The 987,448-nt window shown below is 41.4% G+C and overlaps 44 protein-coding genes, 7 long non-coding RNA genes and 3 pseudogenes across 112 annotated transcripts in view; 24 read left to right on the forward strand and 30 right to left on the reverse strand.

Annotated features, from left to right (window-relative positions):
- Positions 1-38,690, reverse strand: part of LOC110987571 (histone-lysine N-methyltransferase MECOM-like) — a 161,174-nt gene extending 122,484 nt beyond the window's left edge. For 2 of the 5 annotated variants that reach the window (XM_087147368.1, XM_087147365.1), the window contains exons 1-3: positions 38,493-38,690; positions 34,680-34,849; positions 34,095-34,252 (exon numbers count right to left, since the gene is read on the reverse strand). In XM_087147368.1, coding sequence (XP_087003494.1) covers positions 34,095-34,164 — 70 coding nt within the window. In that variant the 5' untranslated portion in view covers positions 34,165-34,252; positions 34,680-34,849; positions 38,493-38,690. Of the gene's footprint in view, positions 1-23,008; positions 23,118-34,094; positions 34,360-34,679; positions 34,850-38,492 lie in introns of those variants that run through there. The other 3 variants (XM_087147367.1, XM_087147366.1, XM_022250401.2) reach the window with 3 other exon arrangements.
- A 9,731-nt stretch (positions 38,691-48,421) lies between these two features.
- Positions 48,422-191,814, reverse strand: LOC110987575 (cationic amino acid transporter 2-like). 2 transcript variants are annotated; one of them, XM_087147371.1, is made up of 16 exons: positions 191,363-191,814; positions 182,574-182,786; positions 173,656-173,983; positions 171,197-171,330; positions 170,994-171,043; positions 118,688-119,062; positions 110,001-110,129; positions 109,565-109,720; positions 92,348-92,653; positions 77,150-77,372; positions 65,041-65,180; positions 58,262-58,364; positions 57,891-58,072; positions 51,043-51,209; positions 49,890-49,998; positions 48,422-49,714 (listed from the first exon to the last, which is right to left on the reverse strand). In XM_087147371.1, the coding sequence occupies exons 2-16, from the start codon at positions 182,747-182,749 to the stop codon at positions 49,500-49,502; spliced, it is 2,793 nt and encodes a 930-aa protein (XP_087003497.1). In that variant the 5' UTR covers positions 182,750-182,786; positions 191,363-191,814; the 3' UTR covers positions 48,422-49,499. The 2 variants fall into 2 exon arrangements, with proteins under 2 accessions (XP_087003497.1, XP_087003498.1); XM_087147372.1 differs by lacking the exons at positions 109,565-109,720; positions 110,001-110,129 and having other exon boundaries at positions 191,363-191,681.
- Positions 101,800-104,297, reverse strand: LOC147796442 (uncharacterized; annotated as a pseudogene). The gene is made up of 3 exons (XR_015428084.1): positions 104,220-104,297; positions 103,690-103,874; positions 101,800-103,088 (listed from the first exon to the last, which is right to left on the reverse strand). The product of XR_015428084.1 is annotated as an uncharacterized LOC147796442 (transcript).
- On the forward strand, positions 105,141-107,735 carry LOC147796443 (uncharacterized). The gene has a single exon (XM_087147600.1). It carries the CDS (start codon positions 105,622-105,624, stop codon positions 106,453-106,455), a length of 834 nt encoding a protein of 277 aa, XP_087003726.1. The 5' UTR covers positions 105,141-105,621; the 3' UTR covers positions 106,456-107,735.
- On the forward strand, positions 110,274-111,185 carry LOC147796444 (uncharacterized). The gene is made up of 2 exons (XR_015428038.1): positions 110,274-110,432; positions 111,131-111,185. It is a non-coding gene; the product is annotated as an uncharacterized LOC147796444 (long non-coding RNA).
- On the forward strand, positions 111,389-118,123 carry LOC147796445 (uncharacterized). The gene is made up of 2 exons (XM_087147478.1): positions 111,389-117,370; positions 118,069-118,123. Exon 1 carries the CDS (start codon positions 111,478-111,480, stop codon positions 116,758-116,760), a length of 5,283 nt encoding a protein of 1,760 aa, XP_087003604.1. The 5' UTR covers positions 111,389-111,477; the 3' UTR covers positions 116,761-117,370; positions 118,069-118,123.
- On the reverse strand, positions 129,409-138,094 carry LOC110987577 (high affinity cationic amino acid transporter 1-like). Its single transcript, XM_022250416.2, has 3 exons — positions 136,112-138,094; positions 134,873-134,981; positions 129,409-131,107 (listed from the first exon to the last, which is right to left on the reverse strand). The coding sequence occupies exons 1-3, from the start codon at positions 137,858-137,860 to the stop codon at positions 130,815-130,817; spliced, it is 2,151 nt and encodes a 716-aa protein (XP_022106108.1). The 5' UTR covers positions 137,861-138,094; the 3' UTR covers positions 129,409-130,814.
- Positions 138,414-169,173, reverse strand: LOC110987573 (uncharacterized). 2 transcript variants are annotated; one of them, XM_087147388.1, is made up of 9 exons: positions 168,236-169,173; positions 165,343-167,930; positions 164,759-164,862; positions 159,097-159,358; positions 158,132-158,371; positions 155,652-155,710; positions 155,106-155,151; positions 152,108-152,305; positions 138,414-142,168 (listed from the first exon to the last, which is right to left on the reverse strand). In XM_087147388.1, the coding sequence occupies exons 2-9, from the start codon at positions 165,374-165,376 to the stop codon at positions 141,903-141,905; spliced, it is 1,209 nt and encodes a 402-aa protein (XP_087003514.1). In that variant the 5' UTR covers positions 165,377-167,930; positions 168,236-169,173; the 3' UTR covers positions 138,414-141,902. The 2 variants fall into 2 exon arrangements, with proteins under 2 accessions (XP_087003514.1, XP_087003513.1); XM_087147387.1 differs by having other exon boundaries at positions 165,343-169,173.
- Positions 178,069-179,589, forward strand: LOC147796446 (uncharacterized). The gene is made up of 2 exons (XR_015428016.1): positions 178,069-178,155; positions 178,700-179,589. It is a non-coding gene; the product is annotated as an uncharacterized LOC147796446 (long non-coding RNA).
- A 1,655-nt stretch (positions 191,815-193,469) lies between the features above and the next one.
- ndufb5 (NADH:ubiquinone oxidoreductase subunit B5) lies at positions 193,470-204,567 on the forward strand. Of its 2 annotated transcripts, none has more exons than XM_022254499.2 (6): positions 193,470-193,629; positions 196,090-196,181; positions 197,279-197,345; positions 198,226-198,287; positions 202,187-202,293; positions 203,175-204,567. In XM_022254499.2, exons 1-6 carry the CDS (start codon positions 193,512-193,514, stop codon positions 203,287-203,289), a joined length of 561 nt encoding a protein of 186 aa, XP_022110191.2. In that variant the 5' UTR covers positions 193,470-193,511; the 3' UTR covers positions 203,290-204,567. The 2 variants fall into 2 exon arrangements, with proteins under 2 accessions (XP_022110191.2, XP_022110190.2); XM_022254498.2 differs by having other exon boundaries at positions 193,472-193,629; positions 196,087-196,181.
- A 1,677-nt stretch (positions 204,568-206,244) lies between these two features.
- pde6d (phosphodiesterase 6D) lies at positions 206,245-241,710 on the reverse strand. The gene is made up of 5 exons (XM_022254500.2): positions 241,493-241,710; positions 221,065-221,127; positions 216,906-217,057; positions 215,376-215,481; positions 206,245-212,368 (listed from the first exon to the last, which is right to left on the reverse strand). The coding sequence occupies exons 1-5, from the start codon at positions 241,531-241,533 to the stop codon at positions 212,287-212,289; spliced, it is 444 nt and encodes a 147-aa protein (XP_022110192.1). The 5' UTR covers positions 241,534-241,710; the 3' UTR covers positions 206,245-212,286.
- A 1,616-nt stretch (positions 241,711-243,326) lies between these two features.
- Positions 243,327-263,355, forward strand: pex5 (peroxisomal biogenesis factor 5). 3 transcript variants are annotated; one of them, XM_087147302.1, is made up of 15 exons: positions 243,327-243,481; positions 246,827-247,093; positions 247,956-248,082; positions 248,700-248,834; positions 249,161-249,239; positions 249,386-249,421; positions 249,974-250,070; positions 251,444-251,572; positions 252,633-252,794; positions 253,696-253,839; positions 254,665-254,735; positions 258,068-258,268; positions 258,757-258,922; positions 259,694-259,851; positions 261,354-263,355. In XM_087147302.1, the coding sequence occupies exons 2-15, from the start codon at positions 246,917-246,919 to the stop codon at positions 261,562-261,564; spliced, it is 1,893 nt and encodes a 630-aa protein (XP_087003428.1). In that variant the 5' UTR covers positions 243,327-243,481; positions 246,827-246,916; the 3' UTR covers positions 261,565-263,355. The 3 variants fall into 3 exon arrangements, with proteins under 3 accessions (XP_087003428.1, XP_022110195.2, XP_022110196.2); XM_022254503.2 differs by having other exon boundaries at positions 243,328-243,481; positions 248,700-248,840; XM_022254504.2 differs by lacking the exon at positions 251,444-251,572 and having other exon boundaries at positions 243,328-243,481; positions 248,700-248,840.
- mrpl47 (mitochondrial ribosomal protein L47) lies at positions 263,259-269,727 on the reverse strand. Its single transcript, XM_022254505.2, has 6 exons — positions 269,535-269,727; positions 268,726-268,916; positions 268,458-268,518; positions 267,694-267,790; positions 266,516-266,692; positions 263,259-264,773 (listed from the first exon to the last, which is right to left on the reverse strand). The coding sequence occupies exons 1-6, from the start codon at positions 269,708-269,710 to the stop codon at positions 264,612-264,614; spliced, it is 864 nt and encodes a 287-aa protein (XP_022110197.2). The 5' UTR covers positions 269,711-269,727; the 3' UTR covers positions 263,259-264,611.
- An 8,457-nt stretch (positions 269,728-278,184) lies between these two features.
- Positions 278,185-297,593, reverse strand: LOC110989853 (uncharacterized). Of its 3 annotated transcripts, none has more exons than XM_087147492.1 (8): positions 297,493-297,593; positions 294,700-294,880; positions 293,573-293,723; positions 290,599-291,914; positions 290,066-290,107; positions 285,605-285,719; positions 284,179-284,462; positions 278,185-281,010 (listed from the first exon to the last, which is right to left on the reverse strand). In XM_087147492.1, the coding sequence occupies exons 2-8, from the start codon at positions 294,814-294,816 to the stop codon at positions 280,543-280,545; spliced, it is 2,493 nt and encodes an 830-aa protein (XP_087003618.1). In that variant the 5' UTR covers positions 294,817-294,880; positions 297,493-297,593; the 3' UTR covers positions 278,185-280,542. The 3 variants fall into 3 exon arrangements, with proteins under 3 accessions (XP_087003618.1, XP_022110215.1, XP_087003617.1); XM_022254523.2 differs by having other exon boundaries at positions 278,185-281,052; XM_087147491.1 differs by lacking the exon at positions 290,066-290,107 and having other exon boundaries at positions 278,185-281,052.
- Positions 297,594-297,622: 29 nt separating this feature from the next.
- bms1 (BMS1 ribosome biogenesis factor) lies at positions 297,623-322,247 on the forward strand. 3 transcript variants are annotated; one of them, XM_022254530.2, is made up of 25 exons: positions 297,623-297,743; positions 302,282-302,484; positions 303,770-303,960; positions 304,576-304,655; positions 305,184-305,372; positions 306,181-306,323; positions 306,796-306,917; positions 307,356-307,555; positions 308,761-309,012; positions 309,339-309,467; positions 309,650-310,346; positions 311,051-311,152; positions 311,382-311,554; positions 311,896-311,977; positions 312,410-312,690; positions 313,693-313,779; positions 314,506-314,607; positions 314,965-315,145; positions 315,852-315,910; positions 316,200-316,322; positions 317,258-317,405; positions 318,596-318,771; positions 319,186-319,350; positions 320,610-320,708; positions 321,078-322,247. In XM_022254530.2, the coding sequence occupies exons 2-25, from the start codon at positions 302,315-302,317 to the stop codon at positions 321,189-321,191; spliced, it is 4,065 nt and encodes a 1,354-aa protein (XP_022110222.2). In that variant the 5' UTR covers positions 297,623-297,743; positions 302,282-302,314; the 3' UTR covers positions 321,192-322,247. The 3 variants fall into 3 exon arrangements, with proteins under 3 accessions (XP_022110222.2, XP_022110223.2, XP_087003619.1); XM_022254531.2 differs by having other exon boundaries at positions 297,623-297,669; XM_087147493.1 differs by having other exon boundaries at positions 297,632-297,743; positions 302,290-302,484.
- On the reverse strand, positions 322,239-334,516 carry LOC110989845 (uncharacterized). 3 transcript variants are annotated; one of them, XM_022254509.2, is made up of 5 exons: positions 334,364-334,516; positions 333,033-333,083; positions 330,588-330,908; positions 329,508-329,739; positions 322,239-328,383 (listed from the first exon to the last, which is right to left on the reverse strand). In XM_022254509.2, the coding sequence occupies exons 3-5, from the start codon at positions 330,861-330,863 to the stop codon at positions 325,574-325,576; spliced, it is 3,318 nt and encodes a 1,105-aa protein (XP_022110201.2). In that variant the 5' UTR covers positions 330,864-330,908; positions 333,033-333,083; positions 334,364-334,516; the 3' UTR covers positions 322,239-325,573. The 3 variants fall into 3 exon arrangements, with proteins under 3 accessions (XP_022110201.2, XP_022110200.2, XP_087003621.1); XM_022254508.2 differs by lacking the exon at positions 333,033-333,083; XM_087147495.1 differs by lacking the exons at positions 333,033-333,083; positions 334,364-334,516 and adding an exon at positions 331,258-333,010.
- Positions 334,517-336,363: 1,847 nt separating this feature from the next.
- Positions 336,364-337,287, forward strand: LOC147796447 (uncharacterized; annotated as a pseudogene).
- Positions 337,288-338,076: 789 nt separating this feature from the next.
- Positions 338,077-340,372, forward strand: LOC110989854 (uncharacterized). Its single transcript, XM_022254527.2, has one exon. The coding sequence runs from the start codon at positions 338,319-338,321 to the stop codon at positions 339,189-339,191; it is 873 nt and encodes a 290-aa protein (XP_022110219.2). The 5' UTR covers positions 338,077-338,318; the 3' UTR covers positions 339,192-340,372.
- m6pr (mannose-6-phosphate receptor, cation dependent) lies at positions 339,305-348,728 on the reverse strand. The gene is made up of 6 exons (XM_022254528.2): positions 348,491-348,728; positions 347,105-347,283; positions 345,789-345,898; positions 345,007-345,149; positions 343,253-343,379; positions 339,305-342,696 (listed from the first exon to the last, which is right to left on the reverse strand). The coding sequence occupies exons 1-6, from the start codon at positions 348,613-348,615 to the stop codon at positions 342,571-342,573; spliced, it is 810 nt and encodes a 269-aa protein (XP_022110220.1). The 5' UTR covers positions 348,616-348,728; the 3' UTR covers positions 339,305-342,570.
- A 320-nt stretch (positions 348,729-349,048) lies between these two features.
- pus3 (pseudouridine synthase 3) lies at positions 349,049-363,963 on the forward strand. Its single transcript, XM_022254532.2, has 13 exons — positions 349,049-349,252; positions 352,874-353,031; positions 354,092-354,185; positions 354,401-354,593; positions 355,721-355,826; positions 356,321-356,381; positions 356,671-356,730; positions 357,317-357,390; positions 359,521-359,638; positions 360,032-360,155; positions 361,165-361,222; positions 361,506-361,717; positions 362,785-363,963. The coding sequence occupies exons 1-13, from the start codon at positions 349,169-349,171 to the stop codon at positions 362,844-362,846; spliced, it is 1,404 nt and encodes a 467-aa protein (XP_022110224.2). The 5' UTR covers positions 349,049-349,168; the 3' UTR covers positions 362,847-363,963.
- Positions 363,964-364,841: 878 nt separating this feature from the next.
- LOC110989852 (uncharacterized) lies at positions 364,842-371,691 on the forward strand. The gene is made up of 5 exons (XM_022254521.2): positions 364,842-365,038; positions 367,051-367,199; positions 368,010-368,117; positions 368,594-368,697; positions 369,141-371,691. Exons 1-5 carry the CDS (start codon positions 364,931-364,933, stop codon positions 369,311-369,313), a joined length of 642 nt encoding a protein of 213 aa, XP_022110213.1. The 5' UTR covers positions 364,842-364,930; the 3' UTR covers positions 369,314-371,691.
- On the reverse strand, positions 369,975-378,162 carry LOC110989851 (uncharacterized). Of its 2 annotated transcripts, XM_087147496.1 has the most exons (3): positions 377,701-378,162; positions 376,065-376,221; positions 369,975-374,479 (listed from the first exon to the last, which is right to left on the reverse strand). In XM_087147496.1, exon 3 carries the CDS (start codon positions 374,372-374,374, stop codon positions 372,434-372,436), a length of 1,941 nt encoding a protein of 646 aa, XP_087003622.1. In that variant the 5' UTR covers positions 374,375-374,479; positions 376,065-376,221; positions 377,701-378,162; the 3' UTR covers positions 369,975-372,433. The 2 variants fall into 2 exon arrangements, with proteins under 2 accessions (XP_087003622.1, XP_087003623.1); XM_087147497.1 differs by lacking the exon at positions 376,065-376,221.
- A 439-nt stretch (positions 378,163-378,601) lies between these two features.
- LOC110989844 (uncharacterized) lies at positions 378,602-453,818 on the reverse strand. 8 transcript variants are annotated; one of them, XM_087147117.1, is made up of 45 exons: positions 453,442-453,817; positions 441,570-441,905; positions 440,221-440,562; positions 439,589-439,927; positions 438,368-438,709; positions 437,733-438,074; positions 434,308-434,640; positions 432,941-433,291; positions 431,098-431,448; positions 429,092-429,442; positions 428,624-428,974; positions 427,161-427,487; positions 424,956-425,312; positions 422,692-423,024; positions 420,651-421,001; positions 420,194-420,541; positions 415,553-415,903; positions 415,084-415,431; positions 412,665-412,766; positions 411,560-411,652; positions 411,012-411,272; positions 409,810-410,157; positions 407,499-407,600; positions 406,395-406,487; positions 405,846-406,106; positions 404,621-404,968; positions 402,311-402,412; positions 401,213-401,305; positions 400,664-400,924; positions 399,462-399,809; positions 397,045-397,146; positions 395,968-396,060; positions 395,419-395,679; positions 394,188-394,538; positions 392,622-392,972; positions 391,219-391,536; positions 390,173-390,514; positions 389,236-389,553; positions 388,722-389,099; positions 387,311-387,643; positions 386,697-386,908; positions 385,878-386,001; positions 383,675-383,854; positions 383,064-383,246; positions 378,602-381,510 (listed from the first exon to the last, which is right to left on the reverse strand). In XM_087147117.1, exons 1-45 carry the CDS (start codon positions 453,536-453,538, stop codon positions 381,146-381,148), a joined length of 12,273 nt encoding a protein of 4,090 aa, XP_087003243.1. In that variant the 5' UTR covers positions 453,539-453,817; the 3' UTR covers positions 378,602-381,145. The 8 variants fall into 8 exon arrangements, with proteins under 8 accessions (XP_087003243.1, XP_087003242.1, XP_087003247.1 ...); XM_087147116.1 differs by having other exon boundaries at positions 427,161-427,490; XM_087147121.1 differs by lacking the exon at positions 392,622-392,972 and having other exon boundaries at positions 427,161-427,490; positions 453,442-453,818.
- A 7,558-nt stretch (positions 453,819-461,376) lies between these two features.
- Positions 461,377-470,372, forward strand: LOC110989858 (uncharacterized). Of its 5 annotated transcripts, none has more exons than XM_022254535.2 (4): positions 461,377-461,442; positions 465,028-465,269; positions 466,768-467,008; positions 467,632-470,372. In XM_022254535.2, exons 2-4 carry the CDS (start codon positions 465,253-465,255, stop codon positions 468,256-468,258), a joined length of 885 nt encoding a protein of 294 aa, XP_022110227.2. In that variant the 5' UTR covers positions 461,377-461,442; positions 465,028-465,252; the 3' UTR covers positions 468,259-470,372. The 5 variants fall into 5 exon arrangements, with proteins under 5 accessions (XP_022110227.2, XP_022110229.2, XP_022110225.2 ...); XM_022254537.2 differs by lacking the exon at positions 461,377-461,442 and adding an exon at positions 462,907-464,549 and having other exon boundaries at positions 466,772-467,008; XM_022254533.2 differs by lacking the exon at positions 461,377-461,442 and adding an exon at positions 462,908-464,549.
- Positions 470,373-470,512: 140 nt separating this feature from the next.
- LOC110989860 (uncharacterized) lies at positions 470,513-515,215 on the forward strand. Of its 4 annotated transcripts, none has more exons than XM_087147197.1 (16): positions 470,513-471,380; positions 473,440-473,872; positions 475,974-476,058; positions 491,572-491,675; positions 491,910-492,049; positions 495,098-495,329; positions 495,845-495,888; positions 508,009-508,093; positions 509,204-509,309; positions 509,695-509,786; positions 510,430-510,578; positions 510,891-511,734; positions 511,946-512,370; positions 512,718-513,044; positions 513,456-513,599; positions 513,886-515,215. In XM_087147197.1, exons 3-15 carry the CDS (start codon positions 475,984-475,986, stop codon positions 513,596-513,598), a joined length of 2,766 nt encoding a protein of 921 aa, XP_087003323.1. In that variant the 5' UTR covers positions 470,513-471,380; positions 473,440-473,872; positions 475,974-475,983; the 3' UTR covers position 513,599; positions 513,886-515,215. The 4 variants fall into 4 exon arrangements, with proteins under 4 accessions (XP_087003323.1, XP_087003324.1, XP_087003325.1 ...); XM_087147198.1 differs by having other exon boundaries at positions 473,791-473,872; XM_087147199.1 differs by lacking the exon at positions 473,440-473,872.
- Positions 499,817-501,709, reverse strand: LOC147796448 (uncharacterized). Its single transcript, XR_015427979.1, has 2 exons — positions 501,557-501,709; positions 499,817-501,163 (listed from the first exon to the last, which is right to left on the reverse strand). It is a non-coding gene; the product is annotated as an uncharacterized LOC147796448 (long non-coding RNA).
- A 1,307-nt stretch (positions 515,216-516,522) lies between the features above and the next one.
- Positions 516,523-532,908, reverse strand: taf5l (TATA-box binding protein associated factor 5 like). Its single transcript, XM_022254513.2, has 14 exons — positions 532,708-532,908; positions 530,232-530,356; positions 529,169-529,247; positions 528,128-528,206; positions 527,431-527,560; positions 526,686-526,804; positions 526,041-526,257; positions 524,481-524,657; positions 522,619-522,919; positions 521,186-521,299; positions 520,438-520,492; positions 520,213-520,335; positions 519,159-519,216; positions 516,523-518,109 (listed from the first exon to the last, which is right to left on the reverse strand). The coding sequence occupies exons 1-14, from the start codon at positions 532,783-532,785 to the stop codon at positions 517,983-517,985; spliced, it is 1,782 nt and encodes a 593-aa protein (XP_022110205.2). The 5' UTR covers positions 532,786-532,908; the 3' UTR covers positions 516,523-517,982.
- Positions 532,909-533,072: 164 nt separating this feature from the next.
- LOC110989847 (ATP-binding cassette sub-family F member 3-like) lies at positions 533,073-550,279 on the forward strand. The gene is made up of 19 exons (XM_022254512.2): positions 533,073-533,224; positions 534,834-534,975; positions 536,358-536,443; positions 536,610-536,668; positions 537,317-537,414; positions 538,932-539,054; positions 539,973-540,077; positions 540,386-540,547; positions 541,416-541,505; positions 541,983-542,042; positions 542,550-542,685; positions 543,629-543,829; positions 544,525-544,601; positions 544,739-544,783; positions 545,100-545,232; positions 545,726-545,906; positions 546,900-547,032; positions 547,961-548,048; positions 548,310-550,279. Exons 1-19 carry the CDS (start codon positions 533,155-533,157, stop codon positions 548,460-548,462), a joined length of 2,142 nt encoding a protein of 713 aa, XP_022110204.1. The 5' UTR covers positions 533,073-533,154; the 3' UTR covers positions 548,463-550,279.
- A 1,930-nt stretch (positions 550,280-552,209) lies between these two features.
- Positions 552,210-555,752, forward strand: LOC147796449 (uncharacterized). The gene is made up of 2 exons (XM_022254514.2): positions 552,210-552,436; positions 553,437-555,752. Exon 2 carries the CDS (start codon positions 553,446-553,448, stop codon positions 555,129-555,131), a length of 1,686 nt encoding a protein of 561 aa, XP_022110206.2. The 5' UTR covers positions 552,210-552,436; positions 553,437-553,445; the 3' UTR covers positions 555,132-555,752.
- Positions 555,753-556,703: 951 nt separating this feature from the next.
- LOC110989850 (tRNA (cytidine(32)/guanosine(34)-2'-O)-methyltransferase-like) lies at positions 556,704-570,913 on the forward strand. Of its 2 annotated transcripts, none has more exons than XM_022254518.2 (11): positions 556,704-557,330; positions 559,697-559,842; positions 560,380-560,449; positions 561,244-561,346; positions 562,914-562,992; positions 563,211-563,263; positions 563,971-564,024; positions 564,989-565,091; positions 566,814-566,897; positions 567,272-567,375; positions 567,788-570,913. In XM_022254518.2, exons 2-11 carry the CDS (start codon positions 559,722-559,724, stop codon positions 568,043-568,045), a joined length of 1,029 nt encoding a protein of 342 aa, XP_022110210.1. In that variant the 5' UTR covers positions 556,704-557,330; positions 559,697-559,721; the 3' UTR covers positions 568,046-570,913. The 2 variants fall into 2 exon arrangements, with proteins under 2 accessions (XP_022110210.1, XP_022110209.1); XM_022254517.2 differs by having other exon boundaries at positions 556,706-557,344.
- On the reverse strand, positions 569,221-590,585 carry LOC110989846 (uncharacterized). Its single transcript, XM_022254511.2, has 14 exons — positions 590,103-590,585; positions 588,060-588,116; positions 587,136-587,240; positions 584,820-584,982; positions 582,345-582,694; positions 580,400-580,456; positions 577,986-578,243; positions 577,380-577,547; positions 577,041-577,102; positions 575,469-575,684; positions 573,796-573,908; positions 572,676-572,842; positions 571,866-572,024; positions 569,221-571,324 (listed from the first exon to the last, which is right to left on the reverse strand). Exons 1-14 carry the CDS (start codon positions 590,412-590,414, stop codon positions 571,208-571,210), a joined length of 2,304 nt encoding a protein of 767 aa, XP_022110203.1. The 5' UTR covers positions 590,415-590,585; the 3' UTR covers positions 569,221-571,207.
- Positions 590,586-590,608: 23 nt separating this feature from the next.
- LOC110989862 (cytochrome P450 2J4-like) lies at positions 590,609-595,343 on the forward strand (annotated as a pseudogene). Its single transcript, XR_015427977.1, has 3 exons — positions 590,609-590,825; positions 592,174-593,122; positions 593,834-595,343. The product of XR_015427977.1 is annotated as a cytochrome P450 2J4-like (transcript).
- pgd (phosphogluconate dehydrogenase) lies at positions 594,609-622,650 on the reverse strand. Of its 3 annotated transcripts, XM_022254501.2 has the most exons (15): positions 615,143-615,407; positions 607,750-607,942; positions 607,012-607,045; positions 606,498-606,539; positions 605,722-605,901; positions 604,771-604,836; positions 604,109-604,227; positions 601,232-601,298; positions 600,430-600,564; positions 599,511-599,636; positions 599,234-599,297; positions 597,994-598,124; positions 597,210-597,343; positions 596,410-596,632; positions 594,609-596,216 (listed from the first exon to the last, which is right to left on the reverse strand). In XM_022254501.2, exons 2-15 carry the CDS (start codon positions 607,890-607,892, stop codon positions 596,097-596,099), a joined length of 1,584 nt encoding a protein of 527 aa, XP_022110193.2. In that variant the 5' UTR covers positions 607,893-607,942; positions 615,143-615,407; the 3' UTR covers positions 594,609-596,096. The 3 variants fall into 3 exon arrangements, with proteins under 3 accessions (XP_022110193.2, XP_087003327.1, XP_022110194.2); XM_087147201.1 differs by lacking the exons at positions 607,750-607,942; positions 615,143-615,407 and adding an exon at positions 622,595-622,650; XM_022254502.2 differs by lacking the exon at positions 607,750-607,942 and having other exon boundaries at positions 615,143-615,405.
- LOC147796450 (uncharacterized) lies at positions 602,542-603,815 on the forward strand. Its single transcript, XR_015427978.1, has 3 exons — positions 602,542-602,678; positions 602,894-602,985; positions 603,441-603,815. It is a non-coding gene; the product is annotated as an uncharacterized LOC147796450 (long non-coding RNA).
- Positions 622,651-623,727: 1,077 nt separating the features above from the next.
- Positions 623,728-631,331, reverse strand: LOC147796451 (uncharacterized). Its single transcript, XM_087147257.1, has 3 exons — positions 631,009-631,331; positions 629,615-629,877; positions 623,728-628,996 (listed from the first exon to the last, which is right to left on the reverse strand). Exons 1-3 carry the CDS (start codon positions 631,014-631,016, stop codon positions 628,698-628,700), a joined length of 570 nt encoding a protein of 189 aa, XP_087003383.1. The 5' UTR covers positions 631,017-631,331; the 3' UTR covers positions 623,728-628,697.
- Positions 631,332-631,735: 404 nt separating this feature from the next.
- Positions 631,736-653,603, reverse strand: LOC110989863 (uncharacterized). Its single transcript, XM_087147256.1, has 11 exons — positions 653,472-653,603; positions 648,062-648,159; positions 646,080-646,210; positions 645,211-645,301; positions 644,759-644,825; positions 643,511-643,711; positions 642,716-642,856; positions 640,565-640,747; positions 639,674-640,045; positions 637,721-638,989; positions 631,736-637,095 (listed from the first exon to the last, which is right to left on the reverse strand). The coding sequence occupies exons 2-11, from the start codon at positions 648,137-648,139 to the stop codon at positions 636,797-636,799; spliced, it is 2,832 nt and encodes a 943-aa protein (XP_087003382.1). The 5' UTR covers positions 648,140-648,159; positions 653,472-653,603; the 3' UTR covers positions 631,736-636,796.
- A 595-nt stretch (positions 653,604-654,198) lies between these two features.
- Positions 654,199-666,654, forward strand: scly (selenocysteine lyase). 2 transcript variants are annotated; one of them, XM_022248541.2, is made up of 12 exons: positions 654,199-654,359; positions 656,907-657,016; positions 657,134-657,234; positions 657,491-657,683; positions 657,804-657,931; positions 658,454-658,615; positions 660,322-660,428; positions 660,579-660,615; positions 661,003-661,086; positions 662,436-662,538; positions 662,886-662,961; positions 664,013-666,654. In XM_022248541.2, exons 1-12 carry the CDS (start codon positions 654,307-654,309, stop codon positions 664,167-664,169), a joined length of 1,311 nt encoding a protein of 436 aa, XP_022104233.1. In that variant the 5' UTR covers positions 654,199-654,306; the 3' UTR covers positions 664,170-666,654. The 2 variants fall into 2 exon arrangements, with proteins under 2 accessions (XP_022104233.1, XP_022104234.1); XM_022248542.2 differs by having other exon boundaries at positions 654,200-654,347.
- Positions 666,655-667,150: 496 nt separating this feature from the next.
- Positions 667,151-686,462, reverse strand: LOC110986557 (uncharacterized). Of its 7 annotated transcripts, XR_002599157.2 has the most exons (13): positions 686,200-686,462; positions 684,471-684,599; positions 682,567-682,700; positions 681,976-682,066; positions 677,368-677,425; positions 675,620-675,724; positions 674,579-674,776; positions 673,516-673,770; positions 672,517-672,795; positions 672,027-672,124; positions 671,596-671,807; positions 671,259-671,303; positions 669,358-669,488 (listed from the first exon to the last, which is right to left on the reverse strand). XR_002599157.2 is itself a non-coding variant. In XM_022248510.2 (11 exons), exons 2-11 carry the CDS (start codon positions 684,570-684,572, stop codon positions 667,344-667,346), a joined length of 1,542 nt encoding a protein of 513 aa, XP_022104202.2. In that variant the 5' UTR covers positions 684,573-684,599; positions 686,102-686,460; the 3' UTR covers positions 667,151-667,343. The 7 variants fall into 7 exon arrangements, 4 of the variants coding, with proteins under 4 accessions (XP_022104202.2, XP_022104201.2, XP_022104204.2 ...); XR_002599158.2 differs by lacking the exon at positions 671,259-671,303 and having other exon boundaries at positions 669,351-669,488; XR_015428003.1 differs by lacking the exon at positions 669,358-669,488 and having other exon boundaries at positions 670,882-671,303.
- A 2,075-nt stretch (positions 686,463-688,537) lies between these two features.
- On the reverse strand, positions 688,538-712,555 carry LOC110986573 (uncharacterized). 4 transcript variants are annotated; one of them, XM_087147260.1, is made up of 12 exons: positions 712,240-712,555; positions 711,032-711,150; positions 708,082-708,188; positions 707,413-707,496; positions 705,856-705,989; positions 700,629-700,719; positions 699,970-700,021; positions 699,677-699,793; positions 698,679-698,867; positions 697,699-697,764; positions 696,645-696,932; positions 688,538-695,307 (listed from the first exon to the last, which is right to left on the reverse strand). In XM_087147260.1, exons 4-12 carry the CDS (start codon positions 707,419-707,421, stop codon positions 695,054-695,056), a joined length of 1,200 nt encoding a protein of 399 aa, XP_087003386.1. In that variant the 5' UTR covers positions 707,422-707,496; positions 708,082-708,188; positions 711,032-711,150; positions 712,240-712,555; the 3' UTR covers positions 688,538-695,053. The 4 variants fall into 4 exon arrangements, with proteins under 4 accessions (XP_087003386.1, XP_087003384.1, XP_022104229.2 ...); XM_087147258.1 differs by lacking the exon at positions 707,413-707,496 and having other exon boundaries at positions 712,304-712,555; XM_022248537.2 differs by lacking the exon at positions 707,413-707,496.
- On the reverse strand, positions 712,551-729,713 carry LOC147796452 (uncharacterized). The gene is made up of 16 exons (XM_087147261.1): positions 729,277-729,713; positions 727,380-727,516; positions 727,111-727,227; positions 726,497-726,646; positions 725,355-726,018; positions 724,698-724,939; positions 724,212-724,387; positions 722,802-723,520; positions 722,396-722,467; positions 721,522-721,776; positions 719,440-719,583; positions 718,652-719,205; positions 718,249-718,380; positions 717,983-718,140; positions 716,939-717,056; positions 712,551-716,612 (listed from the first exon to the last, which is right to left on the reverse strand). The coding sequence occupies exons 1-16, from the start codon at positions 729,470-729,472 to the stop codon at positions 716,328-716,330; spliced, it is 4,119 nt and encodes a 1,372-aa protein (XP_087003387.1). The 5' UTR covers positions 729,473-729,713; the 3' UTR covers positions 712,551-716,327.
- A 1,895-nt stretch (positions 729,714-731,608) lies between these two features.
- On the reverse strand, positions 731,609-748,215 carry LOC110986549 (ATP-dependent RNA helicase DDX19A-like). Its single transcript, XM_022248494.2, has 12 exons — positions 748,050-748,215; positions 746,083-746,161; positions 745,355-745,390; positions 744,087-744,231; positions 742,143-742,235; positions 741,044-741,146; positions 740,498-740,612; positions 739,847-740,024; positions 738,500-738,737; positions 736,659-736,821; positions 735,939-736,130; positions 731,609-734,998 (listed from the first exon to the last, which is right to left on the reverse strand). The coding sequence occupies exons 1-12, from the start codon at positions 748,113-748,115 to the stop codon at positions 734,940-734,942; spliced, it is 1,467 nt and encodes a 488-aa protein (XP_022104186.1). The 5' UTR covers positions 748,116-748,215; the 3' UTR covers positions 731,609-734,939.
- An 854-nt stretch (positions 748,216-749,069) lies between these two features.
- Positions 749,070-775,979, reverse strand: LOC110986556 (uncharacterized). Of its 3 annotated transcripts, none has more exons than XM_022248508.2 (11): positions 775,957-775,979; positions 761,282-761,612; positions 760,674-760,823; positions 760,060-760,185; positions 759,010-759,101; positions 757,746-757,972; positions 756,664-756,878; positions 755,914-755,996; positions 753,441-753,625; positions 752,537-752,718; positions 749,070-752,075 (listed from the first exon to the last, which is right to left on the reverse strand). In XM_022248508.2, exons 2-11 carry the CDS (start codon positions 761,588-761,590, stop codon positions 751,884-751,886), a joined length of 1,761 nt encoding a protein of 586 aa, XP_022104200.2. In that variant the 5' UTR covers positions 761,591-761,612; positions 775,957-775,979; the 3' UTR covers positions 749,070-751,883. The 3 variants fall into 3 exon arrangements, with proteins under 3 accessions (XP_022104200.2, XP_087003479.1, XP_022104196.2); XM_087147353.1 differs by lacking the exon at positions 775,957-775,979 and adding an exon at positions 775,284-775,762; XM_022248504.2 differs by lacking the exon at positions 775,957-775,979 and adding an exon at positions 766,830-767,194.
- An 8,939-nt stretch (positions 775,980-784,918) lies between these two features.
- LOC147796453 (uncharacterized) lies at positions 784,919-798,044 on the reverse strand. Its single transcript, XR_015427965.1, has 3 exons — positions 797,768-798,044; positions 787,154-787,261; positions 784,919-786,754 (listed from the first exon to the last, which is right to left on the reverse strand). It is a non-coding gene; the product is annotated as an uncharacterized LOC147796453 (long non-coding RNA).
- On the forward strand, positions 791,299-814,600 carry LOC110986532 (solute carrier family 2, facilitated glucose transporter member 5-like). Its single transcript, XM_087147152.1, has 13 exons — positions 791,299-791,527; positions 794,409-794,516; positions 798,323-798,487; positions 799,431-799,557; positions 800,428-800,543; positions 801,379-801,538; positions 802,183-802,271; positions 802,663-802,767; positions 803,679-803,789; positions 804,604-804,705; positions 810,915-810,990; positions 811,446-811,573; positions 812,149-814,600. Exons 1-13 carry the CDS (start codon positions 791,480-791,482, stop codon positions 812,323-812,325), a joined length of 1,512 nt encoding a protein of 503 aa, XP_087003278.1. The 5' UTR covers positions 791,299-791,479; the 3' UTR covers positions 812,326-814,600.
- On the reverse strand, positions 805,485-844,418 carry LOC110986531 (solute carrier family 2, facilitated glucose transporter member 3-like). Its single transcript, XM_022248462.2, has 13 exons — positions 844,224-844,418; positions 842,446-842,547; positions 830,092-830,252; positions 828,786-828,910; positions 827,640-827,780; positions 827,055-827,192; positions 824,485-824,672; positions 823,664-823,774; positions 823,209-823,310; positions 822,809-822,884; positions 822,388-822,515; positions 820,768-820,923; positions 805,485-809,954 (listed from the first exon to the last, which is right to left on the reverse strand). The coding sequence occupies exons 1-13, from the start codon at positions 844,356-844,358 to the stop codon at positions 809,898-809,900; spliced, it is 1,620 nt and encodes a 539-aa protein (XP_022104154.2). The 5' UTR covers positions 844,359-844,418; the 3' UTR covers positions 805,485-809,897.
- A 4,801-nt stretch (positions 844,419-849,219) lies between these two features.
- On the reverse strand, positions 849,220-866,472 carry LOC110986560 (uncharacterized). 3 transcript variants are annotated; one of them, XM_022248518.2, is made up of 11 exons: positions 866,325-866,472; positions 862,512-862,750; positions 861,772-861,924; positions 860,516-860,652; positions 859,119-859,215; positions 858,278-858,383; positions 856,964-857,019; positions 856,303-856,526; positions 854,187-854,433; positions 852,801-853,037; positions 849,220-852,285 (listed from the first exon to the last, which is right to left on the reverse strand). In XM_022248518.2, exons 2-11 carry the CDS (start codon positions 862,741-862,743, stop codon positions 851,477-851,479), a joined length of 2,298 nt encoding a protein of 765 aa, XP_022104210.2. In that variant the 5' UTR covers positions 862,744-862,750; positions 866,325-866,472; the 3' UTR covers positions 849,220-851,476. The 3 variants fall into 3 exon arrangements, with proteins under 3 accessions (XP_022104210.2, XP_087003559.1, XP_087003560.1); XM_087147433.1 differs by having other exon boundaries at positions 859,077-859,215; XM_087147434.1 differs by lacking the exons at positions 861,772-861,924; positions 862,512-862,750; positions 866,325-866,472 and adding an exon at positions 861,738-861,756 and having other exon boundaries at positions 859,077-859,215.
- A 1,455-nt stretch (positions 866,473-867,927) lies between these two features.
- LOC110986567 (uncharacterized) lies at positions 867,928-887,126 on the forward strand. Of its 8 annotated transcripts, none has more exons than XM_087147424.1 (13): positions 867,928-868,138; positions 870,633-870,749; positions 871,808-871,950; positions 873,162-873,270; positions 874,607-874,676; positions 875,130-875,204; positions 876,215-876,268; positions 877,897-878,004; positions 880,543-880,578; positions 881,741-881,776; positions 882,487-882,537; positions 884,116-884,169; positions 884,584-887,126. In XM_087147424.1, exons 2-13 carry the CDS (start codon positions 870,666-870,668, stop codon positions 884,610-884,612), a joined length of 849 nt encoding a protein of 282 aa, XP_087003550.1. In that variant the 5' UTR covers positions 867,928-868,138; positions 870,633-870,665; the 3' UTR covers positions 884,613-887,126. The 8 variants fall into 8 exon arrangements, 6 of the variants coding, with proteins under 6 accessions (XP_087003550.1, XP_087003554.1, XP_087003552.1 ...); XM_087147425.1 differs by lacking the exon at positions 867,928-868,138 and adding an exon at positions 868,151-869,822; XM_087147428.1 differs by lacking the exon at positions 877,897-878,004 and having other exon boundaries at positions 867,929-868,138.
- Positions 887,127-900,572: 13,446 nt separating this feature from the next.
- On the reverse strand, positions 900,573-919,066 carry LOC110986522 (uncharacterized). Of its 3 annotated transcripts, none has more exons than XM_087147643.1 (4): positions 917,232-919,066; positions 910,392-910,572; positions 909,556-909,872; positions 900,573-903,446 (listed from the first exon to the last, which is right to left on the reverse strand). In XM_087147643.1, the coding sequence occupies exons 3-4, from the start codon at positions 909,826-909,828 to the stop codon at positions 902,874-902,876; spliced, it is 846 nt and encodes a 281-aa protein (XP_087003769.1). In that variant the 5' UTR covers positions 909,829-909,872; positions 910,392-910,572; positions 917,232-919,066; the 3' UTR covers positions 900,573-902,873. The 3 variants fall into 3 exon arrangements, with proteins under 3 accessions (XP_087003769.1, XP_087003768.1, XP_022104137.2); XM_087147642.1 differs by adding an exon at positions 915,587-915,828 and having other exon boundaries at positions 909,556-910,572; XM_022248445.2 differs by having other exon boundaries at positions 909,556-910,572.
- A 149-nt stretch (positions 919,067-919,215) lies between these two features.
- On the reverse strand, positions 919,216-935,606 carry LOC110986534 (uncharacterized). Its single transcript, XM_022248473.2, has 5 exons — positions 935,448-935,606; positions 930,869-930,913; positions 928,205-928,486; positions 925,922-925,990; positions 919,216-924,046 (listed from the first exon to the last, which is right to left on the reverse strand). The coding sequence occupies exons 2-5, from the start codon at positions 930,882-930,884 to the stop codon at positions 923,757-923,759; spliced, it is 657 nt and encodes a 218-aa protein (XP_022104165.2). The 5' UTR covers positions 930,885-930,913; positions 935,448-935,606; the 3' UTR covers positions 919,216-923,756.
- On the forward strand, positions 931,316-952,638 carry LOC147796454 (uncharacterized). Of its 2 annotated transcripts, XR_015428101.1 has the most exons (4): positions 931,316-931,536; positions 950,229-950,383; positions 950,519-950,658; positions 951,628-952,638. It is a non-coding gene; the product is annotated as an uncharacterized LOC147796454 (long non-coding RNA). The 2 variants fall into 2 exon arrangements; XR_015428100.1 differs by lacking the exon at positions 931,316-931,536 and adding an exon at positions 945,066-945,314 and having other exon boundaries at positions 950,519-952,638.
- Positions 936,681-943,642, reverse strand: LOC110986536 (uncharacterized). Its single transcript, XR_015428103.1, has 3 exons — positions 943,519-943,642; positions 940,527-940,599; positions 936,681-938,858 (listed from the first exon to the last, which is right to left on the reverse strand). It is a non-coding gene; the product is annotated as an uncharacterized LOC110986536 (long non-coding RNA).
- A 308-nt stretch (positions 952,639-952,946) lies between the features above and the next one.
- Positions 952,947-955,979, forward strand: LOC110986535 (uncharacterized). The gene is made up of 3 exons (XM_087147644.1): positions 952,947-954,018; positions 954,480-954,570; positions 954,901-955,979. Exons 2-3 carry the CDS (start codon positions 954,480-954,482, stop codon positions 955,194-955,196), a joined length of 387 nt encoding a protein of 128 aa, XP_087003770.1. The 5' UTR covers positions 952,947-954,018; the 3' UTR covers positions 955,197-955,979.
- Positions 955,980-957,694: 1,715 nt separating this feature from the next.
- LOC110986540 (uncharacterized) lies at positions 957,695-969,624 on the reverse strand. Of its 3 annotated transcripts, XR_002599156.2 has the most exons (6): positions 969,248-969,624; positions 968,480-968,607; positions 967,477-967,550; positions 962,053-966,435; positions 961,775-961,838; positions 957,695-961,107 (listed from the first exon to the last, which is right to left on the reverse strand). XR_002599156.2 is itself a non-coding variant. In XM_022248480.2 (3 exons), exons 2-3 carry the CDS (start codon positions 961,818-961,820, stop codon positions 960,809-960,811), a joined length of 345 nt encoding a protein of 114 aa, XP_022104172.1. In that variant the 5' UTR covers positions 961,821-961,838; positions 962,053-962,456; the 3' UTR covers positions 957,695-960,808. The 3 variants fall into 3 exon arrangements, 1 of the variants encoding a protein (XP_022104172.1); XR_002599155.2 differs by lacking the exon at positions 968,480-968,607 and having other exon boundaries at positions 969,248-969,617; XM_022248480.2 differs by lacking the exons at positions 967,477-967,550; positions 968,480-968,607; positions 969,248-969,624 and having other exon boundaries at positions 962,053-962,456.
- A 320-nt stretch (positions 969,625-969,944) lies between these two features.
- ssr3 (signal sequence receptor subunit 3) lies at positions 969,945-979,438 on the forward strand. The gene is made up of 5 exons (XM_022248479.2): positions 969,945-970,110; positions 974,612-974,738; positions 976,065-976,163; positions 977,666-977,797; positions 978,835-979,438. Exons 1-5 carry the CDS (start codon positions 969,984-969,986, stop codon positions 978,899-978,901), a joined length of 552 nt encoding a protein of 183 aa, XP_022104171.1. The 5' UTR covers positions 969,945-969,983; the 3' UTR covers positions 978,902-979,438.
- The last annotated feature ends 8,010 nt before the right edge of the window (positions 979,439-987,448 follow it).

The following is a 987,448-nucleotide window of genomic DNA, read 5'->3' on the forward strand; positions in this document are numbered from 1 at the left end:
GTATTATGTACGTGTACATAAAGAACTCTTCTTCCTGCTCCAAATACATGTACGGGTATGTACTGCATTGTTAAAGTACAGTGACCTTTGGGAAAGTTACCACCATTCATGAATACTATTATGTCATAGGCTGTGCTATAAGGGGCATTCTTCTTAACGGAAAGAATACTTGAAGCATATTTAAAAGATCATTGTCCACAGAATACTTTGAATCCACACAAAATTTTTAACCTTTTGGTATAGTGATGTATTGACTGCTAAATATTTCTTTAAAAGGGAACTTCTCTTATCAGTGGAAGGCACACTTTGTTTAGTGTCTGAGCATAGTACATGTACATAAAGGGAAAAAATCACATTATGGTATTTTCTAAAAGTGTTGCTTTGGAAGTGATGTCAACTACCTCCAATTTTGTCAATTCAGAAACACCTTGAAAGCAAACCTTCCAAAAAGCATTCTGTGACAAAAATGTGAGAGAATCAACAGACCTTCTCCAACATTAGCATGTATTATTTCATTTGATGCAAGCTGCTGATTACAAGTTTGGACACTTTAAGGTCAATAGCAGGACAAATAAGCTGCAGTAACAAATTCAGCAACAACCATACAAACATATTACAACTTGAAAGCTAAAAACTCTCATGGACTTGGCTATCTTCATCTTGCTGTCATTCTTGTTTTTTTATGTTTCCTTATAAGCCATACTTGTATACATAAATTCTGCTGGGAATAACTCAGAGGTGGTGATAAGACTATTTGTGCTAAAACTGCTCTGAATAAATAAAAAAACTGTGTAAGACAGAAGTGCTGGTCTTTGGTTGATTATGGAACTCACCAACATGTAACTGAAACTTCTGATCCCTATCATCAGTGGAGCTAACTGATCTTGTATGAGTTCCCAGAAGAGTCGTCAAAACTGCAAACACATCTTCAAATATTTAAAATTTGGGGGGAAATAAAGCATAATTCAGTACCAAGAAATGTACTACATGTACCAGGTCCTTCATTTTCAGTAAATATGGAAATGAAACAAAATGAATTTGCTTCATTTTGTTTTGTTTCTTAAACGAAATGCAACCCATATCTCGTGATATTGTTTCATAAGCAGTGCTGTCATCGAGGCCTGTGCCAAGTACCTGGGCATGTGCCTGCCAACATCAATACCTGGTTCCATTTCAGGGGGTCGAGTAACCATTAAAAAAGTCATGTAAAAAGGAAAGATGTGCGGAAGTGTGTTTGTTTGGCTTTACATATTTGCCTTCATTATGGCACATTAGCAGAACGACAAACAAATAATAAATAATCTCCATCACAGCCAAAAGGCACCCTTTACGGTGGTGATTGGTGCAGTATCGCATGCAATACTGTGTGGTAAAATTACTGTGATACCCAGTTTAATCGGTTAATTTTATCCAGCCCGAGCTGAAGTGCACCCCCAATCGGCGAGAGAAAGACAACTGGTTACAAGCGGGTTTTGCATGCATTCTACATGTACGCAAAGACCATACATGCCGCAATAAATTAGTTATGCGTACTCATCGTGCTCCGCTTCAAACGCACATATACTCATGGCGCGCCTATGCAGTGAGTACCAAAAAAACATGCCCTCTTTTGTTCCGCTCAGAGCAGATAGACCACCTTTTCTTTCATTTGCATGAGCTTCTGCTGCTTTTTTATGAGCATATTCTATTTGCAATGTAGTGGAAAAGAATAACCCTACTTTGGGCTTTTCTATTCTTATGAATATATCCACATAACATCGGATGAAAACACCTTTTTGATCATCTCAACAGTCTGGCAAAAAAACGTCAATTGGAAGTGGTAACCTCATTGTCAAAGTGTAGTACATATCACTATTTGCCATCAACCAGTGATGACAAGTGCAGCAGATTTGATTGACAGATTTGAGCAGTTTGAATCATCATTTATTGGTAGGCCCTGCTTTGAATAAACACCAAGTTTGGATTTCTACAAATTTTGGTGTCCTAATGAATTGCCTGAAAGACTTTAAATGTCATTTAAAGTTTATTTCATTTGATCAGAGTTGCATAGTGTTTAACAAAACCAATTTCACTGACCATCCAACGTACACCAATGGTGGGTCTGCAATCTGCACCCAAATTTGCAGAAATTTGCATATGCATAACACTAACAAAATGCCAGAATTTGAGTCGTCTTACAAATTAATATCCACTGCATTGTTTCAAAAGTTTTCAGTTGTTTTTATAATGTTATTCAAAATGATAAAACTTTGTTGATCAAAACTTAATAACAAAAGCCACAACATATAAAGGTTTTTTGTCTTAGGCAATGTAAGTAGAAAGAGCAGTGTTTTGTATATGTCATGAAGCTTCTTTCAACAAATGTCTTACATTCCTGTGTAAAGTTAACTGTCAGGGAACCTCACTGGTTGGCACCACCTGCTGTGTTTGGGGTTCCCAGCTTAATATGTACCCCCCCTCCCATTAAAGGAATCCCATTAAAGGAAAGTTGAGATCAACCAGCATTGTCTGGTTTGGGAAAAATATCATGACTGTGATGATGTCACTGATGGGGCCATGGTAATTTACTTATCTCTAATTTTAATTTTTATTCTAAAAATATCCACAAATGTGCAGGCCTACTATCATTACACCCATAACCCTCAAATTAAGCAGCTGATTTTCAAATTTATTCATTTACATGCATGTTAAATTTTGTATAATGAATGTATTTATACAATGTCTTTATGTGTTACATAGTCAAAGAATTAACGAATGACTGTTTTAATCAACCAAATTTCAGGCAAGACCGAAATACCACATATTCAAGAACTTTTTCTGGAAAAGCCAGAGAATCTCATTTTACTTCCTACTGTTGAGAAACATTACAAAAATCACTGAAACACACATTTAAGGATGATTTTGAAAAGAAAATTGAACATATGCATCAACTAGGCACACAAAATTTGTCAACACTATAACAATCTGAAATTGGCTTTCTCAAGTTATGTCTAACACAAAGCTGTTAACCAAACTCTGGAGCTAATCCAGCAAGTGTGCACGTTTGCTTTTGAGAAAGATCTGAGTGATGACGTCCACACTCGCAAGGATGCTAAAAGATTTGTCAAATTCTTCTCTTTTGTGTCCTCCTCCTATCTCTGTTCCCCTTAAGCAAATGTTTACTCTCCAAATAACATTGTGGATTAAAGGTTGTCTTTCCCTTTGTGTGTCAGGGACATCATTCTGAGGCTTACCAGCACAGGTAGGCTAATAACTGATTACATTTTGGAGTTGTGCCTGCTTGCTTAAGTACCAGAGGCACTTGGCACACCCAGGTCTGAAATATTGAAAAACCTTTAACAGTAAGGAACAAGAAATATTTTAGAAGCAAAAAACCTGAGTACATCCCACACACGGCCTGTGACCTTGGCTGAAAATATCTTAAACCATATTAGCCCTTTTTATTGACTGCTAAAATTGGATAAGAAATACCTTAGAAAAAAATGAGATTTAGATGGTGAGTATGGGTGCATTTGACAACAGAGCAATGAATTTTCCAAAGGCTGCCACCGAGCCGTGCATGTGCGGTGACCAGTCAGCAAGGCAGTCTGTGAGGTGGCTTAACATGTGCCAAGCGCTATGTGCATTATGAAATAAAATACTTGATGCATATATATATCATAAAATAAGAGATGTAGGCCCTACCAGTATGATGCACATCATGCACTGGGGAAGATGAAAATCTTTGAATACTCTGCTCCAACATTAACTTGATTTTGCTTCAATTACCACAGCAAATGCCAATAACTTACTAGACAGATCACTTTTGTGAGGGAGGCAATCACATTTTGTCACAAGAAATTTTAAAACTTGAGCTTTGTAACACCTGCCAATTCAGAATTGTTTACTAAGTTGTTTGCAATGTCAACACGTTGTAAACAAAAGTTGAAAATAACGTTACTTTTAAATCTGTCATTTTCCAAGGGAAATATCTAATGAAAAGCTCAGGAAATGCTCTAGAATGCACCAGAGAGCATCTAAAGTTCAAAATGTTTCAGGCCCTTCAGCGGGCATCAAACCCCATGCTGTGGCTTCGCAAATTGTCAGTGAACAAGGATAGAAATTCCCCACTCTTTTGAAATCCTGGGGAGAACGCTGACCAAACCCCTGAAATTTAGACAAGCAATAAATTACTTAGAACACATAACATTGTGGAGATCATTTTCAATACATTTAACTATACAGAGTGCAAAATTTTCAAAGTCAGATTAGTACAATTAGTTGCATGCCTTTCCATGTTTTCTTGATACTTTTCATGTATCTATCTCAAATAAGTACAATGTATAGGCAGACCTAACAGTCTCCCTGAATGCAGTGTGCATTGTTTGCACATACTTGGAGACAATAAATAATTAGTTATTTTTCCAAGGATTCTGAGAAACCAAAAGAAGTTTTCCCCCACCAACACATTCTGGTTGCTACCCAAACTGCTTTGTCATTACTGTATGGCACTTTACAGTTAGGCAATTAGGTACCATACTATGAAAATTGAGCACTGCCAGCAAATTGGTAGCAGCATGTACAATTTTATTTTAATATGCTACCAGAAATTATTCTTTGCATGTCATTTTTGAAGGAATGTATCCTACCACAACTGGTACATAGAGTGTGGTATGGTCAATGAAAATACATATTTGAACCATGTGTAATTCTTAAGACAACACAAGGAAACATATGGACAGGGTCAGAATACCTGTGGTTTCAGAGCCCAAAGCTGCAAGACAAATTTATTACTCAAAACAGTTTGTGGTGTCTGAGTAATCATCTAGAGCATTAAGAACAGGGGCAGTACCAGTAAACTTTCAAGATGTCTCGCAGATGTGATATTTTGGAATGATGAAAACTTCAAATCAATGCCCAAACCCTTTTGTAAGGAATATAAACAGTTCATGGGAAGGAGTCAAAAATTATTATTGCGATTCTGTCATAGAGAATGGATAAGGAACTGTAGATTGGTGCTAATTCGCCTCGACCATTCTTGCACGAATCTACAGTTCTGAGTCTATGCTCTGACTTCAACTGTTTCCCATTGTTGCATAAACATGGAGTCCCAAGTCTGGGATGCTCTGGCTGTTAACCCTTAGCCTGAGTACACACCTTTGTTCCATTCATTAACATGCACAGGTTTTGGCTACGTGAAACATTGACAGTCTTTGTGCAGTCAACACCGTCAGTGCTGGATACATACTCGCTTCTCTTCCTCTTGTGCCTTGGATTTATTATTACACATGTGCCATCCCAGGGAACCTTCCGGATTAAAACCACCACAAGACTCCATGAAATTTAGGACTGGAATGTTATATCAACTTCATGAAAGTATGCACTTTTCAAACCACTTTACAAACCACTCAAAATGAGGTTCACTGATCTTTACATGTTCTTATGTATGAATCCTTCTGAAATTCCCACTTACTACATATTGCTATTTCATTTGGAGAATGAGCAACTTGGATTTAAATTACAATGAGGAGCCAAACAATAACAGAGAATTTTTATAAAGCATGCATAGCCACCTAAAACTGCTTATACAATTTTACAACAATTAACAACACAAGAAAATTTACAGGCTAACTCTCTAAGCAAGATGATGCTACTAGAGTGTTTGATAGCCGTTATAAATGAACGGGGATAAATGTGCTGGACAGAATACTCAGGGAGCAGATCCTGACAAATCTTGGAACATCTGGAAGATGTACCTGAGTTTGTGTCAATTCAATTAAACTTTAATGCAACATACATGTATGAGAAAGACTGGGCAAAACATAGACACAGAAAAGCGGCCAAAACATATAAAGATTATTTTTTATTGAAAGGTGAAGAGACAATTCAAATCCTTGTAGAAAATCTTGCTTTATAAAGCAATGATCCTGAAAACACGAGAGGTAGCTAACTATACGTCACTTTCTATGGAGAAAGGCAAACAGACACAATATGGCCAGAGTGTGGGCATGCCCACTATGCCTGTTACGAGGCCCAGTAGAATCAGAGTCACGGCACCAAAGCACCATCATGCTCTACCCCAACCTTTTAGTCACAACTACTTTGATCGAAATGAGGGGGTTCATGTGGGTAACCTCCTCGTCGTTACAATACAAATCCACAATAACTGTAGATTTGTTACGAATCTATGAGACTGACTCTACAACTGTAGATTCGATAGGATTCTAGTTTGCTGTAGATTCGTAAAAATAATCTGCACTTTGAACAAAGGAGTGACATCACAGAAATAGTTTAAGAGACAAGACAAGAAAAAAAAATGAAGTTGAAGGAGAATAAAGGAGCCCAAATGCATCTTCCCCCTTGTCAAGTGACATCTACCTTAAAAAACGTATATGCTTGGTGCATTTCAGGCATACTGACTTTTTACCAAATACAAACAAGTGGTAAAAACATAGAACTGAACCATTTCATTGAACTCTAATCGGTGATACTCCTTCCAACCCTACTTTTAAATGCTGCCTTCATAAATAATGAGCTACCATGAGTTTCCTAGACAAGTAAAATAGTTAGCACATATAAAAAATTGCATTTCACTCCAATTATGTTCTGAATTTCCGTAGTATTCACCCTCTGTTTCAGGTCTTGTTTCAAATAAGAGCAAACTGTGGAACAGATCAAAAGTAAGGCATCATGCATGTTTGAGACTCCACCTTTTTACTGTGTGTCATCTGACAAAAATTTGGCAATGAGCCTTGCTCCTGAAGATATTACTCAGAAATCCACAAGTTTGTATTGTTACCTGGAGCGTTTCATTTTCATCAGAAGCAGAACCCTTCCCCCATAACTTCACAAAATTTCAAACCACTCAATCCAAACAAAATTGCCAAGGGCAGTTCATTCTAACGATACTCTCTGAAAAAAATAAAATCTCACAAGACTTTGGTGATATCTTTTTTTGACTCCTGTCAGAATTTTCACAATAAAGTACTCTTTTCCCTAAGGCTCTTTTAATATTCTCCAAGTCTCTCTTTTCATCAAATTGTTCCCTTTTTTTAAAGTTTCTTCCACCGTCCTTTCAGTGTCTGTCCATGAGGGAGTTTCTATTAGGATGATATCCACACAAAACATGGTGCAACAAGGGCAGTACAATTCAAGACAGCAAATTAGCGACACTTACAACACTGGGACGGGGGGCATCATGCAAAATGTGAGAGATGTTTTGTCATGCTTGTAAGTGATCTGTTTTCTCCCTGGAGCTCAAGAGTCAGACTTATGATCCCTTGTGCAACAAGAAGCTTGCAAACAGCTCTGGATTGGTATTTTCCCTCAACTTCCAAAAAGAATGAGCTTTTTCCCCCTCGGATCTACACAGGATTTACCATACAGTAGTGTGACCTTGTCATGAGCATTTTAGCCTCATAGTCAAAACTTTGTTCAACATCGGATTTGGATTGATTTCAGTCAAGGTAGGCCTAGATGGTGCTCAACATAGAATATTACACCAAATACATGTACATGTACATGCATCCACCAGAGACTAGTTTTTGAGGATATAAGGCTTTTCCTTTGATTTGAAAAAAAATAAACAAATGCAAGATATCAACTAATGTCCCAATCAACTTTCCTAGGTCACAGGCAATGTAAAAACAATTATTTCAACTTAATAACCTTCATGGCTTTAGCTCAACAAAGCAATCTTCAATGCTCTCACAAACGTGCCACCATTACAAACCGTGACCTATTTCCGAAGATTGTACGGGAGGTACGGAGTGCAAATGAAGCCAAATGAAGTGACGCTGGTACCGCCTGCTACATCTGATTCAAACCAGCCAGCTGACATCGGCAAGTTTGGTGGTCGAGTGGTTAAGACGTCTGCACTAGTAAGCAGGAGGTTGTGGGTTCGAGTCCTACCCGAGTACACTTGTGGTTTTTTCACAAGCCTTCAGAGGCATACACTGAGTATACAGAGTTAAAATATACATCGGGCAGGCCAAAAATCCAAAATTAATCTCCCCGGCGCAAATCCATCCTTGAAATAACACTTTGTATACCTCGCAAAATATTATTAAGATTTTAAATTTCAAATTAGAAAAAAAGATAGAACGATTGCAGGGGTTTTTGTTTTCACTCAAAAGTTTCTCTGTATTTTATGGATTTTTTTTTCAACGGGAAGGCTATGTTTATTTTTCACTGAAAATGAAAGTAATAAATTGGCGAATTTTTTCAATTGAACACACTTTCATTTATTCATTTATAAATTCCAAACACTGACAAAACATGTTTTAGTGCTTACTATGGAGATTATTTCCTTGACAATAATTTACTTGTCAGAAAATAATATACATTTTTGAACTCTGCATTCGGTAAACTGAAAATATGGCTTAACAATTCTCCCCATGAAATCACCTGATGAAACAATGAAACTTCATTCATAAAATTCACTCCTCTGTGGGTTGGAAGCACAGGAGACCATGGCAAAGACGATCAAATGTATCCCTTGCCCAGAGATGGGTGACACTGCAACAGTACTTGATGTGTGACCAGTGAAAGCAGTTTTCAAACATGCAATGGCCCCATGATGTTAAGTAGATGGTGTTATCAAATTCAATGGGTCGGAATTGGTGGCAAACACAGCACTTGTCACTTTATACACAAATAGTGATTTTGAAAAATTGCAACTTAAAACTTTCAAACATTCTGGAATGAATACTGATTGTCCCCGCAATGTAGCATGTTTTTATACCTCGTAAACTAGGCCTAAGTACACAAACTTTAGATATCAGTAAAAACTTAACTTTCCACATCCTTAACATCCTTACCGCAGAGGGTAAGGATGTTTAAAATAGGACCCCTTGAAATCAGGACCTCCCACAATACAATACATATATCTCCTCCATCCCACAGTATCAATTCACTTACCAAAGTATCAATTTTTATTGTATCTTACAAGTATCAATATTAAGAAATGCTTCTTTAACCTACATGTACATAAACTGTCAATCAAGTTCCTCCAGCAATCATGGCAAGCACTGGGAATACATGTAAAGCTGCACATTTTCGACATCCATGGGTTATTAAGTTACCTTTTCCGAAGAGATAAGATTTGATTCTTTCGAAGCAAATTTGATGGCAGGAAATTCTTTTCTTTTCTATTGTCCTACATGTGAACAGAAGTACAGCCAAAATGAAATGTCAACTTCAAACGAAATTAAAAAATCAGTTTCACCGAGCCACAAATAACACAAATACCAGCATATTAGGAACAATATATGTACTTAATATTATGCACTCCTACTGTCAAAGAGAACACTTTAATATCAACCATGACCAGATCCTCCAGCTAACCTGCCTAACCTTCTCATCTAAATTACATGGCCCCATAATCTAATGGCCATAAACTTGATGATCACTTTAATACTACAAGACTAAAAAAAAAATGATGCTTCTTGACGCATTATGATATCTGTTCAGTGCTAAAAAAATCCGAAGTCTTGTGTGGCTTCTTATCCAATCTTGAAATCAGGACTAGTAGGGTTAATTATTAGGCTCCATAGAGGAGATCAGTAGGTTATTAAGTGTGTGCTGGGTCAGGGTATGTTGAGAGGGAGGACAGGTTTTCAGCTAGTGGTAGCTCCAATCCAATTAATGACTGAGTGGGAGTTATTTGGGGTTCAAAATGTGCTCCCCTTCATATCAAGTTGGAACTCTGGAGCTAGAGTTAAAGTTGAGCTAATTTCTAGGTTACCCTATCACCCTGTCCCATGTGCTTTATATGTGACAATAACAGGCTTCAAACATATTAAGCACTGCATCACACACATTTTGTTTCTAGTTAATGAAGTGTCAGTTACTTCTTGGATATCCCTTAATTTCCTCCTTGTAGTTGGACCAGTCAGGAGAGGCACTGTATCTGTGTTTTGGTGAGGTTTACAAGGACTGGCTTTCCATCTTTACAAAAATTACAAGCAGATTGTTTTGAATGTTAAGTAAAAAAATAAGAATAGCAACATGATTATCGACAATTCAGAAGTGTGAATTCACAGGATAGTTAACAAAAAAGACTTGAATGCCACTAAATGAGGCAAATGGTGGCAGGTTGTGTCAGGGCTGGTTATGATCAGCTGCATTCAGAGGACCAAAAAGCAGTGGGTTTACTGTGTAGGCTGTAAGTGGAGCTAGCCCCACCAATTCGGATGGCTAGGATTGTAGGGTGTAGCTCCAGAGATGGAGCCAAGTTGCATTTAAATGACAATCATTTCAGGTGGAGCAAGCTAGTTCTGGAGCTATCTCTGGAGATCATACCCTCCAACAAAATGACCCCTACATTGAATAGTTAGTGGTCAGTGGTATGGCTTTTGTTTGTATGACCGGTCAGCCATCTGCTAGCCATGTGCAACAAAAAAGGCCAAAAAGGATGCCACTGTCCATTTCTTTATGCTTCCAAGGGGTAGATGACAAACTGAGCAACAGATCAAGATCAGAGTAGGAAAGTGACCTCTCCCCCAAATGAAAATTAAACCTTCGATCTGTTTTAGAATATTGACTTATTTGAGGTTTCCTAAATATTAAGATCCCCAAATGAAAATTAAACCTTCAATCTGTTTTAAAATATTGACCGATTTAAGGTTTCCTAAATATTGAGATCCATTCTTCAGGCTAAACCAAGCTGCATCCTAACAGATAGATGTACATGTATGATCCATGCAGGCTAATTGATCTGCTAAAATAAAACTGAGAAGAGGTGTTAAATACACTCTTGCATCAAAATCAAAATCAATGCTACAAAATCAACATACATTTGAGCATCTAGTGATACATAAACTGGAATTTACTCGAATTCACAGCAAAAAGTCCTTTGATGGTACCTTTCAACTGAAAGGAATCCCAACAAATAAAGCAACACCATACATGTATGTGATATTCTTTCTGCTTTACTGAATGACAAACAGGAAATAGATTCTGTGAATAACCCTATCAGGGAAGTTACTTTTTTACTTTCACAAGTTCCCTTCATGTTTCTGAAGGGTGAGGCTACAGTTTGGGGCTTTTCACATGCTGTTAGAATGGAAATGGAATAGACCCCAAAATATCACCTTCTTCTCATTGTTTGAAATAAAATTGGCTCCATTTTTGGGAGGCCATATGAATGGCCCCATTTTCCATCCCATCTTCCTCCGCCCCCACAATTTTCCCTTGAGTTCTGGTGGGCTGATGCTAGATTCATGCATGTATTTCACATAAACCTAATTCTGTCAAACACTACTATGCTGTGCAACTATGCTGTATAAACAGTCACTGTGTATACATATATTTATCCTGTCGATGTACCGGTATAGTGCATCATAACCATTTGTCTAAATCTAGCTTGTTTTCCTCTTCATAAGTGGGTACCCTGTTACCCTCACCACTAATTGGGCAATTGGCAATGACATCTTCATATATTCATAACACACGAAGTAAGTGCCAATTGTCACTTTCATACAATCGCTACATCAAAGTTGCATTCTGTGAAGATCAAGAGCTTAGCCATCACTTCATAAACACTTCTTTAGCAAGGGCTGTCTTCACTAAAACAAGGCTGTGTGATGAATGCATGGTTTTTGTAGAGGCTATACAGCTACAAGTGGAAAAAATAAAACTAATCTTGATATAAATACTAAAATAAATTTTATAAAACCTTTATTTTTTTGTTCCAAATCTATAGTCTATAAAACTTCTTTCAGAGTTTATACTCTTAAAGCAACCATTACTGACCCCAGATTCTTGAGCATATAAAAAATTATTATTATTATTATTGTTTTGAGTATGGTTATTTTCTTATTTTTTTTCTAAAGTTGCAGACCCCTTAAAAGTTGGGGGAGTAATGTTTTCATCTTAATTTCCAGTTAAAAATGAACTTTTTGAAATGAAAATTTAATTTTAGGCTTACGTGTACATGTATGCCACTAACTGAAAATAAATCAGTGAATGCGCTATTTATGGTTTACATTTTTATGGTTTCCATTTCTTCCCAATCAAAGTGAACTGGGGAAGGTAAAGTTTGACGCTACTAAACCCTGAGAAGGACCACTAAACATGAACAACTGCAAACTGCTATAATTAGCCATCTGTTTAATGGTGTATCTTGTTTACGGCCTTCTTAACAATAGCTAATTCCTCAAATTAAATATGCTCACATGCGAGAGTCATCATTTATCAGGAACAAAGACTGATTGATGTGGTGCTAGTTTTAATGCAATGAGGCAGGCATCATGAAGATGGCTACATATCATACACAAAATCCAAATCATCTCAATGTTTGTGTGCAAGTAAACAAGATGATCGATCGTATTTGGTTAGATATTTGTAAAATACAAACTTTCCAAAAATGTAAACATAAACATGAACAAAATTTCTGGCTGGATAAAAATCACATGGCAGTGTAAACTTAAAAATACAGTTCAACTGGCCAAAATGGAACAAAGTTTTGATGCACGTGCCAAGATATTGATGAAATTTTGGGGAAAAGGCCAACATACACACATGGAACAAGGTTTACCAGGGAAGTAAAATTCTGTCTGTCAGTTTCCAACATGGGAAATCTTGAAGTGATACACATACAGATGTTGATTGAAATATGTTACAGACCACAATAATGTAAAGGAAGAAATGACTAGCTGTTTGACTTCATATGAAAGAAATGCTTTTCACTGATCATCACCATTTTCACAGAGACAAAGTGGTCCAAAATCACGACTTTTTTCAAATTTCTGGGTTTTTATGTAAAATCAACTGCGCTAGGCAATGCCTACTTCTTGGTATTATTTTTTACTAAATCTACTGAAATCAGCCAGATCACGATCGATTAACGATGATCATGATGATGAAGAGACAAATTAGTCTTCCATAGATATAGTGTTAGCAAAACAAGGGAAAAACCATGGGCAAAGTTTGTTTCACCATTTTCACAAAGAGACAAATTTGACTCCTGAAATGTATACAAATGTAACAATTTTGCATCTGGCAGCAAAAGGGTGTACTGTGCGTACCATTTCACAAACAGAAAAACATGTTTACAAAATAAACAATTTTAATTGACTTCTGCAAATATTATTTTGTATTTTTGTGTCACTTAAGATCCCTTCTTTCATAGAGTAGCATTGGTTAAGTCAAAGGTATGCTAAATACTGGGGAAATAAGCATTTTAAAAATAGACAAACTCCAATGCAATTTTCTCAACACTGAAGTTGCTTTTAAAAAGTTGAGTTATTTTTCATTGTGTCGGGTTCTGAAAACGTGTCTTTTTATACTGAATAAATGATTACAAAGTAGCCCCCCCCAAAAAAAGAAAGAAGAAAATCAACAATGCAATGAAACTGAGGCACACAGGAAATAAACCCACTTCAAAGAAAGTACTGTAGCACATACATAGGCTATGACATCATGGGGGTGACATGGCTAGATCAGAAAGCTTTTCTGTGGAAAATGTGTGCTCTCATGCAAATCTTTCCCAGTAGACTGGTGGCCATTGTGAAGTTTGCAAACTCCCATTTTTTGGCTCAAATGTCACGGTACAATTCTTGCCAGTGCATGACAAATGCAAACTGACAAATACTCATTGTTAAAGGATTTATGGACTGGTGTTATTTATGAATACGGTCAATTCAGTGAAAAGCAAGCCATTTTCAGTTGGTAAGATCCTTCTGTGAAGCTCTTCCCTAAGGTTTGTATGCGTTACTCTGGGTCTGAAAACAGAACCAAACAAACTACCATTTCAACAGGAACCCTAAATGCCACTGCCTACATTTTTTCAGGGAACAATTTCTGAATGGGCACACAACACGAGAATATGGCGTCAACATTTTGGCTCTATTATGAAAACAAATGTGAACCAGTATTTTGTACTTTACTTCTTTGACAACTTCTGCATTTATGTAAAGACGTTAAGTGGAACATTTTAGCTATTACCACAAAAAACAGACATTAACAATCTATGTGGTGTATTACAGAATTCATGGCAAATGTACAATGAGCTATGAAGCTGTACAAGTTTGGCAAAATCATACTTTTTCTGTTTATGTGGGGTCTGTGGGTTAACCTTGCATTTTTCAACAGAATTTAGAAATTTAAAGTTACAAAATGTCACAAAGAAAACTTGTGTTTCAGCTGATAAAGAACCAGTCCTGCACCATGCAATTCAAATATTGATTGGGCATAAACAGCATGTGTGTCCCAAGCTGAGGTCACAGTCTACCAGTACCACTTATGACTGATGGAATCCCTGTACATCTGAAGACAAACCAACATATCGACCAATCAGCAATTATGGTCCCTGCACCTAAAGGACAATTAAATTCTATGACTTTTCCAAATTATGAAAATCCATGACCCAGTAATGCAATTTCTTGGACTATTCTGACTTTCAAAGTTGCAAATAAAATCATGAATTTTGTGCGCTTATTTCTGACAACAGAGGGTTTGGAAATTCCATGACTTTTCCATGACTTTAGTTATTTTTACACAATTCTGTGACCTTTCTAGGCCTTTTTTCGTGACTTTTCCAGGCTGCCAGAACCCTGACCAGTTAAGGGATCCAAAGGCCAATCAAATAGTTAGGTCCACCTATTGGAAGATGAGCTTCAAGCAATACAGAAATGTACACTGAGTTTATATTTTGTGAGTGTGTGAACTTGTATCAAGAAATTAAATTATGGGCAAATGTACTTCATGTATGAAAACCAGACCAAACCTCCAGGCTGAAAAAAAAATTGTACATTTTATATGTTGTTAAAACTTATGTTTCTCCCTGGCATTTAAAAACCACTAACTGAAGCAAAATACTACAACAAGCATGATCACCAAGCACCCCTTTAACCCAAAGATGCCAAAGTTATTATGAGAAACAACCCATCTGCTAGCCACAAGATTAATGTGCACAGGGCCATGGTGGTGACAGGAACCATACTGCAAAGGGCTCATCACTTCAGTCTGGGGGTACATTACAGACCCTCTGGGGTGCAGGCTCCCCTAAATCATCCTTCTCTTTAAATGCCACAGTTGTCCAAAACAGCAATGTTCTTAAGGTCAGGCCTACACTCCTGTGGTCACAGAGTTCAGAGGGACAACTGTCAATGTATTTATTTGGTCTGTGACTCTGAACTGACTGATGTGAAACTGTCTCCAACACTTTGGGTCTTGGTGGAGAAGTTAACAAAAAAATTTATTGCTTAAAACATGAAACACTGCAAAGTGGGTGGAACTTACTGTGAGGACAAGGTCTGGGTTAAACTGCCGTTGATTGGTTAAGTATAAAAATGGAAACACCTTTTTAAGTCAATGCAACAACTCTTAAGTTCTGGAAAAGGAACTTCAATTCTGAGTATGTTGGGTTGGATTTAATACTAGTGGTATGCCTGGGCCAATTTAAAACTGACAAGAAAAGACTTGTGGATCCTGAAAGACAATAGCCTGAACAAAAAGTAAAGAAAGACGAGAGGAAACTTGGAACACAAAGTCCACGGACAGATAGTTTATCTTGTCAATAGGATGCACCTTGTACAGCATGCAGTTTAAGAAAGCCTGTCTTCAAAGAAGCTCAAATTCACAAAGGCTCTCCCTACACATCCAGATGAAATCCAAGTCCAACAATTTTAACATAGCAATCAATGGAATAAAAGGTTACAAAAGGTGATTATGAGAATGTTGGCCAAGTTTAAGGAGTAATTTATAGCAATGACTGGCACTGTTAAATAAACCAGGACAATAAATCAGGACCGTTGGGCTTCACACTAACAGTTTAGTTTTGACAAATGTATGAAAGGGCACAGGAACTATATACCGAACTATCATAACATTGCTTTTACAGTACTAAATACTGTACATGTATATATACATGTACACTTTCAATTTGTTCCTGCACTGTGTTCAAGAGACCTGAATTCCATGAAAAATCAGAATACTGTTTATTCTAAACATTGTGGCATGTATGACTGCAGTTAGGGTTTTAAGTACACTTCACTCAATCATGATGAATCAACGACTTTGTGAAATCACTTACTTGTCCTTATGTGATAAAGAAATCCCATGATCGGAGAACAACCGTGGAAAAGATTTACATGTATGCTTTAATTTGCTTGTTTATGTAAATGATCACTATTTTGAGGATTACCAAATGGTGAAATGCAGTATTAACCAATTTACTGTTTGCCAAATGTAAATTATGCAAACACTTCTTTCCCTACACTAGGTACAGGAAGACAGTTCAAGTACCATAATTTCCAGAATATAAGCCACAGCTTATACGTTGATTCTCGGGCTGAAAAATGTCCCTGCCACCTACACTCTGGACAGCTTTTCTACGGCAACACTTGAATAATGAAATCAGTCACAGACACCGTGCCATATCTCATCGCACCCTACCCCGGGCCAACATCTAGCCAGCCGTCCACGCGTGCAAGTGGTCCAAGACTCACAAAGCAGTGATGCTTTTGTTGGTTGCCTTTTACGTTCGCTCTGCTCACATGTTGAAAATAAAGGAAATCAGTCCATAGGGACTGAATAGACTTGTAAATGTACCGTAAGTACCATTAAAAAACATAAAATGTGTGGTGCGTCTATTCGTTTTTGTCTGTTTTTGTCTATTTTGTCATGTAATCCCTGTTTATTATTTCAGTGGTCAATTGGTGACTGCTGTAAAAAAGAAAGAACTGCTGCATGACCCACCCAGCCAGGGTACTAATCCAGCCCACCAAACTTGGTAATTTCAAGGACATAGCAAAGTTTAGTGTTAATAGCAACACTCATTTGTGTACTACTTACACTTGAAGATGGCGTACCCTAAAGTGGTACGGACCCTAACATGGGCCACTTTGAATTTTTGCGTCTAATATTACTGTATTGTTAGAGCAATATTTTTCACAAAAGGTGAAATTTAATCAAACTCACAATGTTCTGATTCATAAATCTCAATTTCACATACCCACTACATGTACAAAGTTCCATTAAACTTTTATTTTGGCCCAATTTTCCAATTTTTGTTTCAAAGTGCAAAGTCAACTCTTTTGAAAGACCTCATTTTAACTTGTTCACCAAATAATTTTTTTACATTTTTTTTAGTTGGGTATGTGAGTGGAGGTAATAATGATTTGCAAGAATTTATCAATCTTAAAGAACTTCTGAAGTGTTTTTGCGGGATTTTCTGGGTTGTTTCAAGTGCCCCAAGTTAGGGGATACATGTACTCAGCTGAATTATTGCCCAATTTCTGGAAGCTGACATGTCTGAATTTCAGACAAAATTTAGGACACAGAAATTGTTCACAAAGGTTCGAAAGCCTGTGTCATGAAGGCAATAGTACCAGTTATTAACCAAGTGGGCTTGAAGTTCTTCAACAAAGAAGTTTTGCAGCACTATATGAAGAAAGCCAAGTGAACGTCCAAGTGAGCCACATAATACTGTGATGTACTAGCACTTCTGCATGCAGCATGTGCAATGACTTCAGTGGTTGAACATGGTCAGCATCGCCGTGCGGCTTATACTAATATGCCAACTTTAAATCTTGATTTGCAGAGATTTGCATGGTGCAGCTTATACTCTGCATGGCCTGTAATCCCTTAAGTACGGTACCTGCAACTCAGCTTCTTTCACTGTTTTGGTGACATCATGTGCTATGGAGAAACCATCTCGGTTAGAAACGTAGGGAATATGTTGTAAATGATAACTGGTAGATTTCTTTAATGAACACCAATGACTAGGGTTGGTTGATTTAAAACACGAAATTAAATCACAATTTAAATCAAACAATTTGATTATCACTGATTGAAACAAAATTTTCATTTTTAAAAGTAAAAAAAGTGTGGTCATTTTTCATTTTTTAACATATTTATAATTTTCTAGGTTTGCACATTTTCAATGACAAATTACCCTTCTGTGAGCTAGAGAGGCTGAGCCTAGAGAGGTGAGGCCCCTTTGGCGAGCAAAAACCATAGGCATCATATTATCTATTGATCTGGTGGTACTGTGCCCCCCCCCGCCCAAAGCTGGCATGGGTGAAATGAGTTATCAGTGTTCTAGCAACAGTTGCAGTGCTGGGCAGCACCACTGGCCGGTACTGTAAATTTCCTCCCGGAAAACGGAAATATTGCTGAAAATGTACCAATTTGATCATTTTTCAAGCTTACAAAGTTGCAGTTTTGCACTATTTTGCAATTTTTAACAAGTAAAAAAAGACCTAAGAAATATATGTCTCATTTTCTTCGTATCAAATCAGCTGCTGTTTGCAAAAGCATTATTGTAAACATGCCTTTACGATGACATAGGGGGAAATCCCTTCTAGGATTCCCCTAAAATCCCGCTATGGGCTACGAGAGCTCCATTCACTACGCTCGCTACGCTTGGTAATCCAAAAATTTACCCGGCACTAAAATGGTCCTTACTAGAACACATTGTGTTCCCCTCTGAGTTTAACATGTAAAGTATTGGTGTACATGTGTCTATCTTTTATCTCTATTTTATTGGAAATGGAAATGTTGGTTATTATGCGTGAACCAAACCAGTAACAAATGTTCTTAATATTGTGGGTTTCACCAAGCCTTAGTAATCACTCTGTTGACCACAAAAGGAGCCACATTATGAACAAACATGTAATATAATAGCATAATACCAACCTTTTGTATCAAGCATGTAAAATAAGTACATGTACATGTGGTTGAGAACCTTTTTTACAAAAATTGGTCCTTAAGTTTCACAAAATACTGTGATCTCAGAACCACACATACTCATAAAAGAGAATATTGTACATGGTGTAACCGCAAGAAAAATCCTTAACTTACTGTGATCTCCAGTTTTGACAAAATGTACAATCCACTTTAAAAGCCTAGTACCTTTACCCTTGGCTACAGTATGCAACAGGTACATGGAGGTGCTATAGGGCATGTATTTCTCCTGGGCAGTGAAGGTGGAATTGCTGCAGAAGGCGGCTCTCCTAGGTACTGCCAGAATTCTGCAAAAGACACTTAAGATCTGAGGCTGCGGGACCCAGCTTCACTCAAGTTGTTCCAACGGACTAGAATGAGATCTCTTATCGCATTGTGCATAACCAAAATACTACTACTAATAATAGCTATTTTCAGATGGTAGCTATGTCATCTAAAAAAATGATTTTGAATGGGCCATCTATCAATGTTAAGTGTAGGTATAAAATCACAACTTATTTAGATTACACATAGATACAAACCACATTCTATAACAGAAGAAATAAAAGAAAATTAAACACATACACATGACATACAGCTAAATTTGCTTGCTTTGGAATAGATAACAATACAGACATGCCTCCATGTTAAAAAAAGATCAATCTGATTTAAATCAAAATATCTGATTTAAATTTTTTTAATTCTGATATTTTTAATCAAAAAATTGCCATCCTGGTAATAACTAACAGCATATGATTTTCAAGTCAGAGTGATCTTAAAACCATATAAAAAGAAGTTAAAAAAAATTGTAAGTGTAAACTTTCAGATGTGGCTGAAACTTTCCCTTTAAACACATGCATCCCTAGAATTACAGTGTGCAGGTGCAGGCCACATTTGCCCCGAAAATGCTGTACCCCTCCATGTATCCCTAATCGACCTCCTGTGGCAAGATCATATCACAACAGATCATCACTTCCAATTCTTTAAATTCTTTCCCACACTCCCTGGAGGATTGTTCAAACCCTGTCTCTGAGAATGTAGATCCCAAACACACCCCGAAAGCCTGGAAAGCCAAATGCAAGCAAGCCAACAAATCCAAGAGAAAGGGACAAAGGTACTTTAATCTGAGTAATAGGAGTCCACTGTTTGTATCAGTGTCAGTGTCCAATCTTTCTGTTTTTAGGGCTTTATTTCCTCTTCCAACAGATCTCGGTATAAAAAGGATGGAGTGTCAACAGTATGCATCGCTAGTTTTGTAATATAGCCAAAAAGACATCAGAGAGGACAAGCAGAAACCAAATTACTTTGTTTGTATCAATGGTCTGGAACCATGGCAGGATTTTTTGGAAACACTGATGTAGGAGGCAATGGGCTAAGAGAAATGGATTGTGAGAGAAAAAAGCATAGCCAATCAGGTACCAAGTTCAGATCTTTGGGGAACTGAGCTGTGTAACTGGACGAACATTTGGAGTAGGGTTCAATGGGCACTACCATGGCACTACAGAGCTTGGGGAATCAGGAATGATATGCTGCCACTTGCAAAAACAAGTGGATTTGACCCAATGACTGACAGTGACTGGTGGGTTCATGATGTTGGGGTGGCTCTCAACCCATTTTACAGCATATTTTCCCTGTACGCAAGGGTTAAGGGGGAGGGATATACTAGCAAAATGTTTACAAAGGGAGCGTCTGACCTTGTTCAGAGACATTTTGTGCCTTGATGTTTATGTCCTTGGAAAAAAACAACTTGTCACTCACTAAACACAGCGCAGCAATGTGCACTGGTTTGATCTCAAATTCTACCACAACTTCAGAACATCAAATTTCTTTACTCAATCTCCCCAATTTCATTAATTTGTACATGCAGCAGGCTATATGTAATTGTAATGCACCTCATAGGATTATTAGAATTAAAAGTTACGTTAATGGCAGGTAAAATAGGTCACCCTTGTTTGAAACCCAGACCCCATTGTACATGTAGTTAAGAGTGCAACCCGACAAGTTACAAGGTATTAAAAGGATGCATTCCGGTGGTCAGATTTTGAGAAAATCCATGTCAGTTTAAAATCCATGTCAGTTTAAAATTCATGTCAGTTTCTATTTCCAATTCACTTTCATACCTTCTTGAAAAATCTTACTGACCTTAGATATAGTTACAAAAATGTCACAAAATCACGTACAAGTGTTGCAGGATTGGCAAAACCGTCAGGAGACTCAACTGCATTCATATCACAAATTTCAGTGACTAGTACCAATTGTGGAATATACATGAAACAAGCCATCTTTATTTCAAATCGTGCAATGCACAAAATACATACATAGGTAGTCAACAAATAAAATTACGTCAAACATTAACACAAATGTAAAACAGAAAGCACAACTAGATTAGTGGACAAGTTTAACCTTGATGATACATGTATGTCTCAGGTTAGGTTGCCTTGGTCAGCTACCATTTTTTTAACAACATACCACCAGACCAACCTTGGGTGGACACTGAAACTTCTTAGTGCAAGAGTATCATCCTCACTCCTATAGCCCTGCTCTGCCTCATATCATTTTTGAATGGAGGACTCTCCCAGCTCAACAATACTGGGAGCTCACTTGTATGGTGTCTTTTACCTCCTCACAATATGGGCTGACCTCAAATTAAGGACACATTTTCAAAGGGGAATTCCAGCTAAAGCACTGGTTTTTAAAGGCTCTTTCTTTCCCTGCTGTTACTTTAATAAGGGTGTTTTCACCTATTGTCACAAAGAATGGGGCAGCATTCGCCAATAATCCTAACTCAGGCAATAAGTGAAAATATCCCATCAGAGTTGGTTTGGTAACTTCTGATGTTTTGACCCTTAAAGATGATGACTTCCTGCAGCCTACAGTACTTCTTTAAAGGTGGTTATATAACTTTTCCAAAAGACAATCAAACTTGTAGTCAAATGCAAAACCCTAAATGAAAATAGCAGACATATGTGGAAAATATGTACATGGGAAATCTACATACCAGGAAAATGAGAGTTTTGGAATGCCAACTTACAAGTGTGACTCCAGTTTTCTTTAGAAAATAAATTGCTAACAACTTTGTAATGCTCTAGTGTTACATATAAAATAAGAAGTTGGATGTTGGATGTCGTTTAGCAAGAGATGAACTACAGTTAGAGTGACTGCCTTTCATTAGTTTGAGATCATGAACACATTTCCACAATTTCTGGGGCCTGAGAATTAAATGAACACAAACACAACACTCTCCTCTCAGACAGAGATGACTCACTTCTGAACACAAAGTGATGAATTCTGTAGAATTTATTATGACAAGTTGAACTTCTCTGCTCAGTATTTGCTATAGGGGGCCATCACGTAAGTACCAGAAATTATTTTCCAGCATCTTAGCACTTCATGTTTTAGTTTCACACTACTTTGTTTAAACACTTTCTTCCATCTATCAAATGGATTCTCTGCTCTTTGAGAAGTTTTAAACATTTCTAATCCTGAACAGCAATAATACTAAAAGAGTTCTTTTTAACAAACCAGGTAAAACTGCCAAAAAGTAAATCAAAACTGGGAAATCTGATACACAACTGTATACCAGAAATGTTTGATAGTTTCTAACTAGCAATTTTTCTATTTTCATAGCAATTTCTAACTTCTTTTACTGACTTTTATCCTTGTCAAAATTATGCATCGCTTGCATTAAACTACTTGAAAGGCTCCTAGATTGGACTTTTAACAATTTTTTAACTCTTTGTTTAGGAGACTATAACATATTGAGCCAACAAAAAACATGTTGTACATCTAAAATGTATTGCCCTAAAAACATTATGAACAGAGCTAAGTCTGATTTTGATTTTAGCTGATAAACTCCAAGAGACAATTTTAAGACAACTAAGAAGCAAATTCATAATCCTAAATCACATATTTCACAATATGTGGAAAAATGATCACGTTCTAAAACATTTTAAAACAGGAACTAGAAACACAATCTACATTAAATATGTTCAACAAAACAAAGTTTGAAGTGAAATTAACTGGAGAGTAGGAATTCGACTCTTCAGAAGTATAAGACACAGAAGGTACATGCATGGAGGAAGGCAATAATACTCATCAGAAGTTATCTGAGCCGTTCCCAGCAACAGCAGCGGTAGCTTCCGCTACATGTGAATGACTCCGAGCAACACACACCAGACACGAGACGCGTTATACAGTAACACAAGATCTCCCAAACCAATAACCAGCTGAAGTTTGCCCATACAAAAAACTCCTTCAGAAAGTTGGCACGATCTCCCCTTAACCCGGTCCAGCTCACCGATCAACTCACTAAAATCCCCAATTTATTGGAAATGAGTAGAGAAGGTGAAAAAGTACTTACTTTTGGTGAGTTTTCTGGCCTTGCCTTTGGAGCGCATTTCCGGGGTGGAGAGTGGTGGTGAATCGGCGTATCGTGTGTAGTGTGTATACAATGGCCACACTTTTTTGCGTGTGAAATTCTAATGTACACAAAAAGCTAGTGTGCCACCTGCCACGCATGCGCACTTCAAACAATCTTCATGGTGCATTTTTTGTCGTTCACATCAGATGATTTCGTGTTATCATCGCGCGTGAATCCATTCAATGCACTCTTGTGTAAATAGATTTGTCAACAAATACAAATAATACCACGGGAACGCCACTATTGCCAGACAAAAAAATAAAAAAAATCAGAGGAGATCATCTTCAATGGGAAGAGATAATGGGGGCAATACAGGAACCCCCCCCGTGTATGTTTTGGGGTATTCGTGGCCCAGCACGTTGGGACGATTGGAACTTGCATGCCCGTCGGATAATCTTGAGCTTTTCAGGCCGTGGGAATAGGTGTCACGTTCAAACAATTCGAAGAACAGTATTTCTGACGCATCATGATGTCTGGCGATACGGTCACGAGAAAAAAATGTCATGTTGCAAATACACGACACTCGGCAGAAATTAAAAAAAAAATAATACTTGAAATATAGTTTGAACAAATATATATACATGTACATATATATCATAATTTACGACCGATTTCTGATTTTTTTTAATTTCAATATTTCCTAGAAGTCAAAGAGTGAGAAATATACGCTCGAAAAGCCATAACATTGTGTGAAATAAAGCATCACAAACACAAATCTTTAGAGACCATGACTTTTGGGCTACAAATGCAAATGCTATGACCCCTCAATCTCAACCACTGGAAACGATTTGGTGGGTGGATCTATTTGAATTCAGTGGGCCTTTAGCAAGTAGGCCTATATTCATAACGTAGGCCTACGTGTGATCAGCAAATCGATGTGTGCCTTTTTTGTGCTCCGTAGTACAGAGTGCTTGTGATAAAGAGACATCAGTTTGAAGTATCGAGATTTTCGATCCATATATACTTAGCTCCAAATAAGTTGGCTGTCAACAAAGAATCACACTTTGTTTTCAGACTTATGTTTATAAATTAGTCCTTTAGTTTATAGCATGATACTGTGGTGCTGTGACGTACAATGTTTAATATACATGTATTTGAAGTAATGGGGTGCGGACGTTTCTTTACCAAAATGTTCAATAACGTGGTCGTGCTTCTTTTGCTAACTGTAGAGCAGGAAATCATCTTTTTTGTCACTGTTACTACCAAGGGCGTCTGTTTGTCCTCTTGTTGGTGGTTAAGGAGTGCAAATGGTCATGTAGCGCAGATGTTGCTACCCCTTGCCCTACATATTTTATTTATGAAGCATAATTCACGACATTAGCGCCACGAATTTGGCCCCGAACACTCGTCACTGTCTTATCCCGTGTAACGTTATCTGTCGCTGATCTGTTGGAATGTCCCCCCGTGATCTCGCCGACAGGAGAAGCTGTCAAAAGCACGGCAGATTCTGTTCCCTGCCTACCCTTCTAGATTTCTCCTACTAGTGTTTGACTCCAGCCGGTTAGGTGCGTGACGAGACTGGCATGGGCTCAGATTACCCGTGGCCATAAGCGCACGCGTATACATGCAGTACAACACCATGCATGTGTTTTTAATTAACTTTAAACCATTATGGTGGGAGGCTTTAACTTACATTTTCAAAACAAAGCACGAACTCCCAGATTCATGGGCATTATATATTCGTTTTCGTAAAAAACTACATCAGTGGTGTCTCTACTGACCACAAACGTTTGAGATTGGAATCACGGGTTTATTCCGAGTCCGAACGAGATGTTCACTTTTAAGCAGCATGAAGAGAGAGAAGGGCATAGTTGGACGCTGTTTTTGTTCGGCACCAAAATCTAGGAAGTGCGCACTGCCCGTCAAAAATTGGAAATATATTATTTCCACATTGGTTGACATGGAGTTTCGAATTTGATTCAGGTCCCAGAGAGGAGCACACGTATCCTGATGTAGTGTAACATGTTTGTTGAACATTTTTACATTGTTTATTTGAAGATTTCAGGGAAACCTGCAGCACGACACTCAAAATAGCGTGTGCACTTTCCAAACCAGGGTAGTCCCAGCACGGGCTAATCTGAGCTGGCAGTCCGGCGAGGAGTCCTTGTGTCTATACAACAGTTTACGGCGGTCCATGTTTATTACTGCATTCCAGCAGCCAAATTTGAGACTCTGAGGTCGTGACATTCGAGGTGTCGTTCGTGTCCCGAGCGCTGGGAGAACCCATGGATGATTGTGATGAGATCTGGAAATTGAGGAGTGATGTTGTTGGGAAGAGAAACAAATTTTCATCGAATTCGTCCCCCGCAGAGAAAGCTTGTCAACGAGGCAAGATCATTTGGGGCTGGGTATCTCCGGTTTCGTCACAGCATGCAAACAGTCTCCAACGAACGCGGTAGCAGGTTGTCCTTTTTTGCCGACCACAAAAACACTTTTGACAGAGTCACACATCAGATGAGATGAAAGCAAATTAACACAGGTTGTGGACGACGACGACAAGTTCTTCTTCTTTGTCTTCTGATTCTTCTTTTCGATTTTCTTTTCCAAGTTTGATTTATGGTTCGATCGTGGCGACAACCAGCCACGGTGCATGCATGCAACGTCAAAAAAGGTCCCAGATAAAATCCCGTTGATAAACTGCTTATTGCCCTTCAGATTATGAATGTAGGCTTCTAAAAATTACTTGAATCCTTTACCAAGCTATTGCTCTCCACTGCTTTTGGGGCCCTTTTTGACGTAACTAAGGGTTATCTTGGTAACCACAGAAAGATCCCTTTCGTTTGCAGCCATCATCACACAAAAATCCACTACACCTCCTTTTCAGTTGTCGTGAGTAAGATTTGCATAAAATATTAAAAAAGGTCTAAAGTTATACAATATAGCCTGGAAGTTCACCCCTGATGGCGCGCTTCCGGAACCCTTAAATAGGAAAAATAACGTACTAAGATTTAAGAACTGGTAATATTTTTCGTTGAATCACTTCTTAAAACCAATCCAGCTTAGAAAAAGGACTTTGGAAAATATTCGCGACCATTTATATAAACTGAAAAATTACGTGACTTAAAAGAGAATCCTGCCAAAAATTGACCCATCTCTTGTAATAATCTAAAATACATGCAGTTGAGGGGAAATAACGAAAAAGCGGACATTCTTTGATTCGAATGGGCGAGGACGCTTCGGCGCTTGTGACATTAAATTTCAACGTCAAACACTGTAAGAAATGCTCCCAACAATAAAGCAGATTGTTTTAGACTTTCAGTACGGTTAACACTCAAATTTTTAGATGTGACGTGGTAACGTTTTCTGTTGAGATTAGCAATTTTCAATTAAAGTGAACCGCTCCTTACGTTGCATTATATAATGTTTTTAATGCGTCTCCTTCAATTTTATACACTTTTGAAGTTTAGCTTCATTTTTACATATCCCTTTCATTTTAGTTTTATTTCTTTTTTCACTTTAATTTAGATATGTACAATTTTGCAAAACAGATTAATCGTTTAGAAAATTACGTGTGATACTTCCCAGATGAATGAGATGATATTCCAAATGCAGGTATATTCCAAACGAAAAAAATTCCTTTAGTGACTAGGGATTTCAAAGAGTAAGCATGAACTTCCAGGGTTGTAAACGTAGTCTTCATTTGAAGAGACAGTGAACTGTAGTTCTCAAATTAGTCACTTGGGAAACTTGCTTGTTGGTGATGGAAAAGGTCTCCAGCTCCGTAAAGTCATATCGATATAGCCTTTGCTAACTTAAATTTAGCGTATTTCTGCAACTAATATAAATCCATATGTACCGTGCCTTACACTGATGCGTCGACTGCATGTCTGTGTGTAAGTTCGTGTAAAGCATGTAGTGTGCCTGTAAATGAAAAATAGTTTGTGCACCCAGCCGAGGAGTTACTCAATGGCTTAATTGGGACAGGAATGAAGCTTTTATGAACATGCAAATATACATAGTTAGCCAACACTGGACAAATGATGGATTCATCTTAAAGCATCAGTAAAGCCTTGTTGTTCTTTTGCACAATAGGGGCAATAGTGGAGGGAGGGTCGTGGTTTGAGAACAGTGCAACGCGGCAATCTCGTACTCAAATGAACATTGACGGTTTGAACATTAAATTTATGGCAGTCTGTCGGTAAAACCCATACTAAAAACAGATTGAAATATTTTACAGACTTTTTAGTTGATAAGGTAATAAACTTAAAGCAATAGTCTACTTTTACAAAATATTCCAATATTTTATGTAACCTTTGCTGACAACAACTGTTTTGTGTCAGATCAACGGAACATGGAACCCATCAGCAACGGGTAGGTAAATCTTTGCAACATTTTACAATGTCAGTTTTAGGTAAGCTCTAGTGAAAACAAACGTGCTTGTACAAGGAGACCCAGGTGCAATTTCGCGGCACGTGGAAGGTCGTTGATGAAATTCGTTTTTTACCCATCTCAAGGTGACTTTTCCTAAATAGTAGTTGAGGAAGACAAAGGTTAAATTCAAATATAGTTTTTCATTGAGTGGTTTCAGTTATGAATTATTCTTCTAAAAATTATCGAACGTGACAGGACGGCCCAATGTGAAATCCCCATAGGCGGACCGCGCGAGGGTTCCGGAAGCTCGCTGCGTGACCTTAGTTGCAGGCCAGTAAATAGGTCCAAAATTGCCTGCGCGGACCGATTTGTAGGCTGTTAAATTCTCTGCTGTTACAGCATTTCTTGGCACGTGGACAGGGTGGTTTGTCAAAAAGGTGGATAAAATCCAGGGGCAGTACTGCCAGTTTGTATTCCTGAATGTATCGGACCGAACGGGGCCCCCCAAAATGCTGTGTTTTGCAATGTAGGCATCAGTTTTTAAAATGGCGATGAGCCTCTTGACTGTTTGAGGGGTGGTTTTCTCTTGAGAGAAATATCTTCAAAAGTAATCGGTTAAGCCACTGAAAAATGATAGGAAAATGAAAGATGAGGAAGTGAGTTTTAATTTGATAGAGTGTGTTTTGAACACCTGTGAAACGTGTATTTTTCTTGATTTTGTTGAAGTGGAGATATTTATGACTGTTATCTATGGCAACTGATTTACTGGTTTCTACCCCTGTGCACGCACACGACCATTCGATTAGTCGCTTTCGACACACTCTCGCGACATGTTGAGATGAGATTTTTTATTCATGTTTGCAGTCGCAAAAACGCATGCGTAGGCCTATACGCTAGCTCCCGCATGCCTTCTAATTTATCCCATTGGAAAGCCAAGTAACAAAGGATATCCCAGAAAATTGTCAAGTTAATTTGAAAATAACTTTTTCCACGGGCCACACCGCAAAAGCAGACACGGACAATAAGTCTTTAATATATTCGATAAATGTGACCGGTCACCATCTCTTGTATCTTGAATAGCCCGCTGTTTGTGACTCTTGATCTTGCCTTCTGTGTGCCGTCTTGGTTCGGTTGGTTTAAAACACACGGAACTATCCTAAGTATAACAACTTCCACCGGTTATTCTCAAAATATCGAATCTGCCTTAAGATCAGAGCAAACATTTTCATGCAGACTTTAGGAACCAATAAAGACAGTTACTTTCCTCTTTTTTTGCACCTGACGTAACTCACACTGTACACGGGCACAGGTTGCAAAAATAGCACTGTGAAACAGCACAACCCAGGCTGCATGCAATGCCAGTAGTTACTAATCCAATCTCCTGGGGTTCAACCACGGAGGAAAACATGTGGACACAAAAAAAGGAGACACGCAGTGGTGTATCGGGAGGGGGGGGTTGCTCCCCTCCTCCAAGAGACTGAAAGTGCCAGCATTTTAGAAACGGCACTTTCTCCTTTCTTTGGGGGATGGGGATTCTTGAACAGATGGACAAGTGCCGGACAGTCGTGTGTTTGACAAACTTATAGACGTGCGAGGCTTGCATCCCTTCGTTGGTTTCCCTTGATTTTAAATAAGCCCTAACATAAGTCAGATCTTTTTTGGTAAACACCAAGAAGATTATTTGCATGACCTCACGTAAATTTGTGGCCTCGCCATGCTTGAATGGCTGTAGTTTGGTCCCGACAAATACAGTTGCTCGCAACAAATTATTTACTAGATAGCGAGTGAAAGACGTGCGTCAGCGCATACGTTCCGGATGCACCTACAACAGGAAGTCCCTCAAACCTCTTTCAGGTCATCTTGGCATATGAATCCAAAAGTAATCATTGATTGCTTGATATTAAGCATGCATAGTTTACTGGTTGGATAGTTGTGAAATCTGGGGCTATATTTTCTAACATAGCTGTATCATCAACTTTGCACAGTCGAACGCAGATAAGAAGAGCACTGACAATACAAAGTCATGTTTATATTAACAATGAAAAATTTGGGCCCCAAGTCTTGTTTTTCTTTCATTTTGTTACTGATAATACAAGGTACCTGTTATTCAATGAATTATATCACGCGTACAATTATAAAGCATTAGCGAGAGAACCAGTCGTTTGCACAATGTATAGCTCCATATTTGCACTGCACTTCCTGGTTCAAAGTGACATCACAGAGAACCGAGTTTTGGCGACCCCTAACCAGAACACATTTGTGACTTCAAAGAATAGCACATGGGGCTATATGAACAACTATTATATAGCTCTATGCGGTCGGAACAACAAAGTCGCGGAAACGAAAGAACCAATGACCAAAGCTGAAACAAGTTCATATAGTTTGGGTCGCCAAAACACGCCCCAGTAAATGCCGTACAAACCACAGAGAGCTATAATGCGTACAAACGAATGGAGTACACGCGCGCGTTGGTTCACGCGCTGGTTCTCGCGCTAATGCCTTTCACAAACAAGCTTCGGGGAGGATCAACCGAGGGTTTGTTGTGAAATAAATTGACAGTCCTTTGGTACTTACGCGCCGCATAGGTGCTCAAGTTTATGCGCGTTTGACGTGGAGCACGCCGAGTACACGCAACGATATTAGGCTGCATCCGAATCTCTTGTCTAGAGCTAGGTCTAGGTCTTCGCTCCTTTGGAAATGCGTGGAGACACGCATATAATAGCCTAGCCGAAGCTCCGGAAGCCCGTTTCGGACACGGCCTTAGTCTAGAATGTGTGGTCTTTGCGCGCACGCCGAACGCTTGCTGGAACCCGGTTGGAAAACTATCTGTCTTTCCTTCGCCGGTGAGGGTGCACTTCAGCTCAGCGCGGATTGTGCGTGTGTCACTTCGCTACTATGGAGCTAGAGCGCTGACTCGTGTACAAAATGATGACTGCTGGGTGCATTCATGTTTTTGCACAAACCACTGATTTCCATTATAAAGGATCGACGGCACAAACCTATGGAAAACTGGAAAGTTTGGACGGCTCTTTGCATATCTGCATTTGTATTCTAAAACGATGCGTCAACACAGCCGATATGCATCCTAAACGCACAATCAGTAAATGAGCGTTTAAGTTTGCTCGACGCAAAACAACGCAAACGCAAGCGTGTGTGCGCTACAGATAAATTTTGTCGTGATTTTTATGATCAGATTTTATCGGTACTCAACGCACGTTGCATTTAGAGTATATAATTCGATATTACTATTCTACCTGATTTTGAATGTTCTACAAGCATGCACACGGATCCGAAATGTTCAGAAGTTACGGTGGGGCTCTAGCAATTGAATATAGGCTTAGCTGTATGTTCGGTCTTCTGTAACAAAGTAATTTATGAAGTCTCAAGGATCTCGTTATAATTAAAGTGTTACACTATACATTGGCCGGATAATAGACGTAAACTGATATAGCAGGTAGGAAGACCAAAAGCGTTCATTGAAGCTATTTTTCTCACAATGCGTATATAGCAGGCCCCTCCGGACCTGACACCTTCTTCCTCTTCCTGAGGGCCATGGGAGCCCCTCTGTTCTTAAGAATTCAAATAACAAAATAAAAAATACAGCTCCTGCTTCAAATGCCATGAACTTGGACGGTACTCCACCCAGTTGCGCACGCGCGGAACACCAACCAATTAAGGAACGTGACAACGGCGGATATGTACAGACGAGTTGACCCGGTATATTTCGGGTGCTGACTTGCTGAAGCTTACCGGGCCCCGCGGAGACTGTTCGCGCATTCCAAGATAAAGCAGACACAGTCCCCATCAGTAAGGTCTAGTTAAAGTGAAAAAACTGTTGGTTTAATGTGTAAGTTTGGGAGATGTCAATTTTGGAGTTTGCACTTTACTGACCTAATTTTAAAATACACAACAAGGAGACGAAATTTGTCAATGACGCAAAATATAAAACTGTAACATCAGAAAGTTCAGCCCCCCCCAAAAAAACCAAAATAAAACAATAAAAAAAATTAAAACGACTCCAGAGATATTCCTCTATTCTGAAAAAGGGTATACCCTCAGTCATCATCAAAAACTGTCCGTTATTCAAAGGCTCTCCCATGATTAGGCCTAGATGGGAACAGAGCTTTTTTAAATTGTAAGAATGGAGTGAAAATTCACTACCCATGGTCCCTTTTACGGAGCTGACCATAATCCCGGTGACGTGCACAGAGCAGAATTGCGATCTAGACCTGAACATGCATTTCTCCCAAACAAGGGCGGGTCCGGGGGCCAACGGGGGTCACCCCCACCCTAAAAAAAGATAAGGATTTTGTTTTCATCGATCAGAGCGAACATTATTAAATGTATTGAATGTTGTTTTTTATGGACAAAGCCATTTCGTTCATGAAACTGTTTCTGAGCAGCTACTTAATCGTGACTAGTGCGATCAGTTAATGCAAAAGAGGACGAGAACCGAGGAGGCTTCCTTCTTGTCCTCCCCCCCAAAATAATAATAATGATAATAATGTGGTCTGGATTCGGCCTTGGGCTAAAGGCCAGTGTTGCTTTATTGTACTTAAGTTCCTTTGAATAGTCATTGAAAATCAGCCTTCGCATTGCCAACATTTAATTTAAAGTGTTCAAGTTTTGAGCGTGGAAGAAGGGCGTTATCTTTGTTCCAATTTATTGAGATCATAAGGAACATAGCTCTGTTGTTTGTTACCGCCAGTCGTCAGTGTTAGGTTGAAGTGGCACATCCTTTATCATTTGTTTTTGGAAACGCGCAACTATATGACAGATCAGCGTTCCCTGGATTAAGTTTACAATAGAATACACATCTTTTGTAGGACCAAAGCGACATCATCTACCGTAGTTTACTAGCCAGTTATTATCAACTGAACTTTCTGATCTCCATCAGTTAAACGCATCCCCCACTGGCGGGGTTAAATTTATATGATATGAATCTCTCGCAGCAGAATGTTCCAATTTTAAGCGACGTTTTTGGTTCGTAATGTGGTTTTAAAGAAAATCATGCCTATACAGCTAGTCTTGTCAATAATCTGCAATTCAACGTCTAACAGTTCAAGTCTGCAATTAAAAAAAAATCGCCGTATTTTGTTTGACAAGTCTCTAATACAAGCCCTTACGATCTTGCAGGAAACATTCAAAACAATATTACTGCAGGCATTTCTGCAGGGTGCCGTAAGCCTGCACATCACGTTCGACTGAGTTATGTAGGTGCGTTACGGAGCTTCCGTAATCAGCATTTTGGAAAGACAACAACAGAAAAAGAACACGAGAACATAAAAATAATTCTCTTGGCTTTAAATTTCACACGTTAAAGCCAGCAACAAATTTAATTTAAAAGAAGGATGGTATTTTTGTTATTTATTATTTATTTTAAACAACGCTTTTTCAATAAAAGTACTTGTTGGACACCATGTGTCATCCCTACGATGGCCACGTACATGTCGAAGACTGGTATCTTTATTCAAACATTTCAAAGTACAGTTGGTTTATGTGTTTTTGCTGTCCTTCTTTAGGAGACTTTCAACAGCGGTGGATAGTTTGCCAAGTTTAGGTAATCACTGCCTGGTACTTCTCTTTTTCTGGATTTTTTTTGGGGGGGGTGAAGAATTCAATTTTTCCGTTTGTAAAGTTTACATCTTGGGAACTCAGCAGTTGAGACTAAAGATCACCGAGGAAACGCAAATATTCTGAACTTTGAGAGAGACCACGCCAACGCTAACATACAACGAAAGAAGACCACAAAATGCCATAAAGACTTGAACCCTGAACAAAGAGATACTAGACTATTAAAGAAGGGACCAAAAGGTGAAAACGATCAGAAACTGTCTGAGATAGCAATGAGATAAGTTTCCCTGAAACGACCTCCAGGAAGGACCCCGAGGCCATTCGTATTTTAATTTAATTTGGTTTGGTCTTTAATGTTGGTTTGGTTTGGTTCGGTTCTGCTTTTTGGTCAACAAAAGTTTTAATTCATGAATAGACGAATAATCAAACACAAAATGTGCTCAAAAACCAAAACCTACAGACCAGATCAATTTACTGAGGCACAAAGTATGTGCTGATGTACTTCTCTATATTCAAAATCTCATGGGCTAACATAGTAGTTTTTGACGGTGCATTAAAGGCTTTAAACAAATCTGAATGCAGGGATCAAGTTGTTTCACAAAAGGGTCTAGGAGACAACGCGAGAGCGTTTCTACACGTAAGATTACCAATCATTTGATTCTGAAAAATTATGACAATTTTAAAAGTATTTATGTGTGGTATTTTAACGATATCACCACCGTCGGTTGTTGCCTAACCTATTACGGACTAAATTAAGCTACATTCCAGTTCGTGTTTTGACTTTTGACTACTCTCTAAAGATAAAAGCTAATAGCCCAAAACCATGGACGGAGATTTCTTGTCCCATGTGGGGAGGGGGTGATTTCTGAAAGGTCAACCTTGTGAGGAGCGTGACATGACACAGGGTCTAAGGTTGGGGGTGATCATATTGTTAATCGCCCACTTCAAAAAGTAGGGAGGGATATATCACCCTCCCTGGGACTCCGCCCATGCCCAAAACGTCGAATCAACCACCGAAGTAACCCGTATAGACCCCCTATAATCTACTGAAACAGTGACTTTTTTAACAAAACATTTAAAGTATAAACAAATAATACACTAAGACAAAAGCATGCACAGAAACAAGAAGATTTCTCCATACCTTTAGAGGCAAAGCGGTGCTGGTTCAAGCCGTACATGCCTGACTGTGCAACTCTGACAAACCCCCACATCACGCCGACTGCAAGAACCGTGTCTGCCTGAATAACCGGTGCCTATATGGCTCGTCGCTCAATACCCATGCGTGTCTCGCACCGATGTCTTCAAGAAAAGTCAACGAAAATATCTATCGTGAACTGTTCTTACACGCGGGCGGTGCTGGTATTACACCTTCATTCAGTATTGGAGAACTGTGGACCTCACGGCAACTACGGGCCGAAAATACAAACGGCATTGCGTAAAGTTGGTGAGTAACCTTTCAACTAAGACACTGTATTACACGGATACAGGCGTCTATATTTAAATTTGGATTAACTTCTATCCCCATCGTGCTGTTGTGCAACACAGTCAAACATAGAGTTTACAGTCGCGCATTTAATGAACAAGGTTTAAATGCTATATTTTTCATTTTTCTTCTTTGTCTTGTTTCTTTCTTGGAGGAGTTTTGATTTGTGTTACAAACCAAAGTGAAACAAATATAGCTTATCCTGAGTTTACTTTTTATTTGTATTAACAAATTTATATTAACCATGCACGTTGGTGGGAAAACAAAGTGAATTTCAAGAACTTGAATCTTCACCCCAGACGCGGGGGGGGGGTTGGATCAACAGATACTTCCAGATCTCGTCCTGTTTGTCCTGAGTTGGCTGTAGGTCAACCTCGCCTCCATGGACTACGTTCGTATTATTTCACGAGCCCCTGGTGGTGTAGAATAAGAAAATTGTATTTCTTTATTTATTTTATTTAAATCTTTGTGGTAATGAAACCAAGGTGCCCTAGGCACTGAAGCTCACAAGCCTGAAGAAACCTGTAGAGAGGAAACAATGGGAATCAGTTACAGTTTTAGAGGTGGAAGGAAAACCCCAGAGGCATATTCTGGGTAAAACCCACGAAATAAGGTATGGGGACTGAAAACCCAATCCACAGGTAGACCGGGCCGGGAATCAAACCCAGGACCACAGAGGTGGAAGGCGAGTAAGCCCCATTACGCCAACCTGACCCTCAACCTGATGCTGGCGGGCTATCCAGGATGAATATAGGACCAGTTTGTTTCACATGGATCTGGATCTCGATCAATGATCCCGTAGCTAGTTCGCTCCATTCCCTGGGTACGCGACATGTTGGTTCTCACCATGCCTTGAGCGATCTGAACCCCCGATAATGTATAATTTAAATATCCATGCACTATTTGGGATATCTAAATTAGGACTATAGTCGATGCGTTTATGCGCGATGCAGATTAAAGGCGCCTTTCCATAATTATGTGCGTCAACACTTGCGCTAAGCGCTCAGTATTCGATTTGGACGGTCGATTTTGACGCATGTGTTATGTTAATGGGGTAGATTTTTGTATCCGTAAAAGTGAAACCCATGAACGCATCATGTACGCAACGCACCCAAAACGTACACATTGAAAGGGGCCTTTCCGCGTGCGTGACGTGCAGGAACGTATGTGGACGTGAGCGTGTAGCTTTTGAAATACGCGTGCGATTCATTTCACTTTACACTTATGTCTTCATCCACGCGCACGTAGCCCATTGAGTCGAGGTTGACATAAACGCAAAGTGAATCGCAAGCGTAGGCTATTTCAAAAGCTACACGCTCGCGCCCACGTATTCTCCTGCATGTGTAGATATTGAATAATTCTATATCTATGCCCGCATGTCACGCAAGTGTAAATCTGCGTTTCGCGTAAACACATCGGCTACAGTTCTAATTTCCATTTCTCAAATAATGGGATAAATAAAAAAGGGGGCCAATGTTATGGAGCTACTTCAGCACAGAATTTGCTTAAGCACGAAAAAACCTCGTTTGATAAACAAAGGTTACCGGCTCAAACTCTATGTGATTGTCATGCTAACCAAAAGACGGGTAAATACCATTCCAAAACAAAATACATCACTAGAAGTTTTTGCTGGTAACCTGATTTATCAAGCAAGGTTTTTTCACACTTGAACAAATTTTTCGTTTCAGCAGCACTATGAAATTGACTCCAGGGGTTAAGATAAACTGGTTCCTGTCCCGTCCGTAGTCTCCAGACGTCTTACAGACGTCCTCCGAACTTAGGAACGGGGACCAGTCCAGTGTTAAGATCTCGCAAGGTATGGTAGGAACCAACGTGATACGGCAAGATCGTACCCAAGGGACTGCAGTTTGCTGACTTTCGGTGGTTCCAAGGGCTTGGTGGGTTGCTCATGTTCACTTGTGATGCGACGAAACAAGTTTTGTGAACAATTCAAAATATAGCCTTCTATTTTTTTCGCATTGTGTTATTTCGTTAAGTTTTACAGTGTTTTCTTGTCCGAATAACTTTCACGTGTACTTTTCACCCCCACCAGATCGGACAGAGTGGTGATCATTCCTTATATGAAAAGAAAAGGGAAAAAAGGAAATGAAACAAATAAACACCTCCAAAACAAACAACCAAAAACCGAGCGCATACAGAATAGACAGAGAGCCAGTCAAATTTGTCGGTTGGAGAGAATGAAAAACTTGAAGATATCACCAGGCAGTCGGTCGAAAGTGAAAGGCGCGTGGAGTCCATTACCCATCGGTCACGCATGAGATCTCATCGTTTCACGTTCACACTTCATGAAGCTCCCGCACTTCCGTAACGAGTTTGGACCAGGTCTTCGCGAAAAAATCTGAGTGTACGTTGTAGGAAGCGATTTCGTCATCACGTAGGCTACCCTCCCGTCGAATTCCGTATGCAAAGATGACACCCACTCTTATACAGAATATGGGCCTACCCTCAATTTTCAATATACTGTTGAGTTGCTCTATAATGGCGCCGTATTCAATTGTTTACAGTACATGCTGCAGGGCTTAAATTTCAAAACACGCTGCTCATGATAGGTAGTTGTCAGTGGCTGGTGAGAGGAGCAGTGGGCTTTGAAAATACAGTTTAAAAATCCAGAAGAGGCGAGCAGGGCATATGCCCTGTGTCATCGTAAAGAATGCTAGAAATGGCCTGAAGTGGCTGGGAGGTGTCATCGATACATCAACCCGTCGCATTGTGCTTTGCCTTGGCCACTACACCCCGTCATCATTTTCCCTCCTTCAAGAAGAAGAAGAGGAAGAAGAACGACAAGACAGAAGGGGAAAATGCACAATGCAGTCTCCGGGAAAATGGCTGCGGGACGGTACATGCGGGCCGGCTTGCTGTGAGGCAGAGCCCGCCGGTGTCGCTTACCCCATTTCGGCGCTGGAGAGGGCACTTCCGTAAGTGACTGCTTGATTTATTCATTGCAGTGTCAGGTTTTTTGGGGTGAGCCTTGTGAACGCTGCAGTACTGCACTTATTAGCAGCCAAGAAAAAATAGACTTTGCCGGTCCGTTAGGAACGAATGGCTCCGAATTGTTGGGAACGGGGTATAATTGATATGTCTGATTAATGACCCACTTGCTTCTTTCCCTTAGGCCTACTCCAATGAATCCGATCATGCAATAAGACTGAGAAAAGTCATTAAAATTTTAAGTGTTATAGTACCCAGTTCAGTGTGGATCTAAGATTTTTTTAAATAGGTGGGATAAACATCAATCAATCGATCAATAAATCAACACATCGAATTAAGCAAGTTAGCAGAACACGTTATCGGCTTTATTAGGAAAGTGGGGTATAATTAATCCTGAAACTGGTGTTGAAACTTTTCTCCCATGGCTTTTAAGGGGAGGGTAAATATGAACAATGCTTCGTGGTGCCCTTTTGAGAAAACTTAAACAAAGTGCATTTGAGACCTTGATGGACCGTTGTAGAGTAGCAAAGAGAATACATGATACGCACAATGTGTGTAAAAGGCATTAGCGAGAGAACCAGCGTGTGGGCCGACGCGCGCGCGTATTCCGTATGTTTGTACGGTATCGAGTTTGTAAGTGACTTCGTCACAAAGGTGGATGTGCCACGATTTGCAGGCTCCCATTGAGTACCGAATTGAATACGTCACACGCACACTTATGTGTGTAAAAAGCGTTAGCGCGTGTACATGTGCGTGAATTAACACGCGCGCGTACTCCGTTCGTTTTTACGGCATCAACTGGTTCTAAATGATGTCACATTTCGGTACTCTATTTGACGATCGCTAAAGTTGCGCGTTAACTTCCAGTTCCATGTAAACGGTGATCATTGATCTCCATTTTCCGCTCCGAGCCGAACAAAAGAGGACGTGCTTTTTTTGGTACTCTCCGCGTTTGACGCGGAACACGCTGAGAACGCGTAACTAAGTTGTTGTGGTGTAGAGTACCGAAGTGAATACGTCACACGCACAATTAGAATATCGTCGAGATTATAATATCAAATCAGTGCTCTGAAATATGTGATTGCCGAGCTTTCGGTGACTGAGTACCTTCTTCAGGGCAAGCAGATTCAGTTCTTAATGAACGCAGCAATTCCCTTTGTCAGCGCCCCAGATGTAACACCTGCCCTTACATAGTTAACAGCCCGTCGGTTGTCTGCCCCGCGGTATAGCTACAGCATACGCAGGCATCATACATGCATTACTAGTAATGTGGTTTATTGCATTACATGTCGTCGCTGTGGTAAACTGTACATCAGAGAGACCGAGCGTCGCCTTGGTGACCGCTTCGCGGAACACTTGCGCAGTGTGCGCCAACAAACACCTGGTCTCACTGTTGCGCAGCACGTTTTGCGCGCCGCCACATACTCTCGGTGACGTAAGCGTCTGCATCCTGCGGAAAGCGTCATCTGATATACAGCGTAAGGAACTGGAGCAGCGCGTCATTTTCGAAAATGGAACGCTGCATCCAGGGGGAATGAACTTGGATTTTTCCACGTTCATCTAGAACTGAATCTGCTTGCCCAGAAGAAGGTGCTCAGTTACCGAAAACTTGGCAATCACATATTTCAGAGCACTGATTCGATATCGTAATCTCGTCGATATTCTGATCACGGTGCTACGCAGCCCTTCCATATTTCACGCGCATAATTAGTGTGTAAAAGGCATTAGCGCGAGAACCAGCGCGTGAACCAACACGCGCGCGTACTCCATTCGTTTGCAATGCACATTCTGGTTCACAGTGACGTCACACTTCGGTACTCTATCTATGGTCTTTGCGTACACGAAGAACGCGTGCGAGAACCCGCTTGTAACCACCTGTCTCTCTTTCGCCGATTGATGGTGCACTTCAGCTCGGGCAGATAAAGGCCGGTAATGGAGATCAATGACTGGGATCAATGCATGTAACTCTACGTGCAGTGGGCGTAATTTAAACTGAAGTGGATCTCACACTTTATACGAACAGGATTCACTGGTTCTGAATGACGTCACACTTCGGTACTCTTTAAAGTACCGATGTGTGACATCATTTGAACTGGGAAGACCATAGACATATAAACGCATAGACCGCCAGGTCCTATTCAAAACTAAAGGGGTTTTTCGTGATCTGCACGGTGCCCGACTAAAATCAAACTATGGGCAAATGTACCCCTCGGAATAGGGAATTTACGCATAATCGAAGAATTTCTGCCATAAAATTCTATGAAGCCGTTTTTCGATTGTACAAAAAAATCCTCTATTTACTTTATCTGCCTCTTAGGGATTCAAACAATGCGGTTAACAACGTTTGAAAAGAAGAGATAAGACTAAAAGCACCGAAGAGCAAAACAGGTGAACGTATTTGGGAGCACGTAAACAAATACAGGAAATGTAAGTGCGTTGCGCGTAATGCGCATCGAACACGCTGTGGTCCACCTTTCCGCCCATTGTATGCCCATACTTTTCAAAGTTACGGTTATACGCGCAAGACTGGCGGTTGTCTATGCCTTTATAGGTTTGTGGGGAAGACAGTGTAGTGCAGGGGGGTGGAAGGGTGTTGTGCGACAAGCGCCCCCTACGTTGAAACTCTTCTCATTCAGTATTGTATGGCGATGGCGTGCACATCGTTTGTTTCTTGGCTGCGTGAAGATGGACCACGATGAGTTTTCGAAACCACAAACAGCTGGCAACATTCTCATTGATAATTTCAAATGGGACTCCATGTGTTTAAACCCGTAGTATAATATATGTCCTATATGGGAATTCCACTTGTATCAGAAAATGTAATTTTCGAGATAAAATATTTTGTTTCATTTTGTATAGGCCTACTTGCTATTCCTTTTTGACCGGGTCGTGCCAACTTTGTTGCTCGGGTTTCTGTGACGACGGTCGGTTGTGCGTTTTGCATCTCCCGCGAAGTAAGTTTTGATCGAACGTAAAGAATTTTTGTACTCTACGCGTACCAAACTCATTGAAAAAAATTTGAATGAGATGGATCACTCGTTTTTTTTTATATAATGTTGTGGAAGAACGGTCATGTTGAAGGGAAGATTTTCTGCTAAACGACTACAGTCTGAAGGTGAGGCCTTCACACATGCATTTCAGGAAAAAGACTCAAGACTTGGAGACTCAAGAAACCTGTTACTTTGAGGTGATCACAGCGCAGGGAGTGCATTATTAGCGTGCTCGCGTGCAGGATTCACAGCAGGATCAAGAAGCCAAAATGGGAATCCTTTTCTAGGATATCCATGAAACAAAGGAATGGTGAAGACATTGAAAATAGAACAAGTGCTTCAATAATCCTTGTAAATAATTTAAAACGCTGGAGATTGTAGCTTTAAATGAATCAGTTCCTTGTAAACACTCCTTTTTAACGAATGGAATAGGTGCACAGGCCGTTATACGCACATCACGCGCAAACCCCTTTCGTCCTCCCTGGTGTAGTGCTAACGAATTTAGTACGCGCGCGTGTTGGTTCACACGCCGGTTCTTGCGCTATTACCTTTTACACATTATGAGCCAGTTCGGTAAAAGCCAAGGTCTGTCGGGAACGAGGCGCGCGCGTAAGTCAGCGTACGGCTGCGCTGATAACATTGATAATAGAAATCAATGACCGATGGGGCAGACTATCAAGCGCACTTGTAGCTGTTCCCGAATACCGAACTGGCACATTATTGTGCTTGTGACGTATTCATCTCGGTACTTTATAAGAGGACTGGTGGAAACAAAGTGAACACTGAAAATGTTTATTGTAATTGTAAGTTTTATACAACTTTCAATTCAATCGACATTTGGAACATTCAACCCTCAATGGGACACTGTCACCATGCACCCTAATTAGGTTTTGAGGGAACATTGTAATGTTTATGTTCTACGTTCTGGGCAAACCATGACACATTCGAAAAGGCCAGTCGACATTCGGAGAGATCCCTGTACCTCACAGCCTTTTTTCTTCTTAGCATAGCCGTGGCGTCTGCTCAAATACATGTGGATCAGTTTATGGTCCTGTGCGCTTCGTGAGCACCCTAGTTGGGCACTTCAACGTGGTGGGCTCGGTAATGATGATGCTTACTAGCTCGTGCGTTACGCCACTTTAAAAGGGGGGGGGGTGTGCGCATGGACTGGCTCGGCCGCCGCTTGCGCTAGCCTGAGATCGCAAATCGCAGCCTGGCCTCTTGACTCTTGATTTGATACACAGCACCGAAACCACCCGCTGCGGCTCCTCCTTGTGGCGCATCAATTTTATTTTGAGCCGAAAACGGACAAAATATCAGCGAGAAGAACTAAGAGCGAAAAGGAGAAAGGAAAAAAGTATCAGGAGGTTCTGGAGTACCTGGATGACGGTATACTGAAGGGGCCCATCGTGGTCGCCGGCCGAGTGCTTTATTTGAAATAAATACATGGGCGTGTTGATAGAATAGCACTTTTTCTTGCTAATTCACCAATTTCGTGGTCGTCTAGCATAACAGGCTTGAGGATCTCAAAAAGTACTTTTGGTCCAACCGGAAAGGTGCTTGCAAGCCTGCAGACTTCACTCAGAAGGTGGTGGCGATCTTGACACGCCTGCAAGTATTATGTTCATCAATAAAGCCTTGAAAATGACTTTTTGTTTTGAATTTTGTTTTTTAACCGAAAGGCACATTTAACGCTGACATCTTACAAATTTATGTTTTTAAAAGATAAACAACGTGACCAAGGGTCTGTTGATTAGTGACATGTGTAGTGTAGCGAAGCCAACGAAACATAGATTCAGAAACAGGAACGCACACTTCCAAGTTCTGCAATAGAGCCTGAAAGTAAAAATCACGTAGCGAGCTTCTGGAACCCTCGCTCGGTTCGCCTATGGGGATTTGACATGGGCCGTTCTATCAAATCCTATAATTTTTGAAGAAAAATTTCCAATTGAAACCACCCCAAGAAACACTCATGTCGGAATTTTCCCCTTATCCTCCCAAGTAATATTTAGGAAAAGTCACCAGGAGATGGGTGAAAATCAAATTTCATTAACAACCTTTTGCTTCCGGCAGTATCGTACTTAGATCTCCTTGTTCATGTACCTTTGTTTTCATTCCCCATGCTTACGTGGAAACGAGATTGTACAACGTTGCAAAGATTTACCTACCTGCAGTCGATGGGTTCCAGATTCCGTTGAGTTGACGTGATCCAGTTCTTTTCAGTAAAGGTTAGGTTAAACATCAGAATCTTTTGTAAAAGTATGTTATTGCTTCAAGTTAATTTCCTTATAAATTTTAAAATTCTTAAGATTTGTTGGTCTGTTTTTATTCTGATTTTTACCGAAGGACTACATAATCTGTAATTTCGTAATCGTTCATGTACGTACGAGACCACCGAAATGCACTGTTTTTCATGTTTATTGTTGGATTTTCCGCTATAACGAACACGACGGGGTTCACGACAGCGTTCGTTCGGTATAGCGAAATTAACTGCCGAACGTTTCGTTGCCTTGTTGAATAGCGCCCTCTCTTGTTTAACTGAAGTGCACCCTCTTATGATGATTCGCTGTTTTCGTGATGTTTTGCCGTTACATTCACGTTTGAGGTTTCTAAAAATGTATGTGTAAATTATTTTTGTTTTGTAATAAATCTTGAGTTACAAGATTGCTACTTAGTTTATCTTAAAAGTCGTCAAGCTACCGCTCAGGATTGATCTCTGATGCATACTGTGGCGACTCAGAATCTCCGTTGATTTGCATCTACACAATGTTTGGTAGGTTTTGTGCACAAAATATTGGGAGCCAAGGACGATGTTCAGTACACTGAGCTGAATGTTCGGTATAGCGACGTTCCACTGTGTAAGGAAAAGGCACCTTTGAAATTACTAATTGGCTGCTGGCAATGTGATAAAATGGGCCAGAACCGCGGAAAGAGGGGGGGTCCGTGGATAACGCCAGTTTGTCTCAAAATAGCAATGGACTATTGTGCGTGGGGTTGCACAAACCAGCCATAAAATGACAAACGATAGATTGAACTGGACCACTTCATGCAGTTTACCCAACCGGCGTGCTTGCGCAGTGGACTTTTAAACAAAGTGGATTCTAATTTGCAGCTTCCGCAACTGTTCGCTAGTCCCTATTGCCCTACAGGGCGCCAGGAAGGGCAAATGCATGACGTAATTTTTAACGAGCGCACCTTGGATAGAGTTAAATTAAACAGTAACACGGGTAAACACTTTCACTTGCGCATGCCACGTCCGGGTTTTAGATTCATATACGCATAAATTAGGACAGCGAGAAAAATTCAAAATGCTTTGCATGTCTTTAGTGGATAAAATTTGGTGAAATGGGACTAGACTGATTCCCGTCCCGTACGTAGTCTCCGTACGTCTTACAGACGTCCTCCGAATGTAGGGAGCGGTGGCGAGTAATTTATTTATTTATTTATTAAATGGTTTGTTATATCAGTCTTCTCGCCACAAACATGGAATTGTGTAAGACTGTGACAATAAATAAAAATACATTGCATTTACTTAAAAAGGATATACAAAATAGTCTTGACAAAAGCTATTATAAAATAATGTACAAAATTATACTTAAACTCAAAAATATAATGAAGCGAGATTAATACACATTTAATACAAATAAATCATCAATTACGTATGTTTAACACACAATGGTAATGAATCCGGCAGAATCCTGCCGGTTTTATGTAATGAGGAAAGGATGCCCGCTCAGTGCACAAATCAAGCAGGAGCTGATAGCATATTTTGCTCTTTCTTCTTCGTTACCGAAAATAACTTCACCATAAATTGTTCATTTATCTAAAACTTATTGCGGCAATAAATTGCCGTAAAATGATCTATCGATGATAATCATTGAAAACGAAATTACCACACTGTGATCAACAGAGGCTTCGCAAGGCTAGGTTCTTGTGTTTTATTCCCCTCCTCGCTCAAACGTAATTCATGTCAAAGCATTGCTGTTGGCCTAACGAAAAACGAAATATTAAATATCCAAATTGACAGGGCTAATCGCACACGTTAAACAGCAGGTACCTACCGGTCCCTATGTAATACGCATGGGGACCAGTCCAAAAGGGGACAAGCGGAATCGAAACGGGCATCTGCAGTGCGCCATCAGTCGGCAACTTCGAGCCAGCTAAATAGTCCAATCCGCGTCCTAGTCCCTGTGGGTGCAGTCTACAATTTAAGTAGGAATTAGTGGTCAGCTGCCCCCACAGTTTCTGTTGAAGTTCTGAAGGAGATTGTTTGGCCCCCAAAGGGTGAGACTGTGTAAATTCTTGCCAGAATCAAGTTCATGGGTGTTTGGGCTTCCATCTTTGAGCAGAATGGCTGAAAAATACAGTTGGAAATTGTCCTGTAGGTGCGCGAGAAAGTTGAGGGTTGGTAGTTGAAAAATGTCTTAACGCAGACTTCGGAACTTTTCCTTTTTGGGGGTTATTTGAAAAAAATCAAAAAGAAATTGAAATTTTAAGGATCAAAGAATTATTTCATTTTTGTTTGACAAACCTCAGGGATGTTGGTATGCCTGTCCTAGGCCCTACCAGTCTCATCAATTATACACTTTGCCGCATTGGCAGGGGATCTTGTACACCCTTGGTCGTGGTGCGGATCTTGTCTGTCACCCCGACAGTCAGAAATGTTGTTTCTTCGTTGTGTACTTCTAAAAGCGTTAAAATGATTTTTGTTTGGTTTCTATTCGCATTGGCTCTTCGGTTTTTGGTTCTTCGGGCCCAAAATCGCTGTCAAGTTGATTTAGGGCGTAGGAGGTGTTAGGAGGTAGTCTGTATATTCCTTTGTTAAGTTGTGAAACTCGGCAAAAACAGCTGTCTTTGTTTACAACGATCGCCAAGTGGCTAAAATTGGGTTCCTTAAGTCAACTATTTTATCTTTTTGGTTTTTAAAAGATGAAGACGCACACCTTTTACTTGACTAAAAACGAGCAGACATTTAAATTGCAAGACATTAACGATAATTTAGACGGTTACAATTGTATTCGCCCTAACAAGTAGTGTTTCACTCTGGGTATTTTAACATTACTAACGCCACTGAAATCCATGGGCAAACTCACTTAAATGGCAGATCCGCCGAAAGAATATCCCATGAAATCCGTCCAAATACCGACAGATCCACCTTTAAAGAAAGAGATCTCGATGAGAGCATTTAAAATCGATTAGATTCATAAAACCTTTTGAAGGATTAAACGGAGACAGACGTAATAAACAATTTTATTCGAGCTTACGAGGCAGGAAATCTAGAAGAATTTAAAGATACTATTAAACAAAAACTATATGACTTCGACGCTCAAAAACAAATTTGGAAGAAAACTCGGGAGAAGGGCTTACAGAGTAGCAACAAAACATGATCAATTTCATAATGCTTTTGACTAGAGAGAAAGAAGATATTATTTTGGAAGCACGCCGCTTTGCATTAAAGTTTATTCAAGAAGGGTTTATAGAACCCAGAGACAGAACGGACCAGAACAGAACCAAGATGCTAGTTCGGTTACCTTTTTCAATATTTTAAGCATGCAACGTTTACACACACCGTCTGTGGGTACCCCGACTGAATTATTGCAGGCTAGAGAGCGTGGTAGCATCGTTATTCCTCCGGGGTTTTATGAAATTGAATGGTTTGAGTTTATTTTAAACGCCATTCCGGGCGTAAGTTTTAGAGTACACCGAGAAACCAGTTTAGTTACGATAATGTTGACGGACGTAAATCTTAAATTGAGGTTTGGGCGAGAAGTTTCAAAGTTGTACCAAAAGGTACGCTATAAAGGAAAAAATAAACGTGAATCTTTTCAGTGAGCAGTGGATCCACTGCCGAGATTTAAACACCAGCGATAATTATTATAAAGGTCAACCTTCAGACTTGTGCGCAATAAAGGACTCATACCCTCTGTTAAAATAATCCAGTAAATGATTGCTTAGCAAGGCCAAAAACGCGACTAGATCAGAGTGCTAAGCGATGCCAAACTAAACATGATAGACGAATACATATCCCAGGCAATAAACGACAGACACATTTCTCACGAAGAATCTGTGTTGATTAGGTCTGAACTCCGAAAGTTTAAAGAACTAAAAAAAATTAGATCGCGAGTAAATACAAAACTTAAAAATAAAATAAAATAAAAACAAGCAAGAAATTGAAGAACGAGCAAAATTGTAGCCAGAGAAATGTTTGACAAGGAAAAAAAAAGGTCTCCTGACAGAACTTGGGAAAAGACTTGGCGAATCAGAATAAAAATCGCAATAAGTTATACATGTAATAAAAACACTCACAAAACCGCGAAGGTATCCCAAAGGATGCAAAGCAAATTTCCGGCCAAAATATCAACCTATTTATCCTAGCGCTCCTCCTTACCCCGTGTTACAAAATAATGAGCTGCAGCGCTACGCGATTCCTTTTTAAAAAATTATAATGCATCATACTGCAGTGTGGCTCATTGTGCAAGAACCAGACCCGTGGGTCTGCGCTATGCGATTTCATTCAGCTAGTACCTTTTTCCTTCATAAAAAATTTTAATGAGTCAGGCAAACTAGAGTCCCTTCATTTGCGGTTTTCACAGTTTTTACAAACGATAGGTTAGTCTTCCATTTCTTTGCAGTACCTCATCGTTTTGAGCTCCACACGCTTTCTAAGTTCACAGTTGCTCCTCCATCGTAAACTCCGCCATACTGCCCTCCATGGCTTTTAGTTCTGGAAAAATAAGAATTGAAAACCGCAAATCAGGAAATTTTTTAATCGGGGAGAGGATTTTTCTAAAATAAAATCAGGCACAACTTATGCAATTCTACTTACCTTGTTCCAGCACCAGTTTTTTATAACGGTTGGACACGGTCAAATATCGCAGAGCGCCCAACGGGAATCGCTGTGTGAATGAAACAATGCCTCGCTTGGTTAATGCTGTAGCCGCGTAAGAGCCGGAGCCTTGTTTTTTGTTAGTCGCTCGGGGCAACTGGTCGTATTTATATCTCTCCGCTATAGGGTGAAGTCCACTAATTCAAGCTCCATTGAAAACAGTGTACAATCTACAATCTTCAGGGCTCCATTATTGCAAGCCGACAACCCTGAGGTTGTCAAACAAGAATGGAATTATTCTTTGGTCCTTAAATCTTTCAATTTCTTTTCATTTTTTTAATTTTTTGTTTGGAGGGGTTAGCTGATGATACTTTAATTCATACACATAAAAACAACCCCAAAAAGGGGTTTTTCAAGTGCCAACCCGCAACTTTCTCAGGCATCTACGACAAATTTCAACCGTGATTTTCCAGCCATTCTGCTCAAAGATGGAAGCCAAACACCTTTGAACTTGATTCTTGCAAGAATTTACACAATCCCACCCTTCAAAACTTCAAAAGAAACTTTGGGGGCAAAAATCTCGTTTGAATTAGTAGACCACACCCACAAAGGCCACGTCTCAGTCGTCCGCTGGGTTCATTTTTGGTGTTTTGCTGATTTTTAAAAATTTGTTGTTTCCTCGATGAGGCATACAGGATCTTTTTGGGGGGTGGGTTTTTAAAAATACTATCACATGGAAAAAGAGAGCAAAAGAGTGTTGATTTTTAAAAACAATTTCCTCGATGGGTCGTGGAAAGTACCTTTTTTTCAAATTAAAAAAAATGTAAAAGAATCGCAGGGTAGGCTAGATACCCAGGGGAAAGGTGTTTGGCTATTATCTCTCCTTTCTCATATTACTACACATAGCGAGACAAAATACAATACTGCGCTTTATGGGGCTAACCGCGGAGTTTCGTAAATTACACATGCATGACACTTCTGCGAGGTGATCAAATGAAATCATTGCAGCTCAGAAGAATTTTTCTACTAGATGCGCTTAAACGAGTCACGAGTCCCTTTATCTCTTTTTGGGAGGGTGCAGGAACCAGTGCCAGGGGTGTATTCGATAATTTTCTAAGATGTAAACCTGAGGAAGCCAGCAAATAAACTGCAATAGACAACAGGGGGAGTGATAAATGGTTCAACTTAAAAAGAAAAACTATTAACAAGTTTATCAGGTGTTAAAGACACACACAGAATTATAGTTTATTTCCGTATCTTTTATTTTCTTTTCAGTTTTCTAGGTTAATTGATGACGTATGCACTGTGCAGATATTTCAATCCAAAAATGGTCACCCCATATAAGGTTGGAAGCCAGAAAATATGCCCAAACTTGCCCTCGCGGGCCAAATCACGATTTGTATGTTGTCAAATTCTCTGCTATTAGAGTATTTTTCGGCGCGTGGAATGGATGTTTTGTAAAAAGAAGACATAAGCTACGAGCAGGACTGCGAGTTTAGGTATCAATTTTCAAAATGGCGTTGAGATTCGAAAGTATAGGAATGATAATTTCTGAACAACATCTTCAAGAGTCATCTCCATTCAAGAAAAATTGAAAGGAAAATGACAGATGAAGAAATGAGCTTTAATTTGATATATGTTTCTCCCGAGAAACGTGTGGGTATATTTTCTGATTTCTAATTAGGGTATTTATCACCCTTGTCTCAGGCAGCTTATACTTCTGCAACCATAAACACAAGAGTGAAGCTCATTGCCATTTTGAACATTGATGACTACATTCCGTTGCAAAATAGAGCAATTTAGAGGCCCCGGTTTCATCAAACCTTTTCAGTACAAGCTGGCAGTCCTGCTGGCGAATCTTTTTTGCACAACACGCTGGGGAAACCCACCTCAAATAGAAGCAATAACAGTGGCTCTAGAAGATTTTTTTTGAAGGGAAATTACTTCTAACATTTCAACAGGGAAACTGTCCACGAGGCATGAAGACTAGTCCCCTTTCAAGGGCTATTTCCCATAGGAAAATACATGGTGTATCCCCAGACAGTTGTATTAAAAAAGACGCGTCCTGCTGGTAGCTTCCACCCCCTTCCTTTTACAAGCCGTCCAGCTCTGCCATTGTGGCCATGCTGTGGGTCAAACAACTCGTGGGTGTTACTCAAAAGTAACCACTTTGCTGGTTACACATGTCGTACGTGAAGCACACACGAACTGAGTACACCAAACCCCTTTGGGTGAACAAGGTCACAAGTTTCCTAGTTTTGTTCGGTCAAAATAAAATAAGTGATACAGGGAGAAAAATTATAAAATCGGTGACATGTCAAAAGCAGACAAAAGAGTGTGAGTTCCCGAGGCATCGTTTTCAGCCATCCGGCAGCTTTTCCCGCTCTGCTCCATTTCTGTTTCTTTTGCGATTTTTTTCGCCGAAGCTACGATTTTCTTATGTCGTCGGGTCGCAGGATCGACGCTACACTCTTTACTGTTCCATACACCGTAGCCAAAATAGATTACCACACCTGTGGACAGAGAAGGGAATTTACTTGTATTTCATGATTAAACAAAATAGAAACAACGCAGGATAAAGGTTTAACGACAATAAAGGAAAAAATCGAGAAAAGGCACTTAAATCGGAAAATCCCAAATGGACGTAATTTTCTTATTTTGTTTGTATAACAACATTTGAGCACGTACCGACAAACATGCAGGTCAAGTAACGAGCCCAGGTCAGACTGTCTATCTGAACAAGTAGGTATATATTGATGAATAGACTGGCTGCCGGTACTACTGGCACCATCGGCACCTGCAAAAATATGTTAGGAATTCCCTGAATTGACCACAATGCTTTTATCTTGTCTCAGGATGGTGGTAAGATGGGCCACACTGCAAGCTGGGCAAATTTGAAAATGGACACATGGACTTCCTACCATCTGTGAGCGAGCGAGCGAGCCGGGGAGCAAGAACACGTGGAATGTTTTGGAGTTGCTCTTTCGCGCGTAAGGTGGCGTAGCATGATTTTGTTTCATCAGGGCAATAATTGTCACGAAGACCCAATCAGATCTTGCATGTTCTCATTATCTGTAAATATGGAGCCTTCAAACCCACTCTGAGTATTGTAAGATTGGTAGCTTTCCAGCAGTCCAGATTCAATGGAGATTTATTTTGCCCCTTTTTCTTCAGGTTAATTCCAAGAATTCATGCGGAAAAAGAGGAAAATGTTTACATAATTTTATGGACACTACATGCTTCAGAATTAATGCAACATTGTTTGTCCCGAAGTATTAGGCAATGTTCTACTCGATACCCACAGTCGTAAATCCCAGAAGGGTGGGGGTATATACCCGCCATTTGTTGAGGTTGGGGACGGGCTACTGCATTCCTCACACACTTTTTTGTGGTAAGCAAAAACTTAAGGTGGACTGTGAAGAAGTTTTCAGACTTCCAACGACTAAAATGCATTCAATAGCACTCAACGAGGGAAACAATTTCAAAAGCCATAAATAAGTCATTCTGATTACATGTTACAGATGTACATTAACATCACAAACATCGACCTCTATATTGAGTCATGTTGTGTCACCTTCCCTCTGCTTTTCAAATATTCATGTCATCCCCCTCATATCTTTCCCCACCCCTTTACTGGGAAAAATTTACGCCACTGTCGACTCCACGATTGCCCACCATGTTGTAAATTCAGATACAACCATGCTTTCACAGTAAACAGATGGAGAAACATTGACGTATTTTAAATTCAGGACTACATCAGCATCATTGGCATAAAAGGACTAAGTTAGTCGGAGTACTTTTTCAATTGAAAACGTCCTTTTGAAGTTTAATATTATCTTACTTTGAATGAGATCTCAGTGTTGCTCTGGTGTTGCCTGGCGATGGTTATCAATAGGAGGACTATGAGAACGCTGATTAGTGAGGTCACTGTCAATGCCCACGGCTCCCTTCTCATTAGGCAGTCACTGGCAAATTCAATGACTGATGATATACCGATAAAACTCAGGGCTAAAACAAAGCAGGAACATATAGGTTAAATTAAAACGGTATAAATTCTGACTAATATCCCCCGATAGTGCGTTCGATTATCTCCCTTGGTTTAACTCGTGCAAGCGCGACTGTGTTCCACATAAAACTCATTTAACCTTTATTTAGTCACGGTGATCACTAAGATTATTGCGTTTTAGTCTAGGGTTAGCTCACATAGCACTTGAACAAAAATAGATAAAATTGAGGAAATATTTACCAACCATTTTTTTATCCGGGGTTATGACTTAATTTAGTATTATTCTTATGTTGTTTCCATTTTGGCAGCAAAATAGGCCTAATATTCTTAAAAGAGAGGACGCTACGGCCTGTCTCGACCATTGAGACGGTAGAAAGCAACGTTTGATCTCGGCGGTCAGGATGACGTCTGTACAGATGACTAGCATACACCTATTGGGCGGCCTGTTGCACAAAGTGATTGAAACTTGTACACACTGAAGGATTAATTATACGGCATTTGCAGCGTCTTGTCAACCATTGTTCAACCACAGATAATCAACGACGTATAGAATAAAATCTGGACCTGCAACGCCAAAAGTCGTGTTGCAGTCATTTTACCGTTTGTGAACAAACCGACGCTAACCTATGGAAGACTGCCGCGATCTTTGACATTTTTCTCGAAAATACAGTGAGAGTTTCACGTACGTACGTGAAAATTTTCACATAAGCACGTGAAATTAAAACTATCACGTACGTACGTGAAAGTATCATGTACGTACATAATTGTTTTCACGTACGAACGTGAAAGAAAAAAATTAAGGCACCTTTCCATATGCAGGCCTACGTTTGGTGCTTTATTTATTTCTTTCGGTGTAAAAACGATATCAGTTCAGTGAGTCGTAGGACTCATAATGATTGATTTACAAATATGAAAACCATTAAAATTATTAACAATTAAAATTTAGTCAAAACTATTACAATTTTCTAAATAAACCACGTACGACAGCCACAAAAACAATGACGCCGACACCAATAACAAATACATGTATTGCACGTAGGAGGAGCAAGTTAAATTGTCAACTAAGAGGATAAAAATCACTAAAAAATTATTTTGACCATTTGGGGGACTGCCCACTTTTCGTATCTGGAGGTACGGCAAAATTGCGTTAAAGAGACCACGATTGCTTCTAAGCGGGCGGAAATTTGGTAAGGAACTACAAAGTGGAGGGAGTAAATATCTATGTCTTGAGTTCACCAAGATTCCGGCAATTTTCTCTAATATTTGATTTCCCCGTTGCTTAAAAAAAATATGGAGTCTGTTGTCCACCGGTTAACGACTTCGTCCGTTTTAACTTTTGGTAACTTGTAAGCCCAGGTTGAATTTGGAAACTCGGCAGAAAACCAATTGTTTTTATTCACCACGATCGCTAAATGACTAAAGTTGGCTCCCATCTTTTAAATAAAGATTTTTTTAAAAGGAGGCGCTGTAAGCGTCGCTGGTTCGCTTTCTTTAAGAGAAGGCGGCGGTTCTTGGTACTTGACAGACTTGGTTAAAGTTATTCGCCAAGTTTTTCATAAGGTCTTTTTAAAAACTGCTGCCCTTTCATTGGTTAAAGTTTCTGCTTTCTCCTTGATGGCCAAATTTGTCTTTGCTCATCGTCTTGGCTTCTTGTAACTTTGTCGTTGTGCTTGAGCGTATCTTTACCTTCATCTCGTTAAATTTTCTAAGTTCGGAAAAAATCAATACAAATTCTTCTTAAGACACGTCGCCGTCTTCGATAGCGTGAGAAAACGTACTCGTTGATGGTGTTTAGCTTGGCGTCTGCGAGCATTCTGATTTGGTCGTGTTTCTTGGTTTTTGTCGTCAACCGACAACTGGCATATTTCAACAACGCATAATATCCAAACGCGCCTATGGCGACACCTTCCGTCACTATAAACCTAACAGATGAAGTGACAGCCCCCAATAAAGCTGGAATACCTATCGCGGCCGATGTAGCGCCTTTTGCCTCGGTTGCATATTCCACGAAATCAAGCTAGGTGAGCACTCGTCTAATCTTTCTGTAAGAAGTCTGACGTGCATTGCGCTCTCGTAAGATTTGCCCGCGGATGTCTTTGATCTTTTGAAGCCTGTAAACCGTTGTTGCCTCGGATTGGCGTTTAAAATAAAATCAAACCAATCTTCGTTAAAAAACCCTGGAGGAATGACTATATTCCCGCGATCACCACCTTTCAACAAATCTGCGGGGGTTTCTCTCTTGTGCAATCGTTGCATGACCGGGGCATTATTAGAACCCATAATTAAAAGAGCATACCGTAGGTCGGTTTGTGCGGCTCTAACGATTCTCTTGCTTTCATCGTCGTTGTCGGTTAAAAACCTTTTTGAATAAATTCCAAAGCGATGCGGCGAGCTTCCGTAATAGTATCAACTTTTTCTTGGCATAAAAGCATAAGATATAAAATACGTTTTCTTTTGCTAGAGGTATTGATAAATCTCTTTCTAACATTCTTTGTTTTGGGGTCTCTAATTTTACTTTTTGTTCGTTGAGATTATTTTTTGGTGAATTGAGACATTTAATTCTCTTAAATTACACACCTCAGTAGCTCGAAGAAAATCTGTTATTACGTCATAAAACAAAACTGAACTGTCTGCGTCTAATCCGACAACGGTATAATAAGTTCAATTGTTGCTAATACACTCATATCATATTTAGCCTGCGCCCTTCGGGTCTCCTTCCAGCAGGACTTCCTTGGACTTGAGTTTGCCATTCGGTGGATTTTGTAATGTTAAAATATCCCGGGTAAAAACTTACTTTTTGACTTGTACGGCCTTGTCACCTTTTAAATTATCGACGCCATTTTCTAATTCAGATGTCTGTTCACTTTCGGTAAAATAAAAAGAATGAGTTTCCATATCTGTTTTATAATAAACAGTTTTAAATAAGACCTTCTTCTTCATAAAGTTTATATCTCATAACGGCGTCCTCCCAATGTTTATCCGAAACTTGAAATAGGTCTTTTACTTTGTCTGCCGTTTGATCCGTAAACAATTCTTGATAACAGACGGCAATAAGGGCGCGAAGTGGTTTGCCTCTAGAGATTTTGCCTCCTAAAATATGGTTCAGTGTGTGTTCTATGCCACCCGCTTGATCTTCCTTTAATTGAATGTCTAGTTGTTTGAGTATTTTGTTTGTTTTAGATTTTGGCTTTTTATAAACAAAACGCAACTATTTGCCGCCTACGTTTTCTACTTCAAAGTCTGTATAAGGTTGTAATCTTCTAAAACAACTGTGGCAATTTACAAATCCGTTTTCTGTTCTTTAATTTTTTGCAGATATGTATCTTCTTCGGTTTTTACATACGTTTTGGTGTTTTTTTTATTAACTAAAGCATACAGCTCTCGTACATATCGTGGTAGGTAATAGCTGGTCATCGTCTTTTTATAAATAGTATCAATTCTTTCAACCAAAATTAACCTCGTTATCCCAGGGATAACAAGGCTTAAAATATTTCATCAAGTTTAATCCAACTCTAATTCTACTTCTGTTTCTGATTCTCTTTCTGATTCTATATCGTCAAACCCTCTAAATGCTTGTAATGCCGCTTTGATTGAAACAATACCGTCATTTCTAATCTTCAACATGGCTGTTGATACTTTATATCGAACACTGGCTCCACAAGAAACGAACTGTGAGTACCGTTATACACGTCTTTAGGGTAAATAAACGATTGGGCGTCACAAAGCTTGTTTGTAAATTTCTCAAGATTCAGCGATGTAATGGGTCTCTTCCGATGGTCAAACAAGGAAGCATGCATAAGAATCTATTTTAACGTACATTCGATGTTTGTATAAGCAGGTTTAACGACGTATTCTACCTTTTCAAAATGTTCTATGTCGCGACTGGCTTTATAAGCGTTGGTCGCATTGGGTGGAATGATAGACTTTTCGCTTCTCGTCAATAAACTTGTAAGCCGCCAAGTTTATATGATCGAGTATACCTATCATAGGCTTTTTAGTTGATAAAAGATTTGTTGTCCAACGAAATTTTCAAGAGTTTATCTCGCGTACTGTACTTATACAGCGGTTTTATGCCGTAACAATTCGTATCTGTCATCATAATCAGCATGCGCTTTTCTTTGACGTCGTGTTTATAACAAATGGGGTAATAGCACTGAGATATATTGATACCTTCTTTTATCACGGGGTTTGAAATAATGAGTCTGTTGGGGTCAAAAGGGCCGTAAACATGGGGATATTTGTTATTAGCATTGAGACTTTCGTAGTCGTCGGTTACGATATAAGTTTGGTTTGACATGGTTCTGATTTTATATCAGATGTGGAATTTTTTTTCGGCTTAATTTGCCACGTCTATTAAATTTTCATATTGGCGCTTTACTTTATTTAAACTTTCTACACGTCATATTCAATTATTAAGCCAACATCATATAAATTGGCATCCAGCTTAGATTCAGAATTAGGCGGTAAATCGTCTTCTCGTTGGTGACTAATTATTTTGTAACGACCATCTACAAACACAACATGGTCCATCGCATCTAATCCACTACAATTAACGCAGCAAATACAATCGGTACAGCTGTCACATTCTATGCAATTGCTGGAATTTAAACAAGATTTACAACTATCCATGGCATTACAATGTCCACAATCAAAACAATCAAAACAAAAAACGCAATTTGTACAAGTTGAACATTGGGTACATTTGGCACACTCGGTACATTTGTCGTAGTCGTGACATTCTTTGCAATCGATGCATTCAAAGATACAATTAGAATTTAAACAATGAAAACAATCAACGGCATCTACCACGTCAATTGATCGAACCATATCTTTACAACAGTAACAGTTTACGTTGATTTTTTGGTCTAGCATCTCTGCTTTTATTTAATGAGGTTTAATATTTTTGATTAACTATGTGTTTTTGTTCTTCATACTTTTAGTTTTGGAGGTGCCGGGTCGCTGAGGCGGGGCGAGAGGAGTTTTCGGTGTTGTCACTCTCTGCCTTGTTCGGGGACCCGAACAAGAGTCCTAGGGGAGGGCGGTGTAGTGATGGCCGACAGGCTGGTGGGGGCGCTGGTGTGGTTCCATGGGGCTGTGCCAGTCTCTGCCGGTTGACTTTGGGCAGTTTTCGGTGTGTTACGTTCCAGTGCGAATGCAAGAGGAGATTCAGTTTTGCTTGTACTTTGCATAAAATTTCCGTGCGTGTTTGAACGCTTTTGAGGAATAATAAAGGCCGGAAGAAACTGGACAAGATTACAAGCGTTTGTGACCTTTTTCAGACGTGTGCGAAACCCACAAACAAACGGCGACGTTACAGTATGTTCTTTGAGTACTCAGAATTTTAACATCAATTTGCATGTTGATCCCAAATGATTGTTGCTGGTCTAAGCAACATTTTTCAAATTCTGGTTTTCAATACGACGGAAAACACTGCTTTTGTGTGGTTTGCCAACCGTGGATACTATATATGGGCAATATGGGCAAATCGGCTCACATTCATGTGACAGTTTCTTTGAAATAACCGAAGAACGATTGTGTTCACATCTACTGGCAGCTAAAAGAAAAATGGGGGTTACCGCAACGTTACGTAGTAATAAATGTTAATGACACGTAAATCTAGCTGCTGCAGTGAAATAATAAAAGCGTTACTTTTGTTGCTGCAAATTGTCCGCATTGACTGCATGCTAAATGTTGACATTATTCTTTTACGTTGCATGGAAGTATTAAAAGACGTTTATGCAACGCTGACAGGCTAATAAACTAAGACAAACTACGACAACGTCAATGTAGCATTTTGATACGTTTGTGTGCATTAGAATATAACAGAGGTTGCGCAAGCCGTTTCCCATTATTTCTTTTTCTGGTTTTTTTTAACTTCCGCAATCAAAGCGATGCGTGTTATAATTGGTGTAAAGCAGCCTACCGTGTGACGAAAAGAAACATTATGGCCTTCTTGGGAAAAAGCGCTAAGATTCCAGAAGCAAAACTTTAACTTTACTGCGTGGCCGAAATTGTTGAAAACAAAAGGAATATTTTATAAGAAAAACTCACTTCAAAATCACTTCCTAATATGCGCTTTGTTCTTTCAACCCTCCCCTCCTTTGGCTTTTTTTTTTTTACCTTTTCCGGTTAACGGGGAGTGTTTGAAAACCCCAACACCCACCTTCGGTACACCATATTACAATGAGAGTGTAGGAAGTAATCGAACGCACACATTTTTCGTACAGGGGCGCCGTTTGCGACCGTCGATTTCAAATACGGGAGAATCACAACAGTGCGCCTCCAAGAGTTTGAAACGCGTTGGCCAATCAGAACGCACGAAATATGTTGACGCGCATTGGGCCGACAGAGTTCGCGCATCGTGATTGGCCAACGCGTTTCAAACTCTTGGAGGCGCACTATTGTGAATCGCCCGTATTAAACAGTAATGATCTTCACCAAATTACAGTTACAATGAAAATTCCAATGCCAGAATTACATGTCTTACAGAAATAATTTTCCAAAAATTACTTACTTTTTTAAAGTGTAATGTTCTTTCAATTTCTATTAGACGGGCTGTCAATTTATCTGGAATGGTATTTAGAGCAACTTAGTCATTCTTTTTTTCCGGTCAATGTAATCATAGCTACACTCGTGAATTCTTAATAAATCCCGGGCATTAATCTTGTTTGTGAAATACTTACTTAACAGGAACACTGCAATAGTCACCACCCTTGATGAGAGTAGGGTAGCCTCAGCATACCGTGGCCACATGGCTTGCTTAAGTATAGCCAAAAGTGAATCCACAAATGTCGCGCGTTCTCCCTCCCCTACTGTAGGATACAGATGTGTTGCTGCAGCTATGGATGAAAAGTCCGGTTCGTATCTGTGTAAAACATGTGGAACTCTAAATATAAATTGCAAGACAGGGTGCTGAAATTACTCACAAAAAGGGGTAACAAATTTATTCATACTGGGGCATTGAATTCATAATACAGGTTATCAAATGAAAATGGACATATCGGCAGTCATCACTTAACATAACAAGTAGTAAAAAATTATACTGGAAAAGCACCTTAATGTCAGCACACAGGCGGCTACTAGCGCATACGGCACGAGAGTTCCCACAGCAACGATTGATACCAACGAACCGATGTCAAGGAGCATCCCCATAATGCCTTGGAGACATAAAACGGAATCAAACTAAATTGTGTTGAGGAAATGGTTCTTACCGGGGAGGTGTAAGTTGAATCATGGATTTTAGTGATTTTTTCTCTGTCGCAATAAGAGATAACCGAGACCAGTTCCAAATAATTTAAAAGAGGAAAATCACACGATTACCTTTGGTAAAATTGCTTCACTTGTTCACCAGTGTCAGACCTTAGTAGTAGGGATATGCCGGTAATGGACCATGTCTATGAAACTCCGTCATCGCTGAGCTGGCGCCCAGCCAGGCCCGGGGCCTCACCAAAGACCCGGGCCACACTGAAACACGAAACGGGGTCAAGACTGGGCCCAGCGACCGTATCAGTTGGAAAACATTAGTACAAAAAATACAAAGAGACACTATACTATACTTATTCATGGAAGTAAAAAGGTGTAGAGAATGTCACACAGAAAAATGTTGGCAGAGTTTAAACTCTGTAAAGTACAAGTAGACGCTGGATCCGAGTTTAAGGGAGAGTTTAAAACGCTAATAAAAGAAAGGGCATCATTGTGCTCGTGGGTGAGCCGGGTGTCTACCAGTCGCAAGGGATCGTAGAACCGTTTAACAGCACTTTAGCCGAACGATTGGTCATCAGTACGCGCAAGAATGCTAAACGTCAGAAGCGTAACGTTGAGTAGGTAGAGAGGTTACCTTTGGTCGTGGAAGCTCTAAACCGAGAAAAGACCCGACTGATAGACGCGAGTCCTTTGGAAGCGGTGAAACAAAACCGAGTGAAACAGACGCCGGCTGCTGAGCCAGTGCAACCTTTACCCCCGCTGCCTCCAGGCGCTTTGGTCTGATACTTGTATTACCCAGGTGAACAAGAAGGCGGTACCGTCAGAAGAGCGACTGATCCTATTTGGAGCCTTTGGTTCTCGCTTTAAGCAGTCGCGGTTATGCTCGTGTTTCAGTTGTTTGCTCGTCATGGCCTTAGTGATGCCTTTGTTTTTTTCACTGTGTTCTCCAATTGACCGTGTTTGTAAGCACGATGGAATATATTTTGGGTCGGACGCACACGCACTCCAAAATGACCTTACCACCAAACTCGTCTTTAAATTGACCTTTGATTTTTTGTCTTGGACAAAAAGTGGTGCTCGGGTGGATAGTTGGATAAGTCTACCTTGTGTTAGATTTTTCTAACTCTGTATATACGTCTTTGGTGTACATCGCGATGAGCAAAGAATACATGTCTGCATACAACAAGTTTACTCGGTCTTGGGCTGGGCCGGGGGCCGCTGAGCTGGGGCCGCCCCAGCTGCGTTTCAGTTGCTTGTAATGAAACGCGTACATGCGCATTTTAGACTGATCGAAAATACACCGCAGTAAATCGGCTTGTTGAACGTTGTTTTAGTTCTGTATAGTTCAACAAATGACAAAAGGCAGTCAGGGAAAGCCACGGTTGTTTTGTAGCTGGGTTTTGATATCAGATGCTTGAATTGGCTATCATTTTCTTTATCCGTCAATGCGGTTGCTCACGTTCTCAATCATCTTACCAAAAACCAAGTTGTTCATTAGCTTGAAAAAGTCTTTCTCAAAATCTGATTCAGCTTGAGTTCTAAGATTGGTGTTTTATCAATGTACTGTTTTACCTAAGCCTTTTGCTTAAACTGTAAACTGCTGTGTATTTTTGTAACTTGAATCCTAGGCACAAGAACACTTGCAGCGTCAATTATTGCACAACATACCCATGTTTAGAGTTTAAAGTGCAAGTGAGCTTATCAACTGCGGGGCTGCGCTCGGCTGAAACCCCCCGCCCCGGGTTCTGTGGTGGGCCCCAGTAATTCTCTTTGGTATTTAGAAAACCAAATCTCGGGTATCGTAAAGTTTTCAGGGGCTCAGGAATAGTCGTTGTGCAAGTCATGTAGGTCTGGGGAGTAGTTTAGGTCCACTTCGAGTAGATAACCGGTGTCTGTTTTAAAGGAGAGTGACAACACATGCTGTGGAGAGAACACGTGTAACCCTAACCCAGCGGAATCCGCAGTAAGGCAACGGTAGTAACATCGCCCATCTGTACAGGTTATTAGCGTCTAGGTACAAGCCATTCGAAGAGGGTTTCTGTTTGTCGTAGTCGGGCAAATACTTATTTATAGTACTTACTTATAGTTGGCTTTAAAGTACCGAGCGCTACACACACTTGAGATTCCACCGCGTTTAGCTTTTTCAAAAAACAAGTGCCTATTGACATCTGTGAGCAGCTCTAGCTCAACGCTAGAATGTTTCAACAAAGTGTCCCAAGACAGACCGGGTGCTGTATAATAGTTGGCTGGGTCGAGACCGTAGTTGGCTCGACAGACGCAGCGAAAGTTTTCAAACACGCCTGCGAGTAACATTGTGTCTGTTGCGGCGTAGAGGTTGGGGTAGTCCCCTGAAGTTTTACAGTTGCTTTTTTAGAACAGGCTTTGAATAACTTGTCAAGCGACGTCGTCATAAAGTGAAACGAGTCGATAAAGCAGAATTGCCTAAACGAGAAACTATTAATGTACTTTTCAGAGACAAGTTACCCAAGTTAAACGCAGAGGCGCCTTGCATGAGCAAGTGGGCGTCGTAGTTTTCCACATTATGTAGTACTACCGGTATTGGGGTCTGTTTGGGTCTTACTTGGAGTTTGAGATTGCATCGATCGTAGGCAGCGCCTCTGAACTTACCTGACACGTGGCAGTGATCTCTGACCTTTCTAAACTTGTTGATGTTTTTTTTACAATACATACAAAGATACTATGTGTATCCTCGGTTTTTAAAAGAAACTCTTCTCTCTGTGCTTTTGTGGTGAATTCTTTGGGTATAAGACATTGGCAGTCAGTATCTTTTTTGGGATAAAAGGTTTTTTGCAGATCCAACACGTGTTGGCTTCGTAAAATAGTATTTGTGCTTCTGGAGTCCAAGACATCAGTTTTGGGTCAGCAAAAAGTTGTTGATTTTGTCTTTTTCTAAGATAAGAGACTCTATGAATCTTATAGAAGCGTCTGGGCCTCTATAGGTCTCTGGACTTATGCAGGCACCATCACATCGAACGACGGCGTAAGAGTAAGCAGTTGGTTCATGTTGTTGGGTTTTAACTGTGTGAGAGGGACTTAGGAGCTCTTCTACCTTTTCTAAAATAGATTCACAATCAGCGTAGATCACAAAGGGGGCATCTTGCTTGCTTTTATAGTTCTTAAACTTTAACAGGTTTTCACCTTCTTTTGAGAGCGTTAGTTTGGAAGAAGCGCTGTCTAGTCCTTGGCAGTCTTGTTTGTGTTGGTCGAGTTTGTCTCGTTGGTTAAAATGAGACAAACAACGATAACAGAAAAAAGCTTGTGTTTGTGGTTATCGACTTCACTCAAAAAAGTCTACAGAAATCTTTGATCCAACAGTAATGGCTGGTTTCGTCCTTACTAAACAAGAGTAAGTTTACGGGCTCTCTGTCTAAACAGTTTTTCGAGATGTAGAGGGGATGCACACCATCTTTGGATCCATAGCCAAACATGTTCATCGCTAAATTGTTTTGGGTTTCGATACGAGGGACTTCAGACACTAAGGTAGGAAAAATGACGTTAGAGAATTTTAGTTGGTCGAGGTCTTCTTTCTTCGTGGAGTTTATACTCTGAACGTTTATGATGGCGTGTTTTGTTTTTAAGTACTTGGGTAGTGGTACGTAAGAACTTCTGATTAAAGGTTGGTATCGCATCACATTAATGTGAACCGCAACGATGACGTCGATGATCCAACCCGATCGCCCGCGTAAAGGCTTAGATTTCCTGCAAGTCTTTCTCGTTGTTCTTTTAACGTTTGTTTGGGTCTTCTTCAGTTAACACAACGGTATCTATTTTCACTTTCAAACGTAAATGTTTCTGTGACAAAACCCCCTTGATCTGGTCTTTCTTTGATAAACCGGATTTTGATGACAGTTTGTACTTTACTGCTACTAAGGTCGCGCAGTTCAGGTGCGACTTGTGCTTCTATCTCTGATGCGTGGGTCGCGTAAAATAATTGTACAGGGTCTCTGTTAAACAACCGAGAATGTAGTTCTCAGTGTTTAAAGTTACCTTGAAACTGTCCGACCTGGGTAAAGTCCACTTCTACAGAAGTTTCAGGTGAAGTATAAGCTTTGATCGCGTCTGTGAAGTCTTTCCTAAGTTGATGTTTTAAAGCTTGTACATTTGAAACGCGTTTAAAATGAAACCCATAACAAACATGAGTATGTATAAAAATCCATTGTGCTCTCATCGTTGGCAAGAGGGGGTCGGGAGAACCCAGTAGGTGTTGGACCTGTTAGAACGTGAGTATCGGTTTGTTTTTGAAGCGATCATAATTTATGTTGTCAAACGCTAAGCGAAAATAAAACGTACTTGGACCGCTTGTGGGTATACACCGGTAAGAACGTATATCTTTGTAATTTGAACCTGGAGAAATTTGAGTTGAACGAAGCCTTGGACTTGTATCAAAAAGCGTTAGAGTTAGTAAGTTACTTATGAGCAATGTCGTATTGCTGTTATAAAAAGAAGTCAAATAGACTTGTTAACAACAAACCTCTAGCTGCTGAACAGCTAAAAGTGAACTAGCTATCACTATTGTTGACTGTTGCTGAAGGTTTTGATAACAGTAGCTGTAACAAACGATTTCAGCAAACTTGTAGTTTTGTTATAAGTGAAATGGCAGCAATGCTGCAAAACGTAGAGCTAGTTATAATTAGTTACAGCACTCAACCTATCGTACCTCACCTACGAGTACCTACGTGTCAAACTAGCATTTAACCCAATTAAAAACTGTATAAATAAAATGACGACATCAAATCGATTTTAAGCGCAAAACCCGAAACTACTACGTAAAGCCCTGAAACCAAACCCAAGTTTCAATATCGATTGTGTGCTGTCGTGGCGTAGGGCGAGTTAAAAAACACCTGGATAAAGACGACTCTACCAAAGACGTAAAGGCGCTTTGCTGTGTTGGATCGCGGTTTTTTTCCTTGTTAGTCTTCTTTCATCGTAAGAAATTTATGAGCTTAGACGTCACGAGCAGAAATTCCTCGTGCGACACGCCTCCGTCTTCAATAGCGCGAGACACGTATTTTTCTATCGTGTTGAGTTTGGCTTCTGCCAACACTCTGATTTGATCGTGTTTCCTCGTGTTTTAGTCAAGTACAATTAATGTGTTTCTATCGGGTCTGCCATCTTTCTTTTACTATACATGTATAGTTTTTAAAAAAGTAACAGCGCTCTATCTACTTTTAACAGGAACAGCACGCTCTATCAAAAGAGCGGTTCTTTTTTAAAGACATTTAAAAAAATCTACTTGTCGAGGGAGGTAATATCGGGTTATTATCTTAATGAAATAGTACATTTAATTTATTAAAAAAAATCCGTTATTTACTGTAGTGCGGGGATATGTTTTAAGCCGTGAACCCGAAATGGCGGTGAAAGGTGAAATACCTCCCGTAACTTTGCACAAGTCTACACTTTGAGAGTTCCTATAGCTTGATGCTTGCATAAATGAATAAATTTCAGTTTACAACTCTCTCAATCAAACCAAAAAAAGAAAATTGTTCTGGCAGTATAACTCGCTATTTTTAATAAAAAAAAATCCTAAGACTTGCTAGTGACACAAGCAACTCAATTACAAACTGCCAACCGGGGTTCCTAGTGACACATAAAATACATAAATATTCAAAAGCTGAATTCTTGTTCTGTTTATCTGTACGCTCAGTTCTCGTTTAAACAGGCAAAGTCATTCCTCTCTGTTTCCGCATCCGTGGGTCGTTTTCTGTTAAAAAAATAAAAAACAGTTTGGAAATTACTTTGGTAAAGGTATTTACTCCAAAACCTAAGCATGAACCAAACTTAGTTGCACCGCAACTTGGTTTTGTGAAACCAGGCCGTCCAACGATAGAATGTTTTACTTCCCCGGTTACCCGTACTTACATTTAAGTTGTCAACTCCGAAGCCTCCTCCGTCGCTTACACCTACATGTATATAGCCGCACACAACGATGGCCAACGTCAAAATGATTTAGGTATGTCAGCGAACGATATTGCTACAATGGAAAATTCCACCAGGATATTTAGTAAAGCAATAACAAACGTGGCACTGAGTCACTGCAAACTGGAATAGAATCGGAGGTAACTCGTGGCAGTAGACCGACCTCGCTTAAAAAAGGAAGCACTCCGTTGAACCCAGTGCAGCTTTGAACAATGATTCATGTCAGCTAGGGTAGACTCTTCTCCAGGTGGTTCAGTCGCTTAGCCGTGCTACCAGCTTTAGTCTCCTGCGTTGGTGTGGCTTGGGTTCTTTGTTGGTATTGTGGGCGTGCCCCGGGCGCGCAGCTCAGCGAGTTTTAGAGGCACAACACAGAACCGGCAGGTCAGTATTGAGGGCGCGCCCCTGGGCCCCGGGTTCTTTGTTGTTATTGAGGGTGTGCCACGGGCGCTAGTGGAGTTTTAGAGAGATGGTCCATTACCGGCATATCCCTACTACTACCTTAACGACTTCCAGGATACATTTTAAAAACTATACATAAAAGAACATTAATTCACACTGCCTGTTTGATCAGTAACGGCCTATTCCTCTTGATACGGTAAGCACAGCACCTTGAGTGGTTCTTGCTTTGATCCCGTACTGAGTTGAAATACTAACAAGTTTACCCAGTAGTTATGCTTGCGGTTCTGCACTCACCTGCTACAGCACCACAAAAGATGCAAGCATTGACGGGCATGTTGAATCGCTTATTCACGGTGGCTAAGCAACCAAAGAGAAGACCGTCGGAAGCCATAGAATAGATGTACCGCGGAAGGGTGAAAATACATCCAACCAAGCTATAAAAGTTGGAAAATGAAATTAGTTTGTCTTCAATCTAGTTCTTTGTTATTTGTTTTTGTTTTATTGTTGTTTTTCTGGGGGGAAGCCTTAAAATCGCTTGTTCCATGGAAATAACTTCCTCCGTTTTCTTGTTCTTGAAGCTTAATGACCTTTAAAAGTTGGTTAACTTGAAATAATCGCAAAGTAGTATATATAGTATGGGTATGCTGGACACAAAAACAGTTGGATACCTACTCAACTTCTCCTCGTGGGTACCTACCCGCCCCCCTCCCCCCAAAATAGTGTGGGTTGTTTTTGGATTCCGCCCTCACAACTCCCGACTCTCTTGCTACACTCGCTATGATTGTTGCAAACCAGCAAGCTCATGCTCTAACGAGACAATCTGACGCTCGTGGGGATCTCTGTGAACCCCATGGGTAGCTACCTGACGTATAGTTACCCGACGTAGCTACCCGAGTTAACTACCCGACTCGTTTGCAACCAAACAAAAATCCTCCGTTTCACAAACGGCAAACGGGGGATTTCAGTAACTCGCGCTAGCAGCAGCGTCTAAATTACCAAGCCCCTGTTCTTGACTCACATCATATTCTGGAGGTGGTCTTCTAGGTTGATTGTTGTACTGATGACAAACCTGTCAACTGTTTTATAGCATTGAACGACCAACCTCTGCGCCTGTGGGCTACCTGGCTGCTTACCATCAACTCATTTTTTCCTTGTCGAACATTTTCACTGGCCGTACTTTCTGCTACTTTTTGGGCTCGCTCTTTGATTTCTTGGTCATTTTCATCCCTCTGGAGTTTTGTATTAAGTTTTATATTTACCAGCGATCTAATTTTCTCAATGAGCTTGCTTAACTTCTGGAGCCCAGAGGCAATTAGCGCAAACTCTTCGTGAGAAATATCACTGTCGTTAATGGCCTGGTATATATATTCGTCAATTGTGTTCAGTTTAGCGTCGGCTAGCACTCTGATTTGGTCGTGTTTCTAGACTTGTGAAGCAGTCGTTTACTGGCATATTTCAACAAAGCGTATGAACCAAACGCACCGATGAAGAGACCTTCCATCAATAAACTCTCTCTTCTCTTGTTTGCCCAGCCGGTTCCGGCAGATCGGGGTAAAGCCTTATGGTATTCTTTGTTTCAGGGTGGTTCAAACTCATAGTTGTTTTAAAGGTTTCTTTCTGATTATTCATTAAGACAACATGTCTAAGCTTAACCAATCTCCAAGCAAGAACGAGATCAAGGCCAGCTGCCGAGTTCCACCTTCAGCTTTACCCAGCTCCGACTCGGACATCCCCTGCAGACAACAGGCCCCAGATACGTCCAGTGACGACGATTCAGTTCTCCTATCACTGGACATACAGTCCCTTGATTTACCGTCAACCAGCAAAGAACGAGTCTCACAACAATCACACCGCCTAACTGACGCACAATTTAAACGGGTCTGAAGGTAGACCGTTTTAACAATTATCGCTGGTGTTTAACTTGCGGCAGTGTATCCAAAGCTCATCGAAAGGATTTACGTTTACTTACTAGTCTTTCTTTAGGTAAATTGAGCAGTTTCGAGACTTCTTTATCCAACTGCAATCTAACATTTAGGCCTAAGTATGTTACCATAAAAATAACTAAATTCGAACCTATCAACGTCGTAAAATCCCGGAGGAATAACCATACTACCACGCTATCCAGGCAGTAAAAAATGCCCTGATGTCTCCCCCCCGTGGAGACGTTGCAAGACTAAACTACTAAAACCCATAACTAAAAGCGCACCTGTGAGTTCTGATTGAGCGCTTCTAATTATTCTCGTTCTTTCGTTGGCACTGTCTTCTAAAAATCCTTCTCAAATAAACCTCGGTGCAATGCGGCATGCCTCTGTAATAATATCAGTTTTTTCTGTCACTAAATTTGACACGAAATAAATCGAGTTTGTTTGTTGCTGATAAAGTCCTCCTTCCCCCAATTTATTGTCAAAAACTGTCTTCTTGTCTGTTGATTTTTTTAGTTTTGACTAATATTATCGCTAAATTCGTCTAGATTTCCTGCCTCGTAAGCGTGAATATAATTGCTAATTACGTTGTAAAACAAGACCAAACTGTGTCCCTCTAATTCTGATCTCGGCACTTTAAATACAATCGATTCTAAAATAATATCGAGGAAACCAGGGGCGGAACCCGATCTACGCCCTTCGAATCTTGTTTCTGCCGGTGCAGCTTCACGCCCCCTTTCTGCCGGTCTGTCATCCATATGAGTTTGCCAATCGATTTCTGTGGAGTTTGTTGAACAACGCCACTTCGACAACAGAGCATTCGTTGACACCTGTCGCCTTTTTAATGTTGACTCGATCGAGTCTTTTAAACAAACACCAGATACCTTGTCGAACGGACTCGGAACAGCTTTTTACAATGACGACAGAAGAGGGGGCGCTTTTGCTTTTGACGACACCAACGCAATTGCGGTATTTAGAAGATGTGCAGCCATATCTGAAAAAACGACAATAATACTTATAAAGGTCAACAATTGAAACTGGTCCCAGGGAAAAACTAAAACGCGTGTGACTTACACACAACAAATGGTTTAATAACATTATGGGGTTTGGAACTGACCACCTGAGTGCCTATGTGGTGTCTTGGATCAACCAGTCTGAGGCTGTCAAGACGGCCTAGTGGGATGTTATACCACGCAAGTCTAACCTCACCGACATAGGGGTCACAATGGTCAACGAAATCACAAGGGCTTACGTGTACGCTTTGTTAGGAGCGCAAGCGGAAACAAAAACCAGCGTGATGGCTCCAAGTACGGGCTTAGACGCTCAACAGCAGTTTGTGAATATCATGGAGTTTCTCATTAACTCAGAACCCGATCTCGAACAGAACATTAACCAGTTTCAAGATTACCTATGTATGCCAGTATGCCAAACTCCTTTGAACTTTGTGTCCTTCGGACACGGATCTCAGAATTGGGACGTTTGAGAGATACAACAACTTACAAATTGTGACATCTAGCATGCAAATGGGCATCAACCGAGGCTAACCTCGCAAAGCGTCCCTGAGCCAGAAACTGATAGTAATTTTGATTCTCTAAACACAGCCCCAGCCTCTATCACAGACCCAACCCCTACCACAGCCCCTGCTCCTACAACAGCCCCGACGCAACCTGCTTTAATGCCTTCAGATATTTACAATGAAGAAAATTATAATTTAACTATTGGGGTGATTGCTATTGGTCTCGCTTTTCTTTTGTGGTTTCGCTAACGCAGGAATAAAACAAGTTTATAAGACTCCATAAAACCTTATGGGGTCTTTCGTCTTTTAAAATTAAGTCAATGGGGACTTACTCATCTTTTTAGGTTCAACCAAGAAAGCACCAATGCACTCGCACCTAAGAACAAAGCCCACACACGCTCAACCTCAAACCTATCGCCTTCATTCATTCATTTTCATGACTCTTATGTCGTAGGGGGGACTGAGGGCAGATGATACTTAAGTTTTTCTCCACACTGGTCTGTCAGCAGCCTGGGTCAAGGTGTCCTGTAGAGGCATATTGGTCCACTCCTTGACATTGTCTGACCAGCTCTTTCGTTGTTGGCCTCGCTTCTGCCCGCCCTCAACGGTGCCTTGCATGATTGTTTTATAGAGACTGTCATGTTGTATGATGTGACCGTACCAGAGAAGTTTCCGTCGCTTCACAGTGGCAAGGAGTGGTTCCTGGGGGCCCACCAGGCTCTTGACTTTGTCCCTGACGTACTCGTGTGTCTTGTGCTCCAAGTAGGAGAGGCGTAGGAGTCTCCTCAGGCATTTGGTTTCAATGCATGAATGATCTTCTCAGTGCCTGCCAGGAGGGTCCATGCCTCGCACCCATATAGCAGAAAGAAGAGCACGAGTGCCTTGTAGAGCCTGAACTTGGTTGGGAAGCCGATGTTACTCCTCGACGCCCTGTTGAGCCTGGCCGATCCGGATCTGGATTTCTGCCATGCAGGAGCCATCTTTGGATAGTGTAGCTCCCAGATATTTGAACAATGTAACTTCCTCCAGAGGCTTGCCGTTCATGGTGATGTAAGCACTAGTGTTGTTTAAGGAGTTCACCATGACCTTCGACTTCTACCTGTTCACCTCCATGCCGTATGAGCTAGCGCATCTGACCAAGTTGTTCGTCAGGTCTTGGAGCTCTTGGTTGGAGCCACCCATGAGGTCAATGTCATCTGTGAAGCGGAGGAGGCAGACTGGTCTTCCACCAATGGAGATGGAGGTGTAATAGTCGCGTATAGTGTTCAGCATGATTCTCTCCAGGTAGAGGTTGAAGAGAACCAGCAAGAGCAAGCAGCCCTGCCTAACGCCAACTGTTGTCTGGAAAAACTCACGGAGCTCGTTGTTCAGGAGAACTGCGCTGCTGGAGTGTTGGTACAGGGATTAGATGGCCTGGACGAGGCCTTCTTCAACGTTGAAGCCTCGGAGTTCACTCCATAGACCTTTGTGCCAGACTCTATCAAAGGTCTTCTTGAAGTCTATGAAGTTGTGGAACAGTTCGCGCTGGTGTCGTAGGTGCTTCTCTGTAGTTGCTCTGCAGTTGAAGATCTGTTCCATTGTGCTTTGGCCGGCTTTGAACCCTGCCTGCTTCTCAGACAGTACCTCCTCTGCCTTCGCCTTCAACCGATTGAGGATGACGCCAAGCATCACCTTGCTGGGGTGGCTGATGAGGCTAATGGTGCGGTAGTTTTGGCACTGCCTGAGGTTGCCCTTCTTTGGTAGGGGATAACTAGGGACTGGGGTGACTCCATGGGTCACTTCTCCTCTCAGATCTTCTGGCAGAGTGTGGTCAGCGCCTTGACTGTCACTTTGCAATCTTCGGGTCTTTCAGTTTCTCAAGGTCGAAGCGGATGCGTGGGTTCCAGAGACCACGCTTCACTTTCAGCTTCAGCTTGAAGGTTGGCACCACAAGGTCCTGATCACTGCCGATTTAGGCGCCTGTGAATGATCTTGTCTGGGCTTTGTTAATGCTGGATTTGAAACACTGCAGCACGAGGATAAAGTCGATCTGATTGTGAAACTATCCGTTCTGAGGGTAGCAGGTGGTTGTCCTGGACGGCTTATGTGAGTGGAGAGTGTTGGCCACGGCAAAGTGGTGGCTCTTGGCAAACTCGAGAAGCCTGAGGCCTCTATCGTTGGTCCTCCCAAAGCCAAAACACCCTACTGTCCCTGGCCAATTTTCATATGTATCTGGGCCTACTTTGGCATTCCAGTTTCCTTGGAGGACAAGGATGTCCTTGGGGACTTTTGCTATGGTGTTGTCCAGCTGTTCATAGAATTTCTCCATTTCCTCGTCGTCATGGTCTGTAGTCGGAGCGTACGCCTGGATGGTGGTCATGTTGTGTGGCCCGGCTGAGAGGCGTATGGAGATAAGTCTACTGGAGATGGGAGTGCAGCTAATGACACTGCTGGAGATTTCCGTCCTGACGATGAATGCCACCCTCTGCTGGTGCCTCTTCTCATCTCCGTGCGGACGCGCGGTCATTGTTAATCCGGGCATCGACCGATCCGGCATGTTATCACTACGTCTCCTCCTCATGTCCTTTCACTGAGTTTCAATTTGCTCAACGGCACCCGTCTCCTCTCTGAGCTTACAACCGACAGCCGTGACCACAGGATATGGTATGGATCGCCTTCGGTCCGTACACTTGGACGTTGGGCTCATTAGGGAGCCCTTCCGCCCCTGCCGTTGGCTGCGGGTGCAGCTCCCCAGCCTAGTGGTGCAGTGTAAGCACCAACCCCTCACGTGGTTTAGCCCGCCAGCTGAAGCGGTGTACCAGGGTGTGGCACTTGGAGCCAGCGTGTGATAGTTTAGGAGACGAATGCAGACCAGTGGTGCCCGTCTACCCTAACAGGTACGGTGTAGGATGCAGCTGCCGAATACCAAAGGCACTACCTCTATCCAGAGCCCCCTACACCCACAGCGTTTAACAACAAACTCAACACGTTCCCTTTCCGCCTCGACTAGAAATACTCTCTCAACGGTTGAACAGAGCCAGGTGGTCCGCAGTACTCAATTGATTGCCATCTTGTTTGGTGCATACATACGGCATGACGTGACACGCTGCGACACTAGCACGCATGTAGACCTTGTCGTCTCGTGCATGCACCGAAGTACGTGTACTCAGTTTACTCTTCAAAAATTTTAGTGCCCGTGCATGCATTCTAAAGCTCTAGGCTATCTAGCCAAGGTCTTTTATTCAGACGGCACGGCTTTGAGGAAGGCGAGAAAATGGCTGACTCATCGTCGTCGTCATCGTCCCCCCGTGCCATGTGTGGGTGTTGAAAACTTGTCCAAGAGGTACCCTTTTCCCGTTTCCCTTTGAAGTCAAGTAGGCGATTGCAACTATGGATCACCGTGTCGGGAAGGTTGGGTCATCGCAGGTTAGTTACAGCCTTAGCTTTAATATTAGTATTTAAGTGGGAAGAGTTCATATAAGCCTAGGCCTAGCCTACCCCCAGAACTGTTGGGTCCGACGTCCGCCCTGCTCACATATTTGGATCCTGGCGGACGTTGAGAGTTGAGATACCGAACGTTTGGTTTTTTAATTTTCCAGTTTATAATCACTGAATCTTTACAAGAATAAAGACATTTAAGTTCTATTAACTTTAGTTCATTGTTGTCTGTGATGATGCAATCTGATGATGCACACAGCCATGGTTGTGACGCACTCTCCCGATATCTTTTCATATTGCATTATGAGGAAGTGTGGTTTATTTGTTTTTTCATGTAACTTTTTCGAATGTCTTTATGAATTTAATATAAGATTAATTTATATTTCTATGTAAATCATAAACATGTACTTAAGGTTTATCCTTAGTACCAGTCTGCGAAAAGACTTATGTATAATGGACGTGTGTGTGAATTTGTTTGCATGTAAATTATTGTAATTTTTTAGTTTTCGAACTTTGCTGGAAATGTAAAGAGAAAAAAGTAACACAATAAAAGTTGTGTTTATCTGTCAACAGTTTTGATTGATAAGTTATATTTACTAATTAATTCTTAGGATTTTTTACCTTGCCTTCTCTCAAAATAGAATTAAACCCAGCCTGAAAGTATGCACATGTGCTTCTGTTGATTTCAACTAGATAAAGCTTTAAATTACAGCCTCCGATAAGACTTACTGACAACACCTCATAAGGAGAGTTTAAAATCCCGTGCTGTGGTATCACTCTGCCCTATTGTGGTTCCCCTCTTGCACAAATTCTATGACACTGAAAGCGTGTTTTGGTTCTGAAAGCAATTTCCCTTCTCGCAGTTCCTCCACTTTATTGTTTTCATATTTTATTTCACAAAATCCGCAATGTGTTTCTCGCACCATGATTATTCACGTTTTGTCTTGTTAATTCAATCGTCAAAAGGTTTCAGCTACTCCCGATTTCAATACCCAAGAGCTTTGTTTCCGCCTCAGGGTGCATTCCACTATTTCCCGCCAGACCATTAGCATTTAAGGTGCCCCCACAGTATATTTTGAAAAAGGAGACTAGCTGTATGCTAGTGTATGTATGGTGAAATTGTGTACATCGTTGCCAGAATCAACTCTTTGGGTCTTTGGGCTTTCATCTGAAAGCAGAATGGCTACGGTTGAAAAGTGGTCCAAGGTACCCGAGAAAGTTGAAGGTTGTCACTTGAAGAATGGCTGCAAGCAGACTTCGGAAAATCGCTTTTTGGGAGGGTTGGGGTAATTTTGTTTTGTGGGAATAACTCAAAATGTCATTGGTCAACCCACAGAAAATTGAAAAGAAAGTAAAAGTTTAAGGACCATAAAATAATTTAACGTGTGTTTCAGATACCTTAGGGATGTTGGTACGCATGTTATTGGACCCCAAACAATGCTTATTTCAAACTGTTTTCGATGGGGCTTGAATTAGTGCACTACACCCCTCACTGTTACTAAAATCCCTTGTGCGCAAAAAAGTTCGGGAACAGTCTTTTGGATTACCTGGTTTACCGTGGAATAAATCAGTGATGAAACGTCTTCGAGAACCAGCGAGACGTAGTAAGTACCGCAAGCGGAGTCACGACTGCTAGGATAAGTGTGCCCTCTCTTGGTTTAGCTCGAGGCCCATTACTTCCGGTAAAGCCCCCAACGCCGACAAACCGATTTTCATTTACACGTTGGCCAAGTTCTGCAGCTGCCTCTGGATCTCGTTTTTAATGCCCGGTATAGGAGAAGCAGGAACTGGTGTGGGAGCCCCGTACAATCTTTGTCTTGGATAAGGTCTTCTGTACTTTCACTCACTCGATCTGCTTCTTTGGGAAGTTCTTGTAACAGGATGTTTATGGGGTTTTTAACGGCAGGTAAGGTCGATTGTGTTTGTCGAATATTTCTTCCATAAGTAAGGAAACCCAGTTCGTTTCTAAAAAAATCTGGTTCATTTGGATAACCGGCATTTTTTAGCATTCTTTGCTATTTGATCTAGTTTTACAGGTGAGCCAATTCTATTTCAATAGGTTAGCAATACTTCTCCGTATCTACCTATTGATTTATAAAACAGACCTTTATTTTGTCGGTATTCAAAATTTTCATAGTTGGGTCTTGGTAGGTCAGTTCTACCGGCAAGTTTAAACTCACAATAGAAATCATCTACTTTAGGATTATTTATAAATACGTTCCTTCCTTCATAAAAAATGTCGTCATAAGAATCCGTCATGGTTGGTCTTTCCTTTTCTGTGATCGTCGTTTCTTGTTCTCTAAAGTCTAATTCTTCTTGGTTTTGCAGGTCTTGGTCTTCCACGCCCGGGTCTATTTTGTTAAGGGGTATTTCTTCTGGGCCAAACCCTCCTTCTGCCATACTTTTAACTCAATTTTACAATTAAGGAGGGTTTTAAATTATGGAGGCTTTTTTTTTTTTTTTTTTTTGGGTGTTATGCTATTTGGGAGGGTTGAGCGCGAGGCCCCCTACGAGATAACCATTGTAGCGCCTAGTGGTTCTTAGGCCCTTGCGCCCGCAATTTGGCCCTGATTCCTTGGTAATGTTTGGCTTAGGTGACAAAAATCATGATAAAGTTGTAATGCATTAACGTCGATCACATGATTGTTGGCCCGCCAAGGTGCCATTTTTGTCAGCCCTGACGAAGACGTGCTCGTCCTAACGGAGACATTTTTGAACCATTTTCGGCAGTTTCGCCGAACTGAACCTGATTTGTGCAACTGGTTCTTGATGTTCACCTAGCTACGGTAGCCAGGCTGTGCCATTACTGGGGGATTTTTCTTAGGGATATTGTCTACATGCTCCCTGTTATTAAATGGCACATTCAAAGAACCTCTAGATGGAAGTCACTCGTCGCATCATTTGATGTCCAGTCCTACCACTGCTCCCCCTCCTCTCTTTACAAAAGAGATTAGCACCCCTTTGAGACTCTTAATGGGTTGGTTTATTAAAATATTCCACGGGGTATCTGATTTGTTTACCGCCAAAGTTTCTAAGTTATGCACGCAGTCAAACAATAAAAAAAGTCAAAAAAATAATATGTTAGACCTTGGTGTTTATTGCGAATCGTTTGCACAAGTTCGTAATTGGTCACTACTTCGCATTCGAGAGCTAGGTCCGACAAGGAATATTGAGCAGCTGTATCTGTAGACTTGACCACTTTATCATGATCGTTAAAATTGAGCTCATATGTCAATGGCTGCTTTAGGGCCGAGGGCAAAAACGGCTTGTGGTCGTTTAATAGTTTGACGTCCAGAGGAGTGGCGTATCAATACCAAAAGCGTCTGCGATTGCTTTGTCTTTTCCATCGTTGGCTGAATCAGACGCTTCCCCCGCGCCGATCCGGCGTCTAGACACGTTTTCTCTTTCGAGTCCAAAATATACCCTATTTTTGGTTAGAGTCTCGAGCAGCCAGTTGTCTTTGAAACTGCGAAAACATCTGCGTATCTATGGCTCATGGTGGTATTTCCATGTAGACTGACGTTCAGCTCTTAAAGCAAGTTGCGAGCTAAAACGATTCTGTTGTCGTCCGTTCCCCACCTAGGTTGAGTTTAAAGGACAGTTTGGCAGTACCGGGAACTATTACGTCGTCCACGCCTAAAGGTGGAAACTTAACGATTAGTTTTTGTTTCGCAACTATGGTGCTGGGGTTGTGAGTAATGTCCACTTCACGCCTTTCACCTTTATGACCCTGGAAACTTTCAGACGACGGTTTGGATTGGGCGTTTTACTGTAAATCATATTTGTGGCCGGTTGAGTTTACATACAAGCCTCAAAAACTAAAGCGCCAAAAAAATTTGGAGTTTGAGTTTTTGAAGTTTGATTCTATTTTTGTTAGCTAGGTTTTTGATGGTTTTAGGTAAAACCAAAATCAAACTATGGCGAGTGTTCTGATGATGGTTGGTGGAGCTACTGTCAACGCATTGGCATTCAAGGGGTCTAGTTTTTTGTTTAGCAGCATTTCGAAAGGACAGGTCGATGCAGGATGCAAGAGACACGATTTAGAATTAAAACAATTGGCTCAAGCAAAACAACAATGGGAGCGAAATCGTGTTCGACTTTTACATTTTTTTAAATGAGCAAATTCATATGCAAAAAGCTTCAGAGCGAACGTTTAAAAATGTGGACGAGGCTTTGATGGCGTATAACGAAATCACGGGGAGTACTTACTGTCGGGTCTGCCTCCAGAGTCCACGTTGAGTGATTTTTACACACCCAGCGATAATCAACGAGAAAGAGAACTCCTGTTTGTGTAGGGTGGAAGTGCCCTTGTGGGTTATTTGGTTTATCACTACAGGTAAAGAAATTTTGGTTCAGGTTAATTTCTTCTTTTTTCAAAGATGAACGAAAACCAAAAGTCCGAAACTCAAACGTCCGAAACCCAAAAGTCCTACACCCCAAAGCTCAAAGATGTTTATTACAGCCCTAGAGGTTATTGGAAAGGAGAGGGAGCCGTTGAAAATTTACACAAAAAAAACTATTACAGTAAAGACCCAAAACGTATGTCAGCACCAGACTACTGAAGCCCTGCTGCCATGCACATCTGCACTCGACTATGCATTACACGGAAATTTAGCAGCTGAGAAACAACAATGGCGTCTCTGAGTACAAGTAATGTTAGACTTCCATCTTTATCGATAATTATCTGAACATGAACTTGAACTTACTGTGCTGAAAAAAAGATGCAAAATCTACGAAAGCAGTTATTGACAAGGCAGTGAGGCTCCTGGAAAAATTCTGTCAAGACAAAAAGCTGGATTTTGAAGAGGTTTCTTAGTCTGTCCGAACCTTCAAAATTAGACATTTTAATTAAATATAATTTATGAGGTGCAGTAAACCAAATACAGCATTCTTTACTTCGGGAAAATAATGGGAATTACTGGTCAGCATGACCGACGCGAAGTCAAGCTGACCTACACACCTCGGGACCAGTATTTCCCACTGCTTCACCTCAAACCATGCTGTATTTGTATACTACCCAACAACGCTTTGGTTCGATACTTGTACCACCCGGGTGAACAAGAAAGTGGCATCGTGAAGAGAGCAAGCGATCCGATCTGGAGCGTCGACATGTACCAAAAATCGAGAAGTGTACGAGTTAGTTCAAAAGGCGCAACGGTAAAAGGTGACGACGGGTCTAACGTTGTACTACTTGCTCGACAGCCCCAAATCTCCGTTTCGCTGTGAAATGGGGGGTTTTGACTGGTTGCAAACGAATCGGGTAGCTGAGTTGGGTAGCTAAGTCGGGTAGAGCGTCAGATTGTCTCGTTAGAGCAAGAGCTTCCTGATTTGCAACAATCATAGCGAGTGTAGCGAGAGAGTCCGGAGATGTGGGGTGGAGTCCAAAAACACTTTTTTTCTGGGGGGTCGGGTAGGTACCCAAATGTGTTTGTGTCCAGAATACCCATACTATAATACTTACTCGTGATTTGCGCCAGGGATCGTTATCTTCTTTAGGACTTTATACTAAAGTATCTACACACAACTACGTTTTAGCTGGTAAAGATACCTGGTAAACAATCCCACAATGCCGCCCACCGTGACAACATACTTGGCTACCGTCCAGCCAATCCGCTCAAAAGCTTCAGGCAAGGGTGCCTTTTCGTCCAGGAGGTAGTAAGGGCAGATCATAGTCAGTACAATGGACACACCAAAGAAGGACAGGAATACGAAGAATACTGTGGCCATGGTACTCAGGGGAATGGACTTCTGTGGATTGTGCGCTTCCTCAGCTATGGAAAGAGTTTGGAAGAAAAATTTAACCTCGCCTTTCGCTCGTTTCCGCGTGTGCCCGCTTGTGCATATTGGCCAGCAAACAATCTTGTGCGGCAACTTTAAAGGTGAACTTTTATCCAGCATAATCGGAGGTCAACAAAATAAATAAAATTACGACGGGGGGTGCCGCACATCGTGTAGTATCGTGCGTATTATGGGTGCAATCAAAGAGAACATTTGAAATATGTGAGCACGAATCAAGGTGTGCAATCATCACCCATAAAACCATGGGTGATGGTGGCACACATTAATTCGTGCTCAACTTGACGCGCATGTTTCAACGTGGAAATTATGAACTGCGCATAACCCATTTAGAGGGTAGTTTGCAACATAATGAGAGCTATAAGAATTCTGTCATGCAAGCAGTTGTTTCATTTCACGAAATGTGCATGTTTTCACTTTTTGGAAAAAACAGTATCAGACAAAAATATTTACATGGTATTTGTTATTAAAGTATTTAGAAAAATAGTAACATAGTGGGCAAAACCATAGATTTGTCACCAAAGCTCTTTTCGAAAACAGTAGTTAAATAGTAGTTAAACTTACACAAGGGGGAACTACCCGCGTTTGAGGAGTTCCCTCACAAAAGCATGAAGAACAGTACAAGGGAGTATAAGCAGTCACAGACAAGAGTAATAATACAGACGATTTTGAATGAAGCTGATGATCGGGGTGTCTTGCGTTAAAACTTTCAACAACGTTACTTTACATATAGGCCTACTTGTTGGGAAACCCAGGATGGACGGTAATTAATTATTCGAAAATATCTGGTAAGAAGTTTGTGACTCCATTGATCAGGGCCAGAGTTACTCAGTCAGTAAATGTATAAAATCCCTATGAGTTCTAGCAATTGGGCAGAGAGCCGCACATCGAGCCAGCCGAATAAACCACATCAACTACAGTACAACTTTGTCTCAAGTCATCCTCTTGTGTCGATTCATATAACCTGTCGGGTTATAGTACACCTATGATAGCTATGATATGATATCTGATAGCAATATGATGTATGATAGTATGATAGCGTGTGATCACAGCTAGCCTATGATATCTGCCCCGAGCTGAAGTGCACCCCCAATCGGCAAAAAGAAAGACAGGTGGTTACTAGCGGGTTCTTGCACGTGTTCTGCGTGTCCGCCAAGACCACAAATGCCGGAGTAAATTAGTTATGCACACTAAGCGTGCTCCGAGTCAAGTGTGCATATACTTGCGCGCCTCATGGCGGGCCTATGTGGTGGGTACCCAAAACACGTCCTCTTTTGTTCCGCTCGGAGCAGATAATGTGACAACATGGAGATTATTAACACACGATTACATATAATTACAAGAATGCCTCATTTCATGCAACACGACCTAAAAATAACTCATGATTTTATTTATTGCCAATACATCGAAGTCAATACACCTGCCATTTTTTTTGCCTTGATCGTTGCCTTCCATAAACCAGTTTACAAATAAATTGTTATTATGCGCACACACTATGGCTATGGCTATGGTCGAGAAGTGTTGAATACAAAAGGAGTCCACGAACGCAAATGGATCTCCTTTGTTTTAGAAAGCGTCGGTCGTCAATTCCCATGGACAAAAGAGTTTGACGGTCATCCCAAGAAGGAACGCTTCGAACGCGTGGGTTCACTAATCTTCATTGCATTGAGTCCTTCATTGCACGGCACGATTGGTTACACCTATATTTATCAGTTCCGCGTGGGTACCTGACACCCCTGCGCGATATAAATACCACGCTGGGTGGACCCTATAGATCATATCCCAACCTACCGCCATGAGAACCACATTTAGTGAGACTGAAGGTTTACCAAATAGTTGAGCGTCATTGCAAACATGGTCGGACACGCAAAAGGCAACTACCAAGAAGACTGATATGGCTGGTGTACAGCCGTCAGTATCAGCGGCGTCTCAAGCAAGCGACGATGCGGTGAGCACCGATGCATTAACCGCTCAATACCCGAGAGCCGGATGGCGCAAAGTGTACAGCGGCGAGGAGCAGAGATATTACTACCGTAACGTCGTAACGGGGCACCGTCAGCTGGAGCTCCCTGTCATCGACCCCCTGCCCGCCCCGGAGCAGCTTGAGATCCACGCTCCCTCCGACCTCACCGGTGACGAGCTAGCCGCCACCCTGGATGAAGCTACCCAAGATTCGTTTCATTGTGGGTCGGGCGCTACCGCAACAGGGGTCGTTAGCACTACCAAGCCGGAGAATGCTGACTTGTGGACCCCCGCTTTCAATGCCGGTGCACCGCAGGCCCATCCCGATCTTGCCGCGAAGAGGAAGAGAGCTGTGAAGGGGTTCTTTCCCCAGGACCCTGATGAAGAGGAGAACAAACGCGACGCAGACAGGTTTCACCTGGAAGGTGAGCGTTACATCTTCGTTAAAAATTTCCGGGGCAGTACTTACGTCAACGTGAGAGAGTACTTCTGGAACACGGACAAATCAAGGCTGATTGCTAAGAAGAAAGGCATAAACTTGACTGCTTCACAGCGGAGCATGCTGATGTCGCACGCCAAAGCTATTTCCGAAGCTGTACGCAGGAAGAGACTGGTCAAGAGACTCTTAAACAAATTTTAAGAAGTTTTGGGCTTAGTTTAATCGTTGGTTTTATTGCATTATTTTTGTGTGTAGGCGTGGAGGCCAATTGCGAACAGCGAGTTAAAACCCTGTTAGAAAAGATTCTTGTTAAATAAGTTGTGAACAAAATTGAAGAGCTGTCCTCGAAAGATCGTGTACCGTGTGAGGGGTGCGAAGTTGACTCTCCAAGCCAGTGGGACCACGAATGCGTCTGGATCACCACAGAGCATGTTCTGGAGGAGTTTGCCTCCGATTACTATGTCACAGTGGTTCAACTCCTGCTTCCACAGGCGGCAATTGAACTTTTCGATGCTGCCTCTGAGAAACTAGGCAAAGAAAAATGTATGTGTCGTGATTTGAACCCAGAGTTTCGGTAGTTTATGGAAGATATTATGATGTATTTGATGGCCGATTCGAGGAACATTTTAAAATTGTACGCACAGAAGGATCAGCACTTGGACTTCACCATTGCCCTAGAGCAGTGTCTGTTTGACCTGTTAACTGTAGAATCGCTGATTAGAACTTTTTCCAAATGTTTGAAAACCATCAATTTGAGTCAGTTTATGGTTGTGTACAAAAATCTTTTAAAGTATTTTGTTCGTAATTGAAGATTCCCAAGTTTATCTGTAAGTGTGTAATAGTTTAGAATTTTCGTTAAGTTTAGAGAAGAAGTTGTCAAGAAGTTTGAAAACGGTGTATTATGGTTTATGGCAGGATTGGCGCACGATTGGTGTTTATAAAATTAGGAATTTGTAATAATCATTTTTTTGTATTTAAGTTGACACACACGAAGTAATGGTGCGTGCCTAAAATGTATGCTATGGACTTGTATCTTGCTTTAAAAAAATGCCTAGTTGATAAAAAGTTGTAATAGAATAGTTGTGAAGTTCGGTGTAAGGTTTTCAATTGGTACGAATCAAATTTTTTAAATTAAATGAAGAAAGACAAAGACAAGCAGAGACTCATAAACTGTGTGGACCATCACACTTTGCTTTGTACTCAGTACTGAATATTTTAATAAATTCTGATCAGAATTAAACCAAAATCAAGAAGTTGAGACAAAATGAACAAAGACATGAAGTTTATAAGTACCAGTTGACTACCTTGAAGAAAAAAAGCAAAGACCCAAATTGAAACAAAACGTAAAATAAACATATAAGCCAATAATAAAAAACAAAAACAAAAAAACAAACTCCCCCAAAAAAATTTCAAAGAAAGAAGCAAGTTAACAAGAGCAGTTAAAGTACATGTATGGGAAATGCGTTAACTCTATGTAAGGTTACTAAAATGGTTTTGAAATGAATTGACTTCTAAATTAAGTACTCCGAAAAAAACCCCAAAACAACTAAAAGTATCAATGGTAAACAAAACAACCAACTAATTGTTGATGGAAGCCTTTTAAATGACTGACAAATGGAAAAACAAAAGCTACTTTAAGTATAAAGTTTAACCCATAAATATTAATCGAAATTATGCACGAATGGAATTATTTAATGCTCGAGCATAATAACTTGCATTCATCTCATGGTCTTGTAAGCGCTCTTGAAATTTGTCGAAAAACGAAAAGAATGTCGTGCGTTTTAGTTCCAAGGGAAGGGAAATGCATTCGAACAAATTCATTTACCGATGTATCGTTGTCCGAGGTATCTTTTGAAAACATGTTGACAATTTTACTCATGCTGATGTCTCTGCATCGATGCAATAAGAAAAATACGCAATATTGACCGCAAACAGTCGTTAAGGGACCTTGAAGGGGGTAGCTATTGTATCTCGATGCACTCGTATTTTTTCTTATAAAAGCTCTTATGTCTCTTAACCGAGGTCGATGCCCGTACGAGTCAAAATATTCCCCAACGCCATCCCTCGTTATGTAGATCGCCACCCAGGTTCGGTAGAAGGATCCGTGTTGACCACCAGGGCGCTAGGTCGCGGAACATGACGTGTCGGTAGCTCGTCACGGGGAAGACACCTCGGAAGTAGTGTTTTGCGTACCAGTCCTCGCTCAGGATTTTTGAAATTTGGAAGCTGTTCATCCCTGGAGATTTAACTGCCGTAGTCGAACAGAATGTTACGTGCCTGGTCTATTTCGATGACGTTGTTGAACTCGGCGTAGATGATAACATTGATGGTCTCCTCCAGGGGCTGCGCAAAGTGGATATCTAAGCGCAGGTTGCCGCGCTTGACGAGACTCAAGTGATTCCCACAGGACAAGTCAGGGCTGAGGTCAAAGGCATACAGTGTGTAACCGTTGGAATAGTCTTGCAGACTGATGTCGTTTCCTTCATTTTGGTACATTTTATCAGTGCCCGAGAAAAGGGTGTGATAGGCTCTGACGCAATTTTCGCGCCGGGCGTGGAAGTCGGGCTTCAGAGGAGTGAACGGCACTTGCTCTCCGTCCAAATGGACCGTGAGTAAATTGAGGTTAAAGTGCTGAAAGTTGAAGGGGTTCTTGGCGTAGGATCCGTTGTAGGCAGTGTTGGATACGCACCCTACCACGATGCGTTCTGGTAGCTGTCCGAGAAACACGTGATCTTGTGTTAGCGTCAGATTGCCCCTCGGCACAGAAACCATCCTCCACAGGATCCTTTTGATGGAATATTTAGCAGTGGCCTTCTCCAAGGCCTTGGCATGTCCTCGCATGACCACTGAGCTGACCTTTACCTTCCAAACAAACAATAAAGCATCTACAATTTTTATCTTTTAGCTGGGATTGCCTCCAGATGCCATCAGACAAAAAGCATTACTGCTCCTGATGAACTTTAGTGTTAAATCTACACCGTTTATCAAGTGTTTATTTTGGAAAAATGGATCGCTGTGAATTGGGCCTAGCATGTCCACGATGCGCCCCCTTTTCATGAACTTGCTCCTCTTTTTTAAGCCAGTGTTTGTTTCATCGTCTCCGGTCGTGCAGTTCACGTTGTCCATTTTCCAGGCCGTGTCTTTGACAAACATCTCCGCAGTCAGTTGTGACATTTTTGCACTGTTGTCATAACTGAGGAGAGTTTCAATGATGGCTCGATAAGGGTAAGTAGGCGTTGAAGCGGAAAGCAGACGTTCATTTAAAGTCACGTCCACCTGACTGAACAGAGACTGCAGCAGTAAATTGCAGGGGCTTATCTCAGCGTCATCAAAGGGATTACTTCCGTCAGTGTTGACTACTTTGGCCTTGACGTAAAGCTTTGTTTGAGATGGATCGATGTACTCTTCGCCAGAGCCCGCAACAAAAAACCCAATAGGGCCGCCGTCTGATATGTTGGAGAAGGGATGATACTCTGTGTGTTGTCCCTTTTCGATGCTTGTCTGGGTGGGGGGCAACGTGAACAAATCCAATTCCGATTTGGCGCATTCGGCCAAGTGGACGTGCAGAAATGGCATGTTAGGAATTGGAAGTAAGATGGTCCAGTTAAATGTCTAATCAAAGACATCTAGCGATCTTTTCGCTCACTTGACGCCTGAGGATCTGACGCGTCTGCCTGAGTGCTTGCGTTTTATACCCGTGCGGCGTGTACCCGTCACCCCCGTGGAGATGCCACGGACCGCGCGATTAGCAAGTTCACGTCCGGCACCCTTTAGCCTCATTCTAGCTGCAAATTTTGAATTTTTTCCCTCAAGGGCGCCCGTTGCTATGCCGACACCGGTGCGGATGGCTTGACGGCCGAGCACCTTTGCCCTCTTTTTCAACAATGACATGGCCGATTTCAGGAGGCCACCCAGGATTCCGCCAAGTCCAAATCCTTGCTGGTTACGAGGACCGTGGAATACCGGTAAACCACTGCCGATCTGACGGGTGTAGTAGTCCTCATAATGCTTGGAGTGCGGAACAAAGTGCTTTCTCATGGTAATGACTAACTCAAATACGAAGAGCGATGTTTTCTAAAGTGAAGCTTCACGATGACCCTCCCGCCTATATATGGCACGTGTGCTCCCGCGTCGTCCCTTATATCAATTTTTATAGTGTTCACTAACTTCTGTTTGAGCGGTACGTAATGAGGACTGACGTACGTCTTGGTGATCATGTACCCATACTCTCCTTCAACGTGTACTGTGCGGAGCAAAGGTGCTCTGATGTCTCCCACGATGTTGTACTCAATGATGTCAGTGTATACAAACAGGGCGTGAACGCATTGAAGGTCGGTGAAATCAGTCGCCTTGAAGTGACCCGATATGTCAATGTCCTCTTCAAAACCAAGAAGGGCACTCAGCCGCTTAGCAAATGTAACGTGGACCCCTTCAGCCGTTTTTACTACGATCTTCTGGAGGTACTTGTTGTATTTTATTCGAACTAGCTCGTCATGTTCAATAGGAGGTGAGATTTTTGCCAACAGCTCTTCGGGTGTAGGGTAATACCCTTCCGGCACGAAGTGGGTATGGATCTCTCCCTCTCCTGTGCACCAAATATGGTTGTGGCCTTCTACCACGTTCAACCACCGGCGTGGATACGTTATTTCAGCTAAGGCTACCTCCCAGTGTCCTTCAAAGGTCATGGGGGAAGGCAAGTTCACGCGATAGTGACTGAGTGCGTTACTTGGATACGCCTCCATACTTCTGTTGCTCGGGAGGGTGACGTAGTACGAATCGTTCATGATGGAATTCACAATCTCGAATGACAGGATTTGATAAGCGGTATTCTTTTAAACGGACAAACGACGTGGCACCCAACTGTTAAACTTGTCTGGATAGCCCAACCACTTCAGAAAGTATTTGGTCTTGCCTTTCCGTTTCCTCTTAGCAAGAATCCGTTCAACCTGGTACAGATCGCCTTTTTAACCACACGCTGAAGTTCTTGCTCATAGAAGGTACCGAGAAATTCTTCCCCACCTTAGTCTATTAATCTGTAAACGGGTAACTTTCTAGCAATCCGTGCACTCACCGTGAAAATCTCGTCAGTCCAGTTGGGTAAGTAACCTTTTTTGAAAGGCCTTGCCGCCACGCTTATACGTATGGTGTCTCCCACATTGAATCGAAAGGGGGCGTGTTTGGGAGCACTGACAGGTGGGTACAAGTTTTTCTGACTGCATCCGTATTGCAAACATTGACGGTGGCGGGTGCCCTTCCAATGCTGCGGTGAAAAGACGTGTTGTACGCGGTCATCAGTATGGGTAGAGCCGTCAGGTAGTGCCGCGTATTGTTGGCCGTAAAATATTTCCACATTTTAGTCTTGAGGGTTCGATTGAATCTCTCCACCACGCTGGCTTTGGTTCAAAAAGTGAATGCCCCTCGTTTTGAGGAAGGATTGAAACAGTCTGTTGGTAAACTCGGAACCTTTATCGGTCTGACATGTGCGGGATGACCTGCCGTTGTTCAAGATGGTTTGAAAAGCATCAATTAGAGTCTTTCCCGTCTTGTTCTGTATCGGTTGCGCCCACGCAAATTTCGAAAAAATATCTATACACGTCAGCAAATACCTTTAACCGCCATTGTATTCGGACAACGCCGACAAGTCTACGAGGTCCGCTTGCCACTGATCATCGATTCCGTCGACCACTTCTCTACTCCTCTTGAAACGTTTTCGAACGGGCTTGTGCAATGTGTACACGGATTGCTGGCTTAGCCATTTTTGAATCCTTTTCCTCGTCATGTGGATGCCGTCTTTTAAGGCAGCACGGTAAACAGCCTCTACACCACCGAATGCTGCGGGATGTTTTGGGTCATAATACACTTTTTTCAGGTATGTATCTCCCATCCGTACTCTCGCGGTGTTCGATGATGAGCGTGCTGCGGCAACACAACAGTACACAGCGCACCGTTTTAATATGTTGCCGATTCTGCACTGTTGTCTTGGAGGACAACAATCCATGATGAAGAGCGACTTAAAAATGAGCTTGGTTCAGAAGGTCACGGTGCTTAATATGGTGTCAATTTCATACAGGTAGTGGCAGGCCGATCGGCTTTCTTCCCCTTCCCCTTCTTTTTACGCAGCTTTCTAATCTCAGGCCTGCTGGGGGACGCATCTGGTAGATGCGAAGCTTCTGCAAATAAAGAGGACAGCCCAAATCTTCATCTCTGTCGGGCGCAGTGGTGGCAAAGTTTTTTCTTCCACTCCTTCCTCAGGATCCAGTTTGGGGAGTTCTCTTTCTGTGCTGAATGAATCGGATGCGATCTTACCCGTTTGTTTTTCAAGGCGAGGGGGGTGGTCCGATGATTTCGATTCCAGAGTCAATGTCATGGGAATTTTTCTCTGTTTGTTATACTGCATGTACTTTCCCAGGGTCTGGTGGTACAGTTTTAATTTTTCTTCTGCTCCTATATCTTGTCTCTCCAGATGCCGTCTCATTTCAGAGTCCAGTCCGTGCACGACTCTAGTGATGGGGGTTTGTTCGAGTCGTCTAGCTGCTTGTAACCGGTTTAAGGTCTCGTGGGGAATCAAAACCATCTTCTTGGCATGCTCCATGTTTCTTATTTGAGCAACATGCCACCCAGAGCGCCCAGTATCGGTGTAAGCAAAGCTCCAAGGAATCCCCCCTTCTGACGGAGAATTTTCCTTTTTTTAGCACGCCGACCTTCTTGTCCGCTAGGTATCTCATCTGCTGCTTGTACCTTCTAAGTTTTCTCGTTTCTTTCGGCGTGAGGGGAATGCTACCGTTTAAAATGTTGAGGGCACACTCGCACAAACAGGCAACAAGCTCCCTGTTGGCCCCTTGCACGATGGTCTGTCGTTGTTTTGGAGTGCACTGGGCCAGAATGCACAGGAACGAAGCGTGGTTTCTCAGCCGCCTGGACATCTTCAAATGACTGCCGCATACGTTGGATCTTCTTATTTAAGCCTTGGGCACATAGACAACGGTGTATTCGTTTGGAAAAATGTGAGGTTTTAATCTCATCTCCTCAGACGTGTCCGGCTTTAAGTCTAGCATCATCAGGTAGCCGTTAGGTGACGATGTGGCGTCGTGGTAGGTTTCTACTAAAAACTTGGAGTTTCCCGGATACATCTGTTTGGCGAGATGAATGATTTGGGAAGCATCTCGAGGGTTTTTAAACAACACCATGTAATGGGAGTTGAGACTGATTGTCCTCATCTCTTTTCCCTGGTAGAACAAATTTTGCAAAATGAGAACAACGGATAAATTTCTGTGGTGGCTATCCTTTGTGAACAGTTCGGTGACCTTCTTGTTGTTTCCGGATTCCGACATGAGATCATCTATCACAACCATGTTTCTCTGTGAACGGTCCAACGAGGAAAGAAGATCTTCCGGAAAACCTTCCACAAAATGTATGTAAGGGGCAACACTTGCCAGATGGTTATAAGCATCTTGATCGAGAGTCACGTGCTCAAGAAATGGAACAATGACGGACGAGTTCCCGCTCGGCGCAGGTAATTCCTTAACAAATTGAGTCTTTCCAGAACCAGTCGGACCTGCGACTACGCAACTAAATGGACGTTTCAGAACCTCGTCCATCTGTTCAAGTGATTTAATCGAGGACATCACACGTATTAATAACTGATTCGTGATCATTTAAATGACGTAGCGTTAGGTAAAAAAAGGGGGAGGGGCGCGAGAAGAGTGATGTTAGTATCCATAGGGAAGAGTGTTAAAATCGTGGGTCTTCACCCGTTTGTTATAAACCAGCCTGTACTTCTTTGTCTCCTGTGTAGTGATCACTTGACCCTGCGATCCTCTGGCTATTTTGTGAGGTTCGGTGACGGTTCTCTTGTTTTCTCTTTCTTCCTCGCCTCTCTCGGCGTCAGACAACACCATCTCTTTAAAGGATTCGAAGTTGACAATCCCTCTGTTGCGGTAATTGAGAGTGATTCCCCGTACCTTACACACTGCAAGTTTGTTATTTGAACGGGTGCTGAGAACCTTGTACCCGTAGTTCTTTGGCCCTCCAGAAGCATATTCAGTGATGTCGCTTCCCGGTCCGTAGTCTTTCTCTAACTCGTCGGCCAGGTCGCCCAAGTAGTCGCCCAGAGGAGGTTCGTACTGACCTCGTCCATCATTGACGACGTATATGATGCTGTCCGTGTCGTAATAAAGGACACACTCACCCAGACGCTCCAGAAAAGAGTACAACTACAACCGAGCCTGTGCCGTAGTGTAGGCTGCAATAGCCACATTGGTATTTCCCGCTGCCTCTACAAAGTCGTCCTTCTGCTGCCTCTGGACCTGCAAGACTTCCTCGTTCACAAAGTCAACGCGGTTGACGGTCTTTCGGATATCGAGAAGCAACACGAAATAATCTTTTGGGGAATCCACGTGGACAGATTTCGGCATGTTTTCTCTCTGGCCGAATTTCCCCCCAAAACTGTTGAGCATCAACTTTGCCACAGCCCTCATACCCGCGTTTCTCTTGACATTTTTGGGGTCGATCTTGATGCCTTCGTGAAGCTTGTAGTCGCGAATGTAGTGGTTTTTCTTTGCCTCCGTGTCACACCATTGAGGCCACCCGCTAGCTTCCTGTTTAAGCTTCAGGAAGGCGTTGATGTAGCCCGTAAATAACCCCCCTGTTTTACTCTCAGGGTCATACTGCTCGGTTTCCTCAAAGTGTCACACTTCAAGAATTTGGACAATGCGGTATCCTAATGACACAGCCTTTTTCAGTTCGTCCGTGACCCACGTACCAGTGATAGCTCTATGAGAGTCCTCGTGTTCGCAGAGGGTCATCTGTAGAGTTTCACTACACTCTCCACACAGAGCAAACATGAGCTTGCCGCCCGCGTGGCGTGCAAGAACGGGATGGTACAGCTTTCTCGGTGGTAAGACTTCGGCTTTCACAAATCCTTTGTACTCGTCAATGGATGCGGCGAAATTCTCCGTGATGATCTTGGGATGACCCAGGGGAAACTTTCCGTACTTGCAAACCCAGGGATAGAGGCTACACACGTCCACATACTTTATTTTTTCATCCGGACCGCACTTGTGATATAACCTGGTAGCGTTTGTTCTTCCTCTGAAGAAAGCGTCTCGTGGATTGAGGGGTGGGATCACATCTTGGGCGTCCTCTTGAAGATCATCTAAAAATACTCGTAGATCTGCATTACTGTCTGCCATTCGTTGAGAGTCGCATTCCCACATTTCTTCCACGTTATATCCGGCATGTCTCAGATCCAAGGTACGCCGAACGGTGGCTTCATAGCGGTCTCTCATGCTCAGCGAAGTAAGCGGGGTTGTCACGTCTCTGCGCGTAAAACATTTTGGGCATCCGTGCCACAGACAACCGTGGAACTCGAACATGGTCTTCTCGTGCCGTTGAGCACGTGCCTGATACGGATGTTTCTGGAGTGTGCTACCCACTTCAACCACCTCAAGGCCACGACAGACTGAGTGTGATTCCTTATGTTTTTCGAAACACGAGGGAATCTTGAACATCCTGTTACAGTCTGGGCAGTCAACCCAACCCGTAAAATCGCAGTCAGGAGAAGACCGGTAACAACACAGACACTTAGCCGTGCATTTGTGTTTTCTTTTATCGTCGTATCCTCGGAAACAAACGTCGCAAAAGTACGATCTGCACAGAAAACTTGTCATGGATCTTGTAACCGCATAGTGGCTGTCGTAAAAATACAACTTCTGTGGAGCTTCCTCCCCCTTGAACCAGATGGCATTAAACAGCTCCTTAGACTGAACGAGCTGCAGACCGTCGCTGGAATTTCAATAATTCTTCTAAGCCACATCTCTGTGGGGGAACGTCTGCCTGACGGTGCAGCTGTGTACATACTGAGACCGTCCGATTCAATTCTTCGTGCTCGCATTTTTTTATTCATTCTGAATTATTTTGGTTTTTTCTGTTTGCTCTTCCATTACACAAATGCTGTGCTTGTATAAAATCCATTAACGCACAAAGTGACAAAGGCAATTTATTCGCTCTGAAACGGTCAAGTATTTCATTACTTCAAAGAATCAGCATGGAGTTCCAAAAAGCCCTAAACAAAGGCCAACGTCTCCTCGATTCCGGTCAATGGACGGCTAAGACCATGATCACTTTTCTATATTTTTCCATGTTGGACAATATAGACTATTTCGCTGACGCCGACGTCATCATTGCGAATAGCAACACTTTCAATAGGCTGGCTCTTCGCCACTGCCAGAAGGGTCAGTGGGTCGTGCTATTCACGCTGTATCGTCTGTAGGAGCGAGCTCGGTGCGGTCGCTACCGGAAATGGTACGGCAACCACCATCAGCTGCAGGGCAGCACCATGAGCCTAAAGATATTTAGATATTTAGATATCTATATGCAGTCGAGGCGGCTGTAACTCGCAGCTGGTTCCAGACCACCAAACAGAGATACTACCGAGTGACAGAAACCCTGGCAAGAATGCTTCTCATACCCGTGGAACTGCAGCGCTACATGGTACACAGGCGCGGGTTCATCAACATGGAGTGCACAGCCCGACAGGCCTTGTCCCCATGTCTATTCTGACCTTGCAGGAGCTGGCGGGAAGGACCATCCTGAAGGAGCTTCAGTCAGCCGTCAAAAAGCCGACGGAGCGGACGACAGAGGACTGGATGTCATTCCCCTTCTTGGTCTTCTCCTTGGAGATCCCCGTTGTTTGAAGACTTTCATTCTGTCATTGGAATGAGAGCTTTGGATTTTCTGGGCCTCTCTACAAGACCCCGATCCGGGGTCACAAATGTTCACAAAAGAGATAAATCCTTATCTGTCTCTGCGTCAGTCTACGTGTCTGTGATGGAGTTCCATTTTAGAGTACGCGGCGCGACATGCGGCAAATTCAGGTGAGTACGTTCGATTTTCTTGCTTTCATCTTTTAACCAGCCCCTCCACCTCCTCGACCGCTGTCGCGGTTATGCCCACCATCTCCGTCGACCTCTCACCCATTCACCGATTACTACTCACCTTTGACCTACTAACCCCACCGACCTTTCTGAACCTAAAAATAACTATCACGTGACTTACACGTGACTGGAAGTGGGGTCAACCTGATCTATACTGCACCGGAAGTAGGTCAAGGGTCAGAGGTCAAACTGATCTATAATAACTACCATTACTACTCATGGACAAGGAGACCTACAGTACGATACCACCGGAAGCAAAATGTCGTTAATAAAATTTGTTTTTTTATCCAACTCCAGGTGACTTTTCCTAAATATTACTTGAGGAAAACTAAGGTAAAATTCCAACAAGAGTGTTTTATGGGGTGATTCAACTAGGACTCATTCTTCCAAAAATTATTGAACGGGATAGGATGGCCCAATGTAATAGGCAAGGGTTTCCTGAAGCTTGCTACTTGACCTTTTACTTTCAGGCTGTATTAAATAGAAGGATTTCACATTAGCACTGTCTGCGCACATCTGCATCGAAACCGAGACTCTCTGTGTTGAACTTCGTATCGCGTGCGCCTGCAGACTCGACACAGTTTACATGCAGATACACGACTAGTACGCTCGTTCGTGGTAAATTACCCTCATTTTTTCTTTTGATGTTACGAATCTTCTGGCTGCATACACATACATGTAGCTCAAAATTAATACAGCCAGAATCGGCCAGAATTTCATGACGACGAAATTGTTTACAAAGGTTCAGTCGCATGTATCATGAAAGAATAGGTACTGGTATTTAACTGGATGGATTCTAGGTTTTGCAGCAAAAAGGATTGGCAAGCAGTGTGAGGAAAGTCAAAGCCGACTCAGGTTTTCTACATTTCCTCAGGCCGGGGAGTAACGTCATAGCAATGGGCCAAGGATCACGTCAGCTCTCAAGCCGCATGTCAAGTCATCCTGAAAGACTCTTCCACCAAAATTTGCAGCCTGAAAAGTCTGAATTTAACATGTATTTTGTGTCTTGACTCCTTACTTTCAATAGTCTGATAATAATACGACTAAGAATCGTGAGCAGTCGGCACAGCGTCAATTTGTGGCAGAGAGTGCATACCTATCGTGTATATCGTGCGTGTGAAGCTGGCACATACAGCCTCATTTTCAAATGCAAAGTACGCAGATCGACACTAAACATGTCATATTGGGTCTCCTCTATAATTGTGTACCTCAGGGTCCTATGCACTACGGAAGCTTAGAGGGACCACCCACGATTCCACTTTTCTGAGATACTTTATCTCGGAAAGACAGAATACTGAGATAAAATGTCCTTCTGTGCAAGATGTCCTTCCCCGATATCGTATCTGGGATAGACATCTTTCTGAGATACGATATTGGGGAAAGGCGTCTTTCCCAGATATAATATCAGGGAGGGATATCTTACCCGGAAGCAATATCACAGAAAGACTTTTTATCTCAGTATTCTGTCTTTCCGAGATAAAGTATCTCAGAAACGTGGAATCGTGGGTGGTCACTCTATAATGCTTCTGTAATGCGCCACTCGGACTATGCACCACTTGTACACAGGTCCAATGGAAGTGCTATGCAGAAAATGTGTTTCATTGTGAGAACTCACCGGCTGTTGAAATGACATCGAATCCAATGAAACCATAGAATCCCATTGCCGCTCCAACCATAACCCCGCTGAATCCATACGGCATGAAACCTCCGCTGCCGTAATTTTCACACTGCGGTGGGGACGTCTGGTTGTCGGGTTGTGCCTTGCATGGACCCTTCGGCAATTCCACAGCGGGAATGTGCCAATAGCTGGCATCCAATCGAAACATGCCGCAAATGATGACGTAGATAATGACGAAAAGATTGAGAGCAGCAAAAATGTTGTTCACACTGGACGACATTTTGGCGCCAAACCCGAGAGCAACTAGAAAGGACACATATTGAAGATAGGGGTAAGAGACCCTGAAGTTCATTTGCATACCGGTACTTTGCATAAACATGAATACGTACGAACAATTTGTTTGTGAACTCTTTTGAGAAGTATAACATAATGACTCGAACTGTTTAATGATATAATGAGGATTACTGACATAATCATCAAAGGCCTCTAAATTACCATAGGTAATACAGGACAGATAAAATTCACATTATTTTCCAAGGAATTTTGGAATAAGGGCAATGTAATTTCAAATTTATACACTTAGCAGTTGGACACACGTGAATATTAAATATGCAGACCCGTCACTAGGACTTTTCGGGGGAGGGTGGTGCAAATCCTCAACAAAGCGAATAAGTATAGATCTTTGGTTTTTTGTTTTGAAAAACAGCAGAATTCATCAGGTCGTACCAAATGTTTTAGGGGGTTACAAGAATACTCCAGAAGAATGGATTGACCGAGGCGAAAAATACCAAAGCGTGCGGCATTTTTTTGTTTTTGCGCAAAATGTTCTTTGATAGCTCAAAATCTTTTCTTGCCTCAAAAGCGGACCTTTTAGTCGTGGAGAGGGGGTTCTGACGCACCCCCTGCACCCCTCTAGTTATGGGCCTGATATGAAATCCTTTTCAAACAGGTGTGAGCTACATCTACCTAAAACACAACAGCAGACCAATAACCAACTACTATTGCAGTGCATGATAGTAACCATACACAACAATGGCCGCCATACTGCTGTCCCATATTACCTACACCTGTTGTGATCTGATGACCTTCATAATGAGCACTGTAACATCTTATGTCGTACATACAATGGTGGAAAGTTTTGCAGCAGATTAACCCCTTCATAAGCATATTACAAAAACCACAGTAGTACAGATATTACCATTCTGTGCCAAACACACCATTCCACCTGTATCCTCCCATAGTTATCCATCCCTCTATCCCGGGGGTCTACAAGCCCCTTATCGCCCACAAGCCCCCTTCACGCCCACAAGTCCCTTCGCGCTCACAAGTCCCTTTACACCAGATCCACAGAAATAAAAGTGAAAATTAAAATCACTCCCTAGGCTCCCCGCCCCATCGCAGCCACAAGGTCCCTCCTTCACCTGCTATCTCCTCAGAAACAACAGTGTGAATTAGAATCATCTCCACCCAGAATCATTCTGGTGTTCCGTGTAATTCTTTTATTGGTACTACGGATGTAATCGAATGAAAATGCTCTCATCAAGATCTTCTCTTCTATAGGTGAATTTGACTTTACTTGGATGGGTTTCTTCGGGTCTTCTTTCAGCGGATCTGCCATCTCAGTGCATTTGCCAATCGATTCGTTGGCGTTAGTAATACCTCGAGAGAAACACTACTTTTTTTAACGCGAATATACCTATAACCGTCTATGTTTTCTATGACGTCTGGCAAATTTAAACATCTGTCTTGTTTTTAGGCAAGTAAAAACTGTGTTTTCCCTCGTTTTATCATTTTATTTTCTCAAACACCTTTCTAAAAACGGTCAACACCATTTTTGCCGAGTTTCCCAACTTAATGAAGGTGTTTAAACCCCACGCGTAACAACGGACAAAGCCGTGAATCATTTGATCAGCGATCCTTTGACTTTTTATCAAAATCAGTTAATTATGCGGTGTAGTGTGCATCGACGGCTAGTGGGGTCGACTGGGATCTCCCAACGACAAAACCTCTTATGTATCTGCCTTGCTTCAACTTCACTTGTACTTTATACGACATGACTGTACCCATACTGGGCAATGACATCTTTGACCTTGAAATAAACATTACGACAACCAATATGACAACAAAACATCACCCTCCTGAGGACGAACAGAGCATACTGTTCGGAATGTCGAATGTCCACCATCGGTTCTTCTCAGAACCACACACTCATAAAAGAGATATTTTCTTGTACATGGTGCAACCGCAAGCCTAACTTACTACTTGTATAGCTTGAAGTCTTATCTAACAGAACATTTGTTGACACCTGTCGGTTTTTTAATGTGGGTGAAAAGAGGTCTTTTTATAAACAAACACGCGACACGTTATCATATGGATTGGGTACCGCTTTTATTACAACGGGGGATACATTCCAGTTCCCGGCAAAAAACAATCACAAGTTACACATTCCTAATGGCACTTACGCAGGAGCCACTTACAAGGGATTCGGGTGGGTCAAACCGCATAAAGGGTCTAGTCACACGAGTCTTATACCGTGACTGGGATTGAGCAGTGTGAAACCGTCACGAATGCTTGGTGGAATTTTGTGCCTTAAGTGTCGAATCTCACCAATGTGAAGGCTTACGGGTACGATTTGTTAGGAGCACAAGCTCAAACAAAAGCCAGTGTGTTGGCTCCCGGAATGGAGTTGCATTTAGACGCGCAACAAAAATTTCTCAGTATAATCATCGTATTTTTGCTGTTCTTTTCTGCCCCTTTTTCTGTGCATTATTTACAGGTTTGGATGTGACCAACAGTCACAGTGTGTTGTGTATGGCCGTTGAGCGGGCTCCCGGGCAGCCCTCTGTTCTCAATTTGGTGGATACGTTCGAACAATAACGGCCCAATGCTATGAGGGTCTGGCCGTGAGGCAGGGCTTGGTGGGCTGTCCCGCTCTTTGTGGTGTGGTTTTGCGTTATCCAAGATTAACAGCCGTGTGGGAGGGAAAGACCCGGCGGGATGAATAGGCCAGGTTGAGCTTGCTATGCCGCAACACTACCCTTGATCAAGGTTGACCAGAGAATGAGCTGTTCCTTTCTCTAGGCTGCAGGTACCGGGCGTTGTTACCTACCACATCCCAACTGCTTCTGCCACAGGCGAGTCTGCAATACAACACGGCGCTCAGCCTCCCGTTGCATCGGATGATGTCAGCCCTTTTGCTTTTGCTGCTACGCCGCTGGGGCTTTTGGCCGCCACAACCCGTCCGCAGCTCCGGTCTGCCAGTGGACTCCAGCCATGAGGCCACCAATACTGACCTGGGACACTCCTCGTAGCATACGACAGGCCATTCGGGGGACCCCCACCACACTGCACCTCCAACCGTTCCGGCCTCCAGCTCCCCCACAAGAAGCGCAAGGCCAAGACATCTTCCTCGGCTTCTTCTTCCTCGTCCAAGGCTAAGAAGAAATCCCGCTCCAATCCGGATCCACCCCGTGGATGGCGACCCTCCAGTCCCTCTCGGAGGCCTTCACCTCTCTAGCCTGCAAGATAGACTTCAAGCCGCAGCCAGCGGCGACAGTATTCGTCCCTCCTCCCTCACAAGGGGCATTCTCTGAGGCTGAAGTGGTCTCTGTTCTCCAGCCAGAACCGTTCCCCCGCGGGACCCGGCTCCGGATCATGTCTCAGATCGTGGTGACTCTGTCTGTTCGGAACACGGTTCGGCTCTCCCCTCCGCAGGCTTTCAACTGCTCTCTTCTGTGGATGATGACACTGACTCTATTGCCCGCCTGACTCAACCCGAGGGCCCCCTCCGCCTTCCTGAGCGCAACATGATCCATGTTCTTGGGCTCCCATCGTCAGACTCTACTCCTGCAGACAAGGGCACACTTCGTTCAAGCGTCACCCTTCACGCCTCGAGTCAGCTGAGCTTGTCTTCCCGCTGGCGCGGAACTTCTCCCAGGACTATATCTTACTACCATTTTCCCCAGGAGGACGTCTCTCGTCCCCCCCGATATCCCTTACGCTGCCAGAGACAAGATTTCGTCCAATTCCGGCAAACACAACACCTTTCGGAATTCGGACAGGGCCAACTTCGACTCAGTTCTCTGTCGCCTTGATATGGCTTCTCGCTTCGGCCTGCGAGAAGGACTCTCCGGTCTCACCTGATTTTGCGGCCCTTGCCCTACAAGGGCTCGACTAGGGACTTAATTCCGTCTTTGAACAGTTCACCCGCATTTTGCCTTTGGCCACTTCCAGCCGCAGAGCCAACGCGTTGGACGCCATGCACACATTCCCTATAAGTCAGTCAAGAAAAACCTGCTGGATATGCCGCTTCTCAGAGACGATTTGTTCGCCGGGAAATTTACCGAAGTCCTTGAGTCAGGGGTGAAGCGTATCGAGACCACCAAGAAAATCTCACTTCATGAACTAGTGGCTCCTCCACCGAGACATTAGTCGACCTCCGCCCCGACTGCTCCTAAAAGACTCCAGCCATGTCTCGCCCGCTGCAAAATCCTTCGCTTCGAATACTGCGGCCAAAGCTACCAGTTTCGAGCTCTTCCGTTCGGCCTCCCCACTTCACCAAGGGTCTTCATCGGGGTCACCAAGACATGCGACAGCACGACGTTCTCATCTTTCAATACCTAGACGACTGATTAATCATCAGCTGTTCCCCCGACGAGACCCAAGGCATACACTCCCCTCACCTTCACCCTGGGGTTTCTCATCATCTACAAGAAGTCGGCCCTCAACCCATCACAGAGGCCGACCTACCTTGAAGCGATCCCCGACCTCCACAAAGGTATAGCAGCTCCGACGCCAAAGTGCATCCTCAATCTGCGTCAGTGTGTCCTCCAGTTTCTCTTGTCTGAGGCTCCTCCAGCATTAGCCTGGCTTCATCTCCTGGCCAGCCTGGTCGACCTCGTCCAGGCTGTACACTTAGCGGGAACAAGCAATGGCATAGCAGAAGCACTCCCTCGGGGCACTGTCCGTCTGACACAGTGGACTCTTCATCCGAACACGGTCAGCCAGATTTTTGCGGAGGTCGAACGTCCTCATATCGACCTCTTTGCATCTGCCGACAATACCCATCTTCCGACATTTTGCTCTAGGTTCCTTCACCCAGCGGGCATGGGCGACAGACGCCCTATAGGTCGACTGGTCGGGCCTTCTGGCATACGCCAATCTTCCCCACCCCGTGGGTCCTGTCCAAAATAGAACAGGAGCCATGTCGGATCCTCCTCATCACTCCGTTCTGGACTCGCCAACCGTGTTTTCAGAGACTGACAAGACTCCTGGTACGACGGCTGCTGGTCCTTTCAGTCAGGGAGGACATCCTTCGCCAACCCAAGTCAGGGATCCTCCATCCAGTACCGGAGGGTCTTTACTTGACGATCCTTCAGGGCATCGAGCCTTTCTGCAGAAACTGCGTCCATCGCGGCCCGTGTCGACGACTGTCCACCTTAAAAAAAACGACTACAACATTTTACCAGATGGTGCGACGACCACAATGTTTAACCAGCCCAAAGCTCCTGTGAGTTCTGTAGCGGATTTCCTCATGTATCTATTTCACTCGGGCCTCCAGACGTCCACCATCCGCAACTACCAGTCAGCCTTGGCGGCTGTTCACTGGGGATTCATCGAAGGATTGCCTGTTTCTGACAACACTGCCATCCATCATCTCCTTCGAGGAATGTTCGTCGAGCGTCCCCACGTAAAATGCGTCACTTTTATCCTGGGACCTCGGAAGCGTCCTATGCATTCTTTTTGGTCCTCCCTTCGAACCGCTGTCCGATGCGTCTGATCTCAGCATCAAACTGGCATTCCTCCTTGCGGTCATTACATTGAGACGAGGTAGCAAGCTGTGTGCCCTATTGATTGCCAATGGTCACATCCGCTGAGAGCCACACGGCGTTCGCCTTATCCCAATTATCAGGGTTTTGACGAAAAATCAGACGCCTGCCTTCCGACCTCCCGACATATTCGCCTTGACATAGCCACACTATCAGGAGACGATTCTGACAAGAGATGGTGTCCGGTTTGGACTGTCAAGTGGTATCTTGCCAGGACCAAGCATTGCCGAGAATCTAATTCCCAGCTATTCGTCATCACGATGAAACCCTAACTCAGACTGGCCGGCACAACATGATGAGACGACCTGATCTCACACCACGGCCCACGATGTTCTTGTCACCTCTACGTCCTGGCCGTACTTCAGAGGAGTTCCTCTAGCTGAAATCTGCCAGGCGGCTTGCTGGAAATCTCCCTCCACCTTAACCGCGTGCTACCTGATAAGATGTTCCGAAGAGCAAAACAACCCATGGCAGAGTGACCCTGCGTTCGGCGGTCTGGACAATGTCCAGTACTGTTCCGGGCTGGGACTCTTTAGGACAAGCTATCACCAGCTTATGGAGCGATGTTGCTGAAAGATGTTAAAATTTTAAAACTGATTTAGATTTATTATGTTTGCAAGGCAGGTTTTTTTAACACTCTTTGCAAATTCGTTTAGTTTTACCTTGCGGACAAACGGGTATACATTCGGGGCATGTATATGTTACATTTACCGTGTTTAAACGTGGAGCGTTGTCTATTTTTTCTAAACACAATAAACGGCACAGATTTCGTAAGTTATTTTTTTTATTTCAAAGTCGTCGATAGATTTTGCTTTGTGTCAAACTTTACACATTTGTGTATCCATAATTTCTTCGGTTATTATTTAATATTTAGCAAGAAAAATTTTTTTTTTAAATTTTAAAAACATACAGAGTTTACGCGGGAGTTTTGTGAGGTCGTGGGGGTTTTCCCACGGTGTTATACGGTGGTTGTTCTGGTTCGAGACGATTCTATTTCACACTTTTATTTCTGTGGAGGTAGCCGGCAAAGGGGGGGGGGCTTGTGGGCGCGATGGGGCCTTGTGTGAATAGTGCATTTGGCGCAGAATCCTCATCAGATTTTTGGAGCCTTGGGAGTGATTCTAATTTACACTTTTATTTCTGTAGATATAGCGCAGAGACGGGTTTGTGGGCGCAAAGGAGGTCTCTTAGGCACGAAGGGGGCTTGTGGACGCCTCAGATACATAGAGGGGGGATGGATACCTACAGGAAGATACAAGATTGGTGCAGAATCTTCATATCTCTACTACAACTTTTGGAGCCCACCTCTCCATTAAACTTTCATACCACAATTTTCCTTGAAAACTTAGTATTTAACGTTAGTTCAAAATGTTTTTGACCTTCATGAGTAAGAGTACGCTAGGTCCATATCCTAACGTTAGTTGGGCACATAGTTTCATTGTTCGTTACTGTTACTTCATGTAGCCTAAGCCCCCTATGCCTAATTGTGCTGGTGTTGCCGATAGGCGCGGCCTTAGTCCAACAAGTAACTAGGGGAATCGTAACTAAGACCCTAAAACTGAAGATTTTTCAATCTCAGGTGGACTTGTCACTGTCAGTTTTTAAACTGACATGTCCACCTCTGATTGAAAAATCAAAACTGACAATTTTGTAATCTGAGTTGGACATGTCAGTTTTTAAAGTGATTGAAAATCATCAGTTTTAGGGTCCTTGTTACTTGGACTACCTATAGCCCCAATGAATGTGGCCAAGACACTGGGTTAATGTGGCAAGCCACATGTAAGCTGCAGAGGCCTAGGACTCTAGGAGGCTATAGTCTACGTGGTCTAGAGTTGAAGATTTTGTGAACTTTTATTTTACTGTAAGGCCTACTTTTTATTTTTGTTGTAGGCCTGGGCCTGCCGGTTTTCAATTGGTTTTGTTTTGTTGCTGCCTTTGCTTTTTTGCAGGGTTTGCTGGGTGTTGACAGTTGAGTTTGCAAGATGTTGGCTGCATTAAAAATCCTGCATGATCTGTTGAGCCACTTTGGAAATCAATTAAGTGGTTTAACAGTGCAGGAGGGAGCTCAATTTTCTTCAGTATACAAGTTCGAGTTCTGCATTCTAACAACTTTTAAGTGCCATTGTTCTTGTTCCGACTTGGACACAGTGCCTCAAGTGATGAGCCATGATTTCTTAATCCAGCTCCAGCATGTATTGTATGTATATAAACATCTCAATAGCAAAACATGTAATTATTTGAACTTTTACATGTTGGAACACATGGAGACCCTTAACTAAGTTACAGTTTTCAGTTGCAAACAACCAACAAACCATGACAACACTATTGAAAGAACATGAATGTTTGAAGTAAAAATAGAGATGTTTCCACAGTTGAAACACCAAATAGGCCTTAAGTTGTTTTGGTCTATTATTGCTTTTAAATTAAAAGATTTGCTTAAATTTCAGTTCCACACAACGTAACCAAGCACGACTGTTGTATCAGGGCAGTTCCACGGAAACATCAACCTCTGAGCCAAAATTTCAAAATGGTCCAAATGTAACAAATTATATATCATTTTGAAGCTTATTATAAGTATAATAACACACACTGTTGAAGTGTCCAAAATGTACGTCGGACACAGTGGAACTGCCCATCAACTCCCTGGCAGTTATTATTGAAGGGTGTGTTTTCTAGGAATTCCGTTATTTCATTATTTGTATTATTAATTGACTTCATCCATATTCGTCGATTTACAGGTGATGCATTCACAACGACTTCGAGAAACTCCCCTGAAGCCATGGATAATTACATAAAGGAGTGGCAAAGTATTGGCAACACACTGTGACTGTATAGCGGGCATTGGGGAGACGTGTACACATGTCAGTGCACTGATGTTCTACACTGACACGAAATTCCGAGCCAAAAACGGTGACCAAAGATCCAGCTTACTGGAAGTTACCAGCATCAGTAAAAGAAGCTGCCTATCTCCCTGCGTGTAAAATAGACTTACTTCGGCCAAAACTAAGAAGAGGCAGTTGGATGTACTTGAAGATGGATCTGTCAATACAGCTGATGGTGGTGATGTCAAACAAAAAGCTCAGGTACCAGCCCCACAAAAGACGAACTTGACTTGCTCTACAAAGATCTGAATGAGGCAGATACAAAGTCTGCAATTCTCACTGTTCTTAACTACAGCCATCAATTTCATCCCGAAGGAAGCAACTTTCCAACAGTCTTACCAGGCCTGTATCACTCAGAAAATTGCAAACTGCCATTCCCGAACTTGTTGAAAAATGTACTGAAATGTCTATTTCCATCAGCAAGGATCAGGCAAACAATATGGAGAAGGCCACACGCATGCAGTCGAGCAGCAAGAAGTGGTATCAATTTCGAGCTGGCCGCATCACAGCATCAAAGATGAAGAGAGTATGCAGAACAAATCCAGATCAACCCTCTCAATCTCTCATTCAATCTGTCTGTAACCCTGAAACCAATAAGTTCTCTACAACAGCAACAAAATGGTTTCATCGGAGCTGTCTCCAGATAATGCAGTTTCCAAAAGGGAAGTGGTTCTGCCCAGAGTGCCGTAAAACCGTACATGTAAGAAGATACCAAAATAAGACAGGCACATACACACAGTTTCTCTCCCCATGAATGCTTTAGTTTAATGCAGAAGTTCACCATCCCTGTAAGTATACATTCTATACCAAAGTGTTTTCCTGTTGCTTGTAAAATACACGATGAATCAACATCCCCAATTATTTCCTCTGTCATACAAATGTAATAATCAAATTTTTAAAGACTAGAATTTACAGGAAAGCAACAAAAACTAAGTATTCTTTACACTAAAAGTTGAATTTAGTATGAAAGTGCCATTATATAGTGGGGTTGACTTGAAGAAAAAAATGTTAACCTATATAAACTTCTAATTTTAGGAATTAGAAGTTTAGCCCCCATTATTCCAATGCTGTCGGAAACATCAAATCCCCTGTCTGCCATGATCACATCAACAACACACAATTTGTGCAGAAAGCTACTGTGTTAACGACATATTTGTCACATGCTCTGCCACCCCAGCCCTCTGATATGTAGGATATTACACCCTGTGGTGTTATACCTATCAAATATTTGATCGTATTGTTTGATTTATAAGAACACCATGTTGATGATCGTGCTGCAAGATTTGATGGCCTTTCTAAGAATACCTCAAAACAGTCAATAATCACAGTTATTTTTTGACCAAAGTGTGTTCTAAATGACATGGGCATGGTTTCCATCAACTGTTGACGATCAGGTCAATATATTAGTGGCTTTAATCTCACATACATGATATCAGTCATATTTAAAAACATTTTGGATGATTTCGACTTATGTACATGAAATCAGTTTCCCAGGTCCATATGGGAAAGATTTAGCTGAAGTTTTATTAGAGTGAGAACCAGTTGTTGAAATTTAGTTAAACTGTTCAAGAATGTATGTGGAATATATACTTCGAGAAAATTAAAAAGTGCAACTAGTGTGGCAAAACTTGGAAGTCCTGTGTAATGCCTAACATTTTCATCATTGTCTTTGAAGAATACCTCGTCAAACTTGTTGGTGTTGGCAAGCTGCTCTTTCAGTGTTCTGTTTTCTTTCAAAAGTCGCTGGAGTTCTTTTTGTGATGCAGACAGAACATTCCCTTCAAGGTCAGTGTGGCAAGCTGCTTCAGAAAGCTTACCTTCATCATCCACTGGTTGAGTCTTGTGGTCTGACCCGAGCTGTAAGAGAGCTTCCGCAGCATCATGTTTGCATTTCTGCTCTTGTCTCTTCACACTTCTTGCATACCTCTCTGAGTCACGAGCGACTGAGCAACTATCTACCTTGTTGTGTCCAAGCTTCAAGCGGGTGCCCAATCAGGGTTAGAGTATCATAGAGTGTTGATGGCTTTCCTGTGGTGTCAAAAAATATGGAAAAAGCGGGGCTAATAAAAATATGGCCAAAATAAATATAGTAACAAATAGGATATTAACCTATTAATTTCGAGGGAAAGATATATACAGTCATCTGATCTGGGACTGGTCTCAAAAATTGAGAGTTTTCTTAGAACAATTATGTTTTGAAATTCTCCGGTGCTAAATTTCACTGTCAACCATGGTCAACTGACCATTGATGGCATCTGGATTGGTTCCCTGATGGCATATATTGGGCTTTGAAAAATTATTTCTGGCTGTTTTCTTTCTCATTATATTGCATTGGGGCCTTTTCATATTTTCCAGGATCCATGGCGAATATGAAAGAATGTAGCTGGATGATTGGAAAGCAGTGTCAGGAATGAGCATGGCCAACTCCTTGCTTTGACATGTCTTGAGTGATGTAGCCTTGTAGGCCTACATGTACAGGCACTATCAGGAATCGGGGAAGTATACTATTACGGGGTGATATCGAGTCATAACTCTTATTAATTTAGCAAACCAATTTGGATATACACATATTTTCAAAGTGCACTGAAATTTTGTTAATTTATGCAAAGTTACGTTCATTGCTACTCACCAGATATGAAGTGATCGGAGCATATTCATGTGTACTGTAGGTTTCTGTCACTGATGTTTCTGGAAACCCATGACAACCATTCGTGCGTCACCTTCTCTTGTCAGTACAGCAGGTAAACGATAAAAAGATTTCTTATCACGACCCCCCCCATTTCCACAGCCAAAAAGTTGACCATTTTCAACAAACTACAGTACAAACTCACTACAGTTCAAAACTTCCCGCGCGTGTGGAGTTGCATACACAGCTGACAAGTAACGGTGGTAACGTGCTGTATGTATGTAATCCAAGATGGCCGATAAACAATAATACATGTACACAATGGCATGAAATAAAGCCAAAAAAAAAAGAAAAAAAATGAACAACTCAGCTCACCCCGCTGGATTGCTGCCTCCTCCAACGAATATTTTCATTATAGATGCAGGCGTTGTAGATCACATCGATCACTTGAATACAAAATGAGTCAACGAAAACTTTGAACTCGACAGGGCTACAGTTCACTCTTTTATGGTGTTCTATTCAGGCCACATTACACTGCGCGATGAGAGTTGTTGCACTGCACGGTGACAGCTGTCACGCAGAGCGATGACAGTTGTTTGGCTCTTCTTCATGATTTTGTGACAGGCATTTCTTTTGCCTCATATATTGACATTTTGAAACGACTGGATTTGGCTTAGACTTCGGTTTCCCTGGTTCCTGCAAGAGTTTTAACCTGTTTTAACCTGGTTTCGAAGGCTGCTTCAAAACGGATGGAACCAGTGAAACTAGGCCTGTGCCGGGTACCCGGGTACCCGCCCGTCGATTTCAAAACCCGGTTCCATTTTTCCGGGCCGGGTACCCGTAAAAAAGTAAATAAATTAGGAACAAACATTCATGCATGAAATGTCTGTAAAATTTCTTACTGAAGGACAGACTTCATGAAAAACCACCGTGCCGATGAAAACCCGGTCCCGCGGTCATACATGGAACTTGAATTCGGAGATCGACAGCTAATTTTGTTACCCACTCCGCCCATTGTACCGCAAGTCGTTTTCCTAGTTCCGGAATTTCCTAGTTCACAAGAGCGAAAAAAACCACTAAATTTCACGGGCGATAGGTCACTCGCTACGTGTGATTTTAAATATTTCTTTAAATTGAATAGTCATATAAACCTTTGCATCTAATGTCTGCTTAATCAAAATGACTTTTTTAGAGTTTCCGTTTTTGTAATTTACCGAAAACTGCAAGCTTTTCCCCTACTCTCAGATCGCGCGGCGTTACCACGCAAAGTCGTTGCGAACTCAACTACACGGGCGCAGCAGAAATGTACGTGACGTAATGGGTTCGTCAACTGTGCGGCCAAATATAAAAGCTTAGATTTTGGGAAAAAAAATTGAAGTATATCCAAAACACAAAGTTGACTTCTGACCATATTTCACTCGAATTTGAGGATTTTTTAGCTGCAGTCTTACTTGTAGCGTTTTTCCCCCTTGTAAAAATAAGAACACTTGCATCTACAGTAGACTCCATGTACATTTTTCTAAGCAGTAGATTAGGAGCCTTCAACTTTTGACCCTGTAATGTCAAGCCACCTAATTGATTTAAGAGCACTCCTACACAGGACCCACTTTTATTGCTTTGGCCTTCTTACCACATTCCTCTGGCAGACTTCTGGTCTAGGATTTATTACTTTATAATTAGATTTTAGTTAGATTTACCCTTGTTCTTCCGGCCTATGTTCCCAACCCTATTTTCACCACTTGGTCATATGTTTAGCCAGTCTCATCACAACCACTCTTCAAGCAACATCTCTACATGCAGTACTCCCACTCTCTCTTGTACAAGCTGAAAATAGTTTAGAATAAAAGTTCCTTTCTTCAAAGTTAGTACCTGTTGTCAACATTGTTTCTTTCTTATACAACACTACTAAATTGGTGACCCAGACGTGATCTGAACATGCCACTCGAAGAAACACCAGCAGTGGGCTCGACTGCCACACCCATGACAGCTGCAGTTAGCCTGAAACTACCTCAGTACTGGCCAGCAGATCCACATGTATGGTTTGCTCAGGTGGAGGCCCAGTTTGCCACAAGAGGGATCAACGCGGAGAAAACGAAATACAACCACATCATTTCAGCTCTTACCCCGTCAATTGCTCAGGAAGTCAGGGACATACTCCTAAATCCTCCACAAGACACCCCCTACAAAACCCTGCGTGAGGAGCTGATCAAAAGAACAACGGCAACTGAACAAAAACGACTACAGCAGCTTCTGACAGACGAGGTACTTGGCGATCGTAAGCCGACGCAGTTACTGCGGCGGATGCGCCAACTCCTCGGTGACAGAGTACTGGAAGACTCGATCCTGCGCCAGTTATTTTTGCAACGGTTACCGGCTAGCGTACAGATGGTAATCACCTCGGCAGGAGACTCCATGACGATGGAACAACTCGCCGAGCTGGCTGACAAAGTCATGGCTGTGTCCATCCCATCTCACGGGGTAAACTCAGTGACACCGGTGGCTACCCCGACAGCAAACCTGCAGAGCGAGGTAGAGCTTCTTCGCGGCGAGATAAATCGCCTAACTACTCAAATCCAGAAACTGTCGACCAACCCTCAACGCTCCCGTTCAAACTCTCGCAGTCGTCGACCCCGTGCCGGCACTCCAACTCCTCCGGATGACGGCAACGTGTGCTGGTATCATGCCAAATTTGGTGACGGAGCCCACAAGTGCACCAAGCCTTGTTCCTTCAATGCCAGCAACCAGGGAAACGGCCAGGCCGGCAAGTAAAGGCGGCATACTCTGCCGGCCACTCCACACCCTCTCGCCTGTTTTATGTCACTGACCGCCACTCTGCACGCCAATTCCTCGTAGATACAGGAGCTGAGGTGAGCGTCATCCCTCCTACCCCGCAGGAGCGCACCCACCGTCGACATGGGCAAGATCTCCAAGCAGCAAATTCATCGACAATTGCTACTTACGGTGAGAGATCTTTGACACTTGACATTGGTATCCGGCGGCCATGTCGCTGGGTTTTTGTAATTGCAGAAATTCAGCAGGCCATAATAGGCGCAGATTTCCTTCGTCATTTCAATTTGCTGGTAGATCTTCGACATCACAGGCTTCTTGATGCCACAACCAAGTTGAGCATCACCGGCAAAGCCTCGAACACACAATCGGTCGGTCTTGTCCTCGCGCCACCGCCCCCATCACATTTCGCAGACATCCTGAAGGAATTTCCGGACATCACCAGTAGATCATCCTGTCGTGACACTCCAGTCAAACATAATGTTACGCATCATATTGTCACGACAGGCCCGCCTACAGCGGCCCGCCCACGGCGTCTAGCCCCTGACCGCCTTAAAGTTGCTAAGGATGAATTCCAGCACATGATGGCTCTTGGCATCATTCGGCCTTCTGACAGCAATTGGTCGTCGCCCCTCCATATGGTCCCCAAGAAGCAACCTGGTGATTGGCGGCCATGTGGAGACTACCGAGCCCTGAACTCATCCACAGTGCCAGACCGTTATCCTGTGCCCCACATACAGGACTTTACCAGCTCACTACATGGCACAACGATATTCTCAAAAATCGATCTCGTCCGCGCATATCACCAAATACCAATGGCACCGGAAGATATCGCGAAAACAGCCATCACTACACCGTTTGGACTTTTTGAGTTTGTTCGAATGCCTTTCGGATTGCGCAACGCTGCCCAGACATTCCAGCGATTCATCGATGAAGTCACACGCGGACTTGATTTTTGTTATGCTTACATTGATGATCTTTTGATCGCCAGTGCCGACGCCGAACAACATGCTCAACATCTCCGTCTTCTGTTTAGCCGCCTCAATGAGTATGGAGTGGTCATCAATCCGGCCAAATGTTGCCTTGGTACGGAATCACTTGAGTTCCTTGGACATCGAGTTGATGCTCAAGGGGTGCAACCACTTGAAACAAAGGTCAGTGCCATCCGCGATTTTCCGCAGCCAACTACTCTGACCAAACTGCGCGAATTTCTCGGACTAGTTAACTTCTACCGCCGCTTCATTCCTCATTGTTCGCAAGTCCTCCAGTTTAGAATAAAAGTTCCTTTCTTCAAAGTTAGTACCTGTTGTCAACATTGTTTCTTTCTTATACAACACTACTAAATACTGAATAATTTTCGCGATCCGGAACTAGGAAAATGACTGTACCAAACCTATATGAACAAGGACCGAAGGAGTTTTGTCTTATGAGGGGGAAGCGCTGTTGATGTACACTTGCATGACTGTATTTGTAACTATAAAACCCTGTCGACCTAAATGACTTTTGTGCGGAATAAGTAGTGCTTACTGTTTGAATTAAGAGTATTTTTGTCAAATAAAACAATACGAATGAAAATTACTTTATGTCGGGATTGACGACGAAGCGAGAGCGGACTGTGTTATATTCCAGCGGTACTGGGACTCCACACGGCGTGCGGTAAGTAGTGATCACGCACAAATTGTGCGGTTGATCGGCCTCTTTTTATAATCAAAGCACTAAATGTGCGCTACAAACCCAAAGAGTCAGAGAACCCGTTTAGTTAAGTTTTATACCAAGAAATATTCTGTTTCAAAATTATTTTTAAATTAAAGCAACTTGAATTTCCTCAGTGATTCAGCGGAACTGTGGATGAGGAATTAACCAAAAGAGCAGGAATGATGTTTTCTGTATGTACATGTACTAAAGCATTTCAAATCCAAGTATTTTTTCACTGGAAAAAAGTTAATGTTGAGAGGTGCAAGTCATAATACAGCCGGCCAATCAAATGTCACTTGTCGAAGTGACTTTTACTTATACATTAAAATCTCGACAACTGAACCTCAGGGTAATGGAGTTATCCTGAAAAAATATTTATTAAACGAAACCACTTCATCGTGGTACGTACCTTCGTGTGGCAAAACTTTCATATCGCTTAGTCATTTAACAACGTGAAGCGCTGCTATTTTTTTCACTTGGGCTTCCTTATGTGTGGTCACATGACCTTTCTTTATACGGTCACATGGCCGCTGCAGTGTCAGCGATTGGACTGCCTGAAGGGTACTACAATTGGGCCCGCGTTGCAATCAGGTTAGTTTCAGCGTCTTGAAAGCCAGGATTACACAGTTGCAGCTACGTTGATTTATAATTATGCAACGTCGGAAAAGAAATGAACTTGGGATGACTGCTAACCCTATATAGACTTCCGATACTTTTAACACCGTTTGAAGCATTTTGGTGGCGTTTTTTTTTTAATCAGAAACTTCAAAATAAGTGGATGTAATGGTGTGGGCATTGTTTGAGTTACGGTGGTATTTTTGTACATAAAACTTTAAGCCTTTTAACCCGTGACCTACATAGCACTGATCTGGTCCGCACGTGACACGACCAGCGCTCACCATTTGTGCACGCCACATGCGTTCCGCGTGTACGTGGTCAAGCAGCATCCGGGATATTTCCTTTGAGCGTTTGCATGTGCGTGTTTCATGTATGTGGTTTGCTGCTCTGTTCTTTTTCTGACGTTTCCCGTGAAGATTTGTTTTTCTGTTTCATACACCCACAAAAAATTTGCAAACTGAAGGTAACAATTTCGTTTGATAAAAAGGTAGGAGAGATTAACTCCGACGTTTAGAACAATGTTCTGCTTGCTTCCTATGTACCAAAAAGAACCGTGTTTCGGGTACATGATCCACCGGGTCGCGCGCAATGCCATTTGTTATTAGGCGATCTCTTTTCCGGGTACCTGGGTACCCGATGTTAACAAAAAACGGGTAACCGGTTCTAAAAATACCCGCGAATGCACACCCCTAAGTGAAACCAAAGTCTGTTAAAGCCAAATCTTTTCGAAAATGCCCTATACATGTATGTAATGAAGGTGGGGAAAAGGTGAACCTACTTGATAATGCCAGGCACATTCCCAGTGCCATGAAATCTGGGTATTTTGCCAGGATCCCCGAGTCCATTGGCATGGTCGACATCATGTAGGTCTCGATGCGGTTACCAGCTAAATCGTTAATGTACGCACTAGCACTACGGGCGACGGAACCAGCTCCTGTATGATTTATCCCGATCACAAGAAGAAAATTAATGTGGACATCGAAACGAACCGTGCAATGATAAAAATCTTGATAAACATAGAGAGCAAAAAGTGACAGACCTTTTTTTTATTCAGCCGCACCTGTTACCAACCACGGTTGACAAAACCAAGGGTTTTACGTTTGAATATTATCTGCAGTTGCTCAATTACAGCTTTATTTTAGTCCTGTTATGTATGTATATTTAATATTTTTTTAATGATGTTAAAAGTTTGAAAAAGGATAATCCACACTGACCAATGGAGTTTTGGAGAAATACGCTCCAGCCGACCACGAACGCCCAAACCTCTCCCATGCATATATACGTGTAGACATAGGCTGAGCCAGCCTTGGGAACACGCGCCCCAAACTCGGCGTAGCAAAGAGCTGTACAGAATGAACACCGTGTAAAGGGAATTTTTCTACAAGTAGAAAGTAGACCTAAATAACATTATTAGATTGGCTCATTTCCTTTATTTGCGTTACATAAACAAAATTACACCTTTAAAATACATGCAATGTTGTTGTTCTGCCTCGAGTTCTCCTCTTGGGCTGCTCATCCACAGTAATCTAGTCTAGCGCCCTCTACCATCGCTTTTCACTTTCCCGCTCCATGTCATTCACGTTACTTCACTCGTACATTTTACAACTTGCTACACCTGTTTATAAGCCCTTGTTCAAGCACGATCCGTAAGTTTACCATTTCTGTGTTTCTTTTATAATATATAGTTCCTCTGTAGTCTATTATAAGTCCAATTTAGGGTTTATTTCTGGTATACAAAGCCCTCTCAGTGTCGCACTCACCTCCTCCACTCACGTGCGTAGTATTTTGTATACAATTACAATACACACATTCTTGCCAGTGCCCGTTATGTTTTATCGTAAGTTCTGTTTGTGGAACTGTCTGTAATTATCTTGCCTTCTTTGACTTCACAAGTTGATCTTTTTAAATTGAAGCGTGTTATGGAGTATTGCCCTGTTCATGTAATTTGACATGTACATGCATTTTCACCAGTATGTTTAAGCAAAGATTTCCGGTACATTGTGTCCTGTGTTCTTCATTTTCACTACTGTGCATGTTGCATTTTTATCTGTCTGTACGCACAGGACTGTTTGCTTTTTATGAGGTTTCACAGTTACATTCCTCACACATTGCATTTTTACCCATTAATTTGTACATGAACTCTTTCTACATGTACATGTATTTACATCTATTTGTGTCCTTTTACATTGACCTACATGTACATGTGTGTACATGTACTTTAGGTAGAATAGACTTTTTGCAGTCCTTAGACTTTCTGCATTTTCTACATTTCATTGTGTATTGTTATGGAACTTAGTGACTTATTCCTTGTTACTCAAAATATTTTGTATCTGTTTATTTACAGTTTTACATCGTTTTCCATTAAACGGCTCCAGTATAGGGGCCCACTTTGGAAGAGATGTTTAGGCCTCTGCACATTTGTGTGAACCAATCACATTGAGGGCAGAAGAGTAAAAGGATCGACACTTCACTTCAAGAGCTTCCCCCATTGACTGGTGCTACGTAACAACCATGTCGTCTGCCCAAGGATCCAGTGACTTGCAGAACCTGGAAGTGCGTTCAGAGTGTGGAGCGTCATCTTCCGCTTCACGATGATCTACAAGGTCTCACGTCAGCTTGGCTGCAGCAGAGGCACGTGCTAAAGCAGAGGCCGCACGCACGAGAGCTGACTACACCAAACGTCAGATCGAGATGAAAGTGGAACGTGCACGTTTGGACGCCATGTTGACTGCCTTGCAAGAAGAAGGCGAAGCTGAGTCTGCATTAGCTGCCGCCAAGACACTGGAGGCAGCTGCGGAGGCCGAAGCCATCAAGGATGGAGCAAGCATTGTCAGCAACCCCCTTGCACCTTCGGCTGAACCGGCACGACGCACAGAAGAGTATATCGACTCACATTTTGACCGTCGCCAAGAGCCCCCTGTTGAGCAACCTGGCTCGAAGGCCGCCCCCATTTTCAACGGACAGTTGCATCCGGAAAGCATCACCATTGAGTCTCAGGCCCCTCCGCCGCATCCTCCGCAGAACTTTCCAAGCTTCTCTGCCCAAGCCCCTCAAACAACTGTCGCAATGACCTTTCCACGCCCCTCCTACCTGACAAATGTGGCCGAACATTGTCATGCCGACAACAGGGGCCAGACTAATGGACCCGCACCCAGTCGTTCAGATATTTCAGACCTCACGGCCCACCTCACTCGTCGAGACCTGCTCACAGCTGGGCTCAAGGTTTTTGACAACCGGCCAGAGAATTACCGGGCGTGGAAAGCTAGTTTCCACAATGTGACACAAGGCTTGAACCTGAAACCTAGTGAGAAGCTGGACCTACTCACCAGATGGCTTGGCGGGGAGTCCCTACAGCATGCCACCAGGATCAGAGCTGTGCACATCGACGACCCGTCGGCTGGCTTGAACTTGGTTTGGCAACGGCTCGACAAGAAATACGGGTCTCCGGAGGCCATTGAGGCATCTCTCTTCTCACGTTTGGAGAACTTTCCTAAGATAGGAAACAGAGAATACACGAAACTACAGGAGCTTGCGGATCTTCTCACTGAAGTTCGGGCGGCAAAACTCGAAGGTAAATTGCCTGGCCTCAATTTCCTAGATACAGCCAGAGGAACAAATCCAATTGTCCAGAAACTTCCACACTACCTTCAAGAGAAGTGGGTGACAAAAGGCTCGATGTATAAGGAACAGCACAGCGTTCCCTTCCCCCCCTTTTCCTTTTTTGTCAGTTTCGTCTACTCACAAGCAGAGATGAGGAACGACCCAAGCTTCTCACTCCTCCCGTCTTTTATGACCACATCTGTGAATGACAAACCTACACCTAACCGATCCAAACCCAGGGTTCCGGTTTCCGTCCAGAAGACTGAAATAGAGAGAACCACTGCTCCGCCGTCTGCCTCAAATACGCCACTGGAACCCGAAAGGCAATGCCCTATCCACAAGAAACCTCACTCACTTAGAAAATGTCGTGGGTTCAGGGGAAAGCCACTAGAGGAAAGGAAGTCCTACCTGAAAGAACATGCCATCTGCTACCGCTGCTGTGCTTCCACTGCTCATCAGGCAAAAGAGTGCAAGGCTGCCATTCATTGCACAGAGTGTGACAGTGACCGTCACGTGTCAGCCCTTCATGATGGCCCACCCCCTTGGGCACAAAAGGATCTCGGGCACAATGCAGAGAGCCACGGCGGGGAGAAAGCTCGTCCAGAACCTCCCCTGACAACCTCGACTTGTACAGCGGTTTGTGGAAAAGGTGTGCAGGGGAAATCATGTGCCAAGATATGCCTAGCCAGTATTTATCCAGAAGGGCAACCTGACAAAATGAAGAGAGTGTATGTCATGCTTGATGACCAGAGCAATCATTCGCTTGCAAGATCCACTTTCTTCGACATGTTTAACATTCATGGGAACCCATCCCCGTACTCACTCCGTACATGCTCTGGAACAACAAATACTCATGGAAGGAGAGCCTTTGGCTTTACCTTACAGTCGCTGGATGGTGAAGTCAGCATCTCATTGCCACCTCTCATTGAGTGCGATGCCATCCCCAACAACCGGGACGAAATCCCGACGCCAGAAGCTGCTAGTCATCACCCTCACCTAGAGGCCATTGCCCATAAGATCTCGCCACTAGATCCGTCAGCTGAAATTCTCCTGCTGCTAGGCAGAGACGTCATTCAGGCACACAAGGTTCGAAGCCAGTGCAACGGGCCACCAGACGCACCGTACGCTCAACGCTTGGATTTGGGCTGGGTAGTAATTGGAGATGTGTGCCTCGGCGGAGCACACAAGCCTGAAGTCCATGCCTACAAGACTAGCATACTGGACAACGGCCGGCCTACCTGCCTGACGCCATGCAGAAACAAGCTTCACGTCAAAGAAACATTGACAGACGAGACCTTCGAGTGTGTTCCTAAGAGACAGTCGGCCAGCGCAGGTTTTGACATCTTCAAAGAATCTCCTGATGACTACAGGATGGCAGCATCAGTCGAGGATGAGCTTTTCCTATCCATCATGAATAAGGAGTTTGTCCAGGATGACGCCAACAGTTGGGTAGCCCCACTCCCCTTCAGGTCTCATCGGCAGCGTCTTCCGAACAACAGACAGCAAGTCTTCAACCGACTCATGTCTCTTCGTCGTACACTTCTCAAGAAACCTGAGATGAAAGACCACTACATAGATTTCATGCAGAAGATCTTCAGTAATGATCATGCAGAATTAGCTCCTCCACTCCAGCCAGATCAAGAATGCTGGTATCTCCCAAGCTTCGGCGTTTACCATCCAAAAAAGCCAGGGCAAATCAGGATCGTGTTCGACTCCAGCTCTCAACACAACAAAGTATCCCTAAATGATGTGTTACTCAAGGGTCCAGATCTCAACAACACTCTCCTGGGTGTCCTCATTCGGTTCAGAGCTGAACCAATTGCAGTTGTTGCTGATATCCAGCAGATGTTTCATAGCTTTCTTGTCAAGGACACCCACCGCGACTACCTCCGCTTTCTGTGGTTCAGAGACCATGACTTGGATGGAGAAGTCCTCGAGTTTCGCATGAGAGTTCATGTATTCGGTAACTGTCCGTCACCTGCCGTAGCTATCTATGGACTCAAGAGAACCGCTGCTGAGGGAGAAGATGAGTATGGAAGTGATGCAAGACTGTTCGTCGATCGTCATTTCTACGTGGATGACGGACTAAAATCGTTCCCCAGTGTTGATGAGGCTGTCGATGTGCTGGAAAAAACACAAAACATGTTAGCTCAATCAAATCTTCGTCTCCACAAGATCGCATCAAACAGTGCAGATGTCATGAAAGTCTTTCCCTGTGATGACCTTGCCAAAGAACTTCAGAACCTTGACCTCAGACAAGACCCCCCTCCAACGCAGAGAAGCTTAGGCCTTCAGTGGGACTTGTCTACAGACACATTCACGTTCCAAGTGGCAACCAGTGACAAGCCATTCACCAGACGTGGGGTGTTGTCTACTATCAACAGCCTATTTGACCCCCTTGGTTTTGCCGCACCAGTGAGCATCCAGGGCCGCTCTATTCTTAGAGAACTCAACCGTGATTCTCGTGACTGGGATGCGCCCCTCCCCAAAGAGAAGTCCGGGGAATGGGTGAAATGGAAGGACTCCCTCCAGGATCTCCAGCAGCTTAAGATTCCGAGGATGTACACTGCCCTTTCACTCTCTCAAGCCCAGAAGCGAGAGCTATGTGTCTTCTGCGATGCATCTACCAAAGCAATCGGTGTTGTCTCCTACATAAGGACCACCAATGCTGACGGACATTGCCATGTAGGATTTGTCTGTGGCAAAGCAAAGCTGGCTCCAATACCGGAGTCCACAATTCCCCGCCTAGAACTTGGAGCAGCTGTATTGGCAGTAGAAGTTGCAGAAACAATTCAGGAAGAACTGGATGCACATCTGGACGAGGTCAATTTCTTTACTGACAGCAAAGTTGTACTTGGGTATATTCACAACGAGTCCAGAAGATTCTATGTGTATGTCCATAATCGAGTACAGCGAATCAGACGTTCATCCCAAGCAAGTCAGTGGCACTATGTGCCCACGGAACGCAATCCTGCCGACCACGCCACTAGGGCACTCCCAGCAGCTCATCTGTCATCCTCATCATGGCTCACAGGACCTAAGTTCCTTTATGGTGCTACTAGGCATGGTGAGCAAAGCGGAGAGTGCTTCGACTTGATCGATCCGAAAAACGACAAAGAAGTCAGACCCCAGACGACCACACATAGCTGTGCCACAGTTGTGTCTGAAGCAGGCCTGGGAAGTGAGCGCTTCAAACGTTTCTCCTCTTGGAGGGATCTTCAGACTGCCATTTCAAAACTCTCCCACATTGCTGACTCTTTTTCCCAGACGGACAAAGGCAGCTCATGTCATGGATGGCACCAATGTCAGCAGCACCAAAGGCCAGAACAGTTGGAGCGGGCAAAGGTGGCGATTCTCCATTCAGTGCAGAATGAGGTCTATGCAGACGAGATAAGAAGTCTCAAGAGTGGGCAGCCAATTTCCAAATCCAGTCCACTCATCAAGCTCCACCCCTTTCTTGACAAGAATGATCTACTCAGAGTTGGAGGTCGACTGGGAAAGGCCAAGCTCTCTAATGATGAAGCTCACCCAGCTGTAATCCCTGGGAAGTGCCACGTCACCACACTTCTCATCAGACACTTCCATGAAAAGGTACGCCATCAGGGCAGACACTTGACCGAAGGTGCGGTGAGAGCAGCAGGCTTCTGGGTCCTTGGTGGCAAGCGAGTCATCAGCAGTTTGATCTATCACTGTGTTACCTGTCGTAGACTACGAGGCAAACAACAAGAGCAGATCATGGCAGACTTACCCCCAGATCGCCTGAGTGCCAACCCTCCCTTCACCTATGTAGGCCTAGATGTGTTCGGCCCATGGTCAGTCACGACCCGTAGAACAAGAGGAGGTCAAGCAAACAACAAACGCTGGGCCGTCATCTTTACATGCATGGCCACTCGAGGTGTACATATCGAGGTGATCGAGGCTATGGACACCTCCAGCTTTGTGAATGCACTCAGACGTTTCTTTTCCTTGAGAGGACCATCAAAGCTGCTCAGGTCTGATTGTGGGACTAACTTCATAGGTGCCTGCAAAGAGCTTGGCATCAATTCATCAGGACGTCAGAAGGAACAGGTTGAGCGCTTGCTTATAGACAATAGATGTGAGTGGAAATTCAACCCTCCCCATGCCTCACACATGGGTGGCAGTTGGGAAAGAATGATCGGTACTGCTCGTCGCATCCTTGACGCCATGTTGCTTCAGCTGGGACCAGGCAAGCTAACTCATGAAGTCTTGACTACGCTCATGGCAGAGGTGACTGCCATCATTAACGCAAGACCATTTGTCTCCAGTTTCTACGGATCCCGACCTTCCATTCATTCTCACCCCAGCGACGCTCCTCACGCAGAAGGTCGGTACACCCCCAGTCCCTCCTGGTGAGTTTGATGACAAGGATCTCTTCAGATGTCAGTGGCGACGCGTTCAGAGATTGGCCAACATGTTCTGGGAGAGGTGGAAGCGAGAGTACATCATGAATCTACAAGAACGCCGCAAGTGGAAAACTGAGAAACCTAACTTGCAACAGGGAGATGTCGTCCTCATGAAAGACTCTCAAGCCAAGAGGATTGAATGGCCCATGGGGTTGGTCACTAAGACCTTCCCTAGTGGAGATGACAGAGTCAGGAAGATTGAAGTAAAAATCATCCGTAATGGAGAACAGAGACTGTTCCTGAGACCCGTGACTGAAGTCATTCTCCTTCTCGCTAGAGACTCTAGCAACTCATCCTCAGAATGAATGTGTTACATTCTCACTGTGTATTCCATGCTGTTTGTTATTATCATCATGTTCTTTAGATTTGACATCTATCAGATGCCAGGCGGGGAGTGTTCTGCCTCGAGTTCTCCTCTTGGGCTGCTCATCCACAGTAATCTAGTCTAGCGCCCTCTACCATCGCTTTTCACTTTCCCGCTCCATGTCATTCACGTTACTTCACTCGTACATTTTACAACTTGCTACACCTGTTTATAAGCCCTTGTTCAAGCACGATCCGTAAGTTTACCATTTCTGTGTTTCCTTTATAATATATAGTTCCTCTGTAGTCTATTATAAGTCCAATTTAGGGTTTATTTCTGGTATACAAAGCCCTCTCAGTGTCGCACTCACCTCCTCCACTCACGTGCGTAGTATTTTGTATACAATTACAATACACACATTCTTGCCAGTGCCCGTTATGTTTTATCGTAAGTTCTGTTTGTGGAACTGTCTGTAATTATCTTGCCTTCTTTGACTTCACAAGTTGATCTTTTTAAATTGAAGCGTGTTATGGAGTATTGCCCTGTTCATGTAATTTGACATGTACATGCATTTTCACCAGTATGTTTAAGCAAAGATTTCCGGTACATTGTGTCCTGTGTTCTTCATTTTCACTACTGTGCATGTTGCATTTTTATCTGTCTGTACGCACAGGACTGTTTGCTTTTTATGAGGTTTCACAGTTACATTCCTCACACATTGCATTTTTACCCATTAATTTGTACATGAACTCTTTCTACATGTACATGTATTTACATCTATTTGTGTCCTTTTACATTGACCTACATGTACATGTGTGTACATGTACTTTAGGTAGAATAGACTTTTTGCAGTCCTTAGACTTTCTGCATTTTCTACATTTCATTGTGTATTGTTATGGAACTTAGTGACTTATTCCTTGTTACTCAAAATATTTTGTATCTGTTTATTTACAGTTTTACATCGTTTTCCATTAAACGGCTCCAGTATAGGGGCCCACTTTGGAAGAGATGTTTAGGCCTCTGCACATTTGTGTGAACCAATCACATTGAGGGCAGAAGAGTTGTACGAGGTGGTTTTTGACTCGAGTCACTTGCTCACACTGGTGTAGCCGAGATGAGTAATCTGGTTGGTACTAGAACTGAGTCACCCAAGATCACCTGGGACAGCAGGAGTGGAGAGATGCCCTATGATGGCAACAGTGTTTTATCACTATTGTTATTCTTCCTAGGCAGCCCTGCACTGTCCATGTCCTACCTCAATGTTTGTCTTTGGGCTCTCCCTGGCTTTTGCTTTTTAAACGCTGTATTAGTTCTAACTTTTTTAATCTGTTTTTTATTTAACTGTTTATTGTTTCCTGTTTAACATGTAATAATGAATATATTGTTTGCATTTGTTATTTGTATCCGCCTAAATAAACTATTATTATTATTAAAAAAATTGTGACTCAAGCAGGACTCTCGTCAATGACTTTAAATCACTGAAATTCTTGATGCAAGTAACTGCTCAGTGGGCCATAAAATTTCGTTTAAAACTCGTGACTGACCAATTCAAAGACATGTTGAAGTTTCTTACCAGATAGTGTAGCCACAACGGCGGCGATAAGAAATGAGAAGATCATGGCCGGACCGGCTGTGAACTTGCCCAACACACCGGTGACAACGTACACCCCTGCACCCAGGGTGTTCCCCACACCAAGTAGTATCAGGTCAAGGGTTGACAGGTACTTCTGGAAGTGGCTCTCCCGCAGTGCTTCCTCGTTAATGTTCTTCCTCCGGGTTAGTGCCCGCATGATGGTACACAGCACCATGCTGTTTGGGACAGAGCCAAACTGTGAACCTCCTGTTTGATAATATGGGCGTCTGGACCAATGGATCTGGCACTGTGGTGAGTGCTTTCTGGCTGGTTCGACCCTCGTATGGCGAGTTGGGGTATTCGCTGTTGTAGAGACTTGGGGTAAATAGGAACTGAATGTAAGAAGCAGCAAAAATCCCCTCAAAGGTAGAAAGCAAGACCTTCCAGTTGGTATTGAAACAATGAAAATCGTAAAAGCTCAGACATACTTTAGAATCAATAGTGTGGTAATGCATCAACATATTTGTTTTCTCAGTTCAACCAGCATTCCAGAAACTTTGTGTAAAGAAACTATCACTGTCTTTGCAAGAAATCCGCAGGGGTGGCAACAAGTCTTTTCTGTTTGTACAAGTAAAGTCACAAGTCAAGTTTTACAAGTCTGCCAAGTCACAAGTCATTTGGTCCACGAACTAGCAAGTCACAAGTCTTTTTGTCCGAGTACAAGTCAAGTTGCACCATGTGTCACGGTCATTCAAGCCACAGCTTAGTCTTGGCTCCAAGACCTTCCCCCAGTTCATTCTGCGATCCGCGACACGAACCACACATGACGGTTTGGGATAATTTTTTGATCAGGGGCGGCAACAGACTCAGTATTTTAAAGATGGTACGATATGCATTATTCGTATCACTTGAGTGATGATCGGCGGAGGTTATGCAAATAATAGTCAACCTGTCAACATTCTTCACGTTCACGAAAGACGTTTCCAAGCAAAAACATCAGCCAACATCGTGTTTAACATTTTTGGAGACGCTTTGAGTTAAGCACTCACAAGTATGCTTCTCTAGTCTGGGGCAGTAGCCAAGATTTGCAGTGAGCGCCGATAACTGAAAACATTTGAGCCATTTTCAATTTTTGCCATGTCGCACATCGTCGCACACGGTGCCGTCACGACGTATGATATCTCCGCTCTTCTTTACGGTACCGCGAATTTAATTGCCCCATTTCTCCACCAAACTGGAAATTTACAGGAAGAATGCTCAATAAATATCTGAATATGTGTACTTGTTATAAAAATAATCTATTATCGTGTCTTGAAGGCATGTTACTGATGAACTGATTTGCCTCACTCAATATAAGAGCCGATCAACAGCTTTGATTGGCTCCCCCAGAAAGTCGGGGTAAAAAAAACCATGAAAAAAGTACTCCAAACAAAATTCATGTGCAAGGCTAAAATTTAGTAAAAACAGCCAAGTTCAGACGTGGCCTTGGACTGACAAGACCAAAGTAAAAGTCGCCAGCCGAACAAAGTATCTCGATGACTACTTTAAGAACGCAAGGCTTAAGTTGATAGGCCTAGTTTAAAACTGTAATGGGTCCGATTAAAAAGTTTTCTGACTTTTCTGACAGGAGGAACAGTGGAAGATACATACGACATATTTCACACGATGAAAATACAAACATGTAGATAATATTTAAAAGAATGCACACCATACTGAAGAAGTCAGAGAAATTTTGCAATCCTACTTGTCTGTCATCTCACACAGGCTCGTTAAGGAAGTTTGTAAGCAGAGATATACAAGCTGCTATTAAGACAGAACAAACATGAAATATCCAATAAAAGAACACGATGTTATATCTGTCTTTTGATGTCCACAAACAGCTTCTCTGCTGTCTTTGCCCTTATCCAATCAATGAATAGATGCCTTCTGACACGTGGACTGGTATCGTTAGTGAAGCAGATACATATTTGACATTTTGTGTTCATGCAGTTCATCATGTTGAATGTGAAACAAGGACTGACTAAACGAGTTAACACTTTAACTGGAAAAAAAAAATAGAGCTACGCCAAGGCATAAGAATAAGAGCGAGGCAGATGAAGGAAAATAAGGCAGTGATCCAGCCTTTGAGTGACCGCAGCATCTGTGATGAGTTGCAAGCTTCAGAAAAAAAAACTGAAATTGGACCAAAAACACAGTAACAGAAAAGAACGAGCTTGTCAGAGTGCCCAGGCCGACCCTGAGGATCACGGAGTGACGGCCTCGGATAGAAACCTACACAATCCAATAAATTAAGTATACGAAATTAGAGCTGGCAGTATTAAAGGAACCAGGAAATAGAAATATTCTTAGAAATTTTACTAAAAACCTTTGAAATTTCATCTTTGGGTTTCAATTAATCTTATTTATTTTGGGGGGCAATTTTAGCCCATATTTTGATGCTTTTTGGTTTGATGTGATGTAATTTACATATTCGTGAGCAGACCTGTGATGTCATCCAAGGCATTGAATCTCAATGTTGCACTGATTTGTGCACAGAAAATTTCTAGATTTTTTTAACTACTGCTGTGGTGGATTTCATTTTCTTGGGCAATTTATTGCTGTGTAAGTATATGACAATAATCCAGCAAAAATCATTTTCACAAAAATGTTCCCAGATAGCCACTTTGGGGGTTCGCAATTTGAAAACGAAAACATGCAACCTGAACCATGTCCTCCTGGATTTACATCAAAGCAAAATCGCCCTCACTTGTCCAGAAATGCTTAGTCAGTTTTTGATGTTTGAAGAAGAGCACCGTTCAGTTCACATAACTAAAAAAGATGTCAAACCGTCTTCATACATGGAAGAAGAGTACAGAGATACACAAAAGTGATTCTAAGAAAAAATCATTTCCTGGATCCTTCTGCCACAGGAAAATCATTTGTTTAACCTCCGATAGAACCTAGCAATCCTCTCGAAAGGGGGCAGTCACAGACTACACATAAATAAACCTCCACGTCTTTCAAAAAACCGAAGTTTTGGTTCTGTCGCTTTTATTTCCCGGATATACCAATCTATTTCTTTCCAACTCTCCTATCAGCTAATATTCAATGACATTTGATGGCATAATTGGCCAAGAATGTCTGTTAGAAATAAAAATAACAACAAAAGAAAGTTTCATTACAAAATGACGGACAAACTTCCCATTCTGAGCAAAACCTAAGGGTAGCACCATTCCTATCTCTCACAATTGTAATATCGCTTAATTAACAATTTTTTTTTTACAAAACCTTCATTGAAGGACATTAACTGCTCATTAGCTGTTTCGGATAGCAGCCAGAGAAGCTCTTGTTCCTTTTTGTCTTGATTCTTATGTCCCAATGTTTAGCTGCTTGGGCTAGACTGCCGAAGCAGCTGCTGCTTTCGTTAATTTTTTTTTCTGTTTGGCTTTTTCGCTTTTGTCAAGATTTTTGGCTTTTTCGCATTTTTGCGAAAAAGGAATGCTTTTTGTTCTTCTTAGCTTTTCCAGAGGTCGTGGAGAAAGAATTCTTTTCGTCAAGGTTTTTTTTGGCTTTACCGCACAGTGCAGAAAAGGCTTTGTTCCTCTTATCATTTTTCTTTTTTGGGGGAGGGGGCTTTTTCACCAAAATGCAAAAAACCCATTCTTTTGGCCAATATTTTGAGAAAAAGGCATTCTTTTTGTCAAGATTTCCGCAAGTTGCGGAAAAGCATTCTTTTTGTGAAGGTTTTTTTTTTGTTTGGTTTTTTTTTTATTTTCGTAATTTTGAGAAAAAGGCATTACTTCTCTTCTGTCTCTGGCTTGTTCACATTTTGCGAAAAAGGCGTTCTTTTCTTTTCTTTTTTTTGGCTTTCTTCCAATTTTGCGAAAAAGAGATTCTTTTGGTTCCGTTTTTGGCTTTTCCGTGCGGAAAAGGCTTTTTTCCCGCTACTTATTTTTGGCTCTTCTGCACAGTGCGGAAAGGCTTGGTTTTTCTACTTTTTCTTCTTTTTTTATTCTTTTTCCTTTTCTTGGTCTAACCCACTTTTTCTCGTCACCTCTTTGAGCATTATTAAGCAAAGTCATATGACTTTGAAACTTTACGCACTTAAATAACTCATAGCAAACATGACGTCATGATGACGTCATAACCTGATTTATTATGGAATTTTAATATTTCATATCATACCGGAAGTATACCAGAAAAAGTCCTTTTGTTCTACAAAATTTGGTAAAAAAAATCAACCGTAAAAGATCTCAGAGTGAATTGTCCACTATATGATAGCTGAAACATTGAATTCAACTGCATGAAGTGCTTAACTGGTGTACTTTTCACAGAGATGACGTAAGGACGACAAAAACCTCCTTATGATATTTGCGAACTCGAAAATCCCATTTGCCTACTGTGCATTGGCTACTCCGCACGTACGCGCAATAACTGCCTGTACCTTAGGCAGCGCACAATGCGCAGCATTGGCAAAAGGCCAAGCACGTGGCGGAGAAAGCATGTGAGCATATTGTCACGTTCTACTGTAGTAAGGAGGGTAGCGGTCCCATGGACAGCGAACTTAACGACAGCTGTTTTTCGCCCGTTCCAACTTTTTTATCAAACCAAAAAGGTTCCCTAAACAGCTCAAAACACGGCGTTCGTCTCGTCTCTTTTTTGGCTTTTTCGCATTTTTGGGAAAAAACCTTTCTGTTCGTCGGGATTTTTTGATTGCGAAAAGCCTTTCTGTTCGTAGCGATATTTTTTTTGGGGGGGGGGGTTTCTTCTCCTATTTGCGCCAAACGCCCATAGCCTTTGCACACGTTTTTTCTGTGCAGCACTTTTGCCATTAATTTTTGTCGCACAGCATTCAAAGTTGGCAGAGGCATATTCATTATCGCATAGATGTATGTCGAAGAGTGACGTAATGATGACGTCATCGTGGGTCACATGGCGTCATCATAAAGTCAGAGCCCTATATCTACAGAACGGTATATCTGATTGGGTTAAAACTTGGTATGTTATTAGACCGGATATGTTCTAGGTGAAATTTGAGATGACGTCTTCTTTACATCATCTTGCGATTTTATATATAATTTTAAACTTTTGAATATATTTTCAAACTTTTGCAATTTCTTCTAACGCAAAATGATAAATTTATTTTGTTTTGTATTGGGTTCGTTTAGCGATACATAAGTGTCACGATGACGTCATATAAAAGGGTTTTTTGAAACACGCATAAAGGAAGGTCCAATTGTCATGGAAATTGGTAGTGGGTAGATAACATTATCAGTACACAAAATCTGAAATGGTGTCATTTTTTATATTTTTTTAAACTAAAATTTGCATTTTCTTATCAAATTTCACATTTGTTTTTCTGACCGGGTGCTGGTACAAGGCGATAAGATAATAAAATTATGTGAAACTACAAGTATTGCTATGATGACGTCATCACAGGGCATGTGACATCAACTTTGATGTACATCTTACAAAGTTATGGATAATGAATGTTTTGCAGAACGCTAGTTTGCTTTTCAACCACACGATCACTTCCGTTGCCGAAATGTCAGCTCATATTGTTCTCTTTACACGCACAAGGTACACATGGAGAGCGCTGCTTCTGTTCAAAATATGATCCTTCGTAAACTGGGTTTTTAGCCGGACATTTCCGGTCGAAAACGGCTGCATATCTATTGGTCAAATCGCTAATAAGCGTCATCATCAGAGAGAAGAACACCTTTGGCATTTTTCGGCTTTAGCGCTTGTGAATCGACCAATACCTTAAACTCTAGAGAGCTGTTTGCAATTTTCAGGCCATCGAAAATCGCATTTGGAGTTAAGTATCTATCATAGATTTAGAAGTACAAAATATGAATATCATGGGATAAGTGGTTTTTCTGTGACAAGCCGTTCTTTAGGGGTAGTTTTTGAGGTCTGAGCATTGAAACGCCGCACCACACACCACACAACCGAGACGGTACACATGCACCACACTCGGCACGGCTCGTCCGGCTACACGTGTAGATGTACACGTTTTCACAGTCAAAGCCGCATGGTTGATTTCCGGCTATGCAACCAAGAAGCAAACTGCAACGCAGACGCATAGAAACATGTCAAACGAGACCGTCGCCTAACGCCCAAACAAACGCACACCAGCCTGCAGACGATCGGCGAAGTTGAGTCGGGTTTCATCAACTTTGCCGACTGTCTGGGAGCTGTGTCACGTAGCCTCCCCGCCATACAAACACGTACAGCGGCATGATGGGCAAACAACGGCGATGCCCCTCTCGCTTAGTACCACAAATTTTGCCCATTTTCTCCTTATTGCTTAATATGCACGCCCAAATGATGAACTAAAAATTTGACAAGCACTGAAATGCGTGAAGCTTGAGGAAGGTTTTGCATCAAGAGGCTGTGCAGCCAACCTAAAAGAGCATTTTCCGCGAAAAATCCCGGAGTTTCGGGCACCATTGTGTTTTATTTTTTTGGTGGGGTGCGCCACTGTCTTCCATATCCAGTGTACTCTGAGTTGACTATACAGTCAGTTATCGGGCGCAGTCTCCAAAGGAGCAGACTATTTTATTTGGTATCCTGAATACCACTAATAAATGTACGTAGAATTAACATCACTCATACGACTCCTTTAAAATATCCAGATTTCTTGGATATTTTAATGATCCAATTCTAGGGTGAGAGTGGTGGCGAGGTTGCCTTTTTGCAACTCTGTAATTAGTCTGGTTCCCTTCACAAAGATTCGCTGACGACTCTTAAAAATCTAAGGTCAGGTATCACCCGCAGAAATAAATAGATCATGACGCAACATATGACGGGGAGGGTTACCAGGGGAGCCACTTTCTCCAAGATACTCCTATTTCGTTTTTTCTAAGTACCCGTATACGGATAAACCACCACATAATGAATCACCTTGATAAAGGTAATTATTTCCGTTGTGTGGAACAAGTCCAAAGATGTCATCTGACACCTTAAACTGCGTGCTCCGACTAGTGTACCCCGGACAGTTCAAAAGTTATCGGTAAAGACGCGGTCAGAAATACCCGAACATGAACGATACTATCCGAATGAACTTTTTCTTCTCTTTCATTTGATTTTAAATTTCATTCATTTCAATTTTCGTAGCATTGTTTCAAATGGAGGGGGCATTATGGGAATTAATGTTGATGTTAAATTTAATTTAAGGTGCACGGAATAAGTTCGGAATATTTCGGCTGTTTCCGGGAACGGGAAGAATTCCCCCTACCTATCCTCCTGCCCTGATTGCGTGGTGATACCGGCCCCAAGATTCGTCGAGTAGACGGGGTTTTGGGGTCTGGTATCCAGACTACTCTGTAATATGTGTCGTCATCACAAAGTCACAGAATTTAAAACCCTGTATCTAAAAAACAGTGATTCTGATTTAAAACTTGCTATATGGATGAACCCAGATCCATTAAAAATAAAAAATTTATGATTTCGTCGTGACATCATCAAGCGATATATATGTATGTTTTAGCTTTTACAAATACTTTTGGCCATATCTCACTGATGCAACATACTACTTACAAAACTGTTTTGCATTAGAAGCCTTGGAAGTAAAAAATCTGCGAAAAAGTCCTATGTTCTGTTGCAAACAGACATAGAACCTCTCGGTTTTTTCTTCTTGGTCTTCCGCCACTTTTTCTCGTCACCTCTTTCGGCATTATGTCATATGACTTTGAAACTTACACACTTAAGTAACTAATAGCAAAGGTCTTTCGCGAAACATGACCTCTTAATGACATCATCACCTGATTTTCCCATATGTTTTGTACACGTTTTTAAACAGCCACACAACGTGATTAAAAATTCCAGCGTTTTTGCTCGTCACCTCCTTGGGCATTAACCAAAGTCATATGACTTATAAACTTTACATACTTAAGTAACTTATAGCAAGAGTCTCTTTCAAAATATGACGTCCTAATGACGTCATTACCTGATTTATTGTAGAGTTAATTATTGTAGAGTTAATATTTAATATTTTCCCATTTTCGTACACGTTTTTCAATATCACAACTAGGCCCCTTTTCGATCGGACTTAATAAGTATTAGGTCCACATTTGGTCCTCAGGGTAGACAGGGTCCAAAAGAAATCTTGACGTCACCATGTGTCACTTGACATGGCATTTAAGGGGAAAATTTCAGAGGTCTAAATCTCCTGAAGTACATGCCCGATTGGATTTAAACTTGGCAGATATTTCAAAGCGATATACCAAAGATGAAAACGGACCACATGTGATGATGACCTCACGTGACCTTAAAGGCGCACTCGTAAAGCCCTATATCTCCTGAAGTACGTGTCCCATGGGTTAAAGCTTTGCAGTTGAAACTTTGCAGACGAAAATTGCCCTTATGTGATGATGACGTCATCACGTGGAGGCAATTTTCGTCAGGTGGCAAGACACGTGACATTAAAGGGGCACTCTTTAAAGTGCTGTATCTCGTGAAATACATCCCCCATTGGGTTGAAGTTTTGTGTATTGCTCGAAGGGGAGTGGTTTTAGACCAAGATTGACCTGATATAATTATGAAGTCATCGGGTCACAAGCCACGTGACATTTTTTAAAGGGACACTCTTTAAAGCACCATATCTCATGAATACATATCCCATTGGGTTGAAACTTTGCAGATAGCTAGAAAGGGAAGGGTTTCGAGATGGAAATTGATTTCATCTCATCATGGTATAATAATATGACAGGTTATACATTACATGTGACATATATCAAGATTACAATTTCCACTGACCAATGCATCGTCCATGTGCACGCGCCAGTAAATCTTGTAAGCAATTTGTCAAGAATTTCGTTACTGTTTTTAGATAAATGAAACCAGGGTCGAAGCAGCTGTGTTTGCGCACAAACATATTTCTAATTTTAAGAGCGTCCATAAAGGACTTAACATCAACCAAATCGCCCAAGCTATGGTCTTGAATCATTTGATTTCTAGACACCCGATCGTTTCCTTTCAATATAAAATTGAAAGATATAATATTAAGACCATTTACAGTATTACCGGGAGGTAAAGTAGGAATGAAATGTGTGTTTAGACATAAGAAGTGATTTTACTATTGTACCTCTTCCAAAATCTGTGAGATCCCGTTTGGACCACTGCACACTAAGTTTTCTAAATGTTCAAATGACATTATTATAACTAATCATGACCATGGAATTCAAATCCATCGAGGAGTTAACACCAAATAGTTTAATGAATCGTGAGGCGCTACCCAATGAAGACTAATGTCATCACACATTATCCGTGCAACACTTCTTACACCCTTCCCAAACTACGCTGGTGTTGTCAACATTAACTCTCAACACCGTTAAATTGGCAATGCGGTCAAGAATAGCAGTGCATTGCAGTGCATTGCACATGGATCTCCATGAAGCGTTTTAAAACTAACGTTCCATCTGCAATTGGGATATTAAGAATTCCCTGTCACCTGCCTGAATACCTCTGGACTCTCTGAAGCATCACAGACAAAACCTTAGCACATAAAAATGAAATTTAAGCATCCGAATAACAAATAGCAGCATGAGAAAATCACTTACTATTATGTCGTGGGGATTAGCGGGGTCGCTGTTCCATCGACCGCTGACGAAGCGTTTGGCCGAGTACTCTTTTTTCGTGTATTATTAAACAGGTGGTGACATGATTTCAACGAGTTGGTTTCTCAGAGCTTTGGTGGGGCGCACTACTTAGTAATACAGTGTTTCACATAATTAACTATTACAATCATTCTCGCCATCGTAATTATCAGTACAATGAAGAATAAAACAGAAAGTCAATATGCAGCGGTCAAATTCCATCACGATCTGTAACTTTGAATTGTACTTGGGAAATTCCGTAATCTGCAAATAGCCATGACTATGTAAAAACCTCAAACACGTTTCGAAATTATCTCTGATAGGCCTGTTTTACTTAATGATAACGCCTTCTGGTATAACGCTTTTTAACTTAATATCAAGGCGCTTTTCTATTATATTAGTAAAAATTACATCTCAGCTCCCTGGGGTGTATACAGCTTGATGTTGCCATTTCGGGTGGGGAGAAGCAATGAATGACAAGGTCGTTTGATTTTGCTTTTTCCCCCCAAGCCGGTTTAGTCAATACAGCACGTACCTGTTCTTTTCGGCAGTACTCGTATTTCACACGGTAGGCCCTATGTGCATAATGGCATGGGTAGGATGGGTATTGCACAAAGACAATTATTGCTTTGAGTTATGGACCCACTCCTGAAAAAGAAAGTGCATGTCTAAAAAATACCTCCCTGTATTATGCACGGATGATGCAAGAATAGGGTAATATATAGGGGTAATCCATGACACAAAAGGTGCAGCTTCTAAGCAAAAATGTAGAAATTCCATTGTAAAGTTCAAGAATTACCTCCAAGGACCCACTTTTAATAAATGGGTGGACATGTACTCTGTCTAAATAACTTTGAATAGAAACAAAATATACGCCACAACTTCTTCAAAGTGGTCGATCAAGTAGGACATTTAGAAAAGATGTACATTGCATTATAGCGTTTTTCACCTTCTTTTTTGGCGTGCTAGGTAGCCATTCTGCGATAAGGTTGATCATGCCTGTAAGCGACTACGCCTGGCCAGGTTGCTGATAGGACTGTGATAAAAAAATATCGCTAAGAATAAAAGGCTGTTACTTTCCCACGCGCTAGAAACTTGTCTTTGTCGGTGACCATTATAAAATGTCAATCAGTCGTGCCTCGGTTGTGGTTACACATGATATTTATTTAATTACACCTTCTCATTTCGATAATTAAAACTGTAATCACATTCAAAATTTTCTGGCAAACGGTTCAGTGTAAACATCTCATTCTCGACAAGACGAGTCCATCAGAAGTCCCTTTATTAATTAAAGTTCATTGCAAGTCGGCCAATCTAAGCTACTTTCAAGTCATATCACAAACTATTAAAATGGACAGTGACAAAAACCATTCCCTTTCAGGTTCACCCTGTTACTTTTGACTGGTCTTGTGACTGGTCTTGTAATTGACTGTGTGAGGACTTGTGACAGACTCACTGTACACCACGATACGAAAACAAGGTAGAAAACAAAAATTGAAACAGGTAAGTAAATTGTGAAATTGTGGAAGTTTTGCCATAGATGTTTAATTACCAGCAACAATGTGCGACAACCACTCGCTCATATTCACTTACAATTTTTCTACCGTCGAACCTCATGTATAAGAGGTCCTTCGAACTTTGCTGATTACTTTGCTACGACATGAACCTTGAACATGAATTATCCAGATTGAAACAATGAAGAACAAAGGATTGCAGGCTAAAGACTTCTTTGATATGAACAGAATATTGAATTAACAGTGTTATTGTTCACGATATTTGACTTTAAAAGAAAAACGATTTATGAGAGATGTCATTTACAAGGCACAAAATAGATTACGATGCAGCAGATCGTTTAAAAAGTGTCAGATATTGATTAAGTATCCTAGGGAAGTTTTTCTTGATAATTATTATTGTTGTTGATGCTGTTATTATGAATCGAAGACTCAAGTGGTGTTCAACTACTATTCATCACAAAAATAATTGAGATAACAATAGGAAAAACTGAAAAACGAAGGAAACATTAATAAACCCCTATCCAATGAAACACAAAGAACCAAAATTAGGTAATATGATAGCAAATTGGCTAAATGAAGCAAACAAAACATGTATTCAGCGAAGAACTTGGAATATCTAGGCCGCACTGTCACTTTAAGCTACAACACGGAACAAAAAGTCAATTTACAGGCAACGTCACAAGTGGGGAGAGGCAAACTCGGGATCGGGGGATTTTTCATTCACGTGCATAAAAAATCTACCTAAACTTCAAATTCAACTATCATGCAAGTATACTGCTTATGGCAGTGCTGCGCTGTTTTTTTTCTGGGAGGGAGAATTTAAATTCGGAACAAATTTTTGTTATGGATCTGTGTACACAATATTTGAAGACCGTACGGGTTCACGTCAAATGTTTCATTAACATGGTCAGAGAAACGTAACTGACAATAAACATAACGGGGATGTTCAAGTCAAAAATAGTTTTGCCTTTAATGCACTTTCAATTGGTGCTTTCCTTTATTTAGCTACGTGGAAATAGGGGCAGGCGATAGCTTTCAGACACAAGCGTCTGTGCTGCCGTAAGTCGGCGTTGCAGAGTAGCTCCGACCATCTCGCGTTACCACCACGGCCAGGGACTGAGCCCGTGCCTTGGTTATGCGTTCTCGCTCGGCAGACTCATCGACACCTTCCCCGCTCTCAGCTTCTGGATCGAAATGGGTAATGACCGCATCACGTGGTGGGTGCCCCAGCTGTGACACCGCAGTCAGGGCGCTCCGAAGGGCCGCCTCCTCTCGTCTCTTGCCCTCAACACTGTGGTGCATTCCGTACGTGAAGTACAGAATCATCCCTGAGATTGAAAGGCAAAAGAAAAGAACACAGAAGAGGGGGATGAACCGACTTTGGGTAACTTTCTCGGACCCACACTCCAACCAGCCCACCCACTCCTGAGGCATGGCTATCCACGCACACAACCACACACACACTCCCCCAAAACTCTATCACTACAGCTATTCGAATAGGAAAACTTACTCTCGGGTAAAAATACTTTAGGAGGATTTTGCGAAGATTCTGGCCTAAAGGTCGACGCAGCTGTTGTGTCTCACTGATAAATTAAACTGATAACAGTTTACTAGGTGACTGCTGTATTGAAACTGAAAACTCTACTACTTTTAAACAGATGCAGACAGCAACGAGGAATGCTTTAAAGTGTAGCTACAATGAATTTTTATTAGACACAAAATTTCTCCATCTTTTTACTCTTTTCTATTTAGTGAAATATCTTATCTGCAAGCTTTTAAACAATAAAAAATGTCCATGCTTTTCTTGACAGCTGAGGGCGCTGTTGGGGAGAAATCATCTAGGGAAGACATGGTTTTCAGCGCATAGGTATTTCTGTTCAACTTGTGAACCCAGAATTTACTAACTGAAAACATTTATGAGGAGGGATTGATGGTTTCTTGTTGCTATGCACATAAACACCAACGAGTCAGCAAAGCAGAGGAAAATGAGTCCAGGAAAATCTACAAAATAAAGCACAAGACTTATTTTGTGTACAAACAAATGTAACATTGAAGCTTCCTTCCAAGATGACATCACAGTTTTGCTCAGGAATATGGAAATACTCATCAGCATAAAAACCAAAAAGGCGTTAAAACACTCTTTAAAATAATGAAACAAAAGTTGAAATAAGGTTAACTGAGGGACAAAGGTGCATTTTGAAGGCTTTAAATCAAAAAATTGATTGCAGCTACCGTTTAAAGGGCACATGCAATACATTTTTCCGTGATTTACAGGGTTCATTTCCTCCTCACTACATACACTGTACAAGCAATATTTTATCTTATTTGTTTCATTATATCATTTCACTTTATGCCATTTAGTTTATTTCATTTTGATATAATTTTCTTTATAATTTCATTTTTATTTATTTGCTCTGAGGTGAAGTCCGCCGTAATTGTCTCTCTCGACGGATTTTCATCTCCTAGGTGCCAGACCCATAGGTCAATAAATAATAAATCAGTGACAACCATTTTTGGAGGCCAATAAAGATCAAAAATGAGAATTATACGAGAAAATAGTCAAATGAAAGGTTGTTTCAAACAGCATAGGTTCATCCTTAATTCACTAAATACGCTGTCCTCTCAAGGGTGGACCCAGAGCCAAATTTAAGGGAAGATTTGACAGGTTTTTTTTGGGGGGGGAGGCCAAGGCTACATTTTGGCGCGTTTCACAAGGGGGGGGGATCCAGAGTTTGGCCGTTGCCTTTACTGTTTGTTTCACCGTCCTGTGCAAACACCGATGTGACGGGCTGCCCAAGAAAAAAACAGGATCTAGACAAAAAGATCATAATAGTAAAGCAATATCTTCGCTCGTCGCCCAGCGCTCAAATAGGGTGATGGGAAGGGCTGCTGGCCTTGCACCACAGTACTATGTCTATGCCTTGCACAGATTTTGGTGAAGGAAATACGTCACATAGGGTCACAGCTAACGATGCGTACAGCATTGTGGGTAAATTTCTGCCAGGCGCGCGAGCTCGCTCAATGCGTTACACAAGTGGCTGTTATCAACTCGATAGCTTTCTATTTCTTCCTTCTTGCTGAAAACATTCTCACTACACTTTATTTTGTTCATCAAAATTTATCAAAATAAGTGATTTGAAATATATCGCCAAAAGACATGTGATCAGTAATACTTAATGAGAAGACAAATGACCACACTGTGATTGTACTAAGGTCTTGTTTTGTCATATAGCCGACACTTTGCAGTAAACTCCGGCTAAATCGGCACTCTCAGAAATTATGACGACTTAGCGAATGCCGACTTGTGCTGTAAGTCATCATTTTGCCGACTTACACGTACACATGTATTGCCTTCGTGTATGTACATTATGATTCCTTGCACTAATTCAATGGCTTTGATTTACCCTGGTTTATTTCTACCTCCATGGTCGATCCCAGTAAATTCGTTCTCGACTGTTATCCTCACAGGCTGCAAATGCGATAATTGATCATGTGCCCCTGAGGACGAAGCAAGGACGGCAAGCCACTTCCAAATCACATCACGACTTGACAGTTCAGTACGAACATGTACAGTACGTGAAACAGTTATGGTACAGAAAACACACTCATCCGCGCACGCATTGTTAAGTTCTTTTAATAAAGCCACTCCAAAATGGACAGAGCGCATGCGTGCAGCCCCAGAGGGGTTACTGATATTGATGTTACTCGTGCTGACCGATTATTAGTCTTGGTTTCAAAACGTTAGTGCTTGATAGCGGACACCGTGCATAGCACGGCCCCAACGACTCATAATTTGACTGTGCGCCAGAGTGTGAGAGTAAGTAAAACCTAGTTGTGCGAGGGCGCTCTTCAACAGAAATAAAATAACTGTCGATCACTGACGTCTTGGGCCAAGACTAGCCGATTATCAACCATGGCCTGTGCAGCCAACCAATGGTGGGTGAGCAAACAAATAAGCATCAGTCAAGCAATGTGGGACTTGTCACTTGACGCTTCTTGGCAACCGCCGCGAAGGAAACTGATACCGAAGCATGAGTTGTTTTAATGCCGACTTGCACCATGCTTACACAAAGGAATTTTTGTGGTTTTGTGGAAAAGAGACATACAGAAACATGCCGACTTATACGAAATGACTACTTATAAATGCCGACTTAGAAATGAAGTTTTCAACGGAAATGCATCACAGACGATCGGTACTTTTGTCAAAAGGCCGACTGAGACGATATGACGAGTTACGCGATGCCGACTTAGTCGGAGTTTAATGTAACAGGAAGTGATAAAATTGCGGTCACAGGTCGTGCACAACTTAGCCAATCACAGTGCAAAGCCATAAGCCCTTCCCTGCGCTCTGTTCGAGCGCTGGGTGACTGACGAGCGAATCTCTGGATCCAGATTGTGTGTGAGACCGCCCTCTAACAGTGGATAAACTCGAAATACACTGCCATCGTGTGCAGGCTGGAATCACATACACAACACGAACGCAGCCCAGGAAGTGGTGTTAGATTGGTGGAAAGGAAACAGTAACTTGGGGGGGGGGGGCAAGGACCTGAAGCTGTACCAATATGTATCTGGATCCGGATCAACTTTACTTGTACCTGGGTTAATTCCTACCGAAGTCAAGTCGCCCCCGGTTAACTCATACACTTGATAACTGTATTTTCGGGTGTTTGTAAACAAACATGGCATACATAGTATGGACTTTCGCACAAAAGAAGTCAACGCATGTGTACTGTTCATGTACGGTAAGAAAACCTTGTGTGGACTTGCTTATGTCCACGCAGTGTTTTACCCTCTCTGAGAAACCACTTCAGAGGCATTTTAGGGTCTGGGATATTATGGGAAAATGAAGAGAAATAGTACTGGAAATCCTCATTAACAATCCAGCTCGAAGGAGGTATCCCACTGAGAGAAAAACAAGCACTTTTCTCACAGGAGAACAAAGGGATGTCCACACACTACGTTTGTGAAACAAGCATGTGTGTGTGTGGGGGGGGCACATCCATGTTTGCACCCGCGGCTGCAGCAAAAGCAGCACACAATAATAATAATAGTAAACGGTGGAGAGTTCTTGGGGGCAAATAATGCTCACTTACCTATAAAGGTCCAGATAAGGAACTCTAGCCAGGCAAGGGCGTCAAAGCGCACCATGAGAACGACGTTGCAAAGTAGACTGAAGAGAGGTAGAAACGGCATAAGTGGCACCTGTGCAGTACCCAAGAGGTCAGTCGTTAATGTTAGTTCATGTTTTCCATGGAAATATTCAGACAACAAAAATCAAGTCATGTTCAGATTTAATTGAACGAAAAACAAACAAACAAAAAGGGGGAACTAGCATGCTGTGCAACAAAAAAAATCAACATGGCGCTCTTTCTAACATGCCCATTTCTTGACTATTATATATGAAATTAAAGATCTTGGTATAATCTTTGAAAATGGAGTAGTTTTCAAGGGTAAGTCAGTTTCAAATCTCTTTTTTGTGCATTTTTAATGGAAAGGCACGAAGGCAAGTAAAACATAATTTTTGAGTTACACTGACGATTTAAAAAGAATGTGAGTAAAATTTGGTCCAAGGCAACTCAGTCCCAGGTCAACTTGGTCCCGGGTCAACCAGATCTCAAGTCAACTCGATTTCTGAGGAAAAATAAATGTCCATAAATAAAGATGGGGTAGATCTCTAGTAAAATAGTCTGACACGGGACTGGCCTATTCCGTACGTGCGTCACGAATGTTGCTGAGTGTTTAGCATATAGTCTAGGCTTTGACGTAAACCACTTCTATTTATTTAACAAATATAAATGTTCGTAAGGATTCATAAAAACGTTTTATTAAAAATCATATTGAGCCCCTCAGCCCCACAATTTAAATGAAAGATCTTTTTAGACTTTTCCAGCCTATTTCGCAGTGTTAATATTATTTATTTTATTTAAATGTTCATTCAATTTTGTCAAGTTTTGAACTTAAATTTATTAAAGGCGTTCCATCAACATGGGCCGAAACGAGTGATTGATCTTCGGAGTGAAGCGATACCTTGCAAAATTTGGCCGGGAAGACTATTAGCTGACCTCAAACAATTCGATTTGGTAACTTCAGTAGGTATTTTTTATTTGATGTTTTATTTAAAAGTAAATTATATTGCTTGAGTAATGGAAACGTCGAAGTGATATGGCAACCAACACTAAGCGATTACCCATGGAGACCTGGTTGACCAGGGATCGAGTTGACCCGCACAGCACCATTACAATCGAAAAAGCTTACATCGGAAGAGTGAAGAATGAATTTTCGACACAGTGAATTAGACTAATTCAATTATATGGTTGTGCTTGTATACTTGCCTTGAATGGAATTCCTTCTTTGTACTGGGGTAAGACAAACAGTGGCCAACAACAAATAAGGGCTAGCCCACCAGTGACGGCAACGCCAAACACTACTGCTCCGTCCATATTTTTTAGTTCAGTCATTTTGAAGGTTAAGAGAGCCACTGCAGCAAACTCGAACAGCAGATGGAGGATCAGCGAGATGATGACAGTAGTGGTGGGGTGTTTGTCGATCCATCGACGGTTTGTCGAACCTGATGAATAGATGGAGCTAGCAGTCGACGCCGTTCGTTGTTGTCGGTGTTCTATAGAGTTGCCTAACAAGGTGGACTTTTCGACTTGCTCGGCATTATTATAGTCGTTTGGGTTATGGTGACGTGATTTCTTCTTGACAATCCGGCGAGGGTATTCCCCAGATAGCTCCGTGTCAGCTTCCCCGTCATCTTGGTATTCGCTGGGATTGTTCTCTTCGTTGTCGCAGCTACTGCTGTCACTGCCGTCTATGGCAGAGTAGCCTGACCGCATTGGGGGACGGTAGCGAAGAATGACCGCCGCTATTCCGACGATGACGAACTCGACGAAGGCCACCAGAGAAAGGAATTGAATGATAACAACGAAGTCGATAAAGACGCTGACGACGACAGAAAGAATTGCTCCAGCTAGAGTAGCTATCACGGGAGTCTGTGTCCTGGCATTGGTCTTGGAGAGAAAGGCAGGGAGGAGGCCGTCTCTGGCTATGACATAGATGCTCCTGGCAAGGCAGAAAGCACAGTTGATAACCCCTCCGGTCATACTTCCCAAAGCCCCTACGGCCACCAGATACTTCATCCAGTCAAGCCCGATTGCTTCGAAAGCTGTTACAAACGGAGATCCAGGGTTTATATCTCGGTAATCTGTGAGGACGGTAATGGAGATGGTTCCAGCCACGTAACACAAGACTGATGCCAGAAAGGCCACGATAATTCCGATAGGTAGACCCCTGCTAGGATTTTTGGCCTCCTCTGCGCTAAAGGCAATCGCCTCGAAGCCGCAGTATCCTGTGAAGCAGGCCGCAGCGCCTGTCATTACGCCCCCGAATCCGGTCGGGAAGAAGCCGTGCCTGGTTAAGAAGGAGAAATCAGCGTGGATCATGGCAAAGATGAAAACCAGCGCAATGGTCATGATATTGATGAAGACAAAAATCATGTTAGCCTTGGCCGAGACCTCCGTCCCCACAGCAACCAGCACGCAAGCAAAGAAGGCTACCAGCCCGGCTACAATATCTGGGTAACTAGCAAACACAGGGATGGACCATTCCTCACCGTTCAGCACAAATTCCACGGTGATGTTTCTGACGTAATCTCCGATGACATCGTCGAAGTACGCGCTCCATCCCCGCGATACTAAAGCGGAGGCAAAGATACGGACGACCACGGCATTCCAGCCGATCATGAACGCCATCATCTCCCCCAAAGTGACATACGTATACAGGTACGATGCACCCGTTTCGGGGAGCTGAGTGGCACATTCTAAATAGCAAATAGCCGACAGGAAAGCTACAAAACCAGACAAAAGAAAGGATATCGATCCAGCTGGACCAGCCATCTCTCCAGCTACTTCCCCTGTCAGGACGTAGACACCAGATCCAAGCATGCATCCAATGCCGATGAAAGCCAAGTCTGCAGTAGATAGACATCTTTGCAATGGGGTGGACCTGAGGTCTGTAGTCACCACTCTCGTACGGACTATGTTGTCCTTGATCTGACGAAAGCAACTCACGTCCCCCATCACGAAACTGACGACAGACAGGGACTCTCGAATTTTTCGATGGTCAGACGGTGGTCGCTCTAGACGCCACGATTCAACGCAGGAAGTGGCTGAATCGCTTCCAGTCGCCGGTAGCCGCTGCAGTTCTTGCCTGCCTTGCAACAGAAAAACCCTGACCGCCAATTTTTCTGAAGAGATATAAAACTGCGTTTAATGATTACCTTTCCCTATTGTGATGCTAGTTGCTTATTAATTACTAGCGCTGCTAGGCAATTTGCATGGTACACGTGCAAGGGAAACCCGTCGAGTTCATCCTCGGTTAATCTGACACTTATCCGGTTGTTTATCGACGGTCGGTGATGTTTATCCACCGATTCTTGGCTAAAGATTCTGTGAACAAAACGGTCTTCGCAGATGCTACAATTCAACCCAACGCTGGTATAAAGGAAAAAGAACGATAAACTTTCGAGAACCAAATACTTCAAATAAATAATTAAAATTCTTCTGAACGCAAATTATTAAAGAAAAGAGAAAGAAGTCAGAAACAAAAAAATAAACCACCAAAGGCAAGCACTCACAGTGAATTTGTACTTTGATTTTATTCGCAATTTTGATTAAAAAAAAGGGCATTGTCCAGTGAAAAAATACACCCCAAACATTTTAACAGCAGTGGTACATGCACTGCTGAAGTCAAGAACACATCAGAACTTCGCCACATTTGCTACGAACTACAGAGAACTCGGCTATAAAATTACTGAATATGCATACTTCCTTACAGTTACCACTGTCGCTGAAGGTGCTTTTACAAATATGCACCCACGAAATCCGTTTTTAACCTGGTTAACCACCAAAAGTCTGGTGATTTGCCCTGATTTCCTTATTTCTTCTCGTTTATTTCAATACTGGAGAAACAGTTCGACTCGAATCGGCAGATATCTTTCATCAGTGGCGTAAATTTCCGCCGGAAATGGGGGGGGTTAATTGTTCGGCAGTGGAAATTTGAAAAGCGGAGGGGGCACACAACCGTGACACTACATAGGGGCAATGTTTATGATACATGTACAGATGTACTTCTGAAATAAGTATTACAAAATGTTTTTTTTCTAAATTGTTCTCCCTTTGAATACATTTTGGGTGTTGGAAAGTCGGGCAAATTCTTCACAATCCACTTTCTTTTTTTTTCGCACCGCAAAAAGCTGTGCGTTGGGGGAATGATTTAATAGCCCACTACCCGGGCAAAATGTGGGGAGATACATACCCTCACCCAACGAGATTTATGTCCATTCTTTTATTAATTTTCCAAAAAAAAAGCATCTGTATATGTAGGAGGAAACTAACTCAGCGCTACTCGTGCTCCTGCATGTACAAGTAAAATAAAACACATCATGTCGGTAACAGTAGGAAAAACAAGATCTCAATGTCGCGAAGACTCACTATGACTGCTAATAATTAAGCACTTCCACTACAAAAAACAACGCCCATTATAAACGCGTTTTTGCGTTAATTGTAAACATGTGTTAGTTTAAAATTAAACACTTGTTTGGTTATAAATGTGTTTTTTTGTTAAGAAAGTGTTACCACTTGATAAACATGTTTTTGTGTCTCGTTATTAACGAGAAATGGGTTTGTGGGTACACCATGGAATCAATCTCTTTTGGGCGACGTGTGGTTCTTAAAAGAACCGGTGAGTGTCAACTCGACGTTTCGGCCAGTGTTCTCTGGCCGTCCTCAGCCAAAATGTGCCATTGTGTCTTAACGTATTAACACATCAACACATACGTCTTAAAAAATAAACACCACAACACGTTTATCTTTGGATTATTAATGCAAGAACACGATCACAAAGTGTTGACCAGGAAGGCGATTAACAGGCGTTAAAACATCAACACTTGTTTTTACAATACATGTAAAACTTGGAGGATACAATGATGAACTAGAACGGCAAAGCCGCCATGGCTCGCTGCTTGTTATGGATTTGAATTTCTTTCCTGTAATAACAGCTTATGTTAAGAGACATCCAAGTTATACAAATATGGTTACTGAATTATACTAACCAAGCTTGATCCAAATATTTTACAAGATTGGTTAAAATACGACAATATAGACGTACAAGATATTTTATCGACCTTAGTGAGAAAAAACCTAGTTAGTGCTGTGTGCGTTTAAAAGTAAATCAACAAAGACCACCAACAAGGGAGATACAGGTACAAAGGCTTCACAGTTCTTTACAGGATAGAGGAATGCCTACAGAATAAGGGTCCAGTACAGTCAGACTAAACCTAGGTGATTATATAAGCAGTGCATTTGTGAGTTTGATGGATGGTGCATAATTACAATTCCTCTTAAGTACAGTTCTGCACTTTGTATCCAACCCCATCATCCTATCCTCTACAATTCTCCCCTCATCATCCCATATCCCATCATATCTACCATGTCTACTTTGACTCCACCCCTAATCCCATCTATCTCCAATCCCACACCCACTTTATCTGTCCATCCATATCCTACTCTACCCCTCCATGATCCTATCCATCTCTTACTCCACCCCTCAAATCATCCTATCCATGTCCTACTCCACCCCTCAAATCATCCTATCCATGTCCTACTCCGCCCCCTCCCCATCATCCCATTCATCTCTTACAACACCCCCTCCCCATTACTCCCAGTACGTTTTACTCTGGCTGTCCCATCATCCCACTAATCCAGCCCCAACCATTAAGCCAACCTTATCCGGCATTTCATCCACTTTCTAAATACATGTACTTTGTCCCCATGATCCTCTTCCTATGCGTAACCCTCCCCCAACAAACATCCTGATCTGTCATTTGGAGTCCCCCCCATCCGTTACATTCTTCCCACATTCTGTATATATGTACATTTATATATGTCTAGACACTGTCTATACACTCATACATTTACATTACGGGAGTGCTCAGTACATATGTATATACTACAGGGTTAGTACAAAATACAACTCAAAACATTAACATTCAACTTTAAAGGCACCCATTATCAGTGCCAGTGCAAAGTTTCAAATTAATCTGACAAGGTTTCACTGTAATGGTCATTTGAAGTTCAGGGCATAATGGGTGTTGGCCTTCGTGCTTTGAGGAAGTCTGAGAAAAAAGTACAGATTTTTGACCGACCTATCTCAGAAAGTTTTTACAAACTTGGTGTGAAAATGACCACAAGATGTTACTAAATCAGCTCCTTGAGGCTCAGTACAGGAATAAATCCACTGTGGTGACACAGAAGACAAGGTGTGTGAGGGGGAGGAGTGGATTCCATTCCCCAGCTCTTTTAGGGTGAAACTATAATGTAAAATGAAAATTTACACAACATAAATTTTAATAAGTAAAACCTGCATCAAAATCACACTCTTCCACAGCATTTTTTAAACATCCAATGGATGTATCCTCAGAGTAAATGTGGAAGGGCACTATTTCCAGCAACTTAGCCAATTGCCCTCTGCCCAGGCTTAAAATGCCTTGTCTGAATGGTCCTGTGCTGCCCCATCAGCAAATATATATGAAATATAACAGACCTTAGCCTTAAAATTGTTAAGACCTTAACATACATGTACATACTGGGTGAGTTAACCTGGGACCGAGTTGACCTGGAACAATTTGACTTGCAACTGAATTGACCTGGAATCAAGTTGACTTAGACCAAGATGAAAGGGAACAGATAATTTGATCTCATATACACTGTACGGTTCGTTGAGATTCACTGGATTCTCAGGAAGGCCCCCAGTAATGGTAGAAGTACTTCGCTTGAGTATGGTTGGGTTCAACTGTCAAGGGTGAGTTGATCACAACACCTGGCATAGCTTTTGCCATTATAAGGGGCCTCCCTGACTTGCAATGATGTGACAGATTTGTCTAAAGAAGCAAGACTCTGACGATCTGAGTAATTTCAACCTAGACATGAGTCTGGCTGGACTAAAGACAACAAAGAAGTTTTACTATATTTTGGCTGTGGGCCACAGTGGCAATAATTTAGGGATGTAAAAAGCATAAAGGACAGGAAATGGTCCATATGATGATGCACCAAACAGTCCACACTACAGTTTCTCTGCGACATTCCGCAAACCAGTTTTCTCTAGTGCCTCTGCCAACGCTGCTTTGGTAGCCGCTGCACCTTGACTTCTCTGCCATGCCAGCATGATTTGGAAGGCTATTTCTTGCCGGCCCCCGAGAAAATGGTCACCCTCGATGTTCTCAATGTGGGCTTCTAGGAGGCCTAGATTCCGGCCCAAACGTTTGTACTTCTTCCCTATGTGCTCGTCTAGGTCACGGATGTCTTGTTCAGTGACAGACTCATTGGAAGCTGAGGTAAATTGCAACAACAAAATTTTGTAAAAGTTAAAAACACCAAAATTTTGAAACAAAAAAGTCACTGGGTACCTTTCACAACAGGAATAAAAACATTTTTCCTTCAATATGAATTTTGTACATTTGGGCGTCACATTGTTACAATGTGGAATCACCTATGGGCCTCGAGCTAGACCAAGAGAGGGTGCTATTTCCTCAGCAATGGAACTGTACATTGCTGGTTCATGAATGACTAGGACATGCAAGTGTTTCAGTCGCATTGCTACCAACAAAATGAATAATCCCAACCAACGCAGCTCTTTTCAATCGGTGTATTGGGGTGCTTCTACTCGAGATGGATTAGGGAGACCAGGGCTAGTTGTTACAGGAGAAAGTTGTTACACAAAAATCTACTCAGGAAGCTTTAACCCAAAACTGCATAATTGGCAATTTACACAACGCTTTGATAAAAAAGAGGTCAGCGAACACTCTAACCCCAACCCCTGAACACTGACCCAATTAAACCCCCAACCCAAGCCCACCCCAAAACCATCACAAGCTGAAGTCACCCAAACCCCCCCCCAATCTAACCCCCTACCTGAACCCCACAACTCCAACCCCCAACCACAAACCCCAAGCCCTACCCTGAATCCAATCCAACCCTGAACCAAACAAAACGAGGGGATTGTATGACAAATCCCCCCACAGCAGTGTGGGACGAGTTTACTCGAGAATACTTACCCAAACAGCAAATACCTACGCCTATTTCCCTGGTGCTGTCAGGCCATTTTCTAAAGCTTGATCAACCGTAGTGTGCCCCTTATCTACCAAAATGCATATCAGGGCCACACCCACACTCTCCCGTCTTTTTTGTAAGTGCTCCTGAATCAAAGCCATAGTGGGGTGGTGGGCAGGAGTACTGTTCAGTTAAGTATCCTCTAGTAGACTCATCCCACAGTGCTGGGGGGGAGGGGCAGAAGTCTACAGCATTCATCTTACCCAAGCACATCTATGCAGAATAGTATAGTTATTTTGCAGTGGGTATTGGTGAGGATGCATAAACTTGTGGGTTTGATTAGAAAAACCCTGTGAAGGAGATATTTACTACCCAGTGCGCTATAGTGTTCCGTGCTGCTGGCCATGACAAAGGGTTGACATGTAGCTCTCCCAAGCCCTTAGGTTCCTGACTTGTAGCACATTGATTAGGGTCCTCACTGGGCACCAGAGCTTGTAAGGTTACGTTGGAGTGCAATACATGATTTATATCTGTGTCATGAACATCGTCCCTGAGTGTCATTTGGTGTCAGTACACCCCCTCTGCCGCCCCACTTTTCGAATTTCCATGGCCATGCAAATCAACCCCCCCCCATTCCTAACACAAATTGAAGTTGCTGCATGATTATATCCAACCACTGGAGGTGTGGTTGGATATTGACCCTGACAGGAACCAGCTGGTCGATGGAGTCTCCTTTGGGACGGTAATATACTGACAGGTGGGTTTCCCCTGGTCTCATTCATAGCCGGCACCATGGAACAAGGTCCATCAGGCTTGCCATTAGCTCCAGTAAGTGGAGCCATCCTCTTGCTGACAGTGCTGGACTTGACAAGAACATTTCTATGCACTGCTAAAGATTCTTCTGTCGGGGTTGCTATGCCCCATGTGAGGTCGTGGACCGCCCTCAGGAAGGTCAGGTTTTATAACAGGGCAGAGTTTGATTTCTTGTGATTTATAATAAACCCCAGTTATGTCACAGGATGTAAGTGGGGGCGTATGGCTTCTGTGGTTTCTGTTATGGACCACCTACTATTAAACCAGTCATCATCCAGGTATTGAAAGATTATGGTATCTTCCTTTCGGAGGTGTGTGCCATCAAAGGCCACTCCAGTGAAGACCCTTTGATGATGTGGATAGCCCAAAGGGGAAGGCAGAAAACTTGAAGAGTTAATTTCTGTACATGAATTGCAGGTTTTAATGGTAATCTGGACAGATGGAGATATATGGGTAGGCTTCTTTCAGGTCTAAGGATGATGCCCATGCTGGTATTGGCATCAAGTCCATGACAGTATGAAGTGTTGCCATTCACAATAAATGAATGAACTTGTCCAGCAACTGTAAGTTTATGATAGGCCTCCACTCCTATTGGCTCTTCTTTGGGGTTTAAAAGAAGGTTGACGGGAAACCAAGATATCCCTTTTCTAGATGGAAAATCTGGATAGCTTGTTTAGTTGAAGGGAGTCAATTTCACCCTCCAAAGCTTGGCGCTTCTCTTGTTGACAGGGGTCGGGGTTGTGCCAAATTGAGCTTTGGATGGAGGGGGATTTGGCTGACTTCTGCAAACACCCATTTGTCCAAAGGAATCTCTTTCTAGAACCTTATGTGAGATCTTAGATGCTTCCTGATGGCTTTAGAAAAGGGGACTGGCGCCAAGGTGAAAAAGTCACTGTAACCATCTCCCTGAGTACCAGGCGATTGGCGGCTCATTCCTTTGAACTTTGTTACTGGGTTGGGGCTTGGGTGACAGGGTGCGTGTCCTCATGGTGCCACCACTGTAGCACCTGGCGTACTTCCTGCAATTGGCGAGGGAGTGCTGAAAATGGTTTATGACTCTAAGGGCAGAAGGAGGGGCCAGTTCTGGAGGTCTGCTTTGACATTGTATGGTCTGACAGTACGTTTGTGTAAGCTGAGGATTTCATGGTGTCACTTCTTTTCACCTTCCATGGATTCTTGGAATGGAACTGTAAACAGGTCCAACAGAGCAGTAGGAGACCCTAGAGTCTTGCTTTCACTCTCTCTCATGGGACAGTTTCCAAGGTGTTTATTTGCCAAGAGGTCACCAGCAGGGAGATTCTAGTGAAAATGGTCAAATATGGTGTGTGGTCCTTCAAGGCATTTGAAGGCTACTGTGAGTAGGTCAGCAGAGACCAGTGATCGATTGTTCCTCGCATGCATTCCTGTGATGGCAACGTAACTGAAACAGCTTGCTGTGCTCCCGAAAATTCAACAAAATTAATCCAATGCACAAATTAAAATTCTAGCGTTTTGAATACTCGTCATAATTCCTAAATATCACTGATCATGGCCGAGTCAACTGAGTCAACAAAATTCTACCAAAAATCAGAGGAATCGGCCATAAAAAACAGAGCCTTCTGTGTCACCATCAGGTGGCAAAAGACAACATGGCCACCATGCCTATAAATACATGCAAGAGAGATCCTGGAATCACTGGTTAGCATGGGCTCCAGATTAGCCAGACTGGATATCAAACTGCTAGATACCACTGACAAGGTAACTGAACATGAAGAGACAGAGGATCTGAAATTGTCAATTTCATTCACTGAAAATCAGTTTCAGAAGAAAACAGCACGTCTCCCAATGGTAATTACGGACACATATGTCAGCTCAAAAATTAAATCAATGATCTGCAAAGCAGAAGCTTCAGAAACAAAGTCATCATACATGGTATCTCCGAAGGATCAGATCGGAGGGCAACCAGTCATGTGAAGCCTTTCTAGCTGATTCTTCTCAACTCACATGAAGCAGGAACACCGCCATGACATAGAATTTGAGTGGGTCCATCGTACCCAGGCCCCGGGTGGACCAATTGACATCTCAACAAGGAAATGACCCCAGGAAAGCAAGACCATGTCCCATTCACTGTAACCTGCTATGCTTTACTGACTGTCAACACATCCAAAAACAGACTTCAACGGCTCTCTGCAACAATCCATACAAAGGATCACATATTTTCATTTCTGACGATGTAACCAGTAACATCAGGAATGCCCACAAACAGCTGAGGGAAATCACCCTGGTGACGTTCAGGTGTAGTTTACATTCGTTAATTCTGGTCAGTTCCTGCAGTCATCACTTACAAGCTGCAGAGTGATGCTTATGGTCTTCCATCTTGAGGATGCAAATTTGTCCCTAATAAATCTTTGCAATTTAGCTAAATATCAGCTGAACACATTCAATCCATATAATACATGATTAGTAATATTTATGTCTTATTTTTGTGTATGTGCTAGAGTGAAACCAGACCAATCTGTAACACTTTTTTGGCCAACTACATGTATTTCACTAAATATTTTGTCAAACTGGATGGCAGTTAACCACTTCGGACCGGGGCATTTTTCAACGTTGAGGATGCTGGGCCGGCATGACTATCATTTTTTCTGTTTTCAAAATCCTTCAACAATTCATCATTCCATTTAACAGTCGTTTATAGCCGAACGGAGTAATCTTCAGGCACTACTCTAAGTTGACAGGTGACCTTCATTGACACCCGAATATTTCAGCCAGGCCTGCAGCCTTGTAAACAGAGCCCAGATTGTGCGGTGTCACACAGCTGTCTTTTGTTCACGAACCTGGCTCAGTGCACTGCTGACCTCTTTTCAATAGGGGCCAGATTAGCATGCAGCGGTGCTGTGTGGCTCATCGCTGCGGTGGTGGAGAGCTTTTGTCCCCGGTGGTAATCCGCTTGCTCTAAATACCCCAAACCCTGGTATACGGTTTCAAAATAATGCTGGATTATCACCACTTTTGAGAGTGAAAAATTCCGGTCATGCCCAGCAGCCTGGTCTTTTGTTCGGAGTTCGGTCTTTTGTTACAGGGCCCTGTTTCCTTTGTCCGAGTTCGGAGACCCCGGCCACACATATAAACCATACGGACCCGATCCCGGAGTCCCCGGCTGGTAGTGGTTAATGAAAGTGATAATAGAAAGATTACCTTTAATATCCATTCAGATATTGACCCGAACATACATTTAAATTCACCCACCATTACATGTAAATATTACGATCATGACCAGTGTTTGAACACATATGCTTGTAATACAAATATTAAACTTTTGCATATCAACGCACAGAGTCTATCAAAAATATTTGCAATATTAGACAATTGATTTCTATTTTAGACAATAATTTTCCTATCACTGGTACTTCCAAGACCTGGTTAAATCTTGACGATCCTCTCGTGAGTATTCCAGGTTATGTCATTTAAGGCTTTTACATACCCACTAAAAGAGGTGGTTGCGTTGTGCCCTATATCCAAGAAGACTACAACTATAAGATTAGAAATGACATTAACATACATGTATGCACGCTAGAAATTGAATCATACATTATTGCGACAGAAAACTCAATGTGAGAATAATTTACAGGTCCCCGATGCCTCCTCTGCTAGTTTTGTGGAATTATTTAATGAAATTTTCGGTAGCGTGGATAATGAGAACAAACAGTATTATTTTATGGGCGATTTTGATATAAGCATTATCTCTGGCACAGATAACGCTGTACAATGCTATACAAACAAGCTGTTTGTGCATTCTTTCCATCCAGCCATCTATAAACCTGCCAGTCACAGGTGAAAGTTCTACTTCGATAGATATATGTTTTTAAAAATGCTTTCTCCGATCAAATTGCAGGTATCCTTATGACTGAGACAAGTGATAATTTACCTGTCTTCATTACAATAGGGACAAATATACAACTAAAAATTTGAAAACTCCCATAATTGTTAAGCGTAATTTCAGCTAAAAAAATATTCAGCACCTAAACCAATATCTTAATGACATTTATTGGCAGGAATTACTTGCGCCAGATGTTGATGAGACCTATGAGAATTTCTTTAATTATGTGCTGCACCTTTACGATAAATATTTTCCAGTGTGTGCTCCAAGGTTGTATTAATAAGTGAAAATCACCTCGGATAATGAAAGGAATTTATTATTCAATCAGAGAAAACTATCTGTATACAAAATGTCTTCAGAATCCAACAGTTCATAATAAATACATTAAGTTTAAAACAAGTTGACAGGTGGAATAAAAATGGCAAAAATAGAAATAAAATGTCAAAGAAACATGAAAGCTTATTAATTTGCTACTCAGTAAAACAAATGTTAAACAAAATCCGGAAGCTGGTTACACCTTCTAGCTATTCTTACTAATGAATTGTTTGTCACTGCGCATTTTCCTGAAGAATTAAAAATTGGAAAAATGGTATTTCTCTTCAAAAAGGGGATGAACATGACATAAGTAATTACCGACCTATAACCAGATTATTGGTTTTTTTTCCCAAGGTATTTGGAAAAATAGTGGAGAATTGCTAGATGCATATGGTCTGTTATCAGACTCTCAGTTCGGGTTTTGAGCAAATCGTTCTACAGAGTTCGCAACTATTAGTGTCTTAAAACAAAATAATAAATGCTCTTGAAAACAGACATTTCTCTGTTGGCGTAATCCTGAACTTGTCTAAGGCACTAAATACTTGTATTTATTTATTCATTTATATCTGATCATCCAACAGCACATTTAGTGGCAATTACAGGATGATGATGAGTGAGGACGGCAATGATGAAATGTTTATTTTTCAGAGGTGGGAGGAAAACCCCAGATAAATGTTTTGGGAAAACCCATGGACTAAGGTATGGACTGAAAACCAAATCCATGTGTGGACCGAGCCGCATTTGAACCCAGATCCCCAGAGGTGTAAAGGAAAGAAATACTGTCCCAACCTGACTCCCCTGCTGTGATACTGTAAATCATGACAATCTTATCCACAAATTGGAGCATGTTGGCATGCGGGGAATCCCCTTAGACTGGTTCAAGAGTTACTTGTCAAATAGGAAGCACTTTGTTTCAATTAACTCCGTTACTACTCCCTCATTATTTATCATATATGTGAATATTTGAAATTCTTCTGATAAAATTTCCTACTGTCTTTTTGCTGATGACAAGGCCATTATATAACCATCATAATGTAAATACAGCCAACAGCAGTCTAAATAAAGAACTTGTAAAGGTGAATCAATTGTTTTGATAAACTCTCAGTTAATTTACTCAAGACAAACTACCTGATTTTTAACTCTAGACAACATAAATATACACAAAATACCTCCCTCTGACTGCGTGGTGCTGTTCTGAACCAGATCAAAAGTACTAAATTCCTGGGTGTTCACAGTGATGAAAATCTCTCTTGGAGTAAACAGATCAACGTCTTGAGTACTAAAATCTCAAAAAATAATGCCGTTATGAATAGATTTTAAAATTTGCTACCAAAACTATACTTTTAACGTTATATGATACCCTTATTCTTTCCTATCTAAATTATGCCATTCTTACTTGGACAGCTTAACCCCTCAATGCAACAAGCTATTTCTTTTGCAGAGGAGACTTGTCTAAATTATATCAAAAACAAGTTGTCTAACTCACACAACTCCATTATATATGGAGCACGGAACACTAAAAATAAAACTAAAAAAACAACCTTAATTAATATGCATCTAACAAGACTCTTAACCCTAAATGCATTTACTAGAAAACTTAAAACCTACTTTCCCAGTTTGTATAATGAAGATCTGGTCATGGGATCACGTCAATCTACTTCCATTCTTAAAAGGTCTGGTTTCAACTGATAGCATATCTGTCTTACTATTGGCTGTCCTGTCAGTGTATCATACTTATATTGTATTGACTCATGTCTCCTGTCTTATATTTTTTGTCCAGTCTGAATCGTTTGTGTAAAAGGGAAAGCCAAAAACACAGTGCTTCTTTTTTCCCTACATGTTGGTTATAATTCAGATTATGTACAGTTATCAAACTTAACAACACGCCAGTTCTCATCAACTGTGTGTAGCAAATTTCATTATGTAGGTATGATATTGATGTATTTGGGATTTCTTTTGTCGCCAACATGAAATAAATGTCATCTTCCAGTTCTTCCTATTCCCACAATGGAGTGCGTTTGTAATCCAACAAGGCCAATCCAGTTTTGTGAGTATATCATCTCTTTGTCTTATCATGCTCGTTGAAGGTGAGGTCTCCATGTATTTACCTCCACAAGGTTTTCCATTCACTCAAAACTGAGGAAAGACAGGAGGCCTTCACTCCTGAAGGGGCAGTATGGCACTTGAAGGATGCCCTGTGTTTTCTTTGGGTTGTACTGTGGAGGGCAGCTGAAGAGCCTGTACCATCTCTCTGTATTAGGCCAAGCTGAGTTTATACATGTACATGAGGACAGGCCATTCATATTCAGTAACTCCTCCTGGTCTGAAGAAAGTCCTGATGACGATGGGCAGGGGTGTAGCAAAGGCATTTCCGGGGGAGGGGGGGTGCCAGAGTCAATGTGCCAACTTGTAACTTGTTCGCCAACCTCATGTTGTGTAAAATGGAATCCACGGAATGCTACATTTTATGCTTCAGGGGAATGCTAACGGCCAACGTATATTGTTTATGTACATACATGTATGTTGGATTCATTTGCAGACAGAAGCTCTATTTGCCAACTGGAATTAATGTATGGGGCATGCTGCACCCCCTCCCCATCACTACGCCCTGGCAGCAGGCTGATGGCCTTGCAGTATCCTTCTCATCCTCCATTTCAAGATCGGAATCCTGGATTGGTGCTGAAGGATGAATGGATAATGAAGCCTCCCTGAGTGATTTGGGTGCACGTTCTCTATGTCCACGGATAGTGGGAACAATGGTCCCATCACCTGTAATGGTTGGTGGCGTGGTGGGCTGAACATGGTCCGGAGCAGATCTGTCAATTCCTAGTAATGGGATTCTAGGTAAGGGAAGGCATGGCTGAGGCCACGGCTGTGGTAGATAGAGGGTGCACTACAATCGATCAAGCTCTTAGAATGGCCTGATGGCGTAACAGAAATATGTATAAGTAGATGGCATTTGGACATTACATCTGTTACATAAAGCTCATGATTAATGGTCATTTTGGATTGAGAATGTATGATTGAAATTTAAAGAAATAAGAAAATGAAGCATGTACTTCTTTTAAAATTTATCTTTTTGTTGTAAAAAATTAAAACAAATCTGATTGACTGATCAGTCAATCATGAGAAAATAAGGAGAAAACATTGATCAATCAATCCATTAATCATAGGAGAGATTAACAAATGTTTTTTTATGTCTTTCTCAAGTTCAGGGTCAAGTGTGTCTTTGAAGTTTTTAGTGAATTGCCTAGAGACCAAGTGCCGATGACCAAACATAACCAAAGAAAACACCTGGTAAATGCCTAATTCTTTTGCAGCTTTCGTTTGTGATTCAGGGAATAATCTTAATCCATAGGTTCTGCCTGGCTCTGCTTCCTGATAAAAGCAGCAGAACCTTTCCTACTGTACATGTAGCTTTAGAAAGCTTCGGGAGTGAGTGTCTCATGTATGGGAACGGTTGGATTGTTCTCTTTGGAATGCTGTGTTTACGTTTCCGAATGTGGGGCTTTTCCGCTGGAACTTCCATCTGGAATGGATGAGAACACTGTGCTCCCATTGAACTATTCCCAATTGCGTCATGTCAATTTACTAATGTACCAACAACCTTTGCCCTATTCATATTGTCAGAAATAGTGTCAAAGGATATGAGCCTATAATGTGGCAAAGGAGGGCGAGTTCTCACTTATGACCATTCTAATTAAAGTTTATCTTTAGTGTAGTTTGCCCGGAGTATTATGGGACAAAGACATTCCAGTATACTGCAAATGAAAGTGGACTGTTGCAAGAGGTTTTGATAATCTGATAATGGAAGTTACGTTATGGTACAAAAACAAAAGGCACCCTCGGGTCTAGGCAAGCTACAGTAGTACTACGTCTGCATGGTATTACCTTGTTCTCAGTGAAAACAAGAATAATAGGAGAAATGCGGTGTTCAATCTACTGCGGCAGACACCCAGTACACAGTGTCAGTGCCACGATGAATGCCAGAAATTTGTGCATTGGATTCCGAATGAGATAGCAGAAATATTCCACTGGTAACAAGAATATGCCACTGGTAACACGGCATTCCCATGGGAATGCTGCCTTTGAGCAGTGTATGTACATGTACAACACAGACCATTCTGTGATACTAGAATTTTCCAATGGAACACTTCCAATGGGAACAGTCCAATAGAACGTGAATGTTCCAACTTTTGAGATGCACCCTGAAGTCTAGGCAACAGACTTACTAGTTATGGAAGGTCCTGGTACTGAGGAATCTGTTTCATCCGATGAAGAAGATGATGATGGAGTGGGACTTCTTGTCTTGTACTTCTTCTTCTTCTTCCTTTCTCTGTGCTTTTGTTTGTCCACTCGTACTGTATTCTTCCCTCGGGAAACCGTGATAACATTTCCATCGCCTTTGACATTGATGTTTATTCCACTAGCTGGGGAAAGCAATGAGTGAAATCAGAAAGGGCATAGTTATAGATCCAGCAAAGAACAAAACTCCACTGTCAAAAGCTCCATTTTTGTACTTTGTTGGATGAAAGGAATTGGGGTGCAAGTAAACAAAACAGATTTTTAAAATCCATAGAGGCCTGTTGCCGTGGAAATGGCTCATTTTGTGTTTTAGACATTTTAGTCTGTTTTTTAGCTTATGTTAGAAAGTCCACCTAATGCAACAAATTTCATGAAGCCACTTATATCACTTTAAAGGATCATCCTTGCCTCTATTTGAGAACAAATATTGCTTTAGGTGTCTTTGTGTAAAGTGCATTATTGCTTTAAGTCTGCCCTGTCTTTTCAAATGTGGTAAGAAAATCTTGGGCAATTACATCCTGCTGTGACAGTATTGCCTCAGATATCGTCATTTTTCCCAAAACCGAAAGTTGCATATTTATATTTTTCCTCAGTTTGAATCAATAATATGATTTTGTGATTCTGGCACTGTTTTTACAGTAAATCATAGTAAATAAGTAATACATAGTAAATCTAGTATCCCACCGAACTCTAGCCCACGATTTGCTGTATTGAGTTGCTGGGTTGTTATCACATAGCTTTTGTACAGGTACATGCATAGCTCCCATTGAAAGGAGAGACCTAGTGAGAGAGCACACATTACAAGTTGCCCCATGTAGCCTTCCAACAGTCTCTCTGTCACCTGCCTGTCACCCATTGTCAAAATTGTTATTCTTCAGCCCAAAACAAACAAACATTTGCACAAATCTGTTGGGAAAAATGTTATAGCAGTCAAAAAACATCTTGGGCTTCAAAGTGAGCCCCAACCCCCAAGATATCTCACTGGCTAAAGCATCTTTTTTGCCCATCTGTCAGCAGTTTCCACATTTAGGGCAAAGCTTCATTGGAGTTAAGAGTGGTGGAAATAAAAAAAAGCATCAGTTTCCTTTAGCATGGATTGACAATTCAGCTCAAAATATTTGATGATGGTTTCCGGTGATCTTTCTCTTAGCTTAACCAAATGCATTAGTAAATTAGTCAGATACGGTATGAAAAACCCCAAAGGTTCTACATGTATGCCTGTTTTAATGATACAAGGGGATTTTTTACATTTTCTTGTTTGGGGGATAAAATGCACTTGCTCATTTCAATACTTCTACATTTCAAATTCACAACTTTTCTTTTCAAACATACTCCAGAGCTATACAAATCAGGAAAGGGAAGGCAACTTATTGCCATGAGTTGTAGGAATCATTGTTAAACATTAAAAAGAGAATCCTGTAATTTCGTTGTGGGAAAAAATACAGTGGCCAGGAATCAAGCCCAGGTCTTATGGTGCATTTTGGAAATGAGTGGATTCAGCTTAGACTTTGGTTTCACTGGTTCCAGTCAGAGCTTGAACATATAGTTTCGAATGCTGCTTCAAAATGGCTGGAACCAGCGAAACCAGAATCTAAGCCGAAACCGCTTCTTTGGAAAATGCTCTAAGTCAACAACCCAGCATCTAAACCGCTGGACCACAAACAAAACCAAACTTTTGTTACTAAAACTGCATCAGATTGATTAGATTGTTGAAGAAGTGTATGCATTAAATACATCTTCTTTCAGTTTTGGTTCATACATATCTCTTTCACTTATCTTGCAAATCACGTGTATTCATATTGAGATTGTGGCAAACTATTTTTACACTTTGACGCTGAGACTGTAATTTCCCTGATCTGATGAGTTCACAAATATTGAATGTATTTGACGTTATGTGTCATCCAATCCATCCCTTATCCCGAGTTTATTCTCCACCCAGTGGAGAATCAGGTTTCGCCACTAGCCAGTGTGCAAACGTTGCTGCTACAATAAAGAGCCTGTCCCCATCCTGGTCCCCGATCTGAATCAATTTGATGATCATGCAGTAGCTGATGCCATCAACAACCATTTCACCTCCATAGTGACAGATCTTTAAGCTTTAGACATAGCAAATTACCATCTGACCTCCCTGCAGAGAGACAATGTCCAACTGTATCTACATGGCAGGTAAAGAAGGCCTTTGAGAATGTTACAAAAAAAATAATAATTCAGCTGGAGGACTTGACAAAATCTCTGCTCATTTCACTTGCCTTAATTTGGTGGAACCAGCTACTCCCTTTGCCTGTATCATCAACACTTTTTTTCTGGAAATGTTAGATCCCATGTGAGCAGAAACGTGCATTGTTGTACCAGTTCCAAAATGAAGCCTACCAAATGAGTGACGAATGAGGCCCACAAAAAAGCAGAGTGATTTACCCAGAACGTCACACCACACTTGGATATAAACCAATTTGGGAACTGTTGAGGTCTGTCTATTGATCATTATCTCACAAATATGCCTTGCCTTCTGAATTCAAGCTAAAGTCAACCGCCACAGTAGTCCCCACTGACTTCACAAAGGTATTCAACAGAATGGTCAACACGACTGCAATCAGTCATCTGATAAGTGCACTCCCATAATTAATTGACTGAACAAAGCCCAAATTTTATTTTTTTGATTCAGTTATTGTTTTTATCATTGCAGTGTATAATACACTCTTAATACATTATTCATTTTTTAAAATTACATTTTAATTGTTGGTGTCTTGTGGTTGTGCTGTTATTATTGATTTTTATCATAAATGACACTCACTTCAGCCTTCTGGAAGTGGTTTTTTTAATAAACCAATATGAATGAATAAATAAAACCATGAAGAAAGCAAGTCAATACAGAAGGCAAACATTTATATTTGTGAGAGAGGGGTTCACTTATTGTCATGCACATACCATTGTTGCCTTTTGGGGGCTCCCTTGGGTAAGGATCAGGAACATTCTGGGAATATAAAATATACATGTACATTAACACAAAAGAAGTGATAAGAGAAAACTTGATTTAAGTCAATGACTGATCCTGTTTTGTTCGTGTGACACCACTTGACACATCGTGAAATATGAAACAATTCCTTAGGGCTCACTCAACACCATCCTGATATTGTCAAAGTTCTCTAAAATACTAACTTGAAGGATTTGCTCAAAGCCTCAATGTATGGCCAAAGAGAGAAGGTAAAATGAGTGACCTCATTTTGAAAGTTCAGTTTCACTGTCAGCCAAGGTATGGAATGAAAAATCATTCTTTTAATTAAAGGTGAAGCTTAATTCACTGTGGGCAAGTAGTAAAATTAGTTTATAGTCTAAACAAACTGAAACTCCCCCACCATATTTTAATCACTTTCTTAATATCTAAAGGCCACTGTTCTAATAGCTTCTGGAAACTGCCGCATCCTAACAACTCTAGCTAAGGTTAAATTTACAACAGAATTAAACTTTAATTACCGTTTGGTGATAAGTTTTAGACTGTCTGTTTTCTAGATTTGGAGGAGATAGTTTTCCATCTGCCGGGAAAAAAGACATTGAAACATTTTAACACAAACTCAGATGAAGTGACAGAAATGAGGAAGACGTTCTGACAGACAAAGGTGGAGAAAGATGGGGACACCTACTCCTCTATATTTTAGAATAATGTACATCTAGTTACAGATATTTTATACTTAATTCGAAAAATATCTTAGTAAATTTTACAATTATATCAGTAGAAATGAAAGCTATTATTTGTCTATGTAAATGGACCACTGACTGTGTTCAGGAAAAAGTCAGCCACAAGCACAACAAAACAAAAGGAACAGAACAGAATCCAAGTCAAAATCTAATACAAATGACATGATGGAAAAATAACATGTACAGCAATTTTTCATATTCACACACAAGGCACAAACCATTCAATATGCTAATTACTGACTCTCGAGAGTTGCACCCTACAGAAAAGAATAAAAGGCATGACAAGGGAGTGCTCAACCATGCTAGTCAGTCTCTTACATTGCACATAATGATACCACTCATTGGACAGAAATCGCAGCATATCTGAAAAATGTCTCAGATTTCTAAAGACAGCGTTCCATCACACAATCATGTGGTTTGTTTCCTATTCTTCCAAACGATAGGGACCTCTGTATTCGTTTTTTTTTTCATGTGGAAATTCTTTATGACTACTCAATGTTAAATGAGTCAAGTATGAATAGCAAACCTTATTCATGAAATTCCTTTAAGAAAGAATATTGCTTTTGATGCACATTTTCCTTTTACACAGGAATAAATCCACACAAGTCCTGAAATTGAAATAATTCATTTGCGAAAACAATAACTGACAGCTGACAATGAAAACTTACTCGTTTTTTTGTAGATACAGACATGTAGTGTTTTCAATGACAAAAGCAATTTCTGATAGGAAAGTGTGTGATTCAACTGCAACTTTTTGAGGGGTTCTTTCTATTTAATATGATGATTGATTTGCTTGATCAAGTTGAGATTGCACACTGAGTGCACCGTCAGTGAGCAGGGCTTGGTTTGCTCTCATCACAAGCAGCACTGATTAAATGAAATACAAGGGAACATAAACAGTATGATTTTGTGTCTGAAACATGAATGGCAGTTACATATATATGGTAGTCTATGGAGGTAGGCATCCCCCAGTCAATGAATGCCACCCTTGCTGGAAGTGGTAAGAATTTGGGATAACTCAAAGCTTGTACATGGGAAACCTTGGTTACTGACAGCCCATTTACCTGCGCCCTTTTTTAGGGTTCTGATTTGACTACACCTGGGACTCCTTTCCTAGTTTCTTCCCCTTTTTTCTCTCTGTGTTGTTTCCTTATGTGCTTTGTTGCACTTTTGATTCCTTCTCCTTTGCAGCCCTAAACTGTATATGAGTTTTTCGTTTTCGTTTAAATAGTTTTTACAATTCTTGTTTTTAGTTATTATTTCCTTTACTTGAATGTACACTGTGTGTCTGTTATTTATGCCAAATAATGTATTATTGCTCTCGAAAGCCTGATGTTTCCATTGTTAACTGGAACCAGTGTAGAATGGATCGTGTGTCGGACAAAAGGATACTTGTGTTCTTGTAGTTCTGCCTGAAGTAATTTCTTGCCGGAACTGTAAGTAAAGGCTTTAAAGAAAACCTCTAACCTCTCTCTGTGTTTGATTCATTTCATGACAGATTACAGTACATTCTGACCTTACTGTCAGAACACTATTTCACGGCATGAGGTTTCTTTTAGTGTAATAAATCAAAGTTGAATTTGACTTTCACACCATGATTTAGCTCCATCTTTAGTGAAAATCATGTTCATATTTAAAGTATGCAAATGATATTCCTCTGACCCCTAAACGTCATCGTGTTACTCAGTACCGGCCAAATTGTGTGTGTGCATGCACGTGTATGTGGACGTGTGTAAGTAGGGAATGTACTTAGCTGAAGTGTATTTTCCCAACATTATTTTATACTTTGGTGGATTATTATTATTAATGAGCATGCCAAAGTCCTGCTTGGTCGATGGATGTTTTTGGAATTGCCCAAAAATCCCTAAGTTTGTTTTGTGAGGTTTCCAGAGAGGGATTTAAAGAAACGCAGCAAGTGGTTCGGCTTTGTCAACCAAATCACACACTATCAGATTTCAAGTTAACCAAGTGGTCTCTGATGTGCGGTAAACATTTTGCAGAAAACGGTGCTGATGAATCAATCATACTGAAGACTCGATTGGGTTTGAAATCTCAGTTTGGACTAAAAAAAGGCTCAGTCCCAATGCTGAAGTCTCCCTACCCTGTTGCAAATATTCCAACTCGGAGTTCGACATAGCAGCAACCCGGCATGTCTGGAGAAGTATTTCCCAAATGACAATAGTAGAATATGAAATTGAGGAAGCATCCTTTTTCAATATAGCAGGTCCACTTTGTCAAGGGCCTGTAGAACAACTTACCTTCTGCAGGATAAACACCTTCTTGCTTGCTGGGTGGAGACTTAACTGTTTGCCCAGAGGAGGGAAGCCTGTGATGTTGGTCACTAGATGCAAGATGGTCTGTGAGGCTGCCTGTTTCATACTGGGACTTGCAGTTGGCTGGTACACTTGTGTCTGGAACAGATGCAGTGGCTTGTCCAACACAAGTAGGCAATTGTGTTGGTTCATGAGGTGAAGTTTCCGCCATGCCATACTTATCACCTTGGTTAGATTTGGAGAATCAGAAAATGACAAAAATGATTAAATGAAATACAAAAACATAAAACACAAACCACAAACACCCCTAAAATGGTGCCAAGAAGGATATACTTGCCTCTTTGTTCTCAAAAGTAGATTTAGAAGTAGATTTAGTAGTAGATTTAGAATCAAGGGACTTTGTACAAGAATCCAAAGAAAACACGCACTGCTTTATCTGTCATATTATGTGTCCTTCCTGCTCTCAAATGTGTACATAGTAAAATATATTCAACAACCACCACGAAGTTTGACAGCCTGCAGTGTTGTATTCAAGTCCATTACAAGTCCCCGTATGTTCATCACTTGTCCAACAAGTCATTCAGTCTTTAGCCAAATCACAACCTATTCAAATAAGCAATATTCTGTTGTCATTGTTCACCCTGTTACTTATGACTGGCCTTCGGAAGGGACTTGTGAAACGACTAGTGATGGACTCAAATACAACACTGTGAACTTGTACTTATAATTACAAAGAAGCTTCTCAGAAAACAGGTAATATTGAAGATAAAAACACTTTGACACTTGTTTATCTTTCAAGAGCATTGTGGGGAAATTGAATAGACATCAGCAACTGAAGTAATCAATAACCCACACACACCCAGCAACTGAACTGAAGATATTTTACATTGCTGATTAAAGGATGGATCACCAACATGACCAAAAGTGAGCGACAAATTGGTGCTACTCACAATTAACACTCAGATTTTCCATTGGTGTGATAAGTCTGCTCATACCAGCCGGCTGCTGCTCTTTTTGTGCATCAGACACAGCCACAGGGAAGCCTACATGTATGTCCTTGTCATTGACTCGTGGTTCTTTAGATTGCAGAGTTAGTGGAGTCCCATTTGCCCTCCATTCAACTGAGCCTCCATCTTTCACTGTCTCATTCTTGGAATCTGGGATGTCTTGCTGTTCCCATGGAAACCTATTAACTTCCGTATTCGATTCATCCTGAAAGCAGCAAATAATGTCAGATTATGGTGAGGTACTGTGTCAAGTAATCTTTTGGAGTTGTAAGCCAGTTATGTACACAAAGGAGAATCCTGGGTTGATCTCAGCACATCAATGCAATTTCATGATTTTCTTGTCATATAATTTTGCCTCACAAACAATGGTGTTGAAAAGTTTAGTCTTAAATGATAATATATATCTCAAAATTCACAATCAATTAGAACACTCTCTTTCAATTTCGATGTCGTCAACTGAGGCAAAGTCTCCCCCCACCCAATGTGGGTTGAGTCTACTACTGCATACCTGCCAGATTAAATTCAATACCTATGCATTATTTCCTAGTCCATTACTTCCATTTGCTAAATTCTCGATCACGAATAGTGCGCCCCGACTCACTCCTCCCCCGCGAAGGCGTCGGCCATGTTCATCCGCTTTTTCGATACGCGAAGTGCACCAAGGCCGAGTGGGAAGAAGGGAGGGAGATTGGTAATCTGGTAGGTATGCAGTAGCAGACTCAACCTACTCTAGGTGGGAGGGGGGAGTCTACTGTCTGCAACTTACGCAGATTACCAATACCTATAAGCAGAGTAGCACCGAACCAAAGGACGGTGGGAAGGCGAGGACGCACTACTAGTAGCCACCTTATAGTGGCCGCTTAAGTGCCTCCACCTGCAAGGGCAGAGGACGGTCTGCAATGTGTACGACCCCCCTGCCATCATCATCCAGGTAACAGGAGGTGAATGTGGTATGGGTTTCCAAACAAGGCTCTCAACAAATCTCTGTTACAGGAACCCCTTTGAAATAGGCCTCTTCTGATGAAACGGCCTGGACATCATGGGAAGAATTATCTGCCGCAGGTCCCATGCAAGGTTACACACGGTAGGCTGCACGTACCCAAACTAAGTTGTATTCACTGGAACAGCTCAGGGAGTGAAGGGTAGTCGAATGCGATAGTGCACTTCTGTGTTTCCCGGCTAAGGCGCAGCAAGGTACAGCGCTGCACCAGGGTGAAAAAGCCCCGAGTAATGGCCAAACAGCATTCTTTCATGCAGCAGTTCACCACTGTTATGCGCCGGGACCGTCCCTACTTGTAGACGTAAAGGATGACTCAAACGCGCTCCCACCATAGACGTGCTCACCAGAAAACCCCTGCAGGTAACGGCGAACCAACGACAAGGAGCCGAGCTGACTGCAGGGTGCTGAGTCATGCCCCGAACTGCCTGCTTAAGGGGTGTAATCGCACACCCTCCAATCACGAAGGAGCGGAAGCGGTCAGAACACATCGCTCAATACTCAAAGCAGCCCATAAGGTGAGACGTGCTCACCGGAAAACCCTTGCACAGATAATGGCAAACCAACACCGGGGAGCTGAGCCCACTGCATAGTGCAGAGTATGCCCTGAGCTGCCTGCGTAGGGGGTGTACTCGCATGCGCTCCGAACGTGGAGGTGTGGAGGTAAGCCAGACACATTGCTCGATGCTTGAAGAAGCCCATAAGTTGAGACTCGCTCACTGGTGAGATCCCTGCGCTAGGGCAGCACCGAGGTCTGTTACGGTTTGCCAAGCTTTGAGCTGCGCGAGCGGCCCCGCAGATGGCAAACTCAGCTAAGCTCCTGAAGGCAGTTGTGGAGCGTAAGGGCCAGTGATGCTTGAAGCTTGATGAAGGCCCGCAGGGAGAGCTATAATGTATGTAACCCCCATCGGCACACCAAGGTCTGATACAGTGTGCCGAGATTTGAGTCACCCGGGCAGTCCCTTGAGTGGCACACTCAACTTCACTGCCAAAGGCAGTAGAGGAACAGGATTGGATCAGAGATACCGAATCTCAGGGCCCACAGGCACGCGGCTTAAGTACCAGATACCACACCAGTACCGCCCCTACAAGTTTGCGAATATCACTAAATGCTTGAAGAGTAAACCCGTGTGCTTGACAGTACAGTACTGGAGCAAATAAGGGTATCGCACAGCCGTAACCCGGACCAGTCGATGGGAGGGAATAGTTAACCACGAACTGTCCTATTCCCTAGCTTAGCAAGGACTGAAACCAACGCAACACTATCCTTACTAATATCCCATATGCCCACATCTGTCATTTCTGCTCCCAGTAGTTTGACCCCGTATTCTGCATAGTGTATCACACATATCCACCTCTTTAGCTTTTTGTAAGAGGCCTTTAGATTGTCTCTCTCTCTCAAGATCTGGGATTTAATCCCCTCGATCTTTTGATGTCTGAAGACAGCCATTTCATTTTTGTGTCACCGCTGTTTAACTCGAGCTTAGGATAAAGGTTCGTTGTCAACGTCTCCGTTATTTTTCTCGTCTTTTTATTATATGCACGTTGTAAAAAACCTGTTGTTTGGTTTAGTTTTAAGTTTAGATCTTACAACTAAATCTAAAGTAAAAATGTTTAGTTCAATCAACATTACAACGCCTTTGTTGTTCATGAGTTCTCCTTACTCATTTCTAACAAAAAAGGTCAACCCTGTCTGTCTTCTAGGGTTTCAGGCATTTTACACACCTCGGGTGTTGAGCCTCAGAGCTCGTTATTTACCATGTGTAAGACGTCTGAAGACTATCCGTTGTGGAAGTTGGCATTGGGGTTTAACTGATTACAATGAATACACAAGTTTCATGGGGTTTAAGTCGTACTTGCCTTTGTAAATGATGTTGCATAAAAGTTTGACTTTGGGTAAGTTCAACACCTTAGACCCATCTTTGTTTGGCCTTAACTTGTGGTTGGGGTCCATGATTGCTACTGTCACCCTTTTAGACACAGAGTGAACTTTGACAGATATGCCCGGGCTAGAGTTTAACAAAAATTCAAACCAGTCCACGCTGTATTAGCCGGGCAACACCACAATGCTTTGTCTTTTGCCTTGGGGTATCAGTTGAGACGAGCTTAGGGGGTGAAATGTATCAAACACGGGCCTAATTAATCCAGTGAGAAAAAGCCTTTTGTCTACATCAGGGTCTCTGTTCCTGTTTCTTCTGGGTTGGTTTCAGTCTCTTGTAGGCTGGACTGGTTCCCCTCATAAATCTCTTCTAAGGCTTGTTTCTGACCTTCGTACAATGAAGCTTTTTTTTTAACTAATGATCTCTCCAATTAAATGTGCTTGCATGTCTCCTGTTTGTCTTTGACCTATCTGCGCTTCTAACACTTTAACTTCATGATTCAAGTGATCAATTTGAGCAGTGATGCATGTGTGCAGCTCTCCAAGAGTACCTTGTTCGTTTGCTTGTGACAGCGATTTTTTAGTTCTTTGTATCACTTTGTATTTGCCCCCTCAAGATCTTGCCTTGTAAATCTTGGTTTAACTTGTATTTTATGCGGCCTGCTTGGTCTTCTGTCAATTGTATCCGCAGTTGTTTGAGCACTTTGCTTGTTTTAGACTTGGGCTTTTTATAAACAAAACGCTGATTGTAGTGACCCCCTATGTTCTCAGCTTCAAAGTCTACCTTCTTCAACTTTCAAATACGCTTCTGGTGGAGGTTTTTATTCAACAAATTGCAAAGTTAGTTTGTAAAGCAATAACAAACATGGTACTGAGTCACTGCATACATGCAAATTGAACAGAATCGAAAATAACTCATAACAATAGACTGATTTCAAAGGGAGTACTCGGTTGATGAACACACACTTAGCTTTGTTTAGCACAACCAGCCTGGACCCAGTCTTGAGACTGACAATCGAGACCGGGTCCAGGGGGCTCGGGTTCTTAACAAAGCGCAACCAGCCTGGACCCAGTCTTGAGACTGACAATCGAGACCGGGTCCAGGGGGCTCGGGTTCTTAACAAAGCGCAACCAGCCTGGACCCAGTCTTGAGACTGACAATCGAGACCGGGTCCAGGGGGCTCGGGTTCTTAACAAAGCGCAACCAGCCTGGACCCAGTCTTGAGACTGACAATCGAGACCGGGTCCAGGGGGCTCGAGTTCTTAACAAAGCGACACGGTTGAGCATGTTTTACAGAGATGGGGTGAGTTTTTGAGGAGCTGTAGGCTGTAGGCTTCAGGAGCAGGAACCCAGATTCTTGATTGACTCAGCAACGATGGAGTGATATCAAGTTTTAGAGAGAATTCTGGACTAAAAGAATTCCTTTACGCAAAATGTGAAAAAGGAAACAATAGGCAATGGACAGCTTCATCTCAAGGTGTAGCAGAAATAGCCTCCCTTGGCGATCCACAGAGCATGGCATTTTCCCTCAGCTTCACCTCGGGAAAACAGAATGTTCTATGGATCACCTCAGGAGGCTCAGTAAGATTTGAGACTTTGCATGGTGGAGGCTAAGAGAGAAGATACACCATGTGAAATCAATATCTTCTGTATTAGAGAGTGGTGGTTCTGAGAGGAACTGGTGAGTGTAAACTTGACATTTTGACCAGGATGCTCTGGTCGTCCTCAATAGAGATGTCAGACTGGAGTTCAGCACTGACTTATATGGTGGTATGGAATCAGTGATGCCCGGAAGAGGATGATAGTGGAGGACTGGCTTGTGGTTGCTGGAGTGCAGAGTGGTGGATGCTGGATCCTGGTTGCTGGGGTGTGAAGTGGCTTGGCTAGGGCCCCTGGTTACTGAAGCGATGGGGGGGGTGGAACTGATGGTGGGATTGGGTGGGATTGGGTGGGTTTGGGTATTGGTGACCCTAAAATGGGGAGGGGGGCTGTGTGGACTTCAGGTATAGGAGCCCAGAATGTTGAGAGGTGTGGGGGGTAGGCGGTGCCTTGGCTTGTAGGAGTGGTCACTAGACGTCGCTGAGCTGGAAACCGATGTCTTGTGGGACAGTGTTGTCCTGGAAGATCTTAATGGCTTCTCGGATTCTTCTGGAGAGACAGTTCTTGATGGAGGTGATGATCTGCACTGAGTCCCAGTGGATGTGGTGGTTGAAGGCATGTGCGTGCTTGATGATGGCTGAGTAAATTATGCCAGCATTGGGTAAGTATCACACCAACGTGCATAACTGTATTGAGCTGACAGGCAGTCAGCATTGACCCATATCAGTGGCCAATATCAGGCTGGTATTGGGCCAATAGTAAAATGTCTGCTGGGAATTTTTTTTTTTTACATTTAACACTTGTTCCGTTTTCCTGTCAACACTGGAATAGTATACTCTGTTCCCAAAGAACTACTCCTAGACACTCTGGAACCTTCTGGTATGGGGTTGTTTGTGAAGCAACTTTTATAATGACTTCCACTTACATGTTCAAGAGTCAGACATTCCAAAAATAAAATTCTTGAATTCAGTATAACAAATCATGACTCTAATTCAAGGAAAAATGTTTTACCGAGGCGGTTGCTTGTATTTTGAATTGCAAATATCCCAGTTAACAGCTCAATTTGAAATACTGAGACCATGCCAAGAAGCTCAACATCAGAAATGTCACATGTCAATTGATTATTTACCTGTTTTGCTGTCAATTCTCGCAGTTGCTTCAAGGTTTCGTGGAGACCAGTGAGAAAATCCTTTTCATACTCCTGATATTTCCCATCAATTTTCTCTTTAATTTCTTTAAACAGGGAGAAAACAATAAAGTAGATGCCATCAGAACAGACAAAAAAATGAAGTCGCCCTAAAAATTCCTCCCCCACATTGGTGTGGGTCAGGTTTCCTTGTGATGCTTACCCCTACCCACCCTACATATGCAAATTTCCCATGTGCCTATTACAATTCGCTGAAAGACTTGATTATGCATGCTACCCCTTTACCCTCCACAATGCACTGCGGTCCTGCCGCCATGTTCGTCCTTCTTTTCGAGGCGGAGAAAACCCCCGGAGCCAGAGTGGGGAAGGACGGGCAGGAGCGGCTGGGCAGGGGTAAGTATCACTAGGAGACCCGACTCACACTAATGTGGGAGAGGAGTCTCCTGTGTTTACATACCCCTGCCCAGCCTACATATGCCGAGTGGCACCATACCCTGGAGGTGGGTCGGTGACAGGAGTGTAGTTACCAAAGAACATAGGCCGGCATCACCCAAGTGAACACTCACCAAAAATAAAAGGTGCCTTTGACGAAGAGTTCATTGTCCGGTCTGGGACAGTTCTGGACACTGTCCCGACCGCTGAGTGCAAGGTCGCTGTGCCATGAGCTGTCTTGCTCTGCAGGACTCGGTGAATGTGGAGGGGGATCTCCAGCAAGCCGCCAGGCAAATATCCGCCAGGGAAACTCCTCTGAAGTATGACCAGATCACAGATGTGGCCAAAACATCATGGGCTCTGAAGTGAGATTGGGTGGTCTCGTCATGTCGTGTCGGCCAGTCCTGGTTTGCAAAGATGACAGCCGAGACCGTCCATTGGGCAATGTGTCTTTTGCAGATGGATGAAAGGGCTTTGCCATCGTGATGAAGAGTCTGGAACCAGGTTCTTGGGGATTTTTGGTCCTAGCAAGATACCACTTAAGAGTGCGAACCGTACACCATTTCTTGTCAGAGTTATCTCCCAAAAGCGAGGCTTTGTCGGGGGCGAATATGTTGGGAGGTTGGAAGGTAGGCATCTGTTTTTTTGTCAAAAACTTGATGGCTGGGATAAGGCAAACCCTGTGTGGTTCCCAGCGGATGTGACCTTCAGCAGTTAATAGAGGATGCAGCTCACTGCCGCATCTGGAAGTAACGACCATCCAGAGGAATGCTAGTTTGACACTGAGACGGAGATCAGATGCATCAGAAAGTGGCTCAAAGGGGGGACCGGTAAGAATGCGTAAAGACACTCCCAAGGTCCCAGGATAGAACAAGGCATTTTACATGAGGACACTTGACAAACATTGTCCAAAGGAGATGGTGGATAGCAGCGTTATCAGAAACCGTTGATCCATTGCTGAACCCGGAATGAACGGCTGCTAAGGCCGATCGGTTGGCGAGCGTCTGTTGCCCAGTCCCAACGGTGAGGAAACCTGGGGCAGAAGGTCGGAAGATGAGTATTGTCGGCCGATGCGAAAAGGTTGACGTGGGGGCGCTCGATCTCCGCAAAGATCTGACTGATCACGTCCGGATGAAGAGTCCACCCCGTTGGGTGAACAGTGCCCCGGGAGAGAGCGTCTGCTATGGAGTTGGTTGTTCCCGCTATGTGAACGGCCTGGAGGGTGATCCCCTGATAGTTCGCCTATATGAAGATTTGCCATGTAATGACGCAAGGTTGAGGGGAGCGAGTGCCGCCTTGGTGGTTGATGTACGCCACCACTGTGAAGTTGTCGCTTTGGATTCGGACCAAGAGGGCTACTAAATATTGCCTGAAGTGGTGAAGGTTGATGTGTTTGTTGCGGAAGAGTCCCAAACCCCGGAGCAAAGGGGCGACCAATCGACAGGTGCTCGTTGACGGTCCACCACCAGGGGACCAAGGTAGAAATCAAGGTAGTCTGAGAAGACGTAGCAAGGCTAACGCCGGAGGAGCCTTGGACTGCAAAAACTTGAGGATGCATTGATGGAGATTGAGAATGCGTTCCAGTGTCAGAGCCGCAATGCGGGGCCTCAGTGAACTTCCCGGCGAAGAGATCGTCCCCAAGGAGCAGGAGATCCATGAGTTTGTTCCTGACGATTCGTAGGGGATATTCATGGCATCCATTGCATTGCCTCTGCGGCTAGAAGTGGCCAGAAGGAAGATACGATTGAACTGCTCAAAGACCAAGTTGAATCCCTCGTCGACCCTCGCAGAGCTAGGGCCACAAAGTCTGGGGAGACTGGAGCGTCTTCTTCATAGGCTCAGGCAATATTCTCTGATTGAAGGAGGAGGAAGGCTGACCATCGGAGGCTGAAGCAGGACGCTATATCTAAGCAACGGAGAACTGCTTCAAAGTTGGCCTTGTCCTTATCCCAGAGGGTATATGTATTGCGATTGCTGGAGTCGGACAAGATCTTGTCTCTGGCAGTGTCAGGGATATCTGGGGTTGACAAGAAGACACATCCTCCTGAGGAAAGCAGTAGTAGGACGCGGCCCTGGGAAGGAGCCACACACCAGCGCCTAGCTTTGCCAAGGGCATTCATCATCTCCACACAGGAACAGTCTAGGCGAATCTCCGGGAAGACAGGTTCAGCTGACTCAAGGCGTTAAGGGTGGTGCTTGAACGAAGTATGTACCTGTTAAGTCGGCATGGGATCTGACAACTGGAGCCCAAGGACGTGGATCATGTCGCGCTCAAGAAGGCAGAGGCAACCCTCCAGCTGAGTCGATACCATCATCCTGGGAGGAGACGGGCGAAAGGCTGGCAGAAGGAAGAGCCGAGCGGTGTTCCGAGCGAAGAGTCACCATGAGGCGGGGCTTGCTCCGACGCCAGATCCCGCTGAGGAGACGATTCTAGTTGGAGAATAGAGGTTGCCTCAGTCTCCAAAAAGGCCCCATGTGAGGGAAGAGGGTCGGCCGGGAGGGGATCCGGGTCGGGTGCCGGCACAGTTGGCTGAGGCTTAGAGTCTATCTTGCAAGCGAGAGAGGCGAAGGCCTCCAAGAGGGACATTGCCCACTTGGAGGGAGTTGACTGGCCCGACTTCCGAGCGGGTGCCGTTCGGCGAGCAGGAGCCAGTGAACGGCCCAAGGCGGACGGTAGATCGTCACCTCACACGGGGATGCAGTAGGTAGCGATGCCCGGGACCTGCAGCACAGAGAAAAGGAATGGCTCATTACTCCGTGACAATCATGATCAAGGGCATTGTTGCGGCATAGCTCGCTCAACCTAATCCGTTGGTGTAGGGAGGGCGCCGATGACCAAGGGTAGTGTAAGAGTCCAGCACGCTCGGCTCGGTGGGTAAGTGGATGGAGTAGTCATCAGTGATCAAAGGCATTGTTACGGTACCGCTCGCTCAGCCCAATCAATCCTGGTAGTGGTCATTAGCGATAATGCAAAACCACACCACAAAGGTGCATAGTGTTGAGCTGTTATTGTTTGAACGCACGCACCACATAGAGGACAAAAGGCTTCCCGGCCCTGTTCAACGGCCATACCCAGCACAATGCATCACGGTAGGTCACACCCAAACCTGTATATGATGCACAGATAAAACGGGGCAGAAAAAACACAAAAAACATACCATGCAAAGAACGAAATATGAAAATAAGCACTCTTACCAAAAGATAAGAAATCACTCTTTATTTCGTAACAGGAATCAAGTCAATTCACAAACGCGAAAGGTCCGGAATTCCAAACTCCGAAAATGCCACAAAAGACATGTCTGTAATGATAGGCGCTGAGAAAAGAAGGATAAACATGGCAGGGGGACTGTAGTGCATTGTGGAGGGTCAAGGGGCAGCATACATAATCAAGTCTTTCAGCGAATTGTAATAGGCACATGGGAAATTTGCATATGTAGGCTGGGCAGGGGTATGTGAAAGCAGGAGAAATGTACCACATACTTGAACTGTTCATTCTTTTTTACCACTGAATTACTTTGTTTGCTTGGTCATTATTCATAATTTTAAAACTCAAAGGTATTCAGTTGATTATTTAAGAGGTGATATTTTTACATCAGTTGTGTAAAGAACTGAGTAAAGATTTATGCATATCAGAATTATTAAAAAGTTTCTGACATTCCGACAAGTAAATTTCAACCATCACCCAGTTATGCTTCTTATATAATGTCTGAATTATGATTGTCAGATGACAAAATCAATGAAATCAGATGTCACAGAGTGTAAAAGTGCAAGATCTGATTTTTTAAGTCTATTTTTGAAGTCCTTTTTCTAATATTTCTTAGTTCACTGGCACATTATAGCCAACCAACAACTGCATGAGGTACTTTCTTTTCAATGAGAAATCTGTGATCTTTCCTTTTTTATGAACAATGACATGTCAAGTCAGATCCTCTTGTTTGTTTTTGTTTTAAATTAAATAAAGATATTAACACCACTTCACGGCCTCTTCAGATTTAGTTGTGCACTTAAAGCAAACCTTGAAAGTCTGGTCGTTTCCTTGCATCTTGATGCCATGATTGCTCCATCAACTCTTTCACAATGGCTGGTTCATCTGAGGGGATCAAAGCCATATCAGGTCTTTGACCCCGTGCTACCCCTGAAGAAATCAGGCTTGGATTTCCCTTGCAATCTGACACAAAATGACACGTTGTAATAAGTGAAGGTAAAACTTGCAATAATGGTAACAGTGATTACTCACTAAGCTCTCCCCATGAACCATGTTCTTTGTGATTACATGTACATGGTCTGGATTTGACTGCATGTCTAACAATTGCTCTTGTTTTTTTCAAGGTACTTCCAAATTCAATGAGACTTAGTCTAAAACTGTGTCTGCACTGGACTTTCTTTCAAGGACTTTACTGAGCTGACGGTAAAATGATGAATGTCTTGAACAATTGTGGGACTCGGTAAAAAATACACGTTATGTGTATTTTTTACCGAGTCCCACAATTGTGTTAGAAAACCTCCAGAAATGTCCATACCGGACTTAAAATAGGAAAAGTACCCATTGTTTTGCTCAGCTTGACCACAAAAAAGTTCAGTGCGAACAGGCGTTAAAATTTTGCCTACAATCTGATGCATCTTTTCTTTTCCCTTTGTGAGCACTAAAACATAATAAAATTATGATAGTAAAGTTGAAAACCCCTGTGGTTTTCAATTGGCTTTTTCATTATATAATAAATAGTGCCCTGAACAATAAACAGGGCATATATACTTCAAAGAAAAAATTAGAATATCGCACGTGAGTTATAAGTTCCACACTTTCAATTACAGTCGACTCTCGGTGATATGAGCTCCGGTAAGACAAGACTCTGGTTAAGACGAGTATATTTGCCAGTCCCAACTGAATTATGCACATTCCTATGAGGGAAAAAAATCCATAATACGAGCTCGTATGTTACGAGATTCCGTTTAAGACAAGCATTTTGGGGGCCCCAGCTGCGTGCAAATGTATTGTTATCCATCTAATTAGCACAAGCGTTTTTGAAGGCAACTTGTCAATCAGTCAATCCATTGAATTCAGAAAGGCGCTTAAGTAAGTGGAAGAAAAAAGCGCATCCCTCGCTTAATTTTTCACCAAACCCACGCGCTGTTTCAAATTAAAACATACAACACTCAATAATTTATTCGCCCTCTACTGGCCGATTCACACCACCAATGACTGGTTCCCGCCCTTTTTGTGCAACAAGTGCAGCACTGATGTTGATTACCACCTAAAATGTTAATGTACTTACGTGCGTGCGTTGTATGACGATCTCATCGCGGCGTGCTGGGGACGTAAAACGGCATCACTCCAACCATGCATCCTTCAACTCGACGTGACCGGTTTCTCCGTTCTTGTATTATGTTATCATTCTTTATTTTACGTCTTTATTCATAAAAAGTACAGTTACTTCTCACTTTCATAAACATAAGTTGTTTTGAAATTAAATTCCAAACCACACGTACGTGCATACAAAGTACATGTAGGCCTACATGTACAAGTATGTACAGGAAGTTGTACATGATGTACGCTTAACAATGCGGTCGATCGGTTACACATGCGACAAGCGGGACAGCAGCTTTCGCGTAAGACGAGGTCCGGATAATACAAGCTAATTTAGAAAGTCCCAAGGCCCCCGTATTAATGAGAGTCGACTGTAATAAGCATTGTGACGTATTTAAATTTACGTTAAAAACTTAACAACCAAAGTTTAAAACCCTATTTGCTTGGGGATTACAAAGAAGTGACTGAAGAGCAACTTACTGAGGTAGGACTCCTGGTTAGATGACAACTCCCACAACATTATACCGAAGCTGTAAAATTTTTAAGGCACAATAAACAAGAACAAATCTCATTTCAGCCAAAGATAGCAACAAAACTACAAATTTGGGAGCAACAGTTGTTAGCCAGGTGGGAGCTGTGTTTAACCCTGACAGAACCAAAAGGTTTTTATAGGTAGCTCTTACCTGTATACATCATATTTTGTGGTGCATTTTTGATTCAGGTTCCTCAGGTTTTCAGGGGGAATGTGGGAGATGGTCCCTCCAGCCTCTGTTAAGTTTGATGCAGTGCACCATGTTGCTAAACCAAAATCAGAAACCTGTGTAGTGACAGCAAGAAGAACAGTATAATAAATTTTGTCAGCTACATGTAAGGAACACTCCATAGTTTTGCTTCTGCTCAAAGGCAAGCAACAACAAAAGCAACCAATCTCTTTGCTGACCTCAAGAGGGAATGCTACAGTAAAACAGAAACTGAAAGTCCCATTTTTTTCTCTTACATTAATTTGGTGCATTTTTAATGTGAAACCTGTGACTTCTAGAAAGAAAATTATTCATTAAAAATAATAATATAGTTTGACAATGCTAATCAAAAAAGTGATTGTGTGGACTGTGTAAGTTAACAACTTTACTTGAAAAAAGTTCATTTCTTTATCACAAAACTCTGCAGGTTTGCCTACACAGCACAAATATGTACGATATCATTTACACACGATAGAAGCTCATGAGGAAATGTTACATGTACATTTAGAATATTAAAGATTCTTATCCTCTGTCCCACCCATCCCCACTGCGTACAGATTTTTTATTTTGCGTATTCAATCCACCAAAATTATACATGTACAGTATATGTATTGAGCTTGGTAAAATATTCTTGAGTGCTGGGATAAAATACATGTATTTATTAAGTCTTGAGAAAGTATTCTGAGTCCAGCAAAAGCTTTGAGTCTTGTGGAGAATATTGATAGTCCGATAAAACCTAAGTTCTTACGTAGGGAAAATAAGGCGGGAAGAAATATTCTGAGGATGGAGATTTTTTATATATATTTCTGGTCCAGGATATTATATTCTAAGTTATAGGGAAAATATTCTGAACCTCAAAAAACTATTCTGGGTTCTCAAATGTGAGAGAACATTATATACAGGCTACAAAGAAAATCGAGCCCGTGGGAAAATTATTCCGAGGCAGAGGAATTAATTTCAGCACAGCCAAAACTAATACCTCATGAATACATGTACATTCGAGCCCCATGGTAATTTAACTGGGTTTGTCTCCTCATAATCAAAAGTGCCAACTACGGTATGCGGTAAGGGAATATGATAACTGATGTTGTGACTGCAGAATTTTGTTTCCGCCAATGACCGACACTGTCTTAAATAGCTGATAGTAGGGGTAGCGGGCTTTCAACTTTTACAACCAATGATAATTGAGAATATGTAGAGCTTATATATTGATCTGTTTCTGGTTTCTTGTTTACGTCTCGGGGATTGGTATGCTGACAGTTGAGCTTGGAGGAAGGGGGTTGATGACTATAGTTTGATAAGCTACATGTACATGTAGGAGGGCAGTTTATTCGGTACACAGATGCCAAGCATCAGGCCTCCATTTATACAAAGTAATACATGGTAAGCCTTCTGTTATGCCAAAAAGCCTTGTTGTAAGTGGACAATTGTGACAACTCCAAAATTTTGTTTCACCTGTTGGCAAAATTCAAAGATGCTTTTTTTTCAACAGAAAGCAAAAGCCTTTAATGAAAATTGCCAACATCAGATAAGTGTCTGTGATTCTGTCGGTGCACCACGGCTGCCTACAAGTACAAGTATCCAAAATTCAGTCATCCATGAGAGCATTACGCCAATCTGTATGTACCCTTTGTTATGCAAGGACACTAAGTAGGTCAGTAGCGCCGAGGGTCGGGCAGCCAGGGCGTGACGACCCTTGGCGCTGTGAGGCGCTGTGCCTAATAAACATTCACTCTTTGTATAATTCAATAAAATTGGAAAAAAGTATGATTGGACCATTGCAATTTCACTTTGTTGTCTGCTAGTTTACATTGTCATACTTAGTGGTGCCTTGTTGTGTTCCTTCTTTCATTCTACTTTGCTCTTGTATCCCATCCCAATCTTTCTCTTTTGTTGATTTCTTAAATGGAGTTCAAATATCTGTGACTCAAACTGATTCAAGTGAAAATTTGACTAGACTACATGTTGTGACTTAACCTGGACTTCTTTATCTAATGACTCAATTCTCTTTCTTAAAATTACTTGTTTCAACTCAATTCATAAAACTCGATGACTTGCGACAAAATCAAATAGCGGAACTACATCCACAATTCGAGTGGCCATTACAAGTGTTGAAAGAAATTGTTTTACGCAAGTCTGACCCAGGTCATATGCAGCGGCCTAACTACAGGGGGGGGATGCAGGAAGGGGGAGTCACGGGCATCCACAGGAAGGGCACGTGTTCCCCCTCCCTGGGTGTCCAACCCCCATTTGAATCTTTGAATACTCTCCATTGAAATGGAACGGCAGCTTATTTTCTTATGATGCCCCCTCCCCTGGACATTTAGCCCTAGTCACGTTACTATTCAAAGGGCACGTGAATTAACAAGCAATGACCCAACTCTCTAGCTTATCTGACATACCTTCACTACAAGATGCTCATTAACTAAAACATTTTCCAGCTTCAAATCACGATGGATGATAGGTTCCTTCTGGGTATGCAGAAAGTTCATCCCAAGTGAGATATCTTTAATCATCCGAATCTTAACTGCATTTGGGAATGTCCCAAGCTTCTTCTGGCAGGACTTCAAGGACCCATGCTTCATGTAATCTATGGCTATACAGCAGTCAAAAGGCTTTACATCTGGGATGATGCCTCTAATTGAGACAATGTTTTCATGCCTGGCAACTTTGGTCATTCGCTCAATTTCTCGTCGCACACGTTTTTTGCCCTCATCTGACAATCGCGTACTGTGGAAACAAAATAATGAGATAAAAAAGAAACAATGGTGAGGCTTGAATGTATGGAAGAGGTAAACAGGTGTATTTGATCAGTTGAACAGACATACATGTACAGAGCCAATGACATGAGCCACATGTAAGAGTATCAACTACTGTAAGTAATGGCCATTAATGCAGTTACAGTGTGTTCCACAATATAAAGTACTTGTAGTTCAGTGAGAAAAATAAAGTGTGTGTCATTTCATGATCATTAACAGGCTTAGGAACTCTGTCAAACTGTACTGTTCATTTAATAGACATGAAGTCATGTCTAGAAACTACCAATCTTACAAGGCTCTGTCTTTTGTTTGTCTAGCAACCTTTTGTTGGGTAGGGCAACTGGAATGGCACTGGCTACCAACTCACAGATATTTCATTTCTTCACAATGGAATTTCATCAGATCAGTGCAGCTATTTTTTATACAATTAACAACTGCAGTTGGTCTGTTAGAATGGAATCTGGTGAAAAAGTCATGCTAATAAAGAACAATGCCTTGACACAAAGTCTATTCTTCTCTCAAGAAGATGTGGGCACCCAGTCCAATCAGGAAAGATAGCAGAGGAACAAGGCCACTATCTTTGTTGGATGGGCAATCCATGAGGGTGATGATATCAGCCTGGAGATTGATCTCCTGCCTGTTGACATTGGCAGTCAGCTGAGTGCATCAGTGAGTGCCACTGACGTGACTGAGGAACCAGGCTTGCATTTGATGGAAACACTGTCACCCCTATCAGGGCTGAATGTTCCGATTTCAAAATGATTTTACACACACCGTAGTGTTTACAAGCAGTCCCAACAGACACGGGTGGTGCACCTGGTCGGGTGTGGATGGTGAAGTCATGGTTAAAGACGTGCATGTAAATATGGAATTTTGTGATGCTGAAGACGAGTGCAGGAGTTACACACTGACGAATATCTTGGACAAAACAGATCTGTGTGAGTTCTTCTTGAGTCATTCACACAAGTTTGCAACACCAGACAAATACAGGTAGCAAAGGATAGCCATAAAAGTTGGTATATTATGTTAAACACAGTCTGTCAATCTGCACAACTGCTCAATCTTTGCACGATCTGTTGGTCTCATTGAATAATATGCTGATAATTATCAGCTGATCTCCTTTATTTTTATTTTAGGGTCATGGAAGATAGATTTAAAAACAGAAGTTGAGATGGAGATTTCATACAGGATCAACTGATGGCATAATGTGATCACATGACTGTGCTGATTGACAAATACATGTACCTTTCAAAATACCTGGTACAGTATGTATGACCATTAGAGTATATAATTATCACAAGTACATGTACTTGTGAACCAACATCTTTGTAATGAATGCATTTATGTACATAAGAGAAAAGAAACATGCACAATAGGGTGTTTCCATGCAATATCCCACCTGTACATTCACATGCATACGAATACCAGAGGTCATATACCATGACATGAACCACTTTCAAACATATTGAGAGTGTCAGTATATAAAGCAATATGACAATGTACATGTATGCTAAAACAACATGTACATGAATGTGTGGTGGCCCTCATGAAGATACTTCATCAGTTGATCCATCATGAAATCTATTGATCCGGGCACTACCGTCAATTGAAAGACTGCTTTAAGCATGACATTTCTTCCTTGGCCTGGTACATGAGCAACCTAAAGATATTCAACAGGATTTGAACACAATGGCAAATGATGGCAAAACACACTCAATTTCAACAAAGTTTTTATCATTACATTCAGACAAACAGGTTCCTTTTACTTTCTTGTGCAAGTTAGAGACCTACAAAGTCTTTTATCCATAACTGTTTGAGAAAAGGGGGTCTGCTCTAGAGAGTCATGTACATGTACATGTCTGCATGCACACAATGAACCAAACTCACATCACATGCTACTTCAAGGTACATGTATGTGCGATGTCGAGAGCTAAAGCAGCACAAGCTGTTACATGTAGGTGAGGGCAAAGGTCACGATGTACAATCAGTGAAAGATGCCTAAACAACAAATTATTGCAAAAGATAATTCACTGTTTAATTCAAATACTTGTATCTTCACAGTGAATTTTGTTGACCTCAACGTATCACTGGAATGAATGTGTGGAAAAACACACTTTATATACAAAGTTTCTCTTTAATTGGACTTGAATACATTTAAGTGCCAACAATTACAGCTGGAAGAAAGATACAGGTAAATTTGTATACAAACAAATATTTTAACAATGTAAAAATCAGTTGATGATGTCATAATGTCACTTCAGAAATATAATCATGGGTTGACTTTCTACATGTACCTACTCAGTGAATTTCATGTCAAATAGACTTTGGTACGGGAATCCAAAAGTGTCCATTTTGATGACATGATGATGATGTCACTTCAGAAATCCATGTATAATCAGGGGTTGACTTTCTACCTACATGTACTCAATGAATTCACATCAATTAGGCTTTGTCTGGTACGTGAATCCAAAACTGTACATTTTGATGACATCATTATGGCATCACAAAAGTTTTCAAACAACCTAAACATCTACTTGGCCCATCCACTGTCTTGCAAAAACAACTTGGACAACACCTTATTTTGTTTACAAGAAACAATGAATGTCAAAAGGTATCAAGTTTGGGTGTCTCGTTTTTCTTTCTTTCTTTGTAGCCTCCAATTTCAATATGATTTTATGTACATTCTAGGGGTTAAGGTTAAAATTTGAAGTCAAAATGTTTGTACCAGATGACTTGATTCCAAAGCTTCTCTCAACAAAGAAATTCAGTATTTTTTCAACAAACCATTGATGAAAATTTCAGTGTATTATTCAACAGACCTTTAAAGAACCATGAGTTATGAACCCCCAAGTTCATTGTTATCAAACGACTCTATTTTGTAGAAGCTGTTATAGCAGGTTGGGCACTGTCTCACATGCCAGAGCACTCACTACATGTACATGCCAAAGGTGTAGGACCTGTCAGCTCAACCAGATAGTTGCCTATGCGTTTAGATTGGAGATGAGACACTTTTACTTTAAGATTTTGTACCAGCTTGGGCAATCTTTGCTGTGTGAAGCCTGTGCTGTGCGGGCACTGACAGTTCCTGAAATTTCTGTGTGAAATTTGGTGCCACTTAGCACTCGTGTATAAAGCCTACCAGTATTTGGGCATCCTGTGGGGAACTTTTAGAACAGGCAGACAAGTGAGTCAAGAAGCGATGGAACTCAGGCAGGACTCCCTTAAGGCTGGCCACAGGCTTCTGGGTTTCAGGGACATCATTTGCCAAGATGTTAACCATTCGTAAAGAGTGCTGAAGCATTTGTGTAAGGTCACAATACTGGCCAACTTTCATGATGCAAAAAATGAACTTTAATTTATCAGATGATGTAACCATTTTCAAGCTATGTTTGCTTTAGATTATAGTTGTACATGTATTTGAGAGATAAATAAAGATAAATAATTCAGTGTAAATGCGAGTCTATAATTTTTATTCACGTTGAAGAGCAAATTTTAGTTCAAAATGGCGCCCAAAAATGGGACATTGCTTGAACAAAATTTAATGAACTCAACTACTTTACTTATAGCTCACGTATTTTATCACAATAATATTTTGGCCCTTTACAAAAAAATAAATAAATAAATCCACGCTCCAAAATGGCAGCTGAACCTGCGTTAACGTTCGTTTCACATCGTGTCCACCACACCATACCATGACGAAAAGGGCCAGAATCATCATTTACAAGCCTCACCCTTACCTGTAAAAGCCATTTTTATTTGAAATGAGCTTAATAAACATCGTGTAAAATGTGTGCTAGACCATAATTACCCTCGAGGATGAGAAAACATCAACACATCGATCGCTATAATTTTCGTGTCCACTTTGTAACTAACGTAAAATGTCCACATGTTTTAACTGGTGATCAACGCAGTCTGACTAGTGGTCGTACACGTGCAATGGTACCCTGCATGGATGACCTAAAGGTCAATTGTTTTAGGCTCGATTACGTCTTTTCCGAGATAAAGCTATTTTAAGCACAGTGTCCACCGAGCGCCGCTTTCGCGTCTCTTTGTAATGAACGGAAAAAGTTGCTGCGCGCGACAGCTTTCCCTCCAACAATCAGGAAAAGAGCAGCCAATATCCGGAAAAAGAGCAGCCAAAAGGTTTGTATCAACTTAAATAGATTTTATTTTCTGTATTTTTTTGTGAAAAGAGGTCAGATGGCATTAAAAGGGAAGATTTTAATGGATAGTCAATGGGTGATTTTTGGGCTTTGTAGCGGACCGCTTGGATGGTTTCGTGTGAATCGTGTCCATGTTTAACGAACGGAAGAAAAAAATAGTAAACATCTGAAGTCCCTCTTGAAATTGCACAACGACAAATAATTTACATTTTTTAAGCTAAAGTCCATCACAAAAATGAACAAACTTAAAGAATAGCCTTGCCAAGTTTACGAAATCATCGGTGTTTCACGTTCGTTACACACCGGCACTTTCGACTTCGCCCCATTCGTATTAAAATTTGCCCCATTTGTCATCCAATAGTATGGGGGCGAGTTCGCAGTGAATTAAAATTAAATGGAGCGAAGTTGATGTTGTAACACGTAGGCAAGTGATGTTTACACAGATAGGGGAACTTGCCTTAGTAGTAATTAAATCAAAGATTATTCGATTTCAACCATTCCTGTTGCCATTTCTGTAATTTCAGGACCCCACAAGAGCCTGCCGATCGCCAGCTCACTGCAGGGGATATAGTTGTAGTCGCATTTGAGGATGCATGGTATCCAGGTGCCATCAAGCGCATCATTAGTGATGAACTGGCAGTTATATACTGCATGGATCGTCCAAATAAAAATAAGCAAAGTTTTGTTTGGGAAAAAGATCTGACCGTTAACAGGAAATTCATTCTGTGTGTTGTTAATCCAAGTTCACTTATTTCAGATCCATCTTTGCGTTACTTTCACTTGGACAGCAAAGAAGTAGGTAAAATTAATGCACTGTACAGTGTCTATGCTAATAAGTATTTTTAAACGTTTATTGCCAAAAGTAGTTTTGTCCAAGTATGTCATCAGAGGTTTGTCTAAGGTCTGTAGTCAAAAGTTCATCAGTTTTTCAGCAAAGATAAGTCACCCAGGTGGCACGAACTGAATAAATTCAATGAAATTCATTTAATGAGATGTGCCATGTTCTTCAGATGGGATCGTCAGTGTATAGCCTCCACAATGAAATACAGTTTTTAAGAAACAAGATTAGAATGAAAAATAAAATAGTCATTGACTCAATTTACTTGTTCCTCAGAATTGTTTAATGTTGGAAATGGTGCACATTTAAATATACATACATGTACTTAAGTTCACAATGTCAAAGATTTCAACTTTTGTGAAGCTCATGTGCAACCTTCTTGCATGCATATAGGGCATCTAAAAATAGGATAAAGTGGCTTATCAGATATGTAGATCACAGAGATGCTCCCAAGAAATGAAAAAGCATGTGCATGTATTAACACCTGCACATAGTAACATAGGCAATTTTCTGAAGGTGAGGCAACTACCTTGAGGGCTCCAGTAAAGCAAGTCATAATAAACTTGTCACATGAAATGTTAGCTTTGATTAGAAATTTTTGGTGTCCGTGTCATTTTTGTAACCAACGTTAAACTACAGGACAAAGATCTTTGAAATTGAGGGTATCTGTTCTTTGAAGTACTTGCAAGCTTCGCAACCAGCTGTTTTCCTCAAGTCATCAAACTGCAAATCATTTAAAATTGTTGTGTGTGAAAAAGTACACTTGTTAACGTTAGTTACGGTGTCCACCTTATTAAGATATCGTAAAATTAGTAACAATTAACATTTTTTTTAAAGATGACTTTCAGAAAGGAGGAAAAGCTTAACCACAACAATACAACTCCACATTGTTTTTCTTTGACTTTTATTATTGCATGGTTGACTGCAAAGTGGACACCGTAACCAACGTTAACTTATGAGGCCCCCCTCTACAGAAAGCACTGCATGGAAGAAAATTTCTTGGGCCGATTATCTTCCCATTGCTATTTTCTGATAGAGGGTGGTCCATTCTCATAATTTAAAAGTAAATTAAACACCTTTCACTAGATTGAATTTTTACCTATGTGTCCCATTTTTGTTAGCCAGTATTATGTCCTTACACATTTACCGATTAAAACTCCCAATGGAAGTTTCAAGAAATCTCAACAATGAAAGATTGCCAAGATTAGCTGTGGCACAAGAAAACAAGAGAGGGCTCAGGTCACAGTTGAACCAAATCAAAGACACGTTCACTAAGGTGTTAGGCAGTGGCACCAGATTGGGGGCAAAATAAGAACGATGTTTAGGGAACAAGGCCTTACGATCATTCCTGTTAGAAGCCCTCTGCCTGGCAATCAGTACCATTGTGAGTTCTGTAGTTGTTGCCGTCGGGGGGTTGGGGCTCCTGCTCCTGAACTGACACCCGCTCCTCCTAAACCAGGTATTAAAAACTTGATCCAGTGACAACTGGAAAACTTGGCTCACGTGCTCAAAAACTCGTTTTTTCGGAGTTAGGTGCCCTACTGGGGGTAATTGGAAGTGTGTTGTGTTGGTTGTTTAACCTTGCAGGCAATGCAGTAGTTTGGTTTGCCAAACACACGTGGGCTTTATTTAGGGGTTGGGCGCATTGGTGCTTGCTTGGTTGAATAAAAAAAACTGCATTATGAAACCAAAACGATCCCATAAAGTTCTTTAATTTTTGTAGGGTAAGTGAAATCACAAAAGAAAAGTGACACCAATAGCTAATGCCGCGATAGAGGTAATTTTTCTTTGTTGTGTACTTGGCATTAAAATATGATCTTTTTTGTTTTTTGGTTTCTTTTTGCTGTGGTAACTTAGGTTCTTTGGTTTCAAAATTTTAAGTAGGATCTTCAGGCTCAAAATAACTGTAAGGTTGATTTAAATCAGCTTGCAACCCCGTTTTCATGCCTGAAGTCAGAACTTGCAACTTGTTGTTGTACATTGTAACACTCGAACTTTCGGAATCTGAGATCCATGTCAGAAGGAACCAAGTATAATCCAGGTATAATCACAAAGTTCAAAGGAGTTTGGTGTATTGCAACAAGTCTTGAAACTGGTTAATCAATTGCTCCAGGTTGGGTTTCGAGTTTATAAGACTTTCTACAATACTTAAGAAATTGTTGTGCATCTAACCTCGTTCCAGGAGCCAACACACTGGTTTTTGTTTGAGCTTACATGTACATGCTCCTTACATGTACAAAGCATTTATTATAGCCCTTATGGATTCATTGACCTTTGTAACATATACATTGGTGAGGCTCGACATCTGGGGTATAAATCCCACCAGACATTTGTGATGGAGTCAGGCTTCTTGATCCAAGTCACAGTATACATGTAGGTACTCACATGACCAGATCCTTTTGGTGGGCCGGCCAATCCAACTCCCATGTATATGTAAGTGGCATCTAAGTATTTTCCTTGCAAATGTAAATCGTGATTGTCATAGTTTTTACTGAGAACTGGAATGTATCCCCCATCCTAGTAAAAAGCAGTGCCCAAGCTGTTTGACATGGTGTCTCAAGTTTGTATCAATTAAAAGACCTGGTTTCACTGACATTAAAAAGGCGGCAGGTGTCAACAAATGCTCTGTTGTTGTAATTGTTGTTTAACATGTCAAATACCCAGTATGAGTACAGTCACGTCATATAATATTTACAAACGGTAAAGTACAAGTGAAATTGAAACAAGGCTGATATGTAAGGGTTTTGTCATTGAGGAGATCCCAACCAACCCCTACGTACATGTACAAGCCCCCGATGCACAGTATACCGCAATATTAAACTGGTTTTGATAAAACAAAAAGGATCGCTGATCCAATGGTTTACAGCTTCATCCGTCATTACTCGAGGTAGTTTGTATGCCTTTGTTAAGTTGGGAAACTCGGCCAAAAAAGTTGTCTTTGTTTACGACTATAGCCAAGTGACTGAAATTAGACTTATAATATCTACTGCAGAATTAAACGGAAACAGCGTGGTGATGTTTAAAAACCTAATAACCAATTTTATTGGAGCTTACGAGGCAGGAAATCAAGAAGAATTTAGTGATACCATTCAACAGAAACTAAATAACTTTGATGCACAACAGCAAAGTTTTAGAGAAAAATAAGAATGTTTTACAGAGCAGCAACAAAACATGATCAATTTCATGAAGCTTTTGAATATAGAAACAAAAAAATATTTTGGAAGCTTGCTGCATAGCGTTACAGTTTATTCAAGAAGGATTTATAGACAATACCAACAAAACTTAACAAGAATACCGGTAATTAGATGCGCTCAAACAGAACCCAGAGATGCTATTTCAGTTATGGGTTTCAACAGCTTAATCATGCAACGTTTACACACAGGTACCTGGGTGAGTTTTTGCTGCTGCCACCATAAAGTGACATTTGATAGCAAATAAGAGTGTATGTGGCCCAGGCCTTGTCCAAAGTGGGAGGTGTTCATTACAACTGTGTGCATGCACTGAATAACATGATCTTTTTACCAAACAACACGTACAGTACATGTATATCTTCAACGTACCTTTGTTTGCAAACTTTAACAGCTAGTTCACCCCAGTGGATATGGTGTGCCTTGTAAACTTCTCCAAAGCCACCTTCCCCAAGCTTGCGTTTGCATGTCAGAAAGTGTTTGGGTATTTCTGGTAACTGGGTTGAAAATTCTGATCTGTTAGCGGAACTTTCAAACGCAGAAGCCATGGTGTGCTCAGTCTAATGGAGGATGCAGTCAAAGGATCTATAGCAAAAGTGAATAAAAATGAAAGTGAATAACATTAACAACTCACATCCACAGTTTACAAAGCTGTCAGGGTACACGTAAGTCCATGTCCAAGAGTTTGCTTGTCTTTGCATAAGTGATTTTCACACAGTGAAACTATATACATGTAGTTTCCGCAGTCAATGGTAAGTGGCAAAATCGCTCACATTGTTGCAGCTAAACCCTGGCAACCTTTTGGACAAGCTCCCAAAATCTTGTCAAATGAGGTCTTAAGTACATTTTATTCAAAATTTTCTCATTTTTAAAAAAATCAAATGACAAATACAGCCATAATTAAGCTTAGCATGCATTTCTCAAAACCCTGAGTAGTCTGAACAAAATTATACATGAACATGTACTGTGCTGATGTGCCAACTTAATGAACATGATGAAAGCATGTATTTGTTTATACATGAACTACATGTATCTGGTTTCTATCAATTGTAGCATGTGGAACATCAGGGTGATCACTAGAGAATGAAGTACATGAAAGCTGCACCATTACGTTCCTTGTAAAATGCACATTTTTTCAAGAATCAAAATTTTGTTTCAGTCGTACTGATACAATAGCTCTCGTCGTATCATTTGCTACCACAAACCATTCAGAGCTGGAGTTTGAGATCGACTGTTACATCTCAGGCTTTGATAAGAAAGCGGATTTATTTCCCATGTGAAAGTTGAATTTTTATGGATTGCAGGCATGAAATGAATTGTATTTGTTCATTTAAATTTTCAAAAATACAATTTTTCAAATGGATCCATCTTTACACATGTACATGTATGTACACGTAAGACTGGGCAGGAGCTGCATGTGCATGTATGTGTTCACAGGTTGGACGGCAGTACTGGGCCTGTGAACAAGCTACAGTACATGTATCTTGAATTTTGAGGTTGAAAAAATATCGGTAGGTGAGAGGGCACTAGCGCTCAACAATTAAGCTTGTCATATCTGTAAAGACCAATATTAGGGAACGTCTTCAAGCTTCACATCAGTAACACCAGTACAGGTACATTCATGTATACCATGTAATAAAACATCAAAAACTTGTTTTCATTTACGGACACCGACACCAGCAATTCCCAACCTACAATTGAATTAGACTCAATTCACTTTTACGTTTGATCTTATTGATGGACACAACTGGAGCTCTTCACATGACAGACAGCTACAGAGAAAAATACAGACAGGCTAATATTGTGGTAGTTTTATGTGAAAAATTGTTAGCTTACAATTGTTCTCTGAATATTAATTTTAAACATTGTGCATTCTTTCCCAATGTATTCAGTTTGTAATTTGAGAGTTGACAGCAGCTTGTTTTTTATTGGGACGCATACAAATTAAGTTGGGATGTGTACAACTAATTATTGTTCATGTATGCACAAGGCTCCTCAAAATGCTGAAGATCAGATGATTAGCAGCTTGCATTCAAATGTGTGCATATGATGTATGCATGTAAGGTATTCATCAACAGAGTTGAAAAGTAGCCTCTTTTGGCTGCATGTACAACATGCTTGGATGGTGTGCTGTTCTTCAACAATACACAGGTACACTCCTTGACTAAAAAGTTCAGTCACTGCCTGCAACAGACAAATCTGTGTAGGCAATTCCAAAATGACACTTGGCCAGTACTTTTGAAAATTACAATCTTTGATTTAAGCAGCACAAAACTGACCACCGATTTTGCTCTGTCCCCCTTCTCAATTGTTCTTGCAATCTATCATTTTATCTCTTCAAGTGGTTCCTTTTCTCTTATTTTTATTTTCAATACCACTGCAACATTTGGGTAAGCAATAATATTTTGGCCGAACAAAAACATTTCTTTGATGTGGGTCACATGACTGACCCTGTTTTCCATAAAACAGGACCTCACAATGTTTTCTGGGCTTTACAAAAAAATTAAACTACTGGTATATGATACCAGTTTGACAGCTTTACGACTGAATAATGGCAAGTCACAATCTCAAAGACCTGACCAACATGTTTGCTCATTGTTTATGTGCCTACTATTTCTTCCTTCCCCCCCTGGTCCACCCCACCTCCAAGGCAGGGATTTTAATATTTGATTCTACAAAATCTAGCACAAGGCCAACTTAAAAGGGTGGAGATACCCCCCATCTCATAGGATGGAGGTTAGAAATTTGATGATTTGCCATGATTTACCTTTTCATTAAAAAGGTCTGACACACTCAGTGCAGGGCTTGTAAAACATTGCCAGCAGGTTTATTGTATCATCGGGTTAATCTATCATTTTTTTTTCTTCAAGTGGTTCCTTTTCTTTTAATTTTAAGGCCTCTAGTACCATCCCCCTTCCCTACCTAGACAGTACCTAAAATCACATCCAGTGCATCTTCCACATGCATGGCGTTCAAGGCATGGCATGTTCCATACAACCCCCGTGAAAATGCAGAACCTGCTGACTTCCCACAACGACCAGCACAATCCACTGCACAAGCCTGGAGTGTACAAGATCCCCTGCCAATGGACGAAGTTCGTTACAGTATGGAGGCAGACTGTATTTGATGAATTTAATTTCCGTGCGGGTTTCAGTACAAAAATCCATCACTTATGTGGTTATCTGCTTAAAACAGATGTCAAAAAACTTGGCAAGAGGTTGCTACCAGATCATGTGCCCTGACATATTGGGGGGATATGGAGACATGTTGCCCTTTTCCATTCAGAAACTACACTACCTTTAGGGGGGCAGGGTAATGAAGATTCTTCACTAATAAAAAATTCCTCAAGATGTATTCTTTGCGTTAGGGAGATGTTAATTCATATAACGGGGTTTGCCCTTACCCAATGTATGTATTATTGATGGGATTTCAAGCTATTCATGGTGAGAGGCAACTAAGGTGGAAAGCTTGCGGTAGCACCAGGCAAGGATATGACCTCTTTGTGAGTCTGTATGGTTCTGAAAAGAACCGTGAGGAACTCAATGTCTCAGACAGTATGCTCTGTCCGTCATCAGGAGACTGAAGAGATGCCGACATAGAATGGGGCTTATAAGCTGACTGGGAGGACTGGAGTGTGATGGATCCTACTGTGTAGTCAGGTGGAACGGGGATGCAGCTGGTGGATCCACCTGGGTACTGATGCATGTCAGTTGGTGATGGGCTGTGGCGGGGGAAGGTTGCCTGGGTATAGGAGACCCATGGGCGGGGGCCTAGGGTATAGAGGACCCATCAGACCGGGAGGTGAGCAGGGCTGCCAGATGTCGCTGATGGAGAAGCCGATATCTTGAGGCACGGTGGGGTGTTTGGAGATTTCCAAAGCTTCTCTAATGTGTCTTGGGTACCACTGTTCGATGCTAGCGATGAGGTGGGCTTCTTCTTGTATATACCTGGTCGGCAGTGTGGATCTTGCCTGTCCTTATGGGGAGTCAGCATCCCGTGGATCTTGAGGGGAGCTGTGTGGAACACCTTGATGTTGTGCTCGCTCAGGATATGCTGGATGTAGTGGGGGGTATGTCCTAGGTAGGGAGAGTGACAGAACTACGGGCCTTATCTAGTTGGCTTTGGGTATAGGGGACCCTACGGCTGGGAGGGGGACTTGATCTTGCGTCTTGAGTCTTGATCTGCTTGGGCTGGTATCCGTTGCGTTGGAGTGCCGTGGAGATGTGGTGGAGTTCCTTGTGTAGGTGCTCTTGGTCGCAGATGTTGTAGGCTCGGCGGATGAGGGTTCTGTTGACCGATGACTTGATTTTGGAGTGGTGGAATGTATCGGTCGGTGTGGGTGAGCTTGTGATAAACCCTCCAGGCAAGACTTCCATCCTCCCTTCTGGACACCTCAACGTCAAGAAACGAAATGCTGCCATTCCTCTCCTGTTCCGTGGTGAATTGGATGCTGCTGTGAAGCCCGTTGAGGTGGTCCAAGAAGAGTTGAAGGTTGTCTTGCCCGTGCTCCCAGATGATGAAGGTGTCGTCCACATACCGGAGCCAGATCTTGGTGGTCTGCTGTGGCAATGGCGGTCTGCTCGAACTCTTCCATGAATATGTCAGCCAGAACCAGGGATATAGGGGATCCCATGGAGGTTCCAGCTGTATGTTCATAGAATTTGTCCCGCCACTGGAAGCTGACAGAATTGACGCAGGTGGTGAGGAGGTCTTGAAGCTGGTTGGGGGTGAGGTCGGTGCAGTCCTTGAGGCTGGTGTCGGCCTGGAGTTGGTCACTCGCTATAGTGCTTGCGTCGAATGTGGGAACGCAGGTGAAGAGTGACATGACATCAAAGCTGACCATGATGTCGCCTGGCTGCAGCCGGAGGTCTTGGATGATGGACGAGAATTCATCTGAGTTCTTGATATGATGCTGTGAGTTACCAACTAGAGGGCGAAGGATCTTGGCCAGGTGTCTTACAGTGTTGTAGGTGGGCCCTCCTCTAGAAGCAACGATGGGGCGTAGTGGGGTTCCCTTCTTGTGTATCTTGGGCTGGCCGAAGAATCTTGGGCATCTTGAGTTGGATGGACGTAACTGTCTGGTGGAGGGAGAGAAGCTTCTGTTGCAGCTTCCTCTTGATGGCTGCCGTGGGGTCTCCAAACACCCCACTGTGCCTCAAGACATTGGCTTCTCCATCAGTGACATCTGGTAGCCCCTGCTCACCTCCCGGTCTGATGGGTCCTCTATACTCTTGGCCCCCCCTGCCCATGGGTCTCCTATACCCAGGCAACCTTCCCCCGCCACAGCCCATCACCAACTGACATGCATCAGTACCCAGGTGGATCCACCAGCTGCATCCTCGTTCCACCTGACTACACAGTAGGATCCATCACACTCCAGTCCTCCCAGTCAGCTTATAAGCCCCACTCCATGTCGGCATCTCTTCAGTCTCCTGACGACAGACACAGCATACTGTCCGAGACGTTGAGTTCCTCACGGTTCTTTTCAGAACCATACAAACTCACAAAGAGATCGTATCCTTGCATGGTGCTACCGCAAGCTTTCCACCTAAGTATATATTATTAATAAACACTGTATGCTCAGTGCTTGTCCGAGAGCTTGCGAAAAAGTCACAAGCTTACTCGGGTGGGACTCGAACCCACGACCTCCTGCTTACTAGTGCAGACGTCTTAACCACTCGACCACCGAGCTTGCTGGGGTCGGCTGTCCGAGTCTGGTGGCCCAAGGTTGACGACCATCCACTTACAAGATTTACAACAGTCAACTACAACTTTTTACTACATGGTGTGACGACCACAATGCTTCTCCGATAGCAGCTCCTGTGAGTTCCGTCGAAGACTTCCTCATGTACCTATTTCTCTCTGGCCTCCAGGTTGCCAGGTTGTGAAAAGACCGTCACTGTCAGCTGTGTGGTTCCATGTATCCAATCATTGCATCACTACCTCCATAGCATGCAGCAGAACTGTCAAGGGAGGTACCTCAGCAGTCTCATCAGGGCATTGCTTGACTCACTTAAGACCCAATTTCAGGGCATTTTTGTTGCCGTTAGGCTGCAAGCTTCACTGGAGGATCCCAACACCCTTCCTTTTGGTGACCCACTCTACCTGATGGCTGCTGTGCTGAATCTAGCATTCTCCACTATGTGGTTGATCCATGATGTCACCACACCAGCCAACATCAAAGAAGAGGTCGTGAAGTTTATTAAAGGTATGGATAAAACATGATATATGCTAAATGGTGCGTCAGTACGGTCTGGAGGCCAATTCCGAATACATGTTGCCACAAAGAAAAGTTGATGCCATAAAGCATGTTTTTTATTTGTTGCTTAATTCACCAAGGTGACTTTTTTGTTATATACATGTATTTTCAGAGTTATATCGGAAGCACACGCTTTGCAAAATTCTGATGATACTAGTAGTGAGGAGGAGGATGGGCCTGAGAAAACTTCTCGTCTGTTTGCTGGCTACACCCGCAGCTACCACAACAGCAAAACATCTGCAGCAGCCCAGCTAGCCAAGTATTTGGAACTTGCACAGGGTTCCAGCTGTAGTGACTCACAGGGATGTCTTCACTTCTGGAACATCAAAAGAAACACACTGGACAAGAATTTTCCAGTCACCATGAGAGCACTCGCTGTTCCCGCATCCAGTGCTCCCATTGAGCGAGTCCTCAGCCATGGGGGTATCGTCATGCGTCCTCATCATGCCCGATTGAGTGACAAGCTGTTGTCCAACCTGGTGTTTTTTAAGTGTACAGTGTAATTAGCTCTTCAAAATGTATAGTTTCTGTTAAATTTTTTTTCCCCATTTTTTTCCCATAGACCTCATTCTAGAAGTTACTTTAGCAATCTGATCAATTTCAAACTTGGCCTTATCTGAAAATATGTGCTGATACTTTTGTAAGTGTGATGTCATCAGAGGTCATGTGACGTCCATTAAAACATTCATTTCCAGATTCATCACAAATTTGGTGGGTACATATGTGTCACAGAGTGACATTAAATCAGAATTACTTTTAAATTAATAATACCGTATAATTTTGGCCCTGATTGTTGAAATGATAAACGTGGTATTTAGTGGTGAAACAAGATTTTATTTTCCTGAGCCGCCACATCCAAACATTCCTGAAGTCAGTCAACCTTACCAGAATGATGGGCTGAGTGCCAGTTGAGTTGTTATTGGTAGATGTAGCCACTCATGCATTAATTTGAATAATGAATATTTATGAAGGGTATTGTACACAAAACATTTTGAGTTCTTTGGAATAAGGCGTGGCAGTGCTGGAATTTTTCTTTCGGGTTTAAAAGAAAAGATACATATGGGGTGATGTGAGGAGTTCATTGCTGGATTCCGAGGAGAGGGCAGCGGCCAGCCTCGATGACTTGTAGTCGTGAGTCGGGTTAGTCTGAAGATGAGTAACTTCTACTTATGGAAGTAGAATAAACTACATGTACATTTAGACTGTTCAGAGAAACGGAAAGCCAGGAAACGACCAGTTCCTGTAAGTTAGCCATGTATAAATATGATATTGGATATTTATTTTATACATTTATTCCTTGCAAAACCAGAATCATGGGAATATGGTGGTAATTTTCAGGGTTTTTACGTTAAGAGGAAGAAGGAGTCGGTTGACCGGTGGTGACGGAAGGGTTGGACCGCGGCGGCGGGACGCAGAAACTTGCCGAATCAGCCACAGGCCACAGAAGCTGACTACACCGCAAAAAATAGAAACAACATGGTGGCGGGACATTGAGGCGCTCATCACCACATTTAAATTGTAATAAATAACAATGTTAATGTAAGAAATAATCCTTATTTTGTGTTCTTTTATAAATAAAATGTAAATATTGTACAGGCAAAACAAATTTCCAGCAACAGGTGTGTATATATTCGTGTCTCAGTTACCAAAGGTCTGTCCCTAAGGGTAGGACAACTCTAGGGGTGTGACAATATGGAACTGTTATAGACTAAAATTGACAGTTGGCCTTGCATGGCCCCACTCCTGGTTTTAAAAGATATCACATGATTTATAAAGATGATAGGGTTTTACATTGGTAAAAAGGTTCATAGAAATTATATCCAATTACTATGTTATGGCATGTTATGGTTTGTGTTATGGCATCATAACTATTTAACTTTTTCCATGGACTGTTTACTTATTTTCATTTTACAAGCCACTTTGGCAATTACATGTTTTAATCTGATCAGTTTCAAGCTTGTCATAGTCATTAACCATCTTCTGAAGATGTGTGCCGAAACATTCTTTATTTGTGCCATTTAGGGTGCCATGTGACCTCAATTCATGGCATACATGTAGGCAAGCCAATAAATACATGTATGTAATAAAATGAAGAAATTATAGCAATGTCTGTCACTTTCCTTTTGATGTACCCCCGGTACATGTACATTGTTTTCAATATTTTACTTGAGACTTGACTTGAAAAAAAATTGACTTGAGACTTGTCTTGAAAAAAATTGACTCGAGACTTGACTTGACTTGGAAAAAAATGACTTGGTTACAACTCTGCCAGTATCTGCTCCATATTTCTACTGCAGGATGGGCCTTGGGGTCCAGACCAGCAAATAAGTTGCCATGGACAACAGTGATGCATATCCCCACTTCAAAAAATCAGGAAAAATAAAATCAGGATTTGTGAGATCCCAGTCGAGTGAATGAACAACAGAACACTATAACTACATGTAACTAACTGGATATCGTGTCACTACAAGAAGATACAGTCACATACCCAAATATTAATGGGACGGAGGGTTTGAAGTTGTTAATCCTGAGGGTATGTTGGATGTACAAATAACCTAATCAGACAGTGGACGTAGAAGCGTTTGAATAAATAAGTGATAAGTGGTGATGTCCAAATATCCATCACCGTCCGTGAGTCGTTCGTGTCGCGTCGTTGGTTAGAACCATTGTTCGTTTTTTTTAATACATTGGGCCGGCCATATTTGCTTGACGTTCCTAGGGGACGAGTCAGTCAGGGGCGAGTCGGTCAGGGGGCGAGTCGGCCAGGAGGTGAGTTGGTAAGAGGCGAGTCGGTCAGGGGGCGAGTTTACGAGGGGGGGGCGAGTTGGAAAGGGGTGAGTCGGTCAGGGGGCGAGTACCTGACACCCTTCGTACAACTACATACAAGTTACATTGTACTTACAAGCATCATAGCATGGCCAGCACGAAAGGATATAACTTCCGGGTATGACGCACAGCATGCACAGTGAGTGTTTACTGTCCCTCTTTCGTGTCTTCGCTGGATTCTGTTGTCTTGTTACTCTGTCATTTGATCTGGAATGCGTCGATCATACACTAGTACTAGTCTCAGTTTTCGAAACTCAGTGAGAAAATCAGGCATCTGAAAGCACGTTTTTCGAAATTCACAATCATATCCACATGCGCACCACGAGCGAGAGTTAGCCTATGGAACGCCAGAGAGGCATTAAATGTGATCACCGAATCGATGCACTGTGAATTAGTGGACTGTGGCTTTTAGTATTATATTCCGCGGAAATTAAATAGGAGCACCCCCGGCCCAGCGTTCATATAGATACAGCTTATTTTGATGATAATAGAGGTTTAAGATGGAACGCCAAATGTACCAATTTGTGATGTTACTGGATAAATGTTTGATGATGTCTTGTTCTCCTTCCATTAGTGGTATGAGGACAGTTCCAGACCGTACCCATTTTTTTCAAGTTCTGGGTACCTGTACCCTGCGTTTTTTTATAATTCCAATTTTTTTTTAAACATTCTTTTACAAACGCAAAACTCCCCATTAGCCTTTACAGCCTGGCCAGCCTTCTACACAGAAATAAGAAATTAGAACCGTCTGCGCCCTGCCCAGGAGCTCTTTTTTGGAATCGTTTTGGTCCCGGTCTCTTCCCAAAAAATTAGCTCACAACCTTGACGGTGGTCAGGAAAAAGTGAAAATAAAGTAACGCATTTAAAATATGACTATAACAATAAATAGTCAAATACGTTATGAACAAATAAACAAATAACACTGAAAAGGCAAAACACTGAGTTTAACGAGATTTCAGGAAAAAATCGCAAATAACTGGCAACTTTTGGTATAGTCTGCGGCCAATCAAAACCTATCGAATATTTTAGACTGAAAAGAACAACGTACGAAATCGTTGCTGGACACTGTGTTTCAAAAAAAATGCTAAATCCTCATCCTGTGAAGTCAGCCTGTGTAAATCTACTAAAAGAATCTGCAACGAATGTAAAAAAAATAAATAACTCTCTTACGAATATAAAAAATATAAATCGAGTTGCAGAATTTGCTCACCGAGAAAATGTGAACACGGGCGTGACAAATATTCATGTAATGTGTTACAAAAACGATAAAAATTAGGTATAAATAAATATTATCTTGTTAAATATAAAAGACAAATTGGAAAGGCCACTGGCAGTAGCTTATACATGTATATGGAAAAAAATCTATGCTGACAGATTATGTTACGACTCACAATATACCTATGCCAGAAAAACAAAACAAAAAAAACCTCAGGAAATATTATATCGCAATTTAGCGATAAAAAGCTTTTATGAATTACTACACAAGTAGAAAAGGCTCAAAATAATCATTTGGAAATCTCGAGCACATTCAGAAATTAGCGCTTACTTTTACTACTATTTTGGGGGTATCTTCGTTGAAAGGCAAAAAAAAAATTTCGTGGCCACCCCGTAAAATTGAACCGAAAAGTGATCTGGCCATAATCTTGAATTTCTAGTATATGTAGTATATGTAGCAAAAAAGGAGGCCAACCTCTTCACGAGGCGGCGCTATTTAGGTCCGTTTTTGCACTGTTTTTTATGGACGCGTCTTTGGTGTATGTAGTGCAATCCTCGAGCTCGAACGGTACGGCAAAGTGGAAATGGTGCGAAGTGACTGTAAAAATATCTACATGTATCGTTGTTACGCCCCAACTATAGCATCAGTCCCAACTATAGTTGGGCCCCTCCTAACTATAGTTGGGTCCGTCCCAACTATAGTTGGGCCGGCCCAACTACAGCATAGAGGTCCAGTGTGCATGATGTGCCCAGCATGTGCCAAAGTCATATTGTTTACAAATGTCGTGTCATTGGTCATAGGGCTAGATGAACATATGAAGTGCCACATTTTAGATGAATTGTGTCAAGCGTGAGACACATTGACTTGGATAATGTTGAGACATTTTCCACAGACATTGGTCAACAATAGTTGGGCCAGCCCAACTGCAGCACTACAGTTGGGACTGTCCCAACTATAGTTGGGGCTTATGCTATAGTTGGGGCGTAACATCGTCAACTTAGCTGGAAAGATGGCGGCTCTTGTGCAGGGATGCGCGTTTCATTTCAGGGTTTTGAGATTAAAAAAACCCCAGCTAATTAGATGCTTGAAGGTGAATTCTTCTCCGAACATGCCAAGTGCCACGCAAGGTAGGAATGTAAAGTCAAGTGATAAAAATTTCAAAAAAACTGAAAAAAGCGTTCAGGATGTTTGTGTCCAATGCCGGTCATGACGGTTACCTATGTATGTAGGCTATGTAGGGAGTCCGGCACTTTTCAGGTTTTTTTATTTGACCCACACAAGTTTAGTACCATTGGAAAGGTAATTTCAAAAGAAATTGAGTGGTATAAAAGTTGGCTCAATAGCTGCAAGTGTAGCGAAGTTATGCATTTTTTAAAATTAAAAATAGGCCTAGGTGTAATCAGTCCATCACTTTTTGGGGTGGGCACAAGTTTTCTTTTGTATTTGAACCACATGGAGTCTTGAAGCTTGATCCTCATCAGTTCCACTTCCAGACATGCCAAAGTTTGACAAAGATCTGTAGTTAAGTCACAGAAGAAGTGTAACCGATGTGAAGTTAGTTCCTCGTTTGACGTTCGACATTCAACGTTGAACAAGCATGGAGGCAGAATCAGGAACAAGTAACTGTTCCATATTCGAACGTTGAATAAGTAACCGTTTGACATTCAGGGTGCACTCGCCTAAATGGCTATGGAGTGCAACAGGGACAAAAAACAAGCTGTTTCCAATATATGTTGATTTGAAGCTTTGCATGGTGAAGTCATGAGATGTATAGTACAATAGGCTTGCCGTTGCAGCATGGACTAAGTCTCTGAGAAGATGTGTGGTTATTAAAAGAACCAGTAAGTGCTGACTCGACTTTTCGGTCAGGATACTCTCGCTGTCTTTTGGAGAGGGTGCTAGACTCAAGACCTTAATTTCAACCAGGGAAAAACCTATTTCGACTCTGAATAGGGGTCTCACAACCTTTTGTCATGTTGGAGCATTTCTTTGTCTTTAAACCAGAGTAAAAAACGAATGAATTAAACCAAACTTTTTTACAATGAATATAAAACACCTAAACCCCATGCCCCGCCCAGAGATGATGTCATTGGTCTTTTGAATCGGGGAGGGACTCCTTCCATCTCGGCGTATGTGGTTCTTTGGTGTGGAACAATCCCCGGACGCAAGACTTGCCGTTTAATAGATAGAACTAGAGGTTAATACTAAAAACGTCCTTTTTTTCATGAAACTATTTCACAGAATCGAAAATACACCAATCCCACGACTGAGTATACATTTTTTACTGTGCTTATCTGCACATTAGTGACCCCGTTGCGTCCATTTCAACCAGGGTAAACTTAAGGCAGACATTCGCATAGTGAAAACAGCTGTGATGAAAGTCTTGTCTCCAGTGCACGTGTGGTCAGTAATACAAGCCACGAATACCGTTTCAAACCCCAACCCATCCGGAATGCCTTTATAAACCAACCCTCCATATGAACCACAGCCTCCACATCTAAAACACGGGATTGAGTGTTTTATTTCCATGGCCGAAAAGTCTAGTGTGAGGCATTCATTTTTCCACTGTAGTTTCCAAGCGGAGAAGTCTACCGCCGAATACATGTATTTCAAAACAGTCACATGTGCCATGTCATGAGGCCCATTGTCACTTTGATAAGCTATCCCTGCTATCTGGTGCAAAATAGAGCAATTCAGAGGGCCCAGTTTGGCCCATTACTTTCAGAAGTACATGTACAAGTGGGCTGGTCTGCATAATCTCTAAACTCGTCAAAATGTTGGACTGAATTTTCCAAACTCAACCAAAGACAAGCAGCATTAATCCTAACAGTCCTCAGTCCTCCAACAGGTGAAGGATTGAGGAGTGTTAGGGTTAATTTGGTAGCAGCGCAAATGTTTGAATGTACATCACAGATAGGCTTATTTTTGGTGTTCGTGATGTACCTCTCACGGGCTTGGCAGCTTTTCCAAAAATTTGGTTGAAATTTTTCTCCCGTTTACTAATCAAAACAAAAAGTTTTACATTCTGGATATCATTTATAAACGTACAATTTTCAATTGTAACTAATAAAAACTACTTTTCATGCACTGTATACTTGGTTTACAGGAAGGTCACTTTGAGTCATGTAAGAAAAGGCTTGGTATGAATAATATAAGATGCTTCCTTGCAATGACCACAGCTGGCTATAGAATGGTATACATGTAAGCCGCAGGGCCCGTGAAGGATCCTTCAAAGTGATTGGTTGCAAACTTCATGAATAATAGTGAAGTTATTTAATTGAAAATAGTTTCAAGAATGAATCTAAAAATGAACAGAGGTAGACGTTTTCTGCCTAACATTTTAAGCTGTGACATACATGTACAGTGTACATGTAGACATGTGAGTCCAGGGCTCGGACAACTCAAGAGCCATAAATAGGGCCCTCTGTCAACACTGGGTCCATGGGATGTGCCATACACGTACATGTATGCAGTGTATACAACATTTTATGCTCAGTACTACTCAAGGCAGCATCAGGCTATTTGCAGGTTGATATTCACATGGAACATAATTTTACCCACAATACGTTTTTGTATGTTTTTAGCAGTTAGCCAGCGTGGTATGGCCAGTGGGGGTGCAGCAAGGAAGTTTTTTGTCACTCCAACCCGCTATGCCGACAAACGATTCATCAGGGCAGTGGTACGTATATGTTCACAGATAGGGCATATTATTCAAACTTTATTTATGCCAAGAAATTGTGGCCTGAAGAAGAGCCTACCATACATGTACATGTATGTATGGCATATTTTACCTTCATATTGTGTGGTGTTGTATGTACAGTGTATGTGTATAGTTTCCAAAATGTAGTTTACATGTATGGACTATGCGTTGAGATCACTAGTACAGTGTACCTACCTATGTGCCCTTAGGGACTGTGTGTTACCAAAAGAAGGCTCTATCGGTACTTTCCCCAAGCTGAAGGTCAAGGGAAATACAGTAGAACCCTCTTTTAGTCCATCATATTGTACACGTTGGCATGGATGTCACGTGCACCCGTGACTGAATTATGCCTGTCCATACTACATATAACACAAGTCTATTGTAGAGGCAAAATAAGAAAAGAGTCAAAAGACACTACTTACAAGTTTTATAATTGAACTGGTTTAATTTGACCATACAAGTAATAATCAGTTCAGTGATTAAAGGAACATTTTAGTTTCCCTGGATTTCATTTTTGCATTGGTGCTCACTGGTCTCGTCATACATGCACTGTACATGGGCCCTTCTAACTGCGCACATATTACGCTCTGGAATTTACACATGCATGATGTCTTAATGTCTGAGATCATGTCTCAGAGCAAACTGCTTGACAGCCGTTCTTAAAGACAGAATTCCCTCGGGTTACTAATATGTACATGTGTGAGATGGTCAGACAAATTTTGCCCAAATGGTAGTACCTGTAACAAAGCCAGTGTTCCAGCAAGGGCTTAGATTAATTTTATAGTGTAAAAGCATATTTACTCTCAATTTTAAATACATCTTGTCTTCTGTGGCCCCCTGAACACTTTTAAAAGTATCTATTCAAATATCAAAGTTGCACGTACTTTGCTTTTTTTATTCTTTTTTCATTTATTTTAAGACTGAGGTGGTACAATTCAACAGAGGGGAGTGAGGTAGTCACTGAACTCAGTAAGGTGGGCTGCCTCACCGTTGAAAAGGGAAACCCTGGTTGGCAACCTTGGTGTAACATTGTGATGTAACTCATCTCCTTCCATTTCAATATCTTTTGTCAACAGAGGTTTTATGTACTTCTGACCGCAATACCATGTGCTGTGGGCATAACATTCATCAATGTTTTTATAGGTAAGAAACTCACGTAAACTATGCCAAGTTTTGCTCTTACACCGACATACGTGTATACATTCAGGACGTGCTCTAGTGTGGTCTGAGAATCACGGAGAAACCACAAGCTTGCATGGGGTTCGACCAATGAGTTCCTGCTCAATAGTGCAGTCGGTTCAACTGCTTGACTACAGATTTTGCTGAGATTGGGTGGCTGGCTCAAATCCAGTGCAGCAGCAAGTACTGCAGATAGTCAATGATATCAATTTTGCTTTGTGTTGGGAATGTTAATTTCACTGTAGGTCTTACACTGATGCATGTGTATTCTGTATTCACACTGCATTCTTAGTGTCGTCCAAGAGTTTGAACTGAATCCCACGTGAGCAAGCTTGTGAGTTTTTTGGCAACTCTCAAACCTTATTAAGAACACAGTGTGAAGGTGTACATGTCAGTGTCGTGGCAACAGTGGCGTAGCCGGGGTGTGGGGAACATGTGTTCCCTTCCCACAAATTCCCTGTGCCTTCCCCAGGTGCCCCCCCCTCCCGAAAAAAAAAACCGGATGAATAGATGTTGAACACGGTTCACAAAAACTTGCGCCCCCAAAACACATCACTGAAGCTGGTGCCCCCCATAAGATGCTGGTGCCCCTTTGCGTCCCCCAACCAGTAAAATCCTGGCTATCCCACTGCATGGCAAAACCTACATGTACATGTAGTATAGAATGAGCATCCTGACGCATAGCCAAATTCATATCACTGACCACCTCAAAGAAGCAGTTTTTTAATAAATTCAGAAAATATATCAATGTGAACAATTTGTATTGCTGTTTTCCTGTTAACTGATCATGATCATTCTTTTTTCCCTGTGTTAAATCCATATTTTCCCTGTGTTATCCATACAGGACCAGCACAGTTGGCAGAGATCCCTGAGGGATATGTGCCCAAGGAATATGAGTACCATCAGGTATGCACTGACATGTATGTTTAATATACATGTACTTCTGTTGGAATTGTTGCATCATGCTGTCATCCTGGTTTAAAATCACAGGCATCGGGGAAAAACAGCACACCTGGGATTTTTTTAATGATTTTTGTGAAGCTAGATTTTAATATTAGAAAGGTCATGCCTGCCAACTGTTCCAGTTTAAGTGGAATCTAAAATCACCCCGTTGCAATTTTTGGATGAAAAATACAAATTTGAAGAAGGTCTCACACACTGTACACGGTCTGGGAATGTGCCCATACCCAATAAACATCCACACACATGTAGATTCATAAAGCATGGTGATCTTGAAAAGATAATATTACGACTGCTAATCAGGTTGGTTTTTACGAAGAGGTTTTCTCTTGTTCAAAAATGAGAGCAGACATTTGAGTTTTAAGCAAAATCAACAGAAAAAAATAGGGAACATTTTGTGCGTGTGCACATAGGGCAGGTCTGAATTCTGGGTTGCCACCGGCATGACGGGTGAACTCGCAGTTTGAGACATTATCCATGACAGAATTAGCTTTCTGGAAAATTTCTTCGGAAATGTCAAGACAAAAAAAATGATACTCCCTACCAAGTATTCACTTTAATTGATTTTGCTCAACTGCAAACTTTGTTGGTGAAGACAACTTCAGTGAAATGAAAATGATCTTTTTCCACTTTTTGGTACGAGCCCCAAGCTGGACGTAGAGAGGGCAAAACAGTTTTGACTGTTGCTTCTGTGTGCAATCTTGGAACAATAATGACTGCAGAGTTAAAGATGCATGAGCAGATCAATGGTATCTGTCGCTCCTCCCCCTATGTTCTCCACATAATTGGTCAAATCCGTAAATACCTTGACCAGGATACCACTGAAAATCATATACGTCTTCATTGCGTGTCGTCTCAATCAGTGCAACGGTTTGCTTCTGAATCTCAAATTTCAAAACTACAACATATTCGGAACTCTGCCACCAGACTTGCCACACGCTCATCAACGCGGCAACACATCACCCCAATTCTTTGATCACCACACTGGCTACAGGTCTCAAAGTGCATTGAGTACAAGGTTCTACTGCTTACATACCGTATTATGTTTGAAGGGATCAGCACCCTTATATCTCTAGGAACTCATCTGCCAACCTTGTCACACTCTTTGTTCTAATGTCAACTTGTTCTTCCAGTCACTCGCACTCGGTCAATTGGTCATCAGTCTTCTGGAACTCACTTCCAATACACATCAGGGATGCAGAAAGTGATCATGACTTTAAATCTGTGTTAAAGACTTGAGTTGTTTTAAATCATTTCCATTAATGCTAATGTTACACCCCAGGTGACCGGTACAAGTCACCGTGAGGGTGCACATTAAAATTATGACTCCAAACTGTAAAAGAAGGAAACAGGTAGGCACTTGTAGGGCATGTGTTGGGGTCGATGTTACTTCGACAAAGCATGGAGTCAGAGTCTAAACTTAAATACATTATCTGTTACTTACTACTAATAAATCTAATCCTAGAGATTAACAAAAATCGATACCACACAAACCGTGGTCCCAGTATCGAACATTCAGTATCGATTCTTCAGTATCGATTCTTTACACGAAACTTTAACTGTCCATACTATAACAAGAAACATGAACACATTAGGTTCCAGTCCAAATCTATCAGTTGGTCAATTAGGCTACAGCATGCTCTGTACTGGATTCGCGTTTCGACCTGTTACACTCCACTCAAATTAGCATGGCCAAAGGGCCTAATTCAGGCTGTATCTACCACACACCTGAAAGAGTTCGCAATGAATTCACTCCCCAATGGGCCTAGTTATTAAAAGTTAGAAAAATCAAAGTGCGGGTTTAGGCGAGCCCTGATTCACTTCATGTCCGGTCCCTGCGTGTTGCATACTGTCGTAGTGGTAAGAAATCTTCATGCCACATGATACGTGCCTAACTTGCCAACAAGTAATTATTGACCCGTCAAAGACTCATCCTAGTTGCTATGACATGAAAATCTAAACAATATAAATCACTTGTCTACTTATTAAGGACCTCATAGATTGGCATAAAAAGAAAGAAGAGCATTACATACCTGTAAAAGAAGGAAACAGGTGGGCACTTGTAGGGCATGTGTTGGGGTCGATGTAAAGCATGGGGTCAGAGTGACTCAGATCAAAGACTCCACACATGTGACCACACTGCCTTCCAGGAAACATTACATATAAACACCTGCTACTTCCTCTCTACAGCCGTTTCCTGTCCATCACCACTCCTACACTGAGCAGTTGTAGGATTCCACTGTACTAGCAGCAAGCACAACCATAAAAAATGGGGGGGGGCATGTTCTTGAGATAAACAATGTGTACCTATTTCAGGCCCCTACACTTACAATTGCTTTCATCAATATATTACTGATGTACATTGTACATGTATCATTTGGTGATTTGATGAAGCGCTTTGAGATGTTAGTGTGAATGCACTTTACAAAAACTGTATTGTTATTATTATTATAATTAATGAACGTTGATAATGCCCTCGCCTCCATTCTCCTGAGCCGGTCTTAAATGCATGTTTAAGACTGGCCATCCACATATTTATTCCCTTATAAATCAGTCATATGAAGTATAAAATGTAAATGTGACCCACCATCCCAACACCAGGCTGAAGTCAGTAACTTCATAACCTCAAAACAGTGGAACCTCCACTGTTGAGATTTTCATGGGAGTCTTACAGCTATCACCACCCGTAAGAAGCTTACTGCAGACAGAATTTTGATTTAACGTGGATCACTTCAAGTCTAAAAAAAAAATCAGAGAAATTGTTCAACATCACAGATACCGACTCCAGCCTGGTTTTGGGATGGTGGGTCACAAATAAAAGTTACAAGTCAAAATAAACAAAATGCCAACCCAGACACATACATGTAGACTAGACAATCATGAATCAAGCTCAAATGAAACACGTACATGTAACTTAACTGTAGGAAATTTATATTATCAGTGGGTGCATGTTTTCTCCTCGTCTTGATAATTTTGCACTTTAAAACCAAGTGTCCACAGTTTAGACCAATCACCTTACACGTGTAAATCATCCTGGAGAACATTTCAGTCATCAGTAGACTTAATTCCCCGATAGGCAATCCAGTCATCTGCATAAAATCTCACTGCTTGAGGCGTGACATCAAATTGCAGACAGTTCAGAACCAGACCCGGTATGCTAAATCCTTTCCAACCGAACCGGTATGAAGCCAGATGCAGCCTGCTCATCACTGAAGTGTGAAACCCCCCTCCCATAAGTCTGAACTGGTGACTAAGAATTTGAACACTGGCCATTTTGGAAGGATTAGTTTGCCCGGTGGGCTCACTGTGGAGTGGAAAGAAGAGGATTAAACATGTCCCTAATTGCTTTTTATTGTGATCAGTCAGAGTGTGACACAGAGACCCAGTGGAGTTAATCCAGGCCAGTTTGGTTCAATCCAAAGTCCCAATCCCTTTTGAGATACCTAGCGGCCTCACCCCAGACAGTCGGGGAAGTGATTCTAATTTGATGATAGGCATTACTGTCTTTGATCAAATAATTGAAGAGAATAGGGCTGAGGATTTTCCCTTGGGGGACACCTGACTTGACGTCAATCCAGTGGGAAAGTTCCAAATTCAGAATGATTCTCTGCATTCTACCTTCTAGAGAATTCATTACCCATTTCAGGTTACAGTCTCCAAACTGAAAAGCATTTAGTTTCTTGGAAGTACATGTGCCTAGTGTTGCCAATAAACCATAGCAGCAGCTGCAGAAAGGGTACAGGTTGGCTGGAGAGGGAATAATTACTGAAAAAAGAGATGACTGACAGAGTTCTCTCCAAGGGCCTTCATGATGAAATCTTTGTTATATCATTGTGTTTCCACAGCATCCAATCACGCGCTTCCTTAGCAGGCACTTTGTAAATACGCCACAGCAGGAGTACGAAAAGATGGCGCATTTCCTTGCCATCGAGCAGGAGAAAATTGAGGCCAGGTGAGAGCTCCTTCCTTTCCAAATCCATCCCCCACCCATTTCCCCATTCCTCAGAGACATCTTTAACCACTTCTGCCGGGGAGCCGGGTTTTGGGCACTGTGTGTTTATACGCGTGGCCGGGGTATCTGAAATCGGACAAAGGGAACTGGGCTTTTAACAAAAGACCGTACTCGGAACAAAAGACCAGGCTGCTGGGCATTACCGACATTTTTTCACTCTCAATATTGGAGAAAATCCAGCCTTGTTTTGAAACAGTATACCGCAGTTTGGGGCATTTATTGCGAGCGGATTACCACCGGTGACAAAAGCGCTCCACCACCGCAGCAGTGAGCCACACAGAACCGCTGCATGCTAATCTGGCCCCTATTGAAAAGAGGTCAGCAGTGCACTGAGCCAGGTTCGTGAACAAAAGAAAGTTATAACACCGCACAATCTGGGCTCTTTTTACAAGGCTGCAGGCCTAGCTGAAATACTCAGGCATCAATAGATTTTGTCTGTCAGGGTAGAGTGGCCACCAGACAGTAATTCATGTGGGAGCAAACGTCCATTAATTGAAATGATGAATTTTTGAAGAATTTTGAAAACTGAAAATCTTGAAAAAGTCCTGATTATGTGCACTGCATTTTTCAAACCACCCGGCAGCAAGTGGTTAAGCAGAAATTTTCATTAAAACCCACCATAATCAAAGGCCGTATCTAAATGTTACAGCCTTGACTGGATATAACACATACTGGTACTTGTACCAAAGAGAAGCATACATTACATTACATTGTACATACTTCAAGCCACAGGTAGTTGCTTCACAGCGCAACATTGTGCAGTAATATACATGTACATGTATATCACTATACACACACTGACAATTGATTTTTTTTTTCAGGAAAGCTGAGAAGACAGTGAAGCGACTGATGCATCAACGAGGCGATGGCCATTGGTATTACTACCCAATTGAATCACCAATGGAAGCGCGCCAAAGTGAAGAGCTCAAAGATTAATTACACCAGAATAAACGTGTTAGGAAATAGGAATATTGGTTTTTTTCCACAATGAAATGGTTTCATTCTGTGGTAGGCCTGTTTGTGTGATCTGCCACCACGGGAAGAATTCAGTGAAAATGATAAAACTAAGGAGGCTTCAAGCTTGGATGCCTCGTCTGGTGCATGGTTTCACATGTGTATAAATTGTATTAGAGAATTCAGGCTTCGTGCAACTGGACCATCAAATCCTCATCAAGAAACTGAATCAACCTTTAGTCAGCAGACAATGTGCTCCTCTAGTCCCAAGTCTTTTTTCCCCCCTATTTGCACTGCTGCACAGCCCGCATTGTAGGACCAGGGAATTGTCGTTGTGTAGGGAATATTGGATGGTGTTTTCAGGCTCCAGAGAGTGAAAGGATTCCTTTCAGGCATGCACAGTTGTCTCATTCTCAGCGCTCATGCATCTTGCTCAAAAATTGGTAATGGCCTTCCATGTACAGTCGAACCTCACTATTAAGAGGATAACTGGAACCCTGTATTATCAAGAATAAAATTAATGAAAAACAAAGGAATGAGATCTAAAAATGTCCTTGTTTTAAGCAGAATCTTGTTTTAACAGTGCTCCTATTAACGAGGTTCGAGTGTATAAGTCTTTTTTACCCCAAATTCAGCAGTATCCAACTAAAGAGGTTTCTACAGAGAGGGGTCCCAGTCACCAGTACAAAACTGCCTGGGATACTTGGTACGCTTGGAGAGCATGTAATGGATGTGGTTACACATTTAAACAGTAAAAAATTGCTTTTCATTCTTTTTTGTTTGGAGGGGGACAAGTCGAGTGTGCTGCTTGAGAAAAACCACCTTTTGATGGTGAACATCTCTTAATCAGATTAGTTCTATTTGTCAAACTGTTTTACTTCATTTAATGCAAAGAAATGTAATTACATGTATCTGCACTACTCGTAATGCTTTTAACCAAAAGCTGCCTTCATTCTAAAAAAAAGAAAAACATCCTTATAATTACTTTAAAACCTGTCTTTGTATATACAGGTTGCACCTACTTCCTCTGCAGAAATCCAGGTCAACAGGCATAATTATGGATTTTTGTGCAGCATGACATCATTTAGGATGTTCTTGTTTACTTACTAGTAGCTTACATGTACATGCAATAGTCAAGTTGTGAGACTTTGGAAAAAGCACATGTATATACTGCAGTGACAGTCTATTATCAAATGAAAACTAGTAATGGAGAAACTGAAGTGTGGTGTTATGTTTGAATAAAGTTTACAGTTTAACACAGCTGTCTTTCCATATTTTTCACTAATGTGATATTTGACCGCAGTTTTGAACTCAAGTATGAGTATATTTTCTTGGGCAGAGGTACATTATTATCAAGTTTCATAGAAGAGGAATTTCCTAAGGCCCAAAAATGTCTCTGGTTTCTGGTCAGGGGCTGGCTCCAAAAGTGATGTGGTAACGTGGCCTTTTTTTAATTTATTTTTTTGGCCGCTACTTTTTTCCTAGAAATGATGCACACATGTGCATGTACATACCACTGCAACCAACTCTGAAATAGATTGGCCCCCTCACTGTTTACTATTTAAAAACATTTTCAGCTTGTAGATGTACACAGGACATAAGATCACCTCATTTGTCTGGTTCCCAGATGTAAGTAAATGTATAATACAGAAAGGACGTCATCTGGGAAAAAAGAGTGCTTGACTACATGTACACTGTACATGCATGGAGGCCTGAAGGGATGTACTCATTTAGTGTACATATTACTCAAGTGTACCCCATCCAAACCACTTTAACATTACGCAGTAGCAGGATTCCTGTCAAGCAAGCAAGTTTGACAGCTTCTGGACATCATATCAACAGGTGCACTGACCAGAATCTGGAGACTTTTGGCCAATTGATGCCTATAGTTGTACATAACAAAATACCCTCACTTCATTACCTGTGCCAAGAAAATGTAGGAAACTTTTTTGGGTGTATTTTTCCAATACGGCTCCTGGTAAAATCAATTCAGAACGTAAGGCCCATCTATCCCCCCTCCCTTCCTTTCAACAGTAGAAAGCAGCCTAATGAGTGCCCTAGCCCCCTCTACTTTGTACAGAGCCACCTAGAGATCGCTTTTGGCCAATCTCTCACAAATGCATCATTGATTAGATACAATAGTTGCCTGGCTACGGAGTGAGCCAATATTTGCTGTGTGGCTGGGGGTCAATGCAATAGCTTGGCACTGTACAAATACAATGTAATAGCCAAACTCTCAAGGAAGGGGGGTATGTGTCCACAATTCTGATCTGGCCGAGAGCAAGATCTTTTTCAGGCCTTCTGCCTAGGCATGAAACTAATTAAGATTTGCGAAAATGAAACCTGCTTTGCAATGTTTATGATATATGAGTGACTGCATTAGCTGTTCACAGGTGGACAAGAAAGTACATGAATCATAATATTTGACATGTATATGTAGCTGCAAAATTGAAATTCAGCAATCAGTTTCAAATTCATAATAGATATCATTTGAGATGCCAGATAAAATGTGTATTCAGAAAACCAGAAGCGGGAAAATCAGCGACTCCCAACCGGAATGACTTTAGTACACTGCACATGTAACCACAGGTTATTGGGTACATCTACTGCAAAAAGTACAAACTTCCTACAGTCCAAGAAATACAACTTCCAAAGTATTTCTTTTTCCCTCTGACTGTGCCATGGGCATACAAATGATTCTTTTCCTTGAAGACCAAACTTGGTAAACCAATCTGTGATCTTAGCAAACTAAACTGGGAAAGAGAGAGAGCCGTCGGTATTGTGATGCTGTAACCAAATAGTGTACACGTATATAGCCTAAAATGAAGTCTTGATAAAACGTTGGTTCTAAAACATTTCCAGAGAGAAGAAAATACATATTGACAAATGAACCAAGAAACTGATTTGAGAATAAAACACTTCAAGCTCACGCAGGTGTTTTTTATCCGACTTCCATCATTTAATTTGCATATTGGCAACAAAACAATTGTAGTTGGCAAGTTGCCAAGAAGCAAGGAAAACCCAAATGCAGCCTAGCATTAAACAGCACAGTTGTCAAGGTTTTTACTTCCACATAAGAAAATACCACAACGTGTGGAAGCTCCAATGAAAAGAATGACCTTCATGTTAAAAATCAACCTTACAAACATCGAAGGTGCAACAGTAACAGTGAAAACTCCAGTAATTCATCATAATGAAGGAAGGTGGCACTGTCACAGAGGAGTCTCTTGCTAAAATGAAGTAGCACAAACAACCATTTTAGAATGATCTCATTGCAATTGCATAGGTGTTTGAAGATAGGGGAACAATGTAATTTTCCCCAACACATCATGCAAGTCAAGGGCAGAGCCTGCAGCCAAAAACAGGTGTAGAGGGTCAAAAACAGAAGTGTGAAAGATCCAGGGGACCAACTTACTTCAATGCCAATGTCATCAGATTTCTTACTGGATATCAACCCTTTCCTCTGCTGTGTACACAACCCGGGATCCACCCCTAAAAGAGTCTGTTCAAAATTTCCAGAAGTTGTTGCAGAACAGAGCATCAGACTGGAGCACCAACATGTTATATCTGTGACAGTGCATGAATGTTCGTGTCTGGCTGCCCTACATGTACATCAACCTGGTGGGCATATGGATGTGTAACTGAATATCCAACAATGTGCTCCCTTTTCTGCAAGCACTACCTGAATACCAAACTGAAACTCACTACAGAGAACAGGACCAGGACCTGAATATGCATTGCTACTTGGGAGTCTTCCATCTTTGTGTTGCAAATGACTAAATATGCTACTGTATAAACAAAATCTGAACAATGTAAAAAGGATTTTACATGTACCATATCTTCATAGGCTATACAAACATACTGACAGTAAAATGAACACCTTTCACTGAAACACAACTACATAAACATGATGTAATAATTATACTTTAGTAGATTGAATACACACACTGTTTTAATCAAGGTATTTTACAAACTTTTAAGATTGCAATGTGCAAAACATACATGTAGATTACATACAAATTTAGATAACGTGTAAGAAATAATTAACATGAAATTGTTATTTTTACTTGGACAAGTATAACATCACATCTTTTGACTGATTCATGCAATGCACTTATTGTGACTTTCAGAATAACTGGTTTTTAAAGAGAATCATGTTGTCTCCATCAGAATATTAATTATCACGTATTGACTCATTAACATGTTACATGTATATTGATACCGGCTTAAATCTACGGTCATAGAAAGCCAATCTGCATAAAACCCTTTATATGGGTAAAAATGCTGCATCTTGAGAAAAGGTCCTTAAACTGTCAGCTACCACAGGGTGCTGAGAATACTTTAGGTAGTTTCAAAGTTGAATAATTCTGTTAAGAGTTGATTTTAGCAAAGAAGCTTTACACGAATCAATGGAAAAGACAGAATTTATGCATAAGTGTGACTAGTCCATGTTTATTAAACTAACTTACCCCTGAAAGTGGCTACTGCAAAAGAGAGTTCCTGTCCTCCCTGGCCACCATGGGAATACATGTACAATTGGTACAATGGACAACAACAACTTCAAATGTTTAATTAGTACAGGTCACCTGTGGCATGCTTAGGCTACTTTCAGAAATTGCATCTAATTTGAATACCATATTACGAATAGATATGACTTGGTAGTTTTTCACGCAAGATGTATACACAATCCTACTACTTGCTAGTTTTCATTTCAGAATTCTGTCAGACCCCTACCCCCCCTTCCCCGGAAATGTCTGTCAACTTCATTTCTACCAAAAGTACTTTTCAACATCCTGTATGTTACAGTATGAATGTAGTTTCAAATGTTAATCATTGTCAGCTAATAACTACTGAAGATTGCAGGAAAAGGTAATGCTTGACACAATACATTATGCAGAATAAAAAACTGTGACGTGGGCACTTTGACAATGTGAAGGCTTGTACTTCAGGGATATGATCCAATGGAACTTGGAGAGAAAAACGGCAGGACTTCAAATTCAAGTCCATTCACATGTACTCTGCTCTGTGCCCACTCATTCTTCCATCTCTCCACCAAGTCTAGATCTTAGTGGACTGATGGCTCAGCTTATTATGGCTTCGACCAAGACTCTGGGCTTTGTCTTATCGAAAATACTGTCAACCATCCAACGGTAAAAAAAAATGCTTGAGAATGGCCTATCACATGCACATTCAATGCCCATAATGGTATGCCCTGCTCACCCACGGTGTGAGCACATCCTGTGTTGTGTGTACCAAGACATAAACACATAAACCACTAGATTGCATTCAACAGTACGTGAACATTTTGTGATCTGTAAGGTCCCTGACTAAAATCAAAACTATCGACCAATTCACTCCTCGGTACAGGGAATTCACACAGTGGAAGAATTCCAGCCATCAAAATTTATAGTTTTCGATTGTAAAAAAAACATTCTGTTTTTAATCTAGCCCACGTACATTCAAAACAATGTGGTTGCACCATTTGAAGCAAAGAAATGTCAGTGCTGAAAAACAAAAAAGTGAACTTTTTTGAGAGCACAGGTAAACAAATACAGGCAATGTGCTAGCATACTGTACAATGTATGTACATGTAAGTGCGTTACACGCAATGGGCACTGAACGTGATTATACGCGCTGCCATCCATTGCTTTCCCCATACTTTTCAAAATCACATGTGCATAAGACTGACGGTCAATGCATTTGTCTGTGGTTGTGTACAGGTATGTACACATGTCTACATGGACAAGGTGCAGAAAGCATGCATGCCTGCACGTACTTGACTACACCACACACTGCTTCACTACGCATCTACCGCTAGAAAACTGGTCCAGACCCAATGGCCTCTTGACTCAGCAGGCCAGGGATGGCTGCCACATGACAGGCATGCACATGGATGCATGGCAATATTGATGTACCTGTAAATAGGGTTGTTGAGTGTGCTCATACATGCACATGTAGTGTGGATTGCTGAAGTACCACGTGGGGCTTGGTATGCCATGAATCTCAATGTACATGGTGGCTCAGACTTTAGCTATGGTTGCCTGCGTATGGCCCAAATCTTTCCTTTGGACAACTGGTGGTGGTGGTGGGAGCAGTGAGGTCATTGACCTCCCACTTTTCCGACTGGGGAACAAGCCCCCCTCCCAATTTCTGCAGGTCCTATAATGGGGTGGGGCTTAATGGATCAGCCTATTGATGGCCGATGTCTGATGGTCTAACAACTGGCCCCTCCACTTTGAAAACTGTTCCACTGCCATTGCAAAAAGCCACTCAGACCACCTTGGACAAGGGTCAGCATACCACAGATGCAGACAGTACAAAAAGCCGTTATTCTAAGAACGCCCGTTTTTCACCCTCCAATGCAACATTGAAACTAGCTGCTTCAGCTGAAAATTTCAGGCCAGTTGAATATCTTTAATTTTTTTACAGGCACTTGAAATAAGAGACACACAGTCATCTGCCAGTCACTTACCAGTATTTGTAAAATGAAAACATCAATATTTTGTTGAACTCACACTTTACATGCGCACAGAAGTATGTCTTAATACACAGATGTACATGTACATAGCGAATCATTTACAGAATCCTTATTTCATTAAACATTTTACAGCATATACATGTATTCTCTGTAACTGTTCTCACTTCTCAGGCAATCAAGCCTTTTATCAGTTTTCTACAACTAATATGACAGCATAATATCAGGGCATCTTTTGTACCATGTTACAAGAGCCTACACTCAAAGTCAGTGATGGTTACAGGACATTTCCTCCTTGCTACGAATAGACATTTTACTGTGGAAACTTAGTATTTAAAAGAAAAACATACTTCTTATTCTTAAAATAACCAAGTTAATTAAAAATTCATTAATTGATTTAAAATTTCCTTTAGTGATGAATTTTTAAATCAATTAATAAATTATCTAATTCAGATTTAAACAAATTCAGTGTTCAACTTTAATTCTGAACACATTCAAACCTACATGTACATGTATAAACTTGACACATGGACAATATCAAGCATTTCATTGCCCTCAGATTAAGGCTGCATGAGGTGAGCCTCTTGTGGTGAAACAGAATATTTCATGCAATCTTTGACATGTATTCACATAGCCCCTTCCCTTTCATCTCCATACAGTCATTATGAAGGCCTGTGGGGTCTTTGTGATCTTTATTTCAAGGTGCATTGCATATTCATGAGTATATGCAGACGAGTGATGTCATCCAACACGGTGGCAATAGAGTTACAGGTCCTCTCCAGCGTAAGTCATGAGATATACCAGTCATGAGATATACCAGTCATGAGATATACCAGTCATGAGATATACCAGTCATGAGATATCTCCAGCGTAAGTCATGAGATATACCAGTCATGAGATATCTCCAGCGTAAGTCATGAGATATACCAGTCATGAGATATCTCCAGCGTAAGTCATGAGATATACCAGTCATGAGATATCTCCAGCGTAAGTCATGAGATATACCAGTCATGAGATATCTCCAGCGTAAGTCATGAGATATACCAGTACAAGATGCCACAATTTGGGTGATTTTTTCCCCTATGGTCTTTTTGGTGTATTTTACTGTTGTTTCAGGGCTTGAAGTCAGTCAACGGGCAAACTTTATGCACAAATACATGTATTTTCACTGAGCCACATGTACATGTTCACCAGGGTTCATAATCCCATTGCGCAGTGTGCTCAGTGTCAACTTTTTAACACCAACCTGCTTGTACAGTACACACCTTGTTCACTGCACCAAACCATGGAAGAGCAGTGAACACAGGGCCAACAGAACATGTATGTAGGTGTCATGGTATAACCTACACAGGGACAGAGTCATTAGTGAATATACTGCATGCATATTGTACACATATGAGAATATTTGGATGTACATGTACATGTAAGTTACGATACGGTTAACACATGCAATCCTGCTCCCATGTTTAGATGGTTCAGGTATAATTAAATTGTTCAGTTATTTAGTGTGGCTAGCTACACATTTCCTTCCGTAAAATATTTCAAGTTACATGTATGTCTTCTTCCTCCTATCATCTTTAGAAACAAAACCCACGTTCATTCATCAAAAATCTTGGTGGTCATCTAATGCACATTTGCAGTACAGCCTGATATCCAAATATAATACGTTCGACAAAATGAATACAACTGTTTTAATCTACATGTAGATATTTACATGCAACTTTGCTTTATAAAGGACGGCATTTTCTAATCATTAAGACAGTTGCGTATAACAACTGCCTTCCCTAAAAATGACAGGAAATATTTATCATGGAATGTTGAAAGTATTGGGGTATGCTTGTCTCAAGAAGACAGCCATCTGCAATCAAAAATGAATGACCTATTTCCAACCCGAGTACAGTAGTTGTTTCACTTCTTCCAGAAGTTAAATTCTTTTGGGCCAAATTGTGAAAAACAACACATACATAGACGTGTACTGCACTGTATCAAACCACAATGTACATGTACAGATGCATTTTCAGACTCTTTGGACAGAGACTGGAAGAATTCCAGTGAATGTGTACAAAATAGGAACCCTCTGGTATGCAACATCTGCAAATGATCCAACCTATTTGCATGTACATTTACATGTAAATGTATGAACCAAGCTGCATGTATGCGCATGCGAGGTAAAACTACAATAAACAAATTAAGGACTGTATGAATAAAGGCCACGAGGGGGGTTTATCTAAAAAACTTCATGTTCTGAATGAGATCCAAGTCCTGAACCTTGATACCACAGGCTTTCTTTTCACTTCCAATGATATGATGACTTTTAATCACATCTTACCAAACTTCTATAAAGGTCACTTGCATACTGCAGAGGTTGTCTCAATTAACTTATCCTCTATCTTCTAATCTAACACATTCACATACACAGCTTCTTTTTGTCCAGAACTATCAGAAAAATAGTAAAAAAATCTGATGTCCAAATATATAACGATGTATTGTTTATTTCCTAGCTCTCAAACATAATACACCCGTGCTCTTGATGTACTTACAAGAAGATCGTCATCGAAGAATTTAGTTTCTATAACAACACTGCCACTGTAAATGAAAAATAAAGAAAGAAATAAACAGTCATGTTATTGTGCAAACACAGTCGAGGGCAACAAATAAAACTACGCAAGTAAACATGCCCGGATGTTTTCAAGATGCTACCGGTATTTGGTACAAAGTATGTGTAAAGATAAGTTGGTGGCATTGAATCTCACTTCAAGTGGTTTTGCCTGAAACTAATATATTCTAAACCACCAGAAAGATATCTCACACATTTTAAAGTTAGGATCCACGGATCCTCTTTGCTGAAGTGTGTCTTGTTCTTTAAGTTTCTCTGTGCATTTTAGAAATCAGGAAATTTAAGAGAGAAGCAGATTTGGAACTTGCTCTGTTAAAATGAGTCAGAAGTTGCAAGAGCCAATTTTGAGTTTCAATTTGCATTGGAAAAAGTAAAATGAGCTCTTTGTATCACTCAGTCTGGTATGTTAATGAAAACGGAAATTATGTGGATAAAATATGTAAATGAAGAGGGTTCGTATTGATTTTTACATTGTGAAAGATTCTTTGAGAGGTCATTATAAACTCCAAAATAGCCCTGGCAACTTGTGTCTCATTTTCACAGAACAGATGGTCATTCTATGAATATGCTGTTCCATTTTTGTGTGTCCCTGTCACATCTGACATATGATTTTGTAAGTTTAGGCCACCTCCCATAAAAAAAAATCAAGTCTCTGGTTTCTGGTCAGCATGTGCGTCACCGTAGACCTGTGCGTCGGCAAAATAAGAAAGTTTTTTATTTGGTATAAAATGATGTCCAAAATCTGCCAAACTTGCTCAATTGACTAGAATCCTGCTACTGCATAATTGTAAACATGTTTTGATTGGGTACGGTTGAGTAGCATGTACAGTAAAGGAGTCCCTTTATCGTAGTTCCTTATACATTTAGTTGGGCACTCTTTTTAAGATGACGTCATTTCTGTATCGTACATCTGGGAACCACACAAACAAGGTCAGGTGGTCTTATATCCTGTGGACATATACAAACAGAAAATGCTTTTAAACAGCAAAAAGTATGGGGGTCAGTCTATTTTAATGTTGGTAGCAGCCGGCATTACCCGTGCATGCAGTCGCGATAGACATCGTTCATCATATGGTACATACATGTACAGTACATGTACCTCATTTCCAAAAAAAAAAAAGTGAGGGTAAAAAACCAAAAGTGTCGCCGCACCACTTTTGGAGCTAGCTCCTGACCAGAAACTGGAGACTTTGGAGGGGGGGCCTTAGAATACATTTTTCTGTGAGCCACTTAATTACTTATGCAAAATTACATGTACCTGCCAAACAAATAAAAATGGCTCTAAGTCAATTTGGATGACATTTCCACATTAACTTACACAGGTTGGGTGTGACAGGGACACAGTAATGACTTGCTTTTGGACCATGAATGTATGGAATGACCCATATCACGCTTGGAAAGCTAGTGAAAAAACATCAAAACTTCTTTACTGACAAAACTAAAGTTACTTGGCTTTCACTCCTTCTTAAAGCATAAAATGGTCTTAATGTGAGATTGCCAGACAGATCGTATGTAGACTCCTGACAAAAGTCTTTCTCTTTCAAGAACTGACCTCTGGCTGTTAATGAGTTAGCCATGCCCCTAAGACTACCTCACCAAACTCCTGACAAAACTCTTTCTCTTTCAAGAACTGACCTCTTGCTGTTCATGAGTTAGCCATGCCCCTAAGACTACCTCACCAAACTCCTGACAAAAGTCTTTCTCTTTCAAGAACTGACCTCTTGCTGTTCATGAGTTAGCCATGCCCCTCTGACTACCTCACCAAATTTTGTACACATACATGTATATTATATGTTGAGTTTTGTTTGTCTCAGATTCTGTGTGTCCCAGTCTGTATATCATGTAATTGCACAACATTTCACAAGATGCTCGTGCAACTCTACCACAACAGGTCAATTTTGGCCATACGTGTAACATTTTGTTAAATTACTCGAGTGCTAACTTCTCATTCTCCGCAGAGAGAAAAGTTGACACCATCATGGGTGCAGACATTTTGAATCCAAATGTATGCTTGTAGAATATTTCAAAATCACATGGAACAAATATCCAACTATTGAGTAATCTCAATGCAATGCACATCGGGTACCGATGAAATACGATTTAAACAAGTCAAGGCAAACTAAATTTATCTGCAGCACATATGCGCTTGGGTTTGCGTTGTTTGCACCGAACATCTGTATTTTAAAATACAGATGCAGATATGCAAATAGCTATACAAAAGCCATACAAAATTTTGGTTTTTTCAAAGGTTTGATCACAAACATGGATGCAACCACCAGGCATCACTTTGTGCATCAGTCAGCGCTGTAGTTTTATATACTGTAGCTCTATGATTATGGCCGTAATCCTGTGGTTTCTATTCCTGAGAAAACCAGACAAAACCCTGAACCAATCCAGGGTAATGAAACACCTTGTCAATTCTGATCATCAACGACCCATTTTTTCCCCTTCCCATGCTTGAAAAGCTTCACAAAATATCACACATGAAATCCCTAAATCTAATCAATTAAAGCAAAAGCCACCTGCAGGAGACATCAGGCCTTTCGCATTCAGCCTACGCCAAATATCCAACTGTAACTATAGGCTGTTCACTGTGTTGGGCAGCTGCTTCCCTCTTCACATTGATCTTCATTCATAAACTACTGGTAGTATTTTTTTTTTCATGATAAACTCATTTTCAGTATTCAAAAATAATTAAATTCAGGCTATACATGCAGAGATATGGCAAAACTACACTGTTGAGTGTGGATGCTTGAACAGGTACATGTAGGTTTGCGTCCAAACATATTTGTATTGAGACTTTACTGGGAATGAATGTTATATTTCCAAGGTACACGTACATGTACCAAGCCCAAGCCCACCACAGGCAAGACGAGCAATTCGAAAATCCAGTCAGGAAAAAATCTTTATAAGGTGGTTTGAGAGAGGCTGAAAGTGGACTGATTTTCATGTAGGCCACAATGCTTTTCAGCATACCTGAGTACATTTGCAGGCATCATTTGGCTCTCTGGAGCAGCTTCAATCAAGGATTGCCACGTGTTGGTTGAGTTGGGTATAACAAAGCCAAAGTCAAAGTACCACTCTGTGGGGACAAGAAGAAGTTGAAGTTTCAAATCCATCTGCAGATAAAGTCAGGACTTACATGTGTACAGTACATGTACTGTATGTACATGTACATGTAAGTGCCAATTCATAACTTACATGTGAAGGACCTGGGTCCAATTACTACATGGCATATACTGGTACATGTACTGCACTGACAACTGAAGATTGTTTTCAAGACTTCAATAGAAAGCTCCTTTGCACAAACTCAACACTTTTGTACAGGAAGAAGCCAAGACTGTTTCTGCACAACAAAGCCACTCTGTCAGGTTATGATGATGGAAGTTACTAAGTTATCATGTAACAACCCATACACAGGTGTTTGATCAGCCTTCCTCCTCGTCAACCTACCCCCTCACCCTGGTATGTATCAGTACATGTACCAGTACATTCCTGAGTTCCTTTGCCACTTTATGATGTTTGTGTTTTTTTTTTTACTATCATTTTTGTCGATGACCTACTGGCTTTCATTAATCACTCTGCCAAAGCAGGCACAAGACGAATTGCTTTGTTTGAAGTAGCAAAATGAAGCAAGTTGGCACGGAGATGAGTTGGCAACGGAGCAAGTCAATCTACATGTACAATCTATTCAAGTAGCTAAAATTTGCCTGTGAAAACTCTGGCTAAGTTAATTACCATGCAAAGTGCATATTAAATACATGCCACTTAGAAAAAAGTCGGTCCACGTGTCTGCATTTTGTCTTGGAGTGCCACCTCACTCTCCTCTTTCTGAATAATAATTTAAGACAGCAAGTAGCTGTATGCAAAAACAAGTTGTGTAACTTGCTTGTGCAAATGTACATGTACATGAACTTGATCTCTAATACCTGATGAGGATCACTACATTTCCTTACACATACAAGTCATACAGGTTTATCTCTGACAAAATGCACAAATGCATGTGCTACGTGCAATGTTCACACAGCTTGCAAGCTCCTAAGTAAGACATCAAGTATCACGCAATTGACATGAAACACGAAAATTCTCAGCAACCCCACACCATCTTAATCTTTTCTCATGTCTCTAATTCCAATCAGTTATCAAAAATTCGAAAAGGATAATGCCCCTCGGGCATCCTTCAGGTATTTGTCATGTGTCCATTGCACAGCAGCCCTCTTGAGAGCAAGCTATCACTTTTTTGTCCACCAATTCCTGACAGCATTATCCAACTACTGGTATCTGCAAAGGAAATCAGGAAAGGCCTGCAGAAATAAATCTCAACGGATGAATATTTCACATACATGTAGTCATTTTTACAGGCATGGCTGACAGGAACTTGAGGCCTACGGCCTTGTCTCAACTGAGACCAGAAAGGAGGAAAATTTACCATTCTCACCCCCCAATAAAAAACACAAAAATGCAACAACAATCTGAGCCAGCTTTTTGGGTTACCTTCTTACTTACCCTCTAGGCATTTCCCTTTGAAGAGCACCCGCTGCTCAAGTCTGAACTTTTCCATCTTCTCTTGAGATGAGAAGTTGATTTCCCGGGACACAGCTTTGCATTTGAGTATTTTCTTAGGAACCCTGGCTTCATGCTCCACCTCTGGTTGAGATCTGGAGATGCAAAGTAACAATGAACCACTAAATAAATATCACAAAGCTTCAGAAACATCACAAAACTATCCCAAACTGTCCGTATGAAAATCCACTGGTACAGTTGTCCGTACATATTTTGCGTGTCATGTACAGCAGAATTAGTGCATGTAAAATAAAGGGGTCTGCCTTTAATGCATTCTGGATGCCAACCTTGACCCACATTGTCAACTACAAATATTCACTCAGTAAAAATGAGCATACATGTACGTGTACACTCTGCAAGTGCGTGCACATTTACATGTATGTAGCCTTCTATATTTGGGCACAGTACTGACACATCACTACATCCTGGCACTTGTAACAGGTACATGTACATCATTGCACAATTAAGTAACGTACATTATGGAGGTATACTGTTACTGATTTTCAAGATTGTACATGTACAGTGTACGTTCACGTCATCACAAAATACATGTACATGGGAAGAAAAAAAAATCCCCAAAAGAAACAAGTTCTTCTCTCCAATTCCACTTCGCTAGTTACATGTATGTAAATGTACAAAACTGAAACTTTGAATGAGGCGTGTATGCAGACATGTACAGTGTACATGATACATACATGTAAATGTACATTGTACAATGTACATGTACATGTACTTTGTAAATCTTGGCACTTGCAGAGTACCAAAGTGTGACATCATGTACCTGTAGAACCATAAATGTAGCAGAAATGAATGGAGTAAATGCGCGTGTTGGTTCCTGCCCTGTCTCTCGCGCCTGTCACTCACATACACCTGTCACTCACATACCGGTACATGTACATATACATGTAATTGTGTGTGTCATGCATTCACTTCAGTACATGAACATGTACATGGAAACAACACTGAGAACAACTCTCTTATTTTTTGTTGTGATAAATTCAATTCAATTCAGTTGCATAGGAAATGGAGTTCTAAATGTTGCCATTTGCTCCTTGATTACTAAGCACCTTTAGCCTACCCTACATGCACCGGTATGTACGTACATACAGCGTGGTGTATCCATGAGTCTCTATGCATGTTTTTGGAAACTTCACATTAGTTCACACACACGCACAAGAATGGCGAAAATAGAAGTCCACTTAACCCTTCCTCTGCTGTAACAGTCAAAACGAGTCAAAAATTCCTTCCACTTGATTTGCCCCAGTACACAGGCCCATATGGGAAATTAGACTGATTTAACAACTGTGTCAAGAATGTATCTTTGCATAGGAGGGTTTTAATGTGGGATTAGAAGATGTTGTGTAGACTCATAAGTCGACTTTTCTCCTCTCTGAAAACAGGGTGACATGCACATGAGCATACATGTACATCTGTGACAAAATGAAGGGGAACAGCCCAGGAAATTATCAAAAACCCAGCTCAAAGGAGTTAACATAATGAGAAAAAAGGAGCACTTTCCCCGAGCTTTCTTAAGGATCACAGAACAAAGGAATGTCTGCACTGAGCATGTGAAACAAGCATGGGTGTGCCTGATGATACTAACTTCATTAAGTTTGTCCATAATTCATGTAAAAGGCTGTGCACACAAGCGTGACTAGGCAAACATGTCCTATGATGGCCATTGTGTGCCAAAAGTCACACCACAGCTCCATGGTAACACCATCAATTCCGTCATGTCCATACAAATGTAGACATTGTCATAATGCCAGCACAAAGTTGGGCAAAACCTACGTACAGTGTACTGGTAAATGTATTATATATAGCATGTCAAAGTCCAATTATACTCGTTGGCAATTTGCTGTTGAGGCGTGCAGTACACGTACATAAGACATGAGCAACAACTGCATCATACAGTAATATCTTTTTTCTTATACATGTGTGTACATGAACATGTATACAGCACAGGATGAAATGAATATGTTTATATGTAAAAAAATGATTAAGTTTTGTTTGAATTGCACAAAGAGGTCAGATGACAGAACTGTATGCAAGTTCATGACATTTAAAAAAAAACATTGTTCTGATTCTGCACTGCATGCACCAAGTACACAAATACTGCACTGTTTTGGTACAATGGTAATAAAAATTTCCTGAGGTGACAAGTAGAATTTTCTATTCCACGAGATGAAGCCAAGTGAAATGAAGCAATCCATCTGTCAGTGAATTCCACTGCATGAATGCAGACTTCATTCCTCATTTGTTTCACATGACCCTTCAATATTAAAATCCTCTGTGTACGATTCACCGTTTTCTTTCTCAGGCCTGCCCATAAATTGGATGAGAAGTTGTCTAAGTCTAGTCAAAACATGTACATCAACAGGCGCTCCCGAGTGTCTTTCAATTTGCTGTATTTGTTTAAAGACATATTCAATTTGTTTCTTTGTATTCAAATCAAACCATAAACTGTTTACACATCACTTGTGAGTTCAGACATCTTCATCTTCTTATGGAACAGTGTTTGCGTTTACACGCATGATCCTGCATATCAAGTAGAAGAAAGTTCTATCAACTGGTACCTGGTTGTAAGAATAAATAATTTAATAACACATCATCGATGACAAGAATTTATTAAGGGTGTTGTACCACAGTAAATAATGAATATTTACATGTACAATGGTGAGAAGTGTCAATGAAATTATTACATGTATTTCCATGGCATGAACATTAAACATTCATTACTTGTTCTATACAAGTATGTACATACAACTCTTGGGTAGAGTCTGAAAACTTCGTACCAGTATGTGCATATACATGTAACTTATCCAAGTACCAGTATTGTTCCCGGTACGGTACACTGTCTAACGAATCTTACATAAATCCCATCCCAGCTTGAATACATCCCTGCATCACAAATTTCTTCTGAGTATGCAAAAACTACTTCAGTTCAGCTTGTTTGTCTGAAAACAGGGACTGAATTCCGTGCATTCATTCTAGCATTACATTTTAGCACTGCTCACAAGGATTAACCAAAGCACTCACACTTGTAGCAATGAATTTCACAGAATATGGATAGAATTTTGCATAAACCAAGTTCAGGTACCGGTGCTGACACCCCTACAAAGAACCTTCAAATAAAAAACCACTAAGTCCCAATGTGACAACAGTTTTAGCCAGCTTTGATTGTGGTGTATTTAGTTAAAAGAAGTGTTTAACTGCAGACCAAACATGCACAACTTCTGTAGGTGCCGGTATAATGCATGCCTACCATTATTAAACAGACAATTCATACTGAGGATGACTTGCTGTGTGAACATTATAAAGTCATCAGCTTGCCTTGACAGCCACCACTGAACACATGAAAAAGGACGAAACCTTAACTGACTCACTCTGAACATTTCAATGTGAAGGTCAAACTCTAATAAATAGTATCCCCTCCTGCCATTACAGAAATTTGTCCATCATTAACCTCTAGAATTTGTTCAATATACATGTACCATTGCACATCAACTCATAGGTAAGCTCTCTTATTAAATGAGAACACCACATGCTTGACAGGCCATGCTCTGCAAAAGTGTTTTTCATGTGCAAGTCCCAAATTCCATGAAGTTGCCATTTCAAAAGCTCAAAACCACCTGAAACCTTTGAATTACATGATAGCTTTATGATTTGAGTGCACGCTCTTTACATGCTCTCTCTACCCAATGGGGAAAAAAATCATAAATGCCTAAAAGCTGGACATGCAATGTGCACAATGCATTAGGAGAGCCAGCTGTCATTTGTTTTTCTATTTGAGAGTTGGTACATGTACCAATAGGACTGTTTCATTTTTCCATAATAAATGTCACTTCATGTACCGGTATGTATGTGCTTTAAGTCAACAACAAAGGTAACAAACCTGTAAACAGTTTTGGAAACAGAAGGAAAAAGAGTAACAGAATTCCCATTCAAACAAATCTCCCAATGTCTAACACTTTGTACTTGAAGTACATGTGTCTCTTGAATAACCACCCAATATTTGCTTCAAACACCAGATGTTTTATCTGAGAAAGAAAAACAAACTTGAAGGATGGATGGGATTGAGTGTAGCAGAATGCATACTCACAGATCCTCATTGCCTTGCCATAGGATTTTCCCTGATTCAGCATCTCGAAGATTCATCCAGTTTCTGAAACATTTTAGCCTGGTCAAGGAAAACACCCACAACAATTTGCACCAACAAATGAAACAAAGAATTTACAATTTGATAAATGTATAAGGATTTTTCATTGCACCTGATCACTAGATGGCTGCACCTGAGGCATCGCATTCATGTAGACAACCCACACATTAATGCGGTTGCTATGGTAACTGGCAATGATGGCAGGTTTTCAGACATTCATCAATATCAATGTGTCAACCAAAGCATAAAGCCAGTTCTCTGCAGGGGTCCATTAGTACCGGTATTGAGTAGTGATGTTTAAACATGACTTACAGCAGCACCTGCACAAGTTTTATATCTGCATGTACATGTACAAAATGCACTCTTACACATGTACATGTGTAGGGTGTAGTAATACAGTCATTAGCAAAACTTTAAGACCACCTTCAATTTTATTGGTATTTCTGTCACTTGGCCTGCATTACACTGTCTCACTGAATGATTACTTAACATGATTTTACAGTGGTACATAACATCAGTGTAGTGCTATATGTATATGTACATGTACATGTACCAGTATATACATGTACATTGTACATGTACCCATTTGAATGATTTTTTTGCAAAGGCAGGTCTTGTATGACATTTTGTCTGCAAGGCAACAGCGGTAAAAAAAAAGCCAGTCTGAGCGATCAGAAATAAAGGAAGGAACACAGAATATTAGACTGCCAACATGTCAAATCATGGAAATGTGGTCAAAAATGTTCAACCAAGGTACCAAGGTTACACATTGAAAATAAACCTAAGTTGCCATGACTGATTGGTTTCAGTTTGGTTTTTTCTTCAGGTTAATGCATTTTCTATGGGTGGTCCTAAACTTTTGCAAATGACTGTACTTTCAACATGGCAAAACTGCTTGAAACTATGCCTCGGCCTACCCCATGTTGAGGAGACAATTTCTTGTGTCTAGAAACTTGGGACCTACTACTACCAGTAACTGTGGGGGGAAAAACCTTTCCGTACACTGACAAACAGATAAATAATGCACATAACAGTTTTTGACTGCATGCCCATGAATTCACCACCACTCCGCTGGTAATTACACTGTAGGTTTAAATTAATTAGGTTTGGCATGTCATTGATTTTTGGACATTGATGTCTGACACATGCATGTACATGTACATGGTACACTGGGCTGGGATTATTACTGTTCGCTAACGATCCACGCATGAACGGTCATGTACAGTACTCCATGACCGATGCGTTGCATTGTATGAAAATAGTCCAAATGAGAGATCATCTGTCTGTTTGACAACAGAACAGAGGGCTTTTTTGTATGCTTTTGTACATTTGAACAACTAAGTCATCATCACATCAAGTCCTTTTTTTGTATAACACCTCTTTCAAGTTTTCTGCAAAGTTTCAACCAGATTGAACCTGTAGTTTAGGAAACATACAGTAGGATCTTAAACAGTGTACCTTTGATGTCATGTGACTTCTCTCCTCACGATATCATCATCACATGAGGTCAATATTAAAAGCACTCCCTTTTCAAGATATCAGCAAGATTTGAACACAATTGGATATACACTTCAGGAGATATAGTAATTTAAATGATTACCTTAAATGTCAGGTAACTCGTCTGCTTATGGCATTGTCATAACGTGAGGTTAATTTCCGTTTGTAAACCTTCCCTTCCTAACTACCTGCAAGGTTTCAAGCCAATCAGACATGTACAATACAATTTACATGTGCACGTACAATATAAAACATTATAGTTATTGCGGAAAAGGCACAGAGCAGACATTTTAAACATTTGTCCCTTTCGGTGTTCCATACAATGCGATCTGCTCTCCTCACCACGTGCTCGGCAATTTGCCAGGTCCTGAGTATATGCCCTACACACTGTGCAGCATCTATGTTACAGGTAGCTATTGGGCGTCCACGCACAGAGTAGCCAATGCACAGTATGAGTATGCGATTGGGATTTTCGAGCTGGCAACTTATATTGTAAGGGGGTTTTTGTCGATGGGGCTTCATGCGTGTGAAAAATTACACCAGTTATGCACTTCATGCAGCTGACTCCAAAGTTTTAGCTGTCGTCTCATGCACAATTCATGCTTATATCTCTTATGGTAGATTTTTTACCAAATTTTGAAGAATAAAAGACATTTTTATTATAACTTCCGGTCTGATGACGTCATCAGCTCCAAACTTCACACGTGTTGACTGGGTAAAGATGGTCATCTACATCAATTTTCAGGCGATTCGGACAAACTTCGCCACAGACATCTATTCCAAATTCATTTTTCAGAACTTTTAACCTGTCACTAGAGGGCGCTAGACAATTAGGTGACATCATCAGTATATGATTTGAAGAATACTATACCCCAACAGAGTAACACTGTTGAAAACAACTCGATACCTTTTGCCACTTTTAAACATAAGACCACTTCCACCGGAAGGGTGGGTCGTGTGATTTGACCAACACAAGATGAATTCAAGACCACATTTTATCCTGCCACTTGCTACAAACAGAATGCTGCGGGAGGCCACGGTTGATTTTATATGGATTTTTATAAATTCAACGGAATATTTAAATATTCAAACTTTAATAATAAATCATTTGATGATGTCATCATAACGTAAATATTTCAGTATTATCTTCGTTTTTATAGTTAGTGTTTGCCATAACTTTGACGACGATCAATGATTACTAAGGTACCAAATTAGTGCCTCGAAAAACGTGTACAAAGTGAATGGGCTAAAACAAATATGTAAAAATCAATAATAAATCACTGAATGACGTCATCATGATGTCATGTTTCTAGGATCATCTATGCATAAGGCAGGTTCCTCAAAATATGGACCATTAGATAATGTTCAACTTTGGGGGTTCATTTTTCCTGAAGTGAACAGCAGTGAATTAATTCCCAATGTCTGATGTAATGAGGGAAGTCATGGCTGATATCTGAAACAATGATGACCGTGTCAACCTTTCAACTTACTTGGAGTTCATTAATTAAAGTCTCGAATGTTAGCAATTTTGAGGGACATGAATTCCCTGTCAAAGTCCGAGCCAATAGAATTTACTGAGGAGTGATAATCCCTGAGGTTATTTTACACAGATTTATATCTGGTGAAAGGTGATAATATTTACACATATTAAAACCATAATCACGATATTAAAAAGTACCTCTCACAATTAATTGGGTCCTGAAGTCGGCAGTCGCGAATGTCGTTCGATTCTGTCATTAGTGTAAAAAAAAAATCGACCGCAAAAAAAGCGAGTAAAATCCATATATCGATGTACAATGCAAGCTTTAACCCTAACCAGCAAGAATATTTTTTGGCTTACACTACACAGTACTACAAAATACTAAGTAATAGTCTAAGCCTGAAGGATCTAGCGCTACAAATTACTACTTCAGGCTAGGTTCCTTCCATTGTTACTCGTACAGAGCACTGTATGGTACATTGTCTTATCTATTGTATCTTATGGACTGTCTTAAAATATTCATGTCAATGCAATTTTCACAAATGGAGTACATTAAATTTCAAGTGTGATGTAAACATTTTCTACTGAGGTTTAGAGGGCAGGGCCCACAAAACAGCAATGTAAATGTACATGTACAGTACTGTACATCAAGCAGAAAATACTAATGAACATCTATAGTACATCATGTATTTTACCCATGATGCAGTTAGCAGCTTCGATTAATCTCTCATTAAGAATTCCTCTTTGAGCAAACTGTCCCGTAAACTTGTAATATGATTTATCAATGAACTGGTTTGCTCGCTTGAAAACAGGATGCATGCACTTCAAACAACATGGCTCCTAAACATGTACCATGCATACATGTACATGTACATACATGTACTTGTACATGTATTTTCTGTACTTTTGAGAACAATCACACATCGCCAGAGTGACTGGGAGAAATTCATCACAAGGACGCTTTAAACTCTGTGTAGTGAAAAAGATTGGCGTGACCATAGCTACATGTACATGTACATGTATGTACTTGTTCAACCCGTACCGTACACTTCACAATACACCTACTGTACATGTAACAGGACTGTTGGATTCAGTTTGGTTTGAGATGCTACAGTGTACTAACTCACACATGTACATATAACTGGAGAAAAAATGTGAAGGTGGTTACAGGTGCATGTACATTTACAAAAAATACAATTCACATGGCGTACGGGTAAGAAATCATTCTTAACGACATTTTATTTCCATATTCTAAACTGATTATCTTGTCAAGTAAGAACATCCAATCTGTGCATTGGCACATCTACATGTATTTTATGATACCAGTACAAGTTTGAATCAGTCCTTGCCTACGTGTAGGCTTAAGTCCGGAATGTTATCTGGGATTTCCCTCCCAGCTCTAAAATTGAACATTTGTCCACTTGGTTTTTTGCTTACAACATACTTGTATGGTACTGTGGGTTCTTTTTAATGAATCCTGATGTGGTTTCCATTACCAGATAACCATGTACTTGTACTGAACTTGCAAATACAGTGGTACATGTACATGTAACTATGCATGGCATACCGTACATTTGTTGTCAAGACTCATTTTCACATTAACGTAAAGTCATTCAGATAAAAAGTCTGTGACAATGCCTAACCACATGGAAATGCTTTATCACAACTGATGCAAGCAGAGACTCAAATAGTGGAGAACATTGGATCATGTCTAAGGTTTTTTTTTTTTGCAGTCTGCGTCCAGTTGGCAAAGTAGGCTAACATGCAGGCTAGCATGACAGATACATGTAGCCAAGAGCTCTCCATGCATCATTGTAAAGACGAATCACATAAAACTAGTAAAGTGTGAAATGTGCAAGTACATGCACAAAATTGAATGAGTAATTAAATTCAATGCAACTATATCAGAGATGAAGGACAGAGTACTGGTGGGCTGCACTGTGTCAGATTCTTGCCTACAATCCACCTGTATGGATCAAGCACATTAACTACTAAAACAAGCCTATACTTTTTCAAGTTCACAGCCGTTTTTATTCACTTCCTGCGGGACATTATCATTTTTGAATGCATAAACCACCCCTCACATACATGCACAGCTCTGTGCATAGCCTTAGCTACAGTACATGTACAGTGTATATGAGGACTTAATTCAAATGGTAGCGGTAATGATTGCTTCTTTAAAAACGTCAGCCCCTTAATCCACGCTCCCTCAGAGTCAGACAGCTACCGGTAGATTACATTGAATGATTGTCTGTCTCCACTCCGACTTCCTGTCAGCTCATTCAGCCCCTTTGGAAGGGAAGGGAGGAGGGGACACTTGAGAAACTCGTGAGTGCAGTGATCCAGTGGATATGACTGATGAGGGCTTGTTCAGGAGGGGGGGAGGGAGATAAACTGTGTAGTAGACGATGAGGGCCCAGAGTGGTGTGTATGCCGGTGTAGCACTGTCTGCCCACATGAAGGACACGCGAGAACAGGACAGAAACGTGCGCACGCTAAATGGCAACGTAAATGCGTGATCAGGCATTATTTTCCAACTGGGGCCAGATGTTGAAAATGTAACATACATGTACATGTGTGTATGCAGTATTAATTGATTTGGCTTTAGAAGACAAAACGCTCAGACAATCTGGCATACATGCTGCATAAAAGTACATGTACATGTACAAGGGTATGTACATGTAGATTTGATTCAATGTGAAGGGTGGAGAGTGATCACAGCAAGGCATCTTGCTCAGGAACACAAGCACCAGGACATCCCAAATTGCCATCGACTGTAGGCCTACGTGTACAGTACCATACCGGGACATGCACATTACATGTATCCAACAGTGCTTGGACAGGTGACTTCATTTCACTCAAGAAAAGTGCTTGGCAAAAGCAACTCCCTGAAATTGATCCTGAATCTTCAGGCTTTAACTCATCTTTAACCGCACATTTCACACAAAATCGCTTCTGGCCAGATACTGAATGAAGTAAATACTGTACAGCCTACAATTGCAACACTGCCAACATCAAGGGGAACCTACATGTACAGTACATGTAAACCCATAGTTCACCCCTTATTCTCCCCTGCCCCATCCTCAATATATTTTAAACATTGTAAAATGCCAGCTAAAACACATTAGGGATATAGGCATGTGAATGAAATAGCGTGCATTTGTTGATCCTACAATCTTGACAGTCCACCATGGAATTCAAACACAACTAACATGTACTTTGGTGACAAGATAAATCATCAGCAGAGATAGCTTACATAGTTTACGAGCTTGCTTCATGATGCACTATTTATCACAGTAAAAGAAGACAAAGGGAGATTACACTCACATCCATTTAATTTGGGGGGCATGGAAAAACGCTTATAATGTACCATGTTGGTCAAGTTAATGCAGGTTTTCTTCCTTGTCATTCTGTTCACAAATGATGCAAGATATGAGGTGGAGAGAACCCTCCCCCCCTGCCTTTGTGTTGGTCATTGCTTGATCGGAATCTCAGGAACTTCTAGGGGTGATGTGTCAGGTAACTATAGTCTAGAGTGCGTATAGGGATTGGACATGTGCGGGGGGTACCCATCAGACCAATATCATGCACGGTATCTCTGTTCAAGTTGATTCTCTTTTCATTTTTACAATCTTTTTTGGACTTTTTTTGTATTTTTGTTATTAATTTGTAGATAAACAAACGGTAGCTTAAAGGCTTCAACAGTCTGTAAGATAATTTCACAACTCATCAGTTGAAGTCCAAAGATCAAACTTGGTCAGTTACATGTATCAGAGATCATTTTTACCCTACGCGGCCCAAATATGGAAATCTTCTTCCTGTCCATACACCTGCCATCAAACAAATCATCTTCGGCAGGGAGGAAAATCGCTACCTACATACATGTACATGTACATGTAGGCAGCAAGCTATCAGCAGTCTCTGTCAGGCTTATGGTCTAATGGTTAGGGTTTATGACTCACAAACACTGGGTTGGGGGTTTGAAGCCAACTGCTGATTATATATGTACATGTATGTTGTGATCTTGGGCAAGTCACTCCTACTTGCTTCCCTCCCCGAGGTATAATTGGGTACCCATAAGAGGGTGGTTGTGTTCGATTAGCCGTTTGCACCTGAAGTGGCAGCATCAAGCTGTATATACTCTACAAGGAGATGATATAGTTTTAGGAATGTTTACCGGTACCGCCAGAGAATCTGGGATAATAATAAGCACCTTGTATGGTAATTTGGTACCATATAAATATAGTCCCTATTTTCATTTGGTGTACAGTATTCTTCCTTGCATAAAAAAAGCAAACAAATGCTTCAAATGATTCCACTATGGATCCTGTGTCTTCAGAAGCTTCAGTCCTTTCTGCATTGCCATAAAGTTACCTTTCTGCATTACCAGGACCAAAACATTATGAGTGGGAATTTTGATTGTTGTTTTAAGGTTTTAGTAACCATTACCAATGTCAGAACTCTCTCTCACCCTGACAAGATTCCCAATGTGCTTAGAAATATCATGAGTCATCCCACTGCCACAAGGCTTCCGACAGATCTGAGAATAGGTTAGCAGTATTATAAATGCATATGTACGTACATGTACAGGTACAGTACATGCATACATGTACATGTACATGTAAATGTACATGGAAATTTGTCTGAAATAAAGCATCCAAAGTACAGCTCTAGAAAAAATTAAACAAGGCAAATGCCTATTAGGCAACACATTTCTGGTTAAACTACATGTACGTGTATAAAGCCAGCTTCATTTTTCTGTCAAAAGCAGTGTTCCCCCACTTCTGTCTGCAGGTTTCTCATCCTAATGTTTTACCAGAATTACAGAAATTGAGGAAGTACAAGTACATGTACTTTGGTTTTGAGATCTATCCAAATCTCAACCACAATACTGCTACATGTACCGCAACATGCTTGACAACTTGTGCTATCTTGCCAATTGTTTCATATCCATCACTGTTGTCATAACATCAATACTGCAGGGTGACCAAAGTATTATTTACATCCTCACCATAACGGCGAAACCTGAAGTGAAACTCAATTCCACAAGTGAGTTTATTATTGTGGAAGGATCCATATGTCTCAGTGTCAAGTGGGCATGCAGATATGTCATGCCAATGAGAAGATTGCCTTGGCAACAAAGTCTCTTTTGTCAAGTGGAAAACATATGGATCCCAAACTGTCCACGGAGAAAAGTGATTAGTGCCATGCCTGTGTAATGTGTGGTGTCATTGTTTATAGTATGCTGGATCAAGTAAGTTAAATTGAAACCTGCCACATATGGATGCAGGCCACACACCAGCATGCATGTATGCAACATGTATTAGAAATGGCCTTTGTGAACAATACTGTACCGGTACTTGCATATTGCAGTTGACATTTGGTCTTTTAATTTAACTTCATGGTCTAATGCATATAGTGGTTACTTTTCACATCGGGGATGCCCACAATACTTATATTTATCCATATCATGTCTGTCAGTAACTTATTGGTACCTAGTTTGACAGTGCGTTACACTCTATGAAATACAGAGTGCGCGCATGGTTGACTACTGCAAAATTTTTGACACCATTTTTATCTGTTGGAAAATCCCTGAACGTGTAGTGTTTAGTGACCGCTCAGGCCCAATTTCATGGCACTACTAAGCACACGATTTTATGCTAACAGAAACTCCATGTATTTCATGAAGACTGTAAGCAGAAAAGCACAGTAAATGAGGCACCCTTTCCTTACAAGAAACAATTTGCTTAACATACATGTACATGCAGTGCCAAAACAATGGAAATCTCTATACGTTAGCAACATTAAGCACAACTACATCAAGCACTGCCATGAAATAGCACTTAAGGTGAGTGAAATTTTCCGCTACAGTACGCATGACTTTTCCTCTGTTAAACAACTCCCTGAAATTGGACCCTGGTCCGGCAATGCAGGCATTTCACAATAGCATGCCTCCGAGAGTTTGTAATGCATTGGCCAATCACAATGCACGAAATCTGTCGACCCAATGCGCGTTTGGAAAGGGTCCACAGATTTGGCGCATTGTGATTGGCAACGCGTTGCAAACTCTTGCAGGTGCGCTATTGTGAATCACCCGTATTGTGAAACTACAAATTATACAAGCAACACTATATTCCAAACATCCAATCAAAGCACCTTCCTTAAAAACAACAACAAAATGAAAAGCAAGTTCATTCTAGCTTTTGCTGCATGAACATGCACAATAACAAGGTCCTCAGCATGGTACAGTGTACCGGTACCTGTATGTACATGTACATGTAGGCACACCTAACATCTTGAAGCTTTCATCTGCTTCTTAATTCCCTACCCACTCCATTCCTCACTCCCCTGAGGCATTCGAAGTTCCAGATTCCAAACCCATTTCTCAGACTTTTGGTTTGTTCTCAGTTTTGTTTGTTTTGCCTTGAATTTTTTTTCTTGAAGGAGGAAAAGCAGATCCCTCCAATCTACTGCCACATAGAGACTGAAAATACGGATCCCGGTGATTTATTTTAATGCCAGTGAGGATTGTCAAGAAAGTAGGCCAAGTAAAGTCTTTGAGACTCAGACACTGGATGTCCCAGTTTCAAGGCAATTACGCTGCACAACACAATAAATGCCTATTAGTACTAATGCTGTGCATGTACATGTACAATGTACATGTATCTTCAGCTCTGATTCAACTGTTGCGCTGTGCTTTCACACTTATTCCGTCACTGTATAAAATACATGTAAGTAATGAAAGTTTCACAGTTGTGCAACAGGAAGCATTTAATGTCATGTGGTGAAAGATTGATTGCTTTATTCCACTTGTCTTTGCCATTCATTTTGTCACCTCATAATATTGTTCTGACCATGGCACTCATGAGCATTCAATATTTACATGTTGTCACCTATGGCAACTGCAACAGGCTCACACACTGCCTCAGCCTTGAATGCACCCAGGGCACAGGGAAAAACATGTACATGTACTGTACACGTATATATGTGTGCATTTCATGGTTAAAAGCAGAAAAGGCTGTTTGGCAAAATAAGATGGAGCTTAGAAGCAATAACAATGAAGCAATGTGCCCAAAGAGGCATTTCAATATGTACAGTATACATGTACATGTATGTACATGTAGCGGGCAATTTTTTTTTTCTGTTAAGCTACAGTACATATGTACCGGTATGTACATGTATGTAAATTGTGTACATGTACATGTACCGGTACACAAATCAACTTTTTATGGAAGTTACTGGTAGTTAACAATGAGTGAGTAGCAGGCAGAGATGCTGCGTCACTGTACCGCAGAATGGAAACCTCTGATCCAGGTGAATGATCTGTCCCTACCAACTGCAAATCTCCAGGGGCCTTGCCAAAAAACACTCTCCTATTCTGTCTGATGTGCCGTACATGTACTTTACCTGTAAGGGAAGGTGATCTGGAAAGTGTAATTTCTGCAGTGGTAAACCCCGAGCGACTGAACAATAAATGGAATTACAATACATGTGCCGTGCCACCTCCAATGAAACACTGAAATGGATCTTTTCACAAGGGCTTTTGTTTTTTTACAGGGGATGTAAAATTGTCATTAGTGGTGATGTGCAGTTGTATAAATTAATGGACTGAATGAGTAAAAGACGATAAAACCCTTTAGGGGAGAGGAGGCTACACTTGAGAACTGACCCCAGTAATTGTGTTTCACAAAAGCTGCATACTGTACGTATTATTTTTTACCATCAAAGTCGTTAATGCAGTGTCTAGTGTACACATGTACATATGTACAATGTATGTGCATTGTACATATACATGTATAATGCTAGGCATATTATGAATATTATCTTACATGTACAGGTTGAACATCAGCAAAGGGAAAATTCTGCTTTTCTCTGCCTTGACGCCAGAAATGGTACAATTCAAGTTAATTTCTGCATAGATGTTCACGTTTTTGTTAATGATGTTGAACATGGTACTTTACCATGCAATATATGTTTTTCATTTCAACCTAAGATACATGTGCATGTACAGTACATGTACAGGTACGTGTACTCGGTACTTCACTGTTTGTACATGTATGTACATGTAAATCAGCTGCAACAATGTGATGGTTTTTTGTTTTTATTGTTTGTTTTTTTCAAAATCAGAACTAATCACTTAATATGTAACCAATGTTTGAATGGCATACTTCATCCACGCACATGTATGTGTACACATGTACATACACGTACCGTACATGTTCGGTAACTGGTTTGTAATGGCAGTGATGATCAAAATATACACACTGTACTCAACTGATGCACACATGCACTCCTACGACAAGTACATAAGCACCTACCATACTGTTATAGAATCAGTTTACAAAACAACATGACCTATGTAATAAATAGAACTTTAAAAGTCTATACGTACTTGTACTGGCCATCAGGTGAAAATTATGTACATGTATGTGTGGAACAACTGACATGTATGAGTGGAACAACTGATATGTATGTGAGAAACAATTGACATGTATGTGTGGAACAACTGACATGTATGAGTGGAACAACTGATATGTATGTGTGGAACAACTGATATGTATGTGTGGAACAACTGACATGTATGTGTGGAACAACTGACATGTATGAGTGGAACAACTGATATGTATGTGTGGAACAACTGATATGTATGTGTGGAACAACTGATATGTATGTGTGGAACAACTGATATGTATGTGTGGAACAACTGATATGTACATTTATGTGTGGAACAACTGATATGTATGTGTGGAACAACTGTGAAAAATTGCTTCTTCCATAATACTTACATGTACATTTTGTATTTCCTAAGTCTCTTTTTAACATTAGGAATCATCTACGTCAACGTGTGTGCCTTACTTTCTTCATGTACATGTATTTCAGTTCCAAGGGGCAACAAGCACCATGTTAGAAAGTGTATCATGCATACTTGTACAATAATGGTGACTTGGTTCAAATGGTTCTCATCCTGCTACCGCTACATGTAAATGCTCTAAAGCTTTGAGTGGATTTTGAAGGACTGAGGAGAGTACTATTAATTTGAGTCAGGACAGTTTACAAGATTGCTGCATTAGACAAGTTCATGCTGCTTAATGCTGCAGCCAAATAGCCAAACTGAATGAAAATCACTTGAACTGATCTGAACCAAGCCAGGCTGGTTGGTTCTGATATGTTCTGACATTGACAACATGATGTTGACAGTGCACAGAATGAACACGAGGAAAGAATATCAGAAACAAAATTGCATGGAAGTGTTACGTTACATTTCGTGTCAAGAAAAAACATAAAAATAGTCAAGGGTTTTTTTTTGGGACTGGATGCCCTAAACTAAATTAAATTTCAATAAGTGTACTTCCCTACAATTTCTTCAGCTTCAGTTTATATTATCAATGCCAACCTTTGACAATCCAAAGACATTACAACCTAGGTACTGCCAGCATGCATACATTTGAACACATGAGCAGGCTTTGACAAATGTACCAGCACAAAATGAAATTTCCCTATCCTCAACACTCCTGTGACACATTTTGATTTGGAATCCTCTGACAAGAGCCCTTCCCATCTGCTGGCTGACTGGAAATCTAATTTGGACAGCAGGTGACAGGTCCAGAGCCCCCCCCCCACCAGATTGCTTTTTAATAGCAAGAGTGGTGGCTGTCCAGCAGCTCAGTGGCATTGTTGGCTTCATCAGCAGCCTCTCTAATAACATTCCCCCCCCTCTTCCATCCTACCGGGTATCCTTTTGGCTTGAGCAACTGTCCAGTGTTGGAAATTTCATAGTAATGACTTTCTTTAAATTCTCTTACATGTACATGTACATGCAGGTCCTTGTTTAAGAATAAGCAAGATTCACATCAGGCATGGATATTTGAGCATCTACAGATACAATTTTCTCATACCGTATGACAGAAAAATCAGAGTATTTACTGTGACCTATCGGTACATGCATACTGATTGTTGTTTGAGGGTTCCAAATAGGATTCAGATTTCTCAGTGGACAACAGAGTTAACTTTGCCTCTTGGGCGAGGCATTTCACCACACATGTACATGTACATGTAAGGCAAAATGCACATATGCGTTCACTTGCTTGCATCCTAGCCAGAAATATTATTACCTACATACATACATATACAGGGGTATACATGTACATGTATACTCATGTATGCATTTTGATCGCAGACCAGAGGACCTTAGGGTGGACTACCAGTAAATGTAAAGTGGGCATGTACATGTACCTACAGTACATTAATGAGTAATCCACAATGCATGTGGATTTCAATTGTACATGTACATACATGTACAAGTAATGTACATGTACATACATGTACAGGTAACAAAAAAAGTTCTGCACCTGTTCTGAAGGAAAAACATGGAAAACACTTGGGAAGCATCTGAATCAAATGTGCTTGGCTATATAAGTAGCACATAACACATGCATACACAAACCTGTGCATGTACAGGTACAGTACATGTACAGTACAGTGTAGCTCACGAGGACTGGGAGCAGTATCGCAAAGTATGATGTACCATAGTTACATGTATAATTGCAATTCTCAGTCATGAGGTCCATTGGTTCCACTCCAGCAGGTGATGACATGGTGTGGCCTTTAGTACATGTACTGTTAAGTTATGTCACCTCTACATGTGCTGTACTTGCCTTTCTCCACCCAGCATTACATGTACATCATGTTGTACATGTACATACACACATGTACTAGTACAGTGCACAGGTCAGGGCAGTAACATGACAAACAGTATTGTGCTTGATTACCTGTTTGCATATCTGACAGGGCAGACAAGCTTTATGCTCCGCAGGAAACTGAGATGGTTTCAGGAAGGGCCCAATGAACAGGGGATAAGGGTGACGAAGCACCTTGAGCAGTAGCACTGGTGGATCTGTGACACTTTACACAAGTACACATACATGTAACCACACGTGTGAATTCTATGTCGATGAGGCTATGCCAAAGCCCATCCCGATGTATGAATTTGCTAAGCACAGTGTATTCTGCTGAAGGTCAAAAAACTGCATTTGTGGTAACTCTCACGCATGTACATGTATTTACCAGCACAAATACCCAAATTTCAGACCTCAAGCTTTAAATGGACAGAGTTGGCCATTAACTACATATGTAAGTTTCTCTTTAACAAAACATAAGTCACAGGGAGTTTTGGAGGCTATTGCAAGGCAGAGAGTTAAAGGTTATCAGAAATAAAAAGGAATCCGATCTCTTATCGTTCAGAAAAGGTATGACCTTGCATGTGTCAGTTTGTATTTTGAGAAAAAGCAAGATTCTCGACAGAAAACTGGCCCCCCATTTTTCAATCCAAAAATCGCGACAGCGTACCACATGACCTCATGACGTCATTGGCAGAACACAGCGCTGTGCCACGTCGTGTACTTTGACCTTTTACAGGCATGTATGCATGTTGTTCTGGGTTATCATCGCCATCCAAAATATAATCCCAGTTATTCTTTTTGCCAATATGCCGGCACGACATGTTGTTGCTAGTTGCAGCAATACCACCAGTGAAGAAATACATGTAACTCTTCACAAATTCCCGAAAGACGAGAAACTGTCAAGAATTCACCAGGGCAAAGTGGTTGAGGCCTTCAGCAAGGAGCGTGATATGCAGCGCTCACTAAGGTGTGTATTGTGCAAGAAAAAATGAGTAAGGCCCAGCTTTGTCACTGTTTTCACAGAGACCAAAGTCTCACCATAGAGCAAAAACCAGTTTCAAGAAAATCGCATTTGAAGTTGGTCTCTTTTTCCAACGCTTATTTCCCCAGTATTTAGCATTCTTTTTACTTAACCAATGCTACTCCATGGTGGAAGAGGGGATCTTAAATGACACAAAAATACAAAATAATATTTATAGAAGCCAAGTAAAATTGTTTTTTTTGTAAACAAACAGTTTTGTCTGTTTGTAAAAAATGCTAAAATTTGTATGACTAGTGTCTCTTCATGGAAACGGAACATACATTGCACCTATTTGCCATACCACATGCCAGGTGCAAAACTGTTACGTTTCCAGGGTCAACTTTATCTCTTCGTGAAAATGGTAAAATGGGTTTTACCCATGGTTTTGCCCTTGGTTACTTACACTTCACATTTGGAAGACAACTTTGTCTCTTCGTGGAAACGAAAAATGTCGTTTAATTCAATTTTGCCCTGCAGTGATCATCGTGATGTACCATAGTTCATTTCAGTAGATTTGGTAAAAATTATTACACCAGGTTGTAGGCATCACATAGCCAAGTAGACTTTGCGAAAAAAATAAAAAATGAAAAAAATCATGATGTGGGGCCACTTTGTCTCTCCATGAAAACAGTGACACAGTGTAACTGTTTAATTAAACAGAATTAATAAGACTCGTTAATAACTACGGTACATGTATCCTGATGTGATTTAACAGCAGAAATAAAATTCTTTTAACACTGATTACATGTATAAAAACTAAGAGTGAACAACGTATCAAGGACCAAGCCACGCAAAAAGTTCCAACAAAAAATGTTTGCTAACTACAGATAACTTCTGTACCTTGGTAATTTTGCAAGGCATTGCTGTAAACACCATTTTTCCTTATCTAAGCAAAGGCATGCCAACCCAAATGCTGTATGATGCATTGTAAATATCCCTCCTTGTACAATGTAGCAGGTCATGAGCTAATTTTTGGAAGATTTACGTATCCTACGGTATGTACATGTGTATAAGTAAAAATGTTCCACACATGTACATCATGTACAAAGCAAGCTCACCGCCGTCACTACCAAGCCACTGCCTACTCCCATACATACACTGTACATGTATTAGCGGGTCACTGTTAATTATTAAAGCCATTTCTCCCAGTAAATTATAATCCTATGGCTGTTTAGTGCTTTAAATTCAATTTTCTGTGCCAGTAGCTGGTGTTGTACATGTGCATTACATCTACATGTCTGTCATTCCAGGGGGAACAAATAATAACTAACACAAAAAACCGACAGGGACGTACGTGTATGCAGTAGCTTGTTTTTTTTTCAGCCACAAACAATATTGATTAGTTCTGCGTGCAAGTGAGATTATGCCAAGATGGCCTTCTAATACTCCAGTTGCTATGGCAACTGATTGGGCTGCGTAAGCAGTGATTACGAAGTAATTCGGATTTATTCATGGCATAACAGCAAAGTTGTCATGTAGAGCGAAATTTTCAAGTGGGCTTTTGACTTGCAGAAGAAGGTCATGGCTGCACAATGTTAAACTGGATTAAAAAGGGCCCAAAAAATCCAATTTGAGTGCATGTGGGAGTACATGTAGCATTGTCAAAACAACTAGCAGGTGATTGTGAACAGCACACAACACTCAGTACAAACATTTCGTGCTGAGTGCTGTTAAAACAACGACCTACTTAGTGTACATGTACACTGTACAGTACCCAGGTATGTCTTATCTTCTGGCAGCAGACAGTACATGTAGTTCAAGTAAATGTATCAGTGCATACAGATCTCATACACAACTACATGTATTTGCCAGCACATACATGTACATGTACATGTACATGTACATACATGCACATGTACATGTACATGTATGTACAAGAAACAAGTGCAAAATTATAACCAGCGGACAGACCACTTTCAGTATTTGACTGTCCAAAAGGCAAAGCAGATACTGTACATGTACAAGTATGTAGTCAGACAAATGTCTGAAGGAAATAAAACGGTTAAAGTCCCAAAGGCAAAATCCAGTTAATGTTTTTTGCAGCTTTCTAATTGCACTGTATCAGAGCTACGCAGCAAGCAAAGAATTACTAAGCAACATATGCAGGAATCACTGAACTGGCTTGTGTAAAGATCGAGAGCAAGGAAGAATCTGCCATATTACAAGTGTTGCAAAGTACAAATTTGATCTCTCCTCGACCAGTACAAGGTCACCAGAAAAACCTATTTCACACACTTCACAATTTGTGCAAAAATCTATGCTTACATGTACCGTACATGTACTCATACATACCTGTAGCTTAATGTTTGAGATTCTTTCTGTTACCCTAATAATGGCCCATGTCAAAAGAAATGACTGCCATCCACTTTTGCTTATTTCTTCTCGATGTCAAGCCTGACATCCATGAATCTTTGGAAGTTTGGTACGAGTACTTAAGCAAATTACAGGTGGTATAATTCCATGTTTGCTCATCTGGGAATTACTTGCTGTTACTATCCTGAATGAATGCCAGGACTGACTACAATGACATTTTTGGAGCATATTTTGCACTATTCAGACTTACATGTACATGTACATGTAAACTCAGAACTAAACCATACAAGTACATTCCGCCAGAAACATTGACTCAATTATTACATGTACATGTAACTAAATAAAAGCTCAAATCTAAACCTACCAAATACATGTATACATGTACTTGGAGTTAATTAGGGGGATATGGAAATTTCAAGTTGGACAGGAATGAGAATACAAGTACGTGTAATTTGTAAATTGCATGTACGTGTGGTCACGGACAAAGTACATGTACCAGCCACACTTATACATGTGTTGTTCACTGAACTGCATGGGCACAGCCAGCACGGTGTCCACAATCATTGAATCAATGCCAATTTTCATGGAGTTGAGATTCAAACCACACATTCAGAATTTGCTCTGCTCACTAGCCTGTCATGCATGTACATGTATGTACATGTACACATGTATACCGGAACATCAACAAATAGCCGGTTGATAGCAGTTTCTACATGTACATAACATTTGACTGAGTGAGGTCAAATGCGATTGTGAGTGTTGATTTGGTGAAAAAATTGTTAGGTAAATACTACTTTTGAAAAAAAAAACCAAATACACATATTTCTTTCTAATCTGTGAAATTTGAGGTCAAGTACATGTAATTGCTGTACCAAGGGTTTGGAGGTAAAAAATCAGTCTGCCACATCATGGGCCTTGTCAGTAGGCCCAGTGTACACATGGAGAGCTTGAAGGCAGAACCTACATTCATCATTTGCGGCTGTCCAAAAAGTTGATAAACTTTCCGCTGAAAAAAAACCTTGGTTTTAATATGGTCACAACACTAAACCTCCTGTCAAACTATTCTTTCTGGCAACTTGTCATTTCGAAGAGAACACTGAAAGACCATTTTTTTTTTATTTCTGCAAAATGTGGGCAAGCATTGACAAGATGCCCATGCAGTTACTATGAATCTAGTCCCAGAAGCTTGGACTCTATGAATTGCCTTTTTCAACATTTTGACGTGGCCGGGCAATAGTACCATGTATGATAGTTCAAGTATTCTTCATAGGCTTTTCTTTCCATGAATTGATTTCACTCAAAATAGCTCGTACATTGTCACACCCCCAAATCAAAATCATAAGAGTTCACCTCCAAAATGGTCCTTAAACTGTCTACTGCACCCACCTTAGGATTCAATGGGAATTGGAGGATCCAATGATGATTGTAAAGTATATTTACATGTAGGAAGAATGGAGAAATTTCCAATTTACATCGGAAATCTTGTGCCTTGGATAACTCGTACCATGGACAACTTGTTCCATCAACTGAACATACATACTGAAAAGGAACAGCAAGAAAGTTACAACCGAATTGCAAACATGAAGGTACGAGTGGTCTTAACTCAAGGTACAAGTTGCCCAAGACAAGAGCTGACTCGCACTGGGCAAGCTAGTGAACCATTCACAATAATATGTGGTGTCTGCAAGCGCGTGTCAGTGACTTTTTCCTCAGCAGGGCTTCATGTATATTCAGTCGCTGTGACTAAATTGAGTTATACATCAGAAGTTGCACTGCTCAAAAAACAGTCATTGGCATGCATGTGCTGTTGATTTGAAAATTTTTATTTGAAATTGAGATCCTAATAATGTTAAGATACTTAAACACAACTCTCTATGACATTCGGGAGCTTTGTGACATTTAACAGTGAAAACAAACAGCTACATGTACATTACGGCAAGGCTGTGACCTCAGGTTGCGAAAACTCCCAGATGAAGGCATAATTAAACATGATAAAGTTGCATCCATTCACAGAGCCTAGCCCTAGGCCTATTATTAATTAGCCTATTTTCTGGGAAAACATGTATGATTCACTGGGCTTAGTAAAACATCATCAGGTTAGTTGTTCAGCACCCTTTTTTTGATTATGAGAACAAATAATGTAGGCCTGATTTTCTCTGTGATTAATTATGTTTTAAAAAATGGTCCTGGGCTTATAAATAGAAGTAACCACCGGTACATTGGAGGCTGTAGGCTAAGCTAGACCCAGCAAGCCTACTTAGCCCAACGTTGGATCCCACAGCTAGGCTAAGTGGGCTTGCTGGGTCTAGCTTAGCCTACGGCCAAGTCCGCCCATGGGAGCGGGGCGGATGTTGGGTCCCACAGTTCTGAGGGTAGCAGGGCGGACGTCGGACCCCCCAGTTCTAAGGGTACACTTAGTCATGTTAGCTTCCAAAAGATTAGGAACACAAGAAACACCAACAGTCATAGGTTAACTACATGTAGTACTGATAAGTACATGTACAAGTAACCTGTAACACAACAGCATGAACAAGATGAACGTGAACTAACCCAGGTTGGACGTCATCTACATGCAGGATGGCATTGCAACTAACGTCCAGGTATTACAAATCCTCCTACGATGCGAAATTTTTTTCAACATTGTTTTTTCTCACATTTTTACCTGGAAAAGACATCCAAAGTGTCGTTCACAAGTGCCTTGTATCCCAAACTCCATAAATGCTGTGTTGAAATTACTAAATACGCCAGCGGACAACGCATTTTGCCGGTAATTTTACGAAACTCCACACCTTCCGTTGCGGTTGGTGTACAACCTACATTCATTTAGAAGGCCTAATACATATTTGCGCATGCTCAAAATTGCTTCCACACTCAGCCCACATTGTGTCAGTTATGTGTCTATAGCTAGGCCCCTAAGTCTAGGTCTTTGCTCAAATGGAAATACGTGGAGATGCGCAAACAGATCTAGTCGTAGCTTTGGAAACCTGTCTCAGACACGGCCTAATCTGTGACTTCTTCGTGCCCACAGCACTCCGCGCATGGTTACTATGTATTCCATGCATGTGCAAGTATACATCCTAGCCGAATGTAGATCGCAACTGAAAGCGTGGAGTTTTACAAAACTTCCTGCAAAATACATTGTTCGCGCGCTTATTTACATGATTTGGTGTTAATTCCAACACAGCATTTATGGAATTCGGGATACAAGGCACTTGTGAACGACATTTGAGCTGTCTTCGCTAGGTAAAAAAACAATTTCGCATTGCAGGACTTTATACCCTGGACGTTAGTCGCAATGCAATGCTATTAAGCAGACGCGACGACGTCCAACCTGGGCTAACCGTGAACATCTGACATGACATCAGACGATGCAAAGGATACAACTTGAAACCTTCCATAATTCGTTCCGCTCTGGTAGGCATTTTGCTGGCTCAGGTGAAAAACACTGGATCACTAGTAATACGAGATGTTCCGCTATGATGAGAAAAACCAACAACGCTAACTTCGGGAAACCGAAACCGGCATGACATTCACAGTAACACGAACACGATAGGCCTAACGTAAAATGGAAACCAAGGAAGCGCAAGCTTTCTTCAGGGAGTTCAGTTTTCTAACGTACAGGTGATGTCAGAAGGAACTCTGTATGTCCTTTCTCCAGAACTTCTCATCTGCTTCTTGATACATCATTAGCATCAAATACTGAACTTTTCTCTTGTAACGTAAGTTAATTAGATCAAAATAATTTTATCTGAAAGCCTTTATATATGTCTGAAATACTTGTTCGAAGCATAAAATACCACGCAACCCCTTAGTCGGATACCCAAGATCAGGTTTTATGTCTTTATAGGGTGTACATGTCAGGGTATTGACCCAGTGTAATATATCATTCCGCCAGCAAACTGCCTACTCAAAGAATGGCACATTCAGGCTGCAGACGACAAGGATTTTTGTTGCAGCTCGACCGTGACGTCATCAGCAGGATGAATGATTTTTGTTTTGATTTGGATGTTTTTAAAAGAAATCGATTTGCCTTTGCTAGGCTAGGTGTGATGTACAACAAGTTTAAAGTCTTGTGTCTAGTATTGCCTAGTTTCCCAGCTGGGGATCTTAAAGCTGCTCTCAAAGTTCCCTTAGTCGGGCTGCAGCTTGGAACAGGAGAGCTAAAGATCATCAAGATGAACTTGAATTTGAAATATATTCCCAATTTGGTTATTTTTGAACACGAAATACGACAAGTTAATTACAGCAGTAACTTCAAATGCTCTGTCTGTGCCCTGAGCGGCCAAGATCGTAGCGCTCAGCATGGTGCAGGACTGAGCTGAAAGTATCATTTCTGAAGGGGTACATGGGGTGGGTGTAGAGCGCTCTTGGGTGAATTTGGAGGTACATGTATTTTAATTCATAATGAACTTGTTATTTTCTTCCCCTTTCCTTCTTTCTTTTTCTTTTGTTTTGTTTCAACTTTTTCCAGGAGGGGTCAATTCCCTCCGATCCCACATTGCCTATCGGCACTGTAGAAGGTCTATGAAAAAGGCCTACAAAACTACATTTTGCACAACTTGCCATAGAGTTGTCATACATAATGAATTTAAGTGACATTCAAAATCACAATTCCCAAACCCACAGTTTCGGTCGATTCTTCTGAGGTAATGTACACAATCCCGTTCAATATGACATTACAGATGGGATTATCCGTAGACGTAAACCTTTTAGATTTTTGTTAACTAGAGGTGTCATTTTTAAAGCTGATGTAACTCAGAATATGATTTTAATTTCTTGTCCGACGCCGCTTGCGCACCAGCTGGAGCGACGAGAATGGCATGTGCAAAGTATATGCACTAATCATGCCAATACACGCGATCCGAAAGAAAATGCTACAAGGTGTCTTGATCTTGAATTCTGGAATTAGAAATTACTCTCCGTGTTGGCGTAAGTAGCTTATTCCTGTATACGTGATAAGTTCGACATTTTTGTAAATATTGCCCCATAAAATGTTTCAGTTCAAGTGTTGCAGATAATTCTGAAACCTTACTCCCAGTTGTTTTTCTCCTGCGAATTTTGAGTAGCAAAACTAGCTTCCGTCATCCTATTAAGTCCTTATAATTGGTTCATCTTGCCATATTGATATAAAGGGGAGACTAAGTAGGGATTATATTTATCTGCGCATTTATAATTGGTAGTAAGTGATACATTTCGTAACACATTAACACCGTTGGGGGCGTATCATATCAGCACTACTTGCTATGTTGCCTAGTATATGGTACAGTGTCAGTGTCGTTGTTGGCCCCGAGATAGAGTACTCACACTTCTCAGTAAAGTGCGAATCGCACACAAGCCGTGTGCCGTTGAAGTCAGACTGAATTCTACCTGGTAGGTACCCATATTATGTCTAAACATAACTTAAAACCCCGGTCATGGTCCCAAACAATGCTGCACTTTTCGACGCGTTCGATATTCATTTCCCGTGCAAACAACCCATGTGATGATGATGGAGACATGGAATTGGAGGTAGCCTTGGGGTCCGGGGGCCAGTCCACTAATTCAATCCCCATTGAAAACACTGTAAAATCAGCGCCGTTCAGGGCCCAATAGCATGCACACCAACATCCCTGAGATTTCTGAAATACAAATGAAATTCTTGTCTGGTCACTTATCTTTCAATTTCTTTTAAATTTTTTGTGGGTTAATCAATTACATTTTTAATTATTCCCACAAAACAAAATTACCCCCCAAAAAGTGATTTTTCCGAAGTCAGATTGCAGCCATTTTTCAAGTGGCAACCCTCAACTTTCTCGGGCACTTAAAACCATTTTTCAACCGTAGTTTTTAGTGCTTCTGCCCTAATATGAAAGCTCAAAGACCCAGGGAGTTGATCCTGGCAACAATTTACACAATCCCACCATTTTTGGGGCCAAACAATCTCCTTTTTCAAAAGATACTGTGGGGGGCACTTTTAATGCTCATGAGCTGGTCAAAAATTCTCACTTGAATTAGTGGTCTGCGCCCTTTATATACAACCAGTTTTCAGTTTTTTGCACCAAACAACACTGAATGGTTGAGAATGCATCAAAAACCTCAATTCCAGAGAAAAAATGAGAAAAAAAATTGTCTAATGGCTGTATATGGAGAGAAAATGCTCAAGGTCAGCCTATAGCAAATGTGCACAAACTACTGCAGACTGCCTATGTGTACACTAACTAGTGCAAATACAATGTGCAGTAAGCAGCTGAAAATTGCACTTTTCACGTGAGCAGCTTCAACTACCTGTTCCTACTGATAATGGGGAGGGTTACCCAGGCTAGACACTGCCAACTGTAGAGACCAAGTGCACGAAAGACATAAAACTTTGGCCTGCTTTGACATGAAAGCTCACCGTAGATATTACTCCGGTTGACAGGCTCCAGCCCAAGAGTTGAAAACGTGAGCCCAAAATAGGGCACTTCAAACACAAGAGTGGAACAAATCACCAAGGAGAGTGTCTCGATAAATTTAAGTCACCTGTGCATATCCACGGCTTGGTCAGTCGGTGCCCAGGCTGTACTTGACCGTCTAAAATTGAACCAGACCCCCCACAGTTAGGGTTGGCCTCTGTTAGGGTTAGCCTTCATTAGGGTTGGCATCCGCTAGGGTTACGCTCTGTTAGGGTTGGAATCCAGCTTTTCTAGGTTTCATTCAGTCCATCCTAATCAAAGAATTTCTTGAATTCGACAAACAAACAATTACAAAGTGACATATATAATTCTCTTGCAATTACCTGGATATTTATTGTGTCCGACAATCCAGTATTCCTGATGTCTCATAATCCATAAAACTGTTATTCATGGCTTCTTGTGGTCTCTCCACCACTGCCAGGACCAACGTAAACAAGAGGGATGAATTTTAAACCCAGCCGCCACTACTGCCTGGATGCCGCCATTTTGAAATATAGGGTTCAGTCCACTAATTCAAGCCCCATTGAAAACAGTGTAAAATCAGCACTGTTTAGGGCCCAATAGCATGCACGCCAACATCCCTGAGATTTCTGAAACACAAATGAATTTCTTGTCTGGTCACTTATCTTTCAATTTCTTTGCAATTTTTTGTGGGTTAACCAATTACATTTTTAATTATTCCCACAAAACAAAATCACCCCCCAAAAAGTGATTTTTCCGAAGTCTGATTGCAGCCATTTTTCAAGTGGCAACTCTCAACTTTCTCGGGCACTTAGGACCATTTGACACCGTAGTTTTTAGCCCTTCTGCCCTCATGAAAGCACCCGGTCCCTTAGGCCTACCGCATGAGTGATTTTGCACAATCGTAGAAATGCATTATGGGAAGGAAAAAGAGCAAACATTGCCCATCCCATTTCCTTCCCACAATGCCTTTCTACCATTATGCAAAATCACCCATGCAGTATAGGCCCTAGTGTAACTATAGTACAGTATAAGGCTTATGGAGATCGCATTGCTTCTAAATCCATGTTTAGTGGAGTAGGCCTAGGCCTCCTACCCTAAATTCGGGCATGCAAATATGCATGCATCCAACTTTCTCGCTGTGAAATTCCTGGGTGAAATTATGCACCAGCGGTAATTAAGTGTGAATGATCGATTGTCACTTCAGTGTTTTTCTTTTTCTGTTGATGATCGATTGTCACTTCGGCGTTTTTCTTTTACTGTTGATGATCGATCGTCACTTTGGCATTTTTCTTTTACTGTTGATGATCGATCATCACTTTGGTATTTGTCTTTTACTGTTGGTGATTGAGCGTGACTTCAGCATTTTTCTTTTTGCAACTAGCCTGCTTTACGTAAGTGCAAATTAAAATCATTTCCAGTGAGAATTCGGGAAAGCGTCTCCAGAGCATAGAGTTTTACTTACTACAAAATTTAGTCAGTTGAAATTGTCTAGAAAACTGATAAGTGCTCGCTTTTCACTCACCATCGGTGTTGGAGGTCCAACACAGGCACTGATGACAACTTTGGTCAACTTTCACCAAGTACTGAGGGCGTTATCAAAAATATGGAGCCTGTAATTGCGCTGCGCACCTTATATTTTGAGATTTCTGTTGCCTACGATGGGTGCAGATTCGATGGCATTGTATTTTGCAACTTTCTTCTAAGTTCTGTTATATTATCCTGATCAATAACTCATATTAATGCTAGTATGACTTATTGAAATAATAAAAATACATGGCTCTCTGTAACTTGAAATGAAATTGAAAAAAATGAAAAACTAGGACAACAAAAAAAGAGACTGATGGAAATTGGGCTGTGGCAAATAAACTTGTTTTTTCCTCAAACTGCATCACAACACCAAAGCAATTAATGCACAAATAATCCCTCATTCAAGAGACATCAACATGCAGATTTTCAGAAGTAGGGCAATACCAATACCCCTCCAAAATGACGTTTGCTATGTAAATGTGCGTGTGCAAATTTTGATGACGTAAGATTTACCACAGCCGATCCCACTCGTTAGCGGACAGCATTGGTGCTGCTTCTTCGGTGACATCCGATGTTCTTTACAATATTATTCTACATATATGTTAGGATTTTATTAAACTTTCAACTTCTAAGAATGAAGCCAATAGAAATTTAGTTTATTTAGGAACAAATTTTGGTCAAAGTATTACATGTAAGTGCACAAATTATGGTGACTCATAGGTACATGTACATGTATACCATTGAGCTGCACAAGTTGGGATTTTTTGGTTTTGTTTTTTGTGTTTTGTTTTAGGATTAGCATGGCTGTAAAGCTGCATCCTTAGACTCAGGATTGACTGATCTGTGTAGCAAAGCAAGGAAACTTGTGGAGGCCTCAGGCAAGATGGCTATGCGTGAGTTGGTGGATGGGGAATGCGGGACAGCTAATCCATTGATGAGGCTGACGCAGCATTATTCCCAGGATAAATCACTTCGGCAGGAGGGGTTGAGGGGGGCAGCCAGCCGGCCCTTTGACCCAGCCGCAGCAGCACGGGGCTTCCTTGATACACCGGAAAATGATGTAAGCTGTTAAGTATTTGTAACCCAACATAACAAAATGAGTAGCAAGTCACTAGAACCACTTTGGAGAACCCCAAACTCACTACAGACTACATGGCCAATTCGTCAGGCTGCCAATTAAGTCATGCATGAAAACAAAGAGCTCCTTTGGGTCTTTCTAATGCAAACTAAAACAAAATCACACCTTGAGACTCCTGATCCAGCTATATTTGGGCATGTGTTTTTAGTATTTGGATAATTCAATAATGAATTTCAAAGGTTTGATGTTAAATAGCTGCCATAACTGCATGTACATTGTATCTTGATGCATATGTAGACATGTGCATACCACACTGTGATCCTGGGATCGTTTAGTGAAAAAAAGGATCATTAGAACCCAAAATACATAGAGTTCCACATACAGACATCACTATTTTTCCCTTGAAGCGGTTTATAAGCCATCAGAAAGTGACAACATGTCCCAAAAAATCAAATTTAGCAGGGAAAATATTGAAAATTTACTGAGAAAACACTCGGACAAGTCTTGTAGGATTTGTGCACAGGGTGTAAAGTGATGTCCAGATACGGAACTCTTTCCCAAAAAATAATTTTAAAGAATTGTCCGTCACTTCTTAATAATCATGAGTTGTCTTTAGATAGTTTTTGTATTCCAGCTTTGGATGAGGGGAAACTAGGCAAGGAGAGTAAAGTTTTGAATGTTTGAAAAGATTTGCTGCTTGTCCTAAGAAAGAAATCAACTAGTCAATAAGAACAAGTTAAATCCTATGGCAGACCCCAATGTGACTGTAACAAGACTAGAAAAGGAAGGTAAGGATGTTGGTGTTTTACCGATCTGATCACTGTTTCGTTTGCTCCTACTGCAGCTTGTCAATGAGTTCATGGTGGACCAGCAACGGCACATGGGACCTCCCCAGACATTCCACATGGATGCCTTGCTACAAGAAATGCGAGCGATTGAAGAGTCACACATACGACACCCACCCATACAAGGTGGGACCTCCATTTGTACTCTCATATCCTATATGTACAAATTGATTTCTGTTACAGCATAGTAAATATAGCGATGACAAAATATAAGTGTAATAGTAATAATAATTAGTTTTTGTATACATCACCAAATCCTCCTAATTTGATGTTCTAGGCACTTCACTTAATATCATTAAAACAAAATTGTGACAAAGTTCTATATAAATTAACAGTTAGCAATTTAAAACAAACTAAACCAATAAGAAACTCTAAGAGACATGCACAAATTCAACCAGCCAAGAATAAAAACAATAAATCTAAATTGAAGCCATTGCAATTCAAGTACAGGTACAAGTTAGAAATGTAAATTCAAACAACAAACATGTAAACAAGAAAGACAGCAAGTTGATAGACACACAAAGATCAAAATTTAGGAACAAAACAGCCACACCAATGGGACTTGGACACACTCAGAGACATAAAACAATGAAAGATAGACAAACAAATAACGGCGGACAAAATCAATCCAAATCGTTATGCATGCATGTAATGGGGAAAAAAAGACATAATGTCACTCCCCTGTAAATGGTTAGACACAGAAAACTTGTCACATGATTCTTTTTCCTCTCTTTGCCCCACAGCTCCTGGGGTTGCAGACCTAGCATCTCATTCTGAGTGGGCGGATGAGTTCCTGGTCTCTGAACAACGTCGAGCCGAGGAGATCGTGGATGACAGGGAGGCTGACTGGACCCGAGACTTTATAGCCAGCCAGGATGGTGCGGGTAGGAAAAGACTTGCCAAGCGAAATTCAGCTCAGACCACGTTATCAGGCATTTGTATACGCACATCTAATGTTTCATTTTGTTCTACAGTGCCAAAAATCATGCTGATGGTGTAGTGGTCTGTTGAAATCAGAACGGTGTGCGAGCTGAAGAGAAAAAAGATTTGTACATGAAATTTTGATGTCATGAATTACATTTGTTCTTGGGATTCACTGAAATTCCATACCTTCACAAAATGCTGCCAATCATTTATGAAGGTATGTGGCCTTGAAGCCAACTATGTAACAATTAATGAAAATTTTTCTGTCTTGAACTTGCAGTTGGCACAGATGTCATACCTTCGTCATCAGACACAAAGTGGGCACAGGAGTACTTGGAGCAATCTGAACATCAACTCTGGTAGGTGTGGGATGTCCCATTTGAAAGCTCAGAAACAATCAAACAAATAAAAATACTCAACATATGTTTCAGGTGCATTCGTCCCAGGAAGAAGACTGCTGTTTTGAACCATACTTGATTAGATCATTGGTTTTGTTCTATTTCAGGACTGAGGAATTTACAAAACCAGAAGATGAAAAATGGTAAGAAATTATGAGCTTTCTGAAATGCATCCTGGCCTAACCCAACAAAATGTGTCCAAAGTCACTTGAGGTCCATATGAGTCATGGCCGTTATTGATTAATTGTGCTCAGTGGGAGTAAAAATGACTGAAGACTTTCTTCATTTCCACCTACTAAATTGTTCATATTCATAACTTTGTCAAACTCACATTTGCTGGTACTCTTCCTTAATCTTCCAACGTTCTCTGATGTGTGGAAAAATTCAAACAATACTTTCAGTTTTGTCTCAGATCCAGCTCCTTCTTTGTAAAGTATTGGTGGATGGGATCCGACGTTAATCCTGACGATGTATTTAAAAGATCCCTGGGTGTGAGAGTTTGTGATAAAACGGTCCTTGAATTTTGGGGGTTTTTTTGTCCTTGAAATATTGAATTTCACTGATGTTATTCCAGAGTCCAGCAAAATTTCTTTAATTTATATAATGGGTTTTGCTCTTGAAAAATTTCTTTACTTACCAATGTAGAACTTTTGTAATAACCTCTAGTTGTAATTGTGTCTGTTGCTGTCATACAGGGCCACAGAGTACCAGCAAGAGGCAGACTCGGACATTGCTAGGACAGCCAGTCAGCTCATGGGAACACTGGACGATCCCAAGTTTGCCAACACAGAGGTTAGAAGTGTTAGCTCATCCTGATGGGCTGTTACAAATACAGAGGGTGGAAAGACTGGATTCATTCCCATCAGAGCCATTGTTCTAATGCATATGTGTATAAATCTCATAGCTGCTTACATTGTTCACAACTAGTGTTACAGCGAGAACGGCATTTGGGCATTTTGGACACTTTGTTTTGTTACACAAATGCATATAATTAAAAGCAGAAAACTGTCGCAAATTGGGCACCCTGATTTGCACTTCAAGGCAAGTGTAGACACCCTTTTTTCATATTCTGGCTAAAACTCTATCCATAGCCATTTTTCTTGCCAGCAATTCACACATCATGCTCAAAGCTTCCCTTTCATTACTAATCTGATCATGTTTTATACCAAACAGTTATCAACAGTTATCAACCAAACCTAAGACTGTAATGCTTTGCTTGGAACCTTCCTGAATCACACTCACTCCATGCAGTGGCCTGGGAAGCATTCTTAACACTCATTAGACGTATTCCAGTATTCTCAATTCTTTCATACCAAATAACCTGGGGGCTTCTTGAAGCACTCTTGCCAAAAATTTTATAGTGCCACGTCGCAGCGCAAGATGGGGAACTCTGTCAAAAAGATGTAATCAACCTGGGCGCCATTCAAGCAAGCAATACACATACGCCGTGGACGTTAATGCACACACGTACCAGGTGTGCGTGCCTGGCACTGCACCTGGGCATTGATATGCACAGCGCAGGCATGTTGCTTGCTCAAAAGTCGCCCAGGTAGGTACGACGTTTTACGTATATTCACTGCAAAGTTCTCCATCTGGTACTGCTTATGTGGTGCTATACGATCTCTGGTCTTGAGTCCTGTACTGAGAAAGATTTGTTTCTGGGTAGTTGATCTCATCAACCATGGAGACAGACTCTCCGAAGTGTGACTGACTCAAATTTTGAGACTTTTTCATCAGAATACATTTATGTATGGATCAAATCAGGTTTTTGTAGTTGGAAACTTAGTGTTGACGTTATTCAGTGTTGTCCAAGTGCATAGAACAAATGAAAAGAAAAACTATCAATGTGTATTCTCTGGCCACCTGTATTTGCTTTCAAAGGGCTACGTTATTTTGGATAGACAACCACAGAAGTATATGTGCAAACTGTCAGTTCAATACCTGGAATGAGTTGATGTGTGGGGCCTTGTTTTATACACCAAACAGGCTTAAGTTTGAGAACTCTGGCCTGCCGCTGTATAGAGTAGGTATTGCTAGCCAAAATACGACAGTGTCACAGGAGAAAGGGGTCAAGGTTAAGCTGCCTTTGTGGCTGTTGCCTGACTAGTGACACAGTAAGCACTGGTCTCGTGTTGATTCTTTGCACAACTCTTTGCATCCCGCAGTTTGTCAAATTTGTCAAGAAGCTGGGGGATGGGGAGGTGAAGATTGAAGGGAATGAGGTCAAGACTAAAGAGGGCGCTCCATACGACCCACTGGCCGAACAGTGGACGTCTGATTTCGTGAATGAGAAGGTATTAGCATTTTGATTGTGAAAGGCTGTCTTGATAACAAGTACCGTTCCAAGATGTGTGCTGTCAAGTGGGAAGAGGAAACATTGTTCACAGCTGTAGCCATGATTGTCGTCCTTATGCATGCTTATCAGTTTATATTCCTGTTTTGTCAGCTTGCATTGCTTCCATGCCTTTCTAGCTTCGTTGCTGTCATATGTGTGTTTTGTTTTGTGACATTTGATACTGATCTCTAATATTTTGAATCTAGACCACCAGATGGCACTCAAAAAATTCCACTTCGCTTGTAATTCACATTACTCTGCAATGCGAATACATGTAGAAATGCTTTTCCAAATGGAGATTGCTTACCATTGGTCATTGCTCATTGCAAATCGAAATCATTACATTCATTTTACACTGTGCATCAGTTTTTTCAGTTATTCCCGTTTTTCTTTCAAAAAGGAGCTTAAAATGGTCTGATCTGCCTGGTATGCAATGCTACTGGCAAGAAGAATGTTATACATCTTTCTCCCTTTTTTGTCAAAACTCAATTGTTGTTTCGGTCGGCGAAAATCAATATTTACACAACCAGAAGTGTTGTGTCGGGATCCTTTTCTGAGTCAGATACATGCACTGAAGTGATCAAGTAGAAATCAATTCAGAGAAATGGAATCGTAGGAGACTGAATACATGGGATTTTGATCATGGATATGGAAATGCAGATATGCAGAAGTTTTACTGATAATGTCCAAGTGCACTGTACATGTCTTGGTCAAAGGAATCAGACTGTGCCCGTACATGTATCTGTACCTAGCTGTGCATTCAGGCACAATTACTTATTCAAAGTTCCCATCACTGTCTTGATACTTACACCTGACACCAGACCACCTTGGAGACTCAGAAAATGGATAAACCACAACACATCTAGCCACGGCACTTGTTTGTATACATATACGGATTGCTACAGCCTAATATTAGCCGAAGAGATTCAAATCAGGTTCTATCAAACTTCCCTTTGCTTCCAGTCTCACTTGACCAATTTTTAGTCTCAGAATCTTGGATGTTTTGTAAATCTGTACAGCAACTCCTTTCGGACAACTGGGCCAAGGAATACACTGCAGAGAACACGGTGCCCTCAGATGCTGATTTCTGGGACCGACTCCAGAAGGAGTGGGAGAACATGGGACCCTCTGAGGACCACCCTTGGTTGTCAGAGTTCAGCGGGAGGCCCGTCAAAGAACCGGTACAGTATGGCAGCCAGGTTCCAAGACTCTGCTTCATTTGAATTGTACCAGAACACTGTGGGATGGTAGCTACCTTTTGTCTGAGTTGTAGGGAAGAAGTATTAGATATGGGATGTTCTTCATCAACATGTGTTTTGGACATTAAGAATGGAATAAAATTGTGATGGGGCAGTCTTAAACCAGTGTGTTTAAAACTGGCCCAGGACCTGGGAAAGATAATATGTGTAATCTCTAGCAAGTTTTAAACATACAAGTTAAAATCAGCCCTTAACACTTTTATTTCCATTCATAACTATCTTTTGGGGGGTGAAAACGGTTTTAAAAAATCACAAAAATTACTTTCTTCCCCTAGATTTTGATCCTCAGTTTTTACTTCATGTCTTGTGAAACATCCCTATAGTATCATCGATGTTATGTGCCTCATAGGCACACCACTTAAAGCTCCTTCTATGGAAATTCAGACGCGATGCATGCTGCTTGATGTAGTGTAGAATACAGCTGGGGGGGGGTGAACTGTAATGTCTGACTTCTTTGGTAGACTCATTGGTTGTACATTGCACATGCTTGAGTGACAGTGATGATCCATGTATGACACTCATTTTAGACAGGCGTTCTGGGGTCTTGCCAAACCAAACCAAATAGAATTAAGAGCGACTCCGGCCTACCCAATTAAATTTTTGTTTCAGACAGCCCAACTTCACTGTATATATATACAGACCACACAAACCACATTCTAAAGACCAAACATTGACGAACAAAGTAGACAATTCTGTATCATCATTGGGTCAAGGTTGGTGATAAGAGCATGTCTGTCATTCACAACCCATTTCAGATACTCAGACCAGGTTGGAATCATTCATCTCAAACTCGTGTTTTGTTGGTGTGTTTATCTTTGTGTAGGAGTACAAGTTTGAGGATGAGAATCCCCTTTTGGATCATCCTAGTCCCTTTGAAGAGGGTCTCAATCGGCTGAAAGACGGAGACTTAGCTAATGCCATACTGCTCTTTGAAGCGGAAGTGAAGAAGAACCCAGATCATATGGAGGTAGGGGTGCTCATTCTCAGTGAATTGAACGGTGGAGCTCATGTGGTGTTTGAAGTAGAACTGGCTCTGTAGGACATTTTCTTTCCAAAGTTTCTATGAATGATTTAGAATGCAGATTCCAATCTTTTTGACAAGCTCTTGAGCAGGACCAGGTGTACATTGCTCACAACATTACATCAGTCAACTCTAAGCATTACATATTATTGGAGTTGTAATGATTTGAGTCAATGACTTGACTCGAGTCCGACTTGAATCACAATTTTTGGCAACTCGACTTCAGACCCGATGGCTATTAAAATTGACTCAACTCAATTCCCTCGTCAGAGGACCATGCTCATTAAGTGAAAGTTGATAAGACTCGAGTTCCACAAATAAAAGCAAACTTCTTTGCACAAAAAATATTTCCTCGGACTTAGCATGCTGGTTGTAATGTTCACGTCATGGGTTCTTGTCATCAAGAGTAAGATATGGTGTGAATACATGTAGAAACCCAAATGTAAATATAAAAATGCCAAAATATGACTTTCTCTCTTGTTTTTATTCATTGTATTGTGTGACTTGATTCAAGCTAAATACTTGACTCGACTCAAGTCTATATGTTACAGTGACTCAACTGGACTCAAGTGTATATGTTACAATGACTCAACTGGACTCAAGTCTATAAATTACAATGACTCAACTTGACTCAAGTCTATACGTTACAATGACTCAACTTGACTTGAGTCACAAAAATCAGGGACTCATTACAACTCTGCTTATTACTTGTAACATTACATGTGTTGAGTTTGAAAAGCTCAACTTAATTTTGAATTTGATTTTTCCCAGGCATGGCAATACTTAGGAACAACTCAAGCAGAGAATGAACAGGAAAATGCCGCAATTGCAGCTCTCAGAAAGTAAGATTCTATTCTGTTCATGTTTTCCATCAATCAACTTTGCCATTCTTGGTCCAGATATAGTTTTGCTTTCTTTGGATAACTAACAGCCTTTTAGCTGTGGGCCACATTTCTGCAGGTACCCCATGTTCATTGCCTTGGATAATTTGGTTTCAAAAGGTAGCACAGTCTATCTAAAGTAAGGTTCATTGTATAAATTAAAGGTCCAGGTTCATTTCATGTCTCTGTCACATCTGACATATGGTTTTGTAAGTTTAGAACATATGTTTAATTTCCAAAAGTAATGCATGTATTACCTGTCAAACACAGAGAAATAGGGACATAAACTTTGAGTTTACAGAATAACCTTTAACTGTTTTATTCTTCCAGCAAACTTAACTCATCATCGTTTTTTATTTCACAGCAGCGTAGTGTTAGTCTAATATTATCTTTTTATTATTCCATTAGTTTTATTTCAAACACTCGTAATCCGAAGGCCGAATTGCAGTTTGATGTACAAATCTGATTCATCAAAATAAACCACATGCACAATAACACATCATATAAAACATTTAAATTAAAATAACATAAAAAATACATATATATAAAAACCAAAAGAGAAAATTAATAACATTCCAGAACAATTGATAGAGAAACATAAATAAACAAATAATATGAAGTTTTTAACCAGCATCCAATGATTTAACTTTCATTTAGTAACTTCTCAAAGTAGGGGATGATATTTTTAGGGTATCTGTTAACTTTTGTTTTAGATTCGATGAAATGTTGTCTTTACCTTCAAGGAGGAACCAACAATTAAAACGATCAGAGGCATATGTTTTGGCAAATTGTAAACAGACATATTCCCGTCTGTTAGCCAAGGTTTTAATATTAAAACATGTCAATTTCTGATCATAAGTCTAGTAGTCACGGTCCATGATTATTTTTTAGGCCATTTTCTGGAATGCTTTAATACAAAATGATTGGTTTGAAGTAAGATGAGGTTTCCACACAAGGGCAACATATTCTACATGTAATATAGGAGAAACGTAAGTTTTTAATGTCGTTACGAGATCATTTCTGGGACGGCTAATGATGTGGAGATGTCTTCTACTTTTGAAAGTCCTTTCTTGAACCTGGGTACTCCATTTAAGATCATTCTGGATCCAAACTCTTAACAACTTTGTTTCCACTATAACATCAAGAGTGTTATCACCAATCAATAAAGGAGGTGGGTTGAGGGGGGGTTTCCTAAAGTGAAAGTGCATGACTTTATACTTCGATTGGTAAAGCAAATTGTCAGGATTGTTTTGCAATGAAGACTCGCCATTGACTGAACTGACCTCACCCATACTGAGATCATCAATGCATGTCCATCTGTGTCCAGCAGAGTCAACACACAGGCATCATCAGTGGTGGCCCCAAAAAATAATAGGATCAAGCTGTTTCCCTTGTGGGACTCCACATGTAATTTGTTTCTTATTTGAAAGAGCAGAGCGAAAATGGACCCTCTGTTTGCACGAAAGAAAGCTAATGATCCATGGAACAATTGCAGATCTTACTCCGATAGAAATCAATTAAGTTACAGCAATAGTATGGACGCACTGGAAAGCTTTGGAAAAGTCGGTCAATACTAAAGGTGCCAGTTGTTTTAGGTTGGTTACTACTTCTGTAAAAGACATTCAGCAAATCAACTACACAATATGTAGTGGATGATTCACCAAGACTACCAGACTGGCTGTGATCCAGATTTCCAGCAATATCATTAAGCAACCATCTTGGGATAAAAGTTTCGACAGTTTTGGAAAATTGTGGTGTACGTGATATCAGTCTCAGTTTGTCAGTGCTGGAAATTCTTTTGGGATTGGTGTAATATTAGCATCTCTCCAGTCCTATTGAACCACTCCTTCTATTAAGAGACAACAATAGCTGTAATTGGAGAACTCAATTCACATGAAAATTTCTTTTTGATCTTATTTGGAATGTGATCAGTTGATTTGGTCATACTAATTGTTCATAATTTGTGATATGTTTCCCATTCACAGTCTTGAAGTGGTCAATTAGCTGGGAGGAATGCTGGCAAGTCACTCCTATTAATATGAGGCTTACTTTGAACTGTACAAGTACAAAATTAATGCTAATTTTTTCTTCAATAGCAAAGTCATCCCACACCATACACTTGGAACATGTACTGTGAGATCTGGTTGTACATGGAGGTGGTTAGCTACTAGCAGCTGGATGGCTCTGATGACTTAAAGAGCACCTCTAAGGAAAGCGTGTTTGCTCTGATTTTATCTGTTCAAATAAATATGGAAGCATCCAAATCAAATGCAGTGTCATTTGTCTTCAGAGCTCAACTATAACAAGGTAAAAAAAGGGTTTTGTTTCTGTTCATGCCAAGATGAGTATGCTGAATGTAGATTGTGTCATCCGGAGAAAACGAGGGGAACCCTCGCCCTGTGTTCCTAGTGGATAAACCCTTTGTGCATGCCAAGCAATGCATGTAGCCATTGTTTGTAGCCATTGTTTACACGCACAAGAGTTTATCTACTACAAACACAGGGCAAGGGTTCCCCTCATTTTCTCTGTTTTCTACGAATGACGCAATCAACATTCAGAATTTGCATCTTGGCATGAACAAAAAAGCCCTTTTTTAGCTTGTTATAGTTGAGCTCTGAAGACAAACGACACTGCGTTCGATTTGGATGCTTCCATGTTTATTTGAACAGCAAATGTCAGAGAAAACATGTTTTCCTTACAGGTGCTCTTTCAGATTCTGCAGTCTATCAGAGTGACAAAATTATTTTGCCTTACCTATCTTGTCTTTGAACAAGGTTCTTTTAAAAGACCATGTACATATTTTCCCCTTTACATAAGAAACTCGTTTAACGATCAATGACTTGATGGTTGGGCTAATCCATGGCTTATCCTTGCTATGTGATGTAATTTTCTTTGTAGGAAGAAGCTTATTTAAGGCTACATTTTAAGTCTGATAAAAAGCTGTAGATTGAAAGTTTGTATCTGGTACAGTCAGATATCTTTGCAGGGTCACTCTCTTTTCCTGCGTTCTTTTTAATTCTGCTTGCTAGAAGATGAATTTGCAATCCTCATGGAATGCAAAAAGTATTATGCATCTAGAATTCCATTCTTCCAAGTGACAGTAGCCCACTACACACAGCCTCTGTGTATCATGAAACACAGTTCAGTATCATGGTATTTCAGCGTTGTGAATAGCAATGCCTCTGGGAATCATTACACCCCTCCAAACCTTTTTGCTAGGTTTTGAAGGACCTGGGGGCATTGGGGGTTGGAATGATGACTCACATTCAAACTTTGCATCTGGTTCCCTGCAGATGCATTGAGCTGAAGCCAGATAACCTGACAGCCTTGATGAGTCTAGCAGTCAGCTACACCAACGAGTGCATGCAGAACAGGGCCCTGGAAACACTGCTGGACTGGCTGGGGGCCAACCCAAAGTACAAGCATCTGATTGGGGACGAGGCCAAAGGGGCTGAGAGTAGGATAGATGCAAAGACGTCATCGTTTCTGTCAAGGTGATTTATGAACATCTGGTTACTAATTAATTTCCATGGCTTAAACCAGATGGCTGTATAGAGCAGTGAGTACGTCAGGCCAGAATCACACACTCGTCCAACTCTGACTTCTCATCATTTAAGCAACTCAATTTTTGAGTGTCACTACCCTTTGCATTGAGGTTACTGGGCCGAGGGACATGTACATTTAGCACCCCTTTTCTTGTCACTCACAGGCTGGGGGGGGAACTAGACATGAATGACTGAATTATGACAGCCCATATTTCTGTTTGTTGTTTCTAGTCAAGTTTTGAGTATATAGTGCCTGATTTGGCATTGTACTTTGCATATTACATTCATGCGTGTGCATTATCCTGTTTATGACAATGCAGAGTTCATGCACTATAGTGTCCTCATGAGGTATTTTGCAAACAGCGCCCTCAGTAGTTCATGCTCAAGCCCTATTATTAGTAACAGGGTTTTACCGCCAATTCAATTGTCCACACCAGTGCCTTGCATGGCCACGTCAAGGACCTGTTTATACAGACAGCTCGCATTTCCCCTAATGACGTGGATGCTGATGTGCAGTGTGGACTTGGCGTTCTTTTCAACCTGTCACAAGAATATGACAAGGCTGTGGATTGTTTCAAAGCTGCTCTGTCGGTCAGCCCAAAGGTAAGTGGTTTGAAAGTAAACTTCTAGACTCTAAGAATTGAGAAAGATACAATTTGGGGTGGGATACGAGTAATAAAGATGGACTTTGTATTTGAGAACTTAAACACAAATTTGGCCAGTCTGTGGTTGTGACTTGACATGCTTTATTGCAAGGCCGTTGAAAAGATCAAAGGCTTAGTAAGGTGGGATTCAAACCAAAATCTCTTTACAAATAGTAACCAAGCTTGAGGGATGAGATTGGAGGAAAGTGAAATATCCTCAAAATAACCAGAGATTTTGATGGGCCAGAGCAGCATAAGGTCTATGGTATGCATAGGTGTTTGGCTAAAGACACCCCTAGGTTAAAATGCCGCTGTGAAAAACTCAGGATTTGCCAGATTTTAAAAAAGATTGTTTGAAACATGAAATGAGAAGTATTCTGATGAACTCAAATTCTAAAATTGGGAAATATCTTGGCAAATGTCACCCCTAAAGTTTGCAGAGGTTGGTTGACAACTTTGGGAATTGCAGTCTGAATCACACTGTAAAGGGGTCATTCATGGAAGGGAATCACAAGATCTGACTGCATTTTACCTGGGGATTTGAGAACTTGAATATTGATATGTAATCACCTTTTGTTATGACTTAATATACAAGGGGGCATTAACGATTACATTTTGTTCTTTTTCTAGAAGACAAGCGGTAAATTTTGCCGGCTGGTTTTGCCAGAGTATTTTTACAGTACAGAATTCAGTGCTTTGTTAATATGCCATGTCCCTCTTCCAATCTCAGGATGCCCTGTTGTGGAACAAGCTTGGAGCCACACTAGCCAATGGCAACCGTAGCGAGGAAGCCGTGGATGCCTACCACCGTGCTCTTCAACTGTACCCAGGCTTTGTCCGATCCCGCTACAACCTTGGCATTAGCTGCATCAACCTGGGAGCTCACAAGTAAGTCTTGGAGACAGGGATTGGACTGCACCCTTCCCCTCAAAAAAAAACCAAAAATCTGAAAATTTAATTTAGGTAGTTTTTACCCCTTCCCCATGCAAAAAAGAGATAGATCAAGAATTGTTGTTTTCAAGTCTTTGCTTATGTACTTAGAGACCTCCTTTCTTGAAAAACTATACTTCCTCAACTGTAGAGATGTAGCTTACACCACTCTGAGCCTACACATTAGCAAAAGAGTTTATAGTGGATGGAGGTTTCAATGGTGTCATTGGTTTTCAAGGTCAGACTTTTTACACTTACTTTTATACTAACACATTACACTACACAATTAGCGCCAACAGTCCAAACTTCTCCAATTTCAATCTGATTTTACATGCACCCCACAGAGTTAATGTTACTCCCTAGGACTTTCTGTTAGAATCAACCCCAATCTTACAAATGCTCCAACTGTCTGCATATAAAATACTGGATACAGCCCAGTCCTCAAAATTCCTTCATGATTTCTGGAATGTGTTCCTTAGAAGTGTGACCAGTGCCTCAATCCTTCAAAATCCATTGGAAATAAACTGTTGAGGCAGTGTGAATGACATTGTGGAGGAGTGTGGATGATTTCCAACCATAATCTGTGCCTGTATGTGAGACTAAGCATAAACAAGATAAGATCCACCCACAACCTTTACACATTTACATCCCGCAAAATCAGCAACATTTTGCTGTCCGACCCAGTCCATTGGAAATCTTCACTTACACCAGGAGGATTTTGAAGGATGTGGGTAGATTGTGGCCAGCCTTGAAAACTAGCTACAGTTGTGGCAGTTGAGACAGATGCCAGACTACTTCTGCTGAGCCAGTCCTTTAGGGCTATGAATCTACTGAAAAGGAAAATAAAAAAAATCTGTGGAAACTAAGCATAGGGTTTGAATGGAAAAAAAATAAATATAACGACCTTCGCAAGGTTTGAAAGTCAGGTATTATGTTGAATGTATTAAAGAGACACTGCAACATCGTGAATTCAAAACCTCATGTCCATCGCAGATGCTTAATATGCAATGTTTTTACCATAGCATTTAGAAGTGGATCATGACTGCTGTCATTTTAGGTACTTCATATAGAAGTGCGCCATAATGTGAGGAAAACCAAAGGCTTAGGCCTAGGCTATACGCTGTGCTACTATCATGCCAACTAAAATAATTCAATTTTTTAAGTTCAGCACGGCAATAGCACGGCGTTCGGGGCATTTCAGCTGAGCAAATTGAATTCAGCAGGGCAAGCCTGTTAGCTCGACAGGGTATGCCGTGCGATCGGTGTTTTGAATGATAGTGACACGACACTGCTCTATTTAAGTTGGCATTTAGCACAATTGCTGCGCTATTACCATGCTATTGCCACACTCATTTTAATTAAGTTCAGCACAGCAGTAGCAGGGCGTCTAGTCTTGGCCTTACGTTTCAAAGTCCTCACTTCCACTTTGACATATACTTTTGTACCACTTCACCTTTTAGAGAGGCCATTGAGCACTTCCTAATGGCACTCAACATGCAGCAGCGTGGCATTGGTCCTCAAGGGGAGAGATCAGCTATGTCACAGAACATCTGGAGCACCCTACGCATGACCATCTCCCTCCTGGGCAGAACCGACCTCTACAAAGCTGCCGATGAGCACAATCTGGCCCTGCTCAACAGCGAGTTCAATGTGACACCCGCCGCCACATGACTTGGAACTATATACCACTCTGGCCATTACCCCAGGCAGACCAACTGCTTAAAGTGCCGTAATGCTGTCTGTATCAAAATTCCAGGCATGGCACTCTGGTGGTAGTATTTTTAAGAGGGCATTGATTGTTATTAAAATTCTATTTTTTGAAACTGAAAAGCAGTGTGGAATGATCCATCTTGTAGTGATCACTGTTGGGCTGATTTGATATAGGACTTGCTCTTAATTGATAAAATCAAGTATACATTGGTCTATAGATCATTTTAATACCTCAAAGATCTTGTTGTTGTCCAAGGTTCCCAGTGGGACATTTTTGAGACGCTTGGTGGTGGCAAATACCCGGGTCCCACATGATCAGTCCACTATCGGTTGCACCAGTTTGAGCATGGGCAACATTTAGCTCAGCGCTGATGCAAACAATAGTCGACTGGTCACATGGGGTGGATTGGGGCCAGTCTGTTTGCCTCCATCAACGGTCTCAAAAGTCTGCCACTGGAATCATTACTATCCCCACCAGGAGAATACCTCACAGTGGCAAGGTTTTAGTATTCTGTTGGGTAGTATGTCTGATAATGACCAAATGATCAATATTTAATTAAACACTTCAAAGTTGCAGTAACGAGGTACACAGTTTTCCTGGTTTCATGATGCTGAACTATATATATGTATGTATGCTCTTAAGGGGAGATGGCAGTTCAAGCGGAAAATTATAGCCAGATAAGTCTTTTTCAAGTGCCCGTCTTTGCACATCAGATTTACACCCATCCTCACATGCACTCAACTTCATTAGACTGTAGACAGCATAGAAGCTATCAACATCAGCATCTCAAGACTACCTGTCATTTCACAGATAACCCAGCATATTGATACTTACAATCCTTGGTTTCAGTTGACAAACCATAATGTGGTGCGTCCATGCACAGGTGCTGAAGGCCAGATTCTTGCTTTGATTTCCTACATTTTTGCAAATTAATTAATTTTATGCCTGAAAAAATATTAGTGAAATAATTGGTTGTATATTTTGAAACAAGACGCTGTTCCGCTTGATCAGGGTACATGTAATTCTGCCATACTTGAATTGAGGCAAACTTTAATTCTTTCAATACGGCACCTTCCATATGTCACTTGAGTATTTTTGCTAGGATCAGTAATGCAAAGCTGAGGAGTATCTTGATGAGTAGTGTAGTATTGCTTACTCAAATAAGATAAATAAACATTGGACAATTTAATTCGGTGCTTCCGAAAGCGGATCTTAATCTCCATCATACAAAGGTTACCAACGAACCACTAAATGCGACAATAGGGTGTAAAACTCAATGTGATTGATTCACAGTCTGCCCAAACATAAGAGTTCTCATTCTGTGTCATTTCACTTTATAGAGTTCATTGTATTCGTTACTCTAGATTCATCAGGCAGTCATGCAAATTCAGTATGACATGTTGCAGAGACATTTAAACAAGACAAAAAATCTAGAATCAATCCATTAGCACTTCCTCTCATACTGTATGCAACTGAGGTCCTTCAGTTGCTTACAAACAGCATTTTTTATAATAAAATTATATAACACTTGAAAGTCTGCAACATGGGAAAAGCTCCCTGTATCATTCAAATTTCTTAGTTTTATATTAATGTATATGGTGAACAGCTACATGCATGTAGTCGGACCCACAGTACCCATACAATTACTCTTATGCCAATTTGCAATGGATTGTTTTATTCACTGAGGAAAACAAGAAAGGGTGTACAGATATGTATAATAAATTTATGCGTTTGCATTGTTGATTTCAGTATTTGTGTTTCCGTCTTGCAATTTCTAGGATTAGTCCTTTTCAAACATGAGACTGGAACCTATTGATTTCTGATGCCTTTGAGAGGCTTGTTAATAAGTACTTGAATGTACCTGACCCAACCTCACAAAATGAGTCGAATGTCAGCAGATTGATATTTTGTGCACAAAATAAGTCAACATGAACCTTTAACATTTGTCACTCACATGGTGTCCACGTTCAAGTGCACGCCAAGTGTCACACCGAAACAAAGAGCTCAGTTTGCTCCTTCCAATGCAAACTAAAAACACTTCTAAAGAAAAGGGTTTATGACTCATTTTGAAAGATCTGGTCACAGTTCTGGTCACACTGTACACATGTACAGTACATGTTAATGTGAAGGTGCACTGCACCCCAGCCTTCGCTATTTGTAAACATTTCTAAAAAAAAATAAATAAATTTTTACGTAAATCCTGTTTCCATACAAATGTCACTGAAGGGCTCCTGATGCTATGCCACCATATGGAATCGTCTTGTTGGGGACTTTCACAAGTGACACAGTGACCGCAATGAGTTGACAGAGTAGGCCCATACAAACAAGCACTCTAGCATGACAGGCATGCAATGATGTCTTTCCTTCTTTAATAGTGCTACGCAGTTTGCCACTTTTCTCCAAAGTACTAAAAAATGAAACCGAATCATCAACAAAACTAACCGTTAAAATAAACTGGAATATCAGTTTGACTTCAGGAGGCTATCACCACTTTTAAAAAATGCATTTCACTCGAAAACTCTGTGTTTCTGATGTCATTTTGTTTATTTGTTTTTTTTTTTGGAAGAATGACATCACACACCGTCTCTTCCAAGACTTCCTACATCTTGGGTGTCACTGGCATTCCTTACAATCATATGCAAACTAGGCTTAAATATAAAAGGTAACCTGGACTTCGACTTTTAAGGACCAAACTCAGCACACCACTTTTTCAAGCCACAAGGCAAACGATAAGCCGTGTCTAACCTGGGCTTCCATGGCTACAGTTGTTATAAGGACTTGTCCATGTACAGTATTTGCTGTGGTATAGACTTGTAGACCTACATGTAGCCCTAGCCACATGATTTGGACACAGCTTGACCCTGTACTTGACTCACAATGCACCCCAACAACTAGGCACAGCACAGACAAAATTCAAGTCCTGGACAATGTTTCACCAGCCAGTTTGCTGCAGTCTATGGATGATTGGCTCAGCTTCATGGCTGACAAGTCACGTGATATTCTGTAATCAATTCTGCCACACGTCAGCATCTGGGAACCTCTGTTTCAGTTTCTTGATTTGGTCGTTACGACGTCGCTTTTCTCTCTTCCTGTTTACTTGCTCCTTCTCCATCCACAGCGTCAGGTACTTCTTGACAAATGGCCTGTAGCGATATCGCTTCCTGTGATACTGCAAGGCATTGATACAAAACACCATACCAGTTAAAACCAAACTCCCTGTGGGCATTTCTGACGTGACAGCAGGTTTGCCCCTTGGGGCAAATCAGACAGAAAAAAGGTATTGACAAACATGAATGTCCCACCACTATGACTGCATGCACACACATGCCCACATTTATGTTACCTTCTCAATGAGCACATTCCTTTGTTTAAGTCCAGTTAAGAAATCCTGGTGAAAGCACTCATTTTCTTACACCGTGAACCTTCTTTGAAGCTGGATTTTTGTTGTTTTCTTAAACAGTTCCTCTTCCAATTTCTAAAGATACTCTTAATAACAAAAATGCCTTTAAAACTGTCTTCCAGAAAGAGGGTGACCTTGTGTGGACCTAGCTCAGTCCACACAAGGTTCTCACAACTTTAATTATGTGGACCTCTTTTGTTCATGGGTTCACATTAGCTATGCAGAGTTGGCACACAGAAGCAAGCCATGAACAGACATGATTTTATAATTGGGCTGGAAAGCAAGAAGGTTTCAAACCAAAAGATCAATGTCACCTGACTGGATTAAAGATTTGATTGGGTCAAAATTTCCACACAAAGAAACAAAACTACAAACACAGAAGTCAAACTTAATGGTGGCCTGCTGGCCAAATGCCATAGAAAACTTAATCGGCCAATCATATATGTATATTCCAACGATGACAGCCCAGCAGGACAATGTTTCAGTTGAGGTACATGTACAGAACCACGTCTTCAACATTCTTATTACTTTTTATTGCCTGATTTCCTATCCATCATACAATTTCACATTGCTTCAGCCCACTTGAAAATCACCAGGCACTTTTGCCATGCCACACGCAAACAGTGACATTGTGTAGAGCGTTTAACTTCATGTTCCTGAACATGTATGTACACGAGTATGGTGTGAGTACTTGTAACAGAATTCTGGTAATTAAAAACAGAAAGAGAGAAGTTGCATGAATGGTTTTGAGAAGTTTGATCCCAAGCAATGGCTTCAATCACACATGGACTGAACCTATCTGCCTGGCACATCCTGACATCACATACAATTGATCACACATGTAATAGGGTAGTTATGTACATTGAATTTGCACAGACCATCTGAGATTAGGCAAACATAGTCTTGGGCAAATTTTCAAATACTGGAGGCTCTGAAAGTCATTTTGATTTGATAGATATTCGATGCAAGAGTTTATATGACTTGGAATTGCACACTGTGACATACACCGCCCCATGATTATTAACAAACTGTAAAAACATGTCAGTGTGCATGTCGGAAATCTGGCCAAAATTCCTTTTCTAAAATTTTCTGAAAACAACATTTGTAAAGCAATGAAGTTAAAAAAATTTCTGAAAACAACATTTGTAAAGTAATAAGCTCACACTTTAATTTTCAAAACACAACCAGCCAGAAAATATAGCACTGGAGACCAATAAAAAGAGGTACGTTTTGATTTGCAGTGATCCAGAACTAGAACAAATCAGGAACTAGAAAAATGACAATATACCGAGTACATGACCGGGGCCATCAAATTTTGGGAGGGTGAGTGCCTTTTTCCTCCACCAGCCCTGCTGGCCTCAAAGAAACTCAAACTAATTTGATCCCAGAAACAGTGTTGGTAAAACAAATTGTGGAGTTCCACATCTACATTCCTCCCCCCCCCAAAAAAAAGAGCTGTGCCAACCAGCCAACCAGAAAATCAGTCACTGTGTTTGACGGATGAAACTTACCCTTTTGTTAGCATAAATGGGCAGGAAATGCTCTTTTGGCTTGATGTAGCGCAGGTAACCAAATGGTGTATACACCATCTTGCCTGGATGCTCCTCGGGTTGACCAGTCCTCAGCTCCGTCAGGGCCTCGTTCCTCTCACGAATCACCTGCTGCAACTTCCTCATTGACACACTGACCTGTGTCACAGATATCAAGGGGAAACTACATGTACCTAGTTACAGCACCACCAGTCAGTGTTGGGAGGGCCCTAGCATATCAATTAGTAATATGGCAGGTGCATGTAACTGTTGTACACCAAAATAAAGTATAATGTAATGGCTCAGATGCCCCTTCTATTTTTAGATGCAGTGCATGCACTTCTCTGAATTCTTTTTAAAAAGTCACTTTATTGTGACTTATTATCAATATGCATTAAAAATAACAAGAAAAATAGATTTTTTTATGACGCAGTCACGCAAGTGGGGAAATCAACAAAGAAAAACAATTCATATATGGCCACCATTCAAAGACTATGTACAGGGCAGTACCTGAAATCAACAAATGGGTTCCGAAAATTTGAACCAGTTTTGGAAAAATCTCCCATTTTAGTTACATTAATGTGGTGGCCACCAGATCGAAAGATCAGTCAAAATTGTGGGAATATTGTTGGTATGGAAGCAGACCATACTACAGTAGCGTAGTGAATGAGCGTTGCCTCATGAGGGTGCCATACAGCCCGCTCTTGTCAGCTTGTTGAAGATAACAGGCTGACCCCTGTGTCAATTAGGTCAAACGATTACTGACCCAACATGGACAAATTAGAGCAAACAATGTGCATCCTGAACCACTGTAAAAAAAAATGCACAGGTGGAAACACTACTGGCATCAAAAATGCTTTGCTGTTCCACGCAACAGTTCACCCGAAGAATAATTTCCCATTTTAACCCTCTCTGTTCACTACAAATGTACCTGGATCATCCCATCTTACATCACACACACTTCCAGACCCTGAAGCCATCATATCTAGGATCTCATGAATGTGTACTTGGGGCTTATGATCTCATGATCAATAATGTGCAAAACAATTACAATATTTGGTAACGAAAGTATGACCCTTAAATGACTACAATCATCCATCAGGCTTGCTGCTCCTATATTGTACAAGACTCCACAAGGAGATGACGCCCTGTGAGCCTACCTTCCACAGCCGGTCGGAGCCAGGCATCCTCTTATTCTGTTTCTCTGCCTCTCTCTCCATGGTCAAAAGCATGTTCTTCTCCTTCAGCAAAACAAACCTTAGAATTGCGACACATAAAAACAAAATCACAAGGTGGCAGTGGAATCACCTGACTCTGAGCATGTCTTGATGTCCATAATGTACGTCTTCATTGCAAAAAGTACAGATGTGGAGTTTGAGTCTGAGTCTTCTGTGCTGAATGAGATTCAGCGTCAAATATATTTGAGTTAGAGTGTGAGCAGCCGACTCCAGGTACAAAGGCCCAGACAATGCCTAAGACTTTGCACTTAGCTCATGCCAAGTCTGAGGTCGAGCACCAACCACAAACATTACATGTAAATCCAACTACATGTACAGGTAGTCTTGGGTCTAAAATCTGACTACAAGCTCCAAAGCACTGATTAAGAGTCCGAGTCTCCAGTCTGGGCTGAAGTTTCAAATCGGTGGCGTCATGGCTGTGAGTGGAAGTCACTGGTGTTCGTCAGAGTACATGTATCTGGCAGGAAATGTGACATTCACAGACTAGTCTGAGCTTTCAATGCCAAATGCAAGTGTGGGTGTTCATGTGTTACATAATATGGAGTCAGTGTCAGATTTGGAACTCAGAACAAAAAAAGGCACAGTTCAAAACTGAATATGCACAGTAGGCAGGGTGTAAACATTCTTATGAAGATGACAAATTCACATTTCCTGATGCCAAAGACAGATTTCAAAATTGATCTTACCACAATTTGTGGAGCGTTAGATTGTCTTTTAACCTCAGTTCATCAGCACTCCATGGTCTACCTGTGTAACAGACATGTACGTACCCAAAGGAGAAATCATAGGAACTAATTTCTTTTATTTTAATCTAAATAAAGCCTACATAAAAGCTTAAGTCTAATCCACAAGTAAACATGTAAGCATTACAAGTGTGATTGTGTGGATGTAGGTAACCAAAACAATGACTAAACAAGGGTTGTTACAGCAGGATCTCCACACAGACAAACTGACCTGATTTCACATTAGGCTCTCCGTATGTTTTAGGATCGTCAAAGAATTCCTCCAAGCCAAGATAGGAACAACTGGTGTGGAAGCCTTGTGATTGGTCAGTTTTACATAACCAGGAATTGGATAGGCTGGCTGCATGTCTGAAACTCAGCTGCTGTGAGAAAGTCCTCTGTGGTGTGTTTTGACTTGAAGCTCTGCAAATAGAATGGGGAAAACAGTATCACAGATATAAGGAGAAACAGAAAGGCCACTTAAGCATTTCGAAATATGAGGTGGGTCACACAGGAGTTTGTGTGCAGATGTAAAGTGTGGTGGTACATGTATTTCTGGGAGTGCACATTGAAGCTACCACCACTGTAAGGACCTCTGTATTATTTTGATGATGTGCTTTCCTGTTAATGTTAATGAAAAACACTTAACTAAACAAGTGAAGATAACATTTAAAATCCATAACTAATTTAACTTAACAAAATTTGAGGTGCTGAGTTCGCAAGGTGCCGGTAAAAAATGTTGCATCCTGACTCCACTTCAGCAGTTGTGTACAAAGTCTATGGGTAGTGATGAGAGAGATCTAGAATGGTCCAAGTATTTCCCAACAACATCAGTAAATGTTTCTCAGTCCAGAATTCGTGTCTTTTCAGCATTTCTGTAATGATTGACTTTTATTGAGATGATATATGATGAGAAAAATGGAGTCAGGATGCAAAATTTTAGCCGGTGCCGAGCTGGCAAGGTGCCGAAATGACCTAGTGTGACGTGTGCTATACTATAGTGCACCAATCTGCCAATTTGAATCACATAACATTTCTTACCTATAAAAAATTCTGTTGTAAATACATCTATACTGCAGCTGTGTGGCAAAGGGGATACTTGTAGAAATGTGACACTTAGAAAAAATTCCCCTCAGGAAAGAAAGCTGATCAAAACTTTTTGCTGCGAAAAAATTGCGGTATGCCATGCAGGCTGCCATCTTTGAACAGAGGTACATGTACACACCGCAGTGCAGTGCTCCACGCGTACGATACGTACATACGAACATGCTTTCAGGCAAGCATTACCATAGAGGGCGCTGTGCTAAGAGCCTGCGCAACCACTGACACCGTAGGCGCAACCAGTGGGCGCAACCGGAGGAGGCGAGGTATGAACATCATGGGCTATTTTGGAGGGTAAAATCCCCGATAAAACGCTGGGTGTCTTGTTGGTAGTTAGATGTTTTCTCAATGTCCTGATAGGAATTTTGTTACGGACTTCTCTCTGGAGGTGGCCATTTTATATTGCTGTACGGATGATTTCCCACATAAAGTCATCGGACCAGCATCAACTTATGTGCCACTCATAAAACCTCTCACCGTTTTAAGTTTGATTTCTGTCTTTCAAATTTGTTAGAGTTATGAACATTTCCAGGATTTTCTCGGAAGAAAGGGTATGTCGCCTAAGCCAGTTCATATGGATCTCTAATCCAGGAGTCTGATTAGATTTAGGAAATGCGATATTGGGCACAACTATTGGACTTGTGACCTGTTGGTCCATCGTTACTTATTCGACGACACAGGGAAATGAATTATAGGTTTCCTTGCTCAGTTTGAAATAAATTGTCAATCCTAGGCAATGGTGCGTTGAGGGTTTGTTGTCCAGGGGCTAATGGTGATTTTCTTCAAAACCTATTGCCCATTAGACTTTTTCATACGTGAAAGAATCCCCAAAGAAAGTTCATACTGTTCTGTTTCTAAAATGTGGGTATTTTAAATTCCTATTATTGGTAATATTAAAGGCAATATTTCCCACGAGATGCAACCTGCCCACCATGCACATACGAGAGGGAAAAATAAGCTTTGAGACAATGACATAATAGTCAACTGAAATCATACAAGAACAAAATTTCGACATTCGCACTTGAATTCAAAACACACTATCGAGTAAACTCAAATTTAAGGAAATTTGTACAGGCCCATGGCTTTCTGATCTTTAATAAAACCATTTTTTACCCTTACCTTTCTTATAAGTATAATGTTTAATTGCAATTCCAAAAAAAGGGTAAAATGTGTATCACAAATACCTTGCTCGTATCCGATGGGAACTGGGAGACGCTCAAAAAAAATTAATAGAACTAAACCGGTAGATAGCTTGTAATTTGAAAAAAATTAAGAAATTTATCTGAAGGCCAGGCGCATAGCATTATGGTGAAATGGTGTCTATCTGTGAAAATTAATGAAATTTGAAAAACCTACAAAAAATAAAATACTCGTAAAAGCGACGAAAAGCATAAAAGTCCAAGTTAAAACCTTTGTTTTCGTTGTGTTTTTATTATTATTATGTCAAAAATATTGGGCATGGTATTTGTCATTAATCAATGAATTATTCAATATTCTTTTCACTTCTTCTACATACATCTGCTTTCATTAGAATTTAAAGTTTTACAAACACAACATAATATTTACAAAAAAAATAATCTATCAACCAGGAATAAGAGAAATCCGATTCAGTCAAAATAACGAAACAATGCTTTTCATTTAACTTATCTTAAACAGAAAAAAAAACTTTACGAGTTATCAGTTTTGCAGAAACTGGCCACGGACTCGCAACGCCTCGATACCGGCGGCCATACCGTGCCGAATACAAAGGCGATGCATTTTTAACTATTGATGCCATTAACGAATTCAGTTAACAAGGGCAAGCAAGCTTCATAATACCCTTAGTGTTCTGCTCGATAAGATTGCTGCTAGTTACTTCAATGACTTGTGTGCTGTTAAACGTAAAACTGTTATACTGTCCTCTTTTTTCCTGTATCGATTATTCTTATTTTTAATTCTTATTTCTAATAGGCCTACTAAATATTTTTTATTATGGCCAAACCAGCACTATATCTAGTATGCGTGCTAAATTAAATGACTATTTTTTTTTCTAAATTTGGCTGTGTTAGCAAATTTGAGCGCCTATAAACGAAACTATAGGCGTCGTGGGAATGTTGGAGAACCAAAGAATTGCAAACTTACTTCAATGCGCACGTCATATGAAACGAACGGGAAAGTATTGGGGGAACTGTGATCAACAGAGACTAGGCAAGGACAGGCCCTTTTGTTTTATTCGCCTGCATGCTGGAACGTAGTACAGGTTAAAGCATCGCTATCATGGGGATCAATGTAGCCCTCCCTCACTATTCCAAGTGGGGGGGGGTACTAAAGCAAACCCCCACATACACACCCACACACTTTTTCCAAAACCTAAATGAAAATGTAGCCAGAAATTGTCTCCGTCAGAGCATCTGTCATCCAAAATTTCGAGAATCCAAAGGATCTGAGCCAACGATTCCAGCAGTACACGCTGTCTAGTAGTGCGGCTTGCTGTAACAGTCTTATCAGCGCACATAATCCATCGATCATGCGGTGGCTTTGCATGTTCAGTTTCTACGAAAATGCTTACATCTACAATAATGAGCGACATTATGAGTAACCTAATGGACTCCAATCCCCCTTGTGCAATTGGACTAACAGGTTAAGCATAGCAACCAGGTTTGGTCAACCTTGTGACTTCAAGGTCTGTCTTAATGAAATGAACCTGCTCTGAGAGTAAATATAATTATCAAAGTCACGCCAAGCACGAAGCACTCAGAAAAATTATTTGAGCTGTCTCTCGGCATCAGAGAGCCACTTATTCAATACCAGGCCTTTTTATGTGACAACGCTTGTGTCTAAAATGATTGTCACTTCCCTACTCAACAAATCCCTAGTGATTACCCTTGTAATATAAATAATGTACAGAAAACTGACAACATGCGGGAAGTGAATTATTTGTCGTCTGGTAGAGACAACAAAGTAGAGCACGCTAGATTGGCAATAGACATACGAGGCATGTCGTTAGCTTTCGATTCCAACAAACTTGTCACACACAATAGGTGCACACCCCATAGGATGTATGTAAATTCATTTTGAAATCGGAGTATTTGGGGCTGAACAAGCTAACTAAATACGAAAATCATAAGTAAAATGAGCTTAAGCGTGAATAGGGAATCCGTAAAGTGTGAGGTATCTTGAAGAATATTTATTTTCAATTCAAAATTTCCATAACCATAAATAATTAGTGGATGCATTCATGGGAAAGAATAACTTTTTGAGCATTACCGACAGATCTCAAGACTCTAATGGTTAATTTCTTCCACTACTAAAACAACCTAGCTATATAAATATAATAAGGTTTGATCCAATTTCCCCCCAAAAGAAAAGAGGACCCCTAATTAAACTATGCGTACCAATATTCTGGGTGCTGCCTCAGTTTAAATTATTTGAAAAATTAAACTGTCAAATGATTAGATATCGTCTGGTGAAGGTATAAAATTACTATATGAATGTTGACAGTTTTAAGAATAGGACAAATTATTACGTAGTTTTCTGGAGTGTGCCCATCTATCAAACTGAAATTGCCAGTACTATTGTTGTGTCTTAGAAGCATGGGCGTAAATCCTGGGGGATGGTATATATATCCCCCACACTTTGTGGGGGATGGATTATTGAATCACTTTTTGGTGAGCAAAAAAAATTAACTTTTCAGACTTCCATCCACTAAAATGCGTTTAAAATCACTCAAAAATGGAAAAACACTTTAAAAAGCCATAAATATGCCCTTCTGAATACATATTACAGATGTATATCAATATAATGAACATCGACCTCTTTATAGGGTCATATGATGTCCCCACCTCCCCCCTAAAAAAAAAATCCGGCACAGGTTTATGCCCCTGCTTAAGAGGCAGTCTTACGAGTGATAAGGCATTTTATTTTCATCGAGATCTAGAATGGTTTGAAATTATGCGTCCGATCGACAGAGAACTTTCTTCAGGCAAGAGCGGTAAGTTTTACGGAGCACCTGTCTGTGCTCCGCCTGGGAATAAGTCAGAAAAAGTGTGCCAAAGTACACCTGGACAATTGGACTCAAAGACAAGGCGAACATCTGGGTGAGAAAATGAGTTATCCCGAGGTTATTAACAAATATGAAAATATTGATGATGATGGGGTAGGGCAACCAACAGATCACAAACGAACCCAGGTACGTGCGTAGGTACGCGTTGGCTTTGCCTCTGTTGGGCACTCGGCCTGGCTGGGGCTGTGGTGCATGGTGACCCCTTGCAGTGCCCGCCTGCCGATCCTCAAGAGACCCGGCGCAGCCATTTCCTAAGGCCCTTGCCTCATCGTGTATTCGGCGTGCCTGCTTTCTGGCTATGCCGACCAGACAGATGCAAAAGACAGCTGTTAGCATTAGGCACGGGACAGTCAAAACGGTGGTGAATATGGCGTAGGACTCCAGGATGAGATGTTCATCAACAGCTTCTGGAGAGGTTTGCGTCGCGTCCCCGCTCCCGATGAATGGATCCGGATCTGTTCTTACGAGGGACGTAGCCAACTGCCAGATGAGCGCCGTAATGGTAAGAGTTGCCCAAGAGCCAGCGATTATGCAAGTGCATCTCCTTCTGGTAGTGAAGATGATATAGCGCATCGGTGAGGCAACCCGAAAATACCGGTCCGCGGCCACGATGAGAGAGCTGATGCAGTAGCTGCTAGTTGCCACGCCAAAAATGATAGTCACAACTCGAACTTCGACAGCTTTATCGGCAGAACCGAAGCCAGCAGCGAACATGCAGTGAACGAAAATGGCCACACTCAAAAGGAAATCTGACACGCACAGGTTGGCTAGGAAAAAGTTGGAACTATCATGCAGGCTGCGATTCCAAACTATCAACCCTACCACGCTCGCGTAAGTTATACCAGTGACCAGAAAAAACACAGGGCCAAAAACAACGTACGCAATCGAAATCTCCATCGTGTCACTCTTCCGAGTTGTTAATGTCAGAGACTGTGGAAGGGTTCACATTTGGAGAATTCTCTGCCTTGTAAAAACCTGTGCATCCCATGATTCGTTTTTCCCTATACAGAAGTCCTCGCTCTTCGCGATAAGTCGGTCTCGCCACATGATTACTGACATGATTAACTACCATACATCACCGTGCGTCAGCCTCTGATGTCAGTTACCATGACAACAGAAGAACTGATGAGCAGGCAAATTATAAGGATCCGCCCGGGTGCTCTTTGATGGAGACGATTTCATGAAGATGGTCAGACCATACTGATCAAACGTAAATTTCAACTCGAGGTTTTTTTTTTCTGATACATTGCCCTAAAAAGGATAGGCCCTATAGTCCCATCGTGGTACCGTAAACCTCCCACCTGTTTGTTAAAGTTGAAGGGTTTCTGTACTGACTGGAAACATTTATTTCATGTTGGCGACTAAAATATATCCTAAAATACACCAATTCCATACATGCATAATGAAATTTTGCTTCATTATGAGAACCGACGTGTTGTCAACTCCCTGATAATTGCACATCGTCAAACTTATTACCCACATTTAGGAAAAATCAGCAACGCGCTTTTGGCTTTCCCTGTAACACAGCTTATGTCATTGAGAGGTCAAGCTGCCCCAGATAAGAAAATAGGTCAATTGGGAGACATTTTGTGGTAAATTTTTCAGCATTATGGAGACATTGGCTTTTAGGGAGACATTTCAGTGTCTCCCTATTTTCAAACTACCAGAAGGAGGCCGAATTTTACCGTCCAACTTTTGAGAGTTATAGATTAGGGTCTAGAATGGAAACATACAAAGTTTGGTTCAGATCAGACAAGGAAATATTGAATTATGGGACAGTAAAGGCGGAAAAATTGTGTGTACCTTCTTATGGGAATGTCTAATGACCCATTAGCGGTAATACGTATTTATGTTTGATGAATTACACCTCATCAATTACGTTCTGGAGCTTGATTGGCCGACAACCATGACATGCGCTATTTTTGCTCTCGTGCTGTGCATAACCAAAAGTACTCTATTCTGTTGCAACCAAGTACTAACACCTAGCAACTGAAGCACGTTTTTATTGTGTGCAAAGGGTGTAAATACTTACAGGTGTGATCTTTATTCCAGAGCTACAAGCCCTACAGTGTTTTTGTTTTTTTTTTCAAACATTTGCAACTGGTAGTTTGGAGAACTTGCTAGTAAATGTTCAAGAAACGTTTTCAAATAGAACCACATTTCAGTTGAAATTATTGTTGAAATATGTAGTTATTCCTGACACCAAATAGAATCTGTGGGAGAGATTTATGAAACGTGATGATGTAGTTAGCAGTACAAGCTTGTGTTTCGTAGTTAAAAACATAGAATGTTAGACAGATCAACCCGAGGAACTAGTGTTTAACTAACAACACCGCTCGAAGCAGTAATCATTTTGTAAATTAAACTACGGAAAAAACTGTCATCTGATCGGTGAATTGTAGAACACATGACATGCTATGGTGCACCCATCATAAGACGTGGTAAGTAGCAACTTGACGAACCTTGGACACACTGGTCAAACAAAAATGCATGCTATATCTTCACGCATTTGCAATGCTTCACACAAAATAACAGACAGAATACGATAAACGCGAAGCACTGGTCATGCTGGTATCTTAAAGATTGAACTACTGTGTACCCTACTAAAAAACAAAAACATCGGACAGTTGAGTATTTCATTGATTTTTATTGTTCACTGAATAGTATTTTTATATCTCAGACAGAGTTAAAACGCGGAACATGACCGTATTTTGATAATGCCCTCCGCGTCAAAACGCGCTCGTCACGAGTATTGATCTCGATATGTAATGGCGATCCCCGGACACGAGACAGTTTACGCGCGCGCCAAGTCCATATAAGGAGATTCTTCGGACTACTTGCACAGGGAATATAATGGACGGGTGGTCAGGAAAATGGAAGTAAAATTCTGGAATAAAATCCTTGGAAATTCCTTTTGGCTCCCTGACTAAACGGTACTTATGAAAGGGAATAAATTGTGCTTGGTCGGTCTTAGACTAATGATGAACACCAGAGGAGAATAAACGGTGATAATTGGGGCTTGGACATTAGATATATACCGAATTAAAAATTACGTTGTGCTACAATGGTTTTTCTGTAGAATGTGTCAGTAAATGACAGAGAATCTTTGTAACAGACGCACTCTGTGACTTTACAGTGATTTTTTAGAGTTACAACAGAACCCTGTAACGAGCTTTGTAAATGTCCTCTGTAACATGAAGTAATATAAATTTACAAATTGACTTTGTTGCACAAACCACTTTCATAAAGCTGGTTTCGCCATTTTTCTCGTATGTACATGTTATTGCGAGTAACAGGTAATGATTTTGAGGAAAAAAAGAATTTTATTTTAAGTCAACTTGCGTACCAAAAATAGGAACTGCTAAAACAAGTATGTTTTTTAACCTTCCATCCTGCCAACTGTGACTATAAATTGAAAGAAAAATCGAAAAAGCCGTATGTCGTTATATATTAGTCTGGTAGCAACTGTGATAATACTGCGTCCATTGGGTAAGGAAATGTCAAGCGCAGGTAGCTTCCATCAACCTTGCAAGCAACCTTCCTCAACCTCGTCTAAGTTGCTTCCAAAAACATAATTGTTTTAGTCGGAAAACAATGTCTTTGTAAATCCACAAATAAAAATCTGTTCATTTTAATACAAAATGAGCCTCTGTACATAAACATGACATTTATAATAAGAATTGACATAAGATTCTATGTAAATATACAGAAAAGTTTCTAACAGTGAATAATTTCTTTTCTACTCACCCGTTCTTTTTAAGAAAAATTCGAAAAATTTCTGTCAGGGGGAAGTCCCCCTGCCCCCTCCCTCGGTGGATACGTCACTGCCACCACGCCCACAAAAACAACAAAGGTGGAAATTTGTACGTTAACCTTACATACCTAGAGTAGATTTATGAACAAAAGATGTCCAGACGACGCAGGAAGCTCGAAGGGATATGAAGGTTAGGGTTATTATTTCGTCGTAAAAGGAAGAGGAACAGTCTAGGAAAGATTTTACAAAAATCTAGGTAAAAATTGTGTTCCCAGTTGAAATATTTCACGAAGTCATTCTTCTCCACGAAAGGAATGTCAACACTACACATGTAACATAAGTGGGTGGGGTGTGTTTAAAATCTACGAGAAAAGCGATATAGGAGACAACACGTATTTCGTTTCCTTTCCTTTCCTAAATTCGCATGCACCCACATTAGCCTCATCTTTTAAAAGGTCTCTGTTACAAATCTCCCCACCCCGCCAAAATAATGGTAAAAGGCCACTGTTAATTCCGCTGTTCACATTTTGATTAAAAGCCACTATCGACAGCTCTATAATGCGGCGTCGACTTGTTCCACCCACTAAGTAAACGCAACTGGCATTGCACAGCGCTCGTGCTAAGATCTCTCGTGTCACCAAAATGACGGATGCCATCTTGGTAATTAACTGAGCAGCTTCAACAATCCAGTCAAATACAAATCAAGACTGCACCATGTGTCATTATTCTCAGCTGCATCAAGTCAGACGTTAAGCAGCCACACACGTACATAACACTATTAAAATACTGTACACTTTTTGGGTTTTCTGTTTCTTGATTTATTGGGAAGCGATAAATGCGAAAAAAAATCAAAAGCATGAATATAGTGTCTCTGAGGAAATAATTTTAAGAAAAAGCTGATGGCAAGTGTTGTAAAAATACATTAAGAAAAATCCTGGCTATACAATGCACAAGAAAAACTCCTGCTTCAAAGTAACAAAAAAACAAAACAGAGATGGTCCTAATCATTAGACTACTTCTGATAGAAAGTCCACATTTGTTCTGGGATCCATGTAGTACAGCTTAATTTGAACGTACAAATTCTTTAAAAATTTCATTCAAACTAGTGAACAATAAGTGGTCGTGTCCTCAGGCAGAAGACAAGAAGTACATGCGATTGGTATATTTCATATGTGCTTGACCACCGGATCAGGAGAATGGACAACGATAATATCCAGAGCCGACTGAAAGAGGGGCATTATTCGTTTAACACTGGCCAGAGTATATTCATGCCCATTCATAAACACAGAAAGTTACGAGTTAAAGGACTAAGAAATTTTGAATGATATTGTTTTTACTTCCTTTGCTTTGATTCAAATACCCATGTAATGGTCTGTGCCTCTCGTGAGTAGTTGTAAACAATCCCGTTATATGGAGATTGACATGCACATGGCGCATACTATGTGAGGCACAAAGAACACAATAAGCCGGTTTAATGTGAATCTGGGACTCTCAAAATGCTGACTCATTGGTACCGTAACAAGTGAGGATTGTGAATGTTAAACAAATACAAGGGAAAAGGGACCAGATTTTATAGGAGTCTGAATTTCATGTGACACTGAAAAAGTGTTAACGATCAGCAAGCTGGTGCTTCTTCAACCATTTAAAGGCAGGCCATGTGACAGGCTCTCAACCAATAGGAATGGCTAAATTGTTTTAAGTATTTATGAATACTAGATAAACTGAAATTGTCAGTGATTTGAGTCATTTTTTTTCAACGAGTCGCTACATAGGTTCATTTGCAGGCCAGCTTTGAATGAAAGGTGAGTTAACAAGAAAAGAAATCAACAGGGGTGGCCTTGACCCCAACCCTCATTTTTTGCAATGAAAATGCAAACACCTTAAGGGAAAGAATATAACATTATAAATGAAAAAATTTGAATTTTTTACTTTTTGAAATTTCATCGTGCTTTAGGAAATCCCCAACTTAAACACTGGATGCACCACTTAAGAAAATGCCACTGCAGATAGCCCCTCCAGGTAGTCCAAAAGAGAAAACATGATTGAGTTGGAATGATGAACCAAGGTGATAACTAACATGGTGCACCCAGTGGGATTCCAACCTCTGCCATGTGAGGTGAGTGGTAGAGTATTGGTGTTTGCTCTCCAGGAACACGGTGCTGATCTCGATATAACAGTAAATCCAAGATGGGGTTACTTCTAACAGTTTGCAGTAAAACTGCAATGAATGACTCTGTAATAAATGGCATCTGCACTTTTTAAGTGACAAATACATGCCAATTACATCTGTTGCTGAGCCGACCTTTTGGGTTGAAAAAAAGTACTGCAGAAGTGAGACAGTTATATATACAAGACTTAACATGGAATAAATATTCAAAAGACTGTAAAATAAAGCAGAATTTGACATTCTGGTGTCTTTAGCATGCAAATCCTATCAAGCATGTCTAGGTGATAACACCTTTGTAACACCTTTGTAACAATGAATAAAGAAAAGCCATATTTTCTTAAAGTCGACAGAGTTAAACAAGAATACAATTTTCACACAAAACACAATGTGAAGAAAACAGTTTCTTTTCCACTAACCATTTTGAAAGCAATTACATTCAAGCCCTAACATTGTACATGTAAACTGCCTAACTTGTCTCTACTCTCACTTTCAATAATGTAGTATTTCTACTTTCAAAAAAGTACAGAAATTTTACTTCAAAATGTTACAAGTTGCTTTTATGCATTAAAAAGACTACCTCAGCATGGTAACAAGACATAATACCTCCAAATCACTGAATGCGTACTTCCTGCTGTAAGAAACCTGGTCAATAGACTCCCATAAGCTTGAAGTAATCAGTCTACACTGTGGACGCTTATCACAATTCTCTCTACAAAACATGACACATCACATTATCAAACCAGTCAAAAATGTTGACATTAAGGAAATTAGTTTCATACAATACTGTCAGATGTCAGCCCGGGTTTTCCTCGGTAACCGTTGCTGTTTGAAGGCAGCCATCTTTGTCTGGTTACTTGTTAACACTCAAAGTGAAGAGAGGTTGATCACACAAGCACCAGACTGCTGCTTGGCAAAAGCTTGATTGGGAATGCAACAAATGTGTGCGATGGAAATGCAAGATGGCTGCACATTCACACTTGGTCTGTTAAAGTTTCTCTTTCAATGAGTAGATGCGACTGATTATCTTGAGGGCTGGTCCAAGCTTCATGTTCATGGCTGTCATCAAGTGGTCCTCCTTGAGAAGCATCAGGGCCTGACCGTCAATCTCCTGACGGAGGAACTCATCAGCATAGTCTGAGCAGCCAGGCAGATCACGGATGAAATCATAGACATCCTGGACTGACCACTTGGCAGGGTCACCCCCGAGACCAGCCAGGTCATCAAATGCATCGTCCGAGACTGGTGGGGTGGTGTCTTCTGCATCGCTGTTGGGAGCTGGGGATAAAGTCAGGGAGGATTCCATTGAGGAGGAACCCTCTGAGGGGCCCAGGCTGCTGCTGTTGCTGTCTCTGTCCTGGCTGGCAGTGGTGGCAGAAGAGGGATTGCCACCAGGGGGCAGGGAGGCGGAGCCTGAGGTGCCCGGGGGTGGGTCTTGGCCATAGACTCTCTCTGTCTGTGTGAAGGGATGGAAAGACTTCGCATTGAGCAGATGACACTGAAAGTAAAGTGATAACCTGTGTTAACAAGGTGGGTTAGGTTCATTAGCAAGCTACACAAAACACATGCAAGCATGAACTGAAATCAATGCCAAGTTTTTCTAGTGAGGATATTTTTGAAAACCCTATAGGCAGTATAGGGTTTTCAAAAATTCACCAGAAGTATGTGGCAGGTGATTGGTTTTTAAAAAATAGTCATGACAGTGAATTTTACGCACAACTGATTTGGAAATAACATTGAAAACAGATTTGAAACAGCATAATGAATTTGGACTGTTGACAGAAAGAGGTGGATACAGCCTTCAGGCCAAATGTCATTGGACAAATTGTCTGTCTGACCAAATGACAACAATTTGACCTCACCCAGTGCTTGTACAATGCTTTTTGGCATTATGAGGTGACCTGCAGTTTCTGGTGGTGGCCTATTATACACCATGGGGGGTCCTGGAGCTTTTTAAAACTCTAGTCTGAATCGTTGAAATTATCTTCTTGTTACATGTTAAAATACTATAATGGCTCAGTGCATGAACAACAGGGGGTGCTGTGTGACATACGGACAGCATGTAAAACACACTACGTGCATGCAGCTAAACTGGAGTTAATGGCTGCTAGCAAAATCTGCTGAATGGAAAGCAACAGAAATTACTATGGCTCTTACCATCCTTACATTCAGAATGCAAGTGATCTATAAAAATGAGAGGTGCTTCAATACTTATCAGAACATTAGAGAAAGTATGCATTGGGCCTGAGTTAGAATCTTTTGGAATGTTTAGTAAGCAGGGACGGTAATGGCATGCAGGAACAAATACGGGATGGTATGAGCATTTTTGTGGGTTGTGGTATTTTGGAAAATATAGGTTTTCCCAGCCAATTTCAGCAATAATCCATGCATTTTGGTCCCAGGTATTCACATTTGCACAGATGCTATCATTCTTTTCCCTATTCTGACATTCAAACTCGTTTTCATGCACACAATTTGTAAGCTCTGCCCTTCGGTTTCATTTCCGTCATGCCAGTTCTTTTATGGACATTCAAGACTGCACAATCAGCCTTCTTCAGTGCAATCTCTGCTGCATTTTTTTCCAATAGCTGCAGTCAAATTATAACTCATCAATGCGTACAGGATCTATTTTGCTATCTGAGTGTTCAATTTAGGAGCACTGGAGAAAGTTAATGCCATCTGTCTTTCACTCTACGGCCTTCTGCATGATATTCCTGTTCCATACTCAATGTTTTAATGATAGTCAATGATTCACTTGTATTCTTTATTTTCTGTTTGCATAAATGCCCATTTCTTGAGTCACATCAGACAGTTTTGTTTGCTCTTTGTTCTACGTACTGATGCTACATATTTTGTGTTTAATATCTGATTATTTGGACCATTTCAAAATATGTGTATATGGTATGTACAGGTAAAGGTTAACATTAACTCAGGGAAACAAATTTAGGGTTAACCACTTCCTGCCAGGGATTCCGGATCCGGACACGTATGCTTTATATCTCCAAACTCGGACAAAGGGAACAGGCTGCTGGACATTACCAACATTTTTTTGCTTTCAATAGTGGAGATAATCCAGCCTTGTTTTGAAACAGTATACCATAGTTTGAGGCATTTAGAGCGAGCGGATTACCACCGGGGACAAAAACTCTCTACCACCGCAGCGATGAGCCACACAGCACCGCTGCACGCTAATCTGGCCCCTGTTGAAAAGAGGTCAGCAGTGCACTGTGCCGGTTTCGGAAACAAAAGAATCATACATAACACCGCACAATCCGGGCTCTTTTTACAAGGCTGCAGGCCAGGCTGAAATACTCGGGCGTCAATCAATTTTGTCTGTCAGGCTAGAGTGGAGACCAGACAATGCTTCGTGTGGGTATAAGTTTGCAGTAAATGAAGATAGGAATTTTTAAAGAATTTTGAAAACAGAAAAAAGTGATAGATATCCTGCCCCAGCATCATCAACATTGATAACTGCCCCAGCAGGAAGCGGTTAATGTCTAAACATGACAAGAAACAATTATGACCAAAAAAAATTTACAGGCCTTTCTCTGCATTATTGCTCTGGATAGCATTAACCTTAACCCACCTCAATCATCCAAAATCCTCTGGGTGGTTTGGAGGATTTTGGAGGATTTAGGATGAATAATGATTTGAACATTGGAGGATTAGGGGGGATTCAGAATGAATGGTGATTGAAGCATGGAGGATTTGGAAGGATTGAAGATGAATGCTGACTTAAAAGCTGGGGGATTTTGGAAGATTGAGGATGAATGAAGTATTAAAAATCAGTCACATAGTGGTGCATATGGTCACACAGTATACTAATTACAATGTACATGTAGCCAAGGATAGTGTGTTCCATTGTTCACTGCTGCTGGTCATAAATTACAGTACACAATCCTCAACTGCAGTGTTTAAAACAATGGCACATGTCTGCTTTGTTTATTACAAAAGTAAAGCCGTCAGCCAACTCTGCCAATAAACAGCTACAGCCCAGCAACCAACCTGATGTGCCCAACTCCCCCCACCCCCGAAAAACAAAGAACAATAAAAACCCAAAGTAGGGCCACGGAGAATTTTGGAGGACTGAGGATGTGCCCTGGTAAAAAGGCCCTAGTGGGTTAGGGTTAATCAGCTTTTCCTTACCTACGATGCTCACCCAGCCACCACAATTTTTGTAAAAAGTTACGTGGACAAATAACTGCCTCAAGATCCACTGTTAAACCTTTTTTCTTGCAAAATAATTTTGTTATAGGATCCAGAAAGCGTTTACCACTGGAGGGAATTTGAATTTCCACAAGTTAAAGGAGATTGCGTATCAGCTAACTTGAATGCCCGATCAGCTTCTTTCCAAGCCCATTGACGAATGTGAATGAACGAAATGATGTTTGAAGTTTGAATGAACATGTTTTCAAAAAGAATGCTCATTAATGAAATCGAATGCCTGCTTTTGATTTTTGAATGCTTGTGTGAAGGATCATTCTTTCTAAAACAAATTTAAGTGGGCTTTTGTGTTACATTGAACGACTTTTCGCTGGAATTGGCCAAGGAAACCTACATTACAAGTTCTCAGGACAGGGAAATGTTGTGAGCTTTCTCTAGTCTGAATCGATTCAACCCTTACCCAAGGCCTGTCCACGTTGAAGCTGAGCCGTCCATGTTTCCCCCGTGATCCCTTCAGTGGCTTGGCCTTGGTCTGCAGCTTCAGCTTGTGCTTGAGCCGCTCTGAGTTTTCCCGCTGGGGGGCAAAGAGCCCTAGGCGCTTGCTGCAGCCCACGTTGTAGCGTTTGCTGCAGGACAGGGAGCAGAAACGTTTGGACCGCTTGAATTTGTGTGGCCGGTCCACCTTGCCGCAGAATTCACACCGCAGGGGAGTTCGGTCAGCGTCATCCCGCCCTTCCGATGGGGCTAAAAATAGAGCCAGAAAAAAAGAGAAAAATTGTGGATTGTAGTAAAATAAACCAAAGGAAAAAGAGGAGTGAAAAGTCAAGCATGCCCAGAACAATCAACAATGACACTGACTACTGTAGTGATAAATGTAAATTAGACCATATTAGCGTGTATAAACTGCACGCCTATTTATACAGAGAATTCATAATGTAGTGTGCATGCCATAGACAGAACTGGCACAAATCAGGGTGCAATTTCTGGACACATTATAGAAGAAATTGTGCTGGTTTTAACATTGCAAACTGTACATGTCTACATGTACATGAAAAAAACAATTGCTAAGGCAGTGATATCTGCCATCCCTGTTTGTTATGTTCTGCACATACACAGGTACACAAGTCGTACGCAATTGTATGGGCTAAGTATGGCTGACTGTATACGCACACACATACCTGTTTTACTTAGAAAGTGTGGACATTCCTTTGTTCTCCAGTGGTTAAGGAAACTAGGGGGCAAATTCTCTTTTTCCCCCCACTAGGATAACTATTTCGTGCTGGATTTTTGATGATGATTTCTAGGACTGTTTCTCTTCATTTTGCCACAGATAACCTTGACCCCGAAATGCCTCTGAAACTGTTCTTCAGAGAGGGGAAACATTGTGTGGACGTGTGCGAGTCCACACAATGCCATCGCACCCTGCATTATGTGGACTTCTTTTGTGCAGAGGTCCACGCTATGTATGCCACGCCTGCACCCAGGTGTGCACAGCTTGAAGCAAAGTAATTATCTGGTGGCATTTACCCTACAAGATGCCTGTGAGCATACTGCCCAGGGCCTCAATAGGTCTGTATTTGAAGCAAATGTTTTGGAAAATTGACATCTACTAGTAAACAGCCGAAGGATTAGTTACGTATTAATAAGTAATTGAGTGGAAAATAATATTATACATGAAGAATACATAGCCACCTTTCCATTGTCTGAAACTTGCCATTCTCTTTGTGCAATTCATAAATGTATGACGCACAGGCATGCTAAGAGGAGTGACCAGCTTGATCACTTGAGGAGATTTTCCGGGGGGGGGGGATTTTTATTCACTAGAGGACATCTGTATACAGTCTGGAGCATAGGCTTGAATTAAGACTACATGCATGATTGAATACCTGGTCGTTTCTGGGCTTGGGATCCCTCCTGCCGCTCGTCCTGGTTATTTCGAGATCGCTGCAGGCGAGAGTCAAGTTGAGGGTAGTCATCCGTCCACAGGGAAGATGGAGGGATCTGGAACCATTAAGAATATCCCCATAATTCACATCAGCCATCTTAAATAGGGCAAATGATGTGGGGCTGACACCCAGGCATCTTTGCTGAGTCCCCCCTAAATGTTCTGCTTGATAAATCAGCTACTGCGTGTGACATGTACACTGGTTGAAACTGGTTTCCTGCCACTGAGGCTACCTACAAATACCATGGCCACAGCTGAAAACAGGGCAGGATTCTAATCCTCCAACTACATTCAGTGGCTGTGGCTAGAAGTACACTGACAAGTATGCTACTCCTAGCCACTCCTAGCCACAATTAGTTGCTTTGGATAGAATATCATTTCCCTTGTTTTGGGCCACTTGACATTGTTGACCTCCCTTCTCCAACTCGACAATGCATACGAAGACTCAAGAGCCAACTCATTGCACCAGAAACATGCACTTTGTGGTCTCTAAGACTAAGAAATCCGATCACAACAGGTCTGCCTTGCTACAAGGAAGCAGCAAGTCAAAACATATGGTGTACATGTGCATGTTATTCCACCAACAAACAAATGAACAATGAAAACTGTGACAAATAGTCCACTGTATTTACTGTTACACCAACCATCTGGTGATAATCACCAATCTAACAAACATGCAATTCAAAAGTACTCGTGCTTTGAAGATTATACTTTTCTCAGTGCTCCTAGGCAATGACGGAGAACACCTGCATGAAGCTTTTCTTGTTGCTCTCTTGTTGTCAACAATCAGCATCAAACCTAGAGGAACTGCTCACATTTGTAGACTGCTGAGTGTGAACAGCGTTTACTCAGTTTTCACCACCAGTGACAAGAATCAAAATAACAAAACTAAACATTACATGTGTAAGACAGATGTTGGATAAAGCCACACATGCCATGCAAGGACTTGATGAATGTTCAGCATGTTTCAATTATTTCCTCCCGAGTGCCAATGAAAGATGATTCTTTTGTTCTAGAGCTGGAAACTTTCCCCCAGTCACAGGTAAGGCACTTTTACAGTAAGCCTTTTGCGAGTTAACTTTGACCCAAATCTGGTACACTGAGTTCTTTAAATTCACGTGAACATAATTACTTGAGTTCTCCTTACAAAAACCACTGTTGCTATACCTCATGATTTGGGGCAAGCTTTTGCTTAGTTACATAAGAGACACCTTGCAACAATACACTGTTCTCAATGGATCAGGAGGGCATAAAGGAACCAGTCCATTCCAAAGATGGTGGTCGCTATGCGAAAGCTTACCCTGAATCACGACGTATAGCAACAGTGTCTTTAGTCTGGGGAATTCCAATCGTTGTGTTTATGTGCACCGTGTTTATGTGATAACTCAGTGCACCAGATTTTATTCAAATTTAACTTGCAAAGGACTTATTGACAAGAGGTGTATGGTACATATATTTGCATCCTGCGACACTGATGCACTACATGTATGGGAGGCGGTTATGCACAAACTTCTTTCCATTATTTACCACGATTACAAGTCATTGTAGTGGCATGTAAGGGTGACCCTACTGAACACTACAAAATGTCGCAACTGAAGTAATTTGAGTTTCAGTGCTGCATGTGCATGTACCTCATGCTGAAACGCCGTAGGACAGCCACCAGTCTACTCTGTACACCACTGCACTTCATGTGTATGAGCCTAAATTAAGCTCCGCAATATTTCCAAATGATCTTGCTGTGATAAGTGGCCTATTGTGAGATTATTACCAGCCAACAAGTCACATGATCTGAGGTGTGGTGCACATGTACATGTACAGTAGGCTCCTACTGTTTCACCATTGTTCACATTGCAAACTTAAGTGATACATGTACCGGAACAATGTACATGTACATGTGCCACTTTGTGTTATTTCTGAGATGGAGCAAATGTCAAAACGTAGAGAATTTTGAGAACGCTGTTCAAAGATGTAATAGATATAATGAATTAGCACTAACGTCACTGTCAAGTCTAAAGCACCTCTCTGAAACCTTACCAGCTTGCAAATATGATCATTTATTGCCATACAACTTGATTTGTGTTTGGGCCTGTCACAAGTCAGATGCCAATAAAAATCCTCATTTTTGTCACTAGTGACGGGGCATGCAAGTTTTAAGCAAAGTTTTTGCCAAGATGTACTTTGTGTCCGGGAGATGTTAATTTTAATCATGGGTTTTACCCTTACCTGACATACATACATGTACATGTATATTTGCAAACACTGTATACATGTACTTTGTGCTTGTCCGAGAGCTTACAAAGAAATTCACAAGCTTACTTGGGTGGGACTCAAACCCACGACCTCCTGCTTACTGGTGCAGATATCTTAAGGCGCCAAGTCAAAATAGAAACGGTTGACCAAGCGGGAAATGGTTGCCCTTAATCCACTTTCAAACCGTTGCCCGATTCAACTGCAAGTGGGTAATGGTTGCAAGGCACCGTTTCCCGAAAGAGAATTGGCTATGCGGCAACCCCTTTGATGCATACTACCATCTCCCCCACCTTGGTACAAAAGCCCTGACTCCCAGCTTACCATGAATGGTTATTGTGCATCGGCTTTGTTATGTAAATTGGGCCAGTTCATCCACAGGCTTAGCACAGCTTATTCAGAAGGGGAAGCAATTAATCTCTTAACAAAAGACTAACTCCATCAGAGTCAACAGGCCTATGTGCCTCACTAAGTCTCGTGTCACTGAATTAAGATCTGTAGTTTTCTTTCCCAAAATCTAGCACTGTCAGGTAGTGATTTCCACATCACAGATTTGTCAATAATTGGATTAGACAATAGAGTAAATGGAGAACATTATAGATGCAACAATCATGGGACTTCAAAATCAATCTAAAATGTGAAATAAGAAAAGTCCACTAATGTTGGTATGGGTAGCGTGGCAAACTGAAGAAAAAAATCCTTATCCATTTAAACGGTAGTATAAACCCATCCTTAACCCCCCCCCAAAATTGTTGACATATCAATGGGCTGGGGTCCCAGCTGTTGATAAACAGCTCTAATGACTCAACCACCAGCCACAATGGAGTGTAATCCTTAAAGCTCTCTATTGTTAGAAAACATCACCCAGGAGTGGTGTTCATCAAACCACAAGCATTTAGCTAGTGACTCCCTATCGTTGCCCGCTTTACTCTGAAGCGGGCAAGGAGCTTATCGTTTATGTATCGTTTCCCACTTCATGAACCGTTTCTATTTTGACTTGGTGCCAAACCACTCGACCACCGAGCTTGCCGGGTTGGCTGGCTGGTAGGAGTCTGGTGTAGCAGGGGGTATCAGAGGTTATGGGTTTGAGTCCCATCTGAGTAAGCTTGTACATTTTTTCACAAGCTCTCAGATAAGCACTGAGTATGCAGTGTTTATAAATATATATGTCAGGTGAGGGCAAAACCTGTCATTAAAGTTTTGGCCTTCAGTTGAAGTGTTAACAGCAAAACCTCAGAGTTGGAAAATAAAACAAGCCCAGAAAGAAATCATACACATGCCTCTAAGTTCAAAGAAAACAAAATCACATGTGCAATTATTGCAATTGCTATTAAAAAAGTTCAACTGATCCTTTCAGACATGAAATGCAATCTGAAGTAGGAGCTGAACTAGTGTTCTACTTCCTAAGAGCTCTATGAAAGCATACATGTACATGTACATGTATATATGCGCTTGTACATGGTGTCTTATGGGGTACCGGAACAATGGAAGGTACCCCACAAGGCCAGTTGTGATCCTTGTGGGGTACGAAAGTGGTACCCCACAAGAATTTCATGACATAGATATTTCAAATTTACTCAAAAAGGAGGAATTTTCAAGTGCCATTTATCTGCCACAAATTGAAGTGTTTTATATAAGGGACATACATGTACAGTCAAAATTTCAACCCAGGAAACTGAATTCGGTTGAAATGGCAGTGATTTGAAATTTTTTCCGTGTTGTGTGGGAGCTTTGTACACGAGAACAAAGGAAATACCCCACAAGTATACATATGTAAGGGGTAGTGCACCTGCTTGTGGGTGTCATGTTCCTCTTTTTGTATTTATATTAACAGTTCCTTGACCCCCTCCCCCAATTACTGACTTGACAAATTAGTAATTGAAAATATTCCAGGCTTGCATTTCCATTTTTTGAGTGTTGATAACAAGGCAATACCTCATGATCAATGGAAGGTTGCAGAACCTATGAATGAAACAAAAGGTGAAAAAGCCAACCACAAAATCCTCCTGTAACAATGTACATCACACACTTCTAGCTACATGTAGATTAAGAGACAGAGCAAGCAAAAAAACTATCAAATAAACCCAAAAATAAAATAAAGTGACACAAAAAGAACAAAAAGAGAGAGAAAGAGGAAAATAATCAATGAGCTCACTCTGGTGCCAGGTAGGCTGGTGCTTCCTGTCTGTTTCCAGCTCTGATTGTATAAATTAAACAGATTGCATGGTTCAGCAATTATGTGGCACAGGGAACCATGCATAAGGGGTGCTATTACCAGAACTGGCAAATATATCACAAAAAGCTATAAACAAGGATCTTCAAAATGATCAGTACACCATGTTGAAATTTCCACTTATGCATGGAATTGTCCCTGTTCAATTTGTTGCTGTTTTCATACGGGTATGTAGTCGTTTGTGCATTTTGTTTGACTGTAATGCTTGATCCAAAATGCCTTCAGTCCATTCATTAAACAAACTACATTGTAATTCTGTGAATGAGTTGACTGTAAAATATTCAGGTACACTAGCTGATAATGAACCAAAACGTTTGCCAAACAGAAAGCTTTTCAAAGATTTTCTTGCATATCAACACAGCAAACACCCTTCATAATCATCAGTAGATTGTCACCTTCAAGTGAACAGATTTCCTGCTTTTGAAAAATTATTTTTCTGTTTTCCAAAAACTCACCGAAAATGGCTCCTTGGATTCTTCAATGATAAATCCGTCAATGATGTGGGTCAGCACCTGGGGTTTGACAACAGCCTTTGGGACCTGCCTCTCCACTCTTGCCACCCCTTCTGTCACCCCTACCACCTCAGCCCTTGGCTGGGGATTGACTATCTCTGGCTGGGTTGCGGGGGGTTGTGGCAGCTGAGGTTGCACTGTGGAAGTCACGTCAGGCCGGACGGGGGCTGTTGGGATAACGAGTGGGGGCACAGGCACTGGAGCAGGAGGGGACTTCTTTTCCCGTTGGACCGGTTTCACCACTTTGACCCCCGACGTCTGAGCTTGCTGCTGCACCGGTTTGATGGGCCTAACTTGTGGTCCAGGCTTGGGGGCTGATGAGGGGGGCTTCACTTTGGGGTTACTGTGTCTGACAGCATCCGAGGCACCAGGCGACAGTGGGTGTTGGGAGAGGGGGTTGCTGGGTCCAGAGGGATAAGGTGGGGGACGCTTGGGCTGCAACGGGACATGAGAGGTTGGGGACTTGGCAGGGGCAATTGTCCTCATTTGAGCATGGAGGGGAAGGTTTGATGTGGCAATGGTCTTCTGGGGATGCAGTGTAAAGGTGCCTTTGCCTTGGGGTTGGACTTGGGCAACAAGGCTGAGGGGTCCATGGGGAGAAGGTGGCACATGGATTCGTGGGGGGTGCCCGTCACCAAAGCCAGTCAGGGCAGAATGTAGCTTGGACTGGCCGACATTGTAAGGGTTGATCATGGTGGGGTTGACTATGGAACATGTTGGGGTGACCCCACGGATCAGGGGGCCATCTGCCGTTGTGATCAATCCCAGGTTACTCATCATCCCAGGCTGAATGATGAGGGGACGCTGCTGGGAATGATGAATGGCCTGCTGCATGGAAGGCGTGACCCGCACCATGGTGGTTGTCCCTGAGGGACTGGTCAAGGTTGCCGTAGTGGGCAGGTGGTGGGAGCGATTGAAAATGGGTGTCTGAGTGGTGCTGATGATGGCCTGGTCTGACCGGGCACCCGAGGGGCTCTTAAGAGGTGGCCGCAGCAGCCGGATACCCGTGGGAATGCCACTGACAAGGGCGGTGGAGGGGGGGCTCTTAGGGGAGTGCTGAACCAGGTAGTGGCCCGAGGTGCTGGTGGGACGCTGGAGGGCATTGACAGAGGCAGTCAGTGCCCCGAGGCTTCCACCATGCTTGCCAATGGGGCTGGTAACTGTCATTGGGACAGGTGTGGCTGATACAGGGGAGGAGCCACTAGGGTATAGGCTGGGGTGTTGATGGAGAGATGGGCTGAGAACAGGTGGGCCAAGACCTGGAAGACAAGCATCCAATACTAATGCTAAGCAATTAAACATTTTGTAGGGATATTAAAATATGTGATGCAATCATGCAAACTAACTACAGTCTTTCCAGTGCAAACAGAAAATTACATGTACATTCACTGTAATACCTAGACGTATTCTTCAATGCGTACATGTATATGCTTCCTAAACAAAGTGGGAATACCAAGTGATCAGACAATAAAAAAATTCAGCTACAGGTAGATTACATAAAGTTTACTGGAAAATATTAAACCAATGGCTCATTCAAACCCTCCCAATGGTGGTTTGTACATTTATGTACAATGTTTACCCAACTATCAAATAACCGCCAACTCTTTTCAAATCAACTTCCATGTTACATCAAAGGTATAATACAGGTACATGTATGCACTGCAAATTGTACTCAAAGCCTCAAACTCTGGACAACACTTAATTAAATTTGCTCTGGACCTATGATGAGAATTTAGCAAGAATGCCAGTGGGTTCTTAGTCCAGGGCCAGAATATTTTTGCAAGTGGGTAAAGTAGGAGTAAAAGTGCCAGAATATGAGTAAAATACATGCGCATGGGATCTGACTAAAAACTGCTCCTCATAATAAACACCAATGGCTTCAACCACCTGAGTATCTTGCCCCCTTTTTGTAATGCACTAAATGGTGCTTTTGAAAGACTCTGACCTTTATTTTGCTAGCAAAAGTTTGAACACTTGTGTTGGTTTTCCTGTGTGGCTAGCGATGGCTTACGGGCAAAAGGACTGTAATACGGCAGTACACGGTGCAATGTGCTTTACACTGATCTTCTATAACCCTAACTCCCCAGAACGATTTACTAGGAACCATACCCATTCACACAAATTCCAACACCGTACGGTAAACAACCCACAAAAACTGTTGGACTCTGTGTATTTTGGGTCTGCCTGAACCCATGTTAAAGCACAAGCAGTTTAGGGGTACAGTACCCAGTGCCACAAATTCGCACACTTTACGGTGTTCAATTCTGTGTGGTTAGGGAAGGTTAGGGTTAAAGCAAGTGTAATACCAGTCCAAAACAAAACATCCATCGCTGTTTTCTGATCCTAGTCAGTCAGTTGAGCTTGCTTTTGAATTTCCATTAAGTAAGTTTATATTTTCAGGACTCTCAACTTCCAGTTTGACATGTTTTAATGGAAGTCAAAACTTAACGTAATGTCCATCTGTGACTATGAAACCATGCAGGCATGTTGTTATTCTGTGATTTCCCTCAATTTGTGTACCATTTGAGGCATGCGCATAACTGGTTCTCTACTTTGGCTATCTAAAGTTAACACAAGTTGCATGGAAACCAACAAAGTCAACTCCTTATAGACTGGATTTCTGCATACGCGTATTTCAAAAGACACTGCTTATATAGTGCCCCAAACTACATATATGTGTAAATCAAATTGGAATGCGCTGTATCTTTTGGAAGTTTTAGATGAGATATTAACGTTCTTGTGTTAACAATAGTTGTTGTGGCCAACAAACACCAAGGGCCGGGGGTTTTCCCCAAAATATGAGAAAGCCGGATTTCCAGCAATTGCCAGCAGTCTGGTTGCCCAAGGTTAGAAAAATGGACCTAGTTGAATTCTTTTTGTTCAGGTGACACTTTTTCTTCTAAGCATTACTGCTCACCTGCAGTGGGAGAATGGCCACTTGATGCATTGGAGCTAGATGGTGAAGGTACAGTGAGCCTTTGGTGGGCGGGGGGTGGGACAGCAGGGGGTGGGACGGCAGGGGGGAGGATAGGCACCGATGAGGGAGAAGGAGATGGCGATGTCATCGGCTGGAAAAGAAAACCAAAGGTAACAAAAAAATCAGGGTTGACTTAGCTTCAAACGTACATGTGTAAGATAGCAATCCAGCTGTTCGTATGTCCTTGAGCAAGGCACTTGATCATGTTCAGCTTTTCCTGAGCCACATAAGGGGGATCATACCAAGGGAAGGTTGGCTGTTGTGTTCCTATTTCTAAGCCCATTCATCACTTTAACCAGAGACACATGTACAAGTACAGCAGACTATGTATAATAACACATACTTCAAAGCAGAAGAACAGGTTGTAACATGCTACGGACACTTGACCACCATTTTTATCATGTCCATGACTTGTGACGGTGGGTACTCGGCTCCGTTCAAAAGCACAAACCACTGCGTGTACATGTAAATGGTATTTCTCACTGGCTCTTGTGAGTGCATGTAGGTGACCCCCAACACGCACTGCTCCTCCACAAAGCCCACATACATGCATGTACATGTGTACCTTCATGTACGAGGACATGTACATGTAGGTACCAGCAGTGGGTAAGGCTGGTTTCAGGGTCAATATTTTCTTATTCTGTTGGATTCAGATGGGTGAAGTGCCAAGGCAAATATCAATAAGACAGCAATAAATGCTGATGATGTAGTACATTCATCACCATCATTGGCAGATACTGTACATGTACAGACAAACCTCGTTAATAAGAGGTCCTTTGGACTTGGCAAATTACCTTGTTTGACAGGAACCTTGAATTATCAGGAATGAAAACAATGACAAAGAAAGGATTGGGACCTAACAATTTCCTTGTCTTAAGCAGCGAAAACGAGGTTTGACTGTATATGTCTGTGAGCTTTATGACAGCACGTTGTGATTCAATGGTTGGGGAAGCATACATGTTCATGTTAGCTGGGCTAATCATGGGCTAATTTTCATCTACATGTTGCTTGGGCCAAGCTTCCTTACACTAAAGCATGTACAAGAGATTGCAACTCAATAACCGTACATGTTTAGATTGCTCCACTAATAATGGTGGGTTTGAAGGTGGTGTTGTTGCTGAGGTCGTCGAGGTCGTTGCCATGGTAGTAGCCTGGGGCCTTGGACTCGACTGCTGGTTACTCATCACTGGCAGTTACTTTGATGTTTCAATGCAGAAATGTTCTGGACACCCCTCCAAAAAGGCCAAACTATCAACAGGATCAAGAGAAATTACAATTAAAATTCTTTTAAATGATTTAGTCCGAAATAAGGAAGGCTATTAAATGCCAACAGAAAATTGGGCACTTCCATTAGATTTCTGGTAGCAAAACTGCCAGGAAATCTTCAGTCAGGACCAGTGTATCCAATAGGCACAGTACATATACATGTAGGTGCCTTGAACAAACAAAATTTTTGGGCCTACAGAACACCGGTGCCTGCATGTAGGGGACACCGGTACCTAAGGACTACAGAACACTGGTGCCTAAGGCCTACAGAACACTGGTGCCTATGGAAAATTGGTGCCTAGGGCCTGTGGAACTCTGGTGCCTAGGGCCTGTGGAACTCTGGTGCCGAGGGCCTATGGAAGATTGGTGCCTAGGGCCTATGGAACACTAGTGCCTAGGGCCTAGAGAACATTGGTGCCTAGGGCCTATGGAACACGAGTGCCTAGGGCCTACAGAACATTGGTGCCTAGGGCCTATGGAACATTGGTGCCGAGGGCCTATGGAACACTAGTTGCCTAGGGCCTACAGAACATTGGTGCCTAGGGCCTATGGAACATTGGTGCCGAGGGCCTATGGAACATTGGTGCCGAGGGCCTATTGAACACTTATTCCAGCCCCATTTCCAGCATAAATTAGCATTGACTAAGCACTAGCATTAGTCAATGTAGCATGCATACTCCCTGAATCATTTACGCAGCCATGCATTCAGACTCTTTTGCATTAAAAATTCACTACTCATCTAAAATCTGTGCCTAAGAATTTTATTAGTATCTTCCTTCAGTCTAAAATTATGCTTAATTAACCCTAACTGCCCAAAACCTGCCATACTCCAACAGCAGGTTTTGTGAGGTTTTGGCAGGTTTGGTACCGTACCTGAGGAACTTGTTGTTGAATTTTGTGAGACTTGGGATGAAAGGCCCAGGGAGATGGTGTTGGATTCTGTGTGAGTTGGGACACACAGGGTTCATTGTGTGCAGTGTCTGGCTTGCTGTACCAATTGTTGGACTATGCTTGATTTTGTCAGGTTTGGTACTGTTCAGTGCAAGTCATCCTATACTGCATAGACCCATCCATACCATATCACTCAAACTCCAACGGGCTCATTCTGTTGGAGTTTATCAGGTTTGGTACACTACCCTGCATGTACAAGTACATAGACAAGTACATGAACCTGTTGGATTTTGTGAGGTTCAGTATGCTTTCTAGTGCAGGAGCCTAGGGGGTTAGGGTTAAAGTCAGCTACTGAACTCAAAATAGAATGTGACACTGTTATTTTATGCTCAATGTCGGTTTTGTAATAAAAAAATTTAAGTTACAAAGTTGACATCATAAGATAACAGGTACCAAAATAAAATAAGAGAGTCCCATTCCAAGACATCACCTGGCATCATGAAAACAAACCCTAAGACTAAAAGCAGGCTACATGTACCTGGGCCTACAGTACAGTACATGTGGGTTATGATATTTTTCCGAAAAGAATTCCATATATAAAGGCCACATCATGTATTAACCATCCAAAAGTAAGTGTCTAAAAAAAAGTCAAATTTAGCAAGGCAAAATGGAAATGTTTACAAAGAAAACAAAGAATATTTGAGACAAGCTGAGCAGTATCATAATGTTTGTGCACAGTGTGTCAAGCTGAGTCTGTATGGAATTCTTTCCACTCTCCTTGCTAGGGCCTAAGTTTGACATTCTAGGATAAGTTATTATTTTTATTAGTAACATGGTATGTCACTGCAGGAAGGAACACTTATTTCAAAAAAGGCAGTGGATTTAACTACACAGTATCTAGCAAGCTCACAGCAGACAGTGCTCTCTTTGATGCGTATCTACATGTAAAGGTTATTAAATTACATGTACCACCAGATGTCAAGGTCCTTGGGTTTAGCGGAGAGCGGATATATCGTATCTTGACACTCACTATGCCAGTTTGTGTGAACTGATCCCAGCTGGGTTCATTTCCCAGCAGCCAGCTATCATTAAGACTCTTCTTTTGTCATTTTTCAAATTGACTCCAACCATTCCCATGTCACTAAAAACTGATCCATTTTCTTTTTCTGATTTGTAGCTCTGGAGGATTTCTGTTGGAGAAAAAAGTCCAAAAGAGTACAGTTTGTCTGATTTCCACTTCATTTTTAGTCACAACGACTAGGCCCTATAAATCATACTGTAAGTCCATGACCATGTCATGGCTGTACATACAGTAAGCCTCATGACAATTACATGTAAACATGGTAAGTATGACCAGTTATGGTCTTCTTTGTCATGATCACATAAACTCCACGTAACCAGTCACTGCAGGGGTCATTTTTTAGAGCTGCAGGTTATTCTGCAATTACTCCCTTCTCTTCAAGTACTGAAGTAGGCCCTACAACCAGACAACGGAACATATGGGCCTACATATGAACTCCACACATGAAACACACACAAACATGACAAAAGGCCAACAATAACATCATGCGTTGGGCGGCTCCAGGGTTGGGCCCGTTTATTACTAATACTAGTCAATAGGGGGCCTAACAGCTGTTTCTGCAACACTAATGCACAAATTTGACAAACACTTATGCAGAATGCAATTTGCTTCAATGACTTACGCTGGTGAAGCCGTAAACTTCGTCAATTTCTGGAGCCGAAACCACAAACATACATGTACGTGTAAAATGATGGAAACCTCCGTTCCATCAAGCTGGCGCCCTCAACGTCGAGGGCTAGATAGCGAAAGGAAAAAGACCCAGAATGCAATCTTAAGATGGCGACGTCCTGCAGGCCATGTGAGTTGAACTTGTTGAAGAGATAAAATCTATGATTTCGCTGCACGCGCACGTGAACGTGGCGGTAGAAAGTGGTAAGAAATAACAAAATTTTAAATTTTATGACGTGATCCTCAACATTGTTTTATGCCGGTGCAAGTCCATGTAGTGTAAATAATGTAACAACAACAACAGTTTTCGACGGTACGGGTTTTCGACGGTACGGGTTTTCGACGCTGGACCTTTTAAGTCACATCGTGCGATGTAAACAACTCTGTAGTCACGATGTCAAACTTGGAATCTCCAGGTTGTTTGCTGCTCCGTGTCCATCACCGAAAATGTGGAAAGTTAAGGCATGCATGGGGGCCTACCCCAGAACTGTGGGGTCCAACGTCCGCTTCGTTCCCACGTGGGAGGATACTGTGCACGATATGGGGCCGATGGATACCCCCCACATGTCCAATCCCTATACACACTCTAGACTATTGTTACCCAATAGTGACACATCCCCCTTAGACTAGAAGTCTGTAAAAATTCCTGAGATTCCGATCAAACAATGACCAACACAAAGGTGGGGGGGGGGGTTCTCTCGGCCCCATATCTTGCATCATAAAAATGAACTCACAGTTCTGGGTGTACATGTATCCCACATCAACATTATCAAAGGAACAGATAAACTCTTTTTTTACACCGGGATAAATTATGGAATTCACTGTCATCCACCTTGAAACAGTGGTGGTGAAAGGAAACCCTTATTTAAAACTAAGCTGAAAGAGTTTCTTGTATTGTAATACAACAAAATTTGTGCTGCCGAATACAGCTAGGCCTAAATAAAGATGGATATCCTACCAGATATATCTGCAGGATGGCACATATATTCTTAGTGCAATGAGCTTGAAGATGATGCTTCAAGGCCAAGTTCAATTTTATTTTTACGTGTAATGCTTGAATTTGATACTTTAGAGTAAATAATTACTGACATAAACTTACATTTCTTTTATTACATGTCACCTATTAATTACTATCTTTAATAATAATTTAATTGAAGTGCTAAGTAAAAGTTCTATGGTTGTTATTTGTTTTCTGACATAGTTGTTTTTTCGGCTTTTTTGTTGTTCAGAACAATATGTATAAAGGTCAGGGCTGAACATAATATTTTCAATTATTAGTACAAGTTGTGGCTATATGAAACATCGCGCAATTTTCTTTTGGGGGGATTTTTGCAGAGCACTGTTCTGATAGTGCATGTAGATTTGTTGTATTTTTGATGGCTTTATAATTTTTGGATGTAATTTTTTAAAATCTATTTTGCTGTACTTATTCGGGTTAATTTTCTCACCAGTTGGGACTGCAATGGAAATATGTTAATTTAACTTTTTTGCATTATGCTTATTACCGGTTTTTCCACTTTGGGGAATCATTGAGTTTGCTTTTCTTTAACTTATTTTTTGTAATAATATATTGTGGAAATAGTGAATAAATCAAATCAAATCAAAAATCAGTCACAAAGTGATAGGGACCTAGCCCTAATCCGAGCAACTTCTTGGACCCTAATGCTTGGACCCTACAAATTGCCTGTTTTAAAACATTTGGACATTGTCTGTCTGGAGAACTTAAAGCAACACATTGCAAGATGTCCCTTCAAAGAAAAGGCTGCCCCCATGAGAGGGTGATTTTGACTTTGTCCTTATAAGGAACTCAAAGACATTAGTGATGCCCGCCACCAAAACAAGAGGGTAACACCAATTATGGAGGACGTATGTTGGCTGTGTGCAGAGAGAGGAGAAGATGGAGAAGGTTTCCTCTGCATGCTATTCACACACCTGAAGGATCTAGGAGATCCTCGGAAAAAGGCCCTGAAATGCCTGTGGAAGGAGGCATTGACTTAGGTCCTCATAGTCAATGAGTGCCTTGCAATGAAGATTTGCAAAGTAAGGGCAAGTACAGGCACCAATATGGATTTTTTCAAGAAATGTGGGTTGGACAAACTGGCACACCCTTATGAAGTCTTTGAGCACGAAATAACATATTTGCTTGGCACTAGTGAGTACAAGTCAGAATTTCAAGATGCCAGTGAAAAGTGCCATCACACATCATTCAAGTTGAAAAAGAAGAAGAAATGAAGAGAAATGAAATTAACCTTAGCAAGACATCGGTAGTTTTCAAGGTTACCATTAAATGAACAAGTTAGTAAAATACTTCTACAGTATTGGTCATTTCAGCCACTTTCTCGTTTTCATTTAAATCAGACTGCCAGATGAATTGATTTCACTGAAAATAAATACAGACTTTACAGACTTTAAGGTGTGAATGTTATGGACGATCAGAAAACTGTAGTTTGCATATTGTTTCATTCATTAAAGTAACAAAATCTTGAACAGCTCTATAGTGAGGCCGTTGGTACATGTACTTGTACTTGGGTCGTTCCATGAGGTTGGGGCACAGATCATGACAGTGTCATTTGTTACATGGTTCCATAAAAATGAGTGCACAGCTATTTCCCTGCATGTGGATTCCAAATTGACATTGTTATACATCTTGCGTGAAAGAAGGCTGAATACAGAGGTGTGTGTTTTATTTCCAGAGTAAATGATCTACTGTACTCTACAGGACACCGTCACAAATTGTGCCCCAACTGCATGGAATGACCCTCTTAGCAAATAACCTTATACAAGTCACAATAAGTCGAAAAACATAAACTTGAGATACCCCGGTACCCAACAATTTCATTGTTATAAGCAGGATGTTGTATTAACAATGCTTTTATTGTTAGTGTTTAACAGTATGTGCTTAAGATAAGTTTGCTGGGATTTCAATGCGTAGTAGGAAATTATACATGCTGCCTCAGGTTGCAGGTTTTCATGTTTATTTTGCTGATGGTACATGTGCATGTACATGTGCATGTATGTCACTACATGCACATGTATCCCTTCATTTTCTTGTTTTTATTTCTGTATCTGAACAACCTGAATAATACTTGCAGTGCATAGACGAATTGTGTTAGATTAAGTGATGTACAAATATACATGTAATTGTTAGCACCAATGTCTCTTGTATTTTTCCGTGGAACCTCAGATTCGAATTTTTTCTCCTGTCAAGGGTGGTGTTAAGTTGATCAGTGTGCAAATTCAATCATTTGTAGTAAAGTGGAACTTTGTACAGGTACACATGAACTTCAAATTGCAGAGGATAACTTTTTTGATGTGTTTGCTTCACAATCAAATGTAAGATTCCATATATTCTAACTGTGTTGCAGACTTTATGCGCACATGTAGTCATTGTCAAAGGGCACTTTACAGCCATACTTTAACATTGTCTTCCCATGGCCACGTCTGAATCGCTTAGGTGCTGTAGCCATATTTATTTGGCAATGCTTTTGTTTTTCTTAGTTTTTCCCCAAGTTTTGTTTGAGCCTTACTGGTATATTGAATTATTCATAGCAGTTCATTACACCACTCTGCCTAGAATTGAAACACAAATAGCATCCCAATCTCAAAGGCCGAAAATTTCTGTGTCAAATACCACATTTAGGTGGATGTAACATACCTTCAAGACACTCTAATAGAACGTTTTTTATAACATCTACCCACAATTAGATATTTTTTTAGCATTCTTCCTGTGAATTTCCCGTTTTTGGGGAGAGATGGGCCAGATTGATAGTATTAAGTGGGTAGAGACATACATCATGACCGTATCAACAAATTGAAAATGGCTCACATTTTTCGGTTACCTGCGCTCATCGCAAGGTCTTGGCTATTGCCCTAGACTACAGAAGAATATTTGTGAGTGCTTAACTCAAAGCATCTTAAAAAATGTTGAACGTGATGTTGACTGATGTATCAGCTTGAAAACGTCGTTCGTGATCTTGAAGCATGTTGACAGGTCGGGTTATTCACATAACTTCCGCCAATCATCACCCAAGTGATATGAATTATGCATATCCTACCATTCTTTCCACAGTCTGTTGCCGCCCATGGTCAAACAAAAATATCCAAAACCTTCCTGTGTGACTTGAGTCGCGGATCGCAGAATAACTATGGAAGGTCTTGGAACCAAGACTAATCTGTGGCTTGAAATCACACATACAGTGTAGTGCAACTTGACATGTACTTGGAGAAAAAGAGTTTGTGACTTGACTTGACCTGTGATCAAATGAGTTGTGGCTTGACTTGAAATGTGATCAAATGAGTTGTGGCTTGACTTGACCTGCGATCAAATGAGTTGTGACTTGACTTGACCTGTGATCACATGAGTTGTGGTTTGACTTGTGCTTGGAACAAATGACTTCTGACTTGACTTGTGCTTGGACCAAATGACTTCTGACTTGACTTGTGCTTGGACCAAATGACTTCTGACTTGACTTGTGCTTGGACCAAATGACTTCTGACTTGACTTAGACTTGCAAAAGTTGACTTGTGACTTGACTTGGACTTACAAAAGTTGACTTATTACCACCTCTGCCTCTTTGTATTGTTAAACCACTTCAACACTTTGCCCCATTCTTCAAGCTTTTTAAAAACATGTACAACTTGGATTTTTTACCAAAATTTGAGTGAAATTGTGGTTCATGTCTTGTGCAAAGGTATTTCTGTGCAGTATCAAAAGTCAAATCTTTCTCAACCATTCATGTTAGTTTTGAAGGAATATTCTACACCGACCTCAAGCCATGGATTCAGAGAAAGCAGAGCACAAGCCTCATCGTAAAGTTCACTCTGGCCCCAAGGCAAAGAAGAAGAAGGAAAAGAACAAACATGAACAGGACCAGACTGCTCGAGAGAGGAACCCACGGGCATTTGCCATCAACTCAGTCAACAAGACGGCCAGAAGTGTTCGAAGGTAAAACTTGGTTCTCTCGTCAGTCTTTCCAAGGTTGCCTGCAGCATCGAGCAGTGTGGTTGACCTGGCAACAAATCTCTCAGCAAGCATGCTAATACTGTACCCATGCATCATCCGTTTCCATGTACATATATATTGATTGATACGGTTGTTTAGTGAACTCCATTTAATCTTGCCTGTGTCTCAAGGCATGGATTTTGGTCTGCACTTATGAAAAATTGAGTGTCTTAATTTTGTTGTAAAACAGAATTCAAATGTTTGAATGTTCATACTTTGTACATGTACATGCCCAAAATGGTTTACAGAGAATATCGAAGAGATGCTCAAACAGCTGTATGGCTAAAATCGTGACTGTCAGGACATCTGTTGCCAGAAAACTTCTCAGATACCAGCAGTTCAGTGTCTTGGATCCTCAACACAGACTCGCTCACACATGTATTTGGTTTGTGAAAAATATTGGGGAAATCAAGCTCTGAAAAAAATGGAAGGGGTTGGATTGTCCTGAAGCCATCAGTGTATCGGTAGTCTTGCAAAACTAGTTGTCAGATTTAAGTACATGAACCAGTATATGGCCAATGAAAGCTGAAGACCAACACATCTTTATGGCCTGTACACATACCATGCTGGCAGAGTTTTGCTCCTGTACAATGTAAGGCAAATAACACTGGTCAAAATACACGTATCTCATGTTAACCGAATAAAAGATGTACTTTGTGTACCTACATGTATGACATGAGAAGTATACATGTATCCGGAACAAAAGAGTGCACGCTTTTTTGGGTACTCACTGCATAGGCGCGCATTTACATGTATAATAGAGATCAATGGCGTGTTTGTCACGTAGCACGCTGAGTACGTGTAACAAATTCCTTAATGTATGGTCTTTGCGTACAGGCAGAACATGTGCAAGAATCCGCTTGGAAAACTTACAAATGTGTTTGTTTTTGGGGGTGCACTTCAACTCAGGGCAGATTGGTTCATTGTACAACCAACAGTGTCCATAAAGATGAAAAAGAAAACTTGTTTACTTTCTTAATAATTAAAACAAGCTTTCAGTTAAAATTGATCTTGAATGGTTCATATGGATGTCTATCATAGTGGACAATGGTATACCGTACTTTCAAATGCTTGGGGGCGGCAAACATATCGGTCCTTTTTACCAGTTCTGAGCATGTGTGCATTGTTCTGAGCACTCGCAGTAGTGTTAAAAAGGACCGGTATGTCTGTTGCCACCAGCTTCTCAAAGTTCTCCAATTGTTAACAATACTGTCATTGGTTGTGATAGGACCTTAGATATCAAGACCAAGAAGCACCATATTCCGGTGGTAGACAGGACTCCCTTAGAGCCACCGCCTATTGTCATTGCCGTCGTGGGTCCGCCTAAGGTTGGCAAGAGTACCTTGATCCGATGCCTTGTCAAGAACTTTACCAAGCAGAATCTTGCATCTGTGCAAGGACCAGTTACTGTGGTCTCAGGTGAGAAGTAGCTTCATTTGCAAAGATGATTTCTCATTGTATGTGTAGTTTATGCCTCACCTTAATTTGAACGAAATGAGAGAAAAAAAAAACAAGATTGATGTAAAAGCCAGAGGTGTGGTTGATGAAGACTGATTCATGAAAAGAGGGAGCTTTGGCAAGTTGTCAAGTTCCTGCCAGGTACTTCCTTAACAATACTCTCCCTCCTGTGCTAAAAAAAATATCAGTGAAAGAAAACGTAAGACTTTAAACAAAATTCAACATGTGAAGTTACCAAGCTGTCTGATCCCATTGCCTCTTTATGTCAAAGTTGCATCACAACACGGTACACACCCATGAAAGTTGGAATCGTGATCCTAGGGTGGCCTGTCTGTACTCTATTTATAATTACATTGGACTTTACAGCATGTACGTAGATTAAACTTCAAAAAGAAATTGTATCCATCGACACAAAGGGTTGTCACTGTATGCAAGAGCTTTTACCCCAAGCCAGTAATAGTGTGAGTTTTAAAGAGGTATTTATTCTGACAAAGCCATACCAAGGCATGCAAGACCAAGGCAAAAGTGGTTGATCCTAACAAGGTCGTGACCTGCTTATTTTGTTATTCTCCCCAGGAAAGAAGAGGCGACTGACCTTCATTGAGTGCAACAATGACATCAGCTGCATGATAGACCTAGCAAAGGTTGCTGATCTAGTAAGCGAATCTTTTTCCACATACACACATGTACACTTGAATTTTCTAAGTGCTTGCACATGTACAAATGTTTCTGTTTTAAATTACATTGTACATGTGGTTCTCCTGGACCCATACCGCATTGGTTTTTACAGAAGCTATGTCAACCTAGCCCTGAACTGAGGTCGGGTTTTGTGGAAGGGGGAGTTTTTGTTTCTTTTGAAGTGTCTCAAAGTCCCAAAACACCCAGTCTGTACTTGTTTGTGTATATGATTCTCATTGATTGGTTGCCTACAAAGAGCAAATCAAAAGTTACGTTGTAACTTTTATTCTTATTAATTTTCTCCATGTTAACTTCTGTTTATATGAGGGAAAGAAGTAAGTAAATGTACCTGATCCCATTAAAACCCATAAAAGCAACCCCTGGAATTCCCTGTCATTCCAGCAAAATCCAATTGTTGGATCAGTAGTACGTTTTACTCTTGGGCTGACCCCCAGCTGACATGCACACACAACTCATTGTACATATTTTTGTCTGCATCTGTGCAGGTCCTACTGCTGGTGGATGCCAGTTTTGGCTTTGAGATGGAGACGTTTGAGTTTTTGAACATTGTCCAGGTGCATGGATTCCCCCGCATCATGGGCGTCTTGACCCACTTGGACCTGATGAAGAACAACAAGGCACTTCAGAAAACCAAGAAACGCCTCAAACACAGATTCTGGACAGAGATCTATCAGGTTGAATAATCTCACTGACGTATTCATGTCCCATTTTAATACCATTTTTGTGAAAATTTGACTCACTGTGACAGCAAAAGTTGTTTCTGTTTACCGTACTCAGTGAGATATGCACACATGTATGCTATTGGAGGCATGCCATGTGAGCTCAAGAGTGTTTACGCAGTTTCGTTGAATCTTTCAAGAAAAGATGCCAGGATAAACTTGAAACATCAAGTTCACACTCTCACCGATTCTTCTCAGAACCACCACTCTTGTAGAAGAGATTGAATCCACACGGTGTACCCAGAAACCTTCTCTCAATCAAGATTTCTTAAAATGCATTTTTAGCAGTAGTCCAATCTATTGCAAGTCCTTATACAAGTTCAGTCAACAGTCCCTTCACAAGGCTAGACACGAGTGTCGGGTGAGCAATGACAAAGGAATGCTTTCATCACAGTTCATTTGAATGGTTTGTGTCTTGGCTTTCCCTGCAAGGAGGTGTGACAAATTCGACTACAACACTTGTATTTTGATTTCATTAAAGTCAACTGAGACCCCATCTGACAAATGTCCCCTTTAGATTTCTTGCTTTCACGGTTGTTGAACAAGAAATGGCTCGCTAATGCTAGCCCACAGCGGGTGAAAAGACATGTTAAAATTGAAGGATTGTTACAGTTGCTAAGTCTTCCAAGGGGTCACCATCCGGATCTGATCCTCCTAAAAGTATGAAAATCGTGTTCTTTATGCGATCAAACTGTGAGATGCATAGACTGCATGCCCTCTTCACTATTAAATACACCCACCTCTCTATTTGTGTCTCTTGTAGGGTGCCAAGCTCTTCTACTTGTCTGGCATGGTCCATGGAGACTACCAGAACCGAGAGATTCTGAACCTTGGCCGGTTCATTTCAGTTATGAAGTTCCGTCCACTTGTCTGGCGCACCACCCATCCCTATGTCTTAGCAGATAGGTGTGTTTTTCAGAATAGTATTTGACAAAACAGACTCGTGGAGTGTTCTTGTGTGACTATCAAATTAGTTCTTCTTTGCCGTTACTCTGACACAGCTGATTTTGTTTATCTACTGAGCAGTCCCGAAGGCTTGTCATGTTATTTAGTGTCCAGAATCAAACACACTCATGCAGTCTGCAGAGACCAATTAGAAATTTAACTCTTTGTTATCGTCAGATAGGTTAACTGCTCAAAAGGGTCATTCCTTTGTAAGGCCATGTTCGAATTGTCTCAGGTTTGAAATGAAACATGGCATTGTGGATTGTGGCTAGAGCCGCTGTCATAGACTCCTGTGTTATTTCCAGCCACGGCCGAGTCAATTGGGCACAGCCTACGTTGATAGTTTTCTCTGCTCATTCATTGAGTTTTAGGCCCATTGCTGTAATCATAGAGTAATTTCAAAATTTGTATTCTGGTTTGTCACCCTCATCAGAATGGAAGATCTTACTGATCCTGAGCTGTGTCGGCAGAACTCCAAGTGTGACCGAACGGTCAGTTTGTATGGCTACATGCGTGGGACACCAATGAAAAGGGGTTGCAGCATACACATACCAGGTACGGAATCTCCAGTCTCTACCCATCTGATGAATGTTCTTTACTGTCCCAGTTTTTGGGGAGTGAGGTCAGTTGCCCTGCAGTAAAGCCAGCTGGGTTTTTCTTCGAGGACTGGCCATCTTGAATCTGAACATGTGAATGTCAGCCAGTTCGATGCATGCTCAGTGTGCATGAATCAGTTCACTGATTGCCAAACTCACGTGCATATTGAACCTTATTGGAATACTGACTCATTGCAGGATTCCAGTCATTTGGTATTGCTTGATGTGTAATAGAAAAATCCCTCAGTCCATTTCTGATCATGTAAATTGTGTTACACCAGCTCCATTTTGATAGATTCAGCTTTGGTTCGCAAAGAAATCACTTAGGGAGGAAGAACCAAAGCATCCAGCTACGAAAAGGAATCACGTCAGATTTCATTTCCTTCTAATTTCTCAGGCTGCGGTGACTTTGCAACCAAAGACATCTCCTTCCTCCCTGACCCCTGCCCGCTTCCAGACAAGGAGAAGAAACGCTCCCTCAACGAGAAGGAACGCTTGATCTATGCACCAATGTCTGGCGTCGGAGGCATCATCTACGACAAAGATGTTGTATACATCGACTTGGGCAGTAATCGTCCCCATAGTGCAACCACTCAAGTAGGTCTTTTTTTTTTGCTAGGCTGTTTGGTATGGTACTTTAGGCTCATATCTGATGATAGGAAAATAACAGTGCTTAATTTAGCAGCCATTTCCACTTGTTGTAGACAACGTCAGCTCTGAAGGGTCTAGACAACCCACTGAGTCCGCTAAGAGAACCAGGGGTTGCCATTGAAGAGATTAAATTTTTGAATTGCACAAATTCCAAGAGTTTGGCATTTGCAATGTTCGTATGTAGAATCATCGTCGAATGTCCCTAGACCAAAAATTTGAAGAGAGCCTCAAATCATGAGATACTAACAATTCAATATGTAGTAGGTCCTGGAGTGAACTGAAGAAGTGCTGAGTAGCCTGACATAGAAAGTCAAGATAGGCTGATTCCGCCGTATTCCAAGACGTCTGCAAGCTTTGCTTGGTCTTCTGTCATTATCTCTGATCTCATATACGATTTATAGACTTTCAGTGTTTCGACCGAGTGAAAAGACTCCCAGCTTTGACTGCATGTCCCATTCATAAAAAGTTGACCTAGAATCTCCAAGGTCAGGGGCTTCATGCCAATTTGAAGCCTGAGACAGAGTTCGTGTCAAGACCCCAGGAATTGAGAGCAGGATTTCAAACTAAAGGAAGATCTGAGAACATTTAACTTGGTGGCTCGTGTATGCTTTGCCATCTGATAACATTAACCCACATCTCACCAGAGGAGGTGTAAACCCACGTTAACGATTTTCCTTGACAGCAGTACAGATTGCCTTTGAATGGGATTTGCCAGTGTACATAGGCAGCAGTGGGTGATGTGCACGCATGTTATCTGCTTTGATGGTTCCAATTGGTTGTGCTGACACACGTGGCAGGTCTGGAGAGGTTGACTGAATGTGTGTACGAGTTGTTGACTTGGCCAGTGCACTCTGCCTTTTGTCATCAGTGTGCTCAAAATATTGAGTGACACATAGAATTATTGTCCAAATATTGTGATGGCTCTAAGGGTTAGTATTTGAGGTATTTGACCTGAATTTGAAATTTGACTGATGCAAATCAAGTTTCTGGATTGAAAGTTATTTAACATCAGGGGCTGGTGTTGTGAAATGATGTTCATATAAAACGCTTAAACAAGTTCTATCATCGACAGTACTGCTTCACATTTTGTCTGTTGTATAGGTAGGGAACCTGATGTAAATGAAATTCTTAATGTACATTCATATCACCAGGAGGAGGATAAACCAGCCAATGAGCTTGTGTCAAGCCTCATCAGCACCCAACATACTCTGGATACCAAGATGGCCGCCAGCAAGTTGGCATTATTCCGGGGATCAGAACCCATGACGTCAGATGAGGTTACTAGTGATTCCCGCTTTGTTGCTGTGCCAACAGAGGATGTCATAGCAATTGAGGACGGCCGCACCAGGAGGCGGGCTGTGTTTGAAGAGGAAAGTGATGAGGAAGAGGACAGTGGAGAAGAGGTACCACAAAGCAAATTTTTTGTGTAATAGCTTGCCTTTTAAATGGCGATTAGCAAGTCCTTTGGTGTTGTTAGTTTTCACACAGAAATAGCACCCTTTCAGCAGTTATGGAATGGATATTACCGAGTCCAGTATACATGTTCTTGACGCAATTCTATTCATGTGGAAGTTCTGGTTTACATATGACATAACTAGCTAATCACAAATTGAATAAATGAAGCACTCCTTTCAACAAATGTGTCATTGACCATTCAAAAATCATAATTGACTGAGTTACCTTAGGTTTGAAAATACAATTTTCTCTCCACTGATGGTTTATTTTCAAGGATTACGACGAAGAAGAAAGTGGAATTGAGGAAGATGAATATGCTGATGACGATGACATTGGAGATGCTCATCATTTGTATGATTCCAAACAGAGTTCACAAGAACCAAGAAAGAAGAAGTTCAGACAAGTACGTAATCATGCTGCCTTTTCCAAAGAAGAATTCTTAGAAAATGATTCTTGGCAAGTGATCATTGTATACAGGTATTAAAAGGCAAATTTTCCCTTACAGAACAAATCATAAAAGAAGATTCTCTTAATACGTGTACACGGAGTACCTTCTGTGATGTTGGGTTTGCGTTCATTTCTTAGGATTTTGAGGATGTTGCCTTTGCTGATAGTGAAGATGAGCTTGAACTGCCTCGAGATGTGCTACCAAGGAGCAGTGAGGCCTCGTCCAGGAGAGCCCCTAGATTGGACGTCTCATCGCAAAAAGGGATGAAGAATGCAAAGAAGGAAGATAGGAGAACAGCAGAGATGAGACAGGAAGGCAGAAAGGAAGAAGATGAAGATGATGATGAAGACGATGATTCAGGAGATGATAACGAAGACAGCATGGACGACGAAAGTGACAATCAAAGTGAAGATGATGACAAAAAAGCAGAAGACGATGTTAGTGATCAAGATGACATTGACTCAGACATACAACTTTTCAGAACTAGCATCAAGTGCAGCTCCACCATCAATTCCCAAACCACCAAGACAGAAAAAAACAAACTCTCTCCAGAATCTCATGACAAGAAGGAGAGAACTAAACGGTCAGAAGTTCGGAAGTACAAAATCAAAGATGACCGCCCAGATGGTGAAACTGTAATGAAAGCAAAACAGAAAGGAGATGCTCCATCAGAAGTAATGAGTGATCAAGATGAAGAGGAAGATGATAATGATGGAGATGGCATTGACGAGGAATATGATGAGGACGACCATGAGGAGAATTATGGAGGACAAGAGGAGGCTAGTGATGGCCAAGCTAGTGCCGAGGAAGGAGAGGAGTCCATGTTTGGGTCTGGTGAGAGCCAAACTCAACTGAATTTCATATAAATGTTTTGTTGGTTTTTACAAACACTGATACTTGATACTCTTGTTGGCTTTGTATGGGCCTTAATGGCAGGGTGGTAGCCGAGGCTGTCACAAGTCCTTTCACAAGCCCAGTCATAGGCCAAATCACAATAGTCAGTTGAACTATAACAAAACAATGCTTTTGTCTGAGTTCATTTGAGCAGCTTGTGAATTGGCTTAAGAGGGGATGGCTTGCGATGGGCTTGCAGGGGTAGACCTGACTGCATGGGTACTTACTCAGTTCACCACAGAGGATGTGTAAACATGACCAGGAAGTCTGCATGTACATTCAAAAGAGATGCTAATGGGTTAAAAAGGCCAACCGTTCCTTGAACTTCCAACTGTGGATGTCAACATGCTTCTGATCTCTCATTTCTTTTGTACGTACATATCTGATAAGTCTCTAGAGACGTGGCTTGTCTTGTACATTGCAGCAAATGTTGGTCTGTGGTGGTGCCTTGGAGCATTGCTAGTTATGAGGTTTCAATGATAAATATAATATTTGTGTCGTTTAGCTGTATTTGAAAAGTCAGCCGATGTATCTTAACTTTTTCAGATTTTCAGCCGTCCTCCAATATTTGGAGGATTGAATGCTGTTGGGGTTAACAGTGTCTGTGCAGAGTCCATAGCATAGACCTTACATTTGTTATTCAGGTCATCTGAAGTGGAAGGAGAACTTACTTCAGAAGGCATCGCAGTCATTTTTGAGACAGCAGAACAGCACACCCAACCTTCGCAAGCTTGTCTATGGAAGTGGTATGTCATGTAGGCAATCTTACTTGTATGTTTAGGATCATAATTTTTAGAATTTGAGATGCCATTTGAAAAGTCTTCCGATTGGCCAGGTATGAAGTCAAGGAAAAGCTTTCTAATGGTGTGCATGACTGTATCAATAAAGTGCAAGTCTTTAGAATGGCAGCTTTTGCGTTTGTACATCAATTCAATAAAGAACTGCAAGGGATACTTTATTGTCAAACTGTTACAGGCGTTAGCCAGGATGATGAGGGTGATGAAGGTGATGAGGATGATAATTTGGGAGGTCTCTTCAAGGTGAGCAGGCCGGACAAGGACTCCAAGAGCAAAAAGAGACGAGAGATGAACAACCAAGACTGCTCTGCATTCCCAGTGGAACACGTCCGAGACTGGACCATTGAAGAGGTAGGGACAAGACTTGGAAGTACAATACGCACGGAACATTGTGGACAAAGTGGAGTCAGCTGGAGAGAATATCACCAGCAAGGACTTCACGGACAGGTTTTGGTGGTGTTTCAAAGGTTGAATATGCAAACAGAAAACCTGGACAAAGATGGGAATGCACAAAAGGTTTGAAGTCAAATTATACAATTTCTGCTACCGAGTCCAAGAGCCAGAGGGTTGCCCAAGATGACTTGCAAAATACAAATGTTACTTTGTGATACAAGCATCACATTCCAGAACGTCCTGAAAAATGTCCATGTAAACATCTGTATTGTAGATGTGGTTCTACTTTTCTTCACCAGGTTAAGGAGCTTATCCGTGACTGTTTTGTGACTGGACAGTGGGAGAAGGAAGAAGACGCGAAAATGCTTCTGGATCAAGACGGTATATACTCAGATACTCCTGAAGCCGCTGGAATTCAGTAAACTCCAGTGCTGTGTACCAAACCCAATGGCCCAATCTTTCTTCCACTACCCTCCTTATGCCGGCCAGTTTAACTTGCATGCAAGTTTTGAAAGTGATTTGGTGGATGTTTAGTCGGAGAGCAGGAGAAGAGGACATGAAGCCTCACTTGTCAGGCTGTAACAGTCTTGAATCTAACAAGTTATGGCAGAACCTGAGTGCAGATTGTGATGGGTAGCAAGATAACATAGGGAAGAACTGAAGAGATTTTGTCTGAAACGATTTATTTCGATCATGTTAGAAAAGTTTGGGCAATGTTTTCTTGTGTAATTTCTCAGACTGTTTGGTTTTGTGGCGGCCTTGAAATGTCAGAGGACTATGTAGAAAAAGCTCTCTCCATTTGTTCATTATCAGATGAACTCTACGGTGACTTTGAAGACTTGGAAACCGGTGAGGTTCACCAAGGCAGCACACACCAGGCAGAAGCAGACTCTGGGGATGGAAGCCATGACGATAGTGAGGATGACGACCAAGTCACAAAGGTGAAGGCCGAGGAAGAGAGAGAGAAGAGTGAGCGGGAGCAACGCCTGGAGAAGAAGAGGAAACTAAAGCAAGCATTTGACCTGGACTATGACGGAAAGGGGGATGGGGACTACTTTGATGACCTCAAGGCCCAAATGGCGGACCAGGCACAGGTAGAATATTAAAGGGGTCCATATACACATATTGACTGGCAACGAGGACAATAGTACACTTATATATTGACTGACAGGGCAGTAGATCACTTCTGCATGCTCTCGTATGGGGTCAAGAATGACTATAAGAAGGCACTGTGATTACTCAAAGGACTGAGGCAACCTACCGGTAGCAAGCGTTACTGTACAAAATGAGGCCAGTTGGTTTGTGTTTCATAAACGTATCACTCCAGATATTGTCATCTGGGTTTCTGAAGCCCTAACCAGCCGAAAGATATTACTGATATGACAAAGCACTCTCGGAAGGGTTGTAGTCAAGTACTTTGCAAGTCTGTTTACGACCTAATTTTGACCTGATTGTGCTGAAAGCAAAAGAAACATTGACAGTTGACTAACAGGAGTAACAAAACTTGGGACTTCAGATACATGAAATACTTTTTAATCAAACTTTTGGAAAAAGGGCTTGAAAATACTTTGGAAAAAAAGTCCATGAGTACTTTCCAAAAACCTTTCTTAAAAACTCAGTTCATTTTAGATTCAATTTGTCCGAGGTCTTCAATTTCATTTGGAATTTGCATCTGTATTATACAGCATTGCTCCTGCCAAACCATCTTTAATAATATCCAAGAATAAACTTGGTACTTGGGAAGGACTCTACTACAACTCTGCCAGCCAGGTGTGATGATCAAGAAATAGTTCTCATTGTACAGCTCTCGGGACTTGTTCATGTGCCATGCAAATTATCCCATGCTAGCGCAAACCCTCAGGCTGTTATTTTTTTATAGTGAACTTTGCCAATGTGCTGAAATCCAGAAGTGGGATAACACACGTTTACCTGTTTTACAGTGTTTCTGGAATAGTTGATAAAAGATGCATAGGCTGTTTCTGGTATTTTTTGTCTTATTCTGCACTTGTGAGGTTGGAATGACACTGGACGTGTTATGACTCGCACCCCAAGCAGTTATGATGCAGTCGAAGCATTTTGCTTCTTTTTTTTTTTAGCTGAACCGGGCCGAGTTTGAAGATCTTGATGATGAACTCAGGACGCAATATGAGGGTTTCAGACCAGGACTGTATGTGAGGGTTGAGGTATGAATTTTTGATCAAACTTCTGCTTTCCATGTTTCTCTGTGGTCTTTTGAGCAACTTGTCTTTTTTGGTATTGTGTTGTTGAATGACGTGGATGGTTAAAGAAGTGAAATATTAAAACAGAACAATACAGCACCATTGACTTGTTCCAAAGAAACCCAATGTGCGAACTTCATTATGCACGAGCAGTCTTGGCCATTACTTCAGAGCAACTTGGTCCTTTATTTAAAATTCAAGTGGTATTCAATGTTTCTTCAATTATCTGCTAAACTCTACTTTTCTGCCAAATTTGCTAGTTGTATAAACTTGGTAGAAATGACTCATCTTGCTGAAAAATGGTTCTTGAAAACGAGTCGTAAGGCCACTTTTTTAGTAATTTGTTTTAGTTTGTATGAGAAACAGCAAACTAAGCTGTTTGTTTTGATGTATCACTCAGTCTGGCATCCTGATGAAAATGAACATTTCATGGCTTAAAATTGTTGAGGGCTCCTGTTGATACCCATTGTGTGAGGTTATTTAAAAGACCCTTTCACCTGTGCAACTTTTGACCCTTTTATTACGTTGGGACATATTGGAATTATCTGCAGGTATAAACATAACACATTCTAAATCACTGTTTAAGTGAAAGGTTTGAAAGCACCAAAAACTTTAAATTTAGTCGCACACCAATTGTTAAATGTTAGCCAAAAGACCCTAAATGTGAATCATACTTTGTGTCGTGTCTAGGTCACTGGTGTTCCCTGTGAATTTGTAACCAACTTTAACCCAACGTACCCCGTCATTCTCGGTGGCCTATTGAGCAGTGAGGACAGCATTGGCTATGTTCAGGTGAGATGAAACTAGGCTTTCTGGTGGGGTCAAAGTTGCAGCAGGTTGACATGTGGGCAGGGTTGGGGTCTGCTCCATCCCCTTAGAAAAAAGTCAATCGGGTGTTTTGTGGGCCACAGTGGTATATTCGTAGGCCCTCCATATTTTTGTAGGCCCCAAGTTTTGTTGGCTCTTAGAACAGTGCCTACTGTACCTAGATTGGATAATCCAGCCCCGGTGTCGGAGCAAGTTGATTCAGAAACAGCCAGACTTTGTGATACTATGTAACTCTGGGACACATTGTCCAATTTTTTTGATGGGAGTTATCACCTTTTAATCCTATATCCTTTGCCCCTTGACCTTCATCTCACTTTGCAGATGAGGCTCAAGAAACACAGGTGGCATAGTCGCATCCTCAAGACCCGAGACCCTCTCATCTTCTCGGTGGGCTGGCGTAGATTCCAGACTATCCCACTGTACTGCATGCAGGATCACAACATGAGGACCAGACTACTCAAATATACACCTGCACATCTGCATTGCACCGCCTGCATATGGGGTGAGGTTGTCAAGATTATAGACAAAAACAGTATTTGAATATTTCCAAATAGGTCACTTGGGAGACATTTTGTGGTAAATTTTTCAACATTAGGGAGACATCGGTCATTAGGGAGACATTTCAATGTCTCCCTAATGCTCCAACTACCAAAAGGAGGAAAATTTTTACTGTCCACATTTTGAGAGATGATAGATTAGGGTCTGAAAGGAAAACATACAAAGTTTGGTTAAGATCGGATTAGGAAATATTGAATTATGGGACGTTACAGTTTGAAAAATTTTGCGCACGTTCCTATGGGAATGTCTCCCAAGTGACCAAGTGTAATAAGAATGGAAATTATCTTCTAGTTGATAGCTTTCATTCGTTTGAACTTTAAGGTGTTTTTCCAAGTAGTGATGTGAAATGCTGTTTCATTTTATAATGTTTCTACTTTCTACACAACATCTTTACTTTGTTTAACATCATGACCTTTGTAATTAGGACATTGAACCAAAGTTTTTGTTGCTGATATGTTTTTGGTGAAATGTACATTCACAGAAGGTCTCACGGTCCTATTTCTTCCTGATTAGTAGAGGTTACGTTGGACTGATGACCTGGGATAATGCTTAGGTTAATGGTCTTCACTAAAATATAATGAAGAAACTTGTTTCAGTTAACAAAACTTGACGTTGGAATTTCGCGTTCCTATTCCTGTGTTTTATTTCAGGTCCCATAACTCCTCAAGGGACAGGGGTTCTGGCAGTGCAGTCGGTAGCTGGCAGAAATGTATGACCTTTTTCATCATAGCAAGATGATGTTAAATTCTTAGCACAGCACCTGCATGTTTTTACCCTTTGCGTTTCATACCCAGGGCACCTTCTATCAAATATTTCTGTCTTTCAAATTGACCATTTTGATTCCTTTACCAAACTCTTTAAAGTATTCATTACAAGAAAAAAGAAAATCACAGAGGTTTTTAAAAGAACAATTACAATTATTTTTCTGGAAATTTGCAAGAGTTGTTGTAGTGGTAGAGAGTAGTAATTGTTCTTTTTTTGGTGGGGGGTCGTTACAGCCGGGTTTCCGTATTGCTGCCACTGGAGTCATCCTAGACTTGGACAAGTCTCTCAATGTTGTCAAGAAACTGAAGCTGGTAGGAACACCCATCAAGATCCACAAGCACACCGCATTCATCGGGGTAGGTGTTGGCTGGTAGCTGTATTTTTTTTCATCACTTAATCATGAGTGTACAAAATATGCTGGGGAGGGGTGTGCAGTCTTTGTATGTTTTCATACATTTGGAAAAAGGTCAGTCAGAGTGTACTGATCCAAATGATGAGTTTCAGCTCAACAGTTATTTTAAGAACCTCACATCTTCTCAAAAGAGACAGCCACATGGTGCTACTACAAACCTTCGCTAGTTCATACCACCCCCTTGCAAAGTTTGAAGTCTTAGTTATGCTTGCTCTATGGGATGAAATATGCCAAAGGATTCAATTTTTTTAATAGCTTGTGGCTTACCTAGAAACTGGATGACTTGCGGGCTGCTGGAGATGTGTCCAGCTACTGTGGGACTGAACCAGTCTCACTTCTCGCTCGAGGCAAATAGCTTGAGACTGTGCATTCCTGCATGGTTGTTTGTTCCTTGTTGGTTGCATTCTGACAGGCTTTGAGTTGTGATTTCTTTGACAAGTCTGAGCAGTATTACTGTCGCTGTTAAAATCGGACCTTTTAGTAATAATGTTGGAAGACACAAACAACGCATCTGCAGGCGAATCAGTGTATGTCTACATACATGTAATTTGCTGGGTCAGTTGGGGCCATTGAATTGAGGTCAGTTACAGTCATGCACGTTGCCCTAGTAACTGGGAGGAAATTGATGGTGAAATGTTGCATACAGAAGGTTTGAAGGGAGACGTAATCATTCTGATAGTGGCTTTGGAGTTCGGAGACACAAGAGTGTTCATGCTTAACACTAGAATATCCAACATTATGGAGGTGGGCTGGGGGGGTTCTTTTCAAGGTTAGTTTCAATTCTGAGTCAAAAATGCTGATTGCGCTTCTGTAATGTGAAATCTAGAGTAAAATTGCAATGTAAGTCATGACATTAAGACTTTGGTTTTATCTGTTAAGGGTATGTTCAACACCCCACTGGAAGTTGCAAGGTTTGAGGGCGCTTCAGTGCGCACCGTCAGTGGAATCCGAGGCCAGATTAAGAAAGCATTGAGGACACCGGAGGGAGCTTTCAGGGCGACGTTTGAAGATAAACTACTCAGAAGTGGTAAGCATTTATTCAGCATATACAGCAACAGTAAACTCTGACTAAGTCGGCATCGTGTAACTCGTCACATCGTCTTAAGTCGGCCTTTTGACAAAAGTCCTGATCATCTGTAATGCATTTCCATTGAAAAATTCATTTCTAGGTCGGCATTTATAAGTCGTCATTTCGTATAAGTTGGCATGTTTTTCTTGGTCCCCTTTCCACAAAACCACAAAATTCCTTTGTGTAAGTCGGCATTAAAAAAAAATTGTGCTTCGTATTAGTTTCTTTCGCCACGGTTGCCAAGAAGTGTCAAGTGACAAGCCCCACTCTGCTTGACTGATGTCTGTTTGTTGGCGGCACAGGCCGTGGTTGATAATAGCCAGCATGAGTACATCAATACCAGTAACCCCTCTAGTGCTACATGCATGTGCTCTGTCCATTTTGGGGGTTGCCTTATTGAACAAACTTAACCAATGCGAGTGCAGATGAGTGTATGTTTTCTGTACCGTAACTGTATCTCGTACATGTATGTACTGCACTGTCAAGTCATGATATGATTTGCAGGTGGCTTGCCGTCCTTGCTTTGTCCTTAGGGGCACATGATCAGTTATCGAATTTGCAGCCTGTGAGGATAATAATTGAGAACGAATTTACTGGGATCGACCAGGGAGGTAGAAATAAACCAGGGTAAATCAAAGCCATTGAATTAGTGCAAGGAATCATAATGTACATACACGAAGGCAATACATGTGTACGTGTACTAGTCGGCAAAATGACGACTTACAGCACAAGTCAGCATTCACGTAAGTCGTCATAGTTTCTTGAGTCCCGAAAGTGCTGACTTAGCCAGAGTTTACCATAATTTCTTCTTTGAAAAAAATTGTGTTTCAGCAGATATGTACTGTACTTCTAGCACCGGAGGAATTCTTTGGCTGCATTACAGCATGCTACTCATGCCAACAAGAATAACACCTGAGCTCAAAAATGGCAGGACTGTGTGCCGTGAAGTACACGTATTCTCTTGCATCCCTCGGTTATTTCAAGATTGCATTACAAGAATGGTTGACATTCATGCAATGTAATCTTAGAGTAATGCACGCTCCTTTTTATATACCTGTATCAACATTAATGCACAAATGTGATCATCAATTCCGATCCAGGCATTTCTTTTAGATGTTCCATCTCTATTTTTTTACCCTCATTTGCAGATATCGTGTTTATGAGAACGTGGCTGCCAATTGAAATTCCCAAGTTTTACAATCCTGTGACAACGCTACTCCTACCGAAGGATGAGAAGGATTCCTGGACAGGGATGCGGACCGTGGGCCAACTCAGGAAAGACAAGAACATCAAGGCAGTCAGCAATCCGGACTCCATCTACAAGGTAACGGCAGACTCAATCTGTGTCAAGACTTATCCCCCTCCCCTCCAAAAAAATGAAGTCAGAAAGTTTGCATTTGAAAAACATTCATTTGGCCATTAAGCATCAGCTGCATTGGGCTATTTATTGAGAGGTGCATCCAAGACACGGCTAGTTTGGTCAAAGGTTACCTGCATGGCATCAGCTGTAGTGTGTGAGTTTTTACCGGCTACATGTGTATGTGGCAAACAGATGTCAGATGGTTTAAAGTCCAGGTGAGAGCAGATGTGACAGTTAAGCCGAGGAATGTTTACAGTAAGCTGTAATTAAATCATAGCTGACAGGAAAAGTTCAATTGGACTGTTGATTTGCGAAAGACTACTTCTAATAATTGTTGTTGAGGAATTATTTGAAATTTTATTATTTTTTTGCTGACAGCCTGTAGAGCGAAAGCCTCGCTACTTCAATGCCCTGCGTGTGCCCAAGTCACTTCAGAGGGCGTTGCCCTTCAAGGATAAGCCCAAGTCAGAGAAAAAGAGGAAGCCAAAACACGGTGGAGGCAAGAACTTCCGGGCAGTTGTCCTTGAGCCACAAGAAAAGAAGGTATGGTTTTTCTTTCGGTACATGTGCTGCACACAACTCGCCTTGAAATGTGCCTTAACCCCTTGACACCGTGACTTTTCTCCGAAAGCCGACTCCGAGAATCCTAGCCTCGCTTGGCCACGAAAGCCACTTTCCAAACCGCAAATTCTCGGTTTGTGGCCCTGCGTGCACTGCACGCTTTGATTTACACACTGAAAGGACTCATTGTTTGGTGGCATGCGGCTCTATTCACGCTTCCACGTTCCCGTTGCCTCTTTTCAAAGTGGGGACTATTGTGAAGCTGGTGATCATGATGCAAATTCGGTCTTTTCATTTCTGGGCTACACACAAAGGCCAATCACCATATATACAAGAGCCAGGATCTGCCTTCTTTCACCGTGTTTGCTCGAGCGTGGGCCGAGAATAATTGCTGAAAAGTGGGCTGAGGATCTCAATTTTTACAGCGGCTCTTACCGCTTCCCGGTGCGAAGGGGTTAAGGCAGCATCACTCGGTAAGGCATCTGAAAGTGTGCATCATAGGCAGGAAGGATTGCCTGGGTTTCGAAATCTGAATGTGTATACCGTACCAGCAAAGCAGCATGGTGAGCAGCGAAGCCACAAGCGCCTTGCTATCTCGTGGAAAAGGCTTGTGTTTCTCTTCAAATTTCTCTGCCGATTTAGTTGAGAAATTGTCATGCATAATACATTACATGTTGTAGATACTGACCAATAATATTTAAAATTACTCAGATCTGTTGAGACTGTGATGCCACACATGGTCACAAAGAAAATGAGTTTGCTTCGTACAGCACTGGGGAACACCAATACCTAAGGGGAACGCCAGTGTCATTGAGTTCTTATTGGATAGAAATTGCGTCAAAACTTGTTTGCCTGTGCACAAAATAGTCATCATGATTTAAGGAACAGTTGTGCACGTGCATGTTGGGCACCGATATAAAGCACATGAAGCAGCGGCATTCAAATTATTTGTAACCCTTCACATGCAGCAGCGTTAGCGTGCTACATACAAAGGTCATGTTCCCAGTGCTTTTAAAGTAAGCAACGCATATAATTCTTGATTCATGTAACTTGAAGAAATAAATATTGATAGGCTCCATGAGATGGTCAAGGCCTTCACGGCTTCACCACTCGCACTGGTCTTTTTGCCTGCACCAGCCTCCAGGAGGGCATGTGCGTCTTGTCTAAAGGCGAGAATAGCTCAGTTTATGACCCACTAAGAGAGTGTTTTGTGTTTGGAACTTTTGGCTTTTGTATCCCAGGTGGCAACATTGATGCATCAACTGAGCACATTGTACAAGGAGAGACAGCGGAAGGAAAGACAGACCATGGCACAGAGAGTCAATCTTCACAGACAGAAGGTAGGCCTTCTTCCACTTGATTGCAAAGCCATAGACATGGAGACTTGCAACAACTGTATCCAAGAAGTAAAAGGCACGCAGTGCCTCCCAGGTGCCACAAGATTTGCACTTATGCAATATGCACATTGATTACAGAGTATTTAATCATCGTTACAGTTCATCAATTTGGGCGATTCACAATAGTGCGCCACCAAGAGTTTGCAACACGTTGGCCAATCATAAGGTGCGAAATTTGTCAACCCTTTCCAAACGTGCATTGGGTCGACAATGTTACCGACCACTTGATGGCAAAAATACTATTCTGTAAATAGAGCAGACTCTGTAGCAATAAGTACATTTATACATGTGGACTCACTCTCTGTGTTACAGATGAAAGGCATTGAAGCACAGAGGGACATGCGTCAGAAGGAAGCAAAGCAGGAGCTGTACCGAGCACTGGGCAAGATGCAGAAGAGGAAAGAGAGAGGGAAGAAACGAGACTAGGTACCAGACATCGTTGATTTCAGTCCAGCAGTGAGAACTTTGACAAAGCAGAGAATTCAGATGCAGCATGAGAAAGGATCAAGCTAGCTTTGTCTTGAGGAAAAGACTTAGTGAAGAAAGAACAGGAAAAGGTATCAGACATCATTGATGTTAACCCTGCAGCAAGAACCTGTACAGAATTAAAATGTACCATCAGAAAGGATCCTTCTCAGTCTTGAAGAACATTGCGTCAGGGAAAGAACTACTACTTGATGGTAACCTCCAGTTAAAACTCCAGTGAGAGTATTTTGGAGGAAGCACTACAAAGTGCCAAGTTGTCTGAATCAACCATGTGCTTCAGACAATGATAATATCTGACCCATTCTCCCAGATGGAAAGCTCATCAAAAACTTACAGACCATGCAATCAACAAAGACCCTAGAGCCTGGGTGCCGGGTGCTTTTAAAAATGCCCTGCACACGTACCAGAGATTTCCAAGATTTTCAGTTTTCAAAATTCTTCAAAAATTCATCATTTCATTTAATGGACGTTAACACTCACACAAATGACTGTTAGGTGGCTACTCTAAGCTGACAAGTAACCTTCATTGACTCCTGAATATTTCAGCCAGGCCTACTGCCCTGTAAAGAGAGCCCAGAATTGTGAGGCATTGCATAATTTCCTTTGTCCCCAGTGAATGCAAGTGGCGTCTTTTCAAACGCGGCTGTATTAGCATGCAGCGGTGCTGTGTCATTAATCAGTAGGGCCCTGGAGCACTGTCCGTGGTGGTAATCCGCGGGCCCGCTGTGCCCAAAACAGTGGTATACTGTTTAAAAACAGTGACGGATTACTTTCGAAAAATGTAAGCCGAAAAATGATGGCAATTCCCAGCAGGAGGTCTTTTGTTCCACGTATGGTCTTTTGTTACATGGACCAGCTCTTTTGTCCTATTTCGGGCACCCCGGCTCTGTTTATAAACCCATGGTGCTCAAAACGGGATTCCCGACTTACTTGTATGGTAAAGCCAGGTTGCACAAAATAATAAAACACTTTTATTTTTACCAAGGATCACTTTCATTATGGATTACATTATATTTTATTACATGACATGCACAAATCTACTAGCTCTACACATGATTTATTTAAAAACATATGGATAGATGTACATCGGCATGCTTTGTGGTGATCAGCAGCAAGCTACAGAAAGTAACTTTCAAGCGTGGAAAAAAAAAGATATCTTCTAAGGTAAAAGGAAGTGGTTGAACTCTCCAGAGTTCTCCCTGGTGACAAATTGGCTCCTGTCTGCTTCTCAGACAGATAGAAATAGATTGACAGTAAAATGCTTCAGCAGCTAGGGACCTTGCCACTGAGCAAAAAGGTCAGCAGTACCCCCCCCTCTTTTCTTCAATAAAAAATATTATAAGTATGTGGGTCATTCCGTGAGGTTGGGGCACAATTTGTGACAGTGTCCTTGTTACATGGATAACTTTTACCACCTGTCATGACCTGTAGAATAGGTCATTTACTCTGTAAAAATAACACACACCTCTGTATTCAGCCTTCTTTTACGCAAGATGTATAACAATGTCAATTTGGAATCCACATGCAGGGAAATAGCTATTCACTTTTACGGAACCCACGTAACAATGGACACTGTCACAAATTGTGCCCCAACCTCACAGAATGACCCATACCTCACACTGCATGCACCTTATCAGTTGGATACACCATTTGGATACATCATTTGACTTTTGGTTTTTATATTTTTTTATTCAGGTTTTTAAATTGGTTTTTTTTACAAGTCTTAGTGATACAAAATGGAAGAAAACTCATTGCAATGTAATGTCTTCTGTAGCCAATATTTGAGTGGTTACACTGTTGGGGAAAGTGGGACAGCTAAGCAAATGCAGGTACGTGTACATGTGATACTGTACATCCATGTCAGCGCTTTTCTCCCGACAAGCATTTAATGTGTCAGCATCAAAGATTGTATAACGCCGACGGCGCAAGATGGATAACTCTGCCCAAAAGATGTAATTATCATGGGCGCCATTTGAGCAAGCGATACGCCTGCGCAGTTTACAGTAACGCTTGGGCACAGGCTCACCAGGTGCACATGCCTGCCGCTGCACCTGCGCCTGTGCATTGCGCATGGCGGCTATGCGATTACAACGTTTTACGTGTATTCGCGGTGAAGTTAGCCATCTTGTGCCGCTTTGCGGCACTATACGATCTTTGGCCAGCATTCAGTTGGTACCATGTGCAACGAAAGTGGATGCAAATCGCAGTGTAGGGGCAGAACTGTCCACCACCCCGGTCATTCATGATGGTCAGTGTTTCCCTGGCAAAATGAAATTAGCTGGTAACATCAATAAGAACAGACCTCTGAACTGGTAACATCACACAGTGTTTACGTGTGCACTTCTCAGTCATGGTTATTAGACTGTTGGCCCCCACTGGCTCCATAGGCAAGTACACAAAGTGAACCTATTTCCAGGCTTATTGTTTGTAAACATGGCAGTTGGATCCCAGACCCCCTATGCAGTGCACATGAATGTCTTTATCATCGTACTGCGTTGTCTTAAATTTCTTAATTTTTCTTGGGTGTTCATTAAGTTTTTTTACGAAACAAATTTTAAATCTCCTGCCGGAAAAAGTGCATTTTTGCAAATTTTTAATATGTTAAAAAGATTCTGTCAATTTTTATGCTGAATGCCCTGTCTAACATCAGAACAGAACGGAAAAAAAATTTGAGCTTTTCACTCGATTTCCTTGATGGCAACTGATCTAAACAACTTTTCCACACTCGAATTCTCAGGAGCTTACCAGAGTGTCACAAGCTTTTGAAAGTGGCAGCGTTTGCATAGACTTCATGTCTTCTCATCCATTTCTTGTTACCTTGAATCAGAAAGTAGACCACTGGAGAGTTTGCTTTTTACTGTATTCATAATGCTAGCAACAACAGGACTTTTTAGTTCCATGTCACGTGTCCAGGCCCATTGCACAAAATACACTGGCAGTGATTAAGGTAACACACATTGAAGCACCTTATTTTTGGACAGGAAAGAAAAGAAAATTGTCAAGGTGTAACCTCGGTCATTTTGGCAAGTTCATGGTCCTGCAACTCCGTGTGAAGTTATCGCATTTATGATGAAGATTTAAAAATAAATACTTGTAATATTATACTGTTTTGAGTTCCATTCAATTTCCACCCGCATCTCATAATTAACCCCTTCGCTCTAGGAGACAGCAAGAGGCGTGGCTTTGTGTGAGGATTAGTGCATACCACACATACAGTCTATTCACCATGCAGCTGCTGGTTCAATGGGGCCTGCTGATGGACAAAGCCCTCCACTCAGGGCATACCGCAGCCCAGCAGTCACGGTCAAAAGAGTTACTGGTACGAAGGGGTTAAAGTTTTCCCATCACAAATTGCAAATAACTTATTCTGATCTTGTTGGGTGCATGTTGTTACTCAAACTGACAAAATGCCCATTCTTAATTGAGGCAAGATACAGAATTACATCAATACAGCTTGTTCAAATATATTAAAATGTGAATACTGACTGTCCCAAGCCTCAAACTTGGTCTTTTGTACAAAATCATACCTTGGTTGAGATGTTTCATTGATGACTCCGTAAGATATGGGATACTATTTACACATATAAATTCATACAAACAGATTAAAACAAATTGGAGACACCCGATACAACACACCTTATAAAATACATTAAATACTTATCTACAAGTCCATCACACTACAAATACAGGAACATGTATAAGTGAAAATACAATGTATCATTCCTACATGGTATACAATTGGGGCTTCAGTTGTAGTCAATTAACAGCATGTCTATGAGTTGTACTTTGTTTCAGACAAATGAGTGCAGCACTTCAGAATAGGGGTCATTCTATAAATTTGTGGTCCATTCATTTTTTCCCCCGTCCCTGTTACATCCAGGGGTGTATGATTTTGTTTTTAAATTGCCAAGAGTGTTGAAGTTGTGCAAAATACCTGTCAAAGAAACATACTTTGAAGTCAATTTCAGTGATTATCAAGTTACACAGGCCAAGACCAAAAAAGGTCATAGTGGAGCTCAAATTCAGAGAATGACCCATGTATGTACTGTGTACATGTACTGAAGACACTACCTGTTTGGGAGGACCTCCTTTACTTTGCACAGTGCCCATTCTAACAGGCACTGTACATTGTACCTGGCAAGATTGACAGCTTTCAAATGTTCCAAATGGACTTTCTGAGTTGACAAGCCTGAGTTGACGAGTTCAGTTATGAATGAATCCTTCCTATAGTGGACTCGAGTGCAGCTGTGAGCACACATGAATTACAGCTGGAAGTAATCCTGACTTATGTGACAGACTAGATAGTTTAGAGGTGAACCAGCCTACTTGTCTTCAGAAAACCTCTCCACTTTGACAGTAGTGAGAGGAGAGATTGGAAGAAGACCTTTTGGGCTTTCAGGGTCTGGCTCCTTCTCATCTATAATGGTGCTCTGATCAGATTCACTGGCCTGTGACTCATCTGGATACATCCCAAGACTCTTTGGATACATCCGGTCCATGTCTGCCTGCCTGCCGGTGCTATGGTGGGTAAAATGATTGGTGTACATAGCCGTCTCCGTACTGCCATCATTGCTGCTGTCAAGCTGAGTTTCACTGACTAATATGGAGGCTTCGTTGCCAGTAGTGGACTCTGAGTTTTGGGGTATTATACCACAGAGATCCGCCAGACTTGATGTCATCGCATATGACATCAAGTCCTTCCCAATGTGTTGCAGAGCATGCTTCCTGAGTGATTTCATGAACTTGAACGCCTTGTTGCAGACGGGACAGTTGAAAGTCTGGTCAGAATGGACACGCTTGTGGCGATGGAGAGCACTGCTGTTCTTGAAGCACTTGGGGCAGCTCTGGCACTGGAAGGGTCTCTCCTCGCTGTGGGTCTTGATGTGAGTCTCCAGCTGGTCCTTGAAGTTGAACTTCTTGCCGCAGGTCTCACAGCCGAATTCCCGGCGGTTTTCGTGTTCCCGTAAGTGTCGCTTCAGTCGGCAGGCCTCAGTGAAGCTCTTGTCGCACATGTTGCACTTGTGTGGCCGCACCTCCAGGTGGATGCTCTGGTGGATGCGCAGGCGGTAGCGGTCCACGAAGTCACGACCACAGACGTCGCAGATGTGTGGCCGAAGACCCAGGTGCCAGCGCTCATGCTTTCGGAGAGCAGAGAGCTGCTTGAAGGCCTTCTCGCACTGCTGGCACTTGTACGCACGCTCGTCACTGTGTGACCGACGGTGCTTCTTGAGTGCATCGCTCACCCGGAATGTCTTGTCGCACTGCTCGCACTTGAATGGGCGCACTCCTGTGTGGATTCGCATGTGGCATTTGAGTGTGTTGCGCTCCTTGAAGCTCTTTCCACAAACATGGCAGGGATACGGCCGCTCATCGGAATGCGTTCTCATGTGGCTCTCCAGTCCCTTCTTGCTGGAATAGGCTCGCTCACACAGCTCACACTGGAAAGGCAGCTCACCCGTATGCACTCGCTCATGCACCTTCCTCTTCACATTCCTAGGGAAGACACGATCACAGTACCTGCAGGGGAATGGTTTCTCCACCCTCTTGAACACGGGTTTGACCCCAGTGTGGACGCTCTCGTGCCTTGCATGTGCTTGCATCGTCCTAAACTTCAGTGGGCAGTACTGACAGGTAAAGTCCCCCGTAAAATGTTTCTGTATGTGAGTGGTGAGCGTGGACTTCTGTTTGTAGCGCTTCTGGCAGTACTCGCACTGGAACGGCCGCTCATCCGTATGGGTTTTCACGTGCCTGAGTAAATCCCGAGGCAGTCCGAAGTGTTTCCCACAGACTGGGCAAGGAAGGTTTTTCTCTTGGGTGTGAGTTTTCATGTGCGTGGTCATCGCATTCCTGACTTTAAACTTCTTGTTGCAGAACTTGCACTTGTACAACCACTCATTGGTATGGCACTGCTGTTTGTGTCGTGTTCGCATGTAGCTGGTGCGAAACGCTTTGGGGCATTCGTCACACGGGTAAGGGCATTCCCCAGTGTGGACACGCTCATGGACGATGCGCGCAGTGCTTGATCCAAACATTCTGCCACAGAAGTGGCACGTATGGTTAGTATGTGATCGCTCGTGAACCTTCATCTTGTGAATCTCCTTGAACGACCGATTGCAGACTGAACAGACAAACAATGACGAATCCTTGTTCAATTTCAGCGTATTCCCATCCACACTGCCCATTTCCTTACACACACCACTCCCTTTCACTCTCCGGTAACGCTTCATATGCCTCCGCTTATGCTTGATGAAGTGGTACAGATCCCTGAACCTCCATCCACAATAAAGGCAGAAAAATCGTCGGTTTGGCAGGAGCTTTTCTATTCTCGTCAGCAGTGTCTTACATTTCTCTTTGAGGAAGGCAGACTCCAGCACCATTTTACCATAATAGGGCTTTGTCTCCTGGGCTTGACTACTTGTCTCACCAGTACCCTCAGCAGTGGATGTGTCTGGTGAGTCAGTCACTACTGGGGCCGATGTCCCGGCACACATTTCTGTGGTTCTTGGGCAAACCAGACTGGACGGAGTTGATAGCAAACCAGCGAGGGACGGCACAGCCTTCCTGTCACCCCTGCTGGGACTGTTGAGAGAATCACCTGCCTTGGATGTACTGTTCCTGCTGTCAACCGTGCTTGGTCTGGATGTCTTCTGCATTTTCGCTGGAATGTACGGCAACACTGGCGACTCTGTGCACGGTTCTGAATCATGTGCTGGGTCTGAGCTGCTGTCCCCAACAGTACTGGGCTCATCTTTTGTTTTAGAACATTTCCTTCTGCAAGATGGCGGAGGATCTGTTTCTTGTTGATCTGCTTGCTCATTTGCACCACAACTTGATGTGCTGTCGTATGAACTGCTGCTGCCAGAGGTGAATCGGTCAGGCAGAGTTTTAAAGTTGAAGGCGCGCACACTGGCTGAGCTGTAATCCTTGTCTGTCTCTGATTTCAGCTTCTGCCGTAGCTTGTCGATCTTGCTGTTGAGAGCTAGCCTCTTGGTGGCCGCTGTGGCTGGCGATGCAGCCACCTTCGCTTGCCGACTTAATTTTCTTCTGGGGAGCTCTGCATGGTGGTAGCGCACGGCAGGGAGCGTTTGGCTCAGGTGAGCACATCGACACACACTGCACATGTGAGGTTGATCTAAATAACAACCATTGGGAAAGGACAACAAATGTTGATTGTTTGATCAATGCAACAATTTTGTGTAGAGATAGGAAAAGAGTCCCCTCTTATTATCTTAATTATTATTATCATTATATTTACAAATAGGTCATTTGGGAGACATTTTGTGGTAAATTTTTCAGCATTAGGGAGACATTGGCTTTTAGGGAGACATTTCAGTATCTCCCTATTTTCAAACTACCAGAAGGAGGCCGAATTTTACAGTCCAAATTTTGCGAGATGATAGATTAGGGTCTAAAATGAAAACACACAAAGTTTCGTTCAGATCAGACCAGGGAATATTGAATTATGGGACAGTAAAGTTGGAAAAATTTTGTGCACATTCTTACGGGAATGTCTCCCTAATAACCCATTAGCGGTAATTATCATTATTATTACTATTTTTTTCATTTTTCTCCCACTGCATTTTTCAAGTTCCATATTATCCACTTTCTGTTATCCCTACATGTAAATGATGGACTCTCCGAAATTTGGCACGTCAGCAAGGGGCAGGATGTGGGCTCATTGTTCACCCACCAGCGAGCCAATCAGCAGAAAGTTACATCATTGCTGCTGACCTTGATTTGTGTTCACTATTTTATTACAGGGTCAACGGTGTTTCAATGATACACCTGTAAGGACCATTTCTGGAGCCTACTGGGTGTAACACTTGGCAGATACAGTGTGATACCTTTTTGTGTTAAATTTCATTTAATTAGTTTTGGGAATTCTCTCTCCCAATTTACAAAATTAAATATCTACTTCCTCCAACACCAGCCTGAACAAGTCCTAAATTAAAAAACAAATGTTTAAAGTTGAAAAAAAGATAACACTTGCTTTATACTGAATCACACTTAGGGTGCATCATGTAATTTTGAACCCAGGCTAAAAAAGTAATTATTGCCATACTGAGAAGGTACTGTAGGTGGGACGGAATTTCTATTGCATACTAATTGAAGGTGTCTTGATTTTCATGTCCACAAAACTGAAGAATTTTTGATAATTTACAAAGAAATTTGAACATGTACATGTAGCTTGGATATCAAAACAAAATACATCTTTGGGGAATGAACGATAAAACTGACCAACTCTGTATATTTCACCTTGCAAGCCACTGGGGCCTTCTTCTAATTTGAAATGCTGAAGGCAGACCACGAGTTCCTCCCCAGGGTTGATTACTGCAAAACTGTGGTAATAGATGGCGCCTTGGTGCTGATAGGCCAAGAGGTTGGTGTTGGTGCTAGGCTCTTTACAACAGCTGACGTAGCCCATCCAATTGGCTACTTCCTCATCACTGCTGTCTAGGTAATGACAGAGCTTGCCGCTGCAGTGAATCTATAGAAAGGTTGGAAGAAAGGAAAAAACTATCTGTAAAATGCACATATTCAGCATCTACCGGTAGTGCTAAAGGCACTATGCTTTGATACCATCTTAAACAATCTTTGGAGTACATACTCTGTACAAACAGCTTGATGTCCTATCAGGTAAAAGTGACTGATCAAACACTGGCTTTATTGTTACCCAGTACATTCTTGAGGGGAGAGCGGCAAATTGAAGTCCATAACATACAAGTACGTGTACGTGTATGCCCATTGCTGGATTTAAGCCCCTGACCCTATGATTAGGAGTTAGAAACCATTAAAATAGGCCATTCCAGCTTACAGATGAGCAAACTGTGCTACCATACACAGTTATAAAACTGTTTCAACACATTTTTTTATGTGCATTTGAACATGGAACTACTGATATAGGAAGACTGAATACTGCCAACTGTGATTATTAAAAGAAGCATTTTGTTAAGAGCAAAGCTCAAAAGTACCGATAAGGACATGAAGTTATTAGTCCAGTGAAACAAAAAGACAAAAGTCACATCAATTTGATGATGAAAAACCTATGTCTAGTGCGGTCTAAATGCTAGGTACAACTTTAGCTGTAACTTTGATAACTGCTTCAAAGAAGACGCCAGCAGGGAGTGACATAATACATGTATCCTTTACAAACGCATAAGAGTTTCAAGCAGAACATTCCCCTTTCGACAAATCACTTTCAACTGCAATTTGGAAGGTTGCAGAATCACTCAACTTTTTAATCATTCCAACAATTCAAGGAAAGACTAGAACTAGAAACCAACTTGCCAGTGAGTTTAAGCTTTGAGTTGTCTCAGGCTCAGACTTTGTAATTACCTCCCACATGTCTTGGCCTTGCACTCTGCCTGCAGAGGGAAGGACAACCGAACCCTCAAAAGGGCCAAACCAGACCCCGGCCCGGAACTCCTGGGAGGCAACGATGCCCTTCCTCATGGTCATCCCTGCCCCGCCCACATCTCTCTCCATCCACACGCAGTACCTCAGCCCCTGGGGGAGAGTCTGTAGGGCTCTGTCTTTGACTGATCTGGGAATCGGATTGCTGGATACCAGCAAGTCCTGTTGCTGGAGGGAGGACGCACTGCTGTTGTCCATGTCTCATATGCTATTATGTTTAATGTAGGTCCTTTGAGAAGTAACCTTAAGTTGAAAATGAATGAACCAAGAAATCATTATTTCATCATCAACAGTTTGATTTGAAGACATCTGTAAATTATAAACAAATGAAGTGACGCCAACTGTGCCCGCTAGTCATGTGACTTACATGTACATGTATAGCGAGTACAAAACATCAACAAACACGGCATCCTCCAACAGCAGTGAATCATAAGTGTCACTGACTCAAAATAAAGCCGACAGTGGGTACAATATTCAGACTACTGATGTGCTGAGTACTGCTGTATACCGAAAAATCTGTTTTTATTTTGGAAAACAGCACTTCAAACACACTTTGTTATGGGAGGACACCATGATACCTGCTGTAGGTCACCTGATTTAGCAGGCACAACTGGTCCAGTAGATTTGGTCTTGAGAGAGTATTCTGTGGCTGGCTACATGTACACATGTGTGGCTACCGCCTTAGGGTGCATTAAGAAGGAAGCAGGTCAAAACCGCAGGAGTTTTGAGTACTCTGTTGCCAGCTCTGTGGATACTATTAGTCAGAGCACAGTGAGAACAGCATATCAAACCACTGTACATATATACAGAATGTATGCATACCGATACATATCAAACCAGCTATAAGCCAAAGTGGGATATACATTGAAGTGGAGGGCTGTTCTGCAACAGACTTTATCACAAACACTACTCAAATGATTTTGCATAAAAGCTTCAAATCACTTTGGATATTGTTACAACAGTCAGGCCTTGTGATCATGGCAGGTTTAATACACCATACATGTAGTTAGAGCCCACAATGCATGTACTTGTGACCTATCCATGCAATGTACACACTTGTGGCATTCCGTCTGCCAAACAGGAATGAAACAGGTTTGACATCTGATCCTTTTCAATTCCCATAAGTCCTTTTGGCCACAACAAAAAGCAGTATCTTCAAAGCAAAATCTGCGATAAAGCCCATTATTTTGTGTGACTACTGTGAGAAAGCTCCAAAGCTTTGCATGGTGGAAGTTACGTGAGCTGTATGGAATCTATCTCTTCAGAAGAGGCGTGGTTCTGAGAAGGGCTGGTGGGTTTTAGCTCTCCCTAAGATGGCCAGGGCATCCTGGCCAGAATGCTGAGTTGATACTACTCTGTGTGACCTATGACTTTTATGGGTTCTTAACCTTACAGGTTTTTGAATGTAGCCCTATTATGTCAAATTGGGGTACATTCGTGTTTTATAACAATCCACTTTCTCAATCAAATCTTCCCCAAAAAAGCTGTCAAAACTAATGCATATATCTATTTGACTCCATGTGACTGACTATTTCTTGAAAAAGTTCAGAGCTTTTACTCACCAACCTCTCATTCTCTGACAAAAAGGATCCAAACACTTCGCACATTTCGCATGCATCACACAGTGTACATGCATCAGGTTGATGGCTGACCGTTGTACACGTATATTGGTTTGACCACTTTTGGAAGTGGGGAAAATGGAGTCTTGTTTTCACTGCGCAACTGTCCTGTGTGTGTCTTGCTGGGCGCACACAGGATGCTGTGCACTAAAAAAGCTGACAAGGGAAGTGATTCCTGCCGATTTATCCACACACTTTAACATTAGAACCGTGTGTTTACAGCAATTAAGGACAGTTATGCAATAAGAACAAGATTCCATCCCCAACTTTCACAAATGATATATGCACCAGTCTGACCAACCTCGTTTCCATGAATACAGGTATGATCTTGCTGTACCATGTTGGTTTGCACCTTGCCTTACATGTACAAGTATACATGTATGTGATCTCAGTGAAGGAACGTGCACACTGCACGCAGCCTATAAGAGTCAAGGTTGACCATCAATCCAACGCATCAGCAGAGTGTGATGCAAGAAAAGTGTGCAAAGCGTTTGGATCATTTACGTCAGGAGAATGGCAGGCTGGTGAGTAAAGCTCTGATTTTTAAAAGTAATACAATGTCACCAGTCGCACGGGAGAATTTGTCACACGGTCCTAAACCCATGGGTCATTGGAGTTATATGATATGCATTCACTTTTTAGGGCTTTTTAAAGGAAAATCTGATTAAGAAAGACAATTTTTTCAAACAAAAATTGAACCCTACTGGACATAACAGGGCTGCATTAAGAAACCCACCGTATTACATACCCACAAAAAGTCAAAGGAGCCCCAAGTCACATGGAGTGGTGCCTTGAAGTTCTGCAAGTAACAGGGCTACAGACTGTTAACACCAGAACCCAAACATGTACGTATCTACATGTACAGATGTATGTACATTGTATGTCTGACATCTTACCTAGCCCAGGTCCTAGTCCCTACAAACTTCACATTCATGACCTTGGGCCTTGAGTATTTGGCATGTTTGGTAGGCATTCTGGAAAGAGTTCCATATATACTTCATCACTTGACACCCTGGGCATGCACAAACCCTACATGTATGAGCCTAATTTTTTTCAATATTTTCACTGCTAAATTGGACTTTTTTGGTTATCACCTTCTGATGGCTTATAAACTACTGCAAGGGAAAATAAGTGATGTTCGTGTGTGTGTTGAACTCTTACTGAAATTCCTCCTTAATTCTCCACCAGCATGACTAGGGAGATTGACAAAGATGTACATGTAGCCCAGGTTGGATGCTAGTCTTCATTACACAACAACTGAAGTGGCAACCAGTCTAATGCCACAGCGACCGTACATGTACGTGATCCATCACGCATCGAAAAAAATCAATATTGCAAGATTTCTTTACATTAATTCTTAGTATTTTGTCTATGTGTGTATTTTCTGTGTTCATCAGTTTAATATTAGGTTCTTCTGCTCGTACTTGAAGCGAGCATGTTTCCACAAAATTTCCTGCGCAGCGAGCTTTATCCGATCACCCGGGTACAGCTGTCTGGATGCATTGACAGTTATCAGAACAATGAACAGAACTGTGTGTGTTGCTTTGAAATAAACTTGAATAGGATGAGAAATAACCCCGATGCTAGTCCAACCATACATGTAGGCCTATGCATTAATTCCCCCCAATGGACAACGCAGTCGACATTAACGTAGTGAATGCCGTAGAGTTTTCTATAATAACTACATGTTGTTTGTGTGTTAGAATTTTAATCGCCCAAAAGAAAATTTGATTGTCCCGGGCTATCGGACAAGCAATTTGTTGCGGCCTGGGCGACGAGGAAATGGGGCGAAGTGACTGTAAACCGTCTCATTATGGCACGCATAGGGTTTGTGCACAGGGTGTCGGGTGGCATCCGTACATGGAACTTTTCCAATGTCAGTAGCAATCTTTATTTAGGTTTTATCTATAGATTGTTTTAAATAATAGACCTAGCATGCCCAACTTCATGAACTTAGGCCTAGCCTAACCGTAGGTCACAAAAATTGAAACTGAAATGACTCAAGACAGTCATGTGATTGATCTTTAATTTCAAACAGCGGCCTACCAAAAATCATTTACTTTAGATTTGTATTCTCACCATACAGTGAATCCAAAAGACTGGTTTTCAAAGAAACATTGGTGTTTCGATGTTAAGAATTAGGTCATCAAGAAAAAGACTGATTGTCACAATCACAGTCACACAATGTCAGAACAAAGATTATTCTTTTTCCAAGATTAGTCGGGGAACCCATTTCCAAATGCTAACGTAAGCTAAGCACAGCTAGATTGAAGTCTGGGTACCATAATGTAATCGAGGAACGAAATCGCGCCCTCTGTTGACATAAAGAAGTCCAACTCCGTGGAATAATCATCGTTACAATAATACGAGGCTTTACCACAGTATCATAATGATCTCTATAGGCCTTTAGCAATCCTTCATCGATGTTTCCATATATTTTTACAACTAATCCTTCGACTCTGTCAACAGTTTGTAGCCCTATGTTTTTTTTATTTTAAAGAGGTGTGATCCAATCTCATGCAACTTGAATGTTATGGATTAGAAATGGGACTGAATGTGCGGGGGGGGGCTCGAAACCATCACACTATCCTTTGTAGTCGCACTTTTTCTTTAATTCTTACATCAGAAAAGAGCTAAAAACTGGACCGTAAGATTGTGGAACTACAAAGAGAAAGAGAACCAGCATAGTCACTCAGTTGCTTTTTGTCTTCTGTGGAGAGTAAGCGACTGCCAGCTGAAGTTAGCCCTCTCAGTGTGCATATGTGGGCACTTTTTTTCCTGTTTACATATACGTCAAACAACAACAAACTAACCAAACGATTGTTGTTTGTTTTGTTTACCTTCAGTCTTTTAAGAAATACGCATTTACAGCTTGGCATCCAGGATTGTTTCTACTTGGTTCTTAGGTTGAATCTAAACGTATTAAGTGTACATCCACTTATTCCCAGAGTGATACAGGTTACTATGATGTTCACATCAACCCCTAAGAGAAGATAAACGCCCCTTTGGAAAATGTTCCTTGTAGCCAAGAGTGGTTGCCTCGATATAAGCAAGACATAGTCATAATACAACCAGTTGTTGTCATGAAGCAGCCGGACGAACTTGGCCAGTAACATCTTGACGTGGAGAAAAGGATGCCTGCCTAATGTTTCCCATCCGCGAGTACCCTTTAAGTTTCTAAAAATTTGTTTGTTGAGCAAAGGTGCCGCCAATAATTTCATGCATTCAAAATACGCTTGAAAAGTCTAACGGCGCGGCGTTGTGAGAATTGTGTGTCATGTATGATGTAGGAATATTAGAGAAAATATGAAATTTATTCATTGACCACCATGTGCGAAAAAAATGGCTTTGGAAATTGTGGCCAATTTCGAACATTTTTGGCGGGAGGAATTACTCATCCCTCCAGCTTCAGTCTTGTAATCGTGACGTGGCGGCTCCTGCAAAAATTCTGTCCAAATAACTGGACTCTTGCAGAGTGGGAACACTGAAACACACTCCAATTTCCCTGCCCAGCGATTTTAGGATTTTGATCATCCCCAACAACAGAGACCTGTGTGGATGATTGGCATTCAATCGCCGTGCGGGTACAAATTTTGAATAGTTGGTAAATTCAGGAAATAAACTTAAGTCTGTAATTTTCCTTTTTCTCGTTATACCCTGTTGAGGCTTATGTGTCGAGGTCTAGCGCCTCATCTTGTGAGGTTTGATCGTGTGAGTTTAAAGTCGTTCTAAGTTGGATACGTAGATTGCATGAAAATTCCGGTCCTATTGTGATGTCCTTTGTGTTGCTCCGTGGTCATTTTGACTGAGAGTAAACACTGTCCTTGTGAAATATTGATGGGAAAAAACAGAAAAGGTAAGACCACCTTACCGCGGGGTCTTTGCAAAAAGAGTCTACAGGTGTGAAAAGGACGGAGACACGATAATAATAGTGGCCCACACCGAACCGGTCCCATGTATTCCAGCATGTGGAACGAGTGGCCATTCAAGTTTGGTATACGCTGATGAATGACAAGTTAGTGAGTCTGACCGTTGTACATGTACAACCAGAATATTGTCACTTCTTCTGTACTCCAAGTATGGCAAAATAAGCTCAAGTTATCCTATGGGCCCTATCAAGAACCCTATCCACCGCCTTTTTGGAAGTGTATGAGTAAAGTTCCCAATTCCAAGGTGTTTTACGAGCTCTACACAACGGCATATCTTTATGTACCTGATCGACCGTTTTGATGACGCACCGCGTCCCGCCGATGGTGACACGCTAGATAGAGGCCGCGAAAGATTGTGGTGCTATGTCAGGTTTCGAAGATACGATGTTCGTACAGGTGGGTGAAGGAACAGCTTGGAGCTCCATTTCAGGGTAAACAGCTCACATTCTTTAAAGATATATCGTACTACCTGAACAAGAAATACAAGTTCCTTCCACGTGGTTACAAGCACATTTTTTCCGAGGAATCCAGAGAAAGTGATTCCTTCAAGGAAGAAGTTATCAGCGACTCCACCGGGAACAAAGTTGGTGGCTTTGCTTTGGATGAGTTCAAGCCATAGATTATGCCAACAGGTTTGGTTATGGGGAATTGCTGGACCTGTATGAGTACGTTAAATTAGAGAGCCTGGATGCAGAGCCTATGATCATCGACGCTGACGATTTGGCTGCAGACCCGGGTGCCATCCTGTCCACCTGTTGCAAGAAAATGGGAATACCTTACTCTGACAACTTGCTAACATGGAAGGAAGGAGATGGGATGATTGGGGAATGGGCTATCAGCAAGAATCTCAAGCTTGCAATTGAGTACCTGCAGTCATTCGATAATGTGAAGAGAAGCTCTTGCCAGAAGCCACGCAGACACCAGCAGATCCTGGGTCGCTCGCCAGACATTGAGAGATTTGTGAAGAAGTGTACCAAGTTGCCTTACGAGAGGAGACTGGGATGACTGAACTCATGATGACCGATAGGCCTATTACAAAGGGATATAGGCCGACGCAGGAGTCTATTGCCACGCATAATAACAGTTCCAAAACTGAGTAGGCTATGGTCAAACACTAAAGTATGCATAGGCTCTATTCCATGTACATGTATCATATATTTCAGTGAATTATTTTATGACAAAAACGGCAGAATAATGGAGGTGTACGTGGGTAGTACATCATGGATGTTATCCTTTTGGCAGTTGTCGTGCGTCCGCGCTGCAGTTTCAGTCGTTTACCAGGAACTTGGCACATTACACAACAAGGCACCCTTTGAAGACAGTGTATGCTCTGTATTTCATGTTCACTTGTGATTTCGCACATGACCAGAGAAGAGTGATGTAGCTGCTCTCTACTTCAATTTTTTTTCTGTTTGGAACAGAACATTTTCTTTTACTAAAACTCGGGGCGGGGTGTTTTATTTCGGTTGATTTTATTTTATTTTATTTTATTCAGTAATATTTTGTTTTGCCTATTTTTCTTTCTACCAAATGTCCAGGAACCGTTAAGGGTATATAATGATTATAACAATTCCAAAACTGACTGAGAGCAAATTTAGTGTTAGTCTCAAGTTGTTTGAGACAGTCCAAGTACAGATTCCTGCGGGACACGGAAGAAACAGAGGTCCAACTGGAAGTGTTGCGCGAAACGCACACATTGTTGACGACTAATCCAGCAGGAATGAAATCATAGTAAAAATGAACCGCAAATACCGTATTTTATATTTATTTATGTTTATGGCCCTGACTGAGCTAGACAGTCAAGTTCGACACCGCCCTCTATTGAGAATTTTTTTATGATAATCATGGCAAACAAAAACATCGGCAAAAGCCACCTCGCCGGCCTTTGACCGCTCTGCTATAGCTAGCGCTAGCGCAAGGCCTGCGGCCTGAAGCCCAGCTGTACAACGTTTATGGTATAAACGTCGGCTGACCTGATGGTAGGCCAAGAGCAGATAGGCCTGGTGTGATTCTTTTCGTTTTGTTTGCGAATAGGTTTGTTCACCTTGAACAAGGACCTAGGGCCTATATTCACCGTTGTAATTGATAAATTATATTTAATAAACATGGAAAAACAAGCTCGAGTTATCCTGTGGGCTCTACCAAGAACCCTATCCACCGCTTTTTTGAAGTGTATGAGCGGAGTTCCTGATTCTAAGATGTTCTACGAGCCTTACACAGCGGCGTATCTTTTTGGACCTGACCGACCATATGCTGACGCACCGCGTCCCGCCAATAGCGATGGTGGCACGCCGGAGGCCGCGAAAGATTGCGGTGCTATTTCAGGGTTCGAAGATACGATTTGTTCGTACAGGTGGGTGAAGGAACAGCTTGAAGCTCCATTTCCAGATAAAAGACTCATATTCTGTAAAGATATCGCTTACTGCTTAGACAAGAAATATGAGTTTCTACCGCGAGGTTATAAGTATATATTCCTGATAAGGAATCCAGAGAAAGTGATTCCTTCGTGGAAGAAACTCATAGGTGATTTCACCCGGAAGAAAGTTGATGACTTTGTTTTGGATGAGCTCAAGCCGCCAGTCATGCCGACAGGACTTGGTTACGGGGAATTGCTGGACCTGTATGAGTACGTTAAATTGGAGAGCCTGGATGCAGAGCCTATCATCATCGACGCTGACGATTTGGCTGCAGACCCGGGTGCCATCCTGTCCACTTGTTGCAAGAAAATAGGAATACCTTACTCTGACAACTTGCTAACATGGAAGGAGGGACATGAGATGATTGAGGAATGGGTTATCAGCAAGAATCTCAAGCTTACCGTCGGGGACCTGCAGTCATTCGACAATGTAAAAAGAAGCTCTAGTTTCCAGAAGCCAAGCGGACTTCAGCAGATCCCGGGTGGCTCGCCAGACGTAGAGAGATTTGTGGAAAAGTGTATGCCACTGTACACCAAGTTATACGAGAGTAGACTAAAATGACAAACTCATGATGGTGGATTTATCACACAAATTCAAACAAGGTTCAAAGAGGAAAAAAACTACAAAGACTTCTACTGATAAACATTGTAAAATAATATGAAACAATCAAGTAGTTCAGTCTCAAAAATTCATGCACAAAAGCATGGTTTAATAACAGTACAAACAGGGCTCAACTGTATAACCATGTACAGACTGAGGTTAGAAATGCCAAGTTAAAGATGGCAAAGTTGAGCGTGGTAACACCAAGAAGCAGATTTTTCCCAAATTATTCAAACATCTTCAAAACCCAAATAAATGTACATGTACATAATGTATTTGATCAGAAGCGGCAGTCTATCAGCTCTTGGGAATAACCCTTGGCATTGTACATGTGTATACATTTACACGTATGTGTAAAGGATTTGACAATGAAAGCTTTCTGAACACTCCCCATCCACCCAAATCTCATTTCTGTCAATTCATTTGTTTCTGTTACTGTCAATTTCCTTAACTTGAACTGAGAACTGAAAAGCACAGGGAGTAATATGTCTAATACACAAGCTCTGCCAAAGACCTCACATTAAAGACGCCAACATCTGCAAGTGGACTGGTTGGCATGAAGTGCCACTATTCTGAAGTAAAAAATTACATTATCCATGGCACTGTTTGTCACAAAGACAGAAACACTGTGAGTGTTTCCTCTTATTAATGTCCAGGTAAACTGTTTAGTACATATTTATGTTCACTCGTACTGTGACTGGCAATGTACAAGCATCTGGGGCCAGCCCAGGGTGATACAAAAATGGGGATGCAAGCTTTACGTGGATCATTCACAATCCACAACTGCGATTCCATGAATTGGTGCTGAAGAAATTTGAGATAGAAAAACAAGAACATCCTCATTAGTGTCACCTTGGACCAACCGTAGCAAAAAGATAAATACAAAAACAATACTGCACTCTTTGTGGACCAAAAACAGACATACTTAATTACATCTAGATCTATTTGTCAAAACTAAAGGATAAAGGAACCCTCTAAATAGAACGAACCCCTACATCTATAATTTGAAGAGGATTATATGAAAAAGTAGATACATAAAAATCTGTGTGGAACTTCACTGTCTTGTAATAATTTACAACCAGGTATATATGTAAGTCTAGATATCATAGTACTGTTGGTGTATTCAAAATGTGTAGTGTAAAGTGAACTTGTTTTCTGAAACCTCAAAGCCTGACGTGAATATTCTGCAAAACATGGTTTATAAACAGGAAAGAAACAAGATGAATCGTTAACAGACTTCTCCATACAAAAATGCAATGAACATCAAAGTACATGAATATTCAATCTTCATGCAGATGCTTAGCTTATACATGTAACTGCTTACATGTAACTTATAAATGATTGGAAACAAATGCTAAAATTTATATACATTTAAATGAAAACAATTCAATTCCATTATCTCACAGATTGATAAAGTTCTCTTGCAGAGAAGGTGCACTACTACTTTTGCCTTTTGAGGCAAAAATTAGAAACTTAGCACTGAGTTTGCAGAATTGCATGTCAGTTCATAAGTGCATCTCCACATGGACACCAGGCGAGTGTCAATGGCATTTGTTGCCTGTCTCTGTCACCAGTGAGTATGCAGATGCAAGTATAAGTAAAATTATTTCATGGAGGCATTTTTACGGTTCAATATCATTACGATGATTTCCAAAACTGCAGCCTTTGCAACATGACAGGCCTATTTTTATGTGTATTTCAATTTCTTAAGCTGCTCAGTAATTGCAATCAATGAAACGTAACTAACGAGAAATTATTTAACTATTTAAAAAATTAGAAGGTAAAGAAGCATAGTAAGCATGCACGCCAGGGCTGCCAATTCTCTGGCAGTGAGCACAAGACGCCCACATTCCAGGTTATTCTCCTACCCAAATTGGAGGTCTCGCACTAAAAAAAAATGAAAGTCACTTGCTCAGCGCTCTTATGTCCTGTCCGTAACAAGGCAATACAAACATTTCCTGGCCTTCAACCATAGTAAGCATGCATGCATAATCACAGCAGTAATCTGTGACAATCAGAGTATAATAATAATTTTTAAAAATACAAAAATAAGAGTACTGATAAACTAATGATAATGTGTCTAACATTTCTTAGGCCCACGGTCTGCTTATCATAAACTCGTTTGGTAATAAAACTGGCACAGGAAAGTAACAGTCATACATGCAAATTCACAAACTTCAGTGTAAAGGTTTATGGTTTTGTTTGTGTGAAGTTTCACGCCAGGGCTGCCAATTCTCTGGCAGTGAGCACAAGACGCCCACATTTCAGGTTATTCTCCTACCCAAATTGGAGGTCTCGCACCAAAAAAAAATGAAAGTCACTTGCTCAGCACTCTTATGTCCTGTCCGTAACAAGGCAATACAAACATTTCCTGGCCTTCAACCTTTTTTTGGAGAAAAAATCATTTGATTGGATGTTCCGCAGTGGTAATGTCGCATGTGATTTATGCATGTAGGACGTGGCGGTGTTCAAATCTGGCTTCCAACTTTTAACTGTCTATTCTCAAGCTCACCTTTTGATCAATTTGACCTGAGGCAATCTACATATAACAGAGCTGGATTTAGCAACGCGAGCATTACATCAAGCACAAAGTCCAACCAATATCAAGAGAACCGTGATTTTATGGGTTACAACAAAAATTCCTGGAGATGTGAAGGATTTGCATTGTTGATAGCACAATTTCAGAGTGGTTGCTGGTGCTCAAGGCTGTGTACCAAAATACAATCAAACTCAAATTGCACTGGTAGAATTTGATGGATCCCAGGAGAATTCCATGGAAATCTAAGTTTAAAGGCTTCTGGAAATCCCACACTGAAGTGACCATTACCACACTCTTTCAACCAAACACCATTTCAAAGTCTAACAATTTCTAACCCAAACTTTCTGACAAATGTACTGTGCCAATGTGATGACATGTGCCAGATGCACATTGGTTTGAGTTGACAATAGGAAAAATATCAGATGCCAAAAAATTGATAGTAACTTGATCATTAATTAAATTAAAACTGTTGAAATTTCATACAATAAAATTCTGAATGCTCAACTATGAAGTAATTAAAGCAAAAAATTTGTTCTTTCAACAGAAGCTCTCCAAAATATAAACATTTTCATATACACACATCTGAGGGTTACATTGTCCGGGTATAAATCATTAGATAGCAAACACCTATAGTGAACCGTAATACATAATGGCTGCCATTACAAGGACACAAAATGAATGAACCTCTTGCTATCTCAAAACCCCAATCCTTCAAACATGAAGAAAAAAGTCTTCAAAGTCACTTTTAGCTCACAAATGAAGATAAATAAAAAAGTCAACAACTGTTGACCAATCAGAGCCCTACATTGGCAACATGTGATCATCCCTTTCCTCATCTTCATCAAACCCAAGCTGGTCATCCCCCAACCCCTTGTAGCTCCGTGACTCTTGGGGGGGATTGGTGCGGAACACCAAAACACATCCATCCTGTTGGAAAGAGATGTGGTAAAAAGACCCATGTTTAAGCTTTTTGAATTAGACTTGAGGGACAATAGGCTTATGTACTGATAACTCATACTTTGCATGTGCACTTTCTTTAGAAGTAGGCGGGAACAACAGAGTTGAAGGTCCAAACAACAAATATGAACAAGCATTACATCACCAGTAAAAACAACTTGCATACACCATAACATAATATGATATAAGAGGTCCAACATTTAAGGCAAGACAGGAGATTATGAATCAGAAAATGGTTTTTAACACAGGTTGATTTTTCATGCATTCCATTGTTTTCCTGGGCCACCTAGCACACTAATATAATTACATACATGCACATGTCGTATGGTGGGAAATTAGCATGAGAACAGACACTGTGGTCCAAATATCTGGCTAGCAGAATCTGGTTACCTGAAACTTGAAAAATGGTGTGTGGTCAACACAGGATGCTCAGTTCTGACTGTGTCGCCTTGTATTAAAGATTATTCAGAGGACTTGGAAAAGTCGTCGGAAGACTAGTTTGATGGTAACAACTTGATCTACTTACAGCTACAAGATTGCCAAAGTCCCTCCAAAAGGAAATGTTGGGGAATTGCTCGATGCCCTTGGCTCCCATAAAGCAACGCTGATAGATGAACCCCAAGATAATGTACGCTACAATTACGGAAACCGTTCTGCAAAAATTAAAAAGTCAATGCATTGGAAGAACTCTTATTTTTGTCAGGAAATAGTGTTTTCTAGGTCGTCAGGCTTTCCTTATCATCAAGGACAACTGCTGCTCCATGCAACACAAATAGAACTGGCAGTGGTATGCTATAACTAATTCAGGCCTGACACCGGTCAGTCCTGGTGCAACACCAGACCCATTGTTTTAGGGGGAACTTTCCCACAGTCTTGGCTGGTTATTTTTAGTAACTCTACTGACTTCAATTACTGTGATGACAAATCAATTCAGGGTTGGAGAACACTGACACCGGGAAGACATTCTACTGGTCAGCAGAATTACACAAGACTTCCAAACATTCAGCCAATGAGAAAGTTTATATCCTAATTTCACTGTGAAGAAGGGGTGGGTAAGAACCAATCAAAAGAAGGATGAAACTGTTTATCAAATGATTTTGGAAGATATTTAAGAGCCCATATGTGAGTCAAGTCTGCAATGACAGCCAGTAGACAACCAGTAAGCCTGAAACCTCCAGAGAGTGGCGATACAGGGTGAGTTATTGTTCTGTGGCTATTTTCTAGTTGTAATCTTTGTGACTCTTTCTGAAACCATCGTTGTCCCTGACTCATGACGTGTGTTGATGAGGATTCAAATTCATTTGCTTGATTTTGAGGGCAATCTCTATTGTTTGTATTTTTATTTGAATCAAGTTACTATCACTTTTATTCATTGCATTTTCATCTAGGACATTTTATCTTGCACCTGCAATCCCAACTTTTGCAGTGATCACTCTGAAGTTGAATGAAACAATTACTTTAACAGTAAAGGGCTAATAGGCCTATATACATCCATAATATCCTTGTAGTTGACTATTACATGGATTGATATTTTGGGATTTACCAACTTGATGAATTATTGAGGATACATACAGCTCCATCAACTTTTGATGATGTTGCTGATGTAGCTGTGAACAAGGGCAAGCTGGTTCTAAATATCCAGGGGTGAGTCAACCTACAGAATTGTTAGTTCACCAGTCAATTGACCAATCAAATTGTTAGTTCACCAGTCAATTGACCAATCAAATTGTTAGTCCATCAGTCTGTCAGCCCACCAAATTGTTAGTCCATCAGTCTGTCAGCCCACCAAATTGTTAGTCCATCAGTCTGTCAGCCCACCAAATTGTTAGTTCTTCAGTCTTTTGACCCACCAAATTGTTAGTTCATCAGTTGGTCAACATCAAATTATTGATCCTCATTGATCTGTCAACACACCAGTTTGTTGATTCATTGACCCACTGATTTACTCACCAGTCTGTCAACAATATCTGTCATAGGAGTTCTCACCAATAGCAGACAACAATGTTGTCATTTGCTAATTACCGTGTGTGCACACTAGAATACACATAACCAATGTTAACAAGCAAACCCACTGGGGTCTTTGCTTAGGTCCAAGGCTGACAGCAATCAAGCACCAGAGCTCTCTTTCTCCCTTAGTGGGAGCACTTGTGCACAGAGACCATACGGGACAACAGAACGACTGGTGGGGGGAGAGATGCCAACAACAGACATGTTTAAATGCATGAATTATGGCCGAAGGAGAATGTGCAGTCACCACACTTATGCCCCATCAAGACTCACATGATAACGATGATGGACCCAATGCTGAGGCCTTGGATTGGAGATACTGAGGGCGCTGTACAGGCTGCTGATGTGGCCAGCTCAAATATATAGGAGCAATCTCTGTCTTTCTGATTGTTTTCCTCTACAACGGCATGTTTACCCTGGAATAAAGCAGAAACCGACAATTCTCACTGCCTCCATGGGCATTTGTTCATCAGACATTGTCAGAAGCTTCCTGAATGTTACAAACAAAACAACGTACAGACGAAAAAAATCACTGTAACACTGTCAATGCTTAAAGCTAAACCCTCATGGATCCTTCAAATGGCATCACAAGGGTTAGGAGAATTTTGTGACATTGAGAAAGGTCAGGCCTTGTTCTTTTAAAGTTTCAGAAAGTTTCTGAGCTGCCAAAGAACATGTACAGTGTGGGTAATTTGTTTTGGTATCTGTAGTCAGAGTTTGTGACCAGCTGTACTGACGCCAAGATGATTTGATGGTGTCTTGTTCACAAACACCTGTCAGTTTTCTTTAACTATACCCAAGAGCGGAAGACTGTTGAGTCTAACACCTAAAGCAATTACGTCTTCAATACTCTGTTCAACCAAAATTTAACAGAATTTGCCACTGTTGTGGCTCGGATGACATTGCTTCATAAAGAAATTACACATAGAAAGTGTTGTTTCGGGGGTTATTCATGATGGTAACATCAACAAGATCTTCAAAAGAAATAAGTCATTCACAGGGGCATTTTATCTAAGGGACCAAATGACATCATGGGTGTTTTGTGGTCAACTTACCACGAGCTGTTTAGAGTCACAAAGCATCATGATGTGAGCCTGTCTGGCTTCATGTCCGCAGTGGCTGTGGTATGTTTCCCCATTTTTATACGTTAGTAAAATCCAATCACCTGCAAAACATGAAAAACTCATCAGTAATGTACCATAAATATACCTGTTAAACCACCGAATGCATTTCAGTAGTTTAGAACGTAGGTAAAGTTTTCACCAGCATTTGAAAATGGGCTATCCACTTTTGCCTTGAAGTGAGAACAGGGCCTCGAGTTGCCAAGGTTTAGTGTTTTTATTAAAATGACCAACAGGCTGTCCAAAAGATGTTCAGATGCCCCTCTGGTCATGCTGGTTAAAACACTGTGTGTCCATTCAAGGCTATGGGAGTCTTCAATTAACTATAAAGTGTTGTGCACTGATCAGAGATTACCCTCGTTAATTAAAATAAATAAAATAGAACTCTCCTTAAATGAAAAGTGGCAAATTCTGACTCTAAGAAACATGGACTCACTGGCTGTACTGCACATGGGTACGTGTCAGTAATATGGTCACAATTGAGGGTTAGAGTCCATAAAACAGAATTAAAATTTTGTGTGAATCCAGGCAAGTGTTTAAAACCAGTTTCACTTTAAATTATGATCCATTCATAAATACCTCATACTGTTTTACAGTTTAGCCATTCCTATTGGTCCACAGCCAGTAATGCAGTACGCTCCATGCATGCCAATCACCATATAAGGAGACTGTTCACGTCTGCTCTCGAGACAAACATGGCATACCACAACATGGCTAGAGGGGTGTTCTTAAAACATGAAGTACAAGTTCAAAAATTTTCCAAACATTTGGAAGTTGAAATTTTCAAACTAGTTTTGAACTTTCTGACTCAAAAGTCATTTACAGGTACAAATGGAAATAAGTATGTGCTTGGTCAGCCTCAAACTTAAGTTTAAGACCAGCTCAGGAGAATGGGTGCTGATAATGTCCTCGCCTATAGCTTGGGCATTAGTTGCATGCATTCTCCTGCTCAGCCAGTCTTAAATGAATGCTTAAGACTGGGCAAACACATATTTATTCCCTTACAAAAATTAGCCACGTAACAGCGTCTTGACCAATAGGAATGAGTTAACTGTCTGAGGTTGGTAGATGTATACATGCATGTATTTATGAATGTAAAATCATGTTATTGTTAATTTCTAAACTGCAGACAATACTACGTGTACTTATGGCATGGAAACTGATGAGAGAACATTTATGATTTTATTGTGATTTTGTAGCTGTTTGGGTCACTTGGTTTTGCAAATGTCAAAGAAGTACTATTAACTCACTTCCAGTTTTGATATCTGTTGCTGTTATTCTTCCAATTACCACTTTTTGAGGTGCCGATGGCTTGTCGGGCTTAAGTTCTGTTTGAAGAACTCCAACATCCTTTGTCGACTGACCCTCAATCGCATTGCAGAACCGGATATCATAAGAGTAATTTCCTGCACTATCAGTCAAAGTTAAACTATAAGAGATTGGAAAAAAAAAATTAGCAATCCATGAAATGGAATCACAGCAGTGGTCATGTTGAGCTTTACAAGGAATGTGTTGTGGAATACCTATAAGATTGTGCCAATTGGCCCAAATCAAATGGAAATGTGTACCACAGCATTGGCAATGTTGGCACTTGGCAAAGTTACATCATTTACACCACTAGGTCCTTAATTGTATAACATTACTGAACCAGAAGCAATAACACACACGTATACAATGTAATGTACATGTACAGTATGTCAGACCTTGGTGTCCTTTGAAACAATATCAAAACATTACTTTTGATGAAAATCAGCAGCAGCTGTCTTTGCAGGTCCAAATCATAATGGCTATGCAGGAGCATAGTACACGACTAACAGTGTCAAATAGAAAGTCACTCATTGTTTGAAGATACCAACAGGCCAAGGGTTTGGACCAATTTACATAAACCAGCCACACCCTTATTTTGTGCCATTTCTACGACATCCCAAGACATTTATGACATAACTGACTGAACATCCAATAGGAGTTGTGTGAGGCCGCAGTAGAACAATAATTAAAATCACTATTAATCACTGACTTCTTGAGCTGGGGCCCAGACAACTCGACCATTTACCAACTCCACTTTGCCCAACTTGACTGTAGAGACAACTTGACCGCCTTTGCATCAAGCTGAGACAAGTTGTCCCCTCAGCCAAATCGTCTGTTGAGACATGTGGAATACGTCAAATGCAAACTGTTCAATACTAGCACTACTTTTGGCTTTATACTTGGCCTACACACTTTTGAAACTTTATGCATTATGAAAATTATTATTTACGTTAGCACACGCAAATATAAATGAGCAAGTGGTATTTGTACACCCTGAAATCTCTGCAAAAGTGTTGAAGGCATCAGACCATCATGACCATACATGCCGGCATATGGATATTCTGTTAAAAGCTAAAACCTAACTCAATTTAAAAGCTGTACGCCTACAGGGTGTCCAATGTGCTCTAAACATGCCCAGCTTTGCTGTGTGTTACAGTAATGCTCAATACCAACAAACATGACAAAAATATGCAACGACAGTTGAGTATATGAGTATTAGTGACCACGATGCTGCAGCCCTGGGCTAGCTGCTTAGTGCAGGCATGGCATGGAGGTGTGTTCCTTCCTCCACGGTACATGTAAATCCATGGTGCAGGATATTCACTTACTGTTGTTCCATGAGAGGTTTAATTAAATCTTTATATTGGGTTTCTGTCTCACTATCAACGACACAGTCACTGACGATCGGCCGTGCAAAAATTAAGACACTCAAAATAAGAAGAAAAATAGCCATCTTTTAAAGATGAAACTACAGCAAACAGGCAACTGAAATCACTGAAGCGTACAAGTTACAACTGAACCCCAATCAAGCAACAAACAGGTCAGGTGGTATAACTCTAGCTGCATGCTGACGACACGTGGAGCCTGGTGCACACTCATTGAATACTTATTAGTAGAAGAAGGAGTGGGTTGCCATACTCTACAACATCACGTGCCTCTAATTACTGGACTATGCCATTAATAAATTAAGGGGCGTTGAAAAAATGAAATATTGTCAAAATGAGATTTAAGTGTTCTCCCACAAATGATAGTCTAATGCGGAAGTTTCTTCATTATTTTTTTATTCTTTATTTTGGTAGCAACTAAAGGGGTAGTTTGAAAATCAGTATATTACGATTTTAGCGATTTGGGGGGCCTCCAATCGAAATTTCCCCCTCTAGTAAAACACTGCCGCAAAATAATAAAGGCAACAGTCAAGATGGCGGCGCCCACGTTGTAAAACTTGATAGAAATAATTATGTCCGTGGTTTGGACTACAATTAGCTCACCCCCATACCGTAGTTTACATGTTTGAAAACATGGAATCACATGACCCTACTTTAACCGGATTGCATCATGATGTATCAGAGTTCAGGGGAAATTCGAGAGAGGTAGGCCTAGGCTAGTGCCGGTACTAGTACTAGTACTACTCTACCCATTGATCTGTCATGTCTGTTGATTGACATTTGAATCATGCCAGTCATGCCCCGCCAGTCATGCCAGTAAAGTATAAAGACAAGTCAAGTCAAGTCAAGTGTTACGCCCCAACTATAGCATAAGTCCCAACTATAGCTAGGACAGTCCCAACTGTAGTGCTGCAGTTGGGCTGGCCCAAATATTGTTGACCAATGTCTGTGGGAAATGTCTCAACATCATCCAAGTCAATGTGTCTCACACTTGACACAATTCATCTAAAATGTGGCACTTCAATGACATGACATTTGTAAACAATATGACTTTGGCACACATGCTGGGCACATCATGCACACAGGACATGCAGGAACTCTCTGCTGTAGTTGGGGTGGCCCAACTGTATCACTCTAGTCGGGACTGGCCCAACTATAGTTGGGATGGGCCCAACTACATGTATAATTCGGACTGATGCTATAGTTCGGGCATAACAACAACATTGTCAAAAGAGCTGTTCACAGCCCTAGGGGGCTATGGCCTACTCTGCTAGCGGGTCATGACTCATGTTATTTAGCATCAGTCATGTCAACAATCATCCACAAACGACAACAAAGCTTTAAGTGAATCAAGCAAATTTCTGCAAAATTTTCATACTTAGGCCATCATACGAATTAGGCTCCTACATGTACATATCCAGATATCATAGGCCTATAAATATTTGAGTGTGGAAATCTTGTTTTTGCGTGGATGCTGACCCCCAAACATCACAAAAAATTGTTTTCCTGCAAGAATCTGGAAGCAAATTTGCTGGTCTCTTATACAGTGGCATGTGGTAGTAGTTGCAATCTCTAAAAATGTAAATATGATAAAAGTTAAAACCCTTTTAAATGTTTTAAACTTTAGAGGCAATTTTTGAGTTCTTGACACTTCGTTGATGCTACACTTACAAGTGTGTCAATGCTTGTTGACGCTAAATAGCATGATGGTTGGCTAACTTAAACCACGCTAACTTAGGCCAGGCCTACAATACAGGACAAAATTGTGGGACACTTGGCAATATAGCCATACGCTCTCCCCCCGGTGTCATGTCTAGCCGGAGTGCAGACTATGCACATAGACCCAGCATTGAAAGGGAGTCTGGGGTTGCAGACCCAATGAGATTTGTCCAGGACTGTAGGTTCTATATACTAAAAAAAATGGAAAATTCCGGAAAACACCAAACAAATACCGGAAACACAGGAAAATACTCCAAAACACTGGACATACTGAAAGTGAGGCATGTTTTTTTTATGTCTGTGGACAAACTGAATTGTTTGTAGGCTGGCTGCTGGAATGCCAGGAACATACACAATTGGTTATTGCTAGAAGTTAATGCCAAGGAACATGCAACTTGGCAGCATTTATAGGAATGCAGCAGATGACAAACCCCACAGTTCTGGGGGGTGGCATCAATGCTCTTTGATGTTTTAATCATGTTAATCATGTTAATCATGTTAACCACTACCAGCCGGGGACTCCGGGATCGGAGCCGTATGGTTTATATGTGTGGCCGGGGTCTCCGAACTCGGACAAAGGAAACAGGGCCCTGTAACAAAAGACCGTACTCCGAACAAAAGACCAGGCTGCTGGGCATGACCGGAATTTTTCACTCTCAAAAGTGGTGATAATCCAGCATTATTTTGAAACCGTATACCAGGGTTTGGGGTATTTAGAGCAAGCGGATTACCACCGGGGACAAAAGCTCTCCACCACCGCAGGGATGAGCCACACAGCACCGCTGCATGCTAATCTGGCCCCTATTGAAAAGAGGTCAGCAGTGCACTGAGCCAGGTTCGTGAACAAAAGACAGCTGTGTGACACCGCACAATCTGGGCTCTGTTTACAAGGCTGCAGGCCTGGCTGAAATATTCGGGTGTCAATGAAGGTCACCTGTCAACTTAGAGTAGTGCCTGAAGATTACTCCGTTCGGCTATAAACGACTATTAAATGGAATGATGAATTGTTGAAGGATTTTGAAAACAGAAAAAATGATAGTCATGCCGGCCCAGCATCCTCAACGTTGAAAAATGCCCCGGTCCGAAGTGGTTAATATTTGGATATCTATGCTGAATTTCATTTTTAAATGGCATGTTCGTTTATCTTATTTGAATGGCATATTCATTTCTGTGTTTTGGATTTATATTAGCACAATTTCTATGATCAATTTTATAGTTTTGGGTTTGTGCCGATGCTTTCCGGTTGTTTGGAGTGAATTTCTGATAGTTTAAGGGTACTGTCTTGTTTTGTATTGTTTTCTCATATGTTCTGTGGTGTTTTCCTGTGTTTTCATGTACTCATCAGGTGTTTCTGGTTGATTTTGAATAGGTTTTTTGGTGTTTTTGGGGGGCTGTTTTCCTGTACTTTTGATATATAATACCCTATAAATATTACTAGCACTCCATATACATGTATATAATTCGTGGCAGTGCTTTAAACCACCAGAAAGTGATAACATGCATCTTCGCAGTCATGACAGTTCTTGCAGTTGATGCTAAATGTCTTGAATATAATGTTTTTCATTGCAAAGTTCAAACTTAATGTAACATTTTCACATTTTTATAGCTCTGTCATGTCTGTAGGGTGCAATCTTTTGATCTGTCGTTATATCTCAGCACGATCTGTCGATCATTTTGAATGGTTTGCTGATGATATTGTGATTTGCCAGTCTCCTTTTCTTTTTAATATGTCGTTATGGAAGCTTCTTTCATAAAGAAAGGAATTTAAGTCAGGGAGTTCATACTGGATTGATTGATAATGAATAATAGCACAGTGTGTTCCTGCAGTCATGCTGATTGGCCAACTGTGCCCAGTAGCTTCATGCATATTTACAGGTACATGTAGCAAAAGTCTGTGTAGGTTAGGTCCAAGCAGCATAATAAGCCCAAGTAACGGAGTATTGGTTAAAGCCAAGTCTGCTTATATATAGGCCTATAGGACAGTGGCCTTATTTATCATTCATGACGTTTGGGCATGCCAGGAATATCACCAGTAATGTCCACATGTTTAAAAAGGCGATTTGAAGAGTCCTCATATACTGATGTAGATATAGTTACATGTAGCTTTCTTGGAAACTTCAGAGTGTATCACATGATGCTGAGCATGATTGGTTGATCCTGTCATTCATGCACATGTAAGGGACATGTACTCATTAACTTGTATTGTTTGTCCCTAGTAAGATGTTAAACCATATTTTTCACACATGCACCGGGAGTCCCTTTTTATTATTGTTTTTGTGGGATTTGGGGGGATTTTTCCCAAGGGAAATTTGTGTTTTTGTATAGTCAAAGCCCTTGTCTGTGTTTCTTTGTGTTTGATTTTTTTGCTTTCTACTCAATAAATCAGTAGTTGTAATACCTGTAGTTTCTTTTAAAAGTTTTGAAAAGTGACTAAAATTACATCTGAAGGACACTTGGGTAAATTTTCATCCTGCCATAGTGAACTTTTTACTGTTGAAATGATGATAAGAAGGTCACAGTTGTAGTTATAGAGTGACCGAAGTATTTGGCATCTTACTTTTTTTTTTATTTTTAAGTTGATTTCTGATTCTCGGCAATTTTCTAAAGGAACTTCTAGCTGTCATTCAGCAGTTGAGGGCGGAAGTGGCAGCCTTACGGAGCACGCAATCTAAGGATGCTACTGGCAGTGAAGATGGACAGAGTTCTGAGTTGGCCACTAGGAGGAACAAAAAGCAGAGGATTCAAAGGCCCTTTGACTTCTCCAAGTGAGTTATCTGATTCCGGATGTGATTGATAAATCTGAGCACCCAATCCTTGTACATTCAGGAAGGCCCTAATTGGTACATGACAGAAGCAATGAATAGGCATGTTTTCTCTTGTGAACCTGTTGACAAAAGATGTCATCCTACAAACCATTTAGGGTTACTGGGGACCTGTTTGTTTCACATGGATCTGGGTCTTGATCAGTGATCCCATGGCTGATTTGCTTCATTCATTAGGCAGATTCTGGTGTCGGTGAACCAACACCGGATTACTGATTGTAGTACGGATCTGCATGAAATGAAGAGGCCCTGTTTGCTTATTAATTATGAAGTTGGACAAAGAAATTGACTGTAGCAGGATTCGAACTTGTGACCCTTTGATCACCGAACCAGTGCTCTTCCAACTGAGCTATCCCGACCTTTGTTGGTTTTCTCCTATTTGTCTGCATCTTTGTTCAGGGGAACTTACATGTACCAGAAACTGGAGGTTGCAGCTTCAAATCCTGCTGCAGTCATTTTCTTTATGCAGCTTTTAACAAAAGTTGTCCACATAATAAAGAGAGTGAAGATGTGTAGACAAGTGCATGTTTACACAAGGGCCCCTTCCCTTAGACTAATTAGTTAATTTAAAAACCTCCTATGCTAAGATACATTCTTGACACAGTTGTCATATCAGTCAAAATCAGTCAAATTTCCCATATGTGTCTGTGTACTGGGGGAAATCAAGTGGAAGGCATTTTTGACTGTTTTTGACAGTTAAAACAAAAGGAGGGTTTTAACAGTTGTAGAGTATTGGGAACGACACAATTGTTTTCTCTTGTTTTATCTGCTTGGAATTTCAACACATTAGCAAATGTGTTTGCTTTGTCACTGTTGCTTTTCGTTGTGCTTTGTCATGATCAAAACTGTATTGAATTACAAACAGGAATCATTGGGTTATTGAGGACTTCATGCAGCTTCCAAACAGGAATGGCTGAGAATTGAATTGCATGTCCGAAATGCTGACATTTTTATGTACATGTATTATGCGAAGAACAGTGACATTGCATGTTATTATCCCTAGGTACAACACAAGACATATTGCTTTACGGATTGCCTACCTTGGGTGGGATTACCAAGGCTTTGCAAGTCAGGAAAACACAGACAAGACGATTGAGGTAATTTTAATCCACAGCAAAGCTCCAGGTGTGTTATTTACCTGCTATGAACTGTGTACACAAGTTCCCCTTTCAACAGTGACAAGAGATATGATGGATACTTGAATAACAATCCTTGACTTTCTGTTGGAGGAGAATTTCTACGAACAACAAATAATTTTACATTGCTCTTTGAAGAACTCAACTATGGTCCTTCTTGATTTCTTGATTTTCAGGCAGAACTCTTTGAAGCTCTGACCAAGACACGCCTTATCCAGTCCAGAGAAACTGCTAACTACTCCCGCTGTGGCCGTACCGACAAAGGTGTGAGTGCATTTGGCCAGGTCATCTCCATTGACCTGAGGTCAAACCTTTTGGAAGGATTGGGGGTGATTCAGACCCCAGGAGGAAAGGCATGTGAAAGACCAGGTGAGAGTGAAGGACAAACCTGTATTAATAGCATGGGGATTAAAGACTCTCTGGTAAAAACAGAAGATTACTGAGAAAAACAGGTGCTTTTAATTCTTGCAGTCAGACATCCAAGAATTTCAGTGCATTTCTTCACAGAATTGAATCACATGAAGGAGAATTTGCCCCTTTGTGGTGTGTCAAAAGGCCACCACACCTTGGCGACCATGAGAATTAGGACACATAAAACATAGTTTTGTTTTGTTGAGGAACTTTACAATTTTGTTGAATGCTGTTGATGAGATGGATAGGGAGCCCTCTACAGGTACCTCCTTTTATAAAGCTGATGTTTTGTGTGGAAAATTTGAAAGCTTTCTATTATCTGTTGTTTTTTGTTGACTTTATGTGTGACTTAAGAGGAGTTTGTTTGGCCCAGCAATGAGGCTGAGTGTAGGGTGCTTAAATCTCACTGACGGTGTGCATCATGCTCTCTATCCATTTGTGTTTGAGAAACTGTGCATTCCTGTTAGAGGATGAGTTTTACTCAACAACATATGAGAGCTAACAAAGCTGGTTCCTGGAGTCTCCATCATGGATTTTGTGTGCAAATAAGACAAGGCGCTTTTTAACTGAGTCACTATGTCCCATGGGGGTGACAGTTCACTTGTGCATCCCTCTTAGTGCATGTGCAGATTGGAGAATGTACAAGTAATTTTTGATCTCAAAACCACAAACCCATTCGATCTTGCCCAATCTCACCTCTGTCATCATCTCCAGTGAAGAAGTACTTGTCTGTATAGTCCATATTTGAGACTTTGTGCCGTGTCTACATGGCTATTTACTGTAGCACTCAATGGCAACATGTACATCTGAAACCATAGCCAAAGAATACCCAAATTCAGACAGGGTCTTTTTTGAGCAGCAACCGATGTACAGTTGATTTAGGTTATTGGATACCTGAGAAGGGCCCTAGATACCATACTTCACAATGTGACCTTTGTACATGCAGCCTATCATCAGTCTTCTCAACCTCTGAATAGGAATTAAATTGAAATTCCTCTGAATGCTTACCCTTCCCCTGACAAAGTACAAAAGAAATGGACTTATTCAGATTCAGTGTTCCCTCCTCCCTTCTGTGAATCATAAAGGCGATAAGACCAAGGAGATTGAGTACACTCACATCCTGAACAGAGTGCTTCCTGAGACTATCCGTTGCCTTGCATGGACACCTGTAGACCCCAGCTTTGATGCAAGGTAAGGCTTGGAAAAGGCTGGCGTACCCCAGTGGATGCCATCAACACACCCACTCCAAACCATGTGTGGTCCTGTACATCGGTGCTTTTTCTTAGTGTCAAAGGGTTCTTGCATTAGGTTTGCGCAGATGTCTGTGTTAATAATGGCGTTCTGCACCTTGAAACCTTCCCTTCCCACTGCATGCCGTGGCTGCACCCAGCTAGGAAAGCTCAACTTCAGTGTGGTCGAGTCTGCCCAAAAGCCTCACAAAGTCAGTCACAAATCAGCCCGCCCCATGTCATGACAAAGGGCTTCATAAATGGATTGTGACAATGTCACATTGTACCTGTTTTGTAGCCGTTGTCTGTCCCCCATTACTTGTGACTGGAATTACAGACTGGCGTTTGATTGACTTGGAACAGAATCTACTGCAACACTGATAGCGGCAGTGTACATCAGATATAAACTTAAACTGACATGTTTACATAAAGCTTGTTTTTAATGTTTTTTATCAGGTTCAGCACCCTGCACAGGACCTATAAGTACTTCTTTCCTAAAGGAGACCTGGACATTCAAGTGAGTTGGAATCAAGCTTGCATACATTATGTTTGTGTTCCACAAGGTCATTCTTTAGGTGCCCTTATGAACGAACTATGAAAAAATGGCTTATTTTTTGTGTGCAGCAGCTATTTAAATTGTGGTGAATCGTCAGAATCAAGTGAGTGATTTGGCTTTAATTTTCCATGAGGCAACACTATGTTTCTTGTAAAAAACAAAACAAACGAAAAGTAATTACTAATGAACGCGATCAAATTCACGTAAACACACATAATGAAAACCAGATTGTGTATTCTTTTCTTCACAGGTTATGCAGGAGGCTGCCCAAAAACTTGTGGGTGATCACGATTTCCGTAATTTTTGTAAGGTAATGTAACCTGACTTTTATTTTCTAGCCAATTCCGTGACTGCGAGGAATTGAGTGCTTCCAGTAGAAGAAAAGTGTGACTTTTTTGTCTCAAAATGAAACAGTTGCATGCAATCGTAATTTAACTGTAATTTCACTAGAAGTACTTACAAAAGAGGCATATTTCTTGCAAAAGTCATTTGGAAAAGAAAAGTAACAAGTACGGCCTCATCTGTTGTAATTCTGTCAGCCATTTTGTGTGAAACCATTTATTGAGAGAGATGATAGTTCTACTGCTTTATAAGGTTTGAGACAAATATTGGCGACCATGAAAAAGTACCAGTTCTGCATATTTTCTCCTCCCATGGGCCATTGTTCTCTCTAAAAAGAGGTTTTCAAAGTTACTTCATTCCAGGGAAAAAAGCCATCTTGAAAATAAAATATCATTAAAAACATCTTTCTTGAATATAAATTACATCATTCATGTACGATGTACAAAATAAGATGACATTATTTTACCCTGCATTTATATATCTTTTCAGGCAAAGTAATTTTTTTTTTCAATTTCATTTTAAGATGATTATACGTGCATATTCTTGTCTTCTAGATGGATGTTGGAAATGGAGTGGTCAACTTTTGCCGCACTATTATTTCCATCGACATAGCACCATTGGATGATAGGTAATCTGCATATATATGATTACAATTAAAATAAATTGTAAAGTCAGTGAGGAATTCAACTCTATCTAGAGACAAGACTTAATCTACGTATGTGACCCGCTCTGCAAAAAGGGTAATAAGTAGCACAGTTCCAAAATATGTTATGGCCTGTTCTAGGTGGAGAGGGCAAAATGTCTTCAAAAATGTGATTTTGTGTTTGTTCCTCTGTTAGCTTGTATAACATTTATGTTTTCAGAATTTGTGACAACAAACATGGATACTGATGAATAAAGATGAAAAATGGATCATTCAGTAGGAAATCCTACATAGCATTGTGTTTCCAAGTGCTACGTTTTCTGAGCTTTTTCTCGAAAAGTGCTTTTATTGAATCCGAAAATGTGGATATACAAATATCTAAATATCTCTGGAGCACAGTGCACTACAGGGGTCATTCTTAAATCAAATTGTAGCTTTTGATGTACTCAATCCAGCCATAGCAAAAACTCCTAACCTGAATCTGGCAACTTATTACCCATTTTTCTAGAGCCAGTCACAACACAATTTGAGCAAATATTACGCAGTTGTGATGAAGTGTAGTAGTGTATGGTTCAGCAGTATGATGCGTGTTTAATCGAACAAGAAATGATTCAAGCATTTTTGAAGCTTTGCTATGAAAGTGGCATTGAACACACTAGAGAAAATATCAGCATTTTAAACTTGACAGAGACATGCAAAATTCTGTGTGTTCCCCAAGGGTAATGGTTGTGAGTTAGCACATATCTCTCAAGGTTCACGGATGCAGGAAACTGTTGTGCATTATTTTCATTTTGTATCGTGTGTTTGGTCAACGGTTAAGAAATAATACTGTCGGTTAAGAATATACTGCCGCTCAGACTGAGAGTATCAAGTTCTTAAGTGACTTTGTTGTACGCTCGCCCGTACTGTTGATTCCCGTTGGAAGACCATTAACATTGCGTGTTAACTTCCGGTTCCATGATGCAGTGTCTTTCCAAGTAGCACTATGTGCACTGGGCATTGCTTAAACTGAAGTGATGTCACAGTTACAAACTGGATACTCTTGCTTACCCTTATAAACTTACTCCTGTCGTTGTATGCTCAGGAGTGTACTCGTGTTTACATCAGACACACGCTTGAATGCTACCTCTAAATCGTGACTACTGGTGAAAGAAAGCCTGAAAAGGACAGACATAGATACCTTTATTTGAAGGTGTCAATGTGATGTACTTTTTTTTATTTCAACCCATGAAAGTGCACCTTTGTGTTCCATTTAACCTTATTTTCAATTCTTATTTTGCTTTGTCAAATGTATGTTAATGCCTTTTGGTTTTTATGATAATTCAGATTTCTGTAATTATGCATGAGTAAAACTGTGATATCATGCTAGGGAGAAACCTCAATGTTGCATTAATGTCGTCGCATATCTGACAAATTGGCGAATTGATCATTCTGGTGATTTATCTCACAAACTAACAAATAGGTTTAACAGCAGTATCCAAACAAAGTGTTGCTCAAAGAGCCAAAAATAGAGATTAGGAAATGATTTTAAAGACCAATTTTGTGTCTTTTATATATAAAGAACAAAAGAGGGTTGAAATAAATATCGAAAATGAGTACACAATAAGTGCTTCAATGAAAACATGTTTTTCTTGAAAACGGTGGTATTTCATAGTCGTTGGTTCGTCAGATATGCAATGATTATTCTTAAAAAACAGCCAGAATTCTGAGTTTTTACTGTTCTTAATTTCCTTTTCATTGCGGATTCATTGTTGTATATGTGGCAATAAAATCACGAAGTGGCTCTAAGAAACAATTTAGCAAATTTCAGGTCCACAGTTCAAACAAACAAACAAACAAACAAACAAACAAACAAACAAACAAACAAACAAACAAACAAACAAACAGAAACTCAGTGGTGCTTCCACCTTCTGTGCCTTCCCTGATTGGCTTCACAGCAATAGCCCCTTAAAGTTGTCCCAAAAAGCTTCAACTTTTCAATACACTAAAAAAGAGTATCAAAATGCACAAAAGGTTTGTCTAAGGGAAATTCATTGCAGGAACCCTTTAAGACGTAAGAATAATGGGTCATCACTTCAACATGGACTAATTCACTTGTTCTTGTCTGCTCTCTAGCGAGGCAGGGTATCAAATGTATGAGCTGACAGTGACAGGCCAAGCTTTCTTGTACCATCAGGTGCGATGTATGGTGGCCATCTTGTTTCTAATTGGACAGCATAAGGAAAATTCAGAGGTACCTGACCATTTTTTGAAACTTTGTTTTGCCTTATATCATATTTTTATGCAAGCAGTAAATTTGTGAGAAAAATGTATAAGTGAAAGAATTCAATACTTGCCACATTTACAGATCATACAGGACAGCGTCAGATTTCAGTGAACTTTTAGCTTTAAAAAGATAGCAGCAGAAGTCAGAATAGCCACTGATAATCTTTTTTCCGGTGAAAATGATACATTTGATAAACAAGAGATTTCAAATAACTTTTCTTGTTGCAAGATATCAGAACAATTGAGGAGATGTATTTGTTACAAAAACGAACTGTCTTCAATTGTTTCAGTAGTACCAGTTGGACACAAAGACATGCATAAATTTACCTACTTTCCCGTCTAATTTTGTTTTAAACGCCAGATAATTGACAGATTTCTAGACATCAAAGCACAGCCATGCAAGCCACAGTATTCAATGGCATCGGAATACCCCCTGGTCCTTTATGATTGTTCATACACTGGCATCCAGTGGATATATGAAAGAGGTGCGTATTCAGGAAAGCAACACATGAATTAAAGCACTTGATTCAAGGCACTTTTTCCTATTCTGTACAGAGGCCTCAACTTTTGGCCCTTCCCCTGTCACTGTAAGCTACATTTTAACACTGAAGAGTTCAAGACCTTTTTTATTTAAATCCCCACCATGAGAAAACTTTAGTAATACACTTTTGTACGTACAAGTGTATGTTGTCAATGAAGTCAATCAGAATTCATCAACGGTACCAGTGCAGGTACAAATCCTACTTCACCTGTTGTGCATTTTGGGAAAGAGGCCTCGTATGATAAACATTGACAGACAGTTAAATTATGCACCAGGAAAGAACTTGGCAAATTTCTTTTTCCGGGGGGGGGATCCATTCATCTATTATCATTCAATTTGCCAGGCTTCCAAATGCATTTGTGTGATATGATATGAAATGAAGTTTGCACATGCCTCTTGGAAGCCTTTGCTTTGGTTCGTGCTTAGTATTGAAACTCTAGAAATTACACGTTGTGTGCCAAACATTGTGTATGTGAGAGGAAACCTTGCTTGTTCCCAAAACCGGCACAGTGCGCTGCTGACATCTTTTCAATAAGGGCCAGATTAGCGTACAGCAGTATTGTAACCCTCATCACTGGAGCACTGGTGCACTTTTGTCCCTGGTGGTAATCCGCTCGCGCTGAATGCCACAAACAGTGGTATAATTTTTCAAATCAGTGACGGATTTCTTCCGCTATTGACAACTGACAAAATGTTGGCAATTCCCAGCAGCTTGGTCTTTTGTTCCGAGTATGGTCATTTGTTACAAGGCCCAGCTCTTTTGTCCAATTTTGGGCACCCCGGCAATGCGTATAAAGCCATCGTCTCCAAAACCGAAGTGAATGTTATGGTTTGGGCTGAAATACCACTTACATCTAGTGAAGCCACTGACTGAAGCCACTTCCCATAGAGGCTTGCATTACTGCAGGCCATAGTCAAACATTTCCTAATAGACTCTACTACTACTTTCATAGGAGACCAGGACCACAATATCTCACGGCTTCAGCAAATGTGGGCTCAACAGGTAGTCAGGTAAATATACCAAATTACTGATGACAAAAGTATTCCTTTGTCATTGTTCACCCCATTACTTTTGGCTTGTCTCTTGAAATTACTTGTGATTTGACTTGATTACAACAATGAATGAAACAGCATTGACATTTCTTTTTATGAAGAACAGTAATTTGAGTTGATGTAAGAATTGTGCAAAATTTAAAACCTGAAAGATTAAACACTTCTTAGTTTCAAGGACAAAGTGTTTTTGTGTTGTGGGATTAAAGCATGCTTAATATTGTAAGTGGTTTATTCCTCACAGAGCAATAACTCTTAAAAGAATGCTTGATGGACTCAATTTAGCACCTGTCCCGGCTGAGTGGACAGACCAAACTCCAGACTCTTCCAGGGCCGACAATTCAGCCACCCGCCCTTGGCACGATGTCTATCCTTCAGTCACAAACCAGGCAACGTTCCTTCTACTTGGCACTTCCTCCAAATCCCACAAGCCTCTCTTGGACCGACCAGTATGTGGTAAGAATCTCTTGGTAGGACCTAACAATTTAGAAGGTGGCTAGTCCATCAGGATAATCAAGGGGTGGGGTCAGTCCATTTTCTTTGGTTTCGAAATCTGCATAGCTCCAGCCAGTGTCACCTAGTGTTGGATTGTGTTCAACTGGCACGCCTACTCTCAGATGGCTTTCCCCACCCCCCATTCTTTGGCAGACAGCAATTTCAGGATTTTTATGCCATCCCCACATCTATCACAATTTTTAAACCAGTTACTCATTATTTTTGCATAATGATCTCAGCTTTTGCACAACTTTGTTTGAAAAAATATTAGACGTGTGGTATGCTGCACCTAACAGTGAGAAGGGACATCCTGGACTTGATGTCATACTTTATATAAGAAAGCAGTGGCTCCCTGCCATATATTATTATAGATATGCTAGGGAACCAACCAACCTACATGTACTTCAAACTACTTGTCCTGTAAGGCAAAATTTGGATAAAAATGAAATTAAAAGAAATGACTTTCGTTTTTGGTTTACTGTTTCAGCATGGAAAGCAACACATGATTTCTTTTTCCACATATTTAGTTTTCAAATGAAAAAAACAAGAGAAGCGACTCTCTTCTTGGTATTAGGTTTTCTGTTTCAAATTGAAAATGAAAAATGGCTTATTTTTTAATTTTTGTCTTCAAATCGAAAAATGAATGAATAAAACCTACATGGACTTAGTCGGTGTATACTGCAGAAGCTCCTAGTGTTTCCACATAATGTTTGCCAACTTTGACCAGAGTTTATAGATGTTGACATACATTGTATTTACTTGTACTTACATGTACTTGTACTTGGGACATACCCTCTTGAAAAAGTTTTTAAATTTTGGTCCCTTTGCAGAAAGCATGCATGCAAACCATAGAAGAAATGAGCACTTTAAATGTTCTGTTTGCTGGGCAAATGGGCCTTTGGGCTAGAGGTGGAAATCTTGTCTACATCTTGTACTGTCTTCTTCCTTTATCAGGTTATTTAGAGAGTTCGTATTAAATTAGTGAGATGGTAATTTGTTTCTTACACTAGATCTTTTTCTCTCCACAGAATCTCTTGAGAATCGCATCAAACATTTTGCCAAAAAAAGACGTCTGGATGCTAGTGAATAGAATCTGCAGAACTTTAAATCTCTCCATGTTTATCTACAAAGATCGCAACTGATAAGGCTTTGAGAACACCAGGAGTGAACTTGGGAGATGGCAGGGCTAGCTTATTTTGTCACACAGATTACTTGATGTGCTATATACTTCCTGTTAATGAACTTGGAGCAAAATGTTTTTGAAAGTGAAGGATGGGTAAGTTTAGGGATCTATTAGTTTGGGAAAGATTATTAACATTTTCTTTTTCAAAAAGTGGCCCTTTCTTTTTAATCACCCCAACAAATAATTGACAACGTTCCTCATATCTCATGTAATTGTTGCTCTGTTTCAAATTTGGTTGTATTTTTTTGGTGTTTGTGTTTAGTTTTTCTACCATTTTGAGCAAATCGTCATGTCAGTGCGACAAGGTCGTATCTTGTATACAAAACCAATGCGAGTTATGACCTTGTTGCACTGACAGGACGAAATACTAGTCCCTCAAAAGTGCAATGAACTTGCAACTTGAAAACATGCAGAGAGAAGGAATAAAACTCACTTCAGTGAAACAGATTTAGATATTTCCATTCGCGATTAAACTTTGCTCTGAGTTTTGGAGCTATGTAACAGAGTTTTTAATGCATATCCTTAACAGGATGTCTCCTTTTGATTGTATAGTCTCATATTTTTGGCTTTACGGGAGGGTCACTTGTTAAAAAAAACTCTGGTTAAGAAAAATACAGAGTGAACACATATCAGTAACTAATTTTTCAAAGTGATCAATGTATGACTGCCTTATTTTAAACAGTTATTTCAATGGTTTTTAGTAGTTTAAAAAAATATTAGCCACTTTGATATAAGTTACACAAATTGAACAAAAAATCAGCTCAAGTTTAACGAGCAAGAGCCACGTCATTGTTCATTGTTAAAAGGTTACATTCCCTTTTTGTAGAGGCTTTGCTTGGTCGCCATCTTGCAGGGGTTCTTTTGTTCCACAGGGAATCCTTTGTGCATAAGCCGTGGAACCACTCAAAGCCTCCATAGAATTAAGAAGGCAAACCCTTGTTATGGGTACAGAGCCCCAAAGGTCTGGAGTCAATGGAGAGAAAGTGGGGCAGATGGCGAATAAATCATTTGTCCTGAAACAATATTTCACTCTCTTGAACTTACATTCTGTTCTCTACTACTTTTACTTTATTACGTAAAACCATTTTTGTTCCCTTCGAAGATTTTGGGGTAATGCGAGGACGATTTATAGAGAACTAATATTTTAAGGGAAAGAATTTCTGAGGGAACAAAGAAAAACAAAACGAATAAATGCGGGTGATCATTATGACTCTTACATTATGCCAACTTTTAGTTTAGTAGCAAAAAAAGAATTTTCAGCTTTTGGATGGGCTACTTCATGGTTTTTCAGACGAACAAGTTTTTCTTAAAATTCCTCCCAACCGAGGGGCCAACCAAACAACTCGGGGGTGCACACAAGAAAGTAGAGCAGAAATATGTATGGCGAGCTCATTACTAAAAGTTGACACTCAAAATATTCTATTATTAGAGGGTCCTGAGAGCCATGGAACTGGGGAATTGAAGAAATATGACGCTGAACCTCTGAGCAGGACTCAGAGCTTCTAATTCTGAGCAATTTGAATACATTCGAGTCCGAAAGTGGCACTATTAAGCCGTTTTGCACAGGGATGCATTTTCCGGGCAGTGAAATTTCCTTCGTTTTAGGGGTGCTCTGCTTTCAATGAGAATTTCTCTAAAATTCATGTCAACCCACTAAAAATTGAAAGGAAAATGAAAGAGGACGTGTTGAACATGATTTTTCCTGTCCAGACTGGACACCTTTACGAGTTGTATTTTTAAAGTAATTTTGAAATATAAGGATTTATCACCGGTGTCTATGGGACTTTATTTGTAGGGGTACACCCTTGGAGTTGATTAGTCGATAGTTTACAACGCTAATAGCCTGCCCTCTAGCGTCTGGCATCAAAATTATTTAGTAGAGTAAACGCTGAACAAACGCTCATCGCCGTGGTATTATTGTACACACACAATACTAGCGTTAGCTACCGTATCGACAAATCTTGAAGGAATTTGGGAAACGCTATGGGAAAATGTCTTCACCAAAAGTCAGGAAGAAAAGAAGCAAAGCCATGGAGAATGGAGACTCTACATCATCCAAGGGGATGGAGGCGAGGCCGACGGTTTCATACCAGCAAAAGGTAGGTTAACGTTACTTAAAGAACCATAATAACTCCGTATGACTCAGACTTCAGAGGAGACAAGGGTTACTACATGGCGTCGTAACGCTATGGGGTTTTGGAATCGAATTTTTGTGGTGAAATGGTTCACAGCCGTAAGAAAGCTATCAAATCAAATTTTCCCCTGTCAGTATACCTGCCTAATCTATACCGCCTAAAAAGGGGATAATGAAATGAGATTTTTGCTCACCAATTTCTTGCTTCCACCTGTTGACTCACTCTGTTCATGCCGTTCGTGTTTATCAGACTGCCCATGTGTTGAGCCCACCAATTACCGCGCTTGCTCCGCATCTTGGTTCGATCATACGGGGCAGTTATCTGGGACCCATAAACTGCAGTAAACATTAACCGCCTCAAGCACACTCAGCACCGAGCTGTCCGCTTTATCACCATTGACTACAAATCACGGCAAACAGGATCGGTCACCAAGATGCTACAAACCTCTAAGTTACCAACCCTCCAGGAGAGATGAACAGTAAACAACTACGTCAGACATTCCTATACGAGGTGGTTGCGGGGCTGGTGCCAGCAATTCCCCCTGATTCCTACTTAACATGCTTACAACCCCCCAAAACAGGCAGAGGAATTAGACCAAAAAAGTCTGACAGTTCACTCTCATCAAATGTATCATGCCTAGTTCCATTGCTGCAAACTCCGATGCAACACAGATCAACTTAAACAGCTCTTTGTTCAATAGATCAATTATTGGCTGGAACTACCTCGACGACATTTTTGTTCAAGCGGACTCGGTTGAGCAGTTTAAAACCTCCTCGGTTACAGGCCCCACTCTATGTAGCAACATCCAACAGCAACACCCACCTTCACTCTCCGTTGCATTAAAGGCAGCACTGGTGTCTGCAACATATTGTCACATTGATACAAAATGATGGTCAACTCATATACATGTATGCATGCCAACTCGTACAAACCAACTCGTACGTCGACCAACTCGTACGCCAACCAACTCATACTTCAATCAACTCATACGCCGTGTAATCGCATATGTAGTTCATACACTCACGATCAAATTAGGAATAGGCCTACCTAGCTACATGTAGGTTCAACTCTGAAAGTCATTCTCATGCCAAAGATATTTGACGTGAGAGTTTAAGGTAGCTTTTCTTCCCAAGCAACCCAGACCACCCCCCCAAATAAAAAAGGAAGTGGGATTTTGAAGAATGTTTTTTTTTGTTAATATTGTCTTGAGATTTTTTGGGTGGTATTTTAAGTATGAATTATTTTTATTGATTTCCTAGCTAAAAATACATTTTTTGGGCAAGTGTAGCTCTGAAAAGAGCCTTTCTGCAATGCAGCATCTCATTTCAGCAGCTGAAATATAACTTAAGCTGTGGAGATTGTAAGTGTACTTTTGGCTGCGTACAAGTTGGCTTGCATATGAGTTGGTCAGTGTACAGGTTGACCAATCTGAGTATGACTTGGTCAGTGAAGGAGTTGGTACGTGTATGAGTTGACCGGCTCCTGTTACAGTGAATGTAACTTTAGTCGGACTAAGACCTGAGTTTTACACTCACCTCACCCATTTACCACTTCGTCCACACCTTCGCCCATTTGCCACTTGGTCCATTTACCACTTGGGTCTAAGTTTATCTACTTCCCAGTGAACCATTTACCAAGTTTTATTAGCTGTTCGTAACTTGCACATTCCCAGCTTTGCTTTTTTTTTTTTACATGCTCAGGAAAAAATCAGAGACCTAATGTTCCTCAAATTTCACTTTTTTTTCTATTCCCGGGTGCAGTTTCAAGTGATGGTCAAGAAGGTCTTTGACTACCTAGCTCTTCTGAATCTGAATGTTTTTTAACACTGTCTGTTAATTAAATTAATTACCAGACTGTGTTAAAAAAAATTGCACTTAAAGACACAATCACATTTTTTAAATGTAGTGTCCACAAATGTTACATATACTCATGGGTATGCCAATTTTGTTTAATTGAGGTTAACAATTTTCTTCCAGCTGAAATCCGTGTTAACAGGGGAAAAGGTGGATTTAAACACCAAAGAATTTCTTGGCTGCAAGATCTCAACCAAGGCTTTCCAGCAGCTCACTCCACATGAAATCCGGGACCTGAAGACAGTCTTTGATGCGTTTGCTGATTCAAAAGGGTGAATGAAAAAACCCTCACTTTTTTCGTCTCCCCTCTCAGAAAATATACTACTTTGTCAAATGCAAGGTGGAAAGCTGTGCTAACATACGTATACATGTAGTTCTTTGTCAGTGGCCTTTGTCAGCCACTAAAACCTACAAGCAAATTCACTCTTTCACCCCTCTATCTACAGTGGTGCTCTGGCCAGCCCCACATTTTGTCTCCAGTTTCTTTGTGAGGAAACTTTGAACCCTGTTCAGGGGATACAAAGTTGGCCTCATACTGAATTTGGCCATATGTAGTTGTGCAGTTTTTGGACAGTAGCTGTTCTTTCCAGTCACTGAGGAAGCATTAAGGAAGGCACAATCATGGACATGTACATAGTATGTAATAATCAGGTCAGGATTGCACCCTGTAGCCTGAAATCCAATCCTTTGCAGTGGCATTATTGAAAGGTACACAGGCCCATCTGCTTTAGGCCTGTGTCCCTCCCCCTCAAAAACTGAGGAAGAAATCTGTTGATGGTCCATCTTGGTGTTTTCCCTGTGACAGAACCCATTTAGTGCCCCTCCCCTTCAGAAAATGAAAGGCCCCCAAGTGATGATTGGCCGAAGATCCAGGATTGGAGAACCGTGCATAAACCAGTGGGGTCCTTTGGAAAAAAAAAGGGTGAAGTGAATGGACCATTTGATGCCAGAAAGTAATTTGCTTTATCAATTTGCTGGCTTATGTCAGCATTTGAAAATGTTTGTTTGAGTCTTTGTACTTTGCACAATAAAATTGAAATGCTTTAAAAAGGAAATTAAGACATAGTCTATTTCTGTTGTAGAATGATCCGAGCTGACGCAGTTCGCAGAACAATGAGAGCCCTTGGCTTTAAGCTGACAAAGCAACAAGCCCAGGCAATGGTTGCAGACATGGATCTGGACAAATCCGGGTACAAATTTGACAGAGCTTAGCATGCATATTTAATTAAAACAGCACATTTAAGCCACTTCAGCTGTGGCCTTCTAAGTCCTACACAAGTTTGGTGGAAGGTTTCAGCTTTTCTGTTCTGATTCCTTATTAATGCTTCGTGGTCATTTATTACAAATTTATGCAGAATTAAAGTGCTTATTGCACTGCATTGTGGCACACTTTAAGTCATGAGGTCCTAAACTCCAATGCAAGATGTGTCCTTTTTGCAAAACAAAGGAGTAGCCATTTTTTGGTTACCTTGTTTGCCTCACCTTGGTTACCTTCTTGTTTAAGAGATCAACAAGTTTTATATCAAGCTCAGACAATACACAGTTGGATACAGTTTGTTATTACAAGTTTACTGTTACAAGAACGAGACATTCCTATTGGATCTTTTTCTTGTTGCTGTGTCATTTCCATCTTCACACTAATTGAAATGGTTTTCACTTCTTATAGGACCATTGATTTCAACGAGTTCCTTGAGTTCATTATTGATAGACAGGGAACAGCAAGGGACATCTATGCAGAGATTCAGCAGGGATTTCGCATGTTTGATTATGGTTTGTCATCTGCCAGTTTACAGAAACGTATTTTTCATGAGGGAAATTTTAACAGCAATTTATTCTCAAGTTAAATACATTGGGTTGCACAGAGGTATTCTGACAGTGTTTTGAAGGTAATATCACTTAAATGCACCAAGTATGACCGCCTTGAGTTCCAAGTTAAGCAGCAAGTCTCAACCGCATGAAACTGGCTGGAACAAAGTCATCATCAAATAGTTAAATAGTCCGAATATCTTAGTTTGTTCAATCTCGTATATTTAATCTGATAGAGCTTTAGAATCTTTTTCAGAAACTGAAGCTCTCTTAAAGTCTAGTAAAAAGCCTTGAGCAAAGCTAGCTTGTTCTTTACATGGACTAACAACATCCACTGGAGCTTCATTGTTTCCACTTGCTTTGAAATTTTTGGAGACATTATTTGCCCAATCTGTTTTTTATTTCAGATGGGACAGGCCAAATCTCTTTGGACAACCTGAAGAGGGCATGCAAGGAGGCTGGCATCAAGTTTTCTGAGCAGGAACTCCGCGACATGATTGAGGAGGCAGACCGGAATGGAGACAATATGGTGAATCTGGAGGAGTTTACCAACATCATGCTCAAGACCAACCTGTTCTGATGGAGCACCCCATCTCTAGTTATAGTACATGTGTAACTCTACTGCCTGGAGAATAGGCTTTCCTGTGCTTCCTCTGGGATGGGCATAAATTTGTGGGCATTCTTGGCATTGAATGTCTAAATTAAAACCTTTTGTTCGGGAAATCAACAAAGGTTAGGTATTAGATGTGTGTGGTCTCGCTGGTGTGGTGGTTAGATTTGTAATTAGCAATCATTGGGTCTGAGGCTTGAACGGGCGGCTGGTGACGTGACCTTTGGCAAGTCACTGTACCTTTACCTCTCTCCATGCAGGATATTAACCCTAACACTCCTCAATCCTTTACCTATTGGAGGACTGAGGAGTGTTAGGGTTAATGGGTACTTGTGCAGGCATAGACTGTTGTCTTGTTTGATTAACCATTTCTGCCTGAAGTGGCAACATTGGGCCTGTTTGTTTTACATGGATCCAGATCGCAATCAGTAATCCCACGCTAGTTCACCGAGAGTACACCAGAGTCCACCTAATGGACAGAGCAAAGCAGCTTTGGGATCACTGATCGAGATTTATATCCTTGGGAAACAGGCCCCTGGAGTTGTATACAGTGTACTCCTCAGGGAGCCGAGATAGTTTTTGTTGTAGGCCAGGTGAGTAACGAATAAATGACTCGGCATTTTGACCACTATTAATGGTGGATATGTGCACTTTATTAAAACACATCACAATTGTTTTCTTACTTGGAGCTGGAACTTGAACAGTGCTACCTCTATCACAGAGCTTTGCACAGAACTATCCGAGATACATGCACATGTAGGTGCAGAAGCCATTCCTAATTCATTTGCTCCTTCATTCAGGCACAGACAAAAAATATTTGTATCTATTCGAGCTTCTGCTTTGCAGTAAATTGAGTCTTCAATGAAATAAATGCACTTTTCAACAAGTTATTTAGCTCACAAGTTATTTGTGCTGTTTTCATTACAATTTACGAGGGAAATCTGAATTGGATAGCAGCTGTTGATCAGATGTTTGAAAAATTGAGATAACAGGTGCAATTTATGAAAAAACATAAATGGGTGAAAAGCCTTTATAAAAAGTATACAGGTTTACATGCAGCTTTAAGGATAATGGTCTTGGCATGGCAGTAACAAGGTCCTGTTTTCAAAGTACACGTACTGCTAATATAAATAGCACTGTTATCAGCAGAGAAAGATTTGCATCTTGGTACTAATCTCTTTTTTTACTAGCCAGAAATAGGTTCCTGTTTTGTGAATTTTCCCAGTCCCATATAATTTTTATTAAGCTTTCAATACATGTATTTGATGCAGAAAGAACATTACTTGCCAGCAGTAAGCACTAAAAACTGAAGCATTAGCTCTGAATGTCGAATGTAACTTGCAATTTCCCTTGAAAATTAGAGATGTACCTAGTTTTTTAAAGGTATCAATAGTTTGTTCAGAATGGTTCCAGAAGAAGTGCGCATTCATTGAGGATAGGTGACAAGGTACAATGGAACAAAAAATTAAAATGGAGCCATGGTGTTGGACAGTTGTAATAGCTTATCGCAATTACGAGGAATTGTTAATGAAAAACAGTCAAGTGTGGTTATTTTTATATGTACAGCTACATTTCTCATAGTGAAATTTCACTTTTAGAGATGTATAAGGAACAAAACCAAAAACCACTTCTATACTGGTTCCTGAGGGTCACATCTTTTGAAAGTGTTACAAGTTTTATTTTTTTTATATACTCTTTTTTTAACTGTGAATACATTTTTATATAAATAAAACTTAAAAAAAACACAAACAAACAAACTAGAAGCCGTTTAATCCCGAGACTCTTGTTTCAATGCCTAGTAAATCGTGCACATCGAGTTGAGTATGTAAAGGTAGTACAGCCGAACGAAGTAAAGCACAAGCCTAAGGAGCAACCACGTTTACCTGAGTGCAATCGCACCAACAGAAACAGTGAAATTTGAACCCCCTTCCTTACAGGACAACGCCCAGTTGCCCAAAGCTTGTCTGCTGTTTTGGTCATTTCGAACATACTGCAAAACGTATTTCGTGTCTTCTCTCGATTGGCCAAGACCGCGACACGCGAGATTCGCTGTTTGCTCCGTGCCTGTGCATATTTGCGCCATGAAAAGAAAGTACATGTACATGTAGTATATACATTAGCCGGTTAATTTCCTCACACACCTGCGCACATACCCGACTGCGTACGCCCGTTTGTTAATTATTTTATATACATCTAATGTGCTTTGTACACCGTGAGAAATTCCGCGCGTTGTGTTTGTTTTCTGATGTACTTGTATTTTTTTATGACTGGAAACACAATTCAGTGAAAGTTTGGAAATGTGCAAGATATTTTTAGATTCGAATTGAAAAGAGTGACAGCTGGACTGATTTTTGTGTGGTGTTCCTATGCACATAGGCCTACCGACTGCTTTAACGGATGGCTAGGTAAAATACATCCGTTCAGCTTTCCCTTTCCCTGGACTTTTCCTCGGGAAAACAAAACTAAAGGAAGAAACAAAGGCAACATAGAAAAAATACAACGAAGCAAAAAGACCTGCAGGGTGCCAGTTCAAAACCCATGGTGCTAGTTTTACTTGCCGAAGCAATACATGTACAAACTGTAACGTACTAATCCATCATCGAAGTCATACGTTCCTAAACCGAACGTATGACCCCATTTCACTAGGCTTGTTTATGTTCTTTACTTTCTTGCACAGTCCTCCGGATGATCGACAGGAACCACCAAACCAGCCACGAGATAGCACGATATGTCATCGATTCTGAATGGATTCCACGTTATCGTTTCTTTTTGATCGGGCAATAAAAGCCAAAAACACCCTTTCACAAATGCTCGTGGTTACATGCATAAACCAAAACATATTTGGTCGTCAACTGAAATGTGTACAGCCACTTGCATAAAGAACGAAAAGCGTGTTACTTCGTGACGACTTGGGGTTTCTTTGTTATTCGAGTCTTACGTACAATGTGCTTACATTAATACAGAGTAGAAGAGGATAGTTCAAACTCAAATTGGGCTTTAAGACTGCCTATTCAGCTTTCACTCGTTCCAAGTTGTTCGAAGTTACACCTCCTACCTCCATGTCGCAACAATTTAAAGGAAACTGCTTTGTCAATCTGAGATCAGTCGTTCCAGTCTCACCGGAACCGGAACAGAGGGCTTGTTCTGATCCGTCGGCAGGATTCTTATAGCGGCACTGGACAGTTGGTCGGGTATGGTTATGCTCACAGGGCCTTGCTGTGTCTGATCATACTGAATCAGGTAAATCTGGTCTCGGGAAGGTGGCAGGGCGACAGACGTTGAGTAGACGCTTGGAGTAACGGAGTCTAGGGTGCTTATCTGCCCGGCAACTGAACTAGGAGGTTGACCTATGACCGGCACTGGGTCTAATCGCTGGATATGAACTGAGCCTAAGGCTGGGATCGATGTTGGCGGAGATGGAGAGGGGGACGGAGAGGATGGTATGCAGATTACATCATCATCATCGTCACTTCCTTCCCGTGTGGCATTCTCTAAATCTTCGGGATCCATCCCCGTGAATGAGGCTTTCTTTTCACTGATGTCGGCGTCTCCCACCTTACACTCTTTCTGCAAATGCTGTTTCAGCTCACGCTTGAAGGTGAAAGCAAGTCCACAAATATGGCAGACGTGCGGCTTCTCATTAGTGTGAATTCTTTCATGGCGGGTAACCCGACTCTCTTTGCTAAAACACTCGTGACAGTAACTGCACTGGAACACCTTCGTTCTCCCCTTCCGTTTGTCCGGCTTCTTGGCCTTCACATGGACAGCCGTTGGCTCGCCTATCGAGCTGGTACTGGCGATGTTGGACAGGTGGTACGTCTTCACGTGTTCCAGCAACTCATCCTGGCTGGTCAATTTGTTTGGGCAGAAGTTACATTGGAAAACGACCGCCCTTGTCTTGGGCTGGATGATCTGGTGCGTGTCACCGTTGTGTTGGTTGAGCAGCAGTCGTGTAGGGAACTCCTCTCTACAATGACCGCATGAGTAGCCTTCCATCTTATCCGGGCGGTGGCTGTGGTAATGGCGCCACAGAAGACTCGATCTGTCGAAGAATTTGCCGCAATATCCACAAGGGTAAGCCAGTAACGTGCGGAACTTACACGTTCTGACGTGCTGCTCGTGATCGTGTCTGGTCTCGCTAGCCTCGTCACAAGCACCACAAATGTAAGGCTTAATACCACTATGAACTGCTTCGTGTTGGACAAGCTCCTGGAGAGAGGGAAAGGCCAAGTAGCAAGCAATGTATCGGCACATGTATATCTGACCCAATGTCGATTCAAAACAAGCTAGATATTTGACGTTAACGTGGTTTAACGCGTGATACCGAACATGTTGATTGTAATTCCGTCTTTTCACAAGTGCTCTGCACTCCCTACAGCGTTGACTGGCGTTTGTGCATACAGGGTCTGGCCTTTTTTTGGATTTACAACTTTTTTGACCGGACAGTTTAGATTTACGACGGTCTATGCTTGGTGCGGACTTTCGCTCTTTTTGCGTAGGCACCGATGATTTGGTTTCACCTTTTTGACGGGGCTTGGAGTGGGAGCTGCTACGGTGAACAGCCCTTTCGTGATCATGAAGTAACTTGGCTGACCGGTAAGAACAACTGCATTTTTTACATGGAAACTCCTCCCCGACGATCACAACATCGTCATCTGGACGCACGCTTTGCTTCGCCTGTCGTGGCTTCGCTTGGAGCACGGCGCACTGTAATCTGTGCTTCTCCATGTAGCTCTTTTCCAGCTTTAGGCCGCAAGCGCAAGTAAGAATGGCCGGGCAAGACATTTTTTTGTGTTCCCGGAGATTTCTTTTCTTCGCGAAAGTCTGGCCGCAATTTTTGCAAGCGTGTTTCCGTTCCAATCTCGTCGGGTGTTCGTACTTGGCCTTCCTACGTGTACTCGCAACCGGTAACGTGGGTGTCCTGAAGCGACATGTAGCTTCATGTCTGGTAACATCAGCGGAATTCTTAAACCGAACGTTGCAGTGCTGACAGGCCGGTTTTGCGCAGGTGAAGCCTTTTCCACACAGCATGCTTCGAGTCTGAAGTAAACGGCACGTAGGTGAGAGATCTATATTAAACCGCACGAGAATGTTGACTTCTGGTAAATCAATTAAGGCCAAGGATCGTCGAGGAAGCTGGTAATAGAGGAGATAATTCGAAAATAACAGTAAGCAATACATAATGATAAGGGGAATATTCCTGGCCAGTCTTAAACGCACATTTAAAACCGGCTCAGGAGAATGGATGCGACTAAATTGCCCAAGCCGTAGGCGAGCGGCGAGACCATTCATGAGTCTCTTGAGCCAGGAGACTGAACACGGCAAATGCGCTCGCCTGCGGCTCGGGTATTTAGTCGCGTCCATTCTGTTAAGTCGACCGGCCAACCAGCCAACCATAGCCAGAGAGTCAAAAGATTAAAAAGAAGTCAATATAATGGATTTCCAACCATTTTGCTGAATTGTACTTCCATTTTCCCATACACCCCGGTCTATTTGATGGTACATGTACATTGCTTGTGCAAGTTGTCCATGAGAATTCCTCATAATGGAGAGTCGCGTGCACACAGACGCTTGACCAATCTGGATCAATTAAACTGACTCGCATCAAGGTACCAGCGCGTGATTTACGCAGCGGGTATTATCACTTCTCAGGGGAAACTTGGGATCATATTCTGGTCACTTAGACTCTTGAGGACATAAACGTGGACTAGTGACCTTATTACCAGTCCATACGTGTTTTATAACACACCTCAAACTAGGAAAAATATTCTTTCGGGTTAAATGTTTTAATTCAATTTTCAATAACACTTCAATAATTACAAAAATATTGCAAGTTTATTTTACTGTCCAATCCCAGAGGGCGCAATAATCAATCACAAATTTTCAAGACTAGTACCTGACGCACGCAATGTACTAGGCGCGTGTCAAATCACGCTGACACCAAATTATAGCCCATACCAGTGAACCACTAATATCCTTCATCCTGGTTGGCTGAAATACGGTCACGTGAAAACTAAAACGAACCTTCAAATTTTTGAAAATTTTTGATGTACTACTGAAAGTTGAATTAAAACAGTCGAAACCCTAAAAGCATATTTTTCTAGTATAAGGTGTGTGATAAAACACATTATGTGTATAACAATGCCCGCTGAAAAGTGATAAAGCCCGCTACGTCAAGTTGCACGTTGTTGAATAGGAAGACTGTCTGAGGTATTTATGAACGTCGTTTCTCAAACATCTTTTAAGGGATAAATTAATATTTTTCAATAAAATAACTTTAGGAAAGGAGGTTTACACTTTATATCGTGGCCTCCAAGCATGTTTTAAGGCCTGTATATATGTGCAGTAGTTAGTAATTTTATGAAGAATGTTTCCAAAACCTAACCAAAAAAAATACCCATAGTCAAATCATTATTAAAGATTTACACAAGCAAACCAACATAATCTTTTTTCCTGTCGAGAAAATTTCCCCAAATTGAAATTAAAGCAAAGGCGAGATTGCGGTCTTAACACGTGGGTGCCATAATGGGGAAGTTTTCTTGAAGTTATACGACCCACATTTTCAAAAGATGTAGCCTACGCCTCGATTGTATGACCACATTGTTCAAACGACCACACACTGGCGTTGCGTGAGGGGGACGAGGCGTTTCCCTGAAGTTGAAACAAAATATTATAATTAAGGGGAGGCAAAGTGCACGAAAATGCCTGCTTCGAGACACACCTTGGAAATTGACCCTTCCACTGTGAGTGGGTCGTCACTGTGCTGAGGTCTTTGTAATAACCCCAGAGCAACTGTGCCTCTCCTTCCTCCTGGCACAGCCCATGCAAGCACCGCTTGGTTTCTGCTTGTTTTTGATACAATCTTAGCTGGTGCAGTTCTATATGGAGAAATAAGAAAAATTTAACAAATAAATAAACAAATAAACAAACAAACCCCCCCCCAAGAAAAAAAACCACCCAAACGATCTGTGTCTTGATTGCATGAACTGGAGCTACATAGAGTGTTTGTAGGCTAGCTGTCAATTGGGCGTACTCAGGACCTAAGTGAGCCTGGGAGACGCCACTCATTGCCGCCATTCATTTGCCACCTAAATTTTTGTGCAGCTTCGAGCAGTAGCACGTAACCAAGAAGGTAGGGGATATGATTTCTAGGCAAACGCCTGTGCCTCCCCAGGCTCCCCTAGGGCTGGGGCGCGCTCCTTTGAAAGCTATGTTACAACACTCTCGGTCCGTATGGCTGCAGTTCATTTGCTCCCTGTGCCACCTTGAAAAATTGTTTGCCCCCCTAGCCCCGGGTGCACCACCCCAGAAATCTCATCCCGCGCTCCTAAGTCTTACTTTTAACATCTTTCTTTCCTAGCTCGATCAAGTAAATCACTCAGGTCTTATATAATTTCCGAAATCCCCCGGCTCACTCAACATATTGGCTCACATTATCCAAATGTGTATCATTTCACGTTGCGCACCAACATGTACCCCAACCACAAAGTAAACCTACTTTGCAGCTTCATTATGTAGTCGGTCAGAAAATCGCTCTTTCGTTACAAAAAATGGCGGCGGTAGTGCGTGTACATACATGTACATGTACACCCAAGCCAAAATTGGGTTTATCTCAGCGCAATCTGTGTACATGCATGTGGTTTCCGTGTCCACATGCTATGTGCATGTACAGTACATGTAAAATTGTACAGTACCAGCTGTACATGTACACCAAATACATGTACGTCTAAAGTACATGCAGCTAAATGTACATGTACTGTGCGTGTACGACGTACATGTACATGTACACGATGTACATGTACTGTACAGTATGATGGGCTTAGGTGCATGTGTTTGTCAGTGAAGGGTTTCCTTTGCGCGTTGCATGAAGGCAGAATTTTCGTTCTTTGGTTCCTTCAATTTAAGATTAAATTATAGAATCAAGGCTATACATGAGAAAGCTGCGTAGGTCCTAGCCCTACATGCTATAAATTGTGACTCGATCTCAAGCTTTTATCATCGAATTTCACCGTCACGTTCGATCTCATTCCGTACGTTGCTGCATTGTTGCCAGTGTAGCCACGTTCATTCCCGCTACACGTACAGTAATACTGAGTGGAGTACTGTGCATGTAACGCATTGCAAGTTCCGCCACACAAGGTCCACGATCTGCATGCAGCGTGCAATGACTGCGACGTAGCGTACTGCGGTCGCCTCTGGAAAACCGTCGAGCGCTGCTGCCGGCCCCACGAAAATCACGCGGCACTCCCGGTCACATGATGCATGTACTGCACGCACGACCTTATTATTGAAAATTACCTTTTGCCTTCCTCAAAGACAGTCTGACCATGGAGGAAGGAGGGGATGGTGTCACTTACCTTGGCCGAAGTCCAACAAGAGGGTAATTCTTAGAGTGCACGTAGTTTTACACACAGCCACCTTGGTACCTTGAATAATCACGAGTAGCCTGGTACGTTATGTAGGCCTGTCCCTGCATATGTTCTGGAGCTTGTACACCGGACAAATGATCGCCGTCACGGTTCTGCAGCAGGGCGTCGAGCGCGGACAGACAACACGTGGACCACGGGCCGCATTTGAAATGGTTGATGCTTTCCAAGCGGGAATTGCTGCGGATTTAACATGTATGAAACTAAACGCACAAATGCAGGTGGAACCAAGAACACATACGCAGAACTCTGTGGCACATTTACCGTACTCTCAGTTCTTACCATGGAGGAAGGAAGGGGTTCTTACACACGATCAAATAACCAATTGAGAGCAGATCGAGAAAAGAAAGAAAAAACTCAAGACGACCCCCAAAAAGTATTTCAAAATAAATAAATAAATAAACTGGCAAAAAGGAGTGTTTGGCTGCGACGTATAAAACGTGCCTTTTCGATATAAAACAACAAATCATTACTTAGAAATACAATCGAAGAAAATTTCTGATTCTCTAGTGGCACGTTACGGCCTCCGTATAGAACTGCGCGTGTACGTGTACTGCATTTACATGTACATGTACGTGGGGTGCCGGTGCAGCGGTGTACATGTATATCATGTACACATCTCAGCAAATTCAGATCGAACTCCCATGCGGGCACACGGGAAGGGCTCGGGCTGGCCTCGATCAGGACAGGATACCCTTGGATTGATAAATCTTAGTGCACGAGCGCCGCCATACATTCTCCTTTATAAAATTCATTGATTTGTTACATCAAATTCAAAATGTATCCCAGCAAAACTTCAAAAGACTAAGTAAATCATCCACTCACAACAGGATTGTATTACATAGCGCTCGCGGAGCTTTATTAATCTTAATTACCTATGACATAACTGCAAGTTTATGCTCAGGTTTAAAAAGCTAAAGTTAATGAACAGCACTACATCATTCTTGCAGAAGCTGAATGAAATGGCTTGAAAAAAATCTGGGAGTTCAAAATTTACAGTATCTTATGGTTTCTTTTTATATTGTAACAGTGTAACCTAAATGTCCAGTCCTAGCATACAGAACAAGTCAGGTTTTTGAGAAAATGCATGGTTCAGGATTTGTTCAAGATAATTTTCAATCCAAGTGGCCCCTGAAGGGGATTTTAAGGCTTATACATATACTTTTCCTACTGCACACAGAAAAGCACAAATGATAAAAAAATCCCCAAATTAATCTCAAATCAGGGTTCCTGCAGCTAAAGGACAATTAAATTCCATGACTTTTCCAGGACCAAATTATAAAAATCCATGACCCAATAACACAATTTCTTGGGCTTTTCAGACTTTAAAAGTTGTGAATATAATCACACATTTTATAAACTTATTTCTGATAACAAAAATCACAGTGTTTGCCAAATTCCATGACTTTTCCATGACTTTGGTCACTTTATCAAAACTTTCATGACTTTTCCAGGCCTGGAAAATGAAAACAAGGCATGATTTTTGAATGACTTTACAGGCTGTGGGTGCTGTCAAAATTATCAGAGAAAATCTGTGCCACAATGGCCCACTCCTTCTGGTTGTCAATGAACAAGAGTACTCCTGGGAGAACACTGAAATCTTGATGCCTCGCAATCTTTGAAACCTAAGAAAGGTCTAAACATATTGATTTCCATATGACGTTTATGAACTTCGGTATTCAATTGAATTTGGCTTCATTTCTCTTGTGCCATAACATCAGTCGGATGAGTAGCCAAGGGTGCAGCCTAAACACGAATCTCCAGTTCAGAAAAGGGTTGACATCAAGCTCTGATATAGATGCAGACTTGTATACAACAGCAAACAGCGTTGCATGAACTTCAATGTGCTTGTTTATATTGACTCTCATAAGGCATTCTTCCAGTAAAAATTGACTGTATAAATCAGGCTTTGATTAGTCTTTAAACTTGCTTGCCCTTTCTTGGGGGTGGGGCTGAACACACCAAAAGACACCAAATGTGGGGAGATTCAACCATTCTATGCTTTCAATCAAAAGTACCCCATTTAAAGATAAAAAAACACAATTTTATTGTAATTTAATAAGAAAAACTTGTCCAAAACCTGGCTTTTAAGACATTATACTGTGGAAGCAAACTGTGTAATGCATACACTGCTATAACCATTGCTAGTTATAAAACCATAAATGACATCCAGTCACTGTATACCAGTGAGGAACAATATATACACATTTGAAAGCCTTTACATTTTTCATAAGTACTTTTGCATCACTGAGTATTCAACACTAACATTATAAGAAAGATATACTGCTTGTGCTTTTAGATTGATATTAGTAAATTTCTCTCACAGTTCAAAACCAAATATTGCATTAGATTACTCAAGATGCTAAAGATAAACAATTTTGAGACTTTTATGACTTCTACTTGTTATGTAACCAAAAGATATTTGTTACTATCTTGTAACGAAACAAAAGTGATCATCCACATTCAGCAAAGTGTGAATAAGACCTACTAATTATTTAAAAGTACCCATGCAGTGAATGTTCCTGAGATACACTGCCTGAGCATCTTTTTACTTTTCTCCAAAGCATGATACTACAAAGCGCCCCACTGGGGTCAGGTGTATTCAAAAAGAGTATTGTTAAACTTTTCTGATGTCAGTTTTCTAGATGACAGAGGGCACTGTTTTGCCGTGATGTCACTTGGGGGAGACACTGCTCATTTTACAGGCTGTTTGTTCAATATTGAACCAAATTGCCTCACTGAAAACATTTCTGAGAAGGGGATCTCACTAGCTTATTCCGATGTAGAGATGAATCAATGAGTAAAGGGAAACTCGGGACAGCAAAACACAAGTGTAAAAATACAACAGTTTTTGTGCACACGTCAGTGCACAATGCTTTTCTTCTTGGAACAATGTCACGAGTTTGCTCATTAACATGGATGCTTGCATGAGTATAAAAACACTGAAGTACCAAAATACCTTATAGAATATCAAATGAAATTGAAATTGGACTAAATTTACTCTAAATATGATTGCTGTAAAGAAAAATGCTAATATGCTAAAATGCTAATCATACTAAAATAACTGTCTGTAGTTTTATCTCAGTGTTATTCCTGAATTCTAATGAAATTTCACATTCTCTCTGTAGCTTTGTAGACTAATTTCAGGTGAATTAGATGCTATTAAAGTGGTGTCACCGCATTTGCATGCAGGTAATACACACTCATTGCATTCTTCAACCAATAGGGTGCTGTAACTTAACAAAGTGTGTGCTTACTGAACTTTAAGGATGTCTGCCTGTAGGTGATGCCATTGCAGTAATGGTGTCTCCTCAGATTAATTCATTTATACAAACAAAAGAGGATGATATCAGGCCAGACAACGAGGGTGTGGTTCTTATTTCCCCTTCTTTAGGTCACCTCCATCTTCTTCAGCCGGGGGAAACTCAAACGTAACTGGCTTCAGAGGTGGGGACCAATTAAGTGAGGTTTCATAAACCGGGTTGCACATCCCGGTGCTGGGATTGGCCGCGGCACCACCCAGGGAGGCGTAATGATTACTTCCGTCTGCTCCATCTGCGGTGACTGACGGGTCTTGATGAGGAGGCGATGAGGGTGGAAGCATGGGGATGGCCATGTGGTGGCTTTGGCTCCTCTTCGCCTTGGTCCTCCTGATAACGGCAGCGATGAGGATGATGACAATGATGAGTAGGACTAAGGAGGCTATCACGGCGATAACCGCAATGGGAACAGTTCCCAGACCTAACAAATAAGAGATGGATAGAAGCACATAGAGAGGTTACTGAGCTGTTTAACCACTTGCTGCTGGGTGGATTTTTCTTGAGCAAGACAAGATGCCGGCTCATTTTCAAGATTTTCCGTTTTCAAAATTCTTCAAAAACTCATCATTTCGTTTAATGGCCGTTTATACCAAAATGAAGGTTTCTTTGGGCACTACTCTAAAAGCTGACAGGTAAAATTCATTGACTCCTGAATATTTCAGCCAGGCCTGCAGCCTTGGAAAGAGAAGGCCAGATTGTGAGGTGTTCCGTAAGATTCTTTTGTTCCCGAAACCAGCACAGTGCACTGCTGACCTCTTTTCAATAGGGGCCAGATTAGCGTGCAGTGGCTCATCCCTGCGGTGGTGGAGAGCTTTTGTCCCTGGTGGTAATACACTCGCTCTAAATGCCTCAAACCGTGGTATACTGTTTCAAAACAAGGCTGGATTATCTCCACTATTGAGAGCGAAAAAATGTTGGTAATGCCCAGCAGCTCAGTCGTTTGTGCTGAGCACGGCCTTTTATTATAAGGCCCAACTCTTTTGTCCCAGTTCTGGGCTCCCCGGCTCTGCATATAAAGCCTATGTACATGAAAACGGGTCGCCTGGCAGGAAGTGGTTAACCCTTCTCGACGGGAATTTCTTTCCAAAAGCCGACTCAGAGAATTCCAGCCTCGCTTGGCCACGAAGGCTGCCTTCCAAACTCCAAATTCTCAGTTTGTGGCCCAACGTGCTCTGCACGCTTTGAATTACACGGTGAAAAGGCTGATTGTTCGGTGGCATGTGGCTCTACTCAAGCTTCCAAAATCCCATTGCCTCTTTTCAAAGTGGGGACTATAGTGAAGCTGGTGATTATGATGCAAATTCGGTCTTTTCATTTCTGGGCTACACACAAAGACCAATTACCCTGCCTTCTTTCACCGTGTTTTCTTGAGTGTGGGCCGAGAATAATAGCTGAAAAGCTGAGGATCTCAATTTTTACGGCGTGTCTTAACACGTCCCGGCGTGAAGGGGTTAAAGAAAACAGCTTGCTCAAAGAAACTGTCATGCGCAGCAGACACATGTCCACTGTACAGTCAGTCGCTTGTTGGCCACTTGGACAGCAGAGGTTTGGTTTGTGCTTTTATAATCAGTCAAAGCTAAACTGAAAAAAGTCTAAAGGCTCGAGAATTTCCATACATCACAAAGCATCAAAAATGTAAACATGTAACTGCTAATATCCATGCTGGTATATCCATTGCAAAAAGTTCCTGAAATTATTGTAGTTCCATGCAAGACAAATGGTGGTGAACTATCACAACAATTGGTTGCAAGAAATAAACGACAAAAAAGACAGTAAAAACATTTTTTTCCCATTTAATCAAAATACGTGTATGTTGTTTGAGCCAGCAAATAAATTTGAATACTGACATGCACAAAGTGTTATATGCAAGCCTGAGTGCAGCTTAATGTTCATTAACTTAAAATTTACTGAAGGACTGGAAAAAAAATTGACAAACATCCAGCTTGTAAGATAATATGGACTCAAGCAACAAACCTGGCTGCTGTGGGTTTGATGCTGACTTGCCCCGTCGCTGGTTACACTCAACACCAACTCGTCCCTTCTGGCACTTGTCAGAGCGACTCCACCCACTGTTCCTACAGGACACCAGGCGGGCCTCCTCCCCAGAGCACACAGGCTGCCTCAATGTGGGGATGTCACCGTTCTCATCTCCAAAATCTGATTTTAAAAATGCAATATGCTTATTCCAGCAATCGCATGCTTTTACCAAAATTGCCAATATAATATCAACATGATTTCACAAATAATGAGAACATAACCATACATATTTATGAAATAAAACCAAAAATAGTGGAATAGAGAAGCAAGGTTGGACAGCAAGACTGATAAGAAGCAGATCTATTTTAGGGAAGTAATGTTATGACAGGAACTGATTTTGTAAAACCCCAGAATGGGAAAACCACAATCAAATAGACAAAGCGTAGCGTTCCACTGGTCAATGCATTCTTGTAATTTCTTTCACACTGTCTGGATTCAAAGTTTCTGTCACATTTTTAGTTGAATTTCTTGGAAAATCAGCTTCTCGCTGTGCCCCTCAAGCTTAAGATGTCCTACAATTGTTGGCAATGACTGCCTAAAATGTTTACCGTGTGGAATTTTGCTCTGGTACACTGATTTGGCCCCGTAATAGCCCAGCTGATTGCAGACGACCTCGCCATCGCTCAGTTGCCAGTCTGTGTCACAGACGGCACCCCATACTCCCTCTAGACGGATCTGTACTTCTCCCTTGAATGATGGCTCACTGCCAGACAGCCTGACATCACCATCTTGCAACAATTAGAAACAACACGTGAGTTAAAATACATGTTCCATCAGTGCAAATATCCAGTAGCTCTGTGTGGTACGTGTATATACATGTACACCAATATGAAATGCCCACTTGAGTTAGTAACCGTGTATACAAGCTGGTACCTCTGTGTAGTGCTTGTATATAAGCTGGCACTACTTGAGCCTTTGTATCTCAGTGTGGTGTGGTACCCGTGTAAGTACTTGCATAAGTTGGTAAATCTACTTGCTTTTGTGTAGTACCTCTGTGTAGTACCTGTGTATCTCTTTATGGTACCTGTGCATGTACGTGTAAGCAGGCACCTCCTCACTGGCAAACAGTATTGGGGACAACTAGCTCCCACTGGAGCACCATACATTCCAACAGAACTTGGTCACACATACTCAGTGCAGCCCATACAAAACATGCCTGAACCTGTGCTTGCATGTTATGTGTGTCGATCCTCATACACAGGGATTTAGTTACTATTTAAAAATGTTTGTGTTCACACAAGGAGCCCACTGACTATACACGATAGTGTTGGAGCCAATTCCATGCAGCTGCTAAGCAAATTACAACTGCTTTGCAAAATTTTGTGCGGAGCAAATAAAAAACCCTCTTCAATAACTACCAAAAAGATGGACTTTCCCCTCCTAGGACAGCTCTTGGGACACATTAGTTTAATCAGATACCTGCCAGGACAAAAACAACTCATAACAAACCAAATGGCTGGACATTTTTCCCAGGCAAAGTCATCTGCTTCAGATGTTTTCAGCGGGAAGGCTATTTTATAAGATATGTCTAATTTCCAGGAAAAGTAATTCAATCATGCTATTTTAATCACAGAAACGCGTTCCGAATGAATTATGGGGAAATTCGTTCACAAAAACTCATTTGATGCATACTTCAACAGCTTTGATTTCACCACCCCAACCCACGAGTATGATTCATTGAAATGTGATCCAAGGCAGATACGGTATTGATGCACCAAATCTGTACGAACTAAACAAGGCCCTGATGGTCTGTGTATATTTGTTCGTTCGTTTTTTTATTTAAAAACAGAAAACTAGACACAAAAACAAATTGTTGTTAGCTTTTATTTGAAGGTGAAAAAGTAAATTGGACAATAAGGCTTTTTCTTTTTTCATTTTTCTACTATTTCAAAACAAAAAAGAAAAAAATCAATTTTTTATTTTCACAACAAAAATGACAATCAATTTTTTCACTTTAAACGTGAAAACAAATGAAATGTAATCTATCAAAACAACAAAACATAGATCCCTTTTTGATTCAAAATATTAAGATATACATGTATGTCTCCTAGTAAGTTTGTAGCCCGACAAGTTACATGAATTAAGCATGGCTTGAATAGAGGATTACAAATATTTTTGTTGCCAACAAAGACAAGAAAGGAGCAACAAACACAGAAATTATATTCTACAAAGCAACTTCCTTCCCAAGAAGTGCACTGTCGATAATATCCACAAATATTTAAAATTGTTTCTCTTTGCATATTTCCCCACATGCATTAGTTCTTCAACAGTTCCTCAATTTGTTTTTGTTTGGCTTGATTTTGGTTTTTCTTGCATATTGCTGTCAACTTTTACACAACTTTAATTATGTTGGCAGTTAAAAAAAATAACAGACATAGTTTGTGCATGCTGCACCTAGAAAAAAATATGATTTACATCCAGACACGATGTCATACTTTATCTAATGAGGCAACGGCTACCTGCCATATACTATTATAGATTTGTTAGGAACTAATTCAACCTCAGACTACATGTGCTGTAGAGTGAGATTTGGGTTAAATGAAATTCAAAAGAAATCACTGTCATTTTTTGAACATGCAAAAGGACAAGCACATTCCTTTTCTTGGTCCACATTTATTGTTTTCATATTGTACACAAGAATTGACTTGTAGGATTTCCCTTTTTCCTTTTGAAAGTGAAAGTGATGAAATGTTCACAGACTTACAAGCTATTTACCCACCCTTAGCACTCCTCATCTCAGATTCCTCTCACCTGTTTTGTGTCTGAGGCATTCCACAAATACATTGCCATCTGCGCCAGCGTCCTGGCAACTGCGTCCCTTTGTCACATCCACTCTGCAGTCCTTCAGTTGATCCTTAGAGTCAGTGCAGGAGATCTAGAGTGGAAAGAGTAAATGGGCAAAACTGCAGTCTAGAAGGAACTTCAAATGAGGCACGAATGCACAGAAAATAGCTAGTAGAGTGTGGCAGACTATGGAGGCTCATCTAGCACAGTTAGAATTGAGTCAGTCACAAGCCAATCTCAAGCCAGTCAATATAGTCAATTCACAAATCAGGTCAGAACTAAAGAGATGAACAATGACAGGGGAATGCCTACATCATCGTTCAATACAAGAGCTTGTGAGTTGACTAAAGACTCGCTTATTTGTGTTGACTTAGGACTGACTCGATTACAACTCTGCTCTCTGGGTGTGAATTTGGGTACAAATAGAGGGAAGATGACGGAGCTGACTTTTGAAAACTTACTAAGTTTCTAAATTCCCATCTCACTACCCAATACCTAAATGAAGATTTCAAGCTCAGAGGTGCATTCAACTCCAAATTGTCTAACAGATAAAAACTAATAGAAGATTCCACTAATTAACAATATAACACGATTTCCTCAAACTGTATTATGGAAGTTTGTGAAATTTGTCTTATTTGTGTGAAAGGAAGACTCTATTGTGAACAAAACAAGGCCCTCTCAAATCTAAATACACTAAAATAAGACAGAATAATAATTAAAATGTGAACACAAACAACAGAGACACAAGAAGACAAGACAAGGAAATACACTAAACAAAGTACCAACCCTTTGAACCACACTATTCCCTTGTTCAATGCCATCCACCCTGCTGACATCAGTGTTTGTGGCAGAGTTGAATCCAAGCTGTCGGCACACTGAATCGGCAACAGTCATCTCCCATCCCTGCCGACAAACTGGAAGCCATGCCCCATCCACAAACATCTCAAGTAGTCCCAGTGTGTTGGGTAAATCGCCAGTGCTGACGAGGCGCACCGAACCTATCAGTTCAAATTTAAACAAACACATTTTCATTTTATACTGCAGTTTTATAGAATACTTAGATCTTTCACTTTTAAATGGGAAAGGTATGTAAAAACAATGTATTCTTTGAACATACATGTCCTCGCACATCCTTTATTCAAAAATTGTACCAAATGAAACTATCACAACACAGTTCCACTAACTGGTTAAACTGAGGTATTAACCAAGTGTACAAAATATTCTATGCCCGATGGAAGCTGTTTCATTTTCGATTTTACCGTTTCATTTTATTTATTTATTAGTTTCTTGGGGGGAGGGGAGTGCTTTTTTGATGGGTTTTGTCAGATTGGCCTGTTCAACTCGATCAAATGCACAACATTAGATTAAATTGTATGCAATGAAATCATGAATTAATTTACCTGGTCTCTGGCACACCACCCCAACATCCTCAGCATGGGTACAGTCATGCTGTTTCCAGTGGCTACTCGGGCAACTCACAAGAGACAACTCTGCACCAGTGCAGTTCACCTCATCCAACAGGATGGGGCCCTTCCCCCCGCGGTACTTGGACTGGTAGAGGACTGGATCAGCTGAGCCATAGCCCAGCTGACGGCAAACCACTTGAGCATTCCGGAGACCCCACTTGTCGTCGCAGACGGTGCCCCACTGGCCCTGGTAGTAAACCTCCAGGCGCCCGTTTGAGGGCAATGTCCCTCCCGCCAGACGCAAGGCACTATCCTCCACAGGCAAATCTGTCAAACAATGAAAGGCATAAACAGAGACGCCGTACTTGGACAAAGTTTGTATCCACTCGGTGAGGGGTCATCCGTAGATGACCTCCTTTCAACAAGTGAACTTAAACATTCTTTTCTCATGTAATGTCCTTTCCATCCTGAAGGCCAATCTACAAGTATCTTTCATTAGAGTGTGTACGGGCTGTAAATACCTTCCTCCTTGGCTTAGTTTTGTATAGGACAAAAAATGGACAAGTCCAGGATGTCAATTGGAGATGAAAATGGGATTACCGCAGAGCTGCCAAACTTTTCAGAATTCTTCCAGTGTTCAGAAAGCAGACAATTAGTATTTGGCTTACAAAATCAGCATTTTTCATAGGACTGTTTTTTGTTCTAATATCACTTTGACCTTTTATGGTTGGAGAATGACCATAAAATCTGTCCGCCTTTCGCATCAATACAGCAGATTGTTATGGTTAGCAATTCAGCCACACGGAATACGGAAGGCTTTGCTGTGACATCAGATTTCCAAACCCTCTTTCCTGTGATCTTTTTCAGCCAGCACCTATTAACCACTACCTGCCGGGGACTCCGAAATCGGACAAAGGAAACAGGGCCCGGTAACAAAAGACCGAAGTCCGAACAAAAGACCAGGCTGCTGGGCATTACCGGCATTTTTCACTCTCAAAAGTGGTGATAATCCTAAGTTTGAAAAACACCTTGTACTTCACTACAAATAATGACAATCTGGTGGTCAGGAGAAGTGTTTGCTGTGAAAAGGTGGCTGTTTCATCACAATCAATGTGGGATGGAGTGTGCCAAAACCTGGATCAACATCCAATTGAGATGAGCCTGGCTGATCAAATGGAGAAACCAATGGGTCTTTTGTTGGTATTTGAGTACCCTCCTTCTGCACAAAATTGATTGGCCTAAACTGCTCGCCTTTTATGAAATGTAACAGAGTAATGCATGAAAGCATTCAGTACGTGTTTGTTTTTACAAAGTGAAACTTTCTGAAAGTGCAAAGTTATGAAGTGTCTGCAGAAAGTGCTTGCATTTGATGCATTATATACCGGTAAGATTTTCCCTTTCTTACCTGCAGTAATGCTGCGTGATGTGGTGCTGCGTAATGTGGTGGTAACCATTGGCGCAGTGGTAAGTACTGTGCATATGACAGCAGCGTCTTCTGAGTGTTCACAGTTGTGGTCCTCTTTGTGGCTACACTCATACAAGGTGTTCTCTTCACCAGAGCACTCCACCTCGTCCAGAAGTATCTGTCCCTCGCCCATTCCAAAGCCGGCCTCTTGCGAGTTCAGTGCTGCCTCAGCAGATAGGTAACCCAGCTGCTGACAGACTACCATGGCCTCGTTGATATCCCATGAGTCATCACAGACTGTGCCCCACACACCACTGTGGAAGATCTCCACACGGCCCTGGTGGGCAGAGCTACTACCTTGCAGTCGCACGCTTCCATCTGCAAACGACACAATTCCAGGTAAAATGAGGTATAAACTCCACCAACTGAACAATTCAAGTGTAACAACCAGCAATCCATCATATATTTGGTCAGTATATTTTGAGGACTTAAGAGTATTATGTCGAAAGCTTACCCCCAACAAAGGCTATCTCACAGACAACACCTGCGTCCTCAACATGGTCACAGTTATGACTTCCGAAACCTTGGTGATCACACTCTGCCAGGGTTTGGTCATCAGCTGAGCAGGACACCTGATCTAGAAATATTGGCCCACTTCCTTGACCAAACGACCTCACAGATGAAGCTGAACTAAAGCCGAGCTGACGACAGACAACGTTACCATCTGCAAGGTCCCAGCCATCATCACAAACTGTCCCCCATGCGCCGTTGTGATAGATTTCAACCCGGCCTTCAGATGACAATGTGCTACCAGCCAATCGAACACTACCCTCTGATGGTGAAAACCAGATTACGGGCACAATCATTATTCTGGTTACTGCTTCAACTCTAAAAAAAAAGTTTAGGTATTTTTCATGGCAAGTATAGAAACAAGCAGGCGTTAGTATTTGCGCCTTTCTTTATAATTTAGGGGCGCATTTATGAGACAAACGGGCACATTTTAACTACCTCCACCCGCTATTTTCTGCAACTCCACATCTCCCATCATGCATCTAAGATTTTCTGGGGTATGTTATCAAAACTGCATGGCAGAAAGAAGCAAAAAATTTTGTTTAATTATTCATAAAACCTTTCATACCCCTTCTGAGAGCTGAGGCTACAGTTAGATTTTAATTACTTCAGGAAGGGAAATCGAATGGACACAAACACTTGTCTCAATATTTAAAACCAAAGTTTTTTTTGGGGGGGGGAGGACCTCGAGACACCATGTCTTGAGATGCATGATGTGAGATACAAGAGGTGGCGAGATGCAAGATCGGAGAAGGGAGATGCAAGATGTAAGACAAAGGATGCAAATACTTTTGTACCAAAGATTCAACTGGACATAGGTTTCGCTTCATGATTGTTTTTGAAATACTCTTCAAAAGTGACCAGAAAAAAATATGACTTACCTTCAAATACGTCAGGGGCTTCAGTTAAATGTGGTAAACAAAAGACTCCTGCATCTTCTGAGTGGCCACAGTTATTGACAGTCCATCCTGCATGGGTACAATCTGCCAGTGTACTTTCACGTCCTGTGCATTCCAAATTATCAAGTAAAATGGGCCCATCACCAACAGAGAATTCAGCAGCAGCTGACACAGCTCTTACTGCACCTGGGAAGCCCAACTGACGACAGATGACAGTAGCATCTTGGATATCAAACAAGTCATCACAGACAGTCCCCCAGTCACCTTGATAGTAGACCTCAACACGTCCTTCATTTCCGGTGTTTCCATCCACAAGTCGCACATCTTTTCAGACAAAATTTAATTAGAAACGTATGATACGAAAAGCCAAGCATTGAAACAGCAGCGTAATATTACACTTCCAACCAAGCACCTATTCCTCTAGAATTTTTAACCGTTTGTTTAATGATGAAATATTCAGTACAGTATTTAAGAAACAGGTGCATTCGACATAGAAATATAAAGTAGTCCAGTGGCCAATCCCAAGGGTGTATACCTTCAATCTGTTTCTTATTCTGTTCTCACTGAAAGACAGAAATTTCAACTGGAATAGGAAAAAAATCTGCCTCGCTCTTACTGTACATTTGGGTCTCGCTTCTATTTGAAGCACCCTAACTTTTCATGTAAATGCTAGGCACCCCCTTTCTTAAAGGGTGCATCCCCACTGAAGTCCTCCTGATGACTTTTCGGTTTGTGACTTCATCATACTGGTTACACTCTCCCATTCAGTGGACACGATGCACATTAACCTGTGGATCTACATACGGTTCTACATAACTCTATGTGCAGTGGGTGCAGCATACACTGAAGTGATGTCACATTTACACACTGCACTCAAACACATAGTGTGTGCATTTTCCTCAAGGAGCTAGCAGGATATCATGCCCCTAGACACCAAGCAGGAACTCCACCAGCTGACCAATTCAATGCGACAACGACCAATCTTCCCTTTGTTCAGTATCTTTTGAAGAGAATAACATAAATCTTACCAACAAATACTGGTGTCTCGCAGACAACACCTGCGTCCTCATCATGGTTACAGTTATGAATCCCCAAACCTTGGTGATCACACTCTGCCAGGGTTTGGTCATCAGCTGAGCAGGACACCTCATCTAGAAATATTGGCCCACTTCCTGGGCCAAACGACCTCACAAATACAGCTGAACTAAAGCCAAGCTGATGACAGACAACGTTACCATCTGCAAGGTCCCAGCCATCATCACAAACTGTTCCCCATTCACCGTTGAAATAAATTTCAACCCGGCCTTTAGCTGATGATGTGCCACCAGCCAATCGAACAGTACCATCTGTTCCAGTTGATAAATAAACAATAAACAGTTAAAACATTGTACCTGTTACGTTATATCCTTGCATGCTGAAACCACAAACTTTTTACTTAATTATAGTCTGTCATGTTTAAAGCATAACCTGCCTCAAGTCTGTTTTCACTTGGGTTTTCATACATGTGGTAACATGACCTATTTTTTTGTGGTCACATGGCTGCTGCAAGAGTCAGTGATTGGACTGCCCACATACATGCAGGCTACGATTGGGTCTGCGGTAGCATCAGTCTAGGGGATACAGTTAGAGTTATGGTTGGTTCATGCATAGAGCATGGCAACATAGTCCCTATGCGGAGAGAAGAAGCATGCTTGGAACTGATGATTTGTGACCCTGGTCCTGTGTTCCTTTGTACACTTCCTTCAAGTGCTTTGGCAGCGATCTATTTAGATCAATGTCACAAAAACTTTGAGGTGATGAGTGGATGTTACGGTGTGGGCATTTCGAGTTACGGAGGCATTTTTGAACATACATGTACCAGCCTATTCTTGGCAGGTATGAACTTTTGCTTTGATTTATCCAGATTTTACTGTAGTTGGTAATTCGTGACAAGTCAGTGCTTTAAGCAAGGGTTAGAATCTCTCCAAACAATTGAAAGGTTTTAAAAAACAAATAAGCTTATGATGCCAAACAGGTCACCAGTTCGTGTCACATTTTAATATCACTATGCAACTTGTCATTGATTATACATATGGCACAAAAATCCTAATCCATCTGCTTAACTAAAGACAACTCTAGGTCTGGTTTTACTTGATGTTCTCTACATTTATTTCATCATGCATGAATGAGTTGAAAAACCATGAACCTCTCAACGTATATTGTCACTTGTGTTTTATGAAGCAAAATGAACTGTCTACTATGGAGTTTTCATGGAGGTTGCCAGTTTCAACTACTGAAGCCAACAATGTGATTCACATGCACTAACATGAACATGAAGCCAAACATCCAAATGACCAATGTACATGTAAGATACAGATAGTAAGGAAATCATCATTAGTGTGTGATTTATTAAACATTGAATGGTGTGGCTGAGACACCAAAGTACATGTACCTGGCATCCACGACGCCTCTGGACCTGAAGTTGTAGTTGAGCACACCACTCCAGCATCTTCTGAATGACCACAGTTATGAACAGTCCATCCTCCATGGGAACAATCTGCCAGTGTATTTTCGTCTCCTGTGCATTCCACGTTATCAAGTAAAATGGGCCCATCACCAACAGAGAATTCAGCAGCAGCTGACACAGCTCTTACTGCACCTGGGAAGCCCAACTGACGACAGACAACAATGGCATCGCTGATATCCCAAACGTCATCACAGACAGTGCCCCAGTCACCTTGATAGTAGACCTCAACACGTCCCTCAGAAGATGAGCTTCCATCAACCAGACGAACACTGCCATCTAAATGTAAAATGAAACAACAAATCAATCAAGAGCAGCTTTGGAAATAGTTTTAAAACCGATTTGGATTCCAACTTATTAGCAAGCATCACAAAGCCTCTGGACCAGCAGTTGAAGTAGAACAAGTGACTTAAGCATCATATAAATGGTCAGCAAAATGACAATCTAACACGTCACCGGTACTTTCCTGTCCCGATGAGTACTCAACATTATCAAATATCAAGGAAAGTGGGCCCATCACCAAGAAACATCTCAGCACCCAGCAGATACAGTTGGGATGCCCAAACTGATTAGAGAAAACAGGAATTCTTTGATGTCTCACACAGTTTTGCACACATATCACCACATACAGCACCCTACCAGCAGATCTCAACGTGCTCTTTGTAAGGAACAGTGCCATTAACTAATCCAACAATGCCAACTGACAGAGGGCAGAGATCTTATTTGTGGAGCATTGGGTCTTTCTTCATTGTAAACCGGGCCAAACTAAGGAGTCAGGGTACAATCACCAGTCTATGGAGTGACTTAACAGTCTGCTAAACAAGTCAAAAGCAATCAAGAATTTAAAGTCCAACTTTAACTCCTGAGAGGCCGATTTCCTGGAGATGATACGTATGGTCACAGTGATGACGTGTCAGCCAAATGTATTGTTTCAATCATAGGGACTGCATACTGCTAGGCAGGAAACAATCTCTGATTTTCAGCAAACTTAATTTTTGTCCCCACCATCACCCCAAGCTCCAACTATTACCACTATGGCATTTATTCACGTAGAATAAACCAGCCCAATAATAATGGCTGAACTTTACTTTGGCCAAGGCAAATTACCAAGTAGTTTATACAATGTACATTTTGTGGATTAAGGCCGGGTAATGAAGCAGAAGTCACTTTTTCTGTTTTTTACAGGCAACAACTTTTCCCTGAGTAGTGCAACAGGGGAGAACTGTTCTTTCCTTCTGCATGTTCAAATGTTGGATAAAAACAGTGCCTGCGTACAGTGTAACATGTTTATCTGATGCACAAATGTTCTTAAGTTTTATATAATTTACTCTGGCATTGTCTCAAGTTAATAGTTGATTAAGATTTCTTGGAAAGGATATTTGTCTCATTATAATAGCTGGCAATATTATGCCTTATTATGTTCCAGTTATGATCATCAGGTGTTTGTGTTGGTGACCTTAATCTTTAGCCTTGAGACACCAAAGTACACTGTACCTGGCATCCAAGACACCTCTGGGCCTGAAGTTGCAGTTGAGCACACCACTCCAGCATCTTCTGAATGACCACAGTTATTAAAAGTCCATCCTCCATGGGAACAATCTGCCAGTGTACTTTCGTCTCCTGTGCATTCCACGTTATCAAGTAAAATGGGCCCATCACCAACAGAGAAGTAAGTACCAGCTGACACAGCTATTACTGCACCTGGGAAGCCTAACTGACGACAGACAACAATGGCATCGCTGATATCCCAAACGTCATCACAAACAGTGCCCCAGTCACCTTGATAGTAGACCTCAACACGTCCCTCAGAAGACAACCTTCCACCAACCAACCGAACACTGCCATCTAGAGATTGAACAAGCATCATATGTTGAAAATGTAATTTCAATGAGAAGTATATTCAGTCATGATGACTTCTACTTTGTTGGCCTACTGGGGTGAGAAGTGCACATTAAACATGTTCAGTTATGACACATTTGTTACGGAATAACTAAGAAGTTGCAACGGAGAGACTTTATTCACAGTACATTGTATACTTAATCATCTTTATTCAATACTCAATCCAAATATGTACAAAACAATAAAAATGTAACATAAAGCCCAGGTCCCGAGTGGACAATGAATAAATTAAAGTACTCATTGCAGGACAAAGAGAAATGAAACATGTTTTAAAAAGCAGAGGAGCATAAACAATTAACACATTTGAAAAATTCATTTCATTACAGAAGCATAATTCATGAACATAGTCTGGAATGGGTGATGCCCAAATTAAGCTGAAGGGAAGGGCAAAATATGTTCATACAGACATGTACACACATTCACCTGTTTTCCAGATTGGTTATTCCGACTGTTAAAAACCATGTATGATCCTAACAGAGCTCTTCTAACACTGTGATTGCAAAAATCTTTATTTAGATAGGCATACACGTACATGTAGCTGTCCAAATTTCTAATTGCTGCCTGTTTAAAGAACTACACTTGTTCACGATATTAGTACAATGTGTGGTGTATTTCCGGGTGGAAATTTCAAACTTGTTTTTGACCAACTAGTCTTACTCTCTTCTCTTCACTGAGAGGAATGCCTGAATAATATTGAAAAATCACTGAATTGTCTCAGCGAAATTCCCTAAACTAAAAACCTCAGCAAGTTGGCTGTGAACTTGGAAAATGACCTCTCCATGTCAACCTCTCAGTGGATTGATTACTGACACCATATTGATCTTACCAGAAAGCCTGGAACACTCTCCCGATGTAATCTCTTCTAGTGTCACCTCACCAATTTGCAAAAGGGCATTGGTGACATCTGGGCTGGATGGGTCAATGTCTAGAGTCACGTATCGGGCAAGCTGGGGTGTGTCACATGTGAATACAATCACAGCTCCATCATAGGACTGTGCCCGGGTGGCTGGTAGCCCGCATGCTTGATTCTCTGAGTAGCTTAGGCTAAGACCAGCTCGTGCCACTGCAGCAGTAAAACGGCCTTGCCCTAAACATTACGCAAATATAAAGAAAATCAACTTCACAATTCATAGGTGAGGAAGACCTCGTCGTGAATAAAAGTTATTCTACAGGAAATGCTAAATAAATTGAATTAGAACTAGTACTGGAATTCTGCAGCACAAACTCTGGCTGTCATATAATTTGTACAGCAGCATCATATAACTCAATTTGAATTTGAGTCTCCAGAACAGGACACTGCAGGGAAAACAAAACGGAATTCTGTGCCATATTGGTTGAGTCAAGTGGATAACCGTGTTCTTGTTTTTTCCCTTACCACAGCAACCCTGTCTAAGTGTGACTGTGATTCTGCCCAAGCAGTGTTCACTACCCAAGTCCACTCGCCACCATGGATGGGGATCATTGGGTTCTGCAAATAATGAAAAAGCACACAAACATAACTCAAGAATCCAAGTGTCTCACAAGCAGAGAAATTGAGGTTTTTCCTAAAATGGTTCTCGCATCTCACAAGTTAATTACAGAGACAACCTGCATTGTCTGCACTTCTCCCCTTTCTGAAAATAATCCCAGCTTTTGTCAATCAACATTTATATATCTTCATAATGCCAGCCTGGCTTGAGTAACAAGTAACAAAGAAAACTTGTAAGGAAAATTACGAACTCTACTAAGAGATACACAGAAGCCAAAATTTTGATTGAGCATTTATATAGGCATCTTAGAAGCCTGGGGCTTATTTGGAGATGCCTAATACACTGTAACAAACATAATGACACACTAACAATCCGAAAAACAGGAAAGATTTTTCTGGGAAAAGATAAGCCCATAAAAGTCACAAGGTCTAGTAATCAAATCTAATCTAATCTAATCTAATCTAATCAAGTAGTCCTGTGTTTTCTTAATCCAGATGCCAAACACTGCAACAACAAAAATGCAATCCATCAACTTGTCTTTGAGGATAAAAGTCTGTTTTAATTCACACATAAGCAGTGACAATTGACCTCACATGTTCATGTCTTTTCACGATACAACCTCTCAACCTTTTGTCATGTCTTTTCACGGTACAACCTCTCAACCTTGGCTGAACTCAACCCTGGGTGAACCCATGACCACCCTCCCTTGAAAATGGTGTTCAACCCAGTATTGTTTAACATCTATTTTAGCAAAATATCACTCTGGAGATGAGCATGATAATTTTCAACCTGGGTTGAAAAATCCCGTCTGTTACATAGTAGGGTTGAAGTCAATCGTGCAGCTAACACAGGGTAGAAAACTTTCAAGTATGAATCGTTGCCACTTTTCAACCCTGCAGTAACCCTGAGATTTGTCTAGTAGGAAAAGATCTAAATTGTAATTGCAACCTGAGTTACGTAAAATAAAAAAACACATACAGTACCGGTATGTGAAAATGTGTCGATGTCACCGTCAACAGCTTTTTCTCCTGGGTACAGGTCATGACTGGTGCTTTGGGCAGTTGGCTTACCAATGATAGGAAGAGCTACGAACAAACAACATGACAAAAAGATGACCACAAATCTGGTACACTGTGCTATCTTATTTCACATAAACATAACAATTCCAATTTACCGGACTAAAGACAATGTTGCAACTCCTCATGATTTGGGGCAAGCTTTTGCATAGTGACCATCATCTCTGGAATGGACTGGTTCCTTTGTACCCGTTATCCACTGAAAACAGTGTATTGGTGCAAGGCGTCTCTTATGTAACTAAGCAAAAGCTTGCCCCGAATTACCAGGTATAGCAACGGTGTCTTCAGTGTGGAAAATTCAATTTGTTATGTTCATGTAAATTTGGAGAGTTCAGTGTACCAGATTTTATTCAAAGGTAACTTGCAAAAGGCTTATTATAATGAGCACACACTTACAGAAAAGGATGGGAATTGGACCAGGCTAAGAGACAAGGAAAGTCTCCGGAATGTGCAAATCAAATTCAGCCAAATATACATGCAGAGACCTTTCATAGCCCAACTTGCGCAAACAGGGTTTAGAATATGACCCCATATAAACTGTACATGCACATGTAATACTACCTAAATATTACCAAGTCCATTTATCACACAAGCAGCAAATTGTAGGTGTGCAAGGCCATATCATAACTGATGCTGATTGTTGAGTAAAAACCTTCAAGCTTTGGCAAATGCCAACAAATACTATACATACATGCAGCATCCATCCAATATAAACTTTGACAGTCTGAAGCAAGCCCAAATCAAATTTTATTTATAAGCAGGGAGTTGGATTGAAATGTGCAAGCCTGTACAGTTTAGTAAGCGCACAGTTACATCGTATGGGGAGACAAGACTGCAAATACAGGGCACTTCAAACTCACATTACTTGTACACGTATGTATATGTACTCTGTCAAACTAAATGAGTGATACTGATGCTCACTGATAGCCTTATGTACATGTATTGTTTTCTTATGGGGATTTATTCTGTGCAGGTGTTATCATCTGTAGGCAATGTCATGACTGAAGCAGGATTCAGTGTCCGTGAGTTTAACCAATCAGATGTCTAGTTTATTGACCAATGGATGATCAAGGTTATGAGGGCTTTAAGACTCTATTATTCTTGGGTCTAGACCAATGGCAGCAGGGGTTTGTGGAGCAGTTTAGGGAAAAGTTTAGTGGGAAGAAATCCGTGTACTCACTTTTATCTCAGCTTCAGCAAGACAGTACCTCGTTTTGTAATTTGAATTGTGAAAATTTTTTCCCTACCACTACCCCAAGCTCCCATGCACCATTACCACTATGGCATTTATTCACATGGAATAAACTAGCCCAATAATAATGACTGAACTTTACTTTGGCCAGAGCAAATTATGAAGTAGTTTATACAATGTACATTTTGTAGATTAAAACAAGGTAATGAAGCAGAAGTCACTTTTTCTTTTCTTTACAGGCAACAACTTTTCCGTGAATAGTGCAACAGGGGAGAACTGTTCTTTCCTCCTGTATGTTCAAATGTTGGATAAAAACAGTGCCTGCAAACAGTGTAAGACGTTTACCCGATGCACAAATGTTCTAAAGTTTTATATAATTTACTCTGGCATTGTATCAAGTTAATAGTTAATTAAGATTTCTTGGAAATTGGAAAGCATGATTGGCTTATTATAATAGATAGCAATATTATGCCTAATCATGTGTTTGTGTTGGTAACCTTGAACTTAAGCCTTTTGTGCTGCCCTCACTGCATTGAGCTGTGGTGCTTGGCGAGCTTTTTGGGTGCTCAGAGCTGATAGTGCTTGTGGGCTTTTGGTACCTACACTATGCTGGGGCCTTGTTTGATATAAAAAATAAGTTAATAGTGACCCACAAATGTGCATTCCTTAAAACAAGAGGACCCTGAAAACCAAAATCTGCTTATACTTAAATTTGGCTAAGATATGTTGTCACACAGAACTGGTGTGTTGTTTATGTTATTATTTGTCTGCTTATAAGACAGCGAATAAAAAATGTACATAGAGACATTACGATGGATTTCATGAAATTTGTCAAAAGTTAAAATGACACATTTCATGTTTCTAAATTCAGATCAAGAAAACTTGCGGTGAGAACATAAAATTTGCATCTGCTTTGTAACAAGTGGCTTTGTAGAGTCTTGTAATATTGTCTTCTACTCTCGAAATAAGAGAATTAATAAGACAAGTTATATCGTATCATTTTTTTTTTGATAAAAGAGAAGCCTACTGCTACCTCAATTGTAGTTGTGGAGTATTTGTGAAATCTGAAAAGTTTCATTATTTCAAAATGGCATTTGAAGTGCATTTCAAAAGTGATTAGACTATCACGTACCTTGAAATATGACAGGGGTTTCGGTGGTGGGTTGTAAGCAAATGACTCCAGCATCTTCTGAGTGACCACAGTTATGACTATACCATCCATTGTGGGAGCATTCTATCAGTGATCTTTCAAATCCCGCGCACTCTAGATTATCAAGCAAGATGGGCCCATCACCAACAGAGAATTCAGCAGCAGCTGACACAGCTCTTACTGCACCTGGGAAGCCCAACTGACGACAGATGACTGTAGCATCTTGGATATCAAACAAGTCATCACAGACAGTCCCCCAGTCACCTTGATAGTAGACCTCAACACGTCCCTCAGAAGATGAGCTTCCATCAACCAACCGAACACTGCCATCTAGAGATTGAACAAGCATCATATGTTGAAAATGTAATTTCAATGAGAAGTATATTAAGTCATGATGACTTCTACTTTGTTGGCCTACTGGGGTGAGAAGTGCACATTAAACATGTTCAGTTATGACACATTTGTTACGGAATAACTAAGCAGTTGCAACGGAGAGGCTTTATTCACAGTACATTGTATACTTAATCATCTTTATTCAACACTCAATCCAAACATGTACAAAACAATAAAAATGTGACATAAAGCCCTGGTCTCGAGTGGACAATGAATAAATTAAAGTACTCATTGCAGGACAAAGAGAAATGAAACATGTTTTAAAAAACAGAGGAGCATAAACAATTAACACATTTGAAAAATTAATTTAACTACAGAAGCATAATTCATGAACATAGTATGGAACTGGTGATGCCCAAATTAAGCTGAAGGGAAGGGCAAATATGTTCATATAGACATGTACACACATACAACTGTTTTCCGGATTGGTTATTCCGACTGTTAAAAACCATGTATGATCCTAACAGAGCTTTTCTAACACTCTGATTGCGAAAATCATGTAGCTGTCCAAATTTCTAATTGCTGCCTGTTTAAAGAACTACACTTGTTCACGATGTTAGTACAATGTATGGTGTATTTCCAGCTGGAAATTTCAAACTTGTTTTTGACCAACTAGTCTTACTCTCTTCTCTTCACTGAGAGGAATGCCTGAATAATATTGAAAAATCATTGAGTTGTCTCAGCGAAGTTCCCTAAACTACAAAGCTCAGCATGTTGGCTGTGAACTTGTAGAATAACCTCTCCATGTCAACCTCTCAGTGGACTGATTACTGACACCATATTGATCTTACCAGAAAGCCTGGAACACTCTCCCGATGTAATCTCTTCTAGTGTCACCTCACCCATTTGCAAAAGGGCATTGGTGACATCTGGGCTGGATGGGTCAATGTCTAGAGTCACGTATCGGGCAAGCTGGGGTGTGTCACATGTGAATACAATCACAGCTCCATCATAGGACTGTGCCCGGGTGGCTGGTAGCCCGCATGCTTGATTCTCTGAGTAGCTTAGGCTAAGACCAGCTCGTGCCACTGCAGCAGTAAAACGACCTTGCCCTAAACATTACGCAAATATAAAGAAAATCAACTTCACAATTCATAGGTGAGGAAGACCTCGTCGTGAATAAAACTTATTCTACAGAAAATGCTAAATAAATTGAATTAGAACTCGTACTGGAATTCTACAGCACAAACTCTGGCTGTCATACAATTTGTACAACAGCTTCATATAACTCAATTTGAATTTGAGTCTCCAGAACAGGACACTGCCAGGAAAACAAAATGGAATTCTGTGCCATACAGGTTGAGCCAAGTGGATAAAAGTGTTCTTGTTTTTTCCCTTACCACAGCAACCCCGTCTAAGTGTGACTGTGATTCTGCCCAAGCAGTGTTCACTACCCAAGTCCACTCGCCACCATGGATGGGGATCATTGGGTTCTGCAAATAATGAAAAAGCACACAAACATAACTCAAGAATCCAAGTGTCTCACAAGCAGAGAAACTGAGGTTTTTCCTAAAATGGTTCTCGCATCTCACGAGTTAATCACAGAGACAACCTACATTGTCTGCACTTCTCCGCTTTCTGAAAATAATCCCAGCTTTTGCCAATCAACATTTGTATATCTTCATAATGCCAGCCTGGCTTGAGTAACAAGTAACAAAGAAAACTCATCAGGAAAATTATAAACTCTTCTAACAGATGCACAGAAGCCAAAATTTTTGATTGCGCAATTATGGAGGCATCTTATAAGCATGGGGCTTATTAGGAGATGCCTAATGAGCAAAACAACAAACTTTGACAAACACAAAGACGCACTGGCAATCCGAAAAACAGGAAAGATTTTTCCAGGAAAAGATAAGCCCATAAAAGTCACAAGGTCTAGTAATCAAATCTAATCTAATCAAGTAGTCTTGTGTTTTCTTAATCCAGATGCCAAACAGTGCAACGAAAAACAATGCAATCTATCAACTTGTCTTTGAGGGTAAAAGTCTGTTATGTATGGGACATACATTTCTTAATTCATAAGTAAGCAGTGACAATTGACCTCACATGTTCATGTCTTTTCACGATACAACCTCTCAACCTTTTGTCATGTCTTTTCATGGTACAACCTCTCAACCTTGGCTGAACTCAACCCTGGGTGAACCCATGACCACCTTCCATTGAAAATGGTGTTCAACCCAGTATTGTTTCACATCTGTTCTAGCAAAAAATCACTCTGGAGATGAGCACAACAATTTTCAACCTGGGTTGAAAAATCCCCTGTCTGGTACATAGTAGGGTTGAAGTCAATCGTGCAGTTAACACAGGGTAGAAAATTTTCAAGTATGAATCGTTGCCAGTTTTCCACCCTGCAGCAACCCTGAGATTTGTCTAGTGTGAAAAGACCTAAATTGTAATTGCAACCTGAGTTACGTAAAATAAAAAAACACATACAGTACCGGTATGTGAAAATGTGTCGATGTCACCGTCAACAGCTTTTTCTCCTGGGTACAGGTCATGACTGGTGCTTTGGGCAGTTGGCTTACCAATGATAGGAAGAGCTACGAACAAACAACATGACAAAAAGATGACCACAAATCTGGTACACTGTGCTATCTTATTTCACATAGACATAACAATTCCAATTCTCCAGACTAAAGACAATGTTGCTATACCTCATGATTTGAGGCAAGCTTTTGCATAGTGACCATCATCTCTGGAATGGACTGGTTCCTTTGTACCCCTGTTATCCACTGAAAACAGTGTATTGGTGCAAGGCATCTCTTTTGTAACTAAGGAAAAGCTTGCCCCGAATCATGACGTATAGCAACGGTGTCTTCAGTGTGGAAAATTCCATTTGTTATGTTCGTGTGAATTTGGAGAGTTCAGTGTACCAGATTTTATTCAAAGGTTACTTACTAAAGGCTTATTATAATGAGCACACACTTACAGAAAAGGATGGGAATTGGACCAGGCTAAGAGACAAGGAAAGTCTCCGGAATCAAATTCAGAGAAGTATATGTGTAGAGACCGTTCATAGCCCAACTCGCGCAAACAGGGTTTAGAATATGACCCCATATACATGCACATGTAATACTACCTAAATACTACCAAGTCCATTTATCACAAAAGCAGCAAATTGTAGGTGTGTAAGGCCATATCATAACTGATGCTGATTGTTGAGTAAAAACCTTCAAGCTTTGGCAAATGCCAACAAATACTATACATACATGCAGCATCCATCCAATATAAACTTTGACAGTCTGAAGCAAGCCCAAATCAAATTTTATTTATAAGCAGGGAGTTGAGTTGAAGTGTGCAAGCCTGTACAGTTTAGTAAGTGCACAGTTACATCATATGGGGAGACAAGACTGCAAATACAGGGCACTTCAAACTCACATTACTTGTACACGTATGTACATGTATGTATATGTACTCTGTCAAACTAAATGAGTGATACCGCATGCTCACTGATAGCCTTATGTACATGTATTGTTTTCTTATGGGGATTTATTCTGTGCAGGTGTTATCATCTGTAGGCAATGTCATGACTGAAGCAGGATTCAGTGTTGGTGAGTTTAACCAATCAGATGTCTAGTTCATTGACAAATGGATGATCAAGGTTATGAGGGCTTTAAGACTCTATTATTGTTGGGTCTGGACCAATGGCAGCAGGGCTTTTTGGAGCAGTTTAGGGAAAAGTTTAGTGGGAAGAAATCTGTGTACTCACTTTTATCTCAGCTTCAACAAGACAGTACCTCGTTTTGTAATTTGAATTGTGAAAATATTTGTCCCACCACTACCCCAAGTTTATACAATGTACATTTTGTAGATTAAGGCAGGGTAATGAAGCAGAAGTCACTTTTCCTTTTGTTACAGGCAACAACTTTTCCCGGGGTAGCGGAACAGAGGAGAACTGTTCTTTCCTTCTGTATGTTCAAATGTTGGATAAAAACAGTGCCTGCAAACAGTGTAACACGTTTATCCGATGCACAAATGTTCTAAAGTTTTATATAATTTACTCTGGCATCGAATCAAGTTAATAGTTAATTAAGATTTCTTGGAAATTGGAAAGCATGATTAGCTTATTATAATAGCTAGCAGTATTATGCCTAATCATATGTTTGTGTTGGTAACCTTGAACTTAAGCCTTTTGTGCTGCCCTCACTGCATTGAGCTGTGGTGCTTGGCGAGCTTTTGGTGCTCAGAGCTGATGGTGCTCTTGGGCTTTTGGTACCAACACTATGCTGGGGCCTTGCTTGATATAAAAAATGTTAATAGTGACCCACAAATGTGCAATCCTCAAAAAGAGAGGACCCTGAAAGATATAAAAAATCTGTACATAATAACATTTGGCTGAGGCATGCTGTCACACAAAACTGTTGTGTTGTTTTTGTTATTACTGACTGCTTACAAGCTAGCCAAAAATGCAGAGAGAGCGGTAAGATTGATTTCGTGAAATATGTCTGAAGTTAAAATGACACATTTCATTTTTCTAAATTCAGATCAACAAAACTTGCAGTGACATCATAAAATTTGCATCTGCTTTGTAACAAGTGGCTTTATAGAGTCTTGTAATATTGTCTTCTACTCTCAAAATAGGAGAATTAATAAGACAAGTTATATATCGTATCATTTTTTTTTGGATAAAAGAGAAGCCTACTGCTACCTCAATTGTAGTTGTGGAGTATTTGTGAAATCTGAAAAGTTTCATTCATTTCAAAATGGCCTTTCAAGTGCATTTCAAAAGTGATTAGACGATCACGTACCTTGAAATATGACAGGGGTTTCGGTGGTGGGTTGTAAGCAAATGACTCCAGCATCTTCTGAGTGACCACAGTTATGATTATACCATCCATTGTGGGAGCATTCTATCAGTGATCTTTCAAATCCCGCGCACTCTAGATTATCAAGCAAGATGGGCCCATCACCAACAGAGAATTCAGCAGCAGCTGACACAGCTCTTACTGCACCTGAGAAGCCCAACTGACGACAGATGACAGTAGCATCTTGGATGTCAAACAAGTCATCACAGACAGTCCCCCAATCACCTTGATAGTAGACCTCAACACGTCCCTCAGAAGATGAGCTTCCATCAACCAACCGAACACTGCCATCTAGAGATTGAACAAGCATCATATGTTGAAAATGTAATTTCAATGAGAAGTATATTCAGTCATGATGACTTCTACTTTGTTGGCCTACTGGGGTGAGAAGTGCACATTAAACATGTTCAGTTATGACACATTTGTTACGGAATAACTAAGCAGTTGCAACGGAGAGGCTTTATTCACAGTACATTGTATACTTATTCATCTTTATTCAATACTCAATCCAAATATTTATAAAACAATACAAATGTAACATAAAGCCTGGTCCCGAGTGGACAATGAATAAATTAAAGTACTCATTGCAGGACAAAGAGAAATGAAACATGTTTTAAAAAGCAGAGGAGCATAAACAATTAACACATTTGAAAAATTCATTTCATTACAGAAGCATAATTCATGAACATTGTCTGGAATGCGTGATGCCCAAATTAAGCTGAAGGGAAGGGCAAAATATGTTCATACAGACATGTACACACATTCACCTGTTTTCCAGATTGGTTATTCCGACTGTTAAAAACCATGTATGATCCTAACAGAGCTTTTCTGACAATCTGATTGCAATAATCTTTATTTAGATAGATAAACGTACATGTGGCTGTCCAAATTTCTAATTGCTGCCTGTTTAAAGAACTACACTTGTTTACGATATTAGTACAATGTATGGTGTATTTCCGGGTGGAAATTTCAAACTTGTTTTTGACCAACTAGTCTTACTCTCTTCTCTTCACTGAGAGGAATGCCTGAATAATATTGAAAAATCATTGAGTTGTCTCAGCGAAGTTCCCTAAACTACAAAGCTCAGCATGTTGGCTGTGAACTTGTAGAATAACCTCTCCATGTCAACCTCTCAGTGGATTGATTACTGACACCATATTGATCTTACCAGAAAGCCTGGAACACTCTCCCGATGTAATCTCTTCTAGTGTCACCTCACCCATTTGCAAAAGGGCATTGGTGACATCTGGGCTGGATGGGTCAATGTCTAGAGTCACGTATCGGGCAAGCTGGGGTGTGTCACATGTGAATACAATCACAGCTCCATCATAGGACTGTGTCCGGGTGGCTGGTAACCCGCATGCTTGATTCTCTGAGTAGCTTAGGCTAAGACCAGCTCGTGCCACTGCAGCAGTAAAACGGCCTTGCCCTAAACATTACGCAAATATAAAGAAAATCAACTTCACAATTCATAGGTGAGGAAGACCTCGTCGTGAATAAAAGTTATTCTACAGGAAATGCTAAATAAATTGAATTAGAACTAGTACTGGAATTCTGCAGCACAAACTCTGGCTGTCATATAATTTGTACAGCAGCATCATATAACTCAATTTGAATTTGAGTCTCCAGAACAGGACACTTCAGGGAAAACAAAATGGAATTCTGTGCCATATTGGTTGAGTCAAGTGGATAACCGTGTTCTTGTTTTTTCCCTTACCACAGCAACCCCGTCTAAGAGTGACTGTGATTCTGCCCAAGCAGTGTTCACTACCCAAGTCCACTCGCCACCATGGATGGGGATCATTGGGTTCTGCAAACAATGAAAAAGCACACAAACATAACTCAAGAATCCAAGTGTCTCACAAGAAGAGAAATTGAGGTTTTTCCTAAAATGGTTCTCCCATCTCACAAGTTAATCACAGAGACAACCTACATTGTCGGCACTTCTCCCCTTTCTGAAAATAATCCCAGCTTTTGTCAATCAACATTTATATATCTTCATAATGCCAGCCTGGCTTGAGTAACAAGTAACAAAGAAAACTCATCAGGAAAATTATGAACTCTACTAAGAGATACACAGAAGCACAAATTTTGATTGAGCAATTATGGAGGCATCTTATAAGCCTGGGGCTTATTTGGAGATGCCTATTGAGCAAAACAATGAACTTTGATGAACACAAAGACGCACTGGCAATCCGAAAAACAGGAAAGATTTTTCCAGGAAAAGATAAGCCCATAAAAGTCACAAGGTCTAGTAATCAAATCTAATCTAATCAAGTAGTCTTGTGTTTTCTTAATCCAGATGCCAAACAGTGCAACGAAAAACAATGCAATCTATCAACTTGTCTTTGAGGGTAAAAGTCTGTTATGTATGGGACATACATTTCTTAATTCATAAGTAAGCAGTGACAATTGACCTCACATGTTCATGTCTTTTCACGATACAACCTCTCAACCTTTTGTCTTGTCTTTTCATGGTACAACCTCTCAACCTTGGCTGAACTCAACCCTGGGTGAACCCATGACCACCTTCCATTGAAAATGGTGTTCAACCCAGTATTGTTTCACATCTGTTCTAGCAAAAAATCACTCTGGAGATGAGCACAACAATTTTCAACCTGGGTTGAAAAATCCCCTGTCTGGTACATAGTAGGGTTGAAGTCAATCTTGCAGTTAACACAGGGTAGAAAACTTTCAAGGACATGTATGAATCGTTGCCAATTTTCAACCCTGCAGCAACCCTAAGATTTGTCTAGTGTGAAAAGACCTAAATTGTAATTGCAACCCGAGTTACGTAAAATAAAAAAAACACATACAGTACCAGTATGTGAAAATGTGTCGATGTCACCATCAACAGCTTTTTCTCCTGGGTACAGGTCATGACTGGTGCTTTGGGCAGTTGGCTTACCAATGATAGGAAGAGCTACGAACAAACAACATGACAAAAAGATGACCACAAATCTGGTACACTGTGCTATATTATTTCACATAAACATAACAATTCCAATTCCCCAGACTAAAGACAATGTTGCTATACCTCATGAGTTGGGGCAAGCTTTTGCATAGTGACCATCATCTCTGGAATGGACTGGTTCCTTTGTGCCCCTGTTATCCACTGAAAACAGTGTACTGGTGCAAAGCATCTCTTATGTAACTAAGCAAAAGCTTGCCCCGAATCACGAGGCATAGCAACGGTGTTTTCAGTGTGGAAAATTCCATTTGTTATGTTCGTGTGAATTTGGAGAGTTCAGTGTACCAGATTTTATTCAAAGGTTACTTACTAAAGGCTTATTATAATGAGCACACACTTACAGAAAAGGATGGGAATTGGACCAGGCTAAGAGACAAGGAAAGTCTCTGGAATGTGAAAAATCAAATTCAGCCAAATATACATGTGGAGACCTTTTCATAGCCCAACTCGCACAAACAGGGTTTAGAATATGACCCCATATACATGCACATGTAATACTACCTAAATAAGTCCATTTATCACACAAGCAGCAAATTGTAGGTGTGTAAGGCCATATCATAACTGATGCTGATTGTTGAGTAAAAACCTTCAAGCTTTGGCAAATGCCAACAAATACTATACATACATGCAGCATCCATCCAATATAAACTTTGACAGTCTGAAGCAAGCCCAAATCAAATTTTATTTATAAGCAGGGAGTTGAGTTGAAGTGTGCAAGCCTGTACAGTTTAGTAAGTGCACAGTTACATCATATGGGGAGACAAGACTGCAAATACAGGGCACTTCAAACTCACATTACTTGTACACGTATGTACATGTATGTATATGTACTCTGTCAAACTAAATGAGTGATACCGCATGCTCACTGATAGCCTTATGTACATGTATTGTTTTCTTATGGGGATTTATTCTGTGCAGGTGTTATCATCTGTAGGCAATGTCATGACTGAAGCAGGATTCAGTGTTGGTGAGTTTAACCAATCAGATGTCTAGTTCATTGACAAATGGATGATCAAGGTTATGAGGGCTTTAAGACTCTATTATTGTTGGGTCTGGACCAATGGCAGCAGGGCTTTTTGGAGCAGTTTAGGGAAAAGTTTAGTGGGAAGAAATCTGTGTACTCACTTTTATCTCAGCTTCAACAAGACAGTACCTCGTTTTGTAATTTGAATTGTGAAAATATTTGTCCCACCACTACCCCAAGTTTATACAATGTACATTTTGTAGATTAAGGCAGGGTAATGAAGCAGAAGTCACTTTTCCTTTTGTTACAGGCAACAACTTTTCCCGGGGTAGCGGAACAGAGGAGAACTGTTCTTTCCTTCTGTATGTTCAAATGTTGGATAAAAACAGTGCCTGCAAACAGTGTAACACGTTTATCCGATGCACAAATGTTCTAAAGTTTTATATAATTTACTCTGGCATCGTATCAAGTTAATAGTTAATTAAGATTTCTTGGAAATTGGAAAGCATGATTAGCTTATTATAATAGCTAGCAGTATTATGCCTAATCATATGTTTGTGTTGGTAACCTTGAACTTAAGCCTTTTGTGCTGCCCTCACTGCATTGAGCTGTGGTGCTTGGCGAGCTTTTGGTGCTCAGAGCTGATGGTGCTCTTGGGCTTTTGGTACCAACACTATGCTGGGGCCTTGCTTGATATAAAAAATGTTAATAGTGACCCACAAATGTGCAATCCTCAAAAAGAGAGGACCCTGAAAGATATAAAAAATCTGTACATAATAACATTTGGCTGAGGCATGCTGTCACACAAAACTGTTGTGTTGTTTTTGTTATTACTGACTGCTTACAAGCTAGCCAAAAATGCAGAGAGAGCGGTAAGATTGATTTCGTGAAATATGTCTGAAGTTAAAATGACACATTTCATTTTTCTAAATTCAGATCAACAAAACTTGCAGTGACATCATAAAATTTGCATCTGCTTTGTAACAAGTGGCTTTATAGAGTCTTGTAATATTGTCTTCTACTCTCGAAATAGGAGAATTAATAAGACAAGTTATATATCGTATCATTTTTTGGATAAAAGAGAAGCCTACTGCTACCTCAATTGTAGTTGTGGAGTATTTGTGAAATCTGAAAAGTTTCATTCATTTCAAAATGGCCTTTGAAGTGCATTTCAAAAGTGATTAGACGATCACGTACCTTGAAATATGACAGGGGTTTCGGTGGTGGGTTGTAAGCAAATGACTCCAGCATCTTCTGAGTGACCACAGTTATGATTATACCATCCATTGTGGGAGCATTCTATCAGTTTTCCTTCAAATCCCACGCACTCTAGATTATCAAGCAAGATGGGCCCATCACCAACAGAGAATTCAGAAGCAGCTGACACAGCTCTTACTGCACCTGAGAAGCCCAACTGACGACAGATGACAGTAGCATCTTGGATGTCAAACAAGTCATCACAGACAGTCCCCCAATCACCTTGATAGTAGACCTCAACACGTCCCTCAGAAGATGAGCTTCCATCAACCAACCGAACACTGCCATCTAGAGATTGAACAAGCATCATATGTTGAAAATGTAATTTCAATGAGAAGTATATTCAGTCATGATGACTTCTACTTTGTTGGCCTACTGGGGTGAGAAGTGCACATTAAACATGTTCAGTTATGACACATTTGTTACGGAATAACTAAGCAGTTGCAACGGAGAGGCTTTATTCACAGTACATTGTATACTTAATCATCTTTATTCAATACTCAATCCAAATATGTACAAAACAATAAAAATGTGACATAAAGCCCCGGTCTCGAGTGGACAATGAATAAATTAAAGTACTCATTGCAGGACAAAGAGAAATGAAACATGTTTTAAAAAACAGAGGAGCATAAACAATTAACACATTTGAAAAATTAATTTAACTACAGAAGCATAATTCATGAACATAGTATGGAACTGGTGATGCCCAAATTAAGCTGAAGGGAAGGGCAAATATGTTCATATAGACATGTACACACATACAACTGTTTTCCGGATTGGTTATTCCGACTGTTAAAAACCATGTATGATCCTAACAGAGCTTTTCTAACACTCTGATTGCGAAAATCATGTAGCTGTCCAAATTTCTTATTGCTACCTGTTTAAAGAACTACACTTGTTCACGATGTTAGTACAATGTATGGTGTATTTCCAGCTGGAAATTTCAAACTTGTTTTTGACCAACTAGTCTTACTCTCTTCTCTTCACTGAGAGGAATGCCTGAATAATATTGAAAAATCATTGAGTTGTCTCAGCGAAGTTCCCTAAACTACAAAGCTCAGCATGTTGGCTGTGAACTTGTAGAATAACCTCTCCATGTCAACCTCTCAGTGGACTGATTACTGACACCATATTGATCTTACCAGAAAGCCTGGAACACTCTCCCGATGTAATCTCTTCTAGTGTCACCTCACCCATTTGCAAAAGGGCATTGGTGACATCTGGGCTGGATGGGTCAATGTCTAGAGTCACGTATCGGGCAAGCTGGGGTGTGTCACATGTGAATACAATCACAGCTCCATCATAGGACTGTGCCCGGGTGGCTGGTAGCCCGCATGCTTGATTCTCTGAGTAGCTTAGGCTAAGACCAGCTCGTGCCACTGCAGCAGTAAAACGACCTTGCCCTAAACATTACGCAAATATAAAGAAAATCAACTTCACAATTCATAGGTGAGGAAGACCTCGTCGTGAATAAAAGTTATTCTACAGAAAATGCTAAATAAATTGAATTAGAACTCGTACTGGAATTCTACAGCACAAACTCTGGCTGTCATACAATTTGTACAACAGCTTCATATAACTCAATTTGAATTTGAGTCTCCAGAACAGGACACTGCCGGGAAAACAAAATGGAATTCTGTGCCATACAGGTTGAGTCAAGTGGATAACAGTGTTCTTGTTTTTCCCTTACCACAGCAACCCCGTCTAAGTGTGACTGTGATTCTGCCCAAGCAGTGTTCACTACCCAAGTCCACTCGCCACCATGGATGGGGATCATTGGGTTCTGCAAATAATGAAAAAGCATACAAACATAACTCAAGAATCCAAGTGTCTCACAAGCAGAGAAACTGAGGTTTTTCCTAAAATGGTTCTCGCATCTCACGAGTTAATCACAGAGACAACCTACATTGTCTGCACTTCTCCGCTTTCTGAAAATAATCCCAGCTTTTGCCAATCAACATTTGTATATCTTCATAATGCCAGCCTGGCTTGAGTAACAAGTAACAAAGAAAACTCATCAGGAAAATTATAAACTCTTCTAACAGATGCACAGAAGCCAAAATTTTTGATTGCGCAATTATGGAGGCATCTTATAAGCATGGGGCTTATTAGGAGATGCCTAATGAGCAAAACAACAAACTTTGACAAACACAAAGACGCACTGGCAATCCGAAAAACAGGAAAGATTTTTCCAGGAAAAGATAAGCCCATAAAAGTCACAAGGTCTAGTAATCAAATCTAATCTAATCAAGTAGTCTTGTGTTTTCTTAATCCAGATGCCAAACAGTGCAACGAAAAACAATGCAATCTATCAACTTGTCTTTGAGGGTAAAAGTCTGTTATGTATGGGACATACATTTCTTAATTCATAAGTAAGCAGTGACAATTGACCTCACATGTTCATGTCTTTTCACGATACAACCTCTCAACCTTTTGTCATGTCTTTTCATGGTACAACCTCTCAACCTTGGCTGAACTCAACCCTGGGTGAACCCATGACCACCTTCCATTGAAAATGGTGTTCAACCCAGTATTGTTTCACATCTGTTCTAGCAAAAAATCACTCTGGAGATGAGCACAACAATTTTCAACCTGGGTTGAAAAATCCCCTGTCTGGTACATAGTAGGGTTGAAGTCAATCTTGCAGTTAACACAGGGTAGAAAACTTTCAAGGACATGTATGAATCGTTGCCAATTTTCAACCCTGCAGCAACCCTAAGATTTGTCTAGTGTGAAAAGACCTAAATTGTAATTGCAACCCGAGTTACGTAAAATAAAAAAAACACATACAGTACCAGTATGTGAAAATGTGTCGATGTCACCATCAACAGCTTTTTCTCCTGGGTACAGGTCATGACTGGTGCTTTGGGCAGTTGGCTTACCAATGATAGGAAGAGCTACGAACAAACAACATGACAAAAAGATGACCACAAATCTGGTACACTGTGCTATATTATTTCACATAAACATAACAATTCCAATTCCCCAGACTAAAGACAATGTTGCTATACCTCATGAGTTGGGGCAAGCTTTTGCATAGTGACCATCATCTCTGGAATGGACTGGTTCCTTTGTGCCCCTGTTATCCACTGAAAACAGTGTACTGGTGCAAAGCATCTCTTATGTAACTAAGCAAAAGCTTGCCCCGAATCACGAGGCATAGCAACGGTGTTTTCAGTGTGGAAAATTCAATTTGTTATGTTAGTGTGAATTTGGAGAGTTCAGTGTACCAGATTTTATTCAAAGGTTACTTACTAAAGGCTTATTATAATGAGCACACACTTACAGAAAAGGATGGGAATTGGACCAGGCTAAGAGACAAGGAAAGTCTCTGGAATGTGAAAAATCAAATTCAGCCAAATATACATGTGGAGACCTTTTCATAGCCCAACTCGCACAAACAGGGTTTAGAATATGACCCCATATACATGCACATGTAATACTACCTAAATAAGTCCATTTATCACACAAGCAGCAAATTGTAGGTGTGTAAGGCCATATCATAACTGATGCTGATTGTTGAGTAAAAACCTTCAAACTTTGGCAAATGCCAACAAATACTATACAGACATGTAGCATCCATCCAATATAAACTTTGACAATCTGAAGCAAGCCCAAATCAAATTTTATCACTTAATGATAAAAATTATTTATAAGCAGGGAGTTGGGTTGACGTGTGCAAGCCTTTACAGTTTAGTAAGTGCACAGTTACATCGTAGGGGAGACAAGACTACAAATACAGGGCACTTCAAACTCACATTACTTGTACACGTATGTACATGTATGTATATGTACTCTGTCAAACTAAATGAGTGATACCGCATGCTCACTGATAGCCTTATGTACATGTATTGTTTTCTTATGGGGATTTATTCTGCGCAGGTGTTATCATCTGTAGGCAATTTCATGACTGAAGCAGGATTCAGTGTCGGTGAGTTTAACCAATCAGATGTCTAGTTCATTGACCAATGGATGATCAAGGTTATGAGGGCTTTAAGACTCTTTATTGTTGGGTCTAGACCAATGGCAGCAGGGGTTTGTGGAGCAGTTTAGGGAAAAGTTTGGTGGGAAGAAATCCGTGTACTCACTTTTATCTCAGCTTCAACAAGACAGTACCTCGTTTTGTAATTTGAATTGTGAAAATATTTGTCCCACCACTACCCCAAGCTCCAACTATTACCACTATGGCATTTATTCACATGGAATAAACCAGCCCAATAATAATGACTGAACTTTACTTGCGCCAGAGCAAATTATGAAGTAGTTGATAAAATGTACATTTTGTAGATTAAGGCAAGGTAATGAAGCAGAAGTCACTTTTTCTGTTTTTTACAGGCAACAACTTTTCCCTGAGTAGTGCAACAGGGGAGAACTGTTCTTTCCTTCTGCATGTTCAAATGTTGGATAAAAACAGTGCCTGCAAACAGTGTAACATGTTTATCTGATCACAATTCAAAAGTTTTATATCATTTACTCTTGCATTGTCTCAAGTTAATAGTTGATTAAGATTTCTTGGAAATTGGAAAGCATATTTGGGTTATTATAATAGCTGGCAATATTATGCCTATGTGTTTGTGTTGGTGACCTTGAACTTTAGCCTTCTGTGCTGCCTTCACTGCATTGAGCTGTGGTGCTTGGTGAGCTTTTGGTGCTCAGAGCTAATGGTGTTCGTGGGCGTTTGGTACCAACACTATGCTGGGGCCTTGTTTGATATAAAAAAAAGTTAATAGTGACCCACAAATGTGTAATCCTCAAAACAACAGGACCCTGAAAAACAAAATCTCCATATACTTAAATTTGGCTGAGATATGTTGTAACACAGAACTGGTGTGCTGTTTGTGTTATTATTTGTCTGCTTATAAGACAGCGAATAAAAAATGTACATAGAGACATCACGATGGATTTTGTGAAATTTGTAAAAAGTTTAAATGACACATTTCATGTTTCTAAATTCAGATCAAGAAAACTTGCGGTGACATCATAAAATTTGCATCTGCTTTGTAACAAGTGGCTTTATAGAGTCTTGTAATATTGTCTTCTACTCTCGAAATAAGAGAATTAATAAGACAAGTTATATCGTATCTTTTTTTTGATAAAAGAGAAGCCTACTGCTACCTCAATTGTAGTTGTGGAGTATTTGTGAAATCTGAAAAGTTTCATTATTTCAAAATGGCATTTGAAGTGCATTTCAAAAGTGATTAGACTATCACGTACCTTGAAATATGACAGGGGTTTCGGTGGTGGGTTGTAAGCAAATGACTCCCGCATCTTCTGAGTGACCACAGTTATGATTATACCATCCATTGTGGGAGCATTCTATCAGTGCTCTTTCAAATCCCGCGCACTCTAGATTATCAAGCAAGATGGGTCCATCACCAACAGAGAATTCAGCAGCAGCTGACACAGCTCTTACTACACCTGGGAAGCCCAACTGACGACAGATGACAGTAGCATCTTGGCTGTCAAACAAGTCATCACAGACAGTCCCCCAGTCACCTTGATAGTAGACCTCAACACGTCCCTCAGAAGATGAGCTTCCATCAACCAGACGAACACTGCCATCTATAAATGAAATGTTGACAAAGGTAATAACAAATAGAGTTCTTTCAGTCATTAGTACATAAAACATTAGTACATTATAAAACATTAAATTGTGTGGCTGAGACACCAAAGTACACTGTACCTGGCATCCAAGACACCTCTGGACCTGAAGTTGTAGTTGAACACACCACTCCAGCATCTTCTGAATGACGGCAGTTATTGACAGTCCATCCTCTATGGGAACAATCTGCCAGTGTACTTTCATCTCCTGTGCATTCCACGTTATCAAGTAAGATGGGTCCATCACCAACAGAGAATTCAGCAGCAGCTGACACAGCTCTTACTGCACCTGGGAAGCCTAACTGACGACAGACAACAACGGCATCGCTGATATGCCAAAAGTCATCACAGACAGTGCCCCAGTCACCTTGATAGTAGACCTCAACACGTCCCTCAGAAGATGAGCTTCCATCAACCAACCGAACACTGCCATCTACAAAGAATCATAAATTAGTAAACAATCAAGAGCATCTTTTGTGATCATTCAAATTTCCAAAATATTCAAATATTCCCGGGTTTGATGCTACAGGCTACTGGCCAATCTACCTCAAACGAGCAGAGGCACCCCTTCATTGATTGAAAGGAGCCATGTTGGCCGGGGGTGTTCATTTTGCTGCTAGCGATGTGACCACAACATGTGCATTTCATGGCAGCGAAGTTCAGTTCCAACCAAAGGAGCCAAAGAAAATTGTGCCCAGCTGAAGGGTTATTGGACAATTAAAAGTTGGAACATTTTTAGGCCTGTTGGACCCTCCCCACCGCCTGGCTGGCTTATTGAAATAAACTGACACAACAGTAATATTTATTGTTGATTACAACAACAGTGAATTCACATCAGACTGGCTCCATTGTGGCATGATAAAGGCAAGTTTTTACAAGTTTGCTTTAATTGTGCTGTGCACTGAAAGGACATGCCACATAGTACATGTAGTACGTGACCATGTACACACTGGTTCCCACTGTTCACCAATGTAACAACAATGGTAGGATCAGGAACCCTTGGACCCCCAGCAATGACACAAAGTATGTGTTAGATTGAACTGAATACAAAACATGTCAGCAAAAGTCTATAGGCTTTTAGGGCAAGAAACTTATCTATCAAGAAGATTTCTGCAAGATTATTCAAAGAATGTGACCCTACTTTCAGGAATTATTTCAAGGTTTACAACTCCTGCCCTTGTACATGTATGTAGGAATCCAATGAAATGTGATTTTCCATAATATTGTAATCAATGTGTGCCACTGGAGGCCAGTTCAAAGGCTACCCTGATATCCCTTTTTTCAGTGCTGTTGTGGAAAAAAAATATATGTCCATCTTGTTTTTTTTTGGGGGGGGGAGGACTTTTGCAGTGATAGGTGAGAATGGAACAGAATGCTAACACTTGTGCAGTATATTATAAAAGAACATGATCAAAAGATGACCACAATTTTATCAAGCACGCAATTAAAGAAAAAGATGGGAATTGGAACAGGCTAAGACACAAGGAAAGTCTCAAGAATGTGTACATCAAATTCAGTGAAGTATAAAGACCTTTTTCTAGCCTACCAGTGACTTCCACAAACAGGGGTAGGAATATGTCCTCAGACACATTTTATACCCAAATACTGCCATGTCTGTTTATCAAACAAACAACAGCTTGTAGGTGTGCAAGACTGTCTCATAATCACTGCTGATTACAGAGAAAAAACTTCAATGTTTAGCAAACACCAACCAACAGTATCCATCCAATATAAACTGTTACAATCAATCAAAAAGAAAGCAAATGCGAAATACAGAGATTTTAATGGACTTTGTGAAATTTTACTGAAGTTGAATTGACACATTTTGAATTGACTACATCCGACTTGGACTGGCCAGCCGACGGACCTCAGCAAACTCGGTGATCAAGTCGTAAGACATCTGCACTAGTTGTGGGTTCCAGTCCCACCCGAGTAAACTTGTGAATTTTTTACAAACTCTCGGACAAGCGCAGTTTTTATGAATACACACATGTCCATGTAAGGGCAAAAACCTGTTAAAATTAACATCTCCCCGACACAAAGTAAATCTTGAAATGCCGTAGTTTGCGGTACCCACTTCTACATCTGACTTGGACCAGCCAGCCGACCCCGACAAGCTCAGTGGTCGAGTGGTTAAGACATCTGCACTAGAGAGTAGGAGATCATGAGTTTGAGTCCCACCTGAGTAAACATGTGAATCTTTTCAACAGCTCTCGGACAAGCACCGAATATACATGTCTTGTGTTTATGAATATATACTGATGAAAGGACGAAAACCTGTTTGACACATTTTAGTTCTGCAAAGTTACTGCATGAAAACTTGCATTGACATCATAAAATCTGCATAAATTTGCATATCTCCAATTGTGACAAACTGTTTACATTGTCTTGCAATACCGTCTTCTACTCTCCGAGTTGGAGGATGTAGTGTATGCAACCATGTAGTGTATAGGCAGCCAGTCTGTGTATTTTGGGATAATGATGTTCGCTGATGTGCTTTCATGTCTTCCAATACCAGCTATGCAAGATGATGACAACGACACCATATCCAATACTGATGACAAGCATCTTGATGACAAGCATCTTGACAGTCTTCCAATGACAAGCAAGGAGATTTCACATTACACCAGGACAGACCCAGTCCTGTCACGTGTGTTGGAGTATACCACGAGCGGTTGGCCGACTATAGTGGAGGATGAATGACTTCAGTCTTTCTCCAGTCACCAACAGGAGCTCTCCATGGAACAAGACTGTTTGCTGTGGGGTATGAGAGCTGTGATACTGCACAAGTATCAGAAGGACATCTTGGAAGAACTGCACATTGCTTATCCACGTATGGTCAGAATGAAGGAGATAGCAAGAAGCTACATGTACAAGTATGTCTGGCGGCCAAATATTGATCGAGACATTGAACAGACTGTTCGGTTCTGTGCCAACTGGCAACGGTCAAAGCACCTTCCACTGGTTACACCTTAAATGTCCTGGGTGTGGTCCAATTTTTCTTGGCACAGAATTCATGCTGACTTCGCACAAAAAGATGGCCACAACTTCTCGACAGTGGTGGCTGCGTACACGAAATGGCCAGAAATCTTCCACATGACAAGCACAACATCACAAGTTACAATAACAGTACTGCGTGACTTATTCAGCAGGTATGGTATTTCGTTCCAGCTAGTCAGTGATAATGGATCTCAGTTCATCAGTGAGGAATTCCAGCACTTCCTCAAGGTCAATGGTGTCAAGCACGTTCAAGTTGCGCCTTACCATGCAGTGAGCAATGGCGCAGCCGAGTGCATGGTACAGTCATTCAAACATGTTCTCAGTGCAACTAAGGGGAGTGGACGGAGTTTGCAGCAACGCAATGACAGTTTCCTGTTGACCTACCACACCAGCAAGCATGCACTGACAGGTCACACTCCTGCATGTTTGTTTCTGGGATACAAAGTGCGTACTCTCTTGTCCTCGCTACGACCTGACACAGAGAGGAAAGTAACCAATATGCAAAGCAACCAAGTTACACCATGACTAACACAGCTTTGTGAGTTTTAGGCAGGGGACAAGGTTTTGGTGAAAGATTTTTGCCAGAAGGAGACTTGGTGGAAAACAACGGTTGCTGAGCAAACAGTCACACATGTGTGTCATGATTCTGCAAGATGGCAAAAAGTGGAAACGGCATGTAGACCAGGCGAGGAGATCAGAATTGTCTCCAATTAATTGTGACACACACCCAGTTCTTCCTCAGGAGAAGCCAGATCCAGTGTTTGACCCAGGCATGATCCTTCCCACAGAGCCTACTCCGAAAGTGGGCACACAATCTTTCCTGTTGGAGAAGCATCACACACAGGAATATCCCATGGCCAAGGAAAGTCAGGCGAAACCAGAGACATCAGCTTTGACCATGTACGGTCCCAAGGGACTCTCCTAAGCCTTTGCATTGCTCATCAAGAGTCAGCAAACCACCTCAAAGAGTCATTGAGACTATGTAAAAGACTGTGGCTGATTTAAGTCCAAAGCCCTACTGTCGTTAATTTTAGAGTGACAGATATTATGGCATGTCATGTTTCTTAAGGAACATGATGTTGTGGATTTGTGTGTTAACAATTAAGGTTTGAAGTTGTTTTTAACCAAAGGAAAAAAGCTATTTAGAGGAATCTTGTTTGAAAGGAACAAACAAATGCATGGACAGTGTTTGCCCACATTGCAGTACATACAGTGACCGTCGGAAGACTTGTCACACTGCTTGAGAGTAAGGTTTCTCTTTGGAACATGGTAATTTTTGCACACTCCTTGGAAAACTGCAAATTGTATGGTTAAAAGGAAATAGCTTTGCAGTTTGTTGCATTTGTTTCATTGTTATAACTTGTATTGCGGAACTTCCATTTTAAGGGGGAAAGGATGTAGTAACTAATGTATAGGCAGCCAGTCTAATGTGTATTTCGGGATAATGATGTAAGTCCTTGGGCCTACGCTGTTGTGATGTTTGCTATATGTGCCTCAGAAGGTTCTATCAGAACTTCTCCACATTCGTATTATTGCCCCCAAAGTCTCTCAATGTACAAACACAACAGAGAATAAAGACATACGTTTTGTGTCATTTTGTTTGATAAAAAAGACACCTACTGCTTTCCTCAAGTGTAGAAGTGGTTGTGTGTTTTTTTAATCCCACCAGTCTCATTAATTCCAAAATGGCCTTTGAAAGAAACTTGACTAAAGTATAATGTACCTTGAAATATGACAGGGGCTTCAGTGGTGGGTTGTAAGCAAATGACTCCAGCATCTTCTGAGTGACCACAGTTATGATTATACCATCCATTGTGGGAGCATTCTATCAGTGATCTTTCCGATCCCAAGCACTCTAGATCATCAAGCAAGATGGGTCCATCTCCAACAGAGAAGTAAGAAGCAGCTGACACAACTCTTACTGCAGCTGGGAAGCCCAACTGACGACAGATGACAGTAGCATCTTGGATGTCAAACAAGTCATCACAGACAGTCCCCCAGTTACCTTGATAGTAGACCTCAACACGCCCCTCAGAAGATGAGCTTCCATCAACCAACTGAACACTGCCATCTACAAATGAATAGTTGACAAAGGTACTTAAACAATCAAGAATACTGTCAGTCATTAGTATGTGATTTATAAAACATTGGTGGGGCTGACACACCAAAGTACACTGTACCTGGCAACAACGAAGAGTGTGGACCTGCAGTTGTAGTTGAACACACCACTCCAGCATCTTCTGAATGACCACAGTTATTGACAGTCCATCCTGCATGGGTACACTCTGCCAGTGTACTTTCATCTCCTATGCATTCCACATTATCGAGTAAAATGGGTCCATCACCAATAGAGAATTCAGAAGCAGCTGACACAGCTCTAACTGCACCTAGGAAGCCCAACTGATGACAGATGACAGTAGCATCTTGGATGTCAAACAAGTCATCACAGACAGTGCCCCAGTCACCTTGATAGTAGACCTCAACACGTCCCTCAGAAGATGAGCTTCCATCAACCAGACGAACACTGCCATCTAAGTGAAAAAGAAAAATATGAATCAACCAAGAACGGCTTTTGAATTTAAAAAAAAAATTGGATTTTAACTTATTAGCAAGCATAACAAAGCCTCTGGCCCAGCAGTTGAAGTAGAACAAATGACTTTATCATCATATACATGGTTACAATCATTTGCAGCCAAGTCAGCATAACAACAATCTAACAGTGTAACAGTACTTTCCTGTCCTGATGAGTACTCTATGTTATCAAATATCAAGGAAAGTGGGCCCATCACCAAGAAACATCTCAGCACCCAGCAGATACACGTAAAGTTGGGATGCCCATTTGATTAGAGAGTATCACACTCAAATCACCACACACAGTACCCTACCAGCAGATTTCAACATGGTCTTTGTAAGGAACATTGCCATTCACTAATTCAACACTACCAACTGACAGAGGAATAGTGGAGATCTTATATTGTGGAGCACTGCGTCTTTCTTTCATTGTAAACTGGGCCAAATTAAGGAGTCGGGGTATAATCACCAGTCTATGGAGTGACTGAACAGTCTGCAAAACAAGTCAAAAGCAATCACGAGTTTAAAGTCCAAGTTTAACTCCTGAGTGGCCGATTTATTGAAGATGATACGTATGGCCACAGTGATGACGTGGGCCTCTTATTAACGAGGTTCGACTGGTTGCACTGGGGTCTTTTCAGAGTAAAAGTAAGTTTCTAGTGTTTGGAAGACTCGAGATCACCTTGCTTTTGGCTTGATTTAGTCAGCTGTTTGGTTTCCTAAGGTAATTAAGTGAAGGTTCAAGTTATTTTACGATGGTCACATGGTGGAACTATTATTTTCTCAAAATCTTGATCTTGAAATTGTATAGTGAATTTGCTTTGCCAGCAGTAATGATAGAGTTCATGTTTGTACAGAGATTCTTTCCTTTCATTCATGAGAAGTCATCATGCCATTTCAATCATTCTGTATTTCCTTTATGCACGTGTGCAGAACTCTTGTCTTAGAGCTGTTTGCTATGCTAATTAAGTCTTGTTCATTGATAGAGGCAGAAACCTAATGTATAATGATAGGTAGTCTCAACTCTTAGTTTTATTTTATCGCTTAAGACTTTTGTTGATGATATTGATATTGTGGTACCACTGATGAGTTACTATGATAAATACTGAGTGATAATTGATATGTTTTCTCTGCCCTGGGTGGGACAGCCATGCATTCCGATTCAGTAGAGTGTTTATAAGCACCAACCATGAGGCTTGATTATAGGCACCTGTTCCTTGCTCATTACTGCAGTGTTGGACAATGCAGCAGTGGCCAGGTGAATTATTTATTGAGGGAGAGGCAGTTAAGCCAGGCACTGGACCTAAATTAAGGTGATTAAGTTTGGGGATTTTGTATTCTCCTTAGGTTAGTCATGGAGAAAGGAAAGAGCCATCAAAATTCGGGGTCTTGTTATTAAAGTTTGCCAAACTGACATAGTTCAATAACAAAGAAAATCTTCCTTAATTCAATCACCTCCTAAGTCTCAATGCTAAATTTTGGATGTCCCTATGAGTTTTAGTGCCAAACGTGATGTGTTCCCCTTTCCCATCACAAGAAACCATGTACGTGTACATCTCTATCTTGTATACAGAAAACTCACAGACTAGGTTAAACAATAAAATGTTTTCGATTTACAATCACAGTTAAAGATAGGAAAAGCACAAAAACCTGGACCAACTGTTGACGTGATACACACAGCAGCAGCATCTTCTGAGTGGACACAATTATGATTCTGCAATCCTGAATGAGAGCATTCACTTATTCTTTGCTCATCTCCATTGCACAACACGTCATCCAAAAATATCGGCCCCTCTCCGCCCGGATATAATGATCCTGCAGTTAGGGCCCTCGCTGCGCCGGGGAAGCCCAGCTGACGACAAACAACAGTGGCATCTTCAAGGTTCCACAAGTCATTACAGATGGTCCCCCATTCTCCCAGGAAGTACACCTCCACACGTCCCTCCGAAGGTGAGGTTCCGCCGACCAATCGAACACTGCCCTCTGTGAAATTGACACTACATACCGTTACCTGTAATTCAACTTTCACCCTGGTAGCCTGAAGAATGTTACTTCTTTAGAAAGTCCAAATTCCATGGTTTAGACATCGCGACTGTGTAATGCATACAGCTGTATGAATGAAGGACATTTTTGAGAAACCCACTTTTTGACTTGTGATGGAGATTTGTGGTAATACAATCCACCTCACATGGTGTCAGCACACAGTGTTCCAGCATTTTCAACAATTCGCAACCTCACAGCAATGAAGAAAGCATTTATTACATGTAGATAATTCCTCAGTAGAGCTCCATGGTAAAAATGACTGATCATTTAATCCTTATTATTAAGATGTGTATATCGTTTTTCTTCATTTTCTTGTTTTTCTTCATTTTCTTTTTTTTCGTCATTTTCTTGTTTTTCTTCATTTTGTTGTTTTTCTTCATTTTCTTTTTTTTCGTCATTTTCTTGTTTTTCTTCATTTTCTTTTTTTTCGTCATTTTCTTGTTTTTCTTCATTTTGTTGTTTTTCTTCATTTTCTTTTTTTTCGTCATTTTCTTTTTTTTCTTCATTTTCTTTTTTTTCGTCATTTTCTTGTTTTTCTTCATTTTGTTGTTTTTCTTCATTTTGTTGTTTTTCTTCATTTTCTTTTTTTTCTTCATTTTCTTTTTTTTCGTCATTTTCTTGTTTTTCTTCATTTTGTTGTTTTTCTTCATTTTCTTTAGCGAGGGGACATGGGGGAAGCAGAAATGTGTCGAAAAATGTGAAAAAGAATACATGTACAGTGCATGTACATGTACACACAAAAGAAGTAGGAAATGGGTATTGGTAATTGTAACCAACCTTACAAATTGCTTCGCAACTTCTCAGATGATGAAAGCTAAAGATTTCAATAGGTTTTGTGTGGAAATTTCCAAAATAGAAACAAGGCTGTGTAGTACAGATTTCTTGTTTATGCACATATTAACATGTGATTGACGGTGCTGCATGCAGTATATACATGTATTCATTTGCCACATCAACACTATACTAAGAAAAATTTCAAAATGTCATAAAAAAATAAATTATAAGTCTGTTTGGTAACAAATTGTAACAACCATTGTTTGTGTAGGTAACTGACAATTTTTTTTATTATGCCTTTTGTCCTTGACTTCTGAAGATGAGTTCATTTGACACATCCATTTGTATCATATTCAACTTTTTTGAAGTGCCAAGACCCTCTCAGCCATATCTGCTATTACACAATAGACACATCAAGACTCCAGAGGCTGCTCACAAGCAAAATCTGGGGTTGCGAACAGAATCTGAAAACTGAATTCCATAATTTTTTTTCAAGACTTTTCAGGAAACAATATAATAATACGAGCTTGCTTTGGCGGTGACAGTGAAATGGTAGCATTTTTAAGGTCAAGAGAATCCCTTTTCATGAATAAAATCTGACTTCAAATTGATTAACACTCTCTTTTACATGTACTTTACACCTTACATTTGTTATTCTCTTCTCTCAGCTTGCAATATTGTTGGGTGAATTTTGCCAGTACATATTTTTAGCTGCTCTAAGTACTCCCCATGTATTCAGACTCCCACAGCAGCTTCACACACCACACAAAAGACTGGTGCCTGTTAAGGTTTGTGGTACCGGTATGCCAACTGAAACACACTTAAAACGATAGTCAAATACCGTACACCATTATTAAGAAAATTAAAAAAAAAATATTTTCTTGAAAACAGAAATATTCTGGATGGAAATATTTTTCAGATTGACCGAGGCTGTTATTTAATTTCTCTCAACGATGATATTCAGGCAGTCCCATTTTTGTGATTTTACTTGTACCAATGATGTAACCTACATGTACAGATTACAAATCAAACCACAACAACGTATATTTTAAAGTCTCCATCCAGGGTTTAATTTTGCCAGGTCATTTTGTCCTTACCTGGTATCTGGGAAACCCCCGGGTTCTCAGTGGAGGCTGGTGCAGCGCACGCAACTGCAGCATCTTCAGAGTGTTGGCAGTTATTAGTGCCCCATCCTGCATGCAAACAATCCACCAGTGAACTCTCATTTCCTGTGCAGCTCACTTCGTCCAGGAAGATTGGCCCACTTCCGGTTGAGAATGCGATGCTGGCGGCTTCCGCTCTAACAGCTGCTGGGAGGCCGAGCTGACGACAAACAACCGTAGCATCTTGGATGTCCCACTGGTCGTCACAGACGGTGCCCCATTCACCTTCAAAGTAGACCTCCACACGCCCCTCGTACCAAGTATTACCACCAACTAAACGCAACGTGACAGCTGAAAGAAAGGAAGGAGTCAGAGGAAACTAAGAATCAAAATAACATCACACGTCAAGATTGAGACATCAAAGATGATCAAGGAGGCAGCAATTTCTGGATCTTAAATTCCCCAGCCTTTTGGTGTGGGACCTTCTTGAAAAAAGATTTAGAACTGCAACAAAACCTAACATTTGGCAAACTCTTTGTTCAAGCAGGGACAATTCACAATCAGTGACAAAACTTAAGTGACATACGTGTATAGGTGTAACCGGGGATGAACAAATTTTTGCAAAGGGACATAGCAAGCACATTAACTACTGCTTGTACATAGACTAAGGACATAGCAAGCACAGTCACTACTGCTTGTACACAGGCTAGGGACAAAGCAAGTACATTAACTACTGCTTGTACATAGACTAAGGACATAGCAAGCACAGTCACTACTGCTTGTACATAGACTAAGGACATAGCAAGCACAGTCACTACTGCTTGTACACAGGCTAGGGACAAAGCAAGTACATTAACTACTGCTTGTACATAGACTAAGGACATAGCAAGTACATTAACTACTGCGTGTACAGAGGCTAGGGACATAGCAAGCACATTAACTACTGCTTGTACACAGGCTAGGGACAAAGCAAGCACATTAACTACTGCTTGTACATAGACTAAGGACATAGCAAGCACATTCACTACTGCTTGTACACAGGCTAGGGACAAAGCAAGTACATTAACTACTGCTTGTACATAGACTAAGGACATAGCAAGCACAGTCACTACTGCTTGTACATAGACTAAGGACATAGCAAGCACAGTCACTACTGCTTGTACACAGGCTAGGGACAAAGCAAGTACATTAACTACTGCTTGTACATAGACTAAGGACATAGCAAGTACATTAACTACTGCGTGTACAGAGGCTAGGGACATAGCAAGCACATTAACTACTGCTTGTACACAGGCTAGGGACAAAGCAAGCACATTAACTACTGCTTGTACATAGACTAAGGACATAGCAAGCACATTCACTACTGCTTGTATATAGGCTAGGGACAAAGCAAGCACATTAACTACTGCTTGTACATAGACTAAGGACATAGCAAGCACATTCACTACTGCTTGTATATAGGCTAGGGACATACATGTAGCAAGCACATTCACTACTGTTTGTACATAGTAGGGACAAAGCAAGTACATTAACTACTGCTTGTACATAGACTAAGGACATAGCAAGTACATTAAGTACTGCTTGTACATAGGCTAGGGACAAAGCAAGCACATTAACTCCATTTGTACATAGGCTTGGGACAAAGCAAGTACATTATTCTACTGTTTGTACATAGCCTTGGGACAAAGCAAGTACATTAACTACTGCTTGTACATAGACTAAGGACATAGCAAGCACATTAAGTACTGCTTGTATATAGGCTTGGGACAAAGCAAGTACATTATTCTACTGTTTGTACATAGGCTACTAGTAGGGACAAAGCAAGCATATTAAAAACTGCTTGTACATAGGCCAGGGACAAAGCAAGTACATTAACTACTGCTTGTACATAGACTAGGGACAAAGCAAGCACATTAACTACTGCGTGTACAGAGGCTAGGGACAAAGCAATTATATGTTCATTTCTGCAAATTTGTGACGTATAAATTTGATCTGAGGTCCCAACTCTTGCATCTGTGTTCTTTTTCATGCCGAGTATGAACCGACCTTTAGGCAAATATTACAAAGAAAGTAAATGCCATAACACACCGGTAATATCGCCAAGTCTGAACTGGTCTTTCTTACTTTCCCACATAGAAGAACGATAGATTGATCCAGATATTTAGTTCCAGCAGAGTGGTCCCTATCACATTGCATTACCTGGTTTAGTTGTGAAGCAGACCACTCCCGCATCTTCTGCATGAGCGCAGTTATTGATAGTCCACCCTGCATGAGGGCAACTCGCCAGGGCACCCTCATTTCCGGAACAACGAACATCATCTAAAAAGATTGGTCCCTCTGCAACAGTGGCCAAAAAAGGTGTGTAGCTTGCCAGCCGAGCAGCTGGGAAGCCTAGTTGACGACAGACAACAGTGGCATCTCTGAAATCCCACAAGTCATCACAGACAGTCCCCCACTGACCCTGGTAGAAGATTTCAACGCGACCCTCAGAGGGCAAAGCTCCATTCATCAATCTCAGAGTGCCATCTACTGTGGAAAACAGAAGGCATTATAAACATATATATTACATTAAACACTTTCAACAGCGCCTTATTCTAAAACATACAGCCATGGGCCTCCACCAACTAAAAACAACAATTACATAATTAAATTGCAATGTTTTCTTATTAAATGTTAGACAAAATGAGACAAAGTAGCTATGTCCAATCTCTAGTTGACTCAATAAATCCTTAGAGGTTAAGTATTTGATTGCTTGTCTACGCTTAACCCTAATTGCCCAAAACCTGCCATACTCCAACAGCAGGTTTTGTGAGGTTTTGGCAGGTTTGATACTGTACCTGAGGAACTTGCTGTTGAATTTTGTGAGATTTGGGATGAAAGGCCCAGGAAGATGGTGTTGGATTCTGTGTGAGTTGGGACACACACGGGTCATTGTGTGCAGTGTCTGGCTTGCTGTACCAATTGTTGGACTATGCTTGATTTTGTCAGGTTTGGTACTGTTCAGTGCAAGTCATCCTATACTGCATAGACCCATCCATACCATATCACTCAAACTCCAACAGCCTCATTCTGTTGGAGTTTATCAGGTTTGGTACAGTAACCTGCATGTAAAAGTACATGAACCTGTTGGATTTTGTGAGGTTCCGTATGCTTTCTAGTGCAGGAGCCTAGGGGGTTAGGGTTAATGCACACTCTCTTTTTATAATTTCAATTTTTGTCAATTTATGTGTCAGGTCACTTCAAACACCACATGTACACATGCATCCATGAAAATGTACTGGGTGTTGCTTTACTTGTTTTCAGTTTTTGAATATACATGTATGGCATACACTGTACTTGTAAGAATTTTTGTGTTTATTTGATTTTATGGAGAGATTTTATTTTGAATCTTTAAATTCAAATCCACCTATCAAGTAAAGGCTTTAAAAAGTGTGCTTACTTGAAACTCAGATCTTAAATAAAAATGGACCAATTGGTGGCAATGTAAAAAAATAAGAATAATTATCAAAACAATCATAAAAAAATCAAACCAGAAGACGAGCTTCCACCAGCCAACCACACACTGCCATCTTGAAAAAGGTATTCAGAAATGAGAACAATCAATGCACTGCTGAGACCACTAAAATCTGATTTCTAAATAATGCAACTGAAACCAACATTACCTGGTGGTCCTGAAACTTCTGGAGCTGCAGTTGTTGTAGAACAGATTACTCCAGCATCTTCTGAATGAGCACAGTTATTGACAGACCATCCTGCATGGGTGCACTCTGCCAGTGTACTTTCATGTCCTGTGCACTCCAGATTGTCAAGTAAAATGGGCCCATCACCAACAGAGAATTCAGAAGCAGCTGACACAGCTCTTACTGCACCTGGGAAGCCCAACTGACGACAGATGACTGTAGCATCTTGGATATCAAACAAGTCATCACAGACAGTCCCCCAGTCACCTTGATAGTAGACCTCAACACGTCCCTCAGAAGATGAGCTACCATCAACTAAACGAACACTGCCATCTACAAGTAAGAATTAAAGAAAGCTACTCACACTTGAGAAAACTCACGAGTATTTCTTAGATCGTGAAACTCTGAATTCTAAATCATTCAACTATGCCAATAAAATGCCAACATTACCTGGTGGTCCGGAAACTTCTGGACCTGCAGTTGTTGTAGAACAGACCACTCCAGCATCTTCTGAATGAGCACAGTTATTGACAGTCCATCCTGCATGGGTACAATCTGCCAGAGTACTTTCATCTCCTGTGCATTCCACATTATCAAGTAAAATGGGTCCATCACCAACAGAGAATTCAGCAGCAGCTGACACGGCTCGAACAGCAGATGGGAAACCAAGTTGATGACAGATGACAGTTGCATCTTGGATGTCAAACAAGTCATCACAGACAGTCCCCCAGTCACCTTGATAATAGACCTCAACACGTCCCTCAGAAGATGAGCTTCCATCGACCAACCGAACACTGCCATCTATAAAAACATCAAAACAAAATCTTCAGATAATATACACTTCTACAAAGAGGCTTTTATCAATCCCTTTCATTCTAAAAAAAAAAGTTGGCTTCCACAAACTGTCAAATAACTCTACATGATATAAATTAAATTATGTTTTTTATTTTTTTTGAGCTACATGTAGTTTAACACAACATGTAGAACATAAGATAGAGTCAACGTTTCGATCCGCAGATCTTCATCAGGACTGACTAGAATAGTAGATGGCCAGGCATAAATACTGAAACACTCAAGTAATAGAAATAAACAACAAAATGTCGTAAAATCCAGTGTGGGTAACACTGTCACAGTTACACGTCTTGCAAAACAGATATATGTACATGTAAGCTTCTCAACGAAAAGACCCTGCAAAAGGCCCATTGTTTGGTGTATTTATCCCCGATCTTCTTCTAGACTTGTCGCCATTGTGCAAATCAAGTCCAGGTACTAAGAAATAATCTAACATTAAATCCTGGATAGTTTTCCACATGGTCAATGAAGCATGATCCTGACATTTAAGGTATTAACGCAAGTGTATTTATGAAAATGTACATGTGTACGGTGGATAAGTGTACAGTACACTATCACATTGCCAATAATGAAGTGAAATCATGCCTACTCTCCCTCAGTTCATCATAGCGTTAATTGGTAGAGAATAGGCCGTCTGACCTTGCTGGTTTGCCAATGCTGCTCATGCACTAACTACAGTCTAGAATGCCAGTGACATTTTTTGAAGGCCTAAGCACACTATAAGCTGCATGTACATTGTATAATAGTGTTTAACCCCTTCTCGATGGGAATTTCTTTCCGAAAGCCGACTCCAAGAATTCCAGCCTCGCTTGGCCACGAAGGCCACCTGCCAAACTGCAAATTCTCGGTTTGTGGCCCAGTGTGCTCTGCACGCTTTGAATTACACGGTGAAAAGGCTGATTGTCTGGTGGCATACGGCTCTATTCAAGCTTCCACATTCCCGTTGCGTCTTTTCAAAGTGGGGACTAGTGCGAAGCTGGTGATTATGATGCAAATTCGGTCTTTTCATTTCTGGGCTACACACAAAGACCAATTACCATATACAAAAGCCAGGGTCTGCCTTCTTTCACCGTGTTCGCTCGAGCGTGGGCTGAGAATAATAGCTGAAAAGCGGGCTGAGGATCTCAATTTTTACGGCGTGTCTCAACGCATCCCGCCGTGAAGGGGTTAACAAGGTAAGCTGGCGATTTGACCTCACTGAAACCAGTGCACTGGTTTCTAGCACTACTCACGCACCTTGTATGCGCAAACTGCAGAATGCCAGTGGCACATTTTTGAACCTTAATGGGCTGTGCAATTTTGTCTTCTAGAGTTAGAAATTGTAAAGATCTTAGTCTGGATCATATAATTGCAAAAAAACTAAACAAATCATAAAATTATCCCTGAACCATACAAGTTGGAATCTCTGCAATGTAAAACATAATTGATAAGTTAGAAGATAACTATCAAACCAAATTAGCAAAACAACATTATCAAACAAGAGGGCAAGATTCTATTGACCAAACACTACATTTTTAAAAAACGAAACACAAATAGAGCTAATCGCAGTTGAGAACAATTAGGAACTCCTCTAAGATTACTAAACTCTGACAATTTACATGTACCTGGCAGTCCTGATACCTCTGGAGCTGCAGTTGTTGTAGAACAGACCACTCCGGCATCTTCTGAATGACCACAGTTATTGACAGTCCATCCTGCATGGGTACAATCTGCCAGTGAACTTTCATATCCTGTGCATTCCACATTATCAAGGAAAATGGGCCCATCACCGACAGAGAATTCAATAGCAGCTGACACGGCTCGAACAGCAGATGGGAAACCAAGTTGATGACAGATGACAGTAGCATCTTGGATGTCAAACAAGTCATCACAGACAGTCCCCCAGTCACCTTGATAGTAGACCTCAACTCGTCCCTCAGAAGATGAGCTTCCATCTACCAACCGAACACTGCCATCTGTAAAAAAAAACATCGTAAGGAAACTGTTCAGACATTACACACTTTATTTCCCCTTTATTCTAAAACATACAACCATTGGCTTCCCTCAACTACAAAACAACAACTCCAGGATTTAAGTCAACTGTTAACAATAAAACTGTTAACTATTAAATGCCTTCTACATATTTTTTTTAAATCAACTGAGCATTGTGCTTGACATTTAAAAAAAAATCTGTATTCATTGAAAATTTTCCTTTTTAACTCTTTATTTAAAAAGCTACCTATATATTTATTAATGATATTATAAAGTTTGCTCACTTCAATTTCAGTTTTAAATGGAATCTAACATAGTGGTGGCAATGTCAGAGATGCCAAATTTTTAAAATGAAAAAGTGCAGATTCCGAATATAAATTTCAAGAGAAGTACATTCAAACCCTTTAAGCTGAAATTTATTGTATTAAAAGCTGCCATTGCAAAGTCAATGTGTTTTTTGTTTTAATGTGCTTCTCAGTGCAATAAGATCCAGCGTGGGCAATATTTGTCACAGTTACATGTGATGCAAACCCATCACCTTCTCCTGGACGAGACCTGACAAAAAAGGCCCATTGTTTGGTGTATTCATCCCTAAATATCTGCTGACTTGTTGCCATTGTGGGAAAACAAAGTCCAGTCACTCACTGAAAATCCCAGAATCAAATTTCGGATAGTCTTCTGATCCAGTCAACTGAGCATGATCTTGACATTCAGGACGATAAAGCACATGTGCAATAACAATGATGTTCATGTGTACAGTACATAAACGTATTCTATCACGTTGCCACTGAAGTGCAATCATGCCTGTTCACCCCCAGTTCATCACCACAGCGTTAGTTGGAGTGAACAGGTGATCCGTTCTTGCTGGTTTACCAAAGCTTTTCATGCATTTCTCATGCACTAACTGCAGTGCAGAATGCAAGCAACACTATTTTGAGGCAGGAACACAATAAAAGCGGCAGATATTCACCTCCAGTTCATAGTGTTAAATAGGGGGAGCTGGCGATGTGACCTCACTATAGTTTCTAACATTACTCACGCACCTTGTATGCACAAACTGCGGAATGCCTGAAACATGTTTCTGATGTGCGCATAACTAGGCCCAGCACTAGCTGATATAGAGTTGTGTACAAAACTGTATGGTGTTATACCTTAGAGCTAGAAATCGTAGAAATCTTACTTTGGATCATATAATCATAAACAGACTGAACAAATTGTAAAAATTATCCCAAATCACAAGAGTTGGCATCTCTGCAAGTTGGTAGTTGCATATACATGTCTAGCCACTCCAACGGCAAATATTTCAAAAGGGTAAAACACAGAATCCCATCATACTTCCAGACAATGCAATGCAGCCAACAACTAAGAAGACTGTGAAAAAAATCATGATTGCACCATTTGTGGTCAAAACAAAACTGGAATTGCCAAAATGTACAGGACAAATCAGTTAGGTTGACAATAAAAAAACAACATTACCTGGTAGTCCTGATACCTCTGGACCTGCAGTTGTTGTAGAACAGACCACTCCAACATCTTCTGAATGACCGCAGTTATTGACAGTCCATCCTGCATGGGTACACTCTGCCAGTGTACTTTCATGTCCTAAGCACTCTACATCATCAAGTAAAATGGGCCCATCACCAACAGAGAATTCAGCAGCAGCTGACACAGCTCTTACTGCACCTGGGAAGCCCAACTGACGACAGATGACGGTAGCATCTTCTATTTCAAACACGTCATCACAGACAGTCCCCCAGTCACCTTGATAGTACACCTCAACACGCCCCTCAGCGGATGAGCTTCCATCAACCAACCGAACACTGCCATCTATAAAAACATCAAAACAAAATCTTCAGATAATATACACTTCTACAAAGAGGGCTTTATCAATTCCTTTTATTCTAAAAAATACAACCATTGGCTTCCACAAACCGTAAAACAACTTACATGACATTAATAAATTTTTTAAAAATTAATAAAATAAAATCTAAACGGGAGGAACAATGCCAGAAATGCCAAATTTTCCAAATGAAAAGTGCAACCCTATCAAACAATTCCAACACATTTCAACAGAAGCACATCCACACCCTTTGAGCTGAAATCGATTGCATAAAAGCTGTCAATGAAAAGTCAATGTGTCATTTTGTTTTACTATGATTCTCGATGTCCTAAGATCCAGCGTGGGCAACATTGTCACAGTTACAAGCACACGTGTTGCAAAACACATACATGTAAGCTTCTCAACGAAAAGACCCTGCAAAAAAGGCCAGTTTTTGGTGTATTTATCCCCGATCTTCTTCTAGACTTGTCGCCATTGTGCAAAACAAAGTGCAGATACTCTGCAACAATTCCACATTAAATCCTAGATAGTCTTCTACCCAGTCAACTTAGCATGATCCTAACATTGGAGCATTAACAAATTTTTGCAGTGATGAGAATGTACTTGTGCACTAACTACAGTCTGGAAAGCCAGCGACACTTTTTGGAGGCTCAGGCACACTACAGGTACTGAATGGTGTCAAATGGGGCAAGCTGGCAATTTGACCTCAATGGTTTCTAACACTACTCATCAATCACCCTGTATGTACAAACTGTGGAATACCAGGATCATAGAATTGAAAAAAAAACAAGCAAATCATAAAAATCATCCCTGAACCACACAAATTGGCATCTCTGCAATGTAAAAAATCACTGATAAGTTAGAAAATCAAATCAAAATAACATTATTAAACTGGAAGTCAAGGTTTACCAACCAAACACTCCATTAAAAAACACACACACAAAGGACAGCTAATCAGATCACTAAATTCTGATTTCTATATAATTTAACAATTTACATGTACCTTGCAGTCCTGCAGGTGCGGAGCAGACAACTCCTGCGTCTTCTGAATGACCACAGTTATTGACAGTCCATCCTGCATGGGTACAATCTGCCAGTGTACTTTCATCTCCTGTGCACTCCACATTATCAAGTAAAATGGGTCCAGCACCAACAGAGAATTCAGCAGCAGCTGACACAGCTCTTAGTGCACCTGGGAAGCCCAACTGACGACAGATAACAGTAGCATCTTGGATGTCAAACAAGTCATCACAGACAGTCCCCCAGTCACCTTGATAATAGACCTCAACACGTCCCTCAGAAGATGAACCACCATCCATCAATCGAACACTCCCATCTGGAGAGATACAAAACATGCTTCGTCAACGCTTTCATAGTGTCTAGCCAGCATTGCATAATGTCTGTTGATGTGACAGGTGCAACTAGTGAATTGTACACAGAACACAACTGAAAAGAGAATGATGCAATTTGCTGCAACTGTTTCGAAAGATATATTAAAAGGGAACCTTGTTCTGCAAAACAAACCTGTTTACATCAGGTGATGAGATCACTCTGAAATAAAGATGAGCAAATTGGACAGATTTCCCATAGAGCTCAGATATTAACAGGTCCTCAAAGGGTAAGAGTCTTGTACCACTGGGATAGGTGCGAAAAAACCTTTTGTGCATTGAATAGCCAAAAACAGCCTCTGAGACACTATGGCCGAGTTCGGGCGGCTTGTTCCCGTATGTTGACAAACAGCTCGATTTGTTGTTCGTGGGTCAGCCACTCGAATGCCAGGAACAAACAACCAGTTATCGCTGACAAGTGACAGGCAACATGCAACATGGCGGCGTCCGTGCAGGCTACGTACGTTATTCGAGAGTTAATGTCTGCATGGGCTGAATTCTTTTCTATATAAACAGGAACATTCATTTCTGTGTTACGGAAAATAATTAATGTTAATTTTGCAAAACTTCCCATTGTCCCTGGCTTTGGAAGCCATCTCTCTACTTTTTGCAGCTGTTCAAAAATTAAAATCTCACAAGTTTTTCCGTGTGTTCCTGTAAAACCCTGATAAGGAGGTGGTGTGTGATCCTGCTCTGAGAACAGTGTTCTTGAGTCGTGTTCCTGCCGTTCGAGTGCAAGAACAAGAAACCCGAGTCAAGAACAGGCCACCCGAACTTGATTTATGGAAATGCCAGCAACACATCACCTTCAGTTCTGGTACAAACACCAGGAGATACAGGAGTAAACACAGCATGCTCAAAATGCTATGTTGCTGCCCACTCCATTAATTTCCCATCCTTCAAGTTTAACTGGGAACGATGAGAATGATCCCAGAACCAAAGACTTGCAATTGGTGTCCTACAGATTTCATGCGATAGCACATTCACAGTCAACATGTCAAATTGGACCGGGACAAGGTTATTGATACGATGACTGATGAGGGAAGATTTCAAACCTTTCCTTTGGTCTTAACCACCAGACCACCCAGCCAAGACTGCTTGGGTCAGCACTCTGAATGTGTGCACTAGGAAGCAGGAGGTCATGGGTTTGAGTCCTTCCTGAGAATGCTTGTGAAATTTTTGCAAGCCCTTGGTCAAACAAGTATAAAGCAGTCACCACATACATCGATGTAAGGGGAAAAAAACCCAAACCAACTGCCCATAGCTCATCAAACTCCAACAGCAGGTTTTGCTAGGTTTTGGCTGATTTGGTACCATACCATAAGCACATGGTGTTGGACTATGCTAGATTTGGTACAGTAGGCCCAGGGTGATGGTGTTTAATTTTGGCTGAGCTGGTACTGTCAGGTTAGCATCTTGGTTACAAAAGTGGGTGTTGGACTCTGCTGGGTGAACAGACACCGGTGGCTCCGGCTGGCTGGCCAGTAGAGCTCACTGGGTAAACACCCAGTGAGCTCTACTGACCAGTGTTGGACCGTGTGTGTGTACATGGATGGTTATATTGCACTGGGTGTATCAGCTCGCCTGTGTGTGTTGCTGGTCAGCATGGTCAAGGACACCATACATGTATTTTGCATACGAAGGCAAGACTGGTACATTTACTTACAGGAAGGTATTGGAATTTTTATAGAATGTAACAAATTCCATACATATTTATTGGTATTGTACATAGATGCATAATGTGTTCTACAAAGGTAAGCATTATATAATATCCATACCAAGGTATGCATAATTATGTATTTTTTGTAATAAAAATACCAACATTTCCTATAAATATCAGTGCAACACAGCAAATGCCTGTGAACTCCCCCAAACTCTGATTTTCTATTGTAAGTACAAAATGATTCATTTTGTTAGGTTTGGTACCATCTTTTTCTAATCACTAGACAATGCATGGACCCATATGTACCAAACTGGCCAAACTCTAACTTTTGGAGTTTGCCAGGTTTAGTACTGTATGGTGTATGAGACCTGTTGGAGTTTGGCAGGTTTGGTACCAGCAACTACTGAAATTGTGCAAGGTTGTTGGAGTTTGTTAGATTCAGTACTGTTTCTAGTGCAAGGGCATAGGGAGTAAGGGGTAAAAAAATCCTAGTTTGTTGATGTGAGAGGTGCAAGATTCTGCACTGAGTGGTGCACTTGCTCATGACACAATATGTACCCAGTATCACAGTAAATAGTTTGCAATAAGATTCGTGATATTGTGTGGAAAACCTTTTTAATGAGACACATTCGTTTTGTTTCATTTCTCAGCTACTGCAAATGAGTAGGCCTACTTGTACATGTAGTACTTTCCTTGTACTGAAATCACACTCTATTTCAACCGTAGATGTGTGTGCAGTCACGGGTGTTGGGGGAGGGGTTGAATCACCAAACTCCTCCCCCCCCAAAAAAGATAAAAAATACCTGTAATAATGGGAAGAACCCAAAAGAGAAAAATGAATCAGAAATTGACAACATGAAAGGAAAAGAAAATCAACAATTTGTTCATTGATGGTTGTGCATTATCGACCGTGTTTACCTCGTGATCAGCAGAAAAATATTCCTTGAACAGTCTTAATGAACGTTTTATTGGAAGATTTACTGTCAACCCAAATAGAGCTGCCCAAATGTGGAACTGACTGTCGGTACAAAATTGGACTCTGCAGAATTATTTAAACAAGCTTTCTGATTAATTTCTTTGACATCTTGATGAATAACACCATATTTGCTTAAAGTGACTGTGATTTTTTCATGGTCTTCCTGGTTGGCTGCTCTTTTGTTTGAGAATTTTGTCCCACAAACAAGCGTAATGTATTTGCCCCATCCTTTTAGGCATAGAGCTGCACAGTTTTGTATCACAATGCCATATTGCGGTGCTTCAAATATCTTGACTAACCTAACAATGCGCTGATGAATAGCTACACCCTTAACGATGCGCAGGGTGAAAAACTGAAAGAGAAACCTTGCTGCCAATATTTATTATTATAATTATAATCACCTGTAATTCCTGGACTAGGAGATGAAATTGCAGAGCAGACCACTCCAGCATCTTCTGAATGACCGCAGTTATTGACAGTCCATCCTGCATGGGTACAATCTGCCAGTGTACTTTCACGTCCTGTGCATTCCACATTATCAATTAAAATGGGCCCATCACCAACAGAGAATTCAGCAGCAGCTGACACAGCTCTTACTGCACCTGGGAAGCCCAACTGACGACAGATGACAGTAGCATCTTGGATGTCAAACAAGTCATCACAGACAGTCCCCCAGGCACCTTGATAGTAGACCTCAACACGCCCCTCAGAAGAACTTCCATCCACCAACCGAACGCTGCCATCTGGAAAGACACAGGACATACATGTACAGTGTACATGTACGTTGTGAGAGGTTCAAGACTCAGCATTGTGTAAGGTGTATAATGAAATCGCTTGCTCATTATTCAAGACCTATTACAATAAATGGTTTCCAATATTATTCTTGATATCCTGTGAATTTAACAGTCATTCTGTTTCATTTCGTTTATTAATTCGTGCTGGTAAAAAGTTGCAATCAACCCAAACAAACACACATGTAAGGTGCAACTTGTTGTAATTGATAATTAATTTCAAGAGAATTGAAAGTAATCATCACCTGTAATTCCTGGAGCTACAGTTGTTGTAGAACAGACCACTCCAGCGTCTTCTGAATGACCACAGTTATTGACAGTCCATCCTGCATGGGTACAATCTGCCAGTGTACTTTCACGTCCTGTGCATTCCAGATTATCAAGTAAAATGGGCCCATCACCAACAGAGAATTCAGCAGCAGCTGACACAGCTCTTACTGCACCTGGGAAGCCCAACTGACGACAGATGACAGTAGCATCTTGGATATCAAACAAGTCATCACAGACAGTCCCCCAGGCACCTTGATAGTAGACCTCAACACGCCCCTCAGAAGAAGAACTTCCATCCACCAACCGAACGCTGCCATCTGGAAAGACACAGGACATACATGTACAGTGTACATGTACGTTGTGAGAGGTTCAAGACTCAGCATTGTGTAAGGTGTATAATGAAATCGCTTGCTCATTATTCAAGACCTATTACAATAAATGGTTTCCAATATTATCCACTTCGGGCCGGGGCATTTTTCAACGTTGAGGATGCTGGGCCGGCATGACTATCATTTTTTCCGTTTTCAAAATCCTTCAACAATTCATCATTCCATTTAACAGTCGTTTATAGCCACACGGAGTAATCTTCAAGCACTACTCTAAGTTGACAGGTGATTGACGCCCGAATATTTCAGCCAGGCCTGCAGCCTTGCAAACAGAGCCCAGATTGTGCGGTGTTATACAACTGTCTTTTGTTCACGAATCTGGCTCAGTGCACTGCTGACCTCTTTTCAATAGGGGCCAGATTAGCATGCAGCGGTGCTGTGTGGCTCATCCCTGTGGTGGTGGAGAGCTTTTGTCCCCGGTGGTAATCCGCTTGCTCTAAATACCCCAAACCCTGGTATACGGTTTCAAAATAATGCTGGATTATCACCACTTTTGAGAGTGAAAAATGCCGGTCATGCCCAGCAGCCTGGTCTTTTGTTCGGAGTACGGTCTTTTGTTACAGGGCCCTGTTTCCTTTGTCTGAGTTCGGAGACCCCGGCCACACATATAAACCATACGGCTCCGATTTCGGAGTCCCTGGCTGGTAGTGGTTATTCTTGATATCCTGTGAATTTAACAGTCATTCTGTTTCATTTTGTTTAGTAATTCGTGCTGGTAAAAAGTTGCAATCAACCCAAACAAACACACATGTAAGGTGCAACTTGTTGTAATTGATAATTAATTTCAAGAGAATTGAAAGTAATCATCACCTGTAATTCCTGGAGCTACAGTTGTTGCAGAACAGACCACTCCAGCGTCTTCTGAATGACCACAGTTATTGACAGTCCATCCTGCATGGGTACAATCTGCCAGTGTACTTTCACGTCCTGTGCATTCCAGATTATCAAGTAAAATGGGTCCATCACCAACAGAGAATTCAGCAGCAGCTGACACAGCTCTTACTGCACCTGGGAAGCCCAACTGACGACAGATGACAGTAGCATCTTGGATGTCAAACAAGTCATCACAGACAGTCCCCCAGGCACCTTGATAGTAGACCTCAACACGCCCCTCAGAAGAACTTCCATCCACCAACCGAACGCTGCCATCTGGAAAGACACAGGACATACATGTACAGTGTACATGTACGTTGTGAGAGGTTCAAGACTCAGCATTGTGTAAGGTGTATAATGAAATCGCTTGCTCATTATTCAAGACCTATTACAATAAATGGTTTCCAATATTATTCTTGATATCCTGTGAATTTAACAGTCATTCTGTTTCATTTCGTTTATTAATTCGTGCTGGTAAAAAGTTGCAATCAACCCAAACAAACACACATGTAAGGTGCAACTTGTTGTAATTGATAATTAATTTCAAGAGAATTGAAAGTAATCATCACCTGTAATTCCTGGAGCTACAGTTGTTGCAGAACAGACCACTCCAGCGTCTTCTGAATGACCACAGTTATTGACAGTCCATCCTGCATGGGTACAATCTGCCAGTGTACTTTCACGTCCTGTGCATTCCAGATTATCAAGCAAGATGGGCCCATCACCAACAGAGAATTCAGCAGCAGCTGACACAGCTCTTACTGCAGCTGGGAAGCCCAACTGACGACAGATGACGGTAGCATCTTGGATGTCAAACAAGTCATCACAGACAGTCCCCCACGCACCTTGATAGTAGACCTCAACACGCCCCTCAGACGATGAACTACCATCCATCAATCGAACACTGCCAACTGGAGAGGAACAAACTCGACAGATAATCAAAGAAAGTCTGACCAGCAGAGTTTTGAGAGTGGCCAATCATCAACCATATAATTATGTAGAAAAATATAATATTACACAATACCTGCATAATCTCCTTCATTTGATTTGTGGATCAATGATCATGTGTTATTTAATTATTCATTCTACTCAACAGTAATCTCTGCATAGAATGTCACTTGACTGTTTCCGCCACCCCCCCTGCATATATCTTATTCCCATTAAGAAAGAGGAATTAATTGTATTACTGGTGGCTTGCACTTTGGACATGAATATGTTATGCAAAGTGATGGATGTTAACATGCAAGCACAGCGGGACCTGTTTGTTCTCCTGACAGAAGATATTTTATACAGGTACATGTAATAGAACAAATAATACATTTTTTGGAATGGTAAAAATAATTTCATTTGGTGACAGATGAAATGTTTGCTCCCTCTCAGTGAACGCACCTCATGAAATTCTTTTACCACTGCACTGACGGTACACATATTCATTATTTGTATCACATCCACAGTTTCACAGCGCCAACTGATGAGGGATTCAAGGTGCATTGAAAAAGAAATGAGAAGAAAGTGGGACAAATTGATGTAAAGATCTGGGGGGGAACTGCTTCTTGAGAAAACTTTTGAATACCGAAAGACTGTCTGAATCAGGCTTTGAGACACTGATGGCAGGAACATGTAGAAGCCATACATGTCCTTTTCCAGTCAAATGCATGCTGAGAACCACACAGGCTCAGAACTGGCAAAAAGAAGTCGTCTGCTATCACAAGCATCTGAAATGTCTCCGTTTCCGAGGCGACAGGACAGATTGTTCCATGAGAAACGCTGACACAAGCATTTTGGCAAAATCTGGTGATCGCCAAAAATATCAGAGCAAGTAAGGGAACCTGAACAGCTAGTGATACTAGTAGGTGGGGAGTTGGCGCTTTGAAAGCATGGATTATTTTACAGAAACCAATGGGGTTAAAGCACTGACCAGACAAAGAGGAATCAGAGCCCTGTGTTGAGCATACAGCAGCTGCATCTTCTGAGTGTCCACAATTATGGCTTGCCCATCCTCGGTGTGGACAGTCTGAAAGCCTTAGCTCATCTCCAGTGCACAACAAGTCGTCCAGATGGATTGGCCCATCTCCAATGGAGAATTCGGATGCAGCAGCGGCCCTCACAGTGGCTGAGTACCCAAGTTGCCGGCAGACCACGGTGGCCTCTTCAATGCCCCACCCATCATCACAGACAGTTCCCCATTGCCCGTTGTAGAAAATCTCCACGCGCCCTTGATAAGGATAGATTCCATCAGCCAAACGGACATCCCCTGGGAATTGATTGTCATGAATTATGATATCCATGTGAACAAAATAAGATTTGTGAGAAGCTGGAAGGACAAACACAATAGACACAGTCCTAGGTGGGTTACTGATGAACTAGAAAGGGCATACTAGAATGTGAAATGTTAGCCAAACAGCTCTCCATTTATTCATACTCAGCACATAAAAAAATTAAACAATGAAATTACGGAGAATTTGAATTGAGCGATGGAATCTATTTTGGAAATATTCAGAATTTCAACACCAGTGTCTGTAGGCTCTTCCCCTGACCCAAAACTAAGCAAGCCCCTCCCCATCATGATCTGATTAACTGTAAATGCTTTGCACGATTTAATTTACGGAAGTATATTGCTATCATCATAAAAATTACTTTTAAGTTGTCTCAATGAGGTACCTAACTAAATGACTTGCTTCCTTGATTAAATCACATTATCTCGTTCAAACAACTTGTTATCTCATATGTGAATTAGTATCTCATATTAATGGATGTCTGATCTCATTTAAAAGACTTGCCAACCATCTCATTCCAATGACTTTAATTAGCCATCTTGTTGAAACGACTTAGCTATCTTGCTTAAATCTACAGGTAGGCCAGTCTATTCATGTATCAGCATATGGCTGCTAGCTTACTGTAGAGTGTAGGGTTTTAATGTACTTCGTCTGAGACAATTTGCAAATTCATCCATAAGTTGAGAAAAGACCAGGCAGGAACTCAATTAAATGAGATTTCAATGAGAAAGCTAACTCTGCAAGATTTGAACAATACATATGTATAGAAGTCACATCAACAAAACAGAATAAACGAGATTGTCAATCACTTTTTGAGCAAGTGCATTGTAAGTCATGACTTAATATTATGATTATCTTTTACATTGGCAGCAATACCCCTCTCCTGTTCGGTTGAGTACCTCTAGCTGAAAAAGCTCATTACATTGAGAAATTTATGTATGAATAGGAATGCAGGGTTCCCTATTGATGTTGAGATTCATTGCGTACAGTTGACAATGACTATTACACAATTGAGCTTGCCTAACAACATCACATTCTTTTGGTGAACCTGGATGTGAATGGTTTGGGTTACTACCAAAATGTAAATAGAGCTTGGTGGGAAACCTGTAGGCATGACACTTTGTAAGGAGACACTATTGGTAATTCAGTTATGGAACATTAATACTGACTGATACGTATCTTGCACCTAAAGAGTGCGTTCACACATGCTACTTGTGTTGACTCGAGTGCAGGAAAATAGTGCATTTGTATTTCTCTCAGATCAAGTGTAGCAATACATGTACACTGGTAATTCTAGAAATTAGGAAACCATTTTTTTTTTAGTCCAATCACATCTGACATGATTTTGTAAGTTCAGAACACATTTTCTAATTTCCAAGAGTGATGAATTAATGCAAATTACCTGCCAACCAAATACTAATAGTTAGAAATCAATGCCGGTGATATTTCCTTGTTATATAACAAAGGTCAGATGTAACTGGGACACAAAAATGTCACAGTCACACTTTCAGACCCCTAATTTGTGGAATAACCGATATCCCTGCAATCACTCAGAGCATACTCTCGTCAACCCTGGTCATGCACACTCCAGCTATTTGTGTGCTTGGAAGTATGCTTGTGTTGTTGGACAGAGTTGCTTTAATACTGCTACTAAATCTGTTCAGAACAGAACAATCATTGAAAGTAACTATCCAGCCGTGTTAAGTATTATGGCTTTATGCATATGGCACAACGTTCGCTCTGTTCAATTCAAGAATGTTATCAGGAAATCTTTACATGCTTTATATGCTCTACAGGGAAGAAAGTTCCACTTTATTGTGTTAGATGTTCTTGGCATACCGTGTTCACGGATTTTTTACATTTCTATCAAATTTATCACCGGTTATAAACTGAAATAAATCTGGAAATGACAGATTGAGCCAGGCATAATTCAAAACTGGATAGATATCTTGCTACTTACTACTGACTGTGGCTAGGCCGCAGTACGGCGGTAACTAACGTTAGGCCTCATGAAAACAGCAAAACAACTGCTAACTAGGCCTACACTTTAAAATTCTGCTTGATGAAAAAATAGGCAAATCACCTAAAATTACACGACATGTGTTATAAATACATGTACATTAACCTACATGTAACTTAAGTTCAAGCCTACAGCAGGGAAAACACGAAGGGGTAACAAGTTACACACACGTGTGCATTTTACGAAAATTGAACAATGGAGGGCGCATTTTATTGGCCAACTATGGTTGCACTTGTGGTTGCACTACACCACAGAAAACAGTGCAAAATCGGGCCGAGATGGCGCCGCCCGTTGACTCTCGGCCAGAAGATCACTTTTCGTTTCAATTTCATGGGGGTTAGCCACGAATTTTCTTTTTTAATTTGCCTTTCAAGGAAAATACCCCCAAAACAGCAGTGAAACTAAGCGCTCATTTCTGAATGTATAGCCGCCCGCCTCTTTCCAAAATAGGCCCGCAATTTGGGGATTTTTGTGAAAGAAATACTCCGAACTGGAAACTATCAGTCCCAAATTCGGGATTTATAGAAATATTTGTATGATGCCTCCTGATTATGGCGTATCTTATGGTAAAAACCCCGTGGGATCACAAAATATTAGAGAGCTTGCACGCAGAAATACAACCATTTGATGGAATGAACCCCTATAGAACGCTTCGCTCATCAAGCAAACAAGAACTCAAACTTAAGCCTGTTGTTGGATCCTAGTCCATTTTTTTGCATATTTTTACCGCTTATACACCTACCACAATTTTGTCTTCAAAATATTAGGTAACAAGTTTTTTTTTTTCGATCATAGGTTGATCTATATTTCTCAACATCATATGCCTGGGATAAGTTTGGGATTTCCCTAGTGGGTACGGGACGAGTGTGGCTGTCGGGCCGGATACCAGTATGCGACGTCATGCTATACTGGAATCAACACAGATTTGTGTATCCGGACAGTGCACTACAACCTCTTATCCAGGCAAGGAAAAACGAATCAGCCCCCCTTGAGAAACACAGAATCATCAAGCACCCCCTTCGAATTTTACAATGATCGGTGGGGCATTGTCACCCTCCTTCATAAATAGGGAAAGTACGTCTTTGAACCCCTGAAAAAAACAAATGTAAAAAAAGCATTCGAGAAAAAAAATAAACACAAAAATGGACATGAACTCTGCTTTGCATTCAGTGATCCAGTTTTTCCAGGCCCGAACCTATGCAAAAATTTACCAAATAAAAAGTATACACGGTTTCTTGCCTGGCTAATTTTCAAGATATTTTAATGATCAGAGTAAAAGAAACAGAGCCCTAAACAGCTTAACATTTTGGGGGCAAATTCTGCAGAGTAGGCTGGCGTCCTACCACGCTTATATTAAGGTTTGCAATGTATCTCTACTTAAAATTACCAAAGATTTGTCGAGGTTTGACACCTCAAAATCGTTAGGAATGAAAGCCCCATAAACAGTGTCTAAGTTGTGAAAACGTCGACGCTATCTAAAATTTTGAAAAAACTTTCACAGCTGAAAAAAGGAACTGCACACTGATTGTGAAGGATTCATATAGGCCTACGAAACGTGTTTCTCATGCAATGTGTAAGTTCTTATAAATTGCAGTTCAAAGTATGGATTCTATAGCCGCAATCAAAGAGTAATAATGTGTTTTGAGTTTGTGTTAACAGTTATCTATTATATGTAAATAATTATGCCTCACATAGACCACTTGCCGCCGGGGGCTCAGGTAGCGGAGCCATAGGCCCTATATTCGTGGCCGGGGTCTCCGAACTCGGACAAAGGGAACAGGGCCCTGTAACAAAAGACCATACTCTGAACAAAAGACCAGGCTGCTGGGCATTACCGACATTTTTTACTCTCGAAAGCGGAGACAATCCAGTCTTGTTTTGAAACAGTATACCACGGCTTTGGGCGTTTAGAGCGAGCCGATTACCACCGGGGACAAAAGCGCTCCACCACCTCAGCGATAAGCCACACAGCACCGCTGCACGCTAACCTGCCCCTATTGAAAAGAGTCAGCAGTGCACTGAACCAGGTTCGTGAACAAAAGAAAGTTATATAACACCGCACAATCTGGGCTCTTTTTACAAGGTTGCAGGCTTGGCTGAACCACTCGGGCGTCAATGAAGGTCACCTGTCAACTTTGAGTTACTTCATGTGGGCATAGGCCCTAAACGTCCGTTAAATGGAATGATGAGTTTTGAAGAATTTTGAAAACAGAAAAAATAATAATATTCTGGCCCAGCATCATCAACATCGACAACTAAACCCAGCGCGAAGTGGTTTTAACGTGAACACCGAGTAAAGAAAATGTGCATTTTTAGGAGAAGAGGGTATAAACCTTTGGCAAACTTTGACTTTGGCAGCCCATCTACCAAATGGTGCATGGTCAAAGTTGTAAACAATTTAAAACCTAAGGCCTAACTCTCCCCAGCACAGCGGGCTCTAAAACTCAACAACGTGACTTCGGCCTACAACCTCTCTGCGGATTTTGTCCACTGTAAATATGGTACATCGGCGGATTCAAACTTACAAAAGGGTGCGAGGCGCGCGGCATTTCAAAAAGGGAGTGATTAGACATCGACCCGCACACTGGGTGCGATCTTCCCGCGCAATGTTGAATCCCACCAAATGCCTCGGTCGTAAGCAATAAAGGGAACGCTAACGAAGGAACAAGCACGCCTCAGCAGCCTATGGGATCGAGGCTGAAAGGATTGAGATATTTTTTAAGAGGTACTTTCTGTCTTTAAAGATATATTACCAATCGGGGAGAAGGAAGCACAATGAAGATAAAAGTGAAGGGCATTTCCCTATTAAAAACTATCCTGCAGACTACCAGGTGAGATCCGCCACTGTGCAGGCCCCATACATATGATGTCAGCGGGGGCGGTGAGATATATGTACGTGTTTATCCAACTTCTTGTGCCTGCTCGTTAGATAACATAAACTTCCTGATATATTGTTACCACATGTGCCTTGTCCTACTGGGAAATATTGGAATAAGATCCTTTGGGCCTACTTTGCTTACGACTAACATCCTAGTTAAGAGTTCACTTTTAACTTAGTCATTATTTTGTTTACGGTTTGCTTTCATTGGATTGTCCGGGGAATTTTTGTCATGGACGGGTGAAGTCAGTACGTGGATTGTCAAGCCATATGTTTGGCATCGGGGTTGACTAAAGTGACCAGATCACCGAAATTTCATTTGTGAGAACGTATACGAGGAAAGCTGGGCGCTAAAAGATAGCTGCAATCAATGTGTTTTATGACGAACCTGTAAAATGCACCGTTGTGCCTCTGTAAACCTTTTTTTTCCATCATTGATTTCACTATTTCAGAGGGTATTTTAATGCCTTTTTGGTTTTATGCTAATGATATTTCCATATTTATGAGCAAAACTTTGATGTCATCTCAGGAAGAAGCCTCAATGCTACATTGATTTGTACCCTAAGAGTCCTGCGTTTTGTAGATTTTTCTCGACGTAGTTTTTTCGTTTTTGCTGTTTCATTGTTGTTCATGTGCATAGCAATAAGAAACCACCAATTCCTCTTTCTGAAATGCTTTCAGTTAGTAAAATCTTTGTGTTTAAATTTGAGCAGAAATACCTATGCACTAAACCATGTCTTCCCTTGATGCCTTCACAGCAACAGCGCCCTCAGTTGTCCTAGAAAACATGGATAATTTTGAATGTTTAAAAGTGTGCACTTTTCAATGCATTTATGTGTGTAAGAGTTTTCGTACATCGAAAAAAGTACAAAGATACAGAGAAATTATGTCGAAGAAAAATTCATTACAGCCGCACTTTAATTAATGATGGGTGCTATTATGCATGTGATGGTGTTTGTTTTTGTTGTTTTATTTTGTTTTTGCCTTGTTTCGTGTTGTGTTCATGGTGTTGGCGCCAGTGTTGCTGTTTTCCTCTAGCTGCAGCAGCAGTTGTTGTTCCTGTTTTTATTGGTGTTTTTGTTGTAAGGAACTCAAAGCACCAGTATTCTAGAAACGGTGAGGCTACCAACTTTATTGGGGGAGGAGTGAGGACTCTGTCACGGACGGAAGAAAAATTGTCAATCGTTTTAAGGAAAAAAAATTTACCCTCACCCAACCGAAGACCGGAATACTCATCCCACTGTTAATGCTATTTACAGTAAAACATGTCATCAAGTACCAACAGTATGAGTAAGTTAGGTCTTTTTCTCGCTTTCTCACTACTTGTAGGTCGGAAGGTCATGGATTGCAGTTGTGCCCCATTTTCAGTGATGTTGACTTCAGTAAAACATGTTTCGTTGCATTAGCGCATCACCGTTACTCTTGTTGAGATTTCCGTTATTACAATCCGGGGATTTTCGGTTGGGACCCATATCATTTACGCGAGATTCTGGTATCAGGAAAAGCCACACACTAGCTGTTCCTCGTACTCGAACATCCGCCATCTTCACGCACTTAGTATACAGAAATGTTCCACCTATTATTGTGCACGGCTTGCATCCGCGGAACGCCCCTGAGGTGAAGCGAATACCCCCAGACACTTAGTGCATATTTTCCCCAATCGTGTAGAATCGTGTTTTGTTTTTGTTTTTTTCAATCTCACTTTGTCAATCTCTCTGAAGAACTTTAAGAAAACCTACACTCCTCTGTAAAGTGACGTTTGCATGTTTAAGGAGCATGTCGCTGTATGACAAGGCATGCTTAAGGTATTGGTTCAGTATTAAAGTGTCAGCCGAAAGGGAGTGCACATGTTGCAAAAAGCCTGCCTTGTATCAAGCATTGGGACATGTATATAGTCTGAACTCATGAATAATCCTGATGCAATAAAGAAAGAAGGTCTTGACCACTACTTCAGGCAGGACACATTTATCCTTAATAATAAACCAACCACGTGTTATAGGCATAGGAATGTTGAACAAAGAAAACTGCCTTGCCTAAGATACAGCCACGTGGTAAAAGAATACAAAACTTTCTACATCTGCTTGATCAATGACTAAAAAAGAAAAATTAGAAATGACATGAAAAACTTCAACCTATCCATACATTTTCAGGTACTTTGAGTCAAAAGTCACAAAAAGAACTTTTAGCTCCTAAATTTCCTTCCACTTTCAGCATCTCAAAACCTCACGAAATTTACAAGCCCATGTTCTGAGGACTATACTTTAAGCACAAAACACCTCCCAAAACAGCGCTTTAGAGATTCAATCTAAGAGCAATAATAGAAGACCTAACTTTGATCTACGAGTGGTTCAACACCAGAACTGCTGATAACAAATCGGTTTCCGGAAAGAAACACACAATTAAAACTAAACAAAATAATAAAAATACAAGCCCTGCTTTGATTGAACCCTTCAAGAAGGAAACAGAACATTCAAAGAGGCTAAAGAATAGACAAAATGAAACAGATTATGGCTGAGCTATTTAACTCAGGCTCTATCTCTACTTAAAAACTGGGCTGCAAAGTAACAAAAGAGGGGCACTTACCTACTGCACTACTGCTCTACTCAGATACAGTGGTGTGTGCAAACCGTTACGATAAAACTTATTACAAGAGCATTGGCATTCCAAGTCAAATTATGACATGTATTCCAACTATACTGTTACTGGCCATTCATAAATGTGGCAAATCAAAGCACATCATTTAAGCGTCTACTGGTTACCAGGTAAGAGTGGAAGTTTTTAATGTAGAAAATGATACAAAATAGTAAAAACTGATCAAGTTTTTAAGTGAAACACGGTGAATATTTTCTCATGCTAAAATAAGTTCCCCGCAGAGTCAAGAGTACTCTCAAGTGTCATCGAGTGTCAGCGACGAAAATTGATTTAAGGCAGTTGATATAATAATCAATATTGGCATCAAAGTTGATTCAATTTTACCAACTTTGGTCCTTCAATAGGAAAAGTTGTATACATCCAAGGGGCACCCAAAGCGAACCCAAGGAAGCTTTTTGCCCCCAAGGACATACAAAAAGATGCACTCGCGCGGACCCCATCACAACAGGTAACAATTGTTTTGTCATACGGTACCACGGTAGAGTGCATGGGGAAAACGTCAAGATCAAGGTAACAAGTGGGAAACATCACTAATGGACCAGTTCTCACGACCTGGTACATGCATGCTAGTCCATATCACGTGATCGATCTTCGTCCAATGAAAAGCCAAAAGCCCCAATCTAGGCCTATTTGTATAGATGGTTGTGGTGGCAGGGCTCAAAGTCACCAATCTTAATGGTGCACCTCTGAATGACAAGCGTTTAATTGATCACTGTGCAGACTGCAGAGTACATTTATACAAACTTTGTTCACTCTTGTAACCAAAAGGCTTCACCAACACAGCGAAAAATTGGTCGCTTCTTTTTACTCATTTCAAAAACAAATCCTGGAACGTTCATGGGACTTTTTACACACGCATTTTGAAGGCAAGGAAATGAAACAGATCAAAAGATTTTCCCTTCTTCCCTATATCCACCCCAAAAATGAGAGTTAATCAATCGTACATTGGGTACTTTGTATTTATTACACCCAAAATGCGTTCACCGCTTAATGATTTAACAAGATTTTTAATTCTTTTCTCTATCGATCGATTCTTCTCCGAAGCCAAAAATATATAGAATTTGCCCTTGGATACGAAGCATTATCACCCCCCCCCCCTGTGACCCACGTCACTGGTATTTAAACTTTCTCTCAGTATCCGAAAATGAAGCTATGGGATCTGACCAAGATCAGTGGGACACTGTCACGAAAAGCAAAGTGATACTTCGTTCAATAGGATTTTCCCAACTGCGTGTTATTTACCGTACTGAGTCTAATTTGAATTCTTATCATTTACATTTTAAACAAAGTAAGGCGTGGCCCTGCATTGTTCACGCCCATATATGCATGGGGCAGGGAAACTGAAGAAAATGTTCACCGGGACTTCAAGAGGTTTCGAACCTCCATTAAACAGTCAGTTTCGCCTTGGCTTCAAAAAGTTTTGGACTTACAGGTCGTGCCCCAGCCGGTCCGTGGAAGCCTTTCAAAGATTTTGATTGTGCGCCTGGATACAAGTCTTGAACAGAAAAGTGGTTAAGGTTATCGTTCACAACTTGGTAGCCTCTCTACACACTCTCACACTAGGTCACACGACACCCGTCGGAAAACAAATATCTCGACAAACCGTATATTGTCTTCCAGAACGAACTAACCTACGTTTTCTTGCTCAGATGACACAGATTACCGTTGCATTTTGTATCAGAGTCAATTCTTTTAGCGCGCATTTGAATTAACTGCATCATTCAGGTAAAACAAGAAGAGTATTTTATTTTAATAAGCGATCAGAACATATTATTTCGACGGTCCACTTTGAAGATAATTTGAAGTTTTACAAGCCTGCAACGCACAGAATTTAGTCAGTGAATTTGTCAACAGGCAATTATTTTCGGCAGATTCTTGGCCGTTTCTGTACTTGTTAAGTTGTAAATGACGTAGCTTGTAATTTGGATCTCTTACTAAATTTTAGTGACAGTAAACGAAACTGAGAGCCATGAAAATGAACGAATTGAAAAACAAATAAGAGGGACAAGGGAACAAAATGGTTTGAAAATTAGAGTTTTGTATACGCAGGGTTTTGTTTGGGTTTTGCTTGCTTTTAACGTTACACTATGAATAGTAGCATTCTCTGATGCAATGACCCTACGTGAGCCATTTATATAAACAATGCACTGGGAAGTTTAGGCAATAGGAACTTTGAGCGGATGAGAACTGATAAGATGTGAACGCATGCAGAATTCAATGAACGTATACTTCAAATGTAAAGTCATGGGTGAAACTTCCTTACAGTAAGACTAACGATAGATTATTCATTCAATTAGGGAAACTATGATGTAAATAGTGCGGGGGAATACTGGCTTGATATTGGGTGTGTTTGCTGGCGGAAGCCGTGTCAAAATAACGATTTCCGCACTGAGCGCACAAAGATGTTTGCGAGGAAGAGCTGTAGCCTCTATGAAGCTTTCCCAGTAGGGCTAACCCTATGATGGTGCTCAATTAAGGCCACGTTATACAGCACGGCGACAGTCGTTTCATGGCGCGGTGAGAGTTGTTTGGCAGTACGATGAGACTTGTTGTACAGCACGACGAGAGGTTTTTTCAGCGCTGGAAGTGAGCATTCCAATTACCAGCCGAAAATGAACGTCGCTTATGGAAGACGAAAGGTGGCCATCTGCTTTTCTGCTTTCAGGTTAGTATAGAGAAGCAGATTTTACGTCTTTGTAAAATGCAATTTTCGACTTTTGAACTACCTGAAAAGCAGAATAAACATTTTTTAATGAATATTTTCCCCATTTTTCTGCTTTTCTGCTACTTTTCCTGTCAAAGAAGCAGAAAAGTGGATCGAACGTTTTGACAACTGCTAGATCTACTTTGCTGCTCTCGGGAAACCAGAAAAACCGTTTCACGGCCCTGGGGTGGAGGAGGTGGCCAGTTTATGGCCTTCTCAGTAAAGTCTGCTTATCCGGTTTCCCGCAAGCAGAAAAGTAGAGCGAACAGCTGTCGGAACGCTCATCCACTTTCCTCTTTTTTGAAAGGCAAACAAGTAGACGGCCACTTTTCAGCCGCCATGGAACAGAGGAAAAATAAAATCTGCTTTTCTTTTAGCAGAAAAGCCGAAAAGTAGAAAAATGCATTACAACGAAAGTTCATTGAGGCAGCAGAAAAGTGGAGAATTGCATGTTACAAAGACGTAAAATTTGCTTTTCAACTATTTCGATTGCGACAAGCAGGTGGCCACTTTTCGTCTTCTATAGTAGCGCCTTAGTGTAATTGTTAAGGTTGCACAGTACTAAACCGCGTCCATAACGGATAAAAGCACCCTTAAGTTAAGGAGAAATATTAAGAAATGGCACCCCCTTAAGTTTATATAATATTAAATGCGCTTTTTATCTTAACGTTTTATTTCAGCTTATTCTCAGCTAAAGAAGTAAAATAAAATATAACATAACAAAATCTAGAATTTCTGCACTTTTTTCCTATCCAATGGGTACAGAAGCAGTCAACTTTCAGAGGTCAACTCTCAGGCTATCATAAAAATGAACGTGGTGACCTCTCGTGATCATTCATAAAAACTGCGAAAACACCAGTTCATTGGGGACACCAGAAGAGACGTTCATCTCCAAACAACACGCTGCTTGAAACAACTCTACTGAGCTGCGTAATGTGGCCTTAATAGAACACCATATTACCCTGATCCCGTACAAAAATGTGGGGACCATTATGTGAGGTAAACTATATCAGACTCCCTGTGAAAGAGCAAAAACCATTCCATTTAAGGGCCTTGGAGGAAAGCTCTTTCAGATTGATAAGTTCCACTCCGCGTACACTGCAAAGGCTATTTATATTGAGGAGCTAGATTCGCACTCTTGGCATACTGAACTGGTGTCCTAGATAGTATCTGGTTACTGAATTTCCGCCGTAGCTTTTGCAGTTTTTCTCTAATATTAATAAAGCAATGCCTCCGTAACCAACCCCACATCAACCTTACCTGTTACCTGCGCGTTGCTATGGGTACAGTTGACTACGAGAAGATACCAAATGCACAGAAGACCCGCCACGAATGTGGATCCGCAAGGACCGCCCATCCTTTCTTCTGCTGGCAATGTAGCAGCTTTATTGGAAGTCACTGGTAATACCAAACTCAAGAGATAATTACAGGCTGGATACCTAAAGACACACCGAGCTTACATCTCCTTCACAAGTGGCTTCCAGGGACCGAAGGAACACTGAACTGAACTGTTAACCTATAACAGGACGCATTGGATTGAAAAAAATGGATGTCTGCTTTTTTATTTATGCACCGTCCCCCGCGCGGAGGAGCTGACATGTGACATCTTCCCAAAGCTGGCTCAATCTTCCGCTTGCACTGTGACGATGTGGCTTTCGAAATGAACTTGTAAGTCAACAATAGAACAAGGTCGGAACATATGCGCACTAACTTATAGATGAATTTGGCACCGGTCCAATCTCACATGCCTGGATAGGGTGTCAGCGTGTACCAGTTTAACACTTATAGTCCGTTTCCGCATTGTGAAACATCACTCTCTGACTACCGTTAGCTTTGATAGGTAAATGGCAACAAACAATGCACATCCTTCCTTCCTTATATTAGTAGGCCAATCGCGATTTAGCACCACATCCAAATATATGTAATACATCTTAATTCTTAAGGCCTATAGAGGGAAACGTCTGTGAAATGCAAAACCTCATTTGAACACTGGCATTCGATAAACCAGTCTTTTTTGCGGCCAGCTCCCCGCCGATACCCCGGTACCGGTACGTTGCAGCTGGTCTGAAATCATGGCTCAAATTCGAGTACAGCCGTAGGCCTATGTCTCCTCGACAGCTTGTGTACCTGCAGTAACAAGTTGCATGTGCAATGCATTCTCTTGGCTGCTACAAACATTGAGGACTTCTTTTCATAGTCATAGCTCTTAGGGCCTAATTACGAGTGGAAAATAGGGGTGCAAAGTAATTTAAGTAAAGTGTAATGGCTTAACTTACATAGACCAGCTTGAAAAGAAGAGCCAGATTACCCAACCGGCATAGACGGCACTTCACCAAACGTTTGGGGGCTTTTAGGTAAATTGTATGTGGGGCCCCATGTATGAATGTACCATGTGCCATCCAAAGACATATCGTCCGTGAAACTACTGTTAATGTTGTCCAGGGAAGTTGTTTAGTCCTGTAGTGTCTGCTGCATGTTAAGTTGTTTTTACCGTGCACGTGCACCGCCCACACAACTGTGTTCATTAAAGACCTCTTTTTTGGCAAAGTGAACTCTGCCCATTAGAATAACTATTTCACACATGAACAAACGCTGACGTAGTTGCATTTTTATAAAACGTAAATATTAAACAGCTTGCCATTCTGGGTCATACTTTTCGAGATTGGCGTACGGCGGCTTGCTTTAATAGCACAGTTTAGCATCAGTCACCAAGAACTAGGAAGCTCGAAAGGGCGAGGTGTTTCTTACAGGACCAGCTCCCTGACTCGAAGATAAAGATCCTTTTTAACAAATCAATAATTACCAGGAAATTTTCATTTGCAGGTTTGGTTCTCAAGAGTATCGATGCCTGATGCGTTAGGATTTAAAGCACAGAAGCCATTTTAGAAAAACCTCAAAATCTGGATAGCGTTGGTCGACCTTGGGTGCGTTCCGCAAGCTGTGCCAGTCTCTAACAATTTCCGCAGTGTGCATGAAAAGATACCGGCGAACGTTCTTTAGGACGAGCAACCCACCATAATGGGGCCAACATTGCAAAAAGAGTAAGCAAATCGTTGAAACCTTCAAAAAAGAGTGAGCAATTTAATGAAACTTCCACGACTTGCAGTGCCAGGGACCATGAAGCCTATTTTCATCATTGACGATGACAACTGTCTGAACTTGTGTGGCATGATAGAATTAATGGTTCACAACTTTCTCCCATAGCGGTAGGGCCTTTGGCTATATATTTCACAAGCCATTTGAAAGATTGTTGACAGTAAGAGATAATCACCGGATGACGACATCCGGAAAATCAGACGACAACTTGTATTCCTATAGGGCTATAATGGTCAAATGGTATGTAGCATAATTTACACCCCCACAAGCTCCTCCACAAAGCGTGTTTAGAACATGACTAATAAAAAGTATGACCCACTATTTCGCCCGGGTATAGTTCGCCAAGGCGGATTAATATTTTGCCAAGGGTGATTAATGGCGACATTGTGAAACAAGCTTACTCGGGTGGGACTCGAACCCACGACCTCCTGCTTACTAGTGCAGATGTCTTAACCACTCGACCACCGAGCTTGCCGGGGTCGGCTGGCCGGTCCGAGTCAAATGAAGCAGCGGGTACCGCGAACTATTATCAAGATGTATTTTTGCGTTGGGGAGATGTTAATTATATATAACGGGTTTGCCCTTACCCAACGTAAGCTCTCGGACAAGCACTGAGCATACAGTGCTTATAAATATACGTTGGGTAAGGGCAAACCCGTTATATATAATTAACATCTCCCCAACGCAAAAATACATCTTGATAATTGTGAAACACCTAATCTGCCAAGGCAAAATAGTAATCCACCACGGCGAAATAGTAATCCGCTCAGGCGAAATAGTAATCCGCTCAAGCAAAACAAGTAAATCCACTCGAGGAAATTAGTAAGGCCAATGGTTTTTTTTGTCACGATTCCGTATGTGAGCACAGAGCACCTGCTCTTTCACAGTAGAATTTTGAGCCGATACACTTAGATATACATGTATACACACTGTACATGTAGGTATATACAGTTTATGCAAGTGAAGGTTCTTTGGTTAAACGAGGACTTTAAGATTCTATTTCTGAAAAATTGTATCAAGATAAGGCCAACAAGATTGCTCTCCTGCGCGACACGCGTAATGGGATTTTAGCTTTTCGACGGCTTGGCATGCGCATGATGATCGTCTTTGCTAACGATTCGCCCAAAGCGTTCTACAGTTATAACAAGGCGGGAAAATCGAACAAGGTTACATATAAAGCTCCATAGTAAACACACACGGCCTCCACCAAAGTTCGAAGCAGGTGCTGAGCTCACATAATAGCTCATAGCCTATATGTACATGTACTTCCGTCAAAGTTCTAGAGATCAGGGCTTGTTTATATATTTGCGTTTCCTTCACAAAATTTGGGAGACGACACTATAGCTAGCTGGCCGTGAACAGGCCTAAAATAGCCTACACCAACGAAATGATACAAGATGGGCATATCCTCAAACAATGTTCTTTACAGTAAAAGAGAGTTTTGAGTTCCATGAAAAAAAAGTTTGAAAAATTCCCTAATTTATTTTGGATAGCATCAGGAGCATCATTTCGGCGTTGGGGAGGGTCGTCTAAATATAAGTACATGTCTAAACATTGGTCGGACTAGGTTTTGTAAATTATGTCAGATTGGAATTTCAGGCTATTCATGGTGAAAGACAGCAGTAAGTGAAAAGGTTTGCGGTAGCACCATGCGAACGAATATATCTCTTATGAGGATGATGAGGATTTTATTTTCAGTACAATCTCACTATTGTTTTTCCATGTCCTTTCCAAAGTTGAGCTCGCCTCCAATTAGCACTGGACCAAAATGAGGTAGTATGAAAGATTAGGAGGTACAAACAAGCATGACAAGCGCTACATGGGGAAATAATGACGAGCACGAACTGGGCTTGGGCAAGTTGGTGCGTACGACTTTGCAACATGCCCTTGCTCAATTTTCGAGCCGAAAATACAGTGCTGTGACGGGAAGTGTATAGGCCCTACGTTGCAGCATAATTATTTCACGATTTACGAAGTCCAACGTGTGTCTTGGCAGTAATTACCCCTCCGAAGAGCCGGGCTGTTTTGGCCCTGGGTTGGGGCGGATTCCGGGCCTGAAGAACTCAGCTGTGCCACACTCGATTTGAAACTAGGCATGTAAAACACTCTTTATCATTAATCAATTAATTTTAGATTTTTGCCCTGCCCGACGTATATTATAATACTGTATACCTAGTGTTCGCCTCCGTAGGCTTGTGAAAAAACCACAAGCGTACTCGGGTGGGACTCGAACCTTTATCATTACTATTAGAACTATGAAGTTTGAACTTAATCGGACATTTAACAAGTGTTGCCTGCCATGTAGGGGTCCATGGTGCTTTGTAAACCTGAGGGGGCAAATGGCACTCAAGGAGAAGCCGAGCCTGTTCCATTTGCCCCTGGGGTGTACAAAACCCAAGGACCCCGTCTCTGCAGGCTACAGTTGTTTTCTTATACCATTGATTATGGCCACTGCTGCTTTATTATCCGTCCAGAAAACCACACATCTCAGTCAGATCTGGTCCCCAAAAGTGCAGCGCCAGTACAATGGGGAGAAGTTCAAGGAAAGCAATAGAAAAGCGCAGTGAACGGATTGACAAGGGCCATCTGCCGCACGTCCTATCATATGAAGTAAACTATGGGATAGAGAGACCCCTCGCCTTTGTGTTGGTCACTGTTATACTGGTATCTCAGGAATTCTTGTCAGACATATGGGGGATGTGTCAGGTGAAAATAGGCTGGGGTGCGTATAGGGATTGGACTTACTGGGGGTACCCCTCTGTCCCATTTTGTGCCTGGTATATACATGTATGTCCAATTACCATGAAAGAATGCACCAACATCTACATCGGCTGAAGATCGGTGTACAATTGTAAGGTGTGACTGGACTACCAGATTTGGGTTGGGAATATGACCGAGCCATTGAAATTGACCAAGAACCGTCGCCATGCCAACAGGTCGGCGGAGCGCTCCTGAAGAAATGCGGATAAGATGATGTGGCTTCCGAACGCCGCTGATAAAAACACACGGCCTGGGCGAACAGCTTTACAGATGAAATTTAAACTTCCAAGCACAGACTGAAGGTCCCTGGGAGCAATTTTTTTGTTTAAATAGTGCATTACCCAACTTCTCTAATACGTACACGATTTTTGCAAGTGGAACTTGAATTGTCTGAGCAATAGTGTCGATTGCCAACCCTAGTAAAGTGATGTTAGTAGTCGGTCCAACCGTTTTGTCTGACGCTAAGAGAACTCCAAACTCAATACAGACGACCGTAAAATAACTGAAAGCAGGAGCGCTGTCCCTCGAATTTGCACTTCCCACAAAATGAAATCGTCGAGGTACTGACTGAATTGCCAGTCATTGCCACTTTGCGGGTAAAGTACTGAAGGAATGTGCTAAACCATTCGAATGTCACACACGATATGTAACAGTCCGTGGGTATACACAATTTTGTCGTAGTAGTATGACCCATCGAAGAAGCCAAACAGGTTGAAATCATCCGGGTGAACTAGCAGCAAGCGAAAAGCCGACTTAATGTCAAATTTAGCCATAAGAGCACCAGTGCCTAAACTTGAGACCAACCCTGCCGCGTCATCAAAACTCGAATAATTAACAACAGGAACAGACGGGTCAATTTAACCATTGACGGAATCGCCAAAGTCAGGCAAGGGAGAGTAAAAAAGGACCAGTAATGCGGCCAAACTGAGTCTCCCTGACAATTTTATTATGAAATAAAGCCTTGTGTTCACGGACGGACTTGAAATTGCGAGCCGGAGAGTGTACTCGCGGACCAGAATAGTCCAAACGAAAGCCAAAAGTCATACCTTCAATCAGGATTTGTGCGTCTTGCCTTCCTGGGTATGTGTTGCCAGTGAGAAAAGGGACCATGCTAGTTGGGCAATGCCAAGGCGTAGGGAGCTACCGCGGCAATTATTGGCCGAGTGGCCAGGGGACATGTACACGGAACACTTGTGGGCAAATCGACATGCGAGCCGGAAACATGGACCGCAGTTGAAGTCGAAACAGATTCCAAAAGCGGTGCCTCACTACTGTTCCTGCTGAGAGGATGTAGGCCTACGACCCGGTCCCGGGACGCGCTTTTGGGTGGACTTATGGGGATAGGGACGAAAAAAGTTCTGTGAGGGACCACCCACTAGCGTTAGCCACAATTCAGCGTCGATGCTGGCCCAAGAACGCACAGGCATTCGTGCTTGGCGAAGACGAAACTGGATATCATAATCGCTCGAGCCGAAACCCGTGCGACGGAAGGCCGCAGATCGGATAGTATCGGCATATTTCAGTAATTGTCAAGCTCAGTCATGATGACGAATCAAGTAAATGGATGCAAACACCAAGAAAGCCGAAGACCATTGCTCAATGGACGTTATGCGAAGCTGGTGGCGGGGGGGGGCGAATTCGCAAGGTGGGTGATTCAGATGAACCGATCATAAATACACAGTCGTGAGAGTGAGCATTACTAAACCCAGTACGAGTTGCCGTATAGCAAAGAACCAAATTGGACAAATTCCCCATTCCAATTTTTTTCTTGAATGTTTTTAGGTGCGCCCAGCCCAAGCTCGTCACAAACGCTGGTTAGTGCACACCGCAGTGTAGTCTTGTACATTATCCATTGAAGGGGAAGCGAAATACAGATGGAAGTCAAAGCCAATGCAGGTGAACTAGTACTATGAGTAAGATCACTAGTAGACATTAAATGAGGAATAGATTAGTGGTTCACAACAGGTAATGGAAAAAGATTGCAGTGAACATCTGACTCACCGAGCCTCGAAGTCACAGTCGGTGCAGCGGCAGCACTTTGCGGGCCTCCGGGTGGGAGAGATTTATCTACAGCACCAGTACGGATTGCAGGTGATGGTATGGCTGCTGCCGGTATACTTTCTCCAGCACAACCAAACGTGGGGTTGCCTCAGCAGCATCACCCCTGCTTTGCGTAGGCCTAGCAAAACGAGGCCTTCCGAGCGGTCTCCTACTCTCCGAAGGCCGCGCGGTTGCCGCCACTCGCTTCCAAGACTTCCGGCATCTTGCAGTGACCAGAAATCGTGTTTAACAAAAGACTGAATACAAATTGGCAGATAAAGAAACACTCAGAACAACTGGAAAAAGTGGGAAAATAGACAGATTGGCTTTATAAAAATGATAAGACATGAAACTACTACAACCATCAGACTAAACTGCTCGGACAAAAGTGACCAACCCAGCTCTGCGGATTTACCTTTATTGGCGATAGGTCCTTTTACCAATTAACGTGGGACCACTCAGTGCCGTGGGAAAGGAGAGCATCTTCCGGACCTAAAAGCCGCAACCGTCTTGAGGGAAATAGATTCTTTGAAGCCACCTAGTCCTCAAAGGCATTTGAAGCAAGATATGGGACAGAGAGAACCCCCGCCTTCGTGTTGGTCATTGTTTGATCGGAATCTCAGGAATTCTTTTCAGACTTCGAGGGGGTTGTGTTAGGTAACAGTCTAGAGTGTGATAGGGATTTGACATGTAGGGGGGGGTACCCCTCCGTCCCATATCTTGCCTGGTATACTCAAAGGTATTTTCACAAGATTGGCGTAACAATGACCGCACCTCGCCTCTTTTAAGGTTACAGCGTACCTCGGGTGAAGCAAGTCTGTTCATAGTTAATGTCCTGATCTCATTTTTTTTGTATATCACTTTTAGCCCCCAAAGTGCCAGCTGGGCTCAAAGTGGCCTGCGGGTTCTTTACCAACGAGCCTTTGTGTCCCACGATTTCAGTGTCACTACATTACCAACGTTCCTCTTTGGCACACAGACCAAAATGCCAGCAACGGGAATGTAAATAGCGCCCTCTCCCGTTTGACATCGTCTCGAACGCTCTGATTGGACGAGATAGCTTGGGGATGCGCTTGGCGCCCTTACAAAAACCACAAGAGGCGAAATGGCCGTAGACGGCTGTTCCATGTCAAGACATATCTAATATACAAATGCAGCCACGCGGACTGAGTGATATGTGAAGGTAAGTTGAAGCGTTTTTGTTTCTTTTTTTTTGTCGAGTTGAAGCAATGGAACAACCGTCTGCAGGCCAGGGTCAAGTGACATAAAGTTCACAGACACATTTTAATTTAAAGATGGCGTGTGAGAGTGAAACCGTGAGATTGAATGGGTAAAGGCAAAAAGACTGGAAAATACCAGAACAACGTGAGTGAAATCATTCAAATAGTGTGTCATTAGAAATCGGAGAAACTAAGGAACATTTGTGTATACAAACAAATTTGCGCATACGATTAAAAGAGGGTGCACCGAAGATTTGACCACGCCGACAGAAAATTGTGTATACGGATGTGTGGCTAAGGATCGAGCGGGAGCGAGGGTCCGTGCCACACCACAAGTGGGGCTACAGCAACCATTAGCACCCTTTTCCTATAATAAGTCTACTTTTTCAAAACAACTTACCTAGATAAGTTAGCAGGGATGTTCTCTTTCATATCAGAAAGAAAAGAGGGAAGGACTTTGGATTTGAGGGGTATTGTGGAAGCGTATTATGGAGGGGTATAAACGGCAGCGTGAATGATACGATGAAAACCTGTGAACTAAGACGGATATACAGCACATACAGTCTGGTTTCTTGACCTGGAACCATAAAAGTTTCTTTTACGAAATTCAGTGGGGGTCCGGACAACTCGACCGTACCGTTTACCAACTCGACTTCGGACACTCACTGTACCGCTGAAAGAACTCGATCGTTGAGACAACTCGACCGTCCGTGCGTAAAAAGGAGAGACAGGTCGACCGTTGAAACAATTGCAAGTCGTCCTTTGAGACAAGTTATCCGTTGGCACACTCTCCGCTCAGCCCAGTCACCTGCTGAGGCCACGGTGTGAAATACTATGCCTTAAAAATGGGGTGGAATTTCACGTAGTAGATAGACAAGTCTAATTTCTCAGGTTTTATAAAAAAAAAATGGTGGCCGTAGTAAGTCAATCTTTGCGCAATCAATCGATCTTGCACACGCGCTGACCCAGCCACGTAAACCTAGTTCCGGCTCACTTGAAAAAAAAAAAAACCTACCTCCTTTTTGTTATCCTTCAGTTTTACATTCTCTGCCAGGTTCTGGTTAAAAGGTGAAATGTAAGCTTCTTGTTGAACAAAAACTTGTTCTCAGAAAATGTCTAGAAGACAAATTCCAGCCACATTTCTGATTCACATTTTGACATTTTTGAACGGTTTGTCAAAAATCATGGTAGCGGGAAAAAAATTGCAAACAGTTTCAGGGCGATGTGTCACTCACTACGAGTGATCCTAGGTACTTTTTCATACTCAACAGTCATATAAACTTTGTCTGTCTGTTTAAATCAAAAGGACTTTAAAGTTGCGTTTTATTAAAACTGGCCGAAAACTGAACAGACCTATTGTTTCCTAGTTTTGGGTCGCACATGAGTGCATGCACGCAATATACGTTGTGAACTGATCTTACTATACAGACGTTGCAGAGATGTACGTGACGTAATCATGGGTTCTTCAACTGTGTGGCACGACGTAGTATCGTTGATGGGCTCACGCTGTGCAGCTGAAAAAGTTGAGTCGAAATTTATGCCAGTTCCGCTTTATAAAATTCATTTGAATTCTTATTTATGAACTGATTTTCCCTAAATTAAGAAATTTTTCATTTAGAAATCAGCTTTTTACAATGGTTCTGGCTGAAAATGGATTTGTCGCTCGCGTAGTTACTTTCCAGAAACCGATCCAGAACGAGGAAGGGTGTAGCTACTTTCGTCGATTCTGTACGTCCGAACTAAAAGTTAAAAATTTGAAATTAATTTGCTCTAGCACACAAGGTGGATGGTGACCACATTTTACTGGAATTTGAGGATTTCGGCCACACAATCTGATAAAAATATTTCCAAACCTTCATTCGAAAAGCCCTCTACGTCTTGGCGAAAATGTCCCCGTTTCCTATCGGACGAGAAAGCATGTACAGTAGGTCGCCATTTTCGCGCACCAAACGATCAACTGACTGCACTACACTGCCCGGACACGTACATCCACATACATTCACTCACACAGTAGGCCTACAGCTGCAGTCAGCAGAGTACAGCGGCCGCGAAAGTATACACGAAGGAGGTGATGGAGCGCCAATTGTACAAACAAGCATGGTATAAAAGTGGATGTTCCAATTGTTCCTTCTGATTGGTCAAAATGTTCCAGTTTTTGTTTCGACTCGAGGATCGGGGGAATTGGTTTGCAGCAAAGGGGGTCAGATTTTCAGTCTTGAGACTATATTAGTATTACTAAAGAAAAAGAAAGAAGGCCACAAATATGAGAATACTGAAAATTTATGAGTTTTCATTCTACCGTGAACTGGAATCCTATCACGCCAGCACTGAATTATTCAACGTGTACTGACTGCCTCTATGTACAATTTCTCAAGGCTCGCCTTAGTGGTGGAGCTTCAGTCGACGACCTAACACGCGCTGAGGATGAGATCTCCGAAATTACCCTTTAATAGACATAACTGTGATCAAGTTTTTGTTTTCTTTCAAAAACTGTAATTTTGTGTTATCTTTTCTGTTTCCAATTGCCATGTTCATGTTGGATACAGTCTGCGTGAATGACTTAATTTTTCAACTTTTGAATGCTTTTTAACGGAGATTTGCTTCACCATCGTTTCATCTACAGTATAGAAAACTACATTCGGAGAAAAATCTTCTTTTAAATTATATGTAGTCTACGTGTAGTATGAGCACAAAGCATGGGCTGTGGCAATTTTTTTTCTGTATGGCGGAGCACAATAACCAAAAGTTGAAGGTAGGACACACAATGACCTCACTGTCGTGCTGTTTACAATGGCCCCACTGTCGTGCTGTTTACAATGGCCTCACTGTCGTGCTGTTTACAATTAATGGCCTCACTGTCGTGCTGTTTACAATGGCCTCACTGTCGTGCTGTTTACAATGACCTCACTGTCGTGCTGTTTACAATAGCCTCACTGTCGTGTTGTTTACAGTGGCCTCACTGTCGTGCTGTTTACAATGACCTCACTGTCGTGCTGTTTACAATGGCCTCACTGTCGTGTTGTTTACAGTGGACTCACTGTCGTGCTGTTTACAATGGCCTCACTGTCGTGCTGTTGTGTATCTTTCTTTGCATTACTGCCCCCATATTATGCTAAATGCATGGTGAAAGGTTATAAGTATGCCAGCACTTTACGGTGATATGAACTAGCACAATGCTATCTGGCGCATACACACACCGTAGATTACTGAATGATCTAACCTGTACAGTAGCCGAGACTCACCAAAGTACATGTATGTATGACTATTTTTTATCATGTTGTGTCTTGTTTGCTGGCCAAGTTCATGTTCTTGTTTTTCCCTATATCCGTTAATTGTGTTACTTGTGTAGTTGTCCACGGGTTTGGGAACAATACCTATTCTGGCTTTGCTCCATCCCACACTTACGTTGTTTAAATATGTATTTTTTATTTCTCGATTTATAATAAGTACTTTCCTACATGCAGGCCTACTGTAAATACTAGACGTATAACCGTCATCACACTGTATAAAAAAAAACAGATATGCTTCCTAAATCCCCATTTCACCTTTTCACTTTTTGTAAATGTTATTTACATACAAATTTTATTCTGCTCAGAACTGTATCAAATCATCGGATGTACAGATACATACTCGGTCACCTCTTATAAAAGGAATTAAACCACCTAGTTTTCTGGGTGCATTATAAACTGCGACCATTGAATATATTACCTGTACTCCACCTCATTTTCAGGACAGCTTATCAATAGAAGTGTGTACAGTTAGCTACTCAGCCCTACAATGACAGAAATAAGATATTCGTACATCTGCTACATCCTGTATGCCCCGAGCTGGACCAAGAGGGTGCAGTTTTCCTGGCAACGGAGACTCCTTTGCTGGTAACTTCGCATCGCAGCTGCGCTGATTTCACAAAAACCGGTCGCCTCACTACCAACAAAATCAGCACTCCCGGACCAACATGGCTCTTTTTAACTGGTGAGGGTGTACTTTTACTCAAGGCAGATACCCAACCACGCTGTCCTAAAAAAAACAGTGTGTAGCCTAATCCTCAGTAGGCTTGAGAAACATCACATCAAAAACGTCAAGTGCGGTATTATCTTTCCACAGCACTATATGATTCCCAGGCATAAAATGGATTCTCAATAGGTCACAGTGCACATCATTGAAGATGGCAACCTTTTTTTCTTTGCGAATGACTTAGGCTGCATTAGCTTAGAGACGTATGTAGTCTTTGATATTCTGATGATACATGTATTTTTCAATCCTATTTAATAAATGATTTTGTGACATGTATGGTGATGTGTGGGGGGTCAGGACTTTTTGTAACACCGTAGCCATTCTTATTTCAGAGCCACATATTCTGTGCAGCACCGCGCTGCTAGCTTATTGCACATCCAGGGGAATCCCCCTGCATGAGAAATCGTCTCATTAATTTGCATGTGACCTGGTCGGATCACGGGGATCTTCGTACACTGACTCCAAATAGCACCAGTGTAGACAAACCCCGTAACTTGGTGTTTGCGGCTTAAATATGTGGTCATGTTTCATCTTTAAGGTTTTCGCACTAAATAGGGATTACAAGAGTTACATTTTAGATATCAAATTAGGGCACTAAGCAAGGAACGCCTCGTGGATAGCGCTCCTAGGAATATTTGGCCAGCTTCGCGCGTTGAGCTAATGCTGGAATTATGCTAGCTGAGCCCAAAGATTGAGCAGCGTCGCAATCTTTGCTGGTGCCTAGCCTAACGTACGAGACAAAACATTCTCTCACTTGCTTGATGGGAACATGTAAAGGACCACTACAGTTTATAAGAAGAGAGAAGTTTTTTATTGACGTCTTTAGACGTAAGTACCTTTATTATTTATTATTTACAGGCCCACGTGCTCCTATATGAGTAGAAATGACTTAAATTCCCTAGTGCTTATCAGTCGATGTGTACGTACCGTAAAGCTGATCGAATCACCGTAACGGGTGTTTTATTTTACAGCGTCCCTGGTGTCGGTGATACACATCTTTGACTTACACTTACTGTACCTGGATACTGGGATAAGCTGAAAGTGTTTTATTGCTTGTATGGATCGATGTGTATTTTTAAATTTACAATTTATTGACAGAAAGGAGACCACTATTATGTAATTATGGACTTGGTTGTTTCATTCTAGGGTTTTTATTTTCTTTGTGTGCCTTGTACCGGAATTGAACTTTGGCAAGTTGTGAACATTTGGCCTAAATAGCAGAGAGTGGTATTTTTTCGTCTCTAGCCTTCTTCTTTTAACTAGGGGGCCGGACCCCGCCCTAGTCACCCGCTGGGGTAGGTCGTCTCCCGACAGTAATATGATGAATTCTGCACTCAAAATCTTTTCTCCGAGAAGTGAGCGGGTATTTAGGCAGACCATCCTCCCATGTCCACTCTTATCTAGAACTCCACTTCCTCAAACAAAAATCAACCATTCATTTGGCTTGCCCCAAAAGTCAGGCTGTAATGGCTCTTGCAAAGCTGCTGGAGCTTCGACCAGACGAGGACGACTTTGAACCGGCGAACACCCCTCCTCCACCTAGCCAAGCAACCAGCTCCTCTGGTAGAAGACCGCTATCCAGTAAGTCGTCAGAGAGGAACAAAACACCCAAGATACGAGATCTCAACATTTCTAACAGGGGGTTTCAGCAGAAAAATAGTCATCGGTGTCAAAAAAGGCGTCGTCCGACGTACAAGGTTGGCAAACATCCAATTCGGTTTATAAACTGCCTAGTTTATGCACGAATTATGAAGTGATGTATAATCCAAAAACCTTCAGAAACAAGCCTTAGTCTTTAAAATTAGGTCGTCACGTGCATTTGTCATGAAGTCACAGTTTTATTCTCTACTTTAAATCTAATTTTTCTGAATACTCTAGTGCTACAATTTTTATCTTGACACGGATACGGTACAAGAGTTCGGAGAAAGTTGTTTTGTAAAGTGCACGTTTATTTGTGTATATGTAATGGCACATTCAAAAATAAATGTGAAAAATATTTCCCCTTCGAAGCCAGATTTGGACTATTCACGAATGTTATTAAAGCAAACAAAATACAAGGATGTGGAATATAGAATGGGGGAACTTTGCACGCCTTTGCATACCAGCCAACCTGTCGTACTCCTTCCTGAGGTAATGCATCACCACATAATAGATTAGAATTTTAAATGAACTGAGGGCTCATTTAAATACCTTTTCATCTATTGTGTGGTAATGCCTGACCTCAGAAAGGAGTAAGACAGGTGAGCAGGTCTGCCACTTATATTGCTCCATTTTGATGTGTTAAAATTGAAGATCATGAATTTCTTCTTGTAATTTGCAGGCTAAGATAAGCCTGTCCCAGTTACTGAAGCATCGTTCTGACGAAGACGACTTTGAGCAAGAGAACGTGAGGTTCAGATACACCCAACAAAGGCATCCAGGAGCACACAGCAACCAGCCTCAGCCCTCGAAGGAATATAACCAGACTAACCGTTCATTGGGAAAACAAAAGGAGGGACAACCGAGACTGAAACTCATCCAGCGACTCAAGAAACTGAGCGCACACCATGAGAACATTCGGTTTCTTTCTGACCAGTGGTTTTTGGATTACATAGAAGATCTTTGTCGCAGAAGGGGTCACTGCCCTTGCGGGCAGAAGCGACTTCGCTATTACTACCACATCCAGAACCGCAGAACGGAGCGCCGCATGCATGTCGGATCCACATGCATCCTGTACTTCAGAAAGCGCTACGAGAAAACAATCCCCATCGCAGAATCCGACAACAATGTCGAGTCAGGATTCGCACTTGGTTCCGATTCCCAAGCTGGGCAACGCTGTGAGTTTGTGACACCGCTTGCAGCTCCTGAAAATTCTAGCACCGGTGGTGTTAACAAGATCCCACACAAGGATAGAGGTAAAAAGATAATTCTGAGTAAAAGCAAACGAAGCTGGATCAGACTGTTCTAAAAGTCTTTCAGGCCAAGTGCTGTCGCTGGTGTCAGGTCACCTTGTATTCTTGAATCCTTGACTGCTGAAATCAAAGACTTGGTGACATCCCAGCAATGTTTGTTGTGGACATATATAAGCCCTATATTTCTGAACGAAATACAACAGAAAGCATAGAAATTGTTTATTTCAAGATCAGCATATCTTTTCAATGTTTAAGCCACCGAAGTTGGAGGGCTTGGGTGGTTCATTTTTAGTTCCACTTATTCTGTTACGAAATGATACTGGAAAAGGCATTTTGGAAGTATAGCATGTTCCATAATATATTGCAGCTTGAAATTAATGCTACTGCATTTTTTTCAATAATGTTAATCTTACACAATACTCAAAAACTAATAGATATTTATGTAGTTTCAAGGAGACTTAGATATTGAACTAGCTTTTTGTAATTGTGAACTATTGCATTTGGGGAACTTGGGTGGCACATTTTTATGTATTCTTAAATGATAAAGGAACTGGCATTTTTGGAAGACATGTATATAATCAAGTTTGATACGGTTTTGTACCTTGATATGTATCGTGAATGCTACCAAATACACGTACTTTACTTGGTTCAAAATTGGCTAGTTGGAATTTGTCATACAGATAGGTTTAAAAAGTAGCTTGTCAGAAAAAACGCAGACTCTATGAACATCTCTAAACGATTCATTTTGACCCCGTGTGAGGATAGTTAGGCACAGCTCTTTAATCATGGGTACACACTGAATGCCATTCAAACATTGCAAAACGGGAAGACTAATTCTGACAAATTTTTAATACAGTTTAACATTAGAATATACTGCTCCAGCTCTTTTTGAAGAGGGACAAACAGTTAATTAATGTGTGTTTGCAAAATGCTTGCAAAATGCAATCATTTCAGGATTGTATCACGTCAGAACATTCTAATAATTCAGTGTTACATTAAGAAAGACCGAACTTGTACAGTGAGTTATTCTTTGGAAACAAAATTAAATTGTCTTATCTATTAAACACTTCTCCAAACACATTTGTACTATCAGTCTGTAAACATGTTCAATGCTAAACGTGTTTAGAGTTTTATGGAATAGCGTTTAGCCATTGGATTGGTGGTTAAGAATTGGACACCAAATGTTTAGCATTCAAACATGTATACAAAGAGAATGACTGTGTTTGATTGCTAAACACAGTGTTTGAAGTGGAGCTAAAATTTGCCAAACAAATCAAGCATTAGTAACTACAATGTTTATATAAAACACAAGATTTTTTTCAAGAAAATAGTATTACATTTTTTAAATTAATGTTTTTACTCTATTTTAGTACCTTCGTAAGAAAAAGGTATACCTATGCCCACAAAACTCAATGTGTATGAAACATTGCTGTATTTTAGTTTGATTTCTCTAAACTGCCGAGTTTTCGATTTGGCAAAACCTTTGATTATATTTTAAGCCTAACGTAAAATATCAAAGTCAAAACATAGCCCAAAAGTAAAAGGTTTAATCAAGCTAACAGAAAACTTCATGTACGGTGCTGGTGTATTTTATAGCAGAGCGGGAGAAGTGTTGTCACTTCTCAATTGTCAATTTTAAACGTAGCGAAACCTCATTGTTTGCTTAAAAAAAAAAGGGAAATATCAAAAATCCTTTCTAGGAGCGCTGGGTTTGGTCTTGAGCCTTTATCGTGGATGTCTGGCAAATCAGACTAAGGATTTTTATTTAATTTACCCCCACAATGACCAATTCCGTGTATTTTACAATCTACAATGACAACTGCTCTTTTAATTTAATACTTAAGAACATTTCTGATAAAAAATGTCATTCCCCATTATATATCATGGGCATGTTACATAAGTTCGGGCATAAAATGAATGATTCATTCGTCACCAGATCTCCTGACGAAACGAGCATGTCAAAAAGGTCCATTCGGACTCGATGAAAAACGGACAGTGATTGCGACCATTATGACAACTAACGGGAACACAGGAGGTTGGGGTTCATGTTGGGGCGTATCTGTCTTTGATTCTCAGAGGGTCAATCAAAAGTATACACAAAATTTGCGTTAAAAATATACATGTTGAAAACGCACAAGGCTTAATAAAATGATGCTAAGTGTTAATGTAAGATCGTCTTGTTTTGAATTAGCTTTTATTTACACGATTTTCAAATAAATGAATGTAACAATCCATCTTTATATTAGCCACGTTTAGATACACGAAAGGAAACTTGCCAAGTTTGATGTGACTCAATCACAGTGTAAACACACGGTTTACCTCGTGCTTTTCTGATTTGGAGCAATTAAATCTCCTCACAGATTGCCAGAACTGGGCATTAGTTGTTACAGTTTTCAGATAAGCTATCTGAAAAGTTGATGAAGTGGAGTGGTTGGGGGTCCCTCTTTAAGTTTTGCCCTTCAACCTTAAAAGAGCTGGATTATTTGGGACCGTCTCACAACCGGGGAAGCTGATTCCCCCCCCCGCCCCCAACTAGGCTGTGCATCACTCCATTTTTTTACTTTGCATGCATGTAAAGACACTCCTTATCATAACAAATCATTACAAATCCTACTATATCTTTTGAAATGTGTTTTATCCACACAGATCTCATGATAACATTTACAACATACTTAGCTTAATCTGCACAGACATGAATATTTCAATCGTGGACATTACAATAGCTAAAACAAGCAGCAGATAATTCGAGTTGTTTCATTCACTGCCGGCACAACTGTGCTCCATATCTGAAATAAGTTTGCAGATATTTTGTTGAAGTGGGTGGATTTGACATTTCGAACTTTGGGTTTTCCATTTAAAAATATTTAGTAACTATTTATTTTACTTCAATAATGGCGACAGAATAAGAGCGCGAGACTGTGGCACGGTGTACGTGTGGTTCACAGCCCAGAGTATGACTGTTTGTTTTTATGTGCGCGGCTTGTTAACGTGTAACGCGATAACCTCTTGATGTACATGTACTTTGACCAATAACCTTGGAATACATATCTGAAAAGGCGGCAAATTGAATTGCTTCGCGCCAGTCCTCGTCTGATCTGAGCTTTTGAGGAACAGCAATAACCCTGGGCCCAGTTTTTGAGGATTTTGGCGGCATTCTGCTGACACTATAACAGCAAAGGTAAGGGGAATCAGGCTGTTTTCCATTTATGTTACGACCGTGCATACAGCCGTCGGTGTATGCGCCTAGACATGCACGGCTGTACAATGAGCCAGCGCTGTTAACATTCCTGAATGTTTGTTGTGGATACATAGGCCCTAAATTATATTTCTGAACAAATTACAACAAAAAGCACAGAAATTGTTCATTTCGAGATCAACTATTTTAATGTTTAAACCACTGAAGTTGGAGGGCTTGGGGTGGTCACTTTCTGAAGAAATGCGATTCTTAAGAAATAAAACATAAAAAGGCATTCTGAAAGTGAGCAGTCACGTAGGATGTTCCGTAATATGTTGCAGCTTGATATCAATGCTGCCATATTCACATTAATGTTAATGTTACATCATGTCCATTTATCAAACCAAATATGCAAGTAATTCCAGGAAGAATGCTATAATTTTTGTAAACTACTGAATTCGGAGAGCTGGGATACATATTCAAGAAATAAGGAACTGGCATTTTGGAAGAAATTGAATGGTCATTGACATTAATGTTACAACATTTCCATTAATGTTACCCATGTCAGCATCAAAACATTAAATTGCCGTTACAAAGGGTGTATAGGGAAATTATAAAGCTCCAACATTTTGTAGGTTATATGTGCCCAGTTTTATGGGTGAAATGAACTTTTCAAACACTGGAAAAGGTTAACACTCTATGTAATCCTGGAAAATCCTTAATACAGTTTGGCATTTTTTTAATTAACTGCCGCAGGTCTGTTTTAAGAGTGAGAAACTACCGTGTGTTATGAAAAGCAATGAGTACAGAATTACATCGCATTTGTTGTACGTTATGAAACGACAGTACCGTCATTCTCTGGGAGCACAGCAAAAGCTATTTGTTTAGCTATAGAACACTTTGAAAACACTTCTTGCTATCAGTTTCCAAACTTCAATTTTGATGGATAGTGTTTACAATTGAACGCCGATAGAATTGGACATGACATTGTGATAGTTAGATTGCGTTTGATCGCTTAACACACTTTTAGAGTGAAAGTACAATTTGCCAAACATTTTTCCTCCTAAAAATCAAGCATGGTGTTCTTAGCGGTTACGTTAAATTCAAGAGGTTAAAAGAAAATATTCTAAAACAAAGTTTTGAAAATATAAAATTATTATTAATTCAGTGTCTTTGTAAAAAGTTACCACACCCATACATTTTAAGTGATGTGCGTTTGAAAGAAAGCTGTATTTTAGTCTGATTTCTGTCGACTACCGATTTTCATTTATGAAAGGTTTTTACATCATGACCATATCTTTATGCTTGTGCATGAACAAAGAGCGGTACAAAAGAAAATTTAAGAAACACTGAAATGTCACAGTTGATGCGATGGACCCCCACAGATCTGTACCATTATTTAGCAATGTTAGTACCGGCATATGCAGACAGTGTTTGCAGGATCTGGAGTTCAAGTGTGTTGGTAATGTGCACGATGTCAATTTTCGAAATGACCAAAGGTGTTTAAAGTGTTTAAAGGCACATTTTAACTGCGAAAATTCCCACTTTTTAGGGGGGGTCAAAAGAAGGGCTTTTGCGCTAAAAAAAAAAAGCTGTTTGCGTCCATTACAATAGACCTGTTCCGATCGGACTTTTACCCTCGGCACCCGGGGGCAATTAGCGAATATTTACGTCGGTTATAACTCTCGGAGAATTAGAACTCAGAAAGAAGGAATTTATTTTTGTAAGACATCGATAAAAGAATGAGTCCACCAAAAAATTAAATTTGCAGTACCCACATATTTATTATTTCCTCCTTGACGGGGGTCTAGCCAACTCGACCGACCGTTTGCCATCTCGAGCGTTTGTAGCCGTCTGTGACGAGTCAAATTGGAAAACAAGTCGATCGTTGAGACAAGTTGTTGGCTCAGCCATGGCTCATCGACAACAAAGACCGATTGATGTGAAAGATCCGTCTATCGATGTAAAACACCGGTTGATCGATGTAAAAGATATGATACCGATCGATGTATCGTCTTAGAGTTTTGCCTCTTTGGCGTTCCATACCATTTCATTGTTTCAGGTGGGGATTTCCACTGTTGCGACATCACTGTAAACCATTACGTGTGAAGGGTTGCCATGGCAGTAGTCTTGGTTTCAAGATGTTAGTGCCTGAAAGCGGATACCGTGCATAGCGCGCCCCCAACGACTCACAATTAGACTGTGCGCCAGCTCGCGCTTGAGAGTAAGTAAAAACTAGTTGTGCAAGGGCGCTCTTCAACAGATATAAAACAACTATCGATCACTGACGTCTTGGGCGAAGACTATCATGGCGGGAACCAGTGAACCAATAGCCTTTCAGCATTTGAGAGAACGCGGGAAAATCAACGTAAAAATTGCTGATTCCACAACTGCCATCTCATTGCGATCTCAGCTTTCGTGACGGCAGGAAGTTTTACAATCCGGTTGGCGTACAGCGCAGGATAACCACAAGACCTGATTCTTTGAGAGAACAGGTAAGCTTACACCCGTAAACAGGGCCCAACGAATACTCCTCCGTCGTATACTGGGCCCTGTCCCGATTAATAGGAATTTCTTTCGAAAACTTTATCCGCGACATCCGGGGGCATAACTAAACATCTGCTTAATTTTATCACGGACCATTTACCAAGGGATGTGCAACTTAAGCTCACAGCTGACTCAATGCGTGTTACGGCCGACACAATATCAAAGCAGAAATTAAATTTGATTATCTCTAATAATAAAACATATACATGTATTCCTGTCTACCACTTTGTTTTCTTGTAATATTTTGCCTCATTGAAACTTCGTTTCTGCTTGAAATCGATAACTGAAGAAGATTTATTCGTCGCAACGAATAGATTCAAGCACCGCGTCGGCGCGTCTCTCGGCATAACCACGGCTGCCCTGTACATGCTGCATGCTGCAACTCGTCATGTGGTCGCAGTTTTCTCGAGAATAGTCGAGAGCACCTACGGGGGTGATAGCAATCCGTAACACGCATGGAGCCAAGGTCGCACATGTGTTTGCACTGGGGCCGCTCGCGGTTGCACATCCCTGGGTAAATGGTCCGTGATTTTATGGGCTGAAATTTAACCGGTATGTTCACTACTTACGCTGTAAAATATGCACTAGGTTGCTTATTGCAGAAAACTCGCTTTTTTACCGTTTTCCCACTCCGTACGAATTTTCGCCCGACTTGTACATTACACGGATTCCTTTGTATGGTTAAGTAACGGTACCCTGTACGAGAGCCTTGCACCCAGACTTCAACACTAACGAATCTCGTTCAGATCTGCGAGAGTACCTGTCGACCTAAGTACTCGTAGAAGATTACGGCTGTTTTGTGTCGCAGCAAATACGCAAAGCCCTTGGCTCGTTCCCAGTCCAGTCACACATTGTTTGCGGAAAATCATTGGGAGCGCGGCTCGCTCTCTGTAAAAGGACACGAAAGTGACGAAACAGCCGTCAGTTTTGTGCAAGTGGAGAAACTTTGTCCGGAGTGGGAAAACGGCAAAAAAAGGAGACATTTTTTCCCCCAAACGAGGAAAAGGCGAGTATTCTACAATTAGCAACCTAGCGGATTTTTTAACAAGTAAGTAGTTAACATATCGGTGCAATTTCAACTAATAAAAATAAGCAGATGTTTAGTTATACCCCCGGATATCCCAGATAAAGTTTTCAAAAGGAATCCCTATTAATGGGGACAGGGCCCAGTATACGACGGAGGAGTATTCGGCCCTGTTTACGGGTCTGAGGTAAGCTGACTTTGTTACGGCCAAACCAAAGGTGACTGGCTCTGCAAAAAAAAGGCCTTTGGGCAATTGTGTGACAAATTGATTTTAAGAGATGCCCACGGATAGAGAGGCATTTTAATTTAAAATTTGTGTATTTTTGGCCTCTGTCGCATATTCTATTCCATGAGATACGATAAAATTTAGAATTGATCTCTGGGAGATGTACGTACGGAATGCATTCGAATGGTCTGTTACATACAGAGGCATAGAATGACTTAAGGGCATTTTTGCAGAGTGGATAACACATTTAAGTGGCCTTGCCAAGGTTTTTCCGGTGGAGTTTTCGGCGCTGCACATCAGCTTTTACATTTTGTTATGCAACCGTACATGAACAAGCGGTGACATGTTTTGAATATTCGTACCGGTAGAGTATCATATTGTAATTCCATGGGCCCTTTATTTAGATATTCCAAACTGTCCACGGTTGGACAAAAAAGAAGATAAATGTAATTTTCTTCATTATTATGTTACAACCTAAAGTGCCTCATCCCCTTAAAAGTGCTGTCGTTATTTCAGTTGACAGTGTGGCCAAATCATCTTGCTTCCGATTGCAAGATTAGAGTATATCGATTGTACTTGACCAAATTTGTTCACGTAGCATGCCTTATCAATTTTTATGGGGGCTCCATGTATACAGTGTGTACCAAAATTACGTTCAAGTAAAATCCGGGCTATTTAGTAGCACGTTTACAACTAACCTAATTCAGCATTCGTTAATAAAAGGATTTCAGTAGGCCCACGGCAATTACTATAAGAGCAACAAAGAGTTATAATATTCACCTTCTGTGTACCTTTGCAGGAAAGTGAAGATGTCCAGTCCACAGACGGTACAATCTCTTCAAACATCTAGAGTTCCGTTATCTTCAATAGACAATAGGCCTATGGTGAGTAAAGTAGTCTTGTTTACTAAGAGCGATTTATAAAAGAGAAAAACTTGGAATTATATAAAGAACTTCTCTAAGGAAAACATGCTTTCTCTGATTTTATCTTTTCAAATAAATATGGAAGCATCCAAATCGAACGCAGTGTCATTTGTCTTCAGAGCTCAACTTCGTGTATAACCAGCTAAAAATGTTTTATTTCTGTTCATGCCAAGATACGAATTCTGAATGTAGATTGCCTCATTCAGAGAGGACGACGGAAACCCTCGCTCTGTGTTCGTAGTGGATAACCCCTTGTGCATGCCAAAACAATGCATGTAGCCACTGTTTGGCATGCACAAGGGTTTATTTTTTCTCTGATATTTAATGAGAGTGCCGGAGTGTTGCACAAACTTTCTTCAATGTCTGTTGTTCTTCAGTAACACATGGACTGTGTACTTAGATTTGTTCTGGCTTGGAGTAGACTTGTCCTATATCGTCTTTGGATTTTTGTATGGCACATGTAGTGTACTGTTTTCTTACTTTGCAACTTATTCTAACATTATCTCAAAACGACTTTGTATTGTTTATTTGCAGTTTTCACACGGTTTCCAATAAGTGGCTGACTTCTTTCATTTATGGCTGTCTATTTGGGAACGTGTTTAACCTCTGCATAGCTATGTCATTCATAGCGAGGACAGAAGAGTTTCTCTTAACTTCTCCACTAGTGCCACGACGAGACGCTACAGCAGCTCTGTCGCGTTGTCCTGTCGCGTCGTGGCGTCGCCTCCTTTCTCTTTACTTTTTGCTGTGTTTACTGCATTGTGTGGTGTCGTCTTGGCGTCGCGTCGTGCCGTCGCGTCGTGTTGTTTCTTGATGCCATCGTATCATACCGTCCACGTCGCGTCTTGCCGTCGTAGGCTGAGTTCGGGCGGCTAATTCTCGTATGTTCGAGAACAGCTCCGTATGTTATTCGTGGGTTGGCCGCTCGAACGTAAAACTGGTTATCGCTGGTAGTAGTACTACAAGAAAAAATGGCGGCGTCTGTTGCGTTCTTCGAGGGTTAATGCTTGGATAACCGGGCAGAATTCTTTTCTTTTTAAAAAGGAACATTCATTTCTGTGTTTTGGAAAATTTTTATTATTCGTTTTGCAAAACTTCCCATTGTCTCCGGCTTTGTAAACCATCTCGCTGTTTCTTACAGCTGTTCAAAAATCAAAATCTCACGAGTTTCTCTGTGTGTTCCTTTAAACCCAGACGAGGAGGTGGTGTGTGTGATCTTGTTCCGGGAACAGTGTTCTTGTACTGCCCTCGTTAAGATGTTTCTAATCTCAATTTGGCTGCCAGCCAAACTCTTATCACTGACGAAATGGGAGTCAGGAAATAGCTCCACATGTAGCTCCGGTGTTTTAATATTTGGTTACACTGGATGATGATGTCATTAATATGGAGTAAAACTGCGTAGTAAACAAGAACACACGAGCTATAAATACGTGCAATACAGTATTACTACACAAACACTACACATGTATGAGTCTCTAGTCTCAAAATACACTGAGATTCATGCTAATAACTAGTCAAACGAGTACATGTGCATGTAAATACTGAGCTCACAGAGCCCTAAATATGTCTATTTAACAGGCCTACAAGTGCAGAAAATAGCCATACACATTCCCATGAACACGTGGATTGCTTGGTGTGTTATATGTTGTTGCATCCTTATACAACATGTCAACATGTGGGTATATACATGTGTAAACAAGATAAATTTGACATGAAAACCGAATGTTATAAAGGCCTCTAAAGTACTTGAAACACCTCTTGATAAGGAATAAAACTGGAATCAACTTACAGGCAATGCGCCACTAGGCGCTATATACAGTTAGCAAGGAGCGAGAGGAAAATTTGTGCCCTGAAAATGTGGGAAAACGATGCACAAATTCACTGAGAGAAATCCACTGTCTGTGGATGAGTGTAAAGCATGGTTCTCAGATTACCGGTCAAAGGAGGGCGCTATTAAGAAATACAGTGGAAGCAATGTAAACACAATACTCCCCGCTTGGCATCGTTAAGACGTGACTGAATGACCTTACAGTTTCTAGTCCTCTTTAGGCAGCAGCAGTACGACCTCTGAAATGGGTCGCTTGAACGTCTTGATAGTACCTCCTGCAGCGGCCACCTTAATCTCGACGATGTGGACTCTACAGTCGTCGCTCATGGTTGCAGTAGTGATGAGTCCTATTGACCACTCATTCCGCGCCAGTTGCTTGTCCTTCAAGAAAACGATATCCCCTGCTTCGAGGTTGCAACGACTCTCTTTCCACTTTCTTCGGCTTTGGAGTATGGGGAGGTACTCACGTCGCCAACGAGACCAGAATGTGCTCGCAAGACTCTGCACTTGTCTCCACTGGCTCTTGAAGAGGTCTTTCGTGTCAAAGTGTCTGGGATGAGCTAGGGCGCCAACTTTCTGGGTGAGCAGGATTGCTGGTGTCAAGATGTATGGTGACTGGGGATCGGTAGAGACTGGAACAAGAGGTCTGGCATTGATGATGGCTGTTACTTCGGCCATGAACGTACATAGAACTTCGTGCGTCAGGTTCAGAGGTTTTCTCTGCAGCAGCATGGAGTCGAGAATTCTTCGTGCTACTCCGATCATCCCATGCACCTCCCATGTGTGAAGAGTGGGGCGGATTGAATACCCAAGTACAACCTTGTTCGGCGAGGTAGCGCTGGACTCCAATACCCTGCTGCCGTTTTTTATCAAGTTTCAGCTCGTTGGAAGCTCCGATGAAGTTTGTTCCGCAGTCCGATCTCAGCTGTTTAGCTGGTTCGCGGATGGCAAAGAACCTTCTGAGTGCATTGATGCAGCTTGAAGCGTCCATGGACTTGATGACTTCAATGTGCACCGCTCTAGTACTCATGCAGGTGAACAGGATTGCCCAGCGCTTGTTGTTGGCCTGGCCTCCTCTGGTGCGAATACGTCTAAACCTACGTACGAGAAAGGCGGCAAGGTGCTAAGTCGCTCGGCCGGTAAATCTGCCATCTGCTGTTCCTAAGTTTTGCCACAGAGCTTCTTACAGGTTACACATTTGTGTAGGACAGAGCTGATGAGTCTCTCACCACCGACGATCCAAAGGCCTGGTGCTCTGATGGCTCCTTCGTAGCTGTGGGTAGGGACTTGAGTCCATCGTCGACATAGAAATGTCTCGTGACGAACTCTCTTGTGTCTTCACCATAGTCGTGTTCACCTTCTCTGGCTGCTCGATGGAGACCGTAGATGGCCACCGCAGGAGATGGACTGTTACCAAAGACATGAACTTTCATTCTGTACTCGACGATGTCCTTGGATGTGTCGTTGTCTCTACACCACAGGAACCTCAAGTAGTTTCTGTGGTCCTCTCGCACAATGAAGCAGTGGAACATCTGCTGGATGTCTGCAGTCATTGCTACTGGTTCTTTCCTGAAACGCAGTAGAACTCCCAGGAGGCTATTGTTTAGGTCTGGGCCGGTGAGCAGGACATTATTCAGGAAGATACCATCGTGTTGAGCGCTCGAGTCAAACACGACCCTTATTTGGCCTGGTTTTTGTTGATGGTAGACGCCAAATGTCGGCAGATACCAACACTCTTCTCCAGCCTTGAGTGGGGGTGCTAGCTTGGCATGGTCATTGTCGAATATCTTCTTCGTGAAGGCAATAAACTGCTCCTTCATCTCAGGCTTCTTATCGAAGCTCCGACGCAGGGAGGCGAGGCGAGTGAGTGCATGCTCACGGTTGTTGGGTAGGCGAAGTCTCCGTGTCCTGAATGGGAGAGGTGTCACCCAGCTGTTAGTATCGTCCATGTATACCTCTTTGTCCATGGTCTCAAGGAAAATTGTGTCTTCGATGGAGAGGGCAGGCTTGTTGTCATCACAGCTGGTTTGGAACACGTCTTGCCCGGGATCCTTGTGAAGTGCTTTCCCGGCGTGCTTTCTGTTGTACGCTTGAGATAAACCGCTCTGCTGCTCCCCGCTGTAGTGTATCTTCTCTTGAAGATGAATATCGTTTGGACATGGAGTGAGGAAGGACGGCCGTCCCTTTTCTAGCAGGTTGGTTTTGAAGCTGTTCACGCTTGGCTTATGTGCATTCCCGAGACAAACATCTCCTATGAGCACCCAGCCCCGATCGAGGCGCTGGGCAAAGGGAGCGTTGTGTGGGCCGTTGACTTGTTCACGCACCTTGTGAATTCTCAAGATATCTCTTCCGAGCATGAGAAGGATCGGTGCATTTGGGTCGAGGTGTTGGATGTGGGCTGCCACGGGTTGTAGATGGGGATGGTTTGCGGCTGCTTCCGGTGTGGGTATCTCCTCTCTGTTGTTTGGTATCTCATTACATTCAATGAGAGGAGGAAGAGGAAGGCTTATTCCCCCATCAATGGCTTCTATCTGAAAACCGACTGCTTGTCTCCCCGTCATTTTGGTGACACCTGCAGAGGTTTTAAGAGAGTAAGGTGACGGACTGCTCTCTATGTTGAACAGGTCGAAGAAATCTGACCTAGCTAATGACCTGTTGCTCTGGTCGTCGAGTATGCGAGTATGGCGTTCATCCTTACTGCTGTTTCCGGCTGTCGTTGTGGTAACACTTTCACCAGGCATATTTTGGAACAGGACCGCGCTGTGAGACTGTTACCACATACTTCAGTACATTGGGTACTGACCATAGGTGTTGTGGTAGAATCAGCGTTTTCCTCCCCGCTTTGCTGTGATTTAGGAAGGGAGGCCTTTGGCAACCACGGGGCTGGACCCGGGTGCATAGCAGCATTGTGCTGGTTGCTGTCACATTCGTTGCATTTCACTACTACCTTACAGTCCTTTGCGAGGTGAGACGTGGATGCACAACACTTGAAACAGATACCATTCTCTCTGAGGTAGGATCTCCGTTCGTCGATGGGTTTGGCTCTAAAACCTCTGCATTTCTTGAGTGGGTGTGGCTTGTGGTGGATGGGGCAGCTCTTGTCAGGGCTGTCCTCTTTCTTTGCAGTAGTATCCGCACTTGAGTCGGCTACGATGGCAACATCCGTCTTGTGTACAGATGGGGTACTTGTGCGCATGTGTCCTACGGTAGGTCTCTCTCCCCTCACCACAGTACTACTTCTAGCGAAGGCAAAGCTGGGGTCATTTCTCGTTTTAGCCTCAGAACAGATGAATTCTGTGAAGAATGAGAATGGGGGAAAGGATGTTTTGTGATCCTTCTTGTACCTCGATCCTTTAGTGATCCATCTTTCCTGTAGGGCCGTGAGGCAACTTCTCGACTACTGGGTTGATGCCACGGGCGATGTCCAGATAGGCAAGACCTGGTAGGTACCCGTCTTCCTTTCGCACTGGACTTCCATCAGAAGATCTCCCAGTTCTCTCAGCTTAAGATGATCTCGGGTTGAAATTCTTGGGAAATTGTCCAGTTTTCGGTAGAGGGCGCTCTTCAAAACTTCTGGTGAAGCGTAGCACTCTTTCAGCCTTTCCCAGGCTTTATTCAGTGCTACATCTGGGTTGTCTATGCAAACGGAACGGATCGTTCTGACGTGCTGTGACGATTCTCTACCGAGCCACTTTGTCATCAGATCCAGTTCTTCGCTTGCTGTAAGGCCAAGGCCCTTGGTGGCATTGGTGAATGATGACTTCCATGCCCTGAAGCTTTCTGGCTTGTCATCAAACTTCACAAGACCAGTGTTCACAAGTTCACGTCGGTCCAAGTATTTTGCAACATCGTTGACGATGGGTTCTGGACTCTGCTCAGGGGACTGTCGCTGATGTCGATTCTCGGGCTCGTTGCGTGCTTTGGACTCCGGATGGCATTTGCTGTGTGCTGGCTTAGGGGCTGTGGCCACTGATGATGAATGTAACGGTATCTGGTTGGGGGTGGTGAATTAACCCTCGTGTTGTCATACACTGGTTCCAGGGACGGCATGGATGAATAAGTGGTGTGCAGTTCGGATTGCTGCTGCACGTACTGACCAGTGCGTTCTGCGATGAACTTTGGATCTACTTGTGTGCTGTCCTTGATGCAGGATCCCCCGATTTCGGACTCCATTGCTGTCTCCAAGGCCTCGGCTTGAGCCAAAGCTGCTGCTGCTTCTCGCTGGAAAGTTAGTACTCCTAACTCAGTTATCATAGCATTTCGTTCTGCGCTTGCCATTTTCATCTTTGCTTCTTTCTCGGCAAATGATGCACGGACACGTGCTGCCTCTGCATTAGCACGGGCCCTGGCTGCTTCACTGACGGCAGAAGAAGATGACCGTGCTCCCTTTGAACTTGTGCGGGATCTCTTGTCATCATGGTTGGCTTCTTCCATGATGATAGTTCACAGTTTACGTATGATGTGGCTGGCTCTAATGCTGTAGTTACGTGTAACGTCTGTTATTGCCTTTTTACTGTACTGCCCTCCTTAAGATGTTTCTAATCTCAATTTGGCTGGCTGCCAAATTGAGATTAGAAACATCTTAAGGAGGGCAGTACAGTTCTTGAGTCGTGTTCCTGCCGTTCGAAAGCGAGAACAAGAAACCTGTGTCAAGAACAGGCCTTCGCGTTCTGCCGTCGTTCTGTTGCGTCCTGATATGATGTCTTGCAGTCGCGTCGTCGCACCGTCGTGTCGTGTTGTTGCGTCGTGTTGTAATTCGTCGTATCGTGCCGTCGAACCTTATTGTTTCTAAATGGCTGGTGAATGGCCAATAGAGGGCGTATGTCACAAGTCCTGGAAAAAATAATGTGAGTGCACATGATTACGCTACACCACGTACGCGCTTTTAGAAAACAGTACAAAATCAGACCGTGAAGAGGTTGTCCTCCTTTTTTTTCACTGGAAGTGCAAGATTATAGCCAAAAGATCACTTTTTCGTTTCAAACCTATGGGGTTGGCCACGTGAATTTTTTTATTCGCCTTTCCTTGAATATACCCCCAAAAGAGTAGTAAAACTATACGCTCAGCTCTGATTGTAGCCGCCCGCCTCTACCCAGAATAGGCCCGCAATTTGGGGCTTTTGTGGAAGAAATACGTCACAACTGGAAACTACCAGTCCCACATTCTGGATTTATAGAAATACTTCTGTGATCCCTCCTGATTATGGCATGCATTATTGTAAAAGCCCCGTGGGATCACAAAATATATATGAGCTCGCGCGCAGAAATTCAACGATTTGGTGGAACACTGCAAAAACAGGGGTGTTAAATTTAACACCCGCGGTGTTATCAGAAGACTACACCAACACTTTTCACTGGTGTTTTGGTGTTATTTGGTGTTACTTGTAACACCTTCTAGTGCACTGTAACACTTTGGTGTGCAAAGTAACATCATCAGTGTTAAAGTAACACCCTATGGTGTGGTCATCTGATAACACCCAAAGGTGAAAAATGGTATCTATTGGTATTGAACTTGTCTTGTCTTATTATTCCAAGTAATTTTTTGTCAAATAAGTTAACTCAACTTCATTCCGAGTGCTGGACCTGGTTGATGTGTCGTCCTTGCTAAGCAGAGAAGCTCGACGAGGGGTTGACCTTGTCTTGGCTTCTTCTGATGTTTGGGCAGGATTTTTTCTAGTGACCTTGACTATTACAGGCAAAGCACATGTCTTTACTGGTTGAGAATCTTCGGCTTCAAAAGACTTTTATCGGGCTGGAGGAGGGTCATCAGAAGCAGTAGTCTGGTAATCACCAGTCTTGAATCTCTCGACTCCAGACCCTTTGATGGACGAAGCTTTAAGCTTTTTGGCTGCCCTCTCTTCTGCTCTTGTAATCTTTTATCGTCGCCAGAGTCGTTGGGCAACTCATTATTTCTCATTTTCCTGGACTGTTGCTCAACTGGATGGGCTGGTGTCTGCCAGTCTGATAAGTTTCCGACGATTTTCAAGGAGCGATCGGTTCCCACTGCACTTCATACTGGTTTTTGCGCTCAGCTTCTTCGAAGTGATCCAATATGGATTGATAAAAGTTATACTATTGTTGCGTTCCCCCAATATTGAGAATAATTAAAACTGGGGTCAACAATTAAAATCATAGCAGGAAGCAGGACTTTCGCGAGACAGTAAGACTCTGGTTTATTCACGACTTCTTCCTTTGATTATGCACAGTAGATTAAGTAGCAAGGGTGGCATCCGTTGGTTCATGGTAGCGTACAGTATTGCAACTACTACCCGGCAATGCACACGCGTGAAGTTTAACAACCGACCACGGGGTGGAAGTTCCGTCAGACGGACTGGCCGTAGCAGGGGTGGCCGCTAAGGCTCCGCCAGCCACACAGCTATGTGTGCTGGACCAGCAAAGAGCTACTCCCTCGAACCATGGAGGAAGGAGACCGGACAACACTATGTTTCCCATAACATCAATCGGAGCGCACAACAATTCGTGATCAGTGTCGCTGTTACGCCCCAACTATAGCATCAGTCCCAACTATAGTTGGGCCCATCCCAACTATAGTTAGGCCCGTCCCAACTAGAGTGCTACAGTTGGGCCAGCCCAACTACAGCAGAGAGGTCCTGTGTGCATGATGTGCCCAGCATGTGCCAAAGTCATATTGTTTACAAATGTCATGTCATTGGTCATAGGGCTAAGTGCCACATTTTTTATGAATTGTGTCAAGTGTGAGACACATTGACTTGGATAATGTTGAGACATTTCCCACAGACATTGGTCAACAATAGTTTGGCCAGCCTAACTGCAGCACTACAGTTGGGACTGTCCCAACTATATTTGGGACTTATGCTATAGTTGGGGCTCAACAGCGCCATGGAGGAAGGGTGTCGCACAGCAACGAGTGGACAGGCCAGGGAGTAAGACGGCAAAAGTTAGGAAATCTTCGCTTTTTATAGAGAATTCGGGCTTCTCGTATCATGAATATACATGCACATGTGACTCTTTAGAGGAGTAACTAATGAGGATTACCCCGCTGCTGTCTCAAAGCAGAATGTGTGCAAATACAGCATACCTAATGCAATATGCGCCACGCAGTTGCAGGTCACGCGCAAGCAGGCTGGCTCATGACGGAAATGTCTCCCGCCCGCGTGGCAGGAGAGCGGAGCAAGAGGAGAGCGGCGTCACGCGGGGCAGGTCAATCATTCTATGCATATTCATGATGGTCGCAAGGGTCAAATGCAATACACAACTGCATTCAGAAGCTTTATACACAACGATGCTATAGTGATGCATTATATGAAGAAAACTCTTAGGCGTAAGTGCAACATGATGAATAACAGTAATTCAGAGATACACAACACTATCTTTTATGGCCTTCCCTTTTCCAGGTTAATTTGATGCTGGAGGCCAATGTATTCTAATCCCAATACATCTCTATATTGTGCGCTAGGGCAGCTGTGGCTGGTCACCCGTTGTATAGGCCTAGCATTGGTTCATCTTTAGCTGATATGACAACTGTGCCTGGTTGCTTTTTTAATCATTGTTAATCATACATGTAGTTGTTCTCCTGCAGTTTTTTGTAGGACACGAATTCTTTGCATTTTTCTTCGAAATGATTCAACATAAATACCCAATATATCCTCATAAGTGTAACTTCAAATTTTAAACGACCTCCTTCCTTATTCTCTTATTGATATCCTTTTTTTCCAATCTTTCTCCTGAACAAAACGAGGAATTTAACAAATCTGAAGCACAAGCTCGGGCTGATCCCTGATGTCTGTTTTGCAGTGTTGAAGGTTTTTCAATTAAATTTCTCAAAATTAAAACTACATATTTGTTTAACTGGAGACAAGTCAGCTTGATTATCTATTCACAATCAACAAAATTCAATTGAATGTATATTAATTTCATTTTCTTTCTTTTGTTACAAAATTAAACAAATTGGGAGTTACATTAAGAGATTTCAATCGAGTAATCTGATTAAAATCTTACACTGGAAATTAATTATAACCACCTCTAGTACATCTAAGCCCAAATACATGAAGTACATACACTGCTAGAACAGTTGAGCTATCCTGACGACCTTGAAGATTTTCCAACAAAAGAAAGAAGGCCCCGCATGCATAAAAGGGCAAGTCCAAACCAAGCAGTACTGTCAAGGCAATTACGAAAGGCATCAAGAAACAGGGGACGTACTGCCACTATCGGCAAACAGGTTGTCCAACCATACAGCAAGGACAGTCCAACACATCGTTTGCCATGGTGGGGCTGTAAGGAATTAAGCTGTCTAGTCTCTGGGAAATGGACTGGTTACCAGTTTATGGAGACAGGGACAAACTCAGGGGCATTGAAAATCGCTTAAGTCACATCCTATCAAACTTAAATCCGGTCAAAGGGGGACATAAGGTGGTGCTCGGATTCTCCAGTGTATCCAAATCTAACGGATGTTTAATGTTGCAGGCCAGTAAATAGGCCCAAAATTACCTGCGCGGACCAATTCTCTGGTATTATAGCTTTTTGTGGCACATGGACTAGGTGGTTTGTTACAAAAAGTGGATGAAATGCAGGGGTAGGACTGTCTGCTTGTATTTCTGAAAGTATCGGATCAAATGAGGCTCTCCAAATTGCTCTATTTTGCCATGGAGTGTAGGCATCACTTTCCAAAATGGCAATAGGCCCCCTGACTGTTTTGAGGGGTAATTTTCTCTGGAGAAAAATAACTTCAAAAGACATCGGTTAAACCACTGAAAATTGAAAGGAAAATGAAAGATGAGGAAATGAGCTTTAATTTGGTATTTGTCTTGAACACCTGTGAAACTTGTGAGTAATTTTCCTGATATTTTGAAGTGGGGATATTTATCACTGTTGTCTATGGCATCTGACTGGTCTGCACCCTTAAACAACTGCGATAGGGGTCAGGAGGTTGGAGGGTAAGCAATGAGAAATTTATCCGCGTTGGTGCTTATAAGACCACACTCGTGGCCAATCATCGCCGCCTGGCAAAATTTAAACCTCAGGTACCACAGTCGCAAGAAGGGTTATCTGTCGTCCCACACTTTTACAGAACGATGATGGGTTGTTCTTGTATAGAGTGTGCGAATTCTATTCAGGGTTGGCCATTGCTTGTGGGACTGGGGTAGTCAAACGGGGTGGTTTCACCGTAAGGTCTGTTATGACATTTTCATTGTTGGTTTGGGGGTTTAACGTGTTCTGCGCGCGTCTCTCAGTCTTTGGGCCAACGTCTTCCAGAGATATGACTGAGGACCGGAAGGGTTTGCAGGACTTCAAATGCATGTTGGGCAAGTTGTTGACGTCATCGTGAATGCGAAGGTCAGGGTTAGCCTCGATAGTGTACGTACAAGTCCTTCAGCATCCTCTCCCTTTTGCGTGTACTTGGTGGGAAGATTTGATTCTTTCTCTGATTTTTTTTTAATAATTATCTTAGTAATTTTAAGAATTACTACGGGGTGATTACCGGAAGTTTGTTAACTTTGAAATCAGAGTTATTACATGTACTCATTATTTTTGGAACAATTTGTCTCTACAGACTGTTATCTTTTAGGCATGCTCCTCTTCGTCATGAAACAGTCCGGCAAATTTTTCAGCATGTTTAGGCAAAACTCTATTCAAGGCTTTGTTGACGTTCATGCCTTTATCAAGTTTTCCATCGAGATCATCCACAATGTCCTTGTGAGTTTCATTTTTCCTCAAATATAGGTTACTTGACAGGAACTCCTTATAGTTGTCGAAAATGTCTTGTTTGACTGCCCAGAGGGTCTTTCTGTTTGCCTTCTGCCTGGCTTGATCTTCATCCATGCCTTCGTTGACGTAGTTGTCATATTTTTCATCCCTAATCCCCCTATGTGTTTCTCTAGCTTCATCAGCCAGCCAATCTTGGTAGGCGGCATTGTCTTCCAAATCTGAACTCTCTTCATCCGAGGTTTCGTCATCGACCTCCTCAACAGAATCCGAGTTTTCGTCAGCTTCATTCATGTCTGATTCCTCCTCAACGTGGATATTTTCCATGTGCCTCTCTAGATTAAACTTCCGTCCGAAGCATTTGTCACACTGGTGACAAGCGTAGGGCTTGGCTGTATAAATACCATTCATGTTGACTCTGCGAAGGATGACCTTCAAATGACACGAAACAAGTGAAAGCGTTCCACATATCCTAAATATACACGTATTTAGAACTTCTGATTTGCATATTTCATTGTTTATTTTTTATTGTTTTATTGTTCAAATTGGTCTTTTTATTGCTCAAACTGCTCTATGCATTGCTCTTTTACTCGTTTTATTACTCTTTTACTCTTTTCACTGTTCAACTTTTTCTTTTTATCGTTCAAATTGAGTTTTTTGAGGTGTATATTGATCTTTTCATTGTTAAAATATATTCTTTTCATTGCTCAAACGGATCTTCTATTTTTATTGTTCAAAACAAACTTCATATTTTTCAATTGGTCTTTTTATTGTATAAATTGGTCTTTTTAATGTATAAATTGCTCTTTTCATTGTATAAATAATGCTCCGTTTATTGCTCAAATCTCATTGGTAATCTCATTGGACTGTGTAGGCTTGGCGTTTTCTTCCCTCTGCAATAAAAAGGCCAATCTGAAAAGTAAAGAGTTCTGGATTTGCATGAAACGACTTTGGGCTGGGGGAAAAGAAGAAGAATCCGAACACACTTCACCATTTCGGTGGACCGGGATAGAAAGCTGGAGTTGGTGTCTGAAGTGGGGAAGTTGATGAGTATATCTGAGACTTCGGGGTGTGGATCTTGATCGTTGGCTCAATATGCAGAGGCTTTGGGGTAGTTGGTATAGCGGTGGCGGCGGTAGTCGCAGGTGGAATGCTTTCCAGAATTTGAGAAGGGAGACTGTGAGGATGTAGGTCTTAATGAGGACTTCTTGGATTTAAGATGGGAAAGAAGTAATTAAGAAGTAATGGACGCCACAATGAGATATCGCGAGGAGACGACATGAATGATCTCGAGGAAGAGTACATCCCTTAATAAGTGGACTGAATTTTAACAAACTTCTTTACACGCATGGGGTGTATACTTTGGGCCGAGGTCGGCGAAGAAAGCGCGAGATAACTGCAAAACTAAAGCTGCTACTCGGAGGTGGCCGGGGGCCGTAGATGTAGCTGGCAAGTGTTGGTCCGAAATCAGCTGTGAAGGAGTGAGTCAAGTCACAGACATCGACAAATGACACTCTGCTGATCACAGGCTGGGCAAAATGTTTTTGAAAACGGTAATGGACCGGTTTCTTAAATTGGCGAATGACACTCGTGGTGGGTACATGAACAGGTATATCAGAGAGCCAACCTCGGCAAATGTCACTCTGCTCCGAGAAACCTTGAAAAACAGAGCGCAACACATGTCATTCATGGCAAGTGTCGCCTCGACTCGACCACGCAAGGGAAAAGGCACGTCAGGTTGTCCTCAAAAGACCGCAAAACTACACATCTACTGGCACATCTAAAAGGACTGAAAAGAGAAAACAGGACCAGGATGAAACATGATAAACAGAAGTAAGCATATTTATGGGACACCTGTATGAAATTTTTGAAATTAGGAAACAGCTGGACAACTGCTCTTATATGCTTGTGAATCTTTAGTCCAGTTGTTTTACTCCTGGAAAACGAAGATGAGAAGTAAATGTACATGTCTTCCTCGGGTTAAGGAATTGAAGTATACAGCAAAAAATACTGAGTAATGATTATGAGAATGAAATTTTGACGGATGGACGAATGACATTAAAAAGGTGGATTAGAACCTGACTGTCAGTCTAATCGGAACTCTTAACAATGAAGTCATAATGAAGTCCAGGAAAACGAAATAATGCCATTCAAGAAATGCATGATTTAGACGGGCAGTGACTTAATACATATAACAATCAATATACCAATGACCAGAGTAGGAATAACGAATTAAGGGGAACTCTTTCAGAACTATTGAATTATTAGAATATATAGTTGTTTTACATCGAAAACCAAGAAATTGAAATGTACATAATTGCCTCTTTGGGTTCAGGAACTGAAGCGCCTTGGGTTGGCCATGTGAGTGCATTGTTGCAATACCGAAAGAGGCAGATGGTTGTAGCAAACACGGAATAGTCTGAAAATAAAATAGGGAAAGGTATTTTTCAAACTGTCACACCTGGCTATAAGGTTTGGTGACGAAAAGACAGAAAGAAGTAAAACATGAGAAATTTCGAAAACACGTCTGGATATTCATAAGCAGAGATGGGTTATAAGTATTAGAAATGTCATTACGCGTGCGGTCACTTGCCACCTTGGAAAGTGCACTCTTCACGGGTCGATATATCTGCAGTACACATCCGATCAGATTTAAAGCTATTGCCAGAATCGTGAGCAACGATGTGCAGATGGATGACGAGGATTTAGAAATGAGTCCAGTCAAACAACAGAATTTCAGGTCCAGAGGCATATCAAAGTTTGAGGATAACTTAAGACCAAGGAGCCTCAGGCAACTCTTTCTTCAGCGGTTACCTCCTTCCAACAAACTGGTAATTGCAAGAAATCCCAGAAATTGTCCATTATTCTACGAAGACTTGAGACAAGTTTTTACACTGATAATTTGTCCAAGTTGTGAATTACTTTCGATTCTATCTGTTGCCACATTTGCATTGGATCATAGTTGAGATGTAGTTATTGAAAGATTTCTCTAGGTTTTATTGTTCCATTCCTACACCTTCTTATTTTGTATAAATCAAGACACGTATTGTATCCTTATGTCATGACTGGCCATCTATATGAGGAGATCAGCTTAAATTATTAATTTAAGGATGACAAGGCAGAGTAAATCGGGCAGATAAGAGTAAAAACTGCCTTAATAACAGAGTTTAATTTCACATCAACTTCTGGGAATCGAAATGTTTGGTTACAAGAAACTGTACTGTTCTCGTTAATTTCTGCTAATTGTTGCTTATTAATTGATTAATTCAATTCATTTATTCCCCAAATGCCCGGCTGGTGTGCGACTGTGGAGTTGGCCTTCCAGATACCTTCTAATAAAAAAGATGTGTGGAGTAAAGAGCGAAACCCACGTGTAAAACGAGTCGCCAAACAAACGAACAGCTGTGGCACAATTAACACAAGTGCGCTTCACGTGAAACTTTCACTTTCAAGATGGTTAATACTTACTCCCAAATCACTCATTCACCAAATGCTCAGCAAGTCGGGTCAGACACTATGATAAAATAGACAACGAATCAGCTGTTACACAGTCAAAAGTTCGTTTTCGTGTCGAAGTTTTGATCACAAGATACTCACTCTGTGGCGCCTTTACATCAGACAAGAAGAGTTCACTCGCCCACCGCGATGTCTTCGTGGGCGTTTGTTAAACACATTAACTTCTAATGGCTTGGCGGCGTGCCAAATAAAATACAGTGTGCCCCCCCCCCCAAAAAAACAGGTTCCCTTCACTAACTCTTCTGTTTACAGTCCTAGAAACAAAATCTCGAAGCAGATTGAAATCATATTATACAATCAAATCTACTCAAACTCAAAGAAAAACAACAGAGGAATAATGCTCCAGATAGTATTTGGTCCTTATTTTTTACAGTTGATGTAGTGGGTAAATGTATAACAGTATTTTCTTATTCGCAACTTTTTTGTTTACTTCCCTAATTTAAGGTGGCTCCTCAGAAAGATGCTCTTAATGCTGTGCCTGACTTGCAAAAAGTATATGAAAAAGATGGGGATGAGGAACGCAAGGAAGATCCCGATTCAGAAAATGAGTAAGACGACGCCGTTTTTTGTTTCGTACATCTTTACAAGTTCAGTTATACTCTTCTTTTATAGCACATCGTATAAATCCTTCCCAAAACATGCTTACTAGGGCCTATGTAATATTCGTAATGCAAATTATCCAAGAAGGTATCACTCGTTTTCTTGTTAATCGCCTTCTCGATGACCCTTTCATCGATGCCCTCTGAAAAATGATGAACCATTTCATTCTTTTCGTCCCTCAGTGAAGCTGGAACTGATGGAGATGAAAATAGTGACAAGGGATCGGAAGCAGACAGTGAGGAAAGTGATGTTCCTCGGAGAAAACCATTCAAGAGAGGGAGAGACCAGACGAGAATAAGAGACAACCAGGAGGATTTGTCAGGTAGGATAATTTTACACAGAATCTCCACCAGCTATTCAACTCATGAAATGATTCGCCACCAATTTACCCAATGTAAGAGCCTGGTAAGGAGGGGAACATGGCTGTCACATGAGTAAACCTCTTATCCATATCAATTTGAAATGCAAATACGCAACACAAATATGGGTACATGTAACAGTTAATCTTTACATCAAAATGTGCACTTTCGTATGCTTTGGCTGTTGTGCACTAGGCTCCAAAAAGTAGTAACTTAATCAATATTGGGCAAATATTTTTAACCCGTAGACTTTGATCTTGAAACTGTTAACTTCAGATTGTCTGCTGTTAAAGTTTTATCTAAAGTGTTATGCATTATTGGTTTATTTTCAAACTTCTTGTGGCGTGCAGGCTGGATCGTGGCTTAATTTACAAAAATTCATAAATTTTTATTCATAAATACATGGGACAGTTTTTCCATTCCTATTGGTCGAAACGCATCATGTGACCGTATATTAACATTTTTATAATGCCCGCTGAGAAATGATAATGCCCGCTACTTAAACCACGCGCTGGCATCTGGATACAAGACGGTTCAATCGGGTCTGATTGGTCAGGAGTGTGTGTGCGTGCTACGCGCCACGTTCATTGAAGGGGGTTCTATTGGACAACTTTCAAAAGGGGATATATACCATAAAATGGACGGGGGTGTTCAGAAAAATGAAAGTAAAATTTTAGAACAAAATCGATGGAAATCCATCATATGTTGACTTCTTTTGACTCTCTGATTTAAAAGGTATTTATGAAAGGGAAGAAATATGTGCTGGGCCGGTGTCTCATCTTTCCGGCGTGCTCGGATTTCCGGAAGAACTCACCGGATAAATGAGCACGTTGCCGACTAAGAAACGTGCCCACTCATCGACCGGTGTGCTATGTTTTTCTAGTCGCACATGTACATGTACATACACTCGGGGTCTGGTTCCGCATTTGGCGCAGTCCAGGGGTAAATAGAAGGGAGCAAATATACAGAGGAGACTGTATGGAAAGGTTAACTTGTTTGATCCACATTCCACGCATCACAGCCGCACCAGGGGGTGTATTTTTTCAGTATTTCCTATAAACGCAATGCGTACAATTATGCTAAGACACTGAGAGAATGGCCACAGTGAAGAGCAGGCCCTTTTACAACGCCGCTGTTATTACTGGGTATTGAGCTAGATAGTCACAAGTCAGTCTGCCCCTTGCCCAACTTTGGTCCCTGCCTGAGACCTGATGCTCCTCTATGCCGATTCCGTTATTCCAAATGAGGATACGACCCACTTCGCAGATACCGTTTGTTCTGTGGTACTGTGCTTGTACACGTACATGTACATGTACACTATAACATAATAGACGAAATGTCTGCAAAAACCACTTCGACGGGGGCGCACGGACGTCCGCACGAACTCTCACATGCCGTGACCATGTGATGTGGGAACTCAGCACGCCGATAAAGAGTATGAGCGGCCATCAGAGCAAAAAAAAAGAAGACTATTGGACAAACATAAAATTAATACGAAATTAATACATTTACTTAAGTCTACCGCAAATTATACAACCCCACGAAATAATATAACCCCACACTATTACGTAACCCCGGAAAATTACACAACTCCACCAAAAGAGTCAATTCCCCGAAATTAACCCCGTCCACAACCGCGGCTTTGTGCGAAGATTAGTGCATACCACACATACTGTCTATACACCGTGCAACTGCGGGTTCAATGTGGGCCTGCTGCTGGCCAGAGCTTTGCATACTGGGCATACCACAGCCCAGCAGTCACGGTCAAAAGAATACCGGCTTGAAGGGGTTTTAACCCCACACACGTTTATATAGCCCTACCCAGCGAAAATTAAATTCCCGGCAGTTATACTATTCCCCAAAAGTAGATAACCCCGGAGAAACATATAACCCCGAAGAAGAATACAACCCCGAAAAATGTTAATTCGAAAAACATATATAACCTGCATAATTGTATAACCTGGCATAAATACAACTCGGCGGCAAAAACAGTAATCCCCAAGCCCAAAAGAAAACCCCGCAATGAAATTGTTTCGCAAACAGACTGACCCTTTTCAAACGTCAGATGGCGTTTTGCATTGTTTACCATCATACAGACAGCTGATTATCATAAAACTTTTAGAGTCGGACAGCGGAAGTTCGTACATTTTGTGATTAATTTATTTGGATAGTTAATATTTTTCTACATTTTTTGCTTAATTAATTCAATGTAATTTATATTCATTTATTTCCTTGTTCTTACTGTCAAATGTACTCCAATTAATCAGCCATGAATATTGATATTTCATTGGCAGCAAATCACGGCACGATGACTAGATGGTCCATGGATGCTATTTACACACGAGGCTAGCGCCGAATTTAAAAAATATTCCCGTAGACACTATAAAATATATAGACTAAAAGAAATTCCCGCACATCTGTAGACACTGTACGCACGTACGTGTACTTACGTATGGGTCATACACGTTCATGTGCATACTGTACTGTACATGTACATGTATGTGCACAATGTACATGTGCTGTACATGTACATACAGGAATATGTACGGCACATTGCATGCACAGTACAGTAGATTCAGTGGCGTGCATAATCCCGGCGCTCCAGTGCTGTTCCGTGTCAGTTTGGCCTGGCTATCGCGTCGATAGAAAAAGAAAAAAATAAAATAAAACGGAAAAAGAGTCACTTGCGAAAGGAAGAAAAACGAGAAATTCTGGCCCGTCAATAGCTAAAAAGCGGAAAATTAAATTCGGTATTTTCAACAAAAAAGCGGCAATCCGCTACAAAGCGGAGATTTCACACCGCTGATAATTTAAAACAAGCAAAATCATGCTGACAAGAATATCAGATTAAATCCGTGCTCTGATATATAATATTCTTGTCGATATTCTTATCACGGTACTACGCAGCCCTTCCATATTTCTAGAAATCATGTTAAAATTTTTTTCGACATGCCAATTTCCGCAAAACAGTGTATTTGGTCATAAATGCATTGCTTTCATGCACTCTGCAGGCAGTGAGGACAGCGTAGAAAAGCCCTTCTCTAAGTCAAGTCCTGGAAGCAAGTGTCAAGTGGAGTCTGACTCAGAGTCATCACAAGACATCAGTCCTGGACGGAAACGAAAATTTTCGAAACCCGTGGTGAGCAACGATGGGGAGGTGGAAGACGACGATTTCCAAATGACTGCAAAGCCAAAGGACCCAGCCCCAGGCAGCTACTGCAGTAAACCTCTCCTAAGAAATCGGTAATTACAAGGAATCCAATGAATTATTTCTCATTGACGAAAACATGTTTTGATACATGTATTTCTAAGCTGTAGAATATTTATGATTCAATGTTCTTGTTATCACCACTGGTTTCAAATCCAAGTTGTTGAGCTGTCTGCCTGTATTTTTTCCCAGTGGCGTATACAGGTTTTTTGGGGGGCGGCGCAATATGAATTTTCTTTCCAGAAACGACGATATGAATTGGTTTTCATACTGAATAAAATCCGCACTCATCCTGTGTTTCAAAGAAATTGAAAAAAATAAGAAATTTAAGTATAATTGAAATTAGCAAAATGCCTCCCAGAGGGGCACCTTGCTTCCCTCCCCCTCCAGCCGCTGGTTCCTTCCAAGATAACATGGCCATAGTTTTTTACATTCATTTTTTACCTTTTTGCTGGATAGGAGTGACTACACTGCCGTGTACTTTTTTATAACAAGGTTATTCCAGTTCACTCGTTAATAAACACTTCCATATCAATCTACACTCTCACAGTGATGCTGGAAGCGACGAAGATGACAAGCAAGATGATGAGTCAGGTGAGGTCATTTTGCAAAATACAAAACACTTTATTAATGCATTTAACATCCAGCAGGGGGGGCATTTCAACTCATTTAATGTTTCAAAGCCACATTGTGCAATAACCGGATTGTGGGTTTTAAGTTAATTTTCTTTTCGTTATCGGACGACAGGTGGATTGCACTTTTCAGAGCGCATCTTATTATGTAACACGTTCCCGAATTCCACTTTAAATCGGAGGCATTCCCTGCGTAACTTCACCCTTGCTTGAGCAGCGTAACCTTGCCACACACCCGATATCTGCTCACTTCTTTAACTTTAAATGGATCAGGTTTCAAACCCTGTTCTAACCAAGATAGCCTATTCTTCACGCTTTCCAGACTCTATCTAACTCTATCGACTCTAAAGTCGAAACAGCCCTCAAGAAGCAGCGCCCTTCAGCCGATATTCCTTTCGTATTCTAACGCGACGGCAATAAAGATCAATTTCGGCACGCCAAACAAATCGGTATTGGCTGATTCCGCCCTTCGCTCAACCTAGGCGACGTCCAGTCTGCAAAAAATCTACTCACACAAATCCTATAAGCCGTTAAAGAGCGTCAAGGCTGGGGTACAGTCAAAGAGTATGTGGCTGATGATCTCGCAGATGACTCTGACGATGAAAAGAGACTCAACTTGAGCCGAAAAATCTGCAGCCAGTAAGAAAGGTCAATCCGACAAGAAGGCCAAGTCCAAGGCTGGCATCACTCCTGCTCGTTGCTACATTCCAGCTCCTTATTCTTCGTAGCACGTTTCTGTCAGAATTCCGCACCTGTTTGGCAATGCGGTATCACAAGACACGTCTGAACCAACTGTCCCTCCTTGCGAGCCCTTCGACAACCGGACCCAGAGGAGTTCCAGCCCTGAGCACCTGACTCAGGGGGACATTAGAGATTGGGAAGCAACAAAACCCAAAACTACTAACCACACCCCATTGGGAGTTCAAGGTAAACTCAATCCTTGTAGGCTACTTCATATTGGAAAAATGTACTCCAGGCCTAGCCAATTTGTGTAAGACGGGATGGATTCAGGCTAAGATAAGATACATCTTATCATGGAAACCCCACCATGAGTGCTCTTACAGAATAACCGATCCAGTTTGGATAACCCTCAATTTGTTGAGACTGCTATTGCCGAGTTGATTCAGAAATGTTGTTTGTTAAAAAAAAAGTGGCCTCCCATATTGTTGCAACCCCTTAACTGTTACGGAAGGGGAAAAGATGTGATTGGTAGTGGACTTGCGTCACCCGAATAAATATATTTGGAAGTCAAAATTCAAGTACGAAAACTTATACCACATATCCGCCTGTCTCGATTATGGTCAATTTTTATTTCACCTTCGATCTCCAATCCGGTTATCATCATGTCGACATATTTCCTGCCCATCAGAAATATCTACGGTTTTCATAGTTGCATTGAGATTCCGTCACCAGAATAGTATGTCTTCACGGTGCACCCCGTCGGACTAAGCACGCGTCTCTTTTTTTGTTCACTAAACTAACTAGGCCCTCAGTCCATTTTGACGCCGACACGGGGTGCATGCTTTCGTGTATATACACAGGGTCTTATCATCTCGCCTGACTTCACTTCGGCAAGAGCCAATAAATCACTCGCGCGAAACACTATTTCACGCAGCGGATTCATTCCTAGCAAAACGAAATGCAATATGCAAGTGCGAGTGCAATATTTATGTTTACTCATCGACTCGCCTAGCTACAAATTCCTCGTACCGCAAACGAAAATTACCACAGTCCTTGCCACAATCCCAGCATGGAGGAAGGAACACAGTGTCGTTACACAAACATTATAAACCTATCACGGTAAAACGATTGGCACGGTTCTCAGGCCAAATAATTTCCATGTCTTTAGCACTTTGTCCAGTGGCAAGACTAATGACGTGGCGTTCAGACGTAGACATCGAAACTATGTCTCCGTGAAATGATCACATGCGCCAGAGCAAAATCTCCCTGAGCGAGCTACAATTTTGGGTAACGAATGCCGTTTCTTTGAACACCTTCACAATTCACTTTCGGCTGGCACCTTCCGTCACAGTATGTTCAGATTCCTGTGCTTTCGGTTACGGAGCGCATCCGAGCAAAGGAACAGCTCGACCTGGTGAGAGCTATCGCCACTGTTAACCGCGTCCTCGCAGATCTAGTCACTGTGGTTTCCGATCGATAAACTCATAAGGAGTGTACGAACAGCTCCAACGTTCCAAAAATATGTAGCAGGATTGGCCCCAAGCAACATTAATCTCTTATAAAACATAGCCAACCGAAGCAAAGTTTGTTATAATTCGCATATGAGGGCTGTGAGGATGGCTCTCCGTAGTTTTTTAAGGCAATGAGTTCGACTTCATGATCGGCCTTAGTGGGTGTCGACCACTGGTGTTTAGTCCGTCCACATATCGCGCTTTAGCGACATTGTTGTCAGCACATTGTTGCTTTTGTCTCGTTCTTTTTTTTTAGACAGATGGTCATCCCAATTCCGTTCCCTCGGCGATCCGGAGCTACGTGATCTCACCGATAGTCTGATAGTACTCTGCCACAACTTTTGATTGAAATCCACAAGAAGATATAGCGCCAGCTGGAAACAGTGGGATTAATGGATTTTATCCAAGATCAACGTCCAAACTTTTCCCAATAAATCCACCAGACTTTGCGCTTTATCTGCGCTTTCCCGTACACCCAGGAAATCTGCAGCAGAATTCACCGTAGCCACAGCTAATTGGGCGCACAGCTTAGCTGGCCTACCATCACCAACGGAGCACCACCTGGTCAAAACTGTTTTACAAGGTTACAGACGACTCCTCACCAGCTCCCAACAGGAAGGGAACCCGTTTCTCCAGAAACACTTACGAAGCTCACAGGCAGCCAGGCGCTGCTTTAGACGATCTGCGCATTCTGTTTGTGTGTTTCATTTGTTACGCCTGATCTTTTCGACTTAATGTGGGGGAACGATTATTTTGATTTTGCTTAATTGTTCACATATTGGACCGAAATAGGGTGCTTGTCTTCTTACTGTTAAAGTCAGTTGCCATAGCATTTGCATACGCAAATGATTCTAAAAATAGAACTTGTATCGATGCAACGGAGGGATACATCTGCAAAAACTTAGATTTTTGGCTTGTAGAGACGAGTTGAAAAAGAAAAAGCAATATTGGCAAGGGGAAGGTGGTTCGTAATGGCGTCTTGTCAACCCTAAACAAAGCCGGCATCAATGTGATTTAAATTACATTCAAATGACAATAAAATAGCAAATCTGAAGCTACTGGACCCCTACCTCTCTGGTGTATTCTTCTGTTTTATTCATCACAATTGAGAGGCTCTTATCGTGTCTGACATGTCTGGGCTGAGCACAGGGCAGCGCAACCCCGCGTATGCTACATTATTATGACATCAGTTGTGTTCGTTTCTGTAGCATGTGATTTGATAGGCTCTTTTTTCATCGGCCCCAGTCCGAGACTAACCAGTTTGGGCAAGGCAGTACCGTAACTATTGCACGAACATTTGATAGAACTTGCCCTGTCACCATCGTAGAGGGCATTGGGTGACCTTTGCCGGTCCTTCGCCGGCTGACCCGCACCAAACAGGGCCTCGTTCCTACAGAATATAAACTTGGTTACACTAGAACCAGAAAGATTGTTTTGCAAGTACTCGGCCCTTTTGTTCCAATATCCAGAACTGTGGTTTACACAGCCTCGGGTAAGGAGGTTTAACCGCTGCTTCCAACGCTTGGGTACCCATCATTATTTAATTTCAAGACACGGAAGATGGAAGACAGACAAATCTAGAAGTGCATATGTAGCGGCAGCGCTTGCGCGCCCGCTGGGGGTGGACCCTGATGATCCGGAGGGGGGAGACTGGTCTCCCGGTAAGGGATGGATTGGATCAGCTTGTAACACAGGTCGTCAAATAATCACCTCCAATTTATTCGTCAATGGAAAGAAAACCCAGACACCACGGGTTGCGAGACCTACAGTGGTCTGCAGGGCCCAGCAACTCCAAGGGAACAGGCTGAAAACTGTCCGAAATGGTCCCGAAATGTTGCGCTGTCTCCACCAAGATGGCCACGGAAAGAAAAAGGACTAGACGTGGTCGAAGGGTTGGTGACGCACACTGGGCAGACCGGCATATCCAAGCGCGGTATAAATAGTAAAAATGTTGACAATGCCCGTAATTACAATTTAAATGAATCCAAGCGTTTTAAAACAGATAATGAAGTCAGCGGAAGGTATTCCGGCTAAATCTTATGTTATCATGATAGAAATTAAATGGAGCTAATTCCAATAGAGGCGCAAGGCCACGTCAACGTGAAGGGTGAGGGGACCCTCTCAGTTGCTATGCAACAACGTAAACATTGAAAGGATCTTAAAGGCGTATACCATGTGCATGTAGATTATACATGATAAATATACGGGCAACACCCCACACATATATTAAGCCCGATCAGGAAACAATTTTGCTCCCATCAGTAGCTACAGACCTCTCAACAAAATTAACCCTAACTTCCTAGGGTGTGTGCAAAATCATATTAAAATTGGAGGATTCAGGGCTGTTAGGGTTAATAATTCACTTTCAACCAAGCTCCAAGGAAATCCTCAGCCCTTTTGAAAGAAAGGTTGATTTGCACAATCAGTGCGTCGTATTTTTTGATGTACTTATTTTCTTCCGGCTTTTGAGGCCACAGAAAAGATTTTGGAATTTTATGTTGGTTGGATACATTACTCATGTGTACACAGAAGTTTAAAAACATTAAATTGTGGTGTGGGCGAGGCAGGCAGCTCGGTTTTATACCAATGTGCTCCAATGTCCGTGTCCATCCTTGTCATTAATTCCGATTCCCTGTATTGCACATGAGGGAGATTTAGAAAAGAAAATGATTTTCTTACAGAAGTGTATGGAGAAAGAAAAATTACGTTGTTACACTGAGGTTTAATTAATTTAATATTATATATTCGAAACTGCTGTATGTTACTTTTCTAATTATAAAAGTCGTTGAGCAAGAGGAGATATTTGTGGCTCAGTTTGCAATTATTCATGTCATTTTACAGTTCGTGTATTATTTTCCTATCAACCAGAAGACGGTGAGGGCAGCGCAGGAACGCTCTCCCCAAGCAACAGTGGAGGAATGGACGATGATTATGAACCCCCAATGAGTTCTTCGTCAGAGAATGTTTCGAGTTCAGAGGACGACCCAGACTGCCAGATGACTTCCGGTGATGAACAAGACAAGGAAGAGTCGGAACAGGAGGATACTATGGGTGATAATGAAAAGTTTGACCCTTCAACTGTCAAAAGACTTTACAAAACTTCAAAACACAAAGATGCTTCTGCCAAAAAATATCCTGCTAGAAAACCTCACAAGAAGAACCAGTCTGAATACTGGGAAAATTTGGAAAAGCATTTCCGGAAACTGGGTTGTCTAGGGCCATGTCAACCACTGAAGGAGATCTTGGATCAGTGGTGTCTGACATGGGTTGAGGATCTCGAGAGTTTAGACGGTAATTGCCCTTGTGGTAAAGAAGGAATTAGGTTTTTATGTCATATTAAGAACGTGAAAAACGGGACAGAAACATACGTCGGCTCCAAATGCATTGAGCGGTTTAATCTCGGTGATCGAACTGTTGCTGGGATTCTTCAAAACTTACTTCTTCATGGAATAACCGTCACACTAGTTGATAAGAAAAGTATGAAGTTTGCCATCAAAAGAGAAAACATTGGGCTTGTGCAGAACCGAGAGAGATTCAAGATTTCAGGTTCCCTGCCTCTTCAGATGCCTCGAGAAGCCAAGAGGAACTATCCTATCCTAACAGTGACGGGTGGGGGAAAAAACAGAGGCATTGTTAATCAAATGAAAAAGGGCCTCGTGTATAAGTTGTGGCTCCAGCTGACCCTCGAAAAAGATGAAAGTGCTTCGGGTGTTTGGAAGATAAACATAACTCAATCTGTGTGTGTTAAAGCCCATTCTCCTTTGCCAAAGGATGTGCAGAAATACCTCCGAATGTAATCCCTCAATTCTCCAAAATACAAATACATTGATTCTGTTTTCTGAGAGGACACGGGATTTGCCCGTCCCAGAAAAATTAACTAATTATGTTAAACTTTTTCTCAGTGGGATGAGGAAAGAAACAACTGAAGTATACACATGTATCTCAATACATGCTGTTCAAGCTTCACTTTGGGGGGTTAAATGCATATAGATTAACTTTAATGAAAGTGCCACCATCATGCCAAGCACAGTTAATCACTAGCTGGTACAAGTCTAGTATCCGCACAACCTGACAGCACCTCCGTCTGCCAGTGAAGCTCAAATACAGATAGGCCTACATGTAGATACAAATTTAAAAATGATCGATATTCCGTGGTGTAGGCTATGTAGTCTTCCAAGTACTTCAAAAGGATAGATAATACAGACTATGCATATATATATGTTCGTACAAAGTACACCAGAGAAAGGATTGCAGTTTTGAGTGACACTTGAGTACAGATGTACTCTATACCGACGTGAATAAGTCGCACCTATTGTTATGTGTGTAAAAGGTATTACCATGGCAACCAGCGCGTGAATCAACATGCGCGCGTTCATACTCTCTTTAGTTCATTACACTTCCCGTTTCAGATGACATGCGCCTTTATATATTACACTCAACTCTCTCAAAGTGCATGCTCATCTCACCACCTTAGAGGGAGGTGAATAACAAGCATCTAACGCGTGTGTGAAGGCAAATCAATTGCACTGGTACCTTTTTACGCCACTTGCATACGGTCATAATTCACTTGATGAGAATGGAGGCTGATAACGAAGAATAGACCCATCCATTAAGCCTCACCCCAATATCTTCTAACTAATCGCAGCCATGGTTTATGTCCCACACGCATGCACGAGAGTCAGACTGGTTCCCGTCCCGGACGTAGTCTTAAAGGCGTCCTCCGAACTTAAATCGTTGATTTCAAATGAGCCATCTCTGCCTGTTTAAATTTTGTGTGTAGGAAGATGTAGACAACTGAAATGGTGGTGTCATTTACGATTTCAAATAGTTGTTAAGTACACAAATGTCTAGAGACTGTGTTCGATGATGTGTTAAACCAATAAATATTAAACTACATGTACACGTGAAATTGACGTAACGCAGCACAGTATACACGCAGAAAAAGGCCTGAACTAGTGTTTGCAGAGCTGACAAACAGTTGAAGGGAAGATGACTACGGTGAATCAAAATACATATGAAATAGCAAGGCTGTGGCACACTGGCAAAACAGTTGTATAACCTGCAGTGCCACTACAATTACATGTATTTCCCGTACCTAAAAGCTTTAAGTGCGTTTTGGAAAATCTTCAAGTAATACAGATTTTCGAAGATGGTAAAACCCGTCTATTTCTCCTATAAGGCTTTGTAATGTGCCGTAATTTTGAACAAAAAGCTTTGAGATTTAAAGTAATTGCGTTGGTTATTAAAACTAAGTAGCAAAAATGTTTTAGAATTAATTTTATTCTCTGGAAATGCGTAACCAGTGCATTTTTTCCAATCCTTTTATTGTGTCATGCAAGAATAATAAAAATGTCAAACGCATTTGCATTAGTGTCTACTCAATTCGGTAGCTTAAATACGAAAGATGAAAAAGGAAACCTGCAAAAACAGGCATAGGAAGGACGGTAGCCGAACCTGATTTTGAAAATTAGGGTAAATTACCAGTTGGTTTAAGTTCCAAAAATTCAAGTTCTGGACAGATTATCTTGTAAACTTTTAGATCAAACTATAACTTTCTTAGCTTTTTCATCAAATGGCATTCGGTTTAAGTCTCGAATCCAATCAATCTGCACTTGTGTAATGTATTCCTCGGCACTCTTTGGTTTCTTTTGCCTAATTTTATTCAGATGTATTGTGTTTATTATGAGTTGGCGTTGATTTAGTTTAATACTGTCTGCTATATACATTTTGCAAATACGTGTAAATACTCAAACTGTATATTGCCCGTTGACCACTAAAGGAATGTTCTGGTGAGTTTAGATGGTTTTAGGAACCCCATGTCGCGTTTTATTGACTTCTGTGAAATTTAAGGAAACAATTTTCGTAAAAAACTATGTCTGTCGGTTTGTGTTTGCGTTTTTCTAAAGGTTGCGTACTGTGACGAAACAGGGGTATGCATGAATGCCAGTCTAAGTCATGAATTATTAAGCATTGCGTTGACCAATCAGCGTTGCGTAGAGCATTAGGTCTGGGCGCTTGCGGCGTGCTAATAGAGTGCGCACAATCAGTTAGTGAGTTTCGCTGCTGGGTCGCAGAGTGGCAGGATCGTGGAGGACGCTTTCTACCGTTCTGTGCTGTGACTGTGCGAGGTATAGCGTGGACGCTGCACCTGGGGCGCTGCGTGTAGTGACTATAACTGGTACTAGGTGTAGTAGCGAACCGTATTGGGTCTAGATTACTTTAGTGATAGAGCTGAGTGTCGTGAACCTAGGCAGGGAGCTAGTGGTCTTTGCTGTTGGATTGCTTGTCGTCTGTAAGCACTGATAGTGGGGTGACGGCTGGAACTAAGGCAAACTTGTAATTGTGCTAGCTAGCCTTCAGGTTTACTTGATGTACTCAGATCGCTGTGAGGGTAATTTCCCTTTCGTTAGATCGACCCTGTTTTGCATGACACTCTGTGTTATTTGTGTGAGGGCTATCACTATTTAGTGAGGTAACCCTTGAGTTGTAGGCTAGCTGTGTTTAAGTTAGTCGGGTGGTTAGTTAACCACGTGAGGCTTATTGTATTGCCTTGTGAGGTGTATTGTGTACATAAACCTTGTGTGATTTATATACCTTATTGATTTTTATTGCAATAAATCAAATACTTGATTATTGTCCTTGGACATCCTGTGTCACTGTGAGGTTTATTTAGGTTTCCCTGTGTTTCATTACTGTATTGCCAGATAAATCCAGTCTTTCCTAATTGGTGGTAAACTTCCACCCAACGAACTGCCCCTAGGCTTAGTCCGGCGTTCGTTAACTGATATCCCCCCTTGTATCAGGGTAGCCGCTCATCCTTGCTCAAGGTTAATAAATATATTTGTGGGGTTGGACCAGGTCAATTCCATCCCTGATCCGGCCAGTTACTGGGTCCACCACAAGAGGTGTCAGTTGCATTCGCCACGGTACTTTACTTGTTTTTAGGCAATGGCTTCATTTAAGGCTACCATTATGTACTTTCGTACTATGTGCATTAGGTTGTACGGTCAAGTTAACGAATGCTGCGCTTCTTCTGCAGTGCAAAGGTTTATGAGAAAACGTTTAAGTACATCTTGTATGCAAAAAATCTAACAATTTGGGTATCACAACATCACCTAGAAATATTGGCATATACGAACATGTGTCTAACGGTACCGTCTCTCGTAGAGTGCGATCACAGCTTTGCCTTCGAAACATTTAAAAATACCGTGAATTTCGGACCTGTAGGCTGGAGTCATTAGGTCAAGAAGTCGAGTCCAGTCGAGTCACTTTGTGTTGTCGAGTTGAATCGAGTCTATTACGGAGCTGGAGTCAATTTGAGTCACAAATTTTTGAACAAAATACAATAAAAACACTACTATATGTAAGCCATACTTTGATATTTTTATTTTCATTTAGACATACTGAAACAAATTAGGGTGAAATTAGTCGAGTCTTAAAAGCTTGTACTCGAGTCGAGTCATTTGGTCACAGAGACTCGAGTCGAGTCATTTATCCGTCGGGACTCGAGTTGAGTCGTCAAAACTTGCGACTCGAATCGGCCTCGAGTCGAGTCACTGACTTGAGTCATTACAAATCCCCTCTAAAATGTTGGCTTCACTCCCAACTGCTGACTCTCTTACTTTGGAGGTACGTGATAAAGACGGGCAAAAAAATGGCAGAAAGCGGATGTTTATCGTGTGCTAGTTAGCAAAAGGGACTTTGGGTGTTTATATTCTAATCGGTATGGAAATGTGGGGGAAACAACTATATCTGAGCTTAATGTTGATCGATTACTTTTGTGGTCAACCTGCTTGAGTCAAGAGCCTTTTTACTGGCGTCCGACTTTTGTTAGATTCGGTACGCATGAGCACAAACTAAGTGAGGGGGTCAAACATACGCGTACTGGCTTGGAACCATCAGTTTTCGACGATTGAGATTCTTTTGTGTGAATAATAAAAAAAATTAACTAGCTAACTCACCAGAAATTTAAGAGATAAAGAAAGACTAGGATCGAGACGATGATCAAATTTTTGTTTGAGAAACTCTAGTGCTATCGGCTTGCATGTTATCACGCCCCGAACTTGATTGATTTTGCACTGTTTTAATGGGGCTTGGATTAATTCACTATAGGCGGTTTCTCATGAAAAGCTCAATTTTGTTAGTAGGCCGCTTGAACGCCGGAAACGTACAGTACTTAGTGGCAAGATAACACAGCGACGTCCGTGTATGTTCTTCGAGACTTATTATTTGAATAACCGAGCTGGATTCTTTCTTTTTTTATAAACGGGAGCATTCATTTCTGTGTTATGGAAAAGTAGTAACGTTAATTTTGCAAAACGTCTTGTCTCTAGTTTTGTGAACCATCTTGCAATTTTTTGCAACAGTTCAAAAAATCCCACGGGTTTTTCCATGTGTTCCTGTCACACCCTGGGTTGAAGGTGGTGAGTGATCCTCTTCCAAGAATAGTGTTCTTGGGCCATGTTCCCGCCGTTCGAACGGCGAGAACAAGAAAGTCGTTGGCTGAACTCGACCGTGGTGTTTTTCGTTTTTTCAGGGCGCTGTTGCTAAACTTCTGTTGGTGCCAGCAGGTTTAATCATTATCATTAAGACTATGAACGATCCGCTAGTGTCTCGGGCTGAGACGAGGGAAGGCTTGGTGATTTGATTCCACTCTTTTGTGGGACAAGACGATTCATAGTTGTGTGTGAAATCAGAATGTAAATTGAAACGCTTTTTAAAATTAACCCCAGTGGAAACTCAGTGAAATCCCATCTATTTGATCGAGTAAATGTTACTCGAATTCGTCTCATCCACGGGATAATATTCACTCTTTGGAATTTAGAGTCTAACAAGACATTTCAATTAGGCGTGATCGTAATGGAAAACATTATTGACAACCTGTTAATATTCAGCATTCAAGGGCATTACAGATCCAAAGAACACTGGCACTGGTAGTACGGCAGTTACGTACAGTGTACATGTACATTATGTACTATGTTCATGTACATGTACACATGGACATGACATGTGTACATAGTACATAATGCACAATCATTCGCGCACTAGTCGGTAGAGGGCGCTTCGTCTTTTATTTCTACGTTTTCGTTCTATATTTTTCACATTTTCGTTTTATATCAGTGAACTCGATTTGCACTATATCACAACCGGTAGAGTCAGCGCTTCGTCATGTACATAAATCTAGGTTTTAGATTTTAAGCTTTGCCGATACATTTGTACAAGTTTCGTTTTATCTTTTCAGATTCATTCTATCAAGTTTTATTTTCGTTCTATGTGTGTTACTTTCGTCCTATATTTCTTGGTTTGGGTTTTATGTTTATCTGTTTTTGGTGATATATTTCCCCAAGTTTGGTACTTTATTTTAAGATTCGTTCAATATAGTTTTATTTTTGTTCTATATTTACAGTTTTCGTCTTAAATTGATTAGTTTTGGTTTTATTTTTATTTGTTTAATTAAGGTCATATATTTCTACAAGTTTGGTTATATATTTTCAGATCCGTTTTTACAGTTTTATATTCGTTCTATATTTATAACTTTCGTTCCATATTCATAAAATTTGGTTTTATTTTAATTCATATTGATAATATTTTTCAACAAGTTTGGTTCTATGTTTTCAAATTCGTTCTTTTTTTATTACTTTCGTCTTACGTATATCAGTTTCGTCCAATGTATATTACTTTCGTTCGATATGTATCTATTTGCTAATAAAGTCATAAAGGGCGCCTCATACGAAATAACAGCTTATGGAACAGATGTCATGATTGGCATGGATCTCGACCAATAAATTCTACGCATTCTGAAAACGCGGCAAAATAAAAACAGACATGTAATACAGGTTTTGCTCACAACGGTCGCCCAAGTTCAGCCTAGTCCGAACTTTGCTTTCCAGATGTGCACGAGCTTCGTGATCCTCGCAGATTTTCACATGATTTTGACAACATTCTTGCTGCAAGCCGAAGTAACCGCAAAAGACGGTAAGTAAAATCTGCATGTATTTGTCAATTTTATCGTCATGTTCATGGGCACAACCATCTATTTATATTCCAAGCAGCTGCATGCGGAGTCGTTTCCACAAACTGGAACAACAAAACATAGCAGGCTTGCCCGTGGCGCCGTCGACATCTGTCTCTGGCATCTTGAAAGTCAATATTATGCGGTAGTCAGTTGGGTAACATTAAAAGAGAACAGTGTTGGACAGTGCTTGTACAGAAATGAGAATGGATGATACTACAATAGTTGATTGATACATACTGGAGGTTGAAAATGCTCAACCCACTGAAGAGCGTGTGCGCCTCCACCATCGATTTCATCGCCCGCTCAAAAACTGGCCAAATTGTTCGGTTGTCGGGGACCCGCTTTTTAAGCGACTCGTAGCCCATTCCAGTCTACTCCTTGGTAATGAACATTCGCCGTAAAAGCTTCCCAAATACGTATTGGCTTCTACTTTCGTTGAAGGTGCACCACTACAAATAAATTCCCATAGACAGCAGTGATAAATCCACATACTTCACAAAGATTTAAAAAATACTCATAACTCTCACAGGTGTTCAGGCTGCACAGAAAAATGATGTTCCACACATCCCCTTTCATTTTCCTTTCAATTTTCGGGGGGTTGACCAGAATTTTTGAGAAATTTTCACCAGAAGCAGACCCACCCCTAAAATGAAGAAAATGTCCCTGTCCAGAAAAGTAGCCATTTTAAAAAAACCATACCTCTGCAAAATGGCTCAAATAGTGCCACTTTTGGACCCGATTGCATCTAAATTGCTCAGAATTAGAAGCCCCGAGTCCAGCCCAGAGGTTCAGTCTCATATTTCTTCAATTCCCCAGTTCCATGGCTCTCAGGACCCTCTAATATAGAATAATTTGAGTGTATAACTTTTATTAATGGGCTAGGCAGACATATTTCTGGCCTAAATACAAGGGTGCACCCTTAGCCTCAGCCCAATACATGTCTGCAACCCCATGCGGAACCAACACTCAACCACGTCTCTGCCGACCTATCACTCGTCGATGGATAGGCCGGCGGGCGGGTGTTAATTAATTGGCGTTAGCACAGACTTTCTATCATTTTACTTACACAGGAGTGAGAAGATGTCGATGAAAGGTATCACTCCTGGACACACAGAGGGTGAATGCTCTCAACAAGTAACTAAGTCCAGAACTCCATTTTCTCAAATACAAAATACTGTAAGTAGAATATTATTCTTAGTTATCTATTAAGAAGACTTGGTACAGAGAGGTGCTTTAAAATCTTACAGATTTGAGAATGTAAACAAATCATTACATCTTTCAAACATTTCCATGAAAATTACTTAGATTAACACGGTAAGCCTATCTGGCCCATCAAGCTTCACGTCATTGCCAGTTTTCATTTCATTTACTTAATATCTTCAGGAAACATTTAAAATCATTTGTAAAGAAATAACCTTGTCCAAGTCCAAACAGAAATTCATTGTAAACCCTTATCTTTATGTTTTTACTCAGCCTGCCTTTCACTGCCCAGTTTTCCTTAACCCATCAGGCTTCACTGTAGTGGGTAAACTTGTTACAGGCCTATTTCTTATTTTCCCAGAAAAATGAGAATCTTCCGGAGGACTTTTTCATTGCTGAGTGCCATCAAAAAGCCAACGGTAAACACAGAGACGAGCACTGTGTGCAAAATGAGTAAGATATTTCACCATTTTTTGGGCCTTGGTAAAGTATTAGTTATCCATCTGGTAAACTGAGCATGGTCAGCAGTGGCATAAATCTGTGTCCATATTAGGGGATTAGGGAAGATAGGGGGGGTGACTTGCCCAGCCATGGAAATTAAAAGGGGAGGACACCATATACACTACATATGGGGGTAATGTTCATGATAAAGATGTACATCTGTAATGTGTATCAAATTCATGCAGAATCCTACATCAGAATGGCATATTTATGGCTTTTCAAAATTGCAAGCCTTCCTTTTTAGTGATATTGCAAAAATTTTAGTTGGGAAATCCTGAAAATTCTTCGCAATCCGCTTTAGTTTTTTTGCTCCTCACAAAAAAAGTGGGGGATGATTCAATAGTCCATCCCCCATCTCAAGAAGTGGTGGGTTACAAACCCCCACCCCCCAGGATATTTACGCCCATGATGATTAGTACGGACTGCAAGCCCTCTTTCCTACATGTGTAATCCTTCATCTCACAATAATATAAAATACAATATGTGTACTCATAAGGCAAAACCTACAACAGGGTAGCTCATATAAAAAAGATGCCTTGATCGGTACCTCCTTAAAATCAACAAGTATTGTTATCTTGTTTATCCCTCTTTTCAGTGATGCTGGAAGTAATCATGAAAATGAAGAAGGGAAAATGGAGGCAGGCAGTTCAGAAAATCTTTTAGAGAAAGACGTCTCACAGATAAAGACACCAAAGACAAGGAAAAGAAAATGGAGAAGATTAAGAATTAACCTGGAAGAGTCAGGTGAGTTGATTTTGAATCTACAATATGTTACTGATGTAGCTCAACATTTTAACTAATTGATTTTTTTATGTCAGACAAGCAGTTATGGATAAATTCTGCATTTGTTATTGTACATTTACATGTACTATTCTGAGGAACAGGTTTAAGTTTTATTCAATACTGCAATCGGTTCCTGGTACACGGTTTGTTTCCAAAAATCTTTGTAGCCTAAAGGTCACTTCTTTTGCATATCAGCAAAAAAAGAGATCCCAAAATGAAATTCGTAAAACAGGTGTATTTTACAAATTTGTATTTTCTCACGTCATCCTTTAGACAGTGATGAGGAAGCAAGAGTGTCTGTGTGCCAGGTAAGGAATCAATACACTGACAATGTGAACCGCGAGGTTGAGGCAGTGTCCAGTGATGAGGACGAAGGGGGAAAGGCTGACGATTTACCCCTGGAGAGAGAGAGGAATGACACTGAAAATATTGATCGAGGAGCCTCATCGTCTGTCAAAAGACTTAACAGGAGCTCCAAGAGGTGTACAGATTCTTCTTTCAGGAGTGGACATGCGAGCCCAGAACACATAGAGAGGCTCGAGAGTGGCCTCAAGCAAAGAGGCATTATCAGTCAAGGGCAAAAATTGGAAACAACATCGGATCAAATTTGCCTAACAAAGGTCGAGGATCTTGGATGGACAGCAGGTCGGTGTTCTTGTGGCAAGGAAGGGCTCAGGTACTTGTTTCACATCAAGAACATGCTCACAAAAAAGGAGGCACATGTTGGCTCACGATGTATTTTGTTATTCAAATTGTGCAAAGAAATTGCTAAGACTGTGAAGATGCTTCTTTGTAATGGAATCACAGGTACATTGATAGACAAGGACAATCTAAAATTCCAAATTCAGAAAAACACTGGACTTGTAAAGCACAGCAAGGAAATGAAAAAATTGGGGTCCCTGCCTCTGCATCGAGATTCAAAAACGGGGCGTCAAATCTTAACAGTGAGAGCTGGAGAAGGAATTGGCTCCAAGGTTCTTGAGATGGAAGAGGGCTTGATGTACAAGATTCGCCTTCAGCTGACCTTCAAAGAAGATACAGATGGCTTCGGTCTTTGGCAGGCAGAAATGATTGATTTTGTGTCTGTGACAAAAGGCATGATGCAGTCCACCCACAGGTAATCTTTGCAATATGAGTGTCCGTTTTACACAAATTCAAAATGATTGGTGAATATCCCTCATTTTTAAGATTAAAAAACTTCAATAAAATTTATATAAAATCTGGAATAAAAAACAACAGGGTATCATTTGTGGTTCTGATAATCACTTTCTGTTTACTCATTGATGACCATTACTAAAAAAACTGCCGATTTTCATTTTTATTCTCAGTGATGCTGACAATGGTGGAACAGAAAAAAAGGAAACAAAAAAACACAGCAAGGGAAGTCAATGGGATTTTGACGGCGAGGAGAGTGACGAGGATTTTGACGGCGAGGAGAGTGACGAGGATTTTGATGGCGAGGAGAGTGACGAGGATTTTGACAGCGAGGAGAGTGACGAGGATTTTGACAGCGAGGAGAGTGACGAGGATTTTGACGGCGAGGAGAGTGACGAGGATTTTGACGGCGAGGACAGTGACATGGATGCTGACAGCGAGGACAGTGACATGGATGCCAACAGTGAGGAGTATGGCACAGATGCTGACAGTGACGGGAGTGACATGGGTGGTGACAGCCAGGAGAGTGACTGGTATGTTGACCGAGGACACAGAACCAGGACAGGTGGGCCGAAAAGAAGAAACTGCCAAGAGTCAGGTGAGTTAATTTTGCCTGACATGAAGTACTAGTTATGAATGCACTTGAAGCAGTTGACTAGTGTAACTCACTTTGCGTGACTTCTTGCCATATTCTAGACTTTAATATACCCATTACATTTACTGCTTCACAACGCGCTTTATTTTCTACTTACTGTTTGAGGCTGAATGTTTGCTCTGTTTCTGGTAACTACTATACTAAAATTTCTGCTAATTAGAGGTGGCATTGTGGTTCAGGTTAAATTTATATTCAAAAAGGGGGGTGACAGGGCTTTTTTCCCCCAAATAAAAAATTGCCCAAATAGGCATATTTCACTGCAGAAATGTTGTGTTCATGTCACCCCTCAGATACTGATGAGAGTGCAGAGGAGTCAGATTCGGTTGATTTGGAGGATGCAAACCCCAGTTTACACCAGTCTAACCAATGTAAGAGCAGAAACACCAGCAGAGACAAACGTCAGACAAGGTCGGGTTCACAGTCATCACAAAACGATGCTTGTGGGCGCAAACGAAAAATGGGCAAAGAATCAAAAAATAAAAAGAGGAAGAGACAGAAGACTTCAAACAAAAGGGAGATTAAAGTGGAGTTGGAACTTATGACAGAGGATTCCACGCCAGTGAAATGGATAGTTGTGACATCTCCTTCTTCTACATCAGCCTCTCATCAAGAGATCGGTAATTAGAAGATTCACATGAGGTTTCATGTTTACAAAACTTAACCTTGCCAAACAAAATTAAGAATCAAAACAAAAGACAGCAATTTCAACTGAAATTAACAAAACAAAAGGTTTCGTAACCTCTTCCATTTCTGTAACTTATTTCCAACTCTATTGATCACTGTTGGCTTTCACCTTTTTTCCTAATTGTCATTTATGCGAGCTACTAGCTCCTCCACTTTAAATATTACCTTCCCATTTTCCCCAAGTCAATGCTGTTGCTCATTGCCAGAATAGATGACAATACAGCAAATACTTTATCTTTTCTTGTGATGAAAGGTTGTTATCACTTGTAGTTTTTGTAATTACCTTCCACTTGACTCCTTGACATGCATTCAAAGTAAGATTAATGTCTATGTCCTCTTCTCAGTGAGGGTGAAAATTGAAGATAGGAAAATAGAGAATGGGAACAGGTCGACAGTAAGGACAGTGACTCACGTGTCTCTGGGAGGAAGCAAAAAAGAGCGGGAAAGACCAGTGAAAAATAGGAGACAGGAGAAAATGGATGAGTGAGGTAAGTTATTATCTTGGAAGACATAAAATACTACTACACATTTACGGCAGCTGCCGATTTTAACTCACTGAATGGTTTTTCTGAATCATACTGAACGGTCAATATATCAGTTAGAACCAGTTGCAATTGTCCTCTTCTGAAGTGTTATAACTGTGCTAGCATCTTTTATATTTTGTTGACAAAAGTATCTCTGATATTTAAAAAGGAAACCCTCAAGAAATACGCCTGAAATAAAAAATTACCTGACATAGGCAAATTTTGCAAAAGGCATATTGGTTTTTTTTAGTCATTCTGCAGACGGTAATGAAACCAAATGAGAGCCTTTGTACTGGACAAGTCACCAAAATGAGTCCCTAGCAATCTGCCTCCATCTTCATCTCAAAACGGCCCCTTACATCAGTGCAACTGAGAGAAATCTGTGCTCAACAATAACAGTGAAGTCTGCAAAGACAGTTACTTCAAGCTGAGAAGACAATCAAGACTTTGGAATGACTTCCACCAATAGATACTGATATGGAAGTTTTTTTTTAAATATAACTAGAGTAGCTCTATCAGTTACTAGTGAATTGTTCTCCACAGGGGCTGGGGGGAGACAAAGGAGGAGTTAGAGGTAGGAGGAAACCGTCAGATGAATACATGTACTCATAATAACAGAATATGGTAGGGACTGAAAACTCAATCCACATGCCAGTCTGGGCAGGACATAAACCTGGGTAACAAAGAAGGCAGGCAATGAAAATACCACAACATCAACCGGACTACCAAAACTGTTTATGCATTTGTCAATTTTGCTTACCTCTATAGAGTGAAATTATGTTGTCTGTTGAACATTTCACTAGCTTCCAATGTCTGAAACTTTCAGTCTGAGGTAAAATTATTGTCTCCGAGTCCTTGTTATACCTGTTGTTGAAAGGCATTCTTTGTTTCTGGAAACTGAAACTTCAGATTGGTTGACACACGCCTGATGTCGAATGCCAGTTTTCAATTTATTGTTCTTTGTATTTTATTCTCTTGTCCTTTTGATATTCTTTGTTATGTCTAACAATTTTTATAAAATTGAATTTTCATACTGTCATATGTTCACATGTACATTTTTAATTGTCTTATTTACCTGAGAATCTATCTAATAGCAATAACCTGTTTTTATGTTAACAGTGCATGTACAGTTAAGGCTGCTTCAAATTGTGACTTGCTTGACATATGACGTATCTGCGTAAAAAAATTGATACATGTACTAGAGCTTAAGGTTTCAAGTCAATAAAAGTCATGGAGTTTCTGGTTCCACATACTTGTAAATGTTCATTGACAAACAAAACAAACACCCTTAAGTGAAAGACGTGTTAGATTGTTAAAACATATTAAAGGTCAGCTGCTTATTTCTACATTTCTGAAAAAAGTTGGTGTGTAAAAAAAGTTAATTCACTTGAACAGTGGTATAATACAGTGACTTTGAGTCAGTGTATGTTTAAATAATGATGTGATCACACAGCTTTATATTTCATTTTCACCTGATGTAGCTAGAAATCAAGTGTCAGCTTTGTGTGTCATGGAATCATGTGTAAAGGATTTACGTTCTTGGATGTCAGCTAGTGGCCTTTTCCTTAATGACAGCAAATCAGAACGGAATTTGGGGGCTTGGTTTGATGTTAACAGGTCCATGAGTAATCATGTGGTTAAAACCTGCAAGTCTGCATTCTACTTCCTCCACAACATTAGATCCATTAGGAAGTACTTTACACATGCCAATACTGAAACATTCATTCATGCTTTTATTACGTCTAAGCTCAATTATTGTAACAGCTTAAGTCGTCTTCAATGCGTTCAAAATGCGTGGGCTAGGCTTGTGTGTAATATGTATAAGTATTGTCATATCACACCTGTTCTTGTTGATCTTCACTGGCTCCCAGTTAAGTCTAGAATTGTTTTCAAAATCTTACTTCTGGTCTTTACAGACTTTGGTGACTGTCCTGCACACTTGTCACAACTCATCACTGTTAGAACCGAGTCTCGCTACTGTCTTCGTAGCTCTGATCAGAGTAACGGTATTCTTCTTCGATATCCATCCATTCGTAGTGGGACCAGCCTAGGTGATCAGTCCTTGTTATTGGTTGTACAGCGCATTTTAATATTTTTGAATAGAATTTGCACTTAATGAATTCATTTAATAATTATAATAATAATCAGTCCATTGATTTCTGCTGTCTTAGTCACACTGAAGGTGTTTATATACTTCAGCTGTAGCTTGTTCTGGGATGAAAATAAAGCTGTACAGGTGATCCATTGCATGTTTGATTTGCTTATTGGGGGGGGTTGTGAAATGCATCAAAGTATAGTGGTTTCTTTCTTAAACATTTTGGCTAGGATTCTGTGATCGTTACTGCCCAAATAGAGATGATAAATGCAACATGGTCGTACTTAATATTTCCATCCGATGAAATGTGGACTTTGAAATTCCAGACTGTAAAAAAATGTCCATTTGGTTTATCACCAATATTCAGCACTTTCTTAGTTGCTCTGAGATTTAAAGCCTTTGTTTTCACAGAGCCTCATCACACACAAAGCTAACAATGGGCAATTCTGTCAATCTGGGGTCAACTTTTGTTCCTGTCCCTGTTTATCTGGTGGATAATGGTGCAAGTTTGGAAACGATCTTTAATTTCTAAGAATGATGAAGTGATGCAAGTTACCTGAAACCCAAAGGAAATTGGTTTGAAGTCGATTTTAGTCCCTTGTCAAATTACACAGGTCAGATAAATTAATACCACACATCAGAGCATGGATTTATAGTGCCCCAGGTGTAAAAGCTTATGAGCAATGTTGGCACAAATCTGACTCTCCAATGTCAGTCCATTATTTCGCATGGATAGTTACTGCAATCCATTTTTATGGTAAGAACAGTGAGGTATAATTGACGGTTACTAAGTAACTTGCCAACGGCCAATAGGCTTTATTCATAAGGCAACCATTTCGGATCGTACTTGCGAATCTCCTTTATTCACTCTGAAATAGGATTGCATTGTGAGATATTTCCCAGAGTAACTAGCTTACCGGCTCAATTGTGCCAGAGCCAAAAGTCAGGTGACTGTCAAATGATACACACTTACAGCATCCGAATGTTAATTGAACACGCTGAACCACACATACGGCCTCACTTTGCAAAACCTTTTTCATTTGGAAAATAAAGGTGGCATGATTTTATCCACAATTTCAAATGTTTCACTTGAGCACAAGGACGGTAATCTAAATTAGGCTACACTCCATCATCTTTGTTCTCACATAGATATATGAAGATTTCAGAAAATTTCCTTGCTTTAACCCCTTTGCTACAGAAAGGGGGAAAGGGACGCTGTGAAAATTGGGGTTCTCAGCTTGCTTTTCAGCTATTATTCTCGGCCCACGCTCCGAGCGAACACGGTGAAAGAAGGCATACCCTGGCTCTTTTATATATGGTAATTGGCCTTTGTGCATAGCCCAGAAATGAAAAGACCAAATTTGCATCATAATCACCAGCTTCACAATAGTCCCCACTTTGAAAAGAGGCAATGGGAATGTGGAAGCGTGAGTAGAGCAGAATGCCACCGAACAATGAGCCTTTTCACTGTGCAAATCAAAGCGTGCAGAGCACGCAGGGCCACCAAACCAAGAATTTGCGGTTTGGCAGGTGGCCTTTGTGGCCAAGCCAGGCTGGAATTCTCGGAATCGGCTTTCAGAAAAACATTCCCGGCATCAAGGGGTTAAAGGCAAGATTGCCGACTCATGAATATGTCCCATTAATTAAGACATGGGCTGTGTAACATTGTTTACACGTGTCACATAGGTTTTGCTACTTTAGATATCTCAAATTCTTAATAACAAGCAAGAACACATGAAAAGAAATACCAACAATGTGCCATGAAATTTTCCATGATAGATAACTTAAATGAACTTAAGTAAATACAACCAAAATACAAAACCAAAATTGTCAAAAACAATGTCACAATTAATATGATGAACATCAACAAGTCCTGAACAAAGGTTAATGAGGTTAGTCTTGTCAAGTGCAGACGGTTTGGATTTCAAGTGTGTCAGTAATGTCACCATGATACCAAATGGGATAACAAAATTCTTGAGGGGCAAAATCCAAACCAAGCAGAAAGGTGACAACAAATTGTCACCTGATCACACAAAATGAGTCTTGAGGCCACTTTTTCAGCATTTGTTAGTTTTCTTTCGGACAAGCAAACTGTGTGCTTTGCGTTAATGCATCACACAGACTGGCATCATAAATTGGACATCATGAAGGGTGGAATACGCGCATGTGGCTCTGGTGACTTAAGACTCATTTTGTTAGATTGGGTCACAGTTAGCAAGAAGAGTTGATTTGCCTGGTCATGACCTTCGACCTCATGATGAGCTAGTGGAAGCGCCTGCGAGAGTGAGGAGGTTGCACTTGGAGAACTGAACATGGTGAATGCAGGTGGACTTGATGGAGAAGGAACCTAAGAGCTCAGACGAAGAACCGCTCTCAGACCTGCATCGGTAACAAGGCAGGGTTAAGAAAGCAAAAGCGACAAAAAATTGAATAGTATCTTGTGTACCATTTGGGAAAAATACCTGATAAACTTGTAGATCCCCTGAGCATGGGTATCTTGAAGAATGTTTATTACAGAACTGCAATAAATGTACATCTTGGGATTGAGTGTGAAATCATTGCCAAACAGGCCCACAACCAAAGATCGTATAGCGCCATGTAACAGCACAAGATGGCGAACTTCATCGTGAATACACGTAAAACATTGTAATCGCATGGGCGCCATTTGAGCAAGCGATACGCCTGCGCACGTGGCAGGCACGTGCACCTGGTGAACCTGCGCCTAAGCATTACCGTATTGCTTGCTCAGATGGCGCCCATGGTAACTACACCTTTTGGGCAGAGTTATCCATCTTGCGCCTTCGGCGCTATACGATCTTTGCCCACAAAGATGTGCAACTCGTAAAAATATCCAACAGCTGTTTGATTTCGATACATTCACTGCATTTACACACAAAGCTTTATCATGCTTGTCCAGTTGCCTTAGCAAGGTCACTGAAAAAAGCCACTGGCATCTACATGTTAGCAATGTCTAGTTCCTAGACCAACAGATACTAACTGTGCCTATAACATATTCAACCTTTGGGAGTGAATCAAAGTGGTAAACAAAACATTGCAGTGTGACAACAAGGTACTAACTTTCAAGTGGAAACAGATGCAATGCATAAAATAGGAGGGTAACAATACACCAATCAATCAATGATTTGAGAGTGTCAAAACACAAATATTTCTACAATACTTGGCCCGGAATAAACTTCACACAGACTATTCTAGAATCAGAAATCCACATTGTGAAAAACAAAAACAAACCCAAAATCCCACAACTAGATACAGTGGTACACTAGAACGTCAGACATTAGGTTGTCTCAAATATTTTCAGAAAGAGGGTTCATCTCCATGAGTCGTCAGAATAAAAGAGTCACCCTCTACAATTTTGTAACAAAAGTGTCCCCTTGGTTGGGTGGAAAGGGTCGAAAACAATCACTTACTGAGATGATGAGTAGTTCTGTCTCACATCCCAAAATCTTAGACTGTTGTCAATTCCACCTGGAGCAAAATGAAGAAAGTCGGGAAATTAGAATTGGCAACAAAGAAGAATAACATTTCATTAAACCCAGTGCTTTTTTCTCTATTTGGTCAATCACATTGGAACCGCTGGTGTTGCATGCCTGCTGCACTCAGCACATGCACTGCACACACCACCGTGATCATGAAAACAATTCGTTTTCAGGCTAGACTGGCTGCTATCGCAGACCCGTTCACGGACAGTCCATTCGCTGACTCTTTCCGATAACCACCTGAACACAAACAGTTCCTTCCTCCATACCATAGTAGAGTAACTGAAGTTTAAAATTACCTACACATTTCATGTATGTGGTTAGCAACTCCATGTCTCAGGGAAGTCTGTTAATAACTCGAAATCTGGACAACTCAATTTATTTTATTCTCCGAAGTTCAAGTTATCAAATGTAAATGGCAACCAACGAAAACATGACTGCGCCACCAGCAAGTGGTACACATGGCCTGGCCCTGGCTTTTGTGACTGATTTCATTCTTCAAAGTTTGTCATATAAGCCGCCCGGCAAATAAGCCGCAGAGACATTTTCAGCATGAGAATCAACGTACATGTATAAGCTGTGGCTTACATTCCAAAAAAATTACCATGTCCTTGGTTACTTGCCGGTTGTGGCTTTTCAACTATCCTTTATAAGTGGAACCACCCACTGGAGTCACAAATCATAGTTTTAACATTGATGGATTAACCAAGCAACTTCTGCCACCTAGTTAATTAACGTGATCAATTACAAACAGTGGTTTCAGAGTAACTTATTGCTTCCTTGCAATTATGTTCATATGGCTCCAACGGACACATCCTATTGTAGCCAGCTGTCGATTTCAGCCATCTGTTCATTACTACTTTGTGGCCACGGTTTAATTTTGACATTGCCACATGTTCATTGCGACCATCGATTCCCTAAAGATAGCTAATGTCACCACCTCATTAAATTGATTGACTAAATACTTCTGGTCATTTGAGATTACCTGATGCAAGCGCTGAGCTGTCAGGACTGAAGCTGAGACTGTAGACACAGTCAGTGTGGCCCCGTAATTCCTTGACCAGACTTCCTGAGCCGATATCCCAGAGTTTTACTCGCCTATCCTCACCTGCAAGATTGTGAGAGTGAGAATCAGTTGAGAAACCCTTGCAGGTCTGGCATCTGCATTAAACAAAGATGAAACGGCATTCGCATAGATAAATAAACCTACCTGCAGAAGCTACGTAGCGCCCGTCGGGTGAAACTGCCAAAGCTAGAACTGTTCCCTTGGAAAGCAAATGACAAAACCAAATTACTTTCACAGGACACCGAAAACATGAGAACAGTATGAAACTAAATCTGAATGGCTCGTCTTAACTCACTGATATCAGTATTATTTGTGACACCAGACTAAAGTGTTTCAACTCAAAAAAAGGTGGAAAATCCACACTTTAGATGTTCATCTACATTTCATTTTTCATCCAACGGCACTCTCATTTTAACCTTGCTAAAAAACCTGACACAGCTAGATGACAAAGGTATTGGTTTACTATTCAGTTTAACTAAATCCAAGAAGACCGAGTTCATGGTTGATTAAAACCAATGGTGGGCCTTGTACAGGAAGTGTAGAGGGCATTCAAGGACTCCATGCAACATCCCGACTGTGTTAACACGGGCTGTGGAGAGACAATTCCATGCCATTGTTGCAGAGGTCTTGGGCCTCAATTCATGAAACTGGTAAGCAGAAAACAATGCTCAGCAGGCTTTTGTGCCTGACAAATGGACAGCAATAGTAGAACTATGGGGGATCATGTCAAACATAAAGATTAATCCTGTTTATTTCTTGTACTGTTCAAACTCAGTACTACACGTACATGTATGATTGAAAGTAGACAGTGGAATTTGGATTCTGTGCACATATCCCTCAAATGTGCCTCTTGGATATCGGATATTATTTTGAATGAAAGATTCATACTCACTCTGTGTCCATTGAAGAGTCGGACTGTCTTGCCGTCATGAATGTTCCATAGTCGGATGGTTTTATCACTGGACCCTGTGGCCAGGTATTTGCAGTTTGGGTGGAACTTAACACACTGCAGATGACACAGGTGAAAACTTAAATTTAGCAATTCTAAACCCTAATAAGACAAGAGCACTGCGAAACCCTGTTTGCAGTGTTAAACTAAATGTAACACAGTAGAAAGAATTTCAAAACACAGGGCCCAATTTCATGGCTCTGCTGAACAGCCCTTTTTGTACTCAGGGCCTCCATGCATTCACAGAGACTGTTTAGCAGTTCAGTAAATACTACTGGCAGAAAAAGTCACATAACTCAGTGATGCATCAAAAAAATCTCTAGGTGAGCACAGCTGTTAGCACATCCCTTCCATGCTATCCACCTTGGGCAGAAGCAACCCATTATCGGTTGAAAAGAGTCATGTTGATTGGGAGTTGGACTTGTCCCTGTCCATATATAGGGACTGGAAACTAGCTGGCTTCTTGGCCTGTCTTTGGTTTAGCTCTGTACATTCGCAATTGCTTTTTCTACAGAGACGATGCTGACATACAACCGTTTGTGTGCATGACAGTCGAACATGGCATCGCCTCTGACAGATTCTTAAGACCTTGTTAAGACACAATGCCTGCTTTGGTTTCAAACAACAATACTCAGTGTTTCACCTACGTAGACTACGTACAGAACGGGAACCAGTCAAATAGGGAGTGTTCATTTTGATGGTAGCAATGCAACCATGCCATGTGCATTTCATAGTCACTTGTGAACCAGCAAAGTACAATTCCAACCAAAGAAGCCTCCATTGTGAGAAAAATTGCTCCCTCTCTTGGTCCAGCTGAGGCTCATAGGGTTACAGCACTATGGAGTGAGCATACATGTAGCTTTCAAACTGTTCAGTAGTGCTATAAAATTGGGCCTGTTGTGAACCATGCACAAATACTGTTCAATAAGGTGGTGCAGTAACAGACATTACCAGATTCACAGTGAAATTCTTGGTTCTTCTCTGCAGTAATCTATTGCATGTACTGAATACATTATAAGGAGCCAAAGACAATGTTAATTTCTGAAATGGACATACAGGATGAGGCCAATTGTCATCAGCAGGTATTCTGTGGCTAGGGCTTCAGTTTTTACATTAACTATTGCTCCAAGAATAGCCATAGTTCAACATTTGAATGACTTTTATGACAAAATTATACTTTTGCTTTGTTTGATCAATCTCAGAATGAGATTGCCATACTATCAAGAAAGGACCTCAGTTATTGGTCAAATATAACTGCCTTGTGAATGGTCACAACAAAAACCATGACAATTCTTCACCATTATTGGCGTACCCCTCTGAGCGTACAGTAACTTTTGCTAAGATAGGTGCGGAGTGTCACAACGAAAAGTACTCACATCAACATCCATCAGGTGGCCCACAAACACCCTCAGGGGGAAGGTCCTCTCCATGGTCCACAGTCTCGCCGTGTTGTCCTTGGAAGCCGTGGCAAAATACAGCCCCATGGGGCTGCTCTCAATGCCCCACACAGGGTAGTTGTGGCCCCGGTAGATGGCCATGTTGGTGTACGTATCCAAGCTCCATGCCCGGATGGTAGTGTCCTCAGAGCAGGATAGCAGGACTCTGTTGTCAGAGAGGAGGCAGGTGCCATACACCGGTCCTGAGTGAGCTCTCAAAACTTTGTTTTCACTGCCAACACTGAAAAAAAACATTTACGTTCTTGTTGTGAGATTGACTTTGAAAAGCAGACAGTTTCAAGGGTCTGTACAATGCCATATTTACCCATTACCTCTTGAAAATGCACCTTTGTGTTTCAGTTAACCTTTGCTCCATTTTCTTTTTGAAAAGGTGTTTGGCTGCCTTTTTAGTTTTTATACTAATGTAAATTTCCAAGATCATGAGCGAAAAGTTGCTTTGGTTTGTGCACAAAAACTACTTTTTTGGACATTTTGCTGCCTAAATGACATGATTAGCATCAAACATGGCAATTCAGAAAACACATCTCTCCATAACCAATTCCTCAACCTGATGAGTTTTAGTGATGTGATGAGACTCTTGGCCTGAAAATTGGTTGCATACACTGTACGATGTAAGTTTATGGTTCACAAACCTGTTCCTCTACAGTAAGCACAGTTTCAATTTATATGAGGATTCATTACATGAATTTTATACTGAAACATAATTTATGAAAAAACTTATTCCTCCAAACTACTCAGCAACAATGATACTTTTTACATTTTCTGCACTCTGTCTTTGACAACTGATGACTACACATCTACATGTATAAGCTGGGACATGATTTTTGGCACACACTTAAAAGTTTGCAGCTACGTTTTCTGAAATAATGTAAAACCAATGTGTGGCTTGCTGTCTGCTCGTCATATGCCGAATAAACAAACACGAGACAGGGAAACAAAGTTCTTACGGAAAAACCACCGAGGTTATGACCACTTTTGATGCTGGAGAAGCCGTAACTATGACTCTGCTGGAAATTTGCACTGACCTACACGTAAACTGTTCTACTACCATAAACTTTGGTTTTAAAGTGGCAATACAGAGATTGAAAACAGAGCTACCAGTAAATGGGGCATGGGAGGCAAAATGAATTTGGCCAAATGATTCCTTTATATGGTAAAACAATGACGACAATTGGTTCCTTTTTATATAATCCTAAGACCCCCCCAACTTCCAACCAGAGTTATGGATAAGCCATCCACACCTCCTCCCACCCCCCCCAAAAAACTTAATCTGTGATAGCCCCCCCCCCAAAAAGGCCAATGGTCTTCTTCTATAAGGAACTTGTTCAGGGTGGGATATTATTTTTTAGCTGAAAATGCCCGCTTTTTAAAACACGATCCAATGACCACAGTCCTTAAAAACAAAGCTGGATTTAAGTTGTCCTATGGTGGTCATTTGCTCAAAATTTGTGCAATATATTTCACCGCTGATCGCTTTTTTGCAATTCCTCGACAGTTTTGCCGAGCAGGATTTGCTACAGCACCAACCTGTGGCCAACAGCCACTAGAGGCAACACAAAAATTCAACTTCCACGGACTATCTTGAGTCTATGCATAGGTTCAAACTCTATGAGAGTAACTCATAGCATGACAGTGGGTACATATTCCATTCAGCACTGTGTACAGCATGGGTCAGATCATTTCAAACATCCTCTGCGTTACGACACAAGAAATCCCTGCCTGTCATCAGGCACAAAGTGATTAATAACATAAAAGGGAAAGGGGGGCAATTATACATATACCTGTCTCCATACAACTGCCCTTCTACGCAATCACCAGCGACACGAATGCGACTAACATCCACGCTGTGAGGGGCCGCTTGCAGCTTCTTGGAATTCAGACTCCAGAGATGGATGGAAGAATCCTCAAAGCCGCCACAGAGCAGGGAATGATCGGAAGAGACACTGGCACAGCTGAGTCTGGAGGGGGGCAAATGAGGGATACAAAGAAGCATTGAAATTAACCCCTTCACGCCGGGAGGCGGCTAGACACGCGGTGAAAATTGAGATCCTCAGCCCGCTTTTCAGCTATTATTCTCGGCCCACACTCGAGCGAACACGGTGAAAAAAGGCAGACCCTGGCTCTTGTATATATGGTAATTGGTCTTTGTGTGTAGCCCAGAAATGAAAAGACTGAATTTGCATCATAATCACCAGCTACACAATAGTCCCCACTTTGAAAAGAGGCAATGGGAAAGTGGAAGCGTGAGTAGAGCCGCATGCCACCGAACAATCAGCCTTTTCACTGTGTCATTCAAAGCGTACAGAACACGCAGGGCCACAAACCGAGAATTTGCAGTTTGGCAGGTGGCCTTCATGGCCAAGCGAGGCTTTTGGGAAGAAATTCCCGTCGTCAAGGGGTTAAGCAAAGCCTGCCAATAAAATAACCAACAGCATATCCTCGCCTATGCAATTAGCAAGAATTCTGAATTAGATTTTGCAATACCACAGGGCAATGCTAGGCAGAAATGGGAAATTTGTCATCCCAACACTGACCTTCTTATTATCTAAACTATGGAAACAAAAAGAAGTCTTTCACAACCTGACAGTGGATATAAAAGTTACCCGTTCAATCTATTGTCTACGCTTTCATATTTTGATAAACTATTTTATGTAAATTCCAGACAACAATGACCTAAGTAACAGAACAACATGTTACCACTTTTGCATGGAATTAACCTTCACTATTTCAAAGTATAAGGGCCAGAGACTTAACTTGGGTTGCAGAAGCCTCATGCTTTTGTTTGACCATTTACTTTATTTGTCCCCATGTCATTACATAACTTAAAATAAAGACAATACAAGCTCGTCCCTGTGCCCTATTCACCTGCTCATAACGACAAGATGACCCATGGAAATTACAGCCTGCGATCTTTACCCAAAACAGCATTCCTGACAACATAACAGTTTTTTTATCCCCATAAGTCTAACCTTATCCCTCCTATGCTGAAGTCACTCTTTGGGTCACTTGGTGAACACCTCAAAGAAGCACAGCTGTGTTGTGTTGTGCACTGCACCAACTGTCCCTCACAGGAATATCACATTGCACTTTTGTGCTGCCCAACAACTGTGCTTCACTGTTTCATGTGCATCATTGTGCAGTAAACCCAATGCAGTGAAGAGGACTGCACAAAAGACCCTGGGTCATTTTGTGCTGGCAATCTACTGTGTACACACTGAACCTGTGCATGTTTGAGTTCCATATAGAAACTACATGCTCACCAGTGACTGTGGGCATTTGTGCACATCTGTGCTGTAAAACCAAAGGAGGGTTAACATGGTTAAAGCGCATTGTACCCTTACCCTTGGTATGTATTGGTGAACGTGTACATCAGCACTGACGGCAGCGTCGGGGGACCCTTGCTGACTTTCTCCATGTTGACTTTCAAGGCTGTCAGATTCGCTGCCTCATCTCCATCGGAGAATGCTGGCTGACTGCTGGCTGGAGTAACAGGTGCACTGGCAGGTGTGGATCCATTATCAGTGTGCACACTGTGTGAGGCATTTGTCAGTCCCCGCACTGGAGGGAAAAACGATTGACAAACTGAAGTACATGTACTTTGGCATTCAATCTGTACACTCCCACAATGGGTTTTGGAGGATTTTGTGGGATTAAGCAAGGGTTCACAAAGCAATTTTTGCTTCATGTGGGGGGTTTAGAGTACAAGTAATATACCCTGAGCTTCCCACGGTCAATTTTGGAGGATGGAGGGAGGTTCCCCACCAAACATGCCTTGGTGTTAGGCATGCTTAACCCTACGTAAGAAAGATTTCAAGGAAAAAAATCCTGCTTAACTAAGTGCTTCAACGTGAATGTGGCTTATTCAAAGTACCTTCACCAGGTTCAAACCTTGCGTGTTGATCCAGAGTGTCACAAAACTGCTCCAACAGCCTACCCAAGCTCAGAGAGACAGCGGGCAGGTCCACTAACTCTAGAGACAAGCTTACCGTCAATTTGGATGTGGAGGTTGAAGACTTTGAGCAGCATGGAGTTATCCTGACTCTGCAGATACCGAAGGAGGAACTGCACCGCCTCCTGGCGCATGGGAACCACATACTTGCTGTCTCTGTGAGATGAAAAATATCAACACCTCATGCTTAAAATCTGTACCTCAAGGTCCCCTTGAGACGTTCAATGCTTATTTCATCTACAGCCTATTATTTTGCTGGCCACTTTCAATGTTTTCTGTTTCCAATCATATTTGCATGACGTCTTAAAACTGTTTTAGAATTAACATTAAAAAACCCTCCTGTGCAAACAGCCATTCTAAACGAGTTCCTCAGTCAAGTCCTCTCAGTCAAAATCGATCAAATGACTCTTTTAAGTAGAACTGACTACATGTAGCTATGACTGTTAATATAACTTGATACAGCCGTGCTCTGACAAGCTATGTTGGTCTACAGGTCACCTGCTGTTGTCTATTAACTAAATTTGACTGGTTTTGTAAGAAAGGCAGGAGAAAGCGAATGGAATTATTCAAGTGTCTGTGAAAGTCTCACAGGGTATAAGTTTAAAAAATGTTTTGTGACTCAAGTAAACAACTTCATGACATTTTAAAATCACTGAAAGCCACTGATGTTTAGCTCTACAGGGCAGAGTGGAAGAAACAACAGGTGAAATTAGCCAAGTAACGGTTAACTATACTTTCTGCATGAGCTTGCTGTATGCCCGCCGGCGTACATGTACACGTACCTGAATGCTGTGAGATGATCATTCATGAGAAGGTCCATGCTGTTCACAACGCCGGTCAAGCTCTGTACCAACTCTCGCTGATTACTGACATCCAAGAAGGACTCGTGGTGTTTGCTGTACAAGCTGTGTGCTGTCAGAACCAGATGCCATGTGACAAAGTCATAGTCTACTTGTGGGATGAGTAATGGTGCAGCTTAGCCAGACATATCGGATAGAATGGATTTACGCACACGAATGGTGAGCAGATAATTTTATGAGCTCAATTTCTGTCACAGTGACGCCTATCATCACCAAATTATCATGTGTGATGCAAAAAACTTCATATCCTCAGTTCCCAATGCAGTGAAATGCATTTTCACTGAATCCTACCAGGGTTTGTTGACTCTGGAGCAATGCGAAATATTTTTAAAATGATAACTCCTCTTTGGACAAAAAAGTTGAATACGAAATTGTCCCGAGACAATAGTTGGACACAAAACCCACTCATCTTTTTAAAAAAAAAAAAGTTGCACAAACAATTTGTACCACTGCTGGCTGCAGCTTTTCTACAAATCTGACTCAGTTATTGGAATCAGATTTGTGGAACACGCTGTAGTTGGCCAATATTAACAATCATGCAACACTTCTTGAATTTGGCTGCTGTGAATACGACGCCGGCATTATGTAAGGGGAGAGGCTTAACAGAAGACATTCTCACCTGCTGACTTGTGCCCATTGGTTATCATGTCTAGAAACAGGTGAACAAAGAGAGGGTACAGAAGAACCTGGAGGTCATCCTGTAAGAATCGACGGGAGAAGGAATCAAGTTTGTATTCAAAATTTGGCCATGCTATGCAGCGAACTTTGTAAATTCTCACTGTCAAACATCAATACATGTACATGTATGTATTCCCAGATTTCACTGCATCCGCTTACATACAAATGAAACATAGTTACGCACTGCAAATTTGATCATGCATACACGTACACGCATGGCAAATTATCAGCTGTCTATTGCTATTTCATTCACAATGCCATGGTAACAACAACAACTTCCATGGGCCTCTTCGAGATGAAGCCACTTTGACAGACATTTGAAGCATTATTAGGTACAATTAAAAGACAGCAGACAGCGGCGCTGATTTAATTGGGATGGAATTATATCTGATTTGGATCAAGGGCAATCAATTACTTGATCTTAATCATATTGGTGGATAGGGTCTGTAGATGGACCTAACTCAACATTCATCTATCGACTGGAACTTTCATACTCTGAAATCAACATGTTGAGACTACATGTAGTTACTAATGAAGGACTTATTTTCCCAGTTGCTTTGACAATGATGGGAGTTTGCACTGACTGATTCAATCAAATTTGCAGCTGCACTGTATTCAGCAGATTAGTACATTTCAAGACCATTTTGCTTGAAAGATAATGAAAAGAACACACTTTTATGCATCTTGCTGGGCATGAACAGTTTACAGTTTGTTTGACTTTAGCATCAACTGAAGAAAATGTCGACGCAAGAAAAGTACCACAGAAATTGAAACTTGGGGAACTTGTGCTACTGAAATCCTCATCAGACATTGGCTTCAGCAATAGCTTATGTTTGTTTCAAAGGAAGTTACATTTCTACAGTATTGCTTTCACAAAGCTTCACTCATCCACTTCACCAATACTCAAGAATAAACCCAGACTCTCTAATTGCTGATCCTGTTCTCTGGAGTAGCATTTCAGCCAAATCATCGCATAAATTACCTTGAAAGGCTCTCGTGTCTGCTCAATGAATGTCTTGAGCCTTGAATACTGCTGCTCATAGCTCTCCGGATCAGAGTCACTGCAGAGAATGAACAGACAATGTGTAGAGGGGGCTTGCGGTAGCACCATGTTGGACGAAGTATGGTTCTGATAGGAACTGTTGAGTTTCAACCAATGTGCTCTGGTTGTCCTAAAACGTTGAGTTCACACTCACACTCAAGGGTTCTTATCAGTACCATACATGTACCTCTTCCAAACGAGATCTTTCCACAAGCCCCCTCTTTAGTCTACGTGTATCTCCACCATGCAAAGCTTCAAGTCTTATCCAGACAATGTGTAATAAAGACAGTCCAAATGTTTGAGAGTTTTTTGCAAGTTCTAAAACTTTGATGAGTGCTAAATTTGTGGACCTGCAAGTCCAACAGCTCTCCAGCATAAGTTCGTGAAGTACGCCAAAAGATACACTACCATTAGGTGTCTACACATATTTCTGCACACAACTCTCTACACTATCACAATCAGATCAGCCTACTGAGAACTGAATCTGCTTGCCCGGAAGAAGGTACTCAGTTACCGAAAGCTCGGCAATCACATATTTCAGACCACTGATTTTATATTTTATTCTCGTCGATATTCTAATCACGGTGCTACGCAGCCCTTCCATATTTTGAATGATCCATCTTTTCCCAGAAAGATGGGCATTTACCAGTCCAACTTGATGCTTTAAATCTGATATGTATCGATTTCACTCAATGGTTGAAGGATTAAGACCACTGTTAATGGATCTAACAGTTGGTAATAAAGGCAATAGTCGGCATGCTGTAACTGTTTTTGTGCAGGGAAATTTAGAAAGATATGTTGGCCATACCATAAAGGGTGAGAGTCAGGTTAGCCTGATTTGATTTGGTTTGATCCTGTGATTCTGAATTTCAATAGTAAGAAGGGTGATATCATCTGGGTATCCTTCTCCTACGTGTACCTGACAGTATGCCTTATATAATCCAAACCACGGTGAATTTGCCGTGATCTGACCATGTGATTACTGACTTGTGGTGACACTCACCACGTTGTGCAGGAGACCACATTCAGGACGCCTGTCTCCCGTCTGACTGCTGCCTCTGTCGCCATCAGGGAGACTGACTCCGTCAGACGCAGGTGCTTCTTGCTGTATGTGTCGCTGTTAGCATCCTGTTAGAACAGACCGGAAGGTACATATACATGTAACATTGTTCAGAACACCTTGGGCAACTTCTGAGCAGAATTCTTGAAGAATTTGCAGCGGAGTCACATCTACCTTCTTTGACCTGATAGAAATGTATAATCATGACTAAAATACTGCTAACAAGGGGTTCAAATTAGGAGATTTTGATTGCAACCCTCCCAGATCCTACGAAGTCCATGAGACATTTGGGAGGATTTCACACAGTTCTACTCTTCATGAGGCTTGTTGTCTCTTGAAAGTTAAAGTATGAAGAACATGATGTTGGTTTGCAGCACAATCTGGCTCTGGGGTAAGTTCAGGAAGTTCCACAGACACAAGTTTCCCAGACAGGGGTTCCCTACTTTGTAGATTTGAGGGCTTGAACAATGATTTTTTAAAAAGCCCAAAGCACTCAGAGGCCAAACAAAAAATACTTCCATGTATGTTTCACATTACAAGGAAAAAAGGATCTACAGGTAACCGCTTATATCATCTTTTATTCTTGTCAGTTTATACTTTGTCATGAGTGGTCTTAGGGTCATCGTACACTTTTTATGCAGCCGCTGCTGTACCAATAGCATATAATCATGAAAGTCACCAGACTAAATGAGTGAGTGCATGGTCTCATGGTTGCGGCATGCAGCTCCCCATGTTGTTAATTACAAGAGTGCAGCATCAGCACTTTCTCCTACCCCTTTTATTGTTTAATATCAAATCCAACAGTAAATTTTGGGATAATTCATTTTCTTTTCACTCATTCTGAATGCCAGCAATGACTCCAGTGAAAACAGAAAGTACACAGTGTATATTTAGCCAGCGCAGGCAAATTTTTATGTTGCTGGAATTGGTACACAGTGTCCTTTTTGACACGTATACATGTACATGAGTGAGACCACATGTGTAAAGCTTATTAAATTCTGATAACATGTTGCGTACATCCGCGGTGCAGTGGATGGCACGTTTTTCATCGGGCCACACAATGTGGGATCGAGTCCCAGCATTTTGGCTTTTTTTTGTACGATAAATTAAAAATCTTTTCTTTTAATTTAAAATTGACTTCAACACATATTTACAGGTTTTTACATTTTTTTCTGATTCGTGGCACTGGAGGTGTTTTTTTTTCGAGGGAAAAACGTCTAAAATTATAAAATGGTCTTATTCCCTATTTTGTGAATCCCAAGTTGCGACAATTATGGTGCCGTAGAACCAGACTAAGATTTATCAGGGTAAGAATTTCTATGTCCAAAAAGCCCCCCAGCTACTGCACATGCACCCGGGCAAAATATAGTTTAGTATAAATTTGCCACTCTCTAAATATACACGGACACTGCCTATAAAGTACATTCTGAATTTTGACAACTGGAAACTGACGTGAATGATAAAAAAATTTCAGAAGTATTTCAGTGCATTTGTTCATAGAATTAGCCTCGTCTTCATGCATCTAGGTACTTTCTGTTTTTCAGTCCTAATTGTAGGAAGTAAGTATGTCAAATTTATTGGCAACTAGGCTGAGGTTGAAATCAATATAATACAATACCTAAAAAGTTTGACAAGTCAAAACAAATTTCAAAAAGCAAAACCAATGGGAATTGTTAGTGAAATTAGGGTACCATGTGAAATATTGTGTGGGTTAAGTGGCATGGGCAATACTGAAGTGACTTATAAACCTGTGTTCAGGCTGACATGGCTATGCATCAAAGCAGGAAACAATCACGACAATTATTTCTGTTCAGCACAATCTTTGAAAGTGCGCAAATTTAAATTTGTGCAACTTGCACAATTTTCCATGAGCAATTTTTAGGTTGCGAATAATTTAGATCTACGTAGATAACGTTGAGTGCAATCTTTGAATGCGCACAATTTTTGTCCCTCAAACTGCGCGATTTTTATAAGGGAGTCATGACAGTTAGCATTTGATCGGGCCAGGCCCCACCATACAAGTACATGCAGCACACATGTCACGTGTGAAACAGGCTCGAAAAATCATGCAAAATGTGTAGTTGACATATGTCATATGGCTGTTGCCTGTGGTTCATCTATCAACATAATTTTTATTGCTGTGCACATTTTTTATGGCAATAGACCTATCTATCATGTCTGTGGTTGTGGAAAGTTTAAAATTTGCGCACTTTCAAAGATTGCGCTAAAGATTTCCAATACTTGTCCAGTTGTATGTCCACACGTGTGTAACAGCGCCCTCAGAAATTCAAACCAAATCCACCAGGGGCACCGTACCACCATGTGATTCTACCTCCATGCTCCATGCATTAACACTCACGAAGGCTGAGACCCAGCCAATCATGGATCAATCATTCAGTAAATGGTGCAAATGACTTACAATAAACTGCCGACGCTTGAGGTAACTTAAAACAGCCGAGTGGACCTGCTCACTATTAATTCGCTTCAAATTGGACATGTTGGATTAACCGATTACAAAAGTGCACCGGAACCAATCTTCAAGTTCAAAACTACAGCGGCAGCTCTATCGGAAAGCATGTGCTCAGTAACTTGGATATTGAGCAGGGTTTCTTGTTTAATAAATCATGACTTAATACGAAAAGACGTCTGGGTTTGTTCAGACGTCGTCCTGCGTAGCCTCGCAGTGATCTTTGCGCGATTTTTACTCGGGAGTCGTATCCGGATGTAAGTTTCATACTTTGCATACGAGGTTGACATTTGCGCCGGGTTGTGCAATGTGATAGTGATGTGAATGATAGTCACTGTACACATGCCAAACATGCACAACGTGTAGCCTACGTACTGTACACGTAACGTTCGGTCAACAATGGCGTGTAGTGCGATATTAACGTCGGCATTTCCGTCAATTGATGGCGAGTTACTGACTTATGTGACCGGTATGTTCTATGTAAAACGAGTTTTTATATTGTTGACCGTACAGTCAATCAAACAGTGCTTAAATGTTCCAAATCAAGGAAGTAATTATGACATTTTGTGTGGCTTGAACATGCCGTCATAAAGTTAGAGATCAGAATTACATAGGCCTATGATGATCACGATGATCATCATGGCTCGTCCGGCACACGTTTTTTTCATCAGCCGTCACTGAACATAGGGAAAGAGTTCCGTTATGTAGGAGCAACACTTGATGCCCTTGTGCACAAACCGGAAAAAAACCTTCAGAATTTTCTGGGCTAAAAACTTTTTTAGGCCTAGGGCCTCTCCCTTAATTTCTGGCGGCTATTGCTGTTACTGTCATTGTCAGACCTACATGTCATAAGCTGTGTAGGGGAAAAATTTTGTTTTATGTATATCAATTATCATGGAAATTGGAGTGCTATCTGAACTGAACCGTACAGACTGTTACACCACAACCCTATCAACTGTGTCCATACTCCAACTTACCCCCAGAACTGTGGGGTCCGGCATCTGCTCCACTTCGTGGGAGCGGAGCGGACATCGGACCCCACAGTTCTCGGGGTAGCTCCAACTGTCTTCGAAACACAGTTTGGGCATGCCCAACTTATGACAAGCCCTGCTTTGGAACAGTTTTGCATGCCATTGCCCTAGGCTAGTTATCCAGCAGTTTTTCCAAGGATTTTTGTGTTTTTAATTATTTAAATGTTGGGATGACCATGATGACAATTGTCATGATTATAACGGGAGACTTTGAGATGTTGGTGGCAGCAGAGGTACTGGTCCTTTTTCAAGGTATTGCACATGCTCATAACTATGTACGTGTGCTTAGAACTCTGAGCTGGTAAAAAGGAATGTTTGTCGCCACTAAGCGCCTCAGTCTCCCATTGCTGTTTCTTTAACCCTAACAGTCCTTAATCCTTCACCTGTTGGAGGACTGAGGACCTTTAGGGTTAGTGATGTCAATATTTCTCATTGACTTTGTTCTCTCTTCTGTCATTCCTTCTGACCGTCATTTTTTTTCAGTGTGTTTCCTTTGGTGTTTTTCATTTTCAATCTGAAGGTTGTTTTGATCTTAGTCCCGAATGTCGGTCATGCTATTTTGCGTCAACTCACACGAGTAGCGTCAACAACTTGAAAATACCCTCTACAGAGTAAAAAGGGGTTTTATTATATTTTAGAGACTCTAACACTTGCCATTGTATAAGAGAAACACCACATTTGCTTCCAGATTCTCACAGAAAAACGAAATTTTTTTGCGATGTATGGGGGCCACTATCTTTCTTTCCCTTGGTATCCACGTGGAAACAAGATGGCAGGCGGTCTGACTGCACAAAATAGGCCTGACTTTGTAACTCGAATTTCAACACTCAAATATCATTTCAGATAGATATAATACATTGAATTTGATATAGGACCCTAATCAACATTTATATAAAAAATGTTTGCATAAATATGCTTGAATAACTTGTTGGCGCTTAGTTGACGCTCGTTGACATTTTTTGACCCCAGTACGCATGCAGTAGCCAGATAATACTAGGCATTGTTTTGCCTTGAAAATGAATGTTAAAATTACCTGTATTTTCCCAGGTGTGTTGGAAGATCCAGAGGAGTTTAACAGTGCCAGCGATGTTTACGAGGCAGTGGGTGGAGTCTTGCATGAAGTGGCACAGGACAAGGAGGAGGGGGAGATTTTGTCGCTGTGTGAAAAGCTGCTGCATGCTGTCAAAGTGTGAGTTCTGAGTATGCTACGATTGGAGTGTTTCTAGGTTTATAGACACCCTAGCTTTGCCCGTGCCTCGGAAATGGGGATCATGTACAGTATAATACAAATTAATTCATCGTATTGCACATGTCCGAGAGCTCAGAAAAAGTGAGGTTTCAGAGAACGCAGTCTTGTGTGATGCTGCGTCTCTGTGAGATAAAATTTCATTCCAAATTTCATTGATATTGGGTACCAAAATGTTGATATATGTACTAAATATTTTCCATGACCGGTATTCATGTACACCTGGTGACAGTCAAAAAGCTGGAAAGGATTGTCCATTAAAATACTCTTAAATTTGTATGTGGTTCATAAATTTCCTGTTTTGAAGAAGAAATCTTCCTTCTGTTTGAGGTTGGTTTGGGGGAAGAGGGTAATATTTGGGAATTTCATATATGTGTAGGTAATTTCTATCTTGATCAATATATTGATCTGTGTATCGTGGCACACACAGACTCTTGACCAACAGGAATAGATTAAACTATCTTGTAATCAGGTGCCAGAGCGTTTTTATGCAGTGGGCATTTTCAAATCACAACAAGCATTATCAAATGTTAATATACGGTCATGATGCGGGTTGTTGAATAGGGATACTGTCCAAGGTTTTTATGAATGAAATGTATTGTCAGCATCTTGCCCAGCGTTCTTTCCTCAGGCATATTAGCAGGTAGATGGGAATGTTGTGATGTCTGATAGTCTTGAACATTTAGTGATAATGTAATGTAAAGTCCAGACTTTTCTGCATTGGGGAAAATCCGCAAAAATTGCCGATTTGTGGGTAGAAAGTGGAAAAGGCAATTCTCGGGTAAAAAAAATAAATAAATAAAACCAATAAATATTTTTGATCGTTTCTGCACAATTAATTAAGTAAATATGAACCCAAATTAGGAATGACAACTCATTTTCATTAACTCACTTTGAAAGTAACATTTTTTAGCGTTTCCCCTCCTGTTTTCCTTTGCGATATCGCAGAAATCGGTATTGATTTCCTGCGGCTCCACACCAGGGAGATCACACTGGTCCCCATTCCCTACATAGTGCCCAGACATCTCACAGCTTATGAATAAATCATTCATGTCAATACGGACGGGGACCAGTCCAAGATGACAATGGCATGGTGCATGTAGGCCCTACATGTATCATTATGCCAAAGATACCTGTAGATGTACGGTAAATGTAGGCCTACAGTACAAATGTACAGTACATGTATGTAACCAGAGGGTTATCTGATAACCCTTTGTTACATACATAAATATTAAAATCTAGAAAGCAGAAGTTGACTTTCAGAAAGCAGAAACTTCTAGACTTTAATGTAATGTCTTTCAGTGATCTGTGATCTTTTCTTTCAGGAATGACCAAGGTTCCAATGCATCCAACGCATCAAGTATGGTCCGTCTTGATGCACCGGTCCATATTGGTGCAAAACTAGAGGAAGGTGAGATCCAAATATTTAAAGAACACTTGAAATTCCACTGTGTTGTCTGTATACAAGTGGCTGATTTTCAGGAACACAATCCTTGTTTAAAAAGCTGTGTCTACTGTGTCCTCAGGTACCAAGGTAAAAATGTGACTGGACTTTTTAAAAAACATTTCATTTGCAGAGGCAAAGATTGGGAACGAGGAGGTGTCAATTTGGATCGTAAAAAAGGGCAATTCAATGGTGAGTAGCGGAGATGGACATTCAGCCTTGAGTACAGAAGTCTGGGTTTCCCCTTGGGTACTGACAAGCATGAGGTGGCATGACATATGAAGTCGAAATGCCTGTAACAAATTGACGCGTTGCCGACCATGTGGACGGGGCTGATGTGTGTAATATTTCTATATTTACTCACAATCCAGTTTTTTCTCTGAATGAATGAACTTTGCCTATCAGGACTATGCAAAGGAAAATTATTTCACACACAATTCTCAAACATGTTGTGTATTTTTCTTTGAGTTTCATTTTTATTGTGAGGCAACAGTATTGGCCAAAGAGGGGCTAAGCTGGTCACTAGGAATGGTGAGATAGGCTGCCTCATGTTTGACTAGCGAGTAAAAACTCTGAGTGGAATACAGTAATGTTCTTTATTTGTAGGGATTGACAGTTTCATCCAGCAGGTTTTAATTTACTGTAGATATTTTCAGATGTTTTGAAAATGTTGGTGACTTGTACTGTGTTTCTTGAATTAAAAAAAGTCTGCATGGAAGTTTACATATCTTGGACAATTTAGGCTGGTTCAGCATTTATCAAAGCATAATTTGAATGCTTGTTGATCTTAAGCAAATTTTGCGTCAATTTATTTATTTCTCAAATTGTCTATTCTTTCAGCTGGTCGATAAGAAGAAGCTGGAGAAGGCAGAGGCAAAGATCAAAGCCAAGCAAGAGAGGAGAGCCCTAAAAGACGACAGTACCATCAAGCAGACTGGGTGAGCGCATGGCTTGGGAAAGTTGTCACTAGAACCAAAACAGATGGAGTCCCAAGCCAGGTTCTGTCAGATTAAATTGATTTCAAAGTCACGTGTCTGTCGAATAGAATTGATTCATTAGTCATATTGTATCAAATAAATTGAAATCATTGGCCGCAGAAGTGGTGGGGTGGCAGGGGTTTTGACTGGGGTGAGGGTATTCCCTCCCCCTCTTACTTTTTGCAGGTCTTATAATGACATGGGGTTTAAGAGATTGACCTGGCTGATGCTTGATAATCTCACAACTGTCCCCTCCCTCACTTTGAAAATTGCTTGGCTGCTGTTCCAGGGACTTGATTCCTAAGTCAGACTCAGCTTGCCGGAGCTTGACACTGGAATTGAGTAGAATGGATTTCAAAGTTAGATACCAGGATCTTGACTTCCTTTTTTGATGATATTGAGGAACCGAGTCTTCGTTGTAACTAGTTGTGCTACCAAGAAATTCGTGCCAGGCAGTCGCCAACAGGTTTGAAGAATGGCAGACTGTAACATGAGTGTGAAAATCTATTGGTCGTTTTTACCCTCTGTATGTACATGTACATTAAACTGTCATTCTCTACTCGTGGCATTGATGTACATGTAAACACTGCATGTTCTCTGTGCTTTTGTTTAACCCCTTGATGACAGGATTTTTTTTCCGAAAGCCGACTCCAAGAATTCCAGCCTCGCTTGGCCACGATGGCCCCCTGCCAAACCGCAAATTCTCGGTTTGTGGCCCTGCGTGCTATGCACACTTTGAATTACACGGTGAAAAGGCTGATTGTTCGGTGGCATGCGGCTCTACTCACCCTTCCACATTCCCGTTGCCTCTTTTCAAAGTGGGGACTATTGTGAAGCTGGTGATTATGATGCAAATTTGGCCTTTTCATTTCTTGGCAACACACAAAGGCCAATCACCATATATACAAGAGCCAGGGTCTGCCTTTTTTCACCGTGTTCACTCGAACGTGGGCTGAGAATAATAGCTGAAAAGCGGGCTGAGGATCTCAATTTTTATGGTGGCTCTTACCGTCCCCCGGCGCAAACGGGTTAATGTGTGACTCCAAAACAATTTCCAAAATGCTAGGGCTACTTTTGAAATACAGGCCTGAAAACAAATTTTGCCCCAAATTAGCCAGGATTATACTCCTCGGCAATTTAAAGTGGCCAACAGATCAATCTGAAGAGCTTTGTGTGGTCATTTTAACACCCACAAAGAACTGTCAAGGGAAACCAGCTTCAGACACACTGTGTTGGATTTGGTGTTATCGGCAACAAGAATTAAAAGCTGTTTCTTTCTTTGTCACCACGCTCATGTGCAGAAGATACACATCAAATACCTCTTCCATGGAAAAGATGCTGTTGCAATACTTGACAATAATACATTGGCCTCAAGCTTGAGAATGCACCTGTGAATGTTCCACCGCCGCACTAATGGCATCTCCTTGCACAACTCTGTATTACCAATAACTTGTTCAATATCTCTTATCTTCATGCAGGTCAGCAATTACTGCTTCTGCCAGCCAGGCTATCAACAGGAAAGACCAGAAGATGGATGAGTCTGGGAACAGCCGGGCTAAGGACATCAGAATTGAGAACATTGATCTGGCATTTGGTGACAAGTAAGGCAGTAAACAAGACATGGAATTTCTGATTTCATTCACAGAATAATGCTTGTTGCTAGTCACATCTGAAGCACTAGTTCATTGAAAATAATAGGTGATAGAAGTTTCGCTGTTCATGAACTGCTATTTTTTGTTGTCGGAATGTCAGCTCCTCACAGGTCTGTCATCCGGTCACAAATGAAGCCTTCAGCAATGCAGATTGATGAACTGTGGCATGTATATAAACAGGTTCATAGCCTGCAAGTTGTGACCTACTAGTTCTTGATCTTTGACTTGTGATTGACATAAAGATTCCCTAGGATAGACTGTCCCAGTGAAATTGCTCTTATGTGGTATACTTATACATGTAACTACTCATGGTTAAGTTAATGTATTACTCATTTTTAATTTTTGTGTATGTTTGTCTTGCTGGATAAGTCATTGTAAATTGCCCCGAGGTTAATTTAACAGAGGCCGTTAGCCACATCCATTTTATTACTACTATTATTATTGTCTTCAGCCTGCGATTGACTTGTGATCAATTTGTAATTGACTTGCAATTAACTTGTAGTTGACTCATGATCACCTTTTGATCACCTTGGGATTTAGGTTATGATTGATTCCTGATTGGCTTGTGATCAACTTGCAGTCAACTTGAGATTGATTCTTGATCGAGTTATTGATTCTTGATTGACTTGTAATAGACTTGTGATTGACTTGCAATCGATTAGTAGTTGGCTTGCAATTGACTTCCATTTGACTTGTGATCAACTTTCGGTGGACTGTATGACGATCGGGCAGTGAGCATTTCTGTTTGTAGGTTGTGTAGAGAAATGGCACAATCAGACTTGCTTCCAGAATGGGCTGGTGAGTTTTAAAAGGTGGCCTGCTTATTTGCTCCTATCATTTTTTTTCCCCTTTTATTTTTCCCAACAGAGTCCTTTTAAAAGAAGCAGACTTGACATTAACTTATGGCAGGAGATATGGATTTGTTGGAAGAAACGGTGCCGGGAAAAGTACTTTGCTAAAGATGATATCAAGGTAGTGAACGTGAGAACAAGAAAGGAACAAAGCGCCTTTTCCAAAATTGACTCCTAATTTTTCATATCATGGTAGTAATTACAGATGTAGTGAAAGAGAATGTTGGTCATTTACGTTCTTTTGTTGAATCTTGCTTAATGTGATTTATAAGGATTCAAACGACATGAAGGAAAATTATGGCCACAGAAGAAAGGAGTAAATTTGAAGTTTTACAATCTGAACTCTGGCTCCTACTCCCAAAGATTTACAACAAGCATTCATGATGGTGCACCAACTTATTCTGTTGTCATTTGATTTTGTCCCTCCAGTGGTGAGCTGCGTATTCCGTCCCATATCAGCATTCTCCATGTGGAGCAAGAGGTCACAGGCGATGACACGCTAGCCACAGACAGCGTGCTGCAGAGTGACGAGACGAGAGAACGATTAGTGACAGAGGAGAGACAGCTGGTGGAGAGACTCAACGCCACAAGGTCAGGCGAAGGACATTGACTGAAAATTCTAGCACAGCATTTTCGTACACTTGTGCCCTCAATCTCTTGTAAGACGTTTCTTGAAATAACTTCCACCTGCTTTGCATTACTTGTAATTGCTGCGGTATGTGGCTTGGTATATACTCCAGGGATTCATATTAAAAACAAGTCTAAAGGAAATTGGAGTGCGAAAGATAGAGTTGGACTTACCTTGCATGAAATTGAGTAAGTCATAACAGTGTACCTTGTAATCACAGTGAGCTTTGCTGCGGTGCACAAGAGTGACTGCTTGTGCAGTGCTATGTGGTAAGAAACATATGCCCTACTCACATGCATGCCCACACGTACGTGTTTAAGAGTTGTGGGGCTATTACATGTGTTGAAAGAGTCATTGTTGAGACCAAATAAGTTACTCGGACAAAGTTTGGTGGAAACTACACACATGCTGAACAGAAGTTATCATGGGGACAATTTTGGGGGAGTCAGTTTGGTGCCTCTGTGACCCGGGCTCAAAATTACCCAGGGCAACATGTGGATTGAGTTCTCAGTCCTTACCTGATTGTATTGGTTCTGCCCAAAATATTTGTCCAGGGTTTTCCTCCCACTTCTCAAATTGAACATTTCTTCATTGTCGTCTTTCCCCCGGGCCCCTGTGGCCAAGCGAGGCTGGAATTCTCGGAGTCGGCTTTCAGAAAAAAGTTCCCGTTGTCAAGGGGTTAAATAAAATACAAAAAAACATTTTGGGCCCCACAGCTCGGTCCTGAATTTCCTGACAAAAGACATTATCTTCCAATTGAAAAGCCAGACAAGGCATGCCTGGTGGATTGTAAGTAGAATTGTAAATTTGTCTCGTGTGCATTTGTTGTAGTCCTGGGGGATCTGACCCTGCCACCAGCAGTAGACTGGCAGAGGTGTATGCTCAACTAGAAGAGATTGAAGCAGACAAGGCACCTGCCAGGTATGTGTGAATAGGATACAACTGGGCCTCTAAGTAGTTGAATATTTCACCGGGTATTATATTTTTGTATTGAATATTTCACTATTGCCCTTGGAGGTGGTCAATAATTGTATGTTACAGTCCGTACATAGAAGAACAGGAAGTGTTGATGTGTATGAGACACTGTGTGTGTAAAAAGCACAAGGCTGGACGTGGAATAGCACGGAATATCACCTGGCAGTATATTGAATTGTCAGTCAAATGTTGTACTGGTTAACATTTTTACAGCGTGTAAAATGGTGAAATGTCACTGGTCAGTTCACAAAGAAACTTCGTCTGGGAAAGAGTTCCAAGATACAAATGCTACATATCAGCTTTTGGACCCGAGGGTGAATATGCCTGCCATAAACAGAGGCAGAGCACTGTTGCCATCTTGTAGATCTCTTGCAGTATTTATTTCAGTTTGGTGTGATAAAGGTTTTTACTCACATATGACAGGGCAGCCATGATCCTTGCCGGCTTGGGTTTCTCACCAGACATGCAGAAAATGAAGACAAGGTAAGAAAGCAACGTGACCTTTGACCTTCCAACCAGGTCCCTCTTGCATCAAGTAAATGAGTCAAACTGTTTAAAATGTATAAAAGAAAACAAAAAGGTGGAAATGAGCCCCATTTCGGCACAAGCTTGTTATACTTGACCGTGTGTCAGTACTTTCAGAATATATTGATTTAGCCTTGACCTCCAGCAGTATGTCTTTTTTTCAGTTTGAATAAAACTAAAACACCTACAGTGCATGAGTATATTTGCACTTGTACAATGTCATTGTTGGATTTTGCTGTGTCATCAGGTTTATAGTTCAAATGAATTCAAGAATTTATGTACAGTTCACTCTTTCATAAAAACATTATTGACAAGTTTAACCTGTTTAAATATCAGTCCAAGAGTGGTCAAAGCATTAAGTTATCAGAAATTATACATGTTTAAAAAGCACTAATTCTACTTCAGTTGCCTCAAATTTGTAACATTTTACAAGATTTGATATGACTTTCCGTGGTTGCATTTCAGGGAGTTTTCTGGCGGGTGGCGAATGCGTCTAGCCCTAGCGAGGGCGCTGTTCTCCAAGCCTGATCTATTGCTTCTTGATGAGCCTACCAACATGCTGGACATCAAAGCCGTTCTGTGGCTGGAGGGTTACCTACAGGTTGGAATGGATTTTTTGTGACCAAAGTTTTCACTTGTGCTGTGCTGTGTATTTGTGCTAGCCAAGCAGCATTCGGGGAAAACATCTCAGGAACTTTCTGAAAGGCTCTTAGGGTTGAGTCTTCTCTATTGATTGATTGATTGATGACTCGAATATTTAGCCTGATATTACACTGATATATGGAACAACACATATCCAGTAATTTGGGATTAGGTGTAAAAAGGAAGCAGAAATATAATTCTTTTCTTGATTAAGCTTTTAGAAGGCAATTTGGTCACAAAGAAATTGAGTTTTTCCCTTTTTGTTCCACTGTACATCACATTACACCTGTGAATGTCAAGTTGTAAAGTAAACATTCAAATGTTCAGTCGTCAATTAAGCTTTCACAAAATTGTAAATTTGGCACAGGTTTAACGGTTCTTAACAATGATTCGTGATATTGCATTTTACCTTCCATACAGCCTGCTGGTTCCAGTATTATGATGCAAAAAATGCTGTTTCATGAAAACTATCTTGCTGTGCCAGCAATGCATCATGGGAAAAAATTGACATCTGTGGACAGTGCCTAATGCTGTTCATCACGCACTGGACCACATGTACTCTGTTTAAGGTTTTAGTGTACCTTGGAAATTTTTAAAGATGTAAAAAATTATTCATCTTCATTCAAGGGAATAACTCAAAGTAAATCCTCCGAAAGTTGACCGTTAATTGAAAAAATTGTTTCCTTTGTAAGAAAATGGACAGTGGCACATTGTACTACAATTCTCCTGAACTGATCTTGGCCTTTGAGGCTGCGACAGATAATTGCAGCAAGTGCCTTGCTTGAGAACACTGCAGTCTGGTTGTGATGTACTTTCAGAGTATGTCAGGCCAAGTCGGAGCGCGAGCAACCAATGGCAAGGCCTTCTCTCTTAGTTTGTTTTAATTTTCTGCTCCTTCCTAGACCTGGCCTACTACTCTTCTCGTAGTCTCCCATGACAAGAACTTCCTGAATGTGATCTCTACCGACATATTGTACCTGCATTCAAAGACTCTAGATGCCTACCGCGGGGACTACGAAATCTTCTTCAAGACGAAAACAGAAAGGCTGAGCAACCAACAAAAGGAATACGAGGCACAACAGCAGCTACGAGCACATGTACAAGTAGGCAGAAAAGAGTCCTCCAAGAAATGAGTTTCCAAACCTTTTACACCGATTATTTTTCACGTGTATGTGCACTGATGGATGATTGTCATGTGATCATGGGCATAAATCCCAGAGGGTTGGGGGTGTAGCCCCCACCCACACACACACTTTGAGGTGGGGGTGGGCTATTGAATCATCTTCCCCCCCACACACACACACACTTTTATTGATGAACAAAAAAATTAAAGGGGATTGTGAAGAATTTTCAGGATTTCCCAATGGCTAAAATCTTTGCAATATCACTGAAAAAAGGAAAGCAGTATCAAAAGCCATGAATATGCCATTCTGATGTAAGGTTCTTCATGAATTTGATGCACTCTTCAGATGTATCATGGACACCGCCCTCTGTATAGTGTATATGGTGTCATTATGATTAGGTTAAATCCTTTGACATCAGATCAAATATTTGCCCTGCAAATTCGCAAAAATCAAACACATTTTAACTCAGGTGAGTTTGGCTGCAAACATTTCCTCAGAACAAATTCACTCCACATTTAGATGTTAAGAAGTGAAAGTCAGGTTTATGACGTATGTGTACATTTCTTCTTAACCACGAAAACTTGGTATCAGGGCATTGCAACCTTATTGTTGTTGAAAAAGCAATGTTTCAATTATTTGTTTCACTGCATGGTTGTTGTTCCAACTTTTTCCAGGTATTTATTGATAGGTTCCGCTACAATGCCAACAGAGCTGCCTTAGTTCAAAGCAAGATCAAGTTTCTTGAAAAGCTGTGAGTATCTTTAGGACTGTTTGTAGACTTTTTACCACATAAGTGACTGAAAGATACATGTATTGCAGTGTTTTGACACATTGTTGAAGCTGGAGGATTTTGTAATCAATCCGTTGCTGTTTGTTTTTTTTTTTCAGCCCTGTCCTAAAGCCAGTGGAAAAAGAACCAGACGTCATTCTAAGGTGATTTTAGAAACAGATGTACTGAAAATACCGCTTAGCTGAAAATGAGTTACAGAAGTATGTGTTATTGTGTGCTAGCATTTTTGTTTGCAGTACATAGCTCCAGGAAATGTAACAGTTGTCAGAGAAATCATTCTTCTTAAATCAGACATATTGTGGTATATGTGCTCTTGTTTTATAGCTTTGAATATTTTCAAAAATACCTGCAAGGAATGTTGGTGCTGTTGGTTTGCAGGAACATCCCACCCTGAAGGGTTGCTTCATCATGCAACATACTGTTTCCTGTCAAAAGTTGTTGTTTTTTTTCCCCTGTCAGGTTTCCGGCAGAGTTTGAGAAGCTATCCCCTCCTATTCTACAGCTGGACGAGGTGCAGTTCTACTACTCCAAAGACAAGCCCATATTCAAGAGGACTGACATCTCAGCAAACATGGAATCCAGAACCTGCATAGTGAGTCATGGACGCTATGCCCTAAATGGCCTGTTGAATATCTCAGACTTACCTCCATGTACGGCTTCACCTTGAGCTCTGTAATCAGCTTCAAACATTTGCCGTAGTTACCAAATGAAAATATCTTGATAACGCGGCCTCCTACAAATGGATGCAAAAGGGTGTGGAAATCAGCTTAACCACTTCTGCACAGAATTATTTTTGGCAGAAAGACCTAGATTTGAAAAGGGCAAGATATAGTAGCCAGCTTTTAGAAGATTGCCAAATGCTACAAACGGCAGTTCACATCTGACCATGGTTAACGTATGGACTTGGATTCTGTGAATTTTGACAAGTCTAGTCGTCTGTTTCTCCCACCTCTAAAACAGAGCATTTTTTCATCTTCTCTCCCAAGCTTTCTGCCGACTTCCCAGCAACAGTGCCCCTGGCACCCGTGAATTCTTGGTGTCATCACCTGAAATAAATGTAGAATTTTTTTTTTCAATTCCAAAAGGTTGGAGAGAATGGTTCCGGAAAAACAACGCTACTCAAGATCCTGATAGGGCAACTGGAGCCAGTCTCGGGGGTAGTGCACCGGCACAGAAATCTACGAATTGGCTACTTCAGCCAGCATCACGTGGACCAACTCGATATGGATCAGACATCAGTGGAAGTCATGGCGTCCCGCTTCCCTGGTGAGTTGTCATGACGACTGACTCCGACCAAGAACAAGTCACAGTCATATTTTTGCCAACAAGTGGTTGCTAAGAATAATGGCTCTTTGTCGGTACAAAAGCAGAACTCATGAAGTCGTCAAGTGCCTGGAAAAAGGTCGTAAGGGTAAAGAATGGGTTAAAAGGCCAAATTTAAGTTGTTTTGGTAATTGATAGAGTATTTAAATATCTTTCATCTGGTATACATGTTGATTCAAGGACAATAGGTGAATTTTTTATTACCTTTGTGTGGATTAAGAACGTTACCTTATGATACTAATGTATCAAAACATGCGCTAATGTCCCCCTGAAGTGTTGAGGCAGTCAAAGTCTATTTTAACCCTAACCCTCCTCAATCCTTCACCTGTTGGAGGACTGAGGAGGGTTAGGGTTAAAGGTTAAAGATGCCACTTTAGTGCACATTTTAGGCATCAGGAGTTCCTGGCAAAAGGTCATTAGCAAAAAACATAAATGACTGTAAAAAAATCAAGGTTTTTTATCCATAAAATGTTAAATCTTATTTTTTTATTAACAAAACTTCAGCTCTCTAAAATTCAGGCTTGTGAGATTTTTGATTTGCAAATGGGAGCACCAAAACTTTTCGATTATCTCAAAACATAATATTTGCGTGTCTGGACTGCAAACGTCCTTTTCCTTGGCACATGACGAAGTGTCAACAATCTCACACCACTATCACAAAAGGAACTAGAGAATGCTACTGTCAAGTACCATGTGAAAATAAAACCCTCTTTTATAGAAGGGGGTTAATTTACATTTTGAGGTGAGTTGTGAACCCTGCCAAAGGTGATGTTTTTAAACTTTGGCCTCGCATACAAGTAGCAAGGAATAGTTGTCTGTATACCCAGCTCCTTGAAATCTACATGGAAAAACTGGAACATTTCAGTATTCTTCCCACTGCACTCGTAAACATTCATGATTTGCATAATGATCCAGTGATTTGTTTCCTTTTGGCAGGCCATCCAGTAGAAAGGTACAGGCACCAGTTAGGCAGTTTTGGCATCACAGGTGAACTTGCCATGCGTGCTGTTTCTAGTCTGTCTGGAGGCCAGAAGAGCCGGGTGGCATTTGCACTCATGTGCATGGGCAAGTGAGTATTAGAAAAAAGGTCAATTTTTGCGGCCGTTTCACAATAGTGCGCCACCAAGAGTTTGCAGTGCGTTGACCAATCATAGCGCGACCCTTTCCAAACACGCATTGGGTCGACAAATTTCGGGCATTGTGATTGGCCAACGCATTGCAAACTCTTGGTGGCACACTATTGTGAAATGGCTGTATTGTAGTTAGTCTGAAATGCCTAAATTTTGTCATTCAACAGGTAGCAGATATACAGTTTTTGTTTTAAAATTGTTCATAACCAAAAGTATGTATCCACTATGCTTAGGACAAGGCATGATTTCTTCTCAGAAGAGAAATATCATTGGCTAAAAGATCAGCTTAATTTCTCTGTTTTAGTTTAGACTTCAGGCAAATGCAAAAACAAGGGAAATTGGTGAATGAAATATTTGCAGTGCGATTCAATGGAGTTGAAATCTGTTCAACTTTAATAAACTCGCAACATATATATTTGATCTGATGGTTCACTTTTTGTGTTTGTGTTCACTTTTGCACCAAATAAAAACCGGCCTTTACATTTGAATTGCATTTTCAAATGCATTCCCTTCTGAGTAGCATGCAAATCCCAGAAGTCAAACATTCAGGCCTGGCAAGCTTACTTTTAAAATGTTTACTGGATATATCACTCCTTCAGTTAAAAAAAAAGGTTCAAGAAAAAATGCTGTAAATATGTTATTTTTATCCAAGTGCTTGCTCATTTTAACGAAACACAGTATGCAAAAATAAAGGAAATGGTCTGGGGGGGGGTTACGTAGCTCTAAGGTTGTTTTAACAAACTAGCACATTAGGGCACACTTTGTGTCTTTGTTAGACTTCTTCCTGTCAACAGCAGGCGCTTTAGATCAAACCTCAATCAAATGAACACAAACCATTTCACTGGATTCTGGTTTTGTTTCCAACAGTCCAAACTTCCTGATTCTGGATGAGCCTACCAACCACCTTGACATCGAAACGGTGGAGGCATTGGGCAAAGCGATCAATGATTTCAAGGTAAAATTAAATAACTTTGGTCAATGCACAGGCACTCGAGCGCTTTCTTCATTCAGTCACGGAAAGGATTTTTTTTCTAAAACTGCTGTTATGTTGAACTCGAACTCAAGTATTTTTCCTTACTCACACATATATGCAAAGATACATATTCAAGGTCAGCGCTGATGGTTTGTGTTTCCTATGTCAAAATAATCATTCAGGGTATCAGATTCCTGAAGGTGTCTGCAGTAATGGTATCTTTACGGGTTTTTGACCTTTCAGGGAGGTGTCATGCTCGTTTCTCACGACGAGAGCCTGATCCGCTTGATCTGCAAGGAATTTTGGGTATGCGCCGAGGGAGACGTGAAGTCCATGGAGGGTGGACTGGACGAATACAAGCGAATCGTGGAGGCAGAATTTGCCGCCCAGAAATAAGCAGGGGCACATCCAGCAGGCCGCAGACAAGTTGCCAAAGTTTTATTATTATTATTTTGGGGGGAAAGAATGGAAAAGACTTTAGAAATGGTACTAGAAACTGTCTTTGTTGGGGATGATGAAAAAAAATGGACAATCATTTCAGAAAAAGATCCCAGTTTTCCCCTCCCCCAAATCAAAAGCTGTGTACGTAACTTGAAATAAGGCCAATGTCCATCTGAAATCCCCATCTTAGGAATGCCCCAAAGTAATATGTACTGTCTTTTATTTTTCAGAGGGGTCAGGATCAGGATAAGACCTATGCAGATGTATCACTATGGACAGTTAGAAATCAAAAGTAAAGAGAGCCTTTTTAACCTCATCGTAACATTAAATGGAAAGCGGTTTACATTTCCGACTCCAAGGGTCTGAAAAAGTCCAGTCTGCGGGATTAAATAATACTGGACTGGAAAGGAAATCAAATCCAAGATTATTTTCTGTATCACTTTCCCGTAAAGTTTGCCATTAAAGAGCTTAAGGCCGCATCCTGAGTATGTGGTTACAGTCAGCAGGAACACACACTCCTGTGGCAAGTGAATTGGGCTGACTTGTCTGTCCATGGGCTCTGAAAGTAATTTGAATTGCTAACCAGAGACGGAAGTTTTCACTTGACCCTAAAAGAGCCAGGAGATGGAATCTGCCCCCCCCCCAAACATTTTCTACAATACTATTTGCAGTGCACTTTTTTTCGTGCCGAGCCAATAGGAGTTATGCAGTAAAGTCTCACAGTCATTATGAGTGGGAATTCTGTTCTCGCAAAACAGGCAATTTCTGAAACAGTTCAGCCCCAAATGTCATCTTTTTCCATAGATGTGCTCAGTGCACGCTGTCAGAGACGTACTAGGCCATTAACTACAAATGACCATAACTGCAAAACCTATGTCAGATAAATAGAAACTCACTCATAATTAATGTATCTTCATGCATAGCAAGCTTTAAATTGTTGCTGGTGGGCAGAATACAACCCCCCCCCCTTGCAAGATTGTCCAAAAAAGCCCGGCTGTCAATCAATAAACTATTTTTATACCTGGGATAGAAAGTTTTCTTTTTCTGAGGTCCCCTAAACTATGGCCGTCCCAGGGCCCATGGTAAGCCTGTGCATAAACCCACTACTGTGCACAGGTATGGATGTCTTAATATGCCTGCTTGTGTGTCCATTTCTGGCAGTTTGCACCACTAATTTAACATTTCAGTTTCAGAGACTGTTGGTGCCCTTCTGGAAATTAAATACCTGCTTCTTTGTGCTGAAAGTTTGATGATGTCACGCTAAGCATGTCTTGGGGGGTCTCACTGTAACTCTGGAGGACAGGGAAGATGCTACCACCCCCCCTTCCCCATTAAGAGGCTGTTGTCTTGTCCCCATCCCTACCATTAAGCCGAATCAAGGCCTATTCCGTCTGCTCGATAGTTTCATTACAAAAACCTCTGCCCAACACTGATTCAGCCAGCAGCCATTTGGCCTCGGTCCAGGATCCTTGTTTCCAGTTACATTACTCAACAGTTATGAGAAAATCCACAGACTCCAACGGGGGCATTAAAACACTGAGTCAACCGAGTTGTATATTTTTACAAAAAAATGACAGTCAGAATAAACGACCCGATGAGTAATCAATCACAAATTCGTCACCCGATAGCAGGCTTTTTCCCGAAGGCTGCCGACTGTTATCTTTATAGAAGAATGGTCCAAGTTGCGAAAAGATTGAATTGAAGAGCAGGCATATGGTATTTATTAACTTGACAAATTGAAGTAATAAACGTTTACTCTATTATTTCAAACATGTTGCCAAGCTCTTGTTTGTCTTTTATTAGTTTTCTTTGAAACGGGCTCGTCAGTTAGGATCAATCTTGTTGACTCTGGATAATTTTAAAGTTTTCTTTGAACTATCATTTACTTCTAAAGTTTGCAAGTTGGCACTTCGTCCCTAGCATGTGTCGTCTTGCTGGAATTGAAGTTTCCTTCATCAGTTTCGGACTTGAAAATCTATCTCTGTCCATTGTACAGTTTTCTATTTGCAAGATCACATTTGAGTGATTTAACAATATCGATCAATTCGTCAAATTCATTGCATGTGCATCGAAAGTTCTTTTAAACAATCATGACGCCTACCAAGCTACGATTTCTGCAAATGAATTGTCTTCCGGGGGTGACCCCCGAATTGATATTAATCAGTTTATGGACATTTAATACGAATTGATTCACTTCATTATTAAGTTCCCACTCTTTTTAGTTAAGAGGTGTTTGGTTGCCTTGTTTATAGACGAAGTCTTGCTTCACTTCAGTAAACTGAAAAAGAATAGAGGGGAAAAATAGAACACCGCTACACACGGGGGGAAGCCTTTATAGTAAATGGAAAATTGTGTTTTCAGCTGTTGGTTCTTTCGGACCTACATGTACGTGAAAAGCGAGAGCAGTTCTGACGTGTTTGGCCAGATATTTTACGTTCTGGTGTTCAAGGAACTGGATTTGACCCTGGTTTAAACCCCATTGTTCTGCTGTTATTAGAGCTGCGCGTGTGCTTCGGATGTTTATCTACGTAGGTAATTATCAGACATTGCGGTTACCCCATACCCACATATTTTTCGCTCGCACTGGAATCCAGTGTCCCACAGTTAGATATAAGGGAACTACTTTAATGTACGGTAACCTACTGGTTCCCTCGTTGAAAAGGAATTAGACCATACATCTATATACAACATTCTCCATGCTACTTTCACAACCCACAGACTGGGAACTATGTTTGTGCACAATGGTAAGTTAAAGAAGACAGGTGGTTAATTAAAGGTTGACACTTTGACCAAGTGTAAAAGCCAAGTGAATTATTTATTTCTTGTGCATTTGCAAATATTTCTATATGTAGATTGTGTTTGTGCCACATCGAACGAACCATTTTCATTGCTCATCTCACTGAGGAGAGCACTGTTGATTGCAATAGCACGACGTGACTGAGAGCATGTTGACTTCTAAGTTCTAGTTGGTTCGGAGTCCTTGATGTTAACTAGACGTAAGGTACCCCCTTCAAGTTCCACCCTGGTCTTTTAAGCACAGAGCAAGGACTCTATAGTGCAATCAGCTGCATCTTCGTGTTATAACTTGTTTTGGCTGGAGACCGGATTTGAAGTTAAGCGTGGGCGACCATTATTGATTACATTCCAAGAAACTGCAAGATGACATGTCATGCTCGATCGTGATGTGTAGGCCTAAATAATGAAGATTGTTGGCGATGAAAAATTGTACTTGGATTTTAAGAGCAACAGGTGGAAATTGTTTTCAGACACAAACTGTTGGCAGGCCCACTTTTTAAATTCATTATACTTTTGCACCAATTTTAATACCAAAGCGCCTGGCACAACATCGACTTTCAAAATGTTTACTTGTTTGTTCAGCCATAAAAGTTCACAGAGGAAACGAACGATAATTTACGTTACAGGACGTAACACTAACCACGATGTACTTTGGTGTGTGTGTGTGGGTGGGGTGGGGGTTAACCCAAAGTGCCGAAGTTCGAAATTGCAGACCTAACATGTATCACCTGTATGTAAGAGGGAGTGCAGTAAGTGGTAGACGAGTCCCCTCATTGGTGCTTGGTTGCGCGTGACAGCCGGTTCCGTCGTGGGGGTTAGGCAAGTCCCCTTCGGGCCATCAACTCCCAGTGGGGTTACGGACGGGTTCAATTTACTTCACGTCCTACGTGATCCTGATTTCCAGCTAAAAGACATGAATCCGTCACCGTGTTTATTGATTCAGCAGCTGCATGTGCTGACACGTGACGAGTGACTTCCTTGTCTTCCAGACAGCGCATGTTGTGCAGACAACCTTAAAAGTTCGAGCGTGGGATGAGAGAGCCTCAAACCACAGAGCAAGGAACAGTGCGGAAGTCAAACTAGAGCACAACAGGGCTGGTCTCGTCACAGGAGCTTTGAAGTTTTGAGCTGAGGTAAGTACTCTTTCCTTTGGATCTCTGTCAAACCATGGAGTCTCCATGGCCAAACTATGGGAACTCATTTTTATGTTTTTGTCTTCTGAAGAAGGCAAATTAAAGGTGTCGCTGTTTTGTTCACATGATCGTAAAAAAGCAGAACCTGACAGCGCTGTGAAACAAATGATTCGAATAACTTTTAATGGCTTATCAATAGCAGCCAGATTGTGTACTTAGGTCGGGGGGGGGGGTTGAGATTGTTCTGAAGATGACCGCCTATTTTTTCATTCTTGAAAAGGCCTCATGATCATGCCCCGAAAGGCAGTGGTATAGTCGTTTCTAGAAGGCTGGTGCTTTCAATTCCTTTCAAAAATGCAACGTGTTCTGGGGCAAGTTGCCTCGTGCTCCCCGCGCGCTGGGTAGGTCCTACGCACGGTATTATACGCTACTGTTGCCACCGTCTTTGGATGTCATTGAGTGAATGAATACTATCAAACCTGTCCTAAAAAATGGAGGGAACGCACGTTTTTTCGACACATGCAACCCGTTTTTATAAATACTTTTTAGGTTATTTGATGATTAAAACTGTGTTTCCTGTCAAATCATGTATAATACCTTATTGCATGCACTGCCTCTTTAATAGGAATTTTATTCAGTCTAATTTAATCATATTTAATCGATCCCGAAAGAGTAAAGTGCTGTCGAGTTTTGTAAAACACTGCGCCTCCACTGCATGTCATTGCCGGCATGTTTGAGCTTACCTTGAAGGACCCATATGTATTCTTGGGTGCCTGTAAATTCATTCAAAAAGCTGCCAAAATATTGTTACTTCAGAGTCCCTTAATTTCAAGCCCTAACGGGAAGCATTTGTATGACATTTGTACATTGCAAAACAGGGCTAATCGTTTTTTGGACGTAATACCTGAATTATACTGCATTTAATTTAAGAGCTGAAATTATTGTCTCATTTCATTTTCTCGGTATTCATCAGTTTTTTTCCTTTTTGTTCTCATTGCAGGATTTTACAATGACGTCACTTATGACGTTTAAACTTGGTTGCGTTCCGGCGTTTTTCATATGCTGGTTCTGGTTAGCGCATGCGCACAATGACGTATTGTCATCGGACTACTTCAGTTCCTCTTCCTCCGATGACTACGGAGTAGTCATAGAGCCTTCGGACGTTTACAAGGACATTGAAACGTCATCTGAACCGTCATCGTCTTCATCTTCAGATTCTTCATCGGCTTACGAAGCGATGGCTCCTGAAGACCCGCCCGACCTCCCCTCTGAACCGTCAGACGAGTCTTCGATGAGCAGTTCCTCATCAATTTCCGCGACCGTAGATGTTGCCCCTTGCGTGACGCCACCATGCGTTGTCGTCGACGAACCATGGAGTGTTAGCAGTAGCTCGTACTCGTCATCGTCGTCCGATGTTGACTTATCTGAGGTGGAAGATATATCAGTAGATCCTGGGGATCCAAGCTACGTACCGCCACACGAAATCGAATCCTCTAGCACCGATTATCCTCAAGAGTTGGGGAGGAAAGTCATCAATTCTGAAAGTGGACAGGGGCAACGGAAGAGAGGGCCGTCGTCTATCGGTGCCCCACTCGCTGACAGTAACAGCAAGAGGATGCCCGGCCGGCCTCCAGCCGTGTTCAGAGGTCTACCCCAGCCAGACGTCGGCAGGCGTTTGGGTGGACCCCCTTCGATACAGAGACTGGAGGAGTTGAGAGATGCCGACAGGAAATACCTGGACTTGTACCTGTGCGGCCAGTTTCTTAAGGGATCTGCCGACGCAAGCGCCGAGGATTTTGCTGTGGTCAGTTTTAACTACGCCGGTCGCACTCAGCCGTTTTCGCCATGCTCGGAGCTTGGCTCTACTACAGAGACGGTCAATTACATCTACCGCACGGCAAGCGGGGGCTTGAGTGCCCTCCAGCAAGTTGTAAACGATCTACCGACAACTTGGCAGAGGTATGTATCAGAGAAGGGCTCTGCTCCCCGGGTCGTGCACATTTTTACCGTCAACATGCCGTCGTCCTCCGTGGTTGATGATGTGTCAAACCTCCTTCAGCTCCGACGCTCTGCGACGTACCGATCAGCTCGCTTCGTTCTCGGCTACTTGAACCAGCCAACCGCCGCGGACCTCTCCAATTCGGCCCGAGAATTTCTCAACTTGCTGAGTGACCTAAACAGAGCCAGGATTGACACGGTCCGAGTGTGCGGCCGATGTGCCAAGGCTGCTGGCTACCCTGCCGGCGGCCGAAGGCGCAAGAACATGCAGTACGGAATTTCGGTTGTTTCCGCGACATCAACGGACGTCCAGTGTTTGGCCCTTCAAGAACATCTTGTTCCAGGCGCTTATTTCTCCACAAACACGTGCGACAGCTTTCAGAAGGCGATCGTGCGGTGCTTCCTGCGCGGTATCGCACGCCGCTGCCGAGAAGCCGATACCGGGACTGATTTTATCGGAGTCGATACTGATGAGACAGGTTTTCTTGAAGTTGTCAACGGGCTTACGCAGACGTGTGGAGTGGACAGTGACTGTTGGCGAAAAGAAGGAGAATCGATTCGTGATGACATCGCACTGAAATCCCAGATGAAGTGCCAAATGCCAGAGGTTGCTGTGAGTAAGATGTTCGGACGGTGTGCAGCAACCGCGGTTAGCTTTCCCTTCGACATCCAGATAATACAGAGACCCGGTTTTTAAATGACGTTATGCGACAAAATAGTCTCCTTCCCTTTTTGAGGTCCGTTAACTGAAGGGGTTTGATTACATGCATTTGAGGCAACTTTGATGGAACTTGTTATAGCTCAAATCCATCCGAAGACATTAAACCTGAAAAAAGAGTTCCAAGATCTCAGTATTCCAGGCAAAAAGCATACAAAAAGGGACGCTGGTCTTCAGTCATTACTGTCTTGCACTCGTGAGTTGATTTGTTTTATATAGAAGAGATAAAATCAATATGGTTTCAATTGTATCTTTTCAAGTTTTCTGAAACCACACCTCCCTCGGAAAGATTCCAAATTTTTGTAAATAAATATTTTATTGGCCTCTTAAAACAGAGACTTGTTTTTTATTAGGTGATATTAATTTCTTAAAATACAGAACAGTTTAAGAATTTGTTCTAGTACTGTTTCAAATAGTGTGAGTACCAAATGTTACAGAAATGCGCCGTGCTAATGTGCAAATTATGTTTAGCTCTGAAGCAAAGTAAAGTCTCACTTGTAAAGTTATTATGCGAAATGCTTTGATGCTGTAACTTCTGCAAAAGATAATTATGTAGGAAAGTACAATAAAAATAAACTTGCTTCAATAAAGTTTACCAAACTTGCTTGCCTTAGTATGGCACTCTAATTCCTATTCTATTTATGCTAGTTTACCTCACCGATGAGACAAACTTCATGTAGGGCGCACTCTTTTCAACTTGATGCGGGAGTTTAAACTAGGTTTGATCCCCCAAAAATTGTCGAGTAACTTGGGCATTGCTGAGTGTTGAAACAAGTCATCACCGAATTTTGTGACGAGTTGATCGAGTTATTTCAAGACGATGGTGCGAACCGAGTTATTATAAGTTTCACAAGCCACAGGTTACGTACAGTCAATCCGACTCACTATAATAGTTGCGGGGCCAGACTCGGGGGGGGGTGTTTAGGAGGGGACAAAAATTGTGATTTGCAAAATCTAAAAAGTTAACCTGCATGTGCCAGGGATTCAAGAGCAGACTCTGGGGTGCCTCATGTCCCCCATAGCGGCTACCACCGTGTCTCATTGATGTCTTAAGCCTGTATTAGTAAATACAAGAGAGACAAAAACTGGGTTTGGATTAGTTGTCGATAGAATGAATAATGGAACACCTTTAAAGCGCCGAAAAGATTATCAGCGAAGGCCCAGAGATTTGAAATAAGCTCTGTGAGTAGAATGTTTCAGTACAAAAGCTCAACAACACAGTCAGCCACAACAGGTGGAATTTGGGTTTAATGTCTGGCTTGACTTATATTTTTGGAAGCAGGACACAAAATTTAGCCCGAGTTCTATCTGGGGCTTGAAAAATCATTGGAATGCAGCACTGATAGGCCTGTGCGTTTTAATGGTTCCGCCACAATGGTGCGTTGAGGGGGCTGGGGTAAATTAAACAAAAAGGCATCAGGGACTTTGTATCCACCATTCTTGGAGAAAGTATGGAGGAAGGGAAAGATACATGTAGGTATTGCCCGACCCAGTGCGGTAAGTCGAAGAGGGATCTTTCTACAATAGTACTGCCCAAAAGGAAGCCGAGGGAAAACGGTGCATGCTGCCAAAATGGGGGGGGGGTTCTTAACCCCTAAGCCATCATTGTATCGCTGAGATTAGTTCGTACATTATGTTGTAAGAACCGTAGGCCTGTAATTTGTGACGATTGCAAGGATTACTACGCGATGTAGGCTACAGTACGTACACATGTACATGTACATATACGGTACACATAGGTGACAAATCGAGCCTCGCGAGTCGCCTGTTTCGCCACTCTCTGCATTTGATCTCAAGAGCGGGCGCTCGTAAACTTCCCTGTGTACTATATACCAAAGATCGTATAGCGCCGCATAGCGGCGCAAGATGGGGAACTTCACCATGAATACGCGTAAAACGTTGTTATCACCTAGGCGCCATTCTGGTTAGACTACGACTGCGCAGTGCATGTTAATGCTCAGGCGCAGGCGCCGCGATAGGTACTCGCACACATGAACGTGTACACTCGAATGGCGCCTGTGGTGATAACACCTGTATGGCCGAATTACCCATCTTGCGCCGCGCGCTACGCGGCGCTATATAATCTTTGCTATATACTGCCCATGCATGATACTTGGTGCTTGCATATGCTGAGTTTTTGAGGACGGTGCACGACCAGGCGTTTGATTTTCGCCTTCGGTAGCGTATAAAGTGTTCGTAGAGATTTGTTTCTCATTTTGTCTTTATTTAGAATTGACTCAGATGTGTATGACGTTCTTTACTTTTACTGTTAGGCCCTGTTAGGCCTACTTTGATGTGTTTTATTCCTCCATGCTTTGATAAAACATGCAGGAACTTTACGTGCAGAGAACTGTACTGTATAGGCCTATCGATACAAACCAGTACTAGCCTCGGCTGCATGCACCTCACAGTCACAGATGATGTACCATGTAAATGTACATACCCTAGGCCTAGGCTAGTACTTGAGTAGCAGTACAACCATGGAGGAAGGAACACAAACTCCCAATCCCATGGCTAAACGCATTGTAGCTGTTTTTGTTTGTGCCAACTTACTGTTCCGTCACAGCTAATTGTGCATCCAAATTTCACACATGCCGTCTTGGTGAAGTTACATATGGTAGATGTCAGAAAGTCAGATGGGAATGTTCATTCACCTTTTATAGGCCTGTATCCTCATTAAAATGGCAAAATTCTTGAATATTTTGCTGATCCACACTCCAGAAAATCAGCAGCAGTAACTTTCAAGTGTCAGCTGTGTGATAGCTTGACCAATCGCAACACAGCTTCTATCTTTTCCTTTGTTTTTCTGTCACCCACAGATGAAAGCCACACTGTCATGACTGTGATGGGTGCAATTTGCTTCCATTCCAATGACAGAAGTAGGGCATTGCTGATGCCCTGTAAAATGACGTAATTATGGTGGCGTAGGTTTTACTACAGCCGATCCGACTCGTTTGCAGATGACATTGTTCCTTAAGTTTTGCTTTGGGTGATATCGGATGTTCTTCATAATATTATTCCATCATGGCCATGTAGGATTTTGGTCAGACTTTCGAAAATGAAGCCATAAAAAATCAGTATACATGTAGGCCTATTTAAGAATACATTGTGGTCAAAGTACATGTACTAACTTCAAGTGCGCGAATTGTGGTGACTCGTGGATAATACCCAAAAATTAAAAATTCAAAAGAAATTTATAAAATTATACATCAAAATAAAGCTTGAATCCAGAAAAATTCAATTGTAGAAACTGTATGGTGAAGTAATATTTTCATGGGAAGTTACCGGTAGAACCCTTTGAACCTTCAAAGTCTACAGAACCTGCCGGGCATATTGCCATGACAGGCAAACCCCAAACGCACACAATGTAGGCCCTATTGCGCAATGGTGACTTTGTTGCCTGGTTTACATCACATCACAGCCTTCTTTCTGAAGCTTTATTTTCCCACGTGCGAGATCTGGAGGAAAGAAAGAAAAATAGAAATACTTGCAGACAAAAGAACAAAAATTTATTAATCTAGCATCTGAAGGCTTCCTTCAAGCTACATGTACGGTAAAGAATGGAACTTTGAAGATTTTGTCAAAATTTGCACCAAAACTTACAAAAATTACCTCAGTAACCTTGTTCTGCCACCGATTGAAATGATTGGTACTATATAATCTTGTCTTGTCGATAGATGGCAGCATTTTTTACTTTGCTTGTCAAGAGAGGGCAGGCAAACCAAAATTGCTCTGTCTGCTGCAAACTTAGTCTGAAAATGGCAGCGCGCCTGATGGTTGGCTGATTTTGGTGCTCTGATTTTTTCTGCTTTTGCAAGAAGTGAGGTACATTTTTGGAATAACACTCAACTGTAAAAGGACAGTTTTATGTGACGGCAGAATAGGAAATGTTTCAACTTGGTTGCGGGTGTTACACGTAATTGTGAGGTCCAATGTCTACCCCGGGTTGGACCCCACAGTTCTGGAGGTAGCAGGAACTCACCTACAAGCCTGGCCAAAATGGTTTGGACATTTGGCAATATAATTAGCCACACAGCCTCCCCAGGTTCCCCACTCCCCTGATGGGTCAATGCTGTCATGTCAAGCTGGAGCCCAGACGGTGCCAGAACACGCATTGAGACCCAACATGGAGGGGGGGAGGCCAGTGAGATTTGGCCAGGATTGTAGATTATTTGGCGATTATGTCCTGTTTCATGTCAGAAAGATTGTGTTTATAAAATGAGGACAGGGCATTGTTTTTGAGGGAAATTATGGGATAAAACAGCAAGGCACATGATGCCTCAAAGAGGTGTGAATTAGTGAATGCAGTCTGGTTCCTTGACCTGGATGAAGATTTTTGATGAATCATAGTGTTCACATCATGACAATGGCTGGTTCTGGTAACCAGACTAATGGCGATTCATCAATAATTGTCATTCACGAAACGTGAGTAAAATGGCATGTCGTTACCCACAACCAACACTCGAGATAGTATAGGATCATAAATGGCAACACATACTTCCCAAGGCCACTGAAATTGTTGTCTCTGACACAATCCAATGCAGAGCTTAGATCCCCACCAGAAAGATCATGGGACGTTCTTCCAAGGACAAGCGGGACATTTATTATCGTCTGGCGAAGGAAGAAGGCTGGAGGGCACGCAGTGCCTTCAAACTGCTACAGATCAATGAGGAATTTGACATCTTCAAAGGTATAACATCATTTGAAAAAGATGTGTTTGTGTGCGCGTGTTAGGAAGGTGTTTAGTTTTATAGACGTCCATTGTATTTACATGTATGAGCACTGCATACTTGCTGTTGTCCAAGAGCTTGCAGGAAAAAGAAATTTGTTGGTTAAGAGCAAAATGTCCAATCTTAAAAGGAAAACTTGTCAGATGCAAAGTGACGTCTTTTCAAAATGTTTTCTTTTGGCACCAATCCCTCCTCTGATCGAAACCAACCATTTGGGAGAGCCCCTCCCCCTGGCAAGCGCAGGGATTGAGCAGCAAGATGTCTTCACTTGTAAGGAGAAGGTCGTGGGTTCAAGTCCAACCCAAGGAAACTTCCGACACACTTACAGAGGGGAGGAGCGGGTGGGAATGTAACTTGTACTTGAAGCCTAATCAAACCATACCCCTTGTTCGTGGGTCATTAACTCCAATGCAGATGTTTGATGTGCTCACGGGACGTATTAATTTCAGGCTTTCCTTTGTCAGTATCAGCTAAATTTGGTGATTTTTCTACTGTAGGTGTGAGCAAGGCGGTGGATCTGTGTGCTGCACCAGGCAGCTGGAGTCAAGTTCTCAGTAGAAAACTAAGGTACCTGAAAAAATCTCCACTACTGTAATGCAGCGTGCATATTATAGAAGCTCTAGCTAAGTGATATTTTCATGTTTGAAATATTACTCACATGTATGCCAGCATCAAAAAACAAAAACATAAAACAAGCTTCTGCAGTCTTTCTGTAGGAGGTGTCGTTCCGAGACCTTTACCGACCGTATACATGTAGATACATTGTTAACTGATCTTTCCATAGTGACCTCTTGATGCCTCATTGTGTTGTGAATTACTGCTGTTGCCTTTTTCCGTTGAGAGAAATGCAGCCAGGAACTCACCTTTTATTACACCATGCATGACAGATTCTTATTGAAAGTGCATAGACACAAAGTACAGACTTAACACAGAGAGTGTTAATTTTCAACTTGCTATGAAATTAGCATTGCTGGTCATCTTCTGTGTACATGTTTCAGTTCTGTAGATTTAATTCAAAATAAAATCAAGTCGATGTCAAGTTTTGTTTGAAATAATTTGGTATACATAAATGTAGGTGAGACTTTTCACTGGACCAAACACTTGCTCAAGACTATTCCTAAGATCACTGACATTAACAGGGTGAACAGTGACGCATTTCATGGGGAAAGCTTGTGATTCGAAATCAGAATGAGGTCCAGTGTTGTTCTTGTGGCGGTATTGTGATGTGTTCAGAGGTCTTGACCACAACACTGTAATTGTTACCTCCATGAAGTTCCCCACCATCCCACACTGCCTGTGTACTTAGCCGATCAAAGCTGACTCACGCTTTCACAACTGATCTATCCCCACCCCCCCCCCAGACACAGCGAGGCTGACAAGTCAAAGGTCAAGATAGTGGCAGTTGATTTACAGGCCATGGCCCCACTGCCAGGGGTCATCCAACTCCAGGGTGACATCACGAAGGTCAGTGAGTGTCCAGTGGAAGGATCATAACTTAACTGGTCAAGACGGATGCAGTGACATATGAAGCTGCAGGTTTTCAGATTTGGAGATAGGATTGAAACATGAGGGAAGACGCAGACAGACGTACGGAATTTTAATTTTTGACCACCTGATGCTTTCTCACTTTTAATGAATTTTTAGCAATAATCTTCCTAAGAAAGTTTGTTTTCTTTTGGGTGCAATTTTTTTTTGGTATGTTGGGTTTAGCCCCTCGTATTAAAACTTAGAAAACCTTTTCCATGTCATTTCCAGATCCTCAACACATACATATATCAGGAGTCAAAAAAAAAAATGGTGGTTTGCTGGCCCGAGGCCAGTAGAAAAGTCAGCAGACCAGCTGATCAAATAAAAACTGGTGGTCTGATGGGCCAGTTGAAATCTGATGTCTTTTCTGTCTTCACAAACATCTTTCAATAACCTTTTCTCATGTGAAATTCTTGTTTTTATATGTCTTTCTACTTAAATTTGTAATTTTTGAAAAAAGAAGAAGTTATTTTCATGAGTTTCCATTCACGTTTCACTAGTCATAGTGGTGGAAACATGTGCGCAAAGCTCAATGCATTAAACAAAGTGATCTGGTTCCCAACGCGCCGCGCCCATGCAAAAGAATGCGTTATGGAAATGTTGGAACCAGAACCAGTCTGTACTGTACATGTACTGAATGTATTGTACATGCCCTCTCTACATTGGCTGTACACGTCACAGATGCAACACTAAGGCTGCAGGTTGAAAAGACATCGATGTTGCAAGGAGTTTTCTTCAAGTTAATTCGCAAAACTTAGTCTCTTATTTATGTATGTTTTGTCTGCATTCATGAGTTTAATTTGAGGTTGTTCTGCTCGTGGCTTAAGGTTTATTGCCCACTGGTCTGGATGCATCACGCGAGCTTACCATGCGATACATGGACATTGTTGGCCAGTTTGCCTTTGCGATCGCCTAAGTAGCACTTTGTGAATTGTCTATAATGTTCTTGTAAATTGCCGAACATAGAAATTTCTACATAGATTAAGACAGGTGTTCATCAGTTTTTAAGATAATTTGGAAGCTGTCATCCCCATTGATGCCAAAAAAATTGCCCTCCAAACAAACAAATTTCTGACCTACCGATCCTATTTTTGAGGGGCACAGCACAACTGGGGCCTAACTTAAATAACCATTATAATCGTAGATTCCGAGAAATCTTGGGCAAGTGTTGATCCTGTTTGGGCAAACAAATTTATGGCATAGCCTGCCCGATCAAACTAAAAATTTGTCGCGGCCTGTACCTTAACAAGGATTGCTCAAGGGGCTGTGTGTGCGGTTCGGGAATGGGACCACCAAACCTCCAGCAGGACCAGTAAAAATTCTGAAGTACTAGTCCTGCTGGCTACCAGGGAAAAAAGGTTAATTTTGACCCCCCCCTGTATGTCCTCCAGAAAAGGATTTTTGTCCCTGAGGATTCCTAGTGTTGACTTTTTTCTGGAGGGGTGTGGGACAGATGGCTGTCAAAAAGCTGCCCAATAGAAAACCCTGCATTTGCATATTTCAGGAGTCCACAGCCAAGGAAATAATCAGTCAGTTTGAGGGTGAGCAGGCAGACCTGGTGGTGTGTGACGGGGCACCAGACGGTAAGCGCATTTTTTTTGGACCTCATATTTCTTGCTTTCAGATTTGTTGTACCTTAAAAATGTTTCTGTGAAACAGTTTTTGGGGCATGCCATCGTTTTCTTTTTACTCTGCTGAAAGTAATAAGTTTGGTTAATGTGAACAGCAAGCATTGTCATTGTTTGACACCTCAAACTATTCATGGAATTTAAGATTTTGCATTACCTCTTCCTGTTTTCAGTAACTGGCTTGCATGACATAGATGAATATATACAAGCACAGCTATTGCTTGCGGTAAGACCAATGTCTAGTCATCAAATTTAAATTACCACCTCTCTGCTGATTATTGTTTGGGAGAGCCAATAACTTTTGTTTTTTTCAACTCATTAACCGTGGAAGACCAGATATAGAAATACAATAAGACAAAAGGGGCAGCTTGTGGAGAAATTTCTTTTAAACCAACAGGGAATCGGTGGGAAATATTCTGGCAAAAAGGTTCTTCGGTTACAGCAGAATTTAAGGAAATACACTTCATTTTAATTAATAAAAAGAAATTGGCAAAGTGATTGACGTGTTACTAAGAGATTGATGGGAGAGGGGAGCTGGGCAAATCCTTTATAGTAGAACTTCATCTGGTGCATGCAGGGATGTGAGAATTCAGCTTTTTAGCTGATTTCAGCTTTTTTGTTTGGATGTTGACCCAGAATTTCAGCTTTTTTATACACCTGGTCTGTACAAAAGTATGGGAACTTTTTCCTTTTCAGCTTTTTGCTAGCTGTTTTCAGCATGAATTTTAAGTGGCCACTCACACCCTTGTGTATGCTTAGAATTGCAGGACAGAATCTTTCCCCAAGAGGTATTAGAATTCTGACTCTTTCTGGTGAGGCTTTCAAAGTTTGTATTATTGAGATAGAGAAGATGCCGGCAAGTGTCCTCTTATAGTAAGAAATGCTAGTATTACCTTTTCAATCAGTGTACTATTTGTGTCATTATTCACACAGGCTCTGAACATCACAACTCATGTTCTGAAGCCGGGGGGGACATTTGTAGCGAAGGTATGACCACAGCAACTGAACACATTGAAATGTATAGTGTGATCAAAAAGTTATCTAAAAGCCACTATACATTTTTAACTGCATGAGGTGACTGTAGACATTTTAAATAAATAGAGCTGAGTCAACTCAAATAATTCACTATTCAAATATTCGACCTTCAATTTGATCAAATATCCAAATATTCAGTCGTAGCGACTGGCAGATTGATGATGAACAAACCATATGCAAAATTAGTTGCAATAGCGCCCACAATTGTACATTACAATCACCATGATAGCTTCTCACATATACAAGGATCTTCAGCCTCGATTTAGCAAGATTTATGAGATGAATAATACTTCTTGTCCCATTGAAAATGCATATTCCTTTTAAATTTTTTAATGAATAATGTACTTTTTGAATCGTAAGAGCTTTGTTGCTTTCCATTTGAATCTGCTTGGAACAAGTCTCCAGAATGCAATTTTTCTCATTTAACACAACACAAAACTCTCCCTTCCTTTTCATGCATTCGAACATTCAAATCCGAAAGAAAATCTTTGATAATCTTACGAATACTCTAAAATTCCGCACAGCCTTATACGTGAATTAGGTGGTTTGAAATCTTTACACTAAATAGTCACAAGTTTGAAATATGTGTGACTTCTGAGACTTACTATAGAAGAAAATGTGTCAGGTAACAAGTATTTGGTACATGTACTAATTAAAAACAAACAAACAACCCAACAAACAAACAAACAAACACCCCAACAAACAAACAAACAAACAAACACCCCAACAAACAAACAAACAAACAAACAAACAAACAAACAAACACCCCAACAACCCAACAATCAAACAAACACACACACACACACAAACAACCCAACAAACACCCCAACAAACAAACAAACAGCCCAACAAACAAACAAATATTAGCAGATAAAAACTCTAGTTTGGACAATCTCATTTACATTTTCCTTTGCAGATATTCCGAGGCAAAGACGTCACTCTCCTTTATTCACAACTCAAGATCTTCTTTCCTAATGTGACTGTCGCCAAGCCTAGAAGCAGCAGAAATTCCAGCATTGGTAAGAATTGGACATGGTATGTTTCAAACTTCTGTCTCAGGGCAAGGTGCTTTAACCATATGCTGCCAGGGAACCCGGTTTTGGGTACCTTGGGTTTGTATGCATAGCCAGGGTGCCTGAAATCGGACAAAAGAGCTGGGCCTTGTAACAAAACCGTACTTGGAACAAAAGACCCTCTGCTGGGAATTGCCATCATTTTTCAGCTTGTGTTTATCAGAGGTAATCTGTCATTGTTTTGAAACAGTATACCGCTGTTTTGGGCATAGCGCGCCTTCGGATTAGCACCGAGGACAGAAGTGCTCCAGCTCCCCATTGATGAGCAACACAGCAACGCTGCACGCTAATCCAGCCGTGTTTGAAAAGATGCCACTGGTATTCACTGGGAACAAGGGAAATTATGTAACACCTCACAATTCTGGGCTCTCTTTACAGGGCGGCAGGTCTGGCTGAAATACTTTGGCATCAATGGAGGTTGCCTGTCAGATTAGAATAGCCACCAGACAGTCATTCGTGTGGGTGTAAACGTCCATAAGATGATATTCTGAATTTTGGGAAAAATTTTGAAAACGGAAAATCTCGAAATCGCCTGTATGTAGGCACTGCATTTTTAAAAGCACCTGGCAGGAAATGGTTAAAGGGTCAGTGTAATGAATTTTTCCTTAGACCTAACTGTACTGGACTTTTGTTGGTGAAGCTTATCAAGACGCTGGGCGCATCTCCTGTTTTAAGTCCATTGCGGACAGCCTGGGACGTTTTTCCTCTCAGCTGCTTTTCCTGAGGCTAGCTCTTACATTTCCTGGCCAACTGCTGCCAAACTGACTGGATAATTTTGCCTCTGCTTGAAAGGTCAGTGATGACAGTCTGAGCTAGTGAAAGCGTCGTTGGAAAACGTGCATCTGGCCCGAGCATGAGGCCATGTTGCACAGGGATACCATGCACACCACATGTGATTTGCTAATTTCACCACAGTGTGGCACATATGTGGCAAGTTTCCAATGCATCTTCCTCTCAGTAAATACTGTATTTTCCGGGAAAAAAAATAACAACAATGTTTTAGGTTTTTGATTTCAGATCATAAGTTGCCGAGGTCATGTTTGAATTGTTCTCTAGTTTGGCATCTGGGACACACTCTCATGCTTATACATGTAGTTGTGTGGAGCTACTGGATAGCGTTTTCACGCACTAAACCAATCAATTATAGCAACCACACACACGTGTGTCATGTCAGCACCTGTGCACGCTTCTAATGGCAATTTTCTGAAAATGGGTTTTAGATGCATTAATGGAAGTGGCCTTCTTTCACTGCTTCTTCCAGCTTGCCAAACAAAAGAATTTCACTGGGAGTTTCCATAACCATCTTGGAACCCAACCTTTTAGAAAACTGTACATAATAGACTGTACCTTCAACAAACAAAGGCCGTGTCCGAAACGGGCTTTCAGAGCTACGGCTAGGTCTACTGTCTGCGCGTCTCAATGCATTTCCAATGGAGTGAATACCAAGACCTAGCTCTAGACAAGAGATTCAGATGCAGCTTTAGTCTCCTAAGGTGGCATCCTCTGGCTCTCTGTTTTCTGTTGAATGTGTAACCACCTTCGGTAGTTTAGGTGGCTATAACTATCGCCGTGTGGTTCTCCAGCTGGGCATGAACCCATATCCCAAGACAAAAAAGTCAGATTGAAAAATGGCCTCACATGAAATATTTTGCATTGCTGTATTTGCAGAAGCGTTTGTTGTGTGTCAGGGTTATGCACCACCTGTTGGCTACAAACCAAACATGTCGAATCCTCTTCTGGATCAGCATTATGGTAAGTATCCACCTTGTGACTAGTTCCACAGCCGTTGTGTTTGTAAATATCACTCCAAAGGCAGGCCTAGGAATGTTGACAAATCCAAGCTTGCAGTAAAATTTTGTTCAAAAGATTTACCCAGTCAGTTTTGTGGCTTTTGACTCAAGTTGACTTTTGACAAAGTTGTTGGTTATTTCTAGCCTGGTGTGAATGGTCGAAATTTTCAGTCAAAGTAATGTAACCTCTACAAGCAGTGAATGACAGGTCCATTGAAAAGCCTATGCATCCTCAAAGAGGAGCTTCACCTCTGTTGCCATGTGATAGTTCTGCACAGAAAACAAATCGAAGGCACACTGCGACAGTAAATTGGGTTTTGATTTTGTTTCATCCAGATGTTGATTTCAACAGTCTAGAAGGCCCAAACCGAGTCATTGTTCCATTCCTTGCCTGCGGGGATCTCAGTGCTTACGACTCAGATAAGACATACCCTCTTGAGGTGAGGCGATGGTCACTGATTCGTATCCCACTTGTCAGTACTCTTTCGACAAAATGGACTTAGAGAGTGTAGTGCAATGTACCTGTCCGATTTCAGTAACCTTCAGTTTTGTGTACAGAATGAAGTACTTAGGTAGAAGTAATGAGAGTAATTTGGGACATGGAATACCAGAAAGATGTCTGGGAAAGTTTTAAATCTTGGCAGATATCCACCAGTTCTTTGTCCTTTTGTGTCAAAATGGAAACACCAAGCTTCATGTGAAGTTTCTGGGCTGTCAATAGGTCTCAAAATTGCATAATTAAAACATGCAAAGCACGTTATTGGTTTTTGGCACATTTGATGGAAGTGGAAGATACTTGTGCAAACAAGAGCGTAACATCTTTATCTCCGGGTGATTTTTTTTTACCTTAAGCTGGAACCAGGTGCCGGCTACAACTATCATCCTCCCACCCAGTCGCCCATAGATCCGCCCTACAAGGAGGCTTGCTACCTCAAGAAGAATGACCTATTGTCCAAACCAGAAACTGCCGGATCCAGCAAGACCCAACCGGCTAGAACCGGTCCAACTGACACAGGCTGGCCAGAGACATCCAGTCAATCAGACTCTAGCCCCAGGACAGAATCAGAAGAACTCAGTGAACGATTCCAGGAGTGTGAAATTCAGGACTAGCAAGATGAGGCAAGTGGCTCTGGAAACAAGCTAGTAAATTTTTAGAAAAGAAGTATCCACCAAATCTCTGAGCAGTTGAAAAATTGGTTGATGTACAAAGAAACGAAATGTCTCTTCACAACTTCCATGATCTTTCCCCCTCGCCCGAAGTTCTGTAATTTCACCAGAAGATTTTTAGGCTTTTCTGTTAGTTTCATTAGCTTCTTGTATGGTCTTCTATGGCCTCACATGCTCTAATAGGATCAAATAATGTGCCGAAAAATTGAGGTTGGTGATGGGCTTTCACTGACCAAATATGTACTTGAGCACAGATGAGAATAGTACTGATAATGCAAAGTCGTGTTCATAACAAGGAACATCCTCGCTCACAAGTTTTTGTTCTCTGGTTTCCATTACTGACAATACAAGGTACCTGTTATAACAAAGTGATTTCTCAAGGACCTTGTTAAAACAGTGTTCTACTGTGTTTTTGTTTTGTGTAAATACCGAGGTAACATGGAGAATTCCTCCAAACCATTTAGTACACTGAAGCTCACTTTCTTGGCAATGCTTGTAGAATGACGAAAAAGTTCAAGAATTTTCAGGGTAGAGCGACTTTTCCAACATGAATGAAAACGGTGAAAATACCGATGTTTCCATTTCTGATATCCTGGCTTCATTTTCTTTTACTCAAATAAAATAGTGTAACCAGTAACACAAATCACGTTCAATATTTCAGACATAAAAAAATTATTGAACTATTTCAAATCTTTGAAATCGAATGATCGTCTTCCTGTGTCTCACGTTCCACAGAATAACTGGCAGGGGAAAAAATGGGGTTGGAATGTCTTGATTTTCTGTTCTTTGAAAAATTAAAAGTAACCCTTGATAAATTCAACACTTACTGGGGTCTTTCACTCGAAGTGACAGTCTGATTTTTCTGTGCTTATTAAATGAGGATACCCTTGATCCCCATTTTGGGGGCAAACTCTTAAAAGGGTTGCATACAAACACTTTCCGAGGACATGACACCAAGTGGTCAAACAATTGTTCACTGTCTTTTTTCTTTCCAGTAATTCATTCTGTGAGGCTGATACTGATGGTAATAAAGCAAATACAAAGTAACACTGCTGTATGACTTTGCTTACATTTCACAAATACCACCTGAGAGATTAAAGCTGCACATATTGTAAGTGTTATGTACATCTACATAAATCACTTTAATCTTAACGAGTTGTAGTAAAGCCATATTTGCAATATCTTCTAATCCATTACTGTACAAATTAAATACATGTACTTTCAAATGTGTTATAAAACAGATACCTGCGAACACGTTACCTGTGACTATTAGAGGATGAACATGTACATGTATAAACAGGTTATAGCGAATGGTGTATGCAGCACCATGTGATGTCTGTGCGTATCTCATGAGTGATTGATACCCTGTCTGTGGGATGCGTGTCTGGTGAGTGATTGATTCCCTGTCTGCGGGAGTTGCGCAGCTGTCAGTACTGTACAGACCCTTTTAGAAGTCGGTCAAAAATGGCACGTCTTCATGGGCCACAGTTGCTGTGGAATAATACCATCCCCAAGTGGTTAAAAAGATTACAAAGTAACCACTCGCCTATTGAGGGTTTGCATGTCTACCATCTTGCAGGCCAGTACTTATGTTTCACAGGGTATCCACAAAGGAGGTTTCCGTATGGAACCAAAGAACTGCCCTGCAAGATGGCTACCATGCAAAACCTCTATTCAGGCAATATTTCTGAACAGCACTGGCAGCTATCATGAGTAAATCAATCACTCCTAGGTTCCTTGTAGTCATCTTTGTCATGGTGCCAGCAACAGCAAGCACAAAGTAAATCATTAAAACGTTTATACATACACATGTACTTGAATCACATATACTAACAACGACAGGAGTGCAGTGCATGCGATTTACAAGCAAAAACTATTTTTTCCTTACACTGTTTTTTTTTGTTGGCACATTTGAAGTGCTTCTCAAATATCATTTTGCACTTTCTGGAAATTTCAGGTTTTAACTCTTATGGGATTCTATAAATCAGGGTTCCATATTTGTTTCTTGTCCCTGTCACATCTGACATATGATTTTGTAAGTTCAGAGCACATGACCTAATTACTGAGATTGATGAATTGCATGCAGATTACATGCAAAACAAATAGAAAGAGTTTGATATTTCCTTGTCAAATTACACAGGTCAGGTGTAAAAGGGACACAAAAATGTCACACTTTGGGACCCCAAATTACTAGAATTAATGCCCGTAAGTCTGTCATTACAAACAAAAAAAGTATTACCCTTTCTCTGTTCACCCATCCCCAAATAAATCCATGGGAGATCCACTAACAAATACATTTATCACCTTCCTGAGTCATATCAGCAAACAGTTCCCTTTTTGGGTTTCTTCTTTGCAAAGAGATATCCTGCCTGCACATCATCCTTGGCATACATTGTATGCTATTCGTTTGCTCTCCTCACAGGAAAGAAGAAAGTTACACACAAGCAGCAGTGTGTTCATTAACATTTGCAATTTACAAGCACCAATCAGTCCCCCGTCCCTCATTTTTCGATCACATTAATCTCTGCTTCCACGTTCAGAAGTACTTCTTAAAAATATCTTCTTTCTTGAAATCTAAGCAGTTCAACACTGAAGCAGAACATCAAAAAGGAGCATATCCCTCTTCTGTTGCCCCATGCCTGCTAAATCAATGCATCAATGTTTTACTTTAGAATGTTCTATATTCATGTATGTCAAACCACACCAGGAGTGTAGTTTGAGCATCAGTTTTAACTTTTGTTACTTAACTACTGTACTCCTGTTTTTTCACAAAAAGATATCAAATTAAAGCCATTAGTGAATGTTCAATCATTTTTGACTGACAGTTTACCATGTTTCCTATACCCTTTACTCCGGCACAAACTTTTTTAAACAAAAAATAATGTTTCGTATTATCACTGTTATGCTTGGAGTTCTTTTCCAGAAAACGAGTATCGGTTCAGAAAAGTCTTGCCAAATAATCAGAGGAAGGCGATATCACCAGTGAGAGATCCGAGGGTCTTGGTATGACACGGCTTCCTCTTTTCCTCGTAACATAGGCAAATTAACAGTCTTTCTACACACCTTGTAGCTGTGGACATGTGTGAGTGTGGCTGTGACTTGCCCCTACTCCAAGTCTGTACTACCATTACATGAAGCCCTAGCCATAGCTCTGGCTGTGCCATCGGCTGTGGCTTTGTTCTTCTTGGCTTCCTTTTCGACCTGATATTCCTGACAATTAACCTGGAATGCATAAACAAATTTCGTGACGGATAAAGGGGAGCATATGTGTACGTGCATACATGCAAGCGAATAAAAAAACCAAATAGTTTGGTGTTCCAGGACACAAATAGGCAAGACTTTAGGAAGTTACGGGGTCTTTGGAAGGCATTTCCCTGATCATTTTTCAATGGTAATCTGTTGACTTTCATGAAATGATGCCTTCAGCTTCAATTTTGAAGAACTGAAGCAGTGGGGAACGCAATCAAAAAATACTGGAGGATTTCGAGAGATTGAGGCTGTACCCAATGTTTGGATGGAGGTGATGGATTCGGTTGGAATGAGGATGCATCCCAGGGAGAAAGACCTGGGAGTTAAGACCTTTGGAGCAAAGATCAGATTTTGGAGTGTATATGGCACCATCGACAATTTCCGCAAAAGATCAAGAATCCATGCAGGTGGGGGGGGGGAGGTTAGATCAACCTCTTTCTTTCTTCTCATAGTAAAGATCAAAGTCCACTACAAGAAGAGAGAAGCCTGAGAGGACCTGCCCTTCCCAGCGTACCTTGTGACGTCTGACCCAGGCCACCTCCTGACATTTTTTGGAGCAATAAAGGGCCATACAATTAGCACAGCGCTTCAGCTTGAAGCCGTTGGTTTGTCGACACTCGTCGCACCGCTGAACAGGGTCCATGCCCATTATATTCCTGAAACGCATCATCACCTGAACCAAAACCAAATAGACAACTCATGAACTTCACTGCTAAAGCGAACCACTTTTGATCCAATAGAATTATTCAACTTTGAAGGTAGAACCGACTATAAGTTATATGTGCAGATTTTTTGTTTGAAGCATCAAAATTGCTGTAAATCTTAACCAACCTCACTATACAACAAACTACAAATGAGAGGGCACGCTTCACATTTGCATTAAATGCCTCGTTAACCAACAGGGTGTTAAAAATGTGGGTTAACAATGTGTAGAAAGGGTCTACTCAGATTCAGTTCAATTTCCAAAACAGATTGGACACAACTTTGGAAATGACCTTCTTTAATAACTGTTTTCTTCAGCATGACAGCGTGCCAGACAATGCCAGACAACAGAACTTCACGGTGCATTGAGTGCCATTCTTGTCTCTGGGGCAAGTACTATTTTCACTGTAATTTGGCTCCTCTTTGGACAATTTCAAATGGTGTTACTGTATCTTCAACCATTCTACCATGTCTACTGAGTTTTTGTAACAATTCTTCAGTTAAGAAAATGAAAGGGGTCAACAGCCTCTCCTGAGAACTGCTTAAACTCCTAACCTCCATCGGAACGATATCATTTCACAAGGTGTCTTCAAATCTGTAACAAAGTCCTTTCGGACCTCACCTTATCAAGATGAGCTTTAAACGTCTCCGATGGCTGATTTATCTGACATTCGCCAGCATCCTGGACAGCCCGAAAGTATTTCCCCAATTCAAAGAGGGCCTTAGAGCGACGGAACATTGCCTTCAGTCTAATAGTGTCAGCCAAGGTGGGGTCCTCAGGACAGGTGCCTCAACAAAGGGAAATGGCAAAATATCTTAATTGTTTTTGTAGATATTTTCACCAAGAAAAGAAATCTGTCTTGTTTCCAGACTGAAGCTGCAATGTACATAGAGAATGAAGTCATGACTTGTTCTTGCAGCAATGTCGTCACTTTCTGAATAGTATGAAAATTTATATATGGAATGAATTATTTTTCCAAAATTTCAAGAAGAAACAGAAAAGCGTTCAGGTTTGAAAACTACATACATGAGTTCGCTTTCTATGTACTTAAGAGACCCCACATTTTAGTAATCATTTAACTACACAGTTCTCCTGTCTGCTGTCTTTTGGTTATTCATTTACTACTCAGTATTGCATCTATGTTCTAGCCAAAATTTCCTGTGACATTTATGCCAATTTCTGGGACTTTAAAGTCACAGTTGTGAGAACAATTAAGCCCATGGTTAGTTAAAGTAAAGGAAGGAATAATGTTGGGTCCAAGACAAGAGTAACTTGGGTCAGAGTTGGGTTGATACGTTGACTGCCGCGCATAATTTCAAAGGGGGGTTCCCATTGGCCAAGTGTTGTACGCATGCAAGCATATTTAACAGTTACCTTTCAGGTGTTTGTTTGAACATGAGCGTTTTACAGATGTATGCCCTCCACACTGCCAGCAGCGTATTTGCTGCATTGTTCGGTGATGCCAGTGTATTCAATTTACATTACAACAGCCTTTCATTTCCTACGAGTATACCTGAAGTGGAGGAATCCACTCCACTCGTACACCTGTAACTACTAATATACTCACAGTCGGCGGTACACGTGTTAAAAACTATTCCCTAAAGCAGGTTAAACTGGGTACCGGATGAGTCCAAATTGGGTCAAAGATGTGCAGTTACAAAATATTTGGCCCATTATACAAAGCAGGTCAAACTGTTTCCAGGATGGGTAAAGATCAATCCACAACCACCAAGGTACTGACCTCCAAAACAGCGTGCAATAGCTTCATCACAGTCCTCCACTGCTAATTCATATTCCCCAACATTCAGATAACACTGTGCACGATTACTGAATAAGGTAGCTGGAAGAGAAGACCTGACATCAAAAAAAAAAAAAAACCAGAAAAGATGTTGGCGATGGTTAATAGTCAATCTGATAAAGAGAAGTTGTTGATAAGCACATTTTTAACCACTTGCTGCCGGGTACTTTTAAAAAGCAGTGCACACATACGGGAGATTTTCAAGATTTTCAGTTTTTAAAATTCTTCAAAAATTCATCATTTCATTTAATGGACATTTACACCCGCACAAATGACTGTTTGGTGGCTACTCTAAGACCACAGGCAACCTTCATTGACTCCCGAGTATTTCAGCTAGGCTTGCTGCCCTGTAAAGAGAGCCCAGAAATGTGAGGTGTTGCGTAATTTCTTTTGTGCCCAGTGAATGCAACTGGCGTCTTTTCAAACGCGGCTGGATTAGCATGCAGCGGTGCTATGTCGCTCATCAATGGGGCCCTGGAGTACTTTTGTTCGTGGTGCTAATCCGCGGGCGCGCTATGCCCAAAACAGTGGTATAATGTTTAAAAACAGTGATGGATTACCTTCGAAAAATGCAAGCCGAAAAATGATGGCAATTCCTAGCAGGAGGTCTTTTGTTCCAAGTACCGTCTTTTGTAACACGGACCAGCTCTTTTGTCCCATTTCGGGCACCCCGGCTCTGCGTATAAACCCATGGTGCTCGAAACGGGGTTCCCTGGCAGCAAGTGGTAAACCACTTCCTGCCAGTAGCAGTTATTAATGTTGATGATGTTGGGACGGGATAATTATCATATTTTTCTATTTTCAAAATTCTTTAAAAATTCATACGTTCATTTACTGGACACTTACACCCACATGAAGGACTGTCTGGTTCTACTGTAATCTGACAGACAACATCTATTGACGCTGGAGTATTTCAGCCAGGCCTGCTGCCTTGTAAAAAAGAGCCCAGATTGTGTGGTGTTACGTAATTTTCTTTTGTTCACGAACCTGGCACAGTGCGCTGTTGACCTCTTTTCAATAGGGGCCAAATTAGTGTGCAACGGTACTGTGTGGCTCATCGCCGCGGTGGTGGAGTGCTTTTGTCCCCGGTGGTAATCTAGTCGCGTTAAACCGTGATATACTGTTTGAAAACAAGGCTGGATTATCTCCACTATTGAAAGTGAAAAAATGTTGGTAATGCCCAGCAGCCTGGTCTTTTGTTACAAGTACGGTCTTTTGTTACAAGGCCGAGTTCCCATTGTCTGGTTTCAGAGACCCCGGCCACGTGTATAAAGAATACGTGTCCGGTACCAGCAACCCCGGCAGCAAGTGGTTAGCACCCAAGTACCACTGAATAACTTGCAATTTTGAAATGATTGTTTATCATAAAATTGTTTTTAATCAACAGACAGCATTTCAAGACACAATAATATTCACTGCAAGTGTTTTGAAGTTGGTATCGGAGTGGTCTAGCAGGATGAGTTTTCAGCTAATCGACACAGAACACTTAAACACAACAGGAAAAAGTCTAAAACATAAAGTGTGCTATACTACATTCACCAAACTGAAGCTGACGACAGACACAAAGGTCTGAGGAGGGAAACAAGTCCAGACATCAATGCCTGCATCCTTCTCACCATTGCGGCATGGCGCCTAGTAAGAAATTGGGGGCAGTCTTAACCGGAATGCTGGGAGGGCAGACGTTGAGGGCCCGCGTATACAGCTTAATAGCCTCCTGTATCTCGCCACTTTTGTACATTTCGTTGCCGCCTTCTTTCAGCTGGGTGGCCTTGCCGCTATCCAGCGTCTGGTTCCGCATCTTCCGGAACTCCTTCTGGGCTTTATCAAACTCTCTGCGAGCAGCAAAGGATGAAGGATGGAGAAAATTATAGACAGGAATCCCCATCCACGGGTGCAAGGATAATCCCTCAATGGTCAAAAAGCCAACGACTGGTGTTAGTGTAAGGTATGTCCATGAATTTAACTATTAAAGCCCATCTCCCTACTGATTATTAAGCCATTCTAAATCATTCCAAATCCACTGTGCAGAAAACTGATGGCACAGAACTCTCAAGGGGCATTGAGCCCCAAAGCAGTGATGAATTTATGCCTCTTCAATCCTGCATAAGGCTTAAAAAAATCTTGTGAATTTGAAGAAATATGAGGTCTGGGTTAACACAAGATGTTTTGAGGAACAAATTGCAGGTTCTCGTCTGGTTTGCAAGCTCAAACTACGCTGTATTAGAATGTGGTGAAATAATGGGAGACCAACCTATTTCAAGCACATTTCAACAGCGCAAGAACCCCAGGAAACAATCAACACTCTACGCAGTAATTCCAAAGTGGCCTGCTGAAGACAGGCAAGGAAGTTCACAGACATTAATTGTACACGTACTTTGAACTTGAGATGCACAATCCCATGGCATTTACAGACAGGTGCAAACTACATATATGCAGTAGTCTGACCAATGCATGCACAGTGAAGTCACACTCAAACGACCCTAGTCAAACTACACGTACGTCATATGCTCTCGTCGTCACTCAAATGACCCATGACGACTCCCACAGTTATTTTCATGCGAGTGGTTCCCTCCGTACTGATAATGCAATTGACTGCTGATAACCAGAGGTGCGACCATGCCCAAGGCTTGGTACCAACCTTCCATCATTCAGGCAACATCAGTCAATCTATGGTTAACTACAGTTGTCACTCGAACTTGCTCAATGCTGTGCAGCGGCTGAATACATTTCCATAGTATGAATTGGTTTTTATTTCACACTTGGTCATTAGTCGGAGGACTATGACACAGTAACATTTTTGTTCAAGTTCTTCACCAGGAGTACACTTTCTTCGCTGTAAGTGTGAGTCCATAAAACAAGGGCTCAAATACAAGTCACTATCCTTGCACAGCAGGACCACACACGCATATGATGAAGGGCAGAGTGGAATTAAAATGTTCATTATGTTTAATATGAAATTGATGGATCCCTAACTGGGCAAACTTAAATCTACTCTAGTACAATATCCCGGCAGGTGCCAATCTCAACCCCTTTTTATCAATCACTGAAAAATGAATCAGCGATTCTTTCAGAAACTTGTGCATTCTGAGCCACACTTGCCAGTGCTGCAGTCCCATTGGCACGAATCGTAATACGACATCCTCATACGACATCCTCTCAAACAGATGCCAAACACAAAACAAACTCACTTTCTGCCATAGCGTCTACAACCCGCTTGAAGCTCATCTATTTTAATGCCAATTTTAGGCGTCTGCAAAAGAAAATGGATAGCAAATGAACATACATTTAAATGCACAAATGCTATTAAAATACAAACCATTGTCATTACTAAAATTACTAGTGAGTAAGGAGATCCAAGATTAATTGTTCAAATCCATATTTGACAGAAGATCCATTGATGGAACATCACATTACATGACTGCCCAATAAAATTCAATAGATGGATATTTCATTTAAACTCTTTGACTTCCCCGCATCCATTTCAAAATAAAAGGTTCTAGATCTGTGGGTGGTAAGAAGTTACCTACCTTACTGAAAAAGTAACTAGGATAATGGTAGAAGTGTTTTGGTCCAAAATATTTTATGATGTACTCCACGCCGGGGTTATCCACCGCTAAAGCCAAAAGAGCCGTCGCATAGATATTAATGTTGATATCTAGACTGTACATATGAATGGCCGCCGCTCGCATGATTTTCTACAAATCAAAGTGCAGATTGGACAAAAGAAACTGGTTAGGAGTCAGGCTACCTCGAGATCTTTGGGGAGCTACCAAACGGGAAGGGGGCTATGAGACCTATTCTAGAGAGATGGCATGTACACCCTCAGGTTCTGAAGTGCAAATGGCCTTACTCGCACACACGGCGAATTGTCAACTGAATGTTTACCAAGGTGGATCATCCTCCCATTGCCATAAACCCTTGCAGGAGTAGACCCACATTGGCAATGGCCCTGTAACGTTTGTTAGAGTAATGTTCTGCATTTTCTGCTTGAAGCGAGTGCAGACAAAAATCAAGGAAGGTAGTATCACATTATTTTGCACCAATGACATCCAGTGAGAATTAATAGATAGGAAATAGGCAAATTCCAGGGGAAAAAAAGGGCGACATGGCCATACTAATGTTGAAGGTTTTACCGGATTCTCTACAATTCTTTTTATAAGCAGCCCACGGTGCATGGCAATGCGGGTGGCTACTTCAAAGTAGTGCCACACCACATCTGCTTCTGGGTAGTAAACCCCATTCTCCAGCAGTGGCATGAACCCGTGCTCGTCAAGAAGCTTCCAGGCAAAGGATTCCTCGTATGCCATCTCAGCCAGCACCTTGACGCAGGCTTCCAGCATGTAACGATTCTCGGGAGAAAGGACCGGCATGCGTACCCAACGACCAATTGCCTGGGGAAGAAAAAGGAAAAAAAACCAAACACAAACAACCTGACCACTGAACTGACCTCACTTTGGCCTTGCTTCACTTTGAGCACCTTAATGTTAACAAATGGAGAGATTGACAACACAGTACTGAAGTACTAATGATGTAACTTCAATCTTTGTTTCAATGAAGAGAATTTGTCTTTCAGGAAAAAGTTAATGGCAGAAATCCATGTCACTCCAATAATTCCAGCTATCTTGTCTGAAACGCAGTCATCATTAGTGACTTCCTTACAGGAAGAATTCATAGCAAAATGCTGTACCGTACAGGTCAGAATTTTAGCCGGCACGCTAAGTTACACGATCAGTGAGCCTGTCACACTGTTCAATGCACGCTTTGCGGTTGTTACTGTGCATTGCTGGTCCAATGCATGATAAGCCTGACCCCAGACCTCATTATCTCGGCAGGGTTTTATGATCGCAGACCGCAAAGGTGACCGACAACGTGTACGCTGCACATGAAGGGCTGTCGGTCCAGCTTCGTGTATGCACGTACACTGTACATGTACATGCATGCATACATGTACTCTACAAATGTACATGTGTAGCAGTGCACTGAATAAATGAAATCACGTATATGCAGGGCCTGGCTGGCAAGATGACTGTCTTTAAAGTATCAAAATATGTATGATGTAGCAGTTTTCTTTTAGTTTTGGATTGCGAACGTGATTCAGTCGGATTACATCTGGAAAATGTCAAATTTCACTGAAACTGGCCAGTTGTCCACCGTGTGTATTTAGATACTACAAAACTTTTTCCCAAATATAAGGCTTTTAAGCTTTGAATTTTAAACTCACAGGATGGACTGGAGCAATGACGCCGCTTTTCTTGTCTTGATGTAAATACTAGATCGGTTTTAAGCAATTCCCGGTTGCGAGAAACTTTTTCACAAATAAACAGTAACCACGAAAGAAATCCATTCCTCAGCCAGAACTATTGCAACAAACTGATTTTACAATGAAGTACAGCGTTATATTTCTTAATTTATGGAAATTTAGTTCCTGTGTCAAAATTCCAATAAATAAAAAAAAAAACCCACTCAACTTGCATAAATTTTACTTGACTTTTTCATTTGCTGCCACACACCAACAGACCTGTCGCGATTATGCCATGACCAAGTAATCACGAAACTACAATCACCCCAGCAGTTTCATCCCAATCACCAATCACAAATCGAAACGAGTGTATTGCATATTCATTTGATACAGCGCCAACAAATGCAAAGCTACAGCCCTTTTACGTCACACGACATGCATATTTATGAAGCTCAAACGAGTGCTACTTTGATCCTTGTGTGCAGCTGGTGCATGCTCATCGTACAATCTTTGCCGTTTAGTTTGGCGTAATTTTGTCACAATCAGAGCGATTTCTTTTGGTAGATTTTCCAGCTCCAAGATCGCAAACTGATGGGAAAAATCCCCACCTCACATCGAGTGTGGCAACAACTTTCTGTGTATGCTGGGATTGCTGCCGTGGGGGCTGTCTTGACTAAAATTTGGCTAACGGACCAGCGAGGTCAAATCCCGCTTATATTTTGTAGATTTCTTACAGATTAGTTTTCTCTAATTTAGGAAATGCTTTGTCATAAAAACTGCTAGTTATAGTTTTATCGGTTAAAAACTTGATTTCACGCTCAAATATTTTCTGTGCCCGATTCACATGTTTTGGGAGCAATTCAGACATTTTCCAAAAGTATTGCCTGCATGGCACTTTCATCGATCCTGTATGGCCTAACAAAAGGCTTTATCTTCGAAAATGATTTAGTGATGCCTGCTACATACAAGGTAAACTACTAACCACATTTCCCTGGAATTTGAAGATAACTTGAGCTGCAGTCAAATTGAATACTTTTCATTGTGGGAAACTAGGAAAATGACTGCTCCGGTCAACAGAGGTCTGACTGTTCTGGGGTTTGCGTGTAGCGTGTGCAAGTTTATACTCGGCAGAATGGATTGCGGTGCCGGCATTCTCTGTTGTGCAGGGTTCAGCGTGTTTCATGTTTGCGGTATACTCCTTTCATGTCTGTTTGACTCCATACACGCTAAGCATGTTTGCATGTCGGCTAAAATTCTCACCTGTACTGTACTCCTAAATTTAGTCTGGAAATAGCGACATCAGCTCACCTTTCCAACAAACTGATCCTTTACCACGACTGCTCTCACTTGCTTGTGTTTGGCCAACTGTTGTTAATAAGAAAGCAAAACAGAAATGACATTACAAATCAATTTGGATAGAAAATACAAAAAAGAAAAAATGACCCATGACATAAAAAGCGCCTTTCCATAAGCATGTCAGCACTTGCGCCAAGCACTGTGTATCCGTCAAAATTGCCCCGGGAACGAATTTGATGGCCGAACGCAGTGCACACGTGTGACACGTTAATGAAGTTGATTTTTGTACCCACGAAAGTAAAACGCATGAATGCATCGTGCACGCAATGCACCCTAAAAACGTGCATATGGAAAGGCATCTCAAGCCACACACACTGCTTCTGAACAGCCAACCAAGTTTTTGTAACAAGTGTTTACAAATTCCAAACAAAACCAGGACAATCTTTACCTTCATGGGTAATAACCGACAATCTCCAGGTAATCCTGGATAGAGACACTGCTATAATTGTGCTATTGGCATTTCTCAGAAACATATCAGGATAAAGTGGACCCAGATTCTGTCTGTCTTACATTGCTATACACAGACTAGATCGTATGCGCAAGTCTAACGTGGTACTGTAAGACCACACCACTATAATGTGCTGAAAAACTCAATGCCAATATTTTGTAATATGAGCATGTGTGAGATGTTTTCTCATGAACATGTGGGAATTTACTACTGAATATGCATGAGGTGTTTGCATCAGTGTTGTAGTTGAGACCATTGATCACAAGACCGCACAAGCCCAACACAAGCCCTCCAGTCTGAATTCAAGTCACAAGCTTTTCAAATGAACCCCTACAAAAGCGATCCTTTGTCATTGTTCACGCTCTTGTGTAAGGTCTTGTGCATGGTGATGTGCATGGTCTTGTGCACGGTCTTGTGCATGGTGATGTGCATGGTCTTGTGCACGGTCTTGTGCATGGTCTTGTGCATGGTCTTGTCCATGGTCTTGTGCATGGTCTTGTGCATGGTCTTGTGCATGGTCTTGTGCATGGTGATGTGCATGGTCTTGTGCACGGTCTTGTGCATGGTGATGTGCATGGTCTTGTGCATGGTCTTGTGCATGGTCTTGTGCATGGTCTTGTGCATGGTCTTGTGCATGGTCTTGTGCATGGTCTTGTGCATGGTCTTGTGCATGGTATTTTGCATGGTCTTGTGCATGGTCTTGTGCGTTGTTTTGTGCATGGTCTTGTGCATGGTCTTTTGCATGGTCTTGTGCATGATCTTGTACATGGTCTTGTGCATGGTCTTGTGCATGGTCTTATGCATAGTCTTGTGCATGGTCTTATGAATTAAATGGTCTTGTGAATGGTCTTGTGCATGGTCTTGTGCATGGTCTTGTGCATGGTCTTGTGCATGGTCTTGTGCATGGTTCTGTGTCTGGTCTAGTGAAAGGTCTTGTGATGGTCTCAACCACAACACTGGTTTGCATAGTTTCTTGCCCAGGCTGTGTGTGTACCGTACACTGTAGACTGCTCTGCTGTAAGGTGTTCCATATGATGCAAGATATGTGGCAAAAGGGGGATCCCCCTCTATTGTGTCTTCATTCGTGTTGATGGAATCTTTGGGATTCCATTCAGATATCCGAGGGGAGTGCAGTAGGCACAATAGCCATAGGGTATACAGCTTGTGCATCCCATGGGGGCGTCCCCTTTCCCTCATATCGTGCTGGGTATCAGGTGTTGGCAAAAGTGAACTTGGTGCCAGTGTCCTTATGAATAAACATGTATCTACATGTATATGCTGCGTTTCATGTTCATCCCTATACAGTCTCCACACTGCAGACAATTCTGCCTTTCTAATATGTATAAGGTTTTCAAAGCTTTTTTTAAAAATAACTTTCCAATGCATGTGTAGTGCTGTAAGCAAATCTCCTTATCAATATGTATGAGGTGTTTCATATGCATCGCTTACATAGCCTATACACTGCAGGCTGCTCTGCTGTAAAGTGCTGGCAAACTGTATGCCAATGTCCTTAATGTCTTCATCCGTATACTCCATGGGTTCGCCGATGTCAAACACCGACGTGCTGCGCATGGGCAGCAGGCCTGCCTGGTTCTCCATCATCACCTCCACCTGAAAGTTGAAGATGCCTTGGTTCATCCAGCGGTTCATGATGCGCACACTGTTGTCCTTGTGGATGAAGACGCCCAGCTTGGAGAGCAGCGGGGACCGGGCCAGCAACATCCCTGCCTGGGGGTGGTCCTCGTAAATGTGGCAGAGGTTGTAGATGGACAGGACCATGGCCAGGAAGTGTTTGGTATCTGTGGTAGAGTTGGGAAACAAAAACAACTCATCTCCCCAAAATATACACTGCTGCACTTAGTCTGGAATCTGATACTTGAAAAATGATCAATTCTGCCGTAAACTCACACTGAGATCTTGTGGGGAGGATGGTGTACATGTTACATGTAACCTCTGGCTATACCCCCATTGAATGTTGACACGTGTTCATCTGCTCACAGTGCCACCTTGGATAAAACATGTGCAACCCTGTGTCCCCTAAGAAATATTTCCCTGGTTCACTGCCGGTGAGCAAATGATAGTGGAATTTGAGCACTTCCCACATCAGAAATGACAGTGTCTCCTGATGTTGGTCAGGCAAAATTACTGCGGTGTCATTATCTTGGCCAGTAGAACAGGACATAAAAAGTGTGACTGTGAAGTGCTCCTGTAGACTGTCAGTGTACATTTAATGAATTCTGTGTCACTTACGTAGTTTCATATGCATGTACAAGGTACTTCAAAAAGCACAGACTAAAATTATACTTGGCAATTTAAAGCCAGTTTCATGGTGCTGCTGAAAAAAGGACCAGCTCTTAGCTTGTCAAAAAGACAGTTTATGAGCAGAAATGCTATAGGACATGTTATTGCTTTTGGTTCAGTGCCGCTCGGGTTCTGAGCAAAGTAGAGTGGAGAAAACTAGTAAGTAGACATGATCATCATGGAGTCCAACCTGTGAGTTAACCAGTCAAGATGGACGTTAAACAGGGTAGTGAGTAACCGAGCAAGCAAGCGAGCAACCAAGTAGGCATCTGCAGACTTTATGAGTGTGTACGTGTACATGTAGTTGTCTGGTATTCCATATTCAATGTATGTAAGTTCCGCATGACAAAGCCCCACGAGGCCAATATCTCTTTTATAAATCTGACCCCTCTGAAAACAGGATTTCCTTGTTTATCTTTGCATCAGGACTATCTGCTCATTTAATTAACAGCATCTATTGACACTGCAGCTGGCATGAATGCCCTTTGTTATTACAGTCATTTGCAAAAGTTTAAGGCCACCCATACAAAACGTAGTAACTGGAAGGAAAACTAAACTTCAGCAAACAAATCTCTGAAAGTTACACTTATTTCATTTACTAATTTTCCAACGGTGAGAAATGGTGCTGAAACTAACACTTGTCCCAGTGGACTGCAAAGCTGCTTTGATCTTTCAAGAAGAACTTGACAGATCCTTCAGAACAATTTGCCGGATCACACAGTATTCACGAGGGGCAGTTTTTCTGGGATGGCTGTACCTTTTCTGGTCAGAAAATGAGCCGTATCTTAGAAATTCTGAAATGGCATCGTGCACAGCTGTCTTGCTGCAACCAATTAACCCTCTCGCTAATTTGACATTCAGAGTAGCCCTCTTGATGGAGGGAAACGATCTGGGTACTTTGAACCTGACTTAGACTGGCTTTTTTACCCCCGCTATAGTAAAGACAAAAATGCCACACAAGACCTGTCTTGGCAAAAACTTTCACAGCACTACTGGTACTTTATAAGCCTCTGTAGTAAACATGTCATGTAATCATCTGATGAGACCAAGGAATATACATGTAGGTCCACTGACAGATATACCCATAAAATTCCAGGTCGTCTTAAACTTTTGCAAATGACTGTACCACTATATGCCGATAACTACCCCTGGATCTGAGGGGTAACAGACGACTCCATACAAGATTTAGGAAATGCACTAATTCGGGCATTTGTGAACCAATATCAGTGGTTAAAACCAGAAAATGTGGTTTTGTAAGTTGACAAAACTAAATATCTCATTAATTTAGCAACTTTAAAAAAGTCCGCGTGTGTTGAGAAAACCGTAGGCATATACCCCACGTGCTGTTCTGTCAAGTAATATTGCAGAAAAATTGCTCATTGCTTGGGTTTGGCACCTGAATGCTAATAAAATCCCTAGAAGTCAATGGAATAGCTGATTAGGGATTCTTGAAGTCCTGGTACGGCCCAGCAAAAGCCCAAGTTTGTTTAGGTCAGATATTCACATTTTCTGGTAAATGGGAATTTACGGCATGTTGAATGTGTGTAAGCATTCTGCTAAAGTTCCACGTTTCAACACTTGCTAGAAACTCAAATGATGAAAAAATTTAGTGACTACACTCACCATCAACAAAGGCCATGGCAGCACCCACAAATTCACTCTGGGCGATCTTATGGATAAACTTTTTGGCCTTTGGGTTTTCCCAGTAGGAAGACAGCATGATGTTGGCAATGATATCCAGACTGAAGTAGTACACTGCATGCCAGGGATCGCCCAGCTTGTCCACCTTAAGACAGAAAGGAGGAGGCAGAATTACAGGGTGTCCACATTAAAAAGTCTACTGGGATTGGAATTTCAGGCTATTCATGGTGAAGGACAGCAACAGGTGGAAAGGCTTGCGGTAGCACCATGTGAAGGAATATATCTCTCTTATGAGTATGTGTGGTTCTGAAAAGAACCGGGAGTGTACTCAACGTTTTAAGAATATCCCGCCCCAGCATCATCAACATTGTTAACTACCCCGGCAGGAAGTGGTTAACATTGGTTTGTTCACTCATCTCTGTCAATAACACAAGAAGCTGTATATCATCACAAAGAGGACATTTCTGCCCTCTCTAGAGATACACATATATTCCTCTTAGCCACAAATAAAGTAGTTTTGCCATTACAACAATTACAATCTCAGTACATACTTTTTATGTGGACACCCTGTATAGACATTCTTGGTCAATCACAGTAACAAAAGACTCATTCTCGTCCAAACCCTTTCAAAACTGAGCAGGTTTGTGTATAGTCTTTCTTTTAATCATCAAATATTTAATGGGTGTGTCACTTCAAAAGGAAAGATCCTTTGTTCAAGGAGATGATGTCTTCACACTGTGGAACAAGTACAGAAACACAGGGGGAAAGAGAACATCAAAAAGAGTGTCTGCCACAGGGCAGTTTAAAAAAGTCAACCTAAGTTTTAGGTGGTTGTTCACCCACATCCTGCAATCCAGAGAACTTGTATTTACCTATTGTGAATGAGAAGGGTGTTAGGCAATGATCATCAAGAAATGGCGGGTCTAGCTTCATTGGATCTCACGATATCACCCATTACAGATGGCATGTACAAAACTGACTTGTCCACAGGAGCTTCATTGCTTACAGGCATGATTGAACGCAACAAAGACATGTGAAGTGATCCATTTTTGACAGACATTTTCGTTAGCAGAGGTTGAAGTTATCAGAAGTTGCGCCTTGAAGAGTTTTTAGACTGACTCTTTGCCGTCATTTTGACACCATTTGTGCAAAAATCGAACATACCCTTTTTGCGCAACAGGCATTTTTCTGAGAGGGGTCAGCCAAAAATGTATACTTTTTACACTGCGGTGCTCAATGCACATGTACTGGCATGCATGTAGCCTTGAACTTTAAATAAACAAAACTATATCCCTGATTGAGCTCAAACTTTGCATTTGTAATGATAAGGAGAGTCTGTATATACATGTATGCACGCCAAGTTTTGAAAAATGGGGCATGGCACAGCCAAGTTCTTTGTGGGGGGGTGGAATCTACCCCTCCCCCACACCCCCAAGATGAGTCAAAATGACCCCACTCCTTGAGGGTTAAATGGAGCTACCTCCCTGAACATTATCAGACACTAGAGCCCCAGGTGCAGCATATTTTTGAGCAACAGCATAATGGAACTATTTGACAGGCCTGGTTTACACAAGATGGAGCTCCAGCTCACAGAAGAGTAGTACCGGTAGTTTGTAGCCGGAACTGTTTCCCAACAGGGTAGTTGGACTTCGTCATCCAACAGAATGGCCCCCCGAGGTCACCAGTCCTTACTCCATTAGATTTTTGGCTTTGGGGTGACGGCAAATCCAGAGTGTACAGTGAAGGCCCTCCAAGGTCAATAAATGAACTGAGACAGCAAACTGAAAATTGCCTTAGAGCAATCAGAAGAACGTGCCTAATGATACATGCACTGCAACACATGCAAGACAAAGCACTGCCTAATGCAACATGCAATGCAACACATTCAAGAGAGAGCACTGCCTAATGCAACATGCAATGCAACACATTCAAGACAGAGCACTGCCTAATGATACATGCACTGCAACACATGCAAGACAAAGCACTGCCTAATGCAACATGCAATGCAACACACGCCAGACAGAGCATTCACATGTATTGTAAACCAAATCTTGGCAACTAAAGGCAAGATACATGTAGTCCTATGGACAAGTCAGTTTTGCACATGTCATCTGTAATGGGTGATATCCTTAGATCCAATGAAGCTAGACCCGCCATTTTTTCAGGATTATTGCTAAACACCCTACTCATCAACACTACATAAATACAAAGTCTCTGAATTGCAGGATGCGTGTGAACAATCACCTTAAACTTGGGTTGACTTTCTTTGGAACCACACTGTAATGCATTCTCGTTTACCTCATCTGCGGGATTGGAAACACGAAGCTTTAGGAGCAGAATGACAACATCTAATATTCCACATTCTATTAGGAGATTCACAAAGGGACGCCATTCCACAGTGCGCTGAAGACAAGATGAATTACACGATAAGAATAATTAATGAAGGAGACAATATTATCTTGCATTTACATGTAACTTGGACCTTGACAAAAAAGGAGGAAATTCCAACATTTACACGACTTTGTACAGTCAGTTTTCAATGGCATGAGTGTGAAGTGAAAAGAAGAAAATCAGCCGATCCAAGGAAAAGTTACACGCCTGTATTATGAAATACTAGAGAAAGTCCTCTACAGCACTGTCCTATTCTGGCACTTGTTTGCACGGACATACAGGGAAAGAGAGGTAGAGGTAGTCAACCAGTTTATCGTCAAATCCTTTCACAAGTCCAGTCACAAGTGCCTGCACAAGTTAAGTCAGACCTAACTTTGTGACGATTACAAAGAAATGCTTTTGTCACAGTTCAGTTGATTAGGTTATACATGTACACGTAGCTTGGTGAAAGATTAGATGGCTTGGCTCAACGCTGGAATACTTATGGTGGGTTTGAAGACCGCTGTGATGGTCTAAACCACAGCACTTGCTGCAAAGGGCTTCATGTCCTCTGTGCACTGACAGCGGCTTTGGACTATCTTCCTCAATCTTGCAACTTTCTACAACAACCTCCTGGTCAATTTTCGCAGGATTATTCAACCATTCTAGGCAATTCAGTGGTGACTTATAAAAAAAGAGGATACCAGATAACTTCTTAAAATACAGTACATACACGTACATTGTACCCAGGACAGCATTGATTTGAACCCAAACAGAAAAAAGTAGACTGCACACCAGAAAGCAGCATTTGACACTTTCCATTTTGCTAACAATAGTGAGATTGATAATTACCTGTTCACTCAGGGGTACAGGAATATGGTCTGGAGTAAGTTTCTTGAAAAAAGTAACCTGTAAAGCAACCACATGCAATGAAAAAGTGGCATGTTAAAAAAAGGAAGAGTGAATTTAGCCAGGGATGGCCAAATTTGGTCTAAAATGCTATCTTAGCACAGGTATCGGTGACCGGCTATTATCAATGATGAAGCTGCTTTACGATACACCATACATGTACAGGTACACGTACGTGTAAGTATTTGGGAAATTGATTACCCATTTTACAGCAGTGTTACCGTTTCTAACCCTACATGTAACTGCTGCAGTATCCATCAAACTCCAACGGCAGGTTTTGCTAGATTTTGGCAGGTTTGGTACCGTACCCGATTATCTTCTTGTTGAATTTTGTTGGACTTGGAATCAAAGGCCACGGGTGATGTGTTGGATTCTGTGTGAGTTGAAACACACACGTGTCACTGTGTGCAGTGTCTGGCTTGCTGTACCAATCGTTGGACTATGCTTGATTTTGTCAGGTTTGGTACTGTTCAGTGCAAATCATCCTATACTGCGTAGACCCATCCACACCATATCACTCAAACTCAGTCACTTTGTTGGAGTTTATCAGGTTTGGTACAGTCATGACAGTGACCTGAATGTACAAGAACATACATATACACGTAGAAGTTTGTTGGGTTCAGTGTGCTCCCTGGGGCAAGAGCCTGGAGGGTTAGGGCAATACGGCACAGAGGGTACAAATGGTTAATTGGCTATCGACACAAGTGGTCAGATTCAAGTCAGGCACACAGAAGGAGATATTATTCTTTTTTTTATTTAGGCAGTGGACGTAGTGGATGTTTGACCAAGAATTGGTACCAAAGTCATGAAAGTTGCTTGAATTGTTTTATCACCAGCAATGTGACTGAACACTAGCACTGAGGGTGTTTGGGGACTTACGTGTACATGGAAAGTTTATCAAGTTGGTTTTCCTGCTTAAATTTTCATTGCAAATTTCTATTTCCATATTTTCATAATTAACAGATGGAACAGACATACATGTACATGTATTACAATTTTGGATGGTAAAGATAAGAATTCCCTAGATGGACATCACTAATATTACCTTGCAATGGTTACCAGCCATAAAAAACCGATAAAAAGTCCTAAAAAGTCAAAATTTGAAAATTTTAGAAAACACTCAGAAGTTAAGGTGCACAGAGTTCCAAGTGATGTCTGCATTTGGAATTCTCTCCTTTTGAGAATCATTTCCCTTGAACAAACTTCCTTCAAAGTCACAAACTATGAAAATAAAAACATTCTCCAATCATGAATTTGAAATATTAACACATTTGACTGCCATGCATAATTTCAAAGGGGCATTCCCATTTGCCAAGCGTTGTACCATGGTTGTATGCATATGCACATAATAGGTACATCTTTCTGGTGTCTGTTTGAACATGAGCATTTAACAGATTCCCTCCACTTGCCAGCAGCATCTATAGAGTACCGAAGTGAATACGTCAAGCCCACAATTCTGTGTGTAAAAGGCATTACGGCGAGAACCAGCGCGTGAGCCAACACATGCACATACTCCATTCGTTTGCTCTGCACTTCTGGTTCACAGTGACGTCACACTTCGGTACTCTACAGGCTTATTTGTTGTTTTTCTCCCTCAGAGTTTTAGAAATTTAGGGGTGTGTAATTACCGGTAGGCCTAGGTCATCATAGGTTACTTCCAAGCAGCAGGGTACCCCCAGAACTGTGGGGTCTGACGTCTGCCCCGCTCCCATGTGGGAGTGGGGTGGATGTTGGACCCCACAGTTCCGTGTGTGTTTAATCATTATATAGCCTAGTACCGGTTCACATGACTGAGAAACGACAAAATATTGGCACAGTTCATTGGTACACTATTTAATCATTATATAGCCTAGTACCGGTTCCACATGACTGAGAGACGACAGAATGTTGGCACAGTTAAACCTTTCCTGAACACATAAATGTAGGCCTAGGCTAGGCCTACTCTGGGTTTCTGAAAATAACACTGGAAAAAAATCCCAATTGGACCTTGTTTTGCAACTTGGCCATCATGAGCGCCTTCTGAATGCCCCTCATGACCTCCAATTGTTTGTTTCTCCAGTCTTTGTCTTTCGCTAAGTTTGAAGACACTGTCTCCACGTCCAATGACTCAGGGAAATTGCTCCGGCTGACGCTGAAAAGAAGCGACCTTAAGAATTCCTCCCGTGCACGCAGGGTGGGCTGGAAAAACACTTCTTTGATCGGGTGAGCCAGGCAGATGGGACAACGGGCGGTATTCCGCTCGCCTGTAGAACGCCACGGAACCAGCTTGTGTCCTCCAGGACACATTGAAACATTCATGGTTCGGATTTCCACTCAAAGTTAGCCTCTCAAAGTATACAGCTCTGGAAGTACAAATATGAACTAAAACTAAAAATTTAACATAAGTGACAAAACAGTGAAAATACCATCCGCTTGCACGCGTGTCGCTGATAAAGGTAATATTTACACGTCCGTAATTAGCACTAGAGGGCGCACTTTTCTATCTAGTTCGACTCGCCCGGCCAGTTACATTACGTTTCTACGTACGTACGCTCGTACGTAGCCGGGTTGGACGCGTCATGTTAGGCGTCTGCCTCGAGTGGGGCCACGGTGGACCACGCCTAGCCCCATAGCATCGGGCTACCAGCTCTATCGCCTCCCACTAGTGGAAGGGATATTTTGGAATAACACAGGAATAAATGGCATTGATGCAGAAAATAATCTTTTGCGGTACTGTGTTACCTATAGCCACCCGCTCCCACGCGGTGACGTAGGTCTACATGTACACTGTACATGTACATTCAGAAGCAGAGGCGTAAATTATCGTGGGGTTGGGGAGGAGGTATTCCCCAACTTTTTTTTGGGGGGGGGGGAATCATCCCCCACGCCCATTATTGTAGTGAGCAAAGATTAAAGTTGATCGTGAAGAGTATTTCGGACTTCCCAAGGACTAAATTCATTCAATATAGGCCTATCAATCAAAAAGGGGAAACATTTTTTAAAAACCAATACATGTGTATGCCAATTCTGGTGTAAGATATTCTGTATAATTAATATTACACTCATACAGTCCAATACCACGTATATTGACCTCTGTATAAAGTCATATGGGATCCCCTTTACTTCTCAATTTTTCATGGCTGGGCAAGTTATCCCCCCTACCTTTCCGCATCCCCATCCACCAATTTCCAGCGTGAGAACAAATTTACACCACTGATCGGAAGGTTCCAGCATCGGAGTCCCCCCCCCCCATGGAATTTTATGCCCTGCACAGCAGCGAAGCCACGAGGGGAGGGGGCGGGGAACGTTCCCCCTACAAATTCCCTGTTCAGTATTCTCAGTCCTTACTGAGAATACAGTGTTAACCTACACGTCGGCGTGAGGACAAAACCTGCTGTAAAAAATATCAAACGTCTATAAAAGCTCTGAGGTTACAAGTTCGTCAGGTGGATGGATTTATCGGCACATAATGCAAGTATGGGGGATCAAGTAAGCGTCGGGGAGGAGTCAGACTACACTTATTTTGCGTGACGGTCTAGGTCTGTCGGCATGGCATAATGGCGCCCTCATCGGCGCAATGGTCTAGCGACGATTGCGCAAGGTTGTGACTCCTGTGCTCCTTGTTTACCGTATTTCAAAAATCACAATTCTGGGTCAATCTGACCCGGGAGTTTTTAGAGTGTGTGTGTTCATTAATCCGAATTAACTTCGTTCGTATAGGCCACATTTGGTGCGAGAGTACTCCGAAGGTAGTGCATTGGGATACTATGGGTCCGACTTAAGAATTAATTAAACATGGTATGCATGGGTAAAATTAACTTTCAAAAGTGACGGGAGTGTGTCTATGCCCCAACTTGCATAGGTTAACACTGAGGACTTCTTTCTATACATGTTCAGTGTAATTAGTTCACAGCACAGTGTAATACCTTACATTTGCCATCTAAAGATTTCACTTCAGGAACAAAAAAAGCCTAGAACCAAGTTCCCATATCTTAAATTTTATTTTTTAGTAATTCAAACTGTATGCCTCTCACAAACCTGGTATCTTGAGTGGCATTGTGTCCCCTTGTTACAGCAGGTGTAACTACTGCATCTGGGCAGATATGGAGAACCCAAAGAAATTTGGTACTGAGGTTCATGCGAAACTTCAGCATTGGGAAAGCAGGCTTTGAGGGCTCCATCTCGCAAGAAGTCTTGGCGCTAATCCGAGAACTGAAAAAATTCAGAGAGAAACCGGTAAAAACTGCACATCTTTTCCACAGTGCCATCTCAAACATCATTTGCTTGGTTGTGTACGGCACAAGGTACGACTATGATGATCCCAAATTCAAGGAGCGTCTCAAACTAATAAATCGCACCTTTGAGCTACTTGGTTCAGGCAGCATCTTCTTCTTCATGCCATTCACCGATCTGGTGGCTGGGATCATACCCTCCCTATGGGAGCTGACTCCAAAACTTTATAAAATTCACCAACTTTGTCAGGGGAGCCCTCCTTTGGCATCAGGCAGACTTCGATCCCCAGAGAGACCCAACAGATTTCCTCTACCTGTGTCTGAAGAAGGAGCTTAAAAACGGGAAGGCTAACCTGGGTGACGTGATGAAAACCTCAGGGGACCTCTTTAATGCAGGTACGGAAACCACTGCTACCACACTGCAATGGAGTCTGCTCTACATGATAGCTCACCGAGAGACACAAGCTCAAGTTTAACGGGAAATCGATGCCATTGTTGGTAGAGATCGCCTCCCACAGATGTCCGATAAACCACACCTCCATTTCACTGAGGCTACTATTCTTGAGGTTCAACGTATCAGCAATGTTGTTCCTCTTGGTGTACCTCACCAGGCTGGAGGAGACGCCACAGTCATGGGCTACACAATCCCTAAAGGAACCATCTTGCTGCCAAACTTTTGGGCTTTGGGGCATGACCCAAAGGTGTGGCTAGAACCACACTTGTTCAAACCAGAAGGGTTTTTGGACAAGGATGGTCAAGTGACCAAGAAGGATGAGTTCACGCAATTTAGTGTAGGTAAGCAAAATTCCCTGATTCTGAATCTGAGAGTTTAAGTACATGAAGTCCTCCAAGCATCCATCCAAGCTTGTGTAAAATCACATTTGGGGCCCCCTTGCAAGAGACCTCTGTGTAATGGCCTTTCAGAACCAATCAGGAAAGGATGTTTTGCTGAACATAGAATAGATATAGATTAGTTACTTTCATGCCAAGTTCAGCAAAGAATCTCTTTGACAATTTAGGTTCAAGTCGGGAGGGATATGACATTATCATAAAATCCCTGACACCACATTAATCTAACACCATGTTGTAGTGGTGTGTTGTGTGCATTATTTCCTGCGCAGTAACCTGAAAGGCACTGCACTGACTAACAACACAGTGGAGTGTTTTTTATTTTAAGTATAGGGTTGATCTGGGCTTGATCTTCAAAAAGAACATCTAAGCTCCCCCCCCCCCCCGGTTCCTGCAAATGTTGCTGTCAAACAATTTAACACAACTGGGGAGTCCATGTATACTGTACTACCATGAAATGTAAGCCTGTCAGAATCAGTAGTCTGCGGCTGGGTGTATCATGCATGTCTGAAGGATATGGTCACAGCCGCTGGTCATTGTCTTCCATTGGCTCATGTATTATTCTCAGCCATAACACATGATGCAGCCAAAAACTGTAATTATGGGGCTAATATCAAGGTGCTGTGCAAATACTGATTCTGTTGAATTTGTGTACAGGACGTCGCATGTGCCTGGGGTAACCTTTTGCTAAGATGGAGCTGTTCCTTTTCTTCAGTAGTCTCCTGCATCAGTTCACCTTCCAGAGACCCCAGGGTGCTCCCCCAATCTCTTTCAAGAGCAGGGCTGGATTCACACTGACCCCAATTTCATTTGAAGTCTGTGCGATTGTCTGTGCTCAGAGGGGTGACTCGGCTTTTAACCGACTTTTTACTGATTCCGAGGTACATCTTCTAGACCAACTTATTCCGGGGTTAAAACTGATCTTCAAAAGGTTAACCTACAGTGTTGTAGTCAAGACCTCTTAAGACCATCATAAGACTACCACAAAACCTCCAATTTTAAATCGAGTCACAATCTATTCGAATGAGCTACAACATGAGCACTGCTTTACTAATGTTCACCCTGTTACTTGTGATCAGTTTTGTCTGGTCTTGTGGAAGGCCATGTGTCTTGTCTTGTGATAGTCTGGGCTGGAACACTTTCAAGAGATTTTTTTTTAATGTATGTTTCCACAGAATCACAGGTCTATTATTTTCTCCAGGTTTTTCAATTTCACAGTGAGTTTAAAGAGTTTCATGTCTGTTCTCTGAATGCATTTGTCATGGTTTCATACCTTCTGAACAGGTCACACTGCTGCAGAATTTATGCTGAAATTTCAAATAATGTAACAAAATAATTTACAATTTCAGTTTTTGAAACTGCTGCTTGAAACCAAGGTTTAGCTTCTGATTGGAATGTACGTGTACAAGGAAGACACGACTGAAATACATGGTTACATGTTACACTTTCAGGAAAAGATGGCTGTTTTAATTAGAAAAGTAAGGATTTAAATCAGGTGCTAAGTAAATCCCATTTACCAAATCCAAATTTAAATCCCATTAGCTAGCTACTACTTTTAGCGCTTTAAAATATTTTCCTTTGTGTACAAAAATAGCAATTTTTAAATAACATAGGCTAAAAAAAATTCCAGAACAGGAAGATCACTGAAAACTGAAAGAAGTGCATAATCAACACAAATCTACCTTGAAGCTACGTAGCACTTTATATTTCAAAGTTTTACATTTTCAAAGTATATATATATAAATCTGTTTACAGTATGCTGTATCTGTGTTTCATAGACTTTTTTAAGCTCAAAAAGTCATCCTAATTTGAGGAAAATGTTTGCGCATCTTGAAATACAACCCAAAACGAAGAAAACAGTCTGGTGCCTAAATGTATTGCGGTGATGCGCTTCAGGGCAAATTGGAATCACGCAGAAAGGAAATATGTCAGATCATTTCAAAAGATCCTGTTTCAAAATGTTTAATCTCATCAACAAAACATTTGTTCCTCCCCAGAAGGTCCTGGACTCCAGTGAGGCAGTGCATGAAATAAACAGTTTATTTAGTTTAGGAAAATCTTATACACATTTGTGCTTTAGAGCCTTGTTATGCTGTGTCCACTTTTTATTAAAAAGAGCTGTAAATAACATAAGCTCTTTCGCCACTGTCGTTTCTTTTTCAAACAATATCTCCCTACGTTTAGTACTCCCAAAGTAACCTCTAGCACCAATATTCTGTAACAGCTAGAGCTACATGTATGTGAATAAAAAAATGAGAAATTTCTCCCAACAACTTCAAATCACTTCTGTGCTTTACAGTCAACTGCTGTAAGAACAATTTTACTCTTCGCTTTTCCTCCTCCATTTTGTTGACACTTTGCTTTTCATCCCAAGCTTGAGGACTCCTTAAGTGATCCATGACTGCGCATTTCTGAACCACAGACATGACAGACTAAAACAATGACACTAAAGACCTGTAGTTCTCTAGCACTTGAGTGCAGGTGCCAAAAAGGGGATATGTACTTGAGACCTCTTCTTGAAAAGTACTTGGTGACTACAGAATAGGATGAGCTATGGTACTCACATTTGACAATACTGAAACTCAAACTTACCAGGATGTACTTCACTATGTCCATCATATTTGATGACTACAATACACAGGTTATAGCACTGGAGCTACTTTTCCTGTAATGGTGCTCAGGCTCATGTGGAAGTTCTCACCTACCTCACAGACACTCACTTGGTACATGAATATTTAAAAGTACTTGTGTAGCACCTATGCCTAGCTTTTCAAAGTGGTCAAACTTCACTCATGCTCGTAATCTTTGTAAAAACATTAGGGTACCACTCCAAAGAAATCTGACGAAACACTAATAGATGTGAAATGGAATTTCTGTACTGATGGAAACTATGTTGGACCTTGTTACCAGACTAAACAGCCTATGCATTGTAAGTGCTGGATGACACATTACCGCCGTGGCCTGTCCAGTTGGTGTGGACAAATTTCCCAGGGGCTGACAGAAGCTCGTAAGTATGGGCACCGAAGTAATCACGCTGTGCCTGTAAGACAATCGGGACAAAGGTCACACTCAACAGGACACTGAACAATACTGCCTGTGTGATTCAGCATTTGTAAATTCCAACTTTGTAAAGGACTTTGGATGCTGTACCTTGTCATTTTAATAAGTATTTCGGCCCATAATCTTGGAATAATCCCACCTGTAAGTATTTACATGTACGCAGTGCAATGTACCTGGATGAGGTTAGCTGGCGTGCGCTCTGAGCGGAAGCCATCAAAGAAGGCCAGAGCCGAGCTGAAGGCAGGCGTAGCAATGCCGTTCAGTGCTCCCTCGGCCACCACCTTGCGCCATGAGTCCTGACACTTGATGATCTCGCCGCGGAAGAAGTCGTCCAGGAGCAGGTTGGACAGCTCCTTGTTCTTGTCGAAAGCCTCCTTGATGTTGCCCAGGAAACGACTGAGGGGAAAATATTCTAACAGTTGTTTCTTTCATCTTTCAGAGCCAGTAAACGCTGTTAAGAAACGAATGACTGCTCACTCTTGCATGTGTCATGAGCAGCAGCCAGGGAGTTCATGTGAATCTATACCATCTACCACAAACACTTGCAACTCATCTCGGCAGGACTTATTTTGAAGAGATGTCCTTGCACAATCCTGATCCTTTCTTAATCCTCAAATCTCTATTTAAAACTAGCACTTTGTCATAGCTGCTTGAATAAGAAATGACATCACAGTTCCGCAAGAAGCAAATTTATTGTCGCATTACTGCCCCTTCCACTCTGTAATTTTTTGAGTAAAGTAAACGTTGTGAGAGAAATTGCCAGAGTACGCCTACATTTTTACAAATTTCTCAAAGAAATTTGGTGCATTTCCCTGAACTATCAGAAGACATCGACAGATTTTTTCTTCACACTGCCCTGCTAAAAATATACTTCTATGTGATTAAGCCCCCTCACTCGTGGTGGCCATTGGCCTGCATTTTTCATGATGCACATCACAAGCACAGTTTCTCTAAACTAACATCATTTCTCTACCTGCGGATAATGCAGCCACCGCGCCACATGAGGGCAATGCTTCCATAGTTCAAGGTCCATTTGTACTGCTTGGCTGCCTCACGCAGCAGCATGAAACCCTGGGCATAAGACACGATCTTTGAGGCATACAGGGCCTGGCGGAAAGAAATAAAACCAATATGATAGCAAAATTGCAAGACTTTGTAAGATGGTGTTCACAATGCAAGCTTAGCCTGAGTCAAACTGACAGTTTTTGAGCAAAGGAATTGACTGGGGTGAAATCTGAACCAGAAACCTGTAGAACATAGAAAAGGCCTAACACCTGGGCTATCCAGTCTTATGTCGGCCATCCTTAGAGTTGGACTGTGTCTTAATTACTTGGCCGCAGCTAGAAATTATGCACAAGTCTATGATAGTGGCTGCAGCCAGTTCCCATAGAGTTATATGTGATTCAAAGCTGCAGCCAAGTGATTTCCAACATGGTCTTAGTCTTACCAGTATGTCAAAGGTCAATTAGTTTCAGATCACAGGCTCTTTTTATTGAATGAGGCAGAAAAGTTTCTTGTCCTTTCTGTTCTTGAGATAACTTTTGATATGACTTGTGACTAAATCTACCACAAGGCCCTGTCCAAGTCAACCGGCATGGTGTCCAAAAGTGAAGCAGCCACTAGTTAAAGTAATGGCCCAAATCTCTCTCCCTTTGTCAGAAGCCTAGCTACACCCAGTGAGACTTACTTTCCCCTAGAGTCAGGGAGCCAACCTCTGATTTAGTCCAGAGACTGAAGGCTGAAGAAGTTCCACGTACCTTACGGATGTGCTCCACCATTTCTTTCTTGTCACCCTCATATTTGCTGGACCCTGGGCCAGGTAGGACCTTGCTGGCTTCGATGCGAAGGTCCTTGATGGAGGACAAACACCGTGCAAACACAGCCTCACCTGAATGCACAAGACGATCACTGGTGTTTACTCAAAATTCTCATGCAGAATTACAGATGCTGATGAATTGCCAAATGGTGCAAAATCCTAGTTACGTGAAGCGCATGGCCTTTGGCACTGTTTAACTAGTTACTGTGTAAATAAATGTACATGTATTGCAGGAGAATTTAACACATACATAAAACAGTAACAGTGGACTTCATTTTTTTTAAACTCCTGTTGATGATCATAAAAGCCAGCTCATCTCCTTGGGACGTATATAGCTCAATTAAGCCATTTCAAGTTCAGACGAACACTACATCTGTGTTGTCATCTCCTTCTAGATTTGGAAAAGCCATTAGTTCTATGAGCCAAAGGCCCTCAGCATGGGCGTCACCAGGATACTTTCCCAAGGGGTGGAAGGGGCCAAAGTACATATGTAGCAAGCAGACAAACCATTAAAGGCTTTTTTATAAACGGAATACATAAAACACAGCTTTATATACATGTTACGATGCTTTTCCACCTCCTTTGTAGCAGTAATAGGGAAAATTTTTAGCATTTAAAATTTTATGCTCAAAAAGATGTCCATATTCATGAGTAACAGCGTGATGCTAGAGGTTAATTTGCATGGACTAATCCAGTCACCATATTTATTAAGCCATTACTGCAGCTGTGCAATGTGTGCATGCACATTGTGAAAACGGGTCGGATTCCCAGTCTACTCCGGTTTTTGTAACATGCAAAGACTGTGCTACCATAGCGTAATAGCACCTCTGACTAGTTTCTGGACAATCCTAATGCGACCAATTTGCACTTGGGAAGACCCGTAGTCATAAAGCACTGTATCAGCTACAATTATACAAATAAAAAAAAACATTACTACATGTAAACACACAAGCTTGCCTAGTGCTTATACCATCACGAGGGGACCTCCAGATGCGTACACTGATCTAATCAAGTGCCTGGATTTGGCTTAATAGTTAGCAATGAATACCGCCCTCAGTGACCTTAAGCATCTGAATCAATGCCATTTGATTGGTGCTTGACCTTTTAATGTGACAATTTGTTTTTTTTTAATTGTGGCTTTAAAGTTGTTTTTCAATGTACACAATTTCGCAAAAGCTTACCAATGAGCGTGACAGGCATACCCTGATCCAGTGCAGATATGGCCGTCCACTTCCCAGTGCCTTTCTACAAATGTCAAGGGCAAAAAAAAACACTACGATGAGAGTTAGCAAACACAGCACAGGACACAAACTGTACAACAGGAATTGAGATGAAGTCCATACAGGCCTAATTTAGCAGAGATTTCAAAAGCCCTCAGTGCAAGTGATAATGACCCACACCCAGCAGGTTTCTTGCAGGCAGCATCTGTTTCATTTTCTATTCCTACCGGTATCTTACCTGACCAGCTGAATCACGGATTTTCTCCACCAGCGGTTGCCCGTCAGTGTCCTTGAACTTGAGGATGTCGGCTGAGATCTCGATCAGGAAAGAGTCCAGTTCTGACTTGTTCCACTCCGAGAAAACCTGCCATCAAATGGTTGGATGAAAAAATTTCAGCCCTGGTAATTCATTAAAATGCCAGGTGTTCACTGTCAAAGATTCAGGGTACTACACAAAGCAGCGGAAATCTAGCAGAGGGGCACTTGGGGACCACTTTGTCTGTGACTCTCCCCAAAACTTTTTAGCTCATATTACAGAGACACAATTTATGTTCACCCAACTTTCAGAAATCTTCTGCTGCCCCGCGTATGGGGGGACCAAGAGAGGGTGCAATTTTCTTAGCAACAGAGGCTCCTGTGGTGGGGACTGCATTTCGCTGGTTTGTGAATGACTATGACATGCATGCGTTGAGGTCATGTTGCTACCAACCAAATGAACACTTCCTACCAACATGGCCCTTTCCAACTGGCGAGGGGGTACTTCCGCTAAAGAGGGGTTTTGTGCTTCCACCCATATAATGCTGAAAAACCCATACCAAGGCCAACGTCAGCAAGGAAGTAACTCTACTGTATTTAATTATTCATAAATGTCTATACCATTTCAGAGTCAACTGCTTCCGGAGAGCCCATTCACTTGGGTGGCATGCTACCTGGCCCACTTGAATCAGAAAATTAACAATTCACATCTAAACTCCTGCTGTTCTTTTGAGTATACAATTGTAGTACTGAATGAGGGCTCAATATCCTCAAACCAGGGGATGGATGTACATGTAGCTCATCATCAGCATCACTGCAAAGGGCCTACTTAAATTTTAAAAAGAGAACGCCCCCAATTGCTCAGGAGCACAGCCAATGAAAAAAAAGGCTTTGCCCTTTACCTCTGACATTTCATCACAGGACATGCCTAGCAAGTCTTTCATCAGGTGGTAGGCTTCACAGATGAGCTGCATGTCGCCGTACTCGATGCCATTGTGCACCATCTTGACATAATGGCCTGCTCCCTCACTGCCGACCTAGGGTCAAAGGTTAAGAATAGCCACAGAATGGGAACAAACATGGAAGGTTACAAAACCTAAGCACTCCACCTAAGTGGGAAGGGGGTGGGGATGTTTAAGCATCGTTGTACATGTATTACCATTGACGGTGTGATAGTCATCTCATCGAATGACCCCTTTTACAAATGTGACCAAGAACACAAACGTAAGTATGGAGGGCCACCGTATTTCCAGCTTAAAGACACCCATTCCTTTTGAAGCACTAGAGGTGGGAGAAATTCAGACTCAATAGTGAAAACTCTCACATGAAGGTCATCTTTTTTGAGTCAACCATATCAGTTCCCAAACTTGATGCTGATGGCTATCTTAAATATCAGAATGATGTTGGACAGCGGGACCATATTTGCGATAGCCTTGCTCGTTAATGACATTTACTTTCCGGACTTTTCCGGGGGAGGGGGAGTAAAATTGCTCGAAAATAAATCTCCCTGAGATAAAGCATGGGTGTGTGAATGCAACGTTTTCTGAGGTTGTGCCTAAATAGGCTGCACAGTGTCTTGTCTCAAGATTTTCAGCTTTTTAGGTTCTGTCGTTGGAACACAAGTGCTGGGCACGCTTCCAACCCTTTTAAGTGCACGTTTGTGCAGACAACATGGAGCGTCAATCTCTCTTGACATTTTCTTACCCAGTCACAGCAAGGTTCGTCGCCCACCTTGGCCGCGATGCTCTGGAAGATGCTTTTAATGTGAGGCCTGTGTCAGAATTAAATGCAATTCCTGGTGATTAAAGACTTCTCTGGGTAGGCACAGGAAAAGATGACTTCTTCTTGGAAATGATTTTAACCAGTTAATGCCGGCATTTTTGCAATGGCACACTTGTCCCAGCCACAGCATTACTCATGGCTAAAAATTCTAACTTGTAATGTAATTTTCAGCTGAAAGTAACTTTTTAAAATGCCACTTTTCTGCAGCCACAGTCCACTACTCTTTTGGCATTTCTGAATGATAGCCCTTGTCAGTCATGCAGGCCTCAACATAAAGTTTTTTTAACTACTTGTCCATCGGGCAAGTAGCACTGAAAAATTACTTGCCTAAGGTAAGATTTCATTTGCCCAAACCCTGGTTTAGTTGCTCATTGTGTCCTTGAACAGTTCCTGCCTTCAACCAATCACCATTGATGAAATTGCATCATCACCCCCAACGGGACTCTGATGCATCATCCATATATGTACATGTACATGTACAAGTTCAGGCAATGCCTATTTCTTAACCACTCAACGATTTCGCCTGGCATCATACATGTACATGAAAAAAGTACATGCACAAGTACCAGGGAAAATTCACTAATGTTGAAGTCACAGCCACATGTAAAACAGTCTCCAAGCTTCCGGCTTTCAAGGGTGCACCCTTGCAAAAAGGCCAGAAGTCTGTCCGCCTAGCTCATTAATAAAAGTTATACACTCAAAATATTCTATATTAGAGGGTCCTGAGATCCATGGAACTGGGGAATGGAAGAAATATGGCACTGAACCTCTGGACCAGACTCAGGGCTTCCAATTCTGAGCAAATCCGATGTAATCGGGTCCGAAAATGGCACTATTTGAGCCATTTTGCAGAGGGATGCATTTTCAAAATGGCTACTTTTCCAAGCAGTGAAATTTCCTTCGTTTTAGGGGTGGTCGGCCTTGGGTGAGAATTTCTCAACAAGTCATTGGTCAACCCAATAAAAATTGAAAGGAAAATGAAAGAGGACATGTGGAACATCATTTTTCTGTGCAGCCTGAACACCTGAGAGAGTTGTGAGTATTTTTAAAATATTTTTGAAGTATGGGGATTTATCACTGCTGTCTACGGGAATTTATTTGCAGTGGTGCACCCTCAAAGCTCCACTGCGCCCACGTGCAATAACCAATGTGGTTTGGTACCCAGACACAACGTTATTTTACAGTTTATTTGTGTACGCATTTTCCCTTGTGTGGAAAGGTACCCTGCTAAATGTACAGCATGCTTCATACACATAAGTTTGTACACTGCACATGTACACGGTCTTGAAGCAGAAATCATTGTATACCACATAACTGTTTACTTTTTGCCACTTTTTATAAGCTTTGGTGAAGAGGAAAAAAATCAAAGGTAAATTTGCTGACTACTATTCTTGGCTATAAAAACCGGACATTTCAAGAAAAAATTACCTGTCCTTTGGGCAATTTATCCTTAATATTTACTTGCCCAAAAGAAGAAATTACTTGTCTGGGCAATCGGACAACTGTTAATGTCGAGGCCTGCAGTCACGTATCCAAGATTTTGTACAACATTTCTAACTGCATCATTGTTTTTTACATTCCAAGATGAAGTCAAAGAGCAATATTACTACTTCTGGTACAGTATCCAGCTCACTGCACATGACACATTCAACTGTGACGGATTAACTTGAGCCAAGGTGTGTATAAAGTCAGCAGGAATCTCATGACATGTCACAGAACTCAAGGTGTGTGACATGTCCTCTTGCATTTACTGGTAGAAATCCTGTGTACTGTACATGTAGAAATCTGCAGAAATCAGTTCACTAAATTTGTGGCACGCTTATTTACGGTAATGACCTGGGCCAGACATGTACATGCTTCTGTGCATTACATGTACATGTACTGGTACATGTGCGTGTACCATGGTCCCCTTGGAAAAAACAAAAAGATAACATTTCCCTGAAGGTAACAGAAAGGAAGGAGAACAGGAAATAAAACCTTTGAAACAGGATTTTATCAGAACGCTGTAGGGCTCAGGCCCATGGCCAATCTACTGTACGTGATCTATGTACATGTACCTAAAGAACCTTGACATGTTGACACAGCTAAATCCAGTGGATTTAATGAGACCTTTTCAATGAATCTGACCCAGTCAAGCCCAGAGATTGTGACAATGACCGGAGAGGAAGACCATTGCTTCCCATCACTATGGACCTCAGATTTGTAGCATTTCATACTCCAGGTACAAGTAGATGGACTGAAAGTTGTACCTTTCTTAAACCAACTATTGACAGTCATGGTCTACCATTCACATATTCATCACGCACACGATTTAAAAAGTCACTGTCATATTTGACAGCAAGTCCTCATAGGTCTTTCCCAGAAGGAATTCTGAAGTAAAGATGTCACCTAAACTGTGGTACTGCATACAGAATTTGCCAGAGCATGTTTAAACCAACTCCATGTTATGACACAGGAAACTGCTGCATGTCTACATATCATTCAAGTTTATAGACACTTAATAAGCTACCTCACTTGTGTCATGAAAAGCTCTTGTATAGTCTTCAGCCTAATGTCTTTACTTTGCTTGTAATGAGGATGTTGGTTTGAGGCTCATACTCAACCACACGATAAAATAGTGTACTGTATCTTGATTTCAAGATTAAATGCAATAGCGTAACAATAAAGATACTAAACTTCTTCAATTCTCACGAAGCTTTTTTTTTCCACATTTCTCTAAGATTCAGACACTGTGTGAAAAACTCTTTCAGAAGGACAACCGAAGTAATGGAACAGCCGACATGTCAGCCACACACTCACCAGGCTTCTTCAGCTCCACCGGGCATGAGGGACGGCCCATACCTCGCTCCATCCTCTCCGCCACTGACTCCGCTCCCTACAAACAGCAAACCCTTCTCGGCAAGAGCCTTACACCGACGCTGTGTCCGAACAAGAGAACAACGCACGCACCGAGTTTACATGTAACAACCAGAACCATTTCTGGGCTTGTGTTTTATTGACGTAGTGTTGATGGGCTTCACTCCTACTCCTCTTGTCATCGACATTATTTCTTAATTTTCAACACAAAAACTTCGTCTTGTGTGCTTTTCATTTTCATTCCCACCCCCCCAGAGCACTATTTACCTTCTCATAGCCAATGGAGACAAATTCTGTTCTTTACCCAATGCTATTTTCAAACATTAGAAGGTGTGTCAAGTTCTTTATGCTTGGAACATGTACATGCCAAGCTTTTATCTAATCAGACTTCCAATGTTAATATCAGATCATTTAAAATTCATAGCACATTGCGTGCATGTTTATTACAGTGGGTAATAAAGGGTTCTATTCACGGCCCCGGCGTCCAAAGTGGGTGCCTCTCCTGCGACACACCTAATGCTATAGACAAGCACATCAAATGAAACACAACTGGGCTATTCTATAACGTTGGATACTGATTTAAGTGAGAAATTCAATTGGCTTACGTTGGAGTCTACATATTCTGAGTTGCCACCATCAATGATGATGTCACCTTTTTCCAAAAGGGGAACCTGTGAAAAAGTCGGAAAAAAGGTTTGATGACCAAGGGAGCTTTTCAGTAATCATTGAAACGTGTAAGTCAGTGGTACATGTAATTGATTGAACATTGTTTTGATCTGTGTTTTTTGAGGGAAACGGATGTGGTTAACAGTTCTGTTCATGGTTAAAGTCCATTTGAAGAGACTTGAGCAGAAACAAGCAGCTGGGCAACTATACATAGAACACAATGGATTCCTATGGGACTGCACTTGACAGAAATCTTCGGCCAATCAGCGATCTTGTTCTGATAGGGGACACTGTTAGAAAACATGTACACATGACTGAACCTTTGTTCTGCCTTCACTTCTATTCACAGTTGACTTTCTTCGGCAGTATAAACTGGCAGATAAAGAAAACATTTCTACTGATTTGTTGAAAGTTCAGCAACTCAGCACACACCCGGGTGACTTCTTCAATGTTTTGGGTCAAGTAGCTTTGCAATGATATACATGTCAAGCTACTGAACATACTCAAATGAAAATATAAACTACAGCACAGGCCCTATACTGTAGGAATTACACATAGAGCGTTCAATTTGTGGACTTGCCCTATACAAGTACATTTATATCAAGTAAGAAAATGAGAATGAGGGGTAACCCCTCACATGTCCAATCGCTATACAAACTCTAGACTACTGTTACCTTACACATCCCCCCTACATGTCTGAAAAGAATTCCTCAGATTCCAGAGAAACAATGACTAACACAAAGCGGGGGAAGGGGGGGTTATCTCTGTGTAATATCTTGTTTCTTATGCCCACACTTATGCACACTGTGTCATAACTAGAGCATTGCAACATATGGCAAATCATGAAAAGGTGCAACTGTTTCAACCAACAATAAAAAGGAATCGCTCACCAGTTTGTCGATGAATGCGTCAACTGCTGCCCCAGCCTTGACCAGCATCATGACCCGACGAGGCTTCTTCAGCTTACCCACCATCTCCTCCATCGACATGGCCCCAACGACCTTTGTACCTTTAGCCTCATTGTTCAGGAACTCTGTCACTTTAGAAACGGTACGATTGAAGGCGCAGACCTACATGTGCATTCCGCGAAATGTGGACAGAAAGTTGATAAAAGATTTGTTATAAAAGATAACTGTTGGAAAGGATTGTGCTCCTTTGGTGTGAAAATGGCAACTAAAGAATAAATCAGACAGAAAAAGAGACAGACTTCAAGTATTTGTAGAAGCTGCACTGGCTATTTTTTTTCCTTTTTTCCTTCCCCAAATTTTATTATTTTGGCAAGGTACTTGTACAAGCAACGATATGCAAAAATTCCAAAGTTCATACAAAAAACCCCACTGAGATCATTAAAAACTTGGTGCTGTTAAGAAAAGGACAACTAGGATCAGATTATTTCCACAAAACCAAAGACACACTGAAAAAATCCAGTGACATCAATGTTTTACTTCAAATAGGATTTTGTAAGAGAAAACAATTTTCAAATACACGTACATACAAGTACATGCGGTTTAATTGTACACGTTTTTGCAAATCAGAACTACCATACCACCATCTGAAATATCTGAAGAGCCAGTCAGAAAATGGCTACATGCGCCTCTGGTTTGGACAAAACATTAAATTAGAATTCTAAAACAAAAAATGAAAAGGGAAAAACATTTAAACTTACCACAAATCCATGATCATTCATGTTCAGGATCAGGTTCTGGCCCTGATAGACACAACAAAAAAATCAACAAAAATTTACAAATGAAACAGAAGGAAATCAGCAATTTTTCAGACCACCTCAATAATAGTAAAACTGGAATAGGCAGACAAAGTCTCTCTTAAATTGATAAATATGATATCACTGTAATATCAGGTTGTAGGGTCACTTTGTCCTGTTATTAACATATTATCTTTATACATAGATGTCACAACATGAAGACAATGACAATGCTTATGTACCGTACAGTAGTTATTGGTGTGTAGTTATATTGCATACAACATCAGTAATCCTAACAGGCCGGAGTGCTCTATTGCCAAATCAACTTTTTCCCGCATCCTTGGAGTTAGGCTTAAGAGGACCATTCTTTTGTAAGTGGCACAGTACTTGCGCCACCTTGTCTCCTCTTTCTCGCACAAAAGGGAAAGCTGAAAAACCAGTAACGTGGCTATTTGACAAGAAATGCAAGTACACTTACCATAACGGCCAAGCCAATCAGTGCAATATCGGCCCTGCAGAGAAACAACAAAAACGCAACACTTGAAGAACAGTCAAACAACATTTACAAGTAGGATCCCATGGCTAGTCATATCCAAGAATTCAACCTTCCATACTTCCCCTTTTTGGAAGCTTTATGAGAAATCATGTGTGAAAGCTGCCTTGTTGCGAAAGCTTTTGACAAATAAATGGGTAATTTGAAATATTCTTGCACTGGAAGGAACAAGTAGGACAATCAAGCCAACTGACCCCAAAACCTGCACCATGAGTATTCACTATTACCCACACTGCCGACATTTTAAAAATAAATCTATGTTAAATGTGCATTATACATGTACATGTATGTATTGTACATGTACATGTATGCGACAGAGAGTCAGAGTGCTTTACATGGTCTGGAAAGCACAGTACACAGAAAACGAGGGAGAAGTGCATAGAGCCACAAGTTGACACAGAGGCTTTTCAAAGAATCTTGATACCCTCTACACTTTTCACCCACAAATGTCAGCTTTTGTCAGGATAAAAACAAAGCACAGAAAACTACAGTAGCTGTTCCTTTGACATTTTAATGCAAAAAAACACACAACAAAAGGCATTCGTAAATGGTCTGACGTTGTGGCATCTGGTCACAAATACTGTACCAAAAAACAAGGTTCCTTTTAAAGGGTGAGACAGTGCTTGAATTAAACGTACAAGTAACTTACATGTAAAAACTTACCTTTCACCACTGTATTCCATTTGTTTGGGCCGTTCGTCTATGGGCAATTTTCCATTGCCTTTCTCATCTCTGGGCTGTTCATGCGGGGGCCTTTTTACTTGGATATCTTTGCCATGGCAACTCCCCATTGTGCCTTTACCCATCTTGCGTAGTTTGGGGGCTCAATGAATCCACGGTTTTTTTCCTTTATTCCCTATCAATTAACAGTTCTGGTTTTCAGGGAAGCTGTCCTTGATACTGCTATATGCAGTCAATGGACTGCTGGGATGCAATTTACAGTATGCTCAGTCTTCGGCAGAAAACAATAACTAAAACTGGTATTCTGCATTTTCACTACCAACTCCATGAAAACAATTTTTAAAAATGCATTAATTACATTTGGTTTTACTGTTGATTTAGTCAAAATAATTATGCACTTTTGGTTGTAAGGACAGTTAGCAGCATGAATACCCACATCAAGTTTTCATACATTTACATATACTTAAACTACAAACCCTAACGATCTCTAACCAGCCAAACTCCAACACCAGGGTCTGCTGATATGAGTACATGTACATGTGTACATGTACCTGTACTGCTTTGACTATGTGTTTTATGTGACATTAGACATAACACAAATCAACAGAGGATTTGATAGGATGAGGACGATCCCACTACACGTCAATCATGCATGTAGAAGAAATGTACATGTACCATACCTACATGTACTGTACATCATGTTTGTCTAACTTTAAAAGCATGTTTGGAACATGTTAGTTGGAATGTCACTCTTCTACATGTACATGTAAGTTGCCCTACATGTGATCTTCCCATTCAAGAAATATGTACACATTCACTGCCTGAAATTTGAATGCATGGCCTAGTATTAGTACAGCCTACCTACATGTACATACATGTACATGTACATAGTATAGATGTTTGTGAGTGACTAAAATAAGTCGACCGAGAATAAAACCTACCCAAATTTGACACTGCATATACATGTAGGCACTCTGGCTGTACACTGGTACATATCGTAGCCATACGATGAAACTCAGGTATGTCAGGGAGTGGAATTGAAAGTACCAGGAAGGAGCTGAAATTTACTTTAGTTTGTACAACATTTAATTGTAAATGGCTCAAAAAAACAGTAAAAAGGAAATAGTCGTGTTTGTTTTCCCAGTTTACCCATACACTAATACACGGGGCATGTGTGAGTGAAACACAGCAGCGGTTATTTTTAAATGCACACATGCATTTCCTTCTGCAGAAATAGTAGACTGAACAAAGTTTACTTACATCTACCAGTATAGATCTGTTAGGACATTAAATGGACCGTGGAGGGACAAAGATTTTCATTTAAAAACAGAAATCATCCTACTGGTACTTTTACAGTCCGGGTTATAGCCCTATTCTGATGCCTTTGTGAATGAGGAGTGCTGAGATACATGAAAAATGAAACCAGTGAGGAAACACTGGTAACAAGACGGTAACTTACAGGCAGACTGTGAATTCAGTACACTCAACAATGAGTATCCAGTATTATGAACATATCGGCAAAACTCCAAGTGTAATAATTAACATCCCTTCAATGCAAAACTTACATCTAATAAATATGTGGTCAAAGTGAGGAAGTCATGGGTTCAATTTAAGTCCCACCCAAGTAAACTGGTGAATGTTTTCAAAGCCCCTGACCAAAACTGAGTAGGCCTATACAATGTTACGTAGCAGTATGTTTGAAGGGTGTAACACCCGTTGTAACAATTATGTGTATATATTTTTTATAGGCAGGTGACCAGGGCCTGCCTACTCCAGTCGATGCATAGGCCTTCGTACGTGTACTGTAATTTGTTTTATAAGGTCAAGTATTTTTGGCAGAGTAGAAATGAGGCACCCCACACGCACACCCATGAGCACCAACAATATGCACTATTTGCAGAGTTAACAGCGGACCAGAAAAAGACCCACTGAGTGTGTGTTGTTCCACACGACTAGGACTTACTTGGAGATAATAATAGGATCACCTGTATTTGCATACGACCTTTAAGCCCGAGTAAGTCTTCAATGAAACTTTGATACTCTGCAAGGCCAACATTAGATGTGATGTCTACAACTGTTATGGCCGGGTTCGCACCAATAAAATGCAAAGGAAGTCACACAAAAAAGGGAAATTACAAACATTTACTGTAATTACAGAGTGGGTGACCGGCATTCCCAAACCAAGCTGAAGAACTACACGTAGATGTAGATCCTTTGAAGTACACTCATGAATAAAAATTAACAGCTAAGAGAATTGTCAACTATCAGGATCACCTAATCCAACCTGGTTTTGAAAGGATGGGGGCCACAATTCTTGATACAGTAGCTTGAGGGGAAACATTGCATGCCGGCAAGTGGTTTTCCAAATATTCAGAACTTTTCAACCCCACCAAAGAGAATTCAGAAACATACTGAATTAACACTTTTCAATTACAACCAACCACATAAAAGTATACGGAGACACTGGAATCAATTGCCCCGGTCACTCCATGTACTTTTTGCTGGGGGGGGGGGAGTTACTAAAGTGCCCATTGTACTGGTAGTGCGTCAGCAGATGCACACAACAATCACCATGCTCCAAATAATTTTGCTAGATCATGCTGCCAATACATGTACATGTACATGTACTATACATTCACACACGGCATGCTTCTGAGTAACCAATGGCATTGCAAGACTGTGTAAACACAGAGGGCAATGACTGATATATTAATTATTTACTTTTTAAATACCAAAAAAAGTTTCAGGATGGTTAGAATGGCAAAATTACAACACAAAAAACCTCAGTCTATTCTCTATGTACATGTAGCTAAGCTACAAATCAGTACTACCTCTTACAATGTGCCGTCAACCATGATGTAATGCAAGAGGCAATGTGGAATATGAATTTTTACCTCCCCCACCAAAACTACATGTACCAAAACTACAATGCCCAAGGAAATAGACTCTGTGTGATCCAAATCATATCTACATGTACGGCATGGCGGTTATGACATTTTAATTAAAGTGATATAGGGCAGGGAGCCAGTGGGAAAAGATTCTACGTTCCTCAATCAATAAACTGTGTAGTGACTGCTCCTAGACACTGCCAAGATTCAAGGATAAATTAAAAGTTTCAAGCTGGTCAGGTCTGGCATCAATATTCTCCTTGACATAACAAATTGCGCTTTTTTACACGGAGAAATCTGGGGTTTATTTTGGAATTTTCTGACGCGACTTAAACTCACTCACACCTGCAAAGATCTGTAAGCCCTCAATATGTGTGCCTAGTGGAAGTGCACTCAGGAATTTTTTCCCCCACATACGTGTACACGTACTGTACATGCACATGCAAGTAACTGCCAGGTACTCCGTACATGTACATTTACCTACATGTACAAGTAAAGAGTTAGCTAATTTGGCTTTTATGCCCTTTTCCCGGACAGAAGAAAATGACGAAAATTATAACCGGAAATTAAGAAAATAAAAAAAACCCCCAAAACATAAGAGTCTCATGTTGTGACCAACACTCTTAAAATGAAATACTGGTATATGCACATGCTTTCTTTTTGCAATGAATTTAACTGGGATTTCAGTAACATGTTCCAGGGCTGTTGCGAATAGAGAGGTATTTAAAAGGAAGAAGATGGAAAAAAAATAAAAGCATTAATGTGCAAACATATGCCCTGGATACAGTGTACATGTACATGTATACTAAAACCATCTGGTATCACATACATGTAAAACATTTCCACTTCAGTTAGATCAGAATTTTTTGTTCGTTTTAGTTCTCAAGTGCTCAACATACTGTGCATTTACATGTTTACATACATGAACTGTATGTGTACAGTTCAATGTCATAAGCCATAACATGTACTGATGAAATGAACAGGACTCCAGAATTCAGAAAGAAAACGATGAAATTCCAGTATACATGCACGAGTGTATACCAGTCGACAAGAAATAAGAATAATAAAATTGTTTGCCTGGTGGTTGAAAGCGATGTCACTTGTACAGTACAGTGAGTACATGAACCAGGTCTGTGGAACAAATTAAACATATGTGTAGTGAATCACCGAGAGTCTTTGCAGAAGTCTGTTTTTTCTTTTCCCAGTGTTACATGTACGTAATTCAAAACTGGGGGAAAGTTCGAAAACTTTGGGGAAAAGTTGTCATCAAGATGATCTGAAAATGGTTCCATAAATTTTGTTCCCTTCCTGAAGCTAACCTTGAGTACACCTACTCAAGCAAGGTGCTGCGCATCAATCTCATTATTACTGTGCTTACATGCACGTCTACCAGTCCAATCATGTCTCTAAATCTAAACATTCTCAGCTCACCAGGGAATATGTAGGCCTACAGTACAGAGTATTTTGTACAACTCTCTGCTGTTATCATGATTACATGTACATGTACATCAGGTGGAAATGGTTCACAGGTGTATCTACATGTATAAACTTCTCAATTAAAGACAAGACTTCTTTTCCTATTGTGTTTTACTCTTCTGTTTTTGTTTAATGTATAACAAGATTACATAGAAGCTACAAGTACTGTGCAAGTGCAGGTAACTTTGAAAGTGTTTGTGTCAACAATGTACATCTGCAGCTCAAATGTTCAACCAAAGTATCTGTTTTACACCTATGTAAGTGGCATGTCTGATGTTTGAAAAAAGTCATGAACACTGTAGCTGCAGTCTTCACTTGTGTGAACACTCCCTTTATGAGCCACACCATTCTGGCAGGATACATGTATGTACTGAAAAGCGGGATATTCTCATCTTCCTCTATAAATTCATTTTGGAATTTGATGTGACTTCATCAGCATTGCCTTTGGCAACCCATCGCATGCAGTGCCATAAGAAATCCATAAGAATGGGCTTGTAGAAACAATCAAGCATAGTTCACAAAGTGACTCGCACACAAACATGGAGGGAACAGGCCCAATGAATTTGGCATAAAATGTTACTTTTATTTGTAATGAGTTCACAGGAGATGGAATTCTCAATTAGGCCTATGCAACACGAATGAGACCACTCCCAGGGAAGTGCTGACGACCCCTGCAGAAAATGACCTGCCACCCATCACAGATTGTGGATACATGTACTGTACACATGTACACTACAGGAACTGGTTTACCTTGCAATACAAATATTTACCACATGTCAAATGCACAAGGAAGTAGAGCTAGAATTTCCGTTTACAGATTCATTCGACTATACATGTACATGTAATGTTCATTAGGAACGTTCTCATGGGTATTCTGGATAGTAAATTTTGAGTGACACAATACCCACTGTGAGCTAATTCTGGGGAGGTTGAGGTTTCAGGATTTTTTCTCACAATTGTACCCCTTCCCTCCTGACAATCTTGGCAATCTGTTGTCTTGTGACACACCTCTTTGAAATTTGAATTTTTCAAGTTTTAAATTTCCTTATTTGATGCAAACTCTGATCTTTCCTTTTATTACCTACTGGTAATCTTCCATTATGCTTATCTAATCATCAAAAAAAGGGGGAGAAAAGGATGTTTGACAATCAAGGATGGCATGTTTACATGAACATGAATGAGGCTGGTCTGAAAAAAAAGTGAATACCTCAATATTTTGACTGGTAAATCTGACTTTTTGGGGATTTTGTTGCATTCAGGTGGCTAAATAGGTCAATGCAGGGAAAAATCAGTGGCATCCGTATATATGGAATCCCCCCCTTGGAAGAGGCAAGAATCAACCCCTCCATTGACGAGTTTCCTCTCCTCTCAAAAAACTCCCAAATTTGGAAAGCTCTCAGCAAAATCCATGAGTCATGAGACAAACTCTGAGACAAACTCTGGCTGCTCCCCCCCTCCCAAAAAAACAAGTATGCCACAGACCAACTCCCTTCGCAATTTTTCAAAGTCAACATAGTCTAGCTACCAGTATCTACAAATACAAATTCAGTCTTGCATGCTTATAATTTTTTGATTACAAGTAAAAAAAAGGCGGATCAATATCACAATCTAAGCGTGATCCCTACTTAGCGCACGTGCGCTAGCACGGTGTTCCAGATCTACCTGTACATGTAGAGCATTGGTCTATCCTGTTCATCAAGATCATCACACCTGCAATTTAATCCTCTTTTTTTTTGCCTCAATTATCAAGATATGTGTTACTGGTTCATTTTAATAAAACACAGATCTCTACAATATTGTGTATTTACATGTATACATCTTTAACCAATAAAAATCTACGAACACATTGAACACTTCCTACACGTAGAGATCGCTGATGAACTTATTCCCATACAAGCACCCTGCATCAAGCCGGCTATGCATACCGAAGTTATTCTTATTAAATAGCAGGCTATTTTGCAAATTTATGTTAATAAATTCAAATATGAACAAACAATGACCATTTTAGGGGTTAGTAATACTTAAGGCTTATTGATCAGTCTAAAGCCTCCGATACGACAAAAACAAAAGTGCATTTTTTATCAGCAGGCAGGTTAAAGCTGGATTACCAGTCACTGCCTGTGTAGCAAGCATGCAACAGTCTTTCACTGGAAATCGTGCATGCGTAGTGCATGTGCGCCGCTCGGATTCTTGTACATGTATGTGCAAGCACTTTGCAACTCGAGAACAGATGAAATACATCTACAACAGTGATGCATGGTAGGCTAATGTCTGTGAGGTTTTTTTCCTGGATTTTGCAGCTAAAGTACGTTCTGAAATGAGCTAATTTCCCGTCCCGTCACCATGCTGATTTTAGAGCCCCTGCGTAAGTGAACAAATCTAGAAGGGAACAAATTGTCTACAACAATATCAATTGCGAGCATCCATTCGCCAAATGTTATGCAACCTTGTCATGATTTTTCCCCGCTGTAGGTAGCTAGTAGGCCTACTAGTACTAGTACACTACATGAAATGTGAAAAGGACTTATTCCTTATTTAACTCCATGTTTAACCCCTCCCCGGACGGACGGGTAAAGTCATGACTTTAAAGTAAAGTCAGAACATGTAGGCCTAAGCCTAAACGTGAAATTAGTTTCAACAAGGTAAACCAAGAACAAATTAGAACCAAATTTTTGGTCGTCTTGTACACAAATCTTGGAACCTAGACGTCAGTCGTAACGTACATGTATTAATGAAGACTGACGTCCAACCTGGGCCACCACCGCCACGACCGCACATAACGTTTGGCCATGCCTTATAGCCTGCCCTGCCTGCCTGTACCGCATCGCACAGTCCAACCCGGAAATAACAGCCCGATAAACTGAGCTTTGCAAATCCAGATGCATGTACTGTACAAAGTTATAGCAGTATTCAGGCTTCTCTGAAAACCAAAACGGAAATATCCCGATTACACTAGAAGTAACGTTTAACGAGATCAAGCTTTTGCAAATTGTCTAAAAACAAAATCTTACTCTGCCATGGTGTTGCTAATGATGACGACTGCGTTGTGTGGATGTTGTGGCAACGTCGGCTTGATGCTGCTTTTAGGAGATGGCCCGGCGAGTAGTTTGAATGAAACTTAAAAGGACCGCAATACTGTTTCCCAGCGACCGTGGAGCCTTATCACGTAGGTGCATTGACGTGTGACAGCGTAGAAGAGAGCCCACCGCGCCGCCAGTAATGGGCCTCCTGCAGCCTGTCCTGATTGCCTGGCAGTGGTACACCGGCGCGCAGGCGTGGCCGCGGGTGTTAATTTTGCAGAGTCACATTTTGCGCGAAATTGAGCTAAGGGATAAAAGGGCGACCTCTTACGACATCATGTAGGTTAAAACAAGTTTGTGCCCACTTGAACAACTGCCAAAATATGCCTTTTTCCCCCAAACAAAAACTCCAACGTATTTGCATAGGATTAGCAATTACATAACAACTTCACTTGTCAGTTTCATCTAGATGCCGTTCCTTCACGAGGCAATGTTAAGAACTGCCTAATTGACAACCCTTGGTGCTGTCCGAGTCCATGCCTTCCATTCTACTCTATACATTGAAAGAAATTAAACAGACATTTATTCACCAGTGTTAAAAACTTGCGAAATAACTGGTTGTTGTTATAATACCAAAAAATTTAATTCATATATATACACACACAAACCAACTAAACAAGCCATATGAGATCAGATCTCCATGGAATAATTACTCTGTACAAACATCTCTGATTTCATGATTTGTTAATCAAAATCCATTAAAATATGGTGAATATCTTTGCATAAAACTATATGAGTACAGCAGCCAGAATGAAGTATGAAAACGTGGAAAAAGAATAATTTAGAGGTAAAAAAGAGCACATTGCTGAGACAAAGCTTGCTAGGTAAGCAACATGAGATGTCATTTCAGGTCTTGCATTTCTGATGTTAAAAATGATAAAGATGAACAAAGAAATTGACTGGAGAAGGATTTGAACCTGTGGCCTCTGGATTACCGTACCAGTGCTCTACCAACTGAGTATCCAGCCCTATATGTTGATGACTCTTCCTATTTGTCAAGATCTTTGTTCGCGGGGCGCTAGCCAGAAGCCAATTAAACCTGAAACACCATGTAGCCAGGGATCACATCCCTGTAACACGCATTTGTATGTAATTGCAGTGCCTCCATGGTAATTTGCTTACATGATTATTTCATTTACGATATTCACGTTGGAGGCAAAAGGTTTCGAGTTGATTTATGACAGCTGATTTGAAAACGCATCCCAAGGGCTATTAGCATCATGAAATATTTACAGCTGCAACTTAAAAAAATTTTCTTTGGAACAATTCACTGCTTTATGATTTCAATGATTAAAATTATCATATTATACAACTGTCATCTGTGGTGTAACTAGGGCTAAATGTCAGGGGGGGGACCCGGGGTTGCGCACATTTTTTAAGGGGGCACTACAGGACAATAAGCTGCAGCTGTGTAGCTACATAAACTCAACGGAGATTAGTCACAGATTTGATTTGGGGGGGGAGGGTATGCCCCCATGCCCCCCTTGACCACCGGTAGTTACACCACTGACATGATAGAGCTGGGTTCTAACGATGCATTTTTCTTACACCTGCACTCACTGCACTTTTTAAAATATGTCAACCAAATGGCATGGTTGCTGTGATGTTAAACAGGGAGAACACTGTTTGTCTTTTCTTTTAAAACTGTGAAACCGACACTTGCTCAATAAGCACATTTCTAAAAAAGGGGTTCTCAAGAGTTTAACCCTGACACTTGTAAAATGACAATGATTCACCAAAGAATAGGGCACAAAGGTCCCCCAAAATGACACATTTCAGGATTTTTTGGCACAAATCAATGCAAGACTGAGCTTCCTTCCCAGGATGACATCACAGTTTGGCTCATTAATAGCAAAATGAAAACGTTACTTAACTTACAGCAATACAAAACCTCAGTGTTGCACACTAAGATTGAATTCAGAATGCCAAATAAAATTCAGAAAGGAATTTAAATTAAATATAACTGTGTGGTCTGCACTTGAAACTGGGCTTGTCTATACATGTAGGTCTCTCAATGGTTTAAAGACAAAGCCCTATTAGAGATGAAGTTATAACATCAAGTTATAGACGTGTTTAAAAGACTTAAAGCCATGTTGGAAACTGCATCTTAATTACGGGTTTTACCCTAACACAGAGTTAAATTCATAATAATATATTGTCCAGAAGCTCATACAAAATTCATAAGCTTATTTGTGTGACAAACCCACAGTCCCCTGCTTACTAATGCAGAGGTCCCACCACTTGATCACTGAGCACGCTGGGTCAACTGGATGGTTTGAGTCAGATTTGGCAGCTGGAAGTACTAAACTATGTCCAAAAGTACTAAACTATGTCCAAAAGATATACTCTGCATCATGGAGATGTTACCTTTTGTACAACGTCTCCCCAGCATAAGGCACGTCCTTTGGAAGCAAGCTGTAAACTACTTTTTTCTCACAAACTACCTATCAACTGTGGGTTTTGTACATGAACAAGAGAAGGCACATTTTTACACAACTTTTACAATTAAATGTTCCAGTACGTCTTTGCTGTGCCATGAGGGGCAGAAATATCTTTACCCCATTTTAAACTTTATCTTGTGTTTATGCTGGATATGTAACAGCTTTAAAGACAAAAAATAATCACAAAAAATATATGGTTGGGTTTATCTTCATTTGGGCAGTCCCACGGATTTCACATAAAAAGATCTGGACCTGTAATCCCTTAATCAACATGCACAGGGCACTGAAGCTACCAGACGGCCATCTTACTGTGCCAAATAGAAAGGTAACATAAAAGCTTGCTCACCACAGTTTATCGTCGACAGTTTATCGTCGGCAGTTACAATGGCAAGGGAACCAACCATCACCATTATGAATTCGGCATGGTGAAATGGCCATCGGTTGTAGGTCCTTACTCAATGGTTGTAACAAAGGCATTGCAAGTCAAGATGTTTTTTTATGTGATGCCCATGGGGAGTCTGCTTTTGTTAATGTAGGATCCTCCCATGCTGGATCCAGCACTGTGGGGAGGAGTGTTGGAAATCAATGGGGAACCGTACTTTGTCCTCAATGAAATGCTTGCAGTACAACAAACCTGGTGTACATGGCATGTGTGGAGCAAAGCATGCATGATCTATGACCCCACCCTGTTTTCTTTAAATTGAATGTACATGTATGACTTTCATGTGGTTGCCGACTGCTCAGTTGAAAGGGCCACGTGCCAGCATTTCTCTTCCAAGCCGTGGGGGGGATCTTTCTGCTTGTGGCAGATTACTATGGTATCATCACGAGTGATTTCAACAATCTTACTACTGGAATGATTGTGCAGGAATCCTTGCTGAAGCAAGTAGTTAATCAAGTGACTTGTGGTGATGTATTTGACAAAATATTAACTGATTAAAATGATGACTATCGCGAACCTGTACTTGCTGCCACTATCGCTACAAGTGATCATGCTCTCATCCTGTATCAACCCAAAATAACTATTCCAAATGAAGAATCTTCCACAGTTCCATTAAGACCTTTTCAGGACTTATCTGTTTGTAGTTGTGGACAGTGGATTAACACAGATGAATTGGTCAAACTCGTATGAAATGAACGACCAGGGCTAATCATGGTTGAACATGTTTGGCAAACCACTGGTATCAATTATAGATGGCACTTTGTGCCTATTACAGTTGAGTGGAGACCTCATGGCAAGTCATGGTTTGATGATGAATTACATAGATTCATCGAAAAATGTGATACTGCATTAAAAAAATTGTAATAATTCTAAAGAATTACATAACAGAATCCAAAGAATGATCAAGTTAGCTAAAACTAAATTTTACAATCACAAGATTGCTCACTTGAGACAGTGAGAACCCAGGAAATGGCACCAGCAAATTTGGTAAGTAGTGGGTCTCAAAAACAAGCTCTTATTCTTACTTTTAACGGTAAAACCGACATTCATATCGCCTGTGAGATAAACATTCTGCGATAATTTGTTCAGGTCTTCTGTCTCTAAACCATGTCGTAAACCATGGTGATACAATCCACTGAATGGACACGTTCTTTACACACGAACCAAATCTGAACCATCTGGTCCCATGTACATGTATGACGGGGCTGAGCCCCCCACCAGCATTTTAGGTGTACAGGCAGGATCCTGCCTCTACCCAAATGCTGGTAGACATAGATGGAATGGTGCCTTCAGGAGGATTTTGGGCAGGCAGGGCTTTACAATTAGACATGGGGATACCACAAGGGCAGTGGATGGCAACGAGTGAAAACTTCAATCAATGCAGAAGCGACGGAAGGGCAGTAGCAAACAGCAACCCTTGATGGCTGGAAAGCTGCGCAAGTCTCCACTCCTACACAAAGCTGAAAAGAGCTGTGCGCTGCTCCCTGCTGTGCACCGTAACATAGCACAGATTGCACTGTTGGATGAAGTGAATACAGACACACATCCTCCCCCTGCTAGTGTTACCAACCTTCCTTTGTTTTAAGTTCAGAAAACACTGTGAAAATACGCGCTTTTCTTGAACTTAGACACCATTTCCAGCTAGATTTTGGAGAAGAATTTATTTCCTTGACTATTCCTTTCATGTTGATGACCCTGAGCCCGAAATGCCTCTAAAAGTGCTTTCCAGAGAGGGGGTAACCTTGTGTGGACCTGACTCAGTCCACACAAGGTTTGCACAACCTGCATCACGTGGACCTCTTTCGTTCATGGGTCCTCACTAGGTATGTATGGTTTGCACATCCATATTTGAAGAGGTGTAGTTGCCAACTTTATGCTGTGAACTTGTAGCACTGATTGAGTCCCGGTGCTCGTAGCCCATCACTCAATGTTGGCTCAGGCTGGAAGTAACACGTGCCCCTACCGTACACCACAATAACAGCATTCTTTGTCAAAGCATAAAAAATTTGTTCACCCCCCAAAAATATTACACCATCTTGGAAACGTTCCTTTTATTCAGCCCTACAGTTGATTGCCTCAGCTAGAGGTGACACCAAATTCCTTTTCAAACTCATCCACCACAAGCCCATTCCCACTTGCCTTTAGGGCACGAATCACTTTGGAGAGGGAGTCGTCATATCCTTGCTTTTGAATGAAGACATCAGTGAGCACATGCCTGATTTGTTCCCGTATTCCGGAGTGCCTGTTGTCATACATCGTGGCATCATAGTCCTTTTTGCTCAAGCCCAGCTTGACAAAAAAATCTTCGAGGGTTTTGACATCAATATTGTCTTTAACAAAATCTGCGTGCCATTCAGTAAACCTGGTCGTCTTTCCTGAAGCCATATTAAAGAGAAAGATACAAATATCAGCTATGATATGCTGGGTTGGCTCAGGGTAGTTTGCAAGACTGAATGAGAACAAGACACTTCCACATTGGTACTTGCTGTAAAAAAACAGGTCATTTTAAAGAAAATTATGCTTATGTTTCAACAGCCCTGAACACATTCTTAATATTCACATCAGCATCAATTCAGAAAATGCTGATACAATGCTTCATCATGAATCTACGCATCATAAAGTTCCAACTAACTGCAGCAAGTCGGCAATTCAATGTCCAAGTACACTCTCGGAGGCATTATTGCAGTGTTTTTGCACAGAAAAAAAAGTACCCTATAGTTTTGATCTGGTATATTTGAAGTCTCAATATTTTGCTGGTCTTGAGTCCATAATCACTAATGAAGCAAGAAAAAAGATCTGCAGAGACTATTTACATCTTTCATCTCCTAAGATATTAAAGGATGTGCCTTACTCAAATACCAGTCTTGCAAGCACAAACGCTGGCCCAGGATATGGTTATCAGTGCAGCAATGGACAGCTGTTCACCAAATAATCCCTTGTGAACCCTGCAATAGTGTTCATCTACATTGCCTGCATATAAATGACACTTACCACGAAGGCCATCTGCCTTCTCGTAGGCAGAGTAGGATGGTGGTGGTTTTCTTTCCTGGTACGGTGCAGTGGGGGCCTCATGCAGTGCAGCACTGCTTGCTTGGTTACTCTGCAAGGACTGCATACCAAACTGGCTCTCTCCAGCCCTCTCAGGAACACCCGATGCTGCCACGCTCTGCTGGTACACGTCCGTTGGCAGGGTGCTACCTTGCTGTGCCATGCTGGCCAACAGTGGTTGAGCACTTGGTGAGTCCCCCTTAACACTGTTAATTGTCAATTATCAAGATATGTGTTACTGGTTCATTTTAATGAAACTCAGATCTCTACAATATTGTGTATTTACACGTATACATCTTTAATCAATAAAAATCGAAGAACACATTGAACACTTCCTACACATAGAGATCGCTGATGAACTTATTCCCATACAAGCACCCTGCATAACGCCGGCTATGCATACCGAGGTTATTCCTATAAAATAGCAGGCTATTTTGCAAATTTATGTTAATAAATTCAAATATGAACAAACAATGACCATTTTAGGGGTTAGTAATACTTAGGGGTCAGTCTAAAGCCTCCAATACGACAAGAACAAAAGTGCATTTTTTATCAGCAGGCAGGTTAAAGCTGGGTTACCAGTCACTGCCTGTGTAGCAAGCATGCAACAGTCTTTCACTGGAAATCGTGCATGCGTAGTGCATGTGCGCCGCTCGGATTCTTGTACATGTATGTGCAAGCACTTTGCAACTGAGAACAGATGAAATACATCTACAACAGTGATGCATGGTAGGCTAATGTCTCTGAGTTTTTTCCTGGATTTTGCAGCTAAAGTACGTTCTGAAATGAGCTAATTTCCCGTTCCGTCACCAGGCTGATTTTAGAGCCCCTGCGTGAGTAAGTGAACAAATCTAGAAGGGAACAAATTGTCTACAACAATATCAATTGCGAGCATCCATTCGCCAAATGTTATGCAACCTTGTCATGAATTTTCCCCGCTGTAGGTAGCTAGCAGGCCTACTAGTACTACACTACATGAAATGTGAAAGGACTTATTCCTTATTTAACCCCTCCCCCGGACGGACAGGTAAAGTCATGACGAACATGTAGGCCTAAGCCTAAACGTGAAATTAGTTTCAACAAGGTAAACCAAGAACAAATTAGAACCAAATTTTTGGTCGTCTTGTACACAAATCTTGGAACCTGGACGTCAGTCGTAACGTACATGTATTAATGAAGACTGACGTCCAACCTGGGCCACCACCGCCACCACCGCACATAACGTTTGGCCATGGCTTATAGCCTGCCCTGCTTGTATCGCATCGCACAGTCCAACCCGGAAATAACAGCCCGATAAACTGAACTTTGCAAATCCGGATGCATGTACTGTACAATGTTATAGCAGTATTAAGGCTTCCCTGAAAACCAAAACGGAAATATCCCGATTACACTAGAAGTAACGTTTTACGAGATCAAGCTTTTGCAAATTGTCTAAAAAAAACAAAATCTTACTCTGCCATGGTGTTGCTAATGATGACGACTTCGTTGTGTGGATGTTGTGGCAACGTCGGCTTGATGCTGCTTTTAGGAGATGGCCCGGTGAGTAGTTCGAATGAAACTTAAAAGGACCTCAATACTGTTTCCCAGCTACCGTGGAGCCTTATCACGTAGGTGCATTGACGTGTGACAGAGTAGAAAGAGAGCCCACCGCGCCACCAGTAATGGACAACCTGTCCTGATTGTCTGGCAGTGGTACACAGGGGCAGGGGAGGCGTGGCCGCGGGTGTTAATTTTGCAGAGTCACATTTTGCGCGAAATTGAGCTAAGGGATAAAGGGCGACCTCTTACGACATCATGCAGGTTTAAAACAAGTTTGTGCCCACTTGAACAACTGCCAAAATATGCCTTTTTCCCCCTAACAAAAACTCCGACGTATTTGCATAGGATTAGCAATTACATAACAACTTCACTTGTCAGTTTCATCTAGATGCAGTTCCTTCACGAGGCAATGTTAAGAACTGCCTAATTGACAACCCTTGGTGCTATCCGAGTCCATGCTTTCCATTCTACTCTATACATTGAAAGAAATTAAACAGACATTTATCCACCAGTGTTAACTGGGGGTTGTAAATTTTCTACAAGCAAATTTTCTCCATCATTTTGGCCTGTCCTCCGGACAGCCGAACTTCAAGGGCCATCTGGACAGGTGAACTTCATGGACCATGAACAGATGAGAGAAATTCAGAAAATAAAATGATCAACTGTTTGAAAGTTAATTATATATAACGGGTTTGCCCTTACCCAACGTATATTAATAAGCACTGTATGCTCAGTGCTTGTGCGAGAGCTTGCGAAAAAAACCTCACAAGCTTATTCGGGTGGGACTCGAACCAACGACTTCCCGCTCACCAGTGCAGACGTCTTAACCACTCGACCATCGAGCTTGCCGGGGTCGACTGGCTGGTCCGAGTCAAATGAAGCAGCAGGTACTGCGAACTATTTTTTCAAGATGTATTTTTGCGTTGGGGAGATGTTGATTATATATAACGGGTTTGCCCTTAAGTTAAGAGTACTGGCATTTATAATACCAAAAAATTTAATTCATATACACACATACAAAGGAACTAAAGCCATATGAGATCAGATCCCCATGGAATAATTACTCTATGCAAACATCTCTGTTTTCATGACTTGTTACTCAAAATCCATTAAAATATGGTGAATATCTTTGTATAAAACTACATGAGTACAGCAGCCAGAATGAAGTATGGAAACGTGGAAAAAGAATAATTTCGAGGTAAAAAGAGCACATTGCTGAGACAAAGCTTGCTAGGTAAGCAACATGAGATGCCATTTCAGGTCTTGCGTTTCCGATGTTAAAAATTAGAGATGAACAAAGAAATTGACTGGAGAAGGATTTGAACCTGCGGCCTCTGGATTACCGTACCAGTGCTCTACCAACTGAGTATCCAGCCCTATATGTTAGTGACTCTTCCTATTTGTCAAGATCTTTGTTCGCGGGGCGCTAGCCAGAAGCCAATTAAACCTGAAACACCATGTAGCCAGGGATCACATCCCAGTAACACGCATTTATATGTAAGTACAGTACCTCCATGGAAATTTGCTTACATGATTATTCCATTTACGATATTCACTTAGAAGGCACAAGGTTTCGAGTTGATTCATGACAGCTGATTTGAAAATGCATCCCAAGGTCTTTTAGCATTATGAAATATTTACAGCTGCAACTTTAAAAAATTTGCTTTGGAACAATTCACTGCTTTATGATTTCAATGATTAAAATTATCATATTATACAACTGTCATCTGTGGTGTAACTAGGGCTAAATGTCGGGGGGGGGAGACCCGGGGTTGCGCACATTTTTCAAGGGGGCACTACAGGACAATAAGCTGCAGCTGTGTAGCTACATAAACTCAACGCAGATTAGTCACAGATTTGATTTGGGGGGGGGAGGGTGTGCCCCCATGCCCCCCTTGACCACCGGTAGTTACACCACTGACATGATAGAGCTGGGTTCTAATGATGCATTTTTCCTACACCTGCACTCACTGCACTTTTTAAAATATGTCAACCAAATGGCATGGTTGCTGTGATGTTAAGCAGGGAGAACACTGTTTGTCTTTTCTTTTAAAACTGTGAAACCGACACTTGCTCAATAAGCACATTTCTAAGAAAGGGGTGCTCAAGAGTTTAACCCAGACACTTGTAAAATGACAATGATTCACCAAAAAATAGGGCACAAAGACCCCCCAAAAATGACACATTTCAGGATTTTTTGGCACAAATCAATGCAAGACTGAGCTTCCTTCCCAGGATGACATCACAGTTTGGCTCATTAATAGCAAAATGAAAACGTTACTTAACTTACAGCAATACAAAACCTCAGTGTTGCACACTAAGATTGAATTCAGAATGCCAAATAAAATTCAGAAAGGAATTTAAATTAAATATAACTGTGTGCTCTGCACTTGAAACTGGGCTTGTCTATACATGTAGGTCTCTCAATGGTTTAAAGACAAAGCCCTCTTAGAGATGAAGTTATAACATCAAGTTATAGACGTGTTTAAAAGACTTAAAGCCATGTTGGAAACTGCATCTTAATTACGGGTTTTACCCTAACACAGAGTTAAATTCATAATAATATATTGTCCAGAAGCTCATACAAAATTCATAAGCTTATTTGTGTGACAAACCCACAGTCCCCTGCTTACTAATGCAGAGGTCCCACCACTTGATCACTGAGCACGCTGGGTCAACTGGATGGTTTGAGTCAGATTTGGCAGCTGGAAGTACTAAACTATGTCCAAATGTACTAAACTATGTCCAAAAGATACACTCTGCATCATGGAGATGTTACTCCTTGTACAACGTCTCCCCAGCATAAGGCACGTCCTTTGGAAGCAAGCTGTAAACTACTTTTTCTCACAAACTACCTATCAACTGTGGGTTTTGTACATGAACAAGAGAAGGCACATTTTTACACAGCTTTTACAATTAAATGTTCCAGTGCGTCTTTGCTGTGCCATGAGGGACAGAAATATCTTTACCCCATTTTAAACTTTATCTTGTGTTTATGCTGGATATGTAACAGCTTTAAAGACAAAAAATAATCACAAAAATTATATGGTTGGGTTTATCTTCATTTGGGCAGTCCCACGGATTTCACATAAAAAGATCTGGACCTGTAATCCCTTAATCAACATGCACAGGGCACTGAAGCTAGAAGACAGCCATCTTACTGTGCCAAATACAAGATCTGGACCTGTAATCCCTAAATCAACAAGCACAGGGCACTGAAGCTAGAAGATGGCCATCTTACTGTGCCAAATACAAGATCTGGACCTGTAATCCCTAAATCAACATGCACAGGGCACTGAAGCTAGAAGATGGCCATCTTACTGTGCCAAATACAAGATCTGGACCTGTAATCCCTTAATCAACAAGCACAGGGCACTGAAGCTAGAAGATGGCCATCTTACTGTGCCAAATACAAGATCTGGACCTGTAATCCCTAAATCAACAAGCACAGGGCACTGAAGCTAGAAGATGGCCATCTTACTGTGCCAAATACAAGATCTGGACCTGTAATCCCTTAATCAACATGCACAGGGCACTGAAGCTAGAAGATGGCCATCTTACTGTGCCAAATACAAGATCTGGACCTGTAATCCCTAAATCAACAAGCAGAGGGCACTGAAGCTAGAAGATGGCCATCTTACTGTGCCAAATACAAGATCTGGACATGTAATACCTAAATCAACAAGCAGAGGGCACTGAAGCTAGAAGATGGCCATCTTACTGTGCCAAATACAAGATCTGGACCTGTAATCCCTAAATCAACAAGCAGAGGGCACTGAAGCTAGAAGATGGCCATCTTACTGTGCCAAATACAAGATCTGGACCTGTAATCCCTAAATCAACAAGCAGAGGGCACTGAAGCTAGAAGATGGCCATCTTACTGTGCCAAATACAAGATCTGGACCTGTAATACCTAAATCAACAAGCAGAGGGCACTGAAGCCACCAAAAAGCCATCTTACCGAGCCAAATAGAAAGGTAACACAAAAGCTTGCTCATCACAGTTTATCGTCGGCAGTTACAATGGCAAGGGAACCAACCATCACCATTATGAATTCGGCATGGTGAAATGGCCATCGGTTGTAGGTCCTTACTCAATGGTTGTAACAAAGGCATTGCAAGTCAAGATGTTTTTTTATGTGATGCCCATGGGGAGTCCGCTTTTGTTAATGTAGGATCCTCCCATGCTGGATCCAGCACTGTGGGGAGGAGTGTTGGAAATCAACGGGGAACCAGACTTTGTCCTCAATGAAATGCTTGCAGTAAAACAAACCTGGTGTACATGGCATGTGTGGAGCAAAGCATGCATGATCTATGACCCCACCCTATTTTCTTTAAACTGAAACAAAACTAAATTGTACAATCACAAGATTGCTCACTTGAGACAGTGAGAACCCAGGAAATGGCACCAGCAAATTTGGTAAGTAGTGGGTCTCAAAAACAAGCTCTTATTCTTACTTTTAACGGTAAAACCGACATTCATATTGCCGGTGAGATAAACATTCTGCGATAATTTGTTCAGGTCTTCTGTCTCTTTGTATGGGTGCATTACCATCTCACTTACCTGCACCCACAGTCACACCACAGAGCAAGCAAGGTCCATGCTCCTTGGTCCCATAGCCAGTGGCGTATCCAGGTTAGGGGTGCAAAATGAGATGTTTTCCCCATAAAAACAAGGGCCCAAGAAAGGTGGTAGTACAGTGTACTTGTTTAAAGCATGTCTCCAGAGTCCAGGGGGGCATCTTGCTCCCTAACTGGATACGCCACTGAACACACTTCATGAAGGAGTGAAGACAGAAGCTGACTGGATAGATATGATGTATGCAAAACTTTCCAAGGTTTGTTCAACAAAACTGAAAAGAAAGTAAACACTACAAAATGTAAGTACCGTCTTCAATCTAGCTATTACTAGGAGTCCATGCTACGTACACTTCTATCCTCTTCAATATGAAGTCAGAATATGCCTTTCAGTCAAGTGACCTCCTCTGGGGTCAAGTAAAATGTATCCAACCTTTCTTTGCATTATTACTGGGAAGCTTAAAAATACTTGGTCGTAAACCATGGTGATACAATCCACTGAATGGACACGTTCTTTACACACGAACCAAATCTGAACCATCTGGTCCCATGTACATGTATGACGGGGCTGAGCCCCCCACCAGCATTTTGGGTGTACAGGCAGGATCCTGCCTCTACCCAAATGCTGGTAGACATAGATGGAATGGTGCCTTCAGGAGGATTTTGGGCAGGCAGGGCTTTACAATTAGACATGGGGATACCACAAGGGCAGTGGATGGCAACGAGTGAAAACTTCAATCAATGCAGAAGCGACGGGAGGGCAGTAGCAAACAGCAACCCTTGATGGCTGGAAAGCTGCGCAAGTCTCCACTCCTACACAAAGCTGAAAAGAGCTGTGCGCTGCTCCCTGCTGTGCACCGTAACATAGCACAGATTGCACTGTTGGATGAAGTGAATACAGACACACATCCTCCCCCTGCTAGTGTTACCAACCTTCCTTTGTTTTAAGTTCAGAAAACACTGTGAAAATACGCGCTTTTCTTGAACTTAGACACCATTTCCAGCTAGATTTTGGAGAAGAATTTATTTCCTTGACTATTCCTTTCATGTTGATGACCCTGAGCCCGAAATGCCTCTAAAAGTGCTTTCCAGAGAGGGGGTAACCTTGTGTGGACCTGACTCAGTTCACACAAGGTTTGCACAACCTGCATTACGTGGACCTCTTTCGTTCATGGGTCCTCACTAGGTATGTATGGTTTGCACATCCATATTTGAAGAGGTGTAGTTGCCAACTTTATGCTGTGAACTTGTAGCACTGATTGAGTCCCGGTGCTCGTAGCCCATCACTCAATGTTGGCTCAGGCTGGAAGTAACACGTGCCCCTACCGTACACCACAATAACAGCATTCTTTGTCAAAGCATAAAAAATTTGTTCACCCCCAAAAATTATGACACCATCTTGGAAACGTTCCTTTTATTCAGCCCTACAGTTGATTGCCTCAGCTAGAGGTGACACCAAATTCCTCTATAAACTCATCCGCCACAAGCCCATTCCCACTTGCCTTTAGGGCACAAATGACTTTGTAGAGGGAGTGGTTATATCCTTGCTTTTGAATGAAGACATCAGTGAGCACACGCCTGATTTGTTCCCGTATTCCGGAGTGCATGTTGTCATACATCGTGGCACCATAGTCCTTTCTGCTCAAGCCCAGCTTGACAAAAAAGTCTTCGTGGGTTTTGACATCAATATTGTCTTTAACAAAATCCGCGTGCCATTCAGTAAACCTGGTCGTCTTTCCTGAAACCATATTAAAGAGAAAGATACAAATATCAGATATGATATGCTGGGTTGGCTCAGGGTAGTTTGCAAGACTGAATGAGAACAAGACACTTCCACATTGGTACTTGCTGTAAAAAAAACAGGTCATTTGAAAGAAAATTATGCTTATGTTTCAACAGCCCTGAACACATTCTTAATATTCACATCAGCATCAATTCAGAAAATGCTGATACAATGCTTCATCATGAATCTACGCATCATAAAGTTCCAACTAACTGCAGCAAGTCGGCAATTCAATGTCCAAGTACACTCTCGGAGGCATTATTGCAGTGTTTTTGCACAGAAAAAAAAGTACCCTATAGTTTTGATCTGGTATATTTGAAGTCTCAATATTTTGCTGGTCTTGAGTCCATAATCACTAATGAAGCAAGAAAAAAGATCTGCAGAGACTATTTACATCTTTCATCTCCTAAGATATTAAAGGATGTGCCTTACTCAAATACCAGTCTTGCAAGCACAAACGCTGGCCCAGGATATGGTTATCAGTGCAGCAACTGGACAGCTGTTCACCAAATAATCCCTTGTGAACCCTGCAATAGTGTTCATCTACATTGCCTGCATATAAATGACACTTACCACTAGAGCCATCTGCCTTCTCGTAGGCAGAGTAGGATGGTGGTGGTTTTCTTTCCCGGTACGGTGCAGTGGGGGCCTCATGCAGTGCAGCACTGCTTGCTTGGTTACTCTGCAAGGACTGCATACCAAGCTGGCTCTCTCCAGCCCTCTCAGGAACACCCGATGCTGCCACACTCTGCTGGTACACGTCTGTTGGCAGGGTGCTACCTTGCTGTGCCATGCTGGCCAACAGTGGTTGAGCACTTGGTGAGTCCCCCTTAACACTGTTAATTGTCAATTATCAAGATATGTGTTACTGGTTCATTTTAATGAAACTCAGATCTCTACAATATTGTGTATTTACATGTATACATCTTTAATCAATAAAAATCTACGAACACATTGAACGCTTCCTACATGTAGAGATCGCTGATGAACTTATTCCCATACAAGCACCCTGCATAACGCCGGCTATGCATACCGAGGTTATTCCTATAAAATAGCAGGCTGTTTTGCAAATTTATGTTAATAAATTCAAATATGAACAAACAATGACCATTTTAGGGATAATTAATACCGGTACTTAGGGGGTTATTGGTCAGTCTAAAGCCTCCGATACGACAAAAACAAAACTGCATTTTTTATCGGCAGGCGGGTTAAAGCTGGGTTACCAGTCAATGCCTGTGTAGCAAGCATGCAACAGTCTTTCACTGGAAATCGTGCATGCGTAGTGGATTTTGCAGCTAAAGTACGTTCTGAAATGAGCTAATTTCCCGTCCCGTCACCATGCTGATTTTAGAGCCCCTGCATAAGTGAACAAATCTAGAAGGGAACAAATTGTCTACAACAATATCAATTGCGAGCATCCATTCGCCAAATGTTATGCAACCTTGTCATGAATTTTCCCCGCTGTAGGTAGCTAGCAGGCCTACTAGTACTACACTACATGAAATGTGAAAATGACTTATTCCTTATTTAACCCCTCCCCGGACGGACAGGTAAAGTCATGACGAACATGTAGGCCTAAGCCTAAACGTGAAATTAGATTCAACAAGGTAAACCATGAAAAATTACAACCAAAGTTTGGTAGTCTTGTACACAAGTCTTGGAACCTAGACGTTAGTCGTAACGTACATGTATTAATGAAGACTGACCTGGGCCACCACCGCCACGACCGCACATAACGTTTGGCCATGGCTTATAGCCTGCCCTGCCTGCCTGTACCGCATCGCACAGTCCAACCCGGAAATAACAGCCCGATAAACTGAGCTTTGCAAATCCAGATGCATGTACTGTACAATGTTATAGCAGTATTAAGGCTTCCCTGAAAACCAAAACTGAAATATCCCGATTACACTAGAGGTAACGTTTAACGAGATCAAGCTTTTGCAAATTGTCTAAAAACAAAATCTTACTCTGCCATGGTGTTGCTAATGATGACGACTGCGTTGTGTGGATGTTGTGGCAACGTCGGCTTGATGCTGCTTTTAGGAGATGGCCCGGTGAGTAGTTTGAATGAAACTTAAAAGGACCGCAATACTGTTTCCCAGCGACCGTGGAGCCTTATCACGTAGGTGCATTGACGTATGACAGCGTAGAAAGAGAGCCCACCGCGCCGCCAGTAATGGGCCTCCTGCAGCCTGTCCTGATTGCCTGGCAGTGGTACACCGGCGCGCAGGCGTGGCCGCGGGTGTTAATTTTGCAGAGTCACATTTTGCGCGAAATTGAGCTAAGGGATAAAGGGCGACCTCTTACGACATCATGTAGGTTAAAACAAGTTTGTGCCCACTTGGGCAACTGCCAAAATATGCCTTTTTCCCCCAAACAAAAACTCCAACGTATTTGCATAGGATTAGCAATTACATAACAACTTCACTTGTCAGTTTCATCTAGATGCCGTTCCTTCACGAGGCAATGTTAAGAACTGCCTAATTGACAACCCTTGGTGCTGTCCGAGTCCATGCCTTCCATTCTACTCTATACATTGAAAGAAATTAAACAGACATTTATTCACCAGTGTTAAAAACTTGCGAAATAACTGGGTGTTGTAAATTTTCTACAAGCAAATTTTGGCTTGTCCTCTGGACAGACGAACTTCATGGGCCATGAACAGAGAAAAATTCAGAAAATAAAAGGATCAACTGTTTGAAAGTTTACTGGCATTTATAATACCAAAAAATTTAATTCATATATATACACACACAAACCAACTAAACAAGCCATATGAGATCAGATCTCCATGGAATAATTACTCTGTACAAACATCTCTGATTTCATGATTTGTTAATCAAAATCCATTAAAATATGGTGAATATCTTTGTATAAAACTATATGAGTACAGCAGCCAGAATGAAGTATGAAAACGTGGAAAAAGAAGAATTTAGAGGTAAAAAAGAGCACATTGCTGAGACAAAGCTTGCTAGGTAAGCAACATGAGATGCCATTTCAGGTCTTGCATTTCTGATGTTAAAAATGATAAAGATGAACAAAGAAATTGACTGGAGAAGGATTTGAACCTGTGGCCTCTGGATTACCGTACCAGTGCTCTACCAACTGAGTATCCAGCCCTATATGTTGATGACTCTTCCTATTTGTCAAGATCTTTGTTCGCGGGGCGCTAGCCAGAAGCTAATTAAACCTGAAACACCATGTAGCCAGGGATCACATCCCTGTAACACGCATTTGTATGTAATTGCAGTGCCTCCATGGTAATTTGCTTACATGATTATTCCATTTACGATATTCACGTTGAAGGCAAAAGGTTTCGAGTTGATTTATGACAGCTGATTTGAAAACGCATCCCAAGGGCTATTAGCATCATGAAATATTTACAGCTGCAACTTAAAAAAATTTTCTTTGGAACAATTCACTGCTTTATGATTTCAATGATTAAAATTATCATATTATACAACTGTCATCTGTGGTGTAACTAGGGCTAAATGTCAGGGGGGGGACCCGGGGTTGCGCACATTTTTTAAGGGGGCACTACAGGACAATAAGCTGCAGCTGTGTAGCTACATAAACTCAACGGAGATTAGTCACAGATTTGATTTGGGGGGGGAGGGTGTGCCCCCATGCCCCCCTTGACCACCGGTAGTTACACCACTGACATGATAGAGCTGGGTTCTGATGATGCATTTTTCTTACACCTGCACTCACTGCACTTTTTAAAATATGTCAACCAAATGGCATGGTTGCTGTGATGTTAAACAGGGAGAACACTGTTTGTCTTTTCTTTTAAAACTGTGAAACCGACACTTGCTCAATAAGCACATTTCTAAGAAAGGGGTGCTCAAGAGTTTAACCCAGACACTTGTAAAATGACAATGATTCACCAAAAAATAGGGCACAAAGACCCCCCAAAAATGACACATTTCAGGATTTTTTGGCACAAATCAATGCAAGACTGAGCTTCCTTCCCAGGATGACATCACAGTTTGGCTCATTAATAGCAAAATGAAAACGTTACTTAACTTACAGCAATACAAAACCTCAGTGTTGCACACTAAGATTGAATTCAGAATGCCAAATAAAATTCAGAAAGGAATTTAAATTAAATATAACTGTGTGCTCTGCACTTGAAACTGGGCTTGTCTGTACATGTACGTCTCTCAATGGTTTAAAGACAAAGCCCTCTTAGAGATGAAGTTATAACATCAAGTTATAGACGTGTTTAAAAGACTTAAAGCCATGTTGGAAACTGCATCTTAATTACGGGTTTTACCCTAACACAGAGTTAAATTCATAATAATATATTGTCCAGAAGCTCATACAAAATTCATAAGCTTATTTGTGTGACAAACCCACAGTCCCCTGCTTACTAATGCAGAGGTCCCACCACTTGATCACTGAGCACGCTGGGTCAACTGGATGGTTTGAGTCAGATTTGGCAGCTGGAAGTACTAAACTATGTCCAAATGTACTAAACTATGTCCAAAAGATACACTCTGCATCATGGAGATGTTACTCCTTGTACAACGTCTCCCCAGCATAAGGCACGTCCTTTGGAAGCAAGCTGTAAACTACTTTTTCTCACAAACTACCTATCAACTGTGGGTTTTGTACATGAACAAGAGAAGGCACATTTTTACACAGCTTTTACAATTAAATGTTCCAGTACGTCTTTGCTGTGCCATGAGGGACAGAAATATCTTTACCCCATTTTAAACTTTATCTTGTGTTTATGCTGGATATGTAACAGCTTTAAAGACAAAAAATAATCACAAAAATTATATGGTTGGGTTTATCTTCATTTGGGCAGTCCCACAGATTTCACATAAAAAGATCTGGACCTGTAATCCCTTAATCAACATGCACAGGGCACTGAAGCTAGAAGACGGCCATCTTACTGTGCCAAATACAAGATCTGGACCTGTAATCCCTAAATCAACAAGCACAGGGCACTGAAGCTAGAAGATGGCCATCTTACTGTGCCAAATACAAGATCTGGACCTGTAATCCCTAAATCAACATGCACAGGGCACTGAAGCTAGAAGATGGCCATCTTACTGTGCCAAATACAAGATCTGGACCTGTAATCCCTTAATCAACAAGCACAGGGCACTGAAGCTAGAAGATGGCCATCTTACTGTGCCAAATACAAGATCTGGACCTGTAATCCCTAAATCAACAAGCACAGGGCACTGAAGCTAGAAGATGGCCATCTTACTGTGCCAAATACAAGATCTGGACCTGTAATCCCTTAATCAACATGCACAGGGCACTGAAGCTAGAAGATGGCCATCTTACTGTGCCAAATACAAGATCTGGACCTGTAATCCCTAAATCAACAAGCAGAGGGCACTGAAGCTAGAAGATGGCCATCTTACTGTGCCAAATACAAGATCTGGACATGTAATACCTAAATCAACAAGCAGAGGGCACTGAAGCTAGAAGATGGCCATCTTACTGTGCCAAATACAAGATCTGGACCTGTAATCCCTAAATCAACAAGCAGAGGGCACTGAAGCTAGAAGATGGCCATCTTACTGTGCCAAATACAAGATCTGGACCTGTAATCCCTAAATCAACAAGCAGAGGGCACTGAAGCTAGAAGATGGCCATCTTACTGTGCCAAATACAAGATCTGGACCTGTAATACCTAAATCAACAAGCAGAGGGCACTGAAGCCACCAAAAAGCCATCTTACCGAGCCAAATAGAAAGGTAACACAAAAGCTTGCTCATCACAGTTTATCGTCGGCAGTTACAATGGCAAGGGAACCAACCATCACCATTATGAATTCGGCATGGTGAAATGGCCATCGGTTGTAGGTCCTTACTCAATGGTTGTAACAAAGGCATTGCAAGTCAAGATGTTTTTTTATGTGATGCCCATGGGGAGTCCGCTTTTGTTAATGTAGGATCCTCCCACGCTGGATCCAGCACTGTGGGGAGGAGTGTTGGAAATCAACGGGGAACCAGACTTTGTCCTCAATGAAATGCTTGCAGTAAAACAAACCTGGTGTACATGGCATGTGTGGAGCAAAGCATGCATGATCTATGACCCCACCCTATTTTCTTTAAACTGAAACAAAACTAAATTGTACAATCACAAGATTGCTCACTTGAGACAGTGAGAACCCAGGAAATGGCACCAGCAAATTTGGTAAGTAGTGGGTCTCAAAAACAAGCTCTTATTCTTACTTTTAACGGTAAAACCGACATTCATATTGCCGGTGAGATAAACATTCTGCGATAATTTGTTCAGGTCTTCTGTCTCTTTGTATGGGTGCATTACCATCTCACTTACCTGCACCCACAGTCACACCACAGAGCAAGCAAGGTCCATGCTCCTTGGTCCCATAGCCAGTGGCGTATCCAGGTTAGGGGTGCAAAATGAGATGTTTTCCCCATAAAAACAAGGGCCCAAGAAAGGTGGTAGTACAGTGTACTTGTTTAAAGCATGTCTCCAGAGTCCAGGGGGGCATCTTGCTCCCTAACTGGATACGCCACTGAACACACTTCATGAAGGAGTGAAGACAGAAGCTGACTAGGTAGATATGATGTATGCAAAACTTTCCAAGGTTTGTTCAACAAAACTGAAAAGAAAGTAAACACTACAAAATGTAAGTACCGTCTTCAATCTAGCTATTACTAGGAGTCCATGCTACGTACACTTCTATCCTCTTCAATATGAAGTCAGAATATGCCTTTCAGTCAAGTGACCTCCTCTGGGGTCAAGTAAAATGTATCCAACCTTTCTTTGCATTATTACTGGGAAGCTTAAAAATACTTGGTCGTAAACCATGGTGATACAATCCACTGAATGGACACGTTCTTTACACACGAACCAAATCTGAACCATCTGGTCCCATGTACATGTATGACGGGGCTGAGCCCCCCACCAGCATTTTGGGTGTACAGGCAGGATCCTGCCTCTACCCAAATGCTGGTAGACATAGATGGAATGGTGCCTTCAGGAGGATTTGGAGCAGGCAGGGCTTTACAATTGGACAAGGGGATACACGAGGGCAGTGGATGGCAACGAGTAAAAACTTCAATCAATGCAGAAGCGACGGGAGGGCAGTAGCAAACAGCAACCCTTGATGGCTGGAAAGCTGCGCAAGTCTCCACTCCTACACAAAGCTGAAAAGAGCTGTGCGCTGCTCCCTGCTGTGCACCATAACATAGCACAGATTGCACTGTTGGATGAAGTGAATACAGACACACATCCTCCCCCTGCTAGTGTTACCAACCTTCCTTTGTTTTAAGTTCAGAAAACACTGTGAAAATACTCGCTTTTCTTGAACTTAGACACCATTTCCAGCTAGATTTTGGAGAAGAATTTATTTCCTTGACTATTCCTTTCATGTTGATGACCCTGAGCCCGAAATGCCTCTAAAAGTGCTTTCCAGAGAGGGGGTAACCTTGTGTGGACCTGACTCAGTCCACACAAGGTTTGCACAACCTGCATCACGTGGACCTCTTTCGTTCATGGGTCCTCACTAGGTATGTATGGTTTGCACATCCATATTTGAAGAGGTGTAGTTGCCAACTTTATGCTGTGAACTTGTAGCACTGATTGAGTCCCGGTGCTCGTAGCCCATCACTCAATGTTGGCTCAGGCTGGAAGTAACACGTGCCCCTACCGTACACCACAATAACAGCATTCTTTGTCAAAGCATAAAAAATTTGTTCACCCCCCAAAAATATTACACCATCTTGGAAATGTTCCTTTTATTCAGCCCTACAGTTGATTGCCTCAGCTAGAGGTGACACCAAATTCCTCTATAAACTCATCCGCCACAAGCCCATTCCCACTTGCCTTTAGGGCACAAATGACTTTGTAGAGGGAGTGGTTAGATTCTTGCTTTTGAATGAAGACATCAGTGAGCACATGCCTGATTTGTTCCTTTATTCCGCCGTGCCTGTTGTCATACATCGTGGCATTATAGTCCTTTCTCCTCAAGCCCAGCTTGACAAAAAAGTCTTCGTGGGTGTCGACATCAATATTGTCTTTAACAAAATCCGCGTGCCATTCAGTAAACCTGGTCGTCTTTCCTGAAACCATATTAAAGAGAAAGATACAAATATCAGCTATGATATGCTGGGTTGGCTCAGGGTAGTTTGCAAGACTGAATGAGAACAAGACACTTCCACATTGGTACTTGCTGTAAAAAAACAGGTCATTTTAAAGAAAATTATGCTTATGTTTCAACAGCCCTGAACACATTCTTAATATTCACATCAGCATCAATTCAGAAAATGCTGATACAATGCTTCATCATGAATCTACGCATCATAAAGTTCCAACTAACTGCAGCAAGTCGGCAATTCAATGTCCAAGTACACTCTCGGAGGCATTATTGCAGTGTTTTTGCACAGAAAAAAAAGTACCCTATAGTTTTGATCTGGTATATTTGAAGTCTCAATATTTTGCTGGTCTTGAGTCCATAATCACTAATGAAGCAAGAAAAAAGATCTGCAGAGACTATTTACATCTTTCATTTCCTAAGATATTAAAGGATGTGCCTTACTCAAATACCAGTCTTGCAAGCACAAAAGCACAAACGCTGGCCCAGGATATGGTTATCAGTGCAGCAACTGGACAGCTGTTCACCAAATAATCCCTTGTGAACCCTGCAATAGTGTTCATCTACATTGCCTGCATATAAATGACACTTACCACTAGAGCCATCTGCCTTCTCGTAGGCAGAGTAGGATGGTGGTGGTTTTCTTTCCCGGTACGGTGCAGTGGGGGCCTCATGCAGTGCAGCGCTGCTTGCTTGGTTACTCTGCAAGGACTGCATACCAAGCTGACTCTCTCCAGCCCTCTCAGGAACACCCGATGCTGCCACGCTCTGCTGGTACACGTCTGTTGGCAGGGTGTTACCTTGCTGTGCCATGCTGGCTAACAGTGGTTGAGCACTTGGCGAGTCCCCCTTAACATTGTAACCCCACCTGGGTAGAGGGGCTGCTTGTTGACCTGACATGGATGGAGCAGGGTGGTTGTATGGAGCCTTACTAGGAAGCTCAGCATCACCGTTGCTCTGCAGAGGGGTGGCTTCATTTGGGGGAGTTCCTACATTGACATCAAGCATACCAAGCTGGCTCTCTCCAGCCCTCTCAGGAACACCCGATGCTGCCACGCTCTGCTGGTACACGTCTGTTGGCAGGGTGTTACCTTGCTGTGCCATGCTGGCTAACAGTGGTTGAGCACTTGGCGAGTCCCCCTTAACATTGTAACCCCACCTGGGTAGAGGGGCTGCTTGTTGACCTGACTTGGATGGAGCAGGGTGGTTGTATGGAGCCTTACTAGGAAGCTCAGCATCACCGTTGCTCTGCAGAGGGGTGGCTTCATTTGGGGGAGTTCCTACATTGACATCAAGCATACCAAGCTGGCTCTCTCCAGCCCTCTCAGGAACACCCGATGCTGCCACGCTCTGCTGGTACACGTCTGTTGGCAGGGTGTTACCTTGCTGTGCCATGCTGGCTAACAGTGGTTGAGCACTTGGCGAGTCCCCCTTAACATTGTAACCCCACCCGGGTAGAGGGGCTGCTTGTTGACCTGACATGGATGGAGCAGGGTGGTTGTATGGAGCCTTACTAGGAAGCTCAGCATCACCGTTGCTCTGCAGAGGGGTGGCTTCATTTGGGGGAGTTCCTACATTGACATCAAGCATACCAAGCTGGCTCTCTCCAGCCCTCTCAGGAACACCCGATGCTGCCACGCTCTGCTGGTACACGTCTGTTGGCAGGGTGTTACCTTGCTGTGCCATGCTGGCTAACAGTGGTTGAGCACTTGGCGAGTCCCCCTTAACATTGTAACCCCACCTGGGTAGAGGGGCTGCTTGTTGACCTGACATGGATGGAGCAGGGTGGTTGTATGGAGCCTTACTAGGAAGCTCAGCATCACCGTTGCTCTGCAGAGGGGTGGCTTCATTTGGGGGAGTTCCTACATTGACATCAGTGAAAGGAACGGGGTCCAATTATAGTACTTATCAGAGCTGGACCTTGAATACATTGAAGCATTTTCGAACCTTGGTTTTACTCTTACCAGTACCTTAAAAGTGTTCATTCGGGTAATTCCATGAGGTTGGGGCACAATTTGTGATGGTGTCCTTGTTACATGGGTAACTTTTACCACCTGTCATGACCTGCAGAGTAGGTCAGTTACTCTGTAAAAATAACACACACCTTTGTATTCAGCCTTGCAAGATATATGACAATGTCAGTTTGGAATCCACATGCAGGGAAATAGCTGTTCATTTTTACGGAACCCATGTAACAAATGACACCGTCACAAATTGTGCCCCAACCTCATGGGACGACCCATTCACAAAAAGGCACAAAATGTGGCCAACAGGCCCATTTGTGATTTTACAATGGCATAAAGTTAATCAATATGCCTGATGCAGCAACATTCAATTTTTTATAACGAGTCTTACCCTTCTGAAGTTACAGTGGATTAACCATGGCTTCTTTTGTTTTCCCTCTTAATTTGCTACCGATAACCCTTACCCCAAAATGCCTCTAATGCTGTTTTCAGAGAGAGGTAACCTTATGTGGACTTTGCTCAGTCTATTTAGATTATCTATGTGGAATTGGAAAAACCTTGTTTGTGGTGCAGTGTACTTACCACGTGAATCATGAACCGTCTCAGAGGTAAAGTCAGAGGGAGATGGTCTCCAGTCCTGAGCAGAGGGTGCCTCATGCAATTCAGGAATGCGGAGCTGTTTACTCTGCAAGGACCGCTCGCCGGCCCTGTCAGGAACAGATGACGCCAGCTCATTCGGCTGGTGAATATCTGTTGGCACTCCACTTGCCAGGGTATTGCCTTTCCGCATGCTGCTGTCCAAAAGTGGCTGAGTACTTGGCCAGTCCCCCTTCCAGCTGCAACCCTGCCTGGGTGGAGGGGTTGCTTTTTGGCTTGAGTGGGATGGAGCAGAGTTGTTTCCTGGAGTCTCATCACTGCTGTTCTGCAGAGGGGCAGCTCTATCCTTGGAAGCTCCTACATTTACATAAGTAAAATTGGCATAATCCACTGTTGAAAAACAAAGTCTTTTATAAGTGAACATACAAATTTTAAAAATCCTGTGCACTAGAATATTACAATCAATTTTATAAATGGTTAAGTCATTTGAAGCCGAAATCTGCTAATGCTGTTGATTGTGTACGTGGTGCAACCTAAATCCCATCAGCTCACCAGGTTTAGAAGTGTGTTCATGTGAACTTGAGACCTGAGAAATGTGCTTTCCTGTAATTATGGATGGCAAATACATACACAAATACATACCGACTTCAGCTCGACTCACAAGTATGTAGATCTAACCGGTCTACACAGAATGGCACGTACACTGGTGTATATATGCCGCATGATTTCTTTTACGTTATTGAGCTTGCTAAGATCAAATACCTATATATGGCCCCTGACTGGTCCAAATTGTCTTGTGTGAGTGCAGTGCCACTGCAGTTACGGCATCTAATCGGATAAGTCTACTGTATGGGCTAGCTGATGAAGCTGGCTTACCTGTAGGGTTTGAGGCTGTGCACTCCTTGGCACTCGGGCCACCTTCCGGATTGCTGATTCGGCCAGACGGGCCATTCCCTTTCTGTGCAGCCCTGTCATCAGAGTCATTCTTCTTCTGCCCATTTGCCATCTTTTCATTAAAGCCATCCAACTTTATAACACAGCCATTGAAATCTGCCTTCACTGTGAAACAGCAGAAGATGCAGTGTTAACTTGGGAAGAATAAATGACCCTTTCTGCTGTTAGGGTTGTTCACTGTTTCACTTGTGGAAAGTGTGTGAGTGGCCTGTCACGTAATTCATGCCTTAAGGTGACACCGCAATAAACCGTGTCACAAGCAGTAACTGTTGAAATTGTGCCAAGGTGATGTGTCCTTACCCAAAAACCAATGCACGTGCAGTGTTCTCCACGAGGGCGGGCCGCCCTGCTAAAAGTTTAGACCACCCTGCTGAAGTTTTGCCACCCTGCCAAAATTCTCACCACCCTGCTATTTTTTTCTATTGGATTTTCCCTATTCTCCACAATCTTCACAGTTTATCTAAATGCGAAGAAGTTTACCGCACTTTATGGAATGAACAGGATGAGTTTGCCATCATTATTCAGCACAACAGAAAAGCACTATGCATCATTTGTAATCAAAGCAGACGCAGTATACATGTAGTACGCGAGCACAAAATTGGACTGGTTCCAATCTCCCGGTCGTAGCATTTGTTGTCTTTTGTTGTTGTTTTTTCCTAGGAAAATACAGCCAATTTCTTACACATAGTTCTGAATTTTTCCTAGATCCGGATCGCTTGAAATAAACCTTCTTTTACTCTGCTTCTACAACTACTGCTTACGTGTCCTACATTATCAAACAAATTCAGATGAAATGTAAGCTTTTTGTACAAAATGTTTGTTTCAGAAAACATCTAGAAAAGAAATTTCTTGCCAGCTAGATTCTAACATTCGTAACGGTTTGTCAAAAATCAAGAGAGCCCAGAAATCGACCAAAAAATACAGGGTGATAAGTTATGCTGTACGTGTGGTTCCAAATACTTGTTTCTTCACAGTCATATAAATGTTTGCATCTAAAGTAGTTTTAATCAAATGACTTTTGGACTTTCTGTGTTTTGTAAATTGGCCCAAAACTAAACGCAAATTTTTCCTAGTTGTGGATTACACCGTAAGTGCCGTTAGATTTTGAATGTAATTTTGTAGTTTTTCAAATACACGAGGTGGATGACTGGCCACATTTCACTAGAATTATAAGATTTTGTCGCTGGAATAACAGGATTTTTGTCGCATCATCCAATCGCGTTGTGCCGTACATGTACATGTAATCCCAAACCATCCTCTCGATGGCGAGTTCCGATCAGTAAAAACAAGAAAATGCCCCCCCCCATATCAACTTTTGATGACCTCCCAATAACAATCTTGCCTTCATTTCAACACGAGCAAATTGATTCAAGGAGTCTAAAAGAAAGTGCCCAGGAAATACCTCAGATTGCATCACAAAGCATTTACATGTAGATACCAAAATTTTCCGGGACCCACCCCCCCACAATGGCTTTGTGCTCCGTGCTTGCATCATGTGCCGCCCTGCTATAACTTTAGGCTGTGGAGAACACTGCACATGGTTATGAGAACACTTGCTCATACTGACAAGGTACAACACTACTTCTAATGTAAAGAGGTCAGGGCTTGTGAATGCATTGCTGCTTTGAGGTACACGCTTGTTTGAACAGTTTGCTGTGGACAGGAGTAATACTATGCCCGTGATGCAACCAATCACATCTCTCAGTTGTAGTCTAGCTACTAATACACACAATTGCTAAGTGCAATGTACTCCAATGGTGAAGTCAGCAAACACAGGGTCTGTAACAAAGCACAGACAATGCTGAGTACCCAGCTCTGCAAAGCAAGTCAAGCAGCACCGAGTTTAGGCAACTGAGGACACAGGTGATTAGTCCCAACCCTTGGTGCATACATACATGTATATGCAAGCATATGAGGCAAATGCAGTACAGCTTGGGCCAAAAAAGGCCCAAGTGTCCTTCAGAATTAACACTTTTTCTGCCACTTTACACATTGATGAGATACACATGCAGTCCATTTCCCCTATCATATACATGTATTTTTCTGTTAAATATCTGTGGAGGGTATATGTACCTTCACGTTTGGGATGGACCTCTTGGCACAGTTTGCTTCTCCGCCAAATATACCACCAAAAGAAAGGCTGGATGAGGTTCACAATCATCAGGACAATGCTGGAAATCATCCATGTGTTGTCTTTCTCTTCTGGCTCATGTACTTTCGTATAAAATTCAATTCATTGACCAGTCAATATATCCATGATTTATGAAAGATCCAACAGCTTCATTAAAGTATTTAAAAGGTGAGGGTTGAATCAAATTTATTATCATTTTGTATTCAACATCCACTGAAATACATTGAAATGTGATGTGGTCTTTTGAGCATTAAAAATCAGAAAATAACAATAATAAAAGAAATTAAAAGACACATAATAAAAATAATAAACAAACGATACTACAAGCTGCTACATGTTAGAAAAAAGTCAGACATAACATCAAAGTTCAATCTTTATCCCTAACTGTCCTCAATCCTCCAACAGGTGAACGATTAAGGACTGCTAGGGTTAAATAACAGACTAGCCCAAATCTCTCTCAGTGGTTGAGGTGATACTCGTTTTCCTAGTTCAAGTAGGAGAAAGGAGTCTCTAGGCACTACCTCAGATTGGGCTTGCATGTAATATCTGACTGTAGCCAGCTGTTGGTATTGGTATTTTGGGCTCATATTTCTTTTAGGTTTTTACATCTTTCTCTACGGTGTAGAAGTAAAACCAAAAATTTTTGAAGTTTTCATAGTGAAGGTGGCAAGTAATTGGTTTGCGGTGGCATCGTGCCAAGTGTCACTTTTGTATAAAAAGTACTCTCAGGCACATACTTGAAAAGGGGCCAACCACAGTTGATGTCCCCCCTTGAGGCTGGGTGCTGGAAACACTGTCAGGAATGTAAGATGGCCACTCTCCGCCAACGTTGCCAGCCGTATTTGGTGCGTCTGTTGTCGGACACTCTGGGCAGGCCGGGCAAATGGGCTGAGTGGGTGGCTCACATGGCGGGCACGGAGAGGGTGCCACAGGTGGTGCTACAAGACAACCCGTGACACACCCGGTAGTAAAAGATACTGAAGCCATGTTTGCAGTCTAGCCTTTGGAAACTACTCACTGAGACAACGGTTACGGTGTCCTACAGCCCAAAAGAAGTACATCGTCTGGTGGCCCACCAAGTGCACAAATGTACGTTGTCTTCCACCATGCTTAAAAAGTAGCAACCAAGCTTTAAACTCTGGCAGACAAGGTTAGAATTTTGGTAGCTCTGCATTTCCAGCCTCTGGAGAATTTTTCCTCACACACAAGATCATTGGAATGAAAAAGCAGTCTACGAATGTCTCCATATGCTTTCAATTAAAATGACCCCCAGGTCACAGCACAAGTGTATGTTAACGTGAAGCAAGTTAGACATCACAAAAGATTTGCAGCAAAATTTCAGTCAAGTTGAAATAGGAAACGAAGTATATAGGTGTTTAAATATTGCGAGTTTACTGGGTGTATATTTGATCTGATGTCAAAATTTGCATGTGTGTCCCTTTTGTGCCAAGTACATGTACGAATTGGCAGTTAGGTGACAAGGCACATGTAAATACTAGACATGAACTAAAACACCAATTAGCAATTATTTCAATGCTTTCGCCTGTCCCAACCAAGTTTATAATTCAGAGCAAGTAGTTACATGTGACCTTGAACAAGAGTCATTTTATACCCCTATGTGCACCCCTCCACGTCCCTCTCCAGAGTACATGGCTATCTGTCATGTGGGCAGATGTTTATTGTATTTGGCTGTTTGCTCCTGCAATGGCATCACTGGGCTACATGTAATTTACTTTCATGGGAGCCCAGATGATCTCAGAAATGTTCAGGTAATGTCATCCCAATAAAGCAGGGACAATGAGACACTGACCCTTTGACTGGCCGACAGATACTGTGTGCCTTATGAATGCTGGGATATTATGCACATTCCACGTCCTCATTTTTCATGATTACAGGACGGACTAACATTGGGTGAATCAAAGACGTGTTTTCAGTTTTATGAACTACAAATTCCTTTTTTGGTAATTTCATATCATGGATCTTACCTGCTGTAGCTGGTCGGTCGACACATTCTCGGTCATGAAGGGTATTGGGTTTAACCTCTGGGTTTTCCTTTAAGAGAACAATGCAGCAAGGTACATGTACATGTAGCTCAGCTCAATGAAATGTCTCTAACCATGCTAACTGTTAGAAGGCAATTTCTCACAAAGGCAGCCAATGCTGGCTGTAAGTTCACAGGGTTCTGAAAAAAGCTTTGCCAGAAAACAGTTTCACAGTAGAAAGTAGGTTTGCGGTAGCACCATGGACGTATCTCTTTTGTGAGTATTTGTGGTTCTGAAAAGAACCAGTGGTACTCGACGTTTCGAGCAGTATGCCCTGCTCGTCATCAAGAGGAACAGCTTCACATCTTTTTCCTCATCCTGATTCTGAACCATCTGGTTACTTGTCTGTTCAAAACCTGGGCACAAATGTGGATTTGTCCACAAAAACTACTTACAATTTGGCCGGGCCCACACTCAGTCTTGCGAATACATTCGTTACAGAAGTTGTTCACAGGCATGTATGTCCCACGATCGCACGGAACACATCTTGAAAAAGAAACGAAACAAAAACCGTGTACACGCTAAGATAAGCATGTAATGTACATGTACTGGTACATGTATCTGACTGATTTTCACCATCACAGATTTGGTATGGGAATAGACCGTATTGGCGGCGTCCCCAATTTCAGTCGTATTCCCCAACGTAGTGCATTGATTTGAAAATGTTAAATTCCAAGAACGCGACTATATTGTACGATTTCATTCCGACCCCCAAAATCACCTGGCACCACCCCATTACGGGTATCGAATTGTTACTGTACGTTCAGGAATACCACTGAAATTGGTGACGCTGTAAATACGATCTATTGGTGACAAGTTCTCATGCAGCACATCTCTAGGGCTCTACAATGTGTATTTGGTCAAGAATGTAAAGGGTACTTGAAATGTTCCATTACCCTGTTATCATGGAAGGCTGACTACATGTACTGTAGGTACAATGCATCGGAGCAGTTTCCAGTAACTCAGATGATTACTACAAAAGGCATTTCAACTTCCATCTCCAAGTGGGAAATGATAAGAACTGCATTCGGAGTCTGCTACTAAACAAAGTACTGTACACGAACATGCACTACCTCAGCTACAGACAACAACGCGTCGTACCAGCAGACCAACGCACTGACGCGGAAGCATCTTTTGATGGTGCATAATAACTCTAGGACAATGATCGCGTGGCCAAATCTTTCCTGTTCAAATGTTTTATCCCATTCCCCCACCTAGACTTTTGAGACATAGGGAGATACTGTATATGTGCATAGAAACCTACATTTCGTCCATGTCCACTTGACCATTACACTCAGGCTGGGTCACTTTCAGGCGTCTTCCTGGTATACACAGATTGACGTCTTGGGAGACGCAGCTGTAGTGAAACTGAAGTGGGTCTGCTGGATTGTCGCACTGTTCAAACCAGAATTAGCATAGGAATTAAACCCTGTCCAGTGTATGAATTTCGTGTATTATACCCCAACACAGTTCACCCATTCACTGGTCCGTGAACTGGGAGGATATTTGTACAGGACATGTAGGTGCATACACTTGAGGCACAAAGATGTGCCACTGACATGACTAGACGGGTACATGTGCATGTATTTCACAAAACACAAAGTAAAATTGATGAAAATAATCACTGAAAAAATAAGAATCACGGACTGATTTATCCCTCTTTCCCCATATTTATAAATGGGAAAAAAACCAGTGATGGGTTGGTGTTTTGTACTACATAATCATTCAAGGCAGACTCTGCCTTCGGCTCAGTTCATCATCATCACCAGGCTCCAGCCCTCTACAGTTTTAAATTTCCTCCATCACATTTTTTATCGTCTTATTAAAAAGTACAACAGGTCCAAACAGAATGTACAGTATTACACATGTGGTGTCCCATAGTATCCAAACCAAATCACCCATCATCTTAATAAGTGATTTTGAATGATCTAGGAGCATTTGGGTGTAGGTATTGAAGCTGTTTATGGTGATACAAGTACATGTATGTACAGTGCATGTATGTGTACATGTACATAGATGAGAGTGGAAATTACCCATGTATATTTGGCATGTTTGGGGGTCTTTAAATGCAGTTAATCTTCAAAGCACCAAACCCTAGTGAATTTATTAGGTGCTTGCTTGCAGAATAATGGATGTAATGCAAAATTGCTGAGTAACTAGGCAAGAAAACCTATGACATCTTGAAATCCTGATTTGGACCTCCAGTAGCAAACATGACGAAGCTACCGAGCACATGGCCAATAGTCAACATGTGAGCAAGGCATCCTAAGCAGATTCAGTTAGTTTGTCGAACAAATGCAGATACAGCGTCCAGAACTACTGACAAAACATGCACATGTAATTGCCTGGTCTGAATTGCTAAAAGACGTGCTTTCCAAGGAGGCTGTCTAAACCTGGTTAGCTGATATGGTAAGGTGGCACAAACATATCAACAAGTCAACAGCTCTTTACAGGATTTCTGCTTGAACTGATGACAAAGTTTTTACTAAACATCGACTCTTATTGGCTAACGCTTCAGGGCCGGACAAATAAAATTTGCATGTCCATGTACTGGGTATGAAATACCATTTCTGAGCCATGGGCTCCATTCAAAAGACTACTAAAACCTGACTGTATGAGTTTCAATTTGTCACTCTTCAGTTCATTCCTAAAAAAATTCAAACTTGTTTTTGCGAGTAAAGCTGCATTTTTCTCCACGTTTCACAGTATCAACACTTGCAACCTGGAGTGGCATCCAACATGGACATGAACATGTAAATGAATGCAAAGACACAAACCTACAGCCCTACATGTACATAACAAGTTCTTAAAATTAAAATAACTCTTAACTAACAGCTCATTAAAATAGTACATGAAGTCTTCTGGGTCAAATCAGTTTTGATACAAATCAAGGCTGGACCATTTCTGTTTGCAGGCAGGGTAAGGTTTGACTTGAGGCAAAGTAACTTAGCGACACACAATGAAGGATTAAAAAGGTTCAAAGCCATCAAAAGCAACGCCCCTTCTCCATCCAGTAGATAAGCAATTAGTTTTGTGTGCTCTGGCGTAAGTTAGAATCTCTCTCACATCCCTCATACCATTATTTTAAATGTTGCTGACCTGTTGTAGAATTCTGGGTCACACAAACGTGCATGCTGAAGTAATTATCTACGCTTTGCGGGGGCAAAAAGTCCCACTTACACATGTAGGTTTGACATGTTTTAGTATCGTGGATGGCTTACTCTCATTTACACGATGACAACTTACCTGCTCAGATGCAGTTGCATGTGCCAAAGTTACTACACCTGCCAGCATGGCCAGTGCCTTCAGGTTTGTTTTTGCCATCTCACTGGATGATGAGGAACCTGGTGTTGAACAGGACAATTTATTTTTGTCAAATGACAATATTTTGCAGGCATCTGCAGTACTTGTTTACACTTACAGGAGCCGACAGACAAATAAATGGGATAGACTTGTGATACTAGAACCATGGGACTACGTTCACATCCATACATGTAAAAAAAGGGAGAAAAGGGAGATTAAGTTTGTATATTGTTAATGTCAAAAACAGTACAAAATTAATCTTGTACATGTAAGTATCATCTCATGAGCAGTGGCTTACGTTTGTGCTGGGAACTACACAAGAATTGTGAAGGGGATAGCTTTATGGAAATTTGAAAAAGGGAGGGGGTGTTGACACCATTTGACACGGGGGGCAATGCTCATCTCTGTACATTTTGCATTCCTGTGGAACGTTAGATCAAAACGGTGTACGATTTTAAACAATCATTCTCCATTTTTGAATCCTGTTGCATACATTTTGGTTGTTGAGAAGTCAGAAAAGTTCTTAATGATCCACCTTAATTTTTCTCAACACAAAAAAGTGGGGAATGAGTCCCCAGTTAAAAAGTAAGGGGGGGGGACTTATAGATATTGCCCCAGGATTTACATTTATAGATGAGAGAAAAGAAGGATAATTTGTCGAAATTTGTCAGGATAGGAGGAAGTCAACCTTGTTCCCCCAACCTTCCCCCTGTTCTGCATCATCTGCTGTATCTACTGATACTGGGTCGGAGCTCTGAGGAGGAGGTAGTGGCTTTGAGACAGACATCTTCTCCAACTCATCAAACTTGATTATCTTGACGACAAGACCTTTGATCTGGTGATGCAAGCAATTTTTTGTCTGAAGAAACAATACATTCCTACAACTCATTGCTATGTGTAAGCCACGATGGCCTAGATTTTAATGAGCTAGAAACTTTTAATCTATTGGAAGTCCACCTTACAGTGATTTTAAAATGTTTTGCGTGATAGGTTGACCTTTGTGTGATTGATCAATTTTACTGCATGATTTTTCAATAATTCCGCCAACAACCAATCGTCTTTTATTTCTACATGTACTTTAGTGTTGTGTTGTGAAAGACTGTTTCAAAAAGGGGAAGTAAACATGAAAATGTTATCCAGAATCAACCAATTGCGCAGAGCAATCAGGTGAACTGTAAATTAGAAAGAAAAGGCGATTGGCTACTGGTAGAATTATCAGCTACATAATTAAGCAGAAAGCTTGACAGGTCACACAAACATTAAGCAATCACACAAATCAACTGATTCAGCCCAACATGTGTCTAGCTGCTGTACAAACTTAGCAGAGCTCTTCCTTGCTTATTTATGGGTCTTGGGCATGACCAACTATCAAAAGCAAAACATGTACTTGTGACTGAGAAACTTGACAGGTACAATGGCAAAAATACAAGAAAAAAACAACCTGAAATTAATGCATAGGCGAATCAGATTTGCTGACAGGGGAAAATTTGATTTAATAGCTTTCTTACACCAGTGAATCATTTCACCACAAAAATCTGATTCCAAAACCCTGTAGCAGGGAGTCCAGCGAAACGGCACCTCTAAATTTTATATCTGATAGCATGTACATGTACATGTGAAAGTGTTGTTTTCATTAAATGATTTCTGCCTTTTTTTGTGCATCAAATTCTATGTTTTAAAAAGCGAAGAACAGAAATTTGTGTTAGTACAATTTATCACGTCTGTTTACGTTGAGTTTTGGGTGTAAAGTATGATAAAAATAATGTAAGATCGGAGCCACTCACACTCCGTCAACAACTGTGTGCAGCAATCTTTGTTCATTGTCATGGGGCATAGTCTCATCTAAGCCTAATAATATCTCGTGAGATTCAACTGGGTTTAGAACGATGATGTCATCATCTTGGAGAGCTTAAAATACTCTTTCATTTGATGTATGACTCAAGGCATTTGACTAAAAAGCACTGTCAAGCCTTACTTTTGTTTGTGAAGACTATAAAAGGTAACAAAAAATGTGCATTTTTCTGTTGAAAATCCCCCCAAAAACATGTATTTTAAGGAATTGATGAAAAATATATATGAAACAGTGTTTTTTGGGAAGCTTGAAATTTCAGGAAGAAAAGTTGTTTTGTCAAAATTGATGTCGAACTGATGCTGAACAACCCTTTTGTATTGGCATGATGTCGCGCAACTGAGCACATGTACAACAGATTGATGCATGGTGCACCAAGATGCAAATAAGAAGAGCATAAACCACATGTTGTTTCAATCAAATGTTAGCAAAAGACCCTGTCAAACACGAACAGATTTAAAGTAACTTATGATACCTGACAGAATTGGTCCCCAATTTTTATAGCTATTTATTGATGATGCTTTAGTGATCTTTCACACATCACTAAAAATTTCAAGCCCAACTCAACTGTCCTGCTACTGTATACATGTACATGTATCCTATGTTTATTATTGAGAAAGTTTTCCATAATAAAAGATACTTCTTCTGTGACTTAACTACAGATCTTAGTCCAACTCTGGCATCTGGAAGTGGAACCGATGAGGAACAAGACTCCATGTGATTCAAATACATTGATGAAAATAAAACTTGCGTCTACTCTCAAAAAGAAATGTTAGTCAAGTCCTCCTCGAGTCATGTCGTCCCCGGGTCAAGTCGTCCCTGGATCAAATCATCCCTAGGTCGAGTCATCCCCGGGTCAGTCGTGCCTGAGTCAACTCATCCTCAAGTCAACTCGTCTCCTAGTCAAGTCATCTCCCATATAAATAATTACATTATATTTATAATTTTACCGCAGTAATTTATTTTTTTTTTGGGGGGGGGGAAATTTATCTTCTTTTTACTTAACAACTTTTTTTTACTGGGGTAAATGGGCGGGGGGTAATTTAATTTATTTTTTCTTTTCAAGTTTTCACTGGGGTAATTTATTTTTTCTTATTCTTTTATTAGGATATTTTTCTTATATAAGTTATTTATCTTCTTTAATAATAATCATATGTTAATAATCAGACAGAGACTGAATTATCTCTGAAAGAGTCGGCTGGTTTGACAATTCAGGCCCGGTTTGTCTACAGTGATGGTCCAGAGTGATGCTTGCATTTGGCGAGAGAGACCAGAAGTCCTCAGCTTGCCCACTGGTAGCACTCCCAGAGCAGAAACAGCTGCCCCTACATTCTTCGAACGTTCTTCGTAGAACGAAGAGCAAAGAACTTACTAAATTATTTCTCCACCTTTCCATTATCCATTATAAGAATAATGAACAAAATAACGAACAAACCCAACTTAAACCTCTTAAGACAACCTGATTTTTCCTAGTTATTCAAAATAACTAAAATTCATTTCCGCATTACTGATTTCAGAAAGTTATTTAAATAAACTGGAAATGACTAGCCTACTGGAAGATTTGAAATCCAAAGATGTTCAAATTGTTTTGACAATTCAAAGAATAGGCCTATGTACTGTTACATTGGCAAACACCAGGAATCACCCTTTGAACTAGTAGTGTGGCACGTCTTCGCCACCATAGATTTAAAAAACCACCAGCTAGCTGCGTAGAACGAATGAAAATTGTGAATGAATGAATACGTGTACATGTGAATGGGATGGATGTACTCTATATGTACAAGTCTCTGTCTTGTTTTTCTTTCTCTTCTAAGTGTTGATGTACCCAATTGGAAAATTCACAGATAACACTTGGGGGGTGACTTGACCCCGGGACAAGTTGACCCAGGGACGACTTGACCCAGGGACGACTTGACCCATTTCCTCAAAAAGTGACTGACAAATTACACCTAGGCCTAATTTTAAAAACAAAAAAATTCACAACTTCACTATAGTATACTAACAGCTATTGAGCTAAATTTTATACCATTTGATTTCTTTTGAAATTCTCTTGCCAATGGTGGTACTAAATTTGTGGGGGTCAAACAAAAAACCTGAAAGGAGCACCTACAAATGTAGGCCTAATTTTAAAAACAAAAAGTTCACAACTTCACTAAAGTATCGATATACTATTGAGCTAAATTTATACCATTCAATTTCTTTTGAAATTCTCTTTCCAATGGTGGTACCATGCATTCCTCCATGATTGGTACCACTATGTTTGTGGGGATCAAACAAAAAAACCTGAAAAGTGCCGGATCCCTACCTAGCGCGTGTACGATGAGCCACACAGAGCAGGCCGATGTCAGACAGTCGAAGCAGGGGATCAGGTCAACTCGGACCCAAACCAACTCGGACCCATTCCAACTCGGACCCATGCCAACTCGGACCCAGGACCAACTCGGACCCACGCCAACTCGGACCCAATACTAACTCGGACCCACGACCATGTCGGACCCACAACCAACTCGGACCCACGCCAACTCGGACCCACGCCGTTTCGGACCCACTTCGAGTCAACTCGGACCCACTGAGTCTTATGGTTGCATTACACCAAATACGCGCCCGTAGACCGAAATAGCGCTGACTCTTGAACCTCGCGAAGAGGTTGGCCTTCATTTTTTCATTGGAAATTCAAGATTATGGACAGATCAATCACTTTTCGTTTCAATTTAATGAACTTTTTTATTCGCCTTTTCCCGAAGATACCCCCCTAATAGTAGTAAAACTATGCGCTCATATGAATGTAGCCGCCTGCCTCTATCCAAAATAGACCCGCATTGTGGGGCTTTTTGTGAAAGAAATACTCTGAACCGGAAACTATCAATCCCAAATTCGGGATTTATATAAATAATTCTATGATCCCTCGTGATTAGGGCACGTCTTATTGTAGAAAATAAGAAACCGTGGGATCACGACATATAAATAATGAGCTCGCGAGCAGACATACGACGCTTCAAAACCGTCTCCAAGTTTAAGCCAATAGGAAATATTCCATTTTTATTTTAAAATGATTTGATTTGTGTTGTTCGAAATTACCAACTGCTAAAATGTAAAAGTGGACAAAATAAAAATTTTCAACAAGTTAATCACGCTCCTGGGGTTGGGTCCGAGTTGACTCAGGGTGGGTCCGAGTTGGTCGTGGGTCCGAGTTAGTATTGGGTCCGAGTTGGTTGTGGGTCCGAGTTGGTCGTGGGTCCGGGTTAGTATTGGGGCCGACTTGACATGGGTCCGAGTTGGTCGTGGGTCCGAGTTGGCATGGGTCCGAGTTGGTATGGGTCCGAGTTGGTTTGGGTCCGAGTTGACTCGAAACCCGAAGCAGGCTATGACTTTGCGAGTTCTCGAAGTAGGCCTACCGATATCGGGCCGCTAGTATGATTACGACAAGAGTCACTATCTTCCTATAAATCCCAAATACAAATAGGGCCTACAATGGCTTTGACCTAGTCATGTTTTAGGGCCTACCTTCAAACGCAATCAGCACTTGTAAGTATGAGTGATGACTATGGCATGACCAGTCGTGTTCTCACTGAAAATTACCACCGGTATTACTCATCAACGTTAAGCGTTCACGGTAACTTTACCAGTATTAAAGTACACTCACAACATGTACACCTGCAGCTGTAATGCGGCGCGAGGCGCCATACGATCCTTGAGCACGCATTACCCGACGTTAGGTGTAGACCAAATAAAATATTAAACATTCTTACTTCAAAAATGTGAAAAAATACTCACAAGTTTCAAAGATATTCAAGACACATATTAAAAATGTCAAATCAAAGCTCACTTCCTCATCTTTCATTTTCCTTTAAAATTTGAAGACACTGCTCTCCGGAAGAAATCCCCTCAAAACAGTCGTGAGGCCCATCGCCATTTTGAAAAATTATGCCTACGCTATATAGCAAAATAGAACGAATATTAGGGCCCCGTTTTGTCCGATTCTTTCAGAAATACAAGCTGGCAGTCATGCATGCTCCTAGATTTCACCCTATTTAAAAAAAACACCTAGCTTACGTACTACGAAATGCTCTAATAGCTGGAATTATACAGCTAAAATCGTGATTCGGTCCCCGCATCGCGCAGCTCAGACTATTTTGCCTGCAAAATTTTCATATTATGACGTAGGTCTGGTTCCCCGCGCTCTAAAATTAAAGCGCATTGAATGTGCATTGAACCTCAAAACCAAAGATAGTATGCGCGGCGCCGCGTACAAGTCTTTGCTCTAAACCAGTTAGCCCACGTATCGAAAGGGGAATTCCCCGTCGTTGCATGATTACGCAATCAGTGTAGAATCGAAAGAATGAAGTCTACAGATCTTCATCATGAACATGATAAATTCAAGTCACACTTACAGTAAGCATGTTCAGTTCGTGAGTCCCATAGACGTTGAAGGTTATTTTTCTCCTGGGGGTAGGGCAGTGGGTCCCACCATGGCATGGATGGTGGAGGAAGCTACACGGTGGCCACACGCATGCATGGTATGCATGTATGTGCGTAGCCCCACTAGTAACACCATGGAGGAAGGAACACAAACACTGAGCATGGTTTTATTCCTCCATGCACTGAGTGTGGCACGGACTCTCACAGTCCTGGAGTGGGAGTGAGAGTCCGTGCCACACTAGCGGGGCTGTGCATGTACATGTACATGATTGCTACGTGCATACGTGGGAGTGGACACACATGCCCTACCCCCAACACTGCCCCCCCACCGCAAGTTTGAAACTACCGTGAATTTTTTGGTAGTGGATCGATAGCTTCATCAGAAATATAAGCATGATAAGCCTAATCGCTAAATAGGCCTGTAGTCTAGCTGTACTGCATGAGTGATTTTGCATGATGGTAGAAGGTATCACAGGAAGGAAAAAGGAGAAAACATTTTCCTGTTTTCCTTCCCACATTGCCCTTCAAGTTCAACTACTATTGTGCAAAATTAGCCATGTGGCTTAACTTGTGCGGTGGGTTGTTTTGTAGCTTGTTTTGAACTTTCAAATTCTTACCATGACTGTGTGGCGAACAAAGTCATGTAAGTGCTGTAGTTGTGATGGCAAACTGTAGGACTTCATAATACATGAATTGCCAATTTTAACATATGGTTTGCGATAGTTTTAGAACTATTTCCAAGGATGAACTTGGAAGTTTTAGAACCTTTCTTGAGCCTTCCTTACCATTAATTGATTTCACTCAAAATAGCTCGTACCCTGAATCAGAATCCTGATTTCACCTCCAAAATGGTCCTTAAACTTAATAGCACACGGCCAGAGAATTCAGTGGCAATTTGAAATTCGGATGATGGTGGTAAGTATTCTTACATTCTGGAGAAAGAAGAGAGATTTCTCCTTCAAATTGGAAACTCTTCTGTTGCTGAGCTTGAATTCAAAGTTTCATCTTTTTATTGTGCAATTCAACTGTATGCAAATGACAGGTAGAATTTGGAGGAGTTCCAGTCAACTCAGCCCAAAATAAACTTGGTTTGGAGTCAGTGCAGTTTCAAGTCGTCTTGGTCCCAAGTCAACTCGGTCCCAGGTCATGCAGGTCAACTCTGTCCCAGGTTAACCTGAGTCCCAATTCAATCAGTCCCTGTGGGGAAACTGTACACAAAGTAGGAGTTGATCTTTCATGTGGTCCCTACAGGGAACGTTAATCTAGAAATGGGCACCATGCCGCACATCAGCTTTGTCAGCCTTTTGTTTTTAACTCAAGCCGTGATTGGGAAATTGAAGATGCATGCTTCTCTGGCATTACTCTGTTTGCCAAATGTGCATGTATCTGATGCAGATATGTCAAAAGTTTCTTGCTGTGATCGTCCTCTCGACGCAGTGTGAGATATGCCGGGTTTCCGACTCATGTCGTCTAACATACTGAGGAGAAAAAGAAATGCTTGGAACAAGAAAACGTGAAAAGCAACTTTTTTTCATATAATGCAGTTTTTTGTTTCCTCTTTGAAAACACCTCAGCTAGGACACCTTCCCAAGGTATAGAGAAGCTTTATTGTACAATAAATCTTCAACAATTTATTGAGTGGGCAACTGTTAACAAAAAAATACCACATACTGTCTGGGGGATCTCTTGTTCATGTAGAGTCTTAAACTTTTATTCTGCTTTTTTTACATTTACATGTAATTGTCACGATTGAGTTTTAGGTTTTGGTGGGCAGGTCTTGTAGAACATTCTTCCTGAATGTAGGTATACTTTTTTGGCAAAAAAATTTGATAGCTAAGCTGAGAATCAAACCTACTCTGGGAGCATATCTCGTGATCTCTAGACCACAGACCCTACTTTAAAGTACTGGTAATTTAACCCTAACCCCCTAGGGTATATGTAAAATCGTATTGAAATCGGAGGATTTGGGACTGTTAGGATTAATAAGGAAAAAAGGAAAAATATATTTCTACAAAACAAATAAAACCCACTAAATTAAGAATTTAAGAAGAAAATCATTAAAATATACAAAATCAAAATGGTTAACTGTATGTTCTTAAAAACAGAGATAAACAAAAAGCACATGCATTTCAGTTAAACGTGAGCAGAAAAATGGACGTCTAGTAACTAAAAATAGGTTTAAAACTTACTAAAACAATTCAGAAACAGCAGTAAAAAATTTGATTAAAATCGCATATACAATAAAAAAAAATCTTTCTAATTTGTGGTCATGGAAACTTGTTTTGAAAAAGGGAAGTGAAGTCAGCAATCATATATGACTGACAGATCACACAAACCAATGCTGATTGACCAATTACACCCATCAGTAACAGTACAAAGTCAAATTTAGCAGGGAAGATGTTGTTCAAAGTGTTTACCTTCATGTAAAAACACTTGAAGTATAGAGTAAAGTAAAGCGTTGTCACTGCATTGTAATCTTTGATTGTATGCTGTTATGGAGTTATTCTGCTTGCTTTCCAGTGTGTATCTGGACTATAATGCCACAACTCCCCTGGAATCTGAAGTGCGGAGTGCCATCCATGATGCTTTGGGAGAAGCGTGGGGCAACCCAAGCAGTTCATATGCGGCAGGTACACTTATAGGCACCTTACATCCCAACACAGCCAAATGCCAACTTGGTGCTTAACTTTGTGGTTATCTTCTTTTTCATGACAGAGTCTTGTTCTTGAAAAATCCTCTTGTCTCAGGGCAAAAAGCCAAACAGATCATCGAAGAGGCGAGAGATGACATTGCATCTATGATCGGAGCTCAAAAAGAAGATATTATCTTTACATCAGGCGGTACAGAGGTACGATATAGTCACTCTTTAGTTCCACAAAGTTTAGGATAATCACAGAAGTGTGTGCTTTCAGCTTAAACGGACTACATTGTAGACATCAGTTAATGTACGTATGTATATATAGGCTTAAAAATTGGTGCACATTTGATACAGTTGATGACATGGGGCTGGAAAATTCCTCTAAACTGTCAGCATAACCCTTCTTCATCTGAGAATTATCTCAAAATATCACACTGTGCATTGAACATTGTATATGTACATGTAGGCCAACAACATGGTCATTCACACGGCTGTAAAACACTTCTGGAAGACCTTCCCCCTTGTTGACCAATCGCAACCTGTGATTGAGGACGGGCCACCCAACCACGGAAAGTTCCTTCCACATGTGATCACATCCAACTTGGAGCATGACTCTGTGAAGCTTGTGTTGGAACACCTGGTGGATGAGAGGCAAGCAGGTAATGTAGTCGTGTGATCTATTCTCAAGAAAAAAAAAACATAAAACTTTGAGGAATTTTGAGAGTCAATTGTACAATACTGTTTGTTACTGTACATTTTAATTTCATTTTTCTTTGCAGTGGTGACCTTTGTACCTGCCTCGAAGCTAACAGGTCACGTTGAGGTCAGTGACATTGTTGCTGCCCTTCGGCCTGCGACCTGCTTAATATCCATCATGCATGCCAACAACGAAATCGGAGTCATTCAGGTATCATCCGGAGTTTTGTGCTACCTTTCTGAGTGAATGCGGAAATGTTTTATGCTTGTACCTTCAACTGCTGCACGAAATCTTGCCTTTGCTTTAGACCTTGACTTCATCTCTAGCCTACCAGCCTCAATCCCATGAATCATTCTCTTCATGATGGACAGAACTTTCCGTACAAAACACCGAGTCCACTGGTTCTTTTGAAAACCTCGTTCACCACGAGAAAGCTTTATATGGTGCTACTACAAATATTCAATTGCAGTATTCCTATGTCACACAAATGTTTAAAACACATTTGAAGTCCGACTGTACACATTATTACAAGTGAATCCAACAATCCGTTTAACATTCTTTTGTGTAATTTGATATTCTTTGGTGTGTTAAAGTGGACCTTTATTGATTTTAAGCCTCCCAAACAAGGAAAAAAATTCACGGACCTGATGTTTAATACAAACACACAGCCAAACAGTCCTAGACTCAATGCTCTTAACATATGAAACATATTTTCCCTTTATTTGCTTGAAGCCGATAGCAGAGATTTGCCGGCGCATTAGAGCAGTCAAACGTGACCCCAAACGGGAGGTTCCCCGGGTCTTACTCCACACTGATGCTGCTCAGACCATCGGCAAGGTTGACGTCAATGTGGAGGAGTTGGGAGTGGATTATCTGACCGTGGTAGGACACAAGGTGAGACAAATATGGAGGAGGGGAGGATCAGATGGATGGTGTGGTAGGAGGGAAGAGGCAGGCATATTTACAGCACTCAGGATATCAGGCTGAGGGATACTCATGGAATACAAAAGGGACTCTCCAATTGGAAATCTTCACTTTGAAGACACCAGTACAGTTTGGTTCGGCGACATTTCTCGTAGATCGTGTGTAGGTGTTTATCGGTCCAAGATGACCTTTGAAGCCTTTGGAAGTCTTTTTTTACACACTTGAAGGTTTTAGGAGTCATTGTATGGAGGAATTGAAGTTGTTAGAAAAGGCAAAATTCTTTCCAGTTCAGGCAGTAGAAGACGTGTATGTTCTGGAGACACAGGGTACTATCAATAAGGTTTGTCCTTCCAATTCGTACAGAATGTCATAATAACACAACAGAAAACTGAAGTAGAACATTAAAGAAAGGTTACTGGTGGGCAATGTTCAAAGGCTTGGATACAAAATGAGTTCAGTTTCTAACAGCACATGCTTACAATGAAGCACGTCCGATGCCATTGGAATGCGCATGCGAGGTCTGCCCCACCAGTGTGGCCGTACATAGACTCATACACGTGCTTTGTTCCTGACTGACCTTGTTTTGAATTACCCAACTGGCTCATTGTGAAGGAATTAAAGTCTTCCTGTCGCTAGTGAATCTGCTATGTACAATCATTGCCCTCAAAATTTTGTTAAATTGGTACAGTCTGTGCAGCAGGGTTGTTGATTTTTTTAAATTAAAAAACAAAAAAAAACGGGTTTCTTTGTTTTAAATGAGATTTTTTAAAATTTAAATCGGATTTTTTATATTTTTTAAATAAAAAATTATGGTCATACTTGACAGGTTGTAAACTATATAATGGGTTTTGCCCTTACCCAACGTATATATTAATAAACACTGTATGCTCAGTGCTTGTTCGAAAGCTTGCGAAAAAAGCCACAAGCTTACTCGGGTGGGACTTGAACCCATGATCTCCTGCCTACTAGTGCAGATGTCTTGACATAAAACGGCAAAACCCGTTATATAAATTAACATCTCTCCAATGCAAAAACACATCTTGAAAAAAAGGTTGTAAACTAGTTTTGGACTGCTTTGAAACCAATGATCGTGGTCAAGCACTCGTTTGAACATTGTGTATTGTAATATTTGACAGAATAATCCACTGCAGAAAGGATTTTTAATTTTTTTTTTGTTAATTGGCTTTATAGTGCTGGACAGTTAATGGCAGCCCATATGCTTACACTTCACTCAAAATTTTCTTAGTCAATCACATCAAAACATGTAAGGGGTTACTCCAGGACATAGATGAATTACTCAAAGTTAGGAATTTCCAACAAGATTCACGTTAAGGGTTTGTGTGTAGACTCCCTCAGTATTGGTAACAGGGTAGGAAAGATTGCTTCCAATTCTGAAAAAGGAGGAGGTTGGGCATAGAAAGAAACAGCCCATTTGATTCACAAGGATCTGGATCTCGATCGGTGACCCCATCCATAACATGGGTTCTGATGTCAGTGAACCAACATCAGATCACTGATTATGAACCAGGTGTGCATAAATCAAAATCAGCTGAACCTGTCAACTGCAGTTGATTCTGTTGAATGTAATAGTTATTAAAGTGGAGCTGTGTGGTGTGGGAAGGAGGTCTCGTTATCCCTATCAACCTGAAATGGATTTATCTGTTTTATGTTTACAGTTTTATGGGCCACGGATAGGGGCTGTCTTTGTCAAAGGAGGGGGTGTGACCACACCTCTCTACCCCATGCTGTATGGAGGCGGGCAGGAGAGGAACTTCAGGCCAGGGCAAGTAACTGACAGGCTATGTGGCCACACTCTGTGCACAATTTTTGTTTTTCCCAAAACAACAAAAGTTCTGGGATTCCAGAGTTCAGGTGAAGTTAGATTGACCTGTTATTGGTTTTGTGAACGTTTAATTATTTATTTGTTTTTCAGGACAGAAAACACCGGCATGATTGCAGGACTTGGAAAGGTGAGTCTCTTGCCGTGCAATTTTCAGTCCTTCAAGCTCTGCGGAAGAAATTGATTCTCAGTGCAAGACAAAGCACCACGCAAGGAAAAGGAGAGTGATGTGGTTTTTTTCTCGGTAATTTTAACTGCCATGTTTAATTTCTTTCCTTTTATAAACTAAACAGTAAGCACTCGTTGGACAACTTGGTATCTGCCAGAGCACTCCCTCTGGCAAGATTTGAACCAGATACCCAGCTTAAACTCAAGCATGGAAGACGGATATAAATATTTCCTTATTAGTAATGTTGCAGAACTTCATAGATGTCTGGTTGAGTGTTTGAATTCAGAAAAGATAATTCGTGTCTTCACCATACTGAGAATTATTTAAGTACATGTATTCTTTTAACAGGCAGCAGAACTTGTGTGTCAGAACTTGGAGAAATATGAAGTGCAGATGAGAGAAGTGCGAGATTACTTGGAAGACCAATTGCAGGTGATTCTGACACACATTCAAGTAATTGTGTAAAACCAGTGGAGTAAGTTATATCCACATATACTGGATCCACATGTACAGAGGACAAACTGAATATGTGCAAACCTGCAGTGCTTCTACTTACAGTCCATTCATCACCCAAGTGTTGACTTTCATGTCCTTGGCCCAAGTAAGCACCTTGCAGAGCTGGTCACTTGCGAAAGTATACAACTATTTAGTCAGCAAAGTAGTCCAAGGTACTGTTGCGAAGGAAAATTGTCACAGTTATAAATAATTCAGTTGAAGTCAACTCTAGTGGCAGACTCAAGTCATCTAATTTCTGTGTAAGAAAGGCAAGCAATGTGTTTTATGTCGCCTGTTGTCTGCAAGTTAAATTCATTGTGCAAATTGTCATGACCCCCTGACTCAGTCCTTCAAGTAACCTCAAACCGTTGTTTTATTGTCCATCTTTTGCTACCTTTGAAACGGAGTTTTTACCAACTGTACTAGACAAATCTATGGAATGCCACAAGTAAAAAGAAACAATTAAAAAATGGTGAAATGTTAAAGTCTGGAGCAGATCCCAGAGTGATAATTACCTCCATTAAATACTTTAACTAAATACTAAATGAGCACACATGTACTTCCAATTTTTAACAGTCATCAAACAAAAAGTGGGTTTTGAGGCAATATTTAGTTGCAAACTTGGGGACAGTGTTTTGCAAAATTTAGCAGCCCATATAAATGGTTGGCCAGTGTTTGTAAACAAAAGATAGGTCCATTACCACATATTGTACATTCTTGTCTAAACCTGTGATGACACCATAGATGAGCACAAGGCAAGTAATTTAACTCATTGTACTTAGTGCCGAGTGCATGCATTTGCACACAGGACTTGTAGGATGGCAAGATCATACCCAGAGCTTGAGTTGCTTGCTTAAAGGTGTAATTGGTAGAAAATGACAAGTGGGATAATGGAAAACATTCAGTATGTATCACTAGCAAGTCTTCACTGGTAAACAGCTTGTCCCAACCAGTGACATGGAACCTGATTACATGTACATGGCTTTAGTGCCCTGTTTAATTTGTGCTTGCGCGGCCTTTGCTTTCGAGAATGGCCAAGTTTGATGAAGGACGGTTTGGTGACTGCTGGTCGATTTTCCCAGGTATCCTTGGTACCTGGCAAAGTTGATCTTGATCCAAGATAACCAATGTATCCAATAGGAGTAAAGTTTTAGAAGCCATGGGGTTTTTTTTACTAATCCCTCCATGCCCTGCACAAAAGTGAATTCAGCAAGAAACAAGCTGCATTCTACTTGATTTGAGATTTGTTCAAATTTGTCTTACTTCAGTCCTTTTTTACACGGCAGAATGTATTTGGAGATGGCGTTCACTTCAACAGTAGGTTCCCATCTGGGAGTGCAAGAATTCCAAACACGTGCAATGTTTCATTCCTTGGACCGGGGCTTGAGGGTAAGTCTGGTCATACCAGTGGCATAGCTGCTGCATTACAATGGAGAATATACGCAGATTTCAAAGGGGGGGCACGGGCATCCGCAGGGAGGGGCACATCCCCACCTAAAGTTACACCACAGAGTCATATACATGTAGTATACATGTACGTTGGTTTTCAATATTCTTTGTCTATTTGCACTCCTTGCAGTGCACCACGATGACTCTTGGGAATTATGTACTGTACCTATGGACGAGTTCATTTTGTACATGCAATGATGTGGGCAGTTTGTGTGGAGCGAATTCTCAATTCATCCTGCACATTATTTTGCACACTTGTCTGCTGAGCAATATCCCTTCATCTGCAGGTTACAAACTGCTGCAGAGGGTGACCGTTCTTCAGGCTAGTGTGGGAGCAGCCTGCCATTCAGAATGCCACAGCAAGTGAGTTACTCTTGTTCTTGTCTGCACCTCAGCGAAACAAAACACGTGCAGTTTATAGCACTTAACTTGTCCTTGGTTCATCTGTCACATGTTCATGTATTCACAATGGAGCCATCCAGTTGGAAACGGAAATTTTTCTGTCACAGACCTCGTTATTATTCATGATTCCAAAAATATTTTTCAAAATGAAAATAGTATTAAGTTGATGGTGTTACTACATGTACTTATCAGCAATTTGTGTTTCAGAAAAGCATGTTTTCATTTGCTAATCGAAAATGATAAGCAATTGTCTGTGTAGAGAATTACCCAAATATAGACAAGTAATTTTATAAATGACTTGGGTTTTGTATTCTATTAAAATCTATAAAGGCTTCTTTGAGTAACCGCATTTGGAAGTTTGAGGGAATTTTCAGGAAAAGGAACTCTAAGAAAAAATGTCATTCACTCAATCAGAAGAGCTAAACCCAAGCATGTTTAGTTTATTTTATGTTTGTTGCACGTAGTTAGCCCACGTACCACAAATTTTGTCCAAGAGTGTGTCATCACTGTTTTGACTACTTGACCGTGATCTGAAAAATCCACACACACGGCAGCTTCATACATGTTCTATACTTTCATACGCCCACAGCAACCAAGCGCTCATTCACTGCCACAGCGCTGTGCACACCTTTCTATTACAGGCAGAAGTGTTTTTATGTATGGGACATCTGGAAATGTGCAAGTGACTTTCCAATCTAGACATAATTGTTGCTTAATTGCAGCCTTTGCATTGGGTTTTTCCAAGCAGAACCTACTGGCTAGGTTCGATTGAACAAATCCTCACTGTCACAGGTTCTGATAGAGTAAAATGGTAGCGTGCATTCCATTTTTTTCTCTTGATAATAAAGTGGTCAGCAGATCCCAGTAGGAGGTTGGCTGGACCATGCCACTTGACATGTAATTATGTAATTATCTGACTGAGAAAGCTTTTTTTGCAAAGGTAGCTTTTGTTATGATTTCATATTCTGGAGATAAGTTTCCTATTTTGGAGATTTCAATTTGGTTTTGTCAGGCCATCCCACATATTGCTTGCTGTTGGGATCCCCTCGGAGGTAGCAGCCAATGCATTACGACTCAGCGTTGGACGACAGACAACCAAAGAAGATATTGACAGAGTGGTTGACGATCTCAAACAAGCTGTTGCAACATTGAAAGCTGAAATGAATTGATCAGGTTTAGCAATTACCATGTCAGTAAAATATGAGGTTACGTTTATAGAAGGGTATTGTATGTATTGGTTTTCAGTACTATTCGGTGCCTGGTGTATGTTGTTATTTTGAGAGGTAATCTTTCCCCCCTTCCTGAGGTGCCTTGGTTTAAATTTAACGCTGGTCATTTGTTAAAGGCTTAGACTAGATCAGGGATACTGATACTTTCTGTCTACTGAGACAAGGTTGGAGCAGAGTACCAGCTCATATCTCCTGAATAATGTGTCAGCGTAGGGGGACATGATTTAGGAGTATTTTGCTGCCCAAAATAAATAGCGAGTAGTGTAAAAAGTGGATTAACTGAAAAAGAATCCCAAAAGGGGTTCTGCCAGTGTACAGATTTTGGTGTGCAGGAAAAATGAATAGGGCGATCTACTCAAACTAATAACCCAAACTGAACCAAATGGCAAATTTGCCTTGCAGCAAGAGGCTTTTGACAATTTTATTTTAATCCTCCTATGCTGAAGTCACTCTTTGGGTCACTTGGTAAACACCTCAATGAAGCACAGCTGTGTCGGGTTGTGCACTGCACCAACAGTCCCTCACAGGAATATCACATTGCACTTTTGTGCTGCCCAACAACTGTGCTTCACTGTTTCATGTGCATCATTGTGCAGTAAACCAAATGCAGTGAAGAGGACTGCATAAAAGACCCTGTGTCAGTTTGTGCTGGCAACCAACCGTGTACACACCCAACCTGTGCATGTTTGAGTTCCATGTAGAAAATACATGCAAAAGAGTGACTGTGGGCACTAGTGCATATTTCTGCTGTAAAACCAAAGGAGGGTTAACCCCTTCACGCCGGGACGCGTTAAAACACGCCGTAAAAATTGAGATCCTCAGCCCGCTTTTCAGCTATTATTCTCGGCCCACGTTCGAGCGAACACGGTGAAAGAAGGCAGACCATGGCTCATGTATATATGGTAATTGGCCTTTGTGTGTAGTCCAGAAATGAAAAGACCGAATTCGCATCATAATCACCAGCTTCACAATAGTCCCCACATTGAAAAGAGGCAAGGGGAATGTGGAAGCTTGAATAGAGCCGCATGCCACCGAACAATCAGCCTTTTCACCGTGTAATTCAAAGCGTGCAGAGCACGCTGGGCCACAAACCGAGAATTTGCAGTTTGGCAGGTGGCCTTCGTGGCCAAGCGTGGCTGGAATTCTTGGAGTCGGCTCTCGGAAAGAAATTCCCGCCGAGAAGGGGGTCAAAGAACAAATTATTTTAATATTTACAAATAAGTACAGATAATAAATAATTGAATAAAATTACTGAGCCAATTGTTTCCTGTCATCAAGTTGCATTCAACAGGGTTGCATGAGTGTGATATGCTTCTGAACATTAGCAAATTCAAAATACGTGCAGTGTAAGTTTTTGAATTGCCAGAAATTCAGCCTCAATGCGGGCGTCACCCTCCCCAATAGACCTGTAACGAGAAATGCCCAAACCTCATGCAAGGTAACAGTCAAATCAAGTAGAAAAGGAATGGCCGGCATGAATCGACCCAAGTTTTTAATTAAGAAACAAATAGAGAGACTTACATACAGAACCAAAAGATTACATGGAACATCCCACGGCTCTGGAGATTCTCCTGTGTGTTCCAGTCACAAGAGTCCCTGCTGAATTTCTTGCAGCCTGGTTTTTATATAACCAGATGCAAGTAACACCAGTGGCATGAGGCTAATGATCATGGAGGGCCAGAACAGTCTGTATAAATAAAAGACTACTGACGGTTACTCTCTGGCTCTAGCAGAGTAAGGAAAAAGAATCCTCTAATCACAGTGACCTAAGCATATTGCGTACATGGACTCAATTTCACCGAGCTAAGTTTGACTGCTCCATGTGATGGAGGGAAAATAATGTATTCTCCAAAATTTAGAATCAGGTCACATGTATGGAGGGCAATTTGTACAACTTGTTACAACAAAAATGGGGAACAAAATGTTCCAAATGAAATGATTAAGTCATTTGTTGTTACAATACTTCATGCAAGTTTTTGAGCTGCATACATGTATGTGTAATGCCAGGCCTGCCAAATTTCAGGGGGCTTTGGATCTCATCACTTGGTGTGCAGCATGTTTGTGCCCTAGTCACTGTCGGTTTCTTCTTGTGGGTCACTCTGTTGCTTGACATAAGCTGCCTTTTGCCGGTCTTTTGAAAAACGTTTGACGTGATGATAGACTCTGTTCTACTCGTCACTGTCAAGAGATAATGGCTACCATAATAGGAATGCAGTGGAGGGATCCCCCTCCTGATTTTTGCAGAAATTACAGTACACTTGTACATGTAGAAATTAGTTATATTCCCAAATTATATTTGGGAAAATTAATTTTGTAGACACTGGTCCACTGGAATTTAATAATACAAACAAGGGAAATTTGTAACTTAGGGATACTACTGTACCACTTGAGATAATTGAATAAATAGAGTTTTTGTGAGATCTTACATGTTACTATTGGTTCATTCCATTTAATTAAGCCCAGTGTCGGAGCAGACAAATCCTCCTTCATTGGCAGACAGATTTCCAGCTGCTTTACCCTGACGGTAGCGTTACAGAGATTCTGATACCACAGCATACACGTTTTGTTGAAAGTTAACGCTGACGACGCTCTCACATTTTAAGAAATCCCAAAAGGGGAAAGCACTTTAATAAAAACTCATTTGATTTGTACGGACATAAAAACTGGACAGAAAAATAAATTGGAATGGAACAACTTCACATTGCAAGAAATATTGTTAAAATACTATAACCAAGTATGCAGCACTTCCATGACACAAGTATTCAGATGTAAAAGCTAATTAGTAAAAGCTAATTATCTAGTGGCCAATTTGCTAATATGTACAGGTATCTGCCAATAAAAATCAGAATTTGAACCAGAACTTTAACACTTGTGTAGTTCAGCAAATTGTATTTCAGGCTTGCCAGAGGTTGACATCATTAAATTTAGGTAAACTGTACAAATGAAGGGACACTGTACGAATGAAGCATGCACACATATAGTGGTGTAACTGAGAAGGGGGGCATGGGAAAGCCATGCGCCCCCCTGCTCAAGGCTTGTGCGCTGTATGTATGCACACACATTTGATGGCCCTTTCTGGCAGCTTTTATGGGCAACAGTTCAAATGGTTTACATCTACGTCTCATCCGTTTGTGACCGAACGTCATTCCTTCCCTGTGGCTTGTTTGGTCCCTGAGCATGTTGCAGCCTTTTCCCTGAAGAAAGAAAATTTCATTTTGCAAATGAATATCACTTCCACATTTGTGAATTCAGGAGAGATGTCAGCGAAAAAATTTCAAACCTTGAAGTTTTGCGTTTATATAAAAACAGGTTCTTGCAGGAAATTTATACCCAGCAAGATATGTGATGGAGGGGTACCCCCCTCACCTGTCCAATCCCTCTATACACCCTAGAGTATTGTTACCTAACTCATCCCCCTAAATGTCTGAAAAGAATTCCTGAGATTCTGATTAAACAATGACCAACACAACGGTAGGAGGAGGGTGTTCTCTGTCCCATATCTTGCTTCATATGAGAAAATGTAGTTTCACGAATAATTAACTCACACTGTACTTCATCTCCTTCATGTTTTCCTCGCACACAATTCAACAACAAATCAACCAGGGCCTAGTTTGTCAGTTTTACTTTATTACATTAATTGATATTTGTGTCTTGAACTCTACAGATAAAGCACTACCCAGTCTTATAAATTCAACATCAAACTCTGCCATTTCAAATGAAAAGATCCTCTCATTCTGTAGAATAGCTATTTTTTCCATTCCATCAATTGGACACACTGTTTTGCCTCTTAAGAAGCAGGGCATGGTACAGGGGAACTCCTCCCCCCCAAAGGCACAACCCCAAATCATTTATTTTCTCGCAAGTAAATCTCAGCAATCGTTTTGGTATCAAATGGAAACTTAGGATTTCATCTTTTCAAAACTGAAGACTTCATTTAAACAATGATGCATTGAGGAGATGATCTTGATTACATGTAAGACAAGTGCTTATTTGTTCTGCCTAATAGGATTTACCACAGCAATTAGGGGGTGTGTTTATGGGTTCTTTTGGAACCAGGTACTCATTTCATGTCAATATCAGCTACCTGAGTACCCTTAAAACATAAAGACCACTTAAAAAAATGGCATTGTGCACAATCCCAGTGGACCATATGCCTGAACTGGGCTCTTTCTTCCAACATAGAAAGCAGCACATTGTTCTAAATGCTGGAGGGGAATCTCTGCCAAGCTCTGAAAAACTCTGAAACTGCACAATTAACAACTGTTGCCTTCTGAAATCACTTTCATCACGTTTAGAGCCAGAAAGACCTTTGAGAGAAGAATCCAAACATTTGTGTGATAATATAGGACTTGAATTGATATATTTCTGGCAATCGACATACCACACAACTCCTTCTCTTGCTGCCGACAATAATATGGCGTGCGAGAGTTACATTTCATGACACATTTATTTCGCACAGAATTTCAATTTTCAGTACATTCATTTATAATGCTATTTGTAATTTTGTTCTGTCAAACAGGATTTACATAATCAAAAATATCTCCACAATGCATAATGTCCTAAGTTTGATTTGATACCAAAAACAGCAATTTCTGACAGTCATTTAGGGAGAAAATAAATGTCACATTTGGGTTGCATTTAATTTGGAGTTGCACCCTGTAAATGTATACAAGAGGTTTTGGTTAAATTTTTTTTGAATTGATAGTTTAAAAACTCAGATCGACAAATTTGTGATACAAAAGTGCTTTTAACGCCATTTACTGACTGCATACAGGAATTCATAATTTATGGTGTGTAATAATGATAACTACAAGATACTTTCTCCAATATTTCTCACAAAATTTAAGAAAAATCCTGCAATAAAATATGTAACTGCGTGGCCCAAATCCAAAATCAAAATCCAGTCCATCCTTTTTTGCTTTGAGTTACAAGAAGAAATATATTTCTTTTTGCAGTATTAACCAGACAGCATTTCATTTTGCCACCAAGTTCAATGACACTTATCCAGCGAAACATTACCTTGCTTCATTTCAATGACTGGCCCATTTGTATGAACGATGACACTCACGAGGGGAGCAATTACATCACCACTTGTACGGTTATGCCCTTCACTATTGGCTGGTCCATCCTCCCTTGAGGATGAAGTACTGGAATTGTCGGCAAGGAAACTGCATCGTTCTTCTCTTTCTTCATTCTCCTCATCAGGTTTACTGCTATGGTCCTGTGAAACCCGTCTCTGGGATGATGTGGCTTGTAACCCTGTAAGAATGATCAATACATTAATCTCAATCTGCCTTGAGCAGAAGCACCCCCTAATTTGTTGAAAAGAGCAGTGTTGCTAGGGAGTGTTCATTTTGTTGGTAGCAACCCAACCTTAACCACTTCCGGCTGGAGAGCCCGTTTTTGGGCACCGTGTGTTTATACGCAGAGCCGGGGTGCCCGGTTTCGAACAAAAGAGCTGGTCTGTGTAACAAAAGACTGTACTCGGAACAAAGGGCCTTCTGCTGGGAATTGCCATCATTTTTCGACTTCCATTTTTCGAAGGTAATCCGGCACTGTTTTGAAACAGTTTACCACTGTTTTGGGCATAGCACGCCTGCGCATTAGCACCGAGGACGAGAGTGCTCCAGAGCCCCAATGATGAGTGATACAGCACCGCTGCTCGCTAATCCAGCTGCGTATGAAAAGACGCTGCTGGCATTCACCGGAACAAAGAAAATTATGCAACACCTCACAATTCGGGGCTCTCCTTTACAGGGCGGCAGGCCTGGGCTGAATACTCGGTCGTCAATGAAGGTTGCCTTTCAGAATACTGACACTCGTTAATGTGGGTGTAAACGTCCAGTAAAGAAAAACATGATTTTTGAAGAATTTTGAAAATGGACAATCCTGAAAAGGTCCCGATTATGTGCACTGCATTTTGCAAACCACCCAGTAGCAAGTGGTTTACGCATGCATTTTACAGTATTTTGTAAAACAGCGAAGTGCAGTTCCCACCAAAGGAGCCTCCTTTGGTAGAGAAATTGGGCCCTCTCTTGGTTCAGCTCAGGGCTCATACCCTGGGCATACTTGGCAGGAACCAAGCCAATCTCCAAAATCCAGCAATGTGGGGTATTAAACCCAATGGCACCATCTTTGTGCCCTAATCCTTACCTTCCTCAATCCTCCCAAATCCTCTGGATAGTTCCGGAAGATTTGGGAAGATGGGAGCTGAATGGCAAAACAGTGTGATTGATTGTGAAGGGTGCACTGCGTCAAGGTCTTGGGCGAGACCTTACTGCTCTTAGCCTTGGTCTAGGCATTCGTCGCAGCGCAGCACACCGCAGCACACCGCAGCACACCGCATTGTGCACCTAGTGCAAAAGTAAAGAAAAACATAAGCTTCTGTGGACGGCTGCACCAAGGCGTTCATCCTGGTTCGGCTGATTTGCATATTTCTTAAACCGTGTGAGGTCGCTCTTTGCCTTGATTTCGAGCAGCAGGTGTGTGCTGGCGTACGCTGCCCTGAGACGAATTGACAAAGGCTATACTGCTCCGTGTCATGACAAATGTGGCAACCCCCCCCAAAAAAAAAAAGAGGAAAGAAAATTTAAATGAAGGTCTTGGCCCACCAAGTGCGAAACACATAATGATGGCACAATGGACAAAATCATCAAATGAAAAACACAAACATAGTTATTTATTAACATGAAACAAAAAAATAAATAAAATATAAAACAAAGTACAGATGACAAGGATCTAAGTGCAGGTACATGTATACAAACAGCAATCCAACGAGTAACAACTTAAACAGAAGTAAACAAAATTACTTTCAAGTAACCATAAATAGCTTTATATTAAGCAAAAGTAACTTTCAAACAGCCATACAGCATGCAAGACTTTAACTTAAAACAACCATGCAGCATGCAAAGCTTTGAAAAAAAGGAACAAAAGCGACTAAGTGCAGATTAAATATGGTAAACAGAAATTTTAGAAAGGAAACATGTACATGCATGTGCTCAGCTTCAGTGATTTCATTCAGATACGTACCTTGAATTTCAGCATGAATATGCACTTGCCTGGAGAACATGCATACTGTTTAAGTAATAAAATTTAAACATGCCATAACAGAATTCTGTAAACCACCCGAGACAAATAATGCTCAGTGAGAAATTCGGAAAATAGTTTGACCACAATTTATAACGTGAGCTTTTAATCCATGCTTCGTTCAGGCCTAATATGATTCAATGCCTTTTAAACCTACCATGCCCATCGTTACATTAAGCCATGACTCATACATTTCCTGATTTCATGTGGTTGATGTTCAGTGCTCAGTCTTTATATTTCCGTGCCATATGGTGATGAATCTTCTGTCATCTGCACCAACCTTGCTTGGTACTTCTGCCAGGAAAAGTCCTTTGTACTGGACTAATGGAGACTGCGCTTGAAATAACAAAGCCGCCGAGGACTTCATGTAAATGTAGTCACTGACACTATAGAAAGGGTAGCATCTACCACAGTTGTCTGGAACGTCCAATGACTGTCGTCAATCACCCCTCACAGAAGCACCTTTAGTGCACAAGTGGGTATGGTCAAATCCTACTCCAAAAGAATTAAAATAATTTGTAGCAAGATCAAAATTAAAACACAAATAAAAATTTTTACAAGTTCGCTTGAAACTAGAAAGTCATCTTACATAACTGTAAGTAGTAAAGTCAGGTTTAAATAATACGATAAGGCATATAAACTACAGTTTATTGTAAAAAAGTCAACAGGTTGCACAAAGTTTCACATTAAATGTAATTGAGGGGAACTTACCGTCAGCAAAACAGGCTCTGGTTTTTCACACAAAAAGGGCTGACAACACAACAAAGGTGGTGTTGTGACACAAAACCATCCACCCAGCACCAATGTTACTGTGACAAAGTGGACATGTTGTCCTATTTAAAATGCGCGCTTTTCCTCTCCAGCTCATACACAAAATACAACCGACCAAAATCACTCATGCAAAACAAGCGTATTACAAAGATACATATGATGCTAACAATTACCTTAAGTGTGCTTCTATATGCTTCCCACAGCCAGATTTGCATCAATCGTGAACGGCGCTCTAAGAACGTTAACTTGGATTCTAAATTGTTTTGTTGAATGGGTTGTAATCTCAGATTTGCAACAGGGCCCTTGTTCACAGTGACCAAAAACAAAATGAAAAACTGAGAATCAAGAATGGCCTTCTCTGCCCAAAGTGAGGCAATTCTATCAAAAACGACTATAATGAGGGGTGTGTAATATAGAGATAGCTACATACCATAACGACTGAATAACTCGTCCCTAAGGTCAGTGCGTCCGACTTGTTCATTGGCTAGAGCTTGACCGAGCTGCCTGACTTTGGACAGACCGTCCCCTTCTGCTCGCTTACGCCAGTTGAGCAGCATCTCGTAATTCTGTCGACGGGTGTCACCTTGATACTCTGTCTCAACACATTTCAGCTGGGCATCGTTGAATCCCAGCTGAGTGCTCAAGGGAACTTTCTCTTTTGGCGTAATTTGTTCAGCAAGCCAGGAGAGGTAAAAGTCGGCCAAAATGTCTGCAGAAAAGTCGTAGGAAGAGTTACATAGCTACATGTAGACACACATTGATAATTGCCAGAGATCAATTACAGCACCAGCAGAGATCGAAATTAGATGAGACAGTGGGCCGTTTAGATTTTCAGCTTGCAAATACTTCAGGCTATTGCTCACACATAAGCCACTCCTTTGCCCTTTAACTGAACACAAACCTATAAACTCTGAAATACACCAAGTGCGACATTTGCAAAGCGGCCATCTCAACTGCCCAAGGGAAAATGCACAAAATTATCACTGTAAACAGGTTCTACAGAGCAAAGATAGCGAATAACTATCATCAGTATAAAACGTTATTGTTTATACACCAAAGGAGTGCACAGTGCTCAAGGCAAAGCTACAGGTGCTGTGGACATACACCAAGGGGATTACAGACTGTAGTAATTTTAATTCTAAAACAACTCTGTAGGCTGATTGGCCATTCAAATAAAGTACAAGACCCTTCAACCTCACTTCCCTTGAAGTGTTCAGGGTCTTTGTCTCACAAGGACCATTTTACAGTTGCTGACAGATGTTCTGTCCAACAAGGCGGAAATTTTGAATATACAGAATTTGGATCTGCAAATTGAATCCTGCCATAAACTATACAAACGTATGGCCGAGAGGAAAGATTCAGTCCAACATCCCCAACCACTGTTTATTAAATAAATGTATAATTTTGTTACAAAATTTAACGGCACTACCATTTGAAGCTGCATCTGGTCTCCCACAATTTACTGGGCCACTGGTTGGAGGACTGTTGACACTGGCCGGGGGAAGGTGTACCATCACTGTTGCACGGCTAGCCTCAGCACTGTTGGCCTGTCCATCGCCCCTTGAAGATGATGACGGAGGGAGATCTTCAGCAAGAAGATGACGTGCTTCTTCCTGTTGATTTCCATCAGCATCATCTCTGTTGTCAGCAGATGCCCCTCTTGCATTCCAATGAATCTGTGGTTCTGTGGGAAAGAAATCACATCATCAGTACATTAAGCCACCATCAACGTGATTATGTAAAATTCAGAAGGGATGGATGTTGCTTTCTGTAACTCCAATATGGCATAAAGAATAAAATCAGAAAAATAACTCAACAAGTATCTGTAAGTGTTATTTCCCATCTGGAAACCTGTTATTTGGACAACTGGACGACTCTCATATAGTCGTGTGCCCGGAAAAAAGTTGTAAGAGCTTACAACCTGAGGACGTATATGTGAAACTGTTTTATTTTAATGAAATATAAAGATTTCTTTGTAAATAGTTCCAAAACAATTTCCCAAGTCATTTGATAAGTTGTTCAAAGATTGCTTTTTGCACAGCCTGTGTTAATTTTGTAGTAAATTTTAACCGTTTTTACTTAATAAAGACAGTGTGTTTCTTACACCCTTTTACATAGAACTGTTTTTCTACAGCGGTTATGCTTCCAGGCATAAGGGCATAAGTGCACTTACGACCTTTCACCGGGCACACCATGACATGTACAGTTATAATTGGCCATGACATTCACCAAACTTGACATTATCTTTGGTATTACCTCGTTTGTCACTACAGCTGTGAGTGCTTGATAAGTTTCAGCGGCAATTACACATGGATAGGTCACTGCAACAGACGAGCTGATTGAAAAATTAACCCTAAAGGAGCCGTGAGGGGGCACAACATTTCTTTTTAAAGGCACCAAGCCCTTAACTTTCCCCAAACTTTCTAAATAGAAATAAGAAGAATTAAGATGAATTTCATATGCAAGAAGTTGACAAATGATCAACAACAAACCCTGGGGCTGTTCTTGTTGCTGGTCACAGTCCCGTTTCCATTCCACTGATTTCCTCCCAAGGTGGCATTTGACTGCTATGACAACCAGAATTACAATGAGGACAAGAACTAAGCCAGCTAAGCCCCCGATGGCCGCCTTGTAACCGATATCATCATCATCATCATCCATTGGCTGTGGAGCAGGCAACGAAGAATTTCCTGTGAAAAGTTTTGACAAAATACATCAAGCTTTATTCGATCAGAATTAAGGATATCCTGAAATCCCTCTCCCTTCCTGGCATTAGCATTATTGCTAATGCATGGATATTTCTTTCGAAGGGTCCCAAGTGGTCCACGTAGGCCTAAATTTGACAACTGTTTTCCTGCCCTGTAGTGAGCTTGATTGCGTTCATTGAGATACAAAGTTTGGTCAGGACATCATCAATACCATCCCCGCAACATTTGGTACATATGTTACGTGAAACGACGGGCAACTGTAAATAAAGTTCTAAAATTGGCGTCATTCCTAGTCAACTGCTTTTCTTCTAAAATTTGCAAAGTATGAAATTGTATTAAAATGTTAGGCATGGAAGTGATCTACCGGTGCAAGGTTTCTTGTTCATTTCACATGACAGAATTTACATTGTGGTTTCTCATGTTACTATTAACTAGGATATGAATAGTAACAGTATGACACTTGATACTGATTGTGGTTCAACAGAAAAGTGTTTGTACAGAACTTGCTGTAACACATCGACTGAGAGCCACATAACCAAGAAAATTTAAAATCCAGATACTTTCTTCTCAAAAAAAAAATGGTCGATGACCATATGCTTTTCATCTTTATTTTAAAAAGTACAAAACAAAAAATGTAACATACAGGTTTCTTCCAGAAACAGTTTACAAAACAACTCCTTCAAAGAGCACTGTTTCCCATTGCACCCCTTCCAACAAAGGGACCCATGCTAACCTGTCGCTATTTGATATTTACTGTTATGCCTTGTAAGTCAATCTAAAATTATCTCTTGAAATGAGCTGGGAAGAATGGTTCTTAATACCTACCCATGGGGTGGGACATATTCATTTCGGTGGATGCATCTGCAGTTGATGTTGAAATGTTATCAGATATTTCTGGCCGAGCACTCAGGGATGGAGCGCGTGTGAATGCTAGTTCAAATAAAAAAGTTGATCAGAACGTAAATGTCAAACAAGAGACCAAATGAATGAAGAACGTAATGTTCTACATTTTTCATACGTGCATGTCTGCACAGCCTCAACATCTTGGACAAGGAACGTGAAGGCAGTGTGACCTCTTAACCTGGAATATGGACAGGTGGGGGACATGGTTCTGGGTATCAGATGTATTATGAGCCAAAATTGGACCAAAAAGGCAACCACTGAAATTGAACAGAATGATGAAAATACTGTAGCAACACTACAAAAAATGAAACCCCATTCCTAGATAGAATCATTGTCAGACTGGAACCGCATTGTACAGGCACAGATCCAGGAGGGGGGGGTTTGGGGTCCCCCCCTGGCTCTGACACTGGAACACCCTGACATCTGGAAGAGTTATCATTTGTCTATCAGTAACAATGTAACGCATAACATGTGCCCACCTATCTGCGAAATCTGACATTCAAAATATATGAGGGACCAGGACACACCCCCCCTCCAGAAAATTCCTGGATGTACCCCTTGTGCTTCCCAAGCAAGGACAAGTAGGGACGACTATTAAGGCATTGCACCGTTCATGCCATTTGTGTTTTTTACTTTGTGCATGCATTATGGCCAAGCTTGCTCCACATCTTGGTGTGACTATTTTCAGAGGCGGGGGTGCCATCTTGTTTTCATTACGCGACGGTCTTTACTAAGTGACTTGTAGCTCATACTATCAGGCCGCCCAACAGGCATTGTGCTGTATAGCTGTGACAGATTGCAAGATCTTAGAAATCCCCCCCACATCCAAAAATAGCCAAACCAGGATGCGCAGCAAGCTTGGTCATTGGCCGGCCCAATGCATGCACAATGCGATAACCACAAACAGCATGAACGGTGCAATTGTGGTTGGGTGGAAACAACAGACTGGTAATTGAAAATCTCAGATGTTTCATGCTCTGAAACCCTTGGTTACACCCTTTTCAAGAGCTGCAGGGACCTCAAGCTTGCTCTCATGGAAAAATTTGATTGAAAAGGAGGACAAGCTACCGGATCATTTACCTCAAAATTTTTCCGATTCAAAAACCCATAGCGTTAAGACTCCATGTAAACTACAGTGGCCTAAGGTCACATGGTGAAGTGACTTTGAGTTCTTGAAGTAGTTTGTCTGCATCCCATCATCCAAACTTGACACACAGTAATGATGGAAAATACATGTATGTAGGCACAAATCCGAAAGCATGATACATATTTGCATGCCAACAAGACGACATTTCAGAAGGATGGAACGTTCCTCAGATCATTTCAACAAAATCTATAAAATTCAATGCAATCCTGTACAGGGGATGAATTGAAAGTGAGCCAGAAAATGTAATAAAACTATGGTATCTAAATACGTGTTCTGCACGAACCACGTCTGGATTCGCAGTTGATTAACATTCTGAAATGTTTTGCATAATGAATGCAATACGCTCACCCTAGGAACAGTACATGCAACACATGAGCATGATAATGGACCCTGGAACACTGGTACTGGCATGACTGGTGCATTTGTGTCTATACTATAGCATTGTCTTTTGCCATATCCTTGATTCCTTGATCCTGATCAGCCAATTTATGTGAATTGACTAATCAATCATGAATTGACTCACCCGTTATTGGAATGCAATCTCTATCCCTCAACCTGTTAGGTAGAAGGGCTGGGTTTTCCTGAAATGAGGTTAAAAACAATTGTACAAATTGAGGATTTTATTAGTATTTATCCAAATACACAAATGTACGTGTATCTCATACATGCACGTGTAAGTTACTGGAGTAGCCTAAGTCTTCTGCTCTATTTCATTCTCTTAAAATATAGATATCACTATTGTACATGTATAGGGGATATGTTAAAAATAAAATGAAAAAAAAAATGGTAAAAAAAGCTCTGGTGATTGGTTTCCCTACACCCCCTACACATTTTAGCCTGAAATTATTGTAGCGCTGGTGGGGGCGCCAGCTCGGACCCGCATGGAACTAGCTGGCTGCCCATGCTGGTATGTGAACGGCCTGCGGCTTTCCCACCTCGTGCCTGCACAGTCCCCGTCTAGACACATCTGGTAACAAGCTGTGTGTGTCAGACAGCCCTTTGGCTTTCGTGAAAATAAACAGAGCAGTTCTGCCCGGAACGGAGATTTGAGCCTGACCGAGTAGTTCTTGTCAGCATCAGAGCCCATAGACAGGACACGCTACATTATCCTGAATCCTCAAGATATGGTGGCCCTGAAGGGACATCAATATTCCTGTCGTGAATATTTTTGCGATGTTGTGAATTCATTCACCACTAGTTATGATTGTTTTTGCGATGTCTTGGATTCATCCATGACTAGTCATAAATATCTTTGTGAATATTTTTGCTGTCACGCCACAAATTTATTTAGGACTTGTTGTGAATGTCTTTACAACATCGTAAAGATTGTCATGATCAATTGCGAATTACGTGTAATTCAAGACCAGTTGTAAATTTAATTTAATTTTTTCAGCAGCTTAGAGGGTATTCTCCAAACAAGCAATATACCATAATGGAGGTCATTATTGCAAAAATGACGGAAATTGGGCTTTACAGAAAGCATGCTCTGTCACTCACGCTGTTAGTGGTCATAACGCAGTCGGGGTCTGTGTCAAATAATTCACACAAGAGAGGATGAGATCCAGACTACTATTATGCAACGTAAATATTGCTATCTTGCAGACTACAATGCAGAACCCTTCAAGTTGCTGGGAAAATATTCAAGACAAAACATACAATTACGTCAAGGAGAATGGACGAGGAACTGTAGATTTGTGCCAAGAATGAGCGAGGTGAAGCTGATCCCATTCTTGCAAGATTCTACAGTTCCGAGTCTATTCTCTGACTTAAACTATTTCCCATTGTTGCATAAGTAGATTTAGTGCTTTCAATGAGTGTAGATTCGTAAGGTACTCGTGCATGAATAGCCAAGACACCAGCCGAGAGCATCAGTTGCTGGGTTTACGTTGGACGATCCATGTTTCGATCCGTGGAAGTACATGTATACTTGGCAAGTCATGTCTGACAGCGACAGTTCGGGATTTTGCTCGACTCAAAGCACCTTCAAATCTTGCAGCTCGTCGAGTGAAACAGACACTACTTCGCAAGCTGCAAAATTCCTTCAAGAACTTGGAGACAATATAGCTGAATATGACAGTACTGTGTCACATTGCTAAAACGAAAAGTTACAGTTGTCTGACATATCTGACGATGACATACATGTATACAACGTGAGATCCTGGATGATACAAATGATGTACAAGTATTTACTCCGTTTAAAACTGTACAGAACAAATATGTCCAAGGCAAAAGCAGATTCAAACACCCAGTCACTGATGAAGAGGTTGCAGAAAAAACACGAAAAAGGTGTGCAAACTGTATTTTTTTTTAACTTAATGATGTCATAAATAAACTTAACAGTTGAGCTTCTAGAGCGCAAAACAAACTCAAAACTGCATGATTCCATCAAATCAATTTTTAATCAAAAGTCACTGTGCATCTTTTTCCCCAGGTACTCAAAAGCAACAGAAAAGAAATGCGAATGGGCTGTTCGCACCTTCAACGAATGGAAAAGTAATCAGAACGAGTACGTCATTGAAATCCTTCGCTGAACCGGAGTGCTATAAAACGAGAACTACTTGAGATGACAACTGACGAGCTTACTTACACAGTCACCCGTTTCATTTCGGAAGTTTGAAAAGTTAATGGAGACGAATACCCGAGTGAGACATTATACAAGTTGGTGTTAAGTATTCAACTGTATTTGGCTATGCACAGGCGTGAGTATCAGTTTCTGCAAGATGAAGAATTTACCTTCTTATTGAAAAAACCCTTGACACTCGAATGAAAGAGCTGTCAGCCCCTGGTGTCTGAGTCAAGAGAAAACAAGTCGAAATTATCAGTGTGGACAACGAGCAACTGTTATGGGATAAGAACATCCTGACGATGGATTCCCCTCAGAAGTTGGTTGACAGAGCTGTATCTCTTTGGCATCCATTTTGCACTACGTGCGGTGAGGAGCACAGACACTTGCGTTTCAGGAATTCACAAGTTTCTCTTCACACGAACAGAGAAGGAAAACGTTTCCTGCGATACACAGAGGACGTGTCGAAAGCCTGCCAAGGGGGGATAAAGCACCGGAAAATAAACCCCCAAACTGTAGATGCCTACGAGACCCCATCAAATCCCAGGAGATGCATTGTACGATTTTATGAAGAGTACATACGCCATCGACCTACATCGCCAAAGTGTCCCCCAGCATTCTACCTTCGCCCCCTTGCCAAACCAAATGGTGAAGTTTGGTATAGCTGCCAACCACAAGGTATTCATCAACTAACAAACACCGTAAAACACTTGTGCGATCAAGCTGGATTAAAGGGGTTCTACTCTAATCACTCCTTAAGAGCAACTGCTGCTTCAAGATTGTACCAGCCACAGTTTGATGAACAGCTCATTTGCGAGATCCCCGCTCATTGTTCATCAGCTGTGCAATCATACAAGAGAACAACAGATGCACAACGGGAAGCCATAAGTAAAGCTCTAAAACCAGCAGAGAGTAATTCTGCCTCAGATTCCAGCAATATCTCGGCTGACCACGCTAACAGTACCTCTGGGCAACTTGTGTCTTCATCAAAGGATGGGAATACAATTAATATCACTGTTAGTGTAAACGTGGCAAAGTAGAAGAAAATCGGTTTTGTGTTTAATTTGACAAAAGAAGAGTACACTGTTGTATTTCAGCCCAAATCTAAATTGCCAAAAAGGCAGCTGCATGGAAGGTTCAAATTTCATACATGAACAATATTTTTTTGTTTTAAGTTTGTTAAATTCTTACTAGAAATGAAGAAAAGGGGTCTAAATACTAAAATCCAACATTCTTCATGAAAATCTTTGTTGATCATCCTTCATATTGTAAATTTGGACTGCAGAGAATTAGATTCAAATTGAATTTCATGGGTCCATAAAATTGGTGGTCATTATTCCGAGGAGAATGGCCATATCTGATGTATAATTCAATCCAAGGTAACAAAATGCATGTCAGTGAGCAAAATGGCAAATACACAATAGACCTTGTGTATTAAACGTCATGTAAGACGGTATTTCCTTCTTCCTCTGGGACCTGTTTCAGTAACCCATTGTGCGTCACTGTAAATAAATTGAAATAACGATTGAAAAGGCCCCTGACTCTGCCTTAATGTATAAGGTCTGTAAGGCCAGAGTGTGGGCATTCTCAGTAACTCTAAAATGTATTAACTGTGGCTATTACGAGGCCTACTAAAATCAGTCTCATGGCAGTAAAGTTTCTATGTTACTCTTACCCAACCCTCCGGTTGCACTTTGCATGATTGAAACGAGGAGAGGAGTGGACGTGAGCTCTAGCCCCCTCATTGACATGAATCTACTGTAATTGTAGAATAGCGAGACATTAACTGTAAATTCGTAATGAATCTACGGTTATTGTCTAACGAATCTACGGTTATTGTTTTGTGGCAATAACTGTAGATTGGTAACTTACAAATCTACAGTTTGCTGTAGATTCATAAAAATAATCTACACTTTGAAGAAAGTAATGATGTCACAGAAATATTTAATCCAGAAAATTTGACTAGTCATGAATCTACGGTTAATGTCTAGTTTGTCAATGATAATAAATAATTTTGTTTTGTGTTGTATGTTGTGATTTGTACCTTTTAACATGTTTTAATCTACAATTTAAAGGTGGACTCAATGTATTCTAAGTACTCTTTAACTAAACTACCTATTGTAAATCTGAATGCTTTCAGCCTGTGGGCTGCTTTTAATTCAAATAAATAAACCATAATAATATAAGTTCATGACGTTGCAAAACTATTCAGGATTACTTGTGAATAAATTCGCAAAAAGCAGGGCCACCATATCAAGAAGTTTTCATAATCCAGGAATCTAGCAACAAATTAAAATGTGTTCAACAAATTTCAAGATGCATCACGCTTCCTAAAAGATTAACAGCTAAATGAATGGATTTGTGCTTTTGTTACTATTTACAGATTTTCACCCTACAAGAACCATTGTCAAGTTGGCAGACACTCTTTGGAAAAAGGAGTTTTTCTGTTGTATTTTGTAAGAAGCACTGTTTGTCCATGCATTCCTTACCTTGTACATGAGAGTTAAGTGGCCTCAGCCCCGATACAATGTTTCTCAGAAGCAGAATGACATGTAGTGGACTACTTACCATCATTCCGGGCCCACATTCTGTCCACTTCAAACACTCGTCACAGTGATTCCTAAAATCCAAATATGTTCCCTCTGGACATGAGACACACCTTAAAAATGAAAAGACAGCACTCGTAGCTTACTCAGCAAAGAAGAAGACGACATCACATGTACCAAAGTGTAGTTTTGGGTGCAAAGATTATACACAATCATCCTAGAAAATGACTGACAGCTACAAAGTCTTAGGTAACCGAATATTAGCGTTCAAGGGAACTGTACCATGCCCAACCACGCAGCCACAAGGAGAAGGAATTTCCAACATGCCCAACTGAGCAGAGGAAACACAGAGACAAAGGTGTAATGGAACACGCGATCACGCCGGAGAACAGCAGGAATAACTTAATACAAAATTAGCACCTCAGTTACAATGCCATATGCATAGCTGAGCTAAATAAGAGACCCTGGGAATGCAAGGCAACGAGAGCAACTAAAACGTTGGGGCACTAGGATTGTGGGTGCGCAACAATATGTTCAAACATCCACATGCACAATGCTGCCTTCAGAAGTCTCATGACCCAGAATGAATTTCACTTCTAAAGTAAATACTCACAATTGATTCTTATCCACAGTCCCAGCTGAACAGTTGGCCTCAGGGATTTTAAGGTGCCTGCCTTGAACACAGGGTTCTTCCATTTGCCTTGAGCATTCATACCAAAAATTGGTATCTATACTGTTTACTTCGCACTGTAGAAATTATAAGATGAGGCAACAGTAACAATTAACACAGACCCTTAACAGCACTTCTCAAAGAAGTCCCAAATTGCCTTTAATCCTAACAGTCCTCAATCCTTCACATTTTGGGGGACTGAGGACTGTTAGGGTTAATAGAGTTCACCAAATAATAGAACACTATTTCTTAAATATAATTGGTCAAAGCTATGGACAGCAGTTTTGAAACAAGAAAGTCTTTAAAATAGACTTAACCCTAACCTTCCTCAATCCTTCACCTGTTGGAGGACTGAGGAGTGTTAGGGTTAAGGACTCACAGGAGGCTTTCAGTCAGGTAGGCCTGAATCACATCAAATAATGATACACTGATACATGTACCAACCAAACTTTACATTTATGCAAAGTATGTTATTTATTTTAGTATAGGACCTATGTTTATGCATACACTGTAGGTCCTATACTGAAGATGTGCACTCCAATACTGAAGTCATGGTGACATCACCATTGGTCACATGACAATCTGGAATTTTTGCCACACAATATATCTTCAGAATTTTCTTTTTAAGCTGTCTTCTAAATAAAACCGTATTTTCAAGTTTCTTTTTGCAAAGCACTTTCAAATCAAAGTACACATCCATCTATAGAAAACATGGTAGAGTTTATGAGCAGTATTTCCATAAGTCATCAAAGGTCACCAAAAAACTGTATTTAGCAGTGGCTTCAAAAATGTGACACAATCAAGCAAACTGAATTGTCAGGAATTTTCATTTTGAGATTTGTGTACATCTCAGAATAGGCCTAATGGGATTGTCCAATACCACTTCTTTCCATATTTCCACTTCCACAACTTTTCAAACCAAAGGTTATTTCAACACTGGGTTTCCATAGTGATGCAGTCGAATGCACAGTGGGTACATTGAGAAGAATTGACTTTTAATTGGCTTGGTTGCATCACAAATGCATGTACGTGTAAGGCATGAAAGCGTTAGCAAAAATTTTACATTTGCCAGCTAGAACCCTGTATGTACATGTTGTCCTATGAGGAAAATTGTACAGAAAAAAAAGGTGAATCTAGGGAAGCACTACATGTACGTAAGTCATCCCCCCCTCCCCCGCCGGACAAATATTGAGTTGATTTAATCTTCATTCATTTCACCTCATTTGCCATGAAATTAGTTCCCAGACAAGGCATACTCTAGCTCCAACCATGGAGGAATAAAAAATAACAGAGAATGGCTCCATTGCCAAACACAGAAACATCTATAACATGGCTAAGATGATCCCCAAGCAGAGTTCATCGGACAGCCCTGTGGTGGTTGAGTGATTTGAAAACTGACTTCTGTAGGAAGCTTAAGATGACAGGTGAGAGCAAAAAGGTTCACCTCTCTAGGCTACAGGAGCTAATAAGGAGCTAAGAGCTAATAAGGCCACTGACCTCAGGGGATAGCGCCTCAAGACCAACGATTGGATGCCACCAAACGGTATCTCTGAGGTCCAATGGCACTCCTTTGGAGACTCAAAATCTTTTTTACAGTAGGCTTCTGTGTTATGACACTTTAGAACAGGCTGTTTGGTGTAGACTTATGTGGATTCAGTCTACACCGGGGATGCTACATAAACATGTTTTACTGCACATCTTCAAAAAAAAAAGTTTCTAAAGGAGCTGCATTCATGCACAGCAATACGGCCATCTGCTTCATGTATCCACTATGTACCCATATAGAGAAATTGTGGCAAGGCACACCTAGGAAAGGACTGGTGTCCAAATTACCGTACATCTCTTACCGCCAATTTTGCCACTGGTACACTAACGACCCCAGTTTGCATCCATGTAGGCATGATAGCCATCACCTTCAGCACCATGCATATACTGGCCACAGTCTTCATCACTCCACTAATAAGTCTCTGTTAAACCTGCAAAAAAGATGACTCTTCAGTCAAGAATATTGACGCCGGATGACACCTAAACATCCACAATTTTCCACATTCGTTCCATGGAGGAGGCGTACATTTGTTTAGGAATTGTTTTTTCATTTCCACGTATTAACGCGTCATGCTTAGCTGGGTTAAAATATGGAAGACGATCCTTCATGGTTTTACAGTCACTTCGCCCGTCTGTCACTTCGCCCATTTCACCCGCACCAGGGCACACACAATATTTCACATGGTGACTGTGGGTGAAGTGACTGCTTGCGAAGTGGTTAAGGGGCGAAGTGACCAACACCATGGACGCTGCAACTAAGTGGACCCACCCCCAACCAGCAATAAAATGGAAATTTATGCCTTTCTTGAGTAATGAGAATTGAACTGGGGAGTCCATACCATACACAAAAGAGATAAGCTAGGAATTAAGGGCCTCTTTTGTAAGGGTAAGCTAATTTGCTACAGAGCAAAATCACACTAACAAAAGAGATAAGGTTACAACATCCCAACTAGCAACTCATTTGTATCAAAACATTTGGTAAAAAACACATATGGCTACAGGTGATGCCTGGGAACCAGACAGCAATAAACACAGTAATTCCATTGCTGTTTTATCAGTGACTTTGTATCACCTGCAAAAAGCCTTGTGTATGTCTGAATGCTATAAAAGCATTACAAAGCATAGCAGGATTGGACAAGCGAATCGAATGTGTACGCCTCGCATCAGGCAATGATTTCACACTTGATCCCAAGCATTCCATGTATTTCGGTTCGCTTTGTTTAATGTTTTTTAATGTCATGTTCTTGGGACCTACATCTTTAATGCTGTCTGGTTCCAAGACCGAATGGATCCCGACTGTGTTTATAACCTGTCAAACGATTGAGAATAAATCGCTGTAATGGCCGTGTTGAGACGACCAAACACAAACCAAATTTTCACGGATAAAAACAAACTGATAATTGCCCAGATTGATAGACCAATGACTGGATGAGGTGGGTGAGTTGTCTAAGAAATATGGGCTCATAGAAGGCATTTTTGCGACGTCTCTGCTTTTTGCGTGGGCCGTCGTGGGGCCAATGATACAGAGGTAGTTAAGTAGACTAGCCCCAGTCTGGGGCTATCCAACATCCAGCCATGGCAGCCATTCACTGCGCCCTCTGCATGCTTGAAAGACACCAACAGAGCCCTTCATGTGTACATGTTCAGGTCTTCTGAGGGAACTATTCGAAAACCCACATAGCGTTAGCAATAATAAAAAATGTTCTCCAAAACTGATGACAATAACAACATGTCTATACATAAAGCAATACAATAAACCACACCACCTGGAAAGATTCAGCCACAAAATCTCTTTGATGCACTTTACGGGAACCTAGCTGAAAGGAACTGCTGTTACATGTACTGACTGTCGATGATAGGAAGTAGTCCAATTCCAGAAAATCATTGCATTTTTATTGAAGATTTTATAGATAGATAAAGGGATCGTGCTCACCTCACCTGTTTGTCCAAGAGTCAAGATCTAAAAATAACTTTTAAATGACGTTAGTATCGCTTTTAACGCTACAGCCTACAGGCCTGTTTTCTAAGTACCTGTGCAGTAGCCTGCTAACTCATGTGCAGTGGCGTCGCCAGATCTTGCTTCCCTAAACTGCTAAAAACCCAACGGACTTTATTTTTTTCCGTCACAAACCGGTGATTTCAGCGATTAAGCTATTATTTCCACATAAAAGGTACCACTGAAGGGTGCAAACTTGTCAAGAGGTGTTATGAATTGTGGCTGACCGCTTAAGCATTCGGGTATATCATGGAGGAATGTACATGCACAGTACGTAAACTCCTCAATCTTTCAGTAGTCTGGTTCCCCATCATGATTTCCAATTCCCATAGCTATTGTCAATGTCTACATTCTTCAACCAGACTCAAAGTACGGGGAATTCCCATCCGAATTATTGCGCAATCTCAAGAACGAAGCATGCTGGGGCCGTTTTCCAATACATGTAGTCAATTCGTTCCGTCGGAGGCTTCATTCTAAAATCAATCCCCAATTGTGGGCCTGAAGCGTTCAAATTACATTGAATTACTGCAATTTTTGGCTCTATTGCATCTTATTTGATGTTTTGTGGCACAATTAGACTAATTACAGCGCTTACGGGTTCAAAGTCAGCTAAAAAAAGTTGAAGCCTGAAATGGAGCCGAATTGAGTATTGGAAAACGGCCTAGCTGTCACGGTAAATACGTTACGCCCCAACTACAGCATAAGTCCCAACTATAGTTCGGACAGCCCCAACTGTAGTGCCGCAGTTGGGCTGGCACAACTATTATTGACCAATGTCTGTGGGAAATCTCGACCTTATACAATGTGGCACTTCATCTGTTCATCAAGCCCTATGACGGATCACATGACATTTGGGCACATCATGCACACAGGACCTCTCTGCTGTAGTTGTGCCAGCCCACTCTTGTTGGGACGGGCCCAACTATAGTTCGGACTTATGCTATAGGGGTGCACTGAACTAATTCAAGCTCCATTGAAAATAGAGTAAAATTAACCAAGTTTGGAGCCCCATGGCGGGCAACTGAAGTCCCTGAGGCCTCTCAAACAAAAAACAATGTGTTGTTTGGTCCTTCAGATTTCATTTGTTTTTCAATTTTTAGTAGGTTAACAAATGAATTTTTTAATTATCCGTCAAAAACAAACTCACCCCCAAAAAGTTGAAGTTCCCAAGTCTTCTCAGCAGCCATTTTCAAATGACATCCCTCACCTTCCTGGGGCTTTCCTGACTAATTTTAAATTACATTTTTGTCTGCTTTCCCCCGGATGGGTGCCCCTGAATCTACAGAGATGATCCTGGGCCATACTGACGCAATCCCACCATTCCTTGCCCCAAACAGACCCCTCTTTTCGAAAGAATCTGTAGGGGTACTTTTCGGCCTGATGGAGAATTTTCCTTGAATTGGGACACTGCACCCAGAGTTGGGGCATTAGAAATACAGTCGAGCACTGCACAAGATTGCGACAACATGGAAATTTTGGGGGTCTCAGTCCTTTGTTCTGATTCCTAATAATACAAGTTTCCTGTTATGACAAGGTAGTCTGCCAAGTCCAAAGGACCTCTTATTAACGAGGTTCGACTGTCAATCACTATATTGTTGTATGCGTGTAATACTCCGGATAGAGGGGTCTGGAGTCGGGGAACTGCCTTGGAAATGGGTTGACACACTGACAAACCATGGACGCACTCAGGTTTGGGCTCGGGATACGACTGACCATAAAATACACTGAGTGAAATAATCTGGAAAAAACCTACGGCTCTGCTAATATTGCAAGAACTAGAAAATATAAAAAACCCTGCACGTGTCTGGTAAGATTTGTGTTACATCTGTGATAATGATTAGCTTTAGAACAAGCTTTCAGAAAATAGGAGCACATGAGTGGTATTTAGCAGTAAGATGGAATGACTTTATCACCATTGCACCTTTGTAAGGGCGTCATTTTAAAATTCCGTGGTTCTTGTTTCCGAGGACCCTACTTTGGCCCCCAACCTTGAAAAAAAGCCCTTTTCACCAGATTCATCTCAAAGGCCTTGCTTATGAACAAAATAGTAGGTTGTGATGACCTGTATGAAAAACTGCACTGAAAATATGTGTATCTTGTATACATGTGATATGATTTTGCCCAGACATCAATGCAGCGAGTCGAAATCCACGGTACGGCACCACAGCCCCCGAGTGGCAACACACCCAATGTACTACATCTACAGAGTGCCATAAGAAATACCGAAACTTACATGCACCGTGTACGTACGCACTGCCTACATGAACACCGTACGCTGTCTTGACACTAACTCCGATGAGATATTGTGTTGTTTACCAATAAAAATATTTCTCTGTACTCTGCTAAAAATAAAGACACTCATGGTCCATGATATAAAAACAAGGCACAAGCACACATAATGCACTTTGCCTGGTTTATTCAATCATTTCTATGGAAGCAACATGGATTGGTTATAGGAAGAACTTCTTCGACTAACCGACCCTCCCTTAATTGAAAAAAGATATGAGAACCATGGAAAATAAAAAGGTGCTCTGACAGTACAAAGGCCCTGTTCATACACAAAAACCTTGCCACCTGCCAGAGAAAACATGCATTATATCTTGCAAGTCAGACACAATTGCACATACTTTGCCGTACTGGCATAAACAATACATGTATTTGCCTGCTATAATGCATAACACGTGGGACAGGTTAATTCATTTCTCGGTATTTTGGCTTTCAAATTTTGGTGAATTATGACAAGTTCTATCAGTAGGGAAACTTTTAAAATGCTCACTAATAAATTCAAGATCAATGAATAGATGTCGTTTAAAATCATGCTTTCACTTTCTGAACAGTTGGTGCTTAATGTCACGGTTACGTGGGGGGTGTTGCCACCTTGACGTAGTGGGTCCGCTCAACTTTTAAATTGAGGACAGGAAACTGCTAGGTGATCACAGATTAATCAAAGAATAACATATGTATTCAGTACAACATGACGTTCTGTGATTGCATATCAGATTAGATTTAATTATTCAATCCAACAATTATGAGACAGCATAGGCCACACTATAATATAAAGATCTAAAATATGAGGATGACAATAACCAGAAGTGTATTTGTTTAGGTTTCTAGGTGATTGTAAATTAAAATCTACTAAATTCCCAATGGCACTACACGCTAACTTTCAATAACTTCCCAAGGGCATTGTGCGGACCCGCCTCTCTCCTCTGAGTAAATCTATTGCACAAAATACACACAACAGTCGTCAGGTCGCTGACGTGCAACAGTCGTCGGTCACACGACACATGCACAAAACTTTCTCTACAATGTGCGAAACTGAAAAGGAAGCCAAATGTCCTATTTTGGATCTCATCAACCAACGACGAAAAGCTAGCTTAGTCATAAGATTGATGAAAACAAGGGTGCAATGTCAACACGACCCAAACACAAAATTAAAGTGAACAAAATTTGAAAGCTTGATGAAGAACGACAACTCACGTTATGTGCCAACACAACTCGATCGGAGAGAGGGAGAATCGCACGTACGCCACGGCAAAGTACGTTGCGCAAGAATAATGTGTCAAAGTTTTGTAGAGATGTAGCCATTGAGCTAATCCAGCCTCATACATGTATAAGTCAAGCAATATGACTAGTTACAGACAACTGACTATTTCATATCCCACCGAGCTCTTTAAATACTGGTTACAAGCATGACGGGGTGGGAACTATTATGACTACTCGGATGGCTACCAAACTCATAACACATTCCAAGATTAGACTTAAATCAAGCTGGTCCATGACATTAATAACAAGAACCAAATGCAAGATGAAATGCGCCATGTTAGGGATTTCCAGATATGTAACATCTTGATTTTGAAGGCTGTATTGGAAACAGCTCTCAGAAGTGCTGCCTTGCCTATTCCACATTTAATTGTCACTCAATGTGGGCAGGCAGCACTGCGTTCAATAATTGGCAAAATTCCAGCCTGTTGTAAAAAAAAAAGGGGGGGGGGCAAATACAACATGATGTTAGGGAGAAAAAAAATCAAAAGCCAAAATCTGTCAGGGGTGGCAAATTAAACCCCCATACACCATTAGCTTTAAAAGAGAGGTCAACACTGACCCTTATATACGGTCGACTCATTATAAACAATACTGTTATAAAGAACAGATTTCAGGAATACCAATTTCTTGAATTGTTATGTGTTTCTCTATGTTTACGCTCTTTTATAACAAAGTCCTGGTTATTACAAAGTAATATGTCTGGTCCCTGCAACTTTGTTACGAGTCGACTGTACATGTAATTCATCTTGCATGGCAAATTTGTAAACAGGGCAACAGACTTAAGCAACTTCTAGTACATGGTACACACGACTGGTGCTAATTAACAAGACAGTTTAGTGCAAGGGTCCTGGGTCTGTGTTTTTAACAGCTACTCTTATTCTAAAAATATCATGATTTTCTAGTGGATTGAAAGACAACAAAACAATGCCCTCAGCAGAAATGTTTGACCCTCAATTAAACCAAACCAACTGCACTTTTTGTTTTACTGCACCACCTATTGAAATTGTTACTGTTTTCTTAAGAAGCCGGTGTAAAATTCACTACCATTTTAATTCACTACTGGAGATCTGACACGTTCATCATATTTCGTGGTGCTGTACTTTCCAATGATGTATTGACAAAAGTTTTTCAAAGCCGATGGGAAGCTTTTTGCAATAAGCAAATTCTTGTTGTGGTCGAGTCCGAAGTCCTTTCACAGGACCAATTAAAGGTAACAGGGTGAACAGTGACAAAGGAATGCTTTTTGCTGTAGCCAATTTGAATAGCCTGTGACTTGGCATTAGAGAGGATAACCTGTGATGGACTTGCAGGAAGTCATGAGGGACTCAAAACAGTAATGCAACTCCCTTAAAGCAACGAGTCATTATCCACTAATAAAGACTTACAACTAGATTGCAATTTGCACAGTTAAAACAGCACAATACAAACAATATTCCAGAAACAAAATTACACTTTGGCATAATTGATACAAAAGATAATAATGACACAGTTTCAATTTGACTGCTACTTTAATTCACTCAAACTCCAGATCTGGGCCCAATTTCACGGCACTGCTTACTATTCATCAAGTTTTTGCTATTTCACAGCAAAATTTGCATGGTTGCAGTGCTTAGCACAAACTTTGCAAGGGCACAAATGGAGATTCCCATTTTAATTACTGGTTTGCCATTATCAGATGTATTTCCATAAACACTGTATACTCCGTGCTTGTCTGAAAGCTTGTGCGAAATATCACAAGCTTACTCAGGTGGGACTTGAACCCATGACCTCCCGCTTATCAGCGCAGACCACTGGGCATGTTGGGATTATCTGGCCAGTCTGAGATGTAGCAGCAGGTATCGCAAACTATTTCAAGATGTACTTTGTCGGGGAGATGTTAATTTTAATTCGGGGTTTTGCCAGTGGTGCATCCAGTAGAGGACGGGGGGGGGGAACTTTTCTTTTAATAAATATTTCATATGCGAGTAGGAAGGAGGTAATTGGTATATTTGTCAAATGTTAGCACCAAAACTTTAAGAAAACAATGCCATTTCGTGTTTCCTTCATGATGAATGAGCCCGAAGCTGCATTCGCTTTTGAATTTGCCCCCCTCCCACACCAAAAGGTGGATACGCCACTGGGCCCTTATCCGACATACATTCATAAACACTGTATATTCAATGCTTGTCCAAGAGCTTGTGAAAAAAAAAATCACAAGCTTACTTGGGTGACACTGGAATTGACCCATGACCTCCTGCTTACTCATGCAGACATCTTAACCACTGAGCTTGCCAGAGGTCATGGGTTCAAGTCCCACCCGAGTAAAGCTTATGATTTTTTTTAAAGCTGTGTGTACAGTATTTATGAATATACGTGTACCTTGGGTAAGGCAAAACCCATGATTAAAACTAACATTTCCCAACGCAGAGTACATCTTAAAGAGATTTCCATTGTTACACCAGTAAGTTAAGCAAATATTTCCTCCAAGGCAAGCATGCCTTTCCTTGTGCTGTTTACAGTCCCCATGAAATACTGTACATGAAGCCTCTGTTAAAGTGAAATAATGTGCTTAGCAGCACCAAGAAACTGGGCCCCAGCATACATGATAGCACCAGTCTGAGTAAAAAGTTACAATCAACAAGGCCCTTTTCCAATACTCAGCTTGGGCTCTGTCTCAGGCTTCGTTCCCACAACAAATCCCCTATTGTGGACCTGAAGCGTTTAAATTAAATTGGATTACTGTAATTTCTGGCTCTCTTGCATCTTATTTGATGTTATGTGGCACTGTTAGACTGATTACTGTGCTTACAGCTTCAAAGTCAGCTAGTAAAAAACAGTTGAAGCCTGAGACGGAGCCGAAGTTGAGTATTGGAAAATGGCCAAAGTCACTAACTGACCAGAGTAAAGGTAGCAATTCAACACACATGCAATTTCAGATTGGCTTTTCCTTTGAGTTGCTGCAAATTGGAAACTCGGCAAGTTTTTCCCCATTTTTAAGGCTTAATTTGTAACAAATTAAACCAAATAGGTTACCTAAGGTGCCAGTCATTTCAACGTTTTATGTTTTAAATTTTATTTTGTCAACATGATTTTTGATCATTAATAATATTTCATATAACCTGCCTTTCTTCCTTGGTTTAACCACACTGAAGAAAAATTTGGGAGCCAAAATATATACATTAAATCTGGATAAATTGCACGTTAAGTCAATGGCCATGTTGCACTTGAAAGATTTGATAAGTACATTAGGCAGTGCCCAGTAGCCAAGCATTGTCATCATCACCAATGCGCATATATGAAGGTGCTTGCAAAAAATAATCCCAATTAAACACTGAGTATACTTACATGCAGTGGCATATCTAGTGTGTGTGGGGGGGTGGGGGATACTTGCCTGATGATTTTTTTTCACTTATGTCCCTTTTGTACTAAATAAATAAGCCCGAAGCCACACTGTTTTTTAATCTGTCCCCCTCTGACACCAAAAGCTGGATACACCACTGCTTACATGTCAACTTAGTGTTGTACTATTTTTCCAATTTTATTGTTGTCTTATGCTTTTAAAACATCAAAGACTTCAACCTCAAAGACTTTTCACATCAAATTGGTTACCTGTGACTAAATATTGGTATATAAATGAAATGTTAACTTTCAGATGTTAAAAGTAGAAAAAAGACAAGCTTTATCCAACGTTATTTCATTCTGATCACTGAAAATATTATCCACAACATTTTATGTTGCTTAATGTTTACTGTTTGCTGTACACTGTTTTGTTGGGAATCACACTTTAAGGTTTTGTAAAGTGTGAACTTTTAATATACACTGTATGCAAACCCTTGGAAAAAAAGGAATTCTTGCTCTGTTATAACTCTTACAAGTGTTCAATACTTCAGTCATCTGGTCATACACACACAGTTGCAAAACAAATACAATGGCACATTTTTACACACAATTTTGAACTAAAAAAACTTTTGACAAAAAACAACGAAACAGACAAGTGTGAGACACTACACACCATGACCACAAAGTTCATGCTGTGGAGTCCTCACGGTGGCAGTCAATTCAATTCATGCTGAATCACATTTGCTAATTGCACTGCAGCAACATCAGAAATCACATTTCTAACCATTCTAATAAACAAACACTGGCAAGTGGCAGCTCGAAGCAGTGGACGTCAAGAAAATAGTCTTTACCATTATGGTTATAAAAGCTATTATTACACATTGACAATCACAAACATATTTACGTGAATAGAAATGGGTTACTCCATAAATTCGGGAAGCAACTTGTGACTTTTGACCTACAATCGAAAACTGACAGGAGATTCACTCAGATTTTCAAGTCTAACTCAAATCAAACCGAATTTACCCCCAGAAAGGCCAAAATACAAGATGAAAACCCAGTGTAAAATATATTTTATGCCATTTGGGGGGTACAGTGTATTCTGTCTTTCCCAAGAAAACATAATATCATAGATTTATTTGGTCCCTTAACATGTGAGACTCTGTCGGGACACAGACAAATAGTTTCAAATTGTATTCTGTACTAAAAGATATTTAGGTTAATGTACCAAAATTTAAGTCACTAAAATTATTTGAATGAATTTTGCTCTAGGTAGTATACATATATAATGGGCAAGGAGAAGAAATATCGGTGTAAGGGGGGACACCAAAGTTTACTGGGCTCATCACCAAAATGTACACTGACCATTTCCACGCTCTCTTTGGCAACATTAACATATTTGTTAAATTTAAGGGAACTTTACGGTAGAAATGAGGAAAATCTAGGTAAACCCTACTCATCCAATACTCTCTTTCCATATTAAAATGTTTGAAGTGTTGAACCTGGGAGTTCGGCAATATAGTGGTAAGAAAGGGCATATGAAGCAAGATATGAGACGGAGAGAACCCCCCCCCGCTTTGTGTTGGCCATTATTTCACTAGAATCTGAGGAATTCTTTTCAGGCATGTACGGGGATATGTTAGGTAACAATAGTCTAGAGTGTGTACGGCGATTGGACATGTTGAGGGGAGGTGACCCCTCGGTCTCATTTCTGGCTGGATATAAGAAAGGGATAAAGGATCAGCATAAAGGGAAAGCAAAGCCAGCCACTTGCCCCTCTAAGGCCACTGTGCAGTAAAAATTCTTTGGCAAATTTCCCATTACCCACTCTTTTGAGATATACTTGATTATCATGGTCACAATTTCTTGGCAACATTCTGCACAATTTACACAATAAAAAGTTTAATACCCAATTAAGACGTAAAGTCCAAATCAAGTAAATTGACTAAATCTTCATTTCTGTCAAAAATCTGCGCTATGTGTAGGCACAGTTGGTAAATCGAATCCCCTTTTGTTTCAAGTTCTTCAGATGACACAAAAACTTTCTTTGAATTTTTCAGCCTTTTTACGATCTTGAGTCGCCAGAGTATCAACAAATTCAGAAACGGTTACGGTTCTTTGGTTATTTTCATACCAACTCTGAAAGGCCTCCTCCGACTCCTCCAAGGGGCTTGGATTGCTACGCACACCTAGGCTGCTCATAAAACACGGAAATTCCTCCTGTGGCATCAGATTTTTAACGAACAAAAAATGCTCCTTGGTGCACGTTTTTGTTCTCCCTAGGGAAATAAAAATCAAATGTGAAACACAAAAAGTGTTGACATTTTTGTATGCAACTTTTTACATCCCAAGTTTGAGTGAAACCACAAACTAAATTCTGTCATTTGCAATAAACCAATTTTTACCCAAACTATGACTAATATTTTAAGGGGTTCATACATTATATTTTATGAATTCAGCAGAAGGAGGAATTGACTATATTTTAGTCCTTTTTTCACAGCTGTACATTGCTCCAAATATCTTTTGTACCGGTATCCCATGTTACAGTGGCAGCACTGACGTCCTGGCCAAACCTTGTGCTTTTAGTGTTGCACCTTTGCTGCAAAGTAAAGCAGAGACATACCCCTCTACGTGTATATTGTTTGGGTACACTTCACATCATGGAATGCAATTACATGCAAGTTTACTACAGGGCAGGAAAACTGTCTTCAAGTTTTGGCCTATGTGTCTCACTAAAGACCTCTCAAAAACAAAAACACGATCCATATGCGTACTGGAAAGGTTCCTGCAGATGTGACATTGGGTACTTTCATTTTAGGGCAGGCAGGTTCAGGCGATGACTGTAGTTCACTGATATTCGGCTAACACTGCCTAAATGATGGATGGCGTGGACCATCTAGTCAACCATTTGGAACCAGGCACTGGGGAATGGTCACTCCACTGGTTATGAATAGCCAATTTCATGTAACTGTACGAGTGGGGCCCATTTCATGAAAATCATGAAAATACTTGCAGGGCAGGCACTTTGTTCTCGAAGAGGCAAGGCAATTTCTCGTTTGCAAAACTAGGGTTCCTGTATTAGAATTCAGAAAATCAACCTGTCTAGTCTATGGAGACATTTCAGTGAGCACTGAGGCAGGCCAGGGGCATCAAGGCCATTGCCCCCAATGCCTCCAGGAAGTTCATGCCCTGTAATTGTGCAAGATGTCACTGACTATGAGCAATGAGTGAGTTACAACCATGAAAAATGTTGCTGATAATGAGATTTTACCAATAGTTCATCTGAGGACATCAAGCATCCACAATCATTCCCCATGTGAGAACTCTCACCTATTCAGCTGGACCAATGTATAAAAGAGTGGCATGTAGGTCAGAAAAAGAAATATCACACTGCCCACAAGATGGGCCACTTCACTTTCCATATATGTACCAGCTTGCTTGGATTCCCTGACCCCTCCTTAATAGATTTTAAACACCACATACAGTATAGCACCACTGTAAAGTCAAGAACCAACTACTTTTAGCTCAAATTTTAGATACGGATATTCAGGACTGTGACAGTGAAATGCTATGTAACAAAGTATTTGAGTAATTGGTAGTTCTGCAAGATACCTACCAGATGAACCATCAGCTCGTTCCATAGCACTCAACTTTGGCCCATTTGAAGGTGGGGGAACTTGGTTAACATCATCACCATCCGGGTGGCTCTGATGGCTGTCTTCCACATGATTTGGGATTGTGATTGAACAGCTTCCCCCTGCTTGGCTAAGGCTGGAAAAGGTCTGGATCTTTTCGTCCTCTGCTAAATTGGGTCCATCCCCACCTGAGCATCCTCCTAGAAAAGGGTCACTTTCCCCAGCACCCACAGATGGGTTATTTGAAGCAGGGAGTGGAGAAGGTGGCCCTGTGACAGTGAACAGCACGTTTCAGGGGTGGATCTAAGAATTTTTCCAGGGGGGAGGGTGTGTTAGACCAGAGATTTTTTTCAATGTCTCAGTTTTGCAGATAACCATAAATGATAAAACATTGTGCATGACAGGCATTGGGTACAGTGATATTGGTGCACTTAGTTTAGTTTCTAGTATTTCCCCCACTTTTCCCTCTTTTTTTATCTGGGGAACTGCGGAGGGGGGTTCAATCCTCCCACGCCCCTTCCCTGGATTCACGTCTGCATTTACCCTGATCCCTAAGCATGCCTGCCAGGAAACCTGGCCATTGTTGAACCCAACCCTGTGAAGTACTCACACCCAGTGGCACTTTTTGGTACAAAACAGAGTGAATGGTGATGTTGATAAGTACAAGGGGTTGTTTGGCCAGCTTGGTCAGTCTCCAAGTATACCAGACTACTGCAATGACAAGGTCTCGGAGTCAAGTCAGTCCTTAAAATGGCCAGCCTGTCTGAAGCTAGCTTAGAGTGGTCCGCTTTTGGGATTTTAAACTTTGTTTAGGTATGGGATTATTTTGTTGCTGGAGTGGAAGTTATTGTTAATCTGAATAGCACTAGTGAGCACAGCATGCACTGCACTGCACTAAAGCACCTGTCCCTTAACATGGGACTTTTCTTCATAAATCACTGCTCAAAGTGGGCTAAGCAGAGGCCGGATAATTGCAATGGCTTCAGTTCATTGTCTTGTCCAAGACTGGTAAGAGGTCAATTAGTTACAACTTACCATTTAAGCCGTCAGTCGTTTCCAGTTCAATAGCAACATCAACTTTAGTGGGTCCAGCGTCACAACCTGCAATGAAGGAACAATTAAGAATTTCGTCAGAATGAGCATACTACATGTCCAGTACATATTAGGCTGGCATACCAAAACACAAAACAGGATATTGATGCGTGCATAAGAGGTCTGAATTGTACCTCAAATGTGAAAGCCAACTGAAACAACTGATGACCAATGGAAACAAAGTTTATGATAGCAAAATATTCAACACACTGGCAAAGATTAGCATACATGTACATGTAACACTGAAGTGTTTTTTATTTGTAACTTTGTGTTTATCCAGCCCTAGGATTCATTTCTAGAGTGATACCATTACTCCAACTTTTTTTTCCACCCCTTTAAGCCTCCTATGCTGAAGTCACTCTTAGGTCACTTGGTAAACACCTCAATGAAGCACAGCTGTGTGGGGTTGTGCACTGCACCAACAGTCCCTCACAGGAATATCAGATTGCACTTTTGTGCTGCCCAACAACTGTGCTTCACTGTTTCATGTGCATCATTGTGCAGTAAACCAAATGCAGTGAAGAGGACTGCACAAAAGACCCTGGGTCATTTTGTGCTGACAACCTACTGTGTACACACTGAACCTGTGCATGTTTGAGTTCCATGTAGAAAATACATGCTCACCAGTGACTGTGGGCATTTGTGCACATTTGTGCTATAAAACCAAAGGAGGGTTAATCCCTTTTTTGGCCCCCACAACTCCAGTATTCAACTTTGACTTCTGTTTCCTTTGATCTTTGCCCTCTCTGGTCTCCCCAATGTTTATCCCTCGTGTTTGAATATGAATAAAGCTGCACTGCTTGGGCCATCTATATAAATTAAAAGGAGTATGTTTCCTGCTCTCACTCCGTAAATAAGACACCCAGAGATAAATTTCGAGAACTAAAAGCTACATCAGTTATGAAACAAACCATTGTCATTACCTTGTGTCTGGTTGGTCAGTGCATCCCTGAGCCTCTTTTCCCTTTTTCTGCTTCTGACCATCAGGACTACTAAGATAACAATGATTGCTGAAAGGAAGAAACCGAGGATACCAATGACAACCTCCGTCCAGCCAACAGTGTTATCACCTCCATCATTCTTAGGCTTGAATGGGGGCAGTGTAGGGAATCCTGTGAAAAATCACATTTTAAAAAATCAACTATTTATTTAGTGGGCAATTCCAGGCAAAAATGGACCTGGTTAAAATGTAGAAAATGCAGAATATCTTTCAAACTACAGTGCCTATTAAAGCTGTAAATGTGGTTTCAGACCAATGGATGAGAAATCCTATTCATTTGATTTGATTAATTTAATTAATTTGATTTTGATCAGGCATTAAGATGGGTTTTTGGGAAGATGAATGTTAAAGATTTTATGTAGTAATTTAAGTAGCTTGATTCAACAAACAAACTCACGTTCTATTATTAGATTCTCTTTTTGGGGTAGAGAGAATGGTTCTTATTTTACTTCGCATCCAAAAAGTCCAGGTTTGATTCCAGAGCAGGTATTTGACATCTTTCAATGACATGTGCGAAAGGAAGAGCATGATAGTCATGCATTGCAGACTACGGTTGGAGTGGACTTTAATCATAACCCCCAGGGTGTCTGTAAAATCATACTGAAAAGGAAGGGTTGCTGACTATTGGGGTTACAACACAAAGTCACAGGAAAATTTCCCTTCCTCTTTAACAAACCCATCACGCACAAGTGACACGTATTAGAAACCACAAACCCACAAGCAAAAACTTGAACATTTTGCATTCCACAACTTGCCAAAAACATGCCTCCTCTATCTCTCACATGATATTTGTTCACACTGGCCTCCGCCAACAATCAACATTCAAGTACATGTAGATTTCTCTTCACCTTGTTCACTACTGAAACTTAACTTTCCTCTTGAAGTGAGCTGCAGAAAACAATACAAGAAACATTTGCCTACCAACAGGGTCACTCCCGTTTGTGAAAGGAGCAGGTGTTGGAGTTGATGTTTCCTTGTGCTGATCAGTGGATGGATATTTAGTAGTGTCTGGTTGAGTTGTTGGACTGAGTGAGGATTCTGGTTGAAAGAAACATTTGAGTTGAGGGTAAAAGAGAAAAAATGAACCGACAACTTGTATGCCATGGGCTCTGGCTTCATTTTAACAATTTAAACTTCAATTCTGTCTCTCGTTTGGTGCAATCCTAAATTATCCAAGATACAGGACAGAATGCGGAAATCTTTGATTGCCTCACCAGGAATGCAGTCTCTGTCCCTCATCGCATTGGGAGGCCGGTTTGGGTTCTCCTGTGTACAAGTAAAGTGAATTGTACAGAAAATGAAATTTCTGCAGCATTGCACTGAATATAAAATGGTGCTTCTACTTCCACTTTTACTGAAATACGAGTGTCATCAGTATTGGATGACTCAACAAATGACATGTAAGGTATGAGAATACTGGCTACAGCAACATGATTGAGGCCTAACTCCACCTCATTACGTAAATTTGCTTGGCACCTTCTGGTGATACATGCGATCAGCGAAAACCTTTTACATGGTGAGCTTTGTCATTTGGGTGCATATAAACTTCCAATTAACATGGACACGCTCATTTGCAGATATATTACATTTATGATTCTAGGTTATCTACAACATGAATCTAGGTTGTCTAGAATCCTAAATTAAACAAACAGTGACCATGTGAGCCGTTTTTGCAGGTCACATCACATACGCTTTTTAACTTACAATGTAAACTTTCAAGAGGCTTCAAAGCCCCAGGAAGGTGCGTGTAAAAGTGACTCAATCCTGAAAAATCTTCAAAACCTTCTATTTGAGCCTTTGAAGGACATGTATCTAAGGGTTTTGGGAGAGGACAGAAATGGAATCAGTATCTGACGGCATTCAGGGCACTTACTATCATTCCAGGCCCACATTCTGTCCATGGCAAACACTCGTCGCAATGATTCCTGAAGTCCAGAAATGTTCCCTTTTCACACGAGACGCACCTTGAAAAAAAAAATAATACTTTGGAAACAGTGCAGCAGTTTCGGACGGGATTTTCAGTCACTTTGTTTGAGGTGTTGAGAATGGAGGCACAGGCTTGTTTGGGCGGCTTGTTCTCATAAATTTTTTTCCCAGCGATTTTTTATACCAGAAGCTATTAAATATCAACATTTGATAGACTCTTGGCAGTTTGTTCACACACGAGGTCTTCAAGGGAATTGACAATACAATCCCCCACATGGGTCACCACCAATATACGTCGTCTGCTAGAATAATTTTTCAGGCCGACGACCATTATGCCACTATTGCGCATGCGCGAATACACAAACTAAATGGGTGGTGCACAGTCTATAGGGACCGAACATACGTGCAGGGATGTCGTATGTAGTCGCTTGACTTAATTCGAAAGTTGGGGCTTATGGCACTGACTGCCCGACTGTTTAAGAAAGCGGGAATAAGACTATAGTTTGACTGCGCATACGCAAACCGAACACAGCCGAATCGTCGAAAAAGATTCGGCACTTCAGGTACCATCTGGCCGTCCAAAAGATTGGATGCTTTTTAAAGTCAGATGCTTTCTCAATTCGGATGCCTTTTCAATATTCGGATGCTTTTTAAAGTCAGATGCTTTCGAAATTTGGATGAAATGCGGGTGCGGAACTCAAAACTTTCGGCTGTTTATTGTCGGGGAAAATGCATTCGAATCTGGAAAACGTTAGGTCTGTCAAATTTCATTCTGATTTCAAAAACATGTTAGGTCTGAAAAAATTTACTTGCATCTTAAAAACATATTAGGTAAAAAAAATTTATTCGTATCTTAAAAACATGTCAGGTCTAAAAAATTTCAATTGAATCTTAAAAACATGTTGGGTCAAAAAATTTCATTCGAATCTTAAAAACATGTTAGGTCCGTAAAATTTCATCCAAAAAAGATGTATTAGGTACGAAAGATTTCATTTGGTTTGGAAAATGAATTAAAAAACTTTAAGTATGGTCTGTTTTAAAAACATTAGATTAAAAAACAATTTAATTTTTAAAACAGCATTACATTTCTCGGAAAATATGTTCCGATCTTTGTTACTCTAATTCTGCTTTTTAAGCAAGCAACATGAAACACAGTGGCATCCATGTATGTTCTTCAAGGGTCAATGTTTGGATAAATGTGCTGAATTCTTTCCACTGGTATTGAAAGGAACATTCATTTTTGTGTCATAACTCATGGGAAATTATTACTGTAAATGTTGATAAACTTCCTATTGTCTGCTGCTATATAAACCATCTCCCTTTTTTCCGGCTGTTCAAAAATCAAAAGTCGCATGAGCTTTTCTGTGTGTTCCTGTAAAACCCTGATACAGAGGTGGTATGTGATTCTGTTCCAAGAACAACATTCTTGGGTCGTGTTCCCACCACTCGACTGCGAGAACAAGAAACTTGTGTCAAGAACAGGCCACCTGATCTTGAAAATGGGGAGTCAGGCTGGCGTAGCGGTTCTTCCTTGTCCGTTACCTCTCCACCTTCTGCAGCTAGGGTTTGTTTCCCAGCCCACTCCACGCGTGGACTGGATTATCAACCTTTTCAGTCCCTACCTGATTCCATGGGTTTGACCCAGATTGTGTCTTCCAGGGTTTTCCTCCCACAACTAAATTTGTAATTGCTTCTGTCTCCTCTCTAGAGATTTTGCGAGCTACGGTAAGTGCCCGGGCACTTTGATGGCTGGTTTCTTTACCAGAAATACTCATTATCATTCGCTGTCATGACCACAGATACAGTCCATTGTAGTTAAGAAACTTGATCAGTGCCCAATGAACAGTCTGAAAGACATCGTTCATTTCCATATCACATTTTGGCAAGAAAAAATCAAGCAAGCTGTGATCTCAACTACCACATACGATACAGATTGTCAACTCTCACGGTAGAACCTACATTATAAATCAACTGAGCCAGAAGTGACCAAATCTGTGCCGGTTACTGGGGGGATGGGGGAAGAACCCAGCTCTGGTCATTTAAACAAGTATGTTTATCATGCTCCTGTGTGTGGGTGGGTGGAGATAAAGGGGTTGCTGGACACCATGAGACTCGGGGACACCGTTCATTATACGCGTACACAGGCACATCTTACTGTATGTTTTGATCACACCCTTGAATCATCTCCCTTTTTCATGCATTTTGATTGTTGGGAAGTTCACAAACTACCTCAAATCTGTTTCTGTTTTCCTAACAACACAAATGTGGGAGGGGGGATCTAATAGCTCATTAATCCCATCCCTCCATAATTGACAACCTTGGAGGTGACTTTCTGTAATGAAAGCTTAGAAGTAAGGAGAGTTACAGTTTAATCCTTCTTTGTAATCTTATCCACCCACAGTGGCCCACTGAGTGTTGCTTGTTTCAGCCGTGCAGATCGCCGTGCAGTGGCTACAAGTGTGCATATTGGGTATCGTGTTATCAGAGCACAGACAACATGGCTGAAGAGTCCAGTTCTTCCAGTGAAGGCGAGTTTTATCTCAGTTCAGACGAAGGTTCTTCGTCTTCTTCATCACCGCCGTCACCTGCTTAAGTACAGAAATTGACAGTGATGTACCCTTGGTGGTATACGCCAAGCGCAAGAGACAGTCCCCTACACAGACTGCTGCGTCGACTAGCAGCAGTGCCGCACTGTTCCGAGGGACAGATGAAGACAGTACACCGCTGAAGTACGGCTTCACCTGGAATGGTGGTGCCGTCACTTCCCACCTGTATCACAGCTCAACCTGCAGTGAAGCCTTTGAGCTGTTTTTTTGACGATGTTCTCTACAACAAGATAGTGCAACTGACCAACCACTATGCTGTGCAGAGGCCCTCTACGACATCGGCGCACATGCGATCATGGACTGATCTGAACACTAGAGAACTGAAGGCCTTTCTGGGCCTTGCATAATGACGGGCATTGCGAAGCACCCCACCCTTCATAGCTTCTGGTCCACCGACCCACTACTGAAGATGAGCCTATTCCCGTCCGTCATGCCCCGAGATCGCTTCCTTGCCATCCTGCAGTCCCTGCACTTCAACGACAACACTGCCATGCTGGAGGACTGCGCTGACCGCCTCTTCAAAGTGTGCCCAGTCGTCGACCATCTTGCTCAGCAGAAGTTTGCCACTGTCTATGTTCTTCAACAGGACATTTCCGTCGACGACTCCATGTTGAAGTTCTACAGGCTTCTCCACTTCACTACCTACAACATGTACAACCCCATAAACAGGGCCTGCTTTGGCATCAAGATGTACAAGTTGTGCCAGAGCACCAGGAGTGTCGCCGGGTACTGCTACAACTTCAAAATCTACACCGGCCAAAGTAAGGGAGACCTCCCAGCAATTACACAAGTGGTGATGGACCTGGTGAGCGACCTAAACGGCAAGGGCTACAACCCGCTGAAACTCCCCAGATACGCAATCGATACGCTTCTATTTTCCAGGGGAAGAGTTCTTAATATTAAGTTTAAGAAAAGTTGCACTCAAAGATTCTTTAAAAAGTTCAAAAACATGTACAAAAGTAGACGGGTCAGGAGCCAGACTACAACTCTTGATTGTGCACAACTGTGATGGCATGGCTGGCAGCACGGTAGTTGCCTGAACCTTTCAAATAGTGTCGCCTCGAAAACTGATCAAAGTAAGCTACAACTAACTTGTCACAAAACTGGGTCTTCCTCTCTTTGTAGTTTCTTCTCAAATGCATTTATATCGATGGTTTATTTTTATACGCTTTGTCGTGCTTTACGAGGACGATTTTTGGTAAGACTGTGGCACACACACAGTCTGGGTGGCCGATGCATTGCGTGCATAGCATTGTACCACATGGCAGCCAATCTTTTTATTATTTTAGTCACAAACATCTTACCTTGTGATAATGAGAATGAGTTTGGAATGATTTTGTGACTTACATTCTGTTTGACAAACATTTTAGAATCTAGCAAGTAAGTACCAACAGCGGTAGGGGCCTGAGTGAATTCAGTGAATTTTCAAGTAGGCATGCCTGTTTTTGTATATGTATACGTAGTATAATCATACATGTTGAGTTAAAACCCAAAGAAACTATTCAGATTGAAGTTTTTTTTCAAAATGAAAACTTACATGTAGGTGTAGGCCTATCAAGCTGCCGTAGTTTCATTGATACACATCCAAACAATGTTGCACCATGGAGCTACTCAAACAAGAATAAGCATATGCAAAAATACAACTGTGCAGTAATGGATCAAATATCCCATAGTTTATTGGACATTTGCCCCTTTCCTTAGCAAAACCCAACAAAAAACACAAAACGAAGCCCCCACCCCAAAAAGTAGTGAAAAGGGTGAAGGTCAGTCTCAAACTGATAATTTTGCTTTTTACAATGACTTCTATGACTGCTAAGCTGCTATACATGTACTTAACATAATAAATGTTAAACAGCGCCCTCGATGTCAAATAATATCCAGTCACTCCCCCCCTACCACCACATCCAGCACGTTGGGCAGATGCCCCTACCCTCTAATTACATCCTGGCTAGAACGCTGGATATGAGATAAGATACTAAGTTATTGTCCAAATGTCAGAACAAGACTTCCAAATGATGTCATACTGTCCACCTTGGTGATATTTTGAGATGTCACTGCAAGATCACAAAGATTTGTAACATCGGACTTGTGAAAAAAAGGCCCTGATTTTATATAATAAAGTACACATACCAGTTGTGCTTGCCTAAACTAATTTGTTTTCTTTGTGGCTCAGGCTGAAGATCGCAAGATCATTTGTCGTGTGGTGCTGTGTCCGCCATGTTGGATTTATTTACATGCAAGTTCGACTGGGCTTTTTGAATTTAAGTTAGAAAAAACTGTCATGCTTACCTTGTGCTCAGTTCAATTTTATTTGACACGACATACGCATCACGTTTCAAAAGGGCTTAACAAAACAATTACCCACTAAGGTGTCCCTCTGTCAATTTAAATTTTCTGAAAAGAGAATCAGTGCTTCCATAAAACAGATATGCATGGCACATAGCGCATAACATACTGATTGAGTCCAGTTCTACATGAACGGAAGAAAACATCTGCTCAAACATTTACATGTACCACTGTTTTTGGGAGCTCATTTCTCTAAACATGCTGAGATTTAAAAATACTTACAATTGGTGCGGATCCACTGTTCCAGCAGAACAGTTGCCTTCTGGGACCTTAAGGTGTCTTCCTTGAATACATGCGTTCTCATCGCGATGGGTGCATGAATAGAAAAACTTGTCTTCTGCACTTTCCACCATACACTGTAGAAATGTTAATAAATAATTGTAGAAACTTTCACTTTTCTGCAGCTTTTCACAGAAGCAAAAGTGATACAACTGTAATCAATACAAAAATATATACATGCATATCAGCCAACACTTCATAAAAATCCAGGCTTGTTAGCTGTACGGGAGAGTGACGCAAAGAAAATTGTTTTTTTTTCAAAATACTGTTATTCCTGACAAGACACACACCATGCTGAATACTGCAGGAATACTATCGCTCAACATGAACCAAGTCACACATGTACCATTTTGTGATGTCATGGCCATGTCTGCACTACACTGGATTCTAGCCAGTGCTGTTTGCTGTGACATTTTGCTACCTGGAGCAAACCTCTAAATCCTCTCTGACGTCCCTCGGAGGTGACAGATGAAATGTTTCATTCCACTCAGCTTTGCTCCGTTTAACAGAATATATGTATTTCTTTTGTCACCTCATGCAATTATTCTTGCCAAGGCACTCATAAACATTCATTATTTGTACATTAGATGTTTAACTTTATAGATGATACTTTTTCATCTACTCAGTGTGGTTTAAGAGCGAACCAGCCATACAACTCAATTGACACTGATTAAATTGAGGGAATGACTTTTTTATTCCGATGAACTTATGAAAGACAGCCAACGAAGGTCACGTATACAAACCTTGCTCAAATGTTAGGTAAACACTCGTAAACAAAAACTACAATCAGTTGTACATGTAGATGCAAATAAATGAGTGGGACCCAATTGTCTTATGCATTAATGAAACCCTGAAATCTATTATTGCCTTTGCGTCATTGCTCTGTACGTGTGCGCCTCACTCAGAAGATGCACTGACATGTACATGCTTGTACTTGTTGCATGTTAGCGTACATAATTATTCATTCTGTCTGACTTCCTGAGTGATTTACAAGCACGCACATGGGTTCAAAACGTCAGCATTCAGCTAGGGCTGCGTCAAATTTTCTCATCATTTAATACATGTATGACGTCGATGATCCCACCCATTTAACTTTGTGAGTTTTTGGCGACAGGTGAATCGCACCCCGAATACAGAGTGAATACACTTTTGGACAGAAACCTAGGACAGAATGAACATCCTTGACGCAAAGCCAATTGATATCATATCCGAATTGACTGGATGAAGCCAGAAGTACAATGTACATGTTCATGTATGTATCATGCACATAGCAAATGATGCATTCTCTAGCCACTGGCTTTCATAAATTTCACAAGTTATTTGAAGCCTCAGTTGTAATTTCACATGCATCTTCATGCAACATCCATGTACGTACCCAGGCATCCCATGAGACCTAATCAAGACAAGAAACTGGGTACACACATCATGTTTTCAAGTTCAAATAGAACAAGGTGCGTGCAACGAATGCTTACAAACCTTACAAACCGAGTGCTTACAAACCTGTGACATTTTTCTGCTCACTCACTTTCCTCTCATTTCCCGTTGCATTTGAAATCTCGGTGCTTTTGTCGTACGTGGAAAGTACTAAAAGTATCAATATCAATCAGTGTGAATAGCTGAAATGTTTGCGCATTTCTGTTGAGGGACGAGCTACAGCTGTACATGGAGATTTTTTCACTGGACCTCAAAAGGGAGTATCAGAGGCAATAAAATCCACCTGTATCACCAATGGGGGGGGGACCTGATTGGCTTATCCGTCAAGTTGAACTTACCAACTGGTGACACACAGTGTAAAATCTTTGACATTGATGCCAGGTATTGCGGAAAAGCTATCAAGTGAGAGCGCCTTATAAGAAGGTATGCGAGGGGCCAAGAACGACAACCGTGTACCGTGTATGTTACGGGATAACTGACTGGAGAAGAGCAGCGTACATGTAAGTCTGACTTGATTCAAGTCAAAGCCTACAGAGACAGAATTCAGTGATACTGTTGTAGCTCATCACCCTTGGAACAGTCTTACAATAGCCCCTGAAAATCCTCATATATGGTACCTTTCAAATAAAGTCCTCAAACACACCCCTTCATTCAAGATTTCATATTGATACATGTAGATAGCTCAGACCCAAGCACACTGAATACATGTAGTTTCCTCATGGTATTTATCATTACCGCCAATTTTGTGACTGGTATGCTGACAACCCCTGTAAGATTACATGTAGAGGTTGCTGCCATCAACATGAATATCCAGGCTGCTTGCTCCATGATTCACAGAGTCCCTGAGAACCAATGTAAAGGATAAATTTGATTAAAACAAAGATATTTCAACAGAGAAAAATATACTTTTCTACTGAATGCTAAAAATGCAGTCATGATTATGCTAACACATGCATGAATGATGGCATCCCCAGTTCCGAAAAGGGAATTGTTTAGCATTTTCAATGAATCCCAGCAACTTGGTGCATGTTATGACAACAGCATAATGGACAAATTTCAAAGTTGCAATTAAAGCAGTAATGGCAAACACTTCTTCAAAGGTCATGTAAAGGGCCCAGAACCTGGTGAAACCTGTGATGAACAGACACTTTAAGAAAGTAGTTGCAGGACAGTGCAAGACTTATTTACAGGTTTAGGGCTGTGCCGAATATCTGAATAACCGAATATTCGATCGTTTGTCGAATAGTCGAATTTTCATTTTTGAATTTGAATATTTGAATGCAAAATTAATGAAAAGCGTTAGGAATCTTATGATTTACAAAGTAAATTATTCATTAAACAGATGAAAAGGAATGGAAATTTGTAACAGGGCAAGAATTCTTGTTCACTTCTTCAATCTTGCAAGTGGTTGGAGATACTCCTACTGTAGATGTGAGAAGCTATTATATTGATCATAATATACCATTGTGTGTGTGTTAAAGCAACTGATTTTGTATATGGTTCGTTCATCAACAATTTGCTGGTCGGTGTGACTGAATATTCAGATATCCGATCAAATTGTAGGTTGAATATTCGCAGAGTGAATTATTCAAATTGACTCAGCCCTATACAGGTCCAGCCAACCTGTCACGTGATGGGCACTAAGGACTGAGGTTTTATGCCAGTAAACATCGTAAACATACATGTACGTGCATATTAATGAACATAATACTTAGCATTTGAGAATGGTGGCATTTTCATGGGATAGGGGCCGCCCACAGAGTATGTATGCATGAAGGGGGAGGGTTGGTATACCATGCGTACAGAGAGAGAGGGGGGTTTCAAGTCAGTGCGTACCGTGTGCGAACCGAAACTTTCCCTAAAAAATGAAACATCATATCAGCACACTTTTTTAGTTATAGGGCCTACAAATAAAATCCAGAACCAGCTTTTGTGCATCCAAAAACCATTCAAACACAGTACTCTCCACCGTGCACCCCAACATTTATCCTCCCGTGCCAACTCCCGTACATGTATATTAGTAAACTGCAAAGACTGGCAGCGTCAACGGAATTGTGGAATGCGTATGCGTAAAGGGAGGAGTAGGGGTCTGAAAAGTTGGCATTTTGTGCACACATGTACAGTCTTTATGGACAGTCCATAAAAGCAACAGTATACACCAGCGGAACATATCCGCAACTCAGTTAAAGGGGTGCTTTTTAACTTTGTTCTTACATGTAGCTCGGCACCAGGCCTAGTAACTTGGGCACTGTGTACTCCTTTTTTACAATGATTTTTTTTACTCAGATGGTCTGGCTGACCAGTACAACATTCCGAGTCAGTGTCGGTAAAAAAGCCACCCCGGATACTTGGTCTAGCCCGGCACCATGTTGACAGCTTTTTACATGTACAAAGCAGAAGTTTTATCATATTACAGATAGCACTTCTGATGAATGTAACGCAAACTTCTTTCTGATGTTCTGCAATTCTTTTGCTGAAATATTTACATGGACATGTGCATGTAGGCAACACTTGACTCTTGACACCTGACAGTCTAAAACTGTCGTGGAATTGACGCTACAAACTATGGATGTCCTTGTTCTTTAATGTGTACCAGTGCGTGAGGGGAAACTACCGGTACAAATGCATCTAATTTGCGAGAGTCTGATGAACGTGATGTGTATGTAATAGTATAAGTAGGCCCCTGCATTACATTCCTGGAATGCACCGACAAGACTGGCAGGGACCTCCCAACCAAACTCAGTTAAGATGGAACCCATTGCAGGAAAGGAGAATGTGACAAGTCAGCCATCATCAAGCACTTCCACACAGAAGACTACCTGATCAACTGGAACCAAGCTGAACTCATTGCCAACATTGAACATTGGTACCCATGCCACATCAGGGAAGCCATTGAAATCATCAAGCACAATGTTTCCAAGACATCAGCATCAACTTCAGAGACATCCTCACATTGGTGTACATGTACCAGTCAAACAGGTCTCCTACGTACATGTATACTGAAGGATGCCTCCCAGCCTATGAGTCCCTACACCCTAGGCAACCATCCCCCACGGTCCTCTCCTTTACACTGACACACCTCACTGATCCTCTAGCATCCCATGTTCTGCTCCAGTGCTCTTGATAGGATGGATCCTAGTTGTTATTGTTGTCCTTGTTGTTTTAATGGCGCTTTCAGTAACTCGCGCTATTTGCGCCAATAACTGTACGTTTATTCATACACTTTATTAATAAGCATCACATTACGGAGTTAAAGAAGAAGGTCCAGTTTTAGAGGCAGGAGGAAACCGCAGTACCCGGGGAAAACCTGCGCAGAGCGAGTATGGACTGGAAACCAAATGTACTTAAAGCCTGGGCCAAGCCGGGACTCGAACCTGGGCCTCATTGGTGCAAAGCGAGGAAAGAACCGCTACACTAACCCACTCCCCCGGATCGATCCTACATACATGTAAGTTAGCATCATCTCCATGACCTCCAGACACCATACAGTACATGCATAAAGCAAGGACCCTTGGGTCCTTGCTCTATGGTACATGTAAGCTGCTTTATTATGTTTGGGTCTGTTTGGTAGAGGGTCCATGATTATTGAAACCTCTGCAGTCAATCTCCTGATCATGGACAGAGCATAAAGTCCGAAACGTTGACTGCCTCTGGTTCTTTTTGGAAACCACACCCACATACTCACAAAAGAGATGTGCTGTCCCTGTATGAGTACCGCCAGACAGGTACATGTATCCTTGTGTAGTGCTACCGCAAACCTTTACTTAATTTGCCACCTTCGTCGTGAAGAGCTTCAAAGAAAATCTGGGATAAAATAAGTAGAACTTTCATGCAAGGATGTAATTCATTATGGACAAGGGCAGGGATCATTTTGTGTTCCATCCCATTTTTGGTGTGGCTACACGTTTGTGTACATGTACATTTGAAATGCCCTTGGGTGGAACATTCAGCAGAAAACGACAACATTAGGTGTTACATGTAGGTTAAGCAAATGCTTTTGTACCCGAACCTAGGGACAGACAGACGAGGAGGCAATCAGAAAAAAAAACATATAGTGTGGTACACGTAGCTTGAAGTACAGTACATGTAAATGTACGCTGAACATGTACACAAGACATCGCATATGTCCCAATCCGATGCCATGAGCTTGGGCTGGAGTTACCCAGGCTACAAACAGAGTAAATTTCTCAAAACTCTGGATGGAATTTAATATGCAGGTGCATCTACATGTATGTTCCAGCATCTTTTAACCCTAACCCCCTAGGGTGTATGTAAAATCGTATTGAAATTGGAGGATTTGGGACCATTATGGTTAATTAAAGCTTGTTATAGTTTAATCTAAAACTGTACAGAAAATGGAGTTTTGTTGGGTTCCATGTATACATGTGCACAGTAACCTTGGTAACTCTTCATCAATCCCGAGTTTTACAGCTGGTTTAAATGTTCAGAGTAAAATATTACTTGGCTCAATTTCCGCATAATTTTGAATAAATCGTGTCTATGACACCTGTTCCCAATGTTTTCTTACATGTTGCAGTAGGCTAAATCATAAATGTTTTGGAATTTTCTTTCCTAAATTTCACTTTTTTAGGACATAACCTATTAACACTTTCTGACGGCTGTTATAACATTTAAAGGGAAAAATTACGGTTGTCTCTATAAAGGAATTCTTTCCGAGGCCGCCATGACATAAATCGTGGCGCACGGAATTTTCCCCCTCCACTTCGTTAATCCATGCATCCATGGTAAATCACAAGTTAAACTTGAAGTATAGCACATAAAATATTCCCTAATTCATCTAAACCTACAACACACTCAACTTCCAAACACGCCTCCAATGATTTGTAATAAGAGTTTGATAAATTAGTGTTTAAAAAATTCCATAAAACTTACTAGTCCGGGGAAGGTGGTAGTAAGGAATTTTTGCCTTATTTTCGCTGGTTCTCATGCCACTCACCCCAGCAGGTTTCCGTCCGACCGTGTACAGTGTGAATGTTAAATTTGTCGCCTTCTTCAGTACACCACAATTCCAAGCACAAAACTGTATATTTTGTGGAAAGACTCTTTGACATTTAATTTTTACTCCTGAAATATATCATCAAAGGCCCAATCATTGGTTTACAGTCGTTTAAAGGAGACCTGTCCACTGAACGTGTCAGCTTTTGAACGAATTTTTCAGGAGTCAAGTCCAGAGAGAGTGCGCAGGGTGCGGTAACCACTAAATACCAACCGGTGTAGCGGTTCGGGTTCCATCGTATTCGGCCGGCGCGCCCCGACGTGGTGACCTCACACATGTCACATGACGTCATGTGGAGGCGGTACTGTGGGTACACACAACCACGTGCGGCATGCCTATCGCGTATTATCGGGTTAATGTACTGTACATAGTACATGTACATGTACATGGTGAACCATGTCGCGCACGCCGGGCGTAAACATAAGCCACGGAACGATCCTTCAATCTCTTTCCGCCTACATGCACGTTTAGCAGTTTTCAAAGTCAGCTGACCGGTTTCGTTTGCAACATGGAGCTAAAGTCACGTCCCATGAAAACCTAAGCCAATCCTTGGTTGGGATATCCATGGAGGTATCTTATACTGATATAGTTGATTTTACGAGAAATCCCGCGCATACTCGAGTATGCGCGGGAATTTTTATGAAATTTTGGATATGGAGGTCAAAAACTGTTCTTGCCAGTGGTGATGTAGACAGCAAATATGAACGCACGTCCCAGCCCATTTAAACCTGGAGTTTTTGGCTGCAAGGCCCTTTTCTAGGTATCCAAACAAAGAATTTAGATTTTTCAAAAATTAAGTTATGCCATCATGTAACCAGTTTCCAAAGTATCAAAGGTGAGCCACTAAAACCGGACTTTTTCAAGTTACAGTGCTGCCATAGAAAACAAACCGTAGGTACTCATTATCGGACTTGAATAGTAAGTCACAATTTATTCCTGAGGTAAGAGTTAACAGCCCATTTTTAAAACTCTGTGGAAATTATTCTATACAAAGACATCGATACTTTTCATGACCTGCCGGTATCAGCTAAAAGAAAGCCGCATTACATGTTACACGAGCTGTGCTCTCTCCGGAAGTGAAAATTAGTCTACAGACTCATCTGCCTTTACCATCACTAAAATTTCTCAAAAACATTACATAATTATTTTACGTAAGCACTTAGGCCTGCTTGTCCAAAAAAATTCCATAGAGGAAATTAGCCCACAAATTCATCAACCACGCTAGTACCAGGTCTCACTAGTATACTGTGTCAAATAACCACTGAGACCTGTTTGTTAATAAATAACACAGTGAAAATTAGTTTACAAACTCATAATCCACTCTAATCAGTAACAGGTCCCACAAGCTAGTACATTCTGTTAACTAACCACTGAGACCTGTTTGTCCACAAATTACACAGGGAAAATTAGTCTACAATCTCAAAATCCACTCTTATCATCAGTAACAGGTCCCACAAGCTAGTGCATTCTGTTAACTAACCACTGAGACCTGTTTGTCCACAAATTACACAGGGAAAATTAGTTTACAAACTCACAATCCACTCTTATCAGTAACAGGTCCCACAAGCTAGTGCATTCTGTTAACTAACCACTGAGACCTGTTTTTCCACAAATTACACAGGGAAAATTAGTTTACAAACTCACAATCCACTCTTATCAGTAACAGGTCCCACAAGCTAGTGCATTCTGTTAACTAACCACTGAGACCTGTTTGTCCACAAATTACACAGGGAAAATTAGTTTACAAACTCACAATCCACTCTTATCAGTAACAGGTCCCACAAGCTGGTGCATTCTGTTAACTAACCACTGAGACCTGTTTGTCCACAAATTACACAGGGAAAATTCGTCTACAAACTCACAATCCACTCTTATCAGTAACAGGTCCCACAAGCTGGTGCATTCTGTTAACTAACCACTGAGACCTGTTTGTCCACAAATTACACAGGGAAAATTCGTCTACAAACACACAATCCTCTCTTATCATCAGTAACAGGTCCCACAAGCTAGTACATTCTGTTAACTAACCACTGAGACCTGTTTGTCCACAAATTACACAGGGAAAATTAGTCTACAAACTCAAAATCCACTCTTATCATCAGTAACAGGTCCCACAAGCTAGTGCATTCTGTTAACTAACCACTGAGACCTGTTTGTCCACAAATTACACAGGGAAAATTAGTTTACAAACTCACAATCCACTCTTATCAGTAACAGGTCCCACAAGCTAGTGCATTCTGTTAACTAACCACTGAGACCTGTTTTTCCACAAATTACACAGGGAAAATTCGTCTACAAACACACAATCCACTCTTATCATCAGTAACAGGTCCCACAAGCTAGTACATTCTGTTAACTAACCACTGAGACCTGTTTGTCCACAAATTACACAGGGAAAATTAGTCTACAAACTCACAATCCACTCTTATCAGTAACAGGTCCCACAAGCTGGTGCATTCTGTTAACTAACCACTGAGACCTGTTTGTCCACAAATTACACAGGGAAAATTAGTTTACAAACTCACAATCCACTCTTATCAGTAACAGGTCCCACAAGCTAGTGCATTCTGTTAACTAACCACTGAGACCTGTTTGTCCACAAATTACACAGGGAAAATTCGTCTACAAACTCACAATCCACTCTTATCAGTAACAGGTCCCACAAGCTGGTGCATTCTGTTAACTAACCACTGAGACCTGTTTTTCCACAAATTACACAGGGAAAATTAGTTTACAAACTCACAATCCACTCTTATCAGTAACAGGTCCCACAAGCTGGTGCATTCTGTTAACTAACCACTGAGACCTGTTTGTCCACAAATTACACAGGGAAAATTCGTCTACAAACACACAATCCACTCATCATCAGTAACAGGTCCCACAAGCTAGTACATTCTGTTAACTAACCACTGAGACCTGTTTGTCCACAAATTACACAGGGAAAATTAGTCTACAAACTCAAAATCCACTCTTATCATCAGTAACAGGTCCCACAAGCTAGTGCATTCTGTTAACTAACCACTGAGACCAGTTTGTCCACAAATTACACAGGGAAAATTAGTTTACAAACTCACAATCCACTCTTATCAGTAACAGGTCCCACAAGCTAGTGCATTCTGTTAACTAACCACTGAGACCTGTTTCTCCCCAAATCACATAGTGAAAATTAGTCTACAATGTTATCATCCAGTTATATCATTAGTAAGAGGTCTCAAAAACTAGTACATCTCTACAAATTACACAGTAAAAATTAGTTTACAACTTCACGATCCACTCTTTTCATCGGTAATAGGTCCCACAAGCAAGTACATTCTGTTAACTAACCGCTGAGAGCTGTTTGTCCAAAAATTATACAGTGAAAATAAGTCTACATTCTCATGATGATCCATCATTAACAACATTAATAGGTCTCACAAACTACATGTAGTACAAACCACACAAGGAAAGTAAGTCAACAATGTCATCGTCCACTATTATCATTGGTAACAGGTCTCACTAACCAGTACATTGTGTTAACTAACTACTGAGACTGGTTTGTCCACAAATTTCATTGTTGAGTTGTGAAAATTGGTCTGTGCCATTTTGTTACTCTTTGATAATCAGCAGCATGTTTGATACATTGTTTAAGCTACCCACTGAAACCTATTTGTCTTTTAATTACCTCATGAAAATTGCAGCAGTTGGCTTAGAAATTTATCATCCACTTTCCTGATTTGTGAATATTCAAAAAAGAACAGGGACATTACATCGACATGACCATTTACCATACTTTTCTATGTAGAACATTTAGTTTGATAGAAGGAAGGTTTTGGCAAATTGAGTTTCCCAGCCAGACATATCCTTCCAGACCCAAAAGTGTTACAATTTAACTAAAGTATCCAAATGTTCATGAAATAAAGCATACTGTCCTTTTTATACACTCAACAATGAAATGCACAGCATTCTAAGCTTTGCAATTCAAAACTTAGTAACCCATTGCTTGACATAACAGACAGATATATTTTGGTACCTTTTTTGTAATATTTGCACAAAGGTAGTGCACCCACCTGTTACAAATGTCACACTGAATCCATGAGATTTTCTTGCAAGATGGAGCAGAAGATATGTTACAGTAAGGTAAGTCACAAAGTTGTTCTTCACCTTTTTTTCCATGATGGATTAACCGTGCCAGGGCAAATTCCCTAAATTTCTTGATGTGGCACTGACGAAGGATCCTTAGTGGCAACTTGTTCATTAACTGCTCTGCAAACTGAAACAAAAAAATAATAAATGCTAAAAACATGTCACTTTAATCACACTAGTAGATGGTGGAATGTATCAAGCCACCCTGTAAGCTGTGCGAAAAGCCTTGGAGAGTATAGCAATAAAAATTGTTAAACCTGTTCTGTTTAAATTAATAGAACAGTATACCATGAAGTATACCATGTAGTAAATGAAAACCAAACAAACATGGAACTGAAGACCCTCATGTTGTGCCTTTCAGTGTTTTCCAATCCGGCAACTGTATATCTCTAGCTTATAAGAATACTGACTGAAATCATAATCCTGTGTTTCAAACCTACAACAAAAATTTACCATCAGCACAAAGACTCCGCAACTATTTCCATCACTCTGTTGAGAGACAATGTAGTTGTGAAGAGACCAGCCAGTTGGTGTCTCCTGTAATACCTTTGCGCGAGAGTTGGTGTAGTTGCTGTGAAATGAATACATGCAAAATTTCAGATGACACGTGAATGTTTTCAATGATTCTTGTTTCAATGATCTGTAAAAGTTTAGTTTTAGGCAAAATATGTACGGGGTCGGTCTTCAATTAATTTGACATTAAGCGCGTATCTTATGATGCTGCGACCGCAAATAAATTGCGCACAGCATTCCCAAGAAATCCTCCAAAATGTCCTGAAACATTCATGGGGGCTCTAAATTTCCTCACCCGAGTCACAGGGTCTTGCTTTTGTGTCACGGAAATTTTGAGCATGTTAAAAAAAATGGAGCAACAAATTTTCTCTTAAATAGTCACACTCGTCATGGGCGTCTCGAACCAATCTCCAATTTAGTCTCAAACCCTTCTCAATTTAGTTTCCATGAGTCTGAAAGTGCGACAAATATGAGACAACTTTGTGAGGGGTTGGCAACCCATGAAACAAAACTGACAGGTTGCCAAAAAAATGAGCATCTGACATTCCAGGTGCAAGTTTAGAATATTCATAATTTTGTATCGCAAATGTTGCACAAATGTCAGCTACAGGTGCCTGACATGTACAGGAAATTCTGGCCGAAATGTTGCCAAGATGCAAATGTGGAGTAAGTACCAAATTAGTGCGGTGAGTCCAAGTGTAAATTGTCGCCAGATTTTGCAAATTTTCTCTCAATTTTATGTCTCTAACTATTCGCTGTCGCAGCCCTATGAGATATGGGCTTTATCTCTGCTTTTCTGGAGAACAGCAGAAAATGGAAGGCATGTCACACAAGAACAACTCAAATACAATCAATTTGATAAGAAATATTCTTTGAACATTTCTCCTATTTGTCCTGAAGCAACCATACCCAATATAATGTCAGCTGGAAAGTGAATTCAAATTAAAGCGGAGTGTCTAATAAATCAAATGTGAAAATAGTTACATCCAATGTTGGTGGTACTCTTTTGCTGCAGAGGTGTAGCCTGGCAGTGAGTTCAGCACACCCACTGTCATGGATTTTGTGTTTGCAGCTAGAAGAATCCAGTGATTTGCATTCAGGCATACGGGAAGCAGTATCCAGTTGTACTTTGAAAATGCAACCTTCCAAAACAAAAGCATTTTTTAATCATCATTACAAACGTAAATACCAGAGGAAGACTAAACAAAGCATCAGTGCCGCCGCATACCTTCCCCCTTTAGAAGTCCTACCTTTGGAAACAGCCACTGATGGTAGTTGTTCCTTTGCCAGAGTGAAGTGATGAAACATGGGAGTACATAAACATGGAAGCGCCACTTAGAATTAACATGTAGTGCAAGAACATGCAAATATGCGTGTATCACCTGGACAGTTAAGAAAAAAAGATAGTAAAATAGATTGCTGGTTTTATGATTACCTCCAATGATTAAAAGGCAACTTAGAGACCTTTCACTCTTAAAAATTCCACAACTGAAATAGTAAAACTGAGACTCCACAAGAACTTGATGACACCACTTCTCATTATGTGATAGATGTCATAATCCTTGGGTCATAAATGTTACGCCATCTGAACACAATGCCAAACTGCACAAGCGTGTGATGTATATATTGGAGGCATTTACTTCCATACATTACCTTGTCATTTAGCCAGGCTTTTCCGTTCAGTGTGTTCAAGTCCTGTTGCTTCAGAGATGTATTGCCAACTTTTAAAGAACTAGAAGTCTGCACACTGTTGGCTGCAGCCATTGCAGCTCTGGAAATTCCAGCATCATCCAAAAAGGCTTGCACTGGTACTTGCTGAAGAGTTGGCAATAACGTCAGTGCATCAATACCCGTTACAAATGAAAAGGTAATAAGTGCTGAAGTAACAGGACAAATGTCACCTGTCTCAGATGTGAGCTTTGGCGAGTATGTTTTCATGCACTTCATTACAATCTCATTTATCCTATCATAAGCAACCTTATGCTCTGTTGTCATCTCTGAGTACAAGGAAAACACAGGATCAGTGAAGGCAAGTCTCGAGCAGTGCCTTGCGTTGGATGCCTTGACCAATGTGTAATTTTCAGTGGCCCTACATACATCATGAATTCTGCTCAGACAGCTCAGGTGCTCATCGATAAACACTTGCAGAGGTGGTTTCGCATGTGGACTGGCTGGTTGCTCCACCTTTCTCTTCACTCCTCTCTTAACTAAAATTTAAAACAACAAAAATTCAGAAACGCTTACAAATCGGAATTTGTAATATGCTCATTTTCAACTTTTTCTATAGAAGTATCATAGTCAATCTGCATTATACACACTAGTTGCAATTGTGATTTCCATTCCAACAGACTGTTCCGCTTTGATTATCCTATTGTGTATCATCAAGCTTTCTAAATTGATTTAATTGAAATTTTAAGTTTTAATTGGCATGTTCAACTTACATACGCCACATTTGTGTGAAATCAGCTCATAGTTTGTCCGAAAGCTAGCCTCACATCCTCTGCATTGCCTCCGTGAACTAGCACAGGGTGCAGCATCATCCAAATTTGGGTCAAAATGGACCCTTTTTCCAGTTTTAAAGGTGTCTAAATAAGAAGGAAATATTGAGATGTATGCAACTGATCTCATAAAAACCTGTAGTCTTCTCTAAAAATACATGTACATCCTGATACAGCATAATATCTGAACAACTTGCCAATAAAACCTCAAGCACGTTTCCTGCGGTCCTAACAGGTTATACGAAAGCAAAGGTCGCTCACACAGTTCCTCATGGATAATTTGCAAAGTTCAGAATGGGCTGTTCAAAACACGACATGTTTCGCACGTCCCTAAGGCCCACCCAACTCCTTTATATTTCAGATGAACCATCCACAAAAAATCCTGGCAACACACCTAAAGAGTTACTACCAACAGATCCAAACCTCTTGTGCACTACCTGTGTGATTTTTATCAGACAGACGTCTCCAATATAAAGTATATGATACCCATGGCTAAAGTGTAGTATGTGAACATGAGTGATGTTACCACCTAAAGCACCCAGTATGTTTTCGCTCTTTCACATTAAAATATTTGATTGACCTTTTGTCTGTATTATAGTCATGTGACATTTGAAATAACCAGAGCAGAAAGAGTAGCATTCCACTTTTTAGTGCAGATAATAAACTTTGGCATAAAGCGTTAATGACTCCACTATCACCCTGATCCTACGGTGTTTTCTCTATCATTTTACTTAGACCAAGCCACAATGAGCCATCATGCAGCACTGCAAAACTTTAAATCCTACGGTATCTGTTACCCTTTTTTATGCAATTTCAGGTTTATATGACATAACAAGAGAAAGGGCTTAAAATAAATCAGGGAAGCAACTTCACAAAGTTCTGAAAGGTTAAAATACAATCAGGTGATTGTTATGAAGTGACACTGAAAAGAAACATCATGAATGAAATTACGAACCAGATCAAATGGCAGTATCGACAAAATTCGTCAAAGTTTAAAGGGTTAGCTGAAGCAAAGAGAGCATTGTAACCAAAGCATTTCCCCAAAGCAGAGAGCAATCCATTTACAGAAGTCAAGCTCTACCAATGAAAGCAAAGTAAAATGCATGTATGCACATGCTAGTGTAGGAACTATTGCTAAAGCAATACACTTAACTGTCACCCATTCGCAAGTAAATCACTGCAGAACAAACTGCACGTACAGTTAAATGTTATGAAAACACTCCCATAGTGTGACACAAATTCTGATCCCAAACAACTTCCTTTTCTCACAATTCACAAGACATATTGAAGGTGTGATGTTTGATAGATGCTGACAAGTACAACTCTACCAAAAGTTTAAACATTTTGTACTTGACAATACAATGAAATCATAAACCAAACACTACAAATAATACTTTACACACACTCAAAAACAAACATGAACATGTACACAAGGAAGTACTGCAAACCATGGAAGAACACTATTTGCAAATGAGCAAAAGCTTGACAGCTTCAGGAGCCAAAAAGATGAAGGAAAACAGGAAGTGGTGAAATAAAATATCTTTTGTAACAAACCTGTACTGGCATCCCTGCATTGAAATAAAAACATGTGGAAAGGAAAGGAAACAAAACTGTTATAAAAAACAATAAGGGTTTTTGAAAGTATTGGAAGAACTTTATTGGCTGCAAGGTTTTTATACACATTGAATATTCTTTTGTTAGGCAACATTAAGCATTTCAGGAGTGCACAGCAAATGTCGCGATCGAGGGTCGTAACCCATGTGGTTATTGGAAGCCACATTCCTCACGAATTCCACATACTGCATCTTTTATGCAAGACAAACAGGTGTGAACATGTAAAAAAATAATATAAAATGGCTGGTCCTAAATTTTTCCCACATATCATGTTGCAAGACACTATCTGCCACTATCAGGCTGACTAAAAAGTTTAGAGGTATTTGCAATGACTATTTTATACACGGGCTCCTTGAAGTCGGAAAGCATCAAAATACATCATGTATGCATTTATTTGAACATAAAAATCACCTGTCATTCCACTGCTCGTGTGGCAATCTTTCACCTCAGGGTTGTTTCCTCTCTCTGTTCTCTTCATGTCAATGCCATGTGGCTCACGGCTTTCTTTCCTGGTGATGCCTTCTGCCTCTTTCGGGACGTGGCAAGCTATTTCATTGGGGCTGTTTTGTCTTTCTGTCTTGTGCTTGTCAGTGTCTTCTATACGTAGTTCACAGCTTTCTTTCCCGTATTTTCTGCCTTGCTTCCTTGCATGTGCTTTTACTTCAGCTGTTAAACAATCAACAGTTCATGCTACTTATGGTTCTTTTTAACTGTACAAGAGCTGGGGGAATCTTTCGTAGCAATGAATTTTTTTCCGAGGTTGAGGCTTTAATAATTTTTTAAGTTACTCTTTCCGGTCACTTTGACACCATTTCTGCAAACTGACCGTTCCAATGAGGTGCAGCTTTCCAAGACAGGTCAGCCAAATATGTGAACTTTTTTCAGCAGTGCTCAATGCACGTGTACTGGCCCACATGCAGAAATGATTTTCAAATGACCAAACCAACAAAGCGGCATGCCTATTTAACACATACACAATTAAACCTCACTAACAAGAGGTCCTTTGGACTTGGCAAAGAATCTTTTATAACCAGAACCTTGTGTTAACAGAAATGAAACAACAAAAAACAAAACATAAGGGTAAAAATTTACTTGTTATAAGCTGCATCTGATATTAGCAGTGCTCTTATCAGCGAGGTATATTTTTATGAAGGACAGCAACAATGGTAAGTCCATCTTTTGCTTGTGAGTAAGCAGGATACGAATAAAAGGAATAAATACTTAGATAATTTTGAAACAATGCAATCTCTACTCAGTGATATGTACATTTAGTTGGGAAGCTCACCTTTGTGTGCTTTTTTCTTTTTCCTGACAGGAAGATCCTTGAATACTTTGCCCTTCTGTACACATCTGGAAACTGTAAAATTGTAAAAAAGAATAGGAATGAACTCCATAGTGTTTCACTTTAAATAACAAGCAATGAATTCCGAGATACAAGGAAAATTAACACTTCATTCCAGTATGCAAAAGTGTATAATCTATAGTATTCACACAACATGGAGGTGTTATGCAATGGAAGCAAAGTAAGCAATTTTCAGCTGGCATGTACCTTCGTGCTGCAAAACATACCAATGTAAATTGTAACTATTACCCCCACTGTCAGCCAAACTCTTTGAGATTTCCGCTAAACTGATGAGGAGGCCATGTAATAATTCATTTAATTAAACACACATGCATGTACATGTACTTGCCTTTCTGCCTGGTTGGCTTGCTGATTCCAAATGGAAGAACTGTTGATGATTTCACAGTTGGTTTGGCGTTCAACGGTGGCAAATTATTTGTACAAGGTACAGCTATATACATCATATTCGATATACGCTCCAGTTCACTCTTCACAACTGTCAAGATGTCTACAGGAACATCCAGATATGATATACTACGAATCTTATCCACCTCTTCACGGATTGCTGATGCCAGTGAACTCTTCAACTGTTCACCATCTGTCATCCCCTGTGGAGGAGCAGGCCTACTGATGGTATCAACTTCAATATCTCCATTGGGTTTTTCCATCTCAAAGGTACATACGGACCCTGCAAGACAGATTTCATCCAATATGAACAATGGATTCTCCCTATAATGCTGTGGAAGGTCTGTCCAGCTACAGCTAGGGTGGTGTAGAACAACGGCAAGTAAATGCTTGCATGGCCAGTGGGTGTGCCGCCAGTCATAGCACTGACATGAAGGTGTTGATTCATTGTTTCCCAGAGCCACAATATACTCCTTATTGGCCTCTGAGAAACTACACACCTTGAAGCTGCTGCCAACCCTTTGAATTTGGCAGTCGTCAGCACTGGGTAGCCTCTTCATGCAATGAATTATGAATTCTTTTGGCCTGTTTTGTAGGAACTGGGGGATTGTTGAGCTGTAAGATCGATACACAGATGTTGCTTTCAGGTTGCTTTCTATGTACCTGCAATTTAAAGACCAAAGTGTAATACAATGAAACCTGATGCACAAATTTTCATTTATTTTCTTTACACTACAGAAAGCTTTTGTTTCATGAGCAATACAGCTCAATCCAAATCAAGCAATCTTTTAACAAAAAAAAGCTTCCATAATGTATGAGCCCACTTTACTCACAATTAGTTGTATTTTTAGCAGCCACATTTTTGAGAATTTACAAGCTCAATGTAATTCATAAGTTGCACAATGTTATATTCAGCATATATCAGTAATAAAAAAATTAAGCAGAAGTTAAAAGTATAGTCAATTATTTGAAAATATCACACACACACAAAAAAAACCAACCAACCCCAAAACAACAAACAAACAACAAGTGCTATTATTGTTGAAAAGCTTACTTCCTTTAAAGATAGGTGTGAAATTGAACTCTCTGAGAAATTATTCTTTCTGGCAAGCTCTCATATTGAAAAGGAGGAAAGAGCACTATTTCTAACATTATGTCTCAAGACACAACTTTTTGGAAATTGCTTCAATTAGTTCATTTCAAATTGGCAAAGTGTGTCCAAGCATTGACACAGCACACACAAACAAATACATGTAGGGTAATAGGAATTTTAAAAGGTACTTAATTAAAAATTTGATATGGCTTAATTTCAAGGGAGAATAAAAAAGGTGCTATGATTTCTGACATAAGTTACCTTCTTTGCATCTCTGGGAGGAACTTCTTTATCACAGTTGTGAGCATTCCTGTTAGGGAGCGGTCTGTGAATCTGGAGAGGAACTCATACTTCAGGGTTCGATTTTGGCGTTCTATACCATTATTTGTGTTGATCTTAACACTAAACCGATCTTGACGGAAAACCCATGCCCACTTCTGGAATTTTAAGGAAATTGAAAAACGGGTCAGATTTCAGTATTTCTTAAAGGTACAATCTTAAAACTAAAACTAGAGACTAGAGCTCTGTTCTTCAACATATTGCCAAACTAGCAGTGCTATGAAACAATTTCCAGAAAGCCTCAACAATGTTTTTTTTCTAAAAACTTTAATGTGCAGTTTGGTATCTTTAAATGCATAAATATCTACACTTGTCTTTCAAACACTGCCAAGTTACATCTCATTTAACAACCTCAACAAAAAATGTTGAAATGACCAAAGAAATAAATTTGCAATAAAACAGAAGTACCTCAGCAATTCTCAGCCAAGTGTTATTAATCCACTCCCTAAAGCTTTTGTTGTCCTGCCAGTAAGAACTACTGTGCAGTTTAGCAAGCGCCACATCATAGGATTCTTTAGAGGCAGCCTGTGCAACCCTTCTCAGGAGCAGCAATATATCGTCACTCACTCCGATGAGACCATGCTTGGATGCTCTCAACCATCTTATCCAAGACTGTTCTCGATGGAAGTCACAAAGAATCACCTTACACTCTGGAAGAAATAGAAACTCAGCCATTTTGCCATTCCACTGCACAACACAATTGGAGGCAATTGCACACTAAAGCAAAAGAAAAATATAGATGTACTGGAACCTATAACAATTACAATCATTTCATTTTTTTAATTTTGAAACAGGAGCTCTGACTTCAAGGAAGTAAAATGTCTAGATATTAGATGTTAATAAATGTGTCAAGTTTTAAAAATTGGCATTACAATTTTTACATCCTCTTTTAACGCACCCAAAACAGAACAACCTGACACAAATTGTCCCTGTCCCTATAACTCTACTTAGTGTAATGTTAAACTGTTGTCTGACAATATCTGTAAAAGTTTAAACTACAAACACACTGATCACAAATATATTTTGGAAGAAATCAGTAAAAAGACTAAGAAAAAAATGTGTTACCTGCGAATGTCTTCTCTAAGGCACTGATCTCTGCTTCGCAGTTATCCACCATAAAGTATGATGGGGACCATCCAGAATTCCAATTCTTTATTATATTGAGAGCTGTGACTAGAGTGCTGCTGTCTTCAAACTGACTTGCAATGACAGCAACAACTGAGTAATCAGTGTTGGTCTTAACACAGATGAAGAAAAGGGGAACAGCATATCTTGTGGTGCGGTATGTTGCATCCAAAAGACACAACTCTCCACCATACCGCTTTAGGAGATGCATCTGCCACTTGGACTGGTATACAAACAGTGCCCCACATCCTTCATTACTGTCAGCACCATTGGCAGCTTCACTTCCCAAGGCAGGAGAAAAATGGAAGTGGTCTTCTGGGCTTTCTTGCCTCCATTCTTCAATATTTTCAAGGAGGTTCTCTTGGTCGTATTTAGACTTGAGGGATCTCAGGCGTGTCGAATACACCATGTTGGAGATATCCCGCATGGTTGGGAAAAACCTTCGGTTGTTCCATGAAGGACAATTCCCCTCTGCAAAGAGCTCCTTCCTTACATAAGCATCAAGGAGGGATTTCATGATGGCAGATGACTGAAATCCCTCCTTCACGTACTCCTGGACTTTTGCTACTAAACGTGGGTCTATTGGCATTGACAGTTCTTCTATCTGAAAAGCAATTCCAAAATTGCAAATATTTTTATACCAAGATCATTCATACATGTTTTTCTGCAATTTGGACTTCAGCAGCAATTTCAGTTAACACATACAGACTTGCAATTTGGTCTAAAGATAGACAGGTTTAAATACTAAAGAGGGAACATGTAGCAATGGATGCAGGTTGTACAATGAAAACATCAAAACTGCACTGCTTCCAAATATGATTGTAGGAATAAATATTACAAGAAGCATGTACTGCACACATGTCATACATGTATGTGCTTGGTGAACTACTGCTCTGCATGCACGGTCAGTAAGAAAGACTTGAGCCATATTTTTCTAGACACGTTACAGCAAACATTACTGTAACTATGACTTTGTAATTCGTGGATAACTTTACAAGGTTTATTACAGTACAGTACTTGTTCATGAAGAACTGTTATCAACACCCCTTAATTTCAGGGTAAACTTATTACAAAATGTTCACCATGTCCTGAGAGTGGAAGCTGTGCTCATTGTGGGCTGGCAAATTTACAAGTATCCGGCGCTGACAAGTAATGGTGCTTTCTTCTTTTCCCAGGTTCATCTTTATTTCCTGGGAAATTTTTTCCCTTTGCCATTTTGTTACCCTGGAGATCTGCAAAAACAATCACAAAATATAAATTTGAAATTTCAAAATCCATCTACTGTCTACATCTTGTAGTATAATTGGAGTACATCAATAACAAGAGCTCATTATTGTAGCTGGGTAAATATTTTTGGAAATTTCTTTAAATGGTCAATATAACTATTTTCCCTCAAAAAAAAATAGAAAAGAACACTTTCCAAGATAAATCATGAAAAGTGGATGGAAAATTTGCCATTTAATATTTCCTGTGAATCCCCTTCTCCACATCATACTTGTGGGTTGGGCCTTCACATTGGTTAATCACACTCAAAACACATTTTTGGAAATTTTTAATTGAAATTAATTGTGATCATGGAGAGACAAAGCACATGTCAAATCTGTTCACAAAATAGGTCAGCACACATGCAAGCTATTTAGTGAGTAATATGAACAATAACCAATAAATTCCGTCAACAGGTTGACAGTAAACACACCTCAAAGTCCGGAAATAGGATGACATCTTTTGCCACAATAGCTGCAGGACAGTTGACCTTTTTTATGGGCTGCAAACGCACCCTTCTCTTTTTGTAGTTGTGATCAGCAGCAACCATCTAATGAAACAAAGTTGTCGGCACAATTATTACAAATACAATGAGAAAAGGCTTTCTACTACAGGAAACTTCAACATAAATAAATTTCTCAAAAATGTTTAATAATGTCAACTTAAGAGTCAAAGTTTATTGCATTTCAAATAGCATTCAACCTCATTCTTGGCCTTTTTTGAAGCATTCCTGTCCGGTCCGTGATGGCACTCATACCGCACACTTTTCAGCACCATGTATGGATGGCCAAGAAACGTTTCATCACTCCACCGTAAACGATGGAGTTTTGGGTCAACCTCTGAAAAAGGTTGCAAGGAAAGAAATATAACTTATTTTGTAAAAATAACATGTTTTCTTACTTGGAATATTTCCCAGCAGATACAAAAAAATAAGCCACAAAAAACAGATTAAATTATGCAAAAATTGAAGGCCTTTTTGCCATAACACATCCTTACTGACCACAATGTTTACATAGCTGTAGAAAGTTGGCTTGTAGGACTACATGTATACTAATGAGACACTAACAGTTAACTTTAGGCTATGTCCAATTTTGTGTGCAACCAGGCAGAGATGGGCCAGATGTAGCTGGACCATGAGCCCCCACAGGGCACACACACCAGGTAATTGGATTAGGTCCCTTGAACACTACCACTGCTAGGCTGTAGCACTTCAGAGCACCCTTGGGATAAGATAATTTATGTGTCTGCACCTAAACAAAGAAGCTGTGACCTCATCAGGTCACCACAGAAAAAAAAGAAATGAAACCTCAGTCATTTGTGTACATGATTCCCAGATGAGTTGTCAAGGCTTTCAATGAATCAGTGCTTTTATGTGTACCTTTTTAGGATCCTACTCAACACCTACACTTACATGTATGGACAGACATGCACATGTTGGAGGCAATTTGGAAAGTGCCAAATGGTGGAAATTAAAAGTTTGCTGAACGAGCTTTACAACCACTATTTGCATGTGATGTTATTAGTAATCCTTACTTTGACTGTGACCCCCTCACTTTCTGCACTGAATTTAATTTCAGGCAGTCGCTATTGTTATGGAAGTGTAGATATGTTCCCATCTGCATGTAGTTTCTATCCATCTTCAAGTATCAAAGACATGGTACTAATTTCTATTCTGTTCTATCGGATGGTGGTATAGGCCTAGCCTAGTAAGTAACATTCCCCTACTCAAGATGCCTACATGTAGGGCCTACCAGGATTGTATACGTTATTTGGGGAAACCCATTCAAATATCAGAAAGGAGAACCGTATTTAAACTGTTGGATTCACTTTGGTAGATGACTGTGGCATGATCAATAACTTAGGCCTAGAGCTAATGTGAAAAGAGGCCTGAGTTTTGAGCCTGAGGGCATTTACAAGGAGAAACTGAGTGTTTTTAATACACAAATGGCACATGTATGTTGGATTCAAATTTGCATGGCTAATTTGGGCATTCTAACTGGCAATTACAAATTTTCCCCACGTTTTTTTTGGGGGGGGAATGACCAGCTTTACAACATTAAATTCCCCCCCCCAAAAAAAAATGCGGGGAGGTCCACAAATATACATGTACAATCCCCCTACTTTGAAAATTTAGAGGGCTTCTTCTTTTTTAGAGGGGTCTTAATAACTAATAAAATAGCCAATTAGCGGTAGTGGCCTCCACCCTTGCAGATATTTCTTCTGAAAATAAAACTAGGAAAGGTTGAATTAGGTACAGCCATGTGTTGCCGCGATGTTTGATTCAAATGGTGACATCTTTGTTTCTTCAGGACTATGAACAGTACAAGAGCCACATTATTAATTTGGAAAGGGTGCTTTAGACGTCACTTGACACCCCGTGCACAAACACCGGCACTTAGGCTAGTCTGAAAAATTATGTTTTCTTTTTATGCTACTTGGTATTTTCTCACTGAATTGAACTTTTCTGGATATGCTTTAGCTTAGCTAAAAATGGGTCACTGTGGCGAATAATTATATTACTGAAATACGTACAATAATTTTTGCACAGCGAGCTTGGAGTCGAACATGCTGACACTGTTAAAAAAAATGGAACACTCACCTGTCTGCCCAAAGTTTGCTGAAGTTTTAGCCGCTACAAAGTGTGACTTTGTAGCCACCTCGAATGTGCGTTTCAGTTCATCAAATTTCGCACTATCTAGGACAAAGCCACAGTGGTCATCCTTGTATTCAGAGAAATATTCACGCCACTCGCAAGGTAGCAAGACCTCTTGAATTTGCCCTTCATCATCAGCCATGATGCTTGCACGCTTTCACGATTTAGTCACTTTTGTTTTATAATATCGGGAACCTTCACTTTGCAAGTTGCAGAGTAGGCGGCACCGCGCGCGCTCTGCTCTACATGCATACATGTACCTGCGATCTTTAAATGCCTCTACATACGCATAATAAATATTCATTTTTGCCGCGCCAGTAGCCGGGAATACCCGAAGAGATCCGAGAGTGACCGAGAGGATCCGACCCGCTCCACCGGTTAGTATTTAGTGCTTACCTGTACCACCCTGCGGCAGCAGAGCCCAAAAGAATATTTACAGTGTTAAAAATCTTACGCTAATATTAAACCACTATATAGTGTATACTTGTTTACTTACAAAAAACTTATTTAATTACAATTATTAAAAAATCATTTTTAAAAATGCCTCCCAATTCGATGCTGATGATTCAGAATGTGCTTTGTGATACGAGGCAATAAAATGACGTGACGTACACAAGCGCTTAAGCGCAGCACACGTGTAGTCGTCGCGCACGTGCAATGATGCCAAAATTGACTAGTCTATAAACTATATGCAGGGCGACCAGAGCACCTCTAGCATACATCTAGCATGCAGTGAACGTACTCTGGATGTACATGTACATGTACATGACGCAGTGTACATAGACGACAAACACGACCGACTAACGACTTGATTTGAAGTCTAACGGGAATAAGGTCAACTCGTACCCGGAACATGTCTCGTCGAGTCCCAGGTCAACTTGTAAACGCAAATACAACGAAAAATTGATAACAACTTGTCGGACGAACTGGTACTTACGATGGTGCAGCATCACGTGATGGCTGTAAAAAGCACATGGTGATATTTCACGGTTGAGTTGTCTAAAGTCGAGTTGGCAAACGGTCAAGTTGTCCGGACCCCCCCCAGATACTAGCCGTGGATTTTCGTGAAATGAACTTTAAGCCACGAAATTATACTAAAATCGGCGCGCGCGACAAGATTTGGTTCGCGCGGTGGCCCAACTTACAAGGATTTTTTTTTACGTGAAGAAGAGGATTGTAAAACGTATTAATAAATTAAAATTAATTAAAAAGTCTTTCTTTAGCCTGTCCAAGCAAAGCAGCCAAAACAGCTGCAGGTGTACATGTACATGTAGTGAGTGCACTAGTGAACGTTGGTGAGTTACTTTGGGTGCGTTCGATTAGCTTACACGTGTAAGTCAAACTTACACGAGATGGAACGAGGCGGGGACTTGACCTTTTTCCAGAATGCCCACCCTGCCTAGGCCTGCTGGATATGCCACTGTTATTTTCCCTTCGCCATTTTCACTTTCACTTCATTTTGCCCGTAAAAATCTCCTACATCATAGCAACTTTTAATTTTACAATGATATAAACATCGAGGTTTGGTGTGATATGACAACACACATTGGCTAAAAAATTACTTGGGCATCTTCAGAAGTTTTTTTCGGGGGGGGGAGACGTCAATAACAAACTGCAGGGGGGGCCAATTTTCTCCTTTTTTTCTCAAGCAAATAATTATTCTATTTCATTTCTAATTTTCATATCTTTGGCTGTTTCCTCCCCATTTTTTTCAAGGTCCCCTCTTGAAGTTTATGCATAAGTGTAAATGAAAAGGCACCGTAATCCTTTCAACAGGCAATTTCTAAGCAAGGAGTTAGCCCCAGACTACTGGTCAGTCTACTGTGCTGGACGTCCCTCCGTAGTCGAGTGGCTACCATGGAGTCAAAGTGGGCTGTCCCATTTCCTAATATGGAAATTCATCCCCCAAAACAGATTTATTTTGTTGTCTTTGTGTTGGAAATCAAGGTTGGTGACCCATCTTCACTGCGTTCCACCCTGATTATACATCCCAGAACGACGGCATGCTAAATAGGATTTATGAAACTACCGAAAAATATTTGCCGCGGAGTGAAATTGAAATCTCGCCACTTAGAGCTAGACATTCAATGTTTCAACTCAGTCGCCGTGGAGAGAAAGTAATTCGGGAATTGTTTTTGCAAGTTGCCCTTATATATGCTTCCGTACTTAGGAAATAGAAAGACCACAATTTTTGTTGACAGACAAGAGTTACCAGGTTTAAAACAGAAATACTGTTTGTGTTAAAATGGAAAATAAAGAAACAGACAGATGGCTATCATGGAGTGGCGTCATATTCTATTTAATACTGTGATCATTAACTCTGTGACCAAGAAAGCAGTGGGGTCAGATGTACATGTACATGCAACAGACAATCAATCTCTGTTCTCACAAACAAAAGGTAACATATTGTAATCTTTATTATGACAGTAACACTACACAAAACTTTACATGTACAGGTTTTTAATAAAAACTGAAAAGCACATAGGTGATACTTTTGCATTTTGCTTTCCAAAATTGAACAAGCTTTCCAGGCTATTTAGACAAAAAATAATTCACTTCTCACATTGTAAGAAATGAAATATGTGGAATTTAATGTACCTGTTCTGTTCTCCAACATTTTTCAAGATAATACGGTGGTCAAATACTTTGACTCCTGCATAACCATTTGGACTTGATTCATCAGTGAGGGGCTTGTGTGAACTAACTGAAAAATGTACGTGTCTTTTTGAAAAGAGTAAGGATATTTAATGGCATACACACAGTGAAACAAAGAATAACACAAGAAACTACATCTAGGCATCGCAACACACAAAGATTTTGTTGAGAGGGGTACAGCGCTGTAGCCCTGTGTTAAAAACATGTACAATGGTACGGATTCAGATGTGCTTAAGTAGACCCCTTTCAAGCTACAGGATTTTGACAATATAGTAAATGTACAATGTTTACTCGTATCCTTTCCTATTTGTGTCTTCCCTTGCTCATTTTCCACGTCTTTTTCTCCAAGTGGGAGCCTTTTAAGCGTTTATCGATGAACTTCCAGGATAAGCAGCTACGAGAGACAAGACTATGTGCGACGAGACAACAGCTTGTTATAAACCTATTCTCAAGAGCAGGCTGAAGGTACGCAGGACACAACAAAACCAAGAAGTGCCCAAGAGGAAAACCAGCCAGGCTTGACTGCGATGTTTCTCACCTTTTCATTTCAGAATATAAATGTTTATCTCTTTGGAAAGGGGCTGAAGGCAGGGGGTTCCCCCCAAGCCGAGCAATGTAAGCAAACGTGATTCCTGGTTCTAAAACTGTATTCAAGACCTTGAGTAAACCATAGAGGCAGGACACAGGAGTTACAAACTCTGGCACTTCAAAGTGTTCCGTGATAGTCACCGCAGAGTCAGACGAATAAAAGAAAACATTCCAATGCCCGATTACTGCCTGCATCTTAGCCTAACAAGCGGGGCCGGTAATATCGTAGCAAAAGTTGTAGTGTTTTGCTTGCAATTAAATACAAATTATTGCTGTGACCAGGAAATACAGAGAAAAGTCCTTGAGTAAGAGAACTACTTTACCGTCGTGAAAAAAAAAGTTATTTTGATACACTGTTCCATTTTCTATGAACAGTTTTTAATTTAATTCCCCTCCCAAAAATACATCAGTTTTCAATTCGAAGACTAGGTACGAATTTGGCTAAAAGTAAAGACTGGCCAACATAATGTTGACCATTACAAGAAAGCTAAGTACATATGGAGTAAAATGCGCTATTTCATCAAACGGAGTGATCACGACATCTCGTAAAACACACTTTTGTACAAATGCCGTAACAAAAATGATTCAAACAAAACACAAAATCTTGTAAAAAACAGAGCTATTTATTCACAAAATAACCCCAGAAGAAAGAGCTCATTAAGGGCAATGACTGCACATATAGTTTTAAGCACTCAGCGTAATGGCAAGCAAATGCGCAAGCATTACACTGGATGTTGTTATGAGATCATACCAAACACCGACAAACCATAAAATATTCAATTTCCTACAACTCAGTATACGAAGTTTTAAGGATGCAGATGTGGCGGTGTTCAACGGCACAAAGGGGTTTTGTGGTTGTGAAACAGATGGCGCGTAGCAAGCGCTTGCTGCGCTCTGGCTATGGACATACCGAGCATGCCAGAAAGCGGTAGCAGGCCAGATGTTACAGCCAGGGCAGTTCAAACTCCTGTGTCCTTCCTCTATGAGTGGATGAGCAAAAATGAAAGCAGCAGGTTGCTGGTGTACATTTGACTTGGCAGTTGATTTGATTTTTGGGGTAAGATTTATGAGTGGCTGCATACACTGCTATGCAAGGGAAGTGTCAAATGCTTATCAAGCAATGTATAAGTTCTTCAGTAGTCATTTCAGCGTGCTGCTCTCCCACACATTCGCACAAGTATTATACACAAATCAAACATGACTAAAAAATTTTGATTTGTTTTAAAACGAAAGTCAGGCTTTGTTACTTTGCCATGTACATAAACTACAATCCTCCAACAAGAATTGAACAGCAAACATTTCTATGCAAATGGCTGGGCAGTGATCAAGCTTTCGAGCTCCAAATGTGGGCAAAATCCTCTTGACTTGATCGTTACACAGCCTGTTGGCACCCTTTTAAATAAACACAGCTCTAGAGAAGTTTTGAAACATTTGTGAAAAGACTTCACCCGTGGTTTTGCACAATTTCTTGCCTGTGACAGAAGAGAGCCCCGAATGAGCATACATGTATCTCGCTTTTCAATTCCGATCCTGACCACAGAGCTATATTAAATTACTAGAGTGTTGGCGTCTCTATTCCTTCCACAGAAAATCTATGACAGGGTCCTCAGTGCCGACATTTTGAAGTCAAGTGTACGCTTGTGGGATGAAATGAAATAATACCGAACCTTTTTAAAACTACGCATTATAAATGCAGTACATGAGTACATAGTATAGATATATGTGAGCATATTTTCTATCAGTAATATGCCGCTTTATAAAGCTGCAGCAAATTTCACCTGCAGAGCAGATGCAAGCGTGTTGGTATGGTTTACGTCGAGCACAACCAATTGCTCATTTACTGATTGAGCATTTAGGTTTTTGGCTTGTCAACTTTGTTGACACATTGTTTTAGAGTACGGCTGCAGATATGCAAATTGCTGTATAAAAGCCGTACAAAATTTCTCATATGATGCACGAGTTGCGGCAAAGGGGGACCCCCCATTGCGGCTTCTTTTGTGTTGGTGGAATCTTTGGAATTCCTTTCAGCTTTCTGAGTGGGGTGCAGTAGGCACAATAGCCATAGGGTATACGGCTTGTGCACCACATGGGGGGTGCCCCTTTACCGTATAATGTACTGGGAATCAAATTTCTAGCTTTCCATCAGCCAAGCAGGCTTCACGTTGCCGTGCCAGTTAGCGCTCTGGTTATTTATTATAGCTCTATTATCTTAGCACATACCACAAAACCAGATACGTGCATTTCTTGTCTTGTTTGGCCGAACAATTCCAGGACGTTAGATGTTAAAAAGAAAACAAGCGAAGTCAACTGCTGGTTCGAGTTACGACTTTTTTTTGGATATTTTGGAAGTCTCCAAGGCCTAAATATCAAACAATCTTCTCCAGTTCTTCGGCATCGTCCGTGCTCAATGAGAGGATCTTCCGACCTGCAATCAAACCACAGAGAAACAGGATGGTTTCAACTAACAGTCACAATGTATGCAGCGCAGACGAATGAGAGGACACAACTCCTGGTGAAACCATGAACGGATCCATGGCATCCAACAGGGACCATCACCCCCCCCCCAAAAAAAGTTTTGATTCTGGTAAATAAGGACAGAAAAGGTATTTTTGGTCTGTTTCATCTCCAAAAGTGTTGAAAAAGCCTATTCCCGCCACACTGCTCAGAATGACCATAAAAGTTCATATGAAAAAAATTGTATATATTTCTTTGGCCTGCAAAACAAGTTGGGTACCCCAACAGTGTGGTTCTGAATCCGCCCTTGGATGAAACGGTGTTGGCAAATGCTAAGGGGGCCATCCATGTTTTTTTCAATAGTTTTCACCTGTGTACAAACTAAATGCAGAGGGGGACGGGGTTGCCATAAACACTTCTCAAGAACAGTAACAACATTACCTAACATAAAAATCGTCACTTTTCCTCTTCAGTTTGTAGGCTCATGGGTAAGGAAGTGAAAATGATTGGGGAAAAAAATGGATGGTTCCTGGTTCTTTTGAAATGGCATAAAGTCTAAACTACACAGACAAGGACTGACAGAAAGTGATTTGTGGCACTATATTTTACACTCTGACACAATTCTGATTCCTGTTTGGGACTTTTCATAATAACAGGAATTGAACACAAGGGATGGTCCGTCTCAGCCCAGCATCTCTGATAAATTGCTCGGGTTTCAGCACCTTTACTGCCCCTACTGTACACCGCTTGTCCGTTCTAAGTGAACACGGTCCCACTGGAAACCACGGTGTCAACTGCACTCTGTTCATCGCACTGCGTCTGTGTAATTGGGTCCTGGCAGATGGGATGCAAGTCCTCAGACAGAGATTACGGTGGACGGTCGATAGTTACAAGGAACATTTTCAACTCACCAAAGTGTCGCTCAATTTGCTGGAGAATGTCCATACTCCTGGGCCTGTCCACAAAGTTGATGGCCAGACCGTTCTTGCCAAAGCGTCCTGTCCGGCCAATGCGGTGCAGGTATGTCTCGCAGTCCGCCTGACCACTGACGTCGACTGGCAGGTCAAAGTTCACCACTACAGTGACCTGCTCAATGTCAATGCCTACAGGAAATAATTTTGTCAATAATTTCCATGTCGGTGTATCTCAGAACAGTACATAATTCATTCATCTGGTACGTATAGTTGGATCTAACTCTCGAAAACTTTGTGAATGTGACAGTGTCTACTTTTGTATAATTACACAAAAGTAAATTGTCAAGCATCAAGCTCACATTTTAATTCTAGAACATTCTGCTTTCTAGAACTAAGTAACACAAACATTTTGGGTTCTAAAGTCTAGCCCCGTTTGGTTATAGAACCGACAGTCACAATAACATTTTGGGTTCTAGAATTGAACACTTTTCAGATTTCTGGGGACAATGTTTGAGAACCTTGCCAGTACTTAGGTTATGGAACCAAAAAACACATTAACACGCTTGGTTTATAGCCATACTAGCATTTTGGGTTCAAGAACTTAATACCATAAAGACCATACGGGTGCCACAACTGGAAACCTTATTGAAATGTGGGTTCTGGAACCAGGAACTAAACCAATGTGCACGGTTGCTGAACCAAAATGCCATTACTAACCTCGGGCCATGACGTTAGTTGTGATCAATATCTTTTCCTTGCCATCTTTAAAGCGCTTCAGGACAGCCAGTCGCTGCGAGACCTCCAACTCTCCGCTGAGCAGCCCCACGGCATGACCGTCTCGAGTCATTTTCTCTGCCAACCAGCTGGCTGTTCTCTTGGTCTGTTTGGGGTGTAGTGAGAACAAATCTGTCAGCTCATGGTAAAAAAGTTCGGACAATTAACCCTAACTCTATCTGCCTTGAGCAAAAGCACCCCCTTGTCGTTCAACAAGGGGTGCTCCATTTGTTGGTAGCAATGAGACCGTGACACGTACGTTTCCCAGTTGTTCATGAACCAGCAACATTCAGTTCCGAACAAAGGAGCCTCCGTTGCTTAGAAAACGGCATTCTCTCTTAATTCGTCTAGCTCGAGGCCCATAGGAACTTCCTAAAATCAGCCCACTGCATCACTGCACACTGGCCTATAATTAATAAATTATCAGTGTAAGTGATTGAAATATGTTGAGATATTTTCAGAAAAGGCTACATGACCTGACAGAGCCAGGGCCCAGAGTCATGAATATCCAACAACTGCTATTTGTCGGGTTGGAGTTGATGTAAAGGTGTATTACGAATTCAGGTTGGAGAGAGAAACAAATCCGGAGTAGTGCAAGATGGAGGGGACCTCGCAGAAAGAAAGAAGATTTCACAAGCCAGGCATTTTGTAACCATAAAAAAAAATCAGTTCAGAAACTATGGGAAGTCGGGCATATCTTCCCCCGTCCCATTGTGAATTATGAAGCCCTCAGGTCTGACCTGAAAATACCGGCACACTTTTCTATGGCCCACAATGCAAATCAGTACCAAGACTTCTTTGCCCCATTTGACATGAGTTATTAATTGGTAAAAAGAAGAAGACCATAAATGTATTAACCTTAACCCTCCTCAATCCTCCAAAATCCTTTGGGCGGTTTTGGAGGATTTGGGAGGATGAGGCAAAGGTGCATTAGACCGTGTGTTGTTTGCACAAATTCATTCCGATGTTTCTTTTGAATCAACCACACAGCTCAAGAATGCCATTTGCACTGCCTCAACACAACAACAGTAAATGCCGGAGGATTTTGAAGGATTGAGGCAGTAGGCACACCTCCAAAAAACATTTTCGAGACATTTTGGAGGATTGAGGATGGTTCCTAGTAAAAAGGCCTAGGGGGTTAGGGTTAATAGTGTAACATGCCAAGACATGATTTTCCACTGAAATGGAATTAAAGTGAAAGAAGTATTATGACCTTTGCAAACACACAGGATTTGGGATTAAAGTAGCGATGGAAGCTGCCTTTATTGCTCCTAAGTTGAACAGACAACTTGCTTTTACAGCTATCTATCCTTTAGAGATTAGAAATTAAGGAGTGGATGCAGTAATATGAAATCACTTGACTAAACCAACAGAGACAGGAAAGAGGTGGACGGCAAAAGCCTTTTAAAGATCAGGGGTGTGGTTTCAAAGCTGTGACCAAAAACATGTTCTGCTCTGGTCATTGGTTGGTTCTTTTTGTGTGATTCTGGTCATGCCTTTGTACTGTCATTGTTCCAACAAGAACCGAAAGGTCGGAGTTGGAGTTTAAAAATGGCAGAGAATAAGCCTACGGTTCATTCCTTGTTCCAAAACCAAAAATGACATTTGCCGACAACACTGTCTCCTATTGTGTCTTTGGCAAACTACCGTTTCTTATTTCAACCTTTTTATAGACCATCGTAACCATGTTGCTGGTTACTGCTTTGACTTCACAGACCTGCTTCTTGTTAGGGGTATCAAAAAGACATTCCCCCCCCCCAAAAAGCAGGATTTATCCCACTGACCTGGCAGAAGATCATGGCTTGACCGATGGTGACGGCTCCGTAGATGTTGGACAGGGCTTCATACTTGTCCTTCTCTGTAGGGCACAGCACGTAAAACTGCTTGATGTTGTCTAAGCTCTCTTCCTCCCGCCGGAGTCGGATGACGACTGGATCTGACACGATCTTATTGGCAAACTGCATGACCGAGTCCTCGTAGGTGGCTGAGAACAACATCATCTGGCAGGTGTTGGGAAGTTTCCTAATCAATGAAAAAACAGAGGAAGTTGCTACAGTGATGGCACTTTGGACTGGTTACTTTCTACTTCTGTTGCACCAATCTGCAGTATTTGGCAAAGGAAACAGACCAGTTCACAAGGGGTGCATATTTATGAGGCTCTGCAGTGCCTCGCTGACTTCATGAAATCTGAAGCCCCTTGTAGACTGTCAATGCCTAACGTACAATGATGTAACTAAATAATTTAGAAAGTCATTCCAGTTTTCGCAACGATAGGCATTACAAAAAAACAAGACCAGATTGCCATAAGCCTTAACACATTCAAATTAAGCTTACACACATTGAAACTGACATACAACATATCACAGCTCCACATAGAATCTGGTCTACATTGGCACAAATCTGATGATATTTGTTCAATCCCATTTCCCCAGGCTTCCAAAATTCCATCCTTGTGCAGGGCACCATTGGCCCATTCACAACACTCTCTTTCGGGGGGCATCACACCCTATTTCCAGTGGCTGTGGATAGGCTGTAGGTCCATTGGCCCATCCACAGTACTCTCTTTCAGGGGGCATCACGCCCCATTTTCCAGTGGCAGTGGAGAGGCTCCAGGTTCTTCAATCCCTCCAAAACCCTCTAAAACCCCCTGATGGATATTGGCTGACTGTGAGGGTTAATGTTGAGCCAAGTCCGATGCTGGACAAATATCTTTTTCTGTTCACTAGTCACTGGAAATTCAGTGATGTCATCTCATGTCCAAAAAGCTTGCTTGACCACGGCTTGAAATTGTGACCCACTCTGTGAAATGAGTTTAAGTCGCCAGAGCCAATTTATAAGTTTTCATTTGTTCTGGAAAGAGCAAATTGAGGTTTGTGTTGATATATCATTCAGTTTGGTATCCTAATAAAAGTGGATACTCCATGGTGAAAAATGCTGTGGGTTCCTATTGATTTAAACTGTGCAAAATTATTCTAAAGGACTTTTAAGCTCCAAAGTGGCTCTGGCAACTTTTTCACAGAGTGAGTTACAATTACATATGACTCTCTGGAAAGTGGCTGGAGCGTCTGTCATAGACTCCTCTGTAATTTCAAGCCGCAGCCAAGTATCTTGGACACGGCCCGACTCTTTACCTCTGGATACGTATTGACTGGTCTTGGTGTCCCTGCGTGGCGATCATGACGTCCGCCTCGTCAAGCACAAACACACTGATCTTGCTCATTTCGACGAAGCGGAACTTGATGCACCAGTCCAGCATAGTGCCCGGTGTGCCAATGACAATGTGGTGCTCGATCTTTGTCCCCTTGGGAACTGTGGGTTAGAGTTGAAGAGGTCGGAACAGACAGCTCTGATCAAAAACTTCATAAATTGGGCCAGTTAATATGCTCAGCAGATTTTTGACAACCGCATTTCCCAAACACATTGTCAATTTCTGAGAAGGTATAACCGAGACAGTTAGGACTTTGTGGGGAACTTTACGCATGTATTTGAAAAAAGGCTGAAAAATTTCTGACCAGAAGCAGGAAAACCCCTTATTGCAATAGAGCCTTGAGAATTGCTTATCACAGAAAGTATCTTTTGTGGGGGGGAGGGCCGGGGAAAGGAGAAGGCAGGCAGAAATTCTGGGGGTTCAAAGCCCATTCAATCTCTCCCTTCTTTGGTCTGCCAAACACCCCTAGGTAGTGTTAGCAAATGTAGGCCCGGACATGCTGTGCCTACAAGGCTTTCTGCTGGATGTTGCTCCAAAGATCTGGAAGCGAGAGGGTGGCGGTGGTGTGCCTTACGTTTGTTCCCTCTGACCGCGTAGATGATCTTCAGCTGCGTCATGTTCTTGCCCATCTGTTCCACCACGGCGCCGATCTGCATGGCAAGCTCCAGCGTGGGCGCCAGGCAGATTGCCTGCAGGGTCAAAGTTGAAATAAAAGGTCAACGGAGGGAATACCGCCCTTCATCCTAAAACGAGCCGGATGGGACGGATTAATCACACTGGATGTCTTTACAGGCATGCCACGTTTCGAAAAGATTAGTCACAAATGCTGAGACGTCGCGGTGAAATCTGCCCAACCCGTTTCCCCAGCTGAGGGATGAAATAAAACCTGGTCTAATAGTGGTGAGCTTCTCTTACTAGGTTCCAGCAAACAATCCTGCCACCGGCCAAAACTTCCTAAATACATCTGACAGACTATTTAGACAGTCCTTTGAAATCTGCCAATTTCTAGGAGTGTAATGACAAATTGAACTTTCCACATTGAATGGGCAGCATTGATCAATGAAAACTTTGTCCTTTAATCCCCCTTGCCGTGTATATGCGTAACACATGCCAAACATACCTGTGGCCAGTTGTTGCTTACGTTGACCCTACTAAGCATAGTAAGGACAAAGGCAGCTGTCTTTCCTGTGCCGCTCTGTGACTGGGCGATCATATTCTTTGGTCTGTTCAAGGCACAAACAAGGGTACTTTTGTAAGTTGGTGTTTATATCCACAGCATTGGGGTGTCCTTGGGATAAAGTGCCTTATCTGTTACACAATGCAACTATTGATTTTTTGGGGGGGATATATGCCAATATATGTCAATTTTTGTTAACTCATACTGTGTTCTGATGGATTGACCCTTGCAGTATAGACAAAGCTGACAAGACGCCATTCCAAGGGGCCATTTACAGTCACGCAGCCGTCTCAACCTGAGCGCGCTCACACTTCGGCGACTGACTACTGCTTATTGGTCAGCGAGGAATTTCACGAGCGTGCACCGCCTGCGTGCAAACAGGATGGCCCCGTAGCAATGGCTTTTAATTTTGGTTGTTGGATTTGTCTATTGTTGGTTGTTGGATTTGTCTATTGGATGGATGCAAAAACTACAGAGGGCGCCGACGACTCCACAGACTAATACAGCCACATACAGATTACCGTATACTTGGCAATGGCTCGCAGTAATGCATGAGTCCATGGGGAGTGGCTGAAGCCACTGGCTTATGGTTTCCGTGGGTGCACATATTATTTCCAGCCATAGCCTGGTAAATTGAACGGGGGATTTGTAATGACTGGTACTGAAGTGAGTGGAATGAGACAAAAAATCAATCAAGCCGAGTAAAGATGATCTTCATGAAGTCCAACCGTCAGATTTGGGGAAAGGCGCACTTCAAACAAGATAATGGGTGGGTGGTGGGTGAGTGTGTAAACCCCTTCAATTGTGGACCTATAACAATAGGGGACAATAGGGTCCATGGTTGCCGAAGAGTCCACGGTTGGAAAACGTGTACAAAACAGGTCTTCCGAAAAAGTTAAAGTATGAACAAAAGAGGAACAATAGGGAGTCCATGATTGAAGGCATTTACACACTTGTGTGAGTGGTTGGGTTTGAGAGGGTTGAGGAAGGTGAGTGAGTGAGCGAGCAAGTAAATGAGCGAGCAGCAGAGTGAGCTACTTACGGGTCTGCAAGGAGGAGAGGAAGTGCTGTTTCTTGGATCTTTGAGGGAGCATTGAAGCCCATCTCATAAACGCCTTTCAACAGGTCAGGCTTTCTGGAGAAAAAATGGACAGAGAGAAAAGAAATGAAAACCTGGGTGCATTGAAATGGTGAAATGCTAACATTTGGTTCCCTTAATATCTGAATTTTACTGATGCTAGGAAGGTTGGTAGCATTGTTAACTTTGAAATGAGTAACAATTTTAACAGAAAACATTAAAAAATGAATACATGATGCTGGATGACGTCTAGCTTTCACCTTGCGGCCAGTTTCTACTTCTGGTAAATGCAAAAGCGGGGGTCGAAATTAACTGTAGTCTGCTGGCCCAGGGCCACCAAAAATTCATCGGGCCACTGCATTCTCCCAAAACAATCCCCCGGTGGGACAGTGGTCATTTGAGGAACATTGCCGCATTTTCAAAACTTTCATCACATTTTACAACTCGTGTTTCAAATCACTGGCACAGGACTTTGAAGTTCACGGTATAATTCCACAGTCCGTGCGGCCGGGCTTGTGTGCCACACACACACACGTAGCGGCGCGACATGCTCGTACATGTACACGTGCGGCAGGCACCTACCCCGGTGTGTTGGCTGGCATCATTTTCTAGCAATACCAGTTTAACGTTATCTCCTACGGCCACCAATGAAACCTTTACAGGTCATATCGCATTGAGTCCGATCATCTAGTACAAGCAATACTAACCATGAATTAATTTTGTGAACACCAAAAATACACATAGACAACAAAATTGTGGGAATTAACTTGTAGAAATCTTCCTGCGACATCTGTTTCTGATGTGCAGCTGTAGAGTTGCGTGGTTGGTTGGTTGCCGCGTTATTATCATGGCTTCCTTGGCAGTGGCACAGTGAGCGGGAACCAGTGAAGCCTTGCTTCTATGCATCGAGCAATACTGCTTGCATGTTTCTGCCAGCACGATAGCGAAATGCGAAGGGAACTTGTGAAAATAACGGCAACTTTCTTTCCAAATGTGGCATATGTAAGCAGGCAAACAAAAAATACAGTTTTTTAGATGTGAAAAAATTGTTGAGAGGTGTTTTGTGAAGAGAGGAAAGACAGGATTTTTTTTTCAAATTTTAAAATGTGTTTTTCTAACTAACTTACCAATATAAAGAAGCAGAACTAGTTTTTGGGGACCTTAGAAAGTGTATTCAAATCCAGCCAGTCTGGCCAATCAGCTGTTTTGGTTAGAAGTTCAACTGATGCACATGGGCATGTGTGATGGGCCTGATCGATTTCATTACATGTACTCAACCTGGGCAATCAAATTTTCACAAGGGCCAGCGCAGGGCACTTCCCCACTGGCCCCGTGGGACACTTCCCCACTGGCCCTGTGGGGCACTTCCCCACTGGCCCTGCGGGCCACCAAGAGATTGAAGTTGATTTTGACCCCTGAAAAGGTAAATGCATTTGACATCCTATGACATTTGCTCCAGTTGGATGTGCACAACTTTTGCCAATTTGCAGCTATTTAATTAAACTCCATGTATTTAATCTGACTTCACAATTTAGCATTCTTGTTCCCTGTCATGTCGAGTATGAATCCATCTTGAGTAATGAAGACATTTGAAATGACTCTATAAATTAAAAGCAATCGTTTTACAATTCAGTCTTTTATGAAATACCACTTTTATTTGGATTCACACCAACTTGAAATAACAGTGATATCTGAAGTCATGGTGAACTTTCAAAACTCTCTTTAATCTAGAATCAAACAGTTATTTAAAATCACACTACACATTGGGGGCAGAAAGGCAGAGCAGATGGCTCATATTTTCAGGCAGTGCACAAGCACTGTGGACAGGAACTAATCTCTTCACTTTTTTCTGCTGTCGCTGGGGCTCGGGAAGATGAAATATGAAAAAAAAAAAACCCTTTTACTCACAGATGAAGCTCTTCGAAGGATTTGACGGAGTAGAGGGGGGAGGTTGGATCTTTCTGTTGGACCTCCAGCTGGGTCTGTGAGATGTCCTGGAGCCTGTTGTGGAGGGCTTTGTTCAGTAGTGAGGCATCTGCCGCTGCCTTGGCAGCTGGTCCAAAAAAAAGAGAAGAAGTCAAGAACTTCGGCTCCCATAAAAGTAAATCTGCATTCGAGTCTGTTGTCTGGAGCAAGAGCTAGGTCTTCACTCCGTCGGAAATATGTGGAGATGCACTGACAATAGACATAGCCACGGATCTGCATGCCCATTTTGGACACGGCAAAAGCTTGGAGTTTTCTAGATCTTCAAGTTTACGATCATTTTCCGATAAATAATAATCAGTTAGTTCTTCAATCAATTAGTCCTTCCCCTTTTCAATTAGGATTGGATATAACTGAATGGCTGATTTCTTTTTGGTGACACGCTATTTCTTTGTAGGCCTAAGAGCTAATCAACAATAACAAAGACGAGTCAGCTGATCAAAGCAAGCTCAGTGATCAAGTGGTACGATTTCTTCACTAGTAAGCAGGAGGTCATGGGTTTGAGTCCTCTCGAGTACGAGGTTGTGGAAAAAAATTGGACTAAAACTGTTGAAAGGACTCTTGTGAATCGGTTGGCAAGTAATTAATCAGTAAACTCCAAATGCAAAATGACATGACCTCGAAAGTTATTTCAAATATAACTACACATGACAATTCAGAAACAGCCCTTTGGGGTTTAGAACACACATCCAGGGGTGAGACTGACCAATGATAAAAAATAGCTGAAAACAGCTGAAAAAAGCTGGAAAAAGGCATAAAGAAGTTGAACTGTGAAAATCTCCTATACCTTAGTAGTACACGGCCAGTAAGGAAAAAAAGCTGAAATCCAAAACAGAAAAAGCTAAAATCGGCTAAAAAGCTGAGAAATCTTACCCCTGCACATCTTAGTAGAAATTTCAAGGTTCTCTCTCTACAACGCATGGTTGAATTTTAAAAACAAATGTGTAACTTTCTGCCATTTTGACAACACAGTCCCCGTCTTGATATCAGTTTTGCAATCTACAATATTTTCTGACAATTCAGTGGCCTTCCAGAAAGGCTCCCTTTTCTCGAGAACTTCAAGATTTTCTTTTTGACCAATAAGAACCCCAATTATTAATATCAATTCAACCACCTCTGTCAGCAATCTGGACTCGAGTTTCTGAGGAAGGCAATGATGTTTACATCCAGTGTGCATTTACTGTATTCCATACCTTCGTCTTCATCTTCTTCCTTCGCATTTGTATCACCTGCCGATAAAAGGTTGCACCTGTTCAATAAATTTTCATCCCCTGTATTTCATGCCTCATCCCTCCCCCCAAAAAACTACGGTCGAGGGCGATTTGAGGCAGATTGTAAAGGTAAAACAACACAGTCTGATTGAAAACTATTGCTTCGCTCTCATTCCTTCCGCTAACTTCCCCTCGTGTCTTGTAAGCCCTTTTTTTTAAATACTGCTTTTTGTAAATGGCCTGCTTGGAGTGAACGGCAGTTTGAAACGTGTGGTATGCAAGACACCAGGTATAAGAGTAAAGCATACGTAAGTCTTGCAACTTCACTTTTTTATTTTTTACATTTTACAAGTAAACCTCGGGGTTGGCTTGAATGTACATGTTATGGGAAATGCGCATAATTACCCAAGTGTAGTGCCCAATCAGCGCACTGTTCCCAAAAGTTTGACTAGTTACAGCGCCCTCAATTAAAACACTCAAAAGTCTCCGCTCTATGTGTTTGCGACAAAATTTGGCCTAGAGTGTGTCTGTGCCTGCCTGGCACCTGTGAGTGACCAGATGAGAGTCCTATTTCCCCAGGTTTCGGGAAATAGAACCTTGGGCACTCACAGTCCCTCAGGCTGCTCAGCCGTACACCAGCGACATCACTGCCACTCCGTATGTGTCTTCATATATAATTATTACTTGCAGACATGTCACTCAGACCAAACCTGTGTTCTGGTTTGATGCTTCTGTCTTGTCTCCTGAGGCATTCTGCTTCTCCGTAGCATTCAATCTGATGTTCTCCACCTACAAGACAGATTGGAAGCAACAAAAAAAGCTAGACAGTAGTGGGATGGTAACCCTGGATTACCCGGGACACCGTGCTACTTCAACGTCTGCTCCGACCGGAAGCATCCCCGCCTCCAGCAAATGAAGAAAACTATTGTTTTCAATGTGGTTTTTGTTCTTTTTCAAATCTTATGTTTTCTTTCCATAGAAGTCCTGTTTTGGGAAGAGTGCCATATCTGTACACATCACTTGACACCCAATGTACAAACTCTATCAGACTAGCGAGTGTAAAAAAAGTGTGTGTTTTCTAGGTAAATGTTTCAATGTTTACCCTGCTTTGTTTGGCTTTTTGGGACATGTCCTTGCATTCTGATGGCTGATGTATTACTACAGAGAAAACAGGATAAGTGATGTCAGTATGCAGATTTCTTCCCAACTTTGTTTTAATATCCTAGACTATTATTTTACAAGGGAAACTAGTCATTCGTTACAGAATAATATGGTTCATGTTTTCAGTGCTGTAGATTAAACAGAAGTTGATAACAACCAGTCTAATATGCCATAACGAGTTGCAATGGCATTTTTTAACAATATTTATTGCTTTGTACTGTTTTGTGAAACAAAATGGCTTATACAAGTTTAGGTTTCAGTTAAAAGATGACATTGTTATTTCTGTATAGGCACAGAAAATGTGCCAGACCAGTCTGCTGGTATTTCTGCGTAATTCCCCTTCAAAATGGCTTATACAAGTTTAGGTTTCAGTTAAAAGATGACATTGTTATTTCTGTATAGGCACAGAAAATGTGCCAGACCAGTCTGCTGGTATTTCTGCGTAATTCCCCATTTAAATGTGCATGCGTAAGACAGTACAGGACTGATGGAAGTTTATGTTATATCTAGATTGTGCCATGCCGTGCGCGGTGCAGTCAGTCTTGAGGCCTGGTCTGGTGAGTGAACAGCGCTGTGTGTCCGCTCCTCGTGTGTGTGTGTGCTACCACTGCGAGTCTGTGAGCAATTCAGGTACTGGTTCCGCAATCAATGCAATTAGTTACTTTAGTAACCGTAATGTATCCGCAGTGGTTGACTTTTATCTGTCGAGTGTACTGTACTTAGTATGGGTCAGACAGGACCATGGGTAGAACAATACTGTGTGGGCAGAGTTGTAGGTGGAGTTGTCGAGGGTTATCAAAAGGTCACCGTTTATGTGCGTAGGAAGGTGGTCAAAGATTGGACAGGGAGACTGTCGGCAGATGCCCCGGGTTACCCATTTTTTCGGTTTAGTTAGCACCAGCAATTCACTGATATCTTGGGTGCAGTCACCCGAGTGAGAAGTGCTTACACTTATCAGCTGAAGTAGAGTTAGGATAAAACTTTTTTCCGGACATGCCGGGACAAACGTTCTGTTGTGAAGTCTGCAAGTTTAACATCCTTAGTTATTTCGCTACTTAGGCCTGCTGGGAAAACTAATCAGACTTGACAGTAGGTGACAGGGGACTAAATACCCTCAGAATTGTGGTGTCCATCGTCCGCCCCAGTTCTAGGGGTAGCGAAGCCCTACCATAATTCAAAAGTGAACCAAAATGAAAATAGAGAACAAAGAATAAATGAAAGATTGTTCTTTGCTACACACACTGAACACAAGTTACGTTAACTGTGAAACTCTCACGCAGGCCTAGGCCTACCTTGTTGTTTTAGTCCAGGGTGCGAATCAGTAAAAGCATTAGGCCTATAAAAGCATGTCAAGTTAAGTTCCTGTTCAACGCTTTCTGCATGCTGCGCATGCATGCTGTTGACAGGCATGCATCTGTGCATGGCCATGATGACACTGTCACTTTCTGAAATGACTTTACATACGTGTACTGTTAAACGGAAGAACAACTGACAATACAATGGAAGACGAACTTACTTTACTAGCTAACTCTCCTTTCTCCTGTTCTTCTATAGCTTTGTCCCAGTTGAGCCCTGACATCATGAAGTACGCTAAATTTTTTGACGGATTTTCCAGTCACAGATAAAACAGATTCTGGTCGCAAACGCACTCCTCAAGCAAGACGTAGACGTGAGATGAGAAATAGTTATTGCTACTAGCGCCCTCAATTATGTTCATCTATTCTAGAAGCGCGCCCTCTTTGAGGGAATTATTTTTTGCTAGTTCAGCCGCTACTTTCACATTGGATGACTCAAGTGGCATGGCACCGCAAAGACTTTGACAAATAGCTAGTATACTGTCTTGCTAAATAACATTTTATTAAACGTTGTAAAGTTTTTAGGAAGGAGCTCCACATCCGACCACCCTGAATTTTCAACTTCTTTAAGCACAAATTTTTTTACAAAAAATAAATTACAAGATTTTTTTGAAAACTGAAACCCAGACCTTTCTCCAGTGAAAACACAACTTTAGGAGGAGGCAGTGGCGTAACTACGGAGGGGGGGGGGTGCTTCACCTCATAGAAATTAAAGAATGAAACAAAGGGGTGATAGTCCGCCTTTGTCAGGGTTTTAACTGTGACAATTGACAAAACCCACTCAGTGCTCTCCTCCAGAAAATGAGAGCCCCTTGCAAAATATTTCTCAATTATGCCGCTGGGACATTACTGCGTAGTGTTACCAGCCCATTAATTGGCGGGTGAGCCCGTGCGTCACACTCCAGAAACGGGAGTCTTGTTCCTTACTTCCAAGAGTGAAGCCAACACCCAAGCCCCCCCCCCCCCATCAAATTTGCCTGGGACTCTGGGAGAGCTGTGACGGGGTTCGAATTCTTACTAAACTCGACAACAAACAGAAAGAGGAAAGAGAGGAGTTTTCAGGATGGGCCACTAAACTTTACAACTTGGATTCTGGGAAAGAGATAGGCACCTGTCTCTTGTCAAGGGAGGTGGGGGGAGAGAGACAGAGAGAAATAAGACACCTTCATAAAATCGAAGAATTAAAAATCCTGAATTTATTCTTGTTGGTCCATCAACATCGGTGTGTCCAATATATTCAAAATAATCTGATGGTCCCTTCAAAAAGTTGAGAAAAGAATCTAGAGTTTATCTCGGGTGTCAGCAATGACGCAATACTAGCATGTTGTCATGGGACACAGAGTCTACACTATTCCCTTCAAATGGAACACCCCCCCAATGTTTCTAGCAAAATGTTTGTAGAGGGTGGCGAAATGACACTATGAACATATTATAAACTTATAACATGTTTTATTTATACATTTGTCTTCAAAAAGTAGAAATTTTGCTTAAAAGTTTAATTTTTTCTTGCATTTCCATGCAAAGATAGCATTTGAATCTTCACAAAAACTTGGGCAAAAATTGTGAAAATATAAAGCATCTGTGAACTCGTCATCTGCTAAATAAGGCACTTTTTTTGGAGGTTGCCAGGAGAGATTTTGAAGAAGAAAACTTATCTGTTCCCCTTGCCAGGAATTTGCATTTTATATTGAAGTGAAAACCTTACAGCTTACGCCAACGCAAACTTGTCAAAAGAGCACAACCGTATCAAATTCAACAAAGGTATTACGCTGACTTGGAACACATCTTAACTAAAAGTAACCTGGAATAGTGTTTAAAAAAAGCAACAAAATCAATTACATGAGGTATCAAAGAAGTATTTTATGAGTGTAAAAAATGACTATCGGCCAATTGCACTTTGTTAACACAATCACAATATTTATAATTGATACATATGTACATTTTCATGGAACAGTGATACTGATCAGTCCCATTATATTATGAAAACCTTTTATTAAAATAAAAGATATATGACAAACAGTACACCAACCTTTCAAGCAAGTATTACAAATATGAAAGTGAGCCTCAAAAATCTAGGATTTTTCTTGTAGAAAAGCTCTTCTTGCAAAGGTGAAACAAAGGCACTTTTCAACTGAAAGGTTTTATTACATTGCATAGGATGAAATTGCATATATGTGACTGGTACCGGCTAGTAACTTGCAGTATTACACCGATATGATAACAGTAAGGCGGTGTCCGAAACAAGCCTCCAGAGCTACCGCTAGGTCTAATGTCTGTGCGTCTCCACATAATTTCCAATAGAGTGAAGACCTAGACCTAGCTCTAGACAACAGATTCAGACGCAGCCTAAATCTTCATTTGCACTACAAACAACTGGTACCCACTCCTCAATGGTAAGCACCTGTTCTCATAGCACCATGCTGTACAATTTAATCTACATTTATTTACATATTGACAAAATACAGATTACATGAAACACATCACCTGTTTAAATATACATTACTGGGAATTATCATGGAGTCAGTAAGATGTGCTGGGTTACATTCTACTTGCAACTGGACAATTTGAATTGCCATTCAACAATGCCAACAAATTAAGGCAAAACGTGGCCACTATTTGGGCCAGTGGAGGCCCAAGAAATGAAAGTGTATCTTCCAACCATCTGGCGAGTAAGGACAGGACTCTATATTTAATTATGTAAAATTTTAGCAAACTGAAACCTTAACCTGGTCTTCAACCTGCAGCATATCCAGGATTCAGGTTGGAATGGGGAGTTTTTCTAAATCAGTTGCCAAAACTGCTTCAATTAAAAAAAAAAAACAGAGTAACACGTCTCTCAGGGGAGGGGGGCGGCAACTCTTCCCCTTTCCTCTGTCCCCCTCTCCTAGATGTATCTGCAACTGTCAACATTTTGTAGAGAGAAATAAATGTAAGATATTTGCTGGACTGTGATCTGCAAACGTTCCAACACAAGGAACTACATGCTGGAAATACTAGTTATTGGTTGGCGACTGCAGCCGTTTCCTATAGATGCATGTGCTGCTCCCAGCCACAGCTAATTAATTTTGACACGGCTTATTGTAACCACTGTGAACACAGCGCTTGTGATCTGGCCGAAACAAGTGCACTTGCCTCGGAAAATCCCTTCCCTTCTACAAAGTCAAGAATAATAGGGCAACTGGAATTTGCCTGTTTCACTATCATCATCAACAAGCGAAACCTCATGTTTCCTGGGGATTATGGACTAATTCCTGGGATGAAACGGAATCAATCCTGCAGCTGATTTCACGAAACTTCATGCAATCGGGCAACTTCACTTACACTACTTTTCACTGCATATTTGCACAACAAATTATGACATATTTCATTAAAAGTTATGCACTGCTTAAGTCTGCAAGTTGTGCAATAAACGATGGCGTAACTTATGGAATCCTTTAGGATTTTACAATTTAATCATGTCTTATCAAGGCTTATTATTGATTAACTTCACAAGGTTTATACAAGAAGTGTACAACTTTGCTTCTTGGACTTTACAAAAAACCTGTTTGGCTATGACAGAACTTTGAAATTTTCTGCCTGGTTCTGATGAAGAAAAGGCGAAAGGATTTAAAAAAATGGCAGCGGGAGCTCATTTCACGACTGCTTAATGACTTCTTTAATACTAAAAAAGGAACAGCTGCTGTAAATGCTGTGGTCATCATCCCACAAGGTCAGTCAAGTTAAAACGATGTGCAGCTGAGCAATTCTTCATGAGATCAGCTGTAAGTACATTGCACAGCTTTGCAACAACTTTTTAGCGTAAGGGTTACGCGTGGCAAGAAGTTGTGCCAAGTTTCGTGAAATCGGCTGACCATCTCTTGCCCTTATAGCTGATATCTAAACAGCACCACTTTTTAGTCTGTGCAGTTTGTTTGACAGAACTGTCACACCACCTGAGCTCAGCTGAAAAGCATATTTCCTACTGACTTTTGAAGCTGCCGATAGCTGTGCACTGGTCAGTGGGTGGGAGGCTCCTCATATGGTGGTTTGAGCTGGCAGTACTGACCGTCCAATGTGTAGCCCAGTCGGCGGGCCACTCTCAGCCGGATCTTGAGGGCCGGCCCCAGCTTCAGGCCCATGTTCTGCAGCAGGTGGTCCTCAGTCAAGACGGGCAGGATCTCGCCATCGATGGCCTGGTCTCTGAATACCTGAGGTTTGAGGATTATTGAATGGGGGAGCAAGTTTGAACATGGTCTTCACCTGCATCTTGTGTCAAGAGCTAGCTCTAAGTAGGGCTGCGCCGAATATTCCAACAAGAATCAACTTTCAGTTTGAAGTATAATGTACAGGGGAAAAAAGGTTCAACCTTTTGGTAAAAAAACTGCAATCTAAACTCTCATTTCAAGGTGCTAGGAGAAACTTCAATGCAGCTGATCAGCAGAAAGTGATGAGAAGTATGAACAGGAAAGTTCAACATTTAACGTCATGAATTTCGCTTTGCTGAATTTTTATACAAATATTGAACCAATCTTTCAAACAGTCAACACAATCTGCCAAAGAGCAATAAGTTTTGTGCCAATGTCTTGTCTCCTATTGGTAATGTAGCCCCCCCTGACGTTGCTCACCCTTTGTCCTTCCTCACCGGACACGCCCATTTTTGAGCACTCACCTGAACATACTCTTCGCATCCCTTCAGCGACTGGATGAACTGGGCCACGTCGTCCACCGTCCACTGGCTCATGTCACTGGGCAAGAACACTGCATCGTTATTTGGGGTCCGCACAGACGGACTGACGTCGTCCCCGCTGTGGGCGGAATTGTGGCCACTGTTGTTTCTGTTGTCAGGAAAGCCTGCACACAGAAATTATCAAAAAGGGTTGGGATTGGGTGTTGTTGTAGCACAATAAATGACGACCCCAAAATAAATACAGAAGGTTAGAGGGGCTTATGCTTCACTCCTTCTGTCTTTAAAAAAAAAGATTTTGCTAGGATCAAAACATCAGACCCTCTAACCTTTTTGATTTGTGCGTTTGGATCACTGTAGCCAAACTGTGTGTAGCAGTTTGTGTATATTTACCTTTCTCTGCCCTAAAACTACAGGAAATTTATACTGGAAAGTTTTGATTGGAAAACACTTTTTCTTTGTTGTACTTTGCTAAAAGAAACTTTTGTTCCGGATCTGCTATCTACAGATGCTATGCTGGACTTAGTTTTAGCGGTAGACACAATACCAGACCAAAACAACGGACAGGAAGAAAAAAATTCAAATAGTAATGTTTTTATACTATCATTACAGAAAAATCGCACTATAAAATCACATTTTGAAAACGTTTTAAAAATCTAAAACCAGATACTAAAGTTGTGCTTAAGTAGGTCAAATTCTTGGAAAACTTTCCCAGAATTTCTGGGAGGCAACATTTCTGGGAAATATTCTCATCACCATTTTTTACATTTACAGTAGGGGTAGGGGGAGATGAACAGGCAAGATGAGGAAGACTTTAAGGGATATTTATTTCAAAACCCCAGTCTGCGGTTGTACAATGAGCCTCCAATGGCATCCAATTTATTTGTACCTGGTGTCTTGGGCACAGCATCCGGTCTTGTCAGCTCTATCATTTTGACAGAAGGTGTTTTGGTGGTGGGGGTAAGCAAGGACTGTGTTCGTCTGCCCCCCTCCCCCTGACCAGTCAATGGTGCCTGAGTGCCTGTGAGGAGAGCGTTGCCGTTGATACGAGTTCCTGGTTGATGTGAGTGAAATCTGAAAAAAACATACATGTATACGTATAAAAATTGGTACAAAGCACAAATAAGGTTGTGTTACGACAGTGTCTCAGAAAATATTCATGCAGTCGACTCCCTGTACTCTGAATTTATTTGAGACAAATTTCTTGTTGTAATATATGTGACCTGTCACTACAAAACGAGCTGAAAGTCAGAATTTTTAAAAATTGAGATAATTTTAGTCAGCAGAAAGAGAGCTTTTCAATGGTATGCACATGAAAGAATTAGGGTTAAAGTATAAGGTGACAATGTGACATTATTCTGGCAGCTTTGCATCTTTATTTCTGACTTTGTTTCAACATTTCTGACCGGGCACGAATGATGTTATCATCAAAATTGCTGAGAAAAATGACATTTTTAAATATCTGATCCAAAATTACTTTTTCAAAATATTACAATATGCTAAAACTGTCCTCCACTTCAATATTTGACTTTGAACCCTCAAAACAGGAAAGAGCAGAAAGCAACTTTACGATCATTTTATTGTGCCAGGTCATATAAATCTCTGGTCCAAACTACATTGTGCTTAATTGTTTCCACATGGAACATTCAATTAATATGAACACAAACAACAGAAAAATTTGGTCAACATCAACACATTTATTGATCCTGTTGTATAAAAAGGCATTGTAAGCAAATATCTGCAATAGATTTCTTTTGCAACTTTGAAGACAAAATTTCATTTGGGCAAATTTGACCCTAAAAGCAAATGATGTAATTTAACGCAGATTATGGCACGGTCCCACAGACTGCTTCATAAAAAAGAAGTCAACTGTGTATTGTGCAAGAGTGGAGCTGTGTGTCTTTGTGTATCTAAGGACAGGACAGCATGCCTATCAGTTTGATCAGAAATCACACTGGTTCCAATGCCAGTTACGGAGCTTACTTATGAATGCTTGTTTTTATAAATGGACAGATCTCATGCCAGAGGTCATAAGAACAGTTCTTGCTGATGTGAGTCCAGTTTAGTCTGTGGTTACAGTGCCGTCCAGCGACCATGTGCTTTTTGCCCGCCTCGGCACATGACATCTATTGAATCTGAGAAATTGTCCACCAAATTCCATCAAATTTACGAAGAAATTGGTTAAATTGAGGCAATAAGGTACGAATAATTGATAAGTATGATGATTATGTTAATGTGTAGCAGAATTATCAAGTACTTTCATATGGGTTTTGAGGTTAAATTGACCGACATGTACAGTGTATGAACATTTTGGGTACACATGTAGCGTAGCGTTTATAGTGGGTGCATCTATGTACATTTGTAAGTTCATGAAGTTTCCATTCTCGGTTCACTCGTTTAAGTAACTCAAGTGCTGAGTTGAGGATGTATAGATAATTTGGCTTTAAGGATTGTCTGATTATCTCAGGAAAGAAAACGGCTATAACTCCTTACACATGTAATTATGCAAGTTTGGGACACATGTGGTTCACTTGACATGTTGAATCTGATGTATGTGTCTTTAGATTGCAAGTTTAGGTCTGCAATGTTCGTGGAGCTGTGTTGAAGTGTTGTCTGCTTAGTTAGGTTTTCCTTTTTCCTTTGTTTGTACAGTTTTCATGGAGTGTCTAACTACACGTGGAGTACGCCGAATTACATATGTAGAGTGCCCACGCAGAGTGACTCGCAATAGGTCGCTGATACGCATGGAGAGCTAATAAACATTGCTTCAAATGGAGATTACTCCAAAGTCAGATGATCCGGTGAAGTTCGTGTCAAGTTTGCGATCTCAGAGTCAACGACAAGAGTGGACTTGCAGCTTTGAGGGTTTTTTTGAGTGACAGATGCTAAGGCCATGGTCAGACTATGTACATGACAGTAAAGCTCTTGATAAAGTATCATACAGGGCCAGATTAGGTACTCTGTAGGCCCTAGGAAACAGTGCTCCGGAGCACCAACTCTTCCCAGGGCACCAGCACCAATTCCATGGCACTCCCGCCTTGCATTTCATGTTGATGTCAAGCTGTACATAAGAAACTAAATTTTAAAGGCCAATGACAAGTCTGAAGCTTTCCCTGAAACCAAAACTTCAAAGAGAGATGCTAAAATTTGTATAATCCTGTCTTGTGTGCACGTGGTTGTTGGTGTAGATGTGGGATTATATGGCAGACCGTGATTATTTTGTTGGCCCTCAAAGTTTTTGTAGGCCCCCAAATACTCTGGTGTGCCTACTGCATAATCTGCCCCAGGTCACTTTGTTGCAGCTAACTGGACTGTCATAAAGCTCGTATGTTCAGACGATAATTGGTTTTCAAGCATCTTACCTTGGTCTCAGACTTGCCTGTCCTTTCTGGAATGCTGCACTGCTTGAGGAGGAGACTAGTACAATGTGTGGACTCCGGCTTATCTGAAAAGTAGTGGACCAAACCTTTATCAAAAATACATGAAATGTTTCTACAAAAACATGGATGCATCCTTAGGTTCACTTTTACATGGTTCATGAAAAAGTGCTCCTTTTTATTCCGGGATGGGTCAGCCAACAATGTTAACTTTTCCTACTGCCATGTGCTAAACACATGGGCCACCACATGTAAGAGTGTAAACTATAAATGACCAGAAAACAAAACTCCAGATTGAATTGAATGGAAAATTTACACATCTACGCATAATGGATGTCTTTACCAGTATTGTGTTCGAGTCCATCACAAGTCCTTTCATGAGTCCCTTCATAAGTCCAGTCACAAGTCCCTTCATAAGTCCAGTCACAAGTCCCTTCATAAGTCCAGTCACAAGTCCCTTCACAAGGCCAGTTCATAAGTAACAGGGTGAACAATGACAAAAGCATGCTTTTGTCACGGTTCATTTGAATAGCTAATGTGAATTGACTTAAGACTGAATGACTTGTGAAGGACTTGTGATGGATTCCAACACAACACTGGTCTTAACTTGCATGCCGAGTTTCAAAAGAAGTGATTATAGGGCAGCCAATCTTGTCCTCCACAGGAGAAAGTTACCCCCCAAAAAAATCTGGCTCTTTTAGGGTCAATAAGTATGTAAGGTTTGCACATACACACCTCACGTTCTTTGTCCCCGCCTCCGTGCATCTCAAAATGCTGAGGAGAGTTCTGCTTTCGGGACTTGTGCGCCATCGTGGCATCCTGTTTGTCGTAATTGGTGAGGGCCTGTGGGTCGCCAAGGACAAAGGATACAGGTGAACTCTGCCCGCTGCCGCTGCTCAAAGGAGAGTCAGGGTTGTTGGCACTTAGGTTCAGCGATTTCCGTGCATTTTCTGTGAGTGAGAGAGAGCAGAACCATTCTCAAAAGGTTTTCAAACAATTAAACAGTGAAGACGAATGAGTCACAAGTTGCTTTAGCCACTTTTGAGTTCAACGTCTTTAAAAGAATCTGGCCAAATGTAAAGCAATGGGAACTACGATCATCTATCACCCACAAAATATCTATTTTCATCAGGTTATCAAACTAAGCTATGCATCAAGACTAAGAGCTCAGTTTCAGGGGCGCATGGAAGGCATTTTCATTGTGCCAGTGTCAGTTTGCCGAGTTGTACCTTGTTCACTAACCTCGTGTCGTGTAAAGTGATAATGGCACGCTGCAGGTCATGCTTCAGGGGAAATAATGACGGCCAACGAATATCGTTTATGTACCAATTTTGGATTCATTTGTCAACCTATATTTGCCAACTGGAATTAATTATTGGGGCACCGCACCCCCACTTCCCTCGGTCGCTATGCCTCTGCTCAGTTTGCTTCTTCCAGTACAAACTGGGGCACTTTTGAGGAAGCCTTGGTTTCATGACTAGAAAGACTAATAATGAAAAAACTGAAACTCAAAAGCTGCTCTAGGGACTTCTGTTTCATGTTCACAGAGCTGGTTACAAATTGCTCTGAACACAGACAAACTTCATGTCAAAACGGCTGAGGACTTTTGCCAAAATGCTTTAGGCCTTAAGAGAAAATCTCCCACAACTCTGAATCAGAGTTGAGTGTATTACATTTTTATAATGTACCGTCCACAGAGTTTCATGCACTGCCAGCCAACAACATTCGCTGTATTGAACAGGGTCAGCTTCATATTTAAATTACATGCATTTCCCCTCGTGAGTCCAAAAGGGATTATCCACTGTTTATATTCGCACCAATATTCTGAGGTTCTGGGGAGTTAGCCGCCTGGAAGATACATCTCTGCTGCTCATCGTAAATGTCGCCCTCTGTGGGCGAGACACTGCGGGAGCGCTTTCCGTTCCTATACTCAGAGGGAAGGCTTCGCTTTCGGGGGCCATCCCTGGTCCCTAGCAGGTGAGAACCATTGGTCTGGTGGAGATGGTTGATGATTTGGTTCAGCTGGCTGGGCTCCGACTCCTGTCTGGAAAATGGAAAGGCAAAATTTTTTCCTCTTAAAAAACTAAAGTGTGAGACAACTGCTATCCATTTTTTTTGGGGGGGGGGGCAAAACTCTGTAAATTAAAAAGGCTCTAAGGTTCAATTCCCTTTCCAAGCCGGGCTAGCTCCATGCGCAGCGAGTACACTATACCAAGAGCCTCATGATGATTGGCCCAGCAAACTTAGCCTGAGTCAGCAAAGATGCAAAACACCACAGTTAGTGTGGGAAACATAAGTATCCTTTCCATTCCACACTCAAGCACATTCCTGCACCCCTCTCACGTAAATATGCTCTGGATTTGTGCACACTCAGCTTTAAATGGGGGGGGAGCAAAAGTTTTTCGGGGGAGGAGAAGCCTGACTTAAACAATTTCTTCATATCTTTCCAAGTAGTGTTTCTAAGAAATGAAATGAAGCAGTAAAATTCACTGGAACAATATGCCTCTTTTTTAGGAACGGCAAAGCCAGAGCTGTATATAGAGAAACGTAGTGCCAACTTCAAATTTTGGAACAAAATGGCTGTTCATTGTGCGTACAGTTGAGCGTGCGGCTATTGTGTACAAACTGTTCACACAAGTGTGTATCTGCCTGCAATTGGGGACCCCCTATTGTTCCTCTTTTGTTTGTACTTTAAAGTTTTTAGAAGACCACCCATATGTTTTGTACACAGTTGTCAATCGGGGACCCTCTGTCAATCGGGGACCTTATTGTCCTCTGTTGTTAAGGGTCCCCAATTGAACGCAGAAACAAACTCATGTACACTGGCGCAAACACCTGTCGGTTTGTTTCCAACAACAGTACCACTTATGATGTTGCAAGTCTCTCTGTACATGGCTCTATACATGGCTCTATGGGTATATAGCCAGTCCCTTCTCTACCAGTGTGGACCTCCATGTGAACAGAAGTAGTTACTGCACAGCAAGAAGGGAAGACTTTGTAAGAGCCAATGATTGCAGCCTTCCTTGACAATGGTCCACATGAGCGTGCCGTGCAGTGTCACGCATCCACTCAGGCACCTACCCCAGTTTACGTTTCTTCTCTGCTGTGCTGCTGTTCAGGCTTGTCAGGCAGCCATTGGAGGCATTCCTCTTATCGGATGGTCTTGTGCGGGGCTGGGGAAATAACAATCCAGAAGAAGTTGCTGTTAAGCGAAATATTTCAAGAATATAAGAATTGAACCGTTTGGGTGAACGAGCAGTTTGCTTTCCACAGAGAGTCAAGCACAACTGTCATTAAAATGTTCTGAATGACGAATACTAGTCTTTGCCTGTAACAGCGAGGTTTTACAAGTCTCTAGTGGAGTTTTTGCCACCGGTTTCGAGGGTTGCATGCATGATTAATAGGAAATGTACCGTATTATGAAACTTTTCCACTTCATTATGAGATGAGGCTTTAAAGCCCAACGAGAATGGAAGCTAGGGAAGAGTTTGGACCCTTTGGACTATTTAAAGCTTCCATTTTGTGTCCACCCTATAGACGTCACATGCAGTCTTGAGGATAGGCATTTGACTGTGCTGTCCATATGTAGAGCCTTACACTACCTTGCAAAATTTTTTGCACCCTACACACCGAGTAACACCAAACTCACTTTGACAGTCCAGATCCCTCCAAAAGTTGGCTTGGAATGAAAAAGGCCCACATGGAAAAATGATGGGCTCTGAAGCAAGCTAGGAAACATCAGCCAGTGCAGCCAACGAGAGCCATTTTGGTCTGCAGTACAAATTTTCTAGTTGGCTGCACAGATTTGTTTCTGACTTCAATTTCAGTATGAGAGCTGCAAGTGTTACTCAGTTACTCAATTAATCAATATATTGATGACTTAGTTAGACATTTCTATTCAATTATTCAAACCACTTTGTGACAGTAACTCCCAAAACACCATTTTGTGCTAAGGAACCATTAAAAGACTATATTTTGGGACTGAGTTAAAATTGCCTCATTTCCATCAGTAAACCTGTTAAGAATGAAACGAAGTCCAAGACATAGGTGAGATTTGAAAAAAACATGGGCGCATGTCATTTTGGGGCAGTCAACACACCACCACCACCAATGGATGCACAAGGCAGATACCTGCAGCAGACCCCTGGACATGAGGATCTTGAGGCTCTTGCCCCGGTGACGGATGCTCCGTTTCCAGTCCTTGGCCGTCTCCCGCCCGCTGATGAACTGGAATTCGTTGGGTGTATGCCATCGATTCTAAATACAGTTTGGAAAGTTAAAGAGCCATCAAAGAAATTTGAGTAAAATGTGAGCAATTCTTTTGAAATCCTCATCAAAGTAATTAATATGCAATAGTGGAATGAAATTAGTTATTTTGACAAAGCAGAGTGCACACCATACAGCGAAAATGAATTGGGCTGTAAGCCAACAATTGACAATCCCAGATCAGTGCAGAAATACTTGTAACTTTTGGATTTATTTTCAAATACCGGTTTATGAGAATGTCTTTTTTGAGAAGATCTTAAACTTCCTTGTGTGAAAAGGATGCAAAGATTTAGGAGGTGTTTCATATGATTGTTTTGATGTGCCCAGTAAACCGCTGTGTCAGCTTTATACTTCCATTTCTTTCCTAACAAAGCTGTGCCGTTTGTTTCCCACGCCAAAAGCATGAACACAAAATGCTCTCCAATAGTGAAACTAAAAGTGATTCTTCAGGTAAAGCCAAGTGATGTTTGCACTCATACCTCAAACAATATGCTCTGGCCTTTGCTCCCCTGACATAGCTTGTCAACATAGAGCAGAGCTCTGTTCGAACCGCAATCCACTTCAAGCACTTGATTGCCTTCCATGTCCCGAAACGGCTGGTAGTCCTCACTTCGGAGCAGGTCCCCTGTCTGAGAATTAGTGAGGAAGTTTAAGAAATGGCGATCAGTTGATGAAAAAAATATATAAACAAAGGAGGTACATTGTAATATGGATATACGTGGATGACATAAAAGTGGATGACAGTGGATGTGAGTGGATATATGAAATGGATTTCAATAAATGTGAGTGGATATAAGTCAGAGCATGTGGACAGCAAACAAAACAGGGCAAGTCTAGTTGGGTTGGGACAAAATCTGGTAGACAAACACAATTGGTTAAAAGGACAAAAACCATAGACTAAGGAAAAAGTTAAAGGGCACGGGTGAGGGTTGGGATGCATGCACCTGTTTGGTACATGGCATTCGTCAAAGCTTAATGGGAAAAACGTGTACAGTGTACAGGTGGCTGTCATAGGTGGGACTATTCTATAAAATTTCCCTTTCCATTTGCCAGCATCATTGGGTTTTCCAAGGGTAGAACTTCATACCATCATCCCAAAGTCTATGTTGCCGCTCATGGGCGAATAGCGCTCCTCATCCATCCCATTTACATATTCATGATTCAGGAAGTCCTCGTCATCTTCCTCATCCAAGTCCTCCTTGTCGGCAAATGCCGACCTCTCCAGGTGGCCTCTGTCCTCGCCCGCCTGGGCTGTGTCTGTGGTCTCGCTCATGGGCTCGGCCACCTCTATGATCTCAGTCTTGATTTTGATTTCTGCAGGCGTGGCTGGTGGTGGCGATTGGCTCACCCCGTCCTTGGGCAGGTGCCCTGCTGTCCCCTGTACCTGGTTGGCCATGACTTGCTTGGCATCAAAACCTCTTTTAAACAAAACAGAAAGGATTTTTAAATTAAAAAATAAGAGTTTTTGGCTCTAAAAGTGAGCATTTTTAACTTTGCAACTCTATCTTTTGTTACCATTTTTTGAACAAGAGTTGTGGAATCGAAGTTTTACACTGCCTCTAGAAATCTGTCGGCTTCTGTGATCTGTCATCCTTCTTCTATCTCCAAAAGTTTTTGGTTTTAATAGTGACAATTCAAGTCACAATATCAGAACGGGCAGTATCAGACCAATTCCAAAGTTTTCAATTACTTCTCAATGCTCATATTTTACCCTTCAGATTAAAAAAGAACCCAGAAACAAAAATAAACAGAAAAATGACAAAGAGATCCTAAAAAAGCTTTTTTTGTCTTGATTATTAAAGGGTCCAGTCGATAAAGTTTTCCAAGACCACCTTTTGTACAATTTTATACTCTTCTCAACTGAAAAGCAAAATCAAAAAGGTTTATATACTAGTATAATCGATGGCACAAAAATGTGACTTGTCCACTGTGCTTTATTTTCGCGCCCGTTATGTGGCTTTGTAAAGTGCACTGAACATTTGGTGACATTCCACTCAAAAGCCAGTTACCTTTCTAGGAGGAAATTCCTCCCCATGAAATCAAGAAAGCTTTGACAGACCTGTATCCTTTCCTAATATTTCCTGTTGTGAATCGGTAACTAAAGCAAAAAAAATCTATCTGACACTAAAGGAAGTATTCAGCGCCGTTTTATCCATCCATTCAAACCACGGCCTGTTTCGCGGTTATGTAAACTCTGGTGACTGGTTGGGACTGAAGTTCCACTTTTATCTAAGTCAATTGGCTGAAAACATGTTCACATTTCCAACTCCATGGAACAAACTCGGAAAAGGGAAGGCATGACTCTTAGTGAAAGCTGATGGTCTTTACAGGAAATTGGTGGCAACAGTTTGGAGACGGCATACAAAGAGTTTCACTAAGCTACTGTATACAATTGTTAAATTTCAACACTTGTGGTACTGAACTTCACAATGACCGCATCATCAGCATTGCACCTAGAGCTGCATCTAGGTTTTCGTCAGTTTCATATTAAAGTGGACACACGCCAACCAAAACTCTGGAAGCCCATTCCGCACACAGCCAAAGAAACTAAAGGAAAGAGACGCCGTTGGGTTCTAATCCCGATTTTTGCGGTAGGTTAATTTCAACTGAGATTAAGCAAAATGAATCCAAATTAAAACATCGAAGGGTTTGCGTCAGTGAGTTTGTTTCTGCATTCAATTGGGGACCCTGAACAACAGAGGACAATAAGGTTCCCGATTGACAGAGGTTCCCCGATTGAAAACTGTGTACAAAACATATGGGTGGTCTTCTAAAAAAGTAAGTAAATGTACAAATAAAAACGGAACCATAAGGGGTCCCCAGTTGCAGGCAAATACACACTTGTGTGCGTGCGCACCGGTGGCCTCATCAACCAGCAGTCCGTAATCTTACTTTCGCTCAACTAAAGTTTAGCCTAGCCTAGCTGACTAACTAGAAGAGGCGCTGCCGCGTTTGAGCAAGAAATTTGAAGAAAACAAATGTAATGTCACTTAAGTTTTCCCCTTCGTGTCGATGAAGGGAAAAACCAATATCAAACTTTATGGTTCTATTTTACTTAACAAGGCCAGTGATTTAAAGCACTAATCATTTCCATAACCCTATACAGCTTCACTTTTTAGACATCGCAGGGGGCAAACGAGCGAAAGACTACACCAGTCTATTAATATGATGATGAGAGGAGATCTACATTTCCGCCCGGCGGAAGACAAAAAACATCGTGAGAAGTCCTGACGTCACTAGAGGCTCTCACGTGACCGCGCGAGACGGAAGCCAGACATTAACGCAATATCCCGTAGTCTTATCAGTCCGTCAACAGGCGCTCGCGGGGCCCTGGCCATGGCGTGGTGTGGCGTGGCGCGTCCGGGCGCCCTGGCAAACATTTCCCGTAGCTATAGTAGGCGAGGGGGGTCGCGGTCTCCGAATATGGCATCGCGATTAACTCTGCAAAACACGAAGTTCTGATTTCCGCGTGGCCTTAGGATAGGGGCTGGTGACTAAAAACGCATCCGCGGTTTTTCCCGTGAACGGGTTGCTGGTGTTTGAGACGGAGGGGCCCAGGGTCCCCGATTGGCGACTGATGGCGGCGGCGCCACGTGGCAAGCTCTGATCACAATGTCTAGCTGGTGGGTGACAAACATTTGTGTTGCCAAACACAGGTCGGGAACGGGACGATTAAAAGTACATGGCACATTCAGCCTTTTAAGAAGTGACGATTTCCCAAATTTTGCAGAATTTCAGACAAGTGCAGAAACCATCCTATGGGGACTGAGGACACTTCTGAAATACTGTGAGTCGCATAGCCTATACACTGAATGATCAATCTTCGAAAACTACACGTAGTTTTCTGACAGGTAGAATTACGGTGAATCATTGCTTGCGCCGTAGCACGTGTCAGCGTTGAACGCAACGGTGGATTCTGTCGAAGGTCTTGTGCAGACGCCACTTGACCAAGTTGATAGGGGCATCTGCTATAGACGTGACGCACCATCAGCCCGTGTGCTGACACGTTTAAAAACTGTTCCATGAGCAGGAAAACTATTTCTATTCCTCTGGAACCCTTTGTTGAAATAGTGATATCTTATTTGATATGTTTAGAGCATTCGGAGTTCATGACGGAAACAATAACGGAAGTTCGAAGGTCGATTTGACTCGTGACAGATAGGCCCCAAAATGGCGGCTGCTTCGATCGCGCAATGGTGCGAGTCCCGCCCCCGACTTAACGGCTTGTCACGGAGAGGATGTAAACTGGTCAACCAAAATGCGAAAATGAAGCTCATCTTGAGTCTACGCACTGCCATTCAAATCACACGAAAAGCTAGTGTGATAAAAGGTGTTACATGCGCATACATTTTGCATACTTCGTTTGCAGGTTTGAATTAACTTGCCGGTAGTATAGAGGATCTCCCGGTTAGAGCAATTATGTAAGCAAAGAGTTCTGAAAGTTGAGACATACGCACAGGCTTGATAAAAATACACAGACCAGCAATAGGCCGGCCAGTTTTAGGTTTATAACGTCCAGTACCATACAATAATCACGTTTAATTATCAAGAATCCTTATGTTTTAAGCACTAGGGCTGCAAGAAATCTCGTAGTCGTACGGGTTATCGCTAGTCTTTGTGACAAAATGTTGACAAAGTTCTGTAATTACTGTAATTAATTAAGATTGATGGTTAATTAAAACTTTAAAAAGTTATTGGTCCATCTTGCCTTTTTAACCAGCGGTTGCTGCATCACCCAAAGCCTTCCCTTTCCCGAAGAAGAGCATCTTTAGAATACCAAACATCACATGGGCGGCAAAACAGACCTGACAAATCAGTTTTTGAAAGCTGCAACAGGAAATGTCACACCACAACGCGGCGTGCATGGCTTCATTAAATACCCTTCCCTGGGTTGACGTCAACGCCAGGAACGTTACATCGGAAGCAAAAACACAACAGCGTGCATTACGTGCCTTGCCCTGTAAACGGTTTCGAAACTTTATCGGCCGAGGTTGAGGTTCCGATCGTTTCGAAATCGCCACACGCCCGAGCTCCACGCTGAACCGACATTGCGACACAGTCAAAAATGAAACCCAGGCCACGATGCATTGTCAATTGCCTACAATGTACATGTACAGGCGTTTACTTGTGTTTGTGGAAGCTGAAACGCTCTAGGAAGAAGGGTCCAACTGACAAAAATCTACGCAATTGTGATGACGCAAACAAAGGCAGAAAATATTTTATTTCATCCCTTACTGTCTTTCCTACATTGTCTCACGGTTATGCTTAACTCCGAATTCACACGCAAATCTTTGGAACGGTGACTGGGTATAAATAGTTGTTATGATACACAGCACAGTCATAGTCTTTTCAAAACTTCCAAGAAATGCGTGGCAATTGTCGATAACCTGTAACCATGGCTTGCATTGTTTTCGTTTTTCCGACGAAACTACGATCACCTTGTGGCGTTCAATACACAGTGTACATGTGCACACGCCGGGCTCTATGCTAACCACAGCCCCAGTTTCCTGAGCAGTAAATATTGCACGTCCATTGCTAGCCTTCAAAAAAGCCACGGCGTATACGACACAAGTACAGAGACCAACCGGTGACGTAGCCGTGTCACACGCGCCTTGAAACAAGTCTACGGTCAGAAGCAAACTTGCTTTTAATCTATACAAGTCGTCTTTCCACCCGCAGGACTGAAAATCTGTACAATTGAACATAAATTTATAATATTATTGAAGTAATGCTTTAATTTTTTTAAAGAAAATATCCGTCAAGAGGGGCAATGGGCTTGTGAACTCGCACGCAATTTCCTGTTCTGGTAATTAAAAGGGGTCGGATGTTTCCATCAGGAGTAGAAATGGATAGGCCCATCTGGATGCAGATTTTGAGTGTCTCTTTCTGGTTACACGCTGAATGCGTGCGTCTATCCTGCACGCAAATCACTCCCTACTTCAAGGGCGGAGCTGACCATGGAGCGTCGCCACGGAGGGAAGGGGTTGCTGTGCTAGCTTAAATAGCCAAGTGCAGTCACGTTGGGAAATGCGAACGAGCGGTAATGAATACACAAACAAAGTTGGCACGAGAATAGGGAAATAAATGAGTACATGTAGTAAGTAAAGTCATCACACAGTTGACATATGATAGGCCTACGTGGATGGCCGTTCAGAATTGAGCAGGGGGAATCCCCTTTCAATCCACACAAAAACGGGCCTCGGTGGAAATGCATTCATTTGCTGATATTACGTAATATCTACCAAGTACCATGCACTTGTACAGTTTGAGAACGGTTGAAGAATGAACCGTGTCAAAACCTTCCTTCTCGAACTGAACTCGAACTCAGATGCTGGTGTAGCAGTCAAGTTGAGGCCGTGATGTCCCATGAGTGACCAGAGTATGTCTCAATAAAATATCCATGTTTGTTGCTTACCTTCACGACTGAAAACACAGCGCCCCTCCCCCCATGCGAATCTGTGCGTTGCCAGCAAGCACTGCCGCGTATACTTTCCAGCGGAGATTTTGTTTTAAGGAATGTTTCAAAGTGGACATAATAACTACTGAGCAAGACCGAGAGGGGTAGGGCGAAAGTTGTCACGACAAGTCATATGATGTGGGCTCCAACACTACGTACTGTTTACCTGTGCACTTACCGGGATCCACAACAGGACGCTTAGCCGTAATATAATGTCCAACCGCCCGATTGATGGGAGTATTGGTGTGTTCAGCTTTTCGTGATAACTCTGAGGCGACGTTATATACAGGTCACGATTGAGTGTACATGTATCTCCCTCACTGTCCTCAGTGAAAGAACCCAAGACTGGTGGGTTTGTGTCGCGACGTTCTTGTCCGAAGCCCGGTCGATTGATTCGTCATGCTCTCTCGTCGCCCGTGAGTATTTCAGTCCGACCCGAGACTGCCCCAGGAGGGAAACAAAGTGTATTGCGGACTAGTCACGCACTCCCCGCGCCGATCACAACTAGACAAACGCTGTATGCTCACACCGCGAGGTCACCCGTATATTACACAAAACAAGACTGGATGTACGGCAGGCAGGAAGTCGCTATAAACCTATGGAAAGCGATGAGGTCCCCGTGCCGTTCCCGTATATATCAGCTGCCAACAGACGGAACTTGCCCGGCAGGGATGAACAAGAAAAAAAAAATGCGGAAATCCATGCCGGAAAAAGGGCCTGGCGTGCAGTAGGGCTAGGCTTCTTTGGCTTTCTGGCCGAGCGGTGCTGTTAGTGATGATGATGTGGCCCCGCTCTCGTCTATACGACGACTATTTGATGCGACGTCGTGTCATCTGCGATAAGTGCGACTGTGGTGCGACTGTGCGACAAAATCCGCCCGCAGAACAAATTACTCCGGCAAAGGCGCGGCTTTACTCAGGGACGCTGTTTGTGTAAGCTTCCTATATATGTTTTTGTCAAGTATACCTTCAAATCCAGTGTGACCAGCGTGGATTGCTGAGGCAGGGAACATCGCACAGAATCACCGATCCTGTGAAAGGCGACAATACGACATCTCCTGGATTGATTAAGCCACTGATGGATTGTAATGGATAAGACACTGTGCCAGCGGATGTGACTCCCTCGAACAATCAACCGTAACCAAACGGTCCACGGTCACTGCCGTCCTATCATCAGTCGAGGGCTGGTAGCATTATCCAAGTGCAGGGTTGAAATAAACGACAAAAACCATACCCTAGAAAAGAAAATCCATTTTCACCAAGCTAAATATCTCGAACTCGAACCGCCATGGGTGGCTATGTTACAAAATTTTGACTGCGGTGAAATTCTGTCTCAACCCTGTAATTTAGCACTGCCATGCGCAAAAAGCAAGTACTGGTGATTCGTCCCATGGAGCTCAAATTTCATAGTAAACCGGCGCCAAGGGTCCCACATTGTGGCATTGCTAAGCGACCATTATGGCAAACATACAAAATATTAATCTACTCATAGAAGCTTCCGTTCGCTAATCGCTATGCAATGCGAATAACTAGCGGGCTATAGCTTAGCTGCCTACTATTCAAGGCACAATTAAGTGCAATCGCGCTTAGCAAAATGGTAACTTCCGCACGCCGCATGAAGCTACCTGTTGTTGGTTTTCATTTCAGCGTGATAAATTTCAACAGGATTCCGTCTTTGTCCCTCGAATATTTTCACTCTAAGTTACAACTTGGTCATCAACATACTGGAGAGAATTAGAAAGAATCATGCCAATGGTACAGAACAGACGAGAAACTCCTTCCGCCCGCCAGGTCGCGAGATTTCGCGAGAATAAAGGAATCACGTGACGATCAGAAACGTCAGTAACACTTCGGCAACAGGCAGAGCATAATTCCACCGACAAAAAAGAACCGCGTTTGCGGCTTAACGCAACCGGTCTTTGGTAGTTTGGATTCTTCGATGTCACTGAAATGAAGGGGATTGACGTGAAATGTCCCCTACATATATAACCAGTCACACTCAAATAAAATGCGCCGGCTTGTTTAGATTGCTGATAAAATTAAACATTCTCGATTATACGAAAAGAAATCCAAACAAATTGGCATTGTGCTGCATTTTAATCAACAAACGTAAGGAGAAGCATCTAGAGGATCACGTCACTAGCCATATGACGTTCGGCCCGGAGGGAAAAACACAAAACAAGCAAAACCAAGTGTGAGTTCGGACAATTCGAAATACGCACTTTATACTTTCTATTTGACAAGCCAAAGGTATCAACAAATTAATGTTGGATGGGGAGTCAGGAAAGTCAAAAAAGTGTTTAGACCGATGATTTGCTACAATTCAAAAGGAGGGCAAGCAAGAAACCAAGTTGACACGACCTATCTGGACTTACCAACCTGAAGGCTCTCAAATCGCACCAGGGTTTTGGACAAGTTTCTCGAACTGCGCTATTGGCACAGCGGAGTCAAACGGTCAACTATCCGTTTCTTGAAGATGATAGGCCTGACAGAATGCGCAGACACAAAGGGGAGTGTGAACTGCGCGTTAGGAGAAATTCCCCGCCCGAGCGATCGTTGAACTCGCTGCTTGCCGTCACGGTCGCCGCACCAGACTAGACTTCGTCCGCTAGGCTCACACCCCTCAAATCCAACTATGTGCCCGCGGCCGTTCACCGCGCCGAGCACGACACCACGGTAGGTCCACGACGGTCGGAACGGCGCAGAGCTCGGGTCCTTAACCTCCGATGATAACCCTGACGGCACGGAGAAACGCTGCGTGTTGTCCCCGTGACATGTCAGTTCTCTCTTCACGTGTGATCGCTGCACTTTCCGACACATTCAGTGTGATTTGGAAAGGCAGCAGATTTCTTATTTTATTTCTGTAAGTTTAGGTTAACTCGAAAGTAAACAAACTAAAACTTAACATTAGCAGGATTTGCAACTTCATGTACCACTCACAAGTGTTCAAGATTCACCTGTGGAAATACTTGTAAGCTTCCTGCATGCAACGGCCGTACACTGAAATTTTGTTCTCGAAGAAGAAAATCAGACGACTGTTACGAGACACCGAATCATCCCTTGAGCAGTTAAATTTCAGGAAGGAAAACAAAAAAGCTGTCACTACTTCTTGCCACAGGAAAACCATCTTTATTTTCTAACAATTCTGGCACCACACTGTCAAAGCATACGGGGGAGTATAAAAGCAGACGAATTCTTCGTCCACTGCAGTGAGGAATTTCAACCAAAATGACAGACACAGCATGGTCAGACACTGTTATAACAGCAATTAAAGTTGTCCCTTCTGCATGGAAGCTCTGGCATCTTGGGCCTGGACACGACTTCGTCAGTCCTATATTTTAAAAACCCTACAGATGGAGATAACCGTGCATTTTTAAAACTCAGCACTTCAGGGGCCCAGGGGTGACCCAGGCAACAGCATATTTTCATAAATTTCTGCTAATCTTGCAAAGAAGTTTTATCTTAAAAATGCGTTATAGTTCTCGTATACCGTATCATACCACCGCCGCGTGAAATCATCGAGACCACACTCGAAGTTCAATTAATTATGTGATAAATTGGGTAATCGCGCACGCTCTATAAAATTAAGACATTATACTTGACAGAAAAACATAACAAAATTAGCCGTGCCCAATATTTGAAGGAAATTCTGCCGTTCCCCTTTCCCGTCTTTCGGTACGCGTGGTGTGGATTGATTATGGGAAGGGGCTGTCACTGATCCGTCTCGTGTTTATCGCAGCCAGCCAGAGCCCGACCCGGCTCTTCCGACCGGGGCGCGCGCGCCTTGCCCAGTCCCGAATAACGTTGCCTGGTCCCAGTCCCCGTCTCGACGTCAAATTAGCTCAACTTTCCGGCATTCTATAAAAAAGTATATAGGGGCTGGCTGATGCTAAACTACATGAACTGTGCCAGCCTTTCAATATAGTCTAACTTGGAGCCCGACAGGTTATGCGCAATGACCGATCCGCGTCGCGATCACCACAGCCACGTCGTAAAGATTTAAGGGCACCACTATCATTTTCAAAAGTAGAAAAAATATTCGATATGGCATTGTGGGTAATGCAGAGGGCCCAAATTTGCATTTGCCGACTCGGTGCAGAATTACCATGTCCTAAATTTCTCCCTTGACTCTAAAAGGGCCCATCTCACATCCTGTAAAACTCCCCCCCCCCCGAACTCGGCTTTGTCTTGCTCGAGTTTTTTTAAACTTAGCATGCATGTAAAGACACTCCTTATCATTACAAATTGTAAAGTTTGAACTTAATCAGATTTTGATGTTTTGAAGTTCGTGGCTACATGCGTGCCAGTACGCGCGCATTGAGCACACCGCAGTGGTGGGAAAAGCATACATTTTGGGCTGACCCGTCTAGGAAGTAAGTGCGCTGCACATGAACGGTACTTTTGATTTTCGCAAAATTGGTGTCAAAATGACCGCAAAAAGATCCTCTCCAACTCCTATAAAGGCTCAACTCCTGAAAAAAAATGCATAGCGACGATATCGGAAAAAAAGACGAGGGCGATTCCGCCCCCGGCTCTTTCAGGGTTAAAGGATTTCAAGAAGAACGCCGGCAATCAAGAGAAAGTTGAGCTTGTACTTGGGTGAAAGTACAGTGTGTAATTGCTCCACATTGTGTTTAGCAATGACGCAGGGGGATTTTATATTTCCGATAAATCGACGGGCTTCTCAACTGTCAACTTCTGGAGTCGATATAATCTTTGAAAAGAAAGTCATCTGTTTGTCTCGAAAATTAAACAGTAACAGGAAAATAATGAGCTTTTTGATTTGTCTCGAAGACAGTGAAGTTCTGAGCATTCTTTCTACGGGTACACATTATTCAATACTGGTCTGCCCAGTTGTGCAAATAAAACGTTCTTGTGATCAAGTGACTTGAGTGTGAATAAACCACTTGGCCTACGCCAATTCAGGAGTTTCACAATAGTGCGCCTCCAAGAGTTTACAACGCGTTGACCAATCACAGTGCGCGACACTTGTCCACCCAATGCGCTTTTGGAAAGGGTAGACAGATTTTGCGTTCTGTGATTGGTCAACGCGTTGTAAACTCTTGGAGGCGCACTATTGTGAATCGCCCGCATTGTTTATCATAAACACATTCAGCAGAGTAAAATACCGAACACGAAACACACGGTTTCACTCACTTATCTTTACATAGAGGTCACGTGACAACGAATGAAGCCACAGTCCGCCATATTACGGTACTCCCCATTGCAGGAATGCCGCGTGCGTATACGGTAAACACAAGGTTTGGACACAGTATCTACACTTTGATGATGAAGCAATTAATCTTTCAAGACAACGTAACGACAAAATCTATAACTTGTCCCATCTTGAGAAATAAATTAAAATTTTCCGCCGCATGCACAGGACTAGATAGCGGAACATTTATTTAAATTATCACAGGATATGAGATGCTGTGCTTAACGTGCACTAACGATCAGGATACTTCAGTGTGGAGCTAACATCAGCAACTATCTCTTGTCTCAGTAAACTGCATTGAGTCATTAAAATTTTTCAGTTTCACAAAAATTTAATATTTGTGAGATGTGTCTTAGTTTTCCTTCTGTTAGTGTTGATAAAATCTTGTTTATTGTAGCTACTTAAGCCCCCCCCCCAATTTTTGCACATGGAAGTAAATTTCAAATGATTCTGTAAACAAATTGAACTAAATACGAATTTTGGACGCTGCTACGGGTTCCAAATTCAAAAATCCTTTTCATAGAATGAAGCAGTCAACAACGGAGCCCTCAGATTTCAACGAACCATATCCCTTTCCCTAAAATCCACATAAAATGTAACTTGTTTCTTGTCTGCTGTTTTGCCCTGCTACATAGGGCCTACACGTCACGGGTCACGTGGTCAACACTGGGCATGCACATTACGTTTCGCAAGATAAAAGCGAGCATCACCTCAGCAGCAAGATCTACGTTCCAAGATCGTCACGGTTATCGATGTTTTAAATCCTTAATTTTCACCCACAATTTTCCATTTAATATCTTCTTTTTACAAAATGTCGCTGATTTTGTAATTCTAGCTATTTCTTTTTTTTTTCCTTCTGTTGTAGGCCTACTAATAAGTATTTGTTTCCAATTTTGCATATACAACATGAAAATTCAGGGCACTGGGACCTCTTCCAGTTCCCCGAAATCCCACACATACAATGCAGTAATACAAGCACACGCACCGCACCCAACTTGGGTCCCGAGTTTTGCCATCTCAAAGCCCCTACACCGCACCCCTCTCCTTTCAGTCACGGCATCTAATCAAAAACGGGTGTGCAGGCCCATCCATGGCCGCCACGTCCCAATCACTACTGGCATCTTCTAGGTATATACCAAATCTCCCAGGATTATTCAATTTCGCCGGCTTAGCCATCGTTTGTGGCAAGGCGATGCATGCGCTGCACCCAGACTAATGCAGCTTATATTCGATGAAAAAGCAGAGGATCGAGCCATCTGTACCCGGTTGGCCACGCCCCCCAAAAATAGAGGCGTAGTAGCACTGGGCGTAGAGCCTGAACTGTACATCAGCTATTTGTCAGCGGCTAGGCCTACATAAGTCATAATCATGCTCGTGAAGATCGACTGACTCTTACCATATGCTCTGTACAGTGTTATGCTTTGATAAAAGACGTTTTCATCGCACCAATCCCGCATTGTGCTTTCCAAGTTTCGTCCAGTTGCAGCTGCTGGACAACACGTGATTCCATACGCACACACGCATGCATGATGCATCTGGTGTATGCACTGCGTATAGGCTGTGCCCGTTAATCAGTGTGGGTGGGCGTGGACATCCAGGAACTTCGAAAATTTCCTTATCTAGGTCCCTGACGTATTCTCTCGAAACTGAACAGCTCTTAATTGTTGAGTGGTAACACAAGATCATCTATGGAAACTTGCATGCTAAGGACCAACAAAACCCCGCCAGCCCCTAAGCCATAAATATTTTGAACTTTACACGGCTAGTATTCGAAGATGCTATTTTGGTCGAGGGTTAAATCTACAAGTAGGCCACAAAGGTGCATCACCATCCGTGCAGCCCAACAGGCAAAAGTGCTGGGGGGATTTTCCCTGGTCTAGGGCCCGGAATAAGTACCCTTGCTCCCATCAATTAACCAGGGGTTGGTCTACAGGCTGCCGATCGAGCAATGCTGCCATTCTGAGTAGCATGATCAGGACTATATCACTAATTTAATCCCGTTTCACCCCAAAAAGTGGAAACATCAGCAACCACATACAAGATGCCTGTGCTACGGAGGCCTGTCCATTTTTCAATCGACCATGATTTTTTTAATCTAGGCCGACATACATCAAAATAAAAGTCACGGCAGCGGGTGTTGGGACCCTCATCATTACCGTTCATCGGCTAACTTATGCCACAATAATAATAACAGAAAAGAGCAACAAAAATTCTTAACTCGTAAAATGCTCTTCACTTTATTCTCGAATAGGCATAAAATGCGCGAGCTACGGCATGCCCCGAACCCATCAAGCACGTCCGAGGCATGCCTTCTGCTGTGCTTACACTCACCTCCCCATCAATTCCCCTTTTTCCCAAAAGAATAAGTTCCACACCTGAGTGACACGTTAACCCTAACCGAGCTGGGGCGGATTCCACCCCTTCGAAAGTTTTCCGATATCGCCGCCAAAGCATTTTTCAGGAGACGCACCTCGAGGAGTTTTGGAGTAACTCTTTGTTGTCAGTTTGACTCCAATTTTGGTGAAAATCGAACAAACTTTTTTGTGCAGCACGCATTTTTCCGAGACAGGTCAGCCAAAACTGTATATTTTTTACACTGCGTTGTTCAATACACACGGGCTGGCACGTATGCAGACATGAACTTCGAATAACCGTATTAAAAAAAAACAAGTCTTAGTTGAAACTTCACGTTTGTAATGATAACGAGTGCCTATACATGCCTGCCAAGTTTCAAAAATTTGAGCATGGCACAGTGGATTCTTTTTGGGGGGGGGGCAGAATCCGTCCCCACCCCCAGCTGTACATAGGCCAAAATAACCCGGCTCTTTGAGGGTTAAATGGACTCCGTATACAGTGAGGTAGCCCAGGTTGCAGACGCCAGTCTTCATTACATTACGCCTCCGTACGGTAACGCAGTACGGTTACGGAATTCACCTAGGCTAAATTCAGCATTATTACCAGAAATGGCTAATGCCCCTCCCCTCGCTTAATCACTGATCGATCCTACCAGCTACTGAGCCAAGGCTAGGCACAGGTTGGTTTGAATACTGTCCTAGCTCTGCCGAGTTGTGGAAGGAATCCAATTTTCTAAGAGTAAAAGCGATTTCAAGTGAAAGCGAGTTTGGCCAAAATACTTGTACATGGATGGATGGTGGGAGCACTGCCTATGAACCGCAGAGCCCTCAGGATCACGTCACACGAACGGGAAGTGGGCCCATCAGACCCTACACGTGCATTCACAGTCATCAGGTCATGACGGTGGTAGGCCTATTATACTGTTCATGACGGCTAGAAGTCGTGCAATGGCTCTACCCCTTCGTCAAGTTCGCCTACTGTATCTTACTGTTGTGTTAGCGTTCCGTTAGGAACTACATGGGGCCTCTGCGCCTCTCGTTTGTTTCTGTAAAGTTTCCCTTACCTTGCACGAAGTATTAATCTATTCGACCACGACGAGACGAAATCACACGGAGGGTTGGTCGAGTACGTTCAGCAGTGAGTGAAGAGGGCAGGCTTCTCTGTCGTACAAATGGCGACCGGGGCAAACTCCGTGAAGTCAAACAAACCACAGCCCCCCTCGGAGCGAGTGGCCCCGGCCAGCCGTCGCCGTAATTGTACGCTTCCCGTCCCTGCGTGGCGTGACTTGCCAATCTCGTCGCCCAGGCCGGCCCCTCCAGATCAATATACAGCCCAGGCCTTAATCACCTACACCGCGTAGTTCAGAGATCTACGTCAACGCATATGTACATGTACGATAACAGCGTGTCAATAACTTCCTTTGACGACTGCACAAGACTTTTATACGGCGATTGTGTCGAGCCCACCCAGCCGTTCGTCTCATTCAACACTGAACGTCGAATCCTGGCCTCCGAGAAAGCGAAACAATTTTGTAGTGTCGCACTCAGTACGCAATGTACAGCAAGCGCTGTCTTCGTTCATGGTGGTTGGTGGGTTTACGTTCGTACGCATAGCGTTCGCATTTTTGCTTCTTCGTCACGCGCGCTTCACTCAAGTTTAAGGTACAGGCGCACGGGAACCAAAGATCTCCAGTCTTTGGATTTTATTTGAAACGAAAGGAAAAACAAATCACTCACCGTTATCTACATACATGTAGGCTTATACAAATGTTGATTGGATGCATTGTATTTCACGTGTGAGATGATCCAGCATGGCAATATGAAGACATAAATGGATATCTGACTTCATTGACAAGTCGACTTCTCCCGGCAGATCTGATAAATATGAGCATGTGCAAAAACGTTTAAAATAAATGAAAAAATAGTTATTTTAATCGAGGACAAACCTGGCGACTGTATTTTGCAGTATGACTTCGGCTCGAGGCATTTTGGAGGGGTCTTTGGAAGACAAAATCAGGATCGGGAGAAAAAGTTTGGAGACGTACAACATGCTTCACGATTTCTCCTTATTACTCCCAGAGACAGAGTCCCAATGGAACTCTGCTTGCAAGCCATTGCAATACATACAGGCATTAAGATGTATAGAATTGAGGTTTTGGTTAAAATGGTTTTAACCACAGACATAAATATGTCTATGGTTTTAACAAAAGATTGTATAGCGCCGCCTAGCGGCGCTATATATTCTGTACAATCTTTGGTGAACGCACGTCAAGTGGTTAATGTCAGAATGTTTAGAGCGCCCTCAATTTTACTGAGTATACTAACCAGTTTACAGGTCAGAATAATAATAGGACCCAAATTGCCTTCGCAATTTCTTGGGACTGGACGGTTTGTATAAACAAAGAGAATGGAATCCTTCCAGCTTGAATTTCTGTGAGTATCGGACAAAATGGGACCCCCGGCCCCAATCGCTCTGTTTTGTAATGGAGTGTAGGCGATGGCGATGGGCGTCTTGACTGTTTTGAGGGATGATTTTCTCTGAAGAGAATTATCCTCGAAAGTCATCGGTTAAGCCACTGAAAATCGAAAAAAATGAAAGATGAGGAAATGAACTTTACCTTGATATCTTGAGCACCTACCTGAGAAACTTGTATTTTTCCTGATTTGTTGAAGTGGGAGATGCGTCACTAGTTCGTTGTGGTGGCTTAATATCCGGGTCTGCATTGCTCTTCAACCATACGAGCCCACATAGAAAACCGTAAAAGCAATCTCGGAGATAGACAAAAAACGTCGTCTGGTGATGTTCAGGAACAGATTGGCCTTATGTGTTTCATACTTTCATTGGAGAGTCAAGATTATGATCACTTATCTAATTTTCTTTTTAATTTCATAAATATTTGCCATGGGCCTGTCAGTTTTTCCCTTCCCTCCCAAACATGAATAGTAGTAGAGTCTCGGATCTGAATGCAGCCTCCCGCTTCTATGCAAAACAGTCCCAGAAGTTATGTTTTGTTTTTGTAAATAAAATACCTCACATTGGAAGCCACAAGTCCCAAATTTTATATTGAAAGTTCTACAATCAGTACAGCTTAGGGTACATCTTATTGTAATTAAATTGGGAACAAAAAATATTCGTTTGCGCATTTGATGCGCGATACGCGATATGTGGCAAAGGGACCCCTCTATAGTATCTTCTTTTGTGTTGATTAAATCTTTGGAATTCCTTTCAGATTTCCAGGGGATCTTTGGGCACAATATCCTTAGGGTATATAGCTTGTGCATTATATTAGAGGGGTCCCCTTTTGCTACATATCGTGCTGGATATACGTATACGCTCGCGCACTAGAGTCTACTGATTTAATGCAATGAACCCTTAATTAAGTTCTTCGCAAACTTCAGGGCGTTTGTCACAGTTTCCTCGAGCTCTCACTAGATAGCGTTCATTTGGACAACATGCGGGTCAACACTTGTGTTAACGTTTGCGCGCGGGACAAGTGCTAACTAAACGCATATACCCAGCACGATGTGTGGCAAACGGGACCGCATGATGTGATATGATGCATAAGCTTTATACCCTAAGGCTATTGTGCCTATTTCACTCCCTCCCCCCCAAAAAAGGAATTCCAAAGATTCCGTCTACACAAAAGAAGGCACAATAGAAGGGGGATCCCCTTTTGCCACATATCGAGCATCAAATATGAACGCATGCACATTGATTAACGTATGGTGTACTATTTACACAAACATTTCTCTCTCTCTCTTGCCTCCCTCCAGGCGACGCAACCAGACGACGCGACGGCACCCTTGTGTCGTGCCGTCGGGTCGAACCGTCGTTTCTTGCCATTGTACACACGACACGTACGAGTTGCGTCGTGCGTCGCGTCGTGCTGTCTTAGGTCCATTCCTTGTTGCATTTTTTTCTGCCTAAACGTCGCCCCTTCCGTCGCCCGATACGGCACAACGCAAAGCACGACGCGGCGCGTCGGGCATGTACAAACGAAATGGCGAGAAGGCGGCGGTTCGACCCGACGGCACGACACAAGGGAGCCGTCGTGTCGTCTGGTTGCGTCTCCTGGATGGAGGGAGTCAAGAGAGAGAAATGTTTGTCGTAAATAGTACACCATATTAACGTAAGAAACCCGCTATTCATTTCATTGTGTTTACTTCGCCTCGTTGGCGCAGGGAATAGGGGCAAATCGCTTTGAGCTCTCGATGGCCAAAGTTTGCAAAATCTGACATGTGACCACGACGTCACCACTTCCTTTTGCTTTTCTGACATGGATAAGACTTGAAGCTATGCATGGTGGAAGTACTAAGTTAGGTAGGCTTGCGGTTGCACCATGTACAAGAGAGGGAAAAACCATGCGGCGTCAAACGCCTGTCGCAATTGACTCTTGTGAATAATAATATTAATACAATGCTAACAAAAGTACAGATTTTACTTTTTAGAACGAAAAATTGCCCAGCATTTTTCATTCACTCTGTCATCGAACTAGGCCTACTTGCGGGCACAAGTGACTGTATAAACCGATTTTTTTCCAGCAAGAATTATTTCACACATACAAAACACATTTCGTCTGCAACGGACTACTTACTATCGCGCGCCTCTAGCGCTGGATATCACTAGCATGGACATATCTTTACACTAATCGGGCCACCTTCGCTGTCACACAATGACACATTGTTCATCAGGGCAACGAATGAATGTATTAACTCCCTTCACAAACTTGTAGAAAAGGGAATCATCAGCCCATTAGTGCGCCATGTGAAGCAAAGAAGTTTTGTTGATCAACTTCCGTCGAATGAGGGCGCACCTCCACAACTTTATTGATAGGAGCCGGAGGTGAGTCGATTTCATGAATGCAAAGTAGTAAGAAGGGCTTTGTGAAGACAATCCGCCCCCGGGCTGAAGTACACCCCCAATAGGCGAAAGAAAGACATGTGTTTACAAGCGGGTTTTCTGCGTATAGGCAAACCGGAATCTGGTTCTTAAGTGACTTCGTCACAAAGGCAAACGCGCCTCGATTTGCAGGCTCTCATTGGACAATCGCTGAAGGTGCACGTTAACTTCCAGCTCCATGTAAACGGCGATCAATGCATGTAACCCTATGTGCCGTGCACGTGTACAGTGGGCGTGGTTTGAACTGAAGTGACGTCACACTTATAAACCGGATAAATTAGTTACGCGTATATTCTCAGCGTGCTTGGCGTCAAACGCGCACATTATACTTGCTCACAATATCGACGAGAATATAATATCAAATCAGTGCTCTGAAATATATGATTGCCGAACTTTCGGTAACTGAGTACCTTCTTCAGGGCAAGCAGATTCAGTTCTGAATGAAAATCCGCGTTCATTCCCCCTGGATGCAGCGTTCTAAGTTCGAAAATGATGCACTGCTCCGGTTCCTTACGCTGTACATCGGATGACGCTTTCCGCAGAATATAGACGCTTACGTCACCGAGGGAATGTGGCGGCAAGCAAAAGTGCTGCGCAACAGTGAGACCAGGTGTTTGTTGGTGCACACTGCGCAAGTGTTCCGCGAAGCGGTCACCAAGGTGACGCTTGGTCTCTCCGATGTACAGTTTTACCACAGCGACATGTAATGCAATAAACAAAATTACTAGTAATGCATGTATGATCCCCGCGTATTCTGTAGCTACCGCTGGGGCCGAGGACCGACTGGCTGTTAAGTGTGTAGGGGCAGGTGTTACATTTGGGGCGCTGACAAGGGGAATTGCTGCCTGCTTTTGACAGCAGGATGGAATCCAACGGGAACTCCGACAGCACGATCGCGCGCAAATCGGGGGTTCGGCGAAAATGGAAGCTGTGGCCGCATCATTTCCGAGTGTACGAAAAAAAATTAGTAGTTGTTAAAAAAGTAGTTGTTAAATGTAAATCTTTAAGTCAGGTTGTGAACTTAACTTTTTAAGCTGATTTAAAAATGTCTGTTTTAAAAACGGCAGTATGTTAGTTTGTCGCTCATTTAAAGCTGCGCTCACTTTGTGCTCACAGAAAAGATTCTCACAATTCCGTATGCCGCATGTCGGTTTTCAGTAAAATGTACTCAATATATGAATGAATTTTATTTAGTACAATTTTTCCCGAGAGTGTGATTTTTTTTCAATGTTGGTTCATCGAAACCAGACGGAAAAACACATAGACAGTTTGGACATCCTATTTACTTACAAAACCTACTACGTGTCCTGGTGGAATTCTCAAAGTTTTACACACTGAACAAATCAGGAATGAACCGACTGAAAGTTAAAATATTGCTAAAGCGAGACCGTAGATAATAGGTGTAAAACACACACACATAAACAGTTATGAACATTATCGCTCCCGAGTGGGTTAGTTAATAAGAAAATGGTCAGTTATTTCTGGAAATGATTTTTTTGCAATTTCTGCTTATTTTTGGCTTGTTTTCGGGAGGGAGGCCGAGGGCTTAGCCATCATCCCATGAGAAAAAAGTTATGTTGACCAGAAATGCACACCATACACCATCACATTACCCTCCTGAAGCGCCGCCATTGTTCGGCCGCGCATTTTGTGCACAAACAATGCGCGATGTCCTATCCAGTGGAGATCAATGGGTGAGTACCAAGAAAGACGCCCTCTTTTGTTCCGCTCTGAGCGGATACGGGCAACTATTGCTTGTATATGGCATCTCAGTTACAGTGTATTGTTCTTACTGACACATTCACGGTTGCATTTTAGTCCCCTTTTTGATAATTCTATTAGGACTTCTAGGGTTGCACGACGCCCATAGAAAACAGTGCAAAATCAGACCGAAATAGCGCCGCCTGTTCATTCTCGTGAAGAGGTTGGCCTCCGTTTATTTGCTGGCAATTCAAGATTATGGCCAGAAGATCACTTTTCGTTTCAATTTCATGGGGCTTAACCACAAAAATATTTTTTATTCGCTTTCAAGGAAGATACCCCCAAAACAGACAAAACTTCAGCCGCGGCTCAGAACGTGTGCTCATAATAAACAGCCATTTTGTTTACAGAATCCGAAGCTGGCGCTATTCACTCAGCTCTGGGCCATGGCGGTGCAGTCCGGTAAATAGGCCGAAAACTGCTTGCACCGGCCAAATTACAATTTGTATCGATATGCACTCAAATTCTCTACGACGTGGAGTATTTTTTGGCCTACGAACTCGACAATTTGTAGAAAAGACAGGTTTAGGCGACCAAATTTAAAATGCCAGCTTGTTTCTGAGCGAGATTTGGAAGAAATCTGTGCCAGGAAACGGTCTATTTTTCGAGAAGTGTATTTCAAAATAACGAGGGGTGCGTTTCACGACTGCTTCTTAGGGGTGACCTTCTATGGAAAAAATATCTGCAAAAGTCAGCAGTTAATGAATGGAACTTCGAAAAGAAAATAAAAAAAATCATAAAATTGGCTTTAATTTGATGTGCGTCTCGAACACCTGAGAAACTCGTGAGTATTTTTCCTGATTTTTTAAAGTTCAGGTATTTATCACTGTTAGCTTATTTACCGGCCTACGACCCTGGCTCTGAATGTACTGCTAGTCTTGCGCCCCCTGTTGTCTGTGGGTGTGGACATAAATAATTTTAGTCAGTTTCTCAGACTAGTTAAACCTGACTAATCTCTTTCGATTAACAGGTCTGGTATGCGTGTTTTCTTTCTTTTTTCATTTTTGTTTATTCTACACAACTTGGCGGGGATAGACCATGCATGTACTTCCTATGGGAAAGACGACTGGATACTAGTCTTCACACCTCGTAGAAGCTTCCCTCTTGAAACGTCAGACTTTACTTCCCTTGAAAAATCCCCATGACCACAGCGTTCATCCAAGTTGATGTTCCCCTCCGTCCAGTATCAACCACTGCCACGTGACAAAAAAGAGCGAATTCCTCCGTTTTCTGAAATATCCGAAATATCCCTAACTCATTCTTGTCAACGTTCGGATAGTTTCGTGTAACGATCGGGGCATTTTGGCCGTGAATTAGTACCGGTTAGCGGATGTGTACAAGTGCGTACTCAGTCATAATGGGTGAATAAATGGAGATAAATCCTGGGATTTTTAAGTTTACGCTTTAAATTGAAGCTCTCCTTGGCTCCTGTTTGAAAGAAAAACACCGCGCCGTATTTTTGTCCAAAGTGACCAACGCCTGCATCTAAAAATATTTTTTGGGGGCAATTTCGCGGCAGCTGGTTCATTTGTTCATTTTTATGTCTTGAAAGTAAATTATGTGGTGAATTACGTTCTGTTGGGTGTTGAGTAAAACAAATCCCCAAAATGAAATGAATGGACGAAATACATACTTTCCAGCCAAGATCTATAGCATACGGCATTCTAGGGATACACCATGTACTTTCTTATGGGAAAATTGTTTCGTTGTCAGCCATGAAAAGAGGACTGTTCTTTACGCGTCGTGAAAGCGTCCCCTCTCGAATGCTGAAATTAGCCTTCCTTTGAAACAACATCATCCAAATCCACGATTATGACCTTTATTCAGCTTGGGTTTCCCAAAAAATCGTCAGTCGAGACCGTGACCGAGACGGGCACCCCTAGTGTCCCATGACACATTGCGTTATGGACTATTTTTAGCCGCTGGTATTACCTGACCCTAAGTTTTTATCAAGTTTCGTCAGAGATTGTCGGGTCAGGGAACCAGACTACTGTGCATCCATTCGGTTTGTGAAGCTAGACCACAGAGATTGTCGGGTCAGGGAACCAGACTACTGTGCATCATTCGGTTTGTGAAGCTAGACCACATAGGGGTGCAGTGTCCCAATTCAAGGAAAATTCTCCGCCGGGCCGAGGCGCAGAAAAAGTACCCCCAGAGATTGTTTCGAAAAGAGGGGTCTGTTTGGGCCAGGAAATGGTGGAATTGTGTCAGTATGGCCCAGGATCATCTCTGTAGATTCAGGGGCACCCATCTGGGGGCAAAGCAGACAAAAATGGGATTGAAAATTAGTCAGAAGAGCCCCAGGAAGGTGAGGGATGTCATTTGAAAAATGGCCGCTGGGAGGGCTTGGCAACATTCACTTTTTGGGGGGTGAGTTTGTTTTGGGCGGATAATTAAAAAATTCATTGGTTAACCTACTAAAAATTGAAAATCAAATGAAATCTGAAGGACCAAACAGCACATTGATTTTTGTTTGAGAGGCCTCAGGGACTTCAGTTGCCTGCCATGGGGCTCCAAACTTGGTTGATTTTACACTATTTTCAATGGAGCTTGAATTAGTTCAGTGCACCCTATATTGCCAAGATGGCGGCGTCCTGGATGTCATGGCGGTTGGATTGAAAAATCATTTCTCACGTTTGCGATAGTTACACCAGTGGTGGAAAGACCGGAACAAGCCAGGGATAGCAGTTTTATGAATTGTGAGACATGAGAAACATTTGATTGTTGGCAGCAACACTCCACTGGTAAATACCCATGCAATCATGTGGAAATTCTGAAAAACAATTAACTCTGTCACTGTTCATGCTGTTTTGCGTGTAATTTTCAAGAAATCAGCAGTGACCGAAGGACTTGATGGTTTCCGTGGGCCAACCCTAACCGAGCTTAACCCTAACGGAGGCCAACCCTAATGACGGCTAACCCTAACGGAGGCCAACCCTAATTATGAAGGGTAACCCTAACAGGGCCCTAACCAAGGGTGGGGGTACTTCCTCGATGGTCAAGTACAGCCCGCGCACCAACTGACCAAGCTGTGGATATATGCGCAGGTGACTGAAAGTTCTCGAAACACTCTCCTTGGTGGTTTGTTCCACTCTTGTGTTGGAAGTGCCCTATTTTGGGCTCAGGTTTTCAACTCTTGGGCTGGAGCGTGTCAACAGGAATAAATTCTACGTAGAGCTTTCATGTCAAAGCATGGCTGAAGTTTCATAATTTTCTTGTATTTGATCTCTGCTGTTGGTAGTGTATGGCCAAAGCGGTAACCCTTCCTTATCAGTAGGACATGCTAGTTGAAGCTATTTATGGGGAAAGGTGCAATTTTCAAATGCTGATTGGACATTCTTCTGTTTGCACTATAGTAGAAGTGTACATGTACAGTGTATGTATAGGCAGTTTGTGCACATTTGCTATTGGCTGACCTTGATGATTTACTCCCCATAGCACAGCCAGTCGACTTTTTTTTCCAATTTATTTTCAAAAATTGAGTTTTTTGGAACATTCTCAACCATTCAGCATTGTTTCTGTGTCAGACTGTGAAAAAGGGGTGTATATAAAGGGTGCAGTGTCCCAATTCAAGGAAAATTCTCCGCCGGGCCGAGGCGCAGAAAAAGTACCCCCAGAGATTGTTTCGAAAAGAGGGGTCTGTTTGGGCCAGGAAATGGTGGAATTGTGTCAGTATGGCCCAGGATCATCTCTGTAGATTCAGGGGCACCCATCTGGGGGCAAAGCAGACAAAAATGGGATTGAAAATTAGTCAGAAGAGCCCCAGGAAGGTGAGGGATGTCATTTGAAAAATGGCCGCTGGGAGGGCTTGGCAACATTCACTTTTTGGGGGGTGAGTTTGTTTTGGGCGGATAATTAAAAAATTCATTGGTTAACCTACTAAAAATTGAAAATCAAATGAAATCTGAAGGACCAAACAGCACATTGATTTTTGTTTGAGAGGCCTCAGGGACTTCAGTTGCCTGCCATGGGGCTCCAAACTTGGTTGATTTTACACTATTTTCAATGGAGCTTGAATTAGTTCAGTGCACCCATAGGATCCACTCTCCAATAGGACTTAACGTGTTCTTAAGTTCCTTGGTGACTGACAGATAGATCAGACCCTGGGGCCGATAAAACGATTGGCACCCGCATTCACGGTTGTACAAGTCGCGATTATCGTGATCATAATGACAAAGGGACCAGGAATAGTCCCTTTGTCACCACAGTCAGCGGAGTTGGCTTGTTCGGATAACTGTAGTGATCAATAATAAAAGATGTGGCTCCTTTCATTTGTGAGACTGGTGTGGCGGTGGGAGTGAGTAGGGTGTGAGCCTGGGGGACGCGTAGGGAATCGTCGAAGCGTGTCAACAGACCACTTGAAGGATGCTGCTCTACGTACGCGAAGTCTGCAGAAAAGCAAAGGACTGCAGATTGAACTATGTAACTCAGAGTGTGATCCTTTTTGTCTGCCGACATTAAATCTTTGGTTACGCCGAGACTCTGTTATAGCCAGGGCAAAGCAAAGACTCCCATTGAATCAATTCCTGACAGCTGTGTCAAACAGAGTATTTTGCTTAGAACATAGAGTATTATGTTTACAGCAAATTCATGCCAGATAACTAGCAGCTAATAATATGCAAGGGCAGTGCACACTGCTTCCTATTAGTTTCAAGTTTAACTTTTGCTCAGTGCCTTTAGGTTTTTATGCATGGGTGTAAATCCTTGGGGATATATACCTCCGACCTTTTGAGGGGGGAGATGGGCTATTGAGTCACCCCCCCCCCCCACACACACACTTTTTTGCCGGGAACAAAAAAATGAAGTGGATTTGGAAGAATTTTTCAGACTTGCAACGACTAAAATGCATTCAGTATAACTCAAGAGGCGAAAACAATTTAAAAAGCCATAAGTATGCCATCCTGAATACATAATTACAGATGTGCATCGCATCACTATCATTAACAAGGACCTCTATATAGAGACAGGTGGTATTCCCCCTCCCCGCTTTTCATTTTCATGGCCGGACAAGTCAATATGCAGCAAGGTATGAGACGGAGAGAACCCCCCCTGCTTTGTGTTGGTCATCGTGTGTTAAGTAACAATAGTCTGGAATGTGTATAGGGATTGGACATGTTGGGGGGGTACCCCTCGGTCTCATTTCTTGCTGGGTATGGACAAGTCATCCCTCCCCTCCCCCTTGCCCATTCCCATCCCCAAATTTCCTGCACAAATTTACGCCACTGGGTTTATGACAGGCACAATTTCTGCTTAGATCCTCGACTCCGATTGCTATACTACAAGCATCTACTTGTCACCTTCATTCCCGGGAGCTTGGGACATAGCAATCGATAATGCTGCTCGCCGTCATTTGTCATGGTCCTGAGATACAGGGAACAAGACCACAGTTTGACTAACCCGTAACCTGCGATAGTTAAAGCGGGCTATTCTGTCGAAATTCACCACAACGCCACTGATTATCCTGCCTAAGTGTGCACTGGAGGGTACCAGCGTCCCATTCACAGTTGCCGGCATTCTGACACAACTGAGAGCGCCTCAAACACTAAAGAACACCTCCTGCTCATAATACCGGCAAAATGATTAAAAACAACTGCTCAGCAGTGGATAATAATTCATCACATTCGGCAGAAGACGACAGTAACACAAATTTGAGAAATATCGTTTCGCACCTCTAAATTGTAAACACTAACTGCGTTGTTAACCAACCAAAATTCGTGATGAACAGACCTTCTTCATATCCGTGTAGTTAAAACACAAGCTCGCACTAACATCTTTTTGTCCCTGAAGAATGAGAGCAAACGAACTGGAGCCAACCAAGTCATCTCGTTTCGTAACTTCAGAACTCAATCGACAGTATCACTCTCTGGGGAAAATCTAGATAAAGTTCAATACATAAACAAACAGAAACGGGACCTCAAACAAATTCCGTTGATTCAAGAGATGAATTCGAGGATAGTTACAGATAAGTCAACGATAAGGTGAGTTATATCTATCGAATTATTACAAGGTTTCTTCTCGTGAGTGTATAGCAGCCTCAAGGTTTACGATTGTCAGTACATGTCTTTAAAATTACCACTGATCTGTGGAGTTGTCTGATTCTACCCCAAAATCCATTGCTAATTTTGGATCTGTAAAACACGGTAAATTTTAAGATGCGGGAACGGTGTCAACTTTCGTTAACTTCACTTGCTTTTTCCTTTAGTTTTACATTATCTTTTACATCTCTTTTTACGTTAGTAGGGAAATACTCCTCTCCGGGTTCAAAACTCTTACTTGAAAAGCAGCCTTGTCCGTGTCTATGTACACAAAAGGCGTATCCCATATAATTGCACAGCAATGACGCATCGAAGTGGGTCCAAAGGGGCAAAAACAGAGAGCCGTCTGGATTAAAAACAAATTGTAACCAAATTTTGGTTACTAAATATTGTTGAAACAGGAGAAAACAGGTATTTTCTTATACCTTTTTGCAGTATGGCAAACATCATTCGGGAGAGTTGCCCCTCTCTGATGGATGCAAGACTCGATGAGAAGCTCACAGATAGACCTGGACAGTCTAAATTTGGCCAGGGCCCTAAAGGCACAGAAGGCACTGAGTCAATGGCCTTGGAAAAATTTGAGGACGTGCGTAACACGCCTAACGTAGCCTACACCGTAGAGCACAGGCACCTCGCAGACACGCAAAAAGTTTGTAGAAGTTTCAGTGTCTCCCATCGTGAAAGTTCGAGTTTCGGAAAGCTTCAGATTGTAGCAGCTGTTTATGGCTTCGTGCGGCTTTGCAGCAACATGACGTTCAAGGCCCCATCTCTTCCCAGCGCAATGAAATGGACGATATTGTACCTTGAGCAGGGTAGGGCCTACGAAACACTGGTGTCTATACGGCGGTGTAAAACACCTAATCCGGGCCCGACCAATAAGAAGTTCGAAAGCCTGCGGAAACACACTCTGTGCCATAAATCGCGCATAGTTTTTATTTTATGCTTTGGCATCTCTTCTCTATATTTTTGATTTTAGAAAAGCTTCAAACTAGTACAACTTAGTATTGGTATGAAATACAAAGTTCCAACGCTTGCCAGCGCAATGAAATAATTAATGGTTCTGATGCCTTAGGCAAAAGGGGGGCCAACATCAGGGGCGTAGCCACGGGGGGGGGGAGCTGGCGGGGGCACGTTGCCCCCTTATTTCCAGCGCCCCAGGTGCCTCCCACTAAAACAAACAGATGAATGGATAATGAACAAGGCTAACAAAAGCTTGCCCCAAAAACCACACCACTGAAAGCTGGTGCCCCCCCCCTAAGATGGTGGTGCCCCAACTAGTAAAATCCTGGCTACGCCACTGGCCAACATAACACTGGTACCAAGAGTCCGCCTTAAACTTGGTAATTAAAACTGCCCGACTGGCCCTCTTCTCAAGCACTTTTGCTTAATTATCATTCAGGCAGATAGCGTTTTACTTGGGTACATGCACCACCACTAACGCACCGCATTTATTCACCAGATGGGAATGGACATCAGATGGTAAATGCAGAAAGGTACAAAGATTACAAGTCAAAACCATGAAGGGACCAAGAAACTCATAACTACGAATGAAAAATGTTGCTTCGTATATAACTGGAGGACACGTGCGAACTGTGGAGGGGATGGGCTTGAGCGATGACTCCTTTTATTTTGGTCTTAATTTAAATTTGTCATGATTGATATTTCACTGGCTGTACCCTGCGCATATGCCATGTCCAACGACTGGACTGCACCGAACAATATTTCTAACTGCATATAATAGTATTTCTATCTTATCTGTATGTGTACATAACTATATCGCGGTATGTATACAATGAATATGGGCGTCAACCAGGGTTTTTTTTTTCAGTTCAGTCTTACGGAGATATACCCTAGGGCAGATGCAGAACTCAATTTTCGGGGGGGGGGGAATTTCTTTATGGAACCTTTGATGACCTTATTGAGGAGCGAGGCTAAATTTGGGAGCTTTGTTTACCCGCTTTGAGTAGGAAGGAAAATAGTAACAGCAAGACTATAAAAATTCAGCTCACAGATGAGGCGGGAACCACTCCACCGTAAGGTGGTGCCCTTTGTACCCGGTATAATACACCGCCCGGTGACGGGTGCAAACTTGCGTTATTTTTCAATGGGTTTTATAACAATAAGTAGACAGGATCTATCTCAACTTTTATTGACAGTATCGATAACCTGCTCCTCACAGAAATATTGCCATTACATGTGCTGTGTATTGTTTATGTACCTTAGCTGTTTGGTGACTTTGTGTTCTGGTTCTTCAAATAGCAGAAGTTACCAGTAGATCTTTGTTTTCAGGACGTTTCACAGCCATGCCCAATGACCGATCCGTGGGTGGTAACGGGGGGGGCGGATCTCTCCCCAGAAGAATTTTTCTTGTTGTTGATATGTACGTGTAGTTCGAAAAGGTCGATTCGGTTGAACTGGCCTCCTATAACTTACCGAGCTCTGACGCAGGTCACTTATCCTATGCGCCAGGAAGTAAAACACGACATCGACGTTGGGCAGTACTCGGCACGACCGTCCGAGTGCGCTCTCGAATCAAAACGATTTCCCGTGGGTTGAGGTCCAGAATGGCAATTCAAATTGGATAAAAACCAGACTAACATTTAATTAAGGTCGACGACGGACATGGCACGCATTTTTCTGATAAGTGTATGCAGTTTTGCGCCCAGAAGCAGCCAAACCAGTGTTAAGTAACTGGCAGGGGGGGGGCCACGAGGCCCCCTGAGTCTCTCCCTCATTGAAAATTTGAAATGTGCACAACCTATGTACAAGCCGCAGTCAATATATTTTTGATCTCCAGCTTGAACAAAATGTGTTGCAGATGCTTCCTCAGAACATGTCACCTAAGTACATAAACACTACTGAACCAGTAGAAGGTATTTTGAAAGCCCGTTTGAAAGGTTTACAGGCAAGTTTGGAGCTGAGAAGTTCTTGGTTCGTCACGTAACAACAGGCAACGACATATCATCTGACCAACTTTCAGAGGGGCCGTTTCTGAATATGTACGCCTTTGGCTGAAAATGCCAAGCAGGCTTGGGAGCCACTGACTGGCTGGAGCGGCTGAGACCGATTTCAATCGACCACCATCACAATCGTTAATATACTATCGACCATAATGCAGTCTATAAATAGACGAATCCGGTAACCAAGGTAACGCTCTCACTGGTCGCTTGCTGCGGGCCCACGCCAATGGCTGTAAACACGGAGGTACCAATTATTGTACAAAATGCTCTCCACCATCGGGAATATTCAATGAATGGTCTTTGAATTAGTTGGTACACTTTTATTAATAGGGAAGTTAATCAAAGACCATCATTGAAAAATTACATCGAATTACATCGAAATATTACACATGTACATCAAACCAATTTGTACCACAATCTGGTTTTGCTTGCAGGCATCCATTTGAACAGAGTCTGACTTAGGCATTTGCTGTTTTCGAAATCCACGGTGAAGTAGGTCATGCGTAGGCCTTCTTGAATACGACTACAGATACGTCTGCCTCACTTTCAACTACAAACCCTGATTAATATTGGAGTGAACTGAACAAAAAAAGGGATTTTGCAGACGTGAATTGCTCGTATTCTTGAAGTTAGGGGTCAGACATCGAGGAATGTAATTATGTAATTGGCTGGATTGGCACAATGCATTTACAGCCAATTACAGCGATATCGCAGATTGAAATAATTTATGCCTGGGTGAAAGGAAACCAAGCCTGGGCAAAGGTTCAATGTCCATAATTATGGAGGGCACCACACCGAAGTTCAGCGTAGACGATGTGCCCCATTCAGCTGGAGAAGGCTCGTACATCAGTCTAAAAATAACATGATGCGTTTTAAAATCATGGGGACAAATCACAAACAAAACAAAATACTCTCCAAACACAGTGGGCGGCCTCTCCTTAAAGGAAGCAGAGTCCTGAGGAAGCAAAGTTCTCCTGCCCCTGGCGCCATACAAGAAGACATTACCCTCCAATGTAAATTTTATCATTTATGACTGGAAAAGGGTCAAACTTGTCTCCAGATACATTCCAGTTTGTGGTGGTCGAGTGTGTTCCTGTCAGTACTGGTTCTATGGTCTACAACTGAACAGAGCCCCCCCCCACATACACCATGTGATAGCGGTGTCCCCGGTTGTCCGTCCACCACCCAATTAAAATATCATGACCACCCCCCCAAATAGACAGACGACTTGGCTTTAAAGTCTACATGTTGGTCTAAAATAAATGGCAAATTTTGCGACATGCCCATTAATTGAAGTTGAAGGTGTGTTTCGTAAGGTTGTACTTGGTACGTCTGGTTAATATTTATACAATATGATAATCACAAATATAGCTTATCGTTGGTGGTTCTGATACACAAAGTGTCACCATCATTACACAACACGCATCACAGTTGGTAACTAACGGCAGTCCACAGTCCATTTCTGTTGCACCGCACCGGCCTGGCACACATTCGTTTCAATCCTTTGCACAAAATTTGCGTTGTTTAGTCTGCAGTGGAAAAAGCAGACGAATGCTTGATTATCATTTGCTGTAAAAATTTTAACCGCTGCTTGCTCTTCAACCATGGATGAGAAGGAAGTTAGGATTGCAGAACCGCAGCAGTCGCGAAAGGTATGTATAATTAATTGTATGTACACGGCATTGTTCACATCATGAGAGAGTTGATATTACTTAAATTAAAGAAGTCTTCATCGTAAAAGTAAACAGCGCAATATGTTGGTTCTCACTGGCATTGAAGTTTTGCAGTGAGACATGAATGCATACGATAATTTTACCAGTCAAAATTTTCGCACAGCGAACCATGCACATACTGACTAGAAGGTGTTTCAGACTGGATGTGATTCACGACTTCTTTTCATTCTGTCCCGTAATGCATCATCAAACCTGTTAAGTCCAATTTAGAACGTATGTTATTCCTATTGAAGTCATCAACTTCCGAAACACAGCTTTGCAAAAAGGGTATTCCTTTCCTTTTTAACTGCCCATCCTTGTCATTTGATTTAGTAACAGGTACATTTTTGTTTGTTTTTTATTGACTGACCAAGTTTGATCAAATAACGCATCATGTCGCTGACGCAATTCAATCGTTTCACTTTCTGTCCCTTTTATTTTGCTGGATTGTAGCCTCTGTGATTTTGTTGGTCTTTTCGTACTTGCTGCGCTGGCGTTGATCTGAATGTTTACACTGATCGAGTCTTTCAACCAAGCTCAGGGCACAAAATTCTTAAACATTTATAAGAAAAGATTAATCAGGGTTTATTGCCATGCACTTGCACAAAAATGAACCACCAAGGAAAAGGACATGTAGGTCAGCAAAATATATAAACTTCCAGTGATTTTTGTTACACAAATAATGCATCATTAAGGTTGTCCTCTTGAGATGATATTACACTTAGGCCCTAAGCTCATGGGTTCACAAGAGTTCTTTGTACTTAAAAAATGCATTGCACGCATGCATTAAAGGTATACCCTTAATATTTTATGCTTAAGTCCTACCTAACCAAGCAAACTGTGTCCTCCACAAACAACATTATCCCCTGCAGATCTTATAGTTGCCCAGCTGGTGTTTGCCCATCCGTCAGTGTCGGAGTATTTGCAGGGCTTTCTTTCTGAGTATTTTGCCCGTTTGTGTTAGTGTCTTTTTGCCGACGTGTTTTGGCTCCTCAGTGATGTCGTTTGCATGGGCAGCCTTAACTTGAAATATTTGTCATTGTTATTCTTTTTCATTCAATCGCTTAAATTAAACAGATCAGTTGTGAAAGAAAGATTGACTGCCGCCCTTGGCGGAGAATACGAAATCTGAATCATTCTGTTAGTCTTTCCACTGTTCACACAGCCCTTTAAATTTGAAGTGTTCTCGAAGCAGATTATTGATCTAAAGGTTGGTTTCTTTGTTCAAAGTTCAAGTCCGAAGAGGGCTATAAAATAACCAAAATAGCCACTCCATTTAAGTAACAGTCAAATTCCTACGCTGAACTACCAAGCCCCTTCTGCTTCGTTAGAAAGAGGAAATAATTTCAACATGCCATCACACAAAAAGCGCACAAGATCCCACTTGACAAAGTGTAGAAATCCCAGTACATGCAGATAAGGTCTCAAGGTACGTGGGAATTCGATTTGGCTCTTATAACCCACCAGGAAAAAGGCTCTAAACCATTTGGATTCCATCTTTGTCCTATCACAGCCAAATGTCTATTTCGAAAGTGTCTGAGCTTCCGAAACTTTAAGGCGTGTAAAGCATCATACCGTAACCAGTGACGAAGATTTAGGACCCGACACTAACCACGGAAGAAACCTTTCTTTGTCATAAACCTCCAACTGTCAAATATAAGCCAGTACTGTCGGGTCATGTCAATTAGTACAGATTTTTGTCCTTTTTGTCCATCGATTTATATACACCCTATCTTAGCACATATAGGTTTCACCAACAAACCAACCGACTTTCGGTGCGCAAGACCTGAGATCTATCCGGGAGAGGCATTAATCGCACGACGCTGAGCGGAAAGCTAGGTCATGGACTGCTGAAAGCCTGGGTCTTGGCCACAGTTCATTTGGATCATGCACGCATTTGCTAAGGCCGCAACGAACTCTTAACTTTTGGAAAGTCTGTGAAAATAAAGTGTCAGAAACAGAGTTCGCACGATACGGAAAATGTTACAATGGGATGCTTCCATAATTGCACGTAGGCCGACTCCACGGGCCTAATTGCTTACGCTTACCCTGCCCAGGAAGCAGGGCATTTAACATTGTTGCCCTTATGTCACTGTGACCAGGAAGTTAGAAGGAAATCTATCTGTGCTAACTTGGTCAGCCATCCAAGGCACACACTCGAGTGTTTATATCCTTCCACGAGTCCATTCACAACTCTAAATCCATTATGTCCCCTGGGCCCACCTCACACATACACGCCTGCCTTTCAACATACACAAGATACTCGCTAAAGAGGGGGTTGTGGGGTGTCCCCCCCTCACTTAGTCAGTTTTGTCGGCAAAATACCGTATTGGCAAGAATGGAGAAGGAAGGGGAAAGAAGGGGAGGGGAGATTAGGTTAGAATCAGGTCGGGAATCAGACTCTCTGTACACTCTTGAAATTTGCCGACAGTCTGTCAGTTAGTTTTATGATGACTCCCCCTCCCATTTAAATGGTCTAGCGACGCTCGTGAACACGCATGCGTGTGTATGACCCTCCCTTATCTTGCCCCCTCCTTGCCCAATAATGCTCTATGATATAACCAAGGACATTGTGCTGCGGCTGTAACCGTTGTATGTGTATTGTGGGAGTGCTGCACAGCCACGCGTATTGATCCTCCTTCAAGGCCCGTTGAGCTAAACACATAGCGATATACACCAAAAGACTTGGTTCATTCATTGGCCAGTTGAAGTTTTCCAATCTCAACCCCCTTTGAAGCATCCTCCTAACAAGTGTGCGAATGAAACTTCGTTCAAAATGGTGAGGGTTAAATATTCATCTGCCGATCCTACTCTGAAACAGGGGAAAGCTACAGTATGGCTGGCTCTGTCCACCTTCTCCGTTTGCGTTGGGTCTTCCCTGCAGTTCGGCTACGGGACCGGCGTCTTGTCGGCGCCACTTGGCTTCGGGGTGAGTGTCTATTTGTCAGTTATTTTGCTTTCCCCATACACACTTTCCATCATCAGATCATTACGCCATATCTCTCTGCGCGATTAAATCCCCACTTTTTGGCTTGATCTCCACTATGCTGCAAGACAGTGTTTTCATCATTTGAAGTTTCGTCGACTTGGCCATGTCTATTTTGCCATTTCCAGTTAAAAGCAATTTATTTAAATGTCGAACCGTCCACTGGAGTAGCACGGGTGTTGTGTGAAACTTTAGTACTTCCTCGTGGAATATAACACCTATCAAAAGAGCTAGGGCATCATTTGACACATTTGAAACTGTGGCACGTGGCATTTATAACTATAAGGCCAACGGTCAGGGTGATCGACTGAAAAACATTTACCGGTTCCGTATATTCACTACTGCCTGAAAGTCACAAACGGTGTGGTGTCAGCCACAAATTTGATACGCTCATCCTGACACTGTTCTCATCATTGCCACACTTTCGATCTGGTGCTAGTTGTAGTTTTGCTTGGCATATAAAATATTCGGATGAACGTACAGTAACATGACCTAGCAGTGGATTGGTTGATTGCATATGATAGCATGTTGGACCATAGAGCAAGGACTATGGTTGGACATGGAGGTATAAAAATGACATTTGATGGCGTTTGGGGATTGGTTTGACCATGGAAAAGAGATGAAGGGAGCAAAACTCTAGTCCTTGGTCCTTTTTTATAGCTCCATGGGTTGGACCAGGGACTAGATGGTCCAACCAATCCCCAAACGCCATCAAATTTCATTTTCGTCTGATGACATCACGGAGAGTGCATAAAAGCACGGAGAGCATAATAATGTCAAGTTTATCTTTTAAAATACAAAGCCGTATGGTGGAAGGCCTCCAATTTCTTGCCGACAGTTCATCATTTCGCTCCTTTCTGGTGTGATTATCATGTAAGCTCTCTGCCAGCTAATAGATTATGTAATAGTTGATTATTTTACCATGTCCATTTGCTTGCCTTGATTCCCACTAAGGCCGTGTCTGAAACAGCCTATGCTGAGTACAGCGGCATGGTTTAAAACGACCTTAGGTATGGAGCTATACAGCTCCATGGTATGGGTATTCTTTGTGACGAGACCCATGAACTATCGCAGTGTTTATTTTCTTCCTCCGTGGTTATGCCACATTAGCAACTCTGTTCTCTGGAACATCTACTGGTCATCCCACTAGCCTATGTTTTGAAGCATATCTCGGATATTCAACACCCTTTAAAATGAGAAATATTCACCTCATGCAATATTCCCCACTTAATTTAGTGCGACCCACGTAAGCCCAAGACGCCCCCAAATGGTTCAGCATCGTCTTTTATTGTGCATTAAACCGCGTTATCATTAAATCTCGAGTTTATTTTCCGATACCATTATCACTGAATTTCAGCACGCTCGTTATCGATGTGATTGGAAAATTCATTTGCGCTTATAACCGTCTAACAGCCAAAACAAATCATTCCTCAGGTACATTTATAAACAGTGGATCGATTGTGTCGGTCCTGGGCTGCCAACCCTGGCCAATGTAAGTCAGGTCATTGTCGGCTACGCATAATCCCAAGAACACTCCACTACGGGTATAACCCTCGTCAGGAGCTAGGCATCAGACTCCATGCAGTGTAACACCAACAGTTAACCGTTATCGCAGACCTGACCACAAGTTGGCCAGCTCAACCAAATTCCCCTAACGGCTTTTGCATATCGCTATTGTTGGGGTTACGTAACGGATTTCTTTTGGCTGGAGACGTCCGTCTATTTATAACAGTATGGGGCAAGGACTGCCTTGGTATATACTAATGCATGCACTATATACGCGGAGGAAATGATGCCTGAAAGCTCCAATGTATGTCAATCAGGATTTGGGTGTCTTCACTTGCGCAACTGGTACAATTCAGAATACATGTATAGCTTCCTAATTGTGATCCAGCGGTACTGAGATTGATTTACACGGAAAAGGACAATCGTTTCGCTAAAGTTACTGTTAAACTGACTTTAAACTTAAGTCGAAGACTCCTCAATTGAACTTCTCATAAGCGTTAGTCCATAATTATTCAGTATAATGTCGTTACAGGGTGATTATTTCGTTAGAGTATCGATTCACTGCGATTTTAACGGATTTTCAAATGAGGAGTAAAGAGTTCCAAATATCTTTATTTTCACTCCTAGTGGTACACCTAGTCCTTGCTCTATGGGTGAACCAAGCACTTTTTTTCTCTCATTACTCTTTAAAGCCTAAAGGCAGAGTAAAAAACTCGCTCTCAAAAAGAGTGAGTCTCTCATAAATCCAAAAGAGTGAAAAGTGAAAACCACTCTCAATTTAAACTTTAAAAACCACTCTAAAAGAGTGAGATTCGTAAAGGATTGGAGTAGCAGGCGCGGGAAGTCACTCTTTTAGAGTGTTTTTCACTCTTTTAAGAGTGGAGTGGCTTTGTAAGGGCATTCACTCTTTTGAGAGTGAGTTTTTCACTCTTCTGCATTTAGAGCGTACTGTCAATTGATAGCGTTAGGAGGTTGTGCCCCTGTACCTCGGTTGGATTGTGTTGCTTGTGTTGACCAAGTCCAGTGAGTGCTTCCCTACAGTGGAGGAAACCTCCAAAGTGCATTTGACATGGAATGATGTGGGAGAGGGTACCACCTCCCCAATTTTAGTGGGGACCATTCACTGCGTTTCCACATGGTTTCAGCAATCTTGGGAAATCTATGGATAATTATGCATACGGACCTGTTTGGGAACGATATGTTGGATATTACCATCAGTGCTGGAGTGTGGATACACTTAATCAAGGGCGGACCCGAAACCAATTGTTTGGGACCAAACTGTGTGTGTTCGTTCGGGGGAGACAACGGGGGCCATGCTGCCCCCTAAAAAAGAAAAACTTTTTTTTCTAACAATGAAAGAAAGCCAATTTTGCAATGTAGGTCTATTACATTTTCCTTCTTTCCAAAACCGTAAAAAAGCCCCAAATATAGTCCCACCCGTTTACGGAAAGAGTATAAAAGGTTGCAAGAGATAAATCATTAAGCCACCCCCCACACCCACACACAAGTGTGTAAACGCCTTCAATCGTGGACTCCCTATTGTTCCTCTTTTGTTCATACTTTAACTTATTCGGAAGACCTCCCATATGTTTTGTCGACGTTTTCCAACCGTGGACTCTTCGGCAACCATGGACCCTATTGTCCCCTACTGTTATAGGTCCACGATTTGAATGTGTATACCAACTCACCCGTATAAATGCGTCGGTACTCTCTGCCGCAAATCGTAAGTGGTGTTTACGCCCGTGTGCAGAGGGCCTATAGCAAGGCTGAAGTTAATCCATACAGTGCAGTGTTGCTCTTAGCTGAAGCTGTAGGCTTCTGAAAACCGAGGGAAGGAAATACAACAAACTTCAAACAACTGGCTGAAGAATAAAACGACATCAGCAATGACACCGACCCCGGAAGATTATGCCACTTTGTTTGATATTTTGCGGTACAAAATGGAACCAAAAACAGAAATGAGTATATGCAATCTCTCCGCCGGTCTAACAAAATTCATGAGAGAGAAGACAAAGAAGACAAAGAAGACTTTTTTACTTTAGGAGTGGGAGGATAGCCCAAAATGAAAAAAAAAATAGAATTAGGGAGGGGACGAAAAACGTGCATACAGACGATGGCAGGATTTGAACTTGGGAAGATAGACCCTACATTGTAAAAGTACCACTGCGCCGAATAACCCAGTAGCCTTAACGGGAACAAACTTGTATGACCCCCTCTCGCTCTCCCTTTATCTTTCGAAACAGTATTTGAATGATTTCTACAACATGTCAAACTATCAGCGCCGGGAAACGTACTTTGACAAGGATGCAATGAACTGGCTGCTGGCCTTCACCACTGCACTCTACTGTGTCGGCGGTGCTTTTGGCGCACTCCTCGGCGGTACACTCAGCGACATCCTCGGCAGGCAAGTAGGACCGTTTTCGGTTGCGAAATATTTTTTGTTTATTGTCCGTCGGTCTGGGTATTGTGAAAAGTCCCACTGAAGTCAAATCTTTTCCTTTAACGAGCAGAAACGTCTCATTCTTTGACAGCTATAAGGCGATCCAAAACCAGCGAAACAAAACGACCCATTTCGTTCAACCGGCTTTACAATATTCTGTTTTCTGAAATTAAACATGATGGAGCCACACCAGGTCTTGTCGTGTGTCCCCAAACTCTGTATAGGATTCTCGAACTTTTTGTAGGCCCATCCAATCCCAAACCACCTCAACCCAACCCAACCCAGCGACAAAAACCTTAAGGACTAATTTCCTCCCTCGCCCTTGAGTTTCTTTGTAAGTTAGCACGATTCCCAGTTTGGAATGTACTAATTCCCTCTACAAGTAAAAATAATGTTCATTATAACAACTCGCCCACGGATTCTGTATCTTGATTGGCCGAAAGTGTGTCATGTGACGCTTGCTAGTTTCACTATTTTATACCACCGCAGCCTCTTTCTGAAAAAGAACTATACCCGTATAGCAACCAAAGAACTATATATGTACCAATGAAAGCACACGCGCGTATTTCGGCTCATAGCGAACAACACCGGTTAATGAATGTATGCAAACGGTGCTGTTCCGTTTGGAATTCTTGAATTAAATTTGATGAATGTAAATTCAAGTTTGGTGTTTCATTATTGATTTTTAGCTTAAATTTTGCAGAATCTGTGGGGAGGTGTTATAAAACATACACTGACTGCTTTATCTCGCGGTATAGTAAAACTAGCCTCCCTTGGTGATCTTTGGAATATTCTATTTTTCCTCGGCTTTGCCTCGGGAAATTAGAATGCTCCACGGATCATCTCGGGAGGCTAGTTTTACTATACCACTCGAAGCAGTCAATATTTGTCATCTTCACATTTTCAGGAAGGGCGCCCTCCTCCTGAACAACATTTTCTCCATTGCTGCCGCGCTCCTGTTCGGCTTCAGCGGCGCCGACTACGCCAATAATTTTGAGATAGTTATGGTTGGGCGTCTCATCATCGGATTCATGGTTGGTAAGTGTCGCTCGTCGTTTTTGGGGAAAAAAAGAGATAATATCATATTCCGGACAAACTATTAATTGCCTGATCGATGTCAAGATGCGGATTGGGGATTTTCCAGTTTGAAAATGACTAATTTTACAAATGGTATTGCTTTTGTACTTAATGACCTCTGGGTTGATTCTTTAAATGATCAAGTATGAGACGATCAATAGATGACGTTACTGGTTGTCGGACCAGCCAACCTACAGTCTTCCAATCAAAACGCTGCTATACAACTTTTATTGACGAGGCTGACCTGAAGCATAGGAGGACTTACACCAAGGAAATATTAAGGTCGAATCCCGCTAACCTTTTGACCAATATGTTGGCCACGAAGGCATTAACATACAACGAAATCTATGACTGACTCACAAATCACAGTTGTAGACTCAAGTCACGTGACTTTGACTCGAATCAGACTCGAATCGCTATTTTTTGTGACTCGTGACTTGACTTGTATTAAACTATCATTTTTGAAGGCTTGACTTGGACTTGCAAAAAAATGATTAACTTGTGACTTGACTGGGACTTGACCTTGGACAAAAACTTGTGACTTGCTTGTGTTGGGACCAAATTCACTTAGGACTTGACTTGGACTTGCAGAATTGACTTGCTATCTGTTACAAACCCTTCTTCACTGTGACATGTTGGGGGAACTTCAAGGACAAACTTCAGTGACTGCATAGTCACCAGGTCCCTAATTTAAATGCCGCCTATTGTCGAGTATGATTGGTTTTCACAGTGGGCGTAAGTGGCAAAATAAGGGACCTGGCGACTCTACGATCACCGACGTAAGGCGATGACACATTTAAACGCTTTATGTATATGTATATGATTTACCAGGCTGCTCCATCACTATCGTGCCCCTGTATCTGGCTGAGATCTCCCCGGTCAATCTACGCGGTGCTATCGGTACTTGTCATCAGCTAGCTATCACCATCGGCATTCTCCTTGCGCAGGTAAGCCAGTCTCACGCACAGGAGCTCCGTCTCCGGTCATTACGCACTCCAACTGAAACCGAACGTGTTGCATTCCACGCGACCCAGTGTATTTATCGAAGACAAGTTTATTAGTCAGCTTCGGAATATCTGAAACTGAGGAATGGTTGCTCGAGGTATAATTGTAAAACTGGCTTTGCAGAACTCCGAATTGTGGTGGCTAGCCGGATACGTAACTCCTTTACACTTTAGGTGGAAAGGCTTGCGGTAGCACCATGCAAGGAATATATATCTTATGAGTATGTATGGTTCTGAAAAGAACCTGGAGTATACTCAACGTTTCGGACTGCGTGCTCAGTCTGTCGTCAGGAGACTGAAGAGATGCTGAAATTGAAGCTGTTTATATAAGCTGACTGGATACAGTGGGGTGTGGATTCTACTGGGTGCACACTTGTAGTTTAGTTGGCAGTTGCATGCATATACGTTAGTCTCTGGTTCCAGTGGGCCGTCCTTTAGCTTGGTACGTAAATTCCCAACTAAAGATGGCTAACAGAAACGTGAAAGCTGATTATTGGATTTTTAGAATATCTATCTCTTTATAGTGTCTTAGCTGATACCAAACTTGCAATGCTCAGGCCCCTCAATACCACAACTCAATTTGCACAATGATTTCAGACTGCTTCAAATTGAATCACCTCAATCGTATGCTAAATCTGTCGTCTTCCATTTTTTTAATTCTACAAAAATCTGACACATTAATTGAGGTATGTTTTCTAAAACATGAGATACCGCGAAAGTATACATGGATTGCGTCTTTTAGCATAACGTTCCGTATTTGCCTGAAACTTTGTTCTAGGCTTTCGGTCTGTTCGTGTTGAACAAAGAGAACCAGTGGCCCATTCTGTTGGCCCTCACTGGGGTGTTTTCGGGCATCGAGATCCTGACACTCCCATTTTGCCCCGAGAGCCCCCGTTGGCTGCTCATCAACAAGAACAAGCCGGAGAAATGTAAAGCAGGTATGGGCTCGCTAATTCCGTACGTATCACTATGTGACGTTAACATACCAATCACAGGGTTCTCATCACTGCATGAAAACTCCCTGATTTCTCCCAAAGTTTTCCCTGACGAGTTTCAAAATTCCAGGATAAGTATTTCGACCTGTTTCCAGTTTGACAGATCTCTGGTGTGGTTGATGACTTGTCAGACGAGAGCAAAATAATATTATAGCTGACTACTTCCACTTTTGGGCCACTCACAGAGCCTGACTCTCCCCTGATTTGGGACATTTTTCTCAAATTCCATGACCTTTCCCTGTCTGGAAAAAGGGAAATTCGTTTTCCAGGTTCCCCTGATTAATAGGAAGGTATCCGGTTCGTAAGTGTGACGTCACTTCAATTTAAACCACGCCCACTGCACATAGAGTTCCATGCATTGATCGTTGTTTACATGGAACCATGGAACCGGAAGTTATCGCGTAACTTCAGCGATCGTCCAATGGGAACCTGCAAATCGTGGTGCATCCGCCTTTGTGACAAAGTCACATGTACGAACCAGATAGGAAACCTTGAAACAAGAGGAAGCTCATCACCCCAGTGTTTATCAAAGCTGGAGCGCTCCGTTTCATTAATTGAAATGCTTGGGTTTTTCCTTCGGTCTACAGCTCTTATCAGACTGAGAGGGGATGATGACGTGGATCGTGAAGTTACAGAAATGAAGGAGGAGGCCTTCAAGGAATCATCCACTCAAAAGGTTAGGCAGGAAGTGGAGGGCATTTAGTCCAACGACTGCTTGTTTGATCAGATCTAGTCAAATCCCACTCGAGCTGACCAGCCGACCCTGAAAGCTTGATGGTCAAATGGCTAAGACGTTCGTACCAGACAAATCAGCATCCTGGCCGTGGGTTCGAGTCCCACCAGAGTAAGCTTGTGATTTTTTTGGGCGAGCTCTCAGACAACTCTGCGGACACAGTGCTATGAATATACACAGACGTCAGTTTTTAAGGGCAGAACCCATGATTAAAAGCCCACAATGTCCATTCGACTCCAATCTGAAACCGGCCTTCATTTGACCACCCATTCTCCGATCAGACTGATCCCTTCGAATCAATTTTTAGAATGGAGTACTTCTGTTCTACATGTAGGTGGGCATGTGGTCTGTTGTTACCGCCAAGGATCCATCATGGAGGATGCCACTTATCATCAGTGTGGTAATCCACGCTGGTCAGCAGTTGTCTGGAATCAATGCTGTAAGTTTACATCTCAAACTTCATTGGCGTGAATTTCTCTTATTTTTTTATTTTTACCCCCCCCAAGAAAATAGATACAAAAGAGAGATAACAACTGCTTGGCTTTTGGGAATTAGAAAAGATGCATAGATGTACGGCAATAGTTCCTGTCAAAGACCTGTGTTGAAATCTTAATGAAAGGAGAGATAATTAGATAAAAACGAGCACGCCACTGATACATACACACATACATGCGGATACATTGCGTACAAATGCGCACAAATTGCGTACGCTTGCATTGCGTACATCCTCAAATCATTTTGATTTACATGGAACCACTGGACGTTGCGTAGCTCTTCTTTAGGCTGGATTATAGCTAAAGGGGATTAAGGGTGTACGTGGGTGTGTACGTGAGGAGAAAGGAAATGAGGTCATTTTTGCTTTTGAAGGAATGTTGATGGAAATGACGAAATTCCCCCAAACTGCACCGTTCTCTGAAGTTAGTTACAAAGTCTAATAAATTTGTTGTTTTATTGGATATTCTTTCAGTTTCAGAATAACTTTGCTCAAGACCTGCGTGAACAAAACGTACTGCGCATGTGCACAGTTCATCTTCTACACATGCTGCAAATAAATAATTTTATTTCTTCAAAAGAGATTGGAAATTTTGACCTTTGAACTCGGGTGGGAAACCTGGTGGGATCGAAGCAAGGAACTTTGGCTTTCTGGATAAGGAAATTTTCATTTTGATTTGCATGGAACCACTGGACGTTGCGCAGCTCTTCTTTAGGCTGGGTTATAGCTGAAGCGGATTATTAAGGGTGTATGTGGGTGTGAAGCAGTGAAATGCAAAATTCGTAGGATCCTCGACTTAGTCCTGAGTTGGCCTTTCTCTGATAACTTCAACGATTCTATTTTGAACTAAACTTCAGGTGATGTTTTATGCAACTTACATCTTCGAAGAAACAGGCATGTCCACGCAGGAAATTTCGTACGCAACAGTTGGGCTCGGCGGTATCAATGTGTTCATGACTATCATATCGGTGAGTGAGCTCTCAGCTGACAACCTTGCGAGTCAGTAGATGCCACATTTTCCCCATCACAGAATACAAATGGAACTAGTTCTGCAGGTTCGTGCTCTGATATAAACTAGATTAAAACTCGGTTTGGGTCCTCCTAGCATTCCAATGGTTGGTTCACACCGCCCAGATTTGATGTACGGTCTCACGAGTTAAGAGCCAGTTTTTCAATAGTCTGGATACCAGACTCAAGGATTCTGACTACTCTATGGCCGTTTTCCAGGGCCGTTTTCCAATGCTCAATTCGGCTCCGTCTCATGCTTCAACTGCAATGTAGAGCACGTATTGCAGACCGGACAAGTCCCATACACTATGCACAAGCTAAGTGAGGGGTCCGTGTACATTTCGTCCATTCGTTTTTCGATTTAAAATGACAAACCAAAAACGAAACAAGTCATTTTCGATTTTCATTTGAACACGAAAACGAAAAACAAGACTTTTGTGTTTCATTTGAAAACGAAAAAAACAAAGTTCGTTTTTCATTTTCACAACGAAAATGGCAGTCATTCGCTTTTGTTTCTAAAGTAAATGCAAAAAACATTTTAATAATTTTAACACATTTTAATCTACACTTAACACACAAATAGGGGTTTTCTGTCACTGATGGCAGCGTAGATGTCCATTTCAAAAGTGCACGCTGTGCAGGCAGTAAGTTCCTATTGAAGGACCATTCTTGCTGTATAAAAGCACACCATCTCTTCTTCCCGAACAGATGGAATTAGTTACGATAATTAAGAGAGACTAGCACTGTTGTTTCAATTCCCCATCTCTTTGGTAGGTCTTTGTTGTTGAGCGTGCTGGCCGCCGTAAGCTTCTCCTCTTCCCGTTTGCCATCATGGCCATTGCGCTGGCATTGCTGACTGTCTCCCTCAACCTACAGGTAAGTAAATCTTGCCTCGCTTCTCATCCAACTACGTTGTTGGTTTATAATGAAACATTTCAACAGACTTGAAAATGAAGTCTAGCACCGCACTTGCGCGATTGCTCAGTGCTTTGTAGAGGCTTAAAGACTAAAATACCTCCATATGCCAAGTCGGGTGGAACTGCACCAACTACTTGCAAATTCAGTCAAACAGTAGAAAAGCAACAGTGACTAGAGAAACCGTTCAGCAAACCTCTCGCATGAACTGCACCATATTGGTAAGGTTTCTCACACAGACCACACTTGAACTTGATTAAAGAGACAGTCCTTCGTAGTGACTGAAAAAAGGGGTCAATGGTCCACTGGCATGATAACTTATAAACTGCCTTGCTGGGTATTTCTAATATTCGGCAATAAGCTACTTGTCATGTCTATAGACGGGCACAAAAGCTGTGAGAACACTTTACTGACAGTGACAGGGCCTGAACTGCTGAGAACAGTGCCCGACTGGGAACTGTCGGACTGCAAACCTTCAAAACGACACGAGATGTTCCCGAATGGAAACTTAAGTTCATATGCATGCATGCTGAACTTGGAACGAATCAACCTCAGCTAGAGACACAGCAGGCAGAATGTAAAATGGTAATGTTGCACATTCAAAGGTGCTTCCTTACACCTGAGAAGATTCCCAGACTTTCTACAGACCATGAACTGGTACAAGTATTATTTGGGTTGACAAAGTAATGCAGAAATATATAGAAACGGGGAAAGAAAAAAACCCTAACGCTGTCCAGATCTTGATTTTCGTGCTCGATCAATTTATGCAATGTTTGATGCCATACACAATTATGTATAAAATAACACACTAAAAAAAGTCCTGGTCCGATTTTTGTGACACTGGTGAGGAATGTACAGAAAATACAGTGCTTTCTTTTGTGACACAGTATTCACAATCTTATCTTAAAAAGACAACATGCAGTTGGTAATCAACCCAACTTCTTTTCATGCATATACTATGATTTGCAAAAATAGGGAACGAGATCTGTTCATTTTGTTGTCATCGGGAGCGAAACAGACATGACAGAAGGCGCTTGTTTTTCAATTCTTGGAAAATACCTTTTATCACCATTACAACATATGAAGCAAGATACGAGACGGAGAGAGCCCCATGCTTTGTGTTGGTCATTTTTTCACTGGAATCTGAGGAATTCTTTTCAGACGTGGGGGGGGGGGTGTTATAGGTAACAATGGTCTAGAGTGTGTATAGTGATTGGACATGCAGGGGGAGGGTACCCCTGTCTCATTTCTTGCTGGATATATCACACAAGGCACTCCTTGTCAAAAGAGCACAAGACCAAGGATGTGCCAAATATTTGATCGATTATCAAATTTTTGAATATTATTTTCCGAATATGACTATTCGAATCTAAAATTTCTGAAAAGGTAGGAACGATTTTCTTTTGTTTTAAATGAGAAAAAAATGCACTATGAGGCTTGTTTCAAGCAGGTTCAAATGAAAAGCAACAGAAATCTTACGATTCAAAAAGTAATTGAACAATATAAAAGGAATAGAAAGTTGCAACAAGGTAAGAAGTATTGTTCGTCTCTTAAATCTTTCTAAATGTGGCTGGAGATACTCCTGGACGTGAGAAGCTATTATTGTGACTCTTATGTACAATTGTGTGCATTATTGCAACTGATTTTGTATATGGTTTGTTCACCATTCTGCTGGTTACTACGACCGAATATTCAGATGTTCGATCGAATTGAGGGTTGAATATTCTCATAGTGAATTGTCCGAACTGACTCGGGGCAACGTGAGACCAGTACAAAAATCAATCCTTCAAAATCACTTGCCAACATTTGGAGACACATTGGCCACTGCCATTGTCCACTGCCATTGTCCACACAAGCTATTTAAACTGAAAACCAAGTACATGTATTAAAGTGGAACCTAATCCAAGAAAACAGAAAAGTGTGACAAATATATTGCACACAAAGCTATCAAGACACTCATGTTCCGCCTACATCAATATAACTCCAGCTCATTAATACAAAACTTGTCATTACCATAAAACCCAATTCCAAATTGTCAAATTATCTCTCTCATTAGGAGGAGGAAAGTCATCAGAGCATGAGAATTAAGCAGCGCTTCGTACATTCAAGTTATAAGAAAATCCTCTTCCACGATTCCTTTCCAACAGAAAGCAACCTACATAATGCACGGTGTTACAATACATTTCCAAATGTACAAAATGGGTAAAAGCCGTTACCATTAAGATTAAAGAAAAGAACAGCACCGTTGTCATGTCCACATAACATTTCAATTCACCGATAAATTTTTGGGTACTTGTGGAGGGATGAGATCAGACAAAGCATGATAGGGCAGGTGAGGAGGATCCAAGAAAGAAGAAAGACCCATCTGACTGGGTAACTGGGATGATGTGGTTGAAGCCAGGGCCCTACGACATGGTTGAGACGTCTTGGAATATTGAGAAATCCTGCAAACTTTTGGTGCACCTCACCAGGTTTACTGTGACAACTTGTCACACTTACACATCTGCGTCATCCCTACCTGACCCCCGATATGCAGCATTTCAATAATTGAAGACTGACTGCTTAGTTTAAAACCAAAACAATGATCCAATCTGAGCAGGTTCCGGCTGCCCACTGATCCCCAGAAGGGTGCACCCGTGGTCTGGGGAGTAAACTTGGGCTCTCCCTTGTTTGGGATGGATCTTTTTTTCCATGAGGAAATTGGAAATTGGCCTACATGATTTCCCACTGGTTTTAAGCCTGTGCTGCCTACGCGGCAGTGAAAATGCTCTGTCAATGTTAGTCCATCTTGTTTGTCAAGCTGTTTTTCCCTATGGTTGTGATGATCGATGACAACACACATGATGCCAAGGTACAGATTGCTGTGAAAGGGACATGTTTTGTCATATGGCCCACACTGGAAAACAAAATGGCGTTCGAGATGCAGGCTGTTTTTATATGAAATGCCTTTTATTTGGGTGGATTTACTGCACTTTGAAGCTGAAGTGATACTTCCATTCCATTTTTTGATTACGGTCGGTTACTCTGTTGAAAATTAACATTTTATTTCCTGGACAATAGAGGACAGGGGGCCAAATGTGAAGCGAAAGAGACACTGGTGTGTTCCCACCATGCCTCTTAGTATGTATGGTCGTACACTGAGGAATCTGCTCAGACGATCGCCAGAATGGATCGTAATTTAAAAACTGTTTCAACTGTCTGCATCTGTGTCTGCACCAGTTGCAACAAAGTGTTCCCACGGCTGAACGGCTGGGGACTTTTCGGTGAGGCTGTCTCCATCTACATGCATTTATGCTCACACAGGAACTAGACTTTACGGTTTCCCAATTCAATGTCACGGCATCTGGAAATTACACACTATAAACCCAAACTTTAAAAATTCCAGCTGCACAAAGCAAACGTTGGAGGGGAAATCCAACCTTTTCATATGCTTTACAAACACACACACACAAATGCTGGACAACAGCTCAATTGTCTCTTGCAGACAATGTACAAGCTGTTACTTTAAAATGAAGTGCAAAAAACAGAGTGAAAAGCATGAAAATTATAAAGGAAACATTCATTATGGTCACAACAAGACTATGCTAATAAAAAAAGTTTCATCTACAATGATCATTTTCAGATAGTTGAGGTAGCTCATTTCACAGAATTCAGACTCTCACAAATCAGTCATACCAGTAATTATGTAAAAAGAGTGAACCTGCACAACTTTCTAGTGGCAGGTTCTGTCTACTATCAAGGAAAACATTACAGTTTGAATTTATCATTGAAAATCAACGCTAATTATTCCTGAAGGATCTGGTAACATACCAATACCTCATATATGGGTAATTCCAGAAATTAGGGGTCCAAAAGTGCGCCATTTTTGTGTACCTGTTACATCTGACCTTTGTTATTTGACATGGAAGTACATGTATTATCGGAATCGATTTCAAACTATTAGTATTTGTTTGGCGGGTAATTTGCATTAATTCATCACTCTTAGAAATCAGAAAATGTGTTCTGAACGTACAAAATCACGTCAGATGTAACAGGGGACACGAAAAAAAGGGACCCCTAATTTCTGGAATAAACTGTATCCCATATCTCACTATTTTGGCAGTTTTCTTCCCCGGGAAAACACCATTTAAGCTCAATCTATGAAGAGACTGGTCTCTCTCTTTATAAAATGTTAAACACTGCATCTTGTTTGCAACAAAAAACATTTAAACATGTTTCACCAACTCACAAAGTAAGGCACTATCTGGCCGAATTTTTGGACTTCAGAATGAACTTTTCAACAAGAACTGCACGTCCAGTTCACTGGAAACATCAGGTCCCAGACCACCAAAGACAATTTGAACAGAACCCAAACCCATAATGTTTGACAAATAAAAAGGAACCGACTTGAATTCAGTCTTACAATGTGTATTTAAAGTTGCCCCAGAAATGTGTGTGAAAACCAAAGTCATGACTTTTCCGGGACTTTCAAGGACTGAACTCTGACAACTCAGCTGAAATTAAATGGCATCATACAGAAAAGTTGAGTCGTATTATGATCTCGAAGACTGCCCTAGCCACTAGTAGCAGCTGATAAAAGCCGGTAAATCGATCACAGTTCTGTTCATCACATCAAAAGCAGCATATAAAAAACTTCATCATAGCACGATCTTGATTTCTAGGACCTTTTTCCTGCCGACAACAGAATTATTCTCCACGACTTTTCCAGAACGTTTTTTTGCCCCCAGAATTTTCCACAATTTCCGATAAGTCTGGAAACCCTGGCTCGCTAATCTTCATGCACTGGCTGGGTGGCATGCCATCTGAGCCCACTGCTGTGCACGAAGAAATGAATCAACTGCACGTTACCTGTTGGTTGGTACAGGATACTGAGGCCATGTTTGTTTCAAACAGATCCGGATCATGGTCGTTGCTGGTTTTAACAGGTGCAGACCAGCATTAGTATCACTGATTTAGATCCATTTGAAACAAACAGGGCCTGTGTACAATGCGGTGGACTCGTTGCATGCAGACTGTTGTTTGCTTGCAGGTGAATGTAAATCCCCAGTAGTAGGAGCTCTAGACAGTCACCATGTAAAGATTGGTTATGAGTCAAACTACTGACACTTTGTTCTATCTGGTCGGGGCGATGCAGCAGGTTCAGAGGTTACTGGTCAGTGTTCCTCTGTGTCGAGGGCGCTGTATCTGACTCCATCGGAATTACCATCCAACTGCATATTAAAGAAAGGGAGACAAACCAAGAAATGGAGGTTTAATGGAATACCAAAGTTCCATTGCTACAAGTCATTCAATTGCCAAGATAACCAAGACCAAGAACTGAACAAGATCAGTTGTAGTTTACTGTTTTCTCAATCATTTAAGTGCAATGCATTAAGAGTCTACTTTTGGAACAATTTGGGGCTGTACCTTTGAAGTGTCAACCCTACAGCCATTGGACATACATGTAGGGGACTGAAAGTTATGACCCAAACAGTTGACGATGCTTATAATTGTGTACAGGTTCATAGGTGCATGTGTACACAGGCACACATAAATGAGTAATAATGTAAATGTACATAAGGATTACACAAACAAGATGTCTCCATTAGGTGCATGCAGTTAAGCTTCGCCTGGGTGGCCGTGCGCATTAAAGAGCAATGGAAAATATATTTGTTGCAGGTTCAATCTAAAAAAAAAAGAGTTGTTGGAGGTGTTATTGAAGAAAGAATGTTCTCAGGAGTTGGAGAATGGACGAGGAAGAGTTAGCATCAAAGGGGAAATGAGTGCATTTGTACGGCAGAAGTGAAGGAATTAAATAGGCTGATTAGGCCTTATCTGCAACTTGTAAGAGGGTGTAGTTGTCAATTTGTGTTCTCTTGTACTGTCTGCGATCCGGTATATATCTGGACACCCACCTCACCTCCAAATGGGAATTTAAAGTTGTTCCTCTACAACGAATTTGACACGTCGCCATATTTGGGTCAGGATTGTAGTTCCATTGATTGTCCTGTCTTAAAAGTGGCCTTGCAAAGGCATGTGTGTAATGCAGTGACCCAGTGACTCATGGCAGCATTATGGTGCATTAGCCTGTAAGTTGATATACAGTGGATCATAGTATTTTGTGAACTGAATCAATTGCCCAAAATTTAAAGGTATTTGTGTAACTTTGCTTCCGTTTGTCTAATTTAAAGGCTTCCTTTGACTGGATGCGCTGGCTGAGTCTGGTTTTCATCTTCCTATACATCATTAGCTTTGCTATTGGTCCAGGTGGGTCGGATTGTGTCTGTAAATGAACGAAGTTTCAACACACTGTTTTGCTTGTAACCTCACACCTTGGAACACGTTTGTGAGCCTCAGTTGTGAGTGGTTGGTAACGCGGAACCTCATTTTATTTGGGCATGGCTTGAATATGCCATTTGCAACACCTACCTAAATACACATTGAGGTGTTCAAGTGTTATGTTTAACCTACAGCCTGCCTGAGGGCATCGAAATGTGAGAGGTTCTAATGTAATGAAGTTTGAGTTCACTGAGGCTTACGTGTGGTAATCAGTATGTAACCAAAAGGCTGGTATTTGGAATGTGATCGGTGTGCATGAGGGTCACCTTAACTGACCCAATGTGATGATCACAAGGGTCAGCTGTGACATTCGGCTCATGACTTCAAAACCTCTCTTGACTTGCTCGAAGTAAACAGACATCTTCCCTCTGCCTTTGTTCCAGGACCCATCCCTTTTGTGATTGTTCCTGAGCTGTGGGCCCAGGGGCCTCGCCCGGCGGCCATGTCCCTGTCGGTGCAGGTCAACTGGTGGTGCAACTTCGTCGTTGGTCTTTCCTTTCCATTCATTCGGGTAAAGGAGAACTACATGTATTTGAACTTCTGTCCACTGAGAGGTGACACTGCAGCCGTATGTTCTGTGCGGAAGTTAACACGTTGACTGCCGACTGCGAGTAAACTCGCAGGATATGAAAGACTGTTATAATGTAAATTGAATACATGTATACTGGCATCACCAAAGAACAGAGATATGCTATTGGCAGTGTGGAGGGCATACATCCGTAAAACGCTCATGTTCAAACCAGGTTCAAACATCTGAAAGGTACCTGTTAAATATGTGTGCATGCATAAAATGCTTGGCAAATAGGAATGCTCCTTTGAAATTATACGCGGCAGTCAACGCGTTAATTGATTCACCTGAGAGGAACATGGTGGTTGTGTCCATAGGCAGGATATTTCGCTCCTATTTGACTTTGGCAACCAAAAGCAGTAGTCTGAATGATAAGATGCCATCAAAGTAAGTTGACCAATGAGACCTTGTCTGATACATGGCAGACTCCAAAAAACAAAATTCTTCAATTCTCCTCCAAAAAGGAACCCAACATCTTGGTTTTCTCACTCTAACTTTCTCGTGTCTCCCCATCACAGGATGGCATTGGAGCCTACTCTTTCTTGGTCTTTATGGGGTTTGTCATTGTCACCACTATCTTCATCTTCTTCTTCATCCCGGAGACCAAGAACAGGACCTTTGAGGACATCTCCTCCAGTTTTGGAAGGAAGAAGGAGATCAACCAAAATGACTACGAGCTTCAGGAGAATCAGTAGGGAGTCTCGAGTGCAGAGCTTTTTTGCGGGCCCACATTTGTACGGCGTTGCTTAGCTGTTTGACAAGTTGGAGCCGAGTGCTTCCAAACTGTGCATAACTGTATGAGTTACAAGCTGGTAGTCAGTTTGCTTGGCAAAATCTTCCTCAAGTAAACTTCCTCAAGCTACAGGAGGCTTCTTAAATGATAAAAGCCAATTCTTTGATTGGACTCAGGGAAAAATGTGTAAAATCATAGATGTAGAAGGACTGTGGTGCGTCATGTTCAACACTGGCTCTGAGAACCGGAACAACAATGCACCCTGTGAGCCTAGCAAGAAATGATATCATGCCATTTTATACTCTGACAATCATTGTAGCATCTCCAAAGTCACGCTTACAATCCTGGACAAAATTATTGGGAGACACGTCAACAGCCATTCCAGATCCCCCACTCCCCCGGTCAATGTTGTCATGTCGAGCTGGAGCGCAGACCCTGCATTGAGACCCAATACTGATGGGGGGGGGGCCTCAGGTGGGGGCCCAATGAAATTTGACCAGGATTGTAGCGTGCGATAAAAGTGTGTAGTGTGATCAATGATCATTTTTTACACCGTGCGGTATTTTGAAGCATTCATTGTAAACGATTCACCAGTATGCACTTTTGGGTCAGTAAATTTGTTCATAGTACTGCTTAGTTTGCGTTCTTCAGATAATCTGCTGTCCCACTGCCACTTTGAGAATATGTACCCATGTGAGTAAGTTGACTTCAGTATGACCAGTGATTACACTTACGCATGTAGATGCATGAACGTACATACATTCCCAGTACTAAATGTTTCACCTTGGATTTAAATAAATGTACAGACTTCCTCTCTTCAAAGGGTAGGGTTTTGAGGGTTTTTACATTGAGGTTAAAGCATCTGAACACATTTCTAAGTAAATCACTCTGGGCATTTTGAGTTTTAAGTTCAAACAGTCAACTGCTAAAAATATAAACGTAAAGACTTGAAATCTTCAATTTGATATACGGGCAATGGTTGTACCAGTGTTTCCTGACTGAATCCCCTATTCTCTCTGCTAGTACTAGTTTGGTCATTTTGCCCTGGAATGAAAAACTGTACATATTCCCTTGATCACTTAACCTAATCATAATTATTCAACTTAACAAAATAAATAGAACTAATCTTCTAGATATTTTCTCAACAAATCTGATGCATATTGTCTGTTCTTGCACTATTTAAATAGCTGTCCTGAACCCGAGTGCAAACGTTTTTCGATTTCGTTTAAAAGTACACCACCAAGTGAAAATAAATGTGGAAATACTTTGAATCACGACTTACATTTTGTGTTTATGGATTTGATTCTGTAAATATTAGAAATTCCTGAATTTGGGATAAAAGTTGTAATAGAAAGTGTAGATAGAAAGTACTGTGACAATGTCTAAAAATCAGTTTGGTTCTCAAAGGACTGGGAAGCAAACAACCAATTCTGCTGCTGTATATTCTTGTAACACCAATTACTCTCCTCTTAACATGTTTAAGTACGGTCTAAAATAGCCTTGTGTACTGATGATGTCGCACTTTGCTTTAACACCTGTGCGGTTTCTATGGGAACCGGGTGGGGATGACAAGTTTGAAGCTCCACAGGAAACCATACATGTAATCAATGCGAGATGGAGATGTCATCAGTACACAGGCCCGGGTAGTTGAAAACTCTTGGAACTTGGGTGTCTTTAAACAATCAATCCCGGTAAGAACAAGAGATACATGCATTCGTAGCGGAATGCACATGTAATACTGACTAGCTTTCTGTACTCTGAGGGTTCCCCCTACCTGGAACATTACCGGAGTCTTGCATGGGTGGTTTTAGTTCAGAATCAACAATTGTGAGCTACGTGTGCAGTTCCATCAGACTATCAGTGTCAGCTTGGGAAATGTTTCAGTGTCTCTAGTGTCAGCCAAATGAAATTCTGTCGGTGTCATTTTAGACGAGAACCCGTCTTTTTATGTTCTAGTACATGACTAAATACATGTTGAAATAAAGTATCAGGAATCTGTAACTATGTAGGTCATCAGTGATGAACTATGCTGAATTGCTGTGATTGTTTTAAAATGTGATTTACCCTAACTTAAACTTTGATAGGTGACCATACCAAAGATTATTAATGGATTGTTGCAGTGTACAATGCAAGAATTAAAGTGAAATGGTTATTATGTTTGATATTGCATTTCAAAATTTGAAATAAATGCAGAGTGAGGTTTTGCCAAACTCAGGGTCATGTAAAAGACAAAACAAGTTTCCTCTCCTCGTCTGCTTCCTTTTCCCCGACCAATTCATTTTCAATACATGTTATTTTTAAATGCCAAATTAAATATTTAATGCAGCCTACGTTGATCGTTGCCTGACAGTGTTTTCTTGGGTATGATTTCTAGAAACTACCACAGTCTCCAGTTTCACTTCATTTCACTTCAGAACTCATACACGTACCATCAACATGTTTGATTACTCCAATCACGCTTCATTGTGGTGTTGTCGTAGACGGCATGTGAAAAACATGGTAATGAATGATCAGTTTGGGGTGAAAAGGTCATGCAGAGATGAAATTGCAACATACAGGGTCCAGTCCACTCGCTCAAGCCCCATTGAAAACAGTGTAAAATCAGGACCGTTCAGGGCCCAATAGCATGCACGCCAACATCCCTGAGATTTCTGAAACACAAATGAAATTCTTGTCTGGTCACTAATCTTTCAATTTCTTTTCAATTTTTTGGGGGTCAACCAATCACATTTTTAATTATTCCCACAAACAAAATCACCCCCCAAAAAGTGATTTTTCCGAAGTCTGATTGCAGCCATTATTCAAGTGGCAACCCTCAACTTTCTCGGGCACTTAAGACCATTTTTCAACCGTAGTTTGTACCCTTCTGCTCTCATATGAAAGCTCAAAGACCCAGGGAGCTGATCCCGGCAACGATTTACACATTCTCACCATTTTGGGGGCCAAACAATCTCCTTTTTCAAAAGATACTGTGGGGGCACTTTTAATGCGAATGAGCTGGTCAGAAATTCTCACTTGAATTAGTGGTCTGCACCCATGAATTCCAGCTGCTGAAAACAACGGACATCCACACTCACACTCACTGACCTTCATTTCACAGAACTCACTTGACTTTAGCTCTACATACATGTACACCACTTTCTGAACTATCCACAATGGCATCAACTTCCCATCATTCAACTAAGCCTCCATGTGTTTGCACAGCATTATGGGATACTTCCCCTAGTAACCGTCTTGGCGGGTTGGTTACTAGGCCCGAGTAAGCATGGGGAAGGCAATCGAATGCGCTGTAATGTAACTAGTATACAAAGGTGAGCATTCCCCCACCACTTTATTTTAAAAAAATGCTCATGACAAACTGCCGATTTTTTTCCTGGCTTGAGTGGTAGAGGAATGCTCCTCTGTATACTCAAAGGAGGTACATGTACACGTTGGCCAACGTGCAGATAACACATGAACAACTGTTGAGTGTACCCCGTCTCCAGCAGTGCAGCGCCACCTAGGGACACCTACGGTAACTTGCTTGACCCTGGACCTCTGTGTATTGTTAGTTGTCATACAACAAGCAGTATCTCCACAGGATATGCCTCCATGATATTTTCTTAGACGTCACGATACCTTTTGTTTTCACGCTGATCTTTTTTTGAGATTTTCCAGTACACGTAATGTCTTGCCATCAGACACCAACACAAACGTAGACAAACCCCTCTGAGGTCATGCCCATTTTTTCCCGAGACGAATGGCCCACATGTTCACCAAGACTTTAATCATTCTAGAGCTTGTGCCAGTGTTGCATTTGAATTGACCACATCTGAGTCTGAATCCTTGCAACCGAGTCCATTCAGTTTGAGTGCTAGTCAAGTCTGAGTCCTCAACAGTCGGAGTCCACGAAAAGTGGACTTGAGTCCAAGTTTGGACTCAAGTCATACAACACTAGTTGGCACACGGCTCTAACAAATGCTTGCCTCAAATCACAAACTCAGTGACAGTGTGGGTGATGCGGGGATTTCAGACTTGAATGCAAAGATGAAATCCTTGATATTCTTGAATACACTGATATGACGTATTGGTATCTCATGTTTGACAGAATACATATTAAAAATTGACCATTGTTGTAGTCGAGCCCATCAAAGTCCCAGCAAGTCCATTCACAAGTCTATCACAAGTCACTCAGTCTCAAGCCAACTCACAAGCTATTGAAATAAACTGTGGCAAATGCATTCCTTTGTCAATGATCAGCCCATTACTCATGACTGGTCTTGTGAAGGGACTTGTGATGGACTGGACTATGACGCTGCTTAGGGCCACAAAAACCTCCAATTCATCCCTGACATCAGATGACAAAGGGGTGACTGCTTCCTCCTCTCGCAACCTACAGGTACCTCCAAGTATTAATGATTCCATCACCCCCGTGTTGTAGTCGAGACCATCACAAGACCAGTCACGAGACCATGCACAAGACCAGTCATGAGACCATGCACAAGACCAGTCACAAGTAACAGGGTAAACAATGTTAAAGGAATGCTGATGTTGTTGCGGTTCATTTGAATAGCTTGGGACTTGAAGTCAGACTGGAGGTCTTGTGTTGGTCTTGTGAAGGTCTTAAGTGGTCTCCACTACAACACTGCATCACCCACTGCAATTAGATCCAATAACGCAGACAACACAAAAGCAGAAAGAAGTTTGAAAACAGATGTGCACATGCAAGATTTTTTTATTTTGAAATCAAAAAAGGAGACAGCAAACACACAGTGGCATAACTAGAGCTGCATGTTGGGGAGGGGGACCCAGGGGAAAACTACCGGGTGCACACACTCTTTTTGAAGGGGGTTGCAGCTGCAACTACAAAGCTGCAGCTCCATTTCAAAGGAGATTATTGACAGATTTCAAATGGGGGGGCACGGGCATCCGCCAAGAGGGCACATCCCCCTCCACCATAGTTACACCACTGCAAAAAGAACAAAGGGGGAACTGATGACAATGCATTGTCAGTGCAACATTAACATGCACCGTAAGCAGCATATTGATTAGTGGCATTAAGTAGCACGAATAAGCAGGCTTGATTACAACGCAACAAAAGCAACAAAGCTAGAGACAAAAGACAGCAGTTAGTGGAAATCAGACAGTAGTTTGAAACTGGCCTTAGTGACGGAACATGCACTGGCTCAGAGTGAAGAAGACAAACGTGCAGAAGTTAAACCCACATGGTGCAATGATGACGACGTGATTATTCACCCTTGTCGGAGACCATAGACCCTTGCTGTGTTTATGGTTGACTGCACAGCAAGGCCTTGGATTTCATCTGATCAACTTTTGGGGGGCTTATCCCTGGTCGGCAGCATTCAACTGGGAGGCCCTGGAACGGCACTTAGGAGTCCTTATTTTCTGAATGGCGCACAGTTTCATGCAGGCCAGGCACCCTTAGTTGGCAAAAACTACAAGCATCAAAATTCCCCACAGGATTGATCACAGAGGGGGCGTGCTTTCAAAACCAAAAATCAACAGACTTAAAACATAATAATGTCACACTTTGTTTACAAACACGATGACAAAATGAGAGTAAAGTCGAACTCTGCTATTATGATGGTTTAAAGTCAAAGATTGAGGGGAGGTCAATTTGGGGGTTTTGAAATATGTGGAAAGACCAACCCTTCTATTAAATTCCAAATTTTTAGCAAGAACAGATATTTAAAAACGTCAGTTTCATAACAATTCGGACAAAAGCAGAATAATGCCACATGGTCACCAAAATGTACTTTTACCAAAAGCGTTAGATACCATTGGAAAGGTCCTTTTCAGCTGATATAAAAAAAATCATATAAACTTCGCAATTTTTGAAATTTTGACTTTTAGCTCATTTTCTGTTACAAGTCACAGATGCGCTTTCCTGTGGGGGCTGAATGGGTCATGGCCCACCCCACTACCAAAGGAAAGTATAGCTGTATGTAAACAAAGCATGATGTCATTATGTTACAGGTCTATTGGGCTCGCAATGCTGGCCACAGCGGACCTTGTCTAAAGAGTCAATGCCTTTTTTACAGCCTCAGCTGTGATTAGCAATCAAAGAGGCTCGCAACGCTCACTGACAAAAGGGTGAACATACACGCAGTCATCAATCCACATTATCCCAGTGCCATGCCCAAAAAACCAAGCCCCTACTGAGAGGTCCTTTTTCTTAAAAACACTCCAGATTTCCATTAAATGCCATGTCCTACCCAGCAGTTTGAAATCATTTCAGTGCTCTAGGCATTTATAAATGTATCATAATTTATAAAAAGATTAAAAAAAGCACACTTTGAGAAATAATTTTTAAGTGTTTTGGCCAATGACAAAAAAGCACTTGTATGCAGTAAAAAATTAAAAAGGTCATTCATAATTCCACAAAGTATAAAAATATGTTTATAAATGACATGTACATTGTACATAATATTAAGCTCCTGTTAGTAAACTGATCTACCAATGTATTTTGAAATGAAGGAACTTTCAAAGAATTTTGATATGTTTGGACCTAATTTCTTTTGTGAAAATGAAGTAAATAACAAGTTTAATAGGCCCTCCATATTTTGTGAAGTCTATGGAAGAGCAAATGGAGATAAAGTTAAGATCAAACAAACCCCCAATACATAATGACATTTAAACTGGAAAACATAAACATGCAGAGGTCTGTCTAGTTAGAGAAATTGTGCGAGATATTGCTTGCGGTAAACTATTGCAAACTCAACAAATCTTGACAGCAGATAGCAAATAATGGTTTGGTATGCATGAGTCGTATCTCCTCTCACTCCAACTTGCTCCTTACAATTGTCTCCCTAGCGAATTTTTCTCAGGTTACTGAACGGTTTGGTGAAGAAAAAAAAATCAATCACAAAACATTTACTGGACAGAAATGTACATTGACAATTCAAAACTTTCTATCAACTGTGGGTGACTTACAGTAAGTAGAAAGAACCTTAATTTTCAATTAGTTTTCAAGAATGCGAGTCAGGTTCTGGTAAGCAGCTTGGCAATAAGGCCAGAGAAGCCTACCTTCACCTCAGAAGTTGCTACGAAGAGCCTTGCCTGAAAACTGGAATCCCTGCAATGTTTTTCTTCAAATTTCACACGGGGATAGGCCACTGTTCATGGCCACATGTACATGTACATTGATGTACGGTGCAGTATTAAACTATAACCCTGACAGTCCTCAGTCCTTCACCTGTTGGAGGACTGAGGACTGTTAGGGTTAATGAACAATTCAGTGCTATTCAGAGAACAATTTTTTTAGAAGAATGTCATGAAGAAAGTGTTAAAGGAATATTCACATGCCAATGCTTGGTAAATCTGAGCTGGGGTGGTCTATTCAAACATGACAAACAAACCACAGCATTTCCATGGAGAGTAGAGGATTACAAAGTGAGTAAACAAGAGAACGCTTCATGCATTTGAACACCAATGGATGTGCAACGTGTACACAGAGACAAGTTTGCCAGCTATGAATACAGGTAAATAAGGAAAGGAAAGTTAAAGTAATACACGTGGTGTGAAGGAATCGTTTAATACAATAACAGACAAGTTTGCCAGCTATGAAGACAGGTAAATAAGGAAAGGAAAGTTAAAGTAATACACGTGGTGTGAAGGAATCGTTTAATACAATTAGACTGAAAATAAAAGTTAACTGTAAGTGTAGAACAGATGAAGAGAACATTATTGAAAAGGCACTGTAAACAGGTTCATTTGTCACAGCCAACCTTTAGGCCTAACGTCTGTAGTTTTCAATAATTTACTGCAAAGACACTGACACCAACGCTGTGGAAGTTGTCAGGATAACTCAAAATCCAGTGTGCATGTGATATAGAGCGTGTGTGGGTTTTCACTGAAGGCCAGCTACAACTCTTTCTTTTAGGTTCCATTCAGACGAACTTCGTTTGCCGTAAACAAAAATCTTGCGACAAAATCTAATGAACTTTTTAAACACATTTTGCAGAGAAAATGAAAGAGAAAACTTCTTTGGACCCATACTCCCAAAGCCTTTATTCAATTTTGTCTTGCCTTTGTGCGTATTTCAATTACAGATTCTTAACCAATAGGCCTCAGGTTGTGATTACATGGCCCGAAAAATTCAGAGCTACGACCAATTTTTTTAATAAAAAATAATTGCCCAATACGAAGAAATTATTAAAACAGGATCAACATGCACAGTCTGGAATTTCTCAAATTTCAACTGTGAGGTTCAAGATCACTACTTGACAAAATCTGAGGAGGTTGCTTATTGCCTTGACAGTCAATCACCTCAGAAAGCTGGAATTGTGAGTGGCCCTTCAACACATGCTATCCTGGGTTTAATAGCCTTAGAAATCCACAGCGGTTAGTGAGACATATGTTAAATTGCATCATTTTCAATAGTGCGAAAGCTCTCGTTACTCACTCCGGCTTCCTCGGCCTTGTTGGACTTGTCCTTGAAGAGGGCGCTGATCTCTTCAAAGCTCTTGTTTTTGGTCTCCGGCACGAAGAAGAAAGTGAAGACGAAGAAGATGACGAGAAGAACAATGAAGATGAGGAAGACGTAGTTCTGCAAGGCATTCTGTCAAAAGAGAGAAAATCCCCAAAGAGTCAATCACTGGGGCTGACCCTGATGGGCAAACTTGAATTCCCAAACACACAAGTTGGCTTTTAAATTGGAGACAAATTTTGATGAAGCAAGAAAAAACTGGCACTCTGTCGACGTGACTAGCATTGTACATCATGGGTTTCCAGAAATTTCATTCCCTGATTTTTTGCCTGTTGTTTACCTGTAAACACTACATTTACTACACGGATTCACTGAATAGGGTCAGGTAGCTCCAGACTAAGGCCCATTTACAGGACTACTTCCATATCCTTGCACTACACCAAAACTAGAAACACAGGGACTTTCCGATGAAGGGCCTCTAATTTCAAACATGGTTTCATTCACCTAAACAGATCATTAATCCAGCCGAACTACAACCTCCTGACTGTTTTTGCTCATGATATCGTGGTCTCTATTTTGTCATCTCAATGCTGCTATTCCTTTACTACACTGATTCATTCCCAATCAATGAATGGGCCGATAAACACAGTCAGGATCTTTTGGGTCTGGGGACCAGACAACAATAAATACCGGTATGTAGAGCCCAATGGCTGTTTCCTCAGTAGCTTCGGGTCAGGCAACTGGGCACGGGTGATGAAACCATCCATGCTTATCAGCCCAGCGAATGTATTTGCCGTTGAGCATTGGTAAGAGTTGCAGGTTGCTTGGTGGGCCGGGCCAACCAGATGTGTGCCTCAATCCCAACAAGGACTTTTCTTGCAGCCTGCCATAGTTTAACGTTCTTTGACACCACTGTAATCTTGGGATCTACTTATTTACCGCTGTCTGGTTCCCAGACCAAAAAGATCCTGACCGTATTAATCACCCACTCCACAACTGGGAGTGAATCCGTGGATTAAATAAATAGCAGAGCTAGACAAAATAGACACGCTAACAGGGAACGGTTGGGGAGCTTCAGTTCTGGTGAATCAATAAACTGCTTGGGTGAGTGAAGTCATACAAAAATATGACACTCATAGGAACCTTGTTAGAGAGTGATGGCTTTTGATCTAGTTTGGGCGTAGGGCCAAGGACACGGAGGTAGTCCAGTAGAGTGGCCCTAGTCTGGGACCAGGGCCACTGCATGCCTGGACAGCCTTATTTTACATACGGCCATGCTTCCTGTAGCATGGTTGTTAGGGACTCATAAATGTCCTTGAGGCATTCTGGCAGGCCCCTCTCCATTCTCAAGGGTGACCAAAACTGTCACCACGGTGATACATTCCTTTTGTAACACGTCCACTCAAGTATTCTGCCTTGGATACATGTAACTGATTTTCACATCACTCCCAAAGAGAGTCCATCAAAGGGAAGAAATATCTAAACACTGCACTGGCTTCCATATCCAGACTTTATACAAAAGTAGTGTTGTTAGTCTATCCCAGACACCCCCCCCCAAAAAAAGACATTTTTAAAAAAAGACACGAGTTCATTTACTTGTAGGATCGGAAAGAGAAGTCCCACAGCAAAGTTGGCAGTCCAGTTGACACAAAATGCGATGCTTATAGCAGCTGGCCTGGGTCCCTGGGAGAAGAGCTCGGCCACTATCAGCCAGGGTATAGAACCTGTTGGGGGGAATGGATCCACTCCAGTTAGTTGGCCATGAAGGGCACCATTTTCATGGCTCAGCTGACCATGGTGATAGGATTCTATGATCACTACTCTGAGTTTAAAGCATTAGCAGATTTTTTTTAAATAGGTCCATCAAAAGTCAGTCGCAAGTCAGTCACAGTTCAGTCGCATGTCAGTCACTCACTCTAGTCACTCTACTTTTGAAAATTCCGACTTTCAGCTCATTTTGTGGTGACAGGTCACATTTATGACTACAAGAAAAGGACAACCACATTTTCCACTTTACCTGGCCCTATGGCAAATCCTACTGTAAAGAACATAACGCACACAATGCTGACGTAAGATGCAGGAGACCAGGAATCCTTCGGGAAAGAAAAAAGATGAAACTGAAATAACCATGTCCCAGAAAAGAAAAGACCATTTGAGGGGAATCAATACAAATGAAATCTGTTGGTCAGACAGACATGACTTTGACTTCACTCTTGAGGTTTACCCTTTAGTCCCTATTACAAGGCATTTTTGCAAGTTACGGGATGCCCCAGGAGGTGGAAAAGCCATTGGCCGGTTGTGACGGATTTAAGTCAGAAGATTCTGGAATGGTTTGTCCAAATTGGCAAAACTGGAAATTAGGCATGGGCCAGGAAAGACAGAGGTGGGGCTAACAGACAGCCCGAGGGGCGGCTCACCTTGAGGAAGAGGAAGCCTGTTAGGAAGGCCGCCGCGACTGTCATGGTGCCCAGCCCAATGAGGTGCAGCAAACGCCGGCCGCTGCGGTCCATCAAGGGTACCTGAAGCGCAGAGAGCGTTACAAACAATCCACAATGTATGCAAACTCTTGAATGCCCTGGTTCAAACTAGTTACTAGGTTTTGGCTCTCAGTTCATCCTCATCAACTCCTGAATGCTGAACTCCCAAAAAAAGACAGGACAACGTCAAGGCACCAAGCCAATTAAAGTTATGGCAGCTTGGATGTACTTCACTAAATCACACAAACACAATTTGGCAAGTTTAGAAATTGGAAGAGGTGAAGACCTTCCTACTGAAGGGAAGAATTCACTAAGAAGGGCTTAACCTCCTCCAACTCCAACTAAAGTTTGAAACTTTATGGGTACACTAAACTTGAGAAAGCCACAGTACTCACACTGATGATAGTCATCAGCACCATAACAGCACCTGTGCTCAGCGTGGCGTATTTCGCATTGTCCCCTGGCACTCCAGCTGTGATGAAGATATCCGAGGAGTAGTACAGCACCTGTTGCACAGAATGAACAAAATGAAAGAAGAATGCAAAGACTCACAAAGATCACAATAGACCTTTTTTTCACCCAAGTGACTGGATTGCGCTAAATGTAAACAATACCACTGGGTGTGGACCGCCTTGGTCACGGTGATTGCATTTATTCCTACGGGCAGCTTCAACCACGTGTAAGCGCACGTGCGAACACTGCACGCTTGACTAGTTTATTTGGAATAGGTAGATTACCTACCGTTACAACATTATGCACACATTACCATCACAACACAGCAGTCCAGCGCGATTGTAACATCACAGGAAAAATGTCTATAGGAGTGCCTACTGTACCTCCATAACAGAAGGCACAGTGTGCACTGACAGCTCTTAATCAATTAACCTATTGCCAGTTGTGAGTTAGCTTCACCCCTTTGACAACTTGGAACACGTGTACTGGTGTGTACAAGCTTTAGAGTTCAACTCGTCAGCCGCCCCTGAGAATATGAATGGCGTGAGTTGGGTTTGCCAATTTCCTTGCATGGTTGACACCAGCTCCCAGGGATACTGTACACAAAAGGTTGCTTTACAGCCACTAACGCTAACCAGTTAGGAAAGCACGGGCAGGAAGTGTTGCATCGCCAGTCCAGAGGTCTACTGTCCCGGACATACCTACCGGTAGGATAAACTTTATTCGTGCACGTATTGTTGGCACCTGATCCTGGTTCACTCACCGCATTGATACCCGACAGCTGCTGCGACAGCTGCATGACGATGCTGATGACCAGCGGCCGACGCAGCGCGGCCTGCGTGAAGAGCTGCAAGATGCTGATACGCTCCTCCTTCTGCTCCTCCGTGTACTCCCTCCGCATCTCCGCAATCTCGTCCTGGATCTGGGAGTCGCCGCGCAGCCAGACCAGGGCTGCAGAGAAGAGGAAATAACGATGGGGAGGTGAGAGAGCGGTCAATCTGGACAAGTCAATATTTATATCTAGGGATTGTCTGAGCACCTTGATTGGTCTATGCAGGTGGTTTTCATCAAATGATAAAACATGGCTGAGAAGTTTAAAAACCCATCAGTGATAAAAGTGGACCCTGAATCCAGACAAAAATGTCAAACTCAGCAATTTCAAGTGATTTGGAAACAAAAGATCTGAATCACAGTAAAATCTCGATACCTCGAATATCTGGGGAATGGACAAAAATTTCGAGTTATCCAAAATTCGAGTTTAAAGAAGGTCCCGATTTCTTTTGAAGTTAAGTCATTATTACGATGTGTATCATAACATGCACCTATACAATGATGCACAGTTACCGTAAACCTCCCTATGATGACTTTTGAAATGACATTGTGGTTATTTCATATTTTGGCGCCACAAGTTTTTGTTCATAGAAAGACATTTTTGCGGAGGATTTTTTGTGGTCAATCGGCTGATAAATAATAGATTACATGTACTGTTAATCATTTAAACTGTGTACCTTGGGTGGCAAATCTTTCTTTTGCGTTGTGAATGTGTGACACATTGTGGTGGTCCCATTTCTGATACCCCACCGCACCGCAACGCAACGCTGCGCCTTGCACATGCACACTCGGGCGGGGTTCCCCGATGAGTCAGACGACTTTTTTCATCACGAGGGTGCACCTTTTTGCGCTTAAATAAAATTTCCTAAAAACAAAAATGCTATTGGTGTCTCTGTCTTTATTTTTTGTTCTTCGTTCTTTATTTTCAAACTTTTGTTTATTTTTTGGGAGCGAAATTTGGCTACACAAAAGCTCTGCATTGCAGTCACGTGGTTGGTCCACTGCGTGTGAGCATGCTGTGGTTTGTGGCTCTAATTGGGCAGCCATCGCACGGGCGAGCGCAAGCAGTTGGGCCAGACCATTAGGCCAGACCTAACTTCCGTACGTGTAGTGCGTGCACAAAGATCTGCAATGCATTGACACAGCCACAGCAAAGAGCCATCAGTTGGCCTGCCGACACATTGTCTACAATGGGCCCATGGTAACAATTGGGTCAATTCCTGCAAGTAGGATTTTGCGGTCGCGGTGTGGTTTACGTGTCTAGATTGATCATTATTGAAGCGCTTGCAAGTGTTCCTGTGTGAAAAGACAAAGTGTGCGTGTCAGAAATGATTCAAACTAGACCCGCGTTCTGTTTACACTTTCCGGAAGTATTTTGGCGGTGGTTTCTTTAGGATCTGCTACACAAAAACTTCGAGGTAAACAAATCCAGCAACATGAGCAGTTCGAGTTACGGCTTTGTTTTGTACATAAAAGTCTATTCTTTCGGCGGGAATTAATTATTCTTTGAGTTAAGTGGAGTTTCAAGTTAACCAACTTTGAGTTATCGAGATTTTACTGTATCTCTCTTGAGATGGGTAGTACATACCCCTGAATCCAGACAACAATGTCCACTTCAGTGTTTAAAGTTTCTTGTAAATGAAAACTCGGAAGTAACTCTCTTGAGATGGGTAGTACATAGCCCTGAATCCAGACAACAATGTCCACTTCAGTGTTTAAAGTTTCTTGTAAATGAAAACTCGGAAGTAACTCTCTTGAGATGGGCAGTGGGCAATGATGAAGCTGGGATCACTTTTTGAATAGGCTGTGATTCAAAATCGTCTTTTAAAAACTTGAGAGAGGAATCTCTGTGATAGAGGTTAGAAAACTGCATAAAGAATGATGACTGCTTGGTGCACACAAGGCATGGCAGATGTGAGTTCTCATCTTATGCTTTGAACTGTTCCACAGGATGTCAAGGTACATGTATGTATAGTGTGACCTTTGTCAGGGGTTTCGATCATTTTCTTCAAGCCATGAGTACAATACCCACTTCCTTGCTCAGAGTAGTGTCCAGTACTCTTTTGCCCGCAATATTTGTATCAGGGCTCGAATTAACAGGCGCAGGTAGCTAAAATGCACCCGTTTGTCTCAGACGGGCGCCGGAAGTACTTACGCCCGTTTGATTCATGTACCTGAACATTTTTACTGTTTGTTTCTACTTTTGTCATGAAAATACCTGAACTTTTTCACTTCACTCACGCCAATACGCACGTTATCTAAACCCCTGCTTTGTGATACATGTATGCGGCATAAACTGTCTCATGACTTCTATGTACATGTAAATGTGGTGTAAACATAAGTGATGCTACACCAGTTCATATTGGTTTGTGAAATCCACAGCCGTTGAAGTGCATCAGTAACAGGCAAACACAGCTTACAATATTCCTCCCCCCCGTAACAAGGACCGGATTATTTGGACTCTTCCCCAGTGCCTGGACCGCCTTCAAGTTTAATACCCACCTTTCTCTGCATTTTTCTGTTTGTCACGGATGATCAGTAAGTAGCGTGGGCTCTCAGGACAGAAGGGCAGGGAGAGAAGCTGGAAGACGGCGGGCACAGCGGCAAATGCCAGACAGACTGACCACAGAGCGTCCGTACCTGCAATGGTCACATGATGACTGGATATCATCAGGAGAGTTTATCACATTGACAGGGCTCCCTGACCATGTGTCATGTAATGACCGCCCATAATCATCCTCCAGTGAAATGTTGAGTTACAAATACGATGACATGGTAGAAATCTGTACAGTGAAGTGGCCAACATCGTACACGTTGCAACTTTGGTTGTACGCACTTTGCAATAAAATATGGCATTGGGGCTTCGTCCACTGCTTTTCTGGACAGAAGACACTTTACTTGAGTCCTTGATGGGAAAAATTGGATCGAATTTGTCACTACATAAAATCAATTTCAAGGGATATTCAGTGGCCACTGTTTGAAAGCTGCTTTCTAATTGGCCCTGGGCCCTTCAATAGAAAGATGCAGACAGTTGATTCACATCTTTCAAGCTGGAAGGAGGGGACCCCGTGTCGCCAGAGCCCTTACCTAAGAGCACCGGAAGACCTAGGATCTGGGACAGGAGAATGCCCACCGTCACGCCCAGCTGATTCATCACGCTGATCGCCCCTCGCAAGTTGAATGGGGAGACCTCCGACAGGTACATTGGCACAATGCCGGTATTTATTCCTGTCCACAGTAATAAACGGTTAAGAATCAAAACTAAGACAGAAAACAGACAGGAAATGGACACAAAACAAGCAAAAAAACATTTGATCAAGTACATGTACCTCCACAATGTGATGATTCAACAGTCAACACCTACGGAATGATTGGATTGGACACATCCAGAACGACTAGCTGCAGGAATTAGAACCACTTGCTGAAGGAACGGTATTATTGTTGGCTGAACATTTCAATTTCTCAGAGAAGGCAAGATACCTGTATGACGGCCAACTTTTGACAAAAAGCCCAGAGTCATTTGAACAGTGCTTGTAAAACATTTCTCTCTGCAGCCTCATATTTTCTATTATTCTGGGGCACACCCATGGAGCAACACTTGCCCCTACCGGTACGACAGGCGCACAGGGTTCCTACACCTACAGGACAATTAAATTCCATGACTTTCCTTGACTTCTTTATGACCAAATTATGCATATCCATGACTAAATAACGCCATTTTTTGGGACTATTCAGACATGTAAAGTTGCGAATAAAATCACGCATTTTATGCCCTTATTTCTGATGATAGAAATCACACACAGTGTCTGAAAAATTCCATGACTTTTCCGTGACTTTAGTCAGTTTTACAAAATTCCATGACTGTTCCAGGCCTGGAAAATGAAAACAAAATTTCCATGACTTTTCCAGGCCGTGGGAACCCTGGGCACGGAAGCCAAGTTTAGTTCAACAAGTGGTTCACCTCCACAGACTTCTTGCACTTTATGCGTGGGAGCAAACCAAATGGGGATATAATGTTCCCATGTCATGCGTAGGTGCGTCAAGGCATGCCTGACATCTTAACCAGTCAGTCGGGCCTGTGTAACACACGTAGCCAGATTGTGTTTACACGTCCATGAACTGGATGAGCTTCTGGCCAAACTTAATCTAGGAGTTTTCAAGTGATGGCCAGAGGCAATGGCAGTGCTGGTGTAGTCTCCTGGGTGTGTCCAGTGCACCGACAGACACACTTACCGCAGTTCAGACCGATAACCAACCGTCCGATGATCAACATCTCGAAGGACCAGGCCACTTTGCTGAGTCCCATCAGCAACGCTGCCACCAGAGCGATGAAATTGTTGAGCAACAGGGTCCCCTTCCTGGGATGGAATTCAAGAAAAGCTTGAGGGAGCAGCTAAATGCAACACAGGGCAACAAAGTACCAGTCCACATCTCATACACCTTTTAAATCCAAAACATCGGATCAGGTTAGAGGCTGGTTTCACAAAACATCTTTCTTAACTCCCTTTGATGTGTGTACCCTTTCCTTAATGAGTGCGGAATGCTGTCTGCATCATCTTTTAAATTGTTCTTGACAGCATTCCTTCAAATTTTTTATTGCCTTGTTTATAATTTTATTGATGCCATCAACGGTATTGTTGCTCATCAGAGGACAGACTTTAAAGGATCCAGGAAATGAATTTTTCTTAGTATCACTTTTTGTGTACATGTATCTCTGTACCCTTCTTCAATGTGTGGAGACGGTTTGACTTCTCTTGTTTTGCGTTACGTGAGCTGAAAAGTGCACTTTTAAATCATTCAAAGTTGACCACACATTTCTGGACAAGTGAGGGCGTTTTTGCTTTGATGTTCAGTTTGCATGTTTTCATGTTCAAATTGTGAACTCCAAATTTGCTTTTTTGAAAACAGTTCTGTGGAAAGGTCGCTGGCTGGCTTATTGCCACAGGAAATGAAATCTATGATAGCAGGGTGTAACAAATCTAGAAGTTTTCTATGCACAAATCGGTGCAACAATGAGATTCAGTGCCTAGGATGACATCATAGTTTTGCTCATGAATATATGCAAATGTGTATTAGCATAAAACCCCCAAAGCTCCAAAACCTGGGTTAAACTTGCAAAACAAAAAGTGAAAATAAGATTAATTAAAACCTAAAGGTGCAATTTCAAGGGCTTTTGTAAAATATTTGTATTTCATGGTCCCTTGAAAAGAGAACCAAATACCTCTTCCTCTCCTCAGCGCAATGTATGGATATAAATACTAAAATAATGATACACAAGGACGTATAGCTGAGCTGCAACGGGGAGAGAAGATATGAAAGATGCCTACAGCCAGTTCATCACTTCAGGATGAAACAAATTTCTCAGGTCCTGGTAGCAGCAAACATTGAGATTAACTGACTTTCTGATGTTGCTTTCACACCAAGTACAAACTGGTCAAATTGGAAGCGCATCATACTGTGACGCAGAGGCAAGATTTCAGCTCATCTAAAACAATCAATCTTTTTTACTGGGCCCCAAAAGCCACATAAACATCCCTACCTCCCAAGCCGATCGGCCAGCGGGCCAGCAACCAAGGATCCCACCATGCCGCCGACAGCAAAGATGGCCACCGCCGTGGCAAAGAGGAATTCGTTGCGGTTGTCCTCCATGGGCTCGCCACTTCGCCGCTCCTCCGTCTCATTGAAGAAATCTTGGATCACCTGGCAAGAGATTACAATGTACACAAGTTCAAAACTTCAGACAATTTCAGAACTTGGGAGAACCAGCATCTGTTGTGGGAGGAGGGTGTATGAATTTTGTACCACCCAGCCAGCCTTCAGTTTTTGCTAGGACAATTTAAACAAGTTTAACCCAGGCTCTGAGAAAACTTCTAAATTTTCCCATCCAGCATTTGCGCACAAGCAAACAAGGCACAATTAGACCATTTTGCTTACATACACTGTACACAGACCTGTTCAATGAAAAGACAAAGGAATATTGGCATTCCATCTGCTAAAATTTGCTGTAAATGTACAAAATGTATGTATGTGTTATGCAAAAATACAATCCCGTTAGATAAAACGTTACATCAGTTCACAGGTACCATTATCTTGAATTTCAAAAATGTATTAACCAATAAACAACAGGAAAAATCAGTAGTAAATCAATATAGAAACCCTTACAGATTTACAATCTGAGAAATCAAGTCAAGACAGTTAATTCAGGAAAACAATTAGACTGCTTAAGGATTATGGAATTGATAATTTTCAATGCAGATGTTTGATAACTACATGTACTTGAAACCCTTTTGGGATTAAGTGTAATAAACATCCACCTTTTGAAACAAACATGTAGCTTTTCTGAACAACAACTGAGGGTGCTGTTTCTGTGTATTTTTGTTCATGTTTTTCTTGTTCAAATTGTGAACTCAGAATTTGCCTGTGGGAAACATTTTTCTGAAAGTGTTGCTCATTGTGCCTGAACATGACCATACATGTACAAACCATGAATAACCAAGGAACAGGAAATTCAGGGCAGCAGAACATCAGAAATTTCAGCAACTCTTTTGTGCACAAATTAAAGCAACATTGCGGTGGTTCCTTGGGTTGACATCATACTTTTGCTCATCAATATGGAGATCGATTTGCATTACATTAGCATAAGCACTAAGAATGAAGTTAGCTGAAACAGCCTTTGAGTTGTAGTAACAAGACGGCATCGCATCAGTTGTTTACCTGCCTGCACAAATGTTACTGTACAAGTAGCCGGCCCACTTCACAAATTTCAGTGACCATCTAAGCTTTCTAGAGCCAATAATATTGCAAAAATCTCCCACTACCCCCCCCAAATAACCGGTACGTATTGTCTATCGTCTAGATACCATACCGGTACTTTAAATAGACGAGTGCTTATCAGCACCATATGGGCGACCCCTGCATTAAACAGACCTTTGATGCATTATTATTATTATTAATTCAACTGCGCTCACTCCATGCAATATTCACAAGCGCATTACAATGAATATTACATACATGTACTGTACTTGGGTGGGAAAGATATGTACAAGTGCAGTATGTACTTAGTGAGTGTGTAGAAACAGAGAGTGACATGTGCTCTTTACACCACATTCAACATGTATGTTTCCTTCCTCGACAAATGAGATGTCCGAATGGCCTGATGGAATTCTTGTTTTTCGGTCAACTCATTTACACATGTAATCAAATTACTTAGCAAGGAATAAAATTTGTTGATTTCCTCTGTTACTGTAGAAAAATAAATCACGCCATTCTTGTGCCTAAAACTTTTACAAGAATGTGAAACCCATGAAGGTCAAGCCTGCACAGAACTCAAGGCCATCCCAATGGTCAGTGGCTTGCAAAGGTATTTTTCAAGCCTAGGGACCATTTCATAGAGCTGCTTACGCACAAAATTTGCTTAAGCGGGAAAAAAATTTGCTTAATAAACCAAGATTACCAGCTTAAACTCTATCTGATTGTCATGCTAACCAAAAAACAGCTAAATACACGTACGATCCTAAAACAACATACATGTACATAACATGGAGTTTTGGCTGGTTACCTGATTTATCAAGTGAGGTTTTTTTTTGCGCTTAAGCAAATTTCAAGCTTAAGCAGCTCTATGAAATTGGCCCCAGATTCAAGAACTGAAATCTGGTTCAAGCTGAGATTTTATTCTGTCACAGCAAATCCTAGCCTATGTAACTGTAAGTCCAGTTGATATCTGAATAGTGTAGAATTCAATAGGGTTTAATGGCATTGAAAAAAATCATTCTATGATATATCAAGGATCAGTGCTTGATTCTGTGGACAGTAAATGACGATGTTGCGTAAAATGACTTGATATCACTTAACAAAAAAAAATTGCACTTATTGGCTTTATCATGTACAGTGTATGTATGTCATTCCTTTGCATATGCATTTTAAAAAAAAAAAACCCTACATTCAAGAAACATTTTCACTGATTTATGTTACACTCTAAGTTGTAGCAGTGGGCATGGTGGAAGACAGGACCAAAACATGGCTACCGTTGTCATGTGCCACAGAATGCCATCCTGTACATGTACTGTACATGTTCATTATAAAATTGATGCACGGCAGAGCTGGGTGAATACATGCACATGTAGTGTCAAAACTTAACTTGCACTAATTGTACATGTATATGAGAAAATACCTGGCAGTACAATACATATACATGTAGTTTCATGCACAGTGCTTGTATGCATGGATAGTGCTCAACATCATGTCACCAACACAGCTTAACTGGTCCCCCAACCACTTCCAACTCATTGAGTCATTCTACATGTATATGTACCTCCTCAACGTCCCATGCTCATGTACAATGTACATATGTATTCCTCTATATGACTTATTTCACTGGATGCTTAAAACCTCTCACATTAGCATTAGTTATCTGGACTTTTATCCCTTTTTTGTACCAGTGTGAAATGGCGTGTCCTGTTACATGTACATAATTATATTGAGTGTGTTATATTGTCAGTCATTCAATGTTTAGAATGTGGGGTCCTGTTACATAACATCATTGAGAAGTGTATTATCACAGGCCCTTTTCCAATACTCGACTTGGGCTCCGTCTCGGGCTTCGTTCCCAAAACAAATCCCCGATAGTGGGCCTGAAGCGTTTAGATCAAATTGGATTACTGTAATTTCTGGCTCTCCTGCATCTTATTTGATGTTTTGTGGCACTATTAGACTGATTACTGCGCTTACAGCTTCAACATCAGCTAGTTAAAAAACAGTTGAAGCCTGAGACGGAGCCGAAGTTGAGCATTGGAAAACGGCCTCAGCCTGTTTGTTGCAAATGCTGTATAAAAAAATCACTCTGTACTACATGTGCATGTAAATTTCCTCAATGCACAATGGGTGTGTACCATACAAGTACATGTATGCAGAGTGGCTGTCTACAAATCTATGTACATGCAGATGCACACAGATGCACACACACAACAGTGGTTAGCACATGTGCTCACTGAGGCTGCCTGGCCGATCCCCTCCACTGATCCCTTCAGTCAGCAAACTTTTGTTGCTGGCACACAAGTAGTATGCTACAGAAAAAGCGTCCGCCTATTATTAGGGAGGATTTTCGTTTGCTTTCGTTGGGTAGTGGTGCTACAGTGCCTGCCTTTTAACATGTTTAACAGCTGCATTTATGAAATGCTGTGAAGTAACTGGTACAAGGCAGCTCTGAACTGAAGGACTTTATCAGTCAGTGCATGATGTACGATGCATTTAATGGTCCCCGTTTCCACATTGCTATCTCCAAAATCGGCATTAAAATGTGCAGAGCAATCAAAGGAATTTAATCAATGAAAAGGGCTGTTGTGTGTTTGCGCTCAGCTTGTTTGAAGTATCATGTCATATGCCTCTTCTGCAGCAACAAAATACCAGTATATGCAAATTCTCCTTAATACTGCAATAACCGTGCACGGTCGTTAGCAGTGAAGTGTTTGCTCGTGCCTACTTTTGAAGCATATTAAACTTGGCACTGCCTGGTATGATGGTACACGACATTTACTTGATTTCGCCAGTGCAGATTGGTAAAAAAAAACAACAACAGAACAAAACAAAGAAGCTGCAGTCAGAGAAACTGGTGAGTGTTATACCCGGTACATGTACAGTGATTAACTTTGGCTTAGGGTCAAGTGCCTTGAGGTCGTACATTTAACCCAAGTACATGTTACATACACATGTACGTAAAGTATTCCCTTAATATTTTCGCTGGATTCTTCAATCTAGTTAACACAAGCTGCCATGTACATGTATTCACTATTACCAGAAAGGTCTAATGGTTATTTCCTCCAATTTCAGTATGATTTGAGACACATCCAAGGGAGTTATGGTTAATATTTAGGCGCGTTTGAAAATGAAATATGGTTATAACCACCACCGGACTTTTTCTGAATAGGATAGGATGGAATCAGGCTATGAGTCAACCTGCATGATGTATACTTCATGTACATGTCCCGGTATATGTGCATGTAGTTTGGTTCTCAATGGGCTTGCTGAGCATGAAACAAATCCAGTACATCTGCACATGTACCATGAACCAGTCAAATGAGAAAGTGCAGGTGGAATAGGAGGAGATTAGGCAACTGGTGGAAAATATGAAAAACTATGAATAGTTAAAACTTACACATATAGGTTGATTGTCTTTAATTGGAATGTTTTCAATGTTGACGAGGTAAAAAACATTTCAAGTGCAAACTTGTGCCGGTATCGGTGCATGTACATGGATCTTCCTAGAACTGAACAAAAATACCCGGAATGGTGATATTTCAGAATTTGGAATAACCTTACGGGTACATGCAGATGTACCTTATTACATCCCTCAAAATCCAAACCTTGGTTTATTATTGATATTTATACACGTATCTGATCATCCAACAACGCATTTAGCGACAATTACCAGGATGATAATGCATGAAGAAGGCAATGAAGACATGTTCGGATAAATGTTTCGGGGAAAACCCATGGACTCTAGTAGGGACTGAAAACCCAATCCACAAGTGGACTGAGCTGGGATTCGAACCTAAGCCCTCCCCCCCCTGGAAGTGGAAGGCGAGGAAAGAAACACTATGCCAACCTGACTCCCCTAAGTATTATTAGCATTGTGATGGCTTTGCTACATGTATCGATAGTCAACACCCATCCTGTTGGACCCCATGCCCCAACATGTACATGCATGTACACCTGTGTAATGTTTGGTTTGGAAAATTCCCCCCTCCACCCAGTTAATGTTTAACAGTTGTGGGGTGTAAGATGTAGCATGTATCCAACAAATGCCAAGATGTGAACAACATTACATGTATATCCCATAACACAGTAGTCAATAACCGTTTGTTACACCTCTGCCTTCATTTCTCTCAAATAACCCCCAAGGGTGTATGTAAAATCGTATTGAAATTAGAGGATTTGGGACAGTTAGGGTTAAACTTGGTTTCAAATTTGGGCCATTCCACAAGCGACTCAGTCCACTGCTGCAAAGGAAGTTGGGCAATGTAGACAGACTTGAAGCATCATTTGAACCGCATTGGTCGCATGTCATTGTCTTGCTTGAAACCAATAACTTTACAGATTTAGAACCAAATTTTCTTTTTTTTGGGGGGGAGGAAAGAACCTGTCTCTTCAACCTCAGCTAAAGCAACCATGTAGATATTCAAAGGGACCATGAAAGAGAAACATTTTACAAAAACCACTAAAATTGCATCTTAGGGTTTCAAATAACCTTATATTAAATATTTGTTTTGCAATTTTAACACACATTTTGCAGCTTTTGGTTTTATGGTAAAGAAATTTGCATATTCGTGAGCAAAACTATGATGTCATCCAAGGCAATGAATCTTAGTGTTGCAAAGATTTGTGCACAGAAAATGTCTAGATTTTTTAAACACTGCTATCGTAGATTTCATTTCCTTTGGCAAGTTATTGTTGTGTCACGGCAACAAGCTAACAAGCAAGCTTTCCACAGAAATGTCTTCAGATAGCAAATTTGGAGTTCACAATTTGAACATGAAAACATGCTAACTGAACCACGTCTTGCTGGATTTGCATCAAAGCAAAGTGCTCTCACTTGTCCAGAAATGCTTAGTCAATTTTGAATGCTTGAAAGTGCACTTTTCAGTACACGTAATGCAAAAAAAGATGTCAAACAGTCTTCATAGATGGACAAAGGGTGGAGAGATACACCACAAGTGCTTCTAAGAAATGTTCGTTTCACGGATCCTTTAAGAAGCAATCTCAAAGTAAATCAATTTGATGCAGAGCTGCTGAGGTAACTAGAACGGCAAATCCGCCATGGCTCGCTGCTTGTTATGAATTTGAATTTCTTTACTATAATAACAGGAAAGAAAGAGACATCCAAGTTGTACAAATATGGTCACTAAATTAAACAAGAAAATACTAACCAAGCTTCATCCAAATTTTTTACAAGATTGGTTGACATACGACTACAATACAGATGTACCTGTACATGATATTTTATCGACCTTAGCAATAAAATTCATTGTACTCTAGGAGAAAAAAACCTAGGAAGTGCTGTGTGCAGACTGTGTGTTGAAAGGTGCCTGTCGTTTAAAAGTAAATCCACAAAGACCACCAACAAGGGAGATACGGTTACAAAGGCTTCACAGTTCTTTACAGGAGAGAGGAATGCCTATAGAATGTGGGTCCAGTACAGTCAGACTAGACCTGGATGATTATATTAGCCATGCATTTGTGAGTTTGATGGATGGTGCATAACTAAAATTCCTCTTAAGTACAGTTCTGCACTTTGTATCCAACCCCATATTCCTATCCTCTACAATTCTACCCCCATCATCCCATATCCCATCATCATATCTACCATGTCTACTTTGACTAATCCCCTCTATCTCCAATCCCACATCCACCTTATTTGTCCATCCATATCCTACTTCACCCCTCCATGATCCTATCCATCTCTTACTCCACCCCTCCATGATCCTATCCATCTCTTACTCCACCCCTCCATGATCCTATCCATCTCTTACTCTACCCCTCCATGATCCTATCCATCTCTTACTCTACCCCTCCATGATCCTATCCATCTCTTACTCTACCCCTCCATGATCCTATCCATCTCTTACTCCACCCTTCCATGATCCTATCCATCTCTTACTCCACCCCTCCATGATCCTATCCATCTCTTACTCTACCCCTCCATGATCCTATCCATCTCTTACTCCACCCCTCCATGATCCTATCCATCTCTTACTCTACCCCTCCATGATCCTATCCATCTCTTACTCTACCCTTCCATGATCCTATCCATCTCTTACTCCACCCGTCCATGATCCTATCCATCTCTTACTCCACCCCTCAAATCATCCTATCCATCTCTTACTCCACCCCTCAAATCATCCTATCCATGTCCTACTCCGCCCCCTCCCCATCATCCCATTCATCTCTTACAACACCCCCTCCCCATTACTCCCAGTACGTTTTACTCTGGCTGTCCCATCATCCCACTAATCCAGCCCCAACCATTACGCCAACCTCATCCAGCATTTCATCTACTTTCTACATACATGTACTTTGTCCCCATGATCCTCCTCCTACAGGTACCCCTCCCTCCAACAAACATCCTAATCGAGGTCCCCCCCTCCCTTACATTTTTCCCCACATACTGTACATGTACATTTGTATGGCCGAGTTCGGGCGGCTTGTTCCCGTATGTTCACGAACAGTTTGATTTGTTGTTCGCGGGTCGGCCGCTCGAACGCCGGGAACAAACAACTGGTTATCACTGGTAGTTAGTGACAAGCAACATGCAACATGGCGGCGTCCATGTAGGCTACGTCATTCGAGAGTTAATGTTTGGATGGGCTGAATTTTTTCTATATAAACCGGAACATTCATTTCTCTGTTACGGAAAATAATTAATGTTAATTTTGCAAAACTTCCCATTGTCTATGGCTTTGGAAGCCATCTCTCTACTTTTGCAGCTGTTCAAAAATCAGAATCTCACGAGTTTTTCCGTGTGTTCCTGTAAAACCCTAACGAGGAGGTGGTGTGTGATCCTGTTCCGAGAACAGTGCTCTTGAGTCATGTTCCTAGTCTACATGTATGTCTACATATGTACATTGCAGGAGTGCTCAGCGCATGCATGTGCATGTACCTGTATGTACTTGATGTACTACCGGGTAAGTACGGGTATGCAATACAACTCAAAACGTTAACATTCAATGTTTATAATTTTTTCATTAAATTCATAAGTTTCTGAGCATTAATTTCATATGAGACTATTTACATGTAAATTCTGATGGAGTTCCAAGAGGAAGCAAACAAGCACTCATTGGCACATTTAACATCTATGGACCTGCAAGGAAAAACTTTAACATTTGAGGACGGTGGGACGGACGGACAGACAGAAGACGGCAATTGGTATTACATAGGCCTGCATTTGCCTCGCAGCCAAAAAGCAGTCGATGGCAAAAAGGAAAAAAACCATTCGGACAGCTACATGTAAGCCTGTCAGTACAGTACTGCCACTACAAAAAGTATACTACATGTACATGGACTATTTGGGCCAGGACTAATTATTCATTGGAATAAAAATTATGATTAATCGTACATACATGTATACGGGTATACGCACCTTGGGCCATCCGAAAAAGGTGCTCTTTGGTAGAACTGCTCGTACTGGTTAAACAAATTAAATTTGTGCTAAGTTCCAGCTAAAACAATGGCATTTTTGAAGCTGCTTTTTTTTAAACAGCTAAAAGTGAACTTTGGGTCTTGCAACTTCAATTTGTAACTGCAAAATTTTGCACATACACATGTACACATCTGTGCCATGCGGTACTGTGGACTCCCAACCCTCTAGCATATCACTTGTGGTGCAGGACTCTGATGTACATGTACATGTATAAAATACAATGCTAAGTGGTACATGTTATTTGAGGCTGAAAAGCTTGCACAATAGAATAATACTTCCCAGCATCAGGCAGCCAGGTTGTGTATTCACACAAGCTTCACTTTTGCTGCTGGGTAGTATTTTGTGGCTTCCATGCCTGAAGAGAGGTTAGGGCTAACAGTGTGTACATCAACAGCCCGTCTACATGCATGTCCTTTTGCATCCATCCACATGACTGCATTGTAGAGAAGGGTTTAGAAACCTCTCATTGAAGAGAATGCATTTATAATACAAAAAAGTGCTGCCTTTGTGTGACTCAGCACTTTTTCAATGTTATTTGCAACTGCCGTCCCCGCATCCATTGTGGGTTACATCATATTAGTCAGTTTCTGTATCAAAGTTCATGCTATACACAGGTCAGAGTTTTGCTGCAATGCTCCACTTTGGCAAATTCTAGTGCCTCAAGGGTAGGGTTGGCCAAAACCGCTCTAGGAAGCCCAATTTTCAAATCAAAGCCTATGATCTCCGGCAAAACACCTGTTCTTTGAAAAAACGAAAGACTTCTGAACTCATTTCCGTCCCCAAATTGGGCAAAGTCATGCCCTCAGTGCAGTATACCCAGGGATGTACCACAAATGGAGAAGAAAAATAGATTTAGCAGTGTTTTCCCGTTTGCCCATCTTATCAAGATTGCAAAAGCCCCCCAAAACAGTGGGGACTATATTTTACAGTGCAGGGGCCCACAATATGATTTTAGCTTAAAAAAACTGGCTTCAAAACAATATGCAGTTTTTTGAGCAGGATGGCACAACTGCATGTACCAGTACAGGTCCTATCACATTTCAAAGCCCGGTTTTCAGATGTCCCAGGGTACTTCAACAGAAAAAAAGATTAAGACCCCCTCCAATTGCTTATACCGGTCAAAGACTGTGGAAAATTCGATCCACTTGATTTGCCACAGTGCACAGACACACAGGGGTCATTTGACATCATTTTAAGCAGATTTTTTTCCCCCAATAAACATTTCTAGCCCACAGACTCTATCAAAAATCAGTGCACTGAAACACATTCAGATGAGATTGGTTATAAATTGCTGGAGGATATATGGTTACATCATCAAAGGTAGGTTATGAAACGAGGATTACACAAGTACATGTACACATATCAGTGCAAGTTCAGGAAACAAATCACTTAGTACATGTAGTTTGAGTGTGTGGACCCAACTGAGTGGATATTTCCCTGTTAATAACTAAACAAGGGCTTGACCATACTTTCAAGCAGCACGTGTGTGTATGCACAGGTAGCGCCAAGAGTCTACTTCAAATACTGTATCACTCCGACTTCTGTAAGCAAGATAAATGCGTCTTTGCTGGGTCATACTAATCTGTTCAAAGTACAGGCTGATGCAATCTCCTCCCAAAACAAAATTTATGAAGGGTTTTGACCCATATTGCTCCAATGGTCAAAGATACATGCAGCTTCACTAATAGTGGAATTTTTTTGCACTTGACATTGTGAAAGTCATGAAAGTATTGCCAATTCTCAGACACAGTGAAACCCCCAAAATCACTCCAAATTTGACCACCCGCATTTGATACAATGAATCTGAATAAACTAACAATATAATCAAATAAACATAATATTAAAAATTGCAATTTAAGCATTGAAAGAGTCACTGAAAGAATCTTCAACAAGGACAGTGTACAGTATTTGATCAAGTGTAAATATCTACATCGTAGTGCATTGTATGAGTTCGGTTTGTCTGTCTGCCTGAGGTTGCAGGTTTAGTACAGTACAGACTTTTTCTTCCCACACAATCTCAAAAGTCAGTGTGGGTGGGCCTTCACCAAATTCAGGGGGCAGTTTTTCTTTTGTAACGAAAGATTGGACTGAGTTGCAGGGACCGACATATGTCCCCATGACATCAAATTTCAACATGTGCGTTATTCCCCGTAACCCAGTGACAAGTACCAGCACATGAACTGGTACACACAAGAACAGCAAATATGATATTCAAATGTGCAATGCCCTGTGCAAGGAACCGGTTACAGTGTACCAGTGTGCATGTATATACATGTCCATGTACATGTATGTACAGTACTTGCACATGGTACAGGCCCTGTGCCAACTTACTTGTGACTCATATTTACCTGAGGAGCCCACTGGTCTCGCCCATGGAGGACTAAAACCAGATTTTACTATCCTGTATACATGTACAGTGCATACACTGTACACTCTAAGAGCAAGACACAGAAAACTGTGTAAGAGTTCATAAAGGGTGCAGACCACTAATTCAAGTGAGAATTTCTGACCAGTTCATTGGCATTAAAAGTGCCCCCACAGTATCTTTTGAAAAAGGGGATTGTTTGGCCCCCAAAATGGTGAGATTGTGTAAATCGTTGCCAGGATCAACTCCCTGGGTCTTTGGGCTTTCATATGATGGCAGAAGGGCTAAAAACTACGGTTGAAAAATGGTCCTCAGTGCCCGAGAAAGTTGAGGGTTGCCCCTTGAAAAATGGCTGCAATCAGACTTCGGAAAAAATCACTTTTTGGGGGGTGATTTTGTTTTGTGGGAATAATTATAAATGTAATTGGTTAACCCACAAAAAATTGAAAAGAAATTGAAAGATAAGTGACCAGACAAGAATTTCATTTGTGTTTCAGAAATCTCAGGGATGTTGGCGTGCATGCTATTGGGCCCTGAACGGAGCTGATTTTACACTGTTTTCAATGGGGCTTGAATTAGTGGACGGGACCCATAAAGGGCACCGCCATGCAAAAACTGTATCAGGTGCTACCTTGAGTTACATAATACAGCTGTGCAGCCTGTTTAGGTTAGAAAGGTAAAGATTGGCGCCATGAAAGAGAATAGTTTGTACATGAACAGTACCCTGCCTTGGGCTCAGTACTGTGGAGCCCAGTACATGTACAGTGCACATACTGTACAGGTATGCACGTGGGTGCTTACTGTAGCCCACCAGTCCAATATGTTCGTACTATTTAACATGCTGGGAAAACACCAATGACATTCACACTTGCATATACATGTAGTTTATTTCAATGTTACATGTACAAGTACAATACATGTACACAAGTATTAAATGAATTGTGATTTGAATTTTAACAGGCACATGTACCGTTAGGTTGCAGAATTTTTCACTAACCCACCTCACAACCATGGAAGCAAATTTGGGTAGACCAGAGCGATTTTTGCCGTACATTCTTTCATAGCAAAAGGGGGTGACCAGTGGAGGCTACATGATATTTCGTCATTTTTTTTGTGCAATAAGCCAGTGTGGTACATGTATTTTAAAAAGGCAAGCCCGAGGGCAGCCAACTGATATGGCAGATATCATGGGAACACTTCTCTGTTCCTGAATGACCTTGGATGGTGCTTCATTTTCTGCAGGCACTGTTAGAACTGGCTGATTCATGGTCACTGCAAGGCCAGACAGAGTAAGCGCTTTTTAAGTGGAATTTTCTACACTCATAAAATAAAATTACCGGCTTGGGATTGTTGATGACGCCAGTGTTGTATCCAAACTGAAGTGATGAGCCAATCACAGCCGAGGCTGTAGCAAACACCAACGGTGCTGTCAATCGCCTCTGCAGAAACAAAGAAAAACAAAACAAAAAAAAGATCAACTGAAGAGAGATTTAACTTTTGACTTGCACTTAACAAGTTCTTGTTATAATTGGCGGTATAAATCCGGAACCGCAACTTTCTTTGACACAGCGCAGTGAGGGGTTGGTTGAGATTGTAAAACTTTGTCAATGATTTTATTTTGCCCCAAATTTACTTTTCTTCCATATTTCACTGAGGGTTAACTTGTTCCTATTTGTTCTCAGGTTCGTATGGGTATTTGCACTGACTTTTCGCCCAGGTGCAATTGCAAAAGTGTTGAAGTTGTATGCGACATGTACATGTAGCATTGTCACACTTGTTTCTCTGTCTCAGAAAATGGTATTGCTTTCAAAAGGCTTATGGGTAACTGTAGGGAAAAATCAGTGGCGTCCATAGGCCTATATGGCATCTTTCCAGCTGCTGCGTGTGAGCCTGGCCAAATATTAGACACACATGATCAACGAACATAAAAGAAGAGGCGGTAACAGCAGGACACGTCAGAGTAGACCTACTTGGATCAACACATCAAGAGCTACATACTGTACATGAACAATGTACATAGGTAGGCTATCCTTAGAACACTGGGGTCTATCGTTGTGCCAGCCCTTTTACTGGCGACAAACCTGGGACTTTAACAGGGGGCGCGTTCCACTCAAGTAAATAATGCAAATGTTGCATAATTTACGCATACGTTTTCAAACCAGAATGTGTCTGGCATCAAGTACGCACGCAATGTTAACAAACTTTGGCAAAGGCTCAAGAAGAGGCATTAGTGAGTGTTAGCCAACTTTCACAATGGATGAAAGCGGGGGCCAAGTGATGGTTATTTAATTGGCCCTGAAACTCAACCTGAGCGAACAAAAGTATGGCGAACTGAATTATAAATGGAAAGCAACAAAACCATAATTCAGATTGTTTATAAAATGTTGATGGTCTGAGTTGGTGAACAAAAAAGTTGCATTTCTTTAGCAGATGACATGGGTTCATACATGACCTCACAATCTTCGCTCTCAACTTCTGCGTTGGCCAAAACTGATTTTCCAATCATGTCAGAAAACCAAACCAGGAATATTATGACAGCTGTCAAGTATCATAAATTCTTATGATAAATAAAAGAAAAGTATTTTACTTAATTTATGCTGACGTATGAATAATTAGGCCTAGTCCTGTCCAATCCTAGTCGCGGAATCGTCCGAACATATTAATTACCATTGTTTAGCCTTTTTTCTGCACACGTTTCCACCTTCATCGAACATGTCGGGTGACGGCCTTCTGTTTATCATGGCAGATGGACGTCAAGTGCCAAATTGCACAAAGTCAGCCAAATTTCTGCCTACGAACCTATCTGAAATACTTTGTTCACATGAAAATAGACCCCATGGGGAACAAGGTAAGCACAACCCCCCAAAACAACAATCTGTTAGTAAAGTGGCGTCAGGTTGCAACATTTTTGCGCTCTTTCCAGTGACAAGTAATTCATTTCATAACTCACACAGTCACACTTCAAAATTTCATTTCACACAGGCCTACCTACAGGAATAGTATACATGGCCACGTTTTCTGCGGGTAGGCCTTCGGCGCCCAAGGCCTGCTTACGAATTTGTCAATAAAACAGACAAGGGAAGAGCTATTCGGACGTGGACGTGCCAATCTTTACCTTTCTGACGCTTGTTCCTGAATCAGGCTCATGTCTTCCATCATGTCCATTCACCGAGGCCGACAGGTCCTCTTTCTCCTTAGCGCTAGCGATGTCCTCCATTTTGGGGTTCTTCTCGTCCACGGCCCCATACATCGAGAGCTAGCTGTTCCACCTTCTTATCTGTACCAAGTTGTTGAGGGCGTGCTGTTACGTATTTTGCCGTCAACTCTTCACGCACGCTCGTTGTTTACGTTACGTATAATATTTTCCCACGTGGTGTGTACTTGCGGCCGTACGTGAGCGCCGCAGTGTTTGAAGATATTTAATAGGTGAACAAACTTTAAGGAGATACTATTTTTCAGGACGGGGGGTGGAACGACGCGTCACTGGAACATAATTTTCATCGTAAAAAAGAAAATAAAAATACAGCAAAAATGGCATATTCCTGAGAACTGAAATTACATGAGTAGTGCGTCGCGCGCCGTCGACTTTCACTTAACTCTCCTCTCGCAGCATCATTGCCAAACCTTTTGAAAAACTCATAACTCATCTGGTTTAAATATGTACTATGACCATCTTTTCCTACCTCTCCGGCCGGCTCCACGACGATACATGGTGTTCAGTTGAATCTTTGTGGACACTTTGGGAGTGTCCCGAAATTTTGTCCGAATTAATGTCGGCTTGAGTAAAACAAAATGGGTTCAGCTGACTGTTCCCTAACGTAACGCATATGAAAAAAATTTCTCAGAAAATCCCACATAAACATTTTCAAAATTCTTTAAAGCTGACAAATTCTTGTAAAGTATCATTCCTTCTGCTCACATACCCATCCACAAGCGTGCGGTATGTTATTTTCATATTTTTGTACACAAAAGCGTTCTTTTTTGCACGTCAGAAAAAAATCGGAAAATCAGGTGAAAATAAAATTTCATCAGAACTTAAGGGCCAACAGCAACACAGAATGGTAAATTGTGAATGACAATAACAAGAGTTTGATGGAGTTTTACTGATTGTGAAATTTAGGGTAAAAATGTTGCTCCGGTAAGAGACGAGAGGCAAAAAATGAAAGTGCATCACGCTAGAGTACATTGCTACACACACCCCTTTTGCACGTGTCCGTGCAGCCTGGAATTGTTCCAGTATAGTATTGGCCGGAGCCAATAAACGATCTTTGGCCCCGTGCTGCAGTCCAAAACAAGGTCAGGCTAGGCTGAATGGTCTGTTCATAGACCTGGAGGAGAAAAAGTCAATCATATGGTCTGTTGACCGCTGGTTTCAACATGGGTGCAGACCTTGAGCCACGGGCGTATATAAAAAACCTGGACTTGCAACGCCTTTGTATGAAAAAGAAGCCAACCAGCGGCCATTTTACCGAGCCGAATACAAAAGCGTGGGCGGTTCCCTTCCATTGACGCCAGGAAGAACAACGGTGGGCATTGCCGGAAAAGCTTTGTATTCGGCTCGGAAAAATGGCTGCGGGTTGATTCAATGACTCTATAAGCTGATTAAGGGCATTGCGAGTCCAGATTTTATTATACACGTCCGTGCCTTCAGCTAGTTCGAGCACACCACCAAAGATCTACCTGGCGACGATCTTTTTTTGGATTAGACCCTGATTCTATGATGGAACGCCAAAGAGGCCAAATTTGGAGGCAACACATCGATCGTTCCCCTACATCGATCGATCGTTCTTCTACATCGATTGATCGTTCCCTACATCGATCGATCTCTTTTGATCGATGAAAAAAGATCGATGAAGAAAGAGCGATGAAGAAAGAGCGATGAAGCTACATCGATGCCAACGTTACGTAACCTCTTCCAGCACCAATAACACGTGTTCCCTTTAACCATAGCCCACCAGCACACAAGGCCGCCCGTGTTCAGTACCCGTAAGTCTGGTCCTGAGCCAATTGAGTTGTCAGATGGGTGTTAATATCTAGTTTCCTTGTCATGAAACCACAAAGAATATTTTCTATTTTCCCCTGGATGGGGTGCCAGTTCATTATGGGTCGCTCCCTAGCCACTGTGGGCACCTATTCTTACTTCTAATGACTCAAGTTTTATTTTCCACACTAGGACCTAATAGTATTCCGGCGGAACTATTCTGTCAGAATGCTGCTCAAAAGTCAACCCTCGTGAAGCTCAGTGCCAAAGGAAAGAATCTATAATTATAGAGTTTTTAGGAATCCCAAATACCTAAAAATCATACATGCATAGTGAAATTTGTTAAACAAATAATGGAAACTGGTGTATTAAGTTTGATAATATTATTGTACAGAGTCTACATTATACCAATATGTAGGGGAAAAAGCAGCATTTGCTTCTGGCTTTCCCTATTTACACGAACAATGGTTCAGACTGGACAAGAAACATAAGACAGGAGACATGAGACATGAACACAGTATACACTGGCAGGATAGACAACAGTTAAAGACAGATGTGCTAGATGTTGAGACCAGACCTTTAAAGAATGGAAGTAGATTGGCATGATTAAATGATCTGAGTTTCATTATTCAAACTAATAAGGTAGGTTTGGAAATAATAAGTGTTAAATCTGCTTCGGTAACAGGAGCGAAAAATAAAGAATGTGCACATCTTTCACCAAGGAAGTGTTCAAATGAACTGCTTGATTGAGGAAGTTCACTTGCTATTTTCTTGCCAATGTTAATGAAATAATCATTGAAAGCGTCAGCAATATCAATGTCAAAATCAATTTTAGCATCATTTTGCGTGTAACAGGACGAATTTTGTTTAACGTTCGTTTCACCGAGCAACGAATTAATAAGCTCCCATGCATGTACCTTTAACATTATGTCTGCCTTTATTAAATTGTTCACCGAAGTAATTTTCTTTGCCATTCTTACAATACCCCTTTAATTTGTTTTAAAACTTTATGTTGGCAGATTTATTATGAACTGTAGGATTCTGAAGATATTTTTATGCAGATTTTTTTTCTCTGATTAAGTTATAGATTCCGTCCGTTATCCAACGTGGTTTTGACTTATTAATATGATTTCGGAGCTCACACTGTGGAAAATTTTTGCCATACACAATTTAAGAAATTCTCACAGGCCTCATCGACATTATCTGGCGCAAGTTCATCTTAATCTTAGTTAATGCCTACAGAGTACCAAAGAAATGTTCACGTTTTTCTATTTTTTTTCATTTGTAATAATAACAGGTTACAAAACTTCTGAAGTTTCTTTGTATGTTCATTTTAATCCTCTTACTCACTCATCGGTCAAACGACGATGTCCAGAGATTGTATCGGCAGTTTGAGTCCAAATGCTACGAATTAATCTTTCGTTTTCTCTAAACATCCGGGCGATAGTCTTTTAGGATCAATGAGACTGCCGCGATTAAACGCTCTCTTTGTTTATGCTTAACAATATGCTTATTTTAGTTGTTATTTTCGACTTCATCGGTGTTAGCTTGGGGTCTCAGGGGATCAGGTAAATGAACATAGGAAAGGGTCGTATATTGAAACAAGTTGACAAATTAGATCAAGATATTTTGATTCAGAAGGGAACAGTGTGTTCATCAGTGTTATGGAAGTGCATAGCTAGATCAGTAGGTCAATGAGTGACAGAATAGTTCCACTGGTTCAGCCGGTTTCGCCAGGCTGTTATCAGTGTGGAAAATAAAATTCGTATCCACCTGGAGTAAATATGTTTGCCCACAGTGGCTAGGGAGCGACCCATAATGAACTGGGGAAAATAGAAAATATTCTCAGTGGTTTCATGACAAGGAAACTAGATATTAGCACCCATCTGACAACTCAATTGGCTCGGGACCAGACTTACGGGTACTGAACACGGGTGGCCTTGTGTGCTGGTGGGCTCCGGTTACAGGGAACACGTGTTATTGGTGCTGGAAGAGGTTACGTAACGTTGGCATCGATGTAGCTTCATCGCTCTTTCGTCATCGGTCTTTCGTCATCGGTCTTTCTTCATCGCTCTTTCTTCATCGCTCGTTTTCATCGCTCTTTCTTCATCGATCGAGCCTGAGTTCGATCGGTCGATGTAGGGAACGATCGATCGACGTAGAAGAACAATCGATCGATGCAGAAGAACGATCTATCGATTTAGGGGAACGATCGGTCGATGTAGGGGAACGATCGATCGACGTTGAAGAACGATCGGTGTGTTGCCTCCAAGTTTTTGCCTCTTTGGCGTTCCATATGATGCACCCTGTGCCTGAGAATTGAGGAATGTACGGATCCAGGTAGTCTAATCATGGTCTATAAAACTTAACAAATAGAGTAATTGGCAATCATGTTATGTCATTTTGTAATACTGCGACAATTTCCATCGATATCACTTTTATTTACAGTCTTCTCCAAGTTTTGAGCGGGGTGTACCACGGAGAACGGAGGCACAAAACTTCCGAATTGAGCCTTACGGACCTTTCCCTTACGAATGCACCTATAAGTGGACCATTACGCTGAACGTTTAGGTTGGCCCTCATGTTTTCCGTCAAAATGAGTGTCATTTTTCAGGTGACAGAACAAGTTATTCACACAGTCGCGCATGCAGAATATTGAAGGTTTTTATATGCACGACACATCAGAAGTCAAAACTGGTCACACCCAATGATTGGCTGAAAAGGCCGTGCTCGCCGGGCAGAAAATAGTTTCGAAACCAACTTTATACTCGGCCAAATCCGCTGAGAACCTCTGCAGTAACGGGAATATGCAGTCTGCGTGCAGGTCATATCCAAACCACCCCCGGGGATGGTGGCTCCCCCCTCCCCGCCAACACAACTGAAACGGTTTGTATCATGGGCGGCTCTAAGGCTTTCAAAAACTTTGGTGAACAGGTTTAAGTCCAAACTAAAGTACACATACTACAGATGGCATGGCAACAGCTTCCCCGTATCAAAAGCCAAACCTGACAAAATGGATCCCCCTCAAAAAGATTAAACCAAACAAAGTAAAAGATGAAACCAACACAAACAAAGAAACTCTTTGGCTCTCCTTTTGATAATTTAAACCATAGAACATGCTTAAACCATCTTTGCATCTAGAATGTGTTTTATTCAATGTAAAAGTGCCTTCTTCTTGGTTGCACTAACGCAAACCAGTTGACCTTTTATGTCAATAATATAAACCCTGTAGCAGAATAGGTTTGAAGAATAGAAAAAGCAATAAATATTTAAAAACCGAAATTCAACACCCTTAAATATTGTAACAGGATACAGTACAAGGACAAAGAATCCTGAAACCTGTTTTCCATATTGACGTAAAAAACGCAGAAAGCAACGCAATCAAGACTCGAACTGCAACGCAGACACACGGAAAAATGCCAAACGGAAGTATCGCCCCAGACGGATCGGCAAAGTTGCAACACTTCACACTACGGATACCTGAAATACAAAGACGATATCAGGGCAACGTAGGCAAGTACGCAAAATATCAAACACCACTGTTTTTAACTGCACATAATGGAAACTATAGTGGTGGTCACATTTTTATCTGGCAAATGGCGATAATCGCAACTATCCCAAGTCTTACTATGTTGCAGTGATTTTAAGGACAGGGCAGCTACATGTACGCTATGGGATCCAAGCATGGTATGCATAAGCTTGTGCACAAATGGGACAAATTACCAAATTGAATGAGAAATTGGTTATTAACAACACACAAACCCAAGACAACCAGCAAGTCTATTTCTTAACGGTCGGACCTGTTGAGTAAACATGACTTCCTCACTGGAATGAGGCTAGGATTATACTTATAAAAAGAGATGAATTACTAATATCCACTTTAATTAATCATCGGATGATGATCTCATGGTTACCTTAGAAACATATAAAAAACATAGTTATATTATTTATCAGTTATTATTCACCTCTTTCTACACTTCAAAAGAAGCTACACGCTTACTTGTGGAAGGCATACCTGGCATACATAATGTAAAATCTCTTCCGATCTTAATGATCTTCTAAAGGTGATGACAAACTTTCAAATGCCAAATTCCACTTGTTCATTTGGCTGTTAATAAATATCTGATATTGTGAGGGCAAAAAAGACAATGAAGTGACATGTATGAACCAGACAACTAAAAATTAACCATAAATATTTTAGCACCATCTTTTAAAAGTTAACCAAGTGTGGTAACTTCAACGCATAAAGAATTACACACTGAAGCAGAGAGACTTCATTGTTTAATTCTCAGAACTGAAGAACGGTAAAAAATGGACGATTTTGATGTACTCGTAATTTATAAACAAGACTAAATAAATCTATAAAAGTAACATAGCAATATATATGTACCATTTTCTTTTAATAAGAAATACTTTTGGTAAATTTTTTGACTTGGAAGATGGAGAACAAAGTTTTGAAATGCGCAGTTTCTGTTACAGTACATGTAACTTACTTTCCACCACATAAAATGAATTTTCAGGTTTACGCCACTGAAAATGGGCAAATATCAATTGGTGGGGAATTTTTATTTAATATTTTGTGAATGCCATTTCTTTGCATCTAAGGTGAATGAAAGGAGGGCAACATATTATTGTCTCATACTAAAACCTGAAAAAGGGAAAATAAGAACAAGAATTGTATTGACAAATCCAGTCACATTTCACTGAGCAATCCAGATAGCAGCCTTCAATGGTGGAAAACTGGAAAGCATGTGTTGGGTTTTGTACAGAGTGACTGTGGTTATCACGATGCTTGCAGCCATTGCCGGGGGCCGCTGTGAAAGACCAAAGATAGTGTTACTATGTAAGGACACCAGATTTGTCCATACAACGTGGCTGCTCTTGGTTTGTGGCCCTTTTTAAATGTGTCACACTAATTAATTGTACCAATATATGCGGGACGTTGCCAATAGTCAGGAGCCATGACATAATGATATGCTGCTGAAGCAACAAGGTTTGGGGAATCACACAGTAGCTGCAAACTGTTCAGCACACAACCATGCTTTTTGCATGTAAGTCAATGGAACTGTGGATTTAATCATGATAAGACGTTTGTCTGTGAAATACATTTTTATTTGGAGAAAAACATGTTCAGAACCAAAAAAAAAAGTAAATTAATAAATATGGCCCGGCATGGAAATCTGGCTTTGCAGCGAAGTAAACTCAAAATATAGTTTCACCTGATCTTAAATACAACTCCTTCACCCACTATATCTTATATCATTATAAGAATTTCATGATGGATACGATCACCATACACTTACTGTGATTAGACTGATTTACGACCGAGCTGTGCTTTTTTAGTATCTGATACTGTATGACAGCTCTCCTTGTGAATGAACTATCAACTAACTCTCATGTCTGGCTTGCTTTCTGCCATTTTTGGACTGCGTTCTTGCTGGAGCTGATTTATGGGCATGGAATACTTGATCACGGGGCGCTTCTGAGGAGGTTGATGAGTGACCATTTCGACGGTACCCATTCGCTGGCCCGTGATTGGCTGCCGCACAGGGAGGTGACTCCACTACAGCTGCCTCATTGGCCTGAGCCGGTTGGCGGCTTTTCTTCTTGGACTGAGGCCTCGGTGGAGGGCACCCCTTCTTTTTTGGAACTGCACCCTGGTTGTGATGTGGTCCATCATGGGAAAACTCTGAGGAGGAGATAGATGAGAGATCAGGGGTCCCACGTTGTGGAGCCACCTGATTGGACGTTATGGATTGATGAGACCTTACCGAATGTCTAGCACTGCTTGAAGTAGAGTTATTGGACTTTGTGAAATTCTGGCTGGAATTACACCTGCTTTGATTGGATGGACCCGAGTACAACTTTGCAGAATTCACTTCAGAAGGGTTTGTCTGACTGGAGGAGGTAGAGTGGTATGGTTCTGATGAATCTCGCTGATTGGCTGAAGTGGAATACTTGGACTGCACTGGCTTGCGATTGCTATGATTCCCTGCGGTAGAACGCCTGGACCTCTTACAGTTCCTGCAATTGGTGCCCAAAGATTTGCACAATCTCTGGGGCTGCTGATCGGCTACAGTGTGATTACACAAATCCACTGAATTGGCATCACTGGCTGGGACAGCATTCTTGGCAGATGCCAGTTGCTTGCCTGATGCCGGGCTCCTGCTGGAACAGTTCTCACCCTTGGTTGAATCTGATTCAAGGAAAACAAAAGCAGAAGAATTTCAAAATTAAGTACAGTGTACCACACGAAGGCAAGCAGATTGGTGCATGAACAGTGGTGGGTGTTTTTATACAAAAATGGCTTCACTTTGGCCGACACAACTGGGTGATAGTTTCCCATTATTTACTGTGTGTACAGGTAGACCGTTCTCAGTGTCTCCGTTGTCGATCTTACTCCCAACAATTTCGGCATGACATGGTGGTCCTTACCAGTAAATGCTTTCGTTTCCACTGATTGATTAAGCACTTTTATACATGTAAGCAGCATTAAGAATAGCAGTTATTCATCTTCCATGCCTGACCAATCAAAATGCCCCAACCCCACCAAACTCCACGGGAAAAAAACAATGATAGATTTTTTATTCAATTAAGTATTCTTAGTTCCCACCTTCCAAATTTGCTAAAAGTTTGCCAATCAGCTTCAGTCTACCACTTTATGAGTTTTTTTTGTCTTCATCTCAGCATTTGTGAATTTCAAAACCTGACCTGGTGTCTGGTTCCAGCTATCGACAGCCAGCCAGTCCTGCTCAGGGAAGGCAAAGGGGTTGGTAGCCCCGACACCCTTGACCAGGGTGGTGGGGACGTGAGCCGGGGCTGGCTCCCTGAAGTAGCAGTCCGGCAGCTCGCTGTTAGAGAAGGTCTGGTAACCGTTGTCCTCGTCCGCTTTGTCCCACTCTCCTGTGCTGCTGTCTCCTGACGGGAGGTTTAGAAGTCCCTTCAGAACTTGCAAGGAAAACAACACAGAGCCACAGAGATAACTGAATTACTTCTTAGCTACTCCTTTGTCTCTTGGGTAAAATAATTTGAAACCATCTTGAGCAGAGACATTTTACATTCAACTGCAACCAAAGATGTCTCTCATTTATTATCAACATGCAGATCCTAGGGCTATGATCAACTAGAATACCACTGATGGTTTGCTAACCCTAGCGCTCAGTGGAATAGTATCTGGGGAGGGGCACAACATGGGGTACTTACACCCTGTATTTCCCTATGAGGGAAGGGGGCAGCATGGGGTACTTACACCCCTTACTTCCCATGAGGGAAGGGGGCAGCATGGGGTACTTACACCCCTTACTTCCCATGAGGGAAGGGGGGCAGCATGGGGTACTTACACCCTGTATTTCCCTATGAGGGGAAGGGGCAGCATGGGGTACTTACACCCCTTACTTCCCATGAGGGAAGGGGGCAGCATGGGGTACTTACACCCCTTACTACCCATGAGGGAAGGGGGCAGCATGGGGTACTTACACCCCTTACTTCCCACGAGGGGAGGGGCAGCATGGTGTACTTACAACCCATATTTCCCCATTAGGGGATGGGCTGCATCAGGTACTTACACCCCATACTTCCCATGACGGGAGGGCTGCATCGGGTACTTACAGCCCATACTTCCCCATGAGGGGAAGGGCAGCATGGGGTATTACACCCCAGTGCGCTGTAACAAGTGCCATTTTCTCCCCATGAGCGCCCTTTTTAACCCCCCCCCCCAGGCTCGTTTTTACCTACTAAGTGCCCCTTTTCACGAGCGAACACTTTATAAAGTGTCACTGTACAAAGTGCCCAGTGACAGAGTCTGGGTGACCGGTCATAACACCCTGCCTACCTCTGATCAAGGATGCTGAGTGCCCTCTCTCACATATATATCCCAATCCAAATGATCCTGCCATGCCACTGCTGCTTCTTGGGATTTCAGCTTCCAGTAACTAATCAGAAAATTGTTCTTTGCTTAAATGTATTGATACAGCTTGTATTTGGGTGGAGGAGAACTTTCCAATAAAGACTGGCAAAGTATTGATACGAACTACTGAGCTCTGACTGATCCTCACCAACCAGGGACATTAGCTTTGTCAATGTCTGTGGGTTCCTCACCATTTTCGTCGCGGTAGTTGTCATTCTCGTCCCTCGGGGCAAGGTCTGGCATCGCATTCCACGTTTCAGGCGGACCGATCCGCAGCAGGTTGTCAGGCACCTGCCAAGTGTTGTCGCACAGGTCGCTCAGCTTAAAGAAGACGGGCGGGAGAACGTTGGCGACGCGCAGTAGGAAATGGCGCCCTCTAGGGTCTGTGAGGTGATAGTACTTGACATACTGCATGTTGGACTTTATGCGTACCTTGTACTGCGAGTAAGAAACAAGTATACAGATTTTAAAAAATGGAAACCTTTTAATTTCAACCATCATGGTCAGCAGACCAACTTGTCGAGAAACTCACCTCAATTCAGAGTTTCGTTTCTCATCAAATTAGGTGGTGGCCGACACCATACAAAATATGAAAAAAACGCATCAAATATAATATCACAGGGCGAAATTGATTGACTGCAATACAAATCAACATTGGCATCATCAAACAAGGAAAGAATGGAGCAGGACTTGAACCTCAGTCCCTTCCAACATGTTACAGGTACTCCACTGAGCTCTTTGGTCTTATGTTGGTGGGCCCCACTGTATTTATGTCTTCTGCTCACTGAATTGCCAAGACTGCCTTGAGGGGTCAGATGGATGTGCATCAGTGTGGCGTTCCAGAAGGCTCAGGTTCAAGTCCCACTTGAGTCAATTTCTCAGCTAAACCTTGTACCAATTACAACACCACCTAAGCCCAGTAATCGGTGATGGTTCACTTGTAAAGCCACACCTTTTGATTGATCTTCAATTTTGAGGCCTGTGGTACTGATAACGTTGCTAATGTGATCACCTGGGATATGAACCTTTGTAACATGTTAAAACTTAACAGTCCTCAATCCTCCCATTTCAATATGATTGTACATACCCCCTAGAGGTTAGGGTTAATCAGTGGGTTTATGATTTTCAGCTAGTGTCCCTCTAACAGTGAGTGACACTGACTGATCGACCTTGACACTGCTGACAAAGGCTGATTTATGCCAAGCCAATCTACAGGTTATCGGGAAGGGAGCCCATCACTTTCTGGCTGGTGACCTGTTTCCACTATACAGCAAATGTTGTTTCTGTACTTAGCATACATTTCATGCTGACCAGCTGCATGACATGCTGACCAGCTGCATGACATGCTCCCCAGCTGCATGACATGCTGACCAGCTGCATGACATGTTCCCCAGCTGCATGACATGCTGACCAGCTGCATGACATGTTCCCCAGCTGCATGACATGCTGACCAGCTGCATGACATGCTCCCCAGCTGCATGACATGCTCCCCAGCTGCATGACATGCTGACCAGCTGCATGACATGCTCCCCAGCTGCATGACATGCTCCCCAGCTGCATGACATGCTGACCAGCTGCATGACATGTTCCCCAGCTGCATGACATGTTCCCCAGCTGCATGACATGTTCCCCAGCTGCATGATATGCTCCCCAGCTGCATGACATGCTCCCCAGCTGCATGACATGCTCCCCAGCTGCATGACATGCTCCCCAGCTGCATGACATGCTCCCCAGCTGCATGACATGCTCCCCAGCTGCATGACATGCTCCCCAGCTGCATGACATGCTCCCCAGCTGCATGACATGCTCCCCAGCTGCATGACATGCTCCCCAGCTGCATGACATGCTCCCTTTGGTCAGTCCAGTTAGTACAGAGCTGGTGGAGTTATGCTGAGTCGATTCAAACAATTGAATATCTGAATATTCAACCTTCTATTCAATCAGCTATTTGAATCTTTTGTTTTACCAAATTCCCCCCAAATCAGAACCAAATACAGATAGAAGGACAAAGGTTACAAGGGAAAAACTGGAAGGAAAAGTGATATTTGGACTTATCTTGGACATATGCATTCTGCTGCCAACACCTTGAAACATGTCTCTAGAAGGCAATTTTGTAACTAAAGACCTGAAAGTCTCTGTTTGTCATTTCATTGATAGTCCCTGTGAATATTCAGTTTCCAAACTACATAATCAAATATTCCAGAACCTGGCACGGCCTTATGGTCAAATTGTAAAACAGTTGCTTCTTCCACCAAATAATGATTTTTTTTTGGGGGGGGGGACGATAAGGCAAAATGTGGGTAGTACCTCCCTGGAGCCGTCCTGTTCTAGTTTCATTCCGGCCAAAGCGATTGTGATTTGGCTGGCGGGACCTGTCTTGACGTCAATATCCCGTAGCTCCTGCCGGAAGTGATGCGGGGAGCCGCAGGATTTGTATAGATCGATCAGTGCTGACCAGCTGTAGCCGTGCTTGAGGAGTTGCTTGACGGTCAGCTTTCGCTGCAGGCCCACCACTCTGCTGGGAAGATTTTCTGGGGGAGGGCAGAAAAAGTCAAGCACTGTTTAAACAGATTTGTGGTGTTTTCCGGAAAACCTAACCAACACCGACAAACTCAGTGCGCTGCTGATGCCTTTTCAATAAGGGCCAGACTAGCGTGCAGCGGTATACATGTAGTACTGCTCATCACAGGAGCACTGGAGCACTTTTGTCCCCGGTGGTAATCTGCTCGTGCTGTATGCCACAACCAGTGGTATAATCTTTCAAAACACTGACGGATTTCCTCCACTATTGACAACTGAAAAAATGTTGGAAATTCTCAGCAGCTCGGTCTTTTGTTCCGAGTACAGTCTTTTGTTACAAGGCCCAGTTCCCTTTGTCTGATTTCGGGCACCCTGTCAATACATATAAAGCCAACGTCTCCAAAACTGGGCTTCCCAGCAGCATTTGGTTAATCAGTCGATGTGCTACCTTGCAATTCCCATTTGTCTTCTTGGTAAAGTTTTTCTCCTTTGTAGAAGTCAACCCTGGAGCAGGGAAGAAAAATGGAAGAAAATTACTCTCCAGAATATTGAAGCCATACATGCACGTGAGGTGGAGCGCTACTGTGTGGACAAGCCTAAAGCACAACTTGTTGGCGGCTGACATCCTGGGGAAAGCCTGGTTAACCCAAATGGACTGGCCTCCATCCAAAGAGTGAGGTGGTCTTACAAGCAGAAACAATCCAGATGAGAAAACCAAAGGCTCATGTTCTTGAGCCATGGGGTCAAATGGATGTTGTCTTTGTTTTACAGGTGGGGATGGGAGGGGTACGCAGCACTAATCAGTAGTTACTGACAAATTATCAATGCTGGAAGGGCGTCTGTAAGCTGTTTGCGAGTCAAATTTGAATAAAATCTGATAACACTGAGTTATCTGACTGCACATTTAAATGAAACAAGTTGAATTCTCCATACCAAAGACACTCTTGTTTAACCTTATAATTTGAGGCAAGCTTTTGCTTCGTTACGTAAGAGAAGCCTTGGACCAATACACTGTCCTCAATGGATAAGAATGGCACAAAGGAACCAGTCCATTCCAGAGATGGTGGTGGCTTCGCAAAAGCTTGCCCCGAATCAAAAGGCTTCTTCTGAGGTATTTTTTGTGTACATTGATGGCTTCCCTTTCTCCCTTTTGGCTGTTTTGCTCTTCCCTCACTTTTTATTTCTCATTATTTTGGGAGGGGGAGGGGGAGAAAAAGGTAAGGACCTCCCTCATAAAATATCATCTTCTGTACATAAATCAATGAAAGAGTGAGGCTTTCTCCCTGAAATGACATCACCGTGTTGCTCATGAGTATGGACATTTGCATTAGCATAAAGAACAAAAGGGCACCAAAATATCTTTCAAAATAGAAAAACAGTCAGTGAAAATCAGGCTAACTGAAGCACAAAGGTATACTTTCGATGATCATGGCAGAAAAAAATTGCATTGCACAGACCCTTTAAGCCATTCACGACGGATGACGGTAAGGGCCACCATAAAAATTGAGATCCTCAACCCGCTTTTCAGCTATTATTCTCGGTCCACGCTCGAGCTAACACTGTGAAAGAAGGCAGACCCTGGCTCTTGTATATATGGTGATTGGCCTTTCCTTTTCACTGTGTAAATCAAAGCGTGCAGAGCACGCATGGCCACAAACCGAGAATTTGCGGTTTGGCAGGTGGCCTTCGTGGCCGAGCGAGGCTGGAATTTTTGGAGTCGGCTTTCAGAAAAAAGTTCCCGTCGTCAAGGGGTTAAGCTCACCACTCCTGGGTGTTGAATATTGGCACTCGGTACAGAAGCCAATACAGAGGACTCTGTGTGTAGAGCTTCAGTACCAGGGCTCCACAGCTTCTGGAGAAATACAAATCTGAAACAAGACATGTAATGACATCACTGGCACAGAATCAGAGTTGGCAACACGGAGAGTGGTGACAACTGTGGTGATGCGGTGAATTAAACTGATTTGTAATCAGTGGAATCAGTGACACAGAATCGGAGGCAGCAACAGTGGCGTCGGCCACGATTGTGGTAGTGATGGTGACAATGGTGAAAATAATAGGGGTGTTGACGATGGCAAGTTGGCGGTGATGGTGACGGCAGGGGCAGGTGACACTGATGGTGAAAGTGGCATGGATGATGACAATGGTGCTGATGGTGGTAATAACGATGATCAATTGCATATTCAGAGGAGGATGGGGGCAGCAAGTTGTGCCCCTGGGACATACTGTCAATTTTGATTTTCATGGGGATCGACCACACAAACAGTTTCCATGTGGCAATATGCCACCTTTCCGGGGGGGGGTCAAACAAGGATTCTTTCAGGTATTAAAAAATTGGACAATCTGTTTTAAAACTACTGATTTTGTGCCTCCCACTGGTTCAAAAGTTGGGCATTCTGCCACCGATGCTGGTGGTGATGAAAGAGATGATAATGGTGGTGACAGTGATTGAATTATCACGGTGATCATGATTAGAATGGTGGTGATACCAAAAATTAGAATAAAGATAAAATGATTTCAGTTTTAAAAAAATACACTTCAAAGGGAAATAAAAAATTCACCCAAAGGTAACAGATCTAGATGTACCAGCTTGGAACACACACCTCTCTCATGGAACTGTGCAGGAAACCAGTCATTCAACAGTGAACCCAGGCCAAGAGAGCGGGAATCAATGAGCCACGGGTGCCTTGCGTCTTTGTACTGGGGAGAGTTGGAGGAAGAGGGCATGTGCTGACAAAATACTGGCATTACTGGCCAAAATTTCAACAAAATTATCTCAAGCAAAAACAATGATTTGTGTGGGGGGGCAGCATAAAACTTTATCCAGCACTGGCTGGTATTTCTTGTGGAGATTATAAAAAAAGCGTGGAAAGAACTCTCACTGTGTTTCTTGGCGAGTGCAATTTGGAAGACACAAATAACTTGCTCTGTTTTCTTTTTATCTTTTTTTTTATACCCCACGCGGACCATTTAATTTTTCCTGAATATTTCAACATTCAAAAACTGCAAGATACAGCAGTCAACTTTTTTGATATTCGACAAAACACCACAAATACTGGACTGAAAGAGTCTGCGTATATTTCTCTTACCATAACCTCCTATTTTCAGCACCCATGGGTACGCCCACAGGTGGCCAAGTTTACATTCAACACACTGACTGCCTCCACAGACTTCTGGGATTTATGTGTGTGTACAAAACAATTGGGGGATTACAGCACGTTGGACGTAGCAAGACACAAGTTGAGATGCACTTGATGATGAACCTGTCTACCCTGCCATTCACGTCCTTTGGTGCCAAGCAGTTAATTCACATCTGCTCTCTACAAGGGTAATTCCAGAAATTAGGGGTCCATTTTTTTCTTGTCTTTGTCACATCTGACATACACGTATGATTTTGTAAGTTCGGAACACATTTTCTAATTTCCAAGAGTGATGAATTAATGCAAATTACCTGCCGAAAAAAAGGGATACATGTAGCTTGAAATCAATTCCAGTGATATTTCCATGTCAAATAACAAAGGTCAGATATAACAAGGGCACAAAAATGTCACACTTTTGGACCCCTAATTTCTGGAATTACCCACAACAGCAAGCAGTTTCCACAAACATTCAACGCATGACCCCAGGAACATGTGGCCAAATGGGTATGGTTTGCTGCTTCCAATCATAGGGTCAGAGGGTCGAATCCTAGCAAGAAGTCTTGTGTGTTATGACCCTGGGCAAGTCACTAAATCCCTATGTGCCTCTCGTCAATAAGGAGTAAACAGGTACCTGTGAGGTACATGTACCCGTGTTTAGCTGTGTGTTTTGCTGTTTGCTCTGATATGGCAGCCCTGGGCCAGAATACATACACTTTACTCCCCAGGAAGCTGAAATAGTTTTGGGAATGTTCAGATGTGAGCCCGATGAGCAGGGTAACAACAATATATTGGCAGCTTTGAATGACTGACACCGTTAGATACTGTTCCCCGTAACGCTGATACAATCATTATTGTTTCACCTGTTTGAGCGTTGGTACAGGGTCTGCAAAGTGCACGTTGTGCGCCCCAAGGGTTTCCAACGCATCAATGCCGTATTTTTCCAGCATCCGGAAAAGGAAGAGAAACTGGAACGTCTCCCCCCAGTGGGCGATCAAAACTGATGTATGGGAGAAATTGGCAGTGGGAAAACACTAGTTCAAACATGGACAATGGTTAGGTTCACGTTTCTTTAATTGCTTCTAGGTATTACTGAATCATCACTAAGGTTAAATGGGACATCGTGATTCATGACAAGTACTCGTGCTCACCAAACCATGGGCTGTAGAGGCATTATTCCAAAACCGCAGGACCATCGTAAGTTGTCAAAAATAAATCAGGGGTGAAAACAGGGCTTCTGAGAACAAACGTTTTAAGATTGGTGATTTTACAAGGCAGTCAGGCAGGGCTGAAATAAGAGTTACTTTACTTGTGCCCTGGGGATGAGTGTGGCTCATTTAAAAGCTTTCTTAACCCTCCTATGCTGAGGTCACTCTTTGGGTCATTTAGTAAGCACCTCAAAGAAGCACAGCTGTGTTGTGTTGTGCACTGCACCAACAGTCCCTCACAGGAATATCAGATTGCACTTTTGTGCTGCCCAACAACTGTGCTTCACTGTTTCATGTGCATAACTGTGCAGTAAACCAAATGCAGTGAAGAGGACTGCACAAAAGACCCTGGGTCATTTTTTGCTGACAACCTACTGTGTACACACTGAACCTGTGCATGTTTGAGTTCCATATAGAAACTACATGCTCACCAGTGACTGTGGGCATTTGTGCACATCTGTGCTGTAAAATCATAGGAGGGTTAAAGATTGAAAATTCAGAGAAAAGCCATTTTGGCAGTGCACCACACACAGAACATATGTACATGTACCTTGTGCATGCCTCGTCATTAACAAGCCATCAATTTTATTAGGCGGACAAAAAAACCCCAACGACGTGATTTTCACCAAACTATTGCAGTATAAACCACTCACAAGGTCTTTTTGGAAAAGAGAACAACCTCCTAGGTCTCAAACGACAGAGGGGCATTGCCTGTAATAGACGATACCAATTAGGTAGACAGAGTATCCAGAGGGAGACGTGATATCTATGATCCTGTCATTTTAGGAGATGTTGTCCAGCCGGACAATTTGTGCGAGAGGCAGAATTTCGGTTCACACCGGCCTTTACTTGCCTGCCTTTGCAAGGCTAAACACACCTCTAGCTTTTCTTCACATGGACAGACCACACACCTGGATACAGCGCTAGTCCCGATGCAGCACTGGCCTTGTCGACGGTGCTGTCGATCCACTGCAGTAATTCCTCTATCACGTGCACTGCTGCCGGTGTCCTGGTGATGTCGTCGTCTGACGACCCGGATTTCTGGCCTTTAACTGGCTGTTGGGCTAAAGCGCAAGAGGACGGCAAGAAACAAATCAACGAGGTAGGAGAAATGGGGGTGGAATAATACCCCCCGCCCACAATACATTTCAAACATGGATAGGTACTACAGAAAAATTGGACGGAGCAGTTGACAAATTGTCGCTGGCTGAACTTGGCCCATACTGCCATTGTTTTTGGATTAACAAGAATGCCATGAGCAGTCTATGTACCTCATGTCATGTCTCAGTTGATTTCGCAGTCTGGACACAAGACTTTTCCCACAATCCTCATGAAACGGGAAAACTACATATGGCCTCAAAGGAATAAAATTCGTGTATGTGCAAGTTTACTTCATTTGGCAGACAACTTTAGCTGGGGTACAAAGGCCCCGACGCCGGGGGGCACTTGGGGCTGTTATTTTCTGGAGGGGTCACTTTATGGGTTCGGTCACAGTTGAATCACCGACCAAGATGGAACATCGCCAGATATATTTCCTTCTCTAATTTCTGAGCAGTGGGGGGCGAGGGGTAGACAGGGGAACACCCTCCAATAGGGGGCCAGTAGAGAGAGTGCTCTGTGGTAATCATTTGAAACGACTAACAATACTCACCTCTCCCTTTTCCCAAGCCCTTCCCTCTGTCCATGTGGTTGATTCTCCGGAAGAAGACTGGAGCATGGTCATCGTAGGGCCAGCAGTGGATGGCAAGGTTCAGAAGTTTGTGCTTCATGAAGCTACTTCCGGACGTCTTGCAGGAGTAGAAGAGAAACAGAGGTGCCGCCTTTCTTGGCGTATCCCCATCTTCCGTTAACGGCTCCTCCTCAACAGCTACACCCTTATCCATCTTTGCTCTGAATGACGAAGAGAGAAATTTCTTTCCAAACATGAAAACTTTCATGCTGAGCCAACGGACCAAACGGACCTAACAACCCACAGTACCATGTGTTAAATTCTTACAGATGGGTCATTAGGGAGACATTTTGTGGTAAATTTTTCGACCTTCGGGAGACATTGTCATTAGGGAGACATTTTGTGGTAAATTTTTCGACCTTCGGGAGACATCGGTCATTAGGGAAACATTTCAATGTCTCCCTAATGCCCCGGCTACCAGAAGGAGGCCGAATTTTACTGTCCAAATTTTGAGAGATGATAGATTAGGGTCTAAATTGAAAACATACAAAGTTTGGTTCAGATCAGATTAGGGAATATTTAATTATGGGACAGTAAAGTTTGTGCACGTTCTTATGGGAATGTCTCCCAAGTGACCCATTTCCGGTAATAATAATAACTGTATGTATCTTGCTAGTTATTAATCCACACACATGTAACAATAACTTAACAATTGCATCTTTTACCTTTTTTAGTCATGATTTCTGGATTTTATGAAAAATGCTAAAAGATTTGAAGGGTTCTCTAGTTACTCGTACTTGTGGATGGGAGCGCTGTAGGTATATACATGTACATGACAATGTTGTAACTTGTAGTCGAGACAATCACAAGACTAGACACAAGACCATGCACAATACCATGCATAAGACCAGATATAAGACCATGCACAAGACCATGCATAAGACCATGCATAAGACCATGTACAAGACCATGCATAAGACCATGTACAAGACCATGCACAAGACCATGCATAAGACCATGCATAAGACCATCCACAAGACCAGACAAAAGACCAGACGAAAGACCCATGCACAAGACCAATCACAAGTACATGTAACAGTGTGAACAATGACAAAGGATCGCTTTTGTAGGGGTTCATTTGAAAAGCTTGTGACTTGAATTCAGACTCGAGGGCTTGTGTTGGTCTTGTGAAGGTCTTAAGTGATTTCAACTACGACACTGATATGTGAAATATACACATAGCAGAACCATTGAGGATGGCCCACATGAATACATGTACGTTTTTCAGGCCAACCATGCTATTGAGGAACTTATCGGGTGAAATGACAAAAACTATCACAATAGAAAACTTGCTTCTGTCCAAATACATGTATTGCATATAGGCCTTACTGTTTAAAGGCCTAGCTAATAACAGCCCTTAGAAATTACTCCCTTTTTAATGAATTTCAACTTTTGACTTTGGTCTAGCTTGAATACATGTAGCTCAAGCCCTGTGAAGGCTCACGGCAGTCCTTACTTTTAGAGCACCTGTCCTGTAATGGCATCAGTAAAATCAGCCTGCTTGAACATAACAAGGGCCAAGAGTAAATTGTTTGTGACAGAGGTATGGCACACCTGATTGTATATTTCCTTGATTGGGCCCCAGGCAGACTTCTGTTGCAGGGCTTGGGAACCATATAGATGTAGCCATTCAGACATCATCGAACATATCCAAAATCAATGCATCAGATATACATGTATGTGGAGAGATTGGGACTCAAGCTATGATTCAATGCTCTCTCGACTTGGCTGGACAAGTCTTCAAACAAGAAGAATATTCTTCCGCCTTGTGCTTTGCTATAAAATTATGAATAACATTAATGTCAATGCTTTTAATAAGTTTGTTCCAGCTTCACCAATTGGTCAAAATGATCATAGCTTGAAATTTAACTTTCCTTTCGCTAAAACCGACTGTCTCAAAAATTCTTATTTTGTCCAGACGACTAGGGAATAGAATGATCTGCCCCACACGGTCATTGATAGTCCCTTTCTGAGTATCTTTAAATCATCGCTCCAGTCTCATCTCATAAATTTTTATTTCTTTTGTTTTGTTTTAATTTTCAATTTTTGTACCATGCATTTTATGTTCTTTGTTTTACAACCTTTTTTTTTTTTACTGCTTACTTTTTCAGTTAATTGGTTCCTTTCTCGTAGTCTCTTATTGTTACTGTTTTTAATGTTTTGTTTATTTTATTGGTCTATATTTTAGTCATTGCTTTATATGTGTCTGTGCTATCTCTTTCGCCTAGGGTGCAACAACTTTTTATTCTTGTTTTGCACAGATTTATTTGGTTTTTACTTTAAGCTTTTTTAGTATACTACGGCGTTTCTTATTTTATCTTTAATCGTTTATCATTTTATCAGGGGAGTGATTTTAGAAGGACTTTCAGGTCTTGTTCACGACCCTTGACATGGTCAAAAATTAATAAGAATAATAATAATAAACAAAGTCAATCTCAAAAGAATCTCAAAAGCGTTATGTACGTGCTTGCACCCAGGTATTATCCTGCTTGTTATGCATGCGTAAATCTGTGTCGTGCATTTAACACATTTGACTAATGGCCTAATTGAAATATGCCAAATAGTGGGATATTTAAATTATGCACTGTACAATACCAGGGGTAAGATTGCACAAGGCACTGTGGGAAGCAACATGGCAGAGCAAGATCGTAGCCATGGGACTGACGTTGCCCCCCACCCCGTAGTTTACACCCATGTTCCCAGTGTTCCAGTGGCCGACCCACGAAACAGTTCCAGTTGATTCTAAATGGACGAAAACACACCGCTGGTCACTGCCTTGGTGAAATCTGTGGCTGGATATGTATGCATAGACTTGAGCTCCTGGTCTTTGTACCTATGGAATTACGCGAAGATGCTTTGAGAAAAGACCAAGCCATAGCTAGCCTTGGTCAAGGCATTCATCACTGTTCGGTAATTTTCTGCTATTTCAGGAATTTTATTATGTTTTCAGTAATTTTCTGCTGTTTTTGTATTTTTTTGGTGTTTTCTGGCACTTTTAGTGCATTTTTAGGTAATTTGCAGAGTTGGTAATCTTGGGGTGTTCATCAGTACTGTAGTTGTCTAGTGTTTTTCAGTTTGTTTTGGCAGTTTTCTGGTGTTTGCCTTTTTGAGGGCAGTTGTCTTTTGTTTTCCAGTAATTGACAGCGTTTTTTCATTTTTTGGAGATCATAGATGATTTTTCATTTGGTATTTTTGGTTGGTTTTCGCTACCGCTAATTTACCGGGGTTTTCTGGTAGGCCCTAATTTTCATTGTTTTCCAAGTTTTATGACAAGTAGCTTTCAGGATTGTCTGGAAGTTTCGGGTTTTTCGTGTAGTTTTACGGTATTCTTTCAGTGTTGCCAGTAGCTTTCCAGTGTTTTCTGGTGTAGGCCTATGGTGTGACCACTATTCTCGAGGTAGGGTAGGGATGATGTCACTGATCCTTGATTCTTCTCTCTGATTGGTCCATCTTTCACACTTAAAACTTAAAGGGGTTGCGGTCTATGGCAAAAATCTGAATTATCTGAAGGTTTTAGTTATTTCTATCACGTTGCTGCCAAGGAAAACATGCAGATCCCCGCGCAAGAGCCAAAGTGAACATGGTGAATGGAGAGTTGCCCTTTTGCCCAGACGTGAGCGCAATAATAAATGGAACAACCTCCGACCTCGAGAATGAATAAACACAGGTCCCAGTTCAAACTCAGGACTAGGCGTATATAATGTTAGTTATGGTGAATATCAACATTTTACAAACCCATTCCCGTGACTTTCTAAGCTCAATCTTGTTAGGCTTGTCCGAAAGTGTCGACAAATTTCCGCTGAGTTCGCCCAAACGCACGGTAGTCTAGAACTGCTACTACTGCTCGTAGAATCCCGATAATCATCACAATCAGAAAACTCTTGAGGGCGCTGGGAATTACGCGTTACCGTCACCCGTCACAGACCAGGCTGAAATTGGCACGAAATTCGGGCCGGATTTTCGGCTGGACGCTATTTTTACGGCTACAAGCAACCCTTCACGTAACCGGCTAGAAATTCTACGGAGGCCGATCAAGGCATAGCAGAAAGAGCCCATAAACGTCTACAAGTTACAGAAAAAAGCAATGTCAAATAAATCCTTCCCTTTAATGTATCTTAGCTGTGAAACAACTTGAACAACTGAGACTTTTTTTCACCAACAGGAAACACGGACGGAATGTGCACGAAAAAACACAAAGCCTTCATGCAAAATGGATGAGGGCGCTAGTGCAGACAATGATGGCCCCGAAATAATACCTTCGCGAACGGGTTCGCAATTTGTATACTGTCAATTTCTCTTCTATTAAGGAAGTTGGAGGCATATGAACTCGGCCATTTCTAAAGAAGCATGGAATTTAATGGCAGAAATATAAAGGAGTGCTGGACCTTATTTAGAAAGTGTGAAATGCGAAAAAGCAAAAATCGAAATCGCTCTATAATATTGATTTCAGGAGTCAGCGCACCCGATTAGGAACAAAGACTGGAAAATCGGTTTCTGGACGGATGTCCGTTTTCAAATGATTTTGTACCATCCTAGATTTCAAAAAAGTGTGATTTTCTCTTAAGGAATGTGTAGGGGGTACCCCTGGGCACACTTAATTAGCGCCCCGAATGATTCGGCCCACAGGCTGTCTCAGCCCAATTGATTTCAGGAGTCAGCGCACCCGAATAGGAACAAAGACGGGGAAAATCGCTTTCTGGGCTGATGTCCGTTTTCAAATGATTTTGTACCATCCTAGATTTTAAAAAAGTGTGATTTTCTCTTAAGGAATGTGTAGGGGGTACCCCTGGGCACACTTAATTAGCGCCCAGAAAGCGATGTTCCCGTTTTATTTCTAACCTGGTACTGCCACACCTGAAATCAGGCAATTGGGCTGAGACAGCCTGTGGGCCGAATCATTCGGGGCGCTAATTAAGTGTGCCCAGGGGTCCCCCCTACACATTCCTTAAGAGAAAATCACACTTTTTTGAAATCTAGGATGGTACAAAATCATTTGAAAACGGACATCCGTCCAGAAACCGATTTTCCAGTCTTTGTTCCTAATCGGGTGCGCTGACTCCTGAAATCAATATTATAGAGCGATTTCGATTTTTGCTTTTTCGCATTTCACACTTTCTAAATAAGGTCCAGCACTCCTTTATATTTCTGCCATTAAATTCCATGCTTCTTTAGAAATGGCCGAGTTCATATGCCTCCAACTTCCTTAATAGAAGAGAAATTGACAGTATACAAATTGCGAACCCGTTCGCGAAGGCATTATTTCGGGGCCATCATTGTCTGTACTAGCGCCCTCATCCATTTTGCATGAAGGCTTTGTGTTTTTTCGTACACGCGTTTTTTCGTGCCAATTTCAGCCTGGTGTGGTTACCGCACGTGCAATCGAGCGCCGCGCCCAGCCCCAAAGCTCTGGGGCAGGGTAACCAACTACCGTACCGGCGGCATGATCGGCTGCACAATCTTCCTCTCTCCCTTTGCTTCCGGGTCCGGTGGTTAATACACCACACATGCTGGCAGTGATAGTGACGAGCCATACGCTTTAACTCAGTTCAGTAAGTAAACTTTGCAACGAACGCCAAAGGCTAACTAGCTGTAGCTAACTTTAAAAAACAAGCATAAATAAAATATAAACTTTTAACTTGCACATAATGGATGTCATGGCAGACATCGGAAGAAAATGTGAAATTTTTAATATCAATTTGGTATGTTTGGCAGTTCGAACATGTCATGACATGTTGAAGCTAGATAAGAGGCGACGACCGCGACGATTGGCTGGCAAGTACAGATGTACTACTGATGAGTGATGTATAGGCGGAATATGCCTTACATTTAGCATTAAACGTATTGCCACTACCAAATACATGTACGTAGGGTTAGTCTGAATGTTACTGTATTGATATGGCATGCTCTAGTTTTAGGACCTTAAAATGGGCGCTTTCTATTAATTACATTTTTAGTAAGGTGTGCTAGCTGGGCCTGGGATATGTTTAGCTGGAAAAGCTAGGTTCAGCTAGTAGAAATACCAACACAAGGGCATCAATCCATTTTTAAAAGTAGGAGGGGGGACATAGCCCTGATTAGAACAAACTTGACAAATGTGAATGCAAAGCACGAAAGCCCTGAGCATAAGCAGTGTGGGGTCAGGAAAATTTTGGAGTATAGATGCTGTGTGGTGTGATCTGAGACAATTTGTGGCTACTTTGGGTATACATTTTCACTAGGTTTTAGACAAATGTGGGGTGAGGGGACAATTGATTCCTCCGCTTGGAAAAATGGGGACATGTCCCCCCATCCCCCACCAATTGATGCCCATGACACTATCCCCGTAAATCATGCTATGGGGCCCAGGTACATGAGGGACTGGACTGCCTCGGTGCCCTGGCAGTGCAGTACATGGCCCCATTTATCTGTTTATGGGGATATACCAGCATGTTACATGTACATGAACTTCCATGCACGAGCCCTACTCTCATGACCGCAGTCTTACTACCGTACGTCAACACATTGTCAACTTAACACACACAGTACTGTCAACACATTGTCAACACCCCTTAAATGCATTTAAAAAGAAAAGAAGCAGTATTTGACTGTAAAGCATTTGTCAAAGGACATTTTGGCTAAACTTCAAAAGGTTAGACTCTCAACAATTGACTTTTTAGTTCACGAAAATTGCTTACTGTCCTCCAAACCCTGGGCCAAGAGGCCTCAAGGGCATCTCGGACCATACCATTAAATTAAAGGGGTAATATTATACGATACACCAACATCAGACGTGTCAGATTGGGAGTTTACCCATTTCCCCAAAAAGTCTTCCATGGGCTTTTTGCCAGTCCCTGTGATCAGAAAAGACTCCATTTTCAAAATTGAAATGTAACCTCAAACCACCGGAAGTTCTTTTTTAACCCAAATTTGTATCACAGTTCTGTGGCTGTTAAGCTGATTTACAATGTGGGATTGCATTTTGGATGTGTTGATGGCGTGTTGAATGTGTTGACCATGTTGGGCGTGTGTTGAGGGTGATTAGTAAGACCCCTACTCTCAGGGTCAGAGTATCATAACCATAGAGTGGAGCTACAGTAAGCACCCACATGTGTACATGTACATACACAAAAGGCTGAAAAACTTACATGTACATGTGGTTGAACTCGCAGGTGTTCATGACTTTAAACAAATGTGTCTACGAGAGGCCCAGTGTGGAATTGTTTCTGTTTTTATACGAGTATCTAACAGGAATAGGTATCAGTAACATTTTGAAGAAAAGAGGATTGTTTTAAAGATCACTCTGTACTGGTGGCAGGAAGGAAAGACAGTCTAAAAATTGATAGTATGACCATTCTGGAAATGTTTTTTTCCTGGGTAATGCTGGTGAACTTCCTGTAGTTGCTTCTGCCTGGTTTTGATGACTTCCTGGACTTGTCTTGTTTTGTTTAATGGTTTAACTTTTATTATTGTTGCTGATATTGGCCAACAGTAAATCATTATCTGTAACAGTTGTAATTAAATTTTAAATCTCCGGTTTGTATTCGGAGGCAAAATGAGGAAAGTATAATTACTATATATTAATGCCACCTGCATTTTTTGCACAGGAAAGATTGTGCTTTGCCACTTTGCCACAAAGTGGTCACCAGATCCAGGAAAACCCCTTTGGTAATAATGTAAATATCAGGCTCCTTGCCAATTCCAAATGAAAATCCTCCTGAAATGGTGACATAAGAAAGCCAGAAGTGCACGGTTCGTTGCACCGTGGCTTATTGGCATGATGCAGGCAATGGGAAAAAGGTATTTTGTGCAGATTAACACCACGGATAAGTCGTGGTTTCAATCTTGTAGTTATGAGCTTGATGGGTGATAGGAGATGTTTATGATGGCAAGCTGGGATGAAGCATCGTGCACCTTGCTGATGTAATGTGCGTATTCAGTTAACATGCTGGTACAATTGTAAAAGCATTCCCAGACTGTGAGTGTGAATATCCACTGCCTCTTCTGTTGACTTGTTTGTATCAAGTCTTAACGTGACTTTCTCTTTTTTAAATCTGAATATTCCAGGGTCTTCTCTGTATCCGTCTAATCCCTTGCAAAATGCCCAAGCTTCACGTGTTGTCAATGTCAGTTGTCATTGTCATGGCATTTATAGTCCCATATGGTATCAAAGCCAGCACCACAGTAAGTACATGCACATATTAATTTTATCTCCAGGACTTTATCACAATGGCTATGCTCATTTGGAAATACGCATTTCTTCTGTTCAGCTTCGGCCCTCCAAGATCTTTCAGATCCATTCAGAAAATTTCAAATTGTTAAATTTAAAAAGGTTTTACAGAATCACAGAAACTGTTCTAAGGCATAGACCCTGCCCCACTGAATTCCACAACTAGGCTGGTGATAGGCAGGGGTTTTCTGTGTACGTACATGTAGCATTCTGATGATGTCTATGCTCATGGCCATGCTCAGTGCCGTGAATTTATGCTTAGTTGGATTTCAAAATGTTGGGTTAGTTGAACCAGTCTATGGAGGTTGAGTGTGCGAGGAACCCTCAAACAGCCATGGGCCACAGATGGATGGCTTATCTAATATCACTCCAAGACATAGTCAGGAGTGTCAAAAAAGTGAACAAATGATCACCAAGGATGAGTGTTTGCAAAGTCCAAATTTCTGCAGGAAAGGGATTGTGGAACTTGTCATTCTAAAAAGCTGTTATTTTTCCTCTAAAATTAATAATGTCCCTGGGCAAGTTCATACATAATTGCAACACACTAGAAAGGTGCAGAAATGTCCATGGATGTATTTATTAAGGGAAGAGGTAGTGTGTTTGTTATCTGCCATCCTAAAAACGTCTCTGGTTAGTCATTTGGATTATTGCCCATTCCTCTTCCCCACTATGAATTTGTATAACTTCAAAGTGGTCCAAATTATGAAACGAATTGTCTATATAGCATATGCCCTGGTAGTTGTGGTCACTGTTCAGTTTGCCCTGTTCATGTGTAGATTGGTATCACGTTCAAGATAATAACTTGCAGTTTGGGGATGATCTTGATGTCCTTATCCACTTCTTCAGAAAGTGTCAACAATTAGAAAGATCTTCAAACGCTTCCTCAAAAGGATTGGTTCTCAAGCTTTGGGTGTCCTGGCTCCAGCCCCCAAACTTGATGGACCCTGCCTGGGGCTGGGGGAAGAGCTACACCTTTGCAGTACATGTATTTTTGATTTCTCATGGTTTTCAGCCTCTAGAGCTGTTAGCTTGTGAAAAGCGAACTGACGAAAATAGTGATACACCAGAGACTGTCTGCGGTGCTCAGATGAACTGTTACTGCGGGGAGGGATCATTCGTGAACTGCAGTTTGGTCATGAGTGGCAGTAACATAGAGTAAGTTTGTTAAGTGATGGGGGGATTGGGGTTTGGGGATATCAAGTGTCTGATTTTATAGCAAAGTAATTATGTGTCTTTGGGCATGATTGGGGGTACTTGAAATATTTTGTTGGAATGAAATAGTTGTTATCAAAGCCAGCATTTCTTCAACAGCTCGTAGTTTGACTGTAAGAAGCGTTATACGAGGCAGAGTTTTCGACAGTTTCAATCTCATGTTTTGACCAACTTACGTTTGTCATCATCAGTTTCTTGTTGAGGGTCTGTGTTGCTCAGGCTGTTCTGGCCAAGGATGATTACCTCAAGTTCAGTTCACTGACACTTTGAGCAGAAGAAAAAGGAAGAAGCAAAAGAAAAGAAAATAACCAAAAAATGCCTTTTTCGCAAAATTGCGAAAAAGCCAAAAACAGAACAAAATGAATAAGCGTCTTGTAATGAGCCAAAGATAAGACTGTTACACGCATGATGGGATGAAATGCTTTGCAAAAATGCTCAATTCATGTAATAATTTGTTTAAATAATTACATAATTTGTTTTAATTCCAAGACCACTGACTTAATTACTGTGTTTTCAACTGATAAATGGGCGATTCACAGTTCAGTGCACCATCGAGAGGTTGCCATAGAGAGGCCTTTATTACAGTCAGTGCATTGTGGGAATATAAGTTAAATTCCTCAGATATGCTGTTCATGGATAACTTGAATTGTTTACAATATTTATTTTTCTGGAATGAAGCTCTGAAATTTTTTTTGAGTATCAGCGTTAAATAATCAAGGTGGTGGTTTATCAAGAGGTGAGGAATGCCCTGATCAACGGAAATATGTTCTAAAATTTCCCACCAACATTCTCTACATTTCAAGTCATGGTGAGTCAGCCACATCTTTTTCGACTGTAAAACTTGAAAAAAAAGGCCTCTCTGTGGCAACCTTTGAGTGGCCTGCCATATTGTGAATTGCCCATATTAAGGCACATAAAATTGTCAGTCATTTCCAAATAGCAATGGCATGTATGCAACACACATTTACAGGCCTAAATTGTACATATCTCTGGTACATTCTACATGTGCATACATGTACATGGAGAAAGGCCATTTTCAACAAGAACACGTGGGACAAGTTTTGTCTTCCCTCACTGAAGGATCAGTAGCATACCAATAATTTTCCAGATATTCAGGAAGGTAACCTTATGTATTTCTAATCTTCCCTCACCAGTTGTGATACACAGTGTAGCAGTTGTTCTCCCAGTTCAGGCGAATATGCCCCTTTCGAAAACCGATGTACCAGTTGTCGAAATGCAACTGTCTGCAAAGCAAATGAAGAGGTAATTTAAACTTGAAAAACATTTCTGGCTGTTGCTGATTTTTCTTTCTGTCGTAGGGGGGGGGTAGGCCCAGGACCTCGGCTGATACATGCCTGTGCCTTTTGAAAACTTAATTTGCATGCATATAAAGGGGTCATTCCATGAGGTTTGGGCACAATTTGTGATGGTGTTAATTGTTAGATGGGTTCTGTAAAAATGAACAGCTATTTCCCTTCATGTGGATTTCAAATTACACATCTTTCAAGACTGAATACCGAGGTGTGTATCACTTTTACAGAGTACATGTAAATGACCTACTCTACAAGACTACAGGTCGTGACAGGTGGTAAAAGTTACCCATGTAACGAGGACACTGTCACAAATTGTGCCCCAACCTCATGGCATGACCCAAAGACATTCACATTAAGCTTCTGTCAGGTACGTCAGAAAGAGACTTTTGAGGTGCTTATTGGTGGCAGCAGATACTCTGATCCATGCTGCTCGTCCACTTGTGGTTGCGTCTTTTTGAATGTGCACACATTAGCTCAAACATAACGTGCCCGGGGAACACATTTTTCTTAGGGGGTGCTGAGGTTGTAAAATCATAAATATCGAGGGTTTTTCGGTGGATCTCTGACATTGGTGAGTTTGATTATGTAAGTGGCTTAACGTGGTCACAGTTGAGGGTGCTGTTTTGTACACCAGTACCCAGGTCCAAAAATGTTAGGGTTGCTTCATCACCCAGAGCACCCCCCCCCCCCATTCCCGCGGGCTGGAAACATGATGAAAACAGTAGTGGCCTGGTCAGGTGGGATTGGTACGTGCATGTCTGCCTACCATGCATCTTAAAGTCTCCCATTCAATGTGACACAGAGTCATTGTTATGGAAATCGATAGTTTTATACTCCTTTGCTCGTGTCTGCCGGCATGTCTGTGGGAAAAGTAAATCGAATCACAATGACGCGTATCGGAGAAAAAAATGGACATTTCTTGACAGCAATTTGTCCTTACTGTCATAAACTTTAATACAGGCATGACTTACGATTCCTGACAAAATAATTGAATACGAAAAGGATGGGTACTAAGACATTTTTTCAACAATATCGAATGTGTCTAAGAAACCCCATTGGCTCTTTTTAGTGTGAAGCCGATCCTGGAGGATTCTAATTGAATACTCTCTCTTAATATAAAGCAGCATCTATTGTTATCTGTGGCCTGGTCTACCCATGTTAATTTGTAGCAAATTAAAAGAAAGAAAAGGAGGAATCTCAGATCCCATTTATGTAGCCATTAGATGAGATGTTTTCACAAGAGTCCTGCCTGATTGTTGATGTCATTTTTTTCTTCAAAACCCAAGGTTGATAAAGAGGTCACTGGAAGGTCAGACAGGACTTGCCGGTGCCGTGACTGGCCCATCCCACGTGATGGTGAGAAATCCCCAAACTTCTTTCTGGAGACTCGTTCACCGTGGTTAGACATCGTGAACAGTATTTGTACATGATCAGTCACATAGGGCTAGGCTTGCCCTTTGCAAAACAGAATTTGTTTTCCAATTTAATCCTTCTTGACTGGTTCTCCCATTTTACTTTGTCTTTGTCCTGATTTTGTGTTTAAAAGCTCCTCTGTTCCAACCCCCCTCTCCCAGCTTTGCTGGTTGGAGGGTTCTCCATTGGCATTCTGCACACGTGCCATTTCAAGTGAGGAGATCACTGTGGCATTGAAAGACAAAGTGGTTGGTGCTCTGTGTGCAGCGTGCATGAGCCTGTGCATGCAGATGGTGACTTCCCACCAAAGGACCATCACTGTTATGTACAAAGACGCCCTCCCTTGTTGCCGCTCAGAGTGGATTGTGACCAATTTTGCAATGTTTTGTATTGCAGTTTGTGAGCTACACAATTGCACTGACTTGAGTTGCCCACCCTGCCCTGAACCCAGCTCATGTCCAACACCAACAGGTGGGAGCTTTGGAAGTATTTTTTTATTAATGGCCTCTTACTAGTTCCCCTTAACAACAGATACTGACAAAAGAGAAGGGTTACCGAGGACTGGTAGGGCTGGATAGCTCAGTTGGTAGAGCGCCGTTGCAGTATTCATATCCCACTCCAGTTGATTTCTTTGTTCATCTTTATAATTAATATGCAATCACCTAGATAGCTTCTATTTAAAGAATAAGTATATTTTATTTTATTTTTGTGTGTGTCAGACCTTAGAAATCGTGCCTATAGTTAGGGCTGTGCTGAATGTCGGAGTAACTTAATACTCAATGGATTATCGAATATTCAAATATTATTTTTCGAATTTGAATTTGTGATTGCAAAATTTATTAAAAGGAAGGGAACTTTTTTTTTTTTAAATGAGAAAAAATGTACTATTGAGGCTTGTTTCAGCAGATTTAAATGAAAAGCAACAGAAATCAAAAAAAGTAATTATTCATTAAACAGTTTAAAAGGAAGAGAAATTTTCAACTGGGCAAGAAGAAATGTTCATCTCTCAAATCTAGCTAAATCATGGCTGGAGATACTCCTAGATGGGAGAAGCTATTATGTACAATTGTGTGCGTTATTGCAAGTGATTTTGTATATGGTTTGTTCATCAACAATCTGCCAGTCGGTACAACCGAATATTCGTATATTCGATCAAATTGAAGGGCGAATATTCAAATAGTGAATTATTTGAATTGACTCCGCCCTACCTAAGGTAATTACTCCAATTGCTGTTTATTAACCAGTGATACGGTCAGGTGCTTCAAATGGAATTCAGTGATGTCTCCAATTAATTCAGTAGTATTTTCAAACTTGGGCACTGTTGAAAGTACATGTACATGTACGTTTGATAACCGATGAAAAATATTTGTGAAAATTGACAAAAACCCTTGAAAAGTTGCGTGAAAGTTAAAAATCAATCAATGTAACAAATGCAGACTTTGAGGAAATGAAGTGAGTATTTTCTTGTTTGTTTTGTGTAGCTGTGGAAGTGACAGAGCAATCTCGGTGTCCTCGTCTTGGACCTGACACATTTGGTGAGTGCTCCGATAGACTTTCTAGGCACAAGTTTGTAGTAGGAGGCCTGTTCTCTTTTGCCTACCTCCTCGTCTTGAGATGTGTTGCACATACTGTATGCATTAGTGCTTTAGTTAGGTTGCCATATATAAATTACATGTACAAAAGTAAAAAGGGCATCCCCCCACATTCTCAGCCCAAGAAATTGTATTGGCCTCCGTACGTCACGCTTGATTTCTCTCAAGTGCACAAGTTGGTAGTGCTTTGTATTTGTGCAACTGCATGTAGGTTGTCCAATCAGTTGATTTTGTTTCAGAGATTATGCTGATAATTACTCTCTCACCAGTCTGTGACACTTTATCCGTGAGATTTTCAGGCGGTGTTAGCAGTTGTTTTTCCCCCTTACCAAAAGTGCAAACCCCATAATGCGAGCAAATCTGTGTATATGTGCCCAGGAGTGTGGTTCAAAGTCCAGTTTTTAGTTGCTGTAGTTTTAGCAACTGATATAATTGAGACATTTTCAAACATGGAGATTGCTTCTCTGTATAGGACATTTGGTTCTTTTTTTCATAGTTTGAATTTTTTTTTGCACAAGGTATAGTAAGAAATATCTTGACTTGTGCCGTTGTATCAAGTACACCTGCAGCTGATTTCATGAAACTTTACACAATGGCGTAATGTCACACCTTATTTTTTTATAATGGTGTCCGTTGCACAACAAATTAAGATTGAATTCAGGTAACTCACGCTCAGTAAGTTATGCTGTAACTTATGCGATCAGTTTAGGTTGCATAAGTTACACTGAACAAAGCAAAACTGAATGGTGTGACAAACTCACGGTGTTTAGTTCAGGCTCATCTTTGCTGAATGTAACGAGGCTTATACGAGAAACGTACACCCTTGTTTTGGAAGGTAATGAAAAACTTGTTTGGCTGTAAGAGAAGTGGCCTGCTGGATGCCCTCATTTGAAATCTCTGAATAAAATCTGTTGAAATGCAGCTGCCACTTCTTTTCTTGTGGTGCCCCTTGATAACATGTGTGCATCCCAAGGTGCCCCTCTCCCGGACATTCAGCCCTAGTTACGCCACTGAGCCTGATTCTGTTATTGTGTGGAATCCTTGATGTTGAGGAGTCAACTAAATCATTGAGAAAATGTCCTGAGCACTTCATTAAAAATAGTAGAGGTAGTAATAAAAGTCTATGAGTACTCAAACACTTGATATCCACCTACAAATAGCAGGCAGCTGGTACTCAGTTTGTTGGCTCAAAACGGTTTTTTTCAAAATCCAAATCTCAAGCAACCCATCCCGAAGCAAAAACTGTTAGTTGCTCATAGAAATGAAATAACAACATTTTTAACATGTCCTTGAATGCTTCAAATGTAATTCCTTGTTTATTTAATTTCACTGTGTTTTTGTAACTGCACGGCAAGTGGAACTTGTTTATTGGGAATTACACAGTGGCAAAATGTAGGAATTAAGGACTATTCTTGCTGTAAGTGTTCTGCTCGCTTTGTACATGTATATAAGTGGTTGATCAAAGTTCTTGGCCAGACTGGCTGTGTTGTTAATGTGAATGACTGCTGTATTGGTACCTGGGTGCTGTTTACATGTATTCCTTTTTTCCCCCATTATGTTTTTCTTGGCAGATGGCACATCTTTTGTAATAGGTTGCGCAGTTGGTGTGGTTGCTGGAGTAATATTGGCATGTGTACTTCTTCTACTGTGTTACAAATGTGGTTATATTTGTTGCTGTAGTAAGTAGTCATTTCAATATTTAGCTTCTTTTGTAGTTACAGTCATGGCATATGAAAAATCACATCTCTATGTAGCAAACCATCTGGAGATATTGGAGATATTTTTGTGAGCCTGCTTTGTCAATCTCCTGCACTTTAGAGACTCCAAACTATCATTCCAACAGTGTTGCCCAAAGAGTACATCTGTCATTTTTAACACCAGGTCGCTACATCTGTCTTTTCCTGGTTGTCCAGCTTTTAAACTTCAGAAACACTTCTCATTTCTCCATTTCAGCTCCCGCTTTGAATCCCAAATTCTGTTTCGTTCTAACACCTTTCTGGAAACCAATAAGGGAACACATGACCCTGCATGGCCCCCGCCAGACTGGTCTGTTCCAGCGTGGAACACATGTTGGTTGCACAATGCTTGCCTCCTCCGGATAATGCTTTGTCTTAGGTGAAGAGGAAGAAGATCTTCCAAAATCAAATATCTGCCTATCCCATCGGCCCTCCACATTTCATCAGAGGATTTTCTGCAGAGCTTTTTTCTTGTGTGTTGAAATGCTTTTAACTTTCTGTTTTTGCCAGTGTTTGTGAAGGGTATTCTAAATTCCAAGTCCCCATTGAAAACTCAGTTTTGAAGGCTACTTCCATTGTCAACCTCCAACTGTTTGTGTATTTAGATATGCCCTAATGTATTTCCCTTTGCTTTATCACATCAAGCCAGTTTAATACCTCCCGCATCATCATTATGTCAGTTTTACCCTAAAAGAGCCCAGGGCAGTGGAGGATTTTCTCTATGCTTGTTGCAGTGCATTATGTTCACCTAGCCTGGCCTTCAGGCAGTGGGGGTGGAACAGTTTTCAAGGGGGGGGGGGTGCAGCTGGGACATCATCAGGCACCAGCAATTAATGAGCTGATCCATTAAGCCCCACCCCATTATCTGGTTTGTAAGTGACTTTGTCACAAAGGTGGACACGCCATGATTTGCAGGCTCCCATTGGACGATTGCTGAAGTTGTACATTCACTTCCGGTTCCATGGTTCCATGTAAACGGCGATCAGTCCATGATAACTCTATGTCCAGTGCACGTGCAGTGGGCATGGTTTAAACTGCAGTGACGTCACACTTACGAACTGGACATGGTAGGCCCTGCAAAAAGTGGGGTCATGTCCACCCAATCGAAAAAGAGGGGGGGAGCAGTATCCCCCTGACCCTCTGCCTCTGCTGCCAGTGCATTTAGGAGGTTTTCCAGTAATGTCTAGTGCTCATGCAGGTAACCATAAAAACAAACAGCTATTTCACTGTCTTGCTCATATTTGATTTTAGCCGCAATTTTTTACTCAGCCTCATTCTTTCCTTTCTTTTATCTGCTTAGCCTCTCAGACGCCTCTAACCCTGAAGTGGTTCCAGTATGTGCAATGGCTGACACGTTGTACATGATTGGCATTGATGACTGCTTTTGCATTTCGCCTGCTTGATGTGACCTCTGCCCTTATCATCGGACCCACTGTTAGCCAGTGTAATGACCAAATAAGTGACTCAGATGCATTTTTCTGTAATGACTTGACTCAACCCGAGCATTATGTCCGACTGACTTAATGCTCAAGTCGCTGTGGGAAGTCATTTAACTTGACGGGAATGCTTTTAGGTTCCCAAAAGCATAACAAAACCCGGAATTTCATAGTCTTTGTAATGAGGATGCTTGATCTTAACAATTGTACTGCTCCCAGCATGGCACATGTTTAAATTTAACCTTGTACATGCATGTAGTTAGTACAATTAGGCATCATATTGAAGCCACACAGGAGTGTAAAGTGTACAGTAAGGTATGGATATTAGCAATGGCATGTTATCATTGATATTGCATTGCAGACACTTCTCACTTGGCTCAAAATCATATGGCAAAATGCACCTCAACTCTGACTCAACTTCAGTTGAGTTGGCCTAATTGATTGGCGATCAGAGACTTGGTGTGACTTCAGACTCAAGACACAGACTCAACCAGAGGCTTGAGCTAACATGAGATGCATTTCAACACTGCCATGATCCCTTTGCCAGTCTTTAATACTATACAGCAGGACTGTGCAGTAGCTGGACTGGACCTAATATATCCCATTCGGAGCTAACTTTTCTGACGTTGATTGCATGTGCTAACTTAGAGGTGTGCTTTGCTATTCATATCTCCTAGCTGCCCAACTTCATTGGAATTCTAGCCACAAAGATTCTTTACTTGTGTTTGCCTTCTGTATGTAGAGGTCATCACGGTCTGAGACTTTGTGGTGAAAGTGATTAAAAATTAATTTGTACGACAGCATGACTGGACTCAACTGATGTACAGTTGACATAGAAAAGACATCTTGCAATGGAACATGTTTATTCTATTTGTTGATTTTTTCTAGTTTTTGAGGTTTTGAATGACAGTGTTTGAAATTTGTATATTGTTGCCGTCAGTTTTCCGTCAAGTGTTTTTGATAATTAAGGAACTTTTATCAAATGTGACCATACCAACAAGAAAACTGTGTTTGTAACAGTTGTGCTTTTTCTATCACTTTTTAGGGATAAACCTTGCAAGGAGGATTTGCTGTAACGAAGGTAACAAGCACAATGTTCCGCATTTGTAAATGGGCAGAATCAGTTGTTTCTTTCTGGCCAATATCACCCTTGTGGCCAGAGGTTAGATTAATGTACAAAAAAGAAAAGTGTACGTTGTGACCCATGTTTGACGCTAGTTTCCCCTTGGCAAATAACTGTAAACTAACAGCAATGATTTCTTTTGGTGCAGTTAAGTAGTAAATCTGCCTTTACGTCCCATTTAACCCCATTTTGGATTTCATTTGCCACAGGGATTTTGGGCACCTTTCAAGGTTTTTTTAAGTTATGAATGTAGTTGTGTGAGTCCATGTGTGATATCATTTCAGGAGGCAGCTTCAAAGTGATAGTCATTTCAGAATGAAAGTCTGCTAAAAGTATTGAAGTTTTGCTATCGTAATTTTTTCTCAGTTAATTTGCTTTTCCAAGTCTTTGACAGTTGGCCAGTGAGCAAAGATCTCTTGTAAACATTTTCTTTGAGCAAATTTTCGATTCATAATAGAACTCCCACAATAGAGTACCGAAGTGAATACATCATGCGCACAATTAGTGTGTAAAAGGCATTAGCGCAAGAACCAGCGCGTGAACCGACACGCACGCGTACTCCATTCGTTTGCACTGCACTTTCTTTTTCACAGTGACATCACACTTTGGTACTCTATGAACAGTGTCTTCTGAAATGGCGCTACAGCAGCCATGCCTTCATTTGTCAGGGAATACATGGAAAGGTCCATGGTTAAAAAAAAAGCACTGTTCAATAAGACATCACCCATTTTCCCATAACAAGTTTGTAAGTGTACAAAGCATGTTCTTTTCCCTGGCCCCTCCCGAAGGATGCACAAGAAAATGATGATGGCTGAGATGATTTTTGAACTTTGATAGACACGTACGCTCATGGTTTCTGTGCTTGGGAAATGTGTCCCACACCCAGGGGATATGTGTACTTCCATTTACCGTACTTCTGGAAGAAATCAATTAAGAAACAATATTAGTGAGCTGAAACATAAATTTCCCCGGTCCTTATTCATGTAGCCGCCATTTTTATTCATTTAAGAGGAAAAGAAAGATGCAGAAAATCCATTGTCAAGTGTAATTCATGTCAAAGACCCTGAACTCCAAATTACGTGTTCCTGAACTCAGAATGATTTGTTCTTTCTTGTTCAAGGGGAAGACGGACAAAGCGGCAATTCAAATCGACCAGGTAATGAGCACAGGAGCAGTTTTTCTTCGCGTTTTAAAAGCGCCCGTTTGTTCTTGGGTAGGAAACAACCCACCGTGCAATTTGCTGTTTGCACGAAAATTGTAAATCACATACATTTGCTGCAGAAAACTACTATGTCACTGGCACAGAATTAGTGCTCACGTGATTCCGAGGTAGTTTTGCAAAATGTGGACAGCATAATTCTTCATGAGTGCTTTGAGTGAACAAGAGGGTGCACCCTGTTACCTAGCAACTGCATCCCACACCAATGTGTAACTGTGATGTGTAGTACTGTGTGTTCATGTGTTCATCATAAACCCAGTGAGAAAAATGTCAACAGCAGACAGGAAATGAAGTCAGTTGGATGTGTAAAGTACTTTTGAATTAACGTTTGGCAGCAAAGCACTGGAAAAGGTCTTGAAAAGTACTTGGTACTTCCAAAATACTTTGTACTTCAAGCTTAGTTAGTTTGCGCAATTTCCAGATTATCCACATTTTTGTGCAATTATTGAACATGCTGTTCACACCAAACCATTGTAATCTGTGACAGCAAGGTACATGTTATTGACAGGGTATCAATCTCTCAAGTTGCAGATGTTGAAATTCTTACAACGTTTCTGCTGTAGTGTCAACCCAAACTGTGGACCAAAATGAACAAAATGAAAATTTTCTGTTCACTTTACTTGTACAAGCCTTTTTTTTTCTTTCAGACAAGTCCAATGCTCTGTCACTGAAGAATGTACCGGAAAGTCAACCAAGCAGTAAGTAAACATCAGAAGCAAATCAGCCCAGTCCAATCCAATTACCCTGCTAAGCCATACCCTGCCTAGCCCAACCCTGTTACCCTGCCTAGCCCAACCCAATTACCCTGCCTAACCCAACCCTGTTACCCTGCGTAGCCCAACCCAATTACCCTGCCAAGCCATACCCTGCCTAACCAAACCCTGTTACCCTGCGTAGCCCAACCCAATTACCCTGCCAAGCCATACCCTGCCTAGCCCAACCCTGTTACCCTGCCTAGCCCAACCCAATTACCCTGCCTAACCCAACCCAATTACCCCGCCTAGCCCAACTCAATTACACATCAATATCAGAGGCCTTGGCCATCATGGTGAAATGTTTTGAAATTCTATAGTTAAACGATCAGCTTAAGAAATCGAATGAGATGGCTGAATGAAAATGCAAAACATGAACAGTAAAAATCACAGTACATATGCATGTACCAAACATAAGGGCCGGCGACCATTTAGACCCAGTTTGAAAAGGGCCCCCTGGTAGCCCGCCCTGTATAATGCCTGCCCGGTATTCAGGCTACTCCAGGCTGGTATCAGGCCTGTCTGCACGTTGGCATTTCAAAGTCCCTGATGGAAGGCTTCCCCCACCATGCTTCCAAAGATGAATAGGGGTCTAAGCAGATTAGTGTAAACATTGTGTAGAGCTGAAGGATTAAAAACCACAAGCAGGTTCCTTCTGGGATAGATTACATGTACCAGTACTTGCAAACAGTAGACCCCAGGATAGAGAAGTTCAAGATCAACAACCAGTCCAGCATCCCAGGCCAGTAGCCAGGCCGGTAGCCAGGCCACCAGCCAGGCCAGTATGAAAGGGGTTTTTGCAACAGGGTGAGCTTACCGGGGGGGGGGCCCTTTTAAAACCGGGTCTAAATGGTTGCCGGCCCTTACCTGCATGTAGGCAGTAGAAAATGGTAGCATACACTATGTTGACTTGCTTGCAGGATGTTGGCTGTCCACACTTGTTTAGCAAATGAAAGTGCACCACAGAAAACCTCTTACATAACTCTGGGTCAACTGCTCTGGCTAACATTCGAAACATTTTAGCTAAAACCATTTAGATACCATACTAAAAGTGAGATGATCTTTGTCATTTAGCTGCAAATAAACTTCAAAGTGATCTGGACTCTGTAGAGTTTTCAAAACTGTCGAATTAATGATTCTAGACAACTTAGATTCGCGTTGTAGACAACCTACAAAAATTTAATATTTTGGAACATGCACCCAAATGCACCCAGTAAAAACCATTGGGGACTGATACCATCGCATTGTGTTATGCCTGAGTACAATCTCATTCCTTGCTCCCATCTATTCAGGTTATGATAATCACCAAATAATTTACCAACCGCAGGGCCTTGATGTTGGCACCAGTGTGGGTCATTCAAGTGTTGGTTCACAGTCACTCTCTTTGGACTTATTAAGGAGGTAGTCCTGCACTGGGAGATTGAATTAATACTTGCTAATGCTGCTGTTCCTTTCAATTTTGAGCCCTAATGAAAACCTGGTTGGTTGAGCCTAGTAGTTTGTTTTGTTTTCATTACTTTATAGATGTTGATGTTGAGTCTGGGTCATTGCCTCCTGTAGATTCACCTGACTCTGACGGTAATTAAGTACCATTTGCTCTTCAATTGAAAATCAAACAGCACAAAAATGTGACATACCTAATGAGTAGAGATACGTGTATTTCATTTGTTCTGGCAGCTGTCCCATTTTTGTGCTTCGAGATGTTTACTTTATGATATTGGTGTTGAAATTCTCACTTTACTTTTTCCACTTATTCTTCAAGTTCACACATGAACCTGTTGTTTTGTTTGGTGTTCAAGTTGTCCTCTACTAACAAAAAAAATTTGCACTATTTCTGGGGGGGGCTGCCTTTTTCTTGATATGGTGTTGAGTTTGGGTTTAGGAGAGTTTTAGCGCTGAATGTGCTTCTGGTCCAGATCAATAGTCTCACTCGAAAACTTATTGCAACTATGGTAATGAACTCTGCCTCTCTCTCTGTCTCTCTGTTTTTAGCTCCACTTGCTCAGGAAGAGGACGTCTGACTTCCAAGACCAATCCAGTATGTTTTTTAGCCATTGTAATAAAATATTTGTGACCCACTCCGCGGAAATGAGTCTTAAGTCACCAGAGTCACTTTGGAGTAAAAAGTCCTTTGGAATAATTTTGCACAGTGTAAATCAATAGGAACCCACGGCATTTCTCACCCAGGAGTATCCACTTCCATCAGGATGCCAAACTGAGTGATACATCCAAACAAAAAGCTGAATTTGCTCTTTCTAATACAAATGAAAACTCAAAAAGTGGCTCTGGTGACTTAAGACTCATTTTCACAGAGTGGGTCGCATTTGTGAAGCAGTTTTCCTTGTGAGAAATTATTGCAGTCAAGTTGTGTGTCTGTTAAATGTCATGCTCACTTACATGTATTTCTTCAAAATTATGAGAATACGGATTGCTTAACAGTTTGAGTTAATGGACAAAATTCAAGAAGCCTTCTGAAAATGCTGTAAATTCCTGAAGTGGGCTGTTTGCGGTTCCTTTTGGCTGAGCTCATCAGCAGTGTTGCCACGATAGAATTGTGCTGTTTTCACTTTCTGTGCAAGAGAGAAGGATGGATTTTTTTCTGGGGTGATGACCTTCTTCCAGCCGGGTGGAAAGGGACATTCTGAAGTGTGCTTCCAAAGGCAATGTTGGTGCTCAAACCATTGCTTTATTACCAGTTGTGGAACCAGTGAGTTACACGAGGGGAATGCCCAAAATGGTAGTGAGCCCCCAAATTAGTATTTTTTGGTTGAGAATTTCCGGTTTCAGGTTGTTAAATACCCAGTCGACGGTAAACAGAGGAGTAGGCAAAAGCAAAATGGGTCTCCTTAAAAGTAAAAGAAAACACCCCGCCCTGATAAAAAGGGTAAGAGGCATGTCAGGTGTGTCCCATCTAAATCCACTACTGATCGTGATGATCATCCTTGTTCAGTAGGCCCATAGACCTCTTTAGACAATCTGAAGCCCCTTTGGTGAGTACAGCTGTGTGATGCCATGTCAAATATAACATGCTCGTTAACAACCATGTGTCCAAGCAATTACTAGCAAAGTATCTTGCCTAAGAATAAATGCACCACAACCAAGGAGGATTCAACTGCGCAATAATTTGATGATGCTGACGGTATTTTGTAGCAGGTTTTCTACCGTTCATTTCTTTAAACAAAGACCTTTCCTGGCTTTTAACTGTGGAAGGGTAAGTTAAAAAAAATGTGTTGTGCAACGAATGGCAGTGCTGCAGTGGCCTCTCTGTATAATTACATGGATTGGGAAAAAAGTATTGTTCGTTGGGACCAAATTCACTTTGATTGTGCAAAGCCGTCTGTGTTCAGCAAAAAGTTTCCCCAGCGTGTTGTTAAAAAATTGCTTCTCCCTGAAAGAGGAGCATTGCTTATGCCTAGGTCTACTACTAGTACAGCTATGCTTGTATGCAAGGTAAACGAGAAAACATTAGAATCGAAGCATTTTCATAGATATGTGCATACCATTTTTTCAAATAGTAAATTGGTAACTGTGTGTGAACTTGAAGAGAATTTTATAAAAACTTAACTCTTGTTAAAAATAACCACTAATTCAAGAAACGGATTTTTATATATAATGGTTTCATATGGATCTTAGTTTTTGTACTTATGTAATATATTTAAACATGCACCTTTGAAAGTTATTGTAAAGTTTGTGTGACCACTGAACTATAGTGCCTTTCTGTGAAGTAAAATCCCGGACGTTGGCTTATATTTAAATTTAGAAAAAAAGATTTTCTTTGAAGTTAACATGGTATAAATTTGGTGACCTTTGCTTTGGTAAAGTGAAGAAAATAAACAAATACAATGTAATGAATTTTCGATGTGAAAGAAAATGTCATTTAATGGACAAGCAGATAGCATTGCAACAGTCTGCTTAAGCTGTTGATGAATTGAAACAAGGACAGCATTCGCTGTTTATTACTTCTAAATGCGGTTTGGGGTAGGCAAGCAGACCATTTTATTGAATGTAATACTGTACACAATTCTTCCCAGATTTCCATACTAGGTAAAGCTCAGTGATGAAAGACCAAATTATATACATGGACAGTCTGCATATGAATTCCAAAGCTGCACGTGAGGTACATGTACCATTTCATGTCATGTCGTTTATTTAAAGCTTACAGATCGAGGTGGAATATTGGTTTGGAAGAAATAGACACATGCGCATTATGATGGCTACATGTACATGTTTTTATTCATCACTATGTAACTTATCAGGTGCTTTCCCCTCAGCTGCAAATAATGACTGCAAAAACCTTTTCTTGTTTCCTTTTAAAGTGTAGCTGTAAGCTTTATTTCAGAAAAAACAAAGTTTTGACCTGTTAGACAATGAATATCAGAAATAGAAAACTGTAGAGCCGCGATTAATATGCATTCAGTTTTGAATGGGTTTGCATGCTGTGAAGTTGCTCTGTAAATCAAAAAGGCTGTTTTAAATTTGAGATTGATTTGGAATGGACTTCAATAAAGACATAGTTGCCACGGAGTTGTCCCTTATGGCGTTGTCTTCCAGATTTTTGTGGATGTGTTAAGTCCCCCCCCCAGTTCCTGAACCTTGGCTTTATTTCCTCATCACAGGCATCGAATCAATTTCCGATGTCCGTTCCTTTAATGCCAGTTTTGGAATGATGCGAAAAACACGAAACTCTGGCCTGATTTTAGACGGCTTGATTTCTTTAGGGAGGGGGATACACGATAGGTTTGGCCATTTTTGAGATCCAAAATGAAATTTACAGTGGCAGGCAATAATGGTATAGAGGGATACCCCCCCTCCCCGCATGTCCATATTCTACAGACACACCTCCCTCTGATGTCTGAAAAACTGTAACTTCCAACTCATTATTTATTATCTTATGTCTGTGAATGAATTAGGAATCATATAACCCCAATATCTTTCACCCAACATGGCAAGGACTTGGCAGGTCAAAAAATGTTGCCACGCCCACTTTTCTCTGTTACAGAGCGAGAATGTAAATCTCGGTTTTTTTGCATCTCCTCCAATGTGATTCACAGTTAATATCAGCAATTCATTTGTACAAAGCAATGTCTCTCCCCGAGTGTGAATGAAATTTCCATTTGATTTAAATAAAACATTTCAGGATCTGAGACTGTATCGACCAGTGCTTTCTAACTTTAGATACTATAGAAAGTCATTTTTACCTGACTTTATCGGACAATACAACATACCTCTACCTCCACCTCAAGGTCACCAATATACTAAACCAGAATATGTACGGGTGATCCAAACGAGCCAGCGTCCATTTAAAAACGTACTGCACAAATCAGCTTTTACGAGTAGTACAAGACAATGACATACCCTTTACCTCTACCGGTGCAGGCGGTAACATGTTACGAAAAGATCTCATCAAAAATGACACCCGCCCAGAAGCGATGGCGGAGGTAGACATCCGAAACGTTCGACACTTTCAAGGAAATTTTAGAAACTGGGAACTGAAGCCTAGTTTCTTTGAAGACGACCTAGTAGACTTTTTGATTTTTACAAGAGGTGCATAGAAGAGAAAGCATTGGCCAAATTTCGAGAGATAGGAGCTTACAAGTTGCAAACTGCGATCAAAGTCCAGTCTAAAACAGAAAGACTGGATCGGCAAACCGAAGGTGGTGTTTTTACGTTTACAAGTAGAAACACTGTGGTGTTTACCGAACGAGACGTCGAAAACGCGTTAGAAGAACAAAAAGAGTATCATATGGGGAAGTCGAAACTCATACCCAAAGGGGTTCTGCCTGGAGATTTGACAAAGTGGTTGCGTTTCATATCAATGTGGTACTCTATAATCCAGTTGGAGCGAGTTACGTACCACTTCCTAAAGAATTGGCGGGTAAAAAAGCGATCATCAACGTAAAGATTAAAGACCAACAGTGTATACGTTGGCCCATACGAGTGACTAAAGGACTTTATAGAGACTATGTCAAACACCAACTCGCAACTAATCTGGGATATAAATTACACGCGTATAGAACAAACACCTACAAAGAATCAGACGGTTTAAATCTTACAAACGTTGACTTTCCGACTCCAATATCGCAGATGCCACGCATCGAAACCCAAACAACTTGGCGATCAACGTATTTGGTTACACCGCGAAGGACGATGTGTCTATACTTTAAATTGTATTTGTCACTTTCAAAGCCAACAAAAACTCGACAATCACAAAGAAGACTGTCAAGGAATAGATGAATAGATAAATGACGCCGGGTAAAAGTTTGACTTTGGGTAAGTTCAACAGCTTGGACACTTCTTTATTTAACCTCAACTTGAGGTTGGGGTCCGTGATCGCCAACGTCACCTCTTAGACTCCGAGTGAACTTTAAAAGATACACCCGGGATCGAGTTTATTAATAAAAGTGATTTTTTTTTGCAGATGACACAAGCCTTATAGTCATGATAATATTAATACAGCTGTTCAGATTTTAAATATTGAACTCACAAAAATAAACGTTTGGCTGTTAGCCAACAAACTGTGTATCAATCTAGTCAAATCTAATTATATGGTATTTTGTACTAAACAACAAAATTACATTCACACTTTCCCTTTGGTATCAAATGGCAAAACGTTGAATAAAGTAACAAGTAGAACATTTTTGGGTATACACTTATCTTGGAAGAGTCATATAAGTGTAGTTTCGAGTAAAATAAATGTACTGGTATAATGAACCGTTTCAAGTGTTTTCTCCCATGTAATATTCTGTTAACTCTGTATAGGCCTAATTCTTTTGTGCTACCGTATTTGATTTATTGTATTTTCACATGGGGAGGTCCTTTATCTAATTGTGACCAATTGTACATCTTACAAAAACGTGCTGTCCGAATAATTTCTCATGCTGGATATTATGACCCCATTGTTCTCTAAACATAAAGTGCTAAAGGTATTTGACCTTTATAAATATCAGTTAGGTAAATTAATGTATAAATATATGAATGATAAGCTGCCACTGTATTTTAAATCATACTTAACCCTACCTTAAATGTTCACTCATATCATACCAGAAGTACCTCTCAAACCAAATTACACGTTGATGCCAATAGAACTTCGTTACACAATAGTCTTGTACAATGCGGTGTCTATAGTACTGGAATAGCCTAAATGAAATTATAAAAGCAGAGCCTACTTGCTCTAAAGTTGAAAAATCTAATACTCTCTGAATACATCACCTGTATCGACTAGAATTGTATTTTGATGCATTGTATTACCTCTTGCCTGTCAGTGTTTGTCTGTATGTGTATCATTGCCAAAAGATATTCATGTCTTGTATTGTCCTATTGTATTGGTGCCAACTGCCCCATTTCGTAAGGGAAGAATTTCTGTCAGTGTTGTTCTGTTCTGAACAGGATTGTGACACTTACACTGAGAACACCTGTTATGGACAGTCCTGCAGCCATTTCCTTTTCGGAGGCATTTTGCAGTTTGTTGTTGACAAGCCTATCCACCGGAGTCTCGTACAGAAAATGTGGAGTAGGTCCATCAAGAAGGATGCATTGACCTAAACAAAAATTACCATAGACACAACTGAATGTGTGCATTGAAAGTTTCAATGTTCATATCGAAAACAAGTGCATTGGAGTAGGTAATGAAGGATGGGCAGACACCCCCCCCTATTTGAAATTACCAACCCCCCTGGCCCCAACATGAAATTTTTAGGTTCATTATCAACTAGGACCTCCGTGTCAAATCTTCTTCAACACTCCCTTTCTATCCATTTTTTAAAACTTACCAATGATGATTCCTGCCACATAGAATACCTTAAATTATTTCTATGAAAGTGGAGGGTACATTGGAGCAATCAAGTTCTCTGGAGTAGTCTGGACCGGATGTAAGCCGTTCAAATATTTGTGCCAAGGCGAGGCGCAAGAACTCCTTTCGGGGCCACCTAAGTCATGACCACGGTCCCCCATAAAGTCAACCTTGAGTGGAAGTCTGGCATTGTGGGTGGGGGCTGAAAACTCGTCTACCATGCTGTTGAATATGTCAGATCGAGAGATCATGATATCATAGGTATCCCCTTCGTAGTCATCTGTGGCTTCATTGGTGCAATTTAAGGTTCTGCCTTCGACAACCACCTGGCGAAATGCTCGGATAATATCCAGCACATCAGGCTCCTGGTTACTGCAAATAAAGGAATGGATGTTTTGCGTTAGATACACAAGTTATACTTGTATTTATTAACAGGACGTACAATGAGACTGTGCGCCACTAATTATTTCACAAACCTGTACTTGCATTTTAGTTCATGTGGTGGTACAACAAAACAATGGATATAAATAATCTTTGTGTAAATAATGAGGTCAACAACTTATCAATGATGTAGCATTGGAATCATAATATCAGAGTTGATTGAATGAAATGTCCCCACTCTTGTACAATAACCAAACAGGTAAATGATCTATGGTGAAAATCACTGACATGGATGGGCTCTCCTGGCCACCTTAACAGTTCTTTTCATCACTGTCATTATCAGCCGATGTTTAGTACGTGGAGTTTACTTTTGACATGATACTTGAGTGAAGATGTTGTTCAAGCAGTAAACACTTTTCATACTTTGCCCAAAAAACTCACAATAGTCTCAGACAATTTTGCTCCAAGCATGGTGCTTTACTTTTTGATTTCACAATGACTGCCTGAACACATCCAAGTCTAACAGTTTACTGACATCCCTTGTGCGCCACTCATATAGGCAGCTTTCCAGGCTTGATTCGATCAATGTTCAGTTGAATTTATTTGGAGTCGTAAGAGAAAACAAGACAACCTACAGAATATGGGACGATATACAGAGAAAGGCGGACGACACAGTGCTGCATTTTATTGACATTGTAATGAATTCACATGTTTTTACTTATAAATCCTCCTTGAAAAATTGTAGTATCTGTGCCAGTTCGTCATTAACCTCTTCTTGGTTATTCTCAATAGAAAAAGAAGGTTGTAGTACCAAATAGCATTCTAAAATATTGAAAGTATACAGTAAAACAATACCCAAACATTTTTGTATCTTGCTATTTCTAAAATTTCCACAGATGCAAAAAGCATCCGTTGAGGAAATACACGAGTGAAATTTATAAAATAAAGTTTGCAACGGTACATTTTCGCAAGGTTGAGTGTCAGGAATGCTTTCGTCATCAGCACAGAGGTCCACTGCGGGTAATTCCTGGGATATAAAAGTAATGAAAGGAAGTTGCATCTGACAGCTTGAGGCAAATTAATGTATAATGGGATAAGATCATTTGGGCTTACATTATCAAATCCGCATGTGCACTTCTCTGATCTCTCGGTATACATGTACATGACTTCTGCGCACCACACACAGCAGGCATACGCAAGCAAAAAGTTTGAGCGACCCTGAAATGCAAAGGGTGTAAATTGTGTATTTGTTAAGTTTTCTCCTAGACTATCTTGAGCTTCTCTTATTTGAGTATCGGAATATATGTGCATTTTACCAGTATTCTTCTTACCGGTGATGCTGTGCATTCTTCAACATGCGCCCTTATTTCATTAGTTGGATACATACTTAGTTTAATACAAAACAAGTGGCATCACCTGCGTACAGTGCATGTCACTCAAGATCACGTTCAAGAAGACACTGGCTTTAAGGATTATGCCATGATAGGGGATGCTCATCCTGTGTACCTTTGTTTAAAGAATAAATCATATCCAGCGAATGTTTCCCGTACACAAACAGGAAAAGGTGACCGTCTGATAGACATTCACTAATTTTCCTTGTGGTACTTTAGTAGCCTCCAAACATTAAAAACATGACACAAAAAGTCAGTTTCAGCAGCAACAATATTTGTGAAGCAAACACTAAACAAAACCACCCTTTAATTCCGGTTAATCTGACCAGCCCCGTAGCTAGGTTTTGTGAACAGTGTGTTTAGTGAACTTGTAATGTGTAAGCTCACCCTGAATAGCCGCCGATGTTCATCAAATGCCACTGCCCTGTAAGAAGGAAAAACATTTTTTTGCTAAAATTTTGTATGTTCACTTAAACCTTCAATAAAAATGTTCGCACGATGACACAATATAACATTCGTCACACACACGTTAATTTCAAACACCCTCAAAGCGAAGTTTTGTTATTTTGTGCATGGCACCCCTCATTTTGACAACCCTCCCTCACATGCCAAAGTGCGAGTTAGGATTACAGCCAAAGTCCACAGCAATGAAACCGTATACTTTCCCCCAATCAGAACCAAAGTAAGCCAACCAGTCCAATTGAAAAATCCTCCAAAGCTCGTGTTATTGAAGACGGCCATTCCCACTATTATATAAGTGTTGAGTTCACGCAAGCGCTCGCTCATGACTGTGCTTTCCAGCAACTTTGTTGTGTGTTTTGTTTTATTCCTCCGTTATGATGCAAGCGAATCCAGCCGTTTTATTACATCTTTAGTTACGTTTGCATTTTACGTAAAAAAAATATTCTCCTGGCTTTTTATCCTCATTAATATTGCACGTGTGGGGTTCATCGAACCACTGGGCACTACGCACATGATCCTGTTTTATGGCGCTGGTAACTTTTAATCGGATAGTTGCGTTTTCTCACACAGGACGCGAGAACATTTTCCGTTGGGCATGGTGTACATGTAGTTTTTCTCAGTATAGCGAGGTATCTGGGATGATGAACTTTGACACCAATTGGCCTACCCTTTCACGCGTATTACGTCTAGGTTATGGTCACATGTACACGCAGGTCAGTGGGGGGGAGATAAGGGGAAACGATTACTTCCTTGTCCTTAAAGATCTGTGATTTATTATTTTCTGACAGGCAATTTAGGAAAGAATGAGCAGCTTTGAAACTGAATATATTTTTTCCTCGATCTTGGGCAGAGGGTCGGTCGGGCGGTCGTCCATGCAGCACTTGGAAAAATATGTTTCTACTGTTTTGCATAAATTAAGTCCACCGGGCTTGACTTGGTCTTAATCAATTTAATGACACTATACGGACTTGTTCTCCACAAAAACCCTTCTGCCTAACTATTTATTAAATTTGCAATATACATGCATTACAGACTGGAGAAAAATCCGTTTGTGTAACGATTTCAGAATGTTTGCATTGACATGTAGGCCTACTATGTGAGGATTGCGTGTGTATTCTTTCTACCATACACAAGTGCTATAGCTCCGAACAAAAGCAAGGGTTTCAATACTACGGGAGTTTTCTGGCAACAGCAATTCGGGCACCTTGGCAGAGCTCGGAGATTTCAACGTCTGGGCTAGGTTGGTTTAACTTGTATTGCACTGAATCTGGGCCGATATACTGCATTTAAGACCAATTAAATTAACAATTTCAGTGTTCTGTAAGATTTATTTTGTGCAGTGCTTTATGAAAGATACTGAAAAAATGCAGTGTAAGGCCCCACATATTGTTTTCCACCTGAAAATAAGTGAGGCAAATTTGATCTGAAGATTTTATAAACGAGTTTCCCATTCATATAGAGAAGAACTTAATTGAGTGCACGAAAAAAAATGGGGAGTCCGCCTGATAATTTTTTTGAAAAAACAAGTTTGAATTAGAACTTAATTTACACGGCAAACCGTGCGAATTCAGAGATTGTGTAATAAATAAACATCCGCCACATACCAGTATACAATCGTAAATTTTATCAACACTCAGTAACAAAAACATAATAATTCATTTGTCAAACTTCTGCCTCTGATCAGGCAACGGGCCTGTACAACTTAAATTTATGCTCTAGAAATTCTTTGGGGTCGGCTGTTCCATGTCAAGACATAATGTAATACACCGACTGGGCGATAAGATACTACATGTAAATAATTTCTTTTATGAATGCTTTATTTTTGTTTTTCTATTTACATTTTTTTCAAAAGAAAACAGTGGTCGCAGGTAATTATTTATTTTTGTTGAAATAAATTTAAGTTGCATATTATTTTCCATTGGTATATTTATTTTTAAATAATTTGTTTGAGAAATTTTTTCAGTTTGAACCTCCCCAAAGAAACTTGACAAAAAGAATGCCTTTTTCGCAAACTGCGAAAAAGCCACACAAAAAAACTTTACAAAAAATAAATAAATAAATAATTAAAGAAAAAAACGGTAAGAAGAACAATAGCTGTTTCGGCCGGAGACCGAAACAGCTAAAGATGGCCAACTTACCTGAGGGGAGACTCCAGCCGGCGCCACCCTTTGCATACTGTGGAGTAGACTACTTCGGTCCATGGCTGGTCAAGGAAGGACTGAAAAAGGTTAAGCGTTACAGGGTTCTATTTACTTATTTGGCCTCTCGGGCCGTCCACATTGAGGTTGCCAACTCGCTGACTACAGACGCCTTCATAAATGCCTTACGCCGATTTACGGCCACACCTGGTTCGATACGGATGCTTAGGTCAGACCACGGAACTAATCTCGTTGGTGCAAGGTCAGAACTGAAGCGAGCCTTAGATGAAATGGACTAGGGTGCAGGTTGCGGCACTTTCTCTTTGAAACAGGGTGCGACTATCCAGAAATTGAAATGAATACTCCGACAACTAGTCACACTGAAGGTGCCAAGGAGCGGCTTATTCGGTCTGATCTTGAAGTTGGAGATGTTGTCCTGACTGTTGACAACGACCTACCCCGCAACCAGTAGAGACTTGGGTGAGTTTTGGAAGCGATCCCTGGCACTGATGGCAATGTCAGAAGTGTTAAGCTCATGGTTGTTGAGAAATCTTTGGATGCCATGGGTAGACGAACCTAGCCTACTGCAATTCTGGAACGCCCCATCCAGAAATTGGTCTTGCTTCCTAAGAGTCAGGAGCACCGGGAAGTCCCCATCGAGGAGCCTTAATTTCAACTCAGAACTCTTCGTTTATGAGTTGTGTCATAAGCAGTACTAGTGTTTGAATTGTTGAACTTAGGAGTTAAAGAGTTCATCAACCAGTTATATAGTACTTTGCATTAAGTCGACAAGTAGCTTATATCTTTTGAGCTTATGTCACTGTTGAGGTGTATATGCAAAGATGGATATACCATGTCAGTGTTTGTTTATAGTGAGGCGTTGCATTGGAAAATTTGAAGTCACTAATTTTGGGGAGCCATGTAGCTGCAGCCCTAGAAAACCTGTAGTTCGCCCTCTGTTGATCAACGAGAATTTTGCCTTTCTGAAAACAAATTGTTTCAGGAGCCATTTTTATTGCCTGTTATATGTTACGCTCCAGAACACCAGAAAAGAACCACCTCTTTCCTGATTGCGTCAAGGCCTAAATCCAAGAGGAAGCAAGGGGGTATTGTTTATCAATAATTTACAGCTACAAGTGACAAGGGTACAAATACAAGGGTACAATACCTACAATATTTTTATCCAGCTCCCAGACTAACTTAGCTACAATTAATTAACCAACACAGAGCCTGAGTACGTGGAGAGGACAATAAGCTGAAACAAAATGACTGTTAAGAGCCCTAAACCCTGCTTACATGTAAACAATGTGCCATCTTTGAAAACAGAAATGATATTATCATGTCTGCTCAAAGATGGCACACTCATGTCACTAAAGAAGAGGCATGACACACATAAAGACGGATGAACACCATACCCTGCAAGGCAAGCTACCAGTGATGTATCGCAACGCTTACAAGGCGACACAAAATAACTCTGTAAAAAGCTAGTAACCTCTCAATAATCACCTCTGGGATTATTGATATTTGAGGCATGGAAAGTGACAAACGAGTGGTCAAAAAAAGCTTTCAAACAAATACAAGAATCATTCATGAATTTCGTTTTACATTGACCAAGTTCTTTTGAGTAATCCTTTTCAAACAATGTGGTTGTAAATAAGCAACTCGCCATACACACTGCATGTGAAAAAAGAACCAATTATATATGGGTAATGCATAGTTTGAAGGAAAGTTACATAATTCCTGATTTGTCAGGTTCCTTTTTTCGTGCTTTGTTCAAGAAATACAACGCAAGGTTCATTTTGAAATCTAAATAGTTTCCTAAGTTTACAAAAGTAATTATACCCCATCTGCAAAACATCTTTCACTTAAAAAAGTGAACCAACATATACCAATGGGTTTTCCTTGAGAGTTCATATTTCGTGTAGGTCTATGTTTATGGCTATTGATAGACGGTGCGGCTGCCACTTATAGAAACAGGCCGATAAATTCTGTGAAATTATCACTTCATGCAGGCTTATTCAATTACTTACACATAGCCGCAAATTATAACTTATAAACGACTGCGTTTTATTGGGAAAGGAAAAATCGAACCAAGATCCCGTTGCATACATTCAAGTTTCATTAAGTCCCCATTAAATATGCGCCGACACGGCTCTTGGAACTTCTCTAAAATTACGTGTGTCTAACAATATCAAGAGTTCAGGGTTCAGAATTAGACAATAGCGCAAACATGCTTTCAGGTGCAAACATTACTCATGCTGATAGTTCCGTCGTGAAGTTTTAACGAGAAATACGAAATGAAAAAAGGGCTCAAAGTCCATAAGGTTGTGAAGAAGGGGTGGGGGTATGGTTTCCACAAGTCCTTGCATCACGCTATTGAAATATCAAATCCCTAGCTATGTACATATTTTCAATTTGCTGCTTGCTTCAATGATGCGCTGACACGGCTCATGGAACTTCTCTGAAAATATCTACGTATAGCAATATCAAGAGTTCAAGGTTCACAAGTAGACAATAACGCAAACATGCTTTCAGGTAACAAAAAACAAACATTTCTTAAGCTGATATTTCCTTCGTGAAGTTTTGACAAGAAATACAAAATGAAAAAAAGAGGCTTAAACTCCATGAAGGTGTGAAGAGGGGCTGGGGGTATGGTTTCCACAAGTCCTTGCATCTCGCTATCGGGATATCATTAAAATCCCTATGTACCTATTTTCAATTTGCTGCTTGCTTCTATGGTGTAGTCGAATTATTCCACCAGACGCGCAAACCTCAACATTTATGACACCTCAACACTCCCCCCGACCCCTCAACATGATACCTGACCCCGACCCCTGCTTTGCAAGAAATTGCATTGATTTCCATTGTATTGATGACAGAGGGGATAACCATTGAATACACTCGAAAAACGAATATGGTGTTTAAATGCATTACAATTTAGTAGTTACACTTAATGAACGCGCTGTGGTGTCAATAACCCAAAGCGTCTGTAGTAGTAATACTTAAACAAAGACATGTTGATATGTTAATAAATTGAGACAAATAAAAAACATTTTGCTGTAAACAACAAGACACAAAAACAAGTTAATCGACTGCGAATACTTCCTGATCACCCAAATACTTTTATTTCCAAAAGGTTATTAATTTCATACTATAAATATTTACAATGTTTGTCAAAATTTGGTATCGCCAAAACATTCCACAGAGAGAAACAACAAAGTTTCAGGAGATACAGGTAATGCCAATACTAAAGGCAAGGATCTCATTCTTTTAGACCAAAGCAGTTTCTGCGGACGGTGTTAATGTATACGGCCAACTATTAATGCAGGTGGTGTTGTGTTTTATTCAATGCTTTTGAACCCATTCACAAGACGAGAGTACAGGGTGGGGGGATGTAAATATCTTTCCTGATCAATATCGACATTTATCGACTGATTTATATTCTGAATCTGATGATAATTTTTCCTTGCAGGCAAAGTTTCTGGCAACTTGCCCTGTTTTCCTTGAGAGTTCAAGTTTCCTGTAGGGTTATGCTTATTCACAGACGGTGCGGCCGCCGCGTGAAGAAACAGGCCGATAAATTCTGTGAAATTATCACTTCATGCAACCTACAATTATTTATACATAACCACCATTTATCACTTATAAATGACTGCATTTTATTGAAGAAGGAAAGATCGAACCCCGATCCCGTTGCATACATTCAATTTTCATTATGTCGCCATTAAATATGCGCTGACACGGCTCTTGGAACTTCTCTAAATGTGTGTAACAATATCAAGAGTTCAGGGTTCAGAATTAGCCAATAGCGCAAACATGCTTTCAGGTGCAAACATTACTCATTCTGATAGTTCCGTTGTGAAGTTTTAACGAGAAATACGAAATGAAAAAAGGGGCTTCAAGTCCATGAAGGTGTTAAAAGGGGGTGGGGGTATGGTTTCCACAGGTCCTTGCATCCCGCAATTGAAATATCAAATCCCTATGTACATATTTTCAATTTGCTGCTTGCTTCAATGATGCGCTGACACGGCTCATGGAACTTCTCTAAAAATATCTGTGTATAACAGATCAAGAGTTCAAGGTTCAGAAGCAGACAATAGCGCAAACATGCTTTCAGATGCAAACATTACTCAGGTTGATAGTTCCGTCGTGAAGTTTTAACGAGAAATACGAAATGAAAAAAGGGGCTTCAAGTCCATGAAGGTGTTAAAAGGGGGTAGGGGTATGGTTTCCACAGGTCCTTGCATCCCGCAATTGAAATATCAAACCCCTATGTACATATTTTCAATTTGCTGCTTGCTTCAATGATGCGCTGACACGGCTCATGGAACTTCTCTAAAAATATCTACGTATAACAATATCAAGAGTTCAAGGTTCACAAGTAGACAATAACGCAAACATGCTTCCAGGTAACAAAAAACAAACATTTCTTACGCTGATATTTCCTTCGTGAACTTTTGACGATAAATACGAAAGGAAAACAGAGGCTTAAACTCCATGAAGGTGTGAAGAGGGGCTGGGGGTATGGTTTCCACAAGTCCTTGCATCTCGCTATCGGGATATCATTAAAATCCCTATGTAACTATTTTTAATTTGCTGCTTGCTTCTATGGTGTAGTCGAATTATTCCACCAGACGCGCAAACCTCAACATTTATGACACCTCAACACTCCCCCCGACCCCTCAACATGATACCTGACCCCGACCCCTGCTTTGCAAGAAATTGCATTGATTTCCATTGTATTGATGACAGAGGGGATAACCATTGAATACACTCGAAAAACGAATATGGTGTTTAAATGCATTACAATTTAGTAGTTACACTTAATGAACGCGCTGTGGTGTCAATAACCCAAAGCGTCTGTAGTAGTAATACTTCAACAAAGACATGTTGATATGTTAATAAATTGAGACAAATAAAAAACATTCTGTTGTAAACAAGAAGACACAAAAACAAGTTAATCGGCTGCGAATACTTCCTGATCACCCAAATACTTTTATTTCCAAAAGGTATTTAATTTCATACTGTAACATATTTGCAATTAGTCTAATGGGTGAACCGATAACAGCAAAGATCGTGATGTAAGGATTAGTCGACGTGACACACCTGGCAGCTTACTTCTTGACGGGATAAATTTATTTGTCTTTTTTTATTGGAAGAAAAAATTAAGCCTCACTTGACAAGATTCTTTTGGTTTTCTCTTTTTAGAAGCGTTTATGATATCCCAGTTTAAAGGTAAAAAGATGTGTGCTCATCGAAAACTTCTTTACTTGCATCATGCTTTATTCAGAATTAAGTAAACCAACCTTTAAGGAAAATATAAGACAAAAAGGTGCCATTCTACGCAAAAGTTAGATGTTCCTTCGATGGAGCATAGGCAACTGAAAGTGGGTCATTTTTGTCAGTATTTGGTAAATTGTCAAAACATTCTCCGTAGAGAGACACCAAAGTTCGATGAGATACACGTAATGGCAACACTAAAGTGACAGATATTCTTTCTGACCCAAGCAGTTTCTGTGCGTAATGTTAAATACATGTATACGGCCAACTATTAATGCAGGTGGTGTTGTGTTTTATTCAATGCTTTTGAACCCAATCACAAGACGAGAGTACAGGGTTGGGGGATGTAAATATCTTTCCTGATCAATGTCGACATTTATCGATTGATTTAGTTTCTGAATCTACTGATAATTTTTCCTTGCAGCAAAGTTTCTGGCAAACTGTTTTCTTTGAAAGTTCATGTTTCGTGTAGGCCTATGTTTATGGCTATATACACAGACGGTGCGGCCGCCGCATTCAGACACAAGCCGACAAATCATGTGAAATTATCACTTCATGCAACCTTTTCCTTTATTTATTCAATTATTCATTTTAAATTGTGTAATGCTTTTATACGGCTCTTGGAACTTCTCGGAAAATATCTATTTATAGTGACAAAAGAGTTCAGAGTTCAGAAGTAGATAATAGCACCAACGCACTTCTAGGTACGAAACGAAGAAATATTTCCGAAGCTGGTATTTTCCTGGTTAATCTTTGAAATCTTACATGAAAAAAAGGCTGAAACTCCGTGAATGTGCCGAGACAGGGGATGTATTGTTCCCAGAAGTTCTGCGTGTTGTGCTATCAAGATCCCTTCAGTGTCCAATTTCCATCCTATCTGAGTTGCTCATGATCTGTCTCTTCCATTCTACCCGAACACTCCTATGATACTTGACTATAATGTCCCGGTTAGCAAAAACAAATACCACTGGAAATAAGACACAAAATCAAATTATAACATGAACGGCAATACCTGGATATTAATTCATTAATTGAATCAGACAAAAGTTCAACATTGTCAGTTGCCAGAATTACATCAAAGCTATTTAAAGCGAATGCATGCCACCTAATAAACTCACCGCAAACGATGAAGTCCTTGCGTAGCGCTATCTACACCCATATTCAAATTTCTTTGTGCTTTGGTGGCGCAGTCTAACTGTACCACCAGACGCCCCCTTCTCAACAATAACTATACCTGACCCATTATTCCTGGGTTGGAAAAATACGTCGATTTACCAGCGAAAGAAACAGAAAACAGTCCCTCTTTAAAATCAGACAAACACTCCAATAAGCAATGAGACTTTTGGGAGGAGGCGTTCCCAAGGTCAAACCTACACGGTTACGGGGACGGGCTATTCCGTTGAGTCCATTGCATTTTTCAGGTTTGCAGAGCCCTGTGTCCGTCCTGAAGGTATTTTAATGCTTCAGAGGTTGTCCCATAGCCTTTACAGATCTTACAAACCACCAAAACCCACCAAAAATACATCACAGTACCGCAGGGGGCCGTTTTCCCAGGCTATCCGGATTTGAAGGGGGGGGCACGCCACGCGCCAGCCAAGCCATACCACCACACCCCCCAACAAAAATAACACAGACAGCCGACACAGGCCTCTGACAAGTTCCAGACAGCTGTCACTGATAAAGAACATTCCACTGCCTGCCCGAGGCACCATTTTGTAAACAGCCCATTAGGTTGTGCACAAGGGACCAATTTGTACACAGTCCCATTGGAATTGCCTGGAGGCTGGCTTAAGGACGTCTGGGTTTTTTGCATTTATTCTGGCTAGGGGAGGCCCTGGCTGTAAAATGACTAAACCGGGCTTTTCAGCATGTTCAGGGGTAGGATATGATAAGTAGTCGTGGAATTTTGACTTAAACAAATAATTATATGTTAATTAGCTCCAATGGACTCGCCAGGAGAGGCCACCCTTTCTACCCAGGGTTAATAATTACAGATTGTGGTAGCGATTACTTAGTTGAAGTAAACGTATCGTTATTTGAGATAAACGTAAAAATTTGAGATCCACCGAAAAACAATTTACAGATATAAAAATAGTTTCTCTGTCCTCCTCAAAGTTGTTTCTTTTTTTAAGTTTTAAAAAATATACAGAGAGAGCATCTGTACGTTTTTACAAGAGAAGACTACACTTCATACCCAATAGTAGCTTCTTCTAGTCGAGTTTCCTCAGCAAGATACTTGAAAATATATCGCCTTCCGGCCGGACCAGTACCGTGTATACGTACTCAATGTACGTGTACTGTGCATTTCTGTGCAGTACATGGAAGTCCAACCGTATCACACACCATGCACAATGTTCGAGTGTGTATACGGATGAAATAAGAGAGTTCACATGTTAGTGGCTCGTGGCGGTTCTGGAAAAGTAGATCCGGCAGAAGGTCGGACCGGCCACCCACAGTGTGTTGTTGGATGGCGTAATTGATAGTAGATAAGGACGCCTATATCGATGAAGTGTGAAGAATGCTTGTGCCAGACTTGTGTGTAACTCTGCTAAATACTGCCATACTTAAATGTGCTAAATACTGCCATACTGAAAAAGAAAGAAAGAAGCCAGCCAGCCAGCCAGCCCGCCCGGTAAATTTTCAGTTTCAATCAGCGACCATCACATATAAAGTTGAGAAATTCTTATTCAATGACTAGAAGAAAAACCAAACTAAATTCAAAACTACAAACATAATGAAACAATTAGTCACTTGTAACAGTCCCTGCTGCAAGTTCTAAAGATTCTCCCAAATAATTGTCGGTATGAGAACTGCACAGTTCCTCAGCTCCAACGTTCATTATCAATTATGAAATATTTTGGGACAAGTTACATTCAAGAGCGCAGCTGCTTTCTCAACAGCAGATACTCGACGCAAATCGAGATCAAACCATCCCAAGTTGTAATACCTGCCAACATTCTTGTAATGCGCCTCAATCCGTCGGCTGCAGTCCTTGCGCCCATCACCCTTAGGCGAGCACCAGGTGGCGAGGTGGTTGAAAGAGACACCTCTTTCGGCCAGAAATTCGAACAGCTGAAAGTTTGTGACATTTTCAAACATTTTACAAGCAGTGGGTACCGTGCCAACGTGCCCCTTAGCGATACAATATCCTTGCAGCATCGGATTGGGAGCCTTAACGAAGTGCTTTCCTGCATGCACCGTGACTCGAACATCTGGAACAGTCTCATTGGGTTTGATTTCGAAACCGGGTGCAAGGTGCTGGGTGTTGTAGGCTTCCAGGTTGTTGTTGACGTCCAGGTGCCAATCATAGCGATCGTGCTCAAAGTAGTAAGCGTAGTTCAACAAAATGTTGACGGGACTGATCCTAGCCCTCTTTACCTTCAGTTTCCTAAAGGCGTCCTCAAAGTTGGATACCTGCAAAAGAAATTCGTGTGATTGAACTTTGGCGATATTTTTGGGCTGTTTCGGTAAGTCAACCAAAACAGCCTAAGATTTTTCCAAAGATTTTTTTCTTTTTCGCTGCTTCGGCGTTACTGCCGAAGCATCTCTTGCTTTTCTTTCTGTGGTTCGCGGTGGTGAAGTGTAAGACCCTTTTCAAGAGACAGGAACATAAACCCCTCAAAATGCCTTTCTTTTTCTACAGTTCTAACAATAAACAGTGTTACAGACTATCTACAGCGGTTATTTGAGAAAATATTGGGATGGAAAGGGCGAAAATTGCGTGATTGCGCAATACCCATTTATGCACGTCAATACGCCCGGTGGGTCAATAGTGTTAGGGAGATGTTTACTAAGTCAAAACGTGCCCCGCGTCAGAAGACCAGATTTTGTCGGCTTTAAAAAACTTTTCCAAAGCACACAAGTTGGTTTTAATAGGATTAAGAGAGACATGCTTTAGGTCAGGAAACCAGATAGAAAATTTGAAATATGTCACGGAATGGTGACGTCATAATTAAGAAGAAATACAATCTTTAAAAATAAATGGTTTTCCTATGTTTTTCATTTCAGTAATCCTTCCGCCATAGAACATTATTAAACCACCACCCACGGATGGTCCTAGAAGCTATTTGTCATGATGACGTCATCACTTGTCACGTGACAAACCCACAAAGTTGAATTTTTCTGGCTTGTATCCTAACACCATTTGTCCGAGTGTTTTGAAATTTTGCACAAAACCAAATCCTAATTGTTTTATGTGAAAATTTGGATTACGTCATGATGACGAAGATTTTCATTTTTGTCATTTTGACATTCTTTTCGACATATCTCCTGAGCAAAACAAGTTTTTTTCAAAATTCTTTTGCTAGACCTCAAGCATGTCTGTTAGATATCTATTTGTTGGCAAATCTTCCGACGTCATGATGACGTCTCTATAATGTACGATTTTTAATTCTACACATTATACAATGTCTGATCGTTGTGAAATTCACTCAGTACGTTAACAGTCAATCCCTGACTGCATTTATGAAGTGACGTCATCATGACCTAATTCGTTGATTGTTTCTTAGTTTTCAACGATTTGTTTGTATACGAAGTTGCATGCCTACTACTACCATCTTCCTGTCATAATTTCTGGAACTTAATCAATTCCAATTACTTCCACATTCTGCAGAAAAACAGTACATTTCAATTCACCAGTTCCAGATATATTTGCAGATTAGCACGATTTGTATTTAAGAGCGAAGTATGAAGTAGTCGCACTGTTTACTAGTGAGATCGTCTGATATAGTTGGTGTATATAGTGACCTTTGCCCTCAATTTGGTGCATACTACACATGTTCACACACTTGCGGCCGCTACCGGGGCAAATCAGATGATCATGCCACGTGACATTAAAGGTGTACTTTTTATAACTATATGTCTCCTGAAGTCTGTGTCCAATTGGGCTCAAACCTTGCAGTCTCTTGTAAGGGAAGTGATTGAAATGAATACTGACTTCATGTCACGAGACATTAAAGGTTCACTCTTTAAAGCCTACGTCCTCAATTACACATCCCATCGAGTTGAAACTTTGCAGATAACAAGAAAAAGAAATTTTCTCGTGGTAAATTTCCCTGATGTGCTGATGACGTCATCAGATGAGGATTCAAATTACAGTTTACTTAAAGCATGCTTTTTCCTTAATTGCATGCCTGATAGGGTTGAAACTTTGGACCCAACTGGTTTCGATGAAATAATAAAGCCATCACGTTTGTGCGGTAGATTCTTTGTTCACATTAACAAAGGAATGCAAAAAGGTCCTGTGTTCTCACAGATAAGCTCTCGTTTCGGCTTTTCTGCAAGTTGCGGAAAAAGCATTCTGTTGTTTGTTCTGTTTTTGGCTTTGTCGCACTTTGCAAAAAAGGCATTTTTTGTTTTGTTGTCTTTTTTCACCTGCTTTGGTGTACTGCCGAAGCAGTTACTGCTTTCGTGAAATTTATTTCTTCTTCTTCTTCTTCTTCTGATGATGATTCTGATGGTTCTGATTTTGATTGTGATTCTGACCCTAAACCCTTTTGTTCATTCAATTGTAACCAAATGTACAGCCAACAAAGACCCTGATGCAGAGATACGTCCAAATTTATGATGTCAGGATGACGTCATAAAGTCATTAATTATTGATTTTTCAATATCTATTTCAGCCCATTGACTTTGTACATGTTTTCGAGGCACTATTTTCGTACCTTAGTAATCGTTGACAGTCGCCAAACTTACAGCAAGCACTAACTATAAAACGAAAATAATTCTGAAATATTTACGTCATGATGACGTCATCACGTGATTTATTATTGAATTGTGAATATTTAAATATTCCGATAAATATATACAAATCCATATAAAATCAACCGTGGCCTCCCGCAACATTCTGTTCGCAGCAAGTGCCAAGATAAAATGTGGTCTTGAATTTGTCAAATAACGTGACCCTTCCTTCCGGTTGAAACCGGAAGTAGGCTTATTTAAAAAGTGGTAAAAAAGTTTTTTCAACAGAATTAGTCTGTCGGTGTTAGTGCTGGGTTGAAACCCTGCTTATATCTTGGAGAGGAAGTGCTTTAGGCAAATATTTGAGCTCATGTAGTGATGACGTCATTAACAATCTTTTCTTCATAACGGACATTATCGACATTATCGAAATGTCAAATGTTATTAATTTTGCCTGGATTCTACTTTTTTGGGGGCGTGACACCTGATGATCTGCGTGGGGACGTATTAAGTCCTGAACCCCAAGTAGGACGGTTATGATGAAGTCAATGACAACACCAGGCCCTTAACTTGCAGATCCCACGTGGCGTCGTTTGCCGATGAAAATGTCAGCGTAGTTTCGAAGTGTTTATCAAGTGAAAAAAAAATGTTCAAGATAGTGCAACATATGCCATCTATAGTGGCCCTGCAATCTTTCTCCTTATATTTTGTACACAGAAAATCATTTGTGAAATGTGCAATCAATTACCATTATGTCAGATATTATCAAAGAATTTTGTTTTTTTTTAGAGAGACAATGCATATTTATGTAGACCGATGTGAACGGAGAATACACTCTTTAAGGCTCCTGAAGTACATGTCCGATTGGGTTCAAATCTTGCAGATATCTTGAATAGAGAGTGCTTTAGAAGAAAGTTGGCCTTATGTGATGATTGCGACACGAGGAGACAAGTCACACGACCTTAAAGTTGAACTCTTGAAGGCCCTATATCTTCTGATGTACAGGACCAATCGGGTTCAAATCTTGCAGATAACTTGAAAAGGGGGTGCTTTAGTGGAATATTGACCTCGTGTGATGATGACGTCATCAGGAGACAGGTCACGTGACATTAAAGGTGTTTTTAAAGCCCTCCTGAAGTACTTGGCCGATTGGGTTCAAACCTTGCATCGATCTTCAAAAGGAGCTCTTCGGACGAATAATGAAGTGATGTGACGATGACGTCATCAGAAGACAAGTCACGTGACATTAAAGGTAAAGGGTGCAAACTTTTATTCTTTGTATCTCCTAATGGCCAAAAGGCTGAAATTGAAATGAGGTAGTATCTCAAATGAAGGAATGCCCTTTTCTTAAGAAAAAAAGAAAATGCGAAAAAGCCCTTTGCTTTCTCCTTGAGATAGACAAAACCTTTAGTTTTCTTTTCCTTTTTTTAGACTTTTCCCCATAGAGTTTGTACACGTTTTTTTCCTCTAGTCGACTTTGGTAGTTTTATAATCTTATTGATTTCAAACGTGGCAGATCTTCAGATAATCATCCAAAGATGGTCCTAGAAGAAATTCAGAATGATGACGTCATCACATGATTTATTATTGAATTTGGGATATTTAATTTTCCCATACGTTTTGTACACATTTTTCGAGAGCCAGACTTTCATAGCGTTTTCGTCCTGTCTTGATGGATGTTAGGTCAAGGTTCTTAGCCTAACAATTAGAGAGTGTTTATGTAATAAATTTCCGCGATGACTTCATCACGTGATTTATAACTGATTTTTTAATGTTTAATTTTTCTCCATAGGTTTTGTACACGTTTTCTGAAGTCAAAGGCTGGTGCATTCATACATCTGAGTGACTTTGTGTTATGTCAAAAAATTATGTCACGATGGCGTCATCAGGAGTCACGTGACAGGAGATTAAAGTTGCAGTTGCCCTTAGGTTTTGTACACGTTTTTAAACTGCGCAATATTATCGATCTCAATGAGAGTAGTCCTGAACTTCGGCTGAAGATTACTATAAGAACGAAAGAAAAATCGTATTTTTCCGTCTTCGTTCGATTACAAATATACCCAAGAGTCCAAATATCAAATAGTATTTCGGAATTTTTTTCAAGATAACAATATAAACGCAAATAACGTGACATGACTATAAAATTGCAGTTTTTCTCCATCGATTTTGTGCACGTTTTTCTGAAGTCGAAGACTGGTACACTCATACATCTTAGTATTTTTGCATTGGGAGCATAGGTAGTCCATCAACTCGTGGGCTGTCAAAATAAATCGTCATGATGACGTCATCAGGAGTCACGTGACATGAGATTAAAGTTGCAGTTTGATTGATAGGTTTTGTACACGTTTTTTTCACATCGCACTTTAGTTGATTTCACCAGTACTTCGCCTGGGGATTGCTGTGACAATTTCAAGTGCATTTTCCCTTGCAGATAGTTTCAACGAATTGATCTGTTTTCTAAAAAGATAAAGATAAAACAGAAAATTCCGAAACAGCTCTGTGGTTGTTCACAACCACGTCCCTCTAGTTTTGGTCATTTTTATTACGGAATTTCCATAAAAAGGTATGTTATGTGATCTCATGATCACTCCTAGTGATGAAACAGCGCATTTTGTTTTCGTTAACTTAACTGTTCTGTGGTGGTCATCATGTTGTTGGCCTGTCTTAGCCAAATTCGTAAAGAAATGAAATTACAAACATTGCATGAACAATGGAAAATTACATCAAAATCGTAAGAAATATTCACGACGGCAATAGTGAATCTAATGTTAGATATTTATTCTTTCTATTTCTTGGCCACTGCGATACGTTGTAGTTTACTGCAAACAAAACACCTCAAATATTTCTACGATATTATTGGCCCCACTTGTCAGGCTAAGCTGCAGGCAGTAATCAGGAAGTTTTGAAATGTTTATTATATAATCGTTCGTCTGACCGGGAGGCGATGGTCATCAAGCACTTTGATGTGCCGGAGTTTTAACTCCTTCTGTGTCCTTCCTCGTTGGGTATATCACTTATTACCCACTGTAACATATGGTGAACCAGGATTTGGATGAGGTTAGCTAAAATCACCCCCAAATAGTTCATGGTGCTCGACCAACGCCTCCCCCAACACAAAACACACACAACGCCTACATGTGGACTTCTTTTGTGTAGAAGTTCACATTATGTACGTCACGCCTACACACACCCACACAATAAACGCCATTGTCCCCTGCATTATGTTGAGCAGAAGTCAACACTATGCAGGCCCAATGACACTCCTATACGTACACCCCCCCCCACACACACACACACTCACCCGCACCATTGCACCACATGGGACAGGGATGTACGGCTATATCCTAGCTGGTAGTTCAAGATGTATGTGTTTTGTATTTTCGTTTTTCTGAGAGTTATGCAACGGAACTCTGGGGGGTGCTCAGGCCCATTCCCTTGGGTGCAGCATTATTTGATCAGCTTCAAGAAAAAAATCTTTTCCGTGGTGAAAAGAAAAATGATTCTGCAAAGAAAATTCTAACAAAGAAAAAAAGAGAAAATTTGCAGGATTTTCATCAAAATGGCTTTGAGAAAAAGCAGATTAGATATTTTACGATCACAAATGAGTACAATTCCAAATCAGTGAGGAGACTTCATGTCCCGTGTAAGTTGTTAAGCCTTGCCAAATGTCTGACACTATTTCATTAGCATGGACAGCTGTTAATTTACAGCTTTTACGTCAATAATTTCGTCCGGTATAATAAGCTACATGGAAATGATATTTGGAAAACATGCTACAAAGAAGCTTTCCATCTTGAGGTTAAAAATTCAAGTCTAAAATAAGAAAGTTAAGTCTTTCACTTACATTCATGTGACGGAGAATGTGTTCTCTGCAATTCCTTACTGTGTCTCTCCAGATGTAAACGGGGAAATATGTCATGAAATCCGCCATCAGATTCATGCCCATTGCAAGTTTGGTCGTTTTGTCCCAGCCATGTTTACGGGGAATGTTCCAGTCAGTGAAAGTTACAACTCGCAACTGATGGTCATTGAAGATGTTTTCACTGGTGACAGGTGTTGTAAACATTCCATCCGTGTCAATCCAAGCGATGATGGATGCGTTGATGTACAGATCCATGAAGAAACTGCTCCATAGTTGGCGGCTGTATCCACGATCTCTCTCTATTTTCAAGATTGAGATATCGTTTGGGAGAGGCTCGTAAATGAAATCAAACTTGACGCCAAACGCGTGCTCTTGCTGACTCAGTCGAGCTGCCAACCGGTGATCGGCTGCCGATTCCTTGTCTAGTATCACGCTGATGTGACCCAGCTTTGGTGACCAGAACAACACGGCAGATCGTAGGAGGACACAATATAGACGGTGGATCAGTTTAGGCGCGGCCGCCATACGTAGGGTGAGCGTCAGGGTATGGCTTTTGGTGGCGAGCAGATACGAATTATTTGAGAAAAAAACCCGATGCTTTGGCAAGGCCACACTTTCAGTAAAACTATGACTACTTGAATAACCGGAAAGTATGGCTTCGTAAATTAACGTTGAAATCGTTAAGAACACAAGGAATACGTAAATGAATATCAGAGATCTTGCCATGCTCCAAATCCTGATTTAGAGGTTGACTTAGTATACTCCCAAAGGAAATTTTGTGCACATTGTCTACAACAGTTTAAATTTGATGAGCTTACGCCGTACAAGGAACTGTCATGAGCCAAGTGGCTCCGTTCAGATTTCCTGGCTCCAAATTTTTCAAGCGACAGTATTTTCAAAGCTTGGCCTCCTTCCTCTACAATCGTATGTGACGTCAACCTCGTTGCAATGGTGTTGAGCTGTGCACCCTCAGTGTCAGTATGAAAAGCTGATGAGGACCTGTGTGGTTTATAACAAAAACAAATTCACTAACAATTTCATTTATTTATATTTTTTTCTATTTTATTTATTATATAAGGTAACCTTATCAGTTATATAACTGCTTTCCACAAAAGCCCTGTTTCGGGTCACGTGGACGTCAATTGAACTGAGACATATTAAGTTAAAACAAGTGTCATGATCACAACTAATACCAAAATACAAAAAAACCCAAATCAACAACTAAAATTATAAAATTAGTTATAGATAAACACTGTATACTCATTGTTTGTCCTACAATTTGTGGAAAAATTCACAAGCTTACTCGGGTGGGACTCGAACCCACGACCTCCTGCGTACTAGTGCAGATATTTTAGTCACTTTTCAAGATGCATACTTTGCGTAGGGGACATGTGAACTTTAATTACGTGTTTTGCCCTTATCCACCCAATATATTTTTAAACACTGTATACTCAGTACTTGTGCGAGAGCTTGCGAAAAAAATCACAAATAAGAGAAAACGTAAAATCTTTCCGAAGCTGTAAATCGTCTGCTATCGATATTAAAATCCAAACACTTCTTTACTGCAAGCTGCAGTACAAGTGCCAAACAAACGTTGTCAAAGTGGAGTAGTCAACGGTCCCTCTAATTTGTCAATGACTGGGACGGAGACAAGACAAAAGGAATGATGGAAATTAATTAAGGAAAAACATCTGACGTTTTACGGGCCATTTCGATAAATGTCGCTAATTTTATTCACCACTGGGTGAATAATGCCTGTTCTGTATCTGTATTTTAACATGTGAAAAAGGTTTTGGATTTTTTGCCAACAGAGTAACAAAAGGAACTTCCTGATTTTGCCAATCACAATTGAAATAAAAACTCTCGTTATTTCGGACCACGCAATAAATTACTCTTGGTAGTAAATCGCCATCACGCATACGCAAAAAAGGGTCGAGGGTACTTTTTGGTACAAAGGAATGTAATCACAATGTTGGCATTACTCTTCAAGGAAATAATGACTTGGGTCCATGTTTTGGTCAAACAAATTTCGTGACTATTATTTACTAAAGAGTTGGTAATTGAAGCAGAGAGTTAACTGCGGTTACTGCATTGATGATAGCTATTCATTCGCAAAAGAGAAGGAAAACAGTTTTTACTTCTACAGTTATTGATCGGACAGGCTTCACCGATCAAGCGTTATGGAGACTGAAAAATGAATTCCATGCCATATTTGCATTACATTCTTGTCCTTGGAAGTCTGTTGTTAGCCGTGCAGTTTGTTCTTTGTTGAAGTAAAAAGGGAAAAGTTGCAGCGGGAAAATGCCATGAAATGAAATCCGTAAATTTGTTGTTGATTTTGCTGGTGATTTTAATGGAACAAATTTTCAACAATTCAGTGAAAATACGCAAAGACCATTATTAACAGAAATATTGCGAGACAGAAAAAGATCCGGTAATATTGCTGGAGGAACGCTTATTGGGGATATAATCAAATCTGTTTTAAAGTGCAAAAAGTCTTTAAGTGACATTTGGCAAATGTCTCTGAAGCTTCATCGTGGGATTTTGTTTAATTAAACAGGGAGTACATTTTGTTTCAATAAAAAAAGAGACAAGCAAAACTTGGCTTCACAACTGAAAGAGGTAACTGTTACATGTCAACTGTACGACACACGACGAGAGGGCATTTGCAATGACCGCCAAATTAGAAAAAGCCTGTGAACAAAATTGGCTATCTCCTTGAGCGGTTGGTGAAGATTTTTTTTTTTTGGCTAGAAGCCTTATAATAAGGAAGTGTATACAGGACCTGACTAACCAAAAAAATGGTCTGCTATTTCGCCCGGGTAGATTACTATTTCGCCTGGGTGGATTAGTTTTTCGCCCTGGCAGATTAGTTATTTCGCCCGGGCGAAATATTGATCCACCCCGGGAGTGGTGTAGAGTCGTGTGTCGGAATGAGGGATGATTTCCTTTTGGGAGTTGACTCAGATAGACCGTTCCGACATTTTTCTTCGCCATTTGTCATGCACTCTCACTCCTGCCTTTAGCAAAGGCAGAGGTATTCTTCAAATTAATCAGCTGTTTCCCGCAGATTTAGTTACCGGGAATGTCAATAGAACTGATTGAAAATTACCCTTATGAATCTATCAAACCTGTTGGCCATTAAACATGAACAAAAGTGCATCAGTTCTCTACTCTGATCGGGGTCAGAGTCTTGCCACTCCCCTGAAAAAGTTAAATACTTTTTATTTGATTATGAAAAGAACCTTTTCCTTGCATATTATTTTCTTTTCAGAGAAATGGAGAGAGTTTAACTCAGGCTAGTTTATCACAATATATCACAGACACTTTATTTGCAGAAAAGAGGTAGTTTCATAACATAAAGCTACTTATTTAGGCCTATAAGGATATAAAACACTCTAAACTGATACTACTAATATTCAAAAGGGCTGGAGTTGATGGCATATATAAATTTCTGTTAATTAAATTTCTGGACCCTCAGGATCTTTCAATACTAGTGGTAATTTTAACGTGGTAATTGGCAATTAAACGTAAATTGGTGCTTTTGTTTTTTGTTCGTTTGTAATGAACTTATTTAGTTTGTGGAGTCCCTGGGAAAATAAGCATGTTTGGGGCTATCCCGGATTAAATCAACCCACTTTGTTCAGTGTTTAGTTTTTCCTTGTACATGTATGCGTCAATTTCTTCTGAATAAAATCAGCATTATTTTGGGCGGCCGAGGCGGAACGAATCCATCACTTGGATATCAAGTCTTTGACGCACTGGAACAAGCTACGTACGTATTGTTTAGAAGTCAGCCTCTTGTTTCTCCTAAAAAGGGGGACTTACTCGTGACAGACAGAAAGTTTCAAATCGAGACTGACCTAGCATCGTAATGCACGGTTAAATGTGCGTCGCAAGGGGGCAAGAGGGCACCTGCCTTCACCAAGAAAAAAATAAAAGAATTATAATAAAATGCAAAAGATATGACAAAAATAGATTAAAGGGAATAAAAAGCACTATACCTAGCTTTAAAAATAAAAGCATTTTTTCCCGTTTTCTCCTTTGTTCTTATCCCTTTCCCCCTTTTTAGCCGTTTTCCTCGATAGTTTACACTCTATCCCCATGACCTTAATGATAGGCTCGTAGGTTAGTGCTACCCTATCGTAGATAAAAGGCAGTGGCGTATTCAGTGTCCAAGAGAGGAAGGGAACAGATTCAACCTCCAACCATTTCGTAACGATATTCAAATCATTAATTTCCTGGTAGGCCTAAGTTTTAAAATTGATGCAAACATAACTTCAGTCTTAACCCTAAAAAGTCAGAAGTATGTGGGAGCACTTACAGCCATGGGGCGGATTCCCCTCCCCCTGCAGAACTCGGCTACCCCATACGCAATTTTAATTAAACTCTGCGTGCTTGTAAAGACAGTCATAATATATCCAAATAATCAATATATCGGTACATTTTCAGTTCAACTGAAGATGTTTCTATGGTCATTTGAAGTTTGGGGCCACGCGCTTGCCAGCGTGTGCAGGCGTGGCATACATCGTGTGCATCCACACAAAAGAGGTCCACATTGTGCAGGGTATGGTGGCGTTGTGTAGACTCGCACACGTCCACACCATGTTTTCCCCTTCTGAAAGAGAATCTCAGGGGCATTTTCGGGTCAAGGTTATATGCGGCAAAATAAAAAAGAACAGTCCAGGAAACCATCATCAAAAATTCACCTCAAAGGAGCTGTCCTAGTTCCTCAAGTTTCCTTAAACACAGGAGAACAAAGAAAGGAATGACCACACTTTGTAGGTAAAACAGGTGTGGGTGTCCTAGCAATGTATGCACATGAAAAAAGTGTAGCCTTTTTGCCTGCTTCGGGGAAATGAACACTACGCGTGCACAGTAGGTCTGATTCTCACAAAATAGGTGAAACATGACTGAGTTAGTGAAAAACAGCGTGAAAATACACTGTGAGGCTAACGAGACAAATGTGGGATGAGCGAAAACCGCCTTGCCTTATTTTAGGGGCGGCTGCGGGGGACAGACCAAACAAAAATGGACTGTGGTTTGTAGGGGAAAAAATAAATTCCCCACCCCTCCCCCAACCCCACCCTGTGGCTTCCCCCCACTAGCAAACTCTGGGCACACCTCGTGAGAAACTTTGCAATTGAATTGATTTTTAATATAAAAAGTACTCAAAATCCCTATTTTTTCTTTTTTCGAAAAAGTGGGGGATGATCCATCCCCTGCAAAAAGTGAGCGATATATATAGCCCAGTCTCCCGGGATACTAATCCACCCGGGCGAAATAGCAGGCCAAGTTTTTTTCAAGTCATGTCCTATATACGCTTCCGTACATTTTGCGCTTAAACTCAGTGTAAAGTAAACCTTGAAACCAACATAAACAGCCAATGCAATAGCTAAATTTTAAGAAATAACATAAATTTTAACTTGTACATCATGCACGTCATGGCAGCCAACGAAGAAAATGTGAAATTTCTTATCAATTTGGCAGTTAGACATTTTTAAGAGCCGACGACCAACGACTTGCTTGATGTAACAGTGTACTAATGAGTGATGTGTAGGCCTACCATGCCTTACATTTAACATACCAATCGATATTAGCAATTAGCATCAGTCCCAACTATAGTAAGGACCTTAAAATGGTCGCTTCTATTAATCACATTTTTTAAAGATGATCAAAGAAATTGACTGGAGTGGGACTTGAACCTACGGCCTCTGGAATACTGTACCAGTGCTCTACCAACTAAGCTACCTAACCCTATGTTGGTGGCTCTCCCCATGTGTCAATATCTCTGGCGCTAGCCAGACGCCATTAAACCAAATACACTGAAACGCCATGTAGCCAGAGATCACACCCCAAATCCCGCTCCAGTCAATTTCTTTGTTCATCTTTATAATCATTCATAACCCTGGGGTCAACGGAGCGGGGATACAGATCGACACATATCACCAATGTGGTCATAACTTTTTCTCCAATGGGCCAACTTGTCAACGATTTTTTTTGTAATCCTCACCTCAGGCGTACACCTGTAACCTCCCACTGGCTAGACCCCAAACACTGCCGAGTTATTTCTTGAAAGATCAGCCACCCCAAGGAGCCCATATGGTCGCTATCAGAAACCAGATCTTTTTGATGACAGACATACGTTTGGGTTGTGGCTTATACTTCCACAGCTGAATAATGTAATGTAGTCAGAGGGGACCTCGGGGATGCCATAAAACAGCTGTACAGGTTCAGGCATGACCGGGAACTGACCTGGAGACAAAAATCACTGACTGGAGTAACGGTGTGATTTTGTGGGCGTGGCTGCTCCTTTGTTTGCAGACATGCGCTGACTGGTCGCAGCTGTTTGGGTTGTGACCTGGTACTAATTATACTTCCACAGCAGCATAATGAAACGTAGTTAGAGGGGACCTGGGGGATGTATTAGCTACCGTAAAACAGTCGTAAAGGTTCAGGCAAGACTGGGAACTGACCGGTGATTAGAATCTCCACGCGGAGACAACGTCCTTTGGTTTTTGGCCTTGCCGCCCCGAGAGATGAGCACCTAGTCAGTTTTCCTACATGATTTGTTAGGTGGAAAAGCTGGGTTCAGTACCAACACCAGCCAAGGGGGTCAATCCATTTTTAAAAGTGGGGCGGGGGACAAATGGCCCTGATCAGAAGAAATGCGAGTGCGAAGCCTGAAGCCCTGAGCACAAACAGCGTTAGGTCTGAAAAAATTTGTAGTATATAGATACTCTGTGATGTGATCTAAGACAATTTGTGGCTATTTTAGCCCTTTTTTTTTCAAATAAATGCTTTAGTATTGGGGTAAACATTTTCAGTTAGGTTTTGGAAAAAAGTGTGTGAGTGTGTGTGTTTGGGGGGACAATTGATACAGTATCCCCCACTTGGAATAGTGGGCACATCCCCCCCTGTCCCCACCAATTGACCTCCATGACACTAGCCCTGTAAATGGCAGGGTTGTTGATTTTTTCCTTTAAATAAAAAATCGCACTTTTTTATTCTTTAAAAATGTGAGACAAGTTGGCTCAAATGTCCATTCAAAAACAAGCAAATTAGCTGCATGTGTAATAGTTTTCTTTTATTTATTTGTTTTGTGACAAAATTAAACAAATTTTGACTTAAATTCAGAAATTTAAATCTAGTAATTTGATTAAATTCACAAACCACCATGTCTTAGCGCTGGTAAAATGCATGTACCTACCAGAGAAAACACTTCCTTCAGAGACAAGTAGGTACACATAATATACCAAGGATAAAGTGCATAGGCCTACCAGGTTTTCAACCAAACTCTAAATTTTGACAAAAATGGAGTTTACAAAAATTTGTTAATAGGGCACTTATACATGCATCAAATGGCAAATGAGAGAGAAACATGCCATTAACCAGGTACATGCATTTATTTTGCATGCTACATGTGTAGGTACAAAATGCTGGTATTTACCTTGCTTTATGTGCAAAAGCAGTCTCATTTTGTTTGTGATCCGGCCCCACAGAGCAATGACATTAATAGGCTTGATTAAAATCACTTTATTAAGAACAAGAATTTAGTGGTTTTAGCTGTAACACTATAATGACTAACGTTTCAAATCTCAATAAAATACATGTATACTTGTAGAGATGTAAAAGGTTTGTTTACACTGATACTTTACCATGTAGGAAGGACACAGAAGGAGTTTGAACTGTCCAGGCTATGACATTTGGCCAATTACCGCTTTTTGGCATGTCCGATACGTCCACAGCCGGGGCGCAGTGAATGCTTACTACTCACCACCTGTTACACACCCATAAGCCCCTTTTTTACCCTGTGATCATCGCTGCAATTTTTCGCTGGTAGTCTACATCCTTAAAATGTTGAGCACTGCAGTATACGAAGTTGAATATTGTAAAGTGGCTGAGGGCGCTAGTCACTAGGCGCGGTGCGCAGTAACAAGGTCATGTGTTGGGCGTACATCATCCTCGACGCTATGGGCTGTGTGAGCGTTCCTTCACAAGCTCCTGGTTGTGTTGAATAAAAAAATGGCGCTGATTAGCTATTTAGGATGAATATATGAACATAAAGCCAGTCGCGTGCGTATTTTAAACGCTGCGCGCTCGCGCGCCCACGTACATATTCTCTTGTACGTCACGTATTATGCGTCGCCCGTACAGACACTGACCAAAGTCCTAATTTAAGTATCCCAAATAGTAGTGTAGTAGACTCATTAAAGAGGCAAGATATTCGTGGAGAGGTTTGGGTGTTGCCATCGATTGCCAAGTGTCAAAATAACCTGTTTGGACAACAAATGAAATAAATCTCTTTTACAAAATGCACATAACGATCTTTCCATTCTAAAAATTGATTGTACATTATATTTCAATTCAAACGTGTGGGACAGTTTAAGTTAAACAAGCACATGCACACGAATGTGTATATCAATTATGTTACATGTACATGTTCTAACTATATCACCTCGTGTACAACCCTTAACGCTGACATTATGATTCACAATTTCTCTCCACAAAACAAGTAAAAAGACATGTAATCAATAACGTTTCATACCAGCCAGTGCCCAAGGGCCTACCAGAAGTTTCCCCGGTCTCTGACAGAACTCTCTTCCTCTAGGCCGGGCCCGCACAAACCCTGCAACAGACGGCAACAATGCAGCTCGGCTCGTGACAGCCTTAGGGCTCAGCAATGTGACTCCAAGAAATCCCGGGAAGCCCCTCACAATACTCCTTGTTCAGTATTACATTACGCATAATTTTTGATCATTCCCCATAATGAACACTCACAAACTAAAGACATAAAATCAAAACACACCGTTTTAGCTGTTATACTTACTGTGATTACCGAAAACCCTACAATATAATAAAGTACGTGGAAAGAGCCTCTTATTTAATTCTGCATGAACTTTTTCTCTTGACGGATGACGGATTCGTTAAGTGGCGGAAGGACCAGTAAAATGGAACAGTGCCCCCGAATGTAAACAACTTCCTTTGCCTTGGTGTGAAACAGATAATTTAGGTACATTGCGATATTTGAGATCTGGGCTTTGTTTTTGGTCTTTTCCCTACAGTAGGATATTTAAATTAGATCGGGCTAGGCATTGTGGGAGCAAACATAGTTTGGCAAGATCGTTGGGAACCATGGGTACCAGGTTGGGCGCATAGCTGTGTGTTAAGCAAGCGCGGCGCGTAGGCTCCGCCTTGGTTGTCGGGCGATTGGTTAAAGTCACTGCCTAGTCAGATATGTAGCGCGCGCAAGCGTAGTTGCAGCAGCGGTCAGCTCGCCCCTGACGGGCGCGAAGGCAAGATTTAGTCGTCCTGCGTCAATCCTTCTGTTTGACTGTGCCCAAGTCCCGAGTGGCGCGTGTGCCATCGCGTTGAGGGGCTCGGTGGGTTGAGTGGCTAATTGGTGGTGCGGTAAATATAGTTCCTGATAGGAGCTTCTGGTCGACGTAAGGGCGGATTGCTCTCTCAGTTTTTCCATCAAATAATAATTCTTCACATCCTTTCTTTAAAACAGAAAGTGAGGGTCGTTTTTCGTTCATTTTTGTACACATGGAATCTACAGATTAACAATATTAAATTAACCACTTTACTATTACGTGTAACATTGGTGTTGCCAAATAAAAAGACGTTATTATCCATTGCTCTAGACGGATTGGTCTTCTCTTTAATCCATAGAAATACCGAGGACCAGAAAGAGATAGTGTAGGGACACGAGCAAAAAAGATGGATAAGTGTCTCCTCTTCTCGTTACAGAATGTACAAGGATTGGTGTCTGCCTTACCAATCTTATACAAAAATAAATTAGCTCCCAGGATCGGGTGTATTTATCTAAATAGGAACCAACGTAGTTTCGTGTCAACTGTACAAGAATATGGAATATTGAAAATTAAAGACCATTTTGAAATATCAAAATCTATATTCAGTTTAACATTCCACTTATCTATGAATTTTCTTTGCATATGTTTAGAAGACACTAAAACATTATAGATCCCCTTTGATCCTTATTGGTCCTTTAAAAGCACTTCAAAGTTGAACGGCAAAAATTGGAAGTAACTAACTGAAATTTCCAACATGATTTCTCTAAAGGACAACTTAATTGTTCTCAACACTCCACCATACTGTAAAAAGTTGGTGTTGACATCAAATACATTCTAGAACTCATCTAGAGAAGGAAAAGCGCAATTCTCATTTATTAAATCACCAATAAACTTAACACCTTTACTCGACCAATGTTTATAAAAAAATACATCTGCCATTAATCTTAATTTTATCATTGAACCAAAGAGAACTCCTCAATACCTCCGCTTTCTTGTAGGCAAATGGGCCCGAGTAAAGTTAGACCATGCTGTAAAACACATCGAACAAGGAGGCATTACGAACTCTCCAGGCACCAATCGATTTAATTGAACCACCTTCCAATAAGGACAATCGGGAGATATCAAAAATCCAGTTGCACAAAGTAGACCAACCTGAGGGCTGAGCTTTAAGGAGTCTACGTAACCAGGTAACTTTCAGAGCTTCTAAATAAGTCCGAACCTCAACCATTCGCAACTCACCCCGACCATAATCTTGGATAATTTGGTTTCTGGCCACTTGGTCGTGTACTTTCCAAATAAAAAAGACAAAAAACAAAAGAAAAAACAGACTATTTATTTCCTTAATCATATCAAAGGGAGGATCAGGAATGGTTAACACAAGGTAGATAAGTTTGACATAAGCAATGATTTAACTACAGCAATTTTGCCCAAAACTGTTAAATATCTCTTTGACCAATTAAACATTGGGCCACGTAAGGACGGGATAATCCTATTGTAATTCAGCGAATCATAGAGTTAAGACCAGTGGAGAAGTCAATACCAAGAATTCTAAAAGGTTGCTTAGCCGCGACCCAGTTGACGCTGGTCTCTTCACAACGCTTTTCCTCAATTTCTTTCATTGACCCAATCCAAATGGCATTTGTCTTCTCAATGGTAACCTTTAAACCAGACATACCAGCAAATTGGTCAAGAATTCTGAAAGTAGCCTGCATTGACTTCGCTGAGCCATTCAAGAACAAAACCGTGTCGTCAGCATGATGGGATAATTCCCTCAACATAAATGCCTTGAAGATCTCTGTCAGTGCATACCATCATTGATAAAAATCTCTGCACACAAAAGGAACAGATACGGACTTAAGCCCTCCCCCTGCCTACAACCTCTCCCAATTTTAAACGACTGAGAAAGGAACCCGTTCACTAGAACTAAAGAGGAAGTTTGGTTATAAAGTACCTTAATCCACTTTTCAACAGAAGGGCCAAAATTGAATACGTCTAGAACTTAAAAAATGAAATTATGTGATGTGGAATCGAATGCTTTTTAAAAATCAATAGACAGAAATAGACCAGGAATATTATTAGATTCAGTGACATTCAACAAGTCGTACATTAATTGAATATTTTCCCCAATAAAACGATGTGCCATAAAACCCTTCTATCTTTCATGAACAATACACTTAAGACAACATTTAAGTCTCTCTGCAATGCAGGAAGAGGCAATTTTGTACGAGGTGTTTAGATGAGAAATGGGCCGCCAATTTTTCAAATATTGTCGAGGGCTTGTCCCCTTTCGGCAAAAGAGTGATTATACCGTATCTCTGAGTAACAGAGAGTTGACCAGAGACATTACCCCTGTTTAATGAGCGTAGTAAGTACCACGACAAGTCTGAAGCGAAATAATTATAAAATTACCCAGAGACTTGCCATTCTTTGCTTTTTTAATACATGAATAAGTTCGTCATGAGATAAAGGGCCTTCAATGCTATCTCGTACACAATCGGAAAGAATACTTTTACCAGTCGCTGCGAAAAGTGACTTGAGATCAACGTTACTGTCAATAATCTGAGTAGAGTAAAGTTTTTGATAAAAGCTCTTAGCCTCTTGCAGGATGTCTTTGGAACTAGTAATTCTACAGTTGGCATCATTAATAATGCAGTTAATAGATTTATTCACAAATTCTGCTTTTCTAAATTTTAAAAATACTTTGAAGATTTTTCACCATACTACATCCATCGGGATTTGGATCTTTTTAAAACATCTTCCCTTTAAGTTTTGCGAAAGTCAACAAAGTCTGCTTGCTTAACATTTAAAAGATCAACTGAATCAAGATCACCCTCAGAAACGTTATCAGACAAAATATTTATCTCCTTCTCAAGCAAAACCTCAGCTTTCCTAGTTTCTTTTTGAAAATGAAAAAAGCCGGTCTCACTCTCCCTGACTCCGGGCTTCAAGAAAAGTGAAATAAATTTTGAGTCCCTATAAATAAATGAGAACATGAATAGAGAAGCTCAAACAAAATCACAACGTCGCCCTGTGTTATTGGGCTTTAATAGAATTTAAAAAATATTTTTTATCCAACTTTGTCAAACAACATAACATTCCATTACCTCCACCAGCTAAACGCAAACAACACACGAAGCGTGAATTAATACGAGCGAGTAAAGCGCGCGAGTCAACAGTCGTTTAAAAATCTCGCACGACAATCATATCGTCAGCTTTTACAGGTGGTGCGGGACAATGACATACCCTTTACAGCTACGGGTGCAAAGGGTAACGTACTGCCAAAAGACCTCATTACCACCATTTAAGCCGACACTCAACCGAAAGCGATTGAAGAGGTAGACATCCGAAACATCAGACGCTTTCAAGGTAACTACAGAAACTGGGAAGTGAAGCCTGGTTTCTTTGCCGACGACCTGGTACACTTTTTCGATTTTTACAACAAGTACATCGAAAATAAAGCGTTGGCCGAGTTTCAAGAGATAGCCTCTTACAAATTACAAACTGTTATTAAAGTCCAGTGCAAATAACAAAAACCCGGAGTTGAAAGCAAGGTCAGCGTTTTCACGTTTACAAGTAAAAACAACACGGTGATTTCTGAACGTGAGGTCAAAAACGGGTGGAAGGACCAAATAGCAAAACATTTTGAAGACGTCGAAGCACACGAATAACGAGGCTCTGGATGAGTATTTGACAAAGTCGTCGTGTTTTACATCAACGTGGCGCGTTATAATCCAGTAGGAGTGACATCCATTCCACTTCCCAAAGAACTGACAGACAAAAAAGCTATCATCAACGTCCAAAACAAGCAAGACCAACAATGCATTCGCTGAGCGTTAAGAGCTGCATTAGGCTTATATTCAGACACCGTCAGGCATTAGCTAGCCACAAACCCTAATTAAAAAAATAAACAACGAATGCACCTCAACGTTCACGACAGCAGACGGTTTAAATTTCAAAAACGTGGACTTTCCCACACCTATATCACAGATTCCACGAATCGAATCGCAAAACAACTTTTTCGGCCCACTAAAGGCCTGTTAACACTAGTGCCCGGTAACGGAATTCTACGTGGTTTCTATCAAACCGAGTGGACAAGCTGCATGGTCGCTGCTTTGAAAAAAGACAAGAGCGATTGAGAGGATAACGACCGAGGGTATTATGCGGCTTAACCAATTGTTTCCGCCTCTGCATTATTTTGCAACCCAACGTGGACATCCCAATTTTTTAACATTTTCTATTGGTAGATTGTTGTGGATTTTGAAGGTGGGACATCTGTTTTCAAAAAACTTAATTTACTAGCCAACCAACGGAATTTGTTTTTAATTTGATAGCATTCGCGGTTCCCGGAAGGTAGCAAAATGGAAACTTCAAACGATCATTGCTCCCCTACGTTTAAAATTGAACGGTCTCCATCCATTACACCCAACTAAGAATTTGTGGAAGATTCCTTTATAAACTTTTCCGCTCCTGTGTAAACGTAAAATGTTGTACGATATCACCGCTTTCTGTTATCGTGGGCGTGTGCTCTGTAAACGGGGCCCCCTAGACTGAAATGAAGCCATTATCAGGAGCATATTGTCAAGGTTTGAGTGGAGGTTCTTGGCTAAGTAGTTCACAATGCTTCCAAATCCGCTCTTTGCACGCTGCCATCATAGGCTAAGAGAGCCTCGAACGGGCAGCTTTACACTCACAATAGCCGGCTCTGTACACCGGGAACCAGTTTGCGTATCTGCTGGGTAACATTAATTAAGAACGTTTTAAGGACGTTTAACAGTTACATGTACATGAACTGATTTTTGCAACAACAATGGTCACATCTCTTTTGTGACTTGACAATTGTTCTTTTATCAAAATCAGACAGATAAATTAATCATTGATATTAAAGTCTTTCAGCAATTCTTGGCTTAGGTCACTACGACCGACGCTTTTATTCCCAAGACAATCCGCTAGCTTTTTAACTTTGGATCTTACGTCCCCTTTTTCGTTATTGAGCCAGTCCACTAGCATGTGGTAGATCTGAAGCTGAACGTTTGCTCTGTAATCATCACTGTAGGTGTCCAGTTCAGCACCCTTGAATCGCAGTTGCAGGCCCAGTGGGTATCGGTTCTTCGGTTTAATTTTCCTGGACAACGCATCCATGTAGAGTTCGTCCAACGCTGTAGGTGAGAAAAGGGCGATGCAAACACTTAAAAATTGTGCTGTATACTGTGATAAAGGCGATCCAAATTTTTATCATAAATCGTCCTTCATTTAAATAGAAAAAAATGGCATTTACACAATCATGCCATTTTGAAATTAAACATAACATACTATTTGAAAGTCCTTTCCGAAGACGCGTTAGATGGGTGCTATCAGGATTTTCCGGCGGGAACACTTTTTCCAGAGAGGAAAATTTCTGGGAGAGGCATAGCACTCACCAGTAATGAAATGATAAAGCATTAAGAGTGGGAGGAGGCAATTTTTTATTTATCTCTCGTTTTTCTTTTCTTTTGCTTCCCCGCCCCTTCATCATATTTCTCAGTATTGTCTGGGGATGACACTCCGAAAAATCCCATGGGATCCAGGGCCGCACTTCACCCACGTCACCTGAATCACCGGTATATTTAGTCTGGTTTACTGCGCAAAGATTCCCTGACAACTCTTGATAAAGAAATCTCAGGCCAGGCATCGCCCACGGTTATAAATAAATATGACGCAAGGGTCAGGGGTCACAAGTTGAGAGCCCGGGTTTCATAATACAGTGGGCACCCTGTATGTGTGGGCATTTCGCCTGATATTGATTTCAGCTAAGGCGACCTTCGATTTCAGTGTAAAGTCAAATATTGTAGGATTGACAGCCGCCTTTAGGATACGGGAGTTTACGTTCAACAGCTAACCTACCTACCCGGCCGGGAATAACGGTACCATCCTAACACTTAGTGAGGCAATGTTTTTCAGATGACGCCATTTCTGTATTGTATACATTTACATCTGGGAACCAAAAAGGGGATCTTATGTGCATAAGTTGTACATCCAGTAGCCATCACAGGCCCAAAATTTGACGTGACAAAACTTTGGCATGACGTACTGCATGCAGCTCGTGCAGATCCGTTAGTTTTAAGAACTCGGCGTTATCAAAAGTTATGCAAAGTGGCAGTAACTACCACCTCCGAGGCCTCATGGTATAGTATACTCTATACATATACTACGAAGCAGAATGACATGACAGACTTGACTAAAATGCGTGCGCAGAATGACAACTTTACGTTGGAAAAAAAGGGTTTTCTTTTAAATATATCCGGAGTCAACGATTATTTTCCAATCTTAAAAATGTTTGCACTTAAAAAATATCGTTCCAATCTTGACAAAATGTTGGATTTGAAAATCTTATTGAAATTTTGAAAACATGTTCACTCTTTACAAATTTATTCCAATCCAGAAACTATGTTTTCACTGTGCAAATTCATCAGCTCTTTAAAAATTCATTCGAATCTAAAAAAAACATGTCTTTTTAGAATCGTTCGGTTTTTAAAAAATGCATTCCAGAAGTGAAAGATACGGTCTTTTTAAAATTACATTCCTTTTAAAAAATACATTCGACTTTTAAAATACGATCGATTTGGAAAAACGGCATTCCGTTTTGCAAAAACATGTTCCAATTTTTTTGTCCCGAATTCTGCTTCGCACATACCGACTACATTATTCTGTGCTCTACTCGCGCTCGTGTGATAACTAGTAATGGGAATCACAAACGGAATAAATATAGATGCCCTATGCATCACATGCTGAGGGAAAGTTTTAAGGTTATGCTACATGACGGTCAGTGGTTCTGATATTAATTAAAACCCTGGGAAGAGGGAGCGGCCTCTTTTGGCGAGTCCATTGGAGCTAATTAACGTTTAGTTTAACAGAAAGTTGATGTCACTCGTCAATGAAAAATAAACCATTCAAAATCGGAATCGGCGGCAGTGGTTGCATAGATGGTCGGTACGCAGTAACTCAACAGTCAATTTTGAGTTTGCGACGGGAGCTCACAAGCTTTTTAAACTCACCAGGCTCACCAGAGGTATCCGGGGAGCTTCCTTCGGCGTCTTTTTTGTCAGGCTTGGAGTCGCTTATACCTGTGAGGCAAGACATATAGATGGTCGGTGTGCAGTACCAGTAAATGTGCATAATTGACTTAACAGCTCACTTTTGAGGTAGCGAAGGGAACTCACAAGCTTTTAAAACTCATTTGGGGTCTCTTGGGTGTTTGTGCTGGTGACCTGCTTGTCTGGCTTAGAATCACTTATACCTGAGAAACAAGGCATTAGGGTACATTTTAATATGGTATGAGTTATTTTCCATTCTGTTGGATGAGCTTCGGCACGGCTTTCCATTCGGTAAAAATAAAACAAACAAAACGCCTTTGTGGTTTAGACAACCGTGAAATAGCCAATTTAGCCTTTGATCATGACTTATCCAAAATACCCAGCGTGCTATGGTTAGTGAACCAGTAATGTCGTTGTCCAACATTATACTCTTGCATTATGCCATTTTGCTCGCTACATGTCAAAGTAAAACGCTTTAAATTATCAGTTTTTTCGGTCGTTGCATGATTGCATTAAAGAAAAATGCATGGAAACATTTCCCTTTGCACGTTTTGAAGCACAAAGAATTTAAATTGGAGGCGGCCCTTTTTGTTACCGGTATCATGGGTAGAAACGTGGCAAACTATAAGGTTAGCAATACGCCAACACATTACAGCGGTCATCCAACGAAATGTGATCATTAACAATCAATTCATTAAGGCGATCGTGTGACGTCGGATAAAATATCTGGCCTGCAAATTCTCATAAGTTGAACAAAACTCGTTCGAAGTACGCTGCAAATATTTGTAACGGGATTTGGATATAATCGCTGGCATGGTACGGCTGAATGGAGTAAGATTGTGGGAAACCATAATGGTGGTCAGGCGATTCACTAATTCCGTACTTGTCTCATACAGGCACGAAGGATGATACATGTACCCAAAAGCCATGGCCGGATACCAGTAGTTTTCCGCCGGCTCCTATCCTTGATGTGGCATACTTGCCATGTTAATTTCTGTTGCGTGCTATTAAGTATGCATACGCTTTCGCGTATTTTCAGAGAAATGAAAATGTGTACGTCAAAAGTTTCGACCAAGGAGCAAAGATGCTTACAGTAGCCTAATGCGATCGGTTATAGTGGCCGTACTAAACTTATTACACTTTACAACGAGGCCCTTCAGGAGGAAAATTAATTTCATTTTTGTATAAAATGAAAGCCACTTCCCGGAGGAACGCATTGTCCTAAGCAATTCACTTGTGCTTGGCTGCGGTGCGATTTCTTAACGTATCGTAGGAAACAGAAAAAGCCAATTTGATCTTTTACTGAAGCAACATGTTTTTAGCTGTTAAATGTTAAGCCTCTGTTATGGAATTTTCAATTTTTGGAAGATTCAAACCGCCAGTGTTTACTCAACAAAAGGGTGCACTGATAGAGGCTAGTAGTTTGACTGTCGACTAGAAAAGGCGCGGAGCATGATGAGCAATCATTGTGAGAGTTGGATCATTTCCATTTTGCCGACTTGCGTGTTGTCAGAGTTGTCCCGTGTAAACGTGCACGCCGGCATGAGGGGCGTACAACGATGCCCCTCTTGCTTGACTACTAAACATTATTGGTTCCAGTTTTCTCCTCGTGACTAAGAAAACGATACCCGAAGTGTCAACGAAACGGCCGACTATGGATGAAATGCATAGAACTGAAGAACCACCTTAGCTCCCAATTAGAGGTGCACAGTGTCATAACTACCTACGAATATATTCAATTTCTGGGAATCGGGTTGGCATACTTTGCATCTCTCCTCGCCTTTCACTTCCAAAGTCCAGGTTGGATTCCCAGTTCAGTCTACATGTAGATAGGTTTCTCACTCCTTATCTGATTCCGTGGGGTTTACCCAGGATATTCCTCTGGGGTTTCCCCTCCACGGACCACTTTATAAAAACTATAACTGCTACTCGATTTCCTCTATCCTGTATAGGTTCTTTCTGGCTTGTGAGCTAATGAACCTCTGGCGCTCCTGAGGAGTCCTCGCTTTCATCACCAGAAACGCTTTATGATAATACGAAAATGCTCGGAGTTTTGGACGCGACGCCGGTTAATTTCGGAGGTGTTTTTTTTGTCAAATGACGTAAAAAAACTGTCTCTTCTGATACTGTCTACATCTTGCGTAATGTCAGTCATCATTAGGCTTCATGTACACTGACGCGATTTTCCCGAGGAGGACCATAGGGGGTGATGGGTCACTCCAGAACAGTAACTGATATACATACCGTATTCAAGGAATAATTCATCCCTCAGTTCAGCAAGTCCGACACGGTCATTGGCCAGAGCCTCACCCAGCTTCCTGACTTTAGACAGGCCGTCCCCCGCCGTTCGTTTACGCCACGCAATCAGCATCTGGTAAATCTGTCGGTGGGAGTCACCCTGATAATCCTTCTCAAAACGTTTCAAGTCGGAATCTTGGAATCCCAGCTCAGTGCCCAGCAGAAGCCCGTCACTGGGTTGAATTGTCTTGGTAAACCCCAGCAGGAAGATGTCGTTCAAGACCTCACCTGCAAAAGTGGATGTCGACACTGTGATGACTATACAGACACCCACGGGGTGTCATGATATCATTGATCTCAAGTCCTCCTCCCTACAAAGAATGCAGAACTTCAGCATGACGTTTACTTAGCTTATATCTCACCCCTTCAAAGGAAAACAGAGAACAACTCTGGCACGCATGCAGCGGCCAAACTATACGATGAAATTTCTGAGAGGCAGAAGGAGGTGCATGTAGTTTTTTTTTTTCCAAGTGGGTACGGAAAAGCAAATTAACTTTGGCTGGTGCACGTATAGGTTATATACAAGTCACAATTTCAAACGGGAAGGGGCTCACACTGCATCGCTGGTTCCCACTCTTGCAAGCCCTGCAGGCCCAGTTCACGAGAGACGTTCACCACTGCACCAAATTATTCGCGAAATTAAAATTAGGTACGCGAGTGGCTGGCTGAGTGTCTGAAAGTGGAGTGTCTGCACGCCCAAGACGTCGCAACATCTATGCCACAGGCTGCCTCCTTCGGATCGGCGATCCGACTCCACATGACATGTTCCATTGCTCCACCTTTAAAGATGATTATCACATATAGCCTACGACTCCTGCAGGCTTCTTATTTCTGTCACCTCGTAGTCGAGAAGATGGGACACAGCAGATTTCACCTTGGCATTGTGGTTGCTCCGTCGACCCACTCAGGTGTTCTAATATAAACCACCTAAATTTGGGTAGCCCGCAAAGGGTGCACTGAACTAATTCAAGTTCCATTGAACAGTTGTAAAATCAACTTAACAAAGTTTGGAGACCCATGGCAGGCAACTGAAGTCCCTGAGGCCTCTCAATTAAAAAAACAATGTGTTCTTTGGTCCCTTAGATTTCATTTGATTTTCAATTTTTGGTAGGTTAACCAATTAATTTTTGATTATATGCGAAAACAAACTCACTCCCCCAAAAGTGAATGTTCCCACGTCTTCTCAGCAGCCATTTTTCAAATGACATTCCTATCTTTCTCAGGCTCTCCTGACAAATTTTCAGTCACATTTCTATCTATGCCTTGCCCCAGATGTGTGCCCTTGAATCCACAGAGATGATCCTGGTCCATACTTACACAATACCACAATTTCTTGGCCCACACAGACCCCTCTTTTCGAAGGAATTTTTAGGGGTATTTTTTGATCGCCACGGCCTGGCGGAGAATTTCCCATGAAATTGGGTTTAGATGGTGCACGCCAAAGGGATCAAAATCTTCTCGATGGTGACGGACCTTCAGATATGACCAATGCCTTTGTTTAGGCAAACATTAAGATTTAATGAAGTGACTGCTTCACGATCCAGATGCAGTCAAACATGAAAATCCACTAAAAGTAAAAGAGGCCATTTTTTTTTCAAGACGGTCGGGTATCAAAGTTTTGGTAGAGGATTTTTCTGTCTAAAACACCGGATTGTCCCATTGTTTTTCTCCTCACTCCATCAAGGTATAGTAGATGTACATGTAGTACTGTCGTACAGTGTTACCTCTTCCGGTTAAATAGTGCGTGTTGGCTACCGGGGAGACTTGCCCGAGACTCTGCACCGCTGATATGCCAATGTCACGCAAGTCGAGACCTTAGGGCGAGTCCGAAGGAATCGATGCTTTAGTGGCGAACAAGACCCAGTGCGGTACCGAACGAATAATGAGACCAATTAAATTTATACCCAGCAAGAAATGAGACCGAGGGGTACCCCCCCCCAACATGTCCAATCCCTATACACATTCCAGACTATTGTTACTTAACACATCCCCCCAAGATGTCTGAAAGGAATTCCCCAGATTCCTGCGAGACAATGACCAACACAAAGCAGGGAGGGGTTCTCTCCGTCTCATACCTTGCTGCATATGATTAAATTAAACATTTTGTGGAGCGTGCAAATCCAAATTTTTTTGCGAGAAGGAAAAAAAAAGACAGAAAGGGCAAGCAAGCAAGCAACAAAACAAAGGACCTGAAAAACATGACTCGCTTGGATGCCTAGGCGTGAGGCGTGATAATGTAGAGAAAAGATGGAAGATTGTGTACTGGGTAATTCCAGAAAACTTTAGGGGTCCAAAAGTGTGACATTTTGTGCCTGGTCTTTGTTATTTGACGTGAAAATATCACCGGAATCGATTTCAAACTATTACTATTTGTTTGGCAGGTAATTTGCATTAATTCATCACTACTCTTGGATATTAGGAAATGTGTTCTAATAACAAAATCATATGTCAGAATTTGACAGGGACACGAGAAAAAAATGGACCCCTAATTTCTGTATCTACCTTACTATAAGTTGTACGGAACAATTGCTAGCCTATATTTCTGCACTTTTACCAACGATTCCTGCATTAATTTTGTACAGAAGCTCCTATAAGTGGTAGGTCACTTACCTTGTTTGGAAGCCATGACGCGTTAATTACGCCTGCAGGTTGCAACTGGAAAGGAAAGAAATATCAAAGAAGAGTAAAATGCACATCTCGTTGAAAGTGCATGTACATGTCCCTTGGTTACATGTAACAGTATTCAATCACTGCCTAGCATGGTTGGCACGATTAGTCTTACGGGCCACTGTGGTTTGTGTTTATGTGCCGTCGATAATTCTATCCGGTACATGGTCAACTGAGTTCATAACCTGAGGGATATCGACATTTTGACATCGGGATTCTAATGAACAAATTAGAATCAAGCTTTATTCCAGGTAAGCAGCAATTAAGAATAGAAGGCCGGCCCTTAATATACGAATGTGCAAAAATGGATGGCAATACAGTGTTACCAGCCCATCATTTCCTTTACCAGACTCTCATTTCCTGAGTAAATGTATTTTATGCTAAAATGTGCTATGAATTATGTATTTTGCCTTACTTGAACAATGTACATCAAGTTCTCCCATAATCATATCAGAATTGAGGCCCACCAACTTTTTTTAGGTATACTTGTGACTTTTGGAAGATAGAGGGCGCCCTCATCTTGTCTCATTGACATGTCATTAAAAGTCAATAAGCAAAGTTTCTGTGAAACAAAAAAGGTCTAAAGGAAATCTTCCGTTTTCATCTCACAGGTATGTACTTTCCACTTTCTGTTATCAAATATGGGATCTTCATGTATTCAAGTTCATTTAGAGCTCATTATTTGTGTTGGAGATTGTCTAATATTAAGGATTGAAACAGATTGAAAAGGGAGTGAAAGTTGTATCTCAGACCATGTGACAAGCACATTGTATGTATTGCACATAGACATTGAGGATAAATAAGCACATTCCTCAAATGACATAAGATATTTCTTAGATTCTACAGAGATAATGTTAGTAATTTCTATTCATTTAAGATCAGTGCCTCTCTCTCTCTCTCTCTCTCTCTCTCTCTCTCTCTCTCTCTCTCTCTCTCTCTCTCTCTCTCTCTCTCTCTCTCTCTCTCTCTCTCTCTCTCTCTCTCTTTCTCTCTCTGATTTTGGCCAAGTAGTCATGATAAAGCACATGCAGGCCTACAAGAGGTGTGAGTCGATGAATGATTATGGGTTGGACAACATGATGTACATGTAAATGTAAAGTGCTTAGAGTATGGCAATAATCTGGAAATTCCAGATGAATGGACTGAATACCCACATGTACTTAGTGGGAAAGTTCAGTTGCCACATAAAAATGTGACTCATGAGAATCTATGATGAACGAAGGTGCTTGTGCATTTTTAGTTTTCTTGAATTGCAAGGACTGGTTGTTTTAAATGGATGTACATCATGGATGTACATCGTGTTCATGTATGTGTCCAAGGTAATGTGTGTACCGGACACATGAGATAAAAGATTAAAAGTTATACATGGAAATTGGGTTATTGTTGTTTCCGAGTATTTGACCAGTTATTGACGGACAATTGTCAAGTCAAAGACTCAAGTGTAGTGAAGAAATTCTTTATTCCAGTTCATAGTCATGACCAAGTAAATAATTGTGTATTGTAAGAGCAGGCATTGGATACATGTACTTATAGGTTATTCAAGGGCCTAAAGTACAGTACAAGTGATGCTACTGTGTTGGGTCATGAACTGAAGAACACTTGCTGCACACAAATTAATTGTACCTTTTCAAGTTTGCCAGTCATTGTTAATAATCTTGATTGACGTGTCATTAAGAGTCAATAAGCAAAGTTTCTGTGAAACAAAAAAGGTCCAAAGAAAATCTTCCTCACATCTCCAAACCTGGTAGCAATAGTTTTTGTTGATTGGTACAATTCAGATGTGTTGGCAAACTGTATGAATGTCTATAACGGAAATTCGAGGACATTCATAAGAAAGCCCTAAACACGGCAAGATTGCTCCTGTGGGTTCACACACGGGCCCTTTCATGTACTTTTCAAACGGGGCGCCTCTTTAAGCTCACGCACCCGTTGAACTCATACTTTGTTGAAATCCATAAGTTACTGAGAAATCAAAGTGCCTATCGAGGAAATCAGCGTTCAGACAGACATCGTGCTCTTTCTGGAAAACTCATTAAGACGAAACGCGGCCATTGGATGAGGAGGGCGCTATATCCTATAGCTAAAGTTCGCGCCCTGCGACTCGGCTAGATGGCAAGGTGCCAGGTGTGAGATTTGAGTGGTACGAGACTATACACGTGCAAGAAAGCTGCAAGAATAACGATTGCTATTTTTTTCCGATTTTGCGCAGAAACATATTAAACATTTTACATCTCATACCCCTCTACCATTTTGATGAAGGGCTAAATAAAATTGAACTGTATTTCACGTGGACTGAATTCATCAACCCTCCACGAAAATTAAAACTTCTCTGTGTGGCAAAATGAGAGGGGGAGACACAATTACACTGAGGGGATACAATTACCTGGAGGGGGACTGATTTACCGGGCCAGGGGGACACTTTTACCCAAAGGTAACTCCCCTGGACAGTTTCACTGGGGGACAGATTTACCGTCTTCACCGGCTCTTGCCAGTTTTGTGCATCACTTTTGACACGACTTGGGACCTTTTCGGGGTGCCAACCAATAAATGAGCTGCCGTAGACAACAGTGATCAAAATCCCCACTTTAAAATATCCTGAGACATACACATGTACAAGTTTCTCAGGTGTTCAAGACACATATCAATTTAAAGCTCACTTCCTCATTTTACATTTTCCTTTCACTTTTCGGTAAAGTTAGGTTATTTAACCGATGTGTTTTGAAGATATTTCTCTCCAGAGATACCCACTCCTCAAAAAAGTCATGAGGGCATTGCCATTTTGGAAAATGGTGTCTATATATAAACTCCATTACAAAATAGAGCAGTCCTGCTGGTAGATTTCATGCTCCTTTACAAACTATATCCACAGTCCAAGGGCCACAAAATGCTTCAGTAGCAGAGAATTTGACAGCCTACAAATCATGATTCGGTCTGCGCAGGCAGTTTTGGGCCTATTTATATATTTACTGGCATGCAACCTTTCGTGCCTCCCCGTCCACAAGAACCAAACTTAATGGTGGGTACAATATGTGGTGATTTTTGGGAGCGTCTTTGCGGAGTGCTTTGTCATAAAACCCTATTTACGTGGAGGCCATTTTTGGTCTTATCCCCCAAATCTGTTTTATATATTGCAAACTGTCGATTAGGATGACACCAGTAATACTTTCGTGCGTTGCAAGCCTCCCTTGCAATATTTTTTGGAACCTGCATGGTAAGGTATGATAATTCTCTGTGTTCAGTTATGAATTTGAAACTATTCATGAGAGTGGACTGGTGCAATTTTGTCATGAAATGTCATTTTATTGCCTTCATTTGTACTCTCAACATTCAAAAATGAAGAGTTAACCTGGCTTTCAATATGGCCGGCCCCGTGAATAAAGTCCATACATATACTTGGGCGGTGACAGGGTCAAAACTGTGTGCCTCCCACTATCCACTGTTTATACCATGTACGCGGTGTGTGGTGCATTCTCTTATAATGTCCGCTACATGTAGGACTACATACACATAATGTGCATGATCTGTGAACTTGAAACCCTTCACGTCGTGGCCTTTGTCATTTTGGTGCATTATCAACTGGAAATTGATGTGGACACAGTCCTGCTTACAAAACTGATTACAGACAACCTAGATTCATCTTGTAGGCAATCTAGAATCATAAAATATAAAGCAAGAGCGTGTCCATATTTCGAGGTTTATATACACTCAAATCACATCGTACATTAGCTGCAGTGTCGTCCACAAATTTCTCTCGCGCTTTAAAATAATATTGCGTGGTCTCATTTCGAGTTTGTTTTTTTTTTACTTCGTGCAAGGGTTACATTCAATCAAGTACACCATGTCAGTCTCATGTAGGCCTACTTGCATTCAGGTTTTCTCACGTACATGACGACCACCGGCGGAATGTTGGTTTCCTGTATTTTGTAGGGAGGAAGGGGTCCACTTCCTGAACGTGGACGGTCGGGGAAATGAATGTAAATCGAATTAGGCCTAAATTGAGTTAAAGGAAACTGTATTTGAGCATGAAGTGCCATGATCTGAGCAAATTGTTAAATTTAATTATATGCAAATAACAGCCCACAAACTGCCTGATGTAGAACAATATACTGTCCCCCTCCAGTCCAGGTTGGCCACCAGTATTCATGAAGTAGTGCGCCATTGCCATGCATGGGAGTCCATCTAAAGCTACAAGGTCCCCTTTAGCCCGGTCAAACATTTGGAATTTCAGGTCCCTTCTAAACTTGAACAGTTATTTGGAAAACCACTAAATGTTGATAGCTTACAAGGGCCTTCATGAAAATACTTCAGGCATCCGTGTGGTGATGGGGAAGAAAAACAGGTGAAATGGGCGGGTCGAGTCGAGACCTGCTGGTAATTACACAGAGTTATCATAAGCCGCCATATTTGAGATTCACCTGCACCACACGTACAATAGCTAGCTTGGTGCTGGTGTTCATTCGCGCTCAAAGTATGTCAACGTACCACACAGCTGAATGATCATTGAAGGGAAATAAGCACTAACCTTGATTTGCTTTCTTGGTTGAAGTTGACGAGACTATGGCCTCAACTTTAATCGACGTATAATTTGTGCTGCAGTAAAAGCCCTTGGTTTTTCCCGGAACTATAAATAGAAGTATGAGTTCGCGTTACCCTATTTTGTCATACATAGGTAGGTATGAATAATTTTTTTTTGGGTAGACGTTCCTGTAACTATGAATCTTGTTCTGGACCGAGAGAGGGCGCAATTTTCTTAGCAACAGACACTCCTTTGGACAGAACTTAACTTTGCTGGTTCACGAACGACTATAACATGCTCGCGTCACGGTCGCATTACCAACAAAATGAACCAACACCGCTCTTTTCAACCAATGAAGAGGAACGTCTGCTCGAGGCGGATTCTTCATGAACGCGGGCGATTTTTATATCCTAAACAGATGGAAGTTATTGACATTTCTGCAAACTTTTGTTGTAGGGCCTTTTTTGTGTTCTTCTTTCCCAAATCCCATCGACGTTAAACACAGTTTTCCTACGCAGGAGTTTGATCACTATGCAATTTAACGTTTATATGGATATCCCTAGAGCCACAGAGCCACAATTCCGACTTGACAAAGCTTGGATTGGCTTTGCCTACGAATCAAGACGTGCTCTGTGAAATTTGGGGTGAAGTCGTGATGATGCCATTGCGTAATCTTTTAATTATGTTTCCTCGTAATTTTTCTGTTTGTCGACGTACATGTATCTCTTAAACAAGGCCAGATATTTTTGAAATACTTTCTGCAGGATCTTTGTTGCTCGACAGAGCTCCTGAAAGAACATTCAATACGACGTGTATATCTTGCGCACGAAATAATCATTTCTGCACTCGACGTTTATTTCGTGCGTACGAGATATTTCGTCTATGCTAGAAATTTATTGAATGTCCTTTCATTGAAGGGCTCCGTAGTGATCAAAGCTTTTGTCATCAAAAATTGCGATTTTTGGTACGCATGTACTCTGTGGGCTCTGTTTGATTAAAAAATCGGTAGGTATATAGATTGCCTTGGTTTAATCCTAAAAGTCGCAAATCCTCCGATTTCAATATGATTCTACGTACACCCTGGGGGGTTTAGTGTGAAGGATACAAATTTGTAATAATAACAACTCCCTTGTAAGGGGGTGCTCAGACTTCAAATTTAAAATCTGAATTTAATGAAATTTAATGAAAGATGTTACACCTGCAGTACCCGCTGCTATGCGGGAAACATTTGCCATGAAGTAATCTGAAAGAGATATTTGAAGAATTTCATTGCACAATGCTTACATCTACCGTTTTCATGAGTTAAGATGACCGATATATTGTTCATAAAATACCTGCTAATTGACACTTTGTCTGTTGAATTCTGATGTTTATTTACGGAGATATGATAACATGTGCATAAAGTTTCCGTATTCTTTTCTTTATTTTAGCAGACAATGATCATTACGCATTTTTTCAAATCAATAAAATGAATGTTTAACATCCTGCGATGAAACCTACAACAAACTTCCGAAACACAACTGGAAATATCGTCAGCTTACAAGAAATTTCCTACTGCAGGCGTACAACGAGAATATTTATAACTACATTCACTGTGGCCTGGGGTCAAACGCAGGTCACACACAGAATGGTGTGCGGTACCTGTGTGTGTTTACGTGTGTTTATTACAATGCAGGTTTCCCGGCCTAAATCCAAATCTCATTCGAATTAACGACAGTTCATTCAATTCTCCACGAAATAGCTCTAGATCAACGTTGACAAAGCAAACAAATGGACTGTTGCCTCCATCTTTGAATTTAAATGAACAAACATTATTCGATTTTCTTATCTTTAATTTCTGGGGCTTTTTCAGACTATGTTTTAAAGTTTACAAGCCTATGGGGAGCATACCTCTCTCAAATATTATTTTATGTATTCTTCCTTATTTCTCATTTACTCTTTCTATCTTGGAGTTTTATATCTACACTACTATCCGTACGAAGGCTCGAAGGAATATGGTTACCCATAAACAAAATGAAAGTATCAATCGGAAGGAATTTCTCATTCCGGTCACCCAGGGAAAACATTGATTGACGATTATGCGCTTTTTATCGAATGAATTTAGTGCTACATTAATTGTATGCGTGATCCATTCGACGATTGCAAATGAAGTTGAAGGCTGTGCCGTGCGAATACAACACACGAGAGTGACAAGCCGAATGCAAATGCATGATAATGATCTTGGCGGCGAAGATGAGGAATGCGGCCGGGAAAACTTATATAATTTGACACAGTTGCATTTAATCAATTCACTTCATACAACGTGACTTCGAAAAGTTGTCACACAGAGTTCTATATACTTATTTAATTCACTAGAGGCAAATGAACATTCCAACCACAACTGTGACAATTTCATCATTATTTCATCGCCCCAAAAATTCATATGTGTTTTTTAGATTATTTAGTTTGCATATTTCAAAGGTCTGGGTGAAAGTAAACTGCCTTGTGTTTTAAGTTACGGAGAAAAGATACAAGACCAGAGTGTATGTCTGACGTGACCGTGTATTTAACGCAACACTGGCTGTCGAACTATAAGCATTGGTTGTCCTCTCTAATAATGAAATCCAGTTTTAGTTAGATTTGCCGTCTTCTCAGAGGGATTCTAGCCAATGACTTCATCTTTCAGCTGACGAGAGGTGCAGCCTTTCACTTCCGATCTTTGGTGCAATATTTGGTCTTAAACTTGGTCTTTTAGACTTTTAAAAAAGAAAAACAATACACTTTGGCCGCATTTGCCGCATCATGCTACTTCAATGTGTTTTCTATTAAGCCAATGTATAATATCTATACCCTTCAGGGCAGGTGGAGTTTTTAAACAAGGGAGTAAAAGAACTCGACAAGAACAGATTCTGTTGTAAAGTTACTAGTCAGATTGGAACAGAAAAATGAAACCTTGCATTTTGTTTTAATCTGACATCTTGGGTACGATATCGTCCCTTTCACGATGTGTTGGTGTATACAGGTATGAAATTTCAACGCTGAAGCAGTAATAGCAATAACTTAAAATCAAAGCCTTCGCCCATTAAGGGTCTAAATAAAATCCGCGTTAGCTGTGATTATAAATGATAAGAGAATAAGGTTTTGGTTATTCAGTAATATGATAATATTTGTACAATTCCTTTTTCAAGTCACCGAGTCCAACTGCACTATGGGCTAAAGCCTGACCGAGCAGCTTGACATTGGTCGGCCCGTCTCCCTCCTGTCGATTACGCCAGTCGATCAGCATCTCGTGAATTTGTGACTTGTCTTGTTTCGGGTTTTTTGCAGCATGAAAAGCCAGATCGACCTTCGTGAATCCCAGCACAAGACCTAAAGATTCCCTCTTTGATGGCATGATTTTCCCGGCAAGCCCCAGCAGGTCGAGGTCGCTCAAATACGCTGTAAAGAAGCGAATGTTGCAAATGCAGTTATTTTTTTTTTTACAGAAAACAGATTTGTGTGCATGTTTTTGAAACGACTGACCAAGCCCTAGACTATAGTGTTGGAAGTTGTCCCAGCGGTTTTTCAACCACAAAATCGAATCGATTCGCAGTAACGTAGAGACTTGAGTGCAGTTGTGTCATTAGGGAAAAACGTCGAGTCAAGTAGAGTCAAGTAGTTGGCTTGAGTCAATTCGAATCATAAACAGCTGGACACAATTATACAGCAGAGAAAGTAATGTTTTGGGCATATGAAATTTACCTCTAGGTTTTTATATGTGGTCACACCACATTTTACGCTCGATGATAATAACCGTTGACGTGAACATTATAAACCAGCACAGTAAGTCACTGCAACTATTTTTTCGCAAAGAAGTTGTTTTTATTTTTGGGACACGAGTCTTGTTAACTTTCACTTGAATCGGGTCTTTTGATGAGGGACTGGATTCCAGTTAAGTCGCCAAATAAATTATTGTGATTCAAGTCAGGTCTTGACTCAACTTATAACAACTCTGCGCCATTATAGTCTGGTTCCCAGACCCGATGAATCAGACTACCCTCCTTCGATTAAAGAGTCCCGGTATAAGTATTTTTTCCGAGGAAGGTTAGGGGTAATTATCATATATACGGAAGTGGTCAACTACAAATTAGTGGACACTTAGAAACTTCAGTACTACGGTAAATGTCGGGCTTCACTTTCCTTTTACTAAAAAATCCTCCAACCAATTCCCCACCAAGAAAAAATTACTACATAGAGAACCGAACTCTTGGCTTGTTAGTTCGAAGTATAACGCTCTTCTAACAGAGCTACCATGCAAGTCGGCCAGAAGAGCAATTTTGTTGTGTCTCGAACTTTAAAGTTTGTGTACCCCATTTAAATTTCCCCAAGCCTTCCTCGACGAAAAACGCACGCGCAACGGTTTAGATACGCCCATTTTATCAAAATTACCCTAACCGTCCTTGGAAAAAAACTTACGCGTACGGTATCTCCCAATGTCACGTGACAAAAACAGAGGAATTCCTCCGATTTCCGAAAAAACAGTAATACATGCAGGCCCTATTCCAAACTTGTCGTCGGCATGATGTCGGATAGTGTCGTTGATGGTCAGACATTTTCGGCATTGTTACATACTGATCAGCCGATGATTGTAAGTAAAACAAGTAAAAAAAAATGTAGACATTTACTACGGATTTAACGGAGGTAGATTATTGAATGCTCGAGTTTACGCTTGACTGAAGGTCTCATTGGCTCATTTTGTACTCGAGGTAAACACCACGCCAGAATTTTGTCAAAGCAAAGGTTCCGATATGATCGACAGTGCTAGATCTAGAAACTTTGCTTTTAGGCAATCCAGGGTGGTTGGCTAAATACTGTACTGTTCAGGTTTTTGTATGTCTTAATGTCATTTTTTTTTCAACCTGTGTATTTTGTGCCACGGTGTGTTATGTAAAATAAATACCAAAAACAGGATAGCTTCCAACCCTGGTCACCCCTGACATGTGGCGTCATGAAATATAATCAGTCATGGGCGATACATGACCTAAGATTTTATCAACAGTCATCGGGAACCTTCAAGTCAGGGAACCAGACTAGCACCACAACCTAGTAACGTGACAAGCAACTTACCCACCGGTTGGCCAGGGTCAGAAACGGAAACTTGCGCAGCATTCATAATGCTGAGCTTACTCCGGGCGCTATTCTAAATTCAGGAAAAACAGAAAAAGGAGAAAGTGAATGCTTCTACTGCCGACAACCATGACCAATAAATCAATCCTTTGCACGGTTTACTTGTTTCTCCACTTCATATAGGGTATACACTTAGCCTAAAATGACTTTACTGACAAAGATCTTCCCTTTCTTATTTAAACGTATTTTTTTTTACAATATCAAAGAAAGTTGGACCACTCTGAATTATCCAGTTCCTGGTAGGTGCAATCAGTAAAGATCCATTCAGGTATCTAGGAGAAAAAACCCAGGAAACTTGTTTAATACGAAGCAGAAACTGATATTTTGTCAGTGTCGATGGTGTTTTAATGGTGGGATTGATTACCTATGCGGCCTGCTTTGTTTTGTGGTTAATTATTCTGGATTTTAGTGTACACGCGACTGACGTGCTGTTGCCCCTTTGAACTTGCGTTCATGTTGATACGCCAAGATCTCCAAGTACACTTTATAAAAAACAAACCCTGGTGCAGTTTTAAAGATTATCGTTTCCCAGTGACTGCAGCTTAAGAGCAGTTATTTTGTTCACCAACCCCTTGGAAATGTTTGAAACACGAATTCAGAAATATTCAACAAATTTGGAGCACATGTAGGACGCCCAAACTTTAAAAAAGTGATTAAGTTTTTTTTTAAAGATGTAAAATAATTACTCTATAGACATAGTAATATCCAAGGGAAACCGCACATCTGTCTATTAGACCCCAAAGAATATCTCATTAATGGCTATCCCTCAAAATACACCGTTTAAAAAAATTGTCCCATGGTGAGACGCGTAATCCGCCTGTAGCTAAAAAGAGCTGTGTTGGTCGGAAGTATTCATTTGGTGATAGCGACGCAAGCAAGTGCATTTCATAGTCGTGCGTGAACCAGTGAATCGAAGTTCCTACCAAGGGAGCCTCCGTTGCGAAGAAGATTGCACCCTCTCTTGGTCCAGCTCTGGGCTCACACCTTGAGGCTTAATTTTTCACCGACACCACGACCTGACACTCATCTGGGCGCGAGTGCGCTGCATTTGTGGACGTTTTACAGCACCGAATTATTTTCCACCACCACTGGATGGTGTCGGTCGTCGTTCCGTATGTTTCACCGACAATTCGCCTGAGGATCTCAAGAATGTCTTTTACGACCAGCTCCGACAGAGTGCCAAATCTGTGTCCTCCCACTATCCTCTTGTTCTTTTAGGGGATGTTAACGCCGTCAGTGGCACCGACCGTGAGGGCTTTGAGGCAGTCATTGGCAATTTCGGATCTGGCTCCATCAGTGATAACTCTGTGCGCCCGCTGTCTTTCTGTGCATCTCACAACCTCGCCATCATGGGCTCTTGGTTCAGAAGGAGAGACATCAACTAGTTCTCATGGATATCTAACGATGGCCATGCACGCAAGGAGTTGGACCATGTCATCGCCCGTGACAGGAAACTGATCCAGTCCTGCAGAGTTTACCACGGTGCTGAACCCCCTGCTAAGATTGATCGCAGTCTGGTTGTCGTTACCTGCTATTCACGAGCTGTTACCAGCGCTCTCAAAACAGAATCGCTTCGATGCAACTGTGCTTGCCAGAGACCCCCAGCTTGCTGTTATATACAGTGTAGAAATTACTAACCACCTTCATGCCCTTGCGGCGCTTCAAGAGAGTATGTCCCGGACTGCCATCCCGGATGCCTTGACATAAGCTGCTTCAGATGTCATCTCATCGACGTCCTCTCGATGTGCACATTAGCTCTCTCATGCCACCCTCTCGGTCATTGGAAAGAAGCACGTGGCTCATCCGAGGTGCACAGGCTACGTCCAGGAGCATGAGCGTTTTCCGGCATCTACCGGGAGACCTGACGACTGTTACAGTGCTGTCGCTGACGAGGCGGAAAGTGGAGTTCCTGCAATCCCCGGGCCACATTCGCTGCCACCTGCCAATCTGCATGCAGTGTGTTGTACGGAGTATGGAGGGACCGGAGGGCTGTGTTCACTCGGAATCGAAGGACGATCTGTATTTCTATGTAAAGGGAAAGGTCCTCGATCCTCATGAGGCAGTTATCACTCGATTATACTGGTCTCAGTTCCGGAGAAGGTGTTTGCCTATATTCTTCAACGAATGCAGGGTGCGTACCCTAGAGACCTCTATCCTGAGGCTGCTATTTTGCTTTTATACCATTCAAAGCGACGTAGCATCCTAATCTGTTCCTAGTGCCAGACACCAGGCACCGACATGTTTGAGAAACTAAAACAGTTATTTGGCAAATGACTCTAAGAAACTCGTGTATAATGGAATGAGAAGAGAAAATAGCGGGCAACCCAACCGACGTTCCATGGCACTAACTGGTCAATTTGGTGTCCATAATGCAGTAACTCGACTTGTTATAGGGCCCCGTACGTGAAACTTGTTTGCATGGAAATGGTGCACTTTTTCGTGTGGGGATGCCTTTTAAAACTACAACTCTGGCAATTCGGCAAACAGTTCATCCAGCTTCCATGTAAGCTTGCATATCAGAGCTACACCAGAAGGAGAATTTTGGTTGGCTTTGTTGCGTTTGCGGCGGGCCTAGAAAATGACTGAATTTTCACAATCGGAGATACGCGATGTACGCCAGGCCCTCTCAGCTTGTGAATGCTTCTATCAGTACGTAATCTTACCGGCTATTTTTTGAGAAAATCAGACCTCGTTTTGGACTCACTCTCACGAGATCACGTACATTAACGACGGCAGATGAACCATCATGGCGTCATGTAACCCAAGAACTGTGACGACACTACACATTCGTGGAGTTATACTGGAACCCTTTTGTCCCTCCGTGTTGTGTGATTTTACTGAGGTTTCATGACATTGTATGGCTAAACTGGCGTTCACTGGGTATAAATTCAACCGAGCGACTAAAATTATTGATAACAAAGAAGTGACCTACCTATTTAGAATTGTTCCTCAACTCCAAAATGGCGTTAAATTCTGCGAGGCGCGGATGAATTGATGTAATGTGCATAGAGCAAGGACCCAGCTGCAGCTATGTGTAACATTACTGTTGGTTTTCCCCAATCCAAAATTAGATGAACCTGTATCTATGACGCAGTACATTAATTGTTATGTAAATTCTTCGTTCGCGTGAAAGGTTATCCTCTCAATGCAGACTAATCTGCGGCTGTGAAGGCTATTTTGAAAATAGGTGATTATATTTCTTTTAGTGATTGATGCTGGGATAGTCTTTGAATTCGTTAATACGAAGAAAAAAAAAAAGAATCCAAAGAATATCCAATGAGTATTGTCACCGGCAGCACTTTAAAGCATTGCGGGTTTATACCACGCGTGAACACGCAAATGACAACATGTTTCTCATTTGGAACCCAAATACTATACGCATCCCTGCTCTTCAAGTGTTTCCTTGAGGCATCCACAAGTGCACACGTACAGGATGGGGGCTGCGTTGTTGACAGTGCGTACATATCTTGCGTCGGGGGTACCAAGGCAAAACATCGACAGAGTTACAAACTGTAGTCTAACATGCTAAATGTACATTGAAAATCTTTTTATCACTCCTACAGTGCCAGTGCATCGATAAGTTCAACAGAAATATAGACTAGTAGTTTTTACTTCAGTTGGAGCTCTTAGCGTCCAAAAAAGGCAATGTCGTGCATTATGTTCAAAATCTCAGAAAAGGTCAAGAATGATGCCAGGATCAAATTTAGGGCGGGAGACAAAATCTAGCTGGCCATTAATTAGGCCTAAATAAGTAATTAGGACCTTAATTAGGGTAGAATTTTAACTTCTGAACCGTAGGTCCTAGAACAATGGAACCAAGACTGGATTGTTAGCCTCTTCAATACGAACAACTTTTGTGAAAGTCCAAACTTCTCAGACCTTGGGATCAATTAAGTAATTAGCTAACTAGTGATACTTGGGCAAACTTGTAATTTTTGATCCATAGGTCCTAGAACAACGGGACCGAGACTAAACTGTCACTCTGCTCAATATAAACAACATTTGAACGAAGTCCAAACTTCTCAGACCTGAGGATCAATTAGATAATTAGCTAATTAATGTTAATTAGGGCAAGATTGTAACTTCTTAACACAGTACAGGAATTTTGTACTGTATTTTGAGAATCTTTGCTTCCTGCACAGTAGTTACCAAAGACAGCGGGACTTTGTGACCTACTTCGCTGTGTTGCAAGGTTAAATTTCATTCATCTTCATCACTGACCACTGCAACTATAGTTGGTGGTTAGCTGTAAACCTTCAAGATCTACTCCGACGTGAAAAGGCATCGCCATCAGTATTTGATGAGTTTCTGCAGGGGGACTTTGTGGTAACAGAGTCAAATCGCTTGAGTTCGTCAATTGCCTTTGATCAGGCGCACGAGCAGAACAACGCTGCAGTAACGTCTGCACACGGGGACTTGACCCACTTAATAAAAACGACGATGACAATGCTATGGAACGTGTTGGCACCTAAGCTTGTCAAGATCACTCAGGAGTATGAAAGTGAATACAGAAAGACCACTTGTCCCTCAGCTGGCTACCACCAAAACCATGAAGGCTGTGATGCATTCCAGAGGAATTTCAAGTCTGATGTTGAGAAGCTTTTAGCGACGATGGAGCCGACTTTTAACCCCTTTGGCAATGTCCCGAAGAGCTTGAGGTACATCAATAACGACAAACCGATGGGAAGAGAAGATTTGTCGAGTCGCTTAGAACCATGGAGGCTGAAGGTAAAGTCTTTACCACACGTTTTGTATCAGAGCGCCTAGAGATGTGCAAGGTTGACTTAACAGCCAGGCTAACCAAGAGAGGCCTCTTACTTTCCATCAGTGCCTCCAAACCATCAATATCATCCCGTGTTTATCGCCCAAAGAGGATAAGAAACTGGTACAGAACCTCAAAGTGGTGGTTGCGTATAGCAGAAATGAGGTTGTCAGAGTTACAGAATATGAGCCAAAAAACGTGCTGCCAGCTTTTGCAAATGATGGTAAAATGTATCAAGCCCCGAAATCCAGCATCCTTCCTCGGCTGAAGACAATGTCTCAACCTCCCATCGTGATGCAACAGCAGGGTCCTCTTCAGTCACAGAGTCTTCATTGACCCTGCCTCAATCTCCAATCAATGATGCAGCAGTAGGAACCTTTTCAGTGGTAGGCTATTCTCCGATCTGGTCTCAGACTCCCATCACTGGTGCTGCAGGACTTTGTTCAGTCAAAAAATCATCTCAAACCCTACCTCAAGCTCCAGCCCCTCATGCAAAATCCTCAGAGTCACAATTCGTTTTACTCGTTTCTATTTCGTTGGAGACAACTACATGCATGTAGATACCCATCCCCTTAAAGTACAGACCCGGAAGAGCAGAGGCCAAGGAGCTGTAATGCCTTTGTCACTTGATGGACCCACCTCCTGGGAACTTTGATGACTTTCTCAGGAGTGGTTGATTAATAGGAATATTTCTATGATGCCTCCTGATTATGGCCTATCTCATTATTAAAATTCCGTGGGATTACAAAATATTAATAAGCACGTGCGGAGAAATACAACCATTTGCTGGAATTCACCCATAAGTGCTGTAGTCTAGCTTTAGGTACAAACTACACGGGCTCTCGTACAGGCTACCATTACTTAATCATACAAAGGTGTCTGTGTAATGTACAAGTCGTGCCAAATTCGTCCAGAGTGGGAAACGCCAACAAAAAGGCAACTTTTTTCCTCCAAACGAGGAGAAGGCGAGATTTCTGTAATCCCATATCCCATAAGTAGTGAACATACCGGTAAAATTCAAGCTCATAAAATCAAGCGGATGTTTAGTTATGCCCCCGGATATCCCAAAAAAATGTTTTGAAAGAAATCCCCATGAATCGGGACAGGGCCCAGTATTCGACGGAGGAGTATACCCTGTTTACGGGTCTACCAGTCAGCCAGGCATGGCATATGTGCACGACTATGGAACACCAAATGTACCAAAATATGATGCTACTCTGTGTTTGATCGTGTCCTTAATCTATAATTTGATGTTGTCAAACCATTATGTGAAGTTGTCATTCCACTATGTGAAGTTGTCAATCTATTGTACGAAGTTCTCAATCCCTTATGTGAGTTGTCAATCCATTTAATATGTGAAGACGTCAATACATTATGTGAAGATCTCAATCCATTAAGTTAAGTTCTCAAACCACTTCGTGTAGTTGTCAGTCCATTATGTGAAGTTGTCAATCCATTAGGTGAAGTTCTCAATCCATTTTGTGACGTTCTCAGTGGGTCACGCGGGGAGCTATCCCTTTAAATAGCCCGTGTGGAATTATGTGAAGTTGTGAATCCGTTATGTGTTGTTGTCAGCGAATTAGGTGTAGTCGAAGCATTGTGATACCGTTCCACCGTAGTGAGCTATCCCTGTGTACGGGCCGTGGTAGTTTTCTTTGGGTACGGTCGAACTGTGGCCATGCAACACACTAGCAGGACGAACTCAAGCTTCACAAAAATGAACTAGTGATAGGATCACTATCAATGAGACCGTTTTCAAGGATGACGAAGCTTCTCTGGAGAAAGGCAAACGTACACAATAAGGCCGGAGTGTGGGCGTTCCCAGTATCTCTGAAATTTTTTAACTGTAGCTATTGTCCGTTGAGGCATTTCTTGCCCTGCTATTTGGCGGAGGTCAACTACGAGATAGCGAAGGTATTTTGAACGCAGAGGTACAGGCACAAACTGCTAGACAAATTGCATGGCTAAGAAAACAATGTGTTCATTCTCTGACAGGAGGGTTTCCTCGCGCTGATAACAGGGTCGAGGGCGAACATGATCATGTTAACGTCGGAATCAGAGACGAAGACGAAGTGAGTGATGAAGATGAGGTTGACATAGATCACCCTGTAAAATATGAAGACGGGGTAGAAATGAATGAATTTAGACTTGGTCAGCCTGAGCGAAATGGGCAACATAAATATGCTGGGAGGCTTGCTCTATCCTCCGTCACACTCAGCTAGAGCTCGAGCAAAATTCAGGTCGCCAGAACATGGCCGAGCAAAAGCTTTCAGAACTCTGAGAAAACGAATAATATGCCCCCAAGAGAAGGAAATTGCTAACATTGCTACATCAGTGCACAACGGACGGAAGGAAGATTTCTGCTTGGCATTGGCAATGGGTGTTAAGGAAAATACACCCAGGCTTAAGGCCGCAGACCAAAGTGTCATAGATATTTAAAACATTTAAATAAAATCGAATACCGACAAAAGGAGCTTGTACGAAAGTTAGTAACTGGTCACGCTTCGCGCCGTTTCCATGTTTCAGTTGAAAAAATACTCCTCATGACTGACACCATATGTGAGCTGTGAAGAAATCTTTAGTCATGTAAGTAAGATTAAGCCTGGATTTTTGCCTCAGAAAGGGAAAGTAGAATGCTGAAAGCAATGATCAATTCTAAAATGAATGTGCTTAACCCCCAAAGGACGGCAACTGGAATGTCCATTGACCCTTCACGACTGAGGCACTGTCTTCTCTTTCTGTACTTAGTCAAGAAAAGTGGTGGCGTCTCTTTGGTGATGGTAGCAAGTTAGGGAGGGGGCAAACCTGCCTGATTGGCCTCACTTGCATCAACAACTCGCAGGTTCTTTATGGCGTGAAACTACACAGCCCAAAAGAGGTTTGGATAACCAACCTCTTCTTTGCGAACAAGATTCAATGTCCTGTGACGCAGTAATTGGGGGTAAACATGGTCTAACCACATCAGACGGATGGAATCTTTTTAAGACAATGGATGCAGGAGACAAAGGAAAGTTTGATCCATTGACAGGAAGAAGATCAACCTTGGGACTCTCATAGATCGCAAACACGAGGATAGACTTCTACCCATTGATACAGACCACGTGGCTGTCGATCCCAATTATGCGATATCGCGAATCGTCAAGAAGCTTATGAAACTTCTCGTACATATCATTTCAGATATCGCATCGCATGTGCCTCTAGCAAAGACGGTAAGCGGCAGCAAATGGTACTTGCTCTACATAACCTAGTTTCTAACACTGCAGAACGTGACGTCCATAGTGGCAAAGAGGGCATATTTACCCTTCAGTTTAATGACAACCGAGACCTGCGGGATTTTACCTGGAATACCACAAGTGCGGAAGTCATCTTAGCTCCCCCGCCGGAGTTTGGGCGGGAAGCACACTATTCTGATATTCTAGATAATGTCATCCCTGATGTCGAGTACATTCAACCACTGCCGCAGGATATACATGTAGTGACTCTTCTTGGCCTGAAACATCAGACTGTAGCATTCTGTTCATTGACTGAACAAACTCCCCAAACCGCCCTCCTTGTTTGCCTAGATTCGCCTTTAGATTGGGCCTTGTATTTTTCAGAAAGAAGAGCCGACTTCAAATGATATATCTTCACTTATGGAAATGTATAAATTGCTGACAATTCCGGTTTCTCCAAAGGCACCTCACGATGATTCCCACATTAAGAATGAGAACGACTTCAAATTTGGTCTTTCTACAAACGACGTCGAGTCTTACTGAACCACGCAGACAGAGTCCACCGTTTGATGTGCTTCACGTAGGGTCCCAGAAATTTAACCCTCTACATGATGACACTCATCGCCGTCATTCCAATATTGCTGGAGACGTTTCCGTCTCATTCGAAGATGAGACTAGCGACAGAAGCCGGTGAACACCGACATTACTTGAATATGACCCATTTTTATCAACACACTTTTAAAGGTGGCGGTAAAAACAGACCCACAGTTTTGCCATCAATTTTCAAATGGCAGTGGAGATGCCTTTGGCATCGCATCGGGGATTGTCCGCCTGAAGTTCGTGCTGCCTTTGACCAGTTTGTTGAGGACCACCTGGCAGCCAGTGATGTTGATGAAGAAAGTAGTGCCAAGGGGAATCACAGCGACGGAGAAAGCCAGCTCTCGGGCACGCTGACAAGTACCAGTACAGCAGAAGACGCACTGCATGCGAACGATATTCTAGCTAACCAAATGCTCGTCCTTGCTGGCAAGCTAGGTGCTGCCCAGGAGATGTTGTCTTCTCAGATAAGACGCCTCGGAGGAAGAGTGTGGAAGGGTAGCAATTTACCCGATAAAAGAATTCCATTAAGCTGGATAGTTGTGTCATCTCAAACAGAGTGCAACGATGATCCCCTATACGTTTTAAATAACCTTGTAGAAGGAATTCGGCGGGGATAGGTGATTATATCTTACAACTCCTTTAACCACTGTGCCCGTGATGGCCGTAATGTAGGTGTTGATAACTACCGACTAGGCATGCAAAAAACTCTCCCACAGCTGCTTCAGTCACCCAGGTGACATTGCAGAAAGAGGAAACAAACGGTAATAGACTTATGAGTATCCTACAAACTGGCTAGCATGGATTCAAATTCATTAACCTGACCATTTGACTTTGATGATAAAGTCTCCATGGGAAATCCTTTCGTGTGTCAAATACAAACATATATTTTATAGCGAAAACCCATTAAAAAATACAAAATGTCCAAATAGGACATCAGTCGCCAATAAAGCCAGCGATGTTAATACATGGGCACGCAAGCTATAGGTAAATTGAATAGGCACAGGCCTATGTTAGTTTCAAACGGTAATTAAGAGTGTCAATAAAATAACAAGTGTCCTGTACTTTCAGGATATTGGCGTTAACTAGGCTGAAACGCCAGCTGAAAAGAGGCCTGGAGTTGTCAAACCATGTCAAACACGCAGGCTAACAACGAGAAATATTCAGCGAAGACCGTCGAGATTGCCTACCGATTTGACGTCTTCAAGAAGTTCAAGTTCCAGCAGGTATTATTATTAAATCAGTTGTTCCGGGTTGTTCTTCTGGACAGTTATTCAAGTGAATGCTGTAACAGCTAAACAACTTAATCATTTTTGTAGACAAATGATATCTTTTTTGGGGGGTATTTCTTGTTAAAATAGGCTCTTGCAAATACGCCAAACTTTGCCACTGCTAATCAATACGTTTGTGATGAGTGGCGTGTGTTGCCAGACGAAGAAAAGGAAAACTACACCAGAATGGCTCTAGCTGCTGAACACCCACTTGACTGATGTGGTTTAGGGTAAGTAATCTTGTAAAAACAAGTAGAGACAACTAATCCGACAATCGAAAAAACTTCCCACTGCCGGCACACTTAAAATAGTATGACTTCACAACAACTTGACCAACCGATCAACTGACTACATGGCCTATCTTTTCTCTGTTGGCAAACGCGAAGTTACAATATACATGTACGGCAAACCCAGGCCAGTCCAGCACCCCTTTTTTCTATCGGCAAATGTGAAGTCATCACATACAGCAAAGTCCAGCCCGCACCCTTTTGCCTTCTCGCACCCCCTTTTTTTTCTATTGCAAAACGTGAATCATAACATGCGGCAAGTTCTCGCCCATACTCCTCTTTTGCCTTCTGGCACCCCTTTTCTATAGACAAAGGGTGAAGTCATAACATACGGCAATTTGTCACCCACACCATCCTTTGATCGTTTATGTTACTTTTGTCCTTTGATCTTTTCTTTTTTTCTGATCGTTTTCATAAATTGGTTTGCAAGTGCTCTGGTTCATTTTTCTGTTTTTTAACCATCGTAGGATCACACGCAGTTGATCTGCGTCCAAATCATTAAACTAATTTGTTGTGTTGACTTGTAGAAATTGTATAGGAAACTTTGAAGCCTAACTTTTCTTCATGTCATTTATTGTTTTGCATGGTGCACCAAAAACAAACGTACATAATTTTACAAAACCATTGTTACAAACATTAAAAAAGGTTAACAATCAACAGCTAAGCATAGATCCGCAGGATCACTAAAGCGAACTTAATCACAATAAAGTAGCTCTCCCGACAGGTAAAACATGGAAACAACCCCAACAAGTAAATACAATTATAGAATTAGCATTAAGTATATGAGTCTTAACACTAAGGCATCTAGAGTGCACATCAGTGAACAATGTACATGTACGTTATTTCCGGGTCTGTACACGACGACTGTTGCATAACTGAAACTCGGCTTTGGTTTCTTTGCTTAAACGTTAGTGAGCTTAGCGTGGCTGACGCCATGCATCCACGAGCTTGGCGTTCGGGGAATTTGTGAGCTAAATCGAATTTAAAGAGGTAGGGGATTAAATTAAGACGTTGAGAATCAAAGTTAATTTGGACAATTTAAGCTACATGGAATTCCATTCTTTTGCCGCATCTGATACTCTGCCCAATAACTTGGGGCTTTACATCTTGTATTATTGTAGGCCACTTTGTATATTATTTTTTTATGTAAACCCATTTCAGAAGTAGAAGAACTGATTGTCGTCTGTGACTGAAAACTGACTGTGGCAAAGCTTGCGTTCCATTAGACTTGAAATCAAGTCAGTAATTGGCTGGGTGTAGTCCACCTTCCTCGCGCGCGACGCGTACGCGAATGTACAAGGCGTGGTGTACATGTATGTACGGCGAGCGATTTAATTACACGCGGGAACAGTTAGTGCAACCTCGCTCCCCGATATGCGTGTCTTACGGTGCCCAGTTGCCAACCTGGACCATTTGCAAGTCGTTTTGTGCACAACACATGGAGCTTTCTACCAAAATTGGACGGAGCACTCTGATTGGCTAAGAATCTCGATAATATGAATATTTATTTCAGGGGCAGTTTGATTGGTCAGGTGAACCCTTATTAACAACAGCCACAGTCTCGTTCATTGAAAAGGGTGTTTAAATTATCATAAAAAGATGATTTGCCATAAAAGCATTGATTATCTTACCAGAAAAAAATAGTAAATTGATTTGTTCTTGAATAGTTATATACACTTATGTCTCTATGTGTCGTATTAAAAGGGATATTAATGCAAGATTTGAAAGAAACTGGCACTTACGAATTGTAGACATCCCTGTACATAAATAAAATGAGTCGGTTCTGTAGTGTGAGCTACTATTGGCGCTTTTCATGGAAATATATGATTCATACAGTTCAGTTGTTGTATACATGAATATCTAGCAGTGATGTAGTCGAGTACTTTCCGAGTACCAACGTTCTCTACAAAATACTGAACTGGGTAAGAGGGAATAAAGTCAGAGTGGACAGGCATTTGATGGTAAATGTGCATAGGTAAGATTACAAAATAAATGTTAGACTTCAGACACTCCCAGTTGTGTAAAATTTAAGTTTTGAGGAGAGAGGTACTCGGAAAGTACTTGGCCGAGTACTTTCCGAGTACTTTTGTCCTAAATAGTTAATTTTAATCAAACAGTGATGGTCTGAAGTCATCATGTTGCTTTGTAATCTTACCTTTTTGCATGTACCATCAAATGCCGATGTACTTCAGCTTTGTTCCCTTCTAACTAGTTAAATATTTGGTAGAGAACTTGGTTCTCAAAAAGTACTCGACTACATCAATGATATCTATTCAGAATCAGGTTGATCAAGTCGGTAGGTGGGCACAGGGGTCTTGGGCTGACATGCGCCGACACCCGGTACTGAACAGCCCACGAGCAAGGGCAGAATCGGTATGGCATATAATAAAATGACGCAGCGGATCGACGACAAACACTGAGGACTTGATGCAAGTGTAGCGTTATATAGTCGTTTGTGAACCAGCAATGGGCAGTGACTACCAGATGAGCTTCTGTTGCTAAGACATTCGCGCCCTCTCTTGGTCCAGCTTGGGGCCTATACTGGATCATAGCTGAAAATTGCACATGCGCCAAAGGACACAGTTGTTATTGTGTTGTTAGAAAGTATCTTGAACACAAATTGTTCCACTAAAAAACCAAACTCTTTTTTTCAAATTCTGACGTCAATTTTTTTTTTCAAATAGTGCCACTTTCGGGCCCGATGGCACCCAAACTTACTCAGAATTGGAAGCCCAAAGTCCAGGCCAGAGCTTCAGTGCCATATTTCTCTAATTCCTCAATTTCATGGTTCCCAGGACTGTCTAATAGAGAATATTTTGAGTGTACATGTATAACTTTTATCGATGAGCTCGACGGACATGTTTTGGGCCTTTTTGCATGGGTGCACCCATAGGTACCCGCAATACTCCTGTATGAATTCATTGACGTACCTAGATAAGGGGTATGGTGTGTAATAATTGCAACCCCCATAGCAACGCCTGTGCTTGACCTCAAACTTAATCGTTTGACATGGCAGTTGGTTGAACAAACTCAAGGCATATTGTGTTCCCTTGAAAAGCCATGCCTAATATATTCGAACTGGCGTTCATGCGTAACATCGGACTTGGAACGTTTCAAGGTCAGGACACGAGTCGCCACGTCAGCGGGAAATAATCCGGCAACTCTGACGAAGTTATATAGGGAGGGGCACTATATAAGGACTGACCGTGGTTGGTCTATCTAGTCTGTGCCGATCTGCCACCTTCCAGAGGCCATAGGATAGAGAGAATTCGTTACTGTTGGCATTCTAAACCAATATTCGAGGTAAGTAAGCCCAGTCTATGACCATGCAAATCAATGTCGTTTATAGCACTTTCCAGAGTGTTGAGACGTTATTTTTCGTTGTTTTTTTAATAAACAAATGCTGACAGCGTCTGGCCACTTCGAAGCTAGTGCGATGCTATTAGTAAATGATGACCCGTTCGATTCATGCTCTTGCAGTGCATCTAACTTGTCGCTCGAAATCAGTAAGCAAGTATAAAGATTCAGTGCTTAGTACAAACTTACCACAAGTCGCGAGGATCGGTCTATAAGAGTGCTTACTGTTTGAAGCATTGCTTTTCTTTTAAAAAAAGTTCATGTTACGATTGTCTGCCTTTACGTAATTTTACAGGTTCATGTGGGGCAAGTAATGATGGAGTTGGTATTTTTGTAACGAGTCTTGGCCATTCTGAACGGCTTTGCATGGTTTTCTTGTTCATTAATTAGTTTTTTCTATCTATTAGATGAAGCCGATCACCGCTCTCTTTGCGATTTTCGCCTTGATGTTTACGACGACTACAGCGATACCAACCTGTCCCCAATGGTTTGAAAAAGGTACGCCCCTCGAGTTGTCAGCCTAGAATAAGTACCCAAGTACCCCCCCCATCAATTCCCTATCTATGAATGGCCGAGACAATGTGACCATCTGAACTATAACCAGGAACCAATGTGGGCATTACTCCTATGAAGTTCAACGTACAAAGCAAGCAAATCATTTTGGCGGTTTTTAATTAGAATGCTGCCCTAAAATGCCATGCCTTAAGAAAAATGGCGTAGACTTCCAAACAACCATACTTGCTTCAGCTAAATGATTACCATGCAGCGTAAATACTCAGCCAGCTTTTTTCAGTTGTTTTTCTCTTTCCTGTTTTCATTTATTCACAGACGAAGGCTTGTATGGGGTTTGCTTGTCCCCAAAAGCCCTCTCTTACGACGAAGGATGGAGTTATTGCTGTGGACTGCACGCCAGCCTGTGCAGTCTGGCTCAGCTGGACGAGCTCTACCAGTTGGGCGCGAGAGACTATCGCTGGGGCCTCATCAATGACGAATCGAGGGACGCGCGCCTCACGGTGTGCGGGCAATACCTGCACACACCCGGCGAGTGCTACAACAACAACTTCCCCAACACCCCGAGGCCGGCACCAAAGAACGAGGTGTACTGCTGTAAGATGACTAAATAAAAATGCCTTATCGATACGGTGTCGGTAAAAATGTTTTTACGGCAAACTACTACACGGCAATCGGAATTTGGAAAAGCATGGTAACTACTTTCGCATAAACGTAGGTTTATTGGGTCAGCGGGTGTAGCAGTTTAGATTAATTAATATGACAATGTATCTTTTTGAGGCTTACATTTTGTTAATCGAAGAAAAAGAAGGTTCAAAAACAGTGGACGCATAAACCCAGGAGTGGTCGTGCAATGAAGATATTCAAATAGTTCCGTCACGGTCGTATTTACACCCAGCTTCAGTGTGTCATTGCTCGGTGCATTTTTGGTGTCAAAATCGGGCCGTTTTGTCCAAACGTGATCGTGTGAACTCAGTTCAGCAATGAGTAGAAAACACGAACAGCGCCAGTGACCTTTGTCAGAATATGGCCTGTCATGGTGTTGGTATTTGTATGTGATTGGATAGGGATTTGAATAGCGAATGAAATGAACAAGTTAAATCTTTGCTGTCCAATATTGTGGCGTTCTTTCAAACAAGGTTAGTCGGTCATTTCAAAGATATCTGCAAAACGGTCACGTCACAATAGGCATGCGCCCTACATATTAATAGATGCTTAAGCAAAAAAATAGTTTAGTGGAAAGGATTTCTGAATCAAGAGCATGCTTCAAATAATTGTTGGTCTTCACCTTCTTAAAGTGTTGTTGCAATGAATTCTTCTGTGTACTATCAAACAACGCCTTATGCTCTATAGTTTAGTGGAAAATAAAATATACCTTGGCACCTTTAAAAGTCAAATTTGCAAGTCGTCGCAGTGCATTTTTATGAGGAGTTGAGCCTTTAAGAGTTTGTAGAGTAACTCTTGACGGTATTTGATATATACTTTGTATTAAAAAATCGAGCATACCTGTCTTGCGCAAGGCGATTTTCGAGCCAGATGAGCCAAAGTATATACTTTCTCACGCGGCTGTCAATGCTCGTGGGGCTGGCTTGCATGTAACCCTGAACTTTAAATTGCCGTATTTACAAAAGTAAAGTGTCTCTGATTGAGTTGAAATTTCATGTTTGTAACAATAAACTAAGTGTTTTGAGATGCATTTTTCAAAAAAAATATGGAGCGTGGCACAGATGAGTTCTTGGGGGAGCCGAATTTTTTCCAGAGACACCTTTTTATTTGTCTCTTATATATTGTACATATTGTGTATATTGGCTTTACGGTTTTACTGAAAATTGTTGTCATTATTTCACTTTGTAAATGCAAGCAGATTTGGCTTGGTGTGTATGGTGATTGGACATGTGGGGGTTACCCCTCGGTCTCATTTCTTGCTGGATATATTGATAGGTCGACCGCCACATTTACTATCCAACAAATTTACGTTTTAGATTGCGTCCAATTGTGAAAAAATCCAATAGCACAAGATTCCATGAAATTGTGGTGGAACGCAGGACCATTTCATAAACCACTTCACGCGTGAATTCCACACAGAAGCGAACTTTGTAAATGATTGGCAATTGTCATCATAAAGTGTTGAGGGGTAACAGGTCATACGACACACCCTGGGAAAACTGACACTGCAAACAAACATGCGCTTAACTTCGCCTTCATTTTAACGAGCTTGTGAACCACGGTTCCTTTCAGCCATATCGAACAAAAACTCTCTTTGAGAATCCATTATTGACATGCGTGAGTAGTTTCTGTAATTTAATTTCTCTGCACCACAGTGAAAGTATCAAGTTACATCGTGCGCTACATGACTGCAGAAATGGAAACTTGTAATTAGAGCTTGGTATTGGTTTCATTTACAAACGTTGATCGGCATCACAGTGCCAGTGCATCGGTAAGTTCAACAGAAATATAGACTAGTACTTTTTTAAAATTTTTTTCTTGTGGGGGAGACCCCTGGGGCCGTTCATAAAGTAGGTAGGTCTATTCACACTGGGGATAGTAATTCACGATGCGTACATCTTTGCGTCAGGGGACAATTAGGCTAAATAACATACGCAGCGTGCAAACTTTGAACAAATTGTGGAAATGAACGTACTTTCACATATGAACACCTATCAAGACAACTTTTTATATATCGAAAATCACCATAGATCACTTTCACACTACACATTCGATGATATCACAGCATCTTTCAACCGACCATTTAATTATTAAGACCTTGTCAGTACTAGGGCTACCGGTATATAGAACCACAGAAGGGGTATGCGCACATCAAGACAGGTGGAGGATGGGATTGTGTATGCCCTAAGGGGAGGGGGTGGAAGTCGGCGTTTTTTGCGTATGGACCAGCCCTTTGGAGGTCAAGTTGAACTAGTATATACTACCGAGTAAAGACAAGGGCGAATGAGGGGGGGTCAACGGGCACCGTGACAGGCGTATGATAGGAGTCAAGCATCCTTTCATTACCGACTCGTATAAGAGTATTCCGTGCAGGGTCTGGCAACAGTCTTCTCATTCAAGCTTCACCATCGATTTTTCGGATGTCCAAGACGTCCTCACACGTACAGAGTATTACCGTGTCCCCACTGATCTGGGACACAATTTATTTTATATAAAAAAACCCGATTTTTAACAGTCAAGACGTTTTAATTTTTCCAAATATATATATAAAAAAGTCAAATAGATTCTAAATTTTAATGTTAGGTGAGGGGTGTGAAATGCTTTTGTGGTGCGTTCGCTTAAAGCTGTAGTTAAAGGATTTATCTCCTTGCCAATTACACAAATTGACGGACACATTTCCCTAGTTAACTGGATGATCATAATGAATTGACTAATGGACCTGTAATAGGCCGAAATGATGTATAATATCAATAGCGCTGTAAATTATTTTTAAAAAATAGGCCATGTATAAAAAAATACCCAGATATCAGTGGATATACAGTTCGACACGGGATAGTGGATAAATTGATAATAAATAATTGGATTTACTGACTGACCCATCGACCGGACGACCAACCGACTGACTGATTTCATTCTCCTTTTGAACCAAAACGTAAACTACTAAAAGCCTATGTGTACATAATGCGATAAGTATTATACATCTACAATCAGAAGCAGTTCGGTGGAGTATTGCCAACCTCTAGCCTAATTGTTACTAGTGCACCAGCTTCAAAAATAACTTAAAAGTGAAAAGTTAATCATTCAGATTCTGTAAAAATATTACATTCTTGTATTCTGGGTAAATTAATCCGATTCACGATATTCTCGTGGTCTTCCCCGGGGTCCTGGGGTGCAGATGAACAATTGAAATATGAAATTTAAAATATGATTTCAGGTACATAGAAAGAAAGAAAAAACCACAACTGTCAAACAATAAGCACAAACATTAATATAGTGGTTATAAAATAACAAAACATTGACAGAATGAACGAAAATAAGTTTAAAATATCACACAAAACATAAATTAAGATATCAAAAAAATAATTTTTTGATAAGCCATGTTTTAAAATAATCACAAAAACACAAATAAGATAAGACATACGCAGTTTTAAAGAAACACACAAAATGCATACTAAGATATATAGAGAAATAAGTAAGACACACCAAGTTTTAAAAAGTAGTGTAAACACAAGTCAAAGTGTAATAAAAAACATTAAGTAAAAACTGTGATAAGATAAAATAAAAGAATTCACATGAAAAATAATTGAGAAGTTAAAAATGTACCTTATGACATGATATTTTCAGGGAAGTCACAACCTGCGGACAAGGATAATGTATAAATGACGTTAAAAACAAAAGCTAAGAACTGGTCAGGTGAGCTTTCAAAAGTGATTTCAAACTCTGGGGGATTGGGGGATTGAGCCGAGCGTATCTCGCAGCTAACGCTGTTCCTGACCATAGCTGCAGTAATGAGAAGACCATGCTTCAAGCTATCAGTTTTACAGACTGGAATGAATAGTTTGTCGTCAGTGGAATGCCAAGTGGGAAAGTGATGAATATTGCAGATTTTGTTGACAAGATCAGTTAAATACGAGGGGGGTAAGACCGTGAGTTATTTGATACACAGATACGGATCTCAAATAGGAGAATAGTTTTTGTATGGGCATCTATCCCAGCGTTTCAAAGATTTCATGGGATAGGGAGTCATATCGTCTGCTCAATATTTTCCTTCCAGAAAGTTTCTGCAGTTTTAGACCCTACAATCATCACCTTGGTTTTGTCATAGTTCATGACCAGGCGATTTGCATTCAACCACCGTGAGATCTCAGCAAGTGCGCGTGTTAAATGCTCAACATCTGTACTGCTTTTACCGGTAACTAACAGTGTATGTGTGACCCACTCTGTAAAAATGAGTCTTAAGTTGCCAGAGCCACTTTGGAGTAAAAAAGTGCTTTAGAATAATTTTCACAGTGTAAATCAGTAGGAACCCACAGCATTTTTTACCATTGAGTATCCACTTTCATCAGGATGCCAAACTGAGTGATACATCAAAACAAAAAACTCACTTTCTCTTTCCAATACAAATGAAAACTCAGAAAATGGCTCTGGTGACTTAAGACTCATTTTCACAGAATGGGTCACATATATCATCAGCATACATCCGCGTTACTTTTGCTTACCGATGAGGGCATAAAATTCATATAGATCGAAAATAACAAAAGACCCAATACAGTGCCTTGGAGACACCATTGACAACATTCTGAGATGTAGAGAAAGTCTCGTTGATGGACACGTCCCGAAAGAAAACTTGCAAATCAGTTTAATGTACTGGTGCAGCAGCCCAGCGATTTTAGTTTGGCAAGAAGAGTCGAGTACTCTATGGTGTCAAATGCCTTAAGGAGATCGATAAATGCCACACCGGTCAGCAAGCCAGCATCAATGTTTTGACTCCAGTGTGTGACCATTTTCGTCAAATTGTCATTGTTGAGTACTGAGGCCTAAAACCGGACTGATTTGGATGTAACAGCTACTTGTCATTCATAAATTCAAAAAGTTGGTCAAAGACAGCACGTTCGAGGATTTTACTCAAAGCTGAGAGAATAGAGATAGGACAGTATTGCCTACCTCCAATGGGTCACATGCATTAAATAGCGGGGTAACTTTAGCCGTCTTCATGCCAATGGGAACTTAATCTGAAGTAAGAGATCTGTTAATCATTGAGGTTAGAGAATCAATCAAACCACCGTCTCGTACCTCTTTTTCCGCCAGAGAATAACTTGGAATTGTGCCGATAGAAGAGTATTCGAAAATATGACCACTTATAGAATATTCCTATATATTCCAAAATTCTAACTGACCATTCGAAGATGAAAAATCAATGAAATAAAAAAGGGAGAAATCAAGTAATCACATTCAATTGTATTTCATTTGAAGGAAAAGTATAATTGGGTCTTATCTTGGTCATGAGCATTCAGCTGCTTTTTGGTTAGCTCACAACACTTAACAATAATATGCTGCTAGAATTGCTTAATAAGCCCAAAATTACTTTTTCTTCAAATTTTTTTTCAAGTTTTCGTTTTTACTTTTGGTAAGAGTGTGCATATTTTGTATCTAAGTTTGCAGGAATACAGAAATATTTGATTGAATCGATTGTCGAATATTCGAATTTTCAATTATTCGAATTGACTCCACCTGAAGAACAACGCATTTGACTTGGCAAAACAGTGGGTAATTCTCCCCTTTACCGACCCATTTCGACATGATAATCTTTGTACAAGATTTTCTTCAGATCAGCGCGTCCAACCTCATCATCGGCCAGAGCCTGACCGAGTAGCCTAACTTTGGACAGCTCGTCTCCCTCCTGTCGGTTGTGCCACCTGACCAGCATCTCAAAAATCTGTCTCTTGGTGTCTCCGCGATAATCCTCCTCAAAAACCGCGATCTCGGCAGGGCTGAAGTGCAGTTTTAGGCCCAAGGAAAACCTTTGCTTTGGTGTAACATTCCCAGCTAGCCAAAAGAGGTACGAGTTGTCCAGATCCTCTGCAGAGAAACAGTTTTTATAATAATACACATACAGTTATAAAGCATACAAATAAAATAATACAAATACCATACATAATGAGAACATACAAAATGACTATAGCCCAACCGGTCAATAATTGTTCGATTTCCCAAAATTAATCTTCTTCTGTACCGCCGTGGTCCCGCATTGAGTGCACATAAATCCAATCCCATTGAAAACAGCGTCAAATCAACAAAGTTCTGTCCCAAATGAAATTCAAGCCGACATGCTAGAGGATTTTGTGAAACAAAAATTATAAAAATTATTAAATTGTCTTGCCTTTCATTTTTCCATTTCTTTTCAATTTGAGGTGGGTTAGCCAAGTACATTTTTAATTATTCACACAAAATAAATTCACCCTGTGGAAAGTGAAAGCTCCCATTAACCTTGCACATTTTTCAAATGGCATCCCTCTTATTTCTGGGGCCCTTGCGACCATTTATCAACCGTATTTTTATCAAGGCGGAAGTATCTCACACCAGGGAGTTGATCCTCAGCTACATTTACACACTCACACAATTTTTTTCGATCAAACAATCTCTGTTTCAAACGGTCAGAGCGCTTTTCACTCTAAGCTTACCAGAAAGCACCACTTGAATAAGTGTAATTCACCCTTGTTGAAGATCCAAGTAACAAATCACTTACCCTTGGGTTGTTGAGAGTTAGTACCCGGACCTCCGCCACCGCTCATGATGCCTCCCTCTAGTTGCTGTTATGAATCGACGAAACACATCATCAGAATCAGTGTACATGTACAGTACATTGTATAGTGTGCGCGCTTCCAGGCAAAAGCAGTTGGGTTTTCCTGTCTCCAACCAAGACCTCAATCTATAAAGTCAGTCCTGTACATCGTTTACTTGTTCATTTATCATATGTTGGTCCTGTATTCTGGAATCGGCTAAGATTATTCGTATTTTACTCACCCTATTCTTGCCTCAGTGTACCACGCGATGGGATGGCACGGACGGGCTGTTGAGTGCATGTCGCTGTGTCACGACATCGGTGACCTTTGTTCATAGAAACATCACAGGCAACATAAAGAAAAACACCCAGCCGGTAATTCCCAAATTTCTATAAAAAGATTCATTGACAGTAGTGAGGAATGCAAACTGAAAAGTACTGTAGGCTGTACCATTTTGTGACACAGCCACGTTGAAGATAGAACGGTGTAACTCTGAAACAATAGGGGTGAAGTGTTGTGGGGTCGGGTGGAGTGGTGTGGTATTTCCGTTGGTCGTGAAAAGCAAGACAGTCTGGTTCATGCAATATATGACGGGAAGTGTGATTGTTAGGTCTCCTGGCTTTCAGTTTCCCTCCAGAATCACGAAAAAAAAACCGCTACGTCGCCAGAATCAAAGGAAGCTGCTTTGTGCCACATATTTATTGTACTTTTTTTTACAGGAAGGTGAGTTTGATCTGCACTGGAATCTGATTTGGTGCCCTATTTAACACAATTCAATTCATGTCCAACACGTCACGTAACAGGAATTTTCCAAAAGAGGGGGGGGGGATATAAACTAAAAATTTTACGGATCCGGCCCTGCGTCACAGGACAGAACGCCGCAGCAGATCCGTCGTACAGTGCTAACTTAATTGTCGCGTGTTGATGAGATGAAAAGATGTGTGTCAAAAATTGGGCACCATACCAGTGACCTTGGTTCGCTGGCAACAAGAGAAAACTATCTAGATTGTAATTCCCTCATTCTATAAGAAGAGTTATGGACAATTCACAGGAATTTAGACTTTAAAAACAGTACAGTGTGTGTATTTTTGACGCTGATCCGTGGAACAGGATTGGTAACTATATCAAATACTACACGGTTGTACTAGAAATGTGAAAACGATTATTTCGTTTTAGTGGTAAGTATGTGTGATGCATCGATGAGGCTCAATATTTATGTAACCCGCGGTTCAGCTCCAAATTGCAGAAACCAATGTTTTAATCGCCTCCTTTTGGACTCTAAGGTGAATGTCTCCACTCAAGATTCAAGTACCCAGCCATTCACAGTTTTATTACTCGAAATCGTAATCAAATAGCTACCAATGTCAGCATATAGAGAAATTTTAATACTTCTGAAGATGCCAGTGATTAAATAATAACGAAAGGCCAAGTCTCACAAAACCGTAGGGACAGTCGACATCAATAGCAGGTCTTACTGGGTGACGCGAGGGTCTACAGTATACTTGCGGCAGTCTTTGAAGGGGCGAGGTTGTCAACTTTCACTGGTGGCGAGATCTCAAGAAGTCAGTCTCTGGTGAAGACCTGCAGGCTGGACATTCGTTCCTGGTCCTCCGTCTCAGTCCTGGTCCCCCTCGACGGTCCTTGGCCTCCCTTGATGGTCCCGCTCTCCCTTGACAGTCCCGGTCTCTTTTTCTTGACACTGCAGACTTTGTGTTTGGGTGGGATGCTCAGTTCTTGTCAACCACCTGCAATTCTCTAGTGTCAGGCCTGCGTGGCAGCTCAGGGTGAGAAACTCACTCAGAGAGCTCTAAAACAGAGAGTTCTGTGCAAACTAACATACACTGTCTCGGATACATGAAAACATCAGCCGCACAAAATCACGACACCGTGACAACCTTGACAAGTACAGAACTTTTAAGTTATGAGTTGGACCCCTTTGGCAGGAGTAAAGCCTATTCAATCTTAATCCAAGAAATGTACGACTCAAAGGTAACGCCCTGCTGGGCTCGAACCGACTTATTTGCCCAAAGACTTGACTTGAGTGAGTTAATATACGTTATAGTGACTCGAGTCGACTCAAGGAGTCACTCGTTACCACTCTGATGTGAGGCAAAATAACAGAGTTGTAATGGCTCGAGCCAGTGACTCGACTCGAGTCCGACTCGAGTCACAATTAATTTTTGGCGACTGGACTTGACTCAGGTCCCGAAGGGTAAATGACTCGACTCGTTTCACTGCGAGCAAATTTCTCGACTCGACTCCCTCATCTGAAAACCTGACTCGAGTGAAAATTCTAAAAAAGATTTGAGTCCCCAAAACAAAACAAACTTCTTTGCGAAAAAAAAGATATTTGCAACGACCTACAGTGCTGGTTTATGATGTTCATATGTGTTAAACCCAGATGTAAATTTCTCTCTTGTTTTTACTCATTGTATTGTGTTAAAATATTGGTGACTCGAATTGACTCGAGCTAAATACTGGAATCGAATCAACTCGAGTCACTTGACTCGAATTGACTCGAGTCACCAAATTTATTGACTCAGTACAACTCTGAAAAATACTAGTGAAAATGAAAACCAAACAAAGGAAGACAAAAACCTTTTATTTTGAGTTTCTGCCAACTCTGGGAGTAGTTTAGTAGTGTCCGTGTGCAGCCATTGTTCGGGTTCATTTGAAGCTAATGTCGAAAGAAAACTTCAGGGTGTTACAACTGAGTTCGGATGTCCCATTTTCAAGACAATGGTGTTCAGTCATGCATGCCAGGAGGGATACCATCAAGGTATCATTAGAAAGAATACTGCTTCGACTTTTCGGAGATCCTTATGCATTATAATAATATATTATGATTTGGGCATATTAACCCCTTTCCTTTGGGTTTGGTTTTTCCGGGACACCCTGTAGAACTGTGTAGCAACTTATTGCGAATTTATAGGATGGCAAGTCTCTTCGTTGGAATTCTGTCTTGTACTTGGAATAAATCTGAGTTATTTTTGTTTGCGCATGTGCGAAACAGTTTCCCCGAACTCTTCGAATACGACAATTTTGCGGAGTTGAATGCACTATTAACATATTTAGCAGCCTATTACAATGTGTAATAGAACGTTCACAAGATGAAAAGGAATGCCTTCTTGTGAAACTGAAATTCAGATGAAGGACATTAATTTTGCTGAAATTTCACACGAAAAAGAACTACTGATCTTTTAAACCGACTGGTGATTTAGAGAAATACAGGCGATTCACAATAGCGGGCCTCCAAGATCTATCAACCCTTTGCAAACGCATTGTGATTGGTCAATGCGTTGCAACCTCCTGGAGCCGCTCTGTTGTGAAACGCCCGTATTGGGCTGCTGGAAACATACAGTTTCAGAGAGCACTTACGCGTTGTCCACGCTGCAAGCAACAAATAAAAAAACTCACAAATTGTGTTTTGCATAAAACACAATTTCGCAATTGGCTGCAGCTTCCTTCACCATCTTGCAACGTCTCTCCCACATCAGCCCCATGCACGTGCCATTTGTGAAGTCGGTCGTAGCACCCTCCCAGAGAAAAATTGTTATTTCATTCCCAAAAAGTTGTGAAAAGATCAAAGAAGCAGAACTTCGAATTGTGTTGGTGTTAAGCAATTATTATTATTTTGTATATTTAAGGTCACTGGAAAAAAAAAAACCAAGAAAAGTTTTTAAAGTGTATATTTTTAATAAGTACAATGGTCGAAGTCATTATCAATCACCATTCCCAGTATTAATCCGCACTGAACGATTCTTTCGGATGGCTTTATGGTGGTTTTTACAAACACAGGTTTTAAACCATCTTCGTGAACATTTCTAAAACTGGCAATTTGGCAAACCCGGTATAAGACAGGCAAATATTTCTACTTTGGATAGACGATTCAGGGGAGGAATGTTAATATACGTGACATTCTTTGTCACAATAATTCTGCTTTTAACAAGAATGAAAGTAAACATTTGATCATATATATCTGAGTGCATAAACATGTATATAAAATTCATCTTGTTTTTCTGTGGTCGAACAAATCTACGGCAAAATGTCCTTCCAATTTGTAGCATACAGAGTCAAAAATACTTAATAATACAATAATAGTGCACGGCTTCCGTGCAGTATTCAAAACCATCGTTGCATTGGACAGAAATGGGCATTCCAACTATATACCTCAGCAACAGTGTATCGGGAGGGGGCTAAAATATATTGTAAGTTTCTTTTTTCCTTTCATAATTGAAACCACAAGCTTTTTTTCTCGAAATGGCACTTATCACCTTTCTTTTGGGGAGCACTTTTTTACGAATGAAAAAAAAAAACCCAACCCCGACAGCCTTTTTTCAAATGCCAAGACCAAAATCACTGAGCAGTATTTTGTTCAAGTCAGTGCGTCCAACTTGAACTAGGACCTTGCCTAGCTGCTCCACTTTGGCCGAGTCGCCCCCCTCCATCCCGTTACGCCAGTCGACCAGCATATGATATATCTGCAGCTTCACGTCTCTTTGATAATCGGCCTCATAGCGACCCAGATCGGCATTGTTGAAGCCCAGTAGCAAGCCCAAGGGAACCCTCTCCTTTGGAGTAATTTGCCCGGCCAGCCACATCAAGTACACATCGTCAAACCCCCCTGGAAAGAAGAGGTTGGTATTTATTTGACACATCGTACTAAATACACAGTGAGGGTAACAAACAGTAAGTTTTATCTTCAAAAACTTGCGAGTCAACCTCGCAGGGCAGTCGGCGATTGACCTTCTTCTAACTATAATAATCATCGGTATGACAGTCAGTCGGCAATAAAGCCAATCTTCATCAGTTGGAACAAAGTCGCAAGAGAAGAGAACGTTCACCTTCTGCAACGTGTTTCCAACGGGGATCAATCGCAAATAACTGATATGGCGAAGTTATGTGTGGTGAGCTGTGCATCGAATTTCCCTCAGCCAATCATGTTGCCGCCAGTGTTAAAAAATCCCACAAAATGAATTCGTTTAAATGATTTAGTATCTCTCTTAAAGGAAAGAACCGACGTCGGCATTGGGGGGGGGGCATAACGTGTGTGCAATTGTTTACTGCGTGTTGGGTATGTGCAACTTACGCGTACGGACCACGACACCTTAAGGCGCCTTTCCACATTATGTACGATTTTCTGGTACGTTTCGTACACGATGCGTTCATCCGTTTCACTATCACGGACGCAAAAGTTGACTACATGAACATATCACAGTGTGCGTTGCGTTCGGCCATCAAAATCTCCCCGGTGGCGAATTTGACGGATACGCAACACTCGTTGCAAGTGTTGGCGCGCATCGGCAAAGGCGCCTTTAAAGGTCGCCTTAATGCATCAGCACTCTGCCGCGCGCGTTTTCTTGACAAGAAGGCTAAAAGTAAAGACCGTCCCTGCAAGCAAAGGCGCCCTCGCATCAACCTTGACTCCATGGGCTGTGTGCGCCTTCCATCACTAGATCGCGCAAGGCGTGGTGGGAACCAACACGGCACGGCAAGATCGTATCCATGGGAACGAAGCCCCAAGCAGGGCTTGGTCAATATTGTCAATTGTGAAATAATATGAAAAGGAACTGGTTGGGCAAATATGAGGTATGGTATGGATAAAAATCGTATCCTGTGCTCGCACTTGTTTTGTATAACCACGCGTGAAAATTATCGTACGTACCCATCGTTGGTTGCTCAGGATCAGCGTTAATAAAGGCACTCCTAACGTGTTATACTCCAGCTGCACTGAACTGCCTGTAAAAATGGGCAAACATTTTGTGTTCTTAGAGTCAGGGTAGCACAAACGTCACTGACGTACTCAGGGGGTTGAGAGGGGTTCACCCCACCCCTTCCAAAACAGAAGAAAAAGGAGGAGGACGAAGAAACAGAAAAACAAACTGCAATGCGATGTTAGCGTAGGTTCCAAGAACTTGCCCTCTGTTTGATTTACGACCCCGCCACCGCGAGGGCGTTGTCACAACTAACCCGTTATCTGCCTCCGTCAGTAAAGTCGTCCTCGGATTTTTCGTAGCAGCCAAATTGCCACGCAGCGGACGCGCCTTCTTTGCCCAAATGCAGCACGCACCATGCGCTCTCATAAACTTTGCTCAGAGTGCAGCAAGTCTCATCCCATGACCACCGCAGTTTACGAAGTGACGCAACGCGAATGGTTCTTTCCATGTAATTCAGTCGAAAGTGTATAGATGACTATGCAAATGCTCAGAGATGCAGAATAGAAAATGGCCAGCAGGATTATTTGAAGAAGCTGCCGAATTCGATGCAAGAAAGTTTGTCATTTTATTATCAATTAAGTATAATTTATCGCATGATCTTTTGGTGTCTAGGTAGTCCTGTTGACTGCTTGATGTCGTCCCAACAGGCTTTCTCACTGCAGGAGGCCTACTCTAAAGATTTCGATTTTTACGCTGTTTATAGAGATACTGAGACCCGCTTTCCTCTGAGTTCTTCTGCCTTTTCCGGTCAAACCTGACCAAAAGTTGACTCCGAGGGATCACCCCCCTATTACTTTGACGCCCGATGGTTTAATCGACGTTATTAGCGCATATTTATGAATCGTTTAGAGGACTGAATTGTTTCAGTGAGTCGGTTGGCATAGTGGTTCTTTCCTCGCCTTTCGCCTCTGCTGTCCCCGGGGTTCGATTCCACAAGTGGATTGGATTTACCTGATTTTGTGGGTTTTATCCAGAATATTCCTCTAGGGTTTTCGTCCCAGCTCTAAAACTGTCAGTGTCGCCACCGTACGTTTCTTCAGGCTTGCGAGCGACAGTGCCTTGAGCGCCTTTGAGGAATCCTTGGTGTAAAGATAATATTATTGGAAAGGACACCAGCGCGGTTACGGAATCAAACTGCCAGAAGCATCAACTGAGAAACTCAATCCTGGGCATATTTTGGTTTTTAAGGTGACAGAATCTAAGAGACAAGGAAAACTTCGTCAATACACCAGCCAACACATGTCGGCTCGCAAAATGTCTTCCAAAACATTTACTTCCTGTGCATGTGAATATCCGTGTGGTTGGTACTTATTTTGTATCATACTAGCCTTTGAACTTTGCGCGCACCTATAACCTGGCACGCACTGTCTGGCCTGACAGCGGTATTGATGTGTCAACGTACACGGCCCGGGTACAGCGCCTACCTTGAACAAACAACTAGTCAGGAACCTGTTCCTGCTTCCGCGAATAGGGAAGAACATTATGTTGTTGTTTTTTTAAACAGTGGACCTAGTAGAAAACATCCACACAGGAACGGGAAACTCGAAAGCAAGCGGAAACCAACCAAGATTTAGGTCCAAGACAGGAAAGTGCACAGAGTGTAGGCCTATACACAGTGTAGTATCGCTTACGTACAAAACACCAAAAGCATTGGAACCATATTGCAACCTTCTGGAAGTCTTTCAAAGCATGGAACCGTAGGGAAAAGATAACACTTACTTCTTACTCGCTTGCCCACAGAACTTCGTTCTAGATCTAACGGTAAAACTTGACAATTAATCGGTCACTGATCTCAATGGTTTCAGCAGACAACGGCGGGCCTGTTTGACGGTTTCACTGAGTCGAACCTGGAGTCTCCTGCAAGCTTGCGGTGCAACAAACAAGCCCTGTACGTGGGGAATTTCCAGTCGAGGGACTAGAGAGCGATGACTCATGTACAAAGCGATGCTCTGTGGACGCATCTTGTTTGTGCACAAACCTATGTACAGCTTGAAATTTTTACGACTTTTAATTTAATTTGTGAGAAAGAAAGAATCGTGACAAATACTGCTAATGATCCACTCATGGAGGAACCGTTGCCAAAGAATGATTATTCAGATAATAACTACGGAAGATCTTCTTCCTTTTGTTTCCCCGTATGCATGATGCAGCATTTCTCTTTTTTGTGGCCATTCATGGAGCTTATCAATATCTTCCTGATATATGATGCAATCAGATCGGTTGTAAAACGGTTGTTGTCACCTTCAAATCTCCTTAAGTTTTGAAACGGTGGCCCCACCCCGAAAGAACTCACATTCCTGTGTGTTTTGCAGTGCACGCAAATGACATACCGCCACCTTGTGGCGAACAAGTTCAAGTAATATCCCTTAAACCCTGACGCTGATAGGTACATTATAGAAGTTAGTAGGGAGGGGTACCTGTCTAACGTTCTCTTGACTCCGTGGCAGAATTCACCATGGCAGGTGGCAAGAAATTAACGAAGGAAGAGGAGCTTTTGCTCCAAGATTTCAGCCGAAATGTCACCACAAAATCCTCAGCCTTGTTCTACGGAAATGCTTTCATCGTTTCTGCTCTTCCAATATGTAAGATTTTTCGTGTTTACCAAAGCATTCCCTTTTTCATCATGCTCATCGACTGTAGGCCCCTTAGACATGTTAGACCCGTGAACAGGGCCCATGGCCGCCCAACGAATACTGGGCCCTGTCCCGATTAATAGAGATTTCTTTCGAAAACTTTATCCGGTACATCCGGGGGCATAACTAAACATCCGCTTAATTTTATGATCTGAAATTGCACCGGTATGTTCACTACTTACGCTGTAAAAAATTCGCTAGGTTGGTAATTGTATAAAACTCGCCTTTTCCTCTTTTGGAGGAAAAACTGTTGGCTTTTTTGCCGTTTTCCCACTCCGTACGAATTTTCGCCTGACTTGAACTGTACATTACACAGACTCCTTTGTATGGTACCCTGTGTGAGAGCCTGTCTAGTTACACCCAGACTTCAGCACCTACGTATCTCGTTCAGATCTGCGAGAGTACCTGTCGATCTAAGTACTCGTAGAAAATTTGTTGGGAAGAATTCCATATACGAAGTCCACTGTAATATCGCGTAATTACTACAAAAGTATCCTTACTTTGATCGCTGAATGAAGACGATTCCAATAGGCATTGAAGAGCTGAACATCATAGGACAGAAATGTGGAGTTTTGGGCACACTTTTGGAGCTACACATGGACCAGGTTTACATCGACAGGCGGCCATCTTTGCTTCTGAAGAACATGGCGAATGCGCACGACGTGTGCGCATGAACCGAATCATATCCGGAAGGGGTTGGGCTGCCACAAGCATTGAGGTAATTTTATGCATGAATCCGCAACACAAGGAGTGCAGAGGGCCGTCATCTGTCTGGATGGATCTACACAGTTCACGAGGTGCCGCGCAATGTGCCCTACTGTACATGTACAATTTTTACTTGGGGGAAAATAGTGCGTGTTTTGCGACAATTTTTAAGTTGGAGGATTTGGTTAGAAGGAAAAATGGGCCCAATTTCTTTTACAGACAGTTTGTAAGTTGGACAATTTGTTTAGAAGGAAAAAAGGGGCAAATTTCAGTCTTTTAGAGAGTGCTTGTCAGTTGGAGGAGTTTTTTTCTATATTTATACAGAGGGAAGGGGAAAAGGGAGCTGAAACCTGTCTTTAGATTATTGTGTGGCTATCTGCGCTCTAAAATGTGAGGGTAGGCTTGTACAGGAGAAGAACATCCTTAAGGATTTGATTGAAGTGGTCTACTCCTGCATGTCGGCAGCGCCACATGTATTCGGCCGGGTAGAACCCAAACTGGTCGCTTCCACTGTATGGTGTGGATAGTCACCTCTCTCACCAATTGCGCGACTCCAATTCTCGCTCATAGTGCATGTATTGCTAATGGATGAAGCAACACTCCACCTAGCCTGAGTTCTTATACAGCATTGGACTGAAATTCCTTCTTTCGTACGGCCGACTGCATTTCTACTTGTTCTTTCTCTCTTGGTTTACATAATACGACGTACGGAGATAACTCACGTCATACAGTCAATAGTGCTCAGACATGTACCTTACCTAGTTGATTTCCTTTGGCACAACCTACTTATATTAACAACGGATAGCCACATTTATTAATATTTAAATATTCTAATTTATACAAATATTCGTGAATAATTACATATTCAGTTTCATAAATATTTAATTTTTTTAAATATTCATCTTGACCTCATCTTGACCTCTCCTTAATTCAACCGTAACTTTATATGGAACATATCGACTTTCTCCGGCAACAAGCGCTCGTGTGGCGTGGTCAGTTAGACTGCTGTATTTCTATACCTAACAGTTCTCTTCATTGCAGGTTCGCTTCCCCTTTACGACACAATTTGGATTAAATGTCTTAAATGTGTATACTAACTGTAATAATCCTTGTACTAATGACAGGAAAACTGTGGAGAAATAATAGGACGGGATAGTGAAGGAAAGAGGAAACGGTAGAGGATATAGTAGGGAAAAAAAGAACGGCAAAAGGACTCACTTTTTTGCCGTTTTATTGCGTGGGGCCCCTTCTTTTTAAACCTGTCCCCCTAAGTTACTGAACCCCCTTTCACATCTCTATCCCCCAAAAATAAATGTCGCCCCTTTTTAAATCTGTCCTGGAGCAAAAATTTCTCCTAAAAAGTGAACTTCGTATATGGAATTCTTTCCAATTTGTTTTGTGTGGCAGCTGATACGCAACACTGTTGGCTGGTTCCCTGTCCAGTCACACACTGTTTGTGGTGAATCATTTGTAGGTGGCTCGCTCTCTGACACGAAAATGCCGAAACAGCCGTCACTTTTGTGCAAGCGGGGCAAACTTCATCCAGAGTGGGAAAACGGCAAAAAAGGCAAACATTTTTTCCTCCAATCGAGGAAAAGGCGAGTTTTCTACAATTAGCAACCTAGCAGATTTTTTACAGCATAAGTAGTGAACATACCGGTGCAATTTCAGCTCATAAAATTATCCGGATGTTTAGTTATGCCCCCGGATGTCCCGGATAAAGTTTTCAAAAGAAATTCCCTGTTAATCGGGACAGGGCCCAGTATACGACGGAGGAGTATTCGTTGGGCCCTGTTTATGGGTCTATAGGGCCCTATGATTCATCGGCAGCTACAGCCTATCATGCCTATGCTCAGGCAGTGACGAATCGCCTCTCCAATAGCTCGGGGCAATCAAATTTTCATTCGGGCAATTAAAATTCTAACTAGGTGTGCCCATTCGGGCAAGTCCAGAAAAGCTGATATCTTTTCTGTCTCTACAAAATATCTTTCAATAACTTTTTCTCTTTTTGAAATGCTTGTTTTTTTGTATGTTTTTGTAGTTACATTTACCATTTTTGGAAAGAAACTTCCATTATTTTCACGAGTTCTCATTCACGTTTCACTGTCACAGTGGTGAAAACACGTGCCCACCGCGCCGCACCCATGCAAAGAAATGTAGCAACCAGAACCAGTCTACACATGTATTGTACGTTCTGGTCGATCAGCCATACATGCTTGCAACCCTAAAGCCACAGGTCAAAAAAAATTGATGTTGCAAGAGGTTTTCTGCAAGTTCTTTCACAGAACTTGGTCTCTTATTTATATGTGTATTTTCTATGTTCATGCGTTTAATTTGAGTTTGTTTTGCTCGTACTTAAAGCGAGTATCTTTCAACAAATTTCCTGCCGCGGCACAAGGTTTTTTGCCCACTGGTCTGGATACCTCACGCACGCTTCCCATGCGATACATTTTTGGCCAGTTTGCCGTCGTGATTGCCTGAGTCACACTGTGTGAATTGCCCATTATTCTTGTGAATTGTCGCATATAAAAATTTTTACATAGATTAAAACAGGTGTTCATCACTTTTTGAGATAATTTTGGAAGCTGTCTTCCCTGCTCATGCCATTCAATTCGTACAAAACAAATTGGCCCCCCCCCAAGAAAAATTTCCAACCTTTTGACCCTATCTTTAAGAGGCATGTAATTGGAAGCACAACTATTTTGGGGGCCTAATAAAAGACTGCATGCATGCAGTAGGCCTAAATTAAATAACCATAATAATCGTGGACTCCAAGAAATCTTGGGCAATTGTTGATCTAATTCGGGCAAGCAAATTTATGGAATGGCCTGCCCGATCGGGCAAGCTAAAAAAAAAAATCGTCGCAGCCTGCCTATGCTGGCCTACATCATGTACATCGTACATGGGGATTGTGATGTGAATTTGGGGACTCCGTTCCTATAAACAGAATGGAGACCTGCATTTTAACTTAACTTTAGCTTGCTCATAGATTATTATTATTGTAATTAACTAGTCACGTGTTTGTCAACTAATTTGCCGTTTTGGCTACACTGCCTTCCCTACACGCCGGTGGGGTGACATTAATGTAACACTTGTCAACGTCGTGCATGCACATGCGAAGTCAGGCAAGTGGCGCTGGTCAACGTGGCCAGCCGTCGTAATTGCTGCCATGCAAAGCCCTTGGATAGTGAATGTGATATTTGGGAATCTATTTATAGTGGTTAATATTGTATTGTATTGTTGGCATTTCATAGATGCTTCTTGTTCATAAATAAGACCCACAGTGTGGCCTGACAGTGACATTATGATTCATTGTGGGGTGGTTTTTTTTTGGGGTGGGGGAGGGAGGGAGGGCTTGGTATCATATTTGTTACTTGGTCTTTCAGTGCAATGCTACCAAACTGGAGTACCATTGGAAATGAGTGGATCAGGTTTTAATGTGGTTAACACTACGTGCGCGTCTCGCTATTGAACAATGTGTCAGTAAGTTTCCAGAAATGGGATCATAACCCTAACCCCAACCTTTCAAAAGCCTTTGGTAGATTTCTGCTCAGAATAGCGTCAGAGTTTCTGAAGTCAACCGCCATTCGCTAGCTCTGGGGGGTTGCTCAGAATATACACGCTCACATATAGGGGATGCCGTTTAAGTGCTGCTGTGGGCTCCGTTGGACAACGGATGACCCTCGGGTGTAGTCTGAATGAGGTGAAAAGGAAACAGTGACATTGACTGTCGTTTCTTTGACAGGGGTGTTTTGGCGCATGCACCAGATGGATCTCGTCCAGTCCGGAATCCTGTTTGGCATCATGACCATCGTCAGTACATGGCTGGTCGCCTTTGCCTACAAAAACGTAAAGTTTGTTCTCAAGCACAAGTAAGTTGATCCCAGCCGAGTGACTCGTGAGGATATTCTCCAAGATTGTTGAACTCTTGGTTTTGACTGAGTTGCCATGGTCATCAGATCTGACAAAGCGGTAGTTTGCCTGTGGTATAGAGTACCGAAGTGTGATGTCATTTAGAACCAGTAAATGCCTTACAAACAAAGGGTTGGAATGGTTGGTTCACGCGCTGGTTCTTGCGTTAATGCCTTTTACACACAAGACTGGGCGTGTGACGTAGTAACTTCGGTACTCTGTAGAGATTATCGGTTGCTGCGTCCTTAGAGGGCGAGTCCTTTGTATCACTGTGATACATGTAGGCTCGAATAAACCTATTGTGCATTCATTGTAACTAAGACTTACTTCATTCCTGCTAAAAGAATAGGGTTTTGTCATGTTTGTGATACACACAAAAATGCATCTGCAACTCGAAATGCCCATCAGCTGCATCTGTTTTTATTTATGCTTATCCAAAAAGTGGCTGCCAAAACCTTCAGTAGGTTTTAAAAGGATGCAAAATGAGGTTTCCGAGTCGTCACTGCAAGGCGCGCTTTGTCTTTTCACACTGGGACCACTATGTGCACGCTGCAGAACAAATCCTGGCTTTCAAGGTAGCCTGGTTGCTGCCATGGACCCAATTGTAGCCTGCCCACAGGCCGTCCAATCACTGCATACAAAGGAGGAAAATAACACAAAAGCATTGCCTCAGAGTTGATTTCAATTAGGTACACATTACGTGTACGTATGTGTGGGCATGTCACGACGTCGTGTCGCGGGAACATCTGTTTGTTCGAAATTCGGCTAACTCTAATTTTTTTGGGTCCATTCCCCTGAGGTCCGAGTTACCGAGATTTTACTGTATGAAGAACTTCACGGCGTCCCTCAAAAAAAGGAAACCAGCAGTGGCAAACTATGTATGACCAAGTTTTGCACATCGTGACCTTAATTATCACACCCTAGGGGTGAGAGACTTTCCTGTGGTACCTTGGAAGGCTTGGATGCATGTCTCTGGTTATGCATGACTGACTTTCACAGTGTTGGAGAGGGCTCAGAAAAAAATTGTGAGACACTTGTGAAATTTGTACAGTTTACACTCTATGCAGCAGCCATCCATGCCACCCAAATACAGATTGTTTCTGTGTTTTATAAATATTGAGATTTTTCCAGTTAAAAACAACTTTGTAAGGGTGGGTGACTATGCTCTCTCTATTGAAACTGACTTGCGCATTCCTGATTTGACAATTTGATCCTGTATTTTTTTTCCCTTAGAGTAGATGTTCAGTAGGTTCCTCTTGCCTCATGGTTCAGTTTCTTTTGTTCAGGATTGCCCAGAAACGTGAGGATGCCGTGTCCAAGGAGGTGATGAGACAGCTGACTGATGCCGACAATAAGAAGATCTCTCGCAAGGAGAAAGACGAGAGGCGAGTTAGCCCAGCTCTTCAAATCCTCCTCCATTCTATAGAACTTTAACGTGATGCTGCAAATTTTGTCTTGCTCTATGTAGACCAGATGACAAAAGTAATACAACTTAAAAGATATTGATTAACCCTAACTGCCCAAGGACTGTTGGTGGTATCCCACCCTAATCACACAAACTCCAACATTTTGAAATCAAACTTCTACCTTCCAGTAACCAATCACAGACTCCAACTGTACTCTTGGTGCAACAGTACCTAATCAAACTCCACCAGCACTCTTGCTGCAAAGGTACCTAATCAAACAAACTCCACCAGCACTCTTGCTGCAAAGGTACCTAATCAAACAAACTCCACCAGCACTCTTGCTGCAAAGGTACCTAATCAAACAAACTCCACCAGCACTCTTGCTGCAAAGGTACCTAATCAAACAAACTCCACCAGCACTCTTGCTGCAAAGGTACCTAATCAAACAAACTCCACCAGCACTCTTGCTGCAAAGGTACCTAATCAAACAAATTTACACACCATCATTCTGCATATCCATCCCCAACTGCTGGGATCACTGTGGTGAGCTAATGGCATTTGTCCTTGCTATGGTAATTATTACATAATACTTATTACATACCATTTCAATGGGAAGCTATCTATCATTACATTATCTTTACAAATACAGTACTGAGATAATTGTAGATACAGTGTAATCTGCCCTCATTTAAAATTCCTGATGGTAAAAAGTGAGAGGGCCGCAGTACCCATTATGTCAAAATTCAACAGGGTAAGTGCAGGCCCACGGTGCCTATTTAGTCAAAATCCCACACCATATAGCAAGTTCCCAGTGCCCTATTCCACAAATTCAAACACCTTACTGGTGTTGAAGTTTAACTGGTTAGGGATTGTCAGGGTTAAAGGGAACAGACTATTTTTCGTCTAGTCTCAGCGCCCCCTCGAACAGAGATATTGACAAATGGGAAGAGCCACTAACATCGGGCTGGGTAGCTCAGTTGGTAAAGCACTGGTACGGTAATCCAGAGGCCGCAGGTTCAAGTCCTACTCCAGTCAATTTCTTTGTTCACCTTTATCATGTTTATAGTCTCAGTTTGGTTACATTGGTTTCGATGCCAGAAAAACAAGGTGGCCACCCCATGGATGCAGGTCCCATTGCTTTTGTGTGTTTGCTTCCAATTTTTGCAGGAGTGTCTTGCTGTCAGAAATGAGGTTCTGATTGCAACTAAGCAGGGAAACTCGCACCCCGTTGCCCGGATGCGATCTCTGTGCATCACAGGGTTCTGCACAGTACGAAAGCACTGTAACCTTCGGTTCAGGATGAAGAGAAGTTTTCACAGCAAAGTGTCTTGCTTTAGGACTTGCTGCACCCCAATATTCAAACTTCCATTGAGGCAGCTGAGCACATTGCCTGAGATCGTCGGAACATGCACAGGGAGAAAGGTTATACCGGTCGAATGACTCTTTGTACACGTCTTCCCCTTCTGCATTTTCTTATTCAGGATTCTGTGGAAGAAGAACGAGGTCGCCGACTATGAGGCCACGACCTTTGCAATTTTCTACAACAATGCCCTCTATCTACTCCTGGTCCTCTTCTTGTCGTTCTTCATCCTGAAGTCATTGGACCCATCTGTGTATCCTTTAAACGGGAAAGGTGACGGCAGTAGTGAATAGTGTTTGCATTTTTATGTTTGACCTCTAGCTCTCGGAGAAAAAAACGGAGGTTTTGCTTCTTCATTTTTGCTTTTTCATTCGAAACACCTTGGAGGACGTCTTGCTGACCATCCAACATCTATCAAGATCGGGGACCACGTGATTGCCCCAGTGCCTTCTGCTCATACTATTGGGGCATGGTTCGACGAGCACCTGTCGTTCACACAGGATGTCCGACTTGTGTGCAAATCCTGTTTCTTTCATCTTCGAAACATTGGTTAAATCAGAAAGTTCCTTACAACTGATGCCACTGCTACCCTTGTATATGCTTTTGTCACGTCAAGGTTGGATGGTCTAAATGTGCTTCTCCCTGGCCTCCCTCAGACAATGACATCGCCTCTGCAGAGAGTACAGAACTATGCTGCGAGGCTGGTCAGTGGGAGTCGTCGTTTTGATCATATCACACCCATCCTTCGTGACCGTCATTGGCTACCGGTGCAGAAGAGGATAGAATTTAAAATACTAATTCTGACATTTAAGTGTGTCCAAGGCACTGCACCTGTTTACCTCAGAGACTTGTTGAAACTGTACTCCCCATTTCGTACCTTGCATTCTTCGGACAGACTGCTGCTGGAACAACCGCGCGGTAGGACAGCTTCCCATGGTGACAGGGCCTTTGCTTGTGCCGCTCCACGTTTATGGAACAAATTGCCATTAGAGATTCGGGCAAGTGACTCCGTCACTATTTTCAAGGGAAGACTGAAAACCTTCCTTTTCAGTAGCAGTTTGTCCCTCTCATGGATCTATTCCACTATAATCACTCACGGTGTCTCTGGTCACTTTTGTGGATATAGGCACCTTAGACATTTTGATGATTGATTGATTGATTGATTGATTGATTGATTGATTGATTGATTGATTGATTGATTGATTGATCGATCGATCGATCGATCGATCGATCGATCGACCGATCGATCTCATCTCTCTTTGTGTCTTTCCTTAACTTTTTGCCCCACAGCAACTACATTGTGTCCATTGGCGCTGCTGGAGGTCTGCTGGCTCTTTTCTCAACTGGGACGCAGTGACCTTTGACCTACACAGTGGTCACAGAGACCAAATCCCAATTAACTTAGGCTTAGATGTCAGTTTTCAAGGGAGCTAGGGAATTGTTTCTCAAATTAAATCACATGTAGTTTATTCCATTAACAGTACAAGCCCTCTAAAGTGCCACCTCATGATTCCGTTTCCAGTGCCGTTTGGAGTAAAATTGCAGTTGTACACATCTGTGAAGAGAAGTGTTGAACCTGACATGTTTGAAGATGGGCCCAGTTGTAAAGCAGTCATTCTTGTCAAATATCTTGCTCAAGAACAAACTTAAGGTGGACCCCTCACCATCTTGGCAAATTGTGCCTAAAACTCCACGTTAGGAAGTAGTAATTTTGTCATGGAGTAACTTTTTGTTTGTGGTTATGGGTAACTCATTACATTCGAGGCACTCTGGAAAGTCATTTAATTTACGTTTATCAATGTGCATCCTAATCCGGGAAAGGTAACCTTTGTTAAAGCAGAAGAGGCATTTCTCAAAATTAAGTTTGAATAAAACAAGAGACAGACGTTTGAAAGACATTGTTCTGTTGATTTATGTCCGAGGCCAATGTCATGATCCTGTTTTCTATAATATACCATGAGAAGGTCTCTGTTTTATTGCAGGCAATATGCCAAAGCAACCGGGGAAATCTAAAAAAGTAAAGTACATTGTATCTCCTTGAAACTAATTTTGAAGGAGGGGTTGTTCTTAAAATCAGCCCAACCAATCTTAAATGAACACTGCAATGAAAATTTTTTAAAATTCTTCCCGTGCATTTTAAACTTTTCTTCAATGTGTGAAAGCTGTTTGAAATGTTCGGGGTGTGAAGTGAACTGTAAATTCACTTTTTAAACATTCAAAATTGACCAATCTGTTCCAAGCAATTTAGGGCGCTGGCAGTGTGATGTAAATCCAGGCGACACCTCAGTTTGAATGTTTTAATATTCGATTTTTGAGAACCAAATTCGATTTTTAAGCATTGCTGAGAAAAGGTTTCTCGCCGGTTTATTGCCACGTACATATGCAAAAATAAATTGCCAACGGGAATGGAAATATTTGCTAGCAAAATGTTAAAAATCTGGCAATCTTTTTTTTGGACGAGTAAAAGAATCAGTGGGGTTCAGTGCCTCAGATTGAATTAAAATTTTGCTCATGAATATGCAAATTTTATTGGCACAATAAAAGTAGCAAAACAAAAATTGAAAGTAACGTTATTTAAAACACAAAGGTCTGATGTCAAGGATTTTAGTAAAATGTTTTGAATTCGTGATTTCTCTAATGTCAAGTTTTACCTTCTGAGGGTCCGAGTCGTATGAAGGTTTACCTCCCGTGAAATCCGGTCTGTTTCCCGTCAAGCCACTCGCAAGTGTGACGTCACTTCAATTTAAACCACGCCCACTGCACTTGCGCTGCACACTCCATGTCTATGCTTACGTATTATGAAACATGCATTGATTATCGCCGTTTCAAGTTAAATGGAACCGGAAGTTAAACGCGCAACTTCTGCGATCGTCCAATGGGAGCCCGCAAATTGTGGCGCGTCCGTGTGTTTGTGTGTGTGCGTGACGAAGTCACGAACCGGATACCAGACTACCCTACCGCGTGCCAGTTACATGTGCATGTTGTCTTTGGTCCGCGCACACAGCCATGCACAGAATCGTCCATGACTCACTTTTTAACGTCCAACTTTTATACTACACCAACCAGCTGAACCGAGTTGGTCATGTGGCTATACAGACGCACCACGAAGAAAGTGGCGGAGGTTCGAATAATTATCTCCACAGTAAGTTTGTGAATTGTTTTCACTTCAGCTGTCGGGATACTGCGCGCACCTCACAGTCATATTCTTAAAATATGGACGATTCCATCAAAATTAATGCGGGTGTGGAAGAGTTTTTGTCTTCGTCCTTGTGGTAGTTGTTTGCCCATTATTACCAAGAGTGACACGCATACAAACATTTTAAGTGGCTCAAAATATAGCACTTGAACCTGAATACTGGTAGCAAAGAACGAAATGTCTAATCTCCGGACATGTTGGTGTCCTGATCAGTTTCACGTGTAAAGTGGACATCAAAGCTGTGCATTATTTAAATTGCTTTGGAATGTGTTTTGGGTACAGGATCGGCGTTTTATGCAAAGCAAGTTACTTTCACAATAAAATTACAAGTTACCTTGAATAAGACAGAACAAAGGTATTAGAATAAGGACACCAAATTGAGAATTAATTATCACAAAAATTGTAGAAAATGTATTCGGTGTCCCATCATTTTTGAAAATGATTTGGTCATGACTCGGTAGTTGGCATTTATTTGGTAAAGTTTTGGCAGCCAAATCATACAGATTTGGCTGCACTTTTTAAATAAGGAATCTCAGTTTTTAAAATTTGACTGAAAAACATCAGTAATTTCCCTGTCGGACAGTTTTGCGATTTTTTGGTCAAATGTTACGAGGCAGTACCCTGAATGTATGAAATAACCCCACGTAGCATTTTAAGACGCAACATGTTTGTGTACGCGGAAGGACATTTTCTGTAACATAGAGGTTTCAAACAGTCTTTGAGGAGCTGGGTAACTTGACCAGCCAAACCAAAATGCACGGGTTGTTCTTTCCTACTCACATACGAAGTAATCTCAGTTGGAAAAAATCCGTCGGGGGAGGGGGAGTTCTTCTGCCCCCTTCTAGTATTATATGTCGTGATGTTGTGAGCATTCATGTGGTAAGAGTTGCGTCCAAAACTAAGAGATTGTATTGCTAAGCAATAATTTTTCAGATAACTCCGATACATGACTTTTTTTCGAAAGATACAGTGCAAAAGATTCGTGGCAGTCAGAATCGAATGGTATCTATTGAGCTCCATTCACTTTTGGGAGTTGGCTATTTGCTTTTGTGAGGGTTGATTACTGTCACTTCTCTGGCAACCTGTGGTTTACCAGAGAGCCAGTAATTGCAAGATCTTTATGCTGGCAAAACATGTCTTCAACCTTGTCCCATGTAAGCAATCAATGTGGTCACATAAGAAGTACGCGTACTTTGCTGCGGCTGGCAGCAGCGCGTGCATCTGTTGAAGGTGCTGGCTACAGTTACCCCACTGCGCTCTATACCCAGCAAGAAATGAGACCGAGGGGTACCCCCCCAACATGTCCAATCCCTGTAGACATTCCAGACTATTGTTACTTAACACATCCCCCAAGATGTCTGAAAGGAATTCCCCAGACTCCTGCGAGACAATGACCGACACAAAGCAGGGGGGGTTCTCTCCGTCTCATACCTTGCTGCATATTCTGCGCTTTGCCAACTCGGTGCCTTTGTCCACTTAAACCTCGAGTCCGTGCCAAGTCCAAGTCAGTTTATGAATCCGCTGTAACAACAGATGAAATCAAATAATTAATCAAGACACTGATATAGTCAGACAAGGACAAGAGTATATTAAAGATCGAGCGTGATGCGCTTTATACCGAGAATGCCAACTATAGCCGGGTACGTAAGAGCCACACTGTTTTTTTTTTTTAAAGTGGCTTAACTTCTCGTGCATGTTTATCAGTGGTTTCGATTCGACTGGTTGTCCGAGTCAGTCAGTATTTCAAAAAGTCATTTTGGAATGGGTGTTTGGAGGTGAAGGATCGAGCTTTGCTTTCACATCAACGTAGAGATTTGTTATCAGTGCTGGGTATATGTCCCGCTATGGACTGCATTTTTTTCAACGGAATAGACAAAAATACAGAATAATAAGCAAACGTTTTTCCTCCAGATAAAGATCAATGAATTAGGACCAGAAAAGCTCTTCCTCTTTTGGCAAGTTGTAAAGAACTGCTCAGTATACTGCATGCATTCTCGAATAACCCTTGGGCCGAAATGATATGGACTTTTTTTCTCATTTCCTTTACTTGCCGAAAAAAATCATTGATAAAAATAGGCCATTTTGATATTCTCAGTGCGTAATAGAACTCGGTAATAGTGTTGCATTGGAGATTAATAAGAATAAATTTGTTCTGGAAAAATTCAAATCCGTAACCTTTTCAGAAAAAGGAAAGTGGGAAAACCCGTCCAAGAACATAAACACTTTCCGTCTTTGACTATGATCGTGAATTTTAATAAGCTATAACGTTGGCCAATCAAAATCGGGATTTGAAGTTTATTCCTTCCACGTTGACCAATCACATTCATTTTTTTCTGCCTGTGATAACTTGTGTCCTTAAAAAGACACATTAGAGCGATTGTGTTCTCAGAAGCTTTTTACAAAAAGAGACATTTTTAAAAACTTGTTATCCCTGCCGAATATGCATTCGTTTGCTATACTTGATTGAGTGGACACTGTACTTAATATAAAATGTAAACGTCATTTGCAGTTGATATTAAATTGGTTCACTTCACCCATCTTAATGCATAAAATGCCCGACATGTATGTCATCAAATTCTACGGTGCAATGAAAATGTTGAAATGTATATTTGAAAGACCAAACTGTTTTTAATTTGGCAAACATTCAGGCACGAGACTTCTCTTCCTGAGTTTTGTAAACTTTGATAAAATGTTGGCCACATACATTGAGCTATTTTAATGTGTCATCTGCGCGCTTGCATCTGGTACAGTGCCTGCAAGTATGACCCGAAAAATTGACCTACCATAAATTAACAAAACAGGTTTAGCTAAACTCTGAACAATATAAAAGCAAATAGTAATGTCGGGAAAATTTCACGGTATATAATATTTTTACAAGGTTTTTATTCAGTGCTGCTGCCTCTACCCTTGACCTAAGCGTATAATCAGACAACAGCTCTTATAATTGTTTGGCGAATGCTTCCCAATGTTCGTTTATCATACATAAATAATTAACATGCGACAGATAGCAGGATGTAGTGCTCACGGCTGATTATTATGGGATATCAAGCGGCTTCTAGTGCGCGCCTGCTCAGGTTCAAGTTGTACGGGGTCACGAGTTGGCCCGACTCACTCCAATCATGCCAATCCGCCGTGGAATCCGCCGTACAGCCGAGGGATATTGCGCAGGCCCAATGGTCCGTGTGCAGACTGGGAAAACGTGCAGTGTCTCACGCAGGCATGGCGCTATGCGCTGATCACCGAGTTTACAGTTTTCCCGGACAGCGATAGGGAGAGTTATTTTAAGGGTTGTAGTATGTTTTATCCTACATTATTACTTGTGCTATGTTGAAACGAACACTGCAAAAACCGGGCTTTAATGTTTAATTCCTAAGCCCGTAGCACATGAAGTAGGATAAAACACACTGCAACCCTGGTTGAAATAACCCTCCCGATCGTTGTAAAATTCTGGTGTTAAAAACAACGCTTTGGGGTGTTATCAGATGACCACACCAAAACGTACTCCTTCAAGTGTCACAATGCACTGGTTTAGTTAAAATCAACACCAACGGTTTTGAAATGACACCACTTCCTCTTCTATTGCTATTGGTTTGTGAACATGTTCAAATGTTCACGTTTAGAGTATTGATAATTGTTTACCACTGTTTAAAATTAGCACATTAAAAATGACCTTTTTAATATGTTTAAAAAAACGACAACCTAAATGATAGCTCAGCAAGACTGCATTAAAGGACACAGTTCTTAATACACGCGCTCTTTGTCTGCGGCTTACTCAAGATTTCTAAGAAAGAAAGGGACAAATGTAAAATTTAGGTAAATTGTTTCTGAAAAAGTTTTAGTCTGCCAGTTACCACCTGCCGTAAATCCAAATAAACTGTTTCTTTTCTGACTCAGCATGAAAGCGTGCCTTACTAAATAAGTCGCCACACAATTGATAAACGTGTCTATACTTTTTTTCTTGAACTTGCCTCTTTACCTACTTTGTTGAATATGTGTAGTGGGTTGAGTTTGCTTACTCCATTTTTAAATCCTCTTTCCTCTGCCTGCTGTGTTTAGTGTGGTTAGTGAGTTTAGTGTGTTTACTCCTGTTCTCTATTGAACAGAAATTTGTCTGTTTACTACTTTGATTGCGCTCACAAAATGAAGAGTTAAGCGAAGAAGAAAAATTCATCCGTCGTCCGTCTTCAGCTGGGTCATTTCCAAATAAGATTTTCCATCGGGTCTAACGTTATAGCTTAAAAAAGTAGGTGTAGGCATACATTTAAGAGTACTAACGGAAAGCAACAAATTACAGATAACTTTGATGTGGCTTTCTGGCGCAAACCATTCCTGAAAAGTTGTACAGAAGATAAGATTCTGTCCATTTTAGGTACTTTCATTTTGGGAGTGAAAAGAAAAATCCAGCCCAGAACGCGACTTCCTACATCATTCCGATTTCACCTTCAGCTGGGTCAGTTCTAAATCAGATTTTCCATCGGGTCTAACGTTATAGCTTAAAAAAGTAGGTGTAGGCATACATTTAAGAATATTAACAGAAAGCAACAAATTACAGATAACTTTGATGTGGCTTTCTGGGGCAAACCATTCCTGAGGAGTTGTACAGAAAATAAGATTTTTAGGTACTTTCATTTTTGGAGTGAAAAGAAAAATCCAGCCCAGAATGCGATTTTCTACATCACGCTTTAGCTTTTTCAAAATCCATTAAGGCCGATAATAAAGGACTATTGATCTTTTTATTGGAAAACAAAACTGCGATTGGCCGCAATTCAACATACACAGGAGGCTTCAGGACGTTTGCAAATTTACAACCACTGGGAGAATTTTCAAAGTACAAGGCCTATATTTGAGGGGACGCAAAAAAGCAACTTGAACACAAAGAAGGCAACAGTAGGTGCGCATGTTTAAAAGATCGAGCAAAGTATACCTCCTGGTAGAAAATTAAACTGTAAATAGTTTAAAATATGAAAGACTGTCTGGCCTAAAAATCATTTTGAAACAAAAATTTTCGCCTCAAACAATCATAGATTAACATTTTGTCTTTCATCAGACTGGTAATAAATCAGTCGCCATAACAACTTGCAGCTCTTTTCTCCAGTTTTATTCCTTGTCCACTTTAAGACAGACAACTAAAACTCAAAGTCACGTAATACAACTGTCCTTAGAAGTGCTTAAGCAATGAATGAAGTTTTGACATTTCTTTTGATGACTGGGTGCCCCCCACTTGCAAGCCGAATTGCATGCTGCGAATCACCTTGAACGCCCGAAGTTCATTTGTTTGCTCAATAATATCGGATGGTGATTTATTATGCATAAAATCAAGGCAACAGAGAGCCACGTAGGGCCTAAGCAAAAACTATTATGGGATGCCAGCACCCAGCGATGACTATTATGGGATGTCGGAATGCTGTAATTAATGCGCGCATGCCCTGTTTGCTGTGATGACGTACGCCCAATTAGCGGCAACACAATGGCAGCTCCCAGCTTGCCACGCACGGTACTTGTACTAAGAATCTGGTTGGAAAGTAAATAGGCCTAGCTGCACAAAGATGACATTAATAAAAGAATAAAGTTTGAATAAAGGCTATTTAGAAGAATCAAAGCATCGCTAGACGCATGAACTAAACTTTTGCCTCACTTGAGCTGTGGATGGATTGGGATATTTTATGACGGAAATTCTATATAATAATTTTAATTGATGAAATAAAGTTTCGAAATTACTTAGCTCTCTGACGCTCTGATAAACAGTTATTATTTCTATATAGAGTTGGAAACTCGTAGTGCTTCACTTGAAGTACAATTTTTTTAAACAAATGATTCAGAGCACACAATTTTGTGTACATGACGAATTTTGGTTGAGAGGTTTCAACTTATTAAAACCTGTTAACCCCACCCTAGAATCTTGGATAATTTCTGTGTTTTGTATTAATTTATCATCTTTTAAAATTTGTCAACGCCAGAATTGAAAAAAAGGAGAAAACGGTGAATTATTTGTGCTCTGGCTTAAGGATAAAGCGTAGATTTACCGATAGCCGAAGCCGGGCGCAGTGGTCACTATACTGTGTGTGTCCATCTCGGATCACGCTCTTCAGATCTGCTCGCAGTTTGCCCGCAGCAGTGGACATTATACGATAGGCCTCCCACAGATTTTCAGTTTGTAAAACTTTTAAAATATCAACTTTAAACCCACTGTATTACCCACTTTTTAGGCAGCTATGCGCCTTTTTTGGTGGTGCACTCTTCTATTTTTCCCTGGACAAACAAGAAGGTGTGTTTTAGTTCAGTACTGAACATTAACTAAGTACCCAAACAAAGGTAGCATTGCCTGTGCTTGTTTTTTTTTTCATTTTGTATTTGTAAAAGTTTGGTTTTTTCATTGTGATGACACATCCACTCGGACTTTGTTTAAAATTTTAAGAGCTGCATACTTTGGTTGGTAATTTTTAGTGCGATCCGTTTGATTTTTATTTTGTGTGTCTTGTTTTCTTATTGTAGGTTATGACCCCTTTATTGCCTCGCCTCGTATCCGCGAAACCAATGATAAAGGTCTTTGATGTCTCTAAACTTTCTGGACCCTTTTTGTAAAACATAGGAAAGTTTTATTTCTGTGAAAACAAAGTTATTGTAAATTGCAAGCTAATCGTTTCGACATTCATTATCAGTGAGTAAACTCCTTTTATTGAAAGTGTGTTTACACTAACTTTTGAGATA

Source organism: Acanthaster planci, linkage group LG16 (genome assembly GCF_054643075.1).
Source record: "Acanthaster planci isolate LZ-2023a linkage group LG16, COTS_SCS, whole genome shotgun sequence".
Classification (NCBI taxonomy): domain Eukaryota; kingdom Metazoa; phylum Echinodermata; class Asteroidea; order Valvatida; family Acanthasteridae; genus Acanthaster; species Acanthaster planci.

Coding starts and splice junctions, on each gene's coding strand:
- LOC147796443 (XM_087147600.1), top strand. CDS start 105,622: ATGCCACTCGAAGAAACACCAGCAGTGGGCTCGACTGCCACACCCATG.
- LOC147796445 (XM_087147478.1), top strand. CDS start 111,478: ATGAAAGTGGAACGTGCACGTTTGGACGCCATGTTGACTGCCTTGCAA.
- LOC110987577 (XM_022250416.2), bottom strand. CDS start 137,860: ATGGGGGACGTGAGTTGCTTTCGTCAGATCAAGGACAACATAGTCCGT. Junction 134,982..136,111: donor AAGAAGGAATTCCATTCAAG/GCAAGTATACAA, acceptor GGTACTGCACAG/GTGCCACTTATGCCGTTTCT. Junction 131,108..134,872: donor CCTTATCTGGACCTTTATAG/GTAAGTGAGCAT, acceptor TTTCAATCTCAG/GGATGATTCTGTACTTCACG.
- LOC110987573 (XM_087147388.1), bottom strand. CDS start 165,376: ATGAACTCTTCGTCAAAGGCACCTTTTATTTTTG. Junction 159,359..164,758: donor GAGAATTGACAGCAAAACAG/GTAAATAATCAA, acceptor TGCTGCTTTCAG/GATGAATCGAATACGGAAGT. Junction 142,169..152,107: donor ACCAGGACCTTCCATAACTA/GTAAGTCTGTTG, acceptor AATTTACCTCAG/CTTCCAATGAGTCTGTCACT.
- LOC110987575 (XM_087147371.1), bottom strand. CDS start 182,749: ATGGCTTCTGCGTTTGAAAGTTCCGCTAACAGATCAGAATTTTCAACC. Junction 119,063..170,993: donor TAACCAGGAGTCCTACCTCA/GTAAGTTGCTCT, acceptor ATTTACCCCAAG/TCTCTACAACAGCGAATACC. Junction 51,210..57,890: donor TATTGCAGTGTTCCTGTTAA/GTAAGTATTTCA, acceptor GCTTTGTTTTAG/CCCTGAGTTTTATCGGTATA.
- ndufb5 (XM_022254498.2), top strand. CDS start 193,512: ATGGCGGCTCTTGTGCAGGGATGCGCGTTTCATTTCAGGGTTTTGAGA. Junction 193,630..196,086: donor CATGCCAAGTGCCACGCAAG/GTAGGAATGTAA, acceptor GTATGTTTTTAG/CAGTTAGCCAGCGTGGTATG. Junction 196,182..197,278: donor AACGATTCATCAGGGCAGTG/GTACGTATATGT, acceptor TTTTGTCAACAG/AGGTTTTATGTACTTCTGAC.
- pde6d (XM_022254500.2), bottom strand. CDS start 241,533: ATGCCTACCAGAGCGGAACGAATTATGGAAGGTTTCAAGTT. Junction 221,128..241,492: donor ATTATGGAAGGTTTCAAGTT/GTATCCTTTGCA, acceptor AAAATGTTTCAG/AAACTGGATGAATCTTCGAG. Junction 215,482..216,905: donor CAAAGGGAAATGCCTAGAGG/GTAAGTAAGAAG, acceptor TTGTCCCCACAG/AGTGGTACTTTGACTTTGGC.
- pex5 (XM_022254503.2), top strand. CDS start 246,917: ATGGCTATGCGTGAGTTGGTGGATGGGGAATGCGGGACAGCTAATCCA. Junction 254,736..258,067: donor GCAATTGCAGCTCTCAGAAA/GTAAGATTCTAT, acceptor GGTTCCCTGCAG/ATGCATTGAGCTGAAGCCAG. Junction 258,923..259,693: donor CTCTGTCGGTCAGCCCAAAG/GTAAGTGGTTTG, acceptor TTCCAATCTCAG/GATGCCCTGTTGTGGAACAA.
- mrpl47 (XM_022254505.2), bottom strand. CDS start 269,710: ATGTACCTCTGTTCAAAGATGGCAGCCTGCATGGCATACCGCAATTTT. Junction 268,519..268,725: donor AGAGCCTAATGTGAAATCAG/GTCAGTTTGTCT, acceptor TCTGTTACACAG/GTAGACCATGGAGTGCTGAT. Junction 267,791..268,457: donor CTAACGCTCCACAAATTGTG/GTAAGATCAATT, acceptor CGCAATTCTAAG/GTTTGTTTTGCTGAAGGAGA.
- LOC110989853 (XM_022254523.2), bottom strand. CDS start 294,816: ATGAGTAACCAGCAGTCGAGTCCAAGGCCCCAGGCTACTACCATGGCA. Junction 291,915..293,572: donor TGGCCATTCTCCCACTGCAG/GTGAGCAGTAAT, acceptor CTTGTCTTCCAG/GTCTTGGCCCACCTGTTCTC. Junction 285,720..290,065: donor CCAGCCTACCTGGCACCAGA/GTGAGCTCATTG, acceptor TAATGGTTCCAG/ATCCCTCCATCTTCCCTGTG.
- bms1 (XM_022254530.2), top strand. CDS start 302,315: ATGGATTCAGAGAAAGCAGAGCACAAGCCTCATCGTAAAGTTCACTCT. Junction 305,373..306,180: donor TCTGGACAGAGATCTATCAG/GTTGAATAATCT, acceptor TGTCTCTTGTAG/GGTGCCAAGCTCTTCTACTT. Junction 310,347..311,050: donor GGAGTCCATGTTTGGGTCTG/GTGAGAGCCAAA, acceptor TTTGTTATTCAG/GTCATCTGAAGTGGAAGGAG.
- LOC110989845 (XM_022254508.2), bottom strand. CDS start 330,863: ATGGACAACAGCAGTGCGTCCTCCCTCCAGCAACAGGACTTGCTGGTA. Junction 329,740..330,587: donor AAGGCCAAGACATGTGGGAG/GTAATTACAAAG, acceptor ACCTTTCTATAG/ATTCACTGCAGCGGCAAGCT. Junction 328,384..329,507: donor AGGCCCCAGTGGCTTGCAAG/GTGAAATATACA, acceptor GTTGTTATTTAG/ATCAACCTCACATGTGCAGT.
- LOC110989854 (XM_022254527.2), top strand. CDS start 338,319: ATGGAAAAACAAGCTCGAGTTATCCTGTGGGCTCTACCAAGAACCCTA.
- m6pr (XM_022254528.2), bottom strand. CDS start 348,615: ATGGCTATTTTTCTTCTTATTTTGAGTGTCTTAATTTTTGCACGGCCG. Junction 343,380..345,006: donor GGGTCCATCATCGTTATCAT/GTGAGTCTTGAT, acceptor TAATTTTTGCAG/AACGGTTTCCGTAATTGTAG. Junction 342,697..343,252: donor ACTTTGGCAATCTTGTAGCT/GTAAGTAGATCA, acceptor TCTTTCCAACAG/GATGGATGTGTTTTGGTGTT.
- pus3 (XM_022254532.2), top strand. CDS start 349,169: ATGTTTGAAAACATGGAATCACATGACCCTACTTTAACCGGATTGCAT. Junction 356,731..357,316: donor ATTTCCGTAATTTTTGTAAG/GTAATGTAACCT, acceptor CTTGTCTTCTAG/ATGGATGTTGGAAATGGAGT. Junction 359,639..360,031: donor AGCATAAGGAAAATTCAGAG/GTACCTGACCAT, acceptor TTTAAACGCCAG/ATAATTGACAGATTTCTAGA.
- LOC110989852 (XM_022254521.2), top strand. CDS start 364,931: ATGTCTTCACCAAAAGTCAGGAAGAAAAGAAGCAAAGCCATGGAGAAT. Junction 365,039..367,050: donor CGGTTTCATACCAGCAAAAG/GTAGGTTAACGT, acceptor ATTTTCTTCCAG/CTGAAATCCGTGTTAACAGG. Junction 368,698..369,140: donor ATTTCGCATGTTTGATTATG/GTTTGTCATCTG, acceptor TTTTTATTTCAG/ATGGGACAGGCCAAATCTCT.
- LOC110989851 (XM_087147497.1), bottom strand. CDS start 374,374: ATGCTGTGTGGAAAAGGCTTCACCTGCGCAAAACCGGCCTGTCAGCAC.
- LOC110989844 (XM_087147116.1), bottom strand. CDS start 453,538: ATGGGCGGTCCTTGCGGATCCACATTCGTGGCGGGTCTTCTGTGCATT. Junction 406,488..407,498: donor CGACACATTTTCACATACTG/GTACTGTATGTG, acceptor CATTGTTTGCAG/AACCCAATGATCCCCATCCA. Junction 386,909..387,310: donor GGTGGTGTGCCAGAGACCAG/GTAAATTAATTC, acceptor TTGAACTGATAG/GTTCGGTGCGCCTCGTCAGC.
- LOC110989858 (XM_022254535.2), top strand. Junction 467,009..467,631: donor GGCGTCGTCCGACGTACAAG/GTTGGCAAACAT, acceptor TGTAATTTGCAG/GCTAAGATAAGCCTGTCCCA.
- LOC110989860 (XM_087147197.1), top strand. CDS start 475,984: ATGTCCAGTCCACAGACGGTACAATCTCTTCAAACATCTAGAGTTCCG. Junction 491,676..491,909: donor GATCCCGATTCAGAAAATGA/GTAAGACGACGC, acceptor TTCGTCCCTCAG/TGAAGCTGGAACTGATGGAG. Junction 509,787..510,429: donor GAGCACTGTGTGCAAAATGA/GTAAGATATTTC, acceptor CCCTCTTTTCAG/TGATGCTGGAAGTAATCATG.
- taf5l (XM_022254513.2), bottom strand. CDS start 532,785: ATGTCCAATTTGAAGCGAATTAATAGTGAGCAGGTCCACTCGGCTGTT. Junction 522,920..524,480: donor GGGCAGTTGTATGGAGACAG/GTATATGTATAA, acceptor GTTTTTTTTCAG/TGTTGGCAGTGAAAACAAAG. Junction 521,300..522,618: donor GCCACCTGATGGATGTTGAT/GTGAGTACTTTT, acceptor TGTCATCTGCAG/TGTGTTAAGTTCCACCCAAA.
- LOC110989847 (XM_022254512.2), top strand. CDS start 533,155: ATGGCGTGTAGTGCGATATTAACGTCGGCATTTCCGTCAATTGATGGC. Junction 537,415..538,931: donor AGTACCATCAAGCAGACTGG/GTGAGCGCATGG, acceptor ATCTTCATGCAG/GTCAGCAATTACTGCTTCTG. Junction 543,830..544,524: donor AGCTACGAGCACATGTACAA/GTAGGCAGAAAA, acceptor AACTTTTTCCAG/GTATTTATTGATAGGTTCCG.
- LOC147796449 (XM_022254514.2), top strand. CDS start 553,446: ATGACGTCACTTATGACGTTTAAACTTGGTTGCGTTCCGGCGTTTTTC.
- LOC110989850 (XM_022254518.2), top strand. CDS start 559,722: ATGGGACGTTCTTCCAAGGACAAGCGGGACATTTATTATCGTCTGGCG. Junction 559,843..560,379: donor GGAATTTGACATCTTCAAAG/GTATAACATCAT, acceptor TTTCTACTGTAG/GTGTGAGCAAGGCGGTGGAT. Junction 564,025..564,988: donor GGGGGACATTTGTAGCGAAG/GTATGACCACAG, acceptor TTTCCTTTGCAG/ATATTCCGAGGCAAAGACGT.
- LOC110989846 (XM_022254511.2), bottom strand. CDS start 590,414: ATGAATGTTTCAATGTGTCCTGGAGGACACAAGCTGGTTCCGTGGCGT. Junction 584,983..587,135: donor TTTCCAATCCCGCAGATGAG/GTAAACGAGAAT, acceptor TTCTGTCTTAAG/GTGGACAAGCTGGGCGATCC. Junction 572,025..572,675: donor TTAAAGCTCATCTTGATAAG/GTGAGGTCCGAA, acceptor GTTTTGGTTCAG/GTGATGATGCGTTTCAGGAA.
- pgd (XM_022254501.2), bottom strand. CDS start 607,892: ATGGGTAAAGGCACAATGGGGAGTTGCCATGGCAAAGATATCCAAGTA. Junction 606,540..607,011: donor TGATTGGCTTGGCCGTTATG/GTAAGTGTACTT, acceptor TGTGTCTATCAG/GGCCAGAACCTGATCCTGAA. Junction 599,298..599,510: donor TCCGTGATTCAGCTGGTCAG/GTAAGATACCGG, acceptor TGACATTTGTAG/AAAGGCACTGGGAAGTGGAC.
- LOC147796451 (XM_087147257.1), bottom strand. Junction 628,997..629,614: donor GAAGGCAGATGGCTCTAGTG/GTAAGTGTCATT, acceptor ATATGGTTTCAG/GAAAGACGACCAGGTTTACT.
- LOC110989863 (XM_087147256.1), bottom strand. CDS start 648,139: ATGGCAAAAACAAACCTGAAGGCACTGGCCATGCTGGCAGGTGTAGTA. Junction 642,857..643,510: donor TGTGGTTGGCCCCTTTTCAA/GTATGTGCCTGA, acceptor TTTATACGAAAG/TACATGAGCCAGAAGAGAAA. Junction 637,096..637,720: donor GAAGGCAGATGGCTCTAGTG/GTAAGTGTCATT, acceptor ATATGGTTTCAG/GAAAGACGACCAGGTTTACT.
- scly (XM_022248541.2), top strand. CDS start 654,307: ATGAAGTCTACAGATCTTCATCATGAACATGATAAATTCAAGTCACAC. Junction 660,616..661,002: donor TGATTGCAGGACTTGGAAAG/GTGAGTCTCTTG, acceptor TTCTTTTAACAG/GCAGCAGAACTTGTGTGTCA. Junction 662,962..664,012: donor CATTCAGAATGCCACAGCAA/GTGAGTTACTCT, acceptor TGGTTTTGTCAG/GCCATCCCACATATTGCTTG.
- LOC110986557 (XM_022248510.2), bottom strand. CDS start 684,572: ATGAAGACTGTGGCCAGTATATGCATGGTGCTGAAGGTGATGGCTATC. Junction 682,701..684,470: donor TACCAGTGGCAAAATTGGCG/GTAAGAGATGTA, acceptor TAATTTCTACAG/TGCGAAGTAAACAGTATAGA. Junction 672,796..673,515: donor ACCAGATGCAGCTTCAAATG/GTAGTGCCGTTA, acceptor ACTTTTCTGCAG/ACATTTTGGCCGACTTTTAC.
- LOC110986573 (XM_087147258.1), bottom strand. CDS start 708,174: ATGGAGCAAGCAGCCTGGATATTCATGTTGATGGCAGCAACCTCTACA. Junction 700,022..700,628: donor AATGTGGGCCTGGAATGATA/GTAAGTGCCCTG, acceptor ACTTGTACACAG/GAGAACCCAAACCGGCCTCC. Junction 697,765..698,678: donor ACTGACCAACCAGACACAAG/GTAATGACAATG, acceptor CCTTCATTGCAG/GTTGTGACGCTGGACCCACT.
- LOC147796452 (XM_087147261.1), bottom strand. CDS start 729,472: ATGGCTGATGATGAAGGGCAAATTCAAGAGGTCTTGCTACCTTGCGAG. Junction 724,940..725,354: donor CTTAGAGAAGACATTCGCAG/GTAACACATTTT, acceptor TATTTCTTCCAG/AGTGTAAGGTGATTCTTTGT. Junction 719,584..721,521: donor CACGAGCAGTGGAATGACAG/GTGATTTTTATG, acceptor CTTCTTATTTAG/ACACCTTTAAAACTGGAAAA.
- LOC110986549 (XM_022248494.2), bottom strand. CDS start 748,115: ATGATGTCAGGGCTCAACTGGGACAAAGCTATAGAAGAACAGGAGAAA. Junction 744,232..745,354: donor GGAAGAAGATGAAGACGAAG/GTATGGAATACA, acceptor TTTTTGGACCAG/CTGCCAAGGCAGCGGCAGAT. Junction 736,131..736,658: donor AACTAACGTCATGGCCCGAG/GTTAGTAATGGC, acceptor TATTTCCTGTAG/GCATTGACATTGAGCAGGTC.
- LOC110986556 (XM_022248508.2), bottom strand. CDS start 761,590: ATGGCCAACCAGGTACAGGGGACAGCAGGGCACCTGCCCAAGGACGGG. Junction 757,973..759,009: donor GAGAAGAAACGTAAACTGGG/GTAGGTGCCTGA, acceptor TCCATTTTCCAG/ACAGGAGTCGGAGCCCAGCC. Junction 755,997..756,663: donor GCGGGGACAAAGAACGTGAG/GTGTGTATGTGC, acceptor ACTACTTTTCAG/ATAAGCCGGAGTCCACACAT.
- LOC110986532 (XM_087147152.1), top strand. CDS start 791,480: ATGGATGAGAAGGAAGTTAGGATTGCAGAACCGCAGCAGTCGCGAAAG. Junction 794,517..798,322: donor CGGCGCCACTTGGCTTCGGG/GTGAGTGTCTAT, acceptor CTTTCGAAACAG/TATTTGAATGATTTCTACAA. Junction 799,558..800,427: donor CATCATCGGATTCATGGTTG/GTAAGTGTCGCT, acceptor ATGATTTACCAG/GCTGCTCCATCACTATCGTG.
- LOC110986531 (XM_022248462.2), bottom strand. CDS start 844,358: ATGTATGGGGCCGTGGACGAGAAGAACCCCAAAATGGAGGACATCGCT. Junction 827,781..828,785: donor GGTTATCGGTCTGAACTGCG/GTAAGTGTGTCT, acceptor TACTGTGGACAG/GAATAAATACCGGCATTGTG. Junction 824,673..827,054: donor ACAGAAAAATGCAGAGAAAG/GTGGGTATTAAA, acceptor TCTTCTCTGCAG/CCCTGGTCTGGCTGCGCGGC.
- LOC110986560 (XM_087147433.1), bottom strand. CDS start 862,743: ATGGATAAGGGTGTAGCTGTTGAGGAGGAGCCGTTAACGGAAGATGGG. Junction 861,925..862,511: donor GGGCTTGGGAAAAGGGAGAG/GTGAGTATTGTT, acceptor CTTGCGCTTTAG/CCCAACAGCCAGTTAAAGGC. Junction 853,038..854,186: donor CAACTACCGCGACGAAAATG/GTGAGGAACCCA, acceptor TTTCCTTGCAAG/TTCTGAAGGGACTTCTAAAC.
- LOC110986567 (XM_087147424.1), top strand. CDS start 870,666: ATGCCCAAGCTTCACGTGTTGTCAATGTCAGTTGTCATTGTCATGGCA. Junction 873,271..874,606: donor TCTGCAAAGCAAATGAAGAG/GTAATTTAAACT, acceptor TCAAAACCCAAG/GTTGATAAAGAGGTCACTGG. Junction 881,777..882,486: donor CGGCAATTCAAATCGACCAG/GTAATGAGCACA, acceptor TTTTTCTTTCAG/ACAAGTCCAATGCTCTGTCA.
- LOC110986522 (XM_022248445.2), bottom strand. CDS start 910,299: ATGGCAAGATCTCTGATATTCATTTACGTATTCCTTGTGTTCTTAACG. Junction 903,447..909,555: donor ACATTCTCCGTCACATGAAT/GTAAGTGAAAGA, acceptor TTTCTTTTGCAG/GTATCCAACTTTGAGGACGC.
- LOC110986534 (XM_022248473.2), bottom strand. Junction 925,991..928,204: donor TGAATTATTCCTTGAATACG/GTATGTATATCA, acceptor CTTGCCTCACAG/GTATAAGCGACTCCAAGCCT. Junction 924,047..925,921: donor GGATACCTCTGGTGAGCCTG/GTGAGTTTAAAA, acceptor TCTCACCTACAG/CGTTGGACGAACTCTACATG.
- LOC110986535 (XM_087147644.1), top strand. CDS start 954,480: ATGAAGCCGATCACCGCTCTCTTTGCGATTTTCGCCTTGATGTTTACG. Junction 954,571..954,900: donor TCCCCAATGGTTTGAAAAAG/GTACGCCCCTCG, acceptor ATTTATTCACAG/ACGAAGGCTTGTATGGGGTT.
- LOC110986540 (XM_022248480.2), bottom strand. CDS start 961,820: ATGAGCGGTGGCGGAGGTCCGGGTACTAACTCTCAACAACCCAAGG. Junction 961,108..961,774: donor TAACTCTCAACAACCCAAGG/GTAAGTGATTTG, acceptor GTTTCTCTGCAG/AGGATCTGGACAACTCGTAC.
- ssr3 (XM_022248479.2), top strand. CDS start 969,984: ATGGCAGGTGGCAAGAAATTAACGAAGGAAGAGGAGCTTTTGCTCCAA. Junction 970,111..974,611: donor CGTTTCTGCTCTTCCAATAT/GTAAGATTTTTC, acceptor TTTCTTTGACAG/GGGTGTTTTGGCGCATGCAC. Junction 977,798..978,834: donor AAGTCATTGGACCCATCTGT/GTATCCTTTAAA, acceptor TTTGCCCCACAG/CAACTACATTGTGTCCATTG.